The sequence below is a fragment of the Hermetia illucens genome, chromosome 2, assembly GCF_905115235.1.
Source record: "Hermetia illucens chromosome 2, iHerIll2.2.curated.20191125, whole genome shotgun sequence".
NCBI lineage: Eukaryota > Metazoa > Arthropoda > Insecta > Diptera > Stratiomyidae > Hermetia > Hermetia illucens.
In genome coordinates, this window is record NC_051850.1 from 185,961,211 (window position 1) to 187,086,563 (window position 1,125,353).

General features: G+C 42.6%; 14 protein-coding genes, 3 long non-coding RNA genes and 1 other non-coding gene across 38 annotated transcripts; 7 read left to right on the forward strand and 11 right to left on the reverse strand.

The window, feature by feature from the left end:
* Positions 1 to 29,485: 29,485 nt before the first annotated feature.
* LOC119650435 (rab GTPase-activating protein 1-like) lies at positions 29,486 to 77,622 on the reverse strand. Of its 5 annotated transcripts, none has more exons than XM_038053256.1 (10): positions 77,316 to 77,622; positions 70,510 to 70,907; positions 63,495 to 63,758; positions 63,248 to 63,446; positions 62,962 to 63,161; positions 53,867 to 54,933; positions 53,615 to 53,803; positions 52,790 to 53,509; positions 44,841 to 45,221; positions 29,486 to 30,867 (listed from the first exon to the last, which is right to left on the reverse strand). In XM_038053256.1, exons 2-10 carry the CDS (start codon positions 70,709 to 70,711, stop codon positions 30,715 to 30,717), a joined length of 3,375 nt encoding a protein of 1,124 aa, XP_037909184.1. In that variant the 5' UTR covers positions 70,712 to 70,907; positions 77,316 to 77,622; the 3' UTR covers positions 29,486 to 30,714. The 5 variants fall into 5 exon arrangements, with proteins under 5 accessions (XP_037909184.1, XP_037909185.1, XP_037909187.1 ...); XM_038053257.1 differs by having other exon boundaries at positions 63,248 to 63,431; positions 77,316 to 77,621; XM_038053259.1 differs by lacking the exons at positions 70,510 to 70,907; positions 77,316 to 77,622 and adding an exon at positions 64,775 to 64,961.
* On the forward strand, positions 64,407 to 103,593 carry LOC119650437. 2 transcript variants are annotated; one of them, XR_005249282.1, is made up of 3 exons: positions 64,407 to 64,544; positions 64,698 to 64,805; positions 102,208 to 103,593. It is a non-coding gene; the product is annotated as an uncharacterized LOC119650437 (long non-coding RNA). The 2 variants fall into 2 exon arrangements; XR_005249281.1 differs by lacking the exon at positions 102,208 to 103,593 and adding an exon at positions 93,153 to 93,625.
* On the reverse strand, positions 83,085 to 84,336 carry LOC119650436. Of its 2 annotated transcripts, XM_038053263.1 has the most exons (4): positions 83,896 to 84,336; positions 83,640 to 83,838; positions 83,510 to 83,585; positions 83,085 to 83,450 (listed from the first exon to the last, which is right to left on the reverse strand). In XM_038053263.1, the coding sequence occupies exons 1-4, from the start codon at positions 84,044 to 84,046 to the stop codon at positions 83,250 to 83,252; spliced, it is 627 nt and encodes a 208-aa protein (XP_037909191.1). In that variant the 5' UTR covers positions 84,047 to 84,336; the 3' UTR covers positions 83,085 to 83,249. The 2 variants fall into 2 exon arrangements, with proteins under 2 accessions (XP_037909191.1, XP_037909190.1); XM_038053262.1 differs by having other exon boundaries at positions 83,640 to 84,336.
* A 20,914-nt stretch (positions 103,594 to 124,507) lies between the features above and the next one.
* LOC119647411 (ecdysone-induced protein 74EF) lies at positions 124,508 to 842,477 on the reverse strand. 6 transcript variants are annotated; one of them, XM_038048293.1, is made up of 8 exons: positions 841,048 to 842,477; positions 613,805 to 614,213; positions 567,449 to 568,273; positions 561,179 to 561,358; positions 560,717 to 561,113; positions 172,801 to 173,124; positions 163,511 to 163,726; positions 124,508 to 127,074 (listed from the first exon to the last, which is right to left on the reverse strand). In XM_038048293.1, the coding sequence occupies exons 3-8, from the start codon at positions 567,524 to 567,526 to the stop codon at positions 126,422 to 126,424; spliced, it is 1,848 nt and encodes a 615-aa protein (XP_037904221.1). In that variant the 5' UTR covers positions 567,527 to 568,273; positions 613,805 to 614,213; positions 841,048 to 842,477; the 3' UTR covers positions 124,508 to 126,421. The 6 variants fall into 6 exon arrangements, with proteins under 6 accessions (XP_037904221.1, XP_037904220.1, XP_037904217.1 ...); XM_038048292.1 differs by having other exon boundaries at positions 172,801 to 173,127; XM_038048289.1 differs by lacking the exons at positions 560,717 to 561,113; positions 561,179 to 561,358; positions 567,449 to 568,273; positions 613,805 to 614,213; positions 841,048 to 842,477 and adding exons at positions 236,592 to 236,621; positions 257,165 to 259,280.
* LOC119647413 lies at positions 239,902 to 241,426 on the forward strand. Its single transcript, XR_005248865.1, has 4 exons — positions 239,902 to 240,826; positions 240,939 to 241,201; positions 241,261 to 241,320; positions 241,389 to 241,426. It is a non-coding gene; the product is annotated as an uncharacterized LOC119647413 (long non-coding RNA).
* LOC119650513 lies at positions 399,258 to 399,360 on the reverse strand. Its single transcript, XR_005249325.1, has one exon. It is a non-coding gene; the product is annotated as a U6 spliceosomal RNA (small nuclear RNA).
* LOC119648623 (protein GVQW3-like) lies at positions 574,000 to 574,311 on the reverse strand. The gene has a single exon (XM_038050393.1). The coding sequence runs from the start codon at positions 574,309 to 574,311 to the stop codon at positions 574,000 to 574,002; it is 312 nt and encodes a 103-aa protein (XP_037906321.1).
* LOC119647412 (U7 snRNA-associated Sm-like protein LSm11) lies at positions 575,723 to 576,735 on the forward strand. Its single transcript, XM_038048294.1, has 2 exons — positions 575,723 to 576,184; positions 576,260 to 576,735. Exons 1-2 carry the CDS (start codon positions 575,875 to 575,877, stop codon positions 576,700 to 576,702), a joined length of 753 nt encoding a protein of 250 aa, XP_037904222.1. The 5' UTR covers positions 575,723 to 575,874; the 3' UTR covers positions 576,703 to 576,735.
* A 64,044-nt stretch (positions 842,478 to 906,521) lies between the features above and the next one.
* LOC119648624 lies at positions 906,522 to 938,426 on the forward strand. Its single transcript, XM_038050394.1, has 3 exons — positions 906,522 to 907,743; positions 937,584 to 937,762; positions 938,412 to 938,426. The coding sequence occupies exons 1-3, from the start codon at positions 906,741 to 906,743 to the stop codon at positions 938,424 to 938,426; spliced, it is 1,197 nt and encodes a 398-aa protein (XP_037906322.1). The 5' UTR covers positions 906,522 to 906,740.
* An 11,243-nt stretch (positions 938,427 to 949,669) lies between these two features.
* Positions 949,670 to 951,062, reverse strand: LOC119649434. Its single transcript, XM_038051584.1, has 2 exons — positions 950,829 to 951,062; positions 949,670 to 950,765 (listed from the first exon to the last, which is right to left on the reverse strand). Exons 1-2 carry the CDS (start codon positions 950,872 to 950,874, stop codon positions 949,789 to 949,791), a joined length of 1,023 nt encoding a protein of 340 aa, XP_037907512.1. The 5' UTR covers positions 950,875 to 951,062; the 3' UTR covers positions 949,670 to 949,788.
* A 10,934-nt stretch (positions 951,063 to 961,996) lies between these two features.
* Positions 961,997 to 983,394, reverse strand: LOC119648369 (FACT complex subunit spt16). 2 transcript variants are annotated; one of them, XM_038050095.1, is made up of 11 exons: positions 983,086 to 983,394; positions 982,801 to 982,905; positions 982,576 to 982,734; positions 982,136 to 982,435; positions 972,423 to 973,395; positions 972,160 to 972,358; positions 971,227 to 972,093; positions 970,897 to 971,165; positions 970,677 to 970,830; positions 963,537 to 963,578; positions 961,997 to 962,860 (listed from the first exon to the last, which is right to left on the reverse strand). In XM_038050095.1, exons 1-11 carry the CDS (start codon positions 983,152 to 983,154, stop codon positions 962,671 to 962,673), a joined length of 3,327 nt encoding a protein of 1,108 aa, XP_037906023.1. In that variant the 5' UTR covers positions 983,155 to 983,394; the 3' UTR covers positions 961,997 to 962,670. The 2 variants fall into 2 exon arrangements, with proteins under 2 accessions (XP_037906023.1, XP_037906024.1); XM_038050096.1 differs by lacking the exon at positions 963,537 to 963,578 and having other exon boundaries at positions 983,086 to 983,393.
* An 8,391-nt stretch (positions 983,395 to 991,785) lies between these two features.
* On the forward strand, positions 991,786 to 994,156 carry LOC119649955 (protein arginine N-methyltransferase 7). Its single transcript, XM_038052391.1, has 3 exons — positions 991,786 to 993,549; positions 993,618 to 993,769; positions 993,839 to 994,156. Exons 1-3 carry the CDS (start codon positions 991,795 to 991,797, stop codon positions 994,092 to 994,094), a joined length of 2,163 nt encoding a protein of 720 aa, XP_037908319.1. The 5' UTR covers positions 991,786 to 991,794; the 3' UTR covers positions 994,095 to 994,156.
* Positions 994,157 to 999,560: 5,404 nt separating this feature from the next.
* LOC119648971 (tektin-B1) lies at positions 999,561 to 1,003,845 on the reverse strand. The gene is made up of 4 exons (XM_038050893.1): positions 1,003,463 to 1,003,845; positions 1,002,962 to 1,003,393; positions 1,000,141 to 1,000,363; positions 999,561 to 1,000,073 (listed from the first exon to the last, which is right to left on the reverse strand). The coding sequence occupies exons 1-4, from the start codon at positions 1,003,672 to 1,003,674 to the stop codon at positions 999,657 to 999,659; spliced, it is 1,284 nt and encodes a 427-aa protein (XP_037906821.1). The 5' UTR covers positions 1,003,675 to 1,003,845; the 3' UTR covers positions 999,561 to 999,656.
* Positions 1,003,846 to 1,009,582: 5,737 nt separating this feature from the next.
* LOC119648865 (ubiquitin-conjugating enzyme E2 variant 1) lies at positions 1,009,583 to 1,023,754 on the reverse strand. The gene is made up of 4 exons (XM_038050749.1): positions 1,023,320 to 1,023,754; positions 1,010,883 to 1,011,025; positions 1,010,687 to 1,010,812; positions 1,009,583 to 1,010,621 (listed from the first exon to the last, which is right to left on the reverse strand). Exons 1-4 carry the CDS (start codon positions 1,023,345 to 1,023,347, stop codon positions 1,010,481 to 1,010,483), a joined length of 438 nt encoding a protein of 145 aa, XP_037906677.1. The 5' UTR covers positions 1,023,348 to 1,023,754; the 3' UTR covers positions 1,009,583 to 1,010,480.
* Positions 1,023,755 to 1,025,221: 1,467 nt separating this feature from the next.
* On the reverse strand, positions 1,025,222 to 1,026,554 carry LOC119648911. The gene is made up of 2 exons (XR_005249070.1): positions 1,026,009 to 1,026,554; positions 1,025,222 to 1,025,908 (listed from the first exon to the last, which is right to left on the reverse strand). It is a non-coding gene; the product is annotated as an uncharacterized LOC119648911 (long non-coding RNA).
* A 5,057-nt stretch (positions 1,026,555 to 1,031,611) lies between these two features.
* Positions 1,031,612 to 1,046,162, reverse strand: LOC119648378 (cytochrome c1, heme protein, mitochondrial). The gene is made up of 6 exons (XM_038050110.1): positions 1,045,946 to 1,046,162; positions 1,045,556 to 1,045,603; positions 1,045,266 to 1,045,414; positions 1,032,503 to 1,032,635; positions 1,032,156 to 1,032,449; positions 1,031,612 to 1,032,097 (listed from the first exon to the last, which is right to left on the reverse strand). Exons 1-6 carry the CDS (start codon positions 1,046,015 to 1,046,017, stop codon positions 1,031,867 to 1,031,869), a joined length of 927 nt encoding a protein of 308 aa, XP_037906038.1. The 5' UTR covers positions 1,046,018 to 1,046,162; the 3' UTR covers positions 1,031,612 to 1,031,866.
* Positions 1,046,163 to 1,050,235: 4,073 nt separating this feature from the next.
* On the forward strand, positions 1,050,236 to 1,077,958 carry LOC119647823 (protein LSM14 homolog A). 9 transcript variants are annotated; one of them, XM_038049054.1, is made up of 7 exons: positions 1,050,236 to 1,050,549; positions 1,060,212 to 1,060,613; positions 1,061,400 to 1,061,767; positions 1,061,848 to 1,061,979; positions 1,068,441 to 1,068,673; positions 1,068,745 to 1,069,025; positions 1,076,555 to 1,077,958. In XM_038049054.1, the coding sequence occupies exons 1-7, from the start codon at positions 1,050,429 to 1,050,431 to the stop codon at positions 1,076,560 to 1,076,562; spliced, it is 1,545 nt and encodes a 514-aa protein (XP_037904982.1). In that variant the 5' UTR covers positions 1,050,236 to 1,050,428; the 3' UTR covers positions 1,076,563 to 1,077,958. The 9 variants fall into 9 exon arrangements, with proteins under 9 accessions (XP_037904982.1, XP_037904980.1, XP_037904981.1 ...); XM_038049052.1 differs by having other exon boundaries at positions 1,050,240 to 1,050,549; positions 1,061,848 to 1,062,006; XM_038049053.1 differs by having other exon boundaries at positions 1,050,240 to 1,050,549; positions 1,061,412 to 1,061,767; positions 1,061,848 to 1,062,006.
* A 24,768-nt stretch (positions 1,077,959 to 1,102,726) lies between these two features.
* On the forward strand, positions 1,102,727 to 1,122,735 carry LOC119648625. The gene is made up of 2 exons (XM_038050395.1): positions 1,102,727 to 1,103,673; positions 1,121,875 to 1,122,735. The coding sequence occupies exons 1-2, from the start codon at positions 1,102,837 to 1,102,839 to the stop codon at positions 1,122,664 to 1,122,666; spliced, it is 1,629 nt and encodes a 542-aa protein (XP_037906323.1). The 5' UTR covers positions 1,102,727 to 1,102,836; the 3' UTR covers positions 1,122,667 to 1,122,735.
* The last annotated feature ends 2,618 nt before the right edge of the window (positions 1,122,736 to 1,125,353 follow it).

The window sequence follows — 1,125,353 nt, forward strand, 5'->3', positions numbered from 1 at the left end:
TGTCCATGGAGACAGATGCTCTGGGACGTGCAGCTTTCCCAATCACGAGTGGTTTTTCTTTTTCTCCTGCTAAATTAGTGCACAGTAAAATTGTGAACCTTTCTCTGGCCAATTTTCCACCGTGACACATCCGATTTGAAAGCAAGCGTTTTGTTGGGTAATGCTCTAAAGAAAAGACCTCTTTCGTTGGCATTATAAATGTCCTATAACCAATTAGAAGTGATGGAAGTTTTTTTTTTAAATTATTCAACGTCTTCTGGATTAACAGCAGATGCTTCACCAGACATACATCGAAATGCTATGTTGTGTCTACTGTGAAATCTTTGCAGCCAACCGTTAGATGCAGCGAAATCTTTAACTCCAAGGATTAAAGCTATTTCCTTGGCTTGAACAATTGGTCCCGATAATGGAGTGTTTTGACTTCGGACCTTGCAAAACCAGTCATAAACCATGGCAATATTTTTCCCTTTTTAAATTGATATTTTCTCCAGCAATCCATCTAGCCCTTAATGCCTTTACCTTTTGGCTAGCGCCCGCACTGATCGGCTACCAGTCGACTTAGCTGCGAATGAGCACCTGAGTCAAATCAGGGTAATACTTTCGGGTGAGCGCAGTGCTGACCACATTACTTCCTACAGTGGACTGTAAAGTACCGTTCCGGTCTTGAATGAAGTGCTCTAACACCCTTCAAGGCTTCGATCCAATACGGATTGTTGCGCCAAGGATAATTATTATTTTCCGAGTTGTCACAATCTCGGCAGATGCCGGATTTTACCTAATACTAGCACTAAGTGCAAGCATTTAGGCTCCGACGATCCTACCTACTTAAAAACTGAAGGGGCGCTAGTGGTGGTGGCCGGTGATAGGTCAATGGGAGAATCCGTCGGAAACTCCCCGCAACATCGAGCACGTATGCAGAATGGTATACTTCTGCATAGTTTGAACCAGACTGTGCGAAAGACCCAGGACAGGTACACTACCTGTAGCTGACAATATTATGGGAACTACAACCACCCGCTCGAGACGCCAAATTTCTTTGATTTCCCGAGCCAATGGCTCATACTTCACCTTCTTCTTCACGTATTTCCGTTCGATGTTGCTGTTATGAAGGATAGCAACATCAATAATATACGCGGAGCGATCCGTCTTGTCAACTAACAGTACGTCAGGCGTATTATGTGGAGTATTCCGATTAGTCAGTCTCCACCCGTTCTTTCATGATAAGCTTTTTATAAGCTCGGGTGGCGACCACGTCATCCTGAATCGCAGACATGAACTCTTCTGTCTCAGCAAAGAGCTCCCCCAGCACACAGCCATCTGTTCGACAAATACAAATTGACATTGCATTGCCTTCGACTTCCATTCATCGATCCGCTCTTAGTTCGACTTCACCCCATTCAGAGGATTGAAAGATCGATCCTTCAAGTTAAGTGGTGTCAGCCCACAGTCTGCCTTACAGGCAGCCGCATGCAAGGGACTCGCCTGCTCTTTGCTGTAAAAATAAGCACGCAGCGAGTCGACTTGGCCCCCACGCCCCTACCTTTGATGTCACGAGGCCGGTTCTTCCGCTCCACGGCAGACTTTGGATGATACATTCGAAATTTGGACATAGTAGTCCGTATCCACCGCTGGACGCTTTCAAGATCGGTCTTCGTCCACAGCAATATTCCGAATGCATAAACCAGGGAAGGGATAGCGAAGACATTCAACGCGCTTATTTTATTCATCCCCGAGAGATGCGATTTCAGCACCAGATTTACACGTCGCAGGAATTCGGACAGCGGAGCGTCGCTCAGATCACCAACTCGAGCATGGGTTCCCTGCAGAATTCCTAGGTACTTGTAGAAGTCTGTCTCGGTCATAGCTTCGATGTGGATTTCACCAATACTATGCCCGGCATGCGGCTCGTGATGACCTTTGTGGATGGCTTGGATTCGATACTTGTCTAATCCAAACTGCATCCGAATATCACGGTTGAACATGTCTATTATTCGCAACAGACTTCTAAGATGGTCATCAGTACCAGGATACAGCTTGATGTCATCTTAGCACATCAAGTGTGTCAGTTCGCACTTAGTATGTAGGCCATATTTAATTGTAAAACCATGCCCTCTAGCATCATTCAGTAGCCATGAAAGGGGGTTCAGCGTCATTCAAAACCAAAGGGGATTCAATGAATCCCCCTGGAAGATACCCCTCGGTATACGGATAGGGTCTGAGGTATTAGCACCCTCAGATGTACGCACTGATAAGGTGGTATGCCACTCTTCCATGACTGTTGCCAAAAATTTTATTAGTTTCGGATCAATGCAATACATATATAGGACATCGATTAGCAAGGTATGCGGAACGCTATCGAAAGCCTTGGCATAATCGATATAGCAATCGGTATAGCAACTAAAGAGGTTTCTTTGGCCTTTAGTTTCTTGTCCTACAACTACCGAGTCGATAATGAGTTGTTTTTTGGAACCCCTTGATCCAACTCGGCAGCTCTTCTGCTTCTCGGACAGAATGTTGTTGGTCTCGAGGTGCGCATTGACCCTTGCACTAATAATGGACTTCATGAATTTGTAGAGAGTTGGTAAGCAAGTAATCGATCTTGTGTCTGCGGGTCCTGCACCGTGTGATTCATGGCCTGATTTATGCTGTGCGCCAATCGACTATGTACGCTGATAAATTTCTTATACCAGAAATTATTCACCCGATCCAGTTTTTCGAGCTGTTTATGGCTCGTCGAACTTCCTCTTCGCTAACATCCGCAAAATTCATGCCAGGGGTAGTGGTATGGTGGCTGCCTTCGGCGGTGATCAGCATGCTGGGCGAGTAACCCCCGAGTCCACCCCAATTCTCTCGCACTGTCTGGACGCTCTGTTAGGATTCGTTGAGAGATCTGAAAAAGCTTCGCTGGTTCCTCGCGTATGTTGCATTCTGGACACGTCTGGAATGACTTTCGCCATACCGTCGTAACCGACTGCATATGACAGAAAGTTTCTGCTTTAATGTGTTCAGAATTTCAACTACGGGTGTCTCATTGGGGATTGCATAGTTCCGGTAAACCTTCTGCACTTTATTTTTCATCCATGCGCGGGCATTGCCAGTGCTGATCTGAATCAGTCTAGCAATGTCCTGCCTTAGTGAGTGCCGTCGACGTTCCAGACGAATTTTCCATGATGGATCTCTTTGGTCACTCAAACCAATAACACGAAAGCGAGTCTTCTGACCGTGCAATCTGATAGCAGCAGCTGCACCACAGTACACAAGTGATTTCAGTTGCAGCAGCGACAGATCAGCGCACAGCCAAGATGCAATCTAATCATTGGTTTGAGATAGAATTTCCGGAGTTACTGGAGATGCATAGGGCCTGGGAATACCTGGACTATGTAAAGGATCCATATCCAAGAATTCTATACAGGCTCTTTGGAATTCGTCCCGAACCTCAGCTGGACGGTGGAGAAGAGTGCTTCGGTGAGTACTGAAACTGTTGCCTGCAGTGCGGCGTGGTGTTGTTGATGCCGCCGCAGTTTCCCCGATGACCTCAAGTCGAACATGCTCCCTGATGGTGGCCGGGATTGTGTCACTGCGAGTAATAAAGCGGTATTGGTCGGGAAACGCTCGACGAATCTCTGGTGCAACAAGGGGCGGAAAGATGTTGTTCTGGCCTCTGCCGTTATTTCGAAGTAGGGCGGATGATGAAGAGGTTCATTTTTTCAGTCCATATCATCCGCTGTCTACCCGAACCTGCTGAAGTGGCTGCCACAGATTGTGACGAAACAGCTGCAAAAGGCGGAGCTATGCTCCTGGTCGTCGTGGCACCTAGACGTTGAACCGTCCAATGACTAGCGGTTTCGACGCCGTGCTAGTCATTACGGGAGCCCGACCCAGTCATCGATTCAGACAACTCCCGCCGGTTATCTCATAGATGAATTTGCATTTTATACATAACTGCCAAGTGTGGGGATAGCTTCCTCAGTGAGTAATCTGACTGCAAAGTTTCTGCACTTTCCTCAGCTACCCCCTTACACGCTGCGGTGTCGTATAGCCATTCAGACTGAAGCTACCCATCTCTCCTCCTTTCACAACCGGACTTGGGACCAGCCACGGCGGATTGTGTGTGTGTGTGTGGGTGTATGGTGGGGGAGAAGCTACAGCTTCTGAGCACTCAGGCCGTGTTGGCCCATTGTACTCGCCTCCCCCGTCTAACGGAATATTCCGGATTCATTAACGTATTGCAGGATTTCCGTTAGTGAACAGTGGAGAACATCAGCACCAAAGATCTGATGCCTGATGCGTCCATAGGCGGGGCATTCACATAGGAAATGCTCCGTGGATTCCGCTTCCTCATTACAGGACGGACACGTATCATCTTCGGTAATTATTCTAAACATTAATTATTAATATTCTAAACATATGCCCAGCTAGTGAATTATGGCCAGGCAGAATGCCCACAATACACCTGCAGGTCCTCCTGCTTTTCGACAGGATAAACTTTGCGGTACGTATGTTGGGTTCTGGCAGGAAAAGTTTGGTGTGTCGAGCAGCATTTAAGCTCTGCCATCAGTCGTTATGGGAAACTTGTTCCCAGTTTTTGAAAACAGTTTTAGCCAATGCTACTGATACCCCAATTGCTGGCTCCGGTCCCGGCATAGGGGAGATTGACCCCTCTTTCGCTAAAGCGTCCGAGATTTCATTTCCCTCTATGCCACAGTGACCAGGTACCCAGAGTAGTTCCACCGTATTGAATCTAGACATAGAGTTCAAACGGTTTCTGCATTCCTGAACGATTTTCGAGGTGATCAAAGGACTGCTCAATGCCCTCAGTGCAGCTTGACTGTCACTGCAGATTGCGATGCGCCTGCCCTTCAACCGCTCGTCAATCACCCAGTTTGCCACCCTTAGGATCGCATAAACTTCGGCTTGAAAACCCGTGGCATATTGTCCCAAAGGAAAAGCCCACTTCTCGTTTTTATTCGAGAGGTAGACTCCGGCTCCAGAACCCTCTTCTGTTTTTGAGCCATCGGTGTAGAAGACTTCCGTATATCCCGCCACGCATTCCTCTGGGTCTTCCCAGTCCTCTCTATCGGCGGATTACAATTATAATTATAAAACAAGCATTTTGTCGTTGCAAGACATAAAAATAAATAGGGTACCAATTTAATAAAATAAAATTGATTGTGTAATATCGGAAGGGGCCCATTTAAATTTCCCCTCGAATCCCGGTTTTCTCCCTAGGACTCGCAATGTTTAGTTTGAGTGGTGCAAATTTTATTGTATTTCAGTTTTTGGACGCTTTATTTAAACAAATTCAGTTTCTACTATTATGGCGGAGTAAACTCGCCTAGGTCTATTTCAAAAACATGATATATGCGGTATTCTCTGCGGTTTGTCAACTTAGTTAAATTTTATATTTGTCAGTTGTTAAATAATAATATTTTCAGTTCAAAGATTATCATAGAAGCATTAATTTGCGGACCAAAGTATTTTGAAAATAATTATTGCTAACAGAATTACAGGAAAAACAAAACATGCTTAAAATTTGAAGTCAGAAAAGTCGCTACAAATAAAAATCATTATTTTGATGAATAAATGAATAACGAATGGAAATAATGTACCTCTAAGGACTTCTATTGTACTATTCCTATAATTTCTTGGAAATAAAACAATAAACTAAAATAAAAAGAAACGTCAAGCCTTAATGAAAACAACATGAATTCATATTTTTTAAGTTTATTGAATTTTTTTCACTGTAGTAAAACTAGAAAAAAGAAAACTCAAGAAATAGCTAAATAAACAAAACGGGATTAAATTTGTTATACATTTTGATTGTACAATATAATAGAAGATACAAATCACAAGAAAATAAAACGAATTTATTTTTGGAATATCTTTATTATGTACAAGAAATTCAAAAAGAAATATAAAATCAATAGAAATGGAAAAATTATAGTAAAACTTTTATTTTTTTGATAATTTAATTTTATTAAAAACAAACAGCAACAAACACAATTTTCAAATAGCGAAATTACTCCATACCAACTAATTACAATTAAAACTACGAAAAATATAGTAAAAATGGTTTTTGCTTAATACAATATATTAAAGTAACAATTCTTGTAAATAGTAGCAATAATAAAATCAAAGTTAATAAACATTTAAAGTAAATTGTAGGCAATACTATCATATAAGGTCGAAAATCGTTGAATTAGAACTTTTATGAGGAAAATCATTTCTGTTGTGTTTAGTATGGTATTTTTAAGACGCAGTTATTACTGGCATTTAGCAGGTTTAGGGGTGAGAATGATACACTTTTGTGAGGTTTTGAATATTTAGTTATTTATCCTATTTGTCTACAAGCTTAAATTAATCTTTGAATTTTCTCGAAAAGTAATTTTAGGTCGGATAAATATATACGTACTTGAGAATCAAATCTGATTCACAAATAAATAATCTTTCTGATTGGCTTATTGTCCTTATGGTATGAGATAATATATCAAACCTCCCAAATGTGTACATTCCTGTAAGTACTGTATACGAATGAGTTTGCGATATAGCCTACAAATTAATTAGAAAAAAATGTAAGAAACTTCATGGTCGTTGTTTAAAATTTGGGAAAATGATATTGGAAGCTGAGTTTTATATTTATCTGTAATTTTATCATTATAATTTAGTGTACTTTCGAATATTGTCAATTCTAAGTTGTATTCAATGAATTTTTCGAAAATGTCTTTTGTGTATGCTACGATAATACCTAATAAGGGGAATCTGAATGCCTAAAAGTGTAATTCTATGAGCCAATTTATTATAATTTAACTCTTCAATCTCCATTCGCACTACTCATAATCCAAACTGTGTCTTTATTCTTCGAATTAACAAAATATTTACTTTACTATCAAAATTTGAGCACCTTTCAGTAGGATGATTACCAACAGGAGATTAGATAATGAATTCTTCTCAGGAGGCATTTTAAAGGCCCCTTCAATATGGTAATTTTACGAGATACTATCCAGGCAGCCATGCGCGTCCCAGACAAGAACGCCGTGGTAACTAGGACTTGGCCTTGGAATGCGACATTTTGAACATTGGTGCTTGTGCCTGTTAGGAAGCCCTTAATCTTATCAGAAGACTCTGTGTTTACTCTCAAACAACAAGAATGTACAATCTGTTGTAAATTCTAATAGATCTAATCAGATATAAGAACCTGACCCTCCAACTGATGATTTCCTGAAGTGCACTGCATACTCATCTCTCTTGCAGACTGAACAGAAAAACTGTCGGATTGGTCAAAATTCCTGCTTCTTCTTCTTTTTCTTCAGCCTTTGTCCCGTTCACAAGCGGGGTCGGCTCGTCGTGATCGGCTTCGCCATTTGGCTCTATCGGATGCCTGATCTGGGTGCAATCTCGAGGCTTTCAAATCCCCATCCAGCGTATCAAGCCACCGTTGCTTAGGTCTGCCTTTTGGTCGTTTACCATCGACTTCGATGTTCAGACCAATCTTGGCAAGTGAATTCTCGTTTGCACGAATTGCGTGACCATACCATCGAAGACGCCTCTCTCGCAACTTTTCCACGATCGGTGCAACCCCATAACGATCGCGGATATCCTCATTTCGGATGTGATCTAAACGTGTGACGCCACTAGTCCAACGTAGCATCTTCATCTCCATTACCGCAAGACGCCGTTCATTGTCTTTTATGGTCGGCCAACACTCAGAACCATAGAGAGCGACTGGACGGACGACATTGCGGTAAATTTTAGATTTGAGACGTTCGTTGATACGTCGATCACAACCAGTGGAACGCCACTTCATCCAGGTTGCGTTAATGCGTGAAGCAATTTCATAACGCAGCTCTCCATTGGCTGATAGCGTTGACCGGAGGTATTTAAATCGCTCAGTTCTGGGCAGATCACTGCCGCTGACAGTGATTGTGCCTGCTTCATGGGGATCGGTCGTCAAAAATTCAGTTTTGTTTAAATTCAATCTGAGACCGTGTTGCATGAGGCGATCATTCCATTTTTGAACAAGTTGCTCGAGATCATTTTTGCTATCAGATGCTAGGAAAACATCATCTGCATAAAGCAGTGTGTAGGGCGCTGGACGTTGGATATCCCGTGTGACGGTGTCCATAACAAGGACAAAGAGGAGTGGTGAGAGGGCACTTCCTTGATGAACTCCAACAGAGATACGAAGCGGTTTTGATACACCCGCCATACTTCGAACTTTACTTTTCGGATCGTGGTAGAGCAATTGAACCCAGCGCACGAGTTCTTCTGGCACGAAGTGTTGTCGTAAAGCATACCAGATGAGTTCGTGTGGTACACGGTCAAACGCTTTCTCTAGATCCAGAAAGGCAATGTAAAGAGGGCGATGCTTCTCACGGTGTTTCTCCATGAGTAACCGCGCAGCGTGTATTGCGTCAGTAGTTCCGCAGTTCTTCACAAATCCGGCTTGATTCACGGTTATTTCAACGATTTCGCGAATACGGTTGTCAAGAATGCGTTGAAAAATCTTCATGGTATGGGAAAGTAACCGGATCGGACGGTAATTTGAACATTCTGCTGAGCTACCTTTCTTTTTCCATATTGGAACAGTGGTACTTTCTTGCCAGTCAGATGGTGTTCTTCCTTCCTGAATAACCCGGTTAAAGAATTCACTGAGCCACGGTGTTGGGTCCCAGCTCTTCGCTTTCCAGAGCTCAGATGCGATGTCGTCAGGTCCTGTTGCTTTCCCCGATTTCATTTGTTTTATTGCCTCCTCGACTTCAGTTGCGCTGACTGGTGGAACTGCTCCAAATGTCGGCAATGATTGTGGAAGTGGAGGATGAGCAAATTCTTCAGTTGAAATCTGCTCGAAGTATTCTCGCCATCTATCCGTTGCGGCTCGACGGTTGGTAAGCAAAGTACCGTTCTTGTCATTAACACAACAGAAGTGTTCGATATCCTGTGTGCGTTCATCACGGCTTTTAGCAAGTCGATACAGATCTCTCTCGCCATCCCGAGTGTCCAGTTTATCGTAAAGATTTTTGAAATGGTTTGCTCGGGTGACAGCGACCGCTTTCTTTGCTTCCCGGTTGGCATTCTTATAAATTTGCCAATTAGCAGGCGTTTTATCGTCGAGAAATTTGTGGTAGAGGCGTTTCTTTTCACGGACCTTCATTTCAACATCATCATTCCAAAGCCAAGTATCTCGGTTGATGTACCGCTTACCCGGCTTGGTGACCCCGAGGGTTGCAGAGGCCGCTTTGTGGATCGTGTCTTTCATTTGGTTCCATGATTCTTCCACATTCGTAATGGTTGGCAATCGTATGAGTGAGACCGCTTCTTCTTTCTTCTCACCAAATCGCCACCATTTAATGCGAGGCCGGCCAGTGCGTTCCTCACGCCGTTTTATCGGTGGATTAATTCGCAGGACAGCAATCAACGGCCGATGTTGAGGTGCGATGGTCCCATAGGGAACGACTTTGCAATCAGTGACAGTGGTAAAATGTTGGCGTCTTATGAGAATATAGTCGATTTGCGTTTTATTGTTCCCACTATAAAATGTGGGAAGATGAGACAATCGTTTGATGAACCATGTATTCATAAGTACAAGGTCATGGGTGTCCGCAAAATCGATTATACGCTCGCCACCTTCATTGCGCGCTCCGAACCCCTTTCCCCCATGGCACCTGTTACCGTCTGCCTTTTCACCCACATGACCATTAAGGTCGCCGGCAATGAATATGTAATCGTCAGCAGGCACGTGACAAGTCTTTTCATCGAGAAGTTGCCAGAAGGCATCTTTCTCGGCATCAGGTCGACCTGTCTGTGGTGCATACGCGGTGAAGAAGTGAATATTGCGATCAGCTAATATAATGGTGAGCTTCTTCAGCCGATCATCAAATCGTGCGACTTCTTTAATGGCATCACGGAAACCCTCTGAGATGGCAATGCCAACACCATATTGTTACCAAAATAGAGAAGTTTGTAGCCATTTTTACCGCGTTCGCGTTCAATGTCGCAGCTTTTGGAACCAGACCATCGGGTTTCTTGCAGAGCGCAGATGTCAATGCACCTTTTCCGAAGGGCTCTTGCGAGTTCCTCCGTCTTTCCAGTTAGGGTACAAACATTTAGCATGCAGACACGTATTTGTTTTGTTCGTTGTGTTCGGACTAACTTGCTTACGTCCTGACGCCGTCCATGCGTTAAGAACCCTTGCCCATTTCTCGACAAGACCGGGGCCCGTCCTGCCGCGTCGACTGAGGTGGACGCCCTAGCATTTCTCCGAGGCCTGTGACTTAATCCGATCATCATGTGTAACGACATTCTATGCATTTTCTTGGTCGACCTGTCGCGGGGCCTGTCACCAAGAGAGATCAGGTAGGATTTAGCATAGTAGAATAACTCCAACTATACTCTATTTATCTCTTTCCCTGATCTCAGCATTTTATTTTTGTTTTACTGAGGATAGTACAGAGTACGTTGCCTCAAACCCTCCTCCTTTACCTGGGCTTGGGACCAGCATACTATGTTAATAGCATGGCGGAGTTGGTCAAAATTCCTGCTTGAAAGATGATTATCTAAATCTTAGTAACTATTGAAATCAAACAATGGAATTTGGGTACCAGGGGAGCTGCACTTCTTGGCTGATGAATCTAGCAAAAAGACAGCGCAGTTTGAGGAGAATTAAATTGTTTTTCCCAGACTGAATACAATGATCCATTAAAACTCAGACTTTTTCCAAAGAATACCAGCTCCATCCTTATAAAGTGGTGGTAAAAAGTTGGTATAACATTTGATAATAAAATATTAATCATTTCAATTAAAAGACAATGAACGGCGTCTTGCGATAATGGAGACGAAGATATTACGTTGGACGGAGTTCTGTTAACCGAGTCGAACAGTTCTGACCGTCCAAACTTTGTTCACGAGTTTTCAATGCAAGGCCACGTTGTCAATTCTACTCGGGGTGTGCTAATCTAGAGGCTCACATTAGATCCCTTCCCAAGGGAATTTCACCATCAGATAGCACACCTGGCACGATGGTTGATTCCATAGAAATGGAGAATATTCAACCTTCGTCAACGCTCAACTCATCGTTGTATCCGGTGGTAATAATCCTACATCCAGAGGATCCTACGGCCGAATCCAAAACCAGCGATATCTCAGTTAATCCCTGGCCTCCACCGTGGGTGCGAGCGTAATTCTAACCCAAATTAAGAAACGCAGTTGACGATTTCCAGATTACAGATACAGTTAGCAACAATGTGAGTATCAACCGAAACCAGAGTACAGCTTTTCGACCTGCAAGAGAACAATTTTTCGACAAACAACGTCCCTAATCCAGTATCATCTTCGTTAAGTCTACGACTAGATTGGTAACTGAATTTAATCCTGAAGCCAACTTCGAATTTGTCAGTTATGGCAAGAACCATTTCAAACTCCTTGTAGACTGTATTGTCACACACAAGCACATAATGCATCTTGTCAAGATCACACTTGATGGTTTTTCCCATATGGCGAAGCAAGATAGAAAGCCCTCGCTGCTTTTGCTAGACATGTACAACTGCCCTCCCGAGACTATCAGTGAATAAATAATGAAATCTTCAGGAGTACATCCTATAGCTGTTACCAGATTCACATGGGATGCTTGCTTGCGCTCGACCCATCTCTCAATACACGGGATCAGTGTATCGATCCAGCGGCCCTTTTCGGAATTATTCCACCGTTGCTGCCATCTCCCGTACAGCTCCATTCTCGTGGCTATTAGGAAGCCCGCAGTCATTTCGGCTGGATTCATCCTCCTTCTCTGGTAGAGACAGTGTGCCTCATTCGCCAGAAGATCCCTAGGAATCCCCCCCTCAGCGTGATTAACCGGCATGCCGAACTTACCCTTCTCTGTTTCACTGTGTTCTCCAGTGCGCACGGCCAGACAGGAGCCACGTATAGTAGGATGGATTTCACCACCCCTGCGATAAGCAGCCGGTGATTAGATTTCGGCCCTCCAATATTTGGCATCATCCATGCTAAAGATGAATTAGCCTTGGCTGCCTTTTGGTGAGCATAGTCCAGATGCTTGAAGCTCAACTTGGCATCGATCATTGCCTCCAGGTGATGATTGAAACGACCTCGTGATTATCAACGCGGATTTTGACGGTGTTGTTTTTCTTGCGATTGGTAATAAGGACCACCTCCGTCTTATCTTGCGCCAGGGCCAATTTCACCATTTGGAACCATGCTTTGATATGATGAATGACGAATGGTTTCACTTGCATACAGTTCCACGTCCTGGTGGTGTTTTGCAACTACTACTACTGCGAGGTTGTCTGCAAAACCATTCAATGTTGCCTCCCTTGGAACGCGAAGGCCGAGCACTCCGTCATACATTATATTCCACAGCAGGGGCCCCAGTACAGAGGCTTGGGAAACACCTGCTGTCACAATATATTCCTTCGGTCAGTCTCGTACCAGAGAAGTCTCTCCGGAAGGTAACTCTTGATTTTTCGAGCTAAATAACCAGGGGCACCTAGTTCAGAAAGAGTGCGCTTAATCCAACCCCAGTTGGCTGAGTTAAAGGTATTCCTGACATCCAGCGTTATCACCGCGCAGCACTTACCAGCGGCCAATGTTTCCCGGGCCAGGTCCACGCTCTACGAAACCCATACTGCTGCTCCGATAGCCCACCCGCTAGCTCGACGAATGGAATCAGCCTGTTGTATATCACCCTCTCCAACATCTTCCCCATAGTGTCTAAAAGACAGATAGGGCGATATGAAGAGGGCGCGCCCGGTGGTTTTTGGAGCTTCGATAGCAGAACTTGAGGCTTTTTTCGTCCTGGCCACTTGTTGGACACCAAGGGATCCACTTATTCCATCCCTACTTCATTTGGCCTCGTTCTCACCTATCTTACGTTGAGGTGGCGTCACCTGCGTCTCCCGTGTGACTTTGCCACATGAATCTTGGGCGTTTTTCTCCTCCATCGCCCTAATATAGGACAACTTAATACCTCGTATCAATGCCCTGATTTTTTGGTGGATACTCCGCCTCTCTTTAATGAACTCACAGAGTTCATTTCCGACGTGACGTCTCAAGTTTTGAGCTTTTTCGAAAAGGATCTGGTGTAGATCTCATTTCCACTCCACTAAGATCTCTTGTAGCATTAGATGCCAAAGTAACCAAGTTTCCCACTACTGAGGCACTGCGGTCGCTGGACATCGACGGCCGGGAGCCCGTTTGCCCACCCCCAAAAACCGCCGGTACTGGGTTTCCAAAGCCCTGCACGGTAAAAAAAACTACCCATCTCGTCCTGCATATTTGGTTTAATTTCTGGGTGTCCTTCCCATAGCCAATTTTTATCTGCGGTTGGGAGTTTACTTTCCACCCACCCGGCCTGCGCATAGGCATGCCCATGCACGCACATTTTCTGATGCGTGCATGTGCATGCCCATAACGCATCCATCGCACGAAGGGACTAAGCTAACTACTTGAAATGCTCTATTAGAATCAAAGCAATCGAAAGGAAGCAACGTTAAAAGTCACCCTTTGTTGTCCCCATTACGTATCCTACTACCTTCCACCATTAACAACCTCTCCAGTCAAAGATGCCCCAGCCTCCCTTCACCTGACTTATTTACTCATCAGTCGTTAATAACTCGGTGACTCCTACCCTCCTACCCTACCCATCTTCAGACCCCCCCACTAATACAAGTCCTCACCAATGAATGCTTTAACCTCTTCACCTGCCCACTGACAGAGCTCTTCAAAAAAGTCGATACGTTTTGGACATCTTATGACAATCTATCCCTTCAAAACAGAGCCTTAGCTTATATTAACTTTGTCTTTGAACTTAAATCGCCTCGTCATTAACATCTTTGCCCTCAAGGTTAATTCCATTATATCATACGGCAAGAGATCAGCACTATTTAGCTTACTTAAATCTATCGAGGCGGACATTGCTCTTCTTAGTGAAACCTGTTTGGGCGAGGCCTGGCTAGAATTTACGCGCCACACTTCTCTACTTTTATAAACCACTTTGAAGGAGACACAGCCGTACGGGTTAAAAAAAAGTATATGAGCTCATCTTTCTCCTTTGCGTGATCCACAAGCTAATGCGATTATTGTGTCAGCCAGATTTCCCAGTGTCGAAGGAAGATCCATAAGTGTGTTAATAGGAGCTCTATACTTTCCTAACAGAATTGGAAGAGGAATGCTTCCTGAGCTGGACCTGATCTGGAAAAGAGTTACGTCACATGATTCCTTTATCCTCGGGGGAGACCTTAATATGCGACGCGTAGAATGGGGCGACTTCACTAGCAACTCAAGTGTTATTCATTTTTACGAATGGTTCTTCGATGATCCCCACCCTCAAGCAGAAGTTATCAATACCGAAGTCACTTTCTTCCCTAGAGGCTTATCATTCATTGAATCATTCATTCGAATTGTTCCACTATGAAATCCCTCTCCAATCATCATGCACTGTTACTTGCGGTACCCTCCTTCAACCCGCAGCAACTAATCTTTCGACTTCACATGTTCAGGTTTTATGATCAAGTAGATTGGGACGATTTTTGTACTGATCTAGATCGGGCTCTTACCGCTTGACCCCCCTAACTCAGAAATAGACTTCCATGTTGACAGTCTTCTCCTTTCTTTTTCTAACACTCTCAATAAGCACGCACCTTATAAAAAATCTTCCTACTTCAAGTATGGCTTCGTCTCACAACAAACCCTATCCCTTATTAGGGATCGCAATAAGTTACTCCAACGAAGGAAGAGAACCTTCCAAATTGCCTTCTTGATTAGGAAAGAGTTGAATGCATTCTACCGCTCCAGGCTTTAAGCACTCAAACCGGGTCCGCAAGCTTACAAAACTATTAATTGCCTTTCAGGTAGGAAACGCCTGTTCTTTGACTCTAATCTGAAACCCCTCTCTTTCAACAACTGCCTTGCCCTTTCAACTGAATACAAAATCAGAACGACTACTGCTTTCTTTGCACAAATATTTAGCCCTAAAGCTTCACTTGACCCTACATTCACTCGTTGTGTCTCCGACTCGATAGGCTCCAGAGTTAACGGCGTCGTGGGCTCGTTTTTTACACTGCTCTTCAGCGACAATCCTTCTGACTCTCCTTCTGAGGGCCGTTTCTTCCTAGTTCACCACTCCTGATGAAGTAATGTCCATCATTACTAACATCAATAACAAAGAAACCCGGGACCCTGACGGTATTTCAAATTCTACCCTTCACAGATATGCCTTAACCATAGGTCGCCATTTGACTAACATTTGAGAACTATGCCAACGAGATAGTCATCCGAGTCTATATTGGCCCCCCTATATGTTCTGACATTCATCAAGGCTGAGAGGTGGCGGCGTTCGATCAACACGTGGTCAATTTGGTTGAAAGTGGACCCGTCTGGAGAGGCCCATGTATGTTTGTGGACCGCTTTCCGCGCAAACCAGGTAACTCCAACAACCATTTCGTGTGATACTGCTAACTGAATAATCCGCAGTCCGTTATCATTGGAATCCGTAAGTAAGCTATGGGAGCCGACGTATCGCCTGAATACGGGCTCCATCTATACTCGACTATTGAAATCTCTAAGTATGATTTTGATATCATACTTGGGACAGGCTTCGAGGGTCCGCTCAACTGCCTCGTAGAAGGTATCTTTCTCCGACTCTGTAATCTTCTCTGTAGGGGCGTGAACGTTTATTTCTAAGTTTGCCTCGCAAGTGCTGAGTGCATAGCCGTTCGCTTATGTTTTCAAAGCCGATAACAGCAGGTTTCATTTTTTGGTTGACTAAGAAACCTACTCCGAGTACATGGTTTACTGGATGGCCATTACAATATATGGTGTAGTGGATCTTTTCCAGGAAACCGGTTCCTGTCCAGCGCATCTCCTGCAGCGCTGTTACATTAGCCTTATATTGGGATAAGGTATCGGCTAGATGCTCAGCGGCATTCGGTCTGTAGAGAGAGCGCACGTTCCATGAGAAAATGCGCAAATCATCATTCCATTGCCGTTGCCCGGTTTTTCATTTTAAAGTCCATCCTGTCCGAGGCTTCTTCTGTGGCTTCGTAACGTTGGTTTTCCGTGTAGGCTTGACAGCTCTACTCAACGCTCAACCTGGAGGACCACTTGGTACAATTTGTGCCGTTTTTAGGTGCAGGAGACTCGACTTCATCCTTCTTCATCTGCAGTTTTTCATGAAGAAAGAACTCTCAGTGATTACCACGTGGAGATGGAGAAAGAGTTTAATAGTACACTAATGATCAAAAAAAAGTGGCCACCCAAACTTTTTCCGAAAATCCTAACTTGAACCCTAGTTTCTCCCCAATTGATAACAATTTCAAATATCTGTTTTACAAATACTATGGTAGGAAGTGTAAAGGCTATTTATAAATAAAAAACAAATTTTTTATTATTAATAAGAGGTATTTCCTCCTTTATTTTTAATAACATTATCAATTCTGTTTGGCATAGAATTAATTAGTACTTCTAAATACTCCTCGGAGATTCTATTCCAGGCACCCAAAACAGCTTCCCATAGCTCGTTTAAGTTGTTAATTGTCTTGTCGTGAATCTCACGATCAATATGGTCCCATATATTTTCGATGGGATTTAAATCAGGGCTTTGAGCAGGCCAATCAAGAGTCCTTATATGTTGTTGGGCCAACCAATCGGATATGAGCCTTGTCTTATGGCATGGTGCATTATCTTGTTGGAAAGTTAATAGGCGAGGTGTTCTGAACCTCGCTAGACTTGGTACCAGTGATGTTTCTAAAATATTTTTATATTCAGCTGAGTTGATTTTTGTATTCACTGATACCCGGTGCAGTACACCTACTGTTTTTGAGGAAAAACAGCCCCATTCCAGGGTTGCCTTTCTGCGTTTCCTGGATGCAATCCTCACTGTATTCCTCGCCTGACCTACGAAGACAGCGTTGCGGCCTGTCCGATCGAAGGCAAAATCTTGATTCGTCCGACCAAATGATTTTAGTCCAGTCGGTGTTTCGATGGTCTTTGGCCCAAACCAATCTTGCAGCTTTGTGCCTCGGTTTAAGAGCCGGAACTTTTCGACAGCGCCGACTGCGAATGCCAACATCTTTCAAACGGCGTGAAATCGTGTGGCGACTTACTAAGTTTCCGCTGGCTGGCACAAAATCTTTAAATATTTGTGCGATCGACGATTTCCGATTCCTCAGCGGGTGTTGTTCCAACGCTCTCGTGTCTCTGCTATTCATTTTTCGTGGTCTTCCGGAGCCTTTCTTACGTGCTACACTGCCGCTTGCTTGTTTACGTCGCAAAACTTGCTGCACGCCGCTTCTCGAAACTTCGACATCCGATTTTTTAAAAATTCTCACGATTTCGCGTTGTGATTTGCCAGACTCGCTTAGTCCTACGATGCGTCCTTTTTCTTCCTCCGTTAATTGCCTGTAGAAAAAATGTATACACTTTTCTTGAGTTTCTTTTCAAACAAAATGATTTTTTGAAAATAATTCAAATATATGAATTTTTAATCTTCAAACTGATTTCTCCGCTTGCTTCCAGGACTCTACCAGGATTATCCTTGTGAAAAGTCCTTGAGGCAAGCCTAATTTTTGATGAGTTTTTTCTTACTATCCTTTTCTACTAAGTTAATGATAATAATTACTTAGTGCTGTTTTGGAGACATTTTAATTCGACAAATTATTAAAAATGTATTTCAAGCACTATTTCCACCTTTGAATGATTTTTCACTATTTCTAAATTTTGTATCCTTGCACTTCGTCTGTTTGTTAGGAACTGATGTCCTTTGATGTTCTGATGTCCCTTTTTATACCTACTTCATTGCAAAATTACGAAAAACCCCGAAATATTACATGTGGCGGCAATATTTGACACTCTTTCGACACCAGGTAGGTGGCCACTTTTTTTTGATTATTAGTGTAGAGTTGTTGGTGTTGGTTCAGCAGGCGTTTCCCAGGTTTTATGCTCTATCGTAGGTATCAATCCACGTTTCGCCTTGGAACCTATTCTACCCTTTGGTCCTTTTGGAGGTGATTAAAAAATGTCACGTTACTAGTCCAACGCAACATCTTCGTCTCCATTACCGCAAGACGCTGTTCATTGTCTTTTATAGTCGGCCAACATACAGAACCATAGAGAGTGACAGGATGGACGACTTTGCGGTAAATTTTTGATTTGAGACGTTCGTTGATACGTCGCAATGAACACCAGTTGTGGAAAGCCACTTCATCCAGCTTGTGTTGTGTTAGTGCGTGAAACAATTTCATAACGCAGTTTTCCATTGACTGATAGCATTGACCCGAGATATTTAAATCGCTCTGTTCTGGGCAGGTCACATCGCTGACAGTGATTGTGCCTGTTTCATGGGGATCGGTTATCAAAAATTCAGTTTTATTCAGATTCAATCTGAGACCATGTTGGATGAGGCGATCATTCCATTTTTGGACAAGTTGCTCGAGATCATTTTTACTATTAGACGCTAGGCAAATATCATCTGCATAAAGCAGTGTATAGGGCGCTGAGTGTCCCGTGTGACAGTGTCCATAACGAAAACAAAGAGGAGTGGTGAGAGGGTGCTTCCTTGATGAACACCAACAGAGACACGAAGCGCCTCTCGCCACTTCTCTTTGTTCTGGTTATAGACACTGTCACATGGGACATCTTTTCTTGGATTCGCCAATTAAGAAAAGCAATATCAAAATTGAAATCGTTGGAGAGTTAAGGTTCGAGTGGGACTGACACGAAAATAGAGCTTGAACTGATGCATTGATAGGGGAAAATTGTGTTTTCTTTGCCAAGCGGGGTGGGGTATCTTTCATTATTCGTCAAAGACTAATTCCTTCAAATTATAAAGGATCATAACTATGACCATTTTGCTTGTTTCAAGATTGTCAGCGGTATCTGTTCTTTGATTATCCGATCGACAGCTTTCTCATTCCGAACATAGGAGGATCACTTCTTTCTCCCTTATCATCTCTTTTTCATTGATATTTTTTTTGGGCACACGGAGAATCCCCCTTTTCCACCCCTTCTAATCAGGTCTGATCATATAAAACGCTGTGCAAGCGATATATTTATAGCAGCACAAATGTCCATGACCCAATCGGGGTTTGAACCGGGGTACAAGTTCGAGAGTTTAAGGCAACTCTTCTATCGGACTTTGCCTATTGATAAATGAGTTTCGGCTTTTGATTATCGTGCCATCGTATGGGAAATTGAATTCCCCCCAGAATTGAATACCTCTCAGACTATGGCCGCATGGACACTTCATGGTCCGCAGTCCTTTTTGACGTAGGGGAAAGCGGTGTAATTACCTTGTTGGAGCTCGGAAGGCTGTAGTGTTTTTTTCTAATAAATCGTTTTAAATTACATTGGGAAAGCTCCAATATTTCGGCAGAATTTTGAATGGAGGGATGACCATTAAATAGGATGTAGATATCTTAACTTGAAAGGATAGGAGGGGTTCTATAGGCCGACGTATTTCCTTATGAAGTAAATTAATTACTTCTCATCATAGCCTTTGAGATTTTTGCTTTTGCTCTTTACAATAAGAAAACGAGCACTTTCAGCTCTTCATACGTTTGAAGCTTAACGGGTTAAATACAACTGCATTGCAATTATATATAAAGGAAATATTTATTTAAATTGAAACATTGAATATGATCAAATACCCAATATATTGATAACTGAAATAACATTAAACACCACATAGAACTGCCAGAAGTGTTCAATAACAGAAAACGAAATGACTGTTTTTGTTTTTATTTTTTTACATTACAAGGAAATGATTCGTTGACATTTTAGATATAAACAAATAAAATGTGTAGATAAAACCAAAAGCAAACTATCAATATTTTCAAAAAAAAAGGGAAAAAACACGTAAAATCACATAAAAATATAAAAATAAATTAAAAATAAAAAACAGCAAGACAAACGAAGAGAACCTTGTGTAAATATAATTATAGGAAAAACAAATAAAACTAGGACGAAACATAACAAAAAAAGATAGAAGGGTTGAAAAGTGTGTGCGTAGAGAAGTGCATCTACTTAGCGTTAAATTCTAATCGAATTCTAGTAGGAATTGTTTGTTTTCTGATTATATTTGAATTACTAACTGCATCGCGCCAGTAACGCATCAAACCAGAAAAGAATGTTACAATGGAAACATTGGACAAAAAAAGATATATTTTAGGGAGTGTGTGAACTTATCGATTAGCAAAAATTTACCTATTACTCGCAAAAAGTGCAACAAACTATAGAAATTCAATGAAAATCCTCAACAGAAACTTAACGAAAATTAAAGGAAAATGAGAAAATAATGTTGTGAAACGATAATCTGCGGATGATTTAATCCTAATACAGACGAAAATCTAAACAAAAAAAAAAATGAGAAAAATATCTTCAAATGAATATTTAAAAACATTTATCTTGCTTTGAAGTATATTTAAGAAAAGCAACAATTTACCAATATTATTATATCCTGTATACACTTTGAGGTAATGAATAATATATTTAAAGAAAGAAAGTCGATCATATTTTATATTTGATAATAAAAAGGAAAACATATATCAGGTCTTAAAGTGAAATTAATAAACAATAAAAAAAATTCGTAATATATTATGCTATACAAAAGTATATATTTTAAAAATATATATTCACAATTAACTGAAAACGTATGAGAAAAAATGGGAAATTAAAATGGAAAAAATGCATATTGGAAATGTTATGAAGTCTCGAATAATATATCTACTTTTTACTAACATAGAAATCCGAAATAAATCAACAATCGGAGGAAAAAGTTAAATAAACGGAGGACTCCGCTGTTGATAAAGAGTATATATACACATAAATATGTATTGGTTTGAATTGGTGAACCTAAGAGAAAATAGGCAGACAGAAATAAAAGCTTCCAAATTGAAACGATTTTTCATTTGAGATTATTCATTTTTTTTCGCAAGGTTCGTCGTTTAACGATGAAAGATCCATAAGACCACTGAGATTTTGGGTCTATAACTTAATTCATGTCGTTTGCTAAGAGATGGCGTAACTTGATTATTATTCCATCGTTCCAATATTCAGAATATGCGTTGGAAAGCTATTGTCATTGTGCGTCTTTTTCAGTATATTTCATTCATTTGAAGTGTAAACAACAATAATTTTTTTTTCACTCAAATATGTCGAAATTTCTGCCTGGGAAAATGTTTTTGCGTGGAGCTCTTCATCATTACTTTAATATGAAGAAAACTGCTGCTGAAAGTCATCGTATTTTGGTGGGAGTTGATAGTGAACATGGTCTAGCTGAGCGAACGCGCCGAATGTGTTTTGGATGAGTTAAAAGTAGTGATTTTGTCTTGGAAGGCAAAGAACATCCAGGGCAGCCAAAAAAGGTTGAAGATAAAAAATTGGAAGCATTACTTGATGAAGATTGTTTCTAATGGTTGGGAGAAGAAGCGAAGTAATTGACCTAACAATCTGTACCCCAAAATTGTTAGAGTTGATTACACACTGGCGAGTGCTAGACGAGGTCTCACTGTCAGATCACCGATATCTAGAATTCAATCTGACTATTGCGGGCGAACAGTCTGCAGTACAAAGACGGAACCCTAGGAAAACGGATTGGGCAAAGTTCAATGAACTTCTTGGCAATAAAGTACAGTTCCCTAGGCGACTAAGGACTCCTTTGGTGCTGGAAGATGAATTGAAAACTCTGAACTACACACTTTTAGAGTGTTATGAAGAGGCTTGTCCTATTTCCCGAGGCCAAAGCGGTAAAACAGTTCCTTGGTGGAACCGAGAACTGCAAAAACTCAGGAAATCAACCAGACGACTTTTAAATCGTGCTTGCAAAAGTAACAAGAACGAAGACTGGTTAAATTTCAGGAACTCACAACGTGAATATAAAAGGCTCGTGACGTGCTCGAAACGAGACTCCTTTAGAGCGTACTGTGAGGAACTGGAAGGCGAAAGGGAGACGTCAAGGCTGTGCAGAGTCCTCAAAAGGGATGAGTCGGCCAAGTTGGATTCTCTTAGAAAACCCGACGGTACTTTCACGAGCTCCAGACTGGACTCAGTACAGACCCTCCTGGAAGTACACCACCCGGTAGAACGGGTGAGAGAAGTGGTAGGGGGAGAGTTGACAGTTCTTTCAACCCTTTCAACACGCAAGTGTTGCAAGGGGAACTGGAACACTGCAAAAGCGGTTGTTACCCATGAAAAGGTGAGAGCTGCCATACTGTCCTTTGAACATTTCAAAGCACCTGGCATGGATGGCATCTATCCGGCAATGCTAAAGGAGGGTATGGAGCATTTAGAGCGACCTCTAAGAAATATTTTTCGAGGATGTCTTGCTCTGGGCTACGTGCCTTCTTCTTGGCAACAGGTTAAGGTAGTTTTCATACCGAAACCTGGGAAAGATGACTATTCTAATCCAAAGAACTTCAGACAGATTAGCTTGACTTCATTCTTGCTGAAAGGTTTGGAGAGACTGGTGGAGCGTCACATTCGTGGAAAGGCACTTAGGTCACACCCACTTAGTGAAAACCAACATGCTTACCAACGGGGAAAGTCCTGTGAGTCTCCTCTTCATTCTTTGGTCACAAAGATAGAGGATGCAACTTTGAATGGTGAGTACGCGATGGGGGTGTTCGTGGACATTGAAGGGGCTTTTGATTGTGCGATTCAAAAACTTTGTGATGCCGCCAGAGCGCATGGTGTTGATGATGCTTTAATTAAGTGGATCCATGCTATGCTAACGCAAAGATTGCTGTGCACTGAGGTAGGGGTCGATCGCTACCTGACTACGGAAGCAACGAAGGGCTGCCCCCAAGGAGGTGTGCTTTCGCCGCTTCTGTAGAGTATGCTGATCGACTCACTGCTATGCGAACTACAAAATTTGCCAATACACGCTCAAGCTTATGCTGATGACGTGGCTGTAGTTGCTGTTGATCGGGATCTTGGAACGGTGTGTAGGAATATACAGCGTGCCGTTGATTTGATAGACAGCTGGTGCCTTAGACATGGTTTGTCAGTTAATCCAAATAAAACCACAATGGTTTTATTCACAAAAAGGAGAAAACTGGATGGACTTTGCCTCCCTGAGATGAGGGGTACTACCCTTCAACTCTCCGAAGAAGTGAAATATCTGGGGGTCACTCTAGATAAAAAACTTCTTTGGAACAAACGTGTAGAGGTAAAGATGAAACGAGCTCTCACAGCTTATGGGCTGTGCAGACGAACCTTTGCCTCGACATGGGGACTCAGGCCTCATGTGGTAATGTGGATATACGTTGCCATCATTAGGCCGATGTTCGTATATGCATCCGTAGTGTGGTGGGTTAAGGTGAGACAAAAAGGTTTTCACCGTAAACTAGCTGCACTGCAAAGAACTGTTTGTCTGGGTATCACTGGTGCCATGAGCACGACATCCGGCGCAGCTCTGAATGCACTACTCAATTTGCAGCCCCTGGATATATTTATTCAAAGCACTGCAATGAGAGCAGCTCATAGGCTAATTCGATTAGATCTATAGGAAAACAACGGATGTGGGGGGCACAGAGCATTGGAAGAGTTACTGGGAGGACTGAATCCAGTTCTTACCATGCCTTCCGATTCTCGTGTCCCCATACATCTGTTTGGTAGAAGATATGTAGTTACCCTGAAGCGTAGAGAGGACTGGGAAGACCCAGAGGAATGCGTGGCGGGATATACGGAAGTCTTCTACACCGATGGCTCAAAAACAGAAGAGGGTTCTGGAGCCGGAGTCTACCTCTCGAATAAAAACGAGAAGTGGACTTTTCCTTTGGGACAATATGCAACGGTTTTTCAAGCCGAAGTTTATGTGATCCTAAGGGTGGCAAACTGGGTGATTGACGAGCGGTTGAAGGGCAGGCGCATCGCAATCTGCAGTGACAGTCAAGCTGCACTGAGGGCATTGAGCAGTCCTTTGATCACCTCGAAAATCGTTCAGGAATGCAGAAACCGTTGGAACTCTATGTCTAGATTCAATACGGTGGAACTACTCTGGGTACCTGGTCACTGTGGCATAGAGGGAAATGAAATCTCGGACGCTTTAGCGAAAGAGAGGTCAATCTCCCCTATGCCGGGACCGGAGCCAGCAATTGGGGTATCAGTAGCATTGGCTAAATCTGTTTTCAAAAACTGGGAACAAGTTTCCCATAATGACAGGTGGCAGAGCCTAAATGCTGCTCGACACACCAAACTTTTCCTGCCAGAACCAAACATACGTACCGCAAAGTTTATCCTGTCGAAAAGCAGGAGGACTTGCAGGTGTATTGTGGGCATTCTGACAGGCCATAATTCGCTAGCTGGGCATATCTTCAGAATAGGAATTACCGAAGATGATACGTGTCCCTCCTGTAATGAGGAAGCGGAATCCACGGAGCATTTCCTATGTGAATGCCCCGCCTATGGACGCATCAGGCATCAAATCTTTGGTGCCGATGTTCTCCAATTACGACGGGTAGCATCACATCCACTAACGGAAATCCTACGATACGTTAACGAATCCGGAATATTCCGTTAGACGGGGGACGCGAGTACAATGGGCCAACACGGCCTGAGTGCTCAGAAGCTGTAGCTTCTCCCCACCATACACACACACACACACACACAATGGTTGGGAATCACTCAAGCAGACATTTCAAGACGTTTACATTCAAAAGCAAGGAAATTGGGAATGAACTGAAGCCGAGAGACGTTGAAAGGCGATTTTGTATGTTCGAAATGCTGCTGGAACGCCTCAAAAGGAAATCATTTTTGCATCGGTTTGTTACAACCATAAGCGCATAAAATCATATGTGAAACCTGGCTGAAGGTAATGCTCTGTATTTGGTGGGATCTGAAGAAGGTGCTATGTTATGAGCTGCTAAAACAATCCATTTTCAGAGAGCAATAGCCAAAAAACGCCCGGCATATGCGACCAGACATGAGCCCATAATTTTCCATCATGACAACGCTCGGCTCATGTGGCAACACCGGTCAAATACTATTTGGAAAACAGTGACTGAAAAATTTTAGCTCACCCGCCTTATAGCCCAGACCTTGCCCCGTCCGACTACCATTTATTCCCATCAATGCAGAACGCCTTCACTGGAGTACGGTTCACATCAGAATCGGATGTCAAAAATAGGCTTGATTTATTCTTGGTCGCCAAGCCGGCGTAGTTCTTTTGGGATGGAACTTACAAATTGCCAGTGTGTCCTTGCGTTCGAAGCCTCAAGAAAAAGTAAAGTAATCAACCTAACAATCTGTTCTTCAAAGTTGTTGGAGTTGAGACTAGTACAGACTAGTGAATGCTAGACGAATTCTTCCTGTCAGAACGCCGATGCCTCGAATTCAATCTGACTATTGCGAGCGAATAGCATGCAATACAAAGATGGAACCCTAGAAAACCGGATTGGACAGAAGAGCAATTGTAGCGACGTAAGCGACTTGAGTGTTGGACGCACCTAAGTGCGAATCGCGGTGGTCATGACATCGAAAAACAAACAGCGAAAATTGTTTTGCACTTTAATCGGCGACACGGCAGGTGCCGTTTGTTTTAATTATGTGCTGGTTGGGCTGGACGAGGAGGCAGTTGAGTTGATGTCCTCGAAGACTGTTCTTATAAGCGACTAAAAGAGCAGCTCATAAAACGTCAGTCAGTAAGTAAGATGGCTAAACTTAACCACTTACTGACAGAGCTAACACTAGGTGACCGTGCGCCAAGCCAACTGCTGCGTGAAATGAATCAGTTGGGTCGGCAATGATCTGCTACAGGCTTTGTGGCGGTACAGGCTCCCGGATAGCACACAGGCCATCCTGGCGTGTGCGGATTCGGAGTTTTGTATAGAAGGGTTTTGGTGGCACGGAACACGGTCCGAGAGGCCTTAGAAGCATTGGCATTAGCAGATCTGACGTGAGGATTGGATTTAAGTTTGTTGTTGAGAGAGATTCCCAGGTATTTAATGTTTGGCTTCGGCTTGGCATCGGTAATGCGTAAATGGAGGGTTTTACTTTCTGACACTGTGTGCTAGTGGCACTTCCCGCTGTGGTTTTTGAAGCAAATAACCTCAACCATATTAACGGTGAGGGTCCACCGGTTGAAATACGCGATGACCCCATTGGTCAGGAGACTGAGAATGAGAGAGAGAGGCTAGTGAGGACCTGAGTCCGCTCGCATATAGGATGGTGCCCCCAGCGAAGAGGATCCCTTCTGATGCGGGGGGACCATTGTCGTTGGGGAAAAGGGCGGGTGAGGTACTGCCTGAGTTGCCGTTGTTGTGGGGGACGAGTTTACGAGGGGAAGGGGAATATCATGGAGGAAGATGTTAAAAAGTTTGGAACCTAGAATAGATCCCTGAGGAACTCCTGAGTTTACCGGGAAGTCGATGGAGCGAAGTCCATCGAAGCGCACGTAGCAAGTTCTGTTGAAAATGAAGTCTCCGAGCATTTTGAATAATGGGAGGGGCAATTGGACTGAATTAGTTTGTAGAGCAAGCCCTCTTTGCAAATTGTTCCAAATTGAATCAAATTTCTTTTCGAGGCCTAAGGGGTAGGGTGCGGTGCAATGCCTATTTTCCAGGTGATTGAGGATATGGTCTTGCAGATACAGGATTCGCTGCTTGGTGGATCTGAGGTTTTCGAAGCCGAATTGATTAAGTGAAATGATAGGGGAGTAGCGTCTATTGAGGTGATTTACTAGGATACGTTCAAAGATTTTTCCAATATTGGAAAGAAAAGAGATAGGCCTCATATCTTTGAGATCATCCGAGCACCCCTTCTTAGCGATAGGTATAAGGAGGGCTGATTTCCGCGATACCGGGAAGTGACCGTTGTTCAGGCAGTTGTTGAAGAGGATGGTGAGACGTTCAGTGATGGTAGGCACACACTTCCGCAGTACAAAGTTTGAGATGCCCTCGAGGCTCAAAAATTTTTTATCCTTGGACCGGGTAAGGGAAAATTTGCTGTAGATACAAAGAGAGGCTGGGGGCATGGTAGCCGGAGTGGGCTGCCAAAGAGGAGCAGCTAGCGACACATGCTGAGAGATTGGACGAGATTATAAAGCCGTCTAGGAAAAAAGACATCACGAGCGAAAGATGGCACTCTTGCGTTAATGATATTCGCGCTAAGGAATGGGCCTGACTGAAATCGATCAAAGAGTAATTTGCCGTTTTCGTCGTTACTGAGTCTGAGTGAAATTATGCGGTGTTTTCAACGATTAATTAATAGGCAAACTTGTTAGCACTGATGAAGGGAACAAGTGGTTTCCGAAATATCGGTATTTGCAAGAATAAATATCCACACTAACGAAAAAGAAACAAGTTTTTATTATTTCAGTTACTGAGTCGCCCCAAGATACGTGCCTCACGTTGAGGTCACCGCCGAGGATGAAGGCATCGAAACTGACCGCGATTTTCCAGAGTTCGGAGAGAATGGGAATGAGGTTGTGACCTGTGCTATCCGGGAAGCAGAGAGAGCTGACTAGGACTCAAAGGACGAATCCACTCCTAACAGGAAATCTGACTACTGCTAACAGGCAGTTTGATGTCAGTGCAGTCGATGGGATGCTATTTGCCCTAAGTCCCGCTTTGACTAGGATGGCTGCGGGAGCATGTAGTTTTAAGTTGGGAACTTCCCTTAGTCTGGTTTCGTTTAGGAGAGCGAGGTTAGGATTGGAATTCTCGTGGAGCTTGTGGAGAGCGAAACGTTTGTCGTTAAAAATTAGCGAATTATTGTTGAGTGTGAGCACCTTCGTTTTGGTTGTCTTGCAATTTGAAGAGGAATTCTAGGTACGCTTCGGGTTTGTCTTCAGGGGGGAAACGGAGATAGTTGTGATAGAAGTCACAGAGTAGTTCCACAGAGAGGGGAATGACATATTGAATAGGGACCTGGTTTTCATGAATGGGCCCCTGGGAATGGAATGTGGGGGCCATAAAAAGCTAAGGGTTTCGGGTCTTACTCGACCCCTGGCCACTGCGGCGAAAGACGGGATTAGTGAGGGAGGGGTAGTCCAGTTGGCATCAGGCAGAAGGCTAGGCTGAGAGACACGGGATCAGGAGTGCGGGATGCTTTTAGCTCTCTCTTTGCGTTGAATTGATTTCAGCGGGGTTGTCGGGGTTGTCTTGTACAGTCGATCGGCAGCAGTCCCTTGACACATCTGGGGTCGTATTCGCAGTTTGAGGAAACGATGATGTCTCCTTTTCTGGGTTTTTCCCTGTTAATCCGCTGATGAAGTAGGATATTTTGTTTGGTGACTATGTTGGCATCTGCCGCAGAGTTGAGGGTTACACAGAAGAGGCTCAGGTTGGTGTTGTTAGCGGATAAACGGGGTGGAAAGTCTTGATACGCGGATCGGCGTAACCTTAATTTCTGAAGCAAAGTCTTCGGAAGTGAATTTGTGGGGAGAGATTCCTCTGAGGATGAGGGTTGGTTGCTTCTCCTCTTTCATGGTGAAGGAATGGCCTTCCAGTTTGGTGATCCTGATTGGGTGGAAGAGTTTGAATTTGTCTTGGAATCCTTTCAGGTAATTGACACGAGGAATTTGCTTCACCGTTCCGAGCGTCAGACTGGTCCCCAGGAGGGAAGCTCTGGTCGTTGTCGATTATGGCAGGGCAGTCGTCATTAATAATTTCTTCTGCCGTAACGGTCTTGACGGCTGAATGCAGGAGTTGTGTGGTGATGTTGGAATTTCCCAGTCCATGAGCGGCGATAGTGTAAGCTGGTTTCGTGTCCTTTACACGTTGTGGTTTAGTGTCCCTCGGGTAAAGATGAGTTCCGCACTCGCGGCGCGAAGCCTGTCCCGGTTTCACTTTGTTATCGAGAAGGCACGTGTATTAAATCTCTAATTTGTACTGGTCTATCGTTGAACCGGCTAAACAACTGAATAACGATGTTCGAAAACTTGGCAACAGCGCAAAAGCCAGATTTGGCAGCCCCACAGCATAAGCAAGAGCAACCGGCGGAACAAACCAGTCGCTTAGGCGGACACCAGCGAACTCCAAAAAGACAGACAGACAGTAACCCGATTTTAATAAAGTTTTGTTTTAAAAAATGCTAGGGATAGAAAATTCATGTCTGTGCGTGATGTGCGACTCGGAATTTGAAATTTCGCCAAATTTTTTGGTTCCTGGAATTGTTCTGCCTCTTTGTCGATTCCAGTCACCCAGGATGGTCTTTTGGCCACCGCCAAAATTAATTACAATACCTTTTGATTTTAACGATGCTTTTACATAAATTCTGAGTCAAAAAATAGGAAAAGGATGACGCTTCTGCTGGTGGTCATGGCATTTAATAAAATGTACTTTCTCAAAGAGTCGATGACGGAGAAAGGTAAAATTTCAGGAAGTCGCGAAAGTAAGCGAAGGATTCCGAGTCCGCATTATACACATGTTCATACACAGTATGCCATAAGGATGTTGAGCAATAAATGTAAATGCATAGGACTGTGGGCTATGAAAATCTACTAATTTCTTTCCCTAGGACTCAGAGACTCAAACTTCAGTTTTAAGCTTCTCCAACTAAATGATTTATTCATCAAGCTTTACAGTTATTTATAATGCTTCCTTATTGTGTATACATTTGAAGATTCCAATTGAACTTATTTGTGTTGAAGAAAATGATAAAGTACATACATAAATGATCGGTAGAGTTCGTGACTTAGTCCAACGAAATGTTAAGCAGTGCAAAAATAGTGTCATTGTTTTGTTTGTTTAGTTTTATACAAAATTTCTTCCTTTCTCATGTTCACATTTTCACGGTGGATTTTTATTAAACATGTGAGTGTCGTATGTAAACGGTCCTAGTAACTTATTGATTTCGCTAACACTGAGTTTGATTTAATTGAATTAATTGCTTTTATCCGAAATGTGCAGTATTTATCGTGGAAAGCAAAACAGAGTGAGATGATTTTAGTCAACGGTTTAAGTTTTGATTGATGTCGAGGGAGACAATAATACTTTTTGTCGGTAATGTTATTTCGTAGAAAAATATTCAAATTATCCATTACGATATATATATTTCCAAATACTTGGTACTAGAGAGCTGATGGACGTATTTAGTTGTGATCTTCCTCTCACTCTATTGATTAACGTACAAACTGAATGGGGAATATTAATCAAAGTAAAGCAACGTTTAAAAAGAAAAGAATTAACAGATTTTGATAGCAATCCTTTTTTCGGTCATATAAGCCGCAACAATTCAGAACGTTCATATTTATAACGTGGCCAAATCCAGCACTATTTCGTAAATTTCACAAACTGCTTAGTTTGCCTGAATTTCAAGTTCAAAACCAAATCAGTTGCAAACGAGGACAACTTTTCGAACGACTGAATGAAACCTGAACTCGGCAAACAGCGCGAAACACGAGAGAAACTATTTAATCGAAATAAATATACATTCATATATTTTAAGAATATAATAACATATAAAACGAATGGAAGAAAATAAATGTCTAATTCACGAAGGTTAGTACTTCATTCGCATAAGGACATGTAAATAAATTCAACTATTTCTACTACTTTAGCTCTTCTTGCATCCTTTTCTGTATAATGCACGCCTACATATTTGTCGAAAGCAATCCGTGTCGACAATTTGTCAATAATAAAATTCAATCGAGTATATAAGTGGGTTTCGCTTCTTGAGTAACGCAATCAACAACAGCAATGGTTCCCCTTTGCGTGATGTGTTAAGTTAAAAGAGCTGCATGTAATGGAGACCGCTGGAGTCATAATATTATTTCATGCTATTCAAACTTAGCGTGTCACGTAGCAGGGGGTGATCAGTTTTGGGTATAACATCAATACTATTGCGAGCTTGTGGACGATACTTCGGTACTTTGTTACGGAGTTTCGGTGAGCCATGTGGAAGGGATTTTGGTTGTTTGTCCTGAAAATAAATACAGAGAGCGTGAAAAATATTTAAATACAAAAGAATAATTTAATTGAAAACAATAAATAAAGATGGGTCTGCGTTAACTACAAAATTATAGACATTGCATGCCGTTATAAACACGAGGGGCGATTACAGGTTAGGTAGGTAAGAGAAAATCCCACTTTTGGACAAAAATTGGCTATGGGAAGGATACCCAGAAATCAAACCAAATCTGGGGAGGAGAAAGAAAGTATAGGGCTTCGGAGGCCCAGTACCGGTGCTTTTTGCAGAAGCTACATCCCACCAGCGCAGCCAAGCAGCCATCATCGGAGCAACCGCAACCTTAACAACCGTGACCAGCGGCTGCAGCCTCATCTAAAAAGGAGGTAAGTTGAAGCATACCTCCACTCGTGGTAGTCGAAAACTCGGCTACCTTCAAAGATATTAAAGAAAACATAACCCGTGCTCTCCCTAATAATTACCTGATAAAGAAATCAAGTAGTTCACACCAAATCATTACAAAAACCCCGGAAGATTACTCGACCGCCAAAAAAAATCCTCATGGAGAACAAGAATAAGTTCTTCACGTACACCCTCCCTTCTGAAAAGACGACCAGCCTCGTCCTCCGAGGCCTTGATACGACGTTCTCTCCTCAGGAGATCGTCGAAGAATTGAAGGCTCAGGGAGTCTGAAGCACCCTGAGCGCAAAATCCTTTGCCATGATCTGGGTAAAAACCAACAACATTAATCTTGACTTGTGGTTGGTCACATTTCGACGCGACCTTTAGCGATGAACAGCTCCGCGAGGTGAAAGCCATCCAGCACATGAGTGTTCGCTTCGAACAAATCAAAACCAAACAAGTGCTACAGTGCAAAAATTGGCACGTTAAGTGCGACCGGCTACACACCCTGGCGAATGCGCCAAAACAATCGAGGAGGCACCGAAGTGTGTTAACTGTGGGGGCAACGACCACCCCGCCAATTACAGGAAGTGCCCACGCTTCATCCAGGTGGTGGCAAAGAGAAACGCACAAAAACGGTCCCCGGCATCAGCAACCATGATGCCATAATCCTTTGCATAAAACTCCCGGACAGAGTCGTTCGGTCCACCCCACCTTCAGTTCCCGACTTCCAGCGCGCAAACTGGAAACACATCAACTTGGCCCTCGAAACCAAACTTCACCTTCTCCTACTCCCATTCAACTGTATAGTTCCCAACGAACTCAGGAAAACCTGCCCGTGTTTAGGCAATCAGTCCAACAAAACGCAATCCTACCTCAAAACATCCCACCCACAGAAAAAGTGAGCTTCCTCGCTCACAACTTCCTCTCAGTCCACCACTGTACCCTCCACTTCTGTGAACCAAGTTTCGACAACGAGGTAAGCGGAAAGACCTCCTAACTCCTAGCCCACCCCTCCTACCTCATTCCCCAACCCAAACAAAATCCCTTCACCCACGCCCTCGCCGACCCAAGTCATCGAGAAAATGTCCTTCCCATTCACTTTGTCAGTCCAGACTCTGTCAGGGCCATCGCTGCCTCCAAAAACAAAAAAAATCAGTTGGACTTAACAAAATCCCCTTCATCGTCCTCAAGAAATGCGCCTCAAGCATTGTTCCCATGATGTCCTCCATCATCAACCACTGCCTTTCAACGCCCACTTCCCAACAGATTGGAAGAGTGCTCGAATTGTTTCTATCCCAAAAAACAACCAAAATCCTCTAAATTCCGGCAGCTACAGGCATAGGCCTCAATCCTCTCATCCTCCGCCAAGATATTCGAGCGGATCATCAAAGTCATTATCGACGAGCACTGTGACTCCAACCATTCATTCCCACAATTCCAATTCGCCAACTGACCCAAACAATCGGTTGAGGATGCACTCATCGTGCTCAAATCGGACGTTCTACTCGGCCTCAACCTCAGCCTGTCCCCTCGACATAAAGAAAGCTTTCGACTCCGTATGGCAATACGGACTCGCATACAAGCTTTCGGAATTCCTTCAGTTCCATTAGCATCTTTGCAAGCTAATTCTTAGCTTTTTTGATGGGCGGAAATCCCAAGTTCAACTCCGTGAACACCTCTCTTCCCCATATTCTAGTCCGGCTGGTAACCCTCAGCAATCAGTCCTCTCCGCTACCCTTTTCTCCCTGTTCACTGCGGACCTACTCAAATCAACTCCACACCCAAATCCAATCCGAATCCTCCAATACGCGGATGACCTCATCCTCTACACCTCCGCCAGAAATATCCCAGCCGGTGAAGCCCACCTAAATTCCTATTTGGGTGAGCTCTACCGGTATTTCACCTGCTAGAAACTATCCCTAAACCCGTAAAAGTGCGAGACCATCGTATTCTGCGGTACCGCTAAGATGACATCGAAAATGAGGAGCGACATATCTACCCTATTCCTGAAGATCCACAATGACACCATCCCAACCGTAAAGGAACTCACCTACGAAGGCAGTAAGCCGTGCAACTGGTGCCTTCAAATTCCTTTACCCAATCCTAAAATACAGCAGCCCAACACCTCAGAAAGTCAAGTTGTTTTGCTACAAGCAGCTTATCCGTCCCCTCCTCATTTTCGGGTTCATCTTCTAGTCCGACATTTCTCCCTACCAGATCGCCGTCCTAGCCCATTACGCCCTCAAATTCCTCGACAAATGCCTATCCCATCCAAATCCACTTATCTCCTAGGCCATGCAGATCGAGATCGTCGAAGAGAATCTTCTACGAACTCATCTGTTCCCTCAAATCCTCCTATCTCTCCAGTCCTGAAACCTCCTGTTCGACCCCGACGGTAGGGTAATCTTCTACAACGGCATTTACTCCTCATCCCAGTTTTCAAAAGCCACCCATCCTCCACGCCACTCCTTTCCCAAACAACTCTCGCATGCCCCCCATCCCAACCCACAACCTAGCTCCTTCCCCCGCCCGCCCGGTTTTATAAAAAAAATCAACGAGCGGAGATTTTTTTCGACTCTTCCTCCAGAACATTATCAATTTATTTAATTTCCTCTCAAGTGGGGTGATAGCTTCCTCAGTGAGTAGGAAGCCCACTGCCCACTTGGTAGTTAGGTATAAAATGCAAATCCATCTAACGAGAAGAAGGAAGAGCTTGAGGTCCGGTACGGATAACCGGTGGGAGTCGTCTGATTTGGTGACTGGGTCGGGCGTCGAAACAGTTAGTCGTGTGTTAGTTCGACGTCTAGGCGCCACGACGACCAGGAGCATTGCTCCGCCTGCTGCAGCTGTTTCGCGACAATCTGTGGCGACTACTTCAGCATGCCTATCCGACAGCAGATGAAGTGGACTGAAATGGACCTCTTCATCATCTGTTTCTATTACGAAATAACGGCGGGGGTGGGTACCACATCTTACCGCAGCTTGTTGCACCAAAAATTCGTCGAGCATTTCCTGCCATTCGCGCACGCGACTGCGCAGCGAGTCGCAGACCACTATCGCTTTATTACTCGCAGCAACAAACTCCCGGCCATCACCAGGGAGCGTCTTCGACTTAAGGTCATCGTGGAAACTGGTGACCGAGAGTTGATGGGGCAAAGGCGGCGACATCAACAACACCACGCCGTACTGCAGGCAACAGTTTCAGTATTCGCCGAAACACTTTTCGCCACGGTCTAGCTAAGGTTTCCGCTGAGGTTCGGGACGAACTCCAAAGAGCGTGTATAGAATTCTCGGAAATTGATCCTTTGCATAGACCAGATATTCCCAGGCTCTATGAATCTCCAGCAATTTCGAGAATTCTATCTCATATCAATGATGAGATTGTATCTCGGCTGTGTGTTGATATGTCACTTTTGCAACTAGAATCACTTGTGTATTGTGGCGTAGTTGCCGCTGTCAGATTGGACGGTCGGAAGATTCGCTTTCGTGTGATTGGTTTGAGTGATCGAAGAGATCAACCATGGAAAATTTGTCTGAAACGTCGGCGGGACTCACTAAGGCGGGGTATTGCTAGGCTGATTCAAATCAGCTCTGGCAATGCCAGCAGACGGGTGAAGAATAAAGTGCAGAGGATTCAGAGGAACTATGCAATCCTCGGCGAAACACCCGTAGTTGAAATTCTGGACACACTAAAGCAGAAACATTCTGTCGTATGCAGTCGATTACGGCGGTATGGCGGAAGTCATTCCAGACGTGTCCAGAATGCAGCATACGCGAGGAATCAGCGGAGTTTTTTTAGATCACCCAACGAATCCCAACAGAGTGTCCAGACAGTGCAGTTTTCGGTAATGGAAGCGAAAGAGTATTGAGGTGGATTTTGGGGGTTACCCGCCCAGCATGCTGAGTGGATCACCGCCGAAGGCAGCTGCCATACCACTACGCCTGGCATGTATTTGCGGACGTTACCGAAGAGAAAGTTTGACAAGCCATAAACAGCTCGAAGAACTGGAGATGCCCAGGTCTGGGTCGGATGCAAAATTTCTGGTATAAGAAATTTATCAGCGTTCATAGTCGGTTGGCACACAGCATAAATCAGGTCATGAGGCAGCCGGGGGAATTTCCACCCTTCCTCACTGCGGGGACTACCTACTTTATTCCTAAGAAGGACACGGTGCAGGACCCCACAAACACAAGACCGATTACTTGCTTACCAATCCTCTACAAATTCATAACGTCCATCATTAGTGGAAGGGTTAATGCCCACCTCAAGGTCAAAAACATTCTGCCGAGTAGCAGAAGGGCTGCCGAGTCGGTTCAAAGGATTGGAAAGAGCAATTTATTATTGACTGGGTAGTTGTAGGACAAGAAAATAGAGGCCAAAGAAACTTCTTTACTTGCTAAATCGATTATGCCAAGACTTTCGACAGCGTCCCGCATACCTGGCGAACCGATGTCCTATATATGTATCGCATTGATCCGAAACTAATAAAATCTTTGACGACAGTCATGTGTGGTGGCATACCACCTTACCAGTGCCTTAATCTGAGGGTGCCAATACCTCAAAGTCTATCCATATACGGAGAGGCATCTTCCAGAGGGATTCGTTGAGTCCCCTTTGGTTCTGTGTGGCACTGAACCCACTTTCGTGGCTATTGAATGATGCTAGAGTCCATGGTTTTGCAATAAAGCATGACCTACCTGCTAAGTGCGAACTGACACACTTGATGTACTTAGATGACATCAAGTTGTACGCTGGTACTGACGACCACCCTAGAAATTGTTGTGAATAGTAGATATGTTTAGCGGTGATATTCGGATGGAGTTTGGAGTAGACAAGTGCCGAATCCAGGCCATTCGTAAAGGTCATCACGAGCCGCATGCCGGACATAGCATTGGTGACCTCCACATCGAAGCGAATGAGGGCGCGTAAGTGTTGTTGACCTGAGTGGGTTTTGGAGTAGGGAAGCCGCGTGACGAACACTGGAGGCCAAATCCTACTTGACATCTTCACGGAACTGGACATCGTATTAGCCAGCGTTGGACCTTTGGAGATGGAAGTTAGGGCTGACCGTCGATCTGACTTACCTAAGTACCTTGTTGCCGAAAGGGATGTTGTTCCTGGTGAGTGAACACTACACGCATAAGAAACGGGGGAGACGACAGTCGAATGAGCAACGGGAGTTGATAAAAATAAGATAGCTGGTTGGTCCATTTGAACTTTCTATAATAGAAGGAGACATTCATGGCGACTTTAGGAGTTTACGATCCGAAGGGAGCGGCGCTGGAAAATGTGAGTCAGCTATGTCAGCAGGTAATGGAAGAACGCCATCACAATAAAAAACCAGGAAATCTCGCTGTTAATAATCCTAGAGTCTCCTTCGTGAAACTTCGCCAAAGGACGAGAATCTTTCTAGTAGCCTTAAGAAAACCACACGGGAAAGTAAACGGAGTTGCAGTTACTCTTTCAGGCAGATACGAACCCGTGCCAAGCCATTAGAAGACAAAATTGTAATGAACAAGATTCGTGGGCAAAAATTACCCTAATCGACGTGTCCACAACCCTTGCTGTAAATAATTTCAATTTTTTCCACAACACTAAGAAAATGGACCTTAGTCAACGATTCAACAGGACGTCTTTCCGACCTCCTAGGTCACCGAGGAGGAAATATGAGAGAATTGTGTGCTAATTGAGGATAATAAGGCTTCGGGATTGGACGGAATTCCGAAGAAAGTCTTGAAGTCGGATGCTAAAATCAGGTCCATATGTTTCTTAATGAACATTTGAATCGTCAATGACGGAAGGAATGTTTCCCGCCCAGTGGAGGAAGTAGAGGTTGATTCTGCTACCGAAGCTCCAAAAACCATCCGGCGCACATGTCAGATAGACACTATGGTGAAGATGTTAGAGAGGGTGATATATAGTAGGCTGATTCTGTGTGTCGAGCTAGCGGATGGTCCAGCTGCTTATATGGGTTTTGGCGAGTCCGGTCTACGGTCGGGATCTGGCCCGCCGCCGAAGTGCTGCGCATATGAGACAGTATCGGATCAAACAGTGAACGTCATCGCTGGTGAGATTTCCTTGGATCTTCAAGCGAGTGATGCGCACTGTTTCTACCAGAAAAGGAGGACAAATCTGCCCGGAAACACTGAGAATTGAATTACAATTTAACACAGTTCTTTATGGAATACGATGGTCTATAATCTATTCGATTTGGACGGGTTCTTCGACTGTCCTGAATGCGTCGCTACACCTGAAGACATCGAAAGTGTTGATCAATTTATTATAATCGCTTCATTATCTGTCATACGCACTTTACTCAGAAACGGCTGTTCCCATCGACACGAAATTTGGTGGGAAGGTGAAACTGTGAACGCCCACGCATGCAGTAAGGGGGGTTCCCATACATGCGAAAGGGGAGTGTAATATTTTTCGCCAAATATACTCGTGTGGGGTATCAAATGAAAGGTCTGGACTGATACTTTTCAAAGGCAACATTTACTTATAAAAAATGAATAATAGTATATATGTCATTGTTTGTGGGAAATTGATCCCCCTTAAGTTTACCCTACAATCATAAAAGTATAGTAATTAGACAGAGTGTGCGGACAGCTGAGTGGTTAGAGCACAAGGCTGTCCTACGGAAGATCGCGATTCAAATCTCACTGGTGGCAGTGGGATTTGTATCATGATTTGACGTCAGATACCAGTTGACTCAGCTGTGAATGAGTACCTGAGTCAAATCAGGGTAATAATCTCGCATGAGGGCAATGCTGACCACATTGCCTCCTACAGTGTAGTATAGTGTACTGTTACCGTCTTGAATGAAGTGCTCAATCTGTGGCGACCATTTCAGCAGGTTTGCGTAGGCAGCGGATGAAAGAAATGAACAGTTTTAGTACTCGCTGAAGCACTCCTGGCTTCTGGTCTTCGACTTCTTATATATAGGAAGCGTCGTTTTTCCCGACCGACCTCAATGCCAACATCAGTTTCCGTAAAATAATTTCATTAGCGACATACCCCGACGCACTAAAAGCGTTAGATCAGCCTACCCAGTTTTACCGAAAGTGTAGCTAGCTCAACTCCAATATCAAGTCGAGATTTTCCGTGCTAATGTTCTTTCTATGCTGTACTGTTACTCGGAACTTCCAATCCTTGGATAACGTTTGTCTGCGCCGTGTCATCGGTGTACTCTGGCCTGATGCAATTTTGTAAAAGAACTTTGATAACGCATGGGCCAGATACCCGTGCGGCACACAATAGTGGAAGAGGAGTGCAAACGGGAAGATGTGGAAGGAGCTGAAACACATTTCAGCAAACCGTCAACCATGGTGTGTAGGTATGGTTGACACGCTCCACCCCACTTAGCGTAACTTTCAACCATATGTGTATATAAAATTGACAATTTGAGAGGAGTTTTAGAAACCAAGCAGCATTGGTGTCATTACATAATCAAAACAAGTAAAGTACAGCAACAAAGTCAAGATAATAGCCCCGGCACAGACTTAGGAACTCAACAAATCTAATGGGAGATGCATCAGTATTACGAAGCTACTCATACTAAGGTCAGGAGCCAGCAGACCCAGGTCATTGTGCAAAAATCTGCTACAAGGGAAATATTTCAACATGGCCAGACTCCGCCTCCGGTTCATCGCAGATTTCATGAAAGCTTAGTTGAAGGCCTGCGGAAAAATAGATCACCTTGCTTCTTTTGTTGGCTTATAGGCGGTGAATTGAAAGGTGGTCAAAGGGTAGTATAGGTCCCAGGGCGAAACGTGGATTGGTACCCACGATGGAGCATAAAACCTGGGAAATGCCTGCTGAACCAACACCAACAGCTCTACTGCCAAACCCTATCTCCACCCCCACGTGGTGACCGCTGGGAGCCCTTTCTTAACGAAAAGCTGCAGACGGAGAAGGATGAAGGCGAGTATCCCGCGCCTAAAAACGGGAAAAATTGTACCAACTGGTCCTCCAGGTTGGGGGTTGGGTAGGGCTGACAACCCTACACGGAAAACAGCTTGTTACGAAGCCACAACAGGAGCCTCGGACAGGATGGGCTTTAAAACGACGGACCCGGTAACGACAACGTATCAACGATTTGCGCATTTTCTCATGGAACGTGCCCTCCCTGTACAGAGATGAAGCTGATAAGCAGCTAGCCGATACTCTGTCCCAATATAGGGCTAATATAACAGCGTTGCAAGAGATGCGATGGACACGGACCGGTTTCCTGGAGAAGAGCCACTACACCATATATTATAGCGGTCATCCAGTAAACCATGTGCTCGGAGTAGGTTTCTTAGTCAGCCAAAAAATGAAACCTGCTGTTATCGGCTTTGAAAACATAAGCGGACGGCTATGCACTCTGCGCTTGCGAGGCAAGTTTAGAAATATAAGCCTCATAAACGTTCACGCCTCTACAGAGGAGACTACAGAGTCGGAGAAGGATACCTTTTACGAGGCACTAGAACGAACCCTCGAAGCCTGTCCCAGATATGATATCAAAATCATACTTGGGGATTTTAACAGCCAAGTAGGGAAGGAGCCCGTATTCAGACGATACGTTGGCTCCCATAGCTTACACGAAAAAACAAATGATAACGGACTGCGGATTATTCAATTATCAGGGTCACACGAAATGGTTGTTGGAAGTACCTGGTTTGCGCGGAAAGCGGTCCACAAACATACGTGGGCCTCCCCAGACGGGACCACTTTCAACCAAATTGACCACGTGTTGATCGAACGCCGCCACCTTTCAGCCTTGATGAATGTCAGAACATATAGGGGAGCCAATATAGATTCGGATCACTATCTTGTTCGCATGGTGCTCCGAGCTCGAATAACAATACCACCTAGAATCCACTCTGACAATCAGGTGAGAGTGAACACTGAAGCCATCCACAACACAACCCTCCGCGACACCTATAAGAGGGCAATGGATGCCGCAATAACTGCAGGACCTGGAGATGAAGCATCAACAAATGATCTTCACAATCACCTGAAGAACGTTATCATGGATACCGCCACAAACATACTTGGCCCCAGCCGCAAAAGGAGTCGGAACGGCTGGTTTGACGATGAATGTAAGCTAGCAACGAAACGGAAGAATGCCGCATACCGAGTAATGTTGCATTCTTAAAGAATGCGGGCACGCGTAGAGACTTATCACGAACTCCGTCGAGCGGAGAAGCGACTTCACAGACGGAAAAAGGAAGCCTGGGAGAACCAACAAGTCTGTGAACTAGAAAAATACAGGGAGCAACCGCACCAGGCGCGGAAGTTTTACCAACAAGTCAGCAGGATGAAGCCTTATACACCTCGATGCTCATCCTGCCGAGACAAAGAGGGAAATCTGATTTCCGACAGAATGGGCATATTAGAGCGATGGGTTGAGTACTTTGATGAGCTACTGAACAACCAGAACATCGGCGAGTTGGAGGTCCCGCCAGCTGAAGACGACGGACAAATACTGCCACCACCAAGTTTAGGAGAAACAGTCCGTGCAATTCTTCGGCTAAAAAATCATAAGTCGCCAGGAGCCTACAATGCTTATCGACTAATCCGAGTTGGGTGTTGCGGTTACTTTCAGAAAGTTATCGTTAGAAGACACTATAGCCTTGTCAAATTCAGACGGACTACAGACGTTAAATGCAACCCCGGAATCATCGCATGGCGAAGGACCTATGCCTGGTGATACAGACGGACTACGGGCATGACAAATCTGTGAATTAGTTGATACAGCCTCTCCAATGTTCTGGGACGGCCCCCATCTCTGTGGATCTCTCTCAGGATATACCCGTCGAAGAGCTCGCCCACTTCCTGTAACTGCTCAAGAGCCTCCGTATGTTTCCATCGGAGGCAGGCTGACCGAACCGGTCTAGCAGTTCGTCCCACAGCCGATTACAGGACGGAGGACCAAGCCTTTCACCGACGACGGCAATACCATTTTAGGACAAGTCCTGCTAACAACAAGGGAGTGAAACTGCTCTCTCAGGATATCTTCCGTCAGCTTTACCACTCGAACCAGGAAACTGTCAATCGGCATCGAGGCCCCATCCAAACACTATCTTATTTACACAGTCGTCCGGGTAATTGCCTCCTCTGGAGAATGTGTTCAGGTCGGTGGTTCGTCTTCGACCCGAATTCGCAGATGGCAAATGCGATGCTCCAGCTGGAACAGTAGATATATTTCGGTATGACCAGGGCCCGGCGAGTCCTCATTGGATCCGGTCGCTAAAGAGCGAGCCGTGCAGTGCTCCGGTGGGAACCTAAGTTCCCGGATCTCCTTCCGTAGCCATTCAATCTGCTGGATGAGCACAAAGCATTTGTTAGAGCATAGGCTACATCCGGTGTTTATTTGCCGAGGGAATGAGAGGCCTTTTATGTCAGCGCTGGATGGTAGATCCGCTGAAGGCGGCTCTGACTTCCTTTCCAATTTATGTAGAGCGGCCATTTGCCCTATGGGAATTTTGGGCACAGCTCCCCTCCGGTTTCGGTTCCACCTCCTCCAACTGTAGGCAGACTTCTTTAAAAGCCATATCGATATATTGCGTTGGGGTAAAAGAAATGTCGTATTTTGTCAATAGATGGCGACTCTTAAACATATCTTGTGTTGTACTTATCGGATCGGGTCATACTATACGGCGATTTGAAGACGACAATCTGTCCTATAAATGTTTTTTTGACAGTGTTGTGATCGTACGTTTTAGTCTCAAGTTATAGCGCGTCAAAAGTGGAGTCCACCAAGCAAGAAATTCGTCATAATTTACGTTTTTACTACCTGAAAGGTAAACATGCAACGAAGGTGGCCGAAAAAAATTGTGAAGTTTGTGAGCCTGATACTGTAACGATTCGCACAGCACAGGGTTGGTTCGATCGATTTCATTCTGGTGCAGCAGATGTCGAAGATATACTCCGCACTGGTAGGCCAATAGTCGTAGAAACCGACAAAATCGTCGAAATCATCGAAGTAGACCGGCATGTGTGCATTCGCTCGATTGGCCAAGAACTGGGTATAGACCATAAAATCGTTTGGAACCAATGGCAAAAGATTGGATTCCCAAAAAAGCTGGATGTTTGGGTGCCACACGAGTTGACGCAAAAAAAAAACCCTGGACCGAATCAACGCCTGCGATGCATTGCTGAAACGGAAAGAATTCGACCCATTTTTGAAGCGGATGGTGACTGGTGATGAAAAGTGGATCACATACGAAAATCTCAAGCGAAAAAATTGTGGTCGAAACGCGGCGAGACGGCCCAAACGATCACCAGGCCCGGAATGACGGCCAGAAAGGTTTTGCTGTGTGTTTGGTGGGATTGGAAGGGAATCATCCACTATCAGCTGCTCAACTATTGCCAGACCCTCAATTCGGTCCTCTACTGTGAGCAACTCGACCGTTTGAAGCAGGCGATTGACCAGAATTGGTCAATAGGAATGGTGTTGTGTTCCACCAGGGCAGCGGTCGACCTCACACATCTTCACGGGATAATGAAGTTGCTTTCTAAATGGCAACATGTGTGCGAACAAAATAGCGCATATTTGACTTAAATCGGATAATTCATCATTGGCCCATACCAAACAGGTTTCACTGCAGGTTTCAAATCAGCAACAGATCAGATTTTCTCTCTGCGGCAAGCGATGGAAAAACTGTTGGAATATGGACAACAGTTGCACCATCTGTTCATCGAGTTTAAAGCCGCCTATGATAGCATAGCCAGAGTAAAACTGTACACGGCCATGAGAGAATTCGGTATCCCGACGAAATTAATAAGATTGACTAGGCTGACCCTGACCAATGTGCGAGGCCAGATAAAAGCAGCAGGATCACTCTCAAGACCATTCGACATCAACAACGGTCTACGACAAGGGGATGCGCCTGGCCCTCGAGGAAGTGATCCGTGATGCTGAGGTAAACGCAAGAGGTACGATCCTCTTCAAGTCCACCCAACTACTGGCCTATGCTGACGATATCGACATCATGGAAAGAACCACCCGAGATGTACAAACTGCCTTCATCCAGATCGAGCAGGCGGCCATTGGGGCGAGATCTTGGGCTGCACATCAATGAAGGCAAGACAAAATATTTGGTGGCAACGTCAGCACTGAAGACAAATCAACCAACAACATCAAACCGCACTGGTCAAACACGAAGAAGAATAAGGATAGGAGAATACAACTTTGAGACTGTTGACAATTTCTCTTATCTAGGGTCGAAAATCACAACCGATAACAGCTACGATGATGAAATCCGCGCACGGTTGTTGTCAGCCAACAGAGCCTATTTCAGCTTACAAAGACTGTTCCGCTCGAAACGTCTCACCATAGGGTCAAAGCTCTTACTGTACAAGACAATGATCTTGCCAGTCCTCATGTATTCCTCGGAAACTTGGGTTCTTAGCAAGAAAAATTGCGAACTCGTTCGAGAGAAGAATCCTCCGAAGAATTTTTGGCCCCCTACATGAGGATGGACGATTCTGTAGCCTACACAATGACGAAATCTATGAGCGATACCATGACCGTCCGGTTGTGGACAAAATTCGGCTCAATAGGTTACGGTGGGCGGGTCACTTAATCCGTATGGATGAGGATGATCCCACCCGGAAAGTCTGTAAGGGCAATATCTATGGTAGAAAAAGAAGACGAGGCAGACCCTGCCTAAGATGGAGCGATGGCGTAGGGTCAGGACGCCAGACAGTTTTAGGGATATCGAATTGGTGGACCTCGGCGCAAAACCGGGATGTTTGGAGTTCCTTATTAAGGCAGGCCTAGACCGGATACCGGTTGTTGCGCCGTTGATGATGATGATAGGCGGTGAATTCTCGTCGTAGGAAGACTATTTTCAAGCGCCCTTGAAGCTTATCCTAACAATGTTGGATTGGATTAAAAATTTGACTGTCAAATTGGACACAAATTTGTGAAAAACATTCAAAGAAACAACGTGATTAGTTTACAAAAATAAAAGGATATACATATTTTACATACCATAACATAGGTTATGAAATTTAAATCTAGATGTGATACATGGAAAAGTATATTTCGGTGCAATACATATTTTACAAATTCCGTACTAATGCTCTCCTTACATTTACGTCCAGTTAGTGTGATTTTAGAAATCTATCACTTTACCAACTTATACAAAAGAAGTGCAAATCGATTAGAAAGATATCCTAATCACAATGTTATTAAGTAAACAGTCAGGTGAAAAAAAAGTGCAAAAAATAGAAGTATTTAGAAAAATAACTGATTTTCCTTAAATGCTTACAATATCCTCGGTACAGGAAATGATAGAGGGAATCGTAATTTACGAAAGATTTCAAGATAATTTAATGTCGACCTCAAAAACTACAAAGTTACTTTCTATATATTCTGAGAGCATTTTATCTTGTGCAGTTCTTACATACAATTCTACATAAGTGACAACTCACTAAGTCATCAGAAATAATCAATAAGTAAAAGTATGTACAGTAAAGGAATATAAAAGCGACATTTCTACTTTATTCGTCATGCAAAACAAGACATATTCATAATTCAACATAAACAGAAACGAATCTAAGTAGAAGTAATTGAAGAAGGTTCTTGTACCTGATTTCCGGGGTCTTGTTGATTCGCACTGTTCGTGTACGATTGGAATGTCGGAACATCACGACGAGTCGATACTTTCTCTTGAATCGAATTTATCGTTTTCGAGATCCACGGTTGCCAACTGCCACGATTATTCTGCAATTCGGCCAGTGTCGTATTCAATTGATGATTGAGATCTTGATTTTTGCATTCGGCCTCCACTTGAGCCAATTTCGTTTGTGCAAGCTCCAATTCAAGTTCACGTATACGTTGAGTTGCCAGATGTAATGGATCTAGAGGACCAAGAGGTTGTTCATCTTTCTTACTGTCAATGTGTATATTATGCTCTGGAGATGATTGGGCGATTGATGCTGAACACTTTTGGCATTTGGCAACGGTTTTCTGGTGAGACAAAAGATATCAATGTTAATTGGTTGAACGGTTTCAGATTTACTATTCGAAAAAATACAATTTGGCTGTCATATAACCCACAAACATAAGGCTGTTCACTGCTAAGAGGTCGGCCAATCCTATCCCATCTTATGTTCAGTGTCCGCAGAAGGATAACTCCTTGCTTTGTGAAAGACCGCCACGATTGTTATGCTCTTGAAGACACCAGAGAAGGATAAAAGTAATCCTCGGTTGGGCAGAGCCATAGCTCTTCTCCCGGCCTTTGGCAAGGTGCTGGAGAAGATTATGGTCCAGCGACTGGGAGTGAAGGCATTTAATTTGACATCGGGAAGGGAGTATAACTTCTAACTGGAAGACCTCCAATGATACCTTAATGCATTTGAAAACTTTTTTGACATTATGTTTACAAATACGTAGATTTCAAAGACGCAGTTGACTATTTGGCGGTCAAAGGACACTATGGGTCCCAGGGCGAAAGGTGGATTGGTACCCAAGATGGAGCATAAAATCTGGGAAACGCTTGTTGAACCAACACCAAAAGCTCTATTACCAAACCCTATCCATCCTCCATCTCCATCTAGTGATCGCTGGGAGTTCTTTTTTAATGAACAATTGCAGACGAAGAAAAATGAAGGCGAGTTTCCCGCGCCTAAAGAGAGGACAAATTACATCAACTAGTCCTCCAAGTATTGATTGAACAACGTCACTTCTCAGCCTTGATGAATGCCAGAAAATATAGGGGGCAGTTAGAATCGGATCGCTATCTTATTGACATAGTGCTTCGGGCTCGAATTACAACACCGACTATAATTCCCTCTGAAAATCAGGTGAGAGTGAATACTGAAGTCATTCACAACAAAACCCTCCATGAAACCTATAAAGGGAAAACGGATACGGCAATAACCGCAGCTAACATAGGTCCTGGAGAAGAAGAATCGACAAATGATCTTCACAAACACTTGAAGAACATTATTATTAATACGACCAAAGACATACTTGCCCCCAATTGCAACAAATTTGGAACGAGTGGTTCGACGATGAATGTAAGCTAGCAATGGAACGGAAGAATACTGCACATGGGGCAATGCTGCAATCTCAAAGGACGCGGACACGCGCAGAGGTCTATCATGAACTCCGTCGAGTGGAGAAGCGACTTGAATGACAGAAAAAGGGAGCCTGGGAACTCCAACATATCTGTGAAGTAGAACTATAGGGAGCAACCGCACTAGACGCGGAAGTTTTACCAACAAGTCAGCATCTCGATTCTCATCCTGTCGAAACAAAGAGGCAAATCTGATTTCCGACAGAATAGGCATATTGGAGCGATGGGTTGAGTATTTTGATGAATTGCTCCACAACCGGAATATTGGCGAGTGAGTGTTTCCCTAACTGAAGACGGCAAGCAAATACTGCCACCATCAAACCTAGAAGAAACAGTCCGCACAATTCATCCACTTAAAAATCATAAGTCGCCAAGAGCCGGTGGACTCACAGCCGAACTGGTTAAATATGGAGACGACCAACTACACCAAGCGGATCATCAACTGATGCTCAAGGTGTGGGACAGTGAATCAATGCCTGACGAGTGGCAACAAGGTATAAAAAGGAGATATCATGCAGTGCAGCAATTATAGAGGTATCACGTTGCTGAGTACCATCTATAAGATATTCTCCACTATCTTGCTAGGTCGGATAGCCCCATACGCTCAGAACATCATTGGCCCATACCAAAGAGGCTTCACTCCAGACAAATCAGCAACAGATCAGATTTTCTCTCTGCGGCAAGCGATGGAAAAACTGTTGGAATATGGACAACAGTTGCACCATCTGTTCATCGACTTTAAAGCCGCCTATGATAGCATAGCCAGGGTAAAACTATACACGGCCATGAGAGAATTCGGTATCCCGACGAAATTAATAAGACTGACTAGGCTGACCCTGACCAATGTGCGAGGCCAGATAAAAGCAGCAGGATCACTCTCAAGACCATTCGACATCAACAACGGTCTACGACAAGGGGATGCGCTATCATGCGTCTTCTTTAACCTGGCCCTCGAGAAAGTGATCCGTGATGCCGAGGTAAATGCAAGAGGCACGATCCTCTTCAAGTCCACCCAACTACTGGCCTATGCTGACGATATCGACATCATGGGAAGAACCACCCGAGACGTACAAACTGCCTTCATCCAGATCGAGCAGGCGGCCATTGGGGCGAGATCTTGGGCTGCACATCAATGAAGGCAAGACAAAATATATGGTGGCAACGTCAGCACCGAAGACGAATCAACCAACAACATCAAACCGCACTGGTCAAACACGAAGAAGAATAAGGATAGGAGAATACAACTTTGAGACCGTTGATAATTTCTCCTATCTAGGGTCGAAAATCACAACCGATAACAACTACGATGATGAAATCCGCGCACGGTTCTTGTCAGCCAATAGAGCCTATTTCAGCTTACAAAGACTGTTCCGCTCGAGACGTCTCACCATAGGGTCAAAGCTTTTACTGTACAAGACTATGATCTTGCCAGTCCTCATGTATTCCTCGGAAACTTGAGTTCTTAGCAAGAAAAATTGCGAACTCTTGGCCGCGTTCGAGAGAAGAATCCTCCGAAGAATTTTTGGCCCCCTACATGAGGATGGACGATTCCGTAGCCTACACAATGACGAAATCTATGAGCGATACCATGACCGTCCGATTGTGGATAAAATCAAGACTGCAAGACTGCCCAGCGCACATCTTGCAACCAGGGAGAAATATTGTATGAGAAGCTGTTTTGTTACATTGTTCTGTCAAAAGTTTACACATACGTTTTAGAGCTTCAAGGGCGTCAGTGATATTAACGTTACATATATGAATGTTGCAGTAAAGGCGTTTGTCCAGTCATGAAAATTGTTGGATGGGTGGAACGTTAGTCAGGCTGTCCTGGTTAATAGGGGTGCGAATGTGAGTGCTGATTCCTCCCAAACTGAGTGGAATATGTTCCTCGGATGGAGAAGTTAGCGGACCATTCACCGCTCTTTGAGTATGTACTTTTATAAGTGGATGAGAAAGTTGAGTTGGTGACTGAGGAGATGTTTATTGTTAATGATGACATCCTGAATATACCTGAACGAGGGGCTCCGAAGCCGATGGTAGGCGAATGCGCTTCCCTTCGGAGATAAGTCCTCTGCGCGTGTTGAACGCTCGCAAGGGCGAACAATTTATAACAGCAAAAATTACCTTTGGCGTCACAGTGGATGCCGTTCGCTTCAATCACACGCTGGTCGGGCTGGATGAGGAGACAATTGAGTTTGTCTCCTACGTTTTCGAGGATTGTTCTTACGGAAGACTAAAAGAGCAGCTCATTAAGAGCCTGTCAGTAAGTGAGACGGCTAAACTTAATCATTTACTGATGGAACTTACACTAGGTGACCGTGCGCCAAGCGAAATGAAGCAGTTGGGTGGTGGCAAAGTCGGCACCGAGCTACTACAGTCTCGTGGCTGCAGAGGCTCCCTGGGAGCATACAGGCTGTTCTGGTATGTGTGGATTTGGGGTCTCTGAACACGTTTGCCGCCACTGCGGATAAAATTCATGAGGTCCACGTGCGACCTAAGGTTGGCCAGGTGTTTTCCGACAACTCAAGCCAGGTGGCTCAGCTGCAGCAGTTGGTGGCAGGATTAACAATTACCGTCTCGTGCTTTGCGTTCGGGAAGCAGGACTAGATCAAGGTTTAGATCCGCTTCCCGAAATGGGCGATCGGATAGTAGGGCGTCGGGTACCATTGTCGGTCCGCCGAAAAGGCTAAGAAATGCACCAGCCCCTATAATTTCGCACCAACAATACTATACCTGTCGGGAGTTCTGACGACCGCTACCCAAAATGCAGCATCACATCGCCTCAGAATCTACGACTACTTCAGCCAGCGTAAGTACCTAGTCGATATAGGCGCTGAAGACTCAGTTCTTCCCGTATCCCGGTGTGATAATTTAATACCGCAATCATTGACATTCATGTAAATTCTTCGTCGATCCGCACGCATGACTACAGGCAGGTAAACTTGAGTTTACGACTTGCGTTTTCTTGGCGCTTTCATGATATCGAAAAACAATTTTTGATAGCGGAAATTGTTTTTCGGTGCCAGTGCACACCGGAGTTGAACTGACTGAGACTGAAGGAAAAAAGTTAACCATTCATCTCAAAATAAAAATAATGAGGGACAGATTCCAAAGGGCACGCTGTCAATGTGAAGTTAATCTTCTTATTGGCGTCGACCACCTTAGGTTCGCTTACAGGCGAGGTGTATCGTCATACAAGGAGCTGGTAAGGCATTGGAAAGAAAAAGACTAGATTCAATCCATCGGTGACTTTCGGGGAAGTGTCTATCAGAAAACGAAGTCACTACTTTGCCAGCGTTAAGTGAAAGGAGAGTCTATGCTGACATGGCGCGATAGTGTTTATGCCTTGCTGGGTGAACTGTTTTCGAGATGCGAGCCTTCGATGTCTCCTGGCGATGGCGCTGGAGGGTGTGAAGAAATTTTTACTATACAGTGCTGCGAGATTGAGGATGTGTTTGGTGAGGTTTCGAATTTCGGGAGTCACCTGGTAGGGATGGAATGACTACCGAGATGTCCAAAGCCATCTGGCGCCATCCTATTTTATGTCCTGTGTCTGTATGAGGGTTGTCTACGGGAAGATAATTTCACAGCTTTCTGAAAGACTGCCAGGGTTGTTGAACTTCTGAAGTTACTAGAGAACTGGAAGTGGAAACATCCCATTTGGGGTCGGAAAGCGTATACGAACTTGCAGGTGCACAGACGTCATAATGTATCTGAACAACTTTGTTGCCCGTTGTGTTAATAAATACGTTCTTGGAATCTTACTAGATTTTTGATTTATATTGATATTGATAATTTGCTAGATTGGAAAGGATTTGGACTTTATTGCCGCTTGTCTTCAAATCATCTTCCCACTATCATCGCTGGATGGATGAGAACCCCGGTACACTCGATCTCCGAACACCCGCCGGCAATCCGCGTCTAGTGCATTTCACTGATCACATTTGTAGTCGGGACAGACACATTACGACCACAACCAATGCCACCGAGTCTGCAGAGATTGTACTACGTGGGCCATGGTAAGGGGGTGTGATGCAACGGAACAAAAATGCAGAGAATACGTGCGACACACAACTCGAGTATCATCTGGTATTCGTACTATGTGTGCGATCTTGAAATCTCTGAAACGTTCTAAGAGTTGCCCCCATTTCATCCCAGGCTGACTCGGCCATCTAGACAGAGCCCGCGCAGACAATAAAATATTTGGGAAGGAGAGAGCAAAAGAAGGCCAGGAAAAGGTTGAAGGATAGGAATTCCTATATTCAAGCAACTTAAAGGGGCGCAATATACTAGACAGGCAAGAAAGGAAGCGGGCCAAGTGTACAGCCGGGCACCAGGCTTATCTGCGAAGAGTGCAGTACAATCGGAAATCGGCCATAAAACTCAACCACTTCCAAGCAAACTATGCAACACATAAACGCAATACACAACTGCAGTGCCGACCGCCAACAAGTAGCGTCTGTCCAGTTGCAATTTGAGTTCGATGCAATTTTTGCAGCGGATGTTTTTGCATATTGAGTAGATTTGCATCCGTATCTGGATCTGTGGTTGGTTAGCTGGTTTATCCGTCTGTGGTCGGGCCATTCACGACCCAGACAGAAGGGAAGGATGGGAGAGGTTGTTAGAAGAAATTGGAAGGCTAAGATGATTAGGCCAGTGGAGAATGAGAGGGTTAAATTCTACGCAAAGAAAGAGAGGGAGGGAAGGGAATCTGAGAGAAGGAGTTCAGACAAACTATCGAATAATTCTTCGTATAGGTGAGAAGGGCAAGCACAGGGACGTATATACAAGATGCAACGAACGGGAGTTGGGTGAGGAGACACGAAGTTGCAACACAGTCAAAAGGAAAGCCAGAGGAGGAGAAGACGAGTTCGGCGGGGAGAGATACATCCCGGTCCCTGTCACAGCGGAAAGTGGAGTACCCTTCGGGAAGCTTGGATTTTAATATGGCATCGCCCAGCCAGCTTTCGGAGATACAGATGACAAGGCGTTGCTGAGTCAGCGAGGATAATTTGAAGGCCCCCAGCTTGGCTCTTAAACCCCTAACATTCTTTTTAGAGCAGATGGACAGTAAACACTGATCCAGTTATATTGTTCGGCAAGGCGGGCGGGTCATCCTGAAATTTACCCGCGAATTGGTGCTTGTAAGGATTGTTGAATACACTGTCAGAAAGAGGGGTTGCCGAGGACGTCAAATTCGTGGGGATAAGTGGCCTTGAAAGACGCAATCACTCGGTCGGTGTTGTTCTAGGTATGGGTCCCCTTTGTTATATGAGTTTACGATGACAATGCAGGATAGGAAAATGCTCTACGTTTGTCAACGAGTGCCATTTTTAGTATGTCTTCCTGTATGTTGCATGATTTCGACGCTACGCAGACATTGTTGGATGTGCTTCCCCTAATTTAGAGGTAGTCCCGCGTCTTACGGCTTACATGATCAGGAGGAGAGGTTAGGATTGCTTGCAATTAAAAGGTTATTAGATGAGAGTTACATCTGCGTTGTACAGTAGAAGGAACGAATATGAGAAAGTTCGGGTCACATATGAATATGAAAAATGTGTGTGTGTCAGAGGAGGTTTTATCGTGGATTTGGGTTTGAAATGGGCTTTCTTATGACAGAGTATGGCAGTCTGAATAAGTTTCCCCTCTCGCGGAACCTTGCCTTCAGTTAGGGCTGTATTCCATGTGGGGCAGATTCAGGGGACTAATTTCATTATCTGTGTCTATCCAGCATAGTGTGAAATCCGCAATCTTCGATGTTAGCCAGTGCCTTAGTGATGGACTTCGATAAGGTTCTGCATATGCGCGTGCTGCCTCTTGGCTTCCCACGACGTGATGGACAGCCATCCGTTCTTTGTGCTTTGTGTTAGTGGTGTCTTGACGGATGCAAAGATTTCGTTGCGGTTCTCCGCATCGGACTGATTCCTGTCCAGCCGTTGGAGTGTGCCGTCCCAACGTACGCCGGAGGGTAATAAGACCCGGGCCTGCAAGAGATTTATGTATCTGAAATAGCGCCACGAGCCCTCACCGGTGGTTATCGGGTATCATGGGAACCGGAATGGCCAGAGTGCATATGTTCCAGGAAAATTTCTGCGGAGTATATTCTCCACCTGGTTATTCGCGGTTGGCCCTCTTGTGATAGTTTCATGGTGGTGCTTATATCGCCGGCAGAGTTCCTTGTGGGCACAGGCGTGAAGTTGGGCCGCACCCTTTAATTGGGGAAAAAGGTGTTAGACAGGCCTCGCATCCACTGGTATGAATGCTGAACCCCATCAAACAGGTACCGCTGAGCCGGTCACGGCGAGCTCTGAATGTGGTCTTAAAATCAACCCGTGACCGACGACGCTGAGGGGAATATGCCTATACGGCAGATACTCACATAAACCCGTAGGACCTCCATGTTATAATAACCGTCACAGCCAAATTAATATAGAAAACCAAATAAAACTAAACTTACTGTAAAATTCTCTAAAAGCTCATTCAATTTAGCGGTCTGTTGCTCCTGTCGCTGAATGATTTGCTTGTAGTCTTGAACGATTCCAGCGTGTTTCTTTTCTTCTTGCAAAGCTTTTGTATTCACTTGTTCAATGACTTGTTGCAGTTGCGCAATTTCAGCCTGGAACCTCTTCCTTTCCTCGCCGAACTTCTCTTCGTACATTCGAGCTTCAAGCTCTTGGCGCTCCTCAATCTGCTTTTTAATCATAAATTCCTCTTCGTACTGCTTCAACCGCTTCACCTTCCGTTCACATGCCATTTTCATTAATTTTCTCGATTGACTAGACGTTCGACATTTTTTGGGTAGACTCACACGGAAGTATTTCAAAATCCCTTCAAAATCTAATTGTCGTAGATCTGCTTCGCAGTACGACAACAAAGTGATCGCTACTTGAAAGAGTATAGGCACACCGTCCAATAGGAAAACGTCTAATACGTGGAATACAAAATATAATGGAAATCGAGCTGTGAAAAGTGTGAGAAACCATTGTGAGGCGAACATGTGCGTTTCGACACCAGTTCGTTCGAAATGCTCATGAAGTTTAGGGAGTTGTTCCTTTATGAGCCGATCCAGTTGGTATAGTCGCATGTAAAGTGATTCGAATCCTTGTTTGTATAAATCCCGTAGTCCGTAATCATACATGAGAGAGACTAGTACGCAAAATGCGTCTTCTTCGGGCATCTGAAATTATAAAAAGATATCCTTAAAGTAAAGCTCAGAAAGACTAAATAATGCATAGACAACGGGCGTTAAGTGTGGATTTGAAAATGAATGACAAATACTCACGTGAATAAGGAGACTAGCTGCTATAAAACTCAGCCCTTGACAGTACCCAACCTCTGTGTCGTAAACAGCGTATGCTTTTGAAACTTTGAAAAGTGCGTCTTGACCAGATCCACCGGTCTCTTTGAAGCGCTTATGAGCTGGGAATGTCCTATGGATATCTCGTTGAATCACAGTCTCGCACTTTGTTTCCTAAATATACATAAAAAATCAATTTACAAGTTCGGTCTAACGAATTACAATTCGAATTCATACTTTGGTAATAAGCGTCCTGTACCGATCTGTAATGTCCGGTTTGCTCTCTACATTCGCCAACTTTTGCCAGATTCTACCACGCAAAGCTTCTGGAATGCCCAAACGAACCAATGCTGGCAAATTTTTCGGTCTTTTCTCACCATCCCATTCCTTTACAATGGGATCCCATTCATCGAGTGTGTCCTGCGAGCAATCTTTCGAAACTTCTCCAGTTCCACTGAGTAGAGGCTCGTCTCCGTCTGAACTGTCTTCTGTGGGGAAATCTTCCTCAATCGACACCGTTGAGGTCGATCGAACCATTCTTGATAAATTGTTTATTGACTTTAGCAGTGGGAACTGAGTCGGAGGTTCGATGATCTCCTCAGAAGGATCAATTGAACTCACTTCCCAATTGTCGTCGTCAGTCTTCTTCAGTTGGAGATAGAACCTGAGAGACATGGCTCGCTTCGATATGAAGTGATCCATTATTCGAATTTCACTTTGAGACTGTATTGTGACTGGTGATTCGATAACGAATCGTACTGGCTCTTGAATTCCTTTTATCACTAAATTTACGGCCACCGTTATGTAAGTTTTCTGAGATTCAGAGTTTAATTGTTCGAAAGCTTTTTCACTGGCTTTCCATTCGGCAGTTATTTGATATGGCCACAAGCATTGAGTTTGAGTTTCAGATTTTTGATACCCCATCGATATCATTTCCAATAGTTGCATGTCAGCTTGGCGAACAAGTTTGCCGGGGCTCAGTAACACGCCGAAACATCTTTCTATGTACAAGGGTTGAAGTACGGTTGATGGTGTCTGCTTGACTGTTATGCACACTTCTTTGTCTGTGTTGCAACGGAGTTTGAAACAGGAGCGATCACGTGGTACAGATGAATATGAAGTTTTCGTTACTTTTTCACGTATTTCTAGTGAAACGATGAATTCATAGCCAGCCGACGATAGAGGATTTCCACTAATGTCGGATGTAATTGAAGCGAGCATAATACTGTTGTTATCTCCAACGGCTGATGTGATACTTCCTGTTAAGCTGAGAGGGTAGCAATGAAATGCTTTGGCGAAACATGCTGAAAGAAAATGTGTATGTTAGTATTTAAGGGATAAGTGCAGGGTAGTTGTATCAATTTGCATGCAACTAAGATTGTATTGTGGAATCTTTAACATCTTGGAGTAGAAAGAATCATATATTACAACGCCGTAATAACGAATTGAAAAAAAGGAACAGTAAGGCCGGACGCAAGTTGAGATGCATCTTGGTGAGGTAATGAAAGTCTTGGGGGTTTAGCGTGAGTACCTGCCGTGTACGCATAATCCCACGGTCTTCTTCGGACACGGATTGATTTTGGGACCACAATCAGAGCCCCGCAATGCAAGCACAGTGGTCTTGGTTTATACTGAGTGCAGGCTCAGCATTCATGCCAGTCGATGCGAGGCCTATCTAACACCTCTGCCGTAACTAAGGGGTACGGCATCCGAGTTGTACATCGCAACTACACGCTTGAGCCCCGAAGAGCTTTGCCTGCGATGTAGGCATAATCACAACCACCATGAAACTCCCACAAGGGGGCCAACCGCAAATAACCGGGCCGAAAACACATCCTCCAGGAGTTCTCTCGGAGCATATGCCCTCAGAGGGCCGTCCCGGTTCCCATGGTACCAGATAACCTCCGGCGAGGCTTCGTGGCCGAAGCCACTTCAGATGAGTCCCTTGCAGACTCGGGTCTGATCGCCCTCCTCTAGTACGTGGGGACGGAACTCCCCAACCTTGGTGAGGTAATGTGACTTTTTGTAGAAAATGGAGTTCAACAACGAATGTTCGCTCCTATAGTTGTGAAGGTTTGTGTTCATGCGACTGCAACCTGCCCTGAGTTAAAATTGACACTATTGGCTTCTTGCGGCATCTATGTGAGTCAAAAATTGTTCATCGTTTGCACAATAATAGTTTTAAATTTTTCACAAGAAAATTCGTCCTTTACTGTGAATTCTACTGAAGTCTATAAACACAAGCATAGGCCAAAGTGCTAACTCTGGAACGTGAACTGAAGAAGAAAGTATCGATCTCGTGTGGAGATCGCGCACGGCTTCGGAGGAGTTTTAATTTTATATTGTCAGCATTGAGGTCTTTGGTGCAGTCGGGAAGAGCGTGCAACTGCCTGATCCGATTCACCCTCGACTCACAGCAGGCTCAGTGACGGAATTATAAAGCAATAAATTGGAGCTAATTTTCTTTGATTTGAAGACTTCATGTTTCGCAAAACGTGCGGCAGGATCTGCGACCAAGAAGGGTCGTCTTGGGCCATTATAGCGGTCTCCAGCGTCTTGTGCCTTTTTCGAGCATCCCATTGGACTGCGAGTGATGCGCGGTTGTCCGGTGGCGTTTAAAGCCGAAGAATTCGCCCAAATCTGAGAGAATGGCGGACTCAAACTGCATTCCCTGGTCGGTGATTATAATTGCTGGCACATCAAAGCGTGGAATCTACTCTCGACAGATCTCTGCTCAAAATTGTGCAATAATGTCTTTCAGAGGTATACCCCCAGGCCACCGCGTGAAACTATCGATGATTGTGATTCAATACCTGAAACCGTGCGAGTCTCACAAAGGGCCTGTGATGTCGAGGATTGTGTGGATACGCTTGGTGGACCGACGAAACACTCTTACCTCTTTCCTCATATGCTTTGTAGTTTTGCACTTATGGCATGCGATGCACTGTCTGGCCCAAAAATTAATGTCCTTGTTCATAGACGCTTAGAAATACTTCGCGGTGACTAACCAATTCATTGTCCGAAGGCCTAGGTGCGCCTATTGGAAATCGGTCGGAATATATGATCTTGATCCCTTGTCTGAGGTCCTGCAGTATATACTGAATATTGAGTAGAAGATAGGAAGCTCCCTAAATGTTTATTTAGAGTTGGTCCTCAAGCTTTGAAGAACTGCGTTGTCTTTTGACTGACGGTAGCGGGGATTTTGATCTCTGCAACACGTGACAATCAGCAGCTACGTGATCTTTTACATACACGTGTTGAATGTCGGAAATGAACTGGCTGATAAAGCTCAAGTCTCGAAGTTTGCGAGGAGACGCTTTGTCGGATTTTTGTTTTAAAGCAAAAGTGGGTGGGTTATGGTCCGTGACCATTGTGAATGACCTGCCTTCAAGGAAATATCGGAAGTATTTAGTTGCGAGGTACGCCGCGAGTAACTCACAATCATAGTTCCGTTGAGCGGGATTGACCTGTTTGAAGAAGAAGTTCAACGGGTGCTGAGGGAGTACCAGAAACATATTATCTACCAGCTGTTGCTTGGTGGTCTCAAACGCCTGGATAGCCTTTGGGAACCACACAATCAGACGGAAGTCTTCCGTTTTCGGCCGGGAAGGCGTTAAAGATCGATTGATGCTGGGTGGCCTTGGGCAAGAAATGACGATACATAACATGCCCAAAAACAGTTTTCGGAAGTTGGAAGCTCAAAATCGCTTATACCTTGACTGGGTCCGGTAATCAGGTGACCGAGGAATCTCAGCTGCAATTGTAGAAATTTGCACGTTGCAAAATGCACTCGAGGTGTTCTAAATGCTCGGACTCAGAGGAAGACGCGACCAGAACATCATCTAAATATACGGAATAGAAGTTAAGGCTTCGTAGGACAGAGTGGATGAATTTTTGAAAGATTTGCACCGCGTCCAAAAGTCATCCTAGTAAACTTGAAGATTTCGAAAGGTGTGCATAATGTCGTTTTCTGAATGTCTTCGGGAGCTACAGGGATCTGATGACTAAATCCAAGGTCGGAAAAATACGGCAGTTTGCTATAGAGTGTGCAAAATCGTGGATGAGTGGGATGAGATATCGATCTGGAATCGTCTGAGTATTTAGACGTTCGTAGTCGCCAGAAGGCCTCCATTCGCCATTCTTTCTTTCCACGTAACTGCGAGCTTCTGCGTTGGTAACGGATGCACCTTAGAGAAAAAAGGGGGCCAGTAGTGTTGATTTGGTGGTAAATATCATGCTGATGTTGCGATATTTTTGAAGAAATGCTGTAATACGTGCACCGACAACGTGTTTAAAAACGATGAAAAGACTGACTGCACATTAATGAAGGCAAGACGAAGTACATGGTGGCAACGTCAGCGCCAAAAACCAAAGAACAGACAACATCGAATCGCACTGAACCATGAAGATAGGAGACTACAGCTTTGAGACCGTTGAAAAATTTTCCTATCTAGGGTAGAAAATCACAACCGATAACCGCGATGACGATGAAATCCTCGCACGGTTGTTGGCTGTCAACAGAGCCTCTTTGGGCTTACAAAAACTGTTTTGCTGGGTACGTCTTACCATAGGGTCAAAGTTCTTACTGTACAAGACTATGATCTTGCCAGTGCTTATGTATTCCTCGGAGACCTAGGTTCTTAGCAAAAAAAAACTCTTGGCCGCGTTCGAGAGAAGAATCCTACGAATAATTTTCGGCCCCCTACACGGTTGGATTTCAACTGCGTTGACTACGTTACCGTCGAAGGAATAGTTCGATTATTTGGCATCTTCCCACGCTGTATTATATAGAACCTTGATAGTTTTCACCTTTTGCTTGCACGTTGTGTTTATCTTTGATAAAATCCGAGAACTCAATAATTTGGGCTGCACTCAAAATGTTTCACAACCTCCATTCTTTTTTCGGGCCATTTTGAGACATTAACGAGAGATACCTTTGGCCCAAGTCGTTTTCCACCATGGATATTGAAAGAGATCTCATAATCGTTGAACTTTTCCTAAACGGATTCGGCTCTCGATCTTGAGGAGACTTATCCTAACCCTTTATGCTTGGATGTGGTTGATGTCACTACTGCTTTTGACGCCCACTGTTCTCCCTTGGGTCCATCCTTTTGCGCTTCTGTTATGGGTATTCTAGGGTGTGATGTGCTTGGTTTAAACACCTCCGTACCTAAACTGCTTGTAGCTTAGATGCCACAGTGGCCAAGCTGTCCACCACCGGGGCACTGCAGTCGAGGGATATTGATGATCGAGAGTCTGCTTGCCCGCTCTTAAAATTCAAAGCTCCTTAAGCATTTCTTGTCTTAAAATTAATAAAGCTTGCATTGGCCGGGAGAACGGCTGTTAAAACATGAAAAGCTATAGCACAGAGAATAAGGGAGAGTAGAGGAAACGGAATAAAGCCGAGGCAAGTATACGAGTCGCATTCAGGATTCAGAGACAATCAGAGAGAACAATACTAAAATTCAGTACAGGCTATTGCTATTGGTGTTTTTTAAAGTTATGTGTAAAACAAAACCTTATTTAAATCAATTCACTATTTGTCTGTCTGTCTGTCACACACACTTTTCTCCAAAATGGCTAAACCGATTTGACTGAAATTTGGTGAACAGATGGGAACTATGAAATCCCACGCATACGGCGAGTGGAATAAATTGGGGTGGAGTTTAAAGAGGGGCTCTCCATACATGCGATGGGAGATTCAAATTTGTTTTTTTCACCGGATATAGTTATGTAGGGTATCATCGCGACTGATATTAGTTTTGTCGTGAATTGCAAAGTTTGCGAGTGAGGAGTCAAAATGTACGCACTTGTGAGACAGGATGCATTTTCGGAAACTACCCAACCTAAAAATCCGAAAAAAATCAGGGTGGTGCGCTCAGATGAAATTTAGGCCTCAAAATATTTCCCATTCCGATATCTACTCAAATAAACTTACTAATAGTATGTAACCAACTTTTAGAAATTGACTGAAAAACTCCCCTTGATTTCATCCTAGGAGTACTAAATTTTGCATCGACATAGAGGACAGTCTCGTGCACGCATGCCAAATTTCAAGAAAATTCGACTTTTAGTGTCAAAGTTATAGCAGTTCAAATTTATAAATTTCGTGCGAATTTACTGCATCCTAAACCCTACAAATAAGATACTGACGTCATAATAACGAGAATAACATTCGAATGAAATATAAGGCCTACAAATAAGTTCTGTCGGTTTTTTCTTTAAATTTGAAGCTTTATTGTGAAAAATTGGTTATACATTCATTGTTCAAAGTATTGCCCATCGTTAACCACAACTTTATTCCATCTTTCAGACAATTCATAGATATCATCGCGCCAAAAATTGGCCTGCTTGGCCGCTATCCACTCATCGAGCCATTTTTTGAGTTCGTCGTAATTGGAGAAGTGCTGGACAGCCAAGCCATGCTGCATCGACCGATCAGAAGGAGCAATGTCTGGAGAGTACAGCGGGTGGGGTAGGACTTCCCATTTCAACGTTTCTAGATATGTTTTAACGGGCTGTGCAACATGTGGACGAGCATTGCCATGTTGCAAAATAACTTTATCATGCCTTTGCTGGTATTGCGGCCGTTTTTTCTTGAGTTCGCTGCTCAAACGCATCATTCGACGTCGGTAGAGTTTGCCCGTGACCGTTTCGTTCGGTTTTAGCAGCTCATAGTATACCACACCCAGCTGGTCCTACCATATATACAGCATGATCTTCTCACCATGAATATTCGCTTTGGTCGTCGATGATGAGGCATGGCCGGGGTATCCCCACGTTGCCCGACGCTTGGGATTATCGTAATGGATCCACTTTTCATCGCCAGTAACTATTCGATGCAGAAAACCCTTCCTTTCTTGTCGTTGGAGCAGATGTTCGCACGTGAAAAAACGGCGTTCGACGTCTCTTGGCTTCAGTTCATACGGAACCCAATTGCCGACCTTTCGGATCATTCCCGTTGCTTTTAAACGGTTGGAAATGGCTTGCTGAGTGACTCCAAGTGTTTTTCCAAGTTCTTCTTCCGTTTGCGATGGATCTTGGTCGAGCAATGCCTCTAATTCTTCATCTTCAAAAATTGTTGGCCGTCCGGCGCGCTCTTCGTCTTCCAAGTCAAAATTGCCACTTTTAAACCGTCCAAACCACCTCTGACACGTTCGTTCAGATAGAGCATGGTCACCATAAACTTCCACCAAAATGCGATGATTTTCGGTTGCTTTTTTCTTCATATTGAAATAATGAAGTAGAATTTCCCGCAAAAACACATTATTTGGTACAAAATTGGCCATTTTCGTTGATGAAAAAAGTATTGTTGTTTACACTTCAATTAAATAATTTATACTGACGTTTGTGCCTATTGACAGTAGCTTTCCGATGAATGATTGCAAATGTGGATCAATGGAATAAAAAACAAGCTACGCCATCTATTGTGAAAACCGACAGAACTTATTTGTAGACCTTATATTAAAATTTCATTCATAAATCTAGTTCTCCCCAGCCCTTTTAAGGTTTTGTTTGCAAAACAAAACCTTATTAAAATCGGTTCAATGTCTGTCTGTCTGTCACACACACTTTTCTCAGAAACGGCCATACTGATTGACACGAACTTTGGTGAGAAGGTGGGAACTGTGAACGCCCAGACATGCAGTGAGTGATATCCTTCTACGTTGAGATTTAGGGGAGTCCCCAGACATGTAGAAGGGGGGTGTCGGGCTTTCCGACTTGTTATATCTGTTGTAAGTTAAATTCTTCGCATTTGTTAATAATATTAAACTCAGAGTGTGAAGCGTATGAGGTTGACTATTATTAATACAGGGGGTTTTACCTCAAATGATTTATTTAAATTCTAAAAAATAGAGTGCAATGGAATTTTTAACTATGTGACACGGAGCTGTCATCCACTCGTCGCTCCTCACATCTTCTTCTTTTTCTTCAGCTTTTGTCCCATTCACAAGCGCGTTCGGCTCATCGTGATCGGTTTCGTCATTTTATTTTATTAAACGCCTGATCTGGATGTAATCGCGAGGCTTTCCCCATCAAGCGTATCAAGCCGGCCTTTTGGTCGCTTACCGCTGACTTCGATGTTCAGACCAATATTAGCAAGTGAATTCTCGTTAGCGCGAAGTACGTGACCACACCATCGACGACGCCTCTCTCGCAGTTTTTCCACGATCGATGCAACCCCATATCGATCGCGGATATCCTCATTTCGGACGTAATTAAAGCGTGTCACGTCATCAGTACAATGCAACATCTTCTTCTCCATTACCGCAAGACGCCGTTCATTGTCTTTTCTAGTCGGCCAACACTCAGAACTATAGAGGATGAAAGGACTGAAAACATTGCGGTAAATTTTAGATTTGAGACGTTCGCTGATACGTCGATCACAAACAACATCAGTTAGGGAACGCCACAACGCGCGAAGCATTTTCCTTACGCAGTTCTCTATTGGCCGATAGTATTGACACGAGATATTTAAATCGCTCATTTCTGGGCAGGTCAGGGCCGCTAACAGAACTGAGCGATTTAAAGATCTCCCGTCAATAGAGAGCTACGAGATATTTAAATCGCTCATTTCTGGGCAGGTCAGGGCCGCTGACAGAACTGAGCGATATAAATATTTCAATGGAGAGCTGCGTTATGCTCTTCACATAGGGAAACAGAAAACCTTTTATACCTGAAGCGTCCCGCTTCCGGTTTCCCGATTTGTTTATAGTATCTATTGGTTGTTCATTTTATCGTTTCAATTGTCATTTTTATTAGTCAGGTATTTTTCATAGCAAAGTACGAATTGTAGTTCAATGATTCACGAAACAAAAAATATATACATTGGACATTAATCATCGTTTTGAACTAATTACGGTTATGCCATAGTTATTTAGCTAGCACATGATTATCAATTGCTCCTATAAACATACAACACAATCGAATAATTCCAATGAAATCCTTGGGACATCCAAAATAGGTACACAATGTTCAACACAAATGTAAATAAGGAAAATATCGATTCTGACAATTGGTTCGAATTTATACAGATTAAAATTAAATCTGCCACATTTATAACATGGAGCCATTGTTATTTGTTATCTTATAATTCTCCAAAACAGTGAATCACTTTCCCCCCATTAAAATCTTCGCGTCTTCACTAAATCTTATCTAATTCAGATTATTTATTTCAGACATGTTTTGTACGCGATTGTTTTCATCGAATTTTGATAGATTCAACGGACAAGTGCACTTTTTGAACATTGAAAACATCCATCCATGAAAGCAAATGCTTTGAAAAAGTGGGGAGCACATGTTTGCAATAGATAATAAAATTATTTACTTACAATTGACTTGATGTACCGCTTCAGGTATATTGCAACGGAATATATGACACTGATAAACTCGAAATTCAGGCGTATCTCCATGTGACCAAGTGAATGCAAAGCAAGCTTCCTGCTTACTACCAGCTTGGCCAGGTTCACAGTAGAGGATTCGATGAATTTCATAGCTTGCAATTATTGAGCTAGTTTCGGCGTCATAGAGGCTGTAGGAATCGGAATAAATTTTCATGTCTTTAGATTCAAAAAGGATATTGTAAATCAGAGAATTGAGAATTGGAATTCCACTTACATGACACATCCTTCTGAGTTGCTGGGTATGCTAACCGAAACTTTCAGTCCTGCTGAAGCTGAGCCACTATTTAGCTCTGCCATGTTCCGTTGAATTTCAGTACTGGATTTCGGGGAGTTGATATTTGATGCTCCCAAATATGTAACACCCGAAAATATTGTACATCCTTGATCAATTTCCGATACTGAAATCAGGTGAACTACAGTGGCCAAATCACTTTTTGTATGTTCAAATACGGAATACTTACATTCCTCATCCGTGTCACTCTTCTCGGGCTTCATGTCATCTTGTTTTTCGGTGCTGATTGGACTCATGTCCATGCAATCGTAGAAAACTGACTGTCCAACTTTGTTTACGTCTGGTGTTGAAACATCACTAGGCGATAGTAGGTCGCTTGCAGGTGGCTTGGTACGAATTTTACAATCGGGGACATCAAATGAAGATAGGGTAATCGATTGTTGCGCTGTAGATGTTGATGGTATTGAAAGATTTTTATTATCTCGTGATTGAGCTGGAAGAAGACAGTGAACAAATAAGTGGGGCGAGAATATGATGCTTTTGGATAAACAGTAAAATAATGTAAACAAATTTAGTTATATCCCAGAACGGAAACTCGTTACTGTTTCGGAAGTAAAACGATTGAACGAAGCAGAGACTATTACACGCTGCCCATAATTCCACTATTCCAAAGCACAGAAATTGAATTGCATGGAAATTGGACCTCACGATCAATTACCTCTTATTGACTTTTATTAATAGAACAAAACTGAATGCAGAAAAGTTCGAATGGGCGTTCAACATTCGAGTTTTCTTATCTTATAGTAACATAAAAGCAAACACAATCAACAGTAATTCTCCCGACGCTCAGAAATAGATCCCTTGGCTAGAGCACATACTCTTATCAACGTCTCAACGGAGACCCAATTGAATATACTATTTTACACGTTAATCAATATGATGAAGAGTGAGTTCTATTTTACCGAAAATATTTAATTTCTCAAAAATAACAAATAAGCAACGCATCTTGGTAGTCAGCTACCAACTTTGAAAATTCACTGCACAACTTGAACTGACCATTTAAATGTCCAATCAATTGATATGTGGGTTGAATGCAAGTTTTAAGTAATTTACTCGGCTATATTTTACCATATTGAAGTGTCTCATAGTTTGTAATTTTTTGGAGCAAGATAAGCGAACAATAGTGGCTCAACTGTTGAGATATATTTGATGTTTTGGTGTTATGTTTTTTCAACTGTTTTTCGTTGTTATGGGGCGAAAATGTGATACCCGCGGTTATGTAAGTTCTGCCAGCTGAATTTATCTGCAGTATTGCTACAGCTGCCCATCGGAAAAGCTTCTGATTCAATGGAGTAACCCCTTTTCCTTCTCCTTTTTTATGGCGCTAAATTTTGTGTTTACCAACAAGCACTAAGCTGATAACTATTTTTAGTTTGCAGATTTGACGCATTGCATGTATCAACAGAAAATGTGAAGGACAAAACATAGTTGCCACTAGGGCATGCTTACAACGAGTAACCGTGTATCTTTTCACTGTCAGGTAAGCTACAAACAAGGTTCTATCTAATTCGTCACTTTCTATCGAAAACCTCTTTGCCATTATGGATCACTATTTGATTTTAAACAAGCTTCGATAATAAAATAAAATCAACAAAACCACTTCACCGCGTAATTGTGAGGTAACCGCCGATGCATGATAAAAGAACTAAAATGTTTTCTATTACATTAGTCAAGCGCCACCTAAAGTTTTGCATGAGCTTTGTGGGGGTTTTTGTTACATTTTGTATTCTAACGATCATTTCGCTCATTAAAAAATTTTTTTTTGATAAAAATGAAATGTGGCGAAGCTAACTAATTTGACAGTAAACACATTTGGTGAATGATAAAATGTGTAGTTTTTATGTTAGTATGGAATTAGTATTCTGATATGTCGTCTCTCTCATTTGTGGAAACGTGACGGGGAACATAAATTGTTGCATTGAAAGTTAACATTTATCTTTATGTTCTTATCAACAATCTCAGACAATTTGCTTCATGCTGAAAGCACAAAGTTTTATTCGAAAACCTCAATAGTTGGAAATGTTATTGAAGTTCAAAAGGGGGTGAAAATTCGTTCCTTACAATAAAAATCTGAAGGATGCTAAGATTGGGGATTTTTTCCAATAACATGGATGATCTTTTTCTTCAGCCTTTGTCCCGTTCACAAGCGGGGTCGGCTCGTCGTGATCGGCTTCGCCATTTGGCTCTATCGAATGCCTGATCTGGGTGCAATCTCGAGGCTTTCAAATCCCCATCCAGCGTATCAAGCCACCGTTGCTTAGGTCTGCCTTTTGGTCGTTTACCATCGACTTCGATGTTCAGACCAATCTTGGCAAGTGAATTCTCGTTTGCACGAATTGCGTGACCATACCATCGAAGACGCCTCTCTCGCAACTTTTCCACGATCGGTGCAACCCCATAACGATCGCGGATATCCTCATTTCGGATGTGATCTAAACGTGTGACGCCACTAGTCCAACGTAGCATCTTCGTCTCCATTACCGCAAGACGCCGTTCATTGTCTTTTATGGTCAGCCAACACTCAGAACCATAGAGAGCGACTGGACGGACGACATTGCGGTAAATTTTAGATTTGAGACGTTCGTTGACACGTCGATCACAAAGGACACCAGTTGTGGAACGCCACTTCATTCAGGTTGCGTTAATGCGTGAAGCAATTTCATAACGCAGCTCTCCATTGGCTGATAGCGTTGACCCGTGGTATTTAAATCGCTCAGTTCTGGGCAGATCACTGCCGCTGACAATGATTGTGCCTGTTTCATGGGGATCGGTCGTCAAAAATTTAGTTTTGTCAAGATTCAATCTGGGACCGTGTTGCATGAGGCGATCATTCCATTTTTGAACAAGTTGCTCGAGATCATTTTTGCTATCAGATGCTAGGAAAACATCATCTGCATAAAGCAGTGTATAGGGCGCTGGACGTTGGATATCCCGTGCGACGGTGCCCATAACAAGAACAAAGAGGAGTGAAAGAATGTGAAATGATACTAAAAATTACAATTTTTTAATATATTCACCCTTGACACCAATACATTCTGCAATCCTTTTCTCATTTTCGGGAACGAATAGTAATAATTCAGGATGATCCAGTATTCTTAACCTTAGTTTTTGAAAGGATCTCATCGCAACGCATGCGTGCACAGGCGCGTTATTGTACAAAAGCCTTTTGCCCTTCACATCGTTGAGTAGCCCAGCGTAGTATTCCACGGTTACGGGGTCAACTACTTTTTGTTTGTAGTCAACTGTAGCTATGAGTTTACCAGATGACTGGGGCACCTTGACAATCTTTGGGAGTGCCCTGCACCTATGTGGTCTTGTTTGGACTCAGCTTTGTAATGATAATTCCAAGTTTCACCTCTAGTAACAATCTAGCTCAAAATATTTTTTGCTGTTTTTGCTACAAAGTTTCGAAAATTCTTGACAACACTCGCCGCAGGTTCTGTCGTGGTGTCAGCAGTTTTGGTGTCCATGTTCCGCAGTAGGAACGTAGGATTTTCGATTGTAGGTGATACTCTAATCAATCATGCAAGCAGTTTCTTGTTTGAATGGGTATATTCTAAGTTTTCCCCTCAGGGGTCGTCAGCGACCTTTAAGGGGTCGCTTACGATACGTGTGTCCGGATAGCTGAGTGGTTAGAGCACAAGGCTGTCATACGGAAGGTCGGGGTTCAAATCTCGCTGGCGGCAGTGGGATTTGTATCGTGATTTGACGTCGGATACCAGTCGACTCAGCTGTGAATGAGTCAGGGTAATAATCTCGGGCGAGCGCAATGCTGACCACATTGTCTCCTAGTTTACCGTTACGGTCTTGAATGAAGTGCTCTAACACACTTCAAGGCCCTGATCCAATATGGATTGTTGTGCCAACGATTATTATTATTATTACGATACGTGGTGTGACCCCCCGAGGTGCCCGAGTGAGTAGTTCTGACCTCCTAGTTGGCAGTATACCTGCGTCCTGGGTAGTAGCCTTGAGAAAGTCTCTCGGTGAAGAGCGAACCGCGAATGACCGGAGTCGTCGACAGCTCTGTCGACGTCGATGGGGTGATGTGAGCCTAGCTTTGCCAAGTTGTGACATGTATCAGGAGCCAACCCCTTCGGGACCCTGGTCGGATAGTATGCATTGAACCGGTGTTAGTAGATCGCGTTGCCCCGAGCGAGCGCTGATTCTTCCTCCAGGCTTCAGGGAACTGAGGTAGGGGCTGTGTCCCCTTGCACATGATGCGCTAGTGAGTTTTGCATGGAGAATAAAACAAAACCAACAAAAAAATCGACGAAATATCAGGGAAGGAGGAGGAGCTGAGTTCGTTTGAGCGCAACACAAAAATGGGTCGTTCACCGCAGCGATCAGCGAACGAGGCAGCGAGGACTGACACACTCGATGTGACACCGGGGCGCCCAATTAAAGAGGAAGCCTTATCAAGTCGCGCCGCTGCTGGTGCGGGGAAGGAAACTCCAATTTCCGGTAGTGCCCCTGTTCTGGAAAAAAGCCCAGTCAGAATAGCTAGTCCTGAGCAGGTAGATTCGGACAGGAACCGAATAGAAGTGCAGTCGACCGTCCTAGCTAGAACCGAAGTGGAAATGATCATCAGTGTGGTCGGCAACATTCCTCCAGAGAAACGTTAGCAAAGGCATCAAAAACGGGCTGATGGAACAGCCGCACTCTCCGCTGAGAACGCTGCTTGCGCCAAACGGACCGCAGATAGCCAGTGGGCTAGTTAAAGTATCAAAGGAAATTGGGGAAAAAGCGGAAAGAGGACGACGTGCCTGAAGGTTACTTTATCAAAGTAGTTTCCAGGGCCCAAAAAAAGAAAGCGAAGAAAGATAAACGGAAACAACTGATCACGCTGCAAGAAACCTCTGTCCAAAGACAAGCAAACCAAAAGCCAGAAAAGTCGAGGCAACGAAGAAGGAATAGACCGTCGACTCTGTTCATTAAGCCGACGGAAGGCAAGGCACAAGACTGTCGTACGGAAGGTGGCGGTGCAAATCTCGCTGGCGACAGTGGGATATGAATCGTGATTTGACGTCGGATACCAGTCAACTCAGATGTGAATGAGTATCTGAGTCAAATCTGGGTAATAATCTCGGCCAAGCGTAATGCTGACCACATTGCCTCCTACAGTGTACTGTAGTGTACCGTTACGGTCTTGAATGAAATGCTCTAACACACTTCAAGGCGTTGATCCCATATGGATTGTAGCGCCAACGATTATTATTATTATTATAAGGCAAGGCATTTGCGGGACTCCTTAGTGAAATCCGCTACAGGACGAAACCCGAAGACAACGGAGCAGAGGTATTTTCCATACGGAAAACGAGGGGTGGCGGAGTCCTCGTACGTTCTGCGAACCGGTCAATTGGCTATCGGGGGAGAAGGCTCTTGTTTCTAGCCTTCTAGCCCATGTGCTCTCTAGAAATCCGGGACCTTGACTGCCTCACAGAAAAGGTCGAAGTGGAGGAGGCGATAAAGCGTGAATATCCAGAGGTAACCAATTTCCGGATAGATATTACCTCTTTAAATGCGTGAGGTCAAAATCTCCCCATGGTGGAAATCCCTGAGCAATATGCGAGGAATCTACGTAGCAGCGGTAAAATCAAAATTGGATGAGCCTCCACCAAGTGCTACATGTGTCTGGACTATGGATACACGTCAGCAGCTTGCAAGGGACCGGACAGGAGAATAACATGCCGGAGATGCGGCCAGGTAAGTCACCAAGCGAAGACCTGCAATGAAAGCGAAAGTTGCATTCACTGCAGGGTTCGAGGCGCGTCTGGTGTGAGCGTCGCTCACGGTGTGCAATCTTTAGGGCGGAACTGGAAAGGGCTAGGGCGCGAATGGCATGATTCGCATTTTACAAATTAACATGTACCGGAGTGAAACCGCTCACCAGTTGCTAGTGGAGTTCGGTACGGAGGTAAATGCTGATCTAGTGCTAATCCGCGAGCAATACCGAAACAGGGACCCGGTTTCATGACATTTCAACTCATCGGGCATCCCCGCTATCTGGGTTCGGGGCGACGTTCGACTTTGTGTTCTTGCCCAAGGCCGAGAGAATGGGTTCGCCTGGATTCAGTGTTTAGGGATAACGTTTTTTAGCGTTTACTTGACGCCGAATGAAACCATGCCGGACTTTGGTCGGCGGATTGATGCTCTAGAGGATGCCGTTTCACTTTTGCGTCGGAATATCTGGCATCATCGGTCGACGGGTGGCGAGTCCTGGAAAATTTCTCAGCAAGTGATTACCAGTAAATCGCGTTCTTGCTGGCGAGCACTAACGCGACGCTTCACCTGCCTGTAAAATGTCGCGAGGGTGAACATCGGGAAGTTCGTCGAAGCTCTTGGAGCAGGCAGAGCCGTTTTGGAGGGTGCTCCGAAGGGTGATAGCGTCGCACCTGACACCGTCGTAAATTCAGAGATGAACCTGATAACGACGGCGTGTGAGACTTCCATGCCCCGGAGGGGCCTCTGTCGTAACAAGCCTTCTATATACGGGTGGGCGGCAAAAATTATCGACCTATAGAAGAAGTGTCATAAGCTCTGCCGTTTGGGACAACGTTTACACGCCAACGAGGGGGCATGCGCCATAAAGGCACAGTACAGATTAGCAAAAAGAAAATTCCGCAGCACGATAAATAAAAGCAAAGCTCGGGCATAATCTGGTCAACGAGGTGAATGAGGACCCCTGGGGACTTGACTATAAGCTTGTTACCCGGAAAATCGGGGCTCTGGGGAAATACTGACCAGATGGCCGCATTGTACGGGCATTATTTCTCTGACAACCCGTACAGGGTTGGTGACAATAGCGCGGAAAGCGTCGCGGATTGCCCCCTTTTCACAATGGGAGAACTCGAGAAACTCGAGGTTGAGAAACTCAGCTAATAGAATCTTTATCAAATCAAGCTCCATTCTTCGTTCTTTTTTTCATATCCGATAATCTCTGTTGATAAATTCAGACATTTTAGCTGTTTTGCAGAATTGAGCATGCGTGGGTGGTAAGAGCTTCTACTGTGCATGGCAGGTACTCTCATGTAGAACTGTTAAAGTGTTATGTTAAAATATAATTTGAAAAATACTGCTTCGCAATGACTCTTTTTGCTTTATTGGGTTATAACGCTCGTTGATTATATTTTTTCATTTATCTACACAATACAACAATTTTATGGATTCCTACATCAACTTACCATTTTTCTCTTTCTGTCCATCAAGTTCCTGTATGACTTCCGTCAAGTCTTTTTTTAAATCCAACAAATCACCATTGTTGGCAATATTGAGAGTTGGTGATTTCGACACTTTATCCATCTCAAGTGGCCCTTCCGGTACAATTTCGTATTCACCGCTGGTTGTCAAGGAGTCGGATGATTCTATGCTTACATTATCATCCATAATCTTACGTGTTGTTGTGAGATGGTTTTATCTCCGCAAGAGAGAAATTAATTTGTTAAGTCAATATTACTGTATCGTAGTGGCTTGAAAATTGTCAAACTTCAATAGAGATGCTGTTATTTTGCTGGTTGTGACTTGAGATCAAGTAATGATGAGAACTGCGATATCATTTTGTGATGTTCGACTTTGATATAGCCTGGAATGATGAGAAATAGTTGAAGATTATTTGATGTTGAATGATCGTAAGGGATAAGGAATAGTCGACGAGTATGAATATTTAGTATATGTTTTTGTTTGTTTGTTTGTATGCTTGCTTTCAAGAAATTCTTCGACCAAACGGAATATAGGTAAACATTTGAGCGTTTCCACATGCTGCTTTCATTTGACACAACATGAAATATAAACGTTGAAAACACTCAGCTGGCAGGTACCACCTTATGCAGCATCGATGGATTACGCACTCGCTGAAATTCAACACAAATCCATAATACTTATTGCAGGCAAGGAGTTTCACAAGATTTCTAGTTAACATACTGTAACGGACAGACGATCCTTGTACACAGAAAACAAGTCGGCAAACCGGAAGCTTGACCCTTCAGGTATAAAAGATTTTGTGTTTCCCTATGTGAGGAGCATAACGTAGTTCTCCATTGACTGATAGCATTGACTCGAGATATTTAGATCGCTCAGTTTTGTCAATGGCAATAACCTGCCCAGAACTGAGTGATTTAAATATCTCGGGTTAATGCTATCAGCCAATGGAGAACTGCATAGACAGACTGAGGGCATAGTGGTCGGAGTGAGCTCCCAGTGAGCAGCAGGTAGTGACACATGCTGAGTGATTGGGCGAGATTATAAAGCCGTCTAGGAAGGAGGACTCTCGTAGAAAGGACGATATTCTCGCGTTAATGACATCCGTGGTAAGGAATGGGCCTGACTGGAACCAGTTGAAGAGAACTTTGCAGTTTTCAATGTTAACTGAGTCGTCCCAAGTTATATGCCTAGCGTTGCCACTCTGGAGCAAAGCGTCGAAAGTGGCTGCGGTTTCCCGAAGTTCGAACTGAATAGGAGTCACGTGGCGACCTGTACCGCCCGAGAAGTAGGGAGAGCCGATTAGAGCCGCCGCCCTTGACAGGTAGTCTGATCACTGCTTGCTGTTTGATGCAAGTGCATCCGAAGAGATGATATTTGCACTTAGTCCCACTCTGCACGTGTCATTGCGGAAAGTGATGTACCCGGGAACAAGAAGTTTAACGTTGCGAGCTTTCCCAAGTCTAGTTTCGTTTAGGAAGTCAAATTTTGGGGTCAGTTTCCTCGAGGAGCTTGAGAAGAGCGACACATTTGTCGTTTGAAATGAGCGAATTAGCGTAAAGTGTGAGCACCTTCATTTTGGTCGCCTGGCAATTTAAAGAGGAATTGTAAGTATGCTTCGGGTTTATCTTTAGACGAGGTAGCTGTAATAGAAGTCAGCGATTGTGTTCCAGAGGGAGGAGAATGGCAGGTTGAAAAGGGACCTGGCTTCCATGAAGGAGTCAGTGAGGGAGGAGTGATCCAATTGGAATGCGGCAGAAGAGTTTTTCTAGGGAGAGGGGCGAGTAGAGCGGGAGTGCGGGACACTTTTCGCTCTCTCTTTACGTTGGATTGATTCCAACCTACGGGGACGTTTGGAGAAATGAGTGGGTGATCCAGTTGACCACAGTTTGCCCATTGTTGCGTTGTCTTCGACAATGGAACGAGGGCAGTTCCTAGAGGCATGTGGCCCCGCGCATTTGACACATCTTGGGTCGTAGCCGTAATTTGAAGAAACGTAGTCAAATTGTTGGCAGTTAAAGCAATGAGTGGCATCTCTTTTCCTGGGTTTCTCAGTTATCAGAAGAGTATTCGTGAGGTGAAATTCCTCTGAGAATGAGGGTTAGCTTCCTCTCCTCTTTAAGGGTGAAGGAATCACCTTATAGTTTGAAGGCCTCGATTAAATTGACGGGCCACTTGCGAGTGTTAGGACAATTGAGCCGGACTTTAAGCCTGTCGTCCGGCAGATTAGTAATTTCGCATTCAAAAGTTTTGTCTATCTTCTTAATAACTAGGCTCAGTTCCCTGGCAGTTAAGCCGGACGGAATATCGGCGGGAGAAAATGAATTTTACTATTATCCTTAACTACCGGTGGTCTGGCCAAATCGGCAGATTTTGAAGTTCCGGAACTTGCGTTAGTCGCTTCGGGGCGATGCTCATTGTCTGAGAGAAGATAGTAACGCTTTTTGATCGCTGGGGCCTCAGTGTCCGGCATACCTAAAATCGTTTGTTTTGCTTGAAGGCAGACTTACCTGAGGCAAGTTTGAATTCGTTTTGAAGTACTTGAATTTGATTGAGAAATTAACTTCACCGTTGCGAGCTTCCGGCTTTTCCTCAAGAAGAAAGAGGAGTTGTGTGGTGATGTTAGAAGTGCCCTGTCCATGGGCGGCGATGATATATGCTGGTTCCGCGTCCTTTACAAGCTGTGGTTTAGCGTCCCTCGAGTCCCAAGCGCAAGCGAGACTAATCGGCAGAACGAACCGCTCGCTTTGGCGGACACAAGCGAACAGTACCTACCGCGTAATAACTCCCGTTACCCTCCTTGCAAGGAACGTAACACGATTTACAAGTGCAAAGAAAGAGACTCAAGGAAGGTCGTTGCTCCTTAAGAGCGTCAACATATACTCAGGATGCAGATAGATTGCATGATTTATCGGCATCTTAAAGCCTTAACGGAACTGAAAGCATTATGAGTCAGATATTTTTTTTTAGCTAGCTTCTACGCAGGCATGTGGGCTTTCCCTGCTACCCACATCAGATTGGGAAGGTACGATTTCCTCACGGTGTATTCTGCAGTACAGTGGTGCATGACACCGATCACATCTTTTTTCTTATGGAAGTTGGGATTGAGTTCACCGGCAACTTTATGCATATACGGGGCAGCGCGCGACAATAGTTGTAAGAAATTGAGGTAATAAAAACTTGTTGTTTTTCTTGTTTGCACTGATGAAGGGAACAAGTGGTTCCCGAAATATCGGTATTTGCAAGAATAAATACCCACACCAACGAAAAAGAAACAACAAGTTTTTATTACCTCAATTAATTAATCGTTGGAAACACCGCATAATTTCACTCTGAGTTGTAAGAAATTTGGTGAGGATCGTTGATAGGTGGTCCCGCTTTGTGCATTATGTTCAGTCTCTGGTTGCGTACGTAACAGAGTTGGCGACCAACGTGTGGCCCGAAAGATGGCATTTCCGCTATTTTTTGGAGTTTGCATCCACCAGGATGGTTAGTATTAGGATCAAAGCTTCGTTCGTTTGTGAATATTCTAATGCCTAAACGAACTTAGGAGGATTTTGTTCACTAGGTGAACATCCTCTTGTAAGTCTGAGCTTGGCGCTCGAAACAGGAATCTTCACCGGATTCCTCTGCATAGCCGGCTGAAACTGTTACCAAAGTGCCTGAGTGGAGGATGTAGAAAGAAGTAGAATGGACCTTGTCTATTTACTTGCCCATCCGAAACTCAGGAGATCCACTTTTTAAATGTTTGCCGAGGAATTAGCTCAAATTATTAACTCAACATATTAAAATTAAAGTTCATTGATGCGTTTTGTTGACTTTGTGGGTGTCTGGTTTGAGTTGTGGCTTTCTGTTTCGTCCGTACTAGTCGAAGTTGGGAAGATGGCCAGGCCGTCATCCCATCTCTAGTCTGGGAGTGGCTTAGGTCTGCGATGGATGAAAAGGAGGTTGAGGAGGTGGAGTCGAAACCAAGCTGTGCCCAAAATTCTCATAGGGCAAATGGCCGCTCTACATAAAATTGGAAAGGGAGCCAGAGCCGCCTTTTCAGCGCCTTCAGCGGATCTACCGTCCAGCGCTGATATAAAAAGGCCCCTCACTCCCTCTCGGTAAACAAACACCGGACATAGCCTACACTCTAACAGATTTTCTGCGCTCGTCCAGCAGATTGAACGGCTACGGGAGGAGATCCGGGAACTTAGGTTCCCACCGGAGCACTGCACGGCTCGCTCTTTAGCGACCGGATCCAATGAGGACTCGCCGGGTCCCTGGTTCCACCGGAATACCTCTATTGCTTGAACTGGAGCATCGCATTTACCATCTGCGAATTCGAGCCGAAGACCAACCACCAACCTGAACACATTCTTCAGAGGGGGCAATTACCCGGACGACTGTGTAAGTAAGATAGTGTTTGGATGGGGCCTGAAATTCTCGGGAGCCTCTGACTCGTTGCCGATTGACAGTTTCCTGGTTCGAGTGGTAAAGCTGACGGAAGATATCCTGGGAAAGCAATTTCACTCCCTTGTTGTTAGCAGGACTTGTCCTAGAATGGTATTGCCGTCGTCGGCGAAAGGCTTGATCCTCTGCCCTGTAATCGGCTGTGGGACGAACTGCTAGAGCAGTTCGGTCAGCTTGCCTCCGATGGAAACATACGGAGGCTCATGAGCAGTTACAGGAAGTGGGCGAGCTCTTCGACGGGTATATCCTAAGAGAGATCCACAGAGATGGGGGCCGTCCCAGAACTTTGGAGAGGCTGTATCAACTAATCTAACTGTATCACCAGGCATAGGTCCTTCGCCATGCGATGATTCCGGGGTTGCATTTAACGTCTGTAGTCCGTCTGAATTTGACAAGGCTATAGTGTCTTCTAACGATAACTTTCTGAAAGTAACCGCAACACCCAACTCGGATTAGTCGATAAGCATTGTAGGCAATACATCGATCCTTTCGCCGAATTTGTTTGGGGCGGAGACATATGAACACGTACACTGGGTCCCATACAATATTCGGCTGCGGAGGTATCAGGAAGCTCGAGAGCGAATCATGGGCATCTCGGACCTGAATGACACCAACCCGCTTAAGCGTTCCACTCTCCGCGTCTGCGCCGGATTAGTTTTTTTTAATTCCTGAGTCAAGGCACGTGATAAAATCTCTGTGTCCTGACAGGGATATAATATGGGAGAACCAAGAACCCCGGCCCAACTCTCGCCGAACTGTTAGCATTCGGGTTAGTTCCAGCACGTGCCGTTCGATTCCATATATTATCTCGTGCAGTCGGTGTTCACGACTGGCAAACCTATTAGGGGAGTTTGGTTGGTCGACAGCCTTGGTGACCGTGTTGGTGCTAAGGAATCTCACCACAACAGAGTTGGCGCCCAAGGTGGGGCCACAGTTTTTGCGTACGTAACAGAGTTGGTGCCCAACGTGGGGCCACACTCTTACTGCGAAGAAGATAGAGCTCCACTGGGTGGGACCGAATGGCAGGGGTTTCTTTGAAGTAACCACTCTCTCCCTCCTCTACTCTTCTTTTATTGAAAGGAATTCACTGGTTTGCAGACTCCCTAAAGGGAGGCTTGCCCAAGAAATCGGTCAAACGAAGGTATTCGATTGGTAGTCTGATGGCTTATGGTTACGGAATTCCAACGAAAGAAAATCCTGGACCATCATGGATCAAAGAGATCATGTGAATTCCAAACGCAACCAAAAAGAAGACAACGAACTTCTTGTTCGAGGAGGATAAACGTTGCATGCTTTTCCGATAGATAAACCACTTGTTTGTTGATAGTGGGCCGTCATAGAGCAGCCCTTGATAAGTTGCACTCTCATTGTTGACTCATGTGGTTGCGAGCGATAAAACTAGCTTACGGCGATTTGTTTATTTACGGATGATGAATCAACGCGTGCAGGGCAACGCTTAGAATGCAAATTGATTCATTTATTTATCTTTGTCAGCTGACGGAACGCTGGAGGATAGTCGGAACGAGGGAACATCTCCAAACTGACAACCGAATTTCGGTCCACGAACAACCCATTCACCTGAGGCACAATGAGAAAAGTAAACAGAGGAGCATCTTCTGGGCGTGAGTGTCAGCTGGATTGAGGCGTAATTCGCCAATTTTCGATTGGCTTTTAACATCATTTTGGCTACGTTCGCAGAGGCAATTGCTTCAGTGGGCCAGATCTACGGGAAGACTTTCTCAACTGCGGGAGCGATGCAATACCTTCGGTCGCACTACAGCCATAAATATCGAACCTAATGATTCGTATGAATGCAAAGAGCGTCCGATTTGCATACCAAATGATACGTGAAGCCCCAGCCCAGTAGCGCTTCCATCCAGCTCAATAGTCTGGGCCTGTTCAGCAGATTGTTCCGAACATGAGTCAATCGCCAAAGCTGGCGACGACTGTGTCCAGCTGACGGCTCCACACCAAAGGGTTGTCACGGTCATTCGTGGGAACAATAGAAACTCCGTGATTGCTTTTCGAACCCAGTCAATTGCGCGATATCGACTATTACCGCCACCCGAACTTTGCCATATCAGAACGGAATGTGGTCCATGACGGGAGCTATTCGAAAAATTCGCAGCACAAGGCCTCGACCGCGGGGTCATTTGCACGGTGGCCTCAGGGTGAAAATCGATGATCGACTGCAGCCAGCGGAGTCGACCCGAGAACGGTGGCTGACCCGCTATCGAGCTGCTGCCTGCGACATTTTTTCACTTCATTACGTCTGCACATTGCACTCGCAACACAATTTCACGTTACGCACCAACTTCGCACCCTGCATTGTACGAACCTTGTCTGTGTCGCCTGTGCTCCTGGCTCGGCTACTTCGCCATTGAGTCCTCGTCCTGTTGGGGTTTCCTCGCGCCAGACGTGCGATCGCCACTCGAAAGACACTAGCAACCCGAAAAACAACAAGACATTCGCCACGGCAATTTTTTTCTACGTCCAAATGCGCCTCGAGCCCACAATGTCGGCAGCTGTGGAGTTCGAAGCTGTAGATGGAGTAAAAGATGTAAAGATGCAGCTGGTTTGCGCGGCCGGTGGGGGGCGGATTGAATTATAAATAAAATATTCAAAGTGCGACGAGTATGAATTGGTAAATATACGAGCAGCGTGCGAGTGGGAAAGAGACACAGACTTTAATCAAAACAAAAACAAATGTCAAAGTTGGGTGCGAGTGGTGCTGTCAGTTTGATGGGCGGCAATGCAGTTTATGAAGCAGAGTTTTTCTCCATTCGCCGCAAGAGGGATATTGAGAATTCTTCATTGTGAACGTTAGTTGACAAAATGCACATATTTCACGTGGTACGAAACTTTTCATATTTGAGAATTTCTATTGCTAACATTCTAAAGAAAAATAACGTAATTTGGTAAAACACAGCGTTTTCTGGTATATATATATATATGGCGTACCAGGTTTATCCTCACCTGAGTTGCAAACGCAGAGCTGCATGCGACCAGGCGCGTGTCATGGGTTGCGGATAATGACATGACCCCCCGGGTCAGCTACGAATATCGTAAGTTAATCTTGTAAATAAGCAGCCGCGGACAAGCATAACGTTTCCCTTTGTGTTCGTCCTCCCTTACCGATTCTTCCCGTTCAGGGGGAGTAAACCTCCTTAACAAATCCGTAATCCGGGGTGAAGGAATCGACGCGCCTATCGGATGAATTGCAGTGACGTTATACTGTATTTCAGCGGCCCCCCTCCAAATACCTTCCCTACCTTTGGAGGTAACCATGGGGCATTGCAACATTGGGGCTCTGTTGCAGGGTTGACTGCCTCCCCAACACTCGTGGGAACGAAATTGGGGAAAATATTTCAAATTCGTTTAATGGGACCCCAGGGACACGAAGACAGTACCCAACACGGTTAAGGGTCGTTCAACAACACCAGAGCGGCTCTTTGCCCTTGGATGTTTTGGCGGTTATGCCGTCAACCACCAGGGACGGGAGACCTAGGCGTCATATGGTTTGGACGAACCAACTTAACGAATTTATCGTCCGCGCCTATTACTGTCGTCATGGATCAGAGTACAGACATCGACTCCATGACGAGTTCATAACCCGCTTCCCGGAACTAAGTCATGTTCCGAAGCAGAACGTTGTCAATCAATACCGGGTGATAGTGAATAACAACCGAGTTGCCTTACCAACTAGGCAACAAATCTTCCAATAGGTTTCACTTGAGCTCGGGCTGGAGTCATCAAATTACCGGACTAGTCAAAGGAGTAACACAAGTACTCCACCTGCAAGGCACTCCATGAATCCAGTAGTCAGGAGAAGCTTAGTAACTGGGGATGTCGACCCAATTTATAATGAGGCTTTGACCGCATTCCGGGTCGTATTCACAGAACATGCTGAGATTCTCCCAGACGCTAGGCCAAAGATCCCAAAACTGAAGTTTACTTCGGCAACTGCTAACATCATTGCTGCCGTTGACAGAATTTTGGCTGATCGTTTGGCTAGCGAGATTACTGCTACAGAGGTTCACAGCCTGATCTACGTTGCAGCTGCCACGAGTATTCGTCTCCATAATCAACATCTTAGAGCGAATAACAGAGGTATGCGCAGAAGGACTTCATCGTTCTGGGTGTTTCGACTCAACAAAAGAGTCGAAAAGTTGAGAAAGTTGGTCGTGTTACGCAAGCACTCCTTGGAAATCCATCACCAAGAGTGCACAGATGCGTTGCGAACATCATTGGAAACTACCATCTGTCCAATGATATGCCAATCGAAGAAATCCTCGAGGTGCTGAAGCAGAAACTTGCGGTATGCTCCAATCGCATTCGTAGGTATCAGAAAAGCTTTCAGCGAAGGACAGACAACATCTTGCTCTTCAAGAACCAACGAGGATTCTTCAAAAAGCTCACTAACTCAGATAGGGAAAGTAACCTCGTTCTGGATCAGGCAGAAGACTTCTGGAGAAGTGTTTGGAGCGAGGCCCTCCCCGAAATGACCATGCCTGACGTAACTGAAGTCGACGTAGAAGCAGCCCTTGACAAGGCAGGTAACTGGAAGGCGCCAGGAGTTGACAAGATTCACAACTTCTGGCTGAAGCGGTTCAAGAGCACTCACAGGATATTGGCAAATCAATTTAATCAGATGATTGCCGATCCTGATTTAGCTCCACAATTTTTCACCAAGGGGATAACTTTCCTTATCCCCAAGGAACAGGGTGCCTCTTGCCCTTCAAAATGTCGACCAATTACTTGTCTTCCTACTTCAGTTCTGTGCGCGAACATCTCAAAACACCTTGATGTTCATAAATTGATAGCTGAGGAGCAAAAAGGATGCGCAAAAGGCTTCCGAGGCCGTAAGGAACAGCTTATAATCGATACGGTAGCTGTGAAGCAGGCTGTCCACTAAAAACGAAACATTTCGACAGCCTACATCGATTATAAATCAGCCTTTGACTCCATATCACATTCGTGGTTACTACAAGTGTTACGCTTGTATAAAATCAAACCGAATGTCGTTCTTCTTCTGAGAACAGTAATGAAGAATTGGAGCACGAAGCTATCGATATCCTCACAAACATCAGGAGAGATACCAATCAGGGGTGGCATTTTTCAAGGCGACTCCTTAAGCCCACTGTGGTTTTGTTTGGCTTTGAATCCGCTATCCCATCTTTTGCATGAAAGCAAATACGGGTTCCAAGTCAAGCATGGCATATTGTCGAAATGTACATTAAGTCATTTGATGTACATTGACGACATCAAATTGTATGCCAAAGACGAGAACCAACTTCCCTCCTTGCTGGACATCCTCCTCCATTCACGGAGGTCATATCAAAAATTTGCTGTTGTCAGGCGTTGACATCGAAGCCTCCAACAAATGGTTGACAAATGGTGTACTTTTCTATGAGACCGAAGCATTCATAACTTCAATTCAGGATGCTTCGCTCCCAACAAAAAATTATAAACGGTACATTCTTCACGACTCCTCAATCACCAACTCCAGTTGTAGGTTATGCAACTGTGAAGAGGAGACCATCCAGCACATAACAGCTGCGTGCAGGATGTTGAGCGGTACCGAGTACACCAATCGTCATAACTCCGTCTGCAAGATTCTCCATCAAAACCTTGCGTTGAAGTATAACTTGGTGGCAACCTACCATCCTTACTATAAGCATACCCCGCAGAGAATCTTGGAAAATGATCGGGTCAAACTACTGTGGGATCACACTATTGCCACCGACCACAGTGTTAATCATAACAGACCCGATCTAGTTTTGCTTTTGAAGGAAGAACGAGCGTGCTTTATAATCAATGTAGCCGTACCGTTGGACCGGAACACTGTTGAAAAACAGCACGAAAAAATCCGGAACTACGGCCCCTTGGCAGACGATATGAAGCAGACTTGGAGACTACAAAAAATCGAAGTAGTCCCAGTGGAAATTTCAGCGAAGGGATTAGTCCCGCAGAACTTACATAAAGCGCTGAAAACGCTCGATCTTAGGGCTGGACTATACATGGAGATGCAAAAAGCGGTTATCCTTGCAACCTGCGCTGTAGTCCGAAGAGTCCTGTCCGGTAACAGTCTGACCTAATGGGTTTCAGTCTTGATCTGCACTGTCTTCGATATAAGATCCATGTCTCTGTAGTGTAGAACCACCGCGTCATTGGCAGAAGTGTTTGCGACAATGGGGATGTAGTAATACATTTTCGCATGGTCGTACGCACTTTGCGTTAAAACGCATCATCGCTGTGATGCGGGCCTTTGGATGTTGCCTTCAGCCCATCCTTAGGTTGGTCGCCCCTCGGTCCGGTTGGGCGGGAAGAGGGTCCGTGGGCTTTTTAACTATATATATATATATTTTGGGAGCTACCTACATCCTTCTTCAGAGCCTCAGTTTTCTAAGATAACTACATTAATTGGTTATTTTTTTGTTGAGGATGCAGGGGACCGACCGAACCAATTGGGCAGCAAATTAACTTCTTTTCTTGTGGTCCATAGAGGCAGCGTCTGATAAGTTGCCTCTGCTTTGGACGAAGTCGTCAGTCATCTTTTTTAACTGGTTATTTATTGAGATGATGGGACCTTTGGATAATCACATATAATGTGACTGCAAACTCTGCCGTTGTATTAACATAGCATGCTGGTCCCAATTCAGGTAAAGGAGGAAGGTTTGAAGCAATGCATTTTGTACTATCCTCAGTAAAACAAAAAAAAAAAAATGCTCAAATCAGGGAAAGAGATAAATAAAATATAGTCGCAGTTACGACAGGTTCGCGACTGGCCGACCATCCAATGTTGTTAAGAACAACATGATCGGACCGAGTAATAAGACATGTAAAAATTCTAGGGCATCCACCTCAGTCGACGTGGCAGGGCGAGTCCTGGTCCTGACGACAAATGGGCAAGGGCTATTGACGCATGGACGCCGTCAAGACGTAAGTAAGTTAGTCCGAGCAAAACAAATACGCGTCTGTACGCTAAATATTGGAACCCTAACTAGAAAGATCGAGAAATTCGCAAGATCCCTTCGGAGAAGACGCACTGATATCTCCGTCCGACTACGGCTGAATTCTGCCTGTCAAAACCTTCTCCTTCATCCTTACCAGGAAGAGCGGAAGAACGGGAAGCTGGTGACGTGGACGCTACTGGTTTAACGCCGGTGTGTGGAAATGGATCCAAGCGGTCCGGACACCGTGAACCTGGAAAGGCCCGAAGCCGACGGCAGAAGAGAGCACTGCAAAGGAAGATGAAGCACCTTGGGAATGAGGACATGGACGTGGCTGTACCACTAGGCGCGGTAACGCCCAGAGAAATCAGACACAAGGAAGCGGAATCTCCGGCGGAAGGTGGGGATAAACTGGAAACCCCGGTAAGATCCACACTGGACGCACCAGACTCTTCTGTCAGCGGTAATGCGCGCAAGAAGCGTAAGACCAACACATCTGCTGTGGACAACGCTTTATTGTGCTCCGCACCAGGGCTTATATCCACGCGTCTCGCGGGGACTAGGACCGGTGTGCCCCCCGTATGGGGGCTCGCACTGGGGGAGGGACTACAGAGTGAATCCTACCTGCTAGTAACTTCTCCTACACCTTCCAAGGAACAGGCGGAAGGAAAGGAAGCCAGAGACGTAAACGGAACTGACTTGATGCCAGTTCGAGTGATCGAATCTATGCAACCCGGACACCGCAAACCAATTAAAGCGTAGTACTAAGTTTTTCGCACGAAAAAATATTTTCGAACGAAATTTTTTCGCTGTGGAAAATTGACAGTGGAGATTTGTGACAGTGACAGTGGAGATTTTGTTCACCGGATCGTGCACAGAAGATTGTTGCCGCTTGCTGTTATCTTCATAATTTTCTCAATCCAAGGGTTTATTGTCCCACACGTTATGCAGACTATATTGATTCGAGCGGTAATCTCATTGAGGGCGAGTGGAGGAATAATATACCAGCGAACTCGCTATTTAGTTCAACAATAAATCCGACACAAGGACGACCAACTGATATCGGGAAAACTACTAGAGATTCATTAAAGGAATTCGTAAATTCGCCTGAGGGTTCAGTTCCTTGGCAAAAAAAATAACACATCAAACGAATAAAAATTTGTAAATTTTTTGTGAGAATTACATCAAAAAGTTGATCGTACAATAAAAGATTACATTTTTTCAAACACAAATTTATTTATTTATCATGTAACACATATTCTAGTTTATTCTATAAATTTCCGTTGTTTTTATGGGCCATAACCCTTTCAAAAGTTTTATTAAAAAAACTCGTGATTTAATTTTTCGACTTCGTCGGCGGGCAATTGGCAGTATAGTCGGTCGAGGTTGGCATGCATAGACATATATTTTAATTTCGGCTCGTCGAGTTTTGATTTTTTGATTGCTATCATATCGGAAATAACTTTCGTCAAGTCGGTAGCAGGTTTTAATGTCTGCGATGATGAAGAACACTGTGCATTCTGAAAGTAAAACGGGTTTAGTTAGTCGAACCGTCTAAAACATTGTTTTATTAACTTACGAAATTGTACTGCGAACCATCTGATGCAGGGCTCGAAACATCCTCCTCGGTGGCTATTGTGCTTGTTGAAAAAGTCCTGTAAAAAATCTGATCACGGAATGTGCACACAAATTTTAAAATGTTACATTACCTTCTTTTGGACGAATTCGGCTGCAAAAAATCCAAACAAACTGAAAATTCTGCACAATCTTCTTCATTGCCAATCGAAGTTTCGGGAGATTCACTTTCATCTTGAATTAGCTCACTGCCGGATTTTTGGCACTGTTTTTTCCTTCCCCTATAACGTGCTAAATCTTTAAAAGATCTATAAATGGTCTTACATTCCGCAACTGTAATAAAAGCACAAATATAATGCCTACACCAACTTTTCCATAAAACTGTATTACCTGGTCTTTTCATTTCTTTGGAAATCTTCTCCCAAGCGGCAGCCAATACCGTACTTTTTCGATGCCCTGCTTCGGACAAATCCCACACAGCACTATTTTCTTTTAAAATCTTTATAAATTTTTCCTTTTCATCTACACTCAACTTTTTCATTTTAAATTCTAGAAATTACGTCCGTCCACTTACAAAAGTCAAACGAAATAGAATTTTATAGACTAAATAAAAATAAAACTAGGTAGCTTGCTCCTACTACAATATATTTTAATAGTTAGTAAATACGTATTTCGAAAGCTACTTACTTTCTTCCTCAGTACTTAAGCTACTAAATCATTGGGAAGTTTTTCCTGAATTTTTAAATAAAACAAATTAAAAGTCTGTAGGGACAGATTATAAAAAGTTGCTTAAAAGCTAAAGATCCGTATGTGGGTACAGATTCTAAAGGGTAAAGAGAACCACCACCCACTAACTATTGATAATTAACGGCCATGAACCCTAAAAGTTTTTATATTATCCCTACCTGCATGTGGACCTTTTTACGTTTTTCTCTTTACCCTTTAGAATCTGTACCCACATACGGATCTTTAGCTTTTAAGCAACTTTTTATAATCTGTCCCTACAGACTTTTAATTTTTAAATTAAAATATATTGTAGTAGGAGCAAGCTACCTAGTTTTATTTTTATTTAGAAGAACTACAAGCATCGGAACGATAACTATTTTTATAGACTGTTGGTCAGTCAGTTTATAATCTGCCTATCTGTCATATTTTCACGCGAAAATAATGTGCAGGTGCATTGCTTTCGCACGGAAATTTGACAACTGTGTGTAGATTTCTGTGGATAATTGTGTCTTAGCTAATTTGGTCGAAATTTTTTCGTGCGAAAAACTTAGTACCACGGTGCGAAATTATTTCACAAATGCGAAATTTTTGACAGTTTTTATATGAGATTTCACGCGAAAAAGCGAACTTAGTACTATGCTTAAGGGGCTAAGTGGAAAACAGACGAATGCTCTGCGGGATGAGATGAGACCTTTCGTGGATGAGAACATGGGAACTACGGCTTTTCTCAGAGAAATCAAACACGCGAGGATCGGGTCTCTGGCGGTATGGTGTGGGGGAAATCCTGTCATACGCGGACTGCCGCATACGCTTCTAACTGTTTTCCATAAGACAATAGACTAAGTTTATGTCGAAAAACATAAAGATTGGTCAAATCAACCTGCAGCATGCCAAAGCTCCCTCCTACCTGTTGGCAGCGAGAATGACAAAGCTGCAGGATTTCCCCTATATCTTTCTGGTGCAAGAACCGTGGGTTCGATTTAACAGAATCTGTGGCATTGGATCAGTAAAGGGGGCAAGGATCTTCTACGGCGAAAGATCCATAAGACCGAGAGCTTGCGTCCGGATGTCAAGACGGTTAGAGGCAACTATGCTGAGACAATATTGTTCCCAGGACTTAGCTACGGTCATCATACAATACCAGATAAATGGCGAGAGGAAAAGCATCATAGTTGCCTCCGCTTATTTACCCTATGATTCTTTGTATCCTCCACCGACGCAAGAACTTAGGGATCTGGTGGCGTATGCAGAATCAAGTGGTCTCGAACTCTTAATAGGTTGCGATGCGAATGCTCAACATATTTGTTGGGGCAGTAGCAAATGCAATCCAAGAGGAGAGAAGCTATTTGATTTCATCACTTCAATTGGTCTTATGACTGCAAACGTAGGGTGCGCCCCTACGTTCGTGGGACCGGGAAGAAGCGAAGTAATTGACCTAACAATCTGTACCCCAAAATTGTTAGAGTTGATTACACACTGGCGAGTGCTAGACGAGGTCTCACTGTCAGATCACCGATATCTAGAATTCAATCTGACTATTGCGGGCGAACAGTCTGCAGTACAAAGACGGAACCCTAGGAAAACGGATTGGGCAAAGTTCAATGAACATCTTGGCAATAAAGTACAGTTCCCTAGGCGACTAAGGACTCCTTTGGCGCTGAAAGATGAATTGAAAACTCTGAACTGCACACTTTTAGAGTGCTATGAAGAGGCTTGTCCTATTTCCCGAGGCGAAAGCGGTAAAACGGTTCCTTGGTGGAACCGAGAACTGCAAAAACTCAGGAAATCAACCAGGCGACTTCTAAATCGTGCTTGCAAAAGTAATAAGAACGAAGACTGGTTAAATTTCATGAACTCACAGCGTGAATATAAGGGGCTCGTTAGGTGTTCGAAACGAGACTCCTTTAGAGCGTACTGTGAGGAACTGGAAGGCGAAAGAGAGACTTCAAGGCTGTGCAGAGTCCTCAAAAGGGATGAGTCGGCCAAGTTGGATTCTCTTAGAAAACCCGACGGTACTTTCACGAGCTCCAGACTGGACTCAGTACAGACCCTCCTGGAAGTACACCACCGGGGAGAACGGGTGAGAGAAGTGGTAGGGGGAGAGTTGACGGTTCTTGCAACCCCTTCAACACGCAAGTGTTGCAAGGAGAACTGGGACACTGCGAAAGCGGTTGTTACCCATGAAAAGGTGAGAGCTGCCATACTGTCCTTTGAACATTTCAAAGTACCTGGCATGGATGGCATCTATCCGGCAATGCTAAAGGAGGGTATGGAGCATTTAGAGCGACCTCTAAGAAATATTTTTCGAGGATGTCTTGCTCTGGGCTACGTGCCTTCTTCTTGGCAACAGGTTAAGGTAGTTTTCATACCGAAACCTGGGAAAGATGACTAATCTAATCCTAAGAACTTCAGACAGATCAGCTTGATTTCATTCTTGCTGAAAGGTTTGGAGAGACTGGTGGAGCGTCACATTCGTGGAAACGCACTTAGGTCACACCCACTTAGTGAAAACCAACATGCTTACCAACGTGGAAAGTCCTGTGAGTCTGCTCTTCATTCTTTGGTCACAAAGATAGAGGATGCAACTTTGAATGGTGAGTACGCGATGGGGGTATTCGTGGAAGTTAAAGAGGCTTTTGATTGTGCACTTTTTCAAAAACTTTGTGATGCCGCCAGAGTGCATGGTGTTGATGATGCTTTAATTAAGTGGATCCATGCTATGCTAACGCAAAGATTGCTGTGCGCTGAGGTGGGTGTCGATCGCTATCTGACTGCAGAAGCAACGAAAGGCTGCCCCGAAGGAGGTGTGCTTTCGCCACTTCTGTGGAGAATGCTGATCGACTCACTACTATGCGAACTGCAAAATTTGTCAATACACGCTCAAGCTTATGCTGATGATGTGGCTGTGATTGTTGTTGATCGAGACCTTGGAACGGTGTGTACGAATGTACAACGTGCCGTTGACTTGATAGACAGTTGGTGCCTCAGATATGGTCTTCACAAAAAGGAGAAAACTGGATGGATTTTGTCTAACTGAGATGAGGGGTATTACCCTTCAACTCTCCGAAGAGGTGAAATATCTGGGAGTCACTCTAGATAACAAACTTCTTTGCAAAAACATGTGGAGGTAAAGATGAAACGAGCTCTCACAGCTTATAGGCTGTGCAGACGGACCTTTGCCTTGACATGGGGAATCAGGCCTCATATGGTAATGTATGGATATACGTTCCTATCATTAGGCCGATGTTCGTTTATGCATCCGTAGTGTGGTGGGTTAAGGTGAGACAAAAAGGTTTTCACCGTAAATTAGCCACACTGCAAGGGACTGTGTGTCTGGGTATCACTGGTGCCATGAGCACGACATCCGGCGCAGCTCTAAATGCACTTCTGAATTTGCAGCCCCCGGATATATTTATTCAAAGCAAAGCAAGATTAAATTTATGGGGAAACAACGGATGTGGGGGGCACAGAGCACTGGAAGAGTTACTGGGAATATTGAATGCAGTTCTTACAATGCCTTCCGATTCTCGTGTTCCCATACATCTGTTTGGTAGAAGATACGAAGTTACCCTGAAACGTAGGGAGAACTGGGAAATCCCAGAGGAATGCGTGGCGGGATATACGGAAGTCTTCTACACCGATGGCTCAAAAACAGAAGATGATTCTGGAGCCGGAGTCTACCTCTCGAATAAAAACAGGAAGTCGGCTTTTCTTTTGGGACAATATGCAACGGTTTTTCAAGCCGAAGTTAATGCGATCCTAAGGGCGGCAACTGGGCGATTAACGAGCGGTTGAAGGGCAGGCAATCAGCAGTGATAGCCAAACTGCATTGAGGGCGTTGAGTAGTCCTTTGACCACCAATCGTTCAGGAATGCAGAAACCGTTTGAACTCTACCTCTAGATTCAATACGGTGGAACTATAATACTTTGGGTACCTAGTCACTGCGGTAGAGGGGCGGTGTTTATTAGAAGTATTGGCCCAGTTGGATGTAGTTCTGGCCAACGAAGGTGATGTAAAAACTTATTGGAAAGTGGGATCTGGTTCAATTGTTGATCTGGCTTTTGTCAGCCCTGCGCTGGCATGTGATATATCCTGGGAAGCTAGCGAGGACTTCATGTACAGCGACCGCCAGGCAATCTCCTTTAAACTGAGGACGGAGTGACAGGGCAGGAGACCCGTACCCTGGAAACTGAAATCCAAAAGAAGACCAGGATGGTTTGGAAAAGCGATGGATGAGCAAGCATTAGTGAAGGTGTGGTTAGACCTGTCTAGCAAAGCAGGCACCTCCACGGATAGAGTTTTCCATGTCACAAAAAATCAAATTTTTCAGCATTCATTCGATTTGCCACCGAGCCAGATGACCGGCTCAGACGACAACAGGATCGACTTAGGGCAAAAGGAGCATGCCTATAGAAAAGCCTGCAAGAACATCAAGCACGCCATCCAGCGGAGTAAGAGGGGATGTTTTAAGGAGCTCTGTTCGGAAGTGGACCGGAAAGGGGCGTTCATCTTCGCAGATCACATGCCCTATTCTCTTGTTGAAAATAATCCGAGCTGATGGAGATCTGCAGCCGAATAGGCGACAATAAAGCCCCGGATCTGGACGGCATACCGAATAACTAACTTGCTATCAAATGCATTCGTCCTCCTATAGACCCATATGTCTTTTAGACACTATGGGGAAAATTTTAGAGCGGGTCATTTATAATAGATTACTTCCGATCGTCTAGAGCCAAGGGGGCCTTTCAGATTGGCAGTCGGTCCCGCAGGGCTCTGTATAGGACCCATTACTGTTGAACATCATATATAATGATGTATATTTTTTTTTTTTTTTTGTGCGTACACGGAGGTGGAAAATCTTAGAAAGACACGAAACCAAAAGCGGTGCAGATACTGCCTGCAGCAACCACCGTGTCCCGTGAGAAACTGGGTAATGTGGTAGTTGGTCTCCCCATGTTTTCGCTCAAGCCACACCCTAATGTTGGGAATGAGCCTGTGCGTCCACCGACCTTTCGCAGACTCGTCCCATCTGCGTTGCCAGAGATCAAGCGACTCTGACCTTGCCGCACTTCTACGCTGTGCATGCCCTCCATATGTCTTGCATTGTACAGGACACTCATTTCTTTGGCCAGAATGTCAACCGGGATCATGCCTGCCACCACTAATACTGCCTCATCTGATGTGGTTCTAAAAGCACTGCAAACCCTCAAAGCCATCCGCCGGTAAACCGAGTTCACCTGCTTCCGTCTCTGAGAGTTTGCAAGCGCCTCTGCCCACACAGGCGACGAGTAGAGCAGGATGGAGCGCACCACTCCGGCTAGCACCAACCTCCGGCAATGTTTCGGCCCACCAATATTTGGCAACATTTTTGCAAGTGCCGTGGTGGCACTGGCTGCCTTTTGGCATGCATACTCTAGGTGTTCCCTAAAACTCAATTTGGTGTCAATTATTACCCCCAGGTATTTGATAGCCGGCTTTGATACGATCGTATGTCCACCGACCTCCACTTTTACAGTGTTATTTTTCCTGCGTTTCGTTATTAAGACCGCTTCCGTTTTCGCGTCCGTCAAGGTCAGCCCGGCCTTTTCTAGCCAGGACTTTACCGCTCTCACTGTTTCTGTTGCGTAAACCTCCACATCTTCTGGGTGTTTTGCTGCAACAACCACAGCTAGGTCATCAGCAAAGCCGACAATCGTAGTCCCCTCTGGGACGGGAAGAGCAAGCACCCCATTATACATGATATTCCACAACAGGGGACCAAGTACCGATCCCTGTGGTACCCCGGCTGTGACAATGTACTCTTTGGGACCCTCATTCGTCGTGATTTCATCTATATCTTTGCAGATTATAGTGATCTCCGGCCTGCTAGCTTTTATGTCGGCTTCCTGCCCTAAAGCCTTCCCGATTTGGCTTAAGAATTTGTCCGCGGTTACATCCTTGGATTTCTTAAGTTCCAACATAAGATCTCCCTTCTGGGACCGTCTAATGCGGCTGACGTTGTCTCCCAAATTGGTGAGTTCGGGGTCTGCCTTCACTTTCCTGAGAATGTCGGCGTATGACCCTCCGCCCCGTTTGGAAATGAAAATCAACTCCGGTCTAATCTTCCTCCGATAATTTCTTTTCCGTGGTTCTACCTTCCTCCAAGCTTTCGCATCCGCCTTTGAAGGTTCGATCCCTTTTCTCGAGGTAGCCGCTGCAGTATTTTCACTGGCAGCTTCAGACGTACTTTTCATGAACTCCGCCTTTTTGGGAGTTGAGTCCTTTTTTCTTTTCGGGGTTTGCTGGCCTGTTGAGTCATTCAGCTTCTCGCGCAGCCTCTTTCCCGGTTTCTCCCCTTTTGTGTTTTGAACCGGCGTTACTTGAGTTGCCTGGTTCACTTTTCCAATCGGCGACTTCCCTACTAGTTCATCCTGGGCCTTGCCGTACGTCAAACGGATGCCTCTTATCATGGCCCTTATATTTTGGTGAATGTTCCTGCGCTCCTTGATAAACTCACACAGCTCCATGATCTTTTTACCGAGGGCAGTAAAGGCAGCTCCAGACTGATCATTGCCCAAAACATCGCTAGGGTGAATCGGCGTCAATGATTCTTCCTCATCGAAGACTCCCGCTATACGCTTCCCACTGGGGGTAGCGATCGTGGGGGCTTGTGCCCGTGTGGGAGGGGATCTGCGAAAAATCGAGCTCCTTCTGAACGGATCCATCACTGGAGCCAGTTCAAGTTCCTCCCGTACGCTTGTAACATTAGATGCCACAGTAGCCAAGGTTCCCACTACTGAGGCACTGCGGTCGTTGGATATCGACGGCCGGGAGCCCGCTTGCTCACTCCCAAAAACCGCCGGCACTGGGTTTCCGAAGCCCTGCACCGTAACTTCATTCTTCTTCTGCTCCTCCATGTTTGGTTTTATTTCTGGGTATCCTTCCCATAGCCAATTTTTATCCACCGGTGGGCGTTTACTTCCCACCTACCCGGCCTGCGCATAAACATGCCCATACACGCACATCTCCGGATGCGTGCATGTGCATGGCCATGACACATTCGCCGAGCATTCCCTTATCCGCACGAAGGGACGCGCCTGATGGGAGATTTGGCAACTCCACACAGGATATAATGATGTACTTAACTTTCCGGTTCCAGAGGAGGCCAGGGTGGTGGGTTATGCCGACGAAATAGCACTGGTTGTGATCGCAAATTATCTCAAGGATACTGAGTTGTACTCAAGTGAAACAATCGGTGTTGTTAATGTTTGGTTAGAGAGGCAGAAACGGTCCTCATCACTAAGCGCCAAAAAGAAATTACGCTGCATTAGAATCGGGAATGGTATCATCATTTCCAAGCCAGCCATAAAATTCTTAGGAGTGATGATAGACGGAAAACACTGTTTTAAGCATCCACCACGAGTATGGTTCTGGCAAGGATGAAGCCAGACGTAGGAGGACTGCGGCGTACTTGCAGGCTACTCATTGGTGAGTTCTATCCTGCTGTATGCGATCCCAGTTTGGGGAAAGTACTGCATGTTTTAAGCAGTGAATATTAATTGAGTGTGGTCTACAGAATAACAGCCTTAAGGGTGTGTTCTGCCTTCAGGACCATCTCAGATGATGCAGCGTTCGTCATCTCGAGAATGATGCCGATTGACATCCTAGCAACCGAGATGATGAATATTATATAACACTAGGTCCATCTTTCCTTTATCGCAGGTGAAAAAAGCCGAAAGGGAGTGATCCAAAAACAGATAGTAACAGCGATGGAATCAGTCAGAAAAGGGTCGTTCGACTTACAGTTGATCCCTCTCATCAGGGAGTGGCTGGAGAGAAATCATGGGGAGATCAATTATAATCTCACTTAGTTTCCATTGAGGATAGAGTCAATACCTGTACAGGTTTAAATTGGACACATATTGGTGTTAGTGGGTAAAACTCCCACCCTCTGGCGTGCCTAGAAAGCAATTTTAAAAGGTTTTGTGAATATTCGCAGCAGTTTTCAAAATTTCGAGCTTTGCTTTTAGAGTCAGCCTAATGCCTACAGTAGGATCTTTTTTTGCAATTAAAAAACATGCATTTCTTACCATCATTATTTTTAATAAATCTTTAATAGAAAAATCACTTAAATTATCTCGAATACAAATAATGAGAAACTTAACTATAGGAAAGTACAGATGGTTATAAACTTTTATAAAGTATGTAGAGGGAAAAGATCACATTTCTTATATATTCATTCTCATTGTCGGTACTTCGCTTAAATTTACATTTTTCCTTACACACCGGAATATCGTAATTATTTAAATTCAATATATTGAAGTCTTTCGAGAGGGGGAGGAAAACCATATAAGCATTCAATTAGGGTCTTTTGTATAGAATATCGAAAGTTATCAACACATACTTTCCGTAATAATATATAATTTAGATGAGGTATGCGCATAGATTTATGCAAATTCTTATTCATTCATTTCTCATTTTTATATAACACAAAATTTGATAATTCTTTTTTTTTCTCAATGGGAGAGGCAAGAACTTAGCTTTTGTAATAAAATTAGAGCGAGAGATATTTAAAAGATTTTTTTTTTTTTAGTTTTTTTCTTTGACAAATATTGTGTATGGGTGTGTGTGCTACACTTAAATTTGATTTTATAAAATCTACATTTTTGTCAAAATATTATTATTTTTATTTAAAATCTTAGCATGTTCAATATAATTATAATTTCGAGAGAAATTTACAGTTCATTTAAATCATTTTTTTTTTTCTTGTTTTGCTATTTAATATATAAATTATTATTGAATTTAGCTAAGTTTTAATTGTGTATATTCACGCTCATTCTTATATGTTTTATCAGCAAATAACTTATGCCATTTTTTTTCTATAATTTCATGCAAATTTTGAATTTTCTGATAAATGATTTTATATGTGTTTCGCTTCAAGTTGTGGATATAATTTCATTTATTTGAAAATTCAAACACAGCCTGCAGTGGAAAACTCACTTTCGATACCATAATTATTGTATATTTTGCTGATAATGTGTTCAAATTCATTTTGTAATAAATTTTTTTTATAATATTCATTTCGATTCGAAGAGGTATATTTAATTCTGATCCAATATAAAATTGGATACTTAACATGAGTGTAAGTACACTTTGCTATGATATTTTATTTACGTAATGATATTTAATGAAAGCTGCGATTGCGTTAGCTAGACGAAGTCTCCTATCCTGCAGACGAATTTCTGATAAAATATATTTCAACAGGATGTCCTGAGCTAGTTAATTGTTGAGGATTTGTGTAGGGTGAATTCTTTCGTATCGTGAGCAGTAGTCTCATTTTTATAATATAGAAAACTAAAAAAGCTATAATAATTCCTTTTTTGCTTATAATTTAATTTATTTAAAAACACACCATATTTCGGGAAACGGTTACCCCCCCCCCCCCCCCCCTTTGTGTCCATATCTTTCTGGTAAAGGAAACAACAGGTTCCCGAAATATGGTACTTGTTTCAATTAATTAAATTGTAAATAAAAAAGCAAGAATCACCATCAATTTTAACACCATTTTAAATACTGGCCATCAATCCACTTCAAAAATGGCAAATTTGCTATCAAAACTACCTAACAACCATGTTAGGAGGAGTAATGAGTCACATATCTCCTTTTCTTGATACCGTAAAAGGGGCGGAAATCTGCCACTTGCCGAGCGAATTTGGTACAAACCCGCAATACTACTCGATAAATAGATCACCAGAAATGACGAAATACTTACATTGCGTGAAGGATAAAAGGATGAAAATCAGAGCAGGATTCAAAAATAGAAACATTTCGGTGTGGTGGTGTTTTGTGTTTCAAACAGAAGCAGCATAAAAACTTAAAGATTACTTATCTTATGGTGAGAGAGCTTAGCAAGGAAGATCCTCTAGAAACGCAAATCCACTAAAGACGAAAGGGGAAACTTGAAACTAAGCGGTAATCAAAACTCTAAGCTAAGATGTAAGTGTTCTGCCCAGGGCTGAATGATCACAGAAACGATCCAACCCTGCATAAGGAGGCACCCTGAACCCATCGATGGAAAACCAGACCATAGGTTCAGATTCCCAACTTATTCAATTGAGGACCTATCCAGTTAGGATTCAGTCTTTAACCCCCCCCCCCCCCCCCCTTTTTTTAGCACTGTTGAATAAGCCATTTCTGGCAAAACATTGCAAATTGTCTTTGTGGAAAATGCCTTCGGGTAAATTAGAACCCCTGGGCTGTGAATGGGTGGGAAATCTACTGGTAAGGTCAAATAGGAGCGGCAGTTTTCCTCTGACGATCTCAACTCGGAGCTCGGTCGGCAACAGCTAAGTTTTCATTTGCACCCAAGGCAATCGAGTCCTATGGAAAGATCCAGTTACGGTAATGAGCGATGCGAATAACTTAGGTGGAAACTCCTCCTGACTGTAAGGACAGCACCTTTGCAAGGCGTCAGGCCTTGTAAGATGAGGAGTGTAAAGGAACAATTTGGTGGCCAGAATAACCTCAACAACACTACCTGAATGCTGTTAGGAAGCAAAGCAGGGGAGAAAGCCGATAAATTGAGAACTTTCCTTATTATCGGCGTTCCAAGACTGGAACTCTACTAGGGGCTTCGGAGCGCTACGCTAAAAGTGTCGGTTCCTATGCCAATGGAAGTGCTAGAACCTGCTCTTGAATGGTGGTTTCAAAAGACCTCCAGGATATACTGGCTAATGGTCGATGTAATAACAGTGAAATTAACCATTTAAACTTAAGAGTGAAATAGGTTGATTCTTTGGTGCTCTGATTATATAAAGTTTCCCCATAGCAAGAATGGAATTCCCAATGGAACATGGCCTAGACTCACTGTGAACGCTAAGAAGTCTAGACTTAGTTATGTTCACTGAGAACGTTAGGCGAGGTAGCTACATGCTACCCACCAGACAAGTACTTAGGAGTACATCCCGACTCCAGGCACCATATCCAGGAGCAATATCGGAAGTTCTGCAGATTGCTCTGGTGTTGTGGGACTGCGATATGCAAGACCTAGGCGCCCCTCCCCCACCCACATTTATTTGGAGGTGAAACGGAAAGCAGCTAAAGATGTACACAGGTTCGATATCATTAACGAAAATACTAGAGAAAAAAATTAGACTATACGACGACAAGTCAGTTGGTAAATACCAAGGAGGTTTCTGCACTAGAAGATCAACAATTTACCATCAATTTATGGCCAACATAACATACATGAGAAAAATACAGGTAATTCGACATAAACGCCCATACAATATTTGCGGACCTCATAACAAGGTTAAAACTGTACACGGCCATAAGAGAGTTCGGTATTCCGACGAAATTGATAAGACTGACTAGGCTGACCCTGACCAATGTGCGAGGCCAGATAAAAGCAGCAGGATTATTCTCGAGACCATTCAACATTAACAACGGTCTGAGAAAAAAAGGACGCCCTATCATGCGTCCTCTTCAACCAGGCCCTGGAGAAAGTGATTCGTGATGCAGACGTGAATGCGAGAGAGAGAGATTTAAGTCCACTCAACTACTGGCCTAAGCTGACGATATTGAGATTATGGGAAGAAAAACCCGAGTTATACAGTCTACCTTTATCCAGATCGAGCAGGAGATTACGAGCTGCACATAAGGGGAGGCATGACGAAATATATGCTGTCAACGTCAGCACCAAAAACCAACCAACCAGCAACATCAAATCGCATCAAAACAAGAATAAAAAAGATTGGAGACTACAACTTTGAGACCTTTGATAACTTCTCCTATCTAGGGTCGAAAATCACAACCGATAACAGTTATGACGATGAAATCCACGCACGGTTGTTAGCAGCCAACAGAGCCTATTTTAGCTCAGAAAAACTGTTTCGCTCGAAACGTCTCACAATAGAGTCAAAGCTCTTACTGTACAAGACTGTGATCTTGCCAGTTCTTATGTATTGCTCGGAGACCTGAGCCCTTGGCCGCGTTCGATAGAAGAATTCTCTGAAAAATTTTTGGTCCCCTAAATGAGGATAGACGATTCCGTAGCCTACATAACGACGAAATCTACGAACGATACCATGACCGTCTGGTTGTGGATAATATCCGGCTGAATAGGTTACTGTGGGCGGGCTACTTAATCCGTATGGATGAGGATGATCAAGCCCGGAGAGTCTATAAGGGCAATATCTATGGTAGAAAAAGAAGATGAGGCAGATCCTGGCTGAGATGGAACGATTGAGTAGGCCAGGATGCAAGGCAACTTTTAGAGATATCGAATCAGTGGATTTCGGTGCAAAGCCGGGATGTCTGGAGATTCTTATTAAGGCAGGCCTAGACCGGATACCGATTGTTGCGCCGTTGATAATGATGACTGTAGAAAGTAGTGCTTAACTTGGGAATTCCAATGTCACTCAACAGCGCAGACCAGAATCAATAATAACCTGTCAGATGCGTTTGAAGTAAATAAAGATGTGACCGAGATGGCTGAAGGGAGGACTTCCTTAGGGCAAAGGCCCGAAATGGGCTGTAGAACCCCGACGATGATGACGACTACCTGAATTCTGTGGTAAAAGGGAAATACACTTTGGCTGTATGGAAAGGAACCGATATGAGGAGGATGTGTGTTTGTGGACCAGTTTGCATCTCTTTTCGTCAGTTTACATTTTTTTCAACAATTTTATTAACAGGACTAAATTAAGTTCAAATTAGAGCTTAAATACTGCATTTTTGAAAAGCAGAGATTGTTCTAATCGAACGAAATCGAGTTCTACTCAGAATTGTACCCAGGAGTCTGCAAGGATGAATGTCCATAAATGCAGTTCGAATTCATATGAAAGTGGAAAAAGGAAGAAAGTCCTGATTCCAGGCGCAAACAGCATCAGAGCAGAAAACTTCTCAAAATACGTGAAGTGCGACAAGCGAAAAAGGAGGAAAGCAAGAAATCAGTGCCGAAAAAATCAGAAATGAATTAAACGCATAAAGGAAGAACCTCGGAATCTCTTTAAATTTCCTTCCCAATTTAAATGAAAAAACCATAGAAGTGGCCAGAGACTGATGTGTCTTGAAAGTGAGGAGGGGATTTTTTTAACTCCCCAGATTTAAAATTAAGTAACCGTTTTTGATTGGATGGCATATGATAAATAGATAGACAACCGGACGGATAGATTAATACCCTGGTGACTTTTAGAAGTAACAAAGTAAACTCCCAGTCGGGAATATCCGTCGACCGCAGTATGCCGATAGCGAATAAAACTGGTTGCCATGGTATCTAAGACCGACGCCTTTTGAGAATAGGCAGCAGGATACCGATCATTGATATCCCTTCAGTGCCTTCATAATGGGTCGCTAAAGCAACCCTTCAACACCCATAACGAAGGGACAAAAATAGGCACCACGGTGAGAACAGTAGGCGACACAAGTTGTAGTCATACCCACCGCACCCGAGTTAGAGCAGGGTCCAGGAAAAGCTCATCAATTATAATATTTCCTCCAATGTTCAGCGCAGTGAAACACCTGAGTCAGGGAAGTACAAGGAAGAATTCTGATCCGGAAGAATTGAAGTTAAAAATTAAACGTATGCCAACCAATGAAGAAAGTGGTGCAAACATAACGATAGATCGCAAAAGGAAAATAAAAGTATTGGCAAAAAGTCCTAAAACTACTCCCCTGACGATAAGGTAGTCAATACAAATAACTCCCAATTATACACCCAGAATAAATGCGAACAAACAAAATGGTGTGAAATGTTATCCAAAAACCAAAAAGGCGTGGCGCTGACATCAAGTGACCCGACGGCCAAACGAAAAAACGTGATGGTTGGACCACAGTGAACCATCAAATTCTCACGTTGGAGTTGAAAGAGTCCAGTGAATGCAAGGCAAAAGGTTTCCGCAACCAAACAAAAACTTTACCTTGAGAGAATGCCACGGTGTGTGTTCATAGCCATGAGATCTCCATTCAGTACAATGACTTAGACGAGGTTACATCTAAGACAGAAATATATACTCCACAAAAAATATGACTAGCGGTTTCGTCCAGGGCAGAGGCAACTCATCAGACGCTGTGTCACCTCTACTCTGAGGCTCCTGACGCCAATTTGTAACCACTTTGGTCACGTTGTTCCCAGGGCAGAGGTGAGGCAGCGTTTGATGAGTTGCCTCTGGCTGTTACACCAAGTGGTTCATCAACTTGTGCTCAAGGTATGGGACAGCGAATCAATGCCTAACGATTGGCAACGAGGCATTATCTGTCTCATACATAAAAAGGGAGATATCACACAGTGCAGCAATTATAGAGGTATCACGTTGCTGAGTACCATCTATAAGATATTCTCCACCATCTTGCTAGGCCGGATAGCCCCATACGCCCAGAACATCATTGGCCCATACCAAAGAGGCTTCACTCCAGGCAAATAAGCAACAGATCAGATTTTCTCTCTGCGGCAGGCGATGGAAAAACTGTTGGAATATGGACAACAGTTGCACCATCTGATCATCGACTTTAAAGCCGCCTATGATAGCATAGCCAGGGTAAAACTGTACACGCCCATGAGAGAATTCGGTATCCCGACGAAATTAATATGACTGACTAGGCTGACCCTGACCAATGTGCAAGGCCAGATAAAAGCAGCAGGATCACTCTCAAGACCATTCGACATCAACAACGGTCTACGACAAGGGGATGCGCTATCATGCGTCCTCTTTAACCTGGCCCTCGAGAAAGTGATCCGTGATGCTGAGGTGAATGCAAGAGGTACGATCCTCTTCAAGTCCATCCAACTACTGGCCTATGCTGACGATATCGACATCATGGGAAGAACCACCCGAGACGTACAAACTGCCTTCATCCAGATCGAGCAGGCGCTGATTGGCGCGAGATCTTGGGCTGCACATCAATGAAGGCAAGACAAAATATATGGTGCTGACGTTACCGAAGACGTATCAACCAAGAACATCAAACCGCACTGGTCAAACACAAACACGAACAAGAATAAGGATAGGAGAATACAACTTTGAGACCGTTGACACTTTCTCCTATCTAGGGTCGAAAATCACAACCGATAACAACTACGATGATGAAATCCGCGCACGGTTGTTGTCAGCCAACAGAGTTTATTTCAGCTTACAAAGACTGTTCCGCTCGAAACGTCTCACCATAGGGTCAAAGCTCTTACTGTACAAGACTATGATCTTGCCAGTCCTCACGTATTCCTCGGAAACTTGGGTTCTTAGCAAGAAAAATTGCTCTCTTGGTCTTGGTCGCGTTCGAGAGAAGAATCCTCCGAAGAATTTTTGGCCCCCTACATGAGGATGGACGATTCCGTAGCCTACACAATGACGAAATCTATGAGCGATACCATGACCGTCCGGTTGTGGATAAAATCCGGCTCAATAGGTTACGGTGGGCGGGTCACTTAATCCGTATGGATGAAGATGATTCCACCCGGAAAGTCTATAAGGGCAATATCTATGGTAGGAAAAGAAGACGAGGCAGATCCTGCCTAAGATGGAGCGATGGCGTGGACCAGGACGCCAGACAGCTTTTAGGAATATCGAATTGGTGGACCTCGGCGCAAAACCGGGATGTCTGGAGTTCCTTATTAAGGCAGGCCTAGACCGGATACCGGTTGTTGCGCCGTTGATGATGATGAATTAAATTTTGATACAAAGTAAAATTTCTTGTGCAGAAACAGTTAGGATGTTTGGGTGAGTAGACTGACAAAAGCGAATGAATGCAAGTGATGCAGACAATTTAAAGGAGGCTGAGAATTGGCTGAAAAAGAAAAGTCCCTCGGATCACCATCACCAATGAAAACCACATTAAAATAGGGGATAATTGAGGCTCAAAAATCGTTGATTAATCATTAGGGACTAGTTATATTTCAAAACTATCAGTCAACACCGTTTGCGTGAAGCTATTTGCTTGACGAAACCGAAATCTCTGCCAACTAGGTAGGTCAATAAAATTGATGTAGTAATATAGGTTTTAATATCGACCGTTATATTGGAAAGTTTGATGGAAACCCTGCTAATGTTAACAAAATCATGGCAGTTCAAAGTTGCCCTTTTAGCGTCAAATTACCGCTACCTAACAAATAAAATGTCAGTCTCAGAGCAAATCTAATATCGACTATCCTCGATGCATATATATATACTATGAGCTATGTAAAAGCGCACAGCTTCCGGTTTTCGATTTGTTTTACTCGTCTTTGGTAGTGAAAAACCATTTGCGATGAGGAGTACTGTCCTATCTGATATTTAGCAGGAAACTTGTAGAGCATTTTATGCAATTCTGAAATACAATCATATGGATGGAATTTAAGCCTCTAGACCTCTCTGCACTATCACTAAATATCATTACACAAACACTTCAAATAGTAGCTCATTTGTTCCGACGATATACAATAAACATATATTCAAATTTTAATATTAGTGAAATTCTCAAACAACTCTGCATCCCTTTGTAATATGGTTTAAAGTAAGGCTGCTTTTTGTTTTGTATTTCTGGTTAGAAGCTTTTCACTTTGTTATATTTTAGCTGTTTATTATAAATCCTTATGTATTTTTCGTTGATTTTTTCTGGTTGAATCTATAATCCATGCAAAAAGGCTAAAAATGGTTTTGTTAAGATATTTGTTTTCTTTTGTGGATATCTTTTGCAGATTTTATTGTAAAATTCAACATGATTCGATTTTCATTTGTATAGATTTTGCGAATGAAGATCGGCATCGATTTATTTATTTATTTATTTCTTTTTTTAAATTAAATTTGTCATGTTTTATAATGAATGAGTATAATTTATTTGAAGAGTTTTCAAATGTGTTTATATTTTTTTACAATTTGTCTTTTGATTTGGTTTAAAAACGGCAGTTTCCTCTGGTATTGGTTACAGTTCTAATTTGCGTAACAAAATGTAATATTTTAAGGAAAAACATCAATTTTCGGATGGTTCCGTTATATATTATTGTTTCTGCTTTTATATCGTTCATGTTTTTTTTCTTTGTACGTTTTGAGTGGTCTATGTCATGTATATTATTTTATTAGATTTCGAATACTCTTGTAAAGATTTTTTGTTTTTGGGATAGATATTCTTTTGGTTTCATGCTATTTTGTTCTTTAAAAATTTATTTCCTGCATTTGCTTAGCATATGTATGTATTAGAATAGGTTAAAATTTATTTTACGTTTGTAATTAGCCTAAAAATTATTTTCATATCCAAATATTCTTTAAAATTACTTCTGAGGTCCAAATGTTGTTTCGAATTTATTCAATTAATAATTCACTCTAACATTATATTCATCAAAAATTCAAACAAAAATTTAATTTTCTTCATCTTTTTTCCTTAAAGTTGTATTAAATTTCGAATATTTTAATTATCTTTATTAAATTCATTTTCATCAAATGTTAATCAACTATTTACGATGCGCCCACGTCTTATGTATTGAATGTGATCTATCAAATCAAAGAATTTCAGGCAAAAAAATGAGAGAAAATTCGTTAGAAATGTTTCGTGCTCTAAATTAGAGAAGGTTGACTATTAGGTGAATAACGTGTCGGTTATGAATGTATTTATATCACATTTCTATAATTTTTTTTTCCGAGGACGTAAAATAACTTATCTGAGCGTGCACTTAAACTTTAATCCGATTTTAGATTAGATCATTCTTAGTACAATCTAAATAAAATAAATACTCACGCAGACTTTTCTTTTTTGAATCTTATTTTCGCATTTAACTAAATTAAATTACAAAATACTTAAATCGACTGGAATTCAGAACTAATTTTCATTAAAAATTTAGAAAATCGTTCCAACTTGCTTGCAATCACAGACCGTTCCATCTTACTATGATATCTCGATTCCTTACACTTATTAAACTTGATGAATCAAAAAGGTCAATATAAGTATTACAGAAAGTAGAGAAAATATTATAAAAGGGTTGTTGTAAATAGCATCCTTCTTAATTTCATTTCATCACATTTGCTTTGCAGTCCCATATGTTTCATTGCCTAATTATTATCAAACAGCCAAAAGGAAGGGGAAGGACGAGAAGAATACAACTTTTAAAAAGACACAATTGTATTGCAAGAATTATGATTTTTCATTGATAAATATAATTTTAAAGATTGGAGCAATATTTAATTTACTTTATCTTCATTTGCAATTTTAGTTTATTTCAAATGAAATAATTCTATCACAAACTGATATTGGGGTCATAAGCAATAGCACATGGATCCTAACATTTTTTGAAAGGGTTCTAATATATTGCAAGATTGCTTTGCTTTATTGAAAGAAAATCCAATTTATAAATTTACTATCAATAAAGATGAATTTTCGTTCTGAAAAATTTATTACCAATTTTTTAATATGTTTTCTTGTGTTCAAGGGTTACTTTTGAAAGGGACTTTTCTTCTTGGGTTGCATGAAATGAAAGCATCTAAAATTTCTTTAATATTTCATGGTATATAAAAAGTTTCTAATAACAATTGCCCAAATAAATATATTTTCCATTATCTGCTTTCTCAAATCATTTTGATTTTCAACCCACACCAATCGGTTCCAAACAAACTCTTACACAACAGAAACAATCAGGTATGCTCAATTTTAACTAGAAAATATTCTGTTTCAAATTTTCTAACTTATCAACAGTCAACTAGTATCACGCAGGCCATTTATTTGAATTAGACGAAATATTCTTGCATAATCGCTAGTAATTTGTTATGTCTTACTCTTAAGACTTATCTATTCAATTTTAATTGACGACGATTATAATGTTGCAGAAGATTGAGAAATTAAATAATTTTTAAGAAAATTTTCATGATGATAGGGATAAAAACGATGGTTGACAATTATGCTGACTTATTTAATACATTTAAATACTCAAACATAATTTTATTTAGATCTAAAATTGTAGCGAAATTCCCAATAAGAGAGTGTTGTTCCTGTGGTAATAGTATTCACATAACGCATTGTATTTTACTCTGTTTCGTCTGTTTTTTACCTCCATGTAATTTATATAATTTAAGTTTAAACTTTATCTTAATACAAATTATTTAATACTTTTATAATTTTACATATCTCTAATTTGCGTTCGATAGCTCGACAATAAAATATTTTTACTAGATAAAATCAAATGGTCCTAGGAGTCCAATTAATATGGTAAGTTGGAGAATGATCACTAATAATTATTTATAGGTAAAAATATTGTAAATACCTCCAGAACTTCTTTATAAAAACATGTTCCCTAAATCGCGTCGAAGTTCTGGTCGAAAAGCAAAAAAAATAATTTATAAATATTAATACTCCCTATAAAATCCACTACAATGTTTGCGGTAGATATTTCATTTAAAAAAAAAAATTGTGATTCAGCAGATTCTGATTTCTTCAGATAATAAAATATAAGAAAATTTATTATTTGTAGATTGGATGGAATTTCCGCGGAGTTTGTCTGTTTTTTTACCAAATCGACATTTTATTCCGCTTGAAAAATATGTAGCGATGTTCTAGACAATTTTAATTCTGATCGCTCAATTAATTTGTTACTAAATTTAACATTAATACATTTAATTTTTAACATTTAAAGTCATTCGTTGTCTTGAGGCAAAAGGATATGGGTATACACCAAATGAAAAAGAATGCTGAATAATATCATGTAATTATTGCATTCTATGCAAAAAGGGAGGAATTAACACAATTTTAAATGTTTTTATGTAAGTTCAAGGCATTACTATACAATGAGTCGGGAAATAGGAAGTTAAATGCTATTAATTATACAAAACCTGATTTAGTGGAAGTATATAATTAATTTAATTTAATTTAAAAGAAACTATTCGTCATTTCCTCTAATCGGAGATATTCAGATCTGGTTTAGCTTGAAATAAAATAATAATAATAAATTAAATAAAATAAAAGTAAATTAAATAAAATGAAACTTAAAAATAATCGAAACAACGTTGGAACGGTATATTTTATGTTAAATACTGATAGTATTTCGTTAGAATTCTTTTTCCAAAATTAGTTTATCCCGCCCAATTTATTGTTTCACCCTCCTTTATATTTTAAAATAAATACAAAGGGGAAGCATTACTAGCCTATTTCCATTTATTGTATAATTAGTACCTTTAATTTCTCCCATCTCCTAATCGCTTATCTATTGAAACCGATTACTGGAAACTAACATTATTACACTAGATAAGACATTACTTTCTTATTATCCTATTTGATAATAAAGAATAGTAGTCATAAGAAAACTACAAAATTAATAACGTTGAAATATATAGATATTTTATCTTTTTTTCTTTTGTTCACATATCATCTAATATAACTTACAATCCTTTCATTGAGTCTAATAATTCTTATTTTCATTATAAATTTATATACATTACTCCGTCCAGCCATTCTAAGAAATATTCTTAAAATCTAAAATGTTTGGTAAAAAATGGTAATATGTGCCGTGTTGTTTTTTGGTTGCTTTCTATTTTCAGTAATATTAAAATGTATTAAAATTTTGACTAAGTGGATACCATTTTTGGTAAATACAGATAATATAAATATTTATTTTTATTCCTGTTAAAAGTTTTGTTATTCATATTCTATGTGGAATAAAAATGTCCGTAAGTACCACTGTAGGAGAGGTAAGAGAAAGTGCTTTATATTTCGATATTTTGAACCATTTTTATTGAAACCTGGATTTAGTTTCTCGCGAAAACTTGCGAAATCTGCAATGTATTGAAAAGATCTGAAGAAATAAGTTATTTGGAAAGATATTGAAGATATTGTAACATACAAGGAGATAAAAATAAATCTGATTAAATATTTGAGAAAAATGATATTTAAAAACTGAAAACCATTACCAGAATAAGTCGGAATGCCTGAAGCTTGATGTACGGAATTTCATAACTCCAACAATTTGACAATGACACATGTATTTATGATCTCCAACTCCGCCGTTCAAATGATGATGACACTATATATGTAGAAATACACAATTTTCACTTTCTATAACTTTGTCAAAAATAGTTGTACTTTTGTACTTCCAGAATGAGTTTAAGGGGGTTTTCAGGTAAATTTCCAAAATATGTCATGTGTTAGGGGCAAGAAGATCTGGCGGGGGAATGAACCGAAGGAAAAGCCCGGGATCGTCCTCTCTACACTGGAGAAGGTGCTAATAGGAGCCTACGCCAAGATGGAGCAGCATACGCGGAGGGCTGCGTGGCCAATGGGGAGCTTGGTCCTTAGTATGCAAACTCTGACTACCTTGGGCACCTTCAGTTTCAAATGAGACCGTTACCCTGGTGGCCGGGCTAGCCAGGGAGGACATTCTTCTCAATTTTAAAAATAAAAAAACTGACAATAGAAAAAGACCGGGCGATGTCAGGCGCATCATCGAAAGACGTGCTGCTGACATCCAGCCAGGAGACAGTTTCCGTCGAGAGCAGTACACTCGGCGCCAGCAGTAGCAACGTGCTGCTAAAACCAGGGACTTCCCGGAGCAAGGTGGCAGATTGACTAGTGGTGGCCTGGAATTCACTGCCGTCAAACTGGGTGTAGCGAGTACCACACATAGTATTCCTAACCCGATACTCTCGACGTCGGCGGATTCCTTAAAAGTGAAAACCGACAAGAACGTAGGTCACCGGAAACTGACTAAGAAGCGAAGGTCCACTGGTGTGCTGCTCAAGAGCCAGTACCAGAAGGCCATCCATATTCTGAGCTAGATTGTTAAGAATAAGGAAGCCGGTACTGTCGACGAGCGGGATGAAAAATACTTCGCACAATACCAGGCGATTGTTGAGGAATACAATAGGAAACGCCTGGCATACGAGCAGAAGGCGAAGACCATTGCTCTAAAACGCAATCGATCTCGAGCAAGCTCACGAGCGGAGCAGAGTGGGCAAGAGCTCAGACGCTAGGCAAAATCTGAAGAAAAGTACGCAGCAACAGTCAGCTGACGAGCCACGAACTGTGGAACCCTCCAGCGACGTGGCCAGGACCGACTTCTGTGTGACGATGGTGGATGGTAATTCCGCTAGCGGCAAACTAGTGCCGCAGGTGTGGACCAGTGTTGAGGCCAGGCTGTTGAAGATGGTCATTGAGCATCTCCTGGACACCGAAGGCAAACACAACGAGATTCATCCCCTGCTTTGCGCACTCGAAGTGAGCCTCGACTAATCTACTTGTCTTCCTCCTAGAGGAAGCCTCCTCGGGTCGGAGGCGACCAAATCATCAAAGGCTCCAAAGCAAACATTTTAATTTTTTATCAGGACAGATCTAGAGAATGTATCCTCACGAGGAAGAGTTTGCACCCTTTTCTGTGTCCGCACCTGAGTTCCACCGACCTAGTCGTGGTCAAACTGGAGCAAGCGGAAGCGGAGAACGTGTATATTTCCTCGGCTTACAGAGTCATCCTTCGATTTTATTATTAATACAAATCTATTAATGTGTAACAGGGACAGTATACCAACCTTCAATTTTCCCAGCTCGTAGAATTATGATGGTTGAGAAGAGGTCGTTAATATCATATCACCCTACTAACCGACAATGGAATTCTTATAGTGGGAAACTGGAGAGCGTCTGACCTAGATCCTTCTCAGATCACAGTTGGATACTTTTCAGTATAGATCTCGCCGCAGCGGCCTCCAAACCCTTCAGAGACTCCAGGAGGATCGAATTAAGAACAAACTCTCCGGTCCGTAAATTGGTAAGATTGGTACGATAGACGAAATGGAACCAAAGGCCGGGGCTCCGGAAAAGGCATTCGATACCGTCTTTAAAGTCTCGTGCTCTACTAAGTACAGCAAGAAGACACTGTCACCTTGGTGGAATGAAGATATCTCCCGCCTCAATATGTTAAGCTGACCAGGGAAATCTTCAACATCTGCTACAGGCATAAATATCGGCAGTAACTCAAGGACTGCCTGAAAATGTGCAAGTCGGCTATCAAGGTCGGCAAGAGTCTTGGTTGGACTATTGTCTGAACATCTTGTTGAGCCTCGAGACAGTGAATCCGTGAATTCTGTCCAAGGAACATAAGAGCCCATCCTTTCATAAAAAGTCGAAAGGCCTCTGGTGAAACCTTGGAGCTGCTGGTTCAAACGCACTTTCCCGCCAGCGAGGAGGGCTGTGAGTCAGAGCCTTGCTTGGAGGGTTTGCGCCTACCCGGCTGTGGGAGTCTACCCAATCAGTAATTATTGAGCATAAGATCGGCTGGGCTATAAGCAGCAGGAAAGGGTTGTGTTGTGGCTTATTGCGATTTACCGGAGCTGTATGTCTTTAGGATACGTACCACAGTCCTGGAGACGCGCACGAGTGGTTTTCATACCGGCGTCATCTCTCCGGTGTTCTGGTTAATAGTAATGGACGAAATTTAACCAATATTGGACAGCAGCACAGCGTATGCCGACGACGTGGTGATATTAGTGTCAGGGATGTTTCCGTCCATTATGAGCCACATCATGGAAGGAGCGTTGCGATTGGTGTGCATGTGGACCGCAAGATGCGGACTCGGCATAAATCCAACCAAAACGGAACTGATACTATTCACTACCAAGGCAAGGATACCTGAATTCCACCTTCCACGGCTGAATGACCAAAGATTGGTTTCTTCCTCCAATATAAACCAGGAAGAAGAGAAACCTGGAGATTCCTGATGAGAACGTTGCGCACAATGGAGGTTCGGGGCGGTGTCCAGTCTTCAAAGCGGAACTGGAAAGAGCCAGGACGTGGTTAACATGATTCGCATTTTACAAATCAATATGCACCGGAGTGCAACCGGTTACGAGTTGCTGGCGCAGTTCACTGCGGAGGCCAAAGCTGATTTAGTGCTTATCAGTGAGTAATACCGAAATAAGGACATAGCTTCATGGCACCCTGACATATCAGGTGCCGCTGCCATCTGGGTTCGGGACGGCACCCTCCTTAGGGGCCCAAAGCTAAGGGGACGGCTTTGTTTGGATTCGGTTCGGTTCTAGGGATAACGTTTTTCAGTGTCTATCTTACGCCGAATGAGACGATGCCGGACTTTCGACGCAGGTTTGATGCTCTGGAGGACACTATCTTTGGCACAGAAGGGCGAATCTTCTGGGTGACTGCTAGGGCACTACAATGGAACATGCCTCACCCAGACTTCAGAGCGAAAAGAATTTTCGAAATGGCGGCGAGAACAGAAATGGTAGTTTTAACCACTGGATCCATTCCAACGTTTCGGCGTTCAGGCTGTGAAGGAAACATTCCCAACGTAACTTTCGCATCGGAGTCAGTTGTGGACAGTTCTGGAAGCCTTCTTGGTAAGCGACTATTAATAAATTCCTTTCGAAGTGGTGGATACAAACTCTCGAGGTGCCACCCCGGCGCTCTTTCTGTACATGGAACATTGCGAAGATGAACACCGGGAAGTTTGACGAAATTCTTGGAACAGGTGGGGCCGCGCTGGGGGTATTCCAGATATCTGATAACGCCGGGAAATTCAAAAATGTCCGCACTACGTGTATTATGAGGGGCGGTACGGAAAATAATATCAAAGTTGGCAGAGCAATCCATAAGGCAATTACAGAGTTTGCAAAGGGTACACATATCAAGGAAGATGCGGCGTTCCTGTAGAGAAAGGAGATTGAGGACGCGGAGTTCTGAGGGATAGTCAACCCGTGGAAAGTTCTGTTTGTAAAACAGAGTTCGGGTGAATTTGCGTTGTATAACTTCAAGAGCGCGACAGTCGTGGTGGATACGGAAGGGGGACCAGACTACACAACAATATTCAAGGATGTTTTTGATAAGGGAGTTGAAGAGTGTTAAGGAGGGCTGAATTTAGGAAAAGTCTGAGGAGGAACGTAGGATAAAACCAGACATTTTGGAAGCTCTATTGATAATGTCAATGGAGTGGGAATTGAAACAAAGTATGTCATCGAATATTAAACTCAGGTCTTGGAAGGAGGACAGTAGTGAAAGGAGTTGTCAGTATTCACTACTGATAACTGAAGTTGTCCGCCAAGAGAATAGGAAAAGTATGTTGGGGAAGGTTTAAGCAAATAGCGCAACCAGTGGCATTTATTGACATTGAGTGCCAGCTTGTTGACCGAACATCAACGGACCAAATTCTCAAGGTTGAACTGCAAGAGAACACAGTCCAGCGGAGATGGATCAGAGGCAAATAATTTAAGGTCGTCTGCATAAAGCAAATATGGCCAGGTGAGGATGGAGGTGAAGTTATTGATAAAAAACAGGAAGAGTAGTGGGCCAAGTATAGAGCCTTGTGGAATTCGGAGCAGTCTGCAGTTAGAAGAGGCGTAGAGGGTGGAGTGGTCGAGGAAGGAAACACAGGAGTTGGCAGTGGAGTCAGCAAAACTAATGGAAGAAGGGAGAGATTGAGTGGGATTACAAGAATAGCGAGTGTGAGACCAAAAGGGTTTCAAGTTACCGCGGCCAAGGGCGGCTTCGACGCTCAATAAGAACTTTTTATGCGTTTTCTTAATTATAGACTTCACAGTGGAGTACATAGCCTTAAAGTGAGCAAGGTCGACATCATTCTTGGGAGCGGCAGAGCAACTGTTCATAAACGAAGAAAGTAGAAGGGAAGAATGGGAGAGGTTGTTGGAAGGAATTGGAAGGCTAGTATGGTTAAGCTAGTGGAGCACGGGGAGGTTAAAATCTCCGCAAAGGAACAAAGGGAGGGAAGGGAATCTGACAGTAAGGACTTCAGACAAACTGTCACATGATTCTTCATACAGGTCAGAAGAGCAAGAACAAGTTGTTGAAGGAAATGGAAGGCTAAGATGATTAGGTCAGTGGAGCGACGGACGGTTAAAATCTCCGCAAAGGAAGAAAGGAGGGGAATCTGATAGTAAAGAGTTCAGACAAAATGTCAAACGATTTTTCATTCAGGTGAAAAGAGCAAGCACAGGGGACGTATACACAAGATACAATGGACGCGAGGAAGTTGGGCGGAAAGATATGAAGGGCAAAACAGTCAAAGGAAGGAGGAGGAGAAGGCGGGGAGTGTCTCTTTTATTGCAATTAGGACCCCACCGTCAGTAGACTTGCGTCTCGATTCTTGTCACAACGGAAAGTGGAGTGATCGGAGTTTAATATGGCCGTACAGATAGCTTTCGGAGATACAAATGGCATGGTGTTGCTAACCCCTAACATTCTGATAAAACAAACGGACAGTAAACATGGATTCAGTTATACTGCTCGGCGGATCAGGCGGCTTGATGAATACACCTTTACACCGGAAAGAAGGGTTGCCCAGGACATCAAATTCACACCGCACCGTGTTGTTGTCTTTTGTCAGTTTGACGCAGGACAGGGGAGAAAGTAAACCAACTTTATGTACTCCAGCACATCGTCCTTAGGAGTTGCGAACGCTAGCGTGTAGATAGAAAGCTGTTTAGCCAGGGCCCCCTTTTATGGGTGGATGAAGTGCCAGCGATATAGAAGCGGCGGAAGTGAAGCGTCGTTGGCGACGGGAATGATGTCAAAAAGTTGCCCATTAGGTTTTGGTCCTTTTCGTTGCAAAGAAGATAGAGCTCGATCAGTGGGGGTGCCCTGAACTGATAGTTCCGTTCTTCCTCTCCCCCCGTTGGTGAAAGGAATTCCCTGATTTGACGGTTTCGTAAGGCGAGAGGGGGAGGGGAGAGTTCGGGGATTAGCCCGAAGGAATGTGAAAAAAGGGTACCAGGCTACCTCTCTGACGATGGCGAGGTGTTTTGTTGGTAGCCCGACGACGTACCTTTGTGGGAGTCCAACACTCTGTGCGTAAATGCATTCACTTACCCCACCCCAAAAAACGAAAAAAAACTGGGTAAGGAGGGAAAATACTATCATAACTATTCGAAGCTTGGAGTAGACTATAATATTTTTTTGAATTTCGAACAAATTTTTTCACAGTAATGTTTCTGATTTAGGAGAAACAGTCCGTGCTATTCATCGGCTAAAAAATCATAAGTCGCCAGGAGCCGATGGAATTACAGCCGAATTGGTTAAATATGGAGGCGACCAGTTACACCAAGTGGTTCATCAACTTGTGCTCAAGGTATGGGACAGCGAATCAATGCTTGACGATTGGCAACGAGGCATAATCTGTCTCATACATAAAAAGGGAGATATCACACAGTGCAGCAATTATAGAGGTATCACGTTGCTGAGTACCATCTATAAGATATTCTCCACTATCTTGCTAGGCCGGATAGCCCCATATGCCCAGAACATCATTGGCCCATACCAAAGAGGCTCCACTCCAGGCAAATCAGCAACAGATCAGATTTTCTCTCTGCGGCAGGCGATGGAAAAACTGTTGGAATATGGACAACAGTTGCACCATCTGTTCATCGACTTTAAAGCCGCCTATGATAGCATAGCCAGGGTAAAACTGTACACGGCCATGAGAGAATTCGGTATCCCGACGAAATTAATAAGACTGACTAGGCTGACCCTGACCAATGTCCGAGGCCAGATAAAAGCAGCAGGATCACTCTCAAGACCATTCGATATCAACAACGGTCTACGACAAGGGGATGCGCTATCATGCGTCCTCTTTAACCTGGCCCTCGAGAAAGTGATTCGTGATGCTGAGGTAAATGCAAGAGGTACGATCCTCTTCAAGTCCACCCAACTACTGGCTTAAGCTGACAATATCGGCATCATGGGAAGAACGATCCGAGACGTACAAACTGCCTTCATCCAGATCGAGCAGGCGCTGATTGGCGCGAGATCTTGGGCTGCACATCAATGAAGGCAAGACAGAATATATGGTGGCAACGTCAGCACCGAAGACGAATCAACCAACAACATCAAACCGCACTGGTCAAACACGAAGAAGAATAAGGATAGGAGAATACAACTTTGAGACCGTTGACAATTTCGAAAATCACAACCGATAACAACTACGATGTTGAAATCCGCGCACGGTTGTTGTCAGCCAACAGAGCCTATTTCAGCTTACAAAGACTGTTCCGCTCGAAACGTCTCACCATAGGGTCAAAGCTCTTACTGTACAAGACTATGATCTTTCCAGTCCTTATGTATTCCTCGGAAAGTTGGGTTCTTAGCACGAAAAATTGCGAACTCTTGGCCGCGTTCGAGAGAAGAATCCTCCGAAGAATTTTTGGCCCTCTACATGAGGATGGACGATTCCGTAGCCTACATAACGACGAAATTTATGAGCGATACCATGACCGTCCGGTTGTGGATTAAATCCGGCTCAATAGGTTCCGGTGGACGGGTCACTTAATCCGTATGGATGAGGATGATCCCACCCGGAAAGTCTATAAGGGCAATATCTATGGTAGAAAAAGAAGACGAGGCAGACCCTGCCTAAGATGGAGCGATGGCGTAGGTCAGGACGCCAGACAGCTTTTAGGGATATCAAATTGGTGGACCTCGGCGCAAAACCGGGATGTTTGGAGTTCCTTATTAAGGCAGGCCTAGACCAGATACCGGTTGTTGCGCCGTTGATGATGATGACTAATTGAGACCTTTCATTTGGTAACTCATATGGCCACATTCTGTGAAAAAGAATTTATATCCCTTTACTGCAATACGTCGGTGGCGGATTACCTGGCCTGCATAAAACACTACAAGTAGTCGGGAGAAAGAGGTATTTAAAAGGAGTACATCACTCCCGAGGATGCCTGTTCCAAAAACATGGAAAGATGCTTCAGAAACTGGTCATTCATTAGCCTATAGTGGGGTGACTACACCTCGTCGGAAGATGTCGCAGGATCTAGTGTTTTATCCCTATAGGGGAAGGTCGACGATCTTGCGATCTCCCCCGAAGATAACGATGGTGAAAGAAGGAAGTCAGGAAAGCTCTTAGAAGGCTAATAAATACGGAAGTGTCCAGTGGGAAAACCAAGCGAAGGAGCAGAATACGGACGAATTATCTTTTACCTTACTTGGCGAAAAAATAGTTGTCCGAATTCATAAAATACAAACACAATGTGCACCAGCCCATCAAAAACATGTTTCAAGCCATTCATGCCCTATACAATAGTAGCAAGGACGAAAAAAATGCCTCGAGGAAAGCAAGCATTATTCAGACAACACAAATGACACCCCCTCAAAATACAAAGGGCGGTACGCTTGGAATCAGATAGGATCCTCGCAGAATGCGAAAGGGCATAAAGGCCTCTCATCAGCAAAGGGGAAGGCAAACAAGTGACGAAACTTGTGTAAACAGTGGCACCGGATTTAATCCGCCCCCCCCCCCCCCTCCCCCCCAAAGGAATCAAGGAAGCATGGACCAAGGTTGACCGAAAAGAAAGTGCTTCACATAAAAGTAAGTAGGCCGAATCATATCCAAAAACTGATATGACATATGCTGATATCCTCAAGAAGGTCAAATCCGATCCGGAGCTGATGAACTTTGGAGAAAGCGTCAGCCGAATCAAATGCTTCCAAAAAGGAGACTTGATGCTGGAGTTGAAGAGGTTTCCGGGCAAAACGGCTGAAAAATTTCTCGGCAAGGTGCAGAAGTCCTTAGGGGAAGAGGAGCAAGTACGGGCCAGAAAGCAGGAGATTGTGATACAATGTAAAGAAATTGCTGAAATCACAACCAAGGAGGATATCTACGAGGCCTTAGAAAAGCAGGTCGGACCGCTTGGTTTACAAGATTCCGCAATCAGAGGTAGGAAGGCATAAGGAAGCACCCAAACGGCAATTATAACCTTACCGATTGAAGCAGCGTTTAAACTGCTGGCGGCTGGCAAAGTAAAAATAGGTTGGGTCGTTTGCCGACTCGTGGAGCAGGTGTCCCTTAAGCGCTGCACTAGATGCCTTGAATTTGGCTACATAGTGACAGTGACAAGTAAAAAATATGCAGAAAATGTGGAGGAGAAGGTCATATGTTCAGGGAGTGGATGGCTGAGGTCGGATGTATGCTTTGCAAGGGGAAAAAAGGCGTCGATTGTTAGTACGTTGAAGGCAGCAGCAGATGCCCAGTGTTTAGGAGAGGTTTGCATGCAGTAAAGAAATGAAGTTTGGGGTTCGGTGACATAGGCTTATAACCCGCTATCCACTAAAAAACCAACCACCATGTACAGGGACGTGCAAACGAATAAATGACTACGCTCTTGGACCCTGGAATGTTATTCCATTGAACAAAACTGTAAAAGCTTATGGTTCTAGCATAAAGTATATATAAAGTGGTAAAGAGTCTGAGGTGTCCATATCGACCCAAGGCCGCTCTTTGTAAAAACAAAACTGGACTATAGTTGGGGGCACGTGGGAGATGGGCGTCTTATTTCAAAGAACACCTCAACTCCTACCATGCATAAATGGACTACTGTATCGCCAACATTGAAAGAAATAGAGTCAACCACTTAATGTCACAAAATGAACAAGGAGCCGGGCCTAGATGGTATCCTCCCTGAGCTCTCAAAATCAGGTGGTCTATGACCATGAAAGCTAAACATGGATCTTAACATAAATTTTCGAAAAACTGGTCAACACTTTTGAGAGGTCTCGAACAGAGTAACAGGAGGGAAATAAGAGGGCGATCAAAGGCGAATAGGATAAATTGTATCAAATATTTTACGACTCAGAAGTCTCTAATATAGCGAAACTTCAGAAGCTGCAATGGGCTGGCCAGGTTCATCGTATTGACACTCAGATACCTAAAAGGGTATTCGAAGGGAGAACAGAAGGACGAGCCAACCCTGAAAGCGCTGGACAGATCCTGTTGACGAAAACAACGCATCTTTGCTCGGATTTCGAAATTAGAGGATGCAATCAGTGGATCAAGATGGTTGGAGCAAAGATATTCTGAAGGCCAAGGTTCCAAATGGGCTCTAAACCTTTGACGACGATGACGACTCAGAGAAATACCCTCATTTGATATCTCTTTCAACATTTTGCAGCAGCGATGACGGCTTTACGGTTTCTTACCAGGGCAGAGACAAATATTCAGGTGCTGCCTAATCTCTGCCCTGGGAACAGCCTTGTAAGTGTTAAATTTGCCCGACTGTATCCTTCCAAACCTCTTGAGGAAAACATCATAATAGGAATGATTAGTCTGAAGACGAGTAAGTATTTTTTTTCGGAAGCTGTAAGTGTACGTGAGGTTTTCGGTTTAATTATAGGTATAGGTAGGAGTTGTGTGAATATTGGAGAAAAAGAGTGTTTTGATCCGTGTCAGAAAGTCCTCTTTTCATTCTGCAAATCAGTGTTCCTGGATTGTTTTAACAAAGTCCCTAGGGGAGGGTTCGACCATTCTGATAGGTCCAGACCCCAGAGCCTTACGAGCCTCAAACATGAGCGTTCGTTTAGTAGGTTTCCCGCATGGGTCGGGCACCATAGAATTTTCAGAGACTTATAAAGAGGGCGGAAGTAAGGGCATGAATTTTATCCACTAGGTGATGTGACAGTGCAGATTGTTCGAGTAGTTTACAAGTTTGGAGAGAGTCTGTAATGATAACACCTTTCTTGGCACTCATTCTGAAGGCCACATTGATGGCCTGAAAGAAATAAAAAAGTTGAGCGACTAAGACCCTATGTACTTTTAAGGAAAAACGTGAGACATGCGTCTCCTCAGGACCAACTAAAGCACAGGCAGACCCATCTGGAATGAGAGCAGCGTCCGACATAAGGACAAGAAAAGCTCTTGATTTGAGGCCCTCCACTGCCCTACTATATGCAGCCGTCACACGAGCTCTGGTACAATTGCCACCCAAATCATAGGAAAGGATAACCTTAAGCTTATTAGAAGTTGTGGAAACAACATTGAGAATTACAGTATCGAACAAGCTTTGGAAAGACTTATAAATCGAGGACAGACTATTGTCAGCATCTTGGTTTTGTACCGCCAATTGATAGGTTTTAGGATTCCTTTTCTTTAATTTAAGAAATTCCTTGCTCGCCAGAAAAGGCCTTCTGAAACCGAGTAGTGGCTCTTTAGCCAGCGCAAAGATCTGGTGTAAAGGGCGGTTCTGGTCAGCTCCAGGTATCTTCCCAAGGTTCAAGGAGATATTGAGTTGAGTTGGTTTTCAAAGTACTTTGGGAGGTTCATGGTGAAAGTGGCAGCATATTCTATAATGGGCCTTACCAAAGGTCTATAGAGATTAACAGCTTTTTGGGGTGAGAAATCCCAAGAAAACCCGGTTGAAAAATTAATTAACCTACCAGCCTTGAGGATTTTAGGAATGATAGAGTTCAAATAGTACCTTGCAGAGCACGTCCTCGTTAATTCCCTATCTAAAAAGGTGATGGATTTTAGGCCCAATCTACGGGATTCAGCGATGAACGCATTCATTTGTATTTGAAAACATTTGGAGGCCGAATTTCAGTCATTTTCAGTGGCCAATATGAGAAAATCGTTGCATTAGGGAAGATTTTACTTGCACACAGTCTAGGCTTAGATGAAGGTGTCTATTGGACATTATCCTTGTTACTTATAGAACAATCTCAGCAGGAAAAAGGAACTTTGGCATTGTGTCACTCGGCGTCGCCAGATCAAATTTCTCATAGACGTTCTTCACATCAAACGCCACAGCTGTTGTCCTTTCCTTTTGACGATCAAGATGTACAATAAGACTACAATGATGCAGGAGAATGTGGATTTACGTGCAGAATAGGCATAACCGTTTCGAGGAGAATATTATATTCTTCAATGAATTTCTTGATTCGAACTTTTGAATTAAGCAGTTTAACAAATACATTCATGAGAGCAATTTGGAGGTAACCAGTCAAAAGTTCGGGGTCCTTCTGGGTTTTGGGGATGTGGACCACCCTAATAATAGATCAGTCCTCGGGAGGACTTAAATTGCACTAGATAAGATTTAGACCCTGCAAAAAAGCAGAGAACGATTTCGACGCTTACCACTGTATATACTGGTGAGTAACATTGTCTGGATTAGGGGCAGGGACTCTCTTGTGTTAGTCAGGACAAGAGGACAGTCATTAGCTCTTCTTCAAAGAAAGACTTAGAAATTGTGGGATATATAAGGTAGTCAGGCAGGAAGGCCTAGCCAGAAATTCAAGATATTCAAGGTTTCTCCTTGGATCCCAGCACGGAGATTTGTCATTAAGGTAGTTACGGAAACCCTTCATGGATTATCAGAAAGATTTTATATCTTTTGTCACAGTCAGGACGGTCCAAATATCAGGCCATCGCTTCCTCCTCGCATCCGCGTTTAGCGTCCTCAAAAAGGAGAAAATTTTTAGTGTTTGATCTGGCCCTGAATTGCTTATAAGCGATTTGTTTCCTTTTGAAGAACCAGGGGGAACCACCAAGTCTTGGGCTGACTTTTGTTGTTTGAAATAGGTCTAGTTGAGAAAGCTATTATACGTTTCTTTATGTTAGTTAAAGTGGGCATATCTGCTTGTAGGCTTATATTGCTGATATGAACCTTTAACCTATTGGTATCAATTTTAAATTTTGGAACTTTTGGAAATGCAAATGAGAGTGTGGTGGCTGTTGATATTGCATCCATGATTGCATTGACTAACGAAATTAGCACGAGTAATGTCTTAAACTGAACCCAATTGGTTGAGCATAGACCGTGGTTTGAGTTGAAGATAGCTTTCTCCAAACTCCCTTTGTCATCACTGAGGTAGTTTCCATGATTTTTGGGGATATGACATTTAAATCCCCAGTGATGAGGACATTGTTATATCTCTCACAGAAGGAGAGAATTCTACTGAAGGCCATATAGAACTCCCTGTTAGAGATCCTGGGATGGAAGTAGACTGAAACAATAACGAAATTAGCCGTGAGTCTTAGCTAGGACAATATCATGATCTGAAACATAGTTTATTTGTCTGTATCTGGAACGCCAAAATAACGTCACCGCAGCTGTCCTCCCTAAACTGGGCTATTAGATTAAACCCAGAAATAAAGTTTGAGAGGGGGGTAAGGAAATAATTGTGTAGGTTGCAGTAGGTGCAGTTCGCTTAAAATTCGACATTCGATTTTGGCCCTTAGGCTCTGGACATTATACTGAAGCATTTCCACCAATACTACAAAGTGAGATTAGGTGGTCACTTTCTAAATCCACTTGATTGAGCATCTTCGTGTTGTCAGAAACCCTACTCTTGAGTTCCTTATCATCAAATCTAATTGCTGTTTCTTTGAGCACTATCAAAAGTTTACTCATTTCTCTCTGGTACTTCGTTACTGCAATATACAAAGGGTTTTCATAAACAGGGGTGGTTGGTTTGAAAACTTCTGAGGGGTGGTTTTGGGAAAGGTAAGTTTAGTAGTGCCAGCCCTTTGTTTCTTAACAAACTGGTCCTGGAGCAATTTTCAGCAGCATAGGTCAGGTAAATCCTTTTCCAAGAAGGTCCCTCTCACCGTGGTCGCGGACAATTTTTCACCCTCGGGATCTCGACTTCTCCATGGTAACCGCTGCGTATTAACAATTTTTACCGGAGAATTAGCATTAACTATAGTTTCCATGTCATAAAAGAGGGAGATCTGAAGAAATAAGTTATTTGGAAAGATATTGAAGAATAAGAAATTTGTTTAAATTTGTTTTTGTAAGAAGTTTAAGGAAAAGTTGATAAAGGAGATAAAACTAAAACTGATTAAATATTTGAGAAAAATAATATTTAAAAACTCAGAACCATTGACAGAACAAGTCGGGAAATTTTCTTTTCACGTTTTCCCATTCGCATATATCTCCAATTCAGAATATTTCTTGAGATATGGCATTTCCTAACTTCAACAATTTGATAATGACATATGTATTTCCAATCTTCAACTCCCCCGTTCATTTGAGTTCAGTTTACATGATGATGACATCATACATGTCTTGTCTGTTACACTTTTTGAGGCACACATTTTGAGCCCTCACTCCCCTATGTTTCACTCGGTATCAAAAATATCATCAGTTTTGAAAAGTACTAATTGAGACCTTTCATTTGATAACTCACATCACCAAAAAAAAATTTCAAGCCCGTTTCACATGTATGAGGAGCCCCCCTCTTAAACAAAGTGCAAAATGATGCCACCCGTTGCATGTAAGTCCTATGCACTTCTACGCATGTGGAGGTGCGCGTGCATTGGGACGTTTACATACAGGTCGGGTAGATGGGAGAAAAACACCCAACCATGGACATAAATGGCTATCGGAAGGACACCCAGAACATGACATCAATATGCAAGAAGAAAGGAGAACAATTTTACGGTGCAGGAACTCGAAGTGGGTAAGAAGGCTCTCGGCCGTCGATATCCCTTGACTGCAGTGCCTCAGCGGCGCATTACTTGGCCACCGTTACATAGAACACTACAAGTAGTCTGGAGAAAGAGGTATTTACAAGGAGTACATCACTCCTGAGAACGCCTGTTCCAAAAACACGGAAAGATGCTTCACAAATTGGTTATTAATTAGCCTATAGTGGGGTGACTACATCTCGTCGGGAGATGTCGCAGGACTTAGTGTTCGATACCTATAGGGAAAGCTCGACGATCCTGCGATCTCCCCTGAAGTTAATGTTAGCGAAAGAAGGAAATCAGGGGAGCTCTCGAAAGGCTAATAAATAGAGAAGTGCCCAGTGGGAAAACCAAGCAGAGGAGCAGTGTCAGAATATGGCGGAAAAATAATAGAGTTGTCCGAATTCATAAAATGCAAACAGAATGTGCACCCGGCCATCAAAAACATGTTCCGACCAATTCGTGTACTGTACAAAAGTGTCAAAAAGGACGAAAAAAATGCCTCGAAGAAAGCAAGCGTTATTCCGGCAACACAAGTGACACCACTAAAAATACAAAGGGTGGCACGCTTGGAATCAAAAAGGCAAAAAGGCCTCTCACAGACAAAGAGGAAGGTAAACAAAGTGACGGAAATTGTGGAAACTGCGGCGCCAGCTCCAATCGACCCAAGGGAGGTAAACCCCCAAAAAGGAACCAATGAAGCATGGATCAAGGTTGGCGGAAAGTAAAGTTCGACACGTTAAAGAAGATTACGGCCGAATTGTTTATTATCTCGAAAAAAGTGACATGACGTATGTCGATATTCTGAAGAAGGTCAAATCCGATAAGGAGCTGATGGACCTTGGAGCGTCAGCCGAATCAGATGCTCACAAAAAGGAGACTTGATGCTGGAGCTGAAGAGGTTTCCGGCCAAAACGGCTGAACATTTCCTCGGCAAGGTGGAGAAGCCGTTAGGGGAAGAAACACAAGTACAGGCCAGAAAGCAGGAGATTGCGACACAATATAAAGACATTGAGACATAACCAACCAACTGGAGCAGCGTTCAAACTGCTGGCGGCTGGTAAAGTAAAAATAGGTTGGGTCGTTTGCCGATTTGTGGAGCAGGTGTTCCTCAAGCGCAGCTTTAGATGCCTTGAATTTGGCCACATAGTGACTGTGACAAGTCAAAATGCAGAAAATGTGAGGGAGAAGGTCATATTTTCAGGGAGTGGAAGGCTGAGGTCGGATGTATGCTTTCCAAAGGGAAAAAGGGCGTCGACTGTCGGCAAATTGAGGGCTGTAGCCGATGCCCAGTGTTTAGGAGAGCTTTGGATGTAGTAAAGAAATGAAGTTTTGGGGTTCGATGACATAGCTATCCACCAAAAAACCAAAAATCATGTACAGAGACGCGCAAAGGAATCAATGACTACGCTCTTGGACCCTGGAATGCTAATTCAACAAACAACAGTAAACAAAGCTGTAAAAGCTTATGGTTCTAGCATAAGGTATGTATAAAGCCACTGTTTGAAAAACAAAACCGGACTGTAGTTGGGGGCACGTCAGAGATGGGCGTCTTATTTCAAAGAACTACTCAACCCCTGCCATGCATAAATGGAATATTCGATCGACATCATTGGAAGAAATAGAGTCAACCATAAAATGTCAAAAAATGAACAAGGAGCCGGGCCCAGATGACATCGTCGCGGAACTCTCAAAATCAGGTGGTCCATGATCATGAAAGCTACCTACAATTTGGTTCACTCCATCTGGAATCAAGAATAGACAGAAAGAAATACCAGAAAAATGCTGAAAATTCAGCATCGACATCCATTAAATTTTCGTTGACTTCAAGCAGGCATATGATAGTATTGTATAAAATAATGCTTCACTTGCGAATTACAGCAAAGCCCTGTCAAAATGACAGTGTCTCCGCGACTTCATTAAACACAGCAAACCGTTGGAGTAAAGATAGGTCGATGCAGAGAAAGGAAAAGGGGAGGATGGGAAATGCTGTGCCGAAAAAACTGTGAAAAGACTTCATATGTGTTGCAGGTTATAGTCTGATTCTAGCCTCCTTAAAGAATTACAGAAGGTCATCAATCATGCAGGGATCTCTGCTCACAAAAATTTGTTTAAGGTTGAAGAACTTATTGTACCATCCACACTTAACCCGAACCCGGGCATAGTCCTTACACCAAAAAATTATGTGTTCATTGGTTTCCCAAACCTTGCAAGTGTTACATTTGTCCAAGTTTTTTCGGAAGCTGTGGGTGTGCGTGAGACTTCTGGTTTAATTATGGGTAGAGTTGTGTGAATGTTGGAGAAAAAAAGTCTTTTGATCCATGATTTTGCCACAAAGTCCTCTTTCCATTTTATAAAGCAGTGTTGCTTGATTATTTTAACAACGTCCCCTGGGGAGGGTTCGACCATTCTGGTAGATCCAGACCCCAGAGCCCTACGAGCCTCAACATGGGCGAGTTCGTTTAGCGGGTACCCCGGGTACCATAGAACTTTGAGTGGCTTAAAAAGCGGTTCGGAATAAGGACATGTTTTTGTGCCACTAGGTGATGCGACAGTGCAGTTTGTTCGAGTAGTTTAAAAGTTTGGAGATAGTCTGTAGTGATAACACTTTTCTCGGCACTCATTCTGAAGGCCACATTGATGCCTCCACCGCCCTGCCGTATGCAGCCGTCACATGAGCTCTGGCACAATTGCCACCCAAGTCATAGGACAGGATAACCTGAAGCTTATTAGAGGTTGTGGGAATAACAATGAGAATTATAGTATCGAATAAGCTTTGGAAAGACTTCGAGGAGAATCGAGGACAGACCATTGTCAGCTTCTGGGTTTTGTACCACTAATTGATAGGTTCTAGGATTCCTTTCCTACAATTTAAGAAGTTCCTTGGCCGCCAGAAAAGGTCTTCTGAAACGGGGTGGTGGCTCTTTAGCCAGCTCAAAGAGCTGGTGTAAGCCTGGTCAGCCCCAGGCAACTTCTCAGGATACGAGTAGATATTAAATTGAGTTTGTTTTCAAAGTACTTTGGAGGATTCATGATGGAAGTTGCGGCATATTCTATAATGGGGCTTATCAAAGATCTATAGAAATTGATAGTTTTTTGGGGTGGGAGACCCCTAAAAACCGGTTTAAAAATTAATCAATTTGCCAGCTTTGAGGGATAGAGTTAAAATGGTCCCTTGCAGAGCAGGTTTTCGTTATCTCCCAACCTAAAAAGGTGGGTATGACCATATCCTCACCCAGATTAAAGGGTGATAAAAGGGTGCTTCTTTTAAAGGAAGTAGATTTGGATTTAGTTAAATTAATTGGTGGGCCCAATCTATGGGATTCAGCGACGAACGCATTCATCTGCATTTGCAAACACTTAGAGGTCGAATTTCAATCACTTCCAGTGGCCAATATGAGAAAACCGTCCGCGAAGATTTTAATGTTGTCAGAGCATTTTTTGTGAAGGGATGCTGTATGAGTATTAAACAGCATTGGAGTTAGCACGCATCCTTGCCTACTTGTCCAGGTCTAGTTGAAAGGGGCATTATCCTTGCTACCCATAGAACAATTTCAGCAGGAAATTGAAGGGTCCCATCACTGATTCGGGAGAACATGGATTTACCTGCAAAATAGTTATAACAGTTTGCGGGGAGGATTTTGTATTCTTTAATGAATTTATTATTTTGAACCTTTATCATTGAATTAAGCAACAACAACACAACAACAAACACATTAAAACGAGCAATTGGGAGGTAATTAGTCAAAAGTTCGGGGTCCTTAAGGGTGATACACCAGTTCTCGGGTGGACATAAATTGCATCAGAAGAGGTTTAGATCCTGCAACAAAGCAGATAAAGTTTCCGGCGCTAATCAGCGTATATACTGGTAAGTAATATGGTTTGGACCAGGGACAGAGACTCTCTTCTTCCTAAGGAGGACATTCACTAGCTCTTCTTAAGAGAAAGGCTGAGAAACTGACTGTGGGATATTTAAAGTAATCAGGCAGGGAGGGCAGAACTGCCCAGCCAGAAATTCAAGGTATTTAAGGTTTCTCTTTGGGTCCCAGCACGGAGATTTGTCACTAATTTGTTACTTGTTACGGAAACCCTTCATGGATTTCAAGAAAGACTTTTGATTACATGCTTCGTCACAGTCAGGTTGGTCCACGTCGTCGCTCGGGTTATCTGCTTGTGGGATTATATTGCTGATCTGAACCTCTAACCTATTGGTATTAATTTTAAATTTTGGAAGTGCATTGAGCACATGAGTAGAGATGCAAAGGGGGGTGTGGTGGCTGTTGGATATTGCATTCCACTGCGAACAGTGGTTAGCGCAACTAACAAGAGTAATATCTGAAACCTAACCCAATTGGTTAAGTATAGACGGTGGGTTGAAATAAATGGACGGCCCATTATTTATAAAATTAAAAGAGGAGTTGAGGACAGCTGTCTCCAAACTTATCCCTTTGTCATCACTGAGGTAGTTTCCACGATTTTTGGGGATGTAACATTTAAATCCCAAGTGATGAGGACATTGTTATATCTCTCACAGAAAAAGAGAAGCCTACTGAGGCTCCTTATCATCAAATCTGATTGCTGTTTCTTTGAGCACTATCAAAAGTTTACTAGTTTCTCTCTGGTACTTCGTTACTACACTATACAAAGGGTTTTCATAAACAGGGGTTATTTTGAAAACTTCTGAGGGGTGGTTTTGGGAAAGATAAGTTTAGTAGTGCCAGCCCTTTGTTTCTCAACAAACTGGTCCTGGAGCAATTTTCAGCAGCATAGGTCAGGTAAATCCTTTTCCAAGAAGGTCCCCTCACCGTGGTCGCGGACAATTTTTCACCTCCGGCATCTGGACTTCTCCATGGTAACCACTCACTCCGTATTAACAATTTTTACCGGAGAATTAGCATTAACTATAATTTTCATGTCATAAAAGAGGGGGATGTTTTTGACAGACACCATATTTGTAGACACATCGAGAAGATATGACGATAATTTAAAGCTATAATAGTAAAATAATCCAAAATTGATCAACGGAGTGTTTGTAGAAAACAATTTTTTTTAACATTTCGTCCAAATAAAACCAAAAACTAAAGTGAAACTAACTTGGCCCCTTTTATCTGCAAATCAAGAGAAATAAATAAAAACAAAATCGATTCTTTTTAAAATTAAATTTCTTTAATCAACAAAAAAAATAATAAAATTATTTCTTTCTTCTTTTTTAAAAATTTGTCTTAAACAAATAATAATATAATAATAAAAATAATATAAACACAATCAATTTAATATCGACACTAAAGTAAGTTAAGTTAAGAGATACAGACAGATTGATTTTTGAAGTTTTTTTCTCCATTCTCAGTTTTTTTGTTTGTTTTATAAGTAACTAGATCATAAAAAGTATTTTAGATAGCGTATGCCAAAAACGCACATTTCCTAAATCATTCTAAAAAAAAATTCCTAAACTAAAGGCAGTTATCGACATTTTAGACTTGAATTTGAATTTCGTTTCAGTATCGAAATTTGTATAGAATATTTAAAAGATAAATCCCGTCCATAATGTAGGTTAGAGGATAACATTCGGGAATAAAATCAATAAATTTTTTAAATAAATAGATTTTTACAAATATCAAAGTGAAAATACTCTGACTTTTCCGACAATTGGAAATTATCACGAGTCATGAGTTTCCCTTAAAATCCATTTGGATATTGTACTTTTTTGTTTATTTCTTTTTAAATATCTTAACCGACTGTTGAATGGGTTGAAAAACATTTATTCCAAAGGAAATTGTGTCGATTACAGAAAAAAGAAATGAAACAGGACTAAATAGGATAGACGAATGATATTCAGAGAAGAATATTAACTAAGACTTTTGTCTATTTTGTAGTTTTTTTTCTAATTTGTATATTGATTTATCGCCGTAAAATATCACTTAAATTATAGAATAATGTACAATACAAACTAATATAAACAAGAAAAAAATTGAACATTAGGGAGAAATTATAAACGTAGAAACAAACTTACTTCCTACTGGATTCTATTAATATTTATCATTTAATTATTTTCATCCTTTTTGCTATTCTTGTTCCATGGTTAAGTTGAATTTTTAACTGTACAGGTAGACTTTCATTTGCTGAACTTTAGAAGCAAAAACAAGGAAATTAGATTTACAGAACTATCTTTTATATTTATATAGATGCATGTAAAAAAAGTACGCAGGTGTACATGTAAACCATACACGTTGAAATTTAGTTAAAAGCTAACCTCCAAGAAAAATTATTACAAATTAAAATAATATGTCCGTAGGGCTAAGTGAATCTTAAATTATGAATAATAAAATTAAACAAGAATATAACAAATATACAAAATGCAAAAGTGAATCCATTGCATCCAAGATCTTAGGAGAAATATCAATTTACAATAACTGTAATAAGTAGTAATTCTTCTTTTTTTCGAGAAGAGAGAGATTGCATTCAGATCAGGATGGGTGGCGAGGAAAGGATAAAGGAGTGAAAAAAACAAAAAAATTATATTCAGAATACAGACCACAGATATTAATTATATCTAGGAGAAGAATAGATAGAAAAAGCATAACAAATTCTCTACATAATATAAAAAAATGGGCAGTGGTACTTAGTTGGTGGTCTTTGAAAATGTACAAAGTTGCTAATTGAATGTGCATGAGTCTGAAGTGGTTTAGTCCAGACGACGGCGCTTTATGAATTTATTATCAATCCAAATAACTATTCCTGTCGCTTTCCCTCATTTTAGATTTTTTTTTCTTCTACCGAACCAGTTGTTTTAAAAATAAATTAGATCAATTTATAGCTAATAAACTAGTTTAAAATTTAAACTAAGTAATGTTTTTCTCACTTTTTACAATTTTCAATAATGTACAGCGTTTGTATTTGCGTTGGTATTTAAATCTTGCTTTTCAATGGTTTTCGTAGTGTTAGTTTGAATATAACAATCTATTGAAGCGGACATGTGTACTGAATTATTGATCCTTGTTGTTTATTTTGTACAATAGAGATATAATATAAGAAAAGTCGTAACGGTGCACAAAAATGCCTGAAATCTACGCGCCGGTGCAATCGATTTCAACAATATCTTTGGGAACATCGACAAATTGATAGACCAATCGTTGACCATCGACTTTCGCAAGGATACCTCGTTGGTAGTAATACCGCAGGGCACGTCCCATTGTCTCGTAGTTCATGTCGGGTTTGTTTTTATGCATACCCCACAATTTCGAGACCGCTTTCGAGTCGACCAGTTTGAATACACCTTTCTCTCGATTCGTCCACTTGATATACCGTGGACAATATTCACGATCCTGTAACAGCTTCAGCAGGAATTCCCACAGGTATGTTGTTGATCCTTCGCGACTTTTCCTCTTCATGCCCATCTCCATTTTTGGCTTGCGTGGCTTCTTTAGTTTCCTGGGCGGGAAACCGAGTTCTAGCATATAGGAGAGATCATCATTGACACTAGACGTAGCTGCCTGAATTACACTTTGAGGATGAAGGCCCGTTGCTGAGCCAACGGGACCATTGCCGTTCGTTAAATGATGGTGATGATGATGGTGGTGGAGCGCGTGGTGAGTTTGACCATTGGAACGTGGTGGAGATGGAGCAGGAAAATGAGGTGAAGTTCCGTACCCTCCACCACCACCTCCTCCTCCACCGCCGCCGGCTCCACTCATCGAGTGCAGGTAATAGCTGTCCGTCACTGTAATGGAAAAAAAAACAGGAAATTAGAACATTCATGTGACCAGACTTGATGCACGTAAATAGAAATAAAATAAAAATGGCTGAGATAAGAATAACATTTTTCAAGGTAATTCATTGACTTCACCCGGGGAGATGATATGCGAATATGTCCGCCATTTGAGATAAGACATGCGCAACGACAACTGCACGGGGGGACTCTCTAATGCATATAAAAGCGCACAAGATTAGCATTCATTCGACCCCAGCAGCTATCAGCCTACATATTGTCAATGACGTGCGCAATTTTCTCTTTTGTGTCTCATAAATCTACTGAAAATTTGCAATGATTTTCTTCATTTTTTTTTTTTGTTTTCGAACTCTGCCTGATATTCTTATCGTCTGCGTGGTTTTTCGCATGCAATTCTCTTTTTAAAAGAAAAAACAATTCCGGAAAAAAAGGTGTTTCTACTGTGTCAAGTATTGCGTGTTCATGTTTTCATGAAATTGGCGCCCTTATCACAAGATGCGTTTGCGATGAACCTTAAAAATGTAATTTTGGTGGACAGTTTTGATAAAGAGTAGCAACGGTGGCTATCAGTAATGTTTTTACCATGTTATAACAATGTTTTCTTTTGGGGCGAAATTATATTTAGACAAAAAAAAAATATGTGGATTTGTGGGTCTTGTCTATTTTGGGAGGAATTGTGTGTGAATTTTGACGGTAGGAAGAGGCGGGGGAAGATGGGCATTGTATATTTTATGATAGGATTTTGAGACTCTCGAGAATATTAGGGGAAATTTCAGATGCAAAACTGCTCATTTCCGATTCCTTTACTTGAGAAACCGCCAATACTTCGATGTAACACCTTATGTTTTCCGAAAAACCATCATTAGTATTAATACGTAGTCCAAAATCGGTGATATTTCTGAAATTCAATTTTGGCGCCCAACGTGGGTAGTAGTTAAATGACGTTTGAGGCAAAATGGTCAAATGACTGGAATTAAGGCAAAAAATTGAGCCTGACAAGAGATGGAAAGGGGAGGGGGTGAAAAGGAGAGATTCCTTCGAGGCCTGAGTTTCCTTAAAGCCCTAATAGTAATTTCAATGAAAAAAGGGATATAATAAGGGCACGTCATGTTCACCCAGGGTCTAGCTCTTCCGCATAATAATTTTCATCCATCACTTTCTCCCCTCCCCCGCCGCGGCTCACGCAAATTATATTTGATTGTACCCAGAGAATTCAGTTTCGCCGTTCTTTAGCATTAATACTATTTCAGAAATTCAGTTTTAGCGCCCAACGTGGGTAGTTGATACTGGAATTAGAAGCAAAATTACTGAAACTAAGGCAATATATTGAGCCAGACGAGAATAGGGAAAGGGGGGGGGGGCGTCAAAAGGAGAGACTCCTCTGGGGTCTGAGTTTCCTTAAAGCCCGGAACAGTAGTTTCAATGAAAAAGAGATAATATGGGGACACCATTGTCCTCTGGGCCTAGTTTTGCCGCATAATAATTCTCATCCATCATTTCCTTCCCTCCCCGGCCACATTTTTAAGGTGTCGTATTGGGTTCATGCAAAGGATATTTGATTGTACTCAGGGAATCCAGTTTCGCCGTTCTTCAGCATTAATACCAACATTTAGTCCAACATTAGTGATGTTTCTGAAATTCAATTTTAGCACCCAACGTGGGTAGTGGTTACTTGAAGTTTGAGGCAAAATGACTGGAAGCAAGGCAATAAAATTGAGCCTGACAAGAGATGGAAAGGGGGGGGGGGGAGGTGAGGGGGCGAAAAGGAGAGATTCCTCCGAGGCCGGAGTTTCCTTAAGGCCCGAATAGTAATTTCAATGAAAAAAGGGATATAATAAGGGCCCGCCATGTTCACCCAGGGTCTAGTTTTTCCGCATAATAATTTCCATCTATCATTTTTTCCCCTTCCCCGCTGTATTTTTAAGGACTCGCATTGGGCTCACGCAAACAATATTTGGCTGTACCCAGAGAATCCAGTTCCGCCGTTCTTCGGCATTAATACTAACATTTAGTCCAAAATCAGCGATGTTTCTGAAATTCAATTTTAGCGCCCAACGTGGGTAGTTGGTACTTGAAGTTTGAGGCAAAATAACAAAATTACTGGAACCAAGGCGATATATTGAGCCAGACAAGAGATGTGGGAGGGGAGAGATTCCTCCGGGGTCTGAGTTTCCTTGAAAAAAGGGATAATATGGGCGCACCATATTTTCATCCAGGGTTTAGTTTTTCCGCATAATATATTTCGTGAATTATTTCCTCCCTCCTCCGTCACATTTTTAAAGCCTCGTATTGGCCTCATGCAAATGATTTTTGATTGTAGCCAGAGCATCCAGTTTCGCCGTTCTTCAGCATCAATACTAACATTTAGTCCAAAATCGTTGATATTTCTGAAATTCAATTTTGGCGCCCAGCGTGGGTAGTTGGTAATTGAAGTTTGAGTCAAAATGACTGGAACTAAGGCAATATATTGAGTCAAGCAAATGTGGGGTCTGACAAGAGGAAAAAGGAGGACGGGAGGGGAAGGGGTTAAAAGGAGGGGTTCTTGCGGGCATGAGTTTCCCTGGAGGCCTGGAACAGTATTTTCAATGAATAAAGGGATAATATGGGCACACCATTCTCATCCTGGGTCTAGTTTTTTCGCATAATCATTTTTGTCCACCATTTCCTCCCCTCCTAAGCTGTTTTTTAAGGGCTTCAAGGGAATCCAGTTTCGTCGTTCTTCATAATTAATTTAGTCCAAAATCGGCTATATTTACGAAATTCAATTTTAGCGCCCAACGTGGGTAGTTGTTACTTGAAGTTTGAGTCAAAATGACTAAAACTAAGGAAGTATATTGAGTCAAGCAAATGTCGGCCCTCTCAAGAGGGGTGAAAAGGAGAGATTCCTCCGGGGCCTGAGTTTCCTTGGAGGCCCGGAACAATAATTTTCACCCTGGGCTGATAATTCTGAAAATGCGTTGAAAATATTTAAACAACCAAGACATGCTAGCAGCTGATGTAAATAACGAATAAAAATTCTAAACAGGTTTTCATCTAAAGGAAGTGCAGCGAATGCTAGGTATGAAGAGCTCAACTTAGTAGAAATTTAAAAAATCTTAAAGAAGGAAGCAACACAAGTCATGCAGGAACTCTGCGCTTGCTCACTGGTTGCAAGCCACCGCATTGATTTAAAAATAAAATTCTCCGCAAAAACACAGAAATGCGAAAAAAATGCAGAAAAAAATGTTGCAAAAAGAGCCGCCACAGCAACAACCAGAGCCGCATCAGAAGCAACAACCACACTTATAGCATCAAACCCACAGCAGCAGCAGCAGCAACAGAAATTATGGAGGAAAAAAAAAAAAATAGATTGCATCCACATTGAAAACGACAACGCTATTAGTTGGTGTCAGTGGATTTCTAGGGTGATCGTTCGGTAGAAGGTCACCACGATGGTGTAATTCTACTAACAAAACTTCTAGCACGGCCGCATTATACAACCAATGCAAACGCAACTCATACGCTTTACATAAGAAAAACCTGTGCATCGTCTACACCCGTATGCATATAAGAATATATCAAAACGGGCGGTTCGGAAGAATATAAACAAACAGAAGAGTCAGGAGGGTCGGCACAGTGAAAAAATAACCCAGAATCCGCCATACCAGTGTGCGATAGGATGTGCAAACATACCGAGACCAGAGAATGGATGCAAACAGCACTGTTTGATGCACAACGTTGCATATGTGTAGAACGCGACTTCTCTGATCTCGGACTACCGCCAATGTATGCACCCTCATTATCAGCACGAGAGAGAGTGAAAATCAGAAAATGGTCTTACGATGCGCGCGCAGTATCTCGGAATAAATTGCATGGCTGATTGCGTCCGGAACTCTTCAGATATATTCCTGAATCTATTCTACGTCAGCAGGTGACTCGCTAGTAAATACCGCCATCGATCAAGCCACAAATATCCATCATTCTGCAAATGTATTTTATCTTTCCTGTTTCGACTTATCCTCGTTTTTTTTTTTATTCGCTCCTTTCCAAGATCGTACCTTACTTGAATAATTTATGGATTTAGCTTCTCTAAAAATGCAAATAGATTTTTCTTGATGTCTAGCCATTTGTTGTCTTGCTAGAAATTTGCATATAAACACGTCACTCCCGCGAATAAATTCCAATTGCACAAAATGCGAAAAATAAAAATGAACGCAAAATCTTATCATTAAAAAAAAACAAAAAAAATAAATAAATTCAAAATAAAAATTCTAAAAATATTCTAGAACTGATAATGCGAATGAAATTTAGATGGAAAATGTGTTGGTGCTACCTTTAGATATGATTAGACATGACAGACATTTGAATGACACTTTATTTTTTTGTTATTAGACAAATTAGGAAACGAATAGATTTTTTCTTCCGCAAAATTTTGCTCTCACAGGTTAGGGTTATCACTAGATTATTTGCACGAATGTCGTGTTGGCGAATTGAAGATTTTGAGCCTTAGAGAATCTCAAATATTTTTGGTTAGATGAGTAATTGAAATTTTGTTCGGAATTATCAGAAGAAAATGCGTATCAGGATGAACTTTGTAATGCGTGCATGAACTTTGTAGTACATTACATAGATTTCTGGACTCACAATACCTCTTTGCGCAATGTAAGGACATCTTCGTCGTTATCGTTTTTTTGCTACTTTTAATTTAAGATAAGCTTTGTTTCAGAGCCACTACCATCACACTTAATTCTTTTCAAGTGATAACCTGGGGGCGGGACAAGCACAAAGATGAACACAAACATCCATGACAACCGGCATTCGAACCCACAACAAGTGGACTTTTATGGTATGATCATAATTTGAGGGAGTTTATCGTAGTGGAAACTCTATGGTAACTTGGGTACTATGACCTCCGGAAGCCGCCAGTTCGCTTTCTAGGCCGGACAACCACGGAGTTGATATAATTTTTTCATTTACTTTACAATTACGGCGAAACCAAACTAAGCTAGAATCACGACCACATTGGGCGCCAAAAACTGAAACTACGAAAACGCCCTTCAAGAGCTCGATTGGCAAGTTTTTCAACATCTGTCCTACTTCCCGAACCTTGTGTAACCCTGAAATGCCCCTCAAGGCTACACAAGGTTCACAAGGTTCCCCCCCCCCCCCATTCGGGCTCTTGAGAAGCACTGTCGACGTTTTCGAGTCCTTTTCAACTGCCTTTTTTTACAGCTTCGAATTATGTTAGTTGTCATATTGACAACTCGCCCTTCTTTTTCATAAGAGATGTACAGCCGGCTTAAACCGACTTCTACTGCTTGTCCTTAGGTTGCAGAGACTGATGAAACCTGAAGCTGAGAAAGCTGGTCGAGGTTGGGTGTACATATGTATCTTATGAAGCGGTCTACAAAACTGAAGGGGAGGAATCAACCAGCAAATGTCATCAGTCATATTTTCCTCCCAAAAAACACTATTTAAGGTGTCAAAAGAAACGTACAAGCCCAGATAGTATCGCAGAGCCCTTAGGATTTCATCATGTTGCTAAAGCGAAAAAAAACGTCTTTACCGAAGAAGGCTGGGACGACTAGAATGACCACGAAAGTCTGTAATTTCTCGATTGCAACAATGGACAAAGAATCTTCCTTTTCTTCAGCCTTTGTCCCGTTCACAAGCAGGGTTGGCTCGTCGTGATCAGCCTCGACATTTGACCCTGTCAAATGCCTGATCTGGATGTAATCTCGAGACTTTGATTTTCCCATCCAGCGTATCAAGCCACCATTGTTTCGGCCGGGATTTTGGTCGTTTACCATCGGCTTTGATGAAATAATAATTATTTTTCAGAAAGGAGACAAGCTTCGAAAGGAGAAACTGAACTTGAAATTGACAAACGTGAGTGATCATAGAAGATTTGATGATGAAATTAAATAGGTTCAACGAGAAGTCTTTGCGAAAGACAAACTGTTGGGTTTGGTAAGGCAAGGATCAAAAGCATATTTGGTAGTAGCGGCAGGACATACTTCAGCTAACACATCAGCACGGGGTTTTTCCGATCCGCTTGGTAAGGAAGAGAAATAACTGGCGATTTGAGAACGTAGTGAGCTCAATAAAGACTGAAAAAACGATGGAATTACAAGCAAAGCTCCCAAATTGTCCGCTAAGGTAAGGTCGGTCGGTGGTTCGGAAGCACTTTTGAATTGTATCTAGCGGGGATGTTGTTTCCACTCTTCCGCCTCCTTTAAAATCCCAAAAACTATTCAGTTTGCCTTCATTATATTGTCAGGTCTATTTTTCAGCCACTAATGGAGAGATTTTGAAGAAGGTAGTATACAAGAGGCTAGTCCCTTTCATCAAGCTCGTTGGTGATCTATCGAAATAAAAGCATGATCGTGGTTTGACTGTGATTACGGAGTTTCCAAATTTTGCTCAGTGAAAGCGCTAGATATCTGGACATGTATAAAAAACTCTCCTCCTTTTTCCAATTAGAGGCGTTATTCGAAAGTTATTTCTTATGGAGGTTTCTTTCGTAGAGACGTACAACGGGCTGAAAGAATTAAAGGAGGTGTCAACTATCACCAATCGCTGGAGATATATTGTGGTCATGCATGATGATCAGAAGATCATCCCAGAATTGAACAGTTGACAACTGAGAGTAAGGATCGATGGGAGCTACACTGCAAGGGCGATTGGAATATAAACCACAAGAGACCGCGAAGTCAACCCCAACTCATCTCTGGCAAGAATGATCCCTAATACCGGGGCCAAATTATAGTCAAAGGCCGCTTATTGCAGAGATAGTGCGAAAATCCAAAAAATATCCAAAATAATAGTGGGTAATGCTGCAAACCGGTGAAGGATGGGTTGAAAATTTAGATGAATTACAAAAGACATTTAGGACAACATCGGATGTGGCGGTGTGTGCCATTGCAGGAACACGGCGTACTAAATTTACGAGGGAAGAAAGTCAAGTTCGTTTGCAGTATTTGCGGGCTCCCCTTCAAAGCCACTTTGAAACAATGGTACAAGTTGGAACAACAAAGAGGTAACGCCAAAAATGACCACAGAATTCACTCACTGACCCCGTTTATTGAGGAATGGTTCCAGTAGAGCTAAATTACCGCCTAACATAGAAGATAGAAACCAGTCAATTGATGCCTTGAAACTTCAATAGATATCGGGCCCCGGAACTTCGTGCTTAAACTAGAGCAAATTGTCGCCACAATAGCTACAATAGAAAATATGCTTCAGGACCTGGATCGAGCCCGGAAGGCCTGACGGAGTGATCCAGTGATCCAGTGAGGATTTTAAATTGTTGCAAACTGAGGAAAGTCGTGGTTTAGACTTTCCGCAGTGAAAGTCTAGTGCTTTAACAACTGGGCCATTCGGGCATAATAGAGTAGTGGTTTACAGACACTCGACAAGAAGCATCTGAATATCTTGGCGCAACCATTGACATCAAGAATCTGGACTACAGGTCTGCAAATGACATGATACCTGGTCACAAATATATCCCCAACTATCTCGCTGGATTGCAGAGTCTGGGGTTAGCGACTTAGTACTGGAGTCCTATTGTGGCCTGCATTGTCATGACAAAATTCGATAGTCTATTGAAGGAGGGCTGGGGGGTCTTCCTCCTTGGAAGCTGTCTGTCTCTGCCGATTTTCGCACAAAGACGGCTGCTCTGAAAAAGTGCAATACTTTCGTAATCATCGCCCAGCATTTACCTGGTGAGGTAATGCATAGAATCCAATATTTGCTCAGACTTATAATTCCGATTGAAAAAATCGTGACTTAATTGCAACACCCCATGACCAAGTCCAACGTGAGTATGATGCTGGGACGTCGGTTGCCATACAATCCGGATGTTGTGAACCCACCTAGTTGCATAAATATCTGCATTTCCTGCATAAGTTTAAATGCGCTTAGGGACCAGTAAACACACTAAGCATTTTCATAAATACAAGTTTTCTTCATTGGCCTAGCCCCCAGAACTTTTAAGCTCCTCAAAAAGTATCTTTTGCATCAATATTGCACTAAATGCAAACTATCAAGCAAAATGCATAATAATTAAATTGTTTGTGTGCATTTATTGGTGCCAAGTTTAACATCACACTGGGTGAAACAGCGGAGAAAAAAGGAGAGAGCCGCCCCAGCGACAGTAGAGGGGGGTGACCAACTGCACAATTGTGTTAGCATGCAAATTTCGCATTGTATAGCGCTGCTGCATTGCACGATGCAACAACAACCCGTGCACGCTTGTGTTGTTGCATTTCCTCTGGCGATCGGCTCTTCACTTGCAATTTTCCTTTATACTATTTTCCATGAACAGCGTAATGTGTGTAAGGGGTTTCCAATTGAGTTTTATGTGCATTTTCAACAACGATATCACAATATACAGCGAAGTTTTCAGAGTGCATCTTGCAGATGCATAGCGGGCGGCGTACAGTGCAGATTAATTGTGCGGTTCCCAGCTTTAATATTAGCAATGTGGCAGAGAGAAAGTCACTTAATTAGAAAAAGAGGTCAATGCAATCATACGCCCTTCATGCTGTTGCTTAGCAGTTTCTGGCTAGCTGTTCTAGTCCGACAACGATATGCATGAATGTATAAATAAATTTAGCGTTTTTCCCGCTAGTGAATGCATTTCTCGGTGCATTTTCTGTATGAAGACAAGATGCAGACGTTACGTTGTCGTTTACGTGGGAAATGTAAAAAAAAAAAATAAATAATTTCATAATGATGATTGTTGTTTATATTAAATTTATTAATAGGAGAAAATTGGGAACGGATGATGTCAAAAAGGGAACATCAATTTAAATTTAGCAGTTGGCGTAGTTTTTAGTTTGATTTCGAAATTTAAGATATTTTCGGAATTTAGGACAGTTGAAGGCATGGGTTGGGTCGTTCTTCTACTTTGTAGTGAAGGTAAATTGGCTCGACTTCCTATTTAAAAAAAGTTTAATCAAATTTCTTATTCCGAGCACAATCGGTGGGCATCATCCAAAAATTCTTTCCATGTCTAAATGGGGTGTGAAAAGTGAGCCCGGAGAGGCTTCCAATTGAAAACAGGGAGCTCTAGACAAGGAGATAATCATTTGATTGATCATCCACCCGAGAGGCCACAGAGGGTAGTCTTTGTCTCATTCGGTTGCGGGGTCGGTCCGTCTAGATTTAAAAGTCCAGATATTCGGTAGACATTTGTGGTGTCTTCCTTTTAGCCCTTCTAGGGAATTCGACCTGGAGTATATCAAATCACCTTTGAAAGAAGACCGTCGCCAAGGAACTTCAGAATTAGTTGAAAAAATGGATAGTGGGGAAATGGCTATATTTAACCACTTCAAATCGAATTAGGAAGAAAATCGCTTTCGAATTGACGCCCAACCTCACGCCCTACATGGTTGACCTCATTGCCACAAGCAATCTATGCACCGAATTGTCATTGGGGTCAAAAAATGGTATCTTTGGATTAACATAAAACAAAGAAAGGAGTAGGCAGCACGAGAAGACAAGCCAAAACCGATAGTAAAAAAAAATTCACATACCAAGGAGTCATTGATCTTTGTCTGGAAGTGGGAAAGTCTAATGTACTGCGAAATACTCGAGGGCGATCAAAAAGAACCTCTATTTACCCCCACTACTTCCTGTAAGTTTAGCTGCTTGAGTAAAAAAGATTCCATTGACGAAACCAAACCAAGCTTGAATCACGACCACATTGGGCGCCAAAAACTAAAACATTGAAAACATCCCCAAAGAGCACGAATGAGGAGTTTTTCAGCAACTGTTCTACTTTCCGAACCTTTTGTAACCTAGAAATTCCCCTTAAGGTGACTCAAGGTTTGGGAAGTAGGACAGATGCTGAAAAAACCTCCCTTCGAGCTCCAGAAGGGCACTTTTGACCTTTTAACTTTTGGTGCCCAATGTGGGCGTGATTCTTCCTTGGATTGGTCAATGAATTTTTGACATGAAAGAGGGCCTCAAAAACGATGCACGATGCTGAAAAAAAAACCCTTCGAGCTCTAGAGGGGCACTTTCGACCTTTTAGCTTTTGGCGCCCAATGTGGGCGTGATTCTTCCTTGGATTGGTCAATGAATTTTTGACATGAAAGAGGGCCTCAAAAACGATGCACGATGCTGAAAAAAACCCCCTTCGAGCTCTAGAGGGGTACTTTCGACCTTTTAGCTTTTGGCGCCCAATGTGGGCGTGATTCTTCCTTGGATTTGTCAATAAATTTTTGACATCAACTTGGGCCTCAAAAACAAGCTCTGAAATTTCTTCACCACCGTACGATTTCTAGCGAAGTAGCATTGGGAACTTGGTTGGCAGCTTAGAGTAGGTCGCAAACGGCTGACTGCGAATATTTTATTGACAAATTTGTTGTTTTTGGTGCCCAATGTGGTTGTGATTCTGGCTTAGTTTGGTTGATGGATGCATAAGGTGCAGGGCAAAAGGGGACATTTTTTTTTTTAATTTTTGGGTCCAATAGTTTTTGATAACGGGGCCTATCACATTTTAGGTAACCCTAAAAAAAATAGATAAAGTATCAGCGAATCTGCAGTTTTAGATAAAATCAAAAAAAGGAAAGTCTGGGAAATTGTCCTGCATTTACCTATCGAGAATGTAAGTTCCAGTTACGACCTTCACATTTATATCAATATGAATGCTTCATATCGCGTCATCCTAACATATTTTACGCCCTGAATATAGTTTGTGTTCTGCAGTAATAGATACAACACCTAAAACTCTCAAAATAGGAAACGGAAAGTGGGGGCATTAGGCATAAAAATCGTGCTTCGATTCTAACGAGTCAATGGTCACTAAGCACATATTAGGTAAAAAGTGAGCGTTTTGGAAGACTTCGTAGTAGAATTAGTGAAAATAATTTGCCAGTGAAAACGAGTCTCTTAGCATGTATTAGGTAAAAATCATCGTCATCAACGGCGCAACAACCGGTATCTGGTCTAGGCCTAAATTTAGGTAAAAAGTAGACGTTTTATGAGGCCTCGCATTAAAATTAGCGAAAATAAAAGAAAAGATCTTGACTAACGATTGTGAAAATTTTGCCTCCGAATATGAGGACTTATTTGTGAGGGTAATCCGTTTTATTCGCTACCAGAACAGAGGATACAGGAAAAGTCCGAGGAGCTTACTGATTTAAAGTGGATGGTTCGAAACGAAGGTTCGAGGATAGCACACTTGAGAGTGCGTTGCATAAAGGTCTCGTTCCGCGTGGTGTGGTCATCATCATGGAGTGGAGAAAAGTTCGGGCGTTTGTCAATTATATGTACTTTTCTAAAAGTTGCTCAATCATCGATATACAATGTGCATTCCGTTTCCATTTTAATATCGACCCCTCTCCTCCCTCCATTTGGCCAAGTTCCAGGGCGGGAGTCAATTGTTTCATGGACGAGCCACTTCAGGAAAACTGATGATGTGTAGAGAAAAAAAGAGGACCTCCAGAAACAACAAGAACACTCAAAAATATTTTCTATGTAATGTGCATTGTTGTGATGGCCCTAAATGTCCGGCTACCTTTTTTTAATAGCGAATTCTTGATGAACAACTAGAACTTCATCCATATAAATTGGCTGTGGTACAGCAACTTAATCCAGATGATTTTATTACTTCAAAAAATGCAACTGAGGTGCTTCTTGGCATCTGGCGAGCCTTACTTTCATTTTTAAGAAGTGTAAATGAGCAGAATATGCTCCCTATGGAGCACTTACAACCCTAGACAACCCTCCACATTCGCCCTCCTGTCTAGTGCGCACTGTCGCGAACTGCGATAATTGGTCCTTCGTTTTTGATGAAACGGATAAGTAGTTTTGGTGATTATTAACCGTTATGTTCACATGATTCAGATGTTTTTCATAGCAAAACTCGAGGATGGATATGGGTGGTATGTAGTTTCATGGTATCAGCAGGACGGTGCCAGGATACCCACAATGCAAGGGCCAATGTCAAGATCTGTAGTCGCCAGTATGCTCACTTGATTGATGCCCCTTTCGATTTTTTGTTAAGATATCTGAAATAATTGAATTACAATCAAAAAATAAGCGCCCCAGGCACACGCAAAACGATTTGACGAAAGTCAGGAAGAAGTTGTCCTCTTATTGAATACGAAGTAGGTTCAAATGGATTGAAGTATATTGCTGGTGCTCAAAGGTGACGAGGAGGGAGAGGGGGTAGTGACACTGTCTGCTGAGTCAACACCAAAATGGCCATAGGGAGACCTTCATGGGGTGGCACAAGGAAACACTATATTCACTTAGACTTGCTGGCCGTGGGCGTGGTAGACAGTCCTGAAGTCTCACGCATTGGCCTACAGCAACCCGACACAAGGCTGTTGGAACTGTCGGCGCGTTAGATAAGGAACTATTAGGCTATATGCATCGGGTTCATCTAGTTCAATGAATATAAATCAAGCTTTAGCGCGTTTTAAATTTGAGGCAGCTCGAGTGGGTGGGTTGCTCTTGTGTACGCAATGCACACGGGCACATATTGTTCTTTCCAAGTTTTGTATATTGCCAATGTGTAACCACCAATAAATGGGCGGTACTAATGCATGCCACAACGACTTCTATGTAGTCTTTCAACTCGAGGACGGTTCATCGGTTTACACTTGGACGATATAAGCTGTTGGACCATGGAGTGTGCTCAGAAATCAACAAAATCCTTAAAAGAATTGAACGGACGGTTGCAGCAGCTCGGGGTTGAACAATGGTCGAAGCATGCCTCGGAATGTGCTCAACGGCGCCGTAGGACCCGAGTTGGATGTGATGTTAAGTAAGTCAACCTGATAAGGTTGCATCCCCGGTGAGGGTGTCGTCGTCTTCGAGTAATCTTACATTAGGTTCGCCAGAAAAACATCGTCCTTTTGGAGGGAAAGCTTGGTCGAAAGGATTAAGCATTTTTAAGGCACGTATAGTAAATACAAGGACCCTGTCTTCTACTCCTTCCTAGCAATTTGCATTTTAAAAGAGAGGGCACTCTTGCCTACACAGCTACTCAAACTTAAAAATTCGACTTTGCTTCCCAGGAAGTTATTATATTATCATTAGTTTGTGGGCTAAGCTGGACATCTGACGAAGAAAATTTACAATTTACAATTTACAACTGCATGGGCACTGCGTTAACCACGATAGTTTTTTTTAAGGACGAACTCTAGTTTTGACATTCAGGTTTTTACTAGGCTCGCTGTAGGAAAGCTAACTCCTTAGAAAATTGAGACATCCATGACCGTGTCCAGGGCACGGAGTTGTGATCGCTGAACTGATGTTTGGACCGCGTTTACCATTTTTTAAGGACGAACTGTAGATTTGACATTCAGGTTTTTACTAGGCTCGATGTAGGAAAGCTAACTCCTTAGAAAATTGAGACATCCATAACCGCGTCCAGGGCACGGAGTTGTGATCGTTGAACTGATGTTTGGACCGCGTTTACCATTTTTTAAGGACGAACTGTAGTTTTGACATTCAGGTTTTTACTAGGCTCGCTGTAGGAAAACTAACCCCTTAGAAAATTGAGACATCCATGACCGCGTCCAGGGCACGGAGTTGTGATCGCTGAACTGATGTTTGGACCGCGTTTACCATTTTTTAAGGACGAACTGTAGTTTTGACATTCAGGTTTTTACTAGGGTCGATATAGGAAAGCTAACTCCTTAGAAAAGGGAGACATCCATGACCGCGTCGAGGGCACGGAGTTGTGATCGCTGAACTGATGTTTGGACCACGTTGACCATTGCATCAGTGTAGTGCTGATAGTCAGGATAGGATAGTCAGTAGAACTTCAAAAAACGAAGTGTGATTTTAGTGCTCTTTCCTAATTGGAGTTGTTTGTTTTGGGATTGGGATTTAATTGAATTTTTTCCTTAAAGTGGAGGTTTCTGGTAATTATTTTATTTTTTCTTAAAATTTGTTGATACTTAGCATGGGATTTGTTAAACACTTCTGTTTATTTCTGCCTTTCCCTGGTGCTATTGGGCCTTAATTATTTCCCTTTAAATTGACCAAAAGGAATCGATCCCGAAAGTGGTATTCCTTTTGGAAGTTCATGTAATAACTTTGCTAATGGATTTGGTATTTTTTAGGCCTACCACGTCCTCTTTTTAATTTTCCAAATTTTTCCTTTCTTTCAATTTCTTGTTATTTTTATTTTAGAGTTATCACAATTTCAGCTGATGTTAGATTTGATCCACTGCCAAAATTAAGTGCCAGTCAGTTAGGCTGGTGATTCTACCTACTTAAAACAACAGAATGGCTTTGGTTGCATTGGGGGTACGCCGATAAATCCCCGTAAAATAGAGTGATTTGCGGAATGTTGTACTTCTGCATGGTTTGAACCACACTATGTCAGTCCCAGGTATTAAAACAAAGAGTTTGAAATAAAGTAGAAAAGTAAAAAAATTTGAATACCTATCGATCCTGGATATTCATGAATTCAAAATTTTCAGTTATTTTTCGTTCGTTACTCATAAAAAATCTATTTATTTTGGATAATAGCAAAGTATTCCGCCTTAAAATAAATTTAATGTTCATAGAAGAGAATGGAGACACAGAAAAAAGATTCAAACAAATTCAAAGACAAAAATAATATCTAATTTAAAAGTCTCCTCAGCGATGCACAATTTCAAATGAAAATAAAATCGAACATAAAAATAAAACCATGCACAGTTGTATTAGCCACGCGGAATGCATATACTAAAGAAATACATGAAAAAAACTGCATACTATTTCCACACAAACGAGAGTAAGAGTAAAAACCAGAAATGGGGTTCTGTGTGCACGTCAGAGGCATCAACAAGCACCAGAAACCACAAGAGACCAGAAGAGGAACAGCAGAAATAAGAAGAAAAAAAAAAGAAGTCTCAAACACAACAAAACTAAATAACTAACAAGAAAATGAGTGAGACTCTGCGCCAAACGTCCAAAGAAAGCAAAAAGCTAAAATGGCAGAACGAATATAAGCGCGAAGCGTCGTCTATGGATTCGCGTGTGACGAGAATGGGACAATAACGAGCTCAGCAATGGGAGCCACGATGGGGGCGACGCGGTGTGCCTTGCCATCGTAAACGGAACCAACTTCACTTTGTGGTCATCGACACATCGCCTTTGCACAAATTGTGAAGGTCACGAAACAAAAACAAACGGTTTAGATGCAGTTTCCCGCCCCACCTCGCCCGTACGTGCTCCTCTTTGGGCTCATTCCACGCCGTCTCTAACATCGTGTATTCTAGCCCCCCCAAGAAAAGCTCCAAGCTTTCCGTTCTACTCCATGTTCGTGTTCTTTTAGGTCCGCTCTTTTCTCCTTCTCGTCCCTCTTCAAACATCCCCGTCTGCTTATTTCACCTATACACTATACACTTCTTCAATGGCATTCTTTCTGGGTGCCTCTTTATCGAGCTCCCCATGCCGCTCCACATGCCCCACTTAAGAATAGAACTTGGATGTCGTAGACATTGTCACGCGACACATTTTCCGTGCAAACAACACGAAACAGGAGGAAGGGGAGAATGAGAAGCGAAAAGCGGAAAGTTCTACTGAACGCTCTCTTCCATTCTACACGGAAAACTATATAAATGGGGCAGAAAATGGGGAGAAAATCGTGTAGTGGAGTAGAACAATTGTAGTTTTTAGTAGTTTGTGTCGTTCTCATTTTCGAGCTCCCCAAGTTTACGAACATTGCGGAAATATGATACCTTGAGCGGCAACGGTTGTATGATGGAAGAAAAGGGTGGCAAACGGGTCGGGACCTACTTAGGAAGCTCCGGTGGAGGGATCCTTGGTCGGAGCAACCGTTCCTTCTCTGCCGGTAAATAACATGGTGGAGCAACTAATGGTTGAAGTATGTTACAATACCTGAATTGCAAAAGAAACCTCACAGAATTACTGGCTGGATCAGTTGGCAATGAGTTGAACGGATGAGGCAATAAGTTCACAGCCAGTAGCGAACAATACATTTCCGTTCCAACGGGTCACCTTGGAGCAGGTGGGAAGCTCTCTAAGAGTCGAGACTGTGACATTATTCCATAGAAGTACGGAAGAGAAGTTGGTAGTTAGGGAGGGTCGAGTTTAACGATACATGACTTGAAAATTGTAGCTTCTATATTGGAGTTGGAAATGCAATGGGGGATGCCGGATATCACAGGCTTGGCTTGAAAAGAGCCATGTGATCAGGGAGGATTTTCCTGACTCAGTGGTTAACTCAGGTCGCCAATTTCTGCAAGTTGGTTCTGCCACGAAAGGCTTATGGCATTTGGAATTCTGACCGCAGAACCTTAAAGTCCAAATCGCTTCCCAGGCTTTAAATCCCGACAGGATGACAAGCATGACAGCCCGGTCCATGCGATAATTCGGTCTTATTAATGCAACCATTATGTCAGATAGTTCTATTTTTCGAGAAGGTCAATGCATTTTCCAAATAAGCACAATAAGTCAAGGAAACAAGAAAACAAGGAAACTGTCTTTGCCTGACAGGATAATCATATAAAATTTGCAACTTATTCACATCACCTTCATAGGTAAGACCACCTACATGTAGAGCTATAAAGGAAAAGGGCAGAATCCTGCAAAAGTCACCTTGGATTGTATCCGTAACATGTACATTGCCCTATTCCAACGCTCTCCACATATCCCGGTCCCTCAACGCTTCCAACAGCTCCAAAGCATAATCAGGACGAACGATTGAGGGTAAAAAGCAAGTAACGGAAGTATAACAAGAGCAAGTACCATTCCAACTAAAAAGACAGTGAATTTTTATTTTTCCTGTTTCCACGGTCGAATAATCTCTAAAGTAGGAAGCGAAGAGTACAACAAAGAATTCCCACTGCTTAACTACGAGCACATCAAACTCTACCTTCCACCTACATACGGTGAAGACGGAACGAGGTGATTACGGAGGTAAAAGCTTGGGTTTCCTATGTTTCATGCACACCCTCTAGATCTGAGGGAAAAAGGGAGCTGAATTAAGAACTCGGGGTCGGGTTTTTTTTTTGCCTCATACATTGCCGGTCTTGTTTGGACATAAAGAATGCACTGAACTCTCCTAGATATCCCCATTAAAAATACGAGTAAGACCGCGCATATAGAACTAAGACTTCACCATTGGGACATTCTATTATCCTTCCTGAAAAGATATTCCATACCCTCCCCCAAGAACCAAGCTCGCTACCCTCTTTGTAGTAGATGCATGAGGAATGAAGTGGTGCAAAAATGAAGAACAAGGAAGAAACCATATGGATTTCCTGTCTGAATGTATCAGTAAATCCGAGGAGCTACAGATTGGAGAGTGTGGATGCATGTGCAGATATCAGATAAAGGGTGAACGTATTCTAGGAAGATTTTCTGGTCATTTGTATTGAGGGGATTCTTCCCTGTTTGCATCATTTCGTATTCACTCATTTATTTTTATCATCTACGTGGTTACTCGCATATTCCAGCGGTTTGGGACGTGAATATTGTAGATGTAGTTTTTTTTTTATAGACGGGAAAAGATGTAAATACAAATTAGATTTAATTAGAGTTGATTGAATCCAGTCTGGCCAGTTTTAATTGATTGTATCCGGGAATAGCGATATTAGAAGTGCTTACATGTCTGAGAATTCGTGGGTATGCGAAGCGAGTTAAGGTGTCGAACCTTTTATGGCTGCCAAATAGCAATTGTATGGATTGCCTTTGGGGGACACTCATTTTGGTTTGTAGAATGTAAAGGTCGAGTATGTATGTAGCTTTTAGTGGGACAATCAGTCCTTTTCCAAGCCTCGCCACAACCATGATCACATCATCTTCAACGGCACAATAACCGGTATCTGATCTAGGCCTCCCTTAATAAGGAACTGCAGACATTTTGGGTAGGCTTTGCGCCGAGATCCATCAATTCGATATCCCTAAAAAGCTATCTGGTGTCCTGGTCTACGCCATCGCTCTATCTGAGACAGGGTCTACCAGGTCTTCCTTGTATCATCAGAGAAGAGGTTTGCTTGGAGGAGGGGAGGGCAGGAGTTTAAGTGGTCGTATGATCACGGATATCCGGGGAATCGATAAAATGGTTGCGCACAAAATCATCTGTGAGAATATGGAGACGAGGAAGATTTGAGCCAAGCTCGTCCCGAAAGTGTGGGAACAAACCCGTGAGGTCATTCCAAAAAATCTCTTGAAATGCATTGAAAAAGACCAGTTGCCTTGGTAGACTCCCCCCCCCCCTCCTTTTTAAAAATGAGAACCAGGAACCAGCCTCAAAGGATGCAGTCACGGGATCATAGGCGCTTTTAAAACTCGCCAGCAGAAGTGTGTTGAACTTCAGAGAGACTACTTTGCAGGCTTGCAGTTTTGTATCGATATCTCGAAGACATTTTGTTTTAAGGATTTATTGTCACTACTTAAAAGGGTACAAGGGGTGTAGTAAGTTAGGTCGTAGCTGATCAAGGAGATCAAATGTAATTCCAGAATCCTCTTTGGAATTTAAAAATTTAAAGACCAAATAGACTAGCCTCAATGCCAGGCTGGAACGTCCCCAGAAAAACGGGAGAAATAAACTAAAAAACTAGTTGACAACAGATAGTTATCTCATACAAGGAGGAAGGACACTGAAGAGATTACCAAGGATGAGAAGACTTTTGCGATTGTTGAGAGAAAACTTCAAAATGTTTACATGCAGGACTGCAAGAGTCAGCAATAAAGGTTCAAGAGGTGGCTTGCGACGGGACATTGTCATCACAAATGTGGGATTAGTCGATGAGCTAAGGACTCATCTCTATGAAAAAATTAATATTAAACAACCAACTGGAGGCCAAGTTACGATTTGAGTTGTCACACCATTGTTTACATTTCAAGGGACGTATCTACAGGATTTTTGTACTTCTGATTAGCATAGATCAATTCCAGGAATCTCAGTTGCGTAAGTTATATGGAGTTAATTACATGATTTTTCGGGGAAAATGCGAATTTGCTTGGTAAAAAAATGCAAATTTGTTTGGGAAAAATTACAAAATTAGTTGGGAAAAATAGGAATGCAGTTAAAAAAATCACAAGAAAAGATATGAATTTGGCTAGGAAAATTATGAATTTATATAGAACAAATATGAAATTGGTTGAGAAAAGTTTGAATTTGGTTGGAAAAAAATACGATATTAGTTGACACAAAATGAATTCGGTCATGATCAATTCCAGGAATCTCATCTACGTGAGTTATATGGAGCTGATTATATGATTTTTTCAGGGAAAATTCGAATTGGCTTGGGCAAAAATACAAATTTGATCGGGAAAAAGTACGAATTTAATTGGGAAAAATAGGAATGTTCTTAAGCAAATCACAAAAAGAAAATATGAATTTGACTAGGAAAATTACGAATTTATCTAGGAAAAATACGAATTTGGTTGAGAAAAGTTTGAATTTGGTTGGAAAAAAATACGATATTAGTTGACACAAAATGAATTCGGTCCTGAAAAAATATGTATTCGGCTTGGGAAAATACTAGACAGTGCGATCGAAACCGTCAACCAGCAACATTTTTTGAAGATATCGGGTACTCTTCTAGAAAGAAAAGGTCCCCCCACTATAAGGAAGGGGTAAGTTAAGTAAAATTAATGCGCTTGCCGTTTAGTAGATGGCGGGATCAGGACTACTCACTCTCCAAAACAACTAACAAAAATGCGACGGTTTGTTGGGAAAAATACTTGTATGAATTTGGTTGAAGAAAGTATGAAATTGGTTGGGAAATATGGAAAAAAATTGAAATTGGCTAGGAAAAATACGAATTTGGTTAGGACAAATGCAGATTTTGTTGGGAAAGATTACAAATTGGACTGAAAAAAGGCTTCGTTAATCGTGACTGCATTAAAATTGGAGCAATGATATGGGATAAAAAATTCAGTTCTTCTATGAGTGGATGCTGAGCAGCACGAAGCCAGTCATGGAAAGCCGTAGTTGTTGAATCCAGTGCAAATCGTTAATAAGGGTATTTACGGAACGGATTTTAAGGAGCCAATGTGATCAGGATTAAACGAATTACCTGCTAACGTGTGGAAAGCGAGCTGACTCTATAACCGAACAGGACAATTCTAGAGGAAAAGAAAGAGTAAAGAATGTGTTCGATTTTTTATGGTTGGGGGGGGGGGGGGTCTCGGCTTGTGTGGGGTATTCAAGCGCATGTAGATGGAAGCGTGGTGTGTAAAAGAATATTAAACATTTTTGAGAAACACATTGACAGCGTTACGCTGGGCTGCAAGGCTCTGGCTGATAAGGTCCATGATACCTGGCAATACCAATCCTTTGTCGTGCAGCAGCATAAAAATGGAACAAAATATGCCTTCAGCTTTTGTATTCCCTACTTTCCATTATATTCGGTTATTCTTTCCTTTTTTTAAAAAAATGCATCCCGCATATTTTGGAGAATGTTAGATATAAGAGGAATGACGTGCTAAGGGTGTGTCAATTATAAACGGGGCTGATTTTTTTTAAGATTCCAAAGGGGTCTTATACCTGGAAAGCATTGATATGCAAGTTTCCAGTACCTTTATTGAAAAGGGGGACTGACTGTTATTCTCTCGAACCCTCTAGTATTGAAAGAAATCACGAACAAGAAGAAAGTGCACGTGTCCATGGAGCAAAGGATTATCATTGAGCTTTTGGCCAGGGGGGGGACTGAATCAGCCCGAAATTTGGTAGCAATTGAGCGAACAGTTCGGAGAAAATGTCCTTTCAAGGACACTAGTATTTGCGGAGAGCGTGATGAAGTCGAAAATTTGAGCCACAATTGCTGTTAAAGACCTAGTATTTGCGGCGTGAAGAAGTCGAAAATTTGAGCCACGATCGGCGCCCAAGAATGAATGTTACCACAGAAAACATCGGGGCGGTTCGCAGGCTCATAGAGGAAAATTGACGAATATCCCTGTTCGAAATCGTTGGGCCAGTCAACGTAAGCTATGGAAGTATCCAAAAAATCGTGACAGATGACCAGGAATTTCGTAAATTCTCCGCTAAATGGATACCACGCCTGCTATTGGAAGATCATAACCGACATTGGTTGGAAGTTTTTTCAGCGCACAAGAGGGAGACGCGTTTTTGGATCGAATCACCTGTGATGAAACTTGGGTTCACCATTAGGCACCGGAGTGAAGGAAGAGCGCCGAAATGGCGCTAGTAAAGCCAAGGTGAGATTGTCAGTCGGTTAGGTAATGGCAACTGTTTAAAGGAAACGTGTTATTGTGTGTTATATGTCCTCTTCCTCAGTATGTTTTTGAGGAATATCGGCGAAAAACGACGTAAAATCCGCAAGGCCTCACGCAGCGAAATAAAAATTGGGTCCGGGTGGCTAGGAAACATAAGAACATCCTACCTACAGTCCGGACTTGTCTCCTTGCGATGTTCATCTTTTTGGGCTACTAAAAGCTGCGCTTGGAGGAAAACGATTTGACCAAGACACGGCAGGAAGGCGTTCGTGGCTTTAAGAACGTGCAAAGAAATGTTATGATGACAAGATTCAGAAACGTGTACCTATTCACTCCCATTTTGGCATTGAGGGTTGACTACGAGTGTCTATTTTTGAGCTTCTTCTGTTACTACCTTTGTTAGGATAATTCATTGGACCTGAAGTTCCATAAATAATTAGATTCATGTTTCAGGATTTTTCCAGAATAAACTCTTAAAAGATTTTACAAAAATGTATTTTTTTTGGAGTGGCGTGATCTGTTCAGTTTTATTCGGTATTATGAGGACATCTCATTTAGTGTTTTCACTCCATGGTCCCGTGAGTAGTCCAGTATTGAAAGGTTTTTTTTATTAACTTCTCAGCTAGTAATGGATAAATAGGTAAACCTGTAACTAAACCATCAGGAGAACTAGAAATATAAGGCATTAACGTCTAGATCCATCCTCCAATTTTATAAAGAGGATTTCTGATGGATTTGATCCTCTTAAGCTTCTTTGCAAAATTTTCAAGAGAACATTCGTTAACTCCACGGACTGTTCGAGGTCCTATCGCTACTTTTCGGATTAGCTACCAATTTTTGCCTTTGAGGTCATATCTTTTTGTTGAGTTTTTGGAAAAAAAATGTTTTTTGAGAATCTGATTTTCGAAAAAAAGGCAAGCAGTCTCTTGGTAACTCTCTGTTAGGAACTGGAATAAGGGTCCCTTCTATCGCTTGTTGGAGTCCTTGAGCTTTGTAATGAATATGGGCTAAGCTACCATCCCTCTGATTACAGACCCACTCCTATGGAAGAAGAGCTGTATGTGCTCACTCTTTTGAGGAGTATAGGGCATCTCCCAGTGAGACTTGTCAGTTTCATTATTATCAAATTTAACGCTGTGCAATTGCTAAGCAAACAGCAGGGGGGGGGGGTGACAATACAAAGGCGAACACAAACATCCATGACGACGGGGATTCTAATCTACCGTGACGTGATTTGTCTTGGAAGTATTGAGGGGGAATGCCAACCATTCGAATTTTTGAGGAAGCTTGTTTTTTTGGCGGAGTTCAAAGGCTCAACCTTGGTTGTCAATTATCTTTCAATCAATCTGTTTCTGAACTGTCCATACGAAATCTTATGAAACTACATATCCGTTCCATGCATGAAAATTTCTAGAGATAAATTCAAAAATAGGAACAGGTGAACTATATCATATTTTCATAGTTTCAATGTCCAGTATGACTAGTCCTCCGTCTGCATAGCAGCCAAGACGCCTCTGTCTGATTTATTTTTGTAAAAACATTTTGGACTTATCATTTCGTCTATTTTGAATCAAAGCATCGAATAAATGTCAAGTTCAAAGCCAACTAGTATAACATATAACACTATTCCCCAATTCCACTTCAAAAAAAAAAACCCGAGACTTCCCCATAAATTACAATTTAATTTCACGTTTATTTTTGCTTCTCAAACAAACGCCATTGCCCAGAAAGCAAAATGAGAGGAGGCAGAGCAAAAAGGAAATCTGAAAAATTAGATTGTATGAGTGTTATGTACGTCTGTCTGTTTGCTACATATGTCGGAAGTTAGCTTTCAATCAAAGCCGCCTCACGAGGAAAATGCTTCATTACAAAACAGCTTGCAAATTCTTTGGGAGATTTTTTTTTTTGGGGGTTTTTTTTTTTATATTTTTCAACTCCGCTAAGGAAGTAAGAGATTTTTATGTTGGACCCAATGGAAGGTACTCGCGTTCGCCTATAATACAATATAATAATGTATCTTACATATGTATGCCTTTCAGAGGAATTTCTTGGTTTGAATTGCACATGCTTCCAAACGAATGAGGGGCACAGACTTGGGGGGCTGTGCTGGGATTCTTGAGTGGAAAAATTACAATTTCCTCCTTCTTAAAAATAGCAACAGCTGCATGTCATTCTTTCGCTCTGAATATTTTACTCAATATCTTCTTTTTTTTTTAGCGATTTTTAGTGATTCTTGATGGATATTGCGGATATTCAGTGTTTTATAAAATTTAATTTTCAGTTTATTTTGGGGAAAGTGGAAAATGTTGAGATTTTCATTCGGTTTGAGGGACTGAGGAGGAAGTGATTAATCACAACTTTTAAAATATATTTGGGTTTTAAGAGTTGTTGGGCAGGAAGTCAATGGTGTATTTTGTTGGTTTGTTGGTCATGAGAAGAATTGATATTTTTGAACCGGTTCGGTGTGAAATTTTGCAATGTTCCATTCAGGTTTTTGGAGATTGGCCTTGAAATTGTTTTGGATTTTTTGGAATATTTGATAGCAATTAGGAGTGATGGAACTCCAGAACAAAATTAAGGAAAACTAGATAGGAAAAGCAGTGTAACAAGCGAAAACGGAAATCGAGAGATTCTTGGGGGGGGGGGATGATGGTTGTGTTCATATGTTGTCATATGTTAGTGAATGGACCTTTTGAAGTACATTTGAGGGGTGGGAATTCACTTTAAATGCTTTTAGATACCAAGGGTATGAAAAAGATACAACTTCCCATAAATTGTTAAAGCATTCAAAATGCTTCAACCCTTTCAAATAGTTCTCATGTTCAGCACTTTATATAGTGAAGGGCACCCCCTAGTATTCTGTCAGTTTTCCATATAATTCGGTCTCATGTACAACGACCCTGTTTTGTTTTAAAATCACGTCAAGTCAACATATCTTTTATTGAAAATTTGATATGTTTTTTCATGGTTTTTTTTAAGGTTGATCACATACATACCTAACATGCCTGCATATATCAGTCAAAAGTCAATGGACGAGGAGAGAGTATGGGCACAATTATTGCAAAAGGAAGTAACATGATTACATACAATGCACATTGCCTGTTTGCTGTATACAACAAATTGGAACGACCCATTATCATCGTAACTGTTGGAAATGTGATACGTAAGGGTTTTGAATTACCACAGTAGCAAAAATGAAAATAAAGTACGTGATAAGGAAGCAAGTACAATAACAATTCTGATTTACGCTGAACTGTGGGGTTCGTTTTGCTCAATCTAAAAATAAAGAAGATATTAAACTGGAATCGATCCCATTCGATGCGTGCATATTATTGACATGTTTCCAGGGCATACAGGAAGTGTTTTTGATGATGTTGCAAGCGTGCCAGGGTGGTTGGTAGTTACAAGTGAATTGAATGATTATCAATTGGAACTCATGTGATTATTCTTTATTTATCAGGATGATGACTTACTGAAAATGAGACTTCTGATTTCAGGAACAATGTAGGCTTGCTTATGACTATATATTCCTTGTATAAGTTGATCATTGCAACATTAACATTTGATTGACATAAACCCCTCTGTGGGGCATAGCGAGCAATCCACCCCAAAGACTTTCCGAGAAACTTGTCTTCTTTCTCCACTGTTCTGCGCATGTAATGCTAGGGTCACCTACTCATTGACCACCCTGAGATAATGGCTTCCCTTGCATAGTTTGCAATGACAATGTCGGCTTTTTCAACGTGTGTTCTATCCATTGTCATTTTCGCCTCCTGATCAATCTGCCCGTGGATGCCTGATTAGTATGCCGACGTAGTGTCTCTCAAGCTATTTTTTTAATGGATTGAGATAGATCTGTCTAATTCATGAAGCCGAAACTGGAGAATAAAACATAGAAGCCTCGAATGTGCAGAAGGAGAGGACAAAAAAAGACCCCTGCAACATACTCGATAGTTAAGTAAGACACACCAAGAAGTACAACAGTTGAAAGCCTTCAATAATAATAGGACATAACAAACGAAATCGAGTCCGGCTTGAAACCCTAAACTAAACTAGTCTTAAAATAAATCACCAGAAAATTTTAGCATTTTTGACAAAATTTTCCATTTTTATCACATATATGGTATTTCGGGAACCATTTCTTCCCTATTCCATTCCGAAAACAGAAAAACTGGTTCCCGAAATACTGTACATACGATAGAAAAATAAAATCTCCTTAAAAGGGGCCAATTTTCTACTAGTTTTCATTTCAAAACTAATTTTAATAATAATTTCTGTTCCATAGATCACATCAACCATTTAGAAAATCGAGCATCTGTCGTAACTATATATGTATGAGGTGGAGAAGGGTCAAAGTCTCTGAGTACTCAGACTCTAGTGATTCATTGTGGTAAGTAGTATCTGCTCAAAGTAGATACGTCCACATTTTTGAAATGCTTTGCGACATATCTTGTGTTTTCCATCCAAGACGGGAAATTTTAATTAGCACTTTCTCTGGAGAGACGAGTTGTGATTTTTTGTCTAGCAATGTGGACTAGGTCTTAGTAACACTGCAGAATAGAGCAAATGGTTAAGTAGATGTGTTTATCAATGGAAGGTATGATGGTTACCTTAACAGAAAAGACTTTCTTACATAACATCGTTAGTAGTCGATTGATAAATGATAGTTTGAAGCAGTTCCATCTATCTGCGTGGTATATTCACTATTTTACGTGTACGTAGGCCATGTGCAAGAATCTTCCAATGAAAGAGGGGCCCATATGGAAGAATAATTCTTTTTTTGACACAAGAAAAATTTTGGAATGATCACCCAAAGGACCCCAAATGCGGCTGGTAATTAGGGCTGTCATAACTTCCTAAATCCCGGACTAAAAGCTGAGTATTTGTCCGAGTCCATTTAAGATCAGATCATCCCAGTCGAGGAAGAATTCTCATGGGCGAGGGCTACTTTTGGCCAAATGCCCTGATTTATAATAAGTCAAGAGGGATTAAAAGACAGGCAATTCCGCTTCAAAAAAAGGGCAACTCCATAAACATTGCTTAGTGAGAACTCCACCAGTCAGGAGCTGGTTATAAGCTATGGTAATTTTCATGACATTTTCCCAGGACTTACGATATGCACAATGGAGAATTTGGTAAACACAGGACCAATAGGATACACAATTGTCAAGCCTGATTTTGTGGCTCAACTCAAGAGAAAAAAAAGTAAAGGCGGACGTTGAATGATATTCACTTCAGGGAAGCAAACAAAACTTCGAAATGCTCTGAACATTTAGGTGGGTTAGGTGTGTTTCAAAGGCTTAATGCGGGTACATTTTCACGATTTTTTGTTATATATCCAATGAAATATTTTATTCAGTCTAAGTGGGGGGAGGGGGACATATTTTTTAAGTAATTTATGAAGTTTTTACTAAAAAATTTTGAAAATTCAGCCATTGGGATTTCATCTCCTGTGACCCTTGAGAAATAAAAGTTCTTTTGGGCGTATTTAGGATAAAAATAATTTTTTTCTTTTTTTTTTTCTGAGAAAAAAATAATTTTTTTCTTTTTTTTCTTATTTAATAAATTTAAAAAATTAAAAATAAATTAAATAAAATTAGTAAAATATGTCTAGAATATTATTGAGCCTCAGAAGCTTAGATAGCCATTTCTTGTCTGGGGGGGGGGGGGGGGGCAAATTTAAATAATATGGTAAATACTTCAGCGATTCAAAGCGGGATTTATGAGTGACATCCGTAAAAACTTCGACTTCGTAGGCCGCTGTGGGTTCCTGGTACAAAAGAACCTTAGTTTCCAGTTTTTCTCGCCTTTCCTCCTTGGTGGTTTCCCACAATTTTCTTATTAACTCTTATACAAGCTCCCTTTTCTCGATAATCAATCGGAATGATTCTTCGCGCATCCTAGAAAATGAATTCCTGTGCCATAGTTGGAGAACTTGGAATCTGAATTTTTTCGGTGTCGGTGATGATGATCGCTCCAAGACATTCAGGACGAGCAAATCGAATATCTATGCGAGAGAGCATGTCATTGCAAATAACGCGGATTAAGTGCGAGAGAGCTAGCTAGAGCGCGTGTCGATGACGCCTAGATAGTTTTCTTGTGTATGCTCCCCATCCCACCCATCACATCACTACTGGTTTAGTGAAAATGTGCGAAATTTTTCACCCGCAAGAGTAATTTAAGGATGTCCGATATGTGCAATGCTTTTCCTCCACCATATAAATTCATGCAATGTGCCGGGAGGTGAATTTAGTCTTGTTGCTCCAAGCTGTCACCTAATCCTCAGTTTTTGGATCAAAATGAAGGATCCGAGTTCCATCTTTGGTTAAGAATTGACAGAAAAATTGATTCTGGTTGGCTTCAAACATCTCAAAGTTTATCTGTTGACATGTCAAGTCGCTTTTACTTTTGTTTATTGGTTACTATTTTTGACGCCAAACGTGATTACTAATTTTGATGCCAAATGTAATCTTTGAGTGATGTCAACTGAGATCCCTATGACCTCAGCTAAATATATGCTGGTAAAGCTGGCAAAGACACTAAGGTCATAGCGAAAGAAATTGATGTTTTGCAAACTTTGGTTAATCTATTTTGTCCGAAAATTTGCAGATGAGACAACTGTGCACTAACTTTAACTTGGCCTTGAAAGTGTTCACCGGTAACCAGAAGGAAAACCGCTAGTTGTATTGAAATTAATCTCCATTTTTTGGATAGAGAATTGATGGTGACGGAACAATGGATTACGAAGTATAATCCTGAACCGAAACAGGAAAACAGCGGGTGACATACGAAGGGCTTTTTACCGCTGTGGGGAAAAAGGCAGGATCCATATCCTTTTTTGATTAAAAAGGTGTAATTCACATCGAGTTTGATCCTTAAGGGCAAATACTGAATAGCTAGTACGGTAGAATCTCAATAATTCGTATGGTTAAGGGACTGACGATTTGGTAGGAAATATCGAGATTACGAATTATCGGAAGTGCAAAACAAGGAAAATTAACTGTGAGGAAAATTTGGTCGGAAATATGAATAATCGATGCATATTTTATGGGGATCCCACTGTTTTACGTTCTCCTTTCCTGACTACAGGACAAGGTGAAACATCATTGCGAAAACCAGGATTTGGGATTACAGCAATACGCCGTGTCATAGTTGCTTCCTTATGTAAGAGTTTCTCGACAGAAATGATCTAGCCACTTTGCCTTAGTCTGGGTGCAGTTCAGATCTGGTACCAAAGAACTTCTTTCTATTTCCAAGAATAAAAAGCAGCTCGGAGAGTCGCCATTACGGGAGGTTCAAGGCTCTCATAGGGAATGTAAATCTGCCTTAACGAAGCTGTTGTCGATACCTTCCTGAAAACCTATACAGGCTAGACAAACTGGCATGAGCGCTGTGCCCATACAGAGGGATACCACCTTGGAGACTTTTAAGCTTTTCTATTGAAATTCAATAAAATTGTTCTTATGAATTTGTGTTTTTAATTTTAAGACAGTTCATGTAAGAATCATAAAATAGTCAGAAAAACAAAAACAATGGGTGACCATTTTTCATTCTTTGACTTCGACAGTAGTCAAAACTCCAATGGCTAACGGGTGATCGCATTTTTTTTTTTGCAAAAACCCAAATCACAGTCAAAGCCAGCCCGAAGGAAAGTAGCTCTCTCACTCTGCAGCTAGAGATCGCTCTGAGGTCATCAAAGAATGGTTTACCTAGCTTCCGTAGTCTGGGTCTAGCTAAAGCTGTACAATCGCAAAGGAAGTGCTTAAGGGCTTCTCCCTCCTTTTCACAGTTTCGACAATGCGAATTGCAGAGTATGCCGAGTCTGGCATGAGGGTCCTCTATAGGCCAGTACCCCGCGGAGTCATCACGGACAAGGTAATGGTGAAGTGAGGAAGAATTTGAAGGAGTGAACATTAGGATTAATTAAATCCAGGCGCTTAGTTCGATCAGTTATTACACCTTTCCTGTTTACATATATCAGAGGCGTTATCTCAGTTTTTGGAAGAACCATTTATTTATGTATCAAGGCAATAGTAAGAATAATATCCTTAGCCTGTTGAACTCATCCTGCCAAATCCTGGTATACTACTTTAAATATGAAAGTCAAGTGCAACCAATACTTTATTATCAAGTTTAGGCTGGTCCACACCAATTTTTTTCTCTTCTTTTATGAGAGAACTTCACAATGGAAAATTTCACACCATCCACCCCGTCTATTATGCGTTATATCACTAACCGAATAGTAACCATTCCATATGAAGACCACTATCCACTGTAGTCTATCATATTAAATATCAGTAGGCGAACTGATAAGGAGGCTTGAGCAGCAATGAATCAACGACGGTCTCAGAAAAAGGCAATATTTTGGCCTAAGTGGCAGTGAATCGATCATGGTCTCAGAGAAAGGCAATATTTTGGCTTAACTAGCAGTGAATCGATCATGGTTTCAGAAAAAGGCAATATTTTGGCTTAAGTAGCAGTGAATCGATCATGGTTTCAGAAAAAGGCAATATTTTGGCCTAAGTGGCAGTGAATCGATCATGGTTTCAGAAAAAGGCAATATTTTGGCCTAAGTAGCAGTGAATCGATCATGGTCTCAGAAAAAGGCAATATTTTGGCTTAAGTAGCAGTGAATCGATCACGCTCTCAGAAAAAGGCAATATTTTGGCTTAAGTAGCAGTGAATCGATCATGGTTTTAGAAAAAGGCAATATTTTGGCCTAAGTGGCAGTGAATCGATCACGGTCTCAGAGAAAGGCAATATTTTGGCTTAAGTAGCAGTGAATCGATCATTGTCTCAGAAAAAGGCAATCTTTTGGCTTAAGTAGCAGTGAATCGATCATGGTTTCAGAAAAAGGCAATATTTTGGCTTAAGTAGCAGTGAATCGATCATGGTCTCAGAGAAAGGCAATATTTTGGCCTAAGTAGCAGTGAATCGATCACGGTCTCAGAGAAAGGCAATATTTTGGCTTAAGTAGCAGTGAATCGATCACGGTCTCAGAAAAAGACAATATTTTGGCCTAAGTACAATTGAACAATTGACGCGGTCGAAAGTCAGAACAAGGTGAGTGTTTTGCTGAGTGTGGTTAACCCGGGCCTTTAGAGAGATATTTCAGCCCCGAACTCAAAATTATGCGGAAAAACGGAGTTGGGGTGCAAAATTATACAGACCTACATAATTTTTTTTTGTGGAATTATCTATTCCGGGCATCTGAGAAAATCTCGGGTCCAGGGGGAATCCCCCTTTACACTCTCTTGTCAAGCCTGGTGGTACTTGTACACTTTGGAATTATGCGCTCTAAACTAAGGTGGCATTTAGGGAAAGTGGAAAAAGGTCATAAGAGATTCTTCCAAGGAGAAGACATGCCCTCACATGTATCAAGTATCTTTCCTAGACCACTGGCCACAAAGCTGGTCAAGAGCTTTTTAATAATGATAATAGTCTCATTGTATATTTTTCTTAAGATGAAGTTTTAAATGTATCTTTTCACATTCAAAATAGAAGAATAATATTCGGTTTCGAATATATGCGGAACTCCAGAAAATCTGTTTTATTCAAATACAAATCTATGCCTTATTTATAGAGGACACCTATTCGGATTCTAGCCAACAAAGGAAAACCAACCACAGAAGCTTCTAAAAATACCAAATCTTGAGGGCGAATATCTAAGTATTGAGTGGAAAGACTTAATGATATACATCATATTAGCATCCACCTTGTATACTTTCCATTTTGGAATTTCTATTGTTTACACTAGATCCACAATTATTCACGAGATTACTACGATGACGCTCCCGAAATCGTAAATAAGAGCTTACGCAAGTGGCCCCAGTCTGAAGAAGGTTCCATTAGTTTAGCACAGAAGCACTCGCTTGTTCCTACTCCCGAACTACGCTAACCAGATGAAAAATCTCATAGTGAAAAAGATAGATGGAAAGAAGATTCTGTTTAAGAAGATGATGCTCAATATATATTGATGAATATAAAATGGTAAATCTTAAAAGAAAACGAGAGATGAGAAGAGGAAGTCCCAACAAACAAGACACGTCGCTTACGTTGTCGCTGTTTTGTTATTCTTCTTGGCAAGCCTGCGCTCTTTCGACTTGGGGGCTCTATAAGAAAATGGGGCTATTGGACTCTATCAGTGCAAAAACAGCATTTTGAAGGCCAAATCTTTAGTGTGTTGTTGTTGCTTTTGCTATCGCGCATTATTATTATATAGTTGAGTTTGAATAACATTCACGTAGTAGTTTGTCTCGTGTGTAGTTTTGCTGTGGGACTCTTAGTTGTTCTTCCTGTTCTTACTTTACTTGGCACATGGTAGTTTTTTTCTATGCCTCATACAATAATCTACATGTCTATTTATAGATTTTAATATAGCTTCTTCCTCTTTTGCGCATTTTCGATCAAGATGTTTTAAGATGAGGTTCCTGGATCTTACGTAGAAGGAGCTTGCCATTTTGATGAGGTTTAACGAGCACTAGGTGATGGGCTGCAATCATGTTCGTGATAGGGTCAAGTGCATTTTGCTATATTTGTATGAGTGGGGACAGGGATGAAGGAAGGATGGAATCACTCGAACTTTCGACCTGTACAAAGTGGGGCCGAAATCGACCCAGGGACATAGGAGCTCTGACACTTCCTCCTCCTGTCATAATGTAAGTTCTCCCATATTTTCAAGAATTTGTCCAAAAAGATACTTTAAAATCTTTTTAGGGCACTGCTATCTTTTACATCACCACGAACCACGAATCGTCGTATACAACTTTGAAATTGGGCCAAGAAACAAATCATGCGAGAATAAATAAATAAAAAGCGGAAATTCCAACGAAATACCAATAAAATATTTAACATTCCAATTTCTAGATCTTATTATTTTGTTCTAAATTACATTTCCCGAAACAATACTAAGCGCGTGATCATAGAGAATGTCCACGAGCGTAGAGAATTTTGGTACATTTGCCAAATCTGACTAACGAGGAAGCTGTCATGCCCATTCACTTTCCAACGAAAGAGCCAATGATGCAGAATTTAAAAATTAGATTGAAATGAATCTTTGATTCTTTGTCATCACAAAAAGACAACAACAACATGACATCATTCCACTTCCTGGTTTCAAATCACAATTTAATCTTATTTAATGCTGAAGATACCAGTTTTTGGGTAAGTATTTTGTAACTTATAGACAGAGAGCCTCCGTGACTAGATCTGCTTCTAAGAGCTTCTCCTTTGTCTTGGAAGGTTATATGAAAACTTTTATTTATTTTGGCTTGGAAAATATTTTTGATGTTTTAGGAGTGAATACAGAATGGGAAGGAATGTCGGAATGTGACCTACGTCAAGCAAAATAGTCATACCTACGTGAGGAGTGCCATTGTTGCTATTAGTGTGGGAGCCAGTTTATCTTTCTAGATCCATGTGGACCGGTACGTACTAACGGCGTTCATATTAAAGATATATTTATCCATAAAATTTTATAAAAATTGACAGCAGACTATAAGGACTACATGCACTTTTTAGTAGAGTCGACCAATTCGTGAGGTCCTTTTTGAAAATAACCCTTTCGTTTCAAGGAAATCTCATGACTGTTGGTTACAACAAATGTCATCCAGAAAATTGAGAAGCGAACACCAGTTTAGATTTTGAATCTACTACCATTTTTGAGGTGGTTTTTTCGACCCTTGTCTTGTCAAATCCTATTCCAACTTCACCAGTGGCTTTCGTTGGTTACTATTAAGCTTTTTTTGTATTCTTTGTTGTGCCGGGTGAGTTGTCAGATGGTTTCAAGGTTCTTAAGGCTCAAAAATGTTGTTGTTCTTATCAGTAACACATGGCAAGTGCTCTGACTCCTCCACTGGTTCGCTTTCGAACCTTTCTTTCACCTGAAGATTTAGGTCCTCCTTATTTAAGAAAGTTACTCCACCCAAAAGGATCCTAACTGCAGAACCATTCGAATGTGCAAAGGTCATATTCTAGTTTAATTATAAAAGCGTCTAGCCATGAGTCTATGTCTGAAGTTATATTTTGATAATGACGGCTGAAAGGAATAAAAAAACATATTGGGGAGACTGGGACTAGTTGGCAATCTCATGGCTTTTGAATCCCCATCCAGCGTGTCAAGCCATCGTTGTTTCTTCTTGCCTTTTGGTCGTTTCCCATCCACTTCGATGTTCTAACCAATCTTGGCAAGTGAATTCTCGTTAGCGCGTAAAACATGACCACACCATCGAAAACGCCTCTTTCCCAATTTTTCCACCATCGGTGCAACCCCATATCGATCGCGGATATCCGAACACCAGTTTAGATTTTGAATCTACTACCATTTTTGAGGTGATTTTTTTCGACCCTTGCTTTGTCAAATCCTATTCCAACTTCACCAGTGGCTTTCGTTGGTTACTATTAAGCTTTTTTGTATTCTTTGTTGTGCCGGGTGAGTTGTCAGATGGTTTCAAGGTTCTTAAGACTCAAAAATGTTGTTGTTCTTATCAGCAACACATGGCAAATGCTCTGAATTTTCCTCTCCCATTGGTTCGCTTTCGAACCTTTCTTTCACCAGAAGATTTCAGTCCTTTTTATTTAAGAAAGTCACTGCGCCCAAAAGGATCCAAACTACAGAACCACTTGAATGTGCAAAGGTCATATCTAATTTAATTATAAAAGCTTCTAGTCATCAGTCTATGTCCGCAGTTATATTTGGATAATGGCGGCTGAAAGGAATAAAAAACATATTGCGGAGACCGGGGCTAGTTGGCGTAAAGGGAAGTTGGCATTCAGCTTCTCAATTTTGCCACTGAGGTGCCAGAATTTTCTCGTTTTCTTTTGTTTTGAGAAGCCCATTCTGTTAGAATGTCCACTACTTCTCAATCTGATTCTTCTTTTTCTTCAGCCTTTGTCCCGTTCACAAGTGGGGTCGGCTCATCGTAATTGGTTTCGCCATTTGGCTCTATCAAATGTAATCTCGAGACTTTTAAATTCCCATCAGACATATCAAGCCACCATTGTTTCGGCCGGCCTTTTGGTCGTTTACCATCCACTTCGATGTTTAGACCAATCTTGGCAAGTGAATTCTCGTTAGCGCGTAATACATGACCACACCATCGAAGACGCCTCTCCCGCAATTTTTCCACGATCGATGCGACCCCATATCGATCGCGGATATCCTCGTTTCGGGTGTGATCAAAACGAGTCACGCCACTAGTCCAACGCAACATCTTCGTCTCCATTACCGCAAGACGCAGTTCATTGTCTTTTCTAGTCGACCAACACTAAGAACCATAGAGAACGACAGGACGGACGACATTGTGGTAAATGTTAGATTTGAGTTATCAACATGTGAGGGCGGTCAATTTTCTGTTTTTCGACCAGGTAAGTAAAGCTTTTTGTTATCAGTTCATTTGGTTTGGTGAAAGTGTGTGAAAATCTTTCTTCCGATCGAGCAATCTACTCTCTTGAGAGTTGAGCTTGAGAGCGGTACAAGCTTACATGATTGAGGGCAAGAGTCTATCCGGCTCATCAGCCGAATTTGGTACTCCTCCTCGTAGCTTGGCCAGACATTGCCAAAAAGAAAGGGAGCGTGAGGCTGCAAGGTACGTTGGTAGTGCTACAATTACTCCTGTAGCCTCATCTTTATCTTGTGGCTACGTTTTGCCTTGTGGCTACGTCTAGGTACCTACGTACCTACCTACACATATGTACCCTTTATTCTTCTTCTTCTATGGCGCTATAACCCGAAGTCGATCCTTGGCCTCTTCTTTATAAGTTGTTGTGTTTAGTGTGATTTTGCAGTTGAGTAATCTACCTTTCCTTACAGGTATTTACCCCAGAACAAGAGTTGCTGTTGTCTGAATACTTAAAATCGGCTGCAGATGTGTACTTTGGGCTTTCACCGAAATAGGTAAGGAAATTTGCTTGTCAGTATGCGCAAGCAAATTTGGCGAAAATACCTCAGTCATGAGGAGTAAACTAAATGGCAGGATCGCATTGGTTTTATAACTTCATGAAGAGACACCGATATTTATCCCTGCGCACTCCGGAAGCAACCAGTTTGGCGAGAACAAAAGGTTTCAACAGAACAAATGTTTTAAGATTTTTTACTTTTTTACTTTACTAAAATCTGTAAAAATCTGGAAAAGAAGACGAGGCAGATCCTGCCTCAAATGGAGCGATGGCGTAGATCAGGACGCCAGACAGCTTTAAGGGATATTGAATTGGTGGACCTCGGCGCAAAACTGGTGTGTTTGGAGTTCCTTATTAAGGCAGGCCTAGACTGGATACCGGTTGTTGTGCCATTGATGATGATGATGAAAATCTGTATTTGATAAATATAAATTTGAGCCCCAAGATAAATGCAACCTTGATGAGATAGGAATCACACCAGAGCAAAAACCAGACAGAGTGGATGCATGAAAAGGATTCTAGCAAAAAGAAAGTATAACCTCGACTGAAAGAGGATGTTTGGTGACGCTCGCAACATGCGTTTCAGCAGGAGGTACAACGACTCCTTCTTTCTATGTTTTTCCACGAATCAAGGCCAAGGAACACATTCTCCCAGGTGCACAACCTGGCTCAAATGGAGATGCTAAAAAATCGGGTTGGATGATGGAGACTAAGCTTATAAAGTTTGTAAAACATTTCATTAATTTTACGAGATGTTCAGAAGAGAACCAAGTTCTACTTCTCTTTGATAACCACAACTCCCTCTTGTCTATTGAGGCTTTTGATAGGGGTTGTGATTTTATCATTTCTTCCGCACTGCAGCCATAAGTTGCAATCTTTGGACAGGAGTGTTTTCGGGTCGCTTAAAAAATATGTTAACTCTGCCTGTGATTCTTGGGTAAGGAACAATCCAGGACAAACAATGACTACTGACTGCATTCCTACTTGCTTTGACTCTATCCAATATAACTGCAGGATTTCGTGTTAGTGGAATATGTCCTTTCAACCCAACCATATTCGATGATTCTGAACTTCGGCCTTCATCTGTTATTGATCGCCCCCCCTCCTTTGATATCAGTAAATGATCCTCTTCCTGCAGTACTTTCAACGTCTACACATTCTGTAACACCTGAAGAAGTATGTCCATTATCAAAAGCAGGGCCAAGAAAGGAGTCCAATTTGTGGAAGAAAAAGGAGGAGAGGAGTCAGAAACTTGCTGGCGCCTGAAAGGAATAAAAAAGTAAACAGAAAACAGCCCCCGATATCCTTAGGATCATCTCCGGATTCAGACTATCTCCCCAGCCATTTGTTATCATCGTCATTATCTAGAAAACGAAAAGATACTTACATCCAACATTTCGGTTATTCCATATATTTCTCAGGGGTGGTGAACTGTGGTAAAAATTGGGATGTAAGAACGGTCCCGTAGCTACATGACCCTGTGACGGGCAATGAGGTGGCAGGCCAAGACGAGCTTTCAATTCATCACTACATGGTTGACCCCCCGAACTCGAACTATCCACATCTGAAACTCCACTGTCGGCTGGACTTGGCGGTAGAGATCCTGCAAGAAAACCAAAAAATACAGTTGAATCATGTTTGAAATTAATTTCAATTAAGTACCAATTAACTTATCTATAATGATATGAAATGAGTTCAGTCCTTAATCCAGCATCCATACAGCAAAGAAAAAGGCAGAAAGGAGCTGATATATCAAGCAATTCCCTCCGTTTTTGAGAAACTAGTTTAATTCTTGTAGATCATAATCCTTGCAACAGACAAAAAATCATATACAAGAAAGGAAGGATGCAATGCAACGACAATAATGCATGCATTTTAAGGATATATGAAATGCATCTTTCATTGCAACGGTAATATCAAAAGGACACCATGGGATTGAAAAATCCAACCAAGCAAAAGTTTTGCCTTTAAGATGGTATTCGAAAAAGGGTTCCTTTTCCGATTGAATACTGGCGGATAGACGGTCTGGATGCAGACGGTTTTTTTTTTTTGTGTTGCTACCCTGACCCGAAATTAAACGATGTCGACATGAAAATCCAGGACAACCTTTTTCATTTTATTTTCTTTCTATTCTTTCTCTTTTAATCGCAGCATGTGAATTTCCTCAATTTTTTGATTGAAGATTTCTCTATAGAAATTATCCTTCAAATATAGTGAAAAAAGGACTACTTGCGATTTTCAAAAGAGCTAGATTTGCGCTAAACTGTGTTCAATATCAAAAAATTAAGGTCATCATTTGGGATTTATTTTCGCAGGATGTCTGGATTTTTCTCACTTAACGAGAGAACATGTAAAGGATCTGCCAGAAAAAAACAGGTGAATAAAATGATTTCCAGACCGTGATCCTTGTTTGGGTTCGTCTTGTTCAATTGATAAAGGATCAATTTCATTTATCGTATAGATGCACAGAGATTGGGATATTCGCATTGAAATGGTTAAGTGGAGCAGATGATCTGCGTCTGGAAGGACCACACAACTGATCAATGACAACTGTTGTCCTTTGATCCCTTATTGACGATTTTTGATGTTTTCTTTAAAAATCCAATTTTTGTCAAGGACTGCATTGAAGGAATGAATTTATGATTAGTGATGATGGTCTTGCAGAAAGGAAAGGATTGCGAACTAGGGACTCATTACATGGCAAGGGTGTAGGTGATTTTTGCATTGTCATACCATATGCATGTCCTTTTTCCGAGAGAGCGGTCGATTTTTAGGCAAACTGCAGTTTTTGGGGTGTCTACAGCTTTGCATCAATGACTTTGAGAATAATATTTACACTGGATTATGATGAATCATTATAAACCCTTTTTTGGAGGAAATCGGTAGAAAAAGTGTGGGAAAGTTGAATCCTTGATTGACAATTTGCGAATGAAATTGTGGGAAAGGACGAAATGGGGTAAGTGATTTCAGCAGCGTCTGTTTTGTTTATTGATCCAAAACATCTGGAATGTCTTTCAAATTTTGGTATGGAGAGGAAGGGAAGGAGTTTTATAAAGGCAAAAGGATTCGCAGTCCTGAGGATTTATCAAAACTGCTGGAATAACCGAGCAGACGAAGCACTTCCATTTTCTACTCCGACCGGCTGAAATTAATTGTACAAAAAACTAGTTTTGTCAAAGAACTGCCAAATATTAACTCAATACGGATTAAAATCTCGATGAAGTTGGAGTCAAACTCGTTCTGTCATGGACAGTAAGCCAAATTGACAGCCCATGAGCGACCTTAGTTCCACCCAAGTAGAGGAGACCAGTAAATTTCCGAAAAAAAAACGCCAAATTAATCTCATTCCCAGCATCAGATTTATGAAATCACAATATCCTTAATTTTCAACCGACTTTTCCGTATTTCAATTTTCAAATACGAAGGATCCTACAGAGTCCTTACAATCAAATTCCTGCTGACATCATTTTCTACCTCAACCATTCTGCGCCAGAAGATTAACAGCATTGAGAAGAAAAACTGGACTGGACACTACTATTGACCGCCGCTATCCTTCCAAATACAAAAGGATTCTCTTCCTTAAAAGATCACAATCGCTTCATAAATGATTTTTCACGATGATGATTGCAATAAAGATCCCTATCAAATACCCACCCGAGAAAGGGATAAACGTCGATCCGGAAAAGAGGGTCCGTTTTATTATTATCACGACGAACAACGGAATTACGTGATGGTCAAGGAGTCCAGTAAGACAGAACACGTTATTTCCATGATAGGAAAGGATAACGCGATCGTTGAAAATCAGGTATAAAGGGAATATAAAAAGGAAAAACGACGACAAAATCAACGTAAATCAAAGCCTTTTTAATTTCCTGTAAGATCCGCGCATTTGATCCGGAGGTAAGACAAGGGTCACTCAGGAGGGAAAAAGGGATCCGGAAGGAAGCGGGCTTTGAGGAAAAATAAAGAAACATGAAGTGACCGTTGGTCAGGCGATGAATCAATTATAATTGTGTACACCATGCACGATTCGATTTTTTTTGTTTGTCCTTTTGCATTCCTGCGCGTTATAAATGGGTTACGTTGTCGAGATTATCGCAACGAAAGGACAACGGGGAAAAAAGGCAATGCGTCCTTCGTGAATAAATTAAAATAAATTTCCACATGCCATCTTCGCTACCGATTTGTTTTGAAGACAAAAAAAAAGTAGATAGAGCAGCACCTCGAAGCGCTTTAAGCGATGATGGTCAGTCCTCTCGATATTTGCTCGTGATTTTTTTTGCGGCCACATAGAAATCCTTTTGTTATATCCTAGCGGTCAAGAGTTTCGTATGTCAGCGTGTGAGAATGTTGCCGGCATAGCGTTTCTCGTTCTTTTCGTGGTATCACGTTATGCTTTGTGATTTGCCTCTTTTTTTCTGGGAACTGGACATTTCCGTTTGCTTAGCAATAAGTCCAAGTAGTGCCCGAAGGATATGTACCCAGTTTTTGTGAAAGTATTCATGCGTTTGTACTATTCATCCTCTATTCGATGCATAACCGAAAAGTAAATAAACCGTCACAGTTTGGAGAAATCATGAAAGATGTGTCGATTAATCACAAAGGTTGTAACTCAGCCTATACAACTCATTGCGCATCTGTTGGGTGACCTTTAATCCTTTCGGGGCTGGACGTTTGGCAAGCCTTACAGGGATGCTAATACAATTTTCTCAACCATGTCACCGTGATTCTATTTTGATGGATTTACGTAAAATTTGCAATCTCAGGGCAGATGTTCTGGTTTATTCAGAGTTTCGAAGGATGTCCGCACGAGTACGCCCAATAATCCTTTCATATTTCTGCGGATCAAGTTGCATAAATGACTCAATTGTATTGAGTCATCATTGCCAATCGATAGCATGCTTCTGACAACTGAGGGTGAGAAACATCTGTCCCACATTGCCTTTATTGAGTTTTGCCAAAATTTGGGAAACAAACAACACTTTTGGCCCAAATCAAACAATTTTCAAGAGGGTCCCTTTGTTACGAAACCCGTGCCGCAATATGATGCACCGATTGCAACCCTCTATCAGAACAGAAGAGTGATTGGTTCGGCTTTTCAAAAAATCAGCATGTGCACGGTTTGATCCTTTTTCAAGAGCCAATAATTGCAGTTGGGAGGAGGACGTGCCACAAGAGTGATGATGAGGGGTCTGACGATGACTCAAGCCTTGTGTAACAAATAGATAATCCCAATAAAAGGATTCCAACTGCCATTCATTGAAAGGTAAATCCTTTTCAAGTGTTTGGCAATCATTGAATCCTTTTGCTCGAGATTGGTTTCAGAAAGTGCATTCCCGTCATCAATACGCCGCCTTCGAGTTGCGGTCACTTTTTGCAGACCTGTGGAATCTCGTTTTTTTTTTCGGCTTTTGGAAATTTAGGACAACCAAAGAATGCTCGATTGTCCTCACTCAGTGGGTAGTTTTCGTGTTTTCAAAAGGATGTTTGTATGACAATTATCGGCAGTTCTCCCAAGAGAATTTTCAAAAGGTTTTAACGGATTATGGAATGTTCTATCAAAGTATCAAATTTTTGGAAGCGGAAAGGATTTCTGAGGGCTAGTTTTAGGTTAAGTAGTTTGGAAAGGATTATCTTACCAATTGACCCGCACGATGTGACGAATGTAATTAATACATTTAAGGATATTTGACTTGAAAATGGTGTGAATATTTAAGTGGATGGATTCTGTGTAGAAACGGGAAAATATAGGAATTTAGAAAATAAATTTGCTAAAGGTGAAAATTAGGATGAATTGTGCCCATTGCTGACGACTTTACTGAGGATATTTTTTGAATTCCGAAAAAAATTGGAGTATGGAGTGGTCCACGCATTGAAGGACGAAAGAAAGAGTTGCCCCTCAATGGCAGTCTGCTTTTAAGTGGATGGGGATTAAGGGCCACCTAAATTCTCAGACAATGGTTAATGGCATGGGTCAATTTTGTGATATAAAATTCCAAACAAGATTAAGAGATGCTTGATCAAACTTCCAAAACCCAGCGTTTGCTTCATTCAAATTTATCCAGCTCTTTTACGGATAATTTCCTACCTTCCACTGAGTCCCTTTACCGTGCATATGTAGACATTCTCCGATCCTTTTATTACATCCAGGTGGGCACAATACCAAATTAGAAGAAACCATATCAATGCAAGGAAGTGAACCCTTTCTTTCGGTCAACATCTTCCTGATGGGGTTTCTCTAAATGCTATTAATCATTTTATATTAAAGAACCCAAGGTCAGGGGAGGTCAGTGTTGCTCTTTGACCATTTCGCCTTGATTCCGTTCATCCTAAGCTGAATCTTCCTTTTTGAAGGACTATGTCCGAAGGCAAAATAGACCCCGACTGACCACTAAAAAGGGTTGCACAGTTTTTTCCCTTTTTGCCTGGATAAAATCTTTTCAGTTCGGGGTTGAATATTTAATCTTGGCTGGTCAGGAAAAAGCTACTGGACATTCGGTTTTCATGATGAGGGATCCAGGGATTTTCGATAGGAGTGTGAGAACATCATGATCAGTCAGAGAATTTATCAGAGTTTTCGGATACCGGTCAGAAGAACAATGGTTAATTTAATGGACGGGTGTGCTGATCGTTGTTTTTTTTTTAATCGGTCCACTGAGATCAATTATTTGAAGAAGGAAACCTTCTATAATATCGGGTGATACGTGTTTCATCCTGAGAAAAGATATGTCCTTGTCATCATCATATGTTGGGTTCGACGTTGGATGGGTTGCCCTGCGGAACTACTAACTGTTGAACCGAGAGAATTATGCATGCATTAGGGACAAAAAAACTAAAAGAAAAAAGAAAATAAAAATGTTGGTCCTGGATATGTATATCTACGTCGGGTGGTTTGTACCGGATACAGGAATATTTGCTGATTTAGCGCAGCTTGAAAATTTGAACGACTCTGGAGCGATATGTGCAAGTAGCCTCAAATCGGTTACTCTTTTTTGAGGCTAGGATACATGCTCTCGTTCTAACTGACTTCATTATAAGTGTCCTCCAACAGAGAGCAAACAGTTCAGTTACCCTTGTAGAATGAAATCTCTGATGAAGTTTTTGTTGGACCTACAAGGTTTGATCAGAAAGCTCCAGGACTATTTAAATTACGCGCCTTCATGTTGAACCTTCCTGAGTAATCTCCATGTTGTTTTGTTGCTCTAGCCATCTCCAAACCGATGGTTCAGTTGATTTAGTGTTCCGCGTTTTTTGTCACGGACGTGAAGGAAGAGCAACGTGTTTGCATGAAATTTTGCGTTAATTTTGGCGAATTGTTCACACAAGATACCACAGCAAGCCTTTGGTGATGAGGTGATGAGTTGTTCACGATGCCACGAATGCTTTAAACAGTTCATGGAAGACAGAACATCTATGGAAGATGACCTTCGTTCAGGAAGGCCTCCAACCTCAATTGACGACTTTCATGTGGCCAAAGTGAACGGCCTATGTGTGTTCCAATCGTCGTTTGACAACTCGAGAGATGGCAGACGGATGCGACATCTCATTTGTGTCATGCCAGGAGATTTTGACCCAAGAATTAGAGATGAGAAGGGTTGAAGCCAAGCGCATTTCACGACTGATGACAGAGGATCAAAAAGCGCATCGCCTGGAGGTTTGTTAGGAGCTCTTGGAAATGGCTAATGTTAATGGAAACCTCATGAAAACCATAATTGCATGTGATGAGTCTTGCGTTTATGACTACGACGTGGAGACCAAGGTGTAGTCAGCCCAGTGGAAGTCAAAAAATTCACCAAGACCAAAAAAGCTCGGCAGGATGGGTGTCATCCATCATGAATCCCTCCCTCCAACAAAGTGAGGCAATTAATCGTTATTGATACCTCCAAACCCTGGGAACTTTACGTCGAAAGATACGTCGGAAGAAGCCAGAATCGTGGGCAACAGGCGAGTCGTTTTTCTACCACAGCCTTGTCACACCGTGCCCCTCATTCGCGAGTTAAATTTGATGAGAACCCTTCAATTTTTTTCAAACCGTATTCACTGGCAACCTTTTTAGACGTAATCTGAGGTTTTAATAACATAAATAACAAGGACTACAGATTGGGGAGAGAGAACTGCCTCATCTGATAGAAGGTATCATGATTAGAACCAGGATAACGTGTGGAGAGTCTGGGGATAGTAGATTTACCATAAAAGGTAGCAGGGGAAGCTTACCCGGCGGAGCAGTTTTTTTGAACGCTGGTTATTGGCGAACGAGTAGAGGTCTTATTTCCAGGACGTAGCCGAATTAGACCTAATTCCCTATAAGGTTCTAAAGTCCATGAGTGTCAGTTAATGTTGGACTTGGTTTGATGATTCCTTCAGCAGTTTTTGATAAGTTTAAGGAGAAGAGATGAAACAAAGTCGAAGTTTTGGGTTGCATACATGCACTTCCTTGAAAGGAAAGTAACCGCGGAATTTTCATGCATTCCAAAGTTGTTAGCTTGTAGGTCATGTCGTTTTACTGAAATCTTAAAAAGAAGAAAGAGATAAGGTATGGGAGAAAAGGCAAGAAACGAAGGAGAAAGAGAGAGAGAGAATGAGGGAATAGGAAGGGAAGAAGTGGGGAGAAGATGATCCTATAAATGAGAGGTGGCGCGAAACGTCGTAACAAGAGAAGTGAGTAGCGAAAAACAGCGGCAACTAGGATCCTCTCTTACCCACACTTAAGTTTCAGGCCGCCGCTGGTAAACAGGAACAGATGACATTGAAGATCGGCCGAAAGAGGCACGAATCCGCTGCACAAACAGAAGTGTTTAGCGAGTAAAATGAACGTCTTCACGCGTACCATGAGGCGATCTCCAATTAAGGGTCTACAGACGCTGTGAAAGCCTTTTACTTATGCCTAAATTGAAACGATGCAAAAAGCTGATAAAACGCTTCGCAAAAGATGAACATCATAAAATCCTTTTTATGGATGGTTGTATGGAAGGTCATGTTATGAGGCTAGGGATCGAGCATCACGCATTCAAAGGGGACATCACCCTCCTTAATTGAAGGTATGGTGGGCAGTTTCCTACCAGGGCGTGACGGACGTTCATTTTTGTGAAACCGGTGTCAAGACCAACTCAGCGGTGTACAAAGAGAAGCTAGAGACTGTAGTTGCGCCTCTGAATGAAAGCTGGTTCAAGGATAATGATTGGTACTTTCAGCAGGATTTTGTGTCAGCCAATAAGGCCAAGAAAATTCAAATTGGTTGTCAGTGAACGTGCCAGATTTCATAGCGTTGGCTAACTTGCGTTCCGAGAGCCCAAGCTTAAATCCATTGGATTATTCTTTGTGGAATAAGCTTGAAGAGGTCGTTGGCACTCCAATTTGGCAACTTTGAAGGGCAATATAGTAAAGGCCGTGCGTGAAATGCAGCTGGAAACAGTTTGTCCAGCGATCGATGAGTGAGTGACCTAAGTGTCTGAAGCTTTGTGTGAAGAACTGTGGCGATCATTTCCAATAACTACTCTTTTGTACCTATTGGAAAAATTTCAGCTTTTTGGAGCTATTTTATTTAGGGTTTAGTTTTTTTTTCAAAGTACTGACAGAACTTATTGCTACACTGCGTATGATATATCCTCAAATTGGAAGGAGTTTACCGAAGATAACCAAACAATGACTCTCTTCAACCCTAACCCTGCTTTTATTCCTCCACTTTGATGAAGATAAGATACTGATTCGTAGCTGACCAGTCCTAAATTCCAATTTCCAATTATGTCCAGTTTCAATCACGCTAGGAATTCTTTAGTTTGTTCCTGCTTCAAACAAAAGTGGTCTCTGTACTTACTTTCTAAGAACTTACGGTTTTTACTCTAAACGGGAATGGGTTCTCCATTTCTCAAAATTCTTCTCAAATTTTCTATCCAAGCAGATATGAATTGAAGGATCTATCTGATCAGGCTGAAAACACGGAGGAGTAATCCAAAAACTTTCGCCTGTCTGAAGCGACTTAGTATTAGCTAAAGATATGATGAAAATGTCAAAAATACTAGGAGGATCCTGCTTCGCTGGATTGACTGTTATGGGTTCAATTTCTCAGTTGTCCTTCTAGGGTTTTCTGGGCTTATGACTTAGATGCGTCAATACGTTAGGGCATAGGTTTTGACTTGAATTTTTGCAGTTTAGAGGAGTTTTCGGTTTCTGCTTTGTGGCTTGAAAGCTGGTTATATTTGGTTCTACTACTGGTACGGATATTTTGGTATCCCTTTGGTAAAACACTCCTTACATTTTCATGGTAGTCGTATGGATGTCAACCTTTTTGTAAATAGTTGGGTAGTGCCATTGTACTTCTTTAACTTTTTAAATTTAGTTCGTCCGTTTGGGTCATTTGTCTCTCCGAGGTTGGCATTTGCACTTTTTAAATTGTGTTTTGATGTAGACGTTGAAGTTTTCTGGATTTGAAATTCATATTTCGGGTAAAGTGGGTCATCTTACGGTATGTCGACAGGATAGCGTAAAGATACGTAGCTCCTCGGTATATTTGTTAGGGAGTATTGACACCTTTTGACAGTTTGGATTAGATAGTTTTCCGGAAAGCTACGGCTCGCTTTGTTGATCTTAGGATGATCTATGCAAAAGGTTTTGCGTTGTCTTGGATTAAATTTTTAAAATGTCGTCAATAAAACAAAAGATTAAAGATAGGATACTCACCTGTGCTTGAAGTACAGTAACTCCGGTGATACGGTGTTGGATGGATTGGTGCACCACTTAATAAATTGTGCAAAAGAGGCCGATGTTGAGCTGCACTTTGTTGTTGCTGATGCGAATGATTGCTAGGATTCACTGTTGTATTGCCACCATGTTGTGTTGTTTGTTGCTGTTGCGTTAACGTTGGATGTTCAGTTTTGATGTGAAGTGCTGCTGCCGCGGCTGCAGCAGCTGCAACGGCTGATAACGAGGTTTGTTGGTGTGGCTGTAATCGATGTGATGGTGGTGGCGGACTTGATGACTGTTTTATAATTGGAATTTCAGTATCTACTGGAAGAGAATTGAAAAGAAGAAAGAGAGAGGTTTTGTGAGTTTTTGTTGGTGTTATGTTTGAAAAGTTAGTATGAATAGAGTATCTATCTTAAACCTTCTGAAATTTGCAAATGTAGATAGTACTTTCCCTAAATTTCACTGAGCTGACAGTAGGCTTCTCAAAGTCAACTACATACCCCAGAAAACAAAACAAAACCGCAACATCGTAATTATTCCGTTTCAAAACTTCATGAAAGTCATTACTGCCTCTTGGCAAAAATACCAAGTAGCAAATCAATCTTCCTGTATGTCGCAACACCTTTGTGGCAACCGTAAAATCTTCAATTAATTACAATTGCCTCTTTTTTCGGGTCTGTAAATGACTAAATCATGTTGCTTTTTCCTCTACGCCCCGTGGCAAATCAAATTTACACATTGCAAATCGTTGAAATACCCCAACCGCCTGTACACCCAATGCTAACCATCTAAGCTTCCAGCATATAACTCTTACCCACTTTGCTGTGGATCTTTGTAAATTTAAGATATATCGAACCTGAAGATCTGAAATCATGCGGAAATGCTGCTTTCAATTTCAAATTATCTCAGCAAACATCTAGCAAGTAACGAAACATTTTGAAAATATGCAAATTTCCAATCCAAAAGGGTTGGGCTAATCGTCCAAAAAATTTGAACGTTTCAATAGAGGCAGATTTGCCTCCGTCATTCTATTGAAGCGTGAAATGTGGTACCATCGAAAGTGAAATTGAGAAAGAGAGGAAGAAAAAAAATATGAAAACTATTAAGCAAATATATTTCGACACCCACGAGGTATTACATATTATATTTTATGATTAAGTGTCATTGTTATTTTTGGCGGTAATAAAATGCAAAGCGGAATGAAGAATTGCTTGTAGGGTCTCCAGTTTGCAAGAGCAACACAAAGAAAAAGCCCATGCAGAGAAAAAGCATTACGAAGGTGGAGAGAAAAGCGACAGATACATATTGTACATCTTCGTAAACTTGGCCATCTTCTCGTGCATGAAAATCCAAAAAAAAAATTACCACATATCTGTTGTATCTTCACGAGAAATTTATGATGAGATTCCCAAGAAAGGTACGCATCCAAAAACGCGGATAATTATGCAACACCACCTGATTTCTTTCAGAGTCTACCGGTCTACCTTTTCGTTCAGTGTTACGGGGCCCTCATGTTTCGCCGAAAAACGCGAGAGTGACTTCATGGCTTCGTTGAATGTATACTATCCAAGCTATTGCAGAGATGATCGTGAATTGTAGGATTGATGGGCTTTCGTCATAATTGCAATATAGTTTAATAGTAGCGTAGTAAATAAATTTGGTTGAGCATGGGGAGCTGAGGCAACACGTCGGTTTGTTAATTTCCTCTCGAGCTCGTTGTTTCAATGATAGTGAGACAACGGCTAGGAATGCAGAGCATCAGTTATGGTGTTAAAGGGGTCTTTGGGGGAGGTTGTGATCTTGTAAATAATTTAGGTGAAGACGGCTTTACGGTTTCGTACCAGGGCAGAGGAAAATCGTGAGACGCTACCTCATTTCTGTCTTGGGAGCAGCTGTTAAATGGTCCTTTATATAAGTCGCAGAACACGACATGACTACGAATTATATTGAGCATAAATCCGCCCATATAATGAGCCAAAGCTTGGCTAGGGTTGAAAATCCTTGAGGGAAATGTTGTATGCAATATAATATGTATATCGGAGGAGGGTCTGAGCTTCAAGGGGGCCAAAGCTAGGCTAGAGTTCAAAATCCTTGAGGGAAATGTTGTATACAATATAATATGTATATCGGAGGAGGGTCTGAGCTTCAAAGTGATATATAAGTTGGGGGGTCTGATATTTGGAGGAATCTTGGGAAAAACTTTAAACGCTTATATATCCGTGTTATCACAATCTCCACAGATGCCGGACTTTACCTAATACTAGCACTAAGTACCAAGCATTTAGGCTCGGACGATCCTACCTACTTAAAAACTAAAGGGGCACTGGTGGTGGTGGCCGATGGTAGATCAGTGGGAGAATTCGTCGAGTACTCCCCGCAACATCGAGCACGTATGCAGAATGGTGTACTTCTGCATGGTTTGAACCAGACTGTGTGAAAGTATCAGGACATCAAGGGAAGCCGTGAGGGATTTAGGTACAATACCTGTAGCTGACAATATTATGGGAACTACAACCACCCGCTCGAGACGCCGAATTTTTTTGATTTCCCGAGCCAATGGCTCATAGTTCACCTTCTTCTCCACGTATTTCCGTTCAATGTTGCTATTATTGGGGATAGCAACATCAATAATATACGCGGAGCGACCTGTCTTGTCAACTAACAGTACGTCAGGCTTGTTGTGTGCAGTATGGCGATCAGTCAGAACTTGCCGGTCCCAATACATGCTGTAAGCAGAACTATCAAGTATTGCTTGCCGGTCATATCGGTAAACCGGGCATGTTCCCGTGATCAGCCCATGCTTGTATGCAAGGTTTGGATGGATAACCTTACATACAGCATTATGCCTGGGGATGTATTGCATCGGTGCCATAACAGTACAGCCAGAACTGAGATGGTCCAACGTCTCTAACGCCGAACCACATATTCTGCACTGGCCGTTCTCCATCCGTTCTTTCATGATGAGCTTTTTATAAGCTCGGGTGGCGACCACGCCTTCCTGAATGGCACACATGAACCCCTCCGTTTCAGCAAAGAGCTCCCAGCACATAGTCATCTGTTCGACAAATGGCTGCCAAAGACAATTCACGTGTTTACCGTGCATTGCCTTCAACTTCCATTCATCGATCCGCTCTTGGTCCGACTTCACTCCACTCAGAGGATTGAAAGATCGACCTTTCAAGTTAAGTGGAGTCAACCCACAGTCTGCCTTACAGACAGCCGCATGCAAGGGACTCGCCTGCTCTTTGCTGTAAAAATAAGCGCGCAGCGAGTCGACTTGGTGATGATGTTGCGCCGCCACGTCAATCACGCCCCTACCTCCGATGTCACGAGGCAGGTTTATCCGCTCCATGGCAGACTTTGGATAATGCATTCGGAATTTGGACATAGTTGTTCGTATCCGCCGCTGGACGTTTTCCAGGTCGGTCTTTGTCCACGGTAATATTCCGAATACATAAGCCAGTGAAGGGATAGCGAATACATTCAAAGCGCTTATTTTATTCTTCCGCGAGAGATACGATTTCAGCACCAGCTTTACACGTCGCAGGAATTCGGACAGCAGAATATCCTTCACCAACTCGAGTATGGGTTCCTTGCAGAATTCCTAGGTACTTGTAGAAGTCTGTCTCGGTCATAGCTTGGACGTGGATGTCACCAATGCTATGTCCGGTATGACACTTGTCTAATCCAAACTCTATCCGAATATTACGGCTGAACATGTCTATTATTCGCAATAGACTTCTAAGATGGTTGTCAGTCCCAGCATACAGCTTGATGTCATCTAAGTACATCAAGTGTGTCAGTTCGCAGTTAGTACGTAGGCCATATTTTATTTCAAAACCATGCATTCTAGGATCATTCAGTAGTCATGAAAGGGGGTTCAGTACCATACAAAACCAAAGGGGACTCAATGAATCCCACTGGAAGATGCCGCTCCGTATACGGATGGGCTCTGAGGTATTAGCACCCTCAGATGTACGGACTGACAGGGTGGTATGCCACCCTTCCATGACTGTCGCCAAAAACTTTATTAGTTTCGGATCAATGCGGTACAGATGTAGGATATCGATTAGCCAGGTATGCGGAACGCTATCAAAAGCCTTGGCATAATCGATATAGCAACTAAAGAGGCTTCTTTGGCCTTTAGTTGGTTGTCCTATAACTACGGAGTCGATAATGAGTTGCTCTTTGCAACCGCTTGACCCAACTCGGCAGCCCTTCTGCTCCTCGGACAAAATGTTGTTGGTCTCGAGGTGCGCATTGATCCTTCCACTAATAATGAACGTGATGAATGGGTTGGTAAGCAAGTGATCGGTCTTGTGTCTGCGGGGTCCTGCACCGTGTCCTTCTTAGGGATAAGGTAGGAAATCCCCGCAGTGAGGAAAGGTGGAAATTCCTCCGGCCGACTCATGACCTCATTTATACTGCGTGCCAATCGACTGTGTATGCTGGTAAATTTCTTGTACCAGAAATTCTGTATCCGATCCAGACCTGGGCCCCTCCAGTTCTAACGAACTGTTTATGGCTCGTCGAACTTCTTCTTCGGTAACATCCGCAAAATTCAAGCCAGGCGTATTGGCATGGCGGGTGCCTTCGGCGGTGATCTGTATTGTCTGAACGCTCTATTGGGATTCGTTGAGAGATCTCAGTTATTATTGAGAATTTCGCAAAAAGGAGCTTAATTCGTGATCACTACTATCGGGGGAAGGTCTGAGCTTCAAAATGGTCTATAGGTTGGGGGGTCTGGGTGCCAGGAAAATTGCTGATTTTTGGAGGAATCTTGGGAAAACTTTAAACGCTTATATCTCCGTTAATATTGAGAATTTCGCAAAAAGGAGCTTAAACTACTATTGTGGGACGGGGAGGGTGCCAGGAAAATTGCTGATTTGAGGAGGAATCTTGGGAACAAATTGTTTTTTGTATGAGTCACAGATCTCGGAAAACTGGGTCAAAATTGTTTCTATCCGGGTTCTTTGGTTAATGGCGCGACAAAGGGCCCGGTCTAAAGTACGAAAATCATCCATTGTTACATAGTACTCCCTGTTAAGAAAGAATGAGAAATTCTATTGCTGGGAGGGGGGCAGGGTCAACATAGATAGTGGAATTCAGATTCAGGAAGAATTATAGTCTTTCCTATCGCAAACAACAACTGCTGCAAGCACGATAACAATGCTCAACAACTCACCTTCGGATTTACCTATGAATCATTCAAATACATAACAATACATTTCGTCACATCTCAAGACCACATGCTATATTCGCAATTCATTCAATAAAACTCACGTACATAACATGTGCCCTAAATTCCCTCACATTTCTCACGTAATCCACATAGAGAACACAAAGCTGCGTGCAAAACACACCCATTTTCGCCAACAATAATAACAATAAAATTCGTTTAGAGCTGTCTTAATGTCAATAATTTTCAAAAAAAAAAAAATAATAAAGACTCACTATTATGTCAGTCAATAGTAGCCAATGAGGAATCGATATAATTTCATAAAAAAAGAGTCATTTCAAATATCTACAACTTGAGCTTTAATAAAAAAAAAAAGCTCTCCATTAAAATTATAAATGACATATTTTAAATTACCAATAAATTGTATAATTGAATCAATTTCAACTACACCCTCTTTGGTGGCCCATTATCGCATTTTATGAATCGTATAATACACAAAGATTTCGTAACACCCAAAAATATATAATTTTTGCATTAAGATTAGATACAGAGATACACAGATATCTATAGATACTAACGTAATGTTAATTGTTAATTTTTGCATTGCTCGTGTATCAAAGCAGGCGTGTGACAATCAATTTCTTCAATTAGACGAAAATCGGATTAATATATTTTTTTGTATCTGAATATTACAGATACATATTCGATAGATAGTCGTACTTAGGCTATTTGAGTTATTTAAATCTTTTCTTTAGCGGCAAAAGATTTAATATTTTTTTTGGTGGTATTTTTCTGCCTGATTATGGTATAATAAGTTTGGAAGGTTAATGCAAAATATTATAGTAGTTTCATGAATCGGATTTATTTTATTGGACACTTTAATTGGCTAATTTGGATAATAGCAGTGAAGAAAGGATTAAGGGATTTTCTGGTGACTGTTGATCTGTTGAAAAATTGGGTATAGTGTGGAATTTGGAGCGAATGATTGGAGATTGTGAGGTGAATGTGAAAATTATCATTTTGAATTATTATGAAATTTGATTAGGTTGGAAACAAAAGTTAACTTCTTGCGTTTGTAATTCATAATTGTATAAGACCGTGAAGAAGATATCAAATGGTTCCCGAAGTACAGTTTATATATCCAATAAAAAAAAACTACATAAGCCTTCAAAAGAAGGGTTTTCCACTTGCTTTAATAAAAAAAAAGAGGACACTTATAAAAGTTTTTGGAAATACTAATGCGTTTTCGGGGGTTCGATGGGAAAAATTGAATAAATAGAAAGTTCAGAAAGAACCGGGCAGTCTCCTACCTTAGTACTTTGGACTGTCCGGGTTTTTCTAAACTAATGTTGGTATTTCTCAAAGTTTTCATGAATTTTTTCTTTTTTTTTTAAATGAAAGCAAGTGGAAAATCCTTCTTTTGAAGGCTGAAATATTTTTGTATTGACTACATGTACGGTATTTCGGGAACCATTTGGTTTCTTCTTCAGTTTAAGGTTTAAGAATTAAGAAAAATGCCAAACCTAGAGAAAATAGATCTGCTAAGCATGGATTCCCATAGGAGTAATTTTTCACAAAACAGAGATGCCTTAAACAATAATATATGGGGTGAAAACGATGTTTTTTTTTCATTGCAGGCTAAAATTTTTATTTAATTAGTATATTCCGTATTTCGGGAACCATTTGCTCCCTTTTTGAGTGTGAGATTTTACATTGAAGGAAGGGCCCAATTGTCTATTTATTTTAATAACATATCCCACATTTCGGGAACCGTTTCTTTGCTTGTTTGAGATATTAATCTATGTAAATGAAGGGAGCAAATGGTTCCCGAAATACGAATATATGAATGTTAATCAAATCGAAATTTTGGCCTAGAGTGGAAATGTGTGTGGGCTTTAATTTGAAAATTACATACATTTCCCATTATAAAGAAATAAATTATTAAAGCTCAATAGAAATGGTGAAAAAAGAAGTTTTTTGAAGCTAATACTTTGTGTGGCTCGAATTTCTTGTAACAGGAAAAAATCCGTCAGGCATTAAATTTATCAATTTTTTTTAACAAATTTGTTTCGATATTTGCCTACTGTTCCTCTATGCCGTCCCCACGTACTCGAGGAGAGCGATCAGACCCGAGTCTGCAAGGAACTCATCTGAAGTACCATGGGAACCGGGATGGCCCTCTGAGAGCATATGCTCCAGGAGAAATCCTGGAGGATGTGCTCTCGGCCCGGTTATTTGTGGTTGGCCCAATAGTGGGAGTTTCATGGTGGTTGTGGTTAAGTCTACATCGCGGGCAGAGCTCCTCGGAGTTCAAGCGTGGAGTTGCGCTGTACAACTCGGGTGCCGTACCCCTTAGTTGCGGCAGAGGTGTCAGATAGGCCTCGCATCCACTGGTATAAATGTTGAGCCTGCACTCAGTATAAACTTGGACTGCTGTGCTTGCATGGCGGGGCTCTGATTGTAGTCCCAAAATCAATCCGTGTCCGAAGAAGACCGTGGGATTAAGCCTTTACGGCAGGTACTCACGTTAAAACCCCCCGGACTTTCGTGTTCCTCTATGCCGTTTCTGAGGTCAAGTCAAATTGACGGACCTTCGTCATAAACCTTAATTGAAATTGCGATTGCACCCAACGTTGGACCCAACATTCCCTAGGTTCAAGCCCGAAATTTCCTAAGTTCTGGTTACTTGAATCAGTGGAAGAGTCTATTCCGGTTTACAACTTCGTTTTGTTACGTCGGATAGAGAAACAATAGTTTCTACACATTTTTTCCTGGCTAGGCTCCACGTACACTTGACTTCATTTTTCAAATTTTAGGTTTTCATGCCTTTTCACTTCTAGGGAAGTGTTCCTAAGCGTCAATTTTCTTTTCAATCTTGTTGAGTAGAGTTTCTTGTCATATCCATGGTGGTATACCACAAGAGCTGGCTGTTTGGTGTGGTTGTCTTTGAGACTTAACGTTCCTTAGGTGATTGCCTTCCAGAACTCCCTGGATCTATGGGCCTTTGCAGCTATATGCTGAAAGGTATCACCGTCCGAGCCTCTGAGGAGAAATTGTCTTTCCCTACCTCTATGTGAAACGACTACCTACATACTTCGTTTCAGAATTTTGAAAACTGAATATTCTTGCTTCTTTGTCGGAATGAAGTGACAGGATTTTTTGATGGAATACGGAGGTAGTCGAGGGCAAATGCTGTACCCTTCCGTCCTCAATTCTCATTTTGTTCTCTGATTTCGAAGAAGATTGAACTCTCGCGATCCCTTTTGCTTAATTTTGGTTATTTGCCTGAGACAGGGACCAACTTGATTGGTGTTTCTCCGTTGATAAGTATTGTGGGCGGAAGGCACTTTGGCCATCCATTAGTTCTGCGGGAGTCAAAAACAAAGAGTCGACAATTTCGGGGGAGAGGAGCCCTCGAGGTTATTTTTTGTCAGAATGTTTGACTATTATTTGTTATTTTGAATATTTAATTATAATAATTTATTTGGTCTAATTTTGGTTGAATTTTTATTGGTCATTACAAAGCATTCCCCACAAATGTTCAATAGGAGGCATTGTCTTGTTGAAAAACATACTTTTTACCGCAATTTTCATTTCATTTTCCTACAAAAGTGGAACGTATGCATGCGAGGTTACCTTTTTTCAAATCACTGCGAGCTTCAAAGCATCATCATAGGATAGTCGACCCGGGACCATGATACTACCGCCTCCGAAGTTTCGCTTGGATCGTACCACGTTATGTTGACTCAAATTCTTGTCAGTAACAACCATAACAATCAGGACCATCAAGGTTGCCCTCCTTTTCGTCTGAGAATACGACATCGACCCACTGAGTTGTCCAAGACATATGATTTTTAGCGAAGTCCAGTCATACCTATTTGTGTTGTGCAGTTAATCGGGGTTTACTTTTGAGTTTGGCCTACTTTATGTTTGGCGAAGCATTCAGTACTCTGGAAATATGGCGTACAGATGCTGACTTTAATTTGCCTGCAACTAAGCTCGTTCTTGGTTGCTTCGTGACGTATTTGCCCTTTCTGGTGCAGGGACTGTTTGGTGTTATCTCCAGTGGGAGCCTTATTGCCATACTTATCGCCTTTCTATAAATAGTTCCTTATGAGGCACTCACTTCGGTTGATCCTTGCAGAAATTTGATAATAATAATTTCAAGGAAGCAATACCAAATGCTTTTACTTTTATTGATATATAGTTATATCTGTTTGGACCTCCGGTCGAACAAATAAAAAACGACTCAACCAATCCCGCCTTACACTGAATTGTTGTCAAACCCACTTAACCATTTTTTAGACGATCGTTCGTTTAGATGGTGGAAGGTATCGTCTTCTTTTTGGTAGCCATACAGCCCATTTTCAAGTTGGGTCTCCAGAATCCATTACTTCTAGTTCTTTTGGTTCAACGATCACCTCCCCCCAAACGGGTTCGGAGCCATAAATTTCCCCTTTGGAATACCCTTTCAGTTATTCTCGAGTTGCCCATTCTTTGAACGTGACTAGTCCTATTGTTTAGGATATGAGGGACCCTAGCTGGCCGGTTGGAGCTTTTGTCAGTTTATCGCCTCAGTGACCGCCCAGTATTATATTTGCCGTACAGTTTCCTGTGGTATCTGATTCCTCGTTCATCGTTCTCTTGAATTGCTCCAAAGTGTTTTCAAAACTTGCCTATTAAAGGCATTTAGCGATTTTTGAGAAGCCTGAGTCCGAGGCGCCATAAAAAGAAAAACCAGGTTATATGCACTTGAAGACATTGTCGTGCCAGTTGCTAAGTTCGCTGCTTATCCTTGGGTCTGCGGCTGGGTTGGAAATTTCTGGGCTCTTGTATGCCACTAGTTTTCTTGAGGATTTTATCTTGACGAGCATTGTCACGTCATCTTTGGTGGTTATATGGCTGTTTCCCACAGTGAGCTTTACTACTGCGTCTGCTTCTCTCAGACACCCCCGGAACTGAAGAAGGGAACAAATTGTTCCCGAAATATCGATATTTGCTGAATAAAAATTACTTCTAGCAACGCATACGATGTTGCTTTTTCATTTCTTAAAACTTTTTGCTAAAAATATGGCAAGAACGCATTGATTTTAAATAAAAACCATTACTAGCGATGGGGATGGTGTTCCGTTTTAAATCCCTTAATCTTTACGCTAGGAACACCGTGAACACTCCTTGACCATTCTCTCAGTCGTTCTTCTAATCTCGAAATTTCTGGGACCCACTTGTTCACTGATGAAGGACTTGTAGCACTGATGAAGGGAACAAATGGTTCCTGAAATCCAATTCATTTCGGGATATAGAACAATGATCCAATGGATTATCTAGCAAAGATAGGAGCCAAATAGCCGCTCTGTAGGCCGGGAACCTTTCTGCGAAATTGAGGTCATCGCGATCATGACACTCAAGTAGTTGGAGGATCGTTTGCAGGAACAATAGTAGACCAACTTGCCTGGAATGTCGTAGTCAACGATGCTTGTGCGAACATATGAACTAAAGTGGTTTCCGAATTTTCCGAACTTACCCGAGAAGAGCCTTAAAATCGTGGTCGGTATATTTATAGATTAATGCAAGCTATACTATCAGCTAGGGAGGTGGAGATATCTCTGGACATGATCTATAGAATCTGTGAGGAGAGCAGTGAAATCTTAATACACATCCTGCTATAATGTGCGACGCTTTTGCGTAGAAGGAAAATATACCCGAGAGACGAAAGGCCAAGATTCCTGAAATAGGCGACTTTCTCGCATTTATGTTGTTTATGGGACAGGTTGATATACTATAGTTTTGGTAAGGGTAACAGCGTCATCAATAGAGCACAATAGTTTTTCAGAGCTGAAAATTCTTCTGATTGCTACCATTGTTACAAAAATCAGTTTGGGTGTTTATTGACGGCAAAGCCTTTTTGGAATCCCTGGTGATTCTAGCTCTGGCTGTCAATTTTTACCAGAAGTTTTCGAATTTCATTGTCTGAACAGACAATTTTGCTTAGAAGATTACCTTCCTTGTATGCCTGGTCAAGTGATAAGTTTTATCTTAATTTATCGCTGAATCCAGCGATTGAGAGAATACCAAGAAGACTATGTATAGGAGGTTCACCTCCCAACGCATTGTTCGAAATTTTATGGTGGTAAAAAATCATTGCGCATCTTCGACGTCGACGGCAATTGCAGAAGAAAAAGGTAGGAAGCATAAGGTCTGATGTTAGTGCCATGTATGTGACGTAATGGATCGGTGTGCGCGCACATGGTCATGGGCCAAGAAGACTGTGTATAGGAGGTTCAACCCCCAACGTATTGTTCGAAATTTTATGGTGGCAAAAAATCATTGCGCATTTTCGACGTCGACGGCAATTGCGGAAGAAAAAGGTAGGAAGCATAAGGTCTGATGTCAGTGCCATGTATGTGACATAATGGATCGGTGTGCGCGCACATGGTCATGGGAATGTGGCATTGCCATATTGGTCAGTCTATCAAGCTTCACTTTTAGTGCTAGCGGCGCTGATAATGTCCTTTTTTTGACTGAGTGTATCAGGTAATTATGATTAATTATGAATGGTGAGGCCCGAGGGAAAGTTATGTTGTAATGACAGTTTCAATGAGTCGATTAAATCCCTAAATATATTATATTCATTAGACATAATTTGTTTGAGCTGAAAATTAATTTCGATCTCAATGAGAGCATATTTCACCAAGTTGACTTTGGTCCCATTTTATGGAGGCGACAGGTGAATAAAATTCTATCCCTTCTCCTGCTGTGAAAGCGTATCAAAATTCACTTGAGAGTGCCTGAAGCACCAGTCCAAAAACATCCATTAAAAGTTCCTACTGAACAAATTTTATAAAAATATACTTCAAAAGATATCAAATGGTCCTCCTTGCAACAACTCCACGACATTCCCATCAACAATTTCTCCGTAGCAAAAGTGCAGAGTAACGAATCAAAGCAGTAGCCCATGGTCCATTCGTAGCGAGTTTTTTTTTAAGTACGTATAAAATTACAGAATTTTCAGACGTAATAAATATAAAAACAATTTCGATGATCAGAACAAAGGAACAGAGACTCATCTCATTCATTGCAAAATCGTAGTCATATCACATAGTCATGATGGTATGCAGATTCAAACTAAGCCATGCTAGCTGGCTAGGTACGTCTCCACTAGAAAAAGAAAATACCCTGCGGACTCACCATCAAAAAAAGATATTCAAAGCAAAGATACAACCTTAAATTGCCTCAAACCCTGGGCCCAAGTCTGGAGGCCCACGTCTCCCTGTAGAATGTGCTTCCTCGGTGGGTTTTTTTTCGTAAAGGGAAAATACGTTTGCATTTTTCATCGCTTCTATGCATACATTTGTACATAGTCGACTGTGTCATGAAGAAAACAATACAATTTTACTTTCACTATCATCTCTGAAGCCCTGTCGGCACTAGACAATTATATATGCATGTACATTAAGTACAGCGTTCATGCGTCATAATATACAGTGTGGTGTGAATATATAGTCGATTCCTATCGGTGACGGCGATGTTATATCGTAAAAATGGCGATGGCCATTATCAGGCCAATTTACAACCAGAATCAGCAGTGCATTGCCAGGAAAATGTTCAAGGGCTACTGGTTTTAAGGGTGAGTCGTCTTGGGACAGAAAGGGGAAAGTTCATAGTCGTTCATGGCGAGAGGGTAGGATGGAAAATTTCATTGGAATTAGATTAGTTTATTGATTTGAAATAAAGAGGAAATTGTTATGTAATTGCTCCGGAAATTGGATAATTACATGGTATTTAGAGTAGCAAACAATGGTGGGAATGAGGCTCGAATCCTGCAGGGTTTATTGAGACAAGTAGGGAAATGGTTGAGGTAGTTCAATTAATAGAAGTCGATGAAAAATTGCTCCTTTTCCACTGAAATTTCAAGGAGGATGGTCACGATTTCTTCCTTTTTGCTGGTGGAGGTATCTACTAGGCAGGACAAGCATAAAGGACCCAATTTTCTGGTAAACGATTGATTTTCAGGGCGTCAAGATTCATTTAACTTTCAGACAATCATTTGAGGCTTTTTCTAGTTAGGAAGTGAAGATGGTCCCCTTTCCGATTTTTCAGTCATAATTCAGATCCTTTTTCATATAAATCATTCAACAGACAAATTTAGAATTATATCATATATCCTAGGAATTTCAAGGCTTCTAAAACTTCTGAAACAGAATACGAATCTTCAACACGAAACCTGACAACTAAGCTCAGAAAATAAAATCTCCCTACGTCCCATAAATGAGTTAACTCATAAAATGGGTGAAGCAATGTCCTTTTCACTTTCGCTAAAACTCTCGGTTGATATAAAACGCAAACAATGGGGATAGGGTTATGTTACCGATATTAAGTATGCCGCATCGATCAAATGACTAGCAGCTTTCCGTGCGGGTATCCTTGAACGGTCCTAATTCCAACTCCTTTCAAATGTGAAGGACACTTTCCATTGCTCACCCCCAATTAGTCTAGGGAAAATAGTTCCAAACGTGTATTCATTTAACAGTGCTCATGAGCCCACTTGGTAGGCAAACAACCGCTTCGGAGGATTCTTCAAGCCGATAACCCTCCTCTTTTTCATTTTCTCTTCAACACCCTCCCCCTGGTTTGTCCTTCTTGCTACGTCGTTAGCTTTAACTGTGCGGGGGCTGAACAATAAAAATAAAAGTCGGGTTTGAGGATATTGTGACGATGCCTCGTTTATTATGTATACAATGTCTATATAGGGAGAGAATGTCTAGCCGTATTGATCCAAGGATGAGGGAAGTATGGTTAAATTCCCTTGTTGTATATTTCATTCGGTGGAATTTTCATGGTTGGGCGACCGAGAAGCCAGAAGCCCCGTTGAAAGATGGAGTGTAAAACAACGACATAAAAAAAGAAAGAAAGAAAGCGTAAAGAAAAGAGAAAGTTCCACTGCGACATTGTGATAACACCATCCACCAATGTCGCCCAAATGAAGCATGAAATGGAGTGAAAAAAAAAGGATGAAACCGAAACATTTACAAACAGGAGAATATCCGACAAAAAGGGATACGTTAAGTTCAAATAATTGTTTGTGACGTTCCTTTTATTCGTATATATGTATAGGCGTACCACCGTTGGGAGTTTTGTTCCTGTTTGGGCGTTGATATGGGCAAATATATAGGGTCCTTGGTTGGGAATATTCCTTCGTATTGTCTGCTGTGTAGTTCGCACACACATAGATATATCGCGGAAATGATTTGAGATGGTAAAAGAGGAAGTCCTTTGGGATAAATCGTTTAGTTTTGCAATTCAGGAGGTGTGCGGGGAAAATATAATGGAATAGTAATCAACATCTTTTATTGATGATGTTTCTACATTGAAAATTCTAAAGGGAAAGATAAATTTCCCAAATGGTTTTGATAAGTAACTTGATTTGTTCGGTTTTTGGGGATAGCGATCTGAATAAGGATTTTGAATATAGGGACATAGACATATACCGTATTTCGGGAACCATTTGATCTACTCTGAAATCTGAAACCTTTCTGGTCCCACATTCGCAACTCCCGCTGCCCCGCCCAGTTATCCCCTCCGTCCTATTAAATTCTCTGGCTTCTCAGCTAACTCCCCCCAACGATCTTGTGATTTACTCTGCCGCTACTTTTCGTCAGTCTATGTTCCTCCGAATCCCTCCCGATAGTAGATGTAGCCTGCCCCGCATCGCCTACCATTCCCCTTCTTACTCCTATCCTTGTCGAATACCTCATTGGCGAACTTGATGCCAAGGTCGGACCTGGCTACGATGGTCTTCCAAATCTCTTTTTGATCAAAACTGGTAAGTCCATCTCCCTTACCCTATCTCTTATTTTCAACAAAAGCCTTGAAGAGAATCATTTTCCCAGCTTGTGGAAAGAGGCTCTCATTATCCCCATTCACAAAAGTGGCGATCGTTCGCTTGCCGAGAATTACCGTCCCATTTCCCTCCTCTCCTCCTGTTCCAAAATCCTGGAAAGATATGTCAGTGACTGGTTGTCCGCCCACTTTCGCCAACACATAGTGAAAGAACAACACGGCTTCGTTAAACGTAGGTCCACTGCTTCCAACCTGCTTGACTTTACCAACTTTGTCGCCAAATGTCTAAATTCACGGCAAGAAGTGCATACTATGTACACTGACTTCGCGAAAGCCTTCGACACTGTAAATCACAAGATACTTCTATCCAAACTCTCGTCCCTAAACGTTCCCACACCACTTGTTTTATGGCTTGCCTCTTACCTTTCCAACCGATCCTGCCGCGTCTCTTTTGACGGCTATACTTCCCGCTCCTTCTCCCCCTCTTCTGGCGTTCCACCGGGGTCTATTCTGGGTCCTTTGCTATTTTTATTTTTTATTAACTACCTTCCTCCCCTCCTTACTTCTCCCTGTTTGCTCTATGCAGACGACCTTAAGCTGTTTTCCGCTATATCGTCGCCTATGGACTGTGTTTCCCTTCAGAATAACCTGGATACTCTGGTTGGTTGGTGCTCGACTAATGGTTTAGCGCTAAACGTCAGAAAGTGTCACTCTATGTGCTACTCCTTAAAATCCTCACCGACTTCTTTCTCCTACTCGCTTGACGGACATTCCTTATCCTGCTTAAATTTCACTCAAGACCTTGGAGTCACTTTCGACAATAAGCTCCGCTTTGACACCCATTGCCTCGATGTTATCAATCGAGCAGCAAAATTGTCAGGCTTTATTCTTCGCTCCTCCTCTGATTTTGACTCCATCCAACCCTCCTTAGCTCTCTTCAATTCCCTTGTGAGGAATACCCTCGAGTATTGCTCCGTGATCTGGTCACCCTCTGGCAACTGTGATTGTCTTGCCCTTGAAAATGTGCAACGTAAATTCACCAGTTCCCTCTTCTTTAAGAAAAGCTTCCCCCGTGTGGATTACCCCTCCCGCCTCCGCTTTCTGAACCTTCCCTTCCTACAACAGCGTAGATCCTATCTGGATCTATGCACATTCTTTAAACTTTCCTCGGGCCTGATGGACTGCTCCGTCGCTGACGAGATCACCTGCCGTCCTGCGTCTTATAACACACGTAACGCAGATATTTTCAACGTGCCCTTCGCGGAGCTCGAAGTCTATTTTCATTCCCCGATTCCCAGGCTTTGCCGAAATTATAATGCAAAACAGCTTGGTCCTTTTAACTTCCTTACTTTAAGTAGTTTTAAACGTAGGATAAGTTTTTTGCTTTCTCCTCCTCCTGAGGACAATAATTAATTGAAACTCTCTCTGTTTGTTGTTCGTTAATTAAATAAATAAATAAATAAATACCCTTCTGTGTGAGGTCTCGAGATTTTCCACTGGACAACGGATGCAATGGGTTTCGAAATACGGATATTCATCCTAGTTAAAAACTCTCGAGATCTTCCATTGAAGGAAGGATAAAATGGTTCCCGAAATGCGGTGAGTAATTCAAATTAAAAATGTTTATTTAGCAAAATAAAGAAAATTAACCAGGGAACCGGAAAATTTTTATGAATTAGCCGAAAATAAGAATAATCGATGTACAGATTACCAGGATTCCACTGTATACCGTAGTTCGGGAACCAGTTGATCTAATCTTCTGTGTGAGATCTCGAGATTTTACACTGAAGAAAGGATGCAATAGGTTTCGAAATAAGGATATGTATCCAAGGTAAAAACGTTTGAGATCTTACATTGAAGGAAGGATAAAATGGTTCCCGAAATGCGGTTTGTAACTCAAATTAAAAATGTTGGCTTAGTAAAGTAAAGAAAATTATATAAATTATACGAAAGTACGAATAATCGATGTATGAATTATCGCAATTCCACTGTATGCCATATTCCGGGAACCATTTGATCTAATTTACTGGGTGAGAACTCGAGATTTTACACTGAAGAAAGGATGCAATGGGTTACGAAATAAGGATATGTATCCAAGTTAAAAAGTCTCGAGATCTTATTTTGAAGGAAGGATAAAATGGTTCCCGAAATGCGGTGTGAAATTGAAATTAAAAATGCTAGTTCAGAAAAATAATGAAAATTAACTCTGGGGACCGCCAAATTTGCAAGAATTTGCCAAAAAAAAAAGAATCATCGATGAATGAATTATCGAGATTCCACTGTATACCGTAGTTCGGGAACCAGTTGCTCTAATCTTCTGCGCGAGATCTTGAGATCTTACACTAAAAAAGTATGAAATGGGTTTTGAAATACGGATATGCATCCAAGTTAAAAATTCTTGAGATCTTATTCTCAAGGAAGGATAAAATGGTTCCCGAAATACAGTGTGTAATTCAAATTAAAAATGGCAACTCCCTCACTGTCTTTGGACGCGGAAAGCTTGTTATCGCATGCACCTTGTCTGGGTCGGGCTGTATTCCTTCAGGGGAAATGAAATGGCCGAGAAATCTCACCTGTTTTTGGAGAAATTTGCATTTCTCAACGTTTAGGACTAAACCGGCCTCAAGGAGACGTTGAAAAATGCACTCGAGATGGGCTAAGTGCTCAGACTCAGTGGAAGAAGCGACCAAAACATCATCCAAATATACGAAACAGAAGTCGAGGTTTCGCAGGACTGAGTGAATGAACCTTTGAAAGGTTTGCGCTGCATTGCACAATCCGAAAGTCATTCGGGTGAACTCTAAGAGTCCAAAGGGTGTACATATTGCCGTCTTTGGAATGTCTTCAGGAGCTACTGGGATTTGGTGATAAGTCTTGGTTAAGTCCAAGGTCGAAAAGATGTGTGATGTGTGTGTGTGATGTGTTGTGGATGAGTGGAATTGGATATCGGTCAGGACCAGTCTGTGCATTTAGCCTTCTGTAATCCCCACATGGGCGCCATTCGCCGTTTGGCTTAGAGACCATATGCAGTGGGGAAGACCAACAGCTGTTTGAGGGCCTGCAGATACCCTGTTGAACGAGTTGTTTAAACTCTTTCCGTGCAATAGCCAGTTTCTGGGATGGTAGAGGACGCACCTTCGAGAAGATCGGGGAACCAGTAGTGATAATGTGGTGCTGCACATTGTTCTTCACTGGTTTGGAGAGACTACACTCGGTAGTAATCTGGCTGAACTTTTGGAGATGTGCCCGAACATGAGAGTCGGTAATGTCTTTTAAAAGAACGGAAATATTATTGCCTGGGTGAGATACCATTTGTCCCGACGAATTAAGGTTGGTCGTGGGGTCTACAAGGGACTCATTTTGCAAGTCCACCAGCAATCCATAGTGACACAAGAAGTCTGCGCCTAATATGGGGAAGCTGACATCCGCCAGGATGAAATGCCACGAAAATGTCCTACGCAAGCCAAGACTCACGTCCACTTGCCTATACCCGTATGTGTTTATGCGGGAGGAATTTGCTGCCGCAAGTTTGAGCGGTTGTGGAAAAAGATGATGTTGCCGAGGTACGGGAAGAACCGAAACCTCCGCACCAGTATCGATGAGGTAGTTGCGCCTGCTGAGAGGGTCGTAAATTGTTAGGCGACGTGGCGCTGCGCTCTGGGTGGCCGTCGCCAGGACCCCCCGCGGACCTAGTTTTTTGCGGCAGGCGTGAATTTGCAAGGGATAGTACACTTGGTGGCTTTATCGCCGAATCTGCGGTGGTACCAACAAATCCCCCGGTCCGTGGACTGTCCCGACGACCTGCTACCCGAACGCCCTTTTCGAGTGGCAGACCGTGAGCGAGCTCGCGATCTGGCGCCCGAACGCTGAGCGTCCAACGTCGCCCGCATCTCGGCCACACTGGCTGTTAAAGCGGCTATCTCGCGCCTCAAGTCGCTCACCTCATCCGACGGTGGTTGAACGGCCGCCAGGGTTGGGCGTACGTACACATCCTGCACCTGGCCGGCCGTCGCTGCCAGTTCCTCCAAGGAACCGGAGACGCAAGCCAGGATCGCCTGGGTGCCCTCCGGGAGCCGTCGCAGCCAGAGCGACTTGATCAGATCATCGCCGATCTTGCTCCCACCCAATTGCCTCATTTCGCGAAGCAATTGGCTGGGAGTTCGATCACCCAACGTTAAACCCGCCAGCAAGTGGTCTAATTTTGCCGACTCGCTTGCCGACAGGCGCCTGATCAACTCGCTCTTGAGCTGCGTGTATGATGTCAACTTCACTACATCGGAAACCAGAAGAATCGACTCTTCATTCAGGCCAACCACCGCGGGTCGCGTCCGATGTGATTCCGGACATTTGGAACTGCGCTTCCAAATGTATGAACCACAGCTCCGGGTTCCGCCGCCAAAATGGAGGAACACGCACGCCGAGGGCGGTCACTTGTGGGTCCGATGGGCCTGCCGCGTCTTTGTTGTCGATCTACATCTTGACTAGTAAAAAAGAAACTTCTTTTCGACGGAAAAGCGCAGTGAAACTGTTCTAACTACATGGCAGGCCGAACCCATAAATTCACGCACGTACAAAGAAATCACCACGGAAGCGGACGCTTTTCAGCGCAGACCGAAACCACTTTCCAGAATTTCGCCCAGAGAGCGGACAACCAACGATGATCCGCACCTAAAACGCCTGAACCTTGTCTCATGCAGCGGGCATAATATTTATTGACTTTTTTTTTTTTAAAATAAATAAATTCAACTAAAACAAATTAAAATTCAAACAACAAAATTCAACAAATTACAACAATGATTCGCTGCTGCGGCCGTCATTTGTTAAATTTGTCGGAATTTGCCGGAAATATGAATAATCGATGTAAGGATTATCGGAATTCTACTGGACACCGTAGTTCGGGAATCAGTTGATCTAACCTTCTGTGTGAGATCTTGAGGTCTTACACTGAAGAAAGGATGAAATGGGTTTCGAAATAAGGATATGCTCCCACATTAAAAATTCTTGAGACATCTTATTTTGAAGGAGGGGTAAAATGGTTCCCGAAATGCGGTGTGTAATTCAAATTAAAAATGTTAGCTTAGCAAAATAAAAAAAAATTAACTCTGGGGACCGTCAAATTTGTACGAATTAGCCGGAAATACGAATAACGGATGTACGGATTATGGGAATTCTAGTGGATACCGTACTTCGGGAACCATTTCATCTAATCTTCTACGGGAGATCTCGAGATATTATACTGAAGAAAGGATGCGATGGGTTCTGAAATAAGGATATGTATCCAAGTTCAAAATTCTCGAGATGTTACTTTGAAGGATAAAATGGTTCCCGAAATGCAGTGTGTAATTCAAATTAGAACTGTTAGCTTAACAAAATAAAGAAAATTAACTCTGGGGACTCGAAAATTTGTACGAATTAGCCGGAAATACGAATAATCGATGTATGGATTATGGGAATTCCACTGGATACCGTATTTCGGGAATCATTTGATGTAATCTTCTTCGTGAGATCTCGAGACCTTACACTGATGAAAGGATGCGATGGGTTTCGGAATACGGGTATGTATCCAAGTTAAAAATTCTTGACATCTTACTTTGCAGGGAGGATAAAATGGTTCCCGAAATGCGGTGAGTAATTCAAATTCAAAATGTTGGCTTAGCAAAATAAAAAAAAAATTAACTCTGGGGACCGTCAAATTTGTACGAATTAGCCGAAAATACGAATAATCGATGTAAGGATCATCGGAATTCTACTGGATAACGTACTTCGGGAACCATTTCATCTAATCTTCTACGGGAGATCTCGAGATATTATACTGAAGAAAGGATGCGATGGGTTCTGAAATAAGGATATGTATCCAAGTTCAAAATTCTCGAGATGTTACTTTGAAGGATAAAATGGTTCCCGAAATGCAGTGTGTAATTCAAATTAGAACTGTTAGCTTAACAAAATAAAGAAAATTAACTCGAAAATTTGTACGAATTAGCCGGAAATACGAATAATCGATGTATGGATTATGGGAATTCCACTGGATACCGTATTTCGGGAATCATTTGATGTAATCTTCTACGTGAGATCTCGAGACCTTACACTGATGAAAGGATGCGATGGGTTTCGGAATACGGATATGTATCCAAGTTAAAAATTCTCGACATCTTACTTTGCAGGGAGGATAAAATGGTTCCCGAAATGCGGTGAGTAATTCAAATTCAAAATGTTGGCTTAGCAAAATAAAAAAAAAATTAACTCTGTGGACCGTCAAATTTGTACGAATTAGCGGGAAATACGAATAATCGATGTAAGGATTATCGGAATTTTACTGGATACCGTATTTCGGGAACCATTTGATCTAATCTTCTGTATACGATCTCGAGATTTTACGCTGAAGAGAGATTCATCCTTTCTGGATTTTGAAATACGGATATGGATCCAAGTTAAAAACTCTCGAGATCTTTGAAGGAAGGAGGGATAAAATGGTTCCCGAAATGCGGTTCGCAACTCAAATTAGGAATTTTAGTTTTCACCGAAAAAATCTCTCAACTATTTAGTTTAGAAGATTGGATAATGAATAGCGATGATAATACGATTAGTGAAAGTCATTTTGATACTATCTTTTTGTTTGCACAAACGGAAATGAAAGACGGATGCAGTTGAAGCTCGATCTCGTGAAGGAGACATATGGGACCTTCCTATCAAATCAAGTTTTTTATCGAGCCATCTTTGCAGCTCCAACGTTAGAGATGATGTAGTATCTTTTCGTTCTACAATTTCAGTTTCAGTATCTCTACTTAAAAATTCAGAACAAATTGAATCAACGTAACCAACAAATGTTTCCACACCTGACAAACGGAAGTGAAAGTAACATTTAATTGCTCAACATGGGAACAAATTAACTGGTCGCTAGTCAACCCATAACTATGTCACCGTCATTCACTGACAAAACCAGATCCACCAGATCCACAGATTGCTCAAATATTGGATGTGCGTTTCCTACGGAAATCGATCTCATTTCCTGCGTCGCCTCCACACCAACCATTGAGCAATATCCATCGTTCTTGATATTTTCGGCGGTTGCAAAAACAACCTCCCATTGACGTGCTATATTTAATGAACAATCGCTACTGTGGCAGTTGTGGTTTGACCATATCGTGCGGTACCAAGTATGCACTGTCGGCCATGTTGCACTATCCACTATTGTCTTTGTGCTGAACAACGCGACAGAGGCTTAGTGTGCGGTACGAAAGCGCGATTTTGCATTCAGCACGTAGCGCAGATGAGCGAGGTGGAAGCAGCATGGAAGCGGTAGCGTAATGTCGGTAACAAGCCTTGACCCAATTTTCCCTTTCCGCTTCTCGTCTCGCGTTCGACGGTTCGCCTGGTTACCGCTCTACCCGCTGTTTTGCTAACGCTTATATCTCATCCGCTTTTTTTTAACTGATCATCTCTCACTGCAAATTGGCTACTAAACGCTACCGTCATTAATAAACCATCGCGAATTTGATTCCGCTGGTTGCGTCTCACTTGCACTGGCTTCGATGCTCTGTGAATTGATGCAATTACTGCCGAAATTGACTGGGCCATTTCCTTTTCGGTCAAGAGTTTGGCAAGGGTCTTACGCTTTTGGGACGCATCCAATTGGGTTACTCAACTCATCGTCGGGAAAAAGATTTCAGATACTAGTTGTCGCTCTTTTTTTACCGAATTACTGCAGAATAAATTGAGCCGTAGGAGTAGCTTAGCGCTCGCTGGTAACAGCCCGAAAACACGGCAATTTTCATTGAATGTAAAAAAAGTTATGTAAGAGCGGCCGAGGGCAAGCGTTTAAGGCGGTAGTAAATTCGATGCGATTTTCATGTGGAATTTAGGGTTTTAAATTATTTTCTTTCCGCTACCTTGCGTTTGTGGAACACGAAACACGGTAATGGCACCGGTCGAGGTAATTGCACGTACTTGCACTGGTTGCGAAGCTGCCAGCAAACGAGCCCCGTAAACCATATCGCATAGGCACTTGATTTCGTATGTAAATGACCGTGGAAAAGATATTTACGATTTGGATAAAAAGAATTATTATATGTGCTTAAAATACAAATAAAGTATAGAAATGTACAAATACTGGAAAGCCATCAAAGAGTGCATAAATTTGACTCTTCGTTTACAATTCAAGTGTGCAATCTTGGAGCCGAAATCGAGCCCCAAAAAGATACCAAAGTCGAAGCAAAGCCAAGCCTAGACCCAATTCTTTTTTTGAAGCTTATAAATAAAATTTCATTGCTTGCACGGATGAGGTCTTAGTCGTAGGCTATTGCGTGATATGTTCCACCATTTTGCTTCCCTTCCTCTTTGCTTCCCAGTGCATTTCAAACTAGAATAGCTTCGTGGCCTCAACCATTTTATCTACCGTCGGAGTACTATTACTAATTTTCGTTGCATTAAAGCGGAAATTAGTCAATCGCACTATGACTTATATGGTAGTTGCACAAAAGCTTGGCTGTTGAATGGAAATCAATTGGAGGCTGGCTGGATGGAAATGGATGGATGGATGATGAGTAAAGTGTTGAGGGATTGCGTTTTGCGGAAAAAAAGTCAAGTGACTACGAAAATAATGATGGACCTGAAAATAGATATGCCCGTCATTGGGCTGAGGTGTATCGTCTAAGCAATGGATGATTGACAAACTGGTTGTGAAGGTTTGGGTGAATTTGAGGAAATGGAGTTGTATAATGGTAGATAGTCCAGGCTTTTTTTTTGGAGGAAATTATCTGTCCCAAGTTCACTCTTGTGGAACATAGGGCGTCCACCCAATCTCAATTCACAATGAGATTATGCTTCGGCTTCATTGTCGCTACATTTAATCCTATGCAAGTGATAAGCCTACAACAGCGGGACAGCACAAGGATGAACACCAGCATCCATGACGAACCGGGATTCAAGCCCGGAGCATCTTGGTGGAATGTACACGAAATTCGTAGTAGTCAAGAATCACGAAAAAAGTACTCATACCTAATGATATCGCAGTCTTACCGAAATCAATTTATATAACTGAAGGAGCACTATCGATTCAAAAGATAGACATTGCCCACTTCACACGTTCAACAGATGATCGGGTGATAATTCTCAAACTTGTTTCCACGGAAATAGTTTGGTCCATTAAACGCTTATTTTACATAATCGATTTGGTGCAGCTCAACTGGCACCTGCTTGGGAAGTGTTAACTGGAGAATACCTCTGAAGTGGTCTTTTTTTGGCTAAACCGGCTTTTTCATTCAATGATTCACGATTGGTCCTTAGACGTGTTTGCGGTTGATGTCCCTTATGGCATGAGAGACCATTTTTCGCTTGTTGAGCTCCAATTCTTGGGTGTCGGCTCTAAGAAAAATGATGAAGAGTCGGATAGTTGTCGAGGGAACCAGTATTGGTTACTCGGTTAGCGAGTGTCATGCACATATTGGCATAGATTTAAGATAGGCGAGCACTGATGTTGTTTTCAATTCCTCGTATACCCTGGGATGGAGGATATGAGTTTTGTAGTGAAATGAAACACTGAACACACCATGACCTATGACCATCGGTCCAGCACAAGGATAGAGCTATACCAAACATGAAAATTGATCGACCTGCCCCACAAATGAGCTCAGTTCAACTGAAATATTCCTTCGGCAAGGTCTTCTAGCCAAGCTAGGATATTTCAGCAACTCCTGTGCTCCGCTGCTGGTAATTTACCAGCACAATTCGGACTTGCGATGAACTGGAAGCATTTTTAATTGATGAGGGAAACTAGAAAGACTGGAACTTGAAAAGATACAGGACAGAAAAAATATAATAAGCAAAGCCGAAACCCTCGGGTCTAGTAGTGAATCAGGAATTGAAGATCCATGACCAAAGACATTCTGACTGAAACCGTCCTAATAGCCCCAGATGATGCTGAGGGACAACTTTTTGGGCCCCGTACCCTACTTTGCAATTCCTAGGGCCAAATTTGGCTGAAAACCCTTTTTATAATGTACAACGAAGTTCCAATAATTTGAGACCTTCTTCCGTCTCAAAGAAGGGAAGAGAAGCAAGTAATCACCCGCGAATTCTAGGCAATTTCTTTTGATTTCAATGTATTTCTTGAGTTTGTTTCAAAACACTCATTGAAATCGTCTTTTTGAAGCTGAATTTGAACTAATCTCCTTATGAGAACTGAAGAAGCTTTGCTACCTGTAACGATTCTGCGGAAGATGCTAGACTGGCCGTTTTCCGATGCCGAAAGGAAGTATTTAGCGAAGTGAACGCTTTCCTCCTTTTGAGTCTCATTTAAAATTCGTGGAACCTATAGTGGAATTTTTTTCGTGTATCCCAGATGGTGACCAAATATTTTTGACATAATCATGGCATTCAAGTCCAGGTTATTGGCAATCATTTCTTGGGTACAGGTGGAATCTTTTATTTTAGCTTTTACCAGGTCCAAATTCCTATCAACAGTCGAAGATTTGGAGCCACATTCATGCAGTTCGTCTACCAGAGAAAGGTGTCCTGTCTGGAACCTTCCAAATTAATTTGACAGATTTTTTAGAGAGTGTGGATGGATTCGCCCCAAATGAATTTTGGCGTTCATTAGAAACTTTGAGAAATCTGCCCGCTAATATTAATGAGTACTGGGCCGCCATCAAACGTGTGTTTATCACTGGTGCGGATGAAGTTGTTGAGCGCATCCCGGGCCAGACACAAGGGGCTAGTTGGTCAAAAGACAGAACAGGCCGAGGACATTGAGAAAGAATGACAGCTTCTAACTGGCTATGCCATATGGTTACATTTCATGGCACTATCCCAGAGTGGCCGATAATTGGGTCGTGCTAGACTTACAGGGCGGAGAACAAAAAAGAAGGAGTGCAAGCTTTTTGGAAATTTCTGGATGAAATTGAAACATATTGCCCGGAACTGATAGCTATGGGATGCACCTTAAGCCCACTACCTCATGAATTGTCAGAGAAGAACAGTATCTGAAATCCTGCCCGAAAGGTTTCAAAGGGAGCTATTCCTCCATCCTGACCGGAAGGTTTCAAAGGAAGCTGTTCCTCCACCATATTGTGATTGGTGATGAGAAAGACATATATTTGGTAAATCCCAAGAGTGTAAACTCAGGCAAAGTAAAATCAATCCAGGACAGGTAACGACTTCGATCCCAAAATGCAACATCCAGGGGAAGAAAGTTCCACTATGCATCTAGTGGGATTAGGGTGGCATAATCTACTATGAATTCTTGACCGAAAAAATACAGGAAATGTGAAAAAACTCCACAAATTCGAGGAGTGCAAAGCAATTTCTGAGTGTGTGTTTTGCAAAAGGAGAATGGTATTGACTGTCAGCCGATGACCTTGGCCTGGTTACTCTCTTCCGAACTTGACAAAGACATAATATGGGAAAATCCTAGGTTCCTTGTATTTTCTGACGCTAGAACATTTTCTCACTTTGGCTGAATTATAGGATAGTCGAACTAACCAGTCTTCTACTTAAGGCTTTGTGGTCCAATATTTGGACCCCTAAAATAAATTGGTTTGAAAAAATCAACTCGGGTTTTATAGTCAAACCAGGGAATGCAAGATCAAATTAGGAAGTGGATAGTCTAGTGAGTAAGTAGGCTGTTCATCCAGAGCGGCCGCCAGGCAAAATTCCTCTAGACCAAAAATCATCATCAACGGCGCAACAAGCGGTATCCGGTCTAGGCCTAGACCAAAAATGGGTCATGAAATCATATGAGAGGTACATGTTACGTTCAGCTAGCAAGGGTTTCGACAAGTATGCAATACGCATCAGCAAGAGCTTTGCGCTGAGGTAAATTTGAATTTTTGACGGGGGTAATTTCCACCTTAACTGCCCCTTGAATCGACACTAATTTCGTAGGGTGTCTATGCAGTTCTTGTATTGCACCTGAGAGTGTAGTCCTACAGCAGGTGTGCTTGATATCAGAAATTGTCGTACCTATCGTGTGCGATAACAGACTGTCACAGCCATTGAAAAATTACAAAGCATAACGTTTCGATGTATCGCAAAACGTTCCTTTTTGAAATTTTGTCTTTCTAAAATTTACTTAAGAATAGTGGAATTTACACCAAACTTTCCAGGAATTACGTTTTCTTCGCTGGCCTGTATCACTGTGAAATTTTTGTACTTTTAATGAAATTAACTCAGAATTGAGGTTTTTCGTTGTTTAAGTAGATATTCTTCTTTTTCTTTAGTCTTTGTCTCGTTCCCAAGCGGGGTCTGCTCGTCGTGATCGGTTGCGCCATTTAATTTGATCAAAGGTCTGATCTGGATATCGGCGCAGCCCCATACAGATCGCGAATATTCTCATTTCGAATGTGGTTAAAATGTGTCATGCCGCTAGTTCAACGCAACATCTTTGTCTCCATTACCAAAAGACGTCGTTCATTGTCCTTTATAGTCGGCAAAGTCTCAGAACCATAAAGGGCGACAGAACGAACAACATTGCGATAAATTTTAGATTTGAAACGTTCGTTGATACGTCGATCACAAAGAATGCCAGTTTTGGGCTGTCATTTCATCCACGTTGCGTTCAATGTGTGAAGCAATTTAATAATGTAGTTCTTCGGGATATTTAAATCGCTCAGTTCTGAGCAGGTAACTGCCATTGACAGTGATAGGTCTTGATAAATTCAGTTTTATTGTGGACATGGTAATTTGGCAAGAGTCGCCATCATGTTGGTGTTCAAGTTTTTTTTAGCTTTTTTGATTGAGTAGCTTCTGAGAATAGTCCCTTGATTTAAGTGTGCGGATAATAATCGCCACCTTTTCCCCCAGCTTCCCACTTAATAGCTTGTGTCAAAAATATAAAAATAAGACCTCCGTTGAAAAAAAAACTAATGGAGATCTTCCATATGGAACCCCTACATGGCTATACTTGGTGAGAAAAAATTGTACACCTCCTTTTTTTGCATGTACAGGGAGCCGACATCCAAGTCTAGAGAAAACGATGGAATTCACTCCATGCGTGTGGGGGTGGGGAGAATGCATAGTACCGATATCGAATATCTTGTTGATAGTTGGAATGGTCTCCGAATACATCACATGTAGGAGAAAGACAGACAGGAAGCCGACTCTAATCTATGGGGTGGTGCATTCCTTTTACGGAAGATGTGTGCTTAAGGAGTCCACCTACAGTCGATCCCCGACCTCGTCCCTGTAATAATAGATGAGAAAGCTCTAAAGGTACTGCGCAGATATTCGCTGGGAATCAGACCTTATGACCAGATGGCATACCGAATAAGTTTTGAACCAAATGATTGCCCAACTTTTTATTACTTTCTTTAAAAAAGGACTATGCCCTGCGCAATGAAAACTACAGAAGTTGACCGTCTTTCCGAAGTAATGCAAAACATTGGGCAGCAATCCTCATGTAACCCGATATTATTGTTGAACACGGATGGTAAATTATTTGAGCGGATAGAGTGATCTGTTTTCGGCGCTGACAAGGGAAGAGGCTTATCTGACAAGCAGCTGAGATTTGGTAAGGATGATCTTCTGTTGACGTAGCCAATATAATGACTGATCTGGTTAAGATCTTCACCTCAGGAAACAAAATCATTGAAGCCCTAGTCAACCTGCAAGCTCTGAAATATGCTGTTCGCATGGTTATCCAATTTCTCCTGGGAAAACGACGTCGTACGACAATTTAAATGTTGGATCGCAAGTACTCGTCACAAATTGCAGTGCCCTACAAGGTTGCGCCCTGGATGACTGACTGTGAATAATGAAAGGAGCGTGACAAGTGTTTGCTTCGACGATGATATTGGGGTAGTAACCGTAACAAAATTTCTCATCGAAATCAAAATGATGATGATGATGAACGAAGATATGTTGGGAGATCGGTTTCTGATTGAAAAAGATTAACCTATTTTGGCGAACATAAAGTAGATGAGATGACTTGTGATTTCATCTAGTGCAGAGACAACTCATCAGACCCGGCCCTACGTCTGCGTTGGAAGCAACGTGACTGCGCTTTGCAGGACGTGGTACGGATCAGGAGCAGCAAGAGGTATAAGGAGAGAGCGACATTAACATTGGTGATCCAATAATTTACTCCCAACCAGCGCTCAAATATTAAGGAATCATGATCAGAAAAAAGCTGAACTCCATGAAACATATTCAGCGTGAAAATAAGATGACGTTAATCGCTGTAGTGGTTTTGAAGATATCACCGAACATTGGTAGACCAGAGAAACGTCTCAAGGGTAATTAGTCCTGTGCTGCTATACGTAGCCCTAGTGTGAACAACTGCAGTGGAAAACATGACCCAAAAGAAATTAAGAATGACATGTCGACTAGCCGAAATGCAGAGATGCTCCTGCCAGACAACTTGACGAATGAAGGTTGGCACCTCTACAATTGAATGTACGCGACCAGAGTACCTAACAGCTTATAATGCAGAATGGCAAAAGAGAGAGGATGAGCCACAGATCTGTTGTTGGACATACCGCATTGCTCTGGACGTCAGAAGATGGGCTGAATGAAGGTACTGCCAAGTGAACTACGAGGTGATACAATTTTTGAGTGAACATGAAGTTTACTGACCGTATTTAAGTGCCTTAGAGGCGTTAACAAGGTTGAGAATGGGGAGCACGTTTTTTTCGATGGCCCGAGGAAAGGAAGGAGTGAGAACGAACCGCGGTTAAGGATTGACCCAGTCCTGGGACTCTAAGCATTTGAGCAGTCCCGCCGAAAGAGAGGAAGAAGGTAGTTTCCGTGAGAGCTGCACTGGATGACAGTTTGCTGGTGGAATCAAATGGAATGAGGTGGTGACAAAGATCAAGGCTTGGTGACAGGGGACGCAGAAATCAAAATTAAGCCTTTTTTGGATACATTATTGGAGGAGGAACAATTTCCAAGATAAATGTAGATAGTTGACTCCAACCAAAAATCCAATTTCTCAGGACTGTCTCATGTAGGCCTATCGGTTCCAGAGTTTGGAAATCAATAAGATACTCAACCTTCAATGGTTCAAAATATTTCAAAATATCAGAACTTGACTTATTCAAGTTCTAAAGTCCCACAATTTCCATATCATCTTACACTCAGCAATTATTCAACATTAAAACTACCCAACGGGAAAAAAGTGCAGTGAAAAAAAGAAGGATCGAAGCAGAAGAAAACTTACTCAACTTGACCCAGAGAGATGAAAATGAAAAGCCCACCAAGCAACACCAATACGCAACCGCTACCGTAGCAGTCATAGCAGTTACCGGGAGTCCGGAAAAGTGTGGCTGCAATTCAACATTTTATATAGAATTCAAGTCGGATCTGCAGCAACATTTTATAATAATATCGAAAGTGCATTATGATTGCATAGGATAGCACCGCGGGGTAGGTGGATTTCTCTTCTATGGATATATGGATAAAGTGTTCAGTTTACTTGAAATGCAAGGCAGTCTGTACATATATATATGTACATAAATGCAAAGGCACATTATATATGAGTTCGATACATACATTCACGCGTCATGCAATATGCGCTTCAATGAAAGTGCATCGTAGCGCGGACGAGATGCAAAAAGTATAGAAAATTTTACATGAAAAACTTGGAAGTCAAAGAGTACTTGTAGTGGGTATAGTGCATTTTAGCATGATGGATTTGTATTTGTGTGTACTAGTACTTGCATACTTTAAAGCCAATGCTATTTTGAAAAAAAAAGATACGAAGAAAAAGGCAGAAAAGTAAGATTTTATTGAGGTAAGTAGGACAAGTTGTATCGCACGGTGGTGGTCATATGAATTGCATGCAAGCCAAGTGAATCGTATTAAATACTTGTCCATAATATAACCACCCGATTCTACTGATCTTCATCTTAATAAATATTAATAAATATCTCATTCTGTAGATTATTTATACTCATATTATTATGCAGATATTTTTAAAGTGTATAGTGCGGAAACGCAGAAATTAAGTCGGAGCGGGTCTATTTCATGCGAAGGCTATGGCCAGCTGAAGAAATCACTACAAGGATGGTATCTTGAAAGTGCAACAATTCCATTCCATTTTAAGTTTTTTTCATGCTATTCAAATTTATTAACAGGATAACCTTCAAGATTGCAGAATAATCACTGAATGATCGAGCTGCATTGTTCAGTTTGGTAAATTCGGAAGGACGAAATTTTTGGTGCGAGTATGACCGCAATTTGAAGAAAAATGATCCTAAGTATCTGGCCTATGGGACATCTGTTCTTTCTCTGCTTTAAGATTTACCACAAAAGTCTTGAATTTGGGAACTGTTGAATAGGGGCTGACAGATTCTCAACTCATCAGGCGCTGCCTCACCTCTGCTTGAGAGTAGCAAACTCAAAAGTATCAGTTTCTGGGCTTGGATTTTAGTTCCCTCAATAGAAAAATAAAATTAGAGAATTGAAATAGTGAAAAAAATAAGGAACCCACTTTCCCTTGTTGGACAAAACATTTTTTCATCTAACAAGTACCCTATTTCGGGAACCAGTTGTTCCCTCCATCAAGTGTAACCGGTCCCATTGGCGGAAATTGATTAAAATTCAATTCCACCACCTGTCGCGAAAACATCGTCAATTGTTTTCCTAATGCGTTCTTAAAACGCAACCAACTATGGTTTTCCATGTTGCAAAACTACTTGAGTACCGGCCAGACATGAAAATCAAGTTTTCCTCGCATGCATGCAACATTTCCATTACATTTTCTGCTGGCACTTGTCGATAAGCAAATGCATGAATCCATGTGATCAACAAGTTGCTTGGGCGTTTTCACCTGCCTGCTTGGATGCGATGCCTCAAAGAAAATCCCCGGGACTTGGACCGGTCAGAAGCACGGCTCTCATTAGATTCCACATCCTGGCCAAAGATTGATCTGCACGCGACCAATGGAAACCATCGATTCATTGCAATCAAATTATTATGTCTATTGAAAATCAGAAGAAATGTATCTCTCCCGTCAATGGGTGAAAACTGTTAGATATGGAGAAAAACTAGGTGAATTGCAAATACTGCACAATTGCAGTCAGTCAATGCAAGAAGTTAATGTGACGGAAATAGTGAATGAGTATCGATAACGTAGGCAGATAGTAGTGGTTACGGGAAAAATCAGATACATATAGACCGAGCGCAAATAAAGTGTAGGAGAAGCCAATTGAGAGGGAAAGATAGATGGAAAAAAAAGCGAAATTTCCAAACAAATAATTACACTCGTAGATATCGGGTGCAGTGCGACGAGTAATTGAGTTTTCACCGATTGCAACTGGTTGGTTGGTTGGTTGGCTGATCGAATTTTCTTTTCGATTTCAATTTCAATCAATTACCGGTTGAGCATTTTCACTCTATTCAATTTACTTAGGTTGCAGCGTGATGATTTCTAGATTGGAATTTTTATTTTTCTTTACTTTGACTGTGGTGCATGAAAAGTGATCCAGAATGAAAAATATGCATTGAGCATGTACTGGCAGTTGGCAGCTGGGGTTTTTCTTGCAAGTATGTAAGTGAAAATGGGACCCTTTGCTTTGCTGGAATAGTAGAGGGGAATCATCATCATCAACGGCCCAACAATCGGTATCTGGTCCAGATCTGCCTTACTAAGGAACTCCAGGTTTTGCGCCGAGGTTCACCAATTTGATAGAGCGGAATGTCCCATTACAATATTTGGGGATGGGTTTGTGTTCGCAAGACCCCTGTACAAGGAGGATTAAGGAGTCACCTTTACTCTCCTCCTAATGAGGTCCTTTGAAATTTATTGAATAAAACTTCCTTGGCGTATGAAATAAGTTCGAACTACATAAAGCCTTAAATGCTAAGGGCCCGGCTCTGAAGATCTAAGTCGACTGGGTTCTGCTCCACTTGCCCTTCACATAATGGTGCTCAGAGGTGGCGGTGAGGAAGATGGGGCGGCAACCTTATCGGCCAAACCAAAACCAAGTGGTCGAGGAGAATCTCCATAGTGGTGGCACCGAGAGACGCTGTAATTACTTTGGTTTGCCGGCCGTGATTCAATAGGCGAATGCTCCAAAGACCTAATTAGGGTGATCAGACCCGAGTCTGCACGGGGACTCATCTGAAGTGGCAAATTGGTCACGAAACCTTACCAGGGGTATACTGGTACCATGGGAACCGGGAAAGCCCCTGGACTCACATACTTCGGGTGAACTCCTGTTGTATGTGAGGGCAGCTCGGTTATTTTCAGTTGGCCCCCCTAGTGGGAGTTTCATGGTGGTTGTGGTTGTGCTCAAGCGAGAAGAGACCTTCGGGCCTCGACGTGGTGTTGCGTATCAACACGGGTGCCGTACTCCATAGTTCGGTAGAGATTTAGGTAATTCTTGCATCCACCAGTATGAATGCTAAGCCATGCACTTGGTATAGACTGGTACCGTTGTGACTTGTCTCAGCGGGGCTCTGATTGTGGTCACAAAATCAATCCGTGTCTGAAGAGGACCGTAGGATTAAGTATCACGACAGGTGCCTACGTAACACACTATGGGCTTCACTGCCCTTCCCATAAGAGTCATGGTCTTAGGAGTTTGTGGCATCAAAACGACGCACGATAGCCCTAATTGGGCTTCTCGGTGCGGTCACTGCTACCTACCTAGCTACCCCTCCACGATCCTGGTATTCGCATAGGGTCATGATTGACTAGATCCTACCATGGTAAACTCCATCGATATTATTATGCCAGGGTTAACTTCGAACTTATCGGCAGACTTACCAAAAGCTTCAGTCTATTCAGTCCTAGTTTTGACATTTCACATTAAAAGGAGCTAAATTTGTATTTTTTTTCCGAAACTCTTTCGAAAAAATGCATTTTCACAAAGCAGATAGACAACCATTTTTGTAATTGCAGTTTGTTTAGAGATTGAAAATAGACTTCCAGCAGTAGTTCGTCCATTCTTGGGCAGAATATGGGTAGTTGTTAATCATGGATGATGATGCTAATCCCTTGCTTTTAGTTCTTATGGTAGAAAAGTGCCCGATGTAAAAAAGACTTGCCTCTGCCCCGAACGAAGGCATCAGTCGCTTTTTTAAGGGTATGTCTTTAATAAACATGGTAAATACCCAGCAATGAATTCAATAAAAAGGGGGATTAAGCCGTGTGATTATTGATTTCATTGTTTTTGTTGGTAATGAAAGTAAACCACATTCGAAGTAGCATTAGTTTCCGCCTACAGGTAACACTAGGCTATCACAGGTTCATTACCATGGTGCGACTGCTGGGGATCTTGATATCCCAATCTGCCAAATTTACCATAGAAATTAGAGCAAGCAAAATCTTAAGGCTTGTCGACTAGCACTCGCTTCTTTGTCGCCAAGTGATAAGTTATAAAAGAGTTCTTGATGATAAGTAACTATAACGAAGGAGATATTACTGAAGCATCGCTGACCGGTTCAAGTTGAACGAAGCTAGTGTTTTTAACCTTAACAGAAGAAGCAATAAGTAATCGAAAAGAGGATTCCAGAAGCTCCATGTGGGTATTATGTGAAGAATTAAAGCCAAAGAATATTGTATACAACGATTTTGTCGCCTCCTGTAACTCAGGGTTGGATTGGTTATGGGAGAACAAACGTGGTGATGAAGGACGGACAGAGACAGACCTGCAAATCGACGCTGATTGCCATTTTTTTGCTTACTTTCCGAGACAAAAGCAGTTAATTACGCTAGAGTGAGAAGTAGACTTTTGTTTGGTCCTTATTCTTGGGACCGTTGATAGCTTAACTCTGGATGACCTAAACTTTATTTGTGTTCTCTTTTTGAAAGTTCTAGTTAAGGGTTGTCTGTTTTCGTATTTTAACCGTAGAAGCAAATATTCAGCGCTCGTATTCAAGATCGAAAGGAGCAAATTTTAGTATGGGGTGAAAAAATTACGAGCCCTCCAACGACGTCCAGACTCCCGAAAATTGGAAAAGCAAAGCAACTATCGAAAGAAAAACGTGCTTAGATAGTGATTTTGAATAAAACTGGCCATTCGCAGCGAAAAATTGCCCAAATATTGGGAGTTTGACAGAAAGGAGTCCGTACAACATTGGAGAGATTCGCTGAAACCAAATTGCTTTGCGACAGGAGACGGGTCGACCCAAAAAGACGACAGAAAGTGATGATAGGCATATACAAGTGTTAAGTAAGGAGTTCAATCTCTGAATAGTGTCAGATATTAGAATCGAAATCGATCAAACGCTACTGAAGACGATCTCCGATACAATGGTCAGTCGTCGGTTTGTATGGACGGATCGGTGCCAAAAAAACCCTCATTACAACCGATGAATGTTCGTAAACGACTCAAATGAGGTCAAATTCGAAATTTTTGGTAGCAAACGGCGAAACCACATGAATGAATCGCACCTCAATATGTAAAGCCAACAGTCAAGTTTGGCAGTGGCAGTGTGACGGTATGGGGGTGTTTCGGCTAAGCTGGTTTCGGCGCCTTGGTCCAAATCGACGGGAAAATACGAAAATAAGACTATCACCGGATACTTCAGCGAAGCGCTTTTCCAACTGGCATCGATTTGATAGATAGATAACAAAGGGTTTTTCTTTCAGTAAGATAAGGACCCTAAACATACGTGTACTAACTGTTAAGGATCAAAAGAAGCTGCGGGCACATGACACACACCACAATCGCCTGATGCAAATCCCATTGAACTGTTTTGGGATCGGCCGGACAGAGAGGTATGAAAATTGCGTCCAATCAGTGGATCTCACTTATAGCAATGTCTTCAGCAGACTTGGCAATGAATGCGACCAGAAAGACTCCAGGAATTGGTGGAAAGAATGTCCAGAATTTCTGGGGTCATCATCAAATCGAGTTCCTTATTAAGGCAGACCTAGACCGGATACCGGTTGTTGTACCGTTGATGATGATCATCAAATCGAGAGGCTAATATATTGATGAAGAACGGCTGGAATGATTTTTTCTTTGCCCAAATGGTATGATGACTGGCCAAGCCGGTAATTGGTTTCCCCGATGCTCCTCTAACAGGTTTCGCGGTCCTTTGATCAATTCAAACTGAAGCAGCTTTTTATTGGCCTCGTCCACCGAATTCTTTTAATATTTGCCTGGCGTTTCCACTAGTCAGCTTTCTTCGGATTTGCATTCGTATGGCTAACCTTACACGATCAGTATTTCATCAATCTGGCGTCAGTCAGAATGACAAAATTTTGGCAAACTGTTCGTCTGATGACTATTTCAATTTTTAAATAAAAGTGATCCAGCTGAGCTGAACTGATGATTAGCTGAGTGGATGAAGTTGTCATTGTATTGTAAGTCGAAATATGACTTTCGAATGGTTCGGATGTTTTTTGTAGTCTTGTTCAAACTAACACGTCAATCCTTCAGTTTTTATTCAGTCCATTTTTGATGGATTGACCTATGGCAGATTGATGAGATACTGATCGTGTAAGGTCGGCTTATATGGTCAACACAAGAAAAGAACTCCCTTTTTACTGGTTATAATGTACCTATTAACTATAGTATCCCAACCAAGCCTATAACCATCAGAAATTTTAGTATGTATATCCCCTACTTCCAAATGTTTCAGTTTGGCATCTGGTAGAAAGTATTCTCCCAGTTGCCTCGACCTACTTTGTACAAAGGTTGGACATTGTCCCAGAATGTGTATGGAGGTTTTGTCGCATTCTGCGCAGAACCTGCAGTCAGTGTCCGTAAATATTCCTAGCTTTTGCAGGTGGTAGTTTAGTCGGTAGTGACTAGTAAGTATTCCCACTATAATCCGGAGGTTCTTCTTCTTGAGAAGGTTAAAACTGTCCTTTGTGTGCTTGGGTTTGTATCCCTCCATGAGCAACCTGGACTGCTCCATTCCTGGTAAGTTAGCCCAGTATAGTTCCATCAGCCGGTCGTCTTCATTTTTTAATGTCATAGCCACTAAACCATTTAAGATTCCACAGAAGGATTTTGGTCCGTGTGAAGGCCTCTCTGCTTCCTTTCTGGCCAGGCCGTTCGCTGCTTCATTGGCTTTCTAACCCAGGATATTTAGACCTTATTGTGCGAGCCGAGTTTGTTTAGTCTCTCACGGCATTCCCATACAAGTTTTGAGTTCACCTGGTTGGATCTAAGTACCTTGTTCAATGCCTGACTGTCAGTCAGAATAGCAATGTTCTATTCTATATGGTTCTTTTGGAGATTGAAGGTGACACATCTGTTTATGACGTATCTTTCCCCTCGAACCGAACAAGATCTTGGGCAAAAGCTGGTGTACATCGCAATTGAACTTGTAGCCCTTACTCAACAATTGTTTAATTATAAAAGTTTCGTGCATTGTGGATCGTTTCGTATTTTAGCTAAATAAAATCTGAAAAGAAAAACCACGGCAGGGAGAGCCTAGATCCCTATAGACGTGTTGATCAAAGGGCGAAACAAGCAGTGGATTGGTGGCAATAGTATGCAGTGGAATTCGCTTTCTCAGGATCCACTTTCTCGGGAAAAATGAGCAGCAAGATAGCAAAAAATGAAAGCAAGCTTCTCGGAAAGTCCTGGAGGGAACAGAGGCATATTTCCGAAAACCGATCAATTTGAGTTCTAGGTATGGTAGACGTGTTATGTCCTATTTAAGGGACAATGGTAAGCGTATATTAATCATATTGAACCAATGGTATTATGGCCGGACGAAGCTTTCAATTTTAATAGCAAGTTCTGAAGCTAAGAAGATGAAGATTTACCGAAACTGAGTGGGGAAAAAAGATATGTATAATATCTGTTTTTGTTTTATTTTTAGCCAGAAAACGTCCAATTAATTCCACGCAGATTTAAGGGATCGGACCCACATTCTCTTAGAAATGTGGGTCCGTTCCCTTAAATCTGCGTAGAACTAAACCGAAACTATCACTTGGCCTCAATATCATTAAAAATATCTCAAATCTAATTTGCATAAATATTTCCTGACTATAAAACGACAACATTAATCTTTAGATGATGTCGCACTTGTAAATCTTCGGTTTCCTGTTTCCTCTCTGCTGACTTAGCTTTGCCTCAATTATATCAATTCAGAATTTCATTCATTTCCGGGAAAATGAGGTAGAGGGTAAATAACGCAAAGTTTTTCATATGTGTAGAACGTTAAATTAACAAAAGTGTATGGAATTGAAATTCCTAAATACAATGGCAAATAGCGTGTATTGTTATTGAATTTATCCATGAGTTTTAGATACTATGAAATTCGCTAGTTTAGATATTGTTCGTATTTTGTTTATTTGGTTTAATCGTAGGACGGGCAGGGGTGAAAAAATGGAAGATACAAAAGTGTTTTGATTATTTTTGTTTCGGGTCTTCCTCTAATTTGAAATCAGATTGATTTTTTAAGGTAGATACATTAATTTACGTGACCAAGCGAGAATAATTTATAATGAAAATATCGTCATGGTGATGGCGTCAGATAGAGGGAGATATTTTGGGTGGTTTGAAAGATTCATCTGGAACGGTTAAGATATTGGAGATTAGGGTATGAATGATAATACTGAAGAGCTGCTAGAAGGATGCACATGCAACCAGCAAATGTAAGAAAACATACATGAATGCAACCGCAAAATTTCCAAAGCTATTAAACAACAAAAGGCCAACATCTCTCGGATGCATTTCAATCAACGACAAAACTCAGTGAAAAGAAAGTCAAGGCAATCTAAGAGCGACAATTGCCTTGTATTTCCTGCACATTTGTGCATTGGGAAAATTAAAGCTATAAAATTGCATTTTCTCTTCTATTGTGAGGCGATTTCTTCTAAGCGTAGCCACACAGCCGTTCAGATAAGCGGATGGACCCCCCTTGGTTCGGAAAGCTTTTGGAAGTTTTGTCGCCTCTTCCGAACCTCGATACGCAAATAAACTATCTGAAATCTGGTGAAAAACGGAAATGCAATTTAATTAGTTCCGTCCACTTAGAATAACAATTACTTGGGCCGATAAGAAAAACATAAAAGAAATATGGAATTTTCCAGGTTTCGCATGGATGAGCGCAAAGTGGGAAGAAATCGGTTAATGTATGCATTATGTTAGTGAGGTTGGTTTGATTTGCAACAGTAAACAAATTTGATTTTCCGCTGTGTGGAAAATCAAGAAAATGCGTAGCGAACATGTATGAAATTTCGAATGCAAGGGGGGAAAACTATTTTAAAAACTTCACGACAAAATCACGCCAGAGAGAGTGAAAACTCGGACATGTTTTTCTTTCAGTTTCTTTTCATGTTAGCTGAGATGAGTTTTCCTCGGCATAAGTGCATGCAAAAGATGATCTTGCTTTCAAGATTTTTCCAATGAACATCTTCCCATTGCTGCATGAGATTGTGGATGCAACCGAGGTGTGTGTACTGCGATCGAAAGTAAAATCTACTTTGAAAATCTCCAGTGATATTTATGTGTATGGCAGACATATATGGATGGTACATATGTACAGGCTGACATGGAATTAATTTTAAAATGGCAAAAGATATTTTGCACAATTTGTTGTTGTTGTTTTTGTTTTTTTGTAAATGTTGCCTGTTGGTCACCAGCAGAAGTATTCCAGTCAAAGTAATAGCGGCAGCATCTGGTGAATTTTGCAATATACGCACAGATAGTAGGTATGTGTGTTGCAGAGTACCTGTTGCGTATGGCCATGTGAAAGTTGTTTCCTTTTGCGACCCAGTCAGGTTACTGGTATGATTGATGATTAGCCCTCTAGTCATTTTCGCAACAGGTTTGTGTGATTTTAAAAGTTTATTTAGTGATTCGTCGTTTTTTGGGGGTTATTTTTTCGGGGACTAAAAATATCGTACTCACCATGAATCACTACAGAGTCTAGTATGGATCCGACAAATATTCAAATAAGTTGGAAGAGGAGAGGAGAGCTAATCCTTGAAAACACAGACTAACCTCTTATTCGAAATGGTCATTTTGAATAAAAGAACAAATGAAACAAACATGCATCGTCTACTACCATTCTTCCTGAATTACTCACTATCAAAAGAGCCCACTGTCTGGCGGATCGCGTAGCGTGTTCTTCCCATCTCAATTAGTATTCTAAAAGGTGCCGATTTATGTTCTCCAGACAATAGACTGTGTCTGCGTCCAAAGGGTACAGGAATGGAATATCATTTGTTTGGAAAAAATGAAGTGCATGTCAGGAGCTAGGATTTCAAAAAGCATGTCTACAAGCAACGAAGATGCGTCTTAATAACTATTCTCCTCTGAAAGAAATAAATTAAGAAAAAAGGCCCATCGTTGTTCCAACTAATACAGTCACACTATCCAGGCGTGCTACGAATTAATTTATGGGGATATCCAGGAGGTTCCTATACTGATGGCTCTTGAAATCAAACAAGGGTTCTGCCGAAGTAACATCAGCATTTTGGGACCTCATAATCCTAATCGCTGACTATTTCTTCCGAGTTCTTGCTCTGTCACCCCCCCTGTCGTCTTCCATGCCATGCGAGATGCCGGACTCTGAGAATGTAACGAATGTTGCAGAAACCTTCTGAATATTTATAAGGCTCGGATAGCATAGATATGATTCATCATGGCATCATTATACCAAGCCACAATGCAGAGATGTTGACCAGGCGAGTGCCAGCAATTATGGGTATCCGGTGTTTTACACTTTTACTGAGACGACACAATATCTTATATGGCATAGGCTTACTTTTGATTTATTTGTTTTCCGGTAAGGAAGGAAAGTTTCCATTGAACTATTAAAATGAATGTAAGAAGGTCCATTTCCGATTGATATGAGTTGATATTTATGAATCATTTGTGGACGTTTCGATGGATCGGCGCCGAGTTTATGATTATTTAGTAATAAATAATGGTCGTTGTATTGTCTAAGGCTGGCATTCCATCATTTTTTGATTAACAATTTGGGAGCCTTATACGTAGATGTGGTAAATCATTTGAAATTATTACGTGGAAAATGAAAGCGGAGCGACATTCGCAATATGGAGCCTTATTCCGGGATATGGAATTATAACTTCTTCAGCAAGGACGAGAGGTCCTGGTTAGAGGTGACTTCTATACCAGGATAATATCTCACGTTACCAGTGGAAGCAGGGCTTGCAATTTTATACATCGGAGTCACGCCAACTTTCTGACACCCAGGTTGCAAAGGAGGCATACCCGATGGAACCTTTGCGTCAGAAACAGTCGGTGAACGGGTAGCGAGTTTTGGAAGACTTCCTGACGAGCAACCATCAATACATAGCCTTCGAAATGATTGACTTTATCTTTCAGCGTACACCAGCCTGGCGCTCTCCTTGTGCGTGGAATACCGCAAAGGTGAATATCGGAAATTTGGTCCAAACTCTTTGAACAGCCAGAACCGCGCTATAAGGTACTTCAGAATGTGGTGGCGCTTCAGCTGAAATTGTCTGAAATTCAGTTATGAATCTGGTAAAGGTGGGGGTTGGTGGGGCTTCCATACTCCGGGGGGGGAGGGCACCCAGTCTTTGCAAACCTGCTATGTATTAGTCTTGGCAAACCTGCTATGTAGATCGTCGTTAATTGCCGACCTGCGGAAGGAGTGCCTTAAGCACTGCCGTTTAGTATAAGGTTTAAAAAAAATTGATGAGGCAAGTGCCAAAACTACAAGGTACAGATTAATTATAAAGAGATTCCGCAGCTTACTTCTAGCAGGAGACAGTCCACGAGGTGCATGGAATAGATGGAACGAATCGTGCGGAAATCATTCGTTACGGACTCTGTTCGGGCTGATGCAAAAGCGTGGAACCCGCCGAGGATTGCCCATTTTTCGCTATGAAAGTCTTGGAAGAGACAGTCTTTTCTATGGAAAATATGAATGCTCCACAAGGCGGGATAGTTCCGGGGCTAGCCGAAGTTATCTGACAAAAGGTTCCAACTCTCTGACGATGGCTGTTTAGGAGTTTAGTTGGTAGTCCAACGGCATACGTAGTCCGATACTCGGTCCGTAAAGGCATTCACCTATCCTAGCCCAAAAAAACAAAACAAGTTGAGGCTGTGGAAGCTGTTGTGTAGGCTGATGCACTAATTCCACGTTCGGGTTCGTCGGTTTGGAATGTGAGAGCCAAGTAGCGATGAAACATTAAGGACAGAATAGTACAGCTTAAGTTAACTGCTTCCGTATTCCAGCGAAGTTCAATCTCATTCGCCGAGAAGAATCTCGAATGGGAATACCTTCCAACATAAGCAAAGGCCCATAGATCTATAAACTAGTAGAAAGCAATCGCCTACGAGACGCTAAACAGCTAGTTGAATACAAGAAACGACGGGTTTTTTAGGTGTACTACCAAGGAAAGAATAGAAAACGTTGCTCCACAAGGTGGGATGGAAAAATGAGATTTATGAGCCTTTGCTTCCAGGGAAAGGGCATATCATCCGAAGATTGAAAGAAGAAGTGAAGCGTACGCCTAACAAGGGACAAAGATGACAAACTACTGTTTTTTTTTATCCGACACACCAAAACGAAGTTAGGAGGCGGAAAGAAGCCTGTGAGAGGTGGCTTTCATACTGAACCTAACGAATGTTGGACCACACGTTAAGTATCATTTGTAATGACTTAAATGATTTGGTGAAACATCATCACGATTGACTAGAGTCGACCTACAGACAAACCTCTCTCAAAAACCTGAAAACTTCGCGAAATTGGCGGGTTGAATCGAAAATACCGGACCTCCATTAAGGGGTCGTTGAGCCTGACTAGCACAGAGGTATGTAAGCGTGTATCAATGTGATACTCCAGTGGAGCTTCAATATTTGCAAGCGGACTTTCACGGTCAATTTCTTCAACCTTTTAAGTCTTTGTGGTAGTTCTCCCCTCTAGGTTGATTTCGGCTTACTTGGATGATTTTTAGGCCATTGTATCGAACGTGATGAATCAATGAGTTCGATGGAACCCCACGTAAACTATTACGCAGCAGCGCATGATCTAGGATTATGACTGTATTCTGCTTCAACAGTAGGTGGCCTGGGCCGAAGGTGTAATTGGCAATGTAGGCATGTTGAAATCAAAACGTCTAAATTAGCCTTATCTAATCTAATTATGGACCACTCGGCGAAAATGATAGGGCGTTCACATCTATAGTCGCTTTGACCTCACCCCCCACTTAAGGGGGGCGATGAAGCAAAATGAAGATACGTTTGATGCTGAAGATCAAAATCCCGAAATCATTGTCATCAACTTTTAAATTTGTGTAGAATAGAACCGTCTTTCAAAAAACACCAGAGACAGAGTCCTGTTCGAGGTTTCCGTAAAACTAAATATATATAGTGCAAATACCGAAAATGCTTCGACTATCCAAGGAAAAGGCTCACGGTCTGGTCGACACAACGCTGACTGCAACAACAAAAGGACCTTTTTCCAGATCAAAAATCGGCCCTGCGGCATTTTCATAAATGGTATAAAAGAATGCCGGGTTAGTCTGTGGAATGGATTAGAAGAAGAAAGCCTGGCTATTTAAAATTCAACGCGAAGAACAAGACTTATAGCGGAAATAAGCTAAGCGTAAGCCCCATCAACAGATGGTCGACAAAAGGACTTGTCAGTGATCCAAAAGGAGATCGTATTTCCGCAAAAAAGGGTGGTTTTAAAGCTACCTTGAAATGCGTGACTCTTCAGTAAATATTTAACCGTGGTGGCACTGGACGTCGAAAACGCATTCAATTCGGCAAGCTGGAAATCTGAGTGTAATTATGCGATGTTTATAGCGATTAATTATTTGAAATAATAAAACTTGTTTTTCCTATTCGCTAGTGTTGATTTTTATTTTGAAAAAGCCGATATTTCGGGAACCACTTGTTCCCTTCATCAGTGCTAGCAACAAGTGGACTGTTGTTAGCATTGATGAAGGGAACAAGTGGTTCCGCAATATCAATACAGTCCCCTTGTTGTTAGCACTGATGAAGGTAACAAGTGGTTCCCGAAATATCGGTCAGTTCTCTTGTTGTCAGCACTGATGAAGGTAACAAGTGGTTCCCGAAATATAGGTACAGTCCTCTTATTGTTAGCACTGATGAATGGAACAAGTGGTTCCCGAAATATCAATACAGTCCCCTCGTTGTTTGCACTTATGAAGGAAACAAGTGGTTCCCGAAATACCGGTACCATCCCTTTGTTGTTAGCACACCTTGTTAAGCAAGTCAAAAGACACTTTGATAAGAGCTGGTTTTCCTACTGTAGAGTATGATACATAATTAACACCTCTACTCGTTTCCATACCATAAGGACTGTAACAAATTTTCTCGGTTGTTGCCATCTTGATACTCAAACGATGGTTAGAGCCTAACAATTGTCCAATACGAGTCACATTGTTTTCGGTTTTGGTTGCTGTCAACCAACCGTCCAGAGGATTGTTTGTCGTGAAACTCGGCCCGGCCGCCCGGCCCTCTGTAAAGGCCTTTAATCATCTCGAAACATGTGAGTAGGACAGAGCAGATTTCCCGTACGTCTTACGAATCATTGTGTTAGTTCCCTCAAGAGATTTTTTCAGTTTACCACAAAATGTTTGTCCTTGCTCGATCGTCGATTCCATTTTTTCGTGACACGGTGGAGGCGTAGAGGAAGAGCACTGAGACCGGTTCCAGGGCAAAGGTTAGAGTTTCCCTCCACCTCATTTGTTACAAGTGGTTCGATTTAACTCAACTACTTTTGGAACAGTTTTGGTGTTTCGCCATGCGCAAAACTGACATTCTGGTCGATGCATTCAGTGAGAGGGGGAGGGCAGTTTCTCTTATCGCCGGAAGGTGACAAGAAAGTTCGGTTTAAGAGAAAGGAGATTCGCAGAGGATGCTGTCATGGAGGTTTTGGATGCAACTCATTGAGTTGGGGCACCCATTGGTGATTTCGACGAGTGCTGCTCCTCGTAATGCTTGATGTCAGATATACCTTCAGTTCCATAACATTCCGGGTAGGCTAGGAGTTCCACGTACTTGATTACCTCTTACGGATATTGTGGGAATACCAAAGGGCCACTTCCCCCCTTGAGGCGCTGGAGTGTCAAAGGTGGATCAAGATCACGCCGGGGATAGCACAAGGACCCAGGATTCCAAGGACATCTGAAACGCATCTGGAGATAGCCTTTGTAAGACTCGACATATCAGAAGAGTCGCGCCTAGTTGATTATGCAGATGATGTTGTAACACTTTTTGCTGGACGCAAATCAAAGCAACAGAGACAAGGCCGTAATTGGAGTTTCGGCTTTAAGTGCGCTAAAGGCAAAAGGGGTGCTTTTCGTTCGTAGGAAACGCATTTTTATGACTGCAATACAGTCCATCGCGTGGAGGTTTATGCTTATACCCTTTGCAACGAGCAAGTATAAAAGTGGGACACCTTGCCTACCGCGATGTCTCAGAACCGGCTGTGATGGAGATCGCGGGATTGATCCCCTTTGTACTCCTTGTTAAGGAGCGCAAAATCATCCACAAGTGGAGGACTCATAGGAGGTGGTGGCTCGGGAAGAATGGTAGAATACACTGAATGTTTAGGGAAACGAGTGAGCATGGTGAGATTGCTTATTTCCTCGCCCAGCTTCCAAGCAGGCATGGAAGTTTTCTGTGTTACCTATGCAGGCTTGGGATGGTACAATTCCCTGACTGTGTGCTCTGCAATGGGGTAGGGGACGATACGAGAAAATCTTTTTTCTTGCAGAAGGTGTTATGAGATCTATCGCCAACTTTATGCAGGTACAATAGGAAGGACAGGCTTTTTTTGGGCAATATTGTTAGAGAGGTGTCAAGGAGCGCCGACGGGTGGGGTCGTACTGTGCACATTACGTTCGGGTCCTTATTCTCGCGAAGAAGATGGAGTTTAACCAGTGAAGGGACCGGATTGGCGGAAGGAATTCCCTGATTTGAAGGCTCCCTAAGGTAGGAGAAGGAGAATGTGTCAAACGATTCCAAGCTAGTTCTCTGAGGAGGGGTAGGTGTTTAGTTGGTAGTGCGACGACTTAAGTTGTTTGCTCTAAGTCCCCAGCTTCCAATTTTCGAACGAATACAGGATAATATATTTTGCCCTTTCGTCTGGTAAGGGATCCTCAACTCTGAAGACGTGACAACTGGTGTATCATGAACATGTAATATGTGTCCATTTTAAGACGATTATTAATGTCTCCATCGTATATCTCTCTAAAAGTCTAATTGCAATAATTTCCAAGGTTATACCACTAAACAAATTAAACAATTAAAAAACATTTCCTTCTACGCAATATTCCACTTCCAGTGTTTCACATAAAGTTCCATTCGTTCATCCAAACCACTCGACTCAGTTTATTCAAGGTTCTGTTGAATTTCTCTTCTTCAAAGGCTACCGGAAGTAACGTAGAGCGCAATAGTGTAATGTAGCAACACACGTACATGTAAAAACCAAATTTCAATATCGCATCGCAACAATATTAATCATCACACATGGTTGGTGTGTGGTACATTTGAAGTGAAGCTCATACGTACCACGATAATTATTAATGTTCAACATTATCGCCTTGCACCCGGCAAGGTCAGCTCTTGGTGCGCTTTTTTTTTGGTATTTTTAGTGCCTTTCTTCATTTCATTGCTGTTGCCGCTGCTGAAGTGATAATCATGCCAAAATTAGCTCAAAGATCTCCGGTACCGGGGTCCCAGACGATGAGGAAGTAACACGAAAAATGCTGGTATCTCCATAAGCAAATTAACCATAATTCTGCATTTTTTTTGTCAACCCCCCTCGGCCCCCTTCAAGTTTATGTTTTTCCAAAGAGATAATATGAATAATGCAAATTGGAAACGAACCAGAAGCCAGTCCGGCCAGTGCACAAGATGAGAGTTAATGATAATTCCGTATACAATCGCACTTTAAATAGTATAAAATGCATATTGAATAATAGTCATGAGGTGTTTTTCGCGGTGAGATGTGGTAGTTGTTGTTGCTGTTTTTGCTATTCCACACAACCTTGACACAGAAAAATTTTCAAGCACGGAATTCGCACAACTCACTTGTGCCCCCTCCCACAATTTTGCGCAAATAAACGTCTTGGGAATAAGATTGGCGAAGGCGAACAAGCAAGTGTTAGGGGGTGCAGTAGTCAATGCTGGAAAAGTCTGACGAACATGGCGCTATGAGTGGTTTATTTGTAGCGGAATTTTGTTATAAACAATTAGTATTTATTGGTATTTTTTCAGTCGTGTTTTTTCCGTTTTGAATTGGAAAAATGGCTTATGCATGTTTATCTCAATGGATTTCAACAAGTTCGCAGTTCTTCCGGTTTTTTGTCAGACATCGGTGATTGTGTGTGTCATGATCGATTTGGCCAAGTACATGAAATTTGGTATTTCGGTCATAAGAAATTAGTGCTGCTGTCGGTTTGTTGTAAAATTGAGCATTGATTGAATGGATTGGAAGGTGTAGTGTAGTTTGTGGCACGTCAAATGATTGATTACGTAAATAGACCTGGATTTTTGGGCCCTGGCGGAGGTGTGGTCTGATTCATTCGCGGTCGCTTGGAGCTGCAGATATGTTACTATGCTACAGACTTTGATGAATCCAGAAATTTCAGAGGCGTTTATGATAACCCACAACACTACGACAGAAACCGATACATCCAGAAATTTTGGTATGCAGATGGCCTTCATCAGTCCAAAAGCCCTTACTAGGGCCATTGAGGGAAAATCCGGCCCCGGAGTCAAAATTATGTAGGAAAACGGGGATAACATCATTAAGGAGGCAAAACTAGTCAGGACTATAGTAGTGTCAAGATATTTACTCTGTCCAGACAATATCTCGAAAAAACCATCTAGCCCAAACCTAGGATATTCGAGGCAAACAATTTTTGCGAAGACAATACCGATTAGAGCCATGGTTGTCCCGGGATAGCTTCTCTATTTAGGCAATATTTAAAGGCAAGCTTGGAATTTCGAAATAAGGCCATTCATGAAGGAAACCTAGTTAGACCTAGACCAGCACCTAAAGACAAGCTAGGCGATTAGAGATAAGGCCACTGATGAAGCAATCCTAGTTAGCGATAGACCACTACTTGCCAAACATCAAATTAGGCTTTCCTATATTGCGGCAAACCTAACAAGCCTAATCCTCTAGCTACTCATATGAGGCTATGTTTTTGAAAATCGTACAGCAAACTTCATTCACAGAGTAATCCTAGATGCAGCGACAAAGAGTTGAGAGAAAAAGCAGCCATACTTGTACCAATCTAGGTTATATTTTTCGGTCCTGGATGCCTTCACTCTTGTCCCGCTGCTGTAGATCTACCACTTGCGCAGTTGACGACAAATTTTTATTAAATGTTCTCCAATCAGTAAAAAGTAATCCCATTTACAGCTTTTTGAGTATGCTCAAAAACCAATGCCCTGTCTGTCAGAAAGATGAGCACTTCTTTCGCCAATTAATATCAGCGGAACCAATAAGCACCTAAGCAGGTAAGCACCTAAGCAGATGACTATGAGGCCCCTCTGGAAAAGGCTGAACATGGGAAACATCCAATAGTAAACCTTGGAAGACAAAAACAATAGACATCTCAAGGTTATGACTCCACTCATCGTGTCAAAAATACGGCATTGTAAGAGACCTAAAGGAAAGAGGATTTACGATCTTAGATGCTGTGAACGTGTTGAAAAGAAGAAAAAAAAATGTCCCATGAAAGGGGAGAAACAATAATCAGTTAGCGAGGAGTTGGAAGTCTTCCTTAATACTGAGAAGATTGACATCCCCCTTATCTCAGAAAGCCACCTTTTGGGGACCATAAACGCTAAAATCCGTGGCTTTTGCTCGTAACAGGCAATACGACCCCAATCAGCAATCCAGAGAGGGAACTAAAATTTTTGTAAAAGAGGAAATTAGACGAAATGGGGGGCAGAAAATTGAAGACGGAAAACTGACCAAATATTTAACAAAGTTGTGAAGATCACCTCAATATACTGTCTGCCTTGATCTAGTGTTAAAAAAGGTTTTCGTTCAGCTCTTTAAGTTTAACGGAAGCTCCTTCATTTTAGAAGGTGTTTCAAAAATGCTGCTGGGGTCTTGCATGCAAGTTGGTCCAAATTTTGATGAATGGGTCCAATATATGTGGCGTTTTTTGGCAACAGCGCCTTGAATGTTGACCTTGAGCTCTTTCAAAGTGCTTGACTTGTTAGTGTAGGCTAAGGACTTGACGTAGCCTCAAAGAATATAGCTGAGGTGTGTCAAATCGTATGATTCTGAGGGGCAATTACTGAATGTTACCCGCGAGATAGCACACTTGTCAAGTATGTTCTTAACAACTTCGAGCTTGTCTTACTTGTGTGGTATATAGCGCAGTCTTGTTAGAACCACAGGTCGGATATATCAGCGTTGTCAAGCTCTGGCTACAAAAAGTCGATTAACATCACTCTATAACGAGGACGATTAACATAAGCGGTGCCTCCTTCCAAACTTCGAAAGAAATAAGGCTCGATTATGCCGTTTATAAGGATGTAGGACCCAATCAAATCGGAAAATGAGCCGAGTTGACTTTCTGCGACATCGACATTTCGACTGTCAGCCAAGGTGACTTTGTTTTCTTCGGTTTGCGCCGATCTATGTCTGGTTCGTGGTTGAACGTCCAAAATGGTGTACTCATGCTCAAATGTTTCCATGGTGAAATGAATTGGCCGCGCATTGAAGTCATGATACGGAATTGGTGAAGCGCGGCCCAAAAGTGGGATTCCTGGAGTTTGTTATTAAGGCAGGCCTAGACTGGTTGTTGCGCCGTTGATGAAGTCATGATGAGGGCCAAGCTAATGCCGAAATCCATTCGATTCGTGAAGAAATGGCAAAGCCTACTGAGTATTTTGACGGGTGAATATCATTGGTAACTTTGAAAACTGCTACAAGATAATGATTGGAAAAAATATCATCGCTATCTGGACACACATTACAAACCAGAAGAAAGGTCTGTATTAGGTGAAATATTAAATTGAGCGGCTCCAACATGGGGGATGTGAAGCGAGGTCTGAATGATGCAAGAAAGAACAATCAATGCCTTCGAGTGATTAGTCCGCAGGCGTATTCTAAGTTCACGTGGGAAGACTGTTAAGGAAAGGTCAGACACATTGCATGCCGAAAAAACATATCGCTACCAAAGTAGGGGAACTCCTAGACGCCCACTGAAAGGCAAGGGAGAAGGCAGAATACCGCCTGGGAAACCTAAGAGCAGATGAGAGGATTCAATTGAAAACGCAAGTCACACGCTGCTCGCTTTTTGAAATTGGAAGGTATGTTCGATCTAGGAAAAGAGTAGTGGTGGAAATTTCGGGAGGCCAAGGATCGAAATCCCAGTGGCAGGAGAAGGAAGCCTCTGAGGCTTGGGTTTCGATAATATAAGTGGTTAGTTCGCGAATATTTCAACGTCTGTTGCAGAGTAAGGCAGGGTCATGTGTTTCGGAGGCTAACATGTAGAGTTTCAGAGTTTAGATAAGTTTCTGAAAAAGGGATTTTCGATGATTATGTTTAAATTTCTTTCTGTTGGCTGCGACGTACTCATAATTGGTGTTCTTAACTCCAATTTTGATTTACGAGGGGGACCCATAAGTTCCGAGAATTACGCTGTGGTGGGGAGGGAGAGTGGGGGAACATATTGTTTGACCGCATGTCCGTTAGTGTTACGCCACCTGCGTCAGTGTGCGAAGTTGTGTAGCTATGAATGCATCGGTTCGCCTGTGAGATTTTTTTTAGTAAAACAGCTTTTCACATTTTGGCAAAAACATAATGGCAGATTGTCGAGAACAACGCGCGGCTGTGAAATTTTGTTTCCCTGTTGGGGAAATCGGCCGCGGAAACTATTGTAATGTCTAAGACTGCTTATGGGGATGCTGCCTTAAGTAAAACCAGAGTTTACGATTGGTTTTCACGTTTTAAAAATGGAGAAATGTCTATTGAAGACCAACTTCGTTCAGGACGTCCCTCAATGTCAAGAACTGATGAAAACGTCGACAAAATCAATGCCCTCGTTCGCGAAGACCGTCGCCGAACCATTGATTAACTCTGTGAGATGTGGGGAATGTCATGCATTTCAATTCAGTGAATTTCATCTGAAGGTTTGCACATGAGAAGGGTTGCAGCCAGATTCGTCCCCCGCCTTCTCACAGACGAGCAAAGGGAGCGTCAACTTCAGGCATGTTTTGAGCTACAAAATCAGCTCGAAGAGGACCCTGAATTTTCTTCCAGGGTGATTACTGGTGGTGAATCGTGGTGCTATGGATACGACCCCGAAGGAATATGAAAGGAAAGCGTTTTGCCACTGTGGAGGAGGTGAAACATAAATCGCTGGAAGCCTTAAAGGACATCCCGATGAGTGAATTTAAAAATGTTTTGAACAATGGAAGAATCGTTTGGAGAAGTGCGTTGTAGTCAAAGGCGAATACTTTGAAGGTGATCAAAATTTGGTGTAAAAATATTGAGCAATGAGGAAGTTATGACGGAAGCCGTTTTTTTTTTGCCCTCCCCTTCGTATTTATTTGAGAAACATCCTAGTACCTGAAAACAACATAGGCACGACATAGTCCTATTGCTGCGCTAAAGAAAACACACAAAGCAAATTATATTTGATCGTCATAGGTGCACTAAGTATCGAGTTGAAAATCAACACAAAGGACATCAAATGCCTTAGAATTAATGCAATAGGCATGAGTCGATTAAGGGTAAAGGTAATTTTTACAGGGTTTTCTCCCCGTAAAAATTACTTTTTTTCGCTTTTTTGTTGTCTTTTCCTTTAAAAAATCATTTACTATCTCTAGAATGTATTTTCTGTGTTTGGAGGCGTATAGGACGCCTAAAAAGTTCCTGTGTAGTCCCAAAAGTGATGCCCTCCATATCTACCGGAGTAGGCAAACGCGCTTTTTGAATAGTGGGGGTCATTTGTGAAAATTATGTGCCTTGTGTCACAGTCGTTTATTGTTTTCACGGAGACAGTGTGGGGAGAGTTTAAATGGGCGTAAATCACTCTTTACTTTTCATAAAGGAGAACTTTAAACGCGTTTTCCTCAAAACGGATTTAACAAACTGTTTATGGAAAAAGGGTGATTTTTTTTTGGTTTTTTGTCCTCTAATTTTTATTTTAAAATTTGTTTTTGTTTAATTTAGGTTCCTGCAAAGTAGAATAACATATTTTAATGCAAACAAAAAAAAACGCGTTGATTATATATCATTACAAGGACCTAGGCGTTGCACGGTGCACACCCGAGAAGTGAGTCAACTTTAATCAACTGTAGTGCCGCCATTTTGTTTTTTTTTTGTACCCACAGAAAAAAAATTGCTTGAATACCCTTCAATGTCAACAATATCATGCAATTTTCTGAATAATAATATTTTGCGTCAAAAAAAATTTAAAAAACGCCATTTACAGGGATTTTGCCCCTTAGTAGTAAGCGGTCCCATCATTCAAGGCAAATGATAAACTAAGAACCATAGGAAGAGCCAAAAGAAGAATCGATAGCAGTTTAAATTAGAGAGCACAAGTGGCGTTGAATTGGGTACATTTTAGTGAGGTAAGTAAGCAATATAGCAATACAGGCCCTAAATTGGCAACCAGAGATCAACCAGGAAATGTGGATAGGCCACACACTACATGGTGGTGAAAAAATTGGAGCTGAGTGGCAAAGGTCGGGCAGAGATCGCTCCATTGGAAGCAAGAAAGTGGACCCAGAATTTGCAACTAGAAGACAAGAGAAGAATGAATCTGTGCCGCATGGGAAAAACACGTTAGAACTGGGACAGAAATCCTTTAGATGCCATGGGACAGGACTTGGTGAAAGAGGCTCTGTGGAGGTCCAATGACGGAATTAGGAGCAAAACACGAAGAATATAAGAGAAGAGGGTGCTACCGGAAACTCGCTTCTTAGGTAAAAATGTATTGTGAAGGGAACATCCAGAGAAATTTCATTTAAACTTGAATAAATGCTTCCGAATCGATTTAAAACTCAATAAAATATGAAAAAAATAAAATGATTAATATAAATCGTATAACACGAATACATATCACTTTAATAAGTAACGCCGGAAATATATTTGATTTCACTGTCTTCAATCTATACTAAATATCCCGAAAATTACCATAAACCAAGCAAAAGGTCAAACATTTCCAACAAGCTAAAGAGGAAGCTGATAAAGTATTCAAAACAATCAACTGCAGCTGACATAAAGAGAAAATGTAGAGGTCAATCCTTGATAACTGGTTTTCTTTTTTTACTTCTCTCTTATGCGGAAATATATTTTTTAATTGACGGTAAAGGCAACCAATACGAAATATTTCGAGGAAATATAAGAATAATCGAAGACAAATAAGTCACGATTGCCAAATTATCGATGCATTCTCTGTGTTATTTGGTCAATTGCAGGTTTGACCTTGTTAGGTTTTGTAGTTCCACGATGCAGTTATATAGGCAAAATAATGCACTCTGAATTAGATAAAGTGGTAAATAGGATAAACAGTATCTTTAGGCTGATATTGAACTGCCTCCATTAAATTTAAAAGAAAATCTATAAAAAGCGAAAACAGTAATAATCAAATCTAATAAAAACATCATAAATTTCCTTTGGTATTAATAACTCAATAGATGAAAATGCAGCGATCAGACACCATCAAAATGTATTTCCTAAGAAAAAAATAGGCAAAAAGAAAGATATACAGCAAAGTCGGAAGAAATACGAGGAACGCCAAGTAAAAACAACATAAATTAAATGAAAAGAGAAAAACAACTGATCAACCTTGTCCCAAATTCGCCAAAGCATTTTACTACCATTTTTGTTAATGACGTTTAACAGATACAATTTTTTTTTTTATATATATTTTTCGCGTAGAAACGTAATTTTCGTCGATATGCATCTTTGTGTGTTTTTCACGTTTCGCGGGCTATTCGTCACATGGTGTTTTTATTCCCTTGAGCGTATCTATATCTATTTCTATTCAATTGCTTTGTAACAATTTTCATTGCAAGTAAAACATGGTTTTATCATTTTATTGTAATTCCAATTAATTGATATTACAATTTTGATAGAGTTTTATATTCTCTTCTGAGCTGAATTTAATTTCTCGTATCTTTTTCTTTTACTTTAGATGCATTTTTTGATTGCTCGAATGGTTACGTAAGGCTGAGGTGTTGCAATTCGATGGAACAGGTTGATATGGCGAGATTTGTCATTTATGGGGTTTCTTCGTCGAAAGATACAAAAAAAAAAGACTATGAAGATCAGATTATTTTGAAATGCAAGTTTCAGTCAGTGTGCATAGAAAATTTCGGACCTGACTATGACGGGTTTAGTTTATTGCTGGTTTGGAAATTTTTTAACCTTGATAGTTTCTAACGGTCCCATTTGAATGGCATTTAAGATAATTTAATTAAATGATTCGCCTGAGGGGATTATTGCAGTTTTGGGAAGTGATATTGGCAAGGCGACACGGTGTGTGATTTTCTGTTAGAAGGCATTGCATTTCGTTTATTTTTTTCTTCTATTCATTCATAACAACCGCAATTATCTTATCTTCATGCGGACGTTTATTTAACAATCATCCAACCGCATGGCTCATATACATTCAGTACAATAAATCACTTTGACACTAAAAACAAAAACCAGAAAAGTAGAAAATTCTTAAAAGATTCTAAGTATTTTATTAAGGTATTTTTTAGATAACATTTGTGCTGAATGAAACAAGGAAAAAAACAAGCACAACACTAACCGCAAGCAGAATAATTTAAATTCCGTGCAGGTCAATAGACTCCATACTGTCGGCTCTAAACCACATCACCATAGAGTTATTTCCTATTTCAGTATTCCACTATATTGCAGGGAAGCAACCATTTATTTGTGAAAAATGCCGAGCAAAACCTCTAGAGAGTGAACAAAAAAATATGGAAACAAAATAACTCAACAATCAAAACAACAAGCAACTATAGCACTTTTTCGCGGGGTTCATCGTCAGTAAGTATTTTACAAGTCATCGTCTTTATTTTTTTATGTCAGATACTATTATATATACTTGGATAGGGTAGAAGAGGGTATGCATAAAGATTGTTTTAAACTAAATATATTTATCTAAATATTTAAAAAAATTATTACCAAAAGTAATTAAATAATTTTAGAATTATCACTTTTATACCACTTTTTGTCCACAGGAGAATTAACAATTATCATTCTCTCATTCCAAAACCTCCATAATATCTCATCATTGCCCTATACTTTTCAAAGGAAGTTAATATCTTTACAAACACTTTAAGTGATGATTGCTTTTATAGCGTGTGGAATAAATTCCAACGGATTGGCAAGTGTAACCTGTTGAAAAAGAACAACAAATTAAATAACAATGACGACGAAATAGTAATACCAAAAGAAAAAAAAAAATTAGAGTATAGATTTCATCGGAATTCCGCTATCGATAAAATCATGCTTGATATGTATTCATTTATTATTGGCGGAAATGATTGCGAGAAAAATATTCTTGAAGATCTATTCTTAGAATTTGAATCGGTAAGAGAGTTAGGTTTTTCACCTTAGAACTATTCATTAGTGCTAAAGGTTGTTATGGTTTAGAGGATAGTAGGCAAAAGGTATGATGTTGACTACTAATTTTCTATGAATTTATATATAAGCGACTCGTTTTCTTGTAGTGCAACAAAGATACTTTGAAACGACCCTTGATTCGGCTGTAAAAAGTGCAGAAAAAAAGGAGATAACAATGAGTACTCCATCGATTCTAAAGAAAGATATGTTGTTTTGGGGTCCATACGAAGTAAGACGACTTGATTACAAAATTAAGAAGATTTTCTACTACCGGTCATACCTTAAAAAGATGCAGGACATCTATTCGCTACCACTTTACATGTATGGTTCGAAAATGATGGTTTTTTCAGTAAGAATGACCAGTGGATCTTTGAAACTTTCTTGGCGTCCAGCAGCCTAAGGCAAAGGCGTGTGTGTTAGCTTGTCTACTATAATTCATGCAGAGACCACCAGTAACCACACATGCATATTACAAGGATCTAATTTAACTTGTAATCACTTTAGTATGAAGCTGTCAGGGGAATTATTTTTTTCTTACTAAACGACCCCACGTTGGGCGCCAATTTTCTAAAGTCTTGCATTTCCTTTGAATGATGAATGATTTGCTTCAATTTTTAGACTGAAGTACAAAATACCATTCTTGAACTAATTTCTCATGTGATCCTATCCAATTTAGTTAAAAGGCCCGTCGAAATGGCGGAGAAGACTTAAGATTTTAGAGGGCGATCTTCATTAGACTCGGAGTTTTTTTTTTTGAGGGATCGGAATTAGATTTTTTAGGTGGGGAAAGGGGGGGGGGGGAGGAATATGATTTTCACCAGGGCCAGAATCTTCTGTCTACGAACCTGCATAATTAGATTTCATAAACTTCCTCTATTACCACCAAATGCTCTGTTATTATTTCACTAAAACTGGATTTCTGAAGTCACATCTCTCCTTCTTCCTTGTCTGTTCTTTGAAAACATTCCATAAAAATAATTTTATTCTTTTAAACAAATACATAAATCCAAAGCCGGAAAACTGGCTTCCAGAGTCGATTAACAGTGGGTATTGACGCCAAAGGATCCGATTATAGACGTCGTAATACTGGTGTATGTAATACAGTAGAATCCCCATAATTTACATCGTCAATAGATTGACGACTTGATACGAAATATCGGTTTTACCAATTATCGGGAGTGCAAAATAAAGAAAATTAATTCTGTACAAATTCTGTATGAATTAACCGGAAATATGAATTGTTGATGTACAAATTATCGGGATTCCACTGTACATAGTACATAATTTTACTCGCGACGCTAGAAACACTATTAATTCACATTAGTGTCAAAGGATAAGTTTTTCAACCACCAACTCGAGGCCGGTAATATACGATAGGATCCTGTGGCTATTCTCTGCAGGGTCACCTGTGTTGGTGGCATTGCAGAAGGTGCAGCCAAATCAAGGATTCGCAACCTATCCACCTCCGCTGGGCTGGATAGCCTGACCGTTTCCGAAGCCAGACTATGGGCGTGCCTCTGCACAAACTGCAATAGTTCCTGTTATTCATTCCCCATTGACGCTGTTACGACTTCAGAACTTACTAACGCGTTCCACTGGTTAACGGAAAGCTTCATGATTCGCAAGGTACAGAGTTTAGCCTGCACTGCAGCGATCACCGCCAACAATACCTGAGGCAACTTCTCTCTCATCGCCTCGATGTTGAAGGATCGCGTAAGATGAATATCTGCCAATGGCCTCCGATGGTCTCTTGTCCAAAGCCTTCTTCTACCAGGGACAAAACGTGGCACTTATGGCTTGGCACAGCTTACCAAAATTATAAGCCTAAATGAAATTCTGGTCGTGGACAAGTGTTGAAAAGGTATCTTTCAAAGTTTGCAGCTATATACTGTCCCGTCAAAGGAGGGAATCGCCAACAAATCGAGTTTGATATCCTGTCACCCACACGTATCCAGTGCCGTTGCTATGGGCTCTGTTGAGGGCGCCACTAAAGCCTCCGATATTCAGCGAAGCATAACTTGCAACTGCATGTACTGATGCTCAACTGCATCCAGAGACTCCCAATGAGCCTCTACCTCCTTTTTGTCTAGCGCATTTCAATGTAATCCATTCTCGGCACTGCTTAGGAATTGGAGGGTCGCTCATACATCTTCTATAAAGGTCCAAACCTCAATCCAATAACCGGAACAGTGTCGCTTATTGTAGAAAATTCCTTTATTCTAGGCAGTCACGTTTCTGAAGGCATTATAAAGGGCGTTGGTAAACCCTGTGGTTACTATGAAGAGTAGAACCAAATAGGCTCAATTGAAGTGTGCTCCTTTCTACAATAGTATATGATCACCCAAAAACCAGATTTTACCAAGGAGATATTTTCAATATACTCAATGCAGACCTAACGAGAGAGGAATGGAAAGAAGGGGGATTTCCCGCGCCAGGATTTTCTTCGAGGCTCGGAATAGAAATTTCGATGAGAAAAATCGGTCTGAGCCAACGAAATTCAATGTTCACTATTATCTGGTATTATCTACTGTCCTTGCGCACTGCTGACTTTTCTTAAGATCATATTTACATATACCCTCATTGGTCTAGGTAAGCTTCCACGTCCAGTTGAGAATAAGCGAGTATTTTAAATTGGAAAATGATGGAGATGGCACTAATTGAATGAGTCGTTGAGTCAAACTGAAGTAATACCCCAAGGCGAGCGCAATACAGACCACATTGTCTCCAGGGGTACGGTTATGTTCTTGAAATGAAGTGCTCAAATACGCTTCAAGACGATAGGCAAGGTTTGATTTCCATCATTTGATTTAAGGACCCAGATAATTGCAGGAATTTCTACTTGTAGGATAACAGCGTTAATGGCTTACCAAGGGACTATATTTGGTTCAGGCAAACTAATGGCACTTTCGCTCATAGGCGGAATTCTCCCAAGAGTGTAAAAGTGTTAAGCAAAGCCTTTCTCTAACGTGGTTAACGTTTTCAATAAACTGAGGCGTAGAAACTCTAATGAGGATAGCTTGTCAAAAATATTTTACATAGCTGCGAGCATTTTCTACTGAAAGTCATTTAAGGATATTTCCATCAGCAAAGAGAAAATCGTGACAGTCATCAGGGACTTGGGAGATGGGTACTACCAACAGGATTCAGGGAAGACATACTGAAAATTTGCAGTACGACATACAGAACCGAAGTTTTTGGTCCGGAAGGCGAACCTAATTAGGTTTCCAAGTTCGTGTTAAAGATGAGGCTGAATACGTTTACTGAATTGTCCGAAGAAGACATGATGGGAATGGTAGTAACTTGGTTTGATACTCGAAGCTCGTTAACCACCAGGTGAGCTTTGTTTTATTGATCCATATACATATAATGACAGCTCTGGGTTGCGGATGGCTTAGATACTTTTGAGATTGGAAATTTAGTTCACGTAAATCGATCACACTTTCGAAATCAGAAAATAGGTTACATCCGTCTCTGGCTGGTTTTGTTGACAGTTGGCCAGAGAAAATATGGCTTTGGCACGACACTGATGATGGATTCAAAGAGTTGGACCGGCCGAACAAAAAATGCAGCTTTAGCCTAGCTTAGGCTCAAACTATTGGCGGTTTAAACTTGGATATAATTCGTACCCTTGTCGTGTTTTTTGCGAATATACCATATAAGGGAGCGTTTTCCACCTGTGGCCACTTTCGTTCACGCTGCTCCCAGGGCAGAGGTGAGGCAGCATCCGATGAGTTGCTTTTGCCCTGGATGAAACCGTGAGTCTTTCTTTTTGTATATTTGGGTTTTATGTCCCAAACGAGGGGTCCGCGGACCAAAAAAATGTGAGAGTAAGTTGCTCTCCATTTGGTCCGGTCCAACACCAAGTGCATGTGGACTTAGGAGCCTTCATACCCCAATTAAAAAACCATATTCATACTCCCCTGTTAAAGGTTGCCCTTAGGACTTCATTGCCCCCGAAATTGATAAAAGATAATTGCAAATCGTGTCAGGAAATTTCCACAATGCTTAGTCTCACAAGCGTGAAGAAATAATAAGGGTCATCCCCCAACTTTTTGCGCAAATTTCAAAATAAACCAAAAAAAAATTCCATTGAAACATTGTAACCTTAAAATTAATCTATGATTCCCAGATTTCCTTCGGAAACTTCCGTATAGACAAAATATCATAGCATTCATCATTCATTAACATGTGCTATAAAAATCATCCAATATTTATTTTTCTTGAATTCGATACAATAAAATGAATAAAAATATAAACCGGTCGACCTAAATTTTTCAGTACACATCATCTTATCAATTCGCCATAAACACAAATTTAACCCCGAATCGACTTGACGACGCATTCTGTTCATTAAAGCTCAAAAATAATTCCAAACGTAAACAATAAACATTTTGCAAGAAAAAGAAAAAAAAAGAAACAAATGAGACAAAAAACAAGCCAAGTAAGAAACACGTAAGACTCTTACTTCACATCGAGGACATTTTGTATTATTGAGACTCATTACTACCGACGCTCATGACCTACCCGACAAAAATTCAATTGCAATCTCTTTTGCTCGGCTCTATTTTGATTTTTTTTTTTCCGCGGAATCCTACTTCTCTTGCACCAACACACCAATAGTACTTATCGTATCGAAAACCGTCTCATTGTCAAATATGACGACAAACATTTGGATAAGTTATTGCGGAAATTGCGGCTCGTAGGCCTAGAAGTGCATGGAGTCGAAAAAACAAAAATTTTTCGGTGATTAGGTTGCTTTGATTTATGATAAGACTGAGGTTAGTTTAGGTTTTAGTACAAAATGGCGGGGCGGACAAAGCGTCCAAGATGGCGGCTATGTGAGCCAGTGCAACGCGACTTAACCTCAACGAGTGCAGAAATTTAGCACAAGGATTTCCTTTTCTAGAACAAACACCAGCATTAACGCAAATAATTGTGATGTGAATTTCAAGCAGCAAGCGTGGTACATGACTCAATATTAACAGTTTTTGCTTTTTAGCACAGTCTGTTGAAAAATTTTCGGCACTGAGCTGTTGCGTTGCATCAATGCGAAAGAGAAAAAAACAAAATATGATACCTTCAATCAAGTGTTTACACATAAATATGCACGTACATATGAGGCATCAATGGCAGTAGAATGTACATATGGCGTGGATGATAGCAAGTTTATAAACAAACCTCTAAAAATTTCGAAAGTACAAGGTACGCTCAGTGCGTTTGTGTCGGGGGGTATCAAAAATTATTATCTTTTTTCGAAATGTTAACCTCCATTATTTAAAAATGTATGAAGCACCAGGGATATAGTTGAAAGGTTTAAACTCACAGTTTTACAACCGCATTAACTTTTGTGTTTATGAGACCCTATAATTTGCGGTGAACAGGTATAGTACGAAAGGTGTCCAAAGGTGAGCGGAAAGGCGTTAAAGTGTTATCCTGGCTACCTGTTTGAATTGCACTTGAACCAGATGATTAGCCGAGGATCACCTGTTTTCTGAAAGAGGGCTTATTGTAGGTCTTTTGAGGTCAAGCAAGGAAGAGGTTTTCAGGTGAAAGGAAACCGTAAAATATTATGATTATCCTTATTTACCTAAATGTTTGCCTTTTGTTTGTGGAAAGTGAATTCGTTTTATAGCATTTGAAGATTCAAAGGATTGAGTTAATGTTCTAGACTTGAGGGGATGATAAAGGAGATTAGGAAGTGGCTTGATAAGTGGGATTAGTTGCTTTTGTGTTTACTTCTGTTAAACGTTTAAAGGAAAGGAAGAAAGGAACTAGATTAGCCGGAAATCTATGACTGTTTTAGGGGCGAAAAGATACACGAAAACTGATATTTCCAAAATAGCTAATTAGAAGTTCAATTTCCTTTAATTCATTGGAGACTCATACCTTTTTTGCCTTTTCTTCCTTCCATTTTCCTCTTCAGCGATAAGGGTACAACAACCGGGCAAATACCAGTAACAATTTTTTTGTTTGTAGTATTTTTTTTGTAACCTTTTCTTTGCCTGATTTTTGAAATTACGGAGCCAACTCCCTGTATTTATTCGTGTGGAAAATAAATACGCCACGATTGCCTCTTTAGTTGGGTAACTACGGCCGGATTTAGAGCCTAACTGTCCTGTGGTCAAAAGACCTCATTCCCTGGTCATTCGACCCCAATATTCCATCATTGAATATAAAAATAAAACAAATCTTTTTTGGCTAAAACGTTTTCTATTTCCAGGTCCCGTATTTCGAGGACCAGTTGTCCTCTTCTGATTGTACAAAGCGCGCGGTATAGATGCTTTCAGTAAGTCAGACTATTCAGTTTAATATGATGCTGAAAATCTGTGTAACACAGGCAATTTTGACCCACTATAATTTTGCTAACAATGGTAGGATTTCCACCAAACTTTCCAGTGTGAAGCTTGTGATATTGTAATCTATATTTGTGTAAAATTTTTGTACTTTAAAATGAACTGGAAACTCCAATGAAATTCCAAAATATAAGTATCTACTGAAATTAATTTTATTTGAACAGAGATAGATACAGAAGATATTTTGAGGCATAATCATAATTTTTTTCAGATTTTTTCGGCTCGGTACGACCTTTTTCTAACCCTGCCAGTTTCTAGTTTTGCAATTGATTACAAGACTTCCAACGGAAAATACTAATTGAGACTATGCATTGGAGATAATATTGGGTAGAAAAATGTCTACCGCCCTTTAACACCTGTGGGTAAAAGGCAGATATTAATACAGAAGATATTTTGAGGCATAATCGAAATTTTTTTTAAGATTTTTCGGATCGGTACGACCTCTTTCTAACCCTGTCAGTTTCCAGTTTTGCAATTGATGACAAAACTTCCTACGGAAAATACTAATTGAGACTATGCATTGGAGATTATATTGGGTAAAGAAATGTCTACTGCCCTTTCACACCTGTGGGTAACCCCCCACCACCTGCCCCTCCTTCCTTCAAGTTCGATATTGAACGATATCATTCACATCATCATTACAGTTCCAGTATTTTCACCATAGTTCGCCTCAGCAGGGATCACCGCTTCTGAGAAAAGTGAGTGCGACAGACAGGCAGGCAGACAAACCATGAACCGATTTTATTAAAATTTTGCACCCAAGGAGACCTTGAAATAACTGTTTTTAAAAATAATAAAAAGGTTTTAGTAAAAATAGAAAGATACTTCCATATCTTCGAATTCAATCTTTTTTATTACTTCCCAAAGTTCACTAATTCGTGCAAATCATGATGAATAAACAGAATATTTCTATAAATATCCCAGCTAGCGCTAATCTAACAAAAAAAATTGACTGTTTTTCGCTAGAAATGAAGCGGATTAAACACATGGGAAAATTTCAAAAAACCCAATATAAATAAAAACGATAAAGAGTGCTAACCAATAAATCACTCCATTTCTATGTAATCTTTTAGCTGATATGCGACAAAACGGGTTGCATCTTACTCTAAAGATTTTATTCATTTAAATTCATATCATCTTTTGTCGGTTTTTTTTTTGGGTTTCTAAGATTCACTTTCAGTAAATGAAATGAACATCGAAATAAAGGAGTATGGAGTCTGCATAGAATGGAAATGATGCGGTAATATGGCGACAGATTTCGAATTTTGATTGGTGTTTATGTTTTTTATTGTATCTATTACTGTTTTGATAACATTCAAGCGTTTAAATTATTTCAGTTTCCCATTTTGCACTATTTGCGTGAAGATCTCGGTAGAGGAGGCGCTTTTATCCCGCTGAAATAACTTCATTGCTCCATTGATATTGACGTAGAGATAAGTAACTCAACTATTTTTTATAGTTGAGATGTTTTTCGGGTTTTTACTCAATTTCCAAAAACCGGAAAAATGTAGAAGATTCTCTAAATTTTCGGCTAAAATATTGTTTTTCATTTACCATACACCAGATTTCGGGAACCAACTATTCTCTCCTCTGATGTATCTAAAGAAGTAAGCATGCTGAAGGGAACAGTTGGTTCCCGAAATACGGTATTTGTTAAATAGAAGTACTTCCCTTGTTCAATTTCAACCATCAAAACTATTTTAAATCCACTCAAAATGAAGTTCTCATTGAATAATGTTCGAAAACGGTAAGTGACAAAGTTATCTTCTTTTCCTACCGATGCCTTGCTTTACTCCTATTTTTTCTGTCGAACAGAGAGACTTTCTATATAGGTAGCAGTGACCAGTCGTTCTTGCAGATACATGTGGAATACTAGGTACTATGGCAATCAGTTGTTCTAAAGGATCTGTTGTGTTATAGTCCTTGTAGATAAGAGATACTAAGTAATGAAAAAAGTGAAATTCCAAACTCACTTCTCTTGAAAAGATCCTCGAGATAATTGCCTGAAAATGGAAGGAAAAATCTGCGTATAAGTACACCTTCAATAAGGATATTAATGCTGCATTAAAAACCAAGAAATATCGCTCAATTAATCGGCATTATTAATGAAAGTGCTTAATCTGGAGTGTGTCTATCAGCCAAAGAAACAGAGGACCTTACAATGAAGGAGGAGGTAGATGGTTCCCGAATTTAAGTCTATGGCGGAAAAGCTTCTAATTGTTTTCATTCAGCTTCCCCGAATAATAGGGGTAAATCGGGGACAGAAAAATGGTTTCATGTTGCGCAGTAAAGGATAAATTAGACTTTTTGGGAGTCGAAATCAGTAACTTAATCTCAAATAAAAATCAGTGGAATGTTGTTCCGTTTTTGGCTAAATATTTGATTTTCTTGTCCGTTATTCAGTATTTCGGGAACCATTTGTTCGTTTTTTGTTGGTGCAAGGGGGGATAAATCGGGGACAGAAAAATGGTTTCATGTTGCGCAGTAAAAGATAAATTAGACTTTTTGGGAGTCGAAATTGGTAACTTAATCTCAAATAAAAATCAGTGGAAGGTTGTTCCGTTTTTGGCTAAATATTTGATTTTCTTGTCGTTTATTCAGTATTTCGGGAACCATTTGCTCGTTTTTTTTCTGGCGCAAGATCAGATCTTTACTGAGGAAGGGAACAAGTGCTTCTTGTGGTGTTAAGTTTTTTCTTTTTTTAGTTGAAAAAGAAGTGCTAAATCAATTGAATTTGTACTGAAGGAGAAGACAAATGGTTCCCGAAATGTTGTGTACATGATAAAGTCAAATAATTAAAAAAAAGAAACGAACTATCTTCCACTTAATTTATTTAAAAAAATTGTTCCATATCAAATAACTCCAATTCGCACGGGTTTTAAGGGAGTAAAACTTTAATATGTCCCCCCACAGAGAAGAAAAGTGGATGAAAGGCAAAGGATATTTTCGTAAAATGACCGTAAAAAACTGATTACAGTAAAGTAGGCCTTATATGAATTTTTCATAACTTTTGGAGTCTAAAAATTTAAATCTGAAGTAAAATCGAGAAAATTTAGGCAGATATTGTCAGAATTTCACATTGGCCAATTGGCGCCCAATGTGGGAGCGCTTTCATCTGTTATGAGACCATTTCCTTTTTGGATGGATAAAAGAAGATAATCTTTGTTTACGGAAAGGCCTAGATGGATTCTTTCCTACAGGAGAGGCCTGTAGGTGGTCTATGCAATTCAAATGGAATATATCCCCTATCTTGGCTGGAATCACTGCAACCGTGAGGCGCGTTCACACCCCACAGAGAAGCAAAGAGGATAAAAGGCAAAGGATATTTTCGTAAAATGAGCATAGAAAGCTGCTGATAACAGTAAAGTATGTCAAATATCAATTTCCTATAACCTTTAGAGTATAAAAATTGAAATGTTAAATAAAAGTTAAAAAATTGGAGCAAGTGTTGTCAGAATTTCACATTTTCAAATTGGCGCCCAATGTGGGGATTAGTTTTTTCATCTGCTATGTGAGTGTCCCTTTAGATGGATAAAAGAGGACAATCTTTGTTTATGGAAAGGTCTAGATGGATTCCTTCCCTCTTCTGTGGGTGGTCTATGCAGTTAAATTCGAATATATCCCTTATCTTGGCTGGAATCACGGCAACTGCAAGGGGCGTCCACACCGCAGAGAAGAAAAGTGGAAGAAGGAGCAAAGGATATTTTCGTAAAATGTGTGTAAAAAACTGCTGATTACAGCAAAGTAAGCCAAATATCAATTTCTTATAACTTTCAGATTATAAAAATTGAAATGTTAAGTAAAATTTAAAAAATTTGAGCAGGTGTTGCCAGAATCTCACATTTTCAAATTGGCGCCCAATGTGGGGAATAAGCTCTTTTATCTGTAATGAGACTAATTTCGTTTGGATTCATAAAGGAGGGCAATCTTCGTTTATGGGAAGGTCTAGATGGATTCACCCCCTTCCCCCGGGGGTGGTCTATGCAGTTTAATTTGAATGAATCTTCTATCTTGGATGACATCACGACAATTGCAAGAGGCGTCCACACCCCACAGAGAAGAAAAGAGAATGAAAGGCAAAGGATATTTTGGTAAAATGTCTGTAAAAAACTGCTGATAACAGTAAAGTAAGTCTTAGATCGATCTCCTATAACTTTTGGAGTATAAAAATTGAAATGTTAAGTAAAATTAAAAAAATGAGAGCAGGTGTTGGCAGAATTTCACATTTTCAAATTGGCGCCCAATGTGGGAAATAAGTTCTTTTATTTTTTATGAGACTGTTTCCTTTTTGGATGGATAAAAGAAGACAATCTTTGTTTACGGAAAGGCCTAGAAGAATTATGCTCCCTACCCTCCACCCCCCTCTTCCCTGTGGGTATCTATGCAGTTTAATTGGAATGTATCTTCTATGTTGGATGGAATCACGGCAGCTGCGACGAGTATTAGCAGTTTTTCTTTGTTCGTTCTGTTATGACTATTTTTTCCCCATATTTGACTTTCATTAAGACTGAGATTCAAATTTATTGTCACTAACCCTTATGCTGTGCAAATGATAAAGCCTAGAGCAGGGGAGCAGCACAATGAAGAATATAAACATCCATGACGAACCGAGATTCGAACTCGGGCAGTAATATCGAGAGGCTGACATCACCGTGAAAGGAAGGATTAAATTGCATTTATTTTATGATTTGACATAGATACAACTATCTGAAGTGGAAGAGGAATAATTAGGGAGGGATGGAAAAAGAAGAAGAAGAAGAATTGTTTGCTGCGTCTATCCGCGACAAACCCCCAACTTTTCTTTTATCAGAGATATCTAATGCATTGAAATTGCATTATTCCAGATTGATAAGATAAACGTTACCTTCTAGTGCTTTTCCAAGTACCCACCCACACCTTCAAGCTCTGAACAATTGTTTGGTTTTTCCAGGGTTTACGTTCTAAGCCGTGTAAGTTATCTTTAGATAACCAAATGATAAACATTTGAGTAGCAATTCGATACTATCCGTATAAAAGCCATACAAATCATGGTATCCATGTATGTTTGCATTATTCACCCCCAACAATAAAAAAAAATTGAAGAAGGCAGAAAGTGTAATTTCTCCCCGACTGTTGTTGTTATACCTAATTTGCATGCCGAATCCATTGTTTTTTGTGTATGCGTGAGAGACATCATATAATAATAATATTCTATTGTTTGTGTCACGCGACCAAGAAAGTACTTATAGGCCACATCACGAAAGTGTTTCGCAATGTCTCCACAACGCAATAGCAGGCTCACATGGGGCATCATCAGTTGTCCGTTTGTTCGTTGAAAAGTAGCTTTCCTCCGAACACCAGAGCCACATTACGATGTGCACACAAGCGCAATTTAAATAGTGGCGGAAATCTATCTTCCGTGTGTACATTGGCAAGTTGATAAACCGCGGAGACCAGAGATATACGGCACTGTTTGGTACCGGGTGTACCCCAACACAAAGAGACCCAAGCCAGTCAACCCCCCGCAGCCGGTTTTTCTTTGCCGGTCTAGTGTATTCTGTTCGTGTCTTCTTGGAGCTCGGTTTGAGGAGCATTGGGGAGAGTGTGTGTAGTGCGCGAAAGATTGCCCACGACGGAGACGGAGACGGAGCGCGGTCGTCTATAAATGCCAGCCAGCCTGCCAGCCACAGTTTGTACGATTCGTCTCAAGTTCAAGGTCTTTTAGATAACGCTATCTCTTTTATGTGAACGAATTCGCTCCTATAAACTTGTCCCGTTTTTTGTGTGTACGATGCCTTTTCCGCTTCTCTTCTTATTGTTCTGCTTGTTGTGTGTGTTTTGTTTGGCATTTTTGCATTTCAGGCTTTAATTTCGTTCTCCTTGGACTTCTTCTTGGTGTCCCAGTCTGGCTGTATCTCTACTCCTATTGCCTCACCTTCCCATGTTCCTACGTTACATTCCTTCGCCTGGAACCTGCTTTTCCGGCGATGTATCTTTACGCCGTCGATAACATCAGAATGAGCAACATCAGAAGCTTGTTTTTCCTCACTTTCTTCACTTTCGCATCAGTCCCGCTCTCCATATTGCCTCCTACATACAGCCGATGACCATTTTGGGACATTTTGTAATAATTTATTACGCAAGTGGCTATGTGTGTATGTCTTCCTCTCCAAAACTGGACGCAGAAGCTTAGACACATCGGGAACAGTCGTGGGAAGAAGGAGGTAAGGTATGAGTATCTTTTCCATTTATTAACGTCGATCTTTGGTTCATTAAAGTTCTCTTCTCTTTGTGTTTATTTTCAAAATTTGCGTCTTATATTGGCAACCGGGCATGGGCAGCAATCCACATCTTTGAATTGGCTCAACGACTGCGACTGGAATCCTCCATGTTATGAGGCTGCGGCGGCCGGGGCGGCTAGACGTAATGAGGAATGTAAGAAAAGCCGGAAATGAATTGGCTAAACAAAAATGTCTGAGTTGCGTCGTCGTTGTTATTTTTGGGCCGGTCGTCTCTCGTTAATTGAAAGGGAAGTTTATGGCAGACTTTGTTCGCGTCAGTTCGTCATCGATGTGACCGCTGGCAATGAGACGGGAAATGGGGGGTAATATTTCGCTTTTGAATACAATGAGTTGGATTATGGTGTAATGAGTGTATTTTTAGTTGACTGGAGGTCGCGCGGATGCAATTTCCTAATTCTGATTTATGGCGAGGATTTCAATGGTATGATTTTTGTATTTGATGCTAAGGGAGGTTGAGACTGAATTATGATATGAATATTGATTTTGCAGGATATGGTGCCAAATGCTCTGAAAGGATGGTTCTGATGAAAGCATCATGGCCGATGTCTAGAGCCAGCAGTATGAATGCTCGTTTGCAATGAAGATAATAATAGTAACTGTTGGCGCGACAATCCAATTGCCTCAGGGCCCTGAACCGTGATTTAATGCAGGTGCTCATTCACAGCTGAGTCGACTGATATCCGACATCCAGCCACGACATAAACCCTTTTCCCGACGGTGAGATTTGAACCAGGACCTACTACTACGGGAGTCTAGTGCTCTGACCACTGAGTCATCCGGACGCTGCATCTAAGATAGTCCATAGAAATGGGGGCTCTGATTGTGTACACCAAATCAAATCGATCCTTAATAGCCCCTCGATCCCCCTTTCTAAAAGGGAGACTATTTCGCCCATTAATGTTTGTTTAAAATTTATGAAGCTGATAGCACTTGTTCTTTGAAAGTTTACTTACAAAATGGCACGAAATGCGCTCTATCTGCCACTATCATCTAATAGTAACAATACAACACTAGACCCGCTGAAGGGGTTCACAAAAACCTTTGTTTTTAACGCAACAGTGTTGTCAGAATTTAACATTTTCAAATTGGCGCCCAATGTGGGAAATTATCTTCTTCATTTGTAATGAGGCTGATTCCGTTTAGATGGATAAAAGAGGACAATCTTTGTTTACGGAAAGGCCTAGATGGATTGTGATCCCCCCTCCCTCTCCCCTATTTGCCACTATCATCTAATAGCAACAATACATCACTAGACCCGCTGAGGGGGTGCACAAGAACCTTCGCTTTCAACGCAACAAGTAATCGCAAATTCGATGCGTGCGCCGCTTGGCTACGGCGTCCCATAAAAGCAGCTTTTGCAGTCAAACAATGCGCCAGCAAAGCCTACAACTTAGAGAGGTAGGTCATGGACTATGCCGCCATTATCGCTCGCATTAATTCCAATTCCAAAATAAAACGAAACAAACTACATAAAACGTACACATACAACATCATCGTTTTCGTATTCAATTTTGTTATTTTATTCAAGCATTGTGCGATACGATGTGTAAAGAGTCGATGGAGCTTAAGCGCAAATTGTTGGAGCTGCTGTATCCGGCCGTAAAGCTATCGACGTAGCCATTGCCGCATTAGCTTCTGCCACGAATAGTGTGTGGAATTTCTCGAAATTATGTAAGATACAGCACATTGCATGCTGGGCTATCTGAGAAATGGCGCTAATACCGGCTCCACGGCTGCCATCTTTCATAGTAAAGATTCGGATTTACTGAAGCGTGGCATTATCTCCTTCGCAAGCCAGGCCACCTCCTTCTTTTTGCAATTGCTTCTATTTTGGCAAAAACAATTTATTTTTGAACCATTCCAAAATAATACTCCGCATCCGCGACCGTCAATTTTTAGCAGCTATCAGTGGATATTGAGAGGCACGGTGAGGGTTCAGGGGAAGGCGTGGGACGCCACCGCGGGGAACATACATAGATTTCATGAATCTTACAATGAGAATAAGATATTTATCCGGGAAAATTATGTTGGCTGAATCAATGTGGGGAGTTCCGAGAAAGTTTCCATGATGTTGATAATGTTCAGAGCACGGGGCTAAAATCTGAGAGGAGGCTGAAGAGCGGAAAATGGATCCAAAATTGACTAAGATGAAATATACCTCCAGGACTTCGCGGGAGGATGAACTTCCTGTTTGGATAATTCAAATCATCCTCTCGTTCGTCCTTCTTCACTTGTTTGATAATATGATGCAGGTTAGCAGGAATAGAGTCCTTTTCCCGGCCGACTGGATTCCAACCAAATTCATGAATTATTTTCGAATGACGCAAAGATTAGGATGAAATCTTTTTTTCTTTATGTATCTAAAGACAGTAAACAACGGTTCAAGGTCAATCTAGGTTGAATTTCTACATTCTCTCTCCACAATCGAGATACAATTAATTCTGCAGACTCTGTCACCGTTTCAAGAAATAGATAAAGAAGTTTGGCGAGAGACAGGAATCTATCTATTCTCAAAACTTGAATCATTCCACGTACAATGTATAGAGATGTACATAAAAACTTTTATTTGTCGCATCTATGATAGTGTGTTTGTAATTTATTTATTTTTTTCGCGTTTATTATGTGATAAATTTAATAAACGGCACGTGTTTGACTGACGTATGGGTTCAATAAACCCCTTAAAGCTCAAAATAACACTTTATAGAACGCCCCTTATGAAACACGGTAGAATGAGGAAAAGCATCATTTCCTGACAGTTGCGGTATGCGTGATATTGATACAATTGGTTATTTTCTGTGAAAAAAAAATAGGTGAAAAGATCGCGGATGCTGTGTTTAGTTAGTATCTTTTGAAGGTGTGTTGGGGTTGTTTATTGCTATATGAATGCTGCCGGGTTATCTTAGAAAATCCCTTTATTAAGTTTCGTTTGAGAATAGCAGCTGATTGATGGAAAGACAATGGGAAACGGGCTGTATTCCTAGAACTATAGGAAACGAGCTTGATTCCTGGAACTTTAGGTATTCTACACAAAGAATGTTGGCGAAAATGGGCCCTTTTCAGTTAGTGGCAGCTAATATCTGTACCATAAAAAGGATTTCAATGAACGTCTAAAATTTTGGCCAATGTCGTCCGTCCTATCGCACTCTATGGTTCTGAGTGTTGGCTGACTATAAAAGACAATGAACGACGTCATGCGGTAATGGAGATGAGGATGTTGTGTTAAACTACTGGCGTGACAGGTTTTGATCATATCCGAAATGACGATATACGCGATCGATATGGGGTTGTACCGATCGTGGAAAAACTGCGACAGAAGCGTCTTCGATGCCATGTAATTCGCACTAACGAGAATTCACTTGCCAAAATTGGTTGGAGCGTTGAAGTCAATGGTAGGCGACCAAAAGGCCGACCGAAACAAAGGTGGGTTGATACGCTGGATGGGGATTTAATAGTCTCGCGGTTGCATGGATTCCAGGTATTTGGCAGAAATAGAAGGCGAAATCGATCACGACGAGCGGGGAAGGGGGGGGGGGGCTATACGAGCAGGGATCCAACTTTGTTTTTTGCAAAAATTGGGAAATATTGGTAGATTGCTTCCCTGCAAATAAAAGTTGACTGCTGAGTAAACATTTACCAAGGAATGCAAGTTGGAGTTAGTTCGAACCGCGATAAAATTTCACGACGATCACCACTCTCAACCGCTTCAAAATCGGGCTATTTGGACGCCGAAACGGCAGGGTTCAGCTTTGAACCCCAGGAGAAGGGGGACATGGAGGGAGAATTTGGAGGACATATCTCTTCAACCCCGTTCAAAAAACGTGCTGGCTGTCCTCTTTAAAAGATGATGGCGTCTCAAAGAGGGAGAAAGTATTTTCCTACCATGTTAAATTGGTAATCTCTGGGGAGAGGGAATAAGGAAGGTATGCGTGAGGAAGACTTCCTGTCTTGATGAAGGCCACCCTCTACCTCCTTACAAAATTACGGCGCCCCTACTATTTTGATACCATTAATAAGCTTATTGGTGTAGCAATTATCGCCACGATTTTCAAGGCGACTTGGCCCCCATTCCCCTCCAAAATAGAGGACCAGATATGAGAAAATCAGTTATGAAAACTGTCTGTTGTTGTTTGGAGTAGAAGCTCCAGACATCCTGGTTTTGTGCCGAGCTCTACCAATTAGATATCCCCAAAAACCGGTCGAGTGTCCTAGCCTACACCATGGTTTCATCTGAGGTAGGGTCTGCCACGTAGCCTTTCATATTATATTTGAAATAGATACGTTTTGCTTAGAATTAATTTACTAATTTTCCAGGAAAACATGCTTTAAACAAATTAGCCCATTACCTGCTTTACATTAAAGTTTCCTCAAGAAATATCACAGCAATTGAAACCCACCTGAAATGTTTCATCGGCGGAGCCCGAAATCCCCACGCATTCTAAATACTTAAAAAGATATCCAACTCGCCAGTACGACCACATAAGCTGAAATCATGACCTTGACCTTAAACTTTTCCCTTTTGGTTACAGCGGCCAACCTGGGAAAATTATTTTCTCCGAAATAATTTCCATAAATTCGTTCTAAGTATTGCCGGAGCAAAAAGACAGAGAAAGGAAGAAGTTGGAGTCATTAACATTTCTCGAAGGCTCTCCCACTCTCAGGCTCCACTTTCCTTACAACAAGGAGGCATTTTATGTGGCCCTGGGGCTGCTATAGCGGAAGTTTGTTATTTCTATACTTCAAACAGTCACGCAATTTAGGAAGCTATTCTAGAGGCTCTTCCCTGTCTCTCGTTTATCTTGGTCACCCCAATAGCTAGCTGGGCTCCCACACCCTCTTGGGAAAAAAAACCGTCTACAAACTAGAGGAATAACAAACATTATCCGGCATCTAGGAGCGGCGTGAAAAATTGATACGAATTTCCATAAGAAAACAAAGCCACCTGAATCGGGGAAAGGGTGATAAGTTGTGGGGTGCGGTTTATTCTTACAGCCAGACTATCATTCTCTCTTTTTGTTGGATTTTCTTTAAATTGTATGTCGGCACTAAATATATGTGAACTGACGCGAGAACATATATGTGTGCGGGGAAAAAGCCGGTGAAAGTGATGAGAGGAAAATCGATAAATCGGCAAAGTTGTAATGTCGCTAGGCTAAGGTAGAAATTTTGTGGCTCGTTAGATTTCAGTACTCGCGAAGTTAGGGAAGGAGTAATAACGCAGAAGGGATATGCTAGGATAGGAGCTCGAAGTTTTTCAAAGGCGAATTAGGAAAACGGAGCTGAATTTTTCTTGGAGAAACTTCGGAACTCAAATTGACCGGGAAGTGAGTTATCATAAATTCATAAATAGAACTTTCTTGGAAGTCTTACCCAATCTGGGTAGCAAGGAGCGACAAATCCCGGCCTACTGAAGACTCTATCGGATTCCAACCTAGAGTTGCCTAAGCGTCTACATCGTGATTAATCTTTCCTGCCCTTGTATTTCCCATAGACGCTCGGGAGCTAACAACTAACCCTCCTAACGCTGAAATTGCATTTCACGTAGCCATCATTCGGACGACCGAAAGTAAAACGGAAAAGCCCATATATATGCTCAACGAAAAACAATGTTAACTAGGTCATGAATTTTTCGTTGTTGTATTCCTATTGCTTCCGTTGCTGTTGCTATTCACGCATTACTCAGTGAATGTGTGGTATGGTGCTGTGGCGATGAGTTCTCCTTCTACTCCTCTGGCTCAAGAACACATCACCTTTCGGGTCTATCTTCGTTGGGATTGGGTTTGGTCTGCCTCACCTCCGAATCCCTGCCGGGCCTAAATATATGTTTAGTTGGTGTTTAGGGTCGGCAGTCTAGTCTAGGTTTAATGCGATAGGCTCAAAGTGATCCCAGTCAAGGGGTCCATGCATGTGTGTGCGTGCTGTCGGCTACATTGATTTTCACCCTAGGCGACGGGACTCTCACCATCAGTTGATTCGTAGCGACATTCTACTTCCCTTTTCCCGGCAAGGATGCGGCCTAACAAATACGAAAAGGAAAGTTCCTTTGTCGTTGATATCCAGCCTGTTTATACATTGACAGCGTAAGCGAATGTACTGTGCGTCTACATAGAATTGAGCACGTAGCAGTCGCAGGTAGGCCTGTTTCGTTATTCGTTTGAAGGATTTCCCCTTTCAGAGTGTTGTGTGCCGGCGGAATTGTGTGCTGCCTTGTTCGGGGCTTTGAAGAAGGGAGGCTCATATCAGCTGATTTTTCACCACCTACTTTCACTCAAAAAGGATGTGCATGGCTATAGGCTAGGGGAAAGGAAAAAGAAAAGTCTTTTCAGTGAAAACTCCAATCCCTCATCCCTTTCCGAAAGATAAGGGTAAAATATGAGGCGGACAGATCCAGTAGTGAGTTTACTGACGGTAGAAAGGATTTCCTGGTATTCAAGGACATTTCCTACTTTTCATTTCAATACAGGATGCGATTGGGTGGGGGGTTGGTGGCTGCCTCAGGAACTCTAGTTTTACCATCCAACATTTTCCACCTCATCCCGCTCCCCGACTCTACCGGCGCTACAGACGATGTAGACATTGTCGCTGCTGCTGCTGCTGTTGCTGCCCTCGTCCTGTCGTTGTTGTTTCTGTGCTGCCGTTTCTCGTATCGATTGCTTGTTGCCCTGATTCGCCACAATTCATCAACATTTTTTTTTTGCTTTTTTTTTTCTTGGGGGGTAAAATCCTGATGGCTGACGGCGACAGCGAAAGTAATGACAATATATTCTTGGTAGTCTCAATCGAGTAGGAAGTTTTCCGATTTACAGCTACTTTTACTTTTAGGTGAACAAGTGAGTGGGAGAATTAGATTTTCAGAGAAAGGTACAGAGAATTTTCAGCTAAGTGAGGCCAATGTAATTCTTGTGAAGCTATTTCCATGTAAATTCATGGATGAGTTATGTTTTTCTATGCGTGGAAGTCATATAAGTCACATTAGTCGAAAATAAGTGATATAGACAGGAACGAGACATAGGAGACGGTTTTGTGGTTTTATTGGTAAGGGGGATGAAGTGGCGGTTTGACGTTTGGGTTTTTTTTCGAGGGCAGGGTTAGTTAAGGAGATTTCTTGATTCATTGATGACTAATCCTTGAGAGTTAAAGGTGGAAGTGGATTTGAGATTGTTTGGTATGGTAATTTGGTTTTGTGTTTGGGTTGTTGGGAGAGACAAGGTCCCCGATGAAGTTATTAATAACAAAGAAGCGAAAAGTTTAATGAAGAGCAAGTTTAAAAGGCGACATGAAATGTCAATGCATACATTATGGATGTAACATTTAAATGCTGAATTTTGAATGAATTGGAAACTGAAAATTATTGATCTAGGGATGTCTCTTTGGTTGAGTGAATTTAGGGTCAGGCTCCCGCTCTCATTGCCCTCGGTTCCAATCCCGGTATTCATCTTTTGTTTGTCTCTGTCATCAACATCTAAACATCACTTCCTCGGTTTGAATCCCGGCATTCATCTTTGTGCTTGTCTCGCTCATCAAGACACAGTTTTGAGAGTGAAACGAAAGTACAATCTCGTTGAAAATAAAGTTGGAAAAAATAAACAACAGGAAGGGGGAGACTGTTTGGATGGTACCGAACTTTCTGCAATGTGGTTTATAAGAGACTGACCGTCCTGCAGAGTCAGACTGAACTCCCTCATGAGAAAGTAATCTACATCATGAAATGTAGGAAGCCAAAAATACTGTCAAAGTGGAAGTCGGTGAACACACGGTTGTTCCTAACTTTACAGTGTCAAATGACGCCAAACTAAACTCCAGAGGATATCTAAAGAATCCGTTTGTTGAAAGCGAACGGTGATATCGCGGAATTCGCTGGAATGTTGGCGGGCCAAAACATAACCGGAGTTTGCTCACGTCTGGGGTGTTCCGACTCTTTCTGCACCCGTCACCTTTTTGAAGCCTTTGGGAGTAGAGTCGTTTGCAAACTCAGAGAATTTTTCAACGGGAAATGAATGTATAACCTCATCCCTAACATTGGGGGATGCTTCGATCGGAAATATCAAGTTGTCTACTTTTCCACAGGATACTGTGGTTTCCGATTGGTGTATCCCCAGATAGCCGTGAATGCAATAGGTTTGCAGAAGATTTTGAACATCTCCTCTTTTACCGCCCGAAATTGGGGGGGGGGGGGGGGGGGTACCTGAGAAGTATAATTGGAAAGATGTTTATGTCAAAGGAGAACTGACTCCAAGTTGCTTCTGTCGAGGTTGCTAGCAAAAAGGATTATATCTTCCGGCCGGGGTTAGCTCCCACTCAGAAGGTGAATAAAACCGAGGCTTGATCAAACAGAAACCTGCCATTCCACAGGTCGCCTGATCTTTGGACACCATCCAACCCAAACTGCAATCCTTTTTCTTACTATGTGTGAGGCATAGCCGAAGCAAAGACCCCAATCCAAAATCCGATAGCACCGAGAATATCCAGAATGCCGTCATTTCTGAAGTTAGACCAATATAGGTAGAAGAGGAGCTAATTCTGCATGTAGTTATCTCCGGTCTAAGTTTGAGCAAATCATCGAAGTTAGCGTCAGCTTATCATTACCAACGGCATAACAACTGGTGTTCGGTCTAGGCCTGCCTTGGTAAGAAAACCCGAGGTTCACCATATTGATGACAACAGGAGGCTGATCCAATTGTGTAGTTTGACACAAACGGGTTGATTACGTTTGTTGTTGCATTTGAACTCATTTTTTTCAGATACTTGCTAGCTCTCTCTCTGCATAATGACAATTTCTAAAGCAGACGTTTTACCCCTAATTTTCGGTGTAGGAAAATTCTAATTTGTATTCAATGCTATCAAATGTCGTCCGCTAAAACAATAGTTTTCAAACGAATTTTCCTGATGACCCATCATTAAGTATCATTTGTTTTTCTCTGCAAAATAGAACTTTCACTTTCAGACTCAAGGTCACATAAGCTCAGTGATTTTTTGAAAAGTATTTAGTGTGGTATTGCGAATCATCAGTTATATAAATAATAGATGAGGTAAAAATACACATTTTAATAGCTCAATTGGTAAACATCAAAATGTATCTTACTTTCAAATAGTACAGCAACTATCGACGGATCTATTATCGTCATTTGCTTTTATCAAAAACAGGAAGATGAAAAATTATATTTATTTTTAATGAATCTCAGTTCATATCATTTCCGCATTGTAATCCAAAATATATTTGGGGAACCATTAATGGTTTCCTATTTTTAGATTATGAACAATCAAAGCGTGGCGTATGACATATGAAAATTAACTTCTGGAATTCATTCATTTTATCAGAATTAACACTATATCAGCTCAAAAGTTCTTGAAATGAAATATTTGGATTAAGTTCGTGAATATTTCTAGGGCAATAATTTCAATTTGAATAATTTTATGAATTTTAATAATTTTAAGATTTTTAATAATATTTAATTTAATTTTTAATAAAATTGGATATTTTTTATATTTATTTTTAGCTTTTGTTCTGGTTGGAAGCGGAGACATCCCTAATAATATTAATACAATATTTAATAATACAATATAGCATTTAATATTTTAATTATCATTTTATCATTTTAAAATTGGAATTCCCATAAGTAAAAAAATGTCGGAAAAGAAATAATTATATAAACTCCTCCTTTCGAATAAGCTCCAAATATTTAATAATTTTTTTTCATAATTTCTGTTGAGTTATTTAAATATTTTTAAAAATGTCATTTGAACATTTTTCTGACGTCATTATTCTGGCTGCGGTGGCTAGAAGCTTTCCCAACATAGATCAGATTTAGAACACGGAAAAATAAATAACGAACAACGCCTTAACCTTACACGTCACTTCACCATAGTGTTGTAAGCATCTTTTTGTTTCCTGTGATGTTGAAGAAGAAATATCTTTTTTTTTGACATTTTTTCCTAGTGGACTAGCAAGAAGCGCATAGTGTTTGCTTAACCCTAGAATTTGTAGATTCAATATGAATCTAGACGGTGGACGCGGTGTCAAAAAAGTGATTTAGATGAGTAAACCATTTTGAAACGATCTCCATGGTAGATGTCCAGCACTAAGATAGGGGATAACTGGTTCCCGAAATATCGGTATATGCCATGAAAATATGCTAAAGAAGGGCAACGACGGAATTGTTTCATTTATTTCGCTATTCAGATTATCATGTAGTTTTCATTATCATTTCTGGACCTACCACTGTACATTTTTTTGGCCTTCTTAAACCACACCTATAGGTAAACATGACCAAATTTTTTCCAGTCAAACTATAGTTACAGAAACCAGAAATTGGATAAAAATAGCGTTGATGCCCTTGAACGATTTCGGGGATTAGATAATCTGGCAAGTAGTCATATTAGGATTATCTATCTAATCTAGAACGTAATATCAACAAGATTTTACACTGAAGGGAAAATCAACTGGTTCCCGAAATACGGTTTATGTTTTCAAAGTCTAGAACGGAGAAGTTTCCTGATCGATCTCGCGGTTTCGTCTATATCTATTTTGATTTTATTTATTTGTGACAGGGACCAACTTATACTAACATAATTTAGGAGATTTGTTAAATTTTTAGAATTAGAGCCCGCTAATACCCCCCAATAAGGAAGGATGCCTAGGGCTCGCCTCAAAGTGTTTCGTCCCCGAAGAGTTTAGACCATTTTTACTGACCTAGGAAAGAGCTCTTTCTCAACTTTCTATGTATTCGGACCCGGATTTCTAAAGAACTAACTTAAAGAACATCAATTTTCATTCAAAGAAAATTAGGGGTTAAAACGAGTCATAGCATTCATTGAACATCTTGAAATCCGTCTTTTTGAGGTGAGTAATTTTCCGCAACATCCAAATGTCATTCGCCAACATAAAACGTAACCATTCGGGCAAAAAAAACATTTGGAACAAACAACAAATGGGTTTAATAGATCAATAGAGCCACCGAATGGTGACAATATTTTTTATGCTTTTCCGAGAGACCCAAACAATCTGGCAAAGAGTCTGCGAATTGAGTCATATTCCCTATACATATATTTCCATCCAAACCATTCACGTACTACCGCATTTATTTCGAGGATTAATTAAATCAGGGCCATGCATTGGGCGGAGACAGATTTTTATATTTTACGATAGTCTAGAACATATTGTATGAAGTTTGAGGAAAGGAAAACAGGTGAAGCAATCCATTTGGCACCGATGTCAAAATTATAAAAATATCAGAAAATATTGCGTACGTGAGGGCTGATGGGTGGAATTGTGTTGAAATTTTTGGGTAGGAAATAAAGTGTAGCGAGAATAGCTAAAGGGCCGGATTATCTGACCACGACCTAATTAATTTTTTTTAGGTTGTTTGTTTGGTGGGATGATGTGACTCAGCAGATAATTGAGCTCTTCCTGATCTGTTTTTGGATGGAGATCGTTTCATTGATGTTATTTTTTTATGTTTGTTTCATAATATTTTATTTTTGATTTATCTTACAATGAAAATATGAGTATTTTATATTTTTTTCAACATTTAGTTAGGGGCGAGGAGATATTACGAAAAACTTTCGCGGTGGGATGAGTGCTTAAAAAATTTTTGGAAATGGACGGTTGTCAAAGCTATAAATGAATTATCAAAAGGGTTAATCTCGGTGGGGACGGAAAAAAGGAGTTTCCTCTGTTTGCTACATTATTAGCTGGAGTTTTTAGAGTTTTTCCTCCCTCAGTATCTGGTGCTTTGAAATGGAAGGGAGGAAGACGGGGTAGCAATCCTGTCGGCCGAACCAAAGCCAATTGGCCGAGGAGAACCCCCACGTTATGGCACCAGAAAATGCTGTACTCAGTTTAACTTGCTGACCCTGATGCATTAGGGTAATCAGGTCCAAGTTTGCACGGAGAGAGAAGAGACTTGGGCCACGAAACTTCACCAAGCACCACCGGAACCGAGATAGCCTCCTGAGTCCATATGTCTTGGAAAAATTCCTGGGCCATGTGCTCTCAGCCCGCTTTATTTTATTTTGTCCCCTAGTGGGAGTTTCATGGGGGTTGTTGGTTGCATTAGAGCCCCAGACGTGAAGTTGCTTTTACAACTCGGGTGCCGTACTCGTTAGTTCGGAAGAGATTAGGTTTTGCATCCACCATCAGTATAAATGCTGAGCCATTCATTCAGTATAGATTGGTACCATTGTTGCTTGTCACAGTAGGGCTCTGATTGTGGTCATAGAATCAATCTGTGTTTTAAGTAGACCGTGAGGTTAATTTCATACGAAAGGACCAGGACCTAACTTCCTCAGTGTTTTGTCTAGGGACAAGGCTGCAATTGTCTTTGTAAAACAAATACCATATTTCAGGAATAAGTTTCTTTTTTCCACAGAGTTTTGCCTCTTGACAAAACTCAAGCACTGAGGAAGGGAAAAACCTATTCCCGAAATACCGTATTTATTCAGTAAAAGTAATTGCAGTCAACAAAGGAAACTCCTTCTTTTTTGCTTCATCTAAAAGACTGGCTACCAAATTCACTCTAAAAATGGCTAAGCAGAGAGAGCAGAGAGATTACTCAGAAGATTTAGTAAAATTTTCAGTGCGTGTTCTCTTTTTCTCTGTAGAAATGAATGAATGAAAGATCATTTGATTAAATCCTTTTATTCGTTTTTCAAGTTTTAAGAAATGTTCAATGGACTACCCATCCCCCCCGGACCCCCAGGCGCGGCCAGCATAGAGGCAAGTTAACATCTGGTGACGAAACACTTCGATGGAGCTTCAGTTATTCCAGGCAAACCGTCAGAATCAATTTCGCCAACTTTCCTTTTTTAAAGTTTTTGAGATAGCTCTCCCCCCAGGAACGAGATTGATTTCCCGGCGCATTGCTTGAATTTGTATGGTGGAAGAAAGGCATTGCGTATGCTCGACGTTCTTCAATCACTTGCGTATGAAAAATTTCGTGCACTTTTTATTCTGGTTGGTTGCTGTCGTGTATGTATGATGCATGGAATGGGGAAACATACACAAGAAGACCATTTAGGTGTCATCGACACGCGCACTAGTTAGCTACCACGTACCTAACTCGTATATATGCAATGACATCCGGTGCCGCCTTGAAACTCGATTTGCTCCTTCTGAATGTAGTCTTCTTGTTCTCTTCTCTTGGCCATCGATGACTACTCAAGATGGTCTTCCGACCATCGACCAATCTTCTTAAGCCATTACAGACTGAAAAAGGGAGTATCTAACTTTCGGAATAACGGTATATGCAGAGTTAAAAATTGGCTTCTTATTAAAATTTTTTAGCCGATGCTAGCGGCATTCAAACTACTAACTTCCACCTGTTTGAATGTTCAGTACTAATTCCATTTACTGCCGTTTTTATACCGGAGTTTTTTTCAATTAAACCATAACTGCGGGGAGGGAGGACGTTAGAAAGGTCCAGAAGAGGGGGGGAGGGGTTGGTTTTATCTGATATGAAATGATAGTTCAGATGTGGAGGAGATTTGTTAGCCGTTCCTTTCTGTTCCTGGATAAATACTATGCACCTGCTGTATTTCGGGGACCAGCTTTCTACCAAATCAATAAATACATTGATGAAGGGAACAACTGGTTCCCGAAATACAGTATAATGGGTAATTTTAATAGACGTTTTATGCAAGAACGGAAGTCTCCTTCAATTTCTTCAATACGAGGTCTCATTCAATTTCCAATGAAGACTGTTTTCTATTCGGATTTTCCGCGGTGTTTTAGTAGGATGGGCTCTAGAAGTAGAAGAGATGTGACTTCTGGGACATTTGTTCAGGATAATGTTCAGTGAAGGGAGTGCCGAAGTTTTTCATTTGGCATCCAACCTAACTAGTTTTAGGGAATAATGCACATGTAATCTTCCTACAAATAAGTAGACTGAGCGGAAGCAGAAGTGTTTTGCCGGATGATAGCCCTTGTAATCAGCCTCCATATATTTATTCATTGGATTTATTGGCTTTATATAATAAGGCCCAATTTATGTCATTAAAAAGACACTGAAAATAAAGCCCCTAGGTATCTGACAAAACCATGACTATTCATATGAAAATCATCTCCATTCTTAAAATAATCTTTTCTCAAGTTCGAAACTCGAATCAGATCCAACAAATCATCCACCTGAAACTCCAAACTACAATCGAATCCAGCCAGACCCAACAAACAATCCACCTAAAACCCCCCCAAACTAAATGGCCTTGCATCGATCCGTCAGGTTACTGTACCCAAAGATACTAATCAAATCAGAGAATTCGCAAAGACGCATATTTTCGAGAATCCAGCAATACGTTCCTATCCCTTCCCCCTCCCCCTTGACACCATCTTTTCCAAGCAAGATTATTGTACTCAGGAAGTTAAATAATTCTCAGATAGGTGGGCAGCTTTGGGTTGTTGTTCTTAAACTTGCATGCCAACTTTTTTTTTTTGTCTTGAGCGACTTATTAAAATCTTTTGTAACAAAAAAAGAGTCAGTGAAACACGACAACTTCTACGGTAGACAGAGGGGTAAAAAAAAGATAAAGATTCTAAAACTTTAGATGGATAGTAATTGAAGATCGCATGTGACAGGTTTTTGCTTAATTTATGGATTTTTTATTGTGCATGTTTGAAAAACGATGGAAGGAAGGTGGGATGGACAGTCGCTACGTCGATAATCCATTAATGTGGTCATAAATAATTCTCTTGGTAAATTTATCATTTGATTTATATCAGGCATATTTTTGGGGGATTGCTTCACATAGTCCAGTTTTCCAAGGGTCGACAGTGAATGTCTTCTCTGTTCATTGCCTCTCAGAACTTACATGGACTGAAAGCCGCAAGGGGCACCTATGTACAAAGTAGCGAAAAAAATATCCCCGAATAATTCTCGCGAACTTCCGATAAAAAGATTGTCATGTATTGATCCTGAAGTTCCTTAAAGCCTTTACGTCATTCCCTCGGCTTCCTCCACTCCCTATCGAACCTTATCAATAATCGAACCCTTCGAATGCCGCAGAGAAAATTATACCTTGCCAAAGAGTTAACGTCGCAAGGACCATATTATTAAAATGCAACTTGAGACGACCTAAAACTGAATCTCCCTGAATAGTTCCTTCTCAGACTACCCATTCGTTTGCTATTCGGACATCGTGACATCGAATTGCATATGCACAAGAAACTTAACCTTTCCTGTTCCAGTTCTTTCTCATAATCACGACTTGTAAGGACTATTTTCGAGTCCTTAATGGACTACTTTTCCGCTACATTCAAGTGCATCTATCTTTCGTCCAGGAGAAAAACTCACGCACCTCCTTGTCCTCGATTCAATCCTAACCTACTTTGGATAACGGAATAGAATCTGGGGAGTACAGAAAAAGGAGTGCATCGCGCATATACCCACATCCAATGCATGGAAAATTAGGTCAATTGCAAGGATAGTAATTTTTTCTGCGTCTCCCAATTACTTTATCCTACTTGGGTTTTCCTTTCCATTGACGGAGGAACGTGTTTTTTTTTCTGGTGTTTTCTTCTTTTCAATTTCATTTCTCGTCCCACTCGGGATGGCAAAAAAATTAGGTCTAGCGGGACGATATTGTCCTATTGAAGAATTCATTATTTTGCCTTGCTCAATCGAAAGAATTTTATCAGATACGCTAAGGAAATCGAATTGTGAAGGATATTGAATAGATGCAACAAGGTTCAATAAGGGTTTTATTACGTTCGCGATGAAAGACGAGCTGTTGTTGAGAGAGTGCTTCCCACATTACTGTTTAGTCCTGTTTTTTGCTATTATGGTTGAATGGATGTTTGGAGGAGCATTTTCACGGATGAAGTAGAGGTGAAAGCAACGGGTAACGGTATGGTATAGAGGAAAACGGTAACAATATTGTCTGAGAATTTTTTTGTCCAAGAAAAATGGTCCCAGGTTTTTTATCTGAGAAAGGACCTTTATGGGTTCAAAGGAAGATAATATGTAGGTGATATTATGATGGAAGTGTTGTGTGAAACACCTGCTGAGAAGTATCTGATTTCTGCGGCGAAGAGATATGAGAAAAGTAATAATTTGGCAAAGGGAAATTAAGATAAATGTCGACAATAAGCGTCAAAACTAGTAAACTGGGTAGAAATATTGTGAAAGCAAAAGTTTCGCGTAGCTTTCGAACATGAAAGCAAAATGGGTTCATTTCCAAATTTCAGATGGCATTTAGTCCTACATGACCTTTACTTCAGCGAAACTGAAACGCTCTCTACCAAATCTAATATCAAATTAAATAAAAATCAAACTCACAATATCGTTTCATCAGACTCTTCTTATAAGCCGCGCGTCCTTGGCCTTTTTCCTCGCCCGGTCCACCGGAATCATCTGAATCTGTTCCAGCCGAATATGTTCGTCGTCTTCTGCTGGTTGTTAGATCCAATGGACCCTCCTCATCATCATCATCATCGATCGTTTGCTTTCCATCATAATCCTCTGAATCACCACTATAACTTGCCGGACGATCACTTTCCATGATCTTATCTGAATCGCAACCACGACTGCCCACTCGACAATTGTACTCATCCTCATCATCACTGCCAATTCTACCGTTGCTACCATCATGACCATTATCCTGTTCATGATCACCACCTAATCTACGATCTCTGGAATTTCGGACGAAATCATCGTCTAGATCCTCATCGTCATCACAACATCCAATGTCTTCTGTGTTACAGTTTTGTACCATTCTTGGAGGTGGTGTTTGGGACCTGCCTCTGTGATCCATGCGATCATCAATCGGTGATGGTGATCGCGTTAATCGGTGCTTCAATCGATTGTAAAGGACGAACGACTTATGCTGTGGACTCTGTGATCCTTGATCGAGCCGGTGAGGTGGAGAGGGTGAGTGATGATGACGAAGTGGTGGACTGGCTGATGAGACTGATCGACGCCTGATGACGATCGGCCTTGTTACGGGCTGTTGTTGATGCTGGGGCGTGGTTGGAGTTGATAAGGATTCTGTCGATGAGGAAGAAGAGATTTTTGTCTGGCCACCAGCAAAGTGGTTTGCTGTGATGTGCTGAAGCATAATCATGATGAAAGAGGTTCGGGCGAATTGGAGTCGTTCAAGAAAATCTGTAGGCAAGTGATCCTCCGAATGGTTTTCACTGAGAGTTTTCAAACTATCACTGACAGAAAACGCGAGTTGGAGTTCTTGTTGACATGGTTCCGCGATTTTGAGTCTTTGCCGTACTAATTAGTAACGATTGATTCAGGATCACTTAGTTCGGTTCTCAAGGGAAGGTGTATGATTCCTGAGTTGCCGGTCTACTGACTGTTCGTTTCTTGGCCTATACTTCCGCGGATTGGTAGATGTGCCAATCTGAGTTGGGGTAAATTTAGGGCATTTAAAACTGATTGCTGAAGTAATGGAACTACATAGTAGCTACACTTGGACCTGTTTCAACTAATCACAATTGAATTTCGTTTGGTGTCTGTTAGACTGAATGAGCCAACTGAAATTTCAATATTTACGACCGCACTCTGCCACTTTGTTTCACTGGTACGTTGTAAGTTTGTATTATTTAAAAATAAAGAATTGTACTTTACATTCCGGGGACTGTTATGTTTGTTGGTCTGTGGTTGATTTGAAGTCACTCACTTGGTGATATTAAACTGTTCCCAGGCTCTATGTCCTGCCCGCTTCGGTGAAAACAATTTTCCAACAATAGTTGATTGTTAGTATCTTTTTTTTTACATTTTATACGTTATATAATTTTTATTTTTAAATTTGCATATTTGATTGAAATATTTGTACAAGTAAAAACTTCGTATATAATTTTTGTTGAGGTAGAAATGGAGTGATATTTTTTTAAAAATTTATTCAGAAAACTTGGGGGTGATTCCCTTCTGATTTTTAATTTCACTTGTACTAAAAAACGACACGCTTTTCCCTTTTTCAATTGGAAAACTTCTCCGGAATCTGTAAGCACTCCACTATACAATAATCCATAAAATTCCTTGCACTCGATTTGATTCCGTTCGAAAGGGTTTTCCAGATTACCCTTATCTCCGACGATTCACGCGATTGGCCCGTATTCACGTTTGCACTGGTTTTTAACAATTTTTAAAAGTGTACAATATTTTAAAATATTCACTACGCGCTAAAAAATCAAATGAGAGACTAAAACTCGGCTTCCGATCGGGTTTGAAAATCAAATAAAACTCATGGAAAATCCAGGAAAATGATTGAAAATTTTGCTGGCGCCCTCGTTCAAAACGATAAGAAGAGGAGAAGCACCGCTGGGAAAAGATATCATCCGCGTCCTAACCCGTCCCGTTCTCGAGTCGGAATGATGAAACGACTCAAAAAATGACAGCCGTGAAGTTGTCGTTGCCGTTGGCTCTTCTTGGCTGGCGCGAGTCGAATCTCGAATCGTAACCGAGGAGGAAAATGTCGTTTTCAAATGGCTCAGCGGCTGGCTGGCTGCATACAAAACTCACACACCCTCCATGCCAACACATGCCCAATTTTCCCCTGAACATGTGTGCGAGGAGCGAGTTCGTGTGTAGTGAGCTATCCGTATATAATGGAGGGACTGCCCGGAGAGGGGAGGGGGAAGAACGCGACGAAATTCCGCAACGGATGCAGTCATTCTCTGGACTCAGATTGGGCAGGTTGTGCATAGAGTTGAGGAGGTAGCTCACGCATACAGTCGCGAAGATTGCTGACCTTCCTCTATATTTTGGCTCTTCTCATTCGGAAGCCTCCTCGGTACATAAGGCGCTTGGGTACTCATTGCTTCCATGAGTGTGACGGAAAAGCCGCTTTCTGCCACGCCGGACACAGAGCACGCAACAAGAGGTGAGTTTTCCCCTACATTCAGCTCTCAGCCAGGCATTGCATCGAATTCAGCGGTTCCCTCGTAAACTGTTTTCGTTTTCATTTGTGGCCCCGCTTTTATGTACGCTTGGAATTGTGTTATTTATTTTCTGAATTGATGTGTGTATATTTGTTTGTTTATATTTTTCCCTTTCATTTTTATTCAGCAAAATGTCGTCCGCTCGCATTTGCAGCGGCATCAACTCGCACTCTCGATAGGTCAGGAATGGAACGAAACGGCGTCCACCGTGGGCTGGATTGCAAAGCAATGCCAAGTGCGTTTGTACTCGCTTGTTGGTATGGAAATGAAGCTGGTAATATATTCGGATCCTGGTATGATTGGGAAAAATGCTAAGAAAGTATTTAGATCAAAATTGAATGGGTTGAAATTGGAGACAGGTTGGTTTGCAAAAATTTTGTTCTTTGAATTTTATAGCTCTTTGTATTCGTTTTGCAGATTGGGTTTTTAACGCAAGAACGAAGGGCAAGTTTGAGTGCATTCATCATGATGACTTGCTTGCACACATTTTGTGATCTCACTGTGACCTACAGGACTTCAGTCAGCTTACTCTCTCTCTTTGCTGAGACAGAGGGATTTATGTGTGCCATTCAGGATAACGTAGTTGCCACCCGAGCTTATAACAAGTTCATAATGAGGGAGCGGAAGGAAAACGACCAGTGCAGAATATGTGGTTCGACATTAGAGAGGTGGGACTATCTCTATTGTGAATGCAAAATAATTCATCACAACTGAACAAACGGACATGGGCTGATCACCAGAACATGTCCAATCGCTGTATTCCACAACATTAAACCTGACAAAACGATGTTCATATTGCCATACCTCATAATAGTAACACTGAGCGAAAATACGTGGGAAAGAGGTGAACTATGAGTCACATACTCGGGAAATCAAAGAAATTTGACTCTTGAGATGGCGGTGGAAGTTCCTATATTATTGGATCCTGGATGCTCTGGAACTTCTACTGTCTAGCACAAACCATGCAGCTTTCCGCAAATGTGCTCGATGTTGCGAGGGACTCGACGGATTTTGGTTTAGATTTTGTCAACGATTTTCCCCAAACGCACATATAATCATGGGCATTTTGTCATATGCATAAAGTACTGGAGATGATTCAGAGTTAACTGAGAAGAACATATGAATACAAGGGACATTTTCCTTGAAAAAACGTTAAAAAAAAAGGATTTATGAATTGGCGCCCAACGTGGGTGAACTTTTATATAATATGTATGTCAACTGATGAAATCATCTTCCGCCTTTGTCCTCCTCAGAAGCAGGTTTCGGATCACCTTGATTGGTTGTCTCATTGTTGTGGTGATGATGACGCGGATGTCCTGGGACTTTTACTGTCTAGTGCAAACTAATAATATTTCGCAGATGTGCTCAACGTTGTGCTGTCAACGGATTTCCTCATTGATTGGTTTTGGTGCTACCAAAACCCCTCTATATATTACGTAAGTAGGTTGGATTGTTCAGGCCTAACTGATTGGCATTTAGTGCTCTATGTGACACCTTTGATAAACTACGAGAAAATCGGGACTACAAATTAGCTGGAAAAGGCTACATACCGGAAGTCACAGCAAATTATCTTGGGGAATCCAAGGTCCGAATTAAGCTTTTGTGACATTAATGATGATGATAAACAAATTTTCTGGCGGTACCCAGGAAAATCCCAGCAGATTTAGATTGCAGTTAAGATATGAGAGTTTTCAGAACGTTAACCTTGTCTTGGCAAGACATACCCTACTAGGAGGACAACACCCCACTCCCAATGTGGCAGAGCACTTTATGGTTTAGGTTTTGTCAAAGATTTTTCCCAAACGCGCATACAATCATGAGTGCTTCGTTATATATCGAGTTTTCTACATTCCCCGAAGGAGCCATATGAATTTGCACTTTTAGAACAAAGCAACGAACTAAAGCTTCAATTTAGATAAAGTACTGGACGCGATTCAGAGTTAGCTGAGGAGAAAATGGGAATACAAGGTGTATCCCTTTCGAAAAAAACGTTAAAAAAAGATTTATAAATTGGCGCCCAACGTGGGTGCATCTTCGTATATAATTTATATCAACTGATGAAATTACTTTCCGCCTTTGTCCCCTTCAGAAGCGGGTTTCGGCTCCTTTGGATCAGTTGTGTCATTGCTGTGTCACATCCAGAATGAAGAAAGTGGCAGGCCACCAAAAAAGCTTGAAGACTCGGGATCGGATGCAATTTTGAGCGAACATGACACTTTGAATCCACAACAGATCGGTCAATTATTTTCCGACGTTTGCAAATAATGGAGAAAATTCACAAATCGGGGGTGGGGACTCCAACAGGAAGGACACATCAGAAGTTCTGCTTCAGCGATGCAACAGAAAGAGACCTCCTTTGAATCGTCAGATTTAGGAGCGACAAAATTATGCGTTGAATCGTGAGATTCAGGAGCGACAAAATTATGCGAGGACCGAGGACACCGTCATTTCGGTGCGGAAGTAATGCAGTGTGTTGGTGGGACCAAAGGGGTGTGGTGCATTTGCTACTAAACCCTGGCACCATGGTAAATGCTGATTGTTGGCAGGATCAACTTGAACTAAGTATTGACCAGAATGGGCCACAAGACACAGAAAATAATCCTTTGGCATGATAATTACCACATACGACAAAGTCTTCCAAAGATCAGTTGGCAGCTCTTGGTTGGGATGTGGTACCCTATCTGCCGTGTTGACCAGATTTGGATCCCCCCTGCCATTCTTTTATCAACGGGAACCAATACTTCAAACATTACGAGGAGGTCGAAAATTGGCTTGATAAATAGTTTGATTTGGAAGAACAAACATTTTTAGGAAAGCCGGAAAGGTCCGCTAACCATTGTCCTCTGGTCTGATGTCGTCCTTCGTATCTTCCTTCTAAACGTGTTTAGAAATTTTTCAGGAGCTTCAATTGGAGTCAAAGTGTTTCCAACTTATGTCTGCAAGGTTAAGGCCATCATAGCTAAGAGATTAGATTTTTGTCTGGTATTTATAGTCTAGCCTAAAAATGATAGACAAGGGTAGTTTCTTCCAAGCTACAACTTTTAGTTTTCAATGTAAATATATATTTCGGGAGCAAGTTACCCCATTCATCAGTGCCAAGCTTTGAAAAGTAAAAATTGTCATTTGGAGGAAACTCCCGTTGTCTACCATAATTGCTGCTTTGGGTGATAAGTTAGTTTTGCTGCGATCTCAAATTAAAGCAGGACCTCGTACAGAACGCTGCCATCGACTCTGTCGTATGTTGTTGTTTGTTTGTTGTTGTTTTGAAGTCGACAAATATTTAGTGTTTGGATCGACACTGAACGCCCACCGTTTCTCGAGCGTCTGTTTTGCGGTGAGGAACTGATATATTGTCAAGTGTCCAACTCTGCAGCCATTCTGGTACTCCTTGATGACGTTTCTTGATAGAGATTGAACCTGATTTCAAGTAATTTGATGAATATTTTTGAGTCGAGAGAAGCTAAGGACTGCCCTTCTAAGAATCGAAAAAATCAAAAATTTGACTGACGGTTTCGTCCAGGGCAGAGGCAACTCATCAGACGCTGCCTCACCTCTGCCCTGGGAGCAGCGTGATCGAAAGTGCCAACAGGTCGTTGTAGTCTAAGCTAGACTAAAGCTAGGTTGTTGTTTAGGATTCCGTAGCCTACACAATGACGAAATCTATGAGCGATACCATGACCGTCCGGTTGTGGATAAAATCCGGCTCAATAGGTTACGGTGGGCGGGTCACTTAATCCGTATGGATGAGGATGATCCCACCCGGAAAGTCTATAAGGGCAATATCTATGGTAGGAAAAGAAGACGAGGCAGACCCTGCCTAAGATGGAGCGATGGCGTGGGCCAGGACGCCAGACAGCTTTTAGGGATATCGAATTGGTGGACCTCGGCGCAAAACCGGGATGTCTGGAGTTCCTTATTAAGGCAGGCCTAGACCGGATACCGGTTGTTGCGCCGTTGATGATGATGATGTTGTTTAGGATCTGCGGGATCCTAAGTCCCCATCCACTTGATGGTGGACCGGACTAAATGAGGAGCAACTTACTCCCTCGTTTTTTAGTCCATGGATCCCTAGTTTGGAGCGTAGCACCCCAAGCATTAAGAATCGAAAAAATCAAAAATTTGACTGACGGTTTCGTCCAGGGCAGAGGCAACTCATGATCCTCATTTAGTCCGGTCCACCATCAAGTGGATGGGGACTTAGGATCCCGCAGATCCTAAACAACAACTGCCCTTCTAGTTCCTCGTCGTTTTGTAGATGAGGAGAGGAGGTCTTTCTTTTCCTTAAAAATTTGTTGAATATGTATACAAGTGACCACTTTTTCGGGTTATCGATGGTGTGTTTTTTTTATCTCTGCGGGTATATTAAGTATTCCCACTTCATTTGCCTTTAGACCGTTTTTTTGCTTGCGTCGAAGGAGACCAGAAAGGCGGCAAAGTATGGCGCCCACCTTTTTCTCTTTTGATGATGCTGTCACATGGTTGGAACCAAACTTTCAGGCTTTTCACTGTTTTGTAAGCAGTCAAATTGATGTTTTTTCTTTCTTAGAATTATTTCAGTTTTTCTCTGAGTGTCGTCATATTATTCTGCTTTGGCTGGACTAGGACGTTGTCTATATTCTTCGTTGGACTCATTTTTTATGCACTATTTTTGACACTCTTTGTCTAATTGGACGATCCTTTTTTCCGGACTCGTCGTCGCGTCGCTTGTTCTTGACCATTATACTTGTATCTTTATTCTCACAAGTCATGGAGTATGATTTTAGGTCCTCTCCTTTGCTTAGGTCAAAGCGGAAATATATGCCTGCCCTGATGGTATACTGTCGAGTTTATTGAGGTTGAGGCTAACTTTGTTTTCATACAATGGATGGATATATGACAACGATAGTGCCCTTCAAGATCGCAGCTTGCTCCGTAATGCTTTTTAACATTTTGTAGTGTCCGCGGCTTTGGAGCAGGTGTATCATTTCGTTCGCTCTGTCTTGTAATGAGCCGACAGAAAATTTATTTGTTAATAGGCAGCATTCATCTTTTCTCACTACTTAGCACCCCTAATCTTCTCCATTACCCTTCAACTTCCTCAATCCTAACCCGTTATTCACTTATATTCTAAAATATCATTTTAACTTTCTTTCCACAGTTTTATTCACAAATCCCTTCCAACTTTTAAATTTCCCGAAACCATAAAATTCAAATAATAACAAAGAAATTTTCAAATGATTCAAAATTGATCATTAACATTTTTTCTCGCTGTTTTCAGTATAGACCTGATAAGGCTGTATATTATTAAATGCATTTCTAACGTTTGTTTCAGGCTAAGGTGAAATACTATGCATGAAAATGTAAATGCTCATGTTGGGATTTTGTGAGGATCTTGATATTGGAAAGAAGCTGGTTAGATGAAGGACGTCACTATGAAAAATATAGAAGTAGCTTTTGTTGCTGCAATGTTTGTTTAGGGATTGAGAGCTTAAGATCTAGCTCGCCAAAGCCTTGGTCCGAACTGTGGACGGATTCACGTTGGATATAATTCGCACTCTTGTAGTATTTTGCGAATTACATATTACAGGGGGAGGGGGCAGGAGTAATGAGTTGCCTCCGTCCTGGTACCAAACCGTAGCGTCTTCGTCCCTCTTTTAATTTGTTATTGTTTCAGCTGATGATGGATTTTAGGTTCATTGTCTGGGCCGAAAAAATTGTGATATTGGGCAGTTGAGTGAAAGCCAGGCAGCTGATTAGGGGACTTGCTTCTTGTCCTTTGCTGGAATAGGATATTCCTTGTAAGTTCTGAGTTAAAAAAAGAACGAAAAAAAAGGAAGAGAGTTTTGTTCGGATTTGCAGCTAGTGATGCATGGGTTTTTGGATTTCTACGTTTTAAAATCTGAAACCGAATGTAAGTGAAATGATTTAATTTTATTTCGAGATAAAGTGATGTTCTACCATTTGGATTATTTCTTAGAGGTAACATAGAAGATAGATATGCCCTAAACGAGGGGTGTCCTTGGACCAAAAAAAGAGGGAGTAAATTGCTCCCCATTTGGCCCGGTCCGGCATCAAGTTGATGTGGACTTAGGACCCCGCAATTCTCAAAAACAGATATGAATTATTATCACTACAACGGGATATCCTAGTGCATGGATGATTGCAGGTTCTGCAAAGCTATTTATGTATGTTTCTAATGGTAACATGGGAAAAGAAAACACAGTTCTCGTGCGTCCAAATCCTGTTTTAGTCGTTTGTCAAAATTTTTCGCCTACGAAACACACTGCTTTCGCAGGAAAGCATTCCCCGTGGTTCAATTTTGTATGTTTTTTCGTTTTTTTCCCTTTTAAATTATTGGGTTGTGGAATCTTCGGGGTGATGATGTCCCGTGGCAATTGGTGACCGATTTGATTGCGTTTGGCTACTTGAAGTTGGACCGCGCTGCAGATAGAAGCTTTTTGAGAATTGCGGGGTTCTAAGCCCGCATCAACTTGATGCCGGACCAGACCAAGTGGGGAGCAACTTACTCCCTCTTTTTTTTGGTCCAAAAAAATACATTTTATTTAAAAATTTTAACCAATTGATTATTTTGGATCTAACTTTTACTTAAAAATCTGATTAGTCCTGGGTTAAGTTATAATTGATTTAGAAAAAAATGGGAACTTCCTTTTCATCGTCGATACTATTCTTCATTTTTGATCGATTATGCATTTTTGTATGCATTTCTCTTCTCTTGAATTACAAACCATGGATTCAGTTAAATATACTCCTTTATTTGAGGACATCCTTCTCCGTCGTCTTCTCCTTAACTCCTGTGGGACTCACATTAATAGAGGGACATCCTCCATTTTCATAGCCTGAGAATGTCAAGGCAAGTTTGGAACTCCAGAGGTCGCGCTTCTTGAAGATCTGAGGCAGGATAAGCATCGATTGAGGGTGTGATACGTCGAGGATCCTCCCTTTATGGGCACTCTAAAGGAGTACTGTGACAAAACAGGGAATACAGAGAAAAAGTACTACAGGAAGCCTAAGGAAACCATGTGATACTTCGATACCACGAGACGAAGGTATGGTCGACGAAACTTCATTCTAGGCAGTCGTCAACACACCGGCAACGAGCGATTTCTTAACGAAAAATCCAGTGAATCAAGACTACTGCAATCGGTGCCGAACACCTGGATGATGAAGTTAGAGTACCACGTGCAAAAAAATGCCACTTCAATAGGACCAAAAGATTTACGTCAGACACTTCGTGCAACTGAAGAGCGAGTCGTACTTCTGTAGCAGTAGTTGGAGAATGTGCGTGGTAGCCAATCGGATCAGAGCGTCCGATGGACAGCCCGTATTCGAGAAATGATCGGAGGGGCAGGTAGCGAGGATTGTTAAATTTCTGCATGTGGAAGTCGCCTTTAGTATCAATGAAATTACGCGCGAATAAATGAAGTTTGAGTATGTGGTCCAACACACGGGCCCAGAGTTGCTACTGCTCATTGTACCTATTGCTAGGGATACACCGTTTATGAACCCCTATCAAACGATCAAATGCCTAGGCGACAGGCATTTAATTGAACGCTAGCACGGGCATGTGCTTAGCATTGCAATGGTCACTTTTGTTTTGAAATGTATAGAGTTTGACTCAAAACAATGAAGAAAGAAGGATCATTCGCATGTTGTGAAACCCGTGGGTACTACAAAAGAAGGGTTCAAGAGCCATTCGAAGAAAAAATAGTTGAGAATTGTGAGACCGCAGATACCACTGATTGCAGATTACTACCAATCAGCGTTAAGCTACTTATAGGCCTAATGCAGTTTTGCTATGTTCTAATATTGATTTTAAAACCTTAGAAATGCGTTCGTGCGGCGCTCGGTCTTTTAACCACTTGGTCGTTCTTGCCCCGAAATTTACCCGATAATCTTTCAGGGATTACATCTCTTTGAAGTTCCCAAAGAAGTATTTTTTTATTTCAATATTTTTCAGTGAATACATTTTTTTAAATGACAGATTTAGGACGATAATATTTTGATAACAATATAAGATTTTCCGATGGTCCTCCACGCCAAGCGTGAGATCTCCTTTGGAAGCAATCAGCTAATGGATGTGGCTGGACTGAGTTGTTATCAAGGAGAGTGTAGGATGTAGGGATCTGTTCATAGAAGAGATAAGAATCAGAAATATGAGTTAAAAGCTTCGAGCGCCCCGATGGTATCAGTGAAATCACGCGCGAATAAATGAAATTTGAGTATGGAGTCTAACAAGGGGACCCAGAGTTCTTATCGCTCATTGTACCTATTACCAGGGATCCACCGTTGGTGAGCCCCTATCAAACGATCAACAGCGTCAGTTCGAGCGTGCCCAAGACGCTGTTCATGCAACATTTGGCCGAATATGTGCGATATGTTTTGACAGTAGTGGGCAAAGACGCGGATTTGAACAAATTTGTGGAAGCCGCAGAGGGTATTGTCGAAAGCTAGCAGCCATCAAAAATTGCAGTAATGCAGCAAGCGGCCTGAAGGTGACGCATTTCAGGAGGCTCCACTGGAGTTGCTGCGGTAGACGGTCGTCAGTTATCCCGATATGGTGGCAAATCTTTTCTTCATTCAACCTTCCAGTCTAAAGACACCAGCAAGCTTAAGGTTATATCCGGCAAAGGCTATTGTAATCAAGACCAATATACACCCATAATTTCTTAATCACGGACTGAGACGAGATTTCTAATGGAGGTTCGTCATAGCAGATGTCGAACAGCTCATTTAAAGGTAGATCTTTTAAAACAGCATTGCTTATTAGTTAACCTGCCTAACTGTGGACTGGTGGGCGGGAGGAGGTCTCTTGAGCCAACGGCCGCAGGCATTTGCAAGTGCATTGAGCCCATATCCATCATCTCACATGGCACAAAGTATCTAAATATTATGCGAGTTCATGGACGTGGCTGTCCCATCTGGGCAGGTGCTCTGAAGTGGCGAGGAACTACGCGAAGTGTCAACCTTATCCACTGAAAATGACCAAGGAGAACCTCCACGTGTTGGCATCGGGAAACGCTGTACTCATATTCGCTTGCTGGTCATGGTGCAATAGGTGAATACTCCAAGGTCTTGGGCGATCAGACCTGAGTTTGCAGCGGAACCATCTGAAGTGGGTTCGGCCATGAAGTCTCACCAGCGGTTATCTGGTACCATGAGAACCGGGATAGCCCTCCGAGTTCATATGTCTCAGGAGGACAGGGGGGATCATCTGAAGGGGGTTCGGCGACGAAGCCTCACCAGAGGTTATCTAGTACCATAAGAACCGGGATAGCCCTCTGAGTTCATATGACTGAGGAGGATTCTGGGGAGTGTGTTCTCGGCCTGGTTACTTCTAAAAATTGTTTGGAACTCTGGCATACCCATTTCTGAATTAGTGAATAAATATCTGCCTTAATTTGGATATTCTACGTAATGGATATGGATGATCCAATCCAAGTTCAACAAATTGTCACTATTGTGTGCATAGACTCCAACAATTATTCACAAATATTTCAACGGTCATGCGTCCACTTACTGAACATTTACTCTACCATTACAACGCGCAGTTCTGCAACTATGTTGTTTTTTCGCACACTTTCTGCACTATTTCGACCGAAAGGTGCGGACATTCGTCACTTTCATTGCTTCCCACATTACCAACACGACGACGATGCACAATGCACTATGGTGCATCGTGTGCGTATATATGGCTTGAGCTTGTACTTAATCTTTGACGGAATGTGTCGAGTGACGACAGTGAAAGTGTTTACACGCCCGGCAGGCCCACTATTTTTGCCACCCTCTTGCGCTCTACTTGTCGGGTTCTTAACCGATTTTCTGCCAAGTGTCGGCCAAACCAGTGCATATTTTCATGTCGATGGGATAAATGCATTTCGTTAATGTTCTTCCGTTTTCCGTCCAATGGTTTTATTTTCCGATAAAACCCTAGAAATTTTCTGATGACCTATTCCGGTCATAATGTTGGGGAGGTCGAGACGTATGGGTTGAAATCTAGAATGCAAAATTGCAGTTGGAAGTTGGCGAATCCGACATTCTGCTATTTAGGAAATGGGATTGAGTAATGGGATTTCCAGTTGTGAAAGCGGAACGGTTAAATGGCCGTGAGTAGGTTAACGTGATGAGAATGACGAAGGTTGGAGAACAGACTAATTTGTTGCATTATGCAATGGTAGTAAGGAAAGTTCATGAGAGAGCATAGATTGGATATAAACTATTTAAATGTTCTGGGCTGATGCAGCTTGGTCCAAGTGAGATACTTTCGGAGTGACGAAAGGACACAGTCGAATCTTGAATGAATTTTGAAGGCGGAATGAGAGTTCACGTTAGGAGTCAAAAGGCTCCGAGACTCGTGCTTGGATATCACCCCCTTACTACGGTGTAGATAGTCCCAAGGGTAACATAGTTTCTATACTGCTTAAGGACCTCGAATAGACCCGTATATCCTTTGCGATTATCTGTCTCGATGAGGTACTCAAAGGGTTTGGAACCTACAAATGATTCAGATGAATGTATCTGAGCCCCGGAGGTACTTATGTCAGCTCCCTTTACACCAGTCCCAATATTTTCCCAAAGTTAATTGACGTAATCTCAATCGATTTGGTAATCCATTGAAAAGTTAGAAGGGAAATAAACGAGAGTTAATTTCCTCATTATATTTACAAAACCTTCACACATATTTTAAACGTGATAAACGACGATATTTTTATATCCCTTCAAGTGAGATAAGTTGAACTAGATTGATAAACTTCTATGCAGTGTAGGCCCATGTATGGTTATTATCCGGTGTTTAATTTTCCATTATAATCCGACGAAACAATTACCGCATTTAAGTACCGATTTCTTAACACCTTCAATGTGTCAACATGCAGTAAATAGGCTGTTCAATTTTACAAAGACGAGAGGCCAGCAACAACAAGGTTAACGTGTTGATGATCGGTAATTCTATAGTCATGCCTATCTTATCGGCGCCCGGTCTGTTTACAGACTCTGCAAGCGCGCAATGGGTGATACATTGGTGTATGCCCTAAAACAGTCTTGAGCACGCCAAGTATTCCAGTGGGTGGAGAACTCGGCATTTGTTGCCATAATGGCATTTTCTAGATTTCTAAAGTGGTGCTTGGATAACTTAGCCTAGTTTCCGAGGAGACAGGAGATAGGATTTCATGTAATTCGTGGCTAAATTGCATCGATTACTGTCTTTGAAAATCGCTTATGGGTTAGGCAAGAAGGTGTGGGAGGAGTAACTAATAGGACTAATAGGGACTAGGCGCTGGTAGACCGTACTAATTTCGAACCCAAGCTTGTGTCAGTTGAGGAATTTCGGATGGTTTCCTTCAGAGCAGCTAAACAAATCGACAAGGGGATATCTTCAAACTACCACATGAAGATACAATAGTTACGTTGGGAACAAGGTCGCTTTCTTATTGGCCCACATTTTCTTTTGCCCTCTTCCTAGTTGGCACTCTTCACCTCCCCAAAAGGGCATTGAAATCTCGGGGGCAATATGTTGTTTACTAGCCCAAGCTAAGCAACAACCTTCATTTCCAATGTCTCTTTGCTCTAGCAATGAGTAACGCGAACCGGTGTCGTTTATTGTTGATTAATTACAACTAAAAACATACATGCTATGTTTATTTGTTGATTTGCATTGTTGTCAAAATTAACTTTGTAGCAGACCATGCTGACCAAGAGAAATTCGTTGGTAAAGTCAAGGTGACATGGAGTTCTCAATGAAACCGGTAAAGAGTTTCGTAACAAGAAATTTTCTAGAACTCAAAACTATCGGAAGTTCGTTGGCACGAATTGGGAAATTCAGATATGTTTGTTACTATTCTGAGTAATTTTGATAAAAGTTAGGAATGTCAAAACTGCGGTAAGATAATAACTTTAAAGCTTGTGAGGAATTCCTGGAATTAGTATGTTATCGTTCGGATTTGGGGCGGTTTGTAGGCAACGTAACAATTTCTTTGGCATATCTACCTCATTGAATGACGGGAAAGGTCTCTTCATTCTGATAAAATATTAAATCAAAAAAAGATAATTTCAGGCAAGTGGTTACCAGTATTAGGTAAGAGTAGTTTATGGTAGAACTGATTGGGATCCCTCTATCCAAGACCCAATGCCTTGGACTCTGTTATGGGGTCTTGTATCTCCAGATACACTTCCTTCAAGTGGCTTAGGGGATGCCCACAGGGAGGGGTTCTCACCCTTCTGTTATGGCTCCTGGTGATAGACACCTTGCTAAGGCTCTTGGAGCACAAAGAGGTCCTCATGCAAGCATTTACGGACGATATAGTCATAATAATTATCGGCAATTTCGCGGACACAGCATGTGATCTCTTGAAAGCAACTCTGCATAATCCACAGTTGGTGCCTCCGCAATGGACTAATGGCGAACGCTTGGAAGACTGGACAAGTTATGCTCACTAGGAACATCTGGTGAGGCGTTACGGTACCCACTTTAGCAGGGGCGGAAATCCAGCTGGTTAAAACAGCCAAGTATTTAGGAGTACGTCTCGACTCCAAGCTAACGTGGAGCACCACATCCAAGAGGAACAATATCAGAAATTCTGTAGATTGCTCTGGTGCTGCAGGACCGCGATAGCTAAGACCTGGTGATTTTCACCGCAACGGATTCATTGGATGTATATATCCATAACAAAAACCATTTTGAGGTGCACATGCATCGTCTGGTGACCGAGACTGAACTCTGCTAACAGCAAGAAGATTCAGAGGTTCGGTTGCCTAAGTATTACTGGAGCAATGAATACTACGCGACGGCGGCACTCGAAGCTGTCCTAAATCTGCCCCCTATTCATTTGAAGGTCAAACGGAAAACAGTCAACGGCGCATATAGATTCGATACCATTAGAGTGTGGAAAGGCTGTCAATCATAAGATCCTGCGTCCATGCTTCCTTAACAAAACATTTGGTAGCCGATCATACGGTTCACAGATTCGTCTTTGCCCTAATCACCAAAAGAGAAGAATGGTCATGAGTCTTTGCGGATTACAGAATTAATAATCTCCACCGACGGATCAGTCATGGAAGACGGATCGGGAGCAAAGGTTTTCTCGAGTAATCCGGTTAAGAAACAGGCCCGACTCCTAAGAAAAATGACGGCCTTACTCTGGCTGGAGATTTATACCATTTCATTGGCAGCACGAGAATGGTTGCGATAAAAATAAAAGGGTCGCAATGATATATCAAGTCAGTTAGTGTCGAGTTGCCATCAGGTGCTGCTGAAACTTAGCCAATGGAACGAAACATTCCTGATTTGGGTACCAGGGCAATCAAACATCGCTGGTAATGAGGAAGCTGACAGACTGGCTCACCAAGGGTCTGGACCCACAATGGTTGGACCGGAACCAGCTTTTGGCAACTAGCCATCCACTGGCAAATTTGCTTTGAAGGGTGAAATTACAAGGATTCGTGCATTCTAGTGGATTGAATTTCAAGTATTGCCGGCAGGTAAAAATTCTTGTGGAAGAACCCAGGACCACTGGAGCGGCATTTTTGTTGTCTCTTGAGAAGTGGGATATGCATACTTAGTCGTACTTTCAGCGAGGCACTGCTCTTTAAACTAAAATATGAAAAATGCTGGGGTAGTAGTTTCGGCTATATGCAGCCAATGTGAGGAGTAGAAAGAGACGGCCCGGCACTTCATATTCAACTCCTAGCCTCCAAAGATCCCAGACGAAGATACCTTTATAAGGTTTTCTTCAATGAAGAATCTGTACACTGGAGAAAGTCTCAGAAAGCCTGTGAACGCCTTAGGTAGGAAACCATTGTATAGGTGATTTACGGGGATAATACAATGGACCTAACAAAGGGCTTAGTGCTCGGAGCTGTGGCTCCCTCCATTAAACTTAACTAACTTACTCAGGTGGCTTGATCTAATGACTGAGTGCTCTAATTTGAAATCCATTGAAGGAATCTGCTGTATCGGTCAATTTTTTCCTTCCACCGTTCTCGCAGGTATGTTTTCCTGCACTCAGTTTCGTTGGGGCTATTTTTAAAAGTGCGGCCAAGATTTGATTCTCATGCATTCACTCCACCTGACTTGATCAAGATCGATGTTCGTGGTCTTATCATCCACCCCGATTGATGCAATTCATTGTTATTGTTTACATACAAATCCGAATTGGAGTTGCAACTGTTTTTGTCCCCAATTACTATCTCTGAAATGGGCTAAATGCGGCAGAAAACTGCTTTTTGCACTTTGCACAACCAGCTGGACATTTTTGGCAGTAAACGATTGATGGAGCGTTCATAGGAGTTGAAACTGTTTACAACGTTGAAAGAGGGACGAAGACGGTCACGGTTTCGTACCAGAGCAGATGCAACTCATCAGATACTGCCTCACCTCTGCCTTGGGAGCAGCGTTGATCGAAGCAGCTCGCAGATGTTACAGACTCCCTTTTATAATTCGCAAAACACGGCAAGGATGTGAATAATACTTAAATTCGTCCGCAGTTCGGACCAAAGCTAGGCCGGAGCTAGACAATTTTTGTTTAAGGAATGAAGAGTCCTAAGTCCACATCCACTTGATGCTGGACCGGACCAAATGGAAAGGAACTTGCTTCCACTCTTTATGGTTCATGGATTCCTCTTTTTGGGGTTAACACCCAAAGTTTAAAAATTGAAAGAGGAACGAAGACGGCTCCGGTTTCGGCAGCGTCTGATGAGTTGCCCCTGCCCTGGTACGAAACCGTAGCCCTCTTCATCTCTCTTTCAATTTTTGACCTTTGGGTGTTAAACCCAAAAAAGGAGTCCATGGACCATAAAGAGTGGGAGCAAGTTGCTCTCCATTTGCTCCGGACTTAGGGCTCCCCAATCCTCAAGCAAAAATCGATTGGATTGGACCGTTTTTATTGAACTGAAATGGAATTTGAGGGGTAGTTTTAGAATAAAATAAGTTAGTTGTCTTCCAGTGGTCAAATCTCTTCCTTTTACCTCTGAAGAGGCTGACAGGGGACATTGGACCAGTAACCAAGCCTTTACTTTTTCCTCTGATGAAGCTGTCAGGGACACCGGGCTGCATATATTCTAGTAGAGTACTAGCAATACAACAAATCTTGTCATCACTAATTGTAGTTACTAAGGGGGGTAAATAGAGGCCTTTATCCTAATGCAAAAAAAATAATACTGAGTTTACCAAACCTATTCCTCTTTGATTACTCTTCTACGCTCAAACACGTTAGTCTCTTTTCCTGAGGAGTCGGAAGCGTTTATGTTTCACATCAATATATTAGCGTAGAGAGAGGATGCCTAGATTGCTTTTTAGGTGAACCTCTCTTAATTTTTTGATGGAAAGGAATGTGCTAAATGCTTCATGAAAAGCCACGATTCGTGATGTTCTTACCCTCCTTAATATTGAAGGCCATTAAATAGGCGAATTGGTGTACATACTCAAAATTAGGAAGAGAATATTTGGTTCCAGACTTGACTGAAATGAGGTTATTTGTAAATTTATTCAGAGGTATTTTCTAGAGGTTTCTACTTTCTTGAACAATCAATGAAAACGGGTTGAATTGACGGGGAACCTCAGGAGAAGACACCATCGATAGGTTTTCTTCATTTGCTGTGTTGTTGAAGTTTTATGACCTGAGTGCTATTTGGACCCCTATTGCCCTATTGGAGTTTTCCATCAATTCAGGGCGAATTCTCCACTGTGTTCTTCGAAAAGGTATGTTAAGTGTGGTTTCAAAATGTGGCTTCTAAATATTCTTGAGATCACCAATGATTCTCACGAAGAGTGAATGGCTTCAACGCGGTCCTGGCATCTGACTCCAAATATGTTTGTCATACTTTTGAATTGCTATCTCTTCTATTCATAGATCCCTAGATCTTACCCTCCCCTTGATAAGAACTCAGCCCGGTTTTGTCCATTAGTTGAATTTCCCCTTAAGGGACTCGTTCCTGAATTAAAAACTCTAAAATTATTATCGTGCACGCTTTACTAATTCTAATTCTAACTTATGTTTCCAAGGGAGGTCTCCCGCTTGCCGCGGTAGACCTCCGAAAAATCTTGTATTGTTTTCATAACGTCCTATAGCTGCCATTTTTAAAAAAATGACTACAACAACATTTCTTCTTACTCCTGAAGACTTTTAAATCGATTACTCTGTTTGTCTTATAATCATCCAAATGCATTTACACAAAAATCTTGAAAAAAAACCCTTTTTTGGGGACATTCGCGGTCTCATAATTCTCAACTGTTTTTCCCTCGAGCGGCTCTAGAACACCCGGCTTTTTTGTAATACCCGCAGGTTTCACGACATGCAAATGGTTCGATCCTTCTTTCTTCATTGTTTTGAGTCACCCCTCTCCCATTATCCCATTTTAATTTTCCTATATCCCATCCCAGCCCGTTGACTTTATTTCAAAGTGTTTACCTAAAACTTGTCAACTATAAAATCTCCTGGAATCTTGAATCCCACTTAATAATTATTTAACTCTATACATTTGAAGGCAATACAATAGACAATATTGTAATGCTAAGCACATGCCCATGCTAGCGTCCAATCAAGTACATTTTTCCTAGGTGGTTCTCCTCAGACAATACAGAAACATTTATATATGTAGTGAAGTGAAATGTTTAGAGGAGCGCTGCTCTATTTGCATGGAGGTAAGTGTACTTTTTTTGTCGATCGATAGTAGGAAGAGAAGATGAATTTTCTTAATTTCGGGTGATTGGTCGATCACCTGAATGATTGTTTAGGTAGGGCGACGGCTCGACCGCCTGACCGATCCAGCGACCGATTGGCAGTGGTAATCGCATGTAGAGGAGCTGCTGGGTATCATTTGGACGCCATTTCGCAGCATTTTCGAACGAAAAGTGAAAATTGAAAAACTTTGACTGCATCGTGGGTTCGAAGGTTTGGTTGTGAAGATTGTATGGAATTGCATCTTTGTAAACTGGAGGTCCATGGCACGTAGAAAGTGACTGATGAGCCGCATAGGGAACACGACATGGCGGGGTGGAAAATGTTTTCACTTGCCATTCGTAGGAGTTGCTTTGAAACTTGCCGTGTGGCACTTCTTTAGGTGGTTACGCGATCGGGTCTGTCCCGTAATTTTGGCTTAAAAATCGTGAGAATTTTCCACGATTTAGCAGAGAATTTGCATTTTGAGGGGTTAGTGCTTTAAATCTGGGCATGGAAGTGTTTCACTGGAATCCTAAAAAAGGGTTACTAGGTGTCAAACAAAGGATATGAAGTTGTTATACGAGCGGTGATAACATTTAGCTCTACCTCGTTCCGCTGAGTTTACTGGACATGAAATCGGGTTGCTTATGATTTCATTGCTATAAATGAAGAGTTGGGGGTGGGTGACTACTGACGGGTTATGAAACAAACAGAATAAGATATCGCATCTTGCAAGTAGTTCTCTCATTTGCTCTAATGGTTGAGGCCAATGTATCTGCTGAATCAGTTCGGCGATACTGTTCGAATATCCTGTGGAAAATTCACTGGAAACCACTAAAAATCTCGCCTACCTAAGGCTCAATGAACCTTCATAAATTATTTATGTTAGCGGTTGTCCTAATTTCCTTTAGTTTTAGGTATTATTTTCATATTTTTCCTTTTTTTATATTATTTTTTTTTTATTTTTATTATTATTTTAAGATTATTGACGGCGCGATAGTTGCAGGGGTAGAATGTCAGCTTCTTAATCTTTTTGGTTTGGGTTCGAATGCCAGTCGTCAATAGTGTCGTTCGTCTGACATGATTATAATTTATACGATATGGAAAACTTGAACTGTAATGAAGACGATGCGGTTTCTATAATCCCCGCCCAATGTGGGTCCTAAGTAGTACAGAATTGATAGACTAATGTCGTTTTTATTTGGCAATACAAAAACTAAGTTTGGTGCCAGAATATGTGAAATTCGTTGTTTTAGGGTCTAATATTAGTGGATTAGGGGTTCCACTCCTGCGAAATAACGGATGAGGGACCGCCAGGTTAAGGATCGAATCCAACTTTCCCAACCAGGTGCGGCAATGGTGATGGGAGAGTTATGTATTCAGAGGTTGGCGGCCTGAACGGTCTTAATTTTTATTTTAAACCGAGATACAGCTCCGTCCTCGTGATTGATAACAGTCAACTGGAGATGACTGTTAACCACTTCATTACCGAAAGTGAAAGATTGTATGCGTCATAGCGGGGGTATTAGCTCGAAGTAAGCATTCTTGGCCAGTCTTGGGAACTTGCAGATGAATAAGGCTAACGTAGCCCTTGTCTCTAATATTGCTCCCAAGAAAGATGGAAAGATATCGCCAATTTATGGGGATGACCACGATTATATATGTTTATCTGATTATAACATATAAAATCGAATTTTAGATATTGGAAGAGACTTCTGAAAACTTTCACGATACGGCGCCCAGTGTGGGTGAATTGAACCTACTGAATTTTTATGCTACAAAGCAAGGGATTTTTTGAACCTGGGCATACCAACAGCGTCACTAATTTCAACATTTTTTTTCTGTAGCCATAGTTGAAAACCGAGTCTAAAGCTTCCGTAAAACTTCGAAAGTCTTGCTTTTTTCCATTTCTGCCATTATTTGTATATCGTTTTCAACTAATCGGTATTCTGTAACAACAAACGCATAATCCAGCTGGCTCTGGGTACGTCGCATTAGCCAATCCCAGTTGCGTATTGACATTGGTCATTACCATCTTTGGTACAAATGCAAGCGTACACAGCATATTGACTCCGCCACTCGACACAAGGAAACACTCATAACTTTTTGTTGCTGTCATGATTCTTGAGAAAAGCAACATGTTAACAATAACAATGCCGACATTCAAACATATAATGTATTCATGGTGTTTTTACCAGTACCATTTTCCGCCAAAAAAATCGTGATCATTTCGTAAACAAATCCAATGCAATTTTTATTTGTTTACGAGAGAGGCTGATATCTAGGTGAAAATCTGACATCACTTTGAGGTCACTACGATTGTAACAAATGCCAGTTTATGGTTTTTCTTTTTTGTTTTTGGTCTTCTTGAATGAAGCGATTTCCATTTTGATGATGGCGTATGAAGATTAGAAATATCAAGATTTCCGCCGTTGAGGCATTCGTTCGTTTGTTCTGTTGCCTCATCGATTCTGCCGTGGAGAATTTCCACATCAACGGTTTTTCTCTTGGGTGATTTGAAAGAATTTTCCGCAATAGAGACGTCTGCAGTTGCAGATGCAAATTTTTGCAATATTTTAGGAAATTCTTATTCATGGAGCATGGATTTCGGTCGTGAGTAGGATTAATCTGTGATGATATTGTCTGTGATGAGAAGTTGAGAGTGTGCTAAGAAAGGATGTGTATAATTCTACGTTACCAACATTATTATTGTTCTACTTGTGAAGGCAACGTTATGAAATAAATTCCGTAATTAACGCCGGTCTACCTTCGTGAAAAAGGACGTTCCCTATGGTAAGCCAGACTACGTTAACCGGAGCCTTACTGCCTCTATGCTAGTCAAGTTAAACATTGGGGGTATGGTCCTTTGGACACACAAATCACATGTCCAATTTCATGGTGCGGTTGGAGCTTACACGAATTGTGATGTCATACCCACGTGTCTCAATGAATCGTGAAAAGTCAGTAACCGATTTAGGGACCTTTAGGTTTCTCGTCCCTCCATCGTTTCTTCTGGCCGAAATTCAAGGAGATGCCTCTTGATCTTTAAATACAAAACTCTTAGAAGGATTTCGGGAGGTGAGGAGGGTGGCTATGTTAACATTATATAATTGCTTGCAATCTCTCTTGATTTAATTTAATTTAACGTTAATAGTGGTTATCCAGGCTATCCTCGGTCGTCAAACTTCCAAAAAAACCGCCACTTACAATCGTTCTAAAACTAGAATTTCCTGTGGGTAAATCCGTGTCAATTGGACGCGGTGATGGTTGAGGGGGTAGAGCGTCAGCCGCCTAATCTCGCAGCTCTGCGCTCGAATCCCAGTCGTCATGGGTACCTGTGTTCGTCTTGTGTTTGTCTCGCTGCTATGAGCTTATAACTTGCACAGCGTTAAATGTGATAATAGTGAAGCTGAAGCACAATCTGACTGTGTGGATGCCCTATACTCCACCAAGGAGTGAACAGGAAATACTAATCCCTATTTACCTGGTACCATCATTAAAAGTGAAAATCAAGAAGCAGCTATAAAAGACTAAGATGATGCGCAGGATAGGTAAATAACCATTTGGGAAAATGGAAGGACAGTGATTCGGATTTTGGGTAAACGAGTCACGCTGATAAAACATGTTTGAGTCAATTGTAGCCAAAAGGATAGACAGTAACACTTAGCCCGCAGATCACTACTGACAAAAAATCAACTCAATCCCCAAATATGTTGGGCAGTTGTGCGCGGCAAAATTTCCGCACAGAGTGATGCAGAAAGATCTAACGAATTGCTATTCGCCATAGAGTAAAACATGAAAAAATCAAGAATGATGAGAATCGCAAGGGTCCAATTTTACGTCACTGGTCACTTCATCCCGAGAAAGGAAAAAGCAACATTTTCAAAGAACTGAGCGAATAAGATTACCAACTCTAGAGGTACCACTATCAAAGCAAAAGGGTAGGATGGCAATGAGCCTTGAAAAATTTTAGTATCTCTATCTGACATAAACATAAACTTAGTTTGGAGCCAGAAAGTCCATACTTCACACGAATATGTGACTCTGAACCTAACGAATGTCCCTCCCCACATTGGGCGCCATTTGCAATAACTTTATTTGAAATGCAGAAAAGCTCAGCTTTCTTGGTTGATCCTGGTCAACATATTTCGTCACTTGGCTATCTTCCATTCCAAATAAAAGCCATTATGAACTCCGCTGTTCTCACCCGAAAATTTTCCAAATCTCGTACATCTTTCCGACCAGTCAAACTTTCTCTGATTGATCATCGGCAGGTAGGGTTTCTGGATAGTGGTGAACTACCACAAATTTATCATTTGTCTGTGTCACAGAATCCACTTGCCAAGATTGGTCTCAACATCGAAGTCGATGGTAAGCGACCAAAAGCCCGGCCGAAACAACGATGGCTTGATACGTTGGATGGGGATTTTAAAGCCTTGCGATTGCGTCCAGATCAGGCATTTGATAGAGCCAAATGGCGAAACCGATTACGATGAGCCGACCCCGCTTGTGAACGCGAGAAAGGCTGAAGAAAAAGAAGAATATGCATTGCATATATTTGGTTGACTGTGTACAAATAATCAATGATCCGTGGTGTAGCACTGGTGAAAAGAACAAATGGCTCCCGAAATATCGGTATATGCAGCACTAGAGAAGTAACAAAAACGGTCCAATTATTTCAAATACTTTAATCGCTAGAAACGCCGCAAGATTACTCTTAGATAAATGGGTCCGTAGACCAGAGTTGTCCAACACTTTTCCGGATGTCTCTAAATGATTCCACTGGGGGAGGTTCAGTTGCAGCTGCGTCACACTGCTCTCCTGTACATCTAAGTATGTGAAGATAAGTCGGTAACCTATAAAAAGACTTATTTATTTTTTTAGGTATTGGGGAGTCCTAACTCCGCATCCGCTTGATGTCGGATAGGACCAAATGGAGAATGTTAAACACAAAAAGAGCAGCCCGTGGACCATCAAGAGTGGGAGCAAGTTGCTCACCATTTGGTCCGATCCGGCATCAAGTGATGTGGACTCCCCAATCCTAAAAAACAATTGTCTAGTTCCAGGAAAGCTTCAGTCTAAACTGTAAGCGGATTTACGCTGATTATAATTCGTCCCGTTGTTGTGTTTTGTGAATTATAAAAGAGAGCGTATAACATCTGCGAGCCGCCTCGGCCACGCTGCTCCCAAGGCAGAGATGAGGCAGCGTCTGAAGTAGTGACGAAACGGGCTGAAAAATTAGAGATGGTATCCAGGTATCCAGAGTGCAGCTAAAAACAACTTTGAGTATGTAGAACGAGATAAGAATAGTTTTTAAACCGCGAACTACTCTCCGTAGAGATTAGAATGGCAATATCATCAGCAACACGACCCAAATAACAGACAGATGGGTTTAGTATTTCCAAGACCTTTTGAATCCAACGACGACACATTTCCATCCCTTTGTCATCCCGAATGACCCACGCGGAGAACAAGTGCCCACACCCTCGGCTTTGTACGAAGTAGAGCGAGCATTGTTTAAATAAAAGCTACGGAAACTGATGGCATCCCAGTCAAGCTCTTAAAGGAAGGGGGACAGAGCTCTCCAATCGAATCTACAAACTAATCGGCAGAATCTGGACAACCGAACAAGCACCAGATGACTGGAGGAAAAGTGTACAAAAGTGGAGATCTTCTTCATTGCGAAAACTGCAGGGGGATCTCATTGCTGTGCACGTTCTACAAGGTGCCGACAGATATGATTGAACGACGACTAAGGGAGTATACAGACGATATCATTGGCGAGGTTTCAGATCTGGACGATTGAGAAGGACCAGATATTGCAGTTAAGCAGGTGCTTGAAAATGACATCGATGTATGCCAACGTTGAGTTCTGTCAGGATCGTACACCTCACGGTGTCAATCGTAATGCTCTGCATAGAATAATAATTGAGCTAACAATCCCACCTAATATAGTCCAGCTAGTGAAAGCCACAATGATTAACATCGGGGGCCAGGTGAAAATCCAAAATGAACTGACACGAAGCTTTCTTATAGTGTCAGGACTTATGCAAGGGGATGGTCTCCCCCCCCCCCCCCCTCTTTTAACTAGGTGCTCGAACACGTCGTCAAGTAGGTGGGTTCAGCTGATACCAGAGATAGGGTACTGGTAAAATTCGCGCAACTGGTGAAGTACCGCCTGGATATTCTTGCCCGACCGATGCCTCGAACGAAAGGAATGTTCGACGGGTTCGAGGGGTCAATGAATCCAAAACAAAACACATGCCCCAAACTCGAAAGGCGGCTGTTAGTATGTAGAACATTGCAATGGGCGAGCATAATTTCGAACAGGTGGACCAATTCGCCTATCTAGCCCCATAATGAGATCGAGAAAAGTACACGGACGCAATAAATTACGCATTTACCAGATAATAATTCGGCTTGTGCTGCTGTATGGATGCGAGATGTGGACCTTGATGCAAGTGTCGGAAAAGCAGAGCGATACCTTCGAGAGAAAAGTCCTTCGAAAGATTTTCGGCGCCGTGAAGGAAGGAGATGACTGACGAACAAGGGACAATCAAGAATTGTATAAATTATTTGACGACCCGACAATAGTTGAAATCCGGAAATCGCAATGGGCTGGCCACATCGAACGAATGCAGGAGGAAATTATTCCGAAACGAGTGCTAAAAGGCAGAGCCGATGGTATTCGACCAAAAGGGAAGCGAAGGAAACGTTGGGAGGACTCAGTGGACGCAGAATGCAGATCAATTCTGAGACTTTTTAATTGGAGGACGCGGTCTTTGGATCGAGATAATTGGAGGTGATACATCCGGGAGGCCAAGGCTCGATTTGGGCTGTGGTGCCATCGAAGAGAGATACTTAGCTTTAGACTATTTTCTTCGCTCTTTCCCCATTGATAAAAATGGCTTGCTTATCCTACACAGCAATTGAAACATTTGACTGGACCATTGGTGTCTTGTACCACTCTTCGTCGGAACTTCTTCTTAGTAAGGAAGGTTAGAGGAATTAAACAATTCGAAAGCGGTAAGATTTAATAAGGGTGCTGCTTCTTTAAGCACATAGCTCTGGATTCACATGAACAGAAGGCAATGAGATTGGATTTTCATTCAGTCTTCAATATTTATGTAGATCTTTGTGTTTTTCCGTCCTTTATGGGCTTATCATCTAAATAGATGACTGTAATGACAGTTCAGTGTCCGTATAGCTGAGTGGTTAGATCGGGAAGGTCACGGTTCGAATCTCACTGGTGGCAGTGAGGTTTGTATTGTGATTTGATGTCGGATACCAGTCGACTCAGCTTTGAATGAGTACCTGAGTCAAATCAGGGTAATAATCTGGGGCGAGCGCAATGCTGACCATATTGCCTGAGAAAACAAAAAAAAGACTAAATTTTCCTATATCGACATTTCGAGGACCAGTTGTTCTCTTTCTCAATGAGTTTTCATTCCTTGCGTTAATATTGAGAATTTCGCGAAAAGGACTTAATTCGTGATCACTTGTATTGAGGAGAACTAGACCTTTGAAATGGTATATGGGTTGAGGGAGTCGAAGATGGGGGAAAATGGGCGGAAGTGGAGGAATCTTTTGAAAAACTTTAAACGCCTGAAAATATTTTTTTGAGAATGGTTGGGTCCTAAGTCCGCATCAACTTGATACCAGGCCGGACCAAATGGGGAGCAACTTACTCCCTATTTTTTTTGGTCAACGGACCTCTCGTTTAGAGCTTAGCACCCAACCTTTAAAAAAATGTTAGGCGATGACGGTTTTACGGTTTCTTACCAGGGCAGAGGCAAACCGTCAGACGCTGCCTCATCTCTGCCCTGGGAGCAGCGCCTGCATCTCCATTAATATTGAGAATTTCGCGAAAAAGGCCTTAATTCGTGACCACTTGTATTGGGTGAATTAGACATTTGAAATGGTATATGAGTTGGGGGTCTAGGTGGTGCAAAAATGGGCGGAATCTGGAGGAATCATTCGAAGGGACAAGGGATTTGTTAAAATGGAAAAATGTACAGGACTTGAATAACTTTCAACTTTTATTCGGAATATGAGATAGCTTTTTTTCTATGTCCTGTATTCCGCTATTAGTGGTCAAAGGGTAGTGTAGGCTCCAGGACGAAATATGGATTACCATGAGATAAAATATTAAAAATGGCGCCCAACGTGGGCACGATATTCATTAGGTTCGAGGCCACATATTCGTTAGAATCCCAACCATGTTTTGGTTTGTCAAATAGTGACGCTGAAGTTTCTCAACTTTGTTTGGTATGAATGCCTCGCTATTTCTTGCCGAGGGGAACTAACTGGGAAAAATATTTTGAAGGAATTGTGGAAATGGATGTGCTGGTGAAAACCATGTAAAATCGCATCAAAGTTCAGGAAAACAAGGTTAGACCTAGACGGAAGTTCGACAGGTGATGAATTACGAAGCGAAAATGATAAATTAAATGCTATGTGCGTATGGTATGGTAAAAGGGGGATTTTATGAGCTCGTATTCCTGCTTCTTATTTCTTTGTCTGTGCGTTAGGAGCCAATATTCTAACAACGCCAACCAACGGTGGGTTGGATGCGCTGGAGTTGTCCACCGTAGAATATTATGATCGTTGGATTTTTGGGAAGTCCTGAAAAGAGATATGAAATACTGCTAGAAATCTGTAGCAACTACTTGTAGTCTCAATTGACCCACTTTTTAAGACCTCGGAGCATTCAAGATAATTCGCTAGCTAAGATTCATCTGAAGATCCAAGTCGATGGGAAACAATCCAAAGGCTGAGTTAAAAAAAGGCAGTTTTATATAATTTGATGGCCTCTTGGCTCTACTTGGATCAATGTTCCGACCGAGATATGGGAATTCGATCCAAACTAGCCGAGCGCTTTCTGAACGTGAAAAATACTGAGCGAAGAGAAGACGAACAGGACTTCGTTATCGATATCCTCTTCATCGATTTCCGAATGAAAGGTATGAAAGAAGAGTTTTTAACCTGCTGCACTACTTTCGTAGTTGATGTACGATGCGAAGTTAATAATAGTAATTTAGTTGGGCTAACAATTCTTTAACTTCTTTAGTTGGGCTAAGAATTCTTTAACTTCTTTAGTTGGGTTAAGGCGGCTTAAAATGTCCAAAACTACTCGTGAGTGTTCGTTGCCGCGGTTGGAAACAGAAGAGACCGACTTATTTCCATGCGGTCCTTACTGTCCCAACCAACGGCATTTTTCCACCGCTAATTCTCCACTCCCTTGGTGCGTTCTAAAATGAGTGAGTGGAGAGTTCCGCGCCATCTACCCGTCCGCATCTGCAACATTCGTAATAAATTTCGAATGGTGCAGATCCTGCCGCGCCACATCACTCCGCCCCCAGACGAAACCTAGGGGGTTTTGGCGACGGATCCCGGAACTCCGTTCCCCGTTAGTCCACAAAACGGACACGACGCTGCTTCGGGGCGCACACGGGTTTCAGTCTGGACAAAGAGACCGCCTTTTTGCGTCCGCCGATCTCGAGCTGGAAGAAATGTTCTCCGCTCTAGAGAACGCGGTATGGGCACTCATATGGAGGCTGCAGCGGCTTCCGGACGGCATCCGTCCTGATCAGCACGTGCGTGCATGTGCCCAGTTCCTTGGGCGAACAAGCAGGTATGGGCGAGTGTCGAGTGGGTGGTGGCGCTCTGATGCGTCGGAGATTGTCCCTCAGCAGACGCACCAACCCCCGACTCCGTAAGACCCGATCTCTTGGGTTCTCCCCGTATACCAGCTCCGCGGGGCTGGCAGCAAATTCCTCTCGGCGGGTTGTGCCAAGGCCGAGTAGGACGAGAGGCAACACTTGAGTCCAGGACGGGTCGTCGCGTGCCATAATGGCGGCTTTCAGCGTCCGGTGCCAACGTTCCAGCATCCCATTGGATTGCGGGTGGTATGCCGTAGTCCGCTGGCGTTTAAAACCCAGGAGTTTGCCTAACTCCGAGAAAAGGGTGGATTCAAATTGCATTCCCTGGTCAGTGATGACCACTGCAGGGACGCCAAAGCGAGGTATCCACTCTCGGCAGAGGGCTTCGGCACAAGATTGCGCCGTAATGTCTTTCAGAGGTATTGCCTCAGGCCACCGCGTGAACCTGTCGATGATTGTGAGGCAATACTTGTAATCGTGCGAGTCTCGCAAAGGCCCTATTATGTCGAGGTGTATCGTGTGGAAACGCTTGGTAGTGCGGGGGAATGAACCCTCTTCTTTCCTTACATGCCTGGAGACTTTACACTTTTGGCATGCGATGCACTCTCTGGCCCAGGAATTGATATCCTTGTTCATGGAGGGCCAGAAGTATTTTCCGGTGACTAACCGGTTTGTTGTCCTGATGCCGGGATGCGCCAAGTCGTGAACTGCGTGGAACACTTCCTTGCGAAATGTGGCCGGAATGTATGGCCGAGGTCCCTTTTCCAAGTCTTCGCAGCATAGAGAGAGGTTTGAGCCGAAGATGGGCAACTCCCGAAATTTGTATTTGGGGTTGGATTTGAGGCTCTGAAGTGCTGCGTCATTCTCCTGCACCTTGGCAATAGCCGAGAAATCAAGTGAGGCGGGGATGTTAACCTCGGAGACACGAGACAAAGCGTCAGCAACTATGTTGTCCTTGCCGGACACGTGCTGGATGTCTGACGTAAACTGGCTTATGAAGCTCAGGTGTCGAAGCTGACGAGGGGACGCTTTGTCGGGCTTTTGCTTCAAAGCATACGTGAGAGGCTTATGGTCCGTGAACGGCCTGCCCTCTAGGGAGAAACGGAAGTATTTGATGGACAAGTACGCGGCGAGCAGTTCGCGATCGTAGGTGCTGTAGTTCCGTTGAGCGGGATTCAACTGTTTCGAGAAGAAGCTCAACGGCTGCCAAACTTGATCCACCTTTTGGTGAAGGGCAGCACCTACTGCGATGTCAGAGGCATCAACAAAAACGGCTAGGGGTGCATCTTGCAGAGGAAATGCCAAAAGTGTAGCATCAGCCAGTTGCTGTCGGGATTTATTGAACGCGCGGACAGCCTCTTCAGACCACACAATCTCTCGTGTGTCTTTTGTTTTGGGGCCAGACAAGTACGCGTTCAAAACGGACTGGTGATGGGCGGCCTTGGGCAGGAAACGACGGTAAAAGTTTAGCATGCCCAAGAACCTCCTCAACTTCCTGACTGTTTTTGGACACGGGAAGCTTGTGATTGCTTGCACTTTGTCTGGGTCGGGCTGTATTCCTTCAAGTTTATATATTGGGCGCCCAATGTGGGTCACTGTTTTTCATTTGTTCCGTGTTAGCTTACCCTTATGTTATTTGTAACGAGGGTGAGGGGTTGCCAATGCTAGCAGTACTGAGTTAGGGAAAGAACGGTAGAATATCTGAGTATTTACTCGTTCAAAGTTTCATTTAGAGGCGGCTTGATACTTAATGAAGGAAACCTATAAGCTGCTGGCGAAATAATTGCTCTTACCGCTTTTACTTTCCATCATCAATTCATTGCTCACACCTTTCCTTAACAGAAATGCAATTAAACATAAGCGTACAACTTCATCGGCGAAATTGCGTGAACATGGCATGCAATTGGAAAGGAAAAACCATCGGAATTATTGCTCTAGAGATTTGCAATAGTTCTCCAGCAGCTAGCAAAGTTGCATCAAGAAAGAGCCATTTAAGGCGGCACAAGATGTGCCTCATCAGCCCCATTGTTCTGTCGACAGTCCAACAACAACTCAACGTGAAAATTTCTCAAAGAAGCAACCCATTAGCGGCTAACCAGTTTTTCCAGTGGTGACTGTAAAAGAAAAATGCAACTATCCCCATCATCTGGTCTAACCAGCGTCCATCCGGCCAGGAGGCTAGATGCATTTCTAGCGTTTCCTCTGATTGCAGCTGTTTGGCTTTGGTCGGTTTCTTGGGTATTTACCTGTTCGCGGATTGGTGATGGTCGGCCAAGCGCTGCTGTTAGACAACAACACAATCAGGGAAAATCTAATTTCCCAGATTTCTGTTTCGACCTAGATTTTCACGACGTGACGGTGAAAAAGAAAAACCGAAAGCGAAAAAGTGAATGAAGAAGATCAACGAGAAAAACTGCAAATGTTTGTGGTTGTTGGCGATGTATCTATGTAATGTGCTCTGAGGTGGATTATAAGATGCATTATTGCATGGACGATTCACCTGTTGTGCGTGCGTAGGCGCTGTGTTTGCGTTGCCAAAGATATGTCCAATTGAAATTTGTGGGATGTCAGGAATTGGATCGAATAATTAGAAATTAATTGCAGGTGGATGCATTGAATGCCTCTTTTCTTCCGAATTTTCTTCTGCAAAATAAAATTTCCTCGGTGTTCTGTACTCGAAGCTGGGATGACATAGTGCAAGAGGACTTTAGAATGAGGCGCCAGTGGTGGCTTCCTTTTTCTTTTCAATGTGATGTTGGTGCTAATCAAGTTTCAGGTCCTTATTCGTAGGAGTGCTATATAAATCAATGCCAACCATTGGCGTAATAGGGAGGCAGTTTCATGGGGAGGATTGGCCCTAGAAGGAGCTCAATCAGGCCAAGACTTGTCAAACAATTTTCAGCACCTTTGAATCAAAGCATACCCCATTCGCTATCATCGGAGAATACTTCCCTATATTGGGGTTAACTCTCTTAAGTATGGTATGGTCTAGCTATGGTGATCACAGTGTGGTCATACCACCACAAAAAGTGAAAAATCCAAACAGAAGATTGCAAGACTAAAGGAAAACGTTTGCATTAAAAAGAAGAGTTGTCTAGCAGGAATTCATATTTCTGACTTCATGTGCACCTTTGCGCCTTGGACGAGCAGACGTGAAAAGCCGTCTCTGGTTTTACAACTTTTGTTGTGAAGATGGTATCTTCAATCTTCAAGAAAAAGCAATGCAACGCATGAACAGGCGCGGAAAATGCATACACCTAGTAGCTAACATCAAACTACTCAGATGCAACAGCACATCGCCATGTTGCTTTGGCAGAATTGCGGTTACACTTTTCCTTGACTCGAATCGGGGTCAATGAGAATGAAGACGAATGCAACAGGGTTGGAACGCAGCAGTGAAAGAAGCCAACCGAAGACACTGGGGCTAGGCAACATCCACCACCAGCATATAAGCATAATAGTTGAGAAGAAAATAATATGACCATGAAAAACGAGATGCAATTTTCCGTGCTCGACTTTCCTTTCATTACGGCTATGACGATGCATCAAAACGCAGCGAAGAGAAAGACTCTGTAATCTAGCAAACGGTACCATGCCCGTACACTTGCCGTGTTTAGGTATAGATCTTGTCTTGCTTTTTCCCCATTTCTTCTCTAGCTTTCGTTATCGATGCATTTCAGACAACAAAGGCAGCACGCGACAATCTAATACCTCAGCAACTTTATTACATTCAATGGCAATCTTGTTATAATGGAAAACGAAAGCATCTCCTTCACGTGCAATTATTCCGCGATGCAGTTTTTTTTCCATATTCGTTGCCGATATGCAGCTACTTCCACTTTTCCTTGTAACCTGTTTTCCATCCATAGAGACATCATCGTCATCATCTCTATTATCAGACGGAATGAATGTGGTGAATCTAACACGATGCAGGGAGGAGTAGATATTTTCTGCAGATGTTTTCTTTTTTTTGCGCATGTTGCATGCAGGTTTGTGGTAATCTAGGGAAAATTTTTACTTGCTGATGTGATTTTTTTACTTAATTTCTAACTTTTCTTTTCAGTTTTAATTAATTTGAGAAAATTTGAGAGAAACGCATGACATGGCTCCAATTGATTTGTACCACTTCTTCTCGAAGTGTCCTGTGTCTATTTGGTTCTAAAGGGAGCACAGAGGTATCAGGCAACAAGACTGAGGATCTTCAGGGAAAATTTGGCTCAATATTTCTTGGCACTTGTAGTCCTCCTGTTTTCTAAGTACTGAGGTGCCAGTACCTCTCCTTTCAACTTAAGTTAACCTTACGTGGTGGCGAAATATAATAGAACGGCTAAGCCCTTGTCAGTCACAAACCTTTAGTTAGTTAGTTTAGTTAACTGGGGGGAACCACAGCTCCGAGCACTCAGGCCATTGTTAGGCTCATTGTACTATCCCCGTAAGTTTCCTATTCAATGGCTTCCCGCCTACGGTGTTCGCAGGCTTTTGCGAATCTGAGAACATTCTCCAGAGGCAGAGAGTGTGCAGATTCTTCATTGAAGAAAACCTTGCCAAGGTGTCTTCGTCTGAGATCTGAGGATCCTGGGCAGCTGCATAAAAAGTGCAGGGTCGTCTCCTCCTCCTCCTCACATTGGCTGCACATAGCCGAAACCACTACCCCAATCTTTTCCATATGGCAGTTTAGGGGGCAGTGTCCCGTCAAAAGGCCTACTAGGGTTTTCATGTCCCACTTTTTAAGGGACAACAAAAATGCCGCTCTAGTGGTCCTAGGGTCTTTCACAAGGATTTTCCCTTGCCGGCAAGAGTCCAAATTTCTCCACTCGGTTGCGTGAATCCTTGCAATTTCACCCTTCAGAGTAGACTTGACAGTAGATGATCGGATTCCAAGAGCTGGTTCTGGCCCGATCATTGTGGACCCAGACCCTCGGCGAGCCAGTTCTAGAGTGTTAGAGTGCTCCGGCTCCCACATGAGGAATGTTTCGTTCAGTCGGTCAAGTTTCAGCAGCACCTGATGACACCTCCACACCAACTGGCTTGATATGTTGTTGCCATTTAGTGCTGATAATGCCGCCCGACTGTCGGAACAGATTCGAATGGAGCGACCCCTCCATTTTTGTCGCAGACATCCTTCTGCTGCCAATGGCATATATCTCCGCCTGGAATATGGTCGTCATTTTTCCGAGGGGTCAGTCACAAACCTTACGTGGGTTGGCAGTTTTGAAATATCTATTTTGAAATTGGTATACCCAACATCAGACGAGATTGTTAGAGGCGAAAGTTTGGAGGCATGAAAGAAAGATGAAGTGATCTTGAGTCCCCCATCCACCTGATGGTGGACTGCACTAATTTTTAGGAGTATCTTACTCCTTCTTTCTCTCCACTCTTTTTGGGCACTTGCTTCAAAAATTGCTGACTGTTTCGTCGTCAGGGAAGACATAACTCTTCACACGCTGCCTTACCTTGCCCTGAGGAGTAGCATAATTGAAAGCGGCTACAGGTGTCATCGCCTTCGAATATGAATTACCTTAGATAAACTGGGCCTAGACAACAACTTCTTTGTTTGAGAATTGCGTGGTACTGAGTCCTCTATTCTCTTGTTGGCAGACTGCACTAATTTTAAGGAGCAATTTACTAGAAAGCTTCGCAGAATAGAGGTGAGGCAACGCCTAAAGTATTGTCCCTGCCATTACGACGAAAGCTTGGCCAATTTTTGATGCACAAGCGACCTCGGAGCAACCGTGCCATAATTCGTGATTTGGAACTTGAGGTTGGTTGTCAAATTTACTTGGGCTTGGATATTTCAACAACGGTTTTTTTCAATAGAAGAGGATATACACGCTGTTTGGGTGCCGATGACGCCTCTCCCGCAATTTTTCCACGATTCCCATATCAATCGCGGATATCCTCATTTCGGATGTGATTAAAACGTGTCACGCCACTAGTCCAACGCAACATCTTCGTCTCCATGACCGCAAGGCGCCGTTCATTGTCTTTTATAGTTGGCCAACACTCAGAACCATAGAGTGGTGGCCGACTATAAAAGACAATGAACGGTGGCTTGCGGTAATGGAGACGAACTAGAGTTATTTGAGGGAAACAATTCTTTCAATCATGGACCTAAAAATTAATAGGTTAAAATGCAAATTTGGAATTGTTGGAGTTCTGAGTGCCATCCCCTTAATGGCAAACCGGACTGCTTGGAAAGAAACTTTTGTGTGAAACGTTTGTGGCCTATGGACCCCTGTTTTTTTGGCTAGCATCCGACAGATAACCTGCGGTTTCGTCCAGCGCAGAGACAACTCATCAGACAATATGTCCCCTCTCCTAGGGGCTGCATGACTGAAATGGCTACAAGCTGGGATTTGCTTTCCTATGTAACAACAAAATCGCAAGTCGTATATTAGAATATTGAAAGCTGCCCCAAAATAAGGGATGCCTGGACCACAGACCGTGGAGGAAAGTTTCTTTCCAGGTCAACATTTTAATCAGTTCATGTCATTGGGGTATTTTGGCCTCACATGAGAATTTCATTTTATTTTAGAAGACAGAAGTGGGAGTAGAGAAACCATACATTGCAAATGGTCATGCAATGGAACTGACTATCCCAGAATGCTCGACAGGAGTATCGCCCTAGAACTACGTGGGCCGAAACAATGGAGAAAAATGCAAGCTTCTCGGAAATTCGTGAAGTGAGTTGAGTGGGTCGATTACTACTAAACGGCAACGATGGAACTTAGGTGTTCTCGATGGGCTATGCTCGGCCTGGCTCCCTTTTCAAAATGTTGCTACTTATTTGAAATGGGGCAGTTTTTGAAGGCGGCACTGGCATTGAAACTTTTATTTTGTTAAATAAGTTTTATACTTACCAATTTGCGTCTCATTGCAGAACGTAGTCTCAATGAACTTACCTGGAAATTTGGAGAAAGAAAAAAGAAAATTAATATTGAAATCGACTAAAATACAAATTACTGTGTTTAGAGGACGGAATTTTTCTAAGTAGGGGATTGGTCAGAAGAATCTAAGATAGTGTTTTAAATGGGGTCTTTACTCTTTTCGGAAATGGTGAAAATGAAAAAAACGTATCGCAGCATCGTACGACTTACAAGACCATCCTGTGTGGCCGGAGACAACCAAGAGAGAAGAGTTATCTCAAAAAGCTAAAATGTTGGTGAAAACTGAAGCTCCACCGAAATGTTGCATCCATACGCGCTTGCTTGTTAGCCAGGTCCAGGAATATTGGGGAGTGGGGGGTGTGTCCTTTGAACAATTCAATCCCGCATGTCTCATTCAACAAAATTTCCTATGCCCTTATACCGATGCGCAGGTTCGCACTGGAACCTGAAAAACAACCAACCAGCGAGACATCGTCCGAACCTAATGGAAGATAAACGCACGAGATAAATCTAGAAATTAAATCCAGAACAGATCTTCATCTGATGCTTTTTTGAATCAGATGTCAATGAGGTCGTTTGTCACACGGCTAGCCCCCGAGTTCTCCCGCGTTGCAGAGCCTTAAAATCAGGGAACTCCTTTCACTAGCGGAAGAGGAGGGGAGGAAGGAAACTGTTAGTTCAAGGATCCCCTTGCCATCCGTTCCCTGCACCGAGCTCTATTTTCTTTGCAACGGAAAGAACTCAAATATAATGCGCAACACGGCCCACCTGTCAGCGCTCCTCCTTCCATTGGCTCTTCTCTCTTGCGCTTGTATATGGCTTTATGTACCTTAGCAATAAGGACAATGGGAACCACCATCACGGCCGGCTCAAAGACAGTGTGGTACGTAGACGCCATCCGCAATGCTCTCCATTGCTGTACTTGCGCAAGGCACTTACGGTGTATTTCCTTGTCAAAAGTGTCAACCCATACCTCTATACCGTACAGCAGAACAGACTGCGTTGAACTCATCTGGAGATGTCCCCTGCTAGACGTCGACTTGAGACCGAAACTCCAGCTGAAGCATTGTCAGCTGTTGCTTTCATTTGCTCGAAAAAGCTCATCTTTGAATCAAGTATCAGCCTAAGGTACTTAACCGTTGGCTCTGATCCGATTATCAACCTGTCGATCGATATGGGGCGCACTGTCAGGACTCCTTTTTTTAGCTAGGATGCCCACTTCGATTTTTTTTTCAGTGCAAGGTTGAAACCATGGGCAGTTCCCTTACCCGTCATATCAATATGTTAAGTCTACTTTGCGCCTGTTCGACAGTGCCCTTGGCAACAAGCGCCGCAACACCATCTGTATAACCGCGACTCTTCTGGGCTTAGCGGTAAGATTACTGAGTTTAGGATGTCGTGTGCTACTCAAAGCAATAGTATGTGAAGTATCTAATTAAAAATTAAGGCTATAACCTAGACGACCCCTGGGAGCAGCGTGACCGAGGTGAAGCAGCGTCTGACGATATGCCTCTGCCCTGGCAAGAAACCGCCTGACATTTTTTTAAAAGTTTGGGTGCTAAGCCTTTAAACGAGGGGTCCGTGGACCAAAAAAAAAAGAGGGAGTAAGTTGCTCCCCATTTGGTCCAGTCCGGCATTAAGTTGATGCGAACTTAGGACCCCACAATTCTCAAAAAAAAAAGGTCAAAATATTTCAAACTTGCTACTCAGCGCTTTCAACACATGTTTGACAGCGCTGACAAGCAAGGACAAAGGCGTCTCCAAGACGGAAAGCTGCGTGAGAAGCTGATCAAGCCAAGATTGACTGTCACAATACGTGCTGCAGGAGACTACCCACCAACAAAATATGGTTTTAGGACGGGTCAATCCACAATTGATGCGATTGAGGAGGTGGTTCAAGCGGTAAAACTGGCTGAGTCACACAGTCGCCACTATCGGCAAGTGGTGCTCTTTGTGAGCCTAGACGTAAGAAATGCGTCAATTTTGTAAGGTGGTTCCACATGCTTAAAGCACTGGAAAATCGTTTACACACTCAAGGCTGCCTATTGTGGATATTGAGGGACTATTTAAAGGACTGTGTCCTGCTTTACGAAACCTAGAAAGGGTAGCACAAAATGAAGGTCACATCGGGGCCGCTTAGGGATTTATCTTTGGCCCGGACCTTTAGAACGCCTTATACGATAGTCTTCTACGACTTGACATGACTGATGAATCGAATCTTGTCGGATACGCGGATAATGCTGCGGCACTAGCTACCGTACGCAAGGCTGGGCAAGCTTAATGCACCCTGAGAATGGTGATGCGGCGAGTAAGCAGATGGATTGCTGAACATGGATTCCACCTAGATCTGGAGAAAACCGAGGTCGTTGTCTTCATGAACGAAAGAGTTCCGACAATCCTCCCTTTTCAGGTTGGTGTAACAACGGTCTTGCCGAAATCGGCGGCAAAATACCTCTCCATCATGATAGACATGCAGATGAGCTTCTTCAAGCAGATTCACAACAATGCAGACAAGGTTACGACTAGAATGTTTGCGATTTGTCGGCTGATGTCCAATGTTAAAGGTCCCTTATGCAGTAGGTGTTGCTTGATGATGAGTGCGGTTCATTCTGTCCTTCTTGACGGCTCTCAAGTATGGGCTGACCCTCTCATTAAGGAGGGAGTACCTGATGCAAGTATAAAGACCAGTACCGTCCAGGAGCCAGCAGTAATGGCAATACCAGGAGTTATTTTGAACGCTCTCCATGCTTCCGGGCGGAGGTTTATATACCTCAGAAAAGGCGAGGGAAATAAGGAAGCCGTCTCTTGTGAAGAGAGAGCTCGCACTTCCTGCTCATGCCAGCAATATTGAGAAAGAGAATTGAGGGGTAGATGGACTACATATCTCATCAAAGCAGTCGAAACCACGGTGAGGTTGATTATCATTTAGTCCAGCTGTTCAGCGGACATGGGCATTTTCAATTTGACCTCCACACAATTGGGAAATCACGGCCACCCGAGTGCATTTGGCAAGGATGTGATGGATGATGCCACCGTTTCCTTTTGCAGACGATAGGAGTGCCATCGCCATCACCTTTCAATGGAAGGTTGTCAAGTGTCCGCGAACAGCATAATTGAGAAGCGAGGGCACGTGGAGCCGAGTAGCCCTGGCTTCCTGGACCACGGAATTTTGCTTTTATACTGAATAGACCCGGCCTGCGGTAATGTCAAATGGTTCCGGGTTAGAGTCCTGAGGCAGATATCCGGCAGTTTGTGCGAAAATGGCTTTCATCTTGCTACAAAAAAAAAATATTGGCAAAATTTAAAGGTCCTTTCATTTTCGAGACCAATCTTCCGGTGTAAAAAAGGGGACAAAATTGTTAAAATGAAATAGGGAGGAGGAGAGATTTTATCCGCCCAATAATGGGGATAATTGGTGGACCAACCAAGGGATTTAAGGTAAAAGGCAAAACGGTTGGTGCATTGAGGTAAATGCCGGATTTTTTTATTGGAATTTGATTTATTTTTTCTACTACAAACGGCATTCGACATATTGCAAAATATTGCCGCGAATTCTCTACACATCTCAAAGCTCCATTGTCTCCAATTAAAGCCCCATCTACTCTTACTTTCAAATAATATCTTCTACAAAGCAATCACGATTATGGCCCAAAATGTATATTTGCCGGTATTAATAGTAACGCAATGGCTTAGAATACGCGCAAAATCGATCCAACTGAGTAGCACTCACTGAAAATGTGTCAACTGATTTGCATTCTATATTTGCATATTTGTGAAGGTAACACCTCGTGTTCAGAAACTTGCATTATATCTGAATCGTGCATATTTGATTGTTTTCAAAGTGAGAGGGTTGTTTAATCGTGCAGTTAAATGTGCTGTTTGATAGTGGATAAGGGCTCAAAAATCTGAGGAGGGAAATCAGAGAGTCCCAGGTAGGGAACTGTTTCCAGTATTCTCTCTTGCAAGGGATAAGGGCTCAAAAATCTGAGGAGGGAAATCAGAGAGTCCCAGGTAGGGATCTGTTTCCAGTATTCTCTCTTGCAAGGGATAAGGGCTCAAAAATCTGAGGAGGGAAATCAGAGAGTCCCAGGTAGGGAACTGTTTCCAGTATTCTCTCTTGCAAGGGATAAGGGCTCAAAAATCTGAGGAGGGAAATCAGAAAGGACTGTCTCCAGTATCCTCTCTTGCAAGGGATAAGGGCTCAAAAATCTGAGGAGGGAAATCAGAGAGTCCTGTTTCCAGTATCCTCTCTTGCGTATATAAGGGTCTATCCCTTATGCTAGGTCGTCATGCATGATGACAATTGAATTGGGGATTCCGATTTAATCTCTCTCTACGCAAATTTCCTTTCATACCCCAAAAACAAGCACGCACTATTCAAGTTTACTGCAACCAAGATTTGTTCCACTTACCTGCGAATATTGTCGTCTACGTCCAAGTGTTATTTACAATTTTTCCATGGAAGTTGTCGCCCCAGCGTCTACCTTGCCAATTTTACTACTCTCGTCTTAGATGTAATACTACGTATCGTATGAGAAGACGAAAACAAGACAAATAGCTGGATAGGATTTCTGATGATCATATCAAGGACATGTTAAGCCATTCTATGGGGAGAGACACTTTCGGATATTTGTCACCGTCCATGTTTGCTTTGCAATATGCACGAGTATCTGTGTGGCGTGGCATCTCAGATTACAGAAGTTGGGGTTTTTTCTAGAAAACGGGGGATTGATGAAGAATGAAATAATGGGGTCATGGATACGTCTATTGGCAGGTTAGCGTTAACTTGACAGCAATTTTCTAGACCAGACGAATTTCAAATTAGTAGGAATTATATAGTTGCGAGTCAGAGAGATCTGTTAATGTGAAATTCGGATGACGATTGGTGTGGGATTGATAGGTGAAGTATTTCGTAACCTTCCTTGGAGTCTGATTGCAAGAGTTCGGAGAAAAAAGGATATGGATCCACGTCAAGTTGCAGTCAGCATTGACTTTGAGGGTTTGAGATACGTGGATTTGGGCAATTGAATGGGAGTCGAATGGCTGAAGCGTGAATTGATTATGTCCGTACTATTAGCTACGTGATACCAATCATGATAATTTGCAGCCCTTTTGAAGTTCAAGGAATAGATATTATAGCGTTTTCCAATAGAAGTATTGGCTGGTCTATCGGAGCTCTCGACGAGGAAAGGGTCACACAGCTGTCTCAGCGTGTAACCGAAGCATGCGACGCTACGATGCCACGACGACGTTTGCATCATGGCAAGAGGCCAAACTACTTGTGGAACACGGAGATCGCTGCCTTGAGATCCTCTTGTCTCCGAGCGAGGAGACTTTCCCACAGGACAAGGGGAAGACCGGAGCACCAGGAGCGTGAGGAGGAATACAGGGATCTGCGAAGCAACCTTAAGAAGCCCATTCGGAGAAGCAAGCGGGAATGCTACCAGAAGCTCTGCATGGAGGCTAATACGAATCCGTGGGGTACAGCCTACCAAGTTGTAATGAAGAAGATCCGCGGGCGAAAATCACCTCAAGTGACATGCCCACGGCTCTTGTTCCAAATAATTACAACTCTTTTCCCGCAGCAGGAGCAGGACGAAAGAGAACCCCAACTGGCCACTCAGCAGGACGTCTTCTCGATCCCTAATGTTACCGAAGAGGAACTTTGGGAAATCTGCAGACGTATTGGGGACAGCAAGGCTCCGGGATTGGACGGAATTCCGAACAGGGCTCTGAAGGTGGCGGTCAAGGCCAGACCAAGGTGGTTCGCAAGCACATTCGAATTGTGCATGGCGGAAGGAGTGTTTCCCGCCCAGTGGAAGAGGCAGAAGCTGGGGTTGCTACCGAAGCCCCGGAAACCACCCGGCGTGCCCTCTTCATATCGCCCTATTTGCCTCTTAGACACCATGGGGAAGATGTTGGAGAGGGTGATATACAACAGGCTGCTCCCGTTCATCGAGCTTGCGGGTGGTCTTTCGGAGCGGCAATATGGGTTTCGGCGAGCCGGTTCTACGGTCGATGCAGTAGCAAAGGTCGTGGAATTGGCTCGAAATGTAATGGCCATGGGCAAATGCTGTGCTCTGGTGACGCTGGACGTCAAAAATGCTTTTAACTCAGCCAACTGGGGCTGGATTAAGAGCGCTTTGTCCAAACTGGGTGTTCCTAGCTACTTGGCTCGGCTCATCGAGAGTTACTTTTCGGACAGACTTCTCTGGTACGAGACAGACGACGGGCCGAAAGAGTACATTGTGACAGCAGGTGTGCCTCAAAGTTCTGTATTGCGACCGCTGCTGTGGAACATAATGTACGACGGAGTGCTTGGCCTTCGCGTGCCGGAGGAGACAACGCTGATTGGTTTTGCGGACCACCTGGCGGTAGTTGCAATTGCAAAGCATCCCGAAGACGTGGAGCTTTATGCAAATGAAGCCATTCACACCATCAAGTCATGGTTACGAATGGCCAAGCTGGACTTGGCGGACGAAAAGACGGAGGCGGTCCTCATTACCAACCGTAGGAAGAACAACACGGTTACCATCCAGGTTGGTAATCGTGAGGTCGTCTCAAAATCGGTTGTCAAATACCTGGGGGTGATGATCGATACCAAGCTGAGTTTCAAGGGACACTTGGATTATGCGCGAGAGAAGGCAGCAAATGCCAGCTCATCCCTTGCAAGGATGGTTCCTAACGTGGGAGGGCCGAAGTATAGTCGCAGGCTACTCATCGCGGGAGTGGTGAGGTCGATCCTGCTATACGCGGCCCCTGTATGGGCGGGAGCGTTGAACCACGCTGTCAACCGGAGGAAGATATGTTCGGCATACCTGCCAATTGCGCTAAGGGTGTGCAGCGCATTTAGGACGGCGTCGACGGAGGCAGTGTGTGTCATCGCAGGAATGATCCCTATAGATCTTCTAGCGGGCGAGGCACACTGGCTCTACGAAAAACGGAAGGCAAATCCAGCCGAGGTGAATGCGGATTTCCGGAAAGCCATCAGGAGAGAGTTGTGTGGCAACAGCGATGAGATAACTCCGACAAGGGCCGGTGGACCCACATATTGATCCCGTGTATCGAGAAATGGGTCAACCGAAAGCACGGAGAATTGAATTACCACCTGACATAGTTCCTTACGCGACACGGTGGCAATAGGAAGTCCTTGCATTGCTTCGAGTTGGACGAGTCTCCCAACTGTCCTGAATGCGGTGCTACACCCGAGGACCCGGCGCACGTTATGTTCCATTGTCTCAGATTTCTGCAGCAGAAAAGGAGGTTGAATAGCGTCTTAGGGGCGGACATCGAGCCCTCGAACCTGGTGGAAGAGATGCTGAAGTCGGAGGAAAACTGGATGGCGGTAAATGAGGCAGTAGCCGTGGTGCAGACAAAACTTCTGGAGTTGGATCGAGCTCGAAAGGCGGCGCGACGGAGACGTGACATGGACGAGCTGGTATAGCGAACCAGAGCCTCCCCTGAGAAGTAATACTTCACGGTGGTCCCGCGGGGAGGGGCGGAAGAATGGGGGTGGTTTTAGTGGGTGCGAATCTCACACACTGCTGCAACCTGGCGCAGCAGCGTCTTTCTAAGATTTCCACCTCCATCCATAAAAAAAAAAAAAAATAGAAGTATCCCGAAATCCTAACACCATTGTTCTGGTAATCTTTAATCTTTTGGCTGGCAGATTTTCAATTCAGATTTTCGGCATTAGCTGGATATAATTCAAGAAAGCCTGAGCGAAGGGTAGGTAGGTAGGTATTCGTGGCCGCTCCGAGGAGCCCAATTTGCGCTTTGGTGTCCCGTTTTGATGCCACAAACTCCTAAGACCGTGACTGTTGTTGGGAGCAAGGAGGCAGAGTCCAGCCGACTCGGATCTTCAGAACCGAAACCTGGGAGACCATACGACTTGGACCGTAGGCCATCTCTGATCCGTCCGTAAAGAATACTGTATCATGGTCTTGCAACATGACGCCGGTCTTCCACTTTGCTCTGGTTGGAAGGTCCACAGCACAGTTTCTCGTGAAGTTCAGCTTGCGTGTGACATAGTCCGTGGGGGATGCCCAGAGCCTGAGGGAAATATTCTGTAGTTTTTGTTTAGGGGTTGGGGCCGCTTCGGTGACGTTGCTCTCAGGTTAGAGATGAGGCAGTGTCTGATGACTTGCTTCTGCCTCGGTACGAAACCGTAGCGGCCTTCGTTCTTCTTTCGATTTTTGAACTTTGGATGTTATAACCCCAAAAGAGGAGTCCGTGGATCATAAAGGGAGGGAGTAAGTTAGTCTTCGTTGGACCTGGTCCGACATCAAGTATATGGGGACTTAGGACTCCTCAATCGCTAAACAAGAGTTGTCTAGCTCCGGCCAAGATTTAGTCCGAAATGTGGGTGGATTTAGGTTGGAGATATTTCGCACCCTCGTCGTGTTTTGCGAATTGTAAAAAGGAGCGCTTTGGCTACGCTGCTCCCAGAGGCAGAGGTGAGGTAGCGTCTGATAAGTTGGATCTGCCCCGGTAAGAAACCGTAGTTGTCCCTCTTTTGATTCTTTAGTTGCAATTAGAATTTGAGTCCCTTCCCTAACACTATCTAAAAGCTTGTAATGTTCATAAATCATGTTAGCTCTCAGGCGAATTAAATTAAATCGCCTGACGACTGCCTACTCCATCTACAATTTATTAGTTTTCCTTTCAATTTTCTAGAAAAAGTTTTCCCTTTCTAGGTCTAGGCCATCATGATTAACACGTTCGCGACTACTGTCGTTGCTTTTTATCTACACTATCCGCACACTGCAATTCCAAATTGCAATGCAACAACGTCCACAAAGAGTTAACATCCACAGCTATGCACACTAAAAATGATGCACATGATCACATAAACTATGTTTGTAAAAGTGCAAGTGCACTATCACTGCGTTTATTGCAACGCAACAAATGCAAGAGTGACTGCAATCTAAGATGAAGACAAAACGAAGGATAGAAGAGTCTAGATGGGCTAGAGGAAATGCAACGCATGTTGGAATGGAGTTGGCTGTAGAGTTGTAGTTGTGCAGAAAGCCAGAATGCACTCTGCGTAGGAAAGCAATAGATACAAGTAGCAATCAAGTGCAGTTCATGATTGAAAAGGAAAAGGGGGAGCGCGCCGTACGTGTACGCACGTCTAATTAAGAGCGAAATTGCTGTTGTGAATGACGAGAAGCTAATGATCGAGCCAAGATCATTTATGGATGGCCTTCAACCCGAATTAAGATTTCATTACACCTGTGAGACTAGATGCATTTTCTAGTGAGGGGGGAGGTGCTATGAATGAAAGTTTTATGCAGAAGCAATTGAGAGAGTTGCGTTCAAAGATTAAATTATTTTCATATTTCATAGAATAAATTTCAGAACCAGAGTCCATGGCTGCGTTGAAAGTATCTTTTTCTATTTGCTTGGAACCTACGATCTGAAGGGAGAGCTATTGCTATTCAGCTCTATGAATTCCGTTCCAACTATGAGTAGGAGTGCAAGGGTCTTTATATTCAGCCACAGGAAACTGAATACTTTTCTTCCTTGCATAATCTAATGACATGGTTCTACCACTGAACCTGACTGCGGGACCAGAAACATCCCGAGCCCTGAGAGTTACGCACATTAAAATAAGTAGTAAAAGTTTTATTTGATACAAAGAGGATATGTAGGCCTTTGAAAAACTAGTTCAGAATGGTAAAAGTTGTTTTAAGTACTGAAATGTTCGCCGGTGCGAATTTAGATACGGTTTACATTTGTTCATAGTTCATATGTAAAGAAGTTCCTTAACCTTTGTTGCCACATAGGAAAGACAAACTTTTCTTGACTCCGAGAATGTTAATGCTACGAAGTTCCTGCAATAACCGACATGAATATATTGTGCAAATAAAAAATATACCCCCCTTCTGCATGCTGGGAAACCTTCCTTAAATCCAACAAAAATAGAATGATACAATTCACTATAAAAATTTGGTGGTAATGGACGAACACTGCGCTGGCTTGTTCACATTTTCTTCTTAATATAAATATGGTATTCCCCCACTTGCCCATTTTCCGCCAAAAAAAATATAAAGGGACAGATCGGAGGATGTGTGTGGGTTCGCCTTTGGCGGCCAGAAAATGCTCTATGAGCATCTCGGACAGCCTGACCTCAACGCTAGTCCCAACCCTGGGGCTAGTTTGCCGCTAGCGGAATTGCCATATGCCAGCGCCACACGTAAGAATTTCTTGGCCACGTAGGTGAAGAGTTTCGCAGTTCGCCGGTCCTCGACTGGCTGTTGCTGCTTACTTTTTTGCAGAGGTTGTTTAGCTTCCGAGATGTTGCACACTCTGCTCTGCTTTTGTTTTTGTTTGACCTCGTCTTGAAATCGATTGCGTTTGAGAGTTGTGAGCTTCGGCTTCTGCTCGTCTGCCTGGCGTTTGCTATTATATTCCTCAACAACTGCCTGATATTTAGCGAAGTTCTTTTCATCCCGCTCGTTGACAGTAGCAATCTTGCTGAGAAGGTGTATGGCCTTCTGGAACTGATTCTCGAGTAGGACTCCAGTGGACCTTCGCTTCTTAGCTGGTTTCCAGTGACTAACATTCTTGTCGGTCTTTGCTTTTGAGAGGTCCTCCGACGTCGTCTGTTTCGAGTTAGGCGTACTATGGCTGGTACTCGCTATACCTAGTTTGACAGCAATGGATTCCAAGCTGGAAACTAGCTCGTCCGTCGCCTCGCTCCGTGAAGTCCCCGCGGTTGGTTTTAAAATATCGGTGCTATGGTTGGCACCGATTGTACTGCTCTCGGCAGCTATTGTCTCCTAGCTCGATGCCAGCAGCTCGTCCTCCGATGATGCGCTTAGGATCACCGCCTCTTCTTTATTCATCAGTCTTTTATTTTTATTTTTATTAATTGAGTTCATATCTTGATTTCACGAGTAGTTCGGGAAGAATGTTCACCCTGGCTAGCCCAGCCACTAAGGTAAGGGTGTTATTTGAAACTGAACGTACCCCAGGTATTCGAATACAAGAGACCATGCTCTCCATTTGGCACACAGCCCTCGCTTATGTTCTTCCACCTTGGCTTGGGGTTGTATTAACATCTTTTCCAGTGCAGGCAGGACGATCCTCGGGCTGTCACTTTGGCTCACCCCTGCCAGGCCCTAACACCCCTTGTCAGTTGGATGAGCCTACTCTCAACTCGGCCCTACACACACTAGGCTCATCCGAACGATTTTCAGGGGCTACCGCGTGGTGTCGTATAAGAACTAGCTGAATTATGCAACATTAACCTGAGGCATAATCAGACCAGGCCGCCCAACTGATAAGACGCTGCCTCATTTTTGTCCTGGGGGTAGCGTAGTCGAGAATGGTTGGTGCTGTTTGCTTTCTTATACATATTTGGACGGGTATATTCGCAAACACGAAGTTACTATGAATAACATGTATCCTTAGGGCAAAAACCGTCTGGTTGAGGTCTAAACAGGCCAAGGTGACTTTTGGTAAAGAAGGTCGTTAAGTGAATGCGAACTGAGGAACCCGTCTATTAATAAAATTTGCTGCATCAACTTAGGCCCAAACTAGGGGGTTTTTGTCCTCGATATATTGGTGCTAACTTAATCAAGGCTGATGTTGCTTTTGATAATAATAGTGGGACCACCTTACAACCACGGTAATATCTGATGAGTTGCCTCGGCGCTGGACCTAAACAATTGGTCGCTTTGTACAAAGGCTCTATAAGATTCCTAGTTTCCTACAGTTTAATTTATTCTTCAGCATAATTGCCCACACTGGAGGTGGGTAGGATACCGCACCGTCAATGCAGGAGTGCTACAGGGTTCAGTTCTCGTTCCTTTGCTGTGGAATTTAGAGTACAATGGGGTTCTCATAATTAAGGTGTCGAATGAGACTACAATTGTCAATTTTGTGGATGATTTGGCCACGGCTGTGGCTGAAGATGTTGATGGGTACTGAATGAGATTATCAGTGCCATAAAAAGGCAATTGGAGATAACCTAGCGGAGTAAAGGCTGGAGGAAAGTATTAACCATAGGAATATGATCAGCTTTTGAGTTGACGTTTACTCTATTATTTCGAAGCCGGCCATCTGGTCCTTAATGACTGACCTGAATCTCAGTTTGAAAGGGGTCTGGATTATGACACCGAGAAAGCAGCATAAAATAGCACATCACAAAGGCATGGATGATGCAGTACCGTTTTGGCTGACATATGCTCTATTCTCTTATAGACAGTCTTAGTTTGGGAGGAGGTATTATAGCATGAGAGCAATTAGAGGAGGGGAAGTGAGAATTATCATTTAGAGACGCTAAGGGCTTTCATTCTCTTTAGGACGGTTTTTGGCGAGGCTGCTTCTTAACAATAAATACGCATATTTCGGCAGTTACTTGTCGGATTCCTCGGTGGTAGGGTCTGGATGAGGAATTCAAGATCGTTCTATTTATATTTACTCTTCTAGCTATCGCGGAGGTAATTAAACCTTCATTTACGCTTTCTCAGTTTTCGTATCAACGAAAGGGAAAATTCATTGAATTTCAAAGCTCAATCAGCTTGGTGGGGGGTGGTGTCTGCTTCTGTTTGATAATCAAGCTGTTAACAGTCGGGTGACCTTAAGAAACTGCTTCATCTTTTTCACCACTCTCTCCGAATAAATGGGAAAAGTTAGCACCCGGTGAATCATGTGGTCGAAAGGGACCACTTTGTGTTGATAAACGTGGTTCGAAGTGCTGGGGATAGCTCGTTTGGTGTCTACCGGTTTCCTGTAGATTTCTAGGTCTAATTTCTTATCTTCAACAGCAGGTCCAAAAAAAGATAAATGGCCTTCCTTTTCTATCTGCAAGGTGAACTTGATACTGAAGTTTAGTTTATTGAGGAAGCTTTTTCCACAACATTTTTCTTGATTCCCGCTTCTATGTCCGTGATGAGAAGTGGAAAATCTGCTCGACCTTGGACGGCGAAATCTAGTCCATTGTTTAGAAGTTTGAGCTGTTGCTGTGTGAAAGCCTGCGTAGATTGGTTTAAAACGAAGTTATCGATTTGGTAGACATAGGGTCCTGGCACCCTTCTCGGCACCATCTGTAGAGTTCTAAACTTTTTCTCGGGCAATTTCCTCTTCTTTTCACTTTCTCATCCTTTTGCTATTTTCACTTTGATGAGGTGGCGAAATTAACAATAACTGGCAGACCAAAGGTTAGCTGATTCCCTGCTTTGTTTTGCAAATCCCAAGAGAAAGGTAAGCGTAAGCTTGTAAAACAGTAGAGGGAAAATGTTGAAGTTGATGGGAAACTGGCCCGCACTGAATATCCTTACACTGAGGATTTAGACGAGCCGTGCAAGGAAAGCGCGAAGAACAGGAGGAATGGTTGCTTGAAACGCAGTCACTCCTTTTGAAGTAATGCTTTACGATAGTTCCCCGATGAAAAAAGACAGGGGTAGCTGAATACGGACAAATAAGAATTTTTTGGAAAGTTGGTAAATTTTTAAGGGCCCAAGGTACACACCGAGGCCTGTTATGTTAAGTTTAATTTTTGAGTTCAAATGGAACTGATTAATTGAGTAGAGAAATTTTTTTTTGCTGAAATGAGCAGGGTTTTTACATTTGAAATTTTGGTCGCTGCCTCTATTTAATAAGCAAATATAATAAGAGATTTTCAGTCTATCAACCCTAGGAGGTTTTACAGTCACCTCTTGCCTTTTTTAATTCAAAAATGAGAGAATGGTTAGATTGGATTCTAAAAACAAAGTCATGAAGAAAACCATTTCGATCAGAGGTTGTGAATCCTTTATTTTAATTCCTACAAAAAATTGTCAATTTGTACATAATAACAATGTTCGAATGTTGCATGACCGGTCAAAAGGGAACATCGACCTTGCATTTAAACTTGACCGTTTTATATATTTTGAAATGCAGGCCTAACGGTTGATCGGGTTGAGGTGAGTGAAAATGCATTTTGCATGAAAGTAAGTGGGACCGGGACTGGCTGATTGATTGACAGCGGAACAGCTAAATCGGGCAATTGAGGTTATGTAGTGTGGGAGAGTAGAAATGTACCTAAAGATATCAAAAATTCTGCTTGTGCTCTCCTAAAATGAAAAGGATTTAAGTGGAAAGGAAAACGACGTAATGCTGGATGCCATTGCCGATGCAGTTGATGAGGTACCAGTTCCATAGAAATCCTCTTATGCCTTATATTTAACAGCGAACGGCACTTTTTACCAAGTGGGAACAGGGACATCTCAACGGTGCGAACACGTGCACCGGAAGAAACACGTGAATTTTGTGCAATAACATGTGAGGGATCGAAGTGCTCACAGATAACCTACCCTCCCCCGAATTTCCGAGCCTGGCTAGCACAGAGGGGTGCAATCATATCTCAGCGGAGCGCTTCGGGCGGACGGTAAAATTCGCCATCTTTTTAGGTTTTTTGGTTAGCTCTCTCCTGTTGGTCGGCTCCGGCGTCTGAAGAAGCCCTTTTCACCATCGCAACTTCTATTAGTACTTAAAGCTTATAGCTTTTAAGCTGGCACTATCGTCTGATTTTCTAAAATTAAGTTCAGTAGCAATTTGAGTTTTGGGAGCGTATTGAAGGAGCCCTAAATCCGCAACCATTCGATAGCGAACTGGATCAATTAGATCGTAAAGTTCTCCTATTGCTTTGGTTTACGGACCACTCTCACTCACTCTTTCTAACAAATATAAAAAACACAACTGACGGTTTCATCTAGGGTAGGGACGGCTCATTAGATGCTGGCATCAGATTCTGGTTTTCGATGCTGTTTTTGCAAACCATTCAGTTCAGATATGCTTTTTCCGCTATTTCGTATCTTTTACCCAAAACAAAAGTATAATCGATCGATATCGCTTGTGAAAAATGTTCAGCACACTCTCACTCAGTTACCTCTCTTAAGCTATGGTATCGATTTGTGAGCACTTTTTTCCTTATTTCATCAAAACTGAAAGACTATATCATGGAGGACTGAACCAATTCAAAGCTGGAGTCCTGCATTCACTTGCTAACAGACTGCCCCAATTGGAGAGAAACTATCTCACACGCTTTGGTGGACGAATTCCTCTTTTTATAAGAAGTTCCTATTTTTAGAAAAAAGTAATTAAAAGCTTTGCCCTGGACAGAGAAAACGCATTAGGCGCTGGTTCGTTCCAGTTTGGTATCAAGTGGGTGCGGCCTCAGGGCTCTGTCAATCCTAAAAGAAACATTGTCTTTGCTTTGGCAGATTTAGGTCTCAATCAGGCAGTTTTCCATCATTTAATTTTTGTGACTGAATGAAAAAGGATAACTAACAGTTGGCCACCACTTTCGGTCCCGCTGTTCCCAGAGCAGAGGTGAGGTAGCGTCTAATAAGTCTCCTCTTTAGTGGATAGAATCAGGGCCGTAGAGAGAAACTTTGGACCCGGGGTGAAAATTATGCGGAAAATGTGGCCTGATGTAAAAATTATCCGGGTCTTAGAGGGAAAATTATACGTGGCCCCTATTATCGCTTGTTTTTCCTGAAATTTCTGTCCCGACCGTTTCGAGAAAAGCCTGAGCCCAGGGGAAATCTCCTCCCCCTATCTACTCCCCTCTCGTAGGACCTGCATGGAACGATCGTTTACTATATCAGCAAATAATTTTCGAGCTACAAGAAACTACCGAAGCAAGAAGTGCAGGCATTTACCTGCCTTTACTAAACGGAATACTGAACATTTCAGATAAATGCATTGTAGAATCTATATTTAGACCAACAAATATTTCCACATATTTATATCTGGTTTAAATAGTGTAAACAATTTTAAAATATAGATGGGATCATGTCCTCGATATTTTACGGAAAATTTTTCGTCGAGTTTATCGACTCACATACACGCATTATGATGAGCACAATTTGATTTGATGCATTTGCCAAAACATTGCCGTATCTTGAAAAAGCAAATGAGAATAAAGAATGTTCTACACATTGTTTTACAAACGAAGTGCACCTAGGCTTGTTTTTGATGGTGTTGCTAATTTGGATGAAGGAAATTGTTAAATTGTTCAAAGGAAAGTTGATTGTATAATTCGATCTTCACCTACGAATTTAATTTAATTATAAAAAACTATTAATATTATTTTTAGGTGCAAATTTTTATAAGAAATGGGATCTTGGTCCTTCACTAATAAGCTACCTTTCTAGATTTTTTCCATATTTTTACTCAAGCAATTAAAAATCGACAAATTTTGGGAGCATGCTGCCGACTTGTTGGTAACTTGTTGCCAACTTGTGTGATACTGTTAAATCGTCGCCAGTGAGTTGCCAACAGGTCGGCAACAGGAAAGCTGCTAAATTTAGAGCGGAGTTAAGGTATTTTATATATAATTTTCATACGGGGATGTAATTTCATTCACTTTGCTTTACACTGTCAATAAGACCCCAAAAGCAACGCCTGATAAACTCTAAATTGGAAAATGCCTAAACAGTAACTCTGACGCATATTTCGCTTACACATCTTGATCATTTGAAATGCAATTCTAAGCGGGAAAGCTACGCAATAAATTTGTACGGCTCAACATAGATACTGTCGTCCGAATGCAACTGCTATATCTGATGCGACACTTTTAGATCAGAGTCAAGGCCTGCATGTCCTCTTTTTAGTAGTCGGCTGAAAATATTTCTAGATTTGTAAGTTTGTGCCACGCACATGATCATGATCAAGCCAATACATCCACACGTACATGAATTCAGCGCAAACTATTTCGATTTCTGTTTTCGATTTCAAAACAACTTTCCGACATTCTTTGCAGATAGTTTTTTCCTCTGCAGAAGGAATCGTCGTGGTGCCAAGGCACTGCCACTTTTCCACGATAGGCATTAATTATAATCATACTCACGATGATGATTTACGCATTGGCAGTGTTGAGTAGCGTCAATTATAGATCCGCTCTATAGACACCACTTTAGATGAATTGAAGCGATGATACATGATCCAGCCAACTATTGAAGGCAATTTGAAGATACTCTCGTCCGCATGATCATAGACATGAACTTGATCAGAGAAGATGCCGGAGAAATATCTAGAGAAAACGCGATCGCACAAATCTTGAACTGAACTATTTCTGTAATATGGCGAGGTATTCAGGAGAAAATTTGAATAAAAATGAAAACTGCATTTTCCAGATCATAACGAAATTATGTGAAAATCGCATGAAAACTCTCGATAGTGGAAAAGTGAATTAATTGACGAACGAACATCTCAGGTGCAGCAAAGTGAATTAAAACCGAAAGTAAATGCCTCCGTGTATGTTGTGAGGGATGCATGTAATTGCATCGAATTATATGCACTTGGTGTTTTTGCATGATCTGATAAATAGAAAATTCAGTGAAAGATACTCAGAGCATACAAAGGTGACCTAGTTTTCCCTTAGTTGATATTTGCAACATTCGGAATTATCACTGATCGAGCAGACGATTGCATGTTGCAATGAGAGCAGTCGAGAAAGGCCGTGATTAAGGTACTTTGGTGAGCTGCATCTGATAACAATTGAAAGAGCCTGCCGGATGCGTATCTTTGGATTTCCTAAAATAAGATGGAATTTTTTAATAATACAAGGAGTCTGCCTGTGTTATTGAAGAGACAATGCGAATTCCTCGACGAGAATCTCCTGAAGTTATGGTCAGGAGTCGTCGTTTAAAAACATTCCAGAGAGTTGAAAAAGGATCGATACCTGTTGATGCACCAGCCTCTTCTACAGCAGGAGTCATGCTACGCTACTAAAATCTTGCTCGCATTTATTGCAACCCTCATAAGACCTCTAGAGAATTTTTGACTCCCTTTCCATGGCACCTGAGAAAGAATTATTCTTGATGGCGACCCAATGTTTATCCACATTCTCAGGCGGTTTACTCAGTATATTTGCTTACCGATCAGTGAGGTAGCCTTCTACTGTCGAGAGGCAGTTGGATTAAACAAGTGGTGGATGTTAAACTTAAGAGGTGGCAACTCCGCAACCCAACGTATGTGACCATCAGATGGTGATCTATTTTAAGGCCGATGTTAGTGCCTCTCTTGTCAAGCACATCCAGGAGGCAACTCCTTAATCTATTGCTAATTCCGTAGTGGTCGATCTAATTGCTGGTACGGTGTCGGTCATCATTATTGTTACGGTCGCCAAAACCGTGATTCCTCATCACATGTCTGAGCAAGGAGTAGTCAGAACCCACCTTGGTATTGAGATCACCCATCACAGATAATAATGTTACTTTCAGGAATCCTTCCTTAACTGCGTTTAATTGTTCGTAGAAAGCATCATTCCCCACAATATTCGAAGTCTCCGGTGGTGCATAGTGTTGTACAATTGTGATGCTCCCTAACCGAGAGGGGAACCTCGCAGTCAGAAGTCTGTCAGCAATCTTCTCTCCTCAGTCAAGACAGCGCACCTTATGATAGCCATCAAAAGCAATCCAACTTCGGATTTGCGTCTACTACGACTAGGTTTTCCAGGATACAAAAGCGTATTGCCGCAAAACGGAAAGGTGTACTTTCCAGAGTTCCACCATCTTACTTCGTTTAGACCCAGAATGTCCAGCTTATATCATTGGAAATGCCACTCGGGTTGGAGAAAGTGAACATTCTGAGGATCCTCGTTGCCGTTATCGATGAGGGCCCGCATACTGCAGAAACCAGCCATAGTCCAGCCATAGCCAAAAGTCATTGCCGTAAGGTCAGTCCCTATACGAGGCATTGTTGACGTTTCGGTAGCAACAAATTTTCAAAATTTGGTCGTCTCTTGCGACAAGCAGAGAATACTTTGTGTGCATTCATAAGTCACAACTCACAGGGCATCAGGAAACGCTCTCAGACTTAGTTCAGTTTGACCATTGAGATACAGCCCAGTGAGACTGATCTACGGCCAAGTTTTGTGGTCTGTGTATAGATGTATGAACGTTTGGGAATGCGATTGAGAATTCCAATTAGGAAAGTCTGGGAGATCGGTTTTGGTTTGGAAGTCATGATTTCGTACATAGCGATAAGAAGTCCGATTATGGAAGAACGAACGGGTACATTTAGACGGAAAGTCAATAAGGTTCTAGAGCAGGAACCCTTTTAAAGTCAGTCCAGAATGCCTACTGCTGAAACTTTGCAATATTAGACAGACAAACAGACCTGTGAGGAGTGGCCAGATCTCCCATCAGGCGCGACCCCAGCTGACGGATTGGGGCATACCTATTGATGTGTAAATATGTGTTCATGCACTTTTCTTTTCTGACTGTGCATGGGCTAGTGTTTGCTCGTCTCTGGTGCGCGGACCAAAATGGCTATGGGAAGGATACCCAGAACATAAAACCACCATGGAAGACGAGAGAAGGAGGAAACTTACGGTGCAGGGGCTCGGAACCCCAATACCGGCGGCTTTTGGGAGTGAGCAAACGGGCTCCCGGTCGTCGATATCCCTTAACCGCAGTGCCTCGGTGGAGGACAACTTGGCCACCTTGGCATAGAAAGCTACAAGTAATTTGGATCTGGAGAAGGAGGTGTTCAAGCGAAGTACGACCTTACCGAGAACACCAATAACAAGAGCAAGCAAAGATGAATTAAAGGCAGATTTTTGGACAACAAAAACCGTGACAACACCCACCGCGACAGCAGGAGGTGCTCCAGGAACACGGAAGGGATCCATTCAAAAGAAGCTTATCAACTTTTAGATATCCAGCAATGCCAAAGATGATGAAGGATAAAGTACAGGCAAGGTCAATAAACGCCAAAAGTGAAGGACCATGTAAAAGGAGTAACCCTGCCGGGACTGATAGGGAGCCGGAGGAATTACCCTTCACCTAGCTTGGGCAAAAATAGCTCAGCTGTCTGCATAACGTGCACCAAGCCATAAAGAATATGGTGAAGGCTATTAGAGTCCTCTACAATAGATCACAGATGGAGGAAAAGAATAATAAGAATACGCCGAACCTCGCTGTGCCAACAGTATCACAAGCGACCCAAGTGACGCCTAACCGTACTACCATCGAATCCCGGCAAAATAAACGAGTACGTGAAAAAGAGGGGGATCCTTTAAATAATCAGCAGGCGCCTAAGAGAAAAAATGGCGGACAGGACATTCTGAAAACCAACACCAACAGCTCAGAAGGAGGAAAGCGTACAGCGAATCTAGGAAACTCGAACAGCGTTGCTCTGAAGGAGCAATTCAAGTTGAAAGAACTTACCGAGGAGTCTGTTGTGGGCTTACGAAAAGCCTATGGTGGTACTCAAACGACCACAATACGAGTACCAGCGGAGGCAGCGCAGGTATTCTTGGCTGCCGGAAGGTTTCGGATTGGATGGGTTTTCTGCCGTTTAAGAGAACAAATTTCACTGAAGAGGTGCTTTAAATGCCTCATGTTTGGGCATTTCGCGAAGGCATGCGCCAGCAGCATTGATCGATCTGATCGATGCAGAAGGTGTGAGGAGAAAGGCGATATTGCCAGAGAGTGCAATAATCATTGCAGGGTCGCTCAGCATTTACTTGAGCAGACCACGTTCGAATCTGAGATGGAAATTGCCATTATAAGTGAACCATATAGAAACCGTCACAGTGGCATATGGGTCACAGATCGAGTTCATCATTGGTGTCATATCAAAGCAACGAGAGGCAACGCCGACGGTCGCCAGTGACTTCCGAGCTAGCCTCCAGTTGATTACAGCTGAAATTGTTACTGCATCAAAAGGGGTCTAGAGGGCATTTGCACGTCTCTCATACTAATCACTCTTGCAGTAAAAAAAAAGTAGAGTGCGTGATCTGTCGAAAACACGTCACTACAATTATATAGGTAATTTTCTACGGGTTTAGGTCCACCTCTAAGCAGAGTTCTTCGAAGCATTCTCTCATGATCTTTTGGATAGCCAACTTAAAGTTTATATAAGCCTGCCCGTATCCCCCTTATCTGTTCCATCTACCGCCCTCGGAGCAGTTCTCCTGGCTCGAAAGTGAGACAGTTGAGCATTAGTTGAATTTTTTGCTGCGGCCTCTGGGTTCCCGAGCATAGGAACATCGAGGGGAATGAGCGGGCTGACGGATTAGCCAGGCAAGGCTTTGCTCTTGGCAGTCCCTCGGCGAATACAGTCAGTGTTCTGCTGGCGGCTGTCGGGGGCTGAGTCTACTCGCACTACCTAGCAGCCGCGGGCCTGAGATGGCGAAGGCTTACAAGTTGTGCCAAGTCAAGGAGAATTTGGCCCACTTATAACCTAGCCCGATCACGAGAGCTCCTGTGCCAGACGCAAATGCATTCAAGATTACACCGGTCTGCACGGGGCACTGTTCCATAGGGGACCATGCCGTTAGGCTCGGCATACCCTACAACTAGCATTGCCGAAGCTGCGGAGAAGGAAGGGAAACCTTCATGTACTTCATCTGCGGTTGCCCAACTCTGGCTAGAGTCAGGCTGCGGACACTGGGCAAACCATTCTTTAGGGGACCTCAGAGAGATTTCTAGCTGCAGGGTGGGAGAGCTACTTTCCTTCGTGAATGCTACGGGCTGGCTCTGAAGATCCGAGCCGGCTGGACTCTGCCTCCCTGCTCCCATAGCAACAGTCACGGTTTTAGGAGTTTGTGGCATCAAAACGGCGCACCAAAGCGCTAATTGGGCTCCTCGGAGCGGCCACCGATACCTACCTACCTACCCTTTCTGCTGCGGTGATGCATATTCCTTGCCGGGGATATATTATATGCTTTTGTATTATATCCTATGATGGAGTTAATTATCTTAAAGCAACCTTCATTTCCACTATTAATAATTATGTAACGCTCTCGGTCAGGTGTTGATTTTCCTCATTCTTTTAGCCCAAGTCATCGATGACGCTTAACCGGGCGATCACGTTTGTACGGAAAATGTTGTCAAGGTTTTCTTTCGTTATGAAAATATGGACTTATTGCTCCCGTTTTCTCGATATTGAGTTCTTATCTGGTACTATCATGTCTTTCAACATCTGTTTCGATTGTTTTTTCAAAGTGATGATGTTGTAATTTAGTATCAACAATAAAGGGTACAAGCTATGCACATATGTACATATGTAACTATGTGTATCTTCTCTGACTGGTCCCTGATAATAAATCAATGTTTATTGATTTACACCTGAGACATTGAGGTGAATAACAGAAATTCTGTTATCTTCAATACCCAAATGCTGATAATGGGAAACAGTAGCTTGTTCTGTGGGTAGTTGATAGGGAATCGATTGCTTTTTAGGATTACCGAGCCGGCAAAATTGTTTTGTAATGACCCACATTGAGGAGAGTCCAATGGAACATTCTGTTAATGATGATGAATCAATGCATTTTGTATGAATCAAGATGAAGGTGAATTGCATTCAATTTCTAAATTTATTTTGGATTAGACCCCCTGGTCCTAGCATAGCAAAGTAAAATACCACATTATTACTCCTTTTCAAATGACCAATCATTCAGCTGAAGGCATATTGGACCCAGTGTCCTTGATATCGTCAAACAATCCAATTATCTTTAGATACTCTTTTGTTTCTCTTTGAATATCAAATTGATCTCAACCTAGTGTCAGGACTCTACTCATCCAGAGGCTGATGGATGAGCCATGGGACAGATTATCGATTGGAAGGTGATTCCAACCCTTCGTATACCATAACATACCCTGCATTGGTAGGTACACGGGACACCATGAGTGGTAACCCAACTGACTGACAATGAGGACTTGGAGAAGTGTGCAGATTTTTTGACTTTCTTTATGGATGGTTAGCCCGTAAATCTACATGTCATAGTGGAACCCCGATTTCGGACAGAAACATTTTCCGTGGCCTTTACGACAATTACCACCAAGGACTGCTCTCCGGCCATGAAAATCTTTGTGGAAAACTACTATAAGTTAAGTAACTCGTACCCTTCCCTCCGAAAAGGTAGCCAGTCCTATTTTATTGGACGAAATTTCTCTTATTCACCTCAAGAAATCGCTGAAAAACTGACTCAGCGTCTAGTATCATCAGGGATAAGCCCTTCGTTACGATCTAGGCAAAGGCAATGAATATTCAGTTGGACACTTGAAAAGACATATTTACAATATAAAAGCCATTCAGAATACTAACGCAATTCAAGAACCATCAGCGTGTGGGTCATGCGGAAACGAACTACCACTTGACCCACCGCTAGGTCAAGTGGGATCACATTCATGGTCTAGGCAAATGGTCTGAAAATTCCAAGTTGGTGTCAAAATGCATCTATTGCATGCCCAAATTTCGTTGAGGTCGTGGGGAGGAGAAATATTCAAAAATGAGACACACCCTTTCGTATCACTTCGTCTTATTACCAATCAAGCTTCTTTCGCAAACACTGTGTGAGGTATATAATCCCTATCCCCGCGAATCCACCAAGAACTTCTGAAGTTCCTGTGATCATCATTCGAGCTGTCAGATACGAGTTCGAGTCATTTCTTAATGAACGCAAGCCTCACATAGTTTGCACGTTGCACTTAAAAAACAAACTCAACCTTTTAATTTCAACCTTTTTCATATTGACCGCCCACCATCTAGTTCCCACTCCTTTGATGGTGTTACAGTCATTCCCATCTCCCAGAAATTCTAGTCTCACCAATATTTCCCACCCATCAAAGGCTTTAAATCATCACGCTCATTTCCTTTGGAACGCAGTTGTCTTTGGTGTTGATTGCGCTGCTCACTGCCCCAACTAATTTCTTGATACCCACGATGGCCAACTGATCCACCACTCCTGTCTTGATGAAGTAAAGCCTGGTACGTAATAACAGGGAGATATCTCAACACTTTCCATCTGCCTTGGCTTAAAGAAAAGGAAACGCTTTCTAGTAAACGTCAGCATTAATTTGTCCCCTTTAGCCCAGCCCTTTCCATCTTCAATAAAGGTTTTTATCACTCCTATTTGGACTTCTTCATCTTCAAACGCAATATTACTATTAAACCCTGTCTCCGGCATCAGTTACCAAGATGCCGTAATCTTTGATACCAAACTGTCTGACAGAATGATCTGTCGCAACCAATCTTCAGGACCAGATTTACAGAAAGTGAACTGAATACTCATTAGGGGTGCTCTTCAAATCCAAACTGAACCCAGACTCATGTAAAAATATAGTATCAAACGGCACCATCGAGTGTTCGACATTTTTCCAGTACTCTCAAGTAATTCAGCAAGTATGCAAATAACTGGTTCCGGCGTAGGCAACCACTATCGAATCATTTCGCTCTCCAATAATATCCTCGATGGTATCAAATATAGAAGACACTTTTCGGGGAACTATTTAGAAAAAGATTCTCATCTCGCCTTATTGAAGAACTCTGCAACTTTGACAGGTTAACTCGAATAAATTTACAAAAGCCTGCCCAGCATCGAGTTAAATATTGACACATTCACTAAAATCAGAAAAACTTAGGAACGTCTGGGCGAAACAAACCAGCAAAATACAAATCTACTTCAAAAGGGCTACCTACCCGAAAAGAAGAAGATCCTAGTAAACCATTTGCTATAAATCCACCACTGCACTCTGGGTATTCACGACTCTAAATAAAGATTAGCGAATCAATTTCCCGATTTCAATCGATCCCACCCTTCTACCGCATCCAGCACCAAGAAAATCTTCACACATCCTCTCAATATAGACTATTGGGTCGATTATCGATCAAGATTGTAACTTCAATTGCACTTTTCTTGACCTCTAGGTCGCCAACCGTTCTAAACACTCAGTTGAGCACAGGGGTCCTTAAAAAGGACGAAAGACCCCAACTATAGTCTGCCTCCTAGGCCTAAAAAACGCTTTCAAGCCCTCAAAAACTAGAGACTCGCTTTTAAGCTATGTTAAGCCTCAACCTCAGCGGAATTGACAGTCCTTCTGAAACAGTCTCAACAGCGTTGGTCACAAAACTCGTGTAAGTAATATTTTTCCATGGCTATGACAATTAAAAGTGAGTGAAAACCTATCGAACAGCTTCTGTATAAATGTTGGGGCCCAGGTCATTTTCAATTCCCAAAAAAACCTTTTTTATTCCCCATACACACAGTGAGGCAGTGAGGGTTGTTTGTCCATAGGGAGGGAGGGGGGGGGCAGAACAACAGGGCTCTGAAGCACTAGATCAAACAACTTTAGTGTTAAGGTGATTGTTAAAGGCCAAAGTAATCGATGTTAGATTGAATATGGCCTTACTTTTGCCGACTCCCTTGATTTACAGTAGGTAAAGGGTGCTGAAGAACTCAGTATTCCTTCATCAAGGCAACATACATAATGAATCCGAACTGCTTTCGTACACATCCTATTTTCCTGAACTTGGCTCCCAGCGACTTTTACTTTTTGCAAATCTAAAAATATTCCTCAATGTTTGCCAAAATCTAGGCAATATTTCGTCACGTAGGCGAGGAGGTTCTTGAGATAGAAAATTAGGCTAAGAAACAATGAATCACCACGCTGCTCTCAGGGCAAAGGTGAGGCAGCATCTGATGAGTTACCTCTGCCCTGGACGAAACCGCAAGTCATTTATTGATTCATTGTAGGGAGGAAGAATCCAAAAGAGAGAGCTCGGAACAAAGCGTCGGCAGGAAAAGGAAGAAGTTTGAAGTTAACACCGTAGAAACAGTAACAGGAGCAGCAGAGGAAGGATATATCTCTTCGTAAAATGTGGTCTTTTTTTGCTGAGCTGTCAAACAGTGTTTTTTGAAGGAAAAAAATCCTTCTAGCTTTACAAATGACAGTGATTTGTAATTACAAGTGGCGCCCAACGTGGGGCCTTATATTTAGCAAGATTATAGACCAGAAATTCGTTTGGTTCCAACTCTCAAGCCTCTAGAATATGGGCCTTTTCAACTGGAGGCTGAAAGGTTGAGCCGTTCGAGCTTTTTGGAACTGTACCTCGTATTGCCTTTATGTGATTGACCATTCTTTCAAGATTTTGACGTGCGGTTACCCTTCCCTTCTTTCGTGCAGCGAGAAAGAAGCTAATAGTCTGCGGGTATTTGGTTGGAACCGCAGGTTTTTAGCGAGGTGCTATGTTCGGCCATTTCCAGTACTTTGAATGTGATTAGCTTTTCGAATCCAAGGAAGACAGAAAACTGAAAAATAAAATGTTTTTACTTTTGTGTTGGATTGAGGAAGCGGAGTAAACGCATGTTAGGTTGAAAATGGAGGATTGTAACAAGATTCTGTCCGTAATATTCGCTTTTTTCCGCTCCTGATATCATATGTTGAATTAAAAACGTTTAATGAAGTTCTGCCATCTGTTTCCGCTGGGATGTGGAAAGCCATAAACAGGAGTGCAATATCTATTGTTATGATAGGTTCTGCCGGGTACTCCCAGTAATTCACCGCCATGTGTTCGCAACCACGCGGGCGCAAGCGAAGGCACATACACACGGCACTAAGAGCGGCCTTTATGCGAGGAATTCGCGGCACGCAACTCCCGGCGCGGTCGAAAGAGTGCAAGACTTTTCCGTCTCCATAAAATTCCTAAAATTGTGCTTGCAGTTGAATCGCTTGTATATAGTTCTCATGCTCTTAACATAGGTTCCTTTCTGTTCATGATTTCTGCTGAACGTAGGTTCAATTCGTTAGTTTTAGTTTTGGTATTTTGGTCAAATTGATAGGTTTGGTTTTCTTGCAAGAGCCATTTGTAATGACCAAATCTCAGTTTGTCTAGTCGATGGTCTATAAACCTTCCTATGTACCCGGAGACGACCAAGAGAGGAGAGCTACCCCAAAAAAGAAAAGAAAAGAAAGTCGGCGAACCTAATCGTACAGATCAGCCCGCGAATACTGAAGCGCAATCGAAGTGTTCCGTTGACACTCGCTTGCTTGACTCTTTGCTAGCTAGGCACGGAAATGGAGGGGAGGTACCTTATGAGCGATTCGATCCCTCACGTGACATTTAACAAAATTTCACGTGTCCTTTAACTAATGCGTGGATTCGCATCGGATTTTAAAAATTATTACATATGGCCCCACGTTGGGCGCCAAATTGGAATTCTTCAAGGAATTCATTGAGGATGCCAAAGCAGGAAGAGAACCTCAGAGAGCCGCACTTCATAGCATATCTGACAACTGTTTTTCGATTTTCTATGTTTTACCTGGAATGGTGGGGATACGAATTGTTGAATTTCAATTCAATGAAGCAAATGTTTTAGGAAGTATGAAAAGAATTAACTGAGTTATTTTAAATGGTCATAAAAAGGGATTGGTGTTAGCCAAAAGTTGTTGAAAGGATATAAATTGAATGCATAGAGCGAATGAACATGCGAATGAGGCAGTTCGAAGTTGGAAAAGAGTAGTTCGGCGTACCCATAAGGACTTTTTAAAGCGATTGATCGTGGAGCTGCTACGATGAGAAAAAATTATGGTAAGTAACTATCGCTGCCTCTACACTTCGCCTTGATCTAGCTGCTAACACAGAGGAAATCCTGAAAGCTGATAGCTGCAGTTCGAACCATTATGAGGAATGGTACGACCCATTGTTAGAAGGGCGTCTCCTTGATAATTGAGAGGTAAGACATCAGGGCATCTTCAAAGTCGAACGCAATAAACGGGTGGGTTGTTTCGATCTATGAGGGTGGTTCCAAAAATAATAAACAATATGGTTTAAGGATTTTTTATTATCGTGCAAAATGATGACACCCGCTTTCAACAACGTTCGCCGAAATTTACGAATTTGTGGTCGTAACTTTTTGCATTAAAAAATTTTTCACCATCTGCAGTCGTGCCTGTATCAAACACCGAAATAACTTCCCAATCGCATACCATGATCTGCATCTCCTTCACTCTCTTCGGCTGATGACGAAATTTCGAGGCGGGAGCTTTCCTTCTTCTACTTCATTGACTGTGACTTTAATTTCGGCTCGAAGTCACGAATCCATATTTCGTCGATAGCGAAGATACGTTTTAGAAATCCCCCACTCTCGTCTTCATAGCTGGGTAGCTACTTCGACTCTTTGTGCAGACTGTTCGTCATCCAAGCAGTGAGGAACCCAACGAAGGCATACCTTTTTTTCTGTAATATTTCTTGCATAATACGTCGATAATTGGAGGCGTTTGTGGACTCCTAGGACGTGTTTGGTCGTCCCGAACGTGGATCATCTTCCACCGATTCTTGATCGCTTTTGAAAAGACCAAAACCAACAAAAATGCATAATGTTTTGCGGGAGGTGTTTTGGTAGCCCATCTTGGAGCCCCACGATTTCTAAGTGGTCGGCAAACCTAGAAATCGTGGAGCTCCAAAATGGTCTACCAAAACACATCCCCCAAAACATTATGCATTTTTGTTGGTTTTGGTCTGGAGGCGGTAATAGTGTTATCTTCGTTTGTTCGTTCTTAGATTAAGTCAGATTCCCACCCTTGATTACGCCTTTCAAGTTCGCAATTTTTGCGGGTGCACTCGCGGTTGAACCATTATTTTTTCTTGCTCCTTTTTTAGTTCTCCCGTTTCATTGCCATTTCGTGATTTTTTGTTATATGATTGGGTTTCAAATGTGACGGGGACTGAAGTGTCCAACAAACATTACCACTCTTCCGAGCCTGGCTGGTAAAGAGGAGCGGCAGGCCATCAACATCGAAAATCGAAGAAAACGTTGACAAATTGAAGGAAATGTTGGCCAAAAACTGTAAATTAACCATCAAAGAGACCGCAGAGGACTTGAGCATTTCCTTTGGATCAGTTCAGAGCATTGTGGTGAACAATTTGGGTCTTCGTCGTGTTGCAGTCAAGTTGGTCCCGAAAGACAAATTTCATGTAAAAGAAGGATCGTGTCCACATCGCCAAAGACATGATTTTCATGCCTGATTCTGACCCAACATTCATCAAACGCATCATTACTGGAGACGAGACGTGGGTTTATGAGTACGACACGCAGTCCAGACATCAGGAGAGGGTAAGGCGCGCTTCGGATGAGCCAAGACCGAAGAAACCGCGTCGTTTCCAGCCAAAGAAGAAGACGATGCTCACAGTCTTTATCGATTACCACCAATTTGATGAGGATATCTAAGATACTGCAAGACTGGTTCCCTTGGAGATGCTTTGTGGATTCTCTATGTTCCAACTGGAAGCAACGCACGAGAAATACCAAACATTTATTTTCTGGGCTCGTAATGATATTCATTACTAATTACCCAGGACGAGTTTACTTGAAACCGACAGGTACCTCATCCTTTTGAAATCCTTTAAGGTTTTTAGTAATAAGTGCAGTGTGCGTGCACAGAAACTGCGTCGATCCTTAGGGAAGTGGAGATATTGTAACTATGGAAATCCAGTATAAGGCAGAAGGAAAGAACTACGGAGTAAGGACATATTCCGGGTGACGAATTACAAGTAAGTAGGATGCAGACTTGCCGGAGAAACCCCAAAGAGGGTAAGGTGGTGGTGGTCAAAGTAGAATTCCACTTAGTAAATAATCGACAAGACGGAAATTAAGGATATATTGAAAAGGAGCAAGGATGGGGTAGGTGGGTATCAGTGTCCGCTCCGAGAAGCCCAATTAGTGCTTTGCAAAACCTGGGAGATCATACGACTTGGATACACCGTGTGTATTCGAGAAAACCCCCGCGCCGACTCCATAGGCCATTTTTGATCCGTCCGTAAAGAATGTGGCAGTGCACGCTGCAACATATTTAATGTGGAGGTCTAGGGGGAGGAGATGAAGGAATACATGGAGAGCATCTGCTGGGCAGAATTGCAGAGCCCCAGCAACACCCGCACACGCGGTTCTTTGAATCGCTTCGTTCTATTGTATTTTTTCTTCAAAGCCTGTCACCATACAATAGAGCCGTACGTTAGGATCGGACGCACTACAGTGGTGTACATCCAAAGAAACATCCTCGACCGCAGACCCCATTTCTTTGCAAGGTTCTCTTACAGGCATAGAAGGCTATACAGGCCTTCTTAACCCTTAGTTCTATGTTCAACCTCCAATTTAGCTTAGGATCCAGGATTACGCCCAGATACTTTACGTTAGAGGCAAGAACCAATCCTTGTTCATTCAGCCGTGATAGATGGAATTCATGTATCCTTGTCTTGGTGGTGAACAGCATCAGTTGCGTTTTGGTTGGGTTTATGCTGAGTCCGCATCTTGCGGCCTAAAGACACACCTTTCGCAACGCTCCTTCCATGATGTCACTCATAATGGACAGAAACATCCCCGATACTAATATCACCAAGTCGTCAGCATACGCCACCACCGTCCAATGTACGTAAAATTTTGTCCATTACTATTAATCAGAGCACCGGTGAGATGGCGCCACCCAGGGGCGTGCCTCTGTTCACAGCTCTGGTCAAGTGGTTGCCTCCCAGATTCGACTGGATTATCCTGGTACTCAGCATGGATATAATCCAATGCGTGACATACCCCCATACCGGTCAAGGCTTCCTTGATGGCATTGGTACTGACGTTGTTAAAAGCTCCCTCTAAATCCAAGAAGGCAGCAAGGGTATACTGCTTGTAGTGCAGCGACTGCTCAACCGTGCCAATTACCTCGTGGAGGGCAGTTTCAGTAGATTTTCCATTGAGGTAGGCATGGTGGCGTTCTCTCCATCATCGTCCTTAAGTGAATGTCCAGGACACGTTCTAGGGTCTTCAGCACGAAAGAGGTCAGGGTGATTGGTCGAAAGTCTTTCGCGGACTCATGACCGCGCCTCCCCGCTTTCAGTATGAAAACCACTCGTGCGCCCCTCCAGGACTGTGGTACGTATCCTAAAGAGATGCAGCTCCGGTAAATCTCAACAAGTCATGGCATAACCCTTTCCTGCTGCTTCTGTAGTATGACTGGTATTATGCCATCTGGGCCTGGAGACTTGTATGCGGAGAAGCTGTTTATAGCCTACCCGATCCTATCCTCGGTAATTACCGATTACTGAGCCTCACGGATTCACTTTTACTTTCGATGTTCTGACAATAGTCCAACCAAGACCGCCTCTTGGCGGTCCTGATGGCCAACTTGTACTTCTTCAGGCAGTCCTTGTATGGCTGCCAGTACTTTTGCCTAAAGCAAATGTTGAAGATTTCTCTGGTCAACTTCCTGAGGCTAGAGAGATCTTCATTCCACCTCGGTGGCAGGGTCTTTTTGCTGTACTTAGCAGGACACAAGACTTTAAAGGCGGTGTCGAATGCCTTCTCCAGCGCCCCGACCTTTGATTCCAGTTCGTCTGTCGTGCGAATCCTACCAATTTGCGCACCGGAGAGTTTGTTCTTAATTACCTGACCAAACTTTCTCCAGTCGATCCTCCTGGGGTCTCTAAAGGGCTTGGAGACCTCCGCGGCGAGATCTAGACTGAAGAGTATCCAACTGTGGTCAGAGAAGGATCTCTGGTCAGACACTCTCCAGTCCTCCACCCTAAGAATCACATTGTCGTCACAGTTCTCCGAGCAGGGTAAATGGAAGGTTGGTGTACTGCCCCAGTTACACACCGATAGATTTGAAGTAATAATAAAATCAAAGAATGACTCACCTCTTTCGTTGATTTCAGAGCTGCCCCAAAGCGTATGTCTTGCATTAGCGTCGCAGCCTATCAGCTGATTGGTCACAAGCCATGTAAGCCGAGGAAATGTACACGTTCTCTGCCCCCGCCTGTTCCAGCTTGACCACGACTAGGTCACTGGAATTCAGGTCCGGGCACAGGAAAGCGTTCAGACTCTTCCTCGCAAGAATACATGCTCTACGTCTATCCTGCGTCTCCTGTGCTGGAAGCAAGGATACTTTACCTGAATCTGAACAAAAGCTGGAAATGAATAATCTTAAACCAGTAAAAGTTTACGACGTTCATGTTTGCATGTTAAGCAAGCTGGACTAGGCTCTGACAAAACAATCTCGAAGTATGAGGTGACAACACCAGGAAGTGGCCGTGTTGTAGCATCGCTAACAGCATTTCTTTTGTTATGCCGGTGTCAGGACCTTCAAACTCCAGATAACCAAAGAAATGTTACCTTTCCAAAAAATTTCTGACACCGATAAAAAGGCTTGATGAATGCCTGACATAATAAAATCCCTTCATTCCTGCAGTCCTGGGGGTAACACAAATCGATTGGGTCATCTGGGAATGGTCTCGATTTGGAAATACTTGGCCCAGCAACTACGTTCTATAAATATCAATTATTGTCCTGCATCAATTGGTGAAGTAATTTCGTGACTATTATCTTAGGATGAAGAATTTCATTTCAGTAATATTTTCAGGACAATGATAGCATTATGTATTCTGAAGGCAAGTACTTAGCATATTTTCGAAATGATAATGACAGGATGCATAATAATGTGAAAATTATTACTTAAGGTCAAGGTGGCATAATTACGCTCACACGGAGCTGAAAATTAATCTATTGGGAGACTTTGATAGAATCTATTGGAAAAGTTTGTTTTATGTCCTTTTTGTACTTGAGAGAAAGGCCATGTATTTCTCTATTTCTCACCCTCCCTCACTCCTTGATTTGGACATATTATGCACATAAATACATACAAATACGAACACGGTTCTGTAAAATTCTTACGAATCTAAAAATTCAATTCTATTGGCTTTGAAGCGAAATGATGGTGGTTTCAGTGGTGGGTTGTTGACCCACTTTGGGATTTTCAAACTCAATTAGAACCACCTCACTTTTGGGGCGAAAATACTAAAATGACTTTTGCATTGAAAGTCTAGACTCTCCGGTTATTTGCACGTGTTTTGAATATTCAGAAATACAAGAGATCGTCAAAGGGAAAACAAAACAAGGGCTCACTTGGAGGGTGCTTAGGCTCTATTTTTCGTGACAAGACAGGACTCAATAAGATTAAAGAAATTCCCCGAAGGGGATGCTTACAGCGGGGACATTTCTTTTTGTTCGAATTTATGTGGAAGCTTTGGAGATTATTTGTAGATTACGGCATTTCAGGTGAAGATGGATGTATCTATGGTGAAGGCTCGACGAAGCCACTTTATTCGTGCCAGTTTCAAAGAGCTGAGGACCGATTTCTTTTCACTTACAACTGCCACTGCCATATCTCTCCACCTGCATTCCAGTTCTACCCATATTGCTTAATATCCCTAACCGCGGAAGGTGTGCATGAACGTACTTAAGTACATAAAGTAACTTATTACAAGCAAACACATATCGTATGGGTGGCAACTTGTCGGAAGTCAGTTATAGTGCATTCATTGGCACCAGCACTGATAACGAAACTGATTAGCCGGACAGCATTCCACAACAGTAGTCAATATTACATGAGCAAACATCCATTATTTGCTTAAGAGTGCAACAAGTGAAAATTCATGGCCGGTGGAGAGATATCGCTGGGGTGCAGCGGTGGGTACTGTTGAGCAAGGTGTTCCTGATTACGACACTTAATGACACATTTTGCCAAAATACAGACAACCAGATATGGTTAGCAATGCCCAGAAGCTCGACAGATATTGCTGGTGGCTGATTTGTTTCAATAAGTTACAGGAAATTAGCCGGAATGAGTGGTTGCTCGTACAAGACTGACATAGTTCAAGTAGATATTGAAAGGCTGATGGGGTATGGCGGACATTTGTTATGTTAGAAATCGAATCGAATGATATTCGATGCGTTCAGTGAACCATAAAATTATCTTAGTAAGTTTAGTTAACCGAGGGGAGCCGCAGCTCCGAGCACTCAGGCCATTGTTAGGCCCATTGTACTATCCCCGTAAGTTGCCTATTCAATGGCTTCCCGCCTACGGTGTTCGCAGGCTTTAGCGAATCTGAGAACATTCTCCAGAGGCAGAGAGTGTGCAGATTCTTCATTGAAGAAAACCTTGCCAAGATATCTTCGTCTGAGATCTGAGGATGCAGGCCAGTTGCATAAAAAATGCAGGGCCGTCTCTTCCTCCTCCTCACATTGGCTGCACATGGCCGAAACCACTACCCCAATCTTTTCCATATGGTAATTTAAGGAGCAGCGTCCCGTCAAAAGCCCTACTAGGGTTTTCATGTCCTACTTCTTAAGAAACAACAAAAATGCCGCTCTAGTGGCCCTAGGCTCTTTTAACAAGGATTTTCGCTTGCTGGCGGCCAGTCTGTCAATCTCCTCATTACCGGCACTTTGTCCAGCGTGGAAGACTCACTAAAGCGCGGAAACCTGAAACCTTTCTGGTCCTACATTCGCAACTCCTGCTGCCCTGCCCAGTTATCACCTCCGTCCATTAAATTCTCTGGCTTCTCAGCTAACTCCCCCCAACTATCTTGTGATTTACTCTGTCGCTACTTTTCGTCAGCTTATTCCTCCACCCCCCCAACCTTTCTCCGAATCCCTCCCGATAGTGGATGTAGCCTGCCCCGCATCGCCTACCATTCCTCTTCTTACTCCTATCCTTGTCGAATACCTCATTGGCAAACTTGATGCCAATGTCGGACCTGGCTACGATGGTCTTTCAAACCTCTTTTTGCTCAAAACTGGTAAGTCCATCTCCCTTCCCCATATCTCTTATTTTCAACAAAAGCCTCGAAAAGAATCATTTTCTCAGCTTGTGGAAAGAGGCTCTCATTATCCCCATTCACAAAAGTGGCGATCGTTCGCTTGCCGAGAATTACCGTCCCATTTCCCTCCTCTCTTTCTGCTACAAAATCCTGGAAAGATATGTCAGCGACTGGTTGTCCGCCCACTTTGCCCAACACATAGTGAAAGAGCAACACGGCTTCGTTAAATGTAGGTCCACTGCCTCTAACTTGCTTGACCAACTTTGTCGCCCATTGTCTAAATTCGCGGCAAGAAGTGCATACCATTTACACTGACTTCGCGGAAGCCTTCGACACTGTAAATTACAAGATACTTCTGTCCAAACTCTCGTTCCTAAACGTTCCCATAACACTTGTTTTATGGCTGCCTCTTACCTTTCCAACCGATCCTGCCGCGTCTCTTTTGACGGCTGTACTTCCCGCTCCTTCTCCCCCTCTTCTGGCGTCCCTCAGGGGTCTATTCTGGGTCCTTTGCTATTTTTATTTTTTATTTACGACCTTCCTCCCCTCCCTACTTGTCCCTGTTTGCTCTATGCAGACGACCTTAAGTTGTTTTCCGCTATATCGTCGCCTATGGACTGTGTTTTTCTTCAGTCTAACCTGGACACTCTGGTTTGTTGGTGCTCTACTAATGGTTTAGCGCTAAACGGCAGAAAGTGTCACTCTATGTGCTACTCCCTAAAATCCTCACCCACTTCTTTCTCCTACTCGCTTAACGGACATTCCTTATCCTGCTTAAATCCCATTCAAGACCTCGGAGTCACTTTCGACAATAAGCTCCGCTTTGACACCCATTGCCTCGATGTCATAAATCGAGCAGCAAAATTGTCAGGATTTATTCTTCGCTCCTCCTATGATTTTGACTCCATCCAACCCTCCTTAGCTCTCTTCAATTCCCTCGTGAGGAATACTCTCGAGTATTGCTCCGTGATCTGGTCACCCTCCCGCAACTGTGATTGTCTTGCCCTTGAAAATGTGCAACGTAAATTCACCAGTTCCCTCTTCTGTAAGAAAAGCTTCCCTCGTGTGGATTACCCCTCCCGCCTCCGCTCTCTGAACCTTCCCTTCCTACAACAGCGTAGATCCTATCTGGATATATGCACATTCTTTAAACTTTCCTCGGGTCTGATGGACTGCTCCGCCGCTGACGAGATCACCTGCCGTCCAGCGTCTTATAACACACGTAGCGCAGACATTTTCAACGTGCCCTTCGCAGAGCTCGAAGTCTACTTTCATTCCCCGTACTTGACTGTTTGTGCCAGCTGAATTTCCGCCCCTGCTAAGGTGGGTAGCGTATAGCTGCCCCACTTGACGTTCCTAGTGAACATAACTAGTCCCGTCTTCCTAGCGTTCACCGTGAGTCCATTGCGGAGGCACCAACTGCGGACTTCATGCAGAGTAGCATTCAACCGGTCACACACTGTGTCCGCAAACTTGCCGGTGATTATTGCGCTAGGTCGTCCGCAAATGCTTGCCCGAAGACTTTTTTGTCCTCCAGGAGCCACAGCAGGGTATCAATTACCAAGAGTCATAACAGTGGAGAGAACCCCTTTCTATGGGCAGCCCCTGAGACATCCTGCTTCAATGGACTTCTGGCCGACAGATATGTGGATTTTTCTCCACTCTAGCATGTGAAGGATCCCACTGATTAGCAGCGGTTCGATTCCATGCTGTCTTGCGCATCACAAATTGCCGCAAATGAGGCATAATTGAAGGGACCTTCGATGTCCATGAATGCGCCTAAGGCTGCCTTTTCAATTTTTGCCATAAGTTCATGGAGTACTATCTCCGTGGATTTGCCTTTCTGGTAGGCGTGTTGCCTATGGTGAAGTGGCCACTTAGGAATGTGTGTATCCCTTATGAACCGATCTACTAGTCTTTCCAGTCCTTTTAGCAGAAAGGACGTTAGGCTGATCGGTCGAAAGCTTTTTGCGTCTGTGTAGGTGGGTTTTCCTGGTTTGGGAATGAACAACACCTTCACATCCCGCCATTTAATTGGAATATAAGCGTGTGCTAGGCATGCACGATATATATTCCGAATGTGTAGACCCAGGGCATCCATTCCTTCTATTACTAGCGCAGGGATGATGCCATCCGGACCTGCAAACTTGTATCTATGGAACGGGTTAAATGCCAATTTCACTCGCTCCAGTGATACTACTTTGCATGCCAGATTCCAGTCTCTCGGTTGAGGGCTGTATGCACCTGTTGGCCCCGAGATTAGATTTTGGATGCTGCCTGGGAAGTGTACTTCAAGCAAATGGTTTGCCGTTTCTTCATCGCTTTCTGTGTACTTCCCATTCTGTAAACGTAAATAACCCAGTTTGTGGCTACGTTCTTTGACCAGAATCCGCTTCAGCTTTGAGGTTGCCTCAAGAGAGTTAGTCTCTTCGCAAAAGCGTCTCCAAGATGATCGTTTGGCCGATCTTATGCTCTTCTTTAGAGCCTTCTGTGCCTCTTTATAGCGATTCCAGCTAGTGCTTGATTCACCCTTCACAGCAAGATTAAGGAGCATCCTTGTCGTTCTCCTCTGTTTTGTCAAATCCGAGTTCCACCATGGTATTTTACCCTTCTTTGGCATCTTGAGTGGACAGCTTTCTTCGAAAGCTTCTCTCATGCTGGTTGTGATCATCTGGGTTGTTTTCTCAATTCCAGCAATGGATTTGATGCGCTTCCCAGGGATAGTGACTCGGGCGCTCAATTCTGTTTGATACATTACCCAATCTGTCTTCCTTGGATTCCGAAATGGAGTGGGTGGAGGTAGATCCACGCGCATAACGAAATCAATGCGTCTGTGATCCGAGAGTGTGATATCGTTTGATACTCTCTACTTTCCGATCTGAGCCGCGATGTCAGGAGATGCCACCGTGATGTCGATGACCTCTCGCCTGACCACGTTGAAGAAAGTGGGTTCATTACCCACATTTAGGATCTGCAAATCGGTTCCTACTAGATAATCAAGTAGTCTCGATCCTCTTGCATTGATGTTCGAACTTCCCCAGCATATGTGGTGAGCGTTGACATCACATCCTGCTATTACCCCCATGCCTCTACTTTTGGCATATTGGATAGCTCTGATGAATGTTCCACTGGGAACGTCTTCTGCGTCGTAGGGGAAATATACAGAGCACCATAGTATCTCTTTATCTCCCTGTTGACTTTTTATGGTTAGCTTAGCCGATGTGGTGTCGCCATCACATAGGTCGTTAACCAGGTTAGTCTGGAAGTCTTTGGAGACTACCATGCAGGTGCGGGGTCGATCGCTTCCATTGGCATACAATAGGTCAGCATGTTGGAAGTTTAGGCCCCTGACTGCCCCACCAACAACCCACGGTTCTTGTATGAGGTATATAAATATCTTGCAGCTATTGATCCGACGACTGATGCAGTAGCCGCTTTACAATTCTGCAAATTTACTTGGGAAATGTGGCACCTCATTTACGTTTCAGATGTAGATGTCGGGGGCTGAATGTCCCCCTTCAATGGTTTTAGGAGCCGACACTTGTAACGTGATGGTCCCTAGCCCATAGTAGAGCCGGCAACCCGATTTTTCCCGAACTTTCTTAACATCAGGTTCGGGAACGCCGATAGTGAGAAAAGTTTTTGCTGCCTAGCAGCAACCAGGTGGAAGTGTTAAGGTTGTTCTGTACACCAAGTTGTTCCAGAACCCTGACACCATTTTGCTCTTCTTCTGGAAGTCAGAGAAAGCACTTTTTGATCGATGGAAGCTCAGAGACCCTTTTCAAGGTTAGTCGCGCACCAGTAGGAGCAGTACTGCCTGAGCCACTCGTTCGTGTCTTCGTCGGCAAAGTTCAGCCTAACATTTTAGGGTATACACCTACCGACTCAAAGCAAAGCTTAATGCCTTGCACGGACGAATTCCTTACAGCTAGGATGAGTTTCTTCCTAAGCTGTTCGCATTGCTCAGTATCGTAGCCGGATGGATTAGAGTCGTCATACAGGACCCATCCATCGGCTTCGATAGCCTTGACTGCAAATGAAGGCCTAGCCGTTGCCGGCCGTGCCCTCTGTGCCGCCTTTTGTGTCGAAGAGTTAGGATCGTCCGAGGACCGCTGTCGCTTCGGTTTCCCCTTAGCCGCAGGTGCCCCGAACGCTCCTTTCCCCTCAACCTTGGCACAGCTCTTTGGTTGTGCGTTGCCCGGAGGTGGTTTGCCCGAAGACGGTTTGCCCGGAGGCGGTTTGTCCGAAGGCGGTTTGCCCGGAGGCGGTTTGCCCGAAGGTAGTTTGCCCGCAGGCTATTTGCCAGAAGGCGGTTTGCCCGAAGGCAGTTTGCTGTCCGTGGACAGATGCTTACCCATGGGCAAGATTTTAGCCTCAGCAGCTGGCGCCGATTGGAGCTTGGGGTCAGGAGTACTGACAGAAGGGGCCTGCTTCGGCTCGTCCGTTAAGGACTGGGTCCCAATTGAATTGGTTCCCACTTGAATAAGTGGGGAATCTGAGTCTAGACTCAGGTTCCCCGTCGATGAGCTCAGTGTTGCCCCTTCACTCGGGGTTGGATTGACACGATCGAAGTTTAATTGTGTTTGCTTAGTAGGTTTATGTTTTTGTTTTTTTTGTTTTTTTGTTTTATTGATTTTAGACGGCAGGAGGAGGCGTAGGTCTGCCTTCTGTGAAGGATCAACTGACGTTTTCGAACGTATAGATGATAAAAGGCTGCATACCAACATACGACCTATAAAGAAACTTCCTCAAATTCCTGTTACCATGGATGTGAATTTCACATGATTTTCCCAAATGCAATGTTAAAATGATTGGACCCCTTTGGCTAATCCTTGATTTTTTCGCTTCCGCTTCTTTATGGCAGATGGTATCGTTGTTAGTCGCGATTATGGATAGAGAGCGGAAAGGAACAACCAAACTATAAACCTTATACGTGCATATATAGAATGAAGACATGTTCCTTGGATATGGTTTTATTTGTTAACACCTCAAAGGCCTTCATTCTTAAGCGGTGACCTTATATCCCGATGCGTCCTGGTCTATTTGCTTGTGTGTCGTTTGCTTCTATGGCTCGTGTTTCTGAGGGGATGTGTGCCTGCATTAGTCTGTTTGGTTGTTCTGCTTCAAAAAATTGCACAGGCAAGTGACCCTACTTGTAGAGTATATTTAAGCCTCCCTTACGCAGAACCCGACCCCCGCATTCACTGTGTTAAAGTTCCACATAGAACGGCGGAAATGCGGACACCAATTGTTTCCACTCTTTGCACATTCGTGCTGCATTCATTCGAGATGATCATCATCATAAATTTTTCACCTGAAATGGGCCAAATGTGCAATTGAGGAAATACACAGCAATCCAGGTAGCATGTCTCCTTGCCTACCATTCGTATAGGCACATCACAAACTTCGTTGGATGCTGAGATTGTTGCAGTTAAATCCAACTCGTATAAGATTGGAGCGTAAGATACTACCATAGCCAGTCTTCAAATGTTCCAGAGTCTAACTTGAAGAGCAAAACCCACAAGACTTCTTCTTCGGAAGATCTGAACGTATAAAATATTGGATGTGAAGACATTCGATGAAGAAACTTGCTTTGATGCTTTTTCACTTTTTTGACTTCTCCACTTTTCTGCCGTGGCATCAAGAGCATGTATAGTATCTTGGTTGCGACATATCCCTTATCTGCAACCATGTGAAAAAAGCATATGATCTAAGTATAAAGTGGTGACCCAGAGGTATCTTTGAACGCAACTAAGCCTCTTGCAATGCGTATCTGCATCCAATGCGTACCTATCTGTTAGCTTGGAAATCTGCAGCTAATAAAACTAGATAAAGTATGGATCATAACTTTTTCAGCTTGAATTAGGTTTACTCATATTGCACTTACTTTTCCAGCTACTTCGCATTCATATTTAGTAAGCCCTCTATTAACTATTGGAAAATTATGGAAAGAAATTAATAATTGTGTTGAAACCATGGATTGGGAAATTATCTGAGAGACCTAATGTTTTCAACATTTAAATTTTCGTTGTTGTTTGTTAAACTCTTGTCAGATAGATGTAGTCAGACCGAAGCGCATCTAATTCGGAGGGTTTTTGAGAAATAAGTGAGCAATAAAGTACCTTCAGATGTGCAATCTCTGTCACTTTCGAAAAAATGACGTTGGGCAAATAAAGACTTCTTTAATAGTTGTTCAATAACATAGTAGTTTTCCAAGAAAAAAACACGATATTATATTCGGTATTCAACTAATATACACCGACTTCCCTTTTAAGGGGGGAGTACAGAGTAGAAGGGTCTAAATGGGGTCTATTTTCGGGAGTAAATCAGGGCTAAAATTGGCAAGTTAGGTATTTATTATTTAAATAGAATTATTGGCCACATCTTTGGCTTGAATCTAAAAAAAGACCTTCCCAGTCCCTCCCTAGCACTCTCTACGTTACAAAACAGGTTGGCATATAAAAAAAACCGCGTCCATTGGCGGACACGATTGCAGTCCTCAGGGTCGGTCAAAAATACAAAACCAAAATTCTTGGTATTCAGGGCGCTTGTAATTATCATGTGAACCTCCCGTATAAGAACCTCCCGTATAAGTCCCCCGCCCCTCCCGTATAATGTCAAAAATAATTATTAAAAAAAAAAATTCAAAAAAATTTCAAAAAAAAGATTTGATTTTAAAAATTTTCAAAAAATTATTTCTGAGCAAAAACAAACTAATATTAGAGGTTCACATGAGAATGGCATATGTTAGCTGTTATTTCCTGCAAACCGCATTGAATTCTCTTTATTTTTACGCCCTGAGGAGTGTCCGCCGCTTCAAAAAACGGCATTTTGAAAAAAAATCAATTTAAAAAAAGGAAAATCTTGGATAAAACGATCCTCACCAGTCTGAATGAATTCCCGGGCCCTAGAGTACTCCATCCTCTTCGATGGCTTTCTCCTGGGCTCTTCTCCTGGCTCCCCTAAGGACTTCTTTTGTTGCAGCTACTGTTTGGGTCCTGACTTTGAAATCCTTTCTGCATTTTTCTTTTCCATTGCACTGAAACATCTTCATGAGAGTGAAGTGCCCTTCATTGAACAGACAAGCAGCATGTTACAAGCAGTTTCAACTACCATTTTTCCATTGAACAGTGCCTTTGGTGCAATTTACCAAATCATGCTGTCATTCTCCTACACATTTTGTCAGCAACTCTTCTCTTAGGTCCTTCCAGATTGGTTCCATTTCAGCCATAATTTCAAAGGGAAGGACATCCTGGTGCTTGTATTCTTGGTAGCCCGCCACCAGCCACATGAAATTTCACCTTGCGAGCAGTTAAGGCTCAGTGGTAATAGGTAGCCAACATGGGCTTCCTCATTTCTTCTACCTCAAACGGGTTGCGCTTCTAATTGCATTTCCATAATATTTGTTCAACTTGTCTATCTGCGCTTCAGTCAATTCGCCTTTCCCTTTCAAAGAAGGGTGAAGCTTTGCAAAATTCCTAAGTGTCAAGCCCATTCCCTCTGGTTAACACATTCTTTTTTTTAACAAGATGCTCTTCTCCGTATGGTTTAGCCTGGGAAATTGCTTTATGATTTTTTGTGTCACCATCAGCTATGTAGTCCAGATAGCGAACACCTCTCAAGTCCACTGACATTTTTAAAAATTTGAAGAATGCCTTTGGCCTCCATGCCTCGACTGTTCCCTTCATAGTTAGCATTGCACTGAGGCAAATGGGTATCGATGAAGTCCTAATATTCTTCAGTGCCAAATTTCTTTTCCGAAATTTGACATGCCTTGCAAAACATGCTGCTCATTGAAATGACTATCACTTTTGTAGTCAGCATTCCTATAGCAGCTACAACACCAAATTTAGAAGAAAATCCTCTCTTCATCCAGGATCCACCAATTCAAACTGCAATGTCTCCTAGCTTATAACCTGGCCTGAGTACAGTTTACTCCTTTTCCTCTGCAGTAGCTTTATTCATACAATAATCTGCAACTACAATTGAAACTTCTCGTATCTTCTTAGTTTGCTCAGAGAAGTAACTTTTGACGATTGGCATGTGCATGCCCATAATTCCACAAAACAAAGTAACACCAGCATGACCTATTCCAAGCAACCTCATAGCAAAACACAGCCTTAGGTTGACCTTATAACCATTCTTAACAAAGGGACAAGATAGTATCTCAACAGATTTGAACTTTCCTGAACTGCACAGAACGTTTATTTTAAATCCTAGTCCACGTTCTTGAGAAATCACGAACTGCACTTTTTTATGACACTTCCCACAACTAATTCTTTCCGAGAAGCCAATCTGCAGCGGACAGCTGACAAGCAGAAAGATCAAAGCAGATGACGCGCACTTGCAAACAAACGATTCTAATGGCGGGAATTTTTTGAATTCAGTTTTCGTAGTGCCCGCGTTTTTTTCGGAAAGAAATGAAAAATCGATTTTTTTGACCCCCTACACTGTAGTCCCCCCTGAATTTGAACTTGTGATAAGGAAACAGGAAGATTTTATCAAATATTTCACCCCCAAAACTAGATTTCCTCGTAGAAGCCTTGGGTCTTGAGTCCTCCCGTTCAAGTTGCATTTTGGATGCATTATTATCATACCTAATCCCGTGCAAGTTATCACTTAAGCTGATGATATGGACAAGTGCCAAGATGAGCACAAACATCCATGACACAATGGAGACTCAAAGGCGCGGCACGAGATTGAGGGATGGAGGTTTAACAAATACGGTCATTGCATAATTGTCTTTATGGTCTGTCGGCACCTAGATAAGTTCGAAGCGTGGTAGATATATCTAACCCGCTTCATGTCTCAATCGGTATTCGTCAAGAAAGTTCGTCCTCTCGCCACTCTTCTTCGTTCTTGTTATGAACATTGTAAAGCGGGACATCCAACATCCAGTGCCCTACTGACTGGACTGGACTGATCGCCTTATGCAGTACGGTATACGACTGAATTTGAAGAAAACAGAATTTTTGACGCTGACCTCAACGAAATAGGGACTAATCCTGTCATTATCAGTGACCTGTCGAAACCTGAGCGACTTATATATCTTCGGTCATTGCGATCAGTCAAGGGTGAACTGCACTACGAAATGCCTTTCATATCAGCGTAACTTGCATTAAGTGACGTTTTACAACTGGCTTTCTTTGCAATCGAGGCATCAATGAATGTCTCCAATCCCAAAATTCCCCGCTGTGCCGTCTGCGCTCTTGCCCTCGATGGTTCTGAATGCTGGCTGACTATCAAAAACAATGAAAGGCGCCTCGCGCTAATACAGATAAATATGTTACGCTGGATTATTAGCCAGAAGGACTATTAGTGGTTTTATTTATTTATTCATTTATTATTCATTAATAACGAACAATAAACAGAGTGAACTCCAGGTACTTATTCCCTACTTTCGGGTGATATTGACAAGTCTTGAATTTGAAAAGAAGCGGCAACTTTGACCTATTATACCTTTGTTAGTTATAATAGGATTTCCACTAAAATTGCTAGGATTTTGCTTTGTGTTTTGACCTACATTGCTGCATTTCCAATTTCGAGGTGCTAAGATTAACCTAAGGGGGGCTTTGCAGCCAATTACTAAAAATTATAGCAATCTACTATTATTTTCTTTATTTGGACAGATATCGGTATGGAGAGTATTTCGGAGTCTAGGGCCTATATCGTGGCAGCATTCTGATTTTTTCAGATTTTTCGATTGAGTAGTTTCTGAGATTGGGTCCGTTGAAGTCTTGTCGCTTTCGTCTCCCCGCATACTCTACCTTTCCAATAAATGTTAAAACTAAGCTTCGGAAGCTAATAACCGAGACCTTTCATTTGATATCCCACATGACTATGTTCGGTGAAAAAAAATTTGCACTGGACTCCCCCTTAAACTCAACGTAGAAGGATGTGACTCACTGCATGCATGAGCGTTCACAGTTCCCACCCTTTTCACCAAATTTGGAGTCAATCGTCATAACCGTGTCCGAGAAAAATGCGTGTGACAGACAGACAGACAGACGGACAGACAGTAAACCGATTTTAATAAGGTTTTGTTTTACATAAAACCTTAAAAATATGTATAAATCTGGTTATCTGGTTCTATGCTGCGGTTGACCAGATTACGAAAAGGGTACTTTCCACGAGGGAGTTAGAGGGAGTTAAGGGCGGTTGGAAGGAGTCAAAATCGGAGAAGGCGGCGAAGTTTAAAGCCTGACTATTTTGTAGCTTGGTTGGTGACTTCAAGGCAATGGGTGTTGAAACGGAGCTTAATGTCGAAAGTGACTCCGAGGTCTTAAGTGTAATTCTGATATGATAACGAACATCCATCATGAGAGTAGGAAAAGAAAATAGGTGAGGACTTGAGGTCGTTGCTGTTGATAAAAAATATAAATAATAAAGGGCCAAAAATTGATCCCGGTGCGACGCCAGAAAACGGGGAAAATGAAGGGAATGTGTAGCTACACACAGAAGGAAGAAAAGATTGGACTTAACGGTTAAGAAGGCGGGTCCGCCGGTTGACTAGCACAGTGCAGTGCAGTCTCTGTCTCAACAAAAGAGAGAGTAACCTTCGTGGAGCTCGGAATCTAAAATTCAGTTAACCAACCAGGCTAACGCAGATAATTTTGGTGAAGAAGTCTTAAATTACTGAAAATTTTTCAAGTTCGGCAAGGCAGGCGGGCGGATTAGAACTTTTCTAGAAACTTGTTATCTGATAAGGCTTCATGAAGACCTCTTTCGGCAAAAATGAAGATTGGACGATAGCGTCGAAACCACTTTTAATGAAGCTCCATCGAGGGATGTACATTTTCACTTCAAAAATCATCGGGTAGGGCTCCTTTCAGCTCTAAATAGAGGAGGCAAGATAGGATGAGATGATGAGCCAGATAAGCAAGCCACACAGTCAGTTTTAGACAAATCAACTGAAGAAACAAAAACAATCTTGAGTATTGAGGTCCCGGTTCAGGCCTGACTACAAGGTCATTTGTGGTGGACATGTTCAGCGAATAAGCTAGGAATTGTATGTTTTTTTGGCGTTTTCAGTGATGACGTGTGTATTAACATTTGAAGTGTGCATTGCTTGCTGTTTGGATTCTTGAGTAGCTCCAGTAATATGAGCTTGAAGTGGATCTGGCGAATTAGTTAGTAGTGGCTAACAAGTTCGCCTGTTTCCGGTTGGGAGTCTTGATCTTCAGATGTTTCAGCAGTTCTACAGACTGACAGTTGTGTTAATGTTCGGATGGTCTTTCGATGTTCGATTTTTTGGGTGGCACTTTCAATTATCTTCAGAAATTCAGTTCCATCCCTGAAGGTGGGCAAAACTTTATGGTGGCTTTATGGCTACCGGAAGACGAGAAGGAAAAGGAAAGTCCCTCCCTTTTACCCTCTTTAAAAATCCATAGGGGTTACTTCTTCTTCAAAAGTTACAGTGCTATGAAGAGGGGCAGTTTTTGTAACATTAGTGAGCTTATTGGTGGGACAATCATTGCCACACTATGCAAGGGGGATTGCAGAGAGGGATGCTCCTTATCCTTCCACTCACTTCCGCACCTACTCAAGTGAGGGGATAGGAGGGCACGCGACGACGATTGCTCTACCAATAAACTTATTAATGTTACGAAACTAGCCCTTTTTCGGGGCGCCATAACCTTTCAACGAGGGATGATCGCGACAGAAGGAAGAAGAAAAACCCCCTTTCCAATATCGTTGAAGAAATGTCAGAAAGTGGGACCTTCTTCTTCCTTCTGCGTATCCTCTTTATCCCTTACCATAATGGTATCAGAATGGCCGCTGGCCGCTGCGATTTTTCAAAGCGGGCAAAAGAGGTATGCTCAGAAGCTAAGCTAAGGTGGGCAGTGGGAACTTTTAAACCACTGAAATCACCCGGAGTGAATGGCATTTTCCCAGCACTAATCCAGAGAGGCCTAGGAATCATCTTCGAGTCTCTTCTGAGGGTGGTAAAGGGGAGCATAGCACTGGCATACCAACGGCAGGGAGACGGGCAATAATGGTCTTTATTCCGAAAGCCAGACCTTCTTCCTCCTTCTGCGTATCCTCTTTATCCCTTACCATAATGGTATCAGAATGACCGCTGGCCGCTGCGATTTTTCAAAGGGCTTTGAGAGACAAGATCTCCGACTTCTCCATTCATACTCTCCTTTCGGTCTGGAGGATGGGGTTCAAAGTTCAAGCGGGGACGGCCGTAGCATTTTTTGATGTAGTTAGCGAAGAGGACCTTCTACTTCTTTTGCATATTCGGCGTCGTTTAATTGTTTGATGCCGGAGCAGTTTTAAGCTAGCTGTTCCGGCTACTGAAGAAGGCGTCCAAACCATGCTTCCACAAAAGGAAATTGACGTTTATAGGTGAAAATGTTGATAGTTTAGACGGTGTCATTGCAATCTAGCGACATTCAACGCATGCTTGGTCTCTTTTATTATGCCTTCTCAGAATATGGGGAGGGTTAGCACCGGATGAATCTTGTGGTTGAGAGGGGCAACTTTGCGCTGATGAGTGTGATCTGAACGGCTGAAGAGGACCCGCTGGTTTCTTGTAAATATCCAGACCTTGGGCCTTCTATGTTCTCCTCAATAATAATATGGTAGTTGTTCTTTCTTTCCCATCTCCAAATTGAATTTGATCTTTCGATTATTAAGGGGGGCAATGGGCAAAAGTCGCTCTGTTGGATCTCAATGAAAACAGATTCTTTGTATCTTTCAAGTTTATTCATAAATTATTTTGGTTATAGATGTTTCAAATTGTTCGATTGAGCATTATATTGGCCTGAAAGGAATACAAGGTCATCTTTCTCAAGAAGTGTGTGTTTGAAGAGGTAACTGCAGTGAAGTAGGTTAAAAAGTTCATTATAAAATCCACGCTGAACCGTTTGAAACAACAATCGGAGATTTCCTAAAAGAATCGTCTTTCCTACCGAACAATTCAATGAATAATACAATTTAGTATAACATTCATTCTCTGAGGTATTTGTTTTTCCTTATAAAAACAATTTCCCAAACGTTCTCTTATTGTTGCTTTCTTATTTCCTCGAAAGAACATCGCGACCTTTGGGGCCAGCTTTTCTGGAAATTCATTTTTTTCCCAAACATTCTATCTTTTAAATGATATATACTTTCATTCACTTGTGGAATCTTTAAATGGTTTAAATCAACAGCACAAATTCCTAATTACTTTTATTGGGATCAAAAATTTGCAATAAGTCGTTATCGCTTGCCACTTTTTGCACCATCGGCAGGAAGTCTATTGAATTTTAAGCTCTTTACATTGTGCAGAGATACTGCTCAAAGAATTGGCCAATTGCACTTTGCACTTATAATTTACTTATTTATCTCTTTATAAATGGTTCCTGGATGAAAACGATTAGGTTCCAAAATTTCCTGCTCCGAGAAATTGTGCTAGGGTAGCGAGGGTTGAATAGGCAATTGGAAGCTGGGAGTTCGGGCGTGAAAAGTTCCGTGCGAACATGTATCTGGTCCTCCACCATGCGGAAGCTGCATCTGCGGGAATTGCAAGGGAAAGTTCCAAGGAGAACATTGGAATAGTGCTAGCTCAGAAGCCCTGGGTGTACCGGGGGCAGATTCGCGGTCTGCAAGGAGGAAGCATGCAGGTAATTTGGGACTCTTCTTGTGAAAAACCAAGAGCTATATATATATGCCTTTCAGAGTTCCTAACCGGGGACCCTGTGGCTATCCAAGTTTCATTGGAGGGCGGGAAGCACTCGAGTCGCAGTCGTGGCTTCGGGATACTTCCCAGGAGACGAAATCCGGGCTCCACCGGAACAAGCCGCAAAACTGGTGAAGTATTGTGAGAAGAGGGTGTTACTACTACTCCTCGACTGCAATGCCAACGTCCACCACGAAGTCTGGGTAAGGAGCGACCCCAGTTGAAAAGGTGAGTACCTTCGTGAATTAATTCAGCATTTGTGACCAGCACTAGGCAGGAGGTACTAGACATAACTCTCGGAAATACTCTAATGAACAGGATGGTCAGGAATTGGAGGATGTCAGATGAACCCTCTATGTCTGATCACAGGATAATCAGATTCGACATTGAGGGTAACTCCAAAATAAAAAGAATAATAAGGAATCCCAGGTGAACGGATTGGGAATCCTATGCAAAGCACTTGAGCAACAACATTGCCCACCTTCAGGGGGGCGGTGACACCAGGAGCGAACTGACACTAGAAACAGTGGTGGAAAACCTCAACACAGTCGTCATTGGCGCTTATGAGGCCAGCTGTCCGGCTAAGACAGTTAAGTCATCAAGGGATATACCATGGTGGAACAAGAACTTGGCCAGAATGAGAACAGAGGTAGTTTTCAACCGGGCAAAACAAACCGGCCGAGGTACAAAAATGTACAGACTGCGTATAGCAGCGCGATCAGGGAAGCAAAACGAAACAGTATCAGGGAATTCTGTGAAGAGTTCGAACAGACCACAGAAGTAACCAGGCTTTACAAGGCAGTAGCCAAAGACAGGGTAATATCCTTTGTCTGTTTGAAGAAGGAAGATGAGAGAGGAGAATGAGGAATGAGGAGAATGAGGAGGACAGGATACACCTGCTTCTCTGGTCCTACCCCACAGTGGCAGGCGACAACATTCTGCCAGAATAAAAGGAGAGAGAAAGGAGAACTGGAAACTAGCAAAAGAGGTATGCTCAGAGGCTAGGCTAAGGTGGGCAGTGGGAACTTTTAAACCACTGAAATCACCCGGAGTGAATGGCATTTTCCTAGCGCTAATCCAGAGAGGCCTAGGAATCATCTTAAAGTCTCTTCTGAAGGTGGTAAGGGAGAGCATAGCACTGGGATACCAACGGCAGGGAGACGGGCAAAAATGGTCTTTATTCCAAAAGCGGATAAAAAGGACCCTTTTCATCCAGACCAGTTTGCATATAACATCGTTCATTCTCAAAACGGTGGAGCAGGCCATAGACAACTATATTAGATCTAACGTTCTAAAGCGTAATCCCCTACATCACTGTCAACACGCTTAACGGGCGGGACGGTCAGCTTATGTGGAGTATGGTAGTGGACGAACTACTGCAAATACCGGAATACAAGTCCAGGGTTACGCGGACGACATTGTTTTAATCTGTAGGGGCCAATATGCAGATACCCTATGTGATAGAATCCAAACTAGACTAAGGGTTACTAGGACCTGGTGCAGAAAGATGGGGCTACGGATCAATCCAACCAAAACCACCATAGTATCATTTACTAGGCACCATAAGATTACTTGATATGGAGGTGAAACGAGAAACAGAGGTTAAATATTTGGGAATTACGCTAAACCAAAAATTACTCTGGAAGATACATCTCGGAAACAATTATCGGAAAACCACGAGGGCTCTGATAACTTGTGGGCCCATAGCAGGAAAAAAATGGGGTTATAGCCCGAAGATACTACTTTGGATTGATACTGCAATAGTAAGGCCAATGATTATTTATGGAGCGGTAATCTGGACAGAAAGAACCAAACTCAGCACACAAGCCAGGGAATTACACAAGCTCCGAAGGCTGGCTTGCGTGTGTATCAGTGGAGCAATGAGGACATGTCCAACGGCATCCCTGGAGGTCCTTCTGGAATTAACCCTTCTTCATCTGCACACACAGATGCAGCAAGGAGGGCAATATTCAGGATGGCTGGGAGTATCAGTGAGGCGGGGAGCTGCCTGAACCGAAGGAAGATTGATATTCTTTCTAGGGGGTATTCCGAATTACTGATACCAAGGGATAACATGACAACGAGGTTTCACTTCGATAGGGAGTTTGAAACTGCGATATACGGCTTAAACCAGCAACTGATTATTTGGTAAACTGACGGATCTCTCACAGCAGAGGGACCAGGTGCCGGTGTCATTAATAATAATAATGATCGTTGACGCAACAATTCATATTGGATCAGGGCCTTGAAGTGTGTTAGAGCACTTCATTCAAGACCGTAATGTGGTCACCATTGCGCTCGCCCGAGATTATTACCCTGATTTGACTAAGGTACTCATTCACAGCTGAGTCGACTGGTATCCGACGTCAAATCACGATGCAAATTCCACTGCTACCAGTGAGATTTGAACCGCGACTTTCCGTATGACAGCCTAGTGCTCTAACCACTGAGCTATCCGGACACTGTCACAAGAAAAATGTACTTCGAGTCAATGGGCAAGAACACTAGCATATTTCAGGCGGAAATATACGCCATAGATAGATGTGCCTCCTTTAATCTTCAAAGGAACTACAGGGTGCTTCTTTTTCTTCAGCCTTTGTCCCGTTCACAAGCGGGGTCGGCTGAACATTTCAAAACTTAGAGGCAAACGCTCCCCACCGATTTCTTGCCCTACTCTGTTTAATGAAATAGTAACGGATCTTTTCCCACAGAATGTGAGTATCGCTAACCTTCCCACCGTCGAAATAGACACCGTCGAAGTTCCCATGGTAAGTGAAAAGGAGGTCCTCGAAGCTGCGGATAAAATTGTTGGAAATAAAACACCTGGCTTAGATAGCATCCTCAATAAAGCTCTCATGGCAGCGGTCAAAATAGCTCCAAATATGTTTGCCGAGGCGTTCGCCTTAAAGAAGGAGCATTTCCTACACTATGGAAGAAGCAGAAATTAATACTAGTCCCCAAGCCAAACAAATCTTTGGGTGAGGATTCGTCCTACAGGCCAATATGCTTTCTACATAATACTGGCAAACTATTCGAACGAGTAATCAATAACAGATTAATTTGAATTGCCGAAAAGGATGGGGGTCTCTCCCAAATCAGTTCGGTTTTCGAAAGAGGAGGTCTACAACGGATGCACTTGGCCTAGTAGCTAACACAGCCGCATTTGACGAGGGCAAATGTTGTGCAGTGATTACACTTGATGTGAAGAATGCCTTCAATTCCGCTAGATGGAGCAAGATACTTGAGTCCCCAATCAACTTAGGCGTGGCGAAGTACCTGGTGCGTATCGTTGCCGATTTTCTAATCGATAGGATTCTGTGCTGCGAATCAAATGAAGGAATGAAATCATACCAAACGACATGCGGAGTTCCACAAGGGTCTCTCCTAGGGCCACTCTTGTGGATACTGACCCTAGACCTTCCTACTGGTGTGGCCTCCATTGGTTTCGCGGACGATATTGGTGTGACGGTTGTTGCACGCCTTCTCAAAGAGGTCGAGCTTATGCAAACGAAGCAGTCTGAGTGAGATTAAATCCTGGTTAGAGAATGCTGGTCTACAGCTTGCAGAGCATAAGACATACTTATTACCAAGCGGAGAAAGTGCACTTCCATGAAGATCAAAGTTGGAAGGCGAACAATTCATCCCAAGCCTGCACTTAAGTACTTAGGTGTAATGAGTGACCAGAGGTTAAATTTCAGATTGCATGTGGAGGGTGCAGCAACCAAGGCATATAACATCAGAGCCCTGGTTGCGAGAATCCTACCAAATATAGGTGGCCCAAGGCCGAGCTGTCGACTCCTTATTTCGAAGGTGGTCAGTTCGATCCTACTGCATGCAGCCCCAGTATGAGCAGATGCACTGAAAAATATAGCAAATAAGAGAAAGATTGGAGCTGCGTATGGTATAAGTGTTGCGCTTACAGAACAATATCCAATGAAGCAGGAATGGTCCGGATTGAAATCCTGGCGAAAGAAATATAACGACTTTACGATCGAACGTCGGCGACAGGTCGCGCGAACTGAAACTCTCGCGGAATGGCAAGAGAACTGGGACGAGTCAAAAAAAAGGCCGCTGGACTCACAAAATCATATGGGATATCCGGAAATGGATCGAGCGGCCCCACGGCGAAGTAGGTTTCGACCTAAGTCAATTCTTGAGCGGACACGAAGGCTATCGAGCATATCTGTATCGATTTGGGGGTGATGATTCGCCATATCGCCCAAAGTGCCCAAATATTGCAGAGGACGCAGAACACATCTTTTTTTCATTGCCCCGGATTCGAAGTCCAAAGGGCTATATTAGAAGCTACAACCGGGGAGCACTTTACACCCGAAAATATAATGGAACTTATGGTGAAAGCAAAGAGGATATGGGCCGAAGTCGAAAAAGTGATTGCAGCCATCGGAAAGAAACTTAGGCAGGAACAAGTCATCCGAAAGAATGAACGCGAGGGGAACACAAATATTAACATGAACGCAGAATAAATTCTGATCCAACCCCGCGACGTAATACCAAATGGGAGTCCCGCAGGGAGAGTGGAAGGAGAAGGAGGTGGTTTTAGTGGGTTAGAGTCCTACACAACCGTGTGGCAGGCGTGAACCTGCGGTAGCTTTTGAAGCTTTCCACCTTCCATCGAAAAAAAAAAACAAAAAAAAAAGGGTGCTGAACATTGCTATTCTCGCCGATAGCCAAGCAGCGATCAAGACCTAAGTGTCCAACCAGGTGAACTCTAAACTGGTATGAGAATGCCTTGAGAGACTGAATACACTCGGGTCGTCTAACAAGGTCTGGATACTCTGGGTTTCAGGCCATGCTGGGTTGGGGGAGAATGAGGCAGCAAACGAACTAGCCAAGAAAGGAGCAGGGACACCTTTACACGGGTCAGAACGCTTTTGTGGAATCGGAAACACCAAGAAATGAAGAGGAACGGTTGAGGGAACTATTCTGGGCGGGCCTACCAGGGATGGAGCAGTCCAGGGTGCTTATTGGGGGATACGAACCCATGCGCACAAAGGATTGTTTAAACCTCATCGAAAAGAAACTCCGAATCATAGTGGGAATTCTCACTGCTCACTATCGGTTAAACTATCACCTAGGGAAGCTAGGGATATCTACGGACACTGCCTGCAGGTTTTGTGCCGAGTGTGATGAAACCTCTATGCACGTCCTGGGACAGTGCCCGGCACTTGTGCAAAGTAGGTCGAGGCATCTGGGAGAACACTTAATACCACATGTAAAGTTGAAAAATCTGGAAGTACGGAACATACCAGAGTTCCTGACGGTTATAGGCTTGCTTGAGATAAAGCCAGTAAAAGGGGCACAATAGTTCTTTAAAGACGCGGTGCGACTTTCCCTTACCCAATTAATAACGTATCTGGTCTAAGATGCCACATTGGATGGAAGTTCACGTGGCTGCATCCAAGCAGTAGCCATGCCATCATCATTAGCGAACATCGATTTTGGGGTGGTTTATGTCGTGCCGCCAGTAGGAAACCTTGCTTCCATCCTGACTTTGCATCAAGCCATTGTTAATCTTTTTCCTGTAGGGTATCTGCAATTCTTTCCTGTATCTGTATTTTGAATGCAATGATCGAAAAGATTAGTTAGGAGTCAGATAAGAATTTAACTTTTGAGATTGACCCACATTGGGCGCCCTTTTGCAAAAGGATATGTCGGTGTACATATGTATGCCAAAGGCTACTAGTGGGCGGAAGCTAAACGAAAATTTAAAATTCTAGAGAATATGAGGGTTCTGTATCATAATTTATCCAGAAAAAGATAGAATGTGAGCTTTCGAAGAGTCTTCGTTACTCAGAACCATTCATTGCCACAGTCCTCACGAATGAAATATAAATTCTTAAGCAACCCACAAGGGCAGGTGTGCATGCTTATCCGTAGTTGACAAAAATGCCAGCTCTGAGCTATTCGGACATTGCAAGCTTGACATACTGGATTACACACATTACCTCTGTGTTTTCTACATTTCTCACTTGAATCAAGCATTTCTCGCTGGTTTAGAAAATGATGATCGTGAGTCGTGCATGATTCGCAATTCGCATAGCTAAGGCATGAGCGACAATACATATGCGATTAACTGCAAGCATATGTGCATGATGCACGTCAGCGTGTGTGGTATGTAGCCTTGAATCAGTTCGCTGCACTCATAGAGTGCGATCATCGCGGATCGAGGTTTTGCGGGATTGCCAATTGTGCACACACAACATCATATATACGTGAGAGTATAGCGAATCCTAAACCCCTAATCATCATCGCAATCAGATGGGATGCGGGATTTTTTCGAATGATTCCCTTTGAATTGGCGCTGATCGCGGATCATGAGAATCGAGCCAATGATACCAACTTAGCAGCCCCGGTTGGTTTTGTTGCTCTGCCAATGAACCACGGTGATCTGCTTCCTAGACATTTTCCTTTTTTCCTTTTGAGCACTGTCTTCCTTTTCTTGGAGTGACGAGTAGTTTAGTTGGTTCTCCTGATTCGCTTTTTTGATCCCTTTACTTGGCTTCCTTAAGAAACTCACTGAATTTCATGGTTCGCTTCATTTGCTTGTCATTCAGCGATGCTTCGCCCATCATCTCACATATTTAGCTACTTAAAGAATAATAGGGGATCGTGTTGGTGTTCCAGGATACAGGAAGAGCCAGCAGAGAAAATTAGGAAAGTCGAGGTAAATATTTGAGGAATCCTGCAAATTCGAGGAAGTATCTAAATTGTTCGACCCAGCTTCAACCAAATCAGAACATACCTCCTCCTTACACAGATTTAATTTTGGCTTTAGATTTGGGCACTTGGAGGGGGTGGGACTTCAAATTCGAATGATGCAACTCCATAGATATTTCCAATCTATTTAGTAGCTTGATTTATCTTTTTACCTTTAGGCAGTATCTATACCTCAAACTTGACCATCTCTAGTGATCGCCCAACGCCTGATAGTACCACATCCTCCCCTAACTCAGTTTCAAGCACCAACGACACTCCCCAAGTGCAATTTTAAAATAGACGGGCGCACAGGAAGGAAAAAACGCAAACGATTCACTCTTGGCCGCGATGACGTTCGCAAAAGATTATTTTTATGCACTTCATTTTGCAATAAGAGCGTGAACATTTGCGATTTCCTCTATTTTTGATTATTGCCGATGTTTCTGTTCTTTTATTTCCACTCGACGCTGTTGATAGCATTGTAGGCGCTTGAGTGCTTCTGCAAGATACTAAGTTGCAAGATTGAAGATTGATTGAGTGGAGCATTTATTCACACAGTAAAAGATGCATATGTTTGTTTGTATACGTACTCATTGTTAGACATGAGATTAACAATGAAAGATGGGGAGGAAGAAAATACCAACGTTGATTACAAGTGATCTTGAAGTGGCTTTTTTTTCGCTTCTGGGTATCGTCTGTGAAGGAGATCGATAGCTTGCTTCCAGGAAATTGCGAGAATTATGTAAATTCGGTGACCCTAATAGCCTGGTTGCGTAGAGGCTAGATATACAGTGGTAAATATATTTGAATTTAAATTAAAGCGAAAGCCAATTTGCAACACACTTCACTCGAAAGTAGTGCAAGTTTTTGGAATGTTCTAGCCAAAATGCACACTTTTGTGACTAAATATGTAAAATATATTTAGCTTTTCGGCTTTTCTTTTCCAATTTTACCGGTAGAGGCTAGATTAGTACTAGTAGATTAACGACGCCCTGGCTGTGAGGGAACTATTGCTGACGCGCGCTTTATTATGGCAAAAGACACATTGGTGGTAGAAGCAAGTAAGGGCCATTTACTGGCAATGGAGATTCCGGGTTGTCCTCAGGGCACCGTCCTGTCAGTATGCCGAATAGAGAGGGAAAATTGCTCGAGAAGGTCCTCAAGTCAAGGGTGATAAAAGTGATGACTACTTTTGGAGACCTCTCATCGAAATGATACCACACTATTTCGATGAGAGGCCTAAAATTAATGGGACTGAGTCCTTGAGGGTTTTACGTGAGCACGTGTTTGGAAGACTTAATCTTCATAAGACATGGATTGATTTAGTGACCACATTCAGAGCCCCGCTGTTACAAGCAACAAAGGTACCAGTCTGGTGAATGGCTTAGCATTCATACTGGTGAATGCAAGACCTACCTAAATCTCTACCGAATTAAGGAGTACGGCACCCGTGTGGAAACGCAACACCACACTGAGGCCCGAAGATCTCTTCTCGCTTGAGCACAACCAACAACCCCCTGAAGCTCCCACTAGGGGGCCAACCGCAAACAACCGAGCTGTACTCACATACAACGGAAGTTCACCCGAACTATGAGAATTCAGGGGCTATCCCGGTTCCCATGGTACCAGTATACCCGTGGTAAGGTTTCGTAAGGAGACTCCGCAGCGCAATAAACAGGCAAAGAAACAGGCAAGATCTGATCGACGAGAATGGGGAATCCGTGGGGACTCGGCTACAAACTTGGGACCCGAAAAAGCGGGGCTCTGAGGAAACCCTGTTCACTTTAGGCCGAGCAGATGGACCGCAATGTGAGGGCACTCTTCCCTGCACACCCCGTATGGAATGGTGACGTCGACGCGGAGAGCGCAGAGGACTGTCCACTTTTCTCTGTAAAAGAGTTGGAACAGGCAGTCCTCTCTATGAAAAACAAGAAGGCGCCAGGACCCGATGGTATTCCAGCAGAGGTGTACAAACTGGTATTCCAACACCGGCCAGACCTACTGCTCGGCGCATTCAACGCTTGCCTGAAAGAGGGCATTTTCCCTGCTCGTCGGAAAGTTGCGACGCTTGCGCTGATCCCTAAAGGGAAAGGCGATCCCGAACTGCCGTCTTCATACCGCCCGCTCTGTATGCTTGATACTGCTGGGAAAGTGCTCGAAAAGCTCATCAGAAGTAGACTCGCTGAAGCGATACGCGCTGCCGGAGATTTATCTCCCCGGCAGTTTGGTTTTAGGGCAGAGAGATCGACAATTGATGCTGTCATGCAGGTCGTGGACGCCGTTCGACGAGCAGAGGCACATAGCCGCCGAACTCGACGGGTGGTGCTCCTCGTAACGCTTGACGTCAGAAACGCCTTCAATTCCGTAAGATGGAAAGACATTCTAGGCACACTAGACAATACCTTCAACGTGCCGAACTATCTCTTACTGATTTTGAGGCCCTATCTGAGGAAGCGCTCCCTGCTTTATGAAACACTAGAGGGTCAAAGGTGAATGGAGGTCACGTCGGGGGTAGCACAGGGATCCATCCTAGGGCCGGACCTCAGGAACGCTACTTATGACAGTCTGCTTAAACTCGACATGCCAGAAGAGTCGCGCCTGGTTGGCTACGCAGATGATGTCGCAGCGCTTGTTGCTGGACGCACTGTCGAACAGGCGCAAAGCAGACTCGGCATATTGATGCGACGGGTAAGCGGATGGATGACTACTCATGGTTTCAACCTTGCACTGGAAAAAACCGAAGTGGTCATCCTGACTAAGAAGAGAATTCCGACCCTGCGTCCCATATCGTTCGGCGAGTCGATAATCGAGTCAAAATCAGCGGTAAAGTACCTCGGGTTGACTCTTGACTCAAAGATGAGCTTTTCTGAGCAAATCCAAGCAGCAGCGAACAAGGCTGCGGCTAGAGTTTCGGCGTTAAGTAGGCTAATGGCAAACATTGGGGGTCCTACGTCTAGTAGGCGACGTCTCCTGATGAGCTCAACGCAGTCTGCCCTGCTCTACAGTGCAGAGGTATGGGCTGCCGCTCTTAACAAGGAGGTATATCGTAGACGCCTCGCGCAAGTACAGAGACGGGGAGCTTTACGGGTGGCGTCTGCGTACCGCACAGTCTCTGAACCGGCCGTGATGGTGATCGTGGGAGTTATTCCCGTTGCCCTTCTTGCTAGGGAGCGTCAGGCCATATACAAGCGCAAGGGAGATGAGCCAAGGGAGGTGGTTGCTCACGAAGAACGGCAACACACTCTAGACGAGTGGCAGCTCTCTTGGCAAAATGAAACTAGAGGCAGATGGACTGCGCGGTTCATCGGCAACTTAGGTGCGTGGCTAAATCGGAAGCATGGTGAGACTGACTATTTCCTTACCCAATTTTTAAGTGGGCATCGAAGTTTTCAGTCTTACCTGCACAAGATTGGAAAGGCGCGTTCTCCGGATTGTGTGTTTTGCAATGGAGTTGTGGACGATGCCCACCACACTTTTTTTTCTTGTGGAAGGTGGGATGGGGTTCGTCAGCAGCTCTATTTAAACACAGGGGATCTCTCTCCAGACAACATTGTCGAAGAGATGCTGAGGACTGCTGACAGCTGGAACCGTGTTGTCCATTACGTTCGGGCCCTTCTCGTTGCTAAGAAGATAGAACTCGACCGGTGGAGGAGCCGGATGGCAGGGGGTTCCTTGAACTGACAGTTCCCTTCCTCCTCTCCCCTCCCGTTGGTGAAAGGAATTCCCTGATTTGAAGGCTCCGCAAGGCGGGAGCGTTCGGGGGCTGGCCCGAAGTAATGTGACAAACGGTTCCAGGTTAGCTCTCTGACGATGGGGAGGTGTTTAGTTGGTAGTCCGACGACGTACCGAATCGGGAGAGTCCAACACTGTGTGCGTAAATGCATTCACCTACCCTACCCCAAAAAAAAAAAAAAAAGGTTTCGTGACAAAATTGCCACTTCAGATGAGTCCCCGTGCAGACTCGGTTTTGATAGCCGGCAAGCCAAAGTGAGTACAGCGTCTCCCAGTGCCACCACAATGGAGCTTCTCCGCGGGCATTTGGTTTTGGTTTGGCCGACAGGGTTGCTGCCCCGTCTTCCTCACCGCCACCTCTGAGCACCGGTCTGAGTGGACAAACAAACTAAGGCAAAGAGCTGCCAATCAGCCACATGAAGAAGCGAAAAATCGTTCTTATATCGAGGGACCACCTAAGAGATCGCACCGTACTATACAAGGCCCGGAAGAACAACGTAGAAAGAAGTAGCCATCACAGACGCCTCAGGATACCATTTTCGGTGTCGATTTCTGGTAGTTCGTATACCTAAGCCTGTTACAGCTTCAGCTGATCGTTGAACGACTTCTTGTCGAATGTGCTTGGTTGAACGAGGTTAGGGTATTGTACCTTGGAAGTGGATGAAAGACTGAATCTTCCCTAGTTTCGGAGTGGTGATCCTAACTTAAGTGAGGAGCCTTAGAGTTCTTTCTATGCAAGTTGTTGGTCTCACAGTTGGGTTAAAGTCGGCGGTGAAGTATCTCGTCATTATGACAAACCTTCAAATGAGATGAAATTCCGGGCGCCAACGGCACGGCTGGAACACTTGTGAGGACGCGCAGTTCAGTTTTTTCAACAGCATTTAAGAGGGCTATACCATATAGCTCCTAGTGATGGCGTGCAAGCTGTCCTAAAGCCAACGGCAATGGTGATGACGGGGTCAACTCCGGTTGTTCTGCTCGCTGGGGAACGGAGATTTATATACCTCAAAGAAAATGAGGAGTGGCTCGAGCAGAGGAAGTTGGTATTTTCAGCGCGTGACAGTAATCTTGGAGGGACTAATAGAGCAATTGATGGCCCGCAGAAATTATTAGGCACATGGCCTGCATTTATAGAATGTGGTTGTGCCATAGCCATTGCATCGTCACAGCAGGGAATCTTAACTTTAATTTAATTCATACGAAACGCTTTCGAACGCTTTAATTTAATTCATATTGCAAAGCGGGGATTTGTGCGGGGTGGCACAATGGACTTAAGGCATTCTTAAGACAAACATTATGAAGACGATTAGGAGAGGTGGTAGGGTAGCCGAGGCTTCCTAAATCATGGGTTGCGTTCTATTACACAGAACTTCAGCGTAGTGTGTCAAATAACTCCAAGTTAATATCCGAGAAATAAGAGAAGGGTGTTTTAGCCGATAGTTTGCCTCAGAACAAGAGTCCGGTCATTTGTACGTGAGTCCATTTCAATTCATCATCCTCAAAAAAGAATACGTTTATAATAGAAAAGGTAGAAGTGAATGCACTGCGAATTATAACAGAGTAAACAGTGAACGGTGATATAAGGAGAGAAGGCGCCTATCTGGGTTATTTTGTCTTTGGTTGAAAGTGCCAGTCTGCGTCAGATGCAAGCTTGATATGTATTTATCGTAATAGATACGCATCCTATTTAATACGTACTTTGTCTCAGGTAAACAATATCCGAATGAATCAAGATAGAACTGGTATTACTTCTACAAATTTAGCCTGGAATTCCGACCTAGATACTATCAGCGAACTACCGACCCGGACGAGTGCCAACTGTAGCTCAGCATTGGAGAATGGGTGGAACGGTTCAGTAGCTGAACTATCAAGACTAAATTAGAGTGGAGGCAGAATTGAGGGAGAAGGAGACTCCCCTCTATTGCCACAAAGCCTCAGAGATGCGTAGTTCTTTCGAGTCGAGGTATCTGTGACATTGTCGCGTACATGAACTGCACTTATAGCAAAGGACGTTTTGTTCTCTTATACAGTCCTCATAACTTTGCCCAGGTTGTCAACAGTTTCAGCAATCGATATTACTAATTGCTTGCAACTTATACGGAGCTGTACTCCCTAAATAGACTGGTGTCCAATTTTGACACCTGATGTGCCGAGGCAGAGACAACCACCGGCCGTCGTGCTAGGAGAATATCCTGCTAGCCTTTGTCGTACCCTTTGGTCCATCTGTGCATTTTCTTCGTGGTATTCATTCGTATGGATAAACAACAGAGGACTGATCGGTATTACTTTCACAAAAATCTTACAGAGACACCATTGGCCCTGGAGACATACTTATGTGCATCCTGAAACTGGAAATCGTTGATCGATGTTTCTTTTGTATGCTTGTTGCTCTTGGCAGTGACGCCAGATTATTGACATTCTGTGGCTCCTATTCGTTTTTCTCCGTCCACTCGGTCACGGATCGGTCTAACTGGAAGAAATTGTCTCCCATACGGACTCAAGTGTCCCTAAATATTTAGATAAAAAAATTTATTCTGCTTTGGACGACTTAGGGCTGACCCAATTTTCGTTCTGAATATACATAATTCACAATAATTCACAGCCATGCCCTGTCAAAACCGAACCGTGGGATTTAGCGGATAACGTTACCGGTAGTCAGAGAAGGACTGGAAACCCCTCCTAACATCGCACCTATTACAAGGGAACCCGAAGACACGGCCTGGAACGCAATGGATCAATGGAGAAGAAGGAGAAGAACAAGGATTTGTTAGCACTGATGAAGGGAACAATTGGTTTCCGAAATATCGGTATTTGCAAAATGTGTAAAGAAAAGGAAACTCCGGGAAAATAGCGTAAAAGCTTCATGTGGAAACGCGACCAGCTGACATGATACATTTACAGGCTTATCTTACTGCTTTGTTCGGTTTACAAAAATTCTGGAAGGCGGTCCCAACCCTTACGCAGAATAACCATCGAGAAATGCCAGGGCGACTTCAGAAGTGGAGGCTCAACAATAAAATAGCTCTTCACCGTGAAACAAGTACTAGAAAAGAGCTGGGAGTTCAAAGTCGATGGTTACCAAATATTTGTTGATCTCAAAATTGCATACGATAATATCGTTCGGAACATGCTGTACGAAGTTACGCTCTAGTTTCGCTTCCCAGCCAAACATCAGTTCTTTTCACAAAGGGAACCGGATTCAACTTCGAAAGATCTGACATCCATTTTTAGCATGGAACGATCCCAAGTAAGAGGAGGGTCTGACCCAGTGTTCTTCAATTTTTCCCTTGAGCATTCGATCAGAAAAGTTCCTGTGGATACCAAAAGTACGCTGTTCTCTAAGTAAACGCAGCTGGTAGTGTGCGCCTTTCATATTAATATTTTATCACCCGCCTTTCTCGGTGCCAACAGAACCTTCGTGAAGCTCGACGGTCCAGCATAGAAGATAAGATTACCGGTCAGTGGATAAAAGAAACTAAAGTTATGGCCAAAATTAAAAAAACAGATACCAGCTGGGCAAAACATCACAATTGGTGAATGCAGCCAGGGGAACATAGATAGCTTTCAAGGATTCAAGGATATGATGAATAATGAATTAGGCACATCAGAGACCAGGGCCTTAGAGAAGAAAGCCAGGCCTGGGGTAAAAATTATGCGAATTCCCTTATTATTTCCTTACTCCAATGTAGTGCCTATTCTGAGCTCCGATAAATTGTCGTGGGTGGGGATTACCCTCTTTCTCTTTTGTATTCGTCAGACCTGCCTCCAAAAAGATAAATGTCATGGACTTGTTAACTTTAGAAAATAGAAATTGGCGGTCAGTCTTGTTTCGTAAAAAAAAACAAGGACTGAAAATCGAGTAGATTCTTTCGAGGTTAGATTGGGTAAGGAACTGATTACTCCAGGGGTAACTTTCTTGAATGGGCAAATGGCGGAATAGGGGCTTGAATGATTTTCACCCCGCATCTGAATTTTCCCTGAAACACACAAATGCTTTGCGATATAGCCTCTTCTTCTTGCGGGGTAGACTTTCGGTTCTGGAAGGTGGAGGTTGAGTTGAGTTTAGTATAGTGGAAACATTGGGAAGGCCAGTGCAGGCTGATTTTCCGAAGCCTTCTTAGGCCGCAAATAGAGGGATTGATATTCGATATCCGTGATATTCGTGATGAACACTTAAAGCTGGTAGCATGCTCATTGAAAGACGGTGAGGTGATTTATCCGGGCTCAAAGTTTTGTCGTGGAACCAGGGATGGACATTTTTGGTAAATTAAAGTGATTTTCCACCTTTGGCGTATAAGAAGTATCGCAGATTTCAGCAAGATCGCTGAGCATAAAATCCCAAAGCACGTCAACACAGAGCTTTACCTTATACTTAATCAAGACAAGGAACGTTGTTAAGACGAGCTCATTGTTAACGTAGATAAGATTAAGGGCCCATAGCGACTCGAGAATAAACTCTTTATCCAGATGAATCGTGCGCCCTGATTTTCTCTTGGAGTGGATTTGACGGATTCTTCCATTCTTATTACTCATTTTCACGATTGAATGAACACTTCTCTATGAAGGGCATACCCTCCATATCCCAAATTGGCGCGCTGACCCTTGATTTAATCCACTGGACTTCTTCCTCAGTTTACCCAATGCATGCATGGCAACGGTTGGTTGGAAGGCTTCATGACATGTTATGTAAGGAAAGTTGGAAAGTTGCATAAATTCCCGACAAGGTACCAGACGGTTTCGAAGCTGAGAAAATGATGGGAGGACTCTGGAGACGCATCATTACTAGATAGAAAGAATTGGTGGACGCAGCGTTGACCTGGGAATATTAAAGGGGATACCATCGGGTAGCCGAGGACCGACACGAAGAACTTATTGTTACCTGCCAGAGGAGTGTTGAGGAGTGCTGCCCCCACGTACTTGAGGAGGGCGATCAGACCCAAGTCTACAAGGAACTCGTCTGAAGTGGCTTTTGCAACGAAGCCTCATTGGAGGTTATCTGGCACCATGGGTACCAGGATGGCCCCCTGAGCAGGATATACTCTCGGTCCGGCTATTCGCGGTTGGCCTCATCGAGGGAGTTTCATGGTTGTGTGGTTGTGATTGTGCCCATATCACCGGCAGAGCTCCTTGTCGGGTCAAGGGTGGAGTTGCGCTGTGCAAGTCGGGCGCCATCCCTTAGTTGCAGTAGAAGCGTTAGACACGGTGGTATGAATGGTGAGCCTACACTCAGTATCAAATCAACTCGTACCTGAGAAGGACCGTGGGATTGTTCCTATACGGAAGGTACTCACGCTAGACCCCCAGGACCTCCATGTCAATTCTAACAAATTCTGCAGCTTTTAAATATTTAGCTGAATATATCCTTTATCCATTTTATAAGTAGTGGTTTGTTGGTAGTGGGCAATCAACTTCAGATATTTTTGAAGTAGCGCACTAAAATCCTTAAATACGAAATAAGCTCGTCTAGACAGGAGGTTATAAATGTCACTTCAGAACAATCTTGCAGATACTGCATTGGCTCGCGGCTACTACAACTCCTCAGAAGTCCAAATCGGCCGACGTCTGATTATGATTATGATCTAATACTCGCCTTAATTTAGAAGCGACTGGCCATAAACAAATGAACAATCGTTACGTGTCCGTGTCTACAATTTCCATAGACAAAACAAAGCTAAATGTCCGAAACATGGAAGGATAACTTCATCATATAAATATTTATGAAAATTATTGTTGAACACGTAACGCTTCGACTCCCCAAACAAAACCCGAAAAAAACACCACAACTTGACGTCGAGGGCTTGTCGAAGAAGTGTTAAATGGCTGCGGTCACCACGCAATGTTCATTTCTAACGGATCCCATTATTCTATTGTCCCGAAAAAAGGAAGTGTTGACTCACGAAAAGAATGGAAATATATTAACGTAACAAGTGAAAACATTAAATTCGTGATAAAAGATCCGGACGGGACGTAGGTACCATAGTTGTGTAGCTTGGGGGCCAGGTTCAAGGTTTGAAATGAAGACAACATGCGAGGAGTGAAGTCAATGTCCCTTGTCGGCCGGGCGTTTGTGGATGTCCCACAGGGATGACGGACAAGCATGGCCAAAAGACTACTTGTGTCTTTGTCGCTTTTCTATTTTTTCAAACGTACACAACATGATTGCGGCATCCTCTTAGACGCAACATAGCTCATTGTGGGCATATGCATATGTAATAACGTCATGTGTGCCCGGGGTCGGGAGACAAGGGAGCTATGGAAAATCAAACTTTTCAGGGGAGTATGGTTGGGGGATTGGAGGAACCTCTAAATCTTTTTGCTCTTAAAGATTAATTAACTGTAGAGTAATAGGGTTACAACCCCTGCTTGAAAGCTTTCTTCATGAATCCTGGGAGCTGTGATTGGCTCCGTTGCAAGGTTTCGTGAACGAGCAGGAGAACTTCCTCCACCCAGGCGTCTTCCTCTAGCGGACATCCCTGTCGGTTCTCTTTGTACATTGTTGCATGGAGCACGCCAACTGAACGGACATTTTTCTTATGATTTATCCATCAGAAGACAGAGTCACATATCATTCATGTTTCCTAACTGACTCGTACTTGCGTCCATGATTCAGACAATGGTTGGGCCGATATTTTGTCGTGCGCCCAGCGATGTTTTCCTCTGCGTTACTTGAATTAATAATTATTAAAGTAATTTGAAATTTTCTGTTGTCTTTAATCTAAAAACATATGAAATGGTGCGAGTCAAAAGATACCGCGAATTGCCTATCGAAAAAGCCCAATTTTGGGGGGTGTCGAAACCTAACAATGGGCGCCGTGGAGAGTTGTTTTTCATGAAGAGTTCAATGAATCTCAGTGAACTTTGCCGTTGCTGACGGCCGTCCTGCTATGTCTCAACCCATCGAATTCATATTCGATTTTCCTTACGAAATGCTTAACTCTTTCTAGTCATGTGTTTAGAAATAAAAAGTCTGTGCCCGATATCAAGTTGGGAAATGTTAAATTCGAAATGATTTTCTTCATATTTCAGATAAATTCGCTCGCAATGATGGATTCGGATTAGGAAAGAAACCGATCCGGCCGCCGGTTTGCTGACATTTTTCCTAGTGGGTTAATGGTATGTCCACGGCAGAATGCAATATTTGGCATTGTCACTGCACAGCCAGGTGGTGCGATCCGGTCAAATTATCATTGGCTGCAATTCGTTGCAAATCTAAATGTTGGGCCGCCGATTGCGTTGCGATCAACCGGTTTCGATGATCAAAAGTATCTTCCAGGCCGCACAGATCAGCGAAAGAAGCTGAAAATCCAGTTGCTGATAGTGTGCTTTGTTTTGACCGGTGATGAGTTGACGCTTTTTGACTTTTAAGCCCGCAACGGACCAGCCTGGCCTGAGGTTGAAAAACTTTTCGACCGCTTCAAGGACTCGACGATTTGGTAAGTTTTTGGACGATGGCTGTCTTTTGGTGGTTTTTCTGCCTTTGTTTCTTATAATTTTAGATAGCGAGTATGGAACGTAATCAATTTTGATGATTTTATGTGTTTATATTTGCTTAATGGTAAACTAGGCCTTGATGGGTCGTTGACTACGGGCCCCAAGCTGCGCGCTTTAACCGTTTTTCGTAATATTTGTTGTTGCTTCAAATGAGAAGGTGGATTTCGGTGGATTCACCGCTTTGCACTATAGGTCGTTTGCTATCACTAACGGATGGAGATTACACAAGCGGTTGTAGTTGTGCGTGCACAAATTACATCATTTATGGAAATTGGTAAATTGATGAATTATTGCGCGATCCAGATGGCTTACTCGAGTGCCATATGAAATAGTTGCAGCAAGGGATGTATGGTTGTCCGCTGAATGAAATTTTAATTTGTTGATAAATATTATCATTTTCTATGGTTTTTCGATAAAATTTGGTTAAAATCTCCCGAAGGGTTGCATCGTTTTCCCTGCTTTTCATCGTGCAACAACGGAGGGTCTTATTATTTTGTTCATGTTTCATTCTTGGCATACATACCTAATGGGCTAGAACCATGAATTAAGGTTAGCAATTATATACTGAAATGTTTAATTACCTTTCATATTATACAGTATTAGACCATCATATTTGGTTTGTAGTTTGGGGGTAAAAGCAAACATGGGTTAGCTGTTTTTCAAACTTTGTTGGTTACAAACGCTTCAGAAAATCGTCCTTGTTTCTAATCCTTTGGAAAGTTTTGAAGCTAGAGTTTTTAGAATGATTATTGTATCGAATTTATTTCGCCGTATAATAGCTTTTGAATTTTCATCCCCATCCCCGGAGCAGGTGAGAAGTTTACAGAGGAAGAAGCGAAGGTACCTTCCCTTCAAAGCCGACGAAAACTCGTGATTATCACTCCAAGCCGTTCCGCTTGAAAAGCTATTTCTCCCCAAAGTGGGGCTATTTTCATGTTAAAACGTCAGAGTTCAATTTTGTACTCTATCTTCGCAGGGGTAAAGGAAGGTGTGTAGCGGGAGGTCCTCTCAAATTTCGTTGAAAAATCCTGGCGGCTACCCTCCCTTCGTCTCCTTAAAAAGTTATGGAGATTCAAATGTGGAAGAAAAAGGATTTTTGTGAGAGGGGGTGGAGAGGCAAAGTAGCGTCCACCTTTGTACCGCTCCATGTACATCGCGACTATAAGTTAGCAGTATAAGCAGGGCCGGGGTATGTTTATTGGTGATATAAAAATAGTCTTTTTTGCGGCACCCTAGCCTGTGACATGATCGCCATAATTCCTCAACGCTATTGGGAAGGCGGACACCAAACTTTACCGTTATGACATCAAAATACTCCTTTGGAGCGCTATAACTTTTTAACCAAGGGTGACCGTCGCGAGTTTACAACGGGATTCGAGATAGAGGATTTCCACTTCTCTTCGTCGTCACGAGTTTTCATCGGCTTTGAATAGGAGGCACCAAATTCTAGGATGTCCAATGTCTCCAATGTCCGTATTCCGTAGTTATCTATGGTGATGTTGTTGTTGCTGCTTACCATATGCTTGGCTACTGACGATTTTATTCCACCTGTTGCTCCTCCTTTCTTCAATGCAACCTGTGCTTCCACTATATGTCCTCTGATCCTGGAGGCCGCTCGCCTTTAGTTTGTATTACGGGCAATCGAGTAAGATCTATCAACCTACTTCTCTGATTTTTTTGCAGGCAGTCTTTTAGAGAACCCAGTTTTTGTACTGGCTGCTGTATTCTGCTTTTAGGTATCGGTACCAGATTTGTCTTCTCCATTAATTTTCTGATGTTATGCATTGCTCCTGAACAGGTGCAAGGGAATCTATTCCTGTCCTCTGAGTTTTCTTGCTGTACGCTTAGGTGCGTTAGTCCCACCTCTTCAGTTGCCTCTCCTTTCGTCTCGTTAGATGCTTCACGGTTTTTTCCTTATAGCCGTTGATCTTAGCGGCACTGAGGATGCATTCTTTCTCCTAATTGTAGTGTTCCTCACTTAGCGGGACCGTGTACATGCGGTGGAGCTCGGAATTGAAGGGGGTCATTTTTTGATTCCATGAATGAAGAGAACGCTGCAAGCCACGAGACAATATATATTTAAATGCAATATTTTGCAGTGACAAAAGGGATACGTCAACGGGTGGGTATGGTCTGATTTGATGACTGGGTCGGGTCACCACAGTAGACAACACGCCGTCCGATTTCAAGCATCATGGTGGCCAGGAGCATAGTTTTAACTCTTACAACGATCTCTTCATAATCTATGGCGACCAGCCCAGCAAGTTCATGCAGGCTGCCGATGAAATAGGCTGAAATAAATTGAAACTGGAAACCACTAAATCATCAACTCCTATTACAATATCTCAACTGCATGGGTAGGAAAACCATCATACACCTTTTGCAACATTAAAGATTCTCTAAGCATTTCTTGTAATACGGGCATGACCACTATTGCTTCATTACTAGCAACTAGGCTATCATCCGGGGGCGTGTTCGACTTGGGTTTATGGGGAACTGGTAGCCAAGAGTCGATGAGGGCAGACGTGGCGGCATCAATAACAGCACGTGGCATTGTTGGCAACCGATTCAGAACACGCCAAAGCATTCTTCCTTACCCTAAAGCACAAGTTTCGGTAGGGGTTCAAAACAAACTGCAAAGAACATATAGAGAAATTTTGGAAATGAATCCTTTATATAGATCAGGCATTCCCACGCTCTCTCTCTCTCTTTAATAACTTCGAAAGTTCTATCATAAATCAAAAGTGAAATTGCATCTCGACTGTGTACTCTACGCGAACGGTGGGAGGGGGAGCGGACCTTCACGGTTAATTTCGCCAACTTTCTTTTCGTTTTAGGTTTCGGGATAACTCTCCTATCTTGATTGTCTCCGGCCACTCAGGATCGCTTTACGCCCAAATCTCAATTTGTCATTCTCCTCCATGGGAAATTCGATTAGAAATCGGCACTACTAAGTTAGGTAGAAGGTTTTGGGTTGGCTACGTCAGTATTAGCAATGCAGGTAGACAGGTAGAAAATATAGAGAGTTATAGAGAGTTTGCCAAAATGAACTACCTACTGTTTAAATTCTGGACGTACTAAAACAGAAACTTTTGGTCGGATGCAGTCAACTAGGACGGCATGGAGGAAGTCAGGCCAGACATGTTCAGAATGTAACGTAGGCGAGAAACAAACGGAAACTTTTTAGATCACCCAGCGAATCCCGTCAGTGTGTCCAGATATGCGGTTTTTTGTAAAGGAAGAAAAAGAAAATTGTAGTAAATTTTGGGGGTTCCCTGTCCGGCATGCTGTGCATTCCGAGGGAATTATCACCAAAAGTGTCTGCCATATCAAGAATGAATTTTGCGAATGTTACCGAGTTATGAATACCTCGAAGAATTTAAGTGACCCTGGCCTGGTGCAGAATTGTTGTTACAGGAAGATTACTAGCATGCACGGTCGATAGGCACATAGATAAAACACGTTATTTCCTCGGCGGTGGATTTTCTACTCTACTTCATTGCGGAGATTACCCACCTTCTCCCTGAAAAAGACGTGGTCCAGGACCTCGCAGACACAAAACCGATTACTTCCTTATCAATCCTCTTGAAATTCATAATATCCATTTTAGTAGAGAGACTGCCAATTTCCTCTCCGGAGAAAGGAAGATCTGCCAAGTTGAATCGAGTGATTACGAATAGAGCCAAATGGCGAAGCCGATCACGACGAGCCGACCCCGCTTGTGAACGGGACAAAGGCTGAAGAAAAAGAAGAAGAAGACGAATAGTAGCCCAATATTGACTCGGTAGTTGCAGGATAGATATAATAACTAGAGAAGAAGAAAGAAGCCTGTTTAGTTGTTAGATTCATTATGCTAAGACTTTTGAGAGCATACCGTACATCTGACTAATCGATATCCTGTACCAATACTGCATAAAACTGAAACTAATAAAGTTTTTGGCGACAGTCATGAAAGGGAGGCATTCTACTTTATCAGTGCGTCCATTTGAGAGTACCAACATCTCACAGTTCACCCATATACAGAAAGGATTTTTTTAAGCGATTTATGATGTTCCCTTTAGTTTTGTTAACCTACTTTCATGGCTACTGAATGAAGCTGGTAAGGCACGGTTTCATAACAGAAAATGGCCTACGAGTTAAGTGCAAACTGACACAATTAATGTACTTAGATGACATCAAGTTGTACAGTCTGTTACATAAGATCGTGGTCACTGTAAATAATAACAACAATTGATTTTTCGAAATTTCGCAAATTTATTGATAATTTGGTCGTCAATACTCAATGCAAATACCTCAGTAGCAAGTCCAATCTCCTGCATTGTCAGTTATGGCCTGGCACCGTCGGGGCATACTTTCCACTAGTTTTTCTGCATATTCTACCGGAAAAGACCTCCAAATTTCCCGAATTTGTCGAGAAAGTTGATCAAAATTACATGGCTTGCATCTGCGAAGCTGCATTTTCATCAGAGCCCACACATTTTCTATGGGATTTGCATCCGGTGACTGAGATGGCCAATCTAAAGTGACAACTCCGTTTTGCGCCTTCCACTCGCTACACGCTCGACTCCGATGTTTCGGATCGTTGTCCTCTTGAAGGATCCAGCATTCATTTTTCTTGATATACCATTGCTTAGCAGATGATAACAAAGCCTTTTGATATATTTTATTCATTTTTTCGGCATTTAAATTCTCGGTAAATAAGAGCAAAGTATCGAAACCTTTGTTTGAGAAGCACCCCCAAACATGGACCTTGACGGGGTGTTTAATAGTCCGTTGAAGCATCCTATTGGTGGAGGTTCTTCAGGCATGTTTGATGCTCGGAAATGCCCAGAAGGAGGGTTCATGAGAAAAAATTACGTTGCTCCAATCGCGGTCCAAGTTTTCCTTCGCCCATTCCACTCGTTTTTCAACGTGTTTTGCACTCAACATTGGTTTTTCCAAAGTACTACGATATTTCAGTTTATTGGCAAGCAAGTGCCTGCGAATCGTTCCGTGAGATATGTCAACACCTTTTGCTTTCAATTTCAGAACAATGCGAGAATCTTTTTTTCGTCTTTTTTTGAGACTTTGCTTGCACTTCCGCGATCAGGAAAATCATCAACGTTACCGACCTTTTTATAGCGATTTGTCCACTTGCTAACGAACTGCTTCGACTTTCCCATATATTTCGCAGCAGCAGTTTGCGTTAATTTGGGTCCTTTTTCATGCAAACATAGAAAGATTGCCTCAAAGCGAGAGGCGTAAACACAACTCATTTCGAAAAACCGCTCAATTGAAGACTAAATTTGACAGAGAGCTGACTTTTTACAAAAAGCATGCAGGACTGAGGTGCCCTCTATGTCATAGAAAAAGAAACAGGACGCTCTGATTTTTTATCTACGTGTAACAGTGACCATGCTCTTATGTAACAGACTGTATGTAGGTAGTAGACATGCTCAGCCGTGGTATTCGGATGGAATCTTCCTCAAAGGTCATCACGAGACACATGTCGGACACATCCAAGCTGTGACCGAGACAGACCTAGGAATTACATAAGAAACCCATGCTCAAGTTTGTGATTTTGAGAATCTTCTGTGCTAGAATTATTGTGACTTATGACACTGTTGTTTAAATCACAACTCCCGGGGAAGGACAAGGCTCAACACACTGAATGTATTCGCTATTTCATTGACATATGCATTCGGGATATTACCATGGACGGAGACCGGTGTGAAAAATAACCAACGCGAACAAGGAGTACTACGTCAAAATTACGAACACATTACCCAAATTTTACAGAAGCAGGGGCATGGTTGACACCGCAGCACAATATTACCAAGTCCGTTCGTTGGTAAGCTAGATTGTAGACTGACTCTACTTGGTTGAAGGATCGATCGTTCAATTTTCTGAGTAAGATGAAGTCCAGAAGAACGGATGGAAGAATGGAATCCGAAGGCAGTATATGGAAAATATGTGAATCGCTTCTGGTTCATTTGTCGAGTAGATGACTCTGTGTTAGGAATCTCTTGACTCCAAAATCTGTATCGGTTTTACGTAAACCTGACATCTGGGTTGGCTTTACGTAGACATGATATCTGGGCTCTTGTTCCCGGAATGTATATTGTCCAGAATTTCATCTTCTTATTTCACTTGAATATTTGTCGCTGGTGTTCTTACTTTAGTCAAAGAAGGTTGACATTCCGAGAAAGTGCTATTAAAATAACAAAGATAGTTACTGCATCCGAGTCGTTGGATTTATTGTTCTTATATTGTAAGGTGCACAGGGTAATTTTTAAAAGGATGCGTTTTATCGATAGCATATGATTGTTTTTAGGAGTGAAATACCCCTTAAGGAGCTAACAGAGAATATATTGATTTCTCAAAAGCACTCCAATATTTCCCACCAAGCTTATGCTTCTAACAGCTTCTTTTCAACCATCGCAATGCCAGAAAAAAACCGGATGATGCAAATGCATAAATTAACATCAATAATAAATTCAAAATTTGGCAAGCCCATTGCATTGCATTCAAACCTGCATTTCTTAAAAGCACAGACATCCACACGACGAAACGAAACATTCCGAAACATCTTGTTTCGCTGATGCTTTTGTTGCTGCCATTCATTTTCAACGAACTTCAATTTTATGTCTTTTACATTTTCGTAACAGAATTCACCTTGACGCTTTCTGGAAATGGTTTGTTATTTATGCAGAGCTATTTAAATTGGTTGGTTGGATCGCTGATGGTTGATGGTTGATGATGATGATGGTGGTTTTGTTGAATCGCAGCTTGTGGCGAAAGATACTGAATGGGGAAAAAAGCTGTTAGATATGCATACCTGCACTTTACATTAAAAAACCAAAAAAAACACAGCGCCACAGTGTCAACATCACGTCCAACAATACGGACCATGCACATATAAAAAATGTAAGTCATACCATTAGCACTGACCTTCCAGCCGAGCTTAGACCTCTAATGTGCAACATGTTTTGATGAGTAATTCGATTTTCAAGTGAGTCGTGAGGAAAAATTAAAAATGTAAGTAGTCCTATGAACGCGTGTGATACCTTTACAGATTTTGATACGCACAGGTGAGACAGCAGCTCACACAATGGAAAATTAAGTCAATTTTACCAGGTTTGTGCGTAGTTGCTTGATTAGTGAGAAACGAGAGATTGACATTGTTATGATTTGGAAATATCCCGGCAATAAAAAATAACCCAAAAAAGCTCCCAAGCTTCCAAATGCAAGGATACCGAATTTAGTAATCATGATACTTTCCGGTAAGCCTTCAATTCTCTACTTACAATTACTAAGCTAGACAAGTTGGAAAAATGCTTCAATGTAGGAAGAATGCAACAATAGTAGAACGAGCCGCAAATTAAGAGCCTGTGGAAGTATTTTCTATTCCTATACTTATTCCTGTCCTTTTTAGTATCATAAAAACTCTTGATCATCAACCTACCAGCATTTTGACATACGTAAGGAGCGTGCACACTGGGACCGACACGACACGACACGACACGATCGTTTTGCTAACTCCTACTGGGAACGGCACGACACGACTATTTGCAAACGCCCACTGAGAACGACATGACAGAATATCGCCTAGTGTATTTGCAAGGTAAACATATTAAAAGCACTAGTAGTATTAACTTATGTTTGGCGAAGGAAAATGTCTCCGGCTACCTTAGACAATAGACAGACAAATGTCGGGGCATGTTTCAGATATTAGACAGACGAATGTTTGGGTCAGACAAATGTCTGCTTCAGAAAAAATGTTTTTCTGCAGGAGACATATGTCTGTGTCTGCCTCATGCATCAAACAGATAGGCATCGCATAGGCAAATGTCTGCGTCAGACAAATGTCTGTTTAAGACAAAACCTTTCTCTGCATCAAACAATTGTCTGTGCCTGCCTCACACATTAGCCAGACAAATGTTTGAGTGGGCGTTACGAAGATTGTCGCGTCGGTCCCAGTGGGCGGACTCTTTTACTTTTTCAATATTCTGCAATGTTTTTAGGAATACACCAAAAATTGGGAGGAAAATATTTGTCATTTTTTTATCATCAAATCCCTTTAAAATTGCCAGCTGCAAGGGATTATCTATTATCTCTTTCAGAAGTACACTGGCCTAATGTACCCAAGTGTCAAAATATACTGTGCATTGGCAATAAAAAAATGGCAAGGAAACCAAGATGCTTTCTAGACGGTTCGGACGGAGAGCGCTTCGTAAATGTTTGGATATTCAAAATAAGTTATAATAGAAGGGATGATTTTCTGTAAGGAATCAACTGCGATTAGCTTTTCTTCTAATACCATTTTATCAATTTTCGATTATTTTAAGTCCTTTCAATGTGGGTCAAAATCATCCCCATAATGAAACAACATATTCCTTATGACGTTGAAACTAGTCACAGTATCCTGAATCCAGGATAGTAGGCACGACTGACAAAAGTTGGACTGTGTTTATTTATTGGAGAATTTATAGAGAATTTGGGAACTGAATCAATAAGGTTAACTCTTCTAATGTAAGATAAGATATTCGAAGGCAACGACCCGTTTTCAGACTTCTTGAGATATTTAAGAGTTTGATAATTCACCCAAGTTTTTTAATATTCCAAATAATATGGACAGGCTAAAAGCCTAATGTCCTTATATCCTCAATCTATGCAGTTCCCGAATTTTTGACCTCCATATTTCTAATTATTATTCATTTCCAAAGCGACATTAATAGAGAAACAGGTTGAACGTTCCCAGACGAGTATCTGAATGAATCCAGATGGGGGTGAATTCTGAATCCGATGTCGTAGAAGTTGATACAAATTCATGTTGCTCATACTCGCTAAAGTTTCACTTGGTTATTTAAACAATTATTGCAAATAAAATAAGGGTAGCTTGAATGTATGCAGCCCGATGAAATGAAATACCTCAGTATCGTAAGGAAACTGAAATCCTCGCAATTTTTTCCCAAAGGATAATGGTTCCTTTCTTGCGTTAACGTAACTGAACACTTGCACTCGGGAAGGAAGTCATCGGTCCTTTAGTCACTCTTCGTTTATAGATGTATTAGATATAGTAAAACGCCAGGAGATTTTTTAACAAATAAGTTAGCTACATATTATCTCAGTGAATGGCACAAAAAAGTGGACCAAAATAACGACGAAGATTGGGAAGCGAACAGCATATGACGTACATTGTCCACTGAGTTCTGCCATGAGTTTTGACGTTTCTCAGATACTAGTTTATTTTCCAGCTTCCGTTTGGATAGGTATATAGGTGGCCCATTCACTGGAGCTTTTGAATGTTAATCGGTCGAATCAACGTTTTGTATATTGTTTGTTTTCCTGCGTACACAAAATAAATCCTTATTAACAGCGCAGACTTGCAGACATTAAGCCTGGAGCTAATATGTTCCAAAATATCAACAGGCTAACTGGGAAATACAAAGCCCGCAACTTTGTTCTAACCCAAAACAAAGTGCAAGTCTGCAGTGATGCTGAGAAAGCAAAAACACTTGGGGAATTCTTCGAGCGGCAGCTCAACACAACACCTCCGAGCAACAGAACGACTCTCACTAAGACTGTTGATCCAACAGTCAGAGATTTCACTTCTAGGAACTGCTATAGAATCACGTCTTTTTCTGCCCAGAACCCTTCCAACAAGCCTACTGATTCGAGCAAATTTCTGAGTTTATCACAACTCACTGCTATTACCCATAACCTTAACGGTAAAAAGTCAGCAGACCCAGATGGAATAACGAATTTCGTCTTAAAAAATCTTCAGTAGCCTCCATTAAGTTCCCGCTTGCGGCTTTTAATAACTGCATTAATAATGGCTACTTCCCATCCACCTGGAAAATAGCCAAAATTATAGCCATTCGAAAAGGAGGTGTCTCCTGTGAACCTGATAACTTCAGACCCCTTTCACTTTTATCTAACCTGGGGAAGCTTTTTGAGAGAGCATGGACCGTAGGGCTGGTCCAACACTGCAATCTTAACAACATTATTCCAGACCATCAGTTCGGTTTCCGTACTAAACACGGAACACAGCACGCCCTGAGCTACCTCCACGATACTGTGGCCGGCAGACTTAACGTCAATAACAAACCCACGGTAGCTTGCGCTCTGGATTTAGAAAAGGCCTTTGATTCCGTCTGGATAAACGGACTAATTTATAAACTGATCAAATACGAATTCCCAATCCCGACGATCAGACTTGCCATCAGTTTTCTTGAGGATAGACATTTTTACGTCAATGTCGGAAATGAGATTTCCGATCTCTGGCCGGTTACTTCTGGGGTGCCGCAGGGATCCATTTCTGGTCCTACTTTATACAACATTTTCACTGCTGATGTCCCCTCCCCTGAGGTTGGTACAGAACTTATGCAGTATGCCGACGATACACTCGTCTACTCCTCTAATTTTCGCCCAGACAAGGCAGTTAGCGATATAGAGGATTACTTGGTTGACCTCTGCTACTACTACCAGAGCTGGGGTATTAAAATTAACTCAACCAAGACACAAGTCTGTATCGTCCGGAGGAAATCTAGATACTAGGGATCTAGATCTATCCATAGGAAGGCTAAACGCCTGAAACTGGAAATCGAGAATACAATAGTAAGAAGGTCGAAATCGATCAAATATCTAGGAATTAATTTCAACGAATTCCATGCTAAACTCACCATAGGCAAAGCAAATGGTGCATTGCGCAAGATCTACTTTCTTCTTCGCAAAAAAGTGGGTCTAAGCACCAAAACTAAGCTGATCCTATATAAGACTCTCATCAGGCCCATCATATGCTACGGAGCCCCTTCGTGGATCACTTGCTCTTCGAAAGCCATGGATAAATGCATGTCTTTCGAACGCCGTGTATTAAGACATTCCACAGGATTGTCTTACAATTGGAAGACTAAGAAGTGCGGCAGGAACGCCATAGTATACCGGCGAGCAAATATAGATCCCATTAGAGAATATATTCTCAACATTACGGAGCGGTTTTTCAATAAACTTGAAAGCCATCCAAACCCAAAAATTAGAAGACTGCATGAGCAGGGCAAAACAATCCAACTAGCGACTTTCCTTAGCCCGTGCCAGATACTGAACCCTAACCTAAAATTAATAATCCTGTCCCTCTTCGATACACCTTGCCTGGTAGGAGTGCAAAGAGGCTAAGCACTATATGAATATTAAATGCTCTTGTATATAGTAGAATTAAGTATTTATGTAAGTAAATATAAGTAGTAATAAGGTAGATGTAAGTAAGTAAAACAAAACCTTCTCGCGTCATTAGTGCGGACGCAGTTTTGAAAATAGGTTAAATAATATTTTAATTAAATACAAAGCCAAGGAACGTTGTAAATTACAGTTTGTTTTTACATAATAAAGTTAATTACAGAGAATGTCGGTTAGGCCAAACAATGTATAGCCACCCATTGGAATAATTCTAGGCTAGCTAAGCTAATTCTAAGCTACTTTTTATTCGCAAGTGATTTAAGGACGTCAAACATGCGCAATGCTTTTCTGCCACCATACAAATTCGAGCAATGCGCCGAGAGATGAATCTCCCATATATAGTCTTCTTGGTTAGGACTCTGCCCAACCACTCAACCCGGAAAAGAAAAAAATCTTTCAGAGTTAATATAACACGGATTATATGCAGGGATATCACTTCTTTCTCAGACAAAAAAGCTCAATTGAAAAAGAAATTGAGGCTCGAAATTCGAAAGAAATTCAAGGCACGATCATTCGCTGTTTTATTAACCCAACACTTTTATCAAATCAGATTGGAATAAAGAACATTGTTTCAATATGGATAATTCATTTTTCTATCTAATAGTAGTTAATTTTAAACTCAAACTTCAAATGCAGCTAGCCCCTTAATCCACCTCAGAATTCAAAGACTCACTTTCTCAAATTTTATAAAGATCAGCCTTCAAACGTTGGCAATATCTCTCCAACTAAAGCTTGGAGTTATCCAATATATTATACCTCCAATCAGGGAGGCGGTACAAACATGGGCCTGATACTGTAACAATTCACACAGCACAGCGTTGGTTTGATCGATTTCGTTCTAGTGTAGTGGGTGTCGAAGATACACCCTATACTGGTAGGCCAATCGTCGTAGAAACCGATAAAATCGTCGAAATCATCCAAGTAGACCGGCATGTGAGCATTCGCTCCACTGGCAAGGAACTGGGTATAAACCATAAAATCGTCTGGAACCATTTGCAGAAGATTGGATTCCGAGTTGACGCAAAAAAACCTCTTGGACCGCATCAACGCTTGCGACGCACTGCTGAAACGGAACGAATTCGACCCATTTTTGAAGCAAATAGTGACTGGTGATGACTTCAAGCGAAAAAGATCGTGGTCGAAGCACGGCAAGCCGGCCCAACCTATCGTCAAGCCCGGATGGACGGCCAGGAAGGTTTTGCTGTGTGTTTGGTGGGATTGGAGGAGAATCATCCACTATGGCCAGACCCTTAATTTGGTCCTCTATTGTGAGCAACTCGTCGGTTTGAACCAGGCGATTGACCAGAAGCAGCCAGAATTGGTCAATAGGAATGGTGTTGTGCTCCACCAGGACAGCGCCCGACCTCACACATCTTTGATGACCCGCCAGAAGCTACGGAAGCTCGGGTGGAATATCCTATTGCACCCACCGTATAGTCCGGACGTGGCACCAAGTGATTACCATCTCTTCCGGTCCATGCAAAACGCTCTTGGTGCTACTAAGTTGGCCTCAAAAGAGGGTTGCGAAAACTGGCTGTCTGAGTTTTTTGCAAATAAGCAGGGAGGGTTTCATAAGGGGGGCGGGGGGATTATGAAGTTGCCTTCTAAATGGCAACAAATTTGCTAATAAAACGGCGCATATTTGACTTATATCGGATAATTCTAAGTATGTTAAATAAACCGTCAAATTTCGACCACAAATACGACATTACTTTTTCCCCAACCCAATATTTCGAGGGCGACTTACCCCCTTCTTCAGTACAAAACTTCTATTTACGTTTAAAACCAAAAATTATAGTTTGAAAAAAGCCACCCGTTTTCTATTAATTTTAGGCTGGACTACAAATAGTAGATGAAAATCTAATATCTTAGTCATCGAAGGAAACGGATGGAAAACAAAAATTTTTATATAAGAGTATACAAGATTCGTGATACCAATAAGCCATATGCAGAAAAAACAGGTGCTGACATAAAAACCAACCAACGGAAGTGAACTAAACAAGGGATGAAAGTATATGACGAATTACCGCCGAACGTCATCTTGCTAAAGGGTTCAAAAACATACAAGCCAGCCAGAAAGTCGTCTGATTTTCGGATGTCCGATAACATATCAGGGTAAAGACCTAGCTGGCATGAAGATCCAAGATCTGCATCGGTAAATATAACAAAAATAAATAGATGAAATGAGAAAATTAGCTTTAATTAAAAGTGACATTGTCAGGTTGATACTGTGGCGCGGCAGGATTCGCGGCATTCGAAATTTACGACGTAATCAGTGGCGCTGGAAGCGGGTCACACAACGCGGAAATATTAGGCTTGCACCACGCACCGGCGATGGAACACCGATAATTTGCACTATTCTTGCGGAGGAACCGATCCGTAGTCGATATTGAACAACAAAGACGACGACAATTTCCCAGCGTTTGCGGAGCTCACCAGTTTCTTCTTTCAATCGTCGCGTGCTATAATGGCGGCTTTCAGCGTGCGGTGTCAATGTTCTAGCATCCTATTGGATTGCGGGTGGTATGCAGTAGCCCGCTGGTGTTTAAATCCCAGGAGTTTGCCTAACTCGGAGAAAAGGGTGGACTCGAATTGCATTCCCTGGTCAGTGATGACCACTGCAGGGAGGCCAAAGCGAGGTATCCATTCTCGACAAAGGGCTTCGGCACAAGATTGCGCCGTAATGTCTTTCAGAGGTATTGCCTCAAGCCACCGCGTAAACCTGTCGATGATTGTCAGGCAATACTTGTAACCATGCGAGTCTTGCAAAGGTTCTATTTTGTCGAGGTGTATGGTGTGGAACCGCTTGGTAGTGCGGGGGAATGAGCCCACTTCTTTCCTTACATGCCTGGGGAGTGACACTTCTGGCATGCGATGCACTCTCTGAAAACCCTTGGTTGCATCTGGGGGCAGAGTGATGTGGCGCGGCAGGATTCGCGGCATTCGAAATTTATTTGGAATGTTGTGAATGCGAGCGGACAGATGACGCCACCGGCGCTCTTCACTCAGTTTAGACCTCGCCACAGGAGTGGAGAGCAGAGTGCCATGACTTGACGGCAGGACGTCAAAGAAAAGAATAGAGAGTCTTCTGTCCTCGAGATTGGCTATTGCGGCAATTAATATTAATTTAATTTCATGTTGCATATAATTAAGTGCTAAATATAATTTAATATCATAAAAGGATAAAGTATTTAGCTCTTAAAACACGATCGAGATTTGGATGATTCACTGAGAGGGCTAGCTCCTATGCTTGCTTTCTACTGTTATTATGGGGGATTATCTTTGTCTCGTAAGACACACTTGTTCAACTGAATGTGGAACTTCTCAAAATTATGAAGTTGATAGACATTCCTCACGTTAGACAACATGGATGAAAGAATCCAGTGATCAGATTGTATCTTGTATCTTGTACTGTTTCGCCGTTGAATAAGCTTTCAAATGACATCTTTCTGGATTTCCGTTTAATTACAAGAAAATTATGTTCCTATGCACAACAGGTAAAGACAATTGCGCATATAGGTTTACCTAGTAATTTGAAATTGTCATTAAATTTCATGCTTTTCGAAACCCAGTTAGAATTTAAACAATTTTCGTATGCAATTTACCAAAAATTTGCGTCAAATAGTAAATATAATACTAAGAAAACGTTTCTCACAACCTAAAGCGTTAGAAACAAAAAAAAAAATCCCAGCGAGAATCCCCAACATCAAATAAGATAATTAGCATTCAATAAATGATTGGGAATACAATATATACATATATTTGACGTCAGTTGTGGGTTTTGTTGTTGATGTTCTCTGCAAGAATGTCTTCGTGGAATTTCCGTTTTTATTATTCAAACGACATAGCACACTACAAGTGCTGCCTTTTGCTATTCGAATCTGTTTAGTACTCGTGGAGATTCATTTGTTCTTGTTAAAAAAAGCCTGAGGAAATCATGGGGTGAAGAAAAGATTGCGTACTTAGCTGTATATCCTGTCTAATGGACATGTTTTTGTTTTCCAAGGAAATTCCATCAGAGTTCAATGAAGGCGTTAGTTAGAATATTGCCTTTCAAAGGGGTGAAGATTTGCTGGTGGTGACTTATTTCCAAGGAAATGAAAGTTACGATTCTTTGAAAAAAAAGAAATTCTCCTCGTTCTGTTTTGAAAGGAAAGGCCACATTCTTTGCCTAGATGGGGTCTTATGACACCATGTTTTCTCCTAATTTCGGTTTAACCGTTTTTGAGTAATGTGGAATAGTTGCACAGGCAGGCCCTGAACAGATTTCAATTAAGTTTTTCCAATCTTCCCGACAATCATTAAAATTGAAAATCAACGAAACTGCATTTAAAATTCGCAGCGCAGTATCATCCGCTCTGTTGCCCTCTATGCTGGTCGGCCGAAGACAATGAACGACGCCTTGCGGTAATGGAGATGAAAATATTGTATTGGATCAGCGGGTAACACACTATGGTAACATCTGCACCTACGAGAGTTATCTTCAATGGTACAGTCATGCAATTTACGCTGACGGGGACGAATTAGCTAAGATTAGTTTGAGCAGGAAAATTACTAAAGGTCTGACTGGAAGGTGAGGGATTCATTGGCTTAATAGTGATTTGAAAGCCTCTCGACGCCACCCGGACTACCACTATGACTAGCAGAAATGGTAAATTCGGTCTAGAAAAGTTACTAAATAGGACGAAAGCTAACCGAGGGTTGGAATGAAGCATGGAAATTCGTATGTAATCTGACTATTAAGATAAAATGATACCATCCCCCAAATAGTACTGCGTTACTTTGTCTGTCCGTAAAGACGTAGATCTTATCGTGGTAAGATCTGCTACTCACCTCATAAAAGAATATACTAATTTTGTAGATCGACTTCGATGGAGACATTTACACGTATTTGGGTACTAAACTCGTAAAATTACAGATAAGTTCAAGAAAAATATTTGTAACTAATAATGTAGTCTAAGGTCAGGAGTTTCGCAAAAATACTTACTATTCACATTTTAAAAACAATAAACTGTTTTGAATATTTCACTTTTATTTTTCATTTTTTTTTCCTCTAATTTCCTTTCAATATTTCAAAATAATACTTGAAGCAAAAAGAAAAGGCAAAAAAACAACGGAAGCGTTATCATCACTTCTTTCAAGGTCTACTTCGAAATACAGTTGGGCAATTCAGACGTTCAAGTAGTTAACATAAGATGAGATATTCACATCTTCAGATATTGCTACCAATTAACTTTTAAATAACGCTGGGAACAGTAGCGTAGAGTAGTAAAATGCTGAAGCTTAACGTTCAGATACGTTCGTATGGGACGTTGTGTACATGATGTGAATTTGATGCCATTGGGAAAATAAGATAAGTTTTCTAACGGTTTAATGTGTTTCTTAGAGATGAATCTTACCATGCTACGATGGTAGGAGCGAAAAACTGAGAAAAATGCACCAAAATGTGGGCAGTCTATCTCGATGGGTCAACTTGATTTTTCAAAATGTTTTATTTGTTTTTTATATATTTTTTTTTAAATTTAATTTATTTTAAAATTAATTTTATTTTATTCATATACACGCGTGAACCGAATGATAAACAACATTTAGAAAATTTGCTGGTCAATTTTAGAAGCAAGTCATTAAGGGTAGAGGTCATGTTTTATAGTGGATTTATCTACTATAGGTCCTGCTGATGCTCTTTCTAAGACCCGAAACCACTTTCCAGTAGAGGAAGGACAACTCTAAGATACATCTAGTATCTAATCTGATTTCCCACTGGTATAAAATTATACCCACGTATGGAGCAACCTGTGCAATTACCGGTTCTACACGTTGGAAAATACGGAATGGCTTTGAGGGAATGACTTTGCTATGCAGTCCAACCGGTGCGGTGTACTGTTTGGCTCTGGCATCTTAGACGGGACGGAAATGATTTCTTAAAAGAAGCATTTCATCAACATACAATTGATTGCCGACATATGAATGGGAAAATGCCAGAGTGAGCAATTGCATTTCGCGGTTATGATCAAGCAGGGAAAAAAACTAAAGAATAAAGAACAAATCATGTACTGGATGTTGCGAAAATCAAGTCTTTAAAAAAAAGATTGTTTAGTTGTCTTTATTCTACAGGAATAGTCACGGGTGTGCAAACTAGTTAAATAGATGGAACAAACCTACAGAAATATTTGGCAATTCTAATCCTAAAATCCTTAGAATCAATCCGAATAATACAGAAACATCCTGGCCTGAAATACTCACTGTCTTTTTTGTCTGCTACAATTTTGACACTTACCTAAAAAAGAAGAGAAATTAATGATGAGTGAGGACGAATCAAAAGATACATATATAGAAGCATAAGTGATTTTGAGTCTTAACTCCCGAAATCACATACTGGATATGAACTGGGCTGCGGAATCTTTAAGTTTCAAGCAGGGCTATCGAGGGGAGGCTGGAAAGGGGGTGATTCCTCCCGAGGTTTTCCCAGAGGGGCCTGTCAATAGAACCTTCAACAAAATTAGATTGATTCTGCAATTTGAGGGAGGGGAGGAAGGGGGCGTTAAGTTTTCATCATACGACCCTGATTCCAGGTGATAATGCTCGTAGTTTGCTTGAAGATGATAAGGAGATTTGTATTTATTTATTTATTTAATGAGGACAATACACAGAAAGCAAATTTCTTATTACATATTGTCCTCAGAGGGAGGAGCAACTAAATGGCATATTTTGCACTTAAAGCTAGAGAGGGACATAGAGTCAAAGGAGCCAAGCTGTAGGGCATTGTAGGACCGGCAAAACCTCGGGATCGGAGAGTGAAAGTAAATCTCGAGCTCGGCGAAGGGCACATCAAAAATGTCCGCATTACGTGTGTTATGAGACGAGGCGATACGGGAAGTAATATCCGAGTTGGCGGAGCAGTCCATCAGACCATTGCAGAGTTTGAAAAGAGTACACATATCAAGGAAGATACGGCGTTGCTGTAGGGAGGGGAGATTGAGGGTGCGGAGTCATGACGGATAATCAACCCGTGGAAGGTTCTTTTTGTAAAAGAGGGTCCGGGTGAATTTGCGTTGTACAGCTTCAAGAGCGCGGCCGTCACGGATGCGGTAGGGGGACCAGACTACACAGCAATATTCAAGGATGTTTTTGACAAGGGAATTGAAGAGTGTTAAGGAGGGCTGGATTGAGGTAAAGTCGGACGAGGAACGTAGGATAAAACCAGACATTTTGGAAGCTCTATTGATGATGTCAACGAAGTGGGAATTGAAACGAAGTTTATCGTCGAATATTACACCCAGGTCTTTGAAGTAGGTCAGTAGTGAAAGGGTCATCCAGTGGCATTTGTTGACATTCAGTGTTAGCTTGTTGACCGAACACCAACGGGCTAAATTATCAAGGTTGGATTGTAAGAGAGCACAGTCCAATGGAGACGAAACAGAGGCAAACAATTTAAGGTCGTCTGCGTAAAGCAAATACGGACAGGTGAGGATGGAGGCGAGGTCATTGATAAAAAACAGGAAGAGTAGGGGGCCAAGTGTAGAGCCTTGGGGAACACCAGAGGAAGGAGAGAAGGAACGAGATGAGTGACCATAAAAAGAAACTTTGCAGGAACGGTATGAGAGATAGGAGGAAAGTCAGGAGATGACTGAGGGAGGGAAGTCTAGCGAAGAAAGTTTAGAGAGGAGAATGTTATGGTCAACGGTGTCAAAGGCTTTGGAGAAATCAGTATAAACAGCATGTACCTCCTGTCGTGAATTCAAGCGTTTAGCAACAAAGTTGGTAAAGACCAGAAGATTTGAAGCCGTTGATCTATGTTTCACGAAACCATGCTGCTCTTTGACAATGAGGTGACCGAAGTGCGCGGTCAACCAGTCGTTGACGTATCTTTCTAGGATTTTGGAGCAAGAGGAGAGAAGGGAAATGGGGCGGTAGTTCACAGCAAGGAAAGGGTCTCCGCTCTTGAGGATAGGAATGATAAGGGCCTCTTTCCAGAGACGGGGAAAGTAGCATTCGTCTAGACTTTTGTTGTAGATTATACACAGGGGGAGGGAAATGTGTTTTCTACAGTTAAGGAGGAAGAGATTAGGAAATCCATCGGGGCCAGGTTCGACATTGGGGTCAAGGTTACCAATGAGGAACTCAACCAAGGAAGGCGTAAGGAGAGGAATGGCTAGTGATTCGGAGGAATCTGTGGTTATGAAAGGTGTAGAGGTTGAAGGGCTCGAGGGAGAAAACACTGAAAAGAAGTAGGTGCAGAGAAGGTCGCAGGATTGTTGTGGGGAGTTGGCAGTGGAGTCAGCGAAGCTGATAGAAGAAGGGACAGATTGAGTTGGATTACGAGAGTTGCGAGCGTGAGACCAAAAGGGTTTTAAGTTACCGCGGGCAAGGGCGGCTTCGACGCTCAATAGGTACCTTTTACGCGCTTTTCTGACCATTGACCTCGCAGTAGATCGTATAGCTTTAAAGTGAGCAAGGTCGGCGTCATTTTTAGAAGCCCGAAACTTCTTCCTCAGTGTATGTTTCAAGCGAATGATAATATGAAGTTCCGTTGTGAACCAAGTTGGGTAAGAACGTAGGCAGGGAGGGGAAGAAGGGACATAACAGGAGAGGAGATCAGAGAGGATATTGTAGAAGGTGTTAAGAGCTTGATCACACGATGAATTACTTAATATATGCACCCAGTTGAAAGACGCTAAAGCTGAGTTCAGACCGTCAAAATTGGCTTTGCGGAAGTTGAATTTAGTGAGTTTACGCATGGTTTTGGGTTTTGAACGAGGGAGCTCCGCTTCAAATTCAACCGCGGGATGGTGAGCGTCGATTTTTACATACGGGGATGTGCCAGGAAATAAAGAGAGGTGGCGCCCGGGGAGGTTGGAAAGGAAGAGATCGAGAGTGCGGCCCAAGGAGTTTTTGGTGGTATTGAAATTCAGGGCAGAACAAGTATACATAAAGGAAGAAAGTGGGAGGGAAGAATGGGAGAGGTTGTTGGAAGGAATTGGAAGACTAGGATGATTAGGCCAGTTGAGCATGGGGAGGTTGAAATCTCCACAAAGGAAGAAAGGGAGAGAAGGGAATCTGACGGTAAGGAGTTCAGACAAACTGTTAAACAATTCTTCATACAGGTGAGAAGGGCTAGCACAGGGGACATATACACAAGAAACAATGAACGGGAGGAAGTTGGGCGGGGAGACACGAAGAGCAACACAATCAAAAGGAAAGCCAGAGGAGGAGAAGACGAGTTCAGCGGGGAGTGAATCTTTTATAGCAATTAGGACTCCACCGCCAGTGGACTTACGAGAAGCACCCCGGTCCCTGTCACAACGGAAAGTGGAGTACTCTTCGGGGAGCTCGGAGTATAATATGGCATCATCTAGCCAGGTTTCGGAGATACAGATGGCATGGTGTTGCTGAGCCAGCGCGGATAAATTGAAGGCCCCCAGCTTGGTTCTTAAACCCCTGACGTTCTGATAAAACATACGGACAGTGAACATGGATCCAGTTATATAGCTCGGCGAGGCAGGCGGGTTGCCCTGAAATTTACCCGCGAATTGGGGCGCTTATACGGCTTTATGAATACACCCTCAGGCCAGAAAGAAGGGTTGCCGAGGACATCAACTTCGTGTGGATCCCCCGGTCGGTGTTGTCGTCTTTTGTGAGTTTAATGCAGGACAGAGGAGAGAGTAAACCAACTTTGCTCCTAATATACTCCAAAACATCGTCCGTAGACGTTGTGAACGCTAGCCTGGAGATGAAGGGCTGTTTAGGTGGGGACGCCACCTTTAACTTGGGGCCACTGGTATGGATGGATGAAGTGCCAGGATATATGGCGGCATCGGGAAGCGGAGTTTCGTTGGCGACAGGAACGATGTCAGAAAGTGGGGCGGCTGTGTTCCGATTCAAAACTTGCTGAGGAGGCTGCGGATATTGTCCCGTCGTAGGCGCGAATGAAGCACGGCAGCGATTTGGAGCAAGGTCTTGTGCTTCATCGTTTTGAAATGTGCATTCAATGCTTCGTGTGAAGATATATTGATCAAACACCAAATTTTCATGTTTCTTTTCGTTTTCATAGTTTTGTTATTATTTTACGCCTACGCCTCTTATGGTGACCTCGAAGTAACTCGACGAAATTGATGTCTTATCTGGCCTCACTGCTTACATCGGACCTGATCTAATCTTGCCTAAATGCCTTCATTCCTTTCTTTTCTTACAACATAGCACTTTACAGATTCCATTTACATCGGGTTCGTACCTTCTCTACTACATATTTAAAGCAACTGAACTACCACAATTAACACTCCCAATACTCATTCACTTTTCGAAGGATGGTTCGAAAATCCTTTTCCAGTTTCTTTACTATCCTAAACAATTTATGAATCTGATAATTGTTTTCTAACATTTATTGGCTATTGCTGTCGTTATGGGCAACTAGATGGACATTGGTGACATTGTGGACATATCGACCGGATGGTGATCGCTATATAGGGAATCAACTATGTCCGTGAAAGGTATAGCAGTATCAGAGTGAAATTATGCGGTGTTTCCAACGATTAATTAATTGAAATAATAAAACTTGTTGTTTCTTTTTCGTTGGTGTGGGTATTTATTCTTGCAAATACCGATATTTCGGGAACCACTTGTTCCCTTCATCAGTGCAAACAAGTATAGCAGTAGCATAGTTCGAAAAGATGTACGGAAGATCCCTTTGCTGAAGTAGCAGGCGAGGATATTTGTCGGTGTGATTTATCCTTACTTATATTATTATATGATTTCGCTGGACGTGACATGGCCACTCACACGGTCTTAATGTTTTATGTGGAATTTACTAACATGTTGCCCTACGGTATCCGTAGGAAGTAAAAGTAAATTAGGGCGATTTCGATTTGGGCAACCTAACGACTGATTGTCCGGATAGCTCAGTGGCTAGAGCACTCGGTTCAAATATCACTGGTGGCAGTGGGATTTGTATTGCGACTTAACGTCGGATACCAGTTGGCTCAACTGTGAATGAATACCTCAGTCAAATCAGGGTAATATTCACAGACAATGACAATGTTGGCGACATTGCCTCTTAGAGGGTACTGTAATCCCGTTGTGTACCGTTACGATCTTGAATGAAGTGGTCTAACACAACGCCCTGATCCAGTCGTCGACCAAGAAAATGCATACAATGTCGTTACAAACATGATGATCGGATTGAGTACCGCAATGTCGTCCGTCTAGTCGCTCTCTATGGTTCTGAGTGTTGTGCCGACTATAAAAGACAATGAACGGCGTCTTGCGGTAATGGAGACGAAGATGCTAAGTTGAACTAGTGGCGTCACACATTTAGATCATATCAGAAATGAGGATCGTTATGGGGTTGTGCCGATCGTGAAAAAGTTGCGAGAAAGGCGTCTTCGATGCTATGGTCACGCAATTTGTGCAAACGAAAATTCACTTGTCAAGATTGGTCTGAACATCGAAGTCGATGGTAAACGACCAAAAGGCAGACCTAAGCAACGGTGGCTTGATATGCTAGATGGGGATTTGAAAGCCTCAAGATTGCACCCAGATCAGGCATTCGATAGAGCCAAATGGCGAAGCCGATCACGACGAGCCGACCCCGCTTGTGAACGGGACAAAGGCTGAAGAAAAAGAAGAAGAAGAAAGACTGGCATCACGTCATAGCATTCTCGACAAAAGCATATTTTTTGCAGATTCTAAGTTGAACCAAATAATGTTTTTCGAAATAGCGCATCAGTCCATTAAAAGTTATACACCATCTGATTAAATTTGACCGGAGAGGGTCTCTTTATTATTGCCTTCTAAATAGACTGCTTTTGAGATAATCCAAGCATGCCAATGTTAAATCCAATTGTTCATACACTTCTCACAGGGCTCGACCAGGATGGTTTTTAGTTTCTTTAGCGAATCTATTTTTATTTTTTTTTTAGTTTCGGCTCATTTTTGGCGCTCCATTGGCTTGATTGTTGGACAGTTTACACATAGTGCCATATTTTTCCACCGGTAATAATGGGTTTCATGGTAATAATGGGTTGGGATCTTCATGGCCGATTCAGATATTTCAGGACGAGTCTGGGTGAGACACGCTTCGTACCCAAACTATCCACTATAATGTGTCGAGCCGATCCACAAGATAAAGTGAGAGCAGAGAGAGCCACTGTAAATACTACGATCTTCAAGCACAATTTTCTTCACTTTTTCGATGTTTTCGTTATTACCAGTGGTGATGGATGGACGACTCTTATGAGGTAAGTTTTGTACGACCTCACGACTCTCACTAAATGCTTTATGTCCCTCAATTATTTGCTTTCTCCATAGACTTTTACTATATTTTCAAAGATTTCGTAACCGTAATTCCTCCTGTTCATTTTTTGGTTAATCAATTTTGGCACCAAGTTTTGTTAACTAGTATGATCCGTCCTCGGGCCTCGTCCATTTCAACTGTCGCACCTAAGTATATAAAGGTGTCCATTCGCTCCAGGTAATAATTATTCAATGCGAGGTTTTGGCTAATTGGTATCTTTTTCTGGTTTATATAATGGGTTTAGTCCTTGTTTTTTTTTGGACCGGTTTCTTAAGCCGTCTCGTCAAGTTTTACAAGGGTCTATTTTGCTAGCATTTTTCGGATTACGTATCTCAGAGCGATGTTGAATAATACTGAGGTCCATCTCATGCTACAGTCCGAAATCTACTCCTAAACACCTTTTTAGCTGGTTCGACAGCTCTTCTTGAGCAATTGGTCGACCTATTGCCATTATTATGAACCTTATAAGTTTAGCTAGGATTCCAAATTCAGACCGAATTTTATGCAATACAGATTGGTTTATATTGTTGTGCGACCATTTGAAGTCCACGAAGATTTGGTGTACATCAAACTTGTGCTCCCAGCACTTTTCTCGTTAACCTTCTTCGCTGAACTTCTCCCCGGCATTCTCTGATACTCCCCCCTTTGATAGCGCCTTTTAAACCACGCATATATCCCTCTTTAATTTTTCAAATGTCCTCCTAACCTCCTGGATTTGTCAGTTCAGATTTTATTAAAGAGTTCAAGGAACTTCGATGACACCGTTGTATTTATTGGTTTTATTATCTCTGCTGGTATTCCGTCCATAACTAGTGTTTTTTTAGAAACATTTCAATAGTATTTTTGATTTGTTCCATGGTGGAATAAGCAGACACGTATGATGTTTTCTGTCATTTTGAAATGGCTTGAGTAACCTTCGGAGTATTGACACTAATGGTTCTTCATCATCATCATCAACGGTGCAGCAACCGGTATCGGGTCTAGGCCTGCCTTAATAAGGAACTCCAGACATCCCGGTTTTGCGCCGAGGTCCACCAATTCGACATCCCTGAAAGCTGTCTGGCGTCCTGACCTACGCCATCGCTCCATCTTAGGTAGGGTCTGCCTCGTCTTCTTTTTCTATCATAGATATTGCCCTTAGAGACTTTCCGGGTGGGATCATCCTCATCCATATGGATTAAGTGACCCGCCCACCGTAACCTATTGAGCCGGATTTTAGGTGAACAAGGGGGTTGAAGATGGCTTACGGTTTGACACCAAGGCAGAGGCAACTCATCAGACGTTGACTCATCTCTACCTTGGGAGCTCTGGCACGAAACTGTAAGTCGTCTTCGTCCCTCTTTTAGTTTTTGAGCCTCTAGGTGTTAGGCCCAAAAAGAGTGTGAGTAAGGTGCTCTCCATTTGGTCCGATTCCAGATCAAGTGGATGCGGACTTAGGATTCATCGCTTAACTTTCGGATGTTGCCGAAAACTGTCGGAAAGCTACCTTTTATAGTTCTGTATGAGAAACTTTCGGTAACCAGCACTAAAGTGAAAATTGGGCTTTACACAACAGTTCTTGAATTAGAAATCTCAAACGAAATATGAATTATTTGACCGATCAAAATCCCGCTGATTGTACATATTAAGGATATAGAACAAAATTGTGCTCTTGATGTAGTAAGATTTCGGAGGTGTATTATTATCTTCAGATACTTTCCTGAACCTTTTATTCAGGTTCTCAAAGCCATAGGAATGGGTTTATATTAACGTGCCCTTTCTAGAGTCGAAGGGTCCCGATTCGAGTCATCATTTAGTGGGTAAAGAGTGCTGTCTATTTTACGTACAACTCCTACTCCCTTCTGCGTATCAAATTTGTTTAAAGTTTGGACGATAATCAGCAACTTCGCTTTTTTTGTAGAATCTCCACTTCGGTTTTTTTCAACAACAACTGATTATCCGTTCCATCATTAGCAAAGGAAAATGAATCTAACATGCTATGATCCAAAATCGGTATGGGGTTGTACCGATCGTGGGAGAATTGCGAAAAAGGCGTTTTCGATTGGTATGAATATCGAAGTCGATGAAAAAAGGCGATCAAAAGGTCGGCCGAAACAAAGATAACTTAATGGGCTAGATGGTGATTTGGAAGCCTCTTGACTCCAACCAGGTCAACCCTATGGCCGAGGAAAGGACCAAAATCGACCAAGACAAGCCGACCTCGTTTTTGGACGGGACAAAAGGTGAAGAAGAAACCGAAGGTAGATGGAACCAGATAACCTTTGGTGAGCCTTGATGGTCGAAGTCACTTGAGATGCGGACTCGGGTCTTATCGCTCAAGGTCTTGAAACATTCACTACCAACAAGTTAGCACGAAGACAGCGTTTCCCGATGTCACCACGTGGAGGTTCTCCAGAGCAGTTTGATATTGGTTCAGTCGACAGGGTTGCTGCCTCGTCTACCTCCTCGCTACCGCACCCCAAGATAGGTGTAATGTAAGTCTTCCTCACGTGCTTTTGCAATTTTTCCAATGCGAGGAGTAGTCCTTGAGGCGGTCTTCCATGGTCTCGTAATCATCCCAGCAGCCCTAGTCCCTACTTCCATCTAGGTTCATTTTTTTGGAGATTAACACTGTCTACCCCAAACTTGAAACGAGGGGATTTCATTAAAAAGCAGAATTCATTTGAAAAGGGCTCTACCGTGATCCAAAATAGGACGACCAAAATAAATTAATTTCAACTCCATTAGAACCCCACCGCTTGGTGGAATGGGGTGCTCACCATCGGTGGAGACGAAGAACATTTCAGATATCCCTCAATGGGATATCAGCACCTGTTACGCGCATATCACTAGAAGGATTACGACCCAAATCTAAAGACCCACGACATCCCAAATCGAATTCTCATTGGTTGGATTTTTTTATTGGTTATAGGCAGATACCACTCAGCTTGTTCCTGATAAAGAAAAGAGCATTATGGTTGCTTTTTCCTCTGAATTCAAAGGGAATTTATAATGCAGATTTTCGCAGTTCAAGGTTGTGACGCTTCAATGCACATTGAATTTTTGATGATAATTCTTACGGCAGCATTAAATTTATTTAGCATTGGAATTAATTTAGCGTGAAATAATGAAGAAAACGGAGAAACCCATGTACCCACATTGATAAGTTTTATTTAAAATTTTCTGGCAGATCAAGTAGGGTAGATGCTCTAATTTTTCTGATGGAGGGCGAGGAAGTCCAACTTCACAGGAAGGGGCCTACAAAATTCAAGCAGTTCATTCCAGTGGAATATCAAACTCTCTCCTGAACTTCTCGAATTCCTTCTCAATAAGCCCACAATATAATGAAACTCGGCTACGTAATATGATGATCCTAAACACAGGGAAAAGAGGAGGATTTGAAGTAATGAATCTGGCACTATCCTCAGTAAAATTGCTGACATCACCTTGCAAAATGGCCCCTGATCTCTCCCTCCAGTGACTGGCCTCATGACAGGCCTGCCAAAGAAATGCATTGAATGTCAATAACGAAATAATCATCCCCCTTCATGGTATATCTCCGAGTAGTGCTAAGGTGTACATCATAGCGGCAGGTCCTGCTCCAGTTGAGAAATGAACAAATGTTCCCAAGAGAATGATGACGTCAGAGCCAGAGCTTCTAATGACCGACCCCAATGAGACCGGTACGACTATTGTCAGAAGTGACAACCGGCCTAGAACTGAGCGAGTTAGGCATCTCGGACTTGTGGTCTTAGTCAGCGTATCAGAACATTATAAAGGAAGTGACCTTAAATCCAAACTCTGTGGCAACCTAGTTTACTCTGCTGCGATCTATGCATCTAAGTTCTGGGAGGCAAAGTGGCAGTGCTCACCGAGTTTTAGGTATCGAGGATCAATTGTTGCATTGGATCCTTAGCAAAACTCACTATGGTTACGTCCAAAATAAAAAGATAGATATACCGTGGTACGCAGTATTGAAAAATTTCCAAATAGGGCCTTTGATGACACTATCAACCCCGCCGATGACAACTCGCTAGTTACAATTGGCCTGAACATTCAAGGGGACAGAAAATGACCCAAAGGCTTGACATGTTAAACTGCGATTTGGAAGCCTTTTGAGTCCACTTGGGCCAGGTTATTATTGGGGGAGGTAGCAGACGCGATCTATGGTAGGCAACCTGATGTGAATGAAAACAAGAAGAGAGAGAGAAGAGAAAACTGGGAGGGACGTTATTTATTATGCTCTCATTAGGATGACAGGCGTCAAATAGGCCGATAATTTTCAGGGAAAGTAATTCGGCAATTTTTGATACCGTTGGTGGTCTCCCACATATCTGGGGTTTGAATTATTATACGCTCAAATAAGAGGCACTTTATAGGCAAGATACATGCCTGCATTTTAGGATAATTGACACTTACCAAGTAATTTTCATCACCATCGATTTAAGATAAATGCCAATCCCATTTTCTCGTTTAAACCCACTGCAATCCTTGGAAGATTTCTCCTAATGCAACCAAGAACAAGCTGTTCAGGGACGCTAGAGACGAATGCCGATAAAATTGCGAAATCGTCATAAGAGAGTCTCCCTTTAATAATAAATTATTACCTGGGTAGGTATGTACCCATAATTTATCGAAATAATTTCCTCTACTTTCTCCATTCATCGGCTTTATTTGAATGTACCACGCTTTCATAAATATTTCAGGATACGGGTCATAGCGAGTAATCGACTGTGCTGAAAGCAAAGAACAAATGTTCCTCAACCCGACCTAGTTCCATATCGAATGGATCCTCGGCAAAAGCCGGTCGACTGAATAAATGCGAGGGAGTCACTGAATATTTGCAATGAGGGAAGTTCAGTTGGTACGAAACGGATGTATTTCCAAGAAGAGATATTGTTTTCAAGGTTATACCAGATACCACAGGGAATATATTATCGAGATGGAGGCGGGGATGAAATGCTGTTGTGCCAGAGCTTATGGTCTTGAAGGTCAGCGTCCGTCCACATCTTGCAATTCACCTCGATTGCAGCTGGTGTTGTCGGTATCTTAATTAGCTTTTGTAATGAAAGAATATATTCCTTTGTAGCCATGAACAAATAATTCAGGCAGTTCTAAGTATGCAGGATAGACAGCTAGGCTTCATAGGCAGAGAGTGATTGCCCCAGTGTTTGGGTTTTCCGGGGCTCGGAACGGAGAGACCCAATTAGAAGGACACAGTCGAACTTTATACCCAGTAATCCTTGAAAATTAAACGATTCCCATATTAATTTTCAAAATATCGAAAAGGCTGGTAACCAGACTTAACTTCACCCATGTTGGTTTTCGGCCCAATCTGTTTTTCCAAAAACCAATGACCATGAAACTCCACTCTCAAGGTTTATTTAAGTACACTTATTATCTCTTCCTTTTTCGCCAGTGGGACCATGTATAGCTAAAGGTGGAGTCCAAAATCTCTAAACTGAGAACAAAGTAGACAGTAGCCCCGAAGCAATCAATTAAACAGAATGCGTATAGCAATACTCAACAAAAAAAAAAATAAATCGTAACGACCAGGATGAGAGAGGGCGAGAACTTTTTCGTGAATAAAATAATACTTCTTTTCGTTTGCAAGCTTTTTCCCAGAAGTATTTTCGGAGTTTGACTTTTTCATCCTCGAGTTTAAGGATTCGATTTAATTAATGTAAAAGGAAGCTTGGGTTTTGAGTGATTAAAAAAAAAAAGAAATAGGCAAAATTGAAGGGCATTGGCAATGAGTATATTTAAATTGAAAGAAGAGTTTGAAAGAGATATTTATCCTTTGCAACTTTGACGCAAAGGATGCGCCATTCCTAGAAATCGGGAATATCGTGTTCATATAATCGAAAAAAGGATTCTATAGAAAAGAATATTCAAAATACCAGAACCACGTATGGTTTTCAAAAACTAATACGATTAATAGCCTGGGAGCAGGTAGACAACACAAAGGTCCTTAATTTATACCTTTATCTTTTCCCAGGATGGGATCAGTGCTCGGCTCATTGCTTGTTTTTATTCATTTCGGTGGCAATCATGTGCAGAAATCCCGGTCCATCAATATTGGCGTCATACCTAAATTGCCCCGGTCGACTAATTCTCTGCCTCTATCTGCCACGCACTATTGCAGTGCGGCTATAAAAGATTGTATCAATCCGACAAGTCAACTGAAAAATCGTTCTCCACCCGAGATACATGTTCCCTACTCAGCATCGGCTGCCCTACGCACTTCTGGCCATTGTCCTACTGTCGCTGCATTAGCACCACCACATGATTCCTCTTGTGCATCATTGACACACACTACCGCTGAACCGCAGGCTTTTCGACCCCTTGCCGCCCGAGGGAGCCCCAATTGAACATCGCCTCGCCGCCGAAACAGCTGTTCGTGTCGAGGCTGGCGTACTCTACCACGTCCGACGAAACTCTGGCCTATATCAGAAGCAAAGCCGATTCAACTTTGCCACCTATGTCATGTGTGCTGCTGACGAAGGATGGCTCTCCTGACCGAGTGATAGCGTCCTTCAAAATTACCTATCCTCACGACTTCGATGCTATCTTCCAATCTTCCTTTTGGCCACAGGAGTCTTCGTCAAGCCTTATCAGAGTACTAAGCTCCTTGAAAATTTCCGGCCCGCCCGCCTGCCTCGTCGAACCTAAATGATTTCGACAATTATACACTCCTTTATCAAAATGTAAAGCGTCTAAGGACTAAGCTGTCGGATTTCCAACTGTCTGCCTTAGCATTCCAACATCATGTCATCTGCATCGCTGAAACCTAGCTGGACGACAGGATTTTAGATTCTGAGCTCCTCGAAGATTACTCTATCTTTTGTTATGACAGAGACTCCGCTGCGCTTGGCAAGACAACTGGCGGAGGTGTCCTAATAGCTGTTAAGTCCCCTCTCCATGCCGAAATCATCATTTCCACCTCCTCTTCCACCTATGATTCTGTCACCATACGAGTGATTCCGCCAAATGTATGCCCTTTTATCATATCGTGTGTATATTTTCGCTGCGTCAGCCCGCCTTCTCTGTACGAGGATTTCTTCGACAAATTATCAGAGGTCCTAATCGTTTTGTTTCCCTCACTTCCTTTCATCCTCTGTGGCGACTTTAATCTGGCTCATTATTCCTGGCTTTCCCTCCCTCCCTAATAACTCCACTCGCCCTTCCCTTCCTCTATCCACTTTCATGTATACCTATGGCGCCCTCCAATTTAACCTTTCTAGAAACCACTTAGATCACACTCTTGACCTTTTCCTCTCTACCCTTCTTGTGCGTCACCGTTCCCAATCCCTTCGTGCCCCGTCTTACGTTTCCCCTGATGCCCATCATCCTGCTCTCGAGTACGATGCTCAGATATCCCGACTCCACTCTCCTGTCATGCGCAAGCCTACCAATTTCAACTTTCGTAAGGCGAACTTCAAAGGTCTCAACTCAGCCCTGACGGCAATCAACTGGGTCCGCCTCCTCTCTCCATTTACGTGTGACCAAGCACTCAACACCTTCTATACCATTTTATCAGGTCTTCTTCCTTGTTACGTTCCCTCTTTTCCTAAGTGCTTACGCTTTTACCCCGTCTGGTTCACCATTGAAGTTCACAAAAAACTACGTCAAAAACAGAAGTTCCTGTCTTCAAGAAACTATGCTGACGTAGTTTTTTTTTTCAAATCTTTACGCTCCTCGATCACATCCTTAATACGTAAGTCCAGAAACGAATATTGGACCAGTGTGGAAGGCTCACTAAAGCGCATAAACCTGAAACCTTTCTGGTCCCACATTTGCAACTCCCGCTGTCTTGCCCAGCTATCCCCTCTGTCCAGTAAATTCTCTGGCTCCTTAGCTAGCTCCCCACAATTATCTTGTGTTTTACTCTGACGCTACTTTTCCTCAGTCTATGTTCCCCCTCCTTCCTCTGAATCCCTCCCAATAGTGGATGTAACCCACCCCGCATCGCCTACCATTCCTCTTCTTACCCCTCTCCTTGACGAGTACCTAATTGGCAAACTTGATGCCAATGTCGGACTTGGCTACGATGGTCTTCCAGACCTTTTTTTTTACTTAAAACTGTTAAGTCCATCTCTCTTCCCCTATCCCTTATTTTCAACAAAAGCCTCGAAGAGAATCATTATCGTGGCTTAGGGAAAAAGGCTCTCATTATCTCCATATACAAAAGTGGCGGTCGTACACTTGCCGAGAATTATCGTCCCATTTCCCTCCTCTCCTGCGATTCCAAAATCCTGGAAAGATATGTCAGTGACTGGAGAATCCAAGGCAAACTGTGGTTTTTTTTCAATCTAGATTTGGAGTGTGTCATCACGAGAACACCCATCGACAACGACGGAGCCAAACAGTAGCGAATGCATATCTGATACCAAAGGACCCTTCTTCGACCTGAAAGGAGTTGAGTTCAGAAGCAATTGAAAAAATACCTGACTTAAACAAGAAGAAAGACGGAGGTGGACAAAATGTGACAATGGGCGAGTGAAGATGCTGGAGGTCCAAAATGAATGCTTGGACAGGAACGTAGGAAAAAACCACACATTTTGGAAGCTCGTTTGATGATGTCAATGAAGTGGGAACTGAAAGAAAGTTTGTTATCGAAGTCATGAAAGGAGGTCAGTAGTGAAAGCCGTCGTTTGGCAAGAGAGGAGAGGACAGCCTGGGAGGGTTTAAATGAATAGCACAGTGACATTTGCTGGCATTCAGTGCCAGCTAGCTAACCGATCACAAACAGACCAAAGTGTCAAGGTTAGACTTCAAGGGAGCACAGTCCATCGGAGACGGAACAGAGGCAAATAATTTAAGGTCGCCAGCGTCAACCAAGCACGGACAGGTGGAGGAGGAGGACAGGTGGAGATGGAGGGGAGGTCATCGATAAACAACAGGAATAGTAGGGAACCATGTGTAGAATCCTAAGAAACACTGGAGGAAGGAAAAAAGGAACGGGATGAGTTCCATGAAAAGAAACTCTCTAGGAACGGTGTGAGAAGTAGGAGGGAAGCCAAGAGATGGCTGAGGGGGGAGTTGAGTTGAGACAATTTCGGGAGGAGATTATTGTGGTCAACGGCATCAAAGAATTTGGCGAAATCGGTATAAATAGCGTGTGTTGATTTAAGACATTTGGCAATGACGTTGTCAAAGACCAGAAGGTTTAAAGTAGTAGATCGATGTTTGACGAAACAATGCTGTACTTTCACAATGAGAAGACGAAAGTGCGCGCCCAGCCTGTCGTTGGCGTATCTTTCGAGAATTTTGGAGGAAAAGGAGAGAAGAGAAATGAGAGAAATTATACACAGAGAGAGGGAAGCATATTGTTTTCAGCTAACTAGGAAGAGGTTAGGAAGGCCATCGAGCATTGATGTCGAAATTGCCAAGGAGAAACTCAATCAAAGAAGGCGTGAGGAGAGGAATGGCAAGATTCTGAGCAGTCTGCATCTAGAACAGGCGTAGAGGGGGCAATGGTCGAGGGAATAAACACGGAATAGAAGTAAGAACAGAGAAGGTCGCAAGATTGTTGTGGGGAGTTGGAAGTGGAGTCAGCAAGATTGGTGGAAGAAGGGGAAAATTTGGTGGAGCTAGGAAAATAGCTAGTGTAGGACCAAAACGGTTTGAAGTTACTACAAGCAAGGGAGGCCTCGATGCTCAACCACTATCGCTTATGTGCTTTTTTAATCAACCAATTCACAGTGGAGTGCATACCCGGAAAATGAGCCAAGCCGACGTCATTCTAAAAAGCCCGAAACTGTTTCCGCAATCCATGTTTCAGGCGGTAAAAATTAAGGACCTTCGTAGTGAACCAAGCTGAGTAAGAACGAAGACAAGTAGGGGAAGAAGGAACATAACAGATGAGGCGATCGGAGGGGATGTTATAAAGGATGCCAAGAGCTTGATCACATATTTAGTTAAATAATATGTGGTCCTAGTTGATTGACACTAAGGCTGGGTTGAGACCGTCAAAGTTAGCTTTGTGAAAGTTGAACTTAATAGATTTACACGCAGTTTTGGAGATTGAACGGAGGAGCTCCACTTCAAATTCAAGGGGGGGGCCGTTGAGTGTCAGTTTTGACATAGCGATAAGTGTAAGGGAAGAGAGAAAGGTAATGCTGGGGGAGGTTGAAAAGAAAAAGATCGAGAGTGTGGCCCAAAAAGTTTTTGAAGGTGTTGTAATTCAGGGCAGAACAAGTAAGTGTTCATAAAACAAAAAGTGGAAGAGGTTGTCAGTAGGAATAAGAGGGCTAGAGTGATTAGGCCAGGTGAGAATGGGGAGGTTAAAACCTTCGCAGAGGAGGAAAGAAACAGAAGGGAATTGGACAGTAAATGATCATTGCAATTGCATCCAGAGTAAATGCAAGTACATGAATTTTATACTTCGGCACCATGTACGCTTGGTGCTGACACTCTGAAGAACCATTTTCCATTAATAATTTTCGCAAGTTTGCCAATTTCGAGCATTGAATTTCAATTATTCGTGCAGGTCGAAGTGAACCAAATATTGGTCTTCTACCCAGTAGAATAGGTTCCATTGCTCAGCACTACTGGCAGGGAAAACGTTTTTTTTGAGTTATATGACCTATTCGAGTTGATGGAAAATAGGACCTTGCATACTAGCGTGGTGCACATTTGAATCTCCTTCAAATAAACCCTAATGCAGTAGAAGGCATTTTGCGTCATTTGATAGAAATCTTAACAGGAAGCGCAGACTACCAAATTTTGACATTTCAATTGCGGGTTATGCTATTACATTCCAGATGACTGACAAATGGGTTACCTCAAAGTTACATAGCGCAGAACAAGAGAGAAAGCTTGGAAGTTTATCAGAAAGTCCTGGAGGAGCTAAAGCCAGAAATCGTCAACGATGGTATAGTTACCGTGGTATGCCCCGCATGAGGGTAATTACGGGACGGATGAGGGCCCCAAAGAGTACATTGTCACAGCCGGGGTACCACAGGGATCGGTACTTGGTCCCCTGTTGTGCCAGAAATCGACAATGATGGTATAGTTACCGTGGTATGCCCCGCATGAGGGTAATTACGGGACGGATGAGGGCCCCAAAGAGTACATTGTCACAGCCGGGGTACCACAGGGATCGGTACTTGGTCCCCTGTTGTGGAATATCATGTATAATGGGGTGCTTGCCCTTCCCGTCCCAGAGGGGACTACGATTGTCGGCTTTGCTGATGACCTAGCTGTGGTTGTTGCAGTAAAACACCCAGAAGATGTGGAGGTTTACGAAACAGAAACAGTGAGAGCGGTAAAGTCGTGGCTAGAAAAGGCCGGGCTGACCTGGGCGGACGCGAAAACGGAAGCGGTCTTAATAACGAAACGCAGGAAAAATAACACTGTAAAAGTGGAGGTCGGTGGACATACGGTCGTATCAAAGCCTGGGGGTAATAATTGACACCAAATTGAGTTTTAGGGAACACCTAGAGTATGCATGCCAAAAGGCAGCCAGTGCCACCACGGCACTTGCAAAAATGTTGCCAAATATTGGTGGGCCGAAACATTGCCGGAGGTTGGTGCTAGCCGGAGTGGTGCGCTCCATCCTGCTCGACTCGTCGTCTGTGTGGGCAGAGGCGCTTGCAAACTCTCAGAGACGGAAGCAGGTGAACTCGGTTTACCGGCGGATGGCTTTGAGGGTTTGCAGTGCTTTTAGAACCACATCAGATGAGGCAGTATTGGTGGTGGCAGGCATGATCTCGGTTGACATTCTGGCCAAAGAAATGAGTGTCCTGTACAATGCAAGACATATGGGGGGGCATGCACAGCGTATAAATGCGGCAAGGTCAGAGTCGCTTGATCTCTGGCAACGCAGATGGGACGAGTCTGCGAAAGGTCGGTGGACGCACAGGCTCATTCCCAACATTAGGATGTGGCTTGAGCGAAAACATGGGGAGACCAACTACCACATTACCCAGTTCCAGTTCTTCACGGGACACGGTGGTTGCTACAGGCAGTATCTGCACCGCTTTGGGTTGGATGATTCTCCGAACTGTCCCAGATGCGATGGCATACCGGAAGATCCAGAGCATATGATGTTTCACTGCCCACGATTTGCGATGGAGAGAAGGAGCTTAAACTAGGGGCTGGGCAGGAGCGGGACCCCAGGGAGTTTGGTTACTGAGATGCTGGAGTCCGAGGAGAAGTGGGTTGCGGTTGGCTCCGCAATCATCCAAATGCAGGAGGAGCTGCTGAAGGAACAAAGAGCAAACCTACCCCGCGAAGTAATACCTCAATGGTGGTCCCGCGGGGCTGAGGCTAGAGAGACCGGGGGTGGTTTTTAGTGGGTGTGAATCCCACACGCGCCCGCTGTAGTTCCGCCGTTCAGGCGGCGGAGCTGCGGCGGACGTGTTTTTCTAAGATTTTCCACCTCCGTGTACGCACAAAAAAAAAGGGTAATGTCAACCTTACATAACGGCGAGTTTTGTCACATTTTGCATGGATTCTATAATTCAGAATTCAGGGTATGTTATTTTATTTTCCATTCCAATAAAATATGTTCATTGCAAGGACGACTCAGCTTCAGAATGTCTGGTCAAACCAATCAAAAGTATTTTTAAGGACCCAATATTTTATTTATTTTCAAATTATTCCGTTTCCATTGGACGTATTGTCATCCAATTCGTTATATGCCTCTAAGAATACTATAAATGAAGCTACCCCCCATAGTAGGTACCGCTTCCCTAATATCATTATTTCGTCTGAACCAACCGAAAACTTTCAGGGACGAAATGTCTCCCCTTGTTTATGAACTATTTTACGACTTTCGCTATAAAACTATTGAATTTCAAAACTTATCGTGAAAATCACATCCAGACAGTAGTAAATATCGGAAGGACTTCATCTGCATATATATGGGTGAATTCTACTGAAATGGCATCTATTCCTTTCCTGCATTATTTGCTATTTTTTTCCGCTTGATTCTATTCTAGACATTTTTATTCAATTGCCATACGTAAGATAACTCCATCATGGCATTCCCTTCATTCTCAAGGTCAATGTGGAAATTCCTTTTTGCAAATTGCCTTGTACATTCTCTCCCTGAGGTAACATCATCCATCAGACGTAACAATAGGAGGAATGGCAACAACAAGGCTAAACAGGACACTGAAAAAATAGAGCCTTAGATACATCCCAAAAAAAAAAAGTATTTCGTTGGCTTTCAGCGAATATTGCCAAGTGGAGCTTTTAAAACGGCGGATATAAACCCGGTGAAAGGATAAAAAATATGCATTAGAGGAGATTCGGGGATTTACTGGTAAGTTTTCTGTCGAAATCGGGATATTGCAAATAATTCTCTGAAAAACAGATTTGATGCCTCGGGCACAAGGGTAGCTGGTAATATCACCGTCGGGGGTTCCCCTTTTTATATATCGGTGTCCGCAAGCGATTCGCCAGCCGCACTAATTGAATTATTACCAGCAGAGTTGGGTGCTATTAATATTGGAATAATTTTCAGTTAACATACATATGTGTGGGTATATATCCACAGAAGACCCTCTAACCTAGATGCTGGAGTATCTTAAATCTGTAAACCCTGCTTTTAGCGTTATTATTATTATCAATCAAAACGCGCGTGGTAGCTTTTGCCTCATAATTCGTGCTTCCACGATGTATCCACCATTATCGATCTCCCCTACGCAGAATAAATCTGAACCAAATCAAACCTTTACTTGCTCTGAAGGATGAGACTCGAGGCGCCCTAGAGTTTCCTTCACCAAACGCCAACATCAAAGTTGCTTTTTCGACGAGCCCTCGTTTACAGTGTTCCCAAGTGGCTAAACCATATGAACAGAAAGCATAGCACAGAAACCGTTTAAAGTATGGATGTCTGACAATGATTTAGGCAACAGTCGGAATGTCTGGCATATAAAGGATTTTAAAGGCATATCCATCAAGACGTTGACGCAACCATGAGTAGAACGGGTTGACGGATTCAGTATGAAATTTTCGGGATCACATCGAGAATAGAAAGGAGCCAAAGCATCCCGGGACCAGAGTCAACTCAAAAAGGAATCCCTTACCTTCGATGTCGTTGCGTAGGCAAAGTCTTACCTATATTATGTGGAGGATATGTCGAATATGATAAGGATTCGACAGAAATCCTTGGAGAGAAAAGCTGTAAATTGATAATTGATGGAAAATTCAGAACACGGTGGTGTGCTTTTCGAAAATATCAAGGAAATTATTTAAGAGATAATTGGAGAGATTGTGTCTGGGAAATTGAAGGATAAAACTGGAAACAGGGCAGGTATACGCGAGTATGTGCATATGCGGGCGGAAAAGCGATATAATTTCCAATGTTAACCTTGAACGTTCTTGATCTTTACGACGGAAAGTTGGTATGCATGTGGGATAATTTTAAGATAATCAGGGAAGGAGGAAAAAGTTAATGAAGCGCTACAGAGTTTCTTTTTGAATGGGTACACCTACAATGGATACCTTTTGCTAGAGGCCATGAGGTTGATGATTGGCTGTGATTGGATATGGTTCCAACTCCAATATTGGATATCTAAATTAGTTGGAAAATGGAATATATTTTCTGCATTTGATAAACTTATTGAAAAGGACATAACCAAGGAGCTGAGTACATATTCATTTCCATCTAACTGAAAGGAAACAAGGCATGTGATTGGTATATACAAAAGCAAGCGAAAAAAAAGATACCGAAAGGATATGCTGGTCCAGGCTGAGATCCTTCCCCCATTGCAAAAAGGCTATAAAAACGGAAAGCGGAGGTCGAAGCTAGAACCTAATTCGAGGTTCTCTTCTAAATCTGGTCAGTTTTATCCATAGAGACCAACCTCCCGCCCCGAGGAGGTCTAATAAAGATGTTTAAGTTTTAGTCCAGTTAAGAGCAGTCCTTTCCCTGGAAAACTTACTACGCTGAAAGATGATATAATCATTTGTTTCTTCTACTCTACAGCTATCAGAATCCAGCGAAGGAACCGCCCCAATCATGGCGAGAAAAGATTTGCTCCAGGAAAAGCTGGTAAGCAATCTATTCAGAGTCTTCACATCCTCCGTGCTGAGGAATATTTCCTGGAACCAGGGCTTCTGAGGAATGTCATAAAAAACTCCAGCAAAGACCTTGCCTTTGCCAAAGGAGTTAGTTTGTACTCTTTGTTCCATTCAGGGTGAATGCTCTTCCGCACCGCCCGACACGTGAGAACGGGAGGGGGAAGAGGGAGGCCACCAACCCTGGTTCATTGGCGTTTTCATTATAAAATGTACCACTATGCCCAGCACACCAGACGGTAAGGACTTTTATAAATTGAGTTTTCCGGTAGGTAGCTGGTTGGGCCTTTGCTGGGGAGGGCTTTAATGTTCGTTTTAGGAATGATGGGGTTCTAAGTCCGCATCCACTTAATGCAGGACCGGACCAAATGGGAAGCAACTTACTCCCTCTTTCCTGGTCCACGGACCCCTCGCTTAGGGCTTGCACCCAAACTTCTCAAAAAAGTAAAGCGATGGCGGCTTTACGGTTTCTTACCAGGGCAGAGGCAAATCATCAGACGCTGCCTCACCGCCGCTACGGTCAAAGATGAGGCAGCGTCTGATGATTTGCCTCTGCCCTGGTAAGAAACCGTAAAGCCGCCATCGCTTCACTTTTTTTAGGGCTTTAATGGTTTTGAGGGTATCCGTGATTATGATGATTTTGTCGACCTTTGCGTTAGCTTTATGGTTTGCTAGAGAGCGAGGCCAAGAGGATACTGTGCGACACTGTGGATGTCCTGAGCAGCAAATTGGAGCTTTGAATAAACAGCGCATCCGGAGTTCGCCAGGTCAGTCGAATTATTGGTTGTCAGGATTGTGAAACCGCAGGCTTCCCATTTGTTGGCTTCCTCTTTACAGCAGTATACAAAGGCAGCCATGTCGAATGAGGATTCCTCCCTATATGGATTCAAAACGGGTAAGTTCTTGAAGATGCTGGGGGTTCTATCAGTAACATCGTTTTCCATGATTGCATAGAAATTATTCAAAACTGCGGTTAATACATTAGAGGTGACATAGTTGCCTCTGATGAAAGAGTAGGCAGGAGGATTGAAGACGTTGGCATTCAGAATTTCTCTAGCCGCCAGCTGGGTTCTTCTGGAGGAAAGAGGAGGCCCGTTACCTAGATCAACGGCGACGGCCAAGATATCACCTGAGAGAGGTGACTGTGTGGGATTTTCTGCCATTCTCAAGGTTGATTACTCTTCTTTTTCTTCAGCCTTTGTCCCGTTCACAAGCGGGGTTGGCTGTCGTGATCGGTTTCGCCATTTGGCTCTATCGAATGCCTGATCTGGGTGCAAACTCGAGACTTTTAAATATCCATCCAGCGTATCAAGCCACCGTTGTTTCGGCCTGCCTTTTGGTCGTTTACCATCGACTTCGATGTTCAGACCAATCAAGTTTGATGACTTCTTCTTTTTTTCTTCAGCCTTTGTCCTGTTCACAAGCGGGGTCGGCTCGTCGTGATCGGCTTCGCCATTTGGCTCTATCGAATGCCTGATCTGGGTGCAATCTCGACTGTTGAGGATATATTTAGTTTGAGGTCTTCTCTAAGGTGAAAACACCAGTTGGCCGCGTAACAAACTTGAAGATCGTTGCAGCTTTTCTGGATTTTTTAGTGATGGAGTTAACATGGTCCTTTACTGCTAGTGAAGCCCGGATGGTTCTTCCCAAGACGGGAATAGAATTTTTGTGTTCAAGGAGGACCAAGTTGATGTTTAATCCAAATACATTTGTATAGGCTCTCGAGAATGCGATGGTGAAACATTTTTCAAAATTAACGGACAGTTTGAGTCTGCTACACTGATTAGTCAAAATGTGGAATGCCTCAAGATTTTGGGTACCATTTTTCCGCAAGAGCCATGCTAATCTCCTCTATATTATGCCCGTTTGAGTATATGTTCTGCAGAAGTATATTTACTTTCTTCAAAGCACACTTTTGCAATAAAGGAAGAAAATAAAGTGATCTACGTAACAGATATTTGGACTGCCAAAAACCATCAGTGTCATACCAAGTGAAGTCAACTATCTGCCATTATTGCCTAAGACCATTCCATTCAAGATTTCATTACTTTTGAAGATTTTCGCATGACTTCAACCTTTGGTGCAGCGTGTGGACAAAATATTGAATGGGGGCTGACGGACCAGGCAAAATATAATCAGTAGAATACAGGAGGAAAGAATCGTGGAACTTTTCAGCCATATTTTGTCAGATCGTTAATCTTTTAGAAACCGACCTTATGGGAAGTTTCCAATTATACTAAAATTTTTGTCTACCAGTATTGCCACTATTTGGTCCATAGAAAGCCAATGTTTTACAGAGATTGGAGATACAACCGTTGTTGAGATGGACGAAAAATTAGAACAAGTGTGATTTAGTGATTCGACAAGCGATTCCAAACTGGACGATAGAGTGAGCGGTTGATGGTGGAACTGATGGGAGGAGGGTGTCACCAGCTTTGTCTCCTTTCTGCTTAGTTGCAGTTAAGGTCATGAAAGAATAAGACGTTCCTTTGTCGGTTACACAACGTCTTAGTTATGAACGAACAAATGGGTTAACTCCTCATAGATTTTCACTTGTTTCAGGGCAAACTTTTGGGACGACACATGGTCCCTACACTGAGTGTTCACTTGGGCCAATTTAAGATCTCGCGGGAAAGGGTCGAAAATTAAATCCATGCTTGTCAGTTAAGATCAAGTGCTATGGATGACAACGTCTTATTAAAGATGATTTACTGGATAGCTGACGAAATCGCGTCAGAAGTGTATAGCAGCAGCGGAAGTGCCCATATCATAACTAGCAAACAGCACGTCTTCAGAAAAATTAGCGCTCATTGGGTTCCGAGGTTGTCAAGAGATAATCAAAAACAGGTGAGGTTGGGGATTTATAAGAGCTTTTGAAGAAACGAATGATGTTTTGAGACGTATCTTCACATGTGGAGAGACCTAGGTAGGTCATTGCTCTTCGGAATCCAAAATGGCAAGTAAGGATTGACAAAGAAAGGATGAAGCCTCTCCAATGAATGTCAAAATTCGTCCTTTTGTCAGTAAAATTCTCGTGATAGTTACTTTTTTACTAAAGACGAGTTCTGCTTATTCATTCTCTTCATGATCGACGTCAATTATAAGAGTCGATGAAAACCACCCACCGAAGTAAAGGACAAAGTAACGCCTCAGAAATGTCATACACCCCGAATTCGACAAGGGACAGATTGGATGAAATACACTAGGAAACCCTCAAACATCCCCTTTATCCTGAGAAGGGAAAGACAAAAGAATTTGTTCTGGTTTTGGAAAAGAATAAGGATTCAAGGTAAACGATAGATACGGAGTGGCTTTTGGTTGGGACTGACATTTGGTTATTAAATTGGGCGCAGAGTTTGGTTTGGGATGTACTTGGAATTGTCATCGTTTTCGCAGCGAAGCTGTTCAATTTGGGTGGGGTAGTTGTCGGACGAGAATATGAATCCAAAAATGATGAGGGGTTTCATAGGCTTGATTTTCTTCAGAGTAATTCAGTGGGGCCAGAGGGGACAGGGGTTTGAAGGCGTCATTTACATTGTTTTGTATATTTAGGAAAAAGGATTTTATGGCGGACCATATTAGGTGTCAACTATTGTTTCCCGTTTTTTCGGGTTCAGGGATAATTCCCACTTAAAAATGTTTCGGAAAAGCCCGTCCAAATGACAATTTAGATGAGAATGCCCGATCAAAGGGGGGGAGATAGGGGTCGGAGGGTCAGTCAGTCGGCAAGTGGGTGTTTAGCAAACGGTGGTTTGTGGTGGAGGCCAGGATGAGTGTAATCCAAGTGAGAGGTTGAGAGCATCTGACAGACTAGGCAGCATCTGATGGATTCCCTCTGCTCTGGACGAAACCACAAGTCATCTTTCATTTTGTTCTTATCTTTTGCCAAGTGGTCCGTCTTATATCCTGTGTTTTATGATTGTTGAGTTTTTCCTCGTTCCATCATTCCAGGCGGAATATGTCGATTCATTGGCAACAGTAGATTGTTTGCGACAAAAATGGGGTTGACAGAACGAAAAATTCCTGATGTGGATGCCAGGATACTCGAACATCACCGCTAATGAGGAAGCTGACAGACTGGCTCGTCAATGGTGGGGCCAGAACCAGCTATATATGAAGACAAGAAAGAGACGGTTATGCAATTCAAATGCAGTTACCCGGTCTCATCAGAGTTCGGACGAAGATACCTTGGTAACGTTTTTTTAACGAAGAGTTTGGGCTCTGTCTTTGGAGAATGCTCCCATTTTTGGGGAAGCCTGGGAATGCCGTAAGTGGGAGGCCACTGAATAGGTGATCTCCCGATAAAGTACAATTATACTGCTTGAACTTGCGCTCCCCCCACTAAACTGAACTAATTATGCAATGACTATGAATGTCAGCGATGATTATTTCGTTGGTACTACTTACGATATTAGTTTCTTGGTCGACAACAACATCATTTGTACTATACCTGAAAATAGAAAAATTTGGTCTTTTAGTGTTGATTGTATTACAAATATGAAAGCAGTGTAGAATAAGAATAAACAGCGAGGAAAGGAAAGCTTTTTTAGAGTAGTCCGCATTGGAGAAGGCCTCCTTTATTCATTGCAGAACTAGAGGATTTTTGTGAGCCCCGACTCTGGGCTTGTTTTCGGATAATTAAATTAATTAATTTAAAAAGGCAACTTGTTCAAAAATGGAATGATCGCCTCATGCAACACGGTCTCAGATTGAATTTAAACAAAACCGAATTTTTGACGACCGATCCCCATGAAACAGGCACAATCACTGTCAGCGGCAGTGATCTGCCCAGAACTGAGCGATTTAAATACCTCGGGTCAACGCTATCAGCCAATGGAGAGCTGCGTTATGAAATTGCTTCACGCATTAACGCAACCTGGATGAAGTGGCGTTCCACAACTGGTGTCCTTTGTGATCGACGTATCAACGAACGTCTCAAATCTAAAATTTACCGCAATGTCGTCCGTCCAGTCGCTCTCTATGGTTCCGAGTGTTGGCCGACCATAAAAGACAATGAACGGCGTCTTGCGGTAATGGAGACGAAGATGCTACGTTGGACTAGTGGCGTCACACGTTTAGATCACATCCGAAATGAGGATATCCGCGATCGTTATGGGGTTGCACCGATCGTGGAAAAGTTGCGAGAGAGGCGTCTTCGATGGTATGGTCACGCAATTCGTGCAAACGAGAATTCACTTGCAAAGGTTGGTCTGAACATCGAAGTCGATGGTAAACGACCAAAAGGCAGACCTAAGCAACGGTGGCTTGATACGCTGGATGGGGATTTGAAAGCCTCGAGATTGCACCCAGATCAGGCATTCGATAGAGCCAAATGGCGAAGCCGATCACGACGAGCCGACCCCGCTTGTGAACGGGACAAAGGCTGAAGAAAAAGAAGAAGAAGAAGAAAAAGGCTGGCATATGTTAAACAAAGTCCACACTTACCTAAGAATATACTGAAGGAAGACAAAAATTTATGGTCATTTTACATTGAGACCGACACTTTACTTTCACGGGTAATTTCAATCTATATTTAGTTTTACCAATTTTTTGGTCAACGAACCACCCTTTTTGGACTAAACACTTAGTTAAAAAAAAAACAAGTTCCTAAGTGATTTTAGCTCCCTTATACAGATCCATTTACTAAATGTGACTGATTATCAGTGAGAAACCGCTTTCGGTCAGGGAGCTCCGAACGCAAATATGAGGCAGCATCGGAGGAGTTGCCTTGGACGAAACCATACATCCTCTTTCAGTAGAACATCTACGACACTGGCAATTCGTTCAATGGGAGATTGAGGAATTTTTCAAAACAAATCCACTCCTCAAAGGTTCGTCAGCAAACAAAGTTGTCAAACTTGACGATCAAGAAATCTATACGTGATTCATGAGCAAGAAATGTATCCTCGATGAACAACTGTCTGGTGCGGATTCTAGCCCTACCCCTTTGAATAGGAGACCGGAGATGCACTGACTGTGGATGACATTCCCAATAAGGATATAATTACGGAGACCTTGTGACCTCAACTGGATGCTAAAGGCCAGGACAACGTCACGGTGCATGAAACAATCAATTGGAGCGACAGACTGATGAATTAACTCCCAAAATTCTATTGTCAACTTTTCTTTGCTGAGTCTTTCGGGAAATACCTGGTCTAAGTGAGTAAACCCCAAACAAATATTGAGCTCCAAGACTGGAAGCCAAGGCTACATCGATGATGCCATCGATGGAGATAACAAGGACCTGTGATCCGAGCGGCCGGGGGCGTTTTGCTGGATATTTTATTCCGCATTTATTCGGAGCATGTCTGCTTTAAAATTTAATAAATATTTTAGTGTTGGTTCCAAAAATACGAATTTTGTTTGGACTCTGGTTCGATATTGCAGCCGATGGGATACTATTTGCCTTTAGTCCAGCTTTGACTAGTACGGCTGTGCCTCTGCCCGCGTCGTTGTGAAAAGTACTGTAACCGGGAGCATGTACTTTTACGTTGGGAGCTTCCCCCAGTCTGGTTTGGTTTAAGAGAGCGAGATTAGGATTGGAATCTTCTAAGAGCTTGTGGAGAGCGAAACGTTTGTCGTTAGAAATGAGCGAATTAGTGTTAAGTGTGAGCACCTTCATTTTGGTAGTCTAACAATTTGAAGAGGAATTGTAGGTAGGCTTCGGGTTTGTCTTCAGGGAGGAGACGGAGATAGTTGTGATAGAAGTCGGAAATTGTGTTCCATAGCGAGGAGAAAAACATTGAATAGAGACCTGGCTTCCTTGAAGAAGCCCCTTGGAATGAAAGAATGTGCAGGCGATAAGGGGTTAAAGGTTTCGGGTCTTGCTCGACCCCTGGCCACTGCAGCAAAAGACGGGGTCAGTGAGAGAGGGGTGGTCCAGTTGGCATGAGGCAGAGTGTTAGGCTGCGAGACACGAACAGGCGAGGGTCTGTCAAGGTGGGGGAAGAACGAAGCAGATCGAGATTGCGGGATGCTTTTTGCTATTTCTTTGCGCTGGATAGATTCCAGCCTACGGCAGGGCAGTGTGACCCAGTTGGCCACAGTTTGCACATTTGCGGGGTGCCACAGACTCCTTTACGGTGTTGTCTTCTACATTTGAACGGGAGCAGTCCCTCGAGGCGTGTGGGCCTGCGCACTTCACGCATTTGGGGTCGTATCGGCTGTTTGCGGATATGTGGCCAAATTGTTGGCAATTGAAACATTGGGTGACTTCCCCTTTTCGGGGCTTCTCCCAGCTAATCCGTTGATACAATAGGGTATTTTTTTGTGACTATATTGGCCTCTACGTCAGAGCCATTGGCTCGTGACCACGTGGTGGGAAGCCTAGTTACTCGGACAGGTGTGATCTGCGCTAGTTCCTTGATTTCCTATGCCATGTCTTCGGGAGTGAACTCATGGGGGGAGATTCCTCTGAGGATGAGAGTTGGTTTCCTCTCCTCTTTCAGCGTGAAGGAATGGTCTTCCAATTTGGCTGCTAATAGAGAAGTAAAGAGGATAAATAAACGGAAAGTATTAAGTTAAAACCATTTCCAGAAGCTAAGGATGAACAGCTCTAAAAAGCTTGGATCAAGCTTCTCAGCGTACTACCGCAAACGCCCGTATTTCCAACTGCTTCTGGAAGGCAATCACTGGCGAAATATGAAACACAAGAAGACTACATACAGTAGGATCAAATCGAGTTTCTAGGTGACACCGGATGTCATTGCAAATGCGCGGGTTAGGCATGAGGTGGCTAACTAGCGCTTGTATCGTTAACGCCGAAATAGGTTTTTGTGTCTAGTCCGCTATCCCATGTATCCCATACACGAAGCTAACTTCAGAGTAAGTGCGCGAAATTTTTCACATGAACGTCGAGCATGTGCAATGAGTTTTTCCCATCATACGAATTAAAGCAATGCGCCGGGGAAGGAATTTTCTGTATGAAGTCCTCTAAATAAAATCTCGAAAGAAACCACGAAAAAGACGAAGCTTTTGAAAGAAACCAACAAGAAAAAGATGTGGACATCTATGTCAGAAAAAGGATATATGTGCATGCCTTTTGTAATGAACCAAAAATGTTGGTGATGTTCAGAAAATCAGACGAAATTGACTTTCGCTAACCAGTAACCAGTATTCGCATTCAAGTGCAGCTCCCCAGTAGTGTCAAATATCCCGCCCACCTTGGTGAACTCTATGGGGCGCACTCAGGGTTTAGGGTACGTGAATATGTCACTTTTCATTCCTTAAAATTGATATTGCATTCGTCGATGACAGGGACTAACTCCGGTATGGTCTCCTAACCAACGTGACCATCCCTGCTTGTTTAGACACTTTAATCCTGAAAGTCATCCTCTAAAATCAAAGTATCTTTCAAGTGAAAGAAACGATGCATTAATAAAAGCTACACTTAATGCTTATCCACGTAATTATGGAAGGAGTAATTTGGCTATGATGTTGCTCTAATTCGTCTGGGGATCACATACCCAAACACAAACGTATATGCATGCATTTTCCTTTATAAAAACATCCTGCAAGTCACTCAAGAAATTGTTGTAAAATCCTTCCATAACCCACGTCTCTCCTAATGATTCCTGAATTTTGCGTCCATTAGCCACTTTTTTCCTTACTGTTACCAACGAGCACTAAATAACTGCATACATTGGATATATAACTGCAGGCATGGTTGCCTCCGATGTACATATATCCATCAAATCCAACATGATTTGATGCGCCACTTAAATGAATGAGACGCCATTCAATAAAAAATAATTTACGTAGTATCTTATATCGTGCACTGATCCATGCAATAAGTGGGGAATCTATCATTTCTCGTAAAAAGTGAAAGTGAAATTGTAGCAAAAGATACGTCATGCCAGACTAGACGTAGTACACTGGAGAAAAGGAAGCAAAGGAGCTGAAGGGAGAGAGAGGTGTTTACAACGTCCATGAATCCATCGTGTAGCTTGTAAATTTCGCCTGGGTTCAGATGGATTTTAGATACGAGAGAGCCATCACTTTATGACATTTTCCATTACTTCTATTTTTGACTATAAAATCCTTGGCTCCTAGTACATCCTTACATCGAAGCACAATACAAGCATAGTTGTTTCAGTGAAGTAGCATCGTTATGCGGTCATGTTATGTAGGGAAGTTTCCACTGACAATCTGTGGATGGAAAGTGATTGCAGCACTTCAGATACTTTCCTGTCTTTCAATGCATATTCGCATTGAAAAGGTTGACTGAGTTCCTGGATCTCCCGGAGAGGGATGGTGTCTGATGTATCTGGAACTATCGGAGAAGATGTCAGGGATTTGAAAGCTAATTGAAAGGTACCAGTGACAGGATTCTCTCCAGTAGACAGGCATATTTGGATTTGATTCCCCAAATTGTGGACTTCCTTAGAAGGACAATTTTTTTTCAACGATTGGTATCCAGAATCTCATAACGAACTGCGCTTTAAATAAATAGGATCCATGGCTTTTCCTCTACAAACTGTCTCGAGTACTTGCATCCAAGTCTGTAAGCGGATGAGAGTGGGCGAACGATATGGCCTTGTAAAGGCCACTTACTATCGTCCCACAGCCATCTTTGCTACACGTAGAGTCGAGCCTGGAAAACTCGTTCCAGACACAAAACGATGAAAAGCGAAAGTTTACTGTGACGTTCCTATTTTCCCATCTCGAACACAGCAGCAGCCATACCAACAACATCCCATACCGTGGAAACGGGATGTATGGAACAGCCTGAATCCTTCGTTCAGACCTTTGTATGTATTTCCAGATGGAGTGGGTCTGGGAACCGACTAGGGTTTCCAAGCAGATCGATGGGGTGGTGGCGCGGCAGAACCTTTCCGACAGATCCCTACTACGAGGGTGGTTTATATCCGTTTGCTGTCTGCCAAGGCCATATCATAAAGGCTCACAGCACGCAAAGAGTACACATTATTTGGATGATGAAGCCAAATAAGAAGCTCAAGTTTGGCGAAAAAAGGAGAGAAGCCAAGCGAAAACATCAGGACAGGGAGCGAAGCAGAGACGCCAAATATGGATCAGGCTATTACAAGACTTTAAGAATAAAGTCAGGAAATTAAAGGCAGATGTGTATTAACAATTCGGCCATGATAATGACATGACGTTAAGATGGTGGTACAGAGCAGCGTTAACCTTGGTCCCGAGGAGGACTCCTTTATGTTGGGAAAGGCCTGCTTAGCTTCATGACAGTCTTTACCATTTCTTCCAATTTCTCTCATTGACCCCATTCTGTCCGCAAATATGTTCCAATTTTCTGCTTATTTTATGCAGCCGTTGAAGGCTACGATTATACGACGGCATAACAACTCCGAAAATATATTGCAACAAACATAATTTGCCTAAATGACGCGGCAATGATAATAAAGATGTCATCACCAGGTTATGTGCTGTGAAGGTCAAGGATTTAAGGGAAACTCACTTGTTGGTTATGATGGACACCAAACAGCCATAGAAGACACTCAGATTCGGCTCGAATTTCTCAACCCGTTTGCGTTTATGACGTATAAATTTTCACCGTTTGCATCAATCTCTTCAATAAATCTGATTTTTACGTGAAAAGGATTTATTACTGCAGTCGGGGCAATGCTATAAAAATATATTCTTGTGAAAACAAAACGACTCATAATGCAGTTTATTTTGCGTTACTTATTTGATTTTACCAAACACAGGAAATATTCTGAGAGAATTTTCCAGAGTAGCCTTCAGTGGGAGGAGGGAGGGGATGAAAATTGATTCTGAATAAATTCAGAAGTGCCGTCGCTTATGCGAGGCAGGGATAAGCCAGTGTGTTGAATTTCGATCAAACTCAGTCAAGATGAAATAAGAAGCTGGACGAACAGGCATGACAAAAAGGATCCCCTCCTCATAATTTATGCTCAACATCGGCGGTTCACATTCCAGCAGGCTTCAGCATTCATGGGGGTCTGCCAGTATTTCAAGTTGTTCCCACACATATCCAGTATAATAGCCACTTTTTCACCATTTCCAGGAACTGGAAGTCATTAAACATAGTAGCGTGGTCGTCACGAAACATGTCCTTCCTCCATTCTCCACTTCCATCCGGGCAAATAATAAAGGACCGACAATTAATCTCTCAACCTAGGCCTTAAATCCACACCACCATTGTTCCACCCATATCGTTGAGGAATGGCATGTCTAAATATCATAAAGCAAGCAATTCGTCATATCCTTGACCTTAAGCAATACCGTCAAGGACTTCCCAGTGTATTCTCATACAAAATACCGTTTATATTTTTATGTACAGCTATTCTCATTACATAGATATGCGACAAACATTGTACGAAAAAGAATGGTTGTAAAAGTTTGGATACCGGTAGAATGGTGGTTAAACCTTGTGTTTAACCACACTCTCACCCGGTACCAGAGTACTCCTCCGCTAGCTACTGAATTGCCTTTTGTGGACGACAGCGAGGGTGGTTCTGGGCAATAAACGGAAATAGCCCAATACAATGCAGGATGAACTCGTCTACACATCTCTCGTTGAGACGATTAGAAGCAGCGGAGTGTCGGCGAGAAAGCGACAAGAAAAAAAAAAAAAAAATAAGTCCCAGACAGAAAAGCTTTCGAAATAAACTACCGCATTTCGGACGGCAGGGGAGCTCATAACCTAATGATGGAGGAATGAATCGGCAAACTTGGGTGGAGGTGAATTTCAGTGAAAGTGCGAACGAGGAAAGCCGATAATAATCTCTCCACCAACACATTGCATCAAAGACGACCAATGTGAAATGGGGTAGAAATTAGGCGAAAAATGAACCCCCACCCACCCACCCACAACTCGATTCAGTTCGGCATACACCCCATGTCAGTCGCACGTCATCGAGGGGATGAGGTTACGTCTGGTTTTCGTATGATAGTCTGCGTCGTAGTCGGGAGTGAAAGTGAGGTTTTTAACCTTCTGCATGTCGTCGTCATTGAATCAAGGTGATTCGGTATCATGGTCGCCTGGGAAATCTTGCAGAGCATTAAAGGCGCTGAATTGGTGAGGCCGGAGTATGGTGTTAGTGGAGAGTTTTGAAAACTTGAATGGCAGTATTTAGTAGATGAAAGGGGGTGTGGGGGGTAGAAAAAGTCGGATTGAGAAGATAGAAGCCAGCACAAGCAGTTTCAATGGTCTTTATATTGGAGCTCATATGAAAGGAGCGTTTTCCAGATGGAACTGCGTTGTCACCACTTTGATCATCATTACGGGATAGCTGATTCTTTGGCATTGAGTTGGTCTTAAAATCGTTCAACAGTTTAACGGAGTGTTATTTGAAAGTGGTAAAAGTGGTGCGCAGTAAATAGGGTTGCCTTTGATGTTACTTGATATATTCTATTGAGGTTGCCATTCCTGGGACGAGACCAAGAATAGGGAACTCAAATTGTGGTTAAATATGGGGTTGAATTCTCTGTTGTCAAACTGAATAGAGTTTTGGCTTTCCTTGATAAATAATCGGCCGAGTTAATCCACTAAACATCTACAAACCTCGTAACAAGAAAGCACTATTTGTGGCGGGGTCGCAATAATTGCTGGGAACTCAGAACTTCGAGCTAAGCCTCAAGAAAGCACGTTCTTCGGACCTTCGGTTTTAGATAGCTTTTTGAAAATTTTTACCGATTTCTTTTTTACTAATATCGAAGGAGCTACCATCCTGTGTGGGGTATAGATGATCCACACATCCAGACCACCCTTAGTGGCCGGAGGCGACCAAGAGGGGAGAGCTATCCCAAATCTCTGAAAAAGAAGGCGAAGTTGACTGTGAAGGTTCGTCCTTAAACTTAGAAGCTCCATCGAAGTGCCCCATCGACAAGTGCTTGATCATGGATCCGCACCGGATCCTGAAAAATAAATCAAACACAGGCATTCTGACGAGTCAGCCTAATAAAATAAACAACACGCGAACTAAACCTTAAAATGAAAAAGAAAAAAAAAGAATGCCTCGACCGCGTGCGTGAAGTCGTACAACTCCAGAAATGAGTGTCCCGATCGAAAGGGAGGATCCACGACAGATCACTTTCTTGATCGATGTTTCCTCTGCCTCAGATGTTTTATGAGGCGCGGCCTCTAAAGTTGCCGCCCTGACTTGACATACTCAGGCCTTGATATTGGAGGAAGTTCCTTATGTAAAGAGAGTTTTGCGGAATAAGACATGAATAGGCTTGATACGCTGGATGAGGATTTGAAAGCCTCGAGATTGCACCCAGATCAGGCATTCGATAGAGCCAAATGGCGAAGCCGATCACGACGAGCCGACCCCGCTTGTGAACGGGACAAAGGCTGAAGAAAAAGAAGAAGGCAAAGAGGAAGTCTTCAACTTAAATAGATTTAGTTAGGATTCAGGCCAACAACAAAAAACATGCAAGGGTGAAACATATTTAATAAAAGAAAAAAATAAAATATACAGAATATAGCCCAAAATAAAACCGAAAGAAAATAATAAAATTAATTAAAATTAAGAAAATAACCGTAAAAATATAAATAACAAAAAAAAAATAGAAAAAAATACCCCAAAGAAGACAATATTAATCGTTAATACTAATTTCATTCCAACAATTAAAATATAAGAATAAAATGAAAATTGTTGGGTAAACACTCACACTAAAGAATAACAAGTCGGGAAACCGGAAGTTGGGCGTTTCAGGTACGAAAGGTTTTGTGTATTTCTTAGTACGTAGCACGTAATAAATGCATATGTTATGTGAGAATATTGACTTTCGGATGATATTGACATTCATATTCTTGAATTTGCAAGGAAGCGACAACTTTGACGTATTATAACTTTGTTAATAATAGTGCTATTTCGCCCAAACTTGGTGAGATCATGCTCTATGTTATACCCTATATTATTATATAGGATATAACATATATAATTTCATGGTGCTAACATGAACTTAAGGGGGGTTTTGCTGCCAATTACTAAAAATTATGGTAGCATACTATTATTAACTTTATTTGTACAGATATCAGTATGGAAGGTATTTCGGAGCCCAGGCGCCATATAGTGGCAGCCTCCTGATTTTTTTCAGATTTTTCGGTATGGTAGTTTCTGAGAATGGCCCCTTAAAGGAATGGTCACTTTCAACCCCCCGCACTCCCCACCTTTCCAACAAATGTCAAAACTAAGACCGGCTTCGAAAAGTACTAATCGAGACCTTTAATTTGATACCCCACATGAGTATATTTGATGCAAAAAAAATTTACACCCCCCGTTTGCATGTATGCGGACCCCCCCCCCCCCCCTAAATTCGACGTAAAAGGATGTAACTCACTGTACGCGTGAGCGTTCACAGTTCCCATCTTTCTATCAAATTTGGTGTCAATCGCTATAACCGTTTCCGAGAAAAATGCGTATGACGGACAGACAGACAGACAGACAGACGGACAGACAGACAGACGGTAAACCGATTTTAATAAGGTTTTGTGTTTACAAAAACCTTAGAAATGGGCAAACAACTTTACCAAACAACGAAAATCCCCGTCCGCCCTCCTCCTTCCATAGTTCCCAAAGAGGAAAGGTTATGCCCGTATAGACTTACTTTCCTCTCTGTTTTACATGCGCTGCTAAAACAAATATATAAAAATCCTACATTCACACAAATGATTGATATCACCCTGTCACCCTGTCGTAAATGCTAAATTTTCAGACTTCAGGGATATCACATCAATAAATTCTTCCGAATACCTCCTCCTGAATCCTTCACAGTTTCTCTTGTCTTCCACATGTCACTCAACCTAAATTAAAGCCGCCTACAATGCTAGGGTCGCTAGAAATATTCCCCAACTTTTTTCGCCGCCATAATCGAAAGAAAAGTCCTCGCAATGCTCACAACACTTCTTTTTGGGCAAATAATTGTAAAATGAAATTAATTTAACTTCAACAAAATTCAAAATTCAAAATTTCCCGATTACCGTCATAATTTTAAATCTTAACACCTTGATGCCAACAATCGCCAATTAATTCCCAAGCTGTCAGCTTTCTCAGCACAGCAGAACTCCTTGCGACCAATTTCTTCCTCCCGCTCATCAGCTGTCTCTTCGATCAGCCGGTCTCGCTAAACCTAGCCTTGAACTTCACCTCACGCCCCGTTGGATTGTAGGGATAGAAATGGGTAAATTGAGAGTAGTAAATTGGGAAAGCTAAGGAGTGTTAGGACGGCAGAAAACGAAGGAGTATTGCATATTATTAAATGCATTCTCCCGTCAGATTGTCCCTGGACAACGCAAAGAAAATATTGTCAATGTCGCAAAGCCGCGGTCACTAAAAAGCGTAAAAATGAAATTTACTATAGTTCAGGTTGTGTGTTCAGTGACACTATGGGATCCAGTGCACGTGTCTGCCTGTAAAAGAGGAGTTGAGTGAAGAATTTTGGCAGCTGAGCAAGGCGTAGAGAGAAAATCTGGGGTCGATGTGAAAATTACGCTGGAAAACGGGACTCGGGGCGAAAATCATACGGATCATACGGAAAATTATGCAGGTCCCCTTAATATACATATTTTAAGGCAAAGAAAGAAAAAACAAGACAGGATGCAACTATTAAAAAAGCTTGAATTTACTTCGCTAATCCTTTAAGATCTCAACCAAATTGATCGAAATCCATACGATTAATAGAATAGAATCGAAAGTTTTGGTGAAATCACAATAGGTTGAGCTTAACGTCGATGTTCACCAAATACTCGATGACTTCCAATGAGCATACCAATCGCAACGGAGTGCACCAAGTTACACTTCATTTTGGAATCCTAGCGAAACTCAACCCAAAGCGAACAAGTCGAATTCAACCTGGTAGATATGCACTGAGAATAGCTGGGACAGCTCATTTCCAACAAAGAATAAATTCGAGCAGGAACATGGATTGCTGTCTATACTCTTGAAATTAGCCTTTGAGCACGCAATAATGAAATCCTTGTTGATAGCAAACAACATCAATATCTTATCGTGCTGTTGCACCCCATTTACTTACAAAGAGGGAAACAATCCTGCTACTAACATCACTAAGTTGTTGCCATATGCCATCACCTGTACACTACTCCTGTCCAATATGCTTGAAATTTCATCAATCACTGTCACCCTGGGGCGTCTCACTCCCGAAAAATCTAGTCAGGAACCTGCCAGATCAGATTGGATTATTCTGGCTCTTAACAGAGGGATTCAATCCAAGGAACTTCCTTAATGGCTTTGGTACTAATTTTGATAAATGATCCCTCTGTGGGAGGACTCAGTCAACGTTGAAGAGGCCCTGTTTTCCGATATAAAAAATGAGGAAAGTCAAGGTTTGAAACGAAGAAGAAGAGTAGCACGTAGTACCAACTAGGTTCTTACGAAAGTAGCACTTGTAAAGCTGCAAATTTTCTGAGTTAGCGAGAATGGACCTGGGAAATAAACAAGGTACCTTAACCCTAACTACAATCCTTGCAGAATCCTGGCTGTCACCAACGAGTAAGCTCCTCAGGTTAACCACTTGCGAATTTCTACTTAAGATACTCAAAATTGACCAAAGAGGAATACTAGCGAACATGAGAAGGTGGGTCTAAGAATAGGTGATAAATTGAATTGAAATGTTGAAATAAGCAGTTCCAAAGGCTTTGAAGTTTACTAAGAGGGCCAAAATGAAATTCTTTGGATTTAACCAATTTGTAGCTACAATCAGAGATGAATGGTCTTTTTATGACATTTTGATTACCACAGATTCTCTTTGCTTCTCTTCTATCATGTCTAGTCATATATGGCTATTGAATTTTGCCAGAGGGTTAAAACGTCTAGTTCCAATTGCTGCCATGCAGCCAGCCAGTCATTTCATATTTATTGTTGGAGAACATTCACCAGAGGCTCTCCCTCATATCAATAAAATAATTTTAAGGATCTTAGCAATTGGACGGCGCGATGGTTGAGAGGGTACAGTTTCAGTCTCCCAATCTCGCTGCTCTGGATTCGAATCCCAGTCGCTATGAGTGTCTGTGTTCGTCCCTGCTGTGAGCTTATCACTTGCACAGCGTTAAGTAAAGTTAGATGAAGTATATGTGTGGATGCCGTACACTCCATCAAGAAGTGAACAGGAAATACCAATTGTTTAGCAGTTTAGCAGATCACCAACATACTTTCGAAACCACCGGAGACAGTCAAGTATGATTACCTCAATGCCTCCCATATTTTTAGAAATTTTAAGCCGCTTAAGGGACTGCGTAGATTGTTAGGTATAGAAGGTTTGAATAAGGCCAGGCTTAGTGACAATGAACCATTACGGCGCTTTCATCACGCTAGGGTTGTTCGAGTTTCTCACTGTGAAGATCAGACCACATAATTATAATGGTTCCATTGGTCGTCACCGGTCGGAGCTTTAAAAGTCAGTCGTCATTTTGCAAATAGTGCGCTTCAGCTCACACTACGATTTCCTGTGATGTCTGCGCGCTTTCTCTACTGTTCTGCGCCAAGTGCCCTTGGTACGATCCGCTCATCATAGGCAGCAACACAATTGTAGCCCCTCTTTAATTTGCCACCTATGCACTGCCTTTTTCGCCTTCCGAACACAGTGCGTACGAGTGCCACCAAGTTCTCCATTTGTAACAGTATCAAGCCAGCGTATTCCGATGATATGATGAAGACAGGTGTTGACAAAGGATCGGAGCTTTTGAGTAATAGTAGAGTTCACTTTGCATGTTTCAATTTGATCTTGACATTAAGTTAATTGCCAAAGCCAAAGCGGGTCTACCGCTGTTAATGCGTCGGTTAACATTTAGTTTGCTGCCACCGTAAGCAGAAACCATGCTTCCTAGGTAAACAACTGAATCGAGGTTTTCGATGCTCTGCCCAGTAATGCAAATAGGGAGATTAGTATGACCCATCAAAGTGAGAACTTTGGTTTGGTTAGTACTGCCCTTCAGTCCAACTCTATTGCCTCTCTTTCCAAATACAAAGGCAGTTGGCCAAGGTCCATGACCGGGTGAGAGAGTAAACAAGTGGCTCCAGCGTAGTCGAAGTGTTCGAGAAAGATTCCTTGACGCCCTCCGGACAAGGCAGTGTGAAAAACGTCATCGAATACAATCCGGACGCACTCTGCTTTGGACAACAAAGCCTTCCGAGATTTTACCTCAGTGCAGCACGAGACATTTTGGACCATCATATGTCGCTCTAATAATGACGATTATTTTTTCCGTAATGCCACATCTGGGTAGGAATGGTCTGTAGGATGTTGACGTGATCGAGGCAGGAAGATCAGGAGCCTATTGTCGGCGTCAAGGCCACGGGTAGAAAACCCGAAACCAGGGCGAATCTTTGATACCAAAAAATGAAATACTGCTAAAATTTCTATTCCGCGCCTGGAGAGAATAATCTCGGCCGATTTCCCTCTCTCCCCTTTCCCATCTAGCCACGTCTGCTCTTCGTATACCAGTACCATGTGGAGATAAAGGCGAGCTCTAATACGTTTCAAGGCCCAAGTTCACATTAGATTATTTCTCATTGATTATTATAGGTAAAGGACCGGCAATGGGTTATAGGTCACAAGAAGAGGAATATCAAATCCTCTTATCAAGGCGACAATACAGTCCATGACATTCATATCTTAAAAATGGAGATCTACATGAACAGAATTATAACAAAGCAGGCAACACTAAAAATCACAAAAGTACAAAGCCAACAATCTCGTAATACCACCATAATGTCGTCTCCATGTCTACCCGTCTATCCTGAAAACTGCCATAAAACTAGGAAGCAGCTAAAAGGCAAAGAGATTTTCAAACAATTCCAATGGAGGGTGCAGATGTTTACAATGGAAAAATGGGAAAAGGAAAGTTCTACAGTAAAAGAAAATCTTCAAATGAGGGCAATGAATGCATTAAGAGAAATCAGCTTGAGGAAAAATGCCATCGTATATAAAACGATGACCATCAATGCCGGAATTTGTAATGTTTATTCAATGAACATTTTTTTAGTATTGAAGCTGAGAGCGAAAAATGCTATTTCGATCGAATTTGATGTGTCTGCTCGGTTTTTTAAGGGAAATTATATTTTGCTGACCAGGCAGAAATGAATATTAAAATTAAGGTTTACGCAGGATTTTATATCCCAAGAAGGACTTAAAAAAATTATAGACAAGAATTGAGTCATACCAGAGAGAGCCATGAAAGTAAATAACCTTCTGGAATTATCATGGAAAAAAAAAACCCCTGTCGTTTCCGATGTTCCTAAACTGTCTTTAAAATTGAATATCGTAAATTTTAACTAGGTCAGATGAGTTTGAAATCAATATATATATATACGCCTCATATATCAACCCATACATTCCCCCGCACACTATATATGGTTCGTAAAAACCGAATCCAATCAAAGCTTTTTTTGAGAAATTGGCAGCCTCCTCAGTATTTTGCCAGCCTACTTTGGGAATTATTTGCTCCTTGACCTCCGCGGTCATCACCACCTTCAACCCCACTGTCAAAATCATTCCAAAGCATGGAATTAATCAAAAAATTCTGATAGACTTCCTTAGTATGTAATTTAGTAGATAACAATGAAAGAAGCAATGTCAATATTTTGCAACATTTTTTCCCCATCTCATCTATTTTTCGGAAATTACGACCATATTTTAATTATTTTTATGAATTTTTTAAAAATGTTCTCCAAAAGCTACAAACAACTGGAAACTGGAAAAATACTCCAGTGCCTAACCTGGCTCAATAAACTAAATTAACTTTGAAAAAAATACAGCTTTTGTTCGATCATCAAAGTTAAGCGTATTCGAAAATGATGGGTATTTAGATGGGGGACACTTAACTGAATTTTTTAGTTTAAAATATATTTATTAAACAGGGCTCAAATGAACAATAACATAACATTATTTTTCACCAAAAACAATTGAAAATATTCACTATCACACCTGGAAAATCAATACAAAGCTAGTTTCATACAAAGCCAGTAACCAAAAGCTAGGGGTTTCTGACTCGTTTGTTACTACAAATGTCCAATCTTCGAAATATTATATATTTATTTTGCCTAATTGAGGAGTCTAAAATATCATTTGGAAGCAATGAATATGTAGAACAGACAGTCCCTTATGGCGATTATTATTATTAGGAACAAGGCAGGCGTCTATTCTAAGCGTAAACCTTCTTGGTGAGGTTCCACAAGTTCCATTCGCCGAGACTTTTGCAGACGTAAAATTGTCTTTTTTTAATTTCCCGACAATATTCTTTCAGTAATTCTGCCTATTACTGGGGATGACTTCACATCCGCTATCAGAGATTTATATTCGACAAACGACCCTTCAATTAATCTTTGAAGGCTTCCTCAAGATTAAGCCAACTACTGCCTCCCTTACTCTGGTGGTATTTTTAATATCAATTTATAGCGCTACATGCGAAGAGCATGCTCTGTCAGAAGGTGAAAATTACCCCCACTTGCGGGTTCTGTCAATATTTTTTACTAAATCGACTAAATTTTAACCCCCAAAAATGCAGATGTATCACATAGTCAAATCATAGAGGAGCTTGCGGTTGATTGAAGGTCAGGGTGGTGGTAACTCATCATTCGGTACCGACTGCAGAATAGTCGAAAATTTTTCGTCCTACCTGTTGAATTTCAATGGCGGACTGAGGGGAGAATGAAAGCAAAGCTTTATAGGCAAGGTTGGCAACGCTAACCTTTGTGAAACTTGTTGCCACCTCGTAAGTGCTGGGTTACATCGAGTCTTCCAGTACCAGAGCCTAAGGCTGTTGTTTGGTCGTGGGTCAGCTGTAACTATATTTCGACTGAGATGGTTAGTGGTGCATAAACTTTCTCTTCCATTTTCGAATTCTTCTGTCAAAAGTATATTCCAAGAAGTCGCAGTAGAAATACAAACACATATAAGAATTGGGCAATCCGAGAATTCAGTCGCCTTTATCTCCTTTATATGAAACCAGGGGTCGGAACGAAAAGGAACCAATGGGGGCGAAGGAGAGACAATGATGACTGATTGTCTCGGAGGTTTCTCAAATAGCTCAAAGACCATCGCTTCGTCTTCTTAATAAAAGAGAAGAAATGAAGAAATTTCAAATGATAAAAACGATATCCGCAAAATGGTAAGGAAAGACACCTCTACGGAGCTCAGCCGAGAAATACCTTGCAGTATGTAGCTGCTAAGATCGATACTTTCAGATTTCCGAAAATATTTCACTTGTAGAATCTAAGCTCCAGGATAAACCCAAAACCTACCTCTATTAAGACACGTGGTTTCGTTGGGCTCTACATTTAGCAACATAGCTGGAATACCAATTTTTGAGCCTCACGTTGGACGCCAACTCAGTTAACTCTGTTAGGTACGCAACAACTATGGCCCCACGTTGGGCGCCAACTCAGTTACGATGAGAATCGGCGTTGCATCACCTTGGTACCAGCATGGTCGCCAAACCTGTCAACCAACCAAACTTCCTCCTCTAACAGGTTTGCCAGTCGTGAACATCGACTACGCGAGAGAATATATGGAACCGGACGGTAAATGCTGGAGCTAATCCAAATGCTAGCAGTTCGGTGGGATGAAGGCCGGGGTTCTTGGTTATCAAATATTATCTCCCTGTCAGGACACAGTCGGTGTTCACGACTGGCAAACCTGTTAGGGGAGGGAGTTTGATTGGTTAATAACCTTGGTGACCGTGTTGGTTATGTAACGCCGACTCTCATCGTAACGAAGTTGGCGTCCAATGTAGGATCACAATTGTTGTGTACCTAACAAAGTTAACTAAGTTAGCGCCCAACGTGGGTACCGAAAGGTGGTATTCTATGTTTTTGGCTTTACACCCACCGGGCTTGATGGTGTTAGGAACAGGGCTTGCTTCGCTTACGAATACTCTGATGCCTAAATGAACTTAGGTGGATTTTGTTCACCAGGTGAACCTCCTCTTGTAAGTTCGAGCTTCAGCGGATTCCTCCTCATAGCCGGCAAAAATTATTGCGAAAGAGCCTGAGTGGAGGATGTAGAAAGGAGTGGAATGGACCTTATCCATTCAGTTGCCCATTCGAAACTCAGGAGCTCCACCTTGTAAATGATTGCGAAGCAGTTAGCTCAAATTATTGACTCATTACATATTTAAAGTAAAGTTAATCGACGCGTTTTTGTTGACTTTGGTTGCCTGGTTTGGATCGTAGTTTTGAGTTTCGACCGGACTAGTCGAAGTTAGGAGGATGGCCGTGCCGTCATCTGATCATTAGTCTAGCAGAGACTTAGGTCTGGGATTTCGATCAGATTCCTCATAAAACGTAGAGTTTCCCAACCATATCCTTTTGTTTTCCTAAAACGCTTTGAGTCGATTCGTCTACTTGGTCGGCGAGCGGTTGTCGACTTTCCTCTTCATGGGAGATTTTGTTTTTATGTAGACTGACGTTTCCTGGGAGTCTATATATCATTTAGACGTTATTTAAATAATATAAATAATAAAGAGAAAAACTCTATTATGTACGCAACAACTGTGCCCCCACGTTGGGCGCTAACTCTATTACGTACGTAACAGGGCTGAAATAGAAGTGAGAGGACCGCAACTACTGGATTGGTCAGTATGCGTTTCAAATCGAAAATTTATTGCAATGTCGTCCGTCCTGTCGCTCTCTATGGTTCTGAGTGTTGGCCGACTATAAAAGACAATGAACGGCGTCTTGCAGTAATGGAGACGAAGATTTTCCGTTGGACTAGTGGGGTGACACGTTTTGATCATATCCGCGATCGTTATGGGGTTGCACCGATCGTGGAAAAATTGCGAGAGAGGGGTCTTCGATGGTATGGTCACGCAATTCGCGCTAACGAGAATTCAATTGCCAAGATTGGTCTGAACATCGAAGTCGATGGTAAACGACCAAAAGGCAGGCCGAAACAACGGTGGCTTGATACGCTGGATGGATGCCTCGAGATTGCACCCAGATCAGGCAATCGATAGAGTTAAATGGCAAAACCGATCACAACGAGCCGACCTCGCTTGTGAACGGGACAAAAGCTGAAGAAAAAGCAGATAAAATTCTGGTTTTTTTCGCAACCATTTTTCTCGAGTAAGAAGTATAGTATCCTGGGTGCTGGGGATTGGGGGGTGGGGGAGGGGGGAATCTGAATTTTCAATATCTGTTCGGGACATTGGCACAGAGATGGTGTCATAGGTGAGTCAAAAGCACAGAAATGGTTCGAACCATTCAAAAATAGCCATTTTAACCTCAACGATAAGGCTAGTGCCGGACGCCTTTCAGAATTCAACGAAAATCGTCTCAAAGCATTTTCAAACCAGACCGGTCGCCAAGAAACTCGCAAATTCCCCGAAAAAATGGGCTCCAGTCATGTGACAGCGCTCAAACATCTTTATTTGATGAGATTTGTTAAAAAAATTGGGACATGAATGCCTCACAGGCTCGACAAAGAAATCAAGGACAGGCACCTTAAAATTGCCTTTGAAGATCTCGCTCGACACTGAACGATACGCGAGACATAATCCACCTTTCTTGCACCAAATCGTGACATGGGATGCGAAATGGTGCCCATATGCCAGTATGACGCAAAGGTAAGAATAGATTCCTGGAGAAAAGCAGAAGCCGGGAGTCGAAGTGGATCTCCATCCAAAGAAGACCATGATTTGAGTTTGATGGGACTGGAAGTGTGTAGGGCATTGAGAGCTGATTCAAAGGAACAGTATGCTCCACAAGGAGTTCAACTTTGCCTAGCTGCACCGTGCAAAGGAACCAACACCCAACTGGTAAGGTCAAACCATGATTCTTCACCATAACACTAGGTACCATGGTGTACACTTTGTCAAAAACGCATTTCAAGTTGGAATGGGAAGCTTTTCCGAATCCATTAACCAAATTCACTGAATTCACTGCGCCGAAAACAGAGCTAGGCAAGCAAGTGTGTCTTGGCGGAATACTTCGTTTTTAGTTACAACTAGGAGCTAGCGAATCTGGACGGTCAATTGGTACCGCTTTTGAGGTTTTTAGGATAGCGTTTCCCTCGTGGTTGGCGGCAGCAACACCGGATGGTCATTTTGGACTTCTGAATACTCCGTTCTGTTAGAATAGTTTTCCTTTCTGCGCCAACCTTACAAACCGACTTCCCACCCATGAGGTTAGGCTACCGAAATACTCTTGACCACAAAGCAACATAAATTAGGTGCTAAGAATCCAACTTTGAACAACATGAAAATGATGATTGATGACAAACATGAAATAAGGACCTCTGATGACTATGGTTAGCTGGCAGAAATGTAACCACCAATTGTTTTATAATATTAGGGAAGACGGGATAAAAACTACCAGAACCAAGCATTAGTCTACCCACCCATGACCAGTAAAAAGTAGGCCATTTGTCTCCAATTGGACATTATTTCAATCGAAATGGGAATACCATAATATTAAGTGATGATTCCTACCAAGATAGAGGAGGCTAGACGGAAAAGCAAAACATTCAGAGGTGGAAGGTAACCTAGGTTCGTTAGATACACAATACTGAAGGATCATTTGAAAATGCCAGGCTATGTCTACGTTCCTGTTTAGTAATCGGCTCCCTCAATCATATCAGGTACTAAGCGCCTCTCGATTGACCTGGAAGTTGGCTCTAAATTAGCTTCAAAATGGTCTATACCAAAGGTCACCAAACCTAAAATTGCATAGTCAACAATGTTTGGCTGCTTGAATAGAAAACGATATGACAGGCTGGATAGTCCTCTCCAACCTATGATAATTCAGAAGATCCGACTCCCATTATTGAGAGAGAACTATAGGAGGCCGCTCAGATTTGAGAAATAATGTCCCCATTGAACTCAAAAATGGTACCGACTTTCACCATCCAACATTTTTCAACTCCTGGTAATTATTCATTCCAGGCCAAAGGAAAATCTAGTGGAATCAGACACACCCTTATTCAGCCCTGAGTCCTTCATATCAAAATCTACAAAAATATGGGTAAAACATTCTTCCCTAAAAGCATTATTTATTCGTAGCAAACTTTGACTGATAATTTTTCTCCTTATGTCCTATTGCGTTTTCAAATCGACAACTTGCAACTTGGAAGTCCTTGAATTTCGGAATCCTATTTAGTGTTCAACTTTTCAGACAAATTCATCATCAAATTGGTATTAGCAAAGTTCGAGCATAAATTTCCTTTCAACGGCTTACATTTATAAACTTCCTCGCAAATAAGGACCCAAATAAGGACGAAATCGTACTGCGAACTTAACATGAAGCAATCTACGCTGTGGTTGCTTCTTATGAAGTCAAATAGGTCAAAAATGCATTGACAATCAAAACGTTGGATTTTAATTCCTTAAAAATGATTTTATTGGACATTAAATTGTTGGAAAATCAAATCAATCGCGCGGAAATAAGTAGTGAATATTCGAGCGCGTATTTTACGTCTGGAACTGTTCAAGGACTTTTGCTCCAATTCCTCACGCCAATCCATCAATCATGAATATTGTTCTGGGGGTTTGGGCTCAGTCAAATGTTCCATGAAAAACAATTTTCATTACTTATACTCCTTCAAAGGTTTCATTCGATTAAGTGCTCGATATAATCTACAGACAGCCTTGCTAGTTATGGGTACCCTTTTACTGCATTTCACCGCTCTGTAATTAGGTAGTTTTGTCATTCTACATTCATCCGCTTTTTATGGGAGTTATATATGGTAAATAAAGCGTAAATTAAGCTTACCAACAAACGATCCAAAGTAATACGTAGAGCGGACTTACGTCTAAGTCATGTGTCCTTAAAGTTTCTCTTTCATCCGTCGCCATCTCCAATTCTTATCCCCGTTGGGTATTCTGGGATCAGAAGCTGTCTATGTCGTCGCTCGAGAACAGAGTAACTCATTGGCTAGTTTCTCTAGATCTCTAGCTATAAATTGCTATCACTTTCATCTGTTATCGTCTAGCGTGAATCCTGAAAAGTGGGTTGGGTGGTTTTATGACGATGGCGCCATTCGCCCCCATGTTCGAGCCAATTGAGTGTTCCAAATATAACTTTCTAGACAGGATTCTAGAAAGTTCATACATTGCAGGGAAGAAGTGACAGTTAACACCCTAATTTCACAATCGGGATTATTTTTATCCGGAAAGGATGCGTGGAATATGAGAAAGTCAACAGAACAAAATCGATAGCGATGAAACTAGAAAGGAAATGATGCCGAATGAAATATGACAAGCGGGTCATACATGTAGGATATTTTCCTTTTGTGGCATTCGTTTCAACATTTTAGGGCCTAATTGGTGGAGGGGGGGAGAGGGGGAGAAAGGCCTATCTCTTCTAGCTTACTTAGTGCAGGAAGGGAACGATTGATTCCCGAAGTACGGCTTTTGGTTAAAAAAGGAAGACTCTTCTTTTTCATCACCAAAAATGGTTCCTGCAACATTGATACTGGAGGCGAGACTCAGAATGCCTTCCAGTGCGAGAAGACATGGAAAAAGATAATCTTGGGGAAAAACTGAAAAAAAAAGACTATTCCGTAAGGACTTCGGACAGGAAGGCTCCAAGGAATTGATCAGAAGTACTTCAGCAATAAATAAATTCAAACGAATCTTCTTCACGAAGAGCTATTGAAAATAGGCTTAAACTCTGACTCCAGCAACCACGCTTGCCGAAGGAGCAGATCATTAACGATATTGAGCTAGGCATTCAGTTTGAAAATCACGAAGAGACGGGAGGAGAAGCGACCTGAAAAAATATGGTTAACATCCTCTCTACATGCAAAAAACCGGCCCTGAAGGAACTACGGATAGCGCGAAAACAAGGATTTATTATAAAGGAACTAAAGGAAAAACTGGGGTTTTATATAATAGCGGGCAAAAGGGATGCAGTCGTGATAGTATAGAAGACAGATTACAACGCGACAATATAGACCCAGTTTCGAAAGGAAGGATATTTTTAATAAACTAAAGACCCTTTTCAGGATTCAATCAAAGGGATAGAAAAAGTATTCAAGGAAAGCCGCAGTATCATTGATAGTCCAGTCACACAAAGAATATGACACCCAATTCTGCCGAGAATAAAGGGTCTACATAAGACCTATAAACCTGTCAACGAATTCCGGAAAATTATAGCAGCGACAAACTCGCCCACCCAGGTTTAAGGAACTAGGGGAACTACCTGCTGCAAACTCCATCAGAGCTAGAAAGAACATCATCAGGAAACTAAAGAATGTGAACCTCATGTCAACGGATGAACATAGACCTTTGGTGGAAAATCTTAGAAAGACACGTCCGCCGCAGCTCCGACGCCCGAATGGCGGAACTACAGCGGGCGCGTGTGGGATTCACACCCACTAAAAACCACCCCCGGTCTCTCCAGTCCCAGCCCCGCAGGACCACCATTGAGGTACTACTTCGCGGGGTAGGTTTGCTCTTAGGCACTCATCCTTCTCCTATTTGCAGCTTTCCTCCTTCTTTGTTCCTTCAGCAGCTCCTCCTGCATTTGGATGATTGCGGAGCCAACCGCAAGCCACTTCTCCTCGGACTCTAGTATCTCAGTAACCAAGCTCTCCGGGGTCCCGCATCTGCTCAGCACCTGGTTTAAGCTCCTTCTCTCCATCGCAAATCGTGGGCAGTGAAACATCACATGCTCTGGATCCTTCGGTATGCCATCGCATCTGGGACAGTTCAGAGAATCATCCAACCCAAAGCGGTGCAGATGCTGCTTGTAGCAACCACCGTGTCCTGTGAGGAACTGGGTAATGTGGTAGTTGGTCTCCCCATGTTTTCGCTCAAGCCACACCCTAATGTTGGAAATGAGCCTGTGCGTCCACCGACCTTTCGTAGCCTCGTCCCACCTGCGTTGCCAGAGATCAAGCGACTCTGACCTTGCCGCATTTCTACGCTGTGCATGCCCCTCCATATGTCTTGCCCTGTACAGGACACTCATTTCTTTGGCCAGAATGTCAACCGGGATCATGCCTGCCACCACCAATACTGCCTCATCTGATGTGGTTCTAAAAGCACTGCAAACCCTCAAAGCCATCCGCCGGTAAACCGAGTTCACCTGCTTCCGTCTCTGAGAGCTTGCAAGCACACAGGCGACGAGTAGAGCAGGATGGAGCGCACCACTCCGGCTAGCACCAACCTCCGGCAATGTTTCGGTCCACCAATATTTGGCAACATTTTTACAAGCGCCGTGGTGGCTCTGGCTGCCTTTTGGCATGCATATTCTAGGTGTTCCCTAAAACTCAATTTGGTATCAATTATTACCCCCAGGCATTTGATAGCCGGCTTTGATACGATCGTATGTCCACCGACCTCCACTTTTACAGTGTTATTTTTCCTGCGTTTCGTTATTAAGACCGCTTCCGTTTTCGCGTCCGCCAAGGTCAGCCCGGCCTTTTCTAGCCAGGACTTTACCGCTCTCACTGTTTCCGTTGCGTAAATCTCCACATCTTCTGGGTGTTTTGCTGCAACAACCACAGCTAGGTCATCAGCAAAGCCGACAATCGTAGTCCCCTCTGGGACGGGAAGAGCAAGAACCCCATTATACATGATATTCCACAACAGGGAACCAAGTACCGATCCCTGTGGTACCCCGGCCGTGACAATGTACTCTTTGGGGCCCTCATCCGTCCCGTACCAGAGAGTCCTCTCTGAGAGGTAGTTTTCCACCAAATTCGCTAAGTATCCGGGGACACCTATGTCAGCCAACGCCCCTTTAATTCTATTCCAGTTGGCCGAGTTGAATGCGTTTTTGACATCCAACGTCACCACGGCACAGCAGCCGCCAGAAATCAGTGCACCTTTTGCCAGGTTTACCACCATGCCAATTGCGTCCACCGTAGAGTGGGCGCGTCGGAAACCAAACTGGCATTCCGACAAACCATTGGTGGCTTCGACGATGGGCAGGAGTCTGTTGTAGATGACTCTCTCCATCATCTTCCCTATTGTATCCAACAGGCAGATAGGACGATACGACGCTGGGTTGCCAGGTGGCTTGCCAGGCTTCGGAAGCAACACCAACTTTTGCTTTTTCCACTGGGCAGGGAATATTCCTTCTTTTAGGCACGCCTCGAAGGTGTTGGCGAAAAGTTCGGGCCTAGTCTTCACTGCCAGTTTCAAAGCTCGGTTGGGGATGCCAACATAGACCTTATTTCCTATCATCCCCATGAAGGAGGCATTTCTTTATCAGGAGAAGTCGTTACTAAGGAAACGTCCCATACTCTTGATGGTGAAACGAGACAGTGGAATGTCCATGAGACTTCCCGGAACATGCATGACCGAGAACTTCCTGATTTCTAGAGGAAAATTTTACCAAGGGACCAAAGGTGTAGCACTAGTTCATTGGAGTGACTTGAGAATGATCTACAGTACAAAAGCCTACTCCCTAAAATCTATACAAGGTATGTAGACGATATTTTCACCATTGTCCACAAAGACAAAGTGGATGAGATGCTCAAGGTCCTGAAAAAGGTGTATTGGAATTTTTATTTAGAATTGAAATTGAAGACGATGGACAACTCCTAAGCAGATCTGAAACGAACGATCAGACAGAGGTGACAAAAATTCTATATCTAAAGGATTCGGGAATCGGAAACTCGGCACTTTATGTAGGATAGGTTTTGTGGATTTTTCATGCAACGATATTTGACATTTCAGGTAGACATTGTTATACGGTGCAACATATTCATACGAAACAGACAATTTTGGTCTACTATAACTTTGTTAGTAATTGTAGGATTTCCACCAAACTTTTCATATTGTGATCAACAGTATTGAATTTTATTTTGGACTTCTAGCCAGAACTCAAGAGGATTCCCGATAAATTTTTGTGGTATTATTAACTACATTTAAGAAGGCGACGAGTTTTGAAGCCTCTATCTGAGTGACGTCTTTCTGTAGCCACATATTTTGCTTCAAATTTCCAGGGATTTATGGATACCACTCCTAAATAATTTTTGTTCTTCCAGATTAAACCATTCTTCAAGCCAATTTTTAACTTCCTCGTGCATACTGAAGTGCTGATTCATCAGTGCATTCCCGTGCAGAAAATAAATGGCAGTCAGAAGGAGTCAAGTCCAGCGAGTCTTGCGGTTGGTCTAGCAGTTTCCAACCAAGAGTAACCAACAAATCTTTCAATTACTTTTCCATGGTTTGTTGCCCATTCCGACCAAAGCTTGCTTCAAGATGTCCATTTGGATGGATGGAATATCTCTCCGAAAAATTGATGTTGCCAGAGTTGCATAACTCGAAGTTGATCCAGTAGTCATGCAGCGTCATCTTAAGGCAATTGGCATGACACTGCTACCAAATGTTGTTTAATTTCGATAAGTTAAACCACACGTTTCTGATGTGGATATCGGAGCCCTTAAATTATGTTGATAATGAAGATGCTGATAGATTGACTCACCGGGCCATCGGCTTTAGGCATAGAGAGGACTGGGAAGGCCCAGAGGAATGCGTGGCGGGATATACGGAAATCTTCTACACCGATTGCTCAAAAACGGAAGAGGGTTCTGGAGCCGGAGTCTACCTCTCGAATAAAAACGAGAAGTGGGTTTTTCCTTTGGGACAATATGCAACGGTTTTTCAAGCCGAAGTTTAGGCGATCCTAAGGGTGGCAAACTGGTTGATTGACGAGCGGTTGAAGGGAAGGCGCATCACAATCTGCAGTGACAGTCAAGCTGCGCTGAAGACATTGAGCAGTTCTTTGATCACCTCGAAAATCGTTCAGGAATGCAGAAACCGTTTGAACTCTATGTCTAGATTCAATACGGTGGAAATACTCTGGGTACCTGGTCACTGTGGCATAGAGGGAAATGAAATCTCGGACGCTTTAGCGAAAGAGGGGTCAATCTCCCCTATGCCGGGACCGGAGCCAGCAATTGGGGTATCGGTAGCATTGGCTAAATCTATTTTCAAAAACTGGGAACAAGTTTCCCATAATGACAGGTGGCAGAGCCTAAATGCTGCTCGACACACCAAACTTTTCCTGCCAGAACCCAACATACGTACCGCAAAGTTTATCCTGTCGAAAAGCAGGAGGACTTGCAGGTGTATTGTGGGCATTCTGACAGGCCATAGTTCACTAGCTGGGCATATGTTCAGAATAGGAATTATCGAAGATGATACATGTCCCTCCTGTAATGAGGAAGCGGAATCCACGGAGCATTTCCTATGTGAATGCCCCGCCTATGGACGCATCAGGTATCAGATCTTTGGTGCCGATGTTCTCCAATTGCGACGGGTAGCATCACATCCACTAACGGAAATCCTGCGATACGTTAACGAATCCGGAATATTCCGTTAGACGGGGGAGACGAGTACAATGGCCCAATACGGCCTGAGTGCTCAGAAGCTGTAGCTTCTCCCCCACCATACACACATTCACTTGCGCGGCTTTCTTATTCTTCTTTAAGGGTTTCTAACAAAATACTGTTGTCATTTAAACGATTTCCTGAAGAAGATCAAAGTGTAGGGTTCAGCTATCTGGAATCACTGTGAGAGAGAGGACGAGACAGCATTGCACATCTTATCCCACTGTCTGGCTTCCTCAAGTATTTAAAACGGGAATATTTCGCGAAAGTTTTCATCAACGAGCAACCACCCATTTTGTCATGATTATTGTGCAATATCAGTAGGACTTTCTGGATATTATGCGAATGTCATTTCGAAGAATAGAATGGACTACAAGTTGTCAGGTGTCAGGCGGAGTATAGGGCATCTACACAGTCTCCGTTTTCAACGAGACTGTCATGTTATCATCACCTAATGCTGTGCAAATGAACCTGCAGTAACAGGGCCAGCCCAAAGATGAACATAAACATCTATGACAAGTCGGGATTAGAGAGGCTGATGCTGAACCGAGTCAGTCATCGTACGGTCTTCCCTAGAGCCTTGAATTATCGTCTTGTGACTTCCACTCATCCCGTGGAAACCCCTGAGCGACAAGTGTTTCTGTGAAAGCCTGAAATCGTTTGCACTCCAGGGCCTTGGTTTGGCGTTTTGGCGGACTTAAAAACATGCAGTTCCTGGGGAAGAGATAGTATGCATTTGTGTGAATAAAGGTATGTTCAGTACCCCTTGTAAACAGCGAGTGTAAAGAACGAAAATATTTTTGAGCCATTACAAATGATGCGGTAGAATCAGACCTGTCGGGATGAGGAGGAAGGGGAGATTCCCCGAGGCCAGGAGATATATCGGGGACCCGGAATAGATACTAATAAAATTTGATAGGTATTTTGGTAATATGTACTTCTCTCTATGATCCTGCTCAAGTATGAATATTCTGGAAAAGCTCGAAAAAGGTGTTGACCGATCCGCATACTCCAGAGGAGTTGGGAACAAGAGGTATACCTCCAGGGAGTGCGGAAGGACTTCAAATACATGTTCTGCGAAGGAGCGTGGGCGTCAAATATGCAGAAATGAAGTAAGTCTTAGCTGGAACAGAAAAATAATGTTAATTTGACTCCAACTGAAAGTTTTAACACTTCCAGATCACTTCCGAAGTAAAGCAATCAGGAATCCTTGCCACACGTTAAATTTTGTATTAAAGATAATATGGAGTGTATGTCTAGCTGCTGCGATCCTCCAAGCCTTGACTTCATAGAATTGGAGAAAATCTTTCAATAGCCGGTTTTTCGGTGCGCGTAATTGTTAACGGCCAGCGGAGATCCCGGAAAATGTATCCCAATTTGAACTTTTACGTCATTAATTAAATAGTTTTGGCTAACAAAGCTGATGTGAACACATACTGACAAGGAGGCTCTGGTTCTGGTTATGTAACTGTCACTCGTCCGCACTGGTCTAGACAAGATGGTCTAGGAAAGTCTTGAATTTTTATGACATCCGGTGGGCGGGACTTTTAGTCACAATCGGTTCATCATAAAAAAACAGGTTCTCAGAACGTACTGTGATCTTGACTCAGCCTGAAACTGAAGGGTTCATTTTTTGGCCTGGGCCTCCGAGAGGAGGGGTTTAGGAAATCGACAAACGATAGAGGTTTTTACAGAACAAAATGCTATTCAATGAAATGATACAATTTCCCAAGTAAAAAACCTGAATTTCGATCAAGTCATTATCTAGCCAAAAGACTGTAATGACCAGATGGAGATTGTCGATGGTCAGAAGATCATCCTAAGTAACCTGAGCCGGTCAAGTGGAGAGTGCTGTCCCAAAAATGTTTGAAGATGATGAAATTGGCTGTGAAGGTCCGACCGCAAATATTGAAGCTCCATAATTCATTAAAAATGGCGCCCAACGTGGGGCGACTAAAAAAATTCCGGTGGTCAAACGATCATCCTGAATGGCCGGGGATGACCAAGAGGGAAGAACTACTACAGAAACTTAGAATGACTGCGTAGAAGGCTGCTACAGTATACTCGTTACAAAACAGCGAGCGACAGTATGACCTAGGCGATGACGATACGAAACGCAAGTAATGTGGGTTATATTTAAAGCCTGAAGAAAGCGGGGGAAGAGGGCAATTCTGTCACTCCTGGAGACCCGAGGAAAGATACATGACAAAACAGCAAAGGTTGAGGGATCGCAAAGCCGTTTTCTTCCTATGGCCCTGAATAGGATCAACCGGGAACCACACGCCTAAAAGCATTATTAGGCACCGAAAATGACCATAGGAAGCAGAAGGAAAAAAACTACATCCACAGGATGTCTTGTGAGAATTGCTCATGTACTGTAGTGACCGCGGCTGCGCGACAGCAGCGGAATCTCATTCGGCTCTTTCTTAATTAATTTGCTTAAACAATGCATTTAATAGTGTGCAATTGCCTTAAGGTTCGCCGCAGATTGCACATTATTGAATGCATTCGAGCGAATTGATAGTGACAAGAGGCGAATGATTTGCCGCATCCGCAGGCGCATGCGCATGTTGCCGCAACATTGCCTAGCGAGTGAGAAAGGCTATGTAGCGGGAATAGAAGCGGTGCACGAAGAAAGAACGCAGAGAGTGTTGCTTAGTGAAGAAGCGGTGCGGACCCACGCATCGGAAAAGGCACGTTGTTTTGAGTAATGAAGCGTGAGGGATCAAAGCGCTCAAAGGACCCCCCCACATTCCCGAGCCTGGCTAGCACAGAGGCGTGCAAGAACGTGTCGACCGAGCACTTTGATGGAGCTTCAATCTTTGTGGGCGGACCTTCACGGTCAATTTAGCCAATTTGTTTAGATTTTTGGGATAGCTCTGCCCTCTAGGTCGTTATCGGCCACTAAGGATGATCGATTTGATCTCCTATTTCCACTCCTATCATTACAGTACTTACATAAGGTAAACCAAACGCTTAGTGAACACGAGGAGCAAGAAGCATTTGGAGGAGACTAAGCTAGTAAAACCAGGCAAAAAACGCATAGGTCCCCGTGAAACTCACATTTCTTTCCCATTCTAGGATCAGGCCATCAATTACATCTAGATGCCGATGAATTCCATTTCTCGAATGACAGCCTTGGAAACCGCGCTTTTATCTTGGTGGAAGAGCATTCCAGCTCGCACTGCTGTGCCTATTTTTCCTAATTGCTTCTCGCAATCTCTCTGGTCTCTCGTCTGCATAGAAAGAGACATCCTTTCAGCGTGCCAGAAAATGGATCCCATAACCTTGCCCACCAATTGGGATACTTTGGATTTCTTCGGCGCCGATTATGAGGTTTCCAAGTCATAGATTGTTGTTTCGTTTCAGGATTAAAATGGTGAATCCAAGTCTCATCCACAGTTACGAAGCCTAATGAAAAATGGAGGCTAACATTTCCGGTACTCAGTGTTTTTGTCCCATTCAAAGGCAGGGTCGGCTTGACTGCAAGGAAACTACAAGAAATGATTTAAAATGAATGAAATTTGAGCGAGAAATCCCGGGATTGGGGGAGACGAGAGGGTGTCTTAGCGGTATTTTTCCCTTCATTTCGCATGACAATCCCTGGATCTCGCGTGTTCCTTAAACTTTCGTATTCTGGTAACTATCTTTTTAATGGGCAAGAATTATTTGGACCATCAAATGGAGTAAGGCGTACGTTTAATTGCTAACACTTCATGGAAGGATTTTTTGGACCCATTCTTGTACATGGCGTTGTAACTGTCACTGTCTCAATGATAATCCTACAGCAATGAATGAACACAAAGATGAGCATGACCTAACCAGGATCTGAACCCGGGACACGATAGTCGAAGGGTTGACTCTCAGTTCTGCGACAACCTGGCAATTTATGATCCAAGAAAATAGCTCCGAGGAACAAGAGGATTTTTCCCAAGGATTACTGAAGTACGTGGGTCCTTCCTCATAATTTCCGATCAATGAACGTATTATTAATGTAAAACTGTGTCCTTTTCCCTTGAAACATGTATAAGTCCCTTAAAATCTTAATCCACTTCACATTATTTCGGGTGACTTATCATGAAAAAAACTCAATGTTCGTTTCACTCCGCTCCACATTTCCGAAACGAAAGTGAAAGTTTTCTTTATTGCATTAAGAAAATTGTGGTGGGATGTGGTATCTGAAAGGGGATGATTGAGGCAGACTTTTTTGTTGAAACTAGTGGGGCATGATAAAGACGATAACGACAACAAACACGATGATAGTGGGCATGGTGTATAGAAAATCTCTCGTTTGTTTTGGGACTTTATCAGGCAATGACCTATCGTAATGTATTCGAAAGGGTGCAGTGAAGTCCATAGAGGAATCCTTTTTTTACTAGTCTTTTTCCTTTCCTCCTCCTTTTTTCGGTTCTTGAAGGGTTGACTTGTAAATTGTTCCATAAATTTACAGCTGATCGGTTTTTTTCGCAAGATGGAGTTGGGAATAGTAAATGCATTCAAAAATGATAGAGAGACGCTTCTGATGATGGAATGTGGTCGATGCTGCAAGGAATTTGCTTTGGGAATTTAGGATAGAAGCCGTAGGGAAATAATCTTCTGGAGTTTACTGCAGATAACTCCTTTAAGGTCCAAGCTTTCAGCATAGAATTAACTAAAATTAAATTATTCCCTTTTTTCGTATTTACTTGTCTAATTGGAAAACTTTAAGGAATCAGAGATTAACCAGGGTGCAGCGTGCAACTATGGTTGATGTTGGTAGACGTTTGCCACCTCAGTAAATTTGCTGGTTATACCACTGTCTGAGAAAGTACTAATCAGGGATAGTGTCTGAAAAAAGGACTCATTTTTTTAATTGCGAACATAGTGTGAATAGCTCACAAATTAATGGGACCAAACTATGCAAGGACCTCCTCTATCTCCTGTCATTGATATCCTTAAAAAAAATGTAGTTTCTTCCCACTGCGAATATCACAAGCGGGACAGGACTGAAAGGAAGTGAAATCATAACAAGATGTATCCTCACCAACTCCGCCCCTCTCCTCTGTTGCGCTCGTTCTTCTCATGAAGTTCAGTAGACATAAAGTTTTGTGGAGTGGAAGTCGAATTTGAATTAAGGACGAATTGGTAGTCATATGTGTAAGTGTACTTGAGGGATATGTATGTAAATGCATATAGGCACGAAAGGAACTCAATGAAGAGAGAAGGAGCTCCATATAAAGAAAGGCCTTCCATTCGATTCGGTGCAGTACATAGGACCAATGGCGGTATGAAACGAAGTGTGCAGGAATAAGTACAATAATTGTATGATTACACAAATATCATGACAACGACTCCTTGTTTTCTGTTGGCCATTCGCAGGAATCTGTTTTCCTCTTTGAAAGAAGAGAGTTTCCAATAGATGAAGGAGCTTCACGTCCCAATGCTGAATTCGGACTCACCTACTGCATTAAGAGTCAACTGACGTAACAGTTGAAGTGGATTTGAATCCTACACTGAAGCCTATCCCTTCTGAGCGTGTACGTCATCCAAATATTAATATTGTCGTTATATGCATGTAAGGATGTTTTAGCTCAGTGACAATAGTAGGACCTATCTAATTGCCACCTAGCTAAAGAGTCAGGTACATATCCATTACTTTTATTCAATTAGATCAACGGGCTGACTAGTCCTTCCAGCCTTCTCAGCAGTAAAACATCCTTCCAAGTAGAAAAGGCCATTTCAAAGGTTCACTAGTGCTCCCCAATGGTTAAACATCTCCTTCCGTGAATAAAATTTACACAAACTACTAGACCAAATCTCTATGAATCTACCATTTTCCTTGTCTGCAGCTCGTGGCGGCGCTCCAGTATTCAAACAAACATGCAACACGACGAGCTCCGTCCTTAAGTCAACCTTTACGTATTCCCTGGACTACATGTTAATATATGTATTACTCGTCCTTTTCGTTTTAGTCATTTTTTGTAGACTATCGATTTTCTGACCGAATATTAAGAGAGTCTGTTGAATTTCGGAAGCAATGTCTACATCCAGAATTCCAGCGTAATTACAACTAACAAAAACCCATTAAGAGACAAAAACAACATGGCTGGGGATAATGTTGGATGAAATAACCCATTGCAGGCGTGACTAATTTCAAATAATTGCTAGAAATGCTCACTCCCAAATTAATCGAATTAATCATCCTTCATCAGGTTAATCAGAAATTGCTAGGCCCAGTCTCAAGGTTCAAGTCACTGAAGAGAAGAAGATCCCTTATTTTCTCTATGCTACCTTTATCCAGTGTTCATTATCTTAAGTAAATGCCGCAGGGTTCCTACGTCCGTTGCATATTAAAACATTCAAGTACGGGCTATGATGAATATTTAATGTTTTCCCTATTCACCCATTGCCCGCAAGACCATGTTTCACTTCAGCTTTCCCCTCCACGCCACTCATGGGATCTTGAAAGTGCAGACTGCCAAGTCGATACCGAAAAGCCTACCGCAACCCCCAAAGTGTTGAGCTCTCTATTTTTTTCCTGTGAACGGCATTATCAAGGCTACAAGGACACATTATGGAACAGGAAAAAACACAAGAATCAACTCCGACCGTGTAGGTGTGAGAAAGGGATTGGGACGGAGACAGGGGACAGGAAAGTAGGACGAAAGTGAGGAGTAGTAAATACAACAACAAAGACACACATCGTCAATTACTGGGTTGTCTGAAACTGGCTGTCTCGAACACAGAATAGACGTCGGAGTCGGCGATGGTGTCAATGTTGGAAAATCCACGAAATCCATCATGCTGCAACCAACACATATACGCAAAATATCCCTCGTCGCTTTGTATATAAATAACCCCAGTTACCATTTAACACCCACTTCAGCCAAGTGGCTTTGACCCTCCGTAGCCGTACCAGACTCAGTTCACCTCCCTCCCCAACATCCCCCTCCGGCGCGGCACGCACAAATACGCATACGCAAATTTCAGAGTGGTATCACCAGCCCACTTGTAGCCTCCCTTGAAAGCATGTCGGAATAGGTCCCATTATTATCCCAACATTCTAAGGGGCAGTCACGCAGCGGACGCAATGTTCCGTTTTCGCACATTTCAACTTCTTACATATTTACATCTGAGGCCTTTTTGTTTGACTGCAGAAATTCAAATTCAAGTTGAGTCTTCTTGACTCAAGCAGGCTTTTAGGAAAAAAGGAATTGCCCACTCCACCAGGGAGAGCTTTGGCCTTCCTTAGAATAGTGAAAGGTATTCTCAGTTCCCGGCGGATAATGTTACTGTGAAGAATATTGAGTAGACCCAGGGCAAATTCACCAGCTGCCATTTGTCTCGTCAAAATAAATAAATTTTTAAATTAAAACATGCTCCCTTTTGCTCCAACTGAATTTTTCGGGGTATATGCCTAGCTCTTTCCGAGAAAAGGAACAAAGACCGGTTACGGTAGGGTAGATCAGGGTTTGAATGCGCCGCTCATGTAATAAATAAATGTAGGAGAGGCTTTTCAAGGTTGTGAGTGAAATTTCGTCTGCAGAAGGAGGAAACGAGGGACGGGCATGAGTTAGGTGGATGTTCATCTGGTGAGATGAGGTCCTGGAAGGGATTTGTTACTCCAGTTGCTTCTGTGAGTTCATTTAACCTGGTAGTCAGTCGATGGTTCATAAGGGATGGGGCTCGAACTCAAGGACGAATTTTCGACCCTCCCTCCCCCCGTCTCAACGGCGTGTCTACGCAACACTGCATTACAAAGCTGGTATCATCAGGCAGAAGACAGTTTTGTGTGTGACGTGACACAGACGACGGTCGACAGCATTCAGAAATGTTGGGCCTAAAAGCAATGTCATATAACGGAAAAAACATATTAGGCAGATCTGAAGTAATTTTTTGTTGAGCAAACGAACCAAAGGGTGGGCTTCAGTTGAAACTGTTATCAAGTAGTATACCGGGTTTTTGACGGGCTGTAAATGTCTCTCTTGCTCATACCACTGATCCACTTGAATTCTGTTGAAAAAGAATAGAAAAAATCCCCATTTTATGTTATATATTGAGACATAAAAGATATGACCCGGTATTGTTCTACGTTTTCTGTCTGGATGATCAATAAATGAAAATTCGTCTTGAGCGTTTCTTTTTTTTTTTGTGCAGAGAGTCAAGCGAAAATAGGTGAACCGAATGTATATCGTCAATTTACCGATAGATGCGAGGAGGATTGAATTGTGACAGAAGCTCAATAGGGCGGATATAATTGTAATCTGTGAAATTGTGAGGAAACGTCAAATGATAATGTATCAAATTATAAATCTAAATGTTGAGAAATTTTTACGTTGCAAGGTTAGTCGATCCGAAGGGACTTTTTGGAGAATGTCATAGAAATGGCAACAGAGATTCTTACATGGGTCTAGGAAGGCTACAAACGGGGTTGAAACACTTTTTTCTAGGCAGGTATGGACTGTCAAACTAGAAAAATGGATGGATATCCCTAATAACTGAAAGTAAAAATGTTTGTCCATTAGGCGCCCAATGTGGGTCATTTTTGTATGAACCATATGACATTTGATTAAATTAATTTTAGACTGAAACTCACACCCATACTTGATGCTACGATGGTAAAAAAATGCTGTTTGGAGGCAAAATATTCAGAATTAGACAGCTCCCTTAAACTGAATCCTCACTTAGTCACGCTGCTCCCAGAATAGAGGTAAGGGAGCATCTAATGAGTGACATTTGTCCTGGCTCAAATCGTCTGTCATTAACACTTTTCAAAAATCTGTGTTTTGTCCAAAACAAGGGGACCAAAAAATTAGGACGTAGTTTTCTTAGTATTCTTAGTCTCTGAACATGTTGACCTAGAATCAATCGTGCTTAAATGCTACCTCTGCGCCGAGTTTGGGAAAGCGCGTGGGATCATTGTCTCTTTCACTTTTCCCGTCATTCCACCAAAAATCATACATTTCAATACATCACTTTTGACATTGCACATTGGTAGAGGCATTCATATTTACCAAAAGGTGCAACTAAGCGCGTGTTAAAGGTCAAATCTGTCAAGACATGCTAGCCACTTCTAGTTAATATCCTTTGCCCTCGTGGTTGATTTTATGACCTTAACAAAATGGACCCAGTTTCACCTTCTAAACCAATAATACAATTTTTCGAACTAAATTATGCAAGACGAGAACCCGAATTATGCATTTTTTTCCAACCTAATTTTTGTCAAAGATTAGAATAAGTTTTCGCAAGCATATACGAGTCACCACCAGTAAAAAGGGGGCATGTCACCAAATACAAATTGTTCAGGAAGTGAAAAAGCTTCCCATTGAAAAGTGAAATTTGAATAAACAGCCCAAAAATAATTTTCTTAAATAAAACACTGAGAACAGGCAGATGTCCCCTTAAATTGGCAAGTGGTGCATCCTGGTTCACGTAAAAATAGAGCCACCTTATTTTGTTTACAAAATGGGACATGTCCTCTTTCTGAAATTAGCGTTTCATATGATATTCGTATGTGATCACTTGGCAAATGGAAGCTGGTCATTGACTATGGACTTCTGAAAGTTCTTTTGGGGAGGCAAAAACTGAGGAGTTTCGTACCAACCCCAATCAGTTCATCATAGACTACCTCATATCGTTTGCGGAAATTTCCAAGCTTAATATGATAATGCATTATTTCGGCCCAAAATAATTAACCCAACAGTTATTAACAGGTCAGACATGATGGACTCGCAAGGATCCTATTGGAGGCAATGTGAACATAGCTATGGTGACTAGGCTATATTAGTAGACTGATATACTTGAGGCTTCGACTAGTTATTGAACCTGAAGTTTCAAGGACTTTTTCACTCTCCTTACGCGGAGATGTCACTGCACCAAGGAATACAACGAACAACGAACAATTCGTCAAATATCACTCTTTTGCTGGGTCTGCTCACTTTTCGTATCATGCATGCGTCTAGGTAAGGTTGCGCAGATAGAAGATTACGAAGGCTGGTATAGGTCCTTCGAAGGATCGCATCGTAACATAACCAACAATGATCCCTAAGTAACACCAAAACCAACCGCCATTAGCTTAGATAGCTGGTGAAGCCCGGGTTCTTGTTACTTCAGTAGCATAGAATGACGGTAAATCCTCGTCGTAGCTGAGACTGGTTTAAAGAAAAAGAACCTTGCCCAGAATCACGACGAATTGGGACAGAACTGCAACGATAACTTCAAAAACAGATTGCCAAACATCGATTTGAAACCTGCAATATCTACTCCATATTCAGGGTAAATGTTCTTTGGGCACTCATTCAGCAGAACGAAAGAGCAGAAAGAAAATGCACATCACTTTGGTCCAAAAGAACATACGTAGGCTGTGTGGTATTTGACTTTCGAACGGAGGCAGTTTCCAAAAATGAAAACCTAATTGGCCTTTCAGAAAGGGGTGTTGGCTTTGTGATTCACAAAAACTCCCCAAACCCCAAAACATTTTTGGTTCTAAACAAAGTTTCTAGACATTTGGGTCCGAAATGTACATGATGGTTTTCAGCCGTTTAGTAGTAACATACGACTCTCTACCCTCCAATAACATCACAATTGTCCCAGGTGGTTTTGACCGCAAATTCGAAAAGGAGCCTTCATATATCATGAAAATACAAAGAACATACTCTCTATATATGTCTCCTGTTTACTCCTTTGTGTTGAGGGCATCCACTTCATCTTATCCTTCCATGAGCAATCAAAACTTGGTAATTTCTGTTTCTTTGACTTTAAAGTTAAGGTCTTGGCCCATCAATCTTCATTGTTTCCCTTAGGCCTCACTTTGCTTGCAAATGTTTGCACTCGGACCACCAGGTACTTGGTATGTCTCCGTTTCACTCCATTGTGGAATACACAGAATCCATGTTCTCTTGATTATTGTTTTTCGAATCAATCTTGAGAGCTTTATTTCCTCCGGTTAGCTGTCGATAAAATAGAAAGGACAACTGACAATATGAATCGTCGCTCCATAACTACATATTCTCGCTCAAGTCGGAAACCAATTTTACGGTATGGAAGCCAACCTATCAACATTAAAGGCTTCTAGGACATCAATAACTCAGGGTAGTCATCATACGGATCATCGCCATAGTGCCTAAGAGATGTATAGGACAATAAAAGGATTGCTCGCCAGACTACCAGCTTTACATGAAAATACCAGCTTTTATCATTCACATATTACAGGAAAGATCTCCTCTACAGAGCATCCTTCGAAAAACGCAACTAATGTGTCCGGTCTTATATTTACTGTGAACCTAGAAGTCCTATAAGATTTGCTTTCCATGCTCGAAATTTTGGTTCACCATATCCTATTCCAAATCTCCAGGAACCCTTCTTTAATTACTTCGAGGGCTACAATTACGTTATTTCCCAAATATTGACAGCGCGATTCCTCTGCTGATTGAGTCCTAATTTGCTTCCTAGAAAAGTCTCAATGCTACTTTTCAAAGGTTGAGGATGGCTCCAGTTAGCACCTAATATATATATATACTCCCAGAAATTGGTGCTCACAGCAATGTGGTTTTTATGCAAACCCTCTTTTCTCACAGCATAGATTTGAGACCTGCTGTGCCGTATATTGCCATATCTTCTGTACCAAAGGGGCTGACCAAAACTTGTTCGCATTCGTTCGCGGGTGGGACCGTCGAAAAAATACTGGCACAATTCTCCCAGGGCAGCGTGATTTTCCTCAAATGGGAAGACACGCAGCTACTCCCACTCATTTACTGAAAAGCGGGTAAAATAGCACCCTTGGCATGTGGGCACAATAACCAATAGACCCATCTGGGAAAAGCACCAATTTTCAAAAAAAAAACGATGAGTGACAGTCTTGTCAAGGCTTAATGACAGACCACACCATTATTTTGTCAGAGCAAAATATTGATGCCAACCCCATCAAGTCGATCCCAAAACCATATTAGAAAGGTTCACGACAAAAATATGGTCACAAATCACATCAGAGTGCAAGGGAACTAAATTCTTCAAGGACAGACTTAGCACGCAGGTACCGACAGTGTAGACGAAAACTGACCAGCACCAGCAGCAAGCTCAGTGCAAGAAACCATCCAAATATGAGACTCAGCACAGAAGAATCGACTGATTCGTTAAGGAATGCCAGACTGTCATGGAACGAAAAAGTGCTACATGCTACAATGACTTTAGAAGCTAGAATTTAACGGCCCTTATCAGATTATCCAGCGTAAGATGATCCAATTTCTACTACCTACGAAAATAAAGGCTAAAAGGGCTGCCTTCGTCAGGGTCCGCCCTAGAAATGGCTAAAACCGAGCAAGTGACTGACTGCTCACCAATTCCACAAGAAGCCAAGGATGCGCTGCAAGTTCGACAAAATCCAGAGGTCGGTAGAATTCCAACTGCGTTGCCACCAGAAGAAGTGGTTTTGCTAGGAACAATACTTCACGAGCTCCTTCCACTGAATTTTGAACTGAACTCCAAAGGTACTGTCGAAAAGGCTAAGGCCTTACCTCAGGAATATAGCTGGGAAATATTTGGAAAAATTCCAACCGAATAGAGACTTGTAAAAAATCTTCAGCCCAAGTGAAAGTAGAAGTTTAATTGAGGCTAAACTTCAGCTCAAAGTCTAGGCTTAACCGCGGGGATGAGCTGGCCCCTAAGTTGCCAAACTTCAGTCTTAATAAGTAGTGACAAAACATTAAAAGATCCGAGAGGTGCACTACTCCGTTACTTGAACTATGGTCTATGCAGACGATATATATTTTCTGGCAAGGACCAAACCCTACGCCAAGGAAACTTTGATAAAACTACGCGGATCAGCAGGAACATTTTTGGTTGAAAATAAATCACAATAAAACGATGACTGGAAGACAACCATCTTGACAAAGTGAACAGCTTTGAAACGGGCTATTAAACGGGCCGCAGCAAATGCCCCTCCTTATATATACTGGGCCATATATAAGGATAACAGATAGTGGATAACGTAAAATGTGACATATGACGAGCGGGAAGCTACGATAGACCGGCAACGTAGAACGTTTAGATAACCTTACGAATCCCAGGCAATTGTTGATTCGAGGAATGCAAATAGGACGACTTTCTGACTTCCTGATTAATAAGGCGATTTGAGCACTAAACATTTCTGTAAATTGGATGATGCCTCTCCGTAATTGTGCCGAATGTAGAGGAACCCATTGGAATGCCAAGGGACAAATTTCGTCTGACAGAGCCATGAAAGAAAAAGGCTCAAATAGCTAGAAAATAAGTAACTTTTTTTCGATTAGGGATCGAGTGGTCCTGAGTCTATTTGACTACACTAGTTTTGAGGAGCGTCTTACTCCTTCCTCCTTCTTGTGCACGGACCACTCTTTTCAAAAACAAGGAGGTATTCATATTTTACTCTGCACTTTTTATCAAGGCTCCATTAGGGAAATATACATTTCTGTTCCTCTTAAAATCATTCCAATTAATCAGCAGAAGATAATTACAAATCACAAAACTATTGGGATTAATAGCAATGTCGGAAGGTGACATACATTCAGTCATAGTTTGAACTATTCGTTGCTATGGTATTTCAAGGGACACCAACCTGAATATGAGCAAAGATACATACTCGTACGGTCGTATTCGAATGCAACCTAAATTAGTTTTAATAAATCAGAATTATATCGTAAAGGTTGAGGTCAAAATTGAATGTTGTGAAAGGGAAGAGAGTTTCTGGAGCAGATCTATCTGGCATAACACTGACAGAGGAACCAGCTTTTCTCACATTATTGCTTCGTTTAAGGTGACCTATTTTCGTAATTACCGAGAGTCAAGTCTTCAATAAGCCTACTCTGTTTCTAGCTCTAACTGGAATCGACCCTATTTACATACACATAGCTTTCTTATCCTTTCAGGAAATTAATTCCTTACTCAACTTCACTTGGATGCCCTGCGTCTATCTCTTGAACCTATGTAGCAGTCAACCACTGATGTTTGTGGTCTAAATGATGGTTAGCCCATGTTGATAAGCCAGGATATCATTAGTGCGATCTTAAATGAGACCCTACCTATGAAGTTATTCCGTCTTCGCAGTTCTAGACTCTTCCGGCCTCCCACCAGAAGTGCGATCCATGGGAGCTTATGACAATTCCTGATATCTCCATTTAAATTCGCTGACAGTACTGTTAAACCCCCTCAATCGTAATCTACAGAATAAATATTTTTCATTGGTTCACTTCTTTGCCACACTCTCTTACTCCCTTCCCAGTGGAGTTGATCCTTAACAGTCTCGATGGTAACATTAAATCAGCCTCTGGTGATCTTTCTAACATTTTCAGACTAAGTTACATGTTTGCCCATTTTCCCTCGATTTTAAAAAGGAGTCTCTCTCAAAAGAGCTTCCCGATACTCTAGCAAGAAGGGTTTATAATTCCCACGCATGAAATTATTGTTCCATTTCATTCAACTTTTGAGGTAAATTTGTTAACACACGAAATGTGCATACTATCGAGCGGATCCTTTTTCGGCATACGGCTCACGAATTTCCGAGAAACTTCTAGTCTCCACCACTCTTATACGCGAAGTATTTCTATGGCAGAAGGTTGATTCTGGGATGGAGGGGTAGGAATAAGGGCTTGGGATAGTGCATAGAATAGTCCCTCTTCCTCAATGTGTGGCTTACCCAAGGCCACTTCCGTCATCCGATCAACACGTCTCCAAACAAAAGGGTCATCCGTCGTTTGACATTGCTTCAGGTGAGAATACCCCATTGACAGGATGCAAACAAGAGTTGGAGTTGGCCCTTGAAACTTTTAAACAGCAGGGACGGTGCACTTTCCATGCAATGATCCCAAATAAAGCACGAAGAAAACGCGGGTGAGGAAAAGCCTAAACTTGATATAATTATTGAGATAAATTGTGAGTCAATAGTTTCTGTATTAGCCAATCTATAAAATTAAAATAATTGCAACTTTTCTCCATTTTTGGCTAAATTTATTACTTTCAATTCATGAATAGTATTCCAGGAACCATTTGACATTGCTTTCAGATCGAGATCCTCTTGAGGATATATACATTGTCCGATGCCTTTGATATTCCGTCCTTCAATCAAGATAGGAAGTGTGTGATGACCTATCAGCCTGTGATCCTCGGCTTCAGTCCGACTCTACTTGCCCAGGACTAGAACTCCTAAACAAATTGAGGCTCATTTCCCCAAGCTTATCCTTGTCAGTTCCTACCTTCCAACCGTGCGTGGCAAGTCTCTTTCCTAGGCTTTCCCTTCCTTTTTTTAGTGTTCCTTAGGACTGCATTATATATCGACCTAGCCATTTCTTCTTCTTCTTTTTCTTCAGCCTTTATCCCGTTCACAAACGGGGTCGGCTCCCTGTGATCGGCTTCGCCATTTGGCTCTATCAAATATCTGATGTAAATGCTGTCTCGAAGCTTTTAAATTCTCATACAGCGGCCATTTAATATAATTATTTTAATAATCTGTTGCCCTCTGTATACAAGCAAATGTAATTTTTTTCTCTTATGAATATCTCCAATGAGCGTAGAAAATTCCGTCCAATGAGGAACCCAACATCTACGTTTATCACAAATGAGTTTATGCGCATTACAAATATCAGTAAATTCAGGGATATTTGCAACGAACGACGGTGTTATGGACGGCCTCAATGACCAACCGGGCTCACTATGGTTAACACAAACAGAGAACTACCCGCAAAGTAAGACAAAAAAGGTTCAGACTTAAGCGCTTCAGATCCGCCATCAACTAGATACGGCTTCAACATCACCTAAAATCCTAGAAATTGACAAAAAACCTCAAAAAGCTACAGCATAACCAGAAAGTTAAATTGAATCAGACCCTGCCTGAGATGGAGCGATGGCGTAGGTCAGGACCCCAGACAGCTTTTAGGGATATCGAATTGGTGGACTTCGGCGTAAACCGGGATGTCTGGTGTTCCTTATTAGGGCAGGCCTAGATCGGATCCCCGTTGTTGCGCCGTTGATGATGATGAGAAATTGAAAATAAAAAAAGCACGCCCAGACTCGTGCAGTCAAAGAAGTCGGGACTCGTGTATCTCGATCAAGGAAAATGCGATCCTTCGCAAATCTGTTTGCTCCTCTCCACTGCAGATTCAGCAGAAGAGCTAGAAGATGATGTAGAATTCCTCATCAAAAAACGCCTCTTTAAATCTACACTGTGGTTTGGCTAGCTTTATGATAACCACCGAAATCCTTGGATGAATCTTGAATGTGACCTCGTATCAATCCTAGGATATCTCAGTCATCTAATGGGTTCTTGAACTGTCGGCGAAAAGCACCACGAAAAGAGATCTATTCAATTTGTTAGGCAGTTTGTTGATAATCCCAATAATAGTCTGCTGTCCTCTGTCTCAAGAGAATGAGGGTTCATAGGAGCCCGAAGTTTCAACAAAGGATTGAGTTAGTGAACGTTTCCTCAGGAAAGATATTAATTTGCCGTCAAATACCAGCATGCGATCATGTTGCAGGCCGATCCGATAAGGTAGAATTAAGCGTTTCAGGTCCTTGCTGTGGATGGTCGTCATGTCGGAAAAAGTTGTCAGATTCATATCTGTTGAGGCCCGAGTTGGGGTTGACTATTGTTGCAATGCCTGATGCACTGGGTTCCTGCTTGGATACGACTATTGAAATGTAGTCAATCTCGCTTGAAACAAACCTTCAACTCATAAAGCGATATAGACGCTCGTTTCCTGCATTCGTGAAAGAGCCATCCCAACTAACGGGATTCTTTTGCACTGTCTCGTACCGTTACTGGTAATACCACTACTGGTAAGTCTAAAAATGTTTAGTCAACCTTTGCCGATTCGTCCCTTCCTTTCAAGGCTTTCATTGAGTCCCCTAAGAACGTGCATAGATTTTGACCCCACATTGGGCGCCATTTCGAAAATGCATTATATGTCCCTGAAAATGAGTCCTTTTAATACGAATATACGCCATAACAGCTTCATAACGTCCTACGGTTATGAAAATTTATCAATTTCTTTCTAATACATAATTGTAGCCCCCAATTGCCGTCTTGATTTTAAGTGTCAAAAATTGAATTCCTTTCACTCTCTCTTGCAGTTTCTCCCAGTCCCTTCGTCCTGACAACAGACAGGATCATGAGCAATGTGACAGACAACCTTGAAGAACTTTTAGTAAAATTTTGAAGTTATCACCAAAATTGTAAAAGTAATATGCACACGTACGAAGCGTGACTGAACAGTTCAGGGGGCTTAAAAAGGAATGGGATGTTCAGGTAGGCTGCTTGTGGGGATTTCCCTCAGTTGTGCAATTCAAAATCTTGATTCAATTCAAATTGGCCCAGTTATTTTCTCACCCATGGAACCTTAAATTAACTGCGTTTTTGTTTACTATACAACACTCAAAGCTTTTATTTAACTCTACTTATAATTGAGTCCCGCGTTCCTCTTTCATCATAATTGAACAAACAACTCCTGAAGCGTATTTACCACAAATTACCAGCAATTATAAATGTCGAGAAAATAGGGAAATTCATGATCCTTTCTAATGAATTCAAGAAATTCCCATATTCCTGAAATTCAAGTGAAGCAAAAGATGAAAAGCATCTCATTCTCCATGTCGGAGTTACTTCCCCAAATCGTCTGCCATTTCGGGACGACCACCACCCACACCCTCGAATCAACAGCTTTTCTCTTCGTTACCATCGTCATCAATCACACTGACGAGTGCCTACAAAAGTCATCCGTCTAGACATCCTTTAAAGAATGAAACCTCCAACGAAAATGATGGCAACGCAATGACAGATGATTTCTGTCGAGACTGTGCGAAATATCGGGACTGCAAACAGCCCAACTAGAACGCAAAACCAAAGTCTGTTGTCATATTGATGAATTGTTATTTTCGCAACAAAAGATGCCTTCCTGTTTGTGCACTTACAATGGACGCTCTGAAGCCTTGAAACATTTATATTGTGTATTCCTTTCAATAGGACTTTATTCGTCGCTTGCCAGTAGACGGTCCCTCTCTACATAAATATACTCGAAACTTTCATCTATATCAACATCGTAAATACCCAGTTACCTGGTTTGGGACTGGCATATGGTTTGGGGCGGAAAATGGAAAGGAAGTCCCGTCACCACCCTCCAAGGATTCATGAAGGTGAAAGTGTATTCGGAGCTGAGCATGAGGACGAGGTGGCAGCTTCAATCCCAATTTTAGCGTCCCTGCCGGGAGAAGCATATGAGCTTATCCATTTGAACTTATATTCAATTTTTCTTCGATTCCATGTAGTCCCATTCTGTGCTTCCTTTTTGTATATTGGTAAGCATGTATTCGCTAGAGCACCATTCACAGGAAATTCAGAATTTTCGGGAACATTTTAAAGAGAAATTGCTTCGAAAAACATATCTCCATACCCAAAGGCTCCTCTAGCCTGGGGGCCGTTAAAAAGAAAATGTGCAATCTCCAAAGCTTTAATATCTGAATAAGAATCAGATATTTTCTGGGATTATCTATGTACTTTTCGGGAAGGAACTCATACCCATTTTTTGGATGTACGTGACGCTCACTGAATGTTTGACCCATTTTCGCACCTGAGCATCCTTCACTGGAAATAAATGGCTCCCGGTTCCACTATCAAATGAAAAAGTGTGCTCACAAAACAAAACCTTCCCCAACACAAAATCCGGTATGAACAGGTACCAAACACTCAAATATCCTGATTGTAGGTATAAATTCATCGATGAAGAAAGATACGATGGTAGTCGACACAGCAGAGCCCTAGACCCTGGTCTAGTCTGAAACCACCTGGGGAGCGGAGCAAATGAGAGAAGGAAAACTCAGAAGAGGATTGTTTATGCGATGAGGGAACCACCTTAATAGGATGAATTACCGACTGCCCTGGGAAACAAGCCGACGACAGAATGAGCCACTAGTGGAGTTGAGAAATATTCATTCCCCTGGACTCCTTGCTGTGCGATATATTGCGTCCTTGGACTTGAACGTTGCCTCGCTGAGGGTAAAAACCCCTAAAATGTGGTGGTCTGGGCGTTAGCCGACTAGGCTATGGTGGTTTAGTCGTGCTCGGTACAAACTTCGAACTTTTCAGCCCAACATTCTGCCGATTTAATGAAATCAAATGGAAGAAGAATGACGAAGGATTTCCTTACAGGGTTTGTAAGCAATGGCGAGACGGGAAATGGGCGGAAAATCGGTTTTATATTTGGATAGAAGTGAAAGCTATTAGTCTCGCCCGGTCGTCTAGGCTAGAGGTCGTTCTTCTTTCATATGCCTCCTCTCATGTTTCGGAGATGCTTACATGTTTGGATTATGCTTTGAGTTCTTCCTTTTCTACCGCATCAAATTCGCATATGGCCCCCGTAACCTCATCAAAGTGAGCTTCAGTATTTTTAAGACATTTACACAATAGCTTTTATCGATTTCTAGATATTGTTTTAGAAATAATCCAATCTAGATTTCTACAGTGTGAAGCGATATAGGCGCTGACAATGGGGTTAATTTATAGATACTCATTATTTAGGGGAAAAAAGGAAATAGAAAAAGTGGACGAAAAACTAGAGAATTGGAAAAATAAATTTAAGTCAATGACTTGGCTTCATACAGTTTTCATTGAATCGACCAACAAGAGCACGTTCTGCGAAGCGGCCAAGAGGCTATTGGGGGAGAAGGCTCTTGTTTCCAGCCTTGAACCCATGTGCTCTCTAGAAATACGGGATCTTGACCGCCTCACAGAAAAGGCCGAAGTAGAGAAGGCGCTAAAGCGTGAATGTCCAGAGGTAACCAATGCCCGGGTAGGTATTACCTCTGTAAATGCTCGAGGCCAAAAGTTCGCCGTGGTGGAAGTCCCCGAGCAATATGCGAGGAAACTCCTTAAAAGCGGGAGAATCAAAATCAGATAGGTAGTATGCAGGGTACAAATGCGGATAGTCCCCACCAAGTGCTACAGGTGTCTGGACTATGGATAAGAGGCCAGCATGCCGGAGATGCGGCCAAGTGGGTCATCAAGCGAAGACTTGCAAGGAAAGCGAGAGTTGTGTTCTCTGCAGGGATCGCACATACTGCTGGCTCGGGACGCTGTCCGATCTTCAGGGCGGAATTGGAGAGGGCTAGGGTGCGAACGCCATGATCCGCATTTTGCAAATTAACATGCACCGGAGTACAACCGCTCACCAGTTGCTACCACAGTTCGCTGCGGAAGTAAAAGCTGATCTAGTGCTGATTAGCGAGCAATACCGAAGCAAGGACCTGTCCTCATGGTATCTCGACTTATCGGGCACCGTTGCCATTTGGGTTCGGGACGACGTTCGACTTCGTGTTCTTGCCGAAGGCCGGGGGGACGGATTTGTCTGGATCCGGTGTTTAGGGATAACGTTTTTTAGCGTTTACCTGACGCCGAATGGGTCGATTCCGGACTTTCGGCGCCGGCTTGATGCTCTGGAGGACGCCGTTTCGAGCACGGAGGGACGAATCCTGGTTGGCGGTGATTTTAATGCCAGGGCTCTTGAAGGGGTTATGCCTCAATCAGACTCCAGAGGGAAATGGATTCTGGAAATGGCGGCGAGAATCGGGCTCGTAGTTTTAAACACCGGATCCACGCCAACGTTTCGGCGCCCAGGTTGTGAAGGAAGCATTCCTGACATCACTTTTGCGTCGGAATCTCTGGCATCACCACCCCGGTGGACGGGTGGCGAGTCCTAGAAGACTGCTCGGCAAGTGACCATCAGTACATTGCGTTCGAAGTGTTTGACGCTACTTGCCGGCGAGCACCAACACGACGTTCCCCCTGCGTGTGGAATGTCGCGAGGGTGAACATCGGAAAGTTCGTTGAAGCTCTTGGAGCAGGTAGGGCCGCGCTGGGGAGCACTCCGGGGGGTGGTGGTCTTGTCGCAGCTGACGCCGTCGTAAATACAGTGATGAATCTGATAACGACGGCATGTGAGGCTTCCATGCCACGGAGAGGCCCCAGGCGCGACAAGCCTTCTATGTACTGGTGGACGGCAGAAATTGCCGACCTACGGAAGGAGCGTCATAAGCTCCGCCGTCTGGCACAACGTTTGTACGCCAACGAGGAGGCATAAAGGCACAATATAGATCAGCAAAAAGGAGACTCCACAGCGCTATAAAAAAAAGCAAAGCTCGCGGCTGGCAAAATCTTGTTAATGAGGTGAATGACGACCCGTGGGGACTTGGCTATAAGCTTGTCACTCGGAAAATCGGGGCTCTGCAGAAGCCCTGCATATTGAGCACCGACCAGATGGACTGCATTGTGTGGGCATTGTTCCCCAGACACCCTGTACGGGTTGATGTAAATAGCACGGAAAGCGTCGTGGATTGCCCCCTTTTCACAATGGGAGAACTCAAAAAAGCGGTTCTCACTATGAAAAACAGGAAGGCGCCAGGTGCTGATGGCATCCCGGCGGAAGTTTACAAACTGGTGTTCCGCCAACGGCCAGAATTGCTGATGGAAGTGTTCAACGCGTGTTTGAAGGAGGGCATTTTTCCTTGTCGCTGGAAAGTGGCCAGACTCGCGTTGATCAGTAAGGGTAAAGGAGACCCGGAACTCCCGTCTGCATACCGACCGCTGTGTATGCTTGACACGGCCGGAAAAGTGCTCGAGAAGCTCATCAGGGATAGACTCGCTGAAGCGATCCGTGCTGCCGGGGACTTATCCGCAAGGCAGTTCGGGTTTAGAACAGGGATATCTACAGTGGATGCTGTTATGGAGGTCGTAGATGTGTTTAATCGAGCCGGGGCACACAGCCGCCCATCTCGACGGATAGTGCTCCTCATAACGCTTGATGTCAGAAATGCCTTCAATTCCGTAAGATGGACAGATATGCTAGGCATACTAGAGAACTCCTTTCAGGTGCCAAGCTATCTCTTGCGGATATTGAGGGATTATCTGAAAGACCGCTCTCTGCTCTATGAGACGCTAGAGAGCCAGAGGAGGATGGGGATGGGGCCAGAGGAGGATGGGGATCCATCCTAGGGCCGGACCTCTGGAACGCTTCCTACGAAGAGTTGCGCCTGGTCGGTTATGCAGACGACGTGGCGGCACTTGTTGCCGGACGCACTGTTGAACAGGCGCAAAGCAGACTTGGCATATTGATGCGGCGGGTAAGCGGATGGATGACTGCTCACGGTTTCAACCTTGCGCTGGAAAAAACCGAAGTAGTCATCCTGACCAGAAGGAGAATCCCGACCTTGCGTCCCATATTGATCGGCGAGTTGACTATAGAGTCAAAACCAGCGATTAAATACCTTGGTTTAATGCTCGACTCGAAGATGAGCTTCCACGAGCAAATCAAAGCAGCCGCGGACAGGGCTGCAGCAGGAGTCGCGGCCTTGAGTCGGCTAATGGCGAATGTCGGCGGCTCTATATCAACTAGGAGAGTCTGTCCTTCTCTATGGTGCGGAGGTATGGGCTGATGCCCTTGACAAGGAGGTGCCTCGCTCAAGTTCAGAGGCGGGGAGCTTTGCGAGTGGCGTCTGCTTATCGCACCGTCTCCGAACCGGCTACGATCGTGATTGCGGGAGTGGTCCCCGTTGCCCTCCTTGCCAAGGAGCGCAAAGCTATCTATCGCCGTAAGGGCAAAAACTTAAGAGAAGTGGTTGCCCGTGAAGAACGTCAACGCACCCTTAGCGAGTGGCAACTTTCTTGGCAAAATGAGCCAAGGGGCAGGTGGACTGCACGGCTCATCGACAAATTAGACCCATGGTTGAACAGAAAGCACGGTGAGATTGATTACTTCCTTACCCAACTTCTAAGTGGGCATGGAGGTTTTCAATCTTACCTGCACAGGGTTGGGAAGGCGCGATCTCCTGATTGTGTGTTCTGCAATGGAGTGCCGGATGACGCTGAACACACCTTTTACTCTTGCGAGAGGTACGACGGCCTCCGCCAGCAGCTTTATGCAGACACAGGGGAGCTTTCTCCAAACAACATTGTCAGAGAGATGCTGAAGAGCGCTGGCAGCTGGAACCGTATTGCGCATTATATTCGGGCTCTTCTTACTACGAAGACGATTGAACTCGACCGGCAGAGGGATCGGACGGTAAGGGGTTCCCTGAACTAACAACAACTCCCTTCCTCCCCTCCCCTCCCGTTGATGAAAGCAAGTCCCTGACTTGAAGGCTCCCAAAGCCGGGAGAGCGGGAGGGCTAGCCCGAAGTAATGTGAAAAGCGGTTCCAGGCTAGTTCTCTGATGACAGGGAGGTGTTTAGTTGGTAGTCCGCCCGCGTGCTGTTGCGGGAGTCCAATACTCTGTGCGTAAACGCATTCACCTACCCTACACCCAAAAAAAAAAAAAATCGTAACATTTCAGATACTTGTCAACCCATGCCAAAGGACATTAGCATAGGAAGTAGGAGTGTGTCACATTTTTAAGGGGGGGGGGAGTTAACGACGGGATGACGAATATGTCTTGCATCAGCAGTAATTAGCCCTAGGCAGAATGCTCCAATACAAGAATGAAAAGAGCCTCATTAGGATCGCCTCCATAATCTATGTCCAATTATCCCATTCTTGAGATGGACCTGTTTAAAATAAATTTGTTCCATAACTGGTCCTTAAAAATCCTTAAAAATAAATATAAGAAAGTGGAAAAAAAAACTGAAATGTTTATTCCAAGGAAGAGCAGAACAAAGAGCTTGAGACAGATCAGGATTAAAATAAAAGTCTTCGGATTTAAAGGAGAAACTTTTTCGGTTTCAAATTCGTCCTTTGAATTATATTTAGTGAGATATCTGAAGACTTTGAATTAGGACATGATTTTTTGAGGGAGGGAACATGGCTGTTATTTTGGGAAATGAGGAAATCAAATTCGAAAGTAAAAGATTTCTTTTCGTTTCCCTTTTTCTGGCTATTCTAAATAAAGACTGTCGCTATCTAAATACTAAAATTCAGCTGATAGAATGGGGACTCCAACAATCTCGTGGGAAGTCATCACACCCCTCGAAACTGTCTCGCGATAAAATCAAACAAAAATAAAACCAACATTTTAATAAAATGTCGTTAATGCCTCTGAAGTAGGATCCTAAATAGAAACTGATAGAATTCCGGACAAAGACAAGACACTTCTATCAAAGGACATTCGACATAAGTACTCAGCCACATTACAAATTGAACAGAAGCATTTTCCATAGAAATCGAATTAATTCATTTTCGATTAAATGCAATGAAAATAAATCCTTTCTGATACGAATGTCTAGGATTTCTGTAATATCATTTTTCTCTGGAAAGGTCAAAATGGGCTTTATGACAATTGGTCTAGCAGATGAAATGAAATTCTTGGAATTATTGAAATGTTACGGTAATTTTTTCTTGGAAAGTTGAGGGTTGAATTGGTTGTCTCCTTTTTTTTTTGTGTATGGACTCTCTGATGCTTTTAGGGTTCCGTAGGATGAAAATGGTTCATTTGATGATTTCTCGAGGGAAGAGAGATTGCTAATATTGAAAGGGGTATAGGGGGTCGTAATCTAGTTTTATGGGGCCCCTTAAATAACTTCGAGCCCAGAAGTAATTCCCTCCTTTCGATGGTCCTGGAGACTTAAAAGTTAGTTCTGTCATTATCGTTAATGAGGCTGAAATGGTTCTTTCCTATTTTAGCTTCTGGTAGGCTGGAAAGACGATCAGGCTCAGGTTCTGTCCAGGGCAAAGTCAACCCGTCCAATGCTGCCTCACCTCCCTGGGATATAGACCCACAGAGTCGGTATGGGTATGAATCATATTTGAAGCTGAATGTCATCTAGTTCAGACCTAATATGGCCGAATTATGTTTATTGCTTAAGGATTGGAGGATCCTGAGTCTGCATCCACTTGGTGTCGAATCGGACCAATTGGAGAGGAACTTACACTTCGAATCCTTCCTTTGGGACTAACCACTCCAGTTGAAAAAACGTGAATTGCGATTTTGTTTTTAGAAAACTTGGTTGTTATCCATAACCCAGACAGAAGGCACCATTAACCCAAGAAATTGGAAGTAAATTACTTTACAATTGGTCCCGTCAGATATGAAGTGAATTCGGACTCAGCACGGACTTACATCGGCCTGTAAGGAAGCTTATAAGGGAACGATTTACATTCATGAACTACTTTGGTCAAGAGGAGGTGTAAGGTTGCAAAAAAATGAGTGGCTTGCATTAGATCCGTTACCTGTCAATCGGTTGGCCTTTGCTGCGACAAATGTTGTGTTTCTCCTAGTGGAGGTTGCTGGCACTGTGCTGCTCGCGTAAGAGGATCGTCAGTTCCCACTGGACAGTTGAATTTCATATGTTCCGAGAACTCTTTGGCTTCGTCAACTGGATTCAAGCCGTTGCCCGGGTTCCTGGAATGGAGCACTTACATCTTTGCATTTCTGACTCCGAATCGCCCTTTCCTCTTGGCACTCCCCATTTATAGCGAGTAGGAAGAGTTGCCTATTTAACTGGTTCGTTGAGACGCGAGTCTTCAGCGGACTCATCTGAAGTGGCTTTTGAAACGAAGCCTCACCTGAGTTTATATAGTACCATTGAGTCAGGGTGGCCCTCTGAGACCATATCTCTCAGGAGAATTTCTAAGGGATATATTCTCGGCTCAGTTATTTGCGGTTGGCGCCTAGTGAGAGTTTTATAGGGATTGTGCCCATATCGCGGGCAGAGCTGTTTGTGGGCTCATGTGCTGGATGTGAATCCACTGGTATGAATGCTGAACCTATACACAGTATAAACCAAAACTGTTGTGCCAACATATCTGCCAGAAGAGATATAGAAACAAGTCTACACATATTGCTAATTCCAAAGATTATTGAATGACATAAGTAAAGTAAATATTTGAACTTTATCAAGGAACTTTTTCATTTAAACCTAATCCCATTACCGAGATCACCAATGATAACAGCAACATCTGCATCGGTCAAGCTAACTTATCAAACTCGCAGAAAAACCTACCAACTAAACGCCACAGCATATCCTGCAATTATAACTCCACCAACCCTCACTCTTCACAAAAATCGATACCCGGAAGAGCACCCCAAAAACAGCTTAATACCCCAAGAAAACACGTCAAAGGATCGATATCCCCAGAAAGGATTGTGATGTAGAAAAACAACCTGAATGGATTATCATTTGTTTTGCTGTATGCGCCGGTTCCTACAAAGATGTACTTTACACGCGTTCATCACGTGTTCCGATTGCCTCGGCAGTAGGTGGCCGAAGCAAGCACCTGCAAGGTCTATGCTCCAGAAACAAACCAAAGACAACCTGATATCTGGCGAGTCATACAAGGAAAAACGCTTGATACCCCAAGATACCAGCCTCCGACGCAAGACGTTGCCCTTGCGAAAAGTACCCATTCCCACCGCAAGAGAACCACCAATTACCCAAAGCACAAACCAGGAAGCCACAAATGTTAAAGAGACGGGGAAACTGAGATAGTACGAAAAATTAAAATCTCTATCATACTCTCTCGCTCTAACATACATAACTTATTAAGACGATGTCCCACTTACTACTTACCTCCTAAATTTAGCAAAATGTCCTGATGAATTTACTTTTTCAGGAATTCCGGGTGCTAATTCTGACACGCGATAGCATCCAACGGCTCGACTAGAGGAAGCGTTGCTTACGTCAGGTACGAAATCGAAAGTCGTCTTTCTAAAACTTTGGCATTTAGTCCAAAGAGAGGGGTCCATGGAGTAAGTTACTTTCCAATTAATTGAGGCCGACATCAAGACGATAGGGACATCAGTCCTTAAACAAATCCTTGGCAACCCGGCCGAAACTAAAAGGCGACGCCCGTGATTCTGTTCCCGGCAGTGAGAAGCCCTTACTTTCGTTTGCATTTCCTGACATATCGAACCTTTCACCCTTACTCCCGATGTCGGTCCTTAGTCTCCGGAACCTGTAGCTTCCGTTATCGTCCCATTTGTTTCGGGGTTTTCCTTGTGGCCGTTTACCATCCATCTTGTCTTTAACTAGGCGCTTGGAAATTATTCTGTCGCTCGTAACATCTACATGGCTTGACTGTGGAGGTACATCCAACTATTGTATCCCATTTGTCTTCCGCCGTCCATCCTCGCTGGTCCTAAGATTCTCCTGATGACTCGACAGTGGAATGCAATGAGAATCACCCGGAGCGAATAGTAATTTGCCAGCACTATTCCATTCTAGTAGATGCCAAAGGCGGGCTCAAAAGATGTCTCCAACCCAAGTCTTTTAGATCAATTTGCCTGACATTTTCCGTACTATTCTCTAAACCCAACCAACCCAAATCCATTCATTCCAGAAGAGTCGCGCCTGGTCGGTTATGCAGATGATGTCGCGGCGCTTGTTGCTGGACGCACTATCGAACAGGCGCAAAGCAGACTCGGCATATTGATGCAATGGATAAGCAGATGGATGACTATTCATAGTTTCAACCTTGCACTAGAAAAAACCGAAATAGTCATTCTGACTAAAAAAACAATTTCGAACCTGCGTCCCATATTGTTCGGCGAGTCGCTAATCGATTTAAAATCAGCTATAAAATACCTTGGGCTGACTCTTGACTCAAACATCAGCCTTTTTGAGCAAATCAAAGTAGCAGCGAACAAGGCTGCACCTGGAGTTTCGGCGTTAAGTAGGCTAATGGATAATATTGGGGTCCTACGTCCAGCAGGTGACGTCTCTTGATGAGTTCAACACAGTCTGTCTTGCTCCAGCGATAAAGTATAATACCTCGGGCTGGCTCTTGACTCAAAGATGAGTTTTTTTAGCAAATCAAAGCAGCAGCAAACAAGTCTAGTGCTGGAATTACGGCGTTAAGTAAGCTAATGGCAAATATTGGGGGTACTACGTCTAGCAGGCGACTTCACCTGAAGAGTTCAATGCAGTCCGTCTTGCTCTACGGCGTAGAGATATTGGCCGACGCTCTTGGCAAGGAAGTATATCGTAAGCGTCTCGCGCAATTGAAGGGACGGGGAGCTTTGCGGGTGTGTCTGCGTACCGCACTGCCTCTGAACCGGCCGTGATGGTGATCGCGGGAGGGATCCTCGTTGCCCGTTTTGCTAAGGAGCATCAAGCCATATACAACCGGAAGGGAGAAAAGCAAAGGGTTTCTCGTGAAGAACGGCAACGCACTCTAGATGGGTGACAACCCTCTTGACAAAGTAAAATTAGAGGCAGATGGGGAGGAGGGGGAATCCAACACTCTGTGCGTAAATGCATTCACCTACCCCACCAAAAAAACCCAAATCCTAACCTAACGTGAAGTGGGTTCTAGCCCGTCAATTTTGTTTATTTTCGAAACGAATAACGAATTTTACACCCCCTTTTCTTACGTGTATGGGAACGCCCCCTTAAGTTCAAGGCGGAACACAATGTAATTCACCGCTTGTGTTGAGGTTCACAGTTCCCACCAAATTTCGTGTCAATCGGTACAGCCGTTTATGAGGAAAATGCGTATGACAGGCAGAAGGACAAACAGACAGTGCATTGATTTTAATAAGGTTTCGTTTTCAATAAAGCCTTAAAAATGGACTGAAAAGACTGATTCGGCCCGATTCGTCGAAACTAAATAAAATATGCTTTTTAAGATTTTGTATGAAACAAAGCCTAATTAAAATCGTTCCCATCTCTGTCTGTCTATCACACTCGATTTACTCGAAAACACCTGAACCGAGTGTCATGAAGGTGTGGTCTGCGAATCCCTTTACAAATGGCGCCATTTTGTGTTGAGTTTTAGGTGGAGCTCCGTAGAGATCCGAAGAGGGAGTGTAAAATTGTTTTTCACAGAATATGGTCATGTGGGGTATCAAATGAAAGAGCTCGATTAGGACTTTTCCAAAATGATCTTGTTTCTGATATAGACATTTAAGTGTAACTGAGTGTCCACCCTTCCGTACTTTACAGAACTCCTTTTCCATTTCCCACGTGTTCTGATTCAAGGTTTTCTACTTATGTCTTATTGATAGGAGGAGGAGGAGGCTTTACTGTTCCTACTCATATTTAAATTGGAATTTGAAGCTCATTTCAAATCAACTTCCCATCTCATATCTTGTGATAATCATATTTTATTATATGAAGGGGAAGGGGGTTGCATTATTCTTCTCGGAATTTCCTCCGACCAGCCTGCATTCTTCTGAATTTTTCTTTCTGCCCTTTTGTAGTTACTTCCTATCCTCTCTTAGCTCCGTTTTAGGTGCAGTTTAACCTGCAGTGGGCTATGACTATTCTCACTAAGATTCTAAGACTCTTTTCATGAGGTCCAAGTAGTTGAGCTTTTTGATTCATATGGACCCCGGACTGTTCAATTCTTGGTAAGTTCGCCTAGTAGCCGTCCTTCTTCTTTCTTTAGGGTCGTGACCAACAATATTTCTCCAATTCCTGCTGTCTATAGAGCAGCATTTTTGCTCCTTTCCTGGTTAGTTCAACCAGTGCTTTATTGGTTTCCTATGAAATGTGACTTGGAATCGGGAGTATCTAGATCCTTTTGGAGGAGCCAACCATATTTAATTTATCATAGCCTTCCCATGCCATGAGCCGCTTCTGAACGGGACAAAGACCGGTTTAGGGTTCACCTTTTTGGACATGATTGTTGAGTACTTCACTTCGTTGACATCCCTAGACTCAAGGCTGAAAGGCTCGTCTGAAATTAGTTCAAGGAGAACCTCCAAGGGAGCCGTTGGGCATGTTTGGAGCTTGTGTAATTTGGATGGAGGATGGAGGCGTAGCACGACCATGCAATTTTAGTAACCATAAGCGAGAACAGCACGCGTCCTGTAAGGCTGAAAATTTTGTTTTTGAAATACCACATCTGGACTTCCGATGCACTGGGCTCGTGCAAGGGTTACTCGTTCATTAACTCCTACCTGAAATACGCATTTTCCAAAGTATTTATCTCCACGGAGCAAATTAATATTTTATATTTCGTGGGTAGCCAGCAAAGTCCACAAAACCCTTAAATTCCTTGTATACAGCTCCCATTCGCCCACTTTCTTGGACACATTTCTTCGAGAATTTTACATAAAATGTCTGCCAGTTTTGAGCTTTACCGTCTCATAAAACTTCCTAAGTAAGGATACTTTTGCCCTTGAAAAAACCCCATTTGAGGTTTACATACAAACAGTCATGACTGCTCTTCACGCATCACAAACTCGAAGAAATTTACAATATCTTACGATGGAAAGTGATTTTTCATGGGCCATGTTACCATTGTAAAGTATCCTTTCATCCATACGTTAGCATGGATAAATGCGTGTCGGTAACCATGTCCCCATGTACCTGGAGCATATCTTAGTAGATATATATGTACGGGTATAATACGATATATCAATTTTGAAGAATGCAAAATGAAAGGCTCAGAACTCAAGCTAAGCCATCAATCTCCATGTGGCTAAGTGAAAGACGCCCGAACATATCTAGATATCCTTGACAAATCTGAATGCGTGATTGCACACCGTAAGAAAATGAGAAATAATCAAATTAAATTAACAACAACAACATGTTTTTAAAATGTTTAGTGTCCCTGTACTAAATCACTGGAGTCTAAATCGTGTGTGTGTAGCCTAAACAACAGTTTGACTAAGAATTTATTGAAAAAAAATAATTAAAAAATAAAACCATTCCAAATTTTAGAATGATTTCTACGCAGAACTTAATTACGCTTAATGGCTAGGGGTGAGTCGATGTGTTATTGGTGAATAACTAAGGCATGAGGAATTGGATGTGACGGTTCGATACATTAATAAAAACCTTTAAATTTCAGTCACCAATAAGGGTTGGTACGATATGTGTAACGATAAAAATTTGTATGAAGATGACCTGGTTTGTTGTGGTAAAATTACGTCAGTGTTCCTAGGACCTACCAAGGATTTAATCGGAATTTTTGAGTTGTGGAGTTGAGGCCTTCTCGTTAAGAATTCTAGAGGACACAAACAAAAACATACGTGCACAGCATATAGATATGAATGCGGATATAGACAGATACTTCTATGGAGCTGCACTAAGGTGCGGCTAGATTGATTTGTGCAATCAGTGTAGATCACACAATGCCGTAGAGAGGACCCGGCCTGAAAAATCGTACGTCTGGGGTGAAAATTATGCGAGCCCCAATAGTACTCCTTTCTTAATGTTAACATTCCCTGGGGGCTCCGAGGAAAGTTTCCGAGTAAATCGGGTTTGACGCACAGTCAGACGGACAGAGATGTATCAAATCGATTCTAATAAGGCTTTGTTTCACACAAAACCTTGATAAAATAACCGACTTCCTTCCTTCGATATACTAGTTAAACGCCCCAGCGGATAGTTATCGTTTAATATTTATAGACAACCTACCAGCACCCGGCACATCCTATCAACACTGCCAACACAAAATGGGAGCCTATTATTCAACAATCCCAAAACAAGTAATGAGTTTGATGCATATGAACGTTTCTGCATCAGCAGTCAGGAGGAAAAGTAAGATAGCTCATGGAGAGCACCCTTATGGGTCAGAAGGAACCTTCATACTTTCTCCGCCGTCTGCGGAGACTTGATGACGCCACAATTCCGGTGTCTATGGATGAAACACCCATAGTGATACTAGGTGACCAACCACTACCAATTCCAGCTGACCTATCTGACTTGCATTTCCTTCGACATCGAGCCTCGTGGCAGCAGCCTCCGACATAGCAGCATTCTTACCTTAACCAGCAGAGACACGCTTAACACTGCTAGTTTACCAATTGTCAAACGGAGCTATACACGGTCAAATCGGGAGATAAATCCGTGAATCTTTCTGGATGAAAACGTTTACGCTCTCGATCCCAATCGCGTTCATAGTTCAAAGGAAGTCATCGTCCCCCAATGTATATATTAGAATCACTGGCGATTTAGCTCCGAAGGGACCAAATGTACCAAAACGTGTAGTTGAATTCGAGAAACGTTAGCGGAAGCCATTAATGGTAGCATACAATCGCATTTGATCGTCTTCACGTCAACTATTTATTTTCGACAAATTACATTTGCTCACGCTCTAAAATCCAAGGTCCATATAAAAAGCATAGTTTGACATTTTGGCATTTTTTTTACTTAAAGAGCACGCCAACCATTTAGGAGCTTTGCTTCACAGGTTCAAACAATAATGATTGGTGAATCCAGTCAAAGGCAAGGTCGGTAATAGGCTAGTTTCTGAAAGCATCTTGCCTCCAAGAAGAGGTCTACCTGTCAGAAAGAAACAAAGCTAGTGCGCGATACCCACAACCAACCAACAAAGAGCAGATCAAAGGATTCTTGAGTATGTCAAATTTTTACAGGGGGTACACCCACAAAGCAGCAGGGGTATAGCCCCAAATAAACGAGACACTTCAGAGCAAAATGAAAAGAAATGCATTAATCAATTGAATTTGCGAATCCATCGCAACTTCTGAAGCTTCCAAAGAGGCACTGCAGCAAGTATCCGAAACTCGATGCACTTTTAGCAATTTTTTGCGATGCATCTGACTTCGTGAGTGAAGAAGTCCTCGAGCAATACAAGCTAGAGCCTACCTTTCTTCTAGCGGAGCTCGGTTTGGCGAAACGCATATATGGAACCTCCGATCGAGAACTACTAGCTGGATACCAAATAATAACACACTTTCGCTCACGGATGCAAAACTTAAATTTCGTGAATTTGTCACCTCATTCTGGTCGTTCACTAGACGAAGGATAGAGGCTCCGTAAAAACATCTTTTAGTGAACATTCGGCAGAGGTGAAATTTTAAACCCTAAACCCTAAACCCGAAGGGTGTGAAAAGTTTATGAAGACGAAAGGGGAATGCCACCTTTCATCAACCCCAATGAAAACTTGAGAGAGTCATTTCCCCATAAAGGTAATGGCTCCTCAAAGCGGTTTTTTATGCTAATATGATAAAGTTTGAATCGATAAGGCATGTATAAATAAGGACAAGGTTGTCTTCTCTAACTCCGTCAAAAAATTCCGGCGTTCAACCATTCCCTCCAAAAATTACGGCGCCCTAGTCTAGGACTACCTTCATGCTCAAGAAGGATATGGAGGGAGAAACGGGAGGTCCACACTCGCAAGTCTTGTTGAAAAATCGTTTTTAGCCCCATCCCTTGGTGAATAGAGGTTAGGAAGGGTATGCGGAAGAAAGAGGAAGATCCCTCCTCTCAAATACTGTTGAAAAATTGTGGCAGCCATCTCGCGTTAAAAGGTTATAGGACCTCGAGAAGAGAGTATTTTCGTATCATCAATAACACAAGATGCATCACATAAGTTTTAAAACTACGCTTCGAAAACAATTTTTCAAAATGCATAAAATTTAAATGCGTAATTTTTATTCAAAATAATCTCCGTAAACGCGAATACACTCATTGACCCGATATTGTAGCTTATCCATCGCTTTCTTAAACTCGAAAACTGCAAACGCTTTCAACTTGCCCGTTACAGATTTTTGAATGTCCTCAATCATTGCATAATAGATTACCTTCATCTCCAATTTCAACCTTGGAAAAGCAAAGTAGTCTTGGGGACTCAAATCTAGAGATTAGGAATGGCTCAACTGAGTTGCACCTTGTTTAACCACAAATTGTAGAACAACAGTGGCTGTATTCGGGCGGGCAATATCGGTCTTCCCTTAATGCTGGCCTCACACGTCCCATACGTTTGCACAAACGGTCCAAAACTTGTTTGTAAAACTCGACATTGACAGTCTGATCCTTCGGAATAAATTCGTGGTGAGTGATCCCTTTTATCATCATCATCAACAGCGCAACAACCGATACCCGGTCTAGGCCTGTCCTAGTAAGGCACTCCAGACAACCCGGTTTTGCGTCGAGGTCCACCAGTTCGATATCCCTAAAAGCTGTCTGGCATTCTGACCTACGCCATCGCTCCATGTCAAGCAGGGTATGTCTCGTCTCAAGCTAGTAACAGCTAGTAACACCATTTAACCAGATTCTGGTCGTGGAAGCAGACATAGCGTAAACCGCCAATACACCACCCTTCGCCTTATAAAAATTTCCATCTATGATATTCAGGATATGAAAGGTAGCTCAACCGTTCCAGCAATTCATTGAGCCGTTTAAGTTTCCTGGAATACGTTCGGCTGTTTGCCAATCAGAGACTCGACGTACCTTTAGCCATTTTCTGCGATGCATCTGACTTTCCGGTTCCGAGCAGTCATCCAACAATGGATCAACTGTAGCTGGGAGCCGTTGGATTGCTTCTCAAGGAAGCGAGATCTGGCGGAACTTAAATACGAAACGTACGATCAAGAACTACTAGTTGTGTACCTAGCGATAAAAGACTTATGTCATTTGGCTGAGGCAAGGGAATTCCTCTTCTTCACGGATCACAACCTGCTAGTAGTCCTCTGAATCTCCAAACTGGGCATACCACTTCGAATCACTTCAAATTAGGGAAGGCAGATTGAATTGCAGTTGCTTCAAAACCTCAACAACAGCGTCCCGTCTTGCAACTACTGGCGTAGTGGTAAAGCAGCAATACATTTTATAATCGCTGGTGGTCGTAAACATTTCTCCTCACCAATGAGCTTGGAAACTTAAATTACAAGAATCTTTCAAACGTAGCGATCTGATTCTCGTCGTTAACCAAATGAAGGATAAGTCGTTGATGATCCGAATAAAACACCTTTTAGCGAATATTTGGTAAAGATTGAATTTTTCCCCGGTTCCCATGGTACCAATATTTCTCAGGGGGCGGTGAAAAGATTTAGGGAGAGGGGAGGGATGTCTCCACTCTTCAACTGCCACGAAAACCCGTGGCGGTCTTCCCTTTAAAAAGTAATGGCCCCTCAAAATGGATTTTTTATGTCATTATGGTAATGTTTGAGTGGGGAGGATATATTTGAATAAGGACTAGGCACCGTTCTCTAATCCAGTTAAAAACTTGCCGCGTTTGCCTCCTTCTCTTAAAAAGTTGTGGTGCCTCAAACTGAGGCTGCTTTCGAATTATAATGGTAGGGTTTAACACATCCACGCAGATACAAAAGAGGGTTTAGAAGGAAAAGCATAAGGTTCTCTCTCTCTCAAACCCCGTTAAAAATCTTGATGGACACCCCCCCCCCCTTCGGAAAGGTATGGCACTTCCAATGTGGGTACTTCAATATCCTCATGGCGAAGTTTAGTTTTCTAGCCCCACTCCAGGATTGGAAGGGAATACGGAGGGTATGTAGGAAGAAAAGCCTTCCTTCCAAACACTCTTCAAGAATTGTAGCTATCATCCTCCGTAAAACAGTTATGGCAACTCGAAAGGGGTTGTTTTCACATCATTAATAGGCTTATTGATAGTAAATCAAGGTCACAGTACGCCTTTCCAATAAGTTTATTAATGATACGAAAATAACCACTTTTCGGGGTACAGTAACGACTGTTTCGAGTCTTTTAGCGGCGATAAAAATGGGGGGCTTTCTTTTTCCTCCGACATACCCTTCTTGTCCCCTCCCTATACGTCGATTGGGCTGACAAATTAAACGTCACCATCATAATATCAAAATAAACGTCATTGGAAACCACATTGCTTTTTAAGGGGAGATGGCTACCGCTACGATTTTTCAACAGTTGAAAACAAGTCGAGAAACCGGAAGCTGGACGCTTCAGGTATGAAAGGTTTTGTGTATTTCCTTTATAAAGGCATTTTAGTGTGCATTTGTCCCATTAAAACGTAACACGTAATATATGCTTATATTTTGTGAAAGTATCCACTTTCAAGTGACATTGACATTCAAAATCTTCAATTTGCAAAGAAGCGACTACTTTGACCTATTTATAACTTTGTTACTAATAGTGCGATTTCCACCAAACTTGGTAAGATCATGCTCTATATTATAACTTACATTGCCGCAATTTCGTGGTACTAGAATGAACTTAAGGGGGGTTTTCCAGCCAATTACTAAAAATTGTAGGGTATTTCGGAGCCTAGGCACCATATAATAGCCGTCTCCCGATTTTTTTCAGTTTTCCGTTTGGGTAGTTTTTGAGATTGGATCCATTAAGGAAATGATCACTTTCAAACCCCACACTTCCCATCTTTCCAACAAATGTCAAAACGAAACACCGGCTTCGGAAAGAACTAACAGAGACTCCACAAGGCTCTATTTGGTGAAAAAAAATGTGCATCCCTCTCTGCATGTATAGAGACCCCCTCCCCCCCTTAAAATTCAACGTACAATTATGTAACTCACTGTATGCGTGAGCGTTCAAAGTACTCACCTTTCCACCAAATTTGGTGTCAACCGCTATAACCCTCTCCGAGAAAAATGCATGTGACAGACAGGCAGACAGTAAACCGATTTTAATAAGGTTTTGTTTTACACAAAACCTTAAAAAGGACCTCCCGTTTGTCCCTTCCACTTCTCCCACTGTGGAGATGAGGGTCAAAATGAACACCTTTATTGTAACATGAAAATAACTTCAGTTTGAAACGCCGCGGTTTTTCAAGAGCCACAATTTTTGAACTGGGTTAGAGAGGGAGGACTTTCCTCTTCCCTCTACATACTCTTTCCATCGCCTCTCTTCCCCAAGGTACTGTTCAAATCCCGAGCTCTACCATGATGATGTGAAAAGGGAGTTCCCTTTGAGGGGCTGACTTTTGAAGTGGTGGTGACCGCCATAAGTTTTCATCGGAGTCGAAGGAGGGAAACATCCCTCCCGCTATAAAGTTTCGAGGATGTGATTAGAAATTCAATCTTTACCGAAATTTTGAAATTTTGATATCGAATGCCGATACTTTCTGAGCGATACTATTCTATATTTTCCCCGACTTAACTAGCACTAGTGAAGCTGTACTCATTCTAACATAAGCGAGAACATACACCTTTTACTTAGAACCATGCCTAACTTAGACCCCTTTAGCCATGAACTCTATACATAACTAATTGAATACTATGCACTAATCACCAGTGGAGCCTATATGCGAGTTCCATAATGACAAATCTAACGAAATATAAACGCCTGACAAACAGACAATGCCCTCAGGGGTAGAACGCATAACGCAGCAGTAGTCAGAGCGATTGGCGCAAGTGTCGCAAACCCCAGTACACAGACCTTTCCTTTCGTTACGAATGCACCCAAGCAATGAAAAACGCCAGCACCGATTACTAAACACTGCAAATGGTAGCCAATATCGTTGACGATATCGCCATTATTCTTCGGAACGTCAATGATGCCTTCAGCAAAACGCCTTACCAGATTAAGTCTTCGTTCTCCTTCTGCAATCTGAGATACTTCCATCGATTCACACTAAACGGATATGACGTCACGTTGCCAGCGTGTTCCTAATCGTCTTGTCTTATATCAATTAGTTGGTATTACATGGAGAATTGAATTCCTCGAAAATCGCTAAAATCCCACTAATCAATGGCTGCAAATGTTTCGACAGTCATATTTCCATATTTTATGAGTCTCACACGGAGAGGTGACATCGAAATTGATTGACTTAGAATCTAGAAGCTTATGTGGACGCAAAGTGTGAGCTGCGTAGTGCGTTGGTCGGTGGCTGCAGCCAATCGAAGGATTTAGGTGTTTGCGAGTTCTACGGAAAAGATAAAAGGTGTTCGCAGATAGTCACAAGTAAGGAATAGTACGTGACTAAAAAGGAGCATCCTTCATCGGCTGTAGATCTATATGGAGTCAGCGTCTTAAACAGTAATCCAAATTCAGCTACTGGAGGTCGTCAAGAAAAGATACTATAGAACGTTCCTTACATTCTCAGAAGGCAGAACGAAACTCATCCATCCATTCCGAGCACAATTCAAGCACACGCAGAAAAGCTGCAACCAAACTGACAACCCCGTCCGCCGAGAACACTTTCAGCTTGCTCAGTTTGGGTGATCATAGCGTGTTCACAGTGCGTCAACTGCATTTCTGCGTTGCGTTTTAATGTATCTAATGTGCTTCTGCCAATTGATGTCAAGGTGCTCCACTTGATTTACACACTGATGACAAAGTACTCCCGTGAACCGAAGTCTCGCTGCGTATTTTTCAGAGTATTTAACGTAACGAGAAATGTCGCCAACCAACCAACCACATACTTAGAATTATTAAGTGTCCATACTAGAAATGATCTAGCCAACCTCTAATCGATCTAGACTTAGATCCGATCAGTGCGTTAGCACGAAGCTCGCAAAAGCTATGGCCTCTAGAACGCAACCTTGACGTGTACGAAAAGATAAAAAATCATTTTGCGTTACGCGTTTGATGCGGATGCACTAGATACCAAAAGTGTTAGATGTGATATGCATACATGTCGTCCTTGGCAGTTCAAGTGAGCGCGAGTAAACAAAACATAATATGAAAGCCCGAGGGGACGGTTCAGTGTCCAGCGAGGGAAACTACCCTGTCATGAGAAAGCGTAGTTCTCAAAATTAGGCCATCTTAGCTCCCTTCAAGGCATTCAGATACTTTTGACAGCATAGATTTTGAAAATGCTTGATAAAGATACAAAAAGAATCTTTGCCTGCTCATAGCAAACTGAAGCAGTTTTGGGTATCTGAGAGCGCAATTATTGGAAATGAGGCACGACTAGGGTGTCAGTGTTAACTTCTACCTCATTATTTCTTTGATTTATTGGGCAGCGCTTGCATTTGCGTTTGCGTACTATAAAAGGTGACTATAGTGAACAGAAAAAAAATTGATACCGATTTACTTAAATTCCAACCTGCAGCAATCTATCCGCACGCCTAAGCGTTTGCACCTTTTAAATTTATTATCATACGCGTTGCTGAAAACGAGGTCAGGGATGAAATAACATTGCTTAGATTAGGCTAATGAAAGTAAATTATATGTTGGAATTGAAATCGTGGAGGATTTATTGATCATGCTCCTGCATCTTTAATTGTGTTGATTTTGAAGCTGTTTGGATACGTTTTGCGCACTTAGATATGGGGACGAAATTCTCCAGTGAACGACTATGCAAGCATCTGAATTGAACTTCAGCTTCAACTCATTACAGGGTACCAAAGTATGAATATGGACCGAATGAGGCTTACCGAAATTAGAACTAATTAGAACCGAATAAGGTCCTTATTCGGCATTCCGAAAAAAAAAATCTACTATAAATCAGATCGTTACTAGGCAAAAGCAGAATGACAAATTTCAGCAAGTGTCTAGCATTCCGGATAAGGACCTAATTAGGCAAATATTTGACGATACCGAGATTAGTGCAGTTCTCGAAAGGCAAATTTAATCTCACTAGATTGAAGGAGGCGATCCGAAGTTTTTTTCGGGAATATAACATGATTAAATTTAGAAAAGCCCATCAGGAATAGACTAAACGAAAGGATATGTGCTGCGGAGGACTTATCTCCTAGGCAGTTCGGCTTTAGAGAAGGGAGATCTACAGTGGATACTGTCATGGAAGTCGTGGTCATCGGTTCATCGAGTTGAAGCGCACAGGCGTTGATCTCGAAGGGTAGTGCTTCTCGTAATACTCGATGTCAGAAATTCTTTCATATCCGTAAGATAGGCAAATATGCGAGGCATATATTCCAGATTTTCACTTACAGATATTGAGGAATTACCTCAAAGACCACTCTTGCCTCTATGAGACGCTGGAGTACAAGGGGAGGATGGAAATCACGGCGCGGTAATTCAGGGAGATATCTCAGGACAGGATCTTAGCACGATTTGCGCTATAGTCTATTGAGCACTTACATGCCAGGTCGGTTATGCAACTGATGTTGTGATACGATGGATGATTGCTCATGGTTTAGTCATTTTGATTAAAAAGGAATTGTGATCCTGCATTCCATGGCGATCAAAAAGACGATTATAGAGTCAAGCCAACGATTAAGTACCTTAGTTTAATGTTCAACTTAAAGATGAGCGGCAGCGGATTTTGGCTTTAGATTGACTAGTGGCTGCGTCTAGCAGGAGACACTTTCTCATAACTACGATGCAGTCCGTTCTACTCTACGGGTGATACGGCTTGATGCCCTTAACAAGGAGTCATAAGCGTCTTCCGCAAGTACAAGTACAAGGAGTCATAAACGCCTTGGGCAAGTACAGGGACAGGGAGTTTTGCGACTGGCGTCTGCCTACCGAAATTTGACTGTGATGAAAATCACAAAAGTGGTCCTTTTTGTCCTCCTTGCTAAGGAACGCAAATTATCTACCAGGGCAAGGGAATGGACTCCAGAGAGATGCTTGCTTGTGACAAACAGCAAAATACTTTGAATGAGTGGAAACTGTCTTGGAAAAACGAATCATGAGATAGATGGACTACTGAAGCAAAAACAGGGTGGAAATTATTATATTCTCCCGCAGCTTTTAAACGGGAATGGAGGCTTCGGTCTTACCTGAGCAATATTAGAAAATCACGATCTTCGGCCGAGTGTTTCGCTTTGTTTTCTTGAAAAAAGTTTGATTGAATTCATCAGTAACTTTATGTAGACGTAGAGGACCTCTCCTTGGACATTATCGTCAGGGAGATGCTGAGAAACGCTGGCAGATGTACGTTTTGATTGGGTTCTTTATCTTGCCAAGAAGATTGAGTTCGACGAGTGAAGGGACCAGATGGAGGAGAGGTTCTTTGCACTGACAAATTTTTTCTCATTTCTCATTGATAAAAAAAAGCTCCTAAGGCGGGGAAGTAGGGGGGCTATCCAAATTAATGCGTCAAACGATTCCAGGCTAGTTCTCTAGTGACGGGGAGGTGGTCAGTTGGTAGTTCGAGACCTTACTATAGAGGAAATTCAACACTTAAGACGCAATCGTATCGGTTATATTTTTTAAAAGAAGAGGTTAGAAAAAATTAAGGCCACAAAGGGCACTAATAGGGTGAGGTGAAAATGGGCATAGGGTGAGAGAGATTAATGAGAAACGTGATTGGAAGGCGGAGTAGAGGCAAAAGCATGGTGGCAACAGGCGGAACAACTCTGAACTCTTGCATCGACTCACTTAATTCGGCACATCTGCCACTCGACAAAAGTCCGCTGGAAGTCGGTTTCCGGAATACTATTGAGAGCCCTTATCGTCACCGTTTGAACCGCCTTGATGGTTTGGAACGGATATCCTTTGTGCTGCCATTTCATTCGCGGAAACAAGAAAAAGATAGGTGGAGGCAGGTGTGGACTATAAGGAGGGGTGGGGTTGAGGCATGCCGAATTTCGCTAGTAGCTGCCACACCACAATCGCACCGAAGCACGGCGCGTTGTCATGATGAAATGTCCAATTTTTCGCACTGCTGTGGACGGTTCCGACTAAAAGGCCAGTCTCCTCATTGATAAGGGCGATGCTGTCAGAGTCTAAAACTTTTTTCCCTTTGGTCACTCGGGCGTCGGTTCGAGTGGTCTTGGGGCGTTCGACGAGCTCCCAGCCTTCCTTAAACATTTTGTGTCACTCAAAATCTCTTCTGCGACCTAAGGCATCATCCCCATAAGCCTATTTAATGAGTTCAAGGGTCTCCGACGCGGATTACCCGACTTTAAAGCGAAACTTCACAGCGTAGCGTTACTCGACAATACGTTTCATGCTGACGCGAGGATACCACAAAAAATCACATGTCACAAAAATCGACCTCCTGTCTCAACGCATGCCCGCAGGCGACCAAACTAAAGTTCGTCTGATTGGTGGGGGATCCAACCACAGAGCAAACCGGTTAGACTTCTATTCACCGCTCGGTTGAGACAACAGCGAACCAATGCCGATGCTTATTGAACGGACCCTGTAAATAGAGGCGAGTTACCTTATAAATATTAAAAGAGCTCAGTAAGCTTGATTACGGTAAAAGACATATATCGGAATGGAAAGAGCTATCCATTGTACATTTTCAAGAGGCTGCATATATCGTTTGCAGATCTTCAGTGTTGTAGGTATGGTAAATGACGGAAAGTCAATCGGTCAGGGTAACTAGTGTTGCTGAGATTATTCACGAAGTACGGAGAGCAAGCGAGCTTCCTTTGAACTGATTTGATTCCAAGGCTTATATAGGTATTGAAGAGATGACAGAAGGTGAAGGAGAAAATGAAATTGAGACGCAACTATTGAAGGAATCCCTGCTTATTTTGTTACTTAGGTAAGGCTTCCACCATGAGAGAACAGGTGATGCAAACCCATAAAAGGAGATTTCTTAAGGAGCAGAGCATGCCCAATAGGGGACCTTTGAAGGAGCCTTTGTAAATTGTGGGCAGGTTTCTTCTTTCATTTAGGGATTCAGCAACAAAGTTGGTAAACTCCAATAAGTTAGTTTCGGTTGAGTACCCCTTTTGAAACCCATGCTGAATAGGAAGGCGGAGTAGATGCAAAAACATGTTGATTTTATGTTGGCAACAGGCAACAATAGTCCAGAAGCGAAAGACCGGTTATGGGACCAGGAGAATTTGAATTCTAGTTGCACGAGATAGCCTTCATTGTTTGATAGATATTCGAAACAAGGGTTCCTGAGTAAGGGTTGTGGACGAACGTAGAATTTTGTAGTTCACTTGATGAACTGCATTTCATGTACGACGAAATTTTACCCAAGACCGGTGTCTTGCACGTAAAACATTACCAATTCCTTCCATGGACCGACGCAAATACCTATGCTGCTTAGAAAACGAGGTGAGAACAAAGCAAGAAAGGAGCCTTGCCCAGAAAGTCCTAAGATGCAAAGACCACCTGATTCCCTTGACAATAGCATTTTTTGCTTCCCTTGTTTCGGCCTTCTATTGCAAAGTGTTTTTCGAGCCAGATTTCCCCAAATGCAAATTGCATCGTCCCTCGCAGCCGCAGTGAGAAGTGCAAGGTGAAACAGTTTGTTCCTGAGACCTCTTGCACTTCAAAAGCCAATATTAAGTGCGATAACGTGGTTTGTGATGGCTCCTGAAATTGTCACTGTGAATTTGCGGACGAAAACCATCGATAAAAGCGATAAGAACGTTGCCCAGCTAAATTTTAATACACTTGGGAATTGCATCGTTTGTAGATTGTCTTCAACAGCAGGTGTTTGGGAGGAACAGATGTTTAGGAGGCACAGCGACATCCAGAAACCTGGAAGACATGGTACCTTGAATGAGACTGACAAGGTGTTAAGCCACGCTTTAATGACTGTCACCAAAAATTTTATTAGTTTTGGGATCAATACGATAAAAACCTATGACGTCCATTAGCCAGATGTGCGGACGCTGTCAAAAGCCTTGCCGTTTTGGGGATTACCAGGTTAGGTTGATAGCAGAAGTTGAATGAAAGCCGTTTTTTTTATATTTGATTTGTTTATTTAAATCCAATATGGATCCTGCTTCTCATTGTGGTGGTCACAAAGTGAGAGCTGTGAGTAGACTGTCCCTCCTACCGAATGACTGCTCTAGCAATTAGCTAACCTTTAGGGGGTAGATCACTTCGGTAGAAAAAAGGTAATTAAAAGTTCGAATTCCAGATAGTGTCTGGAAATAACTAGCACCGTCACAGCACTCCCCTGCCAGTGATTGAGTAGAAGGAAATGGCGATGGTTCAGGTGGCCATTTTGCGACGCCAGCTGTGAATCTGTGGTCTTTTTATTGTTAAATTATTAAAGGACTGTCTGGTAACGTCTGCTAGATTTCGTTGAGTTTGGTACTTCACGTTGTTGAGCGGGAACTTGAACGATTTTTCGGATATCCCTTTCGGGACTGGGTAGGAAGCCTCCCTCTTGGTCCAAGATCGGATTTTCTTCGATATCGACGGCCATTGCCTAAGTAGGTTTGAGCCGATGGATAAATACTGTAATAGTACTTCCGGTAACTTTAATTTTAAAGAACTTATCTATTCTACTGATTACCCGATATGGACCCTGGTACGGATGTTGGAGTATTTTCTTTGGGCCAACGTTATGGTTGCAGACATGGCTTGTTGTTGCTGGTTCTTTGAATATGAAGATTTTTTTGCTGTCATGTCGACTGCACATAACATTTGGAAACGCTACCTCCGCTTGTTAGCGAGGTCTTCCTTCAAAGCTGTACGAATGCCTAGTAGCACGATAGGCAATGCTTCTGTCCAGCGGCTATTGTGACATTTTATTGCTGCTTCGAGCTTACAGTGAAAATGCTCTAACATGCCATTAGCTGCCGGATGAGATGCTGTAGTTCTGAATGCACCGGTCAGGTTGCTAAGTTCTTGAAACAACCTTAATTCAAACTGTCTTCCTTGATCTTTGGTCATCCGAAGTGTTAAGCCGAACCTAGAGATCCATGTGTCAAGGAACGTTCTGGCAACTGTGATGCCTTCTTGATCGAAGATTGGTGCTACTTCCGACCAACCTGACAAACGGTCTACCGTGGTCAGGTAGCAGCGTTGCCCCTCGCAATAAGGCATGATAGTAAGATCCAGATGAACGTGCTCGAATCTAGATGATGGTGGCGCAAAGGTCCCGACTGGTGCAGTCATATGGCGAGTCACTTTTAATCGCTGACAATTATTACAACCACGCGTCCAATTCCTGCAGTCGGTTTTGATAGATGGCCAAACATACCTCTGTGTTACTAGTTTAACGGTGGCGTTTGTTCCTGGGTGGGATAAGTAGTGTGAGCTGTTGAAAACAGTTTTTCGGAATAGGTGAGTGATGGAAGGTCGGATAGTACCAGTAGATACATCACACCATAGCTTGCAGCTGACCCCCGAACCTTGAATTGCTTTACTCGAAGCATCCACTTTGAATTCAACATTATTGTCCTAAAGAACGACTAAAAATTTCAGCGGTCAAGACTGTACTCACTTTCAAAGAAAAACTTGGGACATGCGTCTCCTCAGGCAGGCAGACCCATCCCTCATGAAAGTAGCGTCCACCGCGGAGACCAGAAAACCCTTTAATTTAAGGCCCTCCGCAGCCCTACCACACGCAGTCGCCACAAAGGCTCTGGATAACCTGGAGCTTATTAGGGGTTATGAGAATAACATTGGAAATTACAGTATCGAACAAGCTTTGGAAAGACTTATAGATCGAGGACAGACCATTGGCAGCATCTGGGTTTTGCACCACCAATTGATAGGGGCTAGGATTTCTTACCATTGATTTAAGAAGTTCTTTGTTTGCCAGAAGAGGTCTTCTAAATTTAAATTTCAATTGGTCTCTTACAGAACAAGACCTCGTTATCTCCCTACCTTAAAAGGTGATGGATTTGGCATGGGTGGGGGTATGGTCATTCATTTTAATGAGCAGGGGTGCTACTCTAATTCTTTTGAAAGAGCTAGTGCTTAATCTCAACAAATTAAATTGCCAGATTTAATTATTACAATAATTTCCTATTGCAACTGTTCATTCCAAGTGAAGACTATTCAAAATTATGGAAAACTAATACACGCTTATAACAATAATAATACCTGTTTGGCTCCAAGCGCTAAATGTGCATATACAAAATCAACACCTCATCCTGTTCCTTACCTGAAAAAAAAGCAAAAAGGAAGCTAATTAAAAATTCTACTCACATCAGAAAGGCAACAGACTTGGACTTCAACACATACATGCACACAAAATGTTCATAGAATCACCGACGAGAAGGAAGAAATGCATAAAAAAAAAGTTATCTTACGTTACGTGTATCTCGCAACTTCTTACTCGCTCCTGTTGCTTCATTGTACCACGAACCCAATAAAATTTAAAAAGAATTGATATGAGAAGGTGCCAGGGGGACTTTCCTTTATTTTTTGATGTTTTTTCGTGTTTTTAAGAACGCAGCCCTATTAATAATTTTTGGTAGTCATCAGCTGAGAAGTGAGCCATCTCTGAGTCCTTTTAAGTATGCTTGGCTGTTTGGAAGTCATTAGGAGTCCTTTCGACTGCAATCGCGAAAAGAAGGGCAGAATTTTTCCACTCAGACAGGAATTAGTTAGCGACGAAAAAGCCTATCTAATATCCTATAGCCAATATAACATCGAATCCTCATGAGCAGGAGAGATAGTTTAGTACAGAATATCCTTTTACTTCCAATAAAATCCCACACTGTATGATGACCAGGAAGCTCCTAATGCAGAGACATTTAGTCTGACATGTGATACGGCAATCCAACGTCCTATAGATGCAACCATTAGACTAAAAGATACATTCCTTCAATACTTCAAAAATAGATTGTAATTTATAGGAAAAACTTCTGTTTAACATAAACTCCTCATTGGGGTATACCCAGAATTGTTGATATTTCATGGGCGTCCCAGGGAAAACCCGCATCATCGAGGAAGTGCTGTAGCTTCCTATAAAACGTACTTACCCACACTTGAATCCCATAATGGGGATGATTGATCCTTCCAATTTCAAGGCCTCATTGCACTGGTACCATTGAATTGAAACAGACGAACGAGCGGTAGTTCAGTATAGGCACAAAGCTATCTATATCTTCACCATTATACCCTCATCAGGGTGTCCGGTGGTTGCCTGTGCGCCAACAGCCGCTACGTCCGTCCATTCCTTCGTCGTTAGTATTCAAAACGTGATTCAAATAGACAATGTACATGGATGGATTGATAGGACGAACGGAATGAGTCTAGGCTGGCGCGCGCAAGTCATGAACAGATAAACAGGGAGCGCAGGAAAAGATTCAAATACCGGAAATAGACAATTTCTAAATGATTTTATTTGAACGGATCCAATCGTCGGTGACCAATACAATTGGCATTTAACAGCGCGATTAGACGTAAATGTTGTTAATTATTGTGAAATTGCAAGGTAAGGAATGTGTTCAGGGAACAGGGGAAGCACGTACACAGTATCGTATGATAGTCAATTTAAGAGGAATAGCGAATTCCGATTGTGGCACTTCTGCGCTTCTAATGTATCTAAGCAGGGACTAACTATATGGGGATGTGCATGTACACATATGCACTTTATCTACTACTTTAAGGTTCTCCGATGGAAAACTGAATTTTGAAACCGTATTCTTATAGAAGAAAAGGAATCTCACATGGGTCATGCCCCAGGAACAATCCCCCAGCGGATCTGCGGCTACCATCAGCAAGAACTCGTTGCTAGAGGCCAAATGCATTCTCCTTCCCAGAAATATCAACCAATCCTGCAAACCGCATTTTGAAGCTCACTTCTAACCTGCGAATGCATACATAACTAAAATTCCAAATGAAGGACATCAATTGAATCCAACATGCTCCATTGCCACTTTCTTACTCGTATTTAGGTATTCCTAGCCTCTAGAAGCCTTGAAGTAACCTAAGGCCAACAGAGGAAGAGGAAGAATAAGTTTAGATGGAGGGTTCAATGCAGATCGAAATGCACTCGCTTAGGGTAAATTGGTAAAACCTAAGATACCATTAATGCCTACTATAAAGTAGGAGGGGAGGCAACTGAACTTCTGCATTTCCCAAATCTGCATTTCTTGAAGGTCAATTGTCCACCACTGAAAGCCAATATGAAGGACATTACTAGCAACACTAGACGAAGGAGTAGCCTTTTGAATACGGACTTTCTTTAAGAGACGAAAAAGTTAACATCAAAAGTAAAGGCCGTAATTTAAATCATGTAAATTCGTTGAGAATTGAAGGGTAATATGCGCCTTAGGGGGACTTGCATTTTTGACACTGTAATCCTCAGCAAATACCTGGGTAATGCGCGCTATTTTAACACCTACATGCCTACTACCAAATCTTACCCTCACTTCCGCATTGGTAACCCCTGGCTAATACAAAGTAGCAGATGAGAGAGAGTGAACTGCAGCTCTTTAAAACAGTGATGAGTCGACTGATCTTCCAGATAGAAGCCTGTGAAGTAGGCTGACAACCTATCTTTCAACTCATCCAGGATCGGAACATGGTAATGCCAAAAAAAAGGACCATGAGTTTGGAACCTTGAAAGTGTGCTCCCTGCTTAGAACTGGCTCTCTGAAGAGAGGGAGAAGACTCATCTCGGCTCTCTTAGATGACTCATCGCGGTTCAAAAAGCTAAAAACGTAGCCAGTGAAATATTTGGCAATCGAACGTAAACTATTTTCAAAAGTGCAAAGTCAACGTATATACTCTAATGGAAGACAAAGGCATCTCAGTAAAAGACGAATTTTGTAGTCCACTTCGATTCAGTATTTATTTATATTTACTACCCTCGAAAGACGTAAAGATGCTACTCAGCGGCTTCAACGCAAAGATTAGAAAACAGGTGATCTCCTGCGGAACTGCTGGGGGCCATAGTCTTCACGATAAGGTTAACGAGAACGGGAACTGGTTTATAGGCATTGGCAGAGCAATCCAGCTGCTTTCTTCACGACAGGGTCTCCAAGAAAACATGGACGTCACCAGATTGGACGATTTTGAACCAGATCATTAGAATCCTCAATCAGGATCAAGTGCAAGCTTCTGGCAATCGTAGACTTTATATATACGAGGTTTGTTGTTCTTTTTAGGTGGTTCTGACTGACTCTGGCGCGGACTAGTCATTTAGTTTATCCTACGTAAGTTATTCCATAGTCTGGGGACGAGATTTTGTACACACCGCCGGAACAACGGTGGCTTGAAACGCTAGATGGCATCCAGATCAGGCATTTGAAAGAGCCAAATGGCGAAGCTGATCACGGCGAGCCGACCTCGCTTTTGAACGGGAGAAAGGCTGAAGAAAAGGCAGAAAGAGGCTCTTTTCGGTATTTTCTTATTCTTCTGTAAATGGCATCTGTTGGTTGAGGTAAGCTGGAATCTTGGTTTTTGGACTCAGTCCTTGATGTTGTTTATTAGCTGTGAATAACGTGGTCTTCCTCATTTCCCCGGAACTATGTTAATTTTTTCAAGAATGTTTCCTATTTTTTGTTTTTTTGACGGTTGTCAGCACATAGTCCACATATCTAATCCAGAATCTTAAAAAGGAGGGGGCCTCCGCGAGTTTATTTCTCAGGTTTTAAATATTTCATATAATAGTCTGGAGAGTAGGGCAACTTCCTCCTATTACTTCCCAGAAAGTTGTTTTATAGAATGGATTCCTGAGTGTGAATTAGGACTCACTCATTCCTATGAATGTCAGTTTTCTGTACAGTTTGGTCTGAATTTAAAGTTCCAATGAAACAGATTAGACCCATCAGAATGACAATGGGCCGTTCTCATATCTAGCGTTCCAATATATTTATGCATATACAAAACCAGGTAACAAGAGGCTTCCGCGCATACTCTGTATTAAAGCAAGACTGTGTGCTAGCCCCAAAATAACTCAACATGGAGGTTAATAGTAACATACGCCCTTGATATAAATATCCTGGCATGATCGAAGGGACAGCCCTAAGAAAGCACAAAAGCTAATGCGTCGAGTCTTCAGAAGTAGTGTAGGTTTAGTGACGATAGACGGTGAATAGTGACTGAGGTACTGAGCAAGGTGTACCTATTATACGATGAACTAGAAACCGCCATCCACATTAGGACTCCAGTAAGCAAGCAGTGAAGAACACATAAATGACAGAAGGATTCCCAGGCGTCCTCTCAAAGGCAAGATGATAGATGGAAGGGCTCAGTGAGCAATGCAAGTTACATTTAGTGGGTGGGGGTATGGTTAAAGGTAGGTTCATTGAAGCCAAAACAGTCGAACACTGAAGGATCTCATCTGAATTTAACAAGTCTGACAATTTCGTGCCAAATTTTTGGACAGTCTCTGGAATTGCGTGTTCTGGAAACGATGTCAACATTTCGATCAAAATGAAACGACTACCAGAGAGGGGATGATCCGCAATGGCCACTTCCTCCTTTTTGAGACGAGAAAACCATTCATATACTTGAGTTTTTCTAGGAGTGCCTTGTTTTTAAGGTCTTTGTATCATTCCAAAAGTTTAAGCTCTGAATGTGAGAATCAACCATTTTTCTATCGCACTGAAGACAATGACCCCGAAACTGTGGAGACCGTCATCGCCGTCACCGCCAGGTGCAATATTTGTGCTTACCCATAGAAACTCATCGCCATTTAGGTGAAGTGTATGGGGAAACGTGTATAAGCATTCAACATATCCGCGAATGGAATAGGGATTTCGCAGACGGCCCCGCGAACATCCACAATGAACAACAGGGCGGGAGATCGTCGATCTCTGAGGAAGTTGCGGCAAAGATTGAGCGAATCATGCTCGAAGATCGACAAATCACAATCCGGTAATTGGCCGCTGAAGCTCCTACGGTTTCTGGAACTTCAATTGACAGGATTTTGAAAGAAAAGCTAGGCTACCACAGGGTATATGCACGATATGTGCCGCACATGCTTTCATCCACAAACACCAACGCGTCGACTATGCTCGGGAGTTTTTGAGCGATTACAATGAGAATACCTTAGACTTCTTAGACTCCATGGTTACGGGGGATGACACGTGGTGCCATTACGTTACTCCGGAAATAAAACAGCAATCTCCAATGGAAACACATCGAGTCGCTCAAACCAAAGAAGTTTAAGCAGAAGCTGTCAGCAAGAAAAGTCATGGCAACGGGGTTTTAGGACCGGCGTGGTGTACTGCTTACCGGGTTTATGCCTAGGGGGACGCGATAAGTTATTGTGAGACCTTGAAATAGCCCAAACGGACAATCTAAAATCGTCGTAGGGAAAATCTTACCAAAGGCATAAGACTACACCACGACAATACGGGTCCGCATGTCTCGACCAAAAACAACTGAAGAATTTGCTCATCCTCCACTTCCACGATCATTGCCGACATTTCGACCAGTTCCACCTATCAGCGCAACTGAAGTCGAGGAGGCAATAAAACAAATGAAATCGGGGAAAGCCACAGGGCATGACGGCATCGCATCTGAGTTCTGGGAAGCGAAGAGCTGGGACTCAACACTGTGGCTCTTCTTCTCTGGCAAGAAAGTACTACAGTTCCAATTTGGCAAAAGAAAGGTAGTCCAGCAGAATGTTCAAATTATTACCCAATCCGGTTACTTTCCCATACCATGAAGGGTTTTGAACGCATTCTTAACAACCGTACTCCTGGAATCGTTGAAATAACCGTGAATCAAGCCGGATTTGTCAAGAACTGCGGAACTACATACTGACGGAGAAACACCGTGAGAACCATCGCCATCTTTACATTGCATTTTTGGATCTGAAGAAAGCGTTTGACCATCTGCTATGCTCCACGACAATACTTAGTGCCAGAAGAACTCGTCCGCTGGGTTCAATTGCTCTACCACGATCCGAAAAGTAAGGTTCGAAGTGTGGCGGGTGTATCAAAACCGTTTCCTGTCTCTGCTGGTGTTCATCAAGGAAGTGCCCTCTCCCCACTCCTTTTTGTTCTTGTTATGGACACCATCACGTGGGGAATCTAACGTCCAGCGCCCTATGGACTGCTTTATGAAGATGATGTTTTCCTAGCATTTAATAACAAAAAAGGTTCTTGAGCAACTGGTCCAGAAATGGAATGATCGCCTCATGCAATACGGTCTTAATTTTTGACGACCAATCCCTATGAAACAGGCACAATCACAGTCAGCGAGAGTAACCTGCCCAGAACTGAGCGATTTAAATACATCGGGTCAACGCTATCAGCCAATGGAGAACCAATGGCGTTATTAAATTGCTTCACGCATTAACCCAACCTGGATGAAGTGGCGTTCCACAACTGGTGTTCTTTGTGATCGACATATCAACGAACGTCTCACATCTAAAGTTAACCGCAATGTCGTCCGTCCAGTCGATATCTATGGTTCTGAGTGTTGGCCGACCATAAAATACAATGAACGGCGTCTTGCGGTAATATAGACGAAGATGTTTCGTTGGACTAGTTGCATAACACGTTTTAATCACATCCGCGATCGTTATGGAGTTGCACTGATCGTGGAAAACTGCGAGAGAGGCGTCTCGTCTCGTCTCAACGTATCAACGAACGTCTCACATCTAAAATTAACCGCAATGTCGTCGGTCCTGTCGCTTTCTATGGTTCTGAGTGTTAGCCGACTATAAAAGACAATGAACGGCGTCTTGCGGTAATATAGACGAAGATGTTGCGTTGGACTAGTGGCATGACACGTTTTAATCACATCCGCGATCGTTATGGAGTTGCACTGATCGTGAAAAACTGCGAGAGAGGCGTCTTGATGGTCACAAAATTCGCGCTAACGAGAATTCACTTGCCAAGATTGGTCTGAACATCGAAATCGATGGTAAACGACCAAAAGGCAGGCCGAAACAACGGTAGCTTAATACGCTGGATGGAAATTTAAAAGGCTCGAGATGGCATCCAGATAGGGCATTTGATAGAACCAAATGACGAAACCGATCGCGACGAGCCGACCCCGCTTGTGAATGGGACAATGGCTGAAGAAAAAGAAGAAGAAGGAAAGGACACGTTGGCAATAAGGATCAACACGGACATAAAGCAGAAGACTTGGAAGCGTGTCATCATAAGGGACATCCAAGTTAGGATGGGGACTGAAAAGGGCATGCGTCGTTAACATTGGAGGCAGGACAAACGTTAATTGAAGATGTGAGTCGCCGTGGACTTTGTCTCATCATCGCGTTGCTTGGTTCCCGAATTCTACAGCGGCACATTCATTTTTCCAATTTTTAATTTTTGTGTTAGTTTCTGCACTAACTTTAGGCGATATTTGCCTTGTTTGTTTCAGGTTTTGGTGCGATCCTACGCCCTCGATAAAGGACACGTGATAAACTTAGTCAGAGGGACAGAAAGGGTCGAAAGACTCCCCTTCCACATTCCCAAGCTTGGTTAGAACGGAAGCGTGACAACGAATGCCAATATATACAGGGTGCGGCAGCATAACTTCCTTTTTTCAAAACTCAATAAAAACTATTTTATGCATCGGAAAATATTTATTTATTTTTTATAATGTAGGTACATGTCTAAAGTTTTTATTTACGTTGTTTTGAAGATCAAATCTGTTAGGTGACGTCCCCCATTCTCCGTAAACCGATTTCTGGCCTTTGTCATGACTCTTGTTAGCATAGCAGGTGTTATGTTGGCAATTTCTTCTTGGATGTTGGTCTTGTAGGGTTCTTGGACGGTTCACATAAACACGGGATTTCAAAAAACCCCGTAGAAAAAAATCACAAGGGGACAGATCGGGAGAGCGTGCCGGCCATTCCAAATCGTCTCTAATTGAGATAAGGCGCTCTGGAAAGTGTTCCTTCAAAACAGCCATCGATGCTCTTAAAGTGTGTGCTGTTGTACCGTCTTGTTAGAACCAAGTGTCCCCCAAATCCAAATTTTCTAGCCGTGAGAAAAAAAATTCTATAGCATGTTTACATACCGATCCGAATTCACTGTCACTGTAACCTCATTTTCCTCAAAAAACCAGGGACCAATAATTCCAGCTGAGGAAATTGCACACCACATTGTGACTTTGGGTGAATGCAAAGGCTTTTGATGCAATTCTCGAGGGTTGGTGTCAGCCCAGTAGCGCATGTTTTGTTTGTTAACCGACCCACACAAATGAAAATGGGCTTCATCGCTAAAAAAAACAATAGCACCCTCGGGAACGGCATCAAGAAGAAGCTCACACGCGTTCATCCGAGAATTGAAGTCACGTTCTGAAAGTTCCTGCACTATCGCCATCTTATAGGGATGAAAATGAAGATCATCACGAAGAATTCTTCTCACAGAACGATCGGATAGTCCAAGGGCAGATGCGTGTTTGCGCGCAGAACGCCGTGGCGATCGCAACATTGACGCTCTCACTGCTTCAATGTTCTCAGGTGATCTAACGGGTCGAGGGACTCCAGTTCTTCCTTTTGTCGCACTTGCAGTTTGTTTGAATGTAGTGACCCATGTAACAATTGATTTGCGGTCTGGGACGGGAGCCAGCGGGGTTAAATTAAAGCAATTCCGAAATGCACGCTGTGTTGCAATAGCCGAACATCCGCTTGAAAAGTAAACCTCAACGGCAAAGGCACGCTCTTCACTATTCCAATGCATGATGGCGACTGAACCGTGTCGGGACAAAACTTTACAGTATCCCCTCTTGAACGAGACCACTAGCGCTCCGCTATGAGATCAACTGAGTGGCGCGCATTTTAAAAAAGGAAGTTATGCTGCCGCACCCTGTAGTTTTCCCTCTACATGCTATGAGACTATGTTTTTACTTTTATGGGGGAGTTCCCCTAAAATTCACTGCAAAATCGTACAGCATGGAAGGAGTTTCATACTCACATATCCTCATAAAATTTTGTGAAAATAGTTTTGGTCGTGTGATGTAACAGGTAAATGGAAAAGTGGAGAGACAGAGAATCGATTTCAGCAAGGTCTCATATTTGCCCTCGAACTTTCACATCAGAAAAAGAGCAGATGCTTTAACTGAAATGAAGGGTTTAAGCGTGTTCCATGTAGCACATGATCAGAGCTATAAACGTCTTCAAATTCAAATTATGGATCCGTTGAGAACGCAACTCACAGATACAGGCCAGTGCGGATCGCATTGAAATATCTTTGCCCACATTGTATATTCGTAAATTTGCAAAAATCAACCTCCAAAAAACAATAGTTGCTTGAAATATGTCCAAAACTACTTTCTAGCGTTGCGCAACAAATCTAAGATATTCAAAGTAATCTGAAAGTATGAATGTCGGAAAAAAATCCGCACTTCTGTTAGTTCACTTTTCAGATTGATCCCAATAGCCTGAAAACAAAAAGAACGAAGTGCACAAATTAATCATCACAACAAACATAATACTACCCTTAGGGCATTGGAGCTACAAACATAGGTGCAAAATACTGATATTTCGTAACGTGCACTCTCAAATGTTGACTTTGAATACGTGAAGAGATTGAGGGAAGCAAATATTCGATACCCACATTGCATATGCTTTATCTTGCCGCACAAATTACTTATCTTTTCCATCTTAATGTACTAAACAACTGAAAATGGCAATCAATTGCCACCATTGATTGGTCAGATCAGTCAATGTTGCTACTTGTTTTTTGGTGGAAAGTGTGGTGGATGTAGATCAATTTCAACTAGTTGAGGGTTTTTTTTTTTGGTTTGATTTGGGCAAGCAACAAATTGAATCTGAACCTTCAGGAATGGAATCTAGATGCGCAAAGAATAGTGACAAAAGGTGTTTAAAGGAAAGTGAATCTGTTTTTGGTGAATGCTGATTAGAGCCACATTTTTCAAGCATATAATACATATTCATGTTCCCTTCATTCAGATCAGATAACAAATGCTTTGGAAGGGTATTGTAATAACTCAAGTTACATATTCCAAAAAAAACACATCTCGCAACTTCCCCCATACAATTGAACAACAACGTATCTGGGCTGATATCCACCTTCCCACAACATTTCTTTATCTGAAAATTTCACGCAAAGATACAAAGGAAATCTCGTAGTTACCAATGTGACCCACACTAACGATCTTGCCAAAAAAACCGCAGAAATTATAGGTTACCCATTCAAGACTTGTCCCACGATCAATCATTCATATTCAAATCTACCAAGCATGGCATGAGTGATAAATACCCTTACATCCGAAAAAAAATTAAAAATCTTGTAAAACACCTGTAAAATGAAATTGATTTTCAGATAGGAAGAGTTATGTCACCATCTGAAAAATTAGTGATCGCGCCTGACCGAAAAGTCATAATTTAGGGCACAAAGTGAATTTCGTCAGAGGCTATAAATTTGGTTTGAACAGAAATTATGCAAAAAAGGAACGAACTCGATCAGATGCAGTTTGAGGCAATCAGTCACTCCTTCCCCTGTTCATATGACTAAGAAACGTGATCTCGTATGGGATCTTGCGAAGAACATGCACTTAATCCTCCCCCTTGTCTTCAGCTAGCGTACAGTTTGGTACTCTTGCCTAAGCCAACAACAACAGATTTTTCTCACGGTATCTTTTCAAATTTCAATTTCACTTTTGCTGGTGTTGATGGCTTGGTAACCTAATGAAGTTCAGGGTATACAGTGCACATCAGAAGGAAATGGCCTGTCTGGTATTGTGGCACTTTGGCGGAAGTTTTACTATCGATTGGCCAATTCAAATTGGCAGCCTCTTTTATTATGAAAATATTGACAATGACCAAATAAAGGAATTATCTAATATAGACAAATACATGTTACTTTAGCTTAGCCGTACAAGATACAGCTATTTCACAGATCGTCTTCATTATTTTCCTTTCACACTGTCAACTCGGGGTTTTCCCTTCGATCGTATATGGTGTCAAGTGGCGTATTAGGTAAAAGATACAACATTGGGTCGTATGGAAAGAAATTCCAAAAAGAAGTGTGTCGGCGTGAACGCATCACTGAAATTGCGTGACAGGCCCACTCAGGGAGGGTATTAGAATGTTTGGACAAGTTGAGTTTGTTGTCATGAAAGAAAAATGCGAAAGGATTGCTAGGAATTGCTCAATAAAGGGGTCTAGTTTGGGATTATTCATATGTTAAGGTTGCCAAGAAAAATTGGGCCCAGGGATAATTTACAACCGTGAGAACGAATAACTGGCGTTCAACAGAGTATATTCTTGCACTAGATAAGTGTGAAGGAAAGCCTAGAGTTCCTACCCTAAGCTCTGACTTACAGGGCCACGTCATTCTGAATAAATTCATTTTTTTTTAGTTTAAATCACAGGTATGGGCTCATTCTCAAAACCTATCCTACTGGAAAATCTACAAAATGCCCGGCTAAGAATCTTATTATAAGGTCTACAAATAAGTTCTGTCGGTTTTCACAATAGATGGCGTAGCTTGTTTTTTATTCCATTGATCCACATTTCCAAACATTCATCGGAAAGCTACTGTCAATAGGCACAAACGTCAGTATAAATTATTTAATTGAAGTGTAAACAACAATACTTTTTTCATCAACGAAAATGGCCAATTTTGTACCAAATAATGTGTTTTTGCGGGGATTTCTACTTCATTATATCAATATGAAGAAAAAAGCAACCGACAGTCATCGCATTTTGGTGGAAGTTTATGGTGACCATGCTCTATCTGAGCCAACGTGTCAGAGGTGGTTTGGACGGTTTAAAAGTGGCAATTTTGACTTGGAAGAGAAGAGCGCGCCGGACGGCCAACAATTTTTGAAGATGAAGAATTAGAGGCATTGCTCGACCAAGATCCATCGCAAACGCAAGAAGAACTTGGAAAAATACTTGGAGTCACTCAGCAAGCCATTTCTCACCGTTTAAAAGCAATGGGAATGATCGGAAAGGTCGGAAATTGGGTTCCGTATGGACTGAAGCCAAGAGACGTCGAACGCCGTTTTTTCACGTGCGAACAACTACTCCCACGACAAGAAAGGAAGGGTTTTCTGCATCGAATAGTTACTGGCGATGAAAAGTGGATCCATTATGATAATCCCAAGCGTCGGGCAACGTGGGGATACCCCGGCCATGCCTCATCATCGACGGCCAAAGCGAATATTCATGGTGAGAAGATCATGCTGGGTATATGGTGGGACCAGCTGGGTGTCGTATACTATGAGCTGTAAAACCGAACGAAACGGTCACGGGCAAACTCTGCCGATGTCAAATGATGCGTTTGAGCCGCGAACTCCAGAAAAAACGGCCGCAATACTAGGAAAGGCATGATAAAGTTATTTTGCAACATGATAATGTTCGTCCACATGTTGCACAGCCCGTTAAAACATATCTAGGAACGTTGAAATGGGAACTCCTACCCCACCCGTCGTACTCTCCAGACATTGCTCCTTCTGATTACTATTTGTTCCGGTCGATGCAGCATGGCCTGGCTGACCAGCACTTCTCCAATTACGACGAACTCAAAAAAAGGGTCGATGAGTGGATAGCGGCCAAGCCGGCCAATTTTTGGCGCGATGGTATCTATGCATTGCCTGAAAGATGGAAGAAAGTTGTGGCTAGCGATGGGCAATACTTTGAACAATGAATGGATAACCAATTTTTCACAATAAAGCTTCAAATTTAAAAAAAAAACCGACAGAACTTATTTGTAGGCCTTATATATAGATCTCAGGATACATTCCCTCTTAACTATAGCTTGGTATACCTTTTATTACCAAAATTAAATTTGGTGGAAATTATTTTTCTGAAGCAGTTGAACCTCAGCAAATATAAAAGAATATAAAAGTATTATATTCTGAAATCATAAAAATGCATAAAAGGATAGCAAGGATTCTCTCGCGAGAGTGCACTATTATTGTCTGAATCACGCATATGATCGGAGAAAAAATATAAAGATGTACTCTCGGAAAAATAGAAAAGAAATTGAAGAAATAAAACGAAAAATTCAATCCAGAACTAGAGCCTTCTACGTAGTCCTACCGATTTTAAAAACCAGTTGCAGACACAGGAAAGCAAAGTACCGCATTAACAAAACGATAACAAGAGCTGTGCTATGGAACGGATATGAAAGATGGACCCTTATGTAAACCTTCGAAAAACTAGTCAATATCTTCTAGAGGAGAGTCCTGAAGAGAATAATAGGAGCTAAAAAAGAGAACGACCAATGACGAATCAGATGCAACCATGAGTTGTAACAAACATTTGACGACCCCGAAGTCTCCAGATTATTAAAACATAGGAAGTTGCAACTAGCTAGCCCCGTTCAGCGTATGGACGACATTTGGATACCTAAAAGGATATTCAAAGAGAGGACAGAAGGACGAAGTCCGGTAGGAAAACCTCGACAGTGCTAGGCAGATTCTGTTGACGAACACAACGTATAACAGCTCAGATTTCAAAATTGGAAGACGCGGTCGATGAAACGAGGCGATTGGAACAAGGACATACTGAATACCAAGGCCCGAAATAGAATGTAGAACCTCGACGACGACGACTCTCGGAAATGATAAACCCTAACCGAGAATAAACGGCTGTCGAGATTAGACAACGTGTACCTACATATATGTGTAAAATTGTTCTCATGGAGAATGAATGAATGAATCATTGAACCATTCTTTACCTTCAGGAGGATATCATTCATTTAATAAAAATGACTCTCCTGCATCACCTCCCTCTTTGTGTTTATCTGTATTCATCAAAAATCGTCTTATCCATATCCTAACAAAAATGAACGTTACTTTTCACTTCTATTCCTTATGAAGACCTCACAGTTGCAATTATTTTTAAGAGACGATTTTGTGATGTTTTCTGTAAAGCAAAACCTTCATAAAGTCAACTTACTGTCTGTCTGTCAAACGCAAAAATTTTATTCGGAAACTTGAAGTATGACGAATATATGGTAACATGAAATTCCACGCACACACGACTGTGAATGTTACTAAAAAAATTGTCCATTAAAGTCATTCCTTTAAAATACCACAAAACGCCAATCTTCCGGTTTCCGACTTTTTTAGTAAGATACTTACATCTTTAATTTTTTTAATTTATTTTCTACTAAATAAAAGAGTATTTCCGCAAATTATATTTGAGACGGCGGGGGGGGGGGGGGGGTCCTTCGATCCCTCACGTGTCCTTAATCGATGCGTGGGTTCGCACCGGAACTTGAAAAATCCACAAGTGTGTACCGACCAAAAGATCAATACCCAAGTTAAACCTAAAAATTGAAAAGGAAAAGGAAATTAAGGGCTCGACCATACGCGTGGAGCGAATCTTGCAATCGGGAGAGAAGATTCAGACCCACGACGCATCCTCAATCGAGGCTACTCCTGCAATGTACAATGAGGGCCGGCCTTTGAGGTTCTGCCCCTGCCTTGACACCCTTAGGCCATTATATTGAAGGATGTCCCTTACTAAGGTGAAAGTTGCGGATTACGACAGGAAGAAGAAAAGATGAAGACCTTAAAATTTATCAAATTGTAATATATTCTAACACAATTTTATGCAGATCTACTCATCAATTTAAAAGGATAATAAAAAAAGTCGAAACGGGAAGCTCGGCGCTTCAGATATGAAAGGTTTTGTGTCCTTCTTAAACTTAAGGGGGTTTCTGGTCAATTTCTGAAGAAAATGGTAGTATACTATTATTAACTTATTTTGAGTAGATATCAATAGAGAATATTTTGAGGCTTGAATACCATATGGTATAGAGCTTCAGGATTTTTTTCAGGTTCTTGGTTTAGGTGGTTTCTAAGAATGGGTCGGTGAAAGAAATGATCACCTTATAGGCCCCGCATTTTCCACCATTCTAAATAACGTCAAAACAAAAACTGGCTGCAAATAGTTCTAATTGAGATCTTTCATTTGATACCCAACATGACTTTATTTGGTGAAAAAAATTTCACAGCCCCCTTTTGCGTCTTTGGGAACATCTCTCTCACCTTCCCCGCAAATTTCATGTCAATCGGCGTAACCGATTCTGGGGAAAAGTGCGTGTAGTTAGCATACAGAGAGATAGACATTGAACTGACTTTAATAAGGTTTTATTTTACACCAAACCTTAAAAAATGAATGGATAAAATCACATAAACAACTAAAAAATAAATCGGTAAGAAAATATAAAATGACCAAAGAAAATAAAATGAAAATTCTTAAATAAAAGGATAATAGGTTCTGAGAATGGTCCGTGAAAGAAATTCCCACTTTTCAGCTCCCGCCGTCCCCCTATTGCATTAGATGTCAGAACTGAAAAAACATTTGAAAAGTACTAATCGAGACCTTTTATTTGATACTCCACATGGGGAGAATGTTGTACCCCTCTTTTGCATGTATGGAACCCCCCCTTAAGTACCATATAGAGTAATGCACCTCACTGCATGCATGGGCTTTCACAGTTGGCATCTTTTCACCAATTTGGTGTCAACCGGTGTAACCATTTCCCAGAAAGGTGCGTGTGACAGACTGACAGACAGTCAACATATTCTATTTGTTTTACACAAAGAACAAAAATATGCATGTGGAAATGAAAGACACTACCCCTCTAAAATTCTAAGGGTAATTGCGACAGCCTTGAAGGACCACCTTATGCGAGGCTATTCGAATAATCAAATAAATGGTGACGTGGCGAAGCTCAGTATCACAGACGTATGTCGTCCTTCTTATGACTTCATAGTCACTTCAGTCCGGTGTCTTCTGAACCTCTACTTTCAGACCTACATTTAATTTTCACCGATATAATTCTCGAAATAATTAGTCATCCCTGCTAATGTCTTGTTACTTCCCGTACGTATCAAATAAATTTCCAACATATCTTCTGAGTATGAGCTATGTCAGCATCTTACAGACTTTCACAGACCCTGAACTGAACTGAAATTATTAGTAGCTTTCTCCAAACTACAATTTTTTGTTCCTACGTATGTACATTTATTGTACATATTTCGGGAGCACAAAGCTACCGACGAAAATTTAATATCTTTTTTCTGAAGTTTTACCAAACAATTGGTATCTACAAAGTGCACACCTTGATAACATTCAGACGAATTGCATTCCACAATTACCAACATTCACGTAAGAAGTGCGATGTGGGGGGGGGGGGGGGGGGGTTTGGTCGTCATGAGCACTAAAATATTTAGTGTAGATCCATCAGCAAAGTACTCAAATTTCAATACAACTTCTTGATGACCTTCATAAAATTTGCAAAAGTTACGATAGTTTAAAGCCCCGGAAATTGAGGAGTGCAACCAATATATTAGGCATAACAGAAGATCGCTGGGATCTTTCCCCCTATACTGAACAGAAAATCCAAGTTGACTTCTGTCTGAGGTTACCAATAATTAGTAGAGGATAGCAAGTGGCTTTACCAAAAAACCCATAGGGGACCATGCCGCTAGGCTCAGCTTACCCTAGAACTCGCATTGCCGAAGCTGCGGAGAAGGAAGGGAAAACCTGATGCACTTTCTCTGCGATTGCCCAGCTCTGGCTAGAGTCAGGCTGCGGACACTGGGTAAACCATTCTTTGGGGACCTCAGAGATTTCTAGCTGCAGGGTCGGAGAGCTGCTTTCCTTCGTGAATGCTACGCTCTGGCTCTGAAGATCCGAGCCAGCTGGACTCTGCTTCCCTGCTCCCATAACAACAGTCACGGTCTTAGGAGTTTGTGGCATCAAAATGGCCCATCAAAGCGCTAATTGGGCTCCTCGGAGGGGCCTCTGATACTTACCTACCTACCTACCAAAAAACAAAACGTTACGCTTACATTCAATAATATGTAGCTAGTCAAGCTTATATGCAGGCAAAACGGTCAACATGCCTTTTTGTCCGGTCAAGGTGCGCCCTCTGGTCGAATACAACATGTTTGTGACCATTTTTTTTTATAAAAAAGAATTTTTTTTTATAAAAATGGTGTTGCATGATTCTAACTTTTATTCGATGTAACTGCCATCAGCTGCAATGACAGCTTCTATCCTGTTCATGTCCGCGAAAGTTGCTTTAATAGCGACTATTAATGGGTTGGCGTTGGGATATCGAGATTTGTTTGTGTCCCTTTCAACTATGCTTCAAACGTAAAAGTTCAAGGAATTTAAATCTGGACTATTGGGACGCCAGGATTTCCTCACCCAATACATGTCCAGATTATCTGAAAGCTAATTCTGGCCCAAATGGCTCATGTGGACCAGAGCACCGTCTAGTTGACCTTCCAGATTCAATATCTTTCATCCATGGCTTCAAATCATTTTCTAGAACTCTGAAATAAACTTCTTTGTTCAGAGTTCTTCCTTTTTGGAAAACATGCGGCGCCATGCCACTGGACACAACACTTAGTACGTAGATATTGGCCAGAAAGTTCGTTCTAGCTATAGGGTGACATCCTCGGGGTCACGAGCAAGCCACGGATCATTTCTGCGAATATTTTCCGCATCGACAGTGAGAAATTCTGTGTTAAAAAAAAAACCCTGATTTTTTCCGCTGCTTCATTTTTCAAAGAAGAGATAAGCAGATGGCAGCGAGCCATTCGCATCATTCTGGCATCCTCAGGCAGCATCTGCCTTATTTTCATCATGTAGGAATGGTGTCGAAGGTGTTCTTTGGCAATTCTACGCATTGTCGTACTACTCACACCTACAATTGTTGTCATTTCCTAACAAAACACCCTGGATTCTCTAAAATCAGCTCTTGAGTCCTTTTCATGGCTCCCGGGGTCCTCGAGAAACGTTCTTTAAGTGTAGCTTCCTCGTCGGGATACATGACCCAGCAGTTTGCCCAACGCTAAGACTTTCAACTATCGCGGCTCTTCGATCGTACTCTACATTTCCGTTCGACATTGTGACAATTTTGAGGTTAAAGACGTTTATTGTAGCCAGTTGACTACTCGCAGGACAAAGTCGAACCCTTCTGGAAGCATATTGTCGCGGAAAATTTGAATTTAATTTTGCCCAGAATTTAGTGACACACCCTATATACAAATTATTTAATTGAAAATGGGTCTTCGGGTCTTTGTGAAAGGCACCAGGTGATTGATTTTCGTAAATAAAATGAAATTATTAATTTTGAATATTAAATGCCTGATATATCGGGATGGGAATTAGAAAATTGAAAGAAGTACATTGAAAAGGCTAGAGAGTGCTCAAAAACGCGAAAAGAAAAAAATGCTGCACATTATTAAATGCACTCTCTCGTCAAATTGTCACTGGACCAGGCGAATGAAATATTTTACATGTTACAAAGCCACGGCCGCTACAATGTGATTCAAGAGAGTTTGTTATCAATTCCTGCCTACAAGTACAGAGGAGGGTTCATTCTTAATTTTTTAACGATTCGTATATTTATTCGTTTTGATGACGAGAGGCCGGAGAGGCTAGTCAAAATCCAAGAAAATTGAAAATTTTCACGACCGCCAGGTTGTCAAAATGGCCAAAAATGCAAACGGGAAGACGGCCCAGATTCTAGAAATGCAAAAATTTCCACGCTACGGTGGCGCAAACGCAAGATATTGCGGGAAATCGGCCGCCGGGGAGGCTGGTCAAAATCCAAGAAAATTGAAAATTTTCACGACCCCAGGGTCGTCAAAATGGCCAAAAATGCGAAATCGTTAGATTGCCGAGAGCGATATCTCGATCGAACGGGGAGGCGGCCCAGATTCCAGAAATGCAAAAATTTCCACGCCACGGTGACGCAAACGCAAGCCATTGCGGAAAACCGGCCGCCGGAGAGGCTGGTCAAAATCCAAGAAAATTGAAAATTTTCACGACCCTCAGGGCCGTCAAAATGACCAAAAATGCAAAATCATCGGATTGCCGTGAGCGATATCTCGATCGAACAGGGAGGCGGCCGAGATTCCAGAAATGCACAAATTTCCACGCTACGGTGACGCAAACGCAAGATATTGCGGAAAACCGGCCGCCGGAGAGGCTGGTCAAAATCCAAGAAAGTTGCAGATTTTCACGATCCCCGGGTCGTCACAATGGCCAAAAATGCAAACGGGGAGGCAGCCCAGATTCCAGAAATGCAAAAATTTACACGCTACGGTGACTCAAACGCAAGATATTGCGGAAAACTGGGCGCCGGAGAGGCTGGTCAAAATCCAACAAAATTGAAAATTTTCACGACCCCTGGGTCGTCAAAATGGCCAAAAATGCGAAATCGTCGAATTGCCGAGAGCGATATCTCGATCGAATGAGGAGGCGGCCCAGATTCCAGAAATGCAAAAATTTCTACGCTACGGTGACGCAAACGCAAGATATTGCGGAAAATTGGCCGCCGGAGAGGCTGGTCAAAATCCAAGAAAATTGAAAATTTTCACGACCCACGGGTCGTCAAAATGGCCAAAAATGCAAAATCGTCGGATTGCCGTGAGCGATATCTCGATCGAACGGGGAGGTGTCCCAGATTCCAGAAATGCAAAAATTTCCACGCTACGGTGACGTAAATGCAAGATATTGCGGAAAATTGGGCGCCGGAGAGGCTGGTCAAAATCCAAGAAAATTTGCAGCGTCTGATGATTTGTCTTTGCCCTGGACGAAACCGTCAGGGTTTCTTCTTTGTGAATTGTTCTGGTAACCAGGCTGGTAGTCGTCGGTTACGTCCATAGCAGCTAGTGTTTACTTCGACTAAACGTTAATTTTAGCATCCTCCAACAATTCATAATTTGATGCAACTATTCCTTCTAGTTTAGTTACGTTCACAAAATTAAATTTTCTATGAAATAATAATAATCGTTGGCGCAACAATCCATGTTGGATCAGGGCCTTGAAGTGTGTTAGAGCACTTCATTCAAGACCGTAACGGTACACTAGGAGGCAATGTGGTCAGCATTGCGTTCGCCCGAGATTATTACCCTGATTTGACTCAGGTACTCATTCACAGCTGAGTCGACTGGTATCCGACGTCAAATCACGATACAAATTCCACTGCCACCAGTGAGATTTGAACCGCGACCTTCCGTACGACAGCCTTGCGCTCTAACCACTCAGCTATCCGGACACCCCTATGTTTCTATGAAAGGTTTGGGATTATCCCCAATAATGCATAATTTCAACAAACTTTTGGAAAGAAATGTTTACATTCAACACAGAATCAGAGAATCGCCACGAGGCATGTTATTCTCTCCAAGAAATAACATTAGGAAGGGTATCCATGCACACATACTTTCCAGAATATATGACCACACTTGCCTAGAAGCTGGCATACAGCCGCATGGTATTCCACTTGGCAATATTGAAAAATGCAGTAACAACATGACTAGGAGAACATAGAAGACCGCAGACAACTCCTCTGAGCCATGCTCAAGTGTAAGATTAGAGCGATGACTGCTTATGCTTATGTCCATAAATCACACTTCCTTTTTTCGTCGGGTTATCAACTAAAGTGGTTTTCTTCCACTTAATATTATGCACGACCATCACTATTGCGGTGAGTTGTGCCACGAAAACATCATTGGCATCCATTTCCCTAGAGTACCCTCAAAATTCTTACGAAACCACTAAGTGCTGAAACTAATCACGGAATCATGGTAGCATTCGACACTTGAACAGCGGAAGACTCAAAAATATGCGAAAAAATGTCGGATTGTATATATTATCAGACTCATTTGAATTTCGAGCACCGAATTGAGAAATTCATAAATTGTTTTTATTTACCCGTAAAATAATTGAGGTCAGAAGATAATATGCAAATTGGACCGGGTAAAGATGGCAGCAGAATTTACTTGTTTTTAATAAAGTTATTTCTGGTCCCTTTAAAGCTTCTAATTGTCATGAAAATTTGATGGAATTTAGCCAAAAGCCACGAGTCTTTGGTAGCCCAAAAATATGAATTAATTTTGAAATGTCGGCGCTTCTATCTCGTTTCGTACTTTGCAAATCCACTGGGCCAACTTTCACTTGCGGTGTGTCGCCGCCTGCGAAAAGGCCACCAACATCAAAGCAGTAAACAATGTAACGTTCGATGGTAAGCTTAAAACAACTATCATACAATGTACAGGTAGAAAACAGAAAACGCCTGCAACCATACAGAAGTGAATTCCGCAATTGAAAGCGAAATTTTCGGCAACCATCATATGTACTTCAAGGGGATTCCGTATCGTGTTGGAATCATGCCGCAAGCTCAATATCGCAATCGTGTGAAGGCGGGCTTAGCCCCATGATCACCACATGGGCTCGTAAAAATCGACTCATTTGCTAGGAAAGTATTGGCAATCAATGTTCCAATATGATTTGATAATGGAAATTGGCACCCAGAAGCAGATGTCCTGAAAGTTTTGTAGCCTAGCTAGGAGACCCTATCGTCAGAACAGCGAGATCTCTCCAAGTATCTACCCTTGCAATTGGTCCCAAAAGCCTGGGACGAATCTTATCTTCAATCTCTTTTGAATTCCTCAAAATGTCGTAATCGGAGCAATTAGCCCTGCAAAAACCTGAAACTAATTCAATTCATCTAAATCATGATTCAGATGGCTGCAAAAAATTAATTAAGAGATTGACCGGTAACCCTACTATAGACTTCCTTTGCCAAAAAAAAGAAATGTATTAATTTCGTCAAGTTTTTTTTTTCGACAATTCGATTGCTGCTAATCCAAATCTGCGCACGGGCGATCAATTTCAACGTGAAAATGATTTAATGGGAAATGAACGTTTCTTATATTAAAGTCTGATTTAATCGCACGATCTTTCATACATTACACTTTTTTGTTTGTTTGTTTGCCTAATAGCATGTAAGAGATTATTGTATCTGATCTGTTTGATCATATCTAATGGGGCCAGCGATTATCTCTTCTGGCGGAATTGACAGCAACAAAAAAAATGTGTGAAGTATCTTTCCGTTGAACCATGTCCCCATGTTGTATGCACATTCGCTCACGTTTATAATAAAGCATACATATATGATCAGATCTCTGGGAGCAACTGTTTTTGCTTCAATTAATTACATATGTGCAGATTTGTGGACAGTACTTGTTTTTGATTGCGACTGTCGTTATTCAAAGTTGTCACATATTGGTCAGCAGGTGATGTGTTCACTGTAATGATCTTTCAAAATTTCAGTTGAATGTTGCGAAAACCATCAGAGTGTTTCGGTAACATGAAAGGATTTCAAATGATTGCAATAATTGGATCAGTCAATAGTTTGATCCTGCTTGTCGTGAATGTTGCATCCCAAACGATGCAACATATAGTTATTGAAATTTTCCAGCTAACATATAACTCAATAAACAAGTCGGGAAACCGGAGACTGGACGCTTCAGGTTTTTCGATTTGGTAGTTTCTGAGAATGGCCCCCTTAAAAAAATCATCACTTTCAACCCCCCTCCCCCGCACTCCCCACCTTTCCAACAAATGTCAAAACTAAGACCGGCTTCGAAAAGTACTAACCGAGACCTTTAATTTGATACCCCACATGACTATATATAATCAAAAAAAAAATTTACACCCCCTTTTGCATGTAATTTATGGGGACCCCCCCCCCTTAAATTCAACGTAAAAGGATGAAACTCACTGTATGTATGAGCGTTCACAGTTCCCACCTTTCTACCAAATTTGGTGTCAATCGCTATAACCGTCTCCGAGAAAAACGCGTGTGACGGACAGACAGACAAACAGACAGACAGACAGATAGCGCCGATAAGTCTTCCTGTCGAAGCAGCAAAAAGGCGATAGCAGCAGGTAAAGTTTGTATTGGATGGGTGGTTTGCCGGATACGAGAGCAAAGTCAGGTGCATAAATGTTTTAAGTGCTGGCAGTTCGGCCATATTGCGAAAGCCTGTACCAGCTCACAAGACAGATCTAGTCTGTGCCACAAGTGCGGAGAGCAAGGCCATTTTGCGAAGGATTGCAACGGAAAGCCCAAATGCGTGTTCTGTGTCGAAATGAAAAATAGCGACAGCGCCCACATTGCAGGAAGCAGTAATTGCCCAGTATTCAGAAAGGCGTTCATAAATAAGCACAAATGAAGTTTATGCAACTAAATCTGAACCACTGTCGAGCGGCCCAAGACCTGCTCTCCCAGAGCGTGTTTGAAAATAATGTCGACGTAGCTATTGTATGCGAACAATATGAAAATCTTCATAGCGGAGTATGGGTAGCTGACAAAAACAGCAAAGCCGCGATATGGAGCTGCGGAAGTCGTGCTATAGAAGATGTAAAAAAACATCCAGAGAACGGATTTACACGTGCCAAAATAGGAGGTATATACATCTATAGTTGTTACGCAGCCCCGAGCCTCACGAATTCACTTTGTTGCTTGAGAAACTATCTTTTGATGCCAGGTGCTATAATCCCAAAATAATTGCCGGTGATTTCAACTCATGGGCAGAAGAATGGGGGAGCAGAAAAACAAATGCAAAGGGGCAAATACTGGTAGAGACATTCTCGCGTCCAAATGTCGTACTTGCGAACTCTGGGGGAGCCAACACATACCGGAGGGGAGAATTACAATCGGTAGTAGACCTCACTTTCGTCAGTGATACCCTTATCAAAGACTTGCAGTGGCATGTTAGCGAAGAGTACACACACAGCGATCATCAGGCTATTGTCTTCCAAACCTCGCGTAGGAATTATATGAAGCCACCAAAAAGAATAACGATGAGCTGGGTAACTAACAAATTCGATGAAGAAATGTTCAAGGAGGTACTTCTAGATGACACATTAGTATCGGGAAGCAGCGCATAAGAAAAAGCTTTACAGGCCGCGGAAAAATTGCAGCGGGCATGCGATGCCTCTATGCCGCGGCGTAGCGCTTTCCGAAGACGAAATCCCAATTTCTGGTGGAATTCAGAAATTGAGGAATGTCGGAAAAACTGCCTCAGAGCTAGGAGATGCTCCCAGCGCAGAAGAAATCAACCTGAATTCGTTGAGCTGCACATGCAAAACAAGAACGCGAGGAAAAAATTGCAAGTAGCTATCACGAAGAGCAAATCCGAACATTTCAAGCGAATGTGTACCGAAGCTGACTCTGATCCATGGGGTGGCGCCTACAGGTCTGTAATGTCATCACTGAAAGGCAAGCGCTCCCCACCGATTATCTGTCCAAAATTACTTCAAAACATAATGGACACTCTCTTCCCAGAGGATGTGAACTACACAAATCTGCCTAAAGTGCATGTAAACCCCGACGAAATTCCTGAAGTGGTAGAAGAGGAAATTTTTGATACAACAAGGAAATTCGCTGAAAATAAGACCCCAGGGCCAGATGGAATCCCGAATATCGCCCTGAAAGTAGCAGCCAGGTCAGCACCAGGTATGTTTGCCAAAGTTTTTACGGCATGCCTTAGAGAAGGAGAATTCCCCGAGCAATGGAAGCTGCAAAAGTTGATACTTATTCCGGAGCCAGGTAAACTATTGGGAGACCCCTCCTCATATCGACCGATATGTTTGGTCAATACCATTGGTAAACTATTTGAACGAGTATTATACAACAGGCTGCTCGCTGTTGCGGAAAAGGAAGGAGGCCTATCCGACAACCAATTCGGGTTTCGTAAGGGGAGATCAACAATCGATGTAATCAGCATGGTGACTGACCTGGCTCGCGCTGCAATACAAGATCACAAATGCTGCGCAGTGGTGACCCTCGATGTAAAAAATGCATTCAACACTGCAAAGTGGACGAAAATCGTAGAGGCTCTAACCAAACTAATGGTTCCAAAGTACATTGTACGCATCGTTGTTGCATTTCTTCTTGGAAGAAGATTATATTGCGACTCGGACGATGGAGAGAAATTATTCCCAATGACGTGCGGCGTACCACAGGGGTCTGTCTTAGGTCCCTTACTGTGGTTAATTATGTACAACGGAGTGCTGACGCTACGCCTTCCTAACGGCGTGGAAACTATTGGCTTTGCGGACGATATCGGGGTAACAATAGTGGCAAAACGGTTAGACGAGATCGAAATCTATGCAAATGAAGCGATACGGGAGATCAATTCTTGGTTAAAAAAGTCCGGTCTATCACTTGCTTAACCTAAAACGGAACTAGTGCTAATCACCAAAAGAAGGAAAGACACGACCGTAAAAATTAAAATTGGTGGAAAAACAATTTCCTTCCAAGAGTCGTTTAAATATTTGGGAGTAATGATTGACAAAAGACTCAACTTCAAAATACACATTGACTACGCCGCAACTAAAGCGTCTTCCATCGCTGTAACTATCTCGACGATACTGCAGAACATTGGTGGGCCAAGACAAAGGCGACGTCTTCTGCTTTCTAGGGGGGTAGTCAGCTCCGTGCTACTCTACGCAGCTCCAGTTTGGGCAACTGTTCTGGATAACAAAGTGAACTGCCGAAAAATGGGAATGGCATATCGGCTAAGTGCACTCCGGGTATGCAGTGCGTATCGGACAACATCAGGAGAAACAGCATATGGACTAGCAGGGTTGCTCCCCATAGACATCTTGGCGAATCAAGGCCGGCGACTCTACGACAAAACGTATGCAGCTAGGGAGTCTAGCGCATTCCGACAGCAGCTGGCACGGTGGGAATCTATTGAAGGGTCGCAAAAGCGATGGGATGAGTCACAACTTGGACGTTGGACATACCGCATCATTCCAGATATTCGGAGATGGTTTGAATGAAGCCATGGGGAATTAAGCTACGAGTCAACACAATTCTTGAGTGGATATGGAGGTTATCGTGCTCATTTACATCGATTTGGTCACGACGAGTTCCCATGCTGCCTAAGATGTGGTAACGTGGCTGAGAATGCGGGGCATGTCATATTTGGTTGCCCCAGGTTCACCGCGCACCGAACAAGAATGGAAGCGGTCGCAGACAGGCGTTTAACACCCGAAAACATTGTGCAGTTCATGCTGGAGTCAACGGATGCCTGGAACCAGGTTGCAAAGGAACTGCAAGCTATTCACCAACAGCTAAGGCAGGAAGAACTACGACGAAAATAAGAAAGGGAAAGAACCATGATGAGCCGTAGTAAAAAGCTAATCCAGCCTGCGACGCAATACTTTATAGGGAGCTATTAGTAGTAGAGAGAGTAGCTTTTACAAACACAACCTTAAAAAACGACCTGTGGCTCCTTTTTCGAACAAGATTCGGATGCTCAGCTCCATGGACCAAAAAATTGAGTGTAAGTTATGTACTTTCTAATTGGTCCCGAGTGACATCAAGTGGGTCCTAAACCCCTCAACCTAAAACAGAGCTTGCTTCGGCCAAACTTAGGCCTGAACAAGGAAGTTTTCGTCGGAGACTGATCAAAGTGATGCCAATATTTGCCTGTTAACACCCAGTCCTGTGTGTTAGACAATACAAAATTTCTTATGCTTGTGCCACTTAGAACCTTAAATATATGTGATCAGCGAATCAGAGTTATTTAGAAGCCATTTTTTAAGACCTTTTGCAGCATGTGAGTGGTCTAAGGGCCAAGTTATTCCGGTTCAATTTGTCAACCCTGGCTTTTCTGCACCTCATCAGCGAATTTCTGAAACCTCACCAAATGACAAGATTTTGAAGCCTCTGGAAGTTTCTTTTGTCTCTCCCTGTGGCAGCGATCGCACGGCTTTGGGTAGGACAGCTGCCATAGGTGTCGTAATCGCTGTTAAGTCCCCCGCTCTTATCGAACTCATCGTTTCTTCTTCGTCTTACAACTGCATTACCCTACTCCTATTACCCCTATTGTATGTTTCTGCAGCCTTAACCTTTCTTATCGTGCAAGAAATTGTATCCACACTTTACGTCAGCTCGTGCTCATAACCCTGCGCTTAAATTTGACTTTTAAATTGCTCTTTTCAACGCCAATTTTCTGTGAAAAGTGGCTAAGTTGAAAGCCTAAACTCAGGCATCATCACTCTCAATTGGAATCTCATTAGCAGTCCTTTAACGTACATCTTTTACAATACTTCAACCAAGCAACTTCCTTGATACGTCACTTCGTCGTACGGAACACACACCTCAAGGCCCTGATCCAATATGGGTTGTTGTGCCAACGATTATGATTATTATTAATATAAATGGAGAGTGCCTGGAGGCACTGGAAAAGGTCGACCATAAAGTGCAGTCCAGAGTCAGAAAAGCAGAGCTAAAAGGGTTCCGCTTAGCAAAACCAGACGACGACCTGAATCCAATCGCCTCGCCAACGAGCTGTTGGAGGAGATGAGGATCGACAGCCCGATGGGGACTGATGGACCCCACACGCAAGCAGCGACCTAGTAGAAGTCAAATTGGAGCAGGCGGGGGCAGAAAACGTGCATATTTCCTCGGCTTACAAGGCTCACGACCGATCAGCTCCGCCAGAAGCATGACAACATTTGACGAGCACCATAGCAACAAAGAAGGCCAACCTGTTGGTAGGCTGCGACGCCAATGCAAGGCATACACTGGGGCAGCTCGGAAATCAACGAGAGAGGTGAGGCATTCTTTGAATTTATCATTATTACACACCGATAGGTGTGTAATCGTGGCAGTGCACCAACATTCCATTTGCCCAGCTCGGAGAACTATGACGGATGATATCACCATACTAACCGACAATGGTATTATATATAGGTCAGAGGTTCTTCACAGTTCGATACCTTTTAATCTAGATCTCACCGCAGAGGTTTCCAAACTCTTCAGAAACCCTAAGAGAGTCTACTGGAGAAAGTTCAGGACTCTGGAAAGGGCTTTCGATACCGTATTTAAAATCTCGTGCCCTGCTAAATACAGCAAGGAAACGCTGCCACCGTGGGGGAATGAAGATCTCTCTAGCCTCAGGATGCTTATTAGGGAAATCTTCAACGTCTGTGTCTGAGCTGTATCTCTTTAGGATACGTACTACAGTCGTGAAGACGCGCACGAGTGGTTTCTATACCGAAAGCGGGCAGACGCGACAATGAATCTGCGTAGGACTTTCGACCAATGAGACTCACCTCTTTCGTGTTGAAGACCCTGGGGCGCGTCCTGGGCATCTACTTAAGGACGATTATGGAGAGAACGCCCTTCCCTGATTCCAGCATACCTACTACAAAGACAGATCCGATCAAGTCTTGCGCTCTTACCCATTCTAGCTTACTACTCAGATCTATAAAAAGCTTCGTCTAAGGAAGGGTAAATATAATTGTGTCGGAATTCAAGCTGATTTCAGCACTCATTGACAGAAACTAGAAAGGAATATTCAACCAGCTTCCTTATGCTCATGTTGCTGCATTAGAACACGGAAACTTTAAGTCCTTCTACTGACCCATAACAATTATTACGTGTCTTGCTCGGAAATTATTTATCTTCGGGGTATACCTTAATAGAAGGCTCGTGTTCGTTTAGCTAAATATTTCCTTACAAAATTTAAAAACGGTCGGTTTAGAATCCTCCACAAAGTCGTTACTGGTGACGAAGCTTAGTTCCTAAAGTACGACCCGGAAACGAAACAGTACTTCATGGTATGGAGCGCAGAAGGTGATGCAGTGCCTTTAAAAAAAATATGTTTGTTATCTAGTAGTTGCTATTTCAAGGAAGCTTTTGACAGCGTCAATAGAGAGTGGACTTTGCAGTGCTCCACACAGATGGAACATTTTAGAGAAACTACTGGCTATTATGTATAATGTCAAGGGCTCCATCGAGAAAGAATCTTTACGAGAACCCAAAGCAGAGTCCCCATTCCTCATTCCTCAATCACCTCCACTGCACTGGTGCCATCTGTTTGCTCTCCAACCAAGTCATGGGTCATGATAAGATAGGTTTGCATCTTGAAAAGAAGGCACGCAGAGTCGAACTGACGATGAATACCAACAAAACCAGGGTCATCACAACTTTCCTATTTGCATTAATGGACAAATCATCGAACACGTCGATCAGGATGATGGCATTGACAGCGATATCACTCAATCCATTAACTGCGCCAAATCTGACTTCGCTGTTTTATCCAAAACATGGAAGTGAACATACCACCATACCGCCAATGTTCTCGGTGTGCTGGCGAAGCTTTAATTCAACGAATTCGGGTCGAAGTATTGTAATGATTAAATCCGAATTGTCAGCCATCCTGAGCAGATGGAGACAACCAAAAAGGGAAAGATATCCGAAAAACATCAAAAAAGAGAGCGAAATTTACGGTGAAGCTACCCCCGCAAAAACTGAAGTTTCATCAAAGTGCTGCTTGCCAGCCGAAGTCTGGGGAGGAGGATAGTGGTGCCCTTTGAACACTTCGATGGAGCTTCAATAGTTGCGCACCCAACGTGGGGCTTTACATTCCCTAGATTGCATGTGTCCGCTAGAGATACAATAATCTCTAAACCTTTGAAATATGAGACTTGTTAGCACTGATGAAGCGAACAATCGGTTCCCGAAATATCGAAAAACCGCGAGATTACACTTACTTTAAACCTTGCTTCCGGTTAGGCTCCACGTGCGCTTTAGGTTTTAGGTTTCGCGCCTTTTTCCTCAAAAGTAAGTGCTCCTAAGCCTCGTTTTGTCATCCCACCTTGTAGAGTAGGGATTTCTATTCTTTTCTTAGTAGTATACCTCAAAAGCTAGTCGTTTCTTCCCTTGTCTTTGAGGTAACGTGTTTATTAGGTGATTGCCTTCGAGAAGTCTCTGGTGAAAAAGCCCTTCTCTTCGATTAGTAATTGAAAAATTTAATATCCTTTCTTCTTCGTTGAGATAAAGTGACGGGTGAGATGGTCACTCTCAGTTTGTTTTCGGATTCCAAACGAGGAAGACTGAATTTTCGCAATTCCACTTGTTTTCATTTGGTTATCTAATACTATGTGACGGTTAGTAACTCAATGGAACGGCGGGTGGGGGACTCGTTGTTCCTTCCTACCTCTTCTGAAGAAGGACCTCAAAGCCAGCGACGTAGTCCCAGCGGTCAGTAAGTGCAAGGTGAGGAGTAGGGCCCGACATCAATAGTGGTTCGTGCATTGCCAATTATTCGGAGCGAGAGAAAGCGAATACAGAGAGTACATAAGGGCTCAAAACTGCAACTCCTAACCGCTCTCCATACACTGTAGTTGGTTGAATTCCAACACTTCCGTGTTTTCTGTATTTTCCGGAGGATAGTCTCCGACTTCGAACTGAGCTTTTTCATCGGGTGTTGTAAGAGTCTTGCCTTACTTAATCAATGAAAATAGTTTTCAATCATTTATACCCAACTAGGAGTAGTGAAGCCTACCACTGAATAATCGCGAATTGGGTTTCAACTTTTGAGATAACAGAGAAAATACTCACAAGGAACTATCTGCCAAGTGAAACGTACCAGTACCACTTTACTAACAATGAAACAACCATTACTCGAACCCCTAATAACCTCCTTATCCGGCTTGAGACAACATTCCTGAAAAATACGGGTCAGCAGCTAGCCTAATTTATCTTACGCTTGGGGAAAAAGCTTTGGAGGGAGTAGCGCAGAGAAACATTGGATACGGAAAAGCTGCAGGCTTGCTTTAGGTATATTTGGGCTCCATACAAGACCCTGATGTTTATAGCGTTAAAATCTAACCACATCAGGTCATCATAGTCTCACTGAGAAACATGTAAAAGGATTAATTTTTTGGTGGATATAAATCCTATATTCCCCAGCCCAACCCCCTTTTCCTCTTAATAAGAAAAAAAGATCACCACGATCTTTATATTATATGTTTCCTTTTCACTCCTTTTGGGAGCATACACAGTCTACAACGACGAGACGATACAAAGCCAAACACAAACATCCATGACCAACCGGTATTTGAACCATTGGCAAGGTGATCGAGAGGCTGATGCTCAACCAACTCATCGCATCATTTTTATATTAAAATCTCAAATTGAAATGCATCGTTTGAAGACACAAATTTAGGAGAAAGAAATTCACTTAATGGTCAAAGTTGTAATAGAAACTCGTGACATTTTGAAAATCATTGAACGAATTATCATAGAAAACTTTGGTGCAAAATTTTCTCAAGATATAAACAAGCATTTCCACGGTAAACTAATTAAAAAAAAATCAGTAGAATTTCCAAAGCCAAACTTCCCAATCGGTTAATGCAGCTCGAAAATATAATCAAATCTTTTTTTTAAGTATCTGAATAAACTAACGTTTCTCAAATAAAATGAATCTTTTTCAATGAATACTTAACTTTCCAGTTGTAACTGGAAAATCCCTCAATGATAATTTGTAGGCATTTTGTAATAACCAGCATGAATGTGATAATCGTGGAAAATCATCAAATTTCGCGGTAATTTTTTTTTATCTTTTCTTCATAGATTTATTTATCATTTCTTCATTTTTCAATTTTTAATAAATTCAATATTTCATTCGTTGACGAATTAATTCGATGAAGTCGTGAAGAATTTATTAGTTTTGGGGAATTTCTTAAGTTTTTATTTACAATTTCTTGCATGATTTAGGAAATATGCTCAGAAATGTTTCAAAATAATCAAATTGTGAATCAAATTATGTTGGAAATAGTAATTTGCAAAGTAGGGCAACGCGGTGATCTTGCGAGACTAAGTTGTTTGAATTTGTATCTTTTCGAAACCAGTGCGACAGGAAATAGATGATTGAGATATTTTGTTCAATTAGCTTAGAATGCTCATTATCATTTCGTGCAAAATTCCGTGCTTGGAAAATTTTTGGTGATGGCCATATGCGGAGAGAACCAACTCCTCAATCATGAACGCATGATCGATTGCAATTTTGGTGCTTTCATTGTATTTGTCTTGTTGCAATTTTATCACTTGCATAATGTTGATGGAGGTAGTGCCAAACAAGAATACCTGTGGGTCCTAAGTCCCAAGAAAAGCTTGGTTGTGGATAAAAGTTAACTCATCAGGTTGCCGTGGGCGGGTCATCTAATGGGTATGGGTGAGGGCAGTCTACCAGAGAACGCCTATATGGGCAATATCTATGGTTGGAAAAGTACGAGGCAAACCTTGCCTCAGATGAAGCGATGACATAGAGCAAGACCCCAGATAGTTTCAAGGATATCGAACTGGTCAACCTTGACTGGACACCCCCGTCGATGATAGTGTTAAGTCACTAACCAGCCTTACCATTTGTTTGAGCGAACACTTCTGAACACAGAAACGGCATCTTGCTTGGTATTAACGACGAAACACTTCTCATTTTCACAGATTTTCATACCAACAACAACTGCCTATTCGGCACAGAGGGGAGAATAGTCCCTTAAATCAGTCATCATTGATGGGGACAATCTGTTGAATTCCCCACACAAAGTTACCAATTTTGTTTCCTAGTTTTCTTAGCGGCAAAAATTACAACAGGGTCTGTTAACACCACTACTGATCTCCATTTAACTGCAAATATCCAAACGACCATCAGCTGATCACAAAGGTGCTTCTAATGAGGGTGTTGAGATTTGTTAAGGAGGATTGAAAAGAGTCAAGGACAGAAGAGCAAGGCAGTGTCTGCCAGAGTGGAGGACTCACACGGGACTACGACATAATAAAATGTACCCGCATGGAGAGTGGGAAAACAGAGAGGGGTGCAATTTGAGAGTGCAGTACTTCGAAAGGATATTTGCTAACATTTAGCGCCAGCTAATTTATAAGGAACCAGCAACCTTGCATGTTTAAGTTCAACAGAACGGATGTACAGCCTATTGGGAAAGCTACTGAGGAAAAGAGCTCAAAGTTCATTGACGTAAAGCAAGTGCGGGGGAGGAAAGGTCATTGAGGAAGTATAAGAATAGCAGTAAACCTAGAATGGATCCTCGTGAAACAACAGAGGGGGAGGACAAAAATGGATATGCAGTTGTCGAAAGGAACACAGTGGGAAAAGTTAAAGTGTCATGGGTCGTTTTAAGTTCGCCAATGAGGAACTCGCCGAGACAGACTGTACCCAGTCGACGATGAAGGACACTAATTGAAGCGAGTCAGTAGAGAACCCTTTATACTTGACGACAGTGTGAGTGTGAAGACGTTGGTGCTGAGCAAGGTTGCGACTGCTACAGGTGTGGGACCAGAAAGGCTTGAAGTTTCCGCCTGTAAATGGTGCTTCGACACTGACAAATTACTCCTTCATGAACATAGTTTTCAGTAGTTTTACTGAAATTCGTAGATTTCTGAAATGAATGAAATCGACGCCGCTTCCGGAAGGAGTCACATTCCCCCCAGTAGAGGCTCGGACTAGAGGTAACTTAGCAGTGGATCGCCAAAAAAAATACCAGAGACTTGCACACGGCATAGGGACACCAATAGAGAATCGTCAGAATGGACTCCAAAGCGCAAGAAGGAAAAATACAACCAATGGCAATCAGCTGGCATACCCGGTGAAAATCTACCGGACAATCAGAAGACGCCCTTCAATGACCCTGTTTGGATCAAAACAGACATATGCGAAATGTGAAGATAGATATTCTCTCCTGAACTTGGGTGAACGCGTCAACCGGATAAGATGCACGCGGAAAGGCGATTTACCTCTTGAACTCAAGCCTGGAGAGAGTAAGTCTCACGATCCCCATAAGAAGATTGAGTGATCACTAGGCAAAGCAGCGGAGATAAAGGTGAACCAAGACTCAATGTAGATTGAGTGAAAGGACCTAGACAAAATCACCATAAAAGCTGAGATCTGTGAGGCTTTAAAGACTCAACTTGGACTAGATTCGATCCTTGAGTCAAATGTGATAAGGCTGCGTAATGCATATGGTGGTACTCAGACAGCCAAAATAGCCTTGCCATTCGAACCAGCGAAAAAAGCGATTGCTACTTGGCAAAATTCGTATTTGCTGGGTCGCCAAAAAAGTATTTCAAATGCCGGAAATTTGGAAACATTTCGAGAAACAGTCAAGCACGCAAGATAGGTCTAAGTTGTGCCGAAGATGCGAAGAAGAAGGACATATTACCAAAGAGTGCAATGCGCAGGAAAGTAACATCGACCACATCACAAGCAGTTACAAATGATAAGCGTTTAACAAGATTGTTTCAGCTTTTCGAAAAGAAAGTTCCTTTAGCTTAATTTGAACCATTGCCAGGCAGCACAGGACCTGCTGCCCCACAGCGTGCTAGAAAATAAAATTGACACATCATATACGAATATTACAAGGATCTCCACAGTGGTGTTTCTACATCAAACAGAAGCGGCAAAGTGGCAATCTAGACCTGTGGAAACCGAACAATCGAAAACACGAGAAAAAGCCCGGAAGACGGATTCACATGAACTAAGGTCTCTGGATCATCCAAAGCTAACCACTGAAGAAGGCGACAACTAGCTACCGAAATATTTGCCTTTTAATAAATAATTTTTGTAAAGTAAAAGCAGACGGTTTTTGGATTTTCTTTTGCACTGAAGAAGTCCTGAAAACCGTGAAGAAGATTGTCAAAAATAAAGCCCCAGGCTTATACAGCATTCCGAATAAAGCTCTGGTAGTGGTCATCACAACAATTCAAAGGTGGTTCGCTGAAACATTTACGACATGCCTCGAGGAAGGGATTTTCCTGGAAAAGTGAAGGAAACAGAAACTTGTAGTAATCCCGAAGCCATATAAATCTTTCGATTATCCTTCGTCTTATAGTTCTATATGCCTATTAAACGGTGTCGGAGAGCTTCTGAACGGGTCATCTTCAATAGGCTTGTTCCAATCACAGAAAGGGAGACGGATTCCGAATGGCAAGATCGACCGCCATTTCGGTTGGTATAGTGTCGAAAATTGCGGAAGAAACAATAGAGGCCGGTAAATCGCGGTAGCAACTCTTGATGTGACGAATGCCTTCAATTCTGTCAAATGAAGTAAAATAATTGTTGTTTTAGGCAAATTAGACGCTCCCAAATACCTGGTGCACATAGTCACAGATTTTCTTCAGAAGAGGCTGGTGTGCTGCGATTCGGACGACGCGAGAACAACATGTGAGGTTTCCCAAGGATCGGTGCTCGGTCCTCTTCTACGGATAATAATACATGACGGAGTTTTGAAGTTGCAACTGCCCAAGGGAGTGACAATCGATGGCTTCGTGGAGGACATCGAAATGACTATCGTGTCACAAGATATTGAGGAAGTACAAGATATTGAAATTGGATCTTAGCTAGAAGACACTGGCCTGACGTTCACAGAGCATAACATCGAAGAGGTTTTAATCACATAACCAAGGAAGCAAACGTCGATAAGGATCAGAATTGACGAACGCATCATACGCTTAGATAGGAGCCACGATTGACCAAAAGCTGAAATTCAAGCCGTATCTTGAGAATTTGGACAAACAAAAGCTTCCGAGGTTGTTACATTATTGGCAAGACTGCTACCGAATATAGGTCGCCCTAGGCAAAGTCGTCGGCTCCTTATCTCGAGAGTTGTCAGCTCCATCCTGCTTTATGCAGCTCCGGTCTCGGCATCGTTACGGAAGCTAGAAGCAAATAGCGTGCGAAAAGATAAAGTAGCATTCGAATAGCCCACAATCCAAAAGCTTATAATTTATACTGATTTTAAAATGTAGATGATAAGGCGTTGGTAAGCCAGAGCAAATAAAGTGACCTCTTACATCAAACAAGTTTTAAGCTAATGAACGACTCATTTGTGTTTGTCAGCAGGCGGTAGGCGGGCTACGCAGAAACATTTTTGAATTTGTTTCTCTGGTAAGATTATTGAAAACGTTCGTCGAGGTTGTGGTGATACGTAACCCTTAAAAAAATAATTCAGAACGACAAATAACACAAAACCACAGCCTCCGAGCAATGGTCAGAGAACCCCTTCTCCAGCATCGGGTCGGTTTGTCCGTGGCCCGTAAGGAATGTCAAAGTAGACTGTGTAGTCAGTTGAAATGATAGTGATCTTCACCAAACGATCCTCCAGCTATTCATCTACTTTAATGGCGTTGGGCTACTGGTATTTAGGCAGAAACTCTACCATTGTTTCGAGGCAAGCTAATCATATTAGCATTTTGTTCTGGGGTTGGATGAGCCCCAAGTCCACCAACCACTTTATAATTGACCGGAAGAATTGGAGAGAAACTTTCTCCGAATTCCTTTATTGGTCACGGACCTTTATTTTCGGACTATTCACCCATTTTTAAGCAGATAATTTGAGGTAGTTTTTTGTAATTTGTCTCATCGCTTTACAGAGTTAAATCGCCGTGTGGAAGAACTTATAAGACACTCTGAAGAGTGAGCCTGCTTCTGCCTCAACAAGGACTGTCGCAACTTCGAGGGAAGTGGTTCGAAGCCAAAGTGTTTGACTACTTGCCCTCATTCATATAAAAGTCTAACAGAATTCTAGCTTTGGCTCTCTGCATCTTCTTATGATGAGCAAACAATTCTATTGAAAGCATGGGCCCCAAATTTTTACTGAGTAACCCTAGATATCGCTTCTGTAGGTGCCGTGTTCGCCAGAGCCCCAAATATTTTCATTTGATCCATATGTGCTATCAGGCATGTTTGGACCCCCTGTTGGACAAACACTAGAGGATGTGATGTGATGTGATGTGATAAATATGAAGGGATATTCATGTTAATCCTTGGGATTCGTCCCAGTTGGCAACTATGAATATCGTCACTATGCGGATGGAGAGAACGTATAGTTTCCATGAAATTCTTCAAACTTTATAGAGGAATTTCATAACGAAATTCAGGTCAAATTTTATTGTTCCATCGATACAAAACTATAAATAAAATAAACACAATGCATGTCTTCCATTCTCAAAATAAAAATAACAATTAAGTATTCATGCAGGCTATTCACCTTGTGATGGCAAACGTGTTCATGACTTGGCTTCACTTTGATTCCCAAATGAAAATTAGTAACGTTTAGCGCATTTCAAGTGCTTTTATGAGCACCTTGCTCTTTTTCAGACTCACATGCATGCACATACGGTGTAACTAAAGCAACCCAATCGTCACCACCGCCATACAATCATCATCATCATTGTCAATTTGTACGTAAAATGCGACATCTAAAATGCGTACCAAACTTACCATTATTCTATTATGTCACGATTTGGTTATTATAACTTCATGTCCGCTGAATATTTTGCAATAATTCGACGTATTTTGCTCAATCACCAGCACAGACTTCTGCAAGCATGAATTGCAGACCGAGAAAAAAATATGATAGATTTCTGGATCTTTTCAGAGGCTCGCAGGCTCAGATTCAGATACTAAGAAAAAGTAAAATGAATCGATTGACATATCTACAATTTCTTTGCAAATTTGTATGTTGCATTCGTTAAATGTATGAACACTTGGCTTTTATTACGCGTAAGTGGCAAGAGTTGTACGTTAAAATGCTAATAACAGAAATAGACTTGCCGCCGGTCGTACGAATTGATGTAATTGACATAATTTCAGTGGGCACATGGCCTTAGGATTTTCTAAGAATTGTTTACTATTTTTGAATGAACTTTTTTCAAAATGGCTTTATGAAAGTTGGTTTCCACATATAACCCTGAGTGATTTGTTTTTAGTACGTTTTATAATTTATTGCTGTTCGACTAACGCAGAAAATTTTAGGTCGCATGACGGATGAAAAGGTAATAATTGATAAAAAGATAAACCACTTCGGATGAAATGCTTTCAGTCAGTGTCCTTGGAGGTACGACCAAAAGTATCTATCTATTATATCCGGAACGCAGATGAGTAGTGTGGATGACTCACCAATTGAGCTTCCAATGTCCGCTAGGTCATCATCATGTGGTGCTTGTAGGTAAATTTGATCTTTTGATCTGCATGAAGCACTGTTACAACTGAGTTCGAGCTCTAGTCAAACACTTTTGTCTGCTGCAAAGATATCTGGACTGAGGCAATACATTGCAGAGAGCTATATCCCCGATGAGGCTATGATACAGCACTGATTACTTCGCATGAGTATAACTCAGCATCTTCGAGACGCTTGGCAACCACAACCAGTGCAATAGCGTCGGGGTAGCCCACCACCGTGGCCTCCTTCGCAATCGGAAGATTAAATGGACCCAATACGGAGCCCTGCGGGATACCCCCGGAAATAACGTACTCCTGGGGTCCATTATCGGTGTTATACCAAAGCGTCATTTCTAGCAAGTAGCTGCCTACAATAGCAGCGAGATAAGTGGGAAAACAAATCGTCACCAGCGGCTTTTGTATATCTTTTCAATTGGCCGAATTGAACGTTTTTTTTCCGTTCAGGGTTACGCAATATTTGCTGGTACTACCCTTTCCGTGAATTGCACTCTCAGCCAAACCCGTAACGAATTTGATGGCACCAATGGTTGATTTGACTTTACGGAGCCCCATACGGCCGATCAGGAACCCCTCCTTGTCTGTCAAAAATCGAGAGCAATTATAGATTATCCGTTCCAGCATTTTGCCCATAGTATCTAGAAGACATATGGGTCTACAGGAGGATCGTTCACCTGAAGCTCACCCAGCCATAGGAAACAATACCAATTTCTGCCACTTTCATTCTACCTCGGCAAAGATGTTCAGTCTGGATTTCATGGTATATTTGATATTCCGTCCAGGTCCCTGAGCTTCATTGTCACCTATTTTGCTGTAGATCTCGAACAACTCGTCTGTGTTCACTATCGGGATCGCCGTCACATCCAGAGTTCTCTGAATGGTGTCAGGCCCTCGAATGATTTTCAACCACAAAGTAGGACACGTGATCTGCGGGGATGACCGTCTAATCTTAACTCTGAGAGCAGAGCTCCTTAAAACATTCCCTTTTACTCTGCTGGATGGCCAGCTTGAGATTTTTGTGGGCTGCCTTGCATGCATCTTTCCTTTGCACCTCTTGTCTGGCTTGGTGGCAGCCTGATCGAAGACCGACCAGTCCACTATTCCATCATTAGTTCGATCTTCTATTGGGGAATGGGCACCTCCTCAGTATGGACGCGTCACATGCCTTAGAGATGTATTGCATGACATGGAGAGCTTTTTCTGTGGGACCACCAGCATTGGTAGCCACATGTCCATGAAGGTCCGCTCATTTGGCGCTTTTGCGGACTAGCCTGATGTTCTTCTCGAATTTGGGTATGCAATTTGCCTACTACTACTGGCTGTCCCTTAGTTTGAAGATAACCGCCTGGTGATCGCTGTGGATGTAATCATACAGTCATACAGCGCTTCAGTGCCGGGTTAAAAAAGATCAGATCTACGATACTACGGACCCTCCTTCCCGAAAGGCATTTACGTTTCCTTCGTTGGCCAAAACAATATCTAACTGGGGAAAAGCCTATAATAGACTGCGTATACTACACGTCCCTTACTTTTGCCACACAAAACCACTGGTCGACTGGCTCAAGGTGCATTGTATAGTCCTACCGCAAGCCCATATCGCCGCTCCACCAGTCGAGTCTGTGACCCATACAGCCCCGTGACGGTTCCGCTATGGTTCATTTATGATGGCAACCTATATCTCAGAGTTATGGGTGATCTGCTCAAGTAAATCCTGAGCGACCCTGAAAGCTAAGATAGTCTTCATTTAATTGACAGTTGGTGCATCAGGTGTGGACTTACACTAAATCCAAATAAAACAACAATTGTCTTTCTTAGATGAGGATAATAACTCTTCAAGACTCCAAAGAGATAAAATATCAGGGAGTTATGTAAGATAAGAAGCTTCTTTGCAAGAAATATGTAGAGGCAAAAGTAAAAAGACGGATTGAACAGATGCACCTTAGGTGCCTCAGGCATAATGTGATAATGGTGTTTTACTATGCTTATATAGTATTTCGGGAACCAGCTGTCCTTAAATGCGTGTCAAAGAAGAACTAAGCTAACAACCGAAAATTCTTCTCAATTTTCCTCAACCAAATAATGTTGCTATTAATACTATTCGACAATGTATACACGGAGGGAGGCTATGATATAGTGATATTTTGAAAGATGGAAAAAGAATTTTGGGAAAAGGAAAGGAAACTCGGTTCATCCAATAACCTACGACCCAAAAGACCAATGTCAACTCAGTACAAGAAAGAAAAAAACATTATGTAAGAGGGCGGGCTGCAAAGTTCCAGGGAGTGTAGCCCTTTGGAAATTTATGGAGTTTCTAAAAATTACTGACGGTTTTGTCCAGAGCAGCGGCAACTCATCAGACGCTGCCTCACCTCCGCCCTGGAAGCAACGTGACCGAAAGTGACTACAGTCAAGTCCTTGGGGTTTTAACATGGGTACCTGTCGTGGAGACTTAATCCTACGGTCTTCTTAAGACACGGATTGATTTTGGGACCACAATCAGAGCTCCGCTGTGACAAGCAACAACAGTACCAGTCTATGCAAGTGAATGGCTTAGCATTCATACTAGTGGATGCAAGACCTACCTAAATCTCTACCGAACTAAGGAGTACGGCACCCGTGTTGAAACGGAACACCACGCCGAGGCCCGAAGGTCTCTTCGAAAGTGACTACAGGTGGAAATTACTCCTTTATGTACAATCACAAACACGATATTAGTGCGAATTATATCCAAGGGAAATCCATCATGCTACTCGCCCGCCAATCCTGAAACAAAATAATTATGGAGTTTATCTGGGAAACAACTTTTTCACCAAAAAGGACGGCGAGAAACTGGTTGCATGCGTGTCAGCCGATAAGATTGTGTATTTAGCTCTCCGTGCCTCTTCGATTATTCATGTAAAATAATACCCATACATTATATTAAAGCTCCTGATTACAAACTTATTGCACGAAGAATATTTAAAAAAATAAAAAAGGGCCTAATTGAGTTGCTACAAATGCCGGGATCAGATTAAAGTAGTCCCTCGGCAATGGTAAGTGTCCGAAGTTATGAGTCCTTAAAAACAACACATAATATACAGCTTTAGGTCAAGTTACTTTAACTTGCTCAAACTTTTCACAAAAAAAGTGTTAAAAATCATAGTAGACGACTGCATCCAGATCAAATCTTCGACTGAGCAAAATCGCAAAACTGATGACGACGAGCCGACCCCGCTTCTGAACGGAAGAAAGGCAAAAGAAAAGGAAGAAGCAATTACGCCCCCATGAGAATAACGAAGTCCAAAAATTAACAGACATCACAAATCTGTCGGGGCGACTAACAAAAGTGAGGACTTACTCTCATAAAGGGCTAATTGATATAAGCCTAAAGCTTTTGAGGAACTACACGTACATGACACCAACACCAGAATAAGTGAGCGAACTTTTTCACACGCAAATGATCAAAAAGCGTCGAATATGTGCAATGCTTTTCTTCTATCCTACAAATTTAAGCAGTGCGCCGGGAGACGAATCTCTTGTGTGTAGTCTTCTTGCAAAGGGTCATTTCCTACAAATACGATGCTAAAATATGAAAAGGAAGTTGCTAGTTGGGAAAAATTACAATCCCAGCTTAAAGATAGCTGATTTTAGTGGGTAAAAGTCGAATAGACACTTTCTGTCTCATATATATTGAAAACTTGCTTGAGATTATTACCAAAGGTTCTTTTTGGTGAAGGCATCAATCATATCTTCAAACCTAGCTGCTTCTGAACCTAATTTTAAATTACATAGGCTAGGTCATCTACCTAACAGCCCTACTCTCGAAGGACGGAAATGAATGAGATCATAATGAGATCGAAAAAGGTACACAGAGTAATAAAAGATGCATCTATCACATATTAATTCGGCCCGTGTTACTGCATGGATTCGAGACGTGGACCTTGACGCAAACAAATCGATACCCTCAAGAATAAAGTCCTCCAAAAGATTTTCGGAGCCGTAAAGGAAGGAGCAACCTGCCAAATCAAATACAATTATTATTATGGGAATTATGGGAAAAAGGTCGAGATTCATTTAAATGTGTATTCATTCAAGTTTTACGAGTTTACAACGGGTGGGTTTTGCTTTGTTGACTCCAGGGCCAAAGCACGTGATTAAATCTCTGTGTCCTGACAGGGAGATAATATGTGAGAACCAAGAACCCCGGCCCACATCTCGCCGAACTGCTAGCATTCAGCTTAGCTCCAGCACGTGCCGTCCGGTTCCTTATATTATCTCACGCAGTCGATGTTCACGATTGGCAAACTTGTTATAGGAGCTTAGTTGGTTGACAGCCCTGGTGATGTCAAGGTGATGGAATGCTGGATCCTCATCGTAACAAATGAGCAGCAGTGTTTTTTTTTCGAACGTATTTATACTTATATTTAGGTATGGAAATCCAACGAGGGAGCGTGGTTGACACACGAACAACTGCACATCCAATCCACAGTTTGACATCTGGTTAAGATCTATGTTTTGAAATGTTTCAGTAAATAAGGGTTCGGCATCCCTTTTTCTATTTACTAGTACTCTGAATTCAGAAAATATGAAGGAAATTCATCAAAAGGGTTCTCTGAAGTCTACCTGTAAATTGTTTGGCCAGGCCTGACGAGATGGGGGGATTCCCCTAGCCTCGTAATTTTCTCGGTTCCCAGGGTAAAAATTTTAATGAAAAGACTAGATAATAGAGTTAATAGAGAGCTTGATGAATTTTTTTCAGATTTTTCGGTTGGGTAGTTTCTGAGAATGGGTCCGTTAAAGAAATCACCACTTTCCACTCCTCCCACTCCCCGCCTTTTTAACAAATCTCAAAACTAAGACCGGCTTCGAAAAGTACTAATCGAGACCTTCCATTTGATACATTTGATCCCACATGACTACTTTCGGTGAAAAAAAATTGTACACCCCCCTTTTACATGTATGGAGACCCCCCCCCAAATTAAACCTAGAAGAATATCACTCATTGCATGTCTGGGAGTCCACAGCCGTTTCTGAGAAAAGTGCTTGTGACAGACAGACAGCATGGAAGCTGCAAAAGTTGATACTTAATCCGAAGCCAGGTGAACCATTGGGAGACCCCTCCTCATATCGACCGATATGTTTGGTCAATACCATTGGTAAACAATTTGAACGAGTATTAAACAACAGTCTGCTCGCTATTGCGGAAAAGAAAAGAGGCCTATCTGACAAGCAATTCGGGTTTCGTAAAGGGAGATCAACCATCGATGCAATCAACATGGTCACTGGCCAGGCTCGCGCTGCAATACAAAGTGACAAATGCTGCGCAGTAGTGACACTCGATGTAAAAGATGCATTCAACACTGCAAAGTGGACGAAAATCGTAGAGGCTCTAACCAAACTACAGGCTCCAAAGTACATTGTACGCATCGTTGTTGCATTTCTTCTTGGAAGAAGGTTATATTGCGACTCGGACAATGGAGAGAAACTATTCCCAATGACGTTCGGCGTACCACAGGGGTCTGTCTTAGGTCCTTTTTGTGGTTAATTATGTACAATGGAGTGCTGACGCTACGCCTCCCTAACGGCGTGACAACTATTGGCTTTGCGGACGATATCGGGGTAACAATAGTGGCAAAACGCTTAGACGAGATCGAAATCTATGTAAGACCAATTCCTGGTGGAAAAAGTTCGGTCTATCACTTGCTGAACATAAAACGGAACTAGTGCTAATCAGCAAAAGAAGGAAAGACACGACCGTGTCTTATTTCAAGGGTAGTTAGTTCCGTGCTGCTCTACGCAGCTCCAGTTTGGGCAACCGTTCTGGAAAACAAATCAAACTGCGGAAAACTAGGAATGGCGTATCGACTAAGTGCACTCCGGGTATGTAGTGCTTATCGAACGACATCAGGAGAAGCAGCATATGTACTGGCAGGGACAATCCCCATAGACATCTTGGCGGATGAAGGTCGGCGTCTCTACGACAATATGTATGCAATCGGTGAGTCTGTTGTACTTCGACGACAACTAGCACGGCGAGAATCCATCGCAAAATGGCAAAAGAGATGAAACGAGGCACAAACTGGCCGTTGGACCTACCGTATCATTCTACACATTCGAAGATGGCCTGAAAGGAACCACGGGGAACTAAGCTACGAGCTAACACACTTTCTAAGTGGACATGGAGGTTATCGGGCTTATCTATATCGATTTGGACACGACGAGTCACCATGGTGCCCAAGATGTGGTAACATGGCTGAGAATGCGGAGCATGTTGTATTTGAGTACCCAAGGTTTACAGGACACCGAACTAGGCTGGAGGCGATCGCAGACAGGCGTTTAACACCCGGAAATATAGCGGAATCAACGGAGGCTTGGAATCAAGTGGTAATTGAGCTGCAAATGATTCCTCAACAGCTAAGGTTTGAAGAACTGCGAAGAAAGAAAGAAAGGGAGCGAACAATAATGCGCCGCAGTTAAGAATTGATCCAGCCCCGCGATTCAATGCTTATAGCGGTCCCGTGGGGAGAGTGGAAGAAGAAGGAGGTGGTTTTAGTGAGTAGGAGTCTCACAGCAGTAGGTTTTGAATCTTTCCACCTTCCAACGATGAAAAAAAAAGACAAACAGACTGACAGACAGACGGACAGATAGCCAAAAAGACAGACATTTAACCGATTTTAATGAGGTTTTGTTTGTCTTTAGGTTCATCAATGCATGGGATTGACTGCAGTAACATTGAATTTTGAAACATAGTCTCACAAAACGAAATGGAGAGAGAGAAGGGAATCTATGGGAATTCTATAACTTCAGTATTTACATATAACAAGATACGTATAGATTCCAATTTCCGAAGGGTTGCTTACTTTTTCGTTAATTTTTGAGTATTATTCTTACTACCTTTCTCCTGAAATACCCACTATTCCAACACCATCCAAGGACTCTGAGTTTCAGTCGTTTTGTTCTGTATGAAATTTTTAATTTTTCTTTGAAAAAGTTCATAAATAAATGTGAGAAAAAGATATCAGAAGGCTCTCAGAAGGATAAAAGTTTCCTTTCAAAAATTGGCTTCTGTTGCCTTGTCCGATAAAGTGAAAAATAAAAATGTTGACTTTCAAAACCGATATTTACATAATATATGAGCTCCATCGATTGCTTTTCATAAATTCGGGAAAGTTACTAATTGGCTTCGACTTTTATTATACAATTCCTTACACAGACAACACAACGCAACTATTGTATTGGGTTGGGGAAAAAGAAATGTCGTATTTGTCATCGAAATTTGACGCTTTATTTAACATACTTAGAGTTATCCGATTTAAGTCAAATATGCGCTGTTTTGTTCGCAAACTTGTTGCTATTTAGAAGGCAACTTAATTATCCCCCCCTTATAAAACACCCCCTCCTTATTTGCAAAAAACTCAGACAGCCAGTTTTCGCAAGCCTCTTTTGAGGCCAACTTAGTAGCACCAAGAGCGTTTTGCATGGACCGAAAAAGATGGTAATCACTTGGTGCCAAGTCCGGACTATACGGTAGGTGCGATAGGACATCCCATCCGAGCTCCCGTAGCTTCTGGAGGGTCATCAAAGATGTGTGAGGCCGAGCGTTGTCCTGGTGGAACACAACACCATTCTTATTGACCAATTCTGGCCGCTTCTGGTCAATCGCCTGCTTCAAACGGTCGAGTTGCTCACAGTAGAATACCGAATAGAGGTTCTGGCCATAGTTGAGCAGCTCATAGTGGATGATTCCCTTCCAATCCCACCAAACACACAGCAAAACCTTCCTAGCCCTTAATCCGGGCTTGGCGATGGTTTGGATCAGCTCACCGCGCTTCGACCATGATCCTTTTAGCTTGAGGTTGTCGTACGTGATCCACTTTTCATTACCAGTCAGCATCCGTTTCGAAAATGGGTCGAATTCGTTCCGTTTCAGCAATGCATCGCAGACGTTGATTCGGTCCACGAAATTTTTTTTACGTCAACTCTTGTCGCACCCAAACATCCAGTTTTTTAAGGTTTTGTGTGAAAAAAAACCTTATTAGAATCGAGACGGTGTCTGTCTGTCTGTTTGTCTGTCACACCCAATTTATTCAAAAACGGCTAGATCGATTGTCACGAAAATTGGTGAGACTATGTAATCTGGTGTTCCCTTTACAAGCAGTAAGTGGCGCGATCTTGTGTTACGTTTAAGGGGGGGGCTCCCCATACATGTGAATGGAGGGTGCAATTTTTTTTTCACAGAAAGTAACCATGTGGGGTATCAAATGAAAGGTACTTTTCGAAACTGGTTCAATATTTGATATTGGGTGAAACATAGGAGAGTGAGGGCTCAAAATATGACCCACGAAAAGTGTAACAGGTCTCGTTCTCAGAACCTATCCAACCGAAAAATCTGAAAAAAATCACAGTGATGCATCTATACAAAATCTAGGCCTCAAAATATATCCGGTTCCGATATCTGCACAAATAAAGTTAATAATACTATATTTCCACATTTTAGAAATTTGCCGCGAGCTTCCGGTATTCCGACTTGTTTTTGGAATGCAATCTTCTGCATCTGTCCAGATAGCTGAGTAGTTAGAGCACTAGGTTTTCGTACGGAAGGTCTCGGTTCGCACTTAGCACGTAGGCCATATTTTATTGCAAAACCATGCCCTCTAGCATCATTCAGTAGCCACGAAAGGGGGTTCAGTGCCATACAAAACCAAAGAGGACTCAATGAATCCCCTTGGAAGATGCCCCTTCGAATACGAATGGGCTCTGAGGTATTAGCACCCTCAGATGTACGGACTGACAAGGTGGTATGCCACCCTTCCATGACTGTCGCCAAAAACTTTATTAGTTTCGGATCAATGCGATACAGATGTAGGATGTCGATTAGCCAGGTATGCGGAACGCTATCAAAAGCCTTGGCATAATCGATATAGCAACTGAAGAGGTTTCTTTGGCCTCTAGTTGCTTGTCCTACAACTACCGAGTCGATAATGAGTTGCTCTTTGCAACCCCTTGACCCAACTCGGCAGCCCTTCGGCTCCTCGGACAGAATGTTGTTGGTCTCGAGGTGCGCATTGATCCTTCCACTAATAATGGATGTGATGAATTTGTAGAGGGTTGGTAAGCAAGTGATCGGTCTGGTGTCTACGGGGTCTTGCACCGTGTCCTTCTTAGGGATAAGGTAATCCCCGCAGTGAGGAAGGGTGGAAATTCCTCCGGCCGACTCATGACCTCATTTATACTGCGTGCCAACCGACTGTGTATGCTGGTAAATTTCTTATACCAGAAATTCTTCACCCGATCCAGACCTGGGCTCCTCCAGTTCTTCGGGTTGTTTATGGCTCGTCGAACTTCCTCTTCGGTAACATCCGCGAAATTCATGCCAGGTGTATTGGCATGGCGGGTGCCTTCGGCGGTGATCCACTCAGCATGCTCAGCATGCTGGGCAGGTAACCCCCAAAGTCCACCCCAATACTCTTTCGCTTCCGTCACCGAGAACTGTATTGTCTGGGCGCTCTGTTGGGATTCGTTGAGAGATCTGAAAAAGCTCCGCTGGTTCCTCGCGTATGTTGCATTCTGGACACGTCTGGAATAACTTTCGCCATACCGTCGTAACCGACTGCATATAACAGAAAGTTTCTGTTTTAGTGTATCCAGAATTTCAACTACGGGTGTTTCACAGGGGATGGCATAGTTCCGGTAAACCCTCTGCACTTTATTTCTCACCCGTCGGCTGGCATTGCCAGTGCTGATCTGAATCAGTCTAGCAATGTCCTGCCTTAGTGAGTCCCGCCGACGTTCCAGACGAATTTTCCATGGTGGATCTCTTTTGTCACTCAAACCAATAACGCGAAAGCGAATCTTCTGACCGTGCAATCTGATAGCCGGAACTGCACCACAATACACAAGTGATTGTAGTTGCAGCAGCGACATATCAGCACACAGTCGAGACGCAATCTCATCATTGATTTGAGATAGAATTCCCGGAGTTGCTGGAGATGCATAGAGCCTGGGAATACCTGGTCTATGCAAAGGATCCATATCCGAGAATTCTATACACGCTCTTTGGAATTCGTCCCGAACTTCAGCGGAAACCTCAGCTGGACGGTGGAGAAGAGTGCTTCGGCGAGTACTGAACCTGTTGCCTGCAGTGCGGCGTGATGTTGTTGATGCCGCCGCCTCTGCCCCCACCGACTCTCGGTCACCAATTTCCCCGATGACTTCAAGTCGAACACGTTCCCTGATGGTGGCCGGGATTGTGTCACTGCGAGTGATGAAGCGGTACTGGTCTGCGACTCGCTGCACAGTCACGTGCGCAAATTGCGGGAAACGCTCGACGAATCTCTGGTGCAACAAGGGGCGGTAAGATGTTGTACCCGCCCCCGCCGTTATTTCGTAGCAGGAGCGGATGATGAAGAGGTTCATTTCTTCAGTCCATTTCATCCGCTTCCTACGCGAACCTGCTGAAGTGGTCGCCACAGATTGTGGCCAAACAGCTGCAGCAGACGGAGCTGTGCTCCTGGTCGTCGTGGCGCCTAGACGTCGAACCGCCCCACGACTAGCGGTTTCGACGCCGTGCTGTCCATAACGAGAGCCCGACCCAGTCACCAAGTCAGACGACTCCCGCCGGTTATCCGTACCGGACCTTAAATTTCTCCTTCTTCTCATTTTTTGGTGGTGCATTTTATCCCTAGCTGCCAGGTGTGTAGATAGCTTCCTTAGTGAGTAATCTGCAAGACTGCAAAGTTCCTGCACTTTCCTCACCTACCCCCTGAGACGCTGCGGTGGCGTACAGCCATTCAGACTGAAGCTATCCATCCCTCCTCTTTTCACAACCGGGCTTGGGACCGGCTTCGGCGGTCGGTCGGTATTATTATTATTAATCTTCTGCAAATGGTTCCAAACGGTTTTATGATCTATACCCAGTTCCTGGCCAATCGAGCGAGTGCTCACATACGGGTCTACTTGGATGATTTCAATGATTTTATCGGTTTCTACGACGATTGGCCTACCAGTACGGGGTGTATCTTCGACATCCACTACACCAGAACGAAATCGATCGAGCCAACACTGTGCTATGCGAATTGTTATAGTATCGGGCCCATAAACTTCACAAATTTTTTCGGCCACCTTCGTTCGTTCTCAGGTAGTAAAAACGTAAAATATGACAAATTTCTTGCTTGATGGACTCCATCTTTGACGCACTATAACTTGAGACTGAAACGTACGTTCACAACACTGTCAAAGAGATACATGTAGCACAGATTGTCATCTTCAAATGGCCGTATAGTATGACCCGATGTGATAAGTACAACACAAGATATGCTTAAGTGTCGGCATCTATTGACAAAATACGATATTTCTTTTTCCTCAACCCAATATGTAGGTAATGGTCGTATTGAAGGAACGAATATCTAAACGTTTACGTGATATATTTATCTTCACTCTTAATTAATATGCAAACCTGATCGTTGAGTTCTCAACTGAAAATTTATAATTCAAACACTAATTATTCTCCAACAATTTATCATCTGTTAATCTATTTACCGTTTTAACACGAAACTGACCTACAATTTTCCAACGCCTTCTCATTCCCATAGCAATTAAATTACACTCGACATTGTAGATTAATCAATGTGAACAATCAAAACGGCAATTCGGTCCTGGTCCAAACTCCAATCATTATAGAATGCATCTTGGGGTGCATAGCTAAAATATTATAATTGCAATAAGTGCAGGCTTTAATGGCTCATTCCTCACTCACTGGTAGAGCCTAGTCGGTTGGTCCCAGTCAGCAAGCAATCTACAGGTCGGGCAACAGGTAAACAGACCTCAATTTGACAATATATGGTTTTTAGATGTAATAAGTGCATTATGCATGTGTAAAACGTGTGAGGTCTGAACTCTGCAACTAGACACCGCTTAATCAAATCTTACGATTGATCAGGAATATGCTAGGCTCGATGTGCTCCACCCAATTTTGCGTGTAGAATGCACGCAAGTATCTTGTAACGGCCGATTCAATGGACTTAAGGAAAAGTATATTGTGAGCATAGTCATTTCCATTCGGAGTTGAAGGCGGACAATTTTCCGATTAACCACTTGCTGATACATTTTCAATAAATAAAATTTGCAACACCCAAGTGGTTTGATATCCTCCGAATGAAATTATTTTTGACGCAAATATTTGTTCCTGTTCAGCAGTGTCCTCGGCTCTAGCTATGCCTTTATTTTGGAAAATCATCGGAAGCACGCCTGGTTCAATTTTGGAGACCTATAGAATTTGGATAAGGAGGTCACTCCTCAGTATCCAAATTTGGTAGACCCCATGCCACATTTTCTGAAAACTGCATACTGGGCCATTGAGAGGGTTAACCAATATGCGTCAGGCTCACCTGTTCCCTCTCTGTTTCTTCCTCAGCACCTGTCTGTCCATTACTTTTCCGCCGCAAATCAGATCCATGCTTAGGAACTTAATTATTATAGGCCACTTGAAAGTCCACTTTATTCATACATTATTGGCATTTCACAGAATGAGTCAAATGCCAACCGAGAAACTGACCTGCCTCACCCGCTTGAATGTTGTCCGCGCACCCAGCGTGGGGTGGTAGAGTGAGTTGCACTGCTGCATCTGATTATCACCTATATGTTAATGGGAAAAGTGCATGCATGCAATTGCACATATCCGCATGATGTTGTTTATAGAATCATGTTGGCAGCGAGGTGGCGACAATTTGTGTGGGAATCGATTATATAACAATTTTAGAGACACCTAAGAGATTACCAAGTCTGTGCCGACAGTGGTGATGATGAACGGACCGGGCCGACAGACAGACAGACCGATCAACAAATGCATTTCAGTAGTGGCGATGATGACGCCGACGTCAACGTTACGAACGACGCAAAACGCATCCTTGACCGAATAATCTCAATTTTGATTTTCTGTTCCCCGTCCGCCTTGCATTTTTCTGCATTTTATTTTAGACGCAGTTAACAAAGTAATGTAGTAGCAATGGCAGTCGTTATTTTGTTTTGCATTTGCTGTAAAAATACAATTGAGCGTTAAGTGGGTTTTTAATTTAAATAATTCCATAGGTTAGATACGGATTGACTGAATCGAATGGAAGACTCCAGAAAAATTTCAAGGAAACGTGGAAAGTCATTTTCGTGTTCGCTATTGAACTTAGAACAGTAATTAAATGAGAATCGATTAATTAGCGAAATTAACTAAGCATTGAGCATTCTTATAGATATATCTGAAAATTGAAGAAGTTGTAAAATGTAAGATTTCAGTGCAAGCCTGCTCATGTTGCATAATATCAGGTGCATACTATATCCATCAGTTGTCTCTGGCTGGGCCGAATGAAAATTCATTTTCGTAATTTTTGTTTTTACCTCCGCTGACATGGAATTTGAAGTCCAAAGTTGAGGTCAGCAAAAACAAAAATTAGCGACGCATGGAGGATGAACCAATGATCAGCTGGACTCGAGGAATTGATTCGGGGCCGCTGTGGGAGTAACATCGTTTCTCTTTTGGAGTTCGGAATTTTAAAAAGGAAAAACACTAAAGTAAATGAAGATTTTCAATTTGAAGTTTATTGAATATAAGGCGAAACCGATCACGACGAGCCGACCCCGCTGGTGAACGGAAAACAAGCTGAAGAAAAAGAAGAAGGTTAAGTGAGAGTTCCGAGAAATTGATTCTAAACGTCGCATTGATAAATGAAAGCGATATCAGAGGAGGAGAGCCATTGCCTTATATTTGAGTATTAAACGCGGAAAATTTGGAGTTTGCAGTGTGTTTAAAGTTTTCTTGCTGGATTCCGAGGACTGTGGAAAAGGCACCGTTTTTGGATGCTGTCGTCCGAATATACATTAAGGTTCATTGGCAAACAGGAACAATTAGGCAAGGTATTGAAACCTCCTGACGATGGATCAAGTGTCCCCTTTGTAGCGGAGAAAACTTATTACGTGTTTAACACTATAATTTCCGAACGACTCCGTATATCAAAAAATTACTTCGCCCATATACACTACACCGCAAGATATAGCGGAAAAACGACGGCCCGAGGGACTCACCAAAATCGAGGAAAATTGAAAATTTCCACGACTCCCGGGTCGTAAAAATTGGCAAAAATGCAAAATCGGCGGATTTCTTCGAGCGATATCTCGTTCGAACGGGGAGGCGGCCCGGATTCAGGAAATGCAAGAATTTTCACTCTACGATGTCGGAAACGCAAGATATAGCGGAAAAACGACGCCCCGAGGGACTCACCAAAATCGAGGAAAATTGAAAACCTCCACGACCCCCGGGTCGTAAAAATTGGCAAAAATGCAAAATCGGCGGATTTCTTCGAGCGATACCTCGTTCGAACGGGGAGGCGGCCCGGATTCAGGAAATGCAAGAAGTTTCACTCTACGATGTCGAAAACGCAAGATATAGCGGAAAAACGACGGCCCGAGGGACTCACCAAAATCGAGGAAAATTGAAAATTTCCACGGCCCCCGGGTCGTAAAAATTGGCAAAAATGCAAAGTCGGCGGATTTCTTCGAGCGATACCTCGTTCGAACGGGGAGGCGGCCCGGATTCAGGAAATGCAAGAATTTTCACTCTACGATGTCGGAAACGCAAGATATAGCGGAAAAACGACGACCCGAGGGACTCACCAAAATCGAGGAAAATTGAAAATTTCCCGACTCCCGGGTCGTAAAAATATATCTAGATATAATTAATGCCAAAAAAAAATTCGATTCCGCGGATCCGACACACGGGATGATCCCCTTAAGAATGCTTCGATCTCATAAAATAGTACGCCTTTAGTCAACCATTTATTGGGAGCTTCGATGTCAATGCCTGACAACTACAAATTTTTGATATGACCTCCGTGAATGCGTTTGCCTTTCCACATGTTGATCTTCTGTTGGATTGAAGTAACATCCGATATGGGATCCCAATCTCTGCTTTTCAAGTTCAAAGGAGACAAGTTAATAGCTGGCATGACGGTAGCCTGATGTAATTGGCTAGAGGATTGTTTCTCAAGGAAAAACTCACGAAAAGAATGCGCTTGATGTCTGTTGTTTCTGAATCGAGTACCCCCTTTCTCTCTGATGACAAGGGATGTGTGTGTGTGTGGTGGGGCGGGAAAGCTACAGCTTCCCAGCACTTGTTGGCCCATTGTACTCGCCACATCTGTCTAACGGAATATTCCGGATTCATTAACATTTTTCAGGGTTTCCGTTAGTAGATATGATGCTACCCGTCGCAACTGGAGAACATCGGCACCAAAAATCTAATGCCTAATGTGTCCATAGGCGGGGCATTCACATAGGAAATACTCCGTGGAGATTGACCCCTCTTTCGTTAAAGCACCCGAGATGTCATTTCCCTCTACGCCACAGTGACCAGGTATCCAGAGTAGTTCCACCGCATTGAATCGATTTTCGAACTGATCAAAGGACTGCTTAATGCCCTCAATGCAGCTTGGCTATCACTGCAGATTGCGATGCGCCTGCCCTTCAACCGCTCGTCAATCACCCAGTTTACTGCCCTTAGGATCGCATAAACTTCGGCTTGAAAAACCGTTGCATATTGTCCCAAAGGAAAAGCCCACTTCTCATTTTTATTCGAAAGGTAGAGTCCGGCTCCAGAACCCTCTTCTGTTTTTGAGCCATTGGTGTAGAAGACGGCGGGGTATATGGCCACCTCATTCTCAGTTCTCTCTTTGCTTCAGGGTAACTTCATATCTTCTACCAAAAAGATGTATGGGGACACGAGAATCGGAAGGCATTGTAAGAACTGGATTCAGTCCTCCCAGTAATTCTTCCAATGCTCTGTGCCCCAACATCAGTTGTTTCCTCATAGATCTAATCGAATTAGTCTATGAGCTGCTCTCATTGCAGTGCTTTCAATAAATATATCCAGGGGCTGCAAGTTGAGTAGTACATTCAGAGCTGCGCCAGATGTCGTGCTCATGGCCCCAGTGATACCCAGACACACGGTTCTTTGCAGTGCGACTAAGTTACGGTGAAAAACTTTTTGTCTCACCTTAACCCACCACATGCATATACGAACATTGGTCTAATGATGGCAACATATATCCACATTACCACATGAGGCCTGAGTCCCCATGTCGAGGCAAAGGCCCGTCTGCACAGCCCATAAGCTGGGAGAGCTCGTTTCATCTTTACCTCTACATGTTTGGTCCAAGGAAGTTTTTTATCTAAAGTGACTCCCAGATATTTCACTTCTTCTGAGAGTTGAAGGGTAGTACCCCTCATCTCAGGGAGGCAAAGTCCATGCCACTTTGGGCAATAAGCTCCGCTTTGGCATCCATTGTCTTGAAGTTACCAAACGAGCAGTAAAATTGTCGGGTTTTATACTTCGCTCCTCCCCTCCTTAACTCAAATAAAATCTTTTGTGAAAAATATCCTTGATTACTGCTCAATGATCTAGTCACCCTCCCGTAACTGTGATTGTCTTGCCCTGGAAAAGGTGCCAAGTAAATTCACCCGTTCTCTCTTTTTAAAAAAAACTAACCCCACGTTTTATTAGCTCAGCTTCTTTTAAATGTTCCTTGACCCGAGTGTTGACTAGCTGTTTGGTTTACCCTACGCATATACAAGGGCAATCTTGGCAAGGCAGCTGGTAGATGCCGCTTTTTTCCTGTTCCCTCTTCGGGTTTTTCCATTAGGTGATTGCGCTTTGAGCGTGTGAATCCTGTTTGATCTTACTGCTTCGATGCCTTCTTTGACCAGGATTCGTCGCAAAGCTGGGAACGTTTCCGTTGAGCATGTTATGCTGGCTCGTTCTGTGTCCATCGTCATCCCCTCTTATTCGAACAAAGTTGTTAGGCGATTTCGTTCATTCACATAGCGTAACTAAACTCGAGGTTTAGTCATCTGTCGTTCCATTTTCTTTTTGTAGGCCTGCCATGAAAATTTCACTTAATAGTGGGGATAATGTGTTACCCATCGTTGTCCTTTCTGACATACATGTTGCTGCTAGTTTGGTACCCAGTTTGGCCTTCCTTTTACCCTCCAGAGTACTATCGTGCTGTTTAATCCATTCTCCTCGTTTTCGTAGGGTTTCTTTCACTGGGAAGCTAGGAAATAGTGCCTTTACATGGTATGGGACCAAGATTTCCTCGTCCTCTATAAGGCACTCCTTCAATCTTTCCACGACTTCTGCTGTGTTTCTTACTGTTGTGGTGTTGTAAATATTACCAAACTTCTGACTTTCACATATCACCCATTTGACTATGTTGCACGTTGGACAGTTAGAGTCTGTTATTACCTCCCTCATTTCCTCCCTTTCTGTGAGAATTTTTGGTTGGCACCTAATTCTCGGAGGGGCAGGGTTGAGTATTCTGAGCTGCGCCATGTTTGGTATAATCAATTTGCAGTCCTTTAGTTCCTTTTCCACTCGTTTAATTGAATCCGGCAATGGATTGGTTCCTTATTCGAAATATCCCCCAGATTTTAGTTTCTCGAAAACTCGCCTGTCATATTTCTGTTTGTCCATGACTAACAACGCTTTACCTTTATCCTCTTTTAGATAGAATGCATCCTTTTGTTTCTTCTGTTTGACCAGCTTCATTTCCTTGGAAGAGTTTCATTTGGTGGTGCAGGGCTAACAGCATAGCTCATCCCTTTATTGAGCACTTTTAATTGGTCTATTGCAACCATTTTTAGATAAACTGCCGTGTTTTCACGATCTTGGATTTAGCCAAGTTATACCATCAAATCCTTGTAGCTCCAGAAGATTTTCCGAAAACGGCAATATGCACACCCGTCGGAATTTTCGAGTTCACAGTTGGTCTGTGCAATGCGATGCAAACTTTTTAGAAGTTCATCCACTCGGTCCTGCGAAACCTTATCTTTTGTTTCGTGTACTTGGATGATATTTTGGTTGCTTCTTTCTATGAGCTCGAGCATTTGGAACATCTGGAATCCATTTTTCAACGTCTCCTTGAAGTCGGTCTTGTACTTAATGTTGAAAAGTGCGAATTCCTTCAAGAGCAGGTGATGCTTTTAGACCACATGATTTCCCTTGAAGGAATCCAACCAGATCCAGGCAAGACTCAGACCATCATAGACTTTTCACAATCTAAGACGGTCAAGGATCTGTGAAGGTTTTCAGGCATATTAAACTTCTATCATCGTTTCTTGCCCAAAACCGCAAACCACCAAACAATCCTCAATGCCTACTTGTCAGGACCCAAGACTAAAGACTCACGCGTGATTGTCTACAGAGGACGCCCAGGCTTTTGAGTCAGCCAAAAGGCAGCTAGCTGACGCTACACTCCTGTTATTTCCTCAAACAGATGCACCCCTAACCGTATTCTTTGATGCCTCAGGCATCGCGGTAGGTGCTGTCCTTCACCAAAAGGTAAACCAAATCTGGTAGCCGTTGAGCTTCTTTTCCAAGAAATTGAAGACAGCTAAACAGAACTACAGCACTTATGATCGTGAACTATTAGCCGCACACATGGCAATAAAGTACTTCCGATACTCCATAGAAGACAGGCCTTTCACGGACCACAAACCTCTTTCCTTCGCTTTTAGATTGGGGCGGAGCGAGCAACTTGCGTATTGCATCGCTGACTAAATTACAACAACTTTTACGTACTGAACCCCCAACATTTTAATAGTTTAAGTAAATTTCCAAAATATATATGCATCTGAAAAGCATTATTTCAACTTCTATAGACACTTTTCAAATCCTTTTTCACTTTAATTTAATTTTCATGGAAAACATTTCCATAAAACTATGTATGGGATACGAACAACTGATATCTCATAAATTAATAAATATCATATGACATTATAAATATTCCCATGGAATATATACAGAAGCTTAACGCAACCCAACCAGGATCTAAAAGTTGTAATTATTAAAATTAATTCCGACCGGTGTGTGTCCTAAATTCAGAGACCAGCTTGATCGTTTCAAATGACCAAAACTGCAGAAAACCTTTAACATCGACCTTCGAATTTCGCAATTCATTTGAGTTCGACATACAGACAACTAATAGGCCTGACTAAATTAAATAGTTTCATATAATACAGTCTGTGTAATAATGACTGGGAGCCATGGGAATAGTGGAATATTTCTAGTACTTTTACTTAGTAAGGAGTAAATATCCTTTTTCAGCTTTTGCCCCGTTCGCGGAAGGGTCGGCGACTTCAGTAAATTTCTTTTATTCTAAAGATCTTAAGAAACATAGAAGGAGAAATACTACCTTGTGTGCCCACAAATAATACATATGAGGTACCTTGCCGTGACAAGGAGGTAGGCAGAGCATCAACCCTGACGACTGAGTCACCAAGGAGAACCTCCACGTGGTGACACCGAGAAACGCTGTATTCACCTTAACTCGCTGGTCATGATGCAGTAGACGAATGCATCGGGACTCATCTGAAGTGACCACGAAGGCTCACTAGAAATTATTTGGTACCATGGGAACCAGGACAGCCCTACGAGTCATATGCCTCAGAAGAACTCCTGGGCCATGTGTCCTCAGCCCGTTTATTTCCAGTTGGCCTATTAATGTGAGGAGGAGGTTTGGACTAAATCCATAATGTGGACAGAGTCCTTCGGTTCTCAAGTGTAGAGTTGTGGTGTACAACTCGGATGTCGTACACCTTAGTTGGATAAAGGCTTTAGGTAAGTCTTGCGTACATCAGTAGACTTATTCACTAACTCAGTGTAAACTGGTACCGTCATATCATAGCGGTGTGCTTATTGTGACCACAAAATCAATCCGTGTCTTAGGAAGACCGTGAGGTTGAGCCGATTCGGCTGGTACTTACGTAAGACCACCAGTGCGGAACTGTAATATATATGATTCTTGACATCCATTCGTCAGGACTTTCCGAGAACTTAAAAAATAGCTCAATGGAAAATGATTTTTTGGACAAGGAAGGGGAATATAATCCAACGAGGACCCTCCGAAATCCTCATTTTTTAAGGGCTAGAAAAATGCATTGAGCCAATCGGTGTTGCATAATTCCCTTGCAGACTAAGAGAACTATAAGTTCAGGTAATTAAATTTTGGTTACTATTTCTTTACAAACTTTATTCACGCAAATTGTAGACACTTGCCTGCATCAGTGGAATACGTTCTCCGTGTCGTTGGCACGGACCTAAAGCGTAAAAGTCCACAATGTGTACACGCACGCACTTCAAAATGCACATTTGCGATACGAGTGCATAGGCATGAAATTGGGTCTTAGAACGATCTTAGAATATTTTATATCATAGGCATAGCAATGAATATCATATGGTGTTCTTTTTGCAGCCTTTCCGAGATACCTTTTCATCTTTTTTTACTTCTTTTGCGTACACATGAATTACTTTTGCACATTAAGCACATTAGTTGGTTAGTGTTTTCTGATCCAAGTCAATCGGTACTACATTCACTTGACGCAGTTATTTTGGTTGAATAACATATTTGGGGTCCTTTTGTGATATGTAGTCGTTCCGTATTATGATTGTTTTAGGGTAGCCGTTTTTAGTTTCAATTTGGTATCAATTCACGATTGTAGAAATAAGTCTAATCAATGGTGCGTACTTTATTCTGTTTGATGTATGTATGAATTATGGCACATTGTGGCGGCACAGCGGAGGCAAAAACCCTCAACTGCATTACCGACGATGAGAACACCTTCACCGACGCACCGAACTGCCCCCAACACATCGCGTAGCCTCGCACGCGCCCGGTTTGCTGCACTTCCTCCTTCTTCTTGTTCCGACCGCTAGAGAGTGCGGATGCGGGCCACATCACTCCACCCCCAGCTGAAACCGCGCGGATTCAACTCAGGACCAGCCCGCTCCGGACGTGGAGCTTGAAGGAATTCTCTCCTCATTGCGGAACTTTTAATAGGCCCGCATATGGTCAGTGCGGCGACCCCTGAGGAGCGTTTACCCTAATAAGGACCTGCGAGCATGTCTCGATGTCCCCGGTGGTATCGACTTCCGGTTTGGTATGTCGGGAAGATGGGGGCGGCCGGAGTTTCGAAACCGCGCCCCCTAAGCAGACGGAGCATGCTGCAGTGGCTCAACCCCGCTCTGATATTTAAAACAGGGTCAGTGGGGATGCGCATATTCTTCCCGTACACCATCTCCGCGGGGCTGGCGGTGAACTCCTCTCGTTGGACTGTGCGAAGACCGAGGAGGACAAAACGCAAGAACCGCAACCACGACCAGACCACGACGGACCAAGCGAGCCATTAAGGCTTAACATTTGGTGGCAACATTTCAGCATCCCATTGGACTGGGGATAGTATATAATGATCTCGCAAAGGATCCATTCCGCTGTCGGGTATTGTGAAATCCTTCACAGCGGATGCTTCCATTTGCAAAGTCTCGCGAAATATTGTGAGCTAGTACAAAGACGCCAATCGAAAGTAACTGGTGAAAACTTTGTATGTGAAGATTAGTTGATCGTTTGAAGTTTTTGCATGGCCGGAATCCAGGCTTCATTGGTAGCAGCAGCAGCTTCGTATTACCTACTGGAGGTCAGCGTGGCTACGTTGCTGGCGACTCCGACATGGACACTCTCATCCCAACCAAATCTTTGTGCGTCGAATAGTTTCAGGAGTTCCCTCCATTAGGTCTTTTCGCTGTTCATGATACAAGACAGACTGTTGCTGTGGGCGGTCTATCCCAAGAAGTTTCGCAGGAAAGGAGATAGACCATCAACTTCACTCCAACTATTGCTACAACAACCACACTTTTTAATATAAAAAAAGTTTTCTACACAATATTTGCTCCACATTTTTTTAAATATTGGCAAACTCAAAAAAAAATAAAAAATAAAAAGTGCGGACGCTGCAAGAGTCAGCGAGAGGTTTTTTGAAGAGGAAAGTTTCACTCCGGTTGCATGCGCGGGCGTGACTGCACTCCTTTCTTTTCCTTTTTCTTCGCTTGGGTCGTCTGGTTCCGCTTCGGTGTTCCGCCTCCACTTCGATCATAAGCGCCACATATCATGTTTCGTGAAGACAAAACCGCAGGAAGGGCGATCCCCTCTCTGCCAGCGGTCGTAGTCAGGGTGCCCCTGTTTTGGCGGCGCAATCCAGCGGCATGGTTCCGCCAATAGGAGCCGGAATTTGCCCCCGCAAGCGTCACAACGAACGCCACGCATTTTAATCACGCACTTATAGGTCTCGACGAAGAGACCATCAGGCTAGTCCCGGACGTGTTGGAGGACGGTTTCTACGATCGACTAAAGGATCAGCTCATACGCCGGGTGTTAGTAAGTAAAGAAGCGAAATGAATCACTTGCTGGACGATCTGACGCTGGCCGACCGTACTTCCAGCCATCGACGTCAAGAAATGAGATAGCTGGATGGGGGTAAGGTCGGCTTAAGGCATTTCAAAACGCTCGAGGAAAGTACCTGCGCTATCTTGGCCGCCATGGCCAGAAAAGTCTACGAGATGTACGTGCGCCCCGTCGTTGCGGAAATGTCTAGAGACACACGTTGAGAGGTCGATGATCTTATGTCAATGGTGACAATACTTACGGACACGGTCTCCAAGTTTACAGCGACTATAGATACTTTGCTTCCCGAAATCCCCATCCCCATCCCCATCTCGACTCCTCATCGACCTCAACAATATGCTGGCACTGCAATAAATTCGGATCACAAGCGACTAAATGTACCACCAAATGCAATTTCAATACAGCAAAAAACTAGACTCGCTGGGTGCCTCGACGGTGGCTACCCGAAGCGAAGTACCACGTCGCCTTACAATTTTCGACCCTCTAGGCGGACATGGGTTTGTGTTGTCGGTTCACGTCGTAAACTCTCCTATTTTCTGCGCTTTTTCTTTCGATCGTTTCGATCTCATTGAAATTTATTTAAAGTGCATTTTTAAGGTTTTGTGAAACAAAACCTTATAAGAATCGAGTCGATGTCTGTCTGTTCGTCTGTCTGTTTGTCTGCCGCACCCGGAGACAGCTGGACCGATTGTCACGAAAGCTGGTAAGAACGTGTGGTCCGTCCGTGTGGTAGATCCCTTTACATACAGTAAATGGCGACATTTTGTATTAACTTGAAGGGGAGCTCTTCATACATGCGAATGGGGGATATGTGGATGGGGGACATAAAATGAAGGGGCTCAGTTAGTACTTTCCGAAAGTGGCCCCATATTTGACTTCCGGTGAAACGGAGGGGAGTAAGTGAGCAAAATATGACCCACAACGAGTGTAACATATCTCATTCAATGAACCTATCCAACCGAAAAATCTGCAAAAAATCACAGTGGTGTATCTAAATGAAATCTATGCAACATCCCGTTCCAATATCTGCACAAATAAAGTTAATAATAGTAGATTAGCACAGTTTAGAAATTTAACCACTAACCCCCTTTAAGTTCATGCTAGAAGTACAATTTGGCAGTGATATAGGGGATAATATAAGGCATAACTTTGGAAAGTTTGGAGGAAATCCAAGTATTACTAACAAAGTTATAGAAGGTGAAACTTCTACATTTTATGTGAATTTCTAAATTCTGAAATTCTGAAACGTGTATGAGGTCATCATAACATATCATTCTGTCAATACCACAGCAAAGTGAGCTCATATGAATGGGAGGTCGCGGGGATAAATTTCGTTTTAGTTGTTTTAATCATTTATATATCAATATCAATTACTCGAGACAGATATATGCAAAAAAAGGAGTGCATCTAAGGTAAACACCACTACCACTCAAAAGCTCTACATGCATCGAGTATTGTCAGTCGAAGGAATTTCGGATAAAGAGCATCATCATAGCAAAATTGGCAGTGAATAGATCATAAAATAATAGTGCTCACTGCACAAAGTAAAAGCGCTGTTACCAGCCGTCGAGCCGGTTTGCATTGTGGCTATTATAGCTGTGTGTAGTTGTACCCTAAAAGAATCCTTTTCCCTAAGGTCAAATGTGCCTTGAAACCACACGAATTAAAGGAAAATATCCTCGCCCCTTCTAACTTCCCCCTTCTTCTCCTCCTCCGGATATGTGCAATTATTACCAGATACATATCATATCGCGGACTACGGAAAACCACTCTCTTTGTTCAGATATCTTTTCACCTTACCGGCAACTCTCATTAAGGTGCGTTTTCTACGTGAACAATCAAAAAGACACAATCCCGACGACAAAAAGACCAACTTAGAAATAAATCGACATTTTAGAAGAAATATGGTACATGGAAAAAGCATTGGCAAACCTAGCCGCTGGCAACAAATCACAGCAACATACCAATCGACAACATCTCAATGCTGACGAGCCTATCGGCGAGTCTGATCGCGAAAAGAAAAATTTACCTGTAACCGCCATACGCGAATGACATGATCACCGTGACCTGACTTCGCTTCGACTACGTTCAGTTGTTATTATTATTATTTTATTGTTTTTATTTTCTTCACTCTTATCGCTGCCGTATTTCTACCATAAATTTTACAATTCGTATAATAGTTGTAGGAGCCTTAACCCTCTGCCATATAGTGGCCACACGCATGATACTATCCAACTTTGGGTATAATTCTTAAGTCCTGTTCCTTTTAGTGACTATTATTATGTAATAAGGGCTGGACTGGTTGGACAATTATTAAAAACTCAACAACTAGCCTCTCACTGTTTACTTGCAATTGCGCGTTCGAGGTACAGAGCCAGCCCAGATGGTCATAACCATCCAAAGATATAAGTATCTATTTGCTGCTATTGAAATTTTGATTTTTTGAATTTAAAAAGGGAAACTCTTTTCCTGTCTTCCTGTCTTTTGAGAATAAATGATTTAAAAAAAAATGAATTTATGGTTACATATCCGAGCTGCATCAACTATCGCATTCCCAATTATTGAAACAAACATAACGAAATTTTGGGTTAATTTTTACCTTTATCTCTATTACTTTTATCCACAAAACATTTATTTCCTTTTACGACGGTTCTCCTTCAATCGTTCACATGACGAAGTTGCGATTAACTTGATTTATACGAGACAATTCCGGGGTAAGTTGGCCAAATAAAGCGCTCCAAGTTCCACATGCCTTCTACGCTCCATACGCATATCGCGTACGTGTAAACTTGCAGTTTTCCCATTCATCTACCAAATCTTAAAAGATTCGAGCCCCGAGCCGACCGAGCTCTCCAAAAACTCCAAAAAAAAACCTGCTGTAGCCTTTATTACCTGTCCTAAAGGTGGCATGGCATGTACATGTGAAAAGCGCGACTTTTCCTTCGCGACTTTTGTCTTCTAGGATTGCCTTCTGTTGTTGTTATTCACGGGTCGATCGGTGGTCATGAATGACAAATGTTCGACCACAATGGCCCGCCGGTAACTTATCACTATCCAAATTTCGCCCTCAAGCAATTTGACCGATTTTCGCGAAAAAAAATACTTTTGCATTAAGTGGTTGGTAGTCTTTTGGAATGGTTGCATAAGAATCGATTGGATAAATGGAGGCAAAGGTAGTTGGGTGCCAAAGTTGTTATGTCTCCTGTTAATATTATTCATAACTTTCAGTTCTCTTTTCAGGTGAAATTATTTTAATTTGCCGGTGTGTGTTAAGAAAATCGTTTGGTTGATTGGGTCCTAATGGCAAAATAATGGCCTTTGAACAATGAGTGATGGAGGTGAGTAATGGAGAAATCCGTCTCAAGCCCAAATAGCTTCCAGTTGGAACCTTGGCTGGAAAATATCACACAAGCAAGTATAATACAAAAAGCTGTGCATGATTTGGGTGTACTTTCGAAAAAAATATAACATTCTAGTCGTATTTATATCTTTTTGCGACATAGTATCTTCTGTAGACCGGGACCATCCAAGTCGTGCAAAGTGAACTAAGATTCAATCTACGAAACCTCACCTAATACTTGATTACTTATAAACGGAAATTTAAGTTCTTCTATGTGCCTAGGGGATGTGTTGATTTACCACACCCTCTTTTTTGGAGAATATACATTCATACATTCATAATACCAATCAATAGCGCCACAATCTTTGCCTTGAAGCATCTTAAAAAGTTCATTCTCTAACGGTACACTAGGAGGTAAAGTAGTCAGCACTGCACCCACCGGGGGTTATTACCCTGAGTTGGCTCAGGTACTTTTTCAGAGCTGAGTCGACTAAAACCCTGCATATCGACGTAATGCAAATCCTTAAGCCACCAAATTTTGGCCTTCCGTTTCGAACTCTAACTACTAAGCCGCCTGGACCCATTTCACTACATTTAGCGACAAAAATGCAAACTCTATTTCAGAGGGCAAGCATTTGCTGAGATTTCATACCAAATTTCGTAAGAAATACGAGCAGTTTAAGGAAACCAGCAACAGGGTATATCTGCACAGCAAAAGTACGCTTTTACTGAGAATTACCGCCCCATTTCGCTCCTCTCATCCTGCTCCAAGATACTCAAGAGGTACTGACTGGTTGACTAGACGAGATACTACTGTCAAAACTCGCCTCTCTTAACATTCCTCCATCGCTTATTACATGGGTTGCCTTCTACCTCTCCTTCCGATCCTGTCGCGTTTCCTTTGATGGTTGAACTTCTAGTCCTTTTTCCCATTCATCTGGTGTGCCACAAGGATCCATTCTAGGACCTCTTCTATTTTTATTCGTTTACTAACGACCTCCCCCCCCCCTCCACCCTCTGTCGTCCTCCTTGCTTGTAATACTTCGATTGCTTCAAGCTGTTTTTTTCTGTTTTTTTTCGTCCCAAATGGATTGGGCTTCCCTGCAGGCAAATCTGGAGACTTTGGTCCATTGGTGCACAGTTAATAAGTTGGCTCTCAATGTCAGCAAACGTCACTCGATGTGTTACTCGCTTAACCCCTCTCCCAACCTTTCTCCTACTATCTTGGTGGTTGCTCTCCGTCTTATCTGAACTCTATTCTCGACCTGGGCGTAACCTTCAACGATAAACTTCATTTTGACAGCCACTACTTCAATATCACCAACCGTGCTTCCAAAATGCCAGGTTTCATACTGCGTTCCTGTATTAATTTCATCTCGGTCCAACACTCCATAATGCTTTTTAACCAACTCGTGAGAAGTATCCTTGAGTATTGCTCCGTGATTTGGTCCCCCTTCCGTAATTGTAATTGTCTTGCCCTACAGAAGATGCAGCGCAAATTCACAAGCTCGCTCTTTTCTAAGATGAACCTCCCTCGTGTTGACTACCCCTAGACCCCCCCCCCCCCCCCGTGGACTCTTTTTCACACTTTAGTTTTAAGTATAAACTGCGATCTCTGCTTATTCCTCCTTCTGAGGGCAATATGTAATTGGATTTTTTTCTGTTTATTGTCCTTTTAATAAATAAATAAATAAATAGGAGGAACCTGCATATTATCGAGTACAAGTTTATAGAGTAGCGGACGCTTGTGAGCTAACGAGCATTTCCAAATAAATTGCGAACTTAACCAAGGAGATGGGATTCATCTTTACAGATAGTTGGTTTCGCTGCCAATATAAATAGGCTGGATGGGTATTTGAAAATCTCACGACTGCATCCACATCGGGCCTTTATAGAACAAAATGGCGTAACCGATCTTAGGGTGCCGACCCCATCTGTGCACTGGACAAAGGCTAAAGAAAAAGAAGAAGCTGCCAATATGAATACCAAGTCACAAACAATATCCAGGCAAACATAGCATCTTTCGAACTCGACAAAATAGTACAAAAAGTCGGTCTAAGAATTAAAAATCATTAATTATGCAAATGAGAAGTCAGGCCCCAATATATCAAAATCTCAGAATAGGCAACTTCAAACTGGAATATATGGACAAATTTGTGTACTTTGGTGCAACCCTGACAAAAGGTGATAGTCAAATGGATAGATTCAGCAGTGGGTAATAATGGCAAGGTAGACTTCCTATTCAGCGCTCAAAAAAAAAAAAGAGAAGAAATGTTCACGGGGAAAATAAGCCTCGAATGTCGGAGTTATTGACACTATTGGCACGTTGGAACACAAAATTTTATCACAAATTTTTAGGCCGATAAAAGACAACTGACCTCCCGGATTGCCATTCATCGTAGCTTAATTGCGAAAACGACAGTGGAATGGTCACATTCGATCACAAATAAGTCCCTAAATTAAGTATCCGAAGGCACAAGCAAGACAAGTTGGGAAACCAAAAGCTGGACACTTCAGGTATGAAAGCTTTTATGTACTTCTTTTATAAAAATATTGGAGTGGACATTTGGCCCATTAGTACCTCGCATGTATCCCATGACATGTTGAAGTCAATAGAGACTAACGCGTCGTTCAAAGTTCATGGGTGCTGCAGTGAGGATGGGGATGGTTAATATTATGTAAAATCAAAGATTACTATCAACCGTTCCACCGAGATCCTTACATGAAGTAATCGGAGTTAATAAGTGATCATCGACGTTCGAAGTTCTAAGTCTTCTTTAGTAAACCCTGTATTATCGATGTACTCCGTACTCTGTGAAAACCTCGAATTAGGAATTGAGTGCACGTATGGGTCAAATACCGGTGGATGGGTTAACTAGAAAGTGATGAAAATGGCAGTGAATAGGCCATACTTGAGAAAAGAATGATAACTTGACTGCTGTCTATGCCGTACAAGGGAATCTACTATCCAGAATGCCGGTGAGTGAACCACCCTAGAAACACATGGCTCAAAACAGCGGAAGAGCAATTTTAGCTTCTCGGGATGATCTGGAGAGCTGAAGGACATTTTGTTGAACCAGCACGATGACGTATAAATGTGATAGCATCTCCACTTATGGAATATTGGTCATCATAAATATTGTGCTAAGGAAAGCTAAAAGAAATATTTGTGTTCCCTGTTCAACAAGAAAAAGGCAACGACCACCTTCAGGAATATCCAGACATTATGGGCAATATCTGCATTCACGAGGAAAGAATTTCGGAGAATTTACAAGATTGTAGGTAATAAACACGATCGTAGCCAAAATAACGTTAAAATGTACCCCAGACATGTTCAATAATTTGTTTGGAGTGGGCTTTTTGTAGTGTTGTAGCCTAAGCTCGGTAAATCTTCAGGGCAAACGATCCATGTACATATATGCCCACAACAATTTTAATCGATCGATAGTGGATATTGTCATTTCGGATGAGATCAAAACGTGTCACGCCACTTGTCCAACGCAACATTTTCGTCTCCATTACTGCAAGGCGTCGTTCATTGCCTTTTATAGTGGGCCAAGTGCCAATTTTAATCCATCGATCGCGGATATTCTCATTTCGGATGAGATCAAAACGTGTCACGCCACTTGTTTAACGCAACATCTTCGTCTCCATTACTGCAAGGCGTCGTTCATTGTCTTTGATAGTCAGCCAACACTCAGGACCATAGAGAACGACCACACGGACGAAATTGTAGTAAGTTTTAGATTTGAGGCGTACGTTAATACGTCGAGCATTGGACTGACACTAATCCACGAAAAAAAAGTGATCAGAGTTGAGAGCCAGATAATCATCCCTAACCTACCCATTATGTATCACATGCACAAAGCCAAATTGAAAGCAACCCCTACAACATGCTTGGCAAAGATAATATTTAATGTAATGACCGCAGTGCACTTATAGACAGCGACCTCCATCTGGCTCTACACAGTGCACATTTGAAGAAAAATAGTGCATAAAATACGTTATGCCAGCAAAAGGCTTGCGTTCTGCATCTAATCATTAATAAGGTTATAACAGCCAACAGAGAGTCTGCGGTCTTACAGGCTGGTTCCTATCACAGGGAGTCAGCGGTTGTGCAGGCTGCTTCCTATCAATACGGACAAAGTATTAAAGTATCCCAAGGAACATAATGAACACCCCAATTACTATACAGGTTTACACTCCCCTAGCAGTAATGCTGTTCCTAATTTGCGCAGGGACACATTGTTCCTGGATTTGAAATTTACAAAGAAAAGTGAACACACTACACTATCGAAAAACAAGGCAATGTACCCTTACGAAAGCGAAGGAAGGAAAATCAAATTCGATGATTGGACAAAAATTAGCGAGAACTAGACCCGCATTTTGGCAAATCTTTTTTAGTAAAACAACTTATTCCCTCTCGCCGAAAACGTGATGACAGATTGTCGAAAGCAAACCACGGCTGTAAAATTTTGTTTCCTCTCGGAGAAATTGATGATGCTTTTCGGATACTGCCTTAAGTAAATCCAGAGTCTTTCAATGGTTTTCACGTTTTAAAAATGAAAATATGTTAGTTGCAGACCAATCCCATTCAGGATGCCTCGCAACATCGTGACGAAAACGTCGACAAAATTAATGCGGTCGGCCAAATTTGGTGTTCCTATTTTTTGGATCCCCCCTCGTATCTGAACCAACATTTTTCGGAGGCGACATGTTGTTCCATTCAATCATGAGAGTCTCCCATACATCCTAGAAAATGGAAGACATAACCTTCCTCGAAGAGCTTGACATATGAATCGTCTCTTTTCGGATCAACGTGATGAACAAGTATGGTCACAAATCGAGGTGGTCTTGTCCATCCTGGAATGTTTCAAGATTTACTTTTGAAATATCAATTTTCTTCTTCTTAAGTTCATTGGTCAACTTCTCGGTATCCAACGTAAGCAACCATTTTCCATGTAAAGTTAGTTGACAGGAAGCTGTCAAATTACTATTAAGTATCACCTTTCAAACAAACGTTCGAAAAATACGAAAAAAACATGTGATGGTGCCTCTATGTGATATCTAGACCTAAAAATATCCGCACACTGATATTGCAAAGCTATAAAGTAAATAAAATTTACTGGAAACCCCCTTAAAGACATGCTAGCAGTATGAAATTTTTCAATAATATAGAAGCATGAACATGGTGTTGGAAAGTTTGAGATACCAATATCATTTGCAAAGGCATAGGACATCTGTACATAATACGTAACTAACTGAAACTCGTTGAACCAACGCAAAATTTTAGTATATATATATATAGTCAAACCAGAGGTACTAGATGACACCTCAACCTTAAACTACTATTTTCTGCTAGTGGATTTTTTTCTGTTATATCCAATCACATCATAAATAAAATCCAAACAATTAAAAAACGTTCTCAAGAAGAATAGGAAAGTGGTCCTATTTTAAGGTCCTTTTTGAAGGTCAAAATCATCCCCTCGCAGCAACCGGTGTCTGACCAGCCCCAGTAAGGAACTCCAAGAAATTCAAAACGTCCCATTTTTCCAATTCGATACCACTAGCAGTTACTTGTTGCTTTGGTCGACATCATTGTTTCATCTGAGGCACGGCCCCTCCTTATAGACTTTCCCCTGGACGATCCTATCCAAGGTCTCAAAAGCGGACCAAACTTCGAACCATGACAAATCCTTGTTCAATACTTGCTTTGATTATGAACGAATTGGGCATCGCGAAACTTAGTTTTTGGTATAACCGCTTGCTAACCACCAGCGCTCGAATAATCCTGTGTAATTTTTAGACCTTGCCAAAAATAAAACTTTCGATAAAAGAGCTCTGAGAACATGGAAGCTGTTCAAATGAATAGAATAAATTTGTTCAAAACCATTCCAAAAACTAATTGGGAAAACTACTTCACCAGCTGGAAATACCGATTGGGTGCACTGTTCTGTTGGACGGCAATTAGTTCGCCAAATCCTATTTGCGAGATGAAGAAATACATATGCCAACTCGGAATGTCCAACACAATTCAGATGCACCTCGTATACTAGAGAAAGCTAGTGATTATTTATTCAAATTTGGAGATGGTCAGAAAAAGTAAAAATCGTAGATTATTTCAACTGTCAAATTTAGGTCTTTTGACAATTTCACTTTAAAATTGGTTCATACTAATTGCAGGAAGCCCGCAAAAAACATGGACATCTTTAATGGAGTGATAATTGGCCTCAGGCGTTAATAGCTTTTAAGGACTTCGCTGAGTGTTAAGGCAGCCCCAAAAGTTTCTTCCTCTGATACATGTATTTCAAAACTTGGGTTTTTCTGAAAAAGACAGATAGCTGACAGTTTTTGGAAATTGAAAACCGAGCATAATTCATTTTTGACAAGTATCTAACCAGGCGTTCCAACATTGTTCTTCATTTAGGAAGTAACAACGAATTCTTGAAAAAGGAAAAATATCCTGACAAATTTCGTATCAAGTCCTGACCTTATCTGACGTAATTTTTACTTCAGCTACAGAATTAATTAGATTAGTCCTACCCAGTTTATGCCTTGATAGGTTGACCATGAATTCAATAAAGGAGATCGTCGATTTTTCAAGTTATGCCAAAATGCCTATAGCATTCAGATTCACTCTTCTTAATTTGATCGTCAACATATGTATAAAAGCTTATCAAAGTACAGAATGAGTGGCCTTGCTACCAGTTCCTGCTGCTTAACAAGTTGCCTGATTAATTGCCAACAAGTTGTGAAAAACAACGGTTAATAATCGCCTACCTTTAATTTTGAATTAACTTGATTAAAATCCTCCATTACCCCTTCCAATCATCAAAACTGGAAAGTAAATTTTAAATCGCCGTAACAGTCTCAAATTTCTTTTATTTGTCGAAACGCAAACATTTCTGACGTCTTTTCCGAAAATGGACAAAGCAACAAAAAAAAACCTGAGCAGCTGTCCTGAACAGAGAAATGTTCATTTGAAACCACCACTCGAGATTTTCCTTAATTAATTACTTCCAATCGGCGAACGTCTTCTCTTCATGTCTATCGACCCAATGAACGAAAAAACTCTTTCCTGAACTAGAACCTTTCCGTCCCAGATATCTTGAAATCTTGTAAATTTTCCTCAAAAAGAGTCCTGTTTGTTAAAAGACGAAAATACAATCAGCCCTCTCCAAAAAACAAGTCAATTCGAAAGGGTACTTGTCGGAGCAGCGCCACTTGTTAGCTAGATCTTTTTTTCAAACCTATATAGACGTAATTAGATGTCCTTAAATTATAAGCCAAGTGTGTACATTTAGTTGTAGACAAATTACCAAATCTTCAGTATTAATGTTTGCCGGTCAAAGAGGACGTCTGCCAGGAATGCGAAGTGGTTTTATAGAGAGTGTTTTAGATTCCTCAGGGTTGCATGCATGTATTACGGTTTTGAATCTATTTCGGAACATTCGTTTTTTCATACAAACCAACATGTGAAGGAGACAAACACCAGAATGCAATTAAGGGAGGGACCGGTTTGGGCTGAAATCTTTCCTTGTATAATAAATCGTCAATTAAAAAGAGGAAACTATCACTGGAAGATAGTGCAAGGGTAAGATATTTGTATCAATTTGAAAAAATGTGAAGATTCAGTACACCGAGAGCGTGTTCCCTATAATGTTTATATTCTCTGGGGACACGTAGAAACTACGCTGGTACAGTTTTACGTGTGCCGCTGCTTTCAATATATCAAACTCCGATTTCATTTGCTTCTATGTAAATTACTTGTACTTCCGGAAAAGCTCCACACTTTCTTGATTACTCAGAGAAATCTCCCATTTAGCGTTTCCATGGTACATGGTCCGTAGCATGGGGTATCCACTGTCACCTAGGTACATTATCTGGGTTTACCATCAACCATGGGTAGCTCCAAGTGGATGCAGTTTAACTCTCATTGTATTCATATATCTTTAACGATTTTCCTTAACTCATTATTCAAAAGCACCAATTATCGGCTCTTAACTATATACCTCGCACTTAAGTCCACTTTATCATAAGCCAATGTGTCATAATCCCCTATTGCCTCAAAAAATTAGTCGATAAGTGAATACCAGATATAAACCTGAAAAGTTCTGGAGATCGAGCTATAACAAAACGTGTAAAAATCCAACATTCAAAAGCATCTATAGTAGTCAGCCCGTCTTTAAGGGCTACAATAATCCATCATTGAAAATAGTCATATCCAGTGTCATATACTGCGGTAAGAAACTCCATTGAACACGCAGCACCAACGAAGTAAATTGAGTAAAGAAAAAGATACAGAAAAAGATACGAAATAAAATGTAATAGTCGTAAAATTGATGTAAAGAACAACTCGAGTCAGAGTCGAGAGACAGCTTAAGGTGTATTTGACCTAAATTACAGCGTCACGTTCCGGTATTGCAAAATGTAAACAAATTCTCTCAGACAAGTACGTATGTGGATATGTACATCGAAATGTGATAATCGTATGAGTGTAAAAGCAAATTATACAATGTTACATATACGGGAAGGTATCAGCTATCTGCACTTCTATAAAATTAAGTGGAGCTATCTGAAGCTTTCGTTTGCTAAGTGGAGATTACAGTCGTGGTGGCTGTAGCCAGTGTGATCGAAGGTAATACTAATGTGGTACACAGACGGAAAATAATGTAATCTAGTATCGAAATGAAAAGTTCTTAATCATTTCAGGTTTAGGCTGTTACTCAATTTCCTTATCCTTGCTCAAATAATGCCATTTTGACACCAATTTTGAGACTAATCAAATTTCCGTTCTACTTAGCAACCCTGCCTTTCACCTCCCAAAGCAAGTACAATCGAAAGATAGTTAACCCAATCTAGGTCCCCCATCATAGTAAAATCCTACCCACCAACACTTAACCCAATCTCCCTTCAATGTTCATTCCAACAAATGTCCTGCAAAGATTTTATCAACATTGAGGATTCGATTTGAACATTGTGAAAATTTACTTCATTCCTTCAACTTTCAATTCTTTAGATTCTTAATGATTAACCCCCGCCCCCTTCTCCCCCAAATATAATGAATGCGGGAAATACTCATGCAGTTTTCACATGATGCTAAACTTCGAAACATGTTGCTAGAAATGTTTGCACCAACAAGAACTGAATTCAGAAATATCTTTCTAGAACTATTGTATGGCAAAGTTTGCGCGATTTGTATGGATATGATAAGGATTTCCTTTTTTCAAGGATTATATCAGTTGGAGCAAAAATAATCACAAACTTGTCCAATGTCTTGTAAAAATATTGTTAGAAACACATTCACTAAGTGATGAATTGTCGCGGTTCCTATGATTCATTATCCAATAATTTGGAAAGAGATTCACTCCTTTTTGCATCCCAGAGTTTATAAAAATTAAAGCAAACCGAAATTAAGCAAATTCACTCCTAAATCATTTGAAGCTAGGCCACTACCTGAAATTTTAGCATATCCGACGAAATATCTTACCTAAGGACACTTGCAACTCGAAAGCTTTTCTTCTATATGACGAAGCAGAAAAGATATAAAATTTCATTTGATATCGAAAGCGAGGAATGCCATCCGAAAGAAAAACATCCTTAAGGAGCTAAAACGGAATTCCTTTTAGCTTTTTTTCCAGACGGTCCCATCTTCTCAAGTGGAATGATGCCCGAAGGCGCTCTAGTGTTTATAAGACCTGATTATTGCGCATATCTTTTTCACTCATAGTCCTTATGGCCCTTTTTTAAGGTTTTGTGTAAATACAAAACCTTATTAAAATCGGTTTACCGTCTGTCTGTCTGTATGTCTGTCTGTCTGTCCGTCTGTCTGTCTGTCTGTCTGTCTGTCTGTCTGTCTGTCTGTCCGTCACACGCATTTTTCTCGGAGACGGTTATAGCGATTGACACCAAATTTTGTAGAAAGGTGGAAACTGTAAACACTCACGCATACAGTAAATTACATCCTTTTACGTCGAATTTAAGGGGGGTTCCCCAAACATGCAAAAGGGGGGTGTAAAATTTTTTTTCATCAAATATAGTCATGTGGGGTATCAAATTAAAGGTCTCGATTAGTGCTTTTCAAAGCCGATCTTAGTTTTGACATTCGTTGGAAGGGCGGGGAGCGCGGGGGGTTGAAAGTGATCACTTCTTTAAGGGGGCCATTCTCAGAAACTACCAAACCGAAAAATCTGAAAAAAATCAGGAGGCTGCCACTATATGGTGCCTGGGCTCCGAAATACCTTTCATGCCGAAATCTGTTTAAATAAAGTTAATTGTAGTATATTACTACAATTTTTTGTAATTGGTTAGAAACCCCCCTTAAGTTCATCCTAGTACCATGAAATTTTGTAGTGATATAGGCTATAATATAGAGCATGATCTTACCAAGTTTGGTGGAAATCGCACTATTACTAACAAAGTTATAATACCTCATATTTATTGCTTCTTTGAAAATTGAAGACTTCATAGTCAATATCACCCGAAAGTGGATACTCTCACATAATATATTGATATATTACGTGCTACGTACTAAGAAATACACAAAACCTTTCGTACCTGAAGCGTCCAGCTTCCGGTTTCCCGACTTGTTTTATTTTTTGTTCCTCAAATGCTGTACAATAAAATCGATTCATTGCGTATCTGACTGCATGAATGTTCATTTGCTTTTCTGCGTTTATCTGTCTGTCTGTCATACGCAATCGATAGAAAATTTATTAAAAAAAAATAGGCCCATGAAATTCTCCCAAAAACATTGGTTGGAAACGAAAGGAGTGAGGGGCCAAAGAATAAAATCGAAGTTTGGCAGGCCCAGTAAGCGGGGGTTCTAATGGCAATAATCAGCAGACGATTTTCGCTCAAAACTTTGTAGATTAGTTTTGAGCGGAAATCTATTAAAGAATCACAAAACGAAAAGAGACCGAAGTGTGGTTTAAAAGCTAGCTGGCCCAGAATGGGACCTGATTTACATAGGGCAGACCAAAAAATTGATCAACACCCGCTTTATGGAACACTTTGAAGAAGTGGGACTTGGTTCTTTCCCAAAAACTACTAAGGTCTACCGCAGCTAGGCACATGGTGGAACTAGGTCTTCAGAAAACATGGCTAAATGCAAAAGTGGTGAAGGAAGTAAATAACCCTAATAAGCTACACGTATCTGAGAGTCTCCACATTTCAAAAGTTCTCAAAGATCGCAAACATCCTGGAGTGGTCCAAACAAATGAAAGTTTGAGGTAGTAAAACTTGGGGTGTAGCATAAGTGTTTTAACATCTCAAAATTGAATTTGTAAGTGCATTCAACAAGTCTGCAAACAGCAACACTTTTTTTGAAAACGGATCTCGTCCTTTACTAAGAGTTTCTGCCTTAATGTTATCTTTGAACAATTCACTGTAAGATTGTTAACTGATGATTATTCCTTTTATTTGGCGCTTTTCCAGTAGAGGTCTATTTGCTCCCAAAAAATGGTGAATGTAACGATTTGTGATCTGGCAAGTTTCTGTCCTATTCTCGGACGTTTTGATTCTATTACTATAGCGGTGACCCCACATTTCAGCATCGGTGCCTATTCCTGGCAAAAATCAGTCGCCTTCTCTGTTGAAAAACCTTCCCTGTCGAGTAGGCATTGTTACAACGACACATTTGAACTTAAATTCTTCAGTAAGCTACTTTGAGACCCATCGCGTAAAGACCTTATGAAAGCCAAGTTCATCGTGGATAATCTGATGTGCAGAAGTTAGGTTCAAAGAAGACATCTATTTATCGATACTAACTCGCCTAGCTTCCGAAACCATCACCTGAACCCTTTAGAGAGTAGTGGATGTTAATAGGCATCCGACTCTTTGCTCTCTGTCATATAATCATACAATCACTTTTGAATTTCTTGATCATAATAAGAGACGATTAAAAGTCCTTTTGCGTTACATAGCACTGTCACCGTAATCAAACAAATCGGTTCACTTTACACGTTGAATCTCAGGATGAGTTAGCAAATTATTGCCAATTGAACTTTTCAAGCCCCGAATTATTTTCGAATCCTTTACATACCATGGAGTATCGGTTATAGCCTAGTTTTAGCAACTCAATACTTGACATTAAGTTGGCCCGTATATGACCGAATGGGCTCTAACCTTTGAACAGATGCGTCTCTAAACACAGCCCCACTAGACCCACTTCGTTAGGCTGACGTCAACTGATGATCTTAAAATTTTATTCATCCCTCTCATCGAATAACCCCAAGGAACTTGCCCGAAGGATAAAACAGCTTTCTAGCGGAAATGTAGTAGTCCTTTTACAGTTTAGATGGTTTATGCGGAAGCCACACATAGTTGTCATTTTGAAATTGGATTGAAATTTTTTCAGTTTAGTGTGTTCCTTCCGTATCAGCCGTCGATCGGGATACATCCCGAAAGGACCAAACCCTTGCCCCAATCAAGTCTCATAGACGACGAATTTCAAAAGTAAAACTAGAGAATCAGCAAATTACGTCAAGGTAGTGCTGCTCATATGTGATGATTCTGAGACATAAAGGTTTTGAACTTTACTCCGAGCTTGGGCTGAGCAAGGAAAGAAAGGCTCCAAAATCGAATCTATTTCTCAAAGAAGCAATTTTGTAGCTTTATGAACTAGACCTTGGAGTCATACCTCATTTGAGCGATGGAAATCTATGCTTTTGATACTTCCGCGTCACTTAGCGCTTAGCGAGAAATAGGCCACGTTGAGTGTTTTAAGTATTGGCTCTGCTATGTCGTGGAATACGTTGGTGTTAGAACCACTGAAAGCTTCAAATACTTTGGTCACACCACTTTAAATTTTAGTAATGAGATCAGGGCTATCATATTTGCGAAACCTCAACCAATTATTTAATTTGATCGGCATGATCGCTAGAGACTGATTAGAGAAAAGCTCGTGGAATACCTGAGGCGATAGTAGTTCCTGATTGAATTTTCTCGCCATTAAAAAATCGCTAAAGTGCGGTATTTTCTGGTCAGCCCACCAATATGGCCGTAAAGGATAAGAACGAAACTGAGAGCCGGTCGAACGGCTAAAGTATCGTAAAAACAGCTTCACTCAATAAACTAGCGCGCTTTCAACTTTCTTCATTGGATAACTTGTCTTCCAAGTAGCAAATATAACCCGAGGTACCAATATGATCCCCCCGAACTTCCTGAATTCTTCATGATAAAGTGCAAGGTTTGGTGCAGGGTTTTGGAAAATTGTCGTAAATATTTTATGACTAATAAGACTGGACGGGTTCACCTTTGCTCTTAACGTCGATAATGAGGTATGCAAATTTGATTTATCTGGAAATAGTAAATTTTGACATCATACTAATTGGCTTCATAAGGCAAAGGCCTCTAGTCACACCTGAACATTTCCAAGGGAAGAATATCAGTGCTTCTGAGCAGTATCGCGTGAAGACAAATGAATAAAATTACCCTTAATTTAGTTTCAGCATGCAGGGGATGTCACTATTGATTTCCAGTCGAGAAAACTCAAAGGGTACCAAAAAAATACCCAAAATCGAATTGTTTTCTCTCAACCTCAAGTGGGCATTTGTGAATTGGTAAAAGAGAGCCATCAACATCTGACTACCCTTCAGTCATGTTGCTTTTAGGAAAGATATAAGGCTTAGTCTAGTGGGTTGCGCCCTCAACGGAATCAAAGTCATTATTTAATCTAATGACTCTCTCTCTCTTAAAACAAAGGAACCATGCAACGAAAATGAGGGAGAAATATTCTTCCAATTATCGTGGTCCGACGCCAAACAAAAGTGGACTCAACCAGCAAGAAGAAATGGCCAAATTAATTTTCCGGAAAATTATTTTTCTTTTTTAATTTTTTTTTGCCAGAACAACCAAAAGATATAAGTAACATTCATTTTCTAAGCCAATTTCAGAATTGTTCGTTTCAAATTCAGAATTTTCCTTTTCAAATTCAGAATCTTCCATTTCAAAATCATAATTTTCCATTTCAAATTAAGAATTTTTTCAAGATTTTATTATAAAGTTTTCTATCAACTTTTTAACTATTAGATAAGGATAAGGTAGGGATTCTTTGAAGAAGTCTGAGAAGTCCATCATTTGGTTCAAATGGATCATTGCATTCGGTCTGATGATCCTCCTATTCACTCTCAAGTGACCTTCCCCCTATCGGTATCGAGTCACCCGTTAACAATTAGGTAGCTTTATTCCCAATGCGTGATTCTTTTGCAAGTAGGGCTATTATATTGTAAGTTTTGGAAACGTCTGACGTAAATGTAAGGTTCACTTGTAAAGATGGTGGAACTGAATAGTGATTGTCTGAATCCAACCTACGTCTCTTGCGCGAATAATAAATGACTTATCAGATTGTCGGAAAGGGTAGCTCCTTTCATGCTTTGTAATTAGTTTCCGCAATTTTCTGTGTAAGGTTGTCAACCCTACCCGACCGCGAACCTGGACGACAATTTTTTTTTTGCACAGGAGCGTAGCCTTCATCATTCTCTGCATCATCATCAATTATCATCACGTGGAGGTGGAAATAAAGTTTGGTAGAGGTGTTGATCTTAGCACAGCAAACATTTCCAAGGCTTTATGCAACATCGTGTGTACTAACGCACGTTTCGCCCTAGGACTCATATTGCCCTTTGGTGGACCTCAGCGCAAAACCGGCAGCTCCTTACTAAAGCAGGCCGGATACCGATTATTGTACCATTGATACTGACGCCTACTGAATGGATATATAAAGTAACTAGCCATCATAATATGCGGATAAAAAGTGAAGTAAGATCATCCCGGTCATCAACAAACTCAAGCGAACCCACAGTCGAACTCAAGATAAATACGAATGAAACCAAAGTTCCCAAGTCTGAAAAATCATTGCATCCTGAGAGTCCTCATTTAGAGTAAAATCATGGAAAACATTAAACAATTTATGTACCAAAAATCTGGCCAAAATTTCATAAAATCGAGTTTGCATTGGAAGTTCCGAGCACTTATTTCAGCATTGTCCCTAGTACAGTCTTATTCGCCCCTTCTTAAAAAAAATCCGGAAGCTCACATTGTAGAAAAAATGTACGACTTGATCGCCATTCTGTCCATTACTTCCGGTAAGCGGATATTAATTAAAGTAATTTAAAAAAAGTAAATAATTTTTAGAGACTAAATAAATTTAAAAAAAAAAGGGAAAAAGTTGACTGACGGTTTCGTCCAGGGCAGAGGCAACTCATCAGATGCTGCCTCACCTTTACCCTGGGAGCAGCGTGACCGAAAGTAACGATAGATGGAACGATCTTTCGTTACTTTCGGTGCCTTTTTTTTATAAACTTGGTCCGGTACAACATTAATTTGATGCGGACTTAGGACTCCATCATTCTCAAAGCGAATATAAACTTGTAGTGCGGGAACTACAAAAGAAAGAGTAAGTTGCTCCCCAAGTGGTTCGGTCCGTCACTAAGTGGGTGCGGACTTAAGACTCCCAGCATCCTCAACCAAAAATATTATAAATAAATTAATTAAAAAAAAAATTAAATTAAACATTTTCAGGATATTTGATTTTTTTTCAATTAAAAGTTAGTTTTCAACAGACTTCCAGCTTGATCATTGGAGTTTGACCAGTTTTTTAAGGGGGGTCATCCCGTGTGTCGGATCCGCGGGATCGAATTTTTTTTTTGGCATTAACTTTATCTAGATATAGTGTCAAATATATGGGTAAAGTGATTTTTTGATATTCGGAGTCGTTCGGAAATTATAGTGTTAAACACGTGATAAGTCACATGCCAGATTTATGTCGACCGCAGTAATAAAGCTAGTATTTATCGGTCCGACTGACGTTCGAATGACTTCGCTAAAAGGACGAGAATTGAAGCCAAAGCCGTACATGTGTTTCTTAAAAAAACCTAAGGTTTATGGACTAGGTATAGCAGATTAATGGTCACTTAAGGTTTGATGGCTAAAAATCGCATTCTACTTTTTAAATGCGTTTTTTCACGAAACCACATGTTGAAAATCGGCTGACACCTTAGCCCAAAATTTATCAAACCAAATTCTTTGAAATTTTCAGAACTTATTCAGAACATATTTCTACGGTCCGCAAACTAGGAAAATTGCGATTCATTGAGTAGTAGTTTTTTTTATTCATTGAAAAGGTCGTAAAAAAACGCCAAAATTCAAAAAAAAAAGACCAAACCAAAAATTTAGTTTTTAATATTTTTTAATAACCCTAGTTTGCGGACTGTAGTTAAGGCTAAAATGCCGTTTACTTTTTTTTCTCTAAGATGATCGTAACGCTCCCTAGCGTCGCAGCAGAAAAACACCATTTTTTGGAAATGGGTGTATAAATTGCTCTGTATTTCAATAACAAACTATCGGGCTGAAAAAACTACTATGCACGCTCAAGATATTAATAAATCTGTGGTGAAAAATTCGTATTTACATCTTTCTCCAGTTCTTCACAAAAAATTTCTAAAAAAAAGTCAAAAAAATGGCCTTCACACGGGATGACCCCCTTAAGGTTCCTGAACCACTACGGAACAACTCGCCTCCACTATTTTATGAAAATCTAGTAATTCAGGTACCTCAAGATATCAAGTTGAAATTGTTCTGCGTCAATGATCTCCCTGTGCTACGTTACGGAAAAAGACTTTGTCTTCACCGTCCCCCCCCCCCCCCCCCCTTCCAAGGACCATCAACATGACGCAAAAGAGAAGAGAAAAATATAGGGTTGTCGGGAGGGCCTACATTATTGTCATTATCTCTTAAATGGAGCTCTGTCCAATAACCACCCGTACGCACCACCTGTGTTATCTCTCGGAAATGTGCTTTAGCTTCATTTAGGTTTTTCCGAGAAGACTACACTCCCCTCTCTACTGATAGAAACCGACAGCTACGGAGCATAGTAGTGGTAAACGCAGTATATCCGATGTGGGGTTGAATATATGAATTCACAGAATCATTGCAAAATTTTCTTTTTTCCGACTCAAGCTCCACATGTTCCCTTTTAAATAGCGAAACTTGATAAAAACCTTCCCCGCATACCTCATCCAGCCCAAGAATAAAATCTGAGCCCTGTACCGTCTGCCAGACATAAATCATCCAAAACATCTAAACTCTTGTTTCTCAAACACCATAAAATTGTGGCATCCATTTCCAATTACAACTATTCAAAACCAAGCATCATTTTAAGGATCAAATATCAATTACTATCCTTTTCATGTTTTTCTCTGTTCTGGTACATACCAGGCCAGGCAGGTCATCATGCCGGCGGTGTCATCCACTTCAAAACCATAAATTCCTGCATTACACCATCTAATTAGGTAAATGACCACATGATCTTGTTACGACCTTTTGCGTCGACTAACCTGTGCGCTCTCTGGACAATTGGTTAAAGATTTTGCGGAAAGGAATCGAAAATTGGGTGGAATTGGGTAGGTGGATGATAACTGCAATTTTTCAAGGGTCCTCGGACAAGATATTCGTAAAGTAAGAGAGTTAATGTGCACAGATAAGCATGGGATCATTTAAGTTTTCCATGAACTAAAAGTATCTATGGTAAACCCATGATTTATGATTTGAAAAATTCAACAGAAACAGGAAATACCGATTTGTTATAGGAATTTATGCTGAGTTTACATTTTATTTGGAGTGAAAATGAAGTAAATGCACGTGGCTACCTCCTGAAATTCCTCGCTGAATCAGTATCTTTTCTCGATATTCCAGTTTGAACCATAATAAACTATAATTTTCATGACCTGGTAGTATTTTATCGTTGCATGCATTTTAAATGTTGCTAAAAATTTACACAAAGGATAATAGCCTCCATCATTCAGGCACCTTTCACATGCACTGGGTATGAGTATGCATTTCCAACCTATTCGTCATGAAAAACTCAAAGCCAAACGATCATGCGCTGATCATGTTCCCACTTCCTCAACAAAATAACATTTCTCATAACTCCAAGTTCAACCAATCCATCTTATTGTCATTTTTGTGTAACCTGAATTCAAAAATTGCATTATGAGCTCATGATGCAGTTCGTGGTTACCGCGCACTTATAGTGTAAAGGTTTCTGAATTTGTTGGTATCTCGGATACTCACTCGACTGCGCACTCAATTAATACATGACAATTTTGTTTTCAATTGAAGTATACCACATGAAACCTTTCGAGGGTGACTAACCTCCTGCTATTGTTTTAATAGGTGGGAACCTGGTCACTTCACATAGGAAACACGAGGCTCGTGAATGAACTTTTTGAATGAGTTCTGGAGATAGAGTTTGATAGAAACGCGAATACTTATGTTATGCATAGGTAATCATTGTATCTTTATTTATGAAAACAAATTTGAATGATGAAGGATTTCGAGTTCATATGACTTATAAAAATAGAAATGAAGGAATTTTGCGTATTTAGCAGATATAATACTTTTAGGAGTCAATTACATTTGCAATAATAATATCATTCTCAGAAAACAACTAAAATGCAATGCCCTTAAATTATTTTTTGACCAACAAAGGAAAATAGAAAGCGGCAAAAAGATGTCTGCTTCCTGCAATCTATCATAATATTGAGACTGACATTTCATTTTATATCCATAAAACTCATTCATTACCGGTTCATACTCATAAAATTGAAAAGACATCCCACCAGAAACGGTCAACTTTCTCAACGTATCTTAATGCAACCTTTTACCCTTTCTTCATCTTTAGCTACGTAAATCAATAAAATGATATTATCCACTTGAGCCAGTACCGTTTACAAGCCAATTAGTATAATTGATAAATTTAAGGTATTGGCACTTTATCATGCACGTGCTCACCTTGGCAGTGATTAAACTCTATCCAATCAGATTAATAAATTATATGTATTAATACAAGCTGTCGGTGAAGAGTTGGGGAAACTTCTTTAATGACTTGTCCTTTTTAGTGAGGAAAGCAACTTTCACATTGACTTTTTAAGGAAATAGACAAAAACAAAAATATTGGGTTTTATACAGTGAAAAGATAGAAGATAAATAGAGAAATAGTTTCCTGGAATCCGGAAATAACACGGTTTTAAATTTCTATAGTACATTTAGTAATACACAATCAGGGGAGTTGGTTCAGTTATATTCTCTTTCAATTTACATTCTTCTTCTTTTTTTCAGCCTTTGTTCCGGTCATAAGCGGGTTCGGCTCATTGTGATCGCTTTTGCCATTTGACTCTATCGAATACCTGATCTGGGTACAATATCGATGCTTTTAAATCCCCATCCAGTGTATCAAGCCACCGTTGGTTCGGCCTGCCTTTTGGTCGTTTACCATCGACTGCGATGTTCAAACCAATCCTGGCAAGTGAATTCTCGTTAGCACGAATTGCGTGGCCATACTACCGAAGACGCCTCTCTCGCAATTTTTACACGATCAGTGCAACCCCATAGCGATCGCGGATATCCTCATTTCGGATGTGATCAAAACGTGTCACGCCACCAGTCCAACGCAACATCTTCGTCTCCATTACCGCAAGACATCGTTCATTGTCTTTCATAGTCGGCCAACACTCAGAACCATAGAGGGCGACAGGACGGACGACATTGCAGTAAATTTTAGATTTGAGACATTCGTTGATATGTCGATCACAAAGAACACCAATTGTGGTTAATGCGTGAAGCAATTTCATTACGCAGTTGTCCATTGGCTAATAACGTTGATCTGAAGTATTTAAATCGCTCAGTTCTGGGCAGATCACTGTGACTGACAGTGATTGTAACTGTTTCATGGGGATAGGTCGTCAAAAATTCAGTTTTGTTTAGATTCAATCTGAAACCGTATTGCATGAGGCGATCATCCCATTTTTGGACAAATTCCTCGAGATCATTTTTGCTATCAGATGCTAGGAAAACATTATCTGAGTGTGAAGGGCGCTGGACGTTGAATATCACGCGGGACGGTGTCCATTACAAGAACAAAGAGGAGTGGTGAGAGGGCGCACCAACAGAGACATGAAGCGGTTTTGATACACCCGCCATACTTCGAACTTTACTTTTCCGATCGTGGTAGAGCAATTGAACCCAACGCACGAGTTCTTCGTTCGTGTGGCACACGGTCAAACGCTTTCTCTAAATCCAGAAATGCAATGTAAAGAGGGCGATGCTCCTCACGGTGTTTCTCCATGAGTAATCGTGCAGTGTGTATTGCGTCAGTAGTTTCGCAGTTTTTGACAAATCCGGCTTGATTTGTGATTATTTCAATGATTTCGTGAATACGGTTGTCAAGAATGCGTTCAAAAATGTTCATGGTATGGGAAAGTAACCGAATCGGACGGTAATGTGAACATTCTGCTGGACTACCTTTCTTTTCCCATATAGGAACAGTGGAACTTTCTTGCCAGTCAGATGGTGTCCTTCCCTCCTAAATAACCCGGTTAAAGAATTCACTGAGCCACAGTGTTGGGTCCCAGCTTTTCGCTTTCCAGAGCTCAGATGCGATGTCGTCAAGTCCTGTTGCTTTCCCCGATTTCATTTGTTTTATTGCCTCCTCGACTTCAGTTGCGCTGACTGGTGGAACTGCTCCAAATGTCAGCAATGATTGTGGAAGTGGAGGATGAGCAAATTCTTCAGTTGAAATCTGCTCGAAGTATTCTGGCCATCTCCCCGTTGCGGCTCGTTGGTAAGCAAAGTCCCGTCCTTATCATGAACGTAACACAATTGTTCGATATCCTGTGTGCGTTCATTACGGCTTTTTTTGCAAGTCGATACAGATCTCTCTCGCCCTCCCGAGCGTCCAGTTTATCATACAGATTTTTGTAATGGTTCGCTCTGGTGACAGCTACTGCTTTCTTTGCTTCCCGGTTGGCATTCTTATAAATTTGCCAATTAGCATGCGTTTTATCGTCGAGAAATTTGTGGTAGAGGCATTTATTTTCACGGACCTTCATTTCAACATCATCATTCCAATGCCAAGTATCTTGGTTGATGTACCCCGAGGGTTGCAGAGGCCGCTTTGTGGATGGTGTCTTTCAATTGGTTCCACGATTCTTTCCCATTCGTAATGGTCGGTAATCGTGTGACTGAGATCATGTCTTCTTTGTTTTCACGAAATTGCCACCATTTAATGCGCCGTGGACCAGTGCGTTCCTCACGCTGTTTTATCGGTGGTTTAATTTGCAGGACGGCAATCAATGGCCGATGCTGAAGTGCGATGATCTCATAGGGAACGGCTTTGTAACCAGTGACAGTGATAAAATATAGGCGTCTTATGAGAATATAGTCGATTTGCGTTTTACTGTTCCCACTATAAAACGTAGAAAGATGAGACAATCATTTGATGAACCATGTATTCATAAGTGCAAGGTCATGGGTGTCCGCAAAATCGATTATAAGCTCACCACCCTCATTGCGCGCTCCGAACCCCTTTCTCCCATGGCACCTATTACTGTCTGCCTTTTCATTCACATGACCATTAAAGTCGCCGGCAATGATGATATAGTCGTTAGCAGGCACGTGACAGGTCTTTTCAGCGAGAAGTTGCCAGAAGGCATCTTTCTCGGCATCAGATCGACCTGGCTGTGGTGCGTACGCAGGGAAGAAGTGAATAATGCGATCAGCTGATATAATGGTGAGCTTCATCAGCCGATCATCAAATCTAGAATATATTTTATACCTAGAAAATGAGAAAGTTTTTTTTTCGGAAAATAATGTTTGCTTTTCTGTAACCACTTCGGTCAAGCTGCTCCCAGGGTAGAGGCGGGATAGCATCTGATGAGTTGCCTCTGTCCTGAACGAAACCGTAATATCTTTTTGTAAAAATGTAGGTTCTAACCCTGAGCGAGGGGTCCGGGGGGATAAAGAAAGTTTTTTTCCAATTGGCTCGCTTCACCATCAAATGTATGGCGAACTCAGGACTCCTTTACATGCCTAAACACAAACTAAAAGATCAGGTTCTTGACATCTGATTGAGATATTTTTGAGTTCACAACAATATTTTCTTAGTCACGGACGCCATAAATTTTTTCAATCCTTCGACGAACGCACTTTTTATTAAAAACCAAACAATATTATTTAACCAATTTGAGTAAAAAATATCTCGATTGCCGGTTTGGTCAAACACCATTGGTGTACTCTTCAGGTGCTACTTTCCCGCAGTTTTACGAAATTCTCTATTCAGTCACTAATACTGTAATACTCCAACTTAATCAATTTTGAGACTTTACACTTTAGTTTAGACCATGCAGATAAATGAAAGTTAATATTTTACATGGGTTTGTTTTGCATCTAGTGCAGCCTGAATTCTCCCAAACATACTGGAAACTAAGTTTTCACAAGTTTCCTACGACAATGCATTCCTTCATAAAAAAGGAACGAAGACAGCTACGGTTTCGTATCAGGAGAGGAGCAACTCATCAGATGCTGCTTCACCTCTGCCCTGGCAGCAGCGTGACCGAATTTAGTCCAGTCAGACATGAAGTGGATGCGAACTTAGGACTCCTCAATCCCCAAACAAAAATACATTCCTTGCATCCAGGACTTTTGGTCACAATTCGATTAGTATCCCTGACATACCTTCGACCAACCGTTTTAAAGCAATCCTAAGGGGTTCGTTGAGATTTAAGTCCGCAGATTGGGGAAACCAGTCTACCATTTTTATTCCGGACGCCTGAAGCCAGTTGATTTTTCTGTGTTCTTGGATCATTGTCATGTTGAAAAACAATGTCTAGAGCATTAACCCTTAAATCTGTATGATGGCAAACAAATAATCTCATAGAATTTTATTATACGAGTCCGCTGTCATTCTTCCTTTAATCTTGTCAGACACTCCCATACCGTAATTGACCCCCTTTTAAACTTCAACGTGGGCTTTTTTTTTGTTTGGTTGTGTTTTTCCTTCACGGTTCTTTCACACTCATTCACGGATGGAGGATATTTCCAATTTGTCGATGTGTTAAAGGAATCTGTGTGCCTTAGCAAGTTGAAAGATTCAAAGATTTAGAGCTATGATCTCCCTCAAGGCAAGGCTTTGTACAATTGGTTTCGCATACCGAAATTTTAAACACAGGTTTTGGTGATGCGGGCATTCAAATCTGGGCTTTAATAAATCTACAAATAGCTAGGAAAAATTTAAAAAAAAAGCAAATAACCACCTTATTCTTTATTGTGTTCCTTGAAATCAGCACGTGAACCCCTTATATCTAAAACCTACTAAACCCCCCTTCATCCAGTCACCCTCTATGGTTCCAAGTTCATTGTAGCTTCAGAAGACACCGAAGAGGACGATGTTGCAGGGAATCAATGATTGCATCAGTAACCAGCAATTCATTCATACACCATCGTTTTTCTTCTTTTCCTTCAGCCTCGCTCTTTCAGTCTCGTTCACAAGCGGGGTCGGCTGGTCGTGATCGGTTTCGCCATTTGACCTGATCTGGATGAAATCTCGAGGATTTTAAATCCCCATCCACCGTTGTTTCGGCCTGCCTTTTGGTCGTTTACCATCGACTTTGATGTTCAGACCAATCTTGGCAAGTGAATTCTCGTTAGTGACCATAGCATCGAAGAATTCTCTTTCGCATTTTTTCCACGATCGGTGCAACCCCATATCGATCACGGATATTCTCGTTTCAGATGTGGTCAAAAAGTGCCACGCCACTCGTCCAACGCAACATCTTCGTCTCCATCACCGCAAGACGCCGTCCATTGTCTTTTATAGTTGGCTAACACTCAGAACCATAGAGAGCGAGACGAGACGTTCGTTGATACGTCGATCACAAAGAACACCATCGTTGATATTATAATTGTAATTTCAATTTCAGCCCCACTATAACTTAACACATTAGATCCTTAAAGCCACTTACCTTTTATATCCGGCGGTCGTCCCGTTCTACTTCCAATACTCAGATTTTCCAGATCATTGATATTTGGTGATAGTAACTTTTCAGCAAGTAATGGATTGGCAATGGAATATCGACTTGTCGTCGCGAATTGTCTCGACTGATGATTCTGATGATGATGCTGAGACATTGGCGAACCAACCGATACGGATGCTGCCAGAGCGGAAAGGACACTTTCGGCACTTGTTTGCTGTAAACTATTGCTTCCATTGGCAGTGTTCGTATTCGATATACTTGGCATAAGGAGATTACTATTGGCATTCTGTTGGTGATGCAATTGTTGTTGTGCGGCAAGAAAATTCTGATTATTTGAATTTATTGACGGTTGTGAATTGTTTAGGCTGTTGTTGTTTTCTTCTTGCTAAAATGTGAGATGGAAGTCAGGGTTCATTATTGGGGATGGAAATGGGAATTCAGGTTACTTACCTTCACTTCAGTTGCAGTGAAATCTGATAAAAAACTATCTAATTCAAATGAGTTTTCAGTCAGTTGCCGAAATATGTCATCCGAGGCATCGTTGCACAGTGGATCAAGTGGGTTTAGCTCACATGACCCACCTGCTACATCTTGGTTCTGGTTTGTGCTCGCACCGGCAGTGACAGCATCCTAAAATATAGTAAAGTTAGACAATTAGATAGGTTGAAATGACAACTAGATTTTTGAAAAGAATAGAGTGATTAAAGCCCTAACACCTTCAAAGACACTGGTGATGCCTGCACGACTCCTGGAACTGCATGAGTATAGACTTTAGGACCTAACCAGAGCTCCAGGTGATGGAAGCGAACAGTATGTGGTCAACACTTATAGACGTCCCCAGGATAATATGCTGCAGAAGAACATGGTATGATGTGAACACCATAGAAAAGGAAAGAATTACGCTGGTCTTCCTCGAATGCTTGAGAGCATTGGATTGCGGATCTTCTTAAAATAAAAGGTTCAACACACTGGCCTGTCCATTCTTTGGTTTCAAAATGGGAACAAGTTGACTCTTGAAGAACTTAAGAATAGTTGACCTGACTTTGTTCATGCCACAACATCTGGTAGGACTAGATGATGAGGATATACAAATGTGATTTAACAAATGGAAATGAATATGTTTCCTCATGAAGGATGTCTTGTAACATCTGGTTAGGATGATTGAAGATAATACTTTGAATGAAAAACTAGTGTCGAGAGTCTCTCCACAGAATGGCTGGAGTCTGGTATAGGTTGCCCAGTAAAGTACTCATTAGGATGACCCAGTATAAGGCAATTATAACTCCCGGGCGTTTCTTAAGGCCTTCATACATATCCTATAACGTAGTCACCATTTTTTATCTTATAGGCTTTAGTCGTGGACGTTGAATGATGCTTTTCTAAGAAACCTAAACAAATATTAGAAAGTTTGGTGTAAATAATATTATTACCAGCAAACTTAGGTTTCACCAAATTCATCTAATTTGCACCAAACTTATCATAACATGTTTAGTTTAGCGGAGGAAGCTGCAGCCCCAAACACTCAGGTCTTTTGTTAGGCCCATTGTACTGTATGCAGAGATTGCCTATTCAATGGTCTGCCACATATGGCTTTCGCGAATCTGAGGACATTTTCCAGAAACAGAGAATATGCAGACTGAAGAAAATCTTATCAAGATATCTTCATTTGGAGTCTGAGGAGGACTGGCAGCTATAAATGAAGTGTAGGGTGGTCTCTTCCACACATTAGCTGCATATAGCCGAGACCATCGCTCCAAATTTTCCTATGCAATGGTTGGCCGTATCCGGATAGCTCAGTGATTAGAGCACTAGGCTATCGTACGGAAAGTTGCGGTTCAAATCTCACTAGTGGCAGTGGAATTTGTATCGGGATTTGACGTCGGATACCAGTCGACTCAGCTGTGAATGAGTACCTGGATCAAATCAGGCTAATAATCTCGGGCGAGCGTAATGCTCACCACATTACCTCCTACAGTATACTGTAGTGTATCGTTACGGTCTTGAATGAAGTGCTCTAACACACTTCAAGGCCCTGATCCAATATGGACTGTTGCACCAACGATTATTATCAATGGTTTGAGGAGCAGTGTCCCGTTAAAATACCTACTAGAGTTTTTATGTCCCACTTCTTATGGGACAACAAAAATTCCGTTCTAGCGGTTCCGGGTTCTTTCACAAAGATTTTAGTCTGCCTGCGGAAGTTCAAATTTTTCCATTCAGCTTCGTGAATCCTTACAATTTCACTCTTCAGAGTAGATTTGACAGTGCATGGCCAAATACCAGAAGTCTGTCAGCTTCGTCATTACCCGCGATATTTTAGTTCCCTGGCACTCATATCAGGAATATTTCGTTCAGTCGGCCAAGTTTTTTCAAGATGTGGAGACTCTCGTAGTAGTCTAGTATCCTAACGTCGTTCACTTCCTTCAAAATATTGGTGGTGTCCAACGAGAAATGGTGTCCCTGCTTTATTATATGGTATGTCTAGCAAGCGCGGAGTTTATGTGTGGGTTATTCTTATTTTTAGTGGATTCAGCCTCCTTTATGTGTCCTAACACGCTGGTGTGGACTAGCCGTTTTGTCTGCCCTACGAAAATCTTGTCGTAGTCTGGGCAGGAAATCTTCTAAATTTCGCTTTTTCAGTACACTCTTTTTTGTCCTTGACTGAATGTAACCGGGTCCTAAGTAGGTATCGTCTGCTGGACGAGGTGACTAGGAGTCCATCTTTAGGTAGTCGCCTTTTGATGTTCTGCGTCCGACCCGAACAGGTTGTCTAGGTTCTGTGTTCACCTCCTGGAGGGGTGTTGAAAGTTGCTGTCTTGAGGCCTGGTGTAGTTCCTTTTTGATCCGATTTTGGATGAGGTTCCTGTTGTATCCCTTTTTCTCGCCAGTTTTCAGGATGTAGTTCATTTCTTTATTCCTTCTCTCCGCATTGAATAGTGTCGTGACCATTCTGTGAATGGTGTGATTTAAATGGTACGACCCCGTCATTTTTGCCTTAAATATTCTTCTGCTACTAAAAAAATGGCCTGGTATATGGTCGTGATTTTTCGAGAGGTCGAGCCAGTTCCATAGTCGAATTTGCCAAGAACACATCTGTGCCCTATCCGTCTTCCATGACTCATGAACATCACCGACGGCTCGATGATTATTAAGTCTGTAATCCCAGAAGACCCGCAGCCATTTATCGACTATTCTTTCTTTTTGGTAATTATGAGAGGGGTTGTCAATTACATTGCGAGTTCTTGGCCGCGTTCGAGAGAAGAATCCTCCGAAGAATTTTTGGCCCCCTACATGAGGATGGGCTAGCCTACATAACGACGAAATCTATGTGTGATACTACGACCGTCTATAAGGGCAATATCTATGGTAGAAAAAGAAGACGAGGCAGACCCTGCTTGAGATGGAACTACGGCGTAGGCCAAGACGACAGACAGCTTTTAGGAATATCGAATTGGTGGATCTCGGCGCAAAACTGGGATATCTGGGGTTCCTTATTTAGATAGGCCTGGAACGGATACCAGTTGTTGCGCCGTTGATGACAATGATGTCTTTCTAAAAACGAGTCTACAAACCATAATCGACGGAAAATAGAGCCATCTGATGTTTGCCAAGGATTTACTACATGAACGCATGACCGTATGATTGGTCACTTTCCACGCGCCATCAAGCCTTGGCCGCTTTGCGTTTGACCTAAGAATGAATGGGAGTTATATTGAGGATAGCTTCGCGTGTCGCGGTCGGCAAAGTACCCATTGCACCAGCAGCGTCAGCAGCTTCCTGACCTCAGGAGGGAGGATATTTTGAAGAATGGATTCACATAGAAGCATCACCGCAATCTTTTTGGGATTTTTCTTAGAATGTGCCCTGTCTTACTCTAGCTTTGTCCTTCTTAAATCCTTACTATTTTATTCTGCAACCGATGTTAAAATTAAAAACAACAATTTCGCTGATAATTATAGGGTTTCCACCAAAGTTTTCAGTAAATAGCGATATAGAATGTATCTTGAGGTTCAGATTCTACATCGTAAAATTTTTTTGTCTTTCGTTTGTTGAGTTTTCAGTTGGGTATCCTCTTAATATGAGCCCTTTCCAATTTGGATTTTCTGGGTTTCACCTTGTATTCCCCTTTCTTTCATTTGATAGGCCACACGCCCTTATACATCCTCTTAAATCCCAAATTAAATATGCCATTCACTGTTTGTATGCAAAGATTTCATAGTTTTTATGCGACCACCAAATTGCGAGTCAGTAAGCGCAGTCATTTTTGGAGAAAGTGTACGTCCCTGATAATGAACAAGACAGTACCTAGCCGCTTACACTCGGGGGAAGGAGGAGGACGCTCAAAAGGTGTCCAAGGCCATGAAGGATAACAAAGCGCGACATATCAACGAAAGGTTTTTGAAGGTTTATAAAGCTATTGAAGCAATGAAAGAGTACTTAAGTGACTCTTGTCATGGAGTCTCAACAGAGGTTATCTGGTACCATGGGAACCTAGAGAGCGCTCTGAGAACCTATATTTCCGGGTCAATTTAGACGGAAAGATTATCTTTCGGTCTAGTTGCTTCCTCGAGTGCTCCTTGTGAGTTCAATTCGTTGATTTGTGTTTCATAACTCGGAGGTCATATGGAATAAATAGTTGACAAGCATGAGGGTCGCTTTAGAGCAAGACTGGGGAGAACATCATATTTGAAAGACAAATCCTGAGAATGGATCCCGATCTGGTAGAGGAGGAGAGAGAAAAACTATTAAGGTATAAAAGAGTCTTATACACCTTATACGATAAGAAGAGTACTCCTGAGGTCTAAGGCCGAAAATAAGTAGGTTCAACATGAAAACTTGAGAACTCTGAAAATGGAAGACGAGACCGTATTGAACGTGTTGCAGTACAATGAGCGGGACAATTAAACGAATATACGAATAACCACCTCCAAGTCCATCATAAAGGGGACTCCCTAAATAGCATAGAGAAATGTAAGGACTTAATTGACCAGGTACGCCGTTTTCTACTCAGTTGTGGGAGACAATCGGGGAACCCAAACAATTGTAAGAAGCAACTTTAGATAGGAATCATTCAGCAGAGGATGGACGATTCCGTAGGCAACATAACGACCAAATCTATGAGCGATACCATGACCGTCCGGTTGTGGATAAAATCCGGCTCAACAGGTTGCGGGGGCGGGTCACCTAATCGTTATAGATGAGAATGATCCATCCCGGAAAGTCTATAAGGGCAATACCCATGGTAGAAAAAGGAGGCGAGGCAGATCTTGCCTAAGATAACACATCGTTCAATAAGTCCCGGGACTAACTATGAAAACAACATTTTATCGGCAAAATTCATTATTATTCATCAACATAATCTCCTTCAAGGGTTATACAATCATTCCAACGCTTCTCTAACTTTTCACTGCCATGTTTGTAGAACGATTTGTCTTTTGACTCAAAATGAGCCTCACTAGCAGCGATCACCTCCTCATTTGAGCCGAATCTTTTTCCCTGGAGCATCTTTTTGAGATCCGCAAAGAGCCAGCAGTCGCTGGGGGCCAGATCCGGCGAGTACGGAGCAGTTGGAAGCCTAATTCGTTGAATTTTGTCATCGTTTTGATTGACTTGTTGCACGGTGCGTTGTCTTGATGAAAGATGACTTTCTTCTTCTTCATGTGTGGGCGTTTTTTCGCTATTTTGGCCTTCAAACGATCCGATAACACCATGTAGTAGTCGCTATTGATGGTTTTTCCTTTTTCGAGGTAGAGCAATGAAAATTATACCATTCGCATCCCAGAATACGGACGCCATCACTTTGCCGGCTGACTGTTGTGTTTTTGCACGCTTCGGGCGGCTTTCACCGGTCGTACGCCATTCAGCTGACTGCCGACTTGACTCCGGAGTGAAATGGTGAATGCATGTTTCGTGCACTGTCACATATCGATGCAAAAAATCCTGTTTATTGCGAGTAAACAGTGCCAAACAGCTCTCCGAATCATTGATACGTTGTTGCTTTTGTTCCATTGCGAGCAAACGCGGCAGCCATTTGGAAAAAGCCTTTTTCATTGCCAATTTTTGGTTCAAAATAGTAAATGCACTACCAATTGATATGTTTACCATCTTAGCTATCTCGCGCACTTTCATTTTGCGGTCACCCATCACGATTTTCAATACTTGCTTGGTGTTTTCGGGAGTTACTCCCTCATTTGACCGACCCGAACGTTCCGCATCATTTGTATCAACACGACAGCGTTTCAAGTCAACATACCACCGACAAATGGTTGTTTTCGACGGAGTAGAGTCCGGATAACGTTTTTCAAGCCATTGCTGAGCTTGAACAGTGTTTTTTCCCCATTAGAAAACAATGTTTTATCAACACACGAAACTTATTTTGGTCCATTTTTTCACGATTGCAAAGGTAGCGTCAGTTTAACTACTATAGCTTTCTTGGTTATGTTTCGAATTACATCAAATTTTGACACATCTTATCTGAAGGTTGGTACTTCTGAACCTTGGTATATAAATGGCATTATTAGCACCATTTCTACGCTAGTCCCGGGACTTATTGAACGATGTGTTAGAGCGATGACGTAAGTCAGGACGCCAGATAGCTTTTAGGGATTTCGATTTGGTGAACCTTGGCTCAAAATCGGGGTGTCTGGAGCATTCAGCAACACCAAAGAAATTCATCTGGTATCGGAATATTATTTTAATATTTAAGTAATTTTCACTCACCTGTAAGCAAGTCGATATATCAACCATTCGTCCGTCGTTTTCCGGGCACCACAATAATGCATCGTCGATAAATGGCATTGCCGTAATGGCAGAGCCACTACGAATGGTCGTGGCCAATGCCAGTTTATCGAGAATCTGTTCAAATTGCGTGAAAATGGTTGACCAGCAATTTACTGCTGAGTCCACTTAAAACGAGGTTATCGAAATAATCGGAGCCTCCAAAAAGCTACTTTCTCTATATATGTAGATTATCACGTTGTGTAAAACAAGTAGACAAGATTCTTAAAATCAATTGGCTACAAAATCTTATCTTTTCAGTCTTTTCGTCTATCCCGTTCAAAAAAATCTGAGGATTATCAAAAGGCTTGTGATACTTCAGACTTGTTCGCTGTATCGCTGAGTTGATTGATATCGCGATTAAAGGCACTTTACGTGGTTGTTATTGACATTTGCTCAATCTCTTGGTGATAATCCTTGTTAACTTTCTCTTGATTAAGTGTTGATTTCGTCCTTTCAGAAGGTTTCACTTGAATTCTATCTTTTCTTTCTCAGTATCACTTAATCAGCAATAAATTATTTTTGCTATGGTATATCATTACAGGACGTATATGTTTCGAAAAGGTACATTGATAGATATTGATCATTTTTATTAAAAGATTGTTTGGCATTCGAAATTTTCAACACAATTCGATATTTAGATTTGTGTTTTTTGATTGTAGTTTCGCTTTAATTCATATTTACTACGAGTTAGGGTTAAATCCTTATTGTTTTTGATTATTGTTGAACACATTTGTGAAGCCTTAGTTGCTGGAAGTCTTGTAGAATCTAAAAAAGAGAATATAAGGCAGGATTAGTCAAGATATAAATTAACTTCAATGTATATTAATTCTATTAATTAGTAATTCAGATAATTCAGCGAGTAACCCTTTAATAGGGTATTCCCGTTTACATAAGACATCAGACCAAAGCCGTGCTAATTTGTTCATAAATGTAGAGTTGGATTTAGTATAGCCAACGCAGCTTATACAAAATCAGTAATCAAAATGTGATACCACCCCCAAAATGTGATGTTTTTCCCCCTTCTAACCTTTGTCCCACTCAGTAGAGGGGCCGGATCGTCTGAATTGAATTCACCTTTTTGCTCGGTCATAGGTTTGAACCGGGTGAAATCGAAAGGCTCCTTAATCACCATCTAGCGTATCAAGCCCTCATTTCAATCGACGATCATTTCCTACTGGCTTCGATGCTCAGGCAGATAATTAAAGCATACCAATTTCCACCATATAGCCCTCTATGTGACTCATCTGTGGAAATTTAGGCAACTTTTACGATACACATAATGAAATGTCACTTAGCGTAGGATGATGACGAAATGATGATGATGATGATGATATAGGAGTTGCCACATGCTAATTTTTTGAGCTGTTTCCACTTGTTCCCTTCATCAGTGCTAACAAGTCCGTGTTAGTCTGATAAAGGGAACAAGTGGTTCACGAAATATCGATATTTGCAAGGTTAATAAATATCACTGGCGAATCGAAAAAAAGCAAGTCTTAATTATTTTAAATAATTTATTCACTCGAAACACCGCGAAATTACGCTTATATTTAAGGTTCAGCTGTACCAACGATTATTTACCCCTTTTCAGATGTTCAAGGGTTTCAAGATTCCAGTTCCACATTCGAATTTGAACTTGAACTTGTATATTGGGGGGCGACTCAGCCTCTGAACGCTCAGACCTTGAATGTGTACTTAATATCCGTGATACGTGGGAAGAACAACATGGGGAATTGCTTCAAATCCTAGGTTTTCCGAGAGGTAAGTCGCAAAACGATCAGGAGCTTCAATAACCGACCGAGTTTCTCAGAATGGACAAAATAAAAAATCTAAAAGAAGTCAGTAACACAGCTATTTCAGATGTTTTCATCGTTTGGATTTTACTGAAGCTCTTACTACTTTCGACCAAGAAGAGATAAGAGTTATTTTCTATGAACTTATGAATCTGGGAGACTCAGTAAGATGTTGTCCAAGGAACTCACGAACCCATCTTTTTTTTTAAAAAAGTCGGAAAACTCCTGAATGGAATCTTCTGGTGAAATTCTGGAGTTGCTGGTTCAGAGACACTTAGCAAGGAGAATTGTCAGTCAGATCCTTGCTTGAAGGGTATGCAGCGCCAGTCGTGTGTGCCTATCAAATCGGTTATCACGGAAAATAAAATCAGTCTGGCTATAAACAACTTCTCTGCATATAAATCTCCGGGTCCAAATGGCATACCATAATACCAGTCATGCTACAGAAGCAAAAAGAAAGGGTTGTGCCGAGGGTCTTCAACGTTCCCCCATAAGCGCCCTTAAGTGGATGTTCAGGACGCGCTTGGGGATTTTCAACATGAAAAAGGTAAGGCTTATTGGTCTTTCGCGGATTCATGGCCGTGTCTGTGCGTTTTGAAGACGCGCGTGCGAAGCTTTTATATCGAAAACGGGCAGGTGCAGTCATGAGTCCGCGAAAGACGAACTAGCCTCACCTTTTTCATATTGAAAATCCCCGAGCGCGTCCTGAACATCCACTTAAGGGCGATTATGGGGGGAATGTGCTTCTCCAAGTCTCAGCACTTCTACCTTAAAGACAAATCCACAGAAACTGCTCTTCACGAATTATATTAATAAGCACAGCTCAGTGGTCACTACAGTACAATCATTATATTCTAGCTGCCTTCCTGGACATAGAGGGAGCATACAACAACGTAAGTACCAACGACATCAAGGAAGCCTTAACCAGTATAGGATTGGAGGAGTATCCTGGAGGGGGGCGGGGAGCATTCGATAATATCCTTGGTATGAATCAGGATAATCTAGTCTGATCTGTGAGGTAGTCACTTGGCTGAGCTGTGAGAAAAAATACGCTCCAGGGAGGCACCATGTCTCCGATGTTCTGGTTGATAGTCATGGACGACATTCTACCCATATTGGACAGAAGCAAGACAAAAGTGGTAGCGGCCAGTTCACATTCCACCAGTAGTTTGGTCTTCTACTAGGGAATGAACACCTCGTCATATGCTTTGGCTATGCATTGGGCCACATGGATAGCTCTTTCCGTAGAAGTGCCTGTTTCATCAAGTTGGTCTAACCACACCTCTATGAAGGTCTGCTCATCCAAAGCTTTTGCAGACCAGCCTGATATCTTTCTCGGTTTCGTGCAAGCTTTTTTTTCATCTATGGCTCCACACTGCCTATTAGTCTGTCTGACTGTCTGTCACACCTTATGTCTCAGAAACGGTTACTTCTTGGCTAATTTTATGATTTTCCTTCAAGCTTCCTGTACTTCTTTTTATCAATTTCTGTCTTCAGTTAATTTGGTTTTCAGGTTTCGCTTGAGGAGTGTTCCTACGGTTCTCCTTTCCATCGCCAAATCTGGGCTCCACCATAGTATTTTCCCCTCCTTTCACGCGCATAAACCTCCTCGAAAGCCTCTCTTGCTATTAGTGTAATCATCTAGGTCCCTTCTGACATCAACTAGTGGAAATAGTTTGAGTCCCGTTAAAGACTCAAGCTTATATGGTCCAAAAGTGTGATAAATTATAGTTTGATACGAGCAATTCTCTGACATAGAGCGTTCTACTATAATACCTATGACTGTCTGGCTATATTTACGACAGTGTGTTTACTGCCTCGGGACCTGCAATCCCGGTTTAGATCTTCGTATGTCGATGTGAGGATTTTCCCAATATTTTTTTAGGAATAGTTTGAATTTGTAGCGGTAGTCAAGCTGCATTAAGATCGCTGAGCAATTCTTTGATCACTTCAAAAATCATTCAATAGGGCCTGGGCTCACGGGTATGACTTTTGACTATCGAAAACGGACTATAATTGGTTACTGGAATGTGCGCCCTCTCCTCGACAATGGTAGCGAGGGTCCTCAATGCTCACTTTGTCCAACTTTAGCAGGAATTCCAACGATGTAAGCGGGACATTCTGGGCCAAAGCCAAGTAAGGTGGTGGGCCTCTGGAGAGTATCCCTCTTCTTCTTGCGGCAATGTGCTTTTGTACTCTGGAAAGCCAAGTGTTAGCAGACACGAATCTGGTATCGGGGATGCTTCTGACGTTCTCGTGACCTGGTGACCGGTTTCTGACAGACTTCTAACTGCAGGATTCCGGTCCAGGTTAAGAAGCATCACAATTGTACAATGATACGCATCAACGGAGCCTTCCGATATAGTGGAAAAGGATGCTTTCTACGAACGATTAAACACAGTCAGAGAGTCTTTCCAAAGGTGACATTGTGATAATGATGAGTAATCTAAATCAGCAGTAGATTTAGGAGTTTTCTTCTGGATGTGCGTAATAAGAAAGGATCTAACATCGGTCTCGTAAGGGATCACCATCTGGTGGTCGCTTACGTTTGCTTGCGTGTTGCGTCCGCCACTTCTTACAGGGAGCTGCGACCCCCTAATTTCAACATCGACCGCTTGTATGACCCAACTGTCGATCGATGGCAGATACACTGAATAACTCGCCTGAGAATATCGAGAAGCATTGGATCGCCATCAAAATGCTTTTTTCTCGGGTGCTACACAGATTGTCAACCACGTCCAGAAAGGGCGTCATAAGATTTAGCTGATTGCGGAATTGCGGAAGCGGATCGATGAACGGAAGGGGTCGAAGAATCTACTACGTTGGTGATATTGAAGTCAGGAATGTTTCTCTCCATTTTGGATGAAATCGTGGAAGGAGCATTAGACAAGGTATGCCTGTGGGCCTCACGATGCAGGCTCGGCATAAATCTAACCAAAACGGAGCTGATTCATCACCAAGACAAGAGTACCCGAATTCCATCTCCCGCGGCTAAATGAACAGAGATTGGCTCTTTTCTCGAATGTAAAGTACCGGGTGTAATCCTGGATCCTAAGTTAAATTGGAGATTGAGTATAGAACTGAGGGTTAAAAACGCCTGTATAAGCTTCTATGCTTGCAAGAGGACCTTTGTAAAGAAATGGGGCCTCCGGCGAAGGACGATTTTCTGGGTGTACACAGCCGTATTTCGTCTCAGCCTAATGCATGGTTCTATTGTGTAAAGGCAGGCGCTGAGCAAAACATACAATAAAACAAAGGATTCAAAGGACCACATCTCCAGGTGCTATCGGGGCTCTGTATTGCTACTCGAAAACTCTCTTAATGTATTCCGGTACCCTCTCCTCCTAGACCTCCACATTAAATAGGCTGTAGCGTGCAGCGCTGTCAGACTATGTAAGTCCAGATGTTGGGCAGCGAAACCCTAGGCCATAGTAACATCCTAGATGAAATAACTCGGGAACTCTGGGATTTTCCTATGAGCTATCCCGCACGCAAGCCGAACTTGACGAGGAACTTTACTGTACACTTCCCAACCAGGGCAGAGTGGAATACCGGCGACATCTTGCAAGGTTATGACTCAATATTTTTCACTGATATGTCAAAGATGATCTGTTGGGTCAGTGCAGGAATTTTCTAGGTTATACACAACGTAGCCGAGTTGTAGGTCTCCCAGAATTTGCCTGTGTATTCCAAGCGGAAGTACTTGCAATGCTGGAAGCCCATCGATGGCTGGGGCAGGATCCGAACCCCAAGCGTAACATAGCCATTCTGACCAACATCCAAGGAACCATTAAGGCCTTGTAATCAGGCACGACATGTTCCAGGCTGATGAAGCAGCGCAGGAACGCGCAGAAGAGTCTGGGCAGCACGTTGATAGTGATCCTTCTCTGGGTTCCCGGTCATAGGAACATAGATGAGAATTAGTGGGATGACGGACTGACCAGTTAGCGTCCGCTAGTGACCGTTAAGCTATTCGCCCTGTTTAGCAGCCGTGAACCTCAGATAGTGAAGGCTCACCATCTGTGGAAGTTCAAGGAGGATTTGACCCGTCTGTAACAACACCCGATCGTAAGAGCTCTTGTTCCACACGCATGCAAATGCATGCTAGACTATGGCGGTGGGCATGGGGCACTGTCCTAAAGGAAACTATGGCGCCAGACTCAGTATACCCTATAATTCACATTGCCGAAGCTGCAGAGAAGTGAAAGAAACCCTTTGCAATTCCCCAGTTCAAACTAGAGCCAAGCTAATGACACTAGGCAAACCATCTTTTGAGGACCTGGGGAAGATCTCTAGTTGCAAGGTGAGGGAGCTGCTTTCTTTCGTGAGTGGCTCTCAAGATCTGAGCCGGCTTAGGTCATGACTTTATGAGCACAGCAGTCATGGCCTTATGAGCCTGTTGCATCAAAACGGCGCACCACAGTGCTAATTAGACTCTTCAGCATGCCCACTGATACCTACCTCCGGAGACAAAACCTAGACATGGATATCCCCCATTTTTTAGCATTTTTTACCCAAAACTTAACGCAGTGCAAATTATTTCCGAAATACCACAATCTTCCTTTCATAGGTATCTTCGGTTCTGGGAACAGGAAAAAGTCGCAGGGTGCCAAATCCGGTGAATATGGTGGCTAAGATGTGATTGTCGTGTTGTTTTTAGTCAAAAAATCTCTCACAAGCAACGATGAATGAGCAGGTTCATTATTGTGATGCAAAAGTCATGAATTGTTTTTCTACAATTCCGGACGTTTTTTTCCGTGTTGTTTCTCGCAAACGGCGCATAACTTTAAGGACTGATATGCCAGCATCCTCAGCAACTTCTCTTATGGTAATTTGACGATTTTTTAAAACAATTTTCTTCGCAGCTTCGACGTTAACATCTATTGTTGATGTGCTGGGGTGTCCAGAGCGAAGTTCGTCACTGACATCTTCTCGGCCATTTTGGAAAAGCTTGTACCATTTGTAAACATCTTTTGTACTTAGAGCAGACCCACTGTATGCCACTGTCAACATCTTAAGTATTTCAGAGCACTTGATTCCATTTTTTTACACAAAATTTGATGAAAATGCTTTGCTCCATTTTTTGTAATAATGGAAAATCGCCAAGCACACACAAGTCTAACTTTTCTACCTATTTTGAATTAGACTGACCCAGACCCCAGGGCATTTAAGTAACCCGTGAGGGTGACAGTATTAAGGTAAATAAAACCAACTTCTCGAGACGCCAAATTTCTTCTTTTTCTTTCCGAGCAATAAGTCATCGACGCAATGTTTGAGTTGGTTGGACGTCAGTCTCTCGATCTTGATACTCCGGGTTTGAATCTCGGTACATAATGGCTGTTTGTGTTCGTCTTCATGCTGCTGCACGGCTGTAGAAAAAATGACTGTGTAAATGCCCACAAAGGAGTGAACAAGAAACACAAGATGGTTTGTAGGTAAAATTATCCACTCGATATTATTATGATGGAACACGGGAGAGCACCCTTCTTGTCGACTAACAGAGCATCACAATTTGCCTTAAAAATAGCTGCATGCAAGGGACTCGCCAACTCTTTGCCAGTTGGACGTTCCCTAGATCCATCTGCCTCCACTTCTGCTTTAGCCTCAGACGTGACAGGGATGCGGGGGTTAGATCATCTTGCAACGCACTACCACCGCCAGGGTAGTATGCTAGAAGCCTTGCAATGATCGATGTAGCAACTAAACAAAGTCCTTCGGCTTCTAGCTGTCTTTTTTCTTTGGGTACTGAGGAAAGAGAGTTTGATAAGTTGTCTCTCTCCTGGATGTCTGTCCTACGACTACCAACCAAGTCAATAATGAGTTGCCTTTTGTGACCTCTCGATCCAACTCGACAAAGTTCCTGGTCCATGAACAGGATCTTTTTCTATTGTGATACGTTCTGATCATGCCTTTCGAGCAAAAAACATTGGTTATATTCATATGTCCGAAATTTCGCGCAGCTCTGATAAAGCTGTTAGTTTTTAAGAAATATCCCTCCGGCGTAGATAATTTTGGTATACACCCTCATAATCTATGACCAGAACAAACACAACTCGTCAGACGCTGCCTCACCTCTGGCCTGCTTTCTCATATGAATTCAAAAACACGAAATGCGAATTAATTTTGACTAGAACAAAATCCGTCTAGTAAAAATTCAGGCCATTCTCCTTATTTAACGACGGATCAAAATACTTCCTGATATCTCATTCTAAATTTCTTAGTGCTTTTACTACTCAATCTTAACAACTCCAAATTGAACTTAATTAATTCGTGGGAGCCATGCTTAGCGATTCTTCGAATAAATGACATTATTTCGAAAAACCATAGATATACACCTCTGTTCTAAAAATCATAAACTCAAACCCGATGCTCCAGCAACATTTATGTACATCAGCTGACTAGTTTGACAAGTGGAACCGGAATGAAATGTGTCCGGTGCTTTGCGGGTACGTAAACAATTAATTAAGTTCATTCAGTGAATTTTCAAAGACAAATTTAGTGAAATGAGTAAGAAAATGCTTCTAAACAGTCGTGGGAGTTGTCTGAAAGTGAAAAGTGGTTGGTGACTACACAGAAATGAGCGATAAACAAGAATCAAAGCCCACGGAAGATCTGCCACCACAGCAGTCTCGAAGTCCTCTTCAGGATGCAATCGGCGGCAGGCTCGACCCGTTTGAAGCGCTCTACGCGCCTTCGTCCTCGGCTCGTCAAAAGGATTTCAAAATCTACGACAATTTGGCGCAATTCGACGCGGCCCTCAAGAGACTGGGAGTATTCGCCGTTGGCAGCAAGACAGCGCCACCACCGAAGCCTCAACCCAAACCCACCACGGCAGAAGACAGCAAGTATCTCAACATCCCTGGACGCAGATTTTTAGCACATCAAGGTAGGTGTCTGAACTCAGCTTTCGTTGTGAGCTTTGCTAATAATCTTTCGTTGATTTCGATTTTCTTCTCCCTAGCTCCGATCCCAACCAAAGGCGCAAAGCCAAAGCATTCTCGGTCGTTGTTCATTAAAATGGAAGACATCGAGGGCCCGATGGCGGCCTTTTGGACCTACGTGGAAAAGGGGCAGCGAGTTAAGGTGTACACTCGCAAGGAAAAGGGTGTCCGAGGCATTACCACTGGAATTTTGAAGATCTTCGACAAGAACTGGAACATTGTATTGGAAGATGCTTGCGAGGTTTGGAAGCGGAGGAAGTACAAGTACAGTGAGACCCCAGTTTGTACTGGCGAAGCTAAGGATTGCTCCCATCGACTTAGGAAATTAGGAATTCGGTTGCCTAAAACGGAAGTTAAAAGTGTGCACAGGAAATATGTGGAATGCTCGAGGAGGATCAAACAGTTGATGATTCGAGGGGAGCAAATTGTATTGATCACGCCTGATGATGGTCAGAAAGGATGAGTGAATTGACGCAAATTATTTTTATACCGAAATCCAAGAATAAATGCATTTTTTAAGAGGCAACTGCTCCTTTGATTGATTTAAAACTGTTTTTGCACAGTTTTCTTAGATAGCACAGTTGGAAATTGATTTTCTCGAAAGATAATTTCGGAAAGATAATTATATTAATTATCCTGGAACGCATTCAAGAACAATTTCGAAAGTTTAACCGACAGGGGGCAGGCTGGTTTCCGCTTAGGGTCCCCTTGCACTGTCTACAACAGCACCTTTCAGATCATTGGAGTAGTTTGCTCAGTTCAGACCTCCATTTCACCTGGTCTTCATCAATTTCGAGAAAACTTTCGATAGCGTGAACAGGGACGGTATCTGGAGTGCTCTACGCAAGAGGGGCATTCCGGAGAAACTAATAGGCATTATCAGAGCGACGTATGATGGAACAAAATCCCACGTGCTTCATTGAAGTGAAGTTTCGGAGGAAGGAGGAGTCCAAAATGGAGTCCGCCAGAGTTGCATCTTGTCACTGATATTATTTCTCCTTGTTGTCGGCCTCCAATGCCTATGTTATCTTTCTTCAAACCCCTGACTACGCTCATCGATTTGGATTTGAAAAAGGAGGCAAACAGAATCGGGCTAAAGATAAATACCAGCGAAACTAAGGTTCTTAGTCTGCAAGTGATAACTGCCCGCAAACTACTGTGAATCTAGAGACTTCCCCCAAGAACAAAGATCAAAATTTCTCGAAGAAGACCTATTCTATTAAGGGAAAGTCGCACCGTGTCCTTAAAGAACTATTGTGCTCCAAGAAGACCTATACTGGGAAGCGCGAACGTTTTGCTCAGTCGACAGAACTTAAGACGATTAAAGTGATCTAACCGCTCTCTAAAAGCCTCCCGGAAGTCCATTTTGATCCTTGTTTCCAGGATTGGATAAAAATTGTATTGTGTCCGCAGGGCGAATGCGACCAATTAGGTTTCATATATTCCAGATAATGACATGACCTATCCGATCAGCTACGAAAGTTGAAAGCTAATTTTGTAAAGAAGTAGCCGTGGTTGAGTAAAACGTTTCTTTTGGTGCTCGTCTTCCTCTATCTATTCTTCCTCTCCGGGGGAGTAAACCTTTCTTTAAAAAAAAAACCCTAATCCGGGGTGAAGAAATCGACGTGCCTATCAGATGTATTTCTGTGATTTTAGATTGTATTTCAGAGGCTCTCCTCAAAATATCTGCTTTCTCTCTCTCTCTCTCTCTCTCTTTGGAGGCATTGTCACATTGAGGCTTTGTTGCAGTTCTGGCTGTTTCCCCACTACTCCTGGGAATATATCTTGGCTACAAGCCAACTCGATTGAGGGTCGCTCAACAACATCCAGAAAAACTATGTTTGGACGAATCAACTTCACCAATTTATTATCCACACCCGGAACTAAATGATGCTCCAAAACAGGAGTTGTAACCAGTACCCAGCTATAGAGAAAAATAACAAAGTTGTCCTTTCATACTAGGCAACAAATGTACAATGAAGTTCCATTTGAGCTAAGTGTGGAATCGTGTATTAATCGGAATAAGCAACAACTCTAATACTCCACCTGTAAGGCACTCCGTGAACCCAGTAGTCAGGAGAAACTTAGTAACTAGGGACGCTGACCCAATTTATAATGAGCCTTTGACCGCAATTCAAGCTGTATTTATAGAATGTGCATAAACTCTCCCAGAGCCTCTGAAGCTATGTAAGGTTCGCTTTAGTCACTAATAACATCATCGCTCCCGTTGACAGAATTTTAGATGATTATTTGGCTAGCAGGATTATTGGGGCAGAGGTTCATGGCCGAATATACGTTGCAGTTGCCACGGCTATTCATCTCAGCAATCAACATCTTAGAACGAATAACAGAGATATGCGCAGGAGAACTTTACTGTTCTGTTTTTTCCGACTCAAAAGGTCACGGAAGCACATCTTGGAAATCCATCACTAAAAATGCATAGACGTTTTGTGAACATCATAGGAAACTACTGGCTCTGCAATGATAGCCAATCAAGGAAATCCTCGAGGTATTGAAGTAGAAACTTGCGGTATATTCCAATCCCATCTGCAGGTGATGCTTGTTAATCGCCAGGAACAGACCACACATTATTTTTCCAAAACCAGAAAGGATTTTATAAAAACCTCCCTAACTCAGGTCGGGGAAACCAAAGTCAATTTGACAGACAGCAGATTTCTGGAGAAGTGTTTGGAACCAACCGATTTACAAGCATCATAGCCTCTACACCTTACGGGCTTCTACGTTGCTCTCCCCGAAATGTCCCACTAAATCTGACATTTAAATTGCCCTCGAAATGGCAGATAATTGCAAGTCGCGTAAATTGTTGATAAGAGGCACAACTTTTGGCTAAAGCGGTTTAAGACCATTCACAGGGTATTGATTTGAGGAATACACATCGCTAATGAAGGATCCGGCCACAATGATACCTTCGTTGAGGGTATGGATTCGGGCAACGTATACAAATACCCCGGACTTTCGCAAGCAACAGCATCTGCTGTAGCAATTACTAAATCTAGGCTGCTAGCTTGAGTGGCGTCTGGATATTTTTCTGAAAACAGAACTGTTCAGGAAAAACAAAGTCATGGTAATCGCCACCTTCACCATTCACGCTCTCCTATATACTTTCGATATGATACAGTGAAGTAATGTAGACTTAGAGTCTGTCAGCAGACGAGTAAGGGTAGTTCTTGTGAACAACAACATGCACAATAGAGTCATCGAAAAACCGAGGATCTCAAATTCAGTTCTCCCCTTAAATTTTTTTAATAAAGCACCGTCCTTTATCCTTCCTTCCTTCGCATGATATCAAGGAAAAATCGGGGTTCTTGATTTGAAAAGTTTGCACTGGAATCACATCATTCTCTCCGTGAGTTTTTATTTGATAAACAATCCTCTAGCCAATTACATCGGGATAGTGCTATGGCAGATAATAAGTTGAACTTGAGAAGCAGAGAATGGGACCCCATGTCGAATGTAACTTCATGTCCAACAAAAGACATGTGGACATGTAGAAAGAAAAGCCCATTCACAAAGATCATAAAAAAATTCTTCCATAATCCTTTGGGACACCTGCGTTAGCAATTCCAATTGCCAGCAAAACCATAGAAACAGAAACCGGGCTCGGAGCGAAAACTTTACGTCCCCCCTCCGCCATTACTTGATTTTTCATTCTAATTTCTTCACCTCTCCCCCCGCACATTGAAACTTCGGGCCCGGAGCGAATTCCACTCTTTCCAACCTCTCTCGCCAGACTTGTTGGTAGGTTATACAGTTGTGTGAAGAAGAAGAATCTAGCACATTACCTACGCGTGTAGGACGTTGAGCAGTAGTGAGTACATTAGCCGTCATAACAGTGTCTGCATGATTATCCATCAAAATCTTGCTTTGAAGTATGACTTTGTGGCAAACTGTCATCCCTTTTATAACTATACTCAGCAGAAAATCTTCGCAAATGATTGGTTTAAACTACTGTGGTTCCAAACTATTGCCACCGCCCACAGTATTGACCGTAGTAGGTCCGATCTCGTTCTGATTCTCAAGGAAAAGCGAGCATCACTCATAGTTTTTATGGCTGAAAAACAGCAACAAAAAATTCAGAATTACGGCCCCTTGGCGGACGATATAAAGCAGATATGGAGACTACAAAAGATTCAAATATTGCCAGTTATGATTTCAGCGATGCTTGATGCAAGAGATATTATTCTTACAACGCTATAGTCTGACGAGTTCAGTTCGGTAATAGTTTGGCCTAGTTGGCTCTTTTTCAATCTGTAAGTGTTACAGTCTTGAAAATGCCATCCATCTATCCCTGAAGATTTGAACCGACACTTTTCGCATGGTGGCACACACTTTGCGTAAAAGCTCATCACCGCATTAATGCAGGCCTTTGAATGTTGTCTTCTGCCTAGCCTTAGGTTGAGCAGGAAGAAGATTCGTGGGCTTTTTGCTATTTAAGCACAATCCTTCATCAAGATATGGCAACAAGTTCTGATCTTGAAAAAAAATTTCATCCAGAAAAACACGATATTTTACAATCGTTTCTCTTGGGGGCACTGGATTCAGCGTGAAATTTAGGTAACATCCTATGTCCAACAGAGATGAAAGTTGGGTTTCAAATTCGGGGATTCACCTCAAAGAGGCCAAGTTTTGTCATGTCACTTTCATAAAACTACGTTTAGATCTCGGTGAATTGGATGAACCCCAATGAGGGTATGTAAAATATTTTGACCTGTACCTGGTGAGGCAACTGACTTGAAAGAAAAACATTGGACGAAAGTGCACCAGGTGAAATTGAAAGTAAGAACCATGCATCCGACTTTAAGGGTAGTAGGGAATTCAGTCCGGTATGAAGATTTGGCACTACAATCCTCAACAAATACCTGACACTGATCCACTACAAGCCCGACTCCCCACTTCACTTCCTTGGGAAATGCGAAGTAATAGACGAGAAAGAGTGAACTCCGAGTTCTCTCAAGAAGTGGGTTATGTATATTATATGAACATCCAGGCACTATCAAAAGATAGTGCTAAGGAAATAGCAAAGGAAGTTGGCTTAAAAATAAATGATGAAAAGACCAAAGAGTAAGTAACCAACCAACTAGACGAAATCAATGGATAGTTGTTGCTAGCCAACAAGAAATGCTACCTCGTACTACTGATTCTAGAAAACAAAATTATGCACTGGAAAACAAAGTTGACAATATTTAAAACTTTGGTTAGGTTTATCCTGAGTCAGGGCAGCGAGACGTAAGACCAAAGCAGAGAGCAAAAATGCAATGCTTTCAAGCTCTTTGTACCCAGGAGACTCATAGGTATAGTAAGGAATGACGGCAGATGGCGACTGAGCTATGTCTATTATCCGTCGAACCAGAAGCCGCCATGCATACTAGGATTCGAAAGCCCAACTGAGTAGACCGTGTGGGACCTATAAACGCAGCTACCTACTCAAAGGCAAGGTGAAAGCTAAACGACCACCTGAGAAACCCCGAAACAGATGGAAGTTTTCAACAGACAATGTAAGTTACACACTGTAGGGTTTCCTATGTTGGATGATGCGGTCACTCGACTGAGGAGAGTAGAGACAAAGGTTTCGAGAGACCGAGACCCGTCGTTGGACTATAGCGCCAGAGAAAAAGTTAAGATTATCTTTTAAATAAACACTCCATGCTCTGATTACAGATACGCTGCTACTATAACGCCAATTTGCGCTTATGGAATCCAACTTAGTAGCTTAGTGTGCAGATCTAAAATTCAGCTACTGTAAAGACCCTAATCAAGGGTCCTTCGAATAATTCCCGATACACATTGGTACATGAAAAATGCGAAGATCCACAGGGACCTCCGCATTACAACCAGTAAAGTGGAGATTTCGTATCAGATTGCAAAATATAAAGGAGACTATGTTTTTGAGGATTGTGGAAGTCCTGAGTCCGCATCAACTTGATGACGGATCGGATCAATCGAAAAGCAACTTACTTCCATTCTTGTGGTCCACAGACCCCTCTTTTTGGGGGAAATATCCAAGCTATTCGAAGAGACAACTTATGGTTACGCCCGGGGCAGTGGTAGATTATCAGACGCCTTTCGTCAGCCCTGGAAGCAGTATGACCGAAAGTGGCTACTGGACGACAATCGCGAATACGACATGAGTGCGAATTATATTTAAGTGAAAACTGTCCTCTGTTTAAGCCTGAACTTCGTTTCATGTCTGAAGGAGTCCTGAGTCCATATCAACGTGATGTTGGCCGGACAGCCACGCTGCTCCTAGAGCAGAGGTGAGGCAGCGTCTCATGAGTTGCATCTGCTCCGAATGAAACTGTCAGTGGTCTTTATAAAGGAGACAGCTCCTCATCCTAACTTCTCGATCAGGTGCCTTATTATGAGTTTCCATTTGGAAAAAAAATGAAAGAAATGGCAAAAAAAGAATTACAAACAAGTCGGGAAACCGGAAGCTGGACGCTTCAGGTACGAAAGATTTTGTGTATTTCTTAGTACGTAGCACGTAATATATCCATATATTACGTGAGAGTATCCACTTTCGGGTGATATTGACATTCCTAGTCTTCAATTTCCAAAGAAGCAACAAATTTGAGGTATTATAACTTTGTTAGTAATAGTGCGATTTCCACCAAACTTGGTAAGATCATGCTCTATATTATAGCCTATATGACTGCAAAATTTCATGGTACTAGGATGAACTTAAGGGGGGTTTCTAACCAATTACAAAAAATTGTAGTAATATACTATTATTAACTTTATTTAAACATATATCGGCATGGAAGGTATTTCGGAGCCCAGGCACCATATAGTGGCAGCCTCCTGATTTTTTTCAGATTTTTCGGTTTGGTAGTTTCTGAGAATGGCCTTCATGATCTCTTTCAACCCCCCGCGCTCCCCAACCCTTCCAACGAATGTCAAAACTAAGATCGGCTTTGAAAAGTACTAATCGAGACCTTTAATTTGATACCCCACATGACTATATTTGATGAAAAGAAATTTTACACCCCCCTTTTGCATGTATGAGGGTATGCTCTGCCTTCAGGACTGTCTCAGATGATGCAGCATTCGTCATCTCTGGAATGATGCCGATTGACATCTTGGCAGATGAGATGGCGAATATATACAATGCGAAGCCAATCTCTCCCTTATTGCAGACGAAGGACGCTGAGAGGGAGAGATCCATAAATAGATGGCAAGAGCGGTGGGAACGCTCGGGAAAGGGTCGGTGGACTCACAGGCTCATTCCTGCCATCAAGGAGTGGTTGGAGAGACGACACGGTGAGATTAATTATAATCTCACCCAGTTTCTCATGGGACATGGAGGATATCTCCAATACCTTCACAGGTTTAAATTGGAGACCTCACCCGACTGTCCAAATTGCGATGGAGTCCCAGAGGACCCAGAGCATGTATTCTTTCACTGTCCGAGATTTGTGGAAGAAAGGAGGAACCTAGAGGAGACTGGTGCCGAAAATGCTAGCACATCAAGAGAATTGGGATGCGGTCAACTCCATGATCGCATCAATTCAAGATGAATTGCGAAAGGCAGAGGAAAGGAGAAAAACGCGGTCACGTGTGCCGCGTATAGAAGAAATGGGATTAAGCTAGAGTGAGCTGACTCCGCCCCGTGATGTAATACCTTATGGTGGTTCCGCGGGGCAGGGAGGGAGTCGGGGGTGGTTTTAGTGGGTAAAAATCCCACACGCTGGTGTGTCCAGACCAGTGTCTTTTGAAGATTTCCACCTCCTCAAAAAAAAAAAAAAAAAAAGACAGACAGACAGACAGTAAACCGATTTTAATAAGGTTTTGTGTTTACAAAAAACCTTAAAAAAGAATATTTTTTGAGAACGGAAAACCTAATTTTAGATCAACCAAACTACAAAAGTATTTCTTTCAAAAAGGGATCAGTGAACACCGCCCTAATGAGAATTTATGTTCGATGAAATTTTAATTTGAGTTTTTTTTCACCCCCAAAGCTGTATCCTGTTGAGCGAGGAAACTCGAATTAAGAACTTAATAAACTTTTATTGATCTGGTGGGATTCAATTTCCCCTGATTCAGTGTAAAGAATTGCTTAATTGTGCGACGATTTGGTATTGAAACATCAATGAAAACAATCGCCAATAACAATAAACCACCCACACCACCGAAAACTGCAACCTTTTGGCTGCAATGCAATTCCATTTATTACCCCATAATGAACCCAGCTAGAAGCTACTTCAAACAGAAATAATAACAATAAATAATACGCATCGGTAACAACTTTTACTTGGATGCAATAACACTTTTTACTGAATGACTTTATTCGGTCAACGACATCTTCCAATAAATAATTCCAGTGCCGGCAACATGCATCTTCTCGTACCAACCAAAAGGAAAATGTTATGCGAATATTAACCTGAACAAGTGGAAGATGGCATGGAAAACATTAAATAATTTCACTTTTTTTCAAGGCACATTTTACCATTTCTTTCTGCATTAGATTGCACGCAATTTCAACGGGAATTGAGATGGTAAATAACTTCAATTGGCCGTTAACCGACGCAATGTTTTCATTTTTCCTGCGTGTGTTTGTTTAATGCGGGTCGTTTTGATGTGTGTTTGGTACTTAGTTTTCATTAATAAATTATTACTTTAAAATTACAAGAATGCTCTCGATTTTCCGCTGAGTAAACTGTTTTCCATGGGAATCTCAGTGCATGAGGAGACAACATCAAATTGTTCGTTGCTAAGATGACCGTGGGGTCATAGATAAATTTGGGACCTTCAGGGATGTATCTTTATGGTCAGTAGTTTCAAGGTCTTTTGCGTTTTATAGGATCTGATTTTTCTGGAGAGTTGTTCTTATCCCAAGTAATGATGTATCTCCTACAAAATAACGAAGCAAAACTGGTATCTCGGACGCAGTGAATGCTATAAAGATAGTAGGAATCCGACCATCTACGTGCACAGTACAAATCAATAATCATTTCAATTTGAGCCAAATAATTCCCAGCATTCCTTCACCTACTTCTCAATCTATTTCCATCACTTCCTGGCGGAAAGCCTCCTATTTTCCTATTCCAATCACACTTAACACCATCAAATGTTGCCGCAACATGTTGCATTCACTCTGCATTTTTCCACTCCACAATAGGCAGAAATGGTCGTTTGAAATAGATTTGACTTGAAGCTTGTATTTGTTGCCTTTGGGGGCATTGAAATTATGTTGTTGCACTGCAATTGCAATTTCAATTGCATACAGGAGAAAGTTTCCAACTCGTTAGGACGGTCGTTGTTTGTGTGCCGTGTTGTCGGTGTTGTTGTCTGACTATGAGTTGTAACGTGCAATCACTGCCGCATCATTATCATTGCGTTCATGACTGGTTTTGTCTAATGCCAGTGTCATTATTTCCATTTATATACTTGGTTTTTCATTTATTACTTGTTTTCCGCTCTTTCGCTTTTCATTGCACGTTTTTCGCAAGCCATCATTTTCTCTTTCTATCACTTTTATTTTCTTTCTGGTCTTGTGTCGGTCCGTCTATGTTAGATGGAGAATGTAACTATGTCGTTAGCTGGTTGCATGCATTTTCAGTTGGATCCTATGCACGTTTCGAGGCAGTTTTGAATTATTTCAAATAAAGTCGAAGAGATGCTCTAATGCCTGGCCAAGATTGGTGCATGCAGAGTACAACGAAAATGAATAATTTCCCAACTATGCAGTTTTCTACAACAAATAAGCATGCATTGTGGCTTCCCACAGGGTTCCGTGCTGGTAAAAGAAAGATTTCTATTTGGAGATGGCGAAGTAACACATGGCCTGCATAGATATAGTTCTATGACACATTTCCAATCAGTTTGCGAATGCCATTGTACTTGGTGGGTTTATATAACTCCTATAAAGTCTGTACAAATGTGCAGTGTCTGTAGACATAGTACAGTCAAACCAGGAGGTGATCTTTCAAGGAATTCGTTGTACCAGAAATGCTTGAAAGGAATTTCATCATAAAAAATTTGACTGACGATTACGTACCGGGAACGAACCATCTTTTTGGACTAAACACCACAAGTTTTTTTAAAATAGTTGACTGACGGTTTCCCCCACAAGAAAGGAAGTAAGTAAGTGGTCCGGTTTGTTATTATGTGGATTCAGGACTCCCTGCACCCTCAACAAAGAATTTCATCATGTCAGAGGAAAACCTCTTCCGAAACTCGAATCTGACAGTCTGTCGCAAGTGGTTCTAGTTTTCGGGGGAAGGAAACTCTTATATTTTCTCTTAATTGTATATTTTTACCAACCCTTTTTGAGTATGTTAATGTTTAACCAGGCTGATGTTTACAGCTGACAGACCCTTCAGGAGAGACCAGTCCATTTCCCGTACAGTTCAAATATCCTTTCGTCTACGGATATAAGGTCTGTACAAAGCCTGGTTTATGCATCCAGCTATCTGAAGTTGCCGAAATTTAAAATCTACAGATACACTTTGCTCTTGGATTTTTAACTAGTTGTCAAAATTAGCCTGAAGCAACCAACCACTTTTAAACAAAATAATTGGAAAATTTTCCTTTTTTTCCTATATTTCAGGATACGATATATTAATATATCCAAATAAACTATTTTAGTTCGAAGAAGAGAACTAACTTTCCCGGTTCCTTTTACCCTCCGTCGGTAAAATGGAATCTTACCTCCTCCGTCACTTGAAATTCTGTATGAGGCTCGTTTCACAGGTGTACGATTCCATTTAGTTCAGTTTCGATCGGTGTGAAACGGTGTTTCAGTTTCAATTCGGTCTCTATTCGGTACCTAATTGAAGCCGCAAAGCACTGAATGCTCACACGACACAAATAGGTTTTATCAGGCGCAGGAAACAAACAACAGTCAAGGCTGAACCTCTACAGTTCAGTTTCAATTTTGACCTCACAGTGAGTGGATTTTAATGATAAGTTATCGGGTTTTATTTGGGTGAAATGAACAGCTTACCGAATAGGAACCGTGTAGGAACTGTATTGTGGGTGAAAGGATTTCATTGGAATGGAACCGTATACGTTTGAAACGAGCCTCACTCATGCAAGGGGATACAAATCAAGTAACCATCAGGACCCATATTTCTGATCATCAATGCACCATAAGCACTCGGAAGTTGGAAGTTTGGCGGGGGTTTGTGGTAAATTCCTAAAAGATACTAATACACTATTGCTAGCTTTATTTGAGCAGATATTATAATGGAGTATTTCGGAGCCGCGTTGATTCCATGCGTACGGACCAATACGATTTTATTCTGATTTTTCGGTTGGGTGGTTTCTAAGAACGGGTCCTTGAAGTAATTGATCCTTTTCGGACTCTCGCACTCTTCCCATTTGGGAGCAATGTCTCAATTTATACTTTTCAAAGCACAGATATTAGGCTTCCGAATGTACTAATCGAGGCCTTTAATTTGGCAATATTCGGTGAAAAAAAAATTTGGATTTGGTGTCAATCGCTACAACCGTTTCCGAGAAATATGCGTGTGTCAGACAAACGAACAGACAGACAGACAGACAATACGATGGAATTTTAAAGTTACAACTGCCCTAAGGCTTCGCAGACGAGATCGTAGTGACTCCCGTGGCACAAGATATTGAGAAAATCGAGGTCCACACAAACGAGACAATTATTGATATAAGATCTGACGCTCGCAGTAAAACCGAAGTTTTTGATCACCAAGCGAAGGAGGTAACCATCGATAAAGATAGAAATTGGCGAACATATCATATATTCGTAACCAAAACTTAAATACGTAGGAGTCATGGTTGACCGAGACTGAAATACAAGCCCCATTTTAAGAATTTGGCAACAAAGGCTTCCGGGGTTCCTATATTGTTGGTAAAAATATTACCCAATGTAGGTGATCCTAGGCAAAGCCGTTGGCTCTTTATTTTGAAAGCTGCCAGCTCCATCTTGCTTTATGCAGCTCCAGTCTGGGCATCGGTATAATCGCAGCCCCATATCGATTGAGTGCATTGCGAACGTCGTGCACTTGTGTGTGTGTGTATGGTGAGGGAGAAGCTACAGCTTCTGAGCACTCAGGCCGTGTTGGCCCATTGTACTCGCCTCCCCCGTCTAACGGAATATTCCAGATTCATTAACGTATCGCAGGATTTCCGTTAGTGGATGTGTTGCCACCCGTCGCAATTGAAGAACATCGGCACCAAAGATCTGATGCCTAATGCGTCCGTAGGCGGGGCATTCACATAGGAAATGCTCCGTGGATTCCGCTTCCTCATTACAGGAGGGACACGTATCATCTTCGGTAATTCCTATTCTGAACATATGCCTAGCTAGTGAATTATGGCCTGTCAGAATGCCCACAATACACCTGCAAATCCTCCTGCTTTTCGACAGGATAAACTTTGCGGTACGTATGTTCGGTTCTGGCAGGAAAAGTTTGGTGTGTCGAGCAGCATTTAGGCTCTGCCACCTGTCATTATAGGAAACTTGTTCCCAATTTTGGAAAACAGATTTAGCCAATGCTATTGATACTCCAATTGCTAGCTCCGGTTCCAGCATGGGGGAGATTGACCCCTCTTTCGCTAAAGCGTCCGAGATTTCATTTCCCTCTATGCCACAGTGACCAGGTACCCAGAGTAGTTCCACCGTATTGAATCTAGACATAGAGTTCAAACGGTTTCTGCATTCCTGAACGATTTTCGAGGTGATCAAAGGACTGCTCAATGCCCTCAGCGCAGCTTGACTGTCACTGCAGATTGCGATGCGCCTGATCTTCAACCGCTCGTCAATCACCCAGTTTGCCGCCCTTAGGATCGCAAAAACTTCGGCTTGAAAAACCGTTGCATATTGTCCCAAAGGAAAAGCCCACTTCTCGTTCTTATTCGAGAGGTAGACTCCGGCTCCAGAACCCTCTTCTCATCGTGCGCTTACTGTACAACATCAGACGAAGCAACATGTGTAATAGCAGGCATGGTGCCCATCGACATCTTGGCGAACTAGGGTCAATGCCTCTATGAACCATCATATGCAATTGGTGAGTCCTGTACTTATCTAGCTATTTTGGAGTAGCAAAAAATATGGGATGATTCAACAAAAGAACATTGGATTCATAGGATTATTTCAGACGTCTCAAAGTGGATCACACGAAGGCACAGTGAAGTTAGCTACGACCTAACTCAATTCCTAAGCGAAAACGGAGGGTAATGTGCATACCTTTATCGCTTCGGGCGTGACTACTCCCCATATTGCCCGACACGCGAGATGATTCCGGAGGATGCGGAGCATACTGTTTTTAACTGTCGAAGGTTTGGCGCACACAGAGTGGGGCGCAGTTGTCACCCAAGAATATGGTGGACGAAATGCAAAAACTTGGAGGGTGGTGGAAAAATTAATGAAGGCGATCCACAATCTGCTGAGGAAGAAGGAGCTTCGGAGTTAGCAAATAACAACACGGCGCGCGGTTCGTAACTAATCCTGCTCCGCGACGTAATACCAAGCGAAGGAGAAGGAGGTGGTTTTAGTGAGTAAAAGTCTCACATAACCGTATGACAGGAGCCAGCGGTAGGTTCTGATCCTTTCCACCTTCCAACGACAAAAAAAGACAGAGAGACAGTAAACCTATTTTAATAAGGTTTTGTTTTGCACAATTGCACACACTCTTCATTAATTTAACCTCGAATTTTTCTATCTCCCCTATCTTGATATATTCTATGCTTTGAGAGTTATAAAAAACACAAAATAATTTTGCGTACAAGGGGTATAATTGAGAAGATCGTTGCCAATAAGAGAAATTGTAGTTTATTTGGATTGATCATCGATCGGATTGAACAAATTTGATCACTGGGCACTGAGCGCTTTCTTCACGTTTTAGACTAATTTTTAATAATTCTTCAAATTACTTCTTATGAAACAAAAAGTGAATATACACCCGGCACTGAAGAAGGGAACAAATTGTTTCCGAAACATCGGTATTTGCTGAATAAAAAAATTCTACTAGCAACGGAGACAGTGTTGAATTTTAATTCCTAAAAGCTTTTTGCTAGAAGTACCGTAAGCACGGATTGATTATAAAAAGTAGCAGCAATTCCCCTACAAATCAAAATATCTAAAAAGCTTCAAAATTCAATTTAACTAACACTTGAGCGTTATCAGCAAACGAATCCCCCGATAATTTCAACCTCCTCAGATGATAGCAAATTCTCGAGCCTTTCATTTGGCGATTAAGTGATTTCCCTAAATAAAATTTAGGTCAGATAATTGCCCGGTCTTCTACTTCAAAAAGAAAAGTACCCGTTGCGGTTTGTTTGGTCGGCTACATTCGATCTGGTTTCTGTCCGCCTATGTCAAACAAAGCACATTACGAGTATTGTCGAACACTGTAACAAAAACGTGAGGTGCGTTGGTTGTTGGCAAATATTGTTGCATGCATTCGCAGTCCCACAAACTCACATTCCGCAATTGCCTGCATCGACCCGCTAGGTAAAATGCATTTAATTATACGCTGGCATGGGTGTATACATAGTATTGTGATGCTATGTATTACGAAAAACGTCCATGATCATTGTGTATATACCATACTTGTGTATATTATTACTAAAGATTAAGTGTTCGAAAGGTTTTTAATGTTGAGGGAGATTTATAAGTCTTCAAAGGAAAGTTAGGCTCTTTAAATGTTTAAAATTTGCACTTAGCATTAACCTCGGTCCAAAAATCAAAACCCCTATTGTACTGGTAACTTTTATATGACATGGTTATATACGCTCTTTGAATTGATTGGCAGAAAATCATTAATATGTACGTATTGCACTTTGTATACGACATAGTCATAAATATCTGACAGTATGGGCTCATTTGTACTTTCAATCACTTAAGCATCAAAGGTCGAATTTGCATTTCTCAGGAGGTATGCAAGTAACCTCGCTCGCATCACATAGTGTACACCTTCGCAGTCAACATTTCCTTTGAACCAGACCCATTCACCGCCATCGATCCATCCATCCTATTAGTCACCTAACGGCGCAAAATTTCTCCCCATGTCTTATTTCACTCCTGACCAAAATGCATTTTAGATAAAAGTATGAACGTTGCAAACTGCATCTTGCACCGAACGGGGTCTTGCAAGAATGCTCATCGGGCATCGCACAAGCGCAAGTGTTTCGCATTGACCGTGGGTGGCTGATTGCATTTTATGATCGTTTTACCTGAGATCAGGAAGGTGAACGCTGGAACCTTTGCCAGGCACAAAGAAAAAGTTCTTCGGCAAAGATAATCAAGTCAAGCTTAAGCGCAAAATGCAATGAATGGCATTCCCAGCGGTGTAAATTCATGAGATGGAATGCCGCTGATCGGATTTGTGCATTTCACGTCTTTGTTTGAAATTTCACAAGTGTGTCGAGTTGATGCCATGATTCTGATGGAAAGCATCAGAAGAAAGTTGGAACCTTGATAAAAAATTTATAGATTTTGAACGCTTGGTTGTGGAAGGCGTGGAAGGCACGCCAATATACTACCAAAGCACATTGGTACCGGTATGAAAGTTTTCTAATGGTTTATCGAAGTATATAGAAATTACAAACGGCGTCCCAGAAACGATAAATTTTTGAGAAAATATTTGATAAATGTTACCCCCTAATTCCGATTATTATTATAACCAAAGAATGGACCTAAAAAGGATGCCAAAAGCCGATTCGGTCTTTCGCGCTATTAGAGAAGAAAGAGAAGATGTTGCAATGTCACACAATGGGATGATTAAGATAGTTCAGATAACAGGTGCGCAATCTTGACCTTGGGCCAAGGGTTCAAACCCCGTTCCGGCCATAGATGCTTATGATTCTTGGTGAGGCTAACAGGTATAACTAAGGAGTAACAGATCTAAAACGAGGTCACTTTTTCCAGAGAATTTTTCTTGACCCCGTGCTTCACCTCAAAGCCTGAGCTGGCTATCATGCAGTGCTTTGTGAGTTAGGACAATAGATACTAGATACTATGAATATAAGTGCATGAGTATAGTATAGCGGTCTATAGACTAAACAACCCCTGCTTCACTACACATGGCAGCACAGTCCTGAAAGCGTTACATCACACATTGGCTCCAAATTTTGGATTCCAAAATATGAATGACCTGCGATAGGTGATGTTGGCAGACGCGGAACAGTCAAACAGAAAGATAAATGCGCCCGTTATATGAAGACAAGCTAACCGCAGCAAAAGGTATGACAGAAATGGAAAGACTCGATTTGCAAGATAACAGCTTACGTCTCTGAAGGGAAGTCGAAGGGAATGACCAAATAGTCGGCCGAAACGGTGGCTTAATACGTTGGATGGTGATGGTGAAAGCCAAGCGACTGTATCTAGATCAGGCCGTTGACAGAGCAAAATGGCCCAACCGATCAAAATGAGCCGACCCTACTTCCGAATGGAGCAGATGCTGAAGAAGAAGAAGAAGGAGAAAGTTCTTAGCTAGCTAGCTTTGCTAGGATGTAGGGCCATTGCATGGTACCTGCAGATTTTCTACTTATCTACTCTTGAACTACTCAATATCCTGCATAAACTGTGATGTTCGGTAAAGACTAGAAGCTTCTGAATGGAAGGTATTAATTGGATAGCATCGTGGGGTCTGGGAATTTGGAATGTTGATTGACAGTTCTAAAGATAGAACAGATTAACACCCTACGGATAGTCATGAAACAATATGCAACTTTACAAAAAAATTGACCTGAATATCATCATCAACTTCAGATTTTTCGGCATCAATACGTATGATAGGTAAGATGACAACTTTAAATTGACAGTCAAAAGCTTTAACTCTTTATCAACACTTATTAACGCGTGATTTCGGGGCACTTTAGCTGGCCGTGCCAAGTTTGTGTGCATAGGTTGATAAGAAGACGAAACTAGCAGTGGATAGGAAGAAGAAGGGATTGGTACTGCTATCCGGGAATGAACCGCACAGTGAAACATTAGAACTAGATAATTCGAAAATTACGTGGCGTTGAACTATGTTCTGAAGATCTGATCCCAATGTAATGCGGAGAATGGCTCCACCTGACAGCGCTCTTCAGCATCCCCCCATGATGTTGTCTGGGGATCTGTCCCCTGTCCTGTGTTTAAATGAAGTTGTTGACGTATCCCATCTCACCTTTCACAAGAAAAAATGGAGTGTTAAGGGTCCTCCACAACCCCATTGCGAAACACACAATCAGGAAATTGTGCCTTCCAAATTTTGTGCAGGTAAAACTGTGTAGTTGCAGCGGCTTTGCGACAGGAGCGGAATTTCATTCGCCTTTTTCGGGACTAATTAGCTCAAATAATGCATTCTATAATGTGCAATTACCTTAAATTTCACCGCATATTCCACATTATTGAATGCATTCGGGCGAATTGATCGTGACAGATGAGAATGATCTGACGCATCCGCCAAGGCAACTGCACATGATGCTGGCAACATGAACTCGAAAAGTTCAAGGCCAGGTTTAGCGGAATCGGATGATCGAGAGACGACTGATGGGCAGGGGAGAGAAAAGGAACAATGAGAAGGGAGTTTTTGACAACGATGTCACATCGAACGGAAGGAAAATTTATCGAAAAACATTGTAGTTCGTCGGATTTTCCGTAGTTCATTGTTTTGTGCGGTTTTCTCTGAATTCGGTGGATGTGATAGCCGGAAAACCTGCAAAGTTAGCCACCGAGCGTGATGAAAGTATAACATTTTGTCTAAGTCGAGTGGAAAATTTGGAATCTCAAAAAGGCCCCTTATAGTTTTGAGTTCTTTCCTGCGTCAGTTACGCTTGAAAATGTTTTGTTAGACAAGGAGTTGTGAGTGAGAAAAAAAGGGAGAATTTGTTGCCCGGTAGATTGTTGGGGGTACAGAAAAAGAAAGTTCGTCGGTGATCGCCAGAGAGTTCACTTGCCAGGGAGAGGCCTTACGCCAGCCTGGTGTCGAAGTGTTTGGTGTTTCGTGCGACAAAGAGTCGCGAGGATATATACGGGAATAGCGCAAGGCGATTTGAAGAACTTCTATAGGAGCATTAAGGAAGTAGTCGAAATGAGTTCTACCGTGATTGTTCAGCGTTTCGCTCATACGGCCTGAAGGAAGCCCCGGCTCGGTGAACGAAGTCCAAGTGAGAGCCCAATTTTAATTGTATTCAGCCAATCTAACGTCGCATCGGGCTAAACCGTGACTCAAGTGCATTTTGTATAAAAAAAAAGTTTTGAAAATAATTCCAAATCAAAGCTAAGTATAAACCTTCAGAAGAGCTACGGCAATAATTAGAGACATAGATAAAATGTCGGAATTCCCAAGCTGGGTATAGACAAACACATAAATCATGAAGCACAAAAATTATGGAGAAAAAGCGAATTAATGTTAAAATTTTCTAAGGACTTTCTAAGGATTTGTGAAAAGCAAACAAGCTGCATTTTGAAATTTTTGGGGAACATTTATGATAACAAAATTGCGTGGTCACCAGAGCTCTGGGTGAGGGTTTTTTTGATATTTTTGTTCCTTTTGTTCCTTTTTTTTTTGAAGTGGTTCTTTCCGAGTTGTCATGAAATTTATTTATTTATTTTATTTCACATACTTTCCTTTTATTCCGGGTCTTTGGATGTTGGCAATTTAAATATTCCTACTTTATATCCCATATTTTCTCATGCATGAATATAATGTATTAACTCTTTAGTCAATTTGAAGACTTCCTTCTTTTCTCCCCTTCCTTAACCCCGCAAAACCCTAACACAGAGGGGGCATCCTCTCAATAATGGAGGATATCGAGAAAGGGAGGGAATCTCAGGGGCCGCGCCTCTTTGAAAATCTGAGGTAAAGCAAGCAATGCTCGAGGCTTTGATCAGTCGTGGATCTTCCCCCTCAATCGCAGCAGTCGAGTCCGGAGAATTACGGCTCCACGCGCGCGGTCGAGTTCTATTTTCTTTTTATTTATTTTCCAGGTTTAGCTCGAGTTCTGGTTGATCTCATTAGGCTGTCACGAACCCCCTTATTTGTGTGGTTACTTGTAGATTCGGTGCGAACCCACGCATCGGTATAGACACGTTGATTTTGTGAAAATGAGACGTGACGGATCAAAGCGTTTAAAGGACCCCTCACATTCCCGAACGTGGCTAGCATAGAGGCGTGTAAGAATGTGTCAATCGAGCACTTTGATAGAGCTTCAGTGTTTGCGGGCAGAACTTCACGGTCAATTAGCCAATTTCTTTTAGGTTTTGGAATAGCTCTACTACTACTTACTACTGAAAACCTCTATGTCCACTTAGGACCCGGGTAAGGAAATGAGTAGCGCAGTCCATCTGCCACTTGCCTCATTTTGCCTAGAGAATTTTCATTCATTTAGGGTTCGTTGCTGTTCTTCATGAAGAACCACCTTGCGCTTGCATATGGTTTTACGCTCCTTAGCAACATGGGCAACGAGAACCATCACGGCTGATTCTGAGGTAGTGCGGTGTGCAGGCGCCATCCACAAAGCTAGCCGTCGTTGTACTTGCACAAGGCCCTTTCGATATACCTCCCTGCTAAAAACGTCATCATACCTCTACGCTGAAGAGCAGAACAGACTGTGTTCGACTCATCAGAAGATGTCACCTGCTAGATGGAGTACCCCTATGTTTTGCCATAAGCCAACTTAAGGCCGAAACTGAAAACTGCAGCCTTGTCCACTGCTGCTTGGATTTGCTCAAGAAAGATCATCTTTAAGTCAAGCATCAGTCCAAGGTACTGGACTGGCCGGTCGATATGGGACGCAGGGTCCAGATTCTCTTTTTAGTCAGCATTACTGCTTCGATTTTTTTCAGCGCAAGATACTCCCGGCATGTCGGATCTAAGCAGACTATCATAGAAAGCGTTCCAAAGGTTCGGCCCTATGATGGATTCCTGCGCTACCCGCGATGTGACCTCCATCCTCTGATTTTTTAACGCAAAACAGGGAGCGGTTCCTCAGATAATCTCTCAATATCCGTAAGAGATAGCTTGGTATGTGGAAAGTAATGTCTCGGGTGTCTCAAATGCCTGTCCATCTTTTGGAATTAAAGGCATTTTCGACATCAAGCGTTACGAGGAGCACCACCCGAAGAGCTCGACGGCTGTGTGCCTCGGCTCGATGAACGGCACCCACGACTTGCATGACAGCATCCACTGTGGGGACAAGTCTCTGACAGTTTATATCGCTTCAGCGAGTCTACTTCTGCTGAGCTTTTCGAGCACTTTCCCGGCAGTGTCAAGCATACAAAGTGGTCGGAATGCATACGGCAGCTTATGGTGGCCTTTGGCTTTGCCAATCAGCGCAAGCTGCGCTACCTTGCAACGAGGAGGGCAAATGCCTTTTTTTTGACAAGCGTTGAATGCACTGAAAAGGAGGTCTGGCCGACGTTGAAGCATATGTTTGTATACCTCTGCCGGGATACCATCACGTCCTGGTGCCTTCTTGTTTTTCATAGAGAGGACTGCCTCGTACGATTCTTTTATAGAGAAAAATGGGCAGATCTAAGCAACCTCCGTTCTGTGGTCATCATCCTGTCGGGGATGCGGAGGCAGTAACACCCAATGGGATCCATTTGCTCGGCCTTGGGCACCAAATTTGAAGTCTTCATGAATGAAGTCGTAAACTAAAGTGGATCAGTTGTGACGATATACCAAAGTGGCAGTAACTTTCAGCTCTCGAGCTCCCGAAGTATACGAAGAAAGAAATGTGCATTTTATACATTCACGTTGTCTTTGGCAGTCACTGCCAAGCGATGGCCATTTCACCAGGTCCATAATAACACAGGAAACAATGCCTAAATTCTCGGAAAAAAAAGTTGTATCACCTTTTCGCACCTTCTCTCACCTTGCCGCGCATCATCGCACTTTGCAATTGAAATTATAGCACACATAATAATGTGAATGCACCTCTAACATATTCATTTCCATCCATCGTTCGTACAGTTCACCGCATTACTCTGGTTTGTTTTCCTCTTCAAATGAAAATAAAAGCGGCGCATTCGTGCAGCGAACGATCCTATGCAATTTAATGTGAAAATAGTGTAGCGTACGAAATGTGAACTTTTTTTTGAATGGTTGTTGCATTGTTGGTGAAAAGCGAAAGTGAAATCAGCGTGCAGAACCGCACACTTTAAGTCATAAATTAAAAATAATCTCAACCAACAATTAAATGCGACTATTATTATTACTATTACTATTACTACACCATAACATGCTAGGGGCGACGACTCGTTCACTTATTTCCATTCATTCATGCAATTGTTGACTCGGGAAAAATTAATAACCATCCAGCATCGGAGCAACAGCGGAAAAAAGCAAAGTTGTAATTTAAAGTGTTAATTTATCGTTTGTCCGATTAATTCAATGCAAAATTGTCATTCAAGTGCAGTTGGAATCACAAAAGAACCAGATGCCTTTGTTCAGGCACGACACTGGGTTCGCGACGTAGGAGAAGCAAAGATGGGTTGACAATAGACCGCGTTGAAAAAACAACAATATGCTGGCAGCATATGGCAATTGCGATGAAATAATAAAATCGCTAGAAGTGCATTCAATGCAATTCAATTGCAATGGAAGCAACTTTCTTCCACTTCCCTATTCGATTCCGGTTGGCGGTTCGGCGATGTCAGTTCTATTGCCTCCAATATTCTGCAATGTTGGCTGACTGGTTGCAGCCACAAAGGATTTGATGAATGCAAAAAGGTGAAATGGTCTTTTCCAGATGACCCACTCAGACCTTCGTCTTAGTACTGACTCAGTCGGGAATATGAATGGATGGAATTTGGAGATTGTTCTTGTTTTGAGAGACTCGTTAGTCAAAAGATTTGTAATGAACCTAGAGGAAAATAGGAAGATCAGACGATCATCCTAAGTGACGGAGAACTACCTAGAGGGAAGAGCTATCCCAGAAACCAAAAAGTTGGCGAAATTGACCGTGAAGGTCCGCCCACAAAAACTGAAGCTCCATCAAAGTACTCGGTCGACACGTTCTTGCACGCCTCTGTGCTAGCCAGGCTCAGGAATCTGGGGAGGTCCCTTTGAGCGTTTTGATCCCTCACGTGTCATTAATACAAAATTAACGAGCTAAACTGGAAAGTAAAAAAAAAAACGGCTCGACCGCGCGCCTGGAGCCTTAAGTCTCCGGACCCGAGTGCCGCGATCGAGAGGGAAGAACCATGACGGATCACAGTCCCGATCATTGTTTCTTCTGCCTCAGATATTTATTGAGGCCCTGAGGTTCCCTCCCATCCCTGAGGCTTTTACCCAATTTCAATGGAGAGTATTTGAGGCCTGGACACCATGTAGAGGCGGCTTCATGATTTTTTCAGATTTTTCGGTTGAGTAGTTTCTGAGAATGGGTCCGTTAAAGAAATCATCATTTTCGACCCCTCCCACTCCCCGCCTTTCTAATAAATCTCAAAACTAAAACTGGTTTCAAAAAGTACAATTGAGACCTTTCATTTGATACCCCACATGACTATATTCGGTGAAAAAAATATTTACACTCCCCTTTTGCATGTATGGGGACCCTCCTAAATCTCAGCGTAGAAGGATATCATTCACTGCATGTCTGGGCGTTCACAGTTCCCACCGTCTTACCAAAGTTCGTGTCAATCGGTATAGCCGTTTCTGAAAATAGTGCGTGTGACAGACAGACAGACATACAGAAGCGGAAAAGCAGCAATATGGACTTGTGGAAACCGAGCAATCGAAGACACGAACAATAGCTCAGAAGACGGATTCACACGAGCCAAGGTAGGCGGAATTCACATATTTAGTTGCTATGCTGCGCCAAGCCTCACGCTAGATGAATTCGTACTGATGGTGGAAAGAGTAGCTTCCGAAGCAAGCCGCTACAACCCAATAATAATAGCTGGCGATTTTAACACTTGGGCCGAAGGTTGGGGTACTCGCGAAACAAACACAAGAGGCCGCATATTACTGGAAGCATTTTCACGTCTGAATGTCGTTCTGGCAAATGCTGGTGGCGCCAATACTTTTTGGAGACGGGATATGGGATCGGTTATAGACCTTACGTTTATTAGCGACATATTATCTAAGGATGCATACAAGGCAGTCATGGCATCAATAAAGGCTGAACGCTCACCACCGATCACCAACCCTGATTTGCTGCGGAATATCATTAGTACCCTCTTCCCACAAGTTTCAAGTGAATCGGACTTACCCACTGTCCAGATAGATCCCGATGAAATTCCCAAGGTAACTACTGAAGAAGTCCTGGAAGCCGCGAAGAAGATTGCCGAAAATAAAGCCCCAGGTTTAGACGGCATTCCGAATTAAGCACTGACAGTGGCCTTAAAAATAGTTTCAAGATGGTTCGTTGAAACATTTACGACGTGCCTCAAAGATGGGATTTTCCCGGAAAAGAAGAGGAAGCAGAAGCTTGTGCTGATCCCGAAGCCAAATTAACCTTTGGGTAATCCTTCGTCTTATAGGCCTATATGCCTGCTAAACGGAATCAGCAAACTCGTCGAACGGGTCATCTTTAATAGGCTTGTACCAATCATAGAAAAGGAGGGTGGTCTCTCAGACAGGCAGTTCGTATTCTGAAAGACAAGATCTACTGTCAATGCCATCAGCACGGTGACGGAAATTGCGGAAAAAGCAAAGGAGGCCAATAAAGTTTGCGCGGTAGTTACTCTGGACGTGAAGAATGCCTTTAACACGGCAAAATGGAGCAAAATAATTGTGGCTTTAGCCAAACTGGGCGCTCCTAAATACCTGGTGCACATGGTCATGGAATTTCTTCGGGAGAGGATATTGTGTTACGATTCGGACGATGGACGTAAGACGTATAAAACAACCTGCGGGGTTCTACAAGGATCAGTCTTCGGTCCTCTCCTGTGGATAATAATGTATGACGGAATTTTAAAAATGCAACTGCCCTAAGGAGTCACAATCATTGGCTTCGCAGACGACATCGGAGTGACTATCGTGGCACAAGATATTGATGAGATCGAGGTACTTACAAACGAGGCAATTTTTGAAATCAGGTCTTGGCTAGAGGAGGCTGGTCTGACGCTCGCAGAGCATAAAACCGAGGTAGTTTTTATTACCAAGCAAAGGAAGCAAACGTCGATAAAGGTCAGGATTGGATAATACACCATACAGTCCCAGCCAACGCTTAAATACCTAGGAGTGATAGTCGACCAAAAACTGAAATTCAATTTTTTTTTGAAAATGTGCGTGATAGCAAGCATGGTCCCGAACGAGGGTCGACGCCTCTATGACCCATCATATGCAATCGGCGAGTCTTATACCTATCGTCGGCAACTAGCACGAATGGCAAAAAAGATGGGATGATTCACCTAAAGGACGCTGGACACACAGGATTATTCCAGATGTCTCAAAATGGATCAAACGAAGGCACGGTGAGGTTAATTACCACCTAACTCAATTCCTAAGCGGACACGGAGGGTACCGTGCATACCTTTATCGCTTCGACCGTAACGACTCCCCATATTGCCCGACATACGTTATGATTCCTGAGGATGCGGAAAATGTTGTTTTTAACTGCCCGCGGTTCGCCGCACACAGAGTGGAGGCGAAAATTGACGCCGGGGCACGGTTAACACCCGAGAATATCGTGGATCACATGCTGGCCTCTGAAACATCTTGGAGGGCGGTGGAAAAATTAATGAAGGCGATCCACAATCTGCTGAGGAAGGAGGAGCTTCGGAGGAAAGTTACAAATAACGACACGAGGCGCAGTTCCAAACTGATCCTGCCCCGTGACGTAATACCGAAATGGCAGTCTCGCGGGGTAAGTAAAGGGGAAGGAGGTGGTTTTAGTGAGTAAAAGTCTCACATAATCGTGTGGCAGGAGCCAGCGGTAGGCTTTGAACCTTTCCACCTTCCAACGTATAACAAAAAAAAGACAGACAGACAGACAAACAGATTCTAATAAGGTTTTGTTTCACACAAAACCTTAAAAACAACCGAATTGCTCCCCGTCGTAGAGTATTAAAAAACAAACAAACAAAAGGGATCGCGATAATTCAATCTTCCTCGTCTGAAGTCAGAGAACAAAGTGAAGATGAATCATTGAAGTTGTGGCGCAGCGGGGTTAAAAATCGGTCAATCACCGAGAAATACTTGTGGCCATCCATGAATAAGGACATCCACTCCTGGGCCAGAGAGTGCCTCGCATGCCAAAAGTGTAAAGTAACCAGGCATGTAAGGAAAAAAGTGGGCTCATTCTCCCGCACTACCAAGCGGTTCCACACCATACACCTCAATATCGTAGAACTTTTGCAGGACTCGCACAGTTACAGGTATTGCCTTACAATCATCGACAAGTTTACGCGGTGGCCTCAACCAATACCTCTGAAGGTTATTACGGCGCAATCTTGAGCCGAAGTCTTCTGTCGAGAGTGGATCCCTCGCTTTGGCGTCCCTGTAGTGATCATCACCGAGCAGGGAATGCAATTTGAGTCCACCCTTCTCTCTGAATTAGGCAAACTCTTGGGATGCAAACGCTAGCGAACTACGGCTTGAAACCCGCAATTCGATGGGATGCTAGAACGTTGGCACCCGCTGCTGAAAGCCGCCATTATGGCTAGCGAAGATCCATCCTGGACTCAGGTCTTGCCTCTCGTCCTACTCGGCCTACGTACAATCCGCCGAGAGGAGTTTGCTGCCAGCCCCGCGGAGCTGGTATACGGGGAGAACCCAAGACTCCCAAGTGATCCGGTCTTAGACAAGAGATCGGGTCTCACAGATTCGGGATTGCTGCGCATGCTGAAAGACAACCTTCGCCACATTAACGCCACACCTCCCACACGGCACTCGTCCGCACGTGCCTGCGCGCCCAAGAAGCTGGACATGTGCACGCACGTCCTAGTCAGGACGGATGCTCTCCGGAAGCCGCTACAACCTCCATACGAAGGCCCGTACCGTGTTCTCGAGCGTGGAGAGCATTTCTTCCAGCCCGAAATCGGGGGACAGAAAAAGGCTGTCTCCTTATCCAGGCTGAAGCCCGTTTGCCCAAATCAACATCGCGTTCGCTTCGCCGTATGATGGGGAACGCAGTTCCGAAGTCAGTCGCTGAAACCCCTAAGTTTCATCTGGGGGCGGAGTGATGTGGCGCAGCGCGATTAAAAAATCGAGTGGATGAACCTTTGAAAGGTTTGCGCCGCATTGCACAACCCGAAAGTCATCCGTGTGAACTTGAAGAGTCCAAAGGGTGTGCATATTGCCATCTTTGGAATGTCTTCTGGAGCTACAGAGATTTGGTGATAGGCCTTGGTTAAATCCAAGGTCGAAAAGATGCGCCAGTTTGCGAGATGATGCACAAAGTCGTGGATGAGTGAAATAGGATATCAGTCTGGAACAGTTTGCACGTTCAGTCCTCTGCAATCCCCACAGTGACCATATTGAGTGGGAAAGACCAACAACTGTCCGAAGATCTGCAGATACCCTGTTGCATAAGTTGTTCAAACTCTTTCCGTGCAATAGCCAACTTCTGGGGTGGTAGGGGATGCACCTTCGAGAAGATAGGGGAACCAGTAGCGTTAATGTGGTGCTGCACATTGTGCTTCACTGGTTTAGAGAGACTACACTCGGTAGTAATCTGACTGAACTTTTGGAGGAGTACCCGAACACGAGAGTCGGTTATGTCCTCCAAAAGTACGGAAAGATTGTTACTTGAGTGGGATGCCATTTGGCCCGACGAATTAAGGTTGGTCGTGGGATCTATAAGAGACTTGTTTTGCAAGTCCCACAGCAACCCATAGTGACACAAGAAGTCTGCGCCTAGTATGGGGAAGCTGATATAAGCCAGGATGAATCGCCACGAAAACATCCTACGTAAGCCTAGACTCACGTCCACTTGCCTATATCCTTATGTGTTAATTCGGGAGGAATTTGCTGCCGCCAGTTTTAACGATTGAGGAAATAGTCGATGGCGCCGGAGTACGAGAACAACCGGGACCTCTGCATCAGTATCTACGAGATAACTGCACCTGATGAGAGGGTCATAAATTGTAAGGCGACGTAGCGCTGCGTTCTGGGTTGTCATCGCTTGGACCCCCTGCGGACCTAGTTTTTTTGAGGTGGGCGCGAATTTACACGGGATCGAACATTCGGTGGCTTTTTCGCCGAATCTGGGATGGTACCAACAAATACTTCGGTCCGTAGGTTGTCCTGACGACCCTGACCTGTTACCCGATCGCCTTTTTCGAGCAGAAGACTGCGAGTAAACTCGCGACCTGGCACCCGAACGCTGAGCGTCCAGCGTCGCCCTCATTTCGACAATATTGGCCACTAGCGCGGCTATTTGACGCTTCAGCTCACCAACTTCATCAGAAGACTGCTGAACGGCCGCTATTGTTGGACGCCCGTGCAGTTCGTGCACCTTATCTGCCACCAGCGCCTCCAAAGAACCGGAGATGCACGGGAGGACCGCCTGGGTGCCCTCCGGGAGTCGTCGCAGCCAGAGTGATTTTAACAAGTCGTCGTCGATCTTGCTCCTACTCAATTGCCTCATTTCGCGAAGCAATTGGCTGGGAGTTAGATCGCCCAACGACAAACCTACCAGCAAGTGATCCAGCTTAGCTGACTCACTTACCGACAGGCTTTTGATTAACTCGGTCTTCAACAGTGTGCAGGAGGCCGATTTCACAATGTCGGCTACCAGGAGGATGGACTCCTGATCCAAACCTACAATCGCGTGGTTAAATTTGGTAGCGTATTTCGAATGTTGTTAACTCAGCTGCGCCACTTAGGATGATCGTCTGATCCTCTATTTCCCCTAAGTTCATTACAAATGGCGCCCAACGTGGGGCCCAACATTTCCTGGATTCAGGACTAATTTACTATTTACAGGTTTTCTGAATCATTGGAAGATAGCCTATTCCGGCTCACAACTTCGTTTGGTGCTGTCGGATACAGAATCAATAGATTCTCAACATTGTTCCCGGCTAGGTGCCACGTACACTTGTCTTCACATTTCTAGTTTTAGGTTTCACGCCTTTTTCCTGGAAGCAAGTGTTCCTAAGCCTCAATTTCCTTTCCCACCTTGTAACATAAAGTTTCCTGTCCTATCCTTGATAGAGTACTATAGGAGCTAGTCGTTTGTTGTGTTTGTCTTTAAGACTTAACGTCTCGTAGGTGACTGAATTCCAGAAGCCTCTGGATCTACGAGCCTTTGCGGTTATATGCTGAAAGTTATTGCCCTCCGAACTTCTGAGAGGTGTCCTTCCCTACCTCTCGCTTTAGAATTTGGAAAAAAAAACTAAATATTCTCTCTTCTTCGTAGGGATGAAGTGAGAGGTCAGATGAATCCTTGATAGAATACGGAGGTAGTCGGCTATATGCTGTGCCGTTCCGTCCTCAATGATTCATCTTCACTTTGTTCTCTGACTTCAAACGAGGAAGATTGAATTATCCCGATCCCTTTTGTTTGTTTTTTTTTTGTATTTCATACTCTGGGACGGTGAGCAACTTGGTTGTTGTTTCTTCCGTAACAAGCACCGTGTCTGGAAGTTTTTCTGCACAAAGGTGGAACAATTTTTGACGTTGGGTTGGCATTTTGGCCATCCGAGAGTTTTGCACCCCCCCCCCCCTCTCCCTCCTTCACCCCGCAAAACTTTAATAGGGGTATCCTCTAAATAATGGCCTAAGGATGTCAAGGATGGGAGGGAACCTTAGGGGCTGCTGCTCAATAAATATCTGAGGCAGAAGAAAGAATAATCGGGTCTGTGATCCGTCGTGGATCTCCCCTCTCGGTCGCGGCATTCGGGTCTGGAGATTTACGGCTCCATGCGCGCGGTCGAGACTTTTTTTATTTTCCAGTTTTATCCTGTTTAATTTTGTATTAATGACACGTGAGGGATCAAAGCGCTCAAAGGACCCCCCACCATTCCCGAGCCTGGCTAGCACAGAGGCTTGCAAGAACGCGTCGATCAAGCACTTTGATGGAGCTTCAGTCTTTGTGGGCGGCCTTTCACGGTCAATATCGCCAACTTTTTAGGTTTCTGGGATAGCTCTTCTCTCTAGGTCGTTCTCGGCCACTTAGAATGATCGTCTGATCCTCCTATTTTACTCTAGGTTCATTACAGATTGATATGCATGTGGTCAAAGTAGAAATCAAACTTGCTTTCGCCTTCATCCTTCTTTGGAACTCTTTTGGAACTGTTTATCTGAAAGAAGACCAGGGATATTGAAAGGCGCAAAAAAGATACAGGCAAAATTGTATTACACTTCCAAAGCGCCTTTCAACCGATGCATAATTATACACTGCCAAATGTATCTATTGAATCATAAAACTAGCAATTTTATATAAACCTAAAAAATCTGGGTGAATTATTTTAACATTATTAAAATGATTAATAATTTAAAAAGTCTCACAACCGTTACTCGACTACAACAAAAGGTGCAATGATCTACTTTTTGTTCGGTAGAGATTTATTTAAAAAAGTGTAAGTGATTTTCATTTTCCTTTTCTCGATTTCATTTTAAAGTTTTTGCTTCCTTTCTTTCACCTCCCATTAAAAATATGAAAACTATCATAAACGACTCGTCGTACAACAAACAAATTACCATAATTTCACCGTTATTGTTATTAAGATACAAGATACTGTGCATGGTGAATAATTTCTCCGCACCTCGAATAATTAGTTAATGTAGCAGGAACACTTGAATCATATGCATATGATCTTTTTTCTGTGTTTCGGTGTAGAATTTATGAATCTTATGCCAGATTACCGATTTGTTGAGCGCATGCAGACCAGACTTTGACGAATAAAAACTGAATGAATTTTTGTGTTTTGTTTTCTTTTTATTATTCCGATTTTTGCATGAAGAAATTTTGATTACAACTTTCGCTATCGAATCGTCTATTAAGATTGTGGAGTAGCTGAAATGTCTTAATACTAATTGCCGCAGTTAAAATTATTATTAAAGAGTAACGCGCACATGGAAGTTATTAGTTTATTAGCTTTTCATGCTTTGGTGTTGATCGTACACGTGATTTTCCTAGAGCGGAAAATTATGAAAAGAGTTTATGAAAGTTTCCTCGGGATGAGGTGATGCGGGTCTATATTTAATGGTTTCCTACAAAATAATTACTTCGGAATAAAATCGTTAAACCCTGGGGAAATGGGGACGAATTTTAAAAATGATAAATGAGGGTCATAATAAACATCATCCTGAGATGTTCAGAGAACATAAGATAAAGATACATGGCTCGATCGGGCGCCTGGAGCGATCGAAAGGGAAAATCCTCAACGGATCGCATCCTCTATCGATGCTTTTCCTACATTAGATATGCTATGAGGCGGCCTTTGACGTTTCCTGCCTGCCTTGGCGTCATTCCATAGAATGGCCTGAAGTGGACCCACGCATCGGCTAAAAGGACACGTGAATTTTTGTATAATGAAAAGTAAGAGATCGGAGTGCTCAAAGGAGCCCCCCGAACCTGGCTAGCACAGAGGCATGCAAACACTTCCATCTTTTTAGGTTTTTGGGATAGCTCTCCTCTCTTGATCGTCTCCGGGGTCGCTCAGGATATTCTTTGATCAAAATGCAAGAAGCTTCATCATGCAAACTATCCAGCATGGAATACCTTTTTAAAAAATTTTAAAAATCAAGAAAGATTCTGATATAGCTTCGTTGTCTGCTACTCAATCTTTCGCATGGGTCGTAGTTGCATTTGATGTTGAATGTTGCTTCAACGTTCTTCATAATTTCGCTAAAAACTTCTATTGTAACGTTCCTAGGCCGTTTTTTCTAATTTACCCAGGACTGCGTAGATATCTGTCTGGTCAGAATGGTCCTAAATCGTAAATCCAAAATTCTGGCGACTTTGAAAATTTCCATATGCTATACCTTTACAATAAAACAGTCAAAATATTGGAGTTAAAGGTAGTAAGCGATTTAACAGGGACATTTGTTAATTCATTTTTGTATTTCCTTAATTTAAGGACCAATATATAGAAAGGAGAATTTCCAACTACGAATATCCTTCGAGAGATCAGCAAGTTAATAGCTTAATCTACGCTTAAAACTAAGTGAAAAGGCATAGTCAAAGAAACCAAGCCAAATAGGGTGGTAGGACCAGCGTAATCTTGGGATGGGGGAGTGAGACTACCTTTTGATGATCCGCAAAAGGGAACTTAAAAAAATATCTGCTATGGCTGTCTGTCAGACAATCACAGAGTATGAAAAGGGTAGACATATCAGGGAAGGTTCACACATCAGCGTTGATGCAGGGAAGGTTCACACATCAGCGTTGATGCAGGGAAGGGAGGTTAATTGCCGAGAAAGATAGCTCACACGAGGGAAATTTCCTCTAAAAAAGACGGCCGTTTTTTCTAATTTACCCAGGACTGCGTAGATATCTGTCTGGTCAGAATGGTCCTAAATCGTAAATCCAAAATTCTGGCGACTTTGAAAATTTCCATATGCTATACCTTTACAATAAAACAGTCAAAATATTGGAGTTAAAGGTAGTAAGCGATTTAACAGGGACATTTGTTAATTCATTTTTGTATTTCCTTAATTTAAGGACCAATATATAGAAAGGAGAATTTCCAACTACGAATATCCTTCGAGAGATCAGCAAGTTAATAGCTTAATCTACGCTTAAAACTAAGTGAAAAGGCATAGTCAAAGAAACCAAGCCAAATAGGGTGGTAGGACCAGCGTAATCTTGGGATGGGGGAGTGAGACTACCTTTTGATGATCCGCAAAAGGGAACTTAAAAAAATATCTGCTATGGCTGTCTGTCAGACAATCACAGAGTATGAAAAGGGTAGACATATCAGGGAAGGTTCACACATCAGCGTTGATGCAGGGAAGGTTCACACATCAGCGTTGATGCAGGGAAGGGAGGTTAATTGCCGAGAAAGATAGCTCACACGAGGGAAATTTCCTCTAAAAAAGACGGATCTAGGGGGCTGTGCAGATTGAAAAGTGAGGCAATCACAGTTTCGGAGAGAAGGCCAATTGCGCATCCAAAATAACTGGTTTTACCTATGTTCTTCCTGTGACTTTATGTCCCCTTTGAATATTGCTCTAAATCAAGGATGTTTCCAACGAGCGATTAAACAAATTTTAGAGAGGACTTAAGACTTGAGGTAAAGTCACAGGAAGAACATACGTAGAACCAGATATTTTGGATGCGCACTTGTTGATGTTGACGAAGTGGAAATTGAAATAAGGCTTGTCGTCGAATGTTACCCAGTTTTGAAAAGCGAAATGATAGGGAGTGTCCACCAGGAAAAAGATGATAGTTTTGGTTTCCCGATCTCTGCTAGTTTTTATTGAGAAAACAACCCAGTAGTTTTCCTCTTCAATGAATTTATTAATATGTACGTGGACACCTATATTTTAGCAGCGACTTACTCCCTTCCTCAGTACATACGCTACCAAAAAATGTGTTTTTCAAAGAAAAAGATGTTGGGAAAATTTAAGCGAGTGGCGTTTGCTGACATTTAGTGTTAACTTGTGCACCGAACATCAGCACCCCAGAGTACCTAAGTTAGATTGCAAGAAAGCATTGTCCAACGAAGATATAACAGAGGCAAACAATTTAAGGTCATCTACCTAAAGCGCGGGAAGAAAACTAATAAAAAATTGAAAATTGAAGGGGGCTAGTATAGAGCCTTGCGGAACCTCAGAGGAAGCGGAAAAGAAAAAGGATGCGCATCGAATACAAGAAACTCTGCAGAAACGGTTAGACAGGTAGAAAACGAGTCATGTGACGACTGAGAAAAAGTTTATTCTCCTCTCTCAGTTGACAGAATCAAAGGTTGTAGAAAAATCTGTATAAATAACATATATCTCCGTGTATATACGTAGACTGAGACGTTTAGCAACGAATTTGGTAAAGCCAAGAAGGTTGCCCTTTCGCTATTAGGTGACCGATGTCCATGATCAATGAATAGTTATATCTCTCGATGGACAAGAGAAGACGAATGACACAGGGAGGTAGTTCACAACTAGAGTAAATCCTCCAATTTAAAGAATGAGGATAATGAGGCTCTTTTTCCAAAAATGAGGAAAGTAGCATTTTTTGAGGCTTTTGTTGAAAATTATGCACAGAAGGAGGGAGATGTTTTGCTTACAGTTAACAAGGAAGAGGTTCATCGTTCATCGGGACCAGGATTATTATTCGTGTCGAGTTCATCAATGGGGGTGGGTTCTCATTTTTTTTTTTTTCAATTAAAGCTAGGGGCTTGGTCATTAACGAGGAAACATCGATGCGACTAAAACTGAGAAACTCATAATAGGACTGTCCTCTTGCTTCAACGAGGCTAGGTTCTTTTTCAGGCACTAAATGTTGAATGGGACACACTAGGACACTAGTCACTTGTCTTCTCAACGATGAGTAACAGTTTTGTCACATTTAAGTATGATATTTTCATAATATTTGCATGAAGAACAGCTAACCTTTTACGAAATCCAGAAAAGCATTATATATGATCAAGATTTGTCCTCCACATGTCCTCCACACTCAATATAGGAAAACCTTCCGAGGATATTCTTCTAAAATATTCAGAGCACCTGCTTCTCATTCCTCTCTTTTGCAATAGCCGCCGAAAGCAAGACACATTTCAGAAAGTACCAACGAACACTATATTCGGGAATGCACGTTTTGGGAGCCCCTAAACATTCAACATAAAATCATATTACTCAGTGTATGTGTAAGATTTATTTATGATCCAGGATCCCATAAAATGTCTTCAAATACAATGGACCACTAAGGTCTGAGAGTTTAAAGGCTTTGCCTTTCCCCCACTTCAAACACATCTCACAAAATTTCATGCCAATAATTGCAACCGTTTCTGAATAAAATGTATGTGACAGACAGACGTAAAAACAGACAGACAATACACAGATTTTACTATGATGAGAAAACAGAAAACTATAAAATTAGAGACATACAGGATACCGGCAGATACCAGACGAGCTATTCCCAATACGTTGAACTACGATCATGGGCATAGCGTCACCTTTTTCAACCACATAGTGTATCGGATGTTAGTCCTCCCCGTATCCTCGAAGAGGGTAGATAAAGAGAAGAAACATATTTTGGAAGCCGCCAGACTTAAAGATATGCCAACCAAATTATCAACAGTTTCATGGGCAAACGTAAGAGGACCTTTTTTGCCTAACGATAGAGTGATTTGGAGTCATCAAATAGATAGCATACCGCACTAAATTCTAGAAGCTACTTACTCCTTCCTCCTATTGCATGGACTATTATTTTCTGAGCGAATACTGAGCTTTTCAAAAAATTGATTGACGATTTCATTGTCAGAGCAGAGGGATCTCATAAGACGATGCCTTACCTAAGTTTACTCCAAACAAAAAGGTTTTGACTACACTCAAACCAGCTAAGGTTTTCAGTTCATAGATTTCATCAAGCTGCTTAGGGCGGAGGTTTGACAGCATCTGATGAATTTGCCTCTGCTCTGATTAGGAAACCGTAAGCGACCTATTCATCGAGAACCGACCACTAAGCTTATCTCCAAATTTGGTGGAACGAAAGCTGTGGAAGTAAGGTTTGAACGTCGTCTTCATTAGCAAAAAAAGTCATTGACATTTTTCGGGGATCAAACACCTAATCGGTCAAATGGCCATACTCGAGTATATATATATTCCCTGCACCCATAAAATGTGCATGAGATGAACTAAAAAGAAAGGCCAAAACACGTCTTGGAGAGCACCTAATGAAGGTAGGGCTGGCGGGAAAAAGGATTAGGAAGATAAAGTACATTATTGCCAAGGAGGACGTAAAATTATTGAAGCACATAAGGGATGTAGGGAATTATGGAAACCAATGCAACAAACATTCCTGACTATTAAAAATCAGTAGTAAATATAGGTAGGTAGGCATCAGTGGCCGCTCCGAGGAGCCCAATTAACGCTGTGGTGCGTCGTTTTGATGCCACAAACTCCAAAGACCGTGACTGCTGTTATGAGAGCAGAGAGGCAGAGTCTAGCCGGGTCGGGTCTTCAGAGCCAGTTCGTAGCATTCACGAAGGAAAGCGGCTCTTCCACCCTGCAGTCAGAAATCTCTCTAAGGTCCCCAAAAAATGGTTTGCCCAGTGTCCGTAGCTTGATTCTAGCTAGAGTTGGACAATCGGAGAGAAAGTGCATCAGGGTTTCCCTTCCTTCTCCGCAGCTTCGACAATGCGGATTGTAGGGTATCCCGAGCCTGGCGGCATTGTCCGCTATGGGCGAGTACCCCGTGCAGTAAACGTACCGACGAGACGAGAAATCAAGGGAGAGATGTTAATGGGGATCAATTCTCTATCCATCGCGTTTGCGGGGCGATAGTCAATAGAACCATCCTGTTAAACGCTTTCGTGAGCGTCGTGAAGACTACAAGTATAATGCAAATCCGTAAAACTGTCAACCACCTACATTGATGAAAACAACGAACATGTTCAGATGCAATAAATTGGCAAAGTTTTGAAGGAAATAAGGTTGACTCGTACACACGATGGTGTTCTATGCAAAAAAGATATTCAATGAAAGATATACTACCTTAGCTCAATTTCATAAACTGTTGAAAGGATGTATATAGAGCTGTATAGCACGGTGGTTTTGTTGACTAGTTGGTCTGGAACAAACAAGTCTTTCTAATCCCCTGACTGAGGTATCCTTACTCCCAAGGAACAAGTGGAGATGACAAATTGATTGGTAGATGCAAAGTGAAGTATCGTATCTTTACGTTTTCTAAGAATGATATTTTGAAATAGAGAGAAGAGTGGAAATACTGTGGTCCTTCTTGAAATGGACGACTTTTCATACGAGAATATGCGAATAGTTGAAGAAACGTTTTTTTGGATGCTTGTAAGTTATAAGCCGACTTGACACAGCTCAAACTAAGTATAAAATAAATGCTAGTTAATTTGAATTTGAGTCAACCTGCAGCAACAAATACGAAATCACCACACATAAAAAAGGAAAGCAAATGAATAAGGAGGAGGTAGAGCTCATTTGTTGAGGCAATTACAGCATGGGCTGGGGGTTTACATAAGATTTTAAAATCTTAAACTTTTTCGCTTCCAAAACATTCACAGGAAAATACTGCATCCATTTTGCGACAGGGCTTATTTCCAAAGCAAATATTGCTTTTCCAGAACTGTAGAGATAAAGTGGAAGGGAATGAATATTGTTCAAGTAAAACCATCCGAACTTTACAGACAGACAGACGCCTTTTCCGGGAAAAAATAATGACTGATAACAAGGTACTCGCCAGTTTTTCGTTAAACCGAACATAGTGTTACTATGTAAATGATTTTCAACCCTAGAGCCTCTCTCATGGACAAATTTAAATAGTTAAGACTATCTAAAATCAATATATTTTCTTTATCTATTTAGCGCCCAACGTGGGTATTGTGTAATTTTAAATTTGACAATTATTTGCAATGTTGCAATTATAAACTAACTTTGGAAAGCTCACACATACAATTAATCAAAAACTCTGATAATGTTTGAATGGTATTCCATTTGAAACTACTTATTTTGGTGATTACTAATTTATTTATAATTACAAGAGGGGGCTGATTCCACACTACCAATTGGTGAACCCTTGAATTTACATATTAAGACTAATAAATAGTAGATATAGTTAGGAGTGCTGCACAAAATGTTAACTACTGACTACCAACACGGTAGCGCTAAAGTTGCCTTAATAGATCAATTCATTGAGTACCAATAACCACTTACTTCAAGCATATCCTTGTTCCTATTTGATGGTTTTCAATTTCATAAACATATACTACCAATTAGTTCCTGTTTGACTTTTCAAAAATAACGATACCCTGTTATAATCTGTTATTTCAAAAAGTTGTAAACGTAATAAGCATTTTATGCATTTATCACTCACACAGAGTTACTCAATTCCGGCATTCGGTAATGAATAATTCCCAATAAAGTTCGATTTAAATTCAAGGATGACGACGGTTCTATAACAGCGTTTTCGAATAACTACCATTCAAGTATTATAAATTCATACTATTGCCCATAACTACATATTGCACACATTTCCATGAACAATTAAAGGTAAAGTTTTAATATATTTCCAGATGTTTGAGCAGGTATTATCTAAGGTAAGGTAGTGAGGTATGTACACACGCAACTGTTCAAAACCTAAGGTAACCAATGTAGGTTTATATGTAATATATATATATGAATGTGATCTTTGAAACGAAAGCCTAACACTAGACAGGCTTAATGTGCAAAGACCAGGCATTACGTACGATGATTAAGTAAGTCCGTGACAAATATCTTGTTTTCAATGTTAACAGTTTATCTTTCTTTTTTTTTAACTTTGCTTTTGCATTAATATTGTCTCTAATTATTTCCCAAATCGGATTGTTAATTACAAGGGATTATATTATCGACGATAATTTTTAATTTGTCAGAGTGGAAAGAAAATTGTCTCAGTTGCAAACACATACTTAAATGTATTTATAAATATTCATGAGTTCTACACTGCGGTAGATATATTTAATTAAATTTAAAAAAAAAAAAAACAAGCAAAAGCCGCGAAATAATTGGTTCTAAAAAGCAATAAAATTCTGAAAAATAGACACTGCATTAATATATTCTTCGTGAAGAAAAACTCACCTCCTTATCTATGTTTCATGCCAAAAAGAAGAAAAATCACATCCATATATGGATTTTCACGACTGCTAATTCATTATTCTACAATATCCTACTATTGTCGTTGCCAATACGATGTATCATTCTTCATATTATTATTCCTGTAGTGTCAACTAAGACAAGACATTCATCCAAAACAATTCATGTAATATTTGTAGTGATTTTTTTAGCATTAACTATGGTTGGATATCCACGTTTTCAGGCAGTCGATACAGTCTTTTTATATTCCTTTGTGTAAATAGTAAAATTATAAACGATTGTCTACGAATTCCCTTGTCTGATCAACGTCTCATTTCTGAAGGCGGTAGATTTTTGTATCTTGTTTAGTCTCTTTGATTGTTTACAGACGTTGATTTGAAGGTAATAGCAATATCTGAAAATAAACAAAAGGATGGAATAAATACATTTTTCTAACGTGATATGCGTTGGTCATCATAAGATTATTATGCAAGTTTATATATTTTCAAAATTACTCAGGTTTATATAGGCATAAAGCCCTTTGTCTTCCGGAGTGTTCTTCAGCCTTCTGCGATTTTTTTAATGGCCTCAACTTAGTCAAACTTTTTTTCCTTTTATGGGCCTTCTCATTTCCGAAACAGAAGGAAATCTGCTGGGGACAGTCCTGGAGAATAGGAAAGCCGGCCCATTTTCGGCTTACCCGCATCCCTGGCGTCTTCTTTTCCATAGATTGGGCGGCCTGTCTTCACACGACCTACTCGTGGTCGCCGCTGGAAACCATCTTCGGGTGGGCCAAGAGTGTGTAGGGCCGGGCAGGGAGAATTCTCATTCAACTGATGAGGATCTGCTTGTCTGCTGATCATGTGTTAGGGGCAAGTGGACCTGGCGGGGGGATAGACCGAAGCAACAGCCCGGGGGATCGGCCTCCCTGCACCGGAGAAGTTGCTAATAAGACCGCAAGCCAAAGTGGAACAGCATACGACGAGGGCTGCGTGGCCAATGGGGAGTTTGGTCTTTAGTATGCGAATTCTGAATACCTTGGGCACCTTCAGTTTCAAATAAGACCCTTACCCTGGTGGCCGGACCAGCCAAGGAGAACATTCTTCCCGGACTACTCGTGGGACCAAGACATGGAATCAATTTTTAAAAAAACAAAAAACGACGACAAAAGAAGAAGGGGTGATGCCAGATGCATCATCGGAGCTGTCGAGAGCAGTACACTCGCTGCCAGCCGTAGAACCGCTATGCTAAAACCAACCGCAAGAACCTCCCGGAGCGAGGCGGCAGACGAACTAGTGGCTTCCAGCCTGAAATCCACTGATGTCAAACTGGGTGTAGCGAATACCAGACATAGTACTTCTAACCCGAAACCCTCAACGTTGGGGGGATCCGTCAAAAGTGAAAACTGACAAGAACATCGACCGCTGGAAACCGGCTAAAACACGAAGATCCACTGGTGTCCCGCTCAAGAGCCAGTACCAGGTACTGTCGACGAGCGAGATGAAAAACACCTCACTAAATACCAGGCGATTGCTAACGAGTACAATAGCAAACACCTGGCAGACGAACAGAAGACGAAGCTCTGAAACGCAATCGATCTCAAGACGAGGTCGAGCAAGATAAAAAGCGGAGCAGAGTGGGCAAGAGCTCAGACGCTAAGCAACATCCGAAGAAAATTGCGCAGCAACCGTCAACCGACGGGCCGCGAACTGCGAAACTCTTCAGTGACGTGGCCAGGAGCCACTTATGTGTGGCGCTAGCGGATGGTAATTCTGCTAGCGGCAAACTAGCGCCGGAGGTGTGGACAAGTGTTGAGGCCAGGCTGTCGGGCATGGTCTTTGAGCATCTCCTGGACACCGAAGGCAAACACGCGGGACTCATCCCCTTCTTTGATTCCTCTCAAGTGGTGCGTAGGTTCCACGTTATAGCTTGCATGGACCAGTTCTCTAGGGACTTTCTCGGTTCATGTGTCGCTAAGATCAGCGACACCTGGAAGGGCGTAAAGCTCAAGGTAATCCCTTACGATGAGATTGCCAGGAGACCGGTCGCTCGCACCTGATTGCCGAAGATCCGCATAGATAAGGACAAGCTCATCCAATTTCTGCGCCTTCAAAACCCCGGGATTCCCAAGGACGACTGGGTTGTTATCAAGGAGGAGGAACCGCAGACAAACAGCCAACCTTTACTACTCCGTATACACGAAGAGTTGCTGAAGGCACTGAAAAAGGCCGACTATAAAGTGTGGTTCGGAGTCAGGAATGCAAAGGTAAAAGTATTCCGCTCTACAAAACCCGACGACGATCTAGATCCAATCGACGCCGCCAACGAGCTGTTGGAGGAGATGACGATCGACGGTCCGAGGGGGACTGAAGAACCCCCCGCGCAAGCAGATCATGCTGAGGGTGATGTTGATAAATCTGCAGCACTTTAAGTGCGTATAGGCTAATCTACTTGTCCTCCCCCTAGGGGAAGACATCGACATTGCACTAATGCAGAAGTCTTGGGTCGGAGGCAACCAAACCATCAAAGCACTCCAAAGCAAATATTTTTATTTATTCCACAGCACAGGAGACGCTGATCAAGACACACCTAGAGCATGTATCCTCGCGAGGAAGAGTCTGCACGCTTTTCTGTGTCCGCACCTGAGTTCCAGCGACCTAGCCATGGTTCAAGCTGGAGCAGGTGGAGGCAGAGAACGTGTATATTTCCTCAGCTTACATGGCTCACGACCGATCAGCTCCACCAGAAGAACTACAACATTTGACGAACACCATAGCAACAAAGAAGGCCAACCAGTTGATAGACTGCGACGCAAATGCAAGGCATACGCTTTGGGGCAACTCGGAAATCAACGGGAGAGGTGAGTCATTCTTTGATTTTATTATCACTTCAAACCTATCGGTGTGTAATAGGGGCAGTACACCAACCTTGCATTTCCTCTGCGCGGAGAACTGTGACGCATGAGAGGAGGCCCTTGAAATCACCCTAATAACCGACAATGGGATTCTTAGGGTGGAGGACTGGAGAGTGTCTAACCAGAGATCCTTCATTGATCACAGTTGGATACTTTTCAGTCTAGATCTCACCGCAGAGGTCTCCAAACCCTTCAGAGGCTGACTGATGACATTCCGAAGTATAGTAACAAATTTTTGGATGATTTCATATTATTTTCAGTATTCATCCATCCATCAATGCACTAAGGCCTGTCGAATCAATTTAAATCTTTTACTTTAATCCTCTCAAATCCGCAAAAAAATGTAAATATAAACACGGAAATTTTTTTCTAAAATTCTTCTATTTCTGTGTCATCTACATTTTGTGGCTGTTCAAAAGGCCTTGAAAGTCTAAGAGCTAATTCTTAGGATTATTTCTGAAATTGAACTAAATACGAGTATATATATGTACGGGGAATAGACGAAAGTAAAATGATTTTCTATTCAAACATCTTTAATGTTGATTTATTACAAATAAATACTTTCCTAATAGTTATATGTATAAAAAACGTTAACTGTCAGTGTAAATTACGAGTACACTATTTATAGATTCGTTAAGAATATGTAGGCCTTGATTAAAATGTTGAGAATATCTAATTTTTCAAATGACACGATTAAGCTTCAAAATTGGCCAAATAATAGATGGGAACAAATATAGAAGGATGAATTTATTTCTGGTTGGTGCTTGCTCGCTTTGCATTGGCATGACTCCAAACCATATCCATGTATAGTTGACCTTGTTTGGAGGAAACCCTGAATACTCACAAGTCAAAGCGGGGCATTGTCTGAAAAGCCGGCTCTGCATTAGGTCACAGTTTACTTTTCCTAAAACTTGTAACAGCTTATGTGATTGAATGATGGACAAAAGACCATCAGAATCGATCGAAGTCGACCAAGAGAGCAGTCCCAAAAACCTAAAAAATAGCTAGATTGACTGTAAAATCCCATCCGCGAATTGAGTCTTTCTGTGCTAACTAAACTCAGAAATATGGAGAGGGAGCCTTTTGAACGTTCTCAGACCATAGACAAAAATTTTACGTGTCCTTCATTTTGGTTTCTCCGTTCCCCTCATACTTCCGTCGCCAACAAAGAAGGCCATCCAGCTTCGTCACCAAGCGATCTTTCATAAACAAACGATTCTCTATTGCCCGCGCCTATCAGTTAGCAAACAAAAATGCACCTGATTGCCTGCATAGCATGTGTCAATTTTGTAATTATAATTGTATAATTACTAGATGGGATTTTATGGCTCCGGGAGATAGAAAAAAAAGTTAAATTAATCCCTTGGACAGAATAACTTAAAGACATTAACTTTGGTGCAGAAAATTTGAAGTGGAGTGATGGATATAATGAAAAATGCTAGATAGAAGAAAAAGGGGAAATACCGCGTGCATTCAAGTGAGTCCCCTCACCAAACCAAGAAACAATGGTGATTTGTTTTCTGGGTTATATGCGATAGCTCTTACTCAAAACGAATAGAAATGTTTTGGCAATTTGGTTTCCGATTGATAAATTTGGCTGGATTTTACGAGGCGTATTTTTTTAACGACCAGGTTTGTAGCGCCGGAAAAGTGCAACCCCGATTTGTTTTTTTTTATTATTATTAAAATATCAACATTAAACCTTAATAAACAAGTCGACGAAAATTCTAATTGACAATTTTTGTGTTTTTAAATGGCGATTTCAAAAACTCATCATGACCGCTCCAACAGTAGACTGCCCCTTTGAGTCAAAGAACTCACACAGCAGGAAGTTTGCGTTTGAAATCATTGAAATTCAAAAAAATCTACCAACCGAGATAACAGTGTATGAAGGAGGTCATTGAAATGCTCTGTTAAAGGACGATGCAATACAAATCTCAACAGTCAATACAGAGTATAGAAAGACCATTCAGTAATATCATTTGAAAAACTTACATTCTTTCTCAAATTCCATGGCTCTCCAGAACACGAAACCAGACTTCCCCAAAACTCGCTAGAGAGAGGCAAAAATGGGACAAATATTGAGTCAGACACTATTTAACCTAAGCAAACATTCAATGAGTATACATATACCAGGTGTACAAGTCTAAATCCGCTGTTTGCTCACAGATGGCGTCAGTAAGCGTATCAAGCTGCTATGAGCACGCCATATATAAATTTTTTTTTAGTACGACACTTGTCAGCGATTGTCAGTCCATATCATCAGCAATTTTATACAAAAACATATTTTTTCTCTTCAATAATCATGTCCAGTTTTGTTCCCGGAAAAAAAATATTTGCGGGAAGCCCTACTTTGTTGCTTCAATTTGAAGAAATCAGCCGCTAAATCGCATCGAATGTTTGTAGAGGCCTACGGTGACTATGCTTTACCGGAAACAACATGCCGAGACTGTTTCCGCCGGTTCAAAGATGGCGATTTCGATCTGAGTGACAAAGCGCGTGAAAATCTGCCCAGGAAAGTTAAGGACCACGAATTGGGGACTCTTTTGGACGAGAACGATACTCAAATGCAGAAAATGTTCGCCAAGCAATTAGGTGTCTCTCAATAAACCGTTTGCATGCGTCTACGTGCAATGAGTAAGGTTCAAAAGATCGGAAAATGGAAAAGCGACACCAAAACATATGCGAAATCTTGCTTGCCACACACAATAGAAAGATGTTTCTGCATCGGATTGTGACTGGCGACGAAAACTGGATTTGTTTCGAGAATCCTAAATGGAAAAAATCGTGGGTTAATGCCGGCCAACCAGCGACATATTCTGCAAGACCAAATCGTGTCCAACGGAAGACTGTGTGTTTGATGGGATCAGAGGGGTATTGTCTACTATGAACTGTTGAAACCTGGAGCAACTGTCGATGCCCATCGTTATCACCAGCAACTCATCAAATTGCATCATGCTCTGAATGAAAAACGGCCGGAATATCAGCAAACGCATGAAAAGCTGATTTTCCTTCATCATAATGCTCCGTCACACACGTCGAAAAAAAATCGAATTTACTTACAAACGAACAAGAATCAAGCCTACATAACGACGAAATCTATGAGCGATACCACGATCGTCTGGTTGTGGATCAAATCCGGCTCAACAGGTTACGGTGGGCGGATCACCTAATCCGTATAGTTGAGGATGATCCAGCCTGGAAAGTCTACAAGGGCAATATCTATGGTAGAAAAAAAAAGGCAGACCCTGCCTGAGATGGAGTGATAGCCTAGGTCAAGGCGTCAGACAGCAGAACCGGGGTGTCTTCAATTCCTTATTAAGGCAGGCCTAGACCGAATACTGGTTGTTGCAGCGTTGAAGGAGGCGAATAACAAAAACAACACACCCTCCTTTTGATTTAGTGACGGCGCGAAAAGTATAAATAAATGATGGACATCTCTACCGTCCCTACCGTAACTAAGGAGAAAATTGTAGAGTTTTTGTCGGAGAAACAGAGATAACAAAGCTCTCAGTTTAAGAGCCATTTTCAACAGAGCGTTTAAACTCCCTGCTAAGCCCAGACCCGACTGGATTATCCGCGTATTTGAAGCATACATAGTAGAAGAAAGGAAAGAAGACTTTGGTACGATAACGGGGAGGGATCTAAGCAGTACACCGTCACGACAGGAGCACCACAAGGCTTAATATTGGGTCCCCTCTTGTAAAACATGACATGGAATGAGGTTCTCGGCCTTCCCGTGGCGAAGGAGGCTACGATAATTGTTTTCGCGGATGATTTGGGTATGGTTGAGGCCACAATACAACCGCAAGCTGTTAAAATGTACGCTATAAAAACGGAGATCGATATGGGTCAGCTTGACCTCACCGAAAAAAAGACGGAGCCGGTCTCATTTACCAACGGTAGGAAAATGAATACAACTACTATTTGTCTAGGTGACCACATCATCACTTCAATGCTGATTATCAAAGCTGATTATGATGGACACAAGGGTCAATTTCAAGGGTCACCTGGACTAGCCTGTGATACAGTCAAGATACACCCGCAGATGACTTACGGTTGCAATTGTGTGCTCTACCCTATTATACGCAGTCCCGGTCTTAAAGAAAGCGCTAGCGTGTAAGAGCCCTCGGAAAAGGATAATAAAATTTGCCGCTTGGTAGGATTAATGGGGTGCCGCGTCTTCAGGACGAGTTCAAGGAAGGCATCAGGTGTTATCGCGGTGGAGCTCCCGATGGACAAGGGAGGCATGCAATCTGTACGAGAAAAGGAGAGGAGAATCTACCTGAAAAGGTTATAGAATATCGGAGAGCGGCAAGGTGGGGGGCCAGTAGGATGACTCGCAGAAGGGTCATCGGACCCATACACGAATTTCCCGTATTGAAGAGTGGATTCAGTGACGGTACGGCGAGATTGACCACTACTTAACCCAATTACTGCCAGAGCATGGTAATTAGAGAAGGTATCTGTACGAATTCAGTTTGGATGATTCTCTATTTCGTCCTGAATGTGGTTAAATATTTGAAAGCTAAAAACAAGTCCTGCTCTCCAAATGCTTTTAAATCGGCACCGAAACACACAAAATATTTTCGATTTTGAAATTTAACAGTTTATTCGTGATGTTGCAAATTTCCAAGAGCAGAAACATTTTTAGCACTACAAGCCATGCAAATGTACAATCAATCAATATAGCATCTACAAAAACATCATCATTATCTTCCCAGCAACACTCACCACGCTACTGAACGCACCATACGCACAGCAAAAATCAAAATAATAAATAAAATAAACTTCACTAGCTGCAGTCAGTTTATCTATCATTTCAAGGCGACTGTATCCTTGAGAGTCTGAATGTTACTCGCCATATTTATTTCCTGAATAGATTACATACATTACCTCTCGCTACTCTACTGTACCGCACGATCGCCGATTGCAAATATACATTAGACCAGCTTGGGAACAAATATTGCAATTTAACAAATAAACAATAATTTTATAAGCAATTAGAAAATGTATAAATTGACGAGCAGACTATTCATCATGGATTCAAAAAATAGTGAAAAAAAGGAGGAACTATGAGTTAACAATTACACAACAATTAAGCAGAGTTGGATGCAAATTCAAATGGTTATGTGAACAAAGTAAGATTGGTATGTTCTTATTGTTAATGTATTTTTGATTGAAATTTGAAATAGTAAAGATTGCGTCAATAAAAGGGTTTTTAACTTGAAAATTGTTAAAAACTCTAAGGTAGTTTTCTGGAGCGCTTACCATGATTAATAAATTCTACTAAACAAATGGGCCAAAAAATGTAGACCAAACCCCGAAAATCCATCGATATTTCTATTCAAAGTAATACAATGCAATATCTTCCTATAGAAAATACAATTTGAGAACAACCACTGAAGCAATGCAAAGAATTCGTTCGGCCAATATATTTCATTCCCTGCCGGTTTTGAGACCAAATCTTTGATGAATCTGAAATTGAATGACCGAACGCTAACAGAGAAGTGTTCAACCGTACGCACAAATCAGTTATTCATTTTTTAACAATGGTATACAATCTACAATTCTCCAAAACCAAAGATAGCCAAAACGTCACCATCGAAGGTGATGTGATGTCAGATGATTTTTTGAGAAAATTGATAGTACAAAATAATATTTTCCCTGCACTTATCACATTCATGGGGTAAAATTTACTGTACTTCCAAGTAAATTTCAATGAACAATGAACTTGTCAACGAAAAAAAAAACAAAAGATTCCCAGATATTATAGTGAGATGTTATCACATGAAAAAAACAGAGAATGATGTGATATCACATGAGTATGGACATTACAAAACACTGCTTATCACAAGAGTAATATCATTATTACTTCTCTGCTTGGCGGTGATGCAGTGATGTTAAGTGATGTTGTGATATTTCGCAATATTTAGATTCTGCTCGGTGATGCTAGTGATATTAATTTTGTGATGTCACATATATCACCTACTCATCTCTATTCAAAACAAAATATTTTTATTGAATCGAATCTTATGGAAAGTTCATTTGAAATACTTCTATCTTGGATGAAAGATGGAATGATCTCCTTCCTAATGGTGGTTAAGTAATAGTGGCCGCTTCACGAGACAGAGAACCATTAGTACCACTGTTTTGACGCCACAAATTCCAAGGCCTTATAGAGAGGCTAGAAAGTGAAAATTTTGCGAGTTGTGAATCTCAAAACCGGCCCGTAGAGCTCGCGAAAGACATCAATCTTTTCCCTCATTTAGATGTTTATTTGAGATTACAGAAGAATGTATGGCTCTAACTAGAATTTGGCAACCGTGAAGAAAGTGCATAAGAGTCCTGTCTTTCTCTTTATAACTTAGGACACTATATTTGGATTTTGCCACAGAAGGACCGATTTATTTTGGATTTAGCATAGGTAGTGAGCGAAGACCATCTGGGGTCAGCAAGTGACACATGGTGCGAATATATTTCACTTCTCACTACCGCCAGGCGGATTCAGCCAAAGTAAGCGCTCATTCCGCTCTTAAGAGAAAGACTTTGAACGAATTGCCTAGACGGTTCAAGTCGTCCCTACTGCCGACACCAAAGTATGTAGCCAGATATTTGCAATTGGTTGAAACTAGCCAATATTCTTAGAGGAAATAAAATTGGAGAAAAATGTCCCGACAAAGACTCATTGAAAAAGGGAGTAGATAGTTCCCTGCATAACAAGACAAATTTTAGTCAAAAATGATAAATTTTCGTCAATTTTATTCAACGTTAGTTTGGAAGAAATATTTCAAAGCCAATTTCTGAAGGTACTGACCTAACATACAGCCTCCGTCAAACAGAACTGTATGAATTAGTGATTGAGGAATCTGCGCTTATATAGGATTACAAATAAAACAAAAAAAAAATTCAATTTGATTTCCGTAAGACTTGTTGGGTGTTTTGAAAGAAATTATCAGATTCATTATGAAAAGTATGATGATGAATAAAAGGGGAAGAAAGAAGAACTGGAAACTAGCAAAGGAGGTATGCTCAGAAGCTAGACTAAGGGTGACAGTGGGGACTTTTAAACCACTGAAATCACCCGAAGTAAATGCCATTCTCCCAGCAGTAATCATCTTAGAGTCTCTTCTGAGGGTCGTAATGGGGAGCATAGCCCTGGGATATATACCAAGGGCATGGAGACGGGCAAAAGTGGTCTTTATTCCGAAAGCGAGTAAAAAGAATCCTTATCACCCTAAATCTTTCAGACCAATTTGCCTAACATCATTCGGACTGAAAACGGTGGAGAAGGTCACAGACAACCCTCTACATCACTGTCAACATACTTACCGGACGGAACGATCAACTGAAACTGCTCTGTATCAGCTGATGGATGTACTACGGGATGCAATAGAAACAAAATAAATAGCACTGTGTACGGTTTTGAATATCGAAGGAGCATTCGACAACACATCGCACATAGAGACACAAGATGCCCTGAGCCGCAAGCCCAGAGGTTACCCAGAGGTTTAAAACACGTTGGAATAACAAGACAAACTGGGGGAGCATGGCTGGGACATACGGCTTAAACCAGCAACTGATTACTTGGTGCACTGACGGATCCCTCACAGTAGAGGGAGTGGGTGCCGTTGTCATTGGTCCAAGGAAAATGTGCTTGGAGCCAATGGGTAGGTACACTAGCATATTCCGCGGAAATATACGCTATAGACAGATGTGCCTCCTTTACTCTCCTAAGGAACTACAGGGGGCAGAACATTGCTATTCTCACCAATAGCCAAGCAGCAATCAAGGCACTTAGGTTCAACCAGGTGAACTCTAAACTGGTATGGGAATGACTTTAGAGACTGAATACACTCGGCTTGGATACTCTGGGTTCCAGGCCATGTTGGGTTGAAAGGCAACGAGGCAGCGGACGAACTAGCCAAGAAGGGAGCAGGGATGCCTTTACACGGGCCAGAACCCTTCTGTGGAATTGGAAACGGTTTCATAGCTATGACACTAAGAAATGAAGAGGAACGGTTGAGGGAACTATTTTGGGCGGGCTGACCAAGGATGGAGCAGTCCAGGGTGCTTATTGGGGGATCAGAAACCATGTGCACAAAGGATTGCTTAAACCTCACCAGAAAGTACCTTTCGAATTCTCACTGTTCACTGTCGCCTAAACTATCTACGGGCACTGCCTGCCGGTTCTGTGCGTCCTGGGACAGTGTCCCGCACTTGTGCAAAGTAGGTCGAGGTATCTGGGAGAACACTTAATAACAGATGCAAAATTGAAAGATCTGGAAGTAGGGAACATACTAAGGTTCCTGACGGTTATACGCTTGCTTGAGATACTATGATTAATAGGTAGACTATAACCAGCAAAACGGGCACAATAGTTCTTTAAGGACGCGGTGCGCCTTCCCTTAAAATAATAATAATGATGATGATTTTATCCAAATACTGGTGATGTGCTCATCAAATGTTTAATCCAATCTTTCCAACAGTATAACATGAAGAATCTAAAATAACATTTGAAGAAATTGAAGAAATGGAGTGAGTAACAGTTTTCAGTCTATGAATGTTATGAAGTATACCCCCTGATCACAGAGCTTTTTTGAATCTTTTTCTGATATTTCAAAACAAACCTGAGCAAATTTTGTTATTCAGGAATGATCCCCACAGATTAGATCTATTTATCCTGTCTAAATAATTCACGACATAGAATTTACTTTCACTTGAGTCTATGAATTGAATATTCTACGCAAGTAGCAAATTACAACGATCTACCAAGAACTGTATTCGAATATTAAACAGGTCTTTCGCTGCACTCCATCCTCATGAAGAATATTCTTTGTGAGTTCCATTGATCTTATCTTGACTGATGGACAAGATTGAGTATACAATTAAGTTGCGGTGGATTTTGGATAGTTGGTATCAATGATCGGGTACAGGAAGTTATCATACTATTAGCGAGTCTTTCCTTTTCTATTTAGATTAAGATTGGTAGTTCTTTATTTTGACATTACGAGAACCAAGAAGGTGTTGTGTATTTCTTTTATAAAGACATTTGAGTGTGCATTTGTCTCATTAGTACGTAACACGTAGTATATGCATATATTATGTGAGAATATCCACATTCAGTGTTGAATTTGCAAAGAAGCGACAATTTTGACCGATTATAACTTTGTTAGTAATAGTGCGGTTTCCACAAAACTTGGTAGGACCATGCTCTATGTTATTCCCTATAGTGTTGTGTGGTGCTAGAATGAACTTAAGGCGGGTTTTGCGGTCAATTATTAAAAATTATAGTAATATAATGTTATTAACTTTATTTGAAGAGATATCGGTATGGAGGGTATTTCGGAGCCTAGGCACCATATAGTGGCAGCTTCCTGATGTTTTCCAAATTTTTTGGTTGGGTAGTTTCTGAGAATGGGTCCCATAAAGGAATGGTCACTTTTAAAACAAATGTAAAAACTAAGACCGGCTTCGAAAAATACTAACCGAGACCTTTTATTTGATACCCCACATGACTATACTTGATGGGGAAAAAATTAAATTCCCCTCTTGCATGTATGGGGATCCCCCCCCCCCCCCTTAAATTCGATGTAAATTATGTAGCTCACTGAATTCGTGAGCGTTCACAGTTCCCACATTTTCACCGAATTTGGTGTGAATCGTTACAACCGTCTCCGAGAAAAATGCGTGTGACAGACAGACAGGCAGCTAGTAAACGGATTTTAGTAAGGTTTTGCTTTACACAAAACCTTAAAAACTAGAGGGTCCGGCAAATTCTGAGTCAAATCACCAACCAAACATATATTATTATATATACCACATATTTTGTTTCTCATTACATCGAGTATGTATTATCTGCAATTTTATACAAAATATCTTACATAAAATAACAGTCATCTTTTCAGCTCAATCTCCTTTCATCAATAAGTCGGCGTTACCTTGTGATTTACCAGAGCCGGAGAAAATTTCCTTCCATACTAATTACGTGTGTGGGGGACAAGTTTCCAGCATGGATCTCATAACATAATCTAATTAAATCTACAACTATCGGTACAGTAGCCAACTGGCTTGTCTTCCGAGATTACTTCAACTTGATTGTCTTGTCACCCGTCACGCAATTTCCACCGATATGTATCTTGAGTGATACAGTTCCATAGTAACTATTACATTTTGTTAAATATTAGAACAAATTGAAAGCAACCAACAATCAAACAATCATTGATATTCAAAGCATTGCGCATAACATTACACGCCGATTAATTAGAGTATTTTAATTGAATGTAGGGAATTATTGTTAAGAGGGTTATTTAAAATTATAATTTAAACAATAATTATAACGAGAAACCTGGCAGTTTTGCAGTTTTTTTTTTGTCTTGTTCGCGATGATGTAATTGTAATGAGTTCAGAAGAATGAAATGTGTTGCCTGTGGTGTGAACTCAGTATGTGGCAGTCAGAATTGTTTAGTGAAATAAGAGGATTTCTAACACTTCTATGGGTTTGAGGTAGCCATTCCCGCAGCTTTGTTCAGTGTTCATTTATCAATTTAAAAATATGTTGCATATTGTTGATCGAAGACAGGATCACCATGAATGTGAACAAGTAGTGAATGGACCAATCCAAACAAACCGGCCCTCATAACATAAGCCCACATTCCAGAAAGACTAATGTTTATGAAGCTAACTAGTGTGTGATCTTTCAATAAAGAATAGATAAAATAGTTCCCGAAATACTAATCATATATATAGTTTCAAATTAATAAACCTTAGCCTAATAGAGAAAAATCTTCTAATTGTATTAATTTAATGGATTGGCTAACAGACATACTCCAAGCTCAAAAAGGTCACCGCTTAGTCTACTCCGAAGTCGCCTAAATAATCTGTCCAATTGCCTACATTCTATCGATACAGTATTACATTTATTTATTCTCTTCGCCCGAAATTCCTAGTTCCATTACTTATTATTATATTATATTATAATATATTTATGCATCTAGTTTGTCAAACCCATTCACTTCCTTAGAATATAAGAAATTTGCACAAAAGTGGCAATTTTTTCCAGTGCAATTTCCATAAACCCTGGTAACATCATGCTCTATAGCTTAACCTATATTATAGCAAACGTTGATGATTCTAAGATAATTTTAAAGAAAGATACCCAGTCAATTGCTTGAATTAACTGACCCACTTCGGACTCCCGCACTCCTCCCTTTTGCAATCAATGCCAAAACTAATATCGGTTTCGGAAAGTACTAATGGAGACCTTCCATTTGATACCCCACATGACTATACTTGGTGAAAAAATGTATACTCCCCTTTTGCATATATAAACACCCCCTTCAAGCTCAGTGTGGAATTAGGATGCTGATTGGATTCTAAGATCTCACCTTTTCACCACATTTCGTATCAATAGGAATAATGCTTCTGAGATAACAGATGTGACAGACAGACAGACAGATGGATGGCCAGACAAACAGTGCGGGCAGATGCCCTGGAAAAGAAAGTAAATAGACGAAAAATAGAAGCTACATATCGCTTAACTACACTCCGAATATGTTGCACTTATCGAACAGTATCCCGCCTGCGTGATAGCAGGGATGACCCCAATTGACATTCTGGCGAGAGAAGGATAACGCCTCTACGATCGAACGTATTTCACCGGAAAACCTTCTATTTGTCGGCGACAGTCCGCGCGGAGCGAAACTATCGTCGAGTAGCAGGAGAGGTACATAGAACGAGTCAGAAAAAGGACCGTGGGCACACGAATCATATGGGATATTCGGAGCTAAATTGAGCGACCCCACGGCATAGTAGGTTTCGACCTAACGCAAATTTTGAGCGAACACGGAGGTTATCGAGCATACCTCTATCAATTTTATCATGACGATTCGCCATATTGTCCAATGTGCCCCCACATCAAACAGGACGTAGAACAGGTGCTCGTGCTCGTGCACGGTAAAAGAGCCACATTAGAAGCTAAAAGCTAAAAAGATTAAAATCGATGGATATATGAACAGCAATCAAAAAACTGATGAAAGCTATCCACAGGAAACTTAGACAGGAGTCAGGAGTCAACTGGAGGAAGGAACTAGCGAGAAGCACGAGCGCCAACATGAGTGCAAGATAAATTCTGATCCAGTTCCGCGACGTAATACCATATGCGAGTCCCGCGGGGAGAGTGAAAGAAGTAGTAGGTGGTTTTAATGGGTAGAAGTCCCATGTAACCGTCTGGCAGGAACCTACGGTAGCTTTTGAAGCTCTCCACCTTGCAACAAAAAAAAAGACAGGCAGGCAGATAATAAACCGAGGTTTGTTTTACACAAAACCTTTAAAATGATAAAAAATAAAATGCACCAACAGACAGATCCGAAATAATAATTTTTCACGAAGCATTCGCGGCAGATAAAAAGGCAGATCGACCTGGGAAGTGATATATAGGGTTCGAGGTCGAGGAACTAAAAAGATTGCCGGAAAACAGACAAATTTTTGAAAGAACTAAGTTTTCTCCATTAGGCTTGAGAATTTGAAAAATGATATCTAAGCTGAAGGTCGAAAGGTTAAAATAATCGCCATAATAGATAGAGGAGAAACTCTAAACGCCAACAATGCCATTTATATTGAAAATTAGTAGGAAATGAAAGAGTCTCTGTGATCATTTAGAGAGGGGAAACCTGCGAAATTATGAACAGATTTGGGGATTGAAATGCTAAGAAAATAGTCAAAATATCGATAAAGTGCTTTAAAGGCACTGAATGCTCAGACCTCCATCAATAATGAGAATTTGGAAAGGAAAGGAGCGAGAGCTACAGGAGAAAATGATCGCTGAAAAATACATACAAATGCGACTCTTCCTTGACTTTGCTATTTTTTCCCCGCTATTCCATTTGAGTTTCAAAGAACAGAATTGAAGCAAAAAGGTACAAGGATTTTAAGCGCAATTTGGACAATACCAATGAATACGGGGCATGTATGACCGACCCTCAGATAATAAGTACGAAAAACAGAGGTGGTATACCACATTTGGATTTGGGCCTTTTTAAAGTTTTGTTTGAATCACAAGGCTTATTAAAATCGGTTCAATGTCGGTCTGTCTGTCTGTCTGTCACGCACCTTTCTCAGGAACCGCAACATCGATTGGCAGGAGCTTTGAGAAGGTGGAAACTGTAACCGCCCACACATGCAGTAAGTTACATCTTTCTACGTTGAGTTTAAGGGGAGGGTCCTGATACATATAAAAGAGGATGTAAGTTTTTTTCAGGAAATATAATCATGTTGGGTATCAAATGAAAAGTCACGAGTAGCAATTTAAAAAGACGATCTTTGTGTCGACATTTGTTGGAAAAGGGGAAAGTGCGGTGAATCGAAATTGACAATTTTTTGAACGGACCCATTCTCAGAAACTACTAAACTGAAAAATCTGAAAAAAAACTATAAGGCTGCCTCTATACGGTGTCCAGGCCTCAAAATACTCTCCATATCGGTATATACTTAAATTATGTTAATAAGAGTGTATTACTGGTATATTATTATTGGTAATAAAGATATAGTAGCTCCAAATTGTCCCTTCCGCGTAAAATTACTGCAACCTAAAATACTAAATATCAATATCACACCAAAGTAAGTAGTTTGACATGTTAAATATACGCATACATTACGAGCTACGTACAAATGAGATAGTTCTGCACTCAGACTTACTTACATAAGAAACCAACAAAACCTTTCATTCCTGAAGCACCAAGCTTCCAGTTTTCCGACTTTTTTTATATACTGAATTCCTACGAGTGGAATGTTTGGCGGATCAATGTTTCTTCATCACTATATCTTCGTAATTTTGTTTGTCAAGAATCAACAACATCACTGAGGTTGAAAAAGGACTCTAGCCCTTTTGGGGAAGAAGTAAGCACGTGTCGATTGATTTTCTGGCAGAGCTGCAGTTAGGTAATGGCGAATCAAAACGGCCAAAATTCACCATTTTTTTTGTCACTTCGGATTTGTCCTTTAGTTTGAAAACTTAGATATTCCCCAAATCACTTAGTCATTACAACCCAGAAGCGTTTTTAAAGAATTTCTACTGAGGGGCCCAAGGCGTTTATCAGCGCTCCCCTATCTTAAGACGGAAGTACTGGTTTATGCCAAGTGAACGTTTGTAATTCCTACTAGTGGGTGCGAGGTCTATCTAACACGTCTGCGATTTTGGGTACCGGCACCCCATTAGAAAAGAACGCAATTCCACATCGAAGCTAAACAGCTCTACCTGGTAATTTGGATAAAGCCAAAACAAAGCTAGCGCAAACTAAAAGGGGACTTTCAGGAAAGTCCTTTTCAAGGGAGCTATCCCACAACCCAAACGCAGCGTAACCACGAAAGGTATATTTGTATATTATTCTAGAAAACACAGCAATGAAAACTCCAGTGTGACGGTTTTTGATGTCGGAAACCATTTTCGGAGTCATCTTTGTTTTTGCCTTCAGGACTACTGTTTGGCATTTCTGTGGCTTGAGGACTAGTTTCAACTTAGTGAAGTATCAGTTGAGTTCATCTAAATATGAATTCAGACGACCCTCGCCGCCTACTATGTCCCTCGTCGTGGTGTAGACGATACGGTCGTGGGCATATTGGAGGATCTTCATAGGATTGGATGAGGAAGTAGATTTCGAAATATCCGCGGTAAAAAATGAGAAAAGGATTACGAAGAAGACTGATCCTTGTTGGGTTCCATCTGGATTGGTGTAAGAGAATGATAGCTTCTGCTGGACTTCGCCTTTCAAGAAAGGTGAATATTGGTTTACAGAAGTGCGGATGGAAGTGTAATATGTTGTTTAGTTTATAAACGAATCCGTATTGTCATACGAAGTCAAAAGCTTTCTTTATGTCAAGGAGATAGGCTATTAAAGTGTCTTGCAACTAATTCCGAGCATGACGTCGGTTTTCCGGGCAAGGAAGAGATATATATATACCGAATGACCTGTTTGGTTGGCGAACTGGATTTCCGGGATAGAGCTGTTCCATTCCAGTTCTTAGCTAGGGCCAACTTATTCCTTTTGTAGCAACGGAAATTCATTCATTTTCAGTCACAAATTTCATTTTGTTCACAAATTTCTAAATACAGCCTTACATCTGAAGCGAGAATAGCCATTCCACCCCTAGCGGAGCTCGGAAGAAAAGAATGTTTTTTTTATCAGAGAGCTATGTAGCTTCCACAATAAGAGAAAAGCAAGGCCCTCACACTACAGTAGGTTTTTGGATGCGTAACCACAAAACTTAGACTCACAGAAATTAAAATTAAAAAAAACACCGATGATCGTGGAAGAATTGCTTATTCCAATTGCTTTTTTAAAAATTTCTTGTGAAAAAGAAGATTTCAGATTTCACTGTCTGTATGCCCGCCTAGCTGTGGTACACGCTTTTCTCAGAAATAGTTACTCCAATTGATACGAAATTTGGTGGAAAGGTAGAAACACTGAACCCCCACCCATGTAGTCAGTATCATCGCTCTATCTCAGGGGAGGGTGTAAATTCTTTTTTATTCAAATATAGTCGGGTAACAAATAAAAGGTCTGAATTAGTACTCTCCGATGCAGTTTTAGTTTGTTTGAGAAAGGTCATTTAGTTCAAGGACCTATTCTCAGAGGTTACCAAACCTTTTTTTTCATTTTGAAAGTATTGTGCAAAACAAAATCATATGAAAATCTAAATCCCTGCCTACCTATTTGTCCGTCTGTCTGTCACACCTAATTTTATCGGAAAGGCCTGAAATTATCGTCACGAAATTTGGTAAGAAAGTGTGGTCTATGAATCTCTGTACATATAGCAAGTAGATTCACTTTCTGTTGAACTGAAGGAGGACTTCCCATATATACGAAACAGGGGTGAACATTTTTTTCTCAGAATTTGGTCATATCAAATGAAGGACGCGGGTCAAGTCCGGTTCCAGAAACCACCCGCTTCAATCAGAGAAGCAAACGTCTCCTCCATTAATAAATGAAATTAAATAAAAAAATTCTGAAATTTGTCAGCGTCAAATTATTGTCAAGAAATAAATCTAAAACAACAGCAAATATTGTTGTTACCAAGCCCCCTTTTTCCTACAACAATTTTCTTCTATAAATAGACAACAATTTCAAAATAGGCACACCAGGCATAATTTAATTTAGAACAAAGCATACGCACAACTATATACATATCTACACTTAATGTTTAGATCTTTTTTTTGTGCAACTACAAAATATAAATGCCAACTAATAATTATGGACGGCACTTTCTCACACTTAAGTACCCAAGTATCTAATAAAATGCCTTCCTGTCAAGAATATGTCTTGCTCTAAGTACCCTTCCATATTTTACATGTCAACTCATAAACCTAGTTTCTGAAGAATATTGTAATAATCTATCATTCCGATCGCTGTCGTTGACGGCCAGAATATTCACCAATAGAATAAAAATGGATGTGAATCAACTTGAAGGCTTTTTGTAGCATAGGGAATAGGTGAGCAAAAGGGGTGGGGGTAGGCAATGATGGTGATTTTTCATTCAGATTTCAGTTGATAAAGCTTACTTAGTGTTGTATTCTGTTTTGAGGTTGGGGGAGAATTTATTCACAGATTTATGTGTAATGCTTGCGGAGAGAATATCTGGGGAGTTATCTCCAAAAATGTTACTATTTAGTCAACAATGAAATTTTGGAGTGATAAATGGGTCATATACGCAGACTCTCACTCAATTCTGAAAGTGACCTACTTCTTGGGAATAAATATGTGCTCCAGAATATAATTTGGCCAATTTGCCCTCAACTGATCTACCGCAGCAACAGTTAAATTGCGTATGTTGAAAGTATGTTTAAAGCCTTATCATATAATACTCCACATGTACTTGGAGCAGTACTTGACTGGAACACTTGTGCTATGCCACATAAATACACACCGTGTTATCACTTAAGCCTTGACTGTTATCGAAGGGCAACAATTAAATATGTATTACGTTTCATTCCTCCACTATGCTTCTAATATTTATTACATTCATTTGTACATATTTCTAGTAAGAATTCCCCTTTTTCAAGTCTTGCGTTTATTATTGGTTTTTTTTACAAAAAAATATCGCATTCAACCTTGAAGTCGTTATGTTAGTGGCATGACTATGTGATTAAATTAGGGCCAAGATTATTAACGGTGTGTTGCTAATATGGTTTAAGTACTGAGAGATTAGTACTAATAACAATATATCAAGACTTGAAACAGAAAACAACAAACCCAACAAACAAAAGTGCCAATTAAAAGGTACAAAATTATTCAAAAATTGTAATTGAAAAGGCCAGAAAATGAATGGGGGTTTTCCTGCTCCACTATATGTAAGGTTTGCTACCATAGATGGTGACACCTATAATGGATGGATTAAAATAGAAAGTCCAGAAAAAGAATCAGGAAAGCTTCAAACTTACCAACCAATTCAATTGTCAATTATAATAGATAAATTCACCTGAAAATATTAAAAAGAAAAAAGATATTAATAAAAAAATTATTTAAGTTATTTTCTAGTAACAGACTTAAAAAATACTTAATAACTAGCAAGCTCAAGATGGTCTTTTATCTATAGCTAGCAGAGTATCCATTCTTGTCGTATATTTAGTAGCATTAGTACTATTCAGTTTAATTTTTATAATAATGATGGGATTTCCACCAAATTTTCTAGTATTATGCTCCATATTTTTGTTTTGTAGATGTTTCTCAAAAGGACTCTATTAGAGTAAATATCGTAGTAGGATCCACTTTAAGACCTAAACTTCATGTACTGTTGGGGCCAGGGTAGCTAGTATTATCTTCGAATAATTTATCAGCCTAATTTTATATTTACCTGGTATACTAGGAATTTAATCTAGGGAAATTGAAATTTTCAGGTTCTGGTGAATCTTTAAGTCCTTTATGTACCATGGGGCACAGATTATCGTTGGCAACATTTTTAGTTGAGCTCGTTATACAAGCCTAATATTTGAGGTAATCCCTCATCAATAAAATCGATTGAATTCCCTAAGTCCAAATGGAATTTACACTCTAGCTAGAGTTTGGAGCTTTTGCCAAGAAGCAACCTTATCGTTTGCAGGTTTAGATGTGGCATCGATGTGCTTATTCGATCCATCGAGATGGATCTTGGGTTGTTTGAAATCTTTGACCTGGGGGATAACAAGTTCGTTCAAAGTAAAGGCCGGACATGTTTCTCGTTTGAGTGTAAAGATAATTTAGTAACTTTTGGTTTTGTTTCTTTTTTACTCCTCACGTTTTAAGCCATTGTTCAATCTATCTGAGATGAACGTTGAGTATAATCTGTTGCAGATTGCGGATAGGGCTGCGAGAAATTTTTGCTTGTAGTACACAGCCTGGTATATGATCCCCAACATTGTCCGTGTATAATAATCCCGAGGGATACAGGTTTTGTATTTTACTGGCAACTTGCATATGATAAAGAAAGATTCCGAAATCCGATGCATTTCAGGTTTTCATGGCTGGTATTTTCAAATGCATGGATCATGCCAAAAATTATTGCCGTGATGAACTTCTAGTTTTGTAAGGTAGACCTACGGAGCAATGATTGGAAAAGGATATTTGTTTGCGCTCGATGTCGGTGTATAGGATGATAAAGTAGGTTTTTCAATTACTGGCAAATGCCGCACCATTTTCGGTATCACTTCCCGCCTAGGAGCTACTGCCTAGTTTCTTTAGTAATTCGCATTATTATTGGGACTTCCTTCCTTTACAAGCCCACCAAATCAGTTGCCAGGAGCTAATGAAACGGACAAATTATTCAAACACGTTTTAATGATCCGAATCTCAATCTTCTTTGAGAGGCCGCTTTAACTTTTTGTTAACCACTGCTAACTACTTTTTCAGCGATCAGGAGCGATATTCTTGTCATTCGTCGTCTTGCTTTCGCTTAACAAAAAGCGGCTAAGAAATCTCGTCAGGTGGCTTAGTTGCTGGTGTTGTCTTTCTTATTCGCTGCACTGTGGAGCGCTTTGCTGCTAGGACCAATAATTTATTGAGTTTTCTCCAAATCGATTTCAGGTCATTCAAATATAGTGTCCAGTCGACAAAAATGAGCATTTTTGAAACCATCTTCCTTTTGCCTTTAATTGAGGTGACAAAGTGGCGGAAGCCACTCGAGAGATTTATACTATATGCGGAGAAGCCACTATGTCTGAAACAACTACTCCGTTTAAAGAATTCAACAAGTCGGGAAACCGGAAGCTGGACGCTTCAGGTACGAAGAGTTTGTGTATTTCTTAGTATGTAGCACGTAATATATGCATATGTCCACTTTCGGGTGATATTGACATTGATAGTCTTCAATTTTCAAGGAAGCAACAACTTCGACGTATTATAAATTTGTTAGTAATAGTGCGATTTCCATCAAACTTGGTATGATCATGCTCTACATTACATCCTGCATCACTGCATTTCGTGCCGCTAGGATGAATTTAAGGGGGATCTCCAGCCAAATACAAAAAATTATAGTAATATACTATTATTCACTTTCTTTGAATAGATATCAGTATGAAAGGTATTTCGGAGCCAAGGTACCATATAGTGGCAGCCTCCTGATTTTTTTCAGATTTTTCCGTTTAGTAGTTTCTGAGAATGGCCCCCTTAAAGAAATGATCACTTTCAACCCCCCGCACTCCCCATGTTTCAAAGAAATGTCAAAACTAAAACCGGCTTCGAAAAGTACTAATCGAGACCTTTAATTTGATACCCCACATGACTATATTTGATGAAAAAAAATTTACACCCCCCTTTTGCATGTATTGGGACCCCCCTTAGATTCGACGTAAAGGGTTGTAACGCACTGTATGTGTGAGCGTTGACAGTTCCCCCCTTTCTACCAAATTTGGTGTCAATCGCTATAACCGTCTCCGAGGAAAATGCATGTGACGGACAGACAGACAGACAGACGGTAAACCGATTTTTGTGTAAAAACAAAACCTTAAAAATGGAATTTTAAACGGAGGACCCTGCATGAGCACAATAAAAAACTATGCGAGCCAAACAATAAGGAAGGATGGGCTGCAGTAAGTCAGCTGCTCCGGAGCATAGGAAAAGTTTAGATAATCTTAGCTCGGAGGGGGAAGAGAAACAACAAAACCAACGATGCGTCATTGTGACCAATTTGTTCTCTTGTTATTGCTTGACCCATTGGCGCAAAGTAATGCCATTTTTCCCTATTCTTTCCTTAAATTTTTTCAAGAAAGACCCTTACATCGTCAAAATGACCAGGGAAGCAATATAAGTCCTCGATTGGAAAGTACACATCCTCCTTATTTTCCTGAATGGGGGTCATCCGATATCTATCCCTTACTATCGCTTTCTAACGTTCTTTACGTGGTGTTTCGTCCAATAATAGAGTTGAATTGTGGTCTTGGATGGACTAGTTATTCAACTGGAGGCCAAGCGATATTTACCGTCGTGGCATTGATAAGCTTCTTGAACGATGGGAGCAGGTCATAAACAATCAGTGAGAACACATTACTATACAGCCGTTTCGTTGATATATTTTATTGCCTGAAATACGCTTCAGCTCCCTTCAGAGCTTCCCAAGGCTCCCACACTCCTTCTATACTATTCTGTGCTAAATGTTCTTATCGAATAATCCAATAGTTTCGAAAGTTCAGCCAGCTCAGCCATAGGTCGTTAGCCTACCACAGCCTTTATCTGGCGGAAGACGTTTACAGATTTTTATTATTTCTGGAGAATGAGGTCTGCAACGATCTCTCGTTGCAGACTAATTCAGCCAGTGGGCGTTTTTGTCGGGGCCCACCTAATCACATCAATTCAAAATTCAATAAATATATCATATTTTTGCTTTGAAGTATTTTTAGCCTTTAGTACAGTGCATTTGAGATCTTTCTCTTTAGTGATGTTGATATTCTGTACTGGTTGGAAATTTAGCAAATTAACATGAGGAAGTTATCCTACTATAGTTAAAACCTTGTTAAAAGTGGTAAAATTTCGGTCCCTCATTTAAGAACTAAATATTTTGAACAACGCTTATTCTCAATGATTAACATTTCGTCCCTTCGGCCAATTTTCAATTTAGTATCTGATAATATAATAAATGTCCTGCTCCTAATTTTAACACTGCTCAATAATTGAACTTCTGCTAGAAAGAATTCTCTCGCCTCATGTATGTGCCTTTAGTACAGTACGTTTCAGACTCTTTAATACTGAAGTCCACGAAAATGAAAATTTTAACTTGTTATAACTTTAGCAGTAATAGTAGTGTTGTCACAAAACGTTGTAATATCGTGTTCTCCACAAATAACTAAAAAAAACTCAAAAATTAAAAAAAAAATCTTCCACGTCCCCTATCTAAGAACTAACAACTCCCTATAGCGCTTAACCTGCTTAGTAAATGACTTTTAATTCAACGGAGCACTACGAGCAATACTTTCGCATTGAACTACTTCCCATCATGATATCTACCCAAATTTAAATGCCTATTGCTATAATACATTTCAGAAATTTGCTAACTTGCTACCGTTCAGTTCATCCCAGGAACATTAACTGCAGTAATGTCTTATTTAAAAGCTACTCTTTTCCATTTTCTAATCTTTAGGACAAGGCAGACCCTGTCTGAGATGGAACGATGGCGTAGGTAAGGACGCAAGGTAGCTTTTAGGGGTATCGAATTTGTGGACCTCGGCGCAAAGCCAGGGTGTCTGGAGTTCCTTATTAAGGCAAGCCTAGACCAAATACCGGTTGTTGCGCCGTTGATGATGATCGTGATGATGTCTACTATCATTTTACATACCTAATAGCTCTAAATTGTCTATAGTCTATTCGGGGATAACGCTTTGCTTGCCATTCTCTTTTGAAAATGTTATGACAAACATCTCAACGCATGTCAATGTCCACTGACAACTGGTACAACTATTACATATTTATTTTCAATAAACCAATGCAAGTGCCAGTCATAAAAAAAGAACAAGATACTATCCTAGCTGTGCGTACCTCTTAATCTTTAATTAATTAACTTAACACCTTTAAAAATCATAATTGAATATGTAAATCATTTTCCATAAGCGTCAAGTCTTCCTAGTGATATTGACATTATTGAGTCTAGACTGGTCCGGACATTAATCAAGTATTCAAATAGACTTACTGAACTACTGGACAACAATAAGGTGTAACTTACTATTAGAATGGAAATCATGTTCCAACTTGGATTTTCATGTCAGATAGGCTGTTTTCAAACTATTGGACTTAATAAGTGCATGGAAGTGTAATGAACATTTTAGTAACTCAAGCCAATAAGAATGATTTATTTGATTTCTGTCTGCAGGTAGAGAAATGCGAACCACTGAAGTGATTAATTGAAAGTTTTACATAACTTGAATATGGTTTACTTCTCAATAAAATTGCTCATATTACCAAGGTTGAGAATAGTCGGCTAGTCAAAGAAATGCATTCATTAAGGCAGCCTTCCTGTGGCCGATATGAGGAATTCTTTTAAAACTTAAAGTGACTCAGTGCCAACCTCTCGCTTTAGAGCCCCGGTCCAAATCCTCGAATCGGTCATAATTGCTAGAATGCGTGCACCTCCCACTGCATTAAGCTTATCAGTTGCACAGCAATGAAGCTGAAACATAGTCTAATTAAAAACAAACCTTAAACCATAGATACTAACATTGTCTCATGGTGTAACAATTCCATGCAAGAAAGGTAACTACAACTTGTTATAAATTTGTTCATAATGTTCGGATTTCCACCAAACTTTCCAATATGATCGTCCATATTATAGTCTATTTTGGTATTACAAAGCAATTAGTAGAATAAATGAAGGACCAGAAAAACAAATAAGATAAAAACAAACAAAACGACAACCGAGAACCGCTACACAAAGACATTTTTAATAACTCTCATTACAAACTTATCTTTTACTTCCTTGTCACCTGAATTGCATATGTAAAAAATTTCTTTTATGACATGCAATTACATATTACGATATTCACACATTTTATAGCTACTGCTGCATTGTCCATTTGTGAAATTACTTATACTTGTTCTAATAATTGTTAGATGCAATTTCATACATTTGTGATCTATCATGTTAAAAAGTGAAATAATTGCCAATAAAAATTTCAAATGATATGAAATATTCATTACTTAGATTGCTAACAATTGCCTGAAACAATTTGCAAGAATGTTCAATAAATGATATTAAATAGTTGCCTAATGGACAATATGTTCATATGTTGGATGTATATTTTATATATATATTAATGGTGGAATTGATTGTTCATTGAATCACTGTTTGATAGCTATGGGACAGTAGTTCATTAGATTCAGGTATATTGATTTGGTTAAAAACGCCGCTAAATTTAGAATAAGCTCTCAAATTTCAAAAATACTGATATTACATGTCTGTTAAATGGTATAAGTTCCATAATTGCTATATATGTATATCCTTTTTGTTGTCTAAACGACGAAACTTTAGGCGATCATTCCAACCTATTCTTCCCGGCTAAGAATTGGCCTGCGGTCTATCTCCTTTACATGGCTTCACTGGACGAATTTTACTGTGGGTGGGTCGTCGTATGAAAAGCACAACTCCTTATTCAGTTTGAATATCTATCCTTCACTGGAGCGAACATTCAACTAAGGTCTTCGATTTCGAAGGGGTTGCCTACTTTCCCGCCTGATTCATCCCACAAATATCACTGTTATTGCTGTGGTTCGAAAGGGGCTAGGATAGCTTTGTTTTGCTATGTAATTACCGCACCTAAATATATGTATTTCGCTCCTATCCTCCTGTTAAATTCCCCACTTCTCTCTCTCTCTGCTTGGTCAAATTCTATCAAGTCTTTTTTTTAGGAATTTCGGAGTCCTAAGTCCGCATCCACTTGATGCTAGACCAAATGGAGAGCAACTTGCTCCCACTCTTTATGGTCCACGGACTTCTCTTTTTGAGTTTAACACCCAAACCTCAAAAATTAAAAGAGGGACGAAGACGGCTACGGTTTCGTACCAGGGCAGAGGCAACCCGTCAGACTCTGCCTCACCTCTGCTATGGGAGCAGCGTGACCGAAGTGGCTTGCAGATGTTATACGCTCCCTTTTATAATTCGCAAAACATGGCAAGGGTGCGAATTATATTCAACGTAAATCCGCCCACAATTCAGACCAATTCTTGGCCGGAGCAGAGCAGAGGTGAGGCAGCATCTGATGAGTTACCTCTGCCGTAGCCGTCTTCGTCCCTCTTTTACTCTATCAAGTCTTCTTTGACGCTCAGAATAGAGACGAATTATACAAACTTTATTACCTATAACGAACCGTTAAGCAAAATGCATCCGATGGCATGCAATGTAGGAGAAAAAGAGAAGAAAATAACTTGCAATTGAGATTTAAATTCATGTCACTGAGAAAGAGAACAAATGATCCTCGAAATATCGGTCTATGGGAAATAAAAATTCTTCTTTGGTATTTCAGGAAAAATTTGGTTTTATTCTTTTTGGTTTTTTTCTAGAAGGAAAGAGCATTTTCCGTTTTTAAATTATATACATAGTGGGATAATTATCAAATGGGATTTTGGGATGATCGGGATGCTAAGGTCAGTTGAAGCTTAAACGATGTCGATTTATGCCGATAGGGCATTGGCAAATGAAAAAAAACTAATTAATTTAGGAGAAAAGGGGAAATGTTCCAATCCCGTAAAATTCTCCAGCGCCTCGATACAGGACAATAAAGGAACAGATAGTGGACATTTTGCGGAAACACAGATACTACATCTTTGAGACAAACAGTACTACTCTCGGGAGCCATCTAAAGCACGAAAAATTTTACAATCAACGCAACAAGATTAGAATACAACATATATGCTTGCTTGCCTCCAAACTGAAGGATGATTCTTTTGATATCATCGTTATTTCCGACTGGCTAAGCGCGCACTTCAGTTACCTTACAATGAAAGACCAACATGGCTTTGTGATCAACTGCTTCAAACCTTCTCGACTTTACCATTTTCTTAGCAAATATCTTAATTCACGGCAGGATGTACACGTTATTTATACCGATTTTTCTCAACTACAATAGACTTCCTGAAAACTCGTCCTGCTCAACTTTGCCTAATTAAATATCGCGTGGCTCGTCTCTTACGTTTCTAACCGTTTCTGCAGCATTTATTTTCATGGAAATTCATCCCGTTGCTTCTTCCCTTATTCTAAGGCTCTCACTGGATTAGCTATTATTCCTTTTTTTGTTCTTAGTGATCTTTCCCCTCTCCCGCCTGCCGGTGCTTACTCTGCGCAAACGACTTAAAACTATATGCTTCGTTAGACTGTGCTTCCTTGCAATCTGTCTTAGGTACTCCGGCACGTCGGTACCCGGTGAACAAGCTGGAATTAAATTCCAGCAAATACTACTTTATATGTTAGCCGTTTAAATCCCCCAACCTTCTTTTGCTCGAAAAAATCAAACATTTTGACTGACGATTTCGCCCAAGGCAGAAGCAACTCATCAGACGCTGCCTCACCTCTGCCCTGGGAGCAGCGTGACCGAAAGTGCCAACAGGTGGAAAGACGCTCCCTTTTATCATCGCAAAAACACGATAAGGTTGCGAATTATGTTGGACTTAAAACGCCAGCCGTTGTAGTCTAAGCTAGACTAAAGCTAGGTTGTTGTTTACGATCTCCGGGATCCTAAGTGCAAGTAACTAGGGATCCATCGACTAAAAAACGTGGGAGTAAGTTGCTCCTCATTTAGTCCAGTCCACCATCAAGTGGATGGGGACTTAGGATCCCGCAGATCCTAAACAACAACCTTCTTTTGCTACTCCCTTCCCTACCATCTGACTTGCTTACAATACCTGGGTATAACCTTCGGTGACGATCTTAGTTTCAATTTTTATTCTCTCAGGATCATCGATCAAACTATCGAAATGCCTCGTTTTATCCTAAATTCCCCCTTCAGCTCTAATGCAATTCAGTCAAACCAACTTCTCCTGCAGTTTAACACAGTTTAAAGATAATAAAGTTCAAAAGAAATTCACAAGCGTGTCATCTTCAAATACAGTTTTTTACAAGCCTTGAGTATAAAACAAAAAAAAAAACCAAGCAAATCGGGTCATAAGGCTGAGCAAGTATTAGGGAAAAAAATTCTCAAAAATAACTACTGTGAGTTTCGACTTGAAACTTTACCCCTTTTCAACTCCCTCAAATTCACCTGATATATTTTTTAAAAAGAACTTTCCCTGTGCAGACTATCTCCCAAGCTCCGCATTGTCAATCTCCTTTATCGGCAGCAGCGCTGAATCTTCCTTAATATATAGTGGCCAAAAGCAGGTTTGTCAACAACGTTCAAAAAAATTAAAACGATGGTAGAAATCATCGTCATCATCAACGGCGCAGCATATCTGGTATCTGGTCTAGGCCTGCCTTGATAAGGAACTCCAGGCATTCCAGTTTTGGACCTTCAAAGAAGTATGCCAACATAAGAAAACTGTTAGGAGGCTATATTGCTAATGGAGTTTTTAAAGGATGAGTAATGTCGTATAAATCTCGTGATACAAGGGGGGGGAAGATGCACTGCCAGTTTATCAAAAGAACAATGACTGGCAATGACTACATCATAATTTTGAAAGAAAATCTGGACAATAGTGCTGATAAAATAGATATCTCGGACTCATTCCAGTTTTACCAGGATAACAATCCCAAATATAAAGTGTACCCCGGGCATATCTCCTTTATAACTACTTCAAAGTGTTAGAGATGAGGCCGATTGTACTGGAATATTCGTCAGCGCCGATCCGTCTCTAATAAAGCCAAAATGAAAACACGACTCCTCGAAGAATGGAAAAATCCTCCTGCACATTACCTTTGAAACCTGGTGAAATCGATGCCCCATCGGTTATTAGTCGCAATTGAAGCCAACGGTGGATTCACGGAGTATTAAGTACTATTTTGATCTTCCTTTTCGAACCCGCATGATTTTTAGTGTTTAGAGAGACTGACCTATCAAAGAACGTCTCAAATCTAAAATTTACCACAATGTCGTTCGTCCTGTCGTCCTCTGTGGTTCTGAGTGTTGGCCGACTATAAAAGGCTATGAACGTCGTTTTGCGGTAATGGAGACAAAGATGTTGCGTTGAACTAGTGGCGTAGCACGTTTTGACCATATCCGCGATCGTGATGGTGTTGCACCGATCGTGGAAAAATTGCGAGAGAGACGTCTTCGATGATATGGTCACGCAATTCACGCTAACGAGAATTCGCTTGCCAAGATTGGTCTGAACATCAAAGTCGATCGTCAACGACTAAAAGGCGGGCCGAAACAACGATGGTTTGATACGCTGGATGGGGATTTGAATGCCTCGAAATTTCATCCAGATCAGGCATTTGATAGAGCCAAATGGCGATGCACATAGTTAAAAATTCCATTTTCCTCTATTTTTTAGAACGCGATTTAAATAAATCATTTGATTGGAAGCCCTGTATTGATAATAGTCAACCTCATACGCTTCACACCCGGAGTTTAATATTATTAGTAAATGTGAAGAACTTAACCTAAAATAGTTACAGAAAAAGGCTGGGGAGAACTAGATTCTGCATGAATGAGATTTTGATATTTCACTCGAACGCACCTTCATGACTTTTTTCATATTTTTGGGTTGCGCAGTTTCCGTAAATGAGTCCTGTCTCATATGGAGTGTGTACATTTTAACTCCTTACTCGCGCACTTTGCAATTCACCTCAAAACTAATATCAGATTCGACACCCCACATGACTATATTCGATGAAAAAAATTTTTACATCCCCACTTTACATGTATGAGAGCCCCCCTCTAAACTGCACGTAAATTTATGTCACTCACTGTATGCGTCAGATTTCATAGTTCCCATATGTGCAGCAAAGTTCGTTTGGATCCGTTTAGCCGTTTTAGAGAAAAGTGCGTGTGACAGACAGACAGACAGACAGCGCATCGATTTTAGCAAGATTTTGTTTTTCACAAAACCTTAAAAATGGGTTCAGAAATTCAGTATCAGGGATAAAATCCCCCCAAAAAAAGCTGCTGTGAGTTCGGACATGAAATTTTAGGGAATGGTTTTAGAGACTATTTTCCGTAGCTTCCCCCCCCCCCCCCCTTTCCCTCTCTCAACACTTTTCATCTATATCGGCAGAAATATGTTTGCAACATTTTTGTCCTCCTCTCGTAGTTGTAACTGCCTCACTTTTGAAACTGTACAACGGAAATTCTCCTGATATATATATATATATATATATATATATATATATATTTTCTTTTAAAAAAAGAACTTTCCCTCTGTGGACTGTTACTTTCAACAACTCTTCATTAAAATCCACTCATTGTGAGGTCAAAACCTAAACTGAACCTGGTGAAAGACTTGATTGTTTTTTGTTGCCTGCACACAAATTCGAGCCGCACTGTTACTTGATAAAATCTATTCTTGTTGTTCTTCAGTTCTATACTGCTTCAATAAGGTGGCAAATAGACGCCGAATAGAAGCCAGAACACTGTTTCACACTTGTCGGCAGCGACCTAAAGTAAACCTAAATTGAACTGAACCGAACGGAACCGTATAAGTGCGAAAAGAGCCAAAGGGTTTCATTTAGTTCGGTTTATTTTAGGTTTCGACCGAAACCAAACTGAACCGAATGAAACCGGATGCGTGTGAAACGAGCAAAACGGAGACAATTTTCAGGTTCGCTTCGTCCAGCTTAGCAGCTACTCTTATTCCCGATCGCAAGATAATTCTGGACCTACAATGCCCAATCATTTGGTTCCTTGAACTTTGTCTCCTTTCTACGTTTTAAGCGTAGTATAAGTAACTTGTTTACTGCCCCATTTTGAGAACAACGCTTGATCGCAACCTTAAACTCAAAATTAAATCAATAAATCCCTGCAAAGGAAGGGGGGATCAGGAAAAAGTGCATATAAAGTGTTAGGAGGCTTAGAAGAATTCATCCATCAATGGAGGATTTAACACCGATCCAACTTATAACAATTTGCCAATTGTGAGTCGCCGCATCTATAAAATGAAGAGGGTTCAGTAGAAGTAATCAATTAGAAAGGCATTAACGATTTCCCATAAAGAAAAACAGAATATCTGTTCGGAAAACATGAAAAAAGAGAGATTATTTTCTTTTCAGCTACTTGTTCCTTAGCCACAAAGCCCACATTGGGCGCCAAATTGTCTTTTTATGTTTGTACCATTCTTTCTTCGTATATTTGTTTCTAATCTTTTCTTTTATGTTAGTATCTTATTCCTCTTAGTAGCATCTTTTATTTTTGTGGCTTTACATAAAATATTTCCCCCTTTCTAGAACGGTTTAAGCAAATCAAACGAGCAGTATCAATAAGCAAATTTCGTGATTCTGATATGGTTCAAAGTCAATGAATCATTGATAATTATTTGTATATGGCCTTTGAATTATGAACATATATAGTTATTAAATTAGAGTAGACAACAAAACATGATAAGCATTCACTTCTTCGCACATGTTTCTCATTAGAATTTAGAGTTTAGTCTATTCAATCTGGGATATGTAGTTAAGCCTAGGCTAGGGGTTCAGTGCGTCAATTTTTCAAAAAAAAAAACCCTCACCAAAGAAAAACACTCTGAAATAACACTTGCAAATTCCACAGTCGATTCGCTTAAAGGCGGTAATGCAATTGAAGGTCAATAGCATCAAAAGAGCGAAAAAAGTTGGCAAATGAAAATGAAAATGAAATCATCAACATCAGAAGTTCGCTAGTCTGATGCAACACGAAATTCGCTCGTATCTAAATCATGTGTTAGTCAATTTTCCTGTAATCCACCTCTGAGATGTATCTTTTCCATTATTATTTTCACCAACACTCGACAGTCAAGATTCAAGACGTTTGCTTCGCACTCCGATTACTATTGTTCGTTGCGGCATGCATGGAAGGTTATCCTGAAGTGAGTATGCGGAAGCGATGAATGCTATTCACAACAACCAACATACGACGGCGTAGTAGATGTTGGCCTTAGACCGCGAACCGTGCGCGTAGCATTAACGTACAAATGCAATGCAAAAATTATAATATACTTTTAGATACAGATACACTACTAGATACTACTGTACTATAAGTACATTTATACGAGCATTATTCGTGTGTAAAAAACTTTACACGCGGTTTCACAGTTCATTATAGACGCCTTAGTAAAGCTTGAACGAAGGTCAACATTCTAAGCACGACATATGATGGTATTTTGTTGATTCTTTTGTTGTCAAGTTTTTCGCAGGTACAATGTTTTTACGGATGTATTTCGTAGTATTTCTCGCTATCTATCAGATACACTGGCGACTAGCAGAATACGACTGTCATACCCACGACTGTTTTCATGTTTTCTAGACTAATTTTAAGTATTGACGCAGTCTAGTGTTAAGAAACTTTCCTAGAGATTAGATGTCAATGAACATCATAGAACGAGCGTTGCAAGATTGTCTTTGCGATTAACAAAATATCAACATCAACACTTCTAGTTGCAAATATTTGCCACTCATTATATCATATGTGTATTGAACAACCGACCTTACAGTAACTGAAAAGATTTAAGGGAGACCCCTTCCAAGAAATTCATCATCATCATCAACGGCGCAACAATCGGTATCCGGTCTAGGCCTGCCTTAATAAGGAACTCCAGACATCCCGGTTTTGCGCCGAGGTCCACCAATTCGATATCCCTAAAAGCTGTCTGGCGTCCTGACCTACGCCATTGCTCCATCTTAGAGAGGGTCTGCCTCGTTTTCTTTTTCTACCAAAGATATTGCCCTTATAGACTTTCCGGGTGGGATCATCCTCATCTATACGGATTAAGTGACCCGCCCACCGTAACCTATTGAACCGGATTTTATCCACAACCGGACGGTCATGGTATCGCTCATAGATTTCGTCGTTATGTAGGCTACGGAATCGTCGAGGATTCTTCTCTCGAACGCGGCCAAGAGTTCGCAATTCTTTTTGCTAAGAACCCAAGTCTCCGAGAAATGCATGAGGACTGGCAGGTTCATTGTCTTGTACAGCAAGAACTTTGACCCTATGGTGAGGCGTTTCGTGCGGAACAGTCTTTGTAAGCTAGATAGGAGAAATTGTCAACGGTCTCAAAGTTGAATTCTCCTATCCTTATTCTTCCCGCTTGACCAGTGTGGTTTGATGTTGTTGGTTGGTTGGTTTTCTATGCTGACGTTGCCACCATATATTTTGTCTTCCCTTCATTGATATGCAGCTCAAGATCTCGCCCCCATTGCCGCTGCTCGATCCGGATGAAAGCAGTTTGTACATCTCGGGTCGTTCTTCCCATGATGATGTTGATATCGTCAGCATAGCCAAGTAGTTGGGTGGACTTGAAGAGGATCGTATCTCTTGCATTTACCTCAGCATCACGGATCACTTTCTCGAGGGCCAGCTTAAAGAGGACGCATGATAGGGCATCCTCTTGTTGTAGACCGTTGTTGATGTCGAATGGTCTTGAGAGTAATCCAGCTGCTTTTATCTGGCCTCGCATATTGGTCAGGGTCAGCCTAGTCAGTCGGGATACCGAATTCCCTCATGGCCGTGTACAGTTTTACTCTGGCTATGCTATCATAGGGGGCTTTAAAGTCAATGAACAGATGGTGCAACTGTTGTCCATATTCCAACAGTTTTTCCATCGCTTGCCGCACACAGAAAATCTGATCTGTTGCTGATTTGCCTGGAGTGAAGCCTCTTTGGAATGGGCGGATGGGGCTATGCGGCCTAGCAAGATAGCGGAGGATATCTGATAGGCGGTCAGCAACGTGATACCTCTATAATTGCTGCACTGTGTGATATCTCCCTTTTTATGTATGAGACAGGCATTGATTCGCTGTCCCATACCTTGAGCACAAGTTGATGAACCACTTGGTGTAACTGGTCGCCTCCATATTTAACCAATTCGGCTGTAATTCCATCGGCTCCTGGCGACTTATGGTTTTTCAGCCGATGAATTGCACGAACCGTTTCTTCTATACTTGGTGGTGGCAGAATTTGTCCGTCGTCTTCGGTTGGCGGGACCTCCAACTCGCCGATGTTCTGGTTGTTCAGTAGCTCATCAAAGTACTCAGCCCATCGCTCCAATATGCCCATTCTGTCGGAAATCAGATTTCCTTCTTTGTCTCGCCAGGATGAGCATCGTGGTGTATAAGGCTTCATCCTGCTTACTTGTTGGTAAAACTTCCGCGCCTGGTGCGGTTGCTCCCTGTACTTTTCGAGTTCACAGACTTGTTGGTTCTCCCAGGCTTCCTTTTTCCGTCTGTGAAGTCGCTTTTCCGCTCGACGGAGTTCATGATAAGCCTCTGTGTGTGCCCGCGTTCTTTGAGAATACAAAATTACTCGGTATGCAGCGTTCTTCCGATCCGTTGCTAGCTTACATTCATCGTCAAACCAGTCGTTCCGACCTTTTTTGCGGCTGGAGCCAAGTATGTTTGTGGCTGTATCAATGATAACGCTCTTCAGGTGGTTGTGAAGATCATTTGTTGATGCTTCATCTCCAGGTCCTCTGTTGACTGCGGTTATTGCGGCATCCATTTCCCTCTTATAGGTGTCGCGGAGGATTGTGTTGTGAATGGCTTCAGTATTCACTCTCACCTGATTGTCAGAGGGGATTGTAGGTGGTGTCGTAATTCGAGCTCGGAGCACCATGCCAACGAGATAGTGGTCCGAGTCTATATTGGCCCCCCGATGTGTTCTGACATTCATCAAGGCTGAGAGGTGGCGGCGTTCAATCAGCACGTGGTCAATTTGGTTGAAAGTGGTCCCGTCTGGAGAGGGCCACGTATGTTTGTGAACCGTTTCCATGCAAACCAGGTACTTCCAACAACCATTTCGTGTGACGCTGCTAACTGGATAATGCGCAATCCGTTATCATTGGTATCCTTATGTAAGCTATGGGAGCCAACGTATTGCCTGAATACGGGCTCCTTCCCTACTTGGCTGTTAAAGTCCCCAAGTATGATTTTGATATCATACTTGAAACAGTCGTCGAGGGTCCGCTCAACTGCCTCGTAGAAGGTATCCTTCTCCGACCCTGCAGCCTCCTCTGTAGGGGCATGAACGTTTATGGGGCTTATATTTATGAACTTGCCTTGCAAACGCAGAGTGCATAGCGTTTCACATATATTGTCAAAGCCGATAACAGCAGGTTTCACTTTTTGGCTGACTAAGAAACCTACTCCGAGCACATGGTTTACTGGATGACCACTATAATATATGCTGTAGCGGCTCTTCTCCAGGAAACCGGTCCCTGTCCATCGCATCTCTTGTAACGCTGTTACATCAGCTCTATATTGGGACAGGGTATCGGCTAGCTGCTCAGCAACATTCGGCCTGTACAGGGAGCACACGATCCATGAGAAAATGCGCAAATCGTTAATCCGTTGTCGTTGCCGGGTTCGTCGTTGTAAGATCCATCCTGTCCGAGGCTCCTTTCGTGGCTTCGTAACATCGGTTTTCCGGGTAGGGTTGTCAGCCCTACCCAACCCCCAACCTGGAGTTGGTATATTTGGTCGCGTTTATAGGCGCGGGAGACTCGCCTTCATCCTTCTCCATCTGCAGTTTTTCATGAAGAAAGAACTCCCAGCGATCACTTCGTGGAGGTGGAGATAGGGTTTGGTAGTAGAGCTGTTGGTGTTGGTTCAGCAGGCCTTTCCCAGGTTTTATGCTCCAACGTGTACACCAATCCACGCTTCGCCCTGGGACCTATACTACCCTTTGACTCACCAATAACAAATGACCCACGAATTCCTGATTGTAATTTTAATTATATTTAATCAAATCTGTTCTCTATGTCCAACTATCAATGAAACTAAAAGTAATAAAATACTGACAAATATTGACTAACCACCTGTGAGCAATTGTATCTTATTCAATTTACATTTATTTATCCGTTTCGATTTTATTATTCAAAACAGTTGAAAGCTATAAATTACATCGTTTCCATGAATGTCATCGAGAAATTTAATAATCTGACAGTGGCCTTTACTAAGGTTTTTCCCTGTGCAATGTACTGTATTCTGTTCAGAGTCTATAGTATACAAGTTTTCATTAGTACTATAGCATTCAATTATGGATGCGTCAATTACCACATAATTCAATGGGAAATTGATGATAGTACGTGAAATAGAAATAAAGTGTATCTACAATTTCACGTGATCATCAATACAAAGTTGATAGTAGAATTTTGATAGTGTTTTTTATATGAATTGACTTAAACATAGGCGGTCAAAAGCTCGGGGTCTCACTAATCTAACAAGGTCTTTCGATAATCAATAAAGGTCTTGAACGAAGGTTTATTCGTCTTGAGGGCATGCATTCAAATTGATTTAGAGTGAATAAAAGTGAACCTTGTTTTAGTATCTTTTATGATCTTCGGATAAAATTAGATCTTGAACAGTTTTATTATAGCTCTATTCCAAATGTGTTACTTTTTTTATTTCAGTTGCGGTAGTTGACTGGAATATATATTAACTACATGAGCATTATATTAGTCCTTCAGATAATCTGTGATGACACCTCCCATGAAACTATTGTAGGTATACTAGCCATCAATCTGCTGATACGTTGTTTTGAGCCAGTTTTTGGCAATTCTTAGCCCTACTATTTTCGCTCGCAAGTCAACTTCGGTGATATTAGATTGTTTCCCTCCTTTCTTTTGGAAACTTCATTGAGTTCCTTTGTTGGGTAACTTGAAGTATCTGCGACCTCACTGTATCCAGAAAATTTCATACACCGATCAGATGAAAAGATCCATTTGATTGTGTGTGGCATTTTTCTTTATTTCCTGCTACCTTGCATAAATTGATACCCCCCCGTTGCCCTCTTTAAAAATCCCTAATCCCACCCCTACTCCATGTCAAATAATTTTCTAGATGATAGTTTTCCTTTTTCTTTAAAGTTGCTATACCGAAGCCCCTGCCCCGCCTATTTAACTATTGTCCAATATCCTAACTATTCAATCAACAAAACGATCACTAACATCTTTTTATTCCCAAAAATTACATCACATTGGTGCACTTTTGCCTAGGGGATCGGCCCAGGCAATTGGAAAACATTCATCTGTTTATGTGCTACTGCGAAACAGCTGGGTACCTACTGCGGCCTGTTGCTGTTGTGTATACAATGTACGCCTTCGCGTGAAAGGAGAGTTTGCAGATGAAAGGTGAAGTGATGATTGAGCTAAAATGGAAACTCGACTTTTGTTCACTATTTCGGCATTTTCAACACTTTTTTATTCGACTCTCTTGAGTGAGTTTTGCGCAAATCCCTCGGTTTTTCTTTCCCGTCATTCATATAATAAAGATCAACCATGAACGTCTGACCGGGGAGAAGTTTTTGAGGGAGGAAGCGGATGATCATACATTTAATAGGGGCCATATATTATCAAACAAACTGCGCAACGTAGGCTGTTGAGCAATAATTTGCCAATATTTGGGCGTGTTTGATGGGTTTCGCCATTGAATGACGAATTTCAAATATGCTTGAAATCTATTGCACAGCGGAAACGTTTCTGCAACGCATTCGTTCAAAGTATTTTTCAGTAAACTGCTGAATTATAATTTGGATAAAGGTTGCATTTGCAAGTATATCCTCGGAAGGGGTGGAAAGTTTATGGAAGGGGAAGATAGCCCCCTTCTCAAACCCAATCGAAACTAAAAGAGATCACTCTCCTTAAAAAGCGGTCGAGTTTGAATTTTCAAGACTATTCAGTGAGTGAAACTGGATGAGGGGGATACGTAGAAGAAAAAGAAAGGTTCCCATCTTTATAGTCCCGTTCAAGGATTGCGGCGGTCACGACCCCTTTAATTAAACACCCTGGCTCCTGGAAGTGGGGCTATATTTATGCCAAAATGTTAGCAGTGGTAAAGAAAAGTATGGGGGAGTTGCCGTAAGGCCCCTTCTCTCAAATTCCGGTGACAAATTCTGACGGACACCCCTTCCGCTATAAAAAGTTATGACGGCGAGTACTAGGATGTATTTTGATATTATTATGGTAGAAATGTATTTACTAATCCCACTTTCGGAGAGGGAGAAGGTAAGGAAGGAAGAAAAAAGGTCTCGTCTTTCGATTTCTGCTAAAAATCCACAGCGGGTCACTACTCATTAGAAAGTTACAGCGTCCCGAAAGGGGGCCATTTTCCTACCATAAATAAGCTGGTTGGAATGGTAGTTATCGTCACGATGTGCAAGGGGGTAACATAGGAGTCGAACACCTTACCCCACGACCGCCTCTCGCATTCGTGTGGTTGCCCTTCCCCTTCATTAAATATGAGAAAAGAAAGATTATTTTCTTTTCAGCAACTTATTTGTTAACCACAAAGCCCACATTGGGCGCCAAATTGTCTTTTTATATTTGTACCATTATTCCTTCATCTTTACGGTTCTAATCTTTCCTATCATGTTAGCGGCTTACTTCCCTTAGTAGCATCTTTTATTTTTGTGGCTTTACATAAAATATTTCTCCCTTTTTAGAACGATTTGAGCAAATCAAACGGGCAGTATCAATAAGGAAGTTTCGTGATTCTGAAATGGTTCAAAGTCAATGTATCACTCACCCATTCGAAGGGTGGGGTTGACAACCGTTGCTTAGCAGATAGTGCATCCCTTAACTGTGTGTTTTGTTTATATATAAGCGGAGATACCAGTTGAAAAAAATCTCCGCACTATCTTGATAATCAAGAGGGGAGGAGGTTTTCCCTAAAAGGAGAAATGTCTATTTTCCGGTGTAGGTGCGTGGATGCATGGATCGGTGGTTTATACTGCGCACAAAATTGATGTGTTTGAGTTAAATTTTCCTTCTTTTCAGCATGGATGGAAACATAAAAAAATCCCTGTGTTGCTTAGGAGCTATATCAGCAATAATCCGGGAAAAAGTTGATCAAGACCACAATATATTGTTCATAGATGGCATGCCTTCATTGTTGAATACGTCCGGCGATTCGTTACCCATCAATAATTTTTTCATTAATTTCAAAATTCCACAAAAGGACATCTCCAATTACTGTAGAAGGAGGATTCTAAGCTACGGTGGGAGCCGCGAAGGCTGCACCTTCTGAAAATCTAAAGTAGAAGAGACATTGACTGAATATGTGACCCCCTCTAGATCGAGGTAGTCTAGAGTTTTCCGGCTTCGAACGTACACAATCGAGCTGGCAATTTCCTTTTTTCACGTTCGGCTTCACCTACGCAGTGTTTGTGTAATTTCGCGGGATATTCCTTTTTCAAATTAAAACATTGTCTATTGTCAAATAGAGGGCAACTACACAGCATATTCGGTGTTACTTTTACTTTGGTTTTCCTTTTCGGTCCATTCTATTTTCCAGTATAGGACTGTGTTTTATTTATTATCACTGCACATAGTTTCATGCAAGTGACAAGCTCACAGTAGCAGGACAAGCACAAAGCAAAATACAAACGTTCATCATGACCAGGATTCACATTCAGGGCAACGAGCATCCGGCGCTCGAATCGACCCCCACCCCCCAAACCTGACCATGACATCGGTACAACACAAATAGCAACCATATTTATCAAAAAGTCACGAAAGTTTGCAATCCTATCTCCTTTTACCGGAAGCTAGTGAAAAGGTTACTTCCTTCTTCTTTTCTTTTATGAATTACGAGGTGGACTTCCCTGTATTCATGTAGGGCAAGGACAAGTCAGTGAAGAAAAACAACTCACGAAATTAAAAGGTACGACTGAAAAGAGGAAAAAGAAACTGCAAATAATATTGTGTAAGGATTGAGGTGATCCTGATTCCACATCCAGTTGATAAGAGAGAAGAGGAGGAGAGGAGAGAAATTTTCTGCCACTTTCTCTTTCAAGCCTCTACCAGGACAAAGGTTGAAAACTGCTTTCCCTGGAGTAGTCCGTCAATAGTGTCTAGAATGTAGAGAATGAGGAGAAGTCATCATACTTAAATGACAGTAAATTATGGAATTAGTGGAGGAACTAGGAAATCAGAGAAAAAGGAAATCAGGGAGCCAATGAACAGTGATCTCAGGAAAATGGGGGATCCGGTAGGTAGAAGACTATGAGACACCCGACCCCTAGAGTCCGTGCGATCGACTACTTCATGTTAGTTGCTGACCTCAACAGGAATACATGCGAAACGAATCAAACAAAAAATTCACCGAGAAGGAGTAGCTAAGATACTCTATGGGAACATATCTATTCTGTTTTCATTGGAACATTAACATACTCAGCTCTTAGATTTGCCCTGAAATTGACGAATTCGGGAAGAAAACGTTGAAATTGCGGTTGCCTCTAGAACAGAGGCAAAAGACGAAAGCACAAGTCGTATATTTTTGTACAAATTGGGGTGCTAGTCCAGAACAAAGTGGAACGTGGACCAGCAACAGTTCAAGAAGTTCAAGTGGAAAGCGGACCCATGACTCCCACAAATTCTTACACAAAACTTAGGTCTAGTTAGCCTTTTTAAGGAAGCTGGTTACGAAGTTGGTTAATAAGGTTAGGCTCATTTAGAAGGCCTAGGTACCGAGACACAATGGTCGAAACTAGAAACGACGATGCCATGGTATAAAATTCGTTCACCATCAACAACTTCACAAACATTTCATAAAACTTGATTTTCATCTCCGTATAAATTATTCAACGACATTATCCTTCAGAAAAAGACGCAGATTTACTAGTTCAGTTTGTTTTACGCAAAAAGCACGTCAATTTCAGCCGGAAAAGCGGTGTTAAAAATAGTCCAGCCCCAGTGGAATTAAGCGATAAAATGTTCACCTAAAGGGAGGTCGAGAGGATAAATCCCAAACTAAGAAGCGCCATATCCAGCGCATGTACAAGGATAACTAACTCACCAAAAATTGGGACTAAGTCAGAGCACTTGCTTCTTTTACATGATAAAAGTAGACATAACAAATTTGGATCGGGAAAAGCCGTTTCCTGATCCTAAAATAGTTGACCACCATTCAGAATTTTTTCAAGTTAAAGTGAAATGGGGTTGTCAGAAGTGACCAATACCATAATCTAATAAATACATTACAGAAAATAAATCTTGCAAAAGTCGCCAACAATAAAAGTCCTTGGGTCCAGGATAGTGAAGCATTTTTTTCGTTCGCGAGAGGAGGATATTCTCACTGATCATGTGATCAACGAGGATATCCTCCTCCCTGTCAGGAGATGTGTCTTTTGAATTGGATGATGTTAGATTTTTTTTAATTAGAAAGTATAGGTAGACACCTAAGAACCACGTTGAGTCTCTATAGTTATATAAGTCCATTGAAGGACGTACTACTACAGTCGTGATACTCAGAGCCGACTTTCAACCCCCCTCTCTGGTTTTGTCATAAAGACAGTCACGCGAAACCTCGAACAACCGGCATCATACACACTAGTCTATGTAAATCATATTTTTCGAGCTCCTCACAACAGTAGATAGTAGTGGGAACTGATCCCAATGAAGCCGCAATGAAGCGTACATTGTCAGTGGTAGCGAATTACCTGGAGTTGAGTAACCCAGATGCCGAGGATTACTGCCCACAGGCCTATAGTCTATTTTTCACGTAACAGCGCAACCTGAAATGGTACCTCCCATCTACGACCCATCCCTTCAAAATCTACTGCAAGATCGTGAAGACATTGTTGAGAAGGCGAGGGATGCCCCTTCGACGGTCATTGCATTTTCCCTCAGCCTTGCTCTCTAGCCTAAAGTCGATAGAAAGTAACACAGAAGGGGACAAAAACAGTGATAACGTCATACCTCTCAACAACAGCCGAAAGTGGTGAATCCGGTCCAGATGATCTGACTCCGCGAAAAGGTAACAAGGAAGAAGACCAAGAAAGTTAAAACCAAATCAATTGTTAAGTAAAGGAAACTATGAACCGCTTGAGAAAACCAAACAATATTTCCCCATTTAGTTGGGTTTAAGATTCATTTCCCGAAGATTTTCATTTAAATCCAACAAAGAAAAACTCCGAAAGCATTGGAAAAGTACCAAGACTCCCTTGAAAGCACATAGGAGTAATTGAAAACAATAGTTAATTTATTTCAAATTTATTTATTTAAATTTAAATTATTGCAAATATTATAAAATTTTCCCCCTAGCTTACCAGCAATATTCAGAACCCCAGCGTTCCCATTATCAAATTCACATTGACCTAATTTAAATGAATACATACTTACACAGCTTGCGACACTGGATATTGGAAAAGTAATAAAATATTTGAACAGTTTGAATGCATTCACTGGGTAGCGCAAGTGATATAAATATGAGGCTTGTATCTAAACACGGAGCGAATAAATACAAAATATGTTGATTTCCAATGGATTATTTTTTTGTATATTTTAATCAATGGCGTCCCTTTTAGTCTTAATTATTTTTATAAAAAATGGTAAGGGCCTAAGTTTTTTTGAATATATCTCTTCCACGCTTGGCAAAAATTCAACCGACAATAAAAAACATGTTCGTCCCCTACACCTCCTTTCCTCCATTAGACCTGATACTGGCTAAAGAAACCTTCAAAATTGACTCTTCTCGAGTCGCAGGCTAAGTTAGGTCAAACAACTACGAAGAGGCGCCGAGTCAAGCAGTCGGGCCTCATATATTAGGCCCATTTTGCTATCCCTTCAAAACGCCGAGGGCATACAGATTCCCCAGGTTGAAAGAAACCTGTTTGAGGTATCTTCACTTAGGGTCTGAGAAGGCTAGGCAATGACATATTGCCTCCTTCGTCTGTATATAAACCTAACCACTATCCCAATTCTTAGATTTCTTCTACTTGAATCCTTCCTTCATCTTTCAGAGGTAACTTACCAGTACGTAACTTCACGCCAAAAACCGACTCTAGCTGCACTTTCATGGTGGTCCCTTAGTGAACCAATCTGTCAGCTTTCATATTAGCAATGACGTTCAAGTAACCTGGTATCCACGGCAGGAACATTTCGCTTAGCTGAGCGAGTTTCAACCCCAAGTAATTCCACGACAACTAATTTGGTATAGTCTTGTCAGGGCGTATTGATAATGCCGATTAGCCGTCGAAATAGGTTTGAAAGGCCCAGAATCGAGTCTGAGCCAGTTCCAGAATCGGTTTCCCCCAATACCCTCGGAGCCTGGTTTTTCTTCCATTACTGACCCATCTGCGAAGAAGTATCTTAAAATAAGCCTTCTTTGCTGAAGACCATATTCGTCATTTTAAAAAAGTTTGCTAGCCAAATAACTTCTTTAAAGTAATGAAATCAAAGAATGGTCTTCATTTTCCGCCTACAAACCGATTATATGCAACAAAGACCGAATTTCGGGAATCAGTTGATTCCCCTCCAGTTTTTTCCCTGGAAACGAAAAGAACCAATTCCAGAAGTACAGAATTTTTTGAATAAAATCGTTTTTATTGCGAAAAAAGGGAAGAAATGCGGATATCATATGACCTGGAGTCATCAGAACTACCTCATGTTTGCTCAAGAACTCCCAAATAGAAGCATGGTGATACGATTGGTCGCCTTTTCGCGGGCTATTAGCACCAAACCTCTATGCATCGTTAGCTGCTTACCTTCAAGTGAATGAGTGAATCGGTGGTAAATTTAAAATTCGTCAATTTCTATGCAGAGCAATTTGAAACAGCTTCTTACAAAGTCCCAGATTTATGATATTTTAGCGAATCACATAAGCTTCTCTGCCCTGGACGATCCCCCCAAGTTGGACCTTTTCAAAGTTTCAATAATATGTTGAATAAATCGTACTGGGTCAACCATGAGTCTTTTCACCAAGGGAATATCTAAAGCAAGGAGATGAGTGTCAAAAATGATACTTATTCTGGCCCCCCTTCAAAAACCCAAAATGATGTGACCAAAAATCAACGGAGATCGTCGTTTTAGGATCGAGATTTCCGAAGACGCAGGCGTGAGCCCTTCCCTGAGGACTTACCAATTTTTTCCACCTGCTCTCGCGCTGGAACTTGAAAAAATTGGAAAAGAGAATTCAAAGGGATTCAAAATTATCCAAACATTTTGCCCAAAGACATTACAGTTGATGAAGACTCGTGGTAGAGGTATGACGCGGAAACCAAACAAGCCTTAAACCAGTGAGAGTCACCCAACTCCTTCTGACCCAAAGAAACTGTCACTGCCTTTTTTGATGTTTGTGGAATTGTGCCTAGGGAACTTATTCCTCCTGTCCCGGCTATTAACCAGTACGTCCATTTGCAAGTTTTAAGACGTCTACGATATGATGTGCTGAGGAAACGACCAGAACTTTGACAAACTTCGTACCCCCCAGATCTAGCTTCGTGGGGCTTTTCCGGTTTCCAAGAAATAAGAAAAATTTAACAGAAAAATGTTTTGATGATTTGATGGTAGAAGTCAAAGAAGCTTTGCCACGGACCCTGGCCAATATCAAAGCTGAAGAGTTCCAAAGGTGCTTAAAACAGCGGTGAAAGGATTTGATAAGTGCGTCGCCTCCAATGGATAGTAGTTTCAAGGTCATTGAAGAAATTTAGTAAAAAAAAAATAATAAACCAGTTTTTCATAACAAAAACCCTGTTATTTTTGTTCCTCTCTCCCCCCGCCCCCCTTGAATATGATATGAATCTCCCATTCTAAGAGTATGAAAAGATTGCAGGATTTACTTCTTACTACTTTTTGTTTAGGGATGAGAGGTCTTGAGCCTGCTATCTCCTACTAATTTGAGGAGCAACTCACTCTTACAGTTTAGTGCATGGACCACCCTTTTTTGGGCATGTGCCCAATACTTTTCAAAAAATGTTGTGGCAGATGGGTTTTGATCGTACTCACCCCTAAAAAAGAGTAATTGGCTTAGATGAAAGCAGTCAAGGTTGCAAATCTGGCGATAATTCGTAACCTTATTGGGTTTTGCAAACATAAACGTAAAGAGAGGAAATGGCATCTGCGATCACTTTCAGTCAAACTGTTCCGTAGGGTAGACGCAGCGCAGCGTCTGATGAGATCGTCCCTGCCTGCCATCAAATTTTTGAAATTAATTTATTGCTTTTCGCGGATATTATACTTGCATACATCGATATTTCAGGAACCACTTGCTCCCTTCATCAGTGCCACAAGTCCTTATTTTTTTTATGGTTTTCTGGAGCCTTCACATGACGAATTACTATTATTTAATTATTAAAAATGAAACGTCAACTATAATTAAGACATCCGCAACCACTACTCTTGCAGATATTTTACAATATTTCATTTGACATTGTGTTCTGACCATGAAAATGCTTTTGCATTAAAACGCAAGAGTAGAACTCTAAATTTTTGGTCTGCAACGTGTCCTCTGCGAGTTGAAGTGCCACAGTAGAATTTCAGGACCAACTTATATCGAGTATTAATGAAACGGCATTTTCGAGATCATGACTGAGTCGTATCTGCTCTGAATGGATTACTAATCTTCAAAAAGACAGAAGTACAAACAGCCATTATAAAGGGGTCGTTCAATAAATCCTTAGGAAATAATAGCAAAAAAAAAAATTTCTAAAATTCTTTTATTTTTCACACATTTTTCCCAGGATTCTTCAACAAATTTACATTGATTGTTTAGGATAAGTGAGGGATCCTAAGTCCACAACCACTTGTTGTTGGACCGGACCAAATGGAGAGCAACTTACTCCCACGTCTCTTTGGTCCGCGGATCCCTCGTTTGGGGCATGGCACCCAAGCATTACGAAAATTATAGGACAAACGCTTTCGTCCAGGGCAGAGGCAACTCGTCAGACGCTGCCTCACCAATCCAATATCGAATCGAAACCAATAGTTTGAGCCTAAGTTGACTAAAGCTAAATTAATTGTTTAGGATAAGTGAGGGATCCAAAGTCCACAACCACTTGTTGTTGGACCACTCCCAGGGCAGAGGTGAGGCAGCGTCCGACGAGTTGCCTCTGCCCTGGACGAAACCGTTTGTCCTATAAATTTACATTGTCTAAAAAGCAAGATATCGGGAGAACCTCAAAATATAAATCTGCTTCGGCGTTGACCTCCTCCTCCATCGTGAGACGTCTTTTAAGTTCGGAAATAGAAAAAAATCACCAGAAGCTAAATACGGTGAAAATGGTGAGTGGTTTAACGTCCTTGTCTTCTCTGGGACCCGTCAGTTCACCAGTGTTAAAGTGTATCCACATTTGATCGGCAATAACGTATTGACGCAAAAACTCATCAAGATTGCGACGCAAAAGGGCAAACCAGTCTCAAAGTCGATCTCATGATTGCGTTTATTCTCTAACGAGTGCATCAACGCACCCATATCCATCTTACCAACATTTTTCTCACACCCAATTTTTCGTAAAAAATCGAAAACCCTGTACTCTGCGATATGTGCATGACCTCAACTATTTCAAGCACTTTCACTTGTCGATCACCAGCCATTTTGTTGACTTTGTCAATCATTTCAGGGGAAATCATTTCCTCTGTGCGACCCAAATGATGTTCACCTTTTTTTTTTAAATTCATTTACCCAATTGTAAGCAGTCACAAATACAGGGACAGTTGTGCCATGAACTATTTTCCAATTCAGCATTATTCTCTTTGAGTGCTAAGCTTTTGAAATATAAGTGTTTAATGCTGCTCAAAATTCAACTTTTCCTATTCTTCGAAATAAACGAAAAATTCTTCCTTCAATTGACAATCAAAATGAAAGCATGTGACGAATATAACTGAGATTTTGACAGCTATCTGGGGAGAAATGACATTAACTGAAAGCAAAGCTTTTTGCTGCCATCGCTGCCATCTCTCCGATTTTCTAAGGACTTATTGACTTGACTTATTGTCTTCTTCTTCTTCTTCTGGTGAACATCCATCTTTTCACCTTTTTGTTTTATTATTCAAAATCATTTTCTTCCACCGTTTTATGGATTATAACTTAAATATTATTCATAAATTAGTGTTTAATGTTTTAAATCCCCATAAATTTTGGAATTATTTAAAATGAAATTTTAACACATTTCATTTCATAAATCGTCTGTTCTTGTAAAATTTACATAAAAAAGGTATATTTTCAACAAACTACAATAGCAACATCGTCCATTCCACTAGACTTTCCTGGATCATTACTTGTATACATATATGCATGCTGAATTCATTCAGACACCTACCGACTGCCCCAAATGACTACCCTTTAACTAGTGGGTATTCAAATGACAAATTTCCCAACATCCATGACAAATACTCGTTTTTTGGGAAAAAATAAACAATACGTGTTGTGTTCATTCCAACATAGTTCTTCAAATGTTAAGGTCGTGGTCGCTAATGTATTCAAAGAAAAAAATTATATCTCAACGAAGTTTGTGCAAGAAGCATCACATAATCAAATCGCTTATCCTTAACCTACATTTAACTAAGATACCGATATGATTATAAAATCAGATTGAATTTGCATACTCGATGGGACAGTTTTCTTTGAATCTTTCATGATAGCGTAGCTTTTGATTCAGTGATTATATTAGAGTAACATAGTAATGGTGGAATCTGTGAGTATGCCGGTGAAATTGTTGGCAGTTCTTCCGGTTTTAAATAAATTTGAAATCATGTTAGGTTTTTTACAAAATAAAGATATTACGTCCAAATCCTAGTTAATTATAAATTCGCCGATGCGGCTATCACAACCAGAGTGGTCCATAATTTTCAAATAAAAAAAAGATAGTTGATTAGTCATTTAAGAGCTTGCCTTTCATCGGAAAATGCTTCTGACTTTACGATCTTTTTCAACAATCAACAAGCATTAACTGCATCTACTGCAATCAACAAATATTTACTCCTAAAAACACTTAAACCTCTAACATAAATTGACCTACTAACCCGACTCCAATTATTACAAATCGAAGTAAACGAACTGATTGAGTTGCATTCAAATGGACAAAGATACACCTTTCATGAAGGGCGCATACTATTACGCTTTTCCTCACGGGGCCCGTTCTTTAAGACAACCTGTTACTCATATAAGTCTCTAATTTATAGCGTTTCTGATGAAACTTTTACATTTGAATTTTCTCTTTTCAAAAGTTTAAACCGACCTTGAATTTCGAAATTTATTTTTTCTCAATAATTAATAATATGTTAGATTGATGACCATACACTCCTGTTATATTCGATTAATCTTGGGCATGAAAGATGCATGGAGAAAAGGTAAACACATAGATTACAAATTTTAAGGGCATGATTGATATTTGGGCAGATATTAGGCAATGGAGTTGAGATACATGACGAGGCCACTAATTACGATAATTCGAAACATCAGATCATTTGATTGTACCAGTGATTGGTTTGGGAAAGTCTCCTTTAAAGCTAAACCAAATCTAAGTATTCCGCGCTAAGAGAGGGTAATTGAAACAAAGGATAAGTCCTTGCTATTTATTTGTAGCAGAAGTTGTACTTAGTCCTATATGAAAAAAAAATGTTAATCCTTTCAAATATATCTTCTTCTAAAAAACTGTAGAATCTGATCGAGATACTGCTAAAATTGTGAAGCTATCTTCTGCCATGCGCTAGGCTGTGGTATTGGAAGGTCGCGGTTCAAGTCTCTCTGGTAGCAAAGGGATTTGTGTTGTGAGTGGATGTCGAATGCAAAACGTTAAATCAGGATAATAATCGCGAGCGGCCACAATGCTGACCATATTATATCCTAATCCTATAGTGTACCATTGCGGTTTTCAGTGAAGTGCTCTAACACGCTCCGAGGGCCTGTTCCAATTGTATGGTTTCGCGGTAACAATTATTATTGTCTCTTGCCACGAAAATAAAACAATCTATCTACCTATCCATCTCAATCGACAATCGGAGAAAACCTGGCAATGAGCTATCCAGTATTACCCACATACGCCGGTGAATGATTGCCTGAAGAACCTATAGCTATACCTGTATTTAGGTGGGCCTGAACCCACCGTTCATCAAGTATTGAACGTGACACGGACAACATTAAACTCTATGCGAACCAGCTTCAAGACCGAAAAAGGTGGCGACCCTGGTCCCAATAAGCCAACCCCATACCCGAGCGAGATACAGGCTGAAGAAGAAAAAGAATTCGGGATGATTATTTGGTTTCCCGCAAACTGATATGTGGTTTTAACTTTTTGGTTGTCTTCAGTGCTTCAATGAAACGAAAAAATTTTTTTTTTGTTATTTTGAGACCTGGACACCGTATAGAGGCAGCTTCATGTTCTTTTTTTTTCAGATTTGTCGGTTGAGTAGTTTCTGAGAATCGGTCCGTTAACGAAATCATCATTTTCGACCGCTCGACCCCTCCCACTCCCTGCCCTTCCAACAACTGTCAAAACTAAGACCGGCATCAAAAAGTATTAATCAATATCTTTCATTTGATACCCAAGATGACTATATTTGGTGAAAAAAAATGTTACCCCCCCCCTTTTGCATGTATGAGGACCCCCTTAATCTTAACATAGAAAGATATCACTTGCTGCATGCCTGGGTGTTCACAGTTCCACCTTCTCACCAAATTTCGTGTCAATCGGTATGACTGTTTCTGAGAAAAGTCCGTGTGATAGATAGACAGACAGACAGAGACCACAACTAAAGCGCCTTCCATTGCAGTAACGATCACGAGGATACCGAAGATTGCTGAGCCAAGACAAAGTCGACGTCTTCTGATTTCTAAAGTAGTCAGCTCTCCGGGCTACTCTACGCAGCTCCAGTTTTGGTAACTATTCTGCATAACAAAGTAAACTGCAGAAAATTGGGAATAGCGTATCGGCTAAGTGCACTGCGAGTATGCAGTGCGTATCTGACAACATCAGGAGAAGCAGCATATGTACTAGCAGAGATGCTCCCCATAGATATCTTGGCAAATGGAAACCAGGGACACAATGACAAAATCTATGCAGTTGAGAAGTCTAGCGTATTTCGACGGCAGCTGGCAAGGTGGGAATCTAACGAAGAGTGACAAAAGAGATGGGACAAGTCACAAACTGATCGTTGGGCATACCGCATCATTCCCGATATTCGGAGATGGTTTGAACGAAGCCGCAATTCTTAATTGGACATGGAGGTTATCGTTCTTATTTACATAAATTTGGTCACGACGAGTCATCTAAGATATGGTAACGTGACTAAGAATCCGGATCATGTCATATTTGATTGCTCGAGGTTCACCACGCATGGAACAAGAACAGAAACGGTCGCAGACAGGCGCTTAACACCCGAAAATATTTTGGAGTTCATGATGGAGCCAACGGATGTTTGGAACCAGGTTGTAAGGGAAGTACAAGCTATTCACAAACAGGTCAGGCAGGAAGAACTACGACGAAAACAAAAAAGGGAGATAACCATAATGAGCCGCAGTTAAAAGCTGGTCTATCTCCGCAACCTAATACTTTATAGGAGTTTCGTGGGGGCTTTGCCATATTCGGTTTACACTTGTTTGATTTTAAGACGAGTCAAAAGAGTGGAATGAGAAGGAGGTAGTTTTAGTGAGTAGAAGTCTGACATAACTGCATGACAGGAGCCAACAGAAGGTTCTGTAGCTTTCCACCTAGACCGATTTTCATAAGGTTTTTTTTTGCAAACAACACCTAGCAATTGAAAATTAGTTTTGATTGGCATTATATTGGCTATATTTTTCCGAAACAAATTTGAAATTTGTGGAAATTACACGATGATTTTTTTTTTTAAATTTTAACTTAATTTTTGAGTCAAGGCTTTGAAATTAAATTCAAGAAAACTGGTGACACCGAAACAAAAATCTATCAAATTCTAATGGAACTCAAATGACAGAATTAGAAAACGCAACTTTTGGGAAATCGCATTTAAGGAGCTTAAAGCATGATTGGGAAAACTTGTGATTAAATGTGGAAAACCAGAGCCAACAATAAGAGATTAAATTTCTTTAGAACAGGATTTATACCTGAAAAGGACGGTGCGGCCACGCGCTGCTCGAAAAGATCCGAGGGGGCTATGTTTCTAGTTCCATGTACCCACGGAGGAAATTTTACAAAAATACTTCATAAGACGCACTTTTGACAACACTAGACTTTGGAACGATCAAGGATCAAGGAAAAATTTAAAGAAATTCGAATTCTCTCGAATAAGAAAGGACGTCCTTCTCGTAAAAAAATCCAAAAAGAGGATAGGAAACTTAAGGAAATCAACAAATTCATCCACACAAAAAATTACGAAGTGGTTCCTGAAACAGATTGGAAGAGTTGCTCTACAAATGGGAAGGAAATCCGCCAAGGACAGCCAACGGATCCTCAAAAGACTAAACAATGTGGAACGAATAGGAAATTATAAAACAATGGTATTATTCGGCATAAAATCCCTGTTCCGGAGGACACCGGTGAAGTACTACTTGTTTCAACAAAGGCTTAGATTGACGAGGAAGCAGCAGATTGATGGAGGGGAGCTAAGGTGTACAACAAATTGGCAACAACATGTATGAGCGACTCATACTTAAGATTCAGGGATAAATTTTTAAAATCAATCTCGACAATACCAGTGCGGACTGGAAAAACTAAATAGCACCATTAAAATCCATGAAAAAATCTCTTCAAAAAAATAAAGATAAATCTACACAATAACGACGACCAATTTATACACCAGTTACGGAACACCTGCGAGAATCGGAATGCGTAAAAAGCAAAAGGGACAACATAAGTGCACAGTGGCAAAAGTGATTATGGAACAGCAGCATGAACTATCATGGAGATATACAAAAAAGATCAAAAAACTTAGGGCCCAAAAAAAAAGAAACCCAGGCTTTGATTGAAAATTAGATGAAAAGACCAAATGCGTGTCTGAGGTAAAAATTTTGGAGGCCCTTCATATTATTCCATTTTTTTGCATTGAAATTTCTATTATAGTTCATGAGAATCCGAGACCGGGAAAATCTTCCCTCTTTCCCCATCTCCGTAGGCCTGAAAGAAGCAATAACAGCTGTAGAATCTGCACCTTCACGGCATCCGTATCATTTTGTTCGTTTTGCCCTTTGACGTGCTAACCAAAGATACATTTCCTTGTGTGTAGCGTATTTCTTTTGCCTTCTACTCAACTTCTTTCGACATTGCATTACCTTCCTTTGAATTCCCATCCCAACATGCGCTAATTTAAAAATAGTAATCGACAAAAGATCATTTTCATTTTTCTTTTTCCAATTTTATTTAGAAAATACTCACACTTTTTAACTTCCCCACAACCCTAAGATCCATTACAAAAATGATCATTAACTTTTCCGCTTGTTGTTTTAGATACACCGAACCATGCTGCATATTATTATATGCATTTTTAACGCTTGTTTCTGGCTAACGCGAAATATTGAAAATGCAAATACTGCAAATGCTAAGCCGATGCGTTTTTACAAAGGTGATTTTTTAGATTTAAAGGGAGATCGAGATAGTAGCCGTGTAAACCGCGAGGCATAGATTCTCCTTGTAGAGATTTGTAGAAAACGTTTCCGGATGAAACATTAGACATCACAGAATGATTTCGATATCTGTTTCATGGAGGCAGATGCAATTTGGTTTTATATGACAAAATCCGTGAAAAAATCTAATCAGAAAAGTGCAACCGTATCTAATACAAGTGGAACCATGAACTCCGCTCTAATCGGAAAATTTCATTGGAGAATTCGTATTCGCCGCAGCTTCGTGACGGTAGCAGGATTTTATTCGCCTTTTTCGGGATTAATTTGATCAAATAATGCATTCTATAGTGTGCATTCGGGCGAATTGATCGTGACAGTGGAGAATGATCTGTCACCTACGTCAACGCTACTGCGTATGTTGCTGGCAACGTGACCTCTATAAGTTCCAGGCCAGGTTTAGCGGGACCGGCTGATCGAGAAACAGCTGGTGGGCGGGGGGTGGGGTTTTGCAGTTGATGGGCATCAATGGGCGGCTAATGAGCGAACTGAAAGCGACGATGCACTTGAGGAGGTTGGCTTGACTGTATCCTTGGCCAGTTGTATTTATTGTATTGAATATTTAAGTGACTCCGTGCTCTCTGCATATTTTGGGAATCTTATCACTCGGTCCCTGTCCAGTGAACGTGAGCTCCCCGCACAGAAAGCACGACAATTTTAGCAAACGGAAAACTTAATGACATTAGCCATTAACATTCCAGCATTACCATGAGGATAGGGTCGCACCTACTTTTCCGAACAGAACTGCCTCCTCTCAATGATTCCTATGTACTATGTCTACACGTATGTTTTATAAAGAGTGGATACCCATAAAAGCTGTAATTTGAATCCTTTTTTCCTGATCTGATGCTAATTTTCCTATATAGGCAAACTGAACTAAACAAGACGAAAAGCTGGTATGCAAAATAATTCAATGAGAGAAAATGTATTCCATGAACATTAATTTATTGTTCAAAATCATTTTAACGCCTTACAGATTAATTAATAAATTTATAAACCTCCAGTATTTCACACTCGACTGGACAACTTATTCAAATCAACACTTGAAGACATTATTAGCTATGGATATGCAGAAAAAAAAAGGAAAGGCGAATAAAATATAACCGCTCGCCACCTTCAATCATTCGGCTTGATTCTTGTATTAATTATTTTAAATGAAATTTCTTAATTAAATCAACATGATATGTGTGAATATATTACTAAATTCCTTTAATAATGCACATGACCTCCTGCAAAGCGAACCTTACTATTAATTGAATATATTTTAATAAGTTAATTTAGAGTGACTGCTGAGTTGCACAGTTCAATGGAGTTAGATACAAACAACTAACACTTTAGCTTCCGCTATAGCTTTCTGATCCAGTTTTTATGCAAAATAAATAGATGTCTTGAATTGGCAAAGCAAATTAGCTAATAAAATCAGATAACGTCTCTATGGAACGCCAATCGAGTGACAAGTACTAATGTGGAGATGCCATATAATCAATTAAAACATGGTTTTCGTGTATTACTAATTACAATTTTTCTTTCGAATACCAATTATTAGAGACTCTATTACAGATAAAAAAATTGAAATTGTTCCTATTGCGCAATCTGAATTATACTTTCGTTCCAGGAACTATCTTTATTGTACCAATCAGCTTGATAGCTCAAGGTACACTGCAGATGTCATAACCTGACCTTTCGTATTTTCTAAGAACACGAATAGCAAAAGAATTAAAAAGAATTATAATAGAAAGAATAAATCATTTGTCACTGATTACGAAATAATGTCAGCCAATTTAAAGTCAACATTTGCAGATGCATCACGTACAACAAATATGGAAATGGTGATTCTCAAATCAATTTCTGAACCTCACAAACAACGTTTGAGATAAATAGGAAATAATGCCAGACACAATATAACATTCTAGAATTATTTACGATAACTTTGAGGAAAGTCACTTTACGATAGAAATGTTAACCACCTTTTGATAGGCATTCTGATTCATGAAGGTCATTTTTAAATTCTTGAAAATTGCTTATTTTCCAATAAAAATTAACACACAACAATCAAATCTACACGAAAAAAAAATAATAAAAAGATTCTTATCATAGAATTATTGCAATTACATAGAAATATGCAAGTAATAAAGGCCGATGCCACTTCAAAGCACTGTTTCACTTTGATTGCTTTGGTTTCTCATTTAGATGCAAACACCCAAGTAATTTGTTACTTTCACGTATCCTCGCTGCCGATTTTTCCTTGATTTTTCACTTGTATTCTCTTTCAATCCCTACTTTCTCTAAATGGAAAACTCTTTAAACTATAACAAAGTTTATGCTTCGGATCCGAGACTCGGACTGAACCACCTGATATGTTGGTAAATGCAGAGATAACCTGAAGTCAAGCCAACATTTACGGATGTAAAGGAAACGCATCCGATTTTACGGTTGCCAAATATAAGATCAACGTTTTTTCAGCAAAATTAAAAGACTACCAAATTTTGACCGTTAAAATCTACTGAAAACTATTATAATTACTATTCAAATGCGACATCCACCGGTATACGCTTGCTTGCTTTCCTTAAGTAAAAGATTGATTAGGATTTTTTAAAAATAGATACAAATACAGCATTCCGAGGACCAATAGTCCCCTTCCTGAGATAAAACACTGAGGAAAGGAACAGGTGGTCCCTGAAATACTCTATTTGTATCTATTTTACAAAACTATTAGCCAATATAGGAAATTAGGCTCCGAATCAATCTTTTACATAAAATTTTGGCTTGGCTTTGGCGTTAGCCATCGTCTCGACCATTGATTTTCTTACATACTAGTCAGTTCGGGACCACAGGTCCAGGTTCTTTGATGCCTGCCTTTCGCCAATAAATCACTCATAACGGTACTATTCTCTTCTCCCTGTTGCATTAGATATATTAGCAGTAAATACCATTCTTTCGTCTAAATATCAAGACAAAAATGGAAATCGAACGAACAGACAATGAGTCGAAGAAATGGAGGGAGTGAAATACATGACAGACTGCATCACTGACTTCATTCTTGGAAGTTGTTCGCTCGCTAGCTAACCAACTACCCCCTCCATACTCCGTCATACATCATCAACCACTGGATCGGATGGTGGGAGATAAAATATGAAAGGGATCATTTAAATTAAAGATAAAGTCACCCAATCTCAACCTTCTCTCTGGAGCACTCCAAAAGAGGAGGGAGGTACTTCTTCTCCTTTGCCTTGTGTCCCGTTCAGAAGCAGGATTAGCTTGTCTGAATTTAATGCACAATTTTTCTCAGTTATAGGCCTGATTTGGATGGAGTCAAAAGCTTCTCAAATCCCCATCTATCGTATCAAGCCGCTGTTGTTTCGATCGGCCTTTTGGACGCTCGATGTTCAGATCAAACTTAGTAAGTGAGTTTACATTAACGTGAGTTACACACTACATGCATACGTGCTAATCGCTGGGCTAGGAAAACGAACGCACGCTGGAAGTTCGATGTCCCGTGGTAGTGTCCACAACAAAAATAAAAAGCAGTGTCAAGAAGACGGTTCCTTGATGGACATCGATAAGTGGTTTTGATATACTTCCCAAACTTACTTTGGGATCGCAATGCCATTCATATGTCCAAAAACAAAAGCTTACTTATCAACCAAACGAGAGAGCTGAACCTGACAGTAATGAAGGGCCAACGATGTCCGGTCTAAAGAATCTCCTCTTGGCAACCAAAGTCCCCTTCCTTAAAGCATTTTGGCTTCTTGTAGTCCTTTCTAGTGTCCGCAATTGAGATTTCACTCTTCTTGCACTTCAATATTTTAATTACACATCTTAGACTCTCTTTTCTGATCTGGTCTTTTTTTATCTTCACTCGAATTTTCTTTCCTTTTTTCAAGGGAGGCTGCTTTGCCCCGATTTCTTCCATCGGTAGTTCATCATTCATATATGCGAAAGGGGGGTGTACAATTTTTTATAGTAATATTTTCAATATCTTTTTTTCTAATAGTGAAGCCAACTTTCGAGAAAATAGAGAAACCTCTGACGATGTAATGACACGAAGGAAGGTCTAGAAGTGTGGACGCTTCAGATATACAGTTCTTGACAGGAAGGTACTAGGATAGAACAGACACTTAGCGGAATAGAATTTAAAACCATTTTTGGGGTTAATTTTCACGTTAGTTTACTCAACACAGACCTCAGAATAAAATCTGTAAAAGTATTTTTTGGGTATTCCAGTTTTAAAATTTAAAAAAAAAAATCGGCCCGAGGTAAAATAAATTAATTAAACTAAAATCATTCCATCTATTTTATTAGAAAAATAAATTAAAATGATTTAAGGCAAAAAAAATAGGAAATTGACCTAAGTAGAGACAAAGTGAGACAACACACTTGAAATGAGCCACTTTTCTCACATGGGCAAGCAAATATAGTGAACATCTTAAGAGAGCGGCATATCCCTTGCAGTAATCACACCTAACCACCGAAGAATAACTTTTGAGCTTCGCATATCTTCGTTGACTGCCACTGAGCTCTCAGCAATCGCGGTTGGCGATGGTCAAAATCAACATTCGAGATCACTATTGTCAGCTTCAAAACCAAAGCTATCCTAAAAAATTGCCTGAAATTGACCGTCACTAGCAAAATGCAGTCCAACAAAAATTCCCCGTTGTCACCATCATACTTGTGATGATAGCCAGGTTCGGGTAGATAAGTCGGATTGCTTTAGATTTAGTTCCTAAGAGCTCATACGGACTTGCGGTTAACTGTCAAGAGCGGTTGGGTGCCACGGCTAGCAGTAAGATGCGGTTGAAATAACTGACAATTGTGCAATCGCCCAATAGGGTGGTTAGATTGCCGAACAATGCACCATCAATCGCCATATCGAAAATACTTACTGTTAAAGAGGAGGCTGTTCTACCTATGCTATACTAATTAGTGATACATACGGATATCAAACCACCCCCTCCCCCATTTTTGACGTCAGAACTTTTTAAGGGGGGTTGATCGCCGCAATTTTACAATAGACCTTGGGAGAAGTAATCTTCAGCTTCTTCCTTCATTGCCTCCTTTACCCATTCAAAGTCGGGGTTTGAAGTTAAATCCAACCGTATTGACATGAAAATAGCCCCTCTTCGAAGCGTCATGAATTTTTGAGGGTGGAAGATCCCCACAATTCTTCAAAGGGATTAAAAAGGCGCGACCTTCTTTGTTCTTCTTCATGTCCTCCTCATCCTCTCTTCTTCCCGGGGCAGGGTTGAAAATTCAAACTTTACCATGATGATATAAGGGCCATTACTTTTTAGGGGTTGAGTGCCACCGTTAGCCACAACGGTTGGAATGACTGGCGATTGTCCAACCGCGTAAATAGAGTGGTAAAGCTAACAAATAGTGGACAATCCGTTCACAAACGAAATGAACGCCGTTGAGCTAGCTGGTGTTATCTATTTATACTACCGTTTAAAAGGACGAAAGGAAAAGAAGAAATACTGGATTCATCCTTTGCAGTTTGTTTTTAAGAACTGAGAAAACCCAAAGATAAATCTTTCGGTTATGTGAGAATGAGTGTTCCGTGGTTCCCGAAATATCGGTGTTTCTAAAATTAATAAACATTACTAGTGAATATAAAAGGCAAGTCTGAATTATTTCACAAAATTTAATCGATTACAATCAGTTAAAGGGTTTCCTCACCACGAGAGACTTTTTGGATTAGCACTTACTGTGTTACCAAAGCTCCAGATTTAATTGTCAATGAAAAACCAAGGAGATCGCTTAAACGCACTTACCTCAAATTTGTTACTACAAAGTCTGTCTTTCATGTTCTTTCTGTTTAACTGGTTAATGGGTTTTTTATTCATAGGGATCGTGTAGTCCTGACCTTAAATGCAGAACCCCGAGGAAAAACCACTAGTGAAACTTGTATTCTATCCATTCATGTCTTCATCATCATTATCATGATCATCACCGACGCAACAACCGGTATTCGATCTAGGCCTGCCTTAGTAAGGAACTCCAGACACTCCGGTTTTGCGCTTAGGTTCACCAATTCGGTATCCCCTACGCCATCGCTCCATATCAGGCAGGGTCTGCCTTGTCTTCATTTTCTACCATAGATATTGCCCTTATAGGCTTTCTGCATCTTCAGCCATATGGATTGGATGACCTGCTCACCACAACTCGATTTTATCCACAACCAGACCCACATCTCCGAGGAACACATAAGCACTGGCAAGATCATTGTCTTTTACTGTAAGAGTTTTGACCCTATGATGAGACGTTTCGAACAAAACAGTTTTTGTAAGCTGAAATAGGATTTTTGTCTTCATCAATGGAAATGCCGTAAGAAGGCCTTGATTCGGGTTTCTCAAGGAACCGTTTAAAATGGTGTTTCCTGCAAATTTTTCTGCGGTTGTTTAGCGAGAACAGTTTTATCTCTATTTTTTCCAGGTTTTGGTGCCTTTCACATTAGGTTAAAGCTCGGATAGTTTCCGAAGAAAGCGTTGCAGTAGGAGTTAGATGTAGGACAGCCTTTGATAAATTTCTGGCAGAGAATTGGTCTAGTACGAAATGCACATTGTCGTGCTGTACACTGTACTTAAATAGTCAGTCCAGTTTTTAAGGAATCCTCCTCTACCGTGGAGCTCCTAAAATGTTGAGGACTTACACGTTGCATTTTCAATGACTTCTTTCCAAACACCAGAGTTTCATTGAATGATTTCTGATTGATTATGAAAATATTTCTGTCACACTCCCTATAAGAGTGACCTTGGTCAGGATAGATAGCTTTGGCACAATCAAATCATTTTCTTTCATTCACAAAGTTGTGGAAAAAATGGATAACCGTGTAGTTTTTGTCGCCCCCCTCAGAGACCAGCGAAATGCTTTGCAGCCAATTTGGACATCTGTCGTCATGATCTAATTTTGGATTCATTTTTGGAACGAATAACTTGTATTATTCATTTTACCTCTCTTATTACAAAGACTCTTAACTGACAAGACAGTAATTAATCCACTCAAATATTGGTTTTCTCATCAAATGATCGCATTTTCCGGAAACAATTCGTTTTGTTTGTCTTTCATTAAAAATACTAAAACATTTGAACGGTTTGGAGCAACAGCCGAGACCAGATTACTTCCTCGGAACTTCTACATTATTTCACTCATACGTCCGTATTTCTTCCTTCCATTTACTACATTTCTCCTGTTACTCTATTCATCACATGAGTCACTGAAGTCACTTTCCATCATAGCCAAGGTCGTAGGATCAGCAGGGAAATAACACAACAATAATTATGCGAATAAATATTGCAGCTACTGTAATAGTAAACACGCTCCACGTTAACATTCGTTCGTAGGTCGAATATAGCAGGAATAGTGACTTCCTTCTAAAATTTAATGTGACTATCATCGTACTTCCATGCTCCGCTTGGACTCCCATCTTTGTTTCCTTCCGCTGCTTGGACTCTTAACCTTTCCTCCCAATTCCCATTCCCATTTGAACATATATTACATGAAAGTAAGCTTTCAAAATAACAATTACAGAAAATTGTGGTTTAGGAGCCAAACGACGAACATGCTTAGCTAAATTAAAAGTCATCGCAGTTTCTCACGATTCATTGACTTTTTCTTTCTGAGGTGTGGTCAAGCGAAACATTTATGAACAATAACCAAAGTTTTGGCACAATCTGATCATGTACTATAATTCAATTGTCCGTCGATAAAACACAATGGAAACAATTTTGAAATTCATTTAACACCTACCAAATCTATCCATCCATTTTCAGTTGATCTCTCCAACCTTCTGGTCTATAGATATTCTCATAACGTTACCCTCAAACTGTTCAATTCATGCTATAACCATCTTTAACAAAACCATTCAATTATTTCTTTCACTTTTATTTTATATTTTCTTTGCTATTTTTATCTACTTTAGATGCTTGGTAAAGAAGATAGCAAATTGCAAACATACAATGCATGTCAGAATCGCACAATCGTTAAAAAAAATCTTGTCTTCACTTTAGAAATTACAATGATATCTAATTGAATTAATGGCTTTCTTCATTTCGTTTGACGAATTGAAATCAAAACTTATGATAGGAGCAAATCAACAAATGTTTAGACCAAGTGATGATAAAGAAAATAGAAACTGACAAAATAACTGGTTTTTATTTAACATTCTTTCCATCAAATCGAAGAGACTGCAGGATTGAGTTTGTGGATATGTGATAAAATAAAAAGGATCTTATATTAGTTGAGCAGTAAAAACAATCAAATGAATTAACATTACAACCACAGCCTGACTACTAATTTCAGCGGTCAAGCCGAACACTAAAGAATTGTTTATATTTCTATAATAATTGAATAATCCTCCAAATCTAGCACGCAAACCACACGATCTTTTTATTAAATATAAAATTATTTTTAAAATGGAAAGGAACTGACCTCTAATTTAAACATGTTTATATGGAACAGGAAATGCATCAAGGCTATTAAATATGACCTAATTTGGCACAAAGATATTTTCTTGTTTCCTTCTATGGTTCTTCAACACTTCTCTCAGGTAAAATACAAAATTCATTTAACATATATTTTCAATACACACGCAAAACTCTGCATAATACCATTTGTCTTCCATTTACTCATTCTCAAGCTGAGATATTCATAATTACACTTGCATCTAACCATAATAATATTTCTCACTATCCATTTTTCAGTTACAATAGTGCAAGGTTATAAACAACCGAAAATAACAGGCTTGAAACCTCCAACACTTCATTTTCATTCTGACACGCATACTTTATACAATGCAGAACCACAACAACAATTTCATTGCCAATTCCAAGGATACAAGTTTAATCATAAAGTTCCGAATTAAGACTTTCGATGAATCCGGAAATCCTATTAAAAATATCACTAAATTTCAAGTACAGCTTGAATAATATTTCACCAGTCGGTAACTATCCGCACAAATCAATATATTCACCAAGAAAAAACAACAAATATATGTATATAAATCCATGGACATTCAACAAACATGCATATATGAAATGCAACTTTTTTGAAAGTAATAGAAGTGATTTTGGAAAATAAAAAACATGTTCATTGCCACGATCATTGCTAAAAGATCATTGCCATTGTTAATAGCAAATAATATATTTGCATTCTGCGTGCAATTGATTTTTCTCATTTTCTCGATGTCTGGGAAGTTTGATAAGTTTGAAGGTGCATAAATGTTAACAATTGAAATTCAATTCATTGAAATATAATTTAATCAAGGGAGATAGCAATCGGACTTGATTCTACAATATATTATGTGTCAAAGTGGCTATAATTTATTTCTAAATTGGTTTATTAATGGTACATGTATGACATTATTATACGCACATGCCCTACATATGGTAAGTGAGCGAAACTATGATTAGTAACTGCATTTTTCTACTATTTTTTTTTTTTTTGATAAAATAAGAAATCAATTTAATTAAAACTTGCTAAGCTTGATCGCGTTAATCAAAGTAGATATACCCATTTATATCATTAGTATCTAAAAATTAGCAAACTTAAATTTTTCAAATAATTTGGTGAGCTGTATCTTCTATCTGCTATGCGAATGTTTGTCCCAGTTGTTTCTCAGAATACTTCTTTACTTCGAACCGATACCAAAATAACTGCTGTACAAGAAAAGTACATTAATTCTTTCTAAGAAGGGAAGACCATTTTCTGGAAAAAATTTCATTGGCAACATGTTTCCAGGCAGTAACGCGCTGTAATAAATAGCAAAAGTTGGCACATAAAAAAAGATGAATGTGTACAGATATCTAAATGAGCATATCTAAACGAGCATATCATCAAGAGGATAGAAACAAGTCGGGAAATCGGAAGCTGGACGCTTCTGGTATAAAAGGTTTTGTGTTTCCCTATGTGAGGAGCATAACGTATTGGCTTATAGCATTGACCCGAGATATAGAAATCGCTCAGTTCTGGGCAGGTTACTGCCATTGCCAGAACTGAGCGATCTAAATATCTCGAAGGGCAGGTTACTGCCATTCCCAGAACTCAGCGATTTAAAGATCTCGAGTCAATGCTATCAGCCAATGGAGAGCTGCGTAATGAAATTGCTTCACGAATTAACGCAACCTGGATGAAGTAGCATTCCCCAACTGATGTTCTTTGTGATCGACGTATCAGCGCACGTCCCAAATCTAAAATTTACTGCAATGTCGTCCGTCTGCCGCTCTCTATAGTTCTGAGTGTTGACCAACTAGGAGGACAATGAACCGCGTCTTGCGGTAATGGGGACGAAGATATTGCATTGCACTGGTGGCGTTACACGTTTTGATCACGTCTGAAATGAGAATATCCGCGATCGATATGGGTTTGCACCGATCGTGGAAAAGCTGGAAGAGGGGCGTTTTCGATGGTTTGGTCACGTAATTCCCGCTAACGAGAATTCAACAACCAGTATTGGTCAGAACATCGAAAGCAATGGTAAGCAACCAAAAAGCCGGCCAAAACAATGGGGGCTTGATACGTTGGAAGGGGATTTAAAGGTCTCGCGATTACATCCTGATCAGGCATTTGATAAAATAAAATGACGAAACCGATCACGACGAGCCGACCCCGTTTGTGAACTGAAGGCTGAAGAAAAAGAAAAAGATGTGAGGAGCGACGAGTGCACGACAGCTCCGTGTAATATAGCCAAAAATTCCATTGCCCTCTATTTTCTAGAAAGCGATTTAAATAAATCATTTGATGGAAAGCCCTGTATTGATAATAGCCAACCTCATACGCTTCACACTCTGAGCTTAATATTATTAGTAAATGCCAACAATTTAACCAACATGGATTTTCATGGAACTTGGCATGTGTATGCACGAGACTGTCCTCTATGCCGGTGAAAAATTTAGTACACCTAGGGTGAACTTAAGGGGAGTTTTTTAGTAAATTTCCAAAAGTTTATAAGATACTATTAGTAAATTTATTTGAGCAGATACCGGAATGGGACATCTCTCGAAGATTAGATTTCACATAAGTGTTTTACACAAAACCTTAAAAAGGGCTGCAGATAAATAGATTCTTCATAAATGCGACTTGAATATTTCAGACGAATGTCAATTATTCCGGGTAATTATGACGTCAGCATCTGATTTGCTTGGCTTTGGAATCAGTAAATTCGCGCGAAATTGCTAAGTTTGAATTGCTATAACTTTGGTGTTAATTGCCAGATTTCCACGAAATTTAGCGCGTATATACGAAATATTGTCCTCAATGCTGGTACAAAATTCGGAAGTCCTATGATGAATTTAAGGGGGGTTTTTCAGTAAATTTTTAAAAAGTAGTAATATACTATTAGTAAGTTTATTTGAGCAGATATCGGAATAGGACATATTTTGAGGCCTAGATTTCATCTGGGCGCACCACCCTGATTTTTTTCGGATTTTAAGGTTGGGTAGTTTCCGAAAATGAGTCCTGTCTCACTTCAAGTGCGTACATTTTGACTCCTTACTCACGCACTTTGCAATTTATGCCAAAACTAATGTCAGTTTCGGAAAATACCAATCGAGACCTTTCATTTGACACCCTATACAACTATATCCGGTGAAAAAAAATTTTTGAATCCCCCCTTTGCATGTATGGGGAGCCCCCCTTTAAACTCCACCTAAATTTATGCAACTCGCTGTTTACGTGGGATTTCATAGCTCCCATCTGTCCACCAAATTTCGTTCGGATCGGTTTAGTCATTTTGGAGAAAAATGCGTGTGACAGACAGACAGACAGACATTGAATCGATTTTAATAAGGTTTTCTTTTACACAAAACCTTAAAAATGGGCGGAAAAAAATACATATTTCACAATAGGACAGACAAAATCAATGAAACCTCGAGAATGGCATACGTTTTTAAGAAGACTGTACTATGTGAGAAGGGCTTTTCAAGGTTTTGTGCAAAACAAAACTCTATTAAAGTCTGTCTGACCGTCTTTCATACGCATTTTTCTCGGATACGGTTATAGCGATTGACACCATATTTTGCGGAATGGTGGGAACTATGAATCCTCACGCGTACCGTGAGCTACATAATTCTACATCGAAGTAAGGGGGATCGGGAGCTCCCCATACATGCAAAAGAGATGTGACAATTTTTTCCTACCAAATAAAGCCATGTAGAGTATCAAATGAAAGGTCTCCATTAGTACTTTTCAACGGCTTAGATTTGACATTCGGTAGAAAGGCAAGGAGCGCAGGGGCCGAAAGTGATCATTTCTTCAACGGTCCTCTTCTCAGAAACTACCCCACTGAAAAATCTGAAATCAATAGGCTACCACTACATATATGGTGCCTAGGCTCCGAAATACCCTCCATATCTGTTCAAATAAAGTTAAAAATAGTATATTACTATAATTTTTCGTAGCTGGCTGCAAACCCCCTTAAGTTCATCCTAGCACCACGGAAAAAACCTACAGCAGTGTAGGCTATAACATAGAGCATGATTCTACCAAGTTTGGTTGAAATGGCACTATTACTAACAAAGTTATAATTGGTCAAAGCTGTCGCTTCTTTCAGTTGAAGACCTTGAATGTCAATATCACCAGAACGTAAATATTCTCACATAATGTATGAATATATTACGTGATACGTCCTTCTTTATAAAAGAAATAGACAAAACTTTCCAGACCTGAAACATCCAGCTTCCAGTTTTCCGACTTGTTATACATTTATCTCGCTAACGCTGATCGAACGCCTCTCGCACAATGATTTTTTTTTTAACTTCTAAATGCGATCACTCCCTTAAAAAGTTCTGGTCTTCGAAAGTGGTTATCTTTCGATATCATCGGGCTAAGGTTTGAATTGTCAACCCTAACCCTGGTTAGAAAGTTCAGAGATATTTAGGGTATGTAGGAAGAAGACGAAGACCTCTCTTTTCTAGCCTCGTGGGAAAATAGTCGCGTCCTATCCTGCAATCTTCTTAAAAAGTTATGACGTCTGAAAGTAGGGCTATTTGCATGCGAAAATTGTAAAACAGAGAAAAAAGGTATAAAAAGGGAAACGGATGGTCTTCCCTCTCCAATCTCGTTGAAAAATTCCCGCGTTCATTCCCCTTAAAAAGTAATAGCTTTGCACGATAAATTATGATTCCCATCCCTAGAGGAGGAAAGGTAGAAAAGGTATGCAGTAGGCAGATAAAGCATGTTAAACACTAGTAGCAGTTGCTCCCCCTTATCAAGGTGTGGCTTAATCTGTGTGTGACAAAACCTTAAAAAGGTGGGTAAATTGAGAAAAAAAAACCAAAACAGAAATCTGAAAAACTATAAATGCTAATACCTATGTTATTGCTACAAATTTCAGAAAAAGCAGTAAAATTCTTGATATCCAAAAAATGTACTTCTTTTCACACGGAGAAAAAGAATGAGGCTTAGAAACACTTGCTTCCAAGGAAAAGGCGTGCCATCCACAGTTTGAAAAACGAAGTCAAGTTTACGGAGTATCTAGCGGAGGACAAGCTTGAGAAACTCTTCTCTCTATCTCACACACCAAAATGAAGTTTTCACAGGTTCGCTGGTGAGAAACCTAGCAAATGGCGGACCCCACATTGGGCGCCAGAACTTACGGGATTGGAAGTATTCGAAAGGACATTCCCGAATCTGGCCAGCACAGAAGCGTTAGGTTTTTGGGGTAACTCACCTCTTTAGGTTGACTCCGGCCAACGAGAATGATCTTTTGGCATCTACCAATTATTATAGGATTGGTTCTTATAGATCCCAGTTTCAGTACTTAATTTTACTTTACTTAGTGAGTTACATGAAGATTCGTACGGCTGTCTACCATGAATAGAACATGAAGAGGATTCATGAAACACCGATAAGTCGTCACGACATTCGTCAACAGGACCTTTTTGCTTGTCCCTAGGGGTTCACCCTTGTTAATCGATTCGGAAACCCCTAAGACATACATATGAATCCGCATCCACTTGATGATGGACTGGATTACTTGGGAAGCACAGACAGACTAACCAACCAGAACAACCAACCAGACCAGACAGACAGACCCCCCTTTTTGAATTAAACACCCAAGTTTTTTTTAATAAAAAAAGATTGACTGACGGTTTCGTCCAAGGCAGAGAAAACTCATTAGATGCTGCCTCAACTCTGCCCTAGAAGCAACGTGACCCAATGTGTGATCGTTGCATCATCAAATGGATGCGGACGCAGGACTGTTTGCATCCTCAAGAAAAAATACATTTCGGTCTAGTTTAGGTCCGAACATAAGACGGATTTCCTTTCAATATAATTCGCACTCATGTCGAGTGTGCGATTATATATAAATAGAGCGATTAGCACTGTCGCCACTTTCGGTCACGCTGCGTCTATTTGGCTAGCTGTCTGTCTGTCTGTCACACCCATTCCCTCAGAAACGGTTGCACCTTTTGATATGACATTTAGTGGAAGAGTGGGAACTGTGAATCCCTTCGCATGCAGTGAGTAACATCGTTATACGTTGAGTTTAAGGCTTTTATTCAGTTCAACTAGTGGGCGGGTGCATTGCGGGCTCCTTCCGTAACCGACATCCACGTACAGTTTAGCATGTCGGTTACACCAGAAGAGTTCGCAATACACCCACCCACCAGTTAAACTGAATGCACCATCTACGTAAATCTTTACCCGTCCTCTTGCAGGGAACCAATAATGCTTCGAAAGATAGCAAATTCAGATAACATTTGTGCTTAACATCTATGCCATTTTGTGCGACTGTGGTGCCAAATCACCATGTCAATCCAATAAACAACCATTTCACAAATTTCAGGAATAATTTTCCTAATTCCTTCAACCAATTTAAAAGCAATCAATCAACGCTAAATTACCAAAATTCTACCCGAAATTTTCCTTAAATGTAAAACACTTGACAATAATTTTTCACTAAAATCTTGAAAGTTTGCCAAATATTTGATTCAGTCATTTAACTTAGATATAGGAATTCGCTTTGATCAGAACAAGGAGAATCAATGTCAGGAAATAAATACGTATATGAATAATAACAATTAATTAAAATGTACAAAGGCCAACAGAATCCTTGAAATGTTTGGAGGATGGACATGTAGTCAGATAATTAGGACCGAATGGAATCTTTGTAAAACATTGAAACATTTGAACATCAATTAATAACGGGGCAAGAAAACATACTTTCGAATTAAAAGATCAAAGGATGGACAAGTTTGGTAGCTGAGATCAAGTCAAAAATAAAAAGTTTGAGGTTTCAGACAGGTTTCAAAATAGACTTTTGTATAAACTATATACGAGCCAGCTCTGAAAAAGCACATAATCGGAAACATCACGGCCGACAATGTTTTGTATGACATTTAACATAAAAAAGAAGAGGATTTGTGGGTTCCCTATACTCTACAAAGGACTGCAAAGGATACAAAGAATGTAATATTGCCAGTCTATGATGCTTTAAGGTATTTTAATAAACAAAATAGTTTTTAATTAATTGAAAAATCGTTGATAATGAAAAGACTTCCACCAAATTTTTCAGTTTTGTTATCTGTATAATACTTTATATACAGCAAAACGGAACCGCTAAAATAAGAGGATTCAGATGAATTTGTAAAACGTAAAGATCTGGTTCTCAAAATGCTGCAGATATGAATACAGTGCAAAAAACTGTCTATTCTTTAGTATAAAAAACACTCTTTTTCACTGAGCAAGCAGCAAATAAAATGAGCTACAAATCAGCAATAGTAGTCCCTGACTTGCTAATAGCAAATAGATGTATCGGCTCGGTAACTTTTAGGAGGGGCAAATATTGCATCTTAAATTTCTCTTTGTTGATTCATTAGTCCTTTGTGAGTGGACCTGCTCAAAAAGTGCTATTCGGCACATTTCATTATATTTTACAATTTATAAGCCTAATGCCAGTCAAATGAAACTAAACTATCAGTTTCTAGTCTGAAGATTAAGCTACCTCAACTTATAATAATTGCCTCCAAGGAATCGCATCTTAAGGCGAAAATAACTTGGGCCTAACCTCAATAAGTGTTATTCCCCGTAAACTGCGCTCTCAGTCAAAATATTTTAAGTCGAGATCGTCGTAGAGATGTAGACGAAATGTATAAAGCAATCTGGGCTATCTGAGACCAATGCAATTGGCATTTGCTTGCATTTCGCGTTAGCCAAAAACAAACGTTGGGATTCCAATATAACAATCTGATATAGTAATATGCAGCATGAGAAAGCCTATGTGAGAGCAAGAGGTCAACGATCGCTTCATAATATTAGAAAATTGCTCCATTAAAATTTCTAATGTTTAAATGAAAATTGATTTTTGTGTTTTGGAGAAAAACAGAAAAGGGCTCTGTAAGCAAAATTAGTAATTAATAAATATTTGAGGGCTTTATGTAACCTTAAAGACAGTCTTAACATTCTTTGATTCAAAAAAATAAGTGACTAATTTACCTAGGAGTTGAAATTCATTCAATTATTCTGAAGATATTTAATGAAATGGGAGTTATAGTTGGGCCTGCAGAAAGAAATTATGCGGGTCTTAAGGACGAGAAGAAACTATTAGGTTGTTGCACATGAAATGGCCGATTTGGCAATCAAGTGAAAAAGAGCCAAGAACGTATACTTTTTCTCAGTCATAAAGCAGCGGAGACAACCAGTAACATTAACAGCGCATTTGGAGCTGATATGGTAAGCGAATGAACCACACGGCGGTGGTTCAAAAAATTCCGGTCAGGCGACGTAAACCTTCAAAGTGAGCCACGTGGACATCCAGGACCATCAATTGACAACGACGAACTTCGTTTGCTAGTCGAATCCGACACACGTCAGTCTGTGAGAGACATTGCAGAGAAACTGGACGTACACTGTTCGACAGTTTCCCGGCACTTGCAATAACTTGGAAAGGTGAAAAAGCTCGACAAATGGGTTCCGCATGCCGATCAGCACAATGGTTACATGGTGATGAGCCACCGAAGCATATGCCGAAACCGAACCTCCACCGAAGAAGGTAATGGTGACAGTTTGGTGGTCTACAGCTGGAGTTATCCACTATTCTTTTCTGGCACCTGGGGAAACGATAAATGCACAGAAATACTGAGCCCAACACGAGGAAATGCACCAAAAATTGATTATTCAACGGCCGAGATTAGTCAACGGGGATGATGTGATACTCCTTCACGACAATGCACGACCTAATGTATCCAGAACAATGGTTCAAAAGTTCAACGAATTGCAGTATGAGACTCTGCCTCATCCACCATATTCACCGGACCTTTCCCCAACCGACTACCACTTTTTTAAGCATTTGGATCATTTTTTGGCGACAATTTAGGAATGAAGAGGCTGTCAAAATTGCCCTTCGACGAGTTTATCAACACCCGAAAATTGGACTTCGACGAAACTGGCATACATACTCTTGTATCTTGCTGGAAGAAGTGTTTTGAATCGACTGGCACCTATTTTGATTAATTAAATAATTTTTTGTTCAAATTTTAGTACCAAATCGGTCATTTCATGTGCAACAACCTAATACTAATCGTTGATCATCGCCAAAGGGCTTTTTCAAAAGGGGATCGATCATCAGGAAGAAGAGTTTGTTCAAATCAAGAAACATTTTTTGAAGAAGAGAAAGGTGAATTGTATGGGCCTGGAATAGCAAATTACCTGCAAGTATTATTTTATCCCATTTATAATAGTGAAAACAATAATCTTATCTTGAAACGCATTTTTCTCGAAACAGCATTTTTCGAATTTACTGCAGTAATTACTCGAACACAAATGATTCGATCCGATTCTTTTGTGCGTGTTGTGCATATTTATCCATTCAATGACCTACCAGGTTTTTTATTTGATTGAAAATCAAATTTTGGCAGGCCAAAAACGATCAAAATTTTGGGTAAAATAAATTCAATTTTTTTTTAAACGCCGCCATTTTATCAATTTTTGTTGTTTTTTTTTCGACTATCGGTCATTGTATGGACAATATCTTCTAGTTTAATGAGTTTTTGTTACGTTTCCTCTTCCAAGAAGGCCGGAATCACTGCAGCAATGGAGGACCTTTTCAGAGATCGCGCGTAACTCGAAAAATATTTAATTAAATTTTATTAGATTTAAATTTATTAATTAATTTTTAAATTAATTTAAATATTTAATTTTTTCTTCAAAAATTGTATTACGTATTCTTAAAAAATGTATAAATATACCCATAAAATTTTAAAACCATTCATACAGTAGTTTTCTTTTTAATTTCCAAAATTTTCCTTTTTCTTAGGCTATTAGACTAGATGCGTCCCTTAAGAATTCTTGCTCGTTTATTGCGATTCCTTTGACCGAATATGACAAACAAATAAAATTTCAATCAAATTAACACTTTAACTATCAAATATTGATGCTTGGATTATATAAATCATGCCATTAATATACCAAATGATCCAAAGATGCACTTAAATAACAATGCCTCCATCTAAAAGTGTTCCAGCTATTTATTATGGATGATCTAGATATCAGGATCAGTTGAGATATCAGGATCAAATGAAGTCATGATCAGTTGATGATGTATTCAGCGACAAAATGAGCAATTGTATCATACTTTCTCACTAGTTGGTTATAATTTCGTTATCACAAGTTCTGTTTTCCTGCAATTTATCTAGACAAACTACAAAACTCTTAACATTACAGCGACGTAGCTAATAAATTCAATAATTACGCTGCATGAGTTTAGATTTAAATTGACTAACTAAGACAGGTTGTATAAGTTCCAATTAAATTCTAATTTAAACAAAAAGGAATGTTGTCAAATGAGTTAAAGTGAACCCGATTTATGTATGCCAAGATTTTCATTCATGCTTTTATGAAGCAGAATGTGTTCCATTTTGGCATTATGGTCAATAAGGGCAAAATTGGCACACATATGTATGCCGCGTATACACGCGCCAGCTTTTGGCATTTCCTTATTGTTAGTCTTCAACAAACAATAACTTTGCTTTTGCTCTAATCGAACCAAATTCCTTAAGACAAATTCTTTAAATTTCCTTAAAATCATTGAACTCTGGCAGAGATCTTCTAAGTAAACAAAAATTATTCAAAATAGTTCATTTACATTGAACTAAAAGACTTTCTCCTGTAAACTCATACAACGAATGTTTATTACATCCATTTCAAAGTTAATCTTATCTAACTGAATCTCGTCAATTTCATGTCGCCTTCAAAGATAATCAAAATCAACCGCAAATCTATCTTTCTATCTGTACTACGACTTGCATTTTCTACGGACAGATTTTGTATTTATCCGTGAAATTGAGAAGCACTGATAAGTTTACACGCCAATGACCGAATCCGGGTGAAAGACCTTCCTTGGGAGCAACGCAACATCCCCTCATAACCCCCAGCCTCCCCCCTCTTGGCTCATTCAATCATTTTCACAACACGGTCAATCGTCTTCTGGTTATTCTCTCCTTGATTGTAGTGGTCGCTGTCGCATTTGCTTTCATCGTCATCTTCAGTTCAGTGGTACATTCGCCAATTGTATCATTTATTCTCTTTTACTACAGAGAAATGTTTAGTTTTCTACTTTCGTTCTCTTCTTCGGCTACCATCACTTACTTCTTCGTCATCGGCCTTTTACTCCTTCATTGACGTCATCATCTTTCGCAGCCTCCCCATCTGGTTATGAGCAAGAAACAGACTTGGCTTGCTCTCTTGCCCTTTTCGGATTGCCATCTCCACAGTCCTCCACTATCTGAAATTTCAACTAATTTGCTCCGAAAGAACTTAATTTCTCGTCCCTTATCCAAACCCCCCAAAATAACAACCCCATCGTCAATGGAAAGCGTACCGCGAACGTTTACAGAGCTCGATCAAAATACACCCTCATCACCTGAAAAAAGCCCCAATGCCCAACGTGGTAACACTTTTCCAACTGCATACTTTCCTCTACTTTCTTTTTTCATTCACCTTCAGTTTTCCTCATGTCTCCGATTTTCCTCTATGAGTCCAAGAGAATAATCATTTTCCCTGGTTTTCCACCTTTTCCAACTCTTCCTGAGCTCATGTATTCCTCTCAGCGGCACATCTACCCCATCCTACATTCGCGTGTTGCAAAAACACTGAACAGCTGGCGCTTGTACCCCACATGGGGATTATATGGAGAGATGCTACCCAACAGCCTTCACTTTCCTTATGTGCAAAATCCACGGCCATGGTGGGACGCACGAAGGAGAAAACAGAAAAAGATTGGCGGAGGCTGCGCTGCACCCGTTGCACTTCATTGCACTGCGATGCACCAGCAACATGGTGATGATAAACGATCTGTGAAAAAGCGCGCGCTCGGAATCTCTTGCATTCTGACGATTGCATGTATTGTGTTTTGTATTGTTGCAAAAAAAAATATTGCATAATGTTTGCCGGCACAATGTTATTGAACTTTTGTGGGGAACGACTGATTCTCTTGTGGCGACCAACAGAAAAAAAAACGTGAGGGAAAGTGGCGAAGAAATTTCAATGACAATAAAAAGATTAACAGACGATTTTCGAAGGAACTTTCATTGTTTAATTATTAAATCCAATGAACTGTGAAGGGACAATTGGATGGAGGTCAGTTGAAGTCAACGCAAATTTTCGATGAATGCCAAAATGCGTATGGGGCGAATATACCCCCCTTGAAAACTGTGTCAAATTGGTTAGGAAAATTCCAAGCAATCCCAGGCAGAACAGTTTTCCTTAGAGGACGAACCGTAAGAAGGTCGACCAAAATTTTCGACTGATGATGGGAATGTGCCCCCCCCCCCCCCTGTGAAAGGTAAAATGAACGAAGATTCCATATTTTTCCAAAAAATGGTTGCTAATGACCTAGGTTTGCATGCCATGGCTTGGACACGAATATTTTGTCGTCATCGGAGATACACGAAAAAATCCTCTTTTGCTCAAAAGGAAGCGCAGGTTCATTTCACTAAATATTTTCTAGAATATTTCGGAAACGAATCAGCAGTCCATAGTATGGAACCCAGAAGAAACCCGTCAAGAGAAGGCAACAAAAGTGGTTATGCCAATTTATTTCACCATTGTCAACATTACACCTGCGATTTCTTTGGAAACTGGTCAAACAGTAACCACGAACCGGTGCATAGAAACCTGTTTACCGCAGGCTTTCAAAAATTCGCTTGTAGGCAAGCTGAAAAAGGAATCTCGACGGTACCTTCTATACCGTGACAATACCGAGCTTACACTGCTGAAAACACCAATATTTTCACTGCGCTCTTAGGCATCGAAGAAATTCGTCCAGCTCCATACTTCCCTGATATTGCACCGTTCAATTTCTGGTCATTCCCAAAAATTAAAAAAAAAATGAAAGGAAGAGTCCTTAGTTCTAATGAAGCTTCAGAAAGTCAATTTCAAGGGATGTTTTGAAGGGTGGATCTTCCGACTGACAAAAATGGAAATGGAGCTTGAGGGAGTGACATTACTCCTTCAACGCTGGCTGGGTACCAATTTAAGTTCATGCAACTTGATATTGGCGACCATCTATCGAATACCTGGGGTAGGCCATCCTCAAAAGGAGGACGAGGAAAAGGAAACTACCTTACTGCTATGTTGATAAAATATGCGTAGCAAATGAAAATAAAACGTGGTAGACAATGTTATTGAACTTTTGTGGGGAACGACTGATTCTGGGTTTTTTTTCTCTTATGACGACCAACAGAAAAAAAACGTAAGGGAAAGTGGCGACGAAATCTGAATAAATAATTAATCATGAAAGAATTACTTCAAGTAACTTATGAATCCTTGCGAAAATAGTTAGTAACCTCGGAATTAAAGTCATATATTTCGAGTTGGGAACCTAATTTCGCTCGGATAAAAATAGTTACATAAGGACGTGTATTAGGATCCTTTCAGTTTAAGATGGAAGCGCTACTGCTGCCAAATATATACTTCACATTCATAACGATGCAGTTGAGGCCTGTCAAATCACAGCATGGATTCCTTTGTCCCCACATCTACTCTCATGACGGAGTGATGTTACTCTTCAACCCCGATTGGGTATTAATTAAGTTAAATGTGATCCCACATTGGCGGCCACCGAATATGTGGGGCAGGCATCCTAAAAAGGAGGATTGAAACAAGAACAGAACCTGACTATTAAGTCGTCAAAATATAAATGGCAAATGAAAATAAAACCTGGTGACCAGGACCGTAGAGACCTTAGTATTCATAACAGGGGTTGTTACCATTTATTTATTCCCGACAGCAATGGAAAAACGTTCAAGTGTTTCCTGAGGACTAACAACTATTATACAATCGCCAATATTTTAAGATTCTCCTAGGGAACCTTCATTTATAATAGTTGAAAATCTTCAAATTTATGGATTTCATCTCTTAAATGAGAATAGGGAGGAAGGTCAAAATACCCTCACTCTTACTGTTCGTTTGACGGCGCAGCACCCATTATTCACTAAGTTATCTCAAACTCAAAACTACAACCAAAACATACTTATCAACATTCGCAATCACAAGTTACACGGATACATTCGATTTCAACTTTTCAAAAATTGCTTATTTGGAAACCGGTAACAAGGGCTCCCAAGTCAAAGATGAGGCAGCGTCTGATGAGTTGCCCGTCAGACAATACTTTTGATAAACTTGGGTGTTTAACCCAAAAAAGAGGAGTCCGTGAATCACAAGAAAGGAAGAAAGTTGCTTCGCAAGTGGTCAGGTCCGTCATCAAGTGAATACGGACTCAGGACTTCCAGCATCCCCAACAAAAAATTCACTTAGGTTGAACTTACGATAGATTTCACTTCATTATAATTCGCATTCATGTCGTGTTTACGATTATAAATAAATGGAGCGATTACCACCTCTCGCTACGCTGCTCCCATGGCAGAGCGCCTGATGAGTTGCCTCTGCCCTGGACGAAACCATCTGTCATTTTCTTTGATAACAAGGATTATTTTCTCTCTTGAGTCGAATAAAAAAAAACATCCATTTAGTCAGGATTTCACATACAGATGCAGGCAAGCAAGACGACTTTCAGATTGTCCGGGAGTATCAATGAGGCGGCAAGCTACCTAAATCGAAGGAAGATTGATATCCATTCTGAGTGGTTTCCCGAATTACTGATGTTACCCCTTGGTATGAAAAAAAGGTTTCATTTCGGCAAAAATCTACCACCTAGGGAAGGTAGGGATATCTAAGGACATAGCCTGCGTATTCTGTGCGGCGTATGATGAAAGGTCCATACATATTCGAGAACAGTGTCCAGCATTTGTGCAAAGCAGGTTGGGGCCCGTGGGGGAATACTTAATATGTATCAAGTGCATTCCGTCCCCACGTACTCGAGGAGAGCGATCAGACCCGAGTCTGCAAGGAACTCATCTGAAATGGCTCTGCCACGAAGCCTCACCGGAGGTTATCTGGTACCATGGGAACCGGGATGGCCCTCTGAGAGCATATGCTCCAGGAGAAATCCTGGAGGATGTGCTCTCGGCCCAGTTATTTGCGGTTGGCCCCCTAGTGGGAGTTTCATGGTGGTTGTGGTTATGCCTACATCGCGGGCAGAGCTCCTCGGAGCTCAAGCGTGGAGTTGCGCTGTACAACTCGCGTGCCGTACCCCTTAGTTGCGGCAGAGGTGTTAGATAGACCTCGCATCCACTGGTATGAATGCTGAGCCTGCACTCAGTATAAACCAGGACCGCTGTGCCTGCATGGCAGGGCTCTGATTGTAGTCCCAAAATCAATCCGTGTCCGAAGAGGACCGTGGGATTAAGCTTTCACGGCAGGTACTAACGTTAAACCCCCAGGACTTTCGTGTATCATGTGCCAAGTTGAAATATTTGGAAATAGGAAAAACATTAAAATTCTTGTCAGTGCTTGAAATATTTTAGTTAATAAGAATATTATAACCAGGAGCGTAACTTTGCTTAGCAGTGTTATTATTATTAGTCAGGATCATTATCATAATCAAACAGGATGAATCTCAAAAACTCAAAGCTCTGTTTGTTCCAGAATTAGCATTCCTTCCATTGAAGTTGAAACTATATTCTTCACCTATTGATTTTTTTTTGTTGATTTTGAGGAATATCGAGATGCGAGAAACTAATCGTTGTACGTCGTACAAGGCTACTATTCTGTTTCTCAATATAATTCCAGATTTGTTCGGTCATTCAAGAATCATATAATATGCTAAGATGCTTTATTTGCCTATAACCCTAAATCCCAGATTGAGAAAAATTATCACAATGACCAATTTGACTCTCGCAACTGACAAATTCCTCCACTATTATCCCACCGTCAATTTATTTTATCCCGACATTCATTTATTTTATTAAAGAACTTCGCGAAACCTTAAAGTTCATTTAAATATTTCTAATAATAAGAAAGACAATTTCAAATAATTCAGAAATGATCATTAATCGTTTTTGTTTTTGTTTTGAGCATAGACCTTATAAATGTGTCCAGATAGCTGAGTGGTTAGAGCGCATGGCTGTCGTACGGAAGGTCGCGGTTCAAATCTCACTGGTAGCAGTGGAATTTTTATCGTGATTTGACATCGGATACCAGTCGACTCAGTTGTGAATGAGTACCTGAGTCAAATCAGGGTAATAATCTCGGGCGAGCGCAATGCTGACCACATTGCCTCCTAGTGTACCGTTACGGTCTTGAATGAAGTGCTCTAACACACTTCAAGGCCCTGATCCAACATGGATTGTTGCGCCAACAATTATTATTATTATTCAATGACTTTAGTGTCCAATTAAAAAGTTCTCCTTGCATTTTTCTCTTGAAATTTAGCACAGACTTCTTCTTTTTATTACGAAATTTACCCTTTTCTTCATCCTTTTCGCTTCTAGGTTACATTAAGGGACTTCAAACACTCAAGCCTCACATATTATCTCCATTGCTGTCCACGGGCCTGTTCAAATCTGAAGATGTTTCCCAAAGGAAGAAATCAAATGTATCCATAAAGAATACCTTTTTGAAACATAACTGACCGCTGGGACAGTTCGCCAATTGGGTTTACCGAAAATACCCCTAAGCTTGATCCCTTTTCCATGACCGACTCGTCGATGAGATGACACTATACATTGCTGAAGACAAATCTGGAAGCGATATGATCAGAAAGCATTAGAGCCACCTGATATGTGCCCAAGAATATCAAAATTCACAAATAACCATTCAATTGGTCACCTTCATAGCGTTCATCCTTAGCCTTAGGGTCAGGAGACACAGCTGTAGATTACCTGCAAAGCGCGGCAATGCGGTCATGTACTGTCTGCAAACCTACAAAGAATTACTATGGCTAGATCCTTCGGAAAGGCTTGCGTAAAGTCAAACGAGAAGTCGAACGAGGAGCGGTTAAAGGCGGCCCAACATATTCTTTTTGGAATATCCGCTTCTCAATTCGAGGTAAGCATGCAGTTTGCAGCCTGAAACGGCCACCGGGGAGCATACATATCCTTTATGAAGCAACCTTCCAATTTTAGTCTGTTTAGTTCCAAGGAAATTAAACTGACCAGTTCTTTTTTGCTTGAGGGGATTAGGAGTTTCGCCATCGCAGTGGTAAATATGCATGGTTTTTTAAAGGATTTTTTTTCCATCGAAATAATGAAGTAAATTAAAACTCTGATAAAGGGCTTTAATTGTACACATGATAATCTGTAGAAATTATTTTCTTGAAAGCAATGCAAAAAAAATGGCGACTGCACAGCTTTTCTTTGACGATACTCTTTTTTTTTTTGAAGGTCACGCGGCCGAATCAATTTCACCTACAATTTTAAATTTACGGTGAACAAAGACACATTTTTCGACTATACACATACAAAGCTAGAAAAGTACACAAGATTTTTCCGATATGCCAATTATTGCAGAAACGACATTTTTTTTTAGTTCAAAATTTTTGTCAAAAATGGTCTGAAAATTATTTATTAGAATAACTTTGCAATATATCACAAAAATCCTATGTATTTCCTTGTAGACTATAATTACAAATATATCATTAAAGTTTCAAGTCAATCGGTTCAGATTTCTTCGAGTTATGAGTTCAACCAACTTGAAAAATGTAATTTCAAGGAAAACGCGGTATCTTCACTTCGGACAAAGAGGGGTTACACCAAATTCAAAATAGAAGTATTTAGATATTTTCCTCATATTAACCTTTGCGTATGTCAACCTTAAGTTGTCAGGGCATTCATTCAGCAAAAACAAAACAAAAGATAGATTTTTTCAGATTGATAATGTGGCCTAACCCCTTAATATACATATTTCTTATTTTTACTTGTCAATGCTAAACGCTGCTTTGTATTTGCTAATTTTATTCATTTATAACTTTCTATCTAGCTTAACTTTGGACTTTCTGTCTATTCCTTTAGAAGCCACAGCTACACTCCCGTTCTTTATCTTTCCGTATCAAGAATTTCATATCCTTCCTCATCCATTTGATGCAAGGAATTATATTCTGTAGGGTAACCCAAACTTTAGATTCTTAGTGGAAATTATTTCCCCATAAATTGTAAATTAGGTCAATTATTAATGTAATTTGTAGCATACTCAATCATTTAGTTTTCAACCAACTTACTGCTTCTCTAATTAGAACTCGTTCCTCCTCGCGTAAAAATATGTCGGGCTTCAATCGCTTGGAAATATGTAGTATGGGAAACTTACCTGAAAAATAAAAAAAAACAAAAACTGCTATAATATTAAATTGAATATTTTTATAATAGATGAATATGTATATCATCATTTACCCCATTTAATGATTGTCATCATCATTTCGATTAATACTGTGCAAATGAAAAGCGTACAAAAGCGGTACGCGAAAATTAGCAAACATAAACGTACATGGTTGATCCCAGGAATTAGTACTCATTCATCTCATTTATCGAGGCTAACTAAATTTAACTCGGAAGTATTCTGATCTCACAGAAGATAGTTCGAGATCCCTATTAGTTTTCTTTGTGTTCACAACGATGACCACAACTCACAAAAATCAGTAGCGGTTATTACCGAAAAATTCATCGAGTTATGATTAAAAGATCAGATAATAATTCAACAACTGCGTCCCCATTGAACAATTTCAAAAATAATTTGGGTATGTATAATTTTTTCTAGAAGCCATCTTGCTAATCATTCTGAAAAAAAATATACTGCCTCCCAAAATGATGAACTCCTAATCTAAAACGAGAGAGAAAACCCCGTGAAACATGAAAACTATTTAACCACGTAGCAGCGGATAACAGCAAAATGTAGAAGCCGATACAAAAATTACCTCGACGGGAAAGTTATATGCATAGTTGCCACCCCACTAAGGGGTAAGTGGGGTATAGCCCGCCAGCCATACTTTCGCACCATCGTTCGCGGTTTCCCGAAATGCGCTTCAGCTCCCCCTAGGATTTCTTGAGACGCATGCAGTCCTCCCCTTCTGCGCCAAGTGCCCTTGTGATGGCCCATTCGTCGGCCATCTTAGGAGAGTGGATCCCACTGTATGTCGTGGCCAGCAATGCATTTGTCGCCCCTCCTTAATGTGTGACCTATCCACTGCCACTTTCGCTCTCTTATCACAGTGCATACAAGTGCTCGGTCTGTGCGCCGACTAAGTTCTTCGTTTGAGATAATGTTAGGCCAGCGTGCTCCGATGATACGACGGAGACAGGTGTTGACGAAGGCTTGGAAGTCAGCGGAACGTTGCAAGGCATTTAATCTTTGGGATGGTTGAGCACATTCCGGGGTTCTGCCAGAGAATAGTGGAAGCTACCTTTCCAACAAGACAGATCCTTCAACTGGGCTTTTGTATAGTAGATGAAACTATTCCTGATTAAAGCAGTCGCTGAATTTTCAGTTAAGGCCTGAAGTTTGTGAAAAGACACGAAGTTGCTCAGTCATCATGAGTATTTATGCTACTCCTTTATGTAGCAAATGCCCAAATAGACGTGATGGAGCAATTATTATCATATCTGCCTAAGCTGTAGTATATGCCGATAGCCTCACAATACGGCGGGCAAAAAATAAACCAATTAGAGTAGAAGAACTAGTCAATGGTTTGAAATAATTAGAACTTGTTTTTTTCTATTTGCTAGTGCTATTTATTGGCGTTGCATATACCGATATTTCGGGAACCAGTTGTTCCCTTCATCAGTGCTAACAAGTCTCTAGTTAATGGTTATGAATGGTCACCAAAAAGGAAAAAAAATTAGATGATTTTATTGGAATTTCAATGACTTCATTTGAGAAGAAAGTGCCGCTTAACTTCTGGTGCGTTATTCATTATTTGTGCAAATAACATTAAATAGATTCTTCCAAGGCGAAACTGCGGTTTCGTCCAGGGCAGAGACAACTCCTCAGACGTTGCTTCACTTGGGAGCAGTCGAAGCACTATTATAGTATACATTCCAATTCCTAGTGAAGCAATTGGATCTTAGGATTCTGGCTGCTTCTAGTTCAAAGCTATTGGCTAAAGACATGAACTTTTGATGATGATTATCTACTGACTCTCCTGATCTGCCTATTAAAAAGGCATGCAACCGCGTGTCAGGGGGTACTTCGATGTAGCTGCGCCCAGGTACTGACAGATCTGAACTGACACATATTTGAACCTCACTGCCTTACTGCGACTGAATTGTTTATAAATGAATCAGGCGTATATAAATTTCGCATGATACGCACTACCAACATGGATAACCTGAAAGTCACATTTGGATGTCTATCAGTTCAAAATTCATACCCCTGACAGGCTACCATTCTTCGGACAAAATTTTCCGGTGATAGCACTTCACCTAGAGTTTCCTCCAGGTTCCTCCTTTCTTCCACGAACCTAGGACACTGGAAGAAAACGTGCGCCGGGTCCTCTGGGACCCCGCAGTTTGGACAATTAGGCGAGGTGTCCAATTTAAACCTGTACAGGTATTGACGGCATCCTCCATGGCCGGTGAGAAAGTGGGTGAGATTATAATTGATCTCCCCATGCTTTCTCTCCAGCCACTCCCCGATGGAAGGGATCAACCTGTAAGTCCAACGACCCTTTTCTGACTGGTCCCATCGCTGTTGCCACCTGCTTATGGATCTCTCCCTTTCGGCTTTTTTCACCTGAGATAAGGGAGAGATGGGCCTGGTGTTATAAATGTTCATCATTTCGGTTGCCAGGATGTCAATCGGCATCATTCCCGAGATGACGAACACTGCATCGTCTGAGACGGTCCTGAAGGCAGAACACACTCTTAGGGATGTTCTTCTGTAGACCGCACTCAGTTTATGTGTATTGCCTAAAACCCGCAGTGCTTTTCCCCAAACTGGGACTGCATACAGCATGATAGAGCTCACCACCCTGGCTATGAGCAGCCTGCAAGTATGCCGCGGGCTTCCTACGTTCGGCATCATCCTTTCCAGAGAAATACTCGTGGTGGATGCTCGTTTACAAGTATGCTCTATGTGCTGCTTAAAATTAAGTAATCCGTCTATCATCACCCCCAAGTATTTGATGGCCGGCTTGGAAGTGATGATACGATTCCCGATTCTAATGCAGGCGTAATTTCTTTTGCGGCGCTTAGTGATGAGGACCGCTTCCGTCTTTTCCTCCGCGAGTGCCAGTCCAGCACTCTCTAACCAAGCCTTAATAACACTGATTGCTTCGCTTGAGTACAACTCAGCATCCTCGAGATGCTTTGCAACCACAACCAGTGCTATATCATCGGCGTAACCCACCACCGTAGCCTCCTCCGGAACCGGAAGGTTGAGCACATCATTATACATGATGTTCCACAGTAGTGGGCCCAGTACAGAACCCTGGGGGACACCCGCGGAGACAAAGTACTCTTTGGATCCGTCATCGGTATCATACCAGAGTGTCCGCTCTTTCAAGTAGCTATCGATAATAGCGGCGAGGTAGGTGGGAACACCAATCGTCGCCAGAGACTTTCGTATAAGGTTCCAATTGGCCGAGTTAAATGCATTCCTCACATCTAGGGTCACCACCACCCAATATTTGCTGGTACAAGCCCTTCCGTGAATTGCATTTTCGGCCAAGCCAGTAACCATTTTGATGGCATCGATGGTTGATCTGGCTTTCCGGAACCCATACTGCCTATCTGAAAGGCCCCCTTGGCTCTCGACGACTAGAAGTAATCTATTATAAATGGCCCGCTCCAACATTTTCCCCATAGTGTCTAGAAGACATATGGGTCTATAGGAGGACGGTTCACCTGGAGGTTTGCCAGCCTTAGGCAACAGTACCAGCTTCCATGGTGCAGGAAAAATACCCTCCGACATGCACGTTTCAAACAGCTCCGCAAACATATCCGGTCTACTTTTGACGGCAAGTTTGAGAGCCTTATTCGGTATGCCGTCAAGACCCGGGGCTTTACTGTCGCCTATTCGACTGCAGATCTCTAGCAGCTCGTCCCTGGTGACTGGTGGAATCGGCGTCACATTCAGGGGGCGCTGGAAGGTGTCAGCACCCCCCTCTTGCTGGGGAAATAACCCCTGGATTATTTCCAACAAGAGCATAGGGCACGTGATCTGCGGAGACGATCGGCCTCTGAATCGTCCTGTCACGATTTTATAGGCGCTACCCCACGGATTTATGTCCGCTTCGGAACAGAGCCCCTTAAAACATTCCCTCTTACTCCACTGAATGGTGAACTTGAGGTTCTTGCGAGCTTCCCTATAGGCATGCTCCTTTTGCCCCTGATCGATCCTACCTATTGCCCTCTGAACCGTTCGTCTGGCTTTGTGGCAAATCGATCGAAGATTGGCAAGTTCACTATTCCACCAATAATTGGGTCCGTCTGTCTGTCTGTCTGTCTGTCCGTCACACGCATTTTTCTCGGAGACGGTTATAGTGATTGACACCAAATTTGGTAGAAAAGTGGGAACTGTGAACGCTCACACATACAGTGAATTACATCCTTTTACGTCGAATTTAAGGGGGGTCCCCATACATGCAAAAGGGGGGTGTAAAATTTTTTTTCATCAAATATAGTCACGTGGGGTGTCAAATTAAAGCTCTCGATTAGTACTTTTCAAAGCCGATCTTAGTTTTGACATTATTCGGAAGGGTGGGGAACGCGAGGGGTTGAAAGTGATCACTTCTTTAAGGGGGCCATTCTCAGAAACTACCAAACCGAAAAATCTGAAAAAAATCAGGGCGCTGCCACTATATGGTGCAGGCTCCGAAATACCTTCCATGCCGATATCTGTTTAAATAAAGTTAATAATAGTTTATTAATACAATTTTTGTAATTAGTTAGAAACCCCCCTTAAGTTCATCCTAGTACCATGCAGTGATATAGGCTATCATATGGAGCATGATCTTACCAAGTTTGGTGGAAATCGCACTATTACTAACAAAGTTATAATACCTCAAATTTGTTGCTTCTTTGAAAATTGAAGACTATGAATGTCAATATCACCCGAAAGTGGATACTCTCACATAATATATGGATATATTACGTGCTACGGACTAAGAAATACACAAAACCTTTCGTACCTGAAGCATCCAGCTTCCGGTTTCCCGACTTGTTTATTCTTTTGTCAAACTGATTGTCAATGAATACACAAAGGCTTACGTTAATATTGACTTGCGTCAATACCCAATCTAAAAAAATGGTACACTGAGATACCAGACGGGCTAACGGATTGGATAATTGGAGGTTTCTTTAGGAAGAAGGGTCGATAGTTGTTATGTTGGAAATACATCTTTGAACACTGAATTATGCTAAGTTTCTTCAATGGGAGTCGGATCTTCGGCAGTAAAACAGAAATTAGAGGGTTTGGAGGGATAGTGAGTAGAAATTTTCTTTTGACCCAGCATGCTGTAATGAAACGCTGTCCTATCCAATAGTATAGCTTTATATTTATCCCTTCTTTGAAAATGGTATGATTTTGGTTGGATTTTTATTGGAACTCAAGGTATCCACACAATATCTTTCCTTATTGTTAATACTCATATCTTTTTCTCATTTCATTTTCAATAAAACTTTGAATAAGTTTTATTATCATGACATTCAATGATGTGCGAATGGTAATCATTATTATTGAGCGCTAGGTCCATGGTAGCTGGGCAAGCACAAAGATGAATTTAAACATCTATGACGAAACCGAGCTAATTCTGTTGTTGCATCGTTGAGAGTCTCGCGAATATTAATTTATAAATTTCAATGAGTCAGAAATTCATTTCTGAATATAAATATTATTAAATTCAAAGTTTTATTTTCGTCAAGATTTATTTAAGAGAAAGTATGATGAAGGTAGACAAAGTCTTATGCAAAGATACTGAAGCTAGTTCGGCTTATCATTACTCCAATCATTATACCTGGTATTGATTAAATTTTGCTTAGATTTTACTATAAATTACTTTGCAGTTTGTCCAGATCACGGGGTCATGAATTATTAGTTCTTTGTTTTCAATTAATTCGTTGTGATCTCAGTAAGTCCAAGCTTATAAGTCTTGGGTTGATTAAACCTCCCTTATCATGACATTCCAAAAAAAAACCTTCGCAACTAAAATGTTCTTGAAAAGAAAACAATATATTCTAGTAAAAGCGAAATTTCATCATCCCACACTAAGCAAAAAATTCCATACAATTTATATAGACAGAGGGTGAATGGCACTATTATTAACATCTCCTCACATTTAATTCCTACGGTACTTTCTAATTATACTTATTTGAATTTGGTCATAACAAATATAATGAACTTGATGACATTTTAAAAATAATTTGTTGATATGAAACTTGCACAACAAATACCATATTCATTGTTCATTGTGCAAAAATTCGGTTAATTTTTGATTGGTCTTTTTGTATGACTGTTTTTGATAACAAAAACTTTTACATACATTTTTACTTATAACTCAATATTGGTAAGTTATGCCAGTACATTCATTGTTAACGAGAAATTAATCATAACTGAGATGAGGATGTGGTTGCAAATTTTCTAAGTAAATGTCCATACTCGAATGTTCAATTCATATAGATACAAGATAAAGATACAACTGATAAGTGCAGAAAGTGAACGAAAAGTTAAGATGGAGTAGTATCCATACAAGCGGAAGTTCAATCAGTTGAGGGCAATGGATTATGAGGATTAGCTATCAAAACGCTCAATATTCTGTTAAATTTTGAAGGAAATCTGAATTTTTAATTTATGGTTTTTATCTGAATTTTTATTGTTTTAGATAAGAAATTTTCAAGAAATCTTTATAGACTATTGTGGTAATCGTTGCTCATAATAAAACTCGTAACTTGCTAATATAAAATCTAATCTACAATCTGCATTCGCACAAGTGTTAACTACCATATTTCACTGTGCACTCACTGCGTTACTGCATGCATACAGAGTGCATTATTCTAGCAAACCATTCTAGCTGCAAGTGTCGAAGTTCTATTCCTAAGAAACGCCATCTTCAAAGAGATTTAGATGCGAGTACGCGGGCATGACTAGAATTCTAAGTACCAAAAAGTTGGTGCTATTTTTGTGACAGTAATAAAGTCTGGTCTATCGTCAAATAGTGCCTGCCCAGTGCACAATTGACCTAAATCTTGGACACACTACATTGTGCATGGATATTTATTTTGTTGATTTTGCATCCTTGCAGTGAGAATGCAGTGGCTCGATTCGAATGCGAAACAAATGCAAAATGGAGGGTAATGATTATGTATGAAATATAGTTGGGTATTTTATTTCCAATGAAGCTATTGTGCGTATATGCTAATTGGAGGCATTTGTTTCCTACGTATGAGTACATGTGTATGTTCTCGCCAATTATAGAAATTGAAATATTTTTATAGCTTTTCCTTGAAGCGGGAAGACTAATTAGAATTTTTTGTTTTATTGCTTTTGCTTTTTGTAATTATTCTTGGCTACTATTTTTAACTTTTGATATTAATTGATCAAAACTGATGGAGAATTCTTCTGATCGTGATTTTCGTAAAGTTGTAGGTGATGCCAATGGAGGGAGGTATTCAGATAATTAGAAAATGTATTTCACCAGTTTTAGATTGACTTGCAGCAGTAGTAGTCCTTCAATTCCAACAGTCATTCTTATGATTTATTTTAGGGTATATCTATGGTAGAACAAGAAGACGTGACAGGCCCTGCCTCAGATGGGCCGATAGCATAGGCCAGGACGACAGCCAGCTTTTAAGGATGTCGCAACTCGACCGTTTGAAGCAGGCGATTGACCAGAAGCGGCCAAAATTGGTCAATAGGAATGGTGTTGTGTTCCACCGGGACAACGTTCGGCCTCACACATCTTTGATGATTCGCCAGAAGCTACGAGAGCTCGGACGGGATGTCCTATCCCACCCACCGTATAGTCTGGATCTGGGACCAAGTGATTACCATCTCTTCCGGTCCATGCAAAACGCTCTTGGTGCTACTAAGTTGGCCTCAAAAGAGGATTGCGAAAACTGGCTGTCTGAGTTTTTTTGCAAATAAGGAGGGGGGGGGGGTTTATAAGGGGGATAATGATGTTGCCTTCTAAATGGCAACAAGTTTGCGAACAAAACGGCCCATATTTGACTTAAATCGGATAATTCTAAGTATATTAAATAAAGCGTCAAATTTCGGTCACAAATACGACATTTCCTTTTCTCCAATCCAATATTTGGACGTTAAGCGTTAAGGTAAAGGCGACCATCCAGATTGATTATGACCAATCATAATAACAGCTCGATCCTAAAATTTAAAAGACAATGGCGACAATTGACCATGCAGGTCCGTCAGCACCTAAGTTCAGTTCAGCTGTAAAATCCTGTCAACAAACGATTGCATGCTTCTGTGCTAGCCATGCTCCGGAAAGCGCAGCGGACAATCCCCTCTGCGGAACTAATGGCTATCAAGCAGGCAACACTGCTGGCCAAAGATAGAGCTCTGGAAAAAGTAGTCATTAAAACGGACTCTCAAAAAGCCTGTACACTGTTCAAAAACCAAAAGACCAACCATCCAATCATATGGGATATCGTCAGCGAAATTGAGAGTTCGAACATCTAAGAGATGAAAATCACATGGATTCCGGCAAAAAACTGGAATCTACCTAAATAGAATGGCGCATTATGCGGCTAAAGCGGCCATCTATAGTGAGTCCCAACTAAAAACCACATTGGCTGAGAATGATATAATATATCACGTTCGAAACAGGATCAACAAGGACTGGCAGTTAAAGTATCAAGAAATCTCCACACGAAAAGGCAGGGTTTTTGGAGGCTTCTTCCCCACACTACCTGTGAACCTACCAGAATTCATTGATTCGCAAACAGCTCCCACAATCAAGACCCTCAACAGACTCTATTCGGGCCATGTATACTCCAAGTCTTTTCTCCTTATAATTGGTAAACTTAGCAATGACTTATGTCACACCTGCGGAGTTCCAGAGACATATTCTTCTCATGTCAGATCTCTGTCGCTTTTAGGATGAACTAAAATTGGAGAAAAGCTTTCAACTCTGTAAACATATTGCTTAGAAATGAAAGCAAGAACCACATTGAGGATTTAATAGATTTTATTAAGAAGGCAGGAGTCAAACTGTAAAAACAGTTATATTCTCAACGAAGGAGGCATAATGAACTGTCCTGCACAATAAAAATGTCGAAACAAATAAGGAGACACAATACACTTTTGACAAGCACAAAACTACTACATATACAAGGAGTCTTAGCTATAAAGGGAGTGACAGCTGGCATCCATAGGCCCAGAGCCTAGCCATTTTTCGTCTTCACGTATGGTCATCGTAAGTCGGACCTTAGCTCTCTCTGATGTAGTTTACCGGGACATTGTGAGACAACTAAAAATACGACGACAAAAACAACGACAACCAGGTAATCTCTGTTTATAAGGAGCAGGAAAGATTGGCTGTTCGCCTGCAATTTCTCCTCCTTTCATAGGAATAGTGGGATTCTGAAAGCACAGTGAGGTCGTCCTTATCTATGCGGATCTTCGGCAACCGGAAGAGAGCAACCGCTATCCTGGGGATCTCGTTGCAGGAGATGACACATGAACCGAAAAAGTCCTTGGAGTATTCCTGCGATTTCTCCTCCTTTCACAGGAATAGTGGGATTTTGAAAGCACAGCGAGGTCGTCCTTATCCCTGCGGATCTTCGGCAACCGGAAGAGAGCAACCGCTATCCTGGGGATCTCGTTGCAGTTCATGACTTTGAGCTTAACGCCTTCAAAGGCGTCGTTATTTTAGTGACACACAAACCGAAAAAGTCCTTGGAATATTCGTCCTCAGATGCTATAACGTTGAAACCACGAACCACCACGTTTTCGGCTTTTGTCATCCAAGAGATGTTCAAGGACCATGTCTGACAGTCTGGCCTCATCACTGGTTTACTCCTCCGGCGCTAGTTTCCAATTCCCATCCGCCAGTGCCACATGTAAGCGACTAAGGACCACGTCGCTGAAGGATTTCGCAGTTCGTGACTCGTTCCAGCAAAATATCGGATCAAGAGAAGTAGATTTAATAGAAAGCAGTTTCACTTCTGGTTAATGACATTCCAAATGGAATGTTCTGTTACAAGCAGTAGTTTGGCGAACCCAACTTTGGTTTTAGTTGCTGCTTTCTGCTTATATGTCTTGGCACCAGATTTGTTTTCGCCATTATTTTTTCCACGCTGCATGTCGCCCTTGAACAAATGAAGAGGAATCACCTAGATCTATTTCAGTTGCCACTCTTTTCGTCTCATTAAATGTTTTACAGTTTTTGCCTTGTACCCATTCATCTTCAAGGTAGTGAGGATGTATTCTTTATCCTTTTTGATGAAACCGTAAATAATGGAGTTGAAATAAGTCATTTTTTCACTCCAGGGATAGTTGGAAGTTATGTTAGGTGTGGATGATTTTTTCTGTAGACGTCAAACTCCTATGGTTCCTATCTTTGTTCATTATTTCCAAGTTCAAGGAGGGGAGGCTGTGGTCTATTTCTGGCTCAATTTAAAAACGATTTTGTTATGGATATTGTTGGGACTCACCAAAGTGGGGCTTACGTCTTGCCATTAGACTACGATAAGAATATCATATCTTACCTAGAATGGGGGGATTATTCTCTCTTGGGCATCTTCGCTTTCATTTTACTCATGAATGTTTCACTGAGTAGGGGATCAAGGAGGTATCCATTGCGACTCCTAAGGCTGTCTTGTAGAATCTCTTCCTGAAAGTGGAATAGGTTTCGCACATACACGGGAAGGCTTCGTTCTTCGCCTCAGACGAGCCTTCTTGCTTCTGAAGGAGTTTTTCTCCTAGATAGTACAGCGCCTCCTTTACAGCGATACTGCGAAACAGAGCTTCCACATCGAAGAATGCAAGCATCCCATCATTTGCTATTCCTTTTAAATTCCCGCGTATCCATCCGATAGATCTTTCCAGGCTATTACCGAGGATTTACTTTAGAGGTTCGATCTTTTCCAGCAATGCGGTTTTTAGATCCTCAATCGTTGGTTATTTTCGTCCTTTCGTGGATATCATCAGTTTATGGGAACAGAATCCTCTTTCTCTGTCTCTGCTCACGTGCCTTACAAATGCCTAAACCTTTCGACCAAACGTCTCCTCAGCATTTTCCTGGCAAACCAGATGAAAGATTTCTCGAAAAGTGCGCCCTTACGAGACCCTCATCAGGAATACAACTCTAGCAGATTGACTTATTTAATACCACTTCCACCCCGAGTCCTACGGCACTGTTCAGCATGTATCGAAGCATGCCTAGACCATTGTTCAACCCCGAGGTATCGCTATAGGCTCCTCTTGAGCCGGTACCATCGTCCGTTCAATTCTTTTAAGGATGTTGTTGGATATAGCTTATGCTGTCCATCGGAAAATCGATGAACAGTCCTCCGGTTAAAAGACTGAAGGTCGTTGTGGTATGTTTGGATACCACACGTCGATTTGTGATTAAACATTTTCAATATCCAAGATTTGTCAAAACTTACCTTGTTATGTTTAATGGAAGGAACAAGTCCTACCAACCTAATAGTCTTCTTATCTAACACGCTGACAGTTCTAGTAACCATGTGCCGGGCTGCTGTTAGCCGATGTATGGGACCTTAGGACATTCGTCTACCAAACCCACGACCAACAAATCTATGTAAATGCAGTGTTTCCCGGTGTCATCCCAATGAGGTTTCCCTGTGGCCATTTTGGTGTTAACTCTGCAAACAAGGTTGCTGTCCCCTCCGCCTCCTCGCAACCTTTGAGCACCAGTTTTTGGTAACAGGGGAAAGTCGCAGCAGGCCAAATCCCTAGTTACCCGTAGGATCATCATTAGGACAGAGGACCATTCTTCTAGTCAAAATAAAAAGTTTCAGAAGAAACATTACTCTCAATTTGAGGGCTCGCAGGAACTATTTTAGAAATTAAGGAACAAAAGTTCTGAACATCTAATGAATTTCTAGAAAAATAGACAACCCGTAAACGATTGTCGAAACAATATCTCACATTTAAAAACAAAAAAATAAAAAAACACAGCAGCATTGAGAATCACATATGGTAAAACAATGCTTCAAAAGTTACAGGGAACAATTTAGGTCTGACCATACGACGGATTTCACTTCAATAAAATTCGCACTCATGTTGCGTCTGCGCCACTTTCGGTCACGCTGCTCCCAGGGCAGAGGTGAGGCAGCGTCCAATGAGCTTCCTCTGCCCTGGACGAAACCGTCAGTCAACGCAGTTCAGATTATACACACCGACCCGACATTGGGCGATAAGATATTTTCCGGGGCATCGTCCTGCCAATGGGTGTGTCTATCAAAGCCATAATGACGTACTCCAGGAAAATATTTTTCCACGGCCATCCCGTTTCGCACCGTGTCGTACCATGTCCTTATAATATAATTCAAACTTTACTTGACTGAATGCAAAGCTTCGTCCGCGAATTAGAACTAACTGGATTCTAAGATACAAGTACTAACCCAAAGTATCTTTTTCAATTTTTCCGAGTTCATATCTACTCAGCTAGGTAAAATAGTTAAAACAGAAATGCGTAAATATTGTATTATCGTCAATAATCGAAACCTTGAGTATTATCAAAAACCCTAAGCAACTTAATTAGAAATTATAACGTAAAGACCTGACTCTATGGAACTTATAGTAATGAACGACGACGATACCTGAATTGTGCGTAAAGTACATTAATTTCACGCTCATTTTACTTTTATTTTTTCTTATTCATCTATGTTCAGTGTTTCATGTATGGTTTTTGATGAGGTTTTCATACATAAATTGATATCTACTCGTATGCCTTTGAGAAATAGATTTGAATTGAAAGACCCAGCGGTTTTCATCTAAATCGGTGTCCATTGAATATACCATAAATTTCTGGGTGCATTGCATGGATCCAATGCAATGTCTTATTTTTTCAATCACCATTCCAAATTTGATATGAGGTGGTGTATCTAATACTTTAAGATACATATCAACACAGTCAAATATGTCTGCACAGGTACCTTAAACGCAATCCCTTTTACAGCGTGTTGTAAGCTGTAATTTAATGGTCATTAGGCTTGGAAACATTGTCTAACCACGTTACAACAACCGTTTACGTTTTTTTCTACCCAAATCTTCAAGATACTTGAAATTGACCTCGTTTTCGTTTTTTTTTTCACTCTTTTCTTACTTTACGTCGTACTTTAAACTATTTTCTTTTTTTTTCAGATTTTCTGAAGTGCACACATAGATATAAGCTTCCACTATCTCCGCGCTTTATATTTCAGCATTTTTTATTTAGCGTTCGTCTTCAATTAGTAAATTGTAATAAGCTTGGCTACAATCACGACGGCACTGAGTACAGTAAATGGCAACGACAAAGACGGTGATTGTATTCAAGGTCGAGATTTAAGCCCTCCATGTTTGAAATCACAAACAAAATAAAAATATTTCAGCTTTGCGTCTAGATAAGGAAATTACATTGAATCTTTTTTGTTTTCGGTACGTAAATGTTCAGATACTATGAGCTGCATTGTGAGTTATCGTGAGGGACATTCAGAATTTGAACTTTACATTGCTGCACTTTTGTTGCATTCCATTGAGATGACGGGTTTTATTGCCCAGGAGTTTCCATGGAGTTAAATGACTCTCCAAGTTATCCCTAATTTTCAGATAATATGGATAGAATTAAAAAAATAAGTTTGTTCATTTGAATACATGTCAGAGGCAACAGATGAATTTCACACAAAATGGTACATGCCTTTTGTAATTAGAATGATTCACCCATTAGTACAGAAAAGAGATATAAATATTATCTAAGCATAGACTGGATCCCTATTAGATTTTTTTATAAAATATACACTATAAACTAGGATATTATACGTGTAAAACTCCCTTTCAATACAGCTAAATATTCAATCTTTCCGATGGAAGGAAGCTTCAAAGTTTAGACTGAATTAACCTACCAAAGATAGTTGAACACGAAGAGATTCCACTAACAAAAAAAAATCTTATCTAAATTCTTTCAACTAACATTTCAATCTTTTTCAACAATCTCAAGAAAAAATATTAACTCAATTCTTGTTGCACTGTGAAAAGCAGTACGTTCCGTGACATGTAGTACAATTTCTCTTTTTTTGCGATTTATCAGAATAACAATTAAGACATAATTCAAGTTTGCCTTTGTTCTTCATAAACACACTTTTATGATTTCACTTTTTTTATCTAGATAAGTGTGGAGTAAATGTGAAGGTCTAGTTCCTCTCTTATATCATACTTTAAAGTAATAAATGAGTAAAAAATGTTTAATTTCAAGACAATTAGAAAATTAAATATAATTCTTTGTTTGTTCTCATATTATGTGTATTAGAGAGAATCTTTCAATGCTATTATAGAATTTTACATTCGAGTATTAAAGGAATTACTAGAGTTCCGAATTATATGATAGGAAAATGTTGCTAGACAGAAGATGAAAGCATGTTTCAAATTATTAACGGCGCAACTTGTTGCTGCTTTTGGGATCTTCACCAACTCTATCACTCTCCATCGGTTCTATTGGAGCTCTACTATCCCAGCTTCACCACGTTAATCATAAAGATTTTTTGAATAGATTGATTGGCTGTGGGGGAGAACTGAGACCGCAGTTTTTCTCTATATATTGACACGATTAGGACAGCAGAACGCGAAGGTAAATCTTAAGTTCTACAAAGATAGGGATTGAAAACCAACTAATCAACAAAATACTTCTTTTTCGCTTCTTCCGGTACCTAATCATTCAACCTCATAACAAATTTCTATCCATAATCCATCCACTTCCAAATTCTCAAAAACCCTAAGCCCTACTTACTTATTATACAACCATATATTAAAATATATCTTCCAATATCGGATGATCATTAACACTATATTTTTCTCATAATTTTCGTGACAATGAATGCATTTTTGCCCAACGGATCAATAAAAGCATTGGGGAAGTTTTTGTGTATAGTCGGCTATGAAACTGTCAATGCACGGGAGTGATGGATTTCTGGTTTATTGTCCAAGACTGGGATTAGTGGGTCCCGGAGAAACGTGAGCGGATTAGTAGAGACGAGGAGTACGTTTTAGATTTAATATACAACGGACGGGATAAGTTGAGAGAGGAACTTCTGCTGCTGTTAATTAGAGTGTCCAATGAATCAAGCAAAAAATAGTGGAGGTTGCTGACTAAGATCCATACAAGGCGAGAAAACTAACTATTCGTAGACATGAAATGAGCTTTATAATGAAAAGTGTTATTATATCAACAAAAGTAATTGATTTGGATTTTGATAGACAGACGCGACGATTTAGGTGGACACAGGTTTGGAATTATAAAGAGGCTGGATCATGTATAGAGGGAAGACAGTGAAAAAAGCCACAGGGTGGGACGTGGACTAATTATGTAGGAATACAACTGGTGCAGAAGTGCGTGACACCGTGAATAAGGCAAAAAATTTGAAAATGGGATGATCTGGACACAAATTCATTAGACGCCAAAAAGAAAATCAGCATCCTATTTTCAACGGAGTCATGTCAAACAGGAAGAGTGGTGTGCGCGTTTCTTGGAATTTTGCTTAGCAATTAGGGGTGCGCAAAACATCACTCTAGTAGGTAACTTCTTAAAAAAGGTGATATTACAAAGTAATCACCTCACCTTTTATCACATTAACCGAATATATGACTTCATATCATCAACATTAAATACTAGCGTTCGACAGCCCACAGTATGAAATATTACTTATCACCAGAATAAACAAGAAATCGTGATATTTCAGATCGAGCATTACTTTACTGAGATATCATCTTTGCTTGGCATAATTAAAGTTTGCCTATCACACACAAAATCAAAATCACCTTTTGACATCAAAACTGACCGAGGGAGCAGATTCGCAACTGAAAATCGATAACAGGACTTGATAGTCGCCTCGGCCGCTTGTACTAGGGAATATTACGTAGACCAACGTCATACAGCAGCCGACATTTATTCTAATCCATAACATCACAATCTACAACTTAAAGCTGAGAATCTACATCTCCATATTCAGAGGCACTCGAAGTCATTTTCTAGCCTAAAACCAACCCGAAACCAACCTAAAAAAAGCCCAAAGCCAGTCCGAGAACAGTCCAAAAGTCAGGCCGAAGCCAGCTCAAAACGGCCGAAACCAACCTAAAGCCAGCCCGAAAATAGTCCAAAAGACAGCCCGAAGCCAAGCTAAAGGAAGCCCAAAGCCAGCCTGATGCCAACCTAAAGCCAGCCCTAAAGTAGTCCAAAAACTAGCCCAAAGCCAACCTAAAGCAAGCCCAAAGCTACTCCGAAACCAGTCCAAAAGTTAGACCGATGCCAACCCAAAACCAACCCGAAGCCAACCAAAAGCAAGAACAAAGTCAGTCCGATACTCAGCGTCAACATCGACAACTGACTTGTGCTACGAAGGACGCTAATATTAGGTGATCCTATATTACAACATCACTTTTGTAATGCGCTGACACTAAGTAATGTGATGATGATTGGCAATGGGATGATGGTGGGTAATGGGATGACGCTGGGTGATGGAATGATGCTTGGTAATGGGATGATGCTAGGTAATGGGATGATGCTTGGAAATGTGATGATGCTAGGTGGTGGGATGATGCTGGGTAATAGGCTGATGCTTGGTAATACGGTGATGCTTCGTGATGCAGTAATGTTAGGTGACGGTGTAAAGTTTGAATCACGCTCGGTGATGGTAATGTAATATCGTACTTCATAATTTTTGTAATATTACATACGTCTCCTACCCATCTCTATTAGCAATTGAGGGGGTTTATGAAAAGAGATTATGGCTCGGGAGATTTTCTTCAGTTTATGGATTCCTGCAGTTTTCTCTCAATTTTGCTATGTAGATTTACAAGATTTTCTTTCCTTTTCTTTGAGACTCAGCATCAAACAATGGTCCCCGGGCACACGAATACTCAAGTCCTTCTACTCTGAACCTATGTTGACTAAATCAGGCTTCACATAAGCTTGGCAGTTTCTATTTTTATTAATGTTTCCCTTCAAAATTAGTAAAAATTTTGACCACCTTGTCAACGCAGCCAAGAGCATGGATGAGTCGATAATGACGGCTTGGTGTTCACGAGGATCAAACAATGATAGGATCAGAAAACACCATCTACTTTGCAGTCTGGAAAAAGAATTCCTCCCACGATATCAAACAGCGTTGAGAAATTTATTTTTGGTATTTACGGCTGTTGTGCTGATATTTTATCAGAGACGATTTTGTGGAGAAAGCCCGTCCTCACATCATAGTTTGGTCGTTTCGCGTATACATGCCACCGTATGAGACCGCCCTTTGAATACTCATGCAAAAGAGCGTGCATGAAAGGTCCGCCTCTAATTTGTCTCCCTCGCATCGTTAGAGGAGCACAGAAAAGAGAAAAGCATACCATTGCTAATGAGGACCCTTCTGTCACGGCCACCACGACTCATGGCCCTAGTCCAGATACCTCCTAATCACTTTCAGATCCAAACAACGTTTAATCAGTTAGCTCCTGGAAGGGGATGGACTAATCAATAACGAACTACCAACATTGATTGCAAAATTTTTGGGGACATCTGCTCCCTTCATATGGGATTCTGATAGGTTTGACAACGACGTTAATTATGAATATTCATATAGTTACTGTTGTTCACTTGAGACCAATCATGACAAAGAAACAAAAAAAAATAGCTTTGGTATCTGCTTCCTTGCGGACATTGGAGACCATCTTACCTACAATTACCGTAAATAAGCCGCTCGAAAGAAATATCTTTTTGGTATACTAAGCAATTGTTACAAATCATTGAGCCAGGATGTTCCTCCTCTGGTACCCAGCCATATTTCCTTAGAGATTTAGGTGAAGCAGCCCGAATTTATCAAGATGTCGCATCACATGAACCAAATATTCCAATTTACCTTTTTTCTCTCAACTCACTCGCTCAATTTTATTTATACACTTCTTGCTTCTTTACCTTTCCAACTTATCTTAAGGATACGTTTGGTTATTGGAAACACTGGTTCCCTTGTTGGACAATTATTATTTATTCTGCATATACCAGTATTTCGGGAAGAAATTGTGTACATTTTGCACAGAAGAAGGGAGCAAGCCTGGTATATGTAGAATAAAGAGTAACTTTCAAGCGACAAAAACGATGTTTGTAATTGTATTTATTTTTGTAAACGATTGACACTTCCCTTCCTTCGAGTTCGCAGGGGGTAGGTTCCCTTTGACTTTCTCGGTTGAATTTATATTTTTTGTTGACGCCAACGTCAATAAAACAAACCTCTATAATGAATTTAAATCAGCAATTCTTCCTGCCTGCCTGTCCATCTTCATGTAAACCTCCCGCTTGCCAAAAGACTTTTCTCAGAAAGCTTGAAACTGTGAACCTCATGCGTCCAGTAAATGACATCCTTCAACGTTGAGTTTAAGGAGGGGTCACAAAACTTGTAAAAATTGAGTGTAACTTTTTTCATCGAATATGGTTATGTGGGGTATTTAATGCAGGGCTCAATTAGTCGATTAATGCTTTCTACTGCCGACTTTGTTTTGCCAGCAGCGGTAAAGGGGGGAAGGAGTGAAGGAGCAATTTCAAAGGCCCACCTTCAGAAACTACAGACTCGGAAAGTTTGAGAAAAATTATGGAGATGATTATATATGCTAAGGGGTAAATATATATGCTCAAATAAATTTAAAAACATGCACAAATAAAATTGATAATAGTATATAAGTATCTTTTCTAAATTTACCTAGAATCTCAATTAGGTTTATCCTAGGACAATAAAGCAAAATAGGATATAACATCGAGTATTATACTGGAAATTTTGGTGGAAATCTTGCTACTATTAACAAAACTGTAAGAGATAAAATGTCGGTACCACGGTAAGATAAATATTTTTACATATAAATACACCAAACACATGATACCTGAAGCACCAGATATGTCAACTCCAACTTTTTTTATTTTTCCACTTCTAGCTTGTGTTCGCGGCACTTGCATAATCTCACGTGATATCTTTTCTGTGTATTTCAAGGTCCGGAGCGGACCCAACGACCAGGATACATTACCCGCGAAAATTTTAGTAACGACTGAAGTGTCAAAAATCACCCTGACTAGAACGCCCGTCGGTGGCTGATCTACACGGTCAACTTCGCTAATCACAGCCAACCCGGCTGGTCACTTTGAGGAACTCTATTTCCGCAGAGCATTACAGATTTTTGGAAGAATTCACCGAACAACCTGAATAGTCTCTTCTTTAGTGTTAATTTGCCTAAACCTACACCATACCTGGATGATATGAATCCTACACCTCCTTCAGTGGAAGGACCCAAACTTATTCAATCACATTTTCAAAGAGTGCAAGAACTTCTGTATTAATCTTGTTCCTATGTATAGCACTCCTTTGCTTTCCTCCAGGACGCCTTTTGACATTTGTTAAAAATGCAATAGACCATTTTCAGTTTCAACCCTGAAGTGTTTAGGGGGCATTTCCTTTTTAGTTTTCTAATATTAATTATATTTTCTTTTCTAAGATTGCTGAGGAGCTGCATGTACGGATGCTATAAGAGGGCTGAAACTCGCCACCCGCCCAGGAACGGAACATGAGAATAGCCATTTGATTGGGGTCAACACCCCTAAATGGCCAAAGAGAACCCTTCAGACACTATAGAGGGCTTTTGAATATTATTTTTATACATTGGTAACAATTTATCCGTTTTAGATACTAATTGCATTATGAAAGATAGTTACATATATTTTTTTAGAATTTTCGGAACTGCTGTGGTCCGCAGGGAAGCTTCTTCTGCATGAGATTGGAATGTGAAAAATCCAGGACCATAATGAACGATTCATTTATTTTCGGCCAATTTTAGAACAAAATTTATATTTCCCGCTGTAAAATAAAACTACTGACCCCCTTACAATTTTAAACACAGAACTGACTACAGAAAAATATACAAATTCACTTTCCATTTCTTCTCAAAATCTATTCTATAACTTTTAGCAATTCTTATCGTATTTATAGATCTATGCCGGAGAAGAACAAAAAAAGCAGAATAAATGGACCCCATCATACACGGGTCGATACCAGTCATCGTCTCTATCAAACAGCTGTCCAGTGCGCCAGCCGGCCGGCTTTATACTTCCCTGCCGCACCGGGGGAATAAAGCAATCATTCTTCGAGGTTACTGACCGTTCAAACGATCATCAAACACTCAACATATATATATATATATAAACTCACACAATTTGTTCTTCTCCATCCACCACCCACACTTCCCAGCAAGAGCAAAATTTGCATATTGCTGGCCGCTTTCAACTCTTCCACTTACGCACATTCTTCACGTTAACGTAAATCTGCCCAATATTCGTCAGTTTCGGTTCTTTCTTTTCCCATTTTTTAAAAAAAAAAAAAGATTTTTTTATCTACAGATTGCCGCTTACTTGGCCCCACGATCGTGGTCAGTGATTTTAAAAATAAACAGAGGGCGCCGACACCTGTGCAAGAAGATTTCGAGAGAAAAAGAAAAGTGTTTATACCAGCAGAATGGCAACGGCCATTCAACTTTTCCTCAGATCGCTCATATTGTTATTGTTAATGAGCAGCTTTCACTTTTCACAGAAGCGGAAAAAACGTTGGGTTTTTCTTCGTTTGATTTTCAGTTTTATTCTGAATATGAAGCAGGATTACTTTAGATAAGCTTAATTAAAAATAATAAACGAAGATGCACATGAGATGCATCTTTCATCTTTCCAGAAACAAGAAATAAATTAAATTCAATTTTAAAATAATTTTATCCAATTATACATGGACTGAAATATTTAGAATCGAAATCACTAAATTTAAAAGTATCTGAAAAATCAATCACCATTTTTTCTGACTCCGAGAAAAGTAAACGCTATCCCCTGTTAGCAATATCAAAATTTAATGACCCCAAATTCATAAACGTCTTCCTGCTTTCAGCAGTAGTGGTTGATGTGGTAATCAAATGGGGATATTGGCCATCAAACAATCTAAAATAAACTGAATTAAGCTTTGGATCTACTGCTAATGCGGCCTCCAAAAATTCCTGTGGTTTTATCTGGAGTAATAATGATGAGAATATCTCACTAACCAAAAATAATTACTTTTCTATTAAGGAAAAATCTATTAAATAGAACTTTGAATTTTCAAGACATTTTCGCGTTGAATTTGTCCTCCTAAAGTTGATGGAAATCAAGTGAAAACCGTGGATTTGATTGACAATTTATCCTAAAATTGAAATACAGACGAAATTATCATTGAAATACCACAATAGGGTCGAGATAGAAAATGCTCGCCCGGAGTGAAAATTACGAGAAAAACCCGCCCCAGCTTTCAAATTGTACGGGACCTCTATTATCCTTTCTTTTCTTCGAAATTTCTATTCCGAGCCCCGGGGAAAACTCCAGGCCCAGAGAGAATAGCCAGAGTTCTGCAGAGTAAGCTAGATTGCCGCGAGGTGTACTGAACAAGATGAAGAATGAAAGTGAGTTTCACCAAGATAACCGTCATGGTTTACTAGAGATTGAAAATGAGAGGTAGAAAAAGGAAGGCAAAGGACAATATTTCCTTGCACTTCATCATCATCAACGGCGCAACAACCGGTATCCGGTCTAGGCCTGCTTTAATAAGGAACTCCAGACACCCCGGTTTTGCGCCGAGGTCCACCAATTCGATATCCCTAAAAGCTGTCTGGCGTCCTGGCGATCAAAGGGTAGTATAGGTCCCAGGGCGAAACGGGGATTAGTACCCACGATGGAGCATAAAACGTCGGAAACGCCTGTTGAACCAACGCCAACAGCTCTACTACCAAACCCTATCTCTACCTCCACGTGGTGATCGCTGGGAGTTCTTTTTTCAGGAAAAATTGCAGACGGAGAAGGATGAAGGCGAGTCTCCCGCGCCTAAAAACGGGACAAAATGTACCAACTGATCCTCCAGGTTGGGTACGGCCATGGAAGGAGCCTCGGGCAGGATGGATTTGCTTGTACTTAGCTGCAGTTATCCCCGGTGCAGTTTTTACCCAAAATACAAATGGTTCCCAAAATACAGCATAGACAATAAGAAAAACCAAAAACCATTTTTGCGAATACTTATCACTTAGACATAGCTCAATCAAAAAAAATGTCGAAACCTCAAATTAAGGTCGCCTATTGAGAATGATATCACGTATTTATAGCAAATTCATCTGAACTCCTAAGCTCGCCTTTTTAAGGTTTTTTTTTTATAAATCAAAACGTTATTAAAATCGGTTTGCTGTCTGCCTTTCCCACGCACTTTTCTCCAAAAAAGCTGCATTGATTCACAGAAAATTCAGGAGGTCATATTGGAACTGGTAAACCCACACAAACAATGAGTGACATAAATTTACGTTAAATTTTAAGGGGGGCTCCACATAAATACAAGGGGGGGGGGGGGCGCAAAAATTTTTTACACCTTGGGTACTCGCGTGGGGTACTGAATGAAATTGATTAATAATACTTTCTCAAGCAGATTTTAATTTCTACGTAAATTGCAAAATGAGCGAGAAAATTGTCAAATTGTGCAAATTTAAAGTCAGATGGAGCGGAAACTACCCAACTCAAAAAACTGAAAAAATTCAGGGTTCACATATATGAAACCTAGGCCTCAAAATATGTCCCGTTTCGATATCTGCTTAAATAAACTCGATAATAGTACATTGCCAGCTTTTTAAAATGACCGGAAAGCCCCCTTAATTTTTTTTTTAAATTCACCGGAAAACCCCCTTAATTTTTTTTGTTGAGGATGCTGTTAGTCCTGTCACCCACTTTGTGACGGATCAGATCACTTGGGAAACAACTTACTTCCTCTTTTGTAGTCCACGGACTCTTCTTTCTTGGGTTAAACACCCAAGTTTTCAAAAAAGAACGAAAAAATTGACTGCCTGTTTCGTCCAGGGCAGAGGGCAAGTCATTAGACGCTGTCTCACCCTCTGCCCTGGGAGAAGCGTGACTGAAATTCATCCTTCATAGGAGTATCAAATGCAATTGCAGAGTTCACAATACTGGAAATTTTCGTGAAAATCTGTCTATTACTATCAAATTTTTGACAGTTCAAAATTATAATCAATACTTGTTCGTGGTATTTCTAGCAAAAAGTTTCTAGGAATTAAAATTCAACACGTCTCCGTCGCTGTATTGCGAAATTTTTTTATCCAGCAAATATTGACATTTTGGGAACAACTTGGTGATACACCTGGCACTGAAGAAGGGAAGAAGTTGCTCCCGAACTATCGATTTTTGCTTGATAAAAAATGTCTATTAGCGACGGATGCGATGTTGAATTTTAAGTTTAAACTTATCAATGTTGCGCAAACTTACTGCATCTTAAGCCATGGAAATAAGATGCTGACGTCATAATTAACGAGAGTAATTTACATAGGAGTGAAATTTCAAAGTCCCATATATGGAGAAGCTACTTTTCTTTTGAACGTGCGCTGAAATGCGCCTCAACTCCACCCATGACATCCCCAATTAACTAAATAGTAAACTCTTAAACAGCGCTAATCCTAGCGTACACCGTCCACAAATTGGAAGGCCGTATAAGAACCTTACATCCTCAGTGGCGTTCTTGTCCAAATTAAGCCTAGACCTGCAGGATACACTATCACTAGTTGTCTCGACCCAACGTTCACATCCTTCAATTTGAAAATCTTAAAAGGAATTCCCTGTCCCTGTCTGAGCCGTAGGTAGGGTAGGTAGGTATCAGTGGCCGCTCCGAGGAGCCCAATTAACGCTTTGGTGCGCCGTTTTGATGCCACAAACTCCTAAGACCGTGACTGTTGTTATAGGAACAGAGAAGCGGAGTCCAGCTGGCTCGGATCTTCAAAGCCAGCCCATAGCATTCACGAAGGAAAGCAGCTCTGAGCCGTTAAAATGGATTTTCAGTCACGCTGCTCTCGGAGAAAAGGTGAAATAGCACCTGAAGGGTCTGTCTCTGCCTTGGACGGAATCATCGAATTTTTTGATTCTCTTCGTAAATTTTGTACAAAAAGTAATGGAGGTGGATTTTCTGATCCCAATGATGCATTTAATATTTAAAACTTCCGATTTTCGTCTCTGCCCAAATTTCGCGGCCATACAATACCACAGGCCCTGTTATGGTATTCTATAATATTTGTTGTATTTTCCCTACAGACAGGTATCTGCCTAACTAAGAATGTTTGGCCTGCTGTGGATCATCCGGGTGTAAAGCCTCTTTGGTATTGGGCAATAATTTCTTCCAGATAGAGTTTCACCTTTACTTCGAACCCTTTGATCGGGTCTCAATCACGAAATTTGTCAGCAGGTGGAAAATTACGGTATGGCACACTTTCTTACCAAGTCGAGCCTCAATAGCTTCTGGAAATACTATATCCAAATCCTTTGAACAACTTTAATATTGGTCATTATATTGTTGCTCGTGATCCACAAGCCTGACGAGAGTGGGTGGAAAAGGGGAGATTCTCCTGAGTCGGGAGTTTTCTCGGCAACACCCAGTTTTCTCGGAGGCTCGGAATATAAATTTCAATGAAAAAGAGGGAATAATAGCGGCCCACGTAATTTTCACCTCAGGCTCGTATAATTTTCTCCCCGAGCCCTGAACGCAGACTTTCTCCCAACGGCCCTGGTGAGCCCACATAGATGTTTGTATCCCTGACCTTCCCCTCATATATTTGTGAAGTTTATCGATGCACACATCTTGTTGAGTACACATTTTGACTTCAGTATGGGGAGAACCGAGTAGTAAATTTTAGCCATCCTTTGGACCTTCGTATCCATTTCGTCAATTTAATTTACGTCCTTCATAGCTTACTTCCTAGACATGAAAAACTGTCAATATTTTGAAAATTTTATTCACCATTACTAATACTTTTTCTATTATCCTGAGTTCGACTTCCTTCGCTGCTATATCAAGGCCTGACAGAGTTTTTTTTTTGCACCGAGGAAAGATCGGGACAAAATGTCGATATCGTCAGTTTATGCAAGCATCTGATCGGATTTAAATGGTATCTTCCTTCTGATGCCGATAGGTAAGTTTTTCACTATATGTTCGAACGCTAAACTGAACAGCACAAGGGCCAGTTCGTCTCCACTTTCCAACCCTATTTGAGTGATAAATAGGCCAATTACCGTACTCTGAACCCACACTTCAGAAGACTTGTACGGCATCGTCGATTATATGAACCGGGACTAGTTAGTAAAATGCAGTAATATTTTGCACAACTGTGAGCGAATAAGACCGCCGAAAGCCTGATTGAAGTCTATTAAGAGACATCAATATCGGTAATTTTGGAATACCAGTTAGTCGCCTTTTTGCCGCTACTATCAATGATCCTTTTGCGCCAGTTATCCGGCAACTTCTCTTAGTTTCATACTTACTGCATCAGCATGTGGATCTATTTTACCAAACAGCTACCCTCACCTTTCAGAAGTTCCGCCGCTATGCTTTCAACTCCTGATACTTTGTATGATTTCAGGATTTTATTGCAATATCCACCTCTTCTATGAGCGGGTGCGATCAGTTACAAGGATGGGTTTTCCATTTTCGCCCATTTTTCTCTATCGCTGCCGATGGACTGAGAGGGTTCAAAAGTTCTGAAAAGTAGACAACCCATCCTTGTTTATTAAATCACTCCCGCTGATTACACTTCCATCCAGAGAGGCACTGCAATATTGTTATGCGTCCATAAATCGTTGACTGTAGTTTGTAGACTAGTTAGTGAGGAATGCCAATAACCATGATGAACTAAGGAGCAAAATAACAGCGAACATAATATATGTTCGCTAAAACAAAAATACTCCGTCAAGCGGGCATAAGCATATTTAAATGAGCAATGATTAGAATTTATTTGATATCGAAATATTCGGCAGGATATGGAAGAGAAAACTTACGGAAGAGAAAATCTTTTCCGAAGTTTGAGACCGGGCTACATTGGGTATTAAGATTAGTATGCATAGACCATCTCATTCACCTCTCCTCCTTCTTCTTCACAAGCACTTTGATCCAATCGAGTGTCAGCCTCCCTGATGCCTAGGCCCCAGTTACATATCTCGATCTAATGAGTACGTCATCCAGTTAGAAAATCTCTCTGAGCTTTTCCTTAGTTTCTCTTTTGGTTGGTTGTCATGGGTTCTGACTTTCAAAGCTTCCCTCATTACCCTTGGTAATTTTCAAAATTTGACCAGAATCATTACTGCAGAGATATAATAATCTAATTTGCCAGACACTCCCTTCCTTCATGGTTCTATAAACCTTTTAGAGTGTTTTTCTCTGCATCTACTCATGTCTTGAAGGACGAATTAACATTTTACAGACAATTACGTTTGTGCACTTTTGTCGCCCCATTCTTTGTTTCATTTTCGTCCTTTGAAATTAGGGCCTGTTGGAATACGAATTCACCTACCTGCTCTAAATTATACCTATTCATTGTAGCAACCATCTTAATAAGAGCAGGTTTTGATACTAATTCCGGCTCAGTAGTTCCAGTCTAAACATACCAAAACATAGACATAGTCATACCAAATTTTCTTCTGGAATCCATGGCCCAAATTGCGGTTTCGCAGCATTACTGATGATAACCAACATTTTCAGGCGGTACCCAAAAAAGTACTACCGGTTTAGACTTTACTTTAAAATATGAGGGCTTTCAGCACGTTAACGTTGTCTTGGCAAGACATACCCTACTAGGAGAACAAGAAGGAACCCAACGTTACAGAATACTTTATGGTTTAGGTTTTTTCAACGATTTTCCTCAAACGCACGTTTCTACGTGTCCCGAAAGAGTCACATGATTCTGCGTTCAGAGTTAACTGAGGAGAATATAGGAATACAAGGTGTATTCCTTTCAAAAAAATATTAAAATGAGATTTATGAATTGGCGCCCAATGTGGGTGCAGCTTTGTATATGATATATGTCAAGTGATGGAATCATCTTCAGCCTTTGTCCCCTTCCGAAGCGGATTTCGACTCCCCTTGATTGGTTCGATAAATCAGACGTTCCTTTTCTCCGGGGTTCTGATACCAGTCTTGCCTCTGTGATGGTTTCAGAAGCGCCACTTACTCTTGCCCATATACTGGTATGTTTGATGGATTTATTCCACCAAGTTGCGGAGTTTGATCTTTGCTTCCATCTTCAAAGTAGAGAGATGTACCTGTACTTCGGCTGTTGCATCATCCATTATTGTTACTATTCCCCAAAAAAATAACAGAAAATTCCATATCAGCCTTACGCATTTCCTCATTTTTTCCCAATGCCCAAACTTTTTTCAACCTTCCATTAAGCAAGCGAATATACCCGTTTGCAATATTCAATGGCTCAAAAAAAAAAAATCTTTTATTTCAAATCTAACATAAATTTCCAAACTCTACCTCGTAAATATTTATCTCCGAATCAATCTTCACAGGTTCGAAGAAACCAACCATGATATCTATTGCTACCATTTTTCGGTTGATGGATGGATGATGATGACCCCATCTTGAAGAAACGTGTTGGAGAGAAAAAAAAGGCCGCTCATCGAAATCAGGCCAAGGTGATTGCCGATTGCCTTGGGGTCTACATAAAAGCATGACCTCCACCGAATCAAAAGCAAAAGAGCCTGAAAGGTGGCTGATTGACTACTACTATGCCATGCATACATAATACATAGCGCACGACCAACACGGACCACGAAATGAAATCAAGTTGCGTCTTCTTCGGTACGAGGGTCGCGTGTCTCATTCAGAAGAAGGCGCGTGTTACGTACTCGTATACTACACCTTTTACACACAGGTATTCAGACATTTGGCAGTGTACATAGTGTGAAGAAAACTTCGGTTGGCGAGAAGTGCGTAAGTGTGGAAATGCAAGAGTTAAAGTTATTATGATGGACTCACAGATTTGATCAGTTTTGGGCCTCCATTTGTTTGGCTTTGAACTAATTTCTGGCGGAAATAAACCTTTCAATTTAAAGTTACTTCAATTAAAGGAAACCCCATGAAAAACTATCGAATTGAAGTCCTACAACCGTAGATGAGCAGAATTAATGCTACCTAGAAATCTAACCTCAGAGTTAAATGACTAAATGGGACTCGAGCCTAGGGTAATCAGATCGAGAGGTTGGCAATCAATCAACTCGGTCATCGCATTATATAGAATTGTTTCACAAATCTTAAAGCCTCCCGTGGAGCTCTAAAGAGCTGACATTAGTTTGGCATGTATATATGTGTAGTCACTCAGAATTACTAAAAAAAAATCGGTAATACCATGATATATTGTTGAAGTGCCAAAGAAATTGCTAGTACTGATGAAAGTTAGGGAAACTCATCCATTCCAACAACCTCAACGTCGTCTTTACTCATAGGCTTGAAAATTGAACCTTTAGTATGGCCAAATCTGAAACGACTGGATCACAACCTGATAGCCGGCACAAAGTAAGACCACCGCCAGTGTACTGTAATCAAACGCTGATACGTGCCTTAGGAACAAGACAAACCACACCAACAAATAATCATGTAGACGAACGACAAGTCAAGGCAGACTCCGAAGACAGCCAATGATTAATCACTACATTAGGGGTAACCTCAATCGAAATTCCCGTCATCCGATTCGCCCAAATTTTAAGCAAACTTTCGGCGGTTCCATATACCAAACCAACCGAAAAAAAACAATTGATTTCCTCGCTTAGGTGCTCATTGTAAGAAGCGTCAAATATGCCTTCCCCATCGCTTTTGAGTAGCATTCTTGATTTTGTGAGGATCCTGTGAATGAAAATTCAACGCCTTCATCAGGGTAGGCCTTCAGGGTACATTATTGCAATATCATTCACTTTGATAATCCACGAAAATCTTAAAAAATTTGCTTTTGGTGTAATCGACATGTTCCTTGTTCCTGTCTAAAAACTTTCTTCCCTCGATTCATCAAGTGATCAACCGGTCGTGACAGAGAAAGAATGAACTGATCTTCTCCCCAAACGATCGATCTGATATCTAGGCCCTCGCATACAACAGCAAAAAAGGGTAGGAAGCATCCATCCATTCTTGCATCCAAATAGTGAAATTCCATCTGAGTCGTACACTTAGGCAACATGCATTTCATTGTGGGCTAGCATAAAGAAGTGCATAGCATATCATCGCTCAAATATGAAAGTGATTATCTTCTGTTCAAAGGGATATAGGAAATCCAAAATGGGAGAATGAATGACAGCAAATAGGTAGTTGTAAGCACTGCCCTTGCCAATTGGTGCAAACTACAACCTTTATCCGATTTTTTTTTTACTCATTTCATTAATTTTTTTTCATAATAATATTTTCCGAAAAATTACTATTTATTGCGTGATATTACCCCTTAAAATCGGTGCAATTAATTTTCAGAAGCTGAACAAGGTGAGCAAAATATGTGACCTCGTCATTGTTTGTCCAGGCCAATCAACCACCATTTTTTTGCTACCAATTGCATGCATACTGCAATACAATATAGCCGTCGATCATTTGTCCGTCAACTCCACCTTTTTTTAGATGAAAAAGGGATTCCGCGAGTTGGTGGGAAACTACGAAATGCAGACATCTCGGAAGAGGCGAAATATCCGCGAAATCCTTCCACAGTACCATTACATCACATTTCTGATCATAAGAGATGGACCCAAGAAGACAATGCCTAAAGGTCTTCTACTCGTACGGAACTACTTGCGTATAAGATACTGGATGGTTAACGATCAAAAGATTATTCGGAGCGAACTCCATCGATGTTTAACCTGCTGTAGGTACGCAAAGTCAAACAGCAATACACTGGGCGACCTACCTGCCGTTTGAATAAACCCTGCGAATGCTTTCACAAATTGTGGCGTAGACTATGCAGGTTCTCTAAAAACACGGATGTCAAACGACCGTACTAAACGGCTATGTTGCCTTATTCGTTTGCATGGTTACAAAGGCAATCCATCCAGAGCTTGTTAGCGACATGACAACTGAAGCATTTCTAGCTGCTTTCAAGAGGTTTGCCAACCGAAGAGGACTTTGGAGGAAGATCTACAGTGATCATGGATCAGATTTTATTGAAGTAGACAACAGAATGAAGAAAGACCTCGCAAAAGTGGTTAAACCCTTCACCAATGAAATCACCAAAATATCGGCCAAGGACGGTATCTCATGAAAACTAACACCTATGGCTTCTCCTCACTTTGGTGGCTTATGGGAAGCTGGAGTCAAGTCTTCAAAGGGACACCTGAAGCGAGTTTTTGATGAAACAAAGATAGTTCCAAACTCCAAGGAATTTTTTACCATTCTTTGCCAGATCCAGGCCTGCCTGAATTCGCGACCACTAACACCGATTTCTAGCAACCCAGCCGACTTTCAAGTTCTAATAACTGGACACCTTCTGATCGGCAGACCGTTTTTTGTCCTTCCGGAGACTGACAAGATGTCGCGGACTACAAATGAGCACTGGCAAACGCTCCTAGCAATACACCAGGTTTTTGGAATACAACGTTCCAAGTGGACGCAGGACACTGGGAACCCCAGACTTGGTGAGATGGTTTTGGTTAAAGAACGAGACATGCCTCCATCGAGGTCACCGTTGCGCGTATTCAAGAAGTTCACCCGGATCAGACGGACGAGTTCGAACCGTGACAGCAAGGTACACCGTAATCTCCTCAAATAAATTGCGGTAACCAATTTGTATAAGCTCCCAGTATAAATCACTCCTGCAAGCAATGCAACATCACAATTGGAAGTAACTTCACACATCTCGAGAATGGTGAAGAAACGACCTTCTATAAGGAATCCCTCGGATTCGATTCAACCCAAAAAAGAAAAATTGCTCCCTTTCCTTGGGCAAGAAATCTGCTGAACATAGCAATAATAAAAAGTGAAGCGATGACGGCTTTACGGTTTCTTACCAGGGCAGAAGCAAATCATCAGACGCTGCCTCACCTCTGCCCTGGGAGGTGAGGCAGCGTCTGATGATTTGCCTCTGCCCTGGTAAGAAACCGTAAAGCCGCCATCGCTTCACTTTTTTGAGAAGTTTGGGTGCAAGCCCTAAGCGAGGGGTCCGTGGACCAGGAAAGAGGAAGTAAGTTGCTTCCCATTTGGTCCGGTCCAGCATTAAGTTGATGCGGACTTAGGACCCCATCATTTCTAAAACGATGGGGGCTGCAGATGCCAATTACAAATTTTTTAGATAAGCCAGTGGTTTCTGGGTTGAAAAACTAGGATATGCTCAGCTCATAAGAGGCAATTTGAGACTAGAAGTGAATCTTTCTATGAAGGACATTCTGGAAGATAAAAACAACATGCTTATAACTTGGAACCAGATTAAGATGTGTCAACGTACAAGGCAGCTAACAGGCACCACGCACTGCGATACGCTGCTCGCACACTTGAAAATTAAGCGCGACTATCCTCCTCCTCAGCAAATGCAAAAGTTATTACTAGAATATGCAACAGCTTCCAAGCAGCGTTACTTACTCGAAAGGAAATCACAATGACACGAACCTGGAAAAGAAATAAAAAGAAACTTATGTTATTATATAATTTAAATAAGGAATTCTTAAATTTAGTGAATTTCAGCTTAGATGATCCATAATTATTCTAAAAATAGTTACTCCCTTACATTTGATTTAATTAAAGTTCCATCAACTCAGCATCACAGCCAGAGACACAAATTTTTATCATTAAGACGCTTCTATACAAATTACACGAACATATGTGATAGATACATTTATCTATACCAGTTTGTAGATCACCAAGCTAAAAACCGTCCTAGCACCACACATCAGTCACGCAACGACCATCATTCTGTTCACTATCTAGTCAATCAACATACCTATCGTCCGCAACATCATGTTTACTACCCACTTTTTCATCACCCTCGTCATTTTCACCAACAAATCAAATGCAACAAGTTCTGCAGAATGTTTCCCAGTAATGGCCAGAAAATTGTTCAGACAAGAAAAGTCTGTCTCCTCTTCCACTTTGCAATTTCTCTTGTCTAAGTCCATCCATTGTGGCAATGATTCCGTCATGGAACTTCCGAAGCATTTCAACACCATCAAATATGTTAAATGGTTGCATTGTTACATGTTGTTTTGTTCATTTGGTCGTGTTGTTAGTTGAAATGAATGGACAAGTGAGTAAATGTGGTCAATGGAATTGTGAGAAGCTACCGAACTGGGGTTAGAAATTGCATTGTATGGTTGCCAATGGATGAAAGTGAATTGGATGAGAGTTAGATTGTCTATGAACTCTCTATAGAAAGATGGATAACTTTCAGTAAATAATAATCAGTAGCTGATACGGACTTCGTATTTGCATTCCCAGTTGACAATGATCCTTCCAGTTCTTGGCTTCCCATTGGACCTTTTTAAAAGTACTTCAAGAAGTTCATATTCATCTCCCTCTCCCTGTTTTGTACCACAAGCTTAATAACTTCCTTAATAAGGAACTCCAGACATCCTGGTTTTGAACCGAGGTCCACCAATTCGATATCCCTAAAAGCTGTCTGGCGTCCTGACCTACGTCATCGCTCCATCTCAGGCAGGGTCCGCCTCGTCTTCTTTTTCTACCATAGATATTGCCCTTATAGACTTTCCGGGCTGGATCATCCTCATCCATACGGATTAAGTGACCCGCCCACCGTAACCTATTGGGCCGGATTTTATCCACAACTTGACGGGCATGGTATCGCTCATAGATTTCGTCCTTATGTAGGCTACGGAAACTCTAACATGCAGTTTCAAAATTGTGCTGCATATGTCAGAAGCTTCTCATAGTCGGTGAAAATTAATATGTGGGTGATCAGTTCTCCAGAATCCGGAAATGAAATAAATATGCTTCACCAATCTATGAACCTTTCACAATTACCGGTGGGCTCAGCAGCAGCATTTGCTCATTGCATAACAATAGCAATTGGATTCCATTCGTGCCAAGAAGACTAGCAGCTGGTTGACTGCAAAAGTCGGAGAATATGTGGCTTATTTCTAGAAGACTTACTAAATTGGGAAATCTCATACCCTTTGAACTTAGTCATCTTCAACTTTCACCCCTAAGATTATTAGTCAAGATAAACACAAAAATGATAACCCTTTGTAGTTGACTAACGAAGGAAAAGATACAACACTCCCCCTTATAATCTGGGATAGGGATGTAGCGAAAAAGCACTTGCTTCATAGCATGGAGCCAATTAAATTGTGAAGATTAAACAAAGGTACCTGAAGCCTAGCGAACCGTTATCTGCATCCTGCAGTCCAAAAAAATTAAAAGCGAAATAGGCTTTATTACAGTTGCACATTATTGAAACGTGAAGCACCTTTTGTAATAGTGGAATGGAACGCGAAATTCCTGATCAAGATCCTTAAAGTCAAAATCTCTATCCATAGCAAAGTACCACAAAATCTCTATGGTTTCTTTCAATTTACCTAAATCGCAAATGACTGAAAGCTCAGATCCTTTCCTGATTACCGGTAACAATGCAAGTCAAGCAGAGGGAATAGATGTGGTCATTTAAGATACTTCACAGGTTGTGAAGACCAATTCCTTTATTGGCCAAACATTTTTTAAGAAAACAAAATACCGTATTTCGGAAATTAGCTGCCCCCTGCGGTTTCGTCCAGGGCAGAGGCAACTCATCAGATGCCGCCTCACGTCTGCCTTGGGAGTAGCGTGACCGAAGTGATTACAAGATGGTATTTGCTCCCTTTTAAAAAAGCCCTTTAATTATTTGTCTCCAGAAGGAGATGACGATAAAAATTGAACTATCAACTCTATTTCCAATACTGATGGGGTCGTTTTGGAGGGGGATGGGGAAATCACCTTCTTCAACTTCGAATGAAACTCACGGCAGTCAATTCTGTTTAATCCTACCTCTGAAAGAGGAGAAGATGGAAAGGGTACATAAGAGGCGGAGTCATAACAGTGGGGCTTAATTTTGATGTCAAACCCTCGAAGGAGATGAGGGGATACGAAAGGAAAAACTAAAGGTAACCGGTACCTCCTCCTTTCCAATCCTCCCGCAAATCACGATGATAATTGCCTCACGTATCAGTTTATTGATGATATGAAAATATTCACCTCTAATGGGATTGCCGGTGGTCAAAGATCACCCGCGGTTGGACTGAGTGGACCTAAAAGGGAGGGGTTATCACGCAAAACTTAAAAATTTGGCGAAATCGACCATGAAAGTCCGCTCGGAAATATTGAAGCTCCACTGAAGTGGCCTGGTGATACGGGCTCAGATGCCTCTCTCCCTCCAGCCAGGCTAGGAAATGTGAGGAATCCTTTTGGACACTTCAGTAACTCACGTGTTATTGTATAAAACTTCACGTCTCTTTAAACCGATGCATAAGTCGCACCGAAACCTGGAATACGAAACTAATATGAAAATATCGCGCGAACCTATCGGAAGTAAAATAAGAAAAAATAACAATGCAACCGCGCGCGTATTCACATTTTGCTGGCACCTTTTCAACAATAAAATTCCCACATTTTCATCACATTTACCTTAGCCTGAAATAAATGTCAAAATCGCATATAATAATATACAGCATTTATAAAGTCTATGGTGAAAACGAAAACAAAAACAAAAACGGTTAATGATCATTTTTGAATTATTTGAAATTGTCTTTGTTATTATTAGAAATATTTAAATGAAATTCCAGGTTTCGCAAAGTTTCTTAATAGAATACGTGAATACGGAGCTGGGATTTATGAAAATGAAAGGAGGGTAATGGAGAAGAAAACAGCGAAGGAAATGATGCACCCGCTGGGAAACTGCGGACACTACAGGGGAGGTGGCCAGAACAATTTTCCGACGAGGTTTGATAGAAAGGATCTTTTACCAGGTTGTTCAATAAGTTTTGCGGTTCGATAGGAAAAACACAATTTTATGGTTTGAAATAAACGTCATGTTATGACTCCATCATTTGATGAAAAACGCTTTCCACGCATGAATTTTTAAGCAGATAGAAGTCGCTAGGGACCAAATCAGGTGAATACGGTGGATGTTCCAGCAATTGAATTCATGGATTTTAGCCATTATCAAAATTCTTTTGTGACCCGGTGCATTGTCCTGATGAAAAGGAGTTCTTTTCTCCTGCAAACCTAGTCTTTTTTCACGACTTTTTTCCTTCAGCTGGTCTAAAAGGTTAAAATTATATTCAGAATTTATTGTTTTACCAGCTTTGTGGATTACTTCCAGAAACAAAATTCCTTTCACAACCCAAAAAACTGACGCTAACACCTTGTTGGCCGATTTCTGGACACGAATTCGTTTCGGAGCCGAAGAATCAGGTTCACTCCACTCTTTAACCTCTTCTTTTGATTCAAGATCATGGTGATAGGCCCAAGTCTCCCACTTTATCCTTTCGAAAACGCTCTAAATGTTGCTGAAAAAATTGCATTCGAATGTGTTTTTGTTCCATTGCTAGCGAATGCGACACCCATTGTACACATAGCGTTCTAAAACCCAATACTTCGGTCAAAATATTGCTTACACTGCCTAATGAGATCCTTAGGGCTTCTACTAAATTTCTTTCAGTTAATCAACGATTTTCCAATACGATATCCTGGATTTTTTTTTGCGACTTCTGGTCTTGTTACTGTTTTTTGACGTCCTTCACGTGGATCGTTTTCAAGGCTTGTACGACCACGATTAAATTCAGCAACTCAACTTTCTACTGAATTAACCGAAGGCGAAGCCACCTTATATACTTTGAACACCCGTTCATAAATTTCCTTTGCTTTTAAACCTCCCAAAAACAAAAATTCAATCATTGCACGATACTTGATTTTTTCCGTTGTAAAAAAATACTGGGGCCAGTCCATACTAAATGGCTTGTAAACAAAGAATAAATTGACAGATTGGAAGGAAACTTCACATACGTTTATATAAGGAGTATACCAACGTAATGAAAAAAGACTAGTAACAACGCCCTCTCTTATCGAACCGCAAAACTTATTGAACAACCTAGTACTTTTTTCATTAGACCCTCCCATCATGACACTAAAACAGCTCCACCTCGAAGGGCCATAACTTCTTGAGGTTAGTACCGGGCGCAATTTCCTAGTACAGTTAGAAAGGGAACCCCTCCCCTTTCTCTTACATACCCTTTCCATCTTGCATCATTCCGAGGTTAGGGTTGAAAATTTAGACATTGCCATGATGATATGAAACAAAACTTTGAGGTAACATAGCTTTTTAATGGGAACTTGTCAAGTGTCAGTTGTCTTCAAATACAACATGTTGTCGGTTTGGTAATCATTGACCTCGGAAAAGCAAGTACTGTTGTTTCCATAAAAATTGCTTAATTTTTATATTTTCAGGTTAAAATTTGACCCTTGGAACCGACCATTTTAATCTTTTTTTTTAAGTCACAATTGATGGTATCAATTGGTCAAAGGTGAATTCAAAATTTGGAGCACGTAATTTTATCCGATTAATTATTAGCGTCCACAAAGATATTCACTGGAATTGGATGGTTTTCTAAATTGTGGCCAGAAATTTACAGGCCTGACGACAATTAGGGGAGAAGGAAAAATGATCATTGTCTTCTTAAAATGATTTGGGTTAAATACCAGCGTTTCACTCCGTAGACGCCAAAACACCAAAATTGAAAAAAAAAGTTTAAAAAGACATCAACCATTTAGTTTTTAATATTTTTTAATAATCGTAGTTTGCGGACTGTAGTTAAGTCTTTACGTTAAAATGCCGTTTACTTTTTTTTTCTTTAAGATGATCGCCGCGCCCTCTAGCGTGGCAGCAGAAAAACACCTTTTTTTGGAGATGGGTGTATAAATTGCTCTGTATTTCAATAACGAACTATGCGACCGGTCTGGAAAAAGTATCATGCACGCTCTAGATATTAATAAATCTATGGTGAAAAATTCGTATTTGTATCTTTTTCCAGTTGTTCACAAAAAAATTCTAAAAAAAGCCAAAAGAACGGTCTTCACACGAGATGACCCCCTTAAGGTTCACGAAAATATCCTAAAATATATTTGAATATAGTAAAATTTCCATATTAAAATGTGCAGGAAGAAACTACCAAGAGCGTTAATGTAAATCTAAATCCAATTTTTTCAGGCATTTACATAATATAAATAGCAATCGCAGTGTCCACGTTGCTGACCCTCAAAAAAATGTTCATACCCTGGACGTTCACATAACATTATTTTGTGGGTTAAATTTCAGTCCTGATCTCAATAAATTAATTTTTGTATAAGCGTAACACTGGCAGTAACTACTAACAATATTTATGCTTTCACGGAAAATCAGTTCATCCCCCTCTCCCGTACAGCAACTCAGCTCCCACGAAAACGGGTTGAACTCTATCCATTGGAAAGAAATTTCCATTTCTCCTCGCAAATCAACTCCCAGTTTTCAAGTCAACAAAGTGACGGTGCCCGGTCACATAAAGTAGTTCTAACGCTGCTCACCGGTTCAATATTGTGAAAATGAAAGTCGCACAACCGCCACCGCATATCAATCGAAAAGCGCGAAAAGCAGCGAAAACGAACCCACACAAGCGCCGCCAACTCGATGGCATTGAACTGCGCCGCTGCACATTGCAACGACCAAACGAGCCCCACAAAGCTTGCTCCCGCGGGAGCGTCTCACACAAGGTCCATCCATAGTCACGCGTCCGGCAACATGTTGCCAACGTGCAACTCATTCGGCAACATGTGCACTAGCAGAGAAGCAAACACGATGGAAAACACGTGAAAATTCCCATTCGCTCACACTCTTCGCTGACGTCGCTCAAGGAGATGGAAACATGGAAAGAGTTTCGCGAAGAAATGCAAAAGGAAAATGCCAACGAAAACGAAAACAAGACAACCACCGCACGGTACCAGATGGAATGATAACGATGGCGATGGCCTGAACCGCATCAACGGACCGGCGGAAAGCGGCGAAAAAAGCGAAGCAAGAAGAGCGGGAACCGAGAAAGAAGCTCAGCCGTGGAAAACTGACGACAGTCCCGGTCTCCCCAGTGCTCCCCAATGTTCCATACTCACTCGAGCATATGAGCCCATATGTACGTAGGTATGCACATACAACACCATGTGGCGGCCGTGGTAGACACAATGTTGAGTTAGGTCGGTTGAGGTCGTTGGCTCTCATTCTGCACGGGTTTTTGTTGTTGTTGTTCTTAGTATTGTTGTTGGCATGCCGCATGGCACTGGTACGAGTCATACCACCCCGTAAAAAAGTGAACTTTTGAGGATAATAGTTGACCGAGTGGTCGTTGCTCGCTTTCGAGATGAGATCAACTCCGTGCGGTTGCTAAGAATTTGATTTTTATGGGAAGCCAGTCTCAGGTGAAATTCGAAGGTATTGACTTTGCTTCTGGGAAAATCTTCCTTTCTTATTTTCTATAATTAATCCTGTTCTTCCATTCTTAACTTTAATCAAAAAAGTCTTGAAAATAAGGAGCCTCGCTTCCGTTCAAATCCCTTCCCAAATATCGCAGGGATTTCGCCAGGTATGTCGCGCATAATGAAAGTTACCAAAAAGGGTTGAAAACACCAGGAATTAGGGAAATAGTCCAAAGAGGACCAGTATATGTGAAGCCTCTAATCAGGTATGGATGGACTACAGCATTGGCTACAATAATCTGTAAAATGTAAATGACTTACCTTACACCTAAAACTAAAGAAGGAGACAGAGTCAAAGGACCCAAGCGTTATAGTACCGACATAGCCTCTGGATCGGGGAGTGGAAGTAAATCTCCAGCTCCACGAAGGATACTTCAAAGATGTCCACACTACGTGTATTATGAGAGGCGGTGGGGAAAATATAATAATATCATCAGTCCATAAGGCAATTACTGCAATTGCTGCAGCAAAAGGAGATTGAGGGTGGGGAGTCGTGAAGGATAGTCAACCCGTGGAAGAGGCTCCTGGTGAATTTGCGATGTACAACTTTAAGAGCGCGACAGTCAGGAATGTGGAAGGGGGACCAGACTACACAGCAATATTCAAGGATGTTTCTGATAAGGGAGTTGCAGAGTATTAAGGAGGGCTGAATTGAGGTAAAGTCAGAGGAGGAACGTAGGATGAAACCAGACATCTTGGAAGCTCTATTTGGGATGTCAGCGAATTGGGAATTGAAACGAAGTTTGCCATCGAATATTACACCCAGGTCTTGGAAGGAGGTCAGTAGTGAAAGGGGTTGGCCACTAAGGGAATGGGAAAACGATATTGGGGAGGGTTTAAACGAATAGCACATCCAGTGGCATCTGCTGACATTCAGGACCAGCTTGTTAACCCGACATCAACTGACCAGATTATCAAGGTTGGACTGCAAGAGAAACAGAGGAAAATAATCTAAGGTCGCCTGCGTAAAGCAACACGGGCAGGTGAGGATGGAGACGAAGTCACAGGAAGAGTAGGGGGCCAAGTATAGAGCCTTGATAAGCACCAGAGGTAGGAAAGAAGGAACAAAATGAATAACCATGAAAAAACTCTACAGGAACGATATGAGCGATAGCAGGAAAGCCAGGAGATAATTGAAGGAGGAAAGTTGGGTAGAGAGATTTTGGAGCAAGAGGAGAGAGGAGAGACGGGGCCTTAGTTCACATCAACAGAAGGGACTCCGCTCTTAAGGGTAGGGATGATAAGGGCCTCATTCCAGATATGGGGGTAATAGCATTCTTCTAGATTTTGTTGTAGATTATAAACAGTGGGAGGGAAATGTATTTTCTACAGTTAAGAAGGAAGCCCATCGGGACAAGGTCCGACCAATGAGGAACTCAACCAAGGAAGGCATAAGGAGCAGAATAGCCACAGATTCGGAGCAGTAGGTGAAGGTGAAAATCGCAGGATTGTTGTGAAAAATTGGCAGTGGAGTTAGCAAAACTGATAGAAAAAGGGAGAGATTGGGTATGATTATGAAGAATAGCGAGTGCGATACCAAAAGGGCTTCAAGTTCGCGGGCGTATAATTTACCCTGAAACAGAGAAAACTGGGAAGTCTCAGAGAAATGCGTAGGGGGATATACGGAAGTCTTCCTCACCGATGGATCAAAAACAGAGCAGGGATCTAGAACCGGATTCTACCCCCAGAAGTGGCCTTTTCCTTTGGGATAATATACAACGATTTTTCAAGCTGAAGTATATGCGATTCTAAGAGCTACAAACTGGATGATTGACGAGTGATTGAAGAGCAGGCGCACAGTAATCTGGAGTGATAGTTAAGTTACATTGAGGGCGTTGAGTAGTCCTTTGATCACCTCAAAAATTGTTCAGAAATGTAGAAATTGTTGAAAATCTATCTCTAGATTCAATTCGGTGGAACTACTCTGGATACCTGGCCACTGTGGCATAAAGGGAAATGAAATCTCGAATGCTTTAGCAAAAGAGGGTTCAATCTCCCCGATGCCAGGACCGGAGCCAAGAATTGGAGTATCAGTAGCATTGGCTGAGACTGTCTTCAAAAACTGGGAAGAAACTTCCCACAATGACAGGTGGCAAACCCTAAATGCTACAAGACACACCAAACTTTCCATGTCAGCACCGAACATGCGTACCGCAAAGTTTATCCTGTCGAAAGGGAGGAGGACTTGCAGGAGTATTGTAGACATTCTGAGAGGCCATAATTCACTAGCTGGACATATGTTTAGAATAGGAATTATTCAAGATGGTGCATGTCCCTCCTGTAATGAGGAAGCCGAATCCACGAAGTTTTTCCTATGGTTATGAACACATCAAACATCAGATCTTCGGTATCGATGTTCTCCAATTGCGGCGGATAGCATCACATCAACTAATGGAAATCCTGCGATAGGTTAATGAACCCGAGATATTCCATTAGATAGGGGTGTCGAGTTCAATGGGCCTGAGTGTTCAGAAGCTATAGCTTCTCCTCCACTAGATACACCAACATACGCAGGGAATTAAAGAAAACTGAACCGATAATGAGAATACCAGCACCAAGACGACACAGTTGGAACGTAGGGAACAGACTTTTATTTTCGCCTCCAGTTAAACTTAATCATCAGATAAACTTTAGGCCGATTAGAGGTTTCTAGAGCTAGCTGAGGGTTGAATAAAATTAAGGTGTGGATAGATGAGGTAATATACGAGATCAGAGCATTCACGATGTAAACTGTAATGACTAATTTGAGATGCGATGCGATGGTCAAAAGACCGGCCGGAGACGACCAAGAGGGGAGAGCTATCTCAAAAGCCTAAAAAGTTGGCGAAATTCACCATGAAAGTCTTCCCGCAAATATTGCTGAGCAGCCGAAGACGACCATGAAGGGGCAGCTATCCCAAAAACTTAAAAAGTTGGCGAAATTGACCATGAAGCTCTGCCCGCAAATATTGTGCCGCTACATCTTCTTCACCATTTTAATGTGGTCGTCTAACCATTACTTCTTGACAGGAGCCAGAGAACTGGCATATCACAGTGAAGTGATAAAATAACCACGATGGAACGCATTCTCACCCGATGCTTTAAAGTCCATCATATGATAGTGATGAGCCGTGTCCTGGCACGGAGTGAATCGCAGGGACGTAGGAGGCGAGAGTATCTTGGCGCTTCCTTGATATTGATTCTCCTCAGCGAATGAGGAAAGCGGGAATAGGAAGGGCGTAGGAAGCCGGAGTGGGGGTCATGTTAAGGCATATCGTCAGATTCGAATACAGGGGAAAGATAAAGAAGAGTCTCTGATGCTTTTTTAACATTTTGATGATTTTCCAGATGGAATAGGTGGAACAGGTTTAGAAGCTCAATTTACTAAAAATACGTTGATTTTTGTGTTTGGAATCAATGGTTAAAGTACCTTTGAGAGCTTTAGTGGCATTAATAAGGGTTCTTCTTCGTGTTTGGGGAAAGGCGTATTTGTCATTGTGCCTTCGCGTATCTTTTTGCTTTGGAGAGCTCGAGAATTGATTTGTGTACTTATCGGCCTCATCTAGATGCCATACAGCGTTGTGGATATCAGTCTGGAATTTGAGTCGTAGATTAGGTGGGAAGTTTCGAAAGTGATTAGATAGCTGTTCCAGTTTTATTGTTTACGAGTTATAGTCAGACGTTACATACGGTAGTTTGCCTTCGAGTTCGTCTGAGCTAAGTGACGAGAGGACGGAGGGTGTCATGTGTTGAGGGATCGTTGGAACTATCTTGAAAATGGGGTTCAGACTTCTTCGGCGTAGGTTTGAGATCTGTATTTTTGCTGGGTAATCAACGACGCCCTTTTCTTTGTGGAAAGAAAGCCTAGATCGGATGAGGTCCGCCTTTGAAAGCTGTGCTAGACTTAGGGGAGGAGATCGGTTGCAGAAATTTGAAGCGATTGATAGCATTTCGCTTCAAAAGTTTACTTTCTCTGATCCTGAATTATTTTCTACAGAGACCCTCAGACCTTTTCCACTTTCTAGCTGAAACGTCAGAATTATTTGAGGGCTATCTAGCCAGTTGCAACCAAGGAGTATTGGGCTTTGTTATTCACTTATAACTGAGTTTCCCTAATATTCCATTCTTAAGGGTCACCACTTTGCCTTATTAGCTTCTTCCTTTTGATTACTTGGTCGATGTTTCCTTCTTGTAAAGATGAGTAGCAATTATTTTTGACGCTACTAGATTTGGGGTATGTTGTTTGTTAACCTCGCTTTCGCCGGGTGGATACCAGGTAGACCAATATCCAAAGGACACCGCTTAGCAAAGCTTGGGGTTAACTAGTTGAGTTTGCGTTTCGAGTTTAATACTAGGAAAGGTCTGCGTGTTCACATATGAAAGATGAAATGAAAAACCAAACTAACGCTTTTTTTCAGCAGAAGTAAAATGATCTCTTCTTCTACCTTCACAACATATGGAAAGTTGAGTTGGATAGTCGACTCCCAAGGACACAGTCGGACAGTTTTGTCATTGAATGAATCCGTACAAGACGCTGTCGTTCCCGTCTAACACTACTGGAAAATTAGACAAGTTTCAGCGAATTTACTGAAATGAAAAATTATAATATGATGACCTCCATACAATCTACTATAGGATTTCAGGAGAACTCGCGCTCGGTTGAGGCAATCGGTTCTCAAAATACTATGTTTGCAGAATAAAACATGTTTTAATCGGAGAAGGACCAAAAAAAATAAAGTTTCACAAAATTTTAGAGCGAAAAACTTGGTTTTTCCTGAAAAAGGTTACGCTTTTATTTACAAAACGCGGTTAACTATGGTTTCGAGGTAACAACAAGGTTTATGTGTCGCAGTGTTTTCAATCTAAATCGAACTTATTCGGAAATAGGGTTTGCTATCACAAAATATTTAAGTAGATCAATAAAAGGGACTATTTTCAAAGCGATTGAGAGGGCTGTAAAGGGAAATCTAAAAGGCAGGTATTGCCAAATAAAATCTCTAATATAACAAAAAATTTGATAAAGGAGAGTGAGCTTAAGGATCCCACAAATGTTGCGAATACTATGATGAGGTTCTGCAAACTTTAAGCAGGTTCTCTGTTTGATACTAGGTATCGATTCTTTCATTTTGCAACACATCATTTCGCTAGAAGATACGTATACATGTCCTTAACCAGATGTCAAGCTATAGCAGCCACAAAATGAAAGAAGAAAAAAAGAATGGTCAACCTTGCCATTGATATCGCAAAATTTCTAAGGAAATAGTAAAACAATAATTCAGTGCGTTTGGCACTGGACGACTGAGTTGGTTAAGCGCCAGTCTCTCGATCTCGTTATCATGGGTGCAATTCTCACTTGGTCATGGATGTTCTGGCTCATCCTTGTGTTGTTTCGCTGGTGTAGGCTTATCATTTGTATAACACCAAATGTGGTGATATTGAAACTGAAACGCAAGACATTAAAAATCAGATAGGCCAAAAATAAGAACGCAAAAAACCGTGGGGATGTCCTACGTTAGGGACCGAAAACAGGAGACATGTAATCGAGTGTCTGGGTTGCATTGGTACTCAATTATTTAACTATACAAATTGGAAAGTAATACAAAGTAATAGATTGATTAAAAGTTGGATCTACTTTTCTGTTTTATCCTATTCATGTTAGCAATTGAGACTAAAGAGTTTACCACGTTCACCTTGACCTATATTCCACTAGTGCCCAATATATAACGGTCGTTTCAAATAAAATTCCAAAAAGCGAAAGAAAAGCAATTTCTTGATCATTTTTTCCTCATCCAAAGATCCAGATCCAAACAAACAAATAACACAAATAAACCTAAACTTCACGAAAATATAACACAAACCACGAATCATCAATGACCAACATTTAATTTTCTTAAATGACGATCTCAAAAGTATCTAAGGCCTATGCACGATTTTCATTAAAATCTTTAATATCAATGCTTCACCGTTACTCAGCCTCATGATTTACACGTTTGTTCAAATTTCACCCTGCGTAGCGTACTCATATTATAAGATAGTAACATACCACGCGGTAGACTAAGCTCACTTTTCCTACTTTTACTAATTCATCAAAATTCCTCAAATGTGCACTGACATGGTCAGGGCATTGATTGGCATGCAACATTTCCAACTGTTTTTTTGTTTGTTTCCAAATCAAATGTGATATACACTTGATCATGGTGATATAAATGTGTTAATAGTGTGTCTCGTAAGAAAGGGGAGGCCATTGATGAGAGGTTGTGTTTAGTAGGGAAGCCACGTAATCAACCCCAACTAGCACCTTCGAGAATAAAATTCACGCATATGTTATTCGCTCAGAGAGTAGATAAGTATCTTAAATCACTTTTAAGTAATGGTTACAATCTATTCCATTTCCTTAGCCTCCAAACTGTATAGTGTTCCATTTATTGCATAACAACCTTCAACAATCCAAATTGTGTTCACTCTCATTCCCAAAAACAAGATGAGACCGCACAAATCACTGCAGCTTCCTTCATTCAACCAAACCATTTTATTATATTTGATCGTAAAATTGGATAAAAATGCCGATCAACTTATGCTTCATCATCAAACCAAACTGTTGTAGGTTTTACCAAAAAAACTATGCCCATTAAAACATTTTGGTCGTGTTGAAAAAAGGTGTAACGTGATAACTCCATTTACAGAAATACCATGGCAGCACCAAACCTTCCGAATTACTGCGACCTCTGTTACTGGTAAACCTCGCGTACTAGATAACCTTGTCTTTGACCTCGTTACTTAGTTTTCAGTGCGTTTTTTTTTTCTCTGGGCTCTTCGTTTTCACTGTCGAATTTCTTGTACATTTGATACAGAGTTTTTCTTTCAACTTTCAATTTATTACAAATTTGCGGAAGAAGTAAAGTTTGGACGATGCAAATAAATTTATTTTTGGTGGATTTTTTGGAGTTTTTTGGTAATCATAGTGAATATTCCAAAAATTACTTTAATTTTCGTTTTCAGCCTCTCACAATTTAGAGTTAGAGTGTAAGCTTCTCGGAAAGTCATGGGGAGAGCTCAGAGACAAGAATGACGGGTCGGCCTCTTCCCGAGGAGCAAGTGCGATAAGATGCGGTCAAAAGTTGAATTTTCAATCCATCACATCACTAGTCATACCGATGGGGGTAATGTCCCCACGTACCGGAGGAGAGCGATCAGAATTTTCAAGAGTCTCATCTGAAGTGGTTCTTGCCACGAAACCTCAGCAGAGGTTAGCTGATACCGTGCGGACCGGAATGAACCTCCGAGAGTATATGTTGCGGGACAATTCCTGGAGGATATATCCTCGGTTCGGTTATTTGCGGCTGGAACCCTTACGAGAATGATGGTTGTGGTTGTCCCCTTACCGCGGACAGAGTTCCTTGTGTGCTCAAGCAGTGAGTTGTGCTGTGCAACTGGGGCGTCGAACCCCTTAGTTGTAGCAGAGGTAGAGTCTGAGTCTGTACTCAGTACAAACCAGTAGAACTGTATCATTTAGGCCGGGGCTCTGATTGGGATCTCCAAATCATTCCGTGTCCGAAGAGAGCCATTGAATCATGCCTTATGCCTACACGGTAAGTGCTCACTTTAAAACCCCAATCCCATCATATCAAAATCACCCCAATATAAGGCGCCGTAAATGTTTGAAAAGAGTGACCGCCATGGCTTTTCAATGGAGTTAGTGAGGGGATGCATAACCCTTTCCGTATAGTGTCGCCCCAGGAGACTTCCAAAGGTTGATTGCCGACGGTTTGCTGGACGAGCAGGAACGTCCATCAGTATCATCAAATGCGCTTTCGCTAATCATTTTGGTGGCCAGTTTCAGAAAAATAATTAAGTAAGGAGAAATGACGGCAGAAATCATAACCCCATTTCATCATATTTAATATAAACGAAAAATAAAAATAGCTAGAAAAAAGATACAAGTTAGTGCACTAAAGCAAGCTATAATGGCAACCTGAAGAACGTGGCAGTCCAATTCATCTCTGTCTGTCAATATACCAAGACGGCTCTCCAGAACGCTCTCCGCCTGGTAAATTGATAGCCTAAATCTCCTCTCCTCCTAACCTCTCCTCTCTTTGGTCCCAAATTCAATTTTCGAAGCGCATTTTTTCGTGACATTTTGGATATTAGTAGACATTTCCCCTGCAAACTCTGCGAAAGTGGATCAAGATATTGAGGGAATACCATTTGCGAGTGCAATATTTAACCGAAAACATTATGGCTCCGTCCTTCCACTGGTGTCCCTAACTCCAGTCCTTTTTGTATGCTATAATTAATCCTTTTAACCTAACACTTCGAAACTATCATCCCAGGGCTTCATTTCTCCTCTTCTAGTGATAGGAGTACTAAGTTCCAGCAACCCGGATCGCGGTCCAAAAGAAGGAAGAAGGATTTTCACCATGACCATGACCTCATATGAACTCAGGCCTATAATCACGGACGAACTAAATGCTGTCAAAACTGCCTCCGAATATATGGTTTTGACTTCGAAATGAAGTGCTCTAACACGCTTCAAGGCCTGACTTTATTTGAACTGTTCTTCCGTTGACTTTTATTGACGAACAACATGAATGTCATACCAAACATTTGGAACACTGACGAAACCGAAATTATAGCTCTCGTCAATTCTAAAAAAGGTAGATCTAAACAAATAGAACAAACCACTTCAGCGAAAAGTGGAGCTTTGATTCCATTACATTTTCCTACTTCTGCGCAAGTCACCTTATTTTCTTTTATGTTGAACACAATTCCAGTCGCATTTTTTTCAATGGCGGTGATTTTTGGCCCGGTTGGAACCAAATCTCTATCAGAGTGAATTAAGGCAGATTTTTCCTTACGTTCACTGGTGGTAGTGGAATTTGTATCGTGATTTGACGTCGGATACCAGTCGACACGCTGTGAATGAGGACCAGAGTCAAATCGGGGTAAAAATCGGTGGCGAACGCAGTGCTGATCACATTATCTCCTACAGGGTTCTGTAATCTTGTAGTGCACCGTTACGGTCTTGAGTGAAGAGCTCTAACACACTTCCAAGCCCTGATCAAATTGAATTGCTGCGCCAACGATTATTATTATTTAGTAAGATGCTGACCGTCCTTTCCTGTTTTCTAAAGCCCCTCCTCGCGACCAAGAAAAGCTTCGACACTGTAGACCCGATCGCAGTGCGACGGATTTTCTAACAGAAACATTACGAAAAAATAAGGCTGAAAAGTCAAGTTTTAAAAAAAAAACGAACTTTGAAAAATCAATGAATGGCCTGCATTTTGCACACACTTATATATTTTCACTTAAAAACAACTAAAAGCGAAGCAAAATGTGTTGGCGCCCCCATCAAAGTACTAACTCCCTACAAAGCTTAACCTGGGGGAACGAACGAGGATTTTTTTTCTGAGAATTGTGGGTTCAAATTGACCTACTAAAGGAGAGTGTTAAGAGCTGTGATAAGGAATTCTGATAGCCTGGATTGAATCGAGTGCAATAAAAAATTAAATTAAGCGAAACGTGTCTTTGATTGTTTGGGGAATATGGTTCTCCAAAGTGATAACTCCGAAAACTATGAGTGAACTTACCCCTTTCTATTTAATGCGGCAGTTAGCACTCGTGACTAGGATTTTTCGTGGCCCCGTCACTGTAGGAGGCAACAGTTTGTACGAGAAATCAAAAAGGAAACAAAACAGTGAACGTGCGGCATCATTCCACCATTCAAAGCAAATTAGTGCATTTTTTGTTATATTTATAGTCTCAATTCCACTAAGTTCATTAGACAGTAATACGGATATATAGCTGAAATCTAAAGTGAGATTTGCACTATCGGAAAGCAGCTTCTTGAGAAATTGACGCGCATTCGAACAGGAAAGAGTAGACATCCCGTCAGTTGGTTGTGTACTAACTGAATCTTCAAATAAACCAACAACATAACATCACACATTTCGTCAATATTGCATTTTTAGAAAAGAAAAACCCTTAAAATATGCATCAGCTCAATTGCAGTCCTATCATAACATTTCAAATCAAATGGCAATCTCGTCTTCAATTAATTCCGTACGGGTTTTGATAACACATCAGCAAAAAGAAACAGACGGTTGTTCTCCGACAGCAGCGGCAAACCCAGGCACAGCAAACAGCTCGACAAGGACAGCCTCTTGAAAATGATTAATGTCGCGGGCATTATAGCGGCAGTCGTGGTTAGCATTCCTCGCTTTTCACAACGCAATCCAGGTGCGTGGTTCCGGTCATTGGAGGCGCAGTTTGCACTGGTGGGCATTACGACCGATGCTACCTGGTTCAACCATAGATCTCGACGAGGAGACCATTGGACTCATCACGGACGTGCTGGAGAACTGCTCCTACGTCTGTCTAAAGAAGCAGCTGATAGGACTGCTTTCAGTAAGTGAGCTTAATCACTTGCTAACTGAACTGATACAAGGCGACCGTACTCCCAGCCAGCTGCTTCGAGAAATGAGGCAGCTGGATAGGGATAAGGTCGGCTTAGACCTGCTGAAGCCTCTCTGGCTACAATGACTCCCGGAGAGCACTCCCGCCATCTTGACCTGCGCGGACTGGGGATCACTGGAGGTACTGCCCGCCACGATCGACAAAGCACACAAGGTGTACGCGCGCCCCGTCTTCGCGGAGGTTTCCCAAGACACGACTCATGAGGTGGATGAGCTCAAGGCCATGGTGACGACACTGGCCGACGCAGTCACAAACCTCGCAACGACGGTTGGTACTTTGCGTTAGGGAGGTAGATTTTGATCCCAATAACGGTGGAAGTGTGCTTCCCGAAATGAACGTCCGGGTAGTCGCACACCTGCACCTTCATCGGCCTCGACAATATGCGGAAATGTACCACCGAATGCACGTTTGACACAACAAAAAACTACTGGATGCCTCGGCGACGGCTACAGGAAGCGCAGTATCACGTCGCCCTACAATCTTCGACTCCCAAAGACACGGGCCTTGAGGTATCGATTCGCCCTGTACCCCGTCTGAACACCCTAATTCGGTAAAATCTACGACTAGCGGCCGCGAACTCTTCTCCCATCCGCACCTATGGCTGTAGGTAGGTGGACATGAGCCCCGGACTGCGCCCAACGTTTTGGTGACCTTTCTAGTTCAATGAAGATTGTTTATATTGCATTCCCTTCAAAAAAGGAGCAGTCCTATTTAAGGATACGCTAGTTAAAACCTTAAAACCGTCCTGGGTGTCCACAGGAACGAGAGACTCAAAATTCTTTAATATCTCTTTTTATTTTTTAATGCCGAATAGTGAGTTTTTTATTGCTCAGGAGGAGGAGGAGAATTTTATCCTTATTTCATGCTCTGACTATCTTCGTTCCCAAATTAATTATTTAAATCTTTGCAATTCCATGCATGAAAATATATAGTAAGGAAAGAAACAAAATGTTGTGGACCCTCCTAAATTTCGAACTGAATGCAAAATTCATAGCAGACTGACGACTTATGATTTCGTCCAGGGCAGGTACAACTCATCAGATGCTGCCTTACCGGTCCATAATCAAATGGATGGCAGATTCAGGACTCCTTTGATTTGAAACAAATATTAATCCGGCCTGCTTACGCCTTGTTTGCAGATTTAGATAGGGGATGGAATAACTCTTAGAAAATACTTCGGTTAAGCTGGTGAGGCAGCACCTGATGAGTTACTTTCGGCCTAGGAAGGGGGTTCGTGGACCAAAAAGTGGAAAAAAGTTTCTCTCGAATTGGAGGACTCCTAAATTCTAAACAAAATTAAATAGTTCATAATCATCAAAATTGAAATGTTTACCCAAGATTTCTAGATCCTTATATAAAGATTAACCAAGAAGGCGATATTTGCACTCCCTTTTCCAGAGGAAATGACGAAGCTTACATTGATTCACTATTGATGACTACATTTTGGATGAGGTTGATTTTGTTTTTGTTTTGTATAATAAGAAGAGCTTGCTTTCACCATAGTCAGTATTACAGTCGATGCTCTAGAAAATTATTGAAATCTAATCCTTCATTTCAAAATATCAAAACTTTGACAGTTACAAGTATCACATCTTTTTCTTATCCAAAAAAAAAGATACAAAATGACGATATTTCAAAATCCCTCATTTTTGCAATTGTCTATACCCAAAATCGAGCTTTGTACTTTTACCTGTTCCACTCCAATGGGTTATTAATAGTTCATCAATAACTAATGGCTTATTAATAACAAAAGATAAAAGCGGAAACTCCCGTTGTGTATCCACTTATGTTACAAATGTTTTTTCAACCCGTCAAATCAATCATGTTGCTAAATTTTTTACACAATGTAAGAAAGCATGTAATGCCAAAAAGCTACTTATGTCTGGATGATTTAACCAAGAAAAAAATAAAGAAAATTTTCAAAAAAAAGATATAATAAAACCAATTGATTATGGCAAGGAGAAACTGCTGACTTGATAGTATTCGACAACTAGCAAGAGGCAAAAAACTATTATATTTTTGTGCGCTACTTTATTTTCGCTAATGATATGAATAGTTTTAAAAATTTTGGGGCTTCGCGAATTAGTTGGTTAAAAATGGGACTTTTGTCAAAATTTTTCGAGGCATTTATGTTTCTTGATGTTTATAAATTGAAAATTCTTGAACATGTTTTATTTCCATTTTAGAAATCCTACAACCTTGGAGAAAAGAATATCTTTTAATAGAAAAAATGGTCAGTTTTTCGTAAAAGCATTCATCATTAATAAAATAAATCATTAAAACACACAAAGCAATTCTCTGCTTTTCTCAGCATCATTAATTCATTACAAAATTTTGATCAGTTAATTCAGCACCATATGCATGTCTCCATACTTGATTAATAAAAATTTGTAGAATTTTCCTATCTTGTACTCATCCTTGAAACCTTGTTTACTAGCAATACCCCCTGAATCCGGTAATTTTTATTGAGTTGATAAATCTCTAGGTCAAAGCAACTAAAGGTAATTGCACGCAAAGAAGACGCAGTTGGTATTGAGTGCGTGTACGAGTTTATCCATCTTTTATTAATATAACAGCGAAAATTTGCATAATAATATGCCTACATCTATAGATACATTCATATCCAGTGGTTTCTGCACTTGAACCATACTAGAAAGAAAAGATAGCATTTCATGAAGCAACATTTATCCATGACTTTTTGTAATATCTCCAGACAAAGTATGATGTAAATATTTATGAAGTGATTGATATGTTTGCTGGGCGAGTAAAGCAGCAGGAGGTGAGGAGGGCATTAGTAATGAACAAAAAAATATTAAAACAGGCTAGAGAATGCTATTTAAGTTCAATTCACAATTTCTATCTCCTTTTCGTAAAAAAAAGCTATGAATTAAAAAGATACTTATATTGGGACGACCTTCAAAATTAGGAGCTTCAAATCAGCGAGTGGCCTTCTACTCTAACAGTTTTTAAGCCATGCAATTTAAAAAGTATAAACCTCACATAAATTCTTTAAAAAAAATCGTCAAATGAACCTCGAAAATGTTAAGCAAAATATACTATAAAATCTTAAAGCAGTCACCATTAAATTTCCAAGCAAATCTCACCTTCACCTTGCCATCGGTTTTACCAAGCTTGAAAATTAAGATACCACACTAAAACAAATATCTAATGAGTAATAGCATCGACATTGAGAGTAACAGATACTGCACGGATGTATGCATGTAGCTTTATATTAATAAAATATTTTCATAATGTTTATACCAACGCAGTCACGTTTCACAGTAGCCACTATCAAAATACTTACATGAATATATGAATCATTTCATTTCAATCTCAAGTGCATTAATTCGAAACAGCCAGTCACATACTCCCTAAAAAAAGTTGAAAAACTCAACCGAAAAGCTTGACGACCTGACTCAATAACGTCTTCAGTAATTCATAGCCGCCGACATACTTGACAAAATAATTGTAAGAGTAACCCATGTTTATAATGTAGCACCATGTCTGTTATAATCAATTGGATTTTACATAGGAGAGCATGGGGTGATCAAACATCTCATTCGTGTGAAGCAGCCTTCATAACAATTACCTGAAAGGGTCAAGACTGCGAACTACCCAAACCTTCCTAGTAAAAAGCACGATTTCGTATCGAAGTTTAGGATTAGGACAGTCCACTGTTTAATCTGATAAACTCATCCTTCTCCATCCACCCCTTAAAGCACGCCAATCGCATATTCCACAAAAACGTGCCTTTATCGGCTCAAAAAGCATCCCATGTATAGCATATCATAGGCTACTGCACTAGTTGGTTAAAGGTCTCAAAGTTAGTAACTTTATATCAAAAATTCTCGATAAGTTCTTTATACACAGCAACACTGAGATTCCATATGAGCTATTCCATCTTAGCGAAACTAACTTGCGGTTTTGTCCAGGGCAGAGGCAACTCTTTAGACCAGATGTGGCATCAACTCCGGTTCGCTGACATGTGTTTCAGTATACTACAGGACTTTCCGAGAAGCCCTCACTTTTCTTCCACCATGCTGCGAGATGACCCATTCGTCAATCATCCTGGAATAGTGGGTTCCATTATCTAGCATAGGTCGCAAAGCAGCTCACGTTCTTTCTTAATATGTGACCTACTCACTGCCATTTCCACTTTGATACTAACGTGTCCGGATATATCTGGTCAATAAGCCGACGAAGTTCTTCAATCAGGATTTTGCAAAATCTTGTTTTTGTTCATAGCTTGACAGCCTGTTTCGAGGCTAAACTTTTTATCCAAACTATCTGCAAGAATCTTACTATTTTCTGTGACCGACCACCAACTTCATGCAATTCCTAAGAACTTCTTTTCGTTAGTGCTCAGTTGACCACAGTAATGTAAATGGGATTATGGTCATTCGCCAAGTGAAGTGCTAGTCAATATAATGGACCCTTAACAGGCGAGATTTCTCATATCTTTTTAACAGCTCGCGATAGTCTTTTCGTGATGACGATCTCAATCTTTGCTGAAAAAATTGCAAGGCTCCTTATTTATCTGAGAATCAACCCCTTTGAAACCTTAATATCAAAAGACAATCACCATCGATACAGATACAAGATACAGATTGAACCAATAATAATTGGAAATTGAAAAATTTATTCCTGGATAAAAAATCTAGCGGCTCAATGAATGTGGGAACGTCAAATTGAAATTTTTGGACTCAATGAAGCAGAAATAAAAGGCACAAGTAATCAGCCGAATAGTCAATATACTCTCTCAATGATGTCAGTGTAGCAGTTCGTGCAACAGCGCAAATTGGAGTATTGGCTGACAGACAATCTTTTTTTTGGATAGGGTAGGTGAATGCATTTACGCACAGAGTGTTAGACTTCCGCAACGGTACGTCGTCGGACTACCAACTAAACACCTCCCCATCATCAGAAAGCTAGCCTGGAGTCGTTTGTCACATTACTTAGTGCTAGTCTCCAAACTCTCCCGCTTTGCGGAGCCTTCAAATCAGAAAATTCCTTTCACCAACGGGAGGGCCATCCGGCTCCTCCACCGGTCGAGCTCTATCTTCTTAGCAGCGAGAAGGACTCGAACGTAATGGGCTCCGCCTTTCAGGACTCCTGCCTGGAGAGAGATCCCCTGTGTTTAAATAGAGCTGCTGACGAAGCCCATCCCACGTTCCACAAGAAAAAAAAATGTGATGGGCGTCGTCCACAACTATATTGCAAAACACACAATCCGGAGATCGTGCCAATCTTGTACAGGTAAGACTGAAAACCTCCATACCCACTTAAAAATTTGGTAAGGAAATAGTCAGTCTCACCATGCTTCCAATTCAACCACGCACCTAAATTACCGATGAGTAACCATTCTTCACGAGAAACCATGTCCCTTGGCTCATCTCCCTTGCGCTTGTATATGGCTTGCCGCTCCTTAGCAAGAATGGCAATGGGGATCACTCCTGCAATCACCATCACGGCCGGTTCAGAGACAGTGCGATACGCAGACGACACCCGCAAAGTTCCCCGTCTCTGTACTTATGCGAAAGGCTTACGATATGCCTCCTTGCCTGCGCCGTAGAGCAGGATAGACTGCGTTGAGCTCATCAGGAGATGTCGCCTACTAGACGCAGGACCCGAAATATTTGCCATTAGCCTACTTATCGCCAAAACTCCAGCTGCAGCCTTATTTGCTGGTACTTTGATTTGCTCAAAAGAGTCCATCTTTGAGTCAAGATTCAGTCCGAGGAATTTTAGCGCTGGTTTTGACTCAGTTATCGCCGAACGGTTTGGGATCCAGAGTCGGAATTATATTTTTAGTTCGTCGCATCAATATGCCGAGTCTGGTTTACGACTCTTCTGGCATGTCAAGTTTAAGTAGACTATCATAGGTAGCGTTCCAGAGGTCCGGCCTTAGGATGGATCCGACGTGACCTCCATCCTCCTCTGACCCTTTAACATTTCATAGAGCAGGGAGCAGTTTCTCAGATAGTCCCTCAATATCCGGAAGGGATAGTTCGGCACGTGGAATTGTGTACTGTGCCTAGAATCTCTTTCCATCTTACGGAAATAAAGGAGCTTCTGACGTCAAGCGTTACGAGGAGCACCACGCGTCGAGTTCGGCGGCTATATGCCTCCGCTCGTCGAACGGCATCCACAACTTGCATGACAGCTTCAACTGTGGATCTCCCTGTTCTAAAACCGAACTGCCGGGGGGATAAATCTCCCGCAGCGCGTATCGCTTCAGCGAGTCTACTTCTGATGAGCTTTTCGAGCACTTTTCCAGCAGTGTCAAGCACGCATAGTGGGCGGTATAAAGACGGCAATTCGGGGTCGCCTTTCCGTTTTTTGATCGGCGCAAGCCTCGCTGCCATCCAACGAGCCAGGAAAGTGCCCTCTTTCAGGCAAGCGTTGAATGCGCCGAGCAGTAAGTCTGCCGGTGTTGGAATACCAGTTTGTATACCTCTGCTGGAATACCATCGGATCTTGGCGCCTTCTTGCTTTTCATAGAGAGGACTGCCTGTTTCAACTCTTTTATAGAGAAAAATGGACAATCCTCCGCGCTCTCCACGCCGACGCCATCATCTCATACGAGGTGCGCAGGGAATAGTGCCCTTGCAATGCGGTCCATCTGCTCGGCCTTAAGTCGACAGGGTTTCCTCAGAGTCCCGGTTTTTCGGGTTACTATAATAGTAACCCAGTCTCCAAGGATCCTCATTCACCTCGTCGACCCGATCCTGCCAGCAACGAGGTTTGCTCTTGTTTATTGCGCTGCGGAGTTACCTTTTTGCTGATTTGTACTCTATCATTAAACATCAAATGTCTGTGATCGAGAAACGACTTATTTTGACCTAAGTTGACCAAAACAAAGACAACTAATTTTGTTAAGGATTCCGGAAGTCCTAGACTACCATTACATAGAACGAAATCATTCGCACACAAGTGGTCCACCGACCAAAAGTGTAGTCTGTCATTAATTAGACAGGACCTAGGACTAATTCAACCCTCAAACAAAAATGGTTAGGGTACAAAAGTTCTCCGAAAAAGAAAATCCGAAGAAGTAAATACCACTTTGAAGAATAAAGTCAGAATGGAATTACTACGCGGTCGAAACAACATTAACTCGTGAAGTGTGGAGGTCAGAAGTTAGTAAGGGAGATCGCAGTCTCTTTAAACACAATCCTAAAAGAGAATTACCACAACAATAGATGGAAGACCAGTTTATAATTCCGATACACAAGAAAAAATGCAACTAATATTCGGAGCATCACATTGTCTCACAGCCCCAACCAAATCGACCAGCATCTATCAGCAATCGATCGAGATGAGCCGACCTCACTACCGAACGGCGCAAAGATTAAAGAAGAAGAAGAAGAATCGTTCGCTGGCGTTGCACTCTGCCGACTAATATATTACTTCGACCCCAAGGGGGACCAATTGGGGTCCACGTAAAAAACATATTTCTGTATAGTATAAGCTTGTTTTCTTGATATGATGGAGGCATCCCGTAGTATCCAAATAGAGGACGTTGTATCTATTTTAGCTTATTGGCTACCAAGTATGGGTCTGACGACTAAAATAATCAGCGAATTTCGGAACAATAGACCACCATCACACAAGGAGGTTCACGAGACCCTAATTTCTTCAACACAGAGATTGTTTCGCTAAGCCATGATCCTTGCACACAGGCCACGAGCCGGACGCTTCACCCAAAATTAACGAGCCTAAATTACACAGAAGCTTAGTTTGCTGTGTAACAAACACAAAGTTTGAACCTCAGTATATCGACGAAGCTTCCTGCTTTTTTTCGCACTTTCTAATGGTAAAATAATCACTGGTTTCATATTTTAGAGCAAATTTACACCAGCTAAGGAGTCAAAATATCGAGCGGAATAAAAGTAAGAAAACAACGCCAACTTGAAAACCAAAGGTGATGTAGATAGAGCCCTGGTAAAATTCAACATCCGTGTGTTGCCAAAAAATAGTACATCGCATGGAATACTATGGTTGATCCACGTAACACGTAAGCTGAAAGGATAATGGCAGGTGCTCAGATCTCCAAACTTAAAAAAACATTTGGTCATAGCAAATTGGTCAGTCCGTAAAGCCCCCGAAGGCCAATGTGAACATGAGTGACAAAGCTGCTTACAGAGTTTATCGGCTGGAACAATGTTGAAGGACCTTGTAGAGCTCTTAAACACCTATTCATATTCAACTGAATTCTACGTCTCATACAGTACTCTAAGATTCGGAAGATTTCAGAGATAACAATGATTCTCACATGGGCGAAGGACTATACCCATGTAGCATCCTACAGGCCCATAAATCTGCTCATCAACCTGTCAAAGTCGTTCGAATCGCAAATAATTCCTCATACTAAGTTTGGGTGTGGAGCAAACCACGGAACAAATGAAGAAGTCCACAGGATCATATCTGAACAATTCTCTTGGACGTGGAAAAAGCCTTGAACAAACTGTATGGTAAGAAGATCTAATTTTTAAAATTTAGAAGTTATTCCCAGTTTAATCACAAAGAATCTAGAACCCTTTTCTATTGGTGCGCGAATTCAAGGTGAATTGCAAAAGCTGCACGTCTCAGAATTACAAAATCCAAACTGTACCTCTACCCAACCTGAAATTCAGACCAACCAACTGACCCTTACCTGATAACCTCCACTTTTGTAGATAATATTGCCACTTTAAGTACCTACCACCAATCCTCTGATTGCATCAAAAATTTGAAAAATCCAATTCGTATGAGCGAAACTAAATAGTGCAATGTCATTTGCACTCCGAAAGGTCAAAAATTCGCTAAGGTCTTAGTAAGTGGTGTAATGGTTCCTCAATGGAATCAGGTAAAGTATCAAGGTATCTACCTGATTAGGCGACTAACGTGGGGTAGAATTGAAAGCAAAAGTATGTATTGGCTAAGCTAGAACTCTTGTACCAGTGGTACATTGCCAAACTGCATTTTGAAATTCAGCTCCGATATTCAGCGTGCACATCTAATATTGAGTTAAATCTCAGAGCCAAATCTAGATAAGAGATTATCACCAGGGCACCTTAGTATTTGGAGAACGTAGGCATCGACAGCGACATATTACGATAGTAAAAGAGGAGATCTCTTTCCAGATAAGGAAGCATAAAGGAAAATTAGCTTTCCACCTACTTGGAGAGCCTAGAATCAGCTGTTTAAAAAATCTGAGCGTCCTAGAAAACGACAGAAGTATGCAACAAAAAGCTATGAAGACATGCCATAATTTCGCCTTTCAAGCAATCTATTCTGAAACAATGACGAGGAATAATCTTAAATTTAGTTTCAAGATATGAGAACTTATTGTTAGTTTCTACTACAGGAAGAAAGGAATACAATCGAATAAATATTTCATTAAAAAGGAAAATTACTCCAGTTTCTTATTTTTCTTTTCTTTGGCCTATCAAAAGTTAGTTATTAATGACAACATTCACACCAAACCTTCCAAATTGTTAGTCGATGTAGTAAAAAGTAGTAAAATACTTTCAATCAAGCTTGGTAGAAATTACACAGTTGATTTCTAAAATTCAAATTCAAATCAATCTGAAAATGATTTATATCTTAAAACTTAAATTTTAAATGTACAAACCTACAAACCTACTCATGATCTCTTTTCTCAAAAACTTTAAGAGAGACATTCTCATAAAGTAATCGAAAGGAGAGTATACAAGCAGAGCTAATCACTAAGCGATGTATCTTCGATGTATCTAGCCTTTCTCAATCAAATTCATAATTTTCCGAATCAAATTCATAATTTTCCGAATGAAATTCATATTTTTCTCAAGCGACTTCAAAGTTTACTCAATTTAGGAAGAGTTACTTAATTTATAAGAAACTAAATGAAATGCTGGAGACACGCGATTAACTGACTCAACAAATAAATACTTTTAATTTGGCTTACCTAAGTAGGTGACTAATTTTTAAGCCTCACCTGAAAAAAAAAATTAAATTAATATTAAAATCAAGAAAAATTTAAAACTATTTAACGGTAAAGTATATAATTAAATGGAAAAAAAATACTGGAAAAGTATAAGTACCTCAAGACCGCAAAAGTCTACATATCTATCTACGAAAGAAATAATTTCACCTTCTCTCCTACGTTTACTTAGCAACAACTCATGATTTTACCTGGTGAACGTGAAGAAAACTTCATATTAATATCCCAATGTTAACAACTTACATTGTTTTTGGCATCGAAGAGGTTACACGTGCATCGCAAAATAATAAAATTAAAAATAATAAAAAAATACAATATTCAATGGTACATGAACTTGCATCATGAGACCATTTTTTCAGATATTTCTCCACAGATATCTGGGGAATTGGTACCAATTTTTCAAAATGTGCGGTTACAGCGTTCAACTTCTTTTTTTTTTCCCCCTTCAACTAATTATCATCAAACTCTAGAAATCGGTAAAGTATTTTCGTGTTTTTCATTAACTGTTTTCCTATGTGCGGTAAGTTAACCTTCGCAAATCAATATCAGGATTGAGTAATACCCTCCGCAGTATGCGTTGTATAACTCCAGTTGAAATTTCTGTCTTTCTGTCTTGCAAGATTTCAGTGTTGTGTGTGGAGAAGCAATAAACGAGTTAAGTCCGAAATTCGCAACTAAACACACATACCATGAACATTTCGAGTTAAGGTTACTCAGGCGGCATTGAATTTCGGTGGATCACGAAAAGTGATATAACGACCTCAAACATTATTCGCCTTCAAATGTAAAATTCAATGTTAGATTGTATTTTTAAAAAATTATATATTATATAAATAATAGGGTCACGTGCATGAAAGCGGCAAGTGAAATTTTGAATAAATAATACCAAACTTAGATACAAGTACATTACTCATAGTGAAAATCTGAAGATACGAGTATAACCAGATTTGATACTCCCTTCGTACTTATCTTTAATTTCAACACTTTAAGAAAGCTTTCAAATTTAAGAACACCTAAGTAGGAGTGGGCGTCCAAATGTAATTGAAAATAAAATTGACAAATATTTGGTCTCATCTTGTTAAATATTAGCCATATACGTACCGGAAAACTACATTGCACATAACATAAGCAAAGATTATGCAAATTCCATCTGATAAAACTTGGAATCTGCATAAATATCTATAAATATGGTTGTATTTTAGGATTTTTAAATCAGTTTCAGTAAACCAAATTTCATGAAATTACAATTGTCCATAGTGCAATTTTGCAAATTTTACAACGTCAAATTGTAACATTATTTGAATATAAATTACAAATTTGAACTATCTAAAATGCATATGAAATTAAGGACACACACGATGATCTCGGTGAGGTTTTTAACAAGAATCTTGTCGTGAAGTCTTCAAAGTTTCAATCCATATCAATATCATCATGGATAAAATCAAATTACCATGGAAGTGAACTAGACTAACTTAAAATACTATACGTACTGAAATACTGATTTAGAATGAGCTACAATTATGGAGAAAATCATGGCTATGGCGAACTTTTAATATAAAAAGATAGAAGCATACCAACTGAAACAAAATTGAGGACACCTAAACGATTTGAAGAAAATAACATCCAAGTCGAGATCATCCCCAACTTTATCATTAATAGGTTCAAGGAGAAATGCTCGGAGGAGGAGTCTGAGCTAGTTAACTACTGAATCAATTATGCTCCCAAAGAGAAAAGATTACCAAAGGAGAAAGAGAAAAGTTACCAACGGCGGACATCACTATAAATATTCAAGCAGGGATCCCACAATCCAGCGATTTCCGTACCCGTGAAAGAAGTTGTTCCGTACAAACGATAGGAGCAGCGATGGATAGCTCTGCCTGAGACCGTCAAGCTCAGTCCCAGGTATCGCAGCTCGAGCGAATTCCCCGGTCATCACTCGCAATGATCAACAGAGCTTCCAATCCTCTCCGTTCATCAATCCGCTTTTATGATTCCGTAGTCAGCCAGATTTTGTGACGCTCCTTTGGGACGTCCCCGGTGACCTGAGTAGCTTTCATGAAAAAACAATTTTAATTACAGCCCAATAGTTTTCAATGTGGTCTTGGCACTCGTACGCGATGTGATCGGAAGACGGAAGTGGCAGTGGATAGGTCACTCATTAAGGAGGGGGACAATTGAATTGCGGATTACGTCATGAAAGTGAAATCCACTCTCCTAAGATGGTCGACAAGGGCAGGACAGTAAAAGAGGGGATAAACATCTCGGGAAGTCGTGCGGGGTGCTGAAGGGTATTTCAGATAATCGCGAACGATGGCGCTATACCCCACCAAGGGGTGAAGGGCAACCATACAAAGGTAAAATGGTATTCAAAAATGCCGAATTTAAAAGTAAATGCAAAATTATATAAATTTTTGAAGACCCAAAACGAAGCAATTTCCTCGTTCCAGGACAAAACGTTAAGAAACGCAATGTTTTTCATCTCAGCTCTAGCCAAGCACGACAAATTAGGTAGAGTGCAATGTTTTTAGAAAGAAGTGATCCTTCATGTTAGTACACTTGAATCAAAACCTTCTAGGTGAACACCAACAATCTGGAATCTTTTGGGGAAATTCTAACTTTCTACTTGGCTACAATCCAGTCTTCAATTGCATGGAAATATGATCATATGCTCCACGTTATCATGTAATGTGTATTTGGCGATTTTGAAACAATACATGCGTAAATAAGTATTTTAACTTTTTCTCTAATTTAACTGCTTGGGCGAAATACACCCAATTGCTCGCTGGCACACATATGCACATGTGTATAGCATTATGAGACAAATTAGAAGAAAGGCAAACAGGTCATAAGGCACAATTTAACGACATGTTAGCGCCTTTGGAAGTGTAAACACTTTTCTTAAGGCTCCGATCAAAGAAGAAAAAAAATCAGATGAAAAAAGATATTTTACCCGAATGGAAAAAAGGAACTTCCCTATGCTCAAGCGAAAACTACTTCACCTTTAGGGAGAAATTTTTGTTGGGAACTTCAGACAAGACTACATACTGACAAAAAGCAGGGTCTATTGGATAACAGAGCAATTGTTAAAGGGCCAACTACAAACGAAGAGCAATTCTTACATAAAATTCCAGAAACAAGTAAAGGGCATAGAAGAGGGTAAAGGAATAAGGCTACGATTCTACACAGCCTTCATTTCCAGGATTTTCGAATTGCCAAAAACCCACTAACCCAACTGTACAAATAGGTATATAGGTATATATCAAGCCAAGATGTTGCTACCTACGGCATTACGAAACGCATAGCACACACCCTCAACCACCTAGTGGCAGACTCGAATTTCAACGTCAAGAATTGGGTGGATTTTCAGGAGAATATAAAGAATGAATCGATTGACCACACTAGCGTCAAAAATTAATTATGGTTTCCGAAAATTGGGCAACCTTGCAAAGGTAAACCAAATTTTCCAGGAACCAGTTTTTCATCACCAACGGCGAACAAGCGGTATCCAGTCTAGGCCTTCTTTAATAAAGAACTCCAGACACCAAAATTTTGAGTGGAGGTCCACCAATTGGATATCCCTAAAAGCTGTCAGGCACCCTGACCTACACCATTGCTCCAACTTAGACCCTACCTAAGTTGGAGCGATGGTGTAGGTCAGGCCTCGTCTTCTTTTTCTGCCATAGATATTGCCCTTATAGACTTTCCTGGCAGAATCATCCTCATCTATATGAACCAGTTCTTGCTAATCTTAAATTTCTGCATGATATGCAACATTATTTTTGATTTCCACAATCGTGAGCGTGAGGCTTTTATTGAAAAGGAGGACTACTAGGCAAAGTCTAAACTTAAAAGCAAAAATGAGAATAAAACGGTGATCATAAACCGGTTCAATGAGATAATAGTATTGGCAGCAAAAAATCTATATAAAAAAGGATGACCCTGGAAGCCCTCCACATCTACCTAGCCAATACCGCGGTAAACAAAATAAAACACCAATGAAATGTGCTGCTACTAGATCGGTCTTGAGACTCTCCCTTTAATGTCACCCTCATCAGCATCAATGATGTATCAACCGGTGTCTAGCCTAGGCCTGCCTTAGTAAGGAACTCCAAACATCCCGGTTTTGAGCCTGGGACCACCAATTCAATATCTCTAACAACTATCTGGTGTCCCGGCCTACGCCACCACTCCCTGTGTGGTAAGGTCTGCCACTTCTTCTTTTTATACCATAGATATTGCCTCTATAGACCTACCGGGCAACTAATTCAGCCGAATTTTATCCGCAACCAAATGATCATGGAATCTCTCATAATTTTCATCGTTATATGGGCTACATCCTCCCGTAGGGTTGTCTTATGCATTAGAAGCTTTGAGCCTGTGAACAAGCAATACCATTTTTGTAAACTGCAATAGGCTCTAGTAGCTACCAACATTGTTTTCGGTTGGCCAGTGCTATTTGGGGTTGTTCTTGTTTTTAGGGCTGACGTTACCATCGAAGAGTGGTTTGGTAAAAGGTCTCGAGAGTTATCTTGTTGCCTTTATCTGACTTCGCGCATTTTTCAGGTTCAGCTTAGCCAGTCTTATTAATTTCGAAGGGATAACGAATTCTCCTAGAGTCGTGTAAAGTTTTATTCTGACTATAATATCATGGACGGCGTTGAAAAGATAGTGTAACTTAAGGTCATATTCCGACAGTCTCCTTTTTCTTCAGCCTTTGCCCCGTTCAAAAGCGGGGTCAGCTCGTCGTGGTCGGTTTCGCTATTTAGTTCTATCAAATGGCTGATCTGGATACAATCATCCAGTGTATCAATCCGCCGTTGTTTTGCCCGGACTTTTAGTTGCTTACCATCGACTTCGATATTCAAGCGCAAGCGAATTCTCGTTAGCGCCAATTACGTGGCCATACCATCGAATACGCCTCTCTCGCTATTTTGTCACGATCAGTGCAAGTCCATCTCAATTGGGGACATCCTCATTCCAGATGTGATCAAAAAACGTGTCATGCCACTAATCCAACGCAACATCTTTGCCTCCATTACTGCAAGACACCATTCAGTGTCTTTTATAGTCGGCCAACACTCAGAACCATAAAGAACGAAAGGACGAACGACAGTATTCCATTGATTTCTAGAATTTCAGATTTCCCTCTTCGCCCCGATGGGAAGAGCATCATCGCCTATATGGCTTCATCCTGTTCACTTGTTAGTAAAACTTTCGCGCCTGGTCCGGTTGCTCAAATTCGTAGACTTGCTGGTATTTTCAGGATTCCTTTTTCTGTCTACGAAGTTTAGTCAATTTCCGATCTTTAAAGTATTTATAGCTCTCCTGACTGCGGCATCTATTTCCCGTCGTAGGTTTGACGATGTTGATGAGAATCAACATTTCCCCCCAGATGTTCTCACGTTCATCAAGATTCAGATATGACATTCGATTAACGAGTGGTAAATTTATTTAAAAGTGGTCTCATTGGAAGAAACCGACGTTTTTTTGGGGAACTCCTTCCCGAAAACTAAGTACTTCCAACAACCATCTGGTGTTACAACGCTAGTATGCAAACTATAGGGACTGACATATCCGAGGTAGGCTTGCAGAATTAGTTCTACTACTCTGGAAGGACGTGAACTTGATACAGGTTGTTGTTTCGATATTTGCCCCGCAGAACCGATAACAGCACGTTTCACTTTTTCGGTGACTGGGATATCTACCCAGAACACACTGGATTGCCGGTGTAATATGTATAGTGCTCTTGGACAGAGAATTGGCCCCTTTCCAGCACATCCCTTGCAACGTAGTGACATCGCCTTACATTGAAACGAGGTATAAGGTACCTAATTGCTGGACCCTATTCTGTACAGGGAATGGACATTCCATGAAAACATGCAGAAATCGTTTAGCTTATTTTTTTGCCAGATCCTTTGTTGTGTGCTCAATTCGTACCGAGGCTTCTTCCGTGGCCTAGAAAACCCCCCAGTCTAAGGAGCGAACAACTAACATTCTGAGGAAACGAAAGGCGGCCACTGCTAACAACGGCTGTATCTAGACTTTGTATAGAGCAGCAAACGAGCACAAAAAATTATTTAAATCTATTTTCAACAGTTGTTATTTCTGTATTATTTTTGGAATTACTTTCCTTTAATTTCGTAGTTACAATTATGACATGGTCATGGGAAACGGATCGGGCCCAGGGATGTTCTCAGGAAATAAGATTATGAAACTGGCTCGACCTCTCAGAAATATGACGGCCATATTCCAGGCGGAGATATATGTAATTTTACTAGCAACAAAAGAATGGACGGATCGCATCATTAGAATCTGTTCCGACAGTCGGACAGCATTATCAGCACTAAACAGCAACGACATATCAAGCCAGTTCGTGTGGAGTTGTAATCAGGTGATGCTGAAACTTGGCGGACTGAAAGAAAGATTCCTGATGAGGGTAGTAATGAGGAAGTTGACAAACTGGCTCGCCAAGGTTCTGAATCCAGAGTGGTGGGACCAGAACGAGCTTTTGAAATTCGGCCATCTACTGTCAAGTCTTCTCTGAAGGGGGAAATAGCAATTCTACCGGCAGGCGAAAATCTTTGTGAAGGAACGCGAGGCCACTAGAAGAAGTGGGACTAGAAAACCCTAAAGGGGCTTTTAACAGGACACTACCCCTTAAACTACTAGATTGAAAAAATCGTGGTGATCTCGGCCATATGCAGCCAATGCGAGGAGGAAGAAGACACGGCCCTGCATTTCGTATGCAGCTGGCCTTCTCAGACCTCAGACGAAGATACCTTGGTAAGATTTTCTTCAACGAAGAGTCTGCGCATTCTCTGTCTCTGGAGAATGCTCTCAGATTCGCGAAAGCCTGCGAACGCCGTTGGCGAAAAGACAATGAATAAGCAACCTCCGGGGATAGTACAACCGGCCTAGCAAAGGTATGAGTGGTTGGAGCTGCTGCTTATTTTCATTTCCCTTTCATTTCCCTAGAGCACTCAGAGGGTGAGCTAACCGACCAATATTGAAAATTTCAAGTGATCTGACTAACGTCGATTGTGGTGGTGTAAGCGGTGGCCGAAAATAGCCCCACCTCATTATCCTTCCTTACTTGTAGAGAATAATCAGATCGCAATACATATAATAGATATATACATAAGTGTTAATTTTACTCTCAATTAAAATGAAGGTTGCGATTGGTATTATTATATAATATTCAAAAGTATAAATTCTTCCGCAAATAGAAATGCAACCCCATAGTCAAAGTTAAAGTTCAACTAGATTTTTTTCAACGTTTTTAATTGCTTCTATTTGTGAGATAGCTTATCTTTCCAATTAAATGGAAATTTTCTTAAAAATTTACCCAGTAATCATCACTAAATTTATATAGGCACAAATTAAATAAATTAGTAAAAATAAGTTCAAAAGTGTAGTCAATGTCGGATGTGAATTGGTTAATTAATTCGTTTCTCCTGTCTCCTCCACTATTAATATATATTTTTTTAATTTATATAAAACAATAATTATTATATCTTATTGAGCAAAAGCAGGTTGAAGCCTTTCTACATACTAATATCAATGGAAATCCATTTTCCCATGCAAGAAAACTAAGATACAAATTGCATTTGTTGCATCAAAATACTCAAATACTCAAACAGCGTGTATATAATTTTTATCATGGTTTCCGATAATTCAAAGGAAGGTTACCCAGTATAGTAACAAAAGGTGACACAAAAATATATATTCCTACTGCGGCCAGCAATTAAACGCCATCAATACATCCATAGGCTCGATATTGATTTAACACTCCATGAATAAATATGTGCAGTTATTGATTACACTCAAAGGTCTTTCCCAGTGCCATATATTCCACAATTCTTTGGAAAACAATTTCAAGGAATTTGTAGAAAAATAGAAAATTGAAATAAGACTAATCAAGAATCTGGTGTGAAACTAGAAATAGAGGAAGAATGAGTACTTATTCACTAGTGACTGTTATATTGGCACTTCCGCAGCAAACTCACATCTATACTCCTTGCTTATCGCGTTATGGAAACTTTAAATGCAAACCAGCTTTCCAGTATAATCCTATCAAAGCTATTTCCTTGACTTTCCCTGATATTTATAAACTTGAACTTACTCTATGTGCTTGTTCTAGCAATAAAACAACTTTTTCTTTATATACAATTTTCAAATTTCCCTCCCAATTTATTTGAATAAGAATCAGTTTGAACACTAGAGTTCCGAACATATAACAGCCTAGTCAGAGGCCATCCACCATATCACATAGATACAATGTCAAAGTGATCTCGCGCGGTTGCACTAGCGTCAAGTGCATGTAGTTAGCAAGGACACTGAACGTACAACAATAACATGGCGGCTGTGACGCCCGATGCATAGCGTCATGTCGGCCATATTGTGTTTCATTTTCAATCATACCCGGCATTTAACTGATTGCCATTTTTTCGCAAAATCATATCATGAACGCCTCACTGTCGCGTCATCGGCATCTGTTTACGGAAAATCTAAAACGCACAAATGTAGGCTTTTTGTACACTTGTCGCGCACTATGCACACTATGGCAGCGGACAGGCGCATTCAGATTCACACCCGCTAAACTCAATACAATCAGTTTGAAATTTGTACTTGAAATTGAATATCATTTTATTTACCATTTAGAAAAATTTGCATTTGATTGATTTCGAAGGTAAAGTGTACGACCTTTGAAAATAAAAATGTTGCGAGTGAAATGTACAGCATTAGCAAGCAGTTGCTTGGGTTATAAATAATTGTGCTTAAACGGCACTGAGTCGACACTACGCCTGCGTGGAAAGAATGAAAATATTTTAAATTAAAGCAGTTCCGCAACTATCTATTAGCGATCTAGTGTTGGAATAATAGGCCAAGCTGGTAGGTCGTCGACTAACAGCAAAATTAATAAAAAGATGTGAATATCTTTTTAACATTAACCAAAAAACTCCCGGAAATCTTCCAGGTGTTATGAACATCTTTGGGATTTTTCCATATTTTCTAAAATTCAACCAGTAAATCATGCCGACATAATAACAACACAAACATGCAATCGCCACACTCTCTTTCCACCATTGTATCTTATATTCACTTTTCTTTTCACGATCCTAATTAAAACTATAACGGTCATAAATATTTCACACCAAACCACTTGTTCATTTTTTCATTGGCTCATTTTTACTTTTGTTCCATTGGCTTCAATTTTCCATTTCTCTAAACCGTTTTCTCGGGCCAGAGTCTTAAAAGCGAAATTTCTTCAAGAAAAACCAACTAACTTGATGGCGGATTATATCTTTTCTTCAGCTTTTCGTTGTTGCTCCATGAATTTGAAATAGAGACGAAATAAAGTTGTTAGTTTGTTTGTACAAAGGCATGAATACCAGCTTCTATGACCACACATACGTACAATGCTCATTTCTTAGTTTTAAATATATTACCCACTATCATTCATGACTACTCACGATACACACGTACTATATCTATGAAAACGCAGAAGAAAAAAAAAATTAAGATCAAATGTTTAAGACGTTTCTGGTGCAACCGTTAGTTGGGCTTATAACTAGATCGCTAAGAGCGAAAATGCTTAAATGATAATTCAGACTAGAAAATATACCTAAGAAATGAAAAACACTTTGTGCTTAGGTTAGTTGCATTAAACTTGCGTACGCTCAGATATGATTACTTTCCATCTTTTTTTTGCTGTTGCCTCCAGTTAAAATTAAAGTGAAATTAAATCAGTGTAACCGTATCATTCAGTTACAGTGTTACACTTGTTGGGTCGATTTGTGGAACACGGTTGGATTTTCTCTTTTGTTTAATACAAAATTTCGTCGAAACTGACAAACCTAATTAGGAACGAAGGCAACGGATAAAGCCCTTAGATCCGCCAGTGGTGGAAAATTGTTGATTAATGCTATTTTAACTTAAATATCGATTTAAATACACAAAAGATACATCCGCAGACAAATATAGATTATTCTCGTCAAAAAATCTAGTCATTTAGTAAAAATTGTAAGCAACCATACTAAGGGCTTGGTGGAAACAGGATCTTCCATGGATCCCGAACTCTCTCCAGAGTTGAGTCAGTCCACACTCTCTTAAAATTATGAACACCATCCAAGAGAATAAGTCTCCTGGTATCTGCCAAAGGTTTCTGCAACACCAAACCAACACTAGAGATACTAAAGAGCGACTTTTAGAAAATAACATTCTGATGGGTCTTGCTCTAGGATACGAGCCTACCTCTTAGGCCACTGTTCAAACCCAAAAAAAACTCAGCTTAATAGCATTCCCGCTCAGAGTAATTGCTGGAACTCGGGACAAAACCCAGATGTCTGAAGTTCCTTACTAAAGGAGGCCTAGGCTAAACACCAGTCGATGCCCGTTGATAATGTGGACGATCATTCTCGCTAAAATGTCTGGAAAGATTTGTTGAGCGTCCCACTTGCGAAAAGGCTCTAAGGACATATCTGTCATGCGAATCTACTCTCCATTCCTTGATGTCCAAGGTAGAGAACGTAAGTCTAAAAAGCAATGAAAGTATTCCTGATAAGCAACTCAACCTACTTTTATTGGGTTCCAAAAGCTTCTTCCAGGGTTATAACCTCTACTTTTACGCCCACTGCTTCTCCGATGATCCTTCTGAAAACAGCTGAATTTTCCCCTGTTTCACTAAGTTTAAGCAACAGATCCTCGTTTTGAGTCCTTCTAATTTTTGACACTATTTTACCCATTTCCCCCAATTTGGAGTCGGTTTATACGACACCTCCCCCGTTTTTTTAATCAAAATAGGAGTTGGGCTCAGTTTTCTGAGTTCTTTGCTCTTCTTCGCCAGCCATTTCTTGGTAGCTTGTGTCCAAACTACTTCTCTCTCGTCTACCCGTTTCAGGTTTGTAACATTTGCATTCTCCATTCGCGGTTTCTGTGTCATTTCTTGCCTGCGTCTCGAGTTCAAGGAGTCTCCATTCGGGATATTTCTCCTCTTTACCACAGAAGCGTTTAATCCGGGAATTTATCATGCCATTCAATCTCCGTCAATTTATAGAGATACTCTCAATTGCATCCCGCATTGGTTAATGAACCATCTTTTCCGTCCTCCGACATCTTGACCAAGCTTATGGAAATTGCTTCCTTTCGTGACTAAGTCTTCTTCCATATTTACGTTCAGTAGACGTAATCTCTCCTTTCGATGGGATTTTTCTCGTTCGCCAACCTCAGTTATTGTTTCTTCCAGTTAATTTGTGTTATTTGTATCCATGTTAATTGGGTCCCCATTCAAAGCCGTTATCAATGTTCGGGTGTGTAGTCACTAAGAGAGCCAGATCAGTGCTAATCAGGTATAGCCCATCTGAACCTACACCACCAACCTAATGGTGACGAATCATTGAGCGTTCTCTGAAGCCTGCCGGGATTTTAGCGGGAGGGGGGCGTTTACAGCATTATCCTGAATACCATTTCGGTAAAACTTCACCTTACGGACCTTATGGACAGTATTTTCCTTCCAACCATGAGGCAAAGAATCCTTCAATTTTGGGCAGATGTGAAATATCTTTAGTAACCTCGTCCTCACAGCATCTGCATCATTTGCTTCCCTTTGCCGGGTGAAATTCATTTACTAGCATGCAGCATAATTTTTCACGTTTAACCTCCTTCGCGCCTCCATTACACTCCTTCCAATTTTCTGTTTCTCATCCAAATATCCACTTAATATAGCAATTTTCTAATATTCCGAAAATGATCTGCTCATATTGCATATTATTAGATGCATTTCTAACGTTTATTTCTGTCTAAAGGGAAGTATATGCGGTTTGGGACAGGACGGCGCTGTACAAATTATAGAATAGTCCGGGGCCACGGTTTTAGTTGTCCCAGCTCATGGAGAATTTTGAATTCAAGGCCTGGGTCGAAAAATTAGCGAGACATTGGGAATCTAAGGCAGTTGAACCGAGAGTCGGCGACTTTGTTCGGGGCGGTTGCCTGAGTAATACGGAATCTTGTAATTTGAGTGGCCCAGAAACGTAAAGTAGAAGAAACGATCTCAAAGTAACGCAGTTTTGGTTTGATTGTTCACTCGAAGAGACTCATACTTTTTTGTAATTTACATACCAAAAAACTTTTGGGTTAATTTCAACTGACTTTTTAGTATAAAAATGCACGTGCGGTCGAGCCGTTAGGTTCTCGCGATATCACGATGATTATTTGTTTTTTTTAAGTTTATAAAGGAGCAAATACCACCTTGTAAACACTTGGGCCACATTGATTCCAGAGCAGAGGTGAGGCAACATCTGATGAGTTACCTCTGCCCTGGACGAAACCGCAAGTCATATTTTGCAACTTAGGTACTTGCCCAAGAATGAGGGTTCCGTAGAGAACCAAGAAAGCATGTTGCTTTCCAACTGGTCCGATTCGCCATTATGTGAAGGACGGACATAGCAATTCCTCAATTCTTAAAGAAACGCCGGAGCTACAGCGAGTGTGTGTAGAATTCGCACCCACTAAAAACCACCCCCGGTCTCTCCAGCCCCAGCCCCGCGGGACCACCATTTAGGTATTACTTCGCGGGGAAAATTTACTCTTAGCCACTCGTCCTTCTTCTATTTGTGGCTTTCCTCCTTTTTTGTTCCTTCAGCAACTCCTCCTGCATTTGCATGATTGCGGAGCAAGCCGCAAGCCACTTCTCCTCGGACGTCAGCATCTCCGCAACCAAGCTCTCCGGGGTCACACTCCTGCCAAGCACTTGGTTTAAGCTCCTCCTCTCCATCTTGCAAATCTTGGGCAATGAAACATCACATGCTCCGGATCCTCCGGTATGTCATCGCTTCTGGGACAAATTATACAGCCCAAAGCGGTACAGATACTGCCTGCCCAACCACCGCGACCCGTGAGGAACTGGGTTATGTGGTAGTTGGTCCCCCCGTATTTTCGTTCAAGCCGCACCCTAATGTTGGGGATAAGCCTGTGCGTCCCCCGACCTTTCGTAGACTCGTCCCATCTGCGTTGCCAAAGATCAAACGACTCTGACCTTGCCGCATTTCTACGTTCTGCGTGGCCCTCCGCACCTCTTGCATGGTACACCATACTCATTTCTTTAGCCAGAATATCGACAGGGATCTTACCTGCCACCACCAACACTGCTTCATCTGACGTGGTTCTAAAAGCACTACAAACCTTCAAAACCATCAGCCGATAAATCGAGTTCACCTACTTCCGTCTCTGAGAGTTTGCAAGCTCCTCAGCCCACACAGGTGACGAGTAGAGCAGGATAGAGCGCACCACTCCAGCTAGCACCAACTCCCGGCAATGTTTCGGCCCATCAATATTCGGCAACATTTTTGCAAATGCCATGGTGGCACTAGTTGCCTTATAGCATGCATATTCTAGGTGCTCCCTAAACCTCAATTTGGTACAAATTATTACTCCCAGGTATTTGATAGACGACTTTGATACGACCATATATCCACCGAACTCCACCTTCACACTGTTATTTTTTCTGTGATTGGTTATTAAGACCGCTTCCGTTTTCGCGTCCACCAAGATCAGTCCGATCCTTTCGAGCCAGGACTTTACCGCTCTCACTGTTTCCGTGGCGTAGACCTCTACATCTTCTGGGTGTTTTGCTGCAACAACCACAGCTAGGTCGTCAGCAAAGTCGACAATCGTAGTCCCCTCTGGGACGCGAAGAGCAACCACCCCATTGTCCATGATATTCCACAACAGGGGAGCAAGTACCGATCCCTGTGACATCCCTGTGGGGCCCTCATTCGTCCCGTACCAGAGAGGCCTCTCTGAGAGGTAAATTCGCTAAGTATCCGGGGACACCTATGTTAACCAACGCCTCTTTAATTCTATTTCAGTTGACCGAGTTGGATGCGTTTTTCACGTCCAGCGCCAACACGGCACAGCAGCCGCCAGAAATCAGTACACTTTTTGCCTGGTTTATTACCATGCTAATTGCGTCCACCGTAGAGCGGGCACTTCGGAAACCAAACTGGCGTTTCAACAAACCATTGCTGGCTTCGACGATGGGTAGGAGTCTGCTGTAGATGACTCTCTCCATCATCTTCCCCATTGTATCCAGCAGGCAGATAGGACGATACGGCGCTGTATTTACAGGTGGCTTGCCAAGTTTCGGAAGCAACACCAATTTTTGTTTTTTCCACTGGACAGAGAATATTCCTTCTTTTAGGCATGCCCCGAAAGTGTTGGCGAAAAAGTCAGACCTAGTCTTCGCTGTCAGTTTCAAAGCTCGCTGGGAATACCACCCAAACCTGGGGCCTTGTTGTCACTGACCTTCCATCCACATATTTCCCGCAGCTCCTCCACAGTTACTGGAGGTATTATGCCCTCATTAAGCTGGAAAAACATTTGCCTTCCCTTATTTTCGTGGTGAAGGAACAGAGTGACAATAAGCTGTTTCAGGAGGCGCGGACAGGTCACTTGGGGTGATCTCCGCAGCCTTTTCATTACTCTGTAGGCTTCGTCCTAAGAGTTTATGTCGGCATGGTCACGCAGCTGTTTGAAACAGTTCTTTTTGGTCCTTCGAATGGCTTCCTTTAGGTGGCCACGCAATTGCCTGTATGCTTCCTCTCGACCGTCGCTACCGGGTTTTCCCCTAAGCCTCTGGCAAAGCCTCCTTCCCCGGAAACATCCGACTCGCATTTCATTATTCCACCAGTTCGGTTGCCTACTGGAGAACAATCGCCTTCTGGGCATAGTAGCATCGCATGCTTCTGTCATCCATCGGGTGATTTGGAAGGCTTTTTCTTTAGGCGTACCATTCAAGGATTAGTCGGGTTTAGACGCCGCGAAAAAAAGTGTCCTCCTCGAAAGCTTTCGATGTCCAGCCGGGCATACTACCCGGCATTCTGCGAGAACTCCTTTTCGAGCTCAATCCACCCTTGATTTCTATGCAGATCGCCTGGTGGTCGCTGTAAGTATAGTCCTCACTGATATGCCAAGCGACTCTACTGGCTAAAGTGGCACTCATGTATGTCAGGTACCCATTATCTTCTCTGAGGACAAGATTTGTTGTATACTGCCACTCTCTGATGCCAATTAGGCTTAGAAGAAAGTAAGGTCAATTATTGAACCTTCACTTGGTTGATCTTCAGCAATACCGACATTGAATAGGTCGGTTTGCTCTAGAATTTTCCAAAGAATTATGTTCATTTATTTTCGAATCTAGAATCCTCATCTGAAGTCCATTCATTCACAATCTTAATTGGTCCTGACCTCATCGATCAGGGAACAGATAGGCCAACATTGTTTCGGATACAATGAAGTGGACTTACACTAGATGAAGCATTTCAAGCATGTGCCACGATACCACCCATCTCGGGTCATTCGAGTCCAGTTTTGGGATTGAGCCTGCTCTTCATACATATATGTAGATACTTCGCTCTATCTGTTATATCAAATAGGAGTCCCTACGAAAACTTGTTGGAGAATTTACCTTACAAACAAGAAATTTTATTACTGCCATATGTGTTTGAAATTGAAAGGTGTTAAAAGACCACTGCATCAATCATGGATAAATAACTTTTTCATTTCAATTCAAAAAAAAATTCTTCCTGCTTTTGCCAATCCATTAGTTGTACGCCAATCATCTAAAAACATCAACACAAAACCCATTATAGAAAAATGGGATGAAGAAGAACGAATTGAGGAAGCAAAAATGTTAATCCAAATTACCTTGCAATCCATCATAAAGTCAATAGCATCATTGCAGATACAAATCCTACTCGCACGAGTGCATGAACATAAACTTGGAGGTGAGCGAAGTGATCGTTGAGAAAGCAAAAGTAAAGTTGAATGTCAGGGAGGTCTGCAACGGGCGGCCATCAGTGAATTTCCCAAATGCAATTGAATGCATTGCAATATGCAATTTATGTGGATGCATGTCTCAATCATCATGTGGTGATCGCTGTTGGCCAGCCGTCGTCATCATCATCAGCGTCATCACAGTAATCACTGAGGTGCAGTTCCGAGGAAGTGTGTCTTATGGCAGCCAGGTCTTGCTGCCGTGCACATTCTCTCATATCACTTTCTTCCATTCCATTCCGCAGCTTCACTTCTGGTTTCCCCAACATGACTTTTTCTTTCAGTTTGGAATTCATTTGGATTTTCTATTAGATATTTAGATTTTTCTAGGGTTTTTTTTTATTTTTTTCGATTTCGATCACATTCTATTCCGATTAAATTAATTTTTTTAATTTTTTTTATTGAGTCTGGTTAGAGCTTCGGTTTACCCTTCATCTACGCCTGAAATTTTGATGACCGGATAATATATTGTAGTAGAACAAATTTAACCAGTTTGGGATGCAGGGATGATATCACTTTCGTGAATAAATTTAGTAATTAAAAGATTGCTCATGTCAGACCAAAATAGTTTACCCTGCACTCTCTGGTCTACCATTTGTTGCTACTTTGATTGATTTATGTCTACATTTATGAGTGTTGTGTTCAGAATAGACCAATCTTCATAGCCATGGTCATTAGCACTGACAATACATTGGATTTGGAATATCTGCATTCATGATGCACTTACTCCAATACCTCCTGCCTCGAGGCTATTTCACGCCGCATCAAAAATAAAAATAAACAATAAAATGCGGAAGGAAGGATACCAACTCAATTTTCCAGCGATTGCATTACCAAAGTTCATTGCTGAAGAATGCTATTCCACGGCAGCCTTCACCATAGTGTCGAGATCGTTGCTATTTTTTTGCTTGCAGTGAGCCTAGAAAAAAATGCATGCAATGCACGCAAATGGCCACCAAAGGAAAAACTGAACGTGGTAGTTTGCGCGGAGTTGAATGATTGTGGAGCCAATGCAATCGGTGGATGTTGTTCAGATGCAGGAAGTCATATTCGAAAATTAAAGTTTATTAGATATGTTGTTGTTTTACACCTTGGACGCTTCATAGGAAGCTGCATTTCACATTCATCATCCACCATTTACCATTTCTTACCATTTATGCATGGAGCTTGACGGTGGCAGCGGTGTTATGGCGTGATTACTGCGTGTGAATTTTAATTATAACGAGATGCGATTTACGAGAGTTATACTGCAATTGTTGGCACTCTTTCTATGCAAGCAACAGGAATTTTCGTTGTGTTTTGTTGAAATGAAAGTGAAATTTCAATTTGCAAATGTTGGATATGATGGCTAATTGAAATGCAGGTCATTGCACGCTGTGAGAGGGTGAATTTCACCAGACTATGGAACTGATAGTTTGTCCTGTAAGTTGGGGCTTGAAAATACACTCAAAGTCTTCCTTGCTTGTCATAAGAGCCGACTAAAAGGGATAGAAATTTGTGAGCTAGCAACCTACAAATTTTGAAACGTCATTGCAACCGAAACGTCAATAAGGTCTAGGATAAAGACTGACGCGGACTGTGATGGGTTTCTGGTATGCGCATGCTCCTCGACAACGATAGCGAGGGTCCTCAGAATGCTCGCTTTCTCCAACTTGAGCGGGAATTCCAGCGATATAAGCTGAATATTCTGGGCTTAAGCGAAGTAAGATGGTGGTCCCGGTAAATATGATAAGTAGGGTTAAGGGGTAGGGTTATTTAGGGACAACCTTAACAGTTAAACTTAATCTAAGGTATATCATAACGTCTAGCCGTACTTCTCACTAAAGGAATCTGTAAGAAAAATATGTACAGGCCATTTTGGAGGAAAAGTCGAAAAAACCTCCACTCGTTGAGCATAGTTGAAAATAGGGTGGGGCGGGGAAGGAAAAAGGAGGAGAGCAGGATGAATGGCATGCGAGAGAGGGATGGCAATCAGGAGCTAGGAGGAGCGGCGATGATGGAGAGTTTTAAAAAATTTTGAGTCGGAGTCATTGCCAGTGTAGAAAACCACTCTACCTTGGGGATCAAAAAAACGATTTTATGATTGGAAGGATAAAAAGATCTGGGAAAACAGATGAGTCCGAAGAAGGTTATTTTCAATGATGTCGATCTGTATGGCCTTGGAAACAAGAGGATTTGTATGAGATTAACATTTGACCAAGAAGTTAAGGGCATGAAGAGCAAGGAAGGTATCGATACGTAAGGTTTGGCCGTGGAGATGTGTTTGGAGCAGTCTTCGTTTTTGAAAATGTTGGCGCACTAGCGAAAGATTCTGCGCTCTTTACGCCGGAGTCGTTACATTTGGGATGGGGAGCAATCCGACCAGAAAATGAAGCCGAAAATGAGTGGTCGGATAAGCTGCTTATAACAAAACAGTTTAATCCCTTTGGAAGTAGGGATATTGTTTTTTTTTGTTGAGGACGCTGCGAGTTCTGAGTACGCACCCGCTTGGTGACGGACCGGAGCACTTGGGAAGCAACTTACTTCACGGACTCCCTTTTTTTGGGTAAAACATCCAAGCTTTCGAAAAAAAAGGTTGGCTGGCGGTTTCGTCCGAAACGTTACTTTCGGTCACGCTGCTCCCAGGGCAGAGATGAGGCAACGTCTGATGAGTTGCCTCTGCCCTGAACAGTAGGGTAGGATACAAGGACCAGAAGGCACCAATTGCACGGGCTAGTGCCTTCATTATATGAAGGGCGTGGGAGAGGCGGGAATCCATTGTCACTCCGAGCTATATGACTTCTTTCACAGTAGGGATAGGGTTGTTGTTTTGATCGACGATTTTGAGTGACAAAGTTGTGATGTCACTCCACATTTTTGGCGTCATTCTCTGGCTTTTATACTCTGGAAAACCATGTAGTAGCAGACAAATCCGGTCTCTGGTTGCTTCGGACGGTTACTGTAAGGCACGCTTTCTTGACCTGCCAGTCGGTTACTGACAGACTTCTAACTGTCAGGTTCTGGTTGGGGAAACTTCCTTATTTGCTCTTAGAATATCTGATCTCACAGTAAGGCGAATTCTTAATGAAAACCTAAAATTTCATTTCCAATTCCATTGACATTTCCAATAATTATTGTTTGATCTTTTCAAATAAGCACCGCAACCTGTACAACGCTATGCACCAACCAGAACTTCCCATATAGAGGAGAAGAATGCCTTCTACCAGCAATTAAACGCAGTTCAGGGGAGGCTTCCTAAAGATGACATTGTGATCATAATGGGTGATCTGATAACCTCTTGCTCGGGCATGTGATGGAGAAACACCGTCTTGGCCACCGTAACGTTAATGATGAGAGGCTGGTGGATTTCTATAACTTCCACCCCCTCGTCATTGGTGGCACACTGTTCGAACGAAGAGCCTGCCATAATGTCAGTTGGGTTTCAGTTGACCGACACCGTATGAGCAATCAGAGCGACCACTTTACGATTAGCAGTAGATTTAGGAGTTGCCTCGCCTTCGAAAGAGATCATCATCTGAAGGTCGCTTACGTTCACTTGCGTTTTGCGCCAGTCACTTCTCGCACGGTTGAGGAGCTGCGACCCGCTAAGCTCAACATTGACCGTTTGTATGACCCAATTTTCGCTCGACAGAGAGTTACAGTTTTGAAATGGTATATAGGTTGGGGGGTGTAGTAGGTGAGAAAATAGCCCTAAAGTGGCAGAATCTTTTAAAGAATTTTAAACACTCGTATCTCCGTTAATATTGAGAATTTCGAGAATATGAATGATCGCCTGAGAATGTCAATGAGCATTGGGCCGCCATCAAAAATGGTCTTTTCTCGGATGCTACACATTCCGTCGACCACGTCCCGAAGGGGCGTCATAAAATCTGACTGACTGTATTATTGTGGAAACGGATCCGTGAACGGAAGGAATTGAATGCTCTACTACTACTCTAACGCGCTCGAACTTAGATACCGAGCGAAATTCTGAGAAGTTCAGCGTAGTGTACGTCGTGACAAAAAAAAATTCAATATTGCGTTCATCAAGGAAGCGGAAGATGCTGCAAATCGCAATGACTTCAGAAATGTGTACAGTATCACGAAAGAGCTTGCATGTAGTCCATCCAAGATAATGAACAATTGAAGAGGTGGAAACAACGCTTCACCATGGTTCTTAGCCATATCACATCCGGTGAAGTTCCTTCTCTTGTGGATGAAATGGCTAGTCACCGTAAAGTGCGGATACGGACAGTTTCTCCATGCAGAAGAAAAATCATTTCGGCTATCAATGCATTCAAACGGAGCACCTACAATGCACTCGAAGCCACTGGCCTTAACGGTCTCCCCGCAGAGTTATTTATCGCTGCACCTGCAGTTACTGCAGATCTGCTACTTGCACTCGTACGGAAATCTTGGGAATTCGAGACCTTTTCCAAAGAGTGGAAGAAGGGGATTATCGTCAAAATCCCAAAGAAGAGGACCAGTTTTGAGTGTAACAATTAGAGGGGTATCTGCGTGCTCCCTGCCGTCGCGAAGTTAATAACTAAAATAATCTTGGAACGCATCAAAGGGTATATCGAAAGCTTGATCGATAGAGAGCTCAATGGTCTCTGCACCGGATCGAGCTGCATTGATCACATCAACACTTGAGCTATTACATATGCTAACGCAAAATGTCACGGCCAGCACCGAGGTGAAACCGCGGTGGATTTTGAGGTCCAAAGGAATCCGCCATGGTTGCATCCTCTCACCGTCCTCAAATATCCGTTTGCTCTCTCACCGGTTCATTGATCTTGGCCAAATAGCTCTATTTTTGGAAAGAGGGGCAAGTAGAGTTGGACTGAAGATAAACACCAACAAAACCAAGGTTCTCAGTGTGATGGGTCATCACACTCTCCCTATCTGCAATAATGGGCAGAGCATCGAAGGGTTGATCAATTTGTTTATCTAGGAATTTGAGTGAGAAGGTAGAGATCTCCCTCTACAATTTCGGAGTCTAATGGGTATTTCTGTGAAACAGGATGGTTTCGCATTTCTGGGGATTCAGGGATAATTTCCATTTGCACAAGGATTGATAGAGCTGCCCTAAATAAAGATTCAAGGGACCTTCACCTACTGGGATGTTTTTGGTGGAGGTCTAGAGGCTAAGGTCGTCCGCCTATTAATGACGACACACTTCAATGTCTGGGAACTTGCGTAACACCATACGGAGTCGAAAGTCTTCCTTAGATCGAGGACGGTTTAGGAGCTTTCTTGTTTGACCGAAGAAAATTCAATTTCAAAAAATGTAGGGGATGACGTGTTCAACTGATTGTTTAGAATTAGAAATTGGGAGTAGAGTTGCTGATATTACACTGCTTGTCTATGTGGGATTTTATGGTCTACTCGAAAATTCCGACGGAGAAGATAAGACCAAGGGCCTGTAGCTATCGGAATTCAGACGAATTTGGCATTTTTGGGTATCGGGACAATACGATCACTCTTCCAATCAAAGGGAAAATGCGCATTGTAAAGGCAGTGGTTGATGATTGAGGATAAGATGATCGAAATCCTTGTGGTGCATTTTCTTAGGACAATGGAATATATTTTTTCGAGCCCGACCGATTTTTTTTTAACTTTTTGGTTGCGGCTATTAAAGCTGTAACGGTCTTCGTATTAACAAAATGAATGGATGGGATTTTTCCCTGGAGTTCCGGGTCAAAGAGTGATTGGGAGAAGGAGCTCGTGCTGGCTTCTCACGGTAAGAAGGAGTTAGGAAATGGATTCGTTAGTTTTGTTTTCAAAATGCAAGTTGCGGAGGTAGAGGTTACATCAGTGCGCTTGAGGGATATAGTTTGTTCGGATGTTCACCTTTTCGAGCGGTGAGATGTTTTGTGGGCACATTGATTTGAAGTTTTCCCGAGATTTTTCTAAGCTGCTTGTACATGGCATAGTTCAACTCACTGTTGATGAGGGGTTGTGGAGGTGGTTCACGTAGAGGGTCAGAACCCTGTCACAGATTAACCTGTCCAGGAACCGGATTTCACCTAGGAGGTGCTGTATTTCCAAATAATCTCCGCGGAAGGGTCTTCTTATATTTGATATCCTCAAGCATATCACCGTGAAGGACATCAGATAGGAGTAATTTGGCGAACAGATCTGGATCAGTTCGTCGTAAACTTGATGAATAATTTTAGGATATTGAAGAACTGCCAGGTCGATGGTGTCGTTGGGGACTTCGCTTTCGGAAGAGAGAAAGAAAGGTTGAAATTTGAATTAAAGGGATGCATTTATGCGTTTCGAGTCTGCTTTCTGAAAGTCAGGAAATGACGGGTGATATGTGGTGTATGTCTTTGCCGTCGGTGCACAGGCCTGACATTCGTACGCACTGTGGAATCCACTCTCCCAAGATTTCCAAAGGCACTTGGTGTAGAACAGTGGAGGAGGAGTGCGAACATCTCGGGAAGTCGTGGGGGAAGCTAAAAGGCATCTCGGGAAGTCGTGGGGGAAGCTAAAAGGCATTTCGGGAAACCGGGAACGATGACGTGTAGGTGTGATTGACGCTATATCCCATCAAGGGGTAACTGGCAATCATATATATATATATGGAATTAAAGATTCAATGAAGGGTTAGTTTTGCAAAGGGGTCACATCTTGGTGTCGTTAGGGATTGATTGATATGTCTGGCCTAAGATTTAATGCGAACCAATTGGCGTCCGTTGCTTCCTGATAAAATAAACCTCACGTAAAAATGTAAATTTTCTTGCCTAACAACCACAAAAGAAATTTTCCATGATTCTTCGACATTTGTAAGAATCATTCCAAAATTATCTGCTAAAGTCTTGACACCTCCAATTAAATGCATAAATTTATTACGCATCATTTTAATTGTCGCCTTGAGGATTGTTGAGAGGTAAATAAACAGACTTTTATTAAATATCATTTTTCATTATCATTGAGTCACTACAACTCAAAGTCATAATTTTTATGATTAAAACGAATCATTGAAACTGATTTTAGTGACAATAACTGCAAAATGAACATGTCACCGTACTAAAAATTCGTTTCCTTATGCTTTTAAAATTCCAATTAATATTTAGGCGGTAGTAGATGCAATGTGATCAATATGCAGTCAAGGTAGCTCAATTTTTAGATTTGATCATGTGTAAATTAACATATGTGCGTATAAACAAGTATAAATAAACCAGAAATCAAGCAAATTGAACATAAGATAATCTTCTTCGTTATTATTATTACCATGGATAGTACAAAATGTATATATAAATTACTTATTTACGAAGTTACCGAATCGTTTAGATGCAAAATTATTTCCCTCAAGCGTAGATCTCCGGGTGAATTTAAGTTTCTGAATGTTTCCATATTTTCTAATGGAATAATTTTATGTTTTTTACTGTATCTTGTATCTCGAAATAAATTTAATTTCACATTTCCATCTAAAATGTAATTAGTCTGATACGCTTTCTATTGATTTATAACTTGTATGCGGATTTTCAGACTTGAAGGATTTCAGAGATGGTTAATAGTCTTTTATCGTTTCAATTTTTTTATATTACTTCCGCTGGTTTTATTATATTATAATTAGCAGATACCAATCAATCTAATGTTTATTTTCGTTCATTTAGATATGTTTTACGATTGTTTGCTAGTTGAATCTACTTTACCTAAACTTTTTCTTTTTTTATTATTATTATTCCAGTCAAATAAGGGCTTATATTTCAAGGTGGCGCGCATTTCACTGAATAAAGTTGAGAACTTTTCGTTTGACCAGCACTCGCAGTTTTATTATATCCTGAGTGTGGGAAAAGTTCCGTACGGATTGTTATTAATTGGTTTCATTACTGAGATACGGTGGTCGAGTTGGTTGTTCCGTAAAGTACTAATTAAATCCTTCCGTTTGATACCCTACATGGCTGCATTCGGAGAGAAAAAAGTTTGCATCCCCGTTTCAGCTTGTATGGGAACCGTAAACTTCACATGAAACCACGCCCACTTTATGCGTGGAATTTCATCATTTGAAGGGTATACGTCCCCTTCAAATTTTATCTCAGTAGGAATAGCCTTTCTTGAGAAAAGTGGGTGTAACCCAGAGATAGATTGACAGACAGACAGTCAACCAATTTTAATAAGATTTGTTACAAAACTTTCAAAAATCGACCATATACTTCGGCGGCTTCCAAAATAAGTTCTTCCATACTACAATAAAGCCATGCCCTTTCGAGGAGAAATCCTGACAGGATTTCTGACCTAACAGGAGTTCTCCATTCGACCTAGGGGATATATTCGCTTATGTGGATGAATATGACAAAAACGGGACTGAAAGGGTATATTCAACCTGTTACGGCTACAAATAAAAGGAAAAAAGAAACGATACAGTTGCTAACATATATTGAAATTAGGACGGCAATACGAGCCAGTAAAAGTGAGTAGGGTGCCAGTAATTCATATGCACAATAAAAGGAACAGAAAGAGAAAGGATGATTGATTATGGTATAAGGAAGCGAAGGGAAACACAACTAATGCCCGGTTTCGGGGCCGATGTTTCTTGATATGATGAGTTTACTGACAAGCTCCTGTATTCGCTATTGGGCTCAATTCGTTAATCTGGCTTATAAGCTCACACAGTTCATCATTGCAAGGCTTTTAATGCGGTAGATCGAGTTATAGATATACAACTATTTCGTCAAGGACAGAGGCAACTCATCAGATGCCGCCTCACCTCTGCCCTGGAGTGACAACAAAGTGGTACTTCCTTCCTTATATAAATTCAAAAACACGACATTTGTATGACGCGGAGCAGCTAGTAAAATTCATACCTAAACCGGCCGAAATTAAACTAGATTTTTGTCCTAGAATTGAGGGACTCCTAGGTTCGCAAACCACTTGATGGCGAATCGGGCCAGTTGACAAAAAACATACTTCCAAGAATGAGGGGACTGTGGATCACAATCGCGCAGAGAAGTCGTCTTCAATGGCTTAATAGGATAAATGGGTATTTCAAGAATCTTCCGGCCGAGACAATTGGTGGACCTTAGACGAGCTGACTGCTGCTTTGCGAGGCAAAGGTTAAAAAAGAAAGAAGATAATGATGATGGAAACATGTCGTTTCGACGCGGCACGTTTCGACTCCGCTCGTTTTGACTCGATACCTTTTGACGCCAGCACGTTTCAACGCTGCACGTCCCGACGATGGATAGGATAGGACCTACTCCAACAGGTCAGCAAGCATACGCTCAGGGTTATAGCAGCTCAAGAAACGAATGGAATGGCCGCAAGATAATCGGCATAAGCTCACACACAATCTTGAGAAATGGGAAGCTATCAGCCAAACCAGAATTTGAAGTCCTTTCATCATGGATAAGGACTTTGAAACAAATATTGTCGACTTCAAACCTATACACGAAACATTTTGTGCGCTTCGCATCAAAACAACGTTTTCCATTATATGCCTTATCTGCATGCACACCGCAACTGAGGAAGGTAGCGAAGTCAAAGAACCATTTTACGATAGCCTGGGAAGATTATGCAACCCATTGCCTACGAATGACTTCAAGATATTGCTCGGCGATTTCAATGCCAAGGTTGACCACGTTTTCATGACCGAAAACTAATCATACAACAGTAGAGCATAAGACAAAACCGGAAGAATGATTGGGTCCTATTCTCCAGAATTCCACGATTTACGGGCTTTCAAACAGCAGCGTTATAAAAACAACAACTGAAGAAGTGGTTGGACATGAATCCTGGATACGGAGAAATGATTGGCTTGATGGTGAATGCCACGAAGCACTTGACAAGAAATTAATTAATCTAAACCCGAGCTTTGTAGAAGAGAAACTGGGGCAATCATTGGAGCCAAAATGAGACACGTGAGAGAAATGTGTCTTATTTCCAAGAACTTTTTAACTCCTCGGATACAACTCCATTACCAGAATCTAAATGAATTATTGTCAAGTATAATGGGAACATTCAACCACCAACATTGGAACAAATAGAGTTTGCCATGAATTGTCAAAAAGTGAACAAGGCGCGGGATATAGTTGACATCCCCTTTGGACTCGTCAAATCAGGTGGTCCAGGGATCATGAAAGCTGTCCCTAATTTGGTCCTCCCCATCGGCAGGGGTGGGGAAAATTTGACATGTGATAGTACATACAATTACACAAAATGTTCATTCATCATTCATACTAGAGAAAAGAATCAGACTACGTAGACGCATACAAGACGATTGGTGAATACCAAGGGAATTTTTCAGACTGGAGGACTACCAATTGGCCAGCTATACACGGCCACACAAAAGCTGGGAATTCAACATCGGCGCCCATCAAATATTCGTTGATTTCAAGCAGGAAGCAGTATTGATCGAAGTGTACTGTAAAAAGTAATGTTGACCAGAATGACAATGTCCCATACAACAGCGCAGGTCAGGGTCAATAATAGCTTGACAGATGTGTTTGAGAAAAACGTTGAGTAAAAGTAAATAGATGAAGTGCCCCTTCTACTTTACTATCTGCCACAGGAGCAGATTTTCGTATGACTTGCGGCCTGAGGGCACAAAACTTAGACCGGAAAGTACTAACCGAGACCTTTCATTTGACACCCCACATGCCTCTATTTAGTGGAAAAAATGTGCACCCCCCTTTTGTAAGTATTGGAACCCCCCTTAAACTCGACGTGCAATGATGCAACCCACCACCAAATTTAGTATTAATCACTATAACCGTTTCCGAAAAAAAAATGCATGTGACAGACGGACAGACAGGAAACCGATTTAACTAGGGTTTTGTTTTACACAAAAGCAAAGGTCCGAGTATACAACTCGATAATAAAACTTTGCTACGAATGTCAACCATGGACCCTAATACAAACTTTCGAAAAACTGGTGAACACTTTCGCGAGGAGGGTACTGAAGAGAATAATAAGAGCTTAACGATGTTTTACACTTGACGACCCTGGAATCCCCAAAATAATCAAACTTCGAAAGGTGAAGCTGGCTGGCCATGTTCAACATATCTTCGACACTCGGATACCTGAAAAGGTATTCGTAGGAGGAATAAAAGGACGCAGATCGGTAGGAATACTTTGAAAGCGCTGGGCAGATTCTGTTGATGAAGACAGCGAATCATTTCTCGGATTGAAAAATTGAAGGACGCCATCAGTTTATCAAGATGGTTGGAAGGAGGACATCCTGAGGACTAAGACTCTAGAGTTTAAATGACACATCGAGGACGACAAGGACGACGTGCAATTTCGGGAAGGATAATTTTCGGATCGGACCCAGAATTTCTTCTCACGACCCCGCATTGAGTCTATTACACTGCTGTGTCCAATTTCGCAGACATTTCTTTCCAAAACAAGGACCATTCATTGGTAAGAAAAAAATGTTATCTGGAATATGCTTGGAACAAATAAATGGATTAAATAGGTTGAACCAAAGTAGGGACCGCCACTATTGGATCTACCAAATTTTTTCATGGGAAACCTCACCAGACCATCTTTTTCCTGGAAGGTTCTTGTCTATAAAAATAACATTTTCATCCAAATATCAACTGCTTTTAATTTCCCCATCAATAAGAAGGTTATTTAATATCAAGTTCAAATTCAGTTAACTGTTAAACCATTAGCCTTGGTAAGACAGAAACCCGTATCAAGATCTACGTGCAGTATATCCACATTTGATCATATAAATCAACAAGGTTGATTGCAATCTCAACTTGCATCCATCATGCAAAGCACTTTTCCAAGGAAACTTCCTTTTATCTTATACCAAACCTCCAAATATTCAAGACCATGGAAAACCAAGACAAAAACAGGAGAAAATTTAACCAAAACAAAAAAAAATCTAAAACAAAAAAAAACGCATGTCTAGCTGTATTTAGATAAGTATAAATGCCGAAATCCATCAAAATTAACCACATTGAAATTACAAATTCCGGTCCATCATTTTTAACTTTTTTGCACAACCATAGATACATTCAAAGCTGTTATTATATTTACCTGGCTACATTTATAAAAATACAACTAAAGAAAACAGTTCCGGCACTAAACTCGCCCCCTGAGGCGATCCACATATCATTTAACATCATAGATATATGGAAAAAGATTGTTGTAACCTTGTCAAAGCGCAACTGGCTTTTTTGCTGGTTTTCTAAGCCTTTGAAACGGTTAATTCCATTCGACTCGTAATTAATGAGTCGAAATAGTTAAATTTCGATTGTTTTGTATTTTAATTAAAAGTTGGACTTATGACGGAGCGAACAAGATGCACTGAAATGCTGCTTGGGAGATGATTTAGATATGCGAACAGGTTCTTGTTGTAATTTATACGAGTATTAATAAAATTTCATCAAGGTGAACACCTTTCCGTTTTTCGGAATATATGATGTGTGAAATGAATTCGTCGGTGCTACTGTTTAGTCTTGATAAACTTTCAACGGTACTATTTTAGGAAAAGATACTTTTATTAGGTAGTTTGCGGAATTTTTGTCCTACAAGCCTTGAAATAAGCGTTCGTCGTTTATAGATGAATTCAAAGATCTTTGAAACGAAAATTTTGAATGGAATCATATTTAATTTTGATTTTGAACTTCATCGGATCGCATCACCGAAGTATCTACTAGATACAGATGCACTGCATTCACAAAAAAATATCCACCATCGTTTTGTTCGACTATGACTTCAAAGAATCCTGTTCCGGATAAGATTTACAAGAAAAGATATCAAAAAAAAATCGTAGATGTTTAGGAAAATTGAAAATAATTATGGTAAAGCAGAATAAAAACTTCAACATTGTACCCGAAACTCAGATGATGGTACAGTGAATCTTTTTAGTACATTCATATTTCTATTTGAAGTCACCGGGTAAGTTCCCAATCTTTCTTCATACGTCAACCCATCTAATTTGATAATGACCGCTTAGCATACAAAGAATATTTTCTAATAAAATACCAAAGCCATCAAAATCTACACACACACATATATTCACATATTTTATCAATAAATAAAAACCAGGCAAGGTAAATGCACGTCTTTGGCACAGTTTTTTTAGATGGCCCGTTTCACTACTTTGTTCTAATATTTCAGGTTTCTACTCAACAGAATAAATTTGACAAGATTATTTTAGGCATTCACGTTTTTATTTTATTTTATTTTAATGTGATAACTTGACGGTGAACAGGTTAAATTATTTCATAATCATATGATGAAAAAGATAAACTATCTTTTTTTTTGCAATCCTGTATTTGCCAGAAAAAAATGAACCATGGGGACGCATAAGCTTTCATAAAATACGAGTGTAAACTAGCAAACGATAAGAAGTGATATTTGAAAAAAAGATTGAAATTAGATACTGAAATCTGGCTTTCAAAGAATTCTATCTATTCGTTTCTTCCTTTTTTTTTTGAGGACTTCACTACAAAAAGAGGAACTTTGTAGTATTAGGAAACTCATCAGACGCTGCCTCACCTTTGACCAAAAACTGGTAACTTCTAGTAGTCTCTCCTTTTATATAATCGCAAACACGACATAGGTACGAATTAGATTCAACATAAAAAACTGCTATAAGTACGTGATCCTAAGTTCAGATACACTTGATGTTGGACCGGACCAAATAGAGCGCAATTCGCTGTGTTTCCGATTCTACAAAAAGGGAGATGTAAGGTAAGATCTGGTGGGTTACTTGCGTCCTAAACTGAGTGTTTAACCCAAAAAGGCGAGTGCGGGAACCAAAAAGAGTGATAGTAAATTACTCTCCATTTGGCCGTTTGGCAAGATTGGCACACCAAAAACGAGTTTGCATTCTACAAAAATTCTGCTGAAGCTGCTCAATCGGAGAACTTGGTGGCCTTCTTTTCAGAAGAAGTCATGGGATCAGGCTTAGCAATTTTAGCATTTATCTCAACATCGTCAAAGCATTCTGAATGTCCAATTGTTTCTAATTAATAACATATCTCGATGAAAGAGGCAATTTTCATCTGCTTGGGTGTCCTTCCACATTTTTTTCACACATATTTTTAATGAAACCAAGAACCTTTGTATTAAGCTTTCTCCGAGTGATTTCGGTTACTCCTTTTAGTCTACCACCTCTCCCCGCTTCGAATACAATGGTCAATTATTAGAAATAACCTACACCTAACTGTCATCATCCAAAGAGGTGGACATCGTTGGCTCCTGCGAAAGTATTCAAGGTTGATTGACAGTGTTCCAAGCAATTGCTGACTATAACTCTCATCGGATGGCGGCATACTCTGCTATTGAAAAGAGAGAAATTCAATAGCAGAGTATGCCGGCAGAGATGTTTAGACCACGATAGGAGGAACTACCTAAATTGAGCGGCCAGAAAATTTGAGAAACACAGAAGTGAAAAATTCCACAGCGTTTTTGTTGATATCGCCATGCTCAGTGAATAATTTAAATTCTACAAAAAGAAAAATGGGCGAATGTTCAATTCAAAAAACGATTTTAAGCGAAGTTTATAATGTCGAAAGGGGCCGAAAAGGATGGCCACAAAGATACGAGGGTAGTTTCAAGTTTTTTGTCGACAGGCGGGCTGATCGATGTGAGGAGACAATAAATTTTGGCGAAAGAACTAGAAGAGCTGACCGTCATGTTGATTGTGCATTATAACCTGGAGGGGGGAGAGAGGATTTGTGCAAACCAGAGATATCCTGCCGAAACATAATGTCAACAAAAGCTTGAATACGAAAAAAACACTGATTCAAAACGAGGCAGTCCATAAAAGTACCGTGGAAAAGATACACCTCTAAAAGCCATATGGAAAGAACTACAAAGGATCGAAGGAAATATGGATCTCCATTGGATCGAAGATATTTTCACAGATGGGTCGTCCTTTTGACTCTCTATAACGTTAAAATGTATGTGACCTAAAGAATGTGAAAGGGTCCTCGGATGCACTGTAAAATATCATGAGAATAACTTTGTTTATGGATGCCTCTTAGCGCAAGCTCTTGTCCAGTTGATTAACTGCACCAAAATCCACAATTCTCGCATGTTGAACTCTGTTGGAAAGTTGTATAGCAGAAAACCAATCAGGATTGGGCTCTTTCAAATGTTAAAGTTCCCAAACTTAGGAACCGACTGTGCGCACAATGGAAACAGTACAATGCACTGACTATTTCGATCGCCAGTCACCAGCCCAATTGGATTTTCTTTTCATTTTAAAAAACTTCCGAATATGGGGTAATCTTAAAAATAAATTAGGTCACTCTTTAGCGAAAAAGGACATGCCATTCATTCATATTAGAGTATTTGGAAAAAATTAGTAGAAAATTGTTTGTTTAGGATGCAGGGGGTCCTGAGTTCGGATCTACTTGAAGACGGACCGGACCACTTAGGAAGCAACTTACTTCCTTTCTTGGAGTTGGTTTTTTGGTTAAACACCCAAGTTTTCCAGAAAAGTTGACTGACAGTTTCGTTCAGGGCAGAGGCAACTCATCAGACGCTGCTTCACCAATAAATTGCTTCCCAAATGGTCCGGTCCGTCATGAAGTCGTTGCATACACAGGACTCTTCGACAAAAAATTCACTTCGGACTAGTTTAGGTCCGAACGTACGACGGATTCCGCTTCAATTTAATTCGCAGTCATGTGATGTTTGCGATTACCATCTGTCGCCACTTTCGATCAAGATGCACCCAGGGCAGAGGCGAGGGAGCATCTGATGAGTTGTCTCTGCCCTGGACAAAACCATCAGTCAACTTTTCTAATCGAAAATTAGCAATTTAAGCACTGGCTAATAAACAAAGGACAAAGTTTAGTTATATATCTACATCAGAAAATGTAAATATTTAAATTTATGAAAGGACTACCTTGCCTTGTACGTACATTTGTTATTATTTCTATCTAGGAAAATGTCAGTGATCTTCTTGCAAAGCATTATCCCTTTCATATCGTTTCAACACCCTTATAGGTAATAAACAGCTTAAGCTTGTAATATGACAACCACCAGTGGGAGTAGAAAGATATTTAATCAAAGGTGGTTTTTAGAGTACCCTAGTTTCCACCATTTTGTTAAAGGTTTGACCTGTATCAGTCTCGAGACTTTCAAATCACTATCCAGCGTATCAAGCAACCATTGTTTCAACCACCATCGACTTCGTTATTCAGACCATTTCGTCTCATCTCCAATTCGTCTCCGTTACCGCGAGACGCCGTTCATTGCCATTTATAGTCGGCCAACACTCGGAACTAGAAGAGGTGACAAGACGAACGACACTGCCGAAAATACAATCAGTAATCTTCTTCAAATATTAGCGCAATCTAGATGAAGTGGCTTTCTGGTGTATCCAGATCAGACCTTTTAATAGAACAAAATGGGGCAACCGATCACGACAAGCTGACAAAGGCTAAAAAAAAAACAAAAAATCAATCACTACTAGCGACACTTTTTGAAACCTACTCTAATGCCGTTCCGAAACCTCCAAGAACGAGAAGGAGAATTTCATTGTTGTGTACGTCCTACAAAAATGTCCATGAATAACACAGTATCAAAAGTTGAACCAACCGATTCAGGCTTAGAACAAGGAGATGGAAAGACCCGTGATTGTTGAAGTATATTCTTAATAAAATATTGTAACGAATCGAGCACTAAATCTATGGAGTAAACTCGCCAAAGAAGATCGCTTCACATTGGCACAAAATCCACAAAAGTCAATCTTGCTGAAGTAGGTTTATTATCTGATAGCGAAGCAGTCCTAGTTAAAGCATTAATTGTGATAATAACGTATCTGTGGGACAATTTTCTCCCAGGATACGCTCCTAAGCTAGGGCTAACCACCCTATTTTTAAATTTTTTTGGAAACAAAACATTATTAAAATCGGTTTGCTGTCTGTCTGTCTGTCACACGCACTTTTCTCAAAAATGGTTGTGCTAATTGACACCAACTTTGGTAGGAACCCACGCATGCTGGGAATTATATCATTCTCTATGGAGCTTAAGGGGAGCCCTCATATATAGAAAAGATAGATGTACAATTTTTATTTACCGTATATAGTCTTATTGAATATCAAATAAAATGCGTCGATTAGTACTTTCCAAATCAGAACTGTTGAAGCCGATTGCGAAACGGAGGAGTGAGGAGGTCATAAAGGAGTCATTTAAATTAAGATGGCATTCTCAGAAACTATCCTTTTATATGACGTCTAGGCTCCGAAGTACATTCTATACCATATCCATATCTGCTAAAATAAGGTTACTAATATTATATTAATATATTTTTTTTTAATTTTACTGTCAACCCCTCTTAAGTTCATCCTCGTTCCATAAAATTGGATTAATATACCCTTTAATATAGAGAAGCCCACTGGAAAGTTATTAACAAAGTTACAATAGGCCTCTTTTTCCTTTAAATTGGTACCCCCTAAGAGGTAAAATGCCAGCATCATATCGAATTGAATATTGAGTACGTTCAACGTATACGCACTACGAGCTATATATAAATGAAACCATCTGATACCCGAATATGATTACATTCGATATCCAAATATTGTATGCCAAGTAAGCTCTCTGAATTTTTACCACAATATATGTCTCTACATATCCTTCTTAACACCACCGCTAAGTACCACCAAATCGATGTTAAGACCAAAGTATAGATGGTAGGAGGATGGAAGTAAAAATCTCATCAAAAAAATCTTTACAAAACTCTGATAGGACGATAACAGTCACTTTAATACGACTGGTAACATGTGATCGATAAAAAAAGGATTTTCAAGAGATTGCATTGCTTTTCATTAATAGCGCCCAACGTGGGGATAACATTGCTTCCCAGACTTTGTCCGTTTCGGCTATCTAGCTGTCTAGATTGACGTAAACTTGATCTAAGGGGATTAAAAGCTTTGAGGGGGGGGGGGATTGTTTACTTTTCAAAAAGTTAAGTTTACCTCTCCCTGTGATTCTCTGTTTCAACCTGCAAGGAGTTCAGATTCCGAAATATAGAATGAACCTCAAACTAAAAGCTGCGACGAAGAAATATATGAAATTGAAGGCCCTAATATTGTTCATTGAAACACTGCTCGCCCTTATGATATTGGTAGCCGCTTTACAAGAGTTACCAAGAGAACTGTCAGAAACACTCAGTTAGTATACCTTAATCAAGCCCAGTTTTTTTCGTGTAAACAACGAAGACAGGGTCCTCACACTTTGTCAAAAACAGAAAATAAAATTAGAGAGAAACAACTAAAAGTAGGACCTTTTGCGCGATTCTGACAAGCGGGGTTTCTGGGTACCTTAATTCGTGATCACTTGTATAGGCAGGCAGGCAGGCCTTTGAAGTGGTGTATAGATTAGGCGGTCTAATTGACGGGGAATTGGCCGGAAATTAGAGTGATCTTTTGAAAAACTTTAAACGTCCGTATCTCTAATGAGGAGTCTTCAATGGAATGGTGGGTACTATGTAGGGGTAGTTTCTCGCCAGAGCCCAACCAGGAAAACTACAATAGAAGGATACTCATTAGTTCCTTACGAGGAAATTTCATTCATTACTCGCCAAGGATTTCCCCATTTAGATCTGATCTTCCGAAAATTCTAGTTAGACGCTATCTGGGTATTGGTAACCAGAAACTAGACTCGGATTAACCCAGGAAGCCTACCCCTTCCTCCAACAAAAAGAGCTCGGATGATGGCACAGAGTAATGCATGACCATTTCTTACTTCTAGCCAACATCGCATCTATCAAAAATTCACATCCTGCTCCTCATAAAGAAAACTCGTATCCAAAATAAATCAAATTTTCCATTGTAGTTCAATCTTTCATGAGCGCTAAGCCTTGAAAGCACACATATTGTCAATGCTTCATCAATACACTCGTAAGATATTTTTTGCTTCTTTAAATAAATCCAACAAGGCCATTTGTTGTCTGCATCGAATATTATTACTTATAGATTCGCTGATTAAATGTAATGAATGCTGTAGCCTGTGCAGTATATTTTAACGACCTTGGCGTCAACTTTGAATCGAACAGAGGCTACGACTCATAGTCTGAATCACCTCTTCATCATTTGCTATGTATCTTCCGCGTTTATAAGGCGCATACATGGAAATATACGCTTCTAATTGTGGATGTGTTTTTGTTTAGTTTGTTTAGAACGAACGCTCGCAAACGACTCCTCCGCAAAACACTTTCTAGATATAATTATTTAGCTATTTAGATCGACGCCAAATCGTCAACATCAATTTAATACCTTGCAATTTCCACACATATGTGTGTATGTATGACTATAATTTGGAGGTGACAAGGCACGCATATTAAACGCTGTCGGTGCTAACCAACGTTCATAAATATTAAACGATATTGCAGGAAAAGCCTGCGATTTTTCCATCGACCACACTCCATTCTACAATTCGTTGTTCATGCCTACAAATAAAATATGCGAAAAACCCAAATAAAAAAAAAGAAAATAATTCAAATAATATCGTCTCATGCCGGTACGAATGGTTGCTTGGTGGGAAAATATTTAAATATATTCACCAAAAAAAAATTCGCGCACATCAATAAAATTACGCGCCATTTTCATAATGACAACATTTTACTATGCAACGAAATTAGGTCACCTACTTTCGAGGTTATGTCACATCTACGGTCGATTATGGGCGCAAATAGATGACGACACAGACGCACCATTGCCGAGTTTCTCTGATTTGCTGAAACGCTCGCTGGTATATGGACGACGTGCTTTTCCAGCCAAGAAAATTTGATTTTGGACCGGATTCGTCAATTTTTGGAACCTGCTCAACTGGCAAGTGACGCGTGCGCTGGTATATACTTACATGAGTCCATCCATATATGCTTCATCTATATCTGAGGAAGCGCTTGATTCGCAGCTCGAGATGGAGACAGCATATTGGCATTGTCTAATTGAATTGTGTACGAATCAGATAGTAAATTGGTTATCTTATCTCATCTCGGGTGCATGATGTTATCAATTTCAATTAATTTGAATTTGGTTTTGTCCTCTATTTTAGCTAATTTGCTTTTAGCATTTTAGATATTTATGCAATTTCACCGCATTCAAGTGCCATTTTGATAGCCTTGGCGGTCTGCCAAAAAGGAAATTTTTTTGATATTTCTAATGCATTCAATTTGTAATTTTTGGCTTGTTCTGATATTGTTTGTTACTTTCATTAGTAATTGGTCATTTGTTAACTTATTGGTTCTACCTAGGAAAATTAAACCAATGCGGTGACGGTGCAGATGGTCGCAATTAACACTTTGAGATACTACAAATTAAATTTGATAGATACAATTGCAAATTCGAATCGTTGGAGAGTAGGTCTGACAGAAAGGGAGCCAAACTTTTAGACAGTTTTAAAGCCTTCATCCAGCCCGGCTCATTCCTTGAACTATTCCTTGAACTTCAATACCACTGAAGTCAGGAAGTACAATTGTTTCTTCTAAACCACCACTGTTCCGGAAATCCCATCGAGTTGGACGTTCAGATCGATCTTATCTAGCGGATTATCAGCAGAACGGAGAACCTGGTAGTACTATCAGAAACGCTTTCCCTACAACCTCTCAAGGATTATTGAGGGACGTTACTGGTTGCATAGTTCCTAATCAGCTATTGCCCTTCAAGGCCAATTTTGAGTTTTACCATATTCCCATTGCACGAAACCCCCAGAAAACCAACGAATTTCGAAAGATTCAATAAGTTGATGGACGATCTCGATCGATGGCTGATTGCAGTTTTCGTCTTAAGGTCAACTCTAAGAAATGTAGACTGGCAAAGTGCAGGGCGTAACTTCAGCACAACTATATAAGACTTTCTAGACCTTGTAACCTACCAAATTTGTTCCCATACGTAATATAGCTACCAGGACTCTATGAAAGAACCTGTCATCTTTTTTACGGATACCCCTTGTCGAACACCTATATAAAAACAACGATGTCATAGATGTTTCAACCCAAAAAAATACCCGCCACAAAGGGGCCAGGGAGTGGAAAATTGTCAACTCCCTTAACTCTCCCTGCCATCACCACTACCAACAAAATAATCCCGCCGATTCAGCTATTTAGCTGCTCCACCCCTTTTCACTTGACCGTTTCAATCCAAACAATTACCCGCCTCAAAGGTCCCAGGATGGGAGTAGAAAACTGCTAACTTCCTCAACTCTCCCGATATCACCACTGCCAACAACAACGCCGATTCCGCTACTGAATCGTTCCATCCCTTTTTACTTGACCTTAAGAAAAGCGGACCAGACACCACTGCTTATCGCTCCAAGTAAGCCAACACTGTCGATTCTGAGGTCCTTGCACCTTGAATTGAGACAATACTAAGCTGCCAGGAAATGTATATTCAGAGTATTCGCGATAACGAAACGCAAACCTAAGAATTCAATAATTCGTTTGTAAGGGGCTTGTAGTGGTCCGTGAACAAGATGGACGCCCTGTCCTCAAGGGTGAAACGGAATCTTTAATAGAGAGGTACGCGGCGAGTAGCTCACGATCGTAGTCATTGTAGTTACGTTGAGCTAGGTTGAGTTGTTTAGAAAAGAAACCCCTGCTCTGGATTATTTCTGGCGTATGCGAATTGCTCTCCGCTGTAGAGCACCGAAGAGGGCCCTGTCCGGCCACCCATTCCCCTACTTGACCATTATCATACAAAGAATAAATCTGTTGGTCCTCAAATTGATGCCATTGGCCATTATATGGAGGTCCATAGGATGGTGTGGCAACGAAACCGGACTTCATATGAATAGGTGAAGAGGGGCTGACATTTGGAAATGTACCCTGCCTGAACTGAAATTCACCCACATGATCACTATGCAGTTGTTGCTGCGGAGGAGCAGCAGTATTCCAAGACTGCATGGAAGAATTATTCTGTTCCAAGTGGTTCTGTGGTTGCATCACTGTTGGAATGCCCTAAGCCCCGATGAAAGCATTCTAAGGCTACTGATACGGGGTATAGTTTGCCTGTTGTTAGTTTTGTTGTACTGCAAAGGGAGCTTGAAGTAAATTGTTGTCTTCCATTCCATGTGGTTGATTATACTGATATGATGATGCTGAATGAGTGACATAACCTTGACTTCCCATTCCATGGGTGGCGGAAGTATTATAGTTGAAGGACTAATGATTGAAGGTTGCCGATGCTTGGGCATTATAGGGGTAACCGAAGGCCATTCCTCGATATGAGGATGACGAACAGAATCTTCATATCCTATTCTATAGATGGCCGCTGTATGTTAGTCCAAGAAAAGAGAAACTGTTGCATTGCCACCGAAACCCATCATTGTTTAAATATTATTTTCCTGGAAAACGTTGAAATGCTGATCTCCATGGTTGGAAAATGCTTGGTAGTTGTAATGCGCAACCATCGGACCGCAACTTGCTGTTGGCTGAGTACCCATAGGCTGATAATTGCACTTTGATTCTGATATAAACCTTGTCCGTTGTTTGGGCTTCAAATAGTAGGAGGAGGGGAAGAATATTGAACCGCTTGGGATGGCGCTGCTGGGAGAGTGTACTGGCATGACACTGCGTCATATGAACTGGAAACCACAATGCCGCAACTTTCTGTTGTTTCGAGCTTCCTCTTCTTACTCTTTCTGGAGATGTGTCCTGGCTGTTCATTACGTAATCTTTTCGATGGTCTTTTTCCGGCTAGAATATCATAATGGCGCGATATCGTCGTGGACTAAAGCCGAACCATCCCTTTGCTCATTAGACATTTTAGATATACCATTCAAATATGGTGACATGCAGATATTACATTGTTGGATGAAAGAATCTTAGGCCTTACCCGATCCACGGTTAGCTGCCTTAGCTTCGTAATTGAGTGTCGCTTGTTCACTCCTTGGTGGAGTCTAGGACATCCACACAGTCAGACTGTGCCTCATTTTCTCTATCATCACACTTAACGCTGTGCAAGTGGTAAACTGACAGTAGCGAAACAAACACAAGTCGAATACAGGTACCCATCCATGGACACGAATTCACAGCAGCAAGATTGAGAGGCTGACGCTCTACCCCCTAGACCAACGCGCGCCATCTTGGCAATTTGCAAATAAAACTATTAAAAGCAGTCTCTACAAATGGGAGCGTATTCACATCAGTCTCAGGACAACTGGCGGAACTAGCCATCTTCCCCTCTATTGTGATCAAACAGAGTCAATGATGTTCCTTTATATCTCGAAATTTGTATCTTATACTCTCCAGTGAACATGGTCTGCAGCTTTCATTGGCAATTCTGAATAATTATTTTAATTATCCCCGACTTTACGCGTCTGAAATAACAAAAACAAATCGGCGCCCAATGTGGGATTGAAAATCGGTAAATTTGCCTTTCAAGTTTCAAGTTATTTGCCTTTTTCCTGGAAAAAAATGTTCCTTTCTCCTATTCCTGCCCTGTTTGTTAAAATAACTTCCTTTCCTTCGATAAAACATCTCCAAAATTTATCATTTTGTATTTGGCCTGGGACAGGTATTCTCGTTCCTCCTCAAACTGCAGCATCGGTTGGGCTTGAGGAAAATGCCCCTCCTCAGCTCTGTTAAATAATGTTAAATGACAACTTTTCTTTGACTAATTTAGAAACATAAAAATAAGTTGTCCTTGTCAAGATGAAGAAACGAATGTGTGCGAATTATTGCTGAAAATAGGAAATAGTAGTCGGAAGGAGCGGGGTCTGCACTATCAGGTCCGAGAACCAGAACTTCCCATCCACTATCTTCCAAATAGTTTTCACCTCGAACAACATAAGATCGAGTGTTGTAATGGTGAAATATTATGGACTCGTGTCGAGATGCCCTTCGGCTACAGCTTTCTTTAAACGGATTAATTATTGCCTATAGAAGTCTCCTAAGATGGTTTGATCAGGCTTTAGAAGCCCGAAGCAGATCGGAGACTTTGATCCCTCAAAATAGAGTGAATTATTGACCCCGGTTGTCCGGTTTTATAAGCGACCTTTGGCGTTTCGGACATTCAAAGATTTCTAAGTAATGTTTCCTTGACAGATGTTAAATTTTCCCAACACACTAAAAGTCAGCTGCCGCAGATAACCATCTATAACACCCAGAGCTGTCTGCTGAAAATGGACCGAAATAAGCTGTAAACTCAATATTTTTGCACAAGTACCTTCTTCTTCTTTTTTTTCAGCCTTTGTCCCGTTCACAAGCGGGGTCGGCTCATCGTGATCGGTTTCGCCATTTGACTCTATCAAATGCCTGATCTAGATGCAATCTCGACGCTTTTAAATTCCCATTCAACGTATCAAGCCACCGTTGTTTCGTCGTTTACCATCGACTTCGATGTTCAGAATTCTCGTTAGCGCGAATTATGTGACCATATCACCGAAGGCGCCTCTCTCGCAATTTTTCCACGATCGGTACAACCCCATAACGATCGCGGTTATCCTCATTTCGGATGTGATCAAAATGTATCACGCCACCAGTCCGTCGCAACATCTTCGTCTCCATTACCGCAAGACGCCATTCATTGTCTTTTATAGTCAGCCATCATTCAGAACCATAGAGGGCGACAGAACGGACGACAATCCGGTAAATTTTAGATTTGAGACGTTCGTTGATACGTCGATCACAAAGAACACCAGTTCCGGAACGCCACTTCATCCAGGTTGCGTTAATGCATAAAGCAATTTCATAACACTGTTCTCCATTGGCTGTTGCACAAAATACCTTGCACTCGACATAATGTAAGGGAACATCTGCAACAGTTTTAGACTTGAGATGCCGAGGCAGGGGCCATGGATCCATCCCTCCCCGATTACTACACTCTAGTGCCGAGTTTCTCGACATCGTGTGCGTTCGAACCGTTATGTTCATTTTGTCTTCCTTTTTCAACCTTTCGTCCGAAAAAAACACAACTTTCCTAGGGTTCCTGCGTAGGTATGGATGTTGGAACCATCCTGATGCGAACCCCATGAATTATTTTTATAAATCACGTGGAAGAAACTGGAATGTCCAATAATCTCGAACGTTACAAACAAAGAGGCATGGAAGCATGTGATGACGTCACTCATGTATGTTATATGGTGACAGACCTGTACGGTCGACTTTCGCCATTCTAAAACATGGAGAATGGCGAAAGTCGACCGTACAGGGATATTTTTATCTTTCCTTTCCATTTCTTACTATTGTACATAGTCAACAAGGATAGTCGCTTTAATAAATTCTGATAACATGGGTTTATTACAATGGCGCCCAACGTGGGTCGAAGAATGTTTCACTTCACATCACTTAAAAAAATCCTGAGTTCCTTTAAGTCAATTTGGAAGCTCAAAACATGTATTAAGTGGACGCTCCCTTTGCTCGTCTGTGACTGCTGTAATACTTTGATGAGCAAATCTTCAAATAAAGTCCTCTGAATTGAATTCCATGATAATCCAGACAGAGCCAATGAATGTTTCGGCGACGTCTTCACGAAAAAGAGTAAGGATTTTATCGACGTTTAGGTCACTTCTTAACGTTGATGGGCGTCCTGAACGGGGTTTGTCTTCAGTAGGCATTTCTCCAATTTTCAAACTTGAAAACTACCCGGAAACTCTGGTTTTAGTGAGGGAAGCATCCCCATAAGCAATCTTAAGCATTACAATAGCTTCCGCGATCAATTTCCCCAACAGGAAACGACGTTTCACAGCCGCAGGTTGTCTCAGTCAATGGAAAAATGGAACTCCCACCGACGAATCAATGCGCTCACAGCGACACAACTTGGCATACTGACTCAGGTGACGTAACCGTAACGAACAACCAGTTCCCCATCCTCCATCCTCCATCTACGCTAAACCCCGATTCCCATTACTTTTGGGCCTCCCCTCTTACAACTTACATAGCTTGCAGGATAGGTCAGGCCTATTTATCACTATATTTCGGTGATACATTTTTCCTGCTAGAATCAAATCCTGAAATAACTGCCATATCCTTTTCTCGCGGAAGAATGAGCTGGTTTGGTATTTTTGAAACTACTCCAGCTGTTCGGAGCTTCACTAGAACCCAATCATTTTCTAATGAATTGGCGTCTGGTGGCTCCCAAGACAAAAAGCCTTGCTTCGAGAGGACTTCACAAAAGAGACATCCACATATTGTTTTACAGAACGTTTAAGGAATATTTCACCTTTATTAGACCACCGACCCCACCGCTTCGGACCAGTATGGTCAGACGATGATTAGCTGAATGAAGTGATACTGCGTGATTGACACATCAACGAGCCCATAAACCAAAAATTAGCTGAAGCGGCATTTGCTCTGTTGTAAAAGATAACAGGTAGCATAGGATGATTCCGAATGGTAGGTAACTATCCAAGACGACGAGGGCAGCAACGCAATCGTGGGGACCATGATAATATCCCTCGAAATGACCTTAACTCGTTGGCTAAAAAAATGGCCTGAGAATCACCTGGAAATCTCATATAAAAAGATGGCCTTTGGCTTGAAGGCTTCTCATCTCCACCCAGACCAATAATCCAATCCAGATAATCGACCACGGTACCGAATGGTATAAAGCCTTAAAAACAAGATGATTGATTGTGGAATGGTGTAATATATGAAGATCATAATAACGCCCTTATTGGGGACAGAAAATATGAGGCTACTTCTGTAGGTACCCCTTTCCATATCTTCAGTTTCGCTGACGATACAGAATAGCTTAGTAAAATTTCACGTTTGATAAGACCCTTAAAAACTCAAGGGACCCAAACCATTGCTGAGTCAGGGCTCCGTCCTGAAAATGGTTAAGCTATGCCGAGTCTCATTCAAAGGTATAGTCACATTATGATTCCAAAAATCAGTAAGAAATCGAAGGTTAACATTGGAAGGATGCAATTTATTGGCATAGAAATAAACCTATTGAGAGTGGTAATAAATCCAACTGTAGTGGAACCTCTGTGTAACCAAACCCAAGGATAAAAGACACGTGTCAAGATCTATTGTTTCACAAAAGGCTCAAGGCCCATTTGCATTACCCAGTGAGCCGATATCAACCTTGACATTCTATGCTACTTGTAAAGCATGCAGATATACGATTGGTTCCCAATAATAACCCTTATTCGTTACGCAGCCACTACTCATTATAAAACCCATACTTATACAACCAACTCTTCCAAAAAATTAGCACCACCAACTATCAACCAATAAATTAAGTGCAAACGGAACAATTGGCAGACCTTGACGCAACAACATTGAATACCATAACCATACCCCCAACATTACCCAAAAAATTCCTCTTCTACGCAACTTGGAAGTCGACCCAAGCTTTCCACGGTACACTATGTGAGTGAAACTTTCATTAAAGCATAAAGAGGTAATCACAGGTGGTATTATAATTCGCACATGTACCGAGTATCTTTTATATGTCACGGTCAATTGGATATAGGTGCGCTCGTAAGTTGTGTTCGGTACTACCGCAGCTTCTACTTTTACCTTACCGTTTTTTTTTGGTTTTCTTTTAAAGTCGTACGAAAGCGAAACTTGGGCTTTACGTATGAGCTCGTGCAGAGTAAGTAAATACAAAGTGGCAAACGAGTATTTACGGTAACTCCTCGTATGACTTGACTGATTGTATCTTAACCATAAAAAAAATTGTGCGTTTTCTATTCAGCCGAAAAGAGCCCCACGAACAATTGTAGCTTTTCATTGATTGCTTCAAGCAAAGGCCAAAAATCACAGTCGTATGGGTTCCCCATTTCATTGCCACCATTGGGAAAGAAAAAAAAGAGAGAAACGAAGAAATAAATGAAAAAAAAAAGATTTAATACAAAAGTACAAAAAGTAAATTATGTAATGACCCTCATTGCCTTGTATCGTGTCGACTAGCTACTAAATCGACAAAGGTATGTATTAAACGAGTACACACTGTAACGTCGAATAAACGAGAGTTGGTGTGTGAATTAAAAGATACAAAAAAATAGTACAACAATCATACGATCTTTCGGCCAAGAAAATAAGCTCAAGCTCAAGGGCTTCAAGCGTCTGGGGGCCTAGACGCACTCACTTCACATGCTGAGAAATTGAAATGATTGCGGGGCTTGAAAACTAGTCACCAAGATCGTTGAGTTGAATTTTAATCGCAACGTGATTACACATCTAATGCAGTGGCCGTTACTAAATTGTAGGTGTGTTATGTTACCGCATAGCTTATGGGGTACACCTAAGGAAAAAGTCAATTAGTTCGTTGTGTGCGGCTTGCAACATCTAAGAGACGGTTTAACGCCAAGAAAGAGGGTATGGGTAAGTAAGACCCATGGTCTGAATCTATAAGCAAGCAAGAGTGGAAAGATGTTCAGTGGCTTATGGGGACCTCCTTGGCACTAGAAAGCTTAGTGACCTAATTTTTGAAATTGATAACCTACTTACTTATCAAATTTGGTATTTTAGAGTCACTTGGTAACCAGTACTTCAAGTAAAAAGACAATTTTACCATTTTCGGGTACAATTTAGTTTATTCAAAAAGTCCGTATTTCGGGAACCAGTTTTTCCCGTCTTCGGTGTTTACATTGCGAAGGATGAAAGGAACTGGTTCCCGATATATGGTATTTCTCTGAAAAAAAAACTACATTGTAGCCAGAACAGGAAAAATTGCCCCTTTTTTCACCTAACGCATTTCCAAAAGTTGAAACGGTGCGAACTCAGAATTTTCTGGAAACTTGAGACCAGAATAGGAAATATTTATCAGAGAATTGTATTCATTGAGAAACAGCCTCTCAACCGAGACGAACCTTAGTAGGATTTCCGGTCAAAACTTAAACCAGCGTACGATGAAGGTCTTCTGATGAACATAATAAACAATCTTCGAGGTTTCACCCTAAAGTCATCATCATCATCAACGGTGCAACAACCGGTATCTGGTCTAGGCCTGCCTTAATAAGGAACTCCAGACATCCCGGTTTTGCGCCGAGGTCTACCAACTCGATATCCGTAAAAGCTTTCGTAGGTCAGGACCTACGCCATCGCTTCATCTTAGGCAGGGTCTGCCTCGTCTTCTTTTTCTACCATAGGTATTGCCCTTATAGACTTTCCGGGTGGGATCATCCTCATCCATACAGATTAAGTGACCCGCCCACTGTGACCTATTGAGCCGGATTTTATCCACAACCGGACGGTCATGGTATCGCTCATAGATTTCGTCGTTATGTAGGCTACGGAATCGTCCATCCTCATGCAGGGGGGCTACAGTCACTTCATCTTTTTTAAAGTCTCCCTAAAGACAATGAGAAATTTGACCCACTAGACCCACAGTCCGCCGTCAACAGGTTAATCCCAACAGCTGACTACATGCCTAGAGCCCACAAATACCCATCACCTCAACAATTAGTGAAAGATCACGCCTTCGAAATACCTGAGATTTTCGCAATCATCCCAGAGACCAAAACGAAATTCATTACAAGATACTTCATAGACGCTCCGAGCTAATTTAGAGAGCGCGACATCATTAGGTATCTAATTCCGAATTCTGTTTATTTTAAGCGTTAAATCAACAAAAGCACTAAGCCCCATGGCAAGGTGTTTTTTGTTGAAAGTAACCGTGAAATTCATGTTACTCTTTTTTTTTCTATTCATCTGTATTTGCCTTCTCCTCGAAGATCTGTTACAAAAGTCTGGTTGTGCAAAAAGATAAAGCATGGAGACGTTCAACACCACTATACCGTCCCGCCTGGGACAACTTCATCTGGAAACTGTTCACAGCAACAATAGGAAAAACATAAAAGCTTATTCTCCACACTGTAATGACGACAGACGAACTTGAAAAAAAAAATCTAATATCAAAGCCCGCATTGAGTTTATAACGTAAGCCGATCTTCAATAGCAGGCCACGGTTACAAGGCTTTGAGCTGAAATGGGCACACACACGTAACCATACGCAACTTTTTCACGATCAAGATTGTGAGTAAGGACAGTGTGGGTGAGAAATATTTGAATAGATTTTTTCTAAATCTTTAGATTGTTCAGAAAATCTGGCTCGGTGAATCGTATTGTGTCATTTATAAGAGATAACCTGAATTCGCACTGAAATCTAGATCAAATTTCTCAGATATTAGATTTATTATAGTCATTTTCATGAATATAAATAGCTTTTATCTTATCTCCTATCTAAATCGGACCAAATATCTACTACCATGAGTGACAACCACAATAAATTGAACCAAGGATTCCCAAAAATCTTGAGTGACAGTTTCGTCCAGGGCAGAGGCAACCCATCAGATGCTGCCTCACCTTTGCCCTGGGAGCAACGTGACCGAAGGTGAGGCAGCGTCTGATGAGTTGCCTCTGCCCTGGATGAAACCATCAGTCAAGATTTTTGATCAATTTGGGTGTTTGACCCAAAAAAGGACTCCGTGGACCACAAGAGAGGAAGTACGTTGCTTCCCAAGTGCGGGGGATACAGACTCAGGAAACCCAGCATCCTCAACAAAAAAAAATGATTCTCAGCCGACTATCCCTCCATCCCAACCACCACATACCATCTCCTACAAGAAAAAACCCCAAAAGATACAAAAATGCCAGTTGTCTAGGGAGGGGGGCCTTAAATCATTTTCAAATATCGTTTGAATCCATCGCAATGGCATGGATTATTTTATCTATTTCTTTAAAAATCAAATAAAACTTCAACAGAGGCTTAAAAAATACAAAACGACATATTTAAAAAAAAATACAAAACCCTAAAAAAACAAAACTGATACCAAAAAAAAGATCCTACAGAGACTTTACATCCATCTTCCTACTTTCATAAAATGTTGCAATAATACTGATAGATACTGTGTATCTCTGAGCTTAATTCAAAACTATTATGTGAGATACATACGCTCGCTTTGCTTCGAGTGCGTTACGTACAATAAACATTGAAACTTGTGAAAATGAAACATGGCCAATTTTATATGAGTGCATGCATGATGCATTCATGAACATTGGTCGCGATCACCGTTGATTTTGAATTAAATGCAAATGAAAAATTATATGAATGCATTTTGAAGTGAGTGCATGCCTGTGTATCTGTGAGAGGAGTACATACAGGGTAGGTTCACTTTTTTTTCCGGAATTTGACTCATATTTTGAAAGGCGGAAATAAAAGATTGTTAGAAAGGGCGGTCCGCATTTTTGGGTAATTAATATCTTCTGTATTTGGTTTATTATGTATTTGGTTTTTGAACACCGCAAAGACTGAAGCTCCATCAAAGTGCTCGGTCGACACTTTCTTGCACGCCTCTGTGCTATCCAGGCTCGGGAATGTGGGGGTTTCCTTTGAGGGCTTTGATCTCCCTATTTTCCTTTAGGTTCATTACCATTGGCGCCCAATGTGGGTCCTGAGGTTACCTCCCTTTCTCTTCCTCCTTGACCCCGCAGAACCTTATTAGGGACATCCTCTAAATAATGGGCTGAAGATGTCAAGGATTGGAAGGAACCTCAGGGGCCGCGTCTCAACAACTATCTGACGCGGAAGAACCAATGATCGGAACTGCGATCCATCGTGAATCTTCCCTCTCGATCGCAGCACTCAGGTCCGGAGACTTACGCCCCACTGCACACACCGAATGCAGCCATTGGACACCGCAGCGTTTGGACCGTTTAAAACGATGTATGCTAGGAAACATTACGACTGGAAAAATAGTCACGTGGGTTACACTCAATTTTCATCACGTGCCGCTTATTGCTGACGAATGTCTCAATCTACAACTAGAGATCTTTTTTAGGTCCTCAAAAAATTGCGGGGATCAGTCGAATATAAACGGGAATTTGGTTATCAAGCGTTGTCAGGGAGTCCGAAGGCTCTGATTTCGTCTGGGTCTCCCTACTTCACTTCCGAACCCACCACCGATATTATTCCTAATCAGTTTATATTAAAGCTACGAGCAAGCAATTGATTCCTATGTTACCTCTGTTGCGCAATGGATTATTATGAAGTTTTTGATGCGAGGAATTTAATATCCGAGCAATTTCAACACAAATATTGGCCCAATTTGGATTGAAACTTTCTCCAATGGAGTCTCCAAACGAACTCTTCCAGAGAGACATACCACGAGGGCAGAGCCTCCATAATGAAACAAACGATAATGGCCAAAGACTCATCGACATAGCCAGCAGCAAAAGGTTAGTCGTAAGCTCCACGTGATTCCCCCCTAAGAACATACATAAAATGAGGTGGGCATAACCAGATGGGCGACCGCGTCCTTGTCGAAACAAGACTTGCCCCAAGCATATTGGCGGCAAGGACACTACGGGGAATTAACGGTGACTTGGACCATTTTCAAGTTAGAGGGAAATACCGCAGTCGAATAGCCAAAAAACAGGGACAGAAACTGGACTCCTAAAACCAATGTGGAAAAGTTGAAAGGCGGCCCAGTCAAATCAAATCACTACCTCATCCTGATCCAAAGGAAACTAGTGCCGAAATGTAGCGGGAATGGTATCCAGAGTGCAGGTAAAACACCCTTGGGCAATGGTTCAATGATGCCTGCCTGGAAGCGCCTAATTATAAAACGAAGCTTACCTAATAATCGAAAGACAAACCCGAGCTACGGAAGACACGATACGGACTAAAGCGATACACTAAGAAGGTCTGCAAACGAGAAGAACGAAAGTTCGTCGCTAATAAAGACTAAAACGCGATTGTATACAAGGAAAATTCTTGCCACAGTGTTTGGAATTCCTAAGGAATTTTTTAAGTTGACTTCCTCCATGAACGCCGAACAGTAAATTCTGTTTATTACTGGACTTCTCCCCTCCCTTCAAAAGCGGCGTATAACTCAGTGCCAATTGGAGAAGCTGCGATTAACTAGAGCATCCAACATACAGCCCAGATTTGTCGTCTTGTATCTATCATTTGTTTGGCCAGTTTAAAAAAAAATCCTACAAGGAATTGAAGGGTATACCTAGTCTGGCGGCATGGTCATCTGTAGACCAGTGCACAGTGCAAAACCCCATAATCACGAATGTGTTTGTGCTGATTTGTCCTAAAAGCTTTCTTGATCGGGTTTTGTTGTAGGGCGGCCAGTTCTTCCCTAACTTAACACCAGTGGAAAGCCTCCGCCAACTAAAGTCAGGAGCTAGAGAATAAATCCGAAAAATAAAATTTATCGATGCACAACTTTAGAAGCCCTCATAGTGGTTTCATGAAACATTAACGCTCATTTACAGGCGCTGCATAAGCTCCCTTCAAATAGGCAACCTTCAAAACTTGCGATCATGCGTGCAAGCCGTTTTAACAGCGTTCAAGGTCCCGTGGTAGCATGCCCAACGAAAGGGGGGTAGAAAGTCGGAGAGTGGAGTGGAGACCTGCGTTATAAAATGACTTCACGCATTAGCGAAACCTGGATGAAGTGGCGTTCCACAACTAGTGTTTTTTGTGATCGACATATCAATGAACGTCTCAAATCTAAAATTTACAGCAATGTCGTCCACCCTGTCACTCTCTATGGTTTTGAGTGTTGGCCGACTATAAAAGACAATGAACGGCGTCTTGCGGTAGAGGAGACAAAAATGTTGCGTTGGATTAGTGGCGTGACACATTTTGATCACATCCGCGATCGATATGGGGTTCCACCGATCGACGGAAAATTGCGAGAAAAACGCCTTCGATGGTATGGTCACGTAGTTCGCGCTAACGAGAGTACACTCGCCAAGATCGAAGTCGATGATAAGCGACCAAAAGGCTGCCCAAAACAACGGTGACTTGATACGCTGGATGGGAATCTGAAAGCCTCGCGATTGAATACAGATCAGACCTTTGATAATACAAAATAGCGCAACCGATCACGACGAGCCGACCTCCGCTTGTTATCGGGTTAAAGAAAAAGAGGAATAATAATAATAATAATAATTTTCACCTTGTGCCCCGTTTTAACGTGCAATTTTCACTCCGGGCACGGCTTTTCTCCCTCTTCCGACGCAACGTGGCGGCTGTAGGAATGGTGGGGAAGTGTTGCAATGTCATTTTTTGCCAGGTGATCGGCAACCACGAAGCAGTTATGAGATGGCGCATTGTCATGGTGGAGCTTCCAATTAGCGGCAGTTTCTGATCGCACTTGGTTGATTCGTCGTTTCAACCTTTTTAGCACAATGGCTGTCTGTCCTTCGGGAATCAATAACGAATGGACGACATGCTTCTTGTTAAATAAAGCAATCAGTATGGCTTGGATTCTGGAACTTGACATGCGAACCTTCTTTTGACACGGCAATTACATAGTGTGCCACCACCTACTTTGCCGTTTTATTTCAATTTCATAGTGGAAAACCCAAGTTTCATCCCCGGTAGTGACATTGTCTTAAAACTTGTCTTTTTCAATGCATCCTAAAGGAGCTTTTTAAGTGGTCTCATGGGTTTGTTACTCTTCATCCGACAACACTTTCGAGGGAGTCATGGCTCAAATCTTCCTCATCCCAAGATTCTCACTGATAATTTGATGTACACAACCGTTTTATGGATTCCCAGGGTATCGGCGACCATACGAACCCTTAAATGCCTATCCATGTTGAACAAATCTGGTACACATTTCTCGTTATCGCCGGTGCTGGAGGTTAACGGGCGACCTGCTCGAAAATACGCTCTCCGGACCTTCTTTAAACATCTTACGCCACCCAAAAACTTGAGTTTTTAGTAAGCTTCCACTGCTGTACGCTTGCCCAATCATTTCCACCATCATTGCACCTGATTTTCCAAGGAAATCACAAAACTTCATTGCGTCATGTTGCTCAATGCTTTACTGAAATTTTGGGCTTACACACAATTGCTTCTGTACTTTGACCCGGCTCAACCAAACCGAGGAGGCTACTAGCAAGTAGGGCGTTTTCAAGGTCAAACCATACACACTCAGTATCGATGTTTCGAGGACCAGTTATCCGTCATCATCAGTGAATCTTAGTCTCAGTCAGGCTAATTATCAGAAACATTAGTCCCAAACTAACTACCTGATTTAGTCTAACTAAAACCAAGATTCATTGATGGAGAGGGCAACTGCTCCTGGTGACTATAAATGAAAGCCAATTGTTCCTTGCAAATGTCTGGAATTCTTACATTATTCTATCTACTTTTATGATCTTTTTCAAGCCATCTATATTTCAACAAAGCACAGCAATCAGCTTCACTTTGGTCTTCCCTTCATCATGGCACTGAACCTCTTTAAAGTCGAGAGATCCCCCCGACAAAATATGGAAAATACCGCCAACTTCATCTTGATTAAAAGTATCTTTTTTTGTCACACCTGCAGTTTTTTAAAACCTAAGAGTTCGAGCTAATCGTCACTGTCCTAGGGACGACATATAAAGAAACCTTATTTTTGTTTTTGAACCTCGAGAGCCATCCGTCAGAACATTAAAAATGTAGAGATGCCAACTGACAGGAAAGATCTTTGTCTATCTGTGACAATTTTACACTTTTAAACCGACCCAGCAACTTCTTCCCTGATCTCCCTGTCTCCCCGTTACTGTAGGTGACGATTGCGATTCCCTCCGAGCATGGAGTTTTCTTGGAGCGTCGTAATAGAAATTGCAATCAAAAGAGGGATAATAGGGATCCCAGTTGATTTTCACCCCAGAATCGTATAATTCCCATTCAGGCCTCGTTTCTCCAGGCTCCGATTTTTTTGGCAACAAAAAGACTTCCGAAAGGAGTGAAAAATAAACAGTAAAACTAAAGGGTGGGGTGAAATAACAAGAGACTACCATATGTGCATACCCCATCCTCCACAGAGGAGTAAAAAAGAAACTGCAATCATGTGGGGCTATTTATAACCAGGACAGGTGCCCCTAAAACTTTCAAGAAATCACCATACGAAGAAACCATCCCAAACGTCACACTGTCTTCGAAAGGCTCATGCAGACAGTTTAAAAATAAATTATCTGACAAGATTTTACTGGCAGTGATTATCAGCATATCGACCCCCTCCCTCTCCATCCACGCAGGTAAACCGATATTTTTTTCCAATTTTAGCTTCATGTGTGTTTTTCCCGTCAGATTCACGCAATAGTCCCTTTTCTTCATATTTCAAGTTCTGGTAGGCTCCCACGCATCGGTTTAAAAGCCTGTGAAGTTTAGGCAAATGACACGCGATACCCCAGTCTAGTTAACGCAGAGGAACTTTAGTACTTGCAGGTGGACCTTTACCATCAATACCGCCAACTTTTTAGGTTTTTGAGATAGGTCTCCCCAATTGACCCACTCCAACCAAACCTAAAATTCTTCCGTCATCGTCCGAATCCATTAAGTCCTTGCAAATGTAATTTTTATAAAATGACACGCGAAGCACTAAAATATCCAAAAGGGTTCCTCCTCCCACCTTGATTCAAGTTCACCCAACTAGCATTGCCTTTTGACCATCGTCCAACCAAACCTAAAAGTCTTTCGTCATCGTCCGAATCCATTAAGTCCTTGCAAATGTAATTTTTATAAAATGACACGCGAAGTACTAAAATGTCCAAAAGGATCCCCACTCCCACCTTGATTCAAGTTCACCCAAATAGCATTGCCTTTTGACCATTGTCCAACCAAACCTAAAAGTCTTTCGTCATCGTCCAAATCCACTAAGTCCTGGCAAATGTAATTTTTATAAAATGACACGTGAAGTACTAAAATGTCCAAAAGGGTCCCCACTCCCACCTTGATTCAAGTTCACCCAAATAGCATTGCCTTTTGACCATCGTCCAACCAAACCTAAAAGTCTTTCGTCATCGTCCAAATCCATTAAGTCCTGGCAAATGTAATTTTTATAAAATGACACGCGAAGTACTAAAATGTCCAGAAGGGTTCCTCCTCCCACCTTGATTCAAGTTCACCCAACTAGCATTGCCTTTTGACCATCGTCCAACCAAACCTAAAAGTCTTTCGTCATCGTCCAAATCCATTAAGTCCTGGCAAATGTAATTTTTATAAAATGACACGTGAAGTACTAAAATGTCCAAAAGGGTTCCTCCTCCCACCTTGATTCAAGTTCACCCAACTAGCATTGCCTTTTGACCATCGTCCAACCAAACCTAAAAGTATTTCGTCATCGTCCAAATCCATTAAGTCCTGGCAAATGTAATTTTTATAAAATGACACGTGAAGTACTAAAATGTCCAAAAGGGTCCCCACTCCCACCTTGATTCAAGTTCACCCAACTAGCATTGCCTTTTGACCATCGTCCAACCAAACCTAAAAGTCTTTCGTCATCGTCCAAATCCATTAAGTCCTGGCAAATGTAATTTTTATAAAATGACACGTGAAGTACTAAAATGTCCAGAAGGGTTCCTCCTCCCACCTTGATTCAAGTTCACCCAACTAGCATTGCCTTTTGACCATCGTCCAACCAAACCTAAAAGTCTTTCGTCATCCTCCAAATCCATTAAGTCCTGGCAAATGTAATTTTTATAAAATGACACGTGAAGTACTAAAATGTCCAAAAGGGTCCCCACTCCCACCTTGATTCAAGTTCACCCAACTAGCATTGCCTTTTGACCATCGTCCAACCAAACCTAAAAGTCTTTCGTCATCGTCCAAATCCATTAAGTCCTGGCAAATGTAATTTTTATAAAATGACACGTGAAGTACTAAAATGTCCAAAAGGGTCCCCACTCCCACCTTGATTCAAGTTCACCCAAATAGCATTGCCTTTTGACCATCGTCCAACCTATCAGGTCATCGCAAATGAATTTAAAGTTGACTGTACTCTAGACTAAGTTGGCGAAATTTGAAGAACTCTGCAACGACTTAAACGACAATATTCAGGGATCATAATGAAAATACCGAAAAATGGTGAAGCCACTGGTCGTAATAGAGTACCCACGAGAAGAAGAAAAATTTTAGCAGCTGCTCATGGGAGCCTTAAATGGACTGACGTCAAATTTGCTGAAGAAGCTGGGGGATTATCGGACAAATTGTGAGCTTATATGCCTTTGCAGCAATTGACGGCATCTGAGAGGAATAAAGGACCCTCCAGTGCGGCTCAAGCACCAATTCTAGATCCAGATATTTGAATTATAACCAATGATGGGGTTCTGCACGTAGAGATTTCTGATATAACGAATTTAATGTCACATGCCAATAACATCCCAGCTTTAATATGTGTGAGCTATTCGGGAGACCTCTAATCAAAGCTAAGTCTGGTGATATTAAGGAATCTGTTAAGGCAGGAGGCCTCGTTTGAAGTTCAAGTGTGGTGTGCGGGTAGAATCTGTGGCTCCCCTGAAACCTGCCCTGGATATCAGAGCAGGGTGAAGTGACTCCAGCATGCTGCGCCTGCTCAGGGATGAAGCCGCGGCCGACTCCATCTGTTCGACATAGGACACCGGAGGTCGACACCTTTATGGATCGTGAGACATGCTCACAGGGCGTCGTTAGAGTGGACGCTCCTCGGAGGCCGCTGCACACACTGTATAAGGGCCCCTTTGAATTTCTGGAGCGACGGGAGTTCTCCTTCAATCTCGGTGTTCGGAGCGAAACCAAATGGGTCTCTTTATCGAGGCTCAAGGCCTTCGCTGTGCCAGGTAACCCAATTGGCGGGATCACGTCCCAGCTTCCTCTGCTGAATCCTCGCGGTTTCAGCTGGGAGGGGAGGATAATCGGAGGCAAGGACAATTTCGTAAACGGTAATTATAGGGACATTTCATTGGTTTGTTTGGTCTGCAAAATATTCGCCGAAATCCTAGAAAAGGGACTGAAGTTCTAAGATAAAAGTTATCGGGAGGTACTATGGCGGCTTCAGAAGTGCACGCTCAACAAAAGATTAGCTCATCAACGTAATACAAGCGATTAAGAAGTGCAAATAGTTGCGTACACTGATGACGTCAGAATCTTATTCCTTTTTGGTGCCAAGTACAAATCCGTGAAACTTGAGCATACAGTGAATGCGGTAGGATTACGTGTCAGAAAACGAATAGCCAGGATCTTCGTCTAAACTAGAAAACAGATGGTAGCTAGATAGAATGTTACGATTGGCGAATACAACTACAATGGAGTAGCCAATTTCAGCAAATGTTCGAGAGAATAGTCAAAGGGAAAGTCAATGGCTCTAGACCAGTTGCGAATCGGGGAAAGCAATGGAAAGACTCAGTGAATTCTGGCAGAGTTTTATTATTTGGTATCAAGACCTGGCGGACCCAGTTGTTGAAATGAGAGGACTAGAGGCAATGCGTTCGAGAAGGTAAGGCTCGAATTGGGCTGTGTAGCTAGATAGAAGAAAAAGCCATCACGGACAAGTCGGTCGTATCAAACCTATCGCGTTTTTCCGGAAAAGCCAATCCTACAATTGGCCGGGTCCATTACAAAAACGATAACCACATTCTAGATGGAGATATACGCCATTTTATTTACAACAATTGGCAGCATCGCACCATTCGAATTTCTTTCTATATTCAAGGAGCGAATTTGGAGCTGACACCAATTGCTGTTAAGGTTTGGCTTACAGAATGACACTTTTGTGATGCTGGTGCAAGAAAGCTCGATCATTGCTGGAAATGAAGAGACTGTCAAACTGAGAGATGAACAGTCAAGTACCCTTTAATCGCCGCCATTCCAAAAGGAAAATTTGAATTTCAAAAATCGAGGGTCTTAGAGGGGCAGAGTGACATTTTTGCTTTTCCTTAAGAAGGGGAGGGGAGACCTAGCTAGCAAATGGCGAAAATCGGAATTGTGGTGTTGAAACCGTATCCTAAATGTCATATGTAGCTGATGGATCACCTCAGATATAAGTCAAAGTTACCTCAAAGTTTCCTTCAACGAAGGATCTACGAACTCTCCGCCACACACATTATCAAAGGATAGTACAATAGGCCTAAAATATGAGGCTTCAGTGCTTGAAGCTACGGCTACACCAGTTTTTCAACCAAACTTGGACTTGCGCAACTACATCAGTATGACTTTGTGACCAATAATGTAACTTTTAAAAATATTCCATCCATGGAAAGTGTTGACATAGTCAGATATGTTCAAGTTGGCTTTACAGCCAGTGAATCTTATCTTCCCAGTCGTCATGGAAGTTGGTGTTCCTCTTTGTGCTCGTTTCGCTGCTGTCAGGTTATCATTTGCACAATGTTAAATTTGATGGTAACGAAAGCACGGCCTCACCGCACACAAAAAGTGAGGAAGAAGAACAATGACAACGAGAGAGGTTTTGAGAAAGTAAATGACTACCCAATCAAGCTGGATGGTCCTCGAAGCGCTAGGGGTACACTGAAAGAAAAAAAAAGCACAATTGGTTTAAAAATGTTGGTCCCTTTTAGGAAATTCAAAAGCTGTTCCGGGACGGAGAGTTTCGTTGGAAAACAACCTTGTGGAAGGAGACATATTATATTAAGCATGCTCTCTACCCTTTACCTGTCCTTTAATCATTTCAAAGCACCTGGCATGGATGGCATCTATCCGACAATGCTAAAGGAGGGTATGGAGCATTTAGAGCGACCTCTAAGAAATATTTTTCGAGGATGTCCTGCTCTGGGCTACGTGCCTTCCTCTTGGCAACATGTTGAGGTAGTCTTCATGCCGAAACCTGGGAAAGATGACTATTCTAATCCAAAGAACTTCAGACAGATCAGCTTGACTTCATTCTTGTTGAAAGGTTTGGAGAGACTGGTGGAGCGTCACATTCGTGGAAACGCACTTAGGTCACACCCACTTAGTGAAAACCAACATGCTTACCAACGTGGAAAGTCCTGTGAGTCTGATGTTCATTCTTTGGTCACAAAGATAGAAGATGCAACTTTGAATGGTGAGTACGCGATGGAGGTGTTCGTGGACATTGAATGGGCTTTTCACTGTGCGCCTTTTCAAAAACTTTGTGATGCCGCCAGAGCGCATGGTGTTGATGATGCTTTAATTAAGTGGATCCATGCTATGCTAACGCAGAGATTGTTGTGCGCTGAGCTGGGTGTCGATCGCTACCTGACTGCAGAAGCAACGAAGGGCTGCCCCAAAGGAGGTGTGCTTTCGCCACTTCTGTATACTCTGTGGAGTATGCTGATCGACTCACTACTATGCGAACTGCAAAATTTGCCAATACACACTCAAGCTTATGCTGATGACGTGGCTGTACTTGCTGTTGATCGGGATCTTGGAACGGTGTGTGGGAATATACAGCGTGCCGTTGATTTGATAGACAGCTGGTGCCTCAGACATGGTCTGTCAGTTAATCCAAATAAAACCACAATGGTTTTATTCACAAAAAGGAGAAAACTGGATGGACTTTGCCTCCCTGAGATGAGGGGTACTACCCTTCAACTCTCCGAAGAAGTGAAATATCTGGGAGTCACTCTAGATGAAAAAACTTCTTTGGAACAAACATGTAGAGGTAAAGATGAAACGAGCTCTCACAGCTTATGGGCTGGGCAAACGGACTTTGGCCTCGACATGGGGACTCAGGCCTCATGTGGTAATGTGGATATACGTTGCCATCATTAGGCCGATGTTCGTATATGCATCTGTAGTGTGGTGGGTTAAGGTGAGACAAAAAGGTTTTCACTGTAAACTAGCCGCACTGTAAAGAACTGTGTGTCTGGGTATCACGACATCCGGCACAGCTCTGAATGCACTACTCAATTTGCAGCCCCTGGAGATATTTATTCAAAGCACTGCAATGAGAGCAGCTCATAGGCTAATTCGATTAGATCTATGGGAAAACAACGGATGTGGGGGGCACAGAGCATTGGAAGAGTTACTGGGAGGAATGAATCCAGTTCTTACAATGCCTTCCGATTCTCGTGTCCCCATACATCTGTTTGGTAGAAGATATGAAGTTACCCTGAAGCGTAGAGAAGACTGGGAAGACCCAGAGGAATGCGTGGCGGGATATAGGGAAGTCTTCTACACCGAAGACTCAAAAACAGAAGAGAGTTCTGGAGCCGGAGTGGACCTCTCGAATAAAAACCAGAAGTGGGCTTTTCCTTTGGGACAATATGCACTGGTTTTTCAAGCCGAAGTTTATGCGATCCTAAGGGCCGCAAACTGGGTGATTGACGAGCGGTTGAAGGGCAGGCGCATTGCAATCTGCAGTGACAGCCAAGCTGCATTGAGGGCAGTGAGCAGTCCTTTGATCACCTCGAAAATCGTTCAGGAATGCAGAGGCGGTTTGAACTCTATGTCTAGCTTCAATACGATGGAAATAATGTGGGTACCTGGTCACTGTGGCGTAGGGGGAAATGAAATCTCGGACGCTTTAACGAAAGAGGGGTCAATCTCCCCTATGCCGGGACCGGAGCCAGCAATTGGAGTATCAGTAGCATTGGCTAAGTCTGTTTTCAAAAACTGGGAACAAGCTTCTCATAATGACAGGTGGCAGAGCCTAAATGCTGCTTGACACACCAAACTTTTCCTACCAGAACCGAATATACGTACCGCAAAGTTTATCCTGTCGAAAAGCAGGAGGACTTGCAGGTGTATTGTGGGCATTCTGGCAGGCCATAATTCACTAGCTGAGGAATTACCCAAGATGATACGTGTCCATCCTGTAATGAGGCAGCGGAATCCACAGAGCATTTCCTATGTCCTAGTTCCTATGTGCCTATGGACGCATCAGGCATCAGATCTTTGGTGCCGATTGTTGGAGGGTTACAACAGAAAACTTGTATCCTGGAGGGGAGTATCCTACTCAATATCTGGGGCTTAAAATCGACTTTCTATTTAAGTGGAAATCGCACCTAATCCCAATGGCAACGAAAGGAGTTCATACTCCTTATATGGAAAGATATTCAGCAAAAACTCACAATTCAACATGCATAGTTCAGCCCACTCGATATGGAGAAACAGTGAGACCGGCTCACTGGAAAACACCCAAGGCCAGCCGTGATCTTCTTCATGGAGTAACAACTTTCCTTCCTAACTGTTTCTCCCACAGATTGGAGGTATCTCTCGCAATTATAGAAGGCATATATCATAATCGTCAAAATGCCGCTGTACTCGCCGTTCGCCATTAACAACAATGTTTATGTTGTTTAAATAAATTTGCATAGGCCAGGAAGGCGGCATGCTTGACTCTACGCGTACAATTACAGCGCGAATTCATACGGCAACCGAGTCTAGCGTACAAACCGCACAAATTCGAGCATTTGAGTATCTAAAGCGCTAACTTAGCTTGGCCATGGTCATGTAGCTTTTACGATCCCACTTGTCGCGGCATTTCATTAACACGCTGACCTAGGTACTACATTACGACTATCAACTATGTCAGTATGTTATATTTTGTTTATTTACCTCCATATATACCAGTAGATACCCACGGCAAACTGCGCGAGAGCGTGATATCAACACTCTAGCGTGGCTTTCGTAATATTAATAATATTGTGCACTCTTCGCTCTGTGCGAATCTTGTACAGACATATTTCGCACAAACAGGGTGATTATTGTACTTAGCGTTCGGCGAAGCTCAAATATTGTTCAACATTGAAGTATCTCGGAACATTGAAAGCGACGAGGGCAATTTGGCAATGACGTTGGCTTCTATTTACAAAATGGACATATTATTCCGATTCGTCTATTCATAGCCTATTCATATGCAACAGGCAATAAGAAAGACTCCCAGAAGCTCTTAAAGGCAAAATAATTTAAATGCACATACCCACGGTGTAAGACGTGAAACTTGAACGATTTGCGCCTGTATTAGTTGTCAATGAAGGCCAGAGTATAATAAAAAGTGAAACAAAACAAGGCAAACGAACATTTTTTCGATAACTTGTGGGTAAAAATATATACATTTTGTTTGGTTGAATTGATAGCAGATTGGACTTGTTGAAAATAAAACAATAACAAGCAGGTGTACCTGTTCTTGCTGTCATGCAGTGGGTGGATGCAATGCTGATATGGTGGTTTGGCTTTACGGTTTTTATTGATAGTAATAGTGGCACAGGTGAACGAAGATGGGCTATGGTGAACATTGAGTCATGGTTTTGTGGGGATGATAACTTTTATCGTAAAGCTGGCCTTCAATATGTGATAGATTAAAACAGCTTTGGAACCAATAATGTAAACTTTGAGCCTGATTCATGAGGTGATTCACTCCGATTAAACGTTTGCAGTCGTCCTCAGTTTCTAGCACTTTGGCAAAGTTAAGGACGGCTCAACTTAACAATCGTCACAAATCTCGCATTATCCGTTAGTATACGAACAGATTGCTATTTTGAAAAGAAGATAAGATTCTCCTGATCCATTCCCTTTAAATTTCAAGACAAGTAAATATTTTTTTCCCGGAAAAACCCTCTTTCATAACTTTTCCTAAATGGCGCCCAATGTGGGAGAATTAACTTAAAGCCCTGAAAGCAAAAAAGCTAATCTTAATTATTCCCAGGAGGCTGAATAGGTTTGATTGACACCTTTTAAACTTGATTCCCACGAAGGAGAAGAAGATCCTGAATAGTTTTGAATCTTACAGCCCTGTAGCACCACCAACTGATCTCTAAAAGCTTTCTTGGCATAACAGCTTCCTCACTGCCGAGATCGAAAAATGGAGGATTCACGGCAGATCACATCATAGAGCATAAGATAGAAATATACATAAATGAAGAGAGAAATCTTCATTTGAAATCAGAAAATAGGCTGGACATAGATCATTCAGGACGACTTCTATTGTATTCCATCAACATCACAAACCGACTTGTCCCTTCATCCCGAATAGGAGACAATGCGAAAATTGTTGTGCTTTTAGTCGATAAAAACTCATCATTCCACGCAAAAGTAGGGAGCAGAGACTCCTCCAATTCTCGGACTGAACTACTTTTCAGCTTAAAACCACAAAGGATAATATTTCAAGAAATTTATGAAAAGGGTAATTACCTATATAATTTGAAGGCCAATAACGACACAGAAATGACGAACGCCCTACAGTCTACTATCAATGGCAGGCAATAAGAGACTCTCTTCAGCAGGATGATATATGAATTAGATGCAGGAACTCTTACTGGTAAGCGCTGACCCATTAAACTATGTGTGCATGAAGCCAAACAACCTGGCAAAAATTTGGTACCAGAGTAGGTTATCTTCCACAACTTTACCAAAACAATGGACGTCTGAACCCACGTTGGGCGCCATTTGTGATAACTCGGAAAATTTGGTAATTGTTCTCCCCTCGCATTTGACAATAGTCAATTGGCAAAGTCATTATCAATTTCCGTATTGAAACATCACAATTCTTGAAATTGGTCAAACGTATTTCGCGGACAACCCCAGGGGCTAGAAAAGTCATGGACATGACGTTTTTGGTTTCTAAAAGAAAGGATCACGGGATATGTTATACGAGAACCCATTCTTGAAAACTACCGAACAGACAACTTTTAAAAAAGATCATGAAAATCCTACAACGTATCACCCACATAAGACATGATCATGATCTTTCGTAAGAGTTTTCAACAGACTACTTTATAAGAACGGGTCCTTGATTTAGCTACACATTTTTCAACCCCCGTCACCCGCCCTTACAACCAACGTCATAGCTAGGACTGCTTGGAAAAGTAAAATTCGATACCTTTCCTGACACACAACTACACAGCTATATTCTGAGAAGTTTACCTACCTCTTTACATGCTTGGGAAACCCTCTAAACTTAAGACAGAATGATACCCATCATGCATGAGTTAATGCTGATAGTCCTGCAAAGATATTTTACCAACGGATGTGAACGAACTGGAAGGCAAAATGAGCTGAACTTAAGCGGTCCTTACGCAGTGCTTAAAAAAAAATAAAAAAAAATATGCGTAGAGGCCGACTTAAACCTCTGGGAAACCACCCCATCATTACTGGAAAACAATTGTGGAAATAGTCAGTGGAAATAAGCCGGCTCCACTTAAAATTGTGGATATTTACCGAAGAATTAGGGCGCCCGATTAAGATGCCAGACCCTGCCTAAGATGGAGCGATGGCGTAGGTCAGGACGCCAGACAGCTTTTAGAGATATCGAATTGGTGGACCTCGACGCAAAACCGGGATGTCTGGAGTTCCTTATTAAGGCAGGCCTAGACCGGATACCGTTGATGATGATTAAGACGCCATTCCTCGGCGTAGTGGAAGGAGTTTCCGCCGCTCGGTTGAAGAGATCCAGACTAGTTTCGCCACCGAAAGCCAATAAACAACCGTTTGATCTGCCTTATAGACACGGTAAAAGAAGTAGGTTACCTACAACTGACTATCATAGTTTTATATTCATCAACCCCATTCTAGGGTCGACACCATAAATCTGTTGTGCTTCAGTGACATTTGGCGTAAAAAAATGCCTTCAATTCAACCGGTTACGGTTGAATAAAGAACGTACTGGCTAAAATGGGTGTCTCTAATCACTTAACGGAGCTGATCGAAAGTTGGTTTGATGAAAAGACACTTTTGCAATAACCTGAGCGCCGAAAAAAAGAGTTTCCGGCATTAACCGTAGGAAAGGAATATTGTTAGGATTTTTGATAAGCGGCCTCACTTCACTCACTTCAAAGTCGGTCATCAGGTCCTTAAAGGTGATAATTAACCAATGCCCTATTTCAAAGCTCCCAAAACTTCTGCACTTTCCAACTCCTTCAATATGAGCTGTATACACATCAGCAAGTGCCAGTTTGGTCCTAATCAAGTTACTACCGTACTGTTGTGTTCACAACACGCTCGTCCCAAGTCCAGATAGAGAAGGGGGACTTGAGTCCCCGCATCTAGTGCCACCCTCATTAAAATTTTCATGCAGCAGATTATAGATCGACGCTCGGTCTAACTGTCAAAACGTCCTCATATTAAACCCGAAGACGCCTCTTCGTCAAAGATGTTGCCAAAAGATTAACCTGGACTGCAAGTTGCGGGCCTTGAATCGGACAACAAAAAAAATGCTATTAAGACACCGAATGCAAGGTCTCAGATGGAATGTCTAAATTGCAACAGTCTAGCTAAAGAAACTCTGATTATTATTCTAGAGGGACCTGGAACATGCACTTCCTCTCTAGATCAGCGATCAATTAAAGCCCATTAAAGCCCCCTACCACAGGCGGGGAAATACAAACTAAATATAGTCGCACTTCAAGAAAAAACTTTCTTACAATCTTCAAAAGTGGTGGTAATCCTTCGGCAAACCGCAGGTTTGGAGTCGCATTTATTATAAACAACAAGATTTGTACCAGGTTATAGTCTCCAAACCTTCCAACGAACGATTGTGCTTGATTTAAATAAATACATAGTTTTTCTACGCCGGACTTAACAAGGCTCATGCTCCAAATCATCATCATCATCATCAATCATCATCATCATCAACGGCGCAACAACTGGTATCCGGTCTAGGCCTGCCTTAATAAGGAACTCCAGACATCCCGGTTTTGCGCCGAGGTCCATCAATTCGATATCCCTAAAAGCTGTCTGGCGTCCTGACCCACGCCATCGCTCCATCTTAGGCAGGGTCTGTCTCGCCTTCTTTTTCTACCATAGATATTGCCCTTATAGACTTTCCGGGTGGGATCATCCTCATCCATACGGATTAAGTGACCCGCTCACCGTAACCTATTGAGCCGGATTTTATCCACAACCGGACGGTCATGGTATCGCTCATAGATTTCGTCATTGTGTAGGCTACGGAATCGTCCATCCTCATGTAGGGGGCCAAAAATTCTTCGGAGGATTCTTCTCTCGAACGCGGCCAAGAGTTCGCAATTTTTCTTGCTAAGAACCCGAGGAGTTTCCGAGGAATACATGAGGACTGGCAAGATCATAGTCTTGTACAGTAAGAGCTTTGACCCTATGGTGAGACGTTTCGAGCGGAACAGTCTTTGTAAGCTGAAATAGGCTCTGTTGGCTGAAAACAACCGTGCGCGGATTTCATCATCGTAGTTGTTATCGGTTGTGATTTTCGACCCTAGATAGGAGAAATTGTCAACGGTCTCAAAGTTGTATTCTCCTATCCTTATTCTTCTTCGTCTTTGTGTTTGACCAGTGCGGTTTGATGTTGTTGGTTGATTCGTCTTCGGTGCCTTCATTGATATCCAGCCCAAAATCTCGCGCCAGGCGCCGCCAGCTCGATCTGGATGAAGGCAGTTTGTACATCTCGGGTGGTTCTTCCCATGATGTCGATATCGTCAGCATAGGCCAGTAGTTGGGTGGACTTGAAGAGGATCGTACCTCTTGCATTTACCTCAGCATCACGGATCACTTTCTTGAGGGCCAGGTTAAAGAGGACGCATGATAGCGCATCCCCTTGTCGTAGACCGTTGTTGATGTGGAATGGTCTTGAGAGTGATCCTGATGCTTTTATCTGGCCTCGCACATTGGTCAGGGTCAGCCTAGTCAGTCTTATTAATTTCGTCGGGATACCGAATTCTCTCATGGCCGTGTACAGTTTTATCCTGGCTATGCTATCATAGGCGGCTTTAAAGTCGATGAACAGATGGTGCAACTGTTGTCCATATTCCAACAGTTTTTCCATCGCTTGCTCATGCTCCAAAGGAAGATAAAAACAAGACAATGAAAGACAATTTTTATAGACACCTAGACCGGTTTCACATGGCTTCACGACTCACTACTTCACGACCACGAGATTAGATTTTCGTCTGCTACTTGTAGCCTAGTCTAAACTTGATAGACAAGGGGTAGCTTATCGCTGTCCCGAAATATATATTCACATTTAAAACCAAAAATTCTAGTTTGGAGGAAACTACCCCTTGCCAGATAATGAACTAGGGAACAACGGGGGTCTATAGTTTTAATAAAGAAGCCACTGATGACCAGACAGCGTCTCGCAGACTTTCCATCTACCACAAATATGCTTGCTAATTCGACATCAAATCCCTCCCTCTCCCATTCATCAGATGGTCAACTTGACCACTTATTGGACGAAAATTAGAGGCACAATAAAAAAAAACATGACTGACCACCATGCGCAAAAAAAAATCGAATTCAAAGCAGCGCTTCAGGAGAAAAATGAAGCCCAGCAATAATATACATAACGACCTACTAGGGTGCTAGAGAGAAAATCCGGGCCCGAGGTGGAAATTGTACGGCAAAATGAGACCCGCAGTGAAAATTATACGGAACCGGAGAGAAAATTAGGCTGACCTTCCTGATATCCCTTTTTCCCATCTAGCACAAATATGCTTGTTATTTCGACATCAAATCCCCCCTCTCCCATTCATCAGATGGTCAAATCAACCACTTTTTGAACGACCTACTAGAGTGGTAGAGAGAAAATCCGGGTCCGAGGTGGAAATTGTACGAAAAAATGAGGCCCTGGGTGAAAATCATACCGGACGGGGGAAGAAGTTAGGCGGGCCTTCCTAATATCCCTTTTTCAATGAAATTCCTACTCCGAGCCCTTTGAGAAAACTCCGCGTCTGGGGGCAATCCGCCTTTTCCAAATCAAACCTGCAACCAACTACAGGTGAGGCCAGGTAAAGCAGATAAAACTGATAACCTTAGACGAAAAACCAGCAAATCACTTAGACTTGAAAAGAGACGATACTCTTCAGACCCTCGACTATAACTTTGTCAAACGTCAAAAACTGAGAATATAACGTTGACGTCTGCTGGATTCAGGTAGATATTCAAGCAGGCTTACCACAGTATCGACCAATAAATTACTACAATCCCACATTCCATCAAAATTATTTGGGATGATAAAATCAACGACTACACCAATATTCGCTGGGAGGCCCATTTGCCAGTCAGACCAAATTAAAACGGGGTGATGGACCGTACTCTATGTCCTGTAAATTCACACTCAAGTATGAAATCAGAAAACTTTCCGTCGACACCAGAAGGTCACTGTTATACTTAAGTCCTACAAGATTCTGGTATCCGCTGATAACATAAGCTTTTTTTTCTCAATATTTTTCATGGTAAGGGAACGCATGATACTTCACATACCTAGGACCTAATTTATCAAGGGTCCCAAATGAAATTGACAAAAGGGTATTCGATGGGACAATTGGCAAAAAGAGACCAGACCAAAAACCTAGGGAGAGAAGGGAGATGAGAAAACGCAATCGGTTCTGGTGATGAAATACTACTATAGACGTAAGGAATTGAAGAATCCGATTGTTGAGCCGAGACAGACTGGTGGTAGATGTTGAATATCGAAAGCCGAAACAGGGAAGAAGAATAGGAGGCAATCCTGTAATTTTAAGTGATGTCAAAAACGTATATCCTTACTCTCAAATCATTTTCTAGCGTGTCAAGCCATTGTTGTTTCGATCGGTCTTTCCGTCGTCTCCCATGGACTTCGTTGCTCAAACCAATCTAACCTACTGAGTTCTCGTTAGTGCGAATTACATCTCCATACCATCGAAGACGCCTGTCTTGCAAGTTTTCCACGATAGTTACAACCCCACATCGATACCGGATGTTCTTAATTCAGATGCGACACCACATCTCTATCTCTATTACGGAGTGGCACCGTTCATTGCCTTTGGTAGTCGGTCAGCACTCAGAACCATATGGTGCAGTGCATTTGAAACGCTCGTTGGAGGTGCAGAGCACAAGCAACAGCCGTTGGGGAACGTTATTTCATCCAAGTTTCGTTGATGGTTGAAGCCATTTCTTAGTTCAGTTCACCGTTGACTGATAGCATTGATCCTAGATATAGTACTAAACTTGCTCAGTTCTAGGCAGCTTACTGCCACTGGTAGTTCAGTATCTGATTCGTTGGATCATTCGATGATTTCGAATTTCCCAAACTGCCTTTCTTTTAGATATTGGAACGGTTGCGCTTTCTTGGCAGTTAGATGATTTTCTACTCTCCTCAATACGGCGATTGAGGAAGTTACTAAGCCACAATAGTGAATCCCAGCTTTTCGCTTGCCAAAACCTAGCTGTGGTGGCTTCAGGTTCTGTTGTTTTCACCAATTTCATTCGTTGGATTGCTTCATGAGTCCTTCAGGCGGCGGAAGAGCCTTCTAAGTTCTTAAGCTGCCCCCCCTTAAAAGGACTTTTCCAACCATGCATTTTTCGAGCCCATAATTTTCAAAGACTTAACTGTCAATTAAAATTCGAAAATCTAGGACGATTAGATTAAGACAAATCTTTGAATTAGTTAAGATACAAATGTAAATAGACATTAAATATTTGGCGCCCAATGTGGGTCGTATACCTTTGGAAGTCATGAAATATTCAATGATTTATAGTAGATAGTGTTGTTGTTGGAGATGAAAAGCAGTAACTTATTGAACAACTATCCGACTTTCTACCAGGATCTTTTTCTAAATGTCGTATCTATATGTTCGCGTTAGTTCTCTTTCATTCTACCCCTTAACACATGATAAAAATGGTGGATTTCACCCCACAAAATTTTTTCTTACCCCTGCGGTCTAATATATTTTATTATTAAAAACCAGGAAAGCTCGTCAATGAAGCATGCATTTTAAGGCTTCGAAAACCCTTCGCCATAAAAGATACTTCCATCTCTGGCTCCCTTGATTCCAATGCTTCAATACAACCCAATGAAACATGATTCATTTACTTTCATGCAATTAATGGAGTGGCATTTGTCCCTCGTGGAAAACCTGGCATGGATAAACTCCGATACATATTTTCTATCTCCAGCAATCATAGAACTAGAACTCAGTAAAAATCCAGGTCGATATAATTGACGAAAATCGCAACTCAGCCAAGAGTGTGCAACCTCAACAAAACTCATATAACAAATACAAATCAAAAGTTTAATCCATCGACGGTTGGTGGTCAATTTCTTGCACTTCACCACTGCCATTTACTATTGTTCCTATGGCATTTAATCGGCAGGTATCGGTGAAATTATATTGTAAATTGTTTGCTAATCTGTTTGTTTATATATTTTCACTTTATTGCTTATATTTTTTTCTAGCTAGGTTCGATTTTCAAGTGATATTACAACGATGACCCGAATTTGATAAGTGCAAGCTTTAGTAACCTAATTATGATACTTTGAGATTTTTATATCGACAATAATTTTTGATGAGGGTTGCAGTTTTATGGATGATGTTAGTATCTAGGTTAGTTTGTGTGGGGTATTAAGAATTTCACAGGGGATAGGATATTGGTTGAAAATTACTATAATAACAATGTGAAAAAAGGAGATTTTTTTTTAAATCTTGTTGAATAGCCTTTAACCTTTCTTACTGCTTCACATCTGCGCGGAATAAATTCATCATCATCCGGTCTAGGTCTGCCTTAGTAAGGACCGCAGACACTCCGGTTTTGCGCCGAGGTCCACCAATTCGATACCCCTAAAAGCTTTCTGGCATCCTGACCTACCCCATGGCTCCATCTCAGGCAGGGTCTGCCTCGCCGTTCTTTTTCTACCATAGATATTGTCCTTATCGACTTTCCGGGCTGGATCATCCTCATCCATACGGATTAGATGACCCGCCCACTGCAACCTGTTAAGCCGCATTTTATCCACAACAACCACAAACTTGGACGTATGTTAAGGAACATTATCCTGCGGGAAACCCCTGTCTTTTCTCATCTTGTCATGAGCATGTGCTTTTCCAAAATTTCAGGATGCATCGGCGATCTCATAATTTCTTCAACTTAACTCAATGGACCAACACCATCACGGGAAAAGGACCCTATCACAAATATTGTTAGCGCCGAAAACTTCACACAAAGGTGATATCAGACCCCAGATCATTACGCTTTCACCCCTTCCTCTTGGTATTTGGAACCACTTCAGGCTCCACCTTGATGACGCACATATCTAATTCCATCAGCACCAAACAGATTGAGCTTGTTTACGTCGCTCCACAAAACGCGGTCCCAATCAGCGACTGATCAATCTTCAATGGCAATATTAGTAAAAATCAACTGTTTCACTACCACAAAACGCGTTGAGCAATTCAGTAGCCTCTTTCGAACATGTGTACTATTTTTCTGCAGATTTTCCCCGCAGCGTTCACCAAGGATCTTCACATTTATTTCGTTAAGTTAGTTGGGAATCCACCTGCTTTTGAACGATCTACTGTACCCCTTTCCTCCGTCTTTTATGGGCTCTCAATAGCCCAGATCTCGTGACACCAGAAAAAAAGACCTCCAGCGTAAACAGCACACCACGCAGTAACTTTAAGCGGCTGTAATGACTCTTCATGGGTAATACACGGATGTTCGCTGTCCCAGAAACGATTATTTTGTTTATTCTCGTAACTGCTAAGATGGAAATGAGCCTCATCGCTCATCATAATTTTCCGTGAAAAAAACGTCCTCCAGTCCGTTGAGATTCGGGATGGCTTGAGCGTAGATTAGACAGTGGTCAACAGCTAACAGCACTATCTACAGTTTGTAAGGGACTATCTTCAAATCTTCCACCTAAATTCTGCGCAGGGATCGCCGACTGATGCCCAGTTGCGTGGCATGTCGTCTGGTCGATGTTTCCGGCTCCCCTTCGACATTTTGGGCAACAGCACTGGCCAGCCTTGGGAATCTCGTGTTGTTCCAATCTCTTCAAGGCGAATAGCCAAACGCGGCTGTGTTTGTCCAGTTAGTGTCAGACGACCAGGAAATCTGCGACGAAATTCACCCAGTGCCAACAAGCAAGTATTAATTTTTGTAGTGGCCTCGTTAGCGTGAATTGCGTGACCATACCATCGAAGACGCCTATCTCCCAATTTTTCTACGATCGGTGCAACTCCATAACGATCGCGAATATCCTCATTTCGGATGTGATAAAAACGTGTAACGCCACTAGTCCAACGCAGCATCTTCGTCTCTATTACCGCAAGACGCCGTTCATTGTCTTTTATAGTCGGTCAACACTCAGAACCATAGAGGGCGACAAGACGGACGAACATTTTCCACTCGACAAGGACAAAATTTTGTACTTTCAGCGTGGTGGCTAATTTTGCAAGTTTTCAAGCCATTAACTCCACAAAATTCAGAGAAAACTGCTCGAAACAATGAACTACGGAAAATCGGACGAGCTACCATGTGTTTTGATAAACTATTTTTGATTGGAAAGAAAAGTCGCGGAAAACAAAAGTATTCTTCCCGTTCGAAGTGATACGTTTGCCAAAGCTCATGTTCTCCTTGTTCCTTTGTTCGCCTGTCAAGTTCTTGATTCCTACCAACTTCACAATCTTCGAAAATTCTAATGCACATTCTCTATTGTTCCGCTTTCCCTGGATTGGTTGATTCTTTCTTTGTTCTCGGAAGACTCCCGGCGCCCATCGCCTCGCTCGCGAAGTTAACAATTCACCGGCTGTTAATCAGCTGTCCACCACGAACAGGTCTTGATGCCGCTACGATCGCCTTGAACTTCGAGAGTTCATGTTGCCAGCAAGATGCGCATACGGAAGCGGCAGATCATTCACCTCTGTCACGATCAATTCGCCCAAATGCATTCAATAAAGTGCAATATGTGGCGAAATTTAAGGTAATTGCACACTATAGAATGCGTTATTTGATCAAATTAATCCCGAAAATGGCAAATAAAATTAGGTACCCGGGAACCTCAAAGGTCGCGCCTTAATAATCATCTGAAGCAGAAGAAACAGAGATTTTTTTATTTTTCTTTTTTCAGGTTTTACCTCGCGTTTTGGTTTAACTCGTTACGGTTACGCAAACCGCTATGTTTGTGTAGTAATTTTCAAGCTCCAGTGCAGACCCACGCACTGCTATAGACACGTGAATTTTGAATAATGACACGTGACGGATCGTAGCGCTCAAAGGAACCCCCGACATTCCCGAGTCTGGCTAGCACAGAGGTGTACAAGCACATGTCGATGGCGTTTCAGTATTTGCGGGCGGACCTTCACGGTCAATTTCGCCAACTTTTTAGGTTTTTGGGTTAGCTGTTCCCTCTAGGTCGTCTTCAGCCACTCAGGATCGTCATTTGATCATCGCAATTCTAGCAGTTTCATTAAACTCTGTCTATCAGATTCATAAATTGATTATTTCATCTTCCTCGACGATTACCTACCTTGTCGTGGTGAGGGAGTTCAGTAAGGTAGATCCTCCAGGAAACGGGAGATAACACCTGAAGCCAAGCGGTAATCTAAACCCCAAGCCAAGGTGCGACTACCGTGCCATAAACGGTGAACTCTGAATACCAGGTAACCCCCAGTTTGTACTAGCCTTGTCTCTGCAAAAAGGGCGTCTGCTGAGATCGACTTACTTTTCCCAATAAAACTGAACTGAGGTCATGGCAGCCAATTATGAAAAAACATGAAAAAAAACAAAAACCTTTTAAACAAATACAATTAAACCTCGATCGTGACGATCCAACCCCGAGTGAAGGGGCAACCCTAAGCTCATCGATGGAGAACCTGAGTCTAGACTCAGATTCTCCACTTACTCAGGTGGGAACCAATCAAATTGGGAACCAGTCCTTAACGGACAAGCCGAAGCAGACCCCTTCCGTCAGCACTCCTGACCCCAGGCTCCACTCAGCGCCACCTGCTGAGGATAAACTCTTGCCCATGGGTAAGCACCTGCCCACGGACAGCAAACATCCTTCGAGGAAACCGCCTTCGATCTAACCGCCTCCGGGCAAACCGCCTCCAGGCAAAGCGCCTTCGGGCAAATCGCAACCCAAGAGCTGTGTCGTGGTTGAGGTTAAAGGATCATTCAGGGCACCTGCGGCTAAGGGGAAACCGAAGCGGCAGCGGTCCTCGGACGATCCTAACTATTCGACACAAGAGGCAGCAAAGAGGGCTCGGCCGGCAACGGCTTGGCCTGGGGACTTTCACCAAAACGGATACACTGGATGTATGGATCCATAATAAAACACATTTTGATGTATGCATGCATCGTCTGGTGGCCGAGACTGAACTTTGCATTTGGAGGTGAAACGGAAAGCAGCCAATAACGCATATAGACTCGATACCATACCACACGGTCATGCGTCTATCTGGAAATTCCTTGACAAACATCCAGTAGCTCTAATGCCGACCGATCATATGGTTTCCAGATGCGTCTTTGAAAAGACATACACTGTCGTAATCACCGAAAGAGAAGAATGGTCGACAAATGGCCATCAGCCTTTTAAGATTAAAAACTTAATAATCTTTGTCGACGGGTCAGTCATGGAGAGCGGATCGGGCGCAGGAGTGTTCTCGAGGAATCCGTTTATGGAAGTGGCCCGACTCCTCGGAAAAATGACGACCATATTCTAGGTAGAGATATATGCCATTTCATTGGCAGCAAAAAAATGTCTGCGACCAAAATGGAGGGGTCGCACCATTCGAATTTATTCCGTCAGTCTGGTAGCATTCTCAGTGCTAAACAGCAACGACATATCAAGGAGTTGTCATCAGGTACTGCTGAAACTTAGCCGACTGAACGAAATATTCCTGATGTGGGTGCCGGGGCACTCTACCATCGCTGGTAATGAGCAGGCTGACAGACTAGCTCGCCAAGGTTCCGGATGGGTGGGACCTGAACCAGCTTTTGGAATGCGGTCATCCACTGTCAAGTCTGCTCTCAAGGGTAAAGTTGCAAGGATTCACGCAGCTGAGTGGAGAAATTTGCACTCTTGTCGAAAATCCTTGTGAAAGAGCCTGAGGGCACTAGAGCGGCTTTTTTGTTGTCCCTTAAGAAGTGGGCCATGAAAACCCTAGTAGGGCTTTTAACGGGACACTACTCCTTAAGCTACCATATGGAAAAGATCGGGGTGGTGGTTTCGGCTATTTGCAGCCAATATGCGGAGGAGGAGGGGGAGACGGTCCTCTACTTTTTATGGAGTTGCCAGATCTTAGACGAAGACCCCTTTGCAAGGTTGAAGGATTGAAAATTTTTCTTTAACCTTTTGCCATCAATCGGACCCTTCGGTTTCAAGTTGCGTCACTTCTCAATTCTGGCGGGAAAATTTCTCTTTCAACATACGATCAATTCCTTTAACTATGATTTTAATTTTGATAACGGTCACAATATTCCAATCTTTCGTACAAAATACTACAATAAAAAAAAAATAGCAAAAGAAAAAGCAAAACAAGTATCTCAGCTGGCGTGTATCCAACAGCAACAAACCGAACGAACGTTATAGACAAAATGCACTTTCTCTCTATACTAATCGTCTAAAAACATTGACGCCATACCGCACTATAACGTCCATTATCTATATAGATATAAGTATATTCATGAACATAGTACAACATAACCATATAGTCGATAAAATCTACCAAACAATCTTTCCATTCTTCCACACATCCATAAGATATTCAAGATATTTTGTTTTTCTTTCATTTGGCTCATTTCACCACCATCATATTATATTTAGCAGGTGATTTGGGTGCAACAAAAACAAGCGAAATTATCGTGCAGTAAAGCATACAGCAGATACTCATTCTCGTATCTAACTATCTAAGTAGCATATACGCATATCTTGTATCTATTTACAAACTCCCGCTACGATTAATGATGCCAATCGTGGAAAAAAAAAAATTGATTTTCTGTATTTCTCCAATGTTTCGACATTCTTCTAATTTTTTTTTTGTTTTTTTTTTATTTAGTTAATTTTCATTTTATCTATTTTGGTGCTTGTCTGTTGCTCTTTCTAATGAATAGTTTGCTTTTCAGATGATTCAGTCATTTCTCTTTCATGGACCGAATCTCGAAATGTATAGTTAATTTTTCAGAGAAATTTTATAGGTCAAATTTGAATTAGTATTAGATTCAAGGTCGAAGATAAGATACATATAAGTATGTTTCTAAGTGGGTATGAATGTGGCTGAATGAAAGTGATGAATTTTTCATATAACGTTATCGCGAAAGCGTATGTTGTTAGAAAAGCTCTGTCAGCTTCCAGCAATCATTTGAAAAAGAGGAGAATCAAAAAGGGACTTTTTTTGGAAAACAAATCAATCAACTATTTATATACTTTCCAAACATCCAGATTCGTCTCAAAGAAGTTATAATTAAAGTATCTATCACTGTTTCATAGGGATATTTTCGCTTACCAGACCATTGAACACACTCAAACACAACCAGGCAGTTAATTATCTTTCGTTCTAGAAAGAAACTAAAGGAAAATCCAATCTAGTGTGACCTCACACGCATAAATACGGAAAATGTCAAAGCAAATACAAAGCAACAATGAGATAATCATAATCTCGTTACTGATTCACGCACTCATTCTTGCCAGCTCCATCAACATAACATTTTATTAGAACTTCAATTTTATTAGTTTCTTCATTGTTAGATATTTTCTTTTATTTAGAGAAAAGATTAGATATTGATATCGTGGTCATATGCGTCCTTCATTGAACAATTACTATGTTATGTTGCTTTACAATTTTCTCGTATTTACGAACGCAGTTATGTATTGTTAATAACGCGGACTACATTATTTAGAAAGATTCAAGTGAAAATTATGCATTCATACTAAACTAGGATATCAATGAAAGCTCAATAGAAGCGATATGGAATGTGTAAATTTGTTGTGGTTTTGCGATTAAAAGTCGGATTAAAATTGACTGAAAAAAAAAAACAACATAATTTATAAATACATTTCATAACAAAGTGTCCTTACTGAAGAATAACATGTCGATTTATATGCATAGTATCATTTTATAAAATTCACTACATTTTTTACTTTTGTGCCTCAAATAGGAACTAATTTTATATAATAGGATTATGTCTAATAATATGCATACAGTGACTGTGGAATTCAATTCTACAATATACGAGAGTTGTTTCAAAAATAAGGTTCCCAACGCTCTAACTTTACCGCACATGAGACTAGGCGAAATTTGGCAACACCACCTGATCCGCTGGTTCACCCCACCACCGATCCGAACAACAATCGCCCGTCTGTGATGGTCAGTAAGAGGCCGACAGCCATTGCCGATGGAGTCTGTCATCGTCGTCACTGTCAAGTGCTAAATTTTTGCGGTCATTCGATTTTTACACGCAAGGAAGTTACCACCCATAGAAATTCGTCGCCAACTAAGTAAAGTGAATGGAGAACCGTGTATAAGCATTGAACAAGTCCGCAAATAATGTAGGGACTTCGCTGATGGCCACACGGGCATCCACGATGAACAACGAAGCGCAAGGTCGTCAATTTCCGACAAAATTGTGGCGAAGATTGAGCGAATCATGGTCGAAGATCGGCGAATCACTATCCAACAATTGGCTCCTGAAATTCCTAAGGCTTCTGAAATTTCAATTAACAGGATTTTGAAAGAAAAGCTAGGCTACCACAAGATGTGTACGCACTGGGTGCCGCACATGCTTTCAGAAATCCACAAATAACAGCGCGTCGAAAGTTTTTGAGTGAATGCGACGAGAGAACCGAAAACTTCGTAGCCTCCATTGTTACGGGGGATGAAACGTGGTGCCATTACGTTACTCCGGAAACAAAACAACAATCTCGCCAATGGAAATACACCGAGTCGTCCAAAACACCACGCAATGCGCGCCCGCATGTGTAGCAACAAATGGAGGACTCAATCCAGGGATTGGCTTGGGAGTCATTGCCCATCCCACTTACAACGCTGACATAGCACCCAGCAATTTCTATCTGTTTCCGCAGTTGAAGGAATTTCATAGAATCACTTTCACTTACCCTACTTCCAGTAGAGAGGTCAGATAGTATGCAATAATGACACTTGAGGGATCAAAGCGCTCAAAAGACCCCCACATTCCCGAGCCTGGCTAGCACAGAGGCGTGCAAGAACGTGTCGACCGAGTACTTTGATGGAGCTTCAGTCTTTGCGGGCGGACCTTCACGGTCAATTTCGCCAACATTTTTAGGTTTCTGGGATAGCTCTGCCCTCTAGGTCGTTTTCGGCCGCTTAGGATGATCATCTTAAATACTTAACTTTAATGATCCCAGGGAAAAGGTGGGGAAGGTGAAGGTGATAAGTTGAGTGTTCCCTGGATGAAGCCTCGGTCGTCCTTTTTACAAAAATAATTAGTAATTTGAAAAAAAGGGATTCTGCAAAAACAATTTACCAAATTCAAAGGCAGCTTAAGAGAAGGTGACGGGTTCAAATTTTTCATATCATCATCATCGTCATCAATGGCACAACAACCGGTATCCTATCAAGGCCTGCTTTATTTAGAAACTCCGGGCATCCCGGCTTCGCACCGAAATCCACCAATTTTAATATATTTTATTTTTTAAGAAAAAAACAAGAAATATTTTAAAAAGTAAGTTTTGGAATTTTTGAGGCTATTTTTTGTCTGCTATAGATTTTTTAGTAAAATATCAAAATTTGACGGCGTGAGTGATTGTGGGTCACTTGAAAATACTTGATCTTGATGCTTCAGATAAGAAAGGTTTTATTTGTTTCTTATCTAAGTATATATGAGTGCAGAACTGTTTGTTTGCAACTCGTAATGTATATGTATATTTAGCATCCCAAACTATTCACTTTAATGTGATATTGATATTTAGTATTTTGGGTTGCAGTAAATTTACACAGAAAATCTAGTTTTGAGCTAGTACTAATCGAGATCTTCCATTTGACACCCAACATGACTATATTCGGTGAAAAAAACATTGTACACCCACCTTTTGCAGATATGAGACCACCCACTTAAAGATGTAACTAATGTGACGATCCTTTTTCCACAAAATGTGAACACCGCTAGCTTTCCTATTGTCCAAGTGGATCCCGATGAAATCCCAGTGGTAAGCGGGGAAGTGATCCTGGAAACTGCCAAGAATATAGCAGAAAATAAGGCTGGTATCCCCAACAAAACCCTTGAGACAACAGTGAATATAGCGCCAAATATGTTTGCCAAGGTATTCACCGTATGTCTTAAGGAAGGAGAAACAGATTGCTGCAATTACTTTCAGTTGCCGAAAAGGAAGACGGTCTCTCTGAGAATCAGTTTGGTTTTCGAAAGAGGCGGGCTACGACGGATGCAATTAGCCTGCTGGCTAACACAGCTAAGGCTGTATTTCATGAGGACAAATGCTATGCAGTAATCACACTCAATGTTAGGAGCCGATGGGCTGCAGATCTTTACGCCGAAATACCTGGTACATATCGTTTTTGAGTTCCTAATCGATAGAATTATATGAAACGACATGTGGATTTCCACAAGGGTCCGTCCTAGTGGATTATTATGTATAACAGACTACTGACGCTAGACCTGCCTGCTAATGTAGCCCCCACTGGTTTCGTGGACGACATTGGTGTTATTGAACGTCTCCTCGAAGAAGTCGAGCTTTATGTTAATCATGTAGTCTATGACATAAAACCCTGGTTAGAGAAGGTTACTTATTACCAAGTGGAGAAAGTGCACGTCCATGAAGATCAAATTTGGAACAAAAACCATTCCTTCCAAGCCAGAGGCTAAACTTCAGATCACATGTGAAGTGTGCAGCAACCAAGGCATATAACATTGGAGCAATGATTGCCTGCACTATGTAGTAGCATTTTTTATATACTGAAAATTCAGCCTTTTAAAACCGAATTCGACTTTCATTTTATCAGAAAACATATTTTCAGAAGTATTAATAAAAAAAATTGAATTTCCCCAAGAATCGATCTAGTCATGAACCCGTAATGTCCAACACTTCTCTATTCTTCTCTTTTCAAAATTTTTTGCTGAAAGGACAATATCATTTTACGCCCGACGTACATCTTCACTGCAACTTGTACAAACATTTTCTTCCAATATCGAAATACCCTAAGGTTTCGTACAGTTATCACTAGCTGTCTTACTTCTGTCCCATTGATATAGTTCGTGGGAATCTGAACACCTACGAACCGTTTTCGGCAACGCTGCATCCAACGCCGAGATAAGACACAGTATAATGAGTTGCCTCTTCCTCTGTCTTGACCGTAGCAAACAGTGATCATTTAAAAAAAATAAGTCCTTCACAAAAAAACGAAAGATCGATGGACCAAAATAGTTGGAAACAATTTGTCCCCAACCGGTCCAGTCCATCAACAACTGGATGCAGGCTCCAAACTCCCTTAATCCTAAAATAAAATGGCACAATCTATGAACCTATTACATACAGATTTGTCTCCGCTTAAGTAGAAATTATAATTACTCGCTTGGTTGGTCTGGGATAACTTGTTGTGAAAAATCCACTTTCCCTGTCACCAATAGCAAAACCTTATCTTCTCGTTCGTTAAAACCGACTTTGTTCGATATTATTAGACGTCATCTCAGATATGATAAGTGGCAGTCCTCTCCAGTAATTGCCTATTTTGAACTGCATGCGTAAATTATATCGGAAGAAAAATTCGACTCAAATTACTCAAATGCCACTCTAGTCAGCCTTATAGAGTATCTTGTCTACAAAACTCGTAAGATTTCTATGCGCAGCACAAAAAATAACTTCCCAAACAAATATAGCAAAAGCTGAAAAAACAAAAAAGGCGACCTGACTCCAGTAATAGCAATCAGCTGCGTTCTTTCAGCCATCAAACTGCACTCCTCCAATTCCTTGAACAAAGAACCGGCTCAGCCATCCTTCATCGAACTGGTCTCTACTCAAGAGCAGAAATTCCACAACATCGACTGTTCCCTGCAATGTCTACATGCATAGCATTTCGCTTTAACCAGAAACAATCACTCGAAATGCACTTCCAACACACAGCATAGGTTAAGGATCATTTTTGAAATATTGAAAAATTTATTTGTTATTATTGAAAATATATAAATGTATTTTAGAGTTTAAGGAAGCTTAAAAAATGAGAGAGGTTTGGGATTAAAATTTTAAAAAAAAATTATTTTCCAAAATTTCGATGTTTGTTACAATTTTTTTTTTGTTGTCTAACAAAAGTTTAAACACACACGAGTTTTCCTTCTTTTTATTCCCGTCCTGTTTTATCCTTCGTGAAATAAATTTTTCTTTGTAAATAAAGCAAACTTCACCTTTTCTAGCGTTTTCATGACTCGCCGCCGCTCCACCATTTCCCAGACAGCTAGACCTTACCACCCCCCCCCCCCACTTTTTATTTTATCCCATTTTAATCCAAGAAGGTAAGGAGCACTTTGAAAACTAGATAAAGCAAAATCGATAAAATTTTAATTTCTTCAAGCTTTTTCCTCAGAATATACTTCTCCATGGAATGCATTTTGATACTCGTCAACAATATAATTGAACGATAATCATTTTTTAATTAATTACGTTTAAACAAAATCATGTGCAAGTGTCTCACTTTTAAAGGTTTTTGTAAAACAAAATCTTATTAAAATCGGTTTACTGCCTGTCTGGCTGTCTGTCGGTCTATCACACACATTTTTCTCGGAAACGGTTGTAGTGATTGACACCAAATTTGGTAAAAAGGTGGGGACTGCGTAAGCTCACGGATACAGTGAATTGCATGATTCTACGTCGAATTTAAGGGCGTTCCCATACCTGCAAAAGGGGGGGGGGGTGAAAATTTTCTTCTCACCAAATATAGCCATGTGGGGTATCAAACAAAAGGTCTTAGTTAGTACTTTCCGAAGCCGGTCTTAACTTTGACATTTGTTCGAAAAGTGGGGAGTTCCGGGGATCGAAATTGAACATTTCTTTCACGGGCATTAGCACACCATACCGATATCTGTTTAAATGAAGTTAATAAGAGTATATTGCTATTATTTTTTAAGTTCATCTTAGAATCACGAAATGTAGACTACAATATAGAGCCTAATTGTGCCAAGTTTGGTAGAAATCACACTTCTGCTAACAAGTTTATAATATGTCATTTTGATACTCGTCAGGAATATGACTGAACGATAATCATTTTTTAAATAAGGCGGTAAAGATATTACCGTAAAAGTATCTCATGTTTATTGAGAACAACAGAACAAACCTTCACGTTCGTGAAACGTCACCGACATTCCTCAACTACCAACGCCCATTTAAAAGAGAAAAATAAGAATATGTAACATAGAATTCGTTCTAACATGCTCTAACATCAATTAGCACATGACACAAAGAGCAATATTTCCATTAAATAGATGCAGTTGTCAGTAATAATCACTCACTAATTTCCCAACCACTTTACAGAGCGGTACAATATTAAAACAACTAACATAATCCGAACAGCAATCACCTAGGAATGCCAGTGCACACGCGCGTTCCAAGATTATTGCAATCAGTCCTTCATCGAATAAACAAACTAAATTAAATACTAAAATAATTAGTGAGTGTTCTCGGCGCGTATTTTATAATAAAATGGCCTTTATTCAACCCTTCATTTAATTGACATTGCGTAACCACGACTATTGGCAGTTTGAGCAGTTTTAAGTAGTTTTACGATATCACTCCCAAACTAATATTAGTTTCGCGCTGTACTTACTATAGTAGAAGGGGGTGGCTGTTTGGCAGAATAGTAATGACAGTAATAAGCGCAAAGCAAATAGCCTAGACAAGCGCATTAACGCGTAATGGGTGGTAATACGTAACACGATACACTATGTATGTATATACTAAGATTTCCTTGCAATAAATCCACTATCACACTAGGAGTGCCCTTATCAGTTGTTTATATGTAATATGGACAAAGCACGAAGCTTGTAATTATCATCACGTTTTAAAGGAAAAATGATTTTAGCGCGTTTTTCTTTTGTTAGGGCCTCAAGTACGTTAGATTACATTCAAAGTGTAATATAAATGTTAATGTGACGAGCGTTACGCAATTGGAGGGAGTGTTGAAAAAATGTCGGGGATGATGATGATTTCTGAGAATATTGGATTACTGCTCATATAACAACTGATATTAGAATTTGAAGAGTTTATCTAAGTAAATAGCTGATCAACCAACAGTAATGGCTTTGGTATTCAGAGTCCAAGCTCTAGGGTGCCCACTTGTAAATATTGACTCAGTTTGGTATCGTATTTGTACATGTATACTTCCATATTCGTCAAGGGCTAGGACTCTATCCTATATTCATCAAAGACTAGGATTCATCAAGGACTATAAAAACTTACTCTTTGAGGCGGTGAGGAATACCTGATATGAAAGTGTTAAAAAGTCATGGATTAAGATAGAGCTCCATTACTGCTCCTACTTTTCGGCGACTCGAATGACTTTTGTCACTTCCAACGCTGCGGGAACTTCGTCGAAGGATACTTCTCCTCGCAAAAATAGTATATATGTATGTACAGTACGAACCCAAAATCGCGTTCAGCGCAAACTAACAAGCATGCCTCACTGTCTCCGGTGAATATTCGTATTCGTTTCCATTTAGCCCGGAATTTTCTGGAGTGTTCGGGGAAGAAATTTCAATTAAAAAAGTGGATAGTAAGGGGCCAGCATAATTTTCAACCAGGACCCAGCTTTTCCGCACAACTGTCACCCCAAGCCAGGATTTTCTTTCGATGGCCCTGTTGTTGGTGCACAGAAGTGGCAACTGGAGATATGTAGAGGTGACAATTTATGAAAATAGGTGATGACCATTGAAACCATAAACTATGTAAGGAATTTTTTGGTTTCGCAAATATAGACTCTAAAAACATGGAAGATCTCTGAAAAAGAAGCACAGGGGGGGGGGGGGCACACGGGTAGTTTTTCAACATTGACGTATCTTGAAATCCGGATTGTCTAAAATTGACCCTAGAATCCTGAAAGGCTTCCTAACAATCCCTAGGGGAATAGACAATCCTCCGCCAAAAAGAAGCGCATTCTCCAGGTAAATCTGGAAAGTATTTGAAAACCGCTCAGACTAATTGATAAGTAACAGGCACGACTGTCAAAGTCTAACAAGAAAAAAAAACAATACTCATGAGATGATAGTAATTATCTCAGTAGCTAGCAAAATTGACCAGGACTCCAAAGCAGCTAGTATTCCTCAATTAACACCAAACTCAAAATGCTCGCAAGATATACTTAAAAATTGAAGATTAAGCAATCTCCTATCAAAACTGCGGATAACTTAGATCAGAAAGTGAAAACTCCAGACACATTCCGGGACAATATTCAAACTAAATACAATTGTGACCACTGACACCTTGCCCTGAAGAAGGGAACAAGTTTTCCCCGAAATACTGCTATATGCAAAATAAAAAATACCTGCCTAGCAACGGATACTGTTTTTACAATATTCAGCTTTCATGCACAGCTGGAAATTACCCCTTGGGACCTAGCAAATACCAAGCGGATCGGTGAAGCACTTATCGGCTATAGTCTATTTGAGAGAGGTGCATTAAAGTCATTAAAAGGTCAAAATAGTTTTTATGGACACGATGACCAGCGTCTTTATTGTTTCGCCTGATTCCGGTCAAGCCTTTGGGAGTGTCATCTGCAGATACTCAAAGAGGGTGATCAAACCCTAGTTTGCAAGGAACTAATCTGAAGTGGCTCTTGCCACGAAACCTGACCGATGGGCAGATGTCTCTCTGAGGGCATATGCTCCGGAAGAATTCCTACCCTGCTCTCAGTCCGATTATTTACGGTTGACCTACTTGTGAGGTTTTCATAGCGGTTGTGGTTGCGCCCGTATTGCGGGCAGAATTCCTTGTTGGATCAACCGTAGAGTTTTACAACTCGGGCACCTATATCAGTATCGCGGTATTAGTTACGGCAGAGGCTTTATTATGCTCGCCAAATCAATCCGTGTCCAAAGAGGACAGTGGGATTATGCTTACACAACAGGTACTCCAATTAAACCCCTAAGACCTTCATTTTTTTCGATAAGTTCAAAAAATGAATGACGATATCATCCAGGACAGGAGCAATCCATCAGACGCTGCTTCACCTCTGCCCTGGGAGCAGCGTTACCGAAAGTGGCTGCGTCTGAATAAAGGAGACGGATTTCACTTGGATATAATTGGCACTCATGCCGTGCTTACGATTACACATAAAGGAGTGATTGTCATCTGTAGCCACTTTTGGTCACCCTACCCCCAGGGCAAAGGTGAGGCAGCATCTGATGAGTTGTCTGTGCCCTGGACGAAACCCTCAGTCACCTTTTTGAATGTTTTGAATTTAAGTTAAGAATTTAAGAAGTCCGTGAACCACAAATGTGGAAGAAAGTTTGTTTCCAATTGGTCCGGCCCGACATCAACTGCATGCGGACTTAGCCACCTCCATCCTCAATCCTCAAACAAAAAAAAAATTTACCCTCTTTATTCTTCTTCTTCTTCTTCAGCCTTTGCCCCATTTGGAAAGAAAGATATTTATCTATAATAATAAAATAAAAAAATCACTGAAAAAGGGCAGCGAAAATACTAATTAGAATTAAGGACCAAGCAAGCTAAAATTGAACCCGAAAAATTGAGAAGGAGGCGACAAGTAATCGCCAAAATATGTATATCCCCGATAAATTAAAAAAAAAAATAAAGCAAAGCGGCAACAGTTTTTTGAAATCTTTAATTCCAGAGAAACCTTGTGCTATAATTTTCTTGATAGAATTGCCACAATTTTTGCAGTCCTTTGGTCATAGGTGAATCATGCATTTTCGAATAGTAGAAAGTGATTAAGTCAAAATTAGTTCATCGAGACATCTTCGTAACGAAAGAAAACACGAATGAGTAAATCAGAAATCAAATCAATGGTAACTTGGTTGATAGTAAAGGGGCACTACATGAAAGGGTTTCGTCCCCAGGTCCAACTATCAGCCAAGTCTATACTGGAATCTCCTTCAAAAATTGAGGAGAGGTGTGATTCATGTGAGGTCAGACATTGCAAGTACTTGAATGTTCCATCATGACAAAGTTCCATGTCGGCGTGGGTGATGGGTGGTGGCGGCTTCAGCTTTGGAATTGTGTTTTCCAGCAAACGCAACAGACCGATTGCGTTGAGTCCCGACCCGAGGGTCACTGGGGAGTCTCAGGTTCTCCCCGTATAGCAGGTTCGCGGAGTTTGCAGCAAATTCTTCTCGATTGGCTGTTCGGAAGCAAAGTAGATCGACTGGCAGGACCTATGACCAAGAAGAGTCATCTTAGGCCATCATAGTGACCTTCAGCGCCCTGTGCCACCTTTCGAGCATCCCATTGGACAGCGGGTAGCACCTGTTGTCCGATGGCGTTTAAAGTCGAGGAGTTTGCCCAACTCTGAGAAAAGGGAGGGACACTTCTGGAAGCAGAACACAGTGTAATGGAAAGAAATGTTAGAATAGGATATTAAACCAACTGGAAGGTATTTTCAAGCTAGTAGTAGGCAAGACAAAATTACTCTCCTTCGACTTCTTTGGGAGTTTTTCATAATTGTAGAAACCTGTTGTCGCGCCTTCAGCCTTTCTTAAAATAGACACGAGCTACACAAATTAACATCAAAGTCAAAGTCGATGCTAGATTATTGCTAAACTACGAATTTTGGATTTTTTAGATTTTTTCTAGCTTTTGCTAGAAGCAAATAATTTTAAAAGAAACTACTCCACGATAATTTTCTCCACGCTCAAAGATGAATGACCGATTAAAAAAAGATGATAAAACTCTCATGATCTCAGAAATGAATGGTATAAATGATATTGTTGTTTGAAATTATTCGAAAGTCACCATTAATTAGTATTTTTTTAGTAATTGCATAGAACTCGGCATATAAATTGCGGAAATTAGTTTCTTATTTTATAGCCTTTCTGATGTTATCAACTATTGCATGGAAAAAAAGCCAATAAGTTCAGCATGTTACAGATCTATTCCAAACTTTTTTGATAGACACGGACTTTCGTGGTATGGAATTAACTACAATAATTAGGTAAATTAAATATTTTTTTTATTAATTATAAATAGATTATTAAATATTAATTTTTATTATATATTTTTTCATTAAGGAACGGCAACAGCACAATACGCAGAATATTAAATAAAATTTTTGGGATACTGGTTTTTTTTTTATTTGAAGATCCTGTTCGAATCGCCCAACTCAATTTCATACGTAAGCAACCAGCCTGTATCATATTTCAGTAATAATTACCCACATCAGATTGTCTTCTCGCTTCCTGAATGGCTATTAAAATTATCACCCTGAACTATTCTAGAGATTCCGCTGGAGTTCTGTACACCAAGTTCATGTTAACTCAAATGTAAAAGTGAAATTGTGAAGTCAAGTCTAAGCATTTCACCGATCAGAGGAGCCGACCAACGTGACTTGTCTAACGCTGTCTATCTAATGAATAGGACAGTTGGTTCCCGAAAGACAATATTTATATCTTTTGTTAAATCGACAAAAGTTCACCTCTCTGATTGGGTTCGCTTCTTCATTATAGAGTCGAGTTTTACTCTAAGCAGCGGAAACCACACTTTCCACTGTGAAAAATTTAGATCTCTACTGCATTAAAAGCGGGGATGGGAACTCTAGATTTGATAACAGTAGGTTTTTGGGGACTCACGTTTTTCTTAATCACACAGAACCACATTCATTAACACGAATGTGAATGGAAGCTAAAGTTGAATGGTAAAAACACATATAAAACACACTTAAGTGTTTCAGAGAACAAAAAAAAATTCAAATATTTCAAAAATGATCAATAACTGTTTTTGTTGTTGTTTTCACCATAGACATCATAATACTGGATATTATCAAAAGCATTTTTGTTTGGGGCTAAGAGAAAATGCTATGTATGCGAATGCTGAGATATTGCAGGTTTTGTTGTTGGAAAGAGGCCGGTTCGATGTTGAATTCTGGTAATGAATCCTGGGTTTATTGTCTGGGACGAAAAATTAATGGGACCTTGGACAGCTGAGCGGAGTGAATTGACAAGAGGACTTGATTCTTGTCTGCTGCTGCATCGTTTTTTTTTGTGATTTCAGGGTTTGAACTATAGAAAAGGAAGTAAATTCTGTTTTAATTTTGCTCTGAACTGAGATTTGAGATAACCATGAAGAATTTCCTAGAATTCTTTGGAACGAAAAACTTGGAATTAAATGACAAAAAAAGCTAGTGCTCGTCAGAGTAAGCCGTGGAGTTTCAAGAAAAAAAAGGCATAGATAATTGTATTTGAGCCAGTGTGGAAGTAATGCAACTTATTGGGGCAAGACATAGGACTTCAACATTTTCCAGTAATACATCAGAAATTTAAGCCATTTAAAGAAAGAGAGAAAGAATCACTAACACCATTCAACCGGGCGCCCTTTATCTTTTACAATTCACGAAAAATTACCAAGTTAGCGAAAAGCAAATACATATTGAAAAAATAACCAAAAAAAAGATATTTTGTTTGCGTTTAGGGATTGAGGAGTAAGTTTTTCTCCATTTGGTCCGATCCGACATCGTTTTTGTTATTTTTTACAGTTTCAGTTTTTTATGCTTTATTTTTTCTTTCTTTTTTATTTCGTTATTTATTAAGGTCTTTTATAAAACAAAACCCCCCGGATTTTGGTGAACTTCTTCACATTTGGTAATAATGTGGACTTCTTAATATGAATCGCATGGAAACTATAATCGATAGAGTACTTTGCAGAGCAAATTATTTGTGTAAGCTACTGGTGCAGTTCAATTTTAAATTATTATGCAAGTCCAACTACCGCGAAACACAAAATCGTTTATACCTGAATCGTCTTGGCTCTGGTTTCTCGACTTGTTATTTTTCTTTTGACAATTTTACCCACGGAACCCGTAAACTCTCCGACACCCTATAATTCATTTAAATATTTCTTATAACAACAAAGAAATTTTCAAAAATGATCATTAACCTTTTTTGTTGTTATTTTCACTTGCCCCGATAATGCCTATATTATTTAATTGCATTTCCAGCGTTTGTTTCGGGTTAAAGCGAAATGCTATGCATGCAAATGTCGAAGCAAGCACTGGGATATTTTCAATTTAGTTGTTGGAAAGAGGCTAGTTTGATGAAGGATGGCTTGATGCATTATAGAAAAATTCGAAGTAGCTTTTGTTGTTGTCACAGCTGATCATGAATTCTAGATTCATTGTCTGGGTTGGGAGCGCGACATTGGATAGCTGAGCGAAAATGGGTCCGAGGAGTCAACTGACATGAGCCTGCTACTAGAGTAGAATTTTTCCTTCTGATTTCTATATTTTTAAAATCGAAAATTAAAATAATGAATTTGCTTCGCCTCTGTTCCGAACTAGCATCGTTTTTTTGTGATCTCGTAGTTGGAGAGATGTGGACTAATAAAAGTGGTCTAAAGTTTAGAAAGCGATTTTTGTCTCAAATTCGCTCTCAAATTGAGATAGTCGTGAAGTGGCCTTTACCAAAAATCCTACGGACTTAGAAACAGGGAATCAAAAAAGAAGAATTACTGATCGTCAGCGTAAGCCATGAGTTTTGAAGAAGAAAAGATAAGGAATAGATAGATACATAACATAAATCCTAGATTATTACTCTTTTTCTTATTAATTATTTTTTGTTATTTTTTTACGGTTGTATTTTTTTATGCTTTACTTTCTTTCGTTTTCATTCCATTTTTTTTTATTATTATTATTTTCACTTTTATCAAACTTCATTTATATTTGTTATTATTTTTAATTATATCTCGTTGGCGTTCGATTTATTGACTTAGTTGTGATCTATGGAATTATAGTGGCCTAAATCCTGGATTTCGAACCTCGCGCTAACATAAGGGGCATCCTTCATTTTTATGGCTTGAGGATGCCAAGAAATTATGAGAACCCAAAGCCGTTCCTCATAGACATTTATAGCAGGAGAAGCATTGAGTAAGGATACAATCCATGGTAAAGTTTTCCTCTCAATCGCGGCACTTAGGTCTCGAATTTCACAGCTCCGCACGCGGTCGAGCCATTATTTTTTTTATTTTCCTGTTCTAGCTCGCTTGTTTCTCTCCGCTAGGTTTGCATGATATGCCGGTGGCCACAGAGTACTTCAATGGTTCTTCAATATTTACATGCGGACAGACACAGTCAATTTTGCCAAAATGTTAGCTTTCCGGGATAGCTCTTCCGGTTGATCTTTTGGCCATCCTATATCCCAGTCATTATATAGGTTTCGCTCCTTGCTAAAGGGTTACCAAGCTGTGTAAATAAGAAGTAGGACGCTGTATGTGAGTATCTTAAACTCCACAAAAGACGAAACGAGTAATAGGTGATCGACTATCTGTACCAAAAATCGACCAAAGTTCAATTATTCCTTCGAGGTCTACTGAAACAATGATACTTCGCTTAGCTGATAAGCTAATAATATTTGGCATTGATGACATTTGTGTTTATTTCGGAGATTAAAAGAACCAACTCAACAATTTCTACAAAAAAAATGAATATGCAGCTAACTCTCCGTTTTAGCTTTCCTTGAATCATCGAAATACTCGAATTCAGTGGCCGAAAATTCAACGATAACCATTTCATTGGGGTATAATCAGTTGATTTGATAATACATTGCTATGGAAACAAGTCTCCCTAGACGGAAATTCCGAACGACCAGCTCTCAGTTCAGCGAGTCCCAACAAACCATGTCATCAATCCAGTGTAAGTAGGTTGCCTTTAGGGAAGTATGAACAGAACTTGACCCTTTTTCGCTCAAGTCGCTTTCCACATTCTGACAATTCAGTCAGACAGTTTTCGACGTCAAGGAATACTGAAAGGATGTTTGCTCATCTGTGTTATGAATCGTTAACATTTGTCGCCATATTTCAGTAAAATTAGCCATCAATTACTTTCTGGAACCTTCTTGGAGAAGCTTTACTTTTGACAAGAGGAAGCTTACTTTATCAGCAAACTGATTTGGTCGTTAAATAGCAAAACCTTATTGGTTAAGGATAATTTGCTTGGTAGAGGCCCTAGTATGATACAACTAAAATAAAAGGTAGCAAAGGGAGTATTTTGTATCATATTTTAATCTCCTAATTTTGTTCAAATAATTTTAACCCAAAATCACTGACCAATCGCAATGAATCCCTTCAGTACAATTTCAATTCATAACTTTATGACTAACAAGCCCTCATTCAATTTCTTTTAATTTTCCTGAGAAACCATTGAAGCAAATTCACTCTTCTACTATTGCAGTTTTTTTCTTGTGATTAGTACAGCCGACATTTTCAGTGTCTCATAGTATTTACGAGTCATTTTCTTCACAAATGGAGGGAGCACGAATATTCGCGACCGAAAGTCAATGCTGAAATACATAGGCACTAAACTCACCGATCATAAACCATTCAAGGATTTTTTTCTTTTTCGTTTCTTTCCCTCTACGAGAACAACAGTAGGAAAATTGTTCCGAAGGTTGTGGCGCATTTTATACTCAGACATATATTGTATTACTCACAAAAGATTACGTAATATGTTTGTTTGCTAGAAATTTCTAAGTCTTTTTCCTTTCAAATTATTATTTTCAATACCATTTAGGGCTTAATTTTTACTCACCTTTATAAATGTAAATCCAAAACGGCTGAATATTCAAAAAGTAATCCAAAATGATGTTACTAATCCACAGATTAATAAGGGCTCGTTCGAAATATTTAAAATGTATATTTATAAGGACAAACGAACTTATCCCAAATATTAAAAGGAATTTAATTTATTTTCGGGTTTCACAGAATTTTTGTTTAAGGACTGCACAGCAAAAACCGTTTCTGTTGCTCCAACTCACGGTAACTAACTTTCGAACTTTCCGGCACTTGCACTGCACCACCAGCTCTTTCTCACTAATTCAAAGCAATCTAAGATTCGAAGAAATCCGAGCGATTTTCAAGGAGCCACTCGCAAGAAGCACTTCTTTCCAATTTTGTCAGTTATAACAAAATATTATTAATTACGAAAAAAAAATATGGAACCCATTGATTTTCGTAAATATTCAATATTTAAATCAAACGGGATTTTCATTCGTTATTGTTTAATATCATCGAAAGATACTGGTTACTGATAATTTTTACGTTTCTTGTCAATTCACCTGGTTCGTCGTTTTTTTCCTTCTCAAATTCTTTTGTTTTACTTGAAATTAGAAAAATGTACACATAAAATGTTTACAAATCAGTGAAAGTGCTACAACGAACTCTTGCTTGCATCTAATTATTTCTTTTTTTATTATCGTGCAAACGTCGTTGAACCGAACCGAGTATTTTCACTTGGTAATTTTTTGCAATAAAAGTGCAAATCTCGTTGCGTGTCTAAATTTAACAAAATCGTAACATACAAGACCAAGCGCAAAAATGCCAAGGAGAGAAGAGACTTAGCATAACAAATTGTGCACCACAAGACGAAACATAAACTGTTGCCCCAGGTCAACGGAGTTTAATTGCCGCTAACGTACACTTTCATTCCGGCATAAACGCGAAATATAACTTTTAATAGCCTGTGAAGATTTGAAAGCAGTTTGGCGCCAAAATGGACTCCACTATCCTTAGAAGGTTCGGCCACTGTTGCTGCAAATTCTGGGAACTGCTTGCACACAAAAATGGTTCACTCACTGTACATTTCCTATCTTGTAATATTGCACGAATTTGTCTCCCAAACTTGGATCCAGTATCGTATCACAAGGTTTATCCTATTTCCACTCTTCTAGGATGTTGCCGACAACTGTCACTTTCATACGAGAACGTTGCCCAAAAGGGGTTTCCCCGAATAGCAGCAATGGGTGAAGAATCCGCGCGCGAAATTCAAAACCCCACAAACGAAAAACCGTTCCAAAAATGCGCAACTTAAATCGAAATTGTATTTATGAAAAGAAAAGTCCGCTAAAAAGCACACGTGCAATTGTACGCGACCGAAATCAAATGTGTGCAACGGCGCACCAGCAAAACTATCGAAAAACTTCGTACCAAAGTCACTGACTGACTGAATCAGTTGATTTTCCACGGGGCATCGATGCCGCGGTGCGAGCTAGTGATTTTTCGCTTTTCGCGATCGCAGCGCAAGCTCCCAGCAATTTTGCTCCACTTGCTCTCCACAACGTTCGACTTGGGGCCTGGCAGTTTGGCGGGAGAAAAATCCACTCAGAAATTTCCGATTCGCTTTTCAATTTTGCTTTGGACTTGATTCATCGCAACAAAAACCCGCTAAGAGACCAGCTCAGTGCAGTTGACGGTAATGTTGCCCGAATGCATTGGATTCATGCTGCTGCGGAGTGCAGTTTTGGTGGCGTGAATCGCTTGTGGGGCCGCTGGAAAGTGCAGTTGCAGTTTTGCCAGCAACATGTTGAACGCTCACTTTGCAATGTTTACAAGAGAGACGGCCGGCCAAGTGTTTGTGGAAAGGTTTGGTGTTGCTTGGCTGGCACCTGTTGTTCGGGAGAGCGTTACTGCAACAAAAACGAGACGCCGGAGAGCTTTCACAGTTCAACGGCTTATCGGTCGTTTGTTTTGATAAAATTCTTAACACCACGTGGTTGCAGAATATTTCAAGGTTTGCCGAGCTACGTAGATATTCATTCGGGAAGTTATTCATTTGAAAAAATCGTGCGCGTTTTCAATCAGCGCCAATTATTTTAAACATGTAAACATTTTTTTTTATGTCCGACGCATCCCAGGCCAGCACATTTTTGGGGGACGTTTTACGCACCTTTTTACATGTACAGGATGCGGCAACTCAATAAAAACTATTGTATGCATCAGAAAATATTTATTTATTTTTTATAATGTAGGTACATGTCTAAAATTTTTATTTACATTGTTTTGAAGATAAAATCTGTTAGGTGACGTCCCCCATTCTCCATACATTACGTAAACCGATTTCTGGCGTTTGTCATGACTCTTGTTAGCATAGCAGGTGTTATGTTGGCAATTTCTTCTTGGATGTTGGTCTTCAAATCTTGTAGGGTTCTTGTACGGTTCACATAAACACGGGATTTCAAAAACCCCCATAGAAAAAAATCACGAGGGGACAGATCGGGGGAGCGTGCCGGCCATTCCAAATCGCCTCTAATTGAGATAAGGCGCTCTGGAAAGTGTTGCCTCAAAACAGCCATCGATGCTCTTAAAGTGTGTGCTGTTGCACCGTCTTGTTGGAACCAAGTGTCCCCCAAATCCAAATTTTCTAGCCGTGGGAAAAAAAAATTCTGCAGCATGTTTACATACCGATCCGAATTCACTGTCACTGTAACCTCATTTTCCTCAAAAAACCAGGGACCAATAATTCCAGCTGAAGAAATTGCACACCACACTGTAACTTTGGGTGAATGCAAAGGCTTTTGATGCAATTCTCGAGGGTAGGTGTCAGCCCAGTAGCGCATGTTTTGTTTGTTAACCGACCCACACAAATGAAAATGGGCTTCATCGCCAAAAAAAACAATAGCACCCTCGGGAACGACATCAAGAAGAAGCTCACACGCGTTCATCCGAGAATTGAAGTCACGTTCTGAAAGTTCCTGCACTATCGCCATCTTATAAGGATGAAAATGAAGATCATCACGAAGAATTCTTCTCACAGAACGATCGGATAGTCCAAGGGCAGACGCGTGTTTGCGCGCAGAACGCCATGGCGATCGCAACATTGACGCTCTCACTGCTTCAATGTTCTCAGGTGATCTAACGGGCCGAAGGACTCCAGTTCTTCCTTTTGTCGCACTTGCAGTTTGTCTGAATGTAGTGACCCATGTAACAATTGATTTGCGGTCTGGGACGGGAGACAACGGGGCTAAATTAAAGCGACTCCGAAATGCACACTGTGTTGCAATAACCGAACATCCGCTTGAAAAGTAAACCTCAACGGCAAAGGCACGCTCCTCACTATTCCAACGCATGAAGGCGACTGAACCGTGTCGGGACAAAACTTTATAGTATCCCCTCTTGAACGAGACCACTAGCGTTCCGCTATGACATCAACTAACTGAGTGGCGCGCATTTTGAAAAAGGAAGTTATGCTGCCGCACCCTGTATAGGTTATTATACAACTGGAGGCAAAATTAGCACCCGTTCAATATGTACATATTTACAAAGCCCCACCAAGAAACAAATGGCAGAACTGAGCACGCCACCGCTAACCGGCATCCCGCAGCCACCAGTACCAAGATTTCTCTTTTTCATCCCGCTTAATATCAATTGCTCTCGCTCTGGAGTATCTCCAGTCGAATCCCGGAGCCCCCACTGTCAAATTCGGGGGGTATTCTATCCTTTTGTCCGTGGCCCATCTATGTATATGATACATAACCGGATAACCGGCAGAATCAAGAATTAGACCATTCCTGTGGAGATACACGAACACTTCGGGAGGAATGAAGCCTGTCGTGAGAGTTTTCTCGAAATACCCATCATTTGGGTAGAACGGCTGCGAAACCCAAGGGTTCTCACCATGCGAAGCAGATCGCACTATATGATTCCGAATCAATCTGACGATAACTGTGTCGATTCTTGGCACAGCATCAGCTGCATACATCACTTCATTAGTTACATAGTGCTCATAGTTTGACGAAGCAGTCCTATTAAGCCCCGTGCAAGCACGCAGACATTTCCTTTCAAAGATCCTTATTTTCTCCATTTGGCTAGCACTCAAATTAAACTAGATAGCACACCCGTAGGTGAGCACCGGTCTAACCAAAGTAAGATAGCAAATAATCTTAACCTTCCGGCTAAGATGTGGAACATAAAACAGTCTTCGAAGAGACATGAATGCCTTGCGAGCGCTCTCTAGCGCGACTTTAACGTGCTCGTTAAATTTGAGACGCTCGTCAAGACGCACACCCAGGTATCTAATGCACTTCTTATGAGGAATGCGCTCAGAACTATCCTCGTTCGCGACAATGTGGAAATCTCTCCAATTCCTTTTCAAGTTCCTACTGGCATACGCCAAGGAATTTCGAAACAGAATCGTTTCACACTTTTGGGCATTGATTTTCATCCGCCAACTGTTCGTGAAGAACTTAATATCATTGAACATCTTCTGAAGTTCAACTTGCACTTCAGTTACCTTCTTGTGTGCCGTGTAGGCTATCAGATCGTCAGCAAAGGCAACGAACGACCTTTTAGGAGATTTATTAAAATCGAAAGAGTTGAGTAATTCGCCGGCAAATACCGCAAAAAGCGTAGGCGCAGTCACTGTCCTTTGCTGTAATCCATTTAGAACATGAAATTCTCTATTAGTAGTGAGATTTCCGTCCGTAATGACAAAGTACTTGCCATACAGCATACTACACATCATCGCTACGAGGTGGCTGGGAAACTCATTCTTCAGGAGCCTGAAATTTTTTAGTACAGGAAACGGAAACAACTTGGATTATTTATTAATTTAAATTAATTTTAGGGGTTGGAATTTAAAAGGTCAGAGCGTTGCAAATATTGGTATTCACAAATTAATAAAAATTTGTTTAGTAAAATTAATGGAAACTGTTTTGAATTTTCTATTTATACCAATCACAGATAAATCGGAGGTGAGAGTAGAAACCGAGATGCCGTCATTAGCTGACTATGCTGCTAAAATTAGTTCCTTTAGCTAATACCCACTCGTCTGGACAGAAAGTCATCGGAGACCTTGTTATCATGCAGAAAGTAGGAAACTAACTTCAGATGTGTAGGGTGAAAGTAAACGAGTAGTGTGTGCAAATGACTTTCACTTTGCTAAAGAAAAATCCTCAGGGGAAAATCAACAACATTGCTATACGCCAATCAAATGACATTGAATATTTGAAGATATACATCGATAGAAGGCTCTCCTGTTGAATGGGTGAAACGATACATCATCATCATCATCAACGGCGCAACAACCGGTATCCGGTCTAGGCCTGCCTTAATAAGGAACTCCAGACATCCCGATTTTGCGCCGAGGTCCACCAATTCGATATCCCTAAAAGCTATCTGGCGTCCTGACCCACGCCATCGCTCCATCTTAGGCAGGGTCTGCCTCGTTTTCTTTTTCTACCATAGATATTGCCCTTATGGACTTTCCGGGTGGGATCATCCTCATCCATACGGATTAAGTGACCCGCCCACCGTAACCTATTGAGCCGGATTTTATCCACAACCGGACGGTCATGGTATCGCTCATAGATTTCGTCATTGTGTAGGCTACGGAATCGTCCATCCTCATGTAGGGGGCCAAAAATTCTTCGGAGAATTCTTCTCTCGAACGCGGCCAAGAGTTTGCAATTTTTCTTGCTGAGAACCCAAGTCTTGTACAGTAAGAGCTTTGACCCTATGGTGAGACGTTTCGAGCGGAACAGTCTTTGTAAGCTGAAATAGGCTCTGTTGGCTGACAACAACCGTGCGCGGATTTCATCATCGTAGCTGTTATCGGTTGTGATTTTCGACCCTAGATAAGAGAAATTGTCAACGGTCTCATAGTTATATTCTCCTATCCTTATTCTTCTTCGTGTATGACCAGTGCGGTTTGATGTTGTTGGTTGATTCGTCGTTTGTGGGTTGTTTGCTTGCGGAATAGAGGTAACTACCGTGACAGTACGGGTACCGCCGTTTTGGTATAGGAGCCCGGCAGGGTCAGGAAGTAAGACTAGATCAAGGTCTAGATCCGCCTACAAAAGTAGGTTCGATTAAAAACAAAAAAAATTACGAGCCCCTGCAATTTCACACCGAAAAAAACAGACTTGCCTGGAGGTCTGGCGACTGGTACCCGAAATGCACCACCACGTCGCCTCACAATCTGCGACCCTTTTTGCCGGCGCAACTGCCTAGTCGATACAGACGCCGAAGTTTCGGTTCTTCCCATATCCCGAATAAACTCGCGGCAGCGGCCCGCGTATGGCAGCAAGCAGGTAGACTTTAGTTTAGGACTTCAACAAGCGTTTTCTTGACGCTTTATTACCGCGGACATCAGCAGACCCATCTTAAGTGGATATACATAATAAGTCCCTCATTGACCTCACAACTTCCCTCCGGTCATCAGCAAAAATCACATCCTACTCATCCAGCACTTTTTCCATCGTTTTTGAAAACTTTTCCGACGCCCATATTCGTGCACTTCTACAAAAATACCGCAACATCACAACCGAGCGTAGTCTCTCTGAGCCCGTTATGCATGATTTTCGGCACCACATTACTACTACTGGCTCCCCGATCTTTTCTAAGTTGTGTCAATTACCACCGCAGAAGCTCGCAGTTACGCGAAAAAAGTTCAAAAAACTTCTTAATCAACGTATTAACAGACCTTCAGATAGTTGTTGATCTTTGCCATTTCCCATGGCGGATGGAAACCCCGTGGCGACTACAGATGTATAAATGCCCAGACACCTTGGACTTAGTCAAGGCACACCATCAGATCCTTGCAGCTCCCGAAGACATTCCGAAAACCGCAATATGCACACTTTTCGAACTCTTCGAATTCACTAGGAAGATTTTTGGACTGTGCAACGCGATGCAAACCATTCAGAGATTCATCCATTCTCCCCTTCGAAAACTACACTTCCATTTCGTGTATTTGGATGATGTTCTAGTCGCGACTTCCTCTGATTCCAAGTATTTAGACCACCCCGAATACATTTTTCAATGTCGCAATCGCAGGGGAGATTCCTCGACTACCTGATCAGCCGTCAAGGCATCCAACCGGACCCAGTCAAGTTGCAAGCTATTTCCAGCTTCGCGCTTTCGAAAGCTGTTATCTGCAGTGGATCTGAGAAGCTTCTTGGGCAACTTCTATCGTCATTTCTTGCCCAAGGTCGCCCAACATCAATCGACCCTTAACACCTTCATTTCTGGGCCGAAAACAATTGCAGACACACATATTAGAACCCTTCACCACAAATGTATGGAGACCCTCCTTGAATTGAACTTGTAACTATGTTACTCACTGCATGCAGTGAGTTTCACAAGTCCCACCTTTCTACCAAATTCCGTATCAATAGGAGTAACCATCAGTAAGGTCGGTTGAGATGAACGTTTCTTGCGGGTTTCGGAATCCAACACGCCACTTTGTCACAATCCCGAAACAGGTGAACCGCGATTTAGTGGAGGTAGCATGTCCTAAACTAGGGGAAACACCTGAGTTAGTCTAGCTGACTCAGGAGGTGTGCATCGGGAAATATTACTGAAACCCTACGGAACTTTCAGCGGCTGCCTACTGTTTGGTAGTTGGCAGTTCAAAGAAGGGAAAAGCAGGCTGAATGAATAAGACCCCTATGTAGCACAGAGGTAGCGAGAGGCGAAAAAACTGGCGACTACCAATGCTGTGGTCCGTGAACGCGAGCCTGTGCCTGAATTTGGGTGGTAAAATGCTACGCTTTGCAGCCAGGTCCGCGAAGACGGATGAACGAGCAGGCATTGATTGTGGCAAAGGCCGCACCGGACCCACCAAAGAAGAAGCGGTGCGATGCCTCTATACCAAGATGCAGAAGTAACGTTCATAAATTACCGAAACCGTGGTGGAATGACGAAATCAGACGACTGCGTTCGATATGCCTGCAAGCAAGAAGAAATTACCAACACGTAAATGATTAGCAGGAAATTGCACAGAGAAAGGCGGGGTACAAAACTAGTCGAAGAAAGCTACGGAAGGCGATCCGTGAAAGTAAACGGAATACCTTTAAAGAACTCTGCGAAGAGGTCGATATCAGCCCGTAGGGAGGAACCACTCTTTGGTAATGGCTGAGTTGAAAGGAAGCAGGGCCCCGCAGATAAAGTGCCCAGGTTTATTGCGAAGAATAGTGTCCACCCTATTCTCGTAGCAAAGCAAATAAACTATTGCATTCAAACGAGAGCATCCCACAAAATATATCCCAAGTACAAGTAGCTTTGTACTGATGAAGAGGGTAAGTCGCTCCCGAAATATGTATTTACATTCAAAGCTAAAAAAATGTAGTTTGGAGGAAGCCACCCCTTATCTATCAATTTTAGATTAGACTACAAAAATCAGACACAAATCTAATCTCTTATTAAGTCACCCGTTTTTAACTATCATCTTTGCTTTTTGAGATATTTTTGAAAAAATGATTTCTTTCTTAGAAAAATAAATAAAAAATTGAGGTAAATCACATTTTTTTCGAAACTACGCACTCCTTATCCACCAAATTCAGGATTCATTGCAAGGGGTTAAATGCAGTAGATTGTTAAAGGATTCGACTTCATCTTCATCAACGGCGCAATAACCGATATCCAGTCTAGGCTTGCCTTGCGCCGAGATCCAACAATTCGATATCCCTAAAAGCTGCCTGTCGTCCTAGCCTACGCTATCGTTCCATCTCAGGCAGGATCTGCTTCATCTTCTTTTTCTACCATAGATATTGCCCTTATAGACTTTCCGGGTGGGATCATCCTCATCCATACGGATTAAGTGACCCGCCCACCGTAACCTATTGAGCCGGATTTTATCCACAACTTGACGGTCATGGTATCGCTCATAGATTTCGTCGTTATGTAGGCTAGGCTAGTCCATCCTTATGTAGGGGGCCAATGATTCTTCGGAGGATTCTTCTCTCGAACGCGGCCAAGGGTTCGCACTTTTTCTTGCTAAGAACCCGTCTCCGAGGAATACATGCGAACTGGCAAGATCATTGTCTTGCATAGTAAGAGGTTTGACCCTATGGTGGGATATTTCGAGCGAAACAGTTTTTGTAAGCTGAAATAGGCTCTGTTGCCAGCCAACAACCGTGCGTGGTTTTCATTGTCGTAGTTGTTATTGGTTGTGATTTCTGACCCTAGATGGGAAAAATTATCAACGGTCCCAAAGTTGTAGTTTAATATCTTTATTCTTCCTGTTTGACCAGCGCGGTTTGGTGTTGTTGGTTGGCTAGTTTTTGGTGCTGACGTTGCCACCATATATTTTGTCTTGCCTTCATTAATGTGCAGACCAAGATCTCGCCTCGCCTGCTTGATCTGGATGAAGGCAGTTTGCACATCTCGGGTTGTTGGGTGGACTTAAAGAGGATCGTGCTCCTCGTATTTATCTCAGCATTACGGATCACTTTTTTCAGGGCCAGGTTAAAAATGACGCATGATAGGGTGTCCCCTTGCCTTAGACCGTTTTTAATGTTGAATGGTTTCGAGAGTGATGCTGCTACTTTTATTTGGCCTTACACATTGGTCAGGGACCCTAGTCAATCTTAGCAATTTCGTCGGGATACCGAATTCTCTCATGGCCGTATACAGTTTTACCCTTGCTATGCTATCATAGCCGGCCTTATAGTCGATGAAAAATGATGCAACAGATGTCCATGTTCCAACAGTTTTTCCATCGCTTACCGCACCAAGAAAATCTGATCTGTTGCTGATCTGTCTAGAGCGAAGTCTCTTTGGTATTCGATTCGCTGCCCCACACCTTGAGCATAAGTTGATGAACCGGTTGGTATAATTGTTCACCTCCATATTAAACCAATTCGGCTGTAATTTCATCGACTCCTGACTTTTTCTTCTATACTTGGTGGTGGCAGTATTTGTCCGTCGTCTTCAGTTGGCCGGACCTCCAACTCGCCGACGTTCTGGTTGTTGAGAAGTTCATAAAAATACTCAACCCATCACTCCAATATGTCCATTCTGTTGGAAATCAGATTTCCCTTTTTGTCTCGGCAGGATGACCATCGAGGAGTGTAAGATGTTCATTCTGCCGACATGTTGGTAACACTTCCGCACCTGGTGCGGTTGTTCCTTGCCCTTTTCGAGTTCACAGACACGTTGGTTCCTCCAAGCTTCCTTTTTCCGTCTGTGAATTCGCTTCTCTGCTCGCCGGAGTTCGTGATAAGTCTCCGCGCGTGCCCGCGTTCTTTGAGAATGCAACATTACTCGGTATGCGGCATTCTTCCGTTCCGTTGCTAGCTTACATTCATCGTCGAACCAGCCGTTCCGGCTCTTTTTGCAACTGAGGTCAAGTATATTTGTTGCCGTTTCAATGATAAGGTTCTTCAGGTAATTGTGAAGATCATTCGTTGATGTTTCATTTCCAGGATCTCTGTTGATTGCGGTTATTGTGGCATCCATTTCCCTCTTATAGGTGTTGCGGAGGGCTGTGTTATGGATGGCTTCAGGGTTAAATTTTACCTGATTGTCAGAGGGGATTTTAGGTGGTGTTGTTATTCGAGCTCGGAGCACCACGCCAACGAGCTAGTGGCCCGAGTCTATATTGACCCCCTGTATGTTCTGCCATTCATTAAAGCTAAAAGGTGACGGCGTTCGATCAACACGTGGTCAATTTGGTTGAAAATGGTCCTGAAGAGGCCCACGTTTGTTTGTGAACCGTTTTCCGCGCAAACCAGGTAACTGCTAACTGAATATTCCGCTGTCCGTTATCATTGGTATCCCTATGTAATCCAACCCTATGAGAGCCAACGTATCGCCTAAATGCAGGGTTGGCCCCAACTTGACTGTTAAAATTCCCCGCCTTCATCATGCAGCTTTTCATTAAGAAAGAACTTCCCAGGATCACCACGTGGAGGCGGAAATAGGGTTTGGTAGTAGAGCTGTTGATGTTGGTTTAGCAGGGCTTTCCCAGGTTTTATGCTCCATCGTGGGTACCAATCCACATTTTGCTCTGGAACTTATACTACCCTTTGACCACCCTTGCGTCGATGAAGGACACAAAAAATCATAGGGCAAGTAAGCAGAGGCAATTGTGACGTTTCTGCTCTCACCATTAACCTAGTATTGTAAGTTGACCGCAACAAGCTCCGGAGAACAGAATTGTCTCAGCATGGTTGCCTATAATAATTTTGACATCAGAACGCAGGCCCTCGGTTTCGAGGATTTTTAATCGAAAAAGATTCTAGGCCCCTTGACTAATCCAATACTTCAGATTTTGTTAAAACAAACCCATGGCTCTTGAACCAGAAATATATAAGGGCAGTCCTGCAAATATGACATCCTCGCTGCCAGTAGAATGAGGCGTGAGGTCGTCTCAAAATCGGTTGTCAAATACCTGGGGGTGATGATCGATGCCAAGCTGAGTTTCAAGGGACACTTGGATTATGCGCGAGAGAAGGCAGCAAATGCAAGCTCATCCCTTGCAAGGATGATGCCTAACGTGGGAGGGCCTAAATATAGTCGCAGGCTACTCATCGCGGGAGTGGTGAGGTCGATCCTGCTATACGCGGCCCCTGTCTGGGCGGGAGCGTTGAACCACGCTGTCAACCGGAGGAAGATATGTTCGGCATACCGGCCAATTGCGCTAAGGGTGTGCAGCGCATTTAGGACGGCGTCGACGGAGGCAGTATGTGTTATCGCAGGAATGATCCCTATAGACCTTCTAGCGAGCGAGGCACACTGGTTCTACGAAAAACGGAAGGCAAATCCAGCCGAGGTGAATGCGGATTTCCGAAAAGCCATCAGGAGAGAGTTGTATGGCAAGTGGCAACAACGGTGGGATAACTCCGACAAGGGCAGGTGGACCCATACATTGATCCCGTGTATCGAGAAATGGGTCAACCGAAAGCACGGAGAATTGAATTACCACCTGACACAGTTCCTTACGGGACACGGGGGCTATAGGAAGTACTTGCATCGCTTCGAGTTGGACGAGTCTCCCAACTGTCCTGAATGCGGTGCTACACTCGAAGACCGGGAGCACGTTATGTTCCATTGTCCCAGATTTCTGCAGCAGAAAAGGAAGTTGAGCAGCATCTTAGGGGCGGATATCGAACCCTCCAACCTGGTGGAAGAGATGTTGAAGTCGGAGGAAAACTGGATAACGGTAAATGAGGCAGTAGTCGTGGTGCAGACAAAACTCCTGGAGTTGGATCGAGCTCGGAAGGCGGCGCGACGGAGACGTGACATGGACGAGCTGGTATAGCGAACCAGAGCCTCCCCCGCGAAGTAATACTTCACGGTGGTCCCGCGGGGAGGGGCGGAAGAGTGGGGGTGGTTTTAGTGGGTGTGAATCCCACACACTGCTGCAACCTGCGCAGCAGCGTCTTTCTAAGATTTCCACCTCCATCCATTAAAAAAAAAAAAAGCTGCCAGTAGAATAGGAAGAGGCTTGGCTACAGCAGGCAGTCAATTTGACTAACCCTTATGTTTGTAGACATAAGTGAAATCTAATATGAAAACTGCCGCTAACTGAAAAGTCTGCTGCGTTCAGTGTGTATCTCACCAGGTACCAGCTGGCCCTCACCTTACACCGAAAATTCGGCTTGTTGCATTCGATTTCTCTGGATATTGCCGCACTTGGTGATGTGTCCATGTCTCCTTTCGCAACGCCCTCTGTTGTTTTCGCCTGGTAGCCCTACCAGGTTCACGGTGTCCGGGCTACATGGATCTGTTTCCATATACTGGAAGGAGACCAAGTGCGTCCGCATCATCAGCTCCCCTTTCTTCCACTTTTCCTGGTAGAGGCAGAGGAAAAAGTTCTGACAGGCAAGCCTGTAGTCCCTTCTCCGTTGCGGTTGCAGTTTCTTTTTGCCGAGCCTTCCTCTTCTGTTTTTTGAAAGAGTTAGGCAGCAGTGTCACCGACAGGCTGCCGTAGTCAGGTTTCCAATTCCACTCGTTAAGGGAGTAGCTGTACGATGGTTTCTGTCTGACCGCGCCGTAGACACCGGGTGCAGGTTTTCCACCGAAGTGGAGAGCCTGTCTTCCACTTGAATCTGGTAAGGCGTCCAAAAATCCGTGCCTCGGCCACGACCTGATTTCTCAGAATTGCGAGTGGATTCGAAGTCTGTGACTCCATACCACTTAAAGAGTTATAATACTTTGTTTCCGTCTTCATGTGTTTTTGGACACCCTCAGTATAGTAGTAGTAAACTACCTCAGGCTCCTCCACCACGACAAGGTGGTGTCCGAGGGGGAGGAACCTATACTTTTGGAAAGAATAAAAAAACTGTTGTAAACTTTCACGTCCTTATCGCTTATCGCGTCATTTAGATGAAGAAGAAGCAAACCAGCAATATACGCAGAACTTAAAAAACAGTCAAACCGGAAAGAGAATGTATAATTGCGGAGAATGCTAGTCCATTTCATGGCAGCCTCAAAAGTCCCAATAAAACTGAATGTTAGCAATTATGACTATACCAACTCCTGGTACCCAAGACGACCAAAGCCTAAATAACCAGCGTAATTTCTGTAGTGCAAGGTAAAACCGGTGGAAATGAATTGATAGAAATGCAAGTGAACTGCATATTGGTTTCCCATCTGCATATAAAACTAATTAGAGTAATAAATCATTTCAAACAACCTTCCAACTTAAGAAGCATTTACAATCGCAAACAACTCCTTTCCCATCTTGCAATTTACGATGGCAATGCAAATTGTTATCAACATCATCGCCGCCATCTACGCTGCATAGCGAGGTCAATACCTCTATCTTTCAATTTAACGTCTATCGTAGAATCTTTTTCCCAAGGAGAAAGTGGATTTGCAACTATCGTTCGGAAAATTGGTCACTCAGTTAATCAATTTTTTTGAAATTTATCCAGAAACACAAAACAAAACCAACATTTCCACGGTTCTTGCACGAACCTTGCTCTCCGCAGGATTGTGAGTTATAAACTTTATTGGTAGTCATAGATCGTTACAGCCATTGGAATACCTTTTACGCTCGTCTTCCAATCAAACGACTGAAACCCCAAAGATATGAGCGGACAACCACCGTTTCATCAGTCCAACCACCGACCACGCTTCATCGCCACTTTCTTCTTCATCGAACCGGTAAGAGTTTTACTTTTCAATAATGATTTTCCTTCGTCGAAGCTGTTGTGGTTGTCGTGGTCTTGGTCGTTTCGAAGACATTCAACTCTATTTCCATCATTGCATCGCTTCACTGTCAACTATGTAAAGTGCCTTCCTAAGGCAATGATTCTTTCATTCTGTCATACTTCATTTTCCATTTCAAAAGACTTTTCCCAATTTTTTATTCCGTGGCCTTCGCTTCTTACTTCACCGTCTTTTCCATTCTATTGAGAGTCTGCAGCCTCTTCAAGTATGCAATACGGAAAAGAGTTGCAGAAAGATCGTGATGCGGCAAATCACTTCTGACGTGTAGCATCTCCCTCACTATTCATGCCAGTGGATTTTTTCTAGATATCTCTAATCAATGGGAATTCTAAGGAAACTTAAGTGTGGAGAGCACATAGACACCGGGAGATACAGAGGAGCTACGGAGTCGGCTTGATGAAACTTAGTCGACTCCACTCCAACTTGCCACCCTTTCCTTGCAAATGCTCTGATTTCCCCAGGAACAATGGAAACCCAGAAACCATTGTCCCCCAATAATAGATGAAAACCGAAAATCGCAAATGCCTCAAAGGCGGCTCGACCGCATGAACCAAAATACAATTCCAGCGTTTACATGTTCATAAGAAAACGGCTTGAATCTGAAACAGGAAAACCCTTAGAAAAAGGAAAATCTTGTATGGGAACAAGCTCAGAGTTAAAGATGCGCGGGGGACGTGCAAATGCTTTCCCTAACATTTTCATAGGCGAAGGTAAAAGGCCTCTAAACTAGTCTTGGCACTGGCTAGGTATGTGCGGGCACGGCATGGCGCTCTAACGCAATAGAAAATGCATAGAAAAGCCCAAATGAAAAGCGCATAGAAAACAGCTCCACTATTCGAGCCACTCGAGCCATGCCGCTGACCTGCACCAACACCAGCCCACCTGGTGTTTCGAGTGCATTAGATGCAGTAGCATTGCACTGCGCCGCATTTCTTCGGATCTTTTACTTTCATTTTGCTCGGCCCCAGCACAAACATCCAACAAACGAAACGTGAATGCAACTCATGATGGGCCTCGACTGCACAGTTCCTTGGCATTAGACTTGGAAAATTCTTCTTTCGGTCGATTATGCTCTTTTGATTGCCCCGCACTCACTCACTTGTGCTCGCTCGCTGAAAACTCGGGGGGAAAACTATTGAAAGGAAATTAGAAAAGGTGGCGGGCCGGAAAAGGGGCTCGTGGGGCCTCCTAGCCAAGGGGAATGAGGCGAATCGTGATGCAGATGTTATATGTGAATGTACCAGAGAATTATGCAAAAATACCTTTTGCAAATGCAATTAACTTACTTGAGTTACCTCGGGTTAATGTGCAACGTACTCTCGAGTTGTGGCTGTGTTGACTTCGGGTTAGAGTGGGCTACAGCCAGCGTCTAGTACCTTCGTTTTGTTTCTCAAATGTTTTATTGCATTTCGTTCGCTTGAGGTTATCGAAAGTTGCATCGTTCATCGTTAGAGTCAGCCAGCGAAATTTTCCTAGCTTAGCTGAATCGAATATGAGTTCAATGAGTTTCATTTCACACAAACAACAATGCACATTAGATAGCACCCATCGATTCCATTGTGATCCCATTGGTCTCCTTATCTTCAACATTTCCATTTCATATTTCTTGATCCTTATCCTTCCATTGAACAGAACTGCATCATAATTAGGTTGAATTTACTCGCTTGCTTCGATTTTCTCGGTGGTTTGCTGAGTTCGCGGGATATCATTTGTCGCGAAAATCAGTTGATCCATCATAAAACACAAAACCTTATTAAAATCGGTTTACTGTCTGTCTGTCTGTCTGTCTGTCTTTTTTTTTTATGGATGGAGGTAGAAATCTTAGAAAGACACTGCCGCGCCAGGTTGCAGCAGCGTGTGGGATTCTCACCCACTAAAACCACCCCCACTTTCTCCTTTTTCCTTCCCCGCGGGACCGCCGCAAAGCATTACTTCGCGGGATGGCCTGCGCTTTACGCGACTACGCCTTCCGTTCTTCGCGTCCTCCTTGCGCGCTCCGCTCTTCCCAGTTCCTCTTGTATTCGTTTGATTGCGGTGTTCACCGCACACCAGCTTCCCTCCGATTTCAACATTTCCCCGACGATGTTCTGCGGGCTTAGAGTGGTTTTCAGGGAGTCTTCCAGACATGTTATGCTCCACTGTCCACGATTTCTCTCAGAAAGGAGCTGAGGTGTGCAACCACATTCAGGACACAAGGGAGAATCATCCAGCCTGAATTGGTGCAGGTACTTCCTGTAACCGCCATGCCCTGACAGGAATTGCGTCAGATGGTAGTTAATCTCACCGTGTCGTCGCTGGATCCACTCCTCAATACGGGGAATCAAAGTGTGGGTCCAGCGACCCCTCTGCGAGTCATCCCACCGTTTCTGCCACTTCTCCAGCGACTCTCGCCTTGCCGCCTTTCGGTATTCTGCATCCTTTTCAAGAGGATTCATTTTCCTTGTCTCGTACAGGCAGCGTGTCTCACTTGCCAGAATGTCTATCGGGATCATTCCCGCAATAACACACGCTGCCTCGCCTGATATTGTTCTGAAGGCGCTGCACACCCTTAGCGCCACTAAGCGGTAAGTCATATTCACTCTCCTACGATTACTCTCACACGCTAATGCTTCCTCCCAGACTGGTGCCGCGTATAATAGTGTGGAGCGAACCACTAGGGCTACAAGTAATCTGCGACTGTACCTTGGACCTCCAATGTTAGGCATCATCCACGCTAATGATACGCTGGTATTTGCCGCTTTCTCACAGGCATAGTCCAGATGTCCCTTGAAATTGATTTTAGCGTCAATCATCACCCCTAGGTATTTGATAACCGGCTTCGAAGTGATAACGTGACCACCAACGCGAATATTAATCGTATTCCTCTTCCTACGATTGGTAATCAAGACCGCCTCCGTCTTTTGTTCCGCAAAGTCAAGCTGAACCATCTCCATCCACGCTTTTATGGCGCTAATGGTTTCATTTGCGTACATTTCAACGTCTTCAGGCTCTTTCGCGACGACAACCATAGCTAGATCATCTGCGAAACCGATTATCGTGGCCTCCTTTGGCACGGGAAGGACAAGGACCCCATTGTATCATACATGACGTTCCACAGGAGAGGACCCAACACTGAGCCCTGTGGTACTCCTGCGGTGACGGTGTACTGCTTGGATCCCTCATCCGTGTCGTACCACAGTGTCCTCTCCGAAAGGTAACTGTTGAGGAGCTTAGTCAAGTAACTAGGGACACCCGTTTTAGCCAGTGAACTTTTTATTCACTCCCAGTTTGCGGAATTGAACGCATTTTTGATGTCCAACGTCATTATGGCACAGCATTTTTTAGACGATATCGCGCCTCGAGCCAGCTTCAAAACAACGTCTACGGCGTCGATCGTTGAGTGGGCTTGACGAAATCCAAATTGTCGCTCCGATAGTCCATCCCTATATTCGATGATAGGGAGCAGTCTGTTGTAGATGACCCTTTCGAGCATCTTTCCTGCCGTGTCGATAAGGCAAATCGGTCGGAATGATGCTGGAGCAAAACTAGTTTTTGCCTCTTCCACCGGTCGGGGAAAACTCCTTCTATCATGCATGTTTCAAACACGCTGATAAACCAGTCGGGTCTGGTTTTAACAGCGAGTTTAAGGGCTCTATTGGGAACAGCATCCAAACCGGGTGCTTTGTTATCACCAATTCTCCGGCAAATTTGCATAAGTTCCTCCTCAGTTACCGCAGGTATGGTGTAGACGTCCAGTGCTCGCTTGTGTTGTTTGCGCTCCCCTTTATCCGGGGGGAAGAGCGCCGTCACGATATCGAGCAGAAGATGTGGGCAGGTCAATTATGGTGTTCGCCCTCTCATCTTCCTCATAACTATCCTGTACGCTGTTCCCCAGGGGCTTTGGTCTGTCTCTGTGCAAAGCTCCTTGAAGCATTCTCGCTTGCTGGTCCGTATAGCCTGCTTAAGCCTACCTCGAAGGTTCACATATGCTACCCGTTTCTCGTCGAAGTCTGGTCTTGCTCTAGATCGTTGGCAGATCCTTCTAGCACGAAAACATGCATCCCGTAACACCGCGATCTCTTCATTCCACCAATAGTTTGAGCGCCTTTTTGCGAGAACTCGTCGCCTCGGCATAGCAGCGTCGCATGCTCTTGTGATGCGTCCCTTTTCCGTAGCCGCACCACCGGGACTTTGGCCACCCAATAGTATCTCTATGAATGCGTCCTCCTCAAGCCCTTTCATGGACCAGCCCCGGTTTCCAGCCTCACGGGAACACGCATCGACGCATGGCCCATATTCGATCTGGAGGAAAATCGCCTGGTGGTCGCTGTGAGTATAATGCTCAGTGACAAACCATGTCATTCTCCTCGCCAATGTGGTACTCACATATGTCAGATCGACTATTGAGCCCGACCCTGTCCCACGAAAAGTGGAAACGTTTCCCGTGTTGGCAAGCACCAAATCTAGCTCCGCGAAAGCCTCGAGCAGGATACGGCCCCTGGTGTTCGTAGTGCGACTGCCCCAATCCACGGCCCACGCGTTGAAATCACCAGCTATGATCTTTGGGTTTCGACTTCTTGCATGCGAGACTAGCATACCTAGCATTTCTTCGAATTCTGTTATCGTCGCGCTTGGTGGAGCATAGCAACTATATATATAGATACCAGCTATTTTTGCCCTGACGAGTCCAACTTCTGGAAACTCCATCACTTCTTGAATGGCCTGATTTCCACACGCCCATATTGCCGCCTTGCCAGTTTCATCTGCAGTGCAGGCACCGCTCTTATTGTTGCGATGAGGCTCGCTGATTATGGCAGCTTCGATTCCCTTCTCATAGATGGTCTGCGAGAGAAGGTCTTGCGCTGCTTCGCAGTGGTTGAGGTTGATTTGTATCAACCTCATTTTTTTACTGCATTCAAGGCTCGCCTAAACACTGGGCATCTGCTGCTGCCTGCAACGTGCCGACAGTCGACGCCCTTTTTTTCCTTGCAGAGCATGCATTCAGGCTCAGCCTGAACATATGGCCTTCTCCCCCACATTTTCTGCAACATTTTGACCTGTCGCAGTCACCGGTGCATTTCGCCGCTATGTGGCCGAATTCCAGGCATCTAAAGCAGCGCTTAAGGGATACCTGCTCCCTGAGTCGGCAAACGACCCAACCTATTTTTACTTTCCCAGCCGCCAGCAGTTTGAACGCTGCTTCAGTTGGTAAGCTTATGGTTGTCGTTTGCGTGCCTCCGTATGCCTTCCTCAGTCCCCTGATTGCGGAATCTTGCAAGCCAAGTGGTCCGAACTGCTTTTCTAAGGCGTCACGGATATCCTCCTTGGTCGTGACTTCGTCAATGTCCTTACATTCTATGACAAGCTCCTGCTTTCTGGTCCGTACTTGAGCTTCTTCTCCTAAGGACTTCTCCACCTTGCCGAGGAAATTTTCCACCGTTTTGCCCGGAGACTTCTTCAGCTCCAGCATCAAGTCTCCTTTCTGAGAGCGTCTGATTCGGCTGACGTTTTCTCCGAGGTCCATCAGCTCAGGATCGGATTTGACCTTCCTAAGGATATCGGCGTAAGTCATATCCCCTTTTTTGGAGATGATGATTAATTCAGGCCGTAATCTTCTTTTCTGCGTTGTATTTTTCCTTCCGCCAACCTTGGTCCATTCTTCCTTGGTCCCTTTTTGAGGCTTTGCCTCCCTTGGGTCAATTGGAGCCGGCGCCGCAGTTTCCACGATGTTGGTAACTTTGTTTCCCTTGCCTTTTGCCGGTGAGAGGCCTTTTCGCCTTTTCGCGTCCTGTAAGGATCCGAAAGAATCGTTCGCGCACTCTCTACTCCTCTTTTCAAGTTTACCGCCCTTTGGATTTTGAGGGGGTGTCACTTGTGTTGCCTGGGTGACGCTTGATTTCTTCGAGGCGTTTTTTTCTTCCTTGGCACCATTGTATAGTACCCGAATGGTACGGACCATGTTTTGATGGCCTGGTGCACGTTGTGTTTGTCCTTAATAAATTCAGACAACTCTACTATTTTACCTCCGAGTAGGGCAAACGATGATTCTTCCGGACTCTGACATAGCTCCTCCGCTTGGTTTTCACATTGGGCGCTTATGTACTTATTAGCCTTCCAGGAGCTTCCCTGATTTCCTTCCTTCATCAAGATTGATTTCGGAGGGGATCGCACGATCGTCGAGCTTCTCTTAAATGGATCAACCACTGAGTCCTGCGACATGTTTCGACCAGGTGTAGTTACCCCGCTATGAGCTAATAACTGACCAGTTTGTGCCCCATCTTTTCTTATTTTTTGAACAGGCGTTCTCGAGAGTGATGTACTCCTTTTAAATGCCTGTTTCTCCAGGCTACTTGTAGTATTTGATGCAACGGTGACCAAGTAATCCACCACCGAGGCACTGCAGTCGAGGGATATCGACGGCCAGGAGCCTGCTTTCCCACTCCCAAAAGCCGCCGGTACTGGGTTTCCGAAGCCCTGCACCGTAACTTTATTCTCCTTCTGTTCCTCCATGTTTCGTTTTATTTCTGGGTATCCTTCCCATAGCCAATTTTTATCCACGGGCGGGCGTTTACTTCCCACCTACCCGGCCTGCGCATAAGCATGCCCATACACGCACACCTCCAAATGCGTATATGTGCATATTCCTACGCATCCGCCGAGCATTCCCTTATCCGCACGAAGGGACGCGCCTGATGGGAGATTTGGCAACTCCGCACAGGTCACGTCTACTCACAGTTGTCACTTTATGAACACCACAATGATACGCAGGGTCGGTATTGGATTTAAAGAAACAAATCAAATATATAAACACGGCTTCCATTCAACTTCTGCTATCAACCCTACCTGGTAATTCCCAAAGTGGTGACCCCAAGTTCAAAAGAAGAATTGCCGGATTGAAGATAGGCAAGGAAGCAGTGACAACCAAAATTCCAACAGAACGCAATACGCCTGCAGACACGAGTACGACTCCGACCGCAGTAAACTGCTTTATAAGATTTCCGGACTTCAATCCCCAAGAGCCCGAAATTTGATATAACATAACAGACCGAACAACAGCAATATTTGGAAGTCATAGCACCACCGAGGTATGCCACCTAAGTCCGCTACATAATTATCGAGCCGGTGACAGCGGTTGAGTGCCACCTAGGAGGAGAAAACAAGGCAACTCATGGAGAGCACTTCCACTGATTACGAGAAATCCTCCTAATTCTTCTGTCGCCTGCAGTCTCTTGGCGGTACCAAAGTTCCTAAGCCGCTAATGCGTAGTCTATGGGTAGCACGCCTACCATCTTCTCCTCAACCAATTATGGCGACGGTTGATGTCCAGCCATTACAAACAGTAGCTGACAAGGTCGACACCATGCCTCGCGGAAACCACGTCAGCTCTACGAATACCATCGTCTTCAGCAGCAGAAGGGTATATGGTATTGGTATCACTGGAGGTTCAACTTTGAAGCTACCAAATGCACGAAATCCTGTAATTGGGCATTCGCTGAATGCCGGGCGAAGCCATAAGCAACCGCAAACTCAGCAACCCAAGATGACCAAGATGCGCAAGTAGTGGCGTCAATATCTCAGCAACCGATTCAAAACAAATTCACACACAATGCTGCTATCTTACATATGCTAGACAGTGCTCTTGCGGCAATGAGCAGCGCGTCTATTAATAACATCGATCGACATGAATCTTCCCACGCGATGGCCAACGATATCGAAAGAAACCCCATCTCGAATCAACACCAGGAAACCATCGTTATAATACACGCTTCGGAGAGAGATATCACGAAAACCGGCCAAACTCCCGTTCAACAGCCTGGAGTGACAAACTCAATGAAATCTAACAGACGAGTTAGATTTTCGATTGCTACCAGGCAAGACTTCATTGATTTCGTACACCACCAACAGTTCAACAATAACAACACCGCAAACCATCACATCACCCTCACTTTCTCTTCTTCTTTTTCTTCAGCCTTTGTCCCGTTCACAACCGGAGTCGGCTGATCGTGATCGGTTTCGTCACTGGGGCCTATCAAATGCCTGATCTGGATGCAATCTCGAGGCTTTTAAATCCCCATTCAGCGTATCAAGCCACCGTTGTTTCGGCCGGCCTTTTGGTCATTTACCATCGACTTCCATGTTCAAACCGATCTTGTGTGTGAATTCTGGTTAGCGTGAATTGTGTGACCACACAATCGAACACGCCTCTCTCACAGTTTTTCCACAAACGGCTCAACCCTATATCGATCGCGGATATCCTCATTTCGAATGTGATCAAAACGTGTCATGCCACTAGTCCAACGCAACATCTTCGTCTCCATTATCGCAAGACGCCGTTCATTGTCTCTTATAGTCGACCAACACTCAAAACCATAGAGAGCGGCAAGACGGACGACATTGCGCTAAATTTTAGATTTGAGACGCTCTTTGATACGTCGATTACAAAAAAACACCAGTTGTAGTATTATCTCAATTCTCTTGCCTACTTAATGATCTAAACTTTTTTTTATGCATGGCGAATCTCCGAGAATGGGGCATAATTCACTGCAGATTCTTGGGTGTAGCGGCGCATACGGGACAATTGGTGTACTCGAGATCCCTAGGTAGGTCAGTCACGTCTTTCCCGTGGTTAGCGGAGGGTAGTGATATCAGCTTTCGCACCCAGTCCTTAATTAGACGCAAAAGAACAGGTGACATTAAGTCCCTACCTAATGTTGAGTACAGGGTCGCTAGGGAATCCCAGGATCTCCCCGTATACTAACTCCGCTGGAATTGCGGCAGATTCTTCACGATTGGCTATCTGGCGGCCAAATAAAACGAGTGACAGGATTCGCGGCTAAGGAGGGTTTTCTATTCCATTTTCCAAGGATCTTAGCGGACTGCGGGTGATATACGGTTATCCGGTGCCATTTGAAACCGAGTGTTTTGTGCAAGTCTGAGGAAAGGAAGTTCTCAAATTGCATTGTCGATCGGTGATCACAATTGCCGATACACCAAAGCCTGAAATTCACTCTCGACAGAGGGCCTCAGCAAAATATTGTGCAGAAATGTCTTTCAGAGGTATTGCCTGAGACCACCACATAAACCGATCGATGATTTTGAGGCAATACCTGAAACCGTGCAAGTCTCGCAAAGGGCCAGTTAAATAAAGGTGGATTATGTGGAAACACGCCTACCTCTTTCCTCACATATTTCCTAGTCTTGTACTTCTGACATTTAATGCACTGGCTCGCTCAAGAAAGAATGTACTTGTTAATAATCGGCCAGAAATACTTTGCGATGACTAACCGATTCGTTGTCCAGATGCCTCGGTGCACTAGATCGTCAATGGTATAAAATACTTCCTTGCAGAAATAGGCCAGTATATGTGGCCATCGTCCCTTGTCAGAAGTCTCGGAGGATATATACTGAACGTTGAGTCGAAAATAGGAAACCCCGTAAATGGGTATCTGGAGTTTGTCCTTAGACTCGGAAAAAGGGCGTCATCCTTCTATGCCTCCACGATTGCCGAAAAATTGACGGTGGCGGCGGTATTGACCTCTGGAACCAATGACAAAGTTGGAGATGGGACGCTTTATCGGACTTTTGTTTCAAAGCAAAAGTGAGGCTTACTGTCTTTAAGCACTGTAAACAACCTGTCTTTAAGGAAATACCATAATCATTTATTTGCGAGGTAAGCAGCTAATAGCTCACGATCCTAGGTGCTGCAGTTCGGTTCAAGGGGGTCCAGTTGCTTGAAAAAAACTCAACGACGGCCAGATTAGGTTCACCTTTTGATGAATGGCAGCACCTACGGCCGAGGTGCATCTTGCTGAGGATATGCATCCACCAGCTGCTGCTTGTTGATCTCAAACGCCTGGATAGTCTCTGGCGAGCACACATTGAGGCTGGAATATTTGGTCTTTGACCAGACAACTAGGCGTTGAAAGCTTATCAATGGTGGGCGTACCAATTGAACAAGCCCAAGAACCTTTTCAGATCCTTGACGACTTTCGGAAGCGGGAGGCTCGAAATCAGTTGCACTTTGACTGAGTCTGCATTTCTCAAAGTTGAGTACTAGGCCGGCTTCAAAGAAACGTTGACAAATGCACTCGAGGTGCTCTAAATGCTTGGATACAAAGGAAGACGTGAACGAAAATAGAAGTAGAGGTTTCGCAGCACAGAGGGGATGAATCTCTGAAATATCGCGACGCATTGGACTGTTCAAATGTCATCCTAGTGAACTTGAAAAGTCCGAAAGATGTGCATACATATTGCTGTTTTCGGAATGCCTTCGGAAGCTACAGGGTTTTCATGATATTTCTTGACTGAGCTCATGGATGAGTGGAATGGGGTATCGGCCCGCAGTCGTCTGGGCATTTAGACATCTGTAGACACCACAAGGTCTCCACTCGCCATTGGGTTGAGGAACCATATAAAGTGGTGAAGACCAATAACTCTTTGAAGGTCTGCAAATACCCTGTTTAAGAAGTTCTTCGAACTCTTCCTATGGTGGTATATGACGAACCTTAGTAAAGATAGGGAAACCATTAATGTTAATGTGGTGAGATTACGCTCGATAGTGGTGTTGGAACGACAACGTCTCCAAACTCATAGGAAAAGCGCCAGGTGTGTAGAATAAAACTTTTCCTGATGACCTAAAGGAAGTTGTGGAGTCAATGAAGAGCATCATTCAAATCCTAAACTCATGTCTATGTACAGATCGACAAGGGATTTCCTGCCGCGAATTTCAACGATTGCAGAATGATTCCGGGATACAGAAAGAACTGAAACTTCAGTGCATGTATCGATTAGGTAGTTGTGCCGGCTCAAGGGGTCGTAAATTGTGAGGCGACATGATGCTGCATTCAGGGTAGCCATCAGCAGAGCTCCAAGTAAATCTTTTTGATGAAAAATTGCAATGGCTGATACATTTTCTGGCCTTTTCGGTGAACCTATGATTGTACCTGCAGGCAGTACTTGCCGAAAGTTCTGTTGGCCTTACTACTCGATCGCTCTTTTCGGGAAGCGGATCTAGGCCCTGATCTAGTCCTACTAAGCACCGACTGCCTTTGCCAACTTAAAAATGGAAACCTCGCCAACCACGGGTAGCAAATGGCTTCATGGATATTGTCAACGGTGGTGGTTAACGTGTCAAAAAATCCCGTGTCGCACATGTCAGAATGGCCTACACGCTCTCTGGTAGCCTCTGCAGCTACAAGAACTGTAAGAGCTTCGTGTCAAAGGTCGCCTAGCGTTAGCTCTGTCAAAAAGTGATGAGTGTCGAACTAGCGAAAGCCTGCTTCCGGGTTCCTACACCAAAATAGTGACACCAGTACGGTTACGAAAGCCTTCATCCTATTAGTTGACATATTGAGCGGAACCGCAACAACCTATTAGGAATAACATTACGCGCAAACGAAACGAGGGGTGAAAGGAGCAAAAAAAACGGACAAAACCGTGTATATAATTTGCAAATGATGCTGGATAACTTGTTTCATTAAACTCTTTTCCTGGAGTTCTTCCTCATGGGGGGCCAGATGAAATGGTGGCGCTACGGCGCCCACCTACAACTAATTGATCGCCCCTGCCGCTCTAAACATAATGGAGGGAACCCTGAATAAACATGGGAGGGCTGATGCTTCCTGGGAGGGGGTTAGAGGACAATAAGAATTCTAGAGCTCAAAACATTATAATAATTATTTCTTTTTAAACGTACAAAGGCAAATTAATGTTTTTTTCTCTGTAACCATAAGCTCTAAGTTCTAAGATATACAAAACTAATAATACTAATAAACTACACAACAAAATTAATTAGTAGTAAACTTATATCTAAATTCCGCAAGTCCATCAGGGTGGACCGAATGTGCGCTCGCAATCTCATCAAAGATTGCTCCATTATAAAAATAATCTAGTTCTTTCATTTATTGATCGGGAAGCTTCTTCCTTCAGATGGTCGACGTGGTACTTTCACTCTCCACAGCAGTCAAAATCGCGGTGGATTCGATGGACGATGTTGTCACCGCGACATGGAAGAATCCTCACTGCCCAGGTACCGCGTCCTTACAGTTCGCAACAAGCGGTCAAGGCACTGTTGAGGCACCCATCGACGCCTAAAGTAACGGCGACAAAGGCTGTCATGTAGAGTAAAAAAAGATTTATCTCTCACGGGGGCTGAATTTCCCGATTTTTCTTGAGTTAACGATTGGCAATTGCCCGTCACTTTCCGAAGTGGTAAGGGCACTCTCCTGCGCGAGACGCATTTAGTTGCTCGTAACGCACAACTTATCACCAATAATCCAAGAACAAGAATGGAAATGACGACGTTTGCTTACGTACTCGATAGGCAAATAGAGTATGTCCGAGACAATCGCGATCCACTTTGCACATTTAAGTGGCTTTGATCCGGCGGAGCTCACTATTCGTCAATTTTCTCCCCGGGCGACCAACTATCTCCCATCCTTACAATTTTCGACCTTCCAACCTCAAAAAAAAAAACGTGCACGACACCCTCCGCACTTGTCACCTTCCTCCTCTTTCTCTCTTTCCTTCTTTTCTTTCCCCCAAAAAAAAAAAAGAATTCCCCAGCCATGTAGCCCGGCAAAGCAGATCAGGGCGCCACATGGACAAATTTCCCTTTCGTGGCAGAAGTCCGAAAATTCAAATTTGAAATTTAGAATTTTAATTTCAAATTGGAATATCAGAACTTCAAAAGCGGCCAGGAAAATTATGTGGGCGAAACAGTTTCTCACTTGTTTAGACCAACTCTGATGCAACCATGCATGCGCCATTCGTTTGCTAATTTCGGCATATCACCGTACCCTACATTGTCCAAAATTGCGAAGATGTCGGTCAATTCGTCCAGCATTTTCTATAAATTACAAATAAAATTTGAATAAAACAGGACTTGTTCAGCATTTTCATTAGATGAATTCGTTAATATTCGTATAAAACACTCCAAAGGTATATATTATGTAAAGTGATAAAATATTGAAAAAAAAAATTAAATGCAATAAGCTAAAATCCCAAATCAAGTTTAAATCAATATATTGTTGAGAAATAACAAAAAAAAATGTGAATTACATATCAAATGGAAATACACCTTGACATTCGTTGCCATATACTGAAAATCTCATTATAACTAACAATAATTTCCACATTCAAAACCTCAATCACCTCAAGAAACATTTCCGATTGATCACTACAAAAACAATGACTTGGTCTATGCAAAACTTTCTGCCATAATGGCGAGTGCCTCTTGTTTCATTTCATGCTGAAATCCGGAAGATACTAAGGCAACATGTTGAGTTGTTTTGCCAGATATAAAAGGCGAGGATTGTTGATCGATTAAAACCTTACGTTGAGATGCAGATGCATATATCTTTATGGTCCCACCTATAATTACTATTAGTGGATATATTATGAACAAATGAATGAATATTTGAGGGAAGATTTTATAAAAACACAAATGAAATTCCTAAAAATTCGCCGAACATGGATTCACAGTCACTTAATTAATCGAAATAAATTAATTGAGTTTTACATAGGTATAGAAATTAGTAAATATGCAGAAATACTTCGTATATTAAGTAGGTATGTATATATATATATATAAAAGCCCACGGACCCTTTTCCTGCCCAACCGGACCGAGGGGCGACCAACCTAAGGATGGGCTGAAGGCAACATCCAAAGGCCCGCATCGCAGCGATGATGCGTTTTAACGCAAAGTGTGTGCGACCATGCGAAAATGTATTCCTACATCCCGATTGTCGCAGCTCCGTCCCCACGTAGATCAGACCCGAGTCTGCAAAGGACTCATCTGAAGTGGCTCTGCCACGAAGCCTCACCGGAGGTTATCTGGTACCATGGGAACCGGGATGACCCTCTGAGAGCATATGCTCCAGAAGAACTCCTGGAGGATGTGTTATCGGCCCGGTTATTTGCGGTTGGCCCCCTAGTGAGAGTTTCATGGTGGTTGTGGTTATGCCTACATTGCGGGCAGAGCTCCGCGGAGCTCGAGCGTGGAGTTGCGCTGTACAACTCGGGTGGCGTACTCCTTAGTTCCGGCAGAGGTGTTAGATAAGCCTCGCATCCACTGGTATGAATACTGAGCCTGCACTCAGTATAAACCAGGACCGCTGTGCTTGCATGGCGGGGCTCTGATTGTGGTCCCAAAATCAATCCGTGTCCGAAGAGGACCGTGGGATTATGCCTTCATGGCAGATACTCACGTTAAACCCCCAGGACTTTCATCCCGATTGTCGCAAACACTTCAGCCATTGACGCGGAGGTTCTACACTACAGAGACATGGATCTTATATCAAAGACAGTGCGGATCAAGACTGAAACCCATTAAGTCAGATTGTTACCGGACAGGACTCTTCGGACTATAGCACAGATTGCAAGGATAACCGTTTTTTGCATCTCCATGTATAGTCCAGCCCTAAGATCGAGCGTTTTCAGCGCTTTATGCAAGTTCTGCGGGGCTAATCCCGTCGCTGAAATTACTACTGGGACTACTTCGATCTTTTGTAGTCTCCAAGCCTGCTTCATATCGTCTGCCAAGGGGCCGTAGTTCCGGATTTTTTCGTGCTGTTTTTCAACAGTGTTCCGGTCTAACGGTACGGCTACATCGATTATAAAGCACGCTCGTTCTTCCTTCATAAGCAGAACTAGATCAGGTCTGTTATGATTAACACTGTACTCAGTGGCAATAGTGTGATCCCATAGTAGTTTGACTCGATCATTTTCCAAGATTCTCTGCGGAGTACACTTATAGTAAGGATGGTAGGTTGCCACTAAGTTATACTTCAACGCAAGGTTTTGATGGAGAATCTTGCAGACGGAGTTATGACGATTGGTGTACTCGGTACTGCTCAACATCCTGCACGCAGCTGTTATGTGCTGGATGGTCTCCTCTTCACAGTTGCATAACCTACAACTGGAGTTGGTGATTGAGGAGTCGTGAAGAATGTACCGTTTATAATTTTTTGTTGGGAGCGAAGCATCCTGAATTGAAGTTAGGAATGCTTCGATCTCATAGAAAAGTACACCATTTGTCAACCATTTGTTGGAGGCTTCGATGTCAATGCCTGACAACAACAAATTTTTTATATGACCTCCGTGAATGGGTTTCTCTTTCCACATGTCGATCTTCTGTTGGACTGAAGTAACATTCGACATGGGATCCCATTCTCTGCTTCTCAAGTTCAAAGGAGATAATTTATTATCTGCCATGACGGTAGCCTGATGTATTTGGCTAGAGGATTGTTTCTCACAGAAAAACTCACGAAGAGAATGCACTTGATTGTAGTGCAATGTTTTTAAATCAAGTACCCCCCTTCCTCCCTGATGACGTGGGATAGTGATCCTCAATTGTTCGGCAGCTCTATTGTGCATGTTGTTGTTTGCAAGAACTACCCTTACCCGTCTATTGACAGATTCTAAATCGGTATTACTCCACTGTATCACACCGAAAGTGTATAGAAGGACGGGAATGGCGAAGGTATTGATTGCCATGATCTTATTTTTCCCGTACAGCTCAGTTTTAAGGACAAGATCCAGACGCCGTTCAAATTCCCCCAGCAACTTAGATTTGATTATTGCTACAGCAGGTGTTGTTGCTTGCAATATGCCGAGGTATTTGTAGACATCGTCCGAATCCATGCCCTCAATTCGGATGTTATTTTGGCTGTATCCTTCGTTGTCGGTGTGTTTTCTCCGAACAATCGTTTTTATGCGACATTTTTCCAAACCCAACTGCATGCCGATATCCCTGCTGAACTGGATGATGATGTCCAGCACGGAGCGAAGTTGGTTCTCGTCTTTGGCATACAGTTTGATGTCGTCAATGTACATTAAATGGCTCAATGTACATTTCGACAATATGCCATGCTTGACTTGGAACCCGTATTTGCTTTCATGCAAAAGATGGGATAGCGGATTCAAAGCCAAACAAAGCCACAGTGGGCTTAGAGATTCGTCTTGGAAAATGCCACGCCTGATTGGTATCTCTCCTGATGTTTGTGAGGATACCGATAGCTTCGTGCTCCAATTCTTCATTACTGTTCTCAGAAGAAGAACGACATTCGGGTTGATTTTATACAAGCGTAACACTTGTAGTAACCACGAATGTGATATGGAGTCAAAGGCTGATTTATAGTCGATGTAGGCTGTCGAGATGTTTCGTTTTTGGCGGACAGCCTGCTTTACAGCTATCGTATCGATTATAAGCTGTTCTTTGCAGCCTCGGGAGCCTTTTGCGCATCCTTTTTGCTCCTCAGCTATCAATTTATGAACATCAAGATGTTGTGAGATGTTCGCGAAAAGAACTGAAGTGAAAACCTTGTAGATGGTAGGAAGACAAGTAATTGGTCGACATTTTGAAGGGCAAGAGACACCCTGTTCCTTGGGGATGAGGAAAGTTATCCCCTTGGTGAAAAATGGTGGAACTAAATCAGGATCGGCAATCATCTGATTAAATTGATTTGCCAATATCCTGTGAGTGCTCTTGAACCGCTTCAGCCAGAAGTTGTGAATCTTGTCAACTCCTGGCGCCTTCCAGTTACCTGCCTTGTCAAGGGCTGCTTCAACGTCGACTTCAGTTACGTCAGGCATGGTCATTTCGGGGAGGGCCTCGCATGAACGCATAAGGTGTGGGAGCCACGCTGCTTCTAAATTGCAACGACTGGATTCGCTCCAAACACTTCGCCAGAAGTCTTCTGCCTGATCCAGATCCAGGTTTCCCTGGAAGAACAAGATGTTGTCTGTCCTTCGCTGAAAGCTTTTCTGATACCTACAGATGCGATTGGAGCATACCGCAAGTTTCTGCTTGAGCACCTCGAGGATTTCCTCGATTGGCATATCATTGGACAGATGGTAGTTTCCAATGATATTTGCAACGCATCGATGCACTCTTTGTGATGGATTTCCAAGGAGTGCTTGCGTCACACGACCAATCTCCTTTCTCAACTTTTCGACTCTTTTGTTGAGTCGAAACACCCAGAACGGTAAAGTCCCTCTGCGCATACCTCTGTTATTCGCTCTAAGATGTTGATTATGGAGACGAATAACCGTGGCAGCTGCAACGTAGATCAGGCTGTGAACCTCTGTAGCAGTAATCTCGCTAGCCAAACTATCAGCCAAAATGCTGTCAACGACAGCAATGATGTTAGTAGTTGCCAAAGTAAACTTCAGTTTTGGGATCTTTGGCCTAGCGTCTGGGAGAATCTCAGCATACTCTGTGAATGCGACCTGGAATGCGGTCAAAGCCTCATTATAAATTGGCTTCTCCTGACTACTGGATTCATGAAGTGCCTTACAGGTGGAGTACTCCTTTGACTAATCCGGTAATTTGATGACTCCACCCCGAGCTCAAGTGAAACCTCTTGGAAGATTTATTGCCTAGTTGGTAAGGCAACTCGGTTGTTATTCACTATTACCCGGTATTGATTGACAACGTTCTGCTCCGGAACATGACTTAGTTCCGGGAAGCGGGTTATGAACGCGTCATGGAGTCGATGTCTGTACCCTGATGGATTCCGTTCCAAATCCGTGACACGGTAATAGGCGCGGACGATAAATTCGTTAAGTTGGTTCGCCCAAACCATACGACGCCTAGGTCTCCCGTCCCTGGTAGTTGGCGGCATAACCGCCAAAACATCCAAGGGCGAAGAGCCGCTCTGGTGTTGTTGAACGGCCCTTAATCGTGTTGGGTACTGTCTTCGTGTCCCTGGGGTCCCATTAAACGAATTTGAAATGTTTCCTCCAATTATGTTCCCACGAGTGTTGGGGAGGCAGTCAACCCTGCAACAGAGCCCCAATGTTGCAATGTCTCATGGTTACCTCCAAAGGTAGGGAAGGTATTTGGAGGGGAGCCGCTGAAATACAGTGTAACGTCACTGCAATTCATCCGATAGGCGCGTCGATCCCTGCACCCCGGATTACGGATTTGTTAAGGAGGCTTACTCCCCCTGAAAGGGAAGAATCGGTAAGGGAGGACGAACACAAATGGAAATGCTCTGCTTGTCCGCGGCTACTTATTTACAAGATTAACTTCCGATATTCGTAGCTGACCCGGTGGTCGACATTTAGGGCGTTTCCCATCGACTTCTTAGTTTGTTAGTTCTCGACATTTGTTCATTTCTACATGATGAGTGCAGTCCATATGGTTTGCATATGTCCTCATTCCGGACCTGATCATTGCGTATTACGTTACTTATCTAACGCAATATCTTCGTCTCCATTACCGCGAGGTGCCGTTCATTATTTTAGGTAATCGACCAGCTTGCAGAACCATAGAGGCAAGAGGCTAAATAGACTACACGACGCCATCGTTCCACTTTTGAGCAAATTGCCCAGGATTAGCTTTGCTGTGAGACGCTAAAAAACATCATATGCATAGAACGGTGTGTAGGCCGATGGACATTGGAACGTCCCAAGTGTCAGTGTCCATAAAAAGAATGAGAAGACCTCGATGTACGCTGACAGAGATGAAGAGCGGAAAGGAAAGTAAGGAGGACCTCTCCTATGCACTTTATATTAGACTGAGAATTTACGGCAGAATATTTCATACACGAATTGGGCCCAATCTCCAATCGGTGCTTTAATTGAATATGTTCAAATATTCCATATTCATGAAACTTTAATTTCCCCTGTGTCAAGGTGATATACTGGTTGTCAAACGTCTGGCCATAATCAACTCCCAACTTAATTGGGGAGATTTTTTTCGCACTGAAACATAAAAGCTCGATAAATGCATATATGTACATACTATCTCCACTTGTAGACTCCTTTAATTGATTATTCCCACTTGTCCCAAAATCTCTAATTTCCATTAACCCTCTACCAGCAACTGGTGAATTCTACCAAAAATTGCTTTTTTCATTACTCATGCTCCACGTAATCGGCTTTCACAATGGCTCAAGAGATGTGGTTATGTTATTTGATGACATCACAGTGTTTCACTTTGTCTAGATATTGAAATACTCACGCGCCAACATATTGCATGCGTAGCTGCGTCTTCAACGTCCAACATTCATATTTCGGATACTCCAAAATTGGTACAAGCATTTTTCAAGGTCTAATGTCTGGGCTGTAATAATGGTATAGGCAATACCATATTTTGGCAATTTTGTCTTTTCATTTTGGTTCGCCGTAGTTTTTTGCTTGTCTTTTTGTATCTGACCTCTAAAATGAAACAGTGGAATGAACAAATTTTTAAATAGGTTTTGGGTTTTTCCTAAGCTACATAGCAAGCATAGCATATATTTGTTATTTCATATTTATACTGACTCCTTCAAACTTACTTGGTAACCTTTTCACTTTCAATAGTAGCTGATATGCGATCCACTTACTGATACTATCAAGCCTTAAAACTTTTCCTTTCAAAACTTACCCCAATTTTTGATGTAACTGAAAGATGAATAGTGATTCATAGCTGACTAGTAATAATTTGGTTAAAATTTAATAAAATATAAATTTATAATAATAGAAAAGACTTCAAGCTCCTCAGTACTTTCAAAAAACGTTGAAAAACTTATAAGCAAAACTGTATCCATGCATACCAAATTCCCAGCTCATAGACGAAGTGTAGCCTACCTGGTGGTTGCCTATTACTTCAAATAAAAAGTGAAAGTCAATCAAACACGCACAACTGGCGAATCGAAGATATTGTCTAGCTCAAGCGTCAGCTTTTTTCTCCACTCCAAAGGCAGTTAAAGTGGTGGAAGCCATCAGTGCTATTGGGTTTATCTGGTCGCAGTAAAAATGCGTCGACATTGAGTGTGGGACATATCAAACAATAAAACTGACCTTCACTATCTTCAAGTATTACTTTTTAGGCAATAACGGAATGTGAAGAAAAGATACTAAAAAAACCAATGCAACTTACGACTGGCAACATGGTATACCAATGGAAACTGCTAGGTCACTTAGACCAATTAATTTATTTGGTAATCGTTAGAACCTCCACTTTTTATGATTATCAGCGTAATAGGTCAGGAGATCACCGCAGTGAAGTCATAATTTTCAATACTGTGAGATTGATCGATTGTTGAACTGTCAGCCCTACTACTGAGTAATCCTGACTTTTGACATATAATCGCGTATTTTTGAAATAGTCGATGTGGGTGAAATCATCCCCTAGTCGTAGGTCTTTGGTTAAGAACAGATGGCTCGGACGCCTTCCATGTGTTCGCCAAATACTAAAAAGTCCACCTTATACAGAAATGTCAGTGTAAGACTTTTTTTTGGGATTTTTTTCCAAAAAAGAAAAGTAACCTCGTCACTATTAGAGCCCAATTATGGAACTGGCCAATTGAAATGGAGCTTCAACCACTGGGGTCGAGCAAACGAAACATTCCTGATGTGAGTGCCAAAGCACTTGAACATCGCTGGCAGTGGAGAAGTGAACTGACTGGCTCGCCAAAAGTCTAGCCCTACAACGGTGCAACCAAAGCTCGCATTTGAGGTCAGGGGAAAGACTGTGAAGTCTCTTCTGAAGAATTATGTTGCAAGGGTTCTCGCAATCGAATGGAGTGAAATCTTGCCAGTAAGAATTCGAATACCATTGTGAAGGAATCCTAAGTTTCTAGAGCGACATTTTACTGTCACCTAAAAAGGGAACATAAAAACCCTGGTAGGGCTTCTAGAGAGACGTGTGTGTGTGTATGGTGGGGGAGAAGCTACAGCTTCTGAGCACTCAGGCCGTGTTGGCCCATTGTACTCGCCTCCCCCGTTCCGTTAGTGGATGTGATGCTACCCGTCGCAATTGGAGGACATCGGCACCAAAGATCTGATGCCTGATGCGTCCATAGGCGGGGCATTCACATAGGAAATGCTCCGTGGATTCCGGTTCTTCATTACAGGAGGGACACGTGTCATCTTCGGTAATTCCTATTCTGAACATATGTCCAGCTAGTGAATTATGGCCTGTCAGAATGCCCACAATACACCTGCAGGTCCTCCTGCTTTTCGACAGGATAAACTTTGCGGTACGTATGTTGGGTTCTGGTAGGAAAAGTTTGGTGTATCGAGCAGCATTTAGGCTCTGCCACCTGTCATTATGGGAAACTTCTTCCCAGTTTTTGAAAACAGATTTAGCCAATGCTACTGATACCCCAATTGCTGGCTCCGGTCCCGGCATAGGGGAGATTGACCCCTCTTTCGCTAAAGCGTCCGAGATCCAGAGTAGTTCCACCATATTGAATCTAGACATAGAGTTCAAACGGTTTCTGCATTCCTGAACGATTTTCGAGGTGATCAAAGGACTGCTCAATGCCCTGAGTGCAGCTTGACTGTCACTGCAGATTGCGATGCGCCTGCCCTTCAACCGCTCGTCAATTCGTCAATCACCCAGTTTGCCACCCTTAGGATCGCATAAACTTCGGCTTGAAAAACCGTTGCATATTGTCCCAAAGGAAAAGCCCACTTCTCGTTTTTATTCGAGAGGTAGACTTCGACTCCAGAACCCTCTTCTGTTTTTGAGCCATCGGTGTAGAAGACTTCCGTATATCCCGCCACGCATCCCTCTGGGTCTTCCCAGTCCTCTCTACGCTTCAGGGTAACTGCATATCTTCTACCAAACAGATGTATGGGGACACGAGAATCGGAAGGCATTGTAAGAACTGGATTTAGTCCGCCCAGTAACTCTTCCAATGCTCTGTGCCCCCCATATCCGTTGTTTTCCCATAGATTTAATCGAATTAACCTATGAGCTGCTCTCATTGCAGTGCTTTGAATAAATATCTCCAGGGGCTGCAAATTGAGTAGTGCAGTCACAGCTGCGCGGGATGTCGTGCTCATGGCACCAGTGATACCCAGACAAACAGTTCTTTGCAGTGCGTCTAGTTTACGGTGAAAACCTTTTTGTCTCACCTTAACCCACCACACTACGGATGCATATACGAACATCGGCCTAATGATGGCAACGTATATCCACATTACCACATGAGGCCTGAGTCCCCATGTCGAGACAAAGGTCCGTCTGCTCAACCCATAAGCTGTGAGAGCTCGTTTCATCTTTACCTCTACATGTTTGTTCCAAAGAAGTTTTTTATCTAGAGTGACCCACAGATATCACTTCTTCGGAGAGTTGAAGGGTGGTACCCCTCATCTCAGGGAGACAAAGTCCATTCAGTTTTCTCCTTTTTGTGAATAAAACCATTGTGGTTTTATTTGGATTAACTGACAAACCATGTCTAAGGCACCAGCTGTCTGTCAAATCAACGGCACGCTGTATATTCCTACACACCGTACCAAGATCCCGATCAACAGCAAGTACAGCCACGTCATCAGCATAAGCTTGAGCGTGTATTGGCAAATTTTGCAGTTCGCATAGCAGTGAGTCGATCAACATACTCCACAGAAGCGGCGAAAGCACATCTCCTTGGGGGCAGCCCTTCGTCGCTTCTGTAGTCAGGTAGCGATCGACCCCTACCTCAGCGCACAACAATCTTTGCGTTAGCATAGCATGGATCCACTTAATTAAAGCATCATCAACACCATGCGCTCTGGCGGAATCACAAAGTTTTTGAAAAGGCGCACAGTCAAAAGCCCCTTCAATGTCCACGAACACCCCCATCGCGTACTCACCATTCAAAGTTGCATCCTCTATTTTTGTGACCAAAGAGTGAAGAGCAGACTCACAGGACTTTCCACGTTGGTAAGCATGTTGGTTTTCACTAAGTGGGTGTGACCTAAGTGCGTTTCCACGAATGTGACGCTCCACCAGTCTCTCCAAACCTTTCAGCAAGCTGATCTGTCTGAAGTTCTTTGGATTAGAATATTCATCTTTCCCAGGTTTCGGCATGAAAACTACCTTAACCTGTTGCCAAGAAGAAGGCACGTAGCCCAGAGCAAGACATCCTCGAAAAATATTTCTTAGAGGTCGCTCTAAATGCTCCATACCCTCCTTTAGCATTGCCGGATAGATGCCATCAATGCCAGGTGCTTTGAAATGTTCAAAGGACAGTATGGCAGCTCTCACCTTTTCATGGGTAATAACCGCTTTCGCAGTGTTCCAGTTCCCCTTGCGACGCTTGCGTGTTGAAGGGGTTGCAAGAACCGTCAACTCTCCCCCTACCACTTCTCTTACCCGTTCCCCCGGGTGGTGTACTTCCAGGAGGGTCTGTACTGAGTCCAGTCTGGAGTTCGTGAAAGTACCGTCGGGCTTTCTAAGAGAATCCAACTTGGCCGACTCATCCTTTTTGAAGACTCTGCACAGCCTTGAAGTCTCCCTTTCGCCTTCCAGTTCCTCACAGTACGCTCTAAAGGAGTCTCGTTTCGAGCACCTCACGAGCCTCTTATATTCACGTTGTGAGTTCCAGTCTTCGTCCTTTTTACTTTTGCAAGCACGATTTAGAAGTCGCCTGGGTGATTTCCTGAGTTTTAGCAGTTCTCGGTTCCACCAAGGAACCGTTTTACCGCTTTGGCCTCGGGAAATAGGACAAGCCTCTTCATAGCACTCTAAAAGTGTGCCGTTCAGAGTTTTCAATTCATCTTCCGGCACCAAAGGAGTCCTTAGTCGCCTAGGGAACTGTACTTTATTGCCAAGAAGTTCATTGAACTTTGCCCAATCCGGGTTCCGTCTTTGTACTGCAGACTGTTCGCCCGCAATAGTCAGATTGAATTCTAGATATCGGTGATCTGACAGTGAGACCTCGTCTAGCACTCGCCAGTGTGTAATCAACTCTAACAATTTTGGGGTACAGATTGTTAGGTCAATTACTTCGCTTCTTCTCGGTCCCACGAACGTAGGGGCGCACCCTACGTTTGCAGTCATAAGACCAGCTGAAGTGATGAAATCAAATAGCTTCTCTTCTCTTGGATTGCATTTGCTACTGCCCCAACAAATATGTTGAGCATTCGCATCGCAACCTATTAAGAGTTCGAGACCACTTGATTCTGCATATGCCACCAGATCCCTAAGTTCTTGCGTCGGTGGAGGATACAAAGAATCATAGGCTAAATAAGCGGAGGCAACTATAATGATTTTCCTCTCGCCATTTATTTGGTATTGTATGATGACCGTAGCTAAGTCCTGGGAACAATATTGTCTCAGCATAGTTGCCTCTAACCGTCTTGACATCAGGACACAAGCTCTCGGTCTTATGGATCTTTCGTCGTAGAAGATCCTAGCCTCCTTTGCTGATCCAATGCCACAGATTCTGTTAAATTGAACCCACGGTTCTTGCACCAGAAAGATGTCATTCTCGCTGCCAACAGGTAGGAGGGAGCTTTGGCATGCTGCAGTTTCCAGTTTATCCCCACCTTCCGCCGGAGATTCCGCTTCCTTGTGTCCGATTTCTCTGGGCGTTACCGCGCCTAGTTGTACAGCCACGTCCATGTCCTCATTCCCAAGGTGCTTCATCTTCCTTCGCAGTGCTCTCTTCTGCCGTCGGCTTCGGGTCTTTCCAGGTTCACGGTGTCCGGACCGCTTGGATCCATTTCCACACACCGGCGTTAAACCAGTAGCGTCCACCAGCTTCCCGTTCTTCCGCTCTTCCTGGTAAGGATGAAGGAGAAGGTTCTGACGGACAGAATTCAGCCGTCCGTAGTCGGATTTTCAGTTTCTCCCAATTTGACAGTTTCCGTACTTTCCTTTCTGGCTAACTTCGCCGTAGACACCAAGTGCAAACTTTCCACTGAGTCGGAAAGCATGCCTTCTTCAGATTGATCTGTAGGCGAGTATGAATGTGGTGAGACCTCCAAAATCCGCGCCTCGGCCGCGACATGATTGCTCATGGTCGCGGGTGGATTCAAAGTCTGTGACTTCTTACCACTTGGAGAGTTTAAATCCATCGTTTCCATATTCATATTTTTGGACACCCTTAGTGTAGTAGTAAACTACTACAGGCTCCCCCACCACGACAAGGTGGTGTCCGACGGGGAGTTCTAGAGAGACGCTAATCCTGACATTACCATATAGAGCAAAATGGGTTGGCGGTTGACTGCCCTGTTTCTTATATGCAGCTGCCCGGCCTCTTCAGAACTTAAACGAGATACCTCGCAAAAGCCTGCGCATACTATAGATAAAAGGCCTGAGTGCTTGGAGCTGTGGCTCCCCCGCCAGACATACCAAAGCTTAGCGGTTTTTTAATAGCTTTCAGGAAATGGATCGGGGACATCAGTGCGGCTGTCTCTACTCCCTAGGCATTCATTGCCGAGTTCAATAGTGCTTATAATGTAGCCATCCGTATTGACAGTAGTCAGTTATAAGGGTAGAATGATTACCAAAAAAAGCGAAATTTGACAGCCCCCAAATGCAGCTTCACGCTTCCAGGCCTTTAAATTAATGAGGCTCGAGAATGCCGCAGGGTCGTCTAGACACGTCGGTCTCAATCACGTCATCTACAAAAATTTCGGGTGTTTGTTAAAAATAAAATAACAACCGCGCCCCGTATTGGAAAACTTACCCACAATAATGCAAGCACTGTCGTTTCTTTAGAATAAAATAATTTCAGAGAATCTTTGGTAAAGTCAAGATGGCAAACCACAGAAAAAACTTGAGATACCACAAAGTCTAATCGGGTAAAACAAATGTGCCCATACCCAAAGGAAGCACGATTTCCCCAGCGATAGTTATAATAGGACTGTAATGATAAAGGCATCTGTTAGATGAGTAATTAATATTTTTTCATGAAGAATATTCTGCCACTTTATATCTCACTGGATCGATGAATATATTTTTCTTAAATATATAAATCACAAGAGTGTGCTGCTGCTTGAATTTTTGTAATCTGCATGTCCGTTTTATATTGTCCATCAAGTGTTTATATTTCCGGATCTTCTTGGGAAGTAGATCTGAATCAGTCATACGGCGAACAACTCTGTAACCAATGGCCACAACAAATAAAACGTACCTTCCAAAGCGCATGATAAATTTTGTACTGTTAATTGAAGAGCCCCTTCTGGCTCCTTAAGAAGACGAATTACAGCTCCTTCTCCAACCAATACTAGTCCATCTCCTGAAATTCACTGCAACATACCAGAAAAGAGGTCAATCACAGAAGTTAGATCACCTAGCGTTCGCCCAGAGTCCACCCTCGCCGCATTTCTTTGGCACCCTCCTTGCAAATTTCTTAGTAACTCGTAATTTGTGTTATTTCCGACGTTTGGTGAACACTTCACTTCTTCACGGTAGACCTAAGGTTGATGCTCAGCGTCTAAATCTAGGTCTATATTGGATGCCTTTCCTAAATATAAGATTCTGTTGTTTGTCGAAATTATCACACAAAGAATTAATAGTATAATCCTGTTCCCTGTTGATACTGTTTGGGTGCTTTTTTATCTCAATGGCCTCATGATGTTTTCAAGGGTAATGTGGGGCAGACAGTACCTCAGTCCTGTCGAAGTAAGCTTAATGCCCTAATACCAATTTGTGTTCTGCTAGGACTCACTCTATAAAGAGGTTATGCTTTTCATCTCTTCCGTGCTCCTTAATCCGGTAGGTTAACATCCTACCGATCTCCCTTATGTAGACTATTTCACAGGAACAAGGATTTTTGTATACCCCTAATGTATGAAGTGAAGATTTTTGTTCTTCGGTGTGTTTAGTAGTTGCCCTATCTTGGTCATGGACTTGAAGATGCTCCTACTGCAGAAAAAAACCTTCATGACATCACTCTGCGGATTTTGTATTTAGTGAGGATTCTCCGGGTTTGCTCCGTCGTGCCTGCCTATGTAAAGTAGGATATCGAGAGTCCCACCAGAGAAAGAGAGAGAGTAATACATCAGAAAATGATCGCTTCTCCAAGACGCGAGTGTATCCAATCAGCGAGCTCAATTACTGGTGAAGTGGTTATATCGCTCAATTACAAGTCTCCCAGCAAGAAGGTATTGCCAGCAGACCAACGGAAGCGCAAGTCATGATAAATTAGAATAAGAACAAAGTCAAAATAATCCTTTGTATCTCCTAGGGGCCAAGCAGTGCACTGCAGGATAGACTGGGGACTGGGGCCAACTTATCTCCCTCTGAGAGTGAGCTGTCTCTCCTCTAGGGTGATGTGTGGCTTTCTAGAGACCAAGCCTCTCATCTACCAAGACCGCTAGTGAATGGTGATAGCGACACCCTGTACGAGGTTAAGACAAAACGCTACGAATCTAGACTGGAGAGTCGAAAAACACCTCCCCCAATCCAGTGTGTCATGCGACCCATGCCCTTTGGATAGTTTGCAGTCGAGGGTAACTGACTCTATTCGAATGGAGCCTCACTGATACCTGGTCGCCTCAGTGTAAGATTGACCTTACCGTATTACGGCGGCTATAGCACGGCAGAATTCCTAACCCCCATACTTGTGGGAACCAAATAATTATGAAAACATTACAAACATAAAGAAAAATACAACAAAACAAGCGGAACCCCATATCACACACACTGGTTAACCAGCCGGAGGCATATCTCAGAAATACTGAGAGCCAGCTGATTACACCCAAGAAGGGAGAAGAGAGTAAGTCCAAGGTCAACATTGGTATACTACGAGGAGAACAACCAACAAAGACCAAAAAAAGGAGGGACAAGCAAAAGCACGTCTGAGATCAATACTATCTGTTACATAACAGCGTGGTCACTGTTAAATAATAACAACAATTGAGTTTTCGAAAATTCGCAAATTTATTGATAATTTGGTCGCCAATACTCAATGCAAATACCTCAGTAGCAAGTCCAATCTTCTGCATTGTCAATTATGGCCTGGCACCGTCGGGGCATACTTTCCACTAGTTTTTCTGCATATTCTACCGGAAAAGACCTCTAAATTTTCCGAATTTGTTGAGAAAGTTGATCTAAATTACATGGCTTGCGTCTGCGAAGCTGCATTTTCATCAGAGCCCACACATTTTCTATGGGATTTGCATCCGATGACTGAGATGGCCAATCTAAAGTGACAACTCCATTTTGCGCCTTCCACTCGCTACACGCTCGACTCCGATGTTTCGGATCGTTGTCCTCTTGAAGGATCCAGCTTTCATTTTTCTTGATATACCCTTTCTTAGCAGATGGTAACAAAGCCTTTTGATATATTTTATTCATTTTTTCGGCATTTAAATTCTCGGTAAATAAAAACAAAGTACCGAAACCTTTGTTTGAGAAGCACCCCCAAACATGGACCTTGACGAAGTGTTTAACAGTCCGTTGAAGCATCCTACTGGTGGAGGTTGGCCAGGCGTGTTTGATGCTCGGAAATGCCCAGAAGGAGGATTCATCAGAAAAAATTACGTTGTTCCAATCGCGGTCCAAGTTTTACTTCGCCCATTCCACTCGTTTTTCAACGTGTTTTGCACTCAACATTGGTTTTTCCAAAGTACTGCGATATTTCAGTTTATTCGCAAGCAAGTGCCTGCGAATCGTTCCGTAAGATATGTCAACATCTTTTGCTTTCAATTTCACCGCAGCTCCACGTAAAGTCAAAGTTGACCTTTCGAGAACAATGCGAGAATCTTTTTTTCGTCTTTTTTTGAGACTTTGCTTGCACTTCCGCGATCAGGAAAATCATCAACGTTACCGACCTTTTTATAGCAATTTATCCACTTGCTAACGAACTGCTTCGACTTTGCCATATATTTCGCAGCAGCAGTTTGCGTTAATTTGGGTCCTTTCGAAAAACCACTCAATTGAAGACTAAATTTGACAGAGAGCTGACTTTTTACAAAAAGCATGAAGGACTGAGGTGCCCTCTATGTCATAGAAAAAGAAACAGGACGCTCAAATTTTTTATCTACGTGTAACAGTCACCACGCTCTTATGTAACAGACTGTATATCAGATGTCAGGAATGCGAAAGGTCTCAGTGACGTATGTGCTAAATGGTGCCTGCATTATCTGAAGGAAGCAGATAAGATAGGCCAGCATGAGGGAAATGCTCCCAAAAATCAATCGGATAGGTCAGGGGTGAAGGCAGGAATGAGGAAGCCCGCTATTAGCTATGCTAGTGCGGTCAAGGGCATTCGACTGGCCATAGTGTCAAAACTGTTTTCCGATGAAATACTCACTCGTGAGGTGTAGGAAACTATCGAAGACCTTGTCGTCAGGCAGATGTGCAAGGGATGGACTGCGAAACTTATGTTCATGGGAATACGTTTTCGACCAGGTCACATGCTGGAGGATCACGCGACAGAGAACACTGCAGAGTGGCTTAGGACCTGGGATGATATTCCAGGCGCACACATATTGACAGTTTTTCTCCTGAAAGCCGCAACAATAGAGACGGAAGATCTCATGGAACCCCTAATCACTCAGAATGAGGATCTCCATACGCGATAGTGGGGAGTCTTCAGGAGCAAGATGGAGGGCAAGGGTAGATTCCCCACGGCCGGGTTCGATGACCGATCCCAGGAGGCAATCAAATATCGGAGTCGCCATATCAGCTATCAATTTGGCAATATACCTGTACGCGTGACGAGGCAAGATACCTCGGAGGAGACATCGGGTGGAAAACTTACCGAGGTCCCCGAAGAAATCTCGGAAAAAATAGAGGCGGAAAGGACTGGATCAGTCAAAAAGTACTGCCCAGTGAAAATCAAACGCTGGACGACCTAGATGAAAAGTTTCTTTATAAACAACGGATATGTATTAACCACATTAAAGTTCCCATTCCTGAAAATTCAACTGAGTAGAAAAACCCTTTGTTTTGTGAATTTCTAAAACAGAAATATGAAATAAGTCATCGGTCCATCGTGGACGTTTTCTGGTGAAATAGAGAAGTCTGAAATCGATATCCGTTGAATGCCATCTCTATCAACCATTTCATCCACAAATTCAACCTACCTCCTTCAGAGCATAATCATTCAACCTTGTCCCAAGGCCACGGCAAACAATTTCACACACGCTATCATCGCTCCATGGCGTGCAAATTCGCCGAACTCAAAGAAAAAACAAACTTCAAACGACTTTCATAATTTTTTGCCAACCATATCACCAGCCTATCAAACTCCCATCCAAAACTCATTATTTATCAACAAAGCTGCATCACAGCGCGGGAGTTGCACATGCAAGAAACTATCAGATCCCATGCTGGAGCTTCGTTTGAAATTTCGCGACAAACCACCCATCTCAGCCTGCTCCCGGCTCGGGAACAACCCATGGCCGGGGCTGGCACGGTAACGCGTAAGAGTAAAAGCAATGCCGGCAATGACGTTGACGCCAACGACCACATAGCCGCAGAATATAGGACAACAAACTTACAATACCCAAAGCGAGGGCAGCGATCCCCGAACGCCTAGCGCCCCATACACAATTCGTCCCCGACCACCCCACATCTAACTAGTCCATGACTTCATATGTTGTCCAACTTGAGCAGCATCTTATTTACTCGCAACTAAAATGTTGCTGGGCTAGGCCATGCACTACCAGACACCACAGAAGTGCACTTGGGAGCATTGCGAATAAATGTGCAATCGAGACTCCCGGCCCCGCAGAACATGCGTAACTGGTTGTGCTCTCCGGGAGCAATGTACATTATAGACCGGGTTGGGTTGCCAAAACGGAAACCATCTAGATATTCACTATGATAGCAGCAGTATTTTAAAATTATTAATTCCTTCTTCAAAAATGTACATTTTTCCAACTTTTGTCTACTTGGAAAAATCACAGAAATGGAGGAATTGCAGTGACACTTGCAAGCTAATATGGAAACTTTTTGGTTTCCGGGAATAAGTTTACCTTTATTATTATTATTCTGTTAAAGGAAAATCGCACCGCGTCCTTGAAGAACTATTGTACCCCTTTTACTGGTTACAGTGTACCTGTTGATCATAGTATCTCAAGCAGGCCTGTAACCGTTAGGAACTTTAGTATGTTCCCCACTTCCAGATGTTTCAGCTTTGCATCTGGTATTAAATGTTCTCCCAGATGTATCGACCTACTTTGCACAAGTGCCGGACACTGTCCCAGGACGTGTATAGAGGTTTCGTCCTCCTCCTCGTAAAACCTGCAGGCAGTGTCCGTAGATATCCCTAGCTTCCCTAGGTGGTAGTTCAGCCGACAATGACCAGTGAGAATTCCCACTATGATTCGGAGGTTCTTTTTGGCGAGGTTTAACAATCCTTTTTCCGTATGGGTTCGTATCCCCCAATAAGCAACCTGGACTGCTCCATCCCTAGTAAGCCCGCCCAGTATAGTTCCTTCAACAGTTCCTCTTAATTTCTTAAATTCATAGCCATGAAGCCGTTTCCGATTCCACAGAAGGGTTCTGGCCCGTGTAAAGGCATCCCTGCTCCCTTCTTGGCTAGTTCATCCGCTGCCTCATTGCCTTCCAACCCAGCATGGCCTGGAACCCAAAGTATCCAGACCTTGTTGGACGAGCCGAGTGTATTCAATCTCTCAAGGCATTCCCATACCAGTTTAGAGTTCACCTGGTTGGACCTAAGTGCCTTGATCGCTGCTTGGCTATCGGTGAGAATAGCTATGTTCTGCCCTCTGTAGTTCCTTTGCAGATTAAAGGAGGCACATTTGTCTATGGCGTAAATTTCCGCCTGGAATATGCTAGTGTACCTGCCCATTGGCTCAAAGTACATTTTCCTTGGACCAATGACACCGGCACCCGCTCCCTCTGCTGTGAGGGATCCGTCAGTGTACCAAGTAATCAGTTGCTGGTTTAAGCCGTATGTCGCAGCCACGCTCTCCCAGTTTGCCTTGTTACTCCAACGTGTTTCAAACTTCTTATCGAAGTGAAACCTCGTTGTCATGTTGTCTCTCGGTATCAGTAATTCGGGATACCGCCTAGAAAGGATATCAATCTTCCTTCGATTTAGGCAGCTCCCCGCGTCACTCATACTACCGGCCATCCTGAATATTGATCTCCTTGCCTGCATCTGTATGTGCAGATGGAGAGGGGTTAATCCCAGAAGGACCTCCAGGGATGCCGTTGGGCATGTCCTCATTGCCCCACTGATACACACGCAAGCCAGCCTTTGGAGCTTATGTAATTCCCTGGCTTGTGTGCTGAGTTGGGTTCTTTCTGCCCAGATTACCGCTCCATAGGTAATCATTGGCCTCACTATTGCAGTATATATCCAAAGTAGTATCTTCGGGCTACAACCCCATTTTTTTCCTGCTATGGATCTGCAAGTCATCAGAGCCCTCGTGGCTTTCCGACAAGTGTTTCCAACATGTGTCTTCTAGAGTAATTTTTGGTCTAGCGTGATTCCCAAGTACTTGACCTCTGTTTCTCGTTTCACCTCCATATCATGTAATGTTATGGCTTTCAGGTGATCCAGCTTACGCCTCCTAGTGAATGGTACTATGGTGGTTTTGGTTGGGTTGATCCGCAGTTCTACCTTCCTGCACCAGGCACTAGTAACCCTTAATCCAGTTTGGATTCTATCACATAGGGTATCTTCATATTTGCCCCTACAGATTAGAACAATGTCGTCCGCGTAGCCCTGGACTTGTATTCCAGTATTAGTTAACACGTCCAGGAGTTCATCCACTACCATACTCCACATCAGCGTCGATAGTACCCCACCCTGTGGACAGCCTTGAGTGGTGTTCATGATAATAGAATTTGTACCTGTTTGTACCTCTATTTGTCTGCCTTCTAGCATTTTGCCCATCCAGAGTGCCAGGGTGTTTCTCACTCCTTTGCAGCTCAGGTCACCTGTATCTCTGTGTGCGATGTGTTGGCGAATGCTCCTTCGATATCCAAAAACGCGCACAGTGCAATTTCTTTTGTTTCTATGGCGTCCCGTAGTACCTCTGTTAGCTGATACAGAGCAGTTTCAGTTGACCGTCCTGCCCGGTAAGCGTGTTGACAGTGATGTAGGGGATTACGCTTTAGAACGTTAGTTCTAATATAGTTGTCTATGACCTTCTCCACCGTTTTGAGTACGAACGATGTTAGGCAGATTAGTCTGAAAGATTTAGGGTGAAAAGGATCCTTTTTACCCGCTTTCGGAATAAAGACCACTTTTGCCCGTCTCCCTGCCCTTGGTATGTAACCCAGTGCTATGCTCCCTTACCCCTCAGAAGAGACTCTAAGATAATTCCTAGGCCTCTCTGGATAAGTGCTGGGAAAATGCCATCTACTCCGAGAGATTTCATTGGTTTGAAAGTTCCCACTGCCTTAGCCTAGCTTCTGAGCATACCTCTTTTGCTAGTTTCCAGCTCTCTTTCCTTCCCCTTTTATTCGTTGTTGGGATGTCAGGCAGATTGTTGTCGCCTGCCGCCGAGGAGTAGGACCCCGGGAAATGAGTTCTGAGAAGCAGGTGTACCCTGTCCTCCCCACTCTCGGTGAATGTTCCATCTTCCTTTTTCAAGCAGACAGAGGATATTCCTCCGTCTTTGGCTACAGCCTTGTACAGCCTGGTTGCTTCTGTGAACTGTTCAATCCCTTCACAGAATCTAAAGCTGTTTCGTTTCGCTTCCCTAATCGCGTTTCTACACGCAGTCAGTGCATTTTTATACCTCCGCCAGTCCCCGGTTTGTTTTGCCCGGTTAAACAGTTTTCGTACCTCTGTTCTCATTCTGGCTAGGTTCTTGTTCCACCATGGTTCATCCCTTGATGACTTGACTGCCTTGGCCGGACAGCTGGCCTCATAAGCGTCAATGACGATTGTGTTGAGGTTTTCCACCACCGTTTCTAATTCCAGTTCACTCCTGATGTCACCGCCCCCTTGAAGGTGGGCAATGTTGTTGCTCAGGTGCGTTGTGTAGGATTCCCAAACCGTTCCCTTGGGATTCCTTATTATTCTTTTTATTTCGGAGTTACCCTCAATGTTGAATCTGATTATCCTGTGATCAGACATTGAGGGTTCATCCGACACCCTCCAATTCCCGACCATCCTGTTCATTAGGGTATTTCCTAGAGTTATATCTAGTACCTCTTGTCTGGTGCTGGTCACAAATGTTGGAGTGTTCCCTACGTTGTATATTTCTAACTTATTACTAAGAATAAATTCGAGAAGGTACTCACCTCTACGATTAGTGTCGCTGCTTCCCCACACTTCGTGGTGGGCGTTGGCATCGCAGCCGAGAAGAAGTGGTAACGCCCTCTCCTCGCAATACTTCGTCAGCTTTGCGATTTGTTCCGGTGGAGCCCGGCTCTCGTCTCCTGGGAAGTATCCCGATGCTACAACTGCCTCTCGAGTGCTCCTCCCGGCTTCCAATGAGACTTGGATAGCCACAAGGTCCCCGGTTAAGAACCCTGAAAGACATATGTGTTTTAAATTACGTTTCAGAATTATGCAAGCTCTTGGTTTTTCACAAGAGGAGTCCCAAATTACCTGCATGTCTCCTCCTTGCAGACTGCGAATCTGCCCCCGGTACACCCAGGGCTCCTGAGCCAGCACTATTCCAATGTTCTCCTTGGAATTTGCCCTTGCAATCACTGCAGATGCAGCTCTCGCATGGTGGAGGTTTATCTGGGCTATCTTAGTGCTGGCCATTGGCTCCATTATTGTTTGGAGCTCTTCTCCACTGTCGGAGTGTCACCCTCCTCCTCCGACATGGCGCTTTCCTGCGCGTCACTGTCCACCCCGAGCCCTAGGAGTCCTAGGTTTAGGTCGTCCAGCTTCAGCTCTTCACTGGGCAGTAGGTCTATTTCCCTGGTTGATCCAGTTCTTTCCGCCTCTATGGCTTCCGCGACTTCTTCAGGGACCTCGGTAAGTTTTTCACCCGATGCCTCCTCCGAGGTCTCTTTCCTTGGCTTTTCCTTGTGCACATGCACGGGTATGTTGCCAAATCGATAGTTGATATGACAACTCCGACGTTTAATTGGCTCCAGGGATCGGTCATCTACCCCGATCGTGAGGAATTTACCCTTGCCCTCCACCTTGTTTCTGAAGACTCTCCATAGTCGAGTATGGAGATCTTCATTCTGAGCAATTAGGAGTTTCATAAGGTCTTCCGTTTCTATTGCCGCGGCCTTTGGCAGAAAAACTGTCACCATGTGGGCTCCTGGTATATCATCCCCAGCACATGTCGACAGTTCTACCCCTTCCCAGCCTGGCAATCTAGGAACTATGGTTCTAACCCATTCTTCTGTTCCTTCCGTCGCGCAGTCCACCAGTATAAGGCCTGGTCGAAAGCGTATCCCGGTGAACACCAGTTTCGACGTCCAACCCTTGATCATCCCTTTACCTTTACAGAAAGTGGATAGTTTCTGCCTTTATCTGGCTGTTTTTGGCCCTGCGAACGTTTTATTCCTATATCCTGTAACCCAACCATAGTAAAGGGCTCGCGCTTCATAAGACCTTCCCACAATTCCAAAAGCCCAACTTAAATCTTGATCCTGTATCTTGAAGCTAAGGACTTTTGAAGATGCACTACATGTTCACCTCCTATGTAGACTCTACAGACTAACTTGCAAATCGTGCTGTCGAAAAGTAAGCAAGTCGCCTCTGTACGTCGAGTCTTAAACCTCGAGGTTGGAAATCTTTTTATCTGTTTAAAAAGTGTTGCAGCCGATTGGATAGCTGACCCACAGTATCATGGCAATTTTCGAAATCCTCAGGTTAACCTTGGGCAGCACTGGCCAGCTGGGGTGCAAACGGGGGAATTCTCTCGGATTCTGAGTTTTCTCGTGGACTCGAAATAAAAATTTTAATGAGAAAAGGGTAAATGGGCGTCCACCTAATTTTCAGCCCGAGTCCCATTTTTTCGCATAGTTTTCACCCCGGGTCCTGCATCACCTCCACGACATTCCGGTCATGCAATGAGCAGTCAACAGCTAACGGAAAACTTTCCGCGAATAGGCCTTTTTGATTGATCCAACTGTCCAGTGGTAATCCCAGGACCAGTATGCTGCTCACCATCTGAAAAACATGAGAGTATGAGCATGCAAGAACCAGAAAATTTCAAAGCGAATTAAATACTGGTAGATGCGCAAGGCTGGGTATTCCAGCAAATACCAGTTCCCAAGATGCGGTGATGACAAAATTTACTGAGATAGAATAACCGATCGCTTCGACAATGCAATAACCTGGTCCAATTCAGCAACCTGGCCCTCTTTAGTAGCATGACAGCTCAATGAGCCCACCTTAGCCAAGAAACAGCCAGAGTGGGCGAAATCTCTGGGCATATACTCTTGCACCAAGTATATGGCCACAGATTTCATCCACTCTGGCTATGTCGTTTGGCTCTTCCAGCGACATAGAAGTTTGCATTTTTGACGACGAAAAACCTTTGGCCACATTTTGTGGCCCTGTACTTAGTTTTGTGACCCGGGATCTCATTTGCAGGCGTTGACGTTCTGCTCGGAACTGATGTCTGGGGAATCTTTGGCGAAGTAACCAAAGCGGAATAGATTACTGTGCACGTTAGCGATGAGGGGTTGCAACTTGACGATCTTGTTCAACTCTTTTGGCTACGGGAAAAACTCACCAAGTTTGACTATCCAGAAGGATACTACATCGACCAGATCCCGTTAGGTACCGACAGCTTCGCAACAATTCACGAGCCTCGACCAATGCTTCGCATCTGCTTCGGCATCAACTTTCAACAGCAACTCTTCAAATTATTATGCAGCAAAGGAAGGATCAAACCACCTCAGCTGCATATAATTTTCCGTTTTAGAAAGTTCAAAGTGGTATCCTCTGGGGTCATTGAGAAAAGGTTCAGATCTATACATTGCATTTCACGAGTCATTACCAGTTCTCGACCATCGCTTATGACATAGTCTCGAGTCTATTGCCTTACATCAGTGCGCTCTGGACAACTGACATACAGTGATGGATCTCAACCTAGCAATCGCATTCCCTCAGCAGGATATTTTCGCTAATAACTCTCCAATGAACTGACAAGGGTACAGACAATTTCTAGCACTCCATTTATCAGACTAGTGACCGGCCAACCAACAATATGGTTTCTTGCCTTGCAATGAGATCTGACCTTGAAGAAGCTTGTATTTCGGATTGACTCACATACTTGACTTCGCCCCAAACCAAAAGACGAGTGCTCAGTGATGTAATCAAGCTTTTCGGCCCCGTTAGCTTCTTGGCACACATAACACACACTGAATACAAATAATATATACATACTACGAAGGCTATTAGCTGAATTGACCACCCTGATTTAGTGGATTCCATTACATGGCATAAACCGCAATGAAGTTGTCGCTCCCGACAGAGTTCTGTAAGGCCGGGAAAGACTACATCAACCGAAGACAGACTGATGCGGAGATTCTGCTTGTGGGACCGGTTGAGAAGTTCATCGGGCTAAAGAGGAGGATGCATTGGGACAGACATTAATGCATCAATGGTTCGTTGAAGTTTTAGAGAGAAAGGATTCCATCGCCAACGTGCCGCAAAAAAAAACCTTTTTTAAATAGAAGCATACGGAAACAAAGCTATTTATGGGCAAAGGACCACGAAAACTAGCAGCTTTCTTTTTTTTGGAGAAAGGTAGAGGGATGCAAATGCCCACAGTGTTGAACTCCCGTAACATTACGCCGTCAGACTACCAACTAAACACCTCCCTGTCATCAGAGAGCTAACCTGGAACCATTTGACACATTACTTCGGACCAGCTCACCCTCCGCCGGTCGAACTCAGTCTTCTTCGCAATAAGAAGAGCCGAACATAATGCGCAATACGATTCCATCTGCTAGCGCTTTTCAGTATCTCTCTGATAATGTTCTCTCGAAAAAGCTCCCATGTGTCTGCATAAAGCTGCTGACGAAAGCCGTCCCACCTCTCACAAAAGAAAAACATGTGTTCTGCATCGTCCCAGAACACGCAATCAGGAGATCGTGCATTCCCAATCTTGTGCAGGCAAGCCTGAAAACCTCCGCGTAGTCGATCTGGCCCTTGGCTCATTTTGCCAATAGAGTTGCCACTCGATCAATGTGTTTTGACGTTCTCCACGTGCCCTTGAGTAGATAGCTCTACGCTCCTTAGCAAGGATCTATCTATCCAAGGATCCATCCTGCGATCACCATTTTGACTCTTCAGTCAACTTGTCGATCGTTATAGAATGCAAGATCAATCTTTAATCTCTTTATCTGTTTAAAAAGTGTTGCAGCCGATTGGATAGCTGACTCACAGTATCATGGTAATTTTCGAAATCTTCAGGTTGACCTTGGGTAGCACTGGCCAGCTGGGGTGCAAACGGGGGAATTCTCTCAGATTCTGAGTTTTTTCGTGGACTCGAAATAGAAATTTTAATGACATCTAATTTTCAGCCCGAGCCCCATTTTTTCGTCTAGTTTTCACCTCGGGTCCTGCATCACCTCCACGACATTCCAGTCGTGCAATGAGCAGTCAACAGCTAACGAAAAACTTTCCGCGAAAAGGTCCTTTTGATTGGCCCAACTGTCTGATGGTAATCCCAGGACCAGTCTGCTGCTCACCATCTGAAAAACATGAGTGTGTGAACATACAACAACTCGAAAGTTTCAAAGCGAATTAAATACTGGTAGATGGGCAAGGTATTCCAGCAAATACCAGCTCCCAAGATACTATGTTGACAAAATTTACTAAGATAAAATAACCGATCGTCTTAGTGACGAAGAGTAATTGTCCAAATCATCATCTTCAAAATAATTATGATGGTCATCTCTGTCCACATGTTCGTAATTGGTAAGCACTACATGAGGTGAGGCAGGCCATTGCGAACGGTTGATGGCAATGTCTTTGAGTCAGAAGCACGTGGTTTCACCTTTTCTTTAACTGCCCACCTTAGATAGGGACATAGCTCGAGTGGGTGAAATATCTGGTCATATACTTGGTGCATTGCTACCCTTTGGTTCCTCCAGCGACATCAGAAGTTTGAATTTTTGGTGACGAAAAATTTTGTGACCCTGTGCTTAATTTTGTGACCCAGGACCTCAAACGAGCTTTATCACTCTTTGATAAACCTACCGGCTTCAGCTATGGAGGATCAAACCACCGCTGCTGCATATAATTTTCCGTTTTAGAAAGTTCAAAGTGGTATCCTCTGCGATCATTGGGAGAACGTTCAGATCTCTACATTGCATTTCATGAAATATACGCTGAGTCATTACCAGTTCTCGACCATCGTTTATAACATAGTTTCGAGCAGTGCGCTCTGGACAACCAACACAGATTGGTAGATCCCAACCGGGCAACGCCAACACATGAGATGTCATTTTCTGAGTTTTCTACGTCTACGCTCCCGAACACGATCGCATTCTTTCAGCAGGAAATTTCCGCTAATAGAGCTCGAATGAACTCACAAGGGTACAGATAATTTCTAGCGCTTCATTTATCAAACTGATGACCGACTAACCTGTTTCGAATTGACTCATATACTTAACTTCATCCCAAACCCAAAAAACGAGTGCTCAGTGATCTAACCAGGCTTTGCGACCGCGATAGCTTCCTGGCACCCTTCCTTTCAGCACTACAATACCTCAATTGTCATTATACAAAATTCACGTGTCTATACCGGTGCGTGAGTCCACACTGGCTCTTGAAAATAATCGAGTTAAACCAAAACGCCAGCTAAAACCTGAAAACTGAAAATAAAAAAAACGAAGGTTGGAGCACGCGTATAGAACCGTAAATCTCTGGACCCGAGTGCCGCGATCGAGGAGGGAAGATCCACGACGGATCACAGTCTCGATCCCTGTTTTTTCCGCGTCAGGTGGTTATTGAGGCGCTGCCCCTGAGGTTCAGTCCCTTCCTTGACATCCCCAGGCCATTATTCTGGAGGATGTTACTAAACGGTGAGAGCTTTACATTGACCAAGGAGGAGGAGATAAGAAAGGAATCCTCAAATCAAAGAAGATTAGTTATGTTTCATTACTCACGATATATTCAAAGGAAAGACTCGATTCAAAAGAAAACAAGAGATCGAGAAAGCAAACTAAAAAGACACTAGAATAACTAAAAAAAATAATAGATAATAAAACCAATAGTACAATTGCCAAATCACACTCACTTCTAGAAAGTCCGAAATTTGAGCCAAAAATGATTTCCTCTTCCCATCAGCTGTCTCTCGATCAGCCGGTCTCGCTAAACCGGGCCTTGAATTTCGTGAGTTCATGTTGCCAGCAACACGCAGTGGCATTAACGAATGTGGCAGATCTTTCCCCACTGCACGTTCAATTCGTCCGAATGCATTCAATAATGTGATAATGTGCAATACGGGGCAAAATTTAAAGTAATTGCATACTACAGAATGTATTATTTGATCAAATTAGTCCCGAAAAAGGTGAATGAAAACTCGCTCCCGCCGCGAAGCCGCCGCCACTACAACCCCCCTTAAGTACATCCTAGAATCATATATTACAGCAATATAGGCTATAATATAAAGGATGATTCTAATAAGTTTGGGGAAAATTGCACTCTTACTTACAAAGTTATAATAGGAGAAATTTATCGCTTCAGTGTAAATTCTAGGGCTTTGAATAGCACGGGTAACATGCGAAAGTGAATATTCAGAGATAATATATGCACATGCATAACGGGCTAGGTACTAATGGGGCAAAAGTTCACTGAAGTATTTTTATATAAAAAATACACGAAATCTTTTATATCTGACCTCCCTGTTATCAGAGCACTAGCCTGGAACCGTTTAGGATATTTTCGGCCTAGCCCTCCGGCCCCCCTCGCTATCCGGTCCCTCCGCCGGTAGAGCTGAATCTTCCGAATATAATGCGCAACACGACTCCATCTGCCAGCGCTCCACAGCATCTCTCTGATAATATTGTCTGGAGAGAGCTCCCCTGTAAAGCTGCTGACTAAAACCGTCCCACCTTTCACAAGAGAAAAAAGTGCGTTCGGCGTCGTCCGCCACTCCATTGCTGGAGGTCGTGCCTTCTCAATCTAGTACCGGTAAACCTGAACACTTCCATGCTCACTTAGAAGTTGGGTAAGTAATAAATTTCACCCTATGTTCGGTTCAGCCACGGAACAAAATTGTCAATTAGTCGCGCAGTCCATCTGACTCTTGGCTCATTTTTCCAAGAGAGTTGCCACTCAGTAAGTGTGCGTTGACGTTCTTCACGTGCCCTTGTGGCTGCAGATGTACGCTCCTTAGCAAGGAAGGCAAGGCGATTCTAAGACAGTGCGATAAGCAGACGCCACACGCATAGCTTCCCGTCTCTGCACTTGGGCAAGATGCTTACGATGCACCTCCTTATTAAGGCTGTCAGGCCATACCTCCACGTCATAAAGCACAACGGGCAGCATTGCTTCCATAAGAGGGCGTCTGGTAGATACAGGCCCGACTCAAGGCCGAGACTCCAGCTGCACCCCTGTCCGCTGCTGCTTTGAGTTGCTCGAAGAAGATCACCTTCAGGTTGACCATTTCAGACAAGCGCTGAACGTCTTGAGCAGCAGGTCTGGCCATTGGCAGAACACCAGTTTGTAAACTTCCGCTGGGATACCACCAGCTACTTCTTCGAGCTCTCTGATTGTGAAAAGGGGGCAATTCTCGACGTCTTCCGCACTGTTGACATGAACCTGTACGGGATGTCTGGAGAATAATGCCTGTATAATGGGGTCAATCTGGTCGGTGCTTAGTATGCAGGGTCTCCGCAGAGCCCCGATTTTTCGGGTGACAAGTTCATAGACAAATCCCCACGGATCCTCATTTACCTCGTTCACTAAGTTCTGCCAACTTCGCTTTTATTGATCACACTGCGGAATCTCCTTTTTGCTGACCTACACTCTGCCTTTATGGCGCATGCCTCCTCGCGGGCGGAAGCTTCTTGTTAACCTTAGAACAGGAAGATTCATAATCTCAAATCAATTCGAAGACTTCAGCGTCTTAGCGAAGATTCGCATCGGGTTCCCGATATTTTCTGTAGTTTTTACAACAACTCACAATTCGTGAAGGGTTGGTCTACCTTAATGTACACTTTACTTTCATATACGTACTTTATAATTACCTTTAAACTCAATGGCAACACGGATTCTCTACAGTGAAATCTCTCTTCTGAGATTGACCATCCCCGGTCAGTGATTAAGGATTTTAAGAGAAGTCTTAGCAAAGAAAAGTGCAGGAAGGCCAACACGCTGCCATACCCATCGTCGTTGTAGATGCATCGAAAAGGGCAAAAATAAGCAAACGAGACCAGCACACCACAAAAGGGCAGTCACGTTGCAGTTGCATCATCTGCATCATCACAACTATATATATGCACCACATCATACTTGGCCAAGAGGAGCAGAATTGTATCTATACACATTTATAGGTGCACATCTATGTACACACATTGCTCAGAGTTCATCGAGCCCGGCTCGGAAAACATGTGACGAGGAATAAAATGCACTTTTGTGTGTCGCATGTATAAAATGCATTGAAAAACCGACAACCAGTTGTGTCCCAAGAAAAAGAAAGTTCATGTTGATTAACATCAGCCACCCTACACCCCCACCACCCCCACCACCCCCAGCCCGTTCTGCACGCTCTCCCAGTCGTTGCGTTTCGATGCAAATTTCGAAGCGGATCATTTTTAAGTAAATTCCGTAGTCTATGGGTGACTCATTGAAAATGTACCAGTGACCGAATTTCAGAATTATGCTCACAAGATAGACGGATGAATGTCCTTGGAGGCGTCTTTGAATGCAACGAGACAGTCCCTGTCGGCGAAAGGTCAAAGAACGTTAGCAACATACGTATATGCATCGTGAGAATGAAAACGAAGAACGGAAATTCTTATGAATAATAACAGACGAAGCGATAACAATGTTGAAATGCAACCTTGCAGCAAAGCAACTATTAACTGACTTTAATATAATAACAATTAGTAATGACCTTTGGCGAATTTTTGTTTTATAATTATCTGATTCGAGCTATTTCCATAACATAGAGCTCCATATTCGATTACTTGCATCAAGAAACTATATTTTGCCCTTTGAATCGTGCATAAGCGTGCGTATATGCGCTATTTGATACTACATTGCAAGGAACCTTTGGGGACGATAACACACTTCAAGGCCCTGATCCAATATGGATTGTTCCGCCAACGATTAATAATTAATAGCTGTTAAGTCCCCTCTCCGTGCCGAAATCATCTTTTCCTCCTCCTCCTCCTCCTCCTACGATTCTGTTACCATACGTGTCCTTCCGTCAAACGTATGTCCCTTTATCATATCGTGTGTATATTTTCCCTGCCTAAGCCCGCCTTCTCTGTACGAGGATTTCTTCGACAGATTATCAGAGGCCCTAACCGTTTTGTTTCCCTCACTTCCTTTCATCCTCTGTGGTGACTTTAATCTTCCTATGCTCTCCTGGCCCGTTACACCTGGCCTTCCCTCCCTCCGTAATAACTCGACCCACCCTTCCCTTCCTCTATCCACTTTCATGTACACCTGTGGGGCCCTCCAATTTAACCTTTCTAGAAACCACTTAGATCGCACTCTTGACCTTGTCATCTCTAACCTCCCTGTGCCTTGTCTTTCCCAATCCCTTCATCCTCCGTCTTACGTTGCCCCTGACGCCCATCATCCTGCTCTCGAGTTCAATGTTCAGATATCCCGACTCCACTCTCCTGTCGCTCGCAAGCCTACCAAGTTCAACTTTCGTAAGGCGAACTTCGAAGGTTTGAACTCAGCCCTGGGGTCAATCAACTGGGTCCCCCTGCTCTCTCCATTTACATGTGACCAAGCACTCAACACTTTCTATACCATTTTATCTGATCTTCTTCCTTGTTACGTTCCCTCCTCTCCTAAGTGCTTACGCTCTTACCCCGTCTGGTTCACCACTGAAATTCACAAAAAACTACGTCAAAAACAGACTGCGAGAAAGAAGTTCCTGTCTTCTAGAAACGTTGCTGACTTAGTTTTTTTCAAATCCCTTCGTTCCTCGGTCAAATCTTTAATACGTAAGTCCAGACACGAATATTTGTCCAGCGTGGAAGACTCACTAAAGCGCGGAAATCTGAAACCTTTCTGGTCCCACATTCGCAACTCCCGCTGCCCCGCCCAGTTATCCCCTCCGTCCATCAAATTCTCTGGCTTCTCAGCTAACTCCCCCCAACGATCTTGTGATTTACTCTGCCGCTACTTTTCGTCAGTCTATGTTCCTCCTCCTTCCTCCGAATCCCTCCCAATAGTAGATGTAGCCTGCCCCGCATCGCCTACCATTCCCCTTCTTACTCCTATCCTTGTCGAATACCTCATTAGCGAACTTGACGCCAAGGTCGGACCTGGCTACGATAGTCTTCCAAACCTCTTTTTGATCAAAACTGGTAAGTCCATCTCCCTTCCCCTATCTCTTATTTTCAAGAAAAGCCTTGAAAAGAATCATTTTCCCAGCTTGTGGAAAGAGGCTCTCATTATCCCCATTCACAAAAGTGGCGATCGTTCGCTTGCCGAAAATTACCGTCCCATTTCCCTCCTCTTCTCCTGTTCCAAAATCCTGGAAAGATATGTCAGCGACTGGTTGTCCGCCCACTTTGGCCAACACATAGTGAAAGAACAACACGGCTTCGTTAAACGTAGGTCCACTGCCTCCAACCTGCTTGACTTTACCAACTTTGTCGCCAAATGTCTAAATTCACGGCAAGAAGTGCATACCATTTACACTGACTTCGCGAAAGCCTTCGACACTGTAAATGACAAGACACTTCTATCCAAACTCTCGTCCCTAAACGTTCCCATACCAATTGTTTTATGGCTTGCCTCTTACCTTTCCAACCGATCCTGCCGCGTCTCTTTCGACGACTGTACTTCCCGCTCCTTCTCCCCCTCTTCTGGCGTCCCTCAGGGGTCTATTCTGGGTCCTTTGCTATTTTTATTTTTTATTAACGACCTTCATCCCCTCCTTACTTGTCCCTGTTTGCTCTATGCAGACGACCTTAAGCTGTTTTCCGCTATATCGTCGCCTATGGACTGTGTTTCCTTTCAGAATAACCTGGACACTCTGGTTCGTTGGTGCTCGACTAATGGTTTAACGCTAAACGTCAGAAAGAGTCACTTGATGTGCTACTCCCTAAAATCCTCACCCACTTCTTTCTCGTACTCGCTTAACGGACATTCCTTATCCTGCTTAAATTCCACTCAAGACCTCGGAGTCACTTTCGACAATAAGCTCCGCTTTGACACCCATTGCCTCGATGTCATCAATCGAGCAGCAAAATTGTCGGGCTTTATTCTTCGCTCCTCCTCTGATTTTGACTCCATCCAACCCTCCTTAGCTCTCTTCAATTCCCTTGTGAGGAATACCCTCGAGTATTGCTCCGTGTTCTGGTCACCCACTCGTAACTATGATTGTCTTGCCCTTGAAAATGTGCAACGTAAATTCACCCGTTCTCTCTTCTTTAAGAAAAGCTTCCCTCGTGTGGATTACCCCTCCCGCCTCCGCTTTCTAAACCTTCCCTTCCTACAACAGCGTAGATCCTATCTGGATCTATGCACATTCTTTAAACTTTCCTCGGGCCTGATGGACTGCTCCGCCGCTGACGAGATCACCTGCCGTCCTGCGTCTTATAATACACGTAACGCAGATATTTTCAACGTGCCCTTCGCGGAGCTCGAAGTCTATTTTCATTCCCCGATTCCCAGGCTTTGCCGAAATTATAATGCAAAACAGCTTGGTCCTTTTAACTTCCCTACTTTAAGTAATTTTAAACGTAGAATAAGTTTTTTGCTTTCTCCTCCTCCTGAGGACAATAATTAATTGGAATTCTCTCTGTTCTCTCTCTTTAATTAAATAAAATAAATAAATAAACATGATGAGAGCCATCAGGGTGCTTTATAATAGATCGCAGGAAGAAGAGAAGGAAGGTAACCTAAGGAAAAGCCGGAATCTCCGACCCAAACAGTGTCACAGCCGACCCAGTGACACCAGAGCACAAGGTCTTCGACCTCCGATCAAGTAAGAGAGTGCGAGCAAAAAGGGGAAAGTTTTAGCGAATCAACAGGTGTCAAAAAGAAAAAAAGGCGTCTTGACCTGTCCAACAAACTGAACTTAAAGTTCAGAAGGGGGAAAACATGTCCCTAAAATGGGAATGCCGGCTAACGAAGAGAAAGCCAATGAACATAGAAACGGTGGATGGACTAAGGTTGCGAATAGAAAAAAAGAACAAGGAACCAATGGTGCGAATTTGTCCAGAGACAATTGTTATCTTCAGCAAAAGGACTCTATCGTATGCGGAGATACTGAAAAAAGTGGAATCTGACCGCGACCTAAAAGACCTAGGAGAAAATATCAGAAAATCCGGAGGACTCAGGAAGGGGATCGCATGTTTGAGCTGAAAAAATCCACCGTGGGAAAAACTGACAGCTTCCGTAACCAAATTATAAACTAGCTTGGGGAGAATGTCGTAGTATGTTCCCAAAAACATGAGACGTATATTCAGTGCAAGGATCTCGATGAGGTAACAGCCAGAAAAGAGATGTGCACTGCCTTGAAACAACAAATCAAGTTGGAGGAATTCAGAGAAGAATCTATTGTGAGCCTAAGAAAACCTTATGGCGATACTCAAACGGTCACAATGCGACTGCCAGTAGAAGCTACCTCGAAGTTGTTGGCCGTGATAAAGATTCGGATTGGAAGGGTTGTTTGCCACCTAAGGAAGCAGATCTCTGTAAAGAGGTGCTTCAAATGCCTAATGTTTGGACACTTGGCGAAGGCATGCACTAGTGGCATCGATGTCGAAGATATGGGGAGAAAGGACATACTGCCAACGAGTGCAATAGGGACCCCAAATGCATTTTGTGCAAAGGAAAGGAGGGATGGGATAATCGGCATATTGTCGGAAGTGGCAAATGTCCGAAATTTAGGAAAGCTTTAAATGCAATGGAACAATGAGGTTAATACAAATAAACCTCAATCATTGCAGGGGTCGCACGGGATTTGCTTGCACAAATCACTTACGAATGCGCAATGGAGATTGCTATCATAAGTCAACCGTATAGAAACCTTGGCAGTCATGTATGGGTCACAGATTCGACTCCTGGAGCGGCCATATAAGCGCGCAGTCGTCAAGTCATATAATATACCATGGGTCAAATGACTAAGAGCTTTGTGTGGGCAAAAATAAGTGGTATATTCATATACAGCGGCTACGTCCCACTGAGCCTCATCCTGTCTGATTTCGAAGACCTGTTAGATGAGCTTGTTCGCAACGCAAGGGACGCACTCCGAAAGCCGGCATCCAAAAGAATTCCAGAGTGGTGTGCAGAAAGGATCGATGAACAAACATTCATGGAGGTGTGGCTAGACCAACCTAGCAAAGCAGGCACCTCAACAGATAGAGCTCTTCCTGCCACACAATGCATCTGTAAAGCATGTGACGTATCGATCCCTAGGAGATGCTCATTCCCCTTTAGAAAACCAAATTATTGGTGGAATAGTGAACTGGCTATCCTTCGATCGATTTGCCACCAGATGGCAGATGAAAGGTTCAGATTTCAATAGGTAGAATCGATCAAGGGCAAAAAGAACATGCCTATAGGGAAGCCTGCAAGAAACTCAAGCTCGCCATCCAGCGGAACAAGCGGGAATGTTTTAAGGAGCTCTGTTTGCAGTCGGACATAAACCCGTGAGGTAGCGCCTATAAAATCATGACAGAACGATTCAGAGGTCGTTCATCTCCGCAAATCACGTACCCTATCCTCTTGTTAAAGATAACCCAGGGGTTATTTCCTCAACAAGAGGGGGGTACTGACATGTTCCACCGGTCCCTGAATGTAACGCCGACTACACTGGTCATCAGGAAGTTGCTGAAGATCTGCAGTCGAATAGGTGACAGCAAAGCTCTGGTCTGGACGGCATACCCAATAGGGCCTTCAAGCTTGCCGTCAAATGTATACCGGATATGTTCGAGGCTTACATGTCCGAGGGGATATTTCCTGCATCATGGAAGCGACAGAATTTAGTGCTACTGCCTAAGACTGGTAAACCTCCAGCTGAGCCAACTTCCTACAGACCTATTTGCCTTTTGGACACTGTGTGCAAAACGTTAGAGCGAGTAATCTATAATCGATTACTCCCGGTCGCCGAGAGTCAAGGAGGTTCCGTAAAGTCAGATCAACCATTGATGCCATCAAAATGGTTATTGGCTTAGCCGAAAATACAATCCACAGGAGGGGTTGTATAAGTAAACATTGCGTGGTAAGGACCCTGGACGTGAGGAATGCAGTCCACTTGGCCAATTGTAACCTTATACCAAAGTCACTAGTGACGACTGGCATTGTCACCTAGCAAGAGCGGATGCCCTGGTATAATACCGATGATGGACCCAAGGATTACGTTATCTCCGCGAGTGCCCCACAACGCTCTGTACTGTACTGTAGAACATCATGTACAATAATGTATCATACTTAACCTTCTGATTCCGGAAGAAGCCACGGTAGCCTTCGCAGAGGAAAAGACGGAAGCGGCCCTCATCACTTAGTGCTGGAAGAGAAATCACGGCTGTATTAGCATTGGAAATCATATCATCACTTTCAAACGGGCCATTAAATACTTGGGAGTGATGATAGATGGAAAACTGCAAAGTGATAATTGCTCCGTGCGAAGTAAGCACAGATCACCGACCATCACGTTGATTCGCATACGGCACTTTGAACGGGCCTGCGGTTCCTGTAGATATTCTGCATTCCAACGTCGCCTAAATTGCTCTTGCATTGAGCACAGCAGCTACCAACGAGAGAGCTGTAAGATCAGCAGGTGCACCAACGAAGATTTTGGAATTGTACACATAACCGAATCAATCAAAAAATGAGCCGCCATTAACACAGCAAAATCAATAGAGTCGTCCGATAGAGGCTGCAAAGGTCGAGAATTGAAACGGGCCTCAATCTGCACTAATAAGGACATCTCCTCGAAAAAGAATGAAACGTCGTCGATAACACGTTTCAGATGATGTTTCGTACGTCTGAATGCTGCATCCCATAGTCCACCGAAATGAAGAGCACCAGGAGGATGCAACCGCCACTGAGTGCCATCGTTGGCAAAATCGTACGGAATCGAAGCACTTGGAGCTTGAGCCTGCGAAAAGAGCTCCCGTTCTCCTTGTCCTTGAATTACACATATACCACGACGAATCACGAGTCGACGAAATGCCAGCAAAAAATCAATAGTAGAAAAGCCTGAAGCAGCCTCGGGGTGAACAACGCGAGTGGCGAAGCAAACGAAGCCTACCATGTATCCTTTTTATGAACGCACTTCTCGTCCTAGGGAGACTCGTAGATGGATAGGACCCGCGAAGTTTACGCCCGAGTGTAAGAAAAGCGGCATCGTTAAACACATAAGTTGAACAGACCGGCCATCAATTGAGAGGCGGTTCAGCATGCTGACACCAATTGCCCAAGGAACGAAATATATCGGTCCGTACCAGCCTTCGTCTGCAAACTGTCCAAAAGCGACCGATGACTCAGTTTTAGCAATGTTCCTCCATGTAAAGTGTGATGATGCGCATCTAACGTTAGCAGCTTCGAAAGAAATGAATCATAAGGCAGAATGTACGAATTTTCTCATCCGGTTGAAGTAGAGATTGTCGAAACCGCCCGCAATAAGCCCCCATAGTACAGTATGAATCTCAGTCGGAGGAGCGGACTTCCTCTACCCGCTTGACGGCTGCGCTTGGAGAAACATCATGAGAAATCTCGAGCAACTTATCCAAATTCGGAAGGGTCTTTTTATGCAGCACGGTCTGCCGTTGGATCTAGATAAAACAGAGTATCTGGCAACCGACCCCAATAAAACACGCTCTATCTCTGTAAGTAGTCGGTAAACTATGTACGATGTGAAATTGGTTTGCCCGTCAACACAACTTAGACGAATTAACAACAGGATTAAGGACTAGGATTAAATTAGTGATCTTGGGCCTCCTATCTATTTGGTGGTAGATTGCACTAATTTTGAGAAGCAACTAACTCCTTCCTTCTAATGTACAGACCACTCTATTGATACAATGCCTCATCTCTGGTCTACGGAGCAGCGTGACTGAAAGGGGCCACATATGTTCTTGGCCCGCAATATGTTAATTCAAAAGACCAACATGACTATAAATTTTATCAACCGAAATACCGTCGATATAGGCCTTAAGGGGCTAAGCTTCGACAAAAACTTTTTCCCCTACCCACTTGATTCTAGAGATGTTCTGAAATCTTCCAACACGTAAGGTCGTTACAAAACTCCTCCGAATATTTTAGCAAAGAGTCTGTGACCTGCATATACTTCCACCAAAACTACCTACCCCCTAAACCCAAGGTATGTCCAAATACCTACTCGCAAAGTCTTGAAAAAAAACTCCAATAGATTAGTTTGGGATCAAATACCCGAACTTCTCAAAACATAATGTCTAATCCTACCCGCAATTATCCGCCCCGAAAGATAGTACAGCGTCCATTTTAGTCAGCGCGGCAGGGCGACACTGGGCCTATCGAAAAATCAACCAGCTCTTCAAGAAACTCGATGGTACCCACAGCTGCGGCATAAAAGGTGAACGTGGTAAATATGTTTGAAAGTTATCATTCATTCTGAGAGATTTTGTCGACATCACAATTCCATCTGACGGAGCGAAAGTGATGGCTCATGATATCTACCATCATATCCTGACTAAAGGACCGCCTGTTTTTGACCGACCCAGACGATTAACGCCCGAAAAACTGCGCGAAGCAAAGGCCGAATTTGACTACATGCTACAACAGGGAGTTTGCCAACCATCGAGTAGCCCATGGGCGAGCCCGTTACACTTGGTACGGAAGAAAAACGGACAATGGAGACCATGTGGAGATTATCGGCGTTTCAACGCTATCACCGTCCCAGATAAGTACCCCATCGCTCACATTAGTGACTTTGCGCACAAACTGAGTGGATGCAAGGTATTTTCCACGATTGATCTGACAAGAGCATACCACCAGATTCCTGTAGCACCCGAGGACATTCCCAAAACAGCTGTCATTACTCCTTTTGGGCTTTTTGAGTTCCGAGTAATGACGTTCGGTCCACGTAATGCCGCGCAAACTTTCCAGCGGTACATTGATCATGCACTCCGCGGATTGGACTTTTGCTATGCATACATCGATGACATTCTTATCGCTTCTAAATCGAACGAGGAGCATCGGAAGCACTTATTGACGATATTTAATCGACTCCGTGAATACGGATTATCCATCAATATCGATAAATGCAGCTTCGGAACATCTTCTGCCGAGTATTTAGGATATTTGGTGAGCGAAAATGGCATTTAAGTAATTAACATTACTTATATTTTTATTAAAATATTTAAGCGAACATTTAATATTAATGGTTTTACATATTATTAGTCCTAATTCTAATCAGCGAACTCAACTCCAATTCTATTTTCCAAATCAAAAAGACTTCAGTGTTCTTTTTTTCAATTCCAAACTTAATATTAAAAATCAGTGACAGGTCTGAAAAACATAATTACTGCGATCTTCCACTCCCTTGGCGTGCTACGCAAAGTGGATAGATCCGCGCCATCTATATTGCTCGCACTCGCAACATTCGAAATAAATTTCGAATGCTGCGAATCCTGCCGCGCCACATCTGGAAAAGAAAGAGAAAAGTTCCAAAACTTTGGGGATCTTTCGGGAACATCATCGAACACACCCACCGCTGCTTACAAGGAGCATTTGAGCAATAATTTGCCAGGCTATTCCTATTTACCAAACTATGAGACTGACGGGCCTGCCTCATTGAATCCAAGATATACGCCAATCACTCAACAATATAGTTCCAGTACGGACGAGGGTTGCGACACGGATCACGGAGAAATGGATGAAGCACCTCCCACAGTTCCGGCGCCAATGCAACGTCTCAATTCGTATGCAAGCAGTAGCTCATCGAGTGGTGTGGTGACAAATTTTCATTCGAAGAGTCTAAGCCAGAATTTGAGCTGTGAATCGTCTAGAAGTAATTTTTCAACGTTTGAAAGTTTAGATTTGAATCTCTCAGACTGTAGCAGCGATTTAGCAGGCAGTCTTCCATCCTGTGCAACAAGTGTTACAGCGGCCACCGAAATGGACTCCTCTATAATGATTAGTTCGTCTGCACTGCCACCTTGCGTTTACGTTTCAATGTCGACGAAGTCACCTTGCTCTTTTTCACGACATAATCCTTTAGGAAATCATCATCAACATAGCACAAAACGATGCAGAGCTGTAACGAGATCGCCTGTGGATTTTCGGGAAGGCCGTAGAGCCAGTGACGCTCTTGTGGCACAAGGTATTCTACATTCACATTCAGAGCATCCGTTGAACATGGGTGTTGCATTTAATAGCCAACGCCTACATGAAGCATGCAAGGCTAAAGGAGTACTTGAATTGCATGTCCTCCAAAAGGAGGCGGCACAACTGAAAACTCAATATCAATCAAATGTTCCACCCGATGAAATGACGGTTCGTCAAATTCAACACAGTCAATTTCACGTGAATCCGAATAAACCCAATGTGGATTTCAACATGTTATTTCACACTCTCAAACAGGCTGATTATCTTACAGCTAAGCCCAATGATATGTCTAATTTTATTAACTACATGAAGTCGGACGCTAACAAACATGATCGAGATTATAAAGAGTCGAGTGCTACCAGCGGGGCCCAGAAACCGCCTCTCCAGCAGCAGTTGATGCAACATCGACTGCTTCAACAGAAACGGCAAATCTTCCAGAAGCAAGTAGGGCATGAATCGAGCCTGAGTCGTCGTCAAATGCTACGACAACAAAGCTACAAGATTGCTCAGCAAACGCAAATCTTGCCACCTTTACCGCTTAGCGAGAGTGTGTCGGAGGATTTGCTGGCAATCCTGCCGCGCCACAGCATCAAGCCCCTTCCAGGACGAGTGGAAACCATTTTGAATTTCGGAAAACCGTCAACAATTGCCGATCTGCGACGATTTCTAGGAGCTGTTAATTTCTATAGAAAACCGTTGCAGAATGCAGCCGAAATTCAAGCACCTCTCCACGAGTATCTCATTGGTGCAAGGAAACGGGACAAACGCAAAATCGAATGGAATCCACCAGCAGATGTCTCATTTGAAAAGTGCAAACAGCAAATTGCCAACGCTGCGTTACTACGACATTCCATTGAGAATGCACCATTGGCCATCAAATCAGACGCATCGGACACGGCTATGGGAGCAGTTCTCGAACAGTGGAACAACGATGTTTGGGAACCGCTCGGTTTCTTTTCGAAGAAGTTCTCCGATACACAACGTAGGTACAGCACTTACGATCGAGAACTGCAAGCAATCTACAGTGCAGTCAAGTTTTTTCGCTACATGGCCGAAGGTCGTCCGTTATTAATCAAAACCGATCATAAGCCGATAACGTTTGCCTTCCAACAGAAAGCCGATAAAGCTAGTCCACGGCAATTAAGGCAACTGGACTATATCGGCCAATTCTCGGCCAATATCATATACGTCACTGGCGAGGAAAACGTTACAGCAGACGCCTTGTCCCGAATTAGTACTGTTACATTGCCGGTTGCCATAACGCCCGAAGAATTAGCTACAGCGCAACGAAACGATGAGGAACTCCAACATCTACTGCGTTCTGAAACGACCTTGGATTTGAAAAAGTTGCGAGTTGACGACAAGGATACAATGTTGTACTGCGACGTGTCAACTTCCCAAATACGGCCGTATATCCCAATACTTCTCAGGAGGAGAATATTTGAGATTACTCACCGACTATCCCATCCAAGCGGACGCGTCACGAAGAAGCTGATTTGCCGAAAATCTGTCTGGCCTAGTATGTCCAAGGACATTCTCGAGTGGGCACGAACATGTCTAGCGTGTCAACGAAGTAAGATTGGACGACATGCAGGTTGCAAAAAGATTCGAACCACTGCATACCATCCTGCTTCTAACGGATTGATTGAGCGATGGCACCGATCGATGAAAGCAGCTATTATGTGCCACAACAACCGTGAATGGGTCGAAGTGTTGCCAACGGTTTTGCTCGGTCTTCGTACAAGCGTTAAGGAGGATATTGGCGCAACAGCTGAGCTAGTCTATGGGACAACGATTCGCATTCCTGGAGAGTTCTTTCTTGACGAGGAAATGCCTCCCGATCCGAAATTTTTCGCTGAGAAATTTCGTCACCATATGACGCAAGTTCGTGCAACGCCAATCTCTCGACATGATAGAAGGAAGGTATTCGTCCACAAGGATCTTTCTACATGCTCACACGTGTTCGCGCGGATTGATCGAGTGAAGAAGCCGCTAGAGCATCCGTACGACGGACCATATAAGGTGTTAGAAAGACTTTCCAACAACGTTTTTAAAATGGAAATTCAGGGCAAAGCAACAAATATCAGCGTCGAGCGACTAAAACCTGCCTATTTCGAAGTAACATCTGATCCAACGGAAGCAGCCCAACGACCAATAAGTTTGGCTCCCAAAACGTATGTAGGACCAAGAACGAAACCAGCGAGTGAGAGGCGAGTAATATTCGATACGCAGTTTTCCAGCCGTTAACCGTCAAAACTACTCAGGAGGGAGCAGTGTAGCGACATGGTAATGACTTGACAGCACCAACATGGCAACGCCTTTCAACAGCTGATATGCTCAACAAAGTAACGTCACTATATGGATCGGCAAGGATATAAATTCGACGCCATCCGACTCTTTTACACACTCTTTCTCTCGACCTTCTCGGTGTTTGTTGAATAAATGGGTAGAACCTTAAAAACATACTTTTTCATGTTTCTGCACTACACTGTTTTTGTGATGTTAGTACACTCTTCATACGAACGTATGTGAAATTTCATTTCAATCTGTCAATTCATTCTTTGTTTACAAGCCATTTAGTATCGACGTGTCACAATTTTGACAATGGAAAAATCAAGAATCGTGCAGTGATTGAATTTTTATTTTTGGAAGGTTTAAAAGCAAAGGAAATTTATGAACGAATGTTGAAAGTATATAAGAACTCTTCGCCTTCAATTAGTACAGTAGAGAGATGGGTTGCTAAATTTAAACTTGGAATAAAAGCCTTGAAGACGGTCCACGCTAATGGCGTCCAAAAACAGTAACAACATCAGAAATCGTAGAAAAAATACAAGATATGGTATTGGAAAATCGTCGGGTGACTGAAAGAAATTTGGTAAAACAATAAGCCCATTTTTTCCAAGCTACCCCTGCCTTCTTTCAAGTTTCTTACATATAGTTAAAAAAGCCCACGGACCCTCTTCCCGCCCAACCGGACCGAGGGGCGACCAACCTAAGGATGGGCTGAAGGCAACATCTAAAGGCCCGCATCACAGCGATGATGCGTTTTAACGCAAAGTGTGTGCGACCATGCGAAAATGTATTGCTACATCCCGATTGTCGCAAACACTTCTGCCAATGACGCGGTGGTTCTACACTACAGAAACATGGATCTTATATCGAAGACAGTGCGGCTCAAGACTGAAACCCATTAGGTCAGATTGTTACCGGACAGGACTCTTCGGACTATAGCACAGGTTGCAAGGATAACTGCTTTTTGCATCTCCATGTATAGTCCAGCCCTAAGATCGAGCGTTTTCAGCGCTTTATGTAAGTTCTGCGGGACTAATCCCGTCGCTGAAATTATTACTGGGACTACTTCGATCTTTTGTAGTCTCCAAGTCTGCTTCATATCGTCTGCCAAGGGGCCGTAGTTCCGGATTTTTTCGTGCTGTTTTTCAACAGTGTTCCGGTCCAACGGTACGGCTACATCGATTATAAAGCACGCTCGTTCTTCCTTCAGAAGCAGAACTAGATCGGGTCTGTTATGATTAACACTGCGGTCGGTGGCAATAGTGTGATCCCACAGTAGTTTGACCCGATCATTTTCCAAGATTCTCTGCGGAGTATACTTATAGTAAGGATGGTAGGTTGCCACTAAGTTATACTTCAACGCAAGGTTTTGATGGAGAATCTTGCAGACGGAGTTATGACGATTGGTGTACTCGGTACCGCTCAACATCCTGCACACAGATGTTATGTGCTGGATGGTCTCCTCTTCACAGTTGCATAACCTACAACTGGAGTTGGTGATTGAGGAGTCGTGAAGAATGTACCGTTTATAATTTTTTGTTGGGAGCAAAGCATCCTGAATTGAAGTTAGGAATGCTTCGGTCTCATAGAACAGTACACCGTTTGTCAACCATTTGTTGGAGGCTTCGATGTCAATGCCTGACAACAACAAATTTTTTATATGACCTCCGTGAATGGGTTTCTCTTTCCACATGTCGATCTTCTGTTGGACTGAAGTAACATTCGACATGGGATCCCATTCTCTGCTTCTCAAGTTCAAAGGAGATAATTTATTATCTGCCATGACGATAGCCTGATGTATGTGGCTAGAGGATTGCTTCTCATAGAAAAACTCAGGAAGAGAATGCACTTGATTGTAGTGCAACGTTTTTAAATCAAGTACCCCCCTTCCTCCCTGATGACGTGGGATAGTGATCCTCAATTGTTCGGCAGCTCTATTGTGCATGTTGTTGTTTGCAAGAACTACCCTTACCCGTCTATTGACAGATTCTAAATCGGTATTACTCCACTGTATCACACCGAAAGTGTATAGAAGGACGGGAATGGCGAAGGTATTGATTGCCATGATCTTATTTTTCCCGTACAGTTCAGTTTTAAGGACAAGATCCAGACGCCGTTCAAATTCCCCCAGGAACTTAGATTTAATTATTGCCACAGCAGGTGTTCTTGCTTGCAATATGCCGAGGTATTTGTAGACGTCGTCCGAATCCATACCCTCAGTTCGGATGTCACTTTGGCTGTATCCTTCGTTGTCGGTGTGTTTTCCCCGAACAATCGTTTTTATGCGACATTTTTCCAAACCCAACTGCATGCCGATATCCCTGCTGAACTGGATGATGATGTCCAGCAAGGAGCGAAGTTGGTTCTTGTCTTTGGCATACAGTTTGACGTCGTCAATGTACATCAAATGACTTAATGTACGCCATGCTTGACTTGAAACCCGTATTTGCTTTCATGCAAAAGATGGGAGAGCGGATTCAAAGCCAAACAAAACCACAGTGGGCTTAGAGAGTCGCCTTTAAAAATGCCACGCCTGATTGGTATCTCTCCTGATGTTTGCGAGGATACCGATAGCTTCGTGCTCCAATTCTTCATTAATGTCCTCAGAAGAAGAACGACATTCGGGTGGATTTCATACAAGCGTAACATTTGTAGTAACCACGAATGTGATATGGAGTCAAAGGCTGATTTATAATCGATGTAGGCTGTCGAGATATTTCGTTTCTGATGGGCAGCCTGCTTTACAGCTACCGTATCGATTATAAGCTGTTCTTTACAGCCTCGGGAGCCTTTTGCGCATCCTTTTTGCTCCTCAGCTATCAATTTATGAACATCAAGATGTTTTGAGATGTTCGCGCACAGAACTGAAGTGAAAACCTTGTAGATGGTAGGAAGACAAGTAATTGGTCGACATTTTGAAGGGCAAGAGACACCCTGTTCCTTGGGGATGAGGAAAGTTATCCCCTTGGTGAAAAATGGTGGAACTAAATCAGGATCGGCAATCATCTGATTAAATTGATTTGCCAATATCCTGTGAGTGCTCTTGAACCGCTTCAGCCAGAAGTTGTGAATCTTGTCAACTCCTGGCGCCTTCCAGTTACCTGCCTTGTCAAGGGCTGCTTCAACGTCGACTTCAGTTACGTCAGGCATGGTCATTTCGGGGAGGGCCTCGCATGAACGCATAAGGTGTGGGAGCCACGCTGTTTCTAAATTGCAACGGCTGGATTCGCTCCAAACACTTCTCCAGAAGTCTTCTGCCTGATCCAGATCGAGGTTGCTTTCCCGACTTGAGTTGGTGAGATTTTTGTAGAATCCCCGTTGGTTCTGGAAGAACAAGGTGTTATCTGTCCTTCGCTGAAAGCTTTTTTGATACCTACGGATGCGATTGGAGCATACCGCAAGTTTCTGCTTCAGCACCTCGAGGATTTCTTCGATTGGCATATCATTGGACAGATGGTAGTTTCCAATGATGTTCGCAACGCATCTGTGCACTCTTGGTGATGGATTTCCAAGTAGTGCTTGCGTCACACGACCAATCTCCTTTCTCAATTTTTCGACTCTTTTGTTGAGTCGAAACACCCAGAACGGTAAAGTCCTTCTGCGCATACCTCTGTTATTCGCTCTAAGATGTTGATTATGGAGATGAATAACCGTGGCAGCTGCAACGTAGATCAGGCTGTGAACCTCTGTAGCAGTAATCTCGCTAGCCAAACGATCAGCCAAAATTCTGTCAACGAGAGCAATGATGTTAGTAGTTGCCGAAGTAAACTTCCGGTTTGGGATCTTTGGCCTAGCGTCTGGGAGAATCTCAGCATACTCTGTGAATGCGACCTGGAATGCGGTCAAAACCTCATTATAAATTGGGTCGACATCCCCAGTTACTAAGCTTCTCCTGACTACTGGATTCATGGAGTGCCTTACAGGTGGAGTACTTGTGTCACTCCTTTGACTAGTCCGGTAATTTGATGACTCCAGCCCGAGCTCAAGTGAAACCTCTTGGAAGATTTGTTGCCTAGTTGGTAAGGCAACTCGGTTGTTATTCACTATCACCCGGTACTGGTTGACGACGTTCTGTTCCGGAACATGACTTAGCTCCGGAAATCGAGTTATGAACGCGTCATGTAGTCGATATCTGCACCCTGATGGATTCCGTTCCAAAACCGTGACACGGTAATAGGCGCGGACGATAAATTCGTTAAGTTGGTTCGTCCAAACCATACGACGCCTAGGTCTCCCGTCCCTGGTGGTTGACGGCATAACCGCCAAAACATCCAAGGGCGAAGAGCCGCTCTGATGTTGGTGAACGACCCTTAACCGTGTTGGGTACTGTCTTCGTCCCATTTAAAGAATTTAAACAAAAGTCCCCAATTTTATTCCCACGAATAAAATGGGGAACCAGTCAGCCGTGCAACAGAGCCCCAATGTTGCAATGCCCCATGGTTACCTCCAAAGGTAGGGAAGGTATTTGGAGGGGAGCCGGTGAAATACAGGGTAACGTCACTGCAATTCATCCGATAGGCGCGTCGATCCCTTCACCCCGGATTACGGATTTGTTAAGGAGGTTTACTCCCCCTGAACGGGAAGAATCGGTAAGGGAGGACGAACACAAAGGGAAACGTTCTGCTTGTCCGCGGCTACTTATTTACAAGATTAACTTGCGATATTCGTAGCTGACCCGGTGGGTCATGTCATTATCCGCAACCCATGACACGCGCCTGGTCGCATGCAGCTCTGCGTTTGCAACTCAGATGAGGATAAACCTGGTACGCCATATATATATATATATATATAGATCGCGTTCCTAGTATCCTTTCAAAGGTTTTATAAACTTTGCCCCATTTATCCCTCCCCCCCCCCCCCCCCCCCAAACAAGCAGTTTGGATTAATTTTCTACCTTAAACCATCTAAATTTCGAGCCCACCACAAATTTGTTTTTCGCAATTTCACATAATACTCATCCATACACATTGATTACATCATACGTAGCAAATCGGTTGCAGATACATTTGTGCATATGTACTTTGTCGAATCCAAAGAAAAGATACAGCCGGGAAAATGCGGACAATGAGCTAAATTTTCTAGTAGGGACTCCCCAACGCCCAGGAGAGAATTACTCCGAGAGCCCTGGGATAATGAATGCATCAGGGCATATGTGAAGGCTCGCAACAAATTCATACGGTGGTATGTGTAGGACGTAGCGTTCGTTCACCTTACAACTGGCCATTGGCCGACCAAACACAACAGCAATAACTCCCAACGGCCACAATAAGAAAACAACATGGCAAAACAACGTAAGATATCTTTTGCTAAGCCGCCTCTTGCCTTGCATTGGATCTTGCAATTTCTTCTGGCAATTGTACTGATGCAGCCTTCATTTTCCGATTTTTCTTTTGTGAAAAGATTTTCTTTAACATTCTTTTTTCTCTTTATTTTCTTTTCTTCCCAGTTCCTTGACTCGTGCGGCACACTGCCGGCCTATGCGATGTAATATGGTACAGAACGTGATGCTGGTTTCGGGGATATATGAGCTTCTGGGAGTATCGTTTTGATGATTAGGGAAGGATGCAACTGCAAGTCCATGGAAAAGTTCGGGAATGCATACTTTCTCCTGGGTAGTACGGCCCATGAACTAAACAAATGTTGGCCAAGTTAAAGCCTGTAAGGATAATCGCACTCAACCCCCAAGGCTCATCAGCCCCCGCATAGCCGCAACCTCATGGTACCACTTAAAACAGTGATCCTGCCTACTAAACCATACAATATAAATGCGTATCTTTTCAGTAATTTCTCACTTATGTACTCATTACAATTCAATAACGCCTTGGCAGGAAACTAATACTCGATTCTAGCCAACCCTTTGGTCATCAAACACATAATATTGAGATTTTCTTTCCTGGGCGTAACATGCCAACTCAGCATCTTTCACTGCTCCCATAGATGCGCGCAATCTAGAACATTAGATACCGATGAAGCAAGATTCTATTCTATATTGAATGCGCTCTTGATCGCAATCATGATCGTGATGGCGATGGTGATCCTATTTCCATTAGCAATGGTTTGAGAAATTTCCTAGCATTTGATAATGGTCAATAAAGCGTTCGACGGAAAATAGATAGGAACCCGATGCGGCACATGTGAGGAAAGTTCATTGGCGACTCTTGTTCGTACAGATGTTAGTGTGTATGTTCAGAGTGATTGCAATCGACATAGATCATTTCTTTTTCGAAACGCGGATACATTATGCGTAATCAGGAGATCTATTAGATACCTGAATGAAGTAGACAGCAACGAGGCAGTTGCTTGGAATGGATGCTTGAAAAACTGCATGGAATTAACGCAAGAGAAGTAAATGGATCACATTTGAAGAAAACACTATTTTTTTTCTTTTTTTTTTTTATGGATGGAGGTGGAAATCTTAGAAAGACGCTGCTGCGCCAGGTTGCAGCAGTGTGTGGGATTCACACCCACTAAAACCACCCCCACTCTTCCGCCCCTCCCCGCGGGACCACCGTGAAGTATTACTTCGCGGGGGAGGCTCTGGTTCGCTATACCAGCTCGTCCATGTCACGTCTCCGTCGCGCCGCCTTCCGAGCTCGATCCAACTCCAGGAGTTTTGTCTGCACCACGACTACTGCCTCATTTACCGCCATGCAGTTTTCCTCCGACTTCAACATCTCTTCTACCAGGTTGGGGGGCTCGATGTCCGCCCCTAAGATGCTGTTCAACCTCCTTTTCTGCTGCAGAAATCTGGGACAATGGAACATAACGTGCTCCGGGTCCTCGAGTGTAGCACCACATTCAGGACAGTTGGGAGACTCGTCCAACTCGAAGCGATGCAAGTACTTCCTATAGCCACCGTGTCCCGTAAGGAACTGTGTCAGGTGGTAATTCAATTCTCCGTGCTTTCGGTTGACCCATTTCTCGATACACGGGATCAATGTATGGGTCCACCTGCCCTTGTCGGAATTATCCCACCGTTGTTGCCACTTGCCACACAACCCTCTCCTGATGGCTTTTCGGAAACCCGCATTCACCTCGGCTGGATTTGCCTTCCATTTTTCGTAGAGCCAGTGTGCCTTGCTCGCTAGAAGATCTATAGGGATCATTCCTGCGATAACACACACTGCCTCCGTTGACGCCGTCCTAAATGCGCTGCACACCCTGAGCGCAATTGGCCGGTATGCCGAACATATCTTCCTCCGGTTGACAGCGTGGTTCAACGCTCCCGCCCAGACAGGGGCCGCGTATAGCAAGATCGACCTCACCACTCCCGCGATGAGTAGCCTGCGACTATACTTCGGCCCTCCCACGTTAGGCATCATCCTTGCAAGGGATGAGCTGGCATTTGCTGCCTTCTCTCGCGCATAATCCAAGTGTCCCTTGAAACTCAGCTTCGCATCGATCATCAACCCCAGGTATTTGACAACCGATTTTGAGACGACCTCACGATTACCAACCTGGATGGTAATCGTGTTGTTCTTCCTACGGTTGGTAATGAGGACCGCCTCCGTCTTTTCGTCCGCCAGGTCCAGCTTGGCCATTCGTAACCATGACTTGATGGTATGAATGGCTTCATTTGCATAAAGCTCCACGTCCTCGGGATGCTTTGCAATTGCAACTATCGCCAAGTCGTCCGCAAAACCAATCAGCGTTTTCTCCTCCGGCACGCGAAGGCCAAGCACTCCGTTGTACATTATGTTCCACAGCAGCGGTCCCAATACAGAACCTTGAGGCACACCTGCTGTCACAATGTACTCCTTCGGCCCGTCGTCCGTCTCGTACCAGAGAAGTCTGTCCGAAAAGTAACTCTCGATGAGCCGAGCCAAGTAGCTAGGAACACCCAGTTTGGCCAAAGCGCCCTTAATCCAGCCCCAGTTGGCTGAGTTAAAAGCATTTTTGACGTCCAGCGTCACCAGAGCACAGCATTTGCCCATGGCCATTGCATTTCGAGCCAATTCAACGACCTTTGCTACTGCATCGACCGTAGAGCGGGCTCGCCGAAACCCATATTGCCGCTCTGAAAGACCACCACAAGCTCGATGAACGGGAGCAACCTGTTGTATATCACCCTCTCCAACATCTTCCCCATGGTGTCTAAGAGACAAATAGGGCGATATGAAAGGGGCACACCGGGTGGTTTTCGGGGCTTCGGTAGCAAGACCAGCTTCTGCCTCTTCCACTGGGCGGGAAACACTCCTTCCGCCATGCACGATTCGAATGTGCTTGCGAACACCCTTGGTCTGGCCTTGATCGCCACCTTCAGAGCCCCGTTCGGAATTCCGTCCAATCCCGGAGCCTTGCTGTCCCCAATACGTCTGCAGATTTCCCAAAGTTCCTCTTCGGTAACATCAGGGATCGAGAAGACGTCCTGCTGAGCTGCCAGTTGGGGTTCTCTTTCGTCCTGCTCCTGCTGCGGGAAAAGAGTTGCAATTATTTGCAACAAGAGCCGTGGGCATGTCACCTGAGGTGATTTTCGCCCGCGGATCTTCTTCATTACAACTTGGTAGGCTGTACCCCACGCTCCCGGTGCTCCGGCCTTCCCCTTGTCCTGTGGGAAAGTCCCCTCGCTCGGAGACAAGAGGATCTCAAGGCAGCGATCTCCGTGTTCCACCAGTAGTTTGGCCTCTTGCCGTGGTGCAAACGTCGTCGTGGCATCGTAGCGTCGCATACTTCGGTTACACGCTGAGACAGCTGTGTGACCCTTTCCACCGCTGTTCCATCCGGATCATGGGCTCCCTCCAATGCGGCCAGGAATGTCTCCTCATCGAAAGCTCCGATAGACCAGCCAACCGCCTTAGCCTTTCTACCTCCAGAGCGTCGTTGACTGCTTCCCCGGTTCCCAATGCGGAGGAAGATGGCCTGGTGGTCACTGTGGGTGTAGTGCTCACTCACTTGCCAAGCCATCTCCCTCACCAGTGAAGTGCTAACAAATGTCAGGTCAACGATCGAACCCGACCCTCTTCCTCGAAAGGTGGGCACGCATCCAACGTTGGCCAGCACGATGTCCAGCTCCGCAAATGACTCCAACAGAATTTGACCTGTGGTGTTCGTCGATCGGCTTCCCCACTCCAGGGCCCACGCGTTGAAATCGCCCGCAATGATTTTAGGGCTGCGGTCTCTAGCGTCCAACACCAGACTGTCTAACATCTCCTCATATTGTCCTAAGGTTGCACTAGGAGGAGCGTAGCAGCTGTAAATATGGACACCGTTGACCTTCGTCCTTATAAAACCGGCTGCCGGGGGGGCCATGACTTCCTGAATGGCCTGTCTTCCGCACGCCCAGATTGCGGCATTGCCAGACGCATCCACCGCCCAAGTCGCACCGCCGTAGTTTCTGTACGGCTCGCAAATAACCGCGACATCGACATTCGACTCTCGAATGGTTTGCGAGAGCAGGTCCTAAGCTGCCTCACAGTGATTGAGATTGATTTGTATCAATCTCATTTGCCTGTGCGGTTCAGCTCCCTCCTATATGCCGGACATCTGGTGCTTCCCGCAAAATGCCGGTCGTCCACGCCCTCTTTCCCAATACATAACATACACCGGATTTACTTAACTCGAGCATCAGATCCCCTCTCTGTGTTCGCCTGATACGGCTCACACTATCCCCCAAATCCTTCAACTCCGGGTCTGACTTCACCTGACATAGGACATATTTCCCTTCTTGGAAATAATTATTATTTCCGGGCGGAGCTTCTTTTTGTCCTTTTTCCTCTTGTTGTTCACCTTAGTCCATTGTTCGGGCCTCCGGGCGTTGGTTTCTTCCACTTTTGTAAGTGTTGTGGTTGCAATCGTGAGATTACCGACTTTCGCAGGTACTCTCGCCGGCTCCGCCTTGTTTGGTGAAGAGGCTTTTTTCTTCTTCGGGACTTGCTGTGGTCCAAGAAGCTCGCTGGTACCGTCTCTGGCCCGTTTTCCTGTCTTCCCGGTTGCTTTATCACGGGGAGGCGTCACCTGCGTTTCCCTTGTGACCTTGCCAACTGACGCTTGAGCATTCTTTTCTTCGAGTGCCTTGATATAAGACAATTTAATGCCTCTTATCAAGGCTCGAATATTTTGGTGGGTATTCCGCCTCTCCTTGATGAACTCGCACAGTTCATTTATTCTTTCCCCGAGTGTAACGAACGCCATTCCGGTATGTTCCCGTTTGCTTTCGCGCGTTGCGCCATAAGGAATGATCTCAATTAAGGGACTATTCGTATTTCTTTCAGAGTCCCGCGACGAATCTCGACTACCAAAAAGAACCATTGTTCTCGGTGGTGATCTCCCAAGCTTCGAACTCCTCCTAAAAAGATCCGGTTTGGACCTAATTTCCACTCCACCATTATCTCTTGTAGCATTAGATGCCACAGTAGCCAAGTTTTCCACTACTGAGGCACTGCGGTTGTTGGATATCGACGGCCGGGAGCCCGCTTGCTCACTCCCAAAAACCGCCGGCACTGGGTTTCCGAAGCCCTGCACCGTAAAAAAACTACTTTTCTCCTCTTCCATATTTGGTTTAATTTCTGGGTGTCCTTCCCATAGCCAATTTTTATCCACGGGTGGGCGTTTACTTCCCACCTACCCGGCCTGCGCATTAGCATGCCCATACACGCACATCTCCGGATGCGTGCATGTGCATGCCAATGACACATTCACCGAGCATTCCCTTATCCGCACGAAGGGACGCGCCTGATGGGAGATTTGGCAACTCCGCACAGGAAGAAAACACTATTGAGGAAAGTATCCCGGACTTACCCTTCGCTGGTTCATTGTGTTATCCAGTGCTTACGCCCAGACAGGAGTCACGTAAAGAAGGATAGATTTCACCACCCCTGCGATAAGCAGTCGGCGAATAGATTTTAGCCCTCCAATATTGGACATCATCCTTGCTAGAGATGAGCTAGCATTTCCTGCCTTTTCGCGAGCGTAATCCACGTGCCCCATGAAGCTCAATTTGGCATCGATCATTACCCCCAGGTATTTCATGATCGATTTGAAAATGAAATCGTGATTACCAACTCGGATTTTGACAATGTTGTTTTTCCTGCGATTGGTAATAAGGACCGCCTCCATCTTATTTTCCGCCAGGTCCAGTTTCACCATTTGAAACCTTGCACACATTTGTATACAATTTCACGTCCTGAAGGTGTTTCGCAACTAATATTACCACTACCAGGTCGTCTGTAAAACCAATCAACGTTGTCTCCTTTGGCAAGCAAAGGCCGAGCACTCCGTGATACATGATTTCACTGCAGGGACCCCAATATGAAGCCTTGGGAAACACCTACTGTCACAACATATTCCTTCGGCCCAACGTTCGTTTCGTACCAAAGAAGTCTCTCCGAGAAGTAACTCTCTATTATCCGAGTTAAGTAAGACACCTAGTTGAGTCAGGGTGCCCTTAATCCAACCCCAGTTGGCTGAGTTAAAGGCATTCCTGACATCCAACGTCACTACCGCACAACACATACCAGCAGCCGATGTCTCCCGGGCCAGGTCTACCACCATTGCAATGGCATTGATCGTGTACCACAGTCTGTGAAAACCATACTGCTGCTCCGATAGACCACCGGCTAGCTCGACGAACGGAAGCAACCTGTTGTATATCACCCTCTCCAACATCTTTCCTATAGTGTCTAAAAGACAGATAGGACGATATGAAGAGGGTACGCCAGGTGATTTTTGGGATTTCGGTAGCAGAACCGAGCTCTGCCTTTTCCACTGAGCTGGAAACACTTCTATGACCATGCACGATTCAAATGTGCTTCTGAACCATGTGGGCCTGATTTTAGCAGGCCCACGCGTTGAAATCGCTGGCAATGACTTTGAGGCTGTTGTCTCTATTGTCGAACAACAAGCCGTATAGTATCTCCTCAGATGTAGGTTTGGACGCCGTTGACGTTTGCCCTACAAAACCGGTTCTCGGAGATGCCATTGTTTCTTGAATGGCTGGTCGTCCACATGCTCATATCACCGCGTTTCTCGATAAGTCTTTCACCCACCTAGCACTAACGTAATTTCGGCAAGGTTCACATATTACCGCCACATCCACATTCGACTTACGAATGGTTCGTGAGAGTAAGTCTTGAGCTGAATTACACGGGACAGATGACGCTACTCCAGGGTGACCTACGATCTCCCATGGATATGTACCAAGAGAATGGAAATGGGCAAGAGTGGTATTTATCCGAAAACGCATAAAAAGGATCATAAAAGAAAGACTTGCTGTTTCGTCCGGAACAAAGGCAACTCATCAGGCGCTGCCTTATCTTTGCCCTGAGAGCAGCGTTACCGCAAGTGGTAACAGATAGAAAACGTTGATTTTTATAATCGCAAAATCATGCAAAAGTGAACTATATCCAGGTTTAAACCGCCAATAGTTTAAGCCTAAGCTAGACTAAAGCAATACACTGCAATAGTAAGGCCTATGGGGCCTATGGGGGACAGACAGAGCGGAACTGAGCACAACAACCAGCGAGTTATGCAAACTTCCAAGACTGGTTTACGTGTGTATCAGTGAGGCAGTAAGACTTAGCGACCGGCATCCCTAGAAGTCCTTCTGGGATTGACCCCTCTCCATCTGCACATACAGATGCAAGGAAAGAGAACGATTTTCAGAATGTCTTAGACGGGCAGTTACCTAAATCAAAGGAAAATTGATATTCTTTCTAGGCGGCATCCCAAATTACTAATACCAACCGATAAAATGACAACAAGGTTTCACTTCGATAAGAAGTTTGAAACACGTTGGTGCAACAGGGCAAACTGGAAGAGCGCGACATTTACACACGGCTTAAACCACCAACCGATTACTTAGTATTCTGACGGATCTCATTCGGCAGAGGGAGCGGCCGCCGTTGTCATTGGTCTAAAGAAAATCCACTTTCCTGCATATTTTAGACGGAAATATACACCGGATGTACCTTCTTTAACCTTTTAGACGGAAATATACACCGAATGTACCTTCTTCAACCTTGTTATTTTAACCGGCAGCTAAGCGGCTATTAAGGCAGTTAGGCCCAACCAAGTATATAACAAACTGGTATCGGAATGCCTTAACAGACTGAACATGTTCGGCTCGTTCAATAAGGTCTGAATACTCTGAGTTCCAGGCTGCATTGGATTAGAAGGCAATGAGGCAGCGGACGAACTGGCCAGAAAAGGAGCAGTGATGCCGCTATAAAAGCCAGAGCCATTCTGTGGAGTCGGAAATAGGTTCATGACTACGATATTGAAAAATCTAGAGGAACAGCTGAAGGGACTTTGCTGGGTGAACTTACTAGGAATGGAACAATGCAGGTTGCCTATGGAGGAATACGAATCCAAGCTCTCGAAAGATTGTTTCAATTCCGCCAAGAAGAGCCTTTGTTTCATAGTCGCTGGTCACTTCAGGCTAAACTATCACCTGGAGGAGCTAAGGATGTCTGCGGACAATGTCTGTAGATTCTGTGAGGAAAGTGATGAAACCCCAACACATTTTCTGAGATAATAGTTCTTTTAAGTCGTAGTGCGAATTCCCTTGCAATTATTTTATTTTCCGAGTTGTCACAATCTCGACAGATGCTGGATTTTACCTAATACTACCACCAAGTGCCAAGCATTTAGGCTCGGACGACCCTACCTACTTAAATTATAAAGGGGCGCTGGTGGTGGCGGCCAGTGGTAGGTTATTCGGAGAATCCCTGCCGCAACACCGAGCACGTATGCAGAATGTTATATTTCTGCATGGTTTGAACCAGACTGTATGAGAATCCCAGGACATCAAGGGAAGCCATGCGGAATTTTGGTACAATACCTGTAGCTGATAATATTATGGAGAGTACAACCACCCGCTTGATACGGCAAATTTCGCTCTTTCATTATGAGCTTTTTATAAGCTCGGTTGTCGACCACGCGGTCCTGAATAGCACACATAAATTCCTCCGTCCCACCAAAGAGCTCCTCAGCACACAGCCATCTGTTCGATAAATGCAAATCGACAAATGGCTGCCAAAGACAATTCACGTGTTTACCGTGCATTGCCATCGACTTCCATTCATCGATCCGCTCTTGATCTTACTTCACCCCACTTAGAGTATTGAAAAATCGATCATTCAAGTTGAGTGGAGTCAGTCCACAGTCTGCCTTACAGACAAAGGACTCATTCAAAGGACTCGCCTGCTCCTTGTTATAAAAATAAGCGCGCAGCGAGTCAACTTGGCGATGATGTTGTACCGCTACATCAACTACGCCCCCACCTCCGATGTCACGAGGTAGGTTCATCCGCTCCATAGCAGAGTTTGGACGATGCATTCGGAATTTGGACATAGTAGCAAGTATCCGCCGCTGGACGTCATTCAGATAGGTCTTCGTTCACGGCAATATACCGAATGCATATGCCAGTGAAGGAAGATGCGATGTCAGTACCAGCTTTACATGTCGCAGGAATTCGGATAGCAGAGCATCCTTCAGATCAACAACTCGAACATGGATTCCTTGCAGAATTTCAAGGTATTTGAAGAAGTCTGCCTCGGTCATAGTCTGGATTTGAAGGTCACCAATGCTATGTCCCACATGCCGCTCATGATGATCTTTGCGGATGGCTTGGATTCGACACTTATCTAATCCAAATTCCGAATATCACCGCTGAACATATCTACTATTTGCAACAGACTTCTAAGGTGGTCGTCAGTACCAGCATACAGCTTGATGTCATCTAAGTCCATCAAGTGTATCTGTGGTGCGGCAGGATCTACAGCATTCGAAATTTATTTCGAATGTTGCGGCTGCGGACGGATAGATGGCGCGGAACTCTCCACTCACTCATTTTGGTGGTATGCCTTGGCTAAGTCCAAGGTCGAAAAGATGCGGCAATTCGCGAAGTGATGCGCAAAGTCGTGGATGAGTGGAATCGGATATCGGTCAGGAACAGTCTGTGCGTTTAGCCTTCTGTAATCCCCACAGGGACGCCATTTGCCATTTGGCTTAGGGACCATATGTAAAGGGGAAGACCAACAGCTGTTTGAGGGCCTGCAGATACCCTGTTGAACAAGTTGTTCAAATTCTTTCCGCGCGATAGCCAGTTTCTGGGGTGGTAGAGGACGCACCTTCGAGAAAATCGGGGAACCAGTAGTATTTATGTGGTGCTGCACATTGTGCTTCACTGGTTTCGAGAGACTACACTCGGTAGTAATCTGGCTGAACTTTTGGAGGAGTGTCCGAACACGAGAGTCGGTGATGTCTTCCAAAAGAACGGAAAGGTTATTGTCAGAGTGAGATACTATTTGGCCCGACGAATTAAGGTTGGTTGTGGGGTCTATAAGGGACTCATTTTGCAAGTCCACCAGCAACCCATAGTGACACAAGAAGTCTGCGCCTAATATGGGGAAGCTGACATTCGCCAGGATGAAACGCCACGAAAACGTCCTACGCAAGCAAAGACTCACGTCCACTTGCCTGTACCCGTTTGTATTGATGCGGGAGGAATTTGCTGCCGCCAGTATGAGGGGTTATGGATATAGTCGATGATGCCGGGGTACGGGAAGAACCGAAACCTCCGCACCCGTTTCGACGAGGTAGTTGCGCCTGCTGAGGGGGCCGAAAATAGTTAGGCGACGTGGCGCTGCGCTCTGGGTGGCCGTCGCCAAGACCCCCCGCGGACCTAGTTTTTTGCGGTAGGCGCGAATTTACAAGGTAGCGTACATCTTGTCGCTTTATCTCCGAATCTCAAATGGTACCAGCAAATACCTTTGTCCGCAGGCTGTCCTGACGACCTGCTACCCGAACGCCCTTTTCATTTGGCAGACCGTGAGCGAGCTCGCGATCTGGCACTCGAACACTGACCGTCCAACGTGGCCCGCATCTCGGCCACGCTGGCTGTTAAAGCAGCTATCTCGCGCCTTAAGTCGCTCACCTCATCCGACTGTGGTTGAACGGCCGCTATGTTTGGGCGAACGTACACCTCCTGTACCTGGTCGGCCGTCGCTGCCAGTTCCTCCAAGGAACCGGAAACGCAAGCTAGAATCCGGAAGCCGTCGCAGCCAGAGCGACTTGATCAGGTCGTCGCCAATCTTGCTCCCACCCAATTGCCTCATTTCGCGAAGCAATTGGCTGGGAGTTCGATCACCCAACGTTAAACCCGCCAGCAAGTGGTCTAATTTTGCCGACTCACTTGCCGCCAGGCGCCTGATCAACTCACTCTTGAGCTGCGTGTATGATGCCGACTTCACTACGTCCGACACCATAAGAATGGATTCTTCGTCCAGGCCGACCACCGCGTAGTTGAAGCAGCGTCGTGTCCGCTTTGTGGATTAACGGGGAACGAAATTCCGGGATCCGTCGCCGAAACCCCCTAGGTTTCGTCTGGAGGCGGAGTGATGTGGCGCGGCAGGATCTGCAGCATTCAAAATTTATTTCGAATGTTGCGGATGCGGACGGATAGATGGCGCGGAACTCTCCACTCACTCATTTTGGAACGCACCAAGGGAGTGGAGAATTAGCGGTGGAAAAATGCCGTTGGTTGGGACAGTAAGGACCGCATGGAAATAAGCCGGTCTCTTCTGTTTCCAACCGCGGCGGCGTTCACACGAATTGCAAAGATCCAGTTGGAATGCCCAAATTCAGAAAGTGATCAAGTACTGTACGCGCATCTTGTGATAAAGTTAAATAAAGTTAATTTTTTGTGTTTTAAATATACGAATTTTATTTATTGCTAAATATCAGTTCGCACTCAGCACGTAGGCCTTATTTGATTGCAAAACCATACTCTCAAGCATCATTTAGTAGCCATGAACAAGAGGAGACTCAACGAATTCCCCTGAAAGCTGCCTTTCCGTACAGTGATACGCTCTGAGGTATTGGCACCCTCAGATGAATGCACTGACAAGGTAGTATGCCATCCTGCCATCACTGTCGCCAAAAACTTTATTAGCTTGGGATCAATGCGATACAGATGTAGGACATCGATTAGCCATCGAAAACGTTGGCTTAATCGATATAGCAACTAAAGATGTTTCTCTGCTTGTCCTATAACTACCGAGTGATTTATGCTAACCGCCGTGCCAACCGACTGTGTATACCGATAAATTTCTTATACCAGAAATTCTGCTCCCGATCCAGACTTGGGCCCCTCCAGTTCTTCAGGTTGTTTATGGCTCGTCGAACTTCCTCTTCGATAACACCCGCAAAATTTATGCCAGGCGTATTGGCATGGCCGGAGCCTTCGGTGCTGATCCACTCCGCATGCTGGGCGGATAACCCCCAAAGTCCTCCCAATATTCTTTTGCTTCAGTCACCGAAAACTGTCTGGACGCTTTGTTGGGATTCGTTAAGTGATCTGAAAAACTTCGCTGGTTGCTCGCGTAAGTTGCATTCTGGTCACGTCTGAAATGACTTTCGCCGCACCGCTGTAACCGACTGCTTATGACAGGAATTTTTTGCTTTATTGTGTCCAAAATTTCAACTACGGGTGTCTCACTAGGGATGGCTAAGTTCCTATGAACTCTCAGCACTTTATTTCTTACCCCTGGCATTGCCAGTGCTTATCCGAATCAGTCTAACAATGTCCTGCCTTAGTGAGTACCACCGACGTTCCAGATGAATTTTCCATGGTGGATCTTTTCGGTCACTCAAACCAAATAACCCGAAAGCGAATCTTCTGACCGTGCAATCTGACAGCCATAACTGCACCACAATACGCAAATGATTGTAGTTGCAGCAGCGAACCTCAGCGCAGACAGCTGGACGGTGGAGAAGAGTGCTTCGGTGAGTACTGAAACTGTTACCTGCAGTGCGGCGTGGTGTTATTGATGACGCCGCCTCCGCCGCCTCCGCCCCCATCGTCTCTTGGCCTTCAGTTTCCGCGATGACCTCAAGTCGAACACATTCCCTGATGGTGGCCGGGATTGTGTCGCTGCGAATAATAAAGCGGAACTAGTCTGTGACTCGCTGCACAGTCACGTGCGCGAATTGCGGGAAATGTTCGACCAATCTGTGGTACAACAAGAGGCGGTAAGATGTTGTACTCACCTCCGACCTTATTTTGTAGTAGGAGCGGATGATGAGGAGCAGTGTATCGAGTAAATCAAACAATATGCAAGGACCAAGGTCTTCTTATTGACTACACTATACAATTGAACCTAATTTTCCAAAAAGACCATCGTCATGGCCTCAGAAGCACCTAGCGCATAAGACTTTAGGAAAATACATCCTCTCCTCTTTTAACAAAACTCTTTGAGATATGTAATATTACACATAGTCAAACCTGGTAAGCGAATGATCCGCTTAGTAACAAAACATCCCTTTCCAGGTAGGATTTATATCGGAGGAATTCTGCAGTTACATTCCAAAAATACCGAAATCATCCACACTATGCTCCACCTAATGGCAATGACATCTTAAAGAGTTACGGAAGAGTACCACTACAGTCCATGCATGTGTTAGCAGAAAACCACTAGTGAAAAGTTCCACTAAATGGAAAACACTCTTTTGAACATGCACAAGCTCCTTTTGCCTCCGTTTCTGTTGCAACTGTGGAAATCTCGAAAATCTCTTCCCTTCCCCGTAGCTTCAAGTAGTCCCTGTCCTTCCGAGCGGATCCTTCACAATAGTTCGTGGTTCATGGATGGCAGGCACCAGCTCCTATATTACAAACGAACTCACACACATAGCTTTCAAGCAGGAGTCTGGGCACTTGTCGCACTCCTTATTGTTCAACTTGAAACAATTCGTGACTACCCCGAAAAAAACAAAATACGGGGAAGCTTTAGCCCCATTCACCCTCAAGTGGATGGAAATCACAAGAATCATAAGAATCGCGAAGCACGAAACAACTTGCTATTAACCTGCGTAGTGAATTCCAAGATTACACCAAGCCAAGAGCTTAATGAGTTCGCAGGAAAACATGTTCCTCCAGATTTCCATATTTCATTCATAAAATCGTGATGAAGAATCTGGAAAAAATATGAGGGATACAAACGAGATTGTAGTATCTTCTTTCGTGGGATTCGTATTACGTGTTGTCTGATGGTAGCGACACTGGGTCCTTTGATGGAGAATTATGAATGAAATATCCTCGCCATTCATGGAAATTTAATTGTTTTACTGTACGTTACGCTGACAGGGGATGATATCGAAGTGTAAATAGTACACTAATGAACGTATGTATGTTTATGTGAAGATATAAGTATATATCATGGGCGCTCTAAGTGCAGCGTGACGCTATGCGAAGTTATCAAACTAAATAATTAAGGAAGTCCTTTAACCACTAAAAGGAAAATGGAATCTAAGTGGAATCTTGTGGAAAGAATGCATTACTCCTAAATTTCGTGCCAATCTGTATAGCCGTTTCTGAGAAAAGTGCGTGTGACAAACAGACAGACAGATGCCAAATGCATTTTGTGCGAAGGAAAGGGGGGACGGGATAACCGGGGTATATGTGTACAACTGTTACGCCCCACCAAGCCTGACACTGCCCGAATTCGAGGAAATGCTTGACAGTCTTCTTCTCGACGCAAGGAGTCGTAGTCCAAGGGTGATTGCTGGTGACTTCAATGCTTGGGCCCGTGAGTGGGGTAGCAGAGAGACAAATGCAAAGGGGCCGCAGTCTATTAGACGCTTTCGTACAGTTGGATATCATTCTGGTCAACGAAGGACATTTTGTATTAGTTTACTTTACTTCATTAATTATTATTGTTGTCCTTGCCGGACACGTGCTGAATGTCTGACGTAAAGTGTCTTATAAAGCTCAGATGTCGAAGCTGACGAGGGGACGCTTTGTCGGGCTTTTGTTTCAAAGCATATGCGTCAGGGTTATGGTCCGTGAACACACACTCCAAGGGAGAAGCGAAAATATTTGATGATCAAGACCGCGGCGAGCAGTTCACGATCGTAGGTACTGTAGTTCCGTTGAGCGGGGTTCAACTGCCGAGAAAAGAAACTCAACGGCTGCCAGACCTGATTCACCTTTTGGTGAAGAGCAGCACCTACTGCGTTGTCAGAGGCATCAACAAAAACGGCTAGAGGTGCATCTTGCAGAGGATGTCGGGATTTATTGAACGCGCAGACAGCCTCTTCACACGATCTCTCGTGTGTCCTAAGTCTTCGGACCAGACAAGTAGACAGTCAAAACGGACCGGTGTTGGGCGGCCTTGGGCAAGAAACGACGATAGAAGTTTAGCATGCCCAAGAACCTCCGCAAATCCTTTACAGTTTTCGGACGCGGGAAGCTTGTAATCGCTTGCACCTTATCTGAGTCGAGCTGTATTCCTTCAGGGGAAATGGAGTGGCCGAGGAATCTCACCTGTTGTTGAAGGAATTTGCACTTCTCAACGTTTAGGACTAACCCGACCTCAAGGAGACGTTGAAAAATGCACTCGAGATGGGCTAAGTGCTCAGACTCTGAGGAAGAAGCGACTAAAACATCATCCAAATATACGAAACAGAAGTCGAGGTTTCGCAGGACCGAGTGGATGAACCTTTGAAAGGTTTGCGCCGCATTGCACAATCCGAAAGTCATCCGGGTGAACTCGAAGAGTCCAAAGGGTGTGCATATTGCCGTCTTTGGAATGACTTCTGGAACTACAGGGATTTGATGATAAGCCTTGATTAAGTCCAAGGTCGAAAAGATACGGCAATTCGCGAGGTGATGCGCAAAGTCGTGGATGAGTGCAATTGGATATCTTCTGCGCAGTTAGCCTTCTGTAATCTCCACATGGGCGCCATTCGCCGTTTGACTTAGGGACCATATGAAGTGGGGAAGACCAACAGCTGTTTGAGGGCCTGCAGATACCCTGTTGAACAAGTTGTTCAAACTCTTTCCGCGCAATAGCCAGTTTCTGGGATGGTACAGGACGCACCTTCGAGAAGATCGGGGAACCAGTAGTGTTAATGTGGTGCTGCACATTGTCTTTCACTGGTTTTGAGAAACTACACTCGGTAGTAATCTGGCTGAACTTTTGGAGAAGTGCCCGAACAAGAGAGTCGGTAATGTCTTCTAAAAGAACGGAAAGATTATTGCTCAGGTGATACCATTTATCCCGACGAATTAAGGTTGGTCGTGAAATCTACAAGAGACTTGTTTTGCAAGTCCACCAGCAATGCATAGTGACACAAAAAGTCTGCGCCTAGTATGGGAAAGCTGACATCCGCCAGGATGAAATGCCACGAAAATATCTTACGCAAGCCAAGACTCACGTCCACTTGCCTATACCCGTAGGTGTTGACACGGGAGGAATTTGCCGCTGCTAGTTTCAGAGATTGTGGAAATAGTTTATGGTGTTGGGGTACGTGCAGAACCAAAACTTCCGCACCAATATCCACGAGGTAGTAGCGCCTGCTGAGAGGGTCGTAAATTGTTAGGCGACGTGGCGCTGCGTTCAGATATGTAAACACCTTTCAGAGAAGCGGTCTGACTCAATCGTAGATCTAACTTTTGTCAGCCCTGCACTGGCACGTGATATGTCCTGGTACGTCAGCAATAACTACACCCACAGCGATCACCAGGCAATCTTCTTTTGGCTATGGGTGGAGTCACCGGCCAGAAGATCATCATGCCTGAAACCGAGAAAGATGTTAGGCTGGTCTACTAAAGCTGTGGATGAGCAGACCTTCATAGAAGCGTGGTTAGACCAATCTAATAAAGCAGGCGCCTTTACGGAAAGAGCTGCCCATTTGGCCCAATGCATCGCCAAAGAATGTAACGCGTCCATGCCTAGGAGGTCCTCATTCCCCAGTAGAAGACCAAACTACTGTTGGAATACTGAACTGGCCAGCCTTCGATCAGCCTGTCACCGAGCCAAAAGAACGGCTCAGAGAGCGGTAGGCAGAATCGACCAAGGGCAAAAAGAGCGCGCCTATAAGGAAGCCCGCAAAACCGCGATGGTGGAGACGACTGTAACGGCGATAGTGGCTGCTGCAGCGAAAGTGGCTACGGCAACGATGTCTGCGGCGTCTGCGGGGGTGATAGTTGCGGCGGCGATGGTTGCTTTCTCGCCCTGTTGTTGCGTGTTCCGTGGTCACCAATTTAGAAAAGCATTATTTTCCAGAGAAATCGAATGAAATAGTCAGCAAATCGAAAATGACATTGTCCGTTGCGGAAATCGAGAGGCAATACCCGCTGCATTGGCTGGTGTGGAACAATGAACATGAAAAACTTCAGAAACTGCTCAAAACAGAAGAAACACTTTTTTTATTAGTCAAGCAACCTTTCATCACTTAAAAATAACTAAACATAATTTCTTATTTGACTGCACTCAAAAGCAATGTAAATTTCTGAAACGGGCTCATCTCAAACACGCGCGTGTCCTTGGTCAAGGCTGGAGACAGAAGAAAGTAATTCCTCTGAAATTGAGAATGCCACGAATCCTGCTGCGCCACAATCATCTCCGCAGTTCACGTGCCCTTCACTATTGCTAAAAATTATCCGGGGGTTATTCCCCCAGCAAGAGGAGGGCATAGACAGCTTCCTGCGACCTCTGAATATGACGGCAATACCACCAGTCACCAGTGACGAGCTGCTGGAATCTGCGCTAGGATAGGAGATAACAAAGCTCCGGGTCTGGATGGTATTCCAAATAGGGCCCTTAAGCTTGCCGTGAAATCCAGACCGGACATGTTCGCTGAGTTGTTCGAAGCGTGCATTTTCGTAGGGTATACTTCCTGCATCATGGAAACGACAGAAGTTTATGCTACTGCCTAAGACTGGCAAACCTCCAGGTGAACCAACCTCCTATAGACCTATTTGTCTTTTGGACACTGTGGTCAAAATGCTAGAGCGAGTAACCTATAATAGATTACTCCCGGTTGTTGAGAGCCAGGGAGGTCTCTCGGATCGGCAGTATGGGTTCCGTAAAGCCAGATCAACCATTGATGCCGTCAAAATTGTTACTGGCTTGGCCGAAGATGCAATCCACAGAAAGGGCAGTACTAGTAAATTTTGCATAGTAATGACCCTGGGTGTGAGAAATGCATTCCATTCGGCCAATTTGAACCTAATACGGGAATCTCTGGCGAAGATTGGTATTCCCGCTTATTTTGCAGCTATGTCAACAGCTATTTACAAGAACGGAGGCTTTGGTATGACACTGATGACGGACTCCAGGAGTACGTTATCTCTGCGGGTGTCCCACAGGGCTCCGTACTGGGCCCGCTGCTGTGGAACATCATGTACAACGATGTACTTAATCTTCCTCTTCCAGAGGAAGCCACGGTGGTGGGCTACGCCGACGATATAGCGCTGGTTGTGGTCACAAAGCACCTCGAAGATACTGAGTTATACTCATGCGAAGCGATCAGTTCTATTAAGGGTTGGCTAGAGAGTTCTGGTCTGACACTTGCGGAGGAAAAAAACGGAAGCGGTCCTCATCACCAAGTGCCGTAAAAGAAATTTTGCCCGTATTCAAATTGGGAATCATATCATCACTTCTAAGCCTGCCATTAAATACTTGGGAGTGATGATAGACGGGAAACTTAGCTGTAAGCAACAAGTGCAGTATGTTTACGACAAAGCATCCACTGCGAGTGTGGCCCTGGCAAAAATGATGCCGAACGTGGGAGGGCCACGGCATGCTTCCAGGTTGCTTATAGCTAGGGTAGTGAGTTCGATCCTGCTCTATGCAGCTCCAGTTTGGGGAAAGGCATTGCAAGTTACATCTAACGCTAACAAACTGAGTTCAGTCTACAGAAGAATAGCCCTAAGGGTGTGCTCGCCATTCAGGACTGTCTCAGATGATGCAGCATTCGTCGTCTCTGGAATAATGCCCATTAATATCCTGGCAGATGAGTTGACGAATATATATAGTGCGAAGTCTATCTCTCCTTTATCGCAGACGAAGAACGCCGAAAGGGAGAGATCGCTAAATAGATGGCAAGAGCGTTGGGAACGCTCGGGAAAGGGTCGGTGGACACACAGGCTCATCCCTGCCATCAAGAAGTGGGTGGAGAGATTAATTATAATTTTACTCAGTTTCTCACGGGGCATGGAGGATATCGCCAGTACCTCTTCAGGTTTAAATTGGATACCTCACCCGACTATCCAAACTGCGATGGAGTCCCAGAAGACCCAGAGCATGTATTCTTCCACTGTCCAAGGTTTGTGGAGGAAAGGAAGAACCTAGAGGAGGCTCTAGGCGAGGTGCTCGTACCAGAGAATCTGGTGCGAAGAATGTTAGCATGTCAGGAAGACTGGGATCCGATCAACTCCATGGTCGTATCTATCCAGAGCAAACTTCGAAAGGCAGAGGAGACTAGAAAAGCGCGGTTACGTACGCCGCGTAGAGATGAAAGGGGACCAAGCTAAAATGAGCTGACTCCGCCCCGTGATGTAATACCGTACGGTGGTTCCACGGGGCTTGGGGAGAGTCGGCGGTAGTCTTAGTGAATAAGAATCCCACACGCTGGCGTGCAAAGGCCAGTGTCTTTTGCAGATTTCCACCTTCTCAAAAAAAAACAGACAGACAGACGGATTTTTTTGTACTGCTGTCAGTGACGAATATACACATAGCGACCACCAGGCCCTCATTTTTTAAATCAGGCATGGTAAACGAATGAAATGGTCTTGGACGATAACTGAAAGGTGGACAGCTAATAAGTTTGACGAAGAGATTTTCGAAGAAGTTCTGCAGCAAATATAGCGCTTGAAGGAAGCGCAGAAAATAGAGCTTTTCAGATTGGCGAAAAATTGCGACGAGCATGTGACGCATCCATGCCAAGGTATATTGTATCCCAGAAGCGAGTTCCGAACTTTTGGTGGAATTATGAAATCGGAGAATGCCGCAAGGCCTACCTCAAAGCCAGGAAGTCAGTGAAATAGAAACCGATCTGGATACGAGCAATTACATGAAAAATATAAAAACGCTCGGAAGAAATTACATGTGGCCATCATAAAAAGTAAAAGCGAACACTTTAAGCGACTATGTAATGAAGCTGACACGAACCCCTGGGGTGGCGCCTATAAAACCATACTATCAAAAGTTGAAGGCAAACGCTCCCCACCGATTTCTTGCCCTACTCTGCTTAATGAAATAGTAACGGATCTTTTCCAACAGAATGTGAGTATCGCTAACCTTCCCACTGTCGAGATAAACACCGCCGAAGTTTCCATGGTAAATGAAAAGGAGGTCCTCGAAGCTGCGGATAAAATTTTTGGAAATAAAGCACCTGGCTTGGATAGCGTTCCCGAAACAATTCTCAACGCAGCAGTCAAAATAGCTCCAAATATGTTTGCCGAGGCATTCACCACATGCTTTAAATAAGGAGCATTTCCTACAGAATGGAAGAAGCAAAAATTAATACTAGTCCCCAAGCCAAACAAACATTTGGGTGAAGCTTCGTCCTACAGGCCGATATGCCTTCTACATAATTCTGCTAAACTATTCGAACGAGTAATCTATAACAGATTAATTCGAACTGCCGAAAAGGATAGAGGTCTCTCCGAAAATCAGTTCGGTATTCGAAAGGGGAGGTTACAACGGATGCACTTGTCCTAGTAGCTAACACAGCTAAGACCGCACTTGACGAGGGCAAATTTTGTCAGTGATTACACTTCATGTGAAGAATGCCTTCAATTCCGCTAGATGGAGTAAGGTACTTGAGTCCCTTATCAACTTAGGCGTGGCGAAGTACCTGGTGCGTATCATTGCCGACTTCCTAATCGATAGGATTCTGTCCTGCGAATCAGATGAAGGAATGAAATCATACCAAATGACATGCGGAGTTCCACAAGGGTCTATCCTAGGGCCACTCTTGTGGATTATTATGTATAACGGGATACTGACCCTAGACCTTCCTACTGGCGTGTCCTCCATTGGTTTCGCAGCCGATGTTGACGTGACGGTTGTTGCACGCCTTCTCGAAAAAGTCGAGCTTTATGCAAATGAAGCAGTCTATGAGATTAAATTCTGGTTAGAGAATACTGGTCTACAGCTCATGGAAGTGCACTTTCTCCGCTTGGAGAAGGTCAGAGTTGGAACGCAAACATTTCATTCCAAGCCTGCACTTAAGTACTTAGGTGTAATGATTGACCAGAGGTTAAATTTCAAATTGCATGTGGAGGGTGCAGTAACCAAGGCATATAACATCAGAGCGCTGGTTGCGAAAAGACTACCAAATATAGGTGGCCCAAGGGCGAGCTGTCGACTCCTTATTTCGAAGGTGGTACTGTATGCGGCCCCAGTACGGGCAGATGCACTGAAAAATATAGCAAATAAGGGAAAGATTGGAGCGGCGTATCACATAAGTGTACTCCGAACATGTTGCGCTTTCAGAACAATGTCCAATGAAGCAGCTTGCGTGATAGCAGGAATGGTCCCGGTTGAAATCCTGGCGAAAGAAATACAACGACTTTACGATCAATCGTACTTCACCGGAGAATCTCCTGCCCATCGGTGACAGCTCGTGCGAACTGAAACTGCCGTGGAATGGCAAGAGAAGTGAGACGAGTAGAAAAAGGCCGCTCAACTCACAAAATCATATGGGATATCCGGAAATGGATCGAGCGACCCCACGACGAAGTTGGTTTCGACCTAACTCAATTGTTGAGCGGACACGGAGGCTATCGAGCATATCTGTATCGATTTGGGCGTGATGATTCGCCACATTGCCCAAATATTGCAGAGGGCGCAGAACACGATTCGAAGCCCAAAGGGTTACATTAGAAGCTATCATACAACCGGGGAGCACTTTACACCCGAAGATATAATGGAACTTATGGTGAAAGCAATGGGGATATGGACCGAAGTCGAAAAAGTGATTGCAGCCATCGGAAAGAAGCTTAGGCAGGAAGAAGTCATCCGAAAGATTTATGTGTTAGCCTTGCGCTTGGTTGGCGCTCATCAGGAATTGCCCAAGAGTATGTAAGGAGGTTTCATTGCTCTTCTAGCAGAATCTGTAGATATGTTAACATCCTCAAATATCGCCAGGTACTAGTTTAGTTTAAGGTGACCTGAGAGTATTCCCACTAAGCTCTTAAGGCTTTTCTAGGTAGGTATTAATGCTATATTTAGGTATTTTCATATTTTCCCATAAGTACCCTAGATTGTTCTATTCCCCATAAGTTAACTCAGTATAGTACCCTTAACATTTCTCTTCTCCTCCTGAGTGTTATTCTCACGAACCATTTTCCGATTCCACTGAAGGGTTCTGATCCGTAGAACTGCATTTTTGCTCTTTTTCTGGGTAGTTCATTTGCTGCTCCATCGCCTTTTAGCCCAATATGGCCTGGGACGCAGTGCATCTGGAACCTATTGTATGAGCCAAGGGTACTGATATTTAACAAGGCATTCCTCTACATAGCAGTCGTGTTGAATCTGAATGTCTTTTTCCTTGAATGATCTGTTTTCTCTCAGTAATGAGAAATCCATCGGTATATCAGTTAGTCAGTTGTTGGTTCAATCAGTAGGTCACTGTTACGCTCTCCCAGTTCGTCTTGTCACACCAGCGTCATCCAAATTTCTTATCAAAATAAAACTTTAATACAATACTATATCTCGGTATTAGTAATTTGGGATGCCCTATAGAAAGAATGCCATTGGACCAGTCTTTGGGGTTTATGCAACTTCTTGACCTTTGTGTCAGTTCCTCTGATTTAAACGGCTTTCCGCTCGCCATCTGGACCTTTTCTCTCCAGAGACTCCAGGGATGCCGTTGGGCCAATCTTTGGAACAAATGTAACGTCTTGACCTTTGTGCCAGTTTACTGTCCCATAAGCAATCATTGACAGTACTATTGCAGTGTATATCCAACTTAGTACTTTCAGTGTCCCTTCCATTGCTTTCCTGTTATGGACTTGCAAATCAATAAACCTCTTGTATCTTTCTTACATACTTATATTTATGATGTAAGTCTTTCAGAGTATCTTTTTGTCTAGCGTGGTTCCAAAATATTCCACCTTTGTTTCTTGTTCAATTTTGGGGTCATGTATTTTGATGATCCGCAAGAGATTTGGCTACTATAATACGCTTTCTAGTGAATAGCACTATGGCGATTTTGGCTGGATTGATGGCCAGTCCCGGCTTCCAGTAGCAATCACTAGTAATTCTCAATTCCAGTTAAAATCTGTCATATAGGGTCCTTTCAAATTTTTTCGGCGTGAAAATTAGGACTATATCATCAGTGGCATTTCAATGCGTCTATCAATAGCCGTATCAGTATCCAGCGCCATTGGACCACCTTGTACAACCTTGCACACCCCAATAGAATTAGTACCTACAACATGGTATACAGGCATTCTTATCTCTGCATATGATATGTTGTTGATGTCAACTGATACAGAGCGGTTTCGATTGATTGTCCTGCTCGTTAATCATGTTGTTCTGAATGTAAGTGAAAAACTGTCAAAAAGTTAGTCCTAATATAATGTTTTCTAGGACTTTCTATTTTTAGCACAAATTTTGGAAATTTAGTCCTAAAAAATTAAGGTTAAAAAGGATCTTTATTGCTCGTTTTTGTAATGAAAATCACCAGAGATATGTCTCAAGGTTCCACTGCTCCTTACCACCTTCAGGTTTAGAAGTTTCCATCATCCTACTCTAGCTTCCGATCATGTCTTAGCTATTTTCCCCTGTTCTTTTTTCCGCTCTCTCTCTTGTTAGGGTGTTTAAAAGGAAAGAATTGCATTTGTCAAGAAATAAAAACTTAACATCGTCTACGTCGCTAAAAGTAATTTTTACGCCGCATATATCGATATTTCAGGAACAACTTGTTCCCTTCTTTAGTTTGGGGTGTATGCTAGAAACACTGCCAGCACATATTGCTTATTTATTTGTCAAGTTTGCGGACACTGTAATATAGTAATGCAGAAATATTTGGTAATGTGATGATATTAGGTAATACGGTGATATTTGGTAATCGGTGATGTTGTAACGTTTGTTAATGTTTGGATCGCGCTTGGTGATGTTAATTTTTTTTGTAGGTGGGTATTGATTCTAACTTTTCATTGATTTTTTTCTTTTTTCAATATATTCACAGCGTCTAGAATCTTAAAACTCTTTTCCTTTAGGTCTTCTACAATGTTGTCTTTTTGGCACGTTGGGTGGAATCCCTAGCCATAATTTTGAGAGGCCGATTGTTTTTGTCTTCCTAAGTGGACCATTGGATTTTTTCCATGTTCAGCTTCTCGGGAGGGCTTTGTAGTTATCTGCGTTTAGAGTATGTACTTTCCAAACATTTTTGTTTAGAGCAATTATTGAGTACTATTTTATCATGGCTGCCAATAGGAAGCTTTTCACTTTCTGGTGCTTATCGATCCCGCTAATATTAATCGGCGCTAATCTTTTCTTAGACGCTCTTCTTGTTTGCAAGATTCAGTCAGTTTCTCTAGCCAATTCTTTCTCTTCTGTGTGGTATCCTTTTGGTTCATTTAAACTAAGGCCACGGCACTTCGCTGGGAGTGAACTAGCCTGAGTAGTTTTCTTGAAGATTTCGTTTTCCTGCTGTAGTTTTTTAATTTGCGAACTAAGTTGTAAAGTAAGTTTCTCTAGCTTGGTGAGCTTCCCTCATTTTCCCGTTTCCTGAGGTATTTTAGTTACATTATTAGTTGATTTTATAGTTTTAGGTTTTCCTCCTTTGGTGTTAGTGATTTTTGTTAGTTGAGTTACGATTTTGATCGATGGTGATGATCTTGTAACCCTTTAAACTAAAAGGGTCGACCAAATGCAAACACCTCCCCAGAAACAACAGGAATGACCTCCTGAGAGGGTGAATTTTCCAGTAGAGCTGGTCTGCCGCCAGGCGTATATACTACATTGTTTTACTCCATTGCATATGGGTGGGTGCAATTTATACTTTTTGCCAGGTTTTGTGGTCTCTGTATTAGACTGCTAGGGCTTCATTCAGGTTTGTTCAAAACACAACGGTCGACTTGATACAGACAAGAACAAGGATCATCACTAGCCTTTGCCGAGTTCAAATTATTTATTCAAAATATTTACTTGCTAATGTTTATTAGACTTTGAGGTGATACTACTTTTACCTACCCATCTTTGTCATTCAAACTAAGGATGGGGCGGGAGAATTTTGTAAACATTTTTTTTTTGCATTATTTTAGTTGATTTTTTGGAATGGAGAACTTTTCAAGAATATTGACAAAATTTGAGATGAATCAGAGCAAAACTAAGGAAGATACAACGGTTTAAGCAACCATCCCTCATACATCATTCAGCGAGATTCGTGGTTGGAATGGTAAAAAGAGGTTTAGCTGCTAATGCATTGGATTCGTTCAAAAACACGTCTAGTGCTCTTCCTAATGATGTTTTGGATACCATCAAGCCTATCTATGAAGATCCGAGCAAAGATGCCCTTTTAGAGCGATGTGTTCAGGTTTTACGCAGAACAACAATGACAGTTTGAACCAACTTTTTTGGAAAATCTCATCAAAGCACTTCACTGGAACCTCTGTCACCATCATTGAGATCCAATTTATGTAGCAGCCTCTACTAACCTCTATGTGAGGCATGAGAATCAATAGTGGATCAGGCGCCCATGAATGAGCGCGATAGGCCGAGCGGACCTAGGAGCTGAAAAAGAAACTAAAGAAGGCAGGATTCACCGTAGACAGGAACAGAAAGGTGCTTTAAACATCATGGATAATAGCAACATCCTTTATAGGCCTAGTATAGATGATTCAGCCCCGCGACGTAATACCAAATGGGAGTTCCACGGGAGAGTGGAAGGAGAAGGAGGTGGTTTTAGTGGGTAAGAGTCCCACATAATCGTGTGGCAGGAGCCTGCGGTAGCTTTTGAAGCTTTCCACCTTCCATCGGAAAAAAAAGACAGACAGACATTGAACCGATTTTAATAAGGTTTTGTTTTGCAAAAAAAAAACCTTAAAAATGTACTATAAATATCAATATACAGATATGCAGATGAAATCACCCTAGGCACACTTGGCCATTGTACACAGATACTACTCTCAATTTTCATCTTAGATGCTATGCACCGAGTGGACATTCATTTCATGATAGTGAAAAGTCCTCAACGCCTTGCCAATTTGTCACCCGAATTGACAATATCAGGGTCTTAACGATCGATCAAGCAATCTGTTTACTTCATTCGATGTATCTTAGATCATCGTGAGAAGGCCAGAAAATCAAGTTCGGCCGAAAGTGCTTGCAGATTTTTGCATGTCTTCATGAACGAGTATCTGCTCGTATTTATCTTTTTATTTTTTTCTCTAAGCAACTTAACGCTAAGTGATTTCGCCTTGGGTCGACTGACTCGTTCCGCCAGATTTCGGTGCCTGACAGGTACCACTCGCTCATTCATAACTCATAAACTCCGTCCACATATATTCGCATTAGCATGGACGGATGACTCCACAGACTCACCGACAGACCAGCAGCAGGCGTGCAAGGTACAAGAACAAGATCACAGCGCAACATTGAAATTCGCTTTGGTCATTTGCATGGACCTTCAATTCGGAAGGTTAAGTTCGAAGTGAATTTTTTCGCAGCCAGAATATGATCTTTCGAATTCACCTTGGATTATCGTCAGCCAACCTAGCGTGCACGGTCAGCGTGGAGAGGAGCACATGCTCACATTCTGCACTTTTTATGCAGCGCCAAGCAAGATTGGCGCTCGCGAAGACGTACTAATTCACAGTTGTTTTAAGATATTAGAAAGTCGGTTACGCCGTAATGGGAATTCATAATTGCCTATTTAACACAAAGGATTTTTTACTGACCCAAGGTCATCGTAGACTTGAATTGCACGACAGAGCGTCATTAAAGTGCACGGCGACCTTCGAAATATTAAGCAATCCCGTGCGATTCGCGCGGAAGTAAACGAAAGAGCTTTCAAGTGCAAACACACAATTCATATTCAAGGCTGCAGTCCAAAAGTTGCAGCCAAATTGCATGGAACGCTACCCACCCACTTAAGATGCATCAAATGCGCTGATGCATGCATTGCTTGTTATTGCCAATGTCAGAGAATAGCGGAAAAGGACGATCGAGCATTATATATTCTCCACTGAGATTATTGTTTTCCCCAACAAGAATGCTGCTGTGAGTCTTAGATGAACGTATAACGGATAAAAGATTCAGATATTTCGTCATTTCGAATCAAATCAAAAATATTGCAATCTTTTCACTTTCTAAGCTAATCGAAGGTTGGCACTGCAAGTATGAATAACTTTGTTTTTTATGCAAGCAACTTTGGGGGATGAAAACCAGTTTTTTTTGGAAATTCAATAATTCATATTGATTGGATTAGGGTTGGTAGGTAGGTATCAGTGGCCGCTCCGAGGAGCCCAATTAGCGCTTTGGTGCGCCGTTTTGATGCCACAAACTCCTAAGACCGTGGCTGTTGTTATGGGAACAGGAAAGCAGAGTTCAACCGGCTCGGATCTTCAAAGCCAGCCCGTAGCATTCACGAAGGAAAGCAACTCTCCGACCCTGCAGCTAGAAATCTCGCTGAGTTCCCCAAAGAATGGTTTACCCACTGTCCGCAGCCTGACTCGAGCCAGAGCTGGGGGTCCCCTATGGGCCAGTGCCCCGAGCAGACCGCCGTAATCTTGAATGCATTTGCACGCGTCTGCCACAGGAGCTCTCGTGATCGGGCTATGTTATAAGCGGGCCAAATTCTCCTTGACTTGGCACAGCTTGTAAGCCCTCGCCATCTCAGGCCCGCCGCTGCTAGGTAGTGCGAGTAGACTCGGCCCCCGACAGCCGCCAGCGGAACACCGACTGTATTCGCCAAGGGACTGCCAAGAGCAGAGCCTTGCCTGGCCAATCCGTCAGCCCGCTCATTCCCCTCTATGTTCCTATGCCCGGAAACCCAGAGGAGAGTGACCTTGAGCGTGCCACCCAGATGGTTGATTGCGTCTCTGCACTGCCCCACCAGCCGGGAAGATGTCGTCGTTGAGTACAAGGCCTTGATGGCCGCTTGGCTGTCGGTCAGAATGGCTATGTTACGCTTGGGACTCGAATCACGCTCCAGTCATCGACAGACTTCCAATGTCGCCAGTACCTCCGCCTGGAATACACTGGCGAAACCTGGGAGACCATACGACTTGGATATACCGTGTGTATTCGAGAAAATCCCCGCGCCGACTCCATAGGCCATCTTTGATCCATCCGTAAAGAATGCCGTGTCATAATCTTGCAACACACCGCCGGTCTTCCACTTTGTTGCAACATATTTGATGTGAAGGTCTAGGGGGAGGAGATGCAGGAGTACATTGAGAGCATCTGCCGGGCAGGACTGCAGAGCCCCCGTAGCACCTGCACACGCGGTTCTTTGAATCCTATTAAGCTTCGTTCTATTGTGTTTCTTCTTCAAAGCCTGCCACCATACAATAGGGCCATACGTCAGGATCGAACGCACTACAGCGGTGTACATCCAGAGAACCATCCTCGGCCGGAGACCCCATTTCTTTGCAAAGGTTCTCTTACAGGCATTGAAGGCTATACAGGCCTACTTAACCCTCAGTTCTATGTTCAACCTCCAATTTAGCTTAGGATCCAGGATTACACCCAGATACTTTACATTAGAGGAAAGAACCAATCTTTGTTCATTCAGCCGTGGTAGATGGTTCAGGTATCCTTGTCTTGGTGGTGAATAGAATCAGTTGCGTTTTGGTTGGGTTTATGCTGAGTCCGCATCTTGCGGCCCACAGGCACACCTTTCGCAACGCTCCTTCCATGATGTCGCTCATAATGGACAGAAACATCCCTGATACTAATATCACCAAGTCGTCGGCATAAGCCACCACCTTCACCCCGCTGCTGTCCAATGTACGTACAATTTTGTCCATTACTATTAACCAGAGCACCGGTGAGATGGCACCACCCTGGGGCGTGCCTCTGTTCACAGCTCTGGTCAAGTGGTCGCCTCCCAGATCGGACTGGATTATCCTGGTACTCAGCATGGATATAATCCAATGCGTGAAATACCCCTCCAATCCAATACCGGTCAACGCTTCCTTGATGGCGTTGGTACTGACGTTGTTGAAAGCTCCTTCTATATCCAGGAAGGCAGCAAGGCAGCAAGGGTATACTGCTTGTACTGCAGCGACAGCTCAACCGTGCCAATTACCTCGTGGAGGGCGGTTTCAGTGGATTTTCCTTTGAGGTAGGCATGCTGGGGCTTAGAGAAAGGCGTTCTCTCCATAATCATCCTTAAGTGAATGTCCAGGACGCGTTCTAGGGTCTTCAGCACGAAAGAGGTCAGGCTGATTGGACGAAAGTCCTTCGCGGACTCATGACCGCGCCTGCCCGCTTTCGGTATGAAAACCACCCGTGCGCGCCTCCAGGACTGCGGTACGTATCCTAAAGTGATGCAGCTCCGGTAAATCTCAACAAGCCACGGCACAACCCTTTCCTGCTGCTTCTGTAGCATGACTGGCATTATGGGGCCTGGAGATTTGTATGCGGAGAAGCTGTTTATAGCCCAGCCGATCCTATCCCCGGTAATTACCGATTTGATAGTCTCGCACAGCTGGGGTTGCCGCAAACCCTCCAAGCGAGGTTCTGACTCACAGTCCTCCTCGCTGGAGGGAAAGTGCGTTTGCACCAGCAGCTCCAAGGTTTCACTAGAAGATTCCGTCCAGGAGCCTTCCGACTTTTTAAGGAAGGATGGACTCTTATGTTCCTTGGACAGAATCTTACTAAGCCTCGCGGATTCACTAGTGCTTTCAATGTTCTGACAATAGACTAGCCAAGACCGCCTCTTGGCGGTCCTGATGGCCGACTTGTACTTCTTTAGACAGTCCTTGTATGTAAAAATAAAACTAGGTAGCTTGCTCCTACTACAATGCTACTACAATATATTGTAGTAGGAGCAAGCTACCTAGTTTTATTTTTATTTAGAAGAACTACAAGCATCGCAACGATAACTATTTTTAGTCCTTGTATGGCTGCCAGTATTTTTGCCTGTAGTAGATGTTGAAGATTTCTCTGGTCAGCTTCCTGAGACTAGAGAGATCTTCGTTCCACCACGGTGGCAGGGTCTTTTTGTTGTACTTAGCGGGGCACGAGACTTTGAAGGTGGTATTAAATGCCTTCTCCAGAGCCCCGGCCTTTGACTCCAGTTCGTCTGTCGTGCCAATCCTACCAATTTGCGCACCGGAGAGTTTGTTCTTAATTACCTGACCAAACTTTCTCCAGTCGATCCTCCTGGGGTTTCTAAAGGGCTTGGAGACCTCTGAGGCGAGATCTAGACTGAAGAGTATCCAACTGTGGTCAGAGAAGGATCTCTGATCAGACACTCTCCAGTCCTCCACCCTAAGAATCCCGTTGTCTGTTATTAGGGTGATATCAAGGACCTCATCCCAACCGTCACAGGTCTCCGAGCAGGGGAAATGAAAGGTTGGTGTACTGCCCCTGTTACACACCGATAGATTTGAAGTAATAATAAAATCAAAGAATGACTCACCTTTTTCGTTGATTTTGGAGCTGTCCCAAAGCGTATGCCTTGCATTTACGTCGCAGCCTATCAGCAGGTTGGCTTTCTTTGATGTTATGGATTAAGTGCGGTTATATGTGTGGTTGTCCAGTAGTTTCAGCTTCCTTCCTGATAAACATATGCTTCAGGTTAAGAATGCATAATTGGGCAAGTCCTCACCCGACCTCCTCGTAGTGGCTACTAGAAACCATCTTCGGACGACCAAAAGTGTGTAGGGCCGTGCTGAGAGTAAGCTCATCCAACTGATGAGTATCTGTTTGCCTGCTGGTCAGGTGTTAGAGGCAAGCCCAGGGATTTTCCACCTGCACTGGAAAAGTTGCTACCCCAAATCAAAGGGTAACATTATATGCCGAGGGCATCAAGGTGGTAATGCCAGGCGTACTTTGCACTCAGCATCTCGTTGGCATCCAGCCAGGAGACAGTAGCTGTCGAGAGCAGTGCAGTCGTTACCAGCCGTAGCACCACTGTGCTGAAACCAACCGGAGGGACCTCCCTTAGCGAGGCGGCAGACGGACTATCGGTTTCCAACTTGGAATCCACTACCGCCAAGCTGGGTGCAGCTAGTACTCCTCAGCCGAAGCCATCTACGTAGTGAGCCCCTCAAAAACAACGGCTGATAAGAATGTCGGTCACCGGAAACCGGCTAAGAAGCGGAGGTTTACTGGAGTCCTACTCAAGAGCCAGTATTTCAGTAATTCCAGTAATTAATCAAAATAGGTGCCAGTCGATTCAAAACACTTCTCCCAGCAAGATACAAGAGCATGTATGCCAGTTTCGTAGAAGACCAATTTTCGGGTGTTGATAAACACGCCGAAGGCACTTTTGATAGCCTCTTCATTCCTAAATTGTTAACGGTTGTCAAAAGGTCCGGTGAATATGGTGAATGAGGAAGAGTCTCATACTGCAATTCGTTCAACTTTTGAACCGTTGTTCTGGATACATGAGGTCGTGCATTGTCGTGAAGGAGTATTACACCATTTCTGTTGATAAATCTCAGCCATTGAATACTCAATTTTTGGTGCATTTCCTCGAGTTGAGCACAGTATTTCTGTGCATTTATCGTTTCTCCAGGTGCCAAGAAAGGGTAGTGGATAACTCCAGCTGTAGACCACCAAACAGACACCATTACCTTCTTCGGATGGAGGCTCGGTTTCGGCATATGCTTCGGTGGCTCATCAGCATCTAGCCATTGTGCTGATCGGCGACGATTATCGCATAACTTTTCATTACATGTCACTGTTCTGTGCAAAAAGGGATCGCTTCTGTTCCGGGAGAGTAAAGAACTGCAAATATCCATTCGAAGCGCCATGTTTTGCTCCGTAAGGGCATCCGAGACCCATTTGTCCAGTTTTTCATCTTTCCAAGTTGTTGCAACTGCCGGGAAACTGTCGAATAGTGTACACCCAGTTTCTCTGCGATGTCTCTCACAGACTGACGTGTGTCGGATTCGACTAACAAACGGAGCTCGTCGTTGTCAATCGATGGTCCTGGATGTCCACGGGGCTCACTTTGAAGGTTTACGTCGCCTAACCTGAATTTTTCGAACCACCGCCGTGTGGTTCGTTCGCTTACCGTATAAGCTCCAAATGTGCTGTTAATTTTCCTGGTCGCCTCCACTGCTTTATGACCGAGTTTGAATTCATACAGAAAAAGTATACCTTCTTGGCTCTTTTCCATCCTTTTTGTCCTTTTTATTTACTGTTATTACAACTATGGTCAAAAGTGAAATGACTCCTTGACTAAATGTAGGAGTATTTCCACTTCATTATTCAACACCAAAAGCGCCAACTGGTGGTAGTTTGATACAACAAAATCGCAACTAACTTCACTTGATTGCTAAATCGGCCATTTCATCTGTAATAACCTAATAAATACCAAGGCATTGTTGAAGAATATAACAACGAACGCCCGGAAGACGAGCAGAAGACAAAGCCTACCGCTTTCAAACGTAATCGATCTTAAGACAAGCTCGAATAAAAACACCAGCGGGGCAGAATGCACGTCAAGCAACCAACAACACGTAGAAGTAAGAGCGAGCCGACCACCCACGAACTTCGAAACCTCTCTGCCAGGAGCAACTTACGTGTGGCATTGGCAGATGGGAATTCCGCTAGCGGCAAACTAGTGCCAGAAGTGTGAACCAGTGTTGAGACCAGGCTGTCGGAGGTGTTCGTCGAGTTTCTCCTGGACGACCTAAGCGAACACACGGGAGTCATCCCCTGCCTCGCCTCCTCTTTGGTGGCGAAAAGCCAACCTTTTCTGCTGCGTATAAACGAAGAGTGCCTGGAGGCACTGGAAATGGCAGACTACAAAATGCGGTTCGGAATCAGGAACGCAAAGGTGAAAGTGTTCTGCTCCACGACGCCGACAACAAGCTGTCGGAAGAGATGAAGATCGACGGTCCAACGGAGACTGCAGAACGACCTACGCAACCAAACCACACTGAGGATAGCACAAATAAATCTGCAGCGTTCGCAGTGCACTTCAACTAAACTGCTTGCCTTCCTCCTAGAAAAGACCGACATCGCACTAATACAGGAGCCCAGGATCGAAGGACCATCGAACCATCAAAATGCTCTACAACAAATATTATAAATTGTTCTACAGCACATTCCACGCGGATCGGGCAGACCTAGAGCATGCATTCTCGTGAGGAAGAGTCTACAGGCATTTCTGGGTCTGAACCTGAGCTTCGGCGAGCAGGCAAGAGCGGCTTACATTGCTCACGACTGATCCGCCACAAGAAGTGCAACACTTGTGGCAACAGGCTGGCGAACTGGAGAGTGTCTGACCAGATTCTCAGATCACAGTTGGATTTTTTCAATCTAGATCTCGTCGCAGAAGTCTTCAGACTTTTCAGAGACCCGAGGAGAGTCAACTGGAGGAAGTTTGATCAAATTTAAAAAAAAACAACTCTTCGGTGCGCAAATTAAGATTGGCACGACAGATAAAATGGAGTCAAAGGTCGGGTCTCTGGAAAAGGTGTTTGATACCGGTTGTTGCGCCGTTGATGATGATGATGATAAAGGGACTGCTTGAAGATGTGCAAGACTGCCAAGAATCGATTTAAACCCCCGGGGTGGGGCCAACAGGGTGGTAATGAGAAGACTGTGAAGATCACTTCAGGTGACTGCCTCCACCTTCTAAAAAGGTTATTGCCACTCTGTTTTCTCCTCATAAAAACAGCGGAAGGCAGACTATGGTCCAGCTCAACGAGTACATAATCTCTCGAGCAATCGATTTCGAGCTGCGGAAAATGTATTGTAGGATCGGCGGCAAGAAGGCCCTTAGTTTGGATGGCATCTCTAACGGAGCTTTGAAGCTGGCAGTGAAAACTAGGCCCGACCTTTTCGCTAACACCTTCGAAGTGTGCCTAAAAGCATAAATATTCACCACTCAGTGGAAAAAGCAAAAATTGGTATTGCTTCCAAAACCTAATAAGCCACCTGCAGATCCAGCAATATATCGCCCGATCTGGCTGCTGGATACAATGAGGAAGACGATGAAGAGAGTCCTCTACAGTAAACTGATGTAAATTGGCGAAAGCAGTACTGGCTTTTCGGAGTGCCAGTATGGGTTCCGCCGCACCCACTCTACGCTAGTGTCACCGAACATGCAAAAATGGGGCGGAGACTTGGTCGAAGTTTGCTTCTTATCTGCTCCCCACAGTGTTGAAAAATTTTTCAAACGTGTGAGAAGTCAGTTTAACCTTTAGAGGGCAGTAAATCGCAATGATCCTTATCTTGTTGTAACCCCGCGGACAAACCTTTACAAATTCATACCATCCATTATTAGTGGAAGGGTCAATGCCTACCTCGAGATCAACAACATTCTGTCCGAGGAGCATTATCGACTCGGTAGTTGTAGGACAAGCAACTAGGGGCTAAAGAAGTCGCATTGATCCCAAACTAATAAAGTTTTTAACGACAGTCATGGAAGGGTGGCATACCACCTTATCAGTGCCTTCATCCGAGGGTGCCAATATATATACGGAGGGGCGTCTCCCACAGGGGTTCTTTGAGTCCCCATTGGTTTTGCATGGCATTGGACGCTTTGGACGAAGACTGATCTGCAAAACGTCCAGCGGTGGACTACTATGTCCAAACAACGAAATCTAAGTTGTGGTTAAAATTCGGCTCAATAGGTTACGGTGGGCGGGTCACTTAATCCGTATGGATGAGGATGATCCAGTCCAGAAAGAAGACGAGACAGACCCTGCCTGAGATGTAGCGATGGCATAGGTCAGGACGCCAAACAGCTTTTAGGGATATCGAATTGGTGGACCTCGACGCAAAACCAGGATGTCTGGAGTTCCTTATTAAGGCAGGCCTAGACCGGATACCGGTTGTTGCGCCGTTGATGGTGATGATGTCCAAACTCGGTCGTGGAGCGGATAAACCTGCCTCGGAGGTAAGAGCGTGGTTGACGCCAGTCGCCAGATCGACCCGATTGACTCCACTTAACTTGAAACTAGTGAAATTTGAAACGCGACCTTCCGTATGGCAGTCTTTTAGTCTAACCACAACTATCCGGACACAAAGCTAGCAATAATGCTAAAAAATAATTGTGCATACGAGTAAAAACATAACTCAGTGTCGACAACTCGAAACTCAGCTGTAACATGTAAGTTGGCAACAAGTCGACAACAAGTCGACAACACAACACACTTTGCTAGATTTAATGGGAAATGAAAAACATCACTAACAATCATGGCAATTAGAGATTGCGCCCCACTTAGAGATTGTTCATTTGCAATTAATGAGTCTTCTCGTTGGTTAATTTCAATTTATTTGGAATGAATGGAATAATTTATAATAAGAGGGTGCTTCAATAAGTTGAAAAAAAAACGAAAAGCTGAATATTCATGAATACCAATGACATTAGTAAAATGTGCGCACGAAAATAAAAAAAAACCCATCACGTCTGTCCCGGAAAAATATCTTCATTTGGTGTCCTTCGCAGTTTCGTTTGGTTTCCTTTTTCGTTTCAGTTTACTCGGTTTGAAGTCAAACATGTTTTTTGTCTTATTAAGCGGGAAACGCATCTTGTTCCTTAACCAACTACTGAATGCGCGTTCGTTATCTTCATTTTTCTTGCTATCCACCTCTGCAGTCCTCAAAGACTTTTCTAAAAACTTTTTCCGATTCCTTTCATAACGTTTCTCTCTACGTTCCCATTGCTCCTTGCTAAGTCCGTATTGGGAGAAGTACCCGCTATATCGAGGGAGATTATCGATTGCGTTTTTATATTCGCAACATGTCTTGTAGCTCAAACGTAACTTGAGAATGTCACCTCCATACTGTGGCCTTAACTTATGTTTTGAACGGTTCTCCGAAGGACTCTGTGGATGAGCTTGTGGCACTCCTTCAGGGCTAGACCCCTTTGTCGCAGACTGCTGCCTTTCATCTTGATGTTCTAGTTGGGCATGCGAAGATGACGAGTCCTCGCTAGAGAATGAAACCACGGTCGAAAGATTCTCTTGCGAAGACGGTGTAGGCAAACACGAACCTTCTGCATTATTTTCAGGAAGCTGTTTAATTTCGGCGCATTCACTTCTCTCACAATCACTGTTAGGATCCTGCACTTCCAGACTATCTACCTCCTCGCAAATCTCCTCAATCTCGTGGTCACTAGTGTCAGACATATTGTCTTTTAGGCAGTCTTCAGAAACGGAGTTGGTTGATGTACCTTCGTGTAGTGGACTAGGCTCAGTCTCATCACTTTCCTGTGGGATTGATTCCATTGTCGCACTTATATCGGGGCCATCTTCCTCATGAGGTTCATAATCCTCAAGGACTTCCCGGAAGGTGACTTTTCGATTCAAAACAGAGGGCGATGGAGGTGTCGGAGTTGCAAATAACTCTTCATTGGCATTTTTGATTCGGTCAACAATATTGTATTCGTTCACTGGTTTTAGGACTGTAACGACACAATCGAGTTATTTTCAACACAACACTTCTAGGCAAAAATCAACTTTCTTACAGTATCCTTCGAAGTCGTCCTCTGAATCCGGCTCATTCTCACACATTGTGCAGGAAACTTACAGGCTGCTCTGTTCGGATAGGTTTTCGTGTAGGAATTATTTTTAGACAAATAGATTTATTCGTAACTTTCTCCTTTTCTTCCTTTCGTTATGACTATTCAAATTATATGCAAATGTGATTTCAATTCCAATTGGTCGTGGCTGATTGAGCTCACATGCGATGAGTTCGCGGAGAATTGACAAGGATTATTGTTAAACTGTTTGCACAGTACACGAGCAGTGGAAGGAGAGGGTTATTGTTTAATCAATTTTTCAATTTAATTTGGTTTTTGCCATAGGAACGGTTACTCTGTATGGAAAATGAATGGGGCGAAGTTCAACCGAAAGAGAGAAAATTGAAATGATGGTCCCCTATAGGCCAGCGCTTCGTTCAAACCGCCCAGTTTGACCAGGCTGCTTATTCCCCTATATGTTCCTATGGCCAGAAACGCATATACAGGTGACACATTTCTGCAATATCCCAGTAGCCCGGAACATGTTGCCACTGAGGACAAAGCCTTAATGGCCGCTTGACTATCGTCAGAATGATTATTTTATGCTTCCGGTTCAAATCAATCTAAGGCCATCAACTGGCCTTCAACATCACCAGCACTGGCGTATCCTAACATCATACTCGGCTAATCATCTTCGATTTGTCAGTAAAAAGTACCGCATCGTAACACCGCAATACATCACCGATCTCTCACTCTGCCCTAGCTGGAAGGACCACAGCAAAATTCGTTCTCCTGGGAGCTTGGTATGCGTATGACGTAGTCATTTGGGAATGTCAAGCGCTCCTGTGGTACTTCGTCTAGACTGTTACTATGGTCATAGGCGAAAGATTTAATCAACACTGAAGAAAAGCCAGAGCCAGTTCCTCAGGGGTCATCAGCGACGTCCCCGAAGTGCCCGAGTAAGTAGTTCTGACCCCCTAGCTGGCAGTATACCTACATCCTAAGAGAAAGCCTCTGGCTGAAGGGCGAACCGCGGATCACACGTCAAAACACATTGGCACTCCCCGAAGCCGTAGCTCTCTGTCGACGTCGATGGGGTGATGTAAGCCTAGCTCTGCAAAGGTGGTAGTCGTGAGGCGTATCAGCAGCCAGCCCCCCTGGGGACCCTGGTCAGGTAGTGTGCATTGAACCGGCGTTAGTAGACTGCTCTGCCCCGAGCGAACGCTGATCCGTCCGTCAGTTCCGGGAGCAGCTAAGCGTACGTCCGGCCTCAGGCAACTGGAGTAGGGGCTCTGTTCCCGAGAGTGCACCCGTTCCTGACTATTGGAGAATAACCACAATTTAAAAAAAAAATCAACGAAATCTCAGGGAAGGAGAAAGGGCTGAATGCGTTTGGGCGCAGCACAAAAATGCGTTGCTCACAGCAGCGACCAGCGAAAGAGACAGCGAGGGCTGAAATACCCGATAAGATGCCGGGACGCCAAAATAAAAAGGAAGCCTTACCAAGTAGCGCATCTGACGGTGCGGGGACGACAACTTCAACACGGTGTAGTGTCCCTGTTCCGGAAAAAAACTTAATCAGAACCGCTAATCCTGAGCAGGTAGTATCGGACACGTATCGAGAGCGTCCTAGCTAGAGCCGAAGAAGAAAAGCTCATCAGGAAATGCACGGCAGTAGTGAAACTTGTGCGGTCGGCAACATTTCTCTAGAAAAAAGTCAGCAAAGACGTCAAGAACAAGCAGATAGAACTGGAAGAACTAGTGGACTGCATCTCATTCTACAGGCGAACGTAGAGAGCAGCCGAAAACGTGTGAAAACCACAAATAGCCCCGCTTTCTGATGAGAGCACTGCGAGCATCAAACGGATTACAAATAGCGCACTGCAAAGCGAACTGGGAAAAAGTGAAAAAAGGAAGACGTGCCTGCAAAAGACTTTATCCAAATAGTTGCCAAGGCCGAAAGACAAGGTAGTCTCCCAAACAAACAACTAATAACAGAAAAGGCGACGAAACGAAGAAGGTTTTGTTCATTAAGCCGACGGAAGACAAGACATTTGCGGAAGTCCGAAATCCGCTACAGGATGAAACCCGAAGACGAAGAAAGGTGGCGAAGTCCTCGTCGAACTAGCCCCGAAGACGACTAGCAAGAGTACGTTCTGCGAAGCGGTCGAGGGGTTACTGGGGGAGAGTATATGTGCTCTCTAAAAATCCGAGATCTTGACTGCCTCATAGAAAAGGTCAATGTGGAGGAGGCCATAAAGCGTGAATGGCTAGAGGTAATCAATTCCGGGATAGGTATCACCCCTATAAATGTTCGAGGCCCAAAACTCGCTGTGATGGAAATCCTCGAAGAATATGCGAAGAAACCCCTGGACAGAGGGAATCAAATCAAATCAAAATAGGATGAGTAGTATGCAGGGTACGAATGCGGATAATCCCCATCAAATGCCACAGGTGTCTGGACTATGAACACACGTCAGCAACTTGCAAGGAACCTGACAGGAGGACAGTATTCCGCAGATGCGGTCAGGTAGTTCACCAAGCGAAGACCTGCAATGAAAGCGAAAGCTGCGTTCTCTGCGGGGATCGCGGCGCATCTAGTGAGAGCATCGCACACACTGCGAGTTCGGGGCGGTGGGAAATCTTCAGGGCGAAACTATAAAGGGCTAGGGCGCGATTAGCATGATCCGCATCCTACAAATTAACATGCACCGGAGTGCAACCGCTCATTAGTTGCTAGTGCAGTTCGCTGCGGAGGTAAAGGCTAATCTAGTGCTAATCAACGACCAGTACCGAAACAGGGACGCAGCTTCATGGCATCTCGACTTATCGGATACCGCTGCCATCTGGGTTCAAGAAGACCTTCGACTTCGCGTTCTTGCCCAAGGCCGAGGGAATAGGGTTGTCTGGATTCGATATTTAGGGATATCGTTTTTTAGCATTTACCTGATGTCGAATGAGACGATGCCGGCTTGAAGCTCTGGTGGATGCTTTTTCGAGCACGGAGGGATGAATCTCGGTAGGCGACACCAGATCAACGGCAAAATTTCGGGGCCCTGGCTGCAGAGGAAGTATCCATGATATCACTTTTGCGTCGGAATCTCTGGTACCATCGGTGGAAGGGTGGCGAGTCCTGGAAGACATCTCGGCAAATGATCACCAGTACATCGCGTTCGCTACTTGTCGACATGCATCAACCCGGCGCTTCCCCTGCGTGTGGAATAATGTCGCGAGGGTGAACACTGGGAAGTTCGTCGAAACTCTTGGAATAGGCACAGCCGCGCTGGAGGGCTCTTAGGGGGATGGTAGCGTTGCGACTGACACTGTCGTAAACTCAGTAATAAACCTGATAACGATAGCGTGTTAGACCTCCACGCCCTGGAGGGGTGCAGCCTTCTATGAACTGAGGAACGGCAAAAATTGCCGGCCTACGGAGAGAGTGTCATAAGCTCCGCCGTGTGGCGCAACTTTTACACGCCAGCGAGGAGGCATACGCTATAAGGGCTGACCGCAGTGCGATAAATAAAAGCAAAACTCGCAGCTAGCAGAATCTGGCCAGCGAGGTGAATGAGTACCCGTGGAGCCTTAGCTATGAGCTTGTCTCCCGAAAAATCGGGGCCCAGCAAATGTCCTGCATACTAAGTACCAATCAGATGGACGGCATTGTATGGGCATGGCGTGAAAATTCTTGGGATTACCTTAGATACCAGCAAATAAAAAACATTGGATAACACATTGGTGAATAATATTTGGTGTTTACATGTATCGTTGATTTCGTTTTTTAATATTAATGAATTGTGCTCCAATAAAATTTAAAAAAAATTATTTAGTTAATCGAAACACAAACAATTTTTAATTGGGATTTTTCACTTTGGTATGACATATATTGACAAAATTGGTTGTCGATGGTCGAAATCACCATTTTTACTAACCGGAAAGGATCAACAGGAGAAAGCTGTCCCATAAACCTAAAAATATAGCGAAATAGACTGTGAAAATCCGCCCACAAATCTTAAAGCTATATCGAAGTGCTCCATCGACACGTGGCTGCACACCTCCGTATTAGTCAGACTCGGGAATGTGGAAGGGTCCTTTGAGCACTTCGATCCCTCACGTATCATTACCCAAAATTCACGCCTTTTCCGGTGCGTGCGCCCGCACCGGATTCTAAAAAACTACGTAAAGACGTGCGTTCGCCTCTTCGAAATGAACAACACGCGAGCTAAACCTGGAAATGAAAAAATAAAAAAGGTCGACCGCGCGCTTGGAGCTGTAAAACTCCGGACCCGAGGGCCGAGATCGAAAAGAAGGATCCACGACGGATCACATCCTCGATCAATGAATACCCTGCCTCAGATGTGTAGAGAGACACGGCCTTTGAGGTTACCACCCAGTCTTGACATCCTCAGGCCATTATATTGAAGAATGTCACTTGCTGTAAAAGTTTCGCGGGGCTAAAGAGGAGTAGGGGAAAAGGAGGTCCTCAAATCAAAATTAGTTCCCATGTGTAATTTATAAATAATAGAAACGATATAAATAAAGAAATAAAATGAAAAAAATTGTTGCGGCACTTCGTCAGGTCAATAAATTTACAAAAAAAAAACGTTTTTAAGAATGATTCTTATCGTCCTGCCTTTCGTGGCCGCCGCAGCACAACACACCAGGAAATCTCATGCAAAGCGTCAAATTAAAGTTACCCGTCCGAAACTTCCACGCCGACCAAGCTCCTACCAATCCAATCCTCCCACTAAGGAGTTTGCCCATCCGTCTTCTGCTGGAACTAAACACTTGGGGAGTGAACTTCCCTGACCACTGGGTCTACACTTTGTAATCCAGCAAAATGCCTCTAACCCAATACAACCATTCACTTCACTCTGTTGCCCGTAAATGAATGGTGAGGAAGGGAAAAAAAATTAGGAGAAGTACATTGAGAAAGATAAGGGGTGTTGAAAATGGAAGAAAAGGGAGAAATATTAAGTATTAGAAGATGAATTCCCTTTTTAGATTGTCTCTGGCAAAGGAGAAGTTTTCCCACCTGATCCCGAAAAATATCCGATTTCTTATAGATTTGCTTAGCTCTAATATCGAATCCCCTTCACACTACCGCAGAAGTCTGACGGATTGGCTTTAACTTTCCACAGGATATCGGCGTAAGACACTTCTCCTTTCTTGGAAATAACGATTATTTCCGGACGAAACTTCCTCCTTTTGCTGCTTCTTGTTGTCTATCTTTGTCCATTGCTTGGATTTACAATTCTTCCTTTTTAACACAAAACCTTATTAAAATCGGTTTACTGTCTGTCTGTCTGTCAGTCTGTCTGTCCGTCCGTCTTTTTTTTTTTTTGAGGAGGTGGAAATCTTCAAAAGACTCTGGCCTGGGCACGCCAGAGTGTGGGATTTTTACCCACTAAAACCACCCCCGACTCCCCCCCTACCCCGTGGAACCACCTTTAGGTATTACATCACGGGGCGGAGTTAGCTTACTTTAGCTAGGTCTCCTTCCGTCTACCCGTGGAGTTCGTAACCGCGTCTTCCTCACTTCTTCTGTTTTTCGCAGTTTTTCCTGGATTACAGCGATCATGGAATTGATCGCATCCCAGTCTTCCTGACAGGCTACCATTCTTCGGACAAAATTTTCCGGTGATATCACTTCACCTAGAGTTTCCTCCAGGTTCCTCCTTTCTTCCACGAACCAAGGACACTGGAAGAAAACATGCGCCGGGTCCTCTGGGACCCCGCAGTTTGGACAATTAGGCGAGGTGTCCAATTTAAACCTGTACAGGTATTGACGTTATCCTCCATGGCCGGTGAGAAACTGGGTGAGATTATAATTGATCTCCCCATGCTTTCTCTCCAGCCACTCCCCGATGGAAGGGATCAACCTGTAAGTCCAACGACCCTTTTCTGACTGGTCCCATCGCTGTTGCCACCTGCTTATGGATCTCTCCCTTTCGGCTTTTTTCACCTGAGATAAGGGAGAGATGGACCTGGTGTTGTAAATGTTCATCATTTCGGTTGCCAGGATGTCAATCGACATCATTCCCGAGATGACGAACGCTGCATCGTCTAAGACGGTCCTGAAGGCAGAACACACCCTTAGGGATGTTCTTCTGTAGACCGCACTCAGTTTATGTGTATTCCCTAAAACCTGCAGTGCTTTTCCCCAAACTGGGACTGCATACAGCATGGTAGAGCTCACCACCCTGGCTATGAACAGCCTGCAAGTATGCCGCGGGCCTCCTACGTTCGGCATCATCGTTGCCAGAGAAATACTCGTGGTGGATGCTCGCTCTATCATCACCCCCAAGTATTTGATGGCCGGCTTGGAAGTGATGATACGATTCCAGATTCTAATGCAGGCGTAATTTCTTTTGCGGCGCTTAGTGATGAGGACCGCTTCCGTCTTTTCCTCCGCGAGTGCCAGTCCAGCACTCTCTAACCAAGTCTTAATAACACTGATTGCTTCGCTTGAGTACAACTCAGCATCCTCGAGATGCTTTACAACCACAACCAGTGCTATATCATCGGCGTAACCCACCAACGTAGCCTCCTCCGGAACCGGAAGGTTGAGCACATCATTATACATGATGTTCCACAGTAGTGGGCCCAGTACAGAGCCCTGGGGGACACCCGCGGAGACAACGTACTCTTTGGATCCGTCATCGGTATCATACCAGAGTGTCCGCTCTTTCAAGTAGCTATCGATAATAGCGGCGAGATAGGTGGGAACACCAATCGTCGCCAGAGACTTTCGTATAAGGTTCCAATTGGCCGAGTTAAATGCATTCCTCACATCCAGGGTCACCACCACGCAATATTTGCTGGTACAACCTCTTCCGTGAATTGCATTTTCGGCAAGCCAGTAATCATTTTGATGGCATCAATGGTTGATCTGGCTTTACGGAACCCATACTGCCTATCTGAAAGGCCCCCTTGGCTCTCGACGACTGGAAGTAATCTATTATAAATGGCCCGCTCCAACATTTTCCCCATAGTGTCTAGAAGACATATGGGTCTATAGGAGGACGGTTCACCTGGAGGTTTGCCAGCCTTAGGCAACAGTACCAGCTTCTGCCGCTTCCATGGTGCAGGAAAAATACCCTCCGACATGCACGTTTCAAACAGCTCCGCGAACATATCCGGTCTACTTTTGACGGCAAGTTTGAGAGCCTTATTCGGTATGCCGTCAAGACCCGGGGCTTTACTGTCGCCTATTCGACTGCAGATCTCTAGCAGCTCGTCCCTGGTGACTGGTGGAATCGGCGTCACTTTTCAGCGCCCCCCCTCTTGCTGGGGAAATAACCCCTGGATTATTTTCAACAAGAGCATAGGGCACGTGATCTGCGGAGACGATCGGCCTCTGAATCGTCCTGTCACGATTTTATAGGCGGCCCACGGATTTATGTCCGCTTCCGAACAGAGCCCCTTAAAACATTCCCTCTTACTCCGCATGGATGGCGAGCTTGAGGTTCTTGCGATCTTCCCTATAGGCATGCTCCTTTTGCCCCTGATCGATCCTACCTATTGCCCTCTGAGCCGTTCGTCTGGCTCTGTGGCAAATCGATCGAAGATTGGCAAGTTCACTATTCCACCAATAATTGGGTCTTCTAGTGGGGAATGAACATCTCCTAGGTATCGACGCGTCACATGCTTTAGAGATGCTCTGTGTGACATGGAGAGCTCTATCCGTGGAGGTGCCTGCTTTGCTTGGCAAGTCTAGCCACACCTCCATGAATGTCTGCTCATCCATCGCTTTGGCAGACCATCCTGGTGTTCCTCTGGATTTCGGAACAAGATCGTCTAACAGTCCTTCAAACTCGGGCAGTGTGAGGCTCGGTGGGGCGTAACAGCTATATATGAATATACCGCTTATTTTTGCCCACACAAAGCCTCTAGCCGCCTGACCCATGCTATATTGTACGGCTTGACGACCGCACGCCCATATTGCCGCTCCACCAGTCGAATCTGTGACCGATACAGCACCGTCAAGATTTCTGTACGGTTCACTAATGATAGCAATCTCCATTGCGGATTCGTAAGTGGTCTGCGCAAGCAAATCTTGTGCGACCCTGCAATGATTAAGGTTTATTTGTATTAACCTCATTTTTTCACTGCAGTTAACGCCTTCCTAAATTCTGGGCATTTCCCACTTCCGGCAATATGCCGGTTATCCCTTCCCTCCTTTTCTTCGCACAAAATGCATTTGGGGTCTCTATTGCACTCCTTGGCAATATGTCCTTTTTCCCCACATCTTTGACATCGATCGGACCGATCGATGCCGCTAGTGCATGCCTTCGCGAAGTGTCCAAACATTAGGCATTTGAAGCACCTTTTTAAGGAGATCTGTTCCCTTAGTCGGCAAACAACCCATCCAATCCGAACCACGGCCAACTTCTGCGCTGACTCCACTGGCAGTCGCATTGTGGCCGCTTGAGTACCGCCATAAGCCTTTCTTAGGCTCACGATGGATTCTTCCCTGAAATCCTCCAACTTGAATTGTTCCTTCAAGGCAGTGCAGATCTCTTCTCTGGATGTTACCTCATCGAGATCCTTGCACTGAATATAGATCTCATGTTTTTGGGAACGAACCTGCGACATTCTCCCCAAGTGAGTTTAAAACTTGGTTACGAAAGTCGTCATATGTTAGATGTCCTCTGCTGGAAATTACAATTGCCTCCGGGCGAATTCGCACCTTTGGTTTCTTATTTCTTTTTTTATTCACGACCTTAGTCCAACCATCGTTCTTATTTTCTTTAGTTTCGGTTCGCTAGCCGACTTTCCTACTTTTGGTACTTTGGGCCCTTCTGAACTTTTAGTTCCCTTTGTTGGACTGGTCAAGACCCCTTTTTTCCTTTTTGGGGCCTGTTGATTCGCCAAAGCTTCCCCCTCCTTGTCTCTCACTCTTTTACTTGAGCGAAGGTCGGGCGACTTTGTGCTTGAGTGTCACTTGGGTCGCCTGTGACACTGTTGAGGCTGGGATGTCCGGCTTTTCCTTAGGCTTTCTTATTTCTTCCTGTGACCTATTATAAAGCACCCTGATGGCTCTCACCATGTTCTTAATGGCTTGGTGCACGTTGTGCTTGTCCTTGATGAATTCGGACAGCTCAACTATTTTAGTCCCAAGCTGCATAAAAGGTAGTTCTTCTAGGTTAGGGCTCTGTTCTCGGTGAGTCCTGGCCAGACTACTCCTTTTACTGACTCCTTCACCTTTTTCAGTTGCTGAGCTCCCATGAGCTTTCTCTTTTGCCGGCTTTGATATTGGAGGAGATCGTAAAATTGATGAGCTTCTCCTGAATGGATCTATTTGCTGCTGCTGGAGTACCTCTTGATCAGATCCGATGGGTGTCGAAATCGTCTTTTTTGGCCAGCTATCTCCTTTTAGCCCATCATTCTTTGCCTTCGCAATTGGTGTTCTTGGCAGAGTTGTGCTTCGTTTGAACACCTCCTTCTCCAAATCTAAAACACTTGTAGTATTAGATGCAACGGTGGCCAAGTTGTCCACCACCGAAGCACTGCGGTCGAGTGATATCGACGGCCGGGAGCCCGCTTGCTCACTTCCAAAAGCCGCCGGTACTGGGGTTCCGAGCCCCTGCACCGTAACTTTACTCCTTCTCAATTCGTCCATGTTGGTTTTATTTTCTGGGTGTCCTTCCCATAGCCATTTTGGTCCACGCACCCGTCCGTCCTGTCTGTCTGTCTGTCCGACACACGTATTTTTCTCGGAGACGGTTATAGCGATTGACACCAAATTTGGTAGAAAGGTGGGAACTGTGAACGCTCACGCATACAGTGAGTTGCATCCTTTTACGACGAATTTACATGCAAAAAGAAAGTGTACAGTTGTGTGGGGTATCAAATTAAAGGTCTCGGCTAGTACTTTTCGAAGCCGATCTTAGTTTTGACATTTGCTGGAAAGGTGGGGAGTGCGCGGGTTGAAAGTGATCATTCCTTTAAGGGGGCCATTCTCAGAAACTACCCAACCGAAAAATCTGAAAAAAATCAAGAGGCTGCCACTATATGGTGCCTGCTGTCCGAAATACCTTCCATGCTAGCACCACGCAACAATATAGGGTGCACCATAGAGCATGATCTCACCAAGTTTGGTGGAAATCGCACTATTACTAACAAAGTTATAATACGTCAAAGTTGTCGTTTCTTTGCAAATCCAAGACTATGAATGTCAAAATCATCCGAAAGTAGATATTCTCACAATAGTATACGCATATATTACGTGATACGTACTAAGAAATACACAAAACCTTTCGTACCTGAACGTCCAGCTTCCGGTTTCCCGACTTATTTGGATGCTGAGGCGGTAATCGAAGAACTGCGAACTACCAAGTTTCCTGGAAACTTTCGGCGACTAGACTTTCTTCGAGAAAGAGCTCTTTCCTTTTTGGCCATTTTGGTTCGCTGATTCTTCTCTACTTCCGTTTCCCGCGTTCTCACCCACTGTGATGACTCTGCCACATGACGTTTGGATGCATTTCTCTCTACTGTCCTAACATAGGACAACTTAACCCCGCGTATCAGAGTCCTGATACTTTAGTACATATTCCACCTTTCCTTGATGAATTCACGGAGTTCTTTTATGCGTTATTCCAGTGAAAGAAAGACTGAAAGACTGTTCCTACATTCGTCTTTTACAACAGCAGCATCCATATCGATCCGTGTTCCTTTGCAAGTTCCGTGACGAACCTCGACTGCCGAGGGGTAACGTTGCCCTCGATGGTGACAGTGCCAGCTTTGAAGTCTTATGAAAAAGATCCGCTGTGGACGGTCGCTGGATATCAATGGTCCCACTCCCAAACCCCACCGACCGCTGGTACTGCTTCCGAAGCCCACCACCGTTAACAAATTTTCTTTATCGTTCTCCATATTTGGTTTAGTATATTTGCGTATCCTTCCCTTAGCCAATTCTTATCCGCGGGTGGGCGTTTGCTACCCCCTATCCAGCCTGCGCAAGCCCATGCGCGGACATATCCTGACGCACGAAGGGACGCGCCTGATGGGAGATTTGGCAACTTCACAGGCACCTAGGGGATACACCACCATTGAAGACCAATTAGGCTCCTCTCCAAAACAGGCCAGCGACCGGCTATGACGGAGAACTTATTCCCTATGAAATATATCACAGACTTTCGTAACATCTCTAATAAATTTGCCTCAGAATATTTCCGTTTTTTACAAATCTGTATTTTCGAGATAACATTACATATTCACTAAAAGTATATTTTTCTCCGATGTTGATCTTCCAAACACATTTCTTTTATTCTCTTAGCTTCAACTGTTTTAATCCTATCTTGTTCCATTCTATAATCGTACAAATATTTAACACTAACAACGAAAATTATCTGATTTATGTAAAAATGAAGTAAGAGACAAAACAAAGTAGTCGTAGCTGAAACACAGCAAACATTTCTTAGGGTTGACAAATAAATATGATGCGTCCGTTCTCTATTAACACCATTTTAATTTACGTGTAAGGCAGGAAAAGGTTAAAAAAAAACGTACAAAATTTATACAGTTGTGGAAAGTCACTGGAAGTTGAGGGTTTGTTATTGTGTGCAAACGAAATGCATACACAGTAAATGTAACAATTAGTTGACACGTGGATTTGGTTTGATACAATGCCGGGGAAATCGAGATGAAGTGTGGAACCTTGTGATGGGTTTGTTAATTGGCATTCAAAGTTCATCTCTCAGCATTGCCTGGTTTGCTTCAGTGTGTGTGTGTGTGTGGGTTTTGTTCTCTGTATCCTTATAATAATAATTTTCTCTTTTCTCCTCTTTTCTCCATTTTATTCTCTATTCGTTTACTTTAAATAATATATGAAACTGCAATAAACCTAATGCCTGGATTTTTTACTTTTATGATGACTGTTGTCTCGGCTATCTTCGCGGGAACGTTTCTTATCATTCTTATCATTGTGTCGATTTTTATCCTTCCTATCCTTATCTTTGTGATGATCTCGATCTCGCTTATCATGCTTGTCACTGTGTCTGTCGTTATGTTTATCGCGGCTACCTTTCGATGGGCTAGAGAGAGTCACCAAGAAATACAAAGTTAGAAGTAGTTATTCAATTGGGTCTTCCAAGGAATCGTAAATTAATTACAATTTGTGAAGACTAGAATGAAATACCAAATGTTATGACGGAATCATGAAATATCTTAACAACAAAAAGACGGTTCATTAGAAAAGTCACGATGAACACTTTGAAATACATAAAAACTCAAAACTATTCCAATTTCCAGCTTCAACCATACAATTCAAAGATTCGTCCGTGTATCTTTGTTAAGTTTTCACAATGATCGAGCGCACTACAAATTGGTTAGGAGGAAATGCATGGAATCCAATTCTACCACTGACATGATTTCCATAAATTCATTGAATAGATTATGCTTTGAAAGTCACATCAGTACAACCACATCAGATTTTCGGCCTTCCAAGTTATTAACAAACTTCATCTAAGAAATGGTCAAGTAACTTTCGCCGAAAATCTACACATATGCGGGCTGAAGCTGTACCCATGTAAGGATGCAAGCAATAATTTTGTTTTAAGCGACCCTTTATTAAAATTTTGACCATTTTGCATTGTACGCTAATCATTAGGCTCGTTCCGATTAGTCAATTTTAGAAATCAGAAAGCGGAGGTTATCATTAGATAGCGTTTTTGTAAAATGTGCGTTTCTCATGAAAAATGAAGTACGAACCTAGATGTGTACTTCTTCTTTTTCTTTGGATGCATCTCCCTTCTGTATGCATGTCACGTACAAGAGAAATATCAGAATATGTTTATATCAATGAAATATCAGTCTTCTCCACCACCAACACTTATTTCATATACCAGGTTTACTCCTAATTAATTTCCGAGTTTTTTTTCGATAGATGGCGTTCTATGTTTTGTATCGCTGTTGGTCACACATACCTGTCATTTTGTTTAGTTATTATCGAGTGTCTAAACTGCGTTGAAGTGAATTCGCTCCGAGCTCTCGAAGCGAACGGTCATTAAGAGCAGAGCTGATCAAGTATTCAGAAGGAAGTATACATTCTGGACAGTGGCGCCATTCACGTCCGAACGAGATAACTATTATAAGAACATTAAATTAAAAAAAATTTGTTATATTCCAAAGCTGCTGCGCACAACAGCAAACACGGGCTTGGAAACAGGATGTCCGCCAAGAGGTGTAAGATGATACACCCCGAGGAGATGTCATCGGAAGAAGAAGCCAGCTCCCCAGAGCTGCGAGCAATGAACGCGACCCTCCTCGAAAAAATCGAGGGGCTAAAGCAAGAAAAGGTTGCGAGGTCCAGCAGCTGGACTGCCAGCAAAAAATTATAAAGCAGCTAAAGGATCACTTGGCATCCTCCCTCGAAGGGAGGATGCCAATCGCAACGTCGGAGCAGCAGCAACGACAAAATCTGCAAAATGGAGAACGCGGACAACGACATCATCGTGAACATCGGCAACATCAACATGAACAACAACAACACGAGCAAGAACTGAAGGAGCAACAACAAAAGGAGCAACAACAAAAGGATCAACAACATCATCAAGATGGATAGATGTGCGTCGTCATTCAGGAAGGCTGAACTTCGTCCAGCGGAAGAAAAAGAGAAACAAAGAAAAGGTGAGTGTAAGTAGAGTTAATACCCCTCAGGCACCCTCCCCCACAGGCTACCCGCCCAAAAAAGGCAAAAATTCCGCCCATCACTGGGTATAAAATCAATGTTCCTTAATTCTTGAGGATATTAAAAGAAAAAGGGTTAAAAGCAACTCATTTTTGCGCAAAGCCTTGAGGATCATGCAGCGATCTTCAACCTTATTAAGGAAAAGGGACTGCATGCCACGACCAGTACCCCTCCGGCTTTAAGGACTCAGTCCTTGGTCATCCGTGGTCTTCATAGAGAGACTGACCCGGCTGACATAATGCGCGAACTCAACGAAGAGTACCCGCACCTAAAGTTGAAAAGCGTGTCAAAACTAGTCACGCGAGCTGACAAACTTGCCCACAGCCTGAACCCGGCGCTTCCGTTGAAGTCACAATCGGGGCTGTTCATGGCTACTTTCGAGCCAGAACAAGATTCAAACGAAGCATTTAAGGTGAAATATATCCTTCACCAGAAAATTTCGCTTGAGAACGTCAAGCCGATTCAAGAAGTGCAGTGGCACAACTGCCAAAACTTCGGGCATATCGCCTTCAATTGCTCCATCGTACACCGGTGCGTGAGGTGCACGAAAATCCATGTGCGAGGGGATTGCCCAAATCCCACCGTAGACAAACCAACTTGCTGCAATTGCGGCCAGGCCGGACACCCCGCCAACTACCGCGGATTCCCGGCATATAAGGACATGGTTGCCAGAAGGGAAGCTGGCAGGGCGAAAAGAAAATGCCGAGACCATGAAAGCCAAACAGGCGGTGACTCAGATGTCACAAAGCTTGGCCAAACCGGGCGTTTCTTACGCTCAAGCAACTAGGAATACTCTCCCTAAAGCTTCAGCCCCCAAACTCCTCTTACCCAAGCAACTAGGAACACTATTCCTAGAACTACAGCCCCTCAAGTCCCTCAAGGGAACAAGTTGGCCTTCCAAAACTTGATCGAAACTCTCGCTTCGGCCCAAACAAATGAACAGCGACAATCAGCCGCTATCCAACTTTTGACGAGTTTATGGAGTTAAAAGTCATCACACTTAACTCCGCGTCCTTGGTCTCACATGCCCAACGTGCCACCGCACAAGATTTGGTCGATTCCCTGAAAGCAGACTTCTTCTGTGTTTCAGAGACACATTTAAAAAGCAAGCACAACGTTAATTTTACCGGATATAACATTATCCGGGACGACACCAACAGCGGTTCCGCCCTTTTAGTCAGAAAAGACTATACATTTGAAGAAGTCTCCATCAAAAACCTGCAGACCTGTTGCGCGGCAACGGCCTTAGTTAAAACTAACGACAATAGACGCATCTTAATAGCTGCAGTCTACATAAAATGTAACTCTCCCTCTAAACAACTGGGACAAATCGTAAGCGATCTCCAGTGTAAATCTAAATACCTAATTTTTGGTGGGGACTTTAACTCACGGCACACTTCCTGGGGCGATTTGGCAAAAAACCGAAATGGGATTGCCCTCGAAAAATGGATCCATAATCAAAATCCATTAAACCAGCTTAAGATGATCTTGCTAGACACACCCACAAGGCCTGCAAGTCAGTCAATAATTGACTGCAGGTGTTAACGTGCAAAACTTTATCAGATATGTCCGATCACTTCGCAGTTGAACTTATACTTTCCCTAAACTCTCAACTACAAAAGCGAGTACCCAGCACAATAAGATCATTCGCCCATACTAACTGGGATAAATTCAGAGCAGAATTAGCACCCCAGTTAAGCCTGAACAAAATCACTGTCTCGCAAAACCTAACGGACAAAGAAATCGATGAGGCCATCATCTTGGCTACTGATGCCATCAACTCTGCTACACGCAAAAACACAAAGCTCCTCAAAATCGATGAGATTCAGTTCAATAAACAGCCGCACGAGATAATGAAACACCTGAAAGTCAGGCAAATCTGGCGCAGAAATCTCAAACGAAACTTCCACAAAAATGGCAACAGAACTAACACGGAATATAAAGTGTTAATTTCGCGGATTAACTGCCTTAGTACATTAATCCGTCAAATGTTGGAACGATTCCTTAGCAAGGAACTCACCCGCAAGCTAGCAGATGTGAAACCCGGATCTAATATGTTTGAACACATAAACAGGCTGACAGGCCGCAACAGATCCAAAAACTTCGTTCTTACCAGGAACAATGAAAACATCGGCAGTGACGCTAGGAAAGCTCAAATGCTCGCGGAGTCTTTCCTAAATCAACTAAACTCTCCTTCACCTAGTAACAACCGTGCCGTCAGTTCGATTGTAGACACGACAATCAAAGACTTTCTTCATGAGCATTCACTCAAACTAACTACTTTCTCCACCTTTAACCCATCCTGCAAGGCAAATGACCCAAAAACCTTTTTGAGCTTATCACAGCCCGCAGCCATCACTAAAAGCCGTAACGGCAAAAAATCAACCGGACCAGATGGCATAGCAAATATTGTCATCAAAAACCTCCCTAGGGCATCAATGAAATTCCTTCTTGCAGTCTTCAACAACTGCATCAATAATGGTTACTTTCCCACTACTTGGAAAGTAGCAAAGATAATCGCCATTAAAAAAACGGCGGCTTCCACGAACCACAAAACTTCAGGCCCGTCTCTCTCCTCTCCAACTTGAGCAAGCTCTTCGATCGAAAAAAACATTATTCCGAACCATCAATTCCGGTTCCGGACAAAGTACGGGACCCAACACGCACTAAGCTACCTTCACGATTCAGTGAGTAGAAAACTTAACGTCAATAACAAGCCAACAGTAGTGTATGCATTAGACCTCGAAAAGGCATTTGATTCCGTGTGGGTCAACGAACTTATCTTCAAATTAATCAGCCTTGATTTCCCTATCCCGATGATCAGACTTGTAATAAGTTTCTTCGAAGATAGGCATTTTTAAGGCAGCGTGAGAAATGGTTATTCCGATCTGCTACCGGTCACTTCTGGAGTACCGCAGGGATCCATTTCAGGACCTACACTCTACAACATTTTCACGGCCGACGCTCCAATCCCAGAGAGCGGCACAGAACTATTACAGTTCGCTGACGACACGCTTATCTTCTCGTCGAGCCCCCGACCCGGTAAGGCAGCTAATGCTATAGAGAAATACTTAACAGATCTCTGCAAGTACTACCAGACCTGGGGGATAAAAATCAACGAGGCCAAAACACAGGTTATTAGTCTTCGGAAAAAATCCAGATACTTGAGATCTAGATCTATCCACAGAAAAGCTAAACGCTTAAAGCTACACATCGGGAATACCGTAATAAACAGTTCACAACAAATGAAATACTTGGGAATGCTATTTCATGAACACCTACGATTCGACCCCCACCTTAATCTTGCTCTCAGCAGAGCAGGCGGTGCACTTAGTAAAATCTACTCTATTCTTCGTAAAAGAGTAGGACTTTGCACTAAATCTAAACTGACCCTATACAAAGTCCTCATAAGACCGATTCTTTGCTACGGAGCCCCTACATAGCTCTCTTGCTCGACCAAAGCTATGAAGAAATGCGAGTCCTTCGACCGCAAAATTTTGAGACACTGCGTCGGCTTGTCGTACAATTGGAAAACCAAGAAGTGCGGCCGCAACGCCGAAGTGTACAGGCGAGCAAAAGTTAGACCTCTTCGAGAGTTCGCTCTCAACCTCTTAGAAAGATTCTTCGAAAGAACAGAGAATCACCCCAATCCACTCATGAGGCAACTTTATCTAGAGGGTAACTCCACCCCCTTGGCCACATTCTTAAGGCCTTGCCAAATTGTAAGATCTGCATTAAAACTCGCCATTGTCTCTCTCTTCGACACTCCTTGCCTGGTAGGGGTGCACAGAGGTTAAGCACGAAATTGTGAGCGCTATAAAAACATTAGTTATAAGAATTCGATTTAAGTATTATTTATTAGATTAGATTAAGTTAGAATCTTCTTCTTTCTTCTTTTTCTTCAGCCTTTGTCCCGTTCACAAGCGGGGTCGGCTCGTCGTGATCGGCTTCGCCATTTGGCTCTATCGAATGCCTGATCTGGGTGCAATCTCGAGGCTTTCAAATCCCAATCCAGCGTATCAAGCCACCGTTGCTTAGGTCCGCCTTTTGGTCGTTTACCATCGACTTCGATGTTCAGACCAATCTTGGCAAGTGAATTCTCGTTTGCACGAATTGCGTGACCAAACCATCAAAGACGCCTCTCTCGCAACTTTTCCACGATTGCTGCAACCCCATAACGATCGCGGATATTCTCATTTCGGATGTGATCTAAACGTGTGACGCCACTAGTCCAGCGTAGCATCTTCGTCTCCATTACCGCAAGACGCCGTTTATTGTCTTTTATAGTCGGCCAACACTCAGAACCATAGAGAGCGACTGGACGGACGACATTGCGGTAAATTTTAGATTTGAGACGTTCGTTGATACGTCGATCACAAAGGACACCAGTTGCGGAACGCCACTTCATCCAGGTTCCGTTAATGCGTGAAGCAATTTCATAACGCAGTTCTCCATTGGCTGATAGCGTTGGCCCGAGGTATTTAAATCGCTCAGTTCTGGGCAGATCACTGCCGCTGACAGTCATTGTGCCTGTTTCATGGGGATCGGTCGTCAAAAATTCAGTTTTGTTTAAATTCAATCTGAGACCGTGTTGCATGAGGCGATCATTCCATTTTTGAACAAGTTGCTCGAGATCATTTTTGCTATCAGATGCTAGGAAAACATCATCTGCATAAAGCAGTGTGTAGGGCGCTGGACGTTGGATATCCCGTGTGACGGTGTCCATAACAAGGACAAAGAGGAGTGGTGAGAGGGCACTTCCTTGATGAACTCCAACAGAGACACGAAGCGGTTTTGATATACCCGCCATACTTCGAACTTTACTTTTCGGATCGTGGTAAAGCAATTGAACCCAGCGCACGAGTTATTCTGGCACGTAGTGTTGTCGTAAAGCAAACCAGATGAGTTCGTGTGGTACACGGTCAAACGCTTTTTCTAGATCCAGAAAGGCAATGTAAAGAGGGCGATGCTTCTCACGGTGTTTCTCCATGAGTAACCGCGCAGAGTATATTGCGTCAGTAGTTCGCAGTTCTTGACAAATCCGGCTTGATTCACGGTTATTTCAACGATTTCGCGAATACGGTTGTCAAGAATGCGTTCAAAAATCTTCATGGTATGGAAAGGTAACCGGATTAGATTAAGTTAGAATAAGTAAGTAAATAAGCCTTCCAGCGCTCTAGGTGCAGGCGCAGTTTTTTTCAAATATATGTCCAGTTTTTTAATCATGAATTGCGAAGATCTACGTGTAAAGTAAATACACCGTAAAAAGTAATGTCAGAGAAGGTCGGGCAGGCCAAACATTGTAATAACTGTTGTTTTTTAAATAAACTTAAAATGAAAAAAATGAAATGCGTTGAAAATTCCTCAAAAAATTCCTCCAGCAAGTTTTTATTGCGCGTCAAAAATGTCGTTGCTTTTCATTTTCAATCAAAGAAAAAAGATGTCCGTGAGCCACTGTGCACTTTGGAAGTTTATGACGGTCGTGCATTAACACTTCGAACATGTGAAACGTGGTTTCGACAATTCGAAAATGGAGATTTCGCCCTCAACGACGCCGCACTCTCCGGCAAGCGAAAATCGTTTGATGACGCCAAATTGCGAGCATTATTGGATGAAGACAACACGCAAACGCAACGACAGCTTGCAAATACGTTGGGAGTTCAACAGCAAGCAATCTCGAAACGTGTGCGAGCCATGGGAAAAATTCAGAAGTGTGGAAAATGGGTGCCGCATGAACTGACCGAGAGACAAATGGAAAACCGAAAAGTGACGTGTGAAGTCCAAAGTCATTCGCGACACGCTGGAAAAACTCAAGTGGGAGGTGTTTAACCATGCGGCTTACTCACCAGACCTGGCCCCATCGGATTACTATCTCTTTGTCTTGTTGGGCCACGCACTTTCTGAGAAGCGCTTCGACTCGTACGAAAATTTGCGGAAATGGATCACCTCCAAAGACAGTCAATTGGACTGGCGTGGTATTCACAAATTACCAGAAAGATGGAAAAAATATGTAGAAAGCGATAGAAAATATTTCGGATAAAATAACTATTACGGTTCCCTTGGAATTCTGTGTTCTATTCTCAAAAAAAACCGGAAATTAATTAGGAGTACACCTGGTAGTTGGAAAAATGATTAAAACCAACGTGGCATGCAGCACTCACCTGTGTTTACTGTGTTTTCCATGTTTGTCTCTTCGGTCTCCCTTTTTCGGTTTTGGTGGATCATCTTCTCTGTATTGATGATTACGATCTTCTTCGGCAGCTTCACGCTCCAAATCGGACCAATCTTTGCCAGATTCCTCATCCGAACCGAGCTCTGTACAAATAAATGGAACATCGTAAAACTCCCTTCCTTTTGGTCAAAAACCAAATTAAAACTCACCTTCTTCGCTATCTCCCGAATCCTCTGAAGCTTCTGAGTACTCAGAGTCATCATCGGATTCATCATCATCATCGAAATCACTTGGCTCGTAGTTGTCATCTTCCTCCGTCTCCTCGCTACTACCACCACCATCTTCACTGCCTGATTCTGGATCCAAAAATGTCCAGCCACCGTTCTCAAAGAATCCCTCCGGATCATCGGTAATTGTTTTCATAATTTTGGTCCAATTCAAAGACTGAATACCTTCCGAATATCGGATATCGCACGAGCTGTAAACACACATAATTTTCTTAAAATATCCTCTTACATCCGTTAACCCGTGCCACTTACTTCAGCCACTCCTTAACATGGTCCAACATATTCATAGGAATGGCATTCACCATTGCCACCTTCTTATGATAATCTTTAAAAACGAAAATCATATCAAAGTTCCTAAGATGAAACTGTACACGTTCAAAGTGCACCAATTCAACATCCTCCAACGTAATTACAAATGGTGGCCACTCAGTCAAATTGACTAAACTTCCGGAGGTGGGTTGCAACAGAACTGTACTACGGAAAGGTGCTCCAGGGAATCCCAACTCTCTGAATGGAGTATCAAATTCAACCAGTTGTTTCGTCATGGCCTCAACTTTTTCACAGAAACTCTTGAAAGCTGTTTTAAGTTTGTGTCGAAGCTCTCGCTCCGCCTGTTCTGCTGCCAAATCATCACGATCATGCATGTGTTGATGCTTTCCCAAATCCGTTGTGATTTCACCAACTTCTGTGTAGAACTGCACGTCAATATGTTTCTTTTTACCGAACATGATGGCGTGTTTCAAATGGAAATGTAGTAGAATGATCATTTCACCGTCGCAGGGTTGGAAGAAGGCGCTCTTGATGTTATTATACAAGATGTCCACTTTATCGCCCCGCACCGATACGTAACGGAAGCCATTTACGTGCGCTTCCAAGCTACCAGTCATACGTTTTGTAACAATATTTGGCCGGATGTACAGATCCTTAAGTTTAGGGTTGCCTTTGTTCTGTGACAGGATCAGTGTGTCCTGTTTCACTAAATCCTCCTTTTCCCGCTCTTCAGCCTCACGAGTTTTGAATCGTTTTTGAACTTCTTTGATAAGCCGGAAAGCGTTATTCAAATTCGCCGAGGGCGGTGTGACTTCGCCGTGTTCTTTTGTATTTGTGCTGCGATAAGTCCTGCCAATAACAAATAGAAAAGAATTCATTCATTTCATAGATCCCCAATATTACTTCGAAACTTACACTTCCTTAACAAAAGTCGCCTCCGGTTGAGGATACATTCCGCCCTCATTACGACCAACCGTCGCGCCAGGGTGGAAAAAATTTATACGTAAATAAGTGTAGTCACCTTCCACCGACTGTGAGATATTTTTTATCATTGAGATATGGTAGGGTACTGGGATTCCAAATATCGGCATAATCACGGTTTCATATTTACGATCTGTAAATCGAACGAACATTAAGATAAAACCGAATCCCACAAAACTCGTTCCCTTAAAACTTACCAACATACAACTTCAACTCCTTCACTTCTGGCTCCCGAGGCATTTGACTCGCACTCTTATACGACACAGTCGACTTCCGAACCTTCTCAATCTCCTTCGCTCCACCCTGTTTCGCCAATCGCTCCTTTGCCTTTTCGTTTAAAATCTGCGCCAATTCCTTTTGATGTTGTTTGCGTTTTTCTTCTGTGTTATGCTCACTTCGCAATTTCGTGTCTAATACTGCATTCCGTTTGCTACGACCCAACAGTTCTGGTCCTTTATCGGACTCCTTCTCTTCTTCTTCATCATCTTCGTCGTTTTCATCCTTCAAGAAGATTCCGATGTGTTTCATTTTCTTTTTCGAGGGAGTCAGGACACCGGCCGGTGGCTCCTCATTCACAATAACTGTATCTCCCACAAACAATGCATACGTCTTGCCTTCTTTCTCAGACGCATCCTTATTCGTCAGATGGGCTAATCCAATATTAACATTGAACACAAAACCTTTCTTTACAACGGCATTACACTTTGGACCAATTAAAATTGAACTTTCACGAAATTCTATGCCCATCGCAAAACCAAATGTTTTTGTCAAATTATCCACAAGTTTTGGCTTTTCTTTCTTAGCATATTCCAGAGCTTGTTCGTAAATATTCGAACATTTCTCTCCAGGTTTCAACAATTTCAAAATTTCTTCCTCCAAATTCACGAGAAAGTTGTAATTATCTTGTTGTTCCTCCGTCGGATTCACCATTAACGTTCGTGAGATGTTTGAACAATACGATTTGTAGCGGGCGCCCAACGAACATACAATGGAGCCGAAGTGTAAATAATTTTTGTCGCTCAACGCACTGAATTTCAGACTGTAGTTTCCGCCTGATTGAATAATGGGCGGATAGCACATGTCCAGTTGCGACGGGTCGACACCCGTTACGTACTTTTTGTTTGTGAGAGAAGTTTCAACACCTTCGGCGAGTTTCGAATGCTTAACTTTCTGTAAAGAGATTAGAGTAACATAAAACGATTGATTAATTGAAAATGACGCAAGACCATCAAAATTTATCAGACTATTGGCAATAAGTACTGCAGACAACTCAGGTTAAGGTGTAGGCATAATCCCACAATCCCCTTCGGACACAGATTAATTTGGAGACCTTAACTCTGACTGACCCAACATTACTGGTTTATAGTTAGGCTCAGCATTCATAATAGCCGATTCGAGGCCTATCTAACACCTCTGCCGCAACTAAGTATACGGCTCCCGAGTGAACAGCACAACTCCACGCCTGAACCAGGACCTTTACTCCCACAAGGGGCCTAATGCAAACAACTGGGCAGAGAGCATATTCCTCCGGTCCAATGGTACCAGGTAACCTCCGATGAGGCATCGTGGCAAGAGCCACTTCAGATGACCCCCTTGCAGACTCGAGTCTGATCGCCTTCCTCGATTTCGTGGGGACGACACTCGTAACGGGTTAACTGAAATCAGCTTGGTGCGGAGAACTACAACGAAACTCTCTGCATAAAACACAACACATAAGCCATCACAAGACGACACTAACACCACCACGGTCAATATGGCCATTCACCCATCATACGGCAAATGAAGCACTGTCCAGGGACTCCGTCCCTCGTAGGAGGACGCACGTATGAATTAGCGCATCACTGCTCACAAAGAACTGGCTACAATCATCACCACACAGAATACTACTCTGACTGGAGGCAAGGTTCCGCGACAAGAGAAACTGATTCAAGCTACTGTTGCATCACTAACTTCTAGGAGCGTCATTATTACTATTCCCGCTTTAGTGTACACATAAGATCGGCGGTAGTTCAGTGCATCGGCGAAAACGTTTGCCCTGCTGGCGATGTCGTCGACGTTTCAAGTCGCCGTTGTGTCGCTACGTCACTCCGCACCAGCTGAAACCACGCCGGCTCAGCGGAGAAACCTGGGCCGTGATACCGTCAATGTTGTTACCGAGCGAACCTGACGCTTCACGGATGCTTTTTTGGAGCGGCCCTCATACGTGCAGCGGCCTCCAAGGGGCGTCCACCCTAATGAGGAACTGCGAGTTTGTTTCGAGCTGGAGTCGCTTAACCCTGCTCTGATAACCAGCACAGGGTCAGCGGGGAATGGCAGATTCTCCCCGTACACCATCTCCGCGGGGCTGGCCGTGAATCCTCTCGATGAGCTGTGCGAAGCCCGAGGAGGACGAAAGGCAGGGACCGCGACTACAACAGATTGTCGCGAGCCATTAAGGCGGCATTTAGCATCCAGTGCCAATATTCCAGCATCTCATTGGACTGCGGATAATATGCAGTGATCCTGTGGAGTTTGAAACCCAAGAGGTTGCCTACCTCCGATAAAAGTGTATTCTCAAACTGCATTCCCTGTTCCGTGATGACTACGGCTGGTACACCAAAGCGCGGGACCCATTCCCGGCAGAGGGCCTCGGCACATAATTGCGCAATAATGTCAGTCCACCGAGTAAACTTGTCGATGATTGTGAGGCAATACTTTTATCCATGCGACTCTCGCAAAGGGCCAATGATGACGAGGTGGATGATGTGCAAGCGCTTGGAATACTCCTACTTCTATTTTTACGTGCTTGTTGATTTTACACTTCTCGGACGCGATGCGCTATCTGGCCCAAGAGTTTAAGTCCTTGTTCATGGATGGCCAGAAGTACTTTCCAGTGACTAGCCATTTCGTCGTCCCGATGCCTGGGTGCGCAAGATTGTGTAGAGTGTGGAATAATTCCTCGCGAAAATCTACCGCAATAAATGATCTGAGTCCCTTAACTTAGGTCTCGCAGAGTAAAAAGGGGTTTGAGCCGAAAATAGAAAACTCCTTGAACTTGTAATTGGAATTTGTCCTCAGATTCTGAAGCTCTACGCTGTCATTCTGCACCTCGGCGATTGCAGTATAATCGACCGCGGCGGGGACTGTGACCTCCGAAATTCGTCCGCAATGACATTGTCTTTTCCAGACACATGTTGGATGTCAGAAGTAAACCGGCTGCTGAAGCTCAGTTGCCCAAGTTGGCGAGGAAACGCTTTGTCGGATTTTTGTTTAAGCGCGAACGTAAGAGGCTTCTGGCGAGGAAACGCTTAGTCGGATTTTTGTTTAAGCGCGAACGTAAAAGGCTTCTGGTCCACGAACACAGTGAACGGCCTGCCCTTAAGGGAGAAACGGAAGTATTTAATGGACAGGTAAGCGGCGTATACCTCAAAATCGTAGGCACTGTAGTTACATTGAGCTGGGTTTAGTTGTTTCGAAAAGAAACTCAACGGCTGCCAGATTTGGATCACCTGTTGATAAAGAACTGCCTCCAGCGCTATGTCTAAGGCATCGACGAACACGGTTAGGGGTGCATCTACGAGCGTTTGTTTAACAATTCCAAATGCCTGGAGAGCCTCAGTGGACCATACAACCTCGCGAAAGTCTATTGTTTTGGGCCCAGCCGAGTAAGCGTTGAGAATCACTTGGTGATGAACGGTCTTGAGCAAGAAACGACGATAGAAATGCAACATGCTCAAAAACCTTCGCAGATCCTTCACCGTGGTTCGCAGAGGAAAATTTTCATCGCTTCAAGGTGAGGTGTGATCATGTGGTCGAGAAATTTCATCTGCTTCTATAGGAATTTGCATTTTTCAACTTTTGGAACGAGCCCGCTCGCAAGGGGACGTTGAAAAATGCACTCCAAGTCGCCTAAATGTTCCCCCAGTTAAATATACGTCTGGCCAACGGAGATGGTTTAAACACCTAACAAAAAGAGGGGTCTGATTCAAGTATAGATCTAGCTTCTGTCAGCCTTGGCCTGACAGTCATATGTCCTGGAAAGTTAGCGAAAACTTCACGTGCAACGCCCTTCTCAAATGCACATGGGGCGACCCACTCGTCGGCCAGCTTTGGAGAGTGGATTCCACTACGCGCACTGGCAGCGAAAGAGAATCCAGCGCTTTTAATGCGCCGGCCGACATCCAGCTCGGTGCCACCGTCTGCAGAAACCACGCTTCCTAGGTATGCAAATTGATCCGACGCTTCCATGATCTGGCCGTTAATGCAGGTAGGGAGAGTGCATTGACCCGTCAAACTGGAAACCTTGATTTTGTTAGTGTTTATTTGCTGTCCAACTCTACTTGCTTCTCTTTCCAAATCCTTAGCCATTGGGCCAAGGTCCATGACCCGGTGAGAGGAAAGATGTCATTACCCATTGAACTCATCCATGTCCTCTGGACAAGGCAGCATCAAGAACGACACCGACAACAAAAAGAAAGAATATCGTGCATTGTTTGCCGAAATGTGATACGGTTAATAACCACTGCGAGATGACCTTTCCATCTCTCCAGTTGTTCATCATCGTGGATGAGAAATCGACCCGTGATATCGTTCACAGGGCCATCAAAAGATTTGCGACCACATGCAAGCTCTTTTGTGATGCGATATTCATTTCTGGACTCATTTCGATCTGTGTCATTTTCCGCTTCCCTGACCAGCGCAATAGTACATTCTCTCTTGACACGGTTTCGGAGCCACTTCAGGACTTGGCCGACGACCTGTCTAGCCCCCGAGAAAGGAGCACTTTTGATAGCGGCCCTATGCTTGCTCCCAGTGCCGAGCAACAGCTGGGTCATACAAGTGGTCGATGTTGAACTTAGGGAGTCGCAGCTCTCCAACCATGCAAGAAGTGGCGGACTAAACGCGCAAGTGAATGTAAGCGACCATCAGATGGTGATCCTTTCGTGGTAAATGTCAGCGTCTTTCTTGTTACACACATTCAACAGGCAACTCCTAAATCTACTGCTGATCGCGGAATGATCGGTTTGATTGCTCGTACGGCATCGGTTAGTTGAAACCCAATAATTTTGTTTAGTCCGCCAACCACTTAAAGGCGAACCGGACCAGTTGAAACCCAACTGAACTTACGGCAGGGTCCTTGCGCGAACAAAGTGCCACCAATGACGAGTAAATTGCCGAAATCCACAAACATCTCACCATTACCTTTACGGTCACCAAGACCATGTCCGAGGAAAGTGTTACCAGATCCCGCCTTGGCATTCAGATCACCCATCACGATCAAAATGTCACCTTTAGAAAGCCTCACCTGAACTGCGTTTAATTGCACGTAGAAAGCATCCCCCTCCACTATATCGGAAGCCTCCGTTGGTGCGTAGCTCCTTAGCCTGGACCGGAATCTCGCAAGAAGTCTGTCAATTCAAGGAAGTGCGCCTTGCGTTAGAAGTCAGAAGCAACCCGGCATCGGATTCGCGTCTGCTACCACTCGGCTTTTCAGAGTAAACAAGCACATTGCGACAAGAGGTAGAGAAGTATTCTCCAGAGTCCCACCATACTTCGTTTAAGCTCAGAATGTTCAACTTATATCACTAGAATTCCCGCTCAAGTCGGAGAAAGGGAGCATTCTTAAGACCCTCGTTACCATTGTCGACATTCGCACATTCCAGAAACCAATCATAGTCCGTTATTTTGAAAGCCCAACGATCTTTGGCTGTGAGGTTTGTCTCTATCCGAGGCGTTGTTGACATTTCGATAGCAATAAAATTCAAAATTTGCAGGATCCTGGCCCACAAATTTCTATTCCTTTTAGTCGCATCTTACGACAAACCGAGAAGACTTTGAGTGTATTCTTAAGCCCGAACTCAAAATGCTCGTTGATAGCGCCTATAAAATTTTGACGAGACGATTCAGAGACCGCTTATCTTCGCAGATCACGTGCCCTAGCCTTTTGTCAAAAATCATGCACAGCAAGAGGGTTTACTGACACCTTCCGGCGATGCCTGAATGTGACATTGATTCCGGCATTCACCAGCGACGAGCTGCTGGGGATCTGCGGTAGAATAAGTGACAATAATCTGATGCTGCTGCCTAGCTGGCAGACCTCCAGGAGAACCGTCCTCGTACAGGCCCATATGCCTTTTAGACACTATGGGAAAATGCTGGAGTAGATAATTTACAATACATTACTCCCGATTGTTGACAGTCAAAGAGGTCTTTCAGATCGGACGGTATGGGTCACGTGAAGCCAGATTGCCACTGATACCATCAAAATTGTTACCGGCTTGGCCAACAATGAAATTCACGGAAGGCGTTGTACCAGCAAACACAACGGACGCAGCCCAAAGAGTATTTTGTCTACGCGGGTATTAGGGGGGTTCTGTACTTCGCCTTATCATGTACTTAGTTTTCCGGTTTCGTAGAAGGCCAGGCTGGTGGATTATGCCGATGACATAGCACTGTGCATCTCGAAGATGCTGAGTTGTACTCAAGCGAAGCAATTAGTACTGTCAAAGCTCGGTTAGATGCTCTCAACTGGCACTTGCGGAAGAAAAGACAGAAGCGGTCCTCATCACCAAGCGCCGCAAACGAAATTACGGCCTCATTAGAACTGGGAATCTGTAGTGACCGCGGCTGCGCGACGAAACCGGAATCTCATTCGGCTCTTTCTTAATTAATTTGCTTAAATGCATTAATAATATGCAATTACCCTAATGTTCGCCGCAGATTGCACATTATTGAATGCATTCGGGCGAATTAATCTTGACAGGGGCGAATGATTTGTCGCATCCGCAGGCGCATGCGCATGTTCCCACAACATTGACTAGAGAGAGTTCAAGGGAATGTAGCGTGTAAGGAAGCGGTGCTGGAAAAAAACAAAAAGAGGAGGGCCCTTTTTTTTTGCTTGTGACAGTTTGGTGGAAGTCGGAATCGTTTGAAAAGGTGTGAAGATTTTCGGAAGAAAAATAAAAGAATTCGACCAAGAAAACTGACACCACATCATGCTAAACCATAACTCAAGGGTATTTTAAACGAAAGATTCCGAGAATAAGTTCAAATCGTTGCCAAGAGTAACAAATGATAAATGCACAATGATTTAAAACAAAAAGGAGAGGCCTAAGACCACCACCACAGCTGTTTTTGTGAACTGTTGGCGGGGACGTGAACGGCACGAACCCTTTGTCGTCTCTGTTCCGGACAAAGGAAGCCTTCGAGACTGCACAGCAGAAGAAAGGAGAAGCGGCGGCTCCAGTGGAGGTGAAATTTTCGTGGAGGCTTTCGAAAGGAAAATACGGGGATTTTCAGATTATAGCAAATCACACTGTAATGAAGTTCGTATTAACACCGAAGCATCCTTCGAGCTCGGAGTGACGCCGAAGTTTTTTTTTTTAAAATTTTCTGTTTTTTTTTTTCCTTTTAGTTTTTTTTTATTTTTTTTTTCTTTACATTTTTTTTAATTTAAGTTAATTTTTTTTTCCTATTTTGTTTTCATTATATATTTATATATTTGTTTTTTTTTTATCTTTAATACACTATGAATTGCAAATAAGTGTGACGTTATTTGAGGACTTCCTCTCTCTCTTTTCCTCCTTGCTCCCGCAGAACCTGTATTAAAGGGACTTCCTTTATAAATGACAAACTGGCCTGAGGATGTCAAGGAAGGGTGGGAGCCTCAGGGGCCGCGCCTCATTCAAGATCTGAGGCGGACTGTAGGGATCTGTTGGGACTGTAATCCGTCGTGGATCTTCCCCTCCTTGATCGCGGCACTCCGATCCGGAGACTTACGGCTCCACGCGCGCGGTCGAGCCGTCTTTTTTATTTATTTTCCAATTTTGGTTCGCGTTCTGGTTATTAGTCGATAGGTTCGCGCGAATTCTCTGGTGTTGTCTGTTTTGGAGTCCGATGCGGACCCACGCATCGGAATAGACACGTTGATTTGGTAGTAATGAAGCTTGAAGGATCAAAGCGCTCAAAGTACCCCCCCCCCCCCCCCCCCACATTTCCGAGCGTGGCTAGCACAGAGGCGTGCAAGAACATGTCGAGCGAGCGCTTTGATGAAGCTTCAATCTTTGCGGGCGGACCTTCACGATCAACTTAGCCAACTTTTTTTAGGTTTCTGAGATAGCTCTGCCCTCTACGTCGTTTTCGGCCACTTAGGATGATCGCTCTGATCATTCTACCCCCATAATTCATATCACCGCTTCCAACCCAGCCGTCGAAATCAAATACTTAGCAGTGATGATATATACGAAGCTCTATTTTAAGCAGCATATACGTGTATAATTACATAAGAGCATCTACCACGAGTATGGCTCTGGCAAGAATGATGCCGAGCGTAGGGGAGTCACGATACACTTGCAGGCTGGGCTTCTCAAAGCCAGGGTGGGGATGGAACTCACCCAGTTTGATGAACAATGCTGCAAGTTTTAGGCAATGCACATAAACTGAGTCCGATCTACTAAGGGTGTACTCTGCCTTTAGGAACATCGCAGATACCGCGGTGTTTGTCATCTCGGGAATGATGCTGATTGGCATCTTGGCAGACAAGCTGTTCATTTATTACACATTAGGTCCACCTCATTTCATTTTACTTTCAATCAACTACGTTTCAATTTCATAATCATGACATTTAACGCTGCGTAGATGATAGCCCATATCAAACAAACAAGCATAAAGCCCAACACAGACATCTACAACGATCGTGATTCGAACCCGAGGCTACTATAGGCAGTACCCTTACAAAAATGACCCCACTTGCGAATGGGCTTGCAGAAGCTTATCTGTACACATCAGAGACGCTAAACAAAGAAAAGGCATAATCTTCGTCAAATCGTATTGGTAAGAGAGAGATCGGTGAGCTTTTGCTATTCTGGTACTACGGCGTGCTCACCCATATAGCAAAAAGTTGTTTCACGTATTCACTTATCCATAAGCAAAAACTAGCCGATCTCACCAATACATTGGCAAGCCCGGGTGGTAAGTCAAACACAGCTGATCGGATTTTCGTTACATCTCGCTCATGCTCAAGGACAAAACAATTTGAAATCGTGCGTACTCGCACTGATTTCCCCCCTTGAGGGGCAAGGGGGAGTGTGGTAGCTGTCTAGTATCTAACTGTCCCCGAGGCAATGAGACCGAGAAGCCGACGCTCAACCAGCTCAACCATCGCGCTGTCAAAGTGACCCATTCCTATTTCACAATATGTCGCAAACAATAATATTGAAAGAAAAGGCGTGCGGGGAAGATGCCGAATGGAATTGGTGCACTTTGGTTTAATGCAAATATATTGGCGAAATGGTCGCCTGAAATTCACCTGAATTATGGAGTTATATAAGGGCTAAGGGTTTGGTAGGAGTAAGAATAAGAGCGAACGGATGTCGCCTTGGATTCGAATGCGAATAACACTTCCTGCTCGGACCCATAAAGAATTTTTCCAATACAACGTTTGACTACCGAATTTAGACGGAGTCAAATTCCATAAAAACGCAGAATAGAATCCCAAAAATCGTAAATAATTGAATTCCGAGAACGATTAATGATAAAACTCTTTTGCATAAAGAAACTCCATGATTTCTGCGTGCTAGATTGAAACTTGCGATAAACGTCAGCCATGAAATCTCTGTGAAAACCGTCAATATCTATATAATCTCAAGTAATTAGCGAGACGTCATACCTGACGTCGACTTAAGCCATTTTTCTCTTCCATTGACTCGATATGAGCTCCAGTGGTGCAGCTAGAAAGGAAGGAAGGAAGCAGTTTCCCGGCTAGATTTTCACCAACAAAACTACAATTCGTCCAGCATTCGGAAGAACCAAAGACCCCAAATGAATCCCAACAGTTGTACCGTGAATACAGCGGGGAAACCCCAAAAGCCAAAAGACCAAAAATAACTTCTCTCCCGCGATAGAGCAAAAATAACAAATGCTACCCCATTACCTTGTCCGAATCGATGACATCCATAATCTGATCCTTCAAGTACTTCGTGAACAGATCCACTGACACAATTGACGCTTTCTTTATGCACGAAACTTCTGACTCTTCCTTTGGACACATAATATAGGCAATTGCGACGCCAATGTCGACATTTTCAAACGTTTGTGCTTTGAGGACTGCCTTCCACGCTTCACAGAATTCACCCGGGAAGCTATCCTTGGAAAAAACGCCCACGGCTTTGCCATTTTTCGACGATTTCATTGCGCCGACCAGTTTGTCGAAGTTTGCCTTGTCCTTGTCGTTCTGGAAAGAGAAATCAGAAGTTAATTTAGGGAAAATCGGCGCAAAGGGGATTGCAACGAAGCAGATTCGGTGCAACAGCATTGGACAACGTAGCAGACTCTGCTCCGACTGTAGCTCTCAGCTCTTCGCAAAAACCTTACCCTGTCCCTGACCAGCAACTTCACAGGTGGTATCCCGTCCTCCTTGCTGTTCTCGATCTGTTTCAGGAACTCGATTTTCTTCTTGCTCGCCAGGAAGTAGATGGCCTCGCTGGTGAACAGGCTGATGGTATCCGTGAGCTCGTAGCCGAGCAGCCATGTCTGAAAATAGGCACAGTTCCACACTGATTACTGGGTCCCCGGGATCCCAAACTTCACAACCCTAACCTGCAGCGCCGTTGACTTGCTGTAAACGGTCTCCTCGTCCACCCCGACCGCTGACATGATACAGTCCACCTTGGACAGGGCATCGTCGTGCTGGAATGTCGGCTCCTACAAAACACACAAAAACATGCCATCAGTGCGCCAATATCCACGAAATCCTCTCAACAAATCGCCAAATTCGAGCGTTTGAGGTTAGAAAAAAAGGCGCGGGGGGAACTGAACCACCAGCCACACTTTTGACGCACAAATTTCAACACAAGGAGGTCCCGAGGCCTGGCTTGCGCGTACCTTCCATTCCGCGTACAATTTCTTCATACGCCGGAAAAACGTCTCTTTGTCCAGCGCTATATTCGACATTTCGACGCCGGGAACCTGCACAATTCGATGCCAATCACCTGAAAAACAAGCTACACAAGCCGGTCTCTAATCAGACGCCCGAAATTTTCAACAATGCTTTCACTACACAACGCGAACCGCCGCCGAACAAAACTGGCCCTTCTGCTTCTCTCGCCGTCGTCGGCTCCGTTCGTTAGCTCGTGGCCGTCAAAAACCTCCGCGATCGGCGATGTGTTGCGTGAACTTTTGCGAATGTGTTTAATTGTAGCCAAATAACAACACAAACATGGCGGCTCGCTTGATTATGGGAAATTCTTCCCAATTAGAATTCCACGGCTAGGTGTCGCAGAAGTCGGTTCTAAAACTGCCAATGATTGCGTGCTCCCGCGTTTCGAATTTTAAAACTTAGTCGTTACTCAAGGTATCTCAAAAGAAATTTTATATTTAGTGGATCGATTAAAAAAAAGTAAGCCGTATATAGAAAAAATGTTTATTAATTATTAAAATACACTTTTTGGGGATTTATTTCTTAAAAATAATATCGTCTAAATGTAGACCCTCGCGTTCTCGGGACTCATTTAATCGAACAGTAAAATTACTTATGACGTCAGGGATGGCTGCCATTTCGTGACGGATATTTTCTTTCAAATACGCCAATGAAGTTGATTTATTGGCGTAAACTTTAGATTTAAGATAATCCCATAGGAAAAAGTCCATAGGGGTTAAATTTGGACTGCGTGGAGGCCAATTTATGTCACCTCTCCGGGAGATCAATTTGCCTGAGAAAATTTCACGGACACGTGGCAGAGACATATTGGACGTGCGTGAAGTTGCTCCGTCCTGTTGGAACCATGTTCTTTGGTTATAACCAGGAAAGTTTCGCAGTTCAGGTACCACAAGAAGTTGTCTAACATCTCCACAATGGGAGAACTCGAAGAAGCGGTTCTCACTATGAAAAACAGGAAGGCGCCAGGTGCTGATGGCATCCCGGCGGAAGTTTACAAACTGGTCTTCCGCCAACGGCCAGAATTGATGCTCGAAGCGTTCAACGTATGCTTGAAGAAGGGCATTTTTCCTTGTCGCTGGAAAGTGGCCAGACTCGCGTTGATCAGAAAGGGTAAATGAGACCCGGAGCTCCCGTCTGCATACCGACCGCTGCTTGACACGGCCGGAAAAGTGCTCGAGAAGCTCATCAGGGGTAGACTCGCTGAAGCGATCCGTGCTGCCGGGGACTTATCCGCAAGGCAGTTCGGGTTCAGAACAGAGAAATCTACAGTAGATGCTGTTATGGAGGTCGTAGATGCGTTTGATCGAGCCGGGGCATACAGCCGCCGATCTCGACGGATAGTGCTCCTCATAACGCTTGATGTCAGAAATGCCTTCAATTCCGTAAGATGAACAGATATGCTAGGCACACTAGAGAACTCCTTTCACGTGCCACGCTATCTCTTGCGGATATTGACGGATTATCTGAAAGACCGCTCCCTGTGCTGTGAGACGCTAGAGGGCCAGAGGAGGATGGAAATCACGTCGGGAGTAGCGCAGGGATCCATCCTAGGGCCGGACCTCTGAAACGCTTCCTACGATACTCTGCTGAGACTCGATATGCCCGAAAAGTCGCGCCTGGTCGGTTATGCAGACGACGTTGCGGCACTTGTTGCCGGACGCACTGTTGAACAGGCGCAAAGCAGACTTGGCATATTGATGCGACGGGTGAGCGGATGGATGACTGCTCACGGTTTCAACCTTGCGCTGGAAAAAACCGAAGTAGTCATCCTGACCAGAAGGAGAATCCCGACCTTGCGTCCAATATCGATCGTCGAGTTGACTATAGAGTCAAAACCAGCGATTAAATACCTTGGTTTAATGCTCGACTCGAAGATGAGCTTCTTCGAGCAAATCAAAGCAGCCGCGGACAGGGCTGCAGCAGGAGTCGCGGCCTTGAGTTGGCGGCCCTATATCATCTCCCCTATATAGGAGACGTCTCCTCATGGGAGCAACGCAGTCCGTCCTTCTCTATGGTGCGGAGGTATGGGCTGATGCCCTTGACAAGGAGGTGCATCGTAACCGCCTCGCTCAAGTGCAGAGGCGAGGAGCTTTGCGAGTGGCGTCTGCTTATCGCACCGTCTCCGAACCGGCTGTGATGGTGATTGCGGGAGTGATCCCCGTTGCCCTCCTTGCCAAAGAGCGCAAAGCTATCTATCGCCGTAAGGGCGAAAACTTTAGAGAAGTGGTTGCCCGTGAAGAACGTCAACGCACCCTTAACGAGTGGCAACTTTCTTGGCAAAATGAGCCAAGGGGCAAGTGGACTGCGCGGCTCATCGACAAATTAGACCCATGGTTGAACAGAAAGCACGGTGAGATTGATTACTTCCTTACCCAACTTCTAAGTGGGCATGGAGGTTTTCAGTCTTACCTGCACAGGGTTGGGAAGGCGCGAACTCCTGATTGTGTGTTCTGCAATAGAGTGGCGGATGACGCTGAACACACCTTTTTCTCTTGCGGGAGGTGGGACGGCCTCCGCCAGCAGCCTGATGCAGACACAGGGGAGCTCTCTCCAGACAACATTGTCAGAGAGATGCTGAAGAGCGCTGGCAGCTGGAATCGTATTGCGCATTATGTTCGGGCTCTTCTTACTACGAACAAGATTAAACTCGACCGGCAGAGGGATCGGACGGTAAGGGGTTCCCTGAACTAACAACTCGCTTCCTCCCCTCCCCTCCCCTTTGGTGAAAGGAATTCCCTGACTTGAAGGCTCCCAAAGCCGGGAGAGCGGGAGGGCAAGCCCGAAGTAATGTGTCAAACGGTGCCAGGCTAGTTCTCTGATGACAGGGAGGTGTTTATGTTTGTAGTGCGCCAGCGTGCTGTTGCGGGAGTCCAACACTCTGTGCGTAAACGCATTCACCTACCCTACTCCCAAAAAAAAAACATCTCCACATAACGTTCTGAATTCACTGTAACTGCACGCCCCCTTTCGTCTTCCAAAAAGTAAAGGCCGATAATTCCTCGCGCCGATATCGCAGCCCATACGGTCACTTTAGGCGAATGTATGGGTTTCTGATTGGATTCGTTGCACTCCAGTAGCGGCAGTTCTGCTTATTTACGTGGCCATTAAGATGAAAATGGGCTTCATCCGAAAACAAAATGTTGGTAAACGTTGAAAATCGCTCAATCACCTAATTTACGAAATTAAGCCTCTGACTGGTATCGTGGGGCTTTAATTTAATTTATTTGACTCCATCATAGTTTGCCCTGAATTGAAAATCGTTGTGAGTCCCAAAGTGCTGAAGAGCGAGGAACTATCTTGAAGCAATAAAGAAAAATCTTTACGTGAAATCTCTAAAATTTTTGGTAAAAATCACTCTTCTATCCAATAACAACATTGGGCGCCAACTCTGTTACATACGCAACAACTGTGGCCCCACGTTGGGCGCCAAACCTGTTGCGTACGTAACAGAGGTGGCAACGTGGGGCCCGAAAGGTAGCATTTCCTCTATCTTTTGGGGTTCACACCCACCGAGCTTCTTAGCATTACGATCAGAACTTCCTTCCCTCGCGAATGCTCAGATGCTTAAACGTACTTAGGAGGATCTTATTCACCAGGTGAAGATCCCCTTGTAAATTCAACCTCGACGCTCAAAACAGGGCTCTTCAGCGGACTCCTCTGCATAGTCGGCTGAAACTCTTGGAGTGGAGGATGTAGAATGAAGTAGAATGGACCTTGTCCATTCACTTGCCCATCCGAAACTCAGGAGCTCCACCTTTTAAATGTTTGCCGAAGAGCTAGCTCAAATTATTGACTCAACCTATTAAAAATTAAAGTTCATCGTTGCGTTTTATTGACTTTGTGGGTGTCTCGTTTGGATCGTGACTTTGAGTTTCGACCAGACCAGTCGAATTTGGGAAGATGGCCGTGCCGTCATCCCATCCCTAGCCTGGGAGTGGCTTAGGTCTATAATTCTGATCAGCTCCCTCACAAAAATTCCTTTTGTTTTCCTGAAAAGTTTTGGTCTGATTTATCTACTTGGTTGGCGAGTAGTCGTCGACTTTCTTCTTCAAAGGGTGATTTTGTTTATGAGGACTGACGTTCTCTGGGAGTTGAGATGGAGCATAAATACCGCGAACTTTCGCAGTAAATTTTGTTTTGTTTTTTGATTATTATAGCTTTATCATGAAATGGCTTTCAGGGAAGCCTTTAACAAAATAAATACCGGACGTGCCATGCACTCTGACATATCCTCTGCTCTCGTCCTGCAGATTGAGCGACTACGGGGGAAAGTCCTGGAACTTAGGTTCCCATCGGAGCACTGCATGGTTCGCTCTTCTGCGACCGGATCCAAAGAGGAATCGCCGGGTCCCTGGTTGTACCGGAATACCTCGTCTCCTCGAACTGGAGCATCGTATTTATCATCTGTGAGTGCGGGTTGAAGATCAACTACCGGTCTGAACAGATTCTCCAGAGGAAGCAATTACCTGGACGGCCGTGTAAGAAAGATAGTGGGAGAGAGGGTGGGGGGGGGGGGGTTGTTGAAGTTTTCAGGAGCCTCTGACTCAATACCGATTGGCAGTTACTTGGATCGGGTGGTAATGCTGACGGAAGACACCCTAGACGGGCAGTTTCACTCCCTTAGTCGGCATCTCTAGCTGTTATTGACAGAATCTGCCCTAGAATGGTAGTGGTGTTGTCGGCGGAAGGCTGGTCCTCTGCCCTGGAATCGACTGTGTGACACACTACTGGAGTGGTTCGGTCAGCTTGCCTCCGATGGAGATATCCGGAAGCTCATGAGCTCATGGGCAGCCAGCTTTTCGACGAGAATCCCCAGGCCATTCTACAGCTGGAAGACCGCCACCTAATTAACAGAATTGTCCTCTTCGTACTCCGTCTGATGGTGAGAGAAACAGAGATCAAGTGTCTACATAGAATATAATTAAAAAGTCCAGCCAAAATGTTATACAACTTCTTATCAACCAGAAAATATACACAATCATTACATACGCGGTGATGACTTTCCCATTTTAGACATGCCAGCAACTTTCCCATGCATATTCATTTGCTAAGGAAAAGCATCAACAATACCGAAATAAAAACAGTGGCAATATCAACAGCAGCAGGGACTGAACCTTTCGCGGAGCTTCATTCATAGGCATATTGCCATTTGCTGATTGAGAGGATTGTAATGTTAAGAATGGTTATAGGAGATCAGGTCGATCATCCTGAGTGGCCGATAACGGCCTAGAGGGCAGAGCTATCCCAAAAATCTAAACAAATTGGCTAAATTGACCGTGAAGGTCCGCCCACAAAGATTGAAGCTCCATCAAAGTGCTCGGTCGACACGTTCTTGCACGCCTCTGTGCTAGCCAAGCTCGGGAATGTGGGGGGGTCCTTTGAGCGCTTTGATCCCTCACGCTTCATTACTCAAAACAACGTGTCTATTTTAGAATCCGGTGCGGACCCACGCATCGGAATAACAGGTTGTTTTGAGTAATGAAGCGTGAGGGATCAAAGCGCTCAAAGGACCCCCCCCACATTCCCGAGCTTGGCTAGCACAGAGACGTGCAAGAACGTGTCGACCGAGCACTTTGATGGAGCTTCAATCTTTGTGGGCGGACCTTCACGGTCAATTTAGCCAATTTGTTTAGATTTTTGGGATAGCTCTGCCCTCTAGGTCGTTATCGGCCACTCAGGATGATCGACCTGATCTCCTATTCGTATAATCACTCATATCATTACAGGGTGTACGTGGAATTGGCACTCGGGGAAGAAATCAAGATTTCATACACTTATCTTACGTTTTCTTCGTTTATATTTATTTTCGCGAGTATAATTTTTGTTGAAGACACGGAACGTCTTCAGATCGCGTTTCGTGATTAGCGCGAGGAATTGTGCGAACGTTTTAATTCATGCTCGATTTCCTATGAGATGTTCCTGCTCACGGTCCCTACCTAACCGGTAAATACGCTAAAATATGAGGTGCAGACTGAAGTTAGTGAATGGCAGAAATCGCAAATAATTTTGAGCGGGGGTGACGCAGCAGCAACAGTGAAAAGCACAAAGTTGGGAGCATCATTTGCTTTCGGCGGACTGCTATGGATGAAGCAAGTGGAACCTATTGGGGCCCTGAGGAATTAGGCATTTATATTTTTTCGAGGCCCAGTGGTTTATCTTCAATTAGAAGATAAACCACGCCACGAACGGTGGCGAACATATCTACGGATACAAATAGGTTGTAAATCCAACTAAATGGCGAGAGATATAGAGTCTTGGTAACAACCATACATCGATATCTGGGTGATGTGGGAAACGAAAAGAAACAACTACTGGAGTATCAGGCGAGTTATTGTATATAGTGTTGTCATTTGCCCGTTGGTGCGCCAGCGTACTCCGATGATGCGATGCAGACACGTGTTGATGAAGGCTTGGCACTTTTGAGTGGCAGGGAGCGTTACTTTCCATGTGCTACTCCTATATAGCAACACGGAAAAAACACTAACATGGAATAGTCTCAATGTTATCCTGGAATTAAGATTTAAGACAACGTAGTGAAAGTGGATCTACGGTCAACATACAATTGAGCGCCACCGCCGGTGGAAACAACTCTTCTTAGATAAACAAATCAATTTCGACGCCTTCGAAGCTTTGCCCATTAATGCGGATAGGGGGAGCCTGTCAAACCTTGGTTATCTTCAATCAAACTCAATTTGCCTCTCTTTCCAAACGCAGAGCTATTTGGTCAAACTCCATGACGCGATGATAGAGCAAACAGATGTCATCGATATTTTTGAGGGAAGATATCATAGTCCATTGAACTCCTCCACGTCCTGAGACAAGGCAGTCGTTTTTGAGTAGTGTCCTGTTCATCAGGATTGTGGTTACCACCATAGCTTTTGCTCACGGTTCTTCGACTTCAACACAGTTTGCGCGAAATATGTACTTCGATAATGGAACTCGCATAATTTTTCCTGATTTTCCGTTCTTAACCAGAAACAAAAAGGAAGAACATTTTTTGTACAAATCCCGTATAAACAGAAGATAATCGTTCCGAAAATCTACTAGTTGTGATTTGTACTCTTCGTTTTCTTATGGGTTTCGATTTTAGGAACAATAGAGAAAAAAGACAGCAAGACTTAGAACATTGGGTGGAGGTCACCTTAATTAGTTGGAGAATAGACTGGGAAACCGCTGTTAATTTCTTGGTCTAGTCTGGAAAAAGATTTATTGCAAAAACTTCAAGAAGCGTCGAGGAATTTGTGGTTGTTGTGCTGCTATGCCATTAAGATCCGAGTTATAAGTAACATCAATTGTGGATCCGGTCCGTAGTGGATCTTCCCTCTCAATCCTGACATTAAGATCCCAACCTTTATGGAATTTTACGCGGAGTCGAATGATTTTTTTTTTGTCTTTTTTTTTCCTTGCATTCGTAGTTCTGCCTTACCTATGGATTTCGTATTTCAGGTTCTGGTGTGATGCCACGTATGGTGAGGCATGCGGAATTTTGACAATGGCATGAGAAGGGCTGAAGTGTCCAAACATCACCCCCGCATTCCCAAACCTGGTTAGTGTATAAAGGTGTGTTGACGGCACATTTCATTGGAACCACACTTATCCGGCGGATCTTTACACAGGAATTCACAATTTTCTCTAGATTTCGGGGTAGCCCTGCCCTCGAGATTGACCTGGATCAACCCGGACAGTTCGTTTTTCGAATGGTGTTTATTTATTTATTTAATGAGGACAATACACAGAAAGCAAATTTCTTATTACATATTGTCCTCAGAGGGAGGAGCAAGTAAATGGCATATTTTGCGCTTAAAGCTAGAGAGGGACATAGAGTCAAAGGAACCAAGCTGTAGGGCATTGTAGGACCGGCAAAACCTCGGGATCGGAGAGTGAAAGTAAATCTCGAGCTCGGCGAAGGGTACATCAAAAATGTCCGCATTACGTGTGTTATGAGACGAGGCGATACGGAAAGTAATATCCGAGTTGGCGGAGCAGTCCATCAGACCATTGCAGAGTTTGAAAAGAGTACACATATCAGGGAAGATACGGCGTTGCTGTAGGGATGGGAGATTGAGGGTGCGGAGTCGTGACGGATAATCAACCCGTGGAAGGTTCTTTTTGTAAAAGAGGGTCCGGGTGAATTTGCGTTGCACAGCTTCAAGAGCGCGGCTGTCACGGATGCGGTAGGGGGACCAGACTACACAGCAATATTCAAGCATGTTTTTGACCAGGGAATTGAAGAGTGTTAAGGAGGACTGGATTGAGGTAAAGTCGGACGAGGAACGTAGGATAAAACCAGACATTTTGGAAGCTCTATTGATGATGTCAACAAAGTGGGAATTGAAACGAAGTTTATCGTCGAATATTACACCCAGGTCTTTGGAGGAGGTCAGTAGTGAAAGGGGTTGACCACTGAGAGAATAGGAAAAGGATGATGGGGAGGGTTTCAGGGAATAGCGCATCCAATGGCATTTGTTGACATTTGTGTTAAACAAAGAGTCATAATAAAACTCAGAAAAAGAAGCTCCGATTTTTGTTTTGAAAAAAAAATAACTGAAAAAATCAGTCTTAAGCAATGAATAAAACACATTTCAAACGGCAGCACTTACATAACTCTGTAAGATGGCAATGCCGTAAGCAATCAGCACGTGCACTTCTCTCAAATGTCAAACTTGTTAGTGTTGTCGGTTCGTCGTTTCCTTACTTTCTCGGAGTTAAATAGTTTTAAGAACTTTTTGCTTAAAAATCAAATGGGGACGTTCGTGCAAAATCTGAATCCGATAACTGGTCGCTCTGAGTGGGAGGCTCGTTGCGATGACTACGACTATCATCAAGAAGTCGCCCGTTCAGCGTTCGCCGACATGCTTCACGATACGGAGCGCAACAAGAAATATTTCGCGGCATTACAGAAAACAATCAAAAAACTCCACGAAAATGGAATTAAAGCTAATGTACTGGACATTGGGACGGGAACTGGACTCCTTTCAATGATGGCCGTGAAGTCGGGAGCCGACTCGGTGACTACTTGTGAGGCATTCCTGCCCATGGCGAATTGTGCGGAAAAAGTGATTGGCGCCAACGGTATGAGTGAAAAAATCAAACTCATTAAGAAGCGATCGACGGAACTTAAAGTCGGACCTGGTTGCGATATGGAGGAGCGAGCGAATGTTCTCGTCACAGAGGTCTTCGATACAGAGTTGATAGGGGAGGGAGCGATCGAAATATTCAACCATGCCCACCGCTACTTGCTGACCGAGGATTGTGTCGTTATCCCAAGCAAAGCGACGATTTACGCACAAGTTGTTGAGAGTCCTTTCGTGCAATCATGGAACAAACCAAGACTTATAGCGAATTTAGACGCAGACATCCTCCTGAAAGTTCCCAAAGAAATCCAAGAATGTGAAGGCGAGTGTGCGGTGCATGATTTGCAGCTCAGTCAAATACCACGCAACCAGTTCAATCCACTTTCCAACCCACTTGAGGCTTTTGAATTTAATTTTACTGATCCAGCTGGTGTTCCCAAAAAGCGTCGATCAGCAATTCCTTTCAAATCAAACGGAATGGGAGTGGCCCAAGCAGTTTTCTTTTGGTGGGACATCAAAATGGACCAGGAAGGCGAGATTGTTCTAAGTTGTGCTCCTTATTGGGCCCACCCGGATTTCGAGAGCCTTTTGAAATCCCAGAAAGATGGCGAAAATATTCCCAAACAGAATGTTATTCCCTGGCGCGACCACTGGACCCAAGCTATCTACTATCTCCCCAAGCCATTGACTATTTCGAGCACCTCCGAATCATGTCTCGTCGCCTATCACGATGACTACTCTTTCTGGTTCGATGCCAGAAATTCCCAGGAAAGTAACATCACAATCCCAAGACTCAGCTGTACGTGCGCATTCCATCTGGCTTACTCCAGAACCCGAATCGGCCAGCTTAACTATACACCGCGAACTAAAAAGTACATGAGCCTCCTCGAAGACATCATCACACCAAATTCAGTGGTTCTTTCCATGAGCGATGGATCACTGTTAGGACTTTGCACAAGGCCTCTTGGGGCGAGCAAGGTTCTCTGCTTAGAGCCAAATAAACTATCGCGCAACGTCTTAGAGAGTTATGTAAATGCAAACGGGCTGACTAATGTCACCGTTTTGAAATCGTTAGACGAACTTGAAAATCCACTGGAAATCACCCACGTGATAGGCGAACCATATTTCGTTACATCGATATTGCCTTGGGATAATTTCTACTTCGGTGCAGCGCTTATGAAAATTAGGGAGAAACTAAGACAGGATGTGTGCATTGTACCGGGAAAGGCCAAGATCTACGCGATCGCCGTTGAGTTTTTGGATTTGTTCAAAATACGCGCCCCCCTTGGAGAATGCGAGGGCTTTAAGCACGACGTTTTTGATAGTTTCGTGGAGGTAATCAAATATAGTTCTCAAAATCCAAAGACAATTCAAATCTGAATCCCAATTTACCCTCACTACAGAATTCCTCACTTCTGGCAGACACAAACGTGGAAGCTCAACCTCTTTGGGAGTATCCATGCAAAGCATTATCCCAAAAAGTGGATCTTCTCACGGTTGATTTTAGCTCTTTCCACCAATCGATAGACAACTCCGGAACGCTACACGTTGAAGGGTATGTCAAACAAAAATCCACTGTTGGAATCCTTTAAAAATGTTAACTATTATGCAATCGTTTGTGCAGCTCAGGCACCGTTAACGGCATAGCACTTTGGGTCGATTGGAGCTTGGATGGCAGCGACAAAGAAAGGCGGAACGTTACTACCGGACCAGTACTAGCTCCTGAAATCGGAAACTATATTTCATGGGATTTGTACACTAGACAAGGTGTACATTTACTTCACACACCAAAAGCTGTGAAAGGGGGTGAACAAATTAGTTGGGATGTTAAATTTATTCCAAACGCTGGTGATATACGTTTTAAGTTCAATTTAGAGTAGTTTAAGGACTTCCAAGAATAATTGTTTCTGAAAAGATGAAATATACATACACATATGTATTACCTTCGGTTTTTTTGTTTCTAAAGTATTTGTCCCGACTCTTCTCGGTCGAGAGACCGCGCCCTCCAATTCTGAAAACTGAAAAGCGAGTTTTTTCATTGAGTCCTCCCATCTGTTTCGGTAGTTTCCAGTTATTCGGTTATCGTACGTCTTACCTACGTCGTACGTCAGACCTAGGAAATTCTTCAGACGTCCAAACACTACATGGGCTACCAACTGGAGCTTTCGCTTTAATACGACTGTAAGCGGGACAAATTGTACCAACTGGTCCTCCAGGTTGGGGGTTGGGTAGGGCTGGCAACCCTACACGGAAAACAACTTGTTACGAAGCCACAACAGGAGCCTCGGACTGGACGGATTATACAACGACAACGGAATAACGATTTGCGCATTTTCTCATGGAACGTGCGCTCCCTGTACAGAGATGAAGCTGATGAGCAGCTAACCGATACCCTGTCCCAATATGGGGCTGATGTAACAGCGTTAAAGGAGATGCGTTGGACAGGGACCGGTTTCCTGGAGAAGAGCCGCTACACCATATATGATAGTGGCCACCCAGTAAACCATGTGCTCGGAGTAGGTTTCTTAGTCAGCCAAAAAATGAAACCTGCTGTTATCGGCTTTGAAAACATAAGCGAACGGCTATGCACTCTGCTTTTGCGAGGCAAGTTTAGAAATATAAGCCTCATTAACGTTCACGCCCCTACAGAGGAGACTGCAGAATCGGAGAAGGATACCTTCTACGAGGCAGTAGAACGAACCCTCGAAGCCTGTCCCAGATATGATATTAAAATCATACTTGGGGATTTTAACAGCCAAGTAGGGAAGGAGCCCATATTCAGGCGATACGTTGGCACCCATAGCTTACACGAAAATACAAATGATAACGGACTGCGGATTATTCAATTAGCAGGGTCACACGAAGTGGTTGTTAGAAGTACCTGGTTTGCGCGGAAAGCGGTCCACAAACATACGTGGGCCTCTCCAGATGGGACCACTTTCAACCAAATTAACCACGTGTTGATCGAACGCCGCCACCTCTCAGGCTTGATGAATGTCAGAACATATAGAGAGGCCAATATAGACTCGGATCACTATCTCGTTAGCATGGTGCTCCAAGCTCGTATAACAACACCACCTAGAATCCCGTCTGACAATCAGGTGGGAACGTTACTGAGTACCATCTATAAGATATTCTAGGCTATCTTGCTAGGCCGGATAGCCCCATACGCCCAGAACATCATTGGCCCATACCAAAGAGGCTTTACTCCAGGCAAATCAGCAACAGATCAGATTTTCTCTCTGCGGCAAGCGATGGACAAACTGTTGGAATATGGACAACAGTTGCACCATCTATTCATCGACTTTAAAGCCGCCTATGATAGTACAGCCAGGGTAAAACTGTACATGGCCATGAGAGAATTCGGTATCCCGACGAAATTAATAAAACTGACTAGGCTGACCCTGACCAATGTGCGAGGCCAGATAAAAGCAGCAGGATCACTCTCAAGACCATTCGACATCAACAACGGTCTACGACAAGGGGATACCCTATCATGCGTCCTCTTTAACCTGGCCCTGGAGAAAGTGATCCGTGATGCTGAGGTAAATGCAAGAGGTACGATCCTCTTTAAGTCCACCCTGCTACTGGTCTATGCTGACGATATCGACATCATGTGAAGAACCACCCGAGACGTACAAACAGCCTTCATCCAGATCGAACTTTGAGGCCGTTGACAATTTCTCCTAACTAAGGTCGAAAATCACAACCGATAACAGCTACGATGATGAAATCTGCGCACGACTGTTGTCAGCCAACAGAGCCTATTTCAGCTACACAAAACCTGTTCCGCTCGAAACGTCTCACCATAGGGTCAAAGCTCTTACTGTACAAGACTACGGTCTTGCCTATTCCTCGGAAAGTTGGGTTCTTAGCAAGAAAAATTGCGAACTCTTGGCCGCGTTCGAGAGAAGAATCCTCCGAAGAATTTTTGGCCTCCTACATGAGGATGGACGATTCCGTAGCCTACACAATGACGAAATCTATCAGCGATATGCGAGGGCCGGGTAGATGGGAAGTAAATGCCCACCCGTAGATAAAAATTGGCTATGGGAAGGACACCCAGAAATCAAATCAAATATGCAGGACGAGAAAGGTAGTTTTTTTTTAACAGTGCAGGGTTCCCAGTATCGGCGGTTTTGGGGAGTGAGCAAGCGATGCCTCAGTAGTGAGAAACTTGGCTACTTTGTTATCTAATGCTCCTTTTCCGAAGAGCTCAAAACTTAGGGCACTGAGGGCAACATTACCCATAGGGGGTCGAGATTCGTCACGGGACTCGGAATCGATGTTGGAAAGATAATCGTGAAAGGCAGCAAACTACAACAGCGTTCAGGGCTCCGATAGGTGGCATTAAGTTGTCGGTGGCGAGAGGAGAAAAACGCCCAAGCGTTATGTGGCAAAATGACGCGTGAGACGCAGGTGACGCCTCCACAACATAAAGTAGATGAGAACACGGGCAAGCGGAATAGGGATGGAATAAGTGAATCCCTTGAGTCCAACAAGCGGCCAAGAAGAAAAAGGCCGGGTAGTTCCCAGCTTTGAAAAAAGGGGAGGAACCTGCAGCCCATAAACCCGAGGAATGGACAAAGGTGGACTGCAAAAAGCGGCAGAAGGAGAAAAACAAGATTCGTCCGGAAATAATCATTATTTCGGAAAGTCATAGCCTATCCGGAATTGACAAACTTGGGCTTCAGTGTAAGTCATATCAGGGATACGCAAAATAGGAATTTTATGCTGAAGCTAAACAAATCTAGCTAGAAGACATTGGACAGTTTTCGCGATCAGGTGGAAAAGGTGCTAGGCGAGAAAGCAGACGTGAATGCTCGAAAACAACAGACTAAACGGCCTAGTAAAGGAGGGGACTGAATGACCAAAACCTAACGCCCGCGGGATGGACGAGGAAAGATTAGCTCTGAGCTGAGTTTCCTTTCTTCTTCATGGGGGACCAGATGACATGGTGGCCCTACGGCGGCCCACCCCAACCTAAATGTTTGCCCCCTGCCGCTTCCAATATAATGGGAGAACTCTAAATAAATGGGACTGAAGCCTTCCTGGGGAGTTTAGAGCAAAACCAACGCATTAATTTCTTTTATCAACTTTTCCTTATTCTCTCTAAGCTTGGGTTTTGCGTTTCATTTTATAATTGAATCTTAAAAGACTAGAAATAAAACTTTGCATTCTTATAAATGCAAAAGATACTTACAGAGAACAAATTTGGTATATATCGTGGTATTTGGGTTTGATTTGTTCATACCTTCTTGATGTTCTGTTATTATGCAAGAAGATGGTTGTGTAGGAGGCTTAGGCCGTAGCCTTTGAAAAGTGTATGGCGTTACCGCGCGATGATGATGGGACCGGTGCCGAGGGTGCAGTTGGCGCTGGTCACTTTCGTCAAAAGACTTTCTTTGCTTTGCATAAGCATTCCACTCTTCGCGTCCGTGCCTATTGGGCTGCACGAAAGAGTGCACATTAATTACTTTCGTCGGTAATGTTAGCGGGCAAGCAGAAGGGAGACTTATTACCATATACGAACATCACCCTTTGAGGTACTAAGTACACCGAAGCTTTGGTTAGTTGTATCTCCGCTGAAATGGCTGAGCAAGTCCTACGTGAAAAATTAGTCCGGAAATTACGTCTTACGTTAAAAGCGCTAGGAAAGGTTTCTGCTACGGTCACGTTTAGGGTATCTACAGCTGACCTGTAGTTCTGGATCATCCCCAACCCTAGTCAAAATCTGTATTTGTGAGTTGATTTTGTTCGCGTTTTTAATTTAGCCTCTGGCCTTTTTCTCACAAACGGTATTCCATCTTCGTAGGGTTCGATAGCTTTGGAGACTGTCGCGAGCGGCTTCAGCTTGGTTCGGTATTCATGCTTCCCTCTTTCACGAAACAAGGACTAGATTGCATATCGTTGGTATCGCATCATATTGATATAGAAGATGCCAAACCGATCAAACAGCGCCACTATCCGGTATTACCGGCTGTGGAGTAATGGGGGTCGTCGAAAAGTCCCAAAGCGCTTGGGCTTCCCTGATGGCTGTTGGTGTGAAAGCAGGCAAGGTGCATGGCAAAGAGTGCTTATCCCATGCCGTTCATTGATGGGATCTTGAGTCGGTTGCCTAAGGTTCAATGCATTTCCGGTATTAACCTTAAGGACTCCTTCTTGCAGATACCCCTCGATGTGGTGTCAAGGATTAAGACCGCCTTCGTCATCCCAAGTTGACCCTTGTACCAATTCCGAACAATGCCTTTTGGATTGTGCAATGCTCCACAGAGATTATGTGAGTTCATGCACAAAGGATTCCAGCCCATCTGAGGAATCAAGTGCTCGTCTATCTGTTTGTTTGCCCTATCTGAGACTTTTGAGAACCACATTCTTCTGACAAAATAAAAGGTATTGCGAAGTTTCCGCTACCTAAATCAGTGAGACAGTTGCATCGAATCTTCGGTATTACAACTCCTTTGACCTTTGCTATGTAAGGGTAAACGGTTCGAATGAACCGATGATGGGCTCCAAACGTTTTATCAACTGAAGACGGTATTTACTTCCGCTCCGGTGCTGCATAATACAGACTTCACCAAACCGTTTTCTATACATTGCGGCGTCAGCAGAAGTAGCATTGGCGCCATTCTCGTCCAAGTAACACCTGAAGGAGGCGAAGTCCCTATTGCTTTCATGACGCAGAAACTCGCTGTCGAGGAGACCATTAGAAAGTTCAGGGCTTACGTGGAGGGACATGGATTTGAAAACTTTGTTACGGACGCAATAACTGTAGTCCCACGTTGGGCGCCAACTCTGCTACGATGACCGTCTAACGTATGGCCACAGTTGTTGCGTACGTAACAGTTCATGTGTTGTTGTTTAGGATCTGTGGGATCCTAAGTCCCCATCCACTTGATGGTGGACCGGACTAAATGAGGAGCAACTTAGTCCATGGATCCCTAGTTTGGAGCGTAGCACCCCAAGTATTAAGAATGGAAAAAATCAAAAATTTGACTGACGGTTTCGTCCAGAGCAGAGGCAACTCATCAGACGCTGCCTCACCTCTGCCCTGGGAGTTCATGTGATTATGAAGATCGTTAACCGGCGGCATCCATTTCCCTTTATAGGTATTGCGAAAGAATTTGTTATTTGATGGCTTGATGGATTTGAGCGGTTTTGTTATTCGAGCTTTGCCCCTCCGTTATATGTTCTGACGCTCATCAAAGTTGAAAGGTGGCCGCCATCGATTAACATTCGGGTTGTCAGCCCTATCCATCCCCAATCTGGAGGATCAGTTGGTACAATTTGTTTATTCTTCTCAGTCTGCAGTTTTTCATCCCCCGTCCCTTTCTAGACGCAAAAAATTCACTTCTACTAAATTTTATTACCACAAAACAAATACATATCATAAAATTGGAAATATTCATTTTTTTCGCATTGTGAGAACAACTTATTCATTTCTATGTAGGAGGAATCTGATTTTCCATTTTAGTCAATTCTATATTTCTGTCGGTTTGAGTCTGCTTCAATTCGCCAGCTTTCAAGCGTGCCCGCAAATCTAAACCGTGCACATCTACCATAAGTGAATGCTCCTTATTGCGAAGGTCAGTTTCGATCTTTTTTTCGTGGTCTTCAAGGGCATTGTAGGTTGTTTTTGCACAATTGATTTTCTCCCTTAACGCCTTTTGGGTGTTACGTAGCTGATATACTTCATTACAAAGGCCTTGATAGACCTCATCGCAACATAATTCCATTCCGGCACGTTGCGTCCTATTTTCGAGACGAGTTTCAGCTAATTTCAGTAAGTTGGTTTTGTCTTCAAGAGCCTCCACCAGCGTTGCTATTTCTTGAAGGCACTTTTCCATTTCTTCTCGCATCTGAAACATGATAGGAACTTAGTAAATTAATAGATACAAACGGTGGTATGCCCATCACTATATTAACCTTTTTAAGTTGCCATTCTAGCTCGTTTTTAGCACGTTTTGTTTCGAAAATCCTCTTGCGAATTATGTGCTCTGTTCGGTCCTGTTGAGCCTTCACGACATTACGAGCTTTTTCGCGACATACAAACAAGGACTCCCGGATGGCGTAGGTATCTTGATGTTCATTATCAGCCATTTGTTTGATATTTTTTGTGTGCTCTAGCCATGCTTCATAAGTACAGGAACTGTAAGAAATAATAAAATAAATGCGTGCGGATCGCACCGGAACCTGGTAAAAAAATTTCAAGTGAGCCTAGAGAAGAAAATACGCGCGCTAAAACTGGAAACATACTCAGTCGATGACTGCCCTGCCTCAGATGTTCATCAGGCGTAGCCAGGCCTAACGCGAGGAGAGGGGCATCATTTAGCTCTATCGAATGCCTGATCTGGGTGCAATCTCGAGGCTCCAGTGTATCAAGCCACCTTTGTTTTGACCTGCCTTTTGGTCGTTTACCATCGATTTCGATGTTCAGACCAATCTTGGCAAGTGAATTCTCGCTGGCACGAATTGCGTGACCATACCATCGAAGACGCCACTCTTGCAACTTTTCCACGATCGGTGCAACCCCATAACGATCCCGGATATCCTCATTTCGGATGTGATCTAAACGTGTGACGCCACTAGTCCAACGTAGCATCTTCGTCTCCATTACCGCAAGACGCCGTTCATTGTCTTTTATAGTCGGCCAACACTCAGAACCATAGAGAGCAACTGGACGGACGACATTGCGGTAAAATTTTAGATTTGAGGCGTTCGTTGATACGTCGATCACAAAGAGTCATGCAAAGGCGTTTTGCAAAGACAATGTGGACCACTTCTTTTCAAATTTAGAGCGGGTGTTTACTGAATCCCCATATGGGCCAAGTTCAATATGGAATATGGACGAGACAGGGTTCTCAACCGTGCCAAACCGATTGGGGAAAATAGTTTCGGTGAAAGGTCAAAAGCGGATTGGTCACATCACTTCATGTGGACGAGGGGTCATAATTACATTGGCATTTGCAATCAATACAGCGCGGAAATACCATTCCGCCTTTTTATTTATTCCCGAGAAAGAAGATAGCGTCAGTGTTTTTTGAGCAGGCGTCGAAAGAAACAGTGGGGTACGCCAACGGAAGCGGATGGATGCAACAAGCTGAATTTGCAAAATTCATGGAACACTTCATAAAATACACGCACTCATCGAAAAGTGCACCGATACTTCTTTTATCGGACAACCACGCATCTCACTTTTCAGTGGACACGATTGGCAATTTGGCTGTTGAAAATGGTGTGGCAATGCTTACCTTCCCACCGCATTGTAGCCATCGACTGCAGCAGGTATTTAGACTCATGGAAGGCGCATACATTCAGTAACACAATGAGTGGATGAGGCGAAATGCAGGTCACGCTCTCGACATCATGCACATTCCTCTACTTGTGAAAGCGGCTCTGATGAAAGCTGCGACGTCACAGAACATCGCAAATGCCTTCAAAACCACTGGTATCAGCCCATTTAACCCTGGAGTGTTTCAAGACTCGGATTATTGTCCGCTCGTTGTAGCCGAAGCGAATGCAGAGGCCAGTGTTAATGAGAGACAGTTTGACGAAGGATAACAGCGTCGAATCGTTGATCTTTCTTGCCAGAAACTGATTCTACACCTGATCATCTTCACTCAGAACCTTCAACATTCGGCAATAGCTACGATCCCGTCATATCAAACATTTGTCTTCTCCCAAAAAGCACCACTGCGAGAAAAATTAACCTTTGGGCGCAAAGCGAAAACCATTTGCATTATAACGTCTCCATAATATCAAGCCGCTCTTCGATAACTAACTAGGGAAAGGAAATGCTGCAAAAGCTCGAAAAGAACTTGACGCCAAGAACGTGCATCTGCAAGCAAACGTAAATTACCAGCAAAAATAAAAGGCCAACCACAAAAGCGAAGGAAGAAGCGCTAATCATCAAATGTGGACAGTAACGAATTTTGCCTCGTCTGCTGTAATGGCGCCATTCTATGCAAAGGGATTCACAGACTCACCAAATTTTTTGACATTTGGTTCGGCCATTTTCGAGTAAATCGGGTGTGACAGACAGACAGACATTAAATCGATTTATATGATGTTTTGTATAAACATAAAACCTTAGAGCGCAAGGCTGTCGTACGGAAGGTCGCGATTCAAATCTCCCTGGTGGCAGTGGAATTTGTATCGTGATTTGACGTCGGATACCAGTCGACTCAGCTGTGAATGACTACCTGAGTCAAATCAGGGTAATAATCTCGGGCGAGCGCAATGCTGACCACATTGCCTCTTAGTGTACCGTTACGATCTTGAATGAAGTGCTCTAACACACTTCAAGGCCCTGATCCAACATGGATTGTTGCCCCAACGATTATTATTATTATAAAACCTTAAAAACCGAACTTAAATGGCATCAGCGGGGGCAGGCTAGGTCTGTGGAGAGAGATATGGCTGTAATTCAGGACTTTTTTGATTAAAGTATCCTACTTTTTGGGGGGGAGAGAACCTATAACCAAACAAAAAATTCTAATAGTGCCTCTTGTTTGTTACTTTCGTTTTGTATCGAAGTATCCTTTCAAAAATTAGATAACTATGGACTTATCCATGAAAAGCATATATTTCCTAGCAATGTTTTAACGAGACGCAATGAGTTTCTAATGCATTTGATTTCAGTTGCTGTCGCATTTCGCATATATGGATTGAAATCAATATTACATTCCAAAGAGCACCAACAAAAGTCAAATAACATTTTACACTTTCAATAATGTAACAAACTTACTCTTTCGGGATCCTTGTTGCATCTGGCTTGAAAGACAATTCACCGTTTTCACGTGTTAAATTCACTTGTGCTGTATCTATATCTTCTGCTTCTTTCTTATTAGCTATTTCCAAGCCCAATTTAAATCTCACTTCTTCCAAACGATTCAACTTCTCCCAAGCTGCCTGACATTGATCCCTCAATAAACGTTGGCTATTCTCAACAACACACAATTCTTTCTTCAACTCGGTATCACCCTCATCGTAAGTGAGTTCGGCACCTAACCGGCAGTCCCGCATCGTCAGACATTCCGACACAACCAGCAAAGATGTCACGAAGTTTTCCAACTCCCTTTCGGTGATGGCTTTTTCGTCACGAAGTAGTTTCATTTCGCGTTCAATGCGATCCAGACAAGCCTGGACGGTGTATCTCCATCGTTCGAGTTCAGCAATCCTATGAAAAGATACGGTGAATTAGGAAACTTAGATGTTTGAGTGCCTTTTAGATTATTTGATTACGTACCTATCAATCAGTAGTGCATTGTTACTATGAGCATCCCATTCTGACTGTATACGAGTCTCGCTCCTTAAACTGCGTGATGTGTGACGAAGCTCAAAAGCTTGACTCCGCCTCTCATCGGCTATGTTCCTCAATTGAGTCAGGCGGGCATGCCAATCAGCCAAGCCCAAATGGGGGAGTGGCTTCTCCATCACAACGACCGATTGATTTGCCATTTTCTAACACAATCTTGTCAAATATCGATAATTTCCCCGATTTTGTAAATTGAAAAATAAATCGTCACCAAAAATAAGCCTCAACAAAAAATTAAGGACACTAAGAACAAAATCAGTTACAGATGTCAATCTGAAATTCAACCAACTTTGATTAAACAGACTTGCATCTAGCAACGCTTGCTTAGTACTGACTGTTGGCGATTCAAGAAAAGGTATTAGATTGTGTCCTGAATATTGTAGGTGGAAGTTGCTAGGGGACCTTGTTTAATCAATTAGGCGATTTTTTCTTTACGGAACAGGGGCGATGACACACAAAGGGACATGAAAGTGTCTCTATTGGCTCTAATCGGGAAAGGAACGTTTGCGTATGCATAATCATAACAATACTAATCGATTTCCCCATGGTATTTAGGTGAAACGTCCACAGTAGTCGCGTGATTTGCTACTTTTGCTATGCTTCCAGGGAAAAGGGCTCAGTGTTTCCATTTATTAGGAAAGGACTCGGTTGCTTATTTCTTTTATTTAGTTCACAGTAAGTAACCCCTTGGAGGAAAATTTGATGTGCTGATAGTTGCACCAGGCGGACCCAGACAAATATTATTTAAGAATATTAATTTCATTAAATACGGGGTCAACCAGTGCACTGCAGGATAGACTGACGTGAGATATAGCTCCTGAGGCCAATCTATCTCTCTGTGAAAGTGAGCTGTCTCTCCTCTAGGGTGTTGTGTGGCTTTCCAGGGGCCAAGCCTCTCGTCTATCAAGACCGTTAATGAGTGGTGATAGCCACACCCTGTACGAGGTGACCCTACTATTAACAAAACGCTACGGATCTAGAGTGGGGAGTCGAAAAACACCTCCCCCAATGAAGGGTGTCATGCGATCCGTGCCCACTGGATAGTTTGCAGTCGGGGGTAACTGACTGTATTCGAACGGAGCCTTACTGATACCTGGTCGTCTCAATGAGTAAGTTAGACCTTACCGTGCTACAGGGGGCTATGGCGAGTATGGCGGACCTCCTAACCCCCATACTCGTGAGAATCAAATGAGTACCAGCAATAAAAATAAAAAAACTAAAACCAATAAAGCGGGACCCCGTACCGAACACAAACAGGTTAATCAGGCGGAAGCACAATTCCGAAATACTGAGAATCAGGTGATTACATCCAAGAAGGGAGAAGTTGGGACGTCAAGCAGTGGATCCAAGGTTAACATTGGTATACTGCGTGGACAACAACCAACAAACTCCACTGCTCAAAAAGCAGGGACTACCTAAAGCACGTCTGAGATAAATATATCAGACGTCAGGAAAGAGACAGGTCTCAGTGGCTACCTGAAGGAAGGCCTGAAAACAGAAGAAGTCCTTAAGAAGGCTCAAGATAGACCTAAGCCATCATTACCGAAGCCGGGAAAGCGGAGAGCAGCAGAAACTAGCCCGCTTGAAGGGAATGCTCCCAAAAAATCCAAATCTAAACCCAAGGGGGGGGGGGGGGGAACTGGAGCAGGTCACGGGTGAAGGGAGGACTCACGCCATTAGCCATGCTAGTGTGGTCAAGGGCATTCGACTGGCCATACTGCTAAAAATGTTTCCCGAACAAATACTCACTCGTGAGGAGCAGGAAACCATCGAAGACCTTGTTGTCACGCAGATGTGCAAGGGGTGGACTTCGAAACTTGTGTTCACCAGGATACATTTTCGACCAGGTCTTATATTGGTGGACTGCGCGACGGAAGACACTGCAGAGTGGATTAGGACCATACTTCCTAAATTGCCAGGCTGGGAAGGAGCAGAACTGTCAACATGTGCTGGAGGGTTTTCTCCCAAAAGCTGCGACAATAGAGACGGAAGATCTCATAGGCCTCCTAATTGCTCAGAATGAGGATCTCCATATGCGATTATGGAAAGTCTTCAGAAGCAAGGTGGAGGGAAAGGCTAAACTCCTCACGATTGGGATAGATGACCGATCCCTGGAGGCAATCAAACATCGGAGCTGCCATATCAACTATCGGTTTGCCAATATACCTGTGCTCGTGCACAGGGAAAAGCCGAGGAAAGACTGCGGAGGAGACACCGGGTGAAAAGCATACCGAGGTCCTCGAAGAAGTCTCGAAAGCCATAGAGGCGGAAAGGACTGGATCAAACAGGGAAGTAGACCGGCTGTCTAGTGAAGAGCAGAAGCCGGACGACCTAGACCTAGGGCTCAGGGTGGACAGCGACTCGCAGGAAAGCGTCATGTCGGAGGAGATGGGCGATACTCCGACAGTGGAGAAGAACTTCAAACAATAACGGAGCCAATGGCCAGCGCTAAGATAGCCCAGATAAACCGCCACCATGCGAAAGCTGTATCTGCAGTAATTGCAAGCGCAAGTTCCAAGGGGAACATTGGAATAGTGCTGGCTCAGGAATTCTGGGTGTACCGCGAGCAGATTCGCGGTCTACAAGGAGGAAGCATGCAGGTAATTTGGGACTCCTCTTGTGAAAAACCAAGAGCTTGCATAATTCTTAAACGTAATTTAAAATATATATGTCTTTCAGAGTTTCTGACCTTGTAGTCATCCAAGTCTCAATGGAACCCGGAAGGAGCGCTCGATAGGCAGTCGTGGCATCTGGATACTTCCCAGAAAACGAAATCCGGACTCCACCGGAACAAGTCGCTAAACTGGTGAAGTATTGTGGGAAGAGAGCGTTACCACTTCTCCTCGGCTGCGATGCCAGCGCCCATCACGAAGTCTGGAGAAGCAGCGACACCAATCGAAGAGGTGAGTACCCTCTTGAATTTATTCTTAGCAATAAGTTAGAAATATATAACTTAGAGAACACTCCAACATTTGTGACCAGCATTAGACATGAGGATTTAGACATAATGCTAGGAAATACTCGAATGAACGGAATTGTCAGGAATTTTAGGGTGTCGGATGAGCCCTCTATGCCTAATCAGATTCGACATTGAGGCTAACTCCGAAATAAAAAGAATAATAAGAAATCTCAGGAGAATGGATTGGGAATCCTATGCAACGGACTTGAGCAAGAACATTGCCCACCTTCAAGGGGGGCTGGGACTAGGAACAGTGGTGAAAAACTTCAACGCAGTCGTCATTGACGCTTATGAGACCAGCTGTCCGGCTAAGACAGTTAAGTCATCAAGGGATGTACCATGGTGGAACAGGAACCTGCCCAGAATGAGAACAGAGGCACGAAAACTCTTCAACCGAACAAAAGAAACCAGGGACTGGCAGAGGTACAAAAATGCACTGACTGCGTATAGCAACGCGATCAGGGAAGCAAAACGAAACAGCTTCAGGGAATTCTGTGAAGGGATCGAACAGATCACACTAGCAACCAGGCTTTACAAAGCTGTTGCCAAAGACGGGGCAATATCCTCTGTCTGTTTGAAGAAGGAAGATGGGACATTTTGCCTGACGCCCCAACAACGAATAAAAGAGGAAGAAAGGAGAACTGAAAACTAGCAAGAGGTATGCTCAGAAGCTAGGCTAAAGTGGGCAGTGGGAACTTGTAAACCACTGAAATCTCCCGGAGTAAATGGCATTTTCCCAGTATTAATCCAGAGAGACCTCGGGATCATTTTAAAGTCTCTTCTGAGGGCTGTAAAGGGGAGCATAGCACTGGGATATATACCAAGAGTATGGAGACGGGCAAAAGTGGTATTTATTCCGAAAGCGGATAAAAAGGATCCTTTTCCCCCTAAATCTTTCAGGCCAATTTGCCTAACATCATTTGTACTCAAAACGGTGGAGAAGGTCAGACAACTTTATTAGAGCTAACGTTCTAAAGCGTAATCCCCTACATCACTGTCAACACGCTTACCGGGCAGGACGGTCAACTGAAACTGCTCTGTATCAGCTACGGAATGCCATAGAAACAAAAGAAACAGCACCGTGTGCGTTTTTGGATATCGAAGCAACGAGCATTCGACAACACATCGCATACAGAGATACAAGATGACCTGAGCCGCAAGGTAGTGGGAAACACCCTGGCATTCTAGATGGGCAAAATGCTAGAAAGCAGGCAAATAGAAGTGCCGACAGATACAAATTCTATTGTCATGAACACTACCCAAGGTTGTCCACAGGGCAGGGTGCCATCGCCGCTTATGTGGAGTATGGTAATGGACGAATTCCTGGACGTGCTAACGAATGCTGGAATACAAGTCTGGGCTACGCGGACGGCAATGTTTTAATCTAGAGGGGCAAATATGCAGATACTCTATGTGATAGAATCCAAACTGGAGTAGGGGTTACTAGTGCCTGGTGCAGGAAGGTGGGACTGCGGATCGATCCAGCTAAAACCACCATAGTTCCCTTCACTAGGAGACGTAAACTTGATCCCCTGAGAGCCATAAGGTTACGTGACATGGAGAAGAAACGAGAAACGGAGGTCAAATATTTGATAATTACGATAGACCAAAAATAACTCTGGAAGAGAAATGTCGGAAAGACTTGTCTGAAAGTCACGGGGGCTCTGATGACTTGTAGGTCCATAGCGGGAAAAAAATGGGATTGCAGCCCGAAGATACTACTTTGGATATATACTACAAAAGTAAGGCCAATGATTACCTACGGAGCGGTAATCTGGGCAGAAAGAACCGAACTCAGCACACAAGCCAGGGAACTACACAAACTCCAAGGACTGGCTTGTGTGTATCAGTGGGGCAATGAGGACATGCTCAACGGCATCCCCGGAGGTCCTTCTGAGATTAACCTCTTTCCATTTGCACATACAGATGCAGGCAAAGGAGGGCAATATTCAGGATGGCCGGGAGTATCAGTGAGGCGGGGAGTTGCCTAAACCGAAGGAAGATTGATATTCTTTCTAGGCGGTATCCCGAATTACTGATACCAAGGGATAACATGACAACGAGGTTTCACTTTGATAAGAAGTTTGAAACACGTTGAAGTAACAAGGTAAACTGGGAGAGCGTGGCTGGGACATACGGCTTAAACAAGCAACTGATTACTTGGTTCACTGACGGATCCCTCACAGCAGAGGGAGCGGGTGCCGGTGTCATTGGTCTAAGGAAAATGCACTTGGAGCCAATTGGTAGGTACACTACCATATTCCAGGCAGAAATATACGCCACAGACAGATGTGCCTCCTTTAATATCCAAAGGAACTACAGGGGACAGAACATTGCCATCTCACCGACAGCCAAGCAGCGATCAAGGCACTTAGGTCCAACCAGATGAACTCTAAACTGGTGTGGGAATGCATTGAGAGACTGAATACACTCGGCTTGTCCAACAAGGTCTGGATACTCTGGGTTCCAGGCCATGCTGGATCGGAAGGCAACGAGGTAGCGGACGAACTAGCCAAGAAGGGAGCCCTTACACGGACCAGAACCCTTCTGTGGAATCGAAAACGGTTTCATGGCTATGACATTAAGAAATGGAGAGGAACGGTTGAGGGAATTATACTGGGCGGGCCTACCAGGAATGGAACAGTCCAGGGTGCTTATTGGGGGATACGGACCCGTGCACACAAACGATTGCTTAAACCTCACTAAAAAGAACCTCCGAATCATATTGGAATTCCCACTGGTCACTGTCGGCTAAACTACCACCTAAGAAAGCTCGGGATATCTGCGGACACTGCCTGCAAGTTTTGTGTGGAGTGTGATGAAATCTCTATACACGTCCTGGGACAGTGACCGGCACTTGCGCAAAGTAGGTCGAGGCATCTGGGATAACACTTAATACCAGATGCAAAGTCAAAAGATCTGGAAGTGGGAAATATACTTAAGTTCCTGACGGTTACAGGCTTGCTTGAGATACTATGATTAAAGCAAAAGTTCTTTAAGGACCCGGTGCGAATAATAATAATTCATTAAATACTGAAAACTGCGCTGCAACTACATCGCACCTCCTACTGACACACGAATAACTTAAAACATTTCTTCCGATTCTCTTGTTTTTAGAGATAAAAGCAGATTTTATTAGTTTGTTTTTGTTTTAATATTACATACGGTGTTTAGCTTACATCATTAATAATAACATTACATTTTTTTTTTTATATAACGAAGCCTAAGACATTTTTTAAATTGTTTCTTTATCTTTTTTTTAAAAAATGACAAAATTAATTTAAATGTATAGGATTTCGTCTATCGTTCATCGCTTCATGTCTATTATCATTCTTTTTTGTTTTCTCAAAACGCGCTCTTAGCCATTTTATCTGTTGTAAACCACATTGAAATAAAAAAATTAAAATAGAGTACTAGTTTTTGCCGAAACAGTTCTACAGGATTCCGCTTGTTTTAAGCAGATGCTTGTCTCTGGTACTTACGCCAGTGTCTACTGAATCTTCTTTAGCTGACAGTTTGCATGCATAGTTGTCGGAAAAAGGACGTTAGGATCAGCGTTTTTCCACCATTCATGTTTGATTCTAGTGAAGACGTTTCGCATGATCCTTGCAACCCATGCAATTTCCTCTTCAACGGGAATGGTTCACATCGAAGCACCTAAACTTTGAAATATTCCTTTCGCTTCTGCTCATTCATTGGTAGGAATCCTTCGCGAACAATAAGGGCAAAAACCATATTTTTCATAGCATTGTTCTTTAATTACATAAATATTGTATATCGCAGTGGATCTTATTTCGTTATCAATAACAAAATATCCATTTGAACCAGCTCAAAGTGTTCTTCTGTTCCATTACTCTTTATTATGGTGACGGGATATCAATTTGACTTTTGTTTACTTGAATTATCTTTCTTTGTTTAATTATCAATTGCTGTTGGGTCTATTATTTCTTTACTTTTAGCTTTGTTTTGTTTATTTAAAATGAATGCTCACTAAAAACAACTACCCTCTGGTGGCTGCGCCAATTTCAAATTTTCTTTAAAAGTCATAATCCTACGTATTTCCTGAAGCATAGATTTTATAGTATATTCCCGATTCCATCTGGCTAACATGGGCACTGATCTGTGATCAATCTGTAATTCGCAAAGAAAGTATACTCAATTACTCGGTCAAACCAGAATATTGTGCCAATACTTACGACTCCATTACTTTGATTAATACAATTAATATTTATTTTAGATAAAAATCTAAGCACTGGTGGTTCGTCTGGGTACTTGTCACCACACTCGATTTTTAATGAATACATTCGATTTTCATATGGAGTCTGGAAAAAAACCGAAAAGTTGATTAGAATTCAACGGTCGATGTGATAAGGTTTCTCAATTGGATCTTACTCGAGGTGGGCCAATTATCATTCCAGTCCAGTGAGTTAAAGTCATGTCATCATCATTTTCGAGACCCCATGATATCGTACCATCGCCCACGCCTTTTTGTCCTTGTTCTAACTCTTCAAGCAAACGGAAATTTCTTGGAACCACTAGAAATGCATGTAAAAATTGCGATTAAAATTTTGAAATTGGAAAGTTATAATTGAAATTTAGATTCACATGTTCGGTAACCACAATCATCAATAACTAGAAAGCAATCGAAGAGGGATCAAACCTGGAAGAAATGTACCATGAACTGAGAAATGTATTCGCTAAATTTTAAGCCTAAGAGCCGATGGTGCCGAAGGCTCTGGTGCCCAAATGAGATGGTCACACAGGAGCTAACTCTTTAAGCGTATCGAAAAGCGCTGTGTTCAGGAGGTATGTAACAATCGACGAAACTCAGATCCACCACTACACACCAGAACCGAATAGGTACACAACTCAGTGGAGAGAAGTCGGTGAAAGTCGACTGAAGAGACCAAACATGCAACAGTCCACAGGAAAGGTTTTGGCCTTTGTATTTTAGGCTGCTCACGTGCACTGGGTTCAATTGCTCTACCGCGATCCGAACAGTAAAGTTAAAAGTGTGGCGGGTGTATTAAAACCGCTTCGTGTCTCAGTCGGTGTTCATTAAGGAAGCGCCCTCTCACCACTTCTCTTTGTTCTTGTTATGGACACTGTCACATGGGACATCATGCAGATGATGTTTTGAGCGATTTAAATACCTCGGATCAACGCTATTAGCCAATGCGCTAGGAAATTGCTTCAAACATTAACGCAACCTAGATGAAGTGGCGTTCCACAACTGCTGGTGTTCTTTGTGATCGACGTATTAGCAAACGTCTCAAATCTGAAATTTATCACAATGTCGTTCGTCCTGTCGTTCTCTATGGTTCTGAGTGTTGGCCGACTGTAAAAGACAATGAACGACGTCTTGCGGGAATGGAGACGAAGATGTTGCATTGGACCTTTGGCGTGACACGTTTTGTTCACATCCGAAATGTGGTGCTCTGAGGTGGCGGTGAGGAAGACGGGGCGGCAACCCTGTCGGCTGAACCAAAACCAAGTGGCCGAGGAGAACCTCCACGTGGTGGCACCCGAAAACGCTGTATCGCATTGGCTTGCCGACCGTGATGCAGTAGGCGAATGCTCCAAGGCCTAGTAAGGGCGATCATCTGAAGTGGCTTCGGTCACGAAACCTTACCAGGGGTATACTGGTACCATCGGAACCGAGGTAGCCCCTGGACTCTTATACTTCAGAAGAATTCCTGTCGTATCTGAGTACAGCTCGGTTGGTTGCGGTTGGCCCCCTTGTGGGAGTTTCATGGGGGCTGTGGTTGTGCTCAAGCGAGAAGAGACCTTCGGCCCTCGACGTGGTGTTGCGTATCAACACGGGTGCCGTACTCCATAGTTCGGTAGAGATTTAGGTAATTCTTACATCCACCAGTATGAATGCCAAGCCATGCACTTGGTATAGACTGGTACCGTTGCGCTTGTCTCAGCGGGGCTCTGATTGTGGTCACAAAATCAATCCGTATCTTAAGAGGACCGTAGGATTAAGTCTCAAGACAGGTACCTACGTTAAACATCGAGGACTTCACATCCGAAATGAGGATATCCGCGCTCGATATGTGGTTACACCGATCATGGAAAAACTGCGAGAGAGCGTCTTCGATGGTATGGTAACGTAATTCGCGCCAACGAGAATTCACTTGCCAGGATTGGTCTGAACATCGAAGTCGATGGTAAGCGACCAAAGGGCCGGCCGAAACAACGGTGACTTGATACGCTGGATGGGGATTGAAAAGCCTCGAGATTGGATCCATTTGATAAAATAAAATAGCGAAACCGATCACAACGAGCCGACCCCGCTGGTGAACGGGACAAAGGCTGACGAATAAGAATTTTGTGCTGCTCACTGTATACTACTAAAACCATCAATAGCGTTTATTACATAGCGTTTGAAGGAAAAAATCGCTTAAAACCAGTTCATTATAAATAAAAAGCAAGTCGAAATACCGGAAGCTCAGCGCTTCAAGTATAAAGCTTTTGTGTTTATCTTACGAGGGCAGTCCGATAAGAACTTAACCTCACCGCCCGATGGCACCACATGTCAAGAAAAATTCACTATCGTGTAGTACATTTCCGCAAAAGGGTATTTTCAAAATTTCAGCTAAACCGAACTCGTACTTTTGTTTTGACCGCGTATGGAATTGGGCGTGTCCGCAAGTTTTAGAAAAAATGATTCAATTTGTTTTTGGAAGGGAAATCACGCAATGAAATCAAAGAGCGCTGTGATTCTGTTTACGATGACTCTGCTCTTGCGATGGCGACGATAACAAATTGGTTTAACGAGTTTCAACGTGGCCGCGCGTCGATTTTAAATGAGCCATGCTCAGGCGCCCCGAAAATGGCTACCATGGAGGATAACGTGACAAAAATCCACGATCTCGTACTGGCAAATCGCCGATTGAAGGTGCGTGAGTTAGGAAAGAGAGCAGGCATCTCAAAAGAACTTGTGGATCATATCCTGCATTAAATTTTAGGAATGAGAACGCTTTCAGCGCGGTGGGTGCTACGTTTGCTCAATCCAGACAACAAGCGCAACTGCGAGACCACTTCTGATGGCAACCGTTTTCTAGAATTCACAAGTTGTCATCTACATCGACTACTTGCAGAAAGACAAAACGATTACAGGGCTCTACTATGCCGAATTATCGCGCCGAATGATTTTTGTCCTAAAAGGCTGGCAACCTGTTCGGGCACCTTTGTCAGGGTTGAACAAGTCAAGAAGCTGTAGTCATAGTAGGCAGCAATATTTACATTGAGCTTGATATTAATGGCAACCGATGGATCGTCTGAAACCGATGCCAAATAAGACCTTAATCACATCATCGCATTAGCCGATGAAAGCTGTGAAAGTTCATCGATGCCTACAAATTTGTCTACAGTTCACACTTAAATAAACATCCCTTCAGATCAAGGTCAACTGTCGTTTGGAAAAATTAATGTCTACTCAAACTAAGAATATCGATGAGTATAGCGTCATTCAGAATGCTCTTTTCTCAAGTCACCTGCCACGACCCAAAAGGACGTTACGTGGAATCGCTACGGGTTTCGACATCATGTTGGCAAGTGCATTGTATCGTACGCGGTGACAAAAAGGAAACAATTTTGCGTTGGTCAAGGAAACAGAAACCGCCGCAAATAATATCGATTTCAGAAATCTACGCTGACGTCGTGTCAATCTCTAAGGAATTCGGACTCCAAAGTGGAGTTAGCCGAGGCTAAATCCGGTCGACCAGGTTATTTCTCCTTGCTATTCATGACGTTTTTCATGCTATCTTCCGGACGATATGGGGATATTCAATGGATCATGAGCTTTTCCCCACATTCCTCGACTACGCTGTCGGCATCTACTTGCTCTCTCATAGACCTTGGTCAAATGACTCTGGATTTGGAGCAAACGAGCAAAGTTGAATTGAAACTAAGTAACAACAAAACCATTGTTATTTAAAAGTTGCAAGTGTTGCGCATCCCTTATCCGCGTCGTGCCATCGAAGTGTTCTGACTAAAACTGTAATGAAGAACTTCAGGCACCAACATCAGATACCCCTGGGATGTTGATTCGAAGGCGGAAATGACAGTGGACGGGTGACACATTGAAAGAGGATGGCAAATACTAGGTTGGTGAGAATTTATTAATTGTTAGAACTGATGAAGGAAACAAGTGATTCCCGAAATATCGGTATTTGCAAGTTTAATAAATATTACTAGTGTATAGAAAAGGCAAATCTTAATTATTTCAAAATTATGTCGTGCATTGTCGTTGTGTTTTCTATGGCAACACTGTACCGATTTTGCAAGTAGGCGCGCCTTGGAAAAGTGTCCCATTCATGAAAAACCCGATGGTAACGATCCTGCAACATAATGTGCAAAGCATAGTTAACTGCAAGGATGAGGTCACCAGATTTTACAATTTAAACAACATCGACGTAGTGCCCCTGAAACCTATGACATATAACAAGATACTGTTTAGTGTCTAAATTGAAATGGAAACCGTGAGAGCTTTCAAACAAACTTCAAACTACGAGAATTTCCTCAGGACCAAACAGGCAACTAAACGATGAAAGGAGGGAATCAGGAGGACAAAAAAAAATGTCAAACCAAACAAGTTACATCATGGGATAAAGAAACAAAAATTTCATTGGCTTCAAGAGAACCAGGAGAATAATGGCAAATCATGTAAAATTTTACTACATCAATCCTTTCTAAAACAGGAACCGGAGATAACATTTCTGGGCTCGGACAATAACGAAATCCCTATCCCTGAAAGATCACATCAACAATACAATTATAAAGACGAAACAGACTTCGAGGGGAGTAAACTTTCCCAATTTTGGTTTCTCATGGAGGTTAAAAATTGAGAGAGCGATAAAACTGTTTAGGCCCATTGTGAGAATTTGGTTGATTATGGTGCTGCCTCTACGCCCCTCTTGATGCCCAAATACCTATACAACAGAATAGCCACGATTGTGGCGTTTCAGTTAAAAAGATGCTTAGGTTTAACTAAGTCTTCATAGTATCATGTGGCCCATGCTCTGACCACCCTCGAGTCAAAGCTGACTACAGGATGCAAGCAGTGACGATCCTCTCTACTGAGCTGAATGTCTGAGGAATAATTGACGCAATACGAATTCTGACTCCGAGGAGATTAAAGTATTGCCGTGCCCAGCTAAAAGTGAAATTATGTTTATCTGAGTGAAATTATGCGGTGTTTCCAACGATTAATTATCTGAAATAATAAAAAAAACTTGTTTTTTTTTCGTTGGTTGGTTTCCAAAACTTGTTAGCACTGATGAAGGGGACAAGTGGTTCCCGAAATATCGGTATTTGCAAGAATAAATACCCACACCAACGAAAAAGAAACAACAAGTTTTTTATTATTTCAGAAATTATGTTGTACAAGACGGCGCACTCAGCAACAAAGGCAGTCCTTATCATCACAATCATATAAAAACGTTAGTTCTGTCTAAACTTCCAACACGTGTCCTGCCTGTTCGGACCAGCTCCGACACAAATGTTGGCACAAAACGTAATGAAACGTACGTGGGCTATCTAGCCTACAAAGAGTCTGGCAACACAGGGTCCAATGCTCAAAAGCCACAAGTTTATGGTGATGATGCTATAACAACACGTGTAGCAAGCGGTTCCCATCTGACGAAAAAGTTCGTAAAAATCCATATGCACTCCACTCGTCAGATTGCTAAACATTGATCCGTAACCGTATTAACCATTTACATTCCGCTGGATTGGTAAAGAAGCTCGATAAATGGGTGCCGCATGAATTGAATGCAGAAAATCTAATCGAGAAGCGATCAGAAGTTTCAAAAACAGTCGCAATGCGGGGATTGACGAAAAAAATGCGGTGCTCTGTGTGTAGTGGCATTACTATGAGCTGCTTCAGCCTGGCCATACTATTGATTCGGACTTCCACTGTCAGCAACTAATGAACCTTAGCAAAACAATTAAGAAAAAGCGATCAAAATTGACGAAATCATGTGGCGTCTTCTGCCAGCAGAACAACGCGAGTTGACACACATCTTTCATCATCCGACAAAAACTGGAGGAGCTTGACTTTAAACCACACACCTTATAGTCCCAACTTTGCACCTTCAGATTATCATTTATTCGAGTCTCTTCAAAACTTTCTACGGGAAAGAAATTGAATTAAAAAATGACTGAAAATCACTTGTTCCAGTTTTTTTCCAAATCCATGAGGATTATGGCTCTACCAAAGATAATCTATAATAACGGACAATATTTTGGAAAAATACGAATAACAATTAAGCTAACACATCTTCCGTCATATTTTTTACTTAGGAGGAAACATCGATAGAATGCACACTTTGTACTCCGATTTCAATAAAATAACTGACGATTTCATCCAGGCCAGATGCAACTCTTTAAACGTCAGGTGTTGTTTGTCCCACTCTTATTGATTCATAAACTCTGACCTGAGGAAACCTGCACTGAGATAATTATCTTGTCTCAAGATTTGATTTGGTCGGAAGCCTTTATCCTCTTATTGACGGAGGTGTGAGAGGCACTCGCCACAATTTAGTACGCGGACCAGCCGTCTGTGGAAAAATTCCCTACTACTACTACCCCAGTTTAATCCATCCTTCCCAAATTTCCAAATTCATTATTTGTAAAAAAGACTGACGATTTCCGTTCAGTACAGAGGCAACTCGTCAGACGCTGGTTCACCTCTGCCCTGGGAACAGCGTGACCGAAAGTGGCAACAGGTGGAAAACGTTTCTTCATATTAGATTGAGGAAAAAGTATTGTCGTATTTTGTCAATAGATGGCGACACTTAAACATATCTTGTGTTGTACTTATCGCATCGGGTCATACTATACGGCGATTTGAAGACGACAATCTGGGCCACAGGTTTCTCTTTCACAGTTTTATAATCGTACGTTTTAGTCTCAAGTTATAGCGCATCAAAATTGGAGTCCACCAAACAAGAAATTCGTCATATTTTACATTTCTACTAGCTGAGAGGTAAAAATGCAACGAAGGTCCAAAAAAAATTGTGAAGTTTATGGGTCCGATACTGTAACGATTCGCACAGCACAGCGTTGGTTGGATCAATTTCGTTCTGGTGTAGTGGATGTCGAAGACACACCCCGTACTGGTAGGCCAATCGTCGTAGAAACCGTTAAAATCGTCGAAATCATCCAAGTAGACCGGCATGTGAACATTCGCTCGATTGGCCAGGAACTGGGTAAGGACCATAAAACCGTTTGGAACCATTTGCAGAAGATTGGATTCCAAAAAAAGGCTGGATGTTTGGGTGCCACACGAGTTGACGGAAAAAAATTTCTTGGACCGGAGCAACGCCTGCGATGCACTACTGAAACGGAACGAATTCGACCCATTTTTTGAAGCGGATGGTGTCTGGTGAAGGAAAGTGGATCACGTACGAGATCGTGGTGGAAGCGCGGCAAGCCGGGCCAAACCATCGCCAAGCCGGGATTGACAGCCAGGAAACTTTTGCTGTGTGTTTGGTGGGATTGGAAGGGAATCATCCACTATGAACTGCTCAACTATGACCAGACCCTCAATTCGCTCCTCTACTGTGAGCAACACGACCGTTTGAAGCAGGCGATTGATCAGAAGCGGCCAAGATTGGCCAATAGGAATGAAGTTCTGTTCCACCAGGACAACGCTCGGCCTCACACATTTTTGATGACCCGCCAGAAGCTACGGGAGCTCGGATTGGATGTCCTATCGCACCCACCGTATAGTCTGGACCTGGTACCAAGTGATTACCATCTCTTCCGGTCCATGCAAAACGCTCTTGGTGCTACTAAGTTCGCCTCAAAAGACGATTGCGAAAACTGGCTGACTTTTTTGCAAATAAGGAGGGGACAATAAAGTCGCCTCCCAAATGGCAACAAGTTTGCGAACAAAACGGCACATATTTGACTTAAATCGGATAATTCTAAGTATGTTAAATAAAGCGTTAAAATTCGATCACAAATACGACATTACTTTTTCCCCGTCCAACAATATAATCGCAAAACACCACAAGGGTGCGAATTATATACAAGTTTAAATCGTCATTAGTTTGCATATAAACAAAGGTTAAAGCTAGGTTTTTGTTTGGGATATGAGGGATCCTAAATCCACATCCACTTGATATTGGATGGGACCAAAGAGAGCCATTTACTCCCATGTTTTTTGGTCCACGGACCCCATGTTTGGGGCATAGCACCCAAGCATACAAAAAGAAAAAAGGCTGACGGTTTCGTTCAGGACAGTGGCAACTCATCATTAGTTGTGAGCATCAATAATCTCAAAAAGTTTAAATGTATTAAGAGTGGCTTAAAACCAAAGGCTTAGGAAGAACGGCATCTTTCCACGTGTGAGCAGCTGCTTTAAAAGCAGAAAATACTTTTTTTTTGCATCGGAACGTCTTCGTCAAAACGGAATGTTAATAACACATCGTTCAATAAGTCCCGGGACTAGCGTAGAAATGGCGCTAATAATGCCATTTATATACCAAGGTTCAGAAGTACCAACCTTCAGATAAGATGTGTCAAAATTTGATGTAATACGAAACATAACCAAGAAAGCTATAGTGGTTAAAGTGACGCTACCTTTGCAATCGTTAAAAAATGGATCAAAACGAGTTTCGTGTGTTGATAAAACATTGTTTTCTAATGGGGAAAAAACACTGTTCAAGCTCAGCAATGGCTTGAAAAACGTTATCCGGACTCTACTCCGTCGAAAACAACCATTTGTCGGTGGTTTTCGACGTGAAACGCGGTCGTGCTGATACAAATGATGCGGAACGTTCGGGTCGGCCAAATGAGGGAGTAACTCCCGAAAACACCAAGCAAGTATTGAAAATCGTGATGGGCGACCGCAAAATGAAAGTGTGCGAGATAGCTAAGATGGTGAACCTATCAACTGGTAGTGCATTTACTATTTTGCACCAAAAATTGGCTATGAAAAAGGTTTTTTCCAAATGGCTGCCACGTTTGCTCACAATGAAATAAAAGCAACAACGTATCAATGATTCGGAGAGCTGTTTGGCACTGTTTACTCGCAATAAACAAGATTTTTTGCGTCGATATGTGACAGTGGACGAAACATGGATTCACCATTTCACTCCGGAGTCAAGTCGGCAGTCAGCTGAATGGCGTACGACCAGTAAAAGCCGCCCGAAGCGTCCAAAAACACAACAGTCGACCGGCAAAGTGATGGCGTCCGTATTCTGGGATGCGAATGGTATAATTTTCATTGACTACCTCGAAAAAGGAAAAACCATCAATAGCGACTACTACATGGTGTTATTGGATTGTTTGAAGGCCGAAATAGCGAAAAAACGCCCACACATGAAGAAGAAGAAAGTCATCTTTCATCAAGACAACGCACCGTGCCACAAGTCAATCAAAACGATGAACAATTTCAACGAATTAGGCTTCCAACTGTTTCCTCATCCTCCGTACTCGCCGGATTTGGCCCCCAGCGACTGTTGGCTCTTTGCGGATCTCAAAAAGATGCTCCAGGGAAAAAGATTTGGCTCAAATGAGGAGGTGATCGCTGCTACTGAGGCTCATTTTGAGTCAAAAGACAAATCGTTCTACAAACATGACATTGAAAAGTTAGAGAAGCGTTGGAATGATTGTATTACACTTGAAGGAGATTATGTTGATGAATAATAAAGAATTTTGCCGATAAAATGTTGTTTTCATAGTTAGTCCCGGGACTTATTGAACGATGTGGGAGTTCATGGCGTTTGCTTTGCATTTGGTGATATACGCTAAACGAATTTTATTCTGAGCTTCCTCGAAGTGAATGAATTCATTACGGATCGCTGTGGATAGCAATTGAATCCTTGAACGTGGAAGAACAATAACAAATCATTAATTCTTCTATGATACAAAGCGACTCCATTTGGGCTATCTTACCAAAACGCAACTGATGCTGTTCACCACCAAGACAAGGAAACCTGAATTCCATCTACCACGGCTGAATGAACAAAAATTGGTTCTTTCCTCTAATGTGAAGTATCTGGGTGTAATCCTGGATCCTAAGCTAAATTTGAGGTTGAACATAGAACTGAGGGCTAAGAATGCCTGTATAGGCTTCTATGCCTGTAAGAGAACCTTTGCAAAGAAATGGGATCTCCGGCCGAGGATGGTTCTCTGGATGTACACCGCTGTAGTGCGTCCGATTCTGACGTACCGCTCTATTGTATGGTGGCAGGCTTTGAAGAAGAAATACAATAGAACGAAGCTTAATAGGATTCAAAGAACTGCGTGTGCAGGTGCTACGGGGGCTCTGCAGTCCTGCCCGGCAGATGCTCTCAATGTACTCCTCCCCCTAGACCTCCACATCAAATATGTTGCAGCTTGCAGTGCCGTCAGACTACGTGAGTCCGGATGCTGGGCAGCGAAGTCCTACGGCCACAGCAACATCTTAGATGAAATACTTCGAGAAATCTGGGCATCCCCCACGGACTATGTCACACGCAACCTGAACTTCACGAGAAACTTTGCTGTGGACCTTCCAACCAGGACAAAGTGGAAGACCGGCGGCGTGTTGCAAGACTATGACACGGTATTCTTTACGGACGAATCAAAGATGGCCTATGGAGTCGGCGCGGAGGTTTTCTCGAATACACACGGTGTATCCAAGTCGTATGGTCTCCCAGGTTTCACCAGTGTATTCCAGACGGAAGTACTGGCGATATTGGGAGTCTGTCGATGGCTGGAGCGTGATTCGAGCCCCAAGCGTAACATAAACATTCTGACCGACAAGCGGCCGTCAAGGCCTTGTACTCAACGACGACATCTTCGCGGCTGGTGGGGCAGTGCAGAGACGCGCTTAACCGTCTGGGCGGCACGCTCAAAGTCACTCTCCTCTGGGTTCCCGGGCATAGGAACATAGAGGGGAATGAGCGGGCTGACGGATTGGCCAGGCAAGGCTCTGCTCTTGGCAGTCCCTCGGGGAATACAGTCAGTGTTCCGCTGGCGACTGTCGGGGGCCGAGTCTACTCGCACTACCTAGCAGCCGCGGGCCTAAGATAGCGAAGGCTTACAAGCTGTGCCAAATCAAGGAGAATTTGGCCCGCTTATAACATAGCCCGATCACGAGAGCTCCTATGCCAGACGCGTGCAAATGCATTCAAGATTACGGCGGTCTGCACGGGGTACTGGCCCATAGGGGACCATGCCGCTAGGCTCGGCTTACCCTACAACTCGCATTGCCGAAGCTGCGGACACTGAGTAAACCATTCTTTGGGGACCTCAGTGAGATTCTAGCTGCAGGGTCGGAGAGCTGCTTTCCTTCGTGAATGCTACGGGCTGGCTTTGAAGATCCGAGCCAGCTGGACTCTGCTTCCCTGTTCCTATAACAACAGTCACGGTCTTAGGAGTTTGTGGCATCAAAACGGCGCACCAAAGCGCTAATTGGGCTCCTCGGAGCGGCCACTGATACTTACCCTACCTACCTGGGCTATCTTTGTTGCTTCTCCTTCGGAAGTTCTAATCATATAAGGGCAAAGTGGCTTTAAAGCGGCTGTTTGAAAACAATACAAGGAAAGGGAGGTGAAACTTCTCGTGCCACACATTCTGCTTGGAATATCAAGCCATGTGAAAAATCCGTAGAGCGATAAGCTAAGCATTCACAACCGTACAACCCTCTGCCCGTTTAGATTAACCTTAAGGCAACATTCCCCTTCCATTATCTTTGCACACAGAAATTGAAGTACATTTTCGTTATTGAATTCGAATTGACGAAGTGACTCAACCTAATTGTTATGACTGAGCAAAAAGTGTCTTTCCATATCAACAAAATAATCACTGCCTCAGTGACATTGCACGGGACCCTCCCAGAGCCAAGTTAATGTGTTTGCATGTCTCGAATTGAATTCTGCACACCTCCGTTGGGTGGACGATCGACTAATTGCGATTCGGCCTTCCGAAATTTCGCAGATTGTCCGCGTTGCACATACGGAAACGCGGTCACTTATGCGAAAATTATATGAAATCTTTTGGCCTGCACGAACCTTCTCGGGACTGTACCGACCAAGTCAATATGCGGACACTCGAAGAAATTAAACCAAGTGGCCTTGGTCTAGCCCGGCTTGTTTGGGACCGCCTCATAATCGCTGCGTCATGCAAGTGATCCACTGCACGTCGGCGTAAAAAAGCCGGCCCAGATGACCAATTGCTGGACCGCTCCACGCATCGTTTTATATTCTTCAGCAGCATATGCTCCTCTCTGCCTCTTCCCTATTCAAATAACACACAAAGTAGCGGAAAAGAGCGTGAATGCACCGCAATCATAAACGGTTCATTGCAACTGCAGTAGGGTCCAATGTTCCACTGTCGCCACCATCGTCGCCACGACGCTCTTCCTTCACCGCAGGCGGTAATCCAGCCGCTTCTTAACTCAATTAGCCAGAAAAAAACCTCACAACTGACAGCAAATTCTAACCCACGACCCATCAAGGAGAAAGTGATCAAAATCAATATGAAGATTTCTTCGGCTGAGATTATAACCGCGGCACCGATGCAGCCATCCGCCGGACACAGGCCCCGCGGATCTTCCCAATAAGCCTCACCAGTTATTATCTTCAGAATCGGTTCAACTCATGCCTGAAATCAAGAATTTTCACTGTTCACCGAAATTTTGACATATTAAGACAATGTGCGACCGCGCGACAACCATTCCGAATTTGTCCAGTTTTCTCGCCAAGTTTTCCAGTAAAACTCCGTCAAAACACCTTCTCAAGCAACGGCCCGCAATCTTCGTCAGATTGTCACCTAAATTCACTTAGACACACTATTCAAATCACTTAAAATTACAAAAATCTTACCGACACCGGTATTCGTTTGGTTCGCCATTTCTTTGATTTTTTCTCAACGATGCCAGTCGATGTATGCGTGACTGCGCTGCGTATAGGTATACGAAATTCGTGGTCGCCTTCCTCCTACCACTACTACCGCACACTCGACAGCACACACAACTCCAAAATAACACGAAAATCTCAAACCGTAACTGCAGGAAAAGTTTGGAATTGAATGCGAGAAATGCAACAAAGTATCCCAATGGCGGCTTTTCTGCCGCAACCAGAACAAATATCGACTGGAACTGGACGACTTTCACTCGAATGTAGAACGGCGGCAAGTCTTATGTACGCGAATTTCCCAATTCGAAATGGAACAAATGGGAAAAAGACATTGCGACTTCGGGGCGAATAGTGCTTCCGTAGAAGCTCGCACGAAATCCAAGATTTTTCCCTGCTTGAAAGTTGGTACGACTGCGGCGATATTAGTCAACAATTGGAGTTAAGTTGGTCGCAGTTTACTCGTAGGTGTAGAGAATTTGGTCGTGAAATGTTTTCTGCAACGTTTTTTTTCGGTTAAAATGAAAATTGAAAAGGATATGAAATGAAAAAAACATAATCGTCCGTAATATTCGTTCAAAGCGCAAGCATATTTCAGCGGTTTTGAAATCATTAGAATTAAATTTCATTCCAATTGTGGGTTTTAACTGAGAAATTAAATGTTCTCTGTAACAAGTAAATTTATTTTTGAAATAGTACTTATTTGCAACAATAAAAAAATCTGAAATAGCTTCTGCCAAGAAGCCTGATCGAAGGTTATCTGATACCATGGGAACCGGGGGCTCTGAGAGCAAATTTTCCAGAATAATTCCGATTATTTGCGGTTGGCCCTTTGTAGGGGTTTTTCATGGGGGTCGTGGTTGTATCCATATCGCGAGCAGGGCACTCTGCGTGGGACGCGCTATACAATTTGGGCCTAGAGATGCGTTACGTACATAACAACTGTGACCCCACGTTGGGCGCCAATTCTGTTACGATAAGAGTTCAGCGTTATATCACCTTGGCAACAAGGCTGTCCACCAACCAAACTCCTCTAACAGGTTTCCTAGTCGTAAACACCGACTGCGCGAGATTATATATGGAACCAGGCTGCTGGAGCTAACCCGAATGCTAGCATTTCGGCGAGATGTGGGCTGGGGTTCTTGGTTCTCACATTTTGTCTCCCTGTCAGGACATAGAGATCAGGAGTCAACAAAACCCCCCGGGTTAAGCTATTAGAGACGTGAAGTGTTGAGGCAGAGTGATAACACCGAAGATTTCATTCTCAAAGGAGCTAAAATAACAAACGGCCATATAAGAGAGAGGACTTGTGCAAAGTAGGTCGATACATCTGGGAGAACACTTAATACCAGATGTAAAGCTGAAACTTCTGGAAGTGGAGAAGATACTAAAGTTCCTAACGGTTACAGGCCTGCTTGAGATACTATGATCAACAGGTACACTATAACCAGTAAAAGGGGCACAATAGTTCTTCAAGGACGCGGTGCGACTTTCCCTTAACAGAATAATAATAATAATAATAATAAGAGAGAGGACTAACTCACAAACAAGATGACTTTATAGCACTGCGGCGACCCACCCCAACCTAATTGTTCGCCGCGCCGTTTTAAATATAATGCGGAGAGCCCTTGTGGCGCGGCAGGATTCGCGGCATTCGAAATTTAGTTCAGTTGTGTTGTTGGAAAAAGTGAAAAGATTCCTATACAAAGTTTCTATGAAATTCATCCTTTGTTGAAGTTGTCAGTGCCATTGTTTTTATGAAATAAATGAAGTGTTATAACCAGTGAACATCGTTGTTCTTAACTTCTAAACCCTAATTAAACGGGAGGACTGGCATGTTCCTAAGGAGGGCTAGAGCCGAAACAACTTAGATTCAATTCATAATTACTTTAATTATCATCGATTTATCTGCAATTAAAAAAATATATGAACCTAAGAAGCGTTTTTTAAACACGCCCTCCCCATGGTAGTACTACCATTCTTTTTGTATCTTAATCCAACACCTATTTCGTGCTGGTGTTTTATGAGTAGACATATTCGACGATTATTCTAATTACATTAATCTTATTTCACTTTTGACAAACTTAACAACTACGTATCTTATTGGGATTTTATTACTGCCAATATTTTGTAGAGCTAAGAATTAATAAATGAATATTGCTTAGCGCTAAGGACTAATAAATCTGACTAAAGTCCAACTACTTGCTATGGTGTCCAATCGATCATGTGCTTGCAAAGCTGTTACTCTAGCGTTTTTTTTCCTTTTTTTGCTGTACATTTATAGAAGCACGTATATAGTTCATATTTCTTCAATACATATCCTTTCTTTATTTGAGGATCATTTTTAATTGATATAACTATTTTGCTGACCTTGCACGCCTTTTTACATCGTGTTCTTATTTTAGTAACTTTAGTTTCCCACATCGCAGATGATCAGCAACACATTGAAATCGTAGGTCGCCCCGAAGCCAGAAATAAAATCGATACATTTTTATCAAACGTTCATCAAGATATTTGCGACAAATCAAAATTATGAATCTGTACAGGAAACTGACGTGACTGAAAAGAACAGAACTGCAGTAATCAGATACATGTGCGCCCCCCCCCCCTCCAATTGAGAGGACGCACTTATTTTGCAAAAGGGGCAAACTCTACTCACGATTACAACTGAGTAAACCGGACACTGTGTGCCTCTTTAGATTTTAGGAACTTTCGCATTGAATTTCGTCTTAAATTATCTGCTTGTCGGCCAGCGCAACAACTTGTTTTCTCTTTGTACGGCACCTCCCACCCCGCATCTACGTTGTCGTAAACTTATGTCGCCATGATTGTTCAACCTGTTGTTAATGCGCTGGTTTCCCGCTGCCCTCGTTCCGTCGTCGGTGCTTAGCCTTTTCACTTGTGTCGGCTGTTCCGGGGCAAGCTTGTCCAGGGGAAAATCCGAAGCTTGAGCCGAAACCCCCCGCTCGCAAGAAATAGGTCGAATAGGTGAGGTGAGTCAAACGCGAATGGAAAATGGCGAGACTTCGCAGCCCATTACGAAGTCCGACGAGTCAAGCCAAAATGGTTCGTCCGAAATAGTCAACAGTCACAATAGGGAGGCCATAATTAGCTGACTGTTAACTTGCGGCAGACTTAACTTAGTGACGCCCGCCATAACTACCGTTTCGAACGATTCACCCTGTTTGACATACCGATATTTTAGGTTATGTTAATAATAATAATCGTTGGCGCAACAATCCATGTTGGATCAGGGCCTTGAAGTGTGTTAGAGCACTTCATTCAAGACCGTAACGGTACACTAGGAGGCAATGTGGTCAGCATTGCGCTCGCCCGAGATTATTACCCTGATTTGACTCAGGTACTCATTCACAGCTGAGTCGACTGGTGTCCGACGTCCGACTAGGTTATGTTAGTCCGACAAAAAAAGCAGTGGAAGCACCACACTTGACCACTTACAGTATTGCGCAAACTTATTCGTTGTGAAATGCGGCCCGAGCTATTCAAAGAGAATTCACCTCCACGCCAATTCAACAAACGCGACGCTCCGGCGCTACACAATCCTGCACACCGATCGCATATCCTTCGATCGCACCGGACACACCAGTTTTTACGATCGTTGCATCGCCGCGGAGTAGCTCACTTGTGACGACAGACTTTCGAGCGTGGTACGTGATTATTCTTCTTGCCAATCGTCTTAGTCCTTGACATTTTTTTCCGCCCAGTTTGTTAAGCCTCACCCTTAAACGATTTGGCTCTAGTAGGCAAGCAAAAAAAAGCAAACCCAGCAACGAAATTAAGATTAAGCCATGTAGTGCGGCAAAGCAGAGCAGGGCAGCCACAGCGATAAAGTTCCGTGGCTGAAGCATGAAGATTCAAATTTGAAATTTTAATTCTCGAAAGCGGGCAGGAAAATTATATCGACGTAACAGAGAGGGAACTCATGAGTGAGTCGACTCAATTATGCTACTCAGTCCATTGGTGTAAGTGAGTCGGTTCAGCACAAAAGAGGTGAGTCGGCGACATCAAACCGCCTCAGAAGAATCGAAGGCATCGAACTGCCTCAGAAGAGTCCAAGGCATCGCCTCTATTGATGCGACCGCACATCAGCATAATCTCAACGGCACAGTGAACACGCTACACATCCGACTCAGGGAGATGCGAATCGACCCAATTGGTGCAGCGATATTGAATGACTTGCTGATGCGGTGTATGTACTGTGTGCATTGGGGAAACATTTCTGTTTTGCGAATATAGCCAATGTATTATATCTATGTATGTAGGCAGGTATGTTTACAGGGCAATTTTGTGCCGTACGCGGCGAAAAGAACATTTTAAGGTTTTGTGTAGAAACAATTATAAGGTGAAATGTAGTATGAACAAAATGTGTATAAAATTAGTTTCGAAACCTAATATTACATATGAGCGACTTCTTAGGAAGTCGAGAGCGTAATTACGTTTTAGTGAACATTTCGGAATTGAATCTTTTTTTATTTACGGTTTGAAAACAACTAATTACAATTTCGTTCGTTAATTAATATATTACCAACAGCAGCGGCGAATTATCGCTTTACCGGCAACAATCCAATTCTTGGTTAAAAATTTCATGGGTTGAGTTATCTTGCTTGCTCTGTAGCTCTCTGTCTACTATAATAATAGTCGTTGGGGCGACAATTCCTTGGTTCTTCAAGCGTGTTAGAGGACTTTATTCGTGATTATTACCCTTATTTGACTCAGGTACTCATTCACAGCTGATTAGACTGGTATCAGACATCCAGTCACGATATGAAACCCTTTGTAGGGAGGTTTGAACCATGACCTTCCCTTGCCACACCTTAGTGCTCTAACTACTAACTCATCCTAGTACACTGTTTTTTATGGAGTTACTTAAATTCACTTTAGTTTTCAGAACACCGGAATTATTTGCACTGATCTTGGCTAGTTCATACCTGACATGAACGAATGAATCAATTGCATCATTTTCATTTATTGGACTTGAGCTATTGAATCTACAATAAGACGTTTGCTCTGTCGGTTTTTGAAAGACCTACCTCAGCAATTTAGTAAAAAAGTTTTCCCTGTTCCGCTATCATGCCCGAGTGAGCGATTTGCATTTATATCCTTTTTCACCACTATCGGAGTCGACTGTTCGACTGCATCAATCATTTGAAAGATGTAGGCCAAAAACTGTATTTCAAGACTGACCACAGTTTCATTGAGATTACAATCGGGTTGTGTGACTGATGAATCGTAATCGTCTCGCCTTTGTGCGCTGAAATCCGAACCTTATTCTATAAAAAAATGAGACATCTACGGTTTTGTGCAAGGGAGAGGTAACTCATCAGATGCTGTCTCACCTCTAGACTGCATAGTGTTCTAGTCTAAGCCGAATTCTTGAACTCAATTTTGTTTTTGATGAGGAGCCCTGAGTTCTCCATTGATAGTGGACCGGACCAATTAGAGAGACCCTTTCTCCCACTTTTATGGTCTATAAACTCCTTTTTTTGGATTACCACACATTGCAAAAAACTCAGATGACCAGGGCAGAGATAACTCATCACACGTTGCCTCCCCTCTGCCCTGGGAGCAACGTGACTTAAGTGGTTAGTATGAGGAGCTGGGCTGAGTCGCATTTTCCAGTTGGCAACTTACTACTTGGTCAGGATGGTCAGGATGTGCACCCGCGCTCATGAATTCAGTCCCAATGTCTCTGCGTAATCATTTTAAAACTGCTTCAGAAATTGTTGCGAAGCAGAAGGAGCTGTCAAGGAAAAATAACATGAATATCAGACAAGCTTAAAAAAACTCCTTCTTACAGCGAAAATGTATCTCGATCGACTAAATTTGAAAAAAGGAGAAAAAATTGGTCAGCAGATGTCTGAGAAAGAAAGCAGAATAAGTGATGGACGATACACTACTTGGGTTCTTTGTTGTACCTTTTTAAAACAAATTACAACCAATTGACTGGTTTTCTTTGCATAGGTTAACAAGCATTAAGATTTTTTAGGGACAAGCTCCTATCATATCCTGCAAACAGCCCCGCGCTCAACTTAATTCACAGAACACCAAATTTACGGAGAAGGTATTGATCAACAGTAAAGAAAATGGAGGAGCAGGTAGTCCTGATGGACATAGTAAACGCCTTCGATAATAACTCATTTGAATCAATGGTATCAGTCACCATGAAGCACGGTATAGGGTGCGCTACTGGAAGGCAGGTTAGCTCAAATATATTTATGAGGTAGGGTTTTGTATGCCGCCATATGCAGGGGATGCCCGCAGGAGTGATCATCATCTTTTTGAAGAAGAAACTTTACCTATCCAATGAAACCAAATATCCGGAAGTGATTCCAGATACGAAACTGGACGGAAATCAACATTTTGAGCATAAAGAAAGCCATGCAGCCACTTTTCGTTGTAAAAGGGTCGTGGGTAAGACCTGGGGTAGAAGTAAGTTATTATCGTTCCAAAGGATCGCCTGCCTCTGCATTATGAAGAGTACACCTACCTGTGTTAACAGAACCCTGCTGTAATTTTTGCCTTTAGATTTTGCAATAAGATTCCAATGTACGTATTTCAATGACATACTGCCTTAAAAGCTCACTAACGAAATTACAAATCCAACCGGAGGACAGCGGTTTCATAATGACAAAATATAGCTTCGAATCCAAAATCGAGACGATGATGGTTAGAGAAGACTGAGCAGACACCTGAAGATTAGATACTATGCCGCGCAGATGAAACCATGAAAACAGATGAATACCGAAAGATGGAAGTGGGACTGGCATACAAGGATATAATCTGAAGCACGAAACATAACAACTCCTAGCTAGATCAACGCGCCTCCGTGTTTCAGACGGAGAAACCTTTTTTCAGATTCGCATTTTTTTGACCGCCCTGCATCAAAAGTTATTGTATCACTTTAAAATAGGCAGGCAGCAGGCAACTCCTAAGAAAAGGTTCCCAAACAGTTTTTGTTGAACCTTACAACCTTTAACTTCAAAAACTAAATAAAATTAAAATGAGAACATTGTTGTTTAATAACAAGTCGCCGTTTTATACGGAAATATCTGCAGAAGATGCAACACAACCAGTAGACAGACTCTGCAATGAAGAAATGAGACGGACAGCTTCCATCATCATCATATAAGATTGACACGAGGTCAGGTGGTAGCAGTATGCCACTTAGGGAATAACAAATCCCGAGATAAGACACGACCAGGTGCACCAGGTGAATAGCTTGTAACCAGAAATACGGACCTATTCACGTAAATGAACTTTGGTAGGGCAGTATTGAGCGCCAAGACCCGCGTAAAAAAAAACATCCAACAAATTGGAAGAGCCTCTAAGTTTTCAAATCCGGCTTCCATCCGCTGCGCCCTGTTGAAATAATTGACAAAGTAGTCGCCTGGCCTTTGCTTCTTTGTCTAATTAAACTGTACCGGTTGTTAGATGCTAATCGCTCATCATTGAAAAAGACCTAAATTCGCCGAAAGTCCAAAACTATAAACCTTTTCAAAAGTACTTTCCTCGTCATTTGCCTAGGTTCCGAATTGTCTACTTCATTCCTAATTGACGAGTCGCTAGGCGCAGCGTAAGGCGAATTACGAACCGCTAACTCGAGAAGACAAAAGAGCAGTGCTTGGATAATCTCTACCTCATTGCACAGAATGGAGAAGATTTATCAGTCTTCAAAAAAAAAACTAGTTCGCAGAAGCTTGGTAAGTAGGACCTCCGAGCGGAAGATATTGATTGAAGCTAAAAACCAAACTAGGCAGGAAACCCAAAGCTGATCGTCGTGATTTTTTGTATTCTCCCCCTTCCGCTTTCAATCAAAAGAAGTAAGCAAGGACTGTATCCAATTGAAATCACCCCCACCTAACCACCATCGTTTAAACCGAAGTGACAAATAAAAACCTTCGAAACCCCAGCTTTCGTCGCAATCCTCCTATTGGAAATATCACTGTGACATAATTTTACAAGTAAAAATTTTATTTAAATACCCGATCGGCGTGTACATTTTGTAATTATTAAATTATTTTTAATATTAACGAATTCTAAATGGTAATCGTCTATTTCTGATGGCATTTAATCACCGTGGTAATCATTGCCGCCACTAAGTAGCAACAGCAGCAGAAGCAATAGCAGGAACAGTAGCAATCATTGAATTTGCGTATCTTTTTCAAGAAATACGAACATAGGGGGAAAGTCATTGCTTCACGACAAAATCATGAAATTAAGTTGAATAAACAGGCCAAGGTGTTCATTTTCGGTAAGTTGGATTTTAATTAACTACAACACTTATTCGTTTCTGTTGTTTTTAACGTTTAATTGATTTCTTTTAGCAAAACCAGTGTTTCTTTTCTCATCAAACATGAGACGTTTGTTTTATTATTTTTGTTTTTGTTGTCGCGTTGATAAGTGTCCAACGAAAGAATATTGGAACAGATCTCTTTAGTGATTTCTTAGATTTGCTTATCATTACACTGTTTACGCTTTTGGTGTTAAAAATTTAATTTACTTTTCGCTCTTCGGATAAAATACTATCTTCCTTGATTTCAGCGATGACCACTTATGCCTCTTGATATAATAGGATAGAACTCCTAAGAATGTAAAGATTCCAATTGCTTTGATGATCATTTGCTTCCGTTCGTCGTGCTCCGGCTCCGAAGTCCACTTCAAGAAGGTCGACACATCTTTAGCCAATTGACTGGCCGTGGCTGGTGTACCGTCTTCGTATTCAATTACCTGGGCAGAGTGTGTCAATCACCTTTTTAGTCAGTGGAAATGCGTGGTTGGCACTTACCTCATTATACAATGCTTGAGCCATTGAAATAGCACCTCCTGGGAAGTAAGGATTGAAATATTGACCTTCTCGCAACACTACACCAGCTGGCGCATCAACGTATCCAGTCAACAGTGCGAAGATATAATCTTCACCCCCTTTACGTGCAGACACGATATAGCTTAGATCTGGTGGATAAGCACCATTGTTCGCTGCACGAGCTGCCTCCTCGTTGTCATAGGGACTCGGGAAGTAATCGGATAGTTTTCCTGGCCGCTTGTAATAGTTTCCTTGCTCGTCAGGACCGTCCGTCACCTGGTCATGGGTATCATTAAATAGATGTAGAGGAAATCTTGTCATGATCTTACCATGATTTCTTCAGCTTCTGCCTTGGCTTCGGCTTCAGTGTGGCTAACACCGATCAAATTACGATAAGCAATGTATCTCATCGAATGGCAAGCGGCACATACTTGCTTATATACTTGGTAACCTCGTCGTACGCTAGATGATATATTTAATTAGAAAATTGAAGTAGAATTAAATTGTAAAAGTATTGTTATGCTAAGAGTATATTTCCTGCCTGATCATTATATCTTGAAGGAACAACACATTACTTCGTCATTATTTGTGCGGTCCCCTTTACTATTATTTCGCTTAAAGATTTAGTTCCACACATAGCACAGATAACGGAACAGACAATAAGATTGATAGGCAAAGACAATGCATTGAAACAAATGTCAAAGTGTTTCAATGAAATTTAGGAATATAGGCGGCTTGCATTATAGAATATTTTTGTTTCAACACTTTCAACTATCTTCCAATAAGTTTGTGGCGCGGCATGATTCGGGGGGGAGTGATGTGGCGCGGCAAGATTCGAAATAAATTTCGAATGTTGCGAATGTGAACAAATAGATGGCGCGGAACTTTCCACTTTGTAGAGTTCGCCACGGGAGTGGAAGACTAGCGAGGAAAGTGTGCCATGAGTTAGGGGCAGAAAGAAACACATGAAGCGAGATCATTCTCTTCTGCCTCTAACGTTTAAATAGTCGGTTATCACGCGATGCAGTTTTTAATTAATTTAAACTCATTCATTTAAAATTAATAAAGTCTAATTATTACATCTATCGTGTATTGATTGTAAAAACCTAAAAATTGTAGTTTGCAAGAAATGGACTATTTTAGTTAAAAGTTTACCTTCTCTTTTAATGGATTATGTGACTCTAGAATGAGTTTTTCAATGCCCTTTTGCTGCGCTACCAGGATGCCTCGGATGGATTCAACGGTAACGACTTCAGCAACGGAACTGGGAATTTTCGCACCTAAATAGAATCGGTGCTTTGCGAGAACTTCTCAAAGAAGTTTCAGGATACAACACCAACATCGTGGTAATCCAAGAGACAAAATGGCTCGTTGACGACATACGTTCGCACACAGTATTCACAAGCGGAAAAGAATCGGGAAGCAGAGAATTTAAAGTGGCATTTACCGTGGAAAACAAATTCAAAGAACAAGTCATTGACTTTAAAGCAATAACTGAACGACTGTGTGCGATTTTCGTCGAGAAACAACTACAACACACCCCCCATGAAGACGTGAATGACAACGGGCACCGTTTTATTGATTTCGCTTGCACTAGGAACATAACGGTAAACTATACCTGCCTCCCACATCGCGACATTTACAAAAGGACATGGCCATCGCCAGATGGTCGCACTTTCAATCAAATTGCCCATGTTCTTATCGAAAAACGAACTGCAGCCAGCATTACGGATGTAAGGTCACTACGTGGGGCCAATTGTGATTCTGACACGTTAGTAAGGACGAAATTTTGATGTCGACTAACGAAAACACATCACCCGAAGTAGAGCAGGTCTCAGAAATTCGATGTTGTTGACAAGTCTCTGTAACGATGACCAAGGAAACATCCTAGGTAACTCCGACGATATCAAGAAAAGATGGATGAAATATTTCAAGAAGCTGCTCAACCCAGTGGAAGCGCAACGAAAAGTACAGCTTTGACGATCCCGAAAGTTATAGACAATACACCAGTCGAAGCTCCTTCGATTGAAGAGGTGGAAGCAGCCCTGGGCGACCAGAAAGTGAATAAGGCCCCGCGATTCGATGGTATTATTACAGAGGAGAGGAGATTGCCTGGAAAATCTTTTCCATAAACTTATTTTAAAAATTTAGACAAATGGCAGGCATTTCATTGTTGTGCACACCCAACAAGATCTTGACGAAAATCATCCAAACTAGATTAGAGCCACATACCGTCAGACAAATTAATTGGTGAATACCAATGTGGCTTTCGAAAAGGACGATTCACGATGGACCAAATTTTCACGGTCAAACAACTATTGAAAAAGTGTTATGAGTTCAATATCGACGTTAATCAGCTCTTCCTCGACTTCCTTTAAGCGTATGATAGCATCAAACGAGAAGCACTCTATCGTATCATGAGCGGGCTCCACCTACCAGAAAAACTGGTACGAATAACCGAACTGACGATGACTAAGACTGAATCCTATGCTAACGCAATGCTTCGAAACGAACTGCGGATTAAAGCAAGGACATGGATTCACCCCCATGCTTTTTAACCTAGTCTTTCAATATGTTAGGTGCCACGGGAATATTACTCTACAAATTTTCGCAAATAGTAGAATTCGCTGACGACATAAACATCATAGCACATTCATTTCGAGACTTGGATCGGTAAATGGTGAAGCTGACTGGGCAATGAGATACAACCATGAGTTATGCCAGTTCTATGACGACCTAGCAGCATCGGTGGCGGTAAAACTTCGAAAATTGCAGTGGGCCAGCCACGTAGGGGTATTAAAAGGTACACCCGAAGGACGCCGACCACTGAGAAAGCCACGCAAACGGTGGGAGGACTCAGTGGAGGAGGACAGTAAAAAACTGCCAACATTTTCCAACTGGAGGACGTGAACGAAGAATTGAGATGACTAAAGGAAGTCTAGCCTCGAGGTCAAAGGCTGATTTGGCTTATCGCGCCATTGAAGAAGAAGAATGCATTTTTATGTCAAAATAAAATCCATTGCATCGCAAGTTCAGCAGGTCAAATCCTACTTTCAATGCAACTGCGTTTCTCAATCAGTTCAACCAACTGCCTTGCAAGAAACTATAAGAGCAGTCAATTAACCCAAGCTACTAATAAAAAGCCTTGATCTTAGTTCATAGAGATCCCAGATTGAAGTCTGTTATGAGCATTTTATTTTTCTTTTCTGCTCAGCGGAATTAGTAGAAACAGGAACAAACAGACCCCGCTATTTGTAAGGAGAAAATTAACGATTTCCTTTTTCCAATTCGGCCTTTGCATTTTGAGGAAGCGAGGTCGATACAAATCTAGTTCGCCGTAGGTCATAGGTTTGGTCCAGATTGAATCAAAAGGTTCCAAGACCCCCCACATATTCTATCAGGTCATAGTTGTTCTTTTAACACGCTTGAGTGCAACCCAATATCGATCACCGGTGTCCTCATTTCGGATATGATAATACCGTGTTATGCCACTAATCCAATGCAATATTTTCGCTTCCATTGTCTTTGCAAGTCGACCAGCATTCGCAACTATAGAGACACAAAGCGAATTTTGCTCTTTCGATCGTAGGTGCTGCCGGAACGCATGCCAGTTGAGCTTGTGTGGCACACCCTCAGATGCCTTCTCAACATCCAGGAAGGCAATCTTTCTCACGGTACTTCTCCATGCCAGCGCGTATTGCGTCAGTAATTCTGGAGTTCTAGGCAAACTCGGCTTGGTTTATGATAACTTAAACGAATGAAGTATACACGCTCAGTCCGCTCTTTGCGTCGTTTTAATGGTGGTTTGAAAGTAATTGGGGATATTTATTTTTTATTTGCGGATTGAAGGAGTCCTGAGTCCGTAACCGGACTGGATAAATCCGAAAAGTAACTTTCTCCCACTGAATAAAAGGCAGTTTTTACCTGAATATAATTCGTACTCATGACCTGTTTGCGATTATACATAAATAGATTACCACCTGTAGCCACTTTCATCACGCTGTTCCCAGGGTAGCATGATGAGTTGCCTCTGCTCTGGAAGAAGTATTTTTAGGGATATTGAATTAAATTTTCTTAACAGGACCACAAATATATTTGCCTTCACATATTTGTGGTGACTTCTCGCCATTCGATTTTTTCGTTGATTGTTATTAACTACCACGGACGGGATTCATAGGCCTGACAATGATGGAATTTACCGCCCGTACCAATTACAGTGTTACAGATTTAAGAGCGCAGAATGCAGATATAAATTCCATAATGCATTTATCGCCCGTTTTTCTTAGCTGTTCTCGAAAAAAAATTGTCAAAAAATACCGAGCAATAGTCAGAAGTAGTTGAGTCATCCTTCTCATAAGGCAATCAATTTTCCATGACACCAGAGGATTAAATAATCGAGCCCAGAAGTCAAGGATGTTGACCCAATTTGTAATGAAATGCGTCTGTGATGAGAAGTTGAGAGTGTGCTAAGAAAGGATATGTATAATTCTACGTTACCAACATTATTATTGTTCTACTTGTGAAGGCAACATTATGAAATAAATTCCGTAATCAACGCCGGTCTACCTTCGTCAAAAAGGACGTTCCCTATGGTAAGCAAGACTACGTTAACCGGAGCCTTATTGCCTATATGCTAGTCAAGTTTCACATTGGGGGTATGGTCCTTTAGACACACAAATCACATGCCCAAACTACATGGTGCGGTTGGAGCTTACACGAATAGTGATGTCATACTCACGTGTCTCAATGAATCATGAAAAGTCAGTAACCGATTGGGGACCTTTAGGTTTCTCGTCCCTCCATCGTTTCTTCTGGCCGAAATTCAAGGGGATGCCTCTTGTTCTTTAAATACAAAACTCTTAGAAGGATTTCGGGAGGGGAGGAGGGTGGCCATGTTAACATTATATAATTGCTTGCAATCTCTCTTGATTTAATTTAATTCAACGTTAATAGTGGTTATCCAGGCTATCTTCGGTCGTCTAACTTTCAAAAAAACCGCCACTTACAATCGTTCTAAAACTAGAATTTCCTGTGGGTAAATTCGTGTCAATTGGAAGGCGTAGAGCGCCAGCCGCCCAATCTCGCAGCTCTGCGCTCGAATCCCAGTTGTCATGGGTACCTGTGTTCGTCTTGTGTTTGTCTCGCAGCTATAAGCTTATAACTTGCTTGTATGTGATGATGAAGCTGAAGCACCAAGGAGTGAACAGGAAATACTAATCCTGCCTACCTGGTACCATCATTAAAAGTGAAAATCAGGAAGTAGCCATAGAAGACTAAGATGATTCGCAGGATAGCTAAATGAGCATTTGAGGAAATGGAAGGACAGTGGCGCTGATTTTGGGTAAACGAGTTATACTGATGAAACCTATTTGAGTCAATTGTAACCAAAAGGATAGACACTAGCTCTTAGCCCGCAGATCTCACTACTGACAAAAAGTCACCTAAATCCAAAAATATGTTGGGCAGTTGTGCGCAGCAAAATTCCCGCACACAGTGATGGAGAAAGATCAATGTGAGCTAGAAAATCTATACTTCACACGAATATGTGATCCTGAACGTAACGAATGTCACGCCCACGTTGGGCACCATTTGCCATAAGTTTACTTGGAATGCAGGAAAGCTTAGACTTTTTGGTTGATCTTGATTAGCCCATTGGGTCAATTGGCTATCTTCCATTCCAAATAAAAGGCATTATGAACTCCGCTGTTCTCACCCGAAAATTTCCCAAATCTCGTACATTCTTCCGCTTTAGCCAAACTTTCTCTGATTGATCATCGGCCAGTAGTGTTTTTTGAATAGTGCTGCACTACCGCAAATTTAACATTAGTCTATGTCACAGAGTTCACTTGCCAAGATTGGTCTCAACATCGAAGTGGATGGTAAGCGACCAAAAACCCGGCCGAAACAACGGTGGCCTGATACTTTGGATGGGGATTTCAAACTCTTGCGATTGCATCCAAATCAGGCATTTGATAAAGCCAAATGGCGAAACCGATCACGATGAGCCGACCCCGCTTGTGAACGCGAGAAAGGCTGAAGAAAAAGAAGAATATGCATTGTATATATTTGGTTGACTATGTAAAAATAATCAATGATCCGTGGTGTAGCACTGGTGAAAGGAACAAGTGGCTCTGGAAATATCGGTATATGCAACATTAGAAAAAATCCAAAAAACGATCCAATTATTTCAAATAATTTAATCGCTAGAAATACCGCAAGATTACTCTTAGATAAATAATCCGTAGGCCAGAGTTGTCCAATACTTTTCCGAATGTCTCCAAATGATTTCACTGGAGGGAAGTTCAGTTTCAGCTGCGGCACGGCGTGGTCACTGTTACACGTAGATAAAAAATCAGAGCGTCCTGTTCCTTTTTCTATGACATAGAGGGCACCTCAGTCCTTCATGCTTTTTGTAAAAAGTCAGCTCTCTGTCAAATTTAGTCTTCAATTGAGTGGTTTTTCGAAATGAGTACTGTTTACGCCTCTCGCTTTGAGGCAATTTTTCTATGTTTGCATGAAAAAGGACCCAAATTAACGCAAACTGCTGTTGCGAAATATATGGGAAAGTCGAAGCAGTTCGTTAGCAAGTGGATGGTCGGTAACGTTGATGATTTTCCTGATCGCGGAACTGCAAGCATAGTCTCAAAAAAAGACGAAAAAAAGATTCTCGCATTGTTCTCGAAAGATCCAACTTTGACTTTACGTGAAGCTACTGTGAAATTGAAAGCAAAAGGTGTTGACATATCTTACGGAACGATTCGCAGGCACTTACTTGCCAATAAACTGAAATATCGCAGTACTTTGGAAAAACCAATGTTGAGTGCAAAACACGTTGAAAAACGAGTGGAATGGGCGAAGGAAAACTTGGACCGCGATTGGAGCAACGTAATTTTTTTTTTATGAATCCTCCTTCTGGGCATTTCCGAGCATCAAACACGCCTGGCCAACCTCCACCAGTAGGATGCTTCAAAGGAAAGTTAAACACCCCGTCAAAGTCCATGTTTGGGGGTGCTTCTCAAACAAAGGTTTCGGTACTTTGTTCTTATTTATCGAGAATTTAAATGCCGAAAAAATGAATAAAATATATCAAAAGGCTTTGTTACCATCTGCTAAGCAATGGTATATCAAGAAAAATGAAAGCTGGATCCTTCAAGAGGACAACGATCCGAAACATCAGAGTCGAGCGTGTAGCGAGTGGAATTCGCAAAACGGAGTTGTCACTTTAGATTGGCCATCTCAGTCACCGGATGCAAATCCCATGGAAAATGTGTGGGCTTTGATGAAAATGCAGCTTCGCAGACGCAAACCATGTAATTTAGATCAACTTTCTCGACAAATTCGGAAAATTTGGAGGTCTTTTCCGGTAGAATATGCAGAAAAACTAGTAGAAAGTATGCCCCGACGGTGCCAGGCCATAATTGACAATGCAGGAGATTGGACTTGCTACTGAGGTATTTGCATTGAGTATTGACGACCAAATTATCAATAAATTTGCGAATTTTCGAAAAATCCATTGTTATTATTTAACAGTGACCACGCTCTTATGTAACAGACTGTAAGTATGTGAAGATAAGTCGGTAACCTATAAAAAGACTTTTTATTTTTTTAGGTATTGGGGAGTCCTAAGTCCGCATCCGCTTGATGTCGGATAGGACCAAATGGAGAGTGTTAAACACAAAAAAAGCAGCCCGTGGACCATCAAGAGTGGGAGCAAGTTGCTCACCATTTGGTTCGATCCGGCATCAAGTGATGTGGACTTTGGACTCCCCAATCCTAAAAAAAACAATTGTCTAGTTCCAGGAAAGCTTTAGTCTAAACTGTAAGCGGATTTACGCTGATTATAATTCGTACCGTTGTTGTGTTTTGCGAATTATAAAAGAGAGCGTATAACATCTGCGAGCCGCTTCGGCCAGGCTGCTCCCAGGGCAGAGATGAGGCAGCGCCTGAAGTAGTGACGAAATGGGCTGAAAAATTAGAGATGGTATCCAGGTATCCAGAGTGCAGCTAAAAACAACTTTGAGTGTGTAGTACGAAATAAGAATAGTTTTTAAACCGCGAACTACTCTCCGTAGAGATCAGAATGGCAATATCATCAGCAACACGACCCAAATAATAGACAGATGGGTTTAGTATTTCCAAGACTTTTTGAATCCAACGACGACACATTTCCATCCCTTTGTCATCCCGGATGACCCACGCGAAGAACAAGTGCCCACACCCGAGCGAGCATTGTTTAAATAAAAGCTACGGAAACTGATGGCATCCTAGTCGAGTTCTTAAAGCAAGGGGAAACAGAGCTCTCCAATCGAATCTACAAACTAATCGGCAGAATCTGGACAACCGAACAAGCACCAGACGACTGGAGGAAAAGTGTACAAAAGTAGAGATCTTCTTCATTGCGAAAACTTCAGGGGGATCTCATTGCTGTGCACGTTCTACAAGGTGCCGACAGATATGATTGAACGACGACTGAGAGAGTATACAGACGATATCATCGGCGAGGTTTCAGATCTGGACGATCGAGAACGGACTAGATATTCGCGATTAAGCAGGGGTTTGAACAGTCCAGGGAATATGACATCGATGTGCACCAACTCTTCGTTCAGTTCTGTCAGGATCGCACACCTGACAGTGTCAATTGTAATGCTCTGTATAGAATAATGATTGAGCTAAAAATTCCACCGAAGCTAGTCCGACTAGCAAAAGTCGTAATGATTAACAACGGGAGCCAGGTGAAAATCCAAAATGAACTGACACCAAGCTTTGCTACAGTGTCAGGACTCAGACAAGGGCTGGTCTCGGTCTCACCCTTTTTAACTTGGTGCCCGAATACGTCGTCAGGAAGGTAGGCTCAGCTGATACTAGAGGTAGCTTACTGGTAAAATTCGTGCAACTGGTGGCGTACGCAGAGGACGTTGATATTTTTGTCCGATCGATGCTTCGCACGAAGGAAGTGTTCGAGCAGTTCGAGTCAGCTGGGAGTGAAGTGGGGCTTACGGTCTATGAATCTAAAACGAAATTCAAAATCCAAATTTGAAAGGCGGCTGCTAGTAAGTAGAACATTGCAATGGGCGATTGCGATAGGTGGACCAATTTGTCAACCTACGAGCCCTTCTTTCAAATTACGGAAACAAAAAACACGAAATTACGCGGTTTTTCCCATAATTAGATCGAGAAAATTGCACTGACACAATAAACTGTTGCTGTATGGATGCGAGACGTGAACCTTGACACAAGTGTCGAAAAGGAAGATCGAGATCTTCGAGAGAAAAGTCCTTCGAAAGATTTTCGGAATCATAAAGGAAGAAGATCCATGAATTGTATTAATTATTTGACGACCGGCCGCATGTCGCATTCACCGCAAAAAATCAGAGGCAACCAACATCATTACTACTTTTGATAGAATTTTGCAGTTTCACATCTTTTACTGTTGCGGTACAATAGCAGATTTATAACCTATCCCAAGTATTTGTTTCACAATCAACTTCTTGATGATTTCGACTCAACAAAAAAACCGAGGAATTGAGAAAACACAACAATTGTATCCAACAAACACACCTTGGCAATGACGCTGTAGTCCCGCGGGAATAACAGTATATAGTTGCCATTCACACCTTAATGGAGCATTGTGCCTAAACCACATTTACGCGCCATCTTTCACGGTTTTCTGCAAAGCATTTCAGGTCCTCCCAGGATAGTTGTGCCGCATGCCGTGCATCGTCTTACGTGGAATTTCCATACATGCAAAAGAGGGGTGTACATTTTTTTTTCAACGATTATGTTCGTGTGGGGTATCCGATGAAAGGTTACGATTAGGGCTTTTGAAAGGTGGTCTCATTTCTGGCATTTAATGCACAAGGGGGAAGACAGGAGCTGAAAATTGGTCATTTGCCATGTGTGTAAAAGCGTCCATTTTATTTTACATTTACACCTCAGTTTTTCAATAATGGTAAATTAATAAGAAATGGGCCAAAAACGAGATATTATGGTAAAATAGAAGATGAAAGTTGTCTCCAATACGCAGACGTTTGCATGAAAATGGGTTCAAATGCAGGAGGCTGGCCGAAAAGCTGAAGTTAATAGAAGCGATGCGACGTCCGCGATTCTTATGGATCAGGTTGTACGGATTACAATTCGAGCTATTGAGAAAAGTTAAATTGGGTAAAAATAATATTAGGCCTACAAATAAGTTCTGTCGGTTTTCACAATAGATGGCGTAGTTTGTTTTTTATTCCATTGATCCACATTTCCAAACATTCATCGGAAAGCTACTGTCAATAGGCACAAACGTCAGTATAAATTATTTAATTGAAGTGTAAACAACAATACTTTTTTCATCATCGAAAATGGCCAATTTTGTACCAAATAATGTGTTTTTGCGGGGAGTTCTACTTCATTATTTCAATATGAAGAAAAAAGCAACCGAAAGTCATAGCATTTTGGTGGAAATTTATGGTGACCATGCTCTGTCTGAACGAACGTGTCAGAGGTGGTTTGGACGGTTTAAAAGTGGCAATTTTGACTTGGAAGACGAAGAGCGCGCCGGACGGCCAACAATTTTTGAAGATGAAGAATTAGAGACATTGCTCGACCAAGATCCATCGCAAACGGAAGAAGAACTTGGAAAAACACTTGGAGTCACTCAGCAAGCCATTTCCAACCGTTTAAAAGCAACGGGAATAATCCGAAAGGTCGGAAGTTGGGTTCCGTATGAACTGAAGCCAAGAGACGTCGAACGCCGTTTTTTCACGTGTGAACATCTGCTCCAACGACAAGAAAGGAAGGGTTTTCTGCATCGAATAGTTACTGGCGATGAAAAGTGGATCCATTACAATAATCCCGGGCAACGTGAGGATACCCCGGCCATGCCTCATCATCGACGGCCAAAGCGAATATTCATGGTGAGAAGATCATGCCGTGTATATGATGGGACCAGCTGGGTGTGGTATACTATGAGCTGCTAAAACCGAACGAAACGGTCACCCGCTGTACTCTCCAGACATTGCTCCTTCTGATTACTATTTGTTCCGGTCGATGCAGCATGGCTTGGCTGACCAGCACTTCTCCAATTACGACGAACTCAAAAAATGGCTCGATGAGTGGATAGCGGCCAAGCAGGCCAATTTTTGGCGCGATAGTATCTATGAATTGTCTAAAAGATGGAAGAAAGTTCTGGCTAGCGATGGGCAATACTTTGAACAATGAATGTATAACCAATTTTTCACAATAAAGCTTCAAATTTTAAGAAAAAACCGACAGAACTTATTTGTAGGCCCTATATTTTCTGGCTTTTTTCAAGAATTTCAAATTTTGTCTCTTTTTAACTTTTCGTGAGTCATCTTTAATGGCGAATGTTGTTATATTCGTATTCGGAGAAGAAAGGGAAACTTGTCTGATGCCTGTTTGGTTAAAAACGTTAAATATCCATCAGAGAGATCTCTTTCAAATAATCGCCGATAAAATTTACTTGATCATCGGGAAAAGTGTGAGTTTCATCTTGACTGTGGAACATATGCAACAGCTTTACTTGGACAATGAAGCATTGAATCATAAAGTCGTACACCAGTTTATTGACCTGAAAATATCAAACTGACATAAGACAGACCGCTTAAGGGGGAAGTACTCTAGCATTATTGCGTGCTACATTAGCGAAGCGAGCGAACTTACGTAGAATCTATGATGAAAAAATAATGTGTAGGTCGCTGATAAACCGACAAATATCGTTTAATTATCTGTATCGATATCTTTGCAAATGAAAAACGGTTTTTCATTGTGATGTGGCGCGGCAGGATCTGCAGGAATTCGAAATTTATTTCGAATGTTGCGAATGCGGACAAGTAGATGGTGCGAAACTCTCCACTCATTTTATAACTCGCCACGGGAGTGGAGGATTAGCGGTGAGAAAGTGCCATTGGTTGGGACAGAAAAGACCGCATGGAAATGAGCCGGTCTCTTCTGTCTCCAACCGTGGCACGGGACATTCACAAGTTTCTAGTCACACAGTTAGACACGGTTTTATCATTTTCGAATTTTGTTACAGTGAGACTATCATTGGTGTTCACTTTTTATCGAAATTTGATCAATATATTTTATAACAGTTTTCAAAATATTGTGTTCTCGCATTCTGTGCTAAATTTGTATTCTTCATCCTTATAATCGTGGTGTTATAATTACTCGACCTAGAGTATCTACCTCACACCATCGTTACGTTCCCTTCTATTACACCGGTTGGACACCTGCAAGCCGAAAAGAACTTGCCTCTGCTGCAAAGTCGAGACCACTCATCACACTTCATTTTTGTGACGTCGTCGGCGACGACGTATATCTGCATTCAGCCAGCGATAATAAAATCGATCTCGACGACATTTCTCCACTAGACTTTTCTCTTCATTTATTTACCGCCGACGCTTAGTTTGCAGTCAATCTAAGTCTGTTCGTTTCGTGCATATTTTGTACGTGTGATTGCTTGCAGTGATTGCTAAATGTTAAAGTAATATGTATTCGTTCTACATAAAACTAACAACACAAGACAAGAATGCACGTATTTTGATAGAGAATTTTTCAATGAAAACAGTAGATGTGCACGATGGAGTTAGATCTGCTTACTTGTTTTATCAATAGTGGTAATGGGACCGACACAAAGCTAAATCTGTAATGAGGTCAACAAAAAAAGGACTGAATGCATTACTACCAAAAAGAAATTCAGTAGAAATCTGTACCAATGGGATCTGCTCTAATTGACACCATTATCCTTGTCCCACATAAATTGTATCTTAGATAAGAGTTCCGAGAATAATGTCATATCCACAGCTTTCTTTCAAAAGTAAAATTATTGAAAAAAAGCAAACCCATCTGCAACTTGGCATGAAATAAATTGATAAAATTCGAATACTGGTCCCGAAATAATGCTATGTTTCTTTCCTTTACACATATTTGGTACTACCTTCTCCATAAAATGGTCAAATATTACGACAAGAACCAGACAAATTGCTAAGATTTCCATCTACGCTCTCCAAATGCCTCAAGGTAAATTTTTAAAAAGAAACATCTCACAATCGTAAAGGGAAACGTCCTAGCTCTAAACATGCATACCTAGCGTGATCCAAGGATGAAATGATTCCCTTATGGTTCCACGGCATAGCTTGCGGATGAACTTCCGTGCCGGAGGCCTTCACGGACTGGTCCAAGGCGAAAAGAAGTGCGCCGGCTCCACCTGCCAAAAGTCCAAGACTTGCCACCAACTGGAAATACGAAAATATAGGTTACAAAGTGGAATTTACAGAGGTCAGACTCTGACAGATGATCGAGTTTGAGGTTATCCTCCCCCATACATCATTTGCACAGAAATTGCAGCTTATTTTCTCCAGTTCACTTGCACTTACCCTTTTTTGTCCTTTGGTCCATGTCTTCGTAGTCGACAGATTGTTTATCTGCAAGAAATAAATAGATTGCTTGTGAGGTAATAGTCTGTAATCGGTCAGCCAATGTTACATAACAATTTCAAGTGAATTTTTCTCTGGCTGCAATGTCCGAATTTTTCTCTTGTCTATAATTGGAATTCGTATTTTTATTTAGAATTGTTCCTAGCCAAACCAATGAGTTGATTGAACTATTAGCTAGTTTTGCACGTAACACATCTTCACTACAAAACTCAGCCGGATCGCAGTGTCCGTGTTTCTTCACACTTTTCTCTATAAAACATCCACTTATTTCCAACATTCTTTGGTTTTTTCAATTCTTTACACTATTTACACATTATTGCACTTAAATACCTGCTGAAATGCTACATTATTAGTTGTTTTTAGGAGACCTGCCCCGCAAAATCTTCTCATCGTTGCCGCCATGGTGGCCAGAAGGTACACGAACACGACTTTTCTGATTCCTTGCGAGAAGTCCGAACTTCACGTAGCCGATCACGACCGGTCGATGACAGATGCGCGAAGAGTTGCCCAAATGCAATTTCTGAATATTTCACGAAGTCGGTGCAGAACCACCCAAAGTATTTATTGGGAGTATTGTCTTGTTGTAGATCCTATAATAGTAGATATTCGAAATGATAAGTTCAGAATGGATTTGATGATGGTTTTAATACGGGCGGTTGGTGGAACGAAAGTGACATTTGTAGGCGGGAGATTTTAAAAATATTTAACACTTGGGCTTCCTCAATGAGCAGACATTGGACTTTCCACCTTTCAATCCATAATTTATTTTGAACTCAAAATCTTTTAAATATTTCTATATAAATTGCTAGTTGGGCAATATATTAGGACAGAAGGAATGGCATTTGTGGTAAAAATTCTAGACTTCAAAAAATAGTTTCTGTCCAGCTATTCGTACATATTAATATTTGTTTTCTCAACCAAATATAAAACTCTTTTCTTTTCAGTTTTAAAAATAACATTCACAGCGTTTCATTATTCAGTCCAACAAATAAAAAAATTCTGCATTTCATTAGCGGATTCTCTTGTTTCTCCAAGGGGTTTTTGCGTAGTAAAATGTGAAGCTTTCAAATATAATGTCTAAGATGGAGCGATTGCGTAGGCCAGGACATCAGACAGCTTTTGGGGATATCGAATTGGTGCACCTCGGCACAAAAGCGGGATGTCTGGAGTTCCTTATTAAGGCAGGCCTAGACCGGATACCGGATGAATTTAGTTAGTTAGTTTAGTTAACTGGGGGGAGCCGCAGCCCCGAGCATTCAGGTCATTATTAGGCCCATTGTACTATCCCCGTAGTTGCCTATTCAATGGCTTCCCGCCTGCGGTGTTCGCAGGCTTTAGCGAATCTGAGAACATTCTCCAGAGGCAGAGAGTGTGCAGATTCTTCGTTGAAGAAAACCTTGCCAAGGTGTCTTCGTCTGAGATTTGAGGATGCCGGGCAGCTGCATAAAAAGTGTCTCCTCCTCCTCCTCACATTGGCTGCACACAGCCGAAACCACTACCCCAATCTTTTCCATATGGTAGTTTAAGGGGCAGTGTCCCGTCAAAAGCCCTACTAGGGTTTTCATGTCCGACTTCTTAAGGGACAACAAAAATGCCGCTCCAGTGGCTCTAGGCTCCTTCACAAGGATTTTCGCTTGCCGGCAAGAGTCTAAATTTTTCCACTTGGTTGCGTGAATCTTTGCAATTTCACTCTTCAGAATAGACTTGACAGTAGATGGTCGGATTCCAAGAGCTGGTTCTGGCCCCACCATTGTGGATCCAGACCCTCGGCGAGCTAGTCTGTCAGCCTCCTCATTGCTGGCGATGTTAGAGTGCCCCGGCACCCACATCAGGAATGTTTCGTTCAGTCGGCCAAGTTTCAGCAGCACCTGATGACAACTCCACACCAACTGGCTTGATATGTTATTGCCATTTAGTGCTGATAATGCCGCCCGACTGTCGGAACAGATTCGAATGGTGCGACCCCTCCATTTCTGTCGCAGACATTCTTCTGCTGCCAGTGAAATGGCATATATCTCGGCCTGGAATATGGTCGTCATTTTTCCGAGAGGTCGGGCCAGTTCTATAATCGGATTCTCCGAGAACACCCCTGCACCTGATCCATCCTCCATGACTGACCCGTCGGTGAAGATTATTAGGTCTGTAATCTGGAAAGACTCATGGCCACTTGTCGACCATTCTTCTCTTTTGGTGATTACGACAGTGTATGTCTTTTCAAAGACGAATCTGCAAAGTTCAGTCTTGGCCACCAGACGATGCATGCATACATCAAAATGGGTTTTATTATGGATGTATACATCCAGTGTATCCGTTTAGGTGAAAGTCCCCAGGTCTTACCTATCGCATTCCTACAGCACCAGAGCAATCTGCAGGATTTCTGATATTGTTCCTGGATATGATGCTTCCACGTTAACTTGGAGTCGAAATGTACTCCTAAGTACTTGACTGTTTGTGCCAGCTGGATTTCCGCCCCTGCTAAGGTGGGTAGCGTATAGCTACCCCACCTGACGTTCCTAGTGAACATAACTAGTCCAGTCTTCCTGGCGTTCACCGTGAGTCCATTGCGGAGGCACCAACTGTGGATTACATGCAGAGTTGCATTCAAGCGGTCACATACTGTGTCCGCAAACTTGCCGGTAATTATTACGGCTATGTCGTCCACAAATGCTTTCGCGAAGACTTTTTTGTCCTCCAGGAGCCACAGCAGGGTATCCATTACCAAGAGCCATAACAGTGGAGAGAGAACCCCTCCCTGTGGACAGCCCCTGAGACATCCTGCTTCAATAGACTTCTGGCCGACCGATATGTGGATTTTTCTCCACTCTAGCATGTGAAGGATCCAACTGATTAGCAGCGGTTCGATTCCATGCTGTCTTGCCGCATCACAAATTGCCGCGAATGAGGCATAATTGAAGGCACCTTCGATGTCCATGAATGCGCCTAAGGCGTATTCTTTTTCGGACATTGCCTTTTCAATTTTTGCCGTAATTCATGGAGTGCTGTCTCCGTGGATTTGCCTTTCTGGTAGGTGTGTTGCCTATGGTGAAGTGGCCACTTAGGAATGTGTGTGTCTCTTATGAACCGATCTACTAGTCTTTCTAGTCCTTTTAGCAGGAAGGACGTTAGGCTGATCGGTCGAAAGCTTTTTGCATCTGTGTAGGTGGGTTTTCCTGGTTTCGGAATGAACAACACCTTCACATCACGCCATTTAATTGGAATATAAGCGTGTGCTAGGCATGCGCGATATATATTCCGAATATGTAGACCCATGGCATCCATTCCTTCTATTACTAGCGCAGGGATGATACCATCCGGACCTGCAGACTACTATGGAGGTTCTCCTCGGCCACTTGGTTTTGGTTTGGCCGACAGGATTGCCGCCCCGTCTTCCTCACTGCCATATCTGAGCACCACTATTTTGAGATAAAGAAAATGCTTTTTTTCAAGACGGGAATCGAATTTGAAACGAAACGCCAAAGTGCTGAGTGGGGCAGCGCAAATTTGAGATAGCCAAAAATAAAGTGTGATTCGAAAAAATCAAAAATTACGGCAAAGTGAGCCGTTTGCAAAAAGGATTGTCCTTTAAGGTACCATAGCGAATGCTTCCTTTTACCAACAGGTGCTTGATTTATATGACCTTTATTAAAGAATTGTGCGAGATTTGTAAATCTATTTTTAATTATTGACTTTATTTACTGATTCTATTGGGATTGCCAATGTAATTTGGGTGTTAAACCTGAGATATGGAGAGTCTGTTCTTTTTTCTCTTGCACAATAACGCAACAGAGCTTGCCCAAAACAATAATAATTTTTCGGGAAAAATTGCTTTCTGCGGTAAGGCACGCACAGTACTTGCTTGGCTTGAGAGACCCTGATTACTTTCTGTGTCCCAAATTAAGGATGGACCATTTTATATCGATAGATGAGACACAAAAGGTTAATGAGAATTGTTGAACAAATTTTTGCATTTTTTGTGTCTTTTATAGCCACAACCTTGAAACTTGGGAAACATACCTACTAAGCCTACTCATATATTCAGAGTGAAATTATGCGGTGTTTCCAACGATTAATTAATTGAAATAATAAAACTTGTTGTTTCTTTTTCGTTGGTGTGGGTATTTATTCTTGCAAATACCGATATTTCGGGAACCACTTGTTCCCTTCATCAGTGCAAACAAGTTTTATTATTTCAACTACTCATATATATTCAATTTTGAATTAAATATGGCGTCAGACCCTTTAAAAGTGAAAATGAAGCTCCAGCGGACTCTCAAATTCAATATAGTAAATACTTTTGCTTCCTTTCAACTTTACCCTATTAAGATTTCACTGTATTACCCGTTAATTGTTGCGAAAATGAATCATAACAATATCCCCTGTTTGAATTAAAAGAATCCTCTTTCGATTTATTCTACGTAATCAATTGTTTCTGGTATTAATCGACTCATTTTCCCACTTTAGTTGATATTTTCCGTAAATTTTCACTTTGTTTCCAATTTGAAATTGCCGCCTACTGGCGTATGCAGCGCCAGTTCTGATGCGGCCAGCGAGAAAATAAGTTTTTATATGAAAAACTTTTCCCGGCATGATCTCGCATGTCGCTGGTGTGACGTCACGGAAGTCTGTCAGCTGTTTTGTATACGCCATCATTTTAATATCGAAGTCGAAGTTGGATTGTACGCCATTTGCGAAGAACGAGCGATTCAGTGAATTTCGATGGTGGTTTTATAACGTTCTCGTGTGGAAAATAGACTGAACCGTCGAATCGAAATTCGTGGAAAAGTGTGTTTGGTAGCAAGTGCGGCGCAGCAAAATGAGTGGAGGAATGCCTGAGCTGGGCTCGAAGATTAGCCTAATTTCGAAAGCGGACATAAGATACGAGGGCCGCCTGTTCACCGTCGATCCGCAAGAATGTACGATCGCGCTGGCAAACGGTAAGTTTACGGTTTTTGGATATTTCCGTACGATTTTGTCGGCGGATATGGCCCCGTAGTATCCTGAGCCGGAGAAGCGGGCGAGTCTTAGATGGATTTTGCGGTCGCGTTGTTGGCTGAGCAAAGAAATTGTTTTTGTGTTTTTGCGACTTTTCTTCGGATTGCGCGCGGCGAAATCGTCGTGGTCGGCGGTGGCGGCGACGACCTGAGAAGAAAGGAACGCCGCCGTGGCCGCCTCGGTTAGCAAATAAAAAGTCTGACGGGCACTAGGCGGTGTTGAATTGAAGCAAAGCATATTGGAAAATGCTGTGGTTATGGTGGAGCCGAGGTGTACAGATGGCAAAATTTGCCTTTGTCATCAAGATGTCTTCAACTCGGGCGAAAGTCCCGTTAGGGCAGATTTTTGTTTTCATTGTTCTCCATGTGTCATTTGCCAGAGTCTCCCCGACAGTTTTCGTTATCGTGGATGCTGATTCCAAGCATTTCCGCCTTTTCAGTGAGCCTTGTGACCGCTTGCCGGTCTGATTAACCAAAGTCACGCATTTGGGCAAGTGCACATGAATGGAAATACAGTTATGGTGTCCCTTGATTTACAGTTTCGAGTGTTTTTAGGTTATTGCCGAGACGAGATGAATCTGCTGAACGCGTCCGCAATTAACTTTAAGGGCAAACGGAATGATTCGGGGGAATTGCCCCCAAAGTAGCAACTGTACAATGTAGGTAACGGGGAGTGATTGCTGGATAGCAACAGTTGATGGGGGGCAGGTGAATGGACACAGAACTATTTCCTGGTGGGAGGAATAAACTTCCTAAGTGAAGCCTTTTTCTGGAGTTCAGCTTCTGTGCACGAAATAGGATAGTGAATTAGGGCAAATTGTAAAGTTATTTGTCGATATGGTATTTGAGGATGATTTCCAATGACTAGTTTGCGATAGAATATGGATAAAGTTCTAGTTTTAAATCCGTCAATGCAGAGCTAAGTATCCCAGGGTCCTTGCGCAATAGAGGGATATTTAGTTCCTCAATAATTTGGAAGAAATTTCACCTGGAAAATATCGTCATTGCCAATATTTTCTATGCCAGAATTTTGGGGAAGATGTTTACTGGGTCATCAACCTTGGCGTAAGCTTGATACCATTCAAGCAAATAAACGAGGAAACGAAAGAAGTCTAGAGTTTTAGGTGCCTTGCTATTTGGAGTTTCTTTCATAATCATCAACGGCGCAACAACCGGTATTCGGTCTAGGCCAGCCTTAATAAGGAACTCCAGACATCCAGGTTTTGCGCTGACGTCCACCAATTCGATATCCCTAAAAGCTGCCTGGCGTCCTGGCCTACGCCATCGCTCCATCTTAAGCAGGGCCTGCCTCGTCTTTTTTTTCTACCATAGATATTGCCCTTATAGACCTTCCGGGCTGGATCATTCTCATCCATACGGATTAAGTGACCCGCCCACTGTAATCTATTGAACCGGATTTTATCCATAATCGGACGGCCATGGTATCGCTCATAGATTTCGTCTTGTGTAGGCTACCGAATCGTCCATCCTTATGTATCAGCATCACGGATCACTTTCTCGAGGGCCAGGTTAAAGAGGACGCATGATAGGGCATCCCCTTGTCGTGACCGTTGTTGATGTCGAATGGTCTTAAAAGTGATCCTGATTTTATCTGGCCTCGCACATTGGTCAGGATCAGCCTAGTCAGTCTTATTAATTTCGTCGGGATACCAAATTCTCTCTTTGGCTATGCTATCATAGGCGGCTTTAAAGTCGATGAATAGATGGTGCAACTGTTTCCATATTCCAACAGTTTTTCTATCGCTTGCCGCAGAGAGAAAATCTGATCTGTTGCTGATTTGCCTGGAGTGAAGCCTCTTTGGTATGGGCCAATGATGTTCTGGGCGGCTATCCGGCCTAGCAAGATAGTGGAGAATATCTTATAGATGGTACTCAGCAACGTGATACCCTTATAATTGCTGCACTGTGTGATATCTCCCTTTTTATGTATGAGACAGATAATGCCTCGTTGCCAATCGTCAGGCATTGATTCGCTGTCCCATACCTTGAGCACAAGTTGATGAACCACTTGGTGTAACTGGTCGCCTCTATATTTAACTAATTCGGCTGTAATTCCATCGGCTCCTGGCGACTTATGGTTTTTTTAGCCGATGAATTGCATGGACTGTTTCTCCTAAACTTGGTGGTGGCAGTATTTGTCCGTCGTCTTCAGTTGGCGGGATCTCCAACTCGCCGATGTTCTGGTTGTTTAGTAGCTAATCAAAGTACTCAACCCATCGCTCCAATATGCCTATTCTGTCGGAAATCAGATTTCCTTCTTGGTCTCGACAGGATGAGCATCGAAGTGTATAAGGCTTCATCCTACTGACTTGTTGGTAAAATTTCCGCGCCTGGTGCGGTTGCTCCTTGTACTTTTCGAGTTCACAGACCCGTTGGTTTTCCTAGGCTTCCTTTTTTCGCCTGTACTTCACAGGCTTCTGTGCTCGCCGGAGTTTGTGATAAGTCTCTGCGCGTGCCCAAGTTCTTTGAAAATGCAACATTACTCGGTATTCAGCATTCTACCGTTCCGTTGCTACCTTACATTCCTCGTCAAACCAGCCGTTCCGACTCCTTTTGCGGCTGGGGCCAAGTATGTTTGTGGCCGTATCAATGATAACGTTCTTCAGGTGATTGAAGATCATTAGTTGATGCTTCATCTCCAGATCCTCTGTTGACTGCGGTTATTGCGGCATCCATTTCCCTCTTATAGGTGTCGCGGAGGGCTGTGTTGTGGATGGCTTCAGTGTTCACTCTCACCTGATTGTCAGAGGGGATTCTGGGTGGTGTTGTTATTCGAGCTCGAAGCACCATGCCAACAAGATAGTGATCCGAGCCTATATTCATCAAGGCTGAGAAGTGGCGGCGTTCAATCAACACGTGGTCAATTTGGTTGAAAGTGGTCCCGTCTGGAGAGGCCCATGTATGTTTGTGGACTACTTTCCGTGCAAACCAGGTACTTCCAACAACCATTTCGTGTGACACTGCTAATTGAATAGTCCGCAGTTCGTTATCATTTGTATTTTGGTGTAAGCTATGGGAGCCAACCTATCGCCTGAATACGGGCTCCTTCCCTACTTGGCTGTTAAAATCATATCTGGGACAGGCTTCGAGGGTTCGTTCTACTGCCTCGTAGAAGGTATCCTTCTCCGACTCTGCAGTCTCCTCTGTAGGGGCGTGAACGTTAATGAGGCTTATATTTCTAAACTTGCCTCGCAAGCGCAGAGTGCATAGCGGTTCGCTTATGTTTTCAGAGCCGATAACAGCAGGTTTCATTTTTTAGCTGACTAAGAAACCTACTCCGAGCACTTGGTTTACTGGATGACCGCTATAATATATGGTGTAGTGGCTCTTCTCCAGGAAATCGGTCCCTGTCCAACGCATCTCCTGTAACGCTGTTACATCAGCCCTATATTGGGACAGGGTATCAGCTAGCTGCTCATCAGCTTCGTCTCTGTACAGGGAGCGCATGTTCCATGAGAAAATGTGCAAATCGTTATTCCTTTGTTGTTGCCGGGTTCGGCGTTGTAAAATCCATCCTGTCCGAGGCTCCTTTCGTGGCTCCGTAACATCGGTTTTCCGTGTAGGGTTTTCAGCCCTACCCAACCCCCATCCTGGAGGACCAGTTGGTACAGTTTGTCCCGTTTTTAGACGCGGGAGACTCGCCTTCATCCTTCTCCGTCTGCATCTTTTCGTTACGAAAGAGCTCCCAGCGGTCACCACGTGGAGGTGGAGATAGGGTTTGGTAGTAGAGCTGTTGGTGTTGGTTCAGCAGGCATTTCCCAGGTTTTATGCTCCATCGTGGGTACCAATCCACGTTTCGCTCTGGGACCTATACTACCCTTTGACCACCCCCTGAATATGGTGGGGTCAAAACGCGAGACAGTGCACCTTGTGAAGATAGGTTAACGGTGGTTTTCGCTCCCTCGCTGTAAGAGCTGAATTAGAGGCCTCCTTCAAAATTCTACGTTCCTGATGTGGTTTTTTCGCTTGTATCATCCAGGTGATTTTCTTTTTCCGTAGTTTTCCGGATCCGCAATCAAATTCGTCACTCTAAAATCTTGGCGATTTCCGAAGAATTCAACAATTCCAGATCTTTTTGAAAAAACCTTCGTTTTCTCTACATTAAATGCCTATTTTTTGATTACCACTCTTTAAAGGTCGAATTTCAACTGACCTGGTTTAGGGATCCAAGAAATGTATTATGTGCTCTTTTTGTCGCACCTAAAAGTCATAAAATTCGCCCTAAAATCAATCGATCAATCAATTTTAGGGTAAAGCCTAATTAGTTTCAGGTAGAAATGTGTATTTTAGTCTACCTACCCACTTTGTAGAACATCTGCATCCAATAGTTTAGGAAATAATGAGAAATTTTCAGGTGTGCTATCTTATTGCCGCACACTGTAGCATAGGTGATGATTTTTCCTCCAGGGCGGCTGTATATGCTTGCGCCGTAGCACCGCTCAGTAGTTGTAACAGCTGCGAAAATTTTGGTAGGGTTGATTGGTGCACTGAGGAGATTCTGCCCAATATGTTGCCCTCACCAAGTGATGGTCTAAATCGCAGTTTGCTCCTCGATAGGATCGTAAGTCCAATACACTGGATACCCCCGTCTTTCATCAATAACGATGTGGTTAATTTGGTTGACGGTATATGCGTCTGCTACTGGCGAAATCAATTAATCGTTGACCGTTATGATTGCCTTTCTCATGGAGGCTGGGTTTTCAAGTGGTTTCCCAATGCTAGCTTTCGTTTCCGATTTTCGCCTTAAAATCCCCCAACAATATTTTGACATCGTTTGTGAGCCAAACAGGAGACACTGTTTGGCTTGGGTGCATAATACTCATCTTTCACTGCATCTTCCTTGACTTCAGTCGGTGGGTGCACGTTGGTGAGCCAGAGGTTGAAAAAACTAATCCTGATGCGAATCGCACCCAATCTTTCGCTTATAGCTTTGAAGTCGCACGTCAAACTTCTTGTGATCCGATGGTTTGCCACTTTTGAAAATTGTGTGCCAATTCATATCGCTTATTTCGCTACCAATCCAATTTCTTTCCTGGACTGCAATAATACTCACTTTGTAAATCTCCACCTGTTGAAGGAGGTCCTTGACGACCCCTGGTTTCTTCAGGGCGAGTACAGGGTCCGAAAGAATAATCCGTTAGACGTTTGTTGTTGTTGGTCGTCGTCGTTTTCTCGTCCCATCCGAGGCAAATGTTCCATGTTTCTTGACTTAGAGTAGTTTAGTAGTGGGTTGTCAGCCTATCGCAAAACCCTGTCCAGGGATGGCCTCGGTAATAGCTGCTTCAGGTGGCGCGAAACGTGCCAGAGCTAACACAGCAATGTTGTAGATCTGGCTACGTAGTTTGTGACACCCTACTCACCTGAGATGCGTAGTTGCAGGTGCGCAGGTGCTTATATAGTGAATTCCATCTGCTATCGCTTTCGGTCAGGTTGCTCCCATTGCAGAGGAAGCGTCTGATAAGTTGCCTCTGCCCGGGGCGAAATCGTTAAGCTCGATCTATCGGCAAGCGTGTCCATTACGTACCGTATCAATCACAACGGAAATGTTTGAATTTAAATTTGAGTTGTTGATTTTTCGTCTCATGTTCCGTTTGCAGGTCAGTCTTCTGTCGAAGTGTATCCCCAGGTATCTAACGTCTTCCGATTGGGATATAGCAATGTTGTTGATCTTCACATGAGAATCTCCTTTTCGCAAAGTGAAAATTATTCGCACACACTTCGAGTCGTTGATTTTCATCCTCCACATCTATGTAGGGAGTGAGTATACTCACCTGAGGAACTGCTGCTTCGATATTATGTTGTTCGCTGAGAATATCCCTGCATTTCACCTGGCATCTCTGTCTCGTTAAATACGATAAATAGTCGTTTGAATTTATGAATAAGACCTGCTGCTTCTTTTGTCTGAGAAATGATTTGAACTGAGGGTGCCACCCGCATTTAGACTAAGATCCTCTACCATCGATTGGAAATTTCGATCTGGCAACTCTCTCGAATGATCAATGTGATTTCCTGAATATAGATAGATAGCCATAAATGCTGTCAGTCGATGCGTATAGCGAGAAATGTTAGGCCGCCAAAATTGGTAACACTGCGCACGGAGAGTACCTAACCATACCCCACTTCAAAAAAAACATTCAAGTTTGGTAACTACAAAAAAAGAATCACGGTTATTGCGTTGCATCAATGTGGGAATATGTCGAAAAGGATTCATAGTTTGTTAAAAAAGTTGCCGGTAAACGAACGATTCGTTTTTAGGACATTAGCTCGATACCGCCAAACAGCTGATGTGGTTGATGGGTTGAGGGGCGCCACCGCTCCGTACGTCGCCCGAATATCGTGCAGGCTGTGCGTCAGCGTGTTTGTCGCAATCCTCTCCGCAAGCAGAAACGAATGTTGGCGGAAATGGGCGTTTCAACTCGAAGTGTGAGTCGTATTTTACGAGATCTGGGTCTCAGTGCGTGCCGGCGATGCGTTAGCACCAAAACTAAAGGAAATATGGCGAACTCGGTGTGCTGCTCTGCAACGATTTCCCGGTGAAAAATATACCAAAATTCTATTTTATGATGAAAAAATTTTTACCATTGAAGAAAAATTCAACCAACAGAATGCTCACAATTGTTATGAAGCCAAAGAAAATGCTCCGCGAGTCCAACGTCGGCGTCAAAACCAATGCGAGCATGTCCGAAAAGATGTTAGAGGATGTAATCGAGACATTGAGTGGGTCTCTATTCCCTGGAAAGGCGTGGTGCTTTCAGCAGAACTCGGCCCCCGCTCACAAAGCCAAGATAATTCAGCAGTAGTTAGCGGCGCATATTCCTGACTTCATAACCCCGGATGAATGGGCCTTAGGCAGCCTAGATTTGACTCGTCAGGACTAAAGCCTTTGGGCTAAGTTAGAGCAGACTGCCTGCGATCGAACTTACATCGATTTGGAAAGTTTGAAGGCCAGCATCGTGCGTGCAGTTCGAGAAATTCCGCTTCATACTGTGCGTGAAGCGATTGGTGCATCGCTTCACAGAGGACCTGTATAGCTGCTAGCAGCGGCCATTTTGAATAATTTTTTTGTCGTTTGAAAGCTGTTTCCCTTTTCTAATGGTGTATTTTTCGATTGATTTGGTTTATTACTCCGTGAGACGTTTGACTGACAGAACTTGTGGTTGTACTATGTATATTTCTGTGCTGGTTGTTTGCATGGCTTCTTTAAGCCCTGCCGACTTTTCTTTGGTCCTGAAAATCACGAGGTTTATAGCAGAACGAGTCAGGAATCCCATTGCGATTAGGAGCCTTTGCTGTGGCCACATCAAGTTTTACACCTTCGTCCGTCAAAATGGTACTGGGGAAAAGTTCGGTTTGCAGTTATTCAGGAATGTGAAACTAGACTCACAGACAGGCTGAATTTTTCGACGTATAAGGCTCTACTATTGAAGTCTCCTGCAATTGGTTGTGGCCGAGAAAGCTTTGCAAATTTTAGACCTCTTGGTTAAAAGTTAGGAGATTTACATTTGGAAGGATACGTTCGGAGATAAGTATAGCGTTCTTGCTATGATGGTGTCACGGGTCCGTTGGTATGAATGTGAGAAGTTTATTAGGCATAGACTGGCCTTTTAATTGAATGAAAGGTAGCAGCAGGATTCGCGGCATTCGAAATTCATATCGAATGTTGTGAATACGAGCGGGTAGATGGCGCACCGGCGCTCTCCATGCATTTTAGAACTCGCCACAGGAGTGGAGAGCCGGCGGTGAAAAAGTTGCGCTGATTTGGAGACGGAGGGACCGCATGGAGAAGAACCGGTCTCTCCTGCTCCAGCTGTCGTGCGATGTTGCACGTAGTCTTTTGTATATTTAGTTGAATTTGCTTTTCTAAAATTTTCTTGTGAATTTTGCGTCTTATAAACAGAATTTCTCTTTTGGCTTGATTTGCCGTGTGTTTCTTTATTACCTAAAGTTCTTTGTTATTTCAACTGGGCAAACATATACGTTTGTCTGGACCGACAAGCCGAAGAACGGTAAAGTGGTGACCCCGACGTGATCTGTCCAAAGGCTCCTGTCGTTGGGTGCATCGTCGTATTAAACGACTGTTGCGGACGAAAACCTGTCGAATTGGAAACATTTACTGATTTGAAGGGCATTCCAGCAGCTGGCTGTGTGTTGCCCGTCGCTGCTGTATAATTATTCGAATTGTCTACAAATCCCTCAGGCTATGCGATAGTGCCAGATTGTGGCGCTCGCGCTCTGGTCTGCGGTGGCTGCGGCGTCTGTGGTGGCTGCGGCGTCTGTGGTGGCTGCGGCGTCTGTGGTGGCTGCGGCGTCTGTGGTGGCTGCGGCGTCTGTGGTGGCTGCGGCGTCTGTGGTGGTTGTTGTTAATGAACGAGTTGCGGTAGGCGATGTCTGATGCAGACGAGGAGGACGATGTCGACGATGATGATGATGGCGAAAGTGTTGGGGGTCGGGTTGTTAGTGATGTCGCGGCTGCTGATGATGTAGAATTCAGCTGCTCTTGTAGCTCCACATACTTGGTAGCTTCTAAAAGTGTAGTTCCTGTGGAGGATTCCCGGCGGAGTGACACTGAACAACACACTCGGAGTCTCGTCGTACTGCTCGGAATAATGGAATTTTCTGGGGAGTCGCTGGTGCACACAACACGGTCGACATGGCGAGGTCGGGTTGGCGGCGACTGGCGTTCCTGGGGCGGCGTCGACGGGACACCGTAAAAATAAAACCACTGACACCTTGCCGAGTACGAGAGCTGCGACTGCACTCGAGTTACTTGCTTGGAATCGGAGAAAAAACTTGGCCGAGAAGGCAGCGTGAATCGTGGGAAGCGGAGCTGGGCTGCGGGCTCGCTCCGACGCCTTCGTTTCGCTTCTGCTGTGTCTCAACTCGCGAACTGGCCGCTCCGCAGGTTGCCTGGCTGGGCCTAGAATTCACACTATTACCATCGTTTATACCGTTTAATACGATTAGGTCGTTTAAATTGTTGTGCGACTGGTGCTGAGAGTTGTGATAATGCAACTGATGGGACACTTGTTGGTGATGATTGGAAGATACTGCTGATGTTGGTGCTGCAATTAGATGACGATGACGTATTGTAAATTACGTGGGAATCGTCCTTGGGTCGATTGCTGCAGCAGTCAGCCGGCGGGTGCCAGTGATCCAAGTGACAAGACACTCGCTGGTGATTGCTAACATCGGTTTTGTGTGCTGGCAGGAGTGAAGGTACATGCTGTAGACTCTAGGTACTCTGAGTGGTGGGTGATCTGCTCTGAAGACTCCCAAGTTCCAGTTGTTTCCGACCTGGCCAAATTTTCGACGTCAAGTGAACGTCTTGATAGTGATGATGCCGTTGATGGGCCGGATGATCGCCGTCCAGAAGGGAAACTCTATTGTCGGAGAATTCTGTAGCTTCTGGTAAATTTGAGATGGATAGCGGCTGTCACGCCCGGGTGGTGCGTGTTCCGGGGTCACCACTTTCGACGCTGGGGAAGACCTTTTCTATTTCCAGCTCAGCCTTCCTCTTGTAATCATTTCTATTTTTTTTTTAAATGTCTGATATTGTGGATTAATATATTTTTTGATCTTTTCAGTTCGATCGTTTGGTACAGAGGACCGTGAAACTCAATATCCCATCGCTCCGCAAAGTCAGATTTATGATTACATTCTGTTCCGTGGTTCAGATATTAAAGACATTCGAGTGGTCAACAATGGAATGCCACATCCTAACGATCCGGCCATTATGCAAATGCAATTGCCTAACGGGCAGCCACTCATCCCGCATTTTCCGACTATTCCTTCGATGGGTGCACCGTTGGGTAATTATGGAAATCCATTTGGAACTATGGGTAATCTTGGTGGTATTGGTACTACAACTGGACTGGCGCCGGGATCGTTTGGGTTAAACAAAGCAAAGCAACCAAGTGAGTTAAACGACGCCATTCCAGAACCCTCTACTATATCTGCTCCAACCGCGGCTGAACACAAAGACCAAGGTGTGACGGTAAATTCTTATCGCGTAATGTTTTCTTTCTATTCTAATTTTTATTTAATTTTGGAAAGTAATGTATAATGTAGATTTGTAGTTCTAGATGCCGATATTTATACGCTTTCTAGTGCTAGTAGGCGCAGCAGCTCATTAATAACGTTGATGCTTTTTGGATGTTTATTTAATAGTATTTTTACGATGATATGCATGAGATCATGGAGATTATTGCATATGTTCATCTCTTGCCTTAGATGCAAGCGACGAAAAGTGCATTGAATAGATGGAAATCTGGCTTTTCTAACCCGAATCAATTTGCAAAACTTCAGTTGCATGTAATACTTGCGAAATGCACATTGACTGTCGCCATATGTTGAGCAATTTGCGGATGTTTGATTCCTTGGTCTCCGTGTTTCTCAAACACAGGCTTCGATTCGAACGGGAACAGAAAAGCTGTTGAAATGATTATTAACTTATCGTTTGTCTCCGCTTACTAATATTTTCCTTATTGATCGAAAGGATTTGTCGAGATGAGTTGCGGGATTGTTGAAGATTTATGACGTGCGAATTAATGGTCACTTGAAAACGGGCTCGGTTACGTTTGGAGAGAGATTCTTTCGATCAATTTAATTAAAGTGTTTCCGTTTTGCACGTTTTCCCTTTTTTTCTTTCATATTCCAAAAAATGAAGCTGTGTTACATCGTTTTCAAATTCAATGTTTTCTGTTGATATTTCTGTTTTAAGTTGCAAAATGTAATTAGCGGATGCATTCTCTTCCCACAAAATTTCTAAATAGTATCTGTCATAGACTTGCTTGCCGGGGCTTCAAGATCAACCACGCCAGTAAGTGTAATATCGAGAAAAAGCCCTTCAGCTGATATGGGGGTACAGGTTAATCAGAATGTAGCGAATCGCGATCAGGGAGGCCATAACAGACGACAGAATCAACAACGTTCGGGGAACATTGGCGGTGGCAGTGGACAACGTGATCGTCGGGATTCCGGCAAAGCTATGGATCAACAACATAATCAGCACCAGGACCGAAATCAAAATCGAAACAATCAAATGCATAACAATAATCAAAATCGCGGTTGGATGAATCGCGGTAACAACAACAATAACAACATGCGTGGAAATCGTGGTCGCGGCCGAATGCATAGCCAGGTAATTGTCGGAGGATATTGAGACAGTTTTGGTGTCTCTAACTGATTTGATGCAATTCATCGTGTTATTGTAAATTGCAGGGGAACTTCCGACAAGGTGCCAACAATAACAAAGGACGCCCTAAAAATCCTCTTAAATTCGATCAGGACTATGATTTCGAGCAGGCCAATAACCAATTCGAAGAACTACGTTCAAAGTTGATGAAACTTAAGGTGGGCGACGATCCCAAAACCGAGCAGGTATTTTTAGTTGTTTTGTGTTTGTTTTTTTGATTGAAGACGTTATTCCTTCAATTTTTGTTTGGGAGTTGAGTAAATGTAAGTAAGTTTGTAGTTGAAGTGCGGTTTATGCTACAGAATTACCTTTAACAGATCCATGAATATGCCTGATTGATCGGTTGCATTAGACTTTGAAAATTGAGCCTTGTTTGAGTCGTGGCTAAAATGCAATAGAAGCGGAAATTTCGAAGGTTCCTCATTTCATATTTTTATTTCGGATCATGGGTCTACCTACCTTCAGCTTAATTTTTCATAGATCTCTAAATATAGGGTTGGGGAAAAAGAAATGTCGTATTTTGTCAATAGATGGCGACACTTAAACATATCTTGTAGAAACATGAAAAAGTATGTTTTTAAGGTTCTACCCATTTATTCAACAAACACCGAGAAGGTCGAGAGAAAGAGCGTCTAAAAGAGTCGGATGGCGTCGAATTTATATCCTTGCCGATCCATATAGTGACGTTACTTTGTTTAGCATATCAGCTGTTGAAAGGCGTTGCCATGTTGGTGCTGTCATGTCATTACCATGTCGCTACACTGCTCCCTCCTGAGTAGTTTTGACGGTTAACGGCTGGAAAACTACGTATCGAATATTACTCGCCTCTCACTCGCTGGTTTCGCTCTTGGTTCTACATACGTTTTGGGAGCCAAACTTATTGGTCGTTGGGCTGCTTCCGTTGGATCAGATGTTACTTCGAAATAGGCAGGTTTTAGTCGCTCGACGCTGATATTTTTTGCTTTGCCCTGAATTTCCATTTTAAAAACGTTGTCGGAAAGTCTTTCTAACACCTAATATGGTCCTTCGTACGGATGCTCTAGCGACTTTTTCACTCGATCAATCCGCACGAACACGTGTGAGCATGTAGAAAGATCCTTGTGGACGAACACCTTCCTTCTATCATGTCGAGAGATTGGCGTTGCACGAACTTGCGTCATATGGTGACGAAATTTCTCAACGAAAAATATCGGATCGGGAGGCATTTCCTCGTCAAGAAAGAACTCTCCAGGAATGCGAATCGTTGTCCCATAGACTAGCTCAGCAGCTGTTGCGCCAATATCTTCCTTAACGCTTGTACGAAGACCGAGCAAAACCGTTGGCAAAACTTCGACCCATTCACGGTTGTTGTGGCACATAATAGCTGCTTTCATCGATCGGTGCCATCGCTCAATCAATCCGTTAGAAGCAGGATGGTATGCAGTGGTTCGAATCTTTTTGCAACTCACTAAGTGCGTCAGTGACTGGAAGATCAAGGATTCGAACTGGGATCCTTGGTCCGATGTTAATATAGTAGGTGCTCCAAATGGTGAAATCCAGTTGGTGTAGAATGCGTCTGCGATAACATCTGCCGTAATTGATTGTATCGGAACCGCTTCAGGCCATCTCGTAAATCTATCGATCATAGTCAATACATACGAGTGACCTTGTGATTGCGTTAGCGGTCCGACAATATCGATATGTACGTGACTGAATCTCGTGTCCGGCATATCGATTTGGCTATGCGATGGTTTTGCATGTCGTCCAATCTTACTTTGTTGACACGCTAGACATGTTCGTGCCCACTCGAGGATGTCCTTGGACATACTAGGCCAGACATATTTTCGGCAAATCAGCTTCATCGTGACGCGTCCGCTTGGATGAGATAGTCGGTCAGTAATCTGAAATATTCTCCTCCTGAGAAGTATTGGGATATACGGCCGTATTTGGGAAGTTGACACGTTGCAGTACAACATTGTATCCTTGTCGTCAACTCGCAACTTTTTCAAATCCAAGGTCGTTTCAGAACGCAGTAGATGTTGGAGTTCCTCATCGTTTCGTTGCGCTGTAGCTAATTCTTCGGACGTTATAGCAACCGGCAATGTAACAGCACTAATTCGGGACAAGGCGTCTGCTGTAACGTTTTCCTCGCCAGTGACGTATATGATATTGGTCGAGAATTGGCCGATATAGTCCAGTTGCCTTAATTGCCGTGGACTAGCTTTATCGGCTTTCTGTTGGAAGGCAAACGGTATCGGCTTATGATCGGTTTTGATTAATAACGGACGACCTTCGACCATGTAGCGAAAAAACTTGACTATACTGTAGATTGCTCGCAGTTCTCGATTGTAAGTGCTGTACCTACGTTGTGTATCAGAGAACTTCTTCGAAAAGAAACTGAGCGGTTCCCAAACATCGTTGTTCCACTGTTCGAGAACTGCTCCCATAGCCGTGTCCGATGCGTCTGATTTGATGGCCAATGGTGCATTCTCAATGGGATGTCGTAGTAACGCAGCGTTGGCAATTTGCTGTTTGCACTTTTCAAATGAGACATCTGCTCGTGGATTCCATTCGATTTTGCGTTTATCCCGTTTCCTTGCACCAATGAGATACTCGTGGAGAGGTGCTTGAATTTCGGCTGCATTCTGCAACGATTTTCTATAAAAATTAACAGCTCCTAGAAATCGTCGCAGATCGGCAATTGTTGACGGTTTTCCGAAATTCAAAATGGTTTCCACTCGACCTGGAAGGGGCTTGATGCCATTTTCGCTCACCAAATATCCTAAATATTCGGCAGAAGATGTTCCGAAGCTGCATTTATCGACATTGATGGATAATCCGTATTCACGGAGTCGATTAAATATCGTCAATAAGTGCTTCCGATGCTCCTCGTTCGATTTAGAAGCGATAAGAATGTCATCGATGTATGCATAGCAAAAGTCCAATCCGCGGAGTGCATGATCAATGTACCGCTGGAAAGTTTGTGCGGCATTACGTAGACCGAACGTCATTACTCGGAACTCAAAAAGCCCAAAAGGAGTAATGACAGCTGTTTTGGGAATGTCCTCGGGTGCTACAGGAATCTGGTGGTATGCTCTTGTCAGGTCAATCGTGGAAAATACCTTGCATCCACTCAGTTTGTGCGCAAAGTCACTAATGTGAGCGATGGGGTACTTATCTGGGACGGTGATAGCGTTCAAACGCCGATAATCTCCACATGGTCTCCATTGTCCGTTTTTCTTCCGTACCAAGTGTAACGGGCGCAGTTTTTCGGGCGTTAATCGTCTGGGTCGGTCAAAAACAGGCGGTCCTTTAGTCAGGATATGGTGGTACATATCATGAGCCATCACTTTCGCTCCGTCAGATGGAATTGTGATGTCCACAAAATCTCTCAGAATGTCATGATAACTTTCGTTAGACTTCAGTGTTGTCATACCACAAGTTATGGTGCCGGTGAGCTTTGCGATGCAGGATAAGTTGGTCTTTTCGTCGATTATCTTCCTCCTGCGTAAGTCCACTAATAAGCCATAATGGTGCAGCAAATCGACACCGATTATTGGTTGCCGAACATCCGCTAAAACGAACCTCCAGGTAACCGGTCGTCGTAAGCCGAGGTCGAGTGCTATGATGCGATGTCCATATGTTTTGATCGGCGTATTGTTGGCGGCATAAAGCTGAAATTGCATTGGCGTGTGCTGATTTTTGTCTTTAGGCAAAACTGAAATATCAGCACCGGTATCCACCAGTAAATGCATGCAGCTTTTCCGATCGAGTACTAATAATCGGCTGGATTTACTGTGAGAGGGGTCGTCCTCGACCGCCGAAATTCGGGACGATGAATTTAGTTTTCCGAAGTCGCGGGATTATTTTGCCACTTACATGGCGGTCGGCAATTACGCGCTTGTTTCCCAAACCGTTGATGAAAGAAGCAAAACCCTCGATTCCGTGAACCTGATCTTTGCCTTCTGGTGCTCCGTTGTTTGGATCGGGACCGATTGCGTGTCGTGATTTCCAGTCGGTCAATTCGGCTCAATATTTGCTCCAAGACATCATTTTCCGTGGATGCCTTCTGAACGGTGGAAATGCAAGGCAGTTGTTGCATCTCGATCATTAAATCCGCCATTTTCGCCAATTTATCGACGTCTGCTTCGTTAGAAATCGCTAACACCATTCGAATATTTTCGGGCAATTGCTCAAGTAGCAACGATCTTAGCATGGCGTCAGTTACCTGCTCCCCGCCAGTCTTTCGCAAGTCCTGCAGGTAATGCGATGGTCTCTTTCCTTCCAAATTCTTCTCTTGGAAAAGTCGTCGCAGCTTGGATTCGGCGGACTCTGCAAATGCTGCCAATATCCTCTCCTTCACGGCTTCGTACTTATTTGTTGCCGGAGGATTGCGTGCTATCGAGATTACATGCGAAAGGATTTCCGGCTCGGCAAATTGTATCACGTACTTAAATCTTGTTTCGTCCGACGTGATGTGATTAGTGTGGAACCCAGCCTCTACCTGCTCAAACCAAAATGGCGGGTCGGGTCAATAAAATGACGGAAATTTTTGTATGCGAACCGCTTCCACGAATACGCCTGCTGGTCGATTAGCTATCGCCGGCAGGAAATCACTCTGAAGGGATGTTTTCGGCGTCTCTGGCGATTTGGATTCAGTGGCCATTTTGAAACTCGCGCTTGGTGTCGATTAAACGTATGGAAATTTAAGGTCACTGCACTTTTTATTTTAACTCTAGCCGTCGGGGTCACCAATGTAGAAACATGAAAAAAATACGTTTTTAGGTTCTACCCATTTATTCAAATTCGAGAAAAACAATTAAGTTACAAACACCGAGAAGGTCGAGAGAAAGAGAGTCTAAAAGAGTCGGATGGCGTCGAATTTATATCCTTGCCGATCCATATAGTGACGTTACTTTGTTGAGCATATCAGCTGTTGAAAGGCGTTGCCATGTTGGTGCTGTCATGTCATTACCATGTCGCTACAATCTTGTGTTGTACTTATCGCATCGGATCACACTATATAGCGATTTGAAGACGACAATCTGTGCTACAAGTGTCTCTTTGACAGTGCTGTGATAGTACGTTTCAGTCTGAAGTTATAGCGCGTCAAAGATAGAGCCCACCGAGCAAAAAATTCGTCATATTTTACATTTCTACTATTTGAGAGGTAAAAATGCAACGAAGGCGGCCGAAACATTTTGTGAAGTTTATGGGCCCGATACTGTAACGATTCGCACAGCACAGCGTTGGTTGGATCGATTTCGTTCTGGTGTAGTGGCCAATCGTCGTAGAAACCGATAAAATCGTCGAAATCATCCAAGTAGATCGGCATGTGAGCAGTCGCTAGATTGGCCAGGAACTGAGTATAGACCATAAAACCGTTTGGAATCATTTGCAGAAGATTGGATTCAAAAAAAGCTGGATGTTTGGGTGCCACACGAGTTCGAGAAATTGCATCGCAAATCGCGATGCACTGCTAAAACGGAACGAATTCGACTCATTTTTGAAGCGGATGGTGACTGGTGATGAAAAGTCGATCACGTACGACAACCTCAAGTGAAAAAAATCGTGATCGAAGCGCGGCGAGCCGGCCCAACCTATCGCCAAGCCCGGATTAACGGCCAGGAAGGTTTTGCTGTGTGTTTGGTGGGATTAGAAGGGAATCGTCCATTATGAGGTGCTCAACTACGGCCAGACCCTCAATTCGGTCATCCACTGTGAGCAACTCGACCGTTTAAAGCAGGCGATTGACCAGAAGCGGCCAGGATCGGTCAATAGGAATGGTGTTGTGTTTCACCAGGACAACGCTCGGCCTCACACATCTTTAATGACCCGGGAGAAGCTACGGGAGCTCGGATGGGATGTCCTATCGCACCCACCGTATAGTCCGGATTTGACACCAAGTGATTACCATCTCTTTCGGTCCATGGAAAACGCTCTTGATGCTACTAAGTTGGCCTCAAAAGAGGCTTGCGAAAACTGGCTATCTGAGTTTTTTGTAAATAGGGAGGGGGGTTTTATAAGTGGGGATAATGAAGTTGCCCTCTAAATGGTAACAAGTTTGCGAACAAAACGGCGCATATTTGACTTAAATCGGATAATTCTAAGTATGTATGTATGACGGCCCTGCACTTTTTTATGAAGCTGTCCGGCATCCTCAGATCTCAGACGAAGACACCTTGGCAAGGTTTTCTTCAATGAAGAATCTGCATATTCTCTGCCTCTGGAGAATGTTCTAAGATTCACTAAAGCCTGCGAAACTCTAGGCGGGAAGCCATTGAATAGGCAACTTGCGGGGATAGTACAATGGGCCTAACAATGGCCTGAGTGCTCGGAGCTACGGCTCCCCCCAGTTAACTAAACTAACTAACTAGCTATGTTAAATAAAGCGTCAAATTTCGATCACAAATACGACATTACTTTTTCCCCAACCCAATATCATTCGTTCATTCAAACAATTCAATAAATTGTGAATAGAGCTTTGTGCACAGTACGATCACGATGAAAACGACAAAAGTAGTAATGAATTTTTTTTTTTAATTAAAGGTTTTTGTTTACTTTCTTGCTTAATCCCATCTTCCATCGTCCCAGCACAACACAATTTGATTCTGTTCTAATAAGAATAATTTTTCTGTAGATTAACGGGGAAACTGACAAAAAAGATGATTCTGGCAATGAGACCGGTGCTGGTGACCACGAGCCAGAAGATGATGGCGTTTGCGTAGGCTATGACAAAACCAAGTCATTCTTCGACAATATTTCATGCGAGGCAGCAACAGATCGAACGAAAGGTAAAAATCGTACGGACTGGCGCCAGGAGCGCAAGCTTAATAGCGAAACATTTGGTATCTCATCGACAAGGCGCGGAAAGTAAGTTATACGATTGTATAGACAAAATGGCTGAGTATAACTTGAATTTTTGTATTCTTCTCCCTAATTAGCTATCGTTCACGCGGCGGATATTATAACCGTAACATGAATATGCATGGAGGTGGCGGTGGCGGATATCGGGGTTACCGTGGCGGTAATAATTATCGGGGCCGGAATAACAATCGGGGTGGACAACAAAACAATTCTGGTCTTCCGAAGAATAATAAGAATAATCAAAATCAACAGCAACAACAACAAGCGCTGCCACAAAATCAGCAACAACAATCGGGCCAACAACAACAGCAACCGTCTACACCACAACCGCAAACACCAGTTGTAGCTGCCGCAGCAGGTAAATAAGCATGTGTTGTTCTTTAGTTATAAATAAGCTGACAAACGTGCTCGTTTGAAGATGGTTAACATTTTGGATTTCCTTACCTTGATGAACAATGCTGCGGCAAGTGCAAGGAAAAATACATACAATTTTAGTTGAAAATCATCCTTCACTCTCGTACAAGCTGTCGTTGAGTTTCGACGTCCTCTTGTCTGCATGTTGCGTTTTTCTTTAGGTGTGCGACTTTTGGTTTCCGCGCCGATGTGTTTTTGGTTTTCCACGTGTTCGTGTCTAACTTATTTTTTTTCCTTTGTTTCCAAACCGTTTGCGAAAACATTTAATGGAACGCCTAAACGCATGTCTGCAGACTTTTTGTCTTTGTTTTTTTTTCAGGAGCTACAAGCGTGAGTCTGTATCTTTCCTAACTTTTTGTAAGCCTCTTTTATTTTTGTATCTGCCCACATTCTCACGCGCAACGCTCACAGACTCCAGCCGGATGGAGTTTGTGAGGCCGCTCTCCATCTGTCCGGCAGCGTGGGAGATGCAGAAGGCGTCCCTTCTGGAGGCCCCCCGCGGAAGACCTCACAGGACTTGCAGATGGATGAGGTTGAAGTAACGCTCTTCGTCCCCAAGAGACCGATTTCATCAACATGAGACCTCAAATTAAAATTTCTCAAAAATAACGTATAAACACTAAAGTTGACGCCCTGCTCCTTAAGCCATTTATCCCACAAAACTTTGTAGCTTTCACTGGAGGAAGAGATCCTGAGGGACGCTATCCCAGAGGTCAAAATTGCTATGGTTACAAGACTGAACAGTAGAAATCGTGATAACCCCAAAGAATTTTATCCCCTCAATTAAAATTAGCCTTTCATGAAGGGTCAATTCGGAGCGGAGTACCCTGTCGCCGGTACTATTACTTCTCTTTATTGGCGACAGGTTTAGTTGTGGCCTATGGCGGGAGTGTCATAAGCTCCGCCGTTTGACACAACGTTTGCACGCCAACGAGGAGGCATGCGAGTTACGTATACTATTATCGTATAGCTCGTAAAGAATAGTATACGTAACTTGTGCCATAAAGGCACAGTATAGATCAGCAAAAAGGAGACTCCGCACCGCTATAAATAAAAGCAAAGCTCGCATCAGGCAGAACCTTGTCAACGAGGTGAATGAGGACCCGTGGGAATTGGCTATAAGCTTGTCCGCCGAAAAATCGGGGCTCTGCAGAGGCCCTGCATGCTAAGTACTGACCAGATGGACCCCATTTTACGGGCATTGTTCCCCAGACATGACGTCAATAGCGCGGAAAGCGTCGAGGATTGTCCTCTTTTCATAATGAGAGAGCTCGAAGAAGCGGTTCTCACTATGAAAAACAAGAAGGCGTCAGGTCCTGATGGAAGTTTACAAACTAGTGTTTCGTCAACGGCCAGACTTGTTGCGTGAGGCATTCAACGTAAAGGAGACACGGAACTCCCGTCTGCATATCGACCGCTGTGTATGCTTCACATGACCGGGAAAGTGCTCGAAAAGCTCACCACGAGTAGACTCGCTGAAGCGATCCGCGCTGCCCGGGACTTGGCCCCAAGGTTGTTTGGGTTCAGAACAGGGAGATCCACGGTGGATGCTATTATGGAGGTCGTAGATGCGGTTGATCGGGTCGAGGCACAGAGCTGCCGATCTCAAAGGGTAGTGCTCTTCATAACGCTTGATGTCAGAAATGCCTTCAATTCCGTAAGTAGATAAATATGCTAGGCACATTAGAAAGCTCATTCTACGTACCAAACTATCTCTTGCGGATATTGAGGGATTATCTGAAAGACCGCTCCCTGCTCTATGAGATGCTAGAGGGCCAGAGGAGGATGAAAATCACTTTGGAAGTAGCGCAGGGATCCATCCTAGAGCCTGGCCTCTGGAACGCTTCCTATGATAGTCTCCTGAGACTCTATGTGCCCGAAGAGTCAGGCCTGGTCGGTTATGCAGACAACGTTGTGGCACTTGTTGCCGGACGCACTATTGAACAGGCGCAAAACAGACTTGGCATATTGATGCGACGGGTAAGCGGATGAATGACTGCTCACGGTTTCCGCCTTGCGCTGGACAAAAACTGAAGTAGTCATCTTAACTGGAAGGAGAATCACGACACTGCGTCCTATATCGATCGGCGAGTTGACTATAGGTCAAAACCAAATCAAAGCAGCAGCGGACAGGGCTGCAGCTTGAGTCGCAGCCTTGAATCGCCTAATGGCGAATGGTGGGGGGGGGTCTCCTTATGGGAGCAACGCAGTCGACTCTGCTCTATGGCGGGATGGTGCGGCCCTTGACAAGTAGGTGCATCGTAAGCGCCTTGCTCAAATGCAGAGGCGGGGAGCTCTGCGAGTGGCGTCTGCTTATCGTACTGTCTCCGAACCGGCTGTGACGGTGATCGCGGGAGTGATCGTCGTTGCCCTTGCTTCGTAAGGGCGAGAGCTAAAGAGAGGTGGTTGCCCGTGAAGAACGTCAACGCATCCTTACCGAGTGGCAATTCTCTTGGCAAAACGAGCTAAGGGGCAGATGGACTGTGCGGCTCATCGTGAGATTGATTCCTTCCTTATTCAGCTTCTAAGCAGGCATGGATGTTTTCAGTCTTACCTGCACACTATTGGGAAGGCACGATCTCCTGCTTGTGTGTTCTGCAATGGGGTGGCGGACGACGGTGAACACACCTTTTTTCCTTGCGAGAGGTGAGACGGCTTTCGTCAGCAGCATTTTAATGCAGACACCAGGGGGTGGCTAGCCTGAAGTAATGTGTCAAACGATTCCAGGCTAGTTCTCTGATGATAAGGGAGGTGTTTAGTGGGTAGTCCGATAGCGTACTGTTGCGTCCAACATTCTGTGCGTAAACGCATTCACCTACCCTACTCCTAGGTAGGTACTAGCACTTACCTGCTCTTCCAGACAGTATGGCATCAACCAACCTCATAGGCAGGAGCAACATCGTTTAATACTCTTTTTCTTTTTACACTGATTTATTTAAAATTGTTAAAACTTCTGACATAAAAACTTAGTAAACTAAACTCGGCGTAGCTTTGAGTCTAGGTGGAGAGGTCGCGCAGGCACGATTGCCGAAAATGACTTAACGCTATTTGTCCTAAGGAAGTAAATGATGCAAGCAGATGTTAACTTTTTTTGCCGGATTTATTCCGTTACGGAACTACAAGGAAGTAGGATGGAACGCAAGAGCTGGCCATTAGCCGATTCTTGTAAACACTGAGGTTGCTGCACGTAAGGAGAATCGCATGGAAACTGTAGGTTGCCTTCTGAACAAGCTACGCAGCGAAACTAAGGAAAAGTTAGACCTTGCCGGGAAGTCTGGAGCTGAGCACGATCCGAAGAACCGAAAGTGATGGGGCGTAGATGTTAGTGACACAATAAGTCCTATTTAGAGGATAGTGACAACCGATTACAATACACTAATTTTGGCACCCGTTTAAAATTTTGAACCCAATAAAAACCTATCTGGCGATAAAAGTTGCCGGGGCCGTGCCCCGTCCCATCTTGAATCAATTTGCAAAGAATTCCTGAAGAACTGGAATCTTCTTTTTCTTCAGCCTTTGTCTCGTTCGCAAGAGGGGTCGGCTCGTCGTGATCGGTTTCGCCATTTGGCTGTATCGAATGCCTGATCTGGGTGCAATCTCGAGGCTTTTAAATCTCCATCCAGCGTATCAGGCCACCGTTGTTTAGGCCTGCCTTTTGATCGTTTACCATCGACTTCGATGTTCAGACCAATCTTCGTAAGTGAATTCTCGTTAGCACGAATTGCGTGGCCATACCATCGAAGACGCCTCGCAACTTTTCCACGATCGGTGCAACCCCATAACGATCGCGGCTATCCTCATTTCGGATGTGATCAAAACGTGTCACGCCACTAGTCCAATGTAACATCTTCGTTTCCATTACCGCAAGACGCCGTTCATTGTCTTTTATATTTGGCCAACACTCAGAACCATAGAGAGCGACAGGACGGAGAACATTGCGGTAAATTTTCGATTTGAGACGTTCGTTGATACGTCAATCACAAAGAACACCAGTTGTGGAACGCCACTTCGTCCAGCTTGCGTTAATGCGCGAAGCAATTTCATAACACAGTTCTCCAGATCAGTGATTAGTTCTGGGCAGATCATTGCCGCTGACAGTGATTGTGCCTGTTTCATGGGGATCGGTCGTCAAAAATTCGGTTTTGTTTAAATTCAATCTGAGACCGTGTTGCATGAGACGATCATTCCATTTTTGGACAAGTTGCTCGAGATCATTTTTGCTATCAGATGCTAGGAAAACATCATCTGCATAAAGCAGTGTGTAGGGTGCTGGACGTTGGATATCCCGTGTGACGGTGTCCATAACAAGAAGAAAGAGGAGTGGTGAGAGGGCGCTTCCTTGATGAACACCAACAGAGACACGAATCGGTTTTGATACACCCGCCATACTTCGAACTTTACTTTTCGGATCGTGGTAGAGCAATTGAACCCAGCGCACGAGTTCTTCTGGCACGAAGTGTTATCGTAAAGCAAACTAGATGAGTTCGTGTGGTACACGGTCAAACGCTTTCTCTAGATCCAGAAAGGCAATGTAAAGAGGGCGATGCTTTTCACGATGTTTCTCCATGAGTAATCGCGCAGCGTGTATTGCGTCAGTAGTTCCGCAGTTCTTGACAAATCCGGCTTGATTCACGGTTATTTCAACGATTTCGCGAATACGGTTGTCAAGAATGCGTTCAAAAATCTTCATGGTATGGGAAAGTAACCGGATCGGACAGTAATTTGAACATTCTGCTGGGCTACCTTTCTTTTTCCATATTGGAACAGTGGTACTTTCTTGCCAGTCAGATGGTGTTCTTCCTTCCTGAATAACCCGATTAAAGAATTCACTGAGCCACGGTGTTGGGTCCCAGCTCATCGCTTTCCAGAGCTCAGATGGTATGTCGTCAGGTCTTGTGGCTTGCCCCGATTTCATTCGTTTTATTGCCTCCTCGACTTCAGTTGCGCTGACAGTTAAGCCCATGAGTGTTTTACGTAGGTACCCGTCGTGGAGACTTAATCATACGGTCCTCTTCAGACACGAATTGATTTTGTGACCACAATCAGAGCCCCGCTGAGACAAGCAACAACGGTACCAGTCTATACCAAGTGCATGGCTTAGCATTCATACCGGTGGATGCAAGAATTATATAAATCTCTACCGAACTAAGCAGTACGGTACCCGTGTTGAAACGCAACACCACGCCGAGGCCCGAAGGTCTCCTCTCGCTTGAGTACAACCAAAAGCACCATGAAACTCCCACTAAGGGGACCGCCCGCAAATAACTGAGCTGTACTCACATACAACGGGAGTTCACCCGAAGTATGAGATTCCAGGGGCTATCCCGGTTCCTATGGTACCAGTATACCCGTGGTAAGGTTTCGTGACCAATTTGCCACTTCAAATGAGTCCCCGTGAAGACTCGGGTCTGATCGCCCTAATTAGGCCTTTGGAGCATTCGCCTACGCATCACGGCCGGCAAACCAAAGTGAGTACAGCGTCTCCCGGTGCCATCACTTGGTTTTGGTTTGGCCGATAGGGTTGCCGCCCCATCTTCCTCACCACACCACCTCTGAGCACCAAGTTGCGCTGACAGGTGGAACTGGTCCAAATGTCGGCAATGATTGTGGAAGTGGAGGATGAGCAAATTCTTCAGTTGAAATCTGCTAAAGTAAAGTAAGCAATTAATCTGGAGAAGCAGAACCAAAGACAAAGTCGGACTGAATTAGTGGTCAAAATTTGGCATCGCTAAGATTTATGCGGCACGACGGTAGAATCTTCTGCAAGTGGGTAGATACATGTTGGAACATTTCGGAAGATGAAGGTCGTGGAGTCGTACAAATGTGGATGGTTGTATTACGAGTAACGACACGGGACATCGTTTTGGGACATCATGAAGTAGTACCAAGTGAGCATTTGGATGTCACCGGAACTATAGCGAAGAACGAGCGGCAATTTTATGGGACTACATGTTTTAATCAGAATGAGATTATGTGACTAACATGAGTTCGCAAAAAGGCCGAAGTTATGAAGTTGAAGGGAGATGTTGATCGTTGGGAGCCCAACTAGTATTGTTCCAGAGTCTACAGCCCAAGAAGGAAGATACACGAAAGTCGCAATCGAAATTGAAAGGACTTCGTGGGGAGATTAGGGACTTTAATGACGCCGTTAACTAAATTAAGCGAAGTCGATAAATGCCGGACGAAGATTGAATTGGATTACCTGTAGAAATGGTCACGATTCGGAACACCAGGCAAATAGCGTTGATTCTTGTTCGGGATGAAAAAGTTTAGGCAGTGGGCAGTGTTACGAAAATCACTTTGGAAAATTATGAGTGACGTCAATGTGAATCGTGAATCGACAATTAGCCAAGACACCAAAATTGTATAACAGTAGGGCGAATATTTAGTTACGGTAATTGTTAACAGATGACTCTAATGCCGGTAGATCCTGTCGCAAAGTAGCTTTCTAGTAAAGTGTTTATATGCCTTTCTGGAATATTCCGCGTAGTATAAAAGGGCGGAAATCCGCCCACAAAGTCAGTCAAGTTTCAGAAGTAGATCTAAACGCGTCGGGTATAAATACGCCCCGAATTTTATTAATTAAAGAAAGTGTTCTATAATTAATTGTGCAGTACGTTTGAATAATTTAGTGTTTAATAAACGCTTGTACTAAAGTTATAGAACGGGATTTTGGTTTAGCGCTACGCAATCCAGTGATACGAGCCTACGCAAAGCAACTAATGAACTAGTGACGAGTACGAAAAGCAAATTCGTAACAATATCAAAAGGCTTTGTTACCATCTGCTAAGCAATGGTATATCAAGAAAAATTAAAGCTGGATTCTTCAAGAGGACAACGATCCGAAACATCGGAGGCGAGCGTGTAGCGAGTGGAAGGCGCAAAACGGAGTTGTCACTTTAGATTGGCCATCTCGGTCACCGGATGCAAATCCCATAGAAAATGTGTGGGCTCTGATGAAAATGCAGCTTCGCAGACGCAAGCCATGTAATTTAGATCAACTTTCTCGACAAATTCGGAAAATTTGAAGGTTTTTTCCGGTAGAATATGCAGAAAAACTAGTGAAAAGTATGCCCCGACGGTGCCAGGCAATAATTGACAATGCAGGAGATTGGACTTGCTATTGAGGTATTTGCATTGAGTATTGACGACCAAATTATCAATAAATTTGCGAATTTTCGAAAAATCAATTGTTATTATTTAACAGTGACCACGCTCTTATGTAACAGATTGTACGTCGGTGAGTTCGAGTCCGCAATGATTTCTCGGATCTCATCTCCTTCCTTGTGGATCTTCGGTTGACATCTGATTCTTGGAAGCACAGGATTAGGCATTCGGAGTTGATTCTGTTCCGTTCTTCTTCTTATTTTCTATGTTTAAGTTTCGGTTTTTTGTTTTTGAGTGCTAGCGAATACTATGCAAATTTCAATATTTAAAATTTTTATTATAATTTTCTCTCTATTTTCTTTTCAGGCAATTAGTCGTACAGAAAAACACAAAAGTTAGTTTTAAAACACTGACGTCCTTTTCCCTTTTATAATTGAAGATGAAGAATAATCGGCTACTGATATGAAAACGAATTTTAAAGAAATATTTGAGGAGTAATGCACGAAAGATAGAAAAAATCAAGTGAAAGCAATGCGCGGATCCATGCTAATAAAAAAATTACGAGTGTTGTCTCTTTTCAGAGAGAATAATTAATTAATCTCTTGCATTCAATTAAAAGGAATCCAATTCATGATAATAATCACGATTGTATGATAAAATTCCAAACTAAATTATTGTTTTGTAAAAAAAAAAAATATAGAAATTTGATGAATTCATTTTTATAGAAAATAAATCTCACAAGAAGAGAAAGCAGATTTATTGTAAGATTTACTTGAGAGCGTCGAGAAAGGATCAAATTGTGGAATGATCAATTTTATATGCAACAAATAATGAGGATACACATAGCAACAAGGAGATACAGTAGATGTTAAATAGGAACATTTCAGACATAAGCAGATACGAATGAAAAAGTTCTACGATATAAATATTTTGTAATTACACAGATGGAAATCGTGAAAACTTAAAAAAAAAACACATACAAGAGTGAAGATTGAGAACGGAAGAATGAGTTTAGATTGTAATGGTATCATTCGATATTGATGCGGCGAATTGAATGCAATTGTTGCAACATGTGTACACACAATAAAATAATAGAATGTAATTAATCAAAAGGCAATTCCTTCACCCGGTCCGGTCACGTGAGGCTGATGAGAATACGCAAACAGGATTTTTGAATTTGACTTTGACTTCTTCAATTGAAAATTTATCGATTTTCCAATATCGAATGTACCAATGATTTACCTGGCCCAACTTAATTCAATTGTAGTTTGCAAAATGAACCGATAAATGAGAAAAAAAAAATGGCCGTCAATCGTTAATTATTGTTACGGGAAGTGTTCGGGTGCTACCTTGTGACTTGGGGGGAGCTTTCTGCCCGCTTTTTACTTATATTTTGGTTTTTGGCTTTATTCATAATGGACGATTTGTTCAATTTCACACAAATAATGGTCGGTTTTTGTTCCGTTTACACGCCAATGGCTGCACACTTGATCTCAGATAATTAGATCGTTGAAACTTCGGTTTTTCTCGATGTGTACCTTTCTTTCGTCTTGTCTGGCAATTAGTTTTCGTGCCAATGAAATTATGTAACAATAATTAACGACTTGGAATGTAACGGTAAATTGTTAAATTTTTTGTTAATGTAACACTACATCTCTATTGTAGGAGAAGAAGAGAAACTGATGTATTTCAGAAGACACTAAAAAAATGATGTTCGTTAACAGAAATATTTGTATCTAAGGCCTGAAATATAAAGCAAATCATTCATAATGAATTTACTATAACTTTGGAGCGAATAACGGTGTTTGATGTAGTCGAGTATGTGGTAAGCAACTTTGACTGATTTAGAGGAACGTCGCCTTTTGGGTTGTGCTAATGTGAAAATTGAGAAGGTGGGACTATAAGTAATTTGCATAAGCAGCTGCCGAGACAAAATTTAGTGAGCAAAATGGACGACTGGACTTTGTTGGCAAATGGAGATCAACGTAATGTCAGCGTAGGGGAGAGTTAACTGTTCTAAATGTTTTTTGGGAGTAGGGTAGGTGAATGCGTTTACGCACAGTGTTGGACTACCAACTAAACACCTCCCTGTCATCAGAGAACTAGCCTGGAACCGTTTAACACATTACTTCGGGCTAGCCCTCCCGCTCTCCCGGCTTTCGGAGCCTTCAAGTCAGGGAATTCCTTCCACCAACGGGAGGGGAGGGGAGGAAGGGAGTTGTTAGTTCAGGGAACCCCTTACCGTCCGATCCCTCTGCCGATCGAGTTCAATCTTCTTCGTAGTAAGAAGAGCCCGAACATAATGCGCAATACGATTCCAGCTGCCAGCGCTCTTCAGCATCTCTCGCACAATGTTATCTGGAGAGAGCTCCCCTGTGTCTGCATAAAGCTGCTGGCGGAGGCCGTCCCACCTCTCGCAAGAGAAAAAGCTGTGTTCAGCGTCATCCGCCACTCTATTGCAGAACATACAATCAGGAGATCGCGCCTTCCCATCCCTGTGCAGGTAAGACTGAAAACCTCCATGCCCACTTAGAAGTTGGGTAAGGAAGTAATCAATCTCACCGTGCTTTCTGTTCAACCATGGGTCTAATTTGTCGATAAACCGTGCAGTTCACTTGGCCCTTGGCTCATTTTGCCAAGAAAGTTGCCACTCGTTAAGGGTGCGTTGACGTTCTTCACGGGCAACCACTTCTCTTAAGTTTTCGCCCTTACGGCGATAGATAGCTTTATGCTCCTTGGCGTAGGTCGGCAATTTCCGCCGTCCACCAGTACATAGAAGGCTTGTCGCGCCTGGGGCCTCTCCGGGGCATGGAAGCCTCATACGCCGTTGTTATCAGATTCATCACTGAATTTACGACGGTGTCAGCTGCGACACCACCACCCCCCAGAGTGCCCCCCAGCGCGGCTCTACCTGCTCCAAGAGCTTCGACGAACCTTCCGATGTTCACCCTCGCGACATTCCACACGCATTGGGAACGTCGTGTTGGTGCTCGCCGGCAAGTAGCGTCAAACACTTCGAACGCAATGTACTGATGATCACTTGCCGAGAAGTCTTCTAGGACTCGCCACCCGTCCACCGATGATGCCAGAGATTCAGACGCAAAAGTGATGTCAGGAATGCTTCCTTCACAACTTGGGCGCCGAAACGTTGGCGTGGATCCGGTGTTTAAAACTACGAGCCCGGTTCTCGCCGCCATTTCCAGAATCCGTTTCCCTCTGGAGTCTGATTGGGGCATGCCCCATTCAAGGGCCCTGGCATTAAAATCACCGCCAACCAGGATTCGTCCCTCAGTGCTCGAAACGGCGTCCTCCAATGCGTCAAGTCGGCGCCGAAAGTCCGGAATCGACTCATTCGGCGTCAGGTAAACGCTAAAAAACGTTATCCCTAAACACCGGATGTAGACAAATCCGTTCCCCCGGCTTTCGGCAAGAACACGAAGTCGAACGTCGTCCCGAACCCAGATGGCAGCGGTGCCGGATAAGTCGAGATACCATCAGGACGGGTCCTTCTTTCGGTATTGCTCGCTAATCAGCATTTACTTCCGCAGCGAACTGTGCTAGCAACTGGTGAGCGGTTGCACTCCGGCGCATGTTAATTTGCAAAATGCGGATCATCGCGTTCGCACCCTAGCCCTCTCCAATTCCGCCCTGAAGATTGGACACCGTCCCGAGCCCGCAATGTGTGCGACGCTTTCGCCAGACGCGCCACGATCCCTGTAGAGAACACAACTCTCGCTTTCCTTGCAAGTCTTCGCTTGATGACCCGCTTGGCCGCATCTCCGGCATGTTGTCCTCCTGTCCGGACCCTTGTAAGCTGCTGACGTGTGTCCATAGTCCAGACACCTGTAGCACTTGGTGGGGACTATCCGCATTCGTACCCTGCATACTACCCATCCGATTTTGATTCTCCCGCTGTTAAGGAGTTTCCTCTCATATTGCTCGGGGACATCCACCACGGCAAGTTTTTGGCCTCGAGCATTTACAGAGGTAATACCTACCCGGGCATTGGTTACCTCTGGACATTCACGCTTTAGCGCCTCCTCTACTTCGACCTTTTCTGTGAGGCAGTCAAGATCCCGTATTTCTAGAGAGCACATGGGTTCTAGGCTGGAAACAAGAGCCTTCTCCCCCAATAGCCCCTTGACCGCTTCGCAGAACGTGCTCTTGTTGGTCGTCTTTGGGCCCAGTTCGACGAGAACTCCACCACTCCTCGTTTTCCGTATCGAAGACACCTCTGCTCCGTTCTCCTCGGGTTTCATCCTGTAGTGGATTTCACTAAGGACTTCCGCAAATGTCTTGCCTTCCGTCGGCTTAATGAGCAGAGTCGACGGTCTAGTCTTTCTTCGTTTCCTCGTTTTTTCCGCTACTGGCTTTGGGTTGGCAGCCTCCTTGTTTTTGGACAGACGTGTCTCTGGCGACGAAGTTCGTAGTTTCTTTTTATCCTTTTTCGCCTTCTTTTTTTGGGCCTTGGAGACTACTTCGATAAAGTCTCCTTCAGGCACGTCGTCCTTTTTCCGCTTTTTCCCTAGTTCACTTTGCAGAGGGCTATCTGCGGTCCGTTTGACGCAAGCAGCATTCTCAGCGGGGAGTGTGACTGTTTCTGCTCTACAATCGTCTTCCGCTGCTCTCCACGTTCGTCTATAAAAGGAAATGCGGTCCAGTAGTTCCTCCAGTTCCATCAGCCCGTTTTTGACGCCTTTGCTCACATTCCTCTGCACACTTTCTAATGAGCCTTTCCTCTTCGGCTCTAGCGAGGACGGTCGAATGCACTTCCACTCGATGTGTCCAAATCCATCTGCTCAAGACTAGCGATTCTGACTGAGCTTACTTTCAGAACAGGGGCACTGCAAGGTATTGGAGTTTCCATCTCCGCACGGTCAGTCGCGCCACTTGATGAGGCTTCCTCTTTATTTGGGCGCCCCGGTGTCTCATCGGGTATATCAGCCCTCGTTGCCTCTTTCACTGATCGCTGCGGTGAACGACGCATTTTTGTGCTCCGCCCAAACGCACCCAGCTCTTCCTCCTTGTCTGTTGTTTCGTCGTTTTTTTTTATAATTTTCTGAATATTCTCCATGAAAAAGGTACCAGCGCATCGTGTGCAAGGGAGCGGGCCGCAATAGTCAAGAACGGGTATACCCTCGGGGACACAACCCCTACCCCAGTTCCCTGAGGCCTGACCTACGCTTAGCTGATCCCGGAATTCACGGACGGATCAGCGCTCGCTCGGGGCAACGCGGTCTACTAACACCGGTTCAATGCACACTTCCCGACCAGGGTCCCGAAGGGGTTGGCTCCTGATACACGTCGCAACTACCACCTTGGCAGAGCTACGCTCACATCACCCCGTCGACGCCGACAAAGAGTTGTCGACGGCTCCGGAGACTCCCAGTGTGTCCCGACGTGTACCGGTCATTCGCGGTTCGCTCTTCACCGAGAAGCTTTCTCGAGGCTACTACCTAGGACGCAGGTATGCTGCCAGCTAGGGGGCAGAACTACTTACTTGGGCACCTTGGGGACGTCACACCCCGTATCGTAAGCGACCCGTTTAAAAATCGCTAACGACTCCTGAGGGGTAACAAGTCAATGAATTAACTGGAAAAATTTTGTGTCGTTTAAACCACTTCACAAGTTTTATGCACATGAGTAATGCTTCCAAGGTAACTGTTGTTGAAATGTACTTACTCATGACTTGATCTCTCTTCCCGCATGTGAACGTTTAAGGTGTGAACCTAGTTCGTGATAATGATAATGATTTCATCATTTAGGTTTGTGATACTTCGGCTCTTGACATATGAGACGCGTAAACAAATTTTTTTTCAGTTCAAGGCACAAAATAAAAGATTGCCGGAAAAAATGTCGAACTGCATTTTCTTTTTACATCATTTACACTTTGGAGGGCTTTCCATTGGGTCTATTATTTGTACCGGCTAAATTATTCCCCCCAATTATTTGTATTCCCATTTTCCAAAAAAGTGTTTAGAGCAAAGCTTGCAAATTGCACCCCGTGGTTTATTTAGAGGACATTCATTGGAAAAGTTTAGGAAAAGATTATATAGGACCCCAGAAAATGAGTTCTGAGAAGCAGGTATACTCTGTCCTCATTCTCGGTAAATGTTCCATCTCCCTTCTCCAAACAGGAGATATTGCCCCGTCTTTGGCCGTAGCTTTGTAAAGCCTGGTTGCTTCTGTGATTTGTTCGATTCTTTTACAGAATTCCCTAAAGTTGTTCCGTTTTGCTTGCCTGATTGCGTTGCTATACGCAGTCAGGCATTTCTGTACCTCGGTCAGTCCCTGGTTTGTTTTGCCCGGTTGACGAGCATTCGTACCTCTGTTCTCTTTCTGGCCAGATTCCTGTTTCACCATTGTACATCCCTTGATGACTTAACTGTCTCAGGTGGACAACTGGCCTCATATGCGTCAATGAAGACTGTGTTGATGTTTTCCACCACTGTTTTTAGTCCTAGTTCGCTCTTGATGTCACCGCCCTCTTGAAGGTGAGCCATCTTGTTGCTCAGGTGCGTTGCATAGGAATCTCAATCCGTTCTCCCGTGATTCCTTATTATTCTTTTCATTTTGGAGTTGCCCTCAATGCCGAAATCTGATTATTTTGTGATCAGACATAGAGGGCTCATCCGACGCCCTCCAATTACTAACCATCCCGTTCATTAGAGTCTAGTACATCTTGTCTAGTCATCATCATCAACGGTACAACAACCGGTATCCGGTCTAGGCCTGCCTTAATAAGGAATTTCAGACATCCCGGTTTTGCGCCGGGGTCCACCAATTCGGTATCCCTAAAAGCTGTCTGGCGTCCTGACCTACGCCATCGCTCCATCTTAGGCAGGGTCTGCCTCGTCTTCTTTTTCTACCATAGATATTGCCCTTATAAACTTTCCGGGCGGGATCATCCTCATCCATACGAATTAAGTCACCCGCCCACCGTAACCTATTGAGTCGGATTTTATCCACAACCGGACGGTCATGGTATCGCACATAGATTTCGTCGTTATGTAGGCTACGGAATCGTCCATCCTCATGTAGGGGGCCAAAAATTCTTCGGAGGATTCTTCTCTCGAACGCGGCCAAGAGTTCGCAATTTTTCTTGTTAAGAACGCAAATCTCCGAGGAATACATGAGGACTGGCAAGATCATAGTCTTGTACAGTAAGAGCTTTGACCCTATGATGAGACGTTTCGAGCGGAACAGTTTTTTTTAAGCTGAAATAGGTTCTGTTGGTTGACAATAACCGTGCGCGGATTTCATCATCGTAGCTGTTATCGGTTGTGATTTTCGACCCTAGATAGGAGAAATTATCAACGGTCTCAAAGTTGTTTATTCTTCCCGTTTGACCTGTGCGGTTCGATGTTGTTGGTTGGTTGGTTTTTGGTGCTGACGTTGCCACCATATATTTTGTCTTGCCTTCATTGATGTGCAGCCCAAGATCTCGCGCCGCCTGCTCGATCTGGATGAAGGCAGTTTGTACGTCTCGGGTGGTTCTTCCCATGATGTTGATATCGTCAGCATAGGCCAGTAGTTGGGTGGACTTAAAGAGGATTGTACCGCTTGTATTTACCTCAGCATCACGGATCACTTTCTCGAGGGCCAGGTTAAAGAGGACGCATGATAGGGCATCCTCTTGTCGTAGACCGTTGTTAATGTCGAATGGTCTTGAGAGTGATCCTGCTGCTTTTATCTGGCCTCGCACATTGGTCAGGGTCAGTCTAGGCAGTCTTATTAATTTCGTCGTGATACCGAATTCTCTCATGGCCGTGTACAGTTTTACCCTGGCTATGCTATCATAGGCGGCTTTAAGGTCGATGAATAGATGGTGCAACTGTTGTCCATATTCCAACAGTTTTTCCATCGCTTGCCGCACAGAGGCAGTTTGTACGTCTCGGGTGGTTCTTCCCATGATGTTGATATCGTCAGCATAGGCCAGTAGTTGGGTGGACTTAAAGAGGATTGTACCGCTTGTATTTACCTCAGCATCACGGATCACTTTCTCGAGGGCCAGGTTAAAGAGGACGCATGATAGGGCATCCTCTTGTCGTAGACCGTTGTTAATGTCGAATGGTCTTGAGAGTGATCCTGCTGCTTTTATCTGGCCTCGCACATTGGTCAGGGTCAGTCTAGGCAGTCTTATTAATTTCGTCGTGATACCGAATTCTCTCATGGCCGTGTACAGTTTTACCCTGGCTATGCTATCATAGGCGGCTTTAAGGTCGATGAATAGATGGTGCAACTGTTGTCCATATTCCAACAGTTTTTCCATCGCTTGCCGCACAGAGAAAATCTGATCTGTTGCTGATTTGTCTGGAGTGAAGCCTCTTTGGTATGGGCCAATGATGTTCTGGGCATATGGGGCTATTCGGCCTAGCAAGATAACGGAGAATATCTTATACATGGTACTCAGCAACGTGATACCTCTGTAATTGCTGCACTGCGTGATATCTCCCTTTTTACGAGTATGTGTGAGACAGATAATGCCTCGTTGGCAATCGTCAGACATTGATTCGCTGTCCCATACCTTGAGCATAGGTTGATGAACCACTTGGTGTAACTGGTCGCCTCCATATTTAACCAATTTGACTGTAATTCCATCGGCTCCTGGCGACTTATGGCTTTTTAGCCGATGAATTGCACAGACTGTTTCTCCTAAACTTGGTGGTGGCAGTATTTGTCTTGTATCTTGTCTAATGCTGGTCATAAATGTTAGTGTTCCCTATGTTAGATATTTCGAACTTCTTGCTAAAAATAAATTCAAGAAGGTACTCACTTCTTCGATTGGTGTCGCTGCTTTGTGATGGGCATTATCATCGTAGCTGAGGAGAAGTGGTAACGCCCTCCTCTCACAGTACTTCACCATTTTAGCGACTTGTTCCGGTGGAACCCGGATTTCGTCTCCTGGGAAGTAGCCCGATGTCATGGAGGTTTATCAGGGCTGTCTTAGTTTTGGTCATTGGTTCCGTAATTGTTCTCCTCCGACATGCCGCTTTCCTGCGCGTCACTGTTCACCCTAAGCCCTAGAAGGTCTAGGTCGCCCAGCTTCTGCTCTTCACTGGGCAGTCCTTTCCGCCTCTATGGAATGCTTTTCTCGTTTTTCTTTGAGCACGCGCACAGGTATGTTGCCAAACCGATAGTTGGTATGGCAACTCCGACGTTTGATTGCCTCCAGGGATCGGTCGTCTACCTCGATGGTGAGGAGTCTACTCTTGCCTTCTACCTTGCTTCTGAAGACTCTCGCGTATGGAGATCCTCATGCTGAGCGATTAGAAATTCCATGAAATCTTCCGTCTCTATTGTTGCGGCTTTCGGGAGAAACACTGTCACCATGTGTGCTCCTGCACGTATTGACGGTTCTGCTCCTTCCCAGCCTAGCAATTTAGGAACTATGGTCCTAAGCCACTCTGCAATGTCTTCCGTCGCGCAGTCCACCAGTGCATGACCTGGTCGCAAGCGTATCCCGGTGAACATAAGTTTCGCAATCCATCCCTTGCATATCTACCTGACGACAACGACTTCGATAGTTTCCTGCTCCTCACGGGTGAGTATTTGCTCGGGAAAAAAATTCTTGGCTCCATGCTAATGACGGGCTTCCTAATTTCTGCCTCCACCCCTGACTTGCCCAGGTTTTTTCCTCTCTTGGGTTCAGGTTTCGATTTTTTGCTCCCCGCTTTCTTGGCTTCGATAAAGGTGGCTTAGGTCTGTCCTGAGCCTTCTTAAGGGCCTTTTCTGGTTTCAGGCATTCCTTCAGATAACGAAGGCACTATTTAGCATCCGCGCCTCTGAGACCTATCTCCTTCCTGGCGTCTGATATATCGATCTCAGACGTGCTTTTGCTTGTCCCTGCTTTTTGAGCAGTGGTCATTGTTGGTTGTTGTCCTCGTAGTATACTAATGTTGACCTTGGATCTACTGTTTGACGTCTCAACTCTTCCCTTCTTGGGTGTAATCACCTGGCTCACGGTATTTCGGACATATTTCTCCGCTTGGTTAACCAGTTTGTGTGTGGTATGGGATCCCACTTGTTTGGTTATAGATGGCTTGATACGCTGCATAGTGATTTGAAAGTCTCACGATTTTTCTAAATCAGACTTTTGACCCGCTTGAGGAAGCCTCACTTCTGAATCGGACAAAGGTCGAGGAAGTAGAGTTAATGGTCGATTGCGCATGAAAAGCAGATCGTTATAAACCATCAAAATGGGGCCATCATAGGAATGCTGTACTATGAATATATGTAAGCTTTTGTTTCTTCATTTCGCTTCAAGCTTGCATCGTTTGACATTGCAATTTTGGTAATCAGGCCTAGTTTAAAGTAATAAAATGATATATGCCATTATTAAGGTTGAAAAGTACGAGAAGCAAAAGTTTTAAACAATAATAGAAGTTCTACATGGGGAAGGGAACCATATAAAGGACAACCCTCTAGGCGCACATCGTCACAACAATATATAGACCACAAGGCTACGGGCCAGTTAGCTACCTCGTCCGTACTCCGCGAATATGCAATGACATTCCGTGCAACTAAAATACTCGATTTGCTTCTCCTATACTATATGTAGTCTTCTTGGGTAGATTGTATTGAGACGATCAGTGAAAAAAGATAACCTTTCTTTTTTTTCTTCAGCCTTTTCCCCGTTCACAAGCGGGATCGGCTCGTCGTGATCGGTTTCGCCATTTGGCTCTATCGAATGCCTGGTCTGGGTGCAATCTCGGGGCTTCTTACTCATCCAGCGTATCAAGCCACCGTTGTTTGGGCATGCCTTTTGGTCGTTTACCATCGACTTCGATGTTCAGACCAATCTTGGCAAGTGAATTCTCGTTAGCACGAATTACATGACCATACTATTAATCGACAACGGTGGAACATGGCGATGGTAGCGACATGGTCTGAGGGGAGGGCTTTTCTCCGTGTGGTACGGGACCACCAGTCAGGTGGTATTCTAGCCTTCTGGAGAACGCATAGAGTCACAGTATTGGGTACCAGCTCTGCGCTTTCCAGAGCTCATGAAAAAATGACGATATAGTCATTGGCAGGCACGTTACAGCTCTTTGTGTGAAGGATGGTAAGGAGGAAACCAAGGCTTATGGTAGGAATTAGACGTTTTCCGTTCCTTTGAAATTGCACTTCCTAGTTTTGTTGCTTTTAATTCCGAGTCCAGAAGGTATCCCTTCTTATCCTGCTCTCGACGGACTGGATATATAGTTAATTTTCCTTCACTTTACCACGAATTCATGGTTGAGTTGCCAACCTTCGTATACAAAAGTATCTATGTCCCGTACTCTGTAAGTTGTACTACAATCATTTAAAATAATCAAAATATTGAAATCCACTGATATGTATGAGACCAAAAGGTAAATAATCTAATGAAAATTTGAGAATATGTCATGAAATCGTTGAAATCCGATATTCTCTGTGACGATTTTGCGCTCACCGCAAAGGTTATTTTAAAGCGTTCAACGCTCAGACACTAAATGTGGTAATATATGAGCTTTATATGCATTGGATATGCAATAAGTGCGTAATCCAAGAAGGTAAAGTGCAATATATATGAAACATATCACGTTATCTTTATTCTATCATATGGTGGATGTTGCGTATGCTCTGGCTCTATACTGGAATCTGTTGGTATGAGTGTGGAGGATGAACTTAATGATCAATGTGCACATGATAGATAATTATTAGACCGTTATGAATTGTTTGACTGATATAATATTAATATGTGAAGTACAGAATATTCAGAGTATGATTGAAGCTGTCTAAAATTTCTAATCGGCTCAGAAATTTGCAGGTGATCGAGAATGGCTATTGAACTGGTGAAAATGAGGTTTGCTTTCTAGTAATGAATTCATAAGGCACGGAGTCTATTTAGAAATAAATACTCTCCACGACCCTCTCACTTACTTTCCGAAATCCGTGAACTGGACAGGTACATCCACGAAAGAGTCCTGACCCTCGGAACTAAATATCTTCACAACCGTCTCTCCAACACTGGACTGAACCTTGGTACATACAGGGAATTCAATAAAACCTCTCCGGGTTTAGGCAAATCAGTCCAACAAAACGCGATCCTACCCCCAAAGATCCCCCCCCCCCCATGGAAAAGGTGAACGTCTCGCAGCCCACTTCCTTCAAGTATACCACTACAGCCTCCACTCTCCTGAACCACGTTTTGACAACTTCCAACTTCTTTCTCTCCCTTCCTTCCACATCTCTCAACCTACCCAAACACTCGCCGATCCAAGTGAGTGTGAAAGTACCTGCCCTGCCAAATCTACTTTGTCAATCCAGACTCCGTCATTGCGTTCATCGACTCCTCCAAAAATAAAAAATCGATTGGATTTGACAAAATCCCGCATCGTCCTAAAGAAAAGCGCTCCTAGCATTGCTCCCATCATCTTCCCTATGATTAACCACTGCCTAATCAATGCCCACTTCCCATCAGATTGGAAGAGTGCTCGCATAGTTCTCATCCCAAAAAAGAACCAGAATCTCGATCTTAAGATCCTCTGCCAAGATTTTCGAGCGGTTCATAAAAGCTATCATTGACGAGCACTGTGACTCCAACCACACATTCCCCGACTTTCAATTCGCCAACCGACTCAAACACTCTGTTGAACATGCACTTCTCGTACTCAAATCGGACGTTGCCCTGGGTCTCAACCGGAAGGTGTCAAACATAGCTTGTCTCCTCGACATAAAGAAGGATTTCGACTTCGTCTGGCAATACGGGCTTGTTTATAAGCTTTCCGAAGTCCTCCATTTCTATCCGCACATCTGCAAGCTAATTCTTAGCTTTTTGACGGACGGAAATTCCAAGTTCAACTCCAACAATAGCTTTTTTCTCTCTATTCAAGTTCGGCTAGCATCCCTCAAGGATCAGTCCTCTCCGCTACCCTCGAGCTTTACGAGTATTTCACCCGTTGGAAACTCTCCCTAAACCTGAAGAGATGCGAAACTATTGTATTCTGCGGTAACATAAGGATGACACCGAAAATAAGGAATGAGATATAAACCCTATCCCTCAAAATTCACAACGCCCCAATCCCAACGATAATGAAGTCACCTACCTTGGATACTCAGGCCCATCTTAGCTAGTAAGTTTTCATTGGCACGGGTGGCTTACATGACCATATAATCGAAAACGCTTCTCACGTAACTTCTACACGAACTGCATATCAATCATATATGTTCTCTTTTGGGACGCAACGTTTTCTCGTCCTTTACGGCGAAGTGACAATCATTGTCTTTGGTGGCCAGATAGCAATTATGAGACCACACACAAGCGAATGATAGTTCGATAGATTCTAGATTTGAGACGTTTGTTGATGCGTCAATTACAAAGGATGTTAGTTGTGGAACATCATTTCATAAATCACTGATGCAAATGGAGAACAAACCAGATGTATCGGCCGCTAATTTTTGAAAACCTGTCCTTACTTTATAATTGCAACTTTTTCCATCGCACCTCCTTTCCTTTACAAACAATTATTAAAATTTGATCCATTTTGTAACGTACTAATGGAGACTTTTAATTTGACACCTCGCATGACTATATTCGCAGAACTCCTCCCTCCTTCCAACTTGATTCAACGTAACATTCCATAACATGCCATGCACCGCATGCATGGAGATATATTCACCTACTCCCTCCTCCTTTCCCGAAAAAATCGCGCGTGACAGATGGACTCACAGACAGAAACTAGGCAGAAATGTCAGCAGGATCCGAAGGAGCCATAACGGGATCTTACGTCCGAGTCGAAGCATAAGCAAAACTGTTACCTTTCGAAACCTAGTTCGAGGGGGTGGGGGTCCTATGGTCCTGGCAAACTAGCGATGACTGCATTCACAGCGAGCACCAGCAGCAAAAAAAGGTTCAATTCACTTACTAATTCAGGCGTTCAGGAGCTTCTCATGCGACGTAATGTCGTAAAACTGCAAAAACCTCAACCTGGCTATCCAACGGAGCAAGAGCGAATGTTTTAGGTAACTCTGCTCAGAGGCGGGCGTAAACCCTAGAGGGAGTGAATATAGAATTTTGATGGTACGAAGCAGAGGTCCTGCATCTCTTCAGATCATCTGCTCCACCCTCTTTTCTTATAATAATAATCCGTTTTGAACGCGTACTTGTCTGGCCCCAAAACTAAGGACACCCGAGAGATGGTGTGGTCTGAAAAAGTTGTCCGCGAGTTCAATAAATCCCGACAGCAATTGGCTGATGCTACACTCTTGGCATTTCCTCTGCAAGATGCACCTCTAGCCGTTTTTGTTGATGCCTCTGATACCGCAGTAGGTGCCGCTCTTCACCAAAAACTGAATCACGTCTGGCAGCCGTTGAGTTTCTTCTCTAGGCAGTTGAACCCCGCTCAACGGAACTACAGTACCTACGATCATGAACTGCTCGCCGCGTAATTGAGCATCAAATACTTCCGCTTCTCCTTTGAAGGCAGGCCGTTCACAGTGTTCACGAACCATAAGCCTCTCGCATATGCTTTGAAAGAAAAGCCCGGCAAAGCGTCCCCTCGTCAGCTTCGACATCTGAGCTTTATAAGTCAGTTTACGTCAGACATCCAGCATGTGTCCGGCAAAGACAACATAGTTGCTGACGCTTTGTCTCGTGTCTCCGAAGTTAACATCCCCGCCTCACTCGACTTCTCGGCTATTGCCAAGGCGCAGGAGGATGGCGCAGCACTTCAGAGCCTCAAATCCAACTCCAAATACAAATTTCGGGAGTTGCCCATATTCGGCTCGAACTTCTCTCTCTGCTGCGAAAACTCGGAAAAGGGGCCTCAGTCATACATTCCGGCCACCTTTCGCAAGGAAGTGTTCCACGCGGTTCACGACTTAGCGCATCCAGGCATTAGGTCAACAATTCGGTTAGTCACCGAGAAATACTTATGGCCCTCCATGAACAGCGATGTCAACTCTTGGGCCAGAGAGTGCATGGCATGCCAAAAGTGTAAAGTCACCAGGCATGTAAGGAAAGAAGTGGGCTCATTCCCCCGTACCACCAAGCGGTTCCACACCATACACCTCGACATAGTAGGGTCTTTGCGAAACTCGCACTTTTACAAGTATTTCCTCACAATCATCCACAGTCGGTGGCTTGAGGCAATACCTGTGAAGGACATTACGGCGCAATCTTGTGCCGAAGCCCTTTGTCGAGAGTGGATACCTCGCTTTGGTGTCCCTGCAGTGGTCATCACTGACCGGGGAATGCAATTTGAGTCCCCTCTTTTCTCGGAGTTAGGCAAACTCCTGGGGTTTAAACGCCCGCGGACTACATCATACCACCCGCAATCCAATGGGATGCTAGAACGTTGGCACCGGACGCTGAAAGCCGCCATTATGGCACGCGACGATCCGTCCTGGACCCAAGTCTTGCCTCTCGTCCTGCTCGGCGTACGTACATCCCGCCGCGAGGAATTTGCTGCCAGCCCCGCGGAGCTGGTATACGGGGAGAACCCGAGACTCCCAGGTGATCCGGTCTTCAACAAGAGATCGGGTCTCACAGGGTCGGGGTTGGTGCGTCTGCTGAGAGACAATCTCCAACGCATCAAGGCCACTCCTCCTACCAAACACTCGTCCGCACCTGTCTGTGCGCCTAAGGAACTGGACACGTGTACGCACGTCCTGGTCAGGGAGGATGCCGTCCGGAAGCCGCAGCAGCCTCCTTATGAAGGCCCGTACCGTGTTCTCGAGCGGGGAGAATATTTTTTCCAGCTCGAGATCGGTGGACAGACTGAAGCCCGTGTGCTCCCTTAAACAACGGCGCGTTCGCTTTAAGGACTGATGGGAAACACAGTTCCGGATTCGTTCGCTGAAAGCCCTCGGTTTCATCTGGGGGCGGAGTGATGTGGCGCGGCATCCGAAATTTATTTCGAATGTAGCGAATACCGACAGATGACGCCCCCGGCGCTCTCCACTCAGTTTAGACCTCACCATAGGAGTGAAGAGCAGAGTGCCATGAAGAGACGGCAGAATGTCATAAAAAAAAAAAATTGCTGGACTTCGACTAACAACGACCTGGAGAAAAAAAAGGAATCGACATCTGCACTCCGCATACATTTTGAGATATAAAATTGTCACCGCTCACCGGCGACACTTGTTATCCTGATGCATAGGTTATGTTGGGAATGCTTCCTTCACAGCCTGATTTCCAGAAGGGTTGGCATGTAATTATCTAACTTCATGATCGGGTCTATTCAACGTAAGCTGACAAAAGTGGAGGAGACCAGAAAGGCGCAGTTCTTAGTCAGTCCCGTAATGTTATACTATTTCCGCCCCCTTAATAAAAAAGAGATACATAGGGGATTTTAGGTTGATGCCGATTCTAGTTTGAATTATCACAATCTCGGCAGATGCCGGATTTTACCTAATACTAGTACTAAGTGCCAAGCATTTAGGCTCGGACGATCCTACCTACTTAAAAACTAAAGGGGGCGCTGGTGGTGGTGGTCGGTGGTAGGTCAGTGGGATAATCCGTCGAGTACTCCCCGTAACATCGAGCACGTATGCAGAATGGTGTACTTCTGCATGGTTTGCACCAGACTGTGCGAAAGTCCCAGGACATCAAGGGAAGCCGTGAGGGATTTAGGTACAATACCTGTAGCTGACAATATTATGGGAACTACAACCACCCGCTCGAGACGCCAAATTTCTTTGATTTCCCGAGCCAATGGCTCATAGTTCACCTTCTTCTCCACGTATTTCCGTTCAATGTTGCTATTATGGGGGATAGCAACATCAATAATATACGCGGAGCGACCCGTCTTGTCAACTAACAGTACGTCAGGCTTATTGTGTGCGGTATGGCGATCAGTCAGAACTTGCCGGTCCCAATACATGCTGTAAGCAGAACTATCAACTACTGCTTGCTGCTCATATCGGTAAACCGGACATGTTCCCGTGATCAGCCCATGCTTATATGCATGTTTTGATGGATAACCTTACATACAGCATTATGCCTGGTGATGTATTGCACCGGTGCCATAACAGTACAGCCAGAAATGAGATGGTCCTACGTCTCTAACGCCGAACCACACATTCTGCACTGGTCGTTCTCCACCCGTTCTTTCATGATGAGCTTTTTATAAGTTCGGGTGGCGACCACGCCATCCTGAATGGCACACATGAACCCCTCCGTCTCAGTAAAGAGCTCCCCAGCACACAGCCATCTGTTCGATAAATGGCTGCCAAAGACAATTCACGTGTTTACCGTGCATTGCCTTCGACTTCCATTCATCGATCCGCTCTTGGTCCGACTTCACCCCACTCAGAGGATTGAAAGATCGATTCTTCAAGTTAAGTGGAGTCAGCCCACAGTCTGCCTTACAGACAGCCGCATGCAAGGGACTCGCCTGCTCGTTGCTGTAAAAATAAGCGCGCAGCGAATCGACTTGGCGATGATGTTGTGCCGCCACGTCAACCACGCCCTTACCTCCGATGTCACGAGGCAGGTTCATCCGCTCCACGGCAAACTTTGGGTGATGCATTCGGAATTTGGACATAGTTGTCCGTATCCGCCGCTGGACGTTTTCCAGATCGGTCTTCGTCCACGGCAATATTCCGAATGCATAAGCCAGTGAAGGAATAGCGAATGCATTCAACGCGCTTATTTTATTTTTCCCCGAGAGATGCGATTTCAGCACCAGCTTTACACGTCGCAGGAATTCGGACAGCAGAGCATCCTTCAGATCACCAACTCGAGTATGGGTTCCTTGCAGAATTCCTAGGTACTTGTAGAAGTCTGTCTCGGTCATAGCTTCGAAGTGGAGGTCACCAATGCTATGTCCGGCATGCGACTCGTGATGACCTTTGCGGATGGCTTGGATTCGACACTTATCTAATCCAAACTCCATCCGAATATCACGGCTGAACATGTCTATTATTCGCAACAGACTTCTAAGATGGTCGTCAGTACCAGCATACAGCTTGATGTCATCTAAGTACATCAAGTGTGTCAGTTCGCACTTAGCACGTAGGCCATACTTTATTGCAAAACCATGCCCTCTAGCATCATTCAGTAGCCATGAAAGGGGGTTCAGTGCCATACAAAACTAAAGGGGACTCAACGAATCCCCCTGGAAGATGCCCCTCCGTATACGGATGGGCTCTGAGGTATTAGGACCCTCAGATGTACGGACTGATAAGGTGGTATGCCACCCTTCCATGACTGTCGCCAAGAACTTTATTAGTTTCGGATCAATGCGATACAGATGTAGGATGTCGATTAGCCAGATATGCGGAATGCTGTCGAAAGCTTTGGCATAATCGATATAGCAACTGAAGAGGTTTCTTTGGCCTCTAGTTGCTTGTCCTAGAACTACCGAGTCGATAATGAGTTGCTCTTTGCAACCCCTTGACCAAACTCGGCAGCCCTTCTGCTCCTCGGACAGAATGTTGTTGGTCTCGAAGTGCGCATTGATCCTTCCACTAATAATGGACGTGATGAATTTGTAGCAAGTGATCGATCTTGTGTCTGCGGGGTCACCGTGTCCTTCTTAGGGATAAGGTAGCTAATCCCCGCAGTGAGGAAAGGTGGAAATTCCTCCGGCCGACTCATGACCTCATTTATACTTCGTGCCAACCGACTGTGTACGCTGGTAAATTTCTTATACCAGAAATTCTGCACCCGATCCAGACCTGGGTTCCTCCAGTTCTTCGAGCTGTTTATGGCTCGTCGAACTTCCTCTTCGGTAACATCCGCAAAATTCATGCCAGGTGTATTGGCATGCCTGTGAGGAGTGGCCAGATCTCCCATCAGGCGCGACCCCAACTGGCGGATTGGAGCATATCTATTGATATGTAAATATGTGTTCATGCACTTTTCTTTTCTGACTGTGCATGGGCTAGTGTTTGCTCATCTCTGGTGCGCGGACCAAAATGGCTATGGGAAGGATACCCAGAACATAAAGCCACCATGGAAGACGAGAGAAGGAGGAAACTTGCGGTGCAGGGGCTCGGAACCCCAGTACCGGCGGCTTTTGGGAGTGGGCAAGCGGGCTCCCGGTCGTCGATATCCCTCGACCGCAGTGCCTCGGTGGTGGACAACTTGGCCACCTTGGCATATAATGTTACAAGTGATTTGGATCTGGAGAAGGAAGTGTTCAAGCGAAGTACGACCTTACCGAGAACACCAATAACAAGACCAAACAAAGATGAACTGAAGGCAGATTCTTGGACGATAAAAACCGTGACAACACCCACCGCATATGTTCAAGATGCTCGACAGCAGGAGGTGCTCCAGGAACAAGGAAGAGATCCATTCAAAAGAAGCTCATCAACTTTGAGATCTCCACCAATGCCAAAGACGATGAAAGACAAAGTACAGGCAAAGTCAATAAACGTCAAAATTGAAGGACCGTGTAAAAGGGGTAACTCTGCCGGGACTTATAGGGAACAGAGTCCCGATCTGGAGGAATTACCCTTCACCCAGCTTGGGGCAAAAATAGTTGAGCTGTCCGAGTTTATCAAGGACAAGCACAACGTGCACCAAGCCATAAAGAATATGGTGAGGGCTATTAGAGTGCTCTACAATAGACCACAGGAGGAAAGAATGGAGGAAAAGAATAATAAGGACACGCCGAACGCCGCTGTGCCAACAGTATCACAAGCGACCCAAGTGACGCCTAACCGTACTACCATCGAATTCCAGCGAAATAAGCAAGTATGCGGAAAAGAGATCCTGTTAATAATCAGCAGGCGCCTAAGAGAAAAAAGGGCGGACAGGACATCCTGAAAACCAACACCAACAGGTCAGAAGGAGGAAACCGTACAGCGAATCTAGGAAACTCGACCAGCGTTGCGAAGCCCAAGACCAGCGAAAACGATGGATGGACTAAAGTTACCAACAAAAAAGCGGAACGAAAAGCAAAAGTGCGAACTCGTCCAGATGCGATTGTTATCTCCAGTAAGGGCAATTTGTCCTACGCGAAGATACTCAAAAAGGTCAAAGCGGATCCCGACCTAAAAGGTCTACGCGGAAATGTAAACCGAATCCGAAGAACCTAGAAAGGGGATCTCATGTTCGAGCTGAAAAGATCCAGCGTGGGCAAAACTGATGACTTTCGCAGTCAAGTGAAAAACTCACCTGGGGAGAATGTCGCAGTGCGTGCCCGAAAGCATGAGATCTATATACAATGTAAGGACCTGGATGAAGTCACATCGAAAGGAGAAATTTGTACTGCTCTGAAGGAGCAATTCAAGTTGAAAGAACTTACAGAGGAGTCTGTTGTGGGTCTACGGAAAGCCTATGGTGGCACTCGAACGGCCATCATACGAGTGCCAGCGGAGGCAGCGCAGATGTTGTTAGCTGCCGGAAGGGTTCGGATTGGATGGGTTGTCTGCCGTTTAAGAGAGCAAACTTCACTAAAGAGGTGCTTTAAATGCCTTATGTTTGGGTACTTCGCGAAGGCATGCACCAGCAGCATTGCTCGATCCGATCGATGCAGAAGGTGTGGGGAGAAAGGCCATATTGCCAGAGAGTGCAATAGGGACCCCAAAGGCCTATTGTGCGAAGTAAAAGAGGGACAGGATAACCGGCATATTGTCGGAAGTGGTAAATGTCCGGAATTTAGGAAGGCGCTCACTGCAATGAGAAAATGAGGTTTATCCAAATAAACCTCAATCACTGCAGGGTCGCTCAGGATTTACTTGAGCAGGCCACGTTCGAATCTGAGATGGAAATCGCCATCATAAGCGAACCGTATAGACACCGTCACGGTGGCATATGGGTAAAAAATTCGACTGGTGGAGCGGCGATATGGGCTTGCGGTCGACAGGCCATACAATGTACTGCAAGTCAGGCAGGCAGTGCCTTCGTGTGGGCGAAAATAAATGGTGTATATGTATACAGCTGCTACGCCCCGCCAAGTTTGACACTGTCGGAATTCGAGCAAATGCTTGATAATCTTGTTCTCGACGCGAGGGGACGTAGTCCAAAGGTGATTGCTGGTGATTTCAATGCTTGGGCCCTAGAGTGAGGTAGTAGGGAATCAAATGCTAGGGGGCGCAGTTTATTAGAAGCTTTTGCGCAGATGGACATAGTTTTGGCCAACGAAGGTGCTGTAAACACCTTCCAGAAAGGGGGGTCAGGGTCGGTTGTAGACCTGACCTTTGTCAGCCCTTCGCTGGCGCGTGGTATGTCCTGGTGTGTCAGCGAACGCGACACCCATAGCGATCACCAGGCAATCTTCTTTGAGACATGTGTCGAGCCTCAGGCCAAAGAGCTATCATGCCCGAAACCGAGAAAGATTTCAGGCTGGTCTGCAAAATCTTTGGATGAGCATACCTTCATAGAGGTGTGGTTAGATCAGCCTGATAAAGCAGGCACCTCTACGGAAAGAGCCGTCCATCTGGCTCAATGCATTGCCAAAGCGTGTGACGCGTCCATGCCTAGAAGGTGTTCATTCCCCAGTAGAAGACCAAACTACTGGTGGAATGATGAACTGACCGGCCTTCGATCAGCCTGCCACCGAGCCAGAAGAGTGGCTCAGAGGGTGGTAGGTAGAGTCGATCAAGGGCAGAAAGAGCGCGCCTATAAGGCAGCCCGCAAAACCCTCAAGCTCGCCATCCAGCGAAGAGGGAGTGCTTTAAGGAGCTCTGTTCAGAAGCGAACATAAACCCGTGGGGGAATGCCTACAGAATCGTGATGGGACGATTCAGAGGCCGTTCATCTCCGCAGATCACGTGCCCCACCCTCTTGCTAAAAATCATCCAGGGGTTATTCCCCCAGCAAGAGGACAGCACCGACACATTCCAACCACCTCTGAATGTGACGGCAATTCCGCCAGTCACCAGAGACGAGCTGTTGGATATCTGCGGTAGAATAGGCGACAATAAAGCGCCGGGCCTGGACGGAGGCCGGACATGTTCGCTGAGTTGTTCGAAGCGTACATGTCCGAGGGGATATTTCTAGTGGCATGGAAGTTGGTACTTCTGCCTAAACCAGGTAAACCTCCTGGTGAACCATCCTCATATCGACCTATATGTCTCCTGGACACGGTGGGGAAAATGCTAGAGCGGGTAATCTATAATAGATTACTCCCGGTTGCTGAGAGCCAAGGCGCCCTTTCGGATCGGCAGTATGGGTTCCGTAAAGCCAGATCAACCATTGATGCCATCAAATTGGTTACTGGCTTGGCCGAAGATGCAATTCATGGAAAGGGTAGTACCAGCAAATATTGCGTGGTAGTAACCCTGGATGTGAAAAATGCATTCAATTCGGCCAATTGGAATCTAATACGGAAATCTTTAGCGAAGGTTGGTATTCCCGCCTATCTCGCTGCTGTCGTCGATAGTTATTTAAGTGAAAGGAGGCTCTGGTATGACACCGATGACGGACTCCAGGAGTACGTTGTTTCCGTGGGTGTCCCGCAGGGCTCCGTATCGGGCCCACTACTGTGGAACATCATGTACAACGATGTATTTAATCTCCCCCTTCCGGGGGAAGCCACAGTGGCGGGTTACGCTGACGACATAGCGCTGGTTGTTGTCGCAAAGCATCTTGAAGATGCTGAGTTATACTCAAGTGAGGCAATCGGTGCTGTTAAAAGTTGGCTAAAGAGCTCTGGTCTGACACTTGCGGAGGAAAAAACGGAAGCGGTCCTCATCACTAAGCGCCGGAAGAGAAATTACGCCTGTATTAGAATCGGGAATCATATCATCACTTCCAAGCCGACCATCAAATACTTGGGAGTGGTGATAGACAGGAAGCTTAGCTATAAGCAAGTATGGCCCTGGCAAGGATGATGCCGAACATTGGAGGGCCACGGCATACCTCTAGGTTGCTTATAGCCAGGGTGGTGACCTCAATCATGCTCTATGCAACCCCAGTTTGGAGGGAGGCGTTGTGGATGTCAGGGAACTCTACCAAACTGAGTTCAATCTACAGGAGGACAGCCCTGAGGGTATGCTCTGCCTTCAGGACTGTCTCAGATGATGCAGTATCCGTCATCTCTGGAATGATGCCGATTGACATCTTGGCAGATGAGATGGCGAACATATACAATGCAAAGCCAACCTCTTTCTCATCGCGGACGAAGACGACTGCAAGGGAGAGATTCATAAATAGATGGCAAGAGCGGTGGGAACGCTCGGGAAAGGGCCGGTGGACGCACAGGCTCATTCCTGCCATCAAGGAGTGGTTGGAGAGACGACGGAGGATATCTCCAATACCTTCACAGGTTTAAATTGAAGACCTCACCCGATTGTCCAAATTGCAATGAAGTCCCAGAGGACCCAGAGCATGTATTCTTCCACTGTCCGAGATTTGTGGAAGAAAGAAGGAATCTAGAGGAGACTCTAGGGGAGGTGCTGGTACCAGAAAATCTGGTGCCGAAAATGCTAGCACATCAAGAGAATTGGGATGCGGTAAACTCCATGATCGCATCTATCCAAAATAAACTGCGAAAAGCAGAGGAGAGGAGAAAAACACGATCACGTGCGCCGCGTTTAGAAGAAAGGTGACCAAGCTAGAGTGAGCTGACTCCGCCCCGTGATGTAATACCTTATGGTGGTTCCGCGGGGCAGGGAGGGAGTCGGGGGTGGTTTTAGTGGGTAAAAATCCCACACGCTGGTGTGTCCAGACCAGTGTCTTTTTGAAGATTTCCACCTCCTCAAAAAAAAAAAAAAAAGGTGTATTGGCATGGCGGGTGCCTTCGGCGGTGATCCACTCAGCATGCTGGGCAGGTAACCCCCAAAGTCCACCCCAATACTCTTTCGCTTCTGTCACCGAGAACTGTATTGTCTGGACGCTTTGTTGGGATTCGTTGAGAGATCTGAAAAAGCTCGGCTGGTTCCTCGCGTATGTTGCATTCTGGACACGTCTGGAATAACTTTCGCCATACCGTCGTAACCGACTGCATATGACAGAAAGTTTCTGTTTTAGTGTGTCCAGAATTTCAACAACGGGTGTCTCACAAGGGATGGCATAGTTCCGGTAAACCCTCTGCACTTTATTTCTCACCAGTCGGCTGGCACTGCCAGTGCTGATCCGAATCAGTCTAGCAATGTCCTGCCTTAGTGAGTCCCGCCGACGTTCGAGACGAATTTTCCATGGTGGATCTCTTTTGTCACTCAAACCAATAACACGAAAGCGAATCTTCTGACCGTGCAATCTGATAGCCGCAACTGCACCACAATATACAAATGAGTTGCAGCAGCGACATATCAGCACACAGTCGAGATGCAATCTCATCATTGATTTGAGATAGAATTCCCGGAGTTGCTGGAGATGCATAGAGCCTGGGAATACCTGGTCTATGCAAAGGATCCATATCCGAGAATTTTATACACGCTCTTTGGAATTCGTCCCGAACCTCAGCGGAAACCTCAGTTGGACGGTGGAGAAGAGTGCTTCGGCGAGTACTGAAACTGTTATCTGCAGTGCCGTGTGGTGTTGTTGATGCCGCCGCCTCTGCCCCCATCGACTCTCGGTCACCAGTTTCCCCGATGACTTCAAGTCGAACACGTTCCCTGATGGTGGCCGGGATTGTGTCGCTGCGAGTAATAAAGCGGTACTGGTCTGCGACTCGCTGCACAGTCACGTGCGCGAATTGCGGGAAACGCTCGACGAATCTCTGGTGCAACAAGGGGCGGTAAGATGTTGTACCCGCCCCCGCCGTTATTTCGTAGTAGGAGCGGATGATGAAGAGGTTCATTTCTTCAGTCCATTTCATCCGCTTCCTACGCGAACCTGCTGAAGTGGTCGCCACAGATTGTGGCGAAACAGCTGCAGTAGGCGGAGCTGTTCTCCTGGTCGTCGTGGCGCCTAGACGTCGAACCGCCCCACGACTAGCGGTTTCGACGCCGTGCTGTCCATTACGAGAGCCCGACCCAGTCACCAAGTCAGACGACTCCCGCCGGTTATCTGTACCGGATCTTAAATTTCTTCTTCTTCTCATTTTTGGTGGTGTATTTTATCCCTATGTCCGGATAGCTCAATGGTTAGAGCACTAGGCTGTCATACGGAAGGTCGCGGTTCAAATCTCACTGGTGGCAGTGGAATTTGCATCGTGATTTGACGTCGGATACCAGTCGACTCAGCTGTGAATAAGTACCTGAGTCAAATCAGGGTAATAATTTCGGGAGAGCGCAATGCTGACCACATTGCCTCCTAGTGTACCGTTACGGTCTTGAATGAAGTGCTCACACTTCAAGGCCCTGATCCAATATGGATTGTTGCACCAACGATTATTATTATTATTATTACTGTGTTATCGTTCATCAAAGCCAGAATCAGAATTCAGCGTAGAACAGCGAAGAAATTGATATATTTAAGAACATTACAGGGACAAATTGACCCTTTCGGATTACAGTTATTGCAGGTGAACAAACTACCTCATAAATGCATAATTGCCAGAGACGGTTCATTTAATAATTACAGTATCAGTGGAATAGCAAACATGAAATACGGTTGATCAAGACAAATTAAAAAAATAATTAAGCAAATTTAGAATGTGTGGCCGCCAACATCGAGCCAAACGGAGCGATAACGACTTAATAAAGAATGACCCATAATTGCAGGCAGGGTGCATGCACTACCGACGAGTTACCGGAATGAGGTGCAATGATAAGATTAAAGAGCAAGACATGTCCATTTACCGCCGGGTGATTTGTCGTCCAAGAAGGAGAACCACAACAACCACTCGCATCGTTATCGGAATCAGGTTTCTCCTTGCGACCTTATCACAATCGACTTGACCAAATTAATGTACTTTTTTCTTACACTCAGCTACGCTGGTCCGGGTAGCTCATTATCGAGCGGCCATTACGTCCTGAGATATTTAGATTGCAAGCTCGAAACCTTGTTTCCTGCTCGAATGGTGTTGTTCTGGCTTTTGAAGGTAACGAACAGTTCGCAGATAGTGTTTAAATTGGATCGCGATAAAGTCGAATGAAAACAATATTGAGGAATTCAGAAGGGATGCGGCAAGCATCGAAAGTGATGGTCTGCGTGGAGTGAAGGTCAGACGTAAGTAGAGTGTGGAGTGATTGTAACTGGAGCAGGTTCTGCTAAAATACTGCTGAAACCAATCTCGAAGCAGAAGACTTATAAGATGTGAATGGTACTTATGAGCTTATGACACATTTTTTCTGGGTTGGATATTTCTCCTGCAACAACCTTGCCGCTAGCAAAGTGCATTCGACGATCGTGTTAAGAAATTAGAGGTTTCCATGTACGCATCGTACATCTGAGAGATTGAAGAGTCATGACTTGGTGGGGTCTGGTTACATGCCACAGGCAGCGTGGTATTATTAACCTAATATCGTGCTAAAAGCAGTGCATAACCGAGGAAATACACTATGTCGGATGGTGAATTGATGGCAGAAAAAAGTTCAAATGACGGTAATGTCTACGACTTGGACGTACATTTGTGATGGGTCCACAGAAGCTCATGGTTAAGAAGGTCAGATTGCCTAATCGGATTAGGAATAGGCGTTTGGGGATGGAGTGCATGGAGCAGTGCAGTATGCACTCTGCTTTGGGATGGGTTGTTTTGCATACTCGAGTTTTACATATAAAAGGGTGTAACGGCGTTAGAATCATCACACTTGCCATAGCTGCAAATTCAGCTAGACATTCATAGAAACCAAGTAACTATTAGTAAAGTTTAGTGTTTTTTTTGAATAAATTAAATAGAAAAATGAAGATCTTCATCGCATTGATCGCACTTTGGGGAGCTGTATCAGCCGTTCCAACGTTATTGGCAGGTGGTCCAACATATTATACCGAAACGATTCCTCTAAGAACACAGTTCGTCGCCCAAGACGCAATCGGACAATACTCATATGGATATACCGGAGACTCATCAGCTAGATCGGAAACCAAGTCCTTAGATGGAGTCACCCGTGGAGCCTACTCGTACTTGGATGCTGATGGGAAATTACAATCTGTGGAATATACCGCGGATGCTGTAAATGGATTCAGGGCTGCAGCTACAAATTTGCCTACTTCTCCTGTGGATGATGGTATCGCCCCTGAACCAGTACAAGAAACTGAAGAAGTCGCAAAAGCCCGAGCTGAACACTTGGCTGCATTTAAAGAGGCAGAGATCCGAGCAGCTGCAGCTCCTGAGGAACCAGAGGAAGAGGAAGAAGAAGGTACATCAGATGGCATCGAGGAAATGTCTGCTCAAGGCGCCATTGGTGGAGAAGCACCAGCTTCCACGTCTGCTGTCGCTCCTGGAACGATTACAGTATCATCACCAATTGCCGCTATTCAAGCCGTTCCTGCAATTGCAGCTGTTTCTGGCATCCCTGCCTTGGCTGTGAGAACACTTGAGTCACCAGTATCCAGTGCATATTCGTACCAGGTTGAGACCAATTCCAACCCTTCGTATTCTTATAGTGTGGCTACACCACTATACTCAGCACCACTGAAAACTGTTAACACTTTGTCATATGCAGCTGCACCTGTGATTGCACGATCTCGTGTTGATGTAATTGGTGATCGACATATCGATATTAATGGACACCTCGCGGCATTCTAACATTCCAAATCAATACCATTTATCCTACTTAGACTGATTTCTGGGTTTTTGTACTTGTACTACTCTTAAACTTTTAACATTACTACGTTGTGTGACCGATAATCATAGCTTGTTTAAATGTAGGCATTTTTATTTTTCAATTAATTCAATAAAGAATTACAAAAATGTAACATGTTTGGTGCAATTTATTTACCATGTAGAGACTTCCATCATCACCAACGGTGCAACACCGGTATCCGATCTAGACCTGGCTTAGTAAGGAACTCCAGATAACCAACGAGTAAGCAGGCGCGGGGAATCCCCAAATGGCGACAACTTATCTACTGACACGTTGTTGATGCAAACGTAACTCTCTATGACTTTCGGTCTGAATACGTTTTTAAGACTTTGTGTAAAACAGAACCTTAGTAAAATCGGTTTACTGTCTATTTTAAGGAGGTGGAAATCTTGAAAAAACTCTGTCCTGGCATGCTAGAGTGTGGGATTTTTCATCATCATCAACGGCGCAACAACCGGTATCCGGTCTAGGCCTGCTTTAATAAAGAACTCCAGACATCCCGGTTTTGCGCCGAGGTCCACCAATTCGATATCCCTAAAAGCTGTCTGGCGTCCTGACCTACGCCATCGCTCCATCTTAGGCAGGGTCTGCCTCGTCTTCTTTTTCTGCCATAGATATTGCCCTTATAGACTTTCCGGGTGGGATCATCCTCATCCATACAGATTAAGTGACCCGCCCACCGTAACCTATTGCGCCGGATTTTATCCACAATCGGACGGTTATGGTATCGCTCATAGAGGGGTCAAGCAGTGTACTGCAGGATAGACTGATGCGGAACATAGCTCCCTGAGGCCAACCTATCTTTCTCTAAGGATGAGTTGTCTCTCCTCTGGGACGGTGTGTGCCTTTTCAGGGGCCAAGCCTCTCGTCTACCAAGACCGTTAGTGAGTGGTGATAGCCACACCCTGTACGAGGTGACCCTACTATTAACAAAACGCTACGGATCTAGACTGGGGAGTCGAAAAACACCTCCCCCAATCCAGGGTGTCATGCGAACCGTGCCCATTGGATAGTTTGCAGTAGGGGGTAACTGACTGTATTTGAACGGAGCCTCACTGATACCTGGTCGCCTCAGTGAGTAAGTTAGATCTTACCGTGCTACGGGGGGCTATGGCACGGTGGACCTCTTAACCCCCATACTCGTGGGAATCAAATGAGTACAAAACTGAAAAAAAAAAACAAAAACCAAAAAAGCGGGGCCCCGTACCGTACCAAAACTGGTTAATCAGGCGGAGGCACGTCTCCGAATTACTGAAAGCCAGGTGACAACACCCAAGAAGGGAGAAGTTGGGACGTCAAGCAGTGGATCCAAGGTGACCATTGGTATACTGCATGGACTACAGCCAACGAACACCACTGCTCAAAGAGCAGGGACCAGCAAAAGCACGTCTGAGATAAATATAACAGACGTCAGGAAGGAGACAGGTCTCAGTGGCGCCGGGGTTAAATGGTACCTGCGCTATCTGAAGGAAGGCCTGAAACCAGAAGAGGCCCTTAAGAAGGCTCAGGACAGACCTAAGCCATCTCTACCGGAGCCGAGAAAGCGGGGAGCAGCAGAGATCAGCCCGCATGAAGGGAATGCTCCCAAAAAACCCAGACCTGAACCCACGGGAGGAGAAAACCCGGGCAGGTCAGGAGTGAAGGCAGGACCCAGGAAGCCCGGCATTAGCTATGCTAGTGCGGGCAAGGGCATTCGACTGGCCATACTGCCAAAAAGGTTTCCCGAGCAAATACTCACTCGGGAGGAACAGGAAATCATTGAAGAACTTGTCGTCAAGCAGATGATCAAGGGTTGGACGTCGAAACTGGTGTTCACCGGGATACGCTTTCGACCAGGCCTTATACTGGTGGACTGCGCGACGGAAGGTACCGCAGAATGGGTCAGAACCATAATTCCTAGATTGCCAGGCTGGGAAGGGGTGGAACTGTCAACATGTGCTGGAGATGATATACCAGGAGCCCAAATGGTGACAGTTTTTCTCCCAAAGGCCGCGGCAATAGTAACAGAAGACCTCATGAGACTCCTAATTGCTCAGAACGAAGATCTCCATATTCGACTATGGAGAGTCTTCAGAAGCAAGGTGGAGGGAAAGGGTAAACTCCTCACGATCGGGGTAGATGACCGATCCCTAGAGGCAATTAAACGTCGGAGTTGTCATATCAACTACCGATTTGGCAACATACCTGTGCATGTGCACAAGGAAACGCCAAGGAAAGAGACCTCGGAGGAGGCATCGGGTGGAAAACTTACCGAGGTCCCTGAAGAAGTCGCGGAAGCCATAGAGGCGGAAAGAACTGGATCAACCAGGGAAATAAACCTGCTGCCCAGTGAAGAGCAGAAGCTGGACGACCTAGACTTAGGACTCCTAGGGCTCGGCGTGGACAGCGACGCGCAGGAAAGCGCCATGTCGGAGGAGGAGGGTGACACTCCGACAGTGGAGAAGAGCTCCAAACAATAACGGAGCCAATGGCCAGCACTAGGATAGCCCAGATAAACCTCCACCATGCGAGAGCTGCATCTGCAGTGATTGCAAGGGCAAATTCCAAGGAGAACACTGGAATAGTGCTGGCTCAGGAGCCCTGGATGTACCGGGGGCAGATTCGCGGTCTGCAAGGAGGAGACATGCAGGTAATCTGGGACTCCTCTTGTGAAAAACCAAGAGCTTGTATAATTCTCAAACGTAATCTAAAATACATATGTCTTTCAGAGTTCTTAACCGGGGACCTTGTGGCTATCCAAGTCTCATTGGAAGCCGGGAGGAGCACTCGAGAGGTAGTTGTAGCATCGGGATACTTCCCAGGAGACGAGAGCCGGGCTCCACCGGAACAAGTCGTAAAGCTGACGGAGTATTGCGAGGAGAGGGCGTTACCACTTCTTCTCGGCTGCGATGCCAACGCCCACCACGAAGTGTGAGGAAGCAGTGACACTAATCGTAAAGGTGAGTACCTTCTCGAATTTATTCTTAGTAATAAGTTAGAAATATACAACGTAAGGAACACTCCAACATTTGTGACCAGCACCAGACCAGAGGTACTAGATATAACTCTAGGAAATACCCTAATGAACGGGATGGTCAGGAATTGGAGGGTGTCGGATGAACCCTCAATGTCTGATCACAGGATAATCAGATTCGACATTGAGGGTAACTCCGAAATAAAAAGAATAATAAGGAATCCCAAGAGAACGGATTGGGAATCCTACACAATGCACCTGAGCAACAACATTGCCCACCTTCAAGGGAGCGGTGACATCAGGAGCGATTTAGAATTAGAAACGGTGGTGGAAGACCTCAACACAATCGTCATTGACGCATACGAGGCCAGCTGTCCGGCCAAGACAGTCAAGTCATCAAGGGATGTACCATGGTGGAACAGAAACTTAGCCAGAATGAGAACGGAGGTACGAAAACTCTTTAACCGGGCAAAACGAACCGGGGACTGGCGGAGGTATAAAAATGCACTGACTGCGTATAGCAACGCCATCAGGGAAGCGAAACGGAACAGCTTTAGGGAATTCTGTGAAGGGATTGAACAGATCACAGAAGCAACCAGGCTGTACAAGGCTGTAGCCAAAGACGGGAGAATATCCTCTGTCTGCTTGAAAAAGGAAGATGGGACATTCACCGATAATGAGGAGGACAGGGTACACCTGCTTCTCAGAACTCATTTCCCGGGGTCCTACCCCTCGGCGGCAGGCGACAATAATCTGCCTGACACCCCAATAACGAATAAAAGGGAAAGGAAAGAGAGCTGGAAACTAGCAAAAGAGGTATGCTCAGAAGCTAGGCTAAGATGGGCAGTGGGAACCTTTCAACCAATGAAATCTCCCGGAGCAGATGGCATTTTCCCAGCACTTATCCAGAGAGGCCTAGGAATTATCCTAGAGTCTCTTCTGAGGGTGGTAAGGGGGAGCATAGCACTTGGTTACATACCAAGGGCATGGAGACGGGCAAAAGTGGTCTTTATTCCGAAGGCGGGTAAAAAGGATCCTTTTCACCCTAAATCTTTCAGACCAATCTGCCTAACATCGTTCGTACTCAAAACGCTGGAGAAGGTCATAGACAACTATATTAGAACTAACGTTCTAAAGCGTAATCCCTTACATCACTGTCAACACGCCTACCGGGCAGGAAGGTCAACTGAAACTGCTCTGTATCAGCTGACAGAGGTACTGCGGGACGCCATAGAAACAAAAGAAATTGCACTGTGCGCGTTTTTGGATATAGAAGGAGCATTCGACAACACATCGCACACAGAGATACAGGATGCCCTGAGCCGCAAAGGAGTGGAAAACACCCTGGCACTCTGGATGGGCAAAATGCTAGAAAGCAGACAAATAGAGGTACAAACAGATACAAATTCTATTATCATGAACACCACTCAAGGCTGTCCACAGGGCGGAGTACTATCGCCGCTGATGTGGAGTATGGTAGTGGATGAACTCCTGGACGTGTTAACTAATACTGGAATACAAGTCCAGGGCTACGCGGACGACATTGTTCTAATCTGTAGGGGCAAATATGAAGATACCCTATATGATAGAATCCAAACTGGATTAAGGGTTACTAGTGCCTGGTGCAGAAAGGTGGGACTGCGGATCAACCCAACCAAAACCACCATAGTACCATTCACTAGGAGGCGTAAGCTGGATCACCTGAAAGCCATAACATTACATGATATGGAGGTGAAACGGGAAACAGAGGTCAAATATTTGGGAATCACGCTAGACCAAAAATTACTCTGGAAGACACATGTCGGAAACATCATCATCATCATCATCAACGGCGCAACAACCGGTATCCGGTCTAGGCCTGCCTTAATAAGGAACTCCAGACATCCCGGTTTTGCGCCGAGGTCCACCAATTCGATATCCCTAAAAGCTGTCTGGCGTCCTGGCCCACGCCATCGCTCCATCTTAGGCAGGGTCTGCCTCGTCTTCTTTTCCTACCATAGATATTGCCCTTATAGACTTTCCGGGTGGGATCATCTTCATCCATACGGATTAAGTGACCCGCCCACCGTAACCTATTGAGCCGGATTTTATCCACAACCGTACGGTCATGGTATCGCTCATAGATTTCGTCATTGTGTAGGCTACGGAATCGTCCATCCTCATGTAGGGGGCCAAAAATTCTTCGGAGGATTCTTCTCTCGAACGCGGCCAAGAGTTCGCAATTTTTCTTGCTAAGAACCCAAGTTTCCGAGGAATACATGAGGACTGGCAAGATCATAGTCTTGTACAGTAAGAGCTTTGACCCTATGGTGAGACGTTTCGAGCGGAACAGTCTTTGTAAGCTGAAGTAGGCTCTGTTGGCTGACAACAACCGTGCGCGGATTTCCTCATCGTAGTTGTTATCGGTTGTGATTTTCGACCCTAGATAGGAGAAATTGTCAACGGTCTCAAAGTTGTATTCCCCTATCCTTATTCTTGTTCGTGCTTGTGTTTGACCAGTGCGGTTTGATGTTGTTGGTTGATTCGTCTTCGGTGCTGACGTTGCCACCATGTATTTTGTCTTGCCTTCATTGATGTGCAGCCCAAGATCTCGCGCCGCCTGCTCGATCTGGATGAAGGCAGTTTGAACGTCTCGGGTGGTTCTTCCCATGATGTCGATATCGTCAGCATAGGCCAGTAGTTGGGTGGACTTGAAGAGGATCGTACCTCTTGCATTCACCTCAGCATCACGGATCACCTTCTCGAGGGCCAGGTTAAAGAGGACGCATGATAGCGCATCCCCTTGTCGTAGACCGTTGTCGGAAACACTTGTCGGAAAGCCACGAGGGCTCTGATGACTTGCAGATCCATAGCAGGAAAAAAATGGGGTTGCAGCCCGAAGATACTACTTTTGATATATACTGCAATAGTAAGACCAATGATTACCTATGGAGCGGTAATCTGGGCAGAAAGAACCCAACTTAGCACACAAGCCAGGGAATTACATAAGCTCCAAAGGCTGGCTTGCGTGTGTATCAGTGGGGCAATGAGGACATGCCCAACGGCATCCCTGGAGGTCCTTCTGGGATTAACCCCTCTCCATCTGCACATACAGATGCAGGCAAGGAGATCAATATTCAGGATGGCCGGTAGCATGAGTGAGGCGGGGAGCTGCCTAAATCGAAGGAAGATTGATATCCTTTCTAGGCGGTATCCCGAATTACTGATACCGAGGGACAACATGACAACGAGGTTTCACTTCGATAAGAAGTTTGAAACACGTTGGAGTAACAAGGCAAACTGGGAGAGCGTGGCTGCGACATACGGCTTAAACCAGCAACTGATTACTTGGTACACTGACGGATCCCTCACAGCAGAGGGAGCGGGTGCCGGTGTCATTGGTCCAAGGAAAATGTACTTTGAGCCAATGGGCAGGTACACTAGCATATTCCAGGCGGAAATTTACGCCATAGACAAATGTGCCTCCTTTAATCTGCAAAGGAACTACAGGGGGCAGAACATAGCTATTCTCACCGATAGCCAAGCAGCGATCAAGGCACTTAGGTCCAACCAGGTGAACTCTAAACTGGTATGGGAATGCCTTGAGAGACTGAATACACTCGGCTCGTCCAACAAGGTCTGGATACTTTGGGTTCCAGGCCATGCTGGGCTGGAAGGCAATTAGGCAGCGGATGAATTAGCCAAGAAGGGAGCAGGGATGCCTTTATACGGGCCAGAACCCTTCTGTGGAATCGGAAACGGTTTCATGGCTATGAATCTAAGAAACGAAGAAAAACGGTTGAGGGAACTATATTGGGCGGGCCTACCAGGGATGGAGCAGTCCAGGGTGCTTATTGGGGGATACGAACCCATGCGCACAAAGGATTGCTTAAACCTCACCAAAAAGAACCTCCGAATCATAGTGGGAATTCTCACTGGTCATTGTCGGCTGAACTACCACCTAGGAAAGCTAGGGATATCTACGGACACTGCCTGCAGGTTCTGTGAGGAGGAGGACGAAACCTCTATGCACGTCCTGGGACAGTGTCCAGCACTTGTGCAAAGTAGGTCGATACATCTGGGAGAACACTTAATACCAGATGCAAAGCTGAAACTTCTGGAAGTGGGGAACATACTAAAGTTCCTAACGGTTACTGGCCTGCTTGAGATACTATGATCAACAGGAACACTATAACCAGTAAAAGGGGCACAATAGTTCTTCAAGGACGCGGTGCGACTTTCCCTTAACAGAATAATAATAATAATCGCTCATAGATTTCGTCATTGTGTAGGCTACGGAATCGTCCATCCTCATGTAGGGGGCCAAAAATTCTTCGGAGGATTCTTCTCTCGAACGCGGCCAAGAGTTCGCAATTTTTCTTGCTAAGAACCCAATTTTCCGGGGAATATATGAGGACTGGCAAGTAGTCTTGTACAGTAAGAGCTTTGACCCTATGGTGAGACGTTTCTAGCGGAACCGTTTCAGTATTCACTCTCACCTGATTGTCAGAGGGGATTATAGGTGGTGTCGTAATTCGAGTTCGGAGCACTATGCCAATTAGATAAAGGTATCCCTATGTGAGCCATGGGAGCCGACGTAACGCCTGAGTACCGTCTCTACTTGACTGTTGAAATCTCCAAGTATGATGACATATTTGGGACAGGCTTCGAGGGTACGCTCAACTGCCTCGTAGAAGGTATATTTCTCCGACTCTGCAGTCTCCTCTGTAGGGGCGTGCATTTATACGATAACAGCAGGTTTCATTTTTTGGCTGACTAAAAAACCTACTCCGAGCACATATTTTACTGGGTGGCTACTATAACATATGGTTCAACGCATCTCTTGCAACGCTGTTACATCAGCCTATTCCTAGCTGCTGAGCAGTATTCGGTGTGTATAGGGAGTGCACGTTCCATGAGAAATCGTTATTCGGTTCTCGTTGCCGGGTTCGTTTTAAAGCCCATCCTGTCCGAGGCTCTTTTTGCAGATTCGTAGCATCGGTTTTTCTTGTAGGGTTGTCAGCCCTCCCAACCCCCAACCTGGAGGACCAGTTGGTACAATTTGTTCCGTTTTTAAGCGCGGGAGACTCCCTTTCAGTCTTCTCCGTGTGGAGTTTTTCATTAAGAAGGAACTCCCAGCGATCACCACGTGGAGGTGGAGATAGGGTTCGGTAGTAGAGCTGTTGGTGTTGGTTCAGCATGCGTTTTCCAGGTTTTATGCTCCATCGTGGGTACCAATCCACGTTTCGCCCTGGGACCCATAGTACTCGTGGCCGAAATGTCGCGAAGAAAATAAACGCTACTTAAGTGGCGCAAATTAGCTCAAGTCCTTAAAACATTGTTGGGGGAATGCTGAAGTTAGAGTAAAACCGATGCGCAGTGAACTGAAACAAAAAACATTCTCGCAGAACTTGGCATGTGTATGTAGCATACTCTACCACAGACAGTACGATGTCGTAGGTCAGGACTCAGGCAGCTACAAGGAATCCAAATGTTTGGAACTGCTCACTAAAGGAAGTCTAGACCGGACGCCGATTTGAGATGAACTTGTTCATATAATAAGAATATTCAGGAGTGACCATGGCAAGTCAAACAGGTACTGAATACTTCGAGGGGAATATATAGTCAAGGAGTGCAAAACTTATTCTGAATGTATGCTTTGTAGACACCAACAGATTCCTTGTGTTTAGGAGAGCCTAGAGTACATTGAAAGTATGAAACATGCGGAAATTCAGCTATGTAAGAAGTGAAATAGTCACAGGAAGTCGGACCCATCTGGGCAAAAAAGGTGACGTTCACATCTACAGTTTCTAAGCTTCACCAAGTGTAATGGTGTTGTAATATGAGGAAAAGCTAGGTATGTTGACTTCGGATGCTAGAAGTTGAAATCCGAAAATCAAAGCCGGTGATATTAGCACTTAACCCGCGGAAAAAGCTATTTTCCTCGAAGCGTTGACGGAGGAAGATATGATGCTTGCATTGCATTGCTTCTCTTATTTAAATGAAATACAATGACAGAAAAATTAGAGGACGCTACTGTAAAATCACAGCACAGCTCAGCACGTTTTGCAGAGCAGTTTGACACAGCAAGAGCATAACAGCAACATTGAAAAATTCATTTTGTTGTTGAGCGTTCATCGCGAATCATCATAAGTGGTATGGAATCAATGCGATAAATTGATTCTTGCCGAGGTGTTTTCAAATTTGCCTCCGGAGTAGCAGAAATGGTTGCTGATGAATCGTGAATCGTATTGGTTCAAACGAATGAACAATGAATGCTTTGGTTTCCAATTTGATTCCGATCGAAATAAACAATGAATGAATGTTTAAGTTTCCAACTTGATTAATTTAGTTTACTGGGGGGAATTGCAGCTTCGTGCACTCAGGCCATTGTTAGGTCCATTGTAATATAACCGTAAATCGCCAATTTAATGGCTTATCGCCTACGGCGTTTGCAGGCTTTAGTGAATTTGAGAACATTCTCCAGAGCAAAACAGTGTGCAGATTCCTCATTGAAGAAAATTTTACCAATGTGTCTTCGTCTGAGATCTGAGGAGGCCGGGCAGCTGGATATAAAGTGCAGGGCCGTCTCCTCCTCCTTCTCACATTGGCTGCACATAGTCAAAACCACGACCCTAATCTTTTTCATCTGGTAGTTTAATGAGCAATGTCCCGTTAAAAACCCTATTGGGGTTTTCATGTCCTACTTCTTAAGGGATAACAAAAACACCGCTCTGGCGACCCCAGTTTCTTTCACAACGATTTTTGCCTGCCGGAAACAGTTCAAATTTCTCCACTCGGCTGCGCAAATCCTTGCAATTTCACCCTTTAGAGTAGACTTGACAGTGGATGACCGGATGCCAAAAGCTGGTTGCCAAATCCAGACCCTCGGCGAGCCAGTCTGTCAGCCTCCTCATTACGATGTTAGAGTGCCCCGGCACCCACATCAGGAATGTTTCGTTCAGTTAGATGACAACTCCACACCAACTGGTTTGATATGTCGTTGCTGTTTAATGTTGATAATGCGGCCTGACTGTCGGAACAGATTCGAATGGTGCAACTTCTCCATTTTTGTCCCAGACATCCTTCTGCTGCCAATGAAATGGCATACTATATATCTCCGCCTGAAATATGGTCATCACTTTTCCGAGAGGTCGGGCCAGTTCCATAATCGGATTCCCCGAGAACACCCCAGCGCCCAATCCGCCTTCTAGAACTGACCCGTCGGTGAAGATTATTAAGTCTGAAATCTGAAAAGACTCATGGCCATTTATCGGCCATTCTTTTCTTTTGGTGATTACGACAGTGTATGTTTTTTCAAAGACGAATCTGGAAACCATATGATCGGCAGGCATCAGAGCTACCGAATGTTTGCCAAAGAATTTCCAGATAGATGGTATCGAGTATATACGTCATTGGCTGCTTTCCGTTTCACCTCCAAGTGAATGGGGGGTAGACTTAGGATAGCTTCGAGTGCCGCAGTCGTCATAGTATTCATTGCTCCAGTAATATTTAGGCAACCAAGCCTCTGAATCTGCGTTAGCAGCTCCCTGCTGTTAGGAAAGTTCAGTCTCGACTACCAGACGATGCATGCATACATCAAAATGGGGTTTATTATGGATGTATACATCCAGTGTATCCGTTTTCATGAAAGTCTCTAGGTCTTACCTATCGCATTCCAACAGCACCAGAGCAAGCTGTAGGATTTCTGATATTGTTCCTGGATATGGTGCTTCCACGTTAACTCGGACTCGAAATATACGCCTAAATACTTGACTGTTTCTGCCAAGTGGATTTCCGTCCTTGCTAAGGGGGGTTGCGTATAGCTGCCCCAACTGACGTTCCTAGTGAACATAATTAACCGAGTCTTCCTAGCATTCATCCTGAGTCCATTGCGGAGGCACCAACTGTAGAATTCATGCAGAGTTGCATTCAAGCGGTCACATATTGTGTGCAGCTCAGAAACCCTTTTGAGGGTTAGTCGCGCACCCTCCCACACATCGTTAAGAGAGGAGCAGTGGTTTCGTCAGCAAAGTTTAGCCGTAACATTTTACGGTGTACACCTACATGCTCAAAGCGAAGCTTAATACCTTGCGAGGATGCAGTTCTTACAGCTAGGAGGAGTTTCCTCCTAAGTTGTACGCACTGCTCAGTATCGCAATCAGATGAATTAGTGTCGTCATATAAGACCCATCCATCAGCTTCGATAGCCTTGGCTGCAAATGAAGGCCTAGCCCGTGGATTGTGATTTGCCCGGAGACGGTTGGCCTGGAGACGGTTGACTCAGAGGCGGTAGCAAACAGCCTACCCATGGGCAAGACTTTAGCCTCAGCAGGTGGCACTGATTTGAGCCCGGGGTGAGTCAGAAGGGACCTGCCTCGGTTCTTCCGTTAAGGACTGGGTCCCAATTAGATTGGTTCCCACTTGAGTAGTGGAGAATCTGAGTCGAGACTCAGGAGATACAACATGACTTTATGAACAACCATATGACATGATACGAACGTAGGTCAAATTGATGAGTCATAGCTTAGAATTATTATTTTTCAAAAATATATTTTGACTTTAATACGATGGCTGAAAACCATAATTGAGAAACATATTTGTTAATGTGTGTGCGGATAGCTGAGTGGTTAGAGCGCAAGGCTGTCGTACGGAAGGTCGCGATTCAAATCTCCCTGGTAGCAGTGGAATTTGTATCGTGATTTGACGTAGGATACCTGTCGACTCAGTTGTCAATGAGTACCTGTGTCAAGGCGGCCTGGTCTGATTATGCTTCAGGTTAAAGTTGCATAATTCGGCAAGTGCTCACACGACCTCCGCGTGGTGGCCGCTGGAAACCGTCTTCGGGCGGGTCAAGAGTGTGTAGGGCCGGGCTGGGAGTAGGCCCATCCAACTGACAAAGATCTGCTTGTCTGCTGGTCATGTGTTAGGGGCAAGTAGATCTGGCGGGGGGATGGACTGAAGCAACAGCCCGGGGATCGTCCTCCCTGCACCGGAGAAGGTGCTAATAGGACCCCAAGCCAAGGTGGAACAGCATACGCCGAGGGCTGCGTGGCCAATGGGGAGCTTGGTCTTTAGTATGCGAACTCTGAATACCTTGGGCACCTTCACTTTCAAATAAGACCCTTACCCTGGTGGCCGGGCCAGCCAGGGTGGACATTCTTCCCGGACTACTCGTGGGACCAAGACATGGACTCAATTAACAAAAAAACTAAAACGACGATAGAAGAGGAGGCGATGATGCCAGGCGCATCATCGGAGGACGAGCTGCTGGCCTACAGCCAGGAGACAGTGGCCGTCGAGAGCAGTACACTCGGTGCCAGCCGTAGCCCCGTTGTGCTGAAACCAGCCGCAGGGACCTCCCGGAGCGAGGCGTCAGACGGACTAGTGGCTTCCAGCCTGGAATCCACTGCCGTCAAGCTGGGTGTAGCGAGTACCAGACATAGTACTTCTGACCCGAAGCCCTCAGCGTCGGGGGATCCCTCGAAAGCGAAAACCGACAAGAATGCCGGTCGCCGGAAACCGGCTAAGAAGCGAACGTCCACGGGTGTCCTGCTCAAGAGCCAGTACCAGAAGGCCATGCATATTCTCGGCAAGATTGTCAAGAATAAGAAGGCCGGTACTGTCGACGAGCGGGATGAAAAAGACCTCGCTAAATACCAGGCGATTGTTGATGAATACAACAGCAAACGCCGGGCTGACGAGCAGAAGGCGAAGCCCATCGCTCTAAAACGCAACCGATCTCAAGACGAGGTCCAACAAGATAAGAAGCGGAGCAGAGTGGGCAAGAGCGCAGACGCCAAGCAACACACGGAAGAAATTGTACAGCAACCGTCAGCCGGCGGGCCACGTACTGCGAAGCCCTTCAGCGATGTGGCCAGGAGTCACTTACGTGTGGCGCTGGCGGATGGCAATTCTGCTAGCGGCAAACTAACGCTGGAGGTGTGGACCAGTGTTGAGGCTAGGCTGTCGGGCATGGTCAATGAACATCTCGTGGAGACCGGAGGCAAGCACCCGGGACTCACTCCCCACTTTGATTCATCTCAGGTGGTCCGTGGGTTCCACGTAATAGCTTGCATGGACCAGTTCTCTAAGGACTTTCTCGACTCGTGTGTCGCTAAGATCAGCGACGCCTGGGAGGGCGTTAAGCTCAAGATTATCCCTTACGACGAGATTTCCAGGAGACCGGTCGCTCGCATCTGGTTGCCGAAGATCCGCATGGAGAAAGACAAGCTCGTCCATTTCCTGCGCCTTCACAACCCCGGGATTCCCATAGACGACTGGGTTGTTAAAAAGGAGGAGGAACCTCAGATAAACAGCCAGCCCGTACTACTCCGCATAAACGAGGAGTGCCTGGAGGCACTGAAAAAGGCTGATTATAAAGTGTGGTTCGGAGTCAGGAATGCCAAAGTAAAAGTGTTCCGTTCTGCGAAACTGGACGACGACCTTGACCTAATCGACACCGCCAACGAGTTGTTGGAGGAGATGACGATCGACGGTCCGACGGGGGCTGACAAACCCCCCACGCAAGCAGATCATGCTGAGGGTAACGCAGATAAATCTTCAGCACTCGAAGTGCGCCTCGGCTAATCTGCTCGTCTTCCTCTTAGAGGAAGACATCGACATGGCATTAATATAGGAGCCCTGGGTCGGAAGCAACCAAACCATCAAAGGGCTCCAAAGCAAATATTTTAATTTATTCCACAGCACAGGAGACGCTGATCAGGATAGACCTAGAGCATGTATTCTTGCGAAAAAGAGTCTGCACGCTTTCCTGTGCCCGGAACTGTGTTCCAGTGGCCTAGTTGTGGTCAAGCTGGAGCAGGTGGGGGCAGAGAACGTGTATATTTCCTCGGCGTACATGGCTCATGACCGATCAGCTCTGCCAAAAGAACTGCAACATCTGACGAACACCATAACAGCAAAGAAACCCAACCTGCTGATAGGCTGCGACGCAAATGCAAGGCATACGCTTTGGGGCAGCTCCGAAATCAACGAAAGAGGTGAGTCATTCTTTGATTTTATTATTACTTCAAATCTATCGGTATGTAACAGAGGCAGTACACCAACCTTTCATTTCCCCTGCTCGGAGACCTGTGACGGTTGGGATGAGGTCCTTGATATCACCCTAATAACAGACAACGGGATTCTTAGGGTGGAGGACTGGAGAGTGTCTGACCAGAGATCCTTCTCTGACCACAGTTGGATACTCTTCAGTCTAGATCTCGCCGCAGAGGTTTCCACGCCTTTTAGAGACCCCCGGAGGATCGACTGGAGAAAGTTTGGTCAGGTAATTAAGAACAAACTCTCCGGTGCGCAAATTGGTAGGATTCGCACGACAGACGAACTGGAGTCAAAGGTCGGGGCTCTGGAGAAGGCTTTTGATACCGCCTTCAAAGTCTCGTGCCCTGCTAAGTACAGCAAAAAGACCCTGCCACCGTGGTGGAACGAAGATCTCTCTAGTCTCAGGAATCTGACCAGAGAAATCTTCAACATCTGCTACAGGCAAAAATACTGGCAGCCATATAAGGACTGCCTAAAGAAGTACAAGTCGGCCATCAGGACCGCCCAGAGGCGGTCTTGGCTAGACTATTGTCAGAACATCGAAAGCACTAGTGAGGCTCAATAAGATTCTGTCCAAGGAACATAAGAGTCCATCCTTCCTTAAAAAGTCGGAAAGCTCCTGGACGGAATCTTCTAGTGAAACCTTGGAGCTGCTGGTGCAAACGCACTTTCCCTCCAGCGAGGAGGACTGTGAGTCGGAACCTCGCTTGGAGGGTTGGCGGCAACCCCAGCTGTGCGAGACTATCAAATCGGTAATTACCGGGGATAGGATCGGCTGGGCTATAAACAGCTTCTCCGCATACAAATCTCCGGGCCCAGATGGCATAATGTCAGTCATGCAACAGAAGCAGCAGGAAAGGGTTGTGCCGTGGCTTGTTGAGATTTACCCGAGCTGCATCACTTTAGGATACGTACCGCAGTCCTGGAGGCGCGCAGGGGTGGTTTTCATACCGAAAGCGGGCAGGCGAGGTCATGAATCCGCGAAGGACTTTCGGCCAATCAGCCTGACCTCTTTCGTGCTGAAGACCCTAGAACGCGTCCTGGACATTCACTTAAGGACGATTATGGAGAGAACGCCTTTCTCTAGGTCCCAGCATGCCTACCTCAAAGGAAAATCCACAGAAACCGCCCTCCACGAGGTAATTGGCACGGTTGAGCGGTCGCTGCAGTACAAGCAGTATACCCTTGCTGCCTTCTTGGATATAGAAGGAGCTTTCAACAACGTCAGTACCAACGCCATCAAGAAAGCCTTGACCGGTATTGGATTGGAGGGGTATCTCACGCATTGGATTATATCCGTGCTGAGTACCAGGATAATCCAGTCCGATCTGGGAGGCAACCACTTGACCAGAGCTGTGAACAGAGGCACGCCCCAGGGTGGTGCTATTTCACCGGTGCTCTGGTTAATAGTAATGGACAAAATTTTACGTACATTGGACAGCAGCAGGGTGAAGGTGGTGGCGTATGCCGACGACTTGGTGATATTAGTATCAGGGATGTTTCTGTCCATTATGAGCGACATCATGGAAGGAGCGTTGCGAAAGGTGTGCCTGTGGGCCGCAAGATGCGGACTCAGTATAAACCTAACCAAAACGCAACTGATGCTATTCACCACCAAGACAAGGATACCTGAATTCCATCTACCACGGCTGAATGAACAAAGATTGGTTCTTTCCTCTAATGTGAAGTATCTGGGTGTAATCCTGGATCCTAAGCTAAATTGGAGGTTGAACATAAAACTGAGGGTTAAGAAGGCCTGTATAGCCTTCTATGCCTGTAAGAGAACCTTTGCGAAGAAATGGGGTCTCCGGCCGAGGATGGTTCTCTGGATGTACACCGCTGTAGTGCGTCCGATCCTGACGTACGGATCTATTGTATGGTGGCAGGCTTTGAAGAAGAAATACAATAGAACGAAGCTTAATAGGATTCAAAGAACCGCGTGTGCAGGTGCTACGGGGGCTCTGCAGTCCTGCCCGGCAGATGCTCTCAATGTACTCCTGCATCTCCTCCCCCTAGATCTCCACATCAAATATGTTGCAGCGTGCAGTGCCGCCAGACTACGTGAGTCTGGATGCTGGGCAGCGAAGTCCTACGGCCACAGCAACATTCTAGATGAAATACCTCGAGAAATCTGGGCATCCCCCACGGACTATGTCACACGCAAGCTGAACTTCACGAGAAACTTTGCTGTGGACCTTCCAACCAGGGCAAAGTGGAAAACCGGCGGCGTGTTGCAAGACTATGACACGGTATTCTTTACGGACGGATCAAAGATGGCCTATGGAGTCGGCGTGGGGGTTTTCTCGAATACACACGGTGTATCTAAGTCGTATGGTTTCCCAGGTTTCACCAATGTATTCCAGGCGGAAGTACTGGCGATATTGGAGGTCTGTCGATGGCTGGCCATTCTGATCGACAGCCAAGCGGCCATCGAGGCCTTGTACTCAACGACGATATCTTCCCGGTTGGTGGGGCAGTGCAGAGACACGCTCAACCGTCTGGGCGGCACGCTCAAGATCACTTTCCTCTGGGTTTCCGGGCAAAGGAACATAGGGGGGAATGAGCGGGCTGACGGATTGGCCAGGCAAGGCTCTGCTCTTGGCAGTCCCTCGGGGAATACAGTCGGTGTTCCGCTGGCGGCTGTCGGGGGTCGAGTCTACTTGCACTACCTAGCAGCCGCTGGCCTGAGATGGCGAAGGCTTACAAGCTGTGCCAAATCAAGGAGAATTTGGCCCGCTTATAACATAGTCCGATCACGAGAGCTCCTGTGCCAGACGCGTGCAAATGCATTCAAGATTACGGCGGTCTGCACGGGGCACTGGCCCATAGGGGACCATGCCGCTAGGCTCGGCTTACCCTACAACTCGCATTGCCGAAGCTGCGGAGAAGGAAGGGAAACCCTCATGCACTTTCTTTGCGATTGCCCAGCTCTGGCTCGAGTCAGGCTGCGGACACTGGGTAAACCATTCTTTGGGGACCTCAGTGAGATTTCTAGCTGCAGGGTCGGAGAGCTGCTTTCCTTCGTGAATGCTACGGGCTGGCTCTGAAGATCCGAGCCAGCTGGACTCTGCTTCCCTGTTCCTATAACAACAGTCACGGTCTTAGGAGTTTGTGGCATCAAAACGGCGCACCAATGCGCTAATTGGGCTCCTCGGAGCGGCCACTGATACCTACCTACCTACCTACCTACCTGTGTCAAATCAGGGTAATAATCTCGGGGGAGCACAATGCTGACCACATTGCCTCCTATAGGGTACTGGAATCCTGTAGTGTTCCGTTACGGTCTTGAATGAAGTCCTCTAACACACTTCAAGGCCCTGATCCAATTGGATTGTTGTGCCAACGATTATTATTTGTTAAGCAAGCAGAAATAGGACAAACCCTTCTAAAAGGGACAATGTGGAAATATTTTTAAATTCCTATCTATTTGGTAGGGTTTCACCGGAGATAGTCCATTAGTAAAATCTCACCTCAAATCATCTTTCATTAATTAAATGAATGATGATTAACAAACGACTTATTCCTAATTATGTATATTGTCTTCTTCTTCGCTTCGTTTGTCGTGCATTGCTGTAAACGTTTTTTAATACTCTTTCGGCGGCCATGGAGTCTTACTTCAGTCCAACCTGTATTAATTATATACATACAAACCGTACAATTAGTTGATAATGCGAAATAAATGGTGTAATAGGCTTTTAAATATTGTCTGAATGGTTATTTTATTCACATGTGCTCGTTCAATATCGAGCACGCTCCTTTTGGAATGCAAAACTGCATAAAGTGGTATCCTATGCAGACGCACATGTGGATAGTAAATGCCGTATGGAGGTATGGGGAAGGGTGTCATCAAGTTCCGCATTTTTAAGGCTACAATTTGAGACTCAACCTGTTTGATGTGTTCTTGATGTTTCAATATATTTATGAGATAAAAAAGTGAAATGACCATTGAAATAACCGAGACCGAAGATATGTTACTGAAGGTCATGGTGATTGCATGTGCATCTACTCGCTAGTGATGAGGACGAAGATCTGACTGAATGAGTATAAAAGGTTGAGCAATTGCACAATTCAGTATCCAGTCCTCAGAAGCGAATTCTAGTAAACATACGCTAGTAGCGCCTTTGACCAATTATCTTAATCGAAGATGAAAGTATTTATCACTTTTGCAACATTTGTGGCCGCTGCTTTTGCCTCACCATCGCAACTAGCAGTTTTGCCTGTGCAATCTTATCTTCTTCCGGGATTAAGTGCAGCAGCCCCAGCTCAAGCGCAATACCACGCTCAGGACTCTTTTGGACAATATCGTTACGGATACAGTGATGGACTTTCGGCTAAGGAGGAAATCAAAACTTTGGATGGAATCACTCGTGGATCATACAGCTACGTTGATGCTAACGGTGAACTCCAATCTGTTGACTATAGTGCCGATGCTCTTAATGGATTCCGTGTTGCTGGAACTAATCTTCCTAAGGCTCCAAAAGATCTCCCAATCCTAAAGCAAAACTTACCACAGCAAGTAGAGGAAACCCCAGAGGTAGCTCAGGCAAAGGCTGCTCATTTTGCCGCTCATCAGGAAGCGAAAACTCGCTCTAACGATTATCGGCCAGCAGAACATATCTACGACATGAAGGATCTCCCAAAGCAGGTTGAGGATACAGCTGAAGTTGCTAAGGCAAAAGCTGACCATCTTGCTGCCCTGAAGCATGCCGAACTTCGGAATTCTGCAATTGAAGAAGTTCGGGCTGCACCAGTTTACCAGGCGAACTTTGGAGTATATTCGTACAGTCCCGAAATTGCAGCTCTTCCAAGTTTTAAAGCTGCCGTAGCACCTGCAGCGCCATTGTTGGCAGCCTCTTATATCCCACAATCGTACAGCTACTCTCCGCTGGCTTTGAACCCACGGTTTCTGACCCGGTCTTTTGTATATTAAACGGGGGAGAGAGAATGGTTGGTTAATTATGTAATCGTTACCCGAACGTTGCTAAATAAATATTTTTTTTAATGCAAAATAAAAAAAAAAGATTTGTTAATATTGTCTTGCAAATAGGATGAAACTGGTTAAGAAAATTGCTTGCAGTTATCCTGTTTATAAAAGGAAGGTAATTTAATAGAAAGCACAGCATAAAAGGCAATAAACAGGCTCGAATGAGAATCAATGAGATTCAAGGTGGGAAGCCTTTCGACCTCTAGTTTATGCTCTACAGATAAAAGTTCTGGTAACCTTAAAAAGCCTTTTAGCTACCAAAATGGTACAATGAAGTTATCTTCTATTATCTGTCTATTTAACTACATGAAGACAGCTAAAGGTTACCAGAACTTTTATCGGTAGAACACAAACAAGAAGTCCAAGGTCCAACAAACCAGTTACTTCCCTAGCTTTACTGGTGGTGTGGTCAGCAAGAGTTACTCCCAGTCCTCTTTTTAAAATCCGCAATTATCTAAAGATCTGCCTAATTTGTTGACTTCCTGGGTTCTGTTTTTGCTGATACCCCCTGGGAATCTCTATAAGTTTGCTCAGTGGAGCTTCCAGACCACTTCACTATTACGATGAAAGGAAACTTACCACCTTTGCCATGATTTGAATTGTACAAAATATTGGTTAGATATGATGTATGGAATGTTCGCCAAATATTCGATTCGTGGAGCTGCGGAAATGAATGGTCACGTAAACTCTCCCGCATGGGTGAACCGCGATGCTGAATTGAGAGGGGAGGGAAATATAAATATGCTCTGTAGACAGCCATTTTGATGATTATAGTGTACCTATCACAGCTATAACTATAGAATAGAGTCAGTCCTATTTTTTTTTTGTGCGTACACGGAGGTGGAAAATCTTAGAAAGACACGTCCGCCGCAGCTCCGCCACAGCTCCGCCGCCCGAACGGCGGAACTACAGCGAGCGCGTGTGGGATTCACACCCACTAAAAACTACCCCCGGTCTCTCCAGCCCCAGCCCCGCGGGACCACCATTGAGGTATTACTTCGCGGGGTAGGTTTGCTCTTAGGCACTCATCATTCTCCTATTTGCAGCTTTCCTCCTTCTTTGTTCCTTCAGCAACTCCTCCTGCATTTGGATGATTGCAGAGCCAACCGCAAGCCACTTCTCCTCGGACTCCAACATCTCAGTAACCAAGCTCTCCGGGGTCCCGCTCCTGCCCAGCACCTGGTTTAAGCTCCTTCTCTCCATCGTAAATCGTGGGCAGTGAAACATGACATGCTCTGGATCCTCCGGTATGCCATCGCATCTGGGACAGTTCGGAGAATCATCCAACCCAAAGCGGTGCAGATACTGCCTGTAGCAACCACCGTGCCCCGTGAGGAACTGGGTAATGTGGTAGTTGGTATCCCCATGTTTTCGCTCAAGCCACACCCTAATGTTGGGAATGAGCCTGTGCGTCCACCGACCTTTCGTAGACTCGTCCCATTTGCGTTGCCAGAGATCAAGCGATTCTGACCTTGCCGCATTTCTACGCTGTGCATGCCCCTCCATATGTCTTGCATTGTACAGGACACTCATTTCTTTGGCCAGAATGTCAACCGGGATCATGTCTGCCACCACCAATACTGCCTCATCTGATGTGGTTCTAAAAGCACTGCAAACCCTCAAAGCCATCCGCCGGTAAACCGAGTTCACCTGCTTCCGTCTCTGAGAGTTTGCAAGCGCCTCTGCTCACACAGGCGACGAGAAGAGCAGGATGGAGCGCACCACTCCGGCTAGCACCAACCTCCGGCAATGTTTCGGCCCGCCAATAATTGGCAACATTTTTGCAAGTGCCGTGGTGGCACTGGCTGCCTTTTGGCATGCATACTCTAGGTGCTCCGTAAAACTCAATTTGGTGTCAATTATTACTCCCCCCGACCTCCACTTTTGCAGTGTTATTTTTCCTGCGTTTCGTTATTAACACCGCTTCCGTTTTCGCGTTCGCCAAGGTCAGCCCGGCCTTTTCTAGCCAGGACTTTACCGCTCTCACTGTTTCCGTTGCGTAAACCTCCACATCTTCAGGGTGTTTTGCTGCAACAACCACAGCTAGGTCATCAGCAAAGCCGACAATCGTAGCACCCTCTGGGACGGGAAGAGCAAGCACCCCATTATACATGATATTCCACAACAGGGGACCAAGTACCGATCCCTGTGGTACCCCGGCTGTGACAATGTGCTCTTTGGGGCCCTCATCCGTCCCGTACCAGAGAGTCCTCTCTGAGAGGTAGTTTTCTACCAAATTCGCTAAGTATCCGGGGACACCTATGTCAGCCAACGCCCCTTTAATTGAATGCGAGTTGAATGCGTTTTTGACATCCAACGCCACCACGGCACAGCAGCCGCCAGAAATCAGTGCACCTTTTGCCAGATTTACCACCATGCCAATTGCGTCCACCGTAGAGTGGGCGCGTCGGAAACCAAACTAGCGTTCCGACAAACCATTGTTGGCTTCGACGATGGGCAGGAGTCTGTTGTAGATGACTCTCTCCATCATCTTCCCCAGGCCAACAGGTATCTAACAGGCAGATAGGACGATACGACGCTGGGTTTCCAGGTGGCTTACCAGGCGTCGGAAGCAACACCAACTTTTGCTTTTTCCACTGGGCAGGGAATATTCCTTCTTTTAGGCACGCCTC

Excerpts from the sequence above, each read along its gene's own strand:
- LOC119650435 (XM_038053256.1), bottom strand. The coding sequence starts at position 70,711 with ATGGATGATAATGTAAGCATAGAATCATCCGACTCCTTGACAACCAGC. Across the intron at positions 45,222-52,789 it reads AGCTTTTAGAGAATTTTACA|AAAACCGTTGCCAAATGCCA; the intron begins GTAAGTTTAGTT and ends TTGTCTCACCAG. Across the intron at positions 30,868-44,840 it reads AACAAGACCCCGGAAATCAG|GACAAACAACCAAAATCCCT; the intron begins GTACAAGAACCT and ends ATTTATTTTCAG.
- LOC119650436 (XM_038053262.1), bottom strand. The coding sequence starts at position 84,046 with ATGAAAAAGTTGAGTGTAGATGAAAAGGAAAAATTTATAAAGATTTTA. Across the intron at positions 83,586-83,639 it reads CCGAATTCGTCCAAAAGAAG|GACTTTTTCAACAAGCACAA; the intron begins GTAATGTAACAT and ends GATTTTTTACAG. Across the intron at positions 83,451-83,509 it reads ATGGTTCGCAGTACAATTTC|AATGCACAGTGTTCTTCATC; the intron begins GTAAGTTAATAA and ends TTTTACTTTCAG.
- LOC119647411 (XM_038048288.1), bottom strand. The coding sequence starts at position 257,948 with ATGATTATGCTTCAGCACATCACAGCAAACCACTTTGCTGGTGGCCAG. Across the intron at positions 173,128-236,591 it reads CGAGGATCTTTTCAAGAGAA|TAGATACTGAAATTCCAATT; the intron begins GTGAGTTTGGAA and ends ATTCTCTTCCAG. Across the intron at positions 163,727-172,800 it reads TTACTGTACTTCAAGCACAG|GATCTCTACCGCCAAGTCCA; the intron begins GTGAGTATCCTA and ends GTTTTCTTGCAG.
- LOC119648623 (XM_038050393.1), bottom strand. The coding sequence starts at position 574,311 with ATGTTGACAGTGGCATACAGTGGGTCTGCTCTAAGTACAAAAGATGTT.
- LOC119647412 (XM_038048294.1), top strand. The coding sequence starts at position 575,875 with ATGAGCGATAAACAAGAATCAAAGCCCACGGAAGATCTGCCACCACAG. Across the intron at positions 576,185-576,259 it reads CAGATTTTTAGCACATCAAG|CTCCGATCCCAACCAAAGGC; the intron begins GTAGGTGTCTGA and ends TCTTCTCCCTAG.
- LOC119648624 (XM_038050394.1), top strand. The coding sequence starts at position 906,741 with ATGGATGAAGCACCTCCCACAGTTCCGGCGCCAATGCAACGTCTCAAT. Across the intron at positions 907,744-937,583 it reads ACCTTTACCGCTTAGCGAGA|CCGTATCAGTATCCAGCGCC; the intron begins GTGTGTCGGAGG and ends GTCTATCAATAG.
- LOC119649434 (XM_038051584.1), bottom strand. The coding sequence starts at position 950,874 with ATGTGTGAGAATGAGCCGGATTCAGAGGACGACTTCGAAGGATACT. Across the intron at positions 950,766-950,828 it reads GGACGACTTCGAAGGATACT|TCCTAAAACCAGTGAACGAA; the intron begins GTAAGAAAGTTG and ends GTGTCGTTACAG.
- LOC119648369 (XM_038050095.1), bottom strand. The coding sequence starts at position 983,154 with ATGTCGAATATAGCGCTGGACAAAGAGACGTTTTTCCGGCGTATGAAG. Across the intron at positions 982,906-983,085 it reads AATTGTACGCGGAATGGAAG|GAGCCGACATTCCAGCACGA; the intron begins GTACGCGCAAGC and ends TGTGTTTTGTAG. Across the intron at positions 972,094-972,159 it reads GCGACTTTTGTTAAGGAAGT|GACTTATCGCAGCACAAATA; the intron begins GTAAGTTTCGAA and ends TGTTATTGGCAG.
- LOC119649955 (XM_038052391.1), top strand. The coding sequence starts at position 991,795 with ATGTCAAACTTGTTAGTGTTGTCGGTTCGTCGTTTCCTTACTTTCTCG. Across the intron at positions 993,550-993,617 it reads TTTTTGATAGTTTCGTGGAG|AATTCCTCACTTCTGGCAGA; the intron begins GTAATCAAATAT and ends CCCTCACTACAG. Across the intron at positions 993,770-993,838 it reads GGAACGCTACACGTTGAAGG|CTCAGGCACCGTTAACGGCA; the intron begins GTATGTCAAACA and ends TCGTTTGTGCAG.
- LOC119648971 (XM_038050893.1), bottom strand. The coding sequence starts at position 1,003,674 with ATGGCAAATCAATCGGTCGTTGTGATGGAGAAGCCACTCCCCCATTTG. Across the intron at positions 1,003,394-1,003,462 it reads AATGCACTACTGATTGATAG|GATTGCTGAACTCGAACGAT; the intron begins GTACGTAATCAA and ends ATCTTTTCATAG. Across the intron at positions 1,000,364-1,002,961 it reads GCAACAAGGATCCCGAAAGA|TTCCTGTACTTATGAAGCAT; the intron begins GTAAGTTTGTTA and ends TATTTCTTACAG.
- LOC119648865 (XM_038050749.1), bottom strand. The coding sequence starts at position 1,023,347 with ATGGCGAACCAAACGAATACCGGTGTCG. Across the intron at positions 1,010,813-1,010,882 it reads TGATAATTGGCCCACCTCGA|ACTCCATATGAAAATCGAAT; the intron begins GTAAGATCCAAT and ends GTTTTTTTCCAG. Across the intron at positions 1,010,622-1,010,686 it reads TTAATCAAAGTAATGGAGTC|ATTGATCACAGATCAGTGCC; the intron begins GTAAGTATTGGC and ends TGCGAATTACAG.
- LOC119648378 (XM_038050110.1), bottom strand. The coding sequence starts at position 1,046,017 with ATGGCGGCAACGATGAGAAGATTTTGCGGGGCAGGTCTCCTAAAAACA. Across the intron at positions 1,045,415-1,045,555 it reads GGACCAAAGGACAAAAAAGG|TTGGTGGCAAGTCTTGGACT; the intron begins GTAAGTGCAAGT and ends TCGTATTTCCAG. Across the intron at positions 1,032,450-1,032,502 it reads CAGAAGCTGAAGAAATCATG|GTGACGGACGGTCCTGACGA; the intron begins GTAAGATCATGA and ends ACCCATGACCAG.
- LOC119647823 (XM_038049052.1), top strand. The coding sequence starts at position 1,050,429 with ATGAGTGGAGGAATGCCTGAGCTGGGCTCGAAGATTAGCCTAATTTCG. Across the intron at positions 1,062,007-1,068,440 it reads ACGATCCCAAAACCGAGCAG|ATTAACGGGGAAACTGACAA; the intron begins GTATTTTTAGTT and ends ATTTTTCTGTAG. Across the intron at positions 1,068,674-1,068,744 it reads TCATCGACAAGGCGCGGAAA|CTATCGTTCACGCGGCGGAT; the intron begins GTAAGTTATACG and ends CTCCCTAATTAG.
- LOC119648625 (XM_038050395.1), top strand. The coding sequence starts at position 1,102,837 with ATGAAGATCTTCATCGCATTGATCGCACTTTGGGGAGCTGTATCAGCC. Across the intron at positions 1,103,674-1,121,874 it reads ATATTAATGGACACCTCGCG|TCGAAGATGAAAGTATTTAT; the intron begins GCATTCTAACAT and ends CAATTATCTTAA.